This window comes from Lepisosteus platostomus, chromosome 22 (genome assembly GCF_059453375.1).
Source record: "Lepisosteus platostomus isolate fLepPlt1 chromosome 22, fLepPlt1.hap1, whole genome shotgun sequence".
Lineage (NCBI taxonomy): Eukaryota > Metazoa > Chordata > Actinopteri > Semionotiformes > Lepisosteidae > Lepisosteus > Lepisosteus platostomus.
The window spans coordinates 9,738,301-10,846,160 of record NC_142632.1 but is presented as its reverse complement, the minus strand read 5'-3'; the positions used below and the strand labels follow the sequence as shown (position 1 = coordinate 10,846,160).

The window sequence follows — 1,107,860 nt, the reverse complement described above, 5'->3', positions numbered from 1 at the left end:
ACATGGGTCCTTTTCTGTGACCAACCTGCTGCTGAAACTAATGAAGTCCTGACCGGAGGGTTTGTTTGCAAGGCTGGATATTGGATATCAAATAATTCCCTTTTTTTTCATTGCTAATTGTTTTCCTTTGACAGCGGAACTCCTTTTTTAATAGGAGCTATAGAATGCAGTATCCCAGCTGTCAGAACCCTTTCCCTTATCTTCGTTTTCAATAAAGATTAAAAGGCAGTTGCAGCTTGCCTTTGCCTACAAAACATTTGTCACGCTTAGCATAACAGTGGAGAAAATGTTTTGCCCAAAACAGGAATACATACGTACCGGAGGGAGTGCACGGATTATAGAGATAAAGGTGTTACTCCTCTGTTGAGCTCCGGTGGGCAAGGTGTGTGTGTGTGTGTGTGTGTGTGTGTGTGTGTGTGTGTGTGTGTGTGTGTGTGCGCGCGCGCACGCACAAGTGTTCAATCCACTGTAAATCAACAAGTGAGGGAGAGAGAGAGGGCACACATGTCACTGCAGCTCCCCAGTTTCTGGAAAACAAGCAGCCAAGAGTCATCGATATCGGGCGCTGGGTATTGACCAGGCCGTATTGATCAGGATGGGCACTGAGGCTGAGAGAGGAGAGGGGGGCGGAGCCTCAGCGCGGCGATTGTTTAGGGTCACTGACAGATTCAATTGCCTATCGGGAGCCGATCATGGGAACAAACGCCTGCTGTCGATAAGCTAACCCTGCCCTGTGGTAGCTGTCTCTCGGCATTACTCCGGGTTTGGCAGCAGATTCCTGCCCGGACTGCCCTCACCCTTTTCCCTGCGGATCTGGGGGATCTGTTGGAGTGCCACTGATGTATCCTCCTCTGGGAGCTGCTATTGCACTCGAGGTCTCCTTCACTGGGGAACGCCGGAGACCTGCGGAAGACAGGGCAGGAATTGCCAGTTCTTTGCGGATTGCTTTCTGGATTAAAAGAAAACAGTTTAACAAGCGTGTCCCGTGAAGCATGACATATGATGACACCATGCTGTGCCGAGGTGCACAGTACATGCTTTTCAGACAGGTGGTTGGAAAATAAGCCCGGCTTTAGCTTTTAAAGCTTGCTCTCTGGGTTTTCCCGTTTCCATTATCCACTGTGTCCCCAATGCACTGAGAAAACGAATACAGTAGTCAGTTTTCAATTCCTCTATTGAGGCCCTCTCTTTTAACCTCATTCTGATGCTGCAATGCGCAGTGTCATAAACCTCAACAATAATTAATAACCCCTGTTCAAAAACCACAAAGCCCTGCTGCACAAGGGTGTGCACGTTGCAGAAAAAAAATAAAAACAGAGCACAGTGGACTGACACAACACATCCAGGAGTAAAATTAAATTGTACGTTTAATAGCTTTAGTGAAAAGATAGAGCTGTCAGAGAGTTTTAAAAATGTCAGCAGTTGCAATCCGGTGTGCAGAGCCTGGAATTCAGCAGAGTGAGAAGGCTGTTTTGTCAAATGGGTGCCGATTGGGCATAACCTCAGTCTCGGCACTGGTTGACCTAAAAAACTGTTGCTTCTGTATTGATGTCCGACGGGGTTTGTACAGATACAAAAGCTATAGTCTGTGTTGAGCGTTAGTATTTTATACAGCTATAATATGTTAGTGTTCTGCCAAAACATGGCAGAGATTGAAGAGATAGACCTGTATTACTGCTTGCATATTGTAAATGACTAATATGAAGGTAGATTATGAGGAGTGCGGTATCGCCACCATCATGGCTCGATAACAGCCCTTCTTACGCTTGATCTTGAAAGCTGAACAGCTTGTCCAGACAGATCACGACACCGCACAAGAGGGTAAGGTACAGAAACGAAGATCATTTTTCGGCCTCCCAAAATTAATGCTAACGTTACTCGAGGCTGCGAGAGAACATTTGGGAGTGAGTTTAAACTCCCTCCAGACTTTCCAACCCAGTAGGCTTGAGCGGTTGGCCCAGTCGCCGGTGGCTCCAGGTGTTTGCACTGTGACCTGCATGACGGAAGTATGTGAATATGCGTGTGCTGTAGCAGGGCTCTGCATGACTGTGATACAGGCAATCGCACAACGAGCTCAAGCACTGCTGTCATCCACAGCTCTGCTGCGCAGCGGATGGTAATACAAGCCCAGCTTCACAACAGCACACTGTCAAGGGCATTCTGCCATGGGGGGTTCATTTAAGAAATGCTATTTTCCCTTTCTTCTTGCGCATCTGATTATGCATTTAGCACTGTCCCTCAGCATGACCCACCTCAAGCCTACACAAGTAAGAGTCTAATCCTTCTCTCTAACTATGATTTCCATTACTGTAATCCTGGCTTTTATATGTATTTTACTCCCACTCTGAATAAAAAAAAAAATGTTTTCCCAGAACCTTGAAAACACGTCCAGGCAGCCCTGATAATAACGAACCTCCATCCACAAGAGTTAGAGGTAATATTGCACGGGCAAAAAAAAATAAAAATTCTCACCATTGTCAGCGAAAGCCGTTTCGTGATTGAAGAGTTTTGAAAACGTGGCAGTAGCGTGCTTTGGAGCTGCGTCTGAGCATGAGCCTGATGCGGACGAAATCTGCCGTTCGGTCAGACGTCCCCCAAGCCTTCCAGGGGGGGGCGCCTGCATCAGGCCTTGCGCAGCGCGCCACGCAGAGATCAGAGGCGCCGGGGTGCTTGTGGCTGCTCCCTTTTGTGCCAGGGACTGTGTGTTTTCTCCTGCTGGGGCCGCCGCTCTCCCTGCTGCGCGGAGGGCTGCCCGGGCCTCTTCCGCGGCGCGGAGACGGCGATCCCAGCGGCCTGCCGCAGCTGCAGGGCCTGTCCCGCCGACAGCTGACAGCTCCGCGCGGCAGACAGCAGCGGCGCGGGGGCTTTGACTTATAAAGCGTTGCCCCGGGCGCTTCGTTAACTAATTACAGAAAACAGAAGCCATCATCTCCCTCCGTCTTATGATTTTTGATAAGGCCTGTACACTTGTCAACAAGCGCGGATTTAATTAGTGTTGATTGTTGTTAGCATGTTCAATAATTATTAATTAGGGCGGGGAGGGGCGCGTGACTTGATTGCATGCCCCGAGCGTTGTCTTTTCGTGCACTTTCCTACTTTGGCAAGCCACGTGTGGCGTAGATGTACTGAACCGCTAACCCCAAAAAAGGTCATTTTCAAGGATTAAAGACCCAGCGGGCTAGCTGCGCAGGAAATTGTTCAGCTAACGCCGTTGGTAAAGCAGACCCAATCGAGAGAGAGCAGTTCACCCCGTCTGGCTCATCCAGTTGTCGGCAGCTTAATGGTTCAAGAACCCTGTGGAGACCCTCGCTGAGCACTCTCACTGACTCGGCACCCGGACTGGGCCGCCCGCTCCAGTGGGCCTTCGCCAAACTCTTCCCACTTGACGTCTCGCATAATAATAATAATAATAATAATAATAATAATAATAATAATAATAATAATAATAATTAATAATTGCTTACGCTTATATAGCACTTTTCTGGACACTCCACTCAAAGTGCTTTACAGGTAATGGGGATCCCCTCCAGCTCCACCAATGTGCAGCATCCACCTGCATGAGGAAAGACGGGTCAAAACAAACAAAAAAAACATTTACGGTTTCCGTACCTCCGTCACAGGCGATATTCCGCCTGCCAGCAAGCGGAGAACAGTGACCGGCCCTTGCCCCCAGTGTCTGTGTGCTGAAAAGGGGGCTCCGTCTGTAACATGCACGCTCGGCGACGTGTTCTCCCTCGAGCGCTGTGACCCCCAGGCGCGGGACGTTGTTAGTCTGCACAGACCCAGCTCCGTTTTGCCCTCTGGTTCGGGTGGCAGTAGCCCTTTAAAACGATGACAGTGCTTTGATTCAGAACGTGCCCTTTGCTAACTGTTGACTCAGGGGCGTCTGACAGTACAGTGGTAATACTGAGCCTTTCCCTCTCTTTCTCGTCCGATTTCTGCCTCCTTTGTTTGGTGGTTAATGACAGCAATGATGGAACTGTCATGGTGCAGTGAGCACGGGCTGTGAGCCAAGGTGGGAGAAAACCACATGGCCGGTCTCGTGTGAAATCTACATACTGTGCTAGCCAGATGCTTGATATTATACTATAGGCATTTCTAGATATGCATGGATTTAGGTGTCTGTATATATGCTTATATGCGAGAAGGATGTGGAAAAAATTCTGGGCCTACTTGTAAGGAAACACCAGAGGTCATTCGTGTGACAGCTACATAAAGCCCTGCCTTAGCCTTTTTTTTTCTTCTTTCAAACAGCAAAAGCAAATATTTCATATTTATTTTTCTCTCCGCCCTTATCTTTGTCATTTGTGCGCACACAGTGTATATATATATATTATGTATATATTAAGAGGATCCCTGAACTGTGAAATTTTACACCCGCACGACAAGAGAAAGAAATATCTGGTCATGTCTGACCGTGGTAAACATGAAAAGTGAGAAAACCTTTTTTTTTCTCGAACCCCCTGAGATTTGGCATGTTCAGTGTGCTTGGACCTGACGTTGAATGTAAGTGGTCTCTGCTGTGCTGGAATCTAGTATTTCTGTTTAGATTTAGTTCAATATCCTTTTAGGCTACAGTAAAGGCCGATGAAAATGTTTGGCAGATTCTTATAACCATTATGATTTATCCCAAATTTCACATTTTCTGCCTTCAGACATCGCAGGTTGTTGTTTTTTTCCCCACCCTCTTGCCGTCTCCATAATACTGCAGCCCCCGAGAACCTTGTGCGATGTGACAGTGGAGGCAGGCCCCGGCGGACAGAACCCCGCGTGTTAATCCTACATCTTTTGGTTGAGCAATTTCCTCGCACAAAGGCTTTTGCATAATTGAGGAAGAGGAGGGGAGCAGTCCAAACTTTTCGTGGTGTGTTCGCTCCCGCCGCTCAGCCAAGAGCGCACCCTCCTTCGGATACACCTCGCTCCTCCAGCTCTATCTATTAATATGTAAATTCCTCCTCTGCATACGAGGGCCGGCTAGGCCGTTATGCTCAGCAGGTGAAGAGAGAGGGGGCGCGCTGTAGAGATGGAGATATTCCTTGCCCGTCCTCTTGCTCGCCGCCCGAAATGAACCGTCGGGCTGTTACCGGAGCGACTTTGAAGCGCAGGCTCAGCTGTGTGTGCTCCTTGCAAAAAAAGGGAGAAAAAAAATCCTAATTTTCTCATGGACGGGATATATTTTGGAATTGCATTAAGACCGTCGAAATACGCTCCCCCCCGCTCTTTTAAAACGCTGAAGAACATTTTGATTGTGTTGTTGTGATGCAGCCTGCTCTGCGAGTCTTTTTTTCCCCCCCTGCTCGTTCGCTCCGTCTTTTTCTTATTAGAGATAAGCATCATCCTCCTAACTGGCTCCGCTTTCATACTGGGACCCTGAGATTGTTGGTGTGCTCTGGCTAAGACAGGAATACAATAACCTTGACCCTCCAGCCAGATGGGTCCTCCCTCTCTCGGCTTGGAGAGCCTTCCTGTCCCTCGTCTCCGCAGACGAGCACACGTCTCGGGAAACCGTTTCCGTAGGAATCAAAGAGACCTCTGCGTTCACGTTCGCAATGAGACATCGTCTCCTAACTGCACAGTCCTTACGTTAAGGTGCTTCCGTGAGACGTGATACTTGCAGTCTGAAAGTGTCCATTTTGTTATTTGGCTGTACTAAAAATACGGCGTCAGTGGTCGGGGGCCCATACTTGATTGTGCTGTTTGAGGTCTGCCTGTCGAATATTTTTGTGTTTTGTCTGGTATATGTTAAGTTTGATGCTTTTAGACATGATAAGCGTTATGTGATAACAGGATTTAAATCACAGTTTCGGGGGGGTTCTGTTAGACATTCAGTTGATATCTGAGGTGGGTGAAATCATAGTTTAGCCGGGAAGTAGCTGATATTCGTTCTGGTTCCGACATTGACTTTGAAAAATTCTGCCCCGAAGGCCTTGCCCCATCCAGGTATGAAAAACACCGAGTAACCATTTACCCTAACATTTCATACGAGTTCTAATAACATTATAGGGTTTAGGAGACGGTGTGCTCTACTATTTCGTTTGGTTTTGTTTTTCCGTTTTCGCCACAAACAAATATTAAACGGAAACTCCAGGGAACATTTTCGTCTGTTGCACCAAAACAACAGTCGCACGCTGGAGGTGTTTGGGTTGGCGAAAAATGTTTTTCTTCAGATCTTTAGTTAATTGTGGTAAACAAGCTGCGTAGCGGATTGTCTTCGAATAAAAATGAACTGACAGGTAACGGAAATTTGATTTACACCTTTACATCTAAAATATACTTACAATTGTATTAGACTCACATGGCCCGCCAAACGACCTAGGCCTACCGTTTGTCTCATCCCCCCCACCGATTTGTTTGGTTATATAAACATAATTCGTTTAGAATAAAACTGCAAAAACTGTGCATTACTGTATTTTCCGTCATTTGTACAGAAACTATTTTAGCGAAATCTACGAGGTTGTGTTTTTGCGAGTTTGTACGGATTAGTGTATTAAAATTAAATGTATGATATTAGATCTTTAATTAAACGCATACTAGGTTTAAAAAGGCTGTTACTTGGCGCTAAGTTAATTAAGATATTCTTTAGGTCTTCTAAAAACTAACCCAGCGTAATAGATCGCAATATTCTCGATAGCCTAACAGCTACAACAAATGGGTTTATCTTATCTCTTTGAATTTCAGGCTCAGTGATAAAATCAAATCTCCTGATGGGGCTTTTGAAAATTTCCTGAAACGCGCTTTCACTGCGAATATCCTAATTTCCCTGTTTCTTCGGAGCCGACTAGTGTCGGTATTGCAGACGGTGGATTTTTGAGTATTTGTATAATTGTGTAAAAAGCAAAAGCATGTATTGCAACTTTCCGGTACGGTACTGCATATTTCATAAACACGTTTAAGGCATTCCTTGTCGGATGCATGACTTTATAGAATGAAGGTGGATTTTGAGTTGGTCCTTTGTCAATGCGCTGCTCCTGACTACACCTGGCAGGGCTGGTGCCAGCGCTCTCGCGCGCCTTTCTCCCCCCCCCCCGCAGCGCGCGCGCGCGCTCTCCGCGGAGCGAGCCTCGCCAGGGTCGCCATGGCAACCCGCTCCGGGTCCACACGCTCCTGTAGCGCAGTGACCCGGCGCTCTGGATTACCGTAGTACCTTTAGACAAAATAATATAATGTGTATGAAAAGAAAAAGAACACAAAAAAACCCACAAATGAACAACGCTTTCCATTTTACAGCGACAGGAATCTCGCCCCCCCAAAGGCAAGGCTAGAAACTCCTTAGTTGCATTTTTTCCCGCCGGTGTTTTTATAGAGACCTGTTGCTTTATTCGGTCGGTCATTTTTTTTAATGCGTGTTTATTTCAGTTTTATCTCGTTGTATCTTTATATGTATCGTGCATTTACATTATCTTTCTCCCAAAACGATTTAGTTTTTCATTGGTTTATTTTTTTTATGTTTGTAGAACAACACTCAGATTCCTCTATCAAAATACCCTAGAGAAGACCTTACCTTTTTGGCGTCGTCATGGAGTTTGGTAAATACTTAGATATCTGTGGTTTTCCTGTTCTTTGTAAATTATGATTTTACTATTGTTTCGGAAAAAAACGAAAAAACATCCTGTAAGTAAATTAGGACTACTTACCAATTTTACACAGCATCTTGAGAAAGTAGCATCAGTTCCTTTCCGTATGCACTAGATGGCGCTGTGATCTCAACAGAGCCCATGGTCAAAATTCCCATGTGGTACACTATACAGTGTGTCTGACTGCATCTTTAAACCATGTAACATAAGTTCGACATGAGGTCTTGGGTTTGAACAAAAAAAAAACTTTAAGGGTGTGCATTAACTGTATTTTTATAAATGAAAATAAAATCTCTTTTCATTGTATTGACACGGCTTCACTCTTCATAGCATGTCTAATTATGATAGATTGCTGGAGCTCAGAATGAATCCTGTTTTGAAAGACACGTACAGCGGAGGGCAGGGAAGAGGTGCTGGGATCTGAAGGCCACCGGGGGATTCCCTCGTTATCATTAGAATGAAAAAGTGCTTCAAACTTGAGCTAGGTTTTAATATCTGTGCCACAATGTGCATTGTCCCAGGAGAGATGTATAGAAAGATTTCAACTCCCGAATGACTCTGGGATATTTTATCTGGTAAAAGGTATCAGCTTAATCCAAATTGTTTGAATGCAAACTCACACAAAGGTTCGTCAGATTTGCTAACACGTTTTCTGTACTGTTTTTATTAGGCTCATCGCCTTTGCCCTTCCTGCTTTTACCCACTACAGTCAAAGTTACAGTAATTCCAAAGCACATGTGGAGTGATGGCAAGGAAATGTAAGTAGCAGTTTTTAATGTATATATTCCACTTTTTTAATGTAAGATTGGTCAGTGTGTAATAAATCTGGCCGAAAATGGTGCTTCATCTGCATGTTTCTTAGCGGATTTTAGTTTAATGCATTTTAAATGCTTAACTGCTTATGCTCTTTTTTTTAAACAAATGGTTTCAGTCCAGTATTTGTCCAGGAGCTTAACTGAAGGGTGCAATTATGTGAAGAATTTGAATTTTGCACCCTTTCCGAAATTCTTACTCATGGTGAAGATGGGGGCAGAAAAAAAAAAACCCCGCGATATGTCTTTGTTGTGGAAACACACGGGATGATAACAGCTGACAGAAATGAGACACAACTTGTTTTGCCTTCACTTTAACTGTGTGGCTTCGTTTTTGTCTGTGAAATGGGAGCAGATATCTGCTGCTCCCCAGCCGCTCCAAAATCTGTCTTTAAAATGTCTAGAGGCTGTGTGTGGTGAAGAAGGGCAAGATGCTGCTCCCAAAGATTCTGTGATATTTAAAGCCATTAAGGGTGGGGGGGGAGAAAAAAACAGCACAGAGCTACTTTATTTTAAAGTCACGAGCGATCTTCTGATGACCTTTCATCCAAAGCCGTCCAACAGTGAGAGGGACCAATGCAACACCTACACTCCTCGTAAAATGCAATAAGAACCCCTGGGTTTCCTCTTTATACCTCCGTCCTACCAGTCTTTTGATGTGTAGAAAAGACCAGGATTTGCAGGGGATTTGATAGAGTGAGGACAGTATTATTAAATCTCTCAGGGGTCTTTCCTGTAAAGGATAGCAGGGGCTAATCTGCAGTCTTGCTTTAACTGCACTACTGCCCATTGTTTTACAATAAGTAGCATTGATTTAGCAGTTAAAATCTGATTTATTTAGGATACATGTCAGTGCACTGTTTCCTTGTTCTACAAGGACTGCTGTAAGTGCCGGAGCCCTCACTATGGAATTAGTGACAATTAAATAGTGCGAGGTTATGTTAACTGCAGCTTCTTCTGTCTGTATATGTTTTAACACTTTACCACTATCATTCTAAGGAACACACACTGATAAAAGACATCAGAGAATTTTTCTGATGTTGTGGCTGTGGTCAGATAATCCAGGTGGTATTTTTTCATGGCCAGTATTGCCACAAGGTGACATTGCCTCCGCTGGAAGTATTTACATTACTTCTGTTTTTTGTGTGTTGATACCTTTAGTTTTCTGCAAGGCATTAACGGAGTCAGACTCTCTTCTCAGGGTGTTCCTCTGGGCCCAAGGTTAACTATTGACACCTTTGCTAATGCTCCTGCCAATAACCTGTCGGCTCTGTTGTGCATCTGGTCATACTCCCTGCCTGCACCCTTTACATTTGTTATCACGTTTTTGAAGCTTTTCTGTGTAAACCTACATTTGAGCTTTTTTAGTCAAAGACTACAGTGTTGCACAGATGTGGCACTTCTCCATCTTTGCCTAAATTGGGAAATTGCTGCATTACTGTTTTTATAACACTGATCCAACTCTCCTCAGCATAGTTTCAAGTAAAATCTCCCTTCTGCTAGGGTTTGCACCAAACAGAATTGAAGCAAAACGGACAAAACTGGGGCAACAATCTGGATCTGCGGCGTTCTGTTCCCCGAATCTGTTGCTTTGTGTTGAATTGCTCTTTTGATCTTTGTCAGTACCAGATAAGCCATTGAGGGCATGGGGAGAGCCAGGTTGTGATCTTGAAAAGGCATGGATGGACAGGTTTTGCTCCTGTCACAGCTGAGTTAACTCTTGCCCACCAGGTACTGGAGCTTGCAGCTTGTGTCAGCTAAGCTTGGGGTCCCTGTCCCCTGCAGGTGAGCCTACAGAGCCCGTCCCGACCTACTCTGCTGGACACCGGGGCAAAGGGAAAGGAGTGATGGCACCACCCTCCGCTCCTCAGAGGTAAGATGAAGTTCCCCGTTTTCTTTCTGCGCTGTTTCGGTTTGAGTGTCCTTCTGGTGGCACTTTGAACTGCCTTCTCCCCAGTTCGGGCCCCGATATCTTCCCTGACAGAATTCCGATTTTCTTGCACTTCTGATCTCAAGTGGCGACACAGCCTTCTCTTTTCACCTCAGAAGACTCATCCGTTGCACCTCGGCATTTTCCTCGTAAAATCCGCACGTTCTCCTGCTAAATCAGGCTCCGACTGATACCGAAGACGCTAAAGAGGCATCTGAGGATCAGCAAGCAAGATAATGTCATTTGCTAATCCCATTTAGCTAGGTGAATTTAAGAGAGGACAAAATAACTCTGCTGTCTTTCATAACGGCGAGCTTTAGCTGTCAGCTCAGAGTTAGCTGGTGAAACGTAATTTCACATCTTAAAAAGACAGCTCATTTTTAATGTAGTTATTTTGATGGTAATAATTCCTGCACTTTTTATAGCACTGTTCATTTCAAAAGGTCCCAAAATACTTATTGAATAGGATGTGCCTTCTTCATCCATCACTGATGAGCAGTATCACCTGGGTGATGCCCGATGGCCATTCTGCTCCAGCAGTTCCTCTACACAGTACATCAGAGGGAGGAGTGAGAAACTGCTCCCCCAGTTGAATAAAGGGGGGAATTTAGATTGTGTCAGATTTGTACAAGTCCAGTGTGGAAAAAAGCCGGGGCACCAGGGTTAACACCCCTATTGCAAAAAAGGCCATTTTTAAAATAATGATGTTGTATGGACTGTGTGGTTTAGTTTGTTTTGCACTTATAAAACTGATTAAAGCCTCTAAGCTTGATGAAAAGTGTTTATTGTCAAGACAGAAAGCTGCCATTTCTGTCCGTTTCCGGGTGTCTCTGACCTGTGGGTGCTGAGAGAAAGGGGTTCATCCCGATCAAGAATAACCAGCAGTGTGACTAGAGCAACGTTTACAGTTCGGTCCACTTCAGGGGCACTAAGCTTCAAGAGGAGTACATAAACCGTTTTAAAATGAAAGTGCTACAGATAATGCTGTTCAAAAATAAACATTTCAGTTTGAATCATTTGAACAAACGGCCAGCCAACCGACCACACGAAAAAACACGCTTGCGTCAAAATGATTTTCAGGCCTTTTGAACCCCGAGTTCAAATATCATTGCTGCAGTCTTTCTCCGAGTAGTAATTGCCAAATACTCCCGTTATTGCTGATTGAAAAACCACAAGGACTCTTGTAAAACCACTAGAGTGGCCCCAGAAAAATGATATAAAATACTCTGCTGTCCCTCTTGTCCAAATGTTGTGTTGCACATTTTAAGTTCACATCATCCAGACTCCAAACAAAATTACTAGATCCCAAAAAGCTGTTTTATTGGTACGCCTGTCTGAGAGACAAAAGAGGGCTGGGAGTGAGAGCGCTGTCCCTTCCGATGGTTATTTCAGTTAACTGCTCCTTTTAAAGATTGCTTTTTTTCAGGAAAAGCGTCCCTTTCCTTTTCGTTTTGTCAGTTTTTCTGCTGGTAAAATAGTCCTGAGTGACGCCATTTGAAATAATTCACTGAGAAACCCTTTTCGGTCTATATAGTGATTTTTCTCTGTGCAGCTTCATATATAACGGAAAGGGACTATTAAACTCTTTTATGCCGCTCTCTTTTACACTAATAGAGTGATAGCAGCTGCGTTTTCAGCTTTACTGGACAGCTCAGAATGGCCCCAGAGGACGCACGTGTGTGCAGCTGGAGGGACAGTGTACTTCTTCAGGTAAGAGGTGGACAGGCGTCTTATAGTCTTTCATTCTTCACCCATTTCAGATGTAGTTCGGATCACTGACACGTTCTAGATTGGTGGTATACCTGGAGTATTCTTAAAGCAATATTGCACCACCTACCAGGCCTGTCCCTGCTATCCAGAAAACAAGCAGTGATGAAATTCAGGGTGTCTCACTTCAGATATTTACAAACTGGAGTCTGACGTTATTAGAAACTGTGCTCTAAGGATCATATCCAGAAAAACGAGTCCTGTTAGTTTACTACGTAATACTTATCCGTAGGCGTATGGTTATGAATGATACTTTGCGAAAATCTTTTTGCCCACATGTCCTTTCTGCACTACTTGTTGCTTACTGAGTATGAACTGAAAGCAAGAGTGACAAAAACTGCTTTTCATAGTTGGAAATGTGGGTTCGTAAGTTTGCAAGTGTGTAGATGGTGCACACACAAAGGCATATGTGCGTATGAAAAGGTATTACTGCTCTGGAATCAACAAAACATATTCTGGGACTTAAGAAAATCCCCCACATTGAGAAGCTGAAGGAGATGAACCTTTCTAACATGACTACTAGGAGACCTCATTCAAGTATTTGGAATCCTCAAGGGCATTTACAAAGTCAGCTCAGTCAATGTCTTCAGAAGAATCACTGAATCATGAACCAGAGAACACAAGTGGAACCTACTGTATGCGCAAGTTGCTCTTAAAATTTAAAGCAGGAAGCACCTCTTTTCCCAAAGGGTTTTGGAGTGTACATTAAAGATAGCTGGCCATGGTTTTGAAGCTGGTACCCTGCCGTCTTTTAAGAACTGGTTAGATGAGGTCCTTTGATCAATAGACTGCTAACGTCCAGGCAGGCTAGATTGGATGAATGGCCGCCTCACTTTTATAAACTTTCTTATGTTCTTAATTAATCCCATTTTAGGAACATAGAAGTAGGCATGCTGTTGTTGAAGGTAATCTCTTGACTAGGATTATGCAGTCCACTTTTTGAGATCGGTGCTGCATCCACTGTTACAGCAGCACCAATGACAATGTAATATTTTAATCTTTCACAGCTGTATATGCTTGTTCCCATATGTCAAGGATCGCTCAGTCCTTCCTGCTTCAGCCTGGCTCAGTGGTCTTGCTTCCGGCTCAGTGGTCTTGCATGGGCCTGATCATAAACCAGTCATGCAACTGTGGGCTGTACAGTCATTATCAGACACAGAGAAAAACATGTTTTGACCATTAAATACTACATTCTGTGCCACCCTTATGTTTACACTAATGATAAAGTGGTAACATGGACAAATCCTGCATACTACACCTCAATTTTACTATGTCTAATATAATCTGTGTTTGTTTCTGTAGGTCCAAAATACTTAAGAATTTATTTAGTGACAATTCAAATTTTAATGTAGAGAAGTAGTTCTGTACATGCTAGTATCCTTTGTATAAAAAAACAACAGCTTCCAGTTTAGAGAAGAAATGCAAACACACCATGGTCTCTCAGATGCTTTCATGCCTGCCTCATTAGCGATCCTTTCAATATTTAAATTGAAAATAAGCCCAGGGAGTAATACGCTGAAGATTATTCTCACCCCTAGGAGCCCTGTGAATTAATGTTGATTTTGTCTTGTCATAACAACACAGGGTTAACTGTACAAGTAGTGTATCTGACTGTTGTGTATGAAACATAAAGCCTTTATTAGTTCCCCCCAGAAAGAGAAGAGGGTGCCGGCGCTCTCTGCTCAGTTAAACACATCGTGATTTATTGTGGTTTAATTTGGATGCTCTCCGTTGTTTGCTGTTTGTGGTGGGTTGCCTGCTGACAGTAATTTCTGTGGTTTGTGTGATTCTGCCTGAGCTAATAGCACTCTCTTTTACTCTGTGTTTAGGCTGAATACGACAGGGGGAAGTAGGAAATAAACAGCAGTTCCTATTTACTCTGCCAATTTCACTTGACGGCGCACGGCGTATTGAAATTAACTGGGCCCTGTCTAATGCTTCTGAAAGGGCGAACCGGCAGTGGCAGAGATAGATTGTAGCAGGCAATTACTGCGGTCCGGCCTCTGATTAGAGAGCTGCCCGTTACACAACCTGCCTCACTCCTGCCTCTCGCTGTGATGATTCGGGCATCGGCCTAGACATTGTTTGACTGCTCTCAGACACATTTGCTCAATCCGCCTCGCACGCGGGCTCCTCCGTTTTTCGAGGTGCCGCACCAGGAAAAAAAACAACATTGTTTTTCCACCTTCTTTATTTCGTCTTTTAGATGTGTAGTGTGCTCATTTGGCGTGGATGACACTGAGATTTCTGTGGGTTGACCTGCGCTGTAGGTGACGGTGACTGGGGCTATGGTGTATGAAAGGGAGGGGAGAGCTGGTGCCTGGCAGCTGTAGGGATGTGAGGGGTTGAGATGAGTTTAATTCTGATGAAAATGGCTATTTCTGGCAAACATTGAAGGAGACACAAGGTATGTTTCTCGTGTTGCCCCAGTTTACAACAGTGTTCTGGAAGGTTTTATAGCCCCAAATCCTTGTTATGTTATTACCATGGATGGGGATTTATCAATCAATAAATCAATCAAGGTTTATTTATCAATGCACGAACAGTACAGCATACAGGGGTGTTGTCAGCAATGAAGTGCTTTGTCCACGAGCTCATTAAGAGGGACAGAAGAGTAGAAGGACAGGAATTTAGAGGGATTAGATTTACATTAGGATACAATAAATTACACAATTGCAATTTACAATACAATTTACAGATTGTGCGAAAGTAACACAAGGTTGGGGGTATTTAGCGCTCTTAGTATGTGTCCTGAGAGTGCAAGTGACTGCAGAGAGTGCAGCGCTGGTGCACCTGTCAGCTCAAGGAGGTTGCCTATTCGCCAGCGGCCGTTTGGGTAACTGCAGGTGTCTGCTGTTGAGCAGTCTTACTGCCTGGGGGAAGAAGCTGTTCCGAAACCTGGTGGTCTTGGTCTGTATACTTCGGTACCGTTTTCCGGATGGTAGTAGAGAGAACAAGTTGTGGTAAGGGTGACTGGGGTGCCTGAGGATAGACCCAGCTTTCTTGAGGCATCTAACAGAGTAGATATCCTTGATGTTCGGTAGCGCGAGGCCGGTAGTGTTTTGAGCCAGTTTCACCACCCTCTGGAACACCTTGCACTCTCGAGCTGAGCAGTTACCATACCAGGCAGTGATGCAGCCGGTTAGGATGATTTCAGTGGTGCACCTGTAAAGATGTGTTAGGATGTGTGACGGCATGCTGAACTTCTTAAGTCTGCGGAGAAAGAATAAGTGCTGCTGTGCTGTCATGGCTACGAGGTTGGTGTGGTAGGTCCAGGTTAGAAACTGTTGACTCTCTCCACTGCGGACCCGCTGATGTGAATGGGTGCGGGGTCTGTTCCTCGATGCTTCCTGTAGTCCACGATCAGCTCCTTAGTTTTGCTGGTGTTCAGAAAGAGGTTGTTGTCCTGACACGCGGACTCGTCACCGTTCGTGACCAATTTATGACCATACCACTTGTGGTCCAGTGGCAATACCTGATTATGTTATTCCCATCTCTCGGCTATTTCTGAGATGTCATGTAGAATCACAGGTGTCTGATTTAAAATTCGCTCAAGTCAGGTCAGGACTAATGAGTCAGATTTCTACATAGTCAAGAAGAGAGAGCGAGCAAGATACCATTGGTCACTCCCTTCTTTCCGTTTATCCCAAATGTCTGTTGGACTCTGCCTTCATCCTATATGTGGTTTCCAGAGAAGCCATTGGGGGGATTGTAATCTTCACGATTTTTATCATTTTAACTGGCTGAACAATCAATTACTCATCCTTCAGCCCATTTAAAAATCCAGATAAGAGATCTGTTTCAGTTGCCTCCTCCTGTAAATAAAGGTTTTGTCAGTTTTGGAAAGTGACTTGAGGTTTTCTGCAATATGTTTTTTTTTTTCCAGTGCTGAATTGTAAAGAGATGAAACATTTAGATTACAGTGCGATGGTGTAGGGTATAATTGATTAAAACTCTTAATTAATTGTAAGAAAAGCCTGAAATTAGAGGTGGGACTTTTTCAATTAACTTTTAGAGAAATAACCTCTCGTCGGTTTAATCCTACACGAAGCATTTACTGTAAAAGACAAAGTGTAATCTAAATCAGTGGCTCTGCTGTCCTGTTTTTTTACCTTCCACTTTAGTGCATAAGTGTGCTTACTAGTATCAGCATTATGTATATGTGGAGTGTGTACAGGAAACTGCAATGCAAAGCTTATTTGTGTGTGACCTTTCGGAGCAGTGCAGAGTGGGTTGGTGGAGCGAGCTGTGCTGAAATGCCGTCTGGACTCTGGCCACATCTTCCTGTCTCGCCTCAGGGCAACGAGCTTGGGATTTCCGAGTGTCTCATTGCATCATAAAAAAAAGTGTTTGGGATATTAAAAGTGTTCAAAAACATCAGGGGAAAATGACTTTGAAATGGGAAACACAATGTTCTCAGATTTGATTTCCATTCCAGGGTAGTTCTTTTGATATCCTTCCCATATAGTCAAATGTGCCAGAAGGGTCAGCTGCATGTGAACGTGAGGCAGGAAGGAGGAAGGAAATAATGGGCTTCTGGTGGCCACTGAGCGCTGCCATTGCAACTGCATAGGTCACGGAGGCCTGGAGAGGTGGCCAGCGTTTGGGGCCGAGTGAGAGAGACACTAGGTTTGGTCGCAGGACAGGGTTCAAGCTACACTGTGCGCCACCCATTCTTTCTTCGGAGCAGTTAAGGGCCAAGGGGTGTGAGTGAGGCTGATGTTTTGGCTTCCTTCAGATATTGCCTGGGTGAGATTCTCAGATCAGCGACCTGCTGACTGCAATGGCCCCATCTCATTCGTCACCTTTCTTCTGTTCTTCCGCTCACTCTGCTCTGCCTTGCTCAGTCTGAGGTGAGAGAATGAATGAAAAAGCACGAGATGCTGAAGGGAGTTTTATAGACTAATTTGTATTTCAGAAGGGGGTATTTTAGGGTTTGGCATATCTGTTGTAAGTCTGTTTTAGTTTGTTTTTGCCAGATGTCAGAGTGCATGTGCTTGAGTCTGGAAAAGTTGTTTGTTTGGCTGTGGAATCTGTACAACACAAGCAAGAGCTCAAAAAGTTTATTGTGGACAAGTAAGAGTCTTTGGCACTTTGAGTCATTTAAAACATGGCAAATGACAGAATACTTTGTGTGATAAAATTCTTTAGATTTTATACTTGCCCACACACCCATTTTATTTTACTGTATTTGACATCTGCTGTTAAACCTTTCAAAACAATGTGTATGTTTAATATGCATGCCAATCAGGGTGAAAGACTGTACATTAAGAGGCTCTCCGTGTACAGCACTGAATGCTATAAGGTTTAATTTTCTTATCGTTTTGAGCATGTAAGTTATTATTTTCCTAAATGCCATTTAAAGTTGCACCACTGACTAAGACCAAAAGCCCCATTCAATCCGAGCCCAGCCCAGCGTTAATAAAAGCCCAATGCAAACCTAGCATTTAAGGAGCTGCACACGAAAAAGCTGTAAGCACTGATCCCAGCTGTGTGTTCACAGGGCCCCAAATTAATCCCAAGCAATTTTTCTGCACCACTTGTGCTACTGATAAAAAAAAGCCAGCGCATTCAAATGGGCCCGTCCCTGATGGCATTAAATGTATACTGTACCAGGCCTTGGTAGGGCTTTTCTGTAAGGTGGGTGCTGGTAGTGTCTCCGTCTTTATTAACCCTTCCTTTTCTCCAATTTCAAATGAAAAGAAGTCTGTTTTTAATCTAACGGCATAAAAGCCTACATGCATTGGTTCAGTTCGCAACCAGGCTCAACATTGTGTGCTACTGAGAATATTATTTTATTGCATATATAATTCAACAGTTGGGTGTAAAATATATATGTGTATCATTGAGAACTAGGTTTCACAGATCACCCTTAAATCCTCACTTTCTAAAACACTTGGAATAGTTTTGCATTTACCAGGTGATTTATTCAGTCAAGCTCTGTATAGATAATTTCAAGCTTAAACATCACCAATCTCTAATGACCACAGTTGGCCATGCCTGGCTTCCTTGAACTACCTTCTAAAGTACTGAAAAACAACATGTTCCAAGTCTTTACAAATTGAGAATTTAAGGGTGATCTATTAGACCTGTGGAATTCTAGCTTTCAGGAATAGGACTGACCGCCCTCCAGTCATTGTTGAGGAAAGGTTTTTATTTTAGTCAAGTAAAAAAGCTCTTGAAAGCTTTTTAAAATAAATGTCAAATGGGGAAATAATTATTCTGGAAAGCAATCAGTTGCAGTGTTCTATGTAGTTTGTTTACAGTTACCATACAAAGTAGTATGTTACCTTTAAAAGCATTTCCCCCACAATTTATTACTCATTTAAAACACTGATCCCTTACTTGTAATTCTTATGAATCGGTTTAAAAAATATTTTCCCCCGACTCTGTTTATAATTGCATCAAACTCTTTTACTGCAGTCTATTTTGGTTTGGTATCTACAGGATTAACCTGGGCTAGAAATCCATAAGACCTCCTGTTTAGGCACTTTTAGGTGTAGGAGGTTGTTTTTAAGAGTTCTGCAAAATCAACAGCCGTTTCTGAAGAAGTACATGGTCAAGGCTAAGCTCAGCAGTATAATGGACATTGCCAGCATCTACGCTACAATAACAGCAGCAAATGGCGAAAAGCAGTGCAGTGTTCATAAACAGAGGAACTATCAAATCACTTCAGCATCCCCATTATATTCTGTCTAATAAAACTGAATAGTCTTGCAGTGCGGGCTTGCCATTGTACATTGCAATAAAGGTCAATAGAGAAAACTGAGATTGCAGAAAGAAACATCTATAGGTATTTATTCTTTTCCTGTGTATATGTATTGTATCACAAAGGTAATACATATTATTGCCTTTTTTAAAAGCTTCTGCTGGACTCTTAAGAGAATGTGGTCACTGAACCAAAATAAACTGTGTCTCTGGGAATTCTTTGCTGTTTTCTGAAATGTCAGATTGTTCTACTAAAGCACAATCTTTTAAAAATATTATTGTTTTTTGTATGTTTCAGAGGTTACTATTTTAGTTTTTAAAGTACACACACTAGTCATAATGTATTGTAAACAGCTGATTCAATGATAACTGTGCATCTAAACAGTCAGATTGTATGTTTATATGAGACTGAGAGTACAGATGGAGGTCTTTCTGTTTGTGGGTGGAACATTAATTAAATTAATGAATTGATTTGTCTGGTTTTCCCGAAAGTATGCAATTGTTTTCACAACTTACCAAGCGAGAAACTATCAGGATGAAGCTATATAGCTGAATCATGCATAGCCTGTTGTATTTTCTGAGCTGTATTTTTAAATTTTCTTAAAATAAGCTTGGGACTTAATAATTAATACATTAATAATGTAGAAAAATTCCTACGAAAAAAATGCGAATTATAAGAATACAGATCTGATGTGATGTCTTAAGTATACTTTTGATATTAGAAATCCGTGTATTAAAAATGCTGTCTAGGACATAGTGCTTTAAATGAAGACATTTGAAATAGTGTCTTTTGTGCTCTGAACAGAACTGAACACTCGACAACCTTGCTTGTGGAACCAGAAGAGTCTGGTTGCACAGGGACTGCACTGATGATCTTGATGTAGCTGAACTGGTTTGTACTGGGGCTTTAGTCATTGAAACAAGCGCTTCAGTACTTTGTTCTGAGATGCAAAGATTACAACTTTGGCTGGAGTTCTTAACAGACGGGTGGGAGGCTGCGCTGATGGGTCACTTACACTAAAATGAGATGGCTGTTTTAAAGATAATGGTTATAGTTCATCGATTTCCCCGGACATCTGTTACAGTGATTGTTGGAAGTGAAGCAACATACTTAAAGAAGCCCAAACACCTTGTTGGAGTGTTTCACCCCCACCTGATTATAGACCTAATGTGTCACCTCTCAGACCTGTCTGCAGATGCTGTTCATGTCTAGAAATGAAATAGTGGTTGTTCATGGGACTGGAGTATGTGCTGAGTCTGTGTCATTTACCACCATACTGTATTAATGAGGGGCGAATGCTCCATAATATTTTTAAAGAAAAGAAAGCAGTTATTACCCAGAGTATAACAGAACTATCATTCCATAATACTGTCTTGTATTTGAACACCCAATCTTAAAATATGATGAACATTTTTATCATTTTTGCTTTTACTAGAAGATTTCTTTCCTCATAAAACAAAAGGCAAAATCGGTCAAAAAGCGTGCCTATTGATTGAATATATTTTATTTACATTCTAATGTCTTGGGCCTAAAAGCAATTTAAAAATTACCTCTATGTGAACAAGTCATTTTAAATAGCTTTTTAAATAAAGTATTTAGACTTTCTTAAATAAATCATTTAAACTTTTTTTCAGTTTAAATAGTTCCTTTATTTGTTTTTGCAAGCCTGTGTTTTTCTCCTTGATGATTTCATACTGAGGACAGTTATAAACCAGGATTTACTTAGGTCATCTATTCTCATACCTTTTATTCTGACTGATGGATTTCTGTCTTTTAAACCATTTCTCACTCTTTCAGAAATTATGAAGAAATGACAATAACAAAATACACGGCTTACAGTCTCCCAATTGGATATCATGACTCCCACATTGCTTTTGATGGCTTGAATGATTCCTTGTTACACTATAGGCCTACTTCTACAGTATCTGAGCTTGCATACTGAAATAGAAAAATAAGAAAAGACCCTAAACAGTGTTACCCTGACAGATAAGAGATGAGAGCAGCAGAATTATATATTATTCTGAGTTTTCTGTGGAATAGTGCGATAAGCAGGCTCTCTACCAGTAAGTAAGTGATAAAACTAAAGAAATGCCGTGCAGCATCATGCTAACACTTTTGTTGTTGTAGTAAACAGATCTCGAGATATGGTATCTTCTACCATCCAGGACACGTTATGCTAGACGTTTCTCTGCAATCTGGATTTCCCTGTTTGCGGAAACGCACTGGCTGTGCAGGCTTTGAAAAATCAGAGAGGAGAGGGAGCAAAGCTGGCAGAAGGGGACACAGCATCTGTTTAAAAACGATCTGCATGAGAAAGGTTTCTGTGGGTTTGTGCGCGATGCCGCCGTGCTGACAGAGGACCCCACCTGAATGACATTTACAAATTACCCAGCCGAAAGTGCTCAGTCTTCTGACCCGTGTGTTTCTATTCAGCGCTGAGTGAGATTTGCAAGCGTTTTGTCATATAATTACTGCAAATCCCTTGAAAATTTCCCCCAACAACGCCCGTCTGAATAGTAATGTGCTGCTGCCTGAGCCTCCGCTCTCACAATGAAGATGATTCGAAATGGAATCGGAAAAAGAAATTTGAGGAAGAGCAGAGCAGGGCTGCTGTGTGGATGGCACTGGCCTGCTCTTGACAAAACTCTCTGTCCTGAAGCATTTTACACGTTGACTGACCAAATATTTCACACGCTTCTGAGCTGCCCTTCACAAAAACTGTCCTTCCCAAAGTTGGCAGCAGTCGTGTGGCAGTTTTATGAAAAACTATAAGAACAACATTTTAGCTTTAAACAGTAAAATGATGTCTTACTGTATATATAATGAAGTCTTATGCAATCACATTTCGGACAACATTTAGAAAGGCAAAATATTCCTTTTCGGTTTCTGAAGGTTTATTTGTTAAAACCGTTCCTGTAGGGTGTGTGTGTGTTTATTTTTAGTTACATGCTTCATTTAAGTAATCCTCAAAGTTGGCTCCCTGTGATCTGAATTTAATTGCATTCGAGTTTTTCCCTCGTCTGGTGTTGTTTCTTTTACTTAAAAAGAATTTCCCATTGGAATTCAAGAGCCCGTGCTCCTTCGATGTAGACACAGCCGCATTTTGATTTTGATGTAAAATTGGCAATATCTCTCTCGTAAGGCAGAGAAAAGGTACAGCCCCCCAAGAAGATGGCTGTGTGTTTGCTTGCTTGTGCATGTATGGTTGTACGTGTCTGTCTTCTGATTGCACCCCAGAATAAAGACATGTAAAGGATAATCTAATTGAACAACTTTAAAGCTTTGTGGCTGTTTCATGTAGTCCTTTGGAACGGACGTAATTTGAGCGCTGTTACTCACCCAAGCGTATCTGCACTGAAGGTCAGCTGTCTGCGAACAGGAACATGCAGAAAATGTAAAATCAAGCTGTCACATGTGTACAGTAAATTAGTCAGTCCTCATATCAAACCGCACAGCCGTGATCACCCTGTTTGTCCTCTCTGAACCTGCTCAGCACTAGGCCTCGATTAATTTATTTTGTTCTTAGATTTATTTTTATTTATCTGTTCAAAGTAATGCTTTATTTCTCTTGTAGAGCCTACAATGTCTGGCTTGAGTACAGACAGGGACAGAATAATTACCCTGCCCAGGGCTGCTATATATATTTAGATACCAAATGGCTGGATTCTTAATCTGTGTGAGTGGAGTGTAAAAATCACGTTTTTTCACGTTTTTTTCATTTTTATGTATAGCTATGCATATGTGAGTTTCTAGCTCCCTACTCCCCTTCTTGCTGCCTTGGCTGTTTTTTACTCCACTTGTAGGTCCTTTGATAGTCCAGTGTTTGAGACCTGCCACTCAAGACCTTATTGGACAGTATAGAGTAAGGGGATTTTAGACTTAAATGTGTCAAATAAGAATTTATAGGACTTTTTTGCTTTTTATTTGTATTTTTTTTGTTTGTGGTCGTTTTGTAATGTGATGTAAGCACAGATTTCCAGGAGGCAAAGTGTGAGCTCAGCATGTAAGTTCAGTGGAGCCCAGATCATTTAAAAACCAATTAAAGCAGAAAAAGACATCTCAGACCAAATAGATTTTGCTCAGCAAGTTGCTCCGATTTCTGTTGCAATAGTGTAAACTTTTTTAGACCAAATTCTATTACTGGTTTGACGTACAAATGTGCTTGTTTTTCCAAAGTGAATGTATGTGAGGCTATGTGGGTGTTTGTATGCAAGCTGGCTTGATTTGTGGGAGATGGAAGGGTGTCAGTCTGTATCTGTCCGTACCTTTGTCATCCGGGGTGCAAAGGCCCAGTAAATACAGCAGAATCAGGAGTTGGGGTCACTGAGGAAGTCGCAGGCTGGAGATTTACTGTTGTGACAACGATTTGAAGGAACAGTCAGAGAGAAGGCAGATTTTTCGGGGGTTTTTTTCTGGCTGATTCTTGGCAATATTTCTCAAACACTGGTTTTGAGGCTTTCTGTGTTTATTTTCAAGCTCTCTTTTAGGCAGTAATTAGTGCTTTTTCGGTGATCTCAGGGTCCTTATTTAGAGGAATGCCTCCTGTGTTTTAGGTCTTCAGAATTTTAAGCACTTCAGTTTTGTGCAATGTAAAACTCCAGTATATGAATGCTTTACGCAGAAGTAATGTGTCTAACTAAAGCAGATCTCATTATCTATTTTGTATAGTGCCTTTCATGCTACATCACCTCAAGGCACTTTGCAAGAACACATTGGACAGGTATACACCAATTAATACAGAATATAAGCAGAAATAACAGTAAATCTTAAGACATTTAAAGGATGTGACTGACTTGCAAGATCAGATGTGGGTTAGGAGGTTATTCCACAGAAGAGTAGGACAGGACAGAAAGTTTTAGGAACTGCAAAGATACCAGTGTCCAAAGAGTGTAAACAACGCGGAGGTGTGTGGAGTTAGAATTGTATTGATGCTGTGAGGAACCCAGCCATCCAGAGCATTAAAGGTGAGCCGTGGTATTTTGTACAGCTTATGGCCAAAATAACTAAAAGCTTAAAGACGCACACAGGAAACTAAATAACTTAACAATTACTGGAAAATGAAATTCAAATGAAGAATGGTTCGGGGGTGAGTGATCAGTGTTGGCTCTCAGTGTTCTAACTAAAGGAGAAGCTAAATGGATTGAAGTTTTTGGTTTTGATTAGCAAACTGATTCGGCTCACAGTAAGGGTGAAGGGGGTGTCACATGATCAAAAATAAACACCGGAAATGTCAGTCCTTGTGTGCAATAGAGGAATTACCTGAACAGGTGACAGAAAAGTAAAGCTGATGGGTTCTAGTGTCAGCGGGAATGTTGGCAGGTGAATGCTACAAGAAGTGCAGACAGGATAGAACATTTTGTCCATTTGTGGATCACACAGTGTAGATAGGTGACAACTTCATGGAAACCAGCCAATTAATATTGAGATGAAGCCGCCTGATTTTTGTATTCATTATATTGCACTGTGATGCTGTTAGTCTTTTTATTCCTGTGTCAACATGCCCACATGAAAAAGAAGCAGACAGAGGCGATTGCCTTTTTTATCCAGAGTAGGGTCACGGGGGAGCTAGCGCCTCACCCCAGCAAGCACCAGGTGCAAGGTGGGGTACGCCCTGGCTGGTCTGGGATGCTGGTCTTTCACAGACACAAACACGCACTCACACCAGAGCCAATGTTTCCAGAAGCCAATGAACTTACTAGTATGTCTTTAGACTGTTGGAGGAAACCCTATAACCCAGATGACGCCCACACAAACACGGGGAGAACATGCAAACTAATTAGAGAGCACCTGGGGTCCGGAATTGAACCCAGGACCCTACCACTTCGCCATCGTGCTGTCCTGTGTTCTGTCTGTTCATTCAAAAACCTTTATTTGCAGAGACATTAGAAACAAAATTTGAACTAAGTTATGAAGTTGTATTGCTCAGCTTTCAATAAAGCACTGAAGCAACACTAAAGCTGATATGTGTAGCAGATATAGGAACATGTTGTGCATTTTTACTGCAGTAGAGCTTCTCTGGAAGATGAGCGTGCCTTTGCTAACAATTGCTAGATTCAGAGATCTCTTATAAAGCCTGTTCACTGTACTGCTGTATTAATGGGCTCAGATTCTTGATTCTGAATAGGATGCTCTATTGCTTGTATAATAAACCCTAATCAGTCTCCTGCACTTAAAACTTTCACATGCGATGTCCAAAAGCTCCAGCAAACATTTCTCATGTAATGGGCCATGCTTCCTGGGTTGCTTAATTCAACTTATTAATACATTTTTAGAATGGATATTAGGATCTCTGAGTTTTTCATAGCTGTCTGTGTTTTGACTGAGTGCTATTTGTCTCTTGCCATTTCTCTGTCTTAGTACTGCTCATGAATGAGTGCCTGGCCTCCTGGTTGTTAGTTGGATATGTGTATGCATGGGTGTGATGCTTTTTGCCCTTAAAAAGCTGGCTAAGTCACTGACGTTTATGTGTGCAATGCATCACTGTACCTTTCGAGCCTTTTAAGTCCATTGAATGCCGCTTTAAATCAGAGGTTGCAGACTGAACAGCATAAACAAGATCTGCCAGAGAGACAGTAGCGCTCAGAATACACAATTCTTAGTCCCCCAAATAATAATAATACTGTCTCTGTGAGCTGTTAGCACACAAGCTGGTTTCAATGTAAATATGCTCTGAGGCATTGCTTTGTGCTGCTTGGAAGTCGTCAACAAGCAATAATGCTTAGCCAAAGACAATCTTCACAGCAGGTTTGTATTTTGAATTATGTTTTTTAATGCCACTACATTCTTTTTTACTCAAGATCACTCCTGCAAATTTGCCATGATTGTACAGAAGGCAGAAGCAGGCAAGACACTCCCCATTTTGTTGGAGTGTGAGGGTTCGAAAGGCTGTATTCTGGAGTCTGCTGAAGAACACATGTGGTCCTTAGGTCCATGGAAATCCAGCAGAAAACATACAGGAACTGACAGGGTTGCTGTAACCTTTTTGCATATATTCTGAAGTCTATTACAGACTGACATGCAATTTATATGCCATTCTGTGTGAGTGTGAAAACGTACCTCTTAGAAATGCTGTTTTAACTAATACTGTAATTTTAATATTAAATCTGTGAAAATAAAAACCAATAAATATTGTTATTGTTTGACTTCTGTAAAGACTCTTAACATATCTATATAAAAAGCTGAGCGTAAAATATAGCATAATTAAGCAACAGGGTTTTCCGGTGGCTGTTTCCCAGCTTTGATTTGACTCTTTTGCAAAACAGATTTTATCAGAGGGGTCATACAAATCTCCGGGATTATTTATACGTTTCAGTAAATATTTTGTCGACACCTGCCAAATGTTGTTGTTTTACGCTGAGATAATTACCCTGCCCGTCTAATTGGAGTAAAACCTGCGGCTGGTGCCGTGACAGGTGCTGGCGATCGCTGACTGCAGGATGCAGAAACAGCCAGCACTCCCAGCTCCGTCTCCTGAGCGGAGCTGAAGTTGATGCTCGGTGACTAAGCAGGCAGACGAGGCAGGCTAGTTAAGTCTCCACGAGGGGGAGGACAGGGTGAAATCTAATATGAAAATGAAAATGTAAATGCGAAAGCAGCGAGCGGTTTTCCAGCTGCCCTAATCTCCCCTCCGCGGGGCCGAGATAGCGATCGCTAACAGGAGGCTCGCGCTGGGCTCCTTTGAAATGCAGAGCGGCTCTGTGTGTAAATTGGAACCGCGGCGATGGTGCCGCGAGATGACACATTGTGCCGCGACCCTCTCCCCTGATTGGGGCCGAACGCAGCAAAGGTAAATCTTGCACATCAGACAATTTCATTTTCAGCGCAGAGGGGACGCACAACACAATGCCTGGATCTTTTCAAATGATAATCCCCCCCTTTGAGGCATGTCATCATTTAGATTTTTTTTTTTAAATACAAACTCATGCCTGAAGAAGAATAGCAATGTGTTGCTTGAACTGAACTTCATTTGTTACCTTCCTTATTTATGCACTGCATGTATATTTGGCTCGTTTTCCGGTGAACTCTGATGTACAGTGGTAGTAAGTCATTGCTGTGATTTGTAATTTTATATCATGGTGCCAGGCAGAATCTACCTTCTTCCATGGCATGGAGATGACAGTGCTTGGCCGATTATCAGGACACTTTCCTCTTAGACATCCAGTCTGGCGTGCTGGATGCTTGTTTCTGCTCGTCAGGTGTAAATCATCCATCAGCTTGCAATTCTGTATGTAAATTACAGTTTTGAGGAAGGCGCCACATGGCTCAGTTCCTGCAGAAATTGTTGAAAAGCACACAATTTACAGTAGTCCCTAGTCTGCAAGGGTCTGGCTTGTCTTCTCAGCCACCTTGTGCAATATGTATTTCATGCCAGTGTCCACCCAGTAGAGATCTGCACTAAATTCAATACATTTCACGGCTGCTCATTCTACATCTCCCTTCAGTACGATATATTCACTTTATTTTACACTGGCTTATGCTGCACAGTCCCTGTTGTAAATTTAACAGTTTTCATACCAGTGTACGTTCAGCATGTTGAGTAGAGCATTGGATTCTGTCCGGTTTTATCCTGTTATTGATTGCTTGCAAGGACTCTGCCAATGGATGGTGCTGTATTAAGAAGGTGTTGGGTTTGGCCATGGGAAGCCCTTTTGTGAGTACCTGTCTGTTCCTTTGTCAGGGGGCGCCGAATGGTGGGTGTCCTAAGAATGGCAAGCGGGAGTGTTTTCTGTGTTTCAGGGTGCCCGGTGGAATCTACCCTGTTCCACTGTGTGGAGATGAAAAGTGTTTGGGCGATTACTGTTGAAGTAGCGTAGGTGACTACAAATTTGTAAGCAATAGCTCCTTGGCAACTGAAAAGAAGCTAACTACCTCACGTGGTGTAAAAGCATTGCTGTTTTGTGTAGAAGTTCCCAGCTTGTGTGGTTTATATTGCCTAAATTATTTTAACAAACATGCAAGAACAAGAGCTTGGCTGTGCTGCTAAATGTGTTTCTCGGCACTTGGGATGCAGTTCTCCAAGAGCTTATTAATGCCTTTTTTTTAGCAGCGAGGGAGGTTGCTGCCTTGACGCGGTATCTTCGCTAACCCCCCTCTCACCTCGCCGGGTTCAGTTTATTGATGGAAAGTGACACTGTGATTGTGCACGGGCCTCCGCGATGCACAGATGAGGGTGTCACTTCTGCCCAGGCTGATTGCCACTTTCTCCGAGCAGCACCGAGGAGTTAAATTGAGGGAGAAAAGGTCAGAAGCCAGTGGTCATCTGCTCTCTTCTCTCCCAAATTACTTGTCCCCTCGGAGGAGAATGAGAACAGACAGGCCTTCTTGGCGGGCAGAGAGGGACGATCTGGGGAGAGGCAGAGAGGAATGCAAACGAGGGAGAGGAGGTGAAGGAGAGGAGAAGGAGGGAAAGAATCAAAGGGAGGGAGAGAAGAGGGCATGGAGGGATGAGGAAAGGGTAGGGAGGGATAGAGAGGCAGAAGAGAGGATAATAAAAAAGGAGAAGAGAGCATGGGGAGAGGATGGCACAGTAGAGGAGATTGAGGGGAAAGTGATGATAAGTCACCTGTTTTAGCGAAAAGGGATGAGAGCCTGCACATGTCTGGATCTGGATTAAAAATAACAAGCCCAAGCCTACAGAGAACTGTATGCAGAACATATAAAGAGGCAGTGCTTGTTATCTACTCTCCTCTCCGACTGTGCAGGATATTGCTAGCACTTCCAATTTTCTGAGCTATGTTGAAATTCTCAAATGCATGCCGAGGGACTGCTGCAGCTGAGCACAGTAATAGTTTTCTGGGTCTGTCTCACGTCCGTTAGTAAACAATGCACAGTTAAGGACTGGAGTGTGTGTTTATCTGCTGGTGAAAGCAAACACCCGGACTGCAGGTGACAACCAGGGAACTGGAGCAGAGGCGCGCCGCTCTTCCATAAGGTGGCGCTGCTTGCCAAATGCTGCTCAGTGGTGCGCCACGTGTCATGCAGTATATATTAGTCATTTAGCTTGAATTGATACCCCAGAGACCGCCTGCTCAGAAGGGTTACAGAACAGGACGGTTCACAATTAAACTAAAACGGGCTCCACTCATGAACCAGCCAAGACTGCAACAGGGCAATTAACCCACTAATACACTGGGCTATTAGATCTCTCTGTCTCTTCTCGTAGCCTGAGGACATGGGAGAGGCACTGGATTATAGGATATTAGAAAAGATAGTTTAATGTAATGAGCCATCCGATGACTTTGACTATTAAAAATGATTTGCGGTGTAAAACTACAGCGGGATTTCTTTCCCTTTTCTTGTCACTGCTTGTTTCTTGATGGCTGTTAACCCTCTCCTTAAAATTTAGATCAGAGTGATGAGCTGGTTTTGCTGGTTTTGAGTCTGTAAATGGAGGAAAGAAAGGTTACCCAAACCCATGTGCCATATATTAAATACACAGGTGTCGGCTACACTGCATGGAGGATGTTGACTTTTTTTCATTGTCATTCATTTCTTCCCATGTTGCATCTAAGTCAGGTGCACGCGTTCAGGTTCACTTGGAGAAGCAGTCGGAATTTCCCACAGAGGCAGCTGCTGACTCAGATCTGCTTTTTCTTGCTTGCTTGATTTAAGTCAATTTATTAAACAATGCACAGTGACCATCAGGAGAGTAAGTCCCTGGCATGTTTGAAGTGATGCTTGAACACTAACCCCTTGCAAAACTGTAAAAACGGTAAAATATCAGAAATTCTGGAGATTGTTTCTCAATAAGGGTATGCTTACTGTATGTCACTTTAATAGAAATTTGAGCTTTAGGTGGTTCAAATCAGATTCTTGCCTCATGCATTAAAATGTTTTAACAACCAGGGAAACTGTGGAACTTCAACTACATACTTGGATCAGGGTCAGTAGGCCAGAATGTTGTCTTTGCTGGCTTTTGCACTGTCGGCCAGTACAGGAGGCATCTACTGTTGTACGAATTATATTTATTCTGTTAATTGGCCCCTTTCACCTGGGCTAGTGTGCCTGGTAGCTATTCAGATTGCAACTGCTCCCGTTGTTCGCCTTGTGTGTGTGTGTGTGTGTGTGTGTGTGTGTGTGTGTGTGTGTGTGTGTGTGTGTGTGTGTTTTTAACAAGCAAAAGATAGAATAAATATTTACCATCTGTGTGTGTGTTTTTTTTTTCTTCTTTTCCATGTGAGATTCCAGTGTGTTTTATCAGCTCTGGAGTTCAGCCATGGGCTTTTTTAATTTTCTGGTTTTGTGTTTTTAGCGGAGATTGACAGGCCGCGCTCTCCCCGGAGCATTGTTCTATTAATCTGTTTAATATGCTACAGAAACACTCGAGTGCTGGAACAGGCAGCCTGGTAATGGAATCGCAGCAGGTAAAGCAGGCTTGCATATCCTGACAGCGCGCAGGGCACTGGTCGCATTACCTCCTCTCTGCATGGCAACGTGGCACTGTACTGGGCACCAGAGGGGCGCGAGGCTCGGGCACCCCACTGTGGCCGTCCGCTGATAAAGACTGGCAGATGGACAGAGCGCCAGACAGGAAGCGACACTTCCTGAAAAACAGACCTCCTGCCCCATTTTTCTAGTCGTTCACTGTGTGGTGGGGCCTGGCTACACCACACTGTGTATTAAGAGCGCTGAGTTCTCTGTACAGTAATGACCTTTTTCTCTGTCGTGCATTAATGGCGGCACCTAAAGATGTGCACCTGTCCTTGGGCATCCCTTTAAAAAACAGAAAGGTAACATCAATGGACTGTATGTGATGTTAATCTCCTTGAAATACTGTAATTATTTTAATAGTTCCTGCTTAGAGTATGAGGATGAGGTAAATGCGTGTTGGTGAAGGTGAAAGGCGAATCCCTACTGTGTGTTACTTCTGTGCTGGAATAAACCAAAACAGAATACCATAGCGCTAATGTCAAGGAAAGGAGAGAGAGCACAGCGGAAGTGATTAAAAAAATGTTTTGCTGTTTATAAAAGGACATGGGTTTGCAGCTCAGCTTACAGATGCATGCTCAGTAAATGCAAATTTTATAAAATGGTAAAGGAAGAAACATCATTATGCCCCCCCCCCTCCCACAAGAACAACAACAAGACAGGCTGCTGGTTAATTAACCCAGTGTTAATAGCTGTACGGTGTGAGGTTACAGGTACAGCGCTGGGATCTTGGCTGTCACCAACAGATAAGATGGGCTGTACGCTACAGACTGCGAAACCTAGACCCTGCACAGTCCAGCTGCTGAGTGGAAACTGGGTTAGCTCTTGATGGTTAAGATGGAAATAAAACCATTCCTTTGGAACAGCCTTGAAGTAATATTATGCCTATTGTGGAATATCTCAGTGTCAGTGTGAGGGTTTTATAATGGCACAGCCGTGGAAAAATGATTTTTTTAGCTATATACCCTTGAAAGAATGGAGACAATGCAGTGCAAGGTATTTGACTCTCTGGAATTGCTGGGTACGACTTTGCTGTAGATTTTGGACTGGGACTTTGCCTTCACGTCTCTCATTAGTTTGCTTTCCTTGAAACATCAAATTTGTATTCTCTGTGAAGCTCATAATGGGAAAACCAGAAAGAAAAATTGCTGTGAAAGCTAGTCAGCAGACTTAATGCAGCAAAATGTTGATGAAAAGTCCTGGTTAGGTTTCTGTAAGGAGCTCTGTAACATGTGAAGGAAGCCTCTTGTGAGAGAGGACCCGTGTCTCTCACTGATTGGTGCGTCTTAAACCTCCACCTTGCTCCATCAGAGCTCAATCCTGGCTGTTCTCCATGCTGCTGGGATGCCCCACTGCTAATGCAAAATCATACAAAAGGCTCTTCTAATTTGCCAGAAGCGCCCTTTGATGTCCTACACCTTGTGAGTTGGTACAAGAATATTAACCTCTCCTTAACCCCATATGGGAGCTGTGGCTGGTGTCAGTACTCTACACTCTCATTTGTCCTAAGCGGACTGTTCACTTCCCATGTGGAGGATGCGTATGCAGGGAGCAAGGAGCAGAGTGCTGGGATAAATGGCCTCAAAGACAGACCTGACAGTGTAACAGGTGCATGAAGGTGCTTGTTAATGTATTGCCATCCTGTAGATTCTGCTCTTGACCATAACTGAGTTGCGTGTTTTAGTGCCAAAGTTACAAGAGTCAGATTTACTGACAGGCTTTTCTCCAGCCATAAAGAAATTAGTTGAATTTCTGCCACAGTAGCACTTTCTTTCTCTTTCTTTAGCATTTAAAAAGCAGCGATCTTGTTAGATCATCCCACTGAAAGAGCAGGTACTTTTCACTTTCAGTCCCCACTACCTTTGATATCTGTACATGCCCTCACTTTTCAGAAAGATGTTGTGGCTGTGATAGGTGCAAATGTTATGACAATGTTCATGAAGTTTGAAATAATGCCATCTTTCATTGACCAGACTGTTCTTTGTCTATATGTACAGGATGTGCCGTTTAAGTTATAGAAGCAACTTCCTTGGACTCACAGAGTCATCCCAGTCCTTTTGATAAAGCAATTAGAACCTAAATTAGAAGTTAAACCTGATTTTTGTATGGTATTCCTTGTGTTTTCCCTTAATGTAGTGGGAAGTGTTTTGAAGAGTTGCTTGCTAGCTCTGCAAATGCAGAAACACTGCTAATTTTACTGACAGTGTTCGTCTGTGCAGCTTCTTAATAAAGCCAGCTTTATCTGCCTGTAACCGAGTTTGAATCTATGAAATAAGTAGTATGCCAAAAAGGAATGAGCTGGTCTAATGAAATGAAATCCTGGGGAAGCTGAAGTAGTGTGAAGTGCAGTGTGCAGATCAAAGTGAACCAGAGGTAATTAGAATACATGCTGAAGAGAAGAGAATGAAAAAAATCTGCATTTTACTAGAAAATTACCTGTTGAGCTGATAAATAAATTAGAAATGTCTGGTGACTGATGGACAGGACTTCACTGAACCAGATGTGCAACTTTCTTAAGCATTGTTTGAGCAGACACTCTTCCGTTTTACGTTTAGAATTTTCCATTTTCTCTCTCTCACTCTCCTCCTCGATTAAAGATTAACGTTTCCTATTTCTCCACCCAACTTGTAATCGAGGCACAACTGATTCGCAAGTTCTCAAGACGACCACCACGTCATGTCTTGCCAGAACAAAGGGGCTCGGTTTGCTTGACCACATTCTGCCTCATCTCTCCCCGTTTCGGCTCATTTAGCGTCACATGATTAGTCTGGTTGTTTTACTTGAATGACGTAAATGCTGGTTGTTTCAGTATGTCTGCAGAATCAGGATTCTTTCTGATGACCATTCTCAACATTTTCTCTAGCCGTTTTTTGCGAAAATTACTTCTAGTCATACTTAATATATTGTATTTTTTTTGTTCTGTCCATCACTTTATCTACCATTTTCCCTGTCTGTCCATCTCTCTCTCTCCTCACATCTATAAAAAAACCTGTAGTTTTCTGTATGTACTGTATATATTTATGACTGGAGCTGCTCTTGGGAATGAAGCTTGCAGTGTGAACTGACATGTGCAAACCCACTGGGTTCTGTGCCAGCAGCCTGTGCAGCGCGGTAAATGTCACTGATCGTCAGGCGCTTGTGCGATGGCTGCCCTTGCCAGAGAAAGTGCCGATGTAGCAGATCCCGCCTTTGATTTAGATACTAAAGGCAGCTGAACAGCGAAAGCACTGAGGCATGAAGGTAAATTCTCATAATTCACTGCTGAAAGGTTAGCTGGTGGCTGCCTCTTCTCCAGTGTTAGTTACTAACAAATGTCACCTGATTGAAACAAGTATAGCTGTCTGTGCATGTCCTGGGCTTTTTCTTTGAAACTGATATTTTTATTTTTTCAGCCGTTCAGATGCACAGTAAATCTGAGAGAGCTGCTGCTCTGTCCCCCCTCACGTTGACGCTGGCTAAATTTACATTGATGGGGCCCTGAAGGCACAGCCCTGCCACGGATTCAGGCAGAATGGCTGTAGTGGCTTCCTCCTACACCTTTCGTTGTGTCTGTGTCCCCGGCACATGCATTTGTGTGTTTTCTTATGTGTTTGTGTGCTTGAGAAAAAGAACCGCGCTTCTAGTAGTCTTCTTTCGGTTGGCTCAGAAGTGATTTGTTTGTGGACCAGGCTGTTTTCTAACCTTTATATCTTTTATGTACAATACAGTAACTGACACACATGACGCGCGTGTTGACTGTCATCATTTTGTCATTGGGTGGCTAGTGCATCGTATGCAACAGCTCTGTTACAGAAGTAGCAGTGTGTTTTCAAGCTTCTTCTTTTGCAAAAGCATGCCCTTTCCCCTGAAAGCTGGGCCACTTTTCTGGGCTTCCTCACCAGTGCCTGGCCTGGAAGAAGCGCACAGCAGAATGACTCCAACAGACAGTCCGTTCACACTTCGAAGGCACTGTAATATAATTGATTGTCTCTGGAAGGCTTCGCAGTAATGGAGAAACGATTTCGCACAAAGCTCGACACAAGGAGGGTGGAACCTCTTTTAGGTTCATTTTTTTTCTCTTTCTCTTTTTCCCTCCTATCTACTCCCTGTGTTAAATGACTCCTTCACACACAATTGAAAATACTACATAAATTTTACATGACAGTTTTTTAGTTCATTACGGATCATGAGTTATTAGCTAATTTGCTCCATGAAATTTGCAGTCAATTTGAGTGAGCTGGTGTGTCAGAAATGAGTTAAATGCAGTGTGTGAGATTCCTGTTGCTGTGAAGTGGGGAAGGAGCAGTTGCTGGATTTACTGAGGTGGGGAGGGCTCTTTGTTTCCCTGATCTGGGCAAAACCAGGGTTGCGCTGTATTTTCTCTATTTCTAATATATTTCATTTTAAGAGAAACAATGTGATTGTTATTCAGAATTACACTGTTTTTGATGTGTAATGTTTTTTATTGATTCTGGGTCAGTTTCTTTCAAATGTAAACATTTCAAATAATTCTTTGGAAATGATTAAGTAACAGGCTGTAAGTCCTATTGGATCTAGGAGATGTTTAGAATCATTTAAAAATCGCAACTGTCTGAAGAGTATAATCTTTGAAGCATTTAAAAAAAATCGGCGGCAACTTCCATGTTTTGTTTTTAAATCCAGGAAAGGAGAACAGTGGCAGAAAGCTTGCGCAGCCTGTAACTTGCTTCCTGGAAAAAACAAAAATGAGACCCAAAAGGAAAGACTGCATACGTCATTAAATACTTGGGGGAGAGCAAAATCCATTACACTTGCTCTAATACGTCTATCAATATACTGTAAAATGTGTCGTGTTTCCCTCTTCTTTTCTGCTGCTTAATTTTGTGTGACTCTAACGAGAAACAGAATAATTATCATTGTGTGGTTGTGGAGGCAGCCTGCCCTCTGTCATGGAGAGCTCCCCCGCCTGCAGGAGAGAGTGCAGATACTGACAGGACTGTTTCTTGCAGGTGCCGTGTGTACAGGGCTCTGCTGTGCTGCATGTTTGGAGTTTGAGGGGGTAGAGCAGCCCAAGCTGTCAGGGAAGGGTGTTAGAAACCTGTTCTGACAAGGCTGCTGGTATATTTACAGTTGGCGAGGGCGAAGGCTTCATCAATCTTTGAGCCGAGCGGAGGGACAGAGTGCTCCCCCAGCACCTGCGCTCCATCTCAGCCACTGACCTGTAACTCTGTCCTCACTGCCGCCCACTTTGTGCCTTCCCAGCAGCCCCTGCTCTGCTGACCCAGGCATGGGCTCTTAGGCTGGAGCTGCAGGTGAACAATGGACATTTATAATTTTGTTACTTTTTTACTTAAATGAGAACACCACTGCACTCATTGGTAAACACTGATTTAATAAAAGTGGTTGTTAAACAGAACGATTGTGGTCTCAGTGTTATATGGCTGCATTGATGCCTATAAGCTTATACAGTACTTGATTAATGTTTGGTGGTCATTTTCTGTGGTCATATGCAGCAGGGATGTTGCAGGTTTTCAGACTTCACTGTTTCTAGGCTCCGATATGGAACTGATAGCCCCTTGAGATGGGAAGAGTTGCTGCTCTGGAAAACCCTGTGCCAGGGAGCTCAGGAAATATTCTGCACTGATCAAATTGATTGAGAAGGGCATGGGAATGAGATGGGGGAGGTGTATTAAACTGTAGCCCAGGAACTCTAGGAAAATACTGTAACTGAAGCATTCTGCCATTCCTTTAACCTTCTAATCCATGGTGTGCAATTTTCCTGACGGTATGTAGGTTTGCTAGGAGACAAGCCCAAGACTATGATGAGCTCAGGCCAGGGGATTTAGCCTGGGACCCTAGCTATAGGTAGTAGTGATTTTTCTTAGACAGGAAAGGAAGTGAGAGAGGAAGGGTATTAAGCCTGTTGTCTCTGATGTTGGTAAAGGCTTCTTTTCTTTCTTCCCGCACTCTGTTAATGTGTCAATGCAATGTAAGGCAGAGGCATTAGAAAGGGCTTAGCGGAAAGAGTAATACATTACCCCAGAATAAAGTGCTCAGTTGTGCAAGCTGCTCTGATTGCAGCTCCAACACCTGAGCTGGCTGTGTAGGTCACAGTAAAGGGCCTGAGCTGCCTAAATGTGAGTCATTCTCTTCTCAAAGGCACTAATATCAGGGTGTTAGGTACAACCCCCCCCCCCCCCTTCCCCTCCTCTTTCTCGGAGCGACGGAGCAGCTTAGCACTCACAGAGGGTCAGCGGGGTGACGGGTTCAATCCCTGATTGGAGGCTCGTTCAGCAGGCAGCCGCCATGGCCCGGGGCTAGGCGTATCCTGCCAGCCTGAAAGAAAATTACAGCGGGGACCTGGAACAGCCCCGGCTCCCCATGGTCCCAGCGCTCCGGAGCTGCACGAGCATAGCTTTGCCAGCCCGAATGGAAAAGCGCCGCTGCGAAAGAGCCGTGACCACGCGGGGCTTGAAAGCGCATGGTGCTGCTACTTCGCAGGAGTGCTCCCAGTTCCGCTTGGACACTGGCGCTGTGCACCACACAGCAGAGGGGGCCTGTCCAAACCAGAGGCAGCTCTGGTCTGCCTCGACACCGGCCCACACTCAGTGGATTGCCACACAGAGCAAAGCTAGTCTGCTGCCACTTGGCTAATTTCTCATCTCATCAGTAGCGTTTTTCCACCTTTCCTCCCTCTTTTCCTTCCATGAGTCGCCAGTTGCTGTTACAGAAAGAGCATGGAGTATTGCACCACATTGTGTAAAGCTGGGGAAAAGCGTCCCCTAACATTTCACAAGTGGCAGTTTTCCCATTCAGCACCGCTTGGACATTGTGCCGTTACATTTGCTTCTTACTGATTCATTTTTGCTTCCAAATTAGGTGTTGCAAAACCCATGACTCATCAGGTTGCTGCTTGTTTTGAAACCTGTGATCTTCAAGGTGACAGAGGCAGTGAGGAATTCACCTCCTCGTAGGCCCAGTTTACATTTCAGGGTGCCATGTGGAAGCGCATTTCCACGTTGCACCCCACAGCACCCCATCTCTGAAACAACCCCCCGTCACACTCCTCTGCAGCTGGCTCTGGCCCTCTCGTGCTGCGCCTGCCTTTCATTTCACACGACAGGGACATTAATCCACCAATCTGCATATGCACCACACGCCTCGGGAGATGCGGACTGTTAAGACATGCCGCCGTGTGATTTCACATTGTTTTGTGAAAATTACAGCCTCTGATGATGAAAATCTAATTTGCACGGAGCGAGAATGAAACAGCAGCCGTCCCACAGCATGGCGATGTGTGGCCACACGTCTCCACTCGCACTCTCTCGCGCACGTAGGGTGCCTCCTAATGCACAAAATTACCAATACACATGTAAGCAAATATCTTCTCAAATTATCCCCTCTTCCCAAACTGAGCCCTGCAACGATGCTTCTTATTTAAGAAGGTAGAGAAGACATCATGCAATCTGCATGCCACAGTAAAAACTTTCACCCTGGCCCACTTAAAGAAAGAAAAACTTGATTTTGCTTCCTTTATTGCACATATACTTTTTTTTGGAGAGCAGAATTTTTGGGGCTTCTCTCAATACAAAGTTTTGCTGTAATCCCTTTCAGGAGAAACTGCCAGCCGTTGTTTCTGGGAAATAAGTCAATTGGCAGGCTGTTAGATGACAAATCCGTTATAAGAAGGGTTAAGATCTTGTACCAATTTAAATATTAACAAGTCATGACAGTTAGCAGTGCAGTACTTACAGCAACAGCAGGAACATTTAGCACCTACTCTTAAAGCTGATATAGTTCAGGAAAAATGTGTTTGCTTTTTCTTAATGTGAATTTTAAAATGTTTGGTCCTTCTCAAAAGCATGACGTAGTATACAGTTATTTATAAATGTGTGAATACACACTTCCGTGTTTATTTTTTGTTGCATTCATTTCATTATCAGTGTTAGGTGTGACTCAGAATTATTTGCCTTATTTACTTTTTTCAGTTTTCTCTGTGTTTTGCAAATTCTCATCAGTGTGAGGTGCTTTTGCATGGCACGTTCTTTAATTGCGAACGAAACACGCCGCATTTCCTACAGTGAAAAAAAAAAGAGGGAACGAGAGGGAGAGAGAGGGAGGCAGTGAGGTGGACGAGAGAGGCAGGGCTGTGTGAGAGTCGGTGTTTTTTCACAAGGGGCTGGGAGAAGTTGTCAGGCAGAGTGTGTGAGCTGGCGAGATGATAATGTGGCATGACACTTCTGAAATGAGACACTGGTTGCCATGGCAAAGAGGCAGGAGGGACAGTCTCTCAAGAGGCCCAAATAAAACAAGCTGTAAATGATGTTTGATTAGAATTTAGATCATGTAACCGTTCGGGACAGGCCTTTTGTCAGCTGCTTGGAAGGCCAGGCTTTGCAATTCTTCTCAAGCTGCCTTTACTGATGCTTATTTTCTCTCTCTCTCTCTTCCTTTATCTCTTTTTAACTCACCTATTTTTCTTTTTCTTTTTTTCCCCCAACTTGATTCCTGAATCCAGGAAGAGCTCGTCTCAGAACAGAGTGTTAATAAGGGGAAAGGAAAACAAAACCTTACTACAGATTAGTGTTTGGAGCCTGTGCTCCACAATTGAAACCTGAGCTGTTCTGCTAGGAGGCCTGTGTGACTTGTACCTACAATTGGAGTAAAGAGAGCCCATTCCAAGCTATACCTCAGTATTATTTTATGATCAATAATACCATAAAATACACTCAAAGAGGACCAGTTTGTTGTGACACAACACTAAACATGAGGAACAGGCACAAACATACAGCATCTTATTGTTGTGTGCTCTGCAGGACCTGACACAGTTGCTCTTGCGGACGTTGTGTTTCGATCACCATTGCAGAAGTGTTGTGTGAAAAAGAATCCTATGTTCACCAATTCATTTATTAAATTCATAATTTTGCAGCTTTCATCCCACAATATTTTACTGAGATACCCACTATATTCACCACTGCAGTGCAGCACCACCTGTGTCGTATCAGCCTTTCTGTGTCCTCAGCCTCCCTACACAGCAGATCATATGGAGAAGTGAGAAACTGCATCACCAGTCAAAGTAAAGGGGACCTTTAGGGAGACCAGACTGTACAAGCCCAGAGTGAAATTTAGCCAAGTCATGGGGGTTAGCACCCCTATATTTCCTCAGCAGTGCCATAGAAACTTTATTGACCAGGTAGTAAGGCCTTTGGTTTGATATCTCATCCAAAGATCAGAGCCCCTACAGTGCAGTGCCCTTGGCCTCCATACGGGGGCATTAGTTTGGAAATGCTTGTCCGAAGTGAAGAGAGCCACCTACTGGTCCCCCATTTACAGCAGGATCCAGCTTTTTCTGCTAGTTGTCCTATCCCAGTACTGTCCAGGCCCAGCCTTGCTTAACGTCTGAGATTTGTCAAGAGGCTACAAGGTGGAAAAGCTGCTGCCGTGCTGTCCCAGGCCACTGTGGGCGAAGTGAGCGAGGGTGGCAGAGCCGGCTGTCAGGCCTGGTGCCAACGACTGTTACAGCGGACTCGCGCCTCAGTCCGGAGTGCCTCCTGCCACTGGGTCCTGAACTACTGCCAACACTCAGGGCTCATATGGATCAGATTGCCAAATGTGCTACAGAATTGTTTTTTGGTGTACATTTGGTGCTGTTTGTACAAAAGCATACAGCTCTTAAAACCTAAGGAGTCTTATTTGCTTCCTTGCCAATCCATATCATTAGTCAGACATCCTTTTACATCCCATATTACTGACTAATTTTCTATACTTTGTCAAGCAACATGACAATATATGTTTGGATATTTAAGATGGAAGAAAAGAACTGTGTATCAAACAAAGAGATTCCTTTTCTTCTGAAGAAGTAGTGTCCATATCTAATGAAATACACTAAACCCAGAATTAGGTCTTAGACTCTCTGCTTATCTGTCACGTGTTGAACATGCACACACTGACTTACAGATACTGTATATTAACAGGTACTCACTATCATCAGTCTAACTAATATCTTCTTTGCTGACTTAATCTGCGTATTAATAACATTTATGGATAGACAGGTTGCATGCAGTCTATAAAGGTGATGTAACTCTTAACTTACTGTCCCAGCTTGGATGACATTTTGAAGGGGATAATGGTATGTCTCCTGGCTTGTACCAACATGGAAGAAGCAGTATGAAGGGAAGACCTATTCTATTTGCTCCACTCTATGACATACGCTGATGCAAAATCTTTGTTTTGCCAGGAGCTTAGTGCAGGGATGTATCTGTACCAGTATTGCAAATAGTGCATTAGAGCGTGATTTATGGCAGTAAATATGGCAGTAGTGGTATTTGCCCATGCATTGCGCACATTTTTAATTTAAAACTTCCATAAGTTATTTGCTGAGTGGCCGCTGTGACCGCCACCTTTTCACCTCCCTTCTTCCCTCCTGAAATATCCCATTACAGAGCCCGAGTGAGGGGGCGTTGTGCACACTGCTGTGTACACAAGCACAGAGTGCAAACAGGTGATGCTGCGGCAGTACACCCACCGGGCACCTTCCCTAGCCTGCTCTGACGGGAGAAATCAGAAAGGACACATCAGGGTTTAATGCTACTCAATTGTATTTTCAGCTCCAATAACTCGCATGTATAAGCCTTCAGCATGCAGTAGTGTTACGATTATATACCTGAATTATCTGAAAAGCTCTAAGCCTGTAAAAGAAGGAATCACCCTGAACAATTAGAACAGCGCTGGCCATTAATATTATACAGTGCATGCATATATTTTACATGTTCCATCTACAAATTATAATAATAATAATTGCTTACACTTATATAGTGCTTTTCTGGACACTCCACTCAAAGCGCTTTTACAGGTAAATGGGGATCCCCTCCACCACCACCAGTGTGCAGCCTCACCTGGGTGATGTGACGCCAGCCATAGTGCACCAGAACGCTCACCACACACCAGCTCTCAGTGGGGAGGAGGGCAGAGTGATGAAGACAGTTCAGAGATGGGGATCATTAGGAGGCCATGATTGGTAAGGGCCAATGGGAAATTTGTCCTGGATGCCGGGGTAACACCCCTACTCTTTTCGAGAAATGCCCTGGGATTATTAATGACCACAGAGAGTCAGGATCTCTGACTCTGATTTATGTCTCATCGAAGGACAGCGCCTTTTTACAGTATAGTGTCAGTTTTGTTTCTGATTAGTGTTGAAAGTGATACTCTGGTTTCCTTCAAGAAAGGGCTGAATGAGATGCTCAGATCCATTAGCTACTAACAACCAAACAGGCTAGATGGAAAAAATAGCCTCATTTGGTTTGTAGTCATTTTTATTATCAAACCTAAGAGCCAGCATATATGCTTTATTTGATATGATGACACAAATGAACACTAAACCACAAGAGCTTTACCAACAGGTTTAGAGTCACTGTGCCCTTCCAGAAAAAGAAAAGCCAATAAAGACCATGTGCACGTCTGCACACCTAAAATAACATTTCAAGTACATAAAATAGAACTACCTTTAAAAGAAATCAAAACAACCCATAAATTAAATCGTGCTAGACTATACCAACCTGCTTCTGGAGTTGTTATTGGTACAGTTTTGTTTACTAAAGAAACCATGCTAAAGTCCCATGCTTAAGAGTACAGCACTGTCCTACCTGGGACTGACCCTATAACCTTCGTGTCAGAAGTCCAGAGCCTTGATGTAACGAACAGTTCTTTCCGGACCCTATGCGGACGACACAATCCGACGAAGTGGGGGAACACTGGGGAAACGTCATGCAGGAAAACAGGGCTGAAGACAGGGGGGCGTGTCCAAGGTGCGCTGGTGCACGGGGGAGGTGTGGCCGAGGCGAACAATCCCAAAGAATAATCCATAGAGTATCCAAAACACGAAGGTAAATCCAAAACCAGGAGATCCATCAGAACTCGGAATTAAAAACCACGAAGGCCGGGTCGGAACCGGCGGACGGGAAACAGGAACGGGAACGGAGGTTAAAACCTTAACGGGACCAGGCGCTTCCTGGTCCCGGACTCGCACGATATGGAAATCAGATGCAGAGCCCGGAAGAGCGTCAGCGCCTGGCTTTTAAGGTGGGCAGTGAATGGGAAACAGGTGCAGAGAATGAAGTCTTTAGTGAAAGGGCTGGAGCACCCTTAAGGAGGGGGGACTATAGTCGTGACACTTGAGCACCATTGCATGCTGCTGCACCCTGGTCTTTCCCATAGTGCACCTGGGGGCTTGGAGGCTTGGAGGCTTGTAGCAGCAGCTTCCCTTCACCGTTTCACTCATCTGCTTTGCAAATGATGAAATGCTTACCGAGGCCTCGCTAATCGCGTTCGACTGCTCTCTGTCACTGTCAATTATGCCTCTGCGTTCCCCTGAAAGGCCCGACGGAGGCTTTGTAACACCAGCAAATTGAAAAGGAGTGTGAGTTATTGCGTCTTAGATGGCACGCCTTTACGAATGGAGAGTTGGCTCGTGTGGCCTCGTGTTCTTGTGGAGATGAAATGTATCGAAGAAACCAGATGTGTGTTAATCTGGTGACAGTTCTAGAACAATGAAAGCCTTTAAAACTTTCATTGTGACGCATAAGTGTCAGATTCTCAATGAAAAAAGCTAAAGTGTGTTTCATTTTAACTACATTAGTAAAATAATAGTTATTAATTAACTCCCCCATTTAGTTCAGTATTGTTTCATATGAAATATGTGCTGTATTGTGGGCTCTGGCCTATTCCAGATTTCAGTCACTAAGTAAGGCTGGCCTGGTCAGTAGCAGGTAGTGAAAACCAGTTTTCTGCTGGAAGTCGTGTTGGTATGGATAAAAAGGTAGCACTCTAGACCTAGACTTTCTATCCACCCAGTGTGGTGACAGGATACACTGTGCTGCAGGAGATGACATCCTTCAGATAAGAAGTTAAACCAAGTTCTTGACTAGTAGATTGTTGAAGAGCCCATTGCACTTTAAAAAAAGTAGTGATGTTTTTATTCTCGTTTAAATTTACCAGTTGCTCACTTTACCTAATCTTGGTGGGTCTACTGATGCATAATGGCTGCTGTGCACAACCCAGGTGGGTGCTTTTCAAAAGTCAATAAAATGGGATCTTCCCAAAATACATGCAAAGTGCTTTATATAAATGCACAGCATTATTATAATCAACAAAACAGCACTAAGCAATTTTAGGGTATCACAGTTAGTGATAATAATATAATGATAATAATAATAATAATATAGTGATAATGATATTTCCCTGTTGGGTGATGGAAGAGATGAAAATCTAAGTTAATATAAACTATAGAACGATATACCGCCTACAATTCTATCTCCCAGCCAGATGAAATGACTTTCTTTTAGGTTGTATGAGTTTCAAAACCTGCCTGGCGGGCAGAGCTTTGCAGTTCTGTGCCTGTGTTTCCCCCTGTGTTTGGCTAATCAATGGCAGACCTCATCAACAATCATAATTGTGCGATGTGCTGTCCACAGAGACTGCTCCACAGACACTGCAGAGAAGCTGGGCTAGCTTGTACATGCCTAGCTTTTAATGTTTTACATGCCTGAGACAGATCTGCCGTGTACGTGCCATCCTAATTCTTAGTTTATGACAGCGGGGACTTATCACGGATATCCACTGAATCTGTCTGCCCTCTAAAATATTGCTTGCTGTGCTGCGGAAGTGCGAGAGGTGAAGTTCTGCTGTGGCGTAACTCTGCGATTGTGTCTTTCTGCTTTTGTTTCTGGCATGAGAACTCAGCCAAGGGCTGGGGCCATGTGCTCTGTCCCTTGTGAGGTGTGGTGAGACTCGGTGAATCACCCGACACCTCTAAACTCTTTCGCCTCCCTCAGACAAAATAAAATGCAAAAACACTGTCCAGGTGCTCGTAAGTGACTTGCTTTTCCTCCCTCCATCCCCTGTCAGGAGCCAGTGCAGTCGCTGACAGAGGAAAAGCGCTGCTACAAGGTGCACATTTTCCATGTTCAGTAAATTGCCTGGTGAGATGCTTAGAAATGATTGTTTTCCTCCCTCTCAGCTGTGTTCTTACACTCTTCCTGTCCTCTCCAGTTGTTCTTTGTGGCGCTACCTGCCGACATGCACATACTTCCAGTCAACGGTCTGAATTTAGGTGTCTCTTTTGCCACGCCAGCGTCCCCTCTGAATTCCTGTCTCCTCGGATCGCCCTTCCTCTGAAAGAGGAACGGAGTTTGTCTTTTTAATTATTTTTTGACACTGCGTTTGCTGCGAGAGGACAGACAACAGTTCAGAATGGCTGGAGGCACGGAAAGCAGAAGACTCCCAGCGCGGACAACGAGAGGCCAACCGGTCAGTCCCCAGTTTAATTTCTCCGAAAAGTGGCCGTGAGTCATTCCTGACTGCAGCACGTGTTAGCAGGGACACATTCCACTTGACTGGAAATGTAAAGGTCTGGTTTAAATCTCCGATGTGCCTTTGTGGGGTTGTTTGTGCGTTAGTAGCAAACGTTGCAGTGTGACTGGTTCTGCAGTGGCTGAGATCCAAGCCATTCCATGTGACTTCAAGCTGTAACAGAATGGACACCTATCTTATTCAGTTAAAAACTCGTGAGAATATAATACATTTCCGTTTTAGTGCTTCCAGCTATGTTATTTAAAGTAATTAACCTTAATTTACCCAAAAAAAATCTTTATTAGACTGCTGCCTTTTAACTGGAGCTCCAGACAGCTGAAGTCCATTTCCCTCTGCTCCTAATGGGGTCTCCATTTAATCAAAATTCATCCATCAGATTTCAATGTTAAATCATCTTTTAATTGGGAGTTACATTCTGGTTAATAGTTTTATAATTCACAGGCTCTAATAGTTTTACCGCTGGGATCCGTTCTATTTTCTCTTGCTCTCCTGCTCCTTGCTGGGCTGTGAAGACTGACAGGCGCTGGCCTACTCCCCTCCCCGCCTTCCGCCTCTCTCCTCTGATGCACGCTATCATAATAATAATAAAAATAATAATAATAATAGTGTTGTTTTTTAAAAACAATGGCAAATAAATCACAGTGCATGAATGCAGCAGAAATCTTGCCCAAGTTTCTCATGTGTTTCGTGTCCTTCTCATGTGTCCTTTTCTGAAGGACATTTAGGATTAGGATTTGGAATCAGGGTTCAGGGTTTGGATAAGGGGTAACGGACTAGATGAGGGTTGAAGGTGTGGGATAAGGTTTGTACCTGCAATCAGAAAGTGCATGAGATAACTTCCTCCTACTCTACCTGAATGCCTAATGAATTTGCTGTAACTATTATTTTGTGGTGACTGATGGGATATTAGACACTTCGTATTGAGAAATGCTTCTTTTTTAACTTGCATCAAAATAATCACCTTATTTGGGTATGTTCATTTTTAATAGATGTAGTATTTAAAAATGCGTTGAGAGTCTGTTTGAAGAAATCCTATGTGTTTGATGTGTGACTACAGTGATATGATTGATTTTTCGAGGCCGGATGGCAGTGTAGCCCCAGCCTGCTCCTCCATAGTGACTGTAGGGTGGGTTCAGTCATCAGGTTGAAAGGGCACTGGTTTACATGACCTAGAGCAAACAATCCAAACTGCGGTCTCTTTACAGCGACCTGGGTCTTTCCACAGGGCTTTGAAGTGCCTCAATTCTTTTGTGCAGCAAACTGAAATTAAGTTTCATCCTGGACAAGGTAAGATTGCTTTTCAGTCATGCAGTGCTTTGCTGCAGTGCTTGGGCAGTTTTATACACTGATTGTAGCTGCCACCAAAACATAAAGACAGTCAAAACACATTTTTAGAGCAGTCGAGAGCCAACAAAATCCACTGCCAGAGTGCAGGCCTGATCACTTTACAGCTGATAGTGCACTAATATCTCTGATCTGCATTATTTATTGCCTTGTTATAGTGTTTTTTTGTATTGATAATGTAGGAAGAATCCTTGAGCTCATTTTTAGTGCTGCAAAATACATTTATTGAATGAATGCAAACACTGGACAAAAACACATTTCAGAAGGGAAAAAGCATCTTACAGGTCTTCAGTGCCGCTGTTTTTCAGCAACACTAACAATACCATGATTTTTGTACCCTTTACATATACTGTATGTAGTGGGCTGAAATAACTGTGCTAATGCAGTTGGCTGGCCCTTGACAAAAGAATACCAATGCTGCTGTAAAATTAAAGGCTAGAATAGGGATTGATGTAAAGATACCAGACAATAACAGTACAGCTAGTGTTTGCTTTTAAAAGCAGGTAGGAGTGTAGTAGAGTCCATTATTTAGGCGTGAATTTCCTTGTCCTTCTAAGTATTCAGGGCTGTTAAAAACGGTTTCCATTACTGTGAAGAGCAGGCGAGGTTTGCGAGAGTGTCAATTGTTGTGCAGGCTAGGGGGATTTGTTCTCTTTGTCTCACTGCCTGCTCTTTTGCACTTTCCGTGCCTCCTTGATTTGCTATCGATCCGTGGGGTCCGCTACCCCTCAATGCAGCATCAAGAAAGCTGGAAGTTCAAGGCTGAGGCTGTCTACGCAGCGCACATTTCATTCCCTATCTCTTAATTGCTGTGATTGACAACACCGGAGGAAGAAGCTATTTTCTTGATCTTTGTCACTAACTAGAGCGTGAGTCTGTTCTGTCTTCCCTGGATCTGCCATTGTGCTCTTTTATTTTCTCCATGAATGTGCAGAGTGAAGGAGAGACAGAGGAGGGACATTTTTTTAAATTTCCTGTGGAAGGCCTGTGTTTCAATGTATATTTCTGAATACAATGTCTTGCAGAGTTTGAGCACTGCTTTCAAAATCCCTCAGTTCTTGTGTTGGAAGGTTATTTGCTGAGTGCGAGAGCGGAGAGGCTGTTGGGGGAAAAAATTGGTGACCCTGTGTTCATTAGCCATCTTACTTCTTGTTGCTTCCCCTCTTCTGCTGTGTGTACTGCACCCACAGAGCAGCAGGGCCCCGTTGAACCCTAGATGACAGCCTTCCCTCCACACTGCTGCAGTCCCCACAGTCTCGAGCTCCAGGCGCCTCTGGGATGCTCTTGCTCAAGACCTGGTGCTTACTGTGCCCCAAATGGGCATCACAGAGTGCAGAACGCAAGATGATGACAGCATTGTAAAAACGAAGTACTGTATCAGTGGCTTCTGAAAATTTAGAAAGAATTATTCGTAGTGTTATCGCAAAAAAAAAATGCCCAGCAGTTTCTCATTTCATTCCTTTATTTGTGTATTTTTTTTAGCATGATAGCGAAGGCCAGATTTCCGATTGTGTGAGCATGTGCCCACCTCTGCACGTCTGGGCATGCCGCTTTCCCTCCCTGCCTCGGCGCGCCTGCGGAGGTGGCGGCGCTGTGTTCTCACACTGCTGGGTGATCTTTTACACCAGATGGAGAGAATCTGCAGAAGGTGGAAATTAGGTGTTCTGCCTGCCTGCCCACCTCTCCCGTTCTCCCTTTTCTCCTTATACGTGTTTCCTATTCCTTCCTTTTTTGTCTCTGCCTCGTGTTCTTATACTCCTCATCTCTCTACGTTTCCAACTCCTCCCTTCTTCCTAGTCCATCCGTCTCTCTTCCCTGATGAAGGACTGACTGGCTGTGTGTGCCTCTGTGTCTGTGCTTTGCTCCTTTTCCACAGTGTCGCAGCTGTGGAATAAGCTGACCAGATTTGATGAAACAGAAGAGAATTGTGTTTACTGATTCATTTCCCTTCTCTATTTTACCATTTTCCTTTCTTTCTTTCCTTTCATATTTCTTGTTGTTTCTTCCTCCATCCCTGCCTTCCTTCCTCTGGTGACCTCTGCTTGCCCTCTAGGGGCTGAGATGAATCACTGCAGCACGGTTTCAGTTCATGTGCAGGACTGGGGCTCGACCTCGGCACCTCAAGCTTGTTCAGCGTGTGTTGAAGTTCACAAGCGATGGTGATGGAGGCGTTGTGATTATTGTGATTCGAGCTTTGTGTAGGGTTCATTCGAGCTACTGATGGTACAGTGGGGCCTGTTGAACCATTTAGATTTCAACTGTCAACTTCAGTGGCTTCAGTTTCATATTGTGCACTAGTTTCATACGGAGACCAAAATGATTTATTTTTGCTTTTGGGAGTGACGTGGGTCTCCTATTGTCTTTCCCTTGTGTCTCCTCCTTTTACTTTATCTCTTTCTCATGCCGGCTCCTGACTCCCAATTCTCTGTCTTGCTTTCCTATCTTTTTCTGCCTGTCTTTCTCGCTTCCCACCTTCTCTGTCTCCTGTCATTGTCTCTCCGTCTTCCCCATCCTTCTCTGTCTCCCTGTCTTCTATTCTGAGAGCTGACGGTGCTGGCAGAGACAAATGTAAAGGACTGCTCCTGTCCGCTCGCCTTCAGCGCAGGAAAGCTGGGAGCTGATCAGGGGAATCTGGCACTGTTGGCTTCTGCCGGCTGGTACTAGCGACAAAGCAAGAAAGATGAAGGTAGTGGATGAGGTATATACTGTAGTTTGTAGATCCCTGCATTAGAGCAGTATTTCATGACTTTCTGCGCCAGTCCCTGCTTGATATATGCAGCCAAGCAGCCAGATGCGGATGGGGTGGTGCCTGTTCCGGTTTGTGCTGGGTGTTTTGTTGCCATTGTAATATCTCCATGTCAAAACCGCACATTTTAATACGGCGGGGTTTCGCGTGCAAAGAGGGAGAGACGGAGAAGGAGCAGCAAGCGGCCGTCCGGTATTGTCGTACGGAAGGGGGCATTAATCATTATCGGCGAACACCTCAGTCCCTGACGTGGTCTGACGGCCTGTCCACCCCCGACATAAATCATAATTCCCCCACAATAGATCCCTTCTCCGCCACAGTGGGGAAAAGTGTGTTAGTTTTATCGATTCTTTTTTTTCTTCTGCCTTCCCTTTTCAGCCGCCTGCCCCCTGAATCATTATGAAACGAAACTGATTTGGAATTCATAGAATACTAAATAAACTTTACGAGTCTGCTGTAGATTTTTTTTGATGCATGACGAGTCGGGGGGGGTCGGGCCACGAGAACTAATGATATAAAAATTACAAAGCATGCTTGGTATTATTATACGTCTATTGATTTGTTTTTGAACTGCATCTCGGAATAATAGGAGGTGCTGGAGGAGATTATAAATGGCCTAGAAAAGAGAGAATGGGGCGAAACAAGGAAGCAGAAAGGGACAGAGAGGCAGGAGGAGTGCAGCCCCACTATCACTCCTCCTCGCCTGTTAGCTGTGCTGCAATGTCCTGTGTGTCTCAGACAGCTGCCCCTGGCAGTCCGGGAACTGCAGCAGCTTGCACTGTTTGGATTGAACTTTGAACTCAGACCCCTAGGTGACCTTTTCTTTTTTGCACATAAGGGTATTGGATTTAGCTGCAAGGTGGCCGCTTGTCAGGGTAACTTTTTTTCTATACATCTTTAAACTTGACATTTTTTTTTTTTAAATATCACTCTCTCGTCGCGGCAGCCACTGTGACAGAATAGGTTACAAATTCTGCCAATACCGAGTCAACCTGAACAAACTGCAGGTATAATTACGATTTACATTGCCAGCACCGTGAAAGCAAGCATCATTTTTAGCCCAAGTATATGCAGGAGTGTAGTATGGTTTGTCTGATATGGTGTGTTTTTTTCTGAATTCATTGGTAAACAGGCGGCGTGGCAGGCTGTCGGCTTTGAGGAGTGACGTGGGTGATGATTACAGGGTGACAGAGTGGACACTGACAAACATACCACAAGAGAGCTGGAGAATAATTACTCCTCTGCGCACAAGCTGCTGAAGGAAGAGCATGGAAGAGCGTGTATGCCTGTGATTTTTAAGGACGTGGTTTTAAGGAGAGGGGGCTTGAGAGGGGCGGGGGTACAAAAAGCTATATTGCAGTCGTACCGCAGAAGTGCCGATTTTAGAATCCCTGTGTCTTGACTGGGTGACTGGGTGAACCAGCCGTGGTGCCCGGGTCTGTGTGGTTCTTGTTGTGTGAGAATGTGTTTGTTTTCTGGGGCGAATCGCAATAAAATCCAAAAGGCAACCCTCTCTCCCTCCCCCCCCCCCCCGTCCTGCCTTCTTCAAGTAACCACTGCCAGATTACTCAGCCACTTGACTCGGGGCTGGGGCGAGTGGCCGTAGCTGGGGCGGGATTAAAACAGGGCAGAGGGATATTAATGTAAAGCGGAGGGGACAAGGGGCGCTCCCTTCCAATTACTCTGCACCCTGTCACCGCTATTCGGGTGCAAACAACAGAGGAGGAAAGGATTAATTGCCTTGGACTCTGCCCCCGCTACAGGCCCAATTATGGAAACATATTGGCTCCCAGCGTTGTTACAGCCACTGCTGTGCAGGGAAATTGTGTGAAATTTCTAACAGGTTTCAGAGGTCAGGATGGAGGAGGCAGCAATGGGGGATGCTGTTTTGCAGAGAGAGGGGGGTTAACGCAGAACGGTGAGGGGATGGCGGCGTTAGCATTCATGCCGCCTCGTCTGAAACGCACAGCAAAACAAAATCTGAAGTTCGCTTTCTTTGTTCTTGTTTTTCTTTGGGGAGCAGTGCAACAGTTTGACACCGCAAAAGGCGTCTTTGTGGGTCTGCAGCTATATGGGAAATGCATTAATAACGACAACTGCCATAATTACTGATGAATCCGCCCACCTGTGTTTCCCCAGTTTATTTTCCCAGTCATTGCAACGCAAGACATCCTATTCATTGTCCTGAAGCTTTAAAGGTTTACTGAGTACATCTGGGGTGTTTTCTCCTCGCAGTTTGGCATTTCCACTCCCCCAACCCCAATTCCACATGTATTGATCAGGATCAATATATATGAGGATATTTCTATTGTATCAGAACAAACATTTTCCCCTTTTCCGAAAAGAACAACATGGAAAATTCTAAGTGTTCAGAATCACCATAATCTTACACAAAACAGTGAAAGGTTTTTTTGTTTAAAAAAGATGTGATTTGAACTAATGTATGTATAATGAAATGTTGTAAATATTTAATTCCACCCCTTTCTGTATAATTAGACATTAATATTTCAGGTGTCAGCCAGCAGGCACCGTGATGAGGCAACAGGAAAGCTCTTAGTAGCACTACAAATTTACTGGAGCTTCCTGTGCAGGAGTTCCCACCTTTCATGGCCTTTCAGTTCAATAATCTCTCCTTTTTTAATTAAAGGCAGTTTTAGAAATTAGAGAAATAACTGAATTAACAGCACTGTTTTTCGTTTAAGTTTGACAGCTGTGAATGCTTCATGGGCCTCTTAAAATGGAATAGGAGACGGTAGCTGGGCCAGTCATTTTTTGGGACCAGCATTATTCCTGCATTCACGCTTAATGGGAAGAAGAGAGCTGAGCATTCCAGACCGAAGGCTGAAGAAGCCAAATGAACATCATAACTCAAGACAAGGCAGTGGCCATACCAACTGTTTTAAAGCATGTTAAGTCAAAATATTAGCAAGATAAATCTATGCAAGAAAGCTATTATGAGCATGATCAATACGTTAAATATGCTTTCAGAACATGAAAGGCTTTTGATGATCACCTTTCAGCAGCTGGTTTGCTCTCGAAATCAAGCACAGATAGTATCGGGAGTGGATGAAAAAAAAATTGAGATCCCACCCATGGACATATGTGCTCCCCTGTTCAAACAGCAGTGGGAACACAGTATGTGCAGGCTCGGTGAGTCTCGGTGCAGATAAATAATCCCCTGAAAATTGGAGTTAGTATGCCTAGTCATACACCGACACTTATTGAGAAGGTAATGTGCGTTCACCACTCAATAAGATAAGCACAAGGATGTACTTTCATTGACTGTCCATGTTGTCTTAATCATATATGTTAGCGCTGGGGCTTACATATATGCACTGAGGTTTTCTGTTCTAAAGGTGTCCATGCAAAAAACATTTATTTTTTTAGTAAGTATAATGGATATGGAATGTACAAAATATCATACTGGGATGGACTGAAATCTGGCACTGCCGTGTTTTAATACATTGTGAAATAAAGCCTGCAAGTGATGTGATATTGAGAAATAGTTTCTGTGGAGGAGAGGGCTCTCCTGGCTGGCCTGTGCTCGGCCTCATTGAGTCCCCTGCACTCCTCCGCCCCTGCCTGCCAATGTTCATCTGTAAATGGATTTTTCAGGATAGACTTTCAGGAATAGATTGGGAGATAGATAAATTAGTTCAGTGTCTGGCGCCCTAGTCAATATGCATACATGGATTTCTATAGATGGTGCAGCTAGCTCGGTGCTTGTTTCCTGAATCCAACACCAAATTCCTAAGGCCAGTAATTAAATTTGCTCAGGGTGGAATTCTGTCATTATCTATATGTTAAGGTACTTTACCAAGCAATAGGAATAATAGCAGAGCAATAAGAAATAAATCCCAGTTTTATAATGTGCTTGGAAAACATACTTTTGTGTGCTTTACTGGTTTTACTGATGTTCCATAGCCAAAAAGAGAGCATATAGTGCATTTCATCTACCAAGTTGACAAATGCAGACTTCATGAATTTTGAATTAAATTGGCACTTGACGAATTTCAAACGGGTTCTCATGTTGCAGTGCAATAGGAATTCAATAAAAGTACTCTACTGTACAAATAAACCCATACATTCCCACAGACCTGGGAATGAAACTCAGGTGAGAATAAATGACTGCACCACCAAGCAATAGCACAAAGAGAGAGAGATGGGGAGGAAAAGCATTTCACAGCAGCACCACACATTACCCCTGTCCTTTAGACTGGAAGGGAACATATTGCCCCAGCACATTCGGTGTGTCTTGTTCACACTTCGAGCTCATCAGCTAAGAAGGACAGCGCACCCAGAGTAAATCACATCTAGCTCTCCGGGCTATATTTCCCGAGGGGCTTCAGCCAGAAGGACTCAAATCAGCTAACTTTCCACACTTTTTCGAGATGGGAAAAAAAAAAACTTTTACCTTTCGATTGAGTGGGAAATCAAAAGCATATAAATTTTCAGCTGCACTAACTCTGTCATGTTAAAAAGTGATTATGTGAGTGTAAGTTCACTGCTGTTCAATGAGGACGCAGAAAAATTAATCTAGTAAGAGATATAAATATGGAGTTTACACACAGAGGGTGTGTTTAATACCTCAGACAGTTTTCTTAACAAGGAGGGATGGAACCGGAGAATGTTGGGATTTTAAATGGTTCTTAAATGGAGTCCATTGAGGATTAGTACCATAATTGTAATAACCTTGTTGTCTGATCTCATCAGATCTTGGATGCCACAAAGTAAGGCTGGGCCTCGTCAGTACCTGGTAAGGAAATCCAGCAGAGCACTTCTGTTTCTGCGAGCACTAATTATTGGTGCATCAGTAGGTGGCACGCTTCCCTCTCACCCACAGTTTCCAGTCTGCCCAATGTGGTCAAGTGGTGTCAGAGGCAGCGTCTTACAGGTGATACGTTAAACCAGGTTCATGACTACCTGTGGCCATTAAAGATCGCATGGCACTGTTCACGAGAGCAAAAGTGTTAACGATGGTGTTCTGGCTAAATTCTCTTGGGGGTTTGCACAGTTCCTGCCTCCTTAAATGTCTCTTTGAATTCAGTTGATTAAGCACATTTTCTCCCCGCTCCCCCTGATTTTGCTGAGAAGTGGGGAGTGCTGCGCATCACCCAGGTGGTACTGCACTTCAGTGGTGCATGACGTGGGCCCTCTCCTATAGTCAAAGTGCCTTGTGATCCACTGGGATGAAAAGCGCTGTACATGTGAAAAACAATATGGTGATAATGATGTACAGGATCATACTGAAGCATTTCTGTGTGCTGTGGTATAGAGACATTCAAAACCTTAACTGCCTCCTACAGTTTTAGTGAATTCCTCAGAAGCCCAGAATAAAAACATAATGATCCAAATGGTGGAACTTTTTGTAAAAAAAAAAGTCTTAAACATTTGGTGGCTAAGGGTTTTCCAGCTCCCCAGATTACACTTCACATGTTTCCCATCTCTGTTGGGGAGCAGAAATAACAGGGGGGGCAGGTGAGGTGACAGCCCTGGGCCGTGAGACCCATATGGACCAGATGACTAAGCACACTCTCACTGCTTTTCTCCTCTGCCATGCATATCCTAATGTGAATAATGTTTCTCCTCAAAGTCCTTAGTAATAAATGGAGTGCCATTTCACACAATGGCAAAGTCAGGCTTGTATTGATTAACTCTCATCATCGACTTACTCCCACTTCCATGATTTATGATCGTCTGTTATTTTTACATTAACTGTCAAATTCATCTTGTCTTCTCAGTCCCGGGTTGGGCTGAGCAAACAGTAAACATTTTTAACGACACTACGGCATAGACCCTGATATGCTCTCTGTGCTGAAACATTAACTGCCCTGCATGGCAGGAAAGGGAGTGAAGCCTTTTGGGGTTGTGGGGAAACACAACTGTATGAGGGGTACAGTGTCGGAGGCATTGACAGAAGTGCCATGTGCCTCTGGAATGAAAGAACCTTGTCGTTCCTCTCTCTGCAGTCTGAGATTCTGCTGCTGTTGAGCATTTCTCCGTGTAGTGGACTGATACCATTCAGCTTTTTCTAGATTTTTATTTATGTGAAGTGGCTCACTGTTAGACTATATACAGGTGCTGTATAGAAAACACATCATTTTAAAGCATTGAAACCAACTAGAAGATGAAAGAATGGCAGAGAACCTGTCACACAATCCAGCTGGGTTTGTGAAAGCTTGTGGGGGGGTTCAGGGTTCATTCCTACTGATTGAACGCCTCTCGTCCCTGTTGTTTCACTGTAAATAGGCTGATGGGATTAGGGCTGACGTAGGCAGTGGAGTTTTCTTTGGATTGGCTTGTGAAACCACTGGTGGCAAGGGAGTCACACCTGGGTGTCTGTCCCACCCACATCCCCAAAAAGACTGAAATACAAAGTTGAAAACTGTTTGCTTGTCTGCTTTGTGGTGTCATTTGTACATGAGCCTGCAGTTTATGGGACTTTGAATGGGTCAGGCTGTGAGTGTGGTTGTGTGTGCATCTAGGAGTTATAAGTGATTGTTATTATTGTACACTAGAACAGAGGTGACCAGCACTGGTCCTGGTCATATTTCTTCTATGTGTCGCACTTGATTGATTTATAAACACTTAACAGTAACGTAACAGTATTTTATCGCCCCCAAAACAGGTGATTTGCTCAGTTAAGCAGTTCAGAAATTACTTGAAAATACCAACAGCCTGAGGAACGAAAGATCAGTAAAAACTCACGAGACCCAAGTTTTACAAACTGATGAGTTGAGGATGTGGCTTTGCAGGACCAGGCATCACCTCAACTGGCTTAGAAATCGAGGAACAAAAGAACTGATTTGGATTTTGTATATGCAGCGTTGTCTGGGGTGCAGTGAGGCAATGTGAAGCTCTCAGAAGGAAAGTGTTAAAGCAGGAACACGCAGGAAGACATGCTTCAAGGTTGCCACTGATTTCTGGATTGAAAAATCAGAAGAGAGCGTGATAACTTTTAATAGGAGTTATACCTTGTTTCATGCAGCATTTAATTGCAAGTTTTTTCTTAGCAGACATTCAGATAAAGAAAGTAAAATTCAATTACATATATTTAACTTTTCATATTTAGTTGTTTACACTTGTTTATATTTAATTTAATTTTCTTCATGCATCACTGGAAAAGCACGCTGTGCTTAATTTGAGTTTTCAGTATGTGATGTATTAAAAAGTAATATGCAAATACTTACAACGCTTTCAAAGTGCAGAACATTTTTAATGACAACGTATTTATAGCTATGACATAAGAACACAGCTTTAAATTGCTGTGCATCAATTTCTTTTTATTTTGTAAATGTAGGAAAATGAAAAATCTGATTGCCAGTTTTCTTACTTTTCTACATTAATTTCCATATCATTTTGAGATACTGGAGATTTAAAAAAAAACAGATAAGAAAGGATTTTGCAGTACTGCATTTAAAAAGGAAAAAACAGAATACATATCAAAATGACAGCAAAGAGACACCTGTAGTATAAATATCAGTGCAAACCTGTCTATTTATGAATCAGGATTTCAAAATAAAATTGGACATTACCGCTACTCTGCGATCAGCTATCATTTTAAACACAGTGTCCGGCACTGTGTCAATTTAAAACACTGCTATTTCCACAAACTAGATCTAGAAAATGTCAAGGTACATGCCGGATAAGTAATGGTAACCTCTTTTGTTCTGTGTTTTTTCTCCTGGTCGCCCGGCTCCTTACCCCGCAATCTTGAAGCGATAATAACAGGCGTGTGTGAAAGGTGTCCAGGTGAGGGAGGGCCATCTGCTTTGCCGGACCTCCAGGTCTGGGTTCATTGAGATTCCATTAGACTCTGGGAGTCGGCAGCCCCCCAGTTTCACTGACACTTGTGCGGGATTACGACAAATTGGCTCTGTCATACCAGACAATTTTGAGATGTGAAGCAAATTAAACATGTAATCAGGCAGGAAGCACTTTACAAGCTCCCCTTTCACTCCGTCGCCGAGGTCTGCTCAGTGGATTCAGAGGGGGCCTCTCCCAGTGCTAGGGTTTTTCCTCTCTGTTCTTTTTTCCTTTTTTTTATCCTTCTTTTCACTCAGGGAAAGTCTGTGAGGAGACTCGGTGCTCTTCCGTATCCAGCTTGTTTCTCACCTTGTAGTTGTGCTGTGTGCAAACTGTACAAACCAGGGCACCCTCTTGGGTACGAAGCTCCTTGTACATGAAAGTGCAGCAGGGTCTCCATCCAGCTCTTTTTCTTTCCATTCACAGTTTGACTTGGGATATGGTGATTCGAAATATACAAATTCAAAGAGGCTGATAATTGAACCTTGTCTCTCATTGATGCCAAATGGCCTTGAAAGCCCACCAGTTATGTGCAGCAGTGTCTGATGTAGCTTAACCAGAGTGTAAGAATAAGCAAGCTATTCATATCAAAACTGAAGAATGCTGTTAGCGCAGAGAGCAATCTCTTCTACTATGTCATTGATCTGATTGATTTAGTTTAATTGTTTATCCTGTGATCTCTAAGTGTTTTATTAGTAAAACCAAAACAGCATTTCAGAGTGAAATTTTGCATGCGTGTGTTAGAATTAAAAAGTGAATGCAGATCTCATTACCCTTCTGAATGTGGTTTCTTAACCTAGGTGAAGTTCTGCATACAGGAAACAGAAGAGCTGCTGAAAAATTAGACCCCATCTTTTAATTCAGTTGTGAACTGATAACATCAGGCTTGAGAGCACTATCAGGCAGGTATTACCACCCAAAGACTGTAATCGTTAATGAACCAAGTATTGAGTTTATAAGGAGCTAAATGATGCAGCCCACTCCAGATAAACACATTCTCAGCAAACGATTTCTTCTGTGATTGCACTCTACCGGGTTTCGTTAATGGAGTCAATTCTTCTGATGAAAGGGTTAACGTCTTTCCGTAGGAGCCTCTCACTCTCTCACTGCTTCCTCATTCCTACAGAGATCTCTACATTCCCCTGGTTATCTGTGCTTTTAAAAAGAAAACCTAATTAGACAAAAAAAATAGACCTTTTTCCCTAATTAGGTCCTTAACATAATTAGCAGGTAATGTTAATAACCCTCTTCTCAAATCTATTAAAAAGCCAGTTGGAAAAGAAGTGGTTGAGGAGGAGGTCCTGTGGGCTGCTATGCCCTCTGAGGCACAGTGCAGAAGACTGGAGCATGCTGGGATCGCGACTCATCAGGCCCCAAGCTCCACTTGTTTCTCTCTGTTGTCTCTAAGCCAAACAGAAGAGCCCTGTTAAATTCAGAGCCATTTGCAGCAAGTGAAGTATTGTTTAAACTGGCCTATTTAAAAAAAAACTTCTTACCTCCAATTTGGGCTAGATAATAATTTTGGACATCTCAGTGAAACTGATCTGGGAATACTCTAGATGGGGCAGATAGAGAAGAGAAGAGAAGAGGATGTCTTTGTCTTTATGGGGGCAGGGGTTAAGAGGGATCCACCAGGGGGCACTGTGGGTTCAGCACTACTGTTGCGATCCCTGTTGCCTAATTGAAGCACGGTTCTAGTGGAGCACACAGTGTAGACCCAGGCTTGGTCGTGCACCAGGTTCCAGCGAGCAGCAGCATGTGAGCTCCCCTGAAGAAAGGAGAGAGAGGAAGAGGAAGTTCAGGATGAAGCAGCCGCAGAACAGAATGTGTCCGGCCCTCATCTTTAATTAAGTATCTGAAACATCAATTTAAATGTAAATATCAGTGGTGCTGCTCCACTCAGGCGTGAAGTGGAGAGCTGGCCTAGGACTGCATTCCTCTCTCCCAGGTCCCCTCTCACTTATGCTGACATCTGCTCATGGCTGCCAGGCAGTGTGCCACCCCCCCTTTACAAACACACATCCACCCCAGCACCCTAACTGCTGCGAGGGCAGACAGACAGGAAGACTGACGTACTTTGTGCCTGGGCTACACTTCCTTTGAACACACTAGTGCCTGTAATGTATTGTATAACTGATGTAAAAAAGAGATACATAACCCCTTAAATAATCATAAAATATCAAGGCATAGAGTGAAATAGGGGGTTTGAAGCCCATTTACCAAATATTTTGGGTTTATCTTTGCCGTGGTAAGTTTCAGAAGTGTTCAGTTAGTTGAATCAGTTGTGGCCTGATGTATTTCTGTACAGTAGAGATTCTGTAGGGTAAAGACCCTGCTTTTCTGTGGATTCATCCCTGCCCATCTCGCCTTTTTAAAAATGCACTTCTACTGCTTTTGATGATCCTATGCTGTGCAGCCCTGGATTTCTTGCAGAGTCTGTGAATTAGCAGTTCAAGCCTCTGTGAAATAACCTGCTTGAATGACTGCTCTTTTTCCTCCTTGTTTTCTGTCTGGCATACCACACCATCCTACCTATCATCATCCAATGCCATTATTTCATACCTCAGGTATTGCTCTATGATGTGGAACAGTGTGGGAAACTTTTGGTACGTCTGCAGTGAATAACACCCAGTAAGCTTCTCTGAACCACAGATGAAGTGCTAAACAGCTTGTATGCAGAGAGGCACATGCGAGTGTGGCACTGCAAACGGAGGACAGATATGCACCCTCCCTGAATGTGCAAGGTTGGTGGGGTGTGTGTACCTTTTCTCAAATAAGCCCATATAGGGGCTCCTGAGTGGCTCCTCCAGCAAGGCACCCAGTCAGAGTGCGGGCTGAACAGGCTCAGGTGTCTCTGGTTTGAGCCTGGGTCACTTACTGTTGGTGGCCAAGATTCTTTTAAAGGTTGCATAAAAGTGTCAGAGCGCCTCTCCTCCCCTTGAAGTACATAAGCCTTAAGGCGTTTTTCAAAGAAGGGGTGGCTATATAATAAAAACTAACTAACAGCATTTAGGAAACATGGAGTGCTGTTTACTTTTATTTTGGGCTGAATTGCCATTGCTAAATTTACATTAATGCTGGTTGGCTATTTCTGCGCACTGCATTCATGGGCTTAATCTCTCACTGAATACATGCTGTGAGACCTTCCTCTGAAGTGACACAAAGAGGGGATCACTTGGTTGTTTTGAGGTGAATGGATGGGTATCTTTTTTTCAAGCAATCCTTCTTGGTATGATCTCCCAGTTTCTTTAGTATGTAATTATAATTGTTTTTTTTTAGCTTATAAAATGTTAAAAGCAAAGCTAAGATTCCTCAAAGTTAAGTCATAAATGAGAGCAAAAAAAAAAAAAAAGAACCGTGTAACGGTGTTGATTTTATACAGCTGGTGTGAGGGTTTAATTTTGTCTGTTTGTTTTTGGGGACCTTTGGTTGAGAACCACTGAAATGGAGAGCAGTGATCATGCTTCTTTCTCAGCCCCGCATTCAAAGTGAGCTGAACTTGCCTGGTTCTGTGCTCTGACAGCACTGGAAATTGCAGGAAACAAGATTGGTTCTGTTGTACCTTCTGCAGTATATTGTTAGATTTTAAACCCTATGTTTAGGGAACGACAGGCACAATTTTTTAGTGTGTAGTTTAGTTCTCTTTCTCCAGGGGTCCTGGGGACTGGGTGGACCTGCTAGTGTCTTCGGTCATGTGTAAGAACAGAGAAACAGAAAGAGTAAGTTTTTAAGGGTTGGGGAAGAGAGGGTACTCCCCCACAGCCCCTCTCTTTCCCACATATCTGTGAGAGGCTGGTTTGTGCTCTGGGGCTGAGCAACCAAGTGAGACTGCTGGCCTTTACCGCGCTGCCTCTTAAAGATCAGGACACACCTCATAAAGGACATTCAGGAGGTTTAATGATTTAATGGGGAACAACTGGGGGAGCAGAATCTGGTTACGGCCCCCCATGGAATCGCTGCCCCTCATACATATTACTGTAGCCTAATGGCCTATGACTGCTTTCGTTGTGACACAAGGAGGTGTTCTGGTACATAGCCTCCGTAACCCAGAGCTGAGCTGATTAAACAGCTAATATTCCATAATTTAAAAACTGAGCCATGGCAGGGATGGGAGACCTTTTCTTAATCATTTCTTTTCAGTTTTCATTCTAGATAGTTATAATCTAGATCATCGTATTAAATGGTGACACTGTTGTAATGCCTTAAGAAAATCTTAGCACAGCATTGCGAAGCTAAGCATGAAGTCCCTCTATGCTGAGAAGCCCTGTGCAGCAGTGCAGTTTGCTGTACCTCAGTGCTCCTCAGTCAACGCTGAGCAGATACGGATGATGCATGCATTTTGTGGACTGGAGTGTGGCCTTATCTAGACAACTCAATCTAGATGCAAAGAATGTCAGGTGGCATAAAATTTGAAATGTTTCCTAATTGTCAGGTTGTGAGGATGGTGGATTTCTGGGTGGGCAGAGCATGGCCTCATGCCCAATGCCACAGTACCTTGTGGGGTTTAAGCCAGGACAGAATGGCACTTCTCTGGATATATCGGATATATTGCACATACATATGTGGCTTTTCTTGTTTGCTGGTCAGGAAAAGGACTCTAGTCTCCTTGCTGTCAACCTCCCTAGTAAATTGGCTGTGATGTAGTTAAACGTACCGTTAAATGAGTCTGTGTAGTCGCAGAACACAGGGGCCTCATACTTTATTTGAGCAAGCTGTGCAAACAACAATGCACCTGGATAGTTAATGTCAAGACCAGTCTTTCTTTCTTTTATTTTTCATTGTAAAATTATCAGGGTGTGATTCTTGCAGTGTTGCAAGTTAGTCAGTGGAATCGCTGCCACATTCTGCCACAGACAGGAGAAGATTCTCGCAGTCCTCTCTGTTCTCAGCCTCTGGGTATCAGAGATATAAAGCAGAGAGAATCTCATTGCAGGTGGAGTCCAAGTTCCACTGCAGGGATTTAAATAGGAGTCCCATTGCAAAGCAGTTGGGTCCATTTAGCATCTTCTAAACTGCAAACTTTTTTATATAAACAAAGAACAATTACCAGATATTTATTCCTTTTGACATTATTTTGAGAAAACGTGTGTAGACATATTGGCTTAATCCAAACTTCAAGCACTGCATTTGAAGCATTTACACGCCTAATTCCCTAAAAGATCACAGTGAGGACTCAGGATCTTTGAATATAAATCCCTTTATTGCCATATTTCTTTTCTATTTCTTCGGCTTGATTTGCACAGGTGCCTGCAGCTCTTGAACCCAGAAACAGTTCACTGTGCTACACCATGGCAGTAGCATTTCTCCTGCTACACTGGACTGTGATCCAGCGAGAAGGACAACGCCATCTGGTGCTGACTTGTCCACTAGTATCTGAGGCACCCGGCTGGCTTTGCACCTGCCTCAGTGGGCTTCTCTCCTGCTGCACACTGTCCCAGACAGACAGGAGGCTGTAAAAAACATCAGTCTGTGGTGCCCCCATACCTTCTGACTGGCTTCATTTGATGTGATACGGATTTCAAAGTGGAGGATTTAAAGTCATCAACCTGCAACGTTTCTATACATCCTAGGTAAAGTGAGGCACATGTTTATTCGTGCAGTTTGACGCTGTGTCACTCTGGCTCCTTGAGGTTGCAAAGTCTGTCAGAGGTCTCCCTTTTTAAAGAGAAGCTAATTTGCAAAGCGAAAGAAAGGACTCTTTCGGTTCAGTGCTGCCTCCCCTCATCTGGCAGCTTTAACCTGGTGATCGCAGGCATGTGCTTGCGGCTCTAGCTCGCCTCTGCCAAATAAGATGGCCTGTAATCTCTGGTAATTCCTTCTGTGGCTGTTTAATTAAAGCATGGCAAGCCTGAAAAACATCATGATCCATGAGCAATTTGCAACTCTGTATCGTGGTGTAATTTGTGAAAACGCCTTATTCCAGCTCGTAACGGAAAGGGTGGCCCTGAGGGCGAGGAGAGCAGTCGTCTGCCAGCCCCTTGCCTGTGCCTGCTGGCACCAGAGGCAGCTCTTTGAGGACCACCCTACTTTGGTGAGTAATTCCCTTGTGCTCTTAGCAGACTGAGCTCAGTGCATTCTGGCACTGCTCCCTGTGCCCATTCTTTTTCAACAGGATTAGGTCTGCTTATTGCTGGCTCTCTGGGATAACCTCTACTCTGCATTGTCTGTGTACAATACAGGCTCGCCAGTTTGGCTAAGATTTTTTGTTGTTTAATTCATTTTATTGGGTTGGTTACAAAAATAATTCTCAGAAATTAGACCATGCCTCCAAATATATGCCTGTGTTCATTAGGCACGCTGTATACAATGCATTCCCCTGCTGGTTTAAAGAAATGACAAAAAATTACCTTAAATTGAACTCGTTTTTAAATGACAATTGAGAAGCGCTTATAGTTATTGAGAATTTTTCCATTTGCCCGGAGGATTAAATAAAAAGAAAAGGGAACGTTGTATGTCAGTGTTTTTTTTTTTCCTTTTTTTTAATTACTTCTTAAAACCGCTCTGTGAGGAAAGCCTCTTTGAATGGCGTTCACTATTTTGACGTGATTGACTAGAGCATAAGAAAAACGAAACGCACAAGGCAGCAGAAAGACTGTGACAACTGATCAGAACAAATGTACCACACCGAACAAGCCCTGCTAACCATTGTGCGGCTGTACTGAAATAAACATGGCGTTTCAAATTCAGCCTCAATACAAATAATGCCTGCAATGTGCACTCATTTTCCTTTGAAATTTAGTTTAACACTGATACATTAACAGACTTTCCAAAGAATTCTGGCAGAAAACAAATGTGTGTTTTCACTGTTGTGCAACACCTCATAAGATCATGCAGATCTTGAGATGTGAATATACACTGTTATCATGCTCATTTATAGCTGTTAGTAGTTCATTGCTATCGGTACTGTTGTGCATTGAATCTACGTGGAAGCTGTTCAATTAAAAAAAGTACTTGCCAATACTTTGGACAGCTGTGCTGAAGCCGTCTCGAGTTAAGAAAGCTGTTGTCCCACTATTTTTTCCTGTTAGGTTGTCAGTGTGCTCAGTTTTCAGTTTTAGCTTTTTTAGTTTTCAGTTTTTTCCTTGTACCTGGAGAAAAAGGATGTTCACGTTATTCAGTGTCATAGAGAAAGAGCCGTTTGGTGGAAAAGAATGCGAAAATGACTGTTTTGGGTTTCAGTACAGCAGCAGGGTTAGCCGGCAGCGAGTGCCCTCAAAAAGATGTCCGTTTTCCCTCAGCATGACCTGAAACCTGTAAAGCTCTTCGCCAACTTTTAAAGATGGAGGTATTGGTGGGGGGGATTGCACACAATAGCCCAGCCTATTGATTCTGAACAAGACTTTGTCCTTTGCATGCAGCCATGATGCCTGTTCACATTCATCCTGCGAGACTTGAACAAGGAAACCTGGAAAGCCAGAGCCGAAAGCTGAGCTCTCTATCCATCGCAGTGGCATTACAGACGCTTGGCATTAGTGTAGCTTTTCCGTATAGCATGTCACGCTCACTCTGAGCAAATGTCTCCAGACTATTCAGCTCAGTATTTTGGTTTTAAATTGTGTCTTGTGCCATTTATGTCACATTTAAAATGCTAACAGTATAGAATGTCATTTATGGAATTGGGGCGTTTGCTCCAGAAAATTAATTCGGCTTACTTCTCGTGCCTCGTTTCTGTCTCCAGGCCAGTATTATGCTACTCCTTTGACAAGAGTAATATTTAATGAATAGGACTATTAATATTGCTGAGGTCTCTAGGGGTCTTTCTAGGTAACCGATAGGCGTAGACAAGATTATATTTGTGTGAGTCTGTGTGCGCTTGGTTTTTTTTAACATGCTTGGATTGGATTGTGAATATTTGCATTTTCTGCTGCATTTGAGAGCATCGCTCTTCTCTGTGCGTGTCGGCAGGTGTTTGTCATCTTGGTATGAAAACTGAGCTGTGTGTTGAATGCTGGGGTGTGTTTTCCGCTGGTTTCTGAGTGTTTGTGTGCCTGTATGTGTCGCTCTGTGATTCACTGTGTGTCTGAGAGTGTGTCTGTGTGTAGATGATGATCACGTGGAACACAAGTTAATGTTCCGTGAAAGTAGCAGGCAGTAGTTTAATTACGGACTATGGGGAAAAGGCAACCCATGAACTTGGTAGTTATTTAAATATTCCTAATAAAGGAATTTTTCATTTGTAAAAAAACAAATGGCATATTTACAGGGATGGGGAAGGAAAACTTGATGTGCCTTCAGTGTACCTCTGAATCACATGAGCCCTTTGATTTTCATACAAACTTGCCCATGAGTTTTTAAAGTGAAATACACAATAGGATTTTAGCATCAGCATGCATTTAGCTCTGTTTTTTACTTTTTTAAATGACAAGGATATAGATTCAGAATGCAAAATGCACAAATTGGGGATCTAAAACAGCCCTTCAATTACAGTTCACAGTTCTTCATCTCATCTGAGCCCTCCTCATTTCACAGTAATCAGGAATGCAGGACGTGGCAGAGCATAACTGAAATTCTATCTAAAAGGGTAACATTTTACAAACGATCACTTTCCTCTTGTATGCATGTACGACAGAAACACCCACAGTACATTTTGGGAAAACTGACATAATTGTGTAGCTGCAGCTATATGCGTTGCTACTCTCTGTCTGAGCCTAGTTCATCAGCCTGAAATTTCAACTAACAATCTTTAGGATGAGTTAATGTGCAGTAAACTTTGAAGAGATATTATTAAAAATAACTATAATTAAACAACGTTTGTATCTAATAAATTATAGTGATAAACTCATTTATGTACTGAAGGGTGCATCCTATGTTCTGTGAACCTGCATATACCAGCAGCTTGTGGACAGATTTTCCAACAAAAGGGTCCTTGTATTTCTAGAATCAGTGTTTGTGTGCATACGAATCAATCCGCTGAGAAGCACTCTCAGAACAAGCAAGCTCGTGCCCTGCAGCTCACCACTGGCAGCCCACTGAGGCTCAGCAGGTGTGAGCCTGGCCTGTGCCTGATGGGAGACCTCCTGGGAAAGCTCAGGTTGCTGCTGGAAGAGGTGTTAGTGGGGCCAGTAGGGTGCGCCCCCCCATGCGGTCTGTGTGGGTCCTAATGCCCCAGTATAGTGATGGGGACAGCATACAGTAAAAAGGTGCCATCCTTCGGATGAGATATAAAGCCGAGGTCCTGACTCTCCGTCGGGAGAGTGGGTCATTAAAAATCCCAGAAAGCTTCTTGAAAAGAGTAGGGGTGTTATCCTGGTGTCGTGGCCAAAATTTCCCCCCTGGCCTTTACCAATTATGGTCTCCTAATAATCCCCATCTAGGAATTGGCTTCATTTCTCTCCTCCCCACTGATAGCTGATGTATGGGGAGTGGACTGGTGCACTTTGGATGCCTTCGCATCATCCAAGTGGGGGCAACGCACTGGTGGTGCAAAGCATTTGAGCAGAGTGTCCATAGGAGCTCTGTGTAACTGAAAGGAATATTATGATCTTGCTGGTGCTACATGCAGCTTGTGGACAACAGGAGGAGGGCCGGAGCACAGGAGCTGCACACGTTGCAATGTGCGGGACATGTCAACATGCGTACCGGCAGCGTGGCCTGGGTTTACTGCCCACTCGTCAGAGCCCCTGTGTGTCCTGTCATCATGGTGCTCACCACTGACCCCTGGATGTCCTTCACACAAAGTGAGGACCACCTTATAAGCGCGGCTGGTGGCGGCATCAAACGCAGAATAATAAAAGTAGAGAGAGATCCGGTGAATTACGAGGAAATATGGCCTTCCTTTACAGCGAGGGCCGTGAATGAAGCCATAAAATTATGAGCAGTTTTTATGATGGCCCATTGAAGGGGGATGCTTGTATATTGATGGTTCACAGGCTGTATCCCTCTTCCCTCTGTGCCTGGGAAGAGCTGACGAGAGGCCCCTGTGTAACTATTTTTCATGCATTTAATATATTAATTATCCGGTAAATGTTCCCCAGGCAGTGCTTGGGATGCTGGAGAGTGACAGCTTTTCGATGAAGCTCCCATGCCAGCCCATCAGCCTGCAGTGTATTATGTGGGAGAGGTCAGGCTGGGGTTAATGTAACTTTTTATTTGCTGATTTTTCACAGGCGGGGAGGGAAGCAAGGAGCAAGGCGAGTCTGCGGAGCAAGAACAGGGGCTGGGGTGTGGGGGGGGGTGCATGGGGACAGAGAGATAAAGTCGGGGCAGAATGCTTTTTTCGGTTGTTTTGCTAGTAATTTTTTTTGTTAAATCAGTGTTGGGTATTTTTCCAGTTGCCCTCTTTACCTCAGTAGGCTGCTGGCATTGTCTGTGGAGATAGGAAACGGGTTTGTGTGGCAGGTGACTAATTCCAGAGGGAACCAGCATCTTTATTTGTCCTGCCGTCCTCCATCATCACATTCTCCAGCACAAATGTCATTGATTATTCATTGATTGCCAAGATTTTAAAAATCGACTTGCTGCACGCTGATTTTGCTTTGACTTCTGAAGTGAAATTGACGAGAGAGAGAGGCATTTGATAGGTTTTGCTTTCACCGTCCGAACTTTCCAGGCAAATTTTGTTTGAAAGAAAATTGATATTTTTAAAGTTATCTTTTGCATTTTGAGACCTTAATGTTTAAAAGTGCTACTAACAGAGTCATTCAAACGAAGAAGGTTCCAGACGATCAATTATCTTCGGTCTCTTGGTAAACTCATGCCTTCAGCACATTCCACTTTTTCATCAAGTGAAATGTGCAGTCCTCACATATGTTAATTGGTTATAAACATTAATACCCCTGAAAATGACTTTGTCGATGTTTACTGGCATGTTCTAGGGCATGCTAAATTGATCTGCCTTTGAAAACAGTACATTTCTAATTGATTCCATAACAAAATTCCATTCCAGCACTATTCCTGTGTTGAGTTGTTTAGCTTCACTATTCTTCAGTGAAAGAAATACATACCTTGATTTGTTACAGTGATTCCTAACAATCAAGGAGTCTTATTTCCCCTTTGAGATTGTAGTCTCTATTGAAAGTGTCCACAGTAAGATCTTCCCTATGTTGCTGCAATTTTGAAGGCTTTGCAAAACAAAAGGTGAAACTCACAGCAGGAGGGAGGAACACGTGCAGAAATCCAGAATTTTCTCAATCTTTTATCACAGTAAAAAAACACAAGATGTGCCGTTCTGTCCAGTAGTATGTAGCATATAGAAATTTCGTGCCCAGGCGATGAGAAAATGGTCTGGAGCTGAAATGGCTTCGCTCCACGCTGTGTCCAGTTGCAAAATACGTCCAACTCTTTCCCCTTATGCCTCCTACAAGAGCACACAATGCCTGTGCATTTCAGTAAATGTTTGTAGTTGATTCCATGCTGAAAAGAGAAGAAAAGAAACACAACAAAGAAGGCTCCACAGCTGAAACGTTGCATTTATTTTCTTCTCTTTTCGGCATGAAACAAACCTTTGCTTGTTTTTTTGCAACCTACGCATGCTAACGCAGTTCCCTACTTCAAATGTTTGTAGTTTGCAAACCTGATGTGAGTTTAATACTAGTGACTGATTCATGGCAAATGCAGTCTGCATATATATAGCATGCATTGCTGCTTCAGATTATCCCATGTGCTTGTTCCACACAGTGGTGTTAGAGGGCATGTGCCTGACACATTGATTTATTGTTAGAGTGTAGTTGCCTGATCCTTTTTTAGGGTACCAGGCCTTCGCACAGAGAGGTGTGTGGGCCGTGTGCCTGTCTCAGGGGGTCCCACCTGTCCGGAGAAACCCTGATCGCGGACCTGCTGCAGGTTTGAGTGTGTGTGGGTGAGGAGGTTGGGGGTGGTCTCAGCTGGAGAGGGCTCTGCTTCACTGCTCGTCACCTTATAAACCCCCCCAGAGCTGCAGGCACCATTAACCCCCGGATGGCTTTCTGTGGGGCCGCTGTGTGTTTAAGCACCAGCGTTATCATAAAAGATGTCCTGGTGTCTGGAATGAGCTTTGAGCAGTTTAATAGAGGTCTTTAGGTCCACATTAATATAGTAGGAGAGAGATACCTGCGCAGTGTCCCCCCCTCAAACCCCCTATAGGGCTGATAATGACTATGCTAGAGTGTGACACTCTGCTCTTACTGATGTGAGCAATGGTGATGCAGTCGTCTGTCTGTCTGTTTGTACGTCTGCCTGTCGGGTCTGGATCATTGCCTTGATGTGGCATGGACTGCGATACATTCTGGATAGCATTAATTCTTATTACATTACAAGCTTAAGCAGTCTTTTTTTTCTTCATACAGGGGTTTTGATCATTTAGAAAGATAAAGTAACTTTATAGGCAAATAAAGTCATATTTAACAATATTTCAGTGCGGAGATAGTCTTTGAAGTTAATGTAATTCACTAATGCAGGTGCTCCGATCATAATTGATCACACGTTATCCTTTACTATTGCCAAAATTGCATATAAAGTCTGTACTTGAATGATTTTTTTATTCCATTTAGTTTCTTACATTTCATGTTAAACATGCCAATATAACATGATGGACATAGTAGACCAAGAAAAAATGGATTGCTGTGGCCACAATTATTTATTTTTTTAATTCTTTCAAACTTGGCTGTGTGTCTTGACTTCTCCTGGATGGTTGAAATCTCTGTGCATGTTTCCCATATTTTAAAGTGTGTTAAGACTTTTTCCAGGAGTGCTCACTCTGTACCAAACCTTTTCTCACCTCTATTTCTCTCACTCGTGTCTCTTTAAAGATCTCTTTCTCTCTCCCCTTCTTAATCTCCTTCTCTTTCCTTCTTTCTCTCTTCTTCGACTCTCCCTTCTCTCCCCCATGCACCCCGCCTCGCGCTCTCTCAATCTCTCTCTCTCTGGCTTCCTGTATCCCTGCCTGCACAGCCGTCACTCTGAATTATTTTCAATGAGCTCCTTTATATCAGGCGCCAGATCTCAGCTCGAACCCATCACCACGCGGCGCGGTAACAGACGAGCTCTGCATTTCTATCAGCCCCGAGCCTCAGCTTTGCTATTAACCTCTCTCTCTCTCTCCGTGTGCCTCTCTCCCTCCTTCCAGTCTTAGCCCACCTGCACCCCCCCCATTCAACACACACACACACATACAACACACAGGCACCCTCGCACACTTAACACACTGGCCAGCTGATCCTGGCTCCAATGGAGATAAAGAAATAAATGCAGCCTTAATAGTTGCATGCAAATACCGCTGTGGTCTGGCTAGGTAACTTTTCATCTGAGTGTGTCCTTTCTGCAGTTCACTTGCTCTGTTGTCTGCAGACATCACTTCTGTCTGACAAAAAAAGAAGAGGAGAGAGGAGAGAGTGCAACGAATTGGAGTGCACTTTATTGAGCATGGATTCAAGCACACACTTATTTTCGACATACAAAGGACACGGTAGCATCTTGAATGGCAGGAGAGCACACAGTTAGAGTAGTTAAATCAAAAATAATAATGCTTGCCATACATAGAAAACAGAATGTTGCATATGTGCTCCCCACATATTTTTTTCACAGAAACAAATGAGTGTTTATGCTTTTAATAACAAAAGGTTATTCTTGTGAAGTAAAGATAAGAAATACCTTTCAAGTTTTGATTTGGGAGTATGATAGGGGTAGTAAAAAGTACCAAGTTATGGATTGTATTTAGAAAGTTAACTCCACTGAAAAATCATAACATGATGAACATTGGACGGCCAGTTCCACATTGATTTACACAATGTCAGCATTAAATTAAAAATGATTCCTTCTCCAAACTCTGTTGTTCATCATATGTCATATTTTCTCAGACGCTTTTTCACAATTAAGACTCAATTAAATTGGACTAGATTATTTTGCTGAAACTGCTGAAGATAAAGGCACCGCTAACTGTTCTGTCACACAGCTCTCAGGCAGGATTAGATGTTGCTGGCGCAAAGTTTAGAAGCCCTGGAAAGCCATTTCCCAGAATCGTTTTCTTAAGCCATTCCCTGCAATGCGTGAACCTCCAACGGCACACACAGCACATCTTTAAGATACTGAAAGTGCCATACTGCGCTTTGAATGTAAAATATTAATATAAGGACTCATTTCAATGGATTGCCAAAGTGGCAATTAGCGCCAGCTGTATAAATGACCCAAAGGGGGAACGATGTTTACTCCCTGCTCTTTCTCCTCTATAATGAGCCGTTTGGTTCTGCTATAATTCTGTAACGCCGAGGGAGGCGTTCCTTTCTGGCTCGAGAAGATCTGTCAAACCAGAGGGGTGGGGGAGAGGGCATGGAGAGTGGGGTAGTGCGTGCTGCAGGAGGCCCCGACACCTGAAAGCACCCCACCCTTTTCTTCATCTTTATAAGGAAGGGGATTTGTAGCAGGCTACAGGTTATAGGTGTGGTGTGCCAAAGTGAAATAGGAAGAAGAGAGCATTTTATGTGGACCCTGATTCTAAGATGAATTAACCTGGTAAAGTTTTGCAGAAAGCTTTGAAAGTTGTCTGAATAATTGTGATGTCTCCCCTCCACCCCCACCCCCCCCACCCATGCACACCCCCCAAAAATGCAAACACAGTGCCCTCACACGCTCGTTTTTCATGACTGCAGGTTGCCACACCTTACCAAAACAAAATCTACACAGCTCAGTACATTGTCCCCAGAAACCTATTAGCACTGCTCTCTGCCGGCCTCTTGTTAATGTAGGTAAGCAGCCTTTCGATTAATGCTAATAAGGGCTTGAGAAACTAGAGGATGCATTAAGGCATCTTCTATAGTTAATCTCATCTTGAACGCGTAACAGTCTTCCGGACTATTTGGGAATAAAAAAACAAGTACTGTATATCACTATATCTTTGTATCTGGATTTTTTGTAGTTTCATCCAAGCCTGGCGCATGTCCAGCGAAAGGGTATGTTTCTTGTATGTCTGTATTGCTGCTGTTGGCTGTAGATGTGGAGTTCAGGCCACCTGGCTGCTGCTGTTGCTGCTCAGCCTCCACTCAGTCTGCGTGCTGTTTCTTTTTGCTTGGCACAGAGCTCGCACTGCTCCTCCGACTTGTGTCTGCCTTATTTTTCGACTTGTTGGCTTGTCTCATATACCGTACATGATCATTATTGTAAATTCCATACAAGAAAATAAGTGATAGCGATAACAGCTGTGCACCTTTAGTGGTTTCTATGTGTATCACTGTACCTGGCGGTCATGAGGGTGAATTCCATTCTTTTTATCTGCTAATCAGACCTGAAGTCAGAGCATCTTATTATTAGCGCAGGTCACAGGTTACTCCTGGTAAATCAGGGAAGGAAGTCAGTGTATCAATTGTCCAGCAATGTTTTCTGACCCAGCAATCTGTCCACATTGTGCCTCGTTATTACCTGTCGTGTGAAGTGCGTTTGTTATCCGTCCTCTCAGTGTATTAAAACTACTTAATTACGAGTAGCACTGCGTGTGTATAATTGCAGTAATTGCTGTAACTTTGTGCCTTTGCTGAAAGGATCCCCTTGTCAATGAGATGTTCTTAACTGAAGGGTTCTCATCACTAATTAAGCTGAATTGATTTCTGCCAGGAGATCCGGTGCTGCTACATCCCCCTGTTGAAATATCTGACCCAGGTTTCGGGTCTATTACTGTGTGTTTAATACTGCTGACAATGTAGAATGTGCATTAAATTATATGGCTCACATAACCCTAATAGCTGTATGATTATCACACGCCTATTACTCGGGGATCATGGTGTTTGTTGCTGTATAATTAGAGTGACTCGGCCTTTTGACCAATTTGTTAAATAATGTAATATTGCAGTAGTAATTTTCACGTTTTCTGGCTTGTTCTTCCGGTGCTTTTGCATTTGATCAGGAAACGCATCCCGTTTTGTGTCCGATGGTGATTCCTGAGTTTGGGTGCAACTCGACAAAAACCTTTACAAACAGCACAGCTTTAACAGAACAATATCAGCTTCTGTGTACTGCAACTCCCCCTCAGCCTGGGAGAGACAAAAAAGAGGAAGAAATAATGATGGAGGGAGAGAGAGAGAGGAGAAAGGTTAGGTTCTATTTGTGGAGCTTTGCTCCACTCTAGATGTCATCCACGCAGAGTAAATACAAACAATACATAATCACTCATAAAGAAACTTCACTGCAGTTACATAGAGGTTAGGTTAACAAGTACTCCCAGCCATAAAAACATACATATATATATAAATAAACCTGCAAAGTGCAGGAAATTGCAGACTTCACAAAAGACGGAGGGGAAAGTGAGGTCTCCATCAATAAAGCGAGGGGTGATTACAGCAGAAAGTGGCAACTACTGCATATACCCCCTCCCTCACCCCCAGCCCCCCCACTTCTCCTGCACCGAGCAGAGAAAACCTCTTCTCCAGTAATAACAGTTTACAGAGCAACATTGTACTGCAACATAACAGCCGTGTTATAATTTGCTCTAACAGCTCCAATTATGCCTCTTATTGATTCAGCCACACATTTAATAGGAATAGCCACACCTCTTGCATTACAAGTCATTAAAGGTGTTGAACAGTGAAATTTTAAAATCGTCCCTTCTTCAGTGGATGTGTCTGTGACAGCATAATTCACCCCCGGTTTGTGCGGTGTAAACACCGTGCAGTGCTTCTTCCACACCAGCCTTTTTTGAAAAGGAAGAGAGAAAGAGGGGGACAGAAAAACAAAAGCACAAAAGATTCAAAAGTCAATTCCACAGATTTTCTTTTTTTCTTTCCAGAGCTTTGGGGACTTCTAATTGCTTTTCTTCCTGGCAGAGGCTGTTGGTGAAGCGCCGCTTCCCTTCCTCTTCGGTCACAGCCTTCAGTGAAGAACAATGTTCTTTAACTTTGCACATGTTTGACAAAGGCCTGTTGTAAGAATTTTAACATTGAGTACGCAGTCTGTTATTTCTAATTCTGGTAGTGAAATTAAGCCAGTTTGGCCTAGTAGCTAAAATTCATAGGTTGTAACGGTTTTAATGATTATTTTATTATACTAGGCTGTTCCTCGCAGTCTACCCTTGAAGGTGATATTCTTCCATTTCAGTGTGTTTTTCTCTCTTGAAAAGCTCCCTTTAGTGACCTCTGCAATGCAGGACCTCCCTGCCTTTGTAACCATCTTGTAACAAGCAGACGTTCTGTGCCAATGGAATTGCATCCCGTCTAGATAAAGGTTCGCAAACAATTAAAGCTTCCAATGGCTATCGGCCTTTTCCAGTTCCTCGTTACAGGAGGAATCTGCTTGCTACAGGTTGTCCAGCAGCATTGTAACACTGTTGGTCCAGCAACTTCAAAGCCGAGGCCAGGGATAGCTGAACCCCGGATCTCGCAATGTGTTGCTTGACCGTAAGATACAACCAGGTCCTGCATTGTGTGACGGAATTAGTTGAGCTCATTAGACAACTGCAGGACTACCTGTGCCAGAATGCTAAAACTTACAACAGTATGGAGCATCCTTCAGGTTTGAGCTAGATCAGAAAGCAGATGTGAGAGTGGTGACAAGCCTGTGAGCTAGAGCAGTCTGTCCACCACAGACCCCCGTGGCTATTGTGTTCAGGACAGACCTCGGCACCGTGAGTTCTTTGAAAAGACCTGTGCCCTTCATATGCCCTGTGCTGACTCCCGGCTATATTTCATTTTCAATACGCCAGCAATAAAGGAAAAAAGATAAAATATGGGTCACCTTCAAAGCGCTTGCCTGGGTTATTGGCTAATTCACCATCAAAGAAGTGCTTTATAACGTTTTTTGACAACTAACTTTTCACCATGCCGGGATCCATACCTGTGCATATAAACTTTAATGCGGCTCACAATCATCTTTATAGGAGACGGACATAAAAATAAAGCTTTGAGCGCAGAATTTAATTGAATCCGTTTGAAAAGTACAAAGTGCAGTGTGACTTCTCAGGTCTCCAGCCAGTATAGTAAAGGTTCTCTCAGCTGCAGGTCGTACTAATTCCATTTTGAAGACCTCAGCCCTCGGTGTTAATTTATCTGTGTTGTGGTTGTTCTTTTTAGTTTGCAATTAGGAAACAACTTTTACGCATAAGGTTCCAACTGTAAAGCTTGGAATTAATTTTGGGTCATTAGCGTTGTTGCAGGGTTGTCGACATCAAGCACACATTCCGGCAGGAATCAAGCTCTTGTGAAACTGGTGTTTAAACACAGTTGTGTTTCTGTTCATCTCTGTGTTTAATTTCTTAGTGAATATCTTAATAGCCTTTCAGGTAGCTGTCTGATCCTAGGTGGCTGTTTTTGATACAACTTCCTGTTACTGAACTGGTTTTCCAAAACCATGTCAGGTTTCAGTCAAGCTGTCGAATACTTTTAGTCTTGTATTACTGTGTAGTTTGCTCATTGGGTCAAAGGCATTTTGCAGTGCCACAGACTCGCGGTGGGGGCAGGGGCAGGGGTACTGCTGTACTGCCTGCCTTCAGTCTTGCTGTTGTGACTGTCTGGTGTGGCTCGGAGGTGGGTAAGGCAGCAAACATGAGAGAAAGTGCTTGTTTGCTGGGGTCTTGCTCATCTGGCGCCAGGAGCATATTTGCAGTGTCCACACAGCCAGGCCGCAACACGTTGATGTGAGGACCTGAGTAAGCAGATCCACATGGCTCTCCTGCCCCCCTCCCACCTCCAGCAGCTCACACACAACCTGACTGTTTAATTTGCATCCTCCCTGTTAAGTTTGTCAGCAACATTACAACAGTTAACACTGAGGTACGGCGTCCTTTCAGAGGTATTCTGTCGGAAGTGATTTTCTCTAGTCTTCACAAACAATCAGCAACACCTTTCATGGTCAGAGTGGGTGTCAGGCATGTTTGTTTTATGATGGCCTTTAGCTTCCTGCCGTATGCATGCGGGCTTGGTGATGAAGGAGCTCCTTCAGGAGCACAAGCGCTGGTGTAATTGCTGGGATGTGGAACAGAAGTGATGTCCACACTCCTGAAGGTCATGGGGCCATGCTGTGCAGTTCCTGCCCTTGCTGGCTGCCGATAAATATATCTCCCATGCTATTGCTCCAAACAACAGTTTAATCCCTGCCGCTCCATGTGAACTATATAAACTATTAACTGCACATTCAGTAAATCCCACTGCAGAAAGAGCTGTAAAATTACATCCACCCAGCTAACCGCACAGTAAAGTGCTCTTACTGTATGACATGATGGGGCCAAAAACGGTCATTTCCCACAACAGGGTTTTCAAATTGAGTCTTATCCACTCCTGCAATGAGTTCTCCCCCCCCCCCTTAAATCGCACCTTCATCAGCAGCAGTGAGATTAGGTGGAAAGGGGCTGACCCTTGAGATGGGATCTGATCAGGTTTAACTGCACCTGTTTTCCTTTCAGCCTGGCCAGGCGACTTCATTATCCCCTGACGCTAGGCGCACTGCCCAGCTCGCTGCAGCCACGCTAACCTTTGGCCACCTGCTGACCCTCACCTCTCAGCCCACACTGCCCCTGCAGGAGCCTGCAGGAACTACAGCTGATTCGGCAGCGTGTTTTGTTTTCTGTCCACCTCTTAAGCCGTGCCTGCGGAAAGCACAGAGATGTAGCCAGACGGGCTGCGTTAAAAAAAATACTGTATAATGCAATGAATAAGAGACCTGCTGAAGTTTTATAATTCCTTGTGAAAAGCATGAGTTTAAAATAAAAAATTCAGCTTTCTGTTAGCATTTAAATTGAAATAAAACAGACATCATTGTAATCAAAATGCTGTTTTATATGTTTATGTAGGGAGGAACAGAAAGTAGTATTTTGCATAGCTTAGCCTCCAGAATAAGTCTGTATTTGTATGTGCTTTTATTTATTTTCAGCACTAAAATGTGAAGCAGACCCTGTCATTGTGGTATATTTCTGAGCCAGCAGTGCTCCGCTCTCCACCAGACCCCCCCCCCCCAAGCCTGCTTCTGTTCCCCTCAAATCTCTCACCCTCAACATGTCCTCCCAGCAGGGGGCTGAAATCGCATTCTCTGCGCATCTCGCTCCTGACCTGAATACAGCTCCGGCCCGCACGTGTGAACAGCAGCCCAGAATCAGAGAGAAAGAGTGGGGGGGGGGGGGGGGGGCGAGTAAATAAATAAATATTTTTAAGACCTGGAAATAAATGAATGAAAGCCACCTGGCCTGTATGTAGCCTCACCTTTCTCTCTCCGGCGGGGCGGGAGTCGCGGCCTGTGAACAGGGAAGTAAATTAACTCCTCCACACAAATCCTCTGGCGCCGCAGAAGGGCAGGCCTATCAGCCCGCTGCAGAGCTCCCCACTGCCCCTCATTCTGCAGCACTGCCCCTTACACGGGAATCTGAAATGGGAATTTCCTGAGCAACACCCCTTGTGTGTATTTTGCCCTCACAGATTGACACATTACAGGCTTCCCCCCCCCGTCTCGTTTTTGTATTTTGTCCAGTTGTTTTGCTTTAATGGTCGTTTAAAATGAAGCGTCCTGATCACGGACCTCGCAGGGTGCTATCGATCAGCTCGCTTTTCTTCTTCCCAAACTCGCCAGGTCTTCTGTTTGGCAAACAAATCCTGCAAGTTGGCTGGATTTGTCAGAAGTGGCTGGAGTTTGACACTGTTGTAAGACAGACTTTCCTGCACCGGGGTTGGAGAAGAGAAACCAGGCTTGCCAGCTCGTATGGGTTCTAAAATCACATGAATATGGAGCCTTAGAGTGAGTTCACACTCTATCCTAAAACGTTCTTCTGCAAGTCTGTATTGGGGTTCTGCAACAGCTGTTTGGTCATGAGGAGAGGTTCAACAGGCAGGGGGGCCTGCTCTCGCTTCACACAGGTCTGACTTGCATGAATCCTCCAAACCTCAAATCGCAGGAGCCACCATGGTGTGAAAGAAGCATTTGACAACAGTTGTGGCCATTGTGGGTGGTTTGCAGATAGACGTTTCAGGAGGAGGCGACTTCCTGGAAGAGAAGTACAGTAGTCTGTGCCCTAGGAGGCTACAGCCATCCAATAAAGCATCTTGTTACCAAGCAGGGGGAATGGGTGGGGTGGCTCTGTATAGTCTTTGATTTTGAAATTGGGTTTCCTCTAGAGATTCAGCTTTTGGGGGTCTTCTGCAGTGACAACTGTGCTTCACAAGCGAGAAGTGCATGAGATGCGTTAAGCCGTGCACTTTATAATTCATAATTCATTAATTCAAATCAGTTTTAACAAAATGCTAATTATAAGAGTAGTAATAACACTGCTGCTCAGGAGGATGATTATGAGGAACAGTGCACAGATGCCTGCAGAATGAAGTATTGACATCCTGTGACTGAACCAAAATTGTTAATTCATTTATTAGTGGACACTGATCCTCCTGCAATGTGTCCATAAAAATGTTCTAGTGAAGTAACTTATTAAAGATACAGAAATCCACCGCATAGCATCAATCTGCCAATCTGAAGAGGTATTGAATAGTTTCAGGGAGAAGCATGGAAGGTGCTTCCTTTACACCATTGTAAAATAAATGCCACAACTCAAGGGTGTTTTCCATGGTCAACCCTATAAGCAGACAAATGGCAGAACTTCTCTTTATCATCACCACAGTTCCTGGTGTCGGTTTTGAGCACTGAAGGAGGAGGACCAGGCTCCACGAGGCCTCTGAAGGAGCTGTTTCATACAGACTCCATACGGGTTTGCTGTGTGGCTGAGCGATAGATCCCCGAATCTGAACTTTAATAGGCTATGAATTACATTAGGGCTCCAAAACAAGTCCCAGCTGAGAGCAGGAGCCACGATAGCAGCCGCAGCACATCTTTAATTTTAGCACAGCGGGGACAGAAGAGGCAAGAAAGAAAAAGAGACAAGAGAAAAGAAAGCTGATTCAATCTTCACGCACCTTACAAATGTTTACGTCAGTTTTCTTGTTTAAGAGAGAAACCACTAAGAAGGGAGAGCAGAGCAGAGAAGAGAAGTAATGTCCACGGCTCTTTTTTTTTTTTTTTTTAAACTGTACTGAAAAGATTAAATTGTTTACGAGCTCGAAGCCTGGCTGGCTGGAGCGGATGAGCCAAGAGCGACAGAGATAGACATTCTAATTCGCGGCTGTACTTAGCGCCCTGGTCCCTCTGTGCAACCGCTAATTCTTTTATCTGGCTTCAACACTCCAGGCAGCAGGCACATTCATAATAAAAAAAAAAACTAAGTGAAAGAGGCAAAAATTACTGTTTTATACGCTGTACAACTGATAAAAAAAATCTCTGCTTGAATACTTGATTTCTTTCCCCCTTCCTTCGTTTCTTTTTCTCCCCTTGTCTCACAGAGAGGCAGACCGACTGTAGTCTTTAACCCTTTATCTTTCCCCAGCAGAAAGACATTTGCAGCATCTTCTCACTGAGCTTTTTTTTTTTTTTTGTGTGTGTAATTTTTGGCGTTGTGTTGGGGAGGTGGCAGTAGGGTGGTGGTGGTGGTGGTGGCGTGGAGGCGGTGGGGGGGGGGGTTGGGGGGCTGCTGTCGGAGAAAATACAGCATAGAGAAGAATTACTGTTATCTCTGAGGCAGAAGAGGAGGAGTGCAGATAAGAAACTGCAGCAGCTGGAAGAGAATACGGCTTGCAGGAGAGAGAGAAGTCATGTTTTGAGGGGGCCTGGTTGTAAATTCACTGGATATTCACAGGAATCCTGCCCTGCTTGTCTGTCACTGGGGGTTCACGGTTTTTTTTTCTCCCCCGTTTTCCATAGCCTGCTCCTCTGATAGAGTATTGTGCAGACTTCACTGTATAGGACGCTCATCGGAGCTTGTTACCTTTTGGGCTTTATCAGTGGCTAGGTAACTGCGCCGCTTATAGACTGCGCACAGATAATAGCGCCAGCATAAAAGAGATAAAGGAGGGACCTCTTCTCATTAACAGCTATCTCCAGCTCTGCAGACACTGCCAGTATTGAGTGGTTAGTATGCCTGGCATAAATTAAAAGCGGCGAAGGAAAAAGAAAAGCAGGGGGTGGGTGAGGAGGGGAGGCAGCAGGATGTGACTCAGGGAAGGGAAGGTGAGGCAGTGGGTTAACCCTGATGCCTGCCTCTCCCTCAGGCAGGGGTACAGATCCCGCTGCCTCGGAGGACCAACGAAATAAGACGGGGCCACTCCACAGTGCGGACTCTAGACTCGTTGGGACGGCAAAAGATCATAACTCTTAAAACTCACCGGCTACCCTGCTTGGGAAGTGTGATGCAGGTGTTTTTAGAATGGCGGAACTGTACTAACCCCAACACTGAGAGAAAATGTGGTTCCTCAAGTCCGATACGACGGGGGGCTGTTCTGGTCAGGTCTGAGAAAAGGAGACCGAACCATTTCTGTGTCCTCTCACAGAGAACAGGTTATAAACGGACGTCATTTCTGGGGCAGTCATAAATTTACTACACAATTTACTTCTACACAATGCACATCCCTGCAAAAATGAAAGAGTCTTTTACAACCTCAACCCTGGTGTGAAAAAGCCTAGTAACTACCCTGGAACCACAATTGAGCAGCATAGAGGTTTTCTAGGTTTCTACAGGTATAATCTGTCACTGCCCATCAATTCAGGGTTAAGTCTGGGAACTATACGGGCCCTTGAATAATTTCTTTTTAAAATCTTCATTTTTTAAAATAGAATTCTCATGCTGAACCCATTCAACTAAAATCAGATCCATTCTGTGATTTGTGTTCAGTTGAATGGCCAAAGATTGAGTTTATGCACTCATGCACTTGTGCAGTTTACTGACTTCAGAAATGTTTTTATGAGGTGAACTGTACTCTTGCCATCGCAGAACATGTCTGATGAAGTCTCATGTGGGCAACACGTTTAACAGGAGCTGTGGTGTAGTAAAGAGCTAATTCTCTAAGAAACACTGTATAGATTCTCCAGTACTTTGTTCAGAAACGCAGCATTTCACTGAGCCACAGTTTGACCAGTTTGTTCTTGTGAACTTGACAGCAACTCTTTCTACTGCAAACCACAAAAATAGAAGAAGAATTTAAAATATAATATTGTCCTGCAGGAGAACAAGGAATTACTATACTGCAAGTACCACACATTTTTCAACATATTTTATTTTCTACAGCAGTCGATGACCATTTAGCTGTAAATAACACAAGTCTTGCCTCCTGCGTCAGTGTGAATGAACAGTCTTTGGCTATGCAGGGAGACATGTTCCTGATAAACTAGTGCTCTCCTGCAACATTTACAATGGGACTGAATTCATTTGCATGACACAATTGGCTCTCTGTGCTGATGTGTTGCGGCTAGACAAGTGTAACATTACAGGGAACAAGTTACCATGGGGAAGGTTAATATAGACAATAAGGGAAGCAGATAATGTGAATTGGGTTCCTGTTTTTCAAACCTCTTATCTGAGAGCAGAAAAAAATCGGCCTGCTTTGAATAAAAATCGCTCTTTTAAAGGACCAGCATGCTAGCCGGCACTGTTTTAAAGTGTGTACCCATTGTTCCTGGAAATTGGGGCTTGTTAGTTTCTCCAGTACTTAATTTCTTTTGTCTTTGTGAGAGGCGTCCAGTGCATTGTTCTATCACGTTTTCCTCTATGGGCTGGAATTATAATATTATTGTTGTTGCTTATATTATTGTTGCTAAAATCGAAGTGCTGCTGGAATCATATCTTTTACTGATTTCTTATTCACCACTTTCTTGTGCTGAAAGAGCAGCCTGTTTTGTAAATTGCTGTTAGTTTTATTTATTTTATATTGCTACATGGGTGCTACTGTATTTGCATAAAATGAAATGAAGCTTGGTGTTAACTGTTGAACAGTAGCAAAAAAAATTAAAAATCTGATTTTTTTTTATTAAAAGGCATTGAAGAGAAAACAGTACAATTTTCAGAATAGAATTTAGCATTAGAAGAACAGTTTTACCCCTGTTACTAGCTATCTGGGAAAGTTACCTTTAGGCATAAACTGGAATGTGTGGTGTTGAGGAAGTAATTATGAAGGGTCCAGTCAACATATTCACTCTGCTCTGACCCAGACTCCTGAGAAGAACTCAGGAGTTAATTTTGTACACAGGCCCAGTACACTGCGCTTTCTATATACATGGTGAAATACATGTCTTCCATCTGACTCTTGACTTGATCTGACCTCATTTTGAGACTTTGCTAATAAAGTTTTACCCAGTAAAGCAGGCCAGCTCAGGAGTTCTTGCCCAGATCTCAGGGAGGAAAGGTGAAAGTCTACTGCTTTAACCTGCTGTAATCTACCATAGGTGGACATGCTATCAGGAAGGACTTCTTTGTGGAAAGGGTCATGGGCATTTGAATGAGCCTTTCCACTCATGCTGTTGGAGTTGACTTTTATCTTTCAATAAAACAGCCAGGTAAGATCTTTAGATGACGTATCCAACTAATCAGCAGCCAAATACACATCTTACTCATAGTCATTCTTATATTCTTATGAAATATCATTGCTAATGACTATAGAGTGCAGTACATTTACTGGAGAGTTTTAAAAGCTAAAAACAGGGCAGTTGTCCAAGTTTTAACCAATCCTTATGTGTGTTCTTTTTAGTTGTCTGCATAAAACCATGTCCTCTGAGTTACAAAAACGTATCTGGTCAGTTTATGAATTGTTGCATTTTGTTTAGCTGATGTATGTTTTCTGTCACAGCTCCTCATTGCAATATGGCAGCGTGCTTTCTCTGTGTGTGTATTATATATGTGTATACATTTCAGTTCTGAACGGGATATTATTTGCACTGCGAGTACAGCCGTCCTGTTCAAGCAGATTAGGGCTCTTACACCGGGGCGCGTGGTTTTTCAGAAAGGACTGGCTCTCCTTTCAGTGTCTTCTCAGGCAGGAGACTCAGAGCAACTCAGCAGGTAAACCCTCGATTACCATCCTCCACAAACCTGGTAACAAGGCGACGAAAGGCACTAATTTCTAATTTAATATTTGGGCTGCTGATGAGCGACAGTGTGAGGGGGAGAAGAGGCTGCAGTCCTGGTAGAGCTTCCCACCGTCTCTCCAGATGGGGCTGGCTGGCAGAGAGGTTGTTAAGAGGGAGGATTGAGTGCCTTACGTTTTGAATTAAGTTTGAACCCTGGGGTGTCTGGGCTGAGCGGAGAGAGCTTGGAGGCGAGAGCTGTAAATCACAGTCGCTGGGCTTTAGTTCCTGTCAAGTGCTTCCCATCATCATGACATTTAAACCATTAATTAATTAGAAGGCAGGGTGATGAGGAGGGTTTTTTCCTGTATTTTTTCAAAAACATTTTGCCCCCACTATTTTGGTAATTATTTTACAGAAACACAGTCATGATGCTTGAGGTTTCAGGACAAAGTGAAAGTGGAAGATATGCTGTATATATACACACTTTACTGTTTTGTCAGTTTCATTTTTAAAGCGACAATTTGATCTGAAACTGAATCTTTGAAACACCCATTTTGCACAGTGCCCTTCAGGTGTTCAGTACGAACAGTAATTCTTAAAGTGAAATTACAGACATTTGTGCATAGGAAGGTGCAGACTGCAAGGCAGATCAATGTGTAATTTATACCTTTTTTGTGAAAATAATATATATTAGCCTAGAAATTGTATGAAAGAAATACTGATATAGAATATACCTGATTTCTAACCCTATATTTATTCTTGCTAATTCATTTGATGCTTTTATCCACATCAACGTTAAGTTTGCACCTGTTCATTATACAAAAGGTGGGTATTTTACTGAAGAAATCTGATTGAAGCACCTTGCTCAAGGGTTCGACAGCAGTGTCTCAAACAGGATCTGAGCTCGCAGCCTTCCTGTTAGACATCCAGAACCCCTGCTCCACACCGCTGCCCCTGCCACCCCTTTATTTCTGTCTGTTTACCAATCAAGTTCCTCTCCAGCAGCCATTCCCAGATGGAGATGTGGTTTGGTTGTGTGCCGAGCCTGTAGTGTGAAGATTCAGAGTGTTTGTCTTGCCCTGCGCTGCCGTGTGTCTAAGCGGTGTGTCTGCGCGCTCACATTGTGTTTAGGCCTGAAAGTGTGCAGCTGGAGCAATGAATGGCTAAAAATAGCAAAGACTGGGATAGATTTCCTCCCCGGAATGACACTCCCATTCGTTTTCATTTTGCTGACGGTCCTCCCCACTAGATTACAGGATTGTTCGCTCTCGAGCTCAGCCAGACTCATTCGCCACGGCAATACTCTCTTAATGTGGGGGTTATTATTCCTTAAAATTGTATCGGGGAAAGAAACAATTACCTTTTTAAAGACAAGACAGAGTATTTAGCTTTGATTTATTTATGTCTTTTTTAAAGTTGGAAAGGGGATTGATCAAAGACTTTTTGATTTTTATGTATGATTTTTTGGAAGATGAACAGAAACATACATCCATTATCAGAACTCTGCTTATGCACAGGTTTGTGGCAGGCCAATGCCTATCCTATAAACACAGGTCACCTGTCCATCTCAGAGCCTTGGAAAAATAGAAGAGTTTAGTTCTGCCAATCACCCCTAGTCAGAGTGAGGAAGCTGGAGAGCCCCTGGAGAAACCCTACCTGAATGTATGTAGACTGAATGACTCCACACACAAGGATCTTTAATCCAACCCAGAAGCGTAAAGCAGCAAGAATTACCACCACAGCACGCACAGTTTCACAATTATTATGTTGTTTTCAAAGTAAAATGTGGGTGAAATATTGCTTAATAATTTATTTTTGCATTTAATAGTTTAATAGTTTGTTAGTAGTCTGGTGTCCAATAAGGACAAAGTGTAATTTAAAACTGTGATTGATCAAGACTAGAATTAAAGGAACAATCCCATCTGTGTTCCCCTGTGCCTGTTCTGATTTCAGGTTTACCACGCCACCCTTGTCCAAATGTAATATATGGCACTGTGGAATGTATTAACAGTGGACACTGATTTGATTTTATTACAGTTTGACTACTGTTGTTTTAGTTAAGAGATCACAGCAGATGGTGCTCTTGGTGAGGCATTGTTTCATTCTGGTCTCAATGAGCAACAGAGAATAAACTGAAACAATGCTGTGTGCCTAAGCTCCTTCACAACTGACAAATCTGGAATCATGTTTTTTTGGAAAGCTCTGTGCATCCATAAACTCTTAAAAACCCTTTGAAAAAAAAATCTGGTTTATCTTAACTTCAAGAATACCTGAAAAACCCTTAGAAGGTTATAAGAGATGAAATTATTACCCAAACCTTGAAATTTAACAGCAGCAAATCCGCAGTAGAGAGTGGAAGGCGCAGTATGATATAAAACTTCACGATTGTCCATAATAAATTCTTTCACTCACTGAGTACAGCGGAGAGAGCCAAGTAAGTCATCTGTGAAAGGAAAAGCTAAGCTTCTGTTTCAGTTCGCATGTGTCTTTGATCTTCATGTGTTTTTTGGTTACACACCCTCCCCCCCTACCCACATCCAGTGTTTTGGGAAATTGCTTCTTTAAGTATTAATAAAAGAAGAGGTGTGATCACTTTCTGCCATGAGGAAGGTGCGGAATTGCGCACTGCAGAGAGCCTGAAGGGCTGATAGAATCCTGTCCCAGTATTGATTGGCCAGCCGGGGCAGGTGGGTGTAATCAGGGACAGATATGCAGTGTGGTGGAGCGTGGCGAAGACCGGTGATGGAGACCTCAAAAAAAAAAACAGAGGAAAAGGAGGAACAGCCAGCTGAAGCCCAAACTGCATTTTTTTTTGTTTGAGGCCTGTCATTACAGGGGCCCTTTGTCGATTTGTGTGGAGGAGTGAGAAGAGAGTCTCACTCTTTCGTAAACTGGAGCTGTGTTATTTAGAGGATAATGTCTCGATTGGTTGTGTCTCAGAGAAAATAGAAGTGCGGTCTTTGGTTAAATCTCAGTTATCTGCAGAGTGACAGAAGCCTGTAGGTGCAGGGGCTCTGGCAATTTGAGCCAAGCCCAAAGTACAATGTTCAGACTGGAAAGTAGTATTAGCAGAAGCAATTTTTTGGACCTTTTTTTTTTGTCAGGCCCATCTAAAGGTAGTGCACATTTTTTGTAGACTGCTACTGCCTTGTCAAAGACTGCACAATGAAACCAGTAACTTGGATTTCGACACCCCGGGATGAGATTCCAGCTAACCCCTCTGTCCACTGTGCGCAAGCTTCGGCGTTTGGAGCCTGACTTTGTTGTTGGCTTGCTTATGTCTATCGGAATCCATTTGTCTTTGACATGGTGTTATGCTGTTTCCTTTGAATCCCTACCAGTGCAGGATATTTGCATCAAATGCCTTTGTCTTCTTTTTTGGCTATGGCCTTGCGCGCTGTGATCCTGAGCGATATTGACACCCTTCTGAGCGAAGAGTGACTGGGCTATCCATGGAGCTCACGATTGACTTGTCTCTTGTAAAGCCGAGTCGCGCTTTGTTGTCAGCAGTGATTAATTTTGCAACCCATCCCAGTCCTGTGTTTTGCATGCATTCTCCTGGGGTTACCCCCTGCACCAATTATTGACCGTTAAGCTGTCAATTAACACATGCAGTTTTCTTCCAATGACAGGATCCCTTCACATTTCATAATGGGAATACTGGAAGAGATTTACAGTTTTTTTAAGTGTGTACTGTTGTAAACCTTTATCTATTCATAAATTGAAAATACTTCCCTTAATCAATTTGTGACAAGAGTAAAAAAAAAAAACTGTAGTCACACTATTCTGTCATTCCTGGGTATCTGTGATAATGCTTGAATTAATCTGGGCAATTGTTAAATTTTCACGGACATGGAAATAAGCCCCCCCCCCCACCACCACCACCTCCACACATCACCCCTCGTATTTAGAGGAGGCAGTTTATGGCTGTTTTATTTTAAATTAAATGGGAATTGGTCACAGGTCATCGTCAGAAAGCCATAACCCTTCTCGGAGCTCCTATTGTATTCAGAGATAAATGTCAAAATCAAACAGACCTGCCCCATCCACTGAGCCGGTCCTTTCCCTCCAGGTCATAATGTATATGAAGATGACTCCAGCGAGCATTTCACTGGAGTGTACAATACCAGAATGTCGTTTGAAAAGCACTCGGAAAAGAGACTGTTTCCATCATTGCACCCTGGGATAAAAGGCATCATTTCAGAGGCTTTCATTGCCCATTTAACTATCCTGTTCTCTCTGCCTAATATTGCCTGTAAATTATCATTTCAAATCTACACAAAATTGCACGTGAAGCTGCATAGCGGAGGGAGAGCGCGCAGACCAGCCACCCCAGCAGCAGGTCGTTTTAGCAACCCCGGCCACGTTTCTCAGCAAATTTCCCAGATTAGATTTGTAAATCAAAAACCAATATATAACATGCAAGAATTAATCTGTTTTATATTCCTTGGTTACATTTTTCGTGGAACACATTTGGAAGATTTAGAACGTATTTGCGCCTGCTGCTTTCAGCCATTATATGCTTCAGTTCATACATCTATTTGTGAGGCTATAAAACAGGCATTGACTACCCATGTAAATTGTGTTCCCCACAATAAATTATATGCATACTTGCAAAAATACATAACTGCTGTCGGTTGTTCCATGTATCCTGAATACTAATAACATGCAGGCTGGTGCCGGATACTCTCTTATTTATTTATTTTATTAGAATTTTGTTATGGTTGTTTGTGAAATGTCTGCCCCCCCACCCCGCCATTGTCTATGTAGCTGTAGTACTAGCAGAATGCAGAAGGTGGAGTGTTTGACATGTATCTGAGGGTGATTCTTCAAACCTGTATTGACCCGTGTAGCCTCCCCCAATCCACGTCATTCCCTGATCTGTCCGTTGGTTTTGGATTCCTCTCCAGTCTGTAATTGCTGCGCTTTAGAAAATGCACCCCAGTGCATGATATACAGTAGAATCCCATGTTCACCTGTATCTGTGTAAATACTGTACATGTGAGGTACAGGCATGCACTGATCACAGGCACTGCATTCAGCTGCCTACTGCTTTAAAAAGTCTAGTGCTAAGGTTGCTGTGCTGTGAGCAGCAGAAGGGGAAATTTTGATGCTTTAGTGATTGTGTATTTATGAATGAAAACCTTCAGCATCATGGAGGAAGGTGACATGCAGCACTTCAGAATCATTAAGAATTACAAATTGATGATAAGTGATGGAGGCTGATACAAGCAATTATTAAGTTTCATATATGAATGCTGAATAGCATGTCATGTATATGATTTAGGATCGCGTGTTCACCTGTATCTGTGTACATACATGTGAGGTACAGACATGCACTGATCACAGGCACTGCATTCAGCCGCTTACTGCTTTAAAACGTCTAGTGCTAAGGTTGCTGTGCTGTGAGCAGCAGTGGGGGAAGCCTTGATGCTGAATTGATTGTGTATTTATTAATGAAAAACTTCAAAACTATGGCGGGAGGGTGACTTTCTGTTTTTCGGAAATCATTAAGAATTGAAAACTGATGAGCGAAAAGTGATGACTGAAGCTACCGCCTTTCCAACTCCCAAGTTCCTGAGGGGACACTTTTCCAGGTATCAGAAGTAAGCAGTTTACAAAGAGGTGTTTTCTCTGTCCTCTGTGAGACCGTGTGCTGGGGCCAGGCAGAGCGGTGCCGGGCCCGTGTGGGCCGAGAGCGAGCCGCCGGGTTAGACCGGCGCCGAGCAGGGAGGTCCGTCCTTGTTGCCGCGGGACGGCCGGGCAAAAACCAATAAAATTGCAAATTTCCCCGAGTATTTCACAATATCCTAAATAAACAGGAACAGAGCACACATCTCTCTCACGGCATCAAATATTAATCTGCGCGTGGCTGGAGCGGCGAGCACGACGACGGGCTCTCTCTCTGAGCAAACAGACAGGAGATTGCTGTGCACCACCTCTCATCCACACACAGGCTGGAGAGCATGACAAATTCGCCTGCTAATTACACCCGGCTCTGTTTGCTCTCCAATACTGTAAATCCTCCCGCACTGATTCCTCTAAAATTCAGGATTAAGGCTCTGTGCTCTCTGCTGGCTGATTAAGGGGGAATATGCAAAGTTGCGCTTGATCTTGGGATGTACTTGCCAGTGATCCAGGTTGACCACATTTAAGCTAGAGGCCACTTTGCCCATCAGAAGGGAATGTAGGGAAGAGCATGATACTTACTAACAGACACTTCCCAAAGAGAGGGTCTTCGTCTTAGTGCTTGTGCTTGGAAGTTCAATGGCCGATGAAATGTTAAGGCAAATTAAAAGAGTTTCCAAAAAGACACAGCACTTTGCAAGCTGCAATATTGTATATTGAATATTGTATATTGCCTAGATACTTTATCCTTGTTACCTTCTCATCAAATATATTTACATAGATAGGCATGCAGAGTTCAAATCATATATTTTAAATGGGCAGGTGCTAAAACCTGAATTGAATGAAACTGCCACACAATGGAGCCTTGCTTCTTTCCCTTGTGCATGCATTATTTCAGGGTGCTTAGTGATAAAGTGGATGATTCAAATTCTCTGGAGATGCTAAAAAATCCTTCTATTCCCTCCTAAAATGTCTCCCCTGAGCACCTCCAGTGCACTGCTCCTGAACCTTTCCTCTGGTGCTCTTCAATTCTCACCTCAGTGGAATAGAAAGAAAAAGTCACACGAAACTCTTTTAATGGCAGTTTCTCTGGGTGTTCTGCAAATGAATGTAATTATCAGTCAAATAATGAGAGCTGTGGAGCATCTTGAACTTAAATATGCGCTTAGAATCCCTTATTAAATACTTTAACAGCTACTGTAAATGGAAATGACTCTGTTGTCGCTGTACTGTCTGCTTTCCCCACCAGGGGCAGCAGAGTACACAGCAATCGTGCTCTCAAGACTGTACTGAAGATGCACTAATACTGGGCAGCAGTGTCAGTGTACAGACTCAGCTTTTCTTCTTTTAAAAATACTATGAATTTGGCAACAAATTTGCAAATAAACTGTGTCCATCGAGCCACAACCACAATCTGCACCACATAGGAAGAATTCTCATTTGGCTCATTGGGGTTTCACAGTGAGTGTCCCAACACACTCTTCTCCTTGAAACACAGAGCAGCTGCTCCATTTCTGCTCTAAGGAGGCAGATACCAGCAATTATTAGGTTTCACAAATAAATGTTGAAAAGCATAGCCCTGCCACATTACAATGAATGAATGTCTTCAGAACACATTGGAATGGTATGGCTTTCTCCAGTGCTTCCATGCTTCATAGCATCAGTCTTATTTGTGAGCATCTACGTGAGGTACAAGGCCAAACTACTAGATTTTCCTGTTTTTTATCTTCTTTTGTATCCAGTAGTGGGATGCATATTTAAATTTGGCATGGTGGTACATATAAACACACCTTGCACACCAAACATTTTTTTCACAAACACTGTTCTCAGTCTTTGAGTGAAGAGTTTTTGCAGGTGAAAACTATGCAGCGGGTTTGTTGTTGTTCATTCTCTAAACGCTGCTGTCGCAGTCTGTGATCAGTTCAAAGCAGATAAACCAGAAAGTGTGCAGAAAATTAGAGCCGGATGCTAATTTCAGCTCCGCATTTGGCAGGTTCTGTCCTCTGCTTCCTAGGAGCCTATTACAGTGAAGCCAGTGTGGAGGCCAGTGTGGTCATACATTGGCTTGTCTGGGAGGGTTGGGAGAGTGCAACAGGCATCCCGGTCTGCAGGTCTCACTGAAGACCAGAGGGACCAGAGCCCTGGACAATCCGACTCGCAGGCTTCCCTGCCATTCTGCACCTGTATGTCACATCTCACGGAGACAGCCCCAGCATCCAAGGCCTTTTCCTGCCGTTTAATTAAGCTAAAATAATAGGAAATCACTCCCATGTGTATAAACAGGCATACACGTCTGTCACTTCTGCAAGTATTTCTTCATTTATATCAGAGTTTGAAATGAAAAGCTGTCTTAATATAGGTTGCACTTTAATCATCAGAATTATTAACAGCAACTGGCATTCATTTGCCAGTGAGTTGCAGTGGGGGATAGTCATATGATTAACTTGCAAAGGAATAAGTAATAGGTTTATTCCATGCTGAAAAAAAGAAGAAAGAGAACACAACGTTTCGGCCGTGGAGCCTTCTTCAGGTCTTCTTCACACACCTGAAGAAGGCTCCACGGCCGAAACGTTGTGTTCTCTTTCTTCTTTTTTTCAGCATGGAATAAACCTATTACTTATTCCTTTGCAGCCTACGCATGCTGACGCAGCTACCCACCTGAACTACATATGATTAACTTGTTGTCCTGTTAGCATATACTGTATAAATAAACACATACATACTGCGAGTTGATACATTAAGGAATTGCCTTTTGGGAAAAAGCTCCGAAATCACAGATTTCATTGGCCGTCGGTCGTTATTTATTTTCCTCGTTCATTTCAGGTTTTATTTTCCAAGCCACGGTTATTTCTCTGGTTTCCTTCCTTCTAATTTCTCTCCTCAGTGATCAAAGCTGCCACCGGATTTCCTGTGGTCTCTCCCGGCTCAGTCCCCACCGCCCCCGGACCGCACGGTTCCCTTACAGGCACACCGCGGCCACCCTGCAGGGTCCTCCTCCCCCTGCGCTCTGATTTACTGTGATTGGCTGCCTCTGTCACAGTGTGTGATTGCGACCTCTGTTTGACCCATGCGGGATATATATCGTCCCAGGTTATCTACATAATGCACGGGGAGAGGTTGAGAAAGCCATTAGACTGAGCGGGCAGAGTTAGTCGTTTTAAATAGACAATGCCGTCTGTTAAATGACTGGAAACACGCTTGTTTCAGAAGACCAGAATGAACTATGGATCAGTGTGCTGCTGAGAGCAGTGTGAGTGGCGCTGCAGTGATTTGCCATGCTGTCCACCCTTCAGCTCTATTAGACTAGGGACACAGGTCTGCATAGAGCACAAGGCAGAGCTCGTGCGACACAGAGTTCTGGAATACAGATTTATTTACGGCCAACACAGCCTTTGCTTTAGAAAACTCTTATTTCTCAGGCGTCTTTCATCACATTGAAAGAACAAACCTGTTAATGGTCATATTGCGGGAAGATTGAAAGAAAAAGATAAAAAAGGGTACTAGTCCTAAGTGGCCACTGCCTTGTCTTTTATCGATAAAGCCTCACACGTGTAATACTTGCAGTATTACAGCAACAGAGACTGAGAACACTGTATGCTGATTTAATCAAACTGAACTTACTGCACTTTTCCTTTTGTCACTGGGAAGTTAGTGTATTACAAAAAGCACAAGAAACCATTTAAACACTTATTTAGTTATGCAAGGACTTAAAAACCCATGAATATTAAAAACCACTTAATATCTTGTTTTTTGTTCTAATGAGAAAGACAGGTGTGAACCCAGTGCAGCATAAAGTCTTTCACGATGAAAGCCGTTGTGCTCTGTGACAAAACAGAGTAGGGCAGCCATAATGTTGCATTTGTTTGACATGCAGTGCAAGCCTAGCACCCTTCCTGCTGTTTCTTACCACAATTACAATTTACAGAAATAGCTGAAAATAAGCAGCAAGAAATTATAACGAGACAAATGTTTATGCCATGCCATAAAAATAACAGTGTGTCATCATGATAAATTAGCAATTTTCCATATGGTGCTAATATTAAATTTCACGACTAAAAAAAATGTTTTTTCTCTGTGCCATGCTGTAGATGCACTTACTCTGTGCCAGGTTACAGACATAACTTTTGTATTTGCCTTTAGATATTTGTCTGTTGAAGTAGCAGGCACACACAGAATTACATAGATTACTTTTCCTTGATTCCTGCAGAGCTGTAATCTGTAGCTAGTTAACTGTATTCGTACAGCATTTCACTTCACTTTGGATGCAAATTAGTTTATGGAAATTAAATGCACTGTGTCACAAAATAAAATGTGACAGGGTGTAAGGAAATTCCAATATGGAATATCTGACATTCATAGGAGCCACAGTACTGTATATTTTCACATGATGTTGACATCAGTTTAGTAGTTATGAACCTCCCCGTACCCTTGTTACAAATTTTCTGTGGCCTTGATTCGATTGTGAAACTGATCAGATTGTACAAGCTGACAACTAAAGTTATGTGACATTGAAATCAGAGCAGAAGCACAGAAGACTGTGTTACATATCGAAAGCCTTATCTGCTGCCCTTGCTCAGTATGGAAAAGGTATTGGGATCGGTTTAGAGATCGCTCTAAATAGAAACAGTGACCCCTGTGACCTCCTGGGCTCGGCCGCCTGTGTGTCACTGCAGAGCTTGTAGCGCCTCGGCTTGAGACTAAGGACAGGTGGTCAGAGGGGAGCCGTGATGCAAAGACACAGTTGTCGACTCCAGAATGTGTTGGGAGTATTAAGAAAAATAATTGGCGATTGTACCAAATTTTATTTGAAAGACTAGCATGTGAAACATGGAACAAAGCACAGAGCGGAGTGGTCTTTAACACTGCAGGGCCTGGCGCAGAAGGCATGGAGGTTTTGGGGTGACGCTGTGTTCGGGAGAACTTCTTTTTAAGTCCCCAAGGCTCTGCTCTGTTGACATTCTCAGGTTCTCAGAGGAGCAAACTCTGTTTTCTTCCTGTGGAGGCCAGAGCCATGGAGGTTGAGTGACAAACCAGCACAGCATGTGTGTGGCCAGCCATATCCACATCGCAATAAGCGGTCACATCTACAGACTTGAATTTTTCTATCACTTTACAGGGCGGGGGGGCGACTGCTGTGGGAGCCCATAGTGACATTTGCTCATTGTTTTATTTGTATCTGTTGCACATCTCTTATCACTTCTAATTGTCTGACACACACTGGCTTCACACAATTTAAAATGAGTCCAAACTCTTCATTATGAAACTGAGCAATAAAGAGAGAAGCTGATTCTCCTAAGAGACTCCCTTCTTGCTCTGGGTGCCATAGGGTACCCTAGGAGAGAGAGGGAGATGCAGAGAGAGCTGGTGATTTGATTTCTTTCGCATTCTCATCCGAAGGAGCACAGCTATGTTTGCATAGCTAATTGGCTTTATGCACAAGAGGTGAATGACACTTTTTGAAAAGACTGATTGTAGGACATTTTGCGTTGGAAAAGATGTAAGGCCACAACAAAAAGGAAATGAAATTACTCCTGCTGGTGTGAAATGGAAGTTTGTCTTTTGTGGTGAAATGGTGTGAAATCTGGTGTGGTGGTAAAGAACAGGGAAATTGCTTGCATTCATCAGAGCTCCACTTAGGAGCTGTGCTGGTTTACTGGTGCCCTTTGTCAAGATTTTGTTTTCCAAAAGGGACAAAAGTGGCTTCAGGGAGATTTTCTGTTGCCACTGAATAAAACTGAAAAGTATGTACCTGAAGCTAGAGAGAAAAACATAAGCAAAGCATTGTATCTTTTTTAAAAAGAGAGGCCGAATATAATTTGGATCTACTTTTGTGAGTCTTAATGTCACAAATGTAGCAGTTTAAAAAGCAGAGCCTGAGGCCATCTGACAGTGTACTGTCCCTGAATATGAACAGCAGTGCTGCTGGTATGTAGCTTTGCGATCTGTAATTTGCTTTTGTGAAGGTTATAAATCAGAAATATAGGTAATGCCATTCATCTTACATTAGTATATACACTAGCTGTAAAATGTGTGTGGAAGCTGAACAGACCTTTTGCATTTCTGGAGTGTAACAAAAATCCCTTTCCCTCATTTGTCATACAGCCTTTCTTGCCTTTTTGTTTGTTTTATGCTTTTTTGTTGTTTAAGCCACAGTGGAAGTTCGGCATTCTGCAGTCTAGCTTCTCCACTTAAGCATAATGTGTGTGTCATTTGTCTGAAAATGGTGCATTTAAAAAAGCGGGTGGAAAATGGCACCTCATATGACCTCCATTTTAGAAAATGGTGTCAGGATAATGAAAACCCCAGGAGGTAAAGAGATCTGGCTGCTCCTGTGCCCCGTGTGGAGACCCCGGGCCAGGCATTAGTGGGGATGAATGATAATATTGGGAGCCCGATTACTGCGCACCACTCTGTACAGTGGTATGTGTGGGCGCACACACATTTTTGTGTCTCTGTCATCTGTCTGAGTTTGTGTGCATTCTTTCTGACAGCAGCACTCCAGAGGGTGTGGGATAAATCCACTTCAGGTCTGAAGGATGGTCCATTCTGTTTTTCGGCTCCTATTTCAATTCGCATATTTTGTGAAAGAAATCCCTATATTTTTATCTTTCACAAAATATCTGAGGAAGAAGCAGCACGGAAAGGCAGGCCTCTCTTTTGGCCAGAACTCCGGACTGTTCCATTTCAAACACGGCGGCCAATTTGTGATGAAATCAGCCTGAAGCCCAGTACCTCCTGTAAAGCTTCAGAAACACACGTCTTGAAGCCCAGGGGCTCACATCATGCTTAGGACTCAGAGCAACAGTTTGTCTTTCTGACGTCTTAGCAGTCACCCCCCCCTCCCATTACTGAGATGCTGCGTATACCAGGTGTGTGTTCTAATTCACTGTACTTTCTAATTTTCAAGTGTTACCAGGTCACATTTCCCACATTGTTGTAAGCCAATGATTTTATTTTGTCACGCCGTAATCAAGAAGGACGAAGACCACTCAGCCCACTATTAGAGCCAGATAATCTGCTGTGATTAGATAGGTTTTATTTTCCAATGAATAAGCCTTTTTCTCTCAATGGAGCCCGAGTGCCTTTCAGGGCAGATGAATAGATACTGGAAAACAGCAAACTCTAGACTGCTGCTGCCTTTTATACCGCGGCACACATGCGCACACATACTGTAGCACAGAGCTGGGGCCAGCTGCCTATTCACACACCGAGCCAATTATCCCAATTAATTAAGGAGCAGCCTTTTGGAAGTGGGTGACTGTTCTTCAGTACAGGAGAATGGGGGAGCCCCGGGGAGGGAAGAGCCCCCTCCCGCCTCACTGGGTTTTGATGCAACAGGAGAATTGAGAGCACAGTATGGCGCAGAGTTCTTTCTTCCCCTTCTCTTCTGAGTTTCCTTTCTGATCCACGCTGCTGCCTACAGGTCTGCTGCTGCAGTTCTGTTCATCCACTCTTGCAGTGCCTTTTGTACAACAGGTCAGACCTAATTTCCGACCCAAGCTGCTCTTCCAGGAATCACCGGGTGTTAACCCAGTTTCGGTATATTATAAAGCCACCCCTATTATTCGTATTGTATAGTGTTGTGCATTTGAAATAAATTTGCTTTTAATCCCAAGGGACCCTAAAAGCACTTTACATATAGAGGACCCACCCCTGAAGTGCAGCTCCACCTGGGTGACACGTGGAGGCTGTTCTGTGCCAGCTGGCCCACTGCACAGAAGGTCAGCTGGAGAAGTGAGGAAGTACTTCACCCATTGAATGGAAGGGGGAACTTCAGGGAGGCAGGATTGTGCAAGCACGGAGCCCCGTCTGGTTCCTTCCCCCTTCCCCGCTCTTGTGAAAAAGCCAGTGTAAGCCTGATGTTTTGCAGATGATGCCAAATTAAATTTTACAGAAAAAATGCAGCTAAAATCTAAACATCTGGAAGATAGTGTTTAAAGTACATAGGTTAATAATTACAATAAGTTGAAAATGTCATTGTCCTCTGTCTTTTCTACGCTCATCGCTGCCATTACCAGTATTGCTATTATGTGTATACGGTAGTGTTATTAGATCTATAATGGGAAAGCGGGTTCAAATCCCAGGTGTGGAGCTGCTGTTTGTACCTTTAACAAAGATTCTTCACTCACATTGCTTGAGTAAAATACCCAGCTGTATATTTAGATACAAATGCAATTCACCTGGGATAAAAGCATGTGTCAGACAAATGAATTATAATAATTAATAGTGCTGGATTGGAGGTGGAGACTGACCTGATTGGTGTTTTTCTGGCTTGGTTTTGTTTTGTTTTCTGTCTGGACTGGCAGCTGTGTTAGAAGTGGCTTGAGGTGAAAGTGTTAAGTCTATTACACCAAGCTCTGTTGCTTCAAAAGGCTCTTTGCAATAGCAGGCAGTGGAGATGTCATTAAAAGTCTGTGCAGAGTATTCACCCTGGGCAGAGCTGTGGTAATAGATGATGTGACCAGTAATTAGGGTACAATCCTGTGTTAAAATGTCGAGACTTTGGGAAACGGATTTGTGAAATAATTAGTCTCCAGCAGTTTATTGATGGCACTTTTATACTTTCCAATGTGGTCCTCCAGCCCCCAGCCCACATTAGAAACCCTCTGGGTCTACAGAAACAGTCATCCCATCTAATTAATTGAAATTAGGGCAGATCAAATGCATTTCCAGCTTCTCATATTAAAATTACCTGGGGGAATGAATTTCCAATTTAGAACTTGGGATTTCTGTCTTGTTAAACGGTGTTAAACGATGATCTTAATATGCACGTACTGGTTACATGTTGAAATAATGGCTGCAAATCGGTTCGAATTCCGAAGGCATTATTCTTATTCGTGCGTTGATTCATAGGAGTTCAAAGGCATTTGTTTCCAATGACATTGTTAGAGCCTGATTAAGTGGCCGGCAACCTTCCTTTCTTCTTTCTGCAAGTACGCTTTCAAACCAGAAGGGGAAGGGGAATTGAAGCCGGCCTTAAAGATACGTGTGCATGAGAGACTCCAGCGCCTCTTCGGTACAGCATTGCTGGTGTCCGTGCTGTTTATGTACGGTATGTTTCCTCTTTTGCGCATCTCTCCGGGTTAAATCTCGCTTCCGTCCGGAGCGCGCTGTCGGAACTCTGTACCCAGTTGGGAGATGCCTAAAACTGGATCAAACACCACTGGCATCAGCCTGCAATCCTTGTGTTTGTTCATCTGTTGGATTTTCCGAATGTGTTCAAGTGTCGGCATGCTGCCTCTTAACATTTATAGCTCCTTGGATTTTAATATATATCTGGTGCTAAACTTGCAGTGTGATTGCTTGGGTTGGGGGGGCTATATTTGTGTGTGTGTGTGGTGGAGGGGGGGGGGGCAGAGATGGGGCTGCTGCATAATACATAACTGCACTTGTCTATAAACAGTGTCTCTATCTGCTCCTGGAAGGAGCTTCAATCAGTCCCCCTCTCTGCAGCGATAAACTAAGTGTTATGAGCTGTCAGAGCAGCACCTGCGCGCTCCACGCTGCTCATGGCATCTCTGGGCCTCTCTCTCCCTTCTACCACACAGAAAGAGTTGCCCTCTTTCAGCAGGAAAACAGGACATGGATGGGCTCCCACTGTATAGCAGTTTGAGCTTCCAAGTTGCTGGATTGTGTATTACAGCTTTGTCTTACAGCTTTGTAACAAGTGTTGAGTGATTCATGCGATTTGGCTTCTTGTGAGTAAACTTCGTGCAGAGAAACACATGGAGGAAATATTTTAGCCTAAAATCTTTACTATTCTTATTCATCGGGGCAATTTCTCCTTGACGCTGCATCATTTAAAATGTTGAAATGAGTCAAATGAGTCTGTTGGACTTTAGAAAGTCTCCCTTGCAGCAGAGGGAAATGTAGAGAGTGGTGTTTTACCAGCCTGGCAGAGAGATTATTTAAAAGCGGACAAGGCCAAGGTACAGTTTCCCTCAGGACGTGAGGATCCTCAAGGGGGATTGAAACTCTCTGCCACCCACTGCTTTCTCTGCTTTCTCTGCTCCCTGGCTTAGTGAGCCAGCCACGTGCCACAGTGCCCATCCTGAGCTGTGTCAGGCTGGAACAGGGACAGAGCAGCCAGGTCGACTCTTCACGTGGAGAACAGCAACACAGTCGTGCCTCGGGCACAGCGCAAACTGCTGGAAACGTCCCCTGCTCAGTGAGAATAAAAATTCAGTCTGTGCAATAAACATCCCAGAACCTCCAATATCTATAGAACACAAACTCAATTTACAGCCTAGTATGTTGATTTTGTCCCTCCAGATGACTGACAGGCCTTTGCCAAATGGACAGAGGCCAGGCTTATTTATGTGGAATTTGTAATTGACATTTCAAGTGGTGTTAGCTACAGTGTGCAAATAATCTTAATTTGCTTACTGTCCGTTTCCTAATTAAAAGATTAAAGATTGTTTCCTAATTAAAAATTGCCTGTGTTGGCCTGGCCTGTTCTGTTTGGCCAGTGCCGGGGCTGTGCGTGATTCCTAAAGCAAGGAGAAACACTGTATCAGAGCAGGAGTGAGTCTAGGGTGGGGTTTGGAGGGGGGGGGGGGGGTTGATAAGCGTGAGTATGTTAAAAAAAAAAGTCAATTTCTTTCTCTTTTGTGGCCTTATTAAGAGGCATTATTGGCATTTACATCTGTATTAACATCACGACATGACCCTCTGTGTCCGGGCTGGAGAGGGAATGGCAGATTGATTAACAAAGGCGCCGCCGCGTGCTCTGTGGAGTAGCGGATCACAGCGGACCAGGCTGGGGGTCCCCGGGGGAGAGCGGCCGTTTGGCTGAGTCGGGGACCCCCGGCCATCCCCCGGCCCCAGCGAGGGCCCCACCACGGGGGCAGGATTAGCCCCGCTCTGGTACAATAGACACACATGTCCCTGTGGCCAGAGCCAGGCTATTCAGGCGCATGTTGCTTACACCCTAATAAGGATTAGGCTTAATGAACTGGAAGGAGTTAACAATAATGAAGAACTCCTTAAGCAGGCACTAATTCCATTTTGTGTCGTGTCGCCTTTCTTTCCCTTTCTCCCTTTTTTCTCTATTTGAACACAAGGTGTAATCCTCTTGAATATCAAAGGTGGCTAGAGAGTATGAATTTAGACTTCCCGTTCCCAGTCCTGGGAAGATTAACTGAGTGTTTCTGAAGATGACAATTCCAGGACCCAGCCATCTGCTCTCTCACACTGCTGCCTCTCCCTGCACACTCTCTCTTTTCACTCCTTCCAGCTCTTTGACTTGTTCATTCGTCTCCCTTAGTCCCGTTCTTCCCTTCCCTTTCCTTTTTTTCTTAGTTCCTTTTCAATTTCCCATTTCTGCAGTGCTGTTTACAGTGGGCTTTTTTAACTTAATGAAACAGCAGGTACAAAGTGCTCTGAAATATTGCCAGTTTCTTAGGACCTTCTCTCTTCTTCTAGCGGGTGAACTGAGAGTTTTTTGCTTCATTTGTCGTGATTGTGCAGAACAATTATAGATTTTAGTTATGTATATCTGAAATAATTTCTACATTTAGGATTTGTGTTATTTTTTGTGATAGAATGCACTCAAAATACCAAAAATCCTTGAGTGAAGTTGGGCATTTGTAAATTGCATGTATACTGATTTTTAATTAACTCTCTAAATAAATGAGACTGATATTACAGTAGTTGTAGCACACAATTGTAAGCTCTTATCCTCAATGCAATGACCCTTTACACAAAGTGCTTAAACATTAGGATTTTAAGTGCACTGTAAAAGCAAATTAGAATGAAAGAATAAAGTTACTTTGAAAGGTTTAAAAGCATGGCAACTTGAAATAGTGTTATAGCACAATTAAGCACAATGGCACTTAACTGCCATAGAAATCTGTAAAGCGCTCTGTGGCAAAGCGTTGAAAAGAGTGCAATACCAGAACAAATGATTGACCGATTGAAATCTTCTGAAGATGAGTCCTACCATCTGCAACAGCTGTAGTCCTTGCTGTGTCTGTTCTTGCTGTGTGTGCATGGAGGAACCCAAGGTAAAATCCGTGTCATCAGCCAGCCACAGCAAGCTGTGTAGAGCCTGGACTCCACGCTGAACAGCAGGCCCACTGCAAGGTGTCTCATCCTTTCTGGTGCTTTTATTGATATCTTTCTGGCAGGGAAATATGAACCTGCACTGACCGACTGTTTAATTAAGCACACAAACCCCTGTTCAGAGCATGCTGCAGGGACTGTGCTTTCTGTGGCCGTCAGGGCAGGAGTGATCCGACTGCCTCTCTGGGCTCCGATCCTCTTTTCCATGATGCCGATTTTTAAAAAACGTTTAGTTCTTGTGTTCCTTGTGTATTGAAAGTAGTTGTACACATTTTAAAAGTGGAAAACATGCCTCCGACAATCTAGGAACAAAAGGGAGAGAGATACAGGTACCGATAGTTCTCTATTCACACTACAGATGCTTTCCTGGAAAGTGCAGCATAAATTACAAAGCAGTTTCCCAAAAGAATGTATGTACTGTATATAAAGGGGTGCATTCTGGGTCCAGTCTTGCACAGGTAAGGTAAGCTTACAAATATTTTTCCCTTATTTAGGCTTTTAGCCGATTATGATTTGCAGACTGTTCTGTTTATTTGTTTTATTTATTGAATGTTTGGGTGCCGAACTTTAAATGAATATATTTTAGTGACAAATTCTTTGTATTAAGTGATCAAAGAAACCTGGGAAAATGAAATGTCAACATGAACACCTAAGCCTTTCTCATAAGTAGTCTCTTCAAGCTCAGTGTTTCCCATTTTCTGTTGGTAGTTTGTTTTTTCTACTTGCACACAATACACATCACATGTTCATATTAATTGTCACCCTCCAGGTGTGTGTGCAGTCCTCGGTTTGCTATAAGCCCTTTTGGACTTCTTTTACAACTTCAACAGCGTTTGCTGTTCCTCCTAGTTTGTTATCATCTGGAAACTTAACCAGTTTGCTAGCTATACAGTACCAGAATCATGACCATTGATAATACATTAGTAAGAGCAGTGGTCCACATACCGATGTCTGCATTAAGTGCATCACCCCATCTGGAGTATTTGCCCCAAGTCTGTGCCCTCTATGTCCTGTAGTTCATAATAATAATAATTCCAAATTAACCAAAACCTTCTGAATGTCATATGCTCTGTTGGATGGCTGTAGTCTTTGATAATTAGGGTTTGTATGTAAAGCCAGTAAAAAGAAGAGCATGCTGTGCATGGAGCCAAAAAGGCTTGGCATTTGCTCTGCCAGTTTTTTTTTTAAATCTTCCCCTTGTTAACATCTGAAAGTAAAATAAAACCTCAAACCTCAAAACAACCTCCAGGTTGAACTTTGCTTATTCGTGTGGTAGAAATACAGAACCAGTAAGAAGCTGTGCTAAGTGTGTCCCTCTTCCTGCCCTCCGGCCACACTGACAATGACATCTGCCTGCAAACAGACATCAAAGAGCTGCCGAACTCGGGGGGCCAGGGAGACGATTTGTGACGTGACAAAGTTTCCGGCGCTACCCGCTGGGGTGGCAGCGCTGCTCTTGCCCTGCACTTGGAATCGGTTCGGTTGGGTTCAGCGAGCCCGCTCAGGCCTTGTGCTCTGAGCCATTTCATGTAAAGCAGTTTTATGGCCGCTGGGGTGTCGCTTTCTAAGCTCCAGCAATTCAAATGCAATCACAGCTGAACTGACACGCAGGTCTCCATTGATTGCAGATAAGGCAAACATAAGTTCACCAGCAGTTCCACACTTTCCCATACGTTGCCTCTCAGCTTCTCCCTGAGGATCTTTGCAAACAGACGCTTAATTCAAATGGGTGTTTTTTTTTTGCCTAGGACAAACTTTAATTTGATTTGCGGAGATCTGAGGATATGTCTTGTGCTGATTAGATCATGGTGTGAAATCCATGTGTTGTTTGTTTATATGCATGCTATTTAAACATGCCTGAGCAAAGATGCAAAAGGAAAAAAAGCTTGAATTGTGCAAGGATGCATTAACATTCTCAGCATGCAGTACAGTGTACATTGATTTCATGAACAAGAGATGGTAAACTCAAGACCACTGAATGTGTGCATGAATTTGCTTTGATATCAGTGTGCTTGATATCATTTCCTCACATCTGACAATAATGAAACTGGTTTTGCACAAGATGTGGTTATACCAATAGTTTGACTGTTTTTCCCAATTCTGGAACTAATCTTATATCTTATCACATTGCAGTGGATATCTGTAGTTTATTGTCCAATTAAGAACTGGACTTGTCTAAGCCCAGTCAAACATGTTTGTCCTGACTTGCTTTGTCACGCCAGTTCGAAGGCTTGTCTTGGGTGACAAACTCAGGAAAACCTTTAAAGTTGTAGCAACAGGAAAGAGCCGAGTGCACGTTCCTATTAAACTTCAACCTTTTACAGCACAAGCAAATCAGGAGAGATCCCCCCACCCTGAAGACCCATAAGAAGGTCAGCAGATTGTGCAGTAAACAAAGTGATAGAGTAACGCGTCTGAACGACTCAGAGGTGTGACTGGAGGGGAGGCTCTAGTGTCACAGCCTGGTCCTGAAGCTGTGGGAGCTGTCACCCCTGGCAATTTGTGACTTGATCACAACAGGGGAGGCAAAAGGGGCCAGCAAAGAGTTAATTGCCAACAAAGTTAGCCAGAGCTTGAATCAGGCCTGATGAGCAAGGGAGCCCGGGCACTGAGGTCTTCTGCAGCTGCAGTGGCAGAGTCTCCTGGCTGTGCAGCATACAGACTCCGAACAGGACAAGTGAAAACATCTTGACTTCATTCATTCATCTGCATACCTCTGCATTTAGAATATGGCAATTTAACTCTGATGGGTCAATATTCTGACAAACCTGTCAGTTCCTTGATTTAACCAGTTTAACTTTATTAAATGAGATATTGCACTTTCCGAGACATTCTTAGATCCATAAAAGTTACAGATTTCATGTTTCTTAGGGAAAAATTTACAAGCTGTATGAAAACCTCAGCTGTAAAACTGTAGAAATCAACTTAAAAGGTCTAATTTTGATTGAATTTTTGGGCTTGATTAACTGATTCTGAGCTAAGCTAGAATTGAATACCCAGAAGACAGAGAGCTGGGCAGCACCTAGTATTTGTGGTTCCAGCCGTCTGACAGTCATGCCATAACTGTGTTTTTAATATAACATCTGCAGAATGTGTTTGCATTTCATGTGTGCTAGTGAAGACTTTTTGTAATTGTATTCACCATGACCCACCCTGTGTTCCAGTTTAATGTGCCATCACTGAAAAAAAAACCAGTATGCAAAAAAACTAAATGCATCTCTCTGCAAGAAGCAGGTCAATCAGTTACAGCTGTCTTAGGGAGCCACACTGACACGCAGGTGCGTTAAAGGTATAGAAATAAATTCATATATTTTTTTTCCGGTTTTGGCAGAGCATTATGAAATGTTGACACATTAATCATGGGCCTTGAGGATGTCACCTGTCCCCCAGTGTGAGTGATAAACATGTGATGGACGGAGTTTCAAAGAAAGGAAACAAGCCCAGTGCTGATAAGTACTTCCACCAGCCATCACTCTGCTGACACCAGACAATATTATGCAAAATACTGTCAATGTGTCAGGAGCTGACTCCCTGTGTCACATCTCCCTAGCAGATTACTGATCACAGTGTTCTCCTGTGTTATTGGTAAATCCAACTGAACCTCTGGACAGTCTTTTTGTCAGTCTCTCTCTCTTCTGTCTTTCTCTTGTCTTTAAAACACGTGGCACTTTTTTTTGTGTGTGTGCTGTGCTGTGCTGCCGCTGACTGCGTACTTTGTGTTTAAGTTGCAGTTAATGAAGCTGCCCTGTCAGAAGTGTTGGCTTACCAGGCTGCAGTGCTCTTCACCTCTGCAGAGACACACCCCGCAGCATAGGAAAGGGATCTGTAGCCCTGCAACAGAAAGAGCTGAGAAGACTGCTCTGCGATGCAATGCTTTCACTTAGTTATGACCTCCATTTGATACAGTTAATGTTCATGTGATAAAGACATCCCACTTTCTTCGTTCTCCATTTCCATTATCTTACTTTAAACCTGGCCATCACCCATGTGAGAACATTGGATCAATCACAGATTGACAGAGTGATCAGTCATGGGGATTCCTCAACAGATAACCTTTCTGAGATGCGTGTAGAGCAGTGTTGTGGGCATGTGGTAAGAAGGCAGACCACACTGTTTTCTCTTGGGAGTTTTCTGTTTTCTGTTTCTGACTGGCAATGCGGAGCCTGGCACCTGATGTAAAACCTGTGCAGGGATTTAAGCCCTTGAGCTTCTCACATAACTGTGATATCAGAATGAGATCAGTTTTAACAGCAGCACGTAATTCTAATGAGCAAAGTTTGGACCGCATGGCAGGCATTCATTCTATATAGAGGAGCAGTGAAAATGAAGTGAAGAGATTAACATCTCCTGAGAGTGCCTTAAGATAACAAGAAAAAAACATTGTCTATTTTATAATATTCGTTTTCATGTTGTACACCATGATGAAAGATCACAGCTCCAAAGAGCTAGTTTGCAGACAGGGCTTGAAAGAATATAGTGTGAGGCATTGTGGAGGTCTGAGACTAAGGGTAAATCTAGTGGAGGAACTGCTGATCAGAAAACAGGTAAAGTCTCATTGTCTTCTTTCATCTCCCTTAGTCAGATCCCTCCACAGTCTCCAGCCTGACCACTGAGACACCGGTCACTGGTTGTTTGTTTGTGTAGAGCCAAGTGAGCTTCTCCCCCTTTAAAAACACGTCTTCTTCCGCTCTCAGGTTGCTAAGCCTGGGCTGTGATCCTGTAAACATGACACCTCTGTGTAATGAAATGCTGTTGGCCTCTGGGGTAGCTCAGTCTGATAAGAAATACCATGAGTTTGACCTCCGACACCTGTGTAGCACCAACCGCTCACCGACCTGAGCAAACCTTTTTAAAAAATCCAATGAAAAATCACTGGAACAATAAGATTTTTATTTTCAAGCCTTCGAACTTTGAGTTCTTGCTGAAACAGGTTAGCACTTCCAACCTCTGTAATATATTCTGTCAAGTTAGTTGCCATGATCATTACATTCAGTGAATTTGGCAGCATTTATTATTGACTGGGCATGGTGGTTTCTGTTGTGGCAGAAGCTTTCTTAAAAAAACAAACATTAAAGAAGCTTTAAGGAAACCCGAGTCTCCAGCCACTAAGTCTGAAATCCTGCAAAGACTGAAAAATAGTCAAATGTTTCTGAACACCAACGAACTGCTGTCATAGAAGTCCCATAGAACAGTTCTTTTCTGATAATGGTGAGAGCTGTGTGCGCTACAGGGTAATATATCACCCCTAGCTGTTCCCTGGACTGGAGTTACCTCCAGCCATCTTTAATTATGTAGCTGTTAAAAGAAGTATGAATGGATGAAAGGTATCAAACTTTGGTGTTCCTGAGAGAACTGTGCAATGAGAGTGTGATAACGTGAGTGATTAAATCTGTCCCAAAACTGGGTTCTGGTCTTTTTTTCCTGTTTATTTTGTAATTTGTATCTTTCCTTGCCGTCCCCAGCCCAAGTGGAGTCCGGTTAAATGCACACTTATTGAACCTAATCTAGTGAAGTTATTAAAACAAGGAAGCTTATTGAGATCTCGGCCTCATTTCAATTACCTGTGTAGCTTGAGGGAAACGTGAAGTGAAATTAGAAGTCCGTTCATTTTATAGAGCAAGCAAGGAGCGTTGTTAATGTGGCTTCAATTAACACATTAGGGATGTGGTGACAGTGATATTCTGGGTGATTTGACAATGTAAAATTTAGGTGAACCTTTTTTTTCTGTGATGAACACAGTGTTCTGGGTGCACAGATTAGTTACTGTTTGAAATTCTGATGTGCTGATTTTCTAGTTTTGAGAGAATTCTGGTTGAAAGAGTATTTACAATTTTCATTTGCTTTTATGGTCTTAAAAGCGAGTGTATTTCATTACCTGTGTTTACTGAATCGGAGCTCTGTGTGTTGCAACATGGGAATATTATTGAAGCACATCACTTCAACACAGTCAGCAAAGGTGTACTAACTTTCAGAACCTGCTCATTCACACAATATAACGAAACAGTTGCATTTAATTTCCAATTACAAAAAAATTAACAAACACCAAAATGGTATTTTAGGACAATTTTAAGGTTTACTGAATTTACAAAACTCCGTTATGAGTCTTGAAAAATTATGGCTTGTTCAGTTTTTCTGGACCCTGACCTCTCACAATCTTTAGATTCTCATTAGTAACTGGATCGTCTGTCTTCCATTGCTTTTGTGCATTGGCAGATATCTTTGTTTTAAGATATATCTTTATTAGGATACTTTCTCCCTCTTTATTCTGCTGTAGTTGATCCTCCTGCAGTAATCCCTCGGATAGGTAGCAGATGGATTGTGTTTATAAAAATAATGGCTGTGTAAATATGAGTGGATATTTAATAGGGAAGACAGACAGAGAAGGAGGTGTTGTTTTGGTCTGCTCCTACGCCGTGCTCTTACTGAAGTGTGAAGGAGTTTGTGTAACTTTCCTTTGAGGTCAAGAGCAGGTCAAGCAAGGGCCCAGAGCAGGGGTGTCCACTAGGGGTCCTAGTGCAACAGGCAGAGGAGAGGTCAGCACCCACGGGGGTCCTGCAACAACACCGCCCTGGAGTGACGTCTTTTTCAAGACTAAATAAAGACCCCTAAGCACATCACATTACATGTTTGTGCTTGGAATCTTTGGTAGTGCTGGCGTACAAGGAATCAGTGGCACAGTGTGGATTGTGTTGTTGCTGGGAAGAATCCAGCTTTCCTTGACAAAGGGGAGGTTGGAGTGGGGAGTGTTTAGTCAGATGTGAAGCAAAGATGAGGTAATCATAAATTTTAATCACAGCTCCTTCCCACACATTGGGAAAGCCACAACAGGTGGTGGTGAGGTGCTCCAATGCACTATCTGCTGTGTGAAAAGTGGAAAATCCCAGGAAAGCCCATGAGGTAGATGGTCCACTTGCCGGCTTTGACATGGCTCTGTGCCAGAGCATCTCCATGTGAGAGTAGGCAAGCTCACTAAAAAGACAAATCCAAAAGAATTATCATCATCTACCTGCAAAAGAGGAAGTTGAAATGGGGAAAAAAGCATAGGATAGGATATGGTGGCTAGAAGATTAAAATACTGTATTGACATTGACTATCAGGATCTTTTAGTATCTAAATCTGTCTCTATGTATATATGCAAAAATAGGAGCAAAAGTATTATCATGAGCCATTAAAAATGATAACTGCAATGCATTGTATATAAAAATCATGTTCATATAATACATTTTAAGAAAAATACAGTTGGGTAAAATTAAAGCAATTAAAAATACATTGCAAGATTTGTTAAGAGTGGAAAGCTGTATCAGTGTATGAAATGCAAAATGAAGAAGCAGAGGTTCTTTCCAGGCTGGAAAGATAAAGAAAAGCAGAGCTATATACTCAGTGTTTCAGATGGATCAAACTGTGGAGCCGTGGTTTGAGTCATGCGCTTGTCAGTGAAAGGTTGAAGGCTCAAAACTCAGGTGAGACACTGCTGTTCTACCTTTAAGTAAGGTGCTTCCAATAAAATACTCAGCAATGTAAGTGGCTGTAGCATAAGTCAATTTGGATAAAGGCATCAGCCAAAAAAAAAGTTAATATTAGAACTTAGTAGCTGTCAGCTTTCTTCAGCTATTTGCAAAAGAGAGGAAATAGGTGTGGCAGAGAAAATGGAAGAAAGGGTGGGATATATATAACTAACATTGCTTTTATCTTTCAGCTCTATCTGAAATGCTATAGCCATACTTCCTCATGCATCCCCTACAGCTGAAACAGCAAGCTGTGCCTGCTGTCCCAGCTTTGTGTAATATTCCAGACAAGGCAGACAGGATTCCAGGTGATACCGTATATTCTCCTTACTGTACTCCAATAACGAAAACTCTGCTCCCTGCTGGGATGCACAGTCCCTCTTCCTGGAGGCCAACTACATTACATCACAGAAACAAACACCGGCATCCAGACAGGTGGCTCTGATTGGCTGAGAGTTCTTCTGTTGTTCTGCCCAGTGATGTCATGGGATCCTGGCTGACCTCCTCATATCAGATGTTTATCAGGGTTTTAGCGTGCGGTGAGGCCAGAGAATGACTCTGGTCTGGACACCTCAAACGCACAACCCCTCCCCTTTCTCCGAAGCAGACTTGGGAAACAGCCTAATCCAATTAGGGGAAAATGATCCCACAGTGTGATTTCACAAGCTCCACAAAAATGTCTGGAGATGTGATATGAGTGCTTCATCTTGGCAGGTTTCGGCGTTGTTCTCAGCCAAGGCTTTCAGAAAAAAAAATGAACGCTAAAACAGATTACACCTATCAGATGTCTCATGGATTAATGTGTTCTCTTTGGATTAACCCATCCTGATCACCATGGTTCAGATAAACATGTGCCTTTTGGAGCACTGGGCCTGCATTGAATGTGCAGGAAAGCAAAGGCTGGTAATGCTGGCTCCATAGTGCTGTCCACACCCTCCCCACTGTACTTGACACAGCAATGGTTGCTGCAGTCACAGCACACCCTTTCCACCCTGTGTGTCAGGTGTGATGACAGGAGGTGAAGTCCAGTTGCATCAGTGACTTTTTTCTTATCTTTTACATGAATGGGTGCAGAATCAAAATGTGGATGGGCAGGTTATAGTGCACGAAGGTCATTAAGCTGATCTTTTGTACCTTATAGATTTGAACAGAGAAGGCTACGAGGGGATCAGCTACAAGTATTTAAAATCCCAGAGAGCAATGACAAAGTCAACCCAGTGGAACACGAAACCAGAGGGCAAAAGTGGAAACTACAGGGAAGTGCGTTTAAAATCCAAAAAGCGTCTGGGAGTATGGAACAAACTACCCAGGCATGTTGAGGAAGCCAGTACCCTGGTTTCTTTCAAGAAACAGTTGAATGAGATGCTGGGATCAATTAACAGCTCACTACCAAATGGGCTAGATGAGCCGATTGGCATCTCGTTTGTAAACTTTCCTGTATTCTTATATGTTGTTAAGCTCATTGGCTTGCAATTGTTTGGATTTGCTCTGCAATATAAGAACACATTTGCATATGACTTCTATGGTAAAACAAGCAGTGAAGCGTCTTAAAGCAAAGTGAAATTAGGGCAAATGCAGAGAGTCATGGTAGAGCATGACAGGCACAGGGTAAGCCCATAATGCATGGGACGTGCAGGGTAATGAAAGCATGGCCTGTACCATTACTATGGTGAACTTTCCTTAGGGCTATCCTGTGCATTTCCATAAATGTGAAGGCTTGCTTCACTGCAATAGCTCATCATCTTACTGTCACCTGCTCGTCTGTGAGAGACCAGTACAGTGGCTGCAAGGGGTGGCCAGTGCAGAGCCAGCGCAGTAACTCCTGTCACACGGGGAGAGAGATGAAACCGAAACAGACGACATGTTTGTTTTGCCTGGTTTATCGGGGGGGGGGGGTATCTCACTGTTTGTTTTAATTTTCATGCTGTTTGCCAAAGAGCTTTTCCAGAAGATGGGAGTCCTTGAGTGTTCTTGACTGGCGCTGAGGACAGGAGGGATGAAGAGAAAGCGTGGAATCATTTTCAAACTTTTTTGTTGTACCGTAAATTTTGTAACACTAATGACCTAAAAAAACACTTCTGAAACTTTCTTGTTGGGTCTGTATCCGTGGAAAGAAAAAGTAACACTAAAAGCTTTTCTAACGTTTCAAATTTAAAAACAAATCGGTCGTCAGAAGCGTGAGGCACTGTTTGCTTCTTCCTCCGTTCAGCCACGTGGGTTGTCTCTGCTGCCCTGTCTGTGTCTGCCAGCTGCACGTTGAACCTGGCCAGTCTGTTGGCAGATTCAGGAGACCTGTCTGCACAGTGGTGGGAAGTTCAGCCTTGGTCGGTGGTGGGATCTTCAGCAGGGATGTGGTTTGCTGCTGCTGCTGCTGCAGCTGTGGACTGATATTGGTGCCAGGAAGGGTCCGTGTGGGTTTCCTCAACTGGCAAACTGGATCAGAGAGGGGCGACAACGTGGAAGCCAGGTGCAGCCCCTCACAAACCTTCTGTGCCAGCCTGGGTGTGACCTCCGGTTAATCAGGGAGCCAGCGGCAGCTCCACTGGTTCCACCCTCAGCCTGCCTGGTGTGGGGCCTTGGGTTATGCTCGGGTACATGTTCGCTGGGTTTCTCCAAGTCCGTAACGGCCATGCAGTCTTTCCCCGAGGGCCAGAGAGCAAGAGCAGGCTGCTGAGAAACATCTGCCAGCTCTGCTGTTGACTTTGTCTCATTCTTTGCAGTCTTCACTCTGGGGACATTCTTTCTCATGGGTTACTCTTCACGCGCGGGAAGGGTGTCAGGACAGCACTGCGTGAGCCACAGGGCATCTTACAAAGTTGAGCTAAGCAGTCATCTTGCTCCTTTTTGTTAACTTTGAAAAGTTGATCTATTTATGGTTAGCTAACATCTTTCGGCAAATAACTGGAAAAAGAGCGGGATTCGCAATATAGCTAAGCGTCCCTCTGTTTAAACCCCACTGCTTGAAGTGCTGTTAGATGTAATATCTAATTCAATCAGGTTTTTTTCCCCCAGAAAGCTTTTAGCCACATTTTAGCACACAAAAGCTTCTGCTTTCTCCTTTGTAGCCTGAGCTTCTATTTAAGAAGGTAAGAAAAAAAATCAATAAAGTGTTCTGGCTCTCAATCTTCCTGGCCTGGAGAGAAGGAGTTTTTGGGGGGATGTTTTTGTCATTCATAAGCTTTGCTGACAAATCCTTGACATCATTTGCGGATTGTATCGATAACTTCTTCCCTTGCCGCAGAGGACAAATAGAAATCATTTATCTGTCTGTGCTGGGGGAGAAAACTGCCTGAGACAAAGGCCTCTGCCAGCCGCCCATGACATTGGCAGCTGAAGGTATTAGCACAGGGGTCAAGTTCAAAGGTCATGGAGGACAAGCAGGTTGTCATCAGTTTCTCACAGCCACTGGAGTGGAAAGAAACAGCTGCCTTTATTAGCCTTGTGGCTTGGAGCGGAGCAGACTCAGTGGGAATATTATACCAGGCTGGGTGCCCAATATCTGTTTACTTATTTTCTTTTTCTCCTCATTGACCGGCTGGACATCCGAGCAACCTGCAACTGTTGATATTAAAATAAACTCTCCAGTGCAAGAGGCGTGATGTAAAGTGAGTAACAAGGGGTCATGTTAAATGAAAGAGGGCTTCCTTAGATTGCAACACGATTCTTGTCCTCTGCTAATAAAATAAAAACACAACTCCTGTCTTCTGCTGGAAACTGAAACCCTCTATGTTGAAAAAGGCTAGATAGCTAAGCATGTGTAGACTGCCATGGACCAGCACTTCCTCTGCAGCAGTGAGAGGTATTTCCTGGTTGTCCTTAATGTCAAGAAATGCCTTTTCATAATACAAACCTGGGTACTGGGTACGATTATTAGTTCAGAATAACTACTACAATTTCTTCTTTTACAAATATAAAAGTGTGCTCTTGGATCATATAACTGGAGCCATTTCACTGATTTTAATGTAGAAATGTACATGCATTATGGGAAAGAGCAGAAAGGTACATGAGCTGAAAGGTACATTTAGATGAGGGAGAGTAGCCAATCTAGATACAGTACCAAACAGTTTTGTTTCAGCTGTGAGGTGTGTGAGGACACAGGGAGTAGCACAACCTCAGGGCAGAAGTGCCCAGTGTTGGCCCTTCTTAGTGCGGCGTGCCTTGGCAGTGAGCCGTGTGTCCAGCTGACACCAACTGTGTCCACATGCTGGGTGTGGGGTGCAGCGGTAGGCAGGGCAGTCAGGCAGACCGAGGGCAAGAGCCAGCGAGCAGAGAACATGCTTTCCAGCCCAGTGTTTGTACAGTTGTGGAGTTGAGAGAGGAATAGTAAATCTTTTAATCCAACATTATTAATAAAAGAAGTCGAGTGTGGTTAATATTTCCACACATCTGCGTCCTCTTCTTCACCCATTCTGATCTCAGCTGCTGAGATGACCCCGTGCTTGTGGATGAGAGTAGGACAGGCTGCTGTCCCAAACCCTGTCTTCCCAACTCTCATCAGTGTCTTTAATAGAAGTGTCCTCCTTCCCAACCGAAAATAAATGCTCATTATCATTTTACATTATCAGTGTATATGTCTTTGTTACAATATACTGTAGCTGATTCCATCGCCTATAGAATAAGGGAACATGTGATTGATTTTAGCTTCTTATTTTGTAGAATATTTCATTTTAACTGGTATCTAATGTCCTGTTAATGTCATGTCACAATTCCTCAAATGAATTATAACTGCTCACATTATAATGAGACCTTTTTGCTGGAGCTTGTGTTGATTGACGAAGATTGAAAGGACTTGTGGATGTGTGTTTGTACTGCGTCTTCAACCTTACTGCTTCAAGTGACTGCATGTCTGTGTTCTGAGTGGACGTTACTGAGCTGAGCCCTGTGTGCTCTGCTGTGTTCTATCAGTTCTGACCCAGAGACTGTGTGTTGGTCCCTCTTGTGATGTCCTGGTGTCCATTCTCAAAGGAGTGCTGAGTTCCAATGCTTCCTGAAAATGATCTCTGTGTTGGACTTTGTTCTGCTGGTTCTGACCTGTGGGGAGGCGAAACAGTGCGAGACGGAATGAAAGTGGAGGGTGTCTGAGGCGGTTTATTTTAGAAATCTATTTCTGTGACAGGGGCTGCGTGACGAGGAGACTGTATTAATCAGGTCCGGAGCTGGCGGCCAGCAGTGAAATGTCACTGACAGTGGATTTGTACACAGGTTAACCTCCTGCTCTCGCCTGCTTGTACTGAACTCCCTCTAGATGCCCCTGTTTTTTAATTCATGCTGTGCCGTGCGTTGTCACCCTTTTTAAGAAATAAAATAATATGGAAGGAGGTGTTCTCCAAAGAGTGATGTGGCCCATTGAAAGCCAGCTGTGTTTTTGATCCGGCTTTGTGTTTGAAGAATTCAAATGCCTTTATTGCTGTGCAGTAGAGGGCTCTGCTCAATGTTGTACAGAAACAGTTGTAGCAACATTTGGAAAAGAGGAAAGATTAAGCTTTACGAGAGACAATACTTTGGTGTTGCCGGTATTCTACAGCCCCCGAACACCTGTTTGCAACCTAAGAGACTGCACTGGGGCATAAGGGATAGAGAAGAGATAGTGATATATAGTCAAATATATTCATCGTATAATGAGGACGCAAGAACAGACAGAGTAAACACATAGGTGTTGTGTTTCTAACAGGAAGTCTTGGGGGCCATGTTGGGATTTTTTAAAGTGTGTACTCTTTCCTGGAGTTACCATAACATACAGTAACATCATCACTTTATTAACCCTTTACAATTTCTTGCATTAGGAATTATCTTTTTGGATGCCCCAGCTTGCTCTCCATGACACACACAGACAGGGAGATAGCCTGGGGTCAGAGCACAGGGTCTGCCATTGTACGGCGCCCCTGGAGCAGTTGGGGTTAAGGGCCTTGCTCAGGAGCCCAGCGGAGTAGGATTCCTCTGCCAGCTATGGGATTTGAACCAGCACCCTTCTAGCCACAGGCGCAGATCCTTAGCCACAGAGTCACCGCCCTGCCCTTAACTGATCAGTCCTACACAATGATGTTCTCCTGACCCTACACTATCTCTGAGGATCCCCTTTTCTGGATTGCAGAAGAACTTGTCTGTTCCAGGATCATTGTCTGAAAATAAAAGAATTGTCATGCACAGAAAATGCATCTTCTTTTAAAAGTGTGGATAAGTAATTAATCTTTTGAGGTCTTTGAAAAACAAACTAGGGTATAACTTGATTTAAAAAGTTTGAGAAATTTTAAATTCCAAGATTTAATTTGGATCTATTATTTGGAAGTTGCCATGATGATATTTTAAATAAAATGAAGATAGACTGCTTTTTTACTTCATTTAAGGTGCTGTTTCTTGCAAAATGAGACCCAAAAAACTAGTTGATCTTCTCCCAATTTGATACATATTTGTTTAAATAAGTAGACATTTGAGGGGTCTTTTGGAGGTTGTTGATTTGCCTCGGCACGCTTCAGGCCTGCTCCCAGAAAGAGCTTGTCACCGGGCTGTCAGGGGCACGTTAAACCTGGGCACTTAGTTCAGGCGTTGCTCTCTTCTCTGTCCTTCTTCTCTGTTAACATCTTTCTCAGCTGTGCCCCAGAACCTTGATAACTGCTCCCTTCCTTCTTCCTATTTCAAGACCAAACCAAGGATTTTTTTTTTAATTGTCAAACCAAGGACACAGGAACGTTTGGTCTGTCACACTGGACTGGACTGCGATCCCCGGTCCAGTCTTGACCCTCGCTTACAGCAGCCTTCACATCACGGGGCTTTGGGAGTTGATGAAACAGAAGCAAGCAAGAGGCAAAGAGACAGCACCGAGAGATGCTGGAAAAGGAGAAAAGTAAAGGAAAAAAAAGAGAGAGAGAGCAAGAAAGTTACAAATGGCAAGGACGGCCACAAGGTCAGAGGGATCCTCTTTGAGAGGAAAGTGCATCAGGGATACAAACCTATTTCTCCACACCATTGTTGTGCGTATCCTCTTGTGCATCCAACTTCATTTCCACTTCAATTTTTATCAACCTTCTGCTCGCCTCTCAAGGAGATAGGATACAGGCTCTGACACGAATTAGCCCCCAGATTGACTGATACCGCCTCGCCCGGGGGACGCTGGGTAGGAAGCTCCTGCCTTTTTTTTTTCTCCCCTTTTCGTTCTTTCTTTCTGCCTCCTGCTCCCTCCCCGTGTTTGTTGTCCCCCGATGCCTCCCTGTCAGTCACCTGTCGGGGCGACGTCACCCTCCCCCTTCAGCCTGACAGACAGGCCCCGCCGGCTTCTGACGGAGTCCACAAAAAACGAGCAGCATCAAAGATGGCAGCTGGGTCTCGTGTAGAAGCGATTGCGTTCAGAAGGGAGGTGAGCGGTCTATTTCCGTTCATCAGCAGGCCTGCCAGACAGACCCCCGGCTCGTTTTTTTTAAGGGGCGTCTTCAGAATCACTGCAACCCTCCTGTGCAGCCTGAGGCTCCCTCATGACCGGAGAGGCCTGAGATTACAGACTCCTCGGGAACAGACACTGTAAAAGTTTACTGCAGTCCGAGGCTGGCACTAAACCGCGTTAAAGACACTGAGCCTAGCTCCATAAACCTGCCCTCTCATTTCTTTATTTCGTGTCAGGAGGACAGATAACTCTTGGCGTTGAAGGATCGCCGTAAGAACGTTTGTGCGCCAGGTGTGTGGGCACTCATCCTTTTTATTCCCTGTGCAATTAATCATTTGGGACCCCCTTTAAGAATGTAGAGCTGTTTACAAGGGGCTTGCACCCCTTTGCAGGAGAGTGCAGCCTGCAGCAGTGGTGAACTGGTCTTGTGGAGCTGGGTCGCACTCTCTGCCTCTTTCAGTTTCTCCAAGACCTCAGGAAAAACCTGTGCTTAAAACAAGCGCTTTGACCATCACATTAATTTTTGTTCTGTCTTAGAAATGCAGTGTTTGACAGTTATCAGGGAGCAAAACTGCACAGCTGGCATCATAAAGTGATGTGTCCCTTGCGGGTCAGGTGCTATATTTTGCAATTCAGGTGTGGCTTATGAGTTTCATTTTTACTGGAACACACCTACAGATGTCCGCTAAAATCTTCTCTCATTAGGAAATCACTGTAACTGAAAAAAAAAAGCCTTGCAACACTTCACTCCAGGTATAACATGCTGTCTATGAAATTAAGCTAATTGGAGCCAAAACTCAGAGGTGTTCTTGAATAATGAGCTGAGTAATTTTTTTTTGCCTACCGAGCTGTAGTGTTTCTCAGAAACTGACAAGGGAGGAATAAAGTGGTTGAGGAGCAGGAAGGAGAAACAGAGGGACCTGAGAGTGGAGCTGAGGCAGTGGAGCCTGAGGATCTCATTCATGGCTTCCCTCATTGATGATGATCTGTTTCCCTGTTTAACTCCTTTCAAGATGCATCATCTCAGGGCGCTTTAAAATAAAACAAGGCATTTATTTAGACACTACCTATATCAACATCAGTACGGTCCGTTACACAGAATTAAAAGCTGAGTACAAAATTATAAGTTATAAGAGGATCTGAAAGGTCTGACTGAATCTGAGACAGGCTGGGAGATTATTCCAAAGCCTTGGAACAGGACCGGAAGCCAGGCATCTCTGAGGCCCGCTTAATGAACAAAAGAACATTACTTTTGGAAAAAAGTAACTAGTAAATCAAAATTATACAATTAAACATCATCTCTGGTCTTTTTCCTTGACATCCAGTAACATTTAAAACTTTTTTGAATTATTTCAGGGTTTTTTTTGGTTTCTCATTGGGAAGTGAAAACCCACAGAAACAGAAGTGAGCCTGGTGATGGTGGAGATGTTTTGTAAATGTGGCTTTCTGTCTTGTATTGATGAACCTGAGGTCTTGTCGTTCGGTGTCCTGCGGTGGGGTGATTCCTCACCAATATTATTGAGCAATCGTAGAGAACTCATTTATCACAAGCCGGCTCTGAGCAGATGAACCCTGCGTTTATTGCTGAGGTGAAAAATTCTCCTTCCACTACGACGACATTAAAGAGTATAGGTCAATTCTGGAACCTTTGTACATTTATAGCAAACCTAAATCTAATTCAGTGCTGATAAATAATAAATGGTACATTAAAAAAAACCCATATAAACAAACAGCAGCTTCTGACAACTGTCCTTGGGCTTTCTGATATTAATGGCACGTAAGACAAACTGGGTTTCAAACCTGTGATTGCAAACTGCTTTTCTATACCTGTGACTGCAGGCACCTGTTTCTGTTATACCTGTGGCTGCAGACACCTGCTTTTCATCTGATCACAGAGTGGGAGTTTCAGAAAGGACTGCTTGGGGTTTTTAATGAGGTTTCCCCAGTCAAGCGCTGGAATGGCTGCTTTGCAGTACTGTCACTGTTGCTTTCCTTGTTCCATATCCCTTAGAGGTTAACTCTCAGAAACTTTGGTTTCAAATAGTGCAAGAGCCATGCAACCTATCTTGTTGGTAGTGCACGATTTAGAAGATCTCATCCATCTTTTTTGTGAGACTGATGTGCTATTTTGGAGTTTTTCATTTGGAATCCATTAAGGATATGTGGCCAGCAATCTAAAGCATGCCCCTCTAGGGTTTAAATTTGAATGTCTGAAATTATAATCACTAGGCATCCAGTTGTAAATGAGATCTCTGACTGCAAGAGGAAAAAAAAAGTCCTCAGACCATCAGGCCCCTTTGGGACAAAACAAGGATTAGGACTTTATAAGGTTAATTTTTTCTCCCCCCATCCCCGGCACTGGGAAGAATGGCTTCTGCTTAACGATGAAATAATGAATGTCATTTTCAGGAAAGAATAAAGGAGAAAAAAAGCACTGTGCATTACCGCAGAGCTGACTGTGCCCTGTGCCAGTGAGTAAATTTGAGTGAAGCCGTGCGATGTGACATCATTTACTCAGAAATCCCTAATTTGTCAGCATTAATATTTCAGCCCTAGCATTGCCTGTCATTGAGTGCCAGAGATGACTGATCAATCTATAAAAACGGCCACAGCTAATTTATTGAATATTTATGTGCAATGTCATCTGCAGGGTGCAGGCAGAATTTATTTCACTCACTGTGGTTTCTGGTTGAGGACTTTTCTAACTAATCTGAGTTTTAAAGAATATATATAATATATAATGATAATAATACAAATAGGGAAGGCCCCAGGAGTAACAGGAGTTTGGAAGGCATGTAGAATCATACACAGAAGGCTTATGGCATTGCACAACAATACAATTTATGTACAGTGAGTTCCAGTTTCAAATAAGTTGTATGGTGTGTTAGGTTTTTGTTCTGTGTTTTTTTATTTGTACTGTACCTTTAATATGATTCAGTTTGTTACCGACACTCAAGCTCTCACTGTGCCATGTTTGTGACCTTCAAGCACAGGTTTCGCTGTTTGATGCACACACATTAACCATAATTTAGCATTAACCTTCCCAGATCTTTGTGGACGTGCATTGTGGAAAACAGCGGGAAGAATGACTTTCCAGATCCGGAGCTGTGGATGGAATCCCGACATGACCGAGACAATGCAGAACAGCAAACCCAGTCTATTGCTTTGCTGTGTGGTTGGCGGAAGTATAAAGCTGGTTTATCACCAGGTTGAAAGCTGGTGCCCTGTGGCAGGAGATGATGTTTGTTCACAATCCCGTCCTGAGCCTTGTGTACCTGCTTCAGATCCAACTGGGAAAGTCATCGTCATAGACTTGGTCCCATGTGAACCCCAGTGTGGCCTTTTAAAGAGGAGCAGGTTTTCGATGGGAAGCGGTCTCCTGCCATGGGCACTGCGCGGGCACTGCGCTTGAGCTGACCACATGTCGGCCATGCGTGTCTCTGGGCCTGTCTCGTCAGAGTACAGTACAGCGAGAAAATCTATTCCTCCTCCGCACCCCATATTAGCCCCTCCAATACTCTCATTATACCGTCACTAATTACAAATTCTCAAGTCAGTGCCAAGCATTAAAATAAGACAGTGCACCAAGCATATGGCATAATATCCTATTAATGAACACTCTAAATTCAAACTCAGGTCAGCTGCTCATTTCTTGTTCGTGTCACCAATCCAAAGGGAAAAAAAAGTGACCTTCTTTTAAAATGCACAGACTGATTTGAAGGGAGAGACGCCTCGGGCAAGCTCATTGTTTTACTTGTTTAATTTTTTCCAGCAATTATTGATATAATATTGTGATGGTGCAGCAAGAAAGATTTTTTTTTTTAAAGGAGCAAATGTTGAGATTCCTCCTAATAATTTGCTTGTGATGATTCCCGGCTCTCCACGTCTCTTCTCGTTCTCCGTCTTTCTCAGGGGGAATGCCAGGCTATTTGCATTCGCTGTCACAACAATGAGAGAATCAAGTTCCCCTCATCTCTCTCCCTCTCTCCTTGTACGCAGCATTTCAATGTGGACTGTCAAACACGAGAGAGATGGATTTTTTTTAAACGGTGATGCAAACAGACGCATTTAGCATGATTGTCTCTGGACATGATAGATGCCATTATGTGGACGTGTTTGAATCCTGTTTTCTGAGTTCATCTGCTGAAGTGCCCGTGGAGAGTGACATGAGGAGAGCTGGGGTGGAGTGAGAGGGGGGCGTATTTTGCGAAAAGCCCCTTCAAGATGACCTAGGCCTGGAGGACGGACTTGTAATAATCACTTTGAGTTTTGCCTTTCTTTTAATGCATGCCCACAAGCTGTAAATAAATAAACAGGTGGCTTAAACTGCTGGTTTGGAGTAACTTTTGAGTGTCTTGCATAATAACATGTAAGTTAAAGTGTTCCTGTTAGGATATGTACATATTATAGGAGTATTTGCACTACAAACAATAGCTTTTTGTTCATCTGTGCTGCACACCTGTGGCGACTGCAAGTTTAGCAGCGTAGGAATTACTAACTACATTGTGTCCTGTACCTTAAGACTCAACTTTCTTCAGTATCTTAAGCATCTTTTTCTTGGAGATCTCATTGGAGATTTCAGTCTTGTAATTTAAAGGCTCTGAGCTGTTTCTTGGTCTGTGATTCAGGAGCTGCAGTGTCCAGCTGTGCTGTGTGGGGAAAAAAGGCATAGAATTATGTCTTAGATGAAGATCGGTCTGGTCTCTGTTATTGCTCACTGGGGCAATAACAAAGTTTTCCCTGGAAAAAAAAAAAGCAGTTTTAAACAGATCTCATCAGATCTGTGCAATTTTTTTTTATTTGTTTGCTCCGCAGTATTGAATCACTTCTTTTGCCAAATTTGTTTTCTACTATCTAATGTGTGTGGAGTCGAAAAGCCAGTGTAGCGTGCATCTCCTCTACAGTTCATTAATCTTCTGTTCTGTGTTTGTGTACAGCGCTCCTCCGGGCCGCCTGACAGCAGAGTGATGCACAGAGAGGTGAAGAGGGAGAGAGCTTGTTGATTGGCCTGTTTAAAGTGGATAATCCCTCTGAACAGCTGCGTCAGATTAAGATTCACATCGATTGTATTGGAGCCGCTGGAATCTCGGCCCCCAGACACGAGCAGTGCAGATGCAGGCAAGCATTTTCCCTCCCTTGCAGATGTTTCCGAGGCAGCCAGTGTCACGCACCTAGGGGCTTCCCTGCCAGCTTGGTGAAACCAAAGCCCTCTGCAGATTTGGTTAATACAAGGGCATTCAGCTAGACTACTGTCACTGACAGACACAGCTCCTTCTGCAAAGGAGAATTAAAACGTTAGGCGCTTCATATCAGAATCATCGTTCCAGTCATCAAAAATGACTAAAGGGAGAGGATGAGAAGTGCACGAGACAGCCAGAGAGTGGGGCTGGAGTGGGTCCTGTGTGAAACAACTTGATTAAAGAAAGGTCAAACTTGTCCTGAAGTAAGCTGAATTTATAGTGGAGGGCAAGCACGGAGGACTGATAAAAACGACCTCAATAAAAACAGCACAGCCTATGCAATATGTAAATGATTCCATAAAGGCAGGGCTGACGTGTGTGCAAACCCACACTGTGAGCACAGTCCCAGCCCATCACTCTTCATGCCATCTCTTTATATTCCTGCCTGAGCAGGGCTTGTCTGCTCTGATAAGGAGAGAGGGACTGCACCTGTTGCGGGTTGGGGCTACAGGGTGACCTCTCTTCAAGGTGAGGGCTGAATTTACTTACTTATACCACCTGTTCCTGAACCTGCCAGTCGCCTCTGCTATCCATGCCTGCAGGATCAGGGCCCACAATCCTAGCAGCACCAGGCTACTGTCTCTCAGGCCATCTCTGCAGCTGATAGTTAAACACAGAGACAGAGTAATCTTTCCTGAATAGTGCCCATATCTGGCCTTGTCTGTCTCACAGTTTAATTCACAGGATTCTTGAGTTTGTGTTTTGGAATGGTGTTGTAGTGCTTTTTATTTCCTGTGAACGCACCAGTTTTACAGTCACGCAGCGCCCCGAAAGCACTAAAAGTCCTGTCCTGTGCTCTGATATCGCTGAGCCAAATCCCCTTCGCTTGCTTTGTCCACAGCTCGAAGAAAGCTTGACGGTTCAGCTGGGCTTCACTCCTCCCACGTGCTGTTCCCAGCAGACGTGTGTTTACCCTGATGTGCAGGATAGTTCAGGGGCATTTCTTGTATTACAACAAGGGGTGGCAAGTCCTCTGTCCCTTGCTTTATTTTCTGCTTGGGAATTTTACCTCTCAGTATTACACTGCTTTAGCCCTCTGGTTACAATTACATTTACAAGCAACTTTATTATCAATGTATTTACGGTATAAGCTGCCTTGCTAAACTTTCATATTTTGCATTGTTCTACTGTTTTCACTCTGTTTTTCTGAAAAATGTGAATTTTGTGTTACCAACCGTGTGTGCTGGCTCTGTTGGGAAAATGTACAGGCCATCAGGGGTTTTAGTTAGCCTCTTGTGAATGTGTTTAGATTTGCATCAAAGCTTTGCTTGAACAGTGGAGTGCAGAGGAGGAGGGAACCTGGTAGGACGTGTCTGTCATGCATCCAACCAGTGATGTTCATTTGAGTAACACCTGACAATGAGTCAATTAAATTTATTTGGTAAATATGATGGATTAAATACTACAGCCCTCCATATCAGCTTCTCATGTAGAGCTGCCCTGAGTTGTGATCAGGTTTGTGAACATTGTGGTCAATGTGAATTTAAGATGTTAAAGAACAACCTTGGTTTCTTATCATCCAAGCAAAGCTGTATTAGTAACAGCCAATGTTGCTATATAAGCAGAATACACTAGTGGAGCATTTGACTGAATTTTTAATGCTCTTAGCATATATTGTAAGCCCTGATTGTATTTAAGTTATCTAAAACCTGTGCACAGAGTTAGAAATCTAATTGAAGTAATTATAATTGAAATTTAATTAATTAAGTTAGTCACCTTTTAACAACTGTTTATTAATGGCATATTTATTAAACAGAAATGACTCACACATGGACTTTCAGACTAGTGCAATAGGTACTCATAAGTCTGTCTGTGACTCCATTGCTATTGCAGGAGCCATGTCTGACCTGAGTTCATCCACCCAGAATGTTTGCCTCAGTTCATTAGCCGGAGTCAGTGTTCAGTCAGCTTGAAAACTTGACTCAGTTTTTAAAAAATGTTCAATTGAATAAGTATTGTTTCTTAAATTAAATGAAATGGTGAAAACCTTGTTTCAGATTTCTAACTCTGAATGTACTGAATACGTATTGCCATACCCCATCAGAGCCCTCACTCCGCTGCCACAAGGCCAGCAGGGGGCTTGCTCTGACTTTCCAGCAGGCTGGATCATGTTAATTTCTAATGGCTGCAGCTGAAACATGCAGTTACACCCACTGTGTCAGCACACCTCGCAGCCGTAAACACCTGGACCTGCACGGCACAGCCCCTGGGTCCCTCCCCTGGCCAGTCCGCACTACCTCTCCTCTCTGTGCTGCCATACCGCACTCACTAGGCTCGGACAGAACGGTGATTTATGTTTGGTTACCCTAGGTAATTGGGAAAATGCACAGGCCATCAGGGGTCTTAGTTAGCTGCTTGTGAATGCATTTAGATTTGCATGAAAGCTTTGCTTGAACAGCGGAGCGCAGAGGAGGAGGGAGGCTGGTAGGATGTATCTGTCAACTCACTCAACTGCGTCATGCTTCATTCATCCCCGAGCCAATCAGTGACTTCACAGATTGGCTTTACATTTGCCGTTTGACTAAACCACGGTGGACTGCTTCCTCCACAACTGGTCCTCTACGATTTCAGTATTCTGTTAGATGGCAGTGTGCAGACTGCATTGGCAATTTCCTTATTTTTACATTTTAAAAAGTCAATATTCATTTTCCTTTCGCAATCATCCTTTTCATGCTTCTGAAATCATTTCTGAGCATCGAACAGTTGTGCTATTAGGATCACGCTACGCCAAGGAGATCATCAAATTACTGAACCTATTAGTGACTAACTGAATCTATTATCATTAACATAGTTTAATTTGTAATAAATAAACGTGTTAATGAGGGATTTCTTTTTCATTAGCTGATTTATTACCTTAAACGACACGTATTACTTGGAGTTTGCAAAACTTCCATAAACTCTGATGGCTCTTCTGGCTGGAAAAAGTAACAAATGGCTGTTTTTTGTCTAATGAGAATCTGTTCAAGCTTGTTGATGTTGGTTGCGCTTGGAAAAGGCACTCCCAGACGTTTCTCTTCTCTGTCTTCTTCTTTACATCCATTGTTTTGAGGTCATTTTAATGAGGCCAGCTGGCAAAAAGCTGCATTTATGTGCCCTTTAAATTATGAACAGTTGAGGACCTAGGAAGAAAGGTTAACCTGATTTAGTCAAATCCAACAATTAGTCTAATTATATTATGCAGAATCTCAGATGGAAATTAAAAGTGACCACAGCGTTCTGAGTCCTAAGATGTACTGCCCTGGTCCAGGCCTGAGACAAAATGCATCAGTTTTGTTGTGATTTCCGGCTTTTCCTCCTCATTCTCTCTGTCCTGCCGTTGCGGTCAAGCCGAATGTCTCACTGTGGTTGCGATTGCTGAGAATACCAGTTGGCAGAATGCAGAATGTGTGTGCAGACTGGGCTAGAAGAGCTGTCGGCCTCTGCTAAAACACTGAGCAGAGCTCTCTGGGTTACCTGTTCCGTTCTGGCTTCTTGCATGTCTCCATCTGCCTGGAGCCGCTGTGGAGTTTGGGAAGAGGCTGTGTTGTTGTGAACGGGCCCGAAGAGGGGGTGGAAGGAGAGGAGCACCAGTAGTCGGAGTCTGTGGGGAAGGGTGTTGGGGAGAGAGACGGGGGAGGCAGGGGGCGCGCAGGCAGTGTTGTCTGGCTCGGGCCGCCTCGCTTGGCACGCAGGTTTGCCAAGTTGTAGGATTTACCTTGGAGCCTGAGGGCTTCGACATGAAAAGACTTTATCGGCTAGAGAACCCTGTGGAAAGCTGCAGGGAGGCTTGTGTTCCCGTGGCACTGGAGAGGGGAAAATGCATGATGAATAGGAGACAAAAACAACGCGTGAGAATAAGAGGGGGAAGAAAGCGAGCGAGAGAAAAAGAAACTACCGTCAAGCAAAAAACTGAGCAACCCTCGCCAAGTCTCCAAGAAACAAAAGGGAATCTCGAAGATTATATTACAGCGTAGCTAGGGGCTCCTGTCAGTCCACACAGATGCCAACTCTCGATCCAGTAACAGCATATATCTGTGCCCTGATTCATGAGCATATATTGTGAAAATGCAAAGAAATGTTTTATTCAAAGCCATGATAAAAAGTCGGCAGTTCGCCACAATCAACCTTATTGATTTCAGTACGGGTTGCGGTTTTATGAAAGTGAGTCTGTCTGAATACAGTGGAGCTGCCTGATTTTCCCTAAGTGTTTCTGTTGTCTGAAGTATAAATATCAGTCTTCAGTCTGGCCATCTTCCTCAGACCTTGAAACTGTTGCTGGCAGCCCCGATGTAGTGGTGACACAAGGAGTCAGCTTCCTGTACGAGCATCAGTGCAACAAATGTTAGCCCCAAAGGACATGGGGTTTTGCAAGTTTTTCGAGACTTTAAATTGCTAATTAATCAAAATATCAGATACTGAGACATGATGATGCATGAACAAATGGGAAACTCATATACTGTAGTGTATGCTTAGTCTGCCATTGCTCGGCTGCAGGTATGTGCTAATCGCTGGCATCTTTCACATTGCTAGATGAGGACTCGTCTGTTGTTATGGGAGCGAATGGTCAAGTGGTCAGCAAATGGAAACAGAAAATTGCTGCCGGTTGTTGTTGTGTGAGCAGAGCCGAAGGGGGTCACGTTATCTACCTCTGCTGAGCCGCTACTCCACTCCTGGAATAAAAAATATTAATCATGAAAAAAAGCTCAATAAGAACAATAACAAAAACAGTGCCACGATGGCAGGGTAACTTTGTCAGGGTTCAAAAGAGCCGATTGTATGAGTGACGAGAGCCCATTCTTTTGCAAATGGAGATTGTTGAGCAGATGCTGGGATGAGTACTATGAGGCAGCAGCACGAGAGGACCTGGAGTTGTAGTGTGATGAGACTGAGTACAGAACTGACTGTACAGGGGTTGCGTTTCCCTCTGTGGGCTTTTTTGCAAATGAAGCAGGTTAACCTCCTGTTTGATCTCAAACTGAAGAAAATTCCCATCCAGGGCTGCCAGAAGCCAAACAAAATAAGCTTGTTCCTGCCAGTGTGGACCAGCGTTGTCAAGCCCATACATCTGTCTGCTCAGCCGCGCACACACAACGGCTTTCAGAGCATGTCATTTCCTCCACCTTACAGCTGAGTGAGGAAGGTCATCAGAGAGAGCGGTGAAGGTGATTGGTGTTGTTCAGTGTCAGCAGTTTTGAGTGGCAGCAGAAGAGGCCTCTCGCCATGGGGCAGTCTGCCAGTGAACCAGGACACCAGCATGGGCACTCTGTACCCCTCGATCGAGAAACCCACTGGCCTGCCAGCCAGAATCCAAGGCCATGCCACCAGCTTCTTACCACAGGCTGTCAGAAATTGCACTTGCGCTCACCTCGGCCATGTTTTAGAACAAGTTTACTCTCTCTCACATTTGCTTTGTCCTGACACATGCTCCACTCTCAAATTGGGTGTTTGAGAACAATCCCTCTTGTGCGCATTTCTTCTGTAGAACAAAATTCTCAGTAGATGGGTATTACAATATTCTCTGGGTGAATTTGAGCCTGTTTTATAGAGCAGTGCTGCAGCAACCCCAAGATATTGTACCAAACCTACTTTAAAATATTTAGTCACGGTGTGATAGGTTGGACGAATGAAGTTTCCTGTTGGCTTCTTGTTCTTTGTCACAGTGCACACGCTTTAATGTGACTCCCTTCATGTTTAACATCTGAAATAAATAAGATCAATCACAAATTGATCAGATAGCATTACAGCTATTGATCTTTAAAAAAGTTTAATCTTTAGGACTGATGGTCACAGTAAGAATAATGCGGAACATATTATAACGACTAGAAAAAAACTCCTTTATCTGGCCACTACATACAGTACAACTGCAGATTTCTGGTGACACCAGGGTGCTTTGATGGAGATTTTTACCTTTCTTCTTTTTTTCCATCTCCTTGTCTTTTGAACTTGAAATAATGCTCTTCTAGGGTTGAAGTCACCTTAACTTTGCCCTATCAACATCACATGCAAACAGATTTTTTGTAGCTTATTGACGTTAGTTGCATTAAAATTAAATATCTTGAATTCACGGTTTCTCGTGTAATCATGGCGTACGTGGTCGTGTGCATAGCAGTGCTGACATAACAGTTTGTTTTCTTCTTCATTTACAGAGGCTGCCTTATAGATAAAAAGTCTAACTACGTCAACAGTTTAGCTGAAACTCAAAGGAAGATACCAGTAAGCAGGCAGCTGGGGACACAAACCAGTCAGAGACCTACAGGAGACACTTGGTAGGTAAACTCCTTACTACCAGGCTGCTGTAGTTTCAGAGGTGGTAGATTAACACATTTGGCACCATCATCTTCCACTTCATGTGTTTCCAAATGTCACAAACGCCCAGTGACGGGAGATGGCTCTGGATGACAGAATTTTCCTGTTGGGAATCCGTGCATCTCTCTTCCACTACAGACCCTCTCCTCCTTTCTGTCCGTTTCCCTTTCCCTGCCTCATTCCACCTGTGCTCTCCGTGCGATGGAGGGGGACTGCGGAGCCCCACGAGGAAGGAGGAGAGCGGTACAGTGTGGCCGAGGCACGGCTGTACCTCTCTCAGCTGTCGTTAGTGACACACTCCTCCTGTGGGGAGCTGGGGGGAAGCAAACTTTATAAAATTCTCCGCAACCAGCCGAGCGGAACCTATTTTCCTCTCGATGCAATTAACTGCACCAACATTTACAAAAATATGATTACAGCCACTTTGGCGAAGTCGGGGGGGAAAAAAGAATATTAGGTATCAGCGAGGGGTTGATCGTAATGGTCCTATTTTCGAGAGACTTGCATTTTCTTTGAGCAAATAAAGAGCTACTAAATTCTCCTTAGGCACTAAAAACCAATGCAGTGGAACCACGATAACAAACACAGGCAACCACTTCTCTTTTCTCTCCTTTTTTATTTTGGCTTCTGCCTTTTTTCCCTTTTCCTACATACCCCAATTAATTAAGCCTTTCACGGGCATGTAATTAGGAACATTAGCAAGTCATAAAATTGCCACGAGTCTCTAAATTATGTGCAGGCCCTCAGCAATTTGTTTTTAATTCCTTTTTTGAAGACAATGACACTGTTGGGTCCAATACATCTTCATTGTAGCCTACTGTTTGCTCCTGCCAGTATGTGTTGGGCCCTCACCCAGAGAGCAGCACAAAGCCAGACTTACAGTGCCAGTCCCTTACCAGGAAGTACCGGCTTCAAATCAGGCACACCTAAAGTCTGCTACAGCAATGGCTTTGATCTCTTAAGACTTCACAAATTTAATCTAGTTAATCTAGGTTTGTATTTAATAAAAAGCTTCTCTAATAGTTGGGTTTGAAGAGTTCTGTTCTTAATATTAGTTTGAAACACCAAAGAATGTTGGACTTTCACTCATTCCACAAGTCTTGTTGTGTCTATCCAACCAGCCTAGTTATAGTCTCCTACGGTGCTTTGCTCAATATTTATGCTTTGTCTGTGGCAGGTAGGATATAATGGATTCTGGAAATCTTTTTAAAAAATCAAGCATCATGCTGTCACTCCGTTTTTGACAGAAACATCTGGTCCCGGGATCTAGCTACGGCAATTGGATATGATTTGTGTTTGCAAATTTATGCAGCTCCACGATCAAAAGACATTTTCCCTTTTTACAACTTTCAGTCTGTCTGATGAACTGGAGTAAGCATGGCAAGCCGTGCTAATAATTTGAGTGATGAGCACTCACTGTCCATGTTGTAGCGAATACGGCTCTTCTGGAGACGGCGAGACTGCGTGTGCTGCTGAGGAGGTTTTGCCGTTTTCTAGTGGCCTTCCTACAGGATTGCGGTGTTCGACAGGAGCAGGAATGCAAACGCTTCTCGGTAGAAAACCCTCAAAGGTGCAAGAAGTAAACAGGCAGTGTTTGCGTGCAGCACTGAAACCCACCGCACGTGACAGAGGCACCAAGTGATTCTGAGAGGGGCGTCGCAGTGAAGTGCTTTTGTGCAGCGCGCAGTGCCGGGAAAAGGTTAAGGGAATCATCAGTGAAAAGCCTGGCTGTTCTGACGGCTCGTGCACCACGAGGATCTCATCATGAAGCCTTTCAGCCACACGCGCTCTGACCCTGTAATAACCATATTCCATTGTTTCTATTTACCGCCTCTAAAAAAAAATAGCTCAGGCGATATTGATTCCCATCCCCACATATTGAAACCAGGTATTGATTTTCTTTTTTTTTTTTTTTAAAAGAAAAAGCACATTGTTCAACTGAAGCAGATTTCTTTTGGGATTTGGCAAGAGAAAAGCTAAAATGAGCATCCTGTGGAACGTTTTCTCAGTGAGATTTTTGTTTAGGAGCAGATAATTGAATCGAACGGGCAGCCTTACGCGTGGGGCATTTGAGCTGTGGCTGGCGGAGTGACAGCTCGGGTGCGCAGAGGATCCTGCCTGGCGGGGGGGGGGGGGGGGGGGTGATCAGCGCTTTTGGAATCTGGAATCCGTGCAGCACTGTAACCTTCACACTCTTTCCGCCAAAGAGCCCTTCTTCCAGATTGGCCTTTGGGCCTGCGCGAGAGCTGCCTCCATCGGCGGGAAATAATTGCATGTTCTGCATGTTTCCTCCCGTGTCTTGAAGGCAAAAAAACACAAATGAACAATAATTATAGAGGAAAACCTGTGATCTTGCTAACAAAGGGTAGCTAGCAAATAGTACTGTGTCAAAGCCTGTATAGAAACATACATTTTGAAACATGTCTTTCACAAAAGCTGTCTACATTTCTACAGTATATCACATGCACTGACCTGTAGAAATGTTCTTTGGTACGTTATTTCAGTTCTGCAAAGAGGTGAGCCCATTAATGCCTCAAAGAAGGCAGCTGATGGTCAAGCTGTGAATCTAAGCTGCGATGACGTTGCGTTGTGTGTTTTTCAGGCGCGTTCCACCTAGCCGTTAGTCGGCAGCGGATTGTCAGCCTTTAGCGGTGAATGCGGGGAAGATATTTCGAATTTGCAGATCCAACAGGCCATTTCTATCCTTCTCAACCTGAAACGGCCAGTTCATGAACCGCAGATGACAGATGTCATCACATGGCCAAGTACTGCACCACCACCTCCTCGCTGTTTGGCATTTGTGGCATAACGAAGAAGAGTTCACAATCCTGTTGATCTCTCATGTGTTGTGTTCCTCTGGTGAATCAAACCCTTTAACCCTTTTTTTTCTGTTTAATGATGTAATGTCAGTACTTCTATATACTCTTCTGTAACCGTGTAGCAATTCATTCTTCCAGTTCAGGACTATTTAGAATTAGTTGTCACAGTAAAAAGCTGAAGGCTCAGAAAAGCTAGCCTGACTCGGGTGTGATGGAGTGGTGGGATTTTGGGGTGCGGTACTCCCCAGTCGTGGGAGATCCGGAGGAGCTCTGCTGCTGTGAGCTTGGGGCCCATCCACGCCCCCTCTCCTCAAGCCCCTCTGTCCTGCTCTGTGTTCTCCTCTGGCCTTTGTGCCATGGTTCAGGGCGAAAGGCAACGTTGCTCTTATCTACAGCATCTCCAGGGAGCTGTATCAGTCTGTGGCAGGAGAAAGACAGCCTTGCACAGGGCACAGGGGGCCTGATAGGATCTGTGTCTAGCAATTCAAGACTGCCACAATCTCTCCCCTCTGTACTTCCCAAACCCCTTGGGACAGCCTGGACTGGAGCTGATCTGAGGCCTTGGTGCGGGGGGGTGCAGTGTGCTCCAGAGTAAGAGTGGGGCACTAGTGCTCCTTAATGATTTTCTCATTGTCAGATTCACTGTACTGTGTGGACTAGTATTTTTCATAATAGATCAGCACAAAAACTACACTATTGCTTCTTGCATTAAATTCCTCTTGCAATATTATTTTCTTTTGCATTGACATTGAACATTATTTTTAAAGATAAAAAACATTCGCACTGGCTATATTGCTACTGGTCTAGAACTTAGATTTACAGTATTTGGACCTCTTCTTATCTCTTTGGTCCTCCTATAGTTGATTATAATAAGGGAGGTAGTGAGAAAATCATCATTATTAGGCTGCTTGTCAATCTGCAGTTGGCCTGCACCTTTTCCCTCAATAAAAATATTATTGTTCATATATTATGTGATGATATTCTGCAACGTCACTGTGCATCATCGATATAAGCTATGGAACGAATAGAGGAGCCAGTCCCCCTGTAGGAGCTCTTAGGTGCTCACATGTGAATCAAGGTCAGCATAATTGTGCAGGCTGAGAAAGCATGGTGTCAGTGGGCTGGGTCAGGAAGGCACTTCTTCTACACAAAAGGTTGTGGAAATCTGGAACAATCTTCCCAGCTGAGTTGTCGAAGCAACATGTGCTGCATGACCACCTCGTGTGTTTTCTTTCTTAAGGTCGTATGAATAGAAGACTTGCGTAGACTGCATGGAAGGCAGGTCCGAGTCTTTGTTCCTGGCTGGAGAGTTGCAGGCTACTGCCCTTCATATCCCCTCCACTGTTGGGGTTTTTCGGCATCGTGCTGTCATGACCTACAGAGCCTGAAGTGCGGTGTGCGGAAAGAGAGGGAGGGGGGCAGAGTCAGACTGCCTGTAAAAATGAAGTAAGGGAAATGAACTGAGAGATGGGGAAAGTGTGTGGTTTACTGTTTTTGCTCGGTGTTGAGTAAACTATGTCATTAAGTATTATCAGAGCACTTAGCAAGGAATATTTCTGGTGTGCTAACAGCAGAGCAGGGTTAGCCTTTCTTAGATTGTTCAGCAGTAGTATTTTTCCTTCCATTCTCTACCTTACTGCCAACAAGCGATCACTGTCTTGATTCAATCGTGAGTGTCATGCGACACAGTGTTGTTATAATCCACATCCGGTGATTGTGAGACAGTGAGCCGCTGGCAGGACTCTCACTGTGTGAGACCGCAGGGCTGCAGAGCAGAAATACAAACACTGAAACCTGAGACTCTTGCACAGGAAAGAGCAGGTTAATGAAAACTGCTTCCTATTGCTTTCCACTTCTGTGTTCCCCCCTCCACGCCATTTCCTTGAGGTCTTCACAGCATACTTCAAGGGTTCCTTTAGATAGACCGTGGTATGGAGTCAAGCAAGGCTTTTATTTATTAAATATTAAAGACAGGTTAGGGAGAAGAGAAAAAAGAACAATCCAAGGTCTCACAAGAGAAATGTTGGCACAGGACAGTTTTCAGGTTAGCTGACATCAGACACGGGCATGTTCGTACGAATCAGAGGCTTAGGGATTGGGTTTTCCATCTTCCTCAGGTTCCAGTGATTGATTACTCCAAATTTACACCTGCCTTTGTATCAGCCTTTGGAGATGGTGATTTACAAGTTGCTGTAGGGACTGTAAAAATTTCTTGTGCGTTTTGAGAATGAGAGAAATGTTGGACTTTCCCTTTTCAAACTGCAGCACAAAGTGGTAGATGCTCCACTGTGTCACCTGTGACAGGGCAGCTCCTTTGCCCTGAAAAAGGATGCATTTATTATGTGATTATGTGTGGATATAGGACCCAGAACTTCGATATGGGGATTGATGTTGCCCAAGGCTTTTAAAGCTTTTGGCTCAAAATTTGCTTTTAATGTCCATTTAACTAATAACTTCTGGGTATGTGTAAAATATTACTTGTTTCTTTTTCCATAGCTATTGATAAGTTTTTAAATGTCATCCTTTACGGCTGTTTTCGTATATTAGAGAGCAAATTTTGTGTGGGAGCTATGAGGCCTCCTGCATCCCCTTGTGGGTGTTTTTGTCCAGTCGTCTTGACAGACTGAGACTTGAACTATACTCTTCATATCTGTCCAGCACTTCCTGTCCACAAGTCCTCATGGAGCTCCATGTTCTTGGAGAGATCCCACCCCTTCCACCACTTCCCCTGGGGTCCCATGCATGGCAACCCCGCCATGCAGCGGATCACTTGGAGACGTGAGAGGGGAGCGGCTTGCCTTGCCAGCTGAATTAAGGAAGGTGTTCGTTTGGCACCTCAGGAACGCGCTAGTGGAGGTGAGATGAAGGAGAAACACAGTTACGGGTGTGCTTTGTTGCAGGTCTCTCCTGCCCAGCCTTCCTGATGAGGAAAGATGAGCCAGAGAGCTGGGTTGGATTATTGTTATCAGTATTCAGGTCCATGGGTATCCATCAAGGGCTGACTTTCATATTTGCTTACTAGCCTCCTCGGTGTGAAAAGGCCTCTCCATTCTCTTTATAGCCCACATGCTGATCCAGACCTCCGCTTGTCTCCCTGTTAAGAGCAGTTTACAAGCTGTTGGAAAGTAAACTGTTATTGCCGTTTACAATCACACACACACAGAGATCTATTTGCATTTGCTGAGATGTTGGCAACAGCAAATTCACTGAAAGAATGGCAATACTGCTACACAGTGGGTGGGGGGGGGATTCTGTAATATTAGTCAAACAAAGAAAATGCGACAAAACAGACTTCACAGAGGAAACTGGGCTATAGATCTTGAGAGACCGACAGAGGTCTAAGCGATGATGAGAACAGTTGTAAAACAGGAAAAAGGATGCAAGTTGGAGAAGTTTATTTTCCTCTAATACAAACAGGGGGAAGCAAAGTGCATGAATGTTGCAGATTGTAGAGAGTACCAGAGTGGTGAGCACCGAGAACGAGCCCAGGCAGGCTCCGAGAGCGTGCTGCGACTGCCCTGTCCTTCAGACAAGCTCTTGTCTCTTTAAATGAGAAAGTCTGGGAGCCCAAGTGTGGATGTCAATGACACAGAAAGCCATTTACCGGCTAAGAGGGGTGGGTGAGCAGGAGTCACTGTTGATTATGATATAATTCTGCTTTCCACAGTTTTATAAAGCCACCCTGCGATGCCCCTCACGCCAGCAGGGGCCACGCTGTGCTGTGTGATGTGTATTAGAAAGTCCTCAATTTCACACATGCTTACTCTTGAGTGAGTTTCGCATAAAGGGATTAAGAGGGGAGGAAGTGCAGGGGAAATGGGATGCTAGACACCCTGTTTAATGGACTGACAGGCCTTGGCTAGTGTCCTTTTCTATTTCCAGTTCCCCTCGTCTCTGCTCCGGCGCACCGCCACTCTAATCCACGCTGCTCGCGTACCATGGAAAGGCAGGGTGGGGAGGCTGAGACCTGACACACATCTCAGCCCTGAAAACCAGCTTAAACCCTGACTTACGTGTTTATGGAACACATGCAGACGTAACCCTGAAAGTCTGCTTCAAGCCAGCATTATAGCAACATGCGTTTTTTTTTTTTTGTCACGATCTGTCTGCGGATCCTGCCTTAGTGCAAACTTTCGGTAATTGCAAGTAAAGTGTGACCTGGTTTACTGTACTGCACAGAGCTGCGAAGCTCTGATAAGCTACGGAGCAGAGCTGCCCTGCCCTGAGGTTTGGCCCCAGGCAAGATCCCTCCTCTCCTCAAGGGGTAATCAGTGCAAATCTACCCCTGGGACTCTCTCTCATCTGCCCCCAAAGCCTCTCTCACCGCTCCACATACAACGCCGAACCCTCTGGGGTCATTGACTCAATTGTCCCATTATTTTACTATTTTATCAGCTGAAAGCCTGCCCCCTCTGTTCCTGGGGGTGTGTGTAGGGGCTATGCTTTACTGGGCACATAAAAACAGAAGTGGTTTAGTTGAAAAATATCGCAGATTCACCGTCCTGAGAAAGGTGCAAAATCAGCAGAGCAGGTTCTAGTATATTTAATATAGGGTCTCAGTTTTGCTGGGAAAACGTCTGCTAGGTAAAAAAAAACACTGACTGAATGAGCGACTATATAAATAAATAAATCCCCCAGTCAATCAGTCAATTGATTAATTAATCACTTGTGAGAGCAGTGGAGAGGAAGCAGTTCTGCAGTGTGTGGAGTCCCAGGCTGACTCTCGCCGCCCCCCATCAAGAGCCCTGTCCTCCCCCACGGGCCAGGAGCTGTGTCCTGGGAAAAGAGTCTGGGCGATGAACTCCATCCGGCTTGTAGAGGTGGCTGGGGGGTGAGGTTGGTGGAGCGTCCCCTGTCGCTCTCTGTCCCTCTGTCCCTCTCGCGCTCTCTGCCCGAATAAATGTATCTCTTTCTCTCTTCGTCTCTTTCCCTCTCATCCCAGCTCGACCTCCCTCTTAGTTCCCCTGAATCCATCTCCCTTTCTTTATCTCCCACTCTATATCGCTGGGCATCCCACCATCCCCACAAAATTAGTATTTAGTGGAAAGTGGAGACCATGGCTTGTAGCTACAACTGATGAGCTTTCATCCCAGCCCTTGGAGTCTGCCATTGTGAGGCATGCATTTCAGCCTCAGTTTTGCACAGTCACTTTAGCTTATTCATCAGAATTTATTGTGCCATGTTTTTTTAACAGGACCGAAACACGATGGTAAAGACTGTGTTTTATCAGAGCTGTTTTCTTATTTCCTCATACCTGGAACATAGTTTTTTTCTGCGAAAACCATGCTGTTTTATATCCATAGTTTCTCAGACACGCTCTACAGTGATATCACTGCACGTCTTAGCGCTCCCCCATACAGATCCTAGAACGCAAGCAGCTCAGAACAAACACCGCTTTTAGTTGCACTTAACAGCTGCCAGAGCATGAACCGTAAAAATATTAAAATCTCATAAAATCAGATTCTTCCTTATGCATACTGAATGTACCTAGATACAGCATACATTGTGTTCTTACCGTAATATTGGCAGCTCCTGTGTTTTCAAGATGCCTTCTCTGTGCTTCACTGCACTGGACCGTTATATGCTGACCCATGAAACCTTGGGACAACCCTCCAGTGTAATCCAGACAAGCCACTCTTTGCTTTTCCCTCCCACGGTTATGCAAACCCTATCCTCCCAATATATGAAACAATGTAACACTAACAAACATCTTCAATGTTCATTGTATCTCAAGAGCTCCAAAAGCTTTGACAGGAGAAATGGGATTTTTCTTCTGGACTAAGGCCACACTTCCACTCTGCACATTCATGCTCACCAATCTCTGCCCATGCACTGCCTCCGCTACTACAACCAGACCGTCCAGTTCCTGGACTGCACGTCCGAGCAGCACCTGCACATGGAGATCTACTGCAAAACGTCTCTGTTTGGCAAAGGCTGCTGTGAACCTGTGGCCAGTGTTCCTATGGTGTGATTCATGATGCGTGGCTGGACACTTCACCTGGCTCAGGATGCTCCCACTTCATTCCGCTCCTCCCTTCCCATCCGGAAAGCCGTTATATTCACTCACACTCTGGGACCCCATCACATCCTCTTCTGTCACTATCACAGAGTATCATTTCTCCGCATGCCAACAGTGGGACTCTGGGTGCCCTGAAATAGATTCAATTAACAAACAATCATCCATATTTAATTAAGGTTTTAATAATTGTCAATGAGCACTAGTTAACCTTTAATAAGTACTGTCCTTAAAAGATAATTTACTTGTTAAGTAATTATCACTTTCTATTAAATGGCCTAATACTGGCTCCTACCAGTCATTTTTAAACAATCTGTATCATATTTTAAGTAACCATCTTGCAATTTGGTAATTAATTTCCCCTTAAATCAGATAATTGGTCACTTAATTAAAAATCTATTAACTTCAAGTGCCAATTAACATTATGCCAGTGCTTCCTGAAAAGTTTACTCTTTGCGCACATATTCTGTGGTACTGTGCTTTCTCACTGTCTCACTGTGGGCTGATGCACCACGGAGGCTGAGAGGATGCACTTTAAAAGGGTTTATGAAGTAAGACCTTATAATGTGTAGTAGTAAGATAAAGCACGTCTTGCCACGGTAAGGCATTGTCTTAAAGTAATTTTTTACAGTGCTGAGTAGTTTCTTAACTGAACTGCAGACTTCGCGGTATTGTTGCCTAGTTCTGTGACGTGTGTTTCCGCAGGAGCGCAGTGGAAATGCAGCAGCGAGGAAATAATGTTCAGAGCTGGCCGGGGTTTGAGATTGAGCCTGGCAGTGGAGTACGACGGCGAGGGCGCTGGGCGCTCAGGCGCCGGGACTCGGCACACACTGCCGCCCTAATGAGGAATTCCAGCTCGGCTATCCCTCTCGGACAGGGCGAATTTTTCATCTTGTAATGCGTGCACGGGTCATTAATTGCAGCTTGCCACGGGTCCACTTTGCTTGTCATTTGGGTAAAACACATCTATAAGTCTCCTCCTCGCCCAGCTACACCCCACCCCCCTCCAATTTGTTTACCATTAGTGTTTTGGCACTTTCTGAAACTGTTTCGCAAGGGATCTTCCCGAGAAGTGACCCACTTTTTTTGTGGGCACATTTCTTAATGTCTTTTTCTGAGAGCCGGGGGGGGCGGACTTCAGTTTGTCGTCCTGTTGCAAATTGCTATGGTGCTGACGGTTGCTAAGAAACGAGCATCTTCAAATTTTGGCTTCACCGTGTGCCGCGACACTGGAGACTGGGGGCCAGGTCCTGACTCTCCCTCTTCACTAGCGCTCCAGCTTGTGCTCGTCAGGACCAGCCAAAATCAGAACCAGAGTGTAACCTGCCAGTATCTTCCTTCCTTTTTTGAAACTATTGGGCTGTTGCTTTTGCCAGTCGTCTCACTGCCATACTTATGCACATGTTACTTATTTGCATTGTAATTATGTCAATTGTAATATATGACAAAGGTGCTCTATGACCAGGAACCAAAGTCTATTTCTGTGTGTGTGCATGTATCTTTGGCACTCATTGGAGTTGCAAACCTATCAGTGTTTATTCCCTGATCCTGTAGCTTTTGGAGACATGCAGTGTCCTACCCCTTCACCCCGCGCGCACACACACACCCCTCCACCAATCTGGGTATGCCTGAAGGCAGTGCACTGTGAGCATGTTTCAGAGTCCTAGCCTGAGGCAGTATCAGTGCTGCTCCCAGCCTGCTGTGTGATCTATTGACTCAGGGAGACAGTGCTAGGCTTTTCCTTTAGCCCTGAATGTAAAGAGAAGGGGGCTCAGGCTATTTGTCTGATGTGTTTTGTCATAAGCATCTGTTTAGTTTACAAGATGTAGAACAATCCCCCAACCTTGAGCTCTCATCCATAGTCTCTGTGTTCGCCTATGGGAGTCCATTGACACATTCATGGGCCTCTCAGCCCTAGGTTCTTCAAAAAAAACACAACCTGCAGACTGCAGCTTTTTAAAGATTTAATGCTGTGTGTGGCAATTAGGGTTTGCATTTCCTGTCCAGCATTATAAACATAGTTTTCACAATTGAATAGGTAGTTTTTAGCTATTTGTAAAGATAGATTTAGTAAATCTTTATAAACTGTATATGTATAAATTAGATAAGATTTTTGGTCATGCATATTTCAGTTGTGATAAAGAGAAAAAATGTAATTCAGGAAATCAGCTCTGTATTTTAGCTTGATAGAATGGTCTTCCTATGCTGAAGAGACCGGAGTCTAGTTCGGCATCTATGGCTACAGGGTCATGCACACACTGCATTATTAACTCAATGAAAAGATCATTTTTTGCAGACACACATGCAAAGAAATAAACAGCCTGAAAAATGGTGGAGTAAAATACAAACGGAGACTTGGAAAATTTCCACAAGCATTTATTTATTTTTAGTACTTTGCCTAATGTGCTGTGGATCACCAGAGATAATTTTCTAAACAAAACCTCTTTAATTATCATTTTGTGTGCTTCCTGAGAGCGTGGAGTCTCCCCTGTTGTAACTCTAATTGTGCAGCTTTTGTATTCAAATCGCAGGCACTCCCCCGCTCTCTTCTTGTAGATGGTAACGGTTGTTTTAGGAAGGTTTGCGTACGGTAGAGCTCTGGGTGAGGGGGGTGAAACTGGCAGTTTGGGGGTCAGAAGGAGGTACGATTGGAGGGGAAGGGGGGTCCCATGAACATCTGCAAGATGACTTGATGGGGGTGACTTTCTCTAATGCAGCGCGTCCATTCCTACTGTGGCCAATTAAACAAATTGCAGCAAAAGAGCATTTTATTAGTATCTGCCCACAGCTGCAGCACATGGCAATAAATTTCCTTCAGGCACGCTGGAAAACAAATTGGCACATTAACTTGTGAATGGCTGAAGAGGTGCTCTGGCGGCGCCTCTGGGGCTGCTGGGTATCGGGGAGTCGGCTGCTCAGAGCAATCTGTCTGCCTCGCCGCGCGCCAGCTCGGTTCTGACCGCGGCCCGGTCCGTACAGCCCCATCCTAGGAGCGTTTAGTGAGGCGCCAGCTCGCTGTCCCAGGGCCAAGCTGCTGGCCGTCGTGGCAGACACGGCGCTCTCCATTTGTCTGTGACTCCATTTGATTCGGCGAATCAAAGCAGGGGGGACACTTCTGGACCCGTGCTGAGGGGCAGCCCCCTCCCTCATTCTGTCTCCCTCTTAGTGCTGTCTGCACAAGTGCTCGTTGAGGAGGGGAGTCTGTGCTCTGCGTGTGAGTTGTATCCTTATCCTGTGTCCTCTGTTCAACAGAGCCTCTGTTTTTTATAGTGCACTGAAAGGGCTTTAAAAGTCATATTTAGGTTAGTCACTTAGGTGTTTTCTTTTCTAAATAATATTAAATTCTAATTTCAACACTTGCTAGGATTAGTTCTTCTGTTTGAGTTTGAGTTGAGTGTCCATTAATGCTCTATATACTGTAAGTGTAAAGAATTATTATTATTATTATTATTATTATTATTATTATTATTATTATTATTTTATTATTATTATTTAAAGCATAATGCATCACAGCTCCGGAGTCCTGGCTCATTTCCAGTTTGAGGCTTCTGACTGTGTGGAGTTTGCATGTTCTATCTGGGTTTGCATGCATTTTTGCCAGTTGCTTCAGTATCCTACCACCTCCCACACACATGCTCGCTATGTTTGATTGGCTACTCTCAGTGAATGGTGAATGGTCTTCTCTCGTGTGTGGTCAGTCTGATGCTCTGATGTAGTGCAGACAGTGGACTTTCTGTACATTGATCACACCGCCTTCATTGAATTAGGGGGGATTTATTTTCTGGAATATGCCCAAAAGGGACAAAAGCAATGTGCTGCTACTAAAAGGATCTCAGCAATCGATTTTGGGGTAATAGTCATGTTCTTAATTGTGGAATAATGGCTTTCTTTTGCTTTATTAAAAAGTCCTCATCTTCTCCTCACTGTTCCACGATGCCTGTCAGGAGTCAGTCCATCAGTTTAATCGCCTGTGTTTCAGTACAGCTCTTTTTCTTGGTAAGCACTACCTCAGAGGTCTTCCAAAGCCACTCATCCCAGAGCTGGTAGTACATAAGAGTGTAGTGGAAGGGAGAAGATTTTTCAAACTTGGGGAGATGTCATTAAAATGCAAAAATATAACACATTAATAGAAGTATCTTACAATTGCCACACCGTTTGTCAGAGGAGTCTTAAGTCTTAAGTTTTCCTTCTCCAGAATCAACACCTGATTACTTAACTGGTATGCAGTCATTTTAACAGTTTAGCATTTATAAACCATTTATTCATCTTTTGTAGGTGGTAGAGTAGGCAGCAGGGAAATATGTAATAAGTTAATAAGCTTTGGCTGTCACTTCATGCTATCATGATGGTTTAACTCTGCTGAACAATCCTTGCTATATAATGACTTTTTGTCCCGAGCCATTCAGATCCCATTAAACTTCATTAGGTGTTGAGCATTATTTCCATTCAGGAAAGCACACTTTGTTCACATTGAAGTCCCCTTTGCCATTGGCAGACAGATGACTCGGGCTTGTTTTGCTGTCTTTTATCCAGTGGCAGAGGAGTTGCATGGCACAGTGATATTGTAGTGAGTTGCACCACAATATCACTATGTTGTAGACAGTGTTGCAAATGATACAATGTGGTGCTGTTGTTAATGAACTGCACCCCCCTCCCCCAGTAACAACGTCATCCCCTCACAGATACACCTTTAAAGTCCAGGATCAGAAGCTTATTAAAAGGAAATGTGCTTTGCTGCCTGTCTGAATTTAGACAAGGGGGAAGTGATGAAGAGTCCTCACTGTTGCAGGGTGCCAGTGTTCAAACAAAGACACACAAAAGGACCTCTGTTGGCAGTACAGGTGTGGATAAGTGTGGTGACCCACTGTATCCACAATCTGTGTGGTCGCATTCCCTGAAAATGGCCTGCCTTCATTCAACATGAAAACCTAACTATGCTTTCCTACAGTTTTTTCAAGTTCATTCGTTTTTTATCTTTGTTTAATCATATTTTTATCACGGTCAGAAACTTGCTCGAGGATACTGAAGCCTCTATATGTCACTTTATTAATCACAGGAAGAGAAATGTTGACTTTTCAAGCACTGACCAGTCAAGCAACGTGCCTTTTCAATACGTAAATGCATGATAACCAGCAGAACTACACCCGAGTGAAGCATTAGGAATCTTGTGCTTAAGTATCAGCTCTTACTAAAATATTTTGTAAACGTCTTCAGAATAATTTATCTTTGAATGTATTGGTGGTAGCTTATCATCATCATACAGATCCTAAAAATACACTGATGTGAAAGTACCGGGGTAAATTGGGAGTGTTGCACAAGCTTTTGGGGTGCTTTGTAACCAATACACTGTGCAGTTGTACAAGGCCATTCATTTAGAAGAGAAATGCAGAAATTGAAAGAGGGCCAGGACCACTGTGGACCAGGCAACAATGAAAGCCTGAAGCCCGAGGGGTTAAAAACAGCTCAGCAACTCTGCCATTTTCAAGCAGCCTGTGTTTTTATTTATTTTTTTAGGTGGCCTTTTATATGCAGGAGTAAATGAGATCCTGCAAAATCCATACTGCATCTTTAAAAAGAAATAACTCTGCCTCTGTCTGTGACATTGACCCCGCCAGTGCTGTTCCGGTTCAGCGCCCCGGCCCCTCCGCACAGAGGATGTGCGATTTAAGGCTCTGGGTTCGGCCGGGGAGATGAACGAGGCTGCCTGGGCCCCAGGTGCACGGTGGCAAGCCGTTAAATTTCATCATTAGCCTTTTCTTCCCCACGTTAGCTTTTTATAGTCCTTTTACTGCAAGCGCTGAAGGTGCTGCTTGGGTCCCAGCAGCGTACCGGGGGGAGGGCGGGAGAGAAAGGAGAAAGAAAAGAGAGAAAAAGAGCCGGAGAGAGCGGGACGTCACTTGTCAAGTTGACTGCGGGATGATATAAAAACAGCAGCGAGGGCGGAGGATAAGCGCGATGATGAATGGGCTTTGGACGTTCATCCATCCAGTTGAAGGATTTGCGGCGATGGAATTGTGTACAGCCACTGAGATCGGAAAAGAGAAAGGGGAAGAAAAAAGAAAAGAAAAAACTGTACAGAGAGTGTATGGGGGGGGGCCAGCATGGATGCAGTGATACAAAGGGGGGCGCAGTACAATGAGACGCTTGCTGAGCCTCTCTCTGGCTTGAATAGACCAGTCAATGCAAGTGCCACTCACCCTAGAAATATTATGACAGTAACATGTTGCTGTTTGCATTCTCTTCTTTATAGCTCAGCGCTGTCTGCTATAAAACCGCATAGAGCTACATTCTCCAGGCAAGGAGTCTGTCCCAGTGCTGCCTCTGCAGCCTCTAGCACGAGCTGGGATTTCCAGTGAATATTTAAGCTCATGATATGTCTTTTGATTTATCCCGCTGTTTCCCTGGACTTTGATTTGCATGTATCGTCTTGGGTGCTGTAAGTACAGCCAAAGCCAAGTGTTAGGATCAGATATTCACATAAACGCGCAACAGTGCTTCCCCAACCCACTTCATTTCTCCTGATTTCAGCCTGTTTTTGGATTACTAGTTAACTTAGATCTGTTGCTGTGGGTTTATGAGTTCCCCTGTTCAATAATGCAAATACCGTTTTAAAGAGTTTTGATAAGAGTGGAGAAAAACGTTCTAGGGGGAACATGAAGGAAAAACAATTTAAAAAGTTGTTGAAGTAACCCCTCAGATATGACCATATCAGCTGAATAGGTTTAAAGTCTTAGTTTTGGCTTCTGAATTATGCCTTTTTATTGTTGCTGCAATTAATCCCTTTCACATCTACACCTGGCCCCACACAATAATAGTACGTTCTCCTTTATCTTTGCTCAAGGATCTCCAGCTTCCTTACATATCTGTCATTCTTTGCATTGCAATCTGACCATTATTTTTTTCTCTGCGGTTTGGAATTGACAGATGTGAATCAGCTTGGCTCCCTGCTTAGACTTGAGTACCGGAACAAAAAAGACAAAGACCTTGCGTGCTTTTCCCCAAAAGGCACCTTGTCAGACCCAACGCAAGTGCCACTGAAGACTCTGAGCTCCACGGTGAGAGGGAAAGAATGCATTGGAGGAGAGATGTCTCACTGACACAACTATAACCTCACAGGAGCATAGAAAGACACAGGGAGTCGCTGTTGCATGAGAAGATTAGGATACTCTCTCTAACTTCAGGCTGCCCTGCAGTGCCTTCGTGGCTGGCTGATGACATAGCCCATACTCATATACAGTATTTGAATACTTGAATAGTCCATACAGTCCTTGGCTGGACTGTAGGACTCGACCTGTGAATATCACTACCAAGCAACTGGGAAATTCTTAGTTTGGCGATCCCAATTAAAATGTAAGCAGTTATTATCGCAGTGATATGTCAATCATGTCAGTCACCAAATGTCACTGACATCTGGTGCAATGTTGTGATGAAATGGACAATAGGTCAAGAGTGATCTGATTTCCTAAATTGCACAGTGATAATCTACAGTAACACCGAGCTTTGCCACTCTCTGGTTGGTAGAGGACACACTTCACTGGTAGCTCTCTGCTGAGACTCTATGAAGCTCATTGCATGCACTCCACACGGTTCAGCTATTAGATCCAATTTGCTACCATCTGCTGGGTCCGTACTTAAATGCAGAAGAAAGGTCATTGTGTAAAGCACTCCATCTTCTGCTTCCGATCCATTAAAATTCAAATTTTGCCATTAAAGCCACTATTACCCATAAAAAAGTATTTAAGCAAAATCTCCTTGTTTTGTAGTATGATGAGAAAATTATGCTTACAAATGGCATTTATTCAAGAGTAATATGTTGTGTCTGGAGAAGAAATAAATTAGAACAAGGGAGAAACACAGGCAACAAAAGATGCAATAAACAGAAAACCTTGGATGCAGTCGTGCATCTTGTTAACTGTTTATGTCTTAGAAGATGACAGATCACTGTGAAGTAGGCAGTGTGTACATGTCTTCTTCAGGGTAGCCTTTTTACTGTGAAAGAATTTAATCTTTACTTTTAACTTAAATAGAATTAGACCACGTTAGGAATCTGTTATTCAAACTTCTGCGTATAGCGTGAGTCTTGAATGTTTTGGAATTATATCAACAGTCGGGAGATGTGATGGACACCTGCTTTGCAACACCACATGTTACAGGACAAAGGAAAATTGTGGGTAGGGAAGCCCCAGTGTGGGAATGAATGTGGCAGCATGAGAAAGATCTTTTCACAAAAACGGATTCAAAAAAGAGAAAGTAAATGTTTACCAGGAAAAAAGACTGTAGGATTTGAAAACAGTGCGATCATTCCAATCATAGATGTATGCAGTAAACAAATGTGCTTCATTTAATTAATTTTGTAAGTCTTGTGTCTAATCGTGGTCTGAAATGACAGTGATTTTAGAATAAATCTGCCACACACTGACTTTAAGAAAGCTGCAGGTCTCCGTTTGTGCTATGTGCATGGTTACCTGTCCGCAGGTGAATATGATGACGAACAGATTTGGATTAAGAATACGCAGACTAAGTTGAGTGAGGAGTGCCACCAGGAACCACCTGAGTTTCTGCTTAGTCTAAAATTGCTTTAGAAAGTGTGGGTATAACAGTCATGCATCGTGAACAAACAGAGATTTTACAATATGTATTCAATATACTGTCTAGTACACTGTATCGGCTTCTTCCCGTTGATGTATTAGAACAGAATAAAAGCCGCCTGTGTCAGGACCAGGACAGCTCCTGTGATGAGAGGCAGCAGTGGCGTGAGGGAGGACAAGGCTGTGAGAATGGCACTTTGAAAGAGATAAATGACTTACAGATGGCCCAATCCATATATTCAAATGAGAGACGTAAAGTAGAGCATCCGTGATCAGAGATCGGGCGCGGGGCTTGTGGAGAAACGAGTGGTGCAGTAAAGCTCTCCAACAGTCTAAGTGTCTCTGCTGGGTGACCCCAGGAATAGTAAACCCTCTACAATATCGGAAAACAGAAGTGTTTTATAGTCTGTTTATGTTTATGTATATGTTTTTTTATTTAGCATTTAAAGTTTATTTAGCATTTAATAGCTGATCTCACTGTTATCACCAGTGTAATTTATGTACAGTGGAACATGGAATTAACATAAACGTACCTGATCAGTAGACCCCTGTTTTAGCATCAGTATACTTGGAGAGTAGATCTTATTGTGATCGTAACAAGAGTATGTTATTATAGGAGATCCAAGGAGAGACTTCATTGTAGTCCTGTAGTAATACTGTTGTACTACTTACACTTTGTTCAGCAAATCTTAGCATTAACACCACTGTATTTGTACATAATATCAGACTACTAGCACCAGATTGTTTCTATGGATGGTCTCACCATTGCAATGTTGTATTTTTAATACCAAAAAAAAGTTTTGTTGCCCTGTGTTACAAGTGGGTTCTGTATAGCAACCTACTGCCCCTAAGGATAGACTTGCAGGAAGTCAAACCAATCTGGATGGATGAATATGCTTCGTAACCTTGCAGAACTATTAAAACATAATAGATGCTGTGATGTTTCAGACTTCAGTTTGACACTCGTTGCAGTCATTGCAATAGGGAATCACTTAGGATTCAGAAAAAAAAAACGGGAAGTGGCTCATTAACTGTATAGTTTGTTCTTGTTGCGAGATTAGGTTTTTCATTTTGGGTCCAGTTTTACTGCTGATGGCTAGGATGTTATGCAGTGATCTGGGGAAAGGCAGAGTCCACCGCAGTGTCTGAGAGACCCGCAAGAGAATCGGCATCCCTGTGTCTCTGTGTTTCTCGGCTCTGTCTCGTAACCCAGTAACAGGGGCCTTGGCCTATTAATTGCCTTGACAGTGATAAAGGAAACAGGAAGGGATGCTATTTGTCTTTAATGCAGCCCCTCGCATATTACCCTGAGATAAATGGAAACTGTTTCTTGACCTAAGTTGCTCTAATTTTTTAAGGCGTTAAAGAGCAAAAGGAGGGGTCTGCTGGAGAAGGGTAGAGCATGGGAGAGTGTACAGGTGAGGATTTTGGGGTACAGGGGCAAGGACCTGTCCTGGGCAGGGTGACATGAGGTTACACTCCCTGACCCGGGATCAGCACACAGTAAACGCCTGAGGTTAAATGGTAAGGGAAAGGTCAAGCTGTCAGTGGGCAGCTGGCCCCTGGAGAGAGTGCACACGCATGCATCGGCGTGAGTGACCATTGCTAACCCTGATTGTGGGCTTGCCTGGCAACACGTGGCCTTATGGACTACCCTCATTGTGTGCTGCTCCCTCTGGACACTGTTCATGCCCTCTCGCACTCCTCAGCCAGGCTCTCAGCTGCTGACCTTGGCTCATCACAGCAACAGCAGCTACAGAGATGGATGCTTCTGTGGCCAGGAGGAAATACTATTATGTTCAGTACTGTCATTTCCCATAGCTCTCCTCTTAACGTAGCACAAATGAAGTTAAAAAGACTGTCAGCTCGGTGAATTGAAACTTAACAGGAAAGAAAAAAGGAGCACAAGCCCTTTCCTGTCTTTTGATAATCCAGTGTGGCCTCCTCTCAGCTGCTCTGAGATGAAACTTTTTTTGTTTTATTTAATGGTGGCTGAAGAGATGAGGAGGTAGCTGGTGTGTGTGAAAGAGAGAGCAGAGCTGGTGGAGTGACAGCTCCGAAAGGGTGGGCAGGCTGCATATTGTGTACCCCAAACTGGGTCTTGCTACACCCCACAAATCAATACCTGACACTGCATTGCACTACACTGGCTTTGCAGGGACTGGTTTTATAAGTTTATGTTATTACAATATATATTTACTGTATATATTCATATAGTTATATCAAGACTAGACTTTGGGATGCTTTTTAAATTGAATTTGACGACTATAGTTACATAAGAACATAATAAAGATTGCAAATGAGAGGAAGACATTAGACCCGTATTATTTTTAGTGCCAAAGCCATTCTTAAATTTCAGCCCAGGTTTTGAGTCTAAACAACAACAACAGACACAACACCTACACCTACAGAGTTGAGTTTCCTGTTCTTATGCTGGTTGTGTTCTTTTATGGTTTCCAGTTGTGGCCCTGTGTTTCTTTTCATTAATTAGCTTTCAGGAGTTGACCAGGTCTTTATTCCTTCAGATTTTGTTTGGAGGTTTCAATGGAGGTGTAAATCTCCTCTCAATGTCCATTAGCATGCCCCTGTTTGAAAATCCTGCGAGACCAAGAATCATTCTTGTTTTGAGACCAGGAATTATCTTTGAACGCTATATAATATTATAGGCTATGTTATTTTTTTTGAAGTATGCTGATCGCAAAAAAACAGTATTCTGATACTAACTATAGATCAACTATATCTTTCCTTCTATTTTGATGTATACACAATAATTTAATTGGCTTTTTTATGGCTTCCCATATGGCATTATGGCATTTCTTATATATGTGTATTTTTTTTTTTGTTCACCACAAAGCAAAACGTATAGTGAGGTGCAAATGCTTTACTTTGCCACGTTGTCAGTAGGTTGACTGCAAAAATGCAAAATGCGAACTCCACACAGACAGGCCCTCTAACATAAAGTCGAGCCCAGAATTCAGGAGCTATGAGAAGGTATTGCAGATCGCTACTCAGGGCAAAGTCTGTGAAAGTTTGGCAAAGGCGCGGAAATTAATCTTATATCTGGGCATTAGTCTCCCTCTCTCTTTCTGCTCTTTAAATCCGCCTTATTTGTGTATGCATGTGTTGCTGGAATCTTAGGGAAACTACACCATGTCTACAGTGATAGCATTCGCCATGGTCCTTCTGCGGAGGATCAGGAAGCAAGGCAGTGGTTTTACGGTTTCAGGAGACAGGGGGACCAGCGCTCGGCCAGGGCTGGGAGTCTTTCTTAACTTTAACAGATCCTCTATGCATCTCCTTAAGGCACACTTTGTTAACACATTCAAATGAGTCTGATATTCAATCAATGAAGATTAACTTGCCCAAGGTAAGACCGCTTTTACATTCTGAGGAAAAGCCAAATACGATTATGCATATGAGGAAATTATACCAAGATGAGTACAGTTTAATATATGGTAATTATTTGACAGGATATACTTACACACCGATTAGCATATCTTGAAGACCAGACAGAGATAGAAAGGCAGTGGGTGAGAAATGAGAGAGAAGAGCAGTCTGATAAGAGCTGTGTTTTTTTAATGTAGATGAAGAGTGGGGATCTGGCTGCACTGGGCTTTGTTCACACACGCTGGCGACGTGTTCTCCAGCAGATAAACCATCACGAGATAGGACTTGGGAAAACACTAAACACGTTCCACAGTGCACAGTGCATAACATACAACACTAAATCACGGAGGAGGGGCAGCTGTGAGCACTATGAATATTCCTCTGGAAGTGTTTCTGGCATATAGTATGTTGACATAGGAATAGAGTTTAGGGGCTTTATTTATACAGGGAGTATGATAAATATAATCTTCTGTATATCAATGTACAGATATTACCGATTATATATACCTAATGTGTTGTTATTATTATTATTATTATTATTATTATTATTATTATTATTATACGTCTCTGTAAATAATACTATATCTGTTGTATTTGTATCTGCATTTTGTCTGTATATCTGTTCCTATGTGTCTGTGCAGCATGTTGAAATGTGCACAGCATTGACCATGCTCGCTGAATGCATGTTTGGCCCCTATTTGAATCATCAGCCGCCAAAGTCATTCTATTGATCTGAGCACCAGGCATCTTAAATTTCACCCACATACTATTGTCCCTTGGCATCTCCGCATTGTAGTGAGAAAGGAGCAGCGCCAAGGTATGCTGATGGTTTTCTCACACGCTCTTTTATTGGGTAGACCTGACTGGCGAAAATGATCCCAGAGAACTGAACAATTTTTTTTTATTGAAATGATGATAAATTTCTCTAAAATTGTCAGCTTTAGCCAAGGTTTGCATTTATAATGCTAGGCCAGTGTAGTTCAATAGCTTTCAAGAGCATATAGGAATTGAAAAGGCGTTCTGTCATTGAGTGTGTGTGCGCCTCATATGTCAAATATATAAATGTACAGATTCGCACAGTGTCTTCATGTATAAGGTGTATATTCATCTCTGATATTGATGTGTATACTATTTTCATGCTGTGTGTTTCATAGACCTTGCACCAGGAAGTCTGGGTTTCTTTTCTATCCTTTTTATTCTTTGTCTTTGTTTTTCTTTGCTTTTGTTTTCGTTCATTTATTCATTTATTTTGGCTTTATACTCTTAAATCACACGGACTGGAAGTCAGAAAAGATTTGTGTTTTCCCCCGCCACCGTAAGAATAAGAATTTCTCCTCTCTGCTGAATTAAAATCCTGCATCTTGCACTTTTCCTGCTATTACCTCTCTCGCTCGTTGCCTGGTAGTGTTTAAATCCATCAAGTACACATGATTTTGTCAACTGTGACATCTAACTTGAATGCTACAACAAATCTGGCCCCAGAGGATATTAAGCAAAGACGCATGAGCCTATAATTTTCTGCTTCCACGTGTGAGATGCTATAATGATCAAAAGAAAATGACTTTCTAACTACCCCATCTCTTTGTGCAGCTTCCTTCATGCCCGCTGCACTAATTGAATCACCATAGAGCCACTGTATCAATTCTAACTTTGGTATTAGGATTTAATCAGGCATGTTGGAGACCAGCTTGGTGAGGTGAGCCTCCTTTGTGAGACTCCCATCTGCTTGTGACACGAGGCCCAGCCGGACCCCAGTGGACCAGATGAATGTGGCGCAGAGCAGGCAGGGCCAAAATGCACCAGCCCGCTGACACCCACTGCTAGCACGGCCTCTCCTCGAAGCCTGGCTACAACAGCCCTCTCTCCTCGCAGGAGGAGCTCAGCTTCCTGAGCCCACTGCATTTCTGTTGCTTGTTTTAGCCTTGACGGGTTTAATTCTCTCTTTTCCCTGGCCTCAGTTTTGTGCTGCTGTTCTCTTTGCCACAAAACTGCTTCTGAAGAGTCAGATGCTCGCCAAAGGAAAAGACAGGAACATTTTTCATGTACCAGCTACTAAGTCTTCCATGAGAATAGATTTGTTTTGAATTATTAGTTGTGAAAATGGTTTATGGCTTGTTGCTTGTTATCCCAACTTTTGCAGCTATCAAGCGTGTTCTGTGTGCAATATAAAATCATAGAAGTGGGAGTATGTTATATACTGTAGCATGATGAAAATGTGCAACATCAAAAGGATTACATAATGCAACAAATAGCACATGATGCATTGTGGATCACGTGCAAGGAAAAAAATGCTATCTAGTTAGACATGGAAGCACCCACTGTTCAGAGACGCTACATGCACAAAAAGCAGGCGCCATAAAGCTTGTTGTGCTGTGTCTTCAGAGACTGGTACCCTGCCTCACCACTGTACACTGTGGCATGGAAATTACCTCCCAGGTCAGCAGAGTTCTGTAGGTCTGTCATATTCGTTGTTTACTCTATTTTGCAAGTGGAGGTCTTTTGAATTGGTCTTGCTTTCCACTTAGCAGCTCAGTATGCTTACAATGCAGGTTTTATTCCACACAGGGACAGCAGTACAGTGAGGAGATGGTGTGTTTTTCTTCTCACCAGTTATCGATCCCAGCAGTGACCTGCCCCCCCTCCTCCCCCACCTCAAAAACCCACTCATCCCTGCGTGGATATGGGTGTCATGCTGGTATTGTTGATAAGCTGCAGTGTAGCATCCATAACGCTCAGCCTGGGTCATAACCTTACCATGGTGAGATGGGGGGCAGGGGGTGAGGCTTGACATCACACCTTAGTGATTGTTGCTACCTGGCTCAGAACACAGACGCCTGTGTTCTAATCAGAATGGGAGACATTCGAGGCATCAGCACGGAGTTGTACTGCCTGAATTCTGATGGGTGTGCCCTTACTTTGCTTTCAAAGAATAGCATACTCCTGTTCTTCACCTGTTGGGCTCAGTAAAAGCTATATGATAACATCAAGATGTATTCGAGATCAAGACATGAAAAAGAGTGAGTCCTCTCGATATTGTAGTGATGACTGTTTGAGAAATTCCTCTCCTGTGGCTTACAGTCCAGTTGGTCATGACTTTCAGAAGCCCAGGACGTGTTGAGGCCAGGCATGCCATCCGTGGACTGAAGGAACAGCACCCAGCCAGTGTTGCTCATACCCTCTCCGCGTACACACCTCCAGTTTGCACAAGTCTTGTTGTTTGCAGTATGTCATGATTTGTTCATATTCAAATGGCAGGAACGTGTCCCCTTTATCTTTAATCATGGAAGATAAAACTCTGCCGTCTGCTTCAAAGTAACAATATTATACAAGGGCTTTTATTTGCACCTTGTGGTGTGCAGACGAAAAGAATGGTGAAATACCTAATTGTGCCTAATTGCTGCAAATTGGAGGTGAATGTAAGAATAACAGGGGATCTTGTGTTACCATGATCACCAGAGTACCGATGGAGAATCAAAGGCAGGTTCAGTTGCTGGGCATTGTGTAGAAATGTTGTGGACAAGGCTACTCCTGCTATTCTGTAAGACTACTGGTATTCTGGTATTGGTACTGGTATTAAGATTATTCTGTAGGATTACTAGTAATTGCAAGGAAAGGCCAGTGGTTCAGTGTCATAGTCTCAATGGTTTCTTACTGTACTGATCTTGCTGATCTGTAGGTCTTGGCAAAGTGGCTTAAAGTGTTGAATGCATTAACCTTTCCCATTCTTGCATTTTGTTGTTTAAATCGTACCCGATTGTATTTCTGTATTGGGGAGATCTCTCTGGCTAAGGGAACACAGTTGCCCTTTCACATGCATGCAGTGGTTGATAACCTGAATTGTCAGAGAAGTGTTTGCCTCCTAAGTAGGGAAGATCGTGTGCTGCCTTGTGACTTTAAAGGCACATAAAAAAGTCAGAACCGAGACCGTTTTCCAAAAAAGAAACAAGCCCACGAGCCTCGCAGTGATTTCAGTGCGGGAGAAACACACCTGCCCAAAAGCATGTGCAGCATAACGGATCTGGGACAGCTCCTGAATGTGTCTACCGCACTTTAGGGTAACTGGCAGATGGGAGGTGGGAGGGGGTGGAGGGCAGGGGGGCTAGTAGAGAACTGAGGAAGAAGGTTTCCTTTTTGTCCTTTATTTTTTCCAGGCGGAGATTGGGGAGTGCGCTGTTGAAGGGGTAAAATGTGGCACAGGCGAGTCGTACCCTGACTACAGGCCCCGCACAGAGCCGCAGCCACTTCAGCCAGGCACCATATGCTACACAAACTGCCTCCACCGCCCCGTCAGACCTGCCTCCCTCCCACCCCCCCTGCTCCCGTCATCTCTCCCTCTGCTGGCTGCACAACTTAGCAGAATGCAAATGGAGGCAGGCTCAGCTGGCCTCCACACCCCACTTGACACGGAGGTGACCCCCCCCTCTGTGTACCTCCTTGGCCGGCTGGGCGTTCACAGAGCAGGCTGTCACTCCAGCCCCCCTTGCTGCCAGCCGGTGGGGTGGGGGGAGGGCAGGGGCAGCTTTCCAGGATGGGGTGGGAATGGGGGAGCTGCCTGGGTCGCCCGGTCAATTATATTCACATTTGCGATAAATGATTTGCAAACGATATACAAACAAGTAAGTGTCTCCTACTTCAGTGCCATTACGGGGGCTCCTTTCTCGGGCGCCAGGCACTCTCTGAGGGTGCCGTGTCGGAGTTTGTGTGTTGTGATCATTAGTGTGTGTGATCATTAATGTGTGTGTCTAAATGGCAAGAGCTGATCCTAGCCATTCTGCTAATTCTTGGCAGAGGACCCAGCCAGTGTTTGAGTGGAAGTTAGGCAGAAGAAAAACAGCAAACCTTAGAAGCAATTATCGAGTTTATAAAAATACTCTCATTAAGAAAAGATCCCTGTTACTGCTTGTGTGAATGCATGTTTGCTGAATTGCCTTGCCCAGATTCTGCCACAGTGATGTGCTGTAGTTGGGAAGGCTTGTACAAGTGATCTTATCGGCACAGTGTTTTCCCCTTATGCCAGGTCAAAAGTGACATTGCAAAACATTGACCCTGTTTGTAACTATACTGTGCTGTGTTTAGCTGTGCAATTAATGCGTTTTCTTTCAGACCTACTGTATCTGTCTATTTCCTTATGTCTGTGTCAGTATCTGGTTATTAATATAAATGTATTTTTATATCAATCTGTCTGTGTGTGTTTATGGACAGACATAATGAGGGTAGGCCAGTCTAGCTGCCAGATACAGAAAGTGTGCATTAGCAGCGTGTAACTGCTTTCCCCAGTCTGCATGGCAGGCTGGTCTCTGAGGAGCTGATGACACTAAAGACACTAGAGAGAATTGAGCCGCTGACAGGGAGGGGGACCCATCAGCGCGATGTGTTTCTGCTCTTTTACAACTTTACAAAATAGGCTTTTAATTTTCCTCTGTGGCTGGGGCGTCTGTGCCCTGCCTGCATCAATCATCATCATGAGGTTTCGGCCCCAAGTCCCCGGGGTCCTCTCACTGCGAGGACCCCCTTTCTTCTCTGTGACGGAGCGGCGCTGGCGGAGTCCACAGCGCCGCTCTCGGACTAATTGCTGATTCAGCTTCTTCATGATGATAAAGCTGGTGTCAGCGCCGGCCTACGCGCCACGATAAGAATCTGCCTCCCACCGAACCCTTGCCAGGAGACACCGGGGGAGACTGGACACGGAGGACACGCGGGACAGGGCCAAAACCTCAAGTCCGTCTGTCCTCTCCGCTCTTCGTCTCGTTCCTCCTTACCTCTGCTCCCTCTCCCTCTTCTCGGTCCTACTACCTCGCCTTCTCCGCTCGCTGTCACCTCTCCTCTCTTTTTCCTCCTATGCTTTCCTTTAGAACTTCTTTCCTCTCTCCTCCCTTGCTTCCCTGTCTTCCTTCTTTCTCCTCTGCTCCTCTCTGCTTTTCCTTGACCCCCCCGTGCCCAAACCTACCCGTCACCCTGCTGCTCCCTGCCAGTCATGCGGCAGCTGAGAATCTGAACAGTCAGACTGGACCTGGATGAATATCATCCTCTGTATTGAAATCTGCAGCCTGTTTTGTTGTTCCACCTCCATACGTAATTTATTCATTTCAGCTTATTCACTCATTCACTTGCTAAAATCTCAATAGGCTTCTTTGCCTTTTTAGCATCTTTGCCTTTCTGACTTAACCAAGGGCAGGGTGCAGTCGGTGTCACCACCAGCCCTGACACCCCAGCCTCAGTCTTTGTGGGACCTGCTCCTCCGGCCCGCATCTGAAGAGGGGCAGGGCTGCGGTGTGCTTGGAGTATTAAATTGAGCGTGAGGATGGGGAAACGCTGCCTGTGCAGGATCACAGTGGAGGGGGGGGTGCTCATGTAAGTGAAACTCATCTTGCTAAAATACTACACCCTGCAAGTACTGTATTTCTTAGAAAGGCGTCTATACGTGTCTTGAAATCCAGTTGACTGGGCATTGCATCGACGATACCATCCCGCTCTGTCTCACAGAAAGCTCCTCAAGACCTCCACCTTCTTCCAAGGGATGTTTTGGGAGGCTGAATCCTTACAGCCATGCCCGGAGGCACTGATGTGTTGCCCCATGCTTGGTCTTTGGCTGGGGCTGGATGTGCCTGGAGGTGGTCAGCTGGAAGGGCGTTCTTTCATTTTTTTATTTGAAATTTGTTAAATTGCGATCAGAGAATACCCGACCCGTGCGACATCTTAAAATCCAGTAAGATAGTGCTTTCCCCAGTTAGCAGATAGCTAATGTTCGCTCTTAGCTGAAAAAAAGGAATCCATGCAGAGTGATCCCAGTCTGCTACACATGTTGCAGGTGGGGAACACTCTTTATCCTTGGGTTCCTTTTTCATATTCAAATGCTAAAAACTACCAGGCCACACAGATTCAAAAGGAGCTTCACCTGTGGAAACCCTTGCTTCAATAGAACATCCTGTGTCCCCACAGGTGAAGTGACAGCGTATGAGTGTCTCCTTTGTGTTTGGTGAGTGTCCATGAATTCAGAGCCTGAAGTCCCATGTGAGTCGCTTGAACACTGTGTTCAGTTCCCCTCTGGCTGCGGCTGGCCAGGTAATACTGCCAATCAAGTGTCACAAACATTATCCAGTCAGCGCAAAATGGCATAATTCTGACAAATTACAGTAAGTATGAAACAGCAATTATTTAATTTGGTATGAAATGGGCCGCTCAGATGTGCTGTAGCTCTTGTTCTGTTGAGGGTGAATCTATCATCATTAAGACAGTGCAGGAGAGGTCCGAGTGTGGGTACACTCACTACAGTCCTCACCCCCCCAAGCTGTCCTACATGACCAGTGGAATTGAGCTCCTGTCAGGAGACATTAGTGAACTATCTTGGGGAGCTACAGAGGACTGCGTCCCCAATGGGGGCATCATCCGCCACAAATAACAGTTGTGAGAAAAAGTTTGTGAGCCCTTAGGAATCTTGATCCTGGGTACAATGCATGATACCTGAAGTCAGTGTGGGTCCTGATAGGATCAAAACCCCAGGCCATCACTCTTGTCTGTGAGCTGAGCTGAACTAGTGTACAGTGTGCCCTGAACGCAGGCTTGTTCGCTGCTCTTCCATTTTTGTCTCTCAACCTTTCCTTGTACGGCAGTCCTAGAACTTGACTTGAGTGCGAGAAATAAAACACGAGAAGCACTGCTTGCAGAACCTCTTCCCTATAGCACGACAGCAGTGCCTTTGGGTTTTATTGGTTTTGTTGTTGGGGGAATTTTTTTTTACAAAGGTTAAGAAATCATACTGCTTCGGTCTCTGATTCTGAAATGCTACGGCAAAACCAGAAAACAATCAGATTTTTTAAAAAAACTTTGTCTGGGTGCTGTGCTATCTTTTTTGATAAAGATCTGCTCGTTGAGGTTTTACAACTGTCCAAGAAATTCCGAGACCTTCCCCACGTCAGTGTTTGCTGTTTGTGTGTTGTGTTTGTAGTGTGTGAGCCAGGGCGGAGGGTTTTATATTCTGTTTCAGTAGCGCAGACCCTATTAAAAAAAATAAATGAAAAATGAAAGTAGATAACCAGAGAAGGAGAAACTGCAAATCTGGTGTATTGCGCTTTATTCCGTGCAGTGGCCTTGCCCTGTGCAGTAGCTCCCATGTGTTTCTGTGCATGTGGGAGGGGGGGTTATCTCCTCCTCCCCTTGCAGCCAGCCCCTCTCACAGGCCCTGTTCCCGCTGGGGCTGCGGATCAGATAAATGGAGCCGGGGGCCTGTGATAAGGCAGGGCCCCAGGGCACCCTCTTCTCCTCGCCCGCCGCTTGCTATGCATAGAGTCGGGCTATCTGCTCCGCTGCACCTTGACACACGCTGATCACCAGCTCAGACAAAACCACCTGCCCCCGCCCGCCCCCTCCACGGCCGACCAGCCCCACAGACCTCCGCACTGCTGGGGGGGGCGCGGGAGAGAGGGGATCGGGATGGAGAGCAGAGAGATTCAGATTGGGAGAAAGAAGGAAAAGGAGAGAGGGACATAGGGGAAGGGAGAGGATGGCAGAGATGGAAGGAGAGAGATTCTGTCTGTATCTGTCCGTGTTTTATTGTTTCCTGTTTCATTTCAGGCAGTTTTTCCGTTTCTGTTTTCTGCGTGTAGACTAAGTGTTTAATTGATCCAAAGTACTTTTATCTCAAATGCAATCAGAGGTAATGCACCCATGGATATTAAACTCATTGATTCCAATTTCCAGCTCAGTTCAAATACCAGCAGGTAATACTCAATGAGGCAATACAACCAGATGTAATGCAGTAATACCTAATATACCCAGCTCCCAACTAATACATCTTCATAAGAATACTTGCTTAGACTGTAGCTCTATCGGTTGTGTTGCCAATGTGTTTTTACAGTCAGTAGATCACCTGAAAAGGGAGAATCGACAGAGGGGTATCTGTTGTTGGCTCCCATTATACGAACTGCATGATTTTGGTGTTCGGACATTGCTAATATCACGGGAGCAATATCCATGCACCTTCCTCAGATGCTGCAGGCATCTTTAAATCCTCATTGGTTAAGAATCTGAAGACAAGTGCATTTAAACTGGTAATAAACTGGTTTAAGAAAATACCTTGAGAGTGAGGATGGAACAAATGCCAGAAAACCCAGTAGAAGCGCAGGATTAGTCGTGTCTTTACAGTGCTGTCACCAGTATGTTTGGAGGCCTCACTGCTGCTGAGCGCCCGAGGAGCCTGAGTATACAGTATACGATCAAGGCTTATTCTCAGAGAGTGGAGATGACTGCCTGGACTAGACAGTGTCGACTTGCTGACCAGGTGCCATGCCGTCCTTACAGAGTTCAGATGGCTCTCACAGTGGCCGGGGACGGCTCTGGATGCATGTTGACCTTGGAGCTGTTTCAAGCCTCATCTTAGGACAATGCAAATCCCACGTCGTCTAGCCGACGGAGTCCTGGTTATGGCAAATATCAATGAAATATTTTATCCCATGCTGAATTCATGACAAGCCAAAGTCTGTTTGTCGGTACGATTTCCAATGAATGCTTCACTTTTTGTTCTCCTCGCGCTGCTCTCAGCTATGCCATGGAGAAGCACTGACAGTTTGTCTACAGCGGCTCTCTCCCGCTGTTCACAGGGGCCCAGTCTCGCCACTCGCCCTTCTCTGAGGAGCTGTGGCACAGGCTGATAATGGATCTGCAGAGACATCGCTCCTATCTCACTAATATGGGACTGAAATAGGATTTCACAGGCTGTGCGATGGCAGTTATTACAGAGCAGAGTGGCCTGTGCTGGCACTGGGGCTCGCTGGGGGGGGGAGAGCAAACAGGTGTGAGGGTATTTGTTAGCTTTTCTTATTTGTTTGTAAGCAGTGGAAGATAAGTTGAGGTGAATTTGCATTTGGTATTCTTGTCTGCATCGCAGACCATTAAAGCTCTGCTCTTATCTGATCTCCACTTCAGGCTCTCACTCCCCATCCAGGCCTGTTGACATGGGGCCAGGCAGAGCATCGTCACCTGTTCATGGCAAGCAAGCCTAACATAGCACCTAGAAAATAAAGGCCGTTGTTACTGATTCTTACCTTTCTCATTCATCCTCCCTTCCCTGCTTTTTGGTGATCACCCCCATCCTGCTACTAGGCAGTATTCATCAAAATTCAAACTGGTCACCAAACTGATTTTATCATCGGACCATAATACAGACACAAGCCCTAAAGAGAGGACGGTGGTAATGTAATTAGTATTATTTTTAATGGTAAGTGTGTTGATGCCATTCTCAGCTCTGGATTTGTGTGCTGTTGTGCAGGTCTTCATAATTGTGCGTTGTGTACAGGGTCCATGGACAGTTGACTCTGTGCAATAAACATGACTTCCTCTTGCAGAGAGATCACCTGGCTTCATTAATTGGGAGCCATTACACCCGCACAAATAGCAATGGCTCACTTTGAAAGAGCAAAGTCACACGTTACCAGTTCTGTGAACAGAAAAGTGATTTTTTTAAACAGCCTGATTTCTTGAATAACAAAGATACGAATGCTGATGAGGGTATTTTTCTCCTTGTCTTTTTGCATTTAAAGTGTAGTAATTTATTTCTCTAAAGTAATTTATTTCTCCACATGCAGCTGATTCACTGAATAGGACAAGTAAGATAAGCTGGGGAGAGTATTAAAAGGATCATGCGTGAGAATCACCTGTGTTGTGTGGAGGAAAGCATCTTTTACGTGGAGCTCACTAACCGAGCCTTAGAGGGTCTGCATTTACATGGCCTAATCGCCCACCTGCTGGACCGGAAGAGCTAGTATGGTTTTCCTCAAGATAAGGCAGGTCATTAAACCGCTGTACAGATATTCTTCCTCTAAAGCATAAGGAAGCACTCTGTCATCTCCAGATTTAGCAGCAGGGGGCAAATACTTTTCTAATACAGGTCTGAAGGAGCAGGACCAGTAGTACCAACTATTCAGAGCATGCAGAACATGACAAGCGCTGCTTAATTTCACACTTCCTTTTTACAGGAAAACAACGTGATTCCGTGGTGTGAATATTGAATTAACCCATTGTTGTTTTCCAAGTTGATTAGTTGGTGTTTTTGTGCTCTAAAACTCGCCTTGCTGCTACTACTTCGGTCTGCGAAGGTGAATAATTAAATCCACATTGAAAACTAATAATCATATGGATTAAGGTGAGAGGACTTGACAGAGGAACATCATCGAGTGAGACAAATCCATGATCTAAATTGGCACGCAGAGCCAGGAGCAGTCAATACAGATTACAATTAAACCTCTCCTCTTGTCGCTTTCGAACTGGCATTGATTGGATCTTGCAGGTTTGCAGCCTGCGCTCTGCCAGCAGTGCTAGAAGGGGAGGAGCTGGGTAGTCCTCGGGGATCTGGGCGCCATGCCACCCCCCCGCTCCCCAATCCGGTCCGGGCACCTCCCTGGCATGGCCTCGGCAGCCCCTCCGGCAGCTGGGCAAACACTGCACTCATTGATGAAATAAACACCCTGCAAGTACAGCGAAGGAAAGCTCAGCCATGGGGAGAAGTGAACAAGTCCCTCAGTCATGTCACAGTGCAGAGGAGACACACACAAGACTGAGGATGGAATTCAAAGGCACCAAAGCATCTCTATACATAGAGGTTTTACACCAGATTGATTGATTTATACCTTGATTATTCTGAAGCTTGAACGTCATTTAGACTTAGATTTAATTACAGTCTTCTTTTCTTTCTGGGAATATCACAGGAATTTTGAAGTTAAAGTGAAAACAAACAAACCAAGAGCCAGTTTGTTGTCTTGTTGGGGAGGGTGGGCTGGCCTTTCGTTTTTGAAGTCCTTCTGAGTTTCAGCAGTACGCAGCAGGTCATCGTGGTGACTGCTGTATTTCTCACGGCCCACAGTTGTCCACATGGAAATCACCTGTAGATCCATGGCAGATTCGTCACGGTGCTGTCAATCGATATGAAGTTAATGGTTCTATTTCCTGGATCTGCTGGAACATTAAAATATCTATTCTGACAGCCTGGCCTCATCTGAGTCCTTGTACATGGCTTGTTAAATTATGAGAAGATTCCATACCAAGAGAGCCAAAGACGGATGTATTTACACTATCTGCTACGGAACTAAGACTGTTGTTTTTGTCTGGTTTCATTAAGAGCTGTTCAGTGTGTCAGCTTTTCTGCTGTGTTGAGAACAAGACATCTCAGTGCATCTGGATTCGAAAATAATTCCCTACATCTAACCCTGATTCCTATTTCTGATCCTCCTGTGCAAAAGCATACGGATGGGGCAGCCATGCACGTCTGGTGTGTATACGATTTTCATTGCTTGCACTTGTATTCACCCTGTGTTTGTTACATCGGCATTGCTTGCAAGCAGTCTGACCAAAATGGTTTGCATTTAAATGCCTTACCTTAAATTACATAACTTCCCTATTCCTGCCATAGGTCGGGGTGTAAGCCATTTTTCCATTTTTCATGTTCAACTTGTGGCTTCCATTAGAAAAAAGAGCTAAATGCTGAACTGCTCCACTGCTTTTGTGGCAAAGTTGAGGTAAACACGAGCATTGCTGGGGATTCTGTCCCAGAGCCTGGTAAATACCCACATAACTGCAGCTGAAGCTGGGGTTAACACTTCCCAGCATGTGGCATCACTTCTGCCACAGTTATTCTGGTTTATCAGCTGTACCAGAGCCAGTTACAAGAAGGAAAAGAAAACAAACTCAAGCCCAGATCTGTTTGCATCTCTACATATCAGCAGAAGCAAAAAACAGGAGATATGCATGTTTATTTTTATCCTGAAATCAAAATAAATGTGTTTTTTTAAGAACTCAGAACAAATAATCCAATAACATAAAAATCTCCAATGAATGTTTTTGTCAAGGGGGTGGCAAAGGTTGTCTGGGGGGGGGGGGAGTTGAGATATTTATATTCATTTTATTTTTTAATGCTTTAATTTTTATGTTAATGAGCCTTTCTGCCTGAATCAGACATTTTTTTTAATGACATATCTCCAGTCTAGATCCTGGCCAGCTTAGCGTAAGGACAAAAATAGCGGAGAAATCCGTTGAATAATGGGAGAGGGAGGATTTGGTTTGCAGCTGAGGCTTTGCATTCAAATCTCTGGCCGTCTCTGCAGAGCCCCGCGCCGCTTTATCATGTCTCTACAGCCAGCAGCTTGTTTATGAATAAAAAATGTGGCATGAAACCAGAGGAGTGAGTTGTCTTTGTTTTGTCAAGTGTGCCGAGACAAAATGCTTCCCGCTCGCGACTCTCCACTCTGTACATGTCTCCCGGGACCACCGGGGGCAGCTGGACCCAAACCCCCTACCTGCCGAGCGGTTGCCATGGGAAACCCCTCCAGCCCCCCCACCGTTACCCCCCTCCCATTCCAACAAGTCCCCGTGAATATTCATGAGCCGTGACTGCAGGAGGGTCTCAGACTCGTCATCCCTCCCTATCTGTCCATTCCTTCCCCCGCCCGCTCCCCGTCTCGTTCAGTCCTCTCTGCTTCCGTCTGCGCTTCTCGCGACCTGGTCTCGCCACGCTGCCGGTCTCGGCTTCCGCTGCTCGGCTGGGGGCGAGGGGCTGCACAGGTTTGCCATGACCGACGCACAGGGCAGATCAGGAATGAATGGATAGCAGGGACAAGAGGAGCATGCCTATGGCCAGTCCGTGGGTCCTGTGGTGGGACACTGAGGCTCCCCCAATCTTCTGTGGCCCTCTCTCTCCCCCCGCGCAGGGCCCGTGTCCTTCCCCTTCGCAAAGGAGGGCTGCTGTGAAAGACGGCCTCTTCATGAGCTCATTAGGCCTGTTTTTGTGCCTTTAAAGGCGGTATAATTGAGAGCGGGGCTGTCGCTGTGTGTATCTGGGGTAAATGTCCGTAGCCCCTCCTGCCCTGACGGTGTTTCGCAGCAGGAAGAGCCCGGCACCTGTTTCAGCGCTCAGCCGTGATGCCAGCGCGCCTCCGGGAGCTCTGTCTCGGCTCATCCCCGGCCCTCTGATCTCGTTCAGCCGCTGCTGAAAAGGGTGAACGTGTCAATTACCACTTTCATTATGATAGAGCGATAGCCAAACTTTACTGGCCTTTTTTTTTTTGTTGCCGATCTGCCACCATGAAGAAAGTGATGTCAAGAAAAAGTACGATTCGGGCATTTTATAAATTAATTGGAATACGAGTGTTAAAATTGAAAATCCTCAGGGCCTGCAGTTTTGACTATCAGAAGCAGTACAAAGTGGGCCTAGACCACCAGAGCAGATATCGCTTAATCAGTCTTTTTTAGCACTTCTCTTTAATCGTGCGCACCTTAAGAAGTCAGTTTACATAGGCACAGTAAGCGACCAATGCATTTTAAAAATCCTGGAAAAACAATTCAGTTTGATGTGTTTAAACTGGCGTTTCTTGTGTATACTTTCAGAATCCCTCACTCACCGTGAATGTCCAGCAATAGAAGCTGAAACGATCAGTGTTCCAGTTTGTTGTAAAGGTGCTGGAGAAGTAGAGAGTGTGTCGTTGGTTCTGCCTGCTCTGCTGTTGGCTGCAGACTGGTGCTTTAAGAAGCTGCCCCAGTTTTGAGAGGAAAGTTAGGGGGGGAGCAGCGATACAGGACACCCTGGGAGGAGAAGGCAGGCAGACAAGTTGAGCCCAGGCAATCCACACCATGTTTCCTGGCACTGGTGCCCACTCTGCCACTGTGCCCACTGCCATCCTGCCTGCTGAACCATCTGACACTCATTCACACCTCACCCGGCCAGGCCTGACAACCGCGCTGCGTGACCGTGTGCGTGCTTTTTTGTACTCGGGTCTGCAGAGGTGTGCGCCTTTTTGTGCTTTTCCGTGTGAGCTTGTGTGTGGCGTGTTGGTGGCGTGAACGATTGCAGCTGTACTGAAAGCTTTCGGGAATGCTCACCGAGCCTCTGATCTATATCTGATTCGTATTTATTTAAATGGGGGAAAAAATGTTTAAGAGGGCAAATTGAGGTCCTGCCTGGGAGAGCAGGAATAGAAGCACCGTTGATCTGATCAGCTAATTGATTGCCAGCCAGGATCTATCTTTTTTCGGTTTGTTCCCCCCCCTTTTACATTTCCCAAAGCTTTTTAAGTCCTCCGACGGGTTCCTGTGGTTGTGTCCAGGTGCTGTTGTGAAATGTGGCCTCCCCTAAGCGTTCCGTCTCATCACATCAGGTTTTGTGTAACACCATGACAGCACTGCCCATCCACTCCCCGCTCAGAGGAGGCCGGACGCCTGTCCTTCAGCTTTGGCAATTATAGATCCATACTGACAGGAGTCGGTGCAAGGGGTACACAGCCTGCCTGGGAATGGATAGCAGAGATTAATCGCCGTTAATGAAGACCCTCACGGTATCTTCTACACTCACTGAGCCTTGTGCAGCATATTCGGCTTGGGAACTACTACTGTGTACAGTACATGAGCATGCTTGTTCATGAGTGCATTGCTAGTTTCATGGTTTGTGGTAAGAGAACTGCGAAATCTTCTCAGTGTACTTGGGTATGGTCAGTATTGTTCTGAGGATGTAGTTTTCATACACAGAAAAAGACTGGAGCTGAGAAGATTTTTTTTTCTGCCCAAACTCTGTGAAGATGTCTGAATACGAAGAGAAAATGTGTTTTGATCTGTTTCCTGAAACTTCGCTGGAGAACTCGGGGGTAGTTCTGTTAACCCTAGTCTTTGTTTCTCCTAACCTGTTTCTCCTATCTGTTAAAATAAACATCTTTGTTTGCTCCGCATTATCTTTAAAGAATCCTAACAACCCTGCAGGCATCATCCAGAGCTCCTTCTGTTGTGTTAAAACATGGCTCTGTTTAACAGGAGGCAGGACCTCCTGAATGTTTTGTCCGCTTATTCACTGAGGTCTGGGCCCAAGATCCTCAAGGTCCTGCCATAAGGTTTCTTGGAGCTTAATCTTGTTCCTTTTCCCCAAGATTCCTTTAAATTGACTTTGAGTTTAAAAAGCTTCCCAATCAGACATTGTAGACACTACAAAAGTCCCTTACTCAATTTGAGCACTCAAAAAGCAACAAGGTGGATAGCACTGGCACAGAAAGCAATGCGTGTTTGATACATGTCTTCCCCAGTGTGATGTCTTGCTGTTCTTTTGCAGTGCTCTGTCACTGAGTGTCTGGCTCTGTTTTCAAGTGCAGACAGGGGGTCCCAGACCTGCAGCTGGTGAGGCCTCTGTGCTCTTTCCCCTCTTCCTCCATTTCCCTCCTCCCTGCCTCTCTGCCTTTCTTGCATCCTCCGTCCAGTGCTGCGGTCTTTCTCTGCTTGCTTTTTTCCTCTATTCCTCTCTCCCCCGTTTCTCTCTCCGTCTCTCCGCGCCTCTCTCAGCAGTAGCTCCTCTAATCTGGCCTGCGCAGGCTGGGGAAAGATGGCAGGCCTCTCGCAAGGCACACAGATGCCCTCTGTCCGCAGGAGCACTTCCTGCGCAGGTGTGGCGTTGGGCCCTGCCAGTGTGAGCGAGGCTGAGAGGAGCCAGTCGGAGCTGGGAAACAATGTGAAAGCAGCACCAAATGAGCTAACAGGCCAGCAAGCCAGCCACGCAAACAGATGCTGTTTAATATTTCGCCTGCTTCCTGTGTGATACTTGCAGCATGTGTCACATTTTCTGCTGACTTGATCGAATTTTGATAGTTGTACTTTTCCTGTAGCTGGCATCTCTTAATCAATGTTAATTGGCTTTAATTAGCATATGTTAATTAATGATATTTACTACAAATTAAAGGTATGAATGGTCCCAGAGGGTTTCCTGTTCATCTAATTAGAACCAATTAGCTGCAATTAACACGTGTAAATGAGATGCTATTGAATCCAAAACAAACAGTGTGTAGCCTGCTCATTTCCCATGCAGTTTAACCTGTGCAGTGTGTGTGTGTTGCTGAGTGACAGTGAAGTGGAATCAGCTCTTAATTACACTCTCTGCAGAACGCAGAGCAGGCTGCACAGCAAGCATGTCATAGCAGAGTTTAGGACAGCACCAACATTTGCATCAGACTCAGTCCTCTTCAAATCAATTGATTATACTAATTGCTCTTAGTAGTAGTAATAGTAGTATAGAACCATGCCAAATTAAAATGAGCACCCTTGACCTAGAGGTAGTATAGCTGCAGTAGAACAGTGAGCTCACAAGCAATTCATTCTGTATCTGGTCAAGCATGCAGAGCCACATGCAGACGATCATGCCAGACCCACTAAAGTGCTTATTGTATATGTTTGGCGTTATACAGTGTATAATCAATATCGCTAATATTATTATTGTTGTTGTTGTTCGTAATTATATTAATATTATTATTAAACTTGTTTTATTATTATCACCATAATCATAACCATCACCTTTAGTTGCTAGGGTTTTTGTAAAGATCTGACCTTCACCAGGTGTTTTGTTTTAGGTGGCATTGAATTTTTCCCTTCCTTGTGGTTGCTGCCAGGCTGGGGACGTTTTAAGTTTCCTAGCATGGAGAAGCTGACGCTGGGCAGAATTCTCCAAAGTGGTGGCAGAACAATATTGTAGAGTGGCTATGCTGTGCTTCAGAGAGGCGGTCCGGTCCTGCTTTGCAGAACATACCTTCCGTCTTCACACTGCCAGTTTCCACAAGACACTCTTGTGCACAGAAAAGTTCCAGGCCATGCCATAGCATGCTTTCCGCTGCATCTTGAGTTGTGTTTTTTGCTGGATCTTAAAACTGGAATGCCTCAGCTGCTTAGCAAAATCTTTCTCGTCCCAGGGTGTGGAGTTCAGTTAGACACGCTCCGCAGCCTGAGTAACAGCAAACGCACAAAGTTGACATCCGAATGGTTTTTCTGCAAAAAATAAATCTGAATTGTTAATGCATCTGCATTTATTTGATTTTTCCTCTATAATCTAAAATAAGAGGGGGGAGGGGGTTTTGAAATCCAGGTTCAGTGCAAGCTCTAATCTGAGATTGCAGTTCTGGGGAGCATTGACAGAAATCCTGCCCCCCCCCCCCACCCTACCCTACCTCCGCACAGTGGTTGTGCATTAGTCTCCTGGTTTTACAGTGGGAATGCAGAACGCTTCGGATACTTACGGTTGTAACAATTGGGGGTTTCTGAGCTTTGCGGCTGAAAGAAATCTGCTTTGTTGTGTGATAAGAAAAAGGGAATACACGCGCTGAGAAAAGCAATCCACGAGCTGAACAAATCTCGGAGCCGTATTATAGGCTGGTAAACATATCTCCAGTAAGAGCCCCGGATTTGGCGTTTCTTATTTTGGAAAGTGCTGTATTTGGAGTGGAACAAAGAGAGCAGGAGTATTAAAGCCCAGGCAAGATGCCGAAGTGTGGCATCGGGAAGCAAAGGCCCCAGGGAGGGAGAGGGAGAGAGGACTGGGCTGGGAAAGGCTAGGAAAATGAGCTGTGTGAGTGGTGGGAGATTTGTGCACTAGGTAGGCTGATCGTTACCTCTCTTCACTCGTATAGGCAGCTCTCTCTGTCGCTTCTCTTTCGCTTTTCCCTTCTTCTTTTCTTCAGTTTAAAAAGCCCTTTCAGATCTGAAGTTGCCCTCTGCCAGTTTTCCAGTATAATCTGTCTGAGAGGCAGCAGATAGATTGCGTTTTTCACAGTGTGTTTTGCATTATCTCGGGAATGGTGTTAATAGATGCACACAGATCCCCATTTTTGTTGGGGAGGGGATCAAGGATTATTTTTTTGCAGTCATTCAGTACCATAGTTGAACTGATCATATCGGACATGGTAGCTTGCCACATAAAGATAGCAATAATGTTGAGAGGAGGCCGATTGACTTGGCATTACTTATACCACTCCAAGATCCAAGTTCTTCAGATGACCCCAGTGAATGGGCAGCCAGGACATGGCTAGATTGCACCACATCTCCACATATGTCCTGTGATCCCTGTCTTGGTTTGTGTAAATGACAGGTTGCACAACAAATATTTACTGAGCATCTAAGACTGGAACAGTTTATATGTATTGTGTATTTTAGTGTTCTTTAAAGATTTGGTTTTTATTTTCTCCCATGAAAAGTCAAGTCAAAGTAAGGAAAGCAGGAAAAGGCACAGTGTTTTAGAAATTGTGTGAAGACGTATGCATGCATTATACTGTCTGTACGCCATTTATTAAACAAAATCATGACTTAATCCCAATCTCTAAATGCAGAATAAAGAGCAGGTGTATAAAAATAAAAGGCTACAACTGTAAAGTCACCAAGTGTAGTTAATCTTATTTCTTTATTAAAAGGTTTACAAGATAAAAGTAATAAGACTTCCACGCAGCTTCTTAATGAGGCAAAAATCAATTCTTTCCTTGACAGTCCTTTCATTTGCATTCATATTGAATGGAGTTTTTACATTACATACAGTGCCACCTGGTGGAGAGAAGAAGTAAATAAACCAGATTTAGGATCTTTCAGATTTACTATCAAAATGGAGTTAACTCTGTGGTGGAAGCTTTCCTCATAAATCTCCTTTTTGCTGTAACACATTTTTCTAAAGGTCTCTAACAGATAAAGCAGTTCCTAATCTCCTCTGACGCCAGCAGCAACAACCATGTGTAATCTGGGCTCAATCTGGTGATATGTGTTTCACTGTGCCACAGACTGAGCATACGAACAGCCATATCTCACTTCCACCAAGAGACACATTTCATATTGGGAGAGCAACAGTCAGCAGTTACATATAGTTGATTTATTTATTTTGCAGGTTTCAGGCCGAGCTACATAGTAGTTCAGCCTTGTTAGTGCAGCAGTGAATAAATGTACAAAAGAGATTAGTGCATAAAGGGAAGAAATTACTAACATGACTTTATATACTGACTGCAGGCAGCAAATCCAAATGTCAACCCTCATCTCTTTTTTTCCCTTATTTTTTACTAGAGGATTAAAAAGGTGAAGGTCTAAGCAGACCATTGTTGATGTATAAAGCCTACTCTCCACTTAATGTTTTCACTGTTTCAGGCTTAAGGAAAGTGAACTCTCACCTGTTCTCTCGTTGCTGCTCGGAAGAGATAAAAGTTTTTTTCCCCCTGAATTACACAGTGCGGTGAGTCGATAATGCCAGTACAATCAGCTTTTACAGAGTGGATTTCACTCAGGTGACAAGCGTGCTCTCAGAGACGTTTGTCTCCAGAAGATGGACAGTAAAAAGCACCAGGAGGTCTTTGGGGACACTCTTATTGTAGACAGAGTATCCCACAAAAGTGCCTTTGTCGACTCTTTGTACATTTATCATATGGGTGTCCGCAAAGCAAATAAATAAGTATGCATCTGTTTCTTGAAGAGGCCTTGTTGCATGCATAGTAATTGAAGGATTTATTTTGCTTAAAAATGAATTATTATTATTAGATTTCAACAGGATTTGTTCATTACAGCTACACTCGTGTCTCCCATCGATGATGTCACTAGGAAGTTTCCTTTCCAGCCTGGCAGGGAATGTGTCCTGTGTCACACAGCCCTGTGTGTCCACTGTTGCCTGCTGCCATGCACACCATGGCTGTCCCGGGATCCTTCTTCTCTCCAGCGGGGTGCCTGTCACCCAGGCTGCGAGGGCAAGAGAAATAGGGGAGTGTTGGGTGGTCCTCAGCGAGAACAGGCAGGGGAGGGCTGCTTCATTGGAAGATTGGGGGACACACCTTTTGGCGGCGAACTTCATGCCATTCTGGGGTTCTCTGTCGAGAAGCAGAGAGAAGACCTTAGTGCATGCTGCTTTTTTCTCAAGGAGCTCTTGATGTGCACACTGATGAACTCTGCTTAGCTTTGAGAAGAGACCTAAGTCTTTTTTTCCAAAGAGAGCACAAAACTGACACCGGACAAACCAGTCTGCAAACCTCCAGATACTTCACAGTTCGCAGAGATGCAGAACACATAGAAGTTGTACTTCTTCAGCAGTGATTTGTTGCTCTTCCAAAAGGCGCCGTAAGTGCAAGGCATTAGTAATCTTGTGAAATTAGGGTGTCATGGCCACAAATTGTGTAATTAATGTGACTGGATTAGTGTCTTAAGTCAAACCCAGTTTGACAAACGAGTACAGTAGTGCATTTCTCACTGCTGTCCACTATCAGGCTCCAGTAAAGATGCTTTTCATATTGGGGTTTTTTTCTCTTTCATTTTCCTTTCTTTTCCTTCTACCTTAACAAAAATTATCATTCCACTAAATGCCTGAATTGTGAATTCGACGAACAATGTGTCCAAAAAGCAAGAGATCCTAATATATTCAAACTCTGATGATTCAGATAATCCAAGTTCAAATACAATTCCTGTATTACAGGATTTAAATGACATTATATAGAAATTAAATTCCAGATCTAAACCATCTAAAACCTGTTCCAATCAAGGTTTTATTATACACCATTTTTTCAAGCATTTCTTTTGAGTCTGTCCCTCTGCCTTTTTATTCATTCTGCATAGTTACAAATGGCATGTTCTTTCTCAGCACAATACATCTATTACAATATAAAGTAACCAAGGAACTGCAATATATTTTAAGTAATGATACCCTAGTGTACTGAGTTTGGTTTGATTCATTGTGGCTTACAGCATCTTTACAATACTGAGGAAATACTGTATCTATCTGGCTATCCAGCTATCTATCTGTGTAACTATCCATAATAGATAAATAGATATCTCAACTGAAGCTGTGTGAGAGAGATTAATTTATAAAAAGCTGTATACATGAAGATACTGCTAGATCGCAGAGCCACCAGTAATGGACTTCAATGTATATTTCTGAAGTGCAATGTGTTGGGGAGTGAATGTGAGTGAGCTGAAATGATCTGATAACAGTATTCCTACATATTTCTACAGCACTGATTGCATCTGAAACACTTTTGTCTCCTAGTAACAAGGATTACATGATTTATGAGAGAGTAAAGTCAAACAATGTCGGATGCTAATACCTTTACACACCCTGAAGTGATCACACTCCAGTGAAGCCAATGCATCTTACAGAGCTGTGGTATTTTACACATCATGGCCAGGCTGTTTCTTTCACTATTCAAAGCAGCTCTAACACTTTATTAATTAAAACTACACCAAAGCCAACAAGAGCAGACGTGTAGCCAATGCTCTGTTCTGAACGTCAACATATAATATTTACACAACATACATTCTGGTTGTTGGTTGGTAATCTATTTGGATTTTTCCCAGATCCTATTTTTTCTTCGGATGCAATACTCTACTGGCTTAATGAAATTCACAAGATGTGAGTTCACATTAAAAGAGATCAAATGTGCTGTTTTGCAGCTTTCTTAATGTTTCACACTTCTAGCCTACCCTGGGCTGGCAGAAGCTGCAAAAAAAAACTAAAAATGTGCACAATTGTATCCAATTGTAACAAAATTGTTTTTAGCACACAGATACTAATACAGGACTCTTTGCACGTCTGCAGCACTTTTCACAGATCCCACCGGATCTACGGTCACTGTGGACCAGGAGTCCTTGAGACTTCGGGGTAACGTGAGACTGCTGGACCCGATGTGTCAAACAGCTGACAATGTGGGGGTGACTGTATGCTGAGCTCAGGAGCGGGGAGGAGGGGTAAGACTGTTTTTTTTATTTCAGCTAAATTGAGGAGTAAAATAAGAGAGTAGTTTTATGCAGAATCTTGGTTGAAAAGAGTTCTAGTGCATCCAGAAATGACTTAAAGGAATGTACCGGATTAACCAAAACAAACCGTGATTTGAAAGTGTGAGAGGATCAGCCACCAGCGCACACTGCACTGCGCTCCGAAATCTCCCTCTGCAGTCCCCCCCCACTCCTGGCCATCTGGGCTGAGCAAGTTCTGTCTGGGGTCAAGGTGGGACCGACCTCGGCTCGCCTGCTGCCTGCCCGCCAGCCCCTGTTATTTACAGCCCATCCCCACTGTGCCCTCGCAGCTCAAGGGTGTGAGCGTGCCAACACCATGCTCTGCTGAAGACAAATCAGCGCCTGGCCCTCATAAAAAACAAGGTCGCAACCTCTTCACCTTTTCAACTCATCGGCAGGCTGCGCCGCATGCAGGCCCACCTTCCCACAGGTCAGGTCAGACGCACTGAGGAGGCAACAGGGAAAGATAATCGCAATCTGGCCATAGCCAGTACCTCGTCACAGAAGCACAGGGGTGCCACCACCCAGCTGCGCCTGGGGCACTGGCGCTGGGAAACCAGGGCATTGTGGGGATCGTCAGGGGGCATGACTAGGGCAACTAGAACACACTTTGTTTTTAGAAAATGGTTTCAGTAACATAACTGCATTCTGATTTGGCCATGTTGGCTAGTCGGTGCACAGGCCTGTTGATTCACCTATTAAAGAGACTTCTAGGCCTACCACCTCACTCATGTAAAGCTCACAGTCCTCTTCCCCGCTGAAGACTGTTCTAATCCCTCGTCCAGAATTCGGCAGTTTTATTAATGGACTTTGACAGTGTCACTCAGAGACCGGGCAGCATGGGTTCCCTGTCTCTTTACTAGAATGGTCTGGCCAGCGCCTTGCAGTTCTTCTGGGCCATGCTGTTTGGGTTAGCACTTTGCATCGCGCTGCCTTGAAAATAAGAGCTATTGGTGTATCACTGCTGTCCATTCCAGTGGCCTTGCAATCACTCTGGGTGTAGTAAGCATACGTATAGTTGTTCAGAGATTTAAAAAAAAAGAATAAGAAATGTCATAAATGCGTTGCCCAACACAGAGCTTTTGTCCATGCGGAAGGGCTGCTCCAGTATTGTACTGAAGGGGTCTTGGCCGTACGACCTCGGCAATGAACAGGCAGTGCGGAGTTACATGATGGGAACCTCGATTCAAAACACTGCAGTACTTTCTGTGCAACTGATGAGAGTGTTCCTGGAGTACAAGTCTTATTATACAAAAAAAAGCTTGTATGTGTTTAATAAATTGAAAATGTGAGCTTGAATCTGTGGTAATTTGGAAGGAATCTGGAGTACGGTGCTAGCTCAGTGCAAAATAAGATTATTTGCTCTGTATTATAATGTGTGTTGATTTTATACGACTAAACAGAGTGTCACTGAACCCCCAATGAAATTTGTGCTTATTTATATGCAGTTATTCAGGTATGCAGTAAATTCCAATTACTTCTTTAGATTTCTATTTAACATGGGGAAAATATGAAATATGGGAGGAAAGCTGTGTGTTTTGTGCTCAGCGATCGTAAATCCCTTTAACTCTTTACTTGCCGTTGGTGAGGGTGAAACGCAGGTTCTCCTGCAGCAGCCAGAGAACTGACACAAGAGATCTAGCAGCAACTCAAGTACACCTATAGAACTCATGGTTTACAAGATCCTTCTGGCCAGCGCAAGAAATACACCGATTGCTCAACCTTTTCAGTGAAATGTAGTGTTGCCAGTTTTCTAATTTCCTCTGGACTTTTGAGAAAATGGTAAGAGAGAATTGGCAGAACCCTAAACTCTTTCCTGGCTTTAAAATCAACAAATGCCTTTGTATTTTGTATATGCAGTGACTTTCTCTTGGCCACTTTGCAGTGTATTGAAAAATGCCATTATTTTTCCACTTTATATGACCCTGACCCCAATAATAACTGAAATTCAGTTTTCAGTGAATATCCTGAACGCCGCATCGCCGTGACCCCACCGTCGTGGCCATCTGTCAGCTCTGTGCACCTGGAGCACACCTGTCCTCGGGTCTTTGTGCCGCGCGAGCGGGGGTCCCCGTGACCGTGACGCTCGGTCGCGGCGTGTGTGCGGGAGCGCGCTCCAGCAGCCTGTATTTATATCCGGGCCTCAGACCCCGGCGCGGCTCCCAGCGGCCTTAAATCCCACCCGCGCCCCCCCCCTCCGAGGGCCGGCTGACGTGCAGCAGGCCGGAGCGTCTCGACTTGCCTATGCATAAGCCATCCATTTCGTCTGCCTGACACCTCTCCAACATAAAACCGTAAGGCAGCGGTAAAATATCTCTCTCCTGGCGAAAATAAAGCTTTGTCTCCCTCCTGATCTATAGGATATAAAATAAAGCCAGGCCTTTGATGCTGGCATTCCCTGATGCAGGGGCTGCTTTCTGTGATGCAGACGAATGAGCAGGGGCGGCCGAGGCCTCTCGCCGGCTCGGGTTTTTCCCAGGCTCGATCAGTTACTGGCCATGCCGGTGGCCGGTTTCCCTCTCGCTTTGTCGAAACACCACCCGCTTCCCTCCTCTAAAATAACCATAGTCGCGCTCATCTCGTTCCCCCGGACCCTCGCCAAGAACTTTTCCCTCCGAACTTGATTCGCCTTCCCGCTGTTCCAGGACTTCAACCGCGAAACGGATAAATAAGATCAACCGATCGTTTAGACTATTTTAATCATTTAGATTGAGACGATTTTAATTATATGTCAATTAATGTTGGAATGCGAGGCATAAAATCCTATTGTCTATTCTGCCATTATTTCCTCCTTATCTATAATGCTTTTGTTGTTGTTGTTGTTGTTGTTGTTGTTGTTGTTGTTAAATGCAAGGATATTTCTCTCTGTTTCGCCACACTTGTGTATCGGTCCGGATTCTCCGATTCGTGTTGTTCTGTTCATGACTCGTATTGCAGTCAGCACTCTCTGGCCGGTATAAAGCACAGCAGAAATCCTTAGCCCTTCGCTTTGTTGCGCTGCGTTATTACATGGGCTGAAATAAACCACCAGCGTAATGTTACTGTGACAGTTCATGCGGCCTGTTCTTTGACTAGAGAATAGATTCCTTATGAATAGTACCCACCCGCCTCCCACAAGCGCCGAGCTTGTGTCTTTCCACGCTTTCGAAATCCGGGTGTTTTCTCCTTTTGGTGACATGCCCTGCCCTCGCCACAGCGCACGGGTTGAGGAGGTGTTTCAGCCCGCGAAGAGCTGAAATGACCTTTTTTTAAACGGGAATTGGGGAGGGGGAAACACCCTCAGAACCGCTGTAAAAACAGATCTCAGCAATTAAAGACCGCTTCAATTACATCTCACGGCTGGGAATGACATTTATTTTATTCGTCGGGTGGTTTAGGGCGTACGGTGCAAATACTTCTCTCCGGTCTCGACTTTTTGCTTTTTCCTGTTGAGGACGTTTTGTTTTCGTCTCTCCAGGTATCTGTTAACTATTTTCTGTGTTTAGTAATCTTACTACGCTGTTTTGTAAACCGTGATGTGCTTTGTGCACATATTTGATGTGCTCTTATTCATACCCAAACACCTAAGTAAAAAAAATAATAAATATCCCGAATGCAACTTGAATGTTGCCTCCCCGGTCACTCCGGTTGAGTTTATCCCCGGGCTCTTGATATCAGGGATGGCCAGCTCCGTGTGCTGCCGGGGTTTTAGCGCAGAGATCTGCTCCCGTACAGAAAGCCCCTATCTGCCGGTTCCAGCAGCGCGGCTCGCCCCCTGAGCATTCAACACTGCGCGATAACATCTCTAAGGGAGTGGTTATCACCAGATATTATATTATAATCATTAGTGATCCCGGCCCTTTCACCCGTACTGCAGAATAGTCACGGGGACCCATTAATCTAAACTAGAGCCACTGCTCACCAGCACCGCTCTCTCCGATAGGGCACGACGCGGTGTTTTCCCATTGCTGTCTCTGCTTGTAATCTTTCAACGACAGCGGAGGGAGGGGGGCGGCAATATAGTTCACTTAGAGGGGAAAAAAAAGACAGTTGAAATAAAAAATAAGAAGGTAAAAACTCAGAATGTGCTTTGCCTCCTTCCCCCCGCCAAGTTTCCAGCGTTCTGGCTGCGAGCACGGAATAGTAAGATCAATCATATTACAGTCAGGCTGTCTGACTTCGCCTTAGACGGAAACCCTCTAGAAAAGGGATTCATTACGAATGGAAATGTGTTCATTTCATTTGGAAGTGAAGAGGGGTGGTTGAATGACGTCAACAAGTAAGAAGTCTGACGTCAGAATTCCCTTCTGGGCCACCAATAATAATAACAATAATACTTATACAGTTATTTTCTTCAGAAGAGTTAGGCCGTTAGAATCTTTATTGAACCGTAACCCTCACAAGAGTCGCGTTGTATATTTCCCTTAAATACACTTTTTAGGAATGTTAAAGAATATTCTGCGCCGTGCAAGGTGTGCGCCAATATGGTATGTTATCCTCTATTTATAATACAAACATTAAGCAAGTAAACACTTCTGCTGTCCCAGTAGCAGGTCAGGGAACCACCAAAGTCGTGTTCTGCACTTATTTTTTTAGAATACTGCGTTTTCCGCGGGTTAGCAGAGGGTGATGTCAGGTGCAGCCAGGTTTTGCGGGGTACAGACAGATCTTGTTAATGGAGGGTCTATGGGGACACCTACAGAAGACATAGAAAAGTTGTCTTTATTTACTGCCGAGGCTGCAGAAAGCCCGGCGAAGCGCGCTGTGGTGCTTGTCTTTGATTATCGGTTTTGGGAGTGAAGTAACAGCTGTTCCGCTGTCGGGCCGGCGAGTGGAGATCTATAACTTCCATCGAATTTCTCCGTCCAGCCTGCGCCGGAGTGGGAAAGTCAGGAAAATGTTTTTGTTGAGTTTGTAGTCAATATCCTGCGATGTCATCGGCACATGCTTTGAGTCGTTTCCAAGACTCGGGGACTCCAGCGTCACAGAGACGGTTACATCGTTGTATGTTGCTAATCAGTTTTTTTTCTTCACACTCGTAAAAATCTAAGCTTCTCTAATTACCCATCTTCCTCTCTAGGACAGAATTCGAAAGGATTTTAAGTTTGCATGCTGAACTAGCCCGGCTAATTGCGAGTTTCTTAAAACTAACGCTGAATGTGAAGATTCTGGACTAATGGTGGCTGTATCCCGCACGATACTCTATATTATATTTTCTCATGTATCTTTGGATGTGAACCTGCGAGGTTGGGCTGTGTGAATATGTCGCGATGGTTCTGCGCTAGTTCTGACTCTCCAGCACCTGGGGACACGCTGCGGGTCTGGACTGAGAGCAGCTCTTTCTGAGCTCGCAGAGGTAAGAGCTTGCAACGCTGCCACGAGCGACCGCCTCGTCCCCCTCGCTCCCCCTCCCACACGTCCGGACTGCGAAAATAAAGACATTGTTAAAAACAGAACACATCACATGCTCGGAAACGTAGATCGCTTTCAGGCGTCTCTTTCCTTATCCTGGGTAGCCCGTGGCTCGCGTACAGATCGCCTGATTGGGCGCGCGACTGGACGGGCAGTTATTGATCGGGTTTTATACTTACCGTATTTACGGGTATGAACTCCTGGATCAGACGTGCTAGCGTTCGGTCCTCACAGCTGGTTAGCTACAGTGAAGTGTGCATCCACCTTCCGCGTTAACATCGTTAATTCATGTGTTAAACGACTCCGTACCTATCTATCATATCGCACGGGAGGTTTACAACAGCAGCCCATTTCGAGCAAAGGTGAAATGTTTTATTAAAATGACACCATACTTCTTACACTTAAAACATACGCGCTGAAGATAAATACGCGATTTAAGATGACGTCGAGAGCAAAACATTCATGTGGGCCGTGAATTCGAGACGGAAAACAACTTGAGGGGATGAACAATCGATTATATTTTACATAGACTGGTGCGTTCGCGTCTACATTATGTCTGTGTAATGTGTGTTTTTATTTCCTTCGAAGAATGTATTGTCCTGGAAAGCAGAGAGATGTATAGCCTTAAATATCTACGCGGTACACGCGGGATTCGGCGTGGAATTAGTTCAGGTCTAAGTGAGTCACGCTGTTGCGTGGCCTTAATATCAAGTCCTCAAATTCCTCAGCTCCGTGGATCGTGTACACTGCGAGGGACTTCATTCTCAATCCACTGAATTCCCCGATTAAAATCACAAGAGCACCGCCCAAATAGGAATAAAGACCCCGGAAATATTTCATTACAACGAAGCAAACATTCCATTTTTTTATCCATGGGGTAATTCTCGCTTCCTTCTGAAGTTAGCGCTGTTATTTGCACTTTTTAGGAGGGAAAAACAACCATCGTTTTTAAGGGAGACATTTATATTTAAGGAGTTGTTTGGAAATGCTTGAAAAATATATGGACCACGACCTAAGAAGGATATAAAGAGAAGTTGATTAAATATAGGTTCCCTGTAATTCTATTAATTTATTCGATTATCTGCTGTTAAGGCGTATACCGTAATTTGTTATTTGGTTTTTACATTTTGCAATCATTAAATAACGATACAGTACAAACGCGCACGTTTTTTTCACAGCAATTTATGATAGCTCTTTTAGTATGTTCTGTGTCATTACTTTTATTAAATGCTTTTAATGCACGAACCTCGTGTTTATGGTTCTTACCATGATGCCTTAAATGAAATATATATTTTTTTTCAAATAGGAATTTTAAATAGAACGAAATCGACTGTTAACCTTTCTGGACAAACCGATTTCTCACCCAGAAGTCGCGAAAGAACGGAACTTACATGGAGTGCAGAACCGTCAGCTGAAAGAATAGTGACGGTAGAGATTGAAGCATGCGGCGTGGCTTTTGCCTTTCCTGAGTGCCTGTTCTTGTTAATGGGGGGGGGTTAAACAGCCGACGGTGAAGTGCTGTGGGGGTCTCAGCCCCGATTCCCCGGCGCAGCTCGCGGCGCGGCGCCCTGATTTGCGTGTCGGGGCTCGCGGCGGTCCGTGCGCGCTCAGCTGATCAAAGCCGGAGTCCCAGGTAATATTTCTCGCTCCAGAGCCGGAGTCACGGCCCGCGATCACACGCTCGCTGAGGTTAAGGTCACCGACAGAGCTGCACAGGACAACCTGCGACTTAGTGGAGAGAAGGGCTTGAAAGTGTGAACTTGAACTTCGTCGTCCCGCCACGACGTGGTGTGTTTGCGTTTGCTTTGGCGGCGGTTGTAAAAATCGCCGGTGTCGATTCGAGCATTTTGTTCGAGGTCGGAGTCGGCATTTTACCTGCTCCTTTTTCAAACGCTGTTTCAAAGCGCAGAAGGGGGGCTTCAGAGCCCAGCGTTTCGTCTGCTCGAGTCACCTGTATTCAATGGCTTGCTTAAATCTGCTTCAACCTTACGCATCATCGAATAGATAATTCTATCGATGACAAATCAGTGTTTCTAATAATCAGGCTAATTCTAATGAACGCGTTGTCAATACAACTTGAGTGCTGCTGCAGCTGTTTGATCGAAGTCCCAGAGAGTTCCTGCACGCTGCAGTTGTAACGAAACTGTCATTTAAGAGCGGTCCTGCCACCCGCTTGAGTCAAATTCGCCTCCTGTAATTGTGTCGAATCTTTATTTAGTCGCGATGGCACGAATAATCGATTCCGCCACGCTGAACTTCAGCTTGACCCGATCACCTGTTCGATGTCAACGCGTATCCTGCAAGAATCCCATTTTAGTTGTTTGAAATGCTTTTGTGCGAGTGTGTGTGTAAAAAAAAAATATCTTACGTTGCTGGGCCATTGGAGAATAGTTCTCACGGCCCGCAAATGCTGCATTGATTAACGCTCCTTTATTCCATTGCTGGAGAGGAGACCTGCAGTGTCAATTTAAATTCCTAAGATGCTTAACATTAGTTATATATACAGTATGTAGTTCTACATGAGTACTTATATTAACGCAAAGAAGACATAGGTACGAATCGTTGTGCGAGTTGTGCTGTAAGGGAAGTCAATAGTGAGCCACCCATTGCAGTATGGTGCCCCGAGCACAGGGCCCGAGTCACACCTGTGGTGTCCGGACAGCCAGCTCGAACCGGCTCGGGGAAGAGCGACCGACCGTCCAGACCCGCAGGGCTTCGTGACGTCGCCAGGGCTGCGCTGCCCTGTGTTCTGCACTGGAGCTCGGGCAGTTCAAAGGGGTTTTAAAGGTGTGTGTCAAGCGTCTGTGAACTAAAAAAAAAATAAAGGGAACGTAAAAGAAAAAAAAAGATCCTAACTTTTTTTTTAGTTGGGGTTAAAAAGAGATGATGGCCAAAAGAAAAAAAAAACCTGGTCACGAAGAAGAACACAGACCCCCCCTTTCTAAACGACAAAGGCAGAGTGCTGACCGCTGTGGCTTCGAGGATTGATATTATTGTAAAAACTAAAAAAAAAAAATCTTGTCGTCACAGACGGGAAGGAAGCGGACTCGGATTTGTTGGCTAATACGGTAATTCCACATAATGACCTTTTCAGCGTCGAAATTACTTACATCCCCTTAAGCTATTAAAAAAAATCATAACAAAGCGGGCTAATTCTGTACCCAGCAGTGAACGGATTGGGCTGCCGTGCTGCGCGGTGATATATTGGTCCGCGCTGTGTTTGTTGTTCGGTTTCTTGCGGGTCCCGGTGATTTTTGTCAAACCAGTGCTGCCTCTGGCCTTCCCCAGCCCCCGTCCCGGCCGGGCAGCAGCAATCCGAGCGTTGTGCGGGGAGGAAGGGGCACGGGAGAGACCCCCCACACACACACACACAACACACACACACTCCCCCGTCGCTTTCCGCATCCAGTACAAGTCCAAAACTCGAAAGTTATTTCATCCATGCAGACGACGGGTGCTTTTGCTCAAGTCGTCTTCGCAGTGATACTGGCCGCCGGATTGCCTGAGGTCAGGCCCGGCACGCCTCCGGAGGCAATTTCTAAGTAACGGTGAGCCTGTTAGGAGACTCTGCTAATTGGGATTCGCAGAGATTCGCAAATACCCGAGATCAAACCCTGCTGGAAATCGTTTGGAATGCGCGATGTCACGTTTCATTTCCAGAACTCCACGAGCCACCAAAAAACTTAGGCCTGGCGTCTTTTACACCAGACCTTCTGTTATCATAATTGCTGTGTAAACAGGACTAAAGCCTGCAGGTCTCGTGTCCTTATTAACCTAAACGTTTTCAAACTTTTTTTCCCCCTGCCGTTTCCGATACAGCGGAGTTCATTGTGAGGGACGGTGTCTCTCATTTCCAGATTTAAAATCGTAGTTAATGGATTCTAGTCTGAATCCAAGACGCACTTTTGTTAACGAATGAAATAATCACATTTGGAGAACAGCAGCAGAGCAGGCCGCTCAGGAAAACGTAAAATGACTGTTGTTCTATCGCGGGACGTGTATAACATTATCTTCCAGGCTTTGAATTGGTGAGCCTCTGGCAAGGCCCGCCGGCTCGTGGCCAGCTCGTTTCGCGCGAGCACTGTCCCTCTGAATGAACTGTCCAGCACGTCTCATACAGGCGACATACAGACTAGAGGCCCGGGGGGTTGGATTCAACTCCAGGGTTTACTGAGACAGTTGGATACTTCGACCACTGTGGATTTGGATCAAAGGCGTTTCTAGCTCACTGTTTTTGTGCAAACTGTCTCTATTAGGGGCTATCCGAACTACTTTACAGTACTGTCCTCTTCAGCCTGACAGTCTCTTCCATAATTAAGTTTTAGTGAATATACCATGTTCTCTTTGGAACCTGATCCGCATACCATATTATTTCGTTTTGGGCTGAAATAGATTCTGGAACCGACGTCGGTGCCGCAATTATTATTTAGGTCCATTATTGCTTTTGCACACCGCTCGTAACCGTAGCAGACTAAAGACGTTTGATTTATAATTTATGGCACGGAGCGGACAAAACTGAGACTAAGTGAAAATTGCATTTGCTCTCACCACGCAAGAGACACGCACGGGACGCATTCCATTTAAAATGTGGCAGGAGACTTAAATCTTGAACTGGGTGGGGAGGGCGGGTGTGATTTAAAAGTCTATTTAAACGGGAGAGGACTGCGTGAAACTCGCCAGAGCCCCATAAACCCGTTTAAAAGCTGTTATTTTATGTACACGATAACAGCGTTTCCTTTTCCTTCCTGCGTGGGTGATTTCGTCTTAAAAGTACACTTCAAGAAGTGTCACGGACGGCCGAGTTTTGTCGCCCAACTGTCAGAAACCGCCTTTGAGGGAGACCTTTCTCTGTGCGTGTTTTTTCCCTTCTTCCCCGACTCTTCTTCTCAGACGTTGGTGGAAATCTAACCAGATGCTTAGCAGATGAATGAAAGGGCCCCGGCGCACACACGAGCACGCACACTTTTCAAACAGACACGCGCCCGCGGGACTGAATGGAGTGTGTGTGTGGGGAGGGGGGGATAGGTTCACAAAAAGAGGGAGAGAGACAGAAATGCAGGGGCGCGAAGACGGTTGTGTGTTCATCTCTTATCTGTTATTCTTCCCCAGAACAACACATGTCATCGAGGGGTCCTGCAGTCAGAGAAAGAGCTCCCCAGACGCTCGCTGGCAGCTGTCGCCGAGCGCCTGTGACAGGGCCGTCCGCGGCCCGCCCGGCCCCACTCCGCCGGTTTTACATGAGAAGTAACCCATATGCACGGGGACGCCTGGTATTGATCCCAGATTTCTGCTGGAACGTTTACACAATACACGCCGCCGGAATACCAATAGCAGAAAGGGTGGTGATGTTATTGTGGGTTTTTTCCTTTGTGCGTTTGTGTGCGTAGGCTTCAGCATTTGTGCGTGTGCATGCATAGGCTGCGACACGTGTGTGTATGCGTGTAGGGTGTGGTATTGGTGTGTATGTGTGTAGGTTATAGCTACTTGGTACATGTAAGGATATCCTGTGATAGTCCCAGTATATGTATGTCGGGTGTATCCCTAAGTATGTGTAACAGCCTCTGTGTGCTTCGGGACAGGTGCAGGAAGAGAAGAGTGGAGAGGGGTGAACTGTGAATGAAGGTGAATAGAGGCAGGTTGGAGATGGGATTGTGTCTGTGGGCGGACTACAGCAGAGCGTCTTGTACTGCGCTGCGCATATGCGGATGCTTCTTCCTTTGCAATGCAGTATTGCAATGCTGAACGTCCCCAACCTGTCTAAAGGTGAGGCACAGGCGCCCAGCTCGCCTTGGTGACCCTCCACGAAATCTGCGATGACCCCTCAACCCCCCCTCGCCCACGCGCCCCGTGGAGAAACCTCCTGTCGCACCCAACCGCCGGTGCTTGAATCCAGTCACACTATCGAGCCGGTCACATATATGGGGTGACGGTCTCTGATCAAGATTTGTTTTAATTAATAATAACGTCAGGGTGTTTGTATCTACATATAGATATATCAGACACAAACTAACACAAACACATGGACTAACTAAACGGCGATTTGTTCATTTGAAAACAAACGATATGAAAGCATCATATTGGTTTTTATATTAAGTAATGGTATAATTTAACATTTCGGTGTCTTACGTATTTAATACCCAACATTATTGCATCATTAAGATGATTTTGCCTTTAGTATTCGTGTTTTCAGAGTGTCCTCTCTGCTGACGAGAAGCAAGAATGTTTATTCCCAGCCTCAACAGAATCTGTCTGGAGAATGCCCTTTACATGCACAGACAATAACCCGTCACTGACAAACTGTCACACCACTCACGGAAAGTTTGGAAAACAAAGTTGTGACTGTCGTTAGACATTTGTCCAGTCGTTTATCCACGACAATAACCACAACAGTAATTAATTTTCTTCATACACATATTTTCACACACATATATAGGCACCGCGGATTTTCATTTTTAATATAGTAAATGCGAAGTATTCTAAATTATTCATAAATAGGTGCAGATAATCTCTTTATCCAAACCAACTCCCGTACTGGTCCCTGTTATTTTAAACCTTAAGCATTCGATATCGAGTCGTTTAAAAATTCGTTTCAAATGTGTGTGTTTATTTCATCTATGTATATTTTTTCGAATTGTTTGACAATAATTGTATCGGTGCAATTAAGAGTCGAGTACAATAGAGTGCTGTTGATTATGAATTCTTGGAAAACGAATTATTAAATTAAAAATAAGAGTGACAGTTCTTATTTTGAAATTCAAAATAAAACATTTCCTATTTTCCTCTGTGCTGCAAATGAATAAGAACGGTTATAGGCACATTTGTATTTGAAATCGACTGTACTTTCTGCAGACCTGTAACTAAACTCAAGTTTACTAATCTAACCTTTTTACTCATATCGAATATATCTTTGCCTGTTCAGACAGCATCGCGGCGGCTTGACCGCGGATGTGTATTGGTGAAGTGGTTTAAAAGTCCGTATTAAACATCCAAAGGTGCCGGGCCCATAAGCATGTGCCAAAACCATCAAAGCACCTGAAAACTTTCGTGCTGTTTCGTCTTTCACTTTCTCCTCTTCCAAAACCACCAAACGCAGAGCCCTGCTGCGGCTGAATAAACCACCTACCTTCATTAAGACAGAGCACTGTGGGCTCGCTACATTTACTGTCATATTCGGTTGTTAGGAATTGCAATTAAAGACACCCCCACCTTATAATAAGATGTGTCTTGTTCTTTCACAAAAAAATAATGATTTTTAATAAAAAAATGAAGAGTTCGTCCGGAATCCAAACTTAAGTACTTACCTCTCTGCGAGTTTTCCTGAGAAGACAGTAGACCTCAGTTTGCGGAGATAATTCCCAAAACGGTTATCGACTCCTCACCCAGCGTGTCTACCGACTACGTCTTGAGCAAAGCGCCTCCTGTGCTCCGGTGTTCAGACCCGTCCCGGCCGGTGTCGCGCCTGGACCGCCGGAGTTACCGGGTCCAGCTACTCGGCTACCGCGTGCCACCTGCGCGGGACCTGCTCGCGCGGCGCGCGCGGCGACAGGCTCTCCCGTCATATTGCCGAGGCGCTATCGATACAGGACTCCGCGCACCCCTCCTGTAATCGCGTCATGGACCGAGGAAAAGCGGAAACGCCTTGGCATCATGCATGTAGTGGCGCGTTCAAGAAAGTACAATTTAGGTTCTTCTGGGATTTTTTTTTTAACCAAAAAGTCACGCACACCGGCCTAGGACTGCAAGCTTTTTAATACTACAGCACTCCGGAAATATAAAAGTACATCTGCCTGCTTTAATTGAATCCCGCAAGTCCATTAAGATACGTTACAGGGTACAATTTTATTTCCATCTTTTTTTGTACCTCTGAACTGGCTCTGTGCATGGAGCATACCCACCACATAAACTAGCGTATGACAGTTTCTATGAATTTTTTGACAATTGGTTTGTTCTGTTCCCTATAAATAGTACAGTGTGTATATCGGCAGAGTTCCGAGAGGATAGTTAATGGTTACTTGGACGGCGAGGCGCTGATTGGCTTCGGCCCCAGGTGACGTCAGGAAGCTGTGAATAAGGCTGGCTCGTGTGCTTTCAGGAACATGCAGAATACTGAGGGCTGGACGAGGAGCGTCAATCTTGCCGTGATATGACACTCTTTCAACACTAGCAGAAGCACCGTGTCCTAGACCTGGCACGACAGAGGGCAAGACGCAGGCTGGAGCACGCAGATCGGTGGCGTTCCTGTTTATCCTCTTTCTGACCAAAACAACAAACCCATCTCGTTACCAAGAGAGGGAAACGATCATGACAAAGTGTATCACTACGACAGCAGACACGTTTCTCCTGCTGTTCATCAGTGCTGTTGCCCCAAAACAGTTTTCTTAGATGCATCTTAAAGCTGGTCTCAGAAAAGACGGCCACTCGTCAGCACTGCACCTTGGCAACGGTGAAGCGCAGGTAGGCAATGGTGCTTTTAATTTTACCGGCGGTTTTTCTGGTGATTTGATTTTTTAATTTTTTTAAAAACATTTTTTTTTTGAATGGAAGAGGAACCAAAAGATTGCTCCCCGTGGCTTTAAAGGTGTGCGCTGCTCTGCTACCTCAGACCCGAGAGAACTCATCACACCTCTCTCTCTCTTTTTTTCCCCCTCCTTCTCCTGCTTGTGGAATCTACGGATCTGTTCTTGGGCTACAAGGCGAGAGTGGCTGCTATTTCGGTCTCCTTTTCTGTTTTACATCTCTCGACCCAAGGACCTCACCGCGCAGAAGACCCCAAAGCCGCTCCGCGAAACCCGAGCTTGTTCTGAAAAACAAACAAAACAAACAAACTAACTACCAGACAAACCAAGAATTAGAAGACATAACCCAGGCGAGAGAAGTGCCGCGGCGGTGTTGTGGGGGCAAGTCGAAAGACGATGGTGCACTGTGCGGGCTGCGAGAGGCCTATACTGGATAGGTTCCTGCTCAATGTCCTGGACAGAGCCTGGCACGTCAAGTGTGTGCTGTGCTGCGAGTGCAAATGCAATTTAACAGAGAAGTGCTTTTCTCGGGAAGGGAAGCTCTACTGCAAAAACGACTTCTTTAGGTAAGCAACGCGGGCGGAGAGCGGCCTCCCGGCGTGCTGCTCTGCGGCCGGCTCAGCCCCGTCCCTCTCCGGGTCTCTACACACCTCCTCCTTGTAGTCTTGTTTGTTTGTCGTTTCGTTTTCGTTTTCGACGCGTTTGCCATACCTACAAAAAAAAAAAAGAAACACAACTCGAGAGTTTGAAACCCGCGCACTCTGCTGCTCTTGGCTGTGTGTTTGTATTTCGAGACACACCGGGCGCTGCGATAGAAGAGTCTGTTCTTGCCTTGTCGTTATCTTCTGCGGGCACACAGTTATAAAATTCAAATAGGACCCCTGCTGCAGTAAAGGTGTTTTTTTTAAAAGCAAATCGCAGTGAGGTTATTAAGCACAGAATGAACATTTCGGTTCTGTAAACTGAATTCGGGGAATTGCTCAGCGCAGACTCTGGAGATCTCTGAAGTTCTCAGCCCCTGAGTCTTTTTTCTTTTAAATTTCTCTCTTATGAAAGTAACACACAACAAAACAATTTGGGGTTATTTGAAATTACTGTATGGTGTCACTTCAAATCAAATCGGGTTTAAGGCCTTCTATATATTATGCGATGTTTATGGTATTTATTTAATTTTAAATATTATTTTGACTATAATTGAGCGACTTTTTATTTTGTGTGTGTGTGTGGTTTTAAATATTTCGCTGGGGTGCAGAAATTAAATTTAATATTAAATCGGAAACGATTACAAAATGACTTCAGGATACGGTCTTTTGTTTTGTTTTACTCGATTTAGGAATTCAGCTCATCTTTATTCCGGAGCCGGTTCTGCTCTTGTCCCCTGCCTTGCCATCTTTAAATCTGACCTGAATTGTTTTCGTTTTACACGGATCGGATTCGAGCTGAAGAGCGTCTTAAAAGGCAACGCAACTTTTCACACATTTGCAAAAAAACGCAACGCAAATATTCCTCCCCGAATGACGTGGAAGTCTGCTTTCGGGGGGCAAATCAACATCCCCCCTGATTAAGTTACCGAGCAAATTAAATAGTTGTTAATTTGTATTGTAATGCTAAGCAAACAACAGCTACATTACAAGTCTGTGTACTCCGCTTCAGTGAGGTTCTGAAGGAAATAGCACTTTCTTTCAAAAGAGCTTCAGCCAAAGAGACCGCAGGGTTCCGTCAGGGTTCCGGGAGGAAGTGTGACCCAGCTCTGGGACTGCCTATCTGGGGAGTCCCCTGTGTTAGCCGCGGTTCGAGTGAAGATGTGCTAAGTGGATTTGAATAATAGACCAGTCTGAACGGACAACCCGTCGACACTGCAATCAACAGACGCGCAATACACATGCCTCAGCAAACACAGAATCTGCATCCTATCAGTGAAATTTGAATCTGGTTGATCATATTATACATGATGTTGTTGTTGTTGTTGTTTTTTGTTTACTGATAATCGTAACAGCACCGGGCATATTCATCTTTGAAAGTCAAGGAAAAAACGATTTTAAAAGGCAAACGAATTGCTACCCGTGTTTGCATCCTCTGTATTTACGTGTGTCTAATTGTAAAAACAAAAAAAAGCTTTTTTTCATAAAATCAGAAAGTTCAAACTGCTCAACTCCCTATTTTATAACGAGTGCTAAGGAAGGATGAAAACGAACGCGTGCTTCTTCATTCCATTCTGAGAGCGCGCGATTGAGCGTTGCCAAAACACGGTCGTTTGTCGGGGTTGTAATTCTCGTTTTTCTCATGGTCTGCGATATTCAGCGGTGGTTCAAATAGAAATTATTCCCTAGAAACGAGTATCTTTCTGGTTTTTCAGGTAAGACCTATTGTTATATGGGGATTTCCGAACAACAAAAAAAACCCGCTGCATTATTAAAAATATAGAGAACTTGCAGAAATATATCCTCTGACTTGTTGTTTTTTTTTTTTAAAGCGCGGTGTTAATAATTACAAACTTCATTTGAATGAGATGAGTACTCAGATCACACACTTGATTGCCTGGTGCTGTGTTATTATTTTTGTAGCCGCAACATCTGTGTAAACTAGAAAACATAAACTAACAAACCGCAGGGTGTTAAATGCCGGAGGAAGACTCTGCTGGAAACCCTAAACGGAGAAAAATTAGGAAAATTACAATAAGAGGCAACACGGGAAATTATTATTATTATTATTATTATTATTATTATTATTATTATTATTATTGTTGTAATTATTATTATAATTATAGCCGTTGTTATTATTAGTAGTAGTATTTCGGAATCATATCGAGTTTGAAAGAATAGGAATTATTATGAATAGCCGTCTCATGTAAATGGACGTTATGTAGGGAAATAACTGGTTGGCTTTTCCCTGTTTTCAGCTTGACTTTTTCCCGGTGTGTTGATGAATGTCCTTCTGTGTTGGTTGCAGGCGGTTCGGCACGAAGTGTGCGGGGTGCGCTCAGGGGATATCGCCGAGTGACCTGGTGCGCCGGGCACGGGGCAAAGTGTTCCACTTGAACTGCTTCACTTGCATGATGTGCAACAAACAGCTCTCCACCGGAGAGGAGCTGTACATCATAGACGAGAACAAGTTCGTCTGCAAGGAAGACTACCTGAGCAACAGCAACAACGCGAAGGAGGCGAACCTGCTCTCAGGTGAGGCGGGTCGGGGCGCGGATCCACCCCAGACAGTCGCGTTCACACCGATTTCTACAGCCGCCGTTTCGCCCCCCTTCGGTTCTAATGACTGTAGCCTGCGCAGTCGTTTAAAAATAAAGTCACGAAACGAAACGTGTCAGTAACCTTGGATTATATTGTATAGCATTTTGTTTATGTTGTGTGTCTATATGCAGGACAAAAATAAATCTGAAATCCTTTGAGATTATAACCGCAATTTTTCCAGTTGCATCCGTAATACAGCACATCATTTTTATTATTATTATTATTATTATTATTATTATTATTTTGTCACTGTAAAATTTTCTTGGTTTGGGAGAATCTCCTATATTTAAACAGGTTTGATGAAAACATCGTTACAGGCCCATACACGGTGGAACTATGTTATTTGACCATTATAGAACACTGTTGTATATTATCAATAATTAAATGCAAGACTTGATAACACTCTGCCTATAAATATATATTAAAATGAGATTATCACTACAGGCCTTTAGTTTCGGTCACAATGTCCTGTAACTGATACAGTATTCGCTTCAATGCACGAAAAACAGTAAAAATAAATATAAGCTTTTCGTTAATCATGGTTTTCGAAGTTGGTAACTCATATTTAGTGGGAATGAATTCCTAATTCCTTGTAATTTTGACATGGCGGTGTTGTTGTTTTTTCTTCGCAGTCACGGCGTGCAGCGACCCCAGCCTGTCCCCGGACTCGCAGGACCAGCTGCAGGACGACGTCAAGGACCTGGAGGGCGCGAACCTGTCGGACAAGGAGACGGGCAACAACGAGAACGACGACCAGAACCTGGGCGGCAAGCGGCGCGGGCCGCGCACCACCATCAAGGCCAAGCAGCTCGAGACCCTGAAGGCCGCGTTCGCCGCCACGCCCAAGCCCACGAGACACATCAGGGAGCAGCTGGCGCAGGAGACCGGCCTCAACATGCGGGTCATCCAGGTACCGTGCTGGCGGCGCGGGGGGGGGGCTGGGATTCCATCATATGAACCGTTTGCGTTTAGATGAAGGTCCGCCTGTTCTGTTGAAAGGAGGCGGTTATTGTTTTAGTGGACATGCAAGGTGAACGAGTTTGTCAGATTTGTGGGAAACAAGTGGGGCTCCATGTTGCTGATTAGCCTGAAATGGCGAGATTTGAGGAAAACCGGGGTGCGCTTGTCCATCCCTTCTTCCCTTGCGCTGAATGCATTATATTAAAAGAAAAGGGCAGCGACTTGCTTTCCGTTGGAGGTAAGAATTGCGGAATTTTGGTGGATTAAACTGAAATGTAAGTAAAATGTGAAATCCGCGTTTCCCGGGGTGAAGAAATGGAAACTTGGAGCAGCTAACCAACCAACTTAGTCGGTGGCGGAGTTGTCGCTCCAGAGGATGAGAGGGAGGGCGAGCTGAGCTGATTTGTTACCGCCGGGTTTACTGCCTCGTGAAAGTCCCGGGACCTGAGCGGTCTGAGAGGGGGGCACGGAGAGGGGTCTTCCCGAGGCGCGAGCTCCTCCAACCCGGGCGCGGCGCCGGGGGGGGGGGGGCTCGCGCTGTCCCCGGCCCGACCCTCGTGCGCGCCTGTAGAGCGGACTGGGGTCGCCGGACGTCAGAGCACACGTCGACTTCAGGAGCAGCGCTCTTGGGGGGGGGGGTTGTGAAATGCTTTGACGGCGGCGGGAGCCGGACGAGGTGCCGGACTGCCAGCCAGCGCGGAGCTCGCCCGGGCGCCGGCGCTCTTGGCAGAGCCGTGACATCACGTTTCGCGAGAACATTTAGACCCGCTGTGCGAGCGCGCGCTCAAGTGGAAGCGGAGATCTGCTCTCAGCGCCCTGCCCGGAAAGCGAGAGGCAGTGCAGTCGCGTTGACTTCTTCACACCGCGCAAATACACACACACACACGTTAGTTTCTTTCAAATTAATTACTGCAATCGCCTTGTCGGTGTTCCATCCAAGACCTCCAGGCGTCTCGTAAAGTGACACAAAGCGATACACGAAGTCAGGGCTGTTTCCGATCTCGCGTGGGGAGGAAGAGGCCACGATAGAGAGCGAGGCAGAGGTAGAAGAAGGATCTTCCTGCCTGCCTTCGCCGCACAGAGCGGCCGGTCCTGGCGAGGGCAGGGCAGGTGCCCCCGGCTGGAAAACAGCAGCCCTTCCCCGCCAGCAGGGTGACACACAAATACAGCAGCCTAATCGCCAGGCAGCGCTAATGAATGAGGAGCTGCGGGGACGAGCTAATGTATTAATATGAAATGGAACAGAACTGAAGTGAGAGAACGGGCGGCGAGATTAATAGAGTGGCGAGGTTAGATATTTAAGAGCGTCAGGGTAAGGCGTAATTAGGAGAAGGAATTCAAGGGTGGATATATAGATTACGAAATAATAACCTCACAGAGCCGGTTAATATATCGGTAACAACCCTCCTATTAAGTATTAATTGGAGATTTTAAGTCCCTGCTGTAGCCGCCACAGCCGGGGTAAATGGAGGGTTAAAAGATCATTAAAGTGAGGTTAGATCTGAGAGTCTCAGAGTGACGATAATTAGGAGTAATCTTGTCACGGCAATACGAATTCACTCAATCACAGCAGCCCAGCCCCGCCGAGGCCACGCGGGCTCCGAGCGCAGCGCGCGGCGCCGCGAGCGGCCTCCCGCTGCCCCCGCGCTGTCGCCCGGATTAAGATCCGTGTTTCTGGGAACAAGAACAGGACCGGCGACACTAACGACTAGGCGCACAGAGGCAGGAGACGGCGGCGTGATTGTCATTATTGTGAGATATTAATACTGGGTGTGTTTATGGTCTTTGTAATTCGTTGACGTCATATATACTGTATAGACCCACCAAAACAATTTGGAGCATTTGTGTATTACTGTTGATGTGTGTGTGTGTGTTCTGTACTGAAGCCCAGTTCAGGACCCTGATAAATTGCTGTGGCTCACCAGGAGAACATTTTCATGCTGTTACGGGGTTGTTGTTATAATGCTTGTCTAATTGTGCGTGTGTGAAGAAATCGTTTTGGATTGTGTACAATTTACCTATACAGCCTCATATATACTGAAATTGATGCTGTTTTGCCCATTTTAAACGCTCAAGCCTCAGAATAAACATCAAATGGAAAGTTTTGCTGTTGATAATATCTTATGAAAAGTTAGCTTGTAAACAAAGTGTTCGGTAATATTTATGTTTTAGCCTGTATTGCAGCGCGCTGATAATGTGGCATATTTCTGTTGTTTTTGTAAGACAAAAACATGTATTCATATTTACTATATTTATTCAAGTGTTATATATATATATTAGAGGAAACTGAAACGCTTTAATTCCAGTATGTGAAATGAAAGCTTTCGCTGAAAAATGACATTTCGCCAATGTCCTGAAACAAGCGATCCTTAAAATAGTTTATATATATTTTTTACCATACAAACCTAATTTTCTTTCTACAATTTTGACTATGGCTGCTTTTCGCTGAGGAAAGTTTTTTTTTTTTTTTCGTGTCTATTTCTGATAAGAAATGCTCGCTGAGGTTTCTGGCCTAAACGGAATTTATCACCGATTCGGCTCAGTAAAATGTTTTTTTTAAAACCACGCTTTAAAAAAAAATAATCAGATAATAGGAGGTAAAGAGTATCTTTGCACTGTAGTAGTACATTTCAAGTTGATCTTTTATTTGCTATTTGTGTATAGAAGTGTGTTTTAATCCAAGAAAAAAATAAAATAGTCTCGTTACGAGGCTGTGGGTAGCCTAATGAAATATAACCGGATTACAGGTTAAATATCTTTCTGCACGTATTTTACTGCACAGAAGAAACACGTGTAGTTTTATGTGCTGCCTGCGGGTCAGGAGAGGGTCTGACCCGTGTCCTCCTGTGCGCAGGTCTGGTTCCAGAACCGGCGGTCCAAGGAGCGGCGCATGAAGCAGCTGAGCGCGCTGGGCGCGAGGCGGCACGCGTTCTTCCGCAGCCCGCGCCGGATGAGGACGCTGGTGGACCGCCTGGAGCCCGGAGAGCTCATCCCCAACGGGCCCTTCTCCTACTACGGAGGTCGGTGTCTTGTTTCTGTTTGCGTTTTCCTCTGGCGCGTAGTGGTCTGAAGTGTTAAATAATTTCGCGTGTGTTCGTCAAGTGCCGCGTCCATCTGTCGGCCCGGCCCCACGGCGCCTTTGAAAACGGGTTCAGGCTTTTACCTGGTGCGGCCACACTTTTAAAACCCCTAGGAAGAGAGATTAAAATGCACCGGGGTTTTTTTTGTTGTTGTTGTTGTTTATTCCTCGACAGGTAGCGTCGGCAGTTTTTCTACAGCACGTTTCGTGCGCTCAGTTCCCACGTTGTGAACTGGAAACGGTTTTCGGGGTTTTTTTTTGTCGTCTAGTTTAGGTTACAAATATTCCTAGGACGGTTCACAGCTGTTATCCTGTTTGTCTAATCTGTTTTTATTTTGTTCCATTGCCTCAGTGATATTCTGTAATATTGAAAGAATATCAAGATACAAAATATTAACGTCAGGAATACGCATATAGCGTCCTGTAACAGCCCCTATCAAAACACGACATCTCTCTAATCTGGATTAATTCGTTTTAGAGTACATTCCTGCTGGGCGGGGTGGCCGTAGTCGGGGCTACACAGCAAACAGCAAAAATGTTTTTCACCTGCCGGTGTTTCAGATTCGGGAATTTTCAGCGTGAACCTTGTGCCCATATAATTTAGTCAAATATGGTTTTATAATACAGCTATTTGCATTTAGACCCTCCAGGAAAAAAAATAAATAAATCCTCAGATTTGTGAATAAAATGAAACACTGAGACGCAGGCTAGAACAGGGAGGGTATATCGGCTGCTGTTTCTCGTCGCGTGAAGTGCGCACGTACGTGCAAATGTGTGTGAATTTGCTTCCAGCAGAGAACAATGGCGAATATTTCATCCTCAGGTTCCTTTCGATTCTGCTTAGAGTTTGGGAAAAGGCATGAGTCTGTGATCCCTGGCCAGAACATTTCGATTAATATGTAACTGAACCATTCCATCCAGGTTGATCAGTTACTGATAAGTAGAGGGGAGGCATTTTCTTGGTACAGGAGCAATGCGACACCTTATACTTTGTGAGCGAGGAAACAGACTCTTTGTGATGCTGTATAAGTTTTCACTTTATAGACATAACAGGCAGCACTGAGCTGGCAGCATCTGGAGTGATAATAATATGGTATTTGGGGTTTAAAAGCCAGGTGTGTTTTTTTTTTGGGGGAAAAAAAGAAGTGGTCAGCATTGCGTCCGTTCATTTCCAACAGCCTGCTCTTTTGAAACAAGACCTTGCAGTGTCAAACTTCCAATTCTGTTTTATATCCGGAAGTAACACTTTTGTGCACGGCGCACCGTGCGTGGTGGAGGTGCTGACACTCGGTATGAAATCCAATACAATAAAAGCACAATTAAAAAATGTAAAAAAAGAATTGTGTGCAGCTCCCCAGGCCGCTGTGCTGCTTTCGGGATTCCTTGACAATCATTGACTCGCGTGGCTTCGTGTGCTGTGGATCTACAGACCGTGGCCTAGCATTGCAGCATTACAAAGGGGTGTTTTCCCTGCACCGCCGACACCTGTAACTCAGATGCGGCCTCTGCGTCGGATGTCTGATATCATCTCCACGGGCGCGGACTGTCCCTTCGGGGGTGAGCTCTCAGGAAGGGACACCCGCAGGCCGAGCACGGCTCTGCTGGACACGCGGAGGACGAGGTGGAAAGACCCACTCCTGAGAAATGCGACGCGCTGCCCCGCTGCCCCGCTGTGGCAGCTCCCAAGCAGGGGTGACCGAGGGCGGCGGGGCAGCGGGGCAGCGGGGCAGCGCGTCGCATTTCTCAGGAGTGGGTCTTTCCACCTCGTCCTCCGCGTGTCCAGCAGAGCCGTGCTCGGCCTGCGGGTGTCCAGCTGCAGCTGTAAGAAAGGAAATGTGGTGGTGGTGGTGGGGGGCGGCGATCTGGACAGTTGGGACAACCCTTTCCGTCTTTAGACCTCGTCCCCGTGCCCCTGCCCACGGCGGGCTGGCGTCAGTACAGGAGCGCTGGAGCACGCGGGCTCCCTGTACCGTACACTGTACCGCTCCTGCCCCTGCTGCTGCTGGGAACACTGCCTCCCGGCCTGCAGGGAGAGCGCCGCCCTTTCCTTCCCTTGCGTCGCGCGTCCTCCTGCGCTGCCGCGGCGTCCGGGGAGGATCCGAACCCGCGGTTAGACACTCCGGGCGGTCCCGGAGTCTCCTGGAGGGCAGACCTCGGAGTCCAAGAGAAACGAGAGGCCGCGCGGCGCCGTGCTCACGCCTGGTGGGACAGGAGGGCGCTTCGCGGGTCCCGGTCGGGCTTCGTCTCGGTTGTTTCTCACGGTCTCTGTGCTTGTTTTGCCAGACTACCAGAGCGAATACTACGGCCCCGGAGGGAACTACGACTTCTTCCCCCAGGGGCCCCCGTCCTCGCAGGCCCAGACCCCCGTCGACCTGCCCTTCGTCCCCTCCTCTGGCCCCACCGGCACCCCCCTCGGGGGCATGGATCACCCCCTGCCGGGGCACCACCCGTCCAGCGAGGTGCAGCGGTTCTCGGACATCCTGTCCCACCACCCCGGGGACTCGCCCAGCCCCGAGCCCGGCATCCCGGGGCCCCTGCACAGCATCTCCTCGGAGGTGTTCGGCCCCAGCCCGCCCTTCACCTCCCTCTCCATCAACGGCAGCGGCTACAGCAACCACCTGTCGCACCCCCCCGCCGAAATGAACGAGGCCACGGTCTGGTAGCCGGAGGAGACGGGCGCCGCGGGCGACGCGCAGACGCGGAACGGAGGACGGAGGGAGGGGAGCCGAGGCCGTGACGATCCCCTCGGACCGCTCGTTTATCCTCTTCTGTTCTGTTCTCCTCGTCGGGGACGAGAGCGGCGACGAGAGGAGAGCGGGGGGCTTTCCGTAGCACACGCTGACCCTGATGTGTATCGTGCTGGCGTTCGGCGATTTGTTTGTTTGTTTTTTTTCCGGGGTGGGAGGGTGGGGAACACAGATTCAACCTGACGGTCAGTGATACAGCCACAACAACTGAAAATACACAAACAGGCGTGTGTGCGAGAGGGAGAGAGAGGCAGACTGAGTGGCGCTGCGCTGGACTGTCTGTTTGGAGGCACGAGGGGGTGTGTCCTGCCCAAAGGAGGCGTGGCCTCGCCGAGGGGGCGTGGTCTTGTCGAGGGAGGGGGGTTGGGCTGCACCGTTCTCCGAACTCCCTGCTCTTTTTGGATCAAGAAAGCCGCACTAGACATTTTCAAAGACCGAACAGCTTTACATGAAAACCCAGGATGACTTGCTTTTGTGACTACTGGAAAGCTCCGAAGCGTCAGGCGAATTTATTTCTGACCCTAGTCATGCACCTCGTACTCACCTGAAAGCTCCTCAGACCTCTGTCTTTGAAAAGCTCTGCCATATAGACACTTTGAAACGCGTTTTCGACACTGAATATGTTTCTGAAGGCCAGGGGGAAATGTGATTTTTCTGTCTGGACCTTTTTGTTTTTTCCTTTTCCTTTTTGTTTTTTTGAGAAGTCCACCAAATCCCAAGATGTTTGCCTTCAAAAGGTAAACGTTAAAAAAATGAAAAACAAAAAAAAAAGTTGTAGGGATTATAAGCCCTTTATTTAATGGAGCAGAACTTGAAATGTTGATATGAAGTCTACCTTCTAAAAAAGGGTCTGAAAGGGACTTAGAACAGTCAACTGTTTACGTAATATATTTAATTCAGGAGTTTAAGTATCATGTTTAGAACCTCTTGATCCAGAAGAAAAACAAATGTTTCAAAGCAACCAACCAAACTTTTATATCAATTTTATTTATAATGTATGATGACAAAAAAAAAAGTTTGCTGGGGTTGTGGTTCACTGTGCTAGTTTGTACAAGATGTTGTTTACAAAAAAAAGGAAAAAAAAAGAAAAAAACACAAACGAGTAGACAGTCGCCAAATAAAAATATAGCACAAATACTGTAAAAGTGCTTTGCACCATTAACTGCAGAAAGTGTTAAAACAAAGTGTGTGTTTAAAAAAAAAAAGATAAGAAGTCTTTACTTCTTAAATTTTTTTAGTCTGCTGAAAATAACATTCATAAAAATGTTAATATAACATACTTAGACCAACAGGTTTTATTTTTGTGTCTTTAAAGGAAAATCCAAACTATTTAAATTGATGGTCAAATATGCAGCCAGCAGCTGCTATGTTTTCTTTCAATATGGAACCCCTCACAGTATGTATTTTATTGTTCTAATAAACCTAAGCTTATGTGACCTCCAGTGCATATTAGACCATTCACTGTATAAATACAACATGTTGAATAAATTTGTGAGTTTTTAATAAAATTAGAAAATATAAATGCTGAGTGGTTAAAGACTTTTATTGGGCAGAGTAGCGGCATTTTCTCCCCCCATGTGACCGTTCGTGTCGCCCGTTGAGTTCCCACAGCGTTGCTCCTTCTGAGGGAAGCGTGTGTATTGCTTGACGCTGTACCCTCAGAGGTTCTGTTTGTTGCACGTTACGTTAACAGGCATGGTCATCACATTAGCACCATTGATGTGCGAGTATCAACTTAAGCTTTTTATTTAAAGACGGTTATTTGCCATTTGCCTCCGTTTCAGCAAAATTGGGCATCCTAAAACTGTTTATTACAAAGATGTTTAATTTACAGACAGCAACACATTGGTGGCTATCTGTAGTACAAAATGTCATTCGGTGATTTTTTTCCACACATTATTATGCTTGTAGTTTTGCCATAGAAAAGCAGATATACTGTTATGACTCAGTGCCTTTCCAAAGGCGTGCTGCTTTGTGGTCTGTAAATGATTAAAACGTTGTCTCGAAGTCAGACTTTCTAAATCTCCCCAGAGGGTTTGATAGAGGAAAGAAATGACAGCCTTGTTGGTCTGTCTTCATATTCTTGACCAAGTTCTATACAGGAAGCTACAAAGTCAAATACTGTATACTACAGTATACAATAGTGCTTCTCTATTTATTAGACCTTAAGATGGTTTTGCATTGATATCCTGAATGTAAATGCCACCACATTGTCCGCAGCAACATGGACAGGATGCCGGACAGGCATGTGGAAGGTTGTGGGTTTAAATTCTGGGTGTGGTACAGCTGTTGGAGGTTTGAGTACGGTATCTCTCTCAGATTGCTTTAGTTAAGATGCCCAGCAGTATGAATTGGTACATATGCAAGTCTCTTTGTGTCAGCCAAATTAACAAGACTGGGGAACCTTAACTTGTTAAAGGACGCTCAGGAGTTCTATGATGTCCATGCTGTAATAATCTAAATGCTAAGGAAATACTACCGAGAGCACATCTTATCTTGGTAAATCCCCTATATTTTGTTTTATATTTTCATAGACAGGCTGAAGCTTTTTTAATTTCAGTCAAGCTATGTTTTATTAAATCAGTACAAAAAAACGCATTTGTGGTTTTGCTGTCCAGGAGGGCTGGGGTTCTGGATTCAGAGAAGCGGATGACAAAGGAACCCTCTGCGCTCTATGGGTGCTGGGTGAAGCCAGCCTGTGTTCCTCCTGTCACCCAGTCCCGTGACCCCTGCATTTGTCAGAAGGTCGTTTGTAGAATTACGTCAGAATGTGTGGCAACAGTGGAGACAAGGACAATTAACCACAGTCTGTAAGAGCTGAACTGAGACAGTCACACTTCTTTCTCCTGGCCACCCTGACACGCTTGAACCCGATTTGCTGGTACTTTCGTCTGCGCATGGGTGACAGGCAACGGGTCCTTGCATTTTCAGAAACGTGCATGAACCTCTTGCACAGGAAAATATGCATTTCGCTTCTGCCAGGCATGCAACAAAGATGGACATTTTTATTCTAACACGATGTTATCCACAATAATTATTCTTATTTTGCACCCCCAGAAACGAAGAACAAAAGCTTTTTAAATGGTTTAGAGTTCTTATGCAGAAATAAGAAACAAAAACCCAAAATGTTGCACGAAGTGCGTATGTGAAATAGTTTTTCCTCCATCAGCATATGAAATCTGTGTGGTCTGTCCTTGCTAAACTGCCATGTGATTTTAATTCAGAATATTATGAAGCTGAACTGACAATGACTTTGTTTGTATTATTATACAGTCTGCTTAGGAATTCTGTAATTTAAAATTTTGATCCACAGCAGAAGACTTGAGTAAACATCTCAGCGGTACACTCTGCTTCTGGATCAATGCGCTTTGTGGCTTGGGCTGACCAAGCCTAGCAGTTCCTCTGCTGCACACTGTATAATCTCCTATGAATTAAACATAGTCCTCCACGTTAAGCAGGCCTGTGCAGCTGAGAGGCCTATCTTTAGAGTCTGGGGCTTGGCTACACTGTTGACTCAATGCACAGCAACCCAGGAGGGCAGAGCTGTTTAAATTCAAATTCATATTGATTGAATATTGAATATTGGATTGAACCGACCCCGTCGACACGTTAAATATAAATGCTCTTTAACAGCGTGGAATGATTTTAAATGACTTTAAATCTCAGATGGGACAGCAGAGGGTTGAGTGTCCCTTGACTGCCTTTTGCGTTATAGACCACACAAACTTTCTCCTTGTGGCGCATGCTGGCAGTGATGCAAGGAATTGGCGATTTTACCACAGAAAAAAAAAATCCTGTGCAGCTTGCTTCTTCCTTGCAGCAGGCTCCATGGATGTGCCAGTGGCTCTCCGAGACAGAGCACTGAGCTAGTGGCTAGCCTGTAGAAAGTATCACGGGAGGGAGGCTCCGATAGTGGTGAAAGGCCTTGATGAGAAACCTTAACGGTCATGATAAACAGGTGTTCACACATGGCACATCTGCAGGCCAGGCAGGTCGAGAGGTGAGAGTGGAAGACTGTACACCAGTAACACTGTGCACGAAGCGGACAGACCAAGTAAGTTGTCTACAGTACGCACCTCTGTACGCTGACCTGTTGGATCTGGAACACAAGGCCTTCTCCATCCCTATTACCCACGGAATGAGTTTCCTCCTTCACTGCGTTGATGAATACAGCCAAGTAAAATATTTACTCAGTCCGTCTCCCCTCCTGTACCTGCTAATGGAAGGCGGTAATCATCTTCAGCTAGTGAATTTGTACAGCACATCCATTATACTCGTAACACTAGAATTCAGTTAATTATCGCAATGTTTATTTTAGACGTGGAGTACTAGAATAATTTTGGTAAATACAATTTCACTATACATAAAAATTCTGAACATAGTAGTATGAAACAAACAGCAGACAAATCTGACAAAAAGAAGCGTTTGCTTTAAAACAATACAGAATAGGAGTAAATCAGATAAGAATACCATTTTCTTCCATACGATGAAATCCACTACACTTGGCAGTGGATTTCGGGACTGTCATGGCGCCGGACTCTGACGCGGCTCGCTGATGACGTAGTTATGCAAACGCCCAGGCCAGCCCGCTGTTCTCCAGAGCTTCACTTCCAGCTGAGCAAAGATGGCCGCGTCCATATCTCAGCAGCTTGAGGATTTATTAAACCCCTTACCGAAATTCCTGGACCCCGAAGACGACCAGGATGAAGGTATGCTGTGTTTTTAACTGGGTACTCTCCTCTGCCTTAGAGGAAAGACTATTGTCGTTTCTTACGATTTAACCACAGCGTCGTAAACTGTGGCGGCAGCGTGGACGATCCTTTCCTCAGCTCGGCGTGCTGAGCGCATGTTTGGTACCGGTCCGGCATCTCTTCGGTGGTTTGTGTTTTTTTTTCCCCAGGGCTAACCTGCCCCTCAGTCCTGTCGCCGAGTTTGTTTCCCCTGTACAACACAGCCGAAATGCGTCGCCGGCTGTGCCCAGAGTAACTTTCCCGGGTTCGTACGAGCCTCTGCTTCCCGCTGTTAGTACTCGAAGGCTGAGCAGCCTGTCGGACATGAATGTACTTCCATGAAATGTAGTTTTCACTCTCGCTGAAATGGACAGAGGGGTGGAAATTGCCGCTAGTTCCGCCACCGGAGACCGTTCCTGCCCGAACTGTGAGAGTGTCTCCCCGCAGGACAGGACGGACATCTTGAGCCTGGAGGTTTTACACGATACACAGGTGTCGCCTGTTTTTAAAGGCTGGGAGCGCTTGTAAGTTATTGGCCAATTAAGTCTCCAACGTCATGAAACTGCGATTTCTGAGGGACCGGTGGGTGTTAAGGATTCGGTATTTTGGAAGATAAGAACAGCACTCACCCCTGCAACGAGCCCACTTGGTATTTAATTGATTCGAGGGTCTCATACAGCCGTTTCTTCAAAGAAGACGGGGTATCGGCTTCATCGACGTGTTCCACACTCCCACACCCCTTTGTGTAAGGTGCCACAAAGGACCCCTGTCCTTGGGTTTGTGTCTCACTGTTGGTTCTGAAGTCCTCCGCATTAACTTTGCCAGTGCCTTGGGGGAATTTTGGATTTACTTTCTCCACGTCCTCTCGTAGTCTTTGCTCGGGACTCAGAAGGTTCAGCTGTGTCAGTCTGCCAGTGAAGGGTATCCAGTTGCTTTTCTCAGGACTGGTACCAGAGCAGCAACATCTTTTCTATAATGTGTCAATCAAACTCCCACACAATATTCTAAACAAGGCCTTCCCATACGGTGCATTATATAGTTTTAAAGTCCTTTGATGTAAATTATACTCTTCTGACTGCCTCTCTTAACCTTGTTTGCCTTCTGTATTTTGCTTCCCCACATTGTCCAGAAGATGCAGTAATGGAACGTTTTGTGATCTTGCTTCATTTGCACAAATCATATGCTTAATCAATCCCATGTAAATTGTTCCAGAGGAGGAATGGGAATTTTTCTACTTTTTGCTCAAGTTGGAAGTTCTTGAAACCACTGTCTTTCCACGGGGATTCTGGACAATGACTGGCTACATTATTATTATTATTATTATTATTATTATTATTATTATTATTATTATTATTATTATTACGAAGCAGAGGAAGGGTCTTCTAACCCACAGTCCCTACCCATAAGTCCAGACCTTTTCTTAGGTTAATCAGTATTGGTAGCCAGTAGGAGTTTGTACTGTTTCTTTAGCAACAGAACTGTGGGTTTATGGGATGGATCAGGGGTGCTTTCTAGTGGTTTAAATAAACGCGTAGTAGATCTGTGCTCAGAGAACAAAGATGCTCCTGGGTGTAGATGCTGAAGGTCAGACTTTTCTTTGTTATGATCACAACATAACCATAATGTTTATGGCTATATTACGATCTGGCCATTTTAAAGTACAATTGGATTTTAAGATTTTCATTTATGGGAAAGATCTTAACGAATTAAACATTAATTTTGGTGCTTAATTACTCTATGCAGCATATGTTTAATACTGATAAATTGTCCCCATTTCCTGTTGAATGAACAGCTTATCTTTGTTACAGATTTAATTGGGAGAGTAATGTCAAAATAGTTTTATGAGCAATTTATTATTAATCAGCAGAATATGAAGACTAACAGTGTCTAAAATCACATACTTTTTTCAAGTCCCCATGAGTAAACAAACTCACCATCTCTAACAACTCATTCAGGCTGCCAGTTTTATTTTTTATTAATCTGCTTACCTTTTAATACATTTACTGAATAGAAATCTTACATAGTCTTAAATAGGGCTATTAGAATTAAATTCACATATTATATTTGTCGTAAAAGGTCTTGAAATAAGAGCTATAATATTCTTCATCACACTCTGTAGGGTGTAAAATAACATTACAAGTTATTTTTTAATTTATGTGCTTTTAGAGTGCACAATTTGCATGTTTAAGAAGTTGTCATAAACCCTAAAATTAGACACTAAAGTGATATTAAAATAATAATTCTTTACACTTATATAGCACTTCTTTGGACACTCCACTCAAAGCACTTTACAAGTAATGGGGAGCCCCTCCACCACCACCAGTGTGCAGCCCCACCTGGCTGATGCGCTGGCAGCCATAGTGCGCCAGAACGCTCCCCACACAGCAGCTCTCAGTGGGGAAGGGAGCGAAGTGATGAAACCAGTTCAGAGACGGGGATTATTAGGATTGACAAAGGCCAGGGGGAAATTTGGCCAGGACACAGGGGTAACACCACTGCCCCTTTTAAGAAACCCTGGGATTTTTAATGGCCACAGAGGGTCAGGACCTCGGTTTTATCCAAAGGACGGCACCTTTTTAGAGTGTAGCGTCGCTCTTACTATACTGGGGCATTAGGTCCCACACAGAACGCAGGGTGAGCGCCACCTACTGGCCCCACTAACACCTCTTGCAGCAGCAACCTAAGTTTTTCCCAGGAGGTCTCCCATCCAGGTCCTGACCAGGCTCACACCTGCTGAGCTTCAGGGGGCTGCCAGGCTGCCAGCTGTGAGTTGCAGGGGGATAGAGTTGCTGGCGATGAGCTGTAGCTCCAAGTTGTTGCAAGCCATGTTTTCTTGCTTGCTGGGGGAGGCTCCGGCTCCCCTGCGGCCCTGAATTGGGTGAAGAGGTTAGAAGATGGATGGAACCCCCTCATCCGCCGGCTTTCGTTTTCTCTCATTTCAGTTACGCCACTGAACCCTTAATTCGGTTAGTAATTGGATTTGTTAGAACTCTTTGTTTTGAGCTCTTAAACAGGTTGTCCATTTCCTTTTTTACTGTTCCATTTTGCAAGTAACTTAAAATGTCCTGGTTTCAAGCAGGTGCACCCTTTGAAAAGGTTCCAATTAAGCAAGGGAAGACTTTCACATACATCTGTATTTGTTGTTTTGAGAGAGGCAGAATAATCGAAAGCACCACTTTACATCATTCCCACTCCAGTTGATATCTAGTAGTGTACTTAAAAAAGGGCACTTGTGCAATGAGTGACTGTGTGAGGAATCCACTTAGAATCGCCGTGTCTGCGATCTCAGGCTAAAAATGGCCTGGCTGCTGACACCGGGATCGTCAAAGCGCAGGAGCAGCCCTTACAAAATGACTCAGTCAGTGACTTGTGTGTGTGGTGCTGACTGATTGCTATTTGGTAATGAATGTGTTGAAGAAAACAGGCATGCTGACGCATAGCAGGTCTCAAAGTCAGGCAGCGATCTGTGTAAACTCATTACAGGTGTGGGTCTTGTGCGATGTCAAAGAAACAAAACCCGGAATTCGATTTTTTTTTTTTAACCTGCACGTTATTGAGCGCCTGCTGCTTCAGTCTCTGTGTTGGGCAAATGCATCTGTCTGAACATGGGCCGTTAAATCGCAAGGCATCGTGGGACACTCGGGTGTCTCTGGAGCGAACCCTCGCTCACACTCGCTCACACTCACGCTCACACTCACACTCACACTCACGAGCCGCGCCTTATATTTAGTTAGTATATTATGTTATATATTATATAGTATATTGTATACTTAGTTATTAATCTAACTTCTCCCGCTTCTCCTTCCCCGCTGCCAGAGACGAAAGCCAAGGTGATCGAGAAGTTCGATGAGGGGGAAAACGAAGACGGGGAGGCTGCCGTCAGCGGGCTGCGCCAGCGGGCCTCGGCGCTGCTGGCCGAAACGGACCGGCGGTACCTGGGCAGGGCTACCTCCCGCAAGGAGCTGCGCCGGGACGCGGAGAGCTCCGGTGAGTCTGGGATCGCTCTCCCGGGCCGAGTCCTGAGGGGGCGTTTCGGGAGTCGGGACCTTTTCGTTCTCGCGCATGAGAAGGTTGTTCTTTTCCACTGGACATGAGGATGTCATTTAAGTCCAGCACGTCATCCAGATGGGTAACCAGACCAACCAAGACACAATGGCAGCACCCAGGGCTGCTGTTTCTGTGTGCTTCCATATGTCTGGTGTAGTCTAGGGCACCGCTGGGCCCTGTCCTCCCACAGCTCTGCTGTGAAACGGCCAAGAGGATGTCTTGACTGGTTTTAGCTTGCACGTAAGATGCACTGTTATTTTGCACTTGCCAAAACAGCTCTCTGTCCCTGCTGTGTGGTCCATGAGGAAATGCATCTTGGGTCCAGTTTGAATAACTGTAGTGCACTCATGTCGGTGACCTGTACTGAACTGTGCAGTTTCCCCGTGAGAGCTGTGCGTTGAGAGAGTGCATGACAGGCTATGAACTCCCCTTTATTTGAACACTGTAGACTTGCTTACTAATGGTTTCTAACAATAAGGTGTTTACACCCTGTCTGCCTGCATCAAAAGTGTATTAGGGACTCATTCGTTTTCCCCATTGAAAGAGGCTGGGCTGCCCTGGTAAGCAGTTGTAGAATTCCAGTGACAAAGAGAGCCAACCCCTGCTCACCTCTGCCCTCTAGTGGCAGTACAGAACCTTAACCCGAGAGGTATGCAGCTCTGCATTTTATTTTATGAAGCTGCTGCTAGCTGTGTACTGCGCAATTTGTTTTGGAAGTTCTCAGGTTTTCATTGCTCTCGGTTCCTACACATAGGGACAGTCGTTTTGGTTTTCCTCCCCATGTCCACCTAAACCTCGAGTCAAGCCAGGCGTTGAAGAACACCTCCCCACGTTCGCTGGATTCGATCTGTGTGCTTTTCCAAGACTCGCGCTGCATGTCAATGCCGGAGCGCTCAGCCTCGCCACACGCGCCGTTGTCACTTAAGCTCAGGGTGTTTGTTTGCATGTTACTGTACAGTGACGCATAGCAGCGCTGTTAATTAAAGAAATCCGTACTTATCCAAAGACGGAAATACCTGGATTAAGGCAGAGATTTGCAACTCAAACTTGAGACATCGTTAATCAATTTAAACCTATTAGGCAATTCATTTACATTTCTAAGTGAGCATGGTGGTTACTGCACGCACTAATCTGTTCTTCTGCTGTCATTCACAGCTTGCTGATGGGTATTGAATGTACTGAGAACTGGGCAGCTGCATCTTGCCAAGCTAACTGTTGTATATTATGGGAAATTTCCCAAAATGTTCGGTGTGGTTTTTACTGGACACAACAATTGCTACGTTGAATGGAGTAATAGTGATAATTCCATTTATGTATATAGCACTTTGCATCTCAAATAATCCTAGTTTAAAATGATAAACCCCAATATACCATGGTCTGTATGCATTGCAGTTGATCTGTGTGTTCAGGTTCCCTGTGTGTTACAGATACAAAAGCTGTTGCCATTAAATGCCTTTTATGTAGCACGGGCTTGGAAAGGACAGTCACCTTTTGTCACACAGTGTGTCTGGGATTGTGTGTCTCCCCCTGGATGCTTGTAGACAGTTGCTCTTCCTGTGGTATTAGAGACTGGCTCTTAACTCCACGTTTTTGTACAGGAGAGGAGGAAGACTCAGAGGAGGAAGAGGAGGAGGAGTTGCAAGAAGGCGCCTTGGAAGAGGAAGATGAGGAGGGAGAAGACTCTGACCTCAGTGATGATGACGGCACACAGATGAAGGCCCTGCTGAGGGAGAAGACCGATGATTTTGTCTTTCCTAAGGAGACAGACTTTCGCAAATTAGCTGAAGGGATGGAGGAGGAAGGGGAGAGTGAGGAGGAGGAGGAGGAAATGGAAGGAGAGGAGGAAGAGGAGGAAATGGAAGGAGATGAGGAAGAGGAGGGGATGGAGAGGGAAGATGATGAAGATGCTGTGATGACTTTCTCCAAAGAAAAAGTGAGCGAAGAAGTTGAAAAAGGAAAAGCAGTTAAAAACCAGCTCGGTATGTACTCCACACTCCCTGTTCGGTATAGAACTGCCATTTGTACTACTGTCAGTTACGTTTCTTACTCCTAACTAAAACCTGCATAGGGCATTTCATACTGTTATGTTATTGTTTTGGTAAAAAATCTTGCTAACATAACATTAGCAAAACTGTTAAACGTATGTTTTTTGAGATCTTAACTTGTATAGTTTCATTCCTCTTGCATTCTCTCTCAACTATGAAGACATGATGTGTGTAGGTACTTCACCATACAGCAATCATTTTAAACCTGCTCATCTCCTTTTCACATAATGTTATGAATGCGTTGTTTGTTATAAATCGTGATACATAAAAAATAACCATGCTGCTCGTGGTGGTATCTTGATACCATCTGCCCTTAACCTGTTAATTCCTATCCACTCAGTCAATCACTTCCTGATTTTAAATGTAAATTGTTTAGTTTTGTTATGTAGTGTGTAGTGGAAGTAGCTAAGCAGTACCAGTGAACAAAGTCATTGATCATGGATTTCACATTGGATTGTTACTTCCTGGAAATTTCTTATTGGCCTGTTTTGACTTTCTTGTCTTCTGTATTGTCAGTGCTGTGGGACCAGCTGTTGGAAGGGCGAATCAAATTGCAGAAGGCTCTCCTGTCAGCCAATCAGCTGCCGCAGCCACAGACCTTCCCTTTGTTCAAAAAGAGGGGCGGGGCCGAGTTTGCTGGTGCTCTGAAGAACAGTGAGTGTCCATCGCTTGCCTACCTGTGTCTGTCCTGTATGTCTGTGGGTTCAGTCCTTTCTGTCCCAGATCTTTCCATTGCCTCATTGTTCATTGCTCTTCTGTAGACAATCCTGCTTCTGTCCGGGCGGGATTGATTTAAAGGGGAATGCACTCCCCTGTCCGGCCTAGAGTGCGAAGCTATGGGTGGTGGTGTGTATGAACTGGCCATGGAGAGAAGGGGTGGGCGAATACCTCCCTGTTACTGCAGCTTCAGAGCTGTGCCCCCCCATTCCTGGGGTCTCAGCTTCACTGGGAGCTGCAGTGCACAGTCAGTCCGCTGGGGCTTTTCCACAGTAGTACCTATCGAAACGCGCCAGTCGTATCTGGTTCCAAGTCTGTGGAAGATGGTCACTGAAGCTGCTCTCAACGGGGCAGAGTATTGAGTCCAGGTGCCAGACGCCACTCATCACGGGGGGGGGGCAGGGTCATAGCTGTCCCGCAATGCAGGCAGAACTGCAGATGGGATTTGAACGTGGAACCCGCCCATCCATGGTGGCATAGCTGCTCCTCGTCATCGGTTAATGATCGTACCTGAACGAACGAGGGGCTTTAGCAAAAAGACGGCTCCATTCTCCACGACAAGGATGAGGCCCGTGTTGAGTCTGCAGAGGAGCGCTGGCCCCCTGATGCGGCCTCCCCCTCCTGATGAATCAGAAACCGGGCCTCCCCTCGTGCCGTCTCCGGGCCTCGCTCGGTTCCAGCTCCCATAGCACGCTGGCGACCCACAGGTGGCCTTTACCCTGGCAGACCGCGGGCGAGGGGCTTTTTTTTCCCTTCTTTTTTGATGCATTCCAATTAAAGTGGGCTTGTGCGAGTGCAACCGGGCAGGGCTGTCATTCAGTTCCATTACAAAGAATGAAGCAGCGACACGAGGCGATGCAGTTAACTTGATTAAAACCAGAGGCGGGAGGCCGGCTTGCAGAGGAAAACGAGGTGCTGTGTGCGCACGCTTGTGTGTGAAATCGGGGTGTGTGCACAGCGTACATCGTGTTAGTCACGTGACGTGTATCGACATATATGTGTGTGAAAGTACACTACATGTGTATAGGATGCTTATATATTATATGAAGACGTTACGATATGAAGTGCTTACGAGCGGTTTTCTGTTTACCGCTGAGCAAATTATTCTTCAGTTTTTGTTCACGGCTTGCGGTGCGTGCTTCATCAATTGTGCAACCAGCTTAAGTTGAATACAAGTGTACTAATATTGTACGCCAGATGCAGACGTGTGGTTTCCAGCCAGGAAAGAGGAGAATCTGTAAAGGGTGTTGTGGGAAGTCGTGGAGAGCTGACTTCTGCTTTTTATGGGTTGGGGCACCCTGTCTTGCTCGTATCATAGTATATTAGTATATAACCGCATTGTTACGGTCAGGTTTTCTTCCCGGGAGTTTTAGTTTTGTGTGCAATTACAGTGCTTAGTCACAGAGTGGCACTTTTCACCATGGTGTAACACAGGTAACAGATATTTGTCTGGGATAGAGAGAATGTTTCACAAAGAAGGTTTTGTTCTGGCATGGCGTTTTGGAATTTTTGGAAAAGACATTTAGGTGTGCATTGAAAAGTTTTCAGAAGCGGGATCTGCATTTCCCGATGTTTGTTTTTTTGTTTTCCTTTGATGTTGTTCTTTTGATTTTTTTTTAAACTGTTAGCAATGTGTGGAGATAAGGCACTTACTGTGCAATCACATCTGGTACACAAATGCCGTTTTTTGCCTGGTGATGAATTGTGAAGAGCTACAAGAGCTCTGTGAAAAGCACTTGGAAAATGTTGTTTTTTCAAACGGCAACATGAAGAGCCTCATTTGCGTCTGTCATTTTCTGTGTGATGATGGAGACGAGGAGTTCACCTGGAGGCGAGGGGGGGGGGGGTGTTTGTGAGGTGATCTTTCAGCACGCAGCCTGGTTACAGCATTCGGAGCAGCTCCATGAGGTCCAGCCTAATTGCACAGCCAATGTCGCAAACGCCTTGCCAGAGATGCACAGCTCTTGCTGTAGGTTTGCTTTCCATCCCAGCACCACATACCACTCACACGTCACCCAGACTGAAAAACCACACCATCGGTTTAATTTATTGGCACCTGGACCTACCGAACTCTCGACTCCCTATCTTTAGGTGCTGTGTGCAGTGAACCTGTTAGATCTTCTGGACTACACCTCTTCAGGGCTTGGGTTATGTACTCAGCTTATTAAAGCTGACAGAGTTCTTTCAGTGTTTCGGAGGTGGGTGGGTCCCTGTGTACACCTGATCCAGCTTCCCCTGTTAGAGTGGCGAGGTGTAGAGAGCAGAACCTGAAGTTCGGACACCAGCCCTGGCTCGTCCTCAGGCCCTTCTTGCCAGTGCTGGGTGAGTATGGCAAACGCAGGACGGTCTGGACTCAAACGAGTTGGACTCAAAAGATTTCTCCCCCCTCTCTGGATCTCCACATTCCATACTGCAGGGGGGTTAATTTGTCTTTTCTCTTCTTCCTTTCCCTTTTCTCTCTCTCGTTTCTTATGGAATACAAATACAGGGCCTCTCTCCACCATTGCGGCTGTTTCCTGAAGTAGCCAGTTCTGGTTGATGATTTACTGCAAAATTGCTTATAAATTGAAGTAGAAAATGTTTTGCAGACCTGGCAGCTTTCAAGCCTTGCTCCCATTTGTCACCCAGCATTTCCTTTTGTGTATAGTACAGGAATTAATTAGGCCTTGCTGCTAGAAAAGTTTACAGCTATAATTTATGGGAGATGAAATTTCTGGGAGGGAAGCAGTATTGTACCGGTCCCCCCCCCCCAATTTTTTCCTCTCTTTTGTCTCCAGCTGCGCGCGTTTGAATTCGACTGGAGCGTTTCTTTGTCGGCCGCTGTGCCGTTTCCCCCGGCACACCAGGGTGATCTCCCCCTCACCCCCCCCATACCAAACTGTTCATCGGATTTTGTCTAGGTGGTTGCTGTGACCTGATATAGACAGTCCCTCCCTGTAACTAATCAGAACTCGTTAACCGAGCTGCTTAAACCACACCTGACGATGACTGAGCACGTACAAGCAGGGAGCTGCGTCAGCACGCGTGGGCTGCAAAGGAACAAGCAAAGGTTTATTAGTAAAAAAGAAAAGGAAAAACAAGACCGAGATGCACATTTCAGCTGTGGGGGCTCGTTCAGGTGTATTATGAAGAAGGCTCCACAGCCGAAACGTTGTGTCTCTTTTCTTCCCAGCAAAGAATGACGGAACATGTCAACCAGTGCCTGTTTCTCATGCAGTATGCACGCGACTTCCACGAGAGCAAAGAGAGCTGGCGTTACAGTTTTCCTCACAGTTGCAAGGCAACACCGGAGTCTAAATCCACCCGTTTTGCTTTCCTCGGGGCTCGTGAACCTGGCCTTATCGTCAAGGATTTCTTTCCTTTCCATCGGGAAAGACCCGGACCCAGTGCCGGGTGTGCGAGGGGGCTCAGGTCTTGGAGCGACCGGCAGCAGGTTGTTCATGTCTCTTGCTGGGGGCTGAGCGTCGCCCTGCAGCGTGTGAATTGGTGGTTTGGGCCCTTGTGAAGCCTGTGTGTGAAGCTCTGGGCGCCACAGTCTGAGCTGCTCATGGTGCCGGAGTGGCCAGTGCCACTCCTACCCTGGGCAGCCAGGACCCTGACGGAGGCACTGACCACTGTACCTGCACTGTCCACAGGCAAAGCTCTTGCACTCTGTCCATTCTAACTGTGCAGATCAGCCTTGCTGTTCCATACGTGACATCATTGTCGTTTGTGTCCTCGAGAGATTGAACACTATCTGCAGCACCAGTCCTCCGTGTGCCTGGCTGTTGCTCTGCCGTCTATATCTGTGGCATTATTTAGGTTTTCTCTTTAAACGTACCTACTGACTCTTTTGATGGGGGGGCACTCTTGGCATGATTGGAGTCCCAAAACCGGAAGGCGATTTAGTTGTGCCCAGACATAGCGTAGTCTCACCTTGACGAAGACCAGCTGTGCAGCCGCCAAGGCTGACCCCTGAGTGAGAGGCATCTCAGATCTGTGTGTGTCTAGGTGTCCTCACACAAGTACTCAGCAGGTGTAGTAAATTATGGTCAAGGATTTTAATGTGTTTGTGGGCCATTGGTTGCCTTTTACAAATCTCTAATGGTGGGGATCTGTAATGTTAGTGATCTTGTTATGTGGGCTTGACAATTGTGGCTGGACTTTTAATATTTTCCCCCTCATGGATGGGTAGTCTGCAGTCTTCACAATAATCACTCACTCCGCTTTGTAATCAATGCCCACAGTAATAGGATTCCTTTGGCCACTGGCAATTAATAAATTTGTGTCTTTTTTTTTTTTAAACACTAGTGAGCTGAGCTTGAAATTACCAGTGACTGGCTTTTGCTCATTTGCATATTTATTGCAGTTGAAAAAAAATCCCAGCAAATGATTGATGTTGAGCCTGCCTTCTGAATTCCAAACAGCACATTATTATGAAATGAAAAAAAAATGCTGGTGTACAGTTGATTAAAGTTGAAGACGGCGGGATAAGCAAGCGCTTTTTTTTTTTAGGAGATCGGAGTCTGAGAATTAAAGGCATATTTTAATGGATGTTGACAAGAAGTGAACTAACAAAAGCAAAGCAAAGGATTTGCTTGAAAAGATTTAATCAAACGTGTTTGGTGGGATTAATTGCCAGGGATGAAGGGAAGAGAGAGGAGCGACCCAGCGGGTTTGAATGAGTGGGATTGTTTCAGAGGTCACCCCACGTGCCTTCCTCTGTCATTTTGAGCGATAGTTTGGAAATGTCCTCTGAGCGATGCCAATGAGAATGATTTTTTTAAATGATTGTTATTGCAGAGGTGCAAGCATGGCGGCCCACCATTCCCCAAGCACAGGGGTCTGGTCCCCTCGGTCCAGGGTGGCTGGAGGCCTTTGCTGTGAGTTCTGCTGCCTTGGCTCTCCAGAGCTGCTGGGTCTCCTTCCCAGTGTGGGTTGTTGAGCTCTCAATGGTTGCCTGGTACTGGTTTGTTGTTTTATTTGGATGGGATTCACTTCTGCCTGTTGTTTCGCCCTCGGGCCCGATGTTGGGGACCCCTGTCCCCTGTCCCTTCTGCAGGAAGGAGTGGCAGAGGGAGGGCGATGTAGGTTAGGCACCAGAAACGGGAGCTCACTAGCCAGGGCGTGCTGAGCTGAAGCCCCCTCTGCAGGAGTGGGCTCTAGAGCACGTCGAGTTGGCTCCATCTTCTGATCCTGGCGGCTTGGTTGCACGCGACTGTTCAAGTGTGTTTGTACCCTTCTGGCAGAGCCTGTTGCAAACAGGGTGCTTACTTTAACGTGGGCAAGCTGTCGTGAGCAGCAGACGTGTATCGTCATAGACATCACCTCGCTGTCGTGGAATAATCCCGGATACTGTGGAGGCCGGCTTTATTACTGATGAGGGAAAAAGACGTTTCGCATTTGATTCAGAAATTGTCATTGAGAGTAAAAACTGAGCCCTGGCACTGAATTTGTCAATGCTTTCTCTTAATGTTTCTTTTTTTTTTTTCAGAAAAAAGTAAAAGCAGAAATAAGTGACCAGGTGTTTTCAGGGGAGGGGGAGGGCAGCTCTTGAGTTTCTGAAGTGTTGAGTGAAGCAGAAGTTGCTGGTGAGCACGTGTGGCGCCAATCGGCCCTTTTCATCAAATTACTTGTGTATTAACGCAGCAGTACCATAATCCACTGCAGCCCCGCGCCCCTCCCCTGAGTTGTAACTTTTGTGAATGTGAACTGCGGATTTCATGCTCCGCCATTAATCTGTCGGATTAGGCTTGCGGTTCAGGAGGACTTATGTTTTAATGAATTCCTCTGCCGGCTTAAAACGGGAAACGTGGCCCTGAAAGATGCAGAATGTCCTTAGCGTGGCCTCCCAGCCTCTCCCTTCCACTCTCCGTGGCTCAGTTCTCAGACCCGGCTAGGGGGATGAATCATCATCTGATGTGTCAGGACTGTACGATATTGGGAAGACCTGTGAAACGCCTTGAATTGCAATTTTCCATGCACCTGAAATTGCTGGGAAATGGAAACGGGGGAAAACCCAACAGCTTCTGGGCTCAGACTGATACTCTCCAGGTCCCGTGTGGTTCGAGTGTGCTGATGAATGTTTTAACTGGGTGCAGCAGGATGAGCAGAGTCTTTTCCTGTGTGTCTCAGGCCCCCCGAGACTGTGCTGTTCTGTTGTGGGAACTAGGATTCCTTTCTACAGGCGAGCAGAAATGGTTTGCCATAGATCTGGCTTCGCTCTGCGGGCAAGCGTCCTGTTGAGATTGTGCCAGGGGTGGGCAACCACGTTCGTCTCTGGTTTTCATCCTGTCTCGGCCCTTAGTGCCTCGCTGAATCGATGAAGCGGGTAAGAAGTCAGATCAGCTGTGTGTCCAGGACTCGGTAATTGGCAGGTGGACCTAATCATGCAGGAACCCAGCACTTCAGGAGGGCCAGGGCTGAGCTGTCCCCGTCTGCTCCTGTTTCTCAGGTTCTTTCTGTCTCGCAGGTCACAAGGCTCTGAAGGCCCTGCAGAGGTCCCTTCTGGAACTGCAGGACCAGCTCCTCTGCCAGCATCCTGACACCAGAGCCATTGTACTGGGCAAGACTGGCGCTGCACGGCATAGGTGGGTGCCAGCTCCGAGAGACTTGTTTTTTCCCCCCCATATGCCACCCGGTTTAAAAAACAAAAAAACGGATCGACAAGCCAGTTTTTGAAGGTGAAGCTGAAATGTCCAAAGCCTCTCTAAATCAGGTGGGTCAGCAGCCGCAGCCCTGTCCTGACCCAGCTGATGGGTGTGGATGCAGCCCACAGTGTTGCTGGAAGGGGCGATGTCGGCGAGCTGATCGACGTGGAGGCGCCCCGGTGCGCAGACATGCTCCTCTCCGCCTGTGCCTGCATGTGGCCCCCCCTCGGTCCTGAACCTGACACTACACTGAATTCCAGGGTCCCCGAACTTGACTGGGAGACCAGGCAGGTTTAACACAGGGGAGAAGGCTTTCTTCCTGGAAGGGTATCCTGGTAGATGAGGGGCAGGCAGGCTTGTCCTGCAGTGTGCAGAGTCCCCCCCCCCCCCCCATGTTAAAACTCAGTCTGGATGTAGAGGTTCGGATGCTGTGGTCGAGTACAAACCACAAACCGGAGCAGGCACGAACAGCTGTATGGGGTGGCTGAAGGAATCGGAGGGTGCCACGTAGCTGAGGGGGTCTGTAGCCAGTTCTCTGCATCTGTAGCATCTGGCACCAGGTCAGGCCTGCCTGCCTGTGCTGCTCCTCCTCACCCGGTGCCTCTCCGCAGTGAGGATGACGACGAGGAGGAGGAGGAGGAGGAGGTGCCCAGCGAGGAAGAGGAGGGCGGGGAGAAGCGGGCCTGGGCAGGGCCCCCCAAGCGCAAACTGGAGATGGAGGAGTACCCCGAAGTCATGGCCAAACGCTTCGCCGCTTTCCAGCCGTACCGCGACTCCACGCTGCAGAAGTGGCACGACAAGACACGGCTGACCATGGGCAAGATGGGCAAGGTAGGGCCTCCGCTGCATTCCGCCTTCGGCCTGCACTGCGCCACAGTCAGGCTCATAGACGCCTGACAGCTGTCGTTTCTCTTCAGCTGTGCTGTGCATGGTTACGCTTCTTGCCCTGTTGCCTCCTTTAAACTAGTAGTGTAACACCTTTAAGCATTTTTTTATTCTAATTTTTTTATTTGGAGCTTGTGCCATGTTGATAGGTAGGAGAAAAGAAAGGTGAAGTCTCGGATGTCAGCGCCAGTTTTAGAAGAGAGAGTGTATGTTGCACAGAGCTTAATGGTCCCAATTGCACACGTTCCCCTGGTGCTGTGGCCCTGGTGTTGTAGCACCTCTAGACCAGCAGAGGGCGCACTTACTTTTTACTGAGGCGGCGACCCTTGGCTTTGTCCAACCTGTGCCATTGCAGTCCAACCGGACTGTAGTTTGGCTTTAGTTACTTGGCCAGATCTGCTGGCCAGGATGTCTAAGCGTCAGCTGGGATACAGACCTAATCTGGAGAAACCGAGGTTGTCTGCCCCTGCTGACGGGGGAGCTCCGCAGCTACAAAGCCAGAGAGATGCCTCCGGTGCTGGGAGCCGCAGCGCCAGGGAAACGTTCGGAATCGGGTTCGGAGCAGGACAGGCCGGGCCTCCCTGCCCAGCGGCCTCTCAGGAAGACGGCGCCTGCTAGCGGGACGGCGAGACGTCGGCGTTTTCTGGAACGGAAATCCGTTTGAGGTGGGGCTGGGAGAAGCCTGGCAGCTCCGATATCCCCATCGCGGCACACCGCGCGGCAACATCACAAAGCACCCTCCCTGCTCCTCCCCTGCTCCGCACGCGGCAGGGCTGTGGAGCCGCGGCACCACTGGAGAAAGACCGCTGGAGGCTCACAGATTTGCATTGAACAAATCTGTCTGCTTAATTCTGCTTTGATCTTTATTTCCTGAAGAGAAGATTGTCTGCTCCGTCCTCTGGAAATACTTATTTAGAGCGAGCCTGTACATCATTCTCTCGTTTAAGAACTGTAGCTTTTTTTTTTTTACTTTTTGCACCTTCTAATGCCTTTATTTTCAAGGACGAATACCTACCCAGTGTGTCATCTAAGTATGACTTCAAGTCAGCAGGGTCTTTAGGAGGCTTAAGTTGGCAAAATGATATTGAGACCTTACTTTAAAATAAAAAAGGCTGGGGCGCTGTTGTGACTAAAAGAAAATATTAATATAAGCAAGACTTACATTATTTTATTTTAGATACATTTTTTTCAATCCTTCAAAATGATACAAAATATCCTTTTGACTTGGGGTGTGTCAGAATATTGTGAATTTATCCGATTCATTTTAAGCTGGGATAAATATTGCAATAGGAACACCGAGGAGTTAGGATTTTGAGAATGGAGAATTGCATCAATGCCTGCGAGAGATTGCAGATCCTTCGCTGTGCAGCCCAGCGCTGCGACGGGGCGGATGCAGGGGTGAAGGTGTGGCCGGCGTGTGCCGATGGGCCTGGTGTCTTTTCAGGGCTTCAGCGCATTCGAGCGGAACATCCTGACCCAGATCGAGCACGTGCTGCTGGACCGGGGGCGACTGCTGCAGCGCACGCAGACCCGGCGCTCGGACTACAGGGTGCTGGGGCGGCCCGAACCCAAGATCGGGACCGGCAACGAGCAGCTCGGACAGGTGAGGAGGAGGAGGAGGAGGGGGAGGGCCTGGCTGATTGTTCTTTACTGCTTTTTTCATTCCGAGGGGGTCACCTGAAAAGCCAGGAGCTGGATTCCATTTTCATGGAATGCTTTAAAGCCCTTTCTTGCGTGGGCAATCGAGATCAATGCCCGACGTACGCACCACTGCTGCATTTCGGGGGCAATCGGGTGCTGAGGGTGCTGTCAGTCAGGTGGCAAGGGCAGGGCCTCGTATGGCCCTGATTCACTGCTGCCTCGGCTCCCAGTGCTGAAGCACAGACATCCCCCCCACACCTTACTGGGTGAGATTGTTTAAAATCCCCAGCTATCTATTAGTGCGGTTGATTATAAATGCGTGACATTTTTTCCCCCCTGTAATGTTTCTGGCCTTGCCGGCTTATTTTTTGGGGGGGGGTTGAATAAAAACGTGGCAGCCCTGTGTGCAGGCTGCCAGCCCGCCTCCAGTCCCAGGCTCGCTGGGTACCGTTTGTTTTCTCCGCATTAAGAGACGGCTGTATTAACAACGCTGCTGCCGTATCTTAATTGAATCTACCCCCCTAAGTGCAGCGTCTCGGTTGCATTTACCTGAAACGTCTGCGCCACGAAAGGAGAAAATGTGGTTCCCTTGATAAAACAGGGCAGGTATTGATCCCTGCCTGGGTCCCAGTAGTCATGTTTCCTGGGTATATCAGTGCCGTGCTGCCTTCCCCTTCCTTGTGGAGCTGTGGGTCTTACAAACCTAGTGCTTGCTGGTAACGCACACAGTATGGGCCGGTGATAATTCAGGATAATTATCCGGGATAATTCAGGCTCTGGGCTCAGGGTGCTCCCCTCCGCCTATGTGTGCAAGTCTGAGGTTAGAGTGGCGCTGTCTCAGCTTGATCTTAGGCGGACTCCTTCATCTGCTCCATTTTGTCCTGACAAGGTGCATTTCTGCTCACAGGAAGAAGAGCCAGCACTCAAAGCAAATGCACATCTTAAAGACCTGGATGAGGAAATCTTCGATGACGACGATTTTTATCATCAGGTGAGCGGTTTGGTGGGGGGAGGGCGAGAGATTTATATATTTTTTAAGTGAGCTGTGTCGTGAGCGGCAGAGTGTGTTAAAATGAGTGGCGCTGGCAGCTGAAGTCATGGTTGTCAGGTGTGTCTGTGAGGCTTGGAAAAAAAAGCATGCCTCAATAAAACCGCTTCTGATCTCTGTGCAGCCAATCCGACGGCACTCTTCCCTCTCCTGGTTTCTCTTGCCGGGCAAAATCCCTTTCTTGTGTGTGTGTGTGTGCGTGAGCACACACGTGCAAAGTGCGGTTTTGCTATTCCGGTTTGTAAAAGGCCTGTCTTGGATCTTCATCCTTTCCTCGTATTAGCTATAACTTTCCTGCAAAACACTACAGCTAGAGCACTTCATGTGTCAAAAGAAAAGGAACTCATGGCCTTTGTCGTCCGAGCTTCAGCGGGTGGGGGTGGGGGGGAATAATTGTGAAAGCTTTTTAGCGGAGTGGGTTGTGCGTGATGTATTGTGATTTACAAAGGAACGGTTTCGGCAGTTAAAGCTGGAGGGGAGGAAGAGCGGAGCAGCGGCTGACCTGCTGTCTGCTGTGATGTGTGTTCTGCTGGCCCTGTGAGGGACGGACAGCCCAGCGGTGTGAAGGACGGAGCGGGGCTCCCCGTGCCCTTCCGAGGGGCGGTGCGGCGGGAGACTTCTCCTCTGCCGCGCTGCGGTCAGGGCAGGAGCCCGAGGAGCGGCGTCACCTTTGGGAGCCGGCGCTGACGCACCGATTATGCATGTAATTTCATGTGCATAACCCTCTCCGCGCGGGGCGTGCAGGGCCCGAGCTGGAGCCGCCGCTTGCATTCAAGGAAACATTTCAGTCAGCAAGTCTCAGCGCGCGCAATAAATCATGTCTCGTTCGGCGAAGGGAGCAGCAGCACTGGGTCTAATCCATGCTGCTATCCATAACTGCTTGCTTGAGTTAAGGAGCTAAATTTGCGAAATGAAGTACTTCTGCCTTGAGGCTGACAGAAACATGAGCAAGACCAGAGCAGGAGGTGGGCTGAGACGCTGAAACTTAAAATTCTTGTTTGTTTAATGTTTAGAGCTCGCGTGCTGATTACGATGACTCGATTATTTGGCTGATGCTTGGTCCGAAGAGACTTGTGATTGTGCCCGCTTATGCAGCGGGCTGAACCCGCAATTTTCCAGTTACAGCTCCAGTACTCCGAGCACTGCTCCACACTGCTGCACCTGCACAGCAGTGTGATCAAAGCCCACATCCCTGTTTGATCCACTGGGAAGGACGATTCTTCATCAGAATTAGAAGTTTCCTCTCTTACCTTAAGGAAGACCCAAGTGTGCAAGTGTAAGGCTTTACTACTGTTGTGAATAGGAGTAAAGTTCAGGAATGCAGTTTATTTTCTATTCTGTGCTGGTGGGATGTATAACTGTATTTTGGTGTGCTGGTATAGGCAAGGATTTGCTTTCAATCATGGATCCCTGATTTCTCTGGAGAGCTTGTGCGATACCCTGGTTGTGTTCTAAACACAGCTTTTTGTTATGAGTGAGTTATTCCCCTTTTGGGCACAGGAAACTGACAGTGGATTTGGGATACCAGCGGTTCACACGTGCGTGCACATAGGTGTATTTTAAAACCTTCCAGGACTGCCGGCACGTCGGCCTTAATCCCTGAAACAGCTGTGGAGGGTGTCTCCGCTTTAGGGCGGGGGGGGGGTTAATTGGGGTAGGAGTGGGGGTTAATTTAAATTAAAACTTCAACTAATGGAGGTCAGGGAAGCGTCTGCAAGCACCTGATTAAAACAAATGGTCCTGCCATTCAAAACTTTATCTTGGTCACCTCCCGCTGGAGCCGTGCGAGGAGGAGGAGTGACTAATGGGCGACACTTGTTAGCGCAGCGTTGGCGGGGAGGGAGGAGGAGGAGGGGGAGGGGGGCCAGGATTACACTGGCAAAGCCTCCAGCTTGTCATCGCCGCTGCGCCAACTGCTGCTCTCCGGCTGCACCAGCCTGCGCCTCGCCAGCTCCCAACATCTGGCGTGGCTCTCCGGGGGGTGAACCCCAGCCCCGGCGCCCCGCAGTCTCTAAATATGGCGCAGGGCTGCCGCGCGCGCGCTCCAGTCACTTAGCCGCTGTTTGGCAAGCCTGCTCGGGTAGCTCAGCACTGCCTCGTACATCACTGGCAGACATCTGCTGAGCCGCAAGGCATCCGCACACTGTCTCCTCTCTCCTCTCTCTCCTCTCTCTCTCTCTCCCTCTCTCCCTGCTCCCCCCCCACCTCCTGCCTTCCCCGAATAATTTTCTTTAGAAAAGTGATGATCTGGAAAGATTACCGCTTCATTGTGTACCAGTAATTGCAGGAAAGCCAGGGACCCCTGACTGACACCGTGTTGCACCTGTTTCACTGACCTGCTTAATTTCTTTCTGGAGAGCAGGGGGGATTTGGCAGGGATTGCGGCTCAAGACACCAGTGTGATAAGGCGGCTGAAAATAACTCTGTTTGCTGTCACCTCTCTTTCCCGGCACGGGGCGTCTCGTCAGGGCTGCGGCAGGCAGGAGCTGCCCAACCCCCCCCCCCCCCCCCCAAGCTCCCCGCTGAGCCGGGTGACTGACGGGGAGCACCTCTGTGTTTCTGGGGGTGTCTCTGCATCTCAGAGGGGGTACCAAGCGCTCAGACAACAGGAGTTCTGTGTCGCCAGTTTGAAGTTTTCTTCTTAAAGACTTTCCTTTCTTGTGCCACTTGCGGACAGGCAGGTTGGCCTCCTCTCGTGTGCAACTCTGTTTTTATTGCATCAGTTAGCAGACAGCTATCAAATGAGCTGGGTGGGGCCAGTGGCCCCCTCTTTTGCAGCCACTCGTGTTCTTCTCTTCCCCTCTCTGTCCATGACTCGGGGGGGGGATCCTCCAGGGAGCTGAGTAGTCGGACACCAGGAAGAGTCTGAGTGCTGTGAAGGAGAAATGGCACGGGTGGGGTTTAAGATGCTTGTGCATTATTGCATTACTTCATACGGGAGGTCAGCTGGGGACAGAGTTTGCAACAGCTGGGATAACCAGGGCAATAAATTGCAGGGTCTGTTTGTAGTAGTACGTGTTGCAGTGTTATTCGTCTTAACTACTGTGAAGGGGAGTGAAGGGGGAATCTTATTCTTTGATTGTGGCATGCGCTTACGGTATCAAGACTACCGGAACGCGGCTACCAGGTGCAGAGCTGTTGTTGTAAAGGCGGAGGAGGCAGGCTGGTGTTCGGTGTCAGAAGCATTAGAGGCCTGCAACTAAAACTCATACCGCTGCAAATCCGGGGCGGCAGCACGTCGTCAGAACCCGCGTCGATCTTAAGGCTGTAATGCCACGCCCGCGGTGAGAACAGCCAGTGAAGCCTTTTTGCGCCGTGCGCAGGGGGGCGTTCCCCAGCGCGGCCGGAGTCGGGAGGGGCCCTGTGCTGTCCCAGAGCCTCCTGGCGCCCGGCCTCGGGCAGCCCTGTTTCCCGCGCGCCGCTACACGGCCTCACATCGCCGCAGATCTGTGTCGCAGCGGATTTGCAGCCTGTATTTAGCTGCCAGGAGTGACGGTGATGAAGTAGGAGAGATAAACTGATAGATTGGCTGCCAGGGAGATGGTGGGAATCGGTCAGATAAACATGGCAGAGGAATAGCACGCCGTGTTCTGGCGATAATAAACTTGTCGTTCTCCCGGCGCATTAGGCATCACACTTGAGGAAATTTCAAGGATAAAATGGGGAGGGAAATGTCCCGGATCTGGCAGTGGGATAGTGCGCACCTCCGTCTGCAGAGCTAACGACTGTTCTGGTCCGTTAGATTTTGCTAAGAATGACATCCAAACACTGGCCTTGCAGATCAGAATTCTTAAATTAATTTCTCCATAATTCAAGAGCAAGTTCGAATTTGCTAATCTGTTTTGTTGAAGGCATTTTAATTCTCGCAAGCTAGCTGTGTTCCTCGCGTCAGAGTCTAGTGGCAAATTTACATCCACACCGTTTAAAATGCATTTTGTTATTCAAGAAAAGGTAAACCTGCTTTGCAATACACGCTGAAAGATATTATTCTCTAATAATAGGATTTAAGGGTAAAATTGCACGCCTCCCTAGTCAGCTTGCGCCTCACTAATACTTTTTTACGGTGCATCTTCTATAATCAACCCTGTTGCAAACACCTGTCTGCTTTCTAATTGCTTCCAACACAATAGCGAATGAGCTCAGACGATGGCTTTTATCCCGCCTGCATCAGCTCTAGCTCAGGGCCACGGCTGCCCTGATAGTTACCCAGATAAGTGTAGTAATCCGAGTGGGGAAATCGGTGTAGTATAACCAAATGGGTTCACGCGTCTGAAGTTACAGAAGAAAATTATAGGCTTGAAATCTGTTATTTATGGAAATAGATTTAAAAAGGGGGATAAAAACCTGTGAATAACAGTTTAGCCAGCATTAACAAGTCTATCTGCTGATCTGCATGTTAATCTGAGATATCGGCACTGATACAAGGTGAGGGGAGGGGCTGCTCCCCCTACTTCTCTCGACAAGCCCTCCAGCTCTGTGCTGCCTTCATCTGCCGTCTCCCTGTTTTCCTCCTCTTCCTCCTCGTCCTTGTCTGCTCGGGCTGAGGCTGTCGTCCCTAGAGCTAAGCCGGGGTCCCACCAGACAGGCTGCTGGCACTGATCTTGTCTGTGGGGTGCCGTTTCTGAGCCTGCCCGCTGGGCGGCTGGGGGCAGGGTGCAGCATCGGGGCTGTGCTTCACTCTGTGGCCCGGCTGCACGGTTCACCTAATGAGACGGTGTCACACTCCGCTCCTCTTGGTCTGCCTGGGTCTGTCTTGGTCTGCCTTGGGCCCCGATTTCAGCTTGCATTGTACACTGGGGAAAATAAAACAGGTCTCTGAGCACAAGGGCGATATTCCAAATGAGAGGGCTTCACATGCACCTTTGTATCCTCTTTAAATACATTCCTGCTTTGCTGTCTATTGACACAGCTGAAGCAGAGCGAACAGGGGTAGCTCGAACCTTCCATCTGCCTGATCAGTGGATTGGTCCCTCTGGTCTTCCTCACGCTGACCTCTTCTTCTCCTCTGTCTGATCCAGCTCCTCCGAGAGCTGATCGAGCGCAAGACCAGCGAAGTCGACCCCAACGACCAGGTGGCCATGGGCAGGTGAGTACGGCTCTGAAACGGCCCTTCTCCTGACAGGGTGATGTCTGGGACCCTGCTGTCCGGGAGTCGGGTCTCCTGAAATTACCTGATCAATCTCCTGTCTAATTAACTTTCCTTAACCAGCCCTTGTTCTCAGTTCTGCCACAGTTGGAAATGTCAAACTACCTTAAAGTTTTTGTTTTCAGGAGATCAAAGCTACAAGGGTCTAATTAAGTAGCTGCAGGAATAAAAAAACGGCAGGCTGGTTTCCTGTTTTCTCTGCAACCAGTTTTAAAATGGGGGTTTTCAAGTCTGCCGCTCTTGTGGGGCTATAATCCAGCATTTGTTTTTCTTTTGGGAATATATAAAGTAATAGTTTAAGAACCTTGAGTGAAGGGTCAGGTTGTCATAATAGGTACAAATGCAGTGGGTGTATGCTATAATTGCAGCATAGTTTCTGTCATTTTGCTCAAGCCAAAACCCTGAACCCTGGTGCACCAACTGGACTGTGGCCCTGGGCAAACAGGATCTGGGGCCCCCTGGCTGACATGTGCTCTCTGCAAGGCTGTTTGGCCTTATCTGTCTGAGTGAGTGTGGGTTGAGACCCTGACTCTGCCGCGCGTGTGCGGTTTCCTGTCCCCCAGGCAGTGGCTGGCCATTCAGAGGCTGCGCAGCAAGATCAAGAGGAAGGTGGACACCAAGGCCAGCAAGGGTCGCAAAGTCAGGTACGCTTCCTGTCAGGGGAGGGGGGCTGGAGGAGGGCTGGTGCCAGTGTATGAATTCGCACAATATACGCATTTGATGGCACAGTTGAATTAGCCACACCACTGGAACATCAAACTCGTCCTTTATTATAGAAACATTTAAATGATTTCTTATAACCCAATATAGTAAAGGGTTTGCTGGCTTAGTCCCCTCCGTTGGCGAATTTTTTATTTTGTTTTTTACTTTTAAATAGGACAAGCTGTATTTGCCAGGCATCGGGATGTTCTTATTTTTTTATCCCTGGAAATGCAGAGATTCTGTGTACAAGATCGTAATCAAAGTGCAAAGTGGGGGGGATTTTATGGTGTTGAAAAGTGCCGTTCCTCGCTTGTAATTAAGCTGGCGCTAATATCGAAAAGGCCTTTTCATTTGCAGCCTGCCATGGATTTGAATGAAATAATTTTTTTTCTGCATAGGATATTTTCTTTTTCGCAATCTTTTAAAAGGTCAGAAACAATGTTGAAGTTTTAATATTTAATCGAACATTTAAATTCAGAATGAGAAATAGTCAGAAATGCCAAGTTACACACATATTACTTTTTACATTTACCATCTTTAATTATGCAACATCCCTCCACCCACCCCCCCCCCACTCGCCCCTTCCTTAAAGAAAAAGGCAGACCTTAAAGAGCTCAACGTCACCCTGAGCCTATCCAGACACTGTGGCTGTAACTGTGAGATCAATGTCGCAAGGCAATTTATTTGTTGAGACAGCTGCTATTTTGTTGGTCTACAAAGCCTGTAATTATTAGCTATCAATATTGTGATCTGTCAACATCTCACATACTTAGAGATGTTCATCACCTAATTGTGGGGAGAGGCAATGTGGCACAATAGAGCTGTGAGCCCAAGAGTCTCAGGCCAGTGCCAGTGTCAGTGGCCCTCTCTTCCTCCCTGCAACGTCCTGGGTCAGGTCGGCTTGGAACGGCCCTGCCTACTGGACCTGAACTATGCAGAACAAAGTGCCGAAACTAGGTAATGCATTTGTAGGAAGAGGGAACTAATTTAATATCTTTGACATCTCCATAATGCAGTCTCCATACAGATAACATCTCCCCTGGTTATTTAATGATGTTTATTTCAGATGAGTCAATCAATCAATTATTTTATTTTATCTTATGGAGTTCCTGTATAGTTTTTCTTAATGTTTTTATAGTGGCTGGGACAATGAAGAATTTATTTAATTCAGCGATAGGGTACCTTTCCAGGAGGCTCACGGTTCATTGATAAGGGGAGTCAGAGTTTCTAATTTTGACATGTAATCTGTAGGAAGTAAACAATGAAGTGTGTCATTTGTGTAGGGCGGAACAGATAGTGGCAGATAGTGATAACAGGAATGCAGATAGGAGATGCCTCAGTACTTGCTGCAGTGCTGTTTGATCTGAGCTGATGTGTTTAACGAGAGCAGATTGTTCCCCTGTGAAGTTCTGAGAAAACATCAGGGTAGTTCTTAGGATGCTCAGCAGGGGAAAGTGTTATCTGCGCCCTGCCTGTACCATGGGTTACTTTTAAACCTCGAAGGTACGAGTTAGTTTAATTGTCTATCCTGGACACACTAAAAAGAAGAGGTCTTTAATTAAAAAATACAAGCTGTCATTCGATAATTCATATGGCATTATATGTAATGTTCCTCTCCTTGCTTTTAGCAGTAAGCAGTTAATTTACTTTGTAGAAATTTGTTGATTTACTCTGTTGTTCTGCACTCTTCCACCGTCATTTGAGTATCAGCAGTTTTTCAAATTAGAATTATCACATATAAAGTCAGACAATTTCATGCAACAGCATGTAGGTAAAAAGTCAGTTTTCACATCGGCCTCTGCTTTATGGAGCTTCATGTTAAGTTTTGCTGTGCATCTTCATCTCATTGGGATTTTTTTTTAGTCTCTTTTGCCTTCTTTCACAGTGACAGTAGGATCCCTAATTAAACTGTAAGCTGGTTAGATAATAAACACTTTGATCAAATAGTTTATGATGTAGTACATTGCAGGTCCTGCCGCCTTCCCTTTAGAATGGCTCAGCTGGCAGAGAACTGCAGACCTCTCATTGTTAAGGAATCGGACTAATCCGCTGACGTCCTTTTCCTCTCGTGGAGGCTGCTCTCCAGTGTGTGTGGTGAGACTTGAACAAGCTCTTCTGCTTTTGTCGGCGTTCGCTCCCCAGGTTCCACGCGCACAGCAAGCTGGTGAACTTCATGGCGCCCGTCGACCACGGCGCGATGAATGACGACGCGCGGTGAGTAAGAGATTAATAACGTTCGTCAGGCGCCTTCCCTTGACACGGTGATATTGACCTGTTCTTCAACCCACGAGGCCCCTCCATCTCGCCTTATCAGATCCCCATTCGTCACGGGCATCAAAACGCCGCCGCGGTCAGATCTCTCGGAGAGATCTGGCTGCTCCCCGCGCTCCTGTAATTACTGCCTGCATCCGCCGGCCACATCTCCATAAATCGGCTGCTCTCTTGGCAGCCCTTCTGCCCCGCAGGACTCCCGCACTCCACATGCAGCCTGTAATTAGAACAGGAAGTGTTCTCAGGTAACCCCTCCCTCCCGCTCCATAAATCTCACAGGTAGCGCCGCTCTGGGCCTCTTTAAAGTTCTCTGAGTGGGCTGGGCTGGGCTGGGCTGGGCTGTTGCTCAGCTCTGCGGTCAGCGTGGTCAGCGCGAGAGCCGTCTCCCCTCTCTCTCTCGCTGTTCGAGTCACTGCCAGGTGCCGAGAGAGAGCTCCTTTCTCTCGGAGAGCCGGCACTTTGTGCCATCTGTTAGTCTCGGTTTGCGACGACGGTATTCCAGAATCTGTTTTGGCCAGTTTGCAACTGAGTATAGCTTTAGCGCAGCATTAATTTGCTAAAGGTTTTTCCTTTTCTTAACTTTTTTATCACAGTCGTGTGGAACTTCATTTGATATTTGTTTTGTGTGTGGAGCAGCCTAGCAAACTGTTCCCGCTAATTTAAATACAGGAGCAGAGGACATGGTTCATATACAGTGTTCAACAATGCAGACGTAAGAGTAAATGATTTGATACCATGTCTAGACCCATTGGTAGTGGGACCCCAGGGCTAAACTTTGGGAATCATTGACTTAAAACCTGGTTCTGGGTGTGAAAAATTACCACTGCCCCTTTAGAAGGGAGATACTGGCACCTTTAGGGAAATGTGAAGAACTAGCAGCAGCCCTACCTGAGGCAGTGGGAGAAGGTTCATCAGTCTTTCCAAGAGTTCGCTCAATCCAGTACACGTTCACTCCTCTGTCCCGTAGTTCTGTGTCTGCTAATTCTCCTCTTGTGTGTTCTTGTTTGGAATAAATGAAGGCCGTTGCAAAAGTCTCAGTTCGTTAGCGTGCCTGAACTGTACAACAAACACCAGAATGCGCTGCAAATTTTGAAATGCCTGACTAAATTAATGTAAGAGTGGCTGGATTAACTGTGATCTTTGATTTTGAGTCTGGCAGGGCTGTGGTTCTGTTACATTAAGCCTTTCATGAAAAATTTTGTGCTGCAGAACTGGAGTGTGAGAAAAGGGTTTCCAGCCCTTGTCTTCAGAAAACGTGTGCTTTTTACGGTGGTTTTTAAAGCCGAATTCGGCCTCTTCGATTTCTTGGGTTGTGCTGTGCATAGAAAAATACAAGATGATTCCTTCCAGGCAGAGATGAGGGAACTCAAACTGAGCTTTCTGTTGCCTGGTCATTTTTACACATGCCTTCATTAACTCCAGGCTCAACAGAAGTGATTATTTTGGAGTGGATGTGCAGTTTACTTGATCATTTCTACAGAATTGTTCGGTACCATTCAGAGATCATTCACTGTCCACGACTCTCACAGTGAAGCCTTATTGTGGACTCTTGATCTTCCGGTGTGACTGTTGTCTCCCTCTTCATCTCTGGGCAGAGCTGCCTGCCCTCAGTCTCGATGAAGATCTTGCATTGTATGAAATACAAATTGTGTATTTTCTAGTTGGAAAAACAAATCCTCCTGTGGGGAAGTTTCATAATATACATGATCTATTGAATACAGATTAGGTAGGCTTGTAATGTATTCAGAAATCATAGCTTTAATTCGCTTTGATTAATAGTGACAAGTGCTGAAGATAGGCAGGTGGGCTCTTCTGCCTGTGCAGTCCTTTTTCATCTAAGATTCGTGTCCTTTTGAGGAAATTGAGAAATGGGAAGCAATGTTCTAGAATAAATAAACGAGGGAAGAGCTGAAGGTGTGGCCGAGGAAGGCCCACACAGTGCCGCTGGACATCGCCGTACGCTCGCTGCCCAATACTAGCTCCCTTCCGCACAGCGGCACACCATTTTGATGCTTTATTTAGAGTCCACTTCCACATATAAAATCTGTGTGCGCAAGGGTGTAAAACTGAGCTATTCTTGATGTTGCACACGTGAATGTTTTCTTTCATTGTCGAAGTACAAGCTTTGTCTTCAGGTCATTTTTTTTAACATGCTGTAAGGCAAAGGTCTTTTTCAGATGTTTAATCCCAAGCATCCTATGACTCTGCTGAGAATCGTGCCACAAGCCTGACTCCAGCACCGTTTGTGGTACCTTAAAGGCAATTGAGATACTGTATAATAAGGTTTTAAACTGCAGAAACCCCCACAAGCAGTCGCAGTAATAACAGAACCGACCCTTTAGAAATGAAAAATGAACATAATGTAACTCAAGTCTGCCGATGGTGTTGAAGTTGGGATTATTTTTTTAGGTTGTTTTGCATGAGGCGAACCGAGTGCTTTTGTATTGTATTCGATTTGCTACAATCATTACAGTGACTTTCGGTCAGGATTCTGAGACAGAAGGTTTTAACGGTTTGTGGCCTGGCGCTGTGAAAGAACACGAGCCATGCTTTGCCTGGCACCGGGTTCAGGAAGCCCCTACACCCTGGAGATTTCCTGTCTGCCCGCTGAAGTTGCAGCACCAAAGTCCTGCCTGCCGCAGGAACACTGGAGATCTCTCTGTGGGTCCCTCATCAGTGGGGTGCTCTGCTTGTATATAGAACAGTACGTTAACAGCAAATCTCAGACTTTCTCTATAGCCCCAGCGTTCTTCGGAAAGTGCTGGGATGTGCTGCCCTGGACACTTTGCTTTTTGTACTTTCAGCACGATTCTCCACGTCACCCGTTTGCTTGCGTTAATGTTGATGAGGTATGCTTGTGTTCGCCCCCTGACTTTTAGCGGAGTTGGAGAGATTTTTTAAAACTGCGCGTCGTGAGACTTAAATGTAATAAAAAAAGAAAGCTTGGCTTTTTACCACTGGTTCGAAGTCAAATGAGGGATTCCATCTGCATGGGTGGAGAAATGGAACTGACTGCGATGTCAGAGCAAAGTGGTGGGTTTAATGTATTTCCCTGCCGACAACATGCCCAGCCCTTGTGTGCCTGTCGCATTCGCACTGCACACTGGTGTCACGGGAGAGTCCGGCCGCCTTTCATAAAGCCTTGCGGGAGCAGCTCACCAAGGGGCCCGCGATTTAAAATATCGGAAGCGTCCCTCCTCCCTGATCCAACTGAAGCCTGCTTCCAGGTGCAGAATCCTTAGCCTTTCCTCTGAACTGTGTTTGAACCCGGGTCATTGCAATTCCCCTCCGGACAGCACTATTTCTTGGCAGTGTGAAGGAATGAGGCGGGGGGGGGGGGGGGGGTGAGGAAGAGGGTGGGGGGGGCTCTGTAAAAAAAAGAGCTGGAAAAAAAACCTATCTCCGCCTCCAAGAGGCCATTATCTCCTGTCATGGAGGAGAGTCCGTCTTGGACTTCGGGGAAGGCAGGCCAGGAATGCACGGCCGATGTAATCATATTAACTAAGGGCAATATTTTACTTTGCTGCAGCCCTTTACAGCGTCATTAAGGGTCCCTCATTACTCTTTTATTAGTGGCTTGCTCTTTTTCGGATCAGATTACCCCGCGAGCATCGCTCATGGCAGAGGTGGGAGAGCGTCGCCCGGCTCCCGCATTAAGGTAGATTGACACGGCTCCTAATTCGCGTGTTGATGCGCGCGCGCCGGTGTCACACGCGGGCCGCCGTGCGGAGTAGGGACACACATACATCATCATTAAAAATGCCATGTGGGGCCAGGAAGCTGCCACGGGCTCTTTATGGAGTAATTGTCACAAAGGACAAAAGAGGCACTTTCAAGAGCAAAGACTCCCTTCCGAAAATCCACGGCACTTAGCGTTGGGTTGTGCGGGGGGGGGGGAGGGCGCCGTGACAGCGGGGGCTGCGAAAGCTGGATCAGGAAGGGGTGGCTAGCCGCTCGGGCCGATGGCGTTGGCAGCCGGCGCTGATGGAGATGGAGTGGCGCTCCTGTGGCGCTGATCCCCGGGGGGGGCGTCTCGTGAAGAAGCGGAGGAAGGTGTTTGACCTTGGGGCGCCCGCCAGCTTCCGGCTGGGGAGCAGGGAGCCCGTTCCTCCGGGACGCGGCTTGCAGGCCAGAGGAGGAGGGCGCCGGGGCTTTGGAGGTGGCCTCTCGTAGGGGAGGGGTTTTCCAGAGGAGCTGTCTCGGCACCGCTGATGGGTTAATGCTGCTGCTGCTGCTTCATCCGGTTTAGCTGTTTGTGGCGTCGCCTGGGTCGTGTGGATGAGTGCTTCAGGCCGTCTCCTGTGCTCTGTCCTGGGATTCTTTCCCAGGGATTCCTGAATCCCTTTCCTGGGATTCAATGCCGGTGATCCTTTTAGCTGGCCCTCCGTGAAGAATCGTCTCCTGGTCTTCAGAGCAGCCTGCTGCCGTTCCCCAGCCCGGCAGGAGGCCCCGGCGCGGGTGCTAGTCATAAAACTGTAGAGTTCTCCCACGTTCGGCCGGCAGCCAGCGACCTGAGGCGCTGTAACCTTCCGCGCTAATCTGTGCAGGGGGTTATCTTCATTTACATGGGATCAATAAACTACAGTAATAACTGTGATGAATTGCTATAGCATTAAAATAGCCGATGACCTTTTGCGAACAGCCATGCTTGGTGACCTTTGTGTGGAGGTGGGAGAGGGCTCCCTGAATGAATGCCCCTGCACAGCTCTCAGTCCCCATATCTCACCCGTGGGTTTATGGCCATTGACACCGCTTGCTGACCTTATGAATGTTAATGCCATTTTCAGAGATCCTTAACCGTATTTAACAGGGGAGAATGGGAGTTCACCAGACCCCTCTGGACAGCAATATACAGGTGTTACACCACCATCAAATGACATAATATTGTCCAGCCCTGGGTAGCATTCCCTAGGGTTGCTTGCAGAATTCGTCACATGGCATAATAGTGCCTAGACCGTACGCAACATGTCTGTCAGGATCGGTGCCACATTCTGGTGTCAGAAGCTGTGGGGATCCCGTGTGAAATGTATGACCGCTCTGAGAAACAAGTATGTTCCTGTGTGTGTTCAGGTGTTCACTGCTCTCCTCAAGGTGTGATTCTTGTGGGTAATATTCCCCCGTAACCCATGTTCAGTATTCCAAGCCTGTGGTGTGCAGTGCTCTATTGGAATGAGAATGCATGCATTATTTGATAATCAGAGTTTATTGTAATCCTTGACCCTGGACCTGCATTTCAAGCAGGGATTGGGGATTAAAGGCTGCTTTTCCTGACAGGGGCTGATTTCTGCGGCAGCTCGGTCTGTAACGCAGCCGGCAGCAGGGTGCTTGTGATCATGGAAGCGAGACCCTGGCCTCTGCTGCTGTGTAGGACCCCTGGGGAGGAACCCTGAGGGCCAGGCGCCGTTGTGTGACGAGCATGTGGTGTGGGTGAGCTCTCCTGTGCTGAACACCACGAGGAGGTGCTCTTCACTGTATAGGGTCCTCCTTTGCTAACCTGTTCCTTGCATCCTGGAGAAGAGATCAGTGATGAATTCTCGTCTCCTTTCTGCCCCAGCCTCAGGACCATGTTCTGCTGGGCATTTATTTTTTCTTACATTTTTAGAGCTACTGGGACACAGTTTGGAGGTGACATCACTCAATGGTTGATCCCTCACTGTATTAAGAAGGTCTGTGGCTGTGTCCCGTGACCCGACACATTAAAATTGATGTACTGCTGTGCTTGGGTCTGCTCCCTTTTGTGCTGCGTTATCAGCACAGTTGATTTCATTATTTGTTTAACTGGATCGATTCAACACCCCATATTGGAATCAGGTGATGATTTCATCCTAGGTGTTCTGCTGGCATCTGGCTGTCCGCGCTGAGGCTAACAAGCCTTGTGCTGCTCCTGAATATCTGGCTGCTTGGTGCATCCGCACCCCAGATAGCGCCTCCCCTGCTGGGACTGCTGCATCCCTACAGCCCCTGCTCCGCTGGGTCAGGCGGCACAGTCCGTGATTCAAAGCTCGGGGGCTATAAGGCATTTACCCCGCCTCGGAGCTCCTGGGCTGACCTGACGGGGCGGAGAGGGAGAAGATGGAGAGTTTGTGTGTGTGAAAGGCGTGTGGAATTGGTATTGGAGCTTGAAGAGCAGACAGAGGGGAAAACTAGTTGGAGAGACCGGGTGATACAGGGAGAGTGCAGAGAAGGAGGTCCTGGAGACCTGAACTCCTTTTGCCTCTCCTCCCGAGGGGCGCACACTGAGTTCATGGCAGCAGGCCCCGACTCCCTCCCCTGCCTGGCAGCAACCGTGACCAACACTGCCCTCTAGTGGCCACTCCCCCACAGACACTGGGTTGACGAGTGTGAGCTCCCTCATGCTCACTGAAGGATAGAGCAGGGAGGCAGTGCAGAAAGGTGTGGTGTTAAAAATAAAACTTGTTGGGTCATTCTTCGTGATAGGCGAGCGTTTTACCACCGTACAGAAGTGTCTCTCTGTACCGTACGGACATGTCACGATGTTTCCAAAATAACCTCAGGTGAACAAGCCAAAGAAATCAATGCAGATGTTTACGAATGCGGCACTTCTATCAGCTATATAAACACATAATATTATAATAATATTTTGATATTGTCTTCATCCTTTTGTTCTTGCCATTAGTTGTAATATTTCAGAAGTATCTGTTCCCCTAGGACATGTACAGGACAAGAATTTTCGGTGGTGAGTAATTGATGTACTGTAGATTATCCTAATAGATAAAAACACTGAACTCTGCAGCTTGCACTGGGTGAATTACAGGGACTTTGGGTGTTCCTGTGCTGGTGAGGCTGTTGGGCACCCTGGGTTCCTGCAGCTTTGCCTTTTTGTGAGTGACAGCCTTGATGCACTTTCAAACTACAACTGGATAAACTTTTTATAGTCCCTCCTGTTGTGGAGATATCCTTAGGTGTAAAGAGAGTGTTAGGAAGAGTTTTTAAACATAAATTTCCCCGCTGGCCTTTGCCAGTTCTGGCCTCTTAACTTGAAGTGGCTTCATCACTCTGCTCTCCTCCCCACTGAGAGCTGGTGTGTGGGGAGAGTACTGGTGCATCATCCTGGTGGGGCTGCACACTGGTGGTGGTGGAGGGGAGTCCAGGAAAGCGCTTTGAGTGGAGTGCCCAGAAAAGCGCTATATAAGTGTAAGGAATTTCTTCTTCCTCTTCTTCCTATTATTATTCATCGAAGGCATTTAATTAGCAGCGGATGCCTCTGAATGGTCCGTTTCCCAGTTTGCTCAGCGCAGGTGATTCTCGGAACGTGACTGCTGCCGCACAGGGAGGCGGCGCAGTGGCCCCCCAGGGGTGGTGTGTGCGGGGCGGGGCTGATTGCGACCGCTGGCTGGAGCCTGGTTTCCCGCGGAGCCCGTCGCGCGCAGAGAGCGAGAGGCTGCCCCCCCCCCCCCGCTGCGGATCACGGGGAGACAAGGTTAAACCTGCGGGATTGATGAGCTCCGTGCCTCTTGCAGGATCTGAGCCCCTTCCCGGTACACAGCTGTAATTATTAATTAGCCCCACCAAGCCCCTCGCTGGTCACAGCTCCAGCGCGAGGCCTCAGCAGCTCCGACTGCAATCAGATACTGTGCACTGTCCTGCATTACAGCACACGGAAATTGATTGTGCTCGTGTCTTCCTTATCTGTGCATGGAAAGAGACGGAAATTCTAAGGATGATTTTTTTGTTGTTATGAATGAGAGCTGAAAGCTGGAGCAGTGCTTTGCCCTGTCCTGCAGGTTACGTCAAGACGCAGGCTCTGACCCTGGGTGGGGCGGTAGGATTGTGCACCCCCATGCCTTTGCTGCAAGAGTGTGGGGTGCTCTGCTGATGCTGAGGGGGTACCACTCTCTTGTCCCCAGTGAGCACGTGGTTTACACATCCTGGAACGAATACGTAAAAAAAAATCCATTTTATCTGAAAGTACGAGTGGTCGCAGGAGGAAGCAAATGGGAGATAGAGACACTCTTCAGCAGGATGCTGTGACTTGATGGACACACTGTCCCAGATTTATAAATATGTATAAACTGAAATCCTCTTCTGGTAAAAAAAAAAACCTGCTCCCCTATTCTAATAAGCCCTTATCATTTTATTTTGGCCTGGGCTGTGCACGTCTGCTGGCTCCATGCTGCAGGTGCTGGAAGATCATAATTGAAACCTGGAGATAGAAATTATTCTGCCCACAATTCCGCTGAAGCTCAGCAGGAAAAAAAAAAAAAAACAAAACTGGGAGAGACTGCGGGTGTTGACCTTTTCACCTCCCCCGTGGTGTGCTGTCCCCCTCACGCGGCAGAGAACAAAGAGCCCAGCGCTACCCAGGGTTAGCATGCCCACCAGCCCCTATCGCCATGCCCGCCGCGAGGCTGAGACGGGTAGCGTGTGCTTGAGCTTTTCTGGAGTCTGCCGTGCAGATGGGCTGAGCCCCCCCCCCTTCACAGCGAGTGGCATATACAGCCACGTTGATGCTTCTAGGACATTGCCCTTGCCCCTTTACAAGGAGGGCTCGGGGTTGTGTGCATGGGACAGGCTGTCTTATTTTTAGGAGGTCGTCCCTGGCCCCGGCTGCTCCCGTGTCATGTTTTGGAAACGCCCAAGCAAACTTGGGGGAAATGTCCCAGACCTCTGTTCATGCCTCTTTCTGTCTGCGGGCTGTAAAAGACAAGGTCTCAGCACCTCAGTGTAGGTCATTGTGCTTTCTCAGCTGCTGAAGACGGTATATGATGTGCAGTAATTAATGCCTGTATGTTTATATGTATCATTTTATCAATGATACATTCACTTAAACATTATGGCAGTTATTTTCTTTTTGGCGGCTTGATTGCTTTAATTTAACCCCTATTTTGTGGTGCTTCCAGTGTGGTGCCCTAATGCAGTGGTAGAGGCCCATCAGTGAGCCCAGGGCGCTGCTGTCCTGTGCCCGTCCGATGTCTGAACTGGCAAAGATGGACACTGAGCCCCTCTGCGCTGTCTGACTCTTCAACAGCCAGCCAGCCCCTTCACTCGGCATGTCAAATTTCTTCTGATTAAAATACCTTGCAGACGGAAGAGGAGAGGTATTTAGAAATAAATATTCCCTCTCTGAAATGATATGCAGCTGCAGCCTCTGATTCCTTATCCGTCTCCCCTATTTCCCTGTTCTTTATCATGGCCTGACACTTGTGCCAAACTAGTAATCAGAGCTGGACTGCTATAAAGAAACTTGGCATTCTAATCTCAACTGTTGCATATCTAATACTAATTGGAATCCTGCAACTGGGTCACTGTCATTGTTTTTCAAGTACTGTCAAGTCCGGAAAACATATGAAACTGAAATTATACCCCGCGCAGGCTGCCTGATTGAATCCTTTTGCTCCCACTGATGTGCTCTCATACATCCTATTAAAATATTCAATCTGGTGTCCGCAGTTGTGAAGGGCTGCGCTGGGAAGGGCAGCTTGCAGCAGCCCAGTGTGTCGGGGGAGCAGCTCTGCGTGCTGCTGGCACACTGTGGGGCTTCTCCGAAGAGGTGGATTTGCAGACGCATCTTCAGGAGAGATTTTTTAATTGTCAGCTGCAGAGATATTTTTAGGGCGTTTGTCTTATTTTCTTTGCACTCAAAGCCAAATGCAAATGCGTTAGCACATCTTTTTATTTATTTATTTTTTTGGCCCCTGTCTGTGCGGCAGGTAGCCGTTCCAAGACCTGAGTTTTTCCTTGAGCACGTTGTTCAGAACAGTGTCTCCTCTTGCGCCCGGTTTGTGTTTCATTTCTGGAGATCTCTGGGACATGCTTGACATGCTTGACCCATGTAGTTGTGCTCTCGAGGATCTTATCTAAGGTAGTGATTGACCGCTGGATTTTCTGGGCACCTGCTGTTAAAAACTGCAGCAGTACCAGAGCTGCTAATGGTTGTAAGTCAGCGCTTGGATCGTATTGGCCCTGCAGGTGCTGTTAAGGTGAAAAACCCCAAATGCGTTTAACCATTATGTACTCTTCATGCAACCTGTGTCAGGTTCGCAAGCTTAGACACTTTAGACCCGTTCTTTTCTGTCTCTTGTGTCATGTCCGTAGACTATGATGCATCTCTGAATATTTCAAAGACTGTCGATAATGCATGACCTAAACATCTGGCATCTCTGTGCCGCGGCCCCGATTATTTCTGGTTTTACTGCAGATAGCTCAGTTGACACTTTTATTTTCAAGAAAATGATTTACTGTTAATGACCAGACTTGAATGGCATGCTATTGCTCTAGTGCTCAGTATGTAAGCTTCAGCTTACCCATACTGGTCATCTGTCCAATATTCAGTGCGATGCCAGCGATGCTAGTTTCCCCTTTGAACTCTCCCAGTGAGTGGGGAAACAGCACTAATGCCCCATGCAGTGGTCTGCATGGCGCTCACAGCTGGGACAAGGAGTAGGTATCTTAATGAGCAGAAGTACTCACTGAGTGAGACCAGCGTGTGCCCTGACTGTTGTGACTCATGCTTAAGTGCGCCTTGAAAAGAGAAGGGTTGAGTAAGCCTGTACTAATGGGTCTTGAAGGAGCCGCAGGTCCAACTACAATGACAGTAATGATTTATCTCGGCCTTTGACCTTTCAATTTAAGCCTCTTGTCACTCGAGTGAAGTCTGTCGGGTCTGATGTCGGTCTTGTGTTCTGCGTGCAGGACAGAGCTATACCGCTCGCTGTTCGGGAAGGTCTCCCCCGCGGCCGGCGCCCTGCAGCTGTAAGGAGGGCCGAGATGGAGGGGCAGGCAGGACGCAGACGTACCGAGGGACGCGCAGAGCACCGTTCCCGATCCTGATCCAGGTGCCTTTGGGAAGGAGAGTCGACATCGACGTGAAAGCCGATGGTACTTACCTTGAGACAGTGCTACATAAAACAAAAGGCAAAACTCTTGAATTCTTGAACTCTTGAACTGGCAAGGGGAGACTGGGTCTGTGTTGAATCAGTCAGGAACATGATACAGGATCCGGGCTTGTAGGGATTGTCCCTGAAAGACGTTTGTTTTATCTTTGTGGCTGGCACACCTCTCCAGAGTTTAGAAGTTAACTGGCGGAGATTCTTGTAAAGTTTTTTAGTATTGTGTGAAGACCGTCAAGGTCTCGCGTCCTTTGAAACAATGTTAAGCTATGCACACTTCTGTATCGCTCACCGGGGTGAAATGGACAGGTCGTTTTCCACGCAGACGAGAGGTGTTTGGGAGTTCTCAAAAGCGTGACGTGAGGCTGCTCGTGGACAAGCAGGTCCTCAAGCAGCAGCCCCTGCGGCAGTGAAGTCTCCTGGGTTTCTCCCTTGGGCTCTCCCACACCGCCAACATCCTCCCCCCTCCCCCCGGAAACATCCGCCAGACCGCTGCCACCCCACCACTGTCCAGTCCCTCTCCACAGAGACCCCGCGAGACCCCCCCGCCAGCGCAGCCACACACAGCAGCGGCGGCGGCGGCAACAAAGCCCAAATCGAATTGTGTCCGCAACAAAGAAACAGACTCCGCGTTTTTGTCTTCGGAGAAAAGTGGCTTTTCCGTTTTTTTCATTTCTTGGCTTTTATTGTTATTGTTGTTTTTGTTATTATTATTATTACAGGAAAAAAAGGCTCAGAGAACAGGACAACGGGATTCGGTCTCTTGTTTTTTTTTGTCTGTCCCCAGTCTCGGCTCGACTTGTGCTTCTGTTCTTCACAACACTCGGAAAATTCTATTTTGAGACAAACAACTTCATTTTCCAGCGCGTCTCTAATTAGCTGCGGAATTAGTGAGTCTGACGTGCCTCCATAGATCAGCCAGGGCCTCGGGGGAGGCCGTTGGGATAGAGCAAGCCGCATTTCCAATTATTGTGTTGAATTGCTAATTTAGTTATTGTGCCTGCCGTTATTGTGATGGGTATTGGGTGTGCAATTCAATTTGTTTTAAATATTTGTGGGCTGGCGTACTGGTAATAGAGCTGACCTATCTTTCGGCCCAGTCTGAAAGTGGAAGACAAAAACAAAGGAAAGAGACTACAAAGATTTCTTTTTTTTTTTAATTTGATCTTCCTCATCCCTCTTAAGACTGTTGAAGTTAAAAAGCTTGAAATTTACGAAAATACCACTTTGATCATCGGCTGGTAAAAAAGCATCAAGCATTAGACTAATATTGAGGACTTAAGTTTTAAGATAATCGGGGAAATGCTTTTTTTCCCCCTCTGTTGTTTGATAAATAATTTTTATTCAGCGTTTTTGTGTATTATACACACGTTGGTGTGCAGTTCCATTGCATGCTGACAGGATTAGAAATGCTATTTAAAGATATCATTGCATTTTCTAAAGTATATATATTTTTGTATACCGTTATAATAGAGGATAGGCATTTTTTTGGTTATGAGGTTGTGGCTTGAAGAAATTAAAATTTGTAATTGTTTTTGCATCCTAAAGCCTACAGCATTAGCAGCCAACACAATGGAAGTTTCCTTCTGTTTTCTGAAAACTATTATATAAAAGATAGTGAAAGTAAAAGGCTGTTGATTTGCTTTAAGTAGTACCAACTTAATCCTCCGTGATTCTTCAATCACTGCATGCTGTAATTCAATAAGGAGAGCAGACATTACATTCGGGTACTGCACTTTATTAAAACAACACTGTGAGGTAACTGAATGGCTGCAGGAGCCCCTTGTCCTGGCCAGCTACCTCTTAGTATACAACTACCAGGACTGATAGCTAGACAATTACATCACACAACCTTTTCTCGCCTTCAGATAGGCAAAAAAAACAACAACAACAACAAACAAAGAGGCATTGTTGACCTGTAATTTTCTGTCACCTGCATTATCCAAAACTACAGAGCCTATCCCGTAACACTGACCTCTCTTAACTCTCCTTTATAACTGATAGATCCATAGAAGGTGAAAAGGTGTTTTGTACACTGTGGCCACTGCTCTAGTGATTTCCCCCCCCCACCCACATCTGTCTGTTTGAGCTGCACATCTGGATAACGTCAGACATGCTATAGCAAGCTGGCAGAAGCCCTGCCCCTGTGGGACGGTGTGCTCACATCTGCCTGTGTTCAAGCTGAACAGGCTTCATGCTCAGTAGAATTATGTTCAGAGGCGCTCTGTCCCCTTCATCACAAAATTCAGGTGTATTTTTAACTGCTTCAGTCATTAACAATCCCTTGCTTGCTTTCTATTTTTAAGAGTGCAAACAAATGTAAAAAAAAATTAAGCTGAAAGTAAATTACCTTGGTTTGATAAAGGGTTAGGTTATCTGAATACATACAGTACATGGTTTTAATTTATTATTCAAGTGTAGAGTTAAAGGGGCTAGTCGGTGTGATTTTTTTTTTGTATACAGGATTGGTCCTAAAAGAATAATGGAAGCCGCATTAAATGTGCAACACCTTTTATCAAAGGCCTGTCTGGGTCCCATCAAAAGAAATCCTGCTTTAGAAATTTCTGTCATGCAGATGATCAGTTTCATTCGCTCACAGCTTTTCATTTAGCTCGCTCCATTTTTACTTAAGATTTTTTTTTTAGGTTTAGTACTTTAAAACAGTGACATGAGCGATTCATTTTCTAATTGTATTTGCATATGTAAATATAACAACCGCTATGAATAGGTTACCCACTTTTTAGAGGTGGGGCATTAGCCTGTAAATATACCACCACCATCCCTCAGTCTTCTCAAGACTGAAACAAAGGAGGGAAAGATGTTATGATATTTACATTTGGCAACTTTTACATTAAAAGATATTAAAAAACTGAAGCATTTTAACAAAACGTATTATCTTAAAAATCAAAACAAAATGCCAGGATATTGGTAAAAGAGATTCTCTCAGCTTTTTATAACTCTGTATACACCTGGGCTGTGCTGGAGCCACGCACGTGCAGGAGGGGGCGTGTTCCTGCGCCCTGGGGCCCGTCGTCTCACCCAGGTGGCGCCTGTCGCTCTCTCATGTGCGGCCAGGCCGCGGCTGACCCCCGGGGCCCCTGTGAAAGCGCTCGGCTCTGAATAGTGGGGACCCTTGGGCGGGAGCAGCCTGTGCCCCTCGAGCTTTGATACCCTCCCCCCCTCCCCGCAGGCCCGGCCACACAGCACACATCCTGTTTACACCTGCTGCCTTTGATCGCAAATTAAGTGCTCTTTTAAAGGTGTTTTAATCTTTCCATTTGCGTTCAACAGAAGCAATTGGGCCCGGTTACTGATGTTGAAAGTGCTATTGCGGCACACTCAAACACACAAAGCCTTTTTTTAAAAAATGGGATTTTCCTTCCAGTCCTTTTTTTTTTGCAGGAGGTTGTAGAGCGGTGGGGGGAGGTGTAGAGACAACACCACCCCTCTTTTGTACAATTACTAACATTTTAAACCTTGCACACTGGACAAACCTTTTGTTTTAGAAAATCCTCGATAAACTATTAAAAAAATCACTCTCTTCCTTCAGGACACAAACTAATCTGGCCCTGAACCTTCACAAGCGTTGCACTGGCCTGTATTAATCCTAATTGAGTACGAGTGTTTGAAGATGTAGATAACAGACGCTGTATTCTGGTTCTAGAGCCGATCTGTGCGTCTTCTTTCCAGGGCGTCAGTCGAGCCTCTGCCTTCAGTGGGTTCAAGGAGGCTGTCGTCACAATGCAGAACAGCGATGGCGCTGCCGGAGTGCAGAAACGCACAAAAGTCTCGGCCACTCCCTCCTGCCCTGTGGTTAGCAGTGTTGGTTGGTGGGGTTTTTTTGGGGGGAAAGGGGTGGTACTTGCGTTCTGGAGTCCTGAAGGCTGGCGCACGCCTGTCGGGGCAGAGGGTGGGGTGCAGGGGGGCGTGCTCTAGGAGGAGGGCGGTGCCTCCATGGTGGACAGTATGCGCACCACCTCTGCGCGCTGCGTGGGCGAGATGTGCTGGGTCATGTGCACGATGGAGTCCATCGCCACCTCAGGGTTGGCCTGCACCAGGCTGGGAGAAGCAGATGAGAGAGAAGGTCAAGGGTCACCCTAGCATCATGCTGGCAAGCAGACAACATTGAGCAATGAATGCAACAATAAGTACTGTTAGTGTTATTACTGCAGTATAAATATTGCATAGGTGCATATGGGTATTACATTTTATTTCAAGGATTGCAGGGGCTTGGAGCAAACTGCCCAGCTGTGTTGCTGAAGCAGGTTGCTAGGATCTGTCAAAAAAAACATTAGGAGGAGGCTCTTTGAGTGGTAAATTACTCACAGACAAATGCGTTGAATGAGATCCTCTTTTTTGGAACCTTTCTTACACACGCTTCCACATCTAGAACTAAATCTTTTATGTGAACCTTTGTTTTTCCTTATATTACAACACAACCCCTCTCCCACCTTAAAGTGTAAATTACTTTGTATGCAACTATTTTTTCTGTAGCAGGATTTATATATTAAATATTTTCCATTTAGTTTTATGTAATACTTCAGCATGGGTGTTCTTTTTTGTGTTTTCCCTCATGCTCCCGAAGTACTTTAAAATGTGTCGTGCTGTGTCTGAAAGGGGGATGATGATGGTGTGACAGGTACATTTTTAAGTGTTTTTAGAACACTTTAAGCACAAGACGACTGATGTCCCCGTCTGGCCTGGTACCTCGAGATGGAGAAGCAGAACATTAACTTTACTGCTGTAAGAATGGGACACTAGCCCTCCACCCCATCTTCATCCCCCATCATTTTCATCTAGATGAGAGGATGCTAGAGCCTTAGTCTGCAGCCCTGGGGCGTCCTCCTGCTGCAGGTATCCTACAGCTCTTCCATTGGTGGAATCTTGTAAAGACATAAAGCCTTCTGTCTTCAGCATGGGCTGCGACTGGGTTTCATGCAGGAGTGTGCGTGGGGTGGGGTCGGCTGGCAGCTCACCTGCGGATCTGCTTGAGGATGTGGTCCCGGCGGATGTACTTGATGTTTTCGTCGATGATGGAGCGTGCCCCTTCCTCCTCCTTCAGCTGTCTCTCCAGCCACTCCACCACGTCCTCGTTGCTGTCCCACAGGTAGGCCTGGCCAGAGAGAGACGGTCAGTGTCACCTGCACCAGCTTGTAATGCAAACCCCACTGCCCCAGGAGTTGAGAGTAAGACTTTCAATGTCAGACCCCGCCATAGACGCAACACGTTACGGTTTCCTGGTGTTGTTAACTCATTTGTGAAAACAGGTACCTGTGTAGCTTAATTTAATACTGTATCTGTCATGTCACACAGCTGTGCTGCAAATTAGTTATCAATGGCTTAATAAAATTCTCTTTTATGGTGTTCTTAGATGGAAAACAGGAGTTAGCTGTACACCTTTCATCTAAGTCCTTTGTCTCCGCTTTGAGGGGACTGTTGGATTGATCATGTAGAACCAGCACAGGAGCTTTCTTAGAACACAAAGCAATTAATAGCAGGATGGGCATGAACACTACACTGTTATGCAAAATCCTGAGCACATGCCTGATTTTTATTTCTACAATCCCACAATTCACCATTTACACCGTCATACAAATAACTTGCGTTAAAGAAGGTCTTTTTGGATACTGATCTGTCTCTGCTGCACCTTTCTTTGAAAATTTCAGTTTTGTTTCACTGTCCCACACCGGGGAGGGGGGGTATCTTTTATCTCCCTGTCCTTGGAGGGCTTGAGCAGGCTGACGAGAGCTGCCGGTACAAATGAAATCAATTTGAAAAGCGCTCTGGTAATTGGTTTCCAAACAGAATTCTTTCCTGAGCGTCTGGTACCTGCTTTCGTATTTTATTTTAACATTTTTAAAAAAATGTCTCCTTTACAGACAAGACAATAAAATAACCTTGTTCTAAATGTGCCAGTTCTTCCTTGCAATCAAGAGTGCAGCATGCATGGAGAGCTGAACCACACAACCAGAACACGCCAGCACACCCCTTCCCTCTGTTGCTCAAGCTGCTGAGCCCCTGCAGAACAAAGTTTCACCTTTCCCGAAAACTGAGCCCGCCAGCGTTGGCTGATTTTATGTATTGCGTCTGACAAACAGTCAGCTTCATTTGCATCCTTAGTCATTGACCTGACTGGCTTTACAACTAACAGCAGACCTGTGACGGGCTCAGAGTGCAGGAGGTAAGCAAGGCTGGGCCTGATCAGTACTGGGATGGGGATCTCTCAGGAAATCCAGTTTGCTACTCAGAAAGGCACTGATGGACCACAGTTTCTGTGTATAATCTTTCATGTCATTACAGCCTTTAGAGTTACAGTCTGTGACCAAGATAGCTCATTAAGCATGGTGGCGCTTCAGCAAAATACCCATGTTCTGAGCAGTATCTTCTTACGGGTCTTCCCAATGGAATAAACAGACATTATAATATGTTGGGAACATCAGCAATTTAGGCACAGGCCCCAGCAATGATTTCTACTAATGTGTCAACATTGTCTATTATTAATTATGGCTTAGTTTGTAGAATGAGAACATATACAGTGAGCTTTTCCTTTAGCAATCTGTAGCAGTCACACTGAACAGAAACCTGATCACAACAGCTCAAGGTCGTGGATACATGAAATGCTGTCGTCGCCGATCCATCACATTTACCCATCAGGTCATTGTCATCTGTTCCTTTCTACACATCCATAAAACAAAGCCTTCCCTTTTGCCCTACAAATCACTGATCAGGATTAAATGTTACCTTAAAACAAAGTTAATATTGCAGTAGGTCTCCATACAATTGTGTTATTGAATAAAGAATGAAAAAGTGAAGAATAAAAAGCAGAAGAACGCTGCTTGAACATGTAGCTGTTTTTATGTTTCATTTCCAGGAGAGCATGCACCTTTGCTTAAGCACAAATATTTATATACACATGCATTCATACAGATGTGTATATATCATTCATATTTCACACTGTATAATGTTCCTTCCTTTTTGCATACAAATTCTTCCTCTGTACTTACCCATGAACAGGTTAATATCTTAGCCATTAGAATAAAGGGACTAGGAAATAAATGTATAAATGAAAAGTCAACAAGTTTCACAACTACCAAATGCCCCACTGATGCCTTTTTGACAAAACTTGATAGCGAAATGCATATTCATGAAATAAGCAACTTCTGATCCCAAACAAAGTACAGCTCTGGCTTATGAAGATTGCAAGAACGTTAATGACTTCTTCGTTTTAAGCCTGCATAAGAAAGCCAGATTCCCCATGCTTGTAGTCCATGAGAATATTTAATACCGTTATTAATCATTTTTAATCCGTTTGCTTTTAATTAAGAAACAGCATGTTGCTGTCCTATCAGCGCGTGCCAGGGTGCAGATTAATTGTAGCTTAAGATAACTCGCCTTGATTGGTGTAATGTATTAGCTAACAAGACGCCGGCTTCTAAAGATACTTGTACACTACCTTGGGAACTTGGCATCACTCCAGGGCCTTTTTTTTCCTCTCTTTTCTATCGCGACTCCCTTTCGAAGCGGAGTCTCGAGTGTTAGGGACACTTCTATCATCTCTGCGTGCATTTGCACCTCTATTACTTCAGTGCCGTTTGCCGACTTGCCTGTGATGCACAGCTCCCCCAGCGAGAATCCCTTAAAAGTAAGGAGCTTTGCATGACAGCCATGCTGGAATCCACCGCACACCCCTCTCCGGGGATGACATGAGGCTGTTCTGCAGGCAGGACAGGGAGGGGGACAGCATGCCGCGGCGCACAGTAGGCACTCCAGGTGTGGGAAGTGTGGAGCGCTCATCCTTTTCGATTAAAAAAAAATGCAACTTCAGCCACATCCTCCACTGTGTGGCGCAGGCATGCTGGAAGGGAGGGGGTGGCACAGTGTTGCCAACAGTATTTAGTGGGCAGAGGTGTCACTGCCTGGCTCAGGGCTGCAGGGCTGTTAGCAGTAGCTGGTGCGAGCGCTGGCACAGAGAGGCGGCCTGAATACTAAGCACAGTACAGCCATCTGGGCTTGGCCTGGGCACAGCACATGCTCTCTGCTGGACAGTGTAGCAAAAATAGACTTGGAATTGCTTTCATAGATGGCTGCTTTTATAGGGAAATATTTTGTAGCTGTAAAGCTGCACAGCTAATTCTTTACGGACGCATTATCTTTTCCATTTACGACATGGCGAAGCTCAACCCTACAGGGCCTGCATTAAATACTGTGTTTACAGCTACACGTGCCTGCCAGGAGTGCACTTTACCGTGCACAGCAGTGCGTCTCGCTGAAGCTGCCCTGGCTGAAGGAGCAGACGGGAGATCATTGCCCTCGATGCATAAGGAAGGACTGGTGGAAGGCAACTGTCTCTGATTGAGTCGCGCCTTTGGGCTTTAGGAGGAGGCACCTCCAGCAGGCACAAAGCCTGACAGGCCAGTCCAGCTTACAGCGCCGCGTGTTTGCACCGGAACAGATGCCTCATTATGCGCTTCTGCCACAGGCTGTAAATAAAACGCAAACAAGGTGCCTGGCTCGCTCAAAATTCTTCCTCACCCCAAGATGGCAAACAAGCCTACAACAATCCAACAAGACGATGTCCAACACCAGGATTTGCACCTTTACAGAAGAGTTGCGGCAGTTTTCGGAGACAGCAGGAAGGGGGCGTGTGCGGGGCAGGGGGTCGGGAGAGCTCACCTTGACGGCGCCCTCGGCCTCCACGAACCAGCGTCGCAGCATGGCCTGGATCTGGCCGTCCGTCAGCTCGCTGTTGGCCGCCTGGATCTTCCTCTTCACCGTGTCCTCCAGCAGCAGGCGGCGCAGGCGCCAGTAGAAGAACTGGCGGGAGGTGCGCCACTCCAGGATGTCCTGAAACACACAGGAGCCACGAGGCACGTCAGAGTTCGATTTCCCCCTTTGCAATCATCCCGGCCATTACAGCCTTTGCTAGAAGGTGAGCTGCTTCAGCGGAGTGGGGTTAAACACAGCATGGAGCAGGCCCCTGTTCATTTCTAACAGTTGTGCACTACAGCCATTAAGAATAACGGCCTGTTTGAAAGCCAGCTTCACAGTGTCACTGAGCCAGGGGGAGCACACCAGGTCTGGCTGCAGCGCTTCCCCATAGGATCGGCAATGAGTGGGGCTGCCGCACCGGTCTTCCTGTAGGAGTACGGCATTCCCGTCAGCTCCGCTGCAGACCGGAGTCCAGCGGAGGCAAACTGGGACGTGACACAGACGTGTCTCTGGACTCCCCAGGCGGACTTGCCTTCTCAGGCAGAGGGTCTCTGTGGCACGGAGCAGGCACCCCTCCGCACGTGCTCCAGCTTGCTCTCCGTGCAGGGCTGGAAATTCATTTCCAATGTGATTAATGACACTCCCCTGCTGCTGTAGCGCCGGCGAATCCGGCGGGGAGGAAGGGAGCGTGGGTATTTACACACCGAGCTGGCTGTGACGGCTCCCCACAGCTCCCGCCCCTGGCGCTGCCAAGAGCAGGCCTGTGGAGAGAGGCTCCCAGCGGGCACAGACTCAAGGCAGCAGGCATACTGGAGCACAGTCGTACCGCCACAGTGTACCACTCCAGCAGCCCCAATCTCACAGTGCTGCACACCTGTGCACTCTTACCACAGTGTAACACTACAGCAGCTCCAATCTCACAATGCTGCACACCTGTGCACTCTTACCACAGTGTACCACTCCAGCAGCCCCAATCTCACAGTGCTGCACACCTGTGCACTCTTCACCACAGTGTACCACTCCAGCAGCCCCAATCTCACAGTGCTGCACACCTGTGCACTCTTCACCACAGTGTACCACTCCAGCAGCCCCAATCTCACAGTGCTGCACACCTGTGCACTCTTACCACAGTGTACCACTCCAGCAGCCCCAATCTCACAGTGCTGCACACCTGTGCACTCTTCACCACAGTGTACCACTCCAGCAGCCCCAATCTCACAGTGCTGCACACCTGTGCACTCTTACCACAGTGTAACACTACAGCAGCTCCAATCTCACAATGCTGCACACCTGTGCACTCTTACCACAGTGTACCACTCCAGCAGCCCCAATCTCACAGTGCTGCACACCTGTGCACTCTTCACCACAGTGTACCACTCCAGCAGCCCCAATCTCACAGTGCTGCACACCTGTGCACTCTTCACCACAGTGTACCACTCCAGCAGCCCCAATCTCACAGTGCTGCACACCTGTGCACTCTTACCACAGTGTACCACTCCAGCAGCCCCAATCTCACAGTGCTGCACACCTGTGCACTCTTCACCACAGTGTACCACTCCAGCAGCCCCAATCTCACAGTGCTGCACACCTGTGCACTCTTACCACAGTGTACCACTCCAGCAGCCCCAATCTCAAAGTGCTGCACACCTGTGCACTCTTCACCACAGTGTACCACTCCAGCAGCCCCAATCTCACAGTGCTGCACACCTGTGCACTCTTACCACAGTGTACCACTCCAGCAGCCCCAATCTCACAGTGCTGCACACCTGTGCACTCTTCACCACAGTGTACCACTCCAGCAGCCCCAATCTCAAAGTGCTGCACACCTGTGCACTCTTACCACAGTGTACCACTCCAGCAGCCCCAATCTCAAAGTGCTGCACACCTGTGCACTCTTACCACAGTGTACCACTCCAGCAGCCCCAATCTCAAAGTGCTGCACACCTGTGCACTCTTACCACAGTGTACCACTCCAGCAGCCCCAATCTCACAGTGCTGCACACCTGTGCACTCTTACCACAGTGTACCACTCCAGCAGCCCCAATCTCACAGTGCTGCACACCTGTGCACTCTTCACCACAGTGTTACACTCCAGCAGCCCCAATCTCACAGTGCTGCACACCTGTGCACTCTTACCACAGTGTACCACTCCAGCAGCCCCAATCTCACAGTGCTGCACACCTGTGCACTCTTACCACAGTGTTACACTCCAGCAGCCCCAATCTCAAAGTGCTGCACACCTGTGCACTCTTCACCACAGTGTAATACTCCAGCAGCCCCAATCTCACAGTGCTGCACACCTGTGCACTCTTACCACAGTGTAACACTACAGCAGCTCCAATCTCACACTCTAGCGCACTCTAACTCCTACAGCGAAGGTAACGATCAATATCTTTTCACCCCCTCCACAGCACAGAATTCCTGCCCCAGTTGCTCCGACACACCGACAGCTCTGTATGTTGCTGCAGCTCTCCCACAAACAAGCGTTTCTGAGTGCAGGGATTCCAAAACAGTTTTAAAGAATTTCTTGGTTGGCAAAAACACAGTTTCATTTTTTTCCAGCCCTCGACAACACTCGCTTTCCAGCCCACTGACTAGAAAGTTTTAATCAGAGAAACGATTTGAAGTTTGCAGCTCTTAATCTGTGGCGCCACTGTAGATACAAGTGGATTCATCTTTCTCCCAGGCACCCCAGGGCCCCAATCGTCTGTGCAGTCACAATAACGACAAATTCCCCATTCCTTCGGTGGGGTGGGAGTTATGAAAATGATTTCCTAACATTATCATCTCAAAATTGTCTAAAACGTTTCTTCCAAACCTTTTCCCCATATCCTTGGTAATGAGGAGTTTGATTGGATTTATTCCCTGGGGTTCACACCTTATTTGCTAAGGTGATGTAACAGTTTATCAAAAGATAATTAAAAGGCTTAAGTCTTTTTGGCTTCAGAAGTGCTGCACTGAATTCTCCAAGCGATAATGTGCTCTTTTCCTGTGCTGATGTAGGAGCCAGGAGCACAATTCCAAAAGAATGCTGTGGGCCCTGTTCCCCCGGAGACCGCTGATCCAGTGTTTCCAGGGAGACAGCATCTCGGCTCTCCGTGGTGTAGTGCCCCCCCCCACCCCCCTGCCCCTGCCTCCAACTGGGACTCACAGTGATGACGCCCTTCTCCTGCATGCGCCCTGGGGTGTCATGGAGGTCGGCGAACTGCACCGCCACCTGGTGGTAGATGGGGAGCAGGAACTCCTCTCGCTCCTTCAGCTTGGCCTCCAGCTCCTTGCGTTCCACCACACTGAGCTCCGGCGTGCCTGGGGGGGGAATCGAGACTCTCGTCAGCCACGCCATACCTATATACCTACACAAATGCCCCCAAGATCAGTTTGTATTCCCAACTGGGGCCTGGGATCCTGGAAACCCAGGAAACATACTTGCCCTCAGCCCAATCCCCCCATCGCCCTGCACCCTCAAAGACAGGCACATCGAATTCTCATTGTTAGAGATGGTATTTATGGTATTTGTAAGACTCTCTCACCCAGGACTGCAGCACTGTGCGATTGAATGTCTTACAGTTAAGAACAGAATTGCAGTTCCTATTTCAACGTGACTTTCTTGACTGATTTATATGGGTGGAGTCCCCATGTGATGTGACAGGCGGATCACAGAGTAAAATCGCTGGTGTAAAGGCCTCTCCCTCTGTAAAGGGGATTTCGGGAGCTCTTGATCTAGACAAAAGCTTCTGTATAGTATTACCCTTCAGGCAGCACCCCCCACACTGGTTGTCCACCATGATGAAGGCCTTCCTATCCTTGCAGACCAATACAATTGCCACATCTAACACTCTGTATGGACAGCATGCTGCAATGAGCCCTAGTGAGACATGTACCTTCTGGATACATTACATCCAAATAGCCTGTACATGAGCACAAACATGGACACAGACAAGTTGACCCCAGACAGGGTCAGGCCCAGGCTGAGACGTGATGATGGCCCTCTGGGTGAGAGAAGTCCCCCCCCCATCCCTTCTGCCAGCCTAGCCAGCGATTAAGGTGATATTAACAAATACATCAATGCCTATTTTCTACTCGATTTGAATCCTAGCCGCTGTAAAGATTTCTCGCCCCTTCGGGGTGGAGACCAGGAACAGCAAAAGAAAAGCCCCCGGTTTGTGTGGGGGGAGCGAGGAGGAGCCGATCGATTGTGGAACGGTCCAGAAAGCGGAGACAGATTTAAAGATCCATAGAGAGAGGCGGAACCACAGCACACAGGAACCGGCGGACAGGTGAAGACCTTCCCTGGGAGCTCCTTCATTCGCATGCATGTGTCTGCTGATCTAGAGCTGCACTTGGCTAAAATAAATAGCATTTGCATAATACCTCTCCCTCTCCTGGAAAAGTTTAATCTTGCATAAAATGAGAAAAAACAATCATAACATATTTTACACCGGTGTGAAATCACTTTGCACTTTTGTCAGTTCTGGATATTTTTTGCTCAACTTAAAAAAACAGTATCTTGTTTTGCAATAACAGGTGTGTTACTTCAAGAAGGTGAACAGTGACTCAGTGTGTTTGCTAGGCTGCCCTGTAAGCGTAAGAGTGTTATTTTTGCTTTTTGTGTGTTGTTGCAAGCCAGTGAGTGTGTATCTGTAGACCCTACTAATTTATTTGGCTGAGGATTTCATTCAAAATGATTTATACTCGCACCCATTTATACAGCTGGGTATTTTGTTGAAGCAATCTAAGTGAAGCACCTTGCTCAAGGGCACAACATCAGTGATTCACCTGGGATTTGAACCCACAAACTTTCAATTACAATACCAGAAACATAACTAATGTACTGCTGTAAAATGCTGCCTTACTGTTGCACTAAATAAGTGCTGTTGTGCAAAAAATGTGTAGCTGTGTGCCAATGTGCTGCTGTGAAACATTATTTTGTTGTGTTGGAAACCAGTGCGTTGTGTATCTGTGCAGCTGTGGGTCAGTGTGCAGCTGTGTCTATCAGACAGCCTGTCGAAGTGTATTATCAGGGCTCTGGCTGCTCTTGCTGTAATGCAGTGCTGGCTCTCTGCTCCCAGGCCTCCCTGCCCATCAGCTGCGAGATTGATCTCTGTCAAAACCAATCCGTCAGAGCCCCGCACAGGCCGCCTCGCCCCGCTGACAGCAGATGCCTATTTTCAGCCGCGAATAAAATCAATTGAAGGAGAATGAAAAGCATAATCAGCCGCTGATTGATCTGTGGTCTCTCAGATTGACACATTTCCCCGGGGGAAGGCTGGAAAGGGTTAACCGCTCAGAGCAGCCGGGAGCGCGGGTGAGATAATACAGCACAGAGCCACACACTGGCTGCGTGCACACACACTCACACCGACTCGCCAGAAACTCACACCTGGACAGAAACATCACCTTCCTGTTCCATTCTCTCTACACAAACAACTAGCCCCATGGACATGATAAAGAAGTTCACTTTCTTCATTTAGTGCTTATTATTATAAATTGTTGCTTATTATTTTTACTGTTTCTGTTAGCCATAATCCCAATGGCAACAGGAGCAACAATACTGATGCCGCTGCAGTCAAGCAGTTCTGCAATGCAGGCGGTATGACTGTTGCTCAATACTGGAGACGCTTTGTTAATGAGAGATATACTGTAGACTAGAGTCCCAGACACTCAAACCCAGGGAGCCCAGTGTCCACAGCTGCTCCAGGCAGAGATGACAGCCTCACACACAGGACTTGTAATCCTGGGGATTTTGTTCTTGAGAGGCCTAGTAAAACACAGTGCTGACGGTGGTGGCATGGTGTGTGTGTGTGTACTGGGGTGCCGGAGGGGTAGGTGCAGGCTCAGGTAGGGCCAAGGCGAGGAGAGGGTTAACCCAGCGAGAGCCCCAGTAATGAGTAAGCATTCAGTCTGCGGCACAAGATAAATGGAGCCGCACCACTTCTGCAGCAGTCAGCAGGAACCGAGCCCCGCGGCTTGTTTGTGGCAAATGGAGTGAGCAAAATATCAAAGGCCAGCGATCCAGAAGACGCCAGAGTTTGACAAATTTTAAATTACCCAGAAAGAGAAAGGGAGAGAGGATGGAAGGAGGGAGAGGAGGACAGAGAAAAGAGGGAAAAGGCGGCGGCTAAATTATGCAATCCGTGGTGTCGTCCACTGAACTGATGTTCGCTGGTTTTCGTCATCATCATCATTATTATATTGCTCTGGGATCGAGATTGACTTTGGGAAAAAAACATGGAGGAAAAAGGCTTGGCTTTTTTTCACGGTCAATTATCATCTCTCCCTGGCATGAGAGTGGGGTTCACCAGGTGAACTCCTGCTTTCCTGTCTGTTTGGTAGTGCCTCTTGAGACATGCTTTTTTATTGTGATTCCTGATGTTTCTTGATGTCTTTTAAAAGTAAAAGTCTCATTTTTTTGGTGGTGGTGGTGTGTGTGTGAAAGGAAAATGGGCAGGAATTGTAATAAATGCGCTACACTGCCTGTAGCCCACAATCTACCCTGTGATGAGGTCTTACTGACAGCAGGTTTGGAAATGACAAATTTTACAGACAATTTCTTTCTCAGTGTCTGCTGTTTTTAATCGTCTGCTTAACCCCTTTAGTGCTTCAGCATCAATATATGGGACAAGAATGGCTGGTTACAATCTTGGGAGCTCGCAGAGCTGGAATCAGGAAGCAACAGAGAGCAGTGTAACTGAGATGCCTCCTTAGCAGGTTTTAGGGAGACTGTAAGCTGAAGAGATCAGCTTTGAAACCGAGAGGAGATCCTAAATGTGTGGAACGGCCAGCCTACAGAGATATACTTGGGAGGAGAGAGGCAGAGAGAAGAAAAGAATTTGAGAGGGGTTGTGAAAGGCCACTGGGGAGTTAAGTGTTGCGGGATAGATAAGGTGGTGAATTGGAACCAGACTGGTGTTGTCTGTTACGGGCCCATCACTCACCCAGCCTCTCAGCCAAGCTCATGTAGATTGGGTCCACTCGTCTCATGGTCTTCACCAGGTCCTTCTTCCGAAATTTAATCTCTACCGTGCCCTCTGGCTCCAACACCCCACCACTATAGTGAAGAGAGGAGAGAAGGGAGGCCGGGCAGGTTAATCCAAAGAATTACATCCCAAGTTATGGACTGCAGGCTCCAAGACCCCCTACACCCCACTGCTCTATCTGGATGGATTCCAGCTGCAATTACAGTGACCCACACTGTCAGAGGGTTTATTGATTTCATCTGTCCCTGCCTTACTGTCTGATGACTATAATTGATCTGACCTGTTGTCTGTGGATGCAACCGCTGTCAGCATGGGCAGCTGTAATTGACCGCACTGCTGCAATTCCTTCTACAAAGCGTACTCCCAATCTGTTTTTTCAAGATCTAAAACAAGATTCCTGAAATAACTACAAGCTTTCTATCACGAAATCAGGGGAACATTCAATGCATTATAGACTAGGTAGCAAAAGTTCCAATCTAATGTTCCAAGAGGGTTTCTTACCGGCTGTCCTTGTCGGCATACATCTCCATGTGCCTTGGGTTGATGGTGGGGTCGATAACTACCCAGGAGCCACCCCTCAGCTCTGCCTGGGGCGGGATGTAGACCAGTACGGGCTGACGGTACTCCCGCAGGCCATCCACAATGTAGGCCCCAAACTTCAGCACCTGGTCGTACATATCTGTGAAGAGAGGAGCAGAGACCGTCTGACTGGAACGTGACTGGACTGTGTTTGAGCTGGACTTAAACTGAGTCTAAGAGTGGTCTGGATCTAGAGCGGAGCAAGACTGGATTTGACTGAAGCTCACACTGGGCTGCACCACTTCTGCACTTCACCAGATTGGAGTCACCATCAACAAAGCCCCACTGACAACTGACACAACCAACAAAGAAAACTTTTCAATTTCTGTGTTACAATCAGGAAGAGCATTGCACCACTCCCTAGTCACTGTTTGTCCTATTGCTTAGTGAGATCTCCTCTCCTCTGTTCAATCAGGAAGTGCTGTGAGAGCATGGAATAAGCTACCCAGCCCTGTGTTTGAATCTGATACTCTGCCTTCTTTTAAAATAGGCTTTAAAATATGGCTCAATGAGGCCCTTGGATCATCTAACTAGTACTAAACAGGCTAGATGGGCCAAGAGGCCTTCTCTCATTTTTAACCTTTATTATGTTCTCAATTTCTTAAGCAAGCCAGGATTTCCAAAACATGATGTCTGCATCTGTATACCGTATGTGAGATTCTGCCCTCCATCCTACTCCTTGGTGCTTTATTGGTCCACATTACTCCTTTTTCTCTTCATACATGCAGAGCAGGCTTGCTCCTTTTCCAGAGACTGTAGTTTATTGTTGTTTGGTTTCCTCCCATGAAACACACTCCCTTTGCAGCAGTTCAGTCCTTCCCACACACCTGCGGAGCTGTGGCACCAGCACCCTGCTGCAGTTCTTACAGAAAGGCATGAATATCAAATTCAACCTGAAGGTAGTTTTTTTTACCCGCAATGTTGAAAACCTTCACAGGTCTCACAGTTTCCCTCCTGCATCCACGTCGCTTTTAATTTTCTGACACGGCCGAGGAATAAGCATGCTGTGCCAATCTGTTGGCAGATCTGCTCAATGCAGATATTTGTTAGATAGTTTGATGAGCTAATGAATAATACTAAACACACTGGCAAGGAGTCTTGCACTGCGAAGCTTTCATCTTTCCCTGGCTGACCGTGGTTTGGCTAACATCGCCGAGATTGAGAGAGGTGCGTCAGCGGCAATTTAGGAACATTTCGCTTCTCCAGGTGGAGCGTTTCGGCCAGCAGGGGCTGGGTTGGTTCTCTCAGAGGGGAAAGAGGTGCCCACTCATACCCACAGCATCAAAGTAATCCATCGACCGAAGGAGTCTTCCATTCTGGTTTTCCGTTTTGCGTTTTTGGCAAGCATTTAAGAGTGGGTTCGGAAGAAAAGAAATCAGTAAACTTCAATGGCAGGCACGCGCGGCTACACCATACACACCGACGCTGCCAAGAGGCCACGGCTCTCGGTTTTGTATTCCCAGCGGTGCGCTGTGCCAGGCAGGGACCCCGGTGTTAATTTCCACTGAATTTCACGCATGAGGTCCCGGCAGCGTGGGTCACTGCCGGTTCACCGAAATAAACCACCTCCAAAATGACTCTTCCATCCCAATATTCCCAGACTTTTCTAATTTAATTTTGCATTATGCTGAATAACCTTGCAGTAAGATTGAAAAACGTGCTGGGAGATGCACGCTAGACCGACACTGCTCCCTTCATACTCTGCGATTTTTTCCTTTCTTTTTTTACTGCTTAAATTAGACCGCCTAGGTCGGCTAGTAAAGAGTTTTCTTTTACTAATGTCAATTTTCAGCCTAGCAAGAGCTGCCTCTAATCTTTTCCTACTCATTACACACAATTTCCAAGTCGTTTGGCCGACACAGCGATTGGCTCCTCACAGTGTGTGCACTGAGGGGTGCTATAATTGTTTATTTTTTATTTATTTACCCTGCTCCCCCTCCCCCCCCGACCACCTTCCGCCTGCATTTTCTGTGAATAATCAAAGTAGCGTTAAAGCAAAGTGAATCGGCTTCCTGCTCCCCTTTTGAAGCGCGCGACTTCTGGCCTTGCTGTTCTGCGTGTGCCTGGGACAGCCAGAGCCTCCCTGCTCTGAAGCTGACAGGGCTGAGAGCACCCAGCACGTCCGCGGTGTCACATTTCGTGACGGACAGACCCTATGGCTCGTGCGTCTTTGATCAGCTCAGGTACATGATGGCCATGGCTCACAGGAAGTCCATAGCTGCCTCTCCTGTAATCTGTGTAGCACACAGAATCTTTTGTTTTTATTCGCTGAGCTAATGGCTAACTCATTCTCCACGCCCATGATGGGGAAAGAGGTTCTGCACAGCTGTGTGGGGACTTTAAGACGCGCAGACCATGCTTGACTAGCCTTTGCTTTTTTTCTCCCTGTTTTGAAAAGCGTGACGCTGAGAAATTAGCTGCACTTGTGGCCCTCTTCGTTTTTCAGCTCTGTAAAGGCGCTGGGTTGTACAAGGAGAAGTCAAAAGGAATGTCCAGAGACCCCCACCACCACCAACCTCACCCACCACCTTGTTGCTATGCCGGCTGTGCTGTCTCCTGCCCAGCCCCATTGGAGCATGGCCAGCTCTTATTGGAGTGCATGCTTCAACACCTAAGGTGGTGTGCTGCTAGAGTCTCTGAGCCCCAGCAGCTCAGGTTATCTACAGTTATTACTGGGGCACTGTACAGCGTAACACTGTGGCAGCTGCTGTGGGACACCGATGAGTGAGGAGAGAGGTGACCACCCCTCCCCCATGACACAAACCATGCTCTAAAATACAAGCACACATCTGGCTGCAATAGGGGTACAACTGTGCAAGGGAACAGGCTGACATACAAAGTGTATGTATGTCAGCCTGCATGCAAGGATGTACTGTTACATCCTTGCAATGAGCACAGGCTCAATCTTTGCATGCTGTGAAACACCAGTACCTAAATGTATTAGTGGGATTAACAGGTTCAGTATATGATCTCAAATAGATATGGCTGTGACAACTACTCTCCCTGCTTTCTGGTTAAACCCACAGTACAGAAGGACAGCAGCACTCTGTTGTAGAAACTCAAGTACAGAGAGGAGCCCAATTCTCCCATTTGGCTTATTTGGTAGTTTAGCATCTATATACATCTAAAATGCTGCCCCTCAGTTTTGAAGGAGTCCAGAATTTGTTCTCAACCTAGGCAGGAAAGCCCTTTGAAGAAGCATCTCCTATATAAGCACCACTCCGCCCTATCTCCTTGGGGCGGAGCGGTGGCTCTGTGGCTCAGGATCTGCGCCTGTGGCTGAAAGGTTGCCGGTTCAAATCCCGTAGCCAGCAGAGGAATCCTGTTCCATTGGGCTCCTGAGCAAGGCCCTTAACCCCAACTGCTCCAGGCGCTCTGACCCCAGTCTCTCTCCCTATCTGTGTGTCTCATGGAGAGCAAGCTGGGGTCTGCGAAAAGTTAATTCCTAATGCAAGAAAATGTAAAGGGTTAATAAAGTAATGTTATATTATGTTATATATTATATTCTGTGTCTTAAAGGAATTCCCTTTCTGTTTTCCAATATGACTCCCTGTTCCAATTTCACTACTGAGTGAGAAGTAGACCCCTGGATAGGCTTTACGTATACACACTGTATACATGTTTAAATCAAATCTCCTCTTTTCTCTGTTCCAGGCTGAAGAGCTTTAGCTCCCTTAACCTGTCTTGTAGTCATTCTTTGAACTCTTTCTAAGGGTATAATATGGAGACAACAAAATACAATATGGTAAATATGGTCTTATTAGTACATCCTAAAACTAAAGCATAATTTTACTTGATGGCTCAAGACCTTCCTTTTTCAAAGATATGCTGGAGTGCTGGTTTTGTAGTGCAAACTTCTCTTTTGTTTCTTTCCTGGCAACAGGAATACCCAGCCGCCCATGACTATCAAAAGCAGAGCAGGACAAACAAAATTAATTAAACAGCAGTGTGTTTGACACCTAGCTGTCTCCGTTTAAAAAGCTATTAAACTACGAGCTGACACGCTGTCTCCAAACAGACGCACACTTCAAACTCTCTCTGTCACGTGAGCATCTAGAAAAAAATGGAAATACGCTAACGCTGGAATATTTTGAAATACGACATGCCAGTAATGTGTCAGAATTGAGACTCCTTCTCAGCCAGGATTAAACCTGGGATTTTTTTTTAGCTGTGTAAAGAAGGTCATAAACAGCAACCTGTCCCTGAACAACAAAAGCCTTATTTAAAACCCACAGACAAAAAACTTCACCTGTCTTCAGATATGTATTAAAAAATGTTTTAAGTTTGTTTTAAGATTTTTAAGATATTTTTTGAAAATGTTGGTTTAGTTTTTGCTGTAAGCCCCTTTATCTTAAAGAAAGTTGACCAAAAGTTTGTTTTTAACTACCAGCATGCCAGGTTTAATGTGCTCACTATTAAAATGCATAGTTCAGTTACAGTAAACCCCTGTAACGGCGTTTCAGCTCGATTGGACTGTTGCAAGGGTTTCTGGCCAACTTTAATTTATTCATATCCTTCCCTCAGCTGTTTTTTTTAATGAAACGGCAAGGTGACATATAGTCTGCACTTTAAGCACAGTGTCGGAAGCCAATTTTAGATTAGACTGTTATGTCTGCACATTGCCTATACTAGTAAGAAGAAACCCCTATTGATCACTGACAATGCAGGCTGTTCAATGCTGCAGGAGAGGGAGGGGGTTGGGGGGCACTGACCTTTCATGCCCCCGGAGAAGCCCCTCCAGTTGGCGAACACCATGAGGGGCAGCCCTTCACGGTTCAGGTCCTTGATGGCCTGGGCTGTCTTGAAGGCCGAGTCGGGGAACCAGACCTGGCCAGCCTGCTGGATGATCTGAGGGCCAGAAAGACGGCATCAGTGGCGGGTTCACTCTTTTGCACCTCAGCACTGTTTTGTATGCGTGTAGAGGACAGGGACCAGGCAGCCTGGCCTCGCCAACTGTGGACACTCATTAACCGGTAAAATGGTCTTCAGCAGCAGGGTCCATTCACAACTTAAAGGTCAATTGGACAATGAAGAAACGGGATGAACGAGAGATGTGCAATGCCATGCAAGGGAGGAGCATGCACTCTCTAGTCCAGGTATGGTAGGTTGTGTATGTAGGTTCAGGTTTGCACAGCAAAGCTACCTTGGCCTCTGAGTCCAGGTTGGCAGGGTCTGCTGGCACTGACAGCTCGACGGACCTGGTTTCCACAGCAACCACTCCAGTAGGTATTCCACCCAGCCTGCAATTAGGACACACACCATCACTAACACCTGTACACACAGACACACACCATCACTGTCTATCTGTACACACAAATACACCCACGTCCTGAACACACAGGCACACACATGTCCACTGAACACACACACGTCTACCTGTACATATTGAACTCAATACGCTTAACAAAATAAATCAATAGTATGATGTGCATGCATTGTATCAACATTACGTAATCTAACAGGCAGAGGTTAATTCCACACAGAAAAACAATGTTTTGGCTGTGTAGCTGTCTTCAGGCGTGAAGATATTATTAGATAATGTATGTATAATGTAGAGTAGCAATTTAATTCTGATCAGCCATTGCAAATGCTTGCATTTCCATTTATCTTCTCTCTCCTCCCACTCTGCATGTCTTCATACAAGTGGACAATAGCAAAGGAGGCATGCTGACACTGACAGACAGAAGGACACACAGTCAGACAGATACAAAGACATACACTGGCCTCTCTGTGCCCAGCAAATTGAGCCCCATTCACTCCCTGCATCTTTATCTTGCTGACACCTTTTCATTACCTCTGTCAGCTTGTGACTATTCAAAGTAGCAGGGTAATTGTTGTGTTTTTCATAAAAGATAATGAGCATCTGGAGATGAAATAAAATAGGTTTATCTGCAGCCCTCTATAGAATGGCAGAGCACAGAGGACAAGGTGCAGGAACAAATTGTCCTGACTTTTTTTTTTTATAAGAGTGCACTCCTTATCTCGCAATTACTAAAGAACATCCTGAGTCGGGCAAAAGAGGACAGAAAAAAAGAAATAATCCACCGCAGGAGTCTGTTGTAACTGGTGTGTTGCTCCAAGCAAGGGGAAAGTGGAAGGCACACAGGGGTTAATAAATGGTGACCATTAACGTGCAAACATTTGCAAAGGAAACAGTGCCACCTGGTGGAGGAAAACTGCACTCACAAGGAGAGTCTGAAAATCAGATTGGCTTGCACGTGCACAGCAACAGGTGGCTAGCCTTGCTGCCTCGCAGCGCTGGGGCCCTGGGGTGCCTTCTGCATGGAGTTTTTATGTTCTCCCGATGCCTGTGTGGGTTCCCTCCGGGTGCACCGTTTTTCTGTCCAAAAACATACTGGGGAACTGCAGTCCCAATTTCTCAGGTAATCATGGTAATCAAAAAAATCCTGAGCTTTGTGAAAATACTGTATAGTCGCCATGTTGTTGGAAACCCCTGGACTCGCCATGGGCTAGAGTCTGCGCGAACTGCGCCATGAAGCGGCCCTTCGTGCTCACCAGTCACCGTAATGACTAGTGGACTGTGATGTACGAGTGAATAAATAGAGGTAGTGCAGCAGATATTTCACCACAGAAATGTTCCAAAGTGATCTGTATGCAGAGTTCACAAGTAAGTAGCATTTGTTGGCAAAGCCGTTGCGAATTTGAGAGCAATATTTCTATTGGAATATAAGAGATGTATTCATCTGCTTGTTTACAATGTAAAATGAGTTTTATTATAATAATAATAATAATAATTGCTTACACTTATATAGCGCTTTTCTGGACACTCCACTCAAAGCGCTTTACAGGTAATGGGGACTCCCCTCCACCACCACCAATGTGCAGCATCCACCTGGATGATGCGACGGCAGCCATAGTGCGCCAGAACACTCACCACACATCAGCTATCAGTGGGGAGGAGAGCAGAGTAATGTAGCCAATTCATAGAGGGGGATTATTAGGAGGCCATGATTAGTAAGGGCCAATTGGAAATTTTGGCCAGGACACCGGGGTTACACCCCTACTCTTTTCGAGAAGCGCCCTGGGATTTTTAATGACCACATAGAGTCAGGACCTCGGTTTTACGTCTCATCCGAAGGACGGCGCCTGTTTACAGTATAGTGTCCCCGTCACTATACTGGGGCATTAGGACCCACATGGACCGCAGGGTGAGCGCCCCCCGCTGGCCCCACTAACACCTCTTCCAGCAGCAACCTTAGTTTTTCCCAGGAGGTCTCCCATCCAGGTACTGACCAGGCTCACACCTGCTTAGCTTCAGTGGATTGCCAGTTGTGAGTTGCAGGGTGATATGGCTGCTGGCCATATTCCCTCATTCTGCATGGAAGAATATGGTGCAACGCATACCTGGAAATTTAGTCAGTTTTGTTATGTGAACTAGAGGTTTTACACTTTACTGTGTACATTTTACATTCATTGTGGTTTTGAAAACTACTCATTAATGCCAATTCTTTCTAACCCCAATATATATACAAATAGCAATGTAGTTCCCCTTTAATTTTCTTCTGGGAAAACTGGCCCCTGTGAGTGTGACTGTGTCTGCGTGTGTGTGCCCTGCGATGGACTGGTGTCCCATCCAGAGTGGACCCTGCCTTGCGCCCACTGCTTGCCGGGATAGGGTCCAGCGACCCCCAACCCTGTATTGGATAAAGTGGTTAGAAAAGGGATGGATGGACTGCATTACTCATTACATCCCCAGCCCTGTAAGATACAGACGGTCAAAGCTCTCAGACAGGAGGGTGATCCCACTGTTCCCTACCTGGCTCTGCCCACCACCACACTCTGTGCCCAGGGCTGCATGATCTCTAGGAACGAACCGTGGTCAAAGAAGCCGCTGAGCCACTGGCCTTTGGGACCTGGAGAGAGAAAGGTCTGTTGAGCACGGAGCTCTCACAGTCACCTGAACAGTCCACAATGAACGTTTTAGAGCATCTGAACCTCCAGAGCTTCACATAAGCTGGGTAACACTCTCACACAAGTTCAGATTCGCGGAACACTGCCTCAGAGGAGTTCTGCATGAAGCTAAAACTGTGTCCTTGTATTTTTAATATCATTTCACGATGGACACCAACATCTAAGACCTGAATGCTTTGTGGATGTAAGTTTGGCTTAACCAGCTTGGTTAATGGGCAGTCTCCTGGCCACAGACAGAGTGACCTAAGGGCAGCTGCTAGGTGGAGATAGGATGCTGGAGACGAACGCGAAGGGAGGTATATGTGTTCCATATACAGTATAGAGCTTGTAACAATTAGGTATATAGGCAATTATGTACAATTGTGTGAGATTGACTTGTCGTTGCTATCCCTCGAACTTCAGTTAATCACTTCCATTCATTTAGATGCTTGCATAACTGTTACAGCTGCCTGTTAAACCTCAATACAAGCACAGATACACACATCTACCTCAGTTTTCCAAATTTGAAAACAGAAACCTATTTTCTATCATTTTAAAGCTTTTTGTCTTGTGTTTGGGGGGAAAAAAAAAAGTTTTGGCTACTCTGTTTTTAAAAGAATACCCTGAGAATGAAGACACAATAGCCCAGCTCAGCATTTCAACTCTTAAAAGTGTGAACAGAGCAAGAACAGTTTCAGGGGTTAGGATTCAATTAAACTAGCCTGGTTGTCTCAAGGAAGACAAAGATTTTTTTTTCTCTCTCTCTAGACCAAACTTGTAATTACTGCGTTCTACAATCTGCACTGGCATGACCCACAGTAAAATATGACCATCAATTCCAGTATTATCTCTTAATCAGGCATCTTGGCTGATCGTTTAGATTCCAGGCCCGTGCTGGGCGTCAGAATGAAGAATATCACAGTACTATCTCCCGTAATGAATTACTTTAACTTTTAACCTCTTCGATATCCGCTTGAACTTATCGCCGCAAATCATCAGTATTTTTCCCCCTTTTAACTGCATACACTAAATTAAAATATGAAGTCACTCCATTTAGAAGTTGCTGTTGCAGCAATTGCGTGACGGGAGGAAGGATAAAAATGACCGGGGGAAAAAAAATGGTGATAAAAATTATCCTTAAAACACGAAAAACTTCTCTTTAATTTCAGCCAGGAGAGAGGAGCGAGGCGTTAATGCAGCCAGGTACCCCTGAGCCAGAAGAAACAGTATAAATCATGGACGGAGAGAGTACGTGTCTGTGTGTTTTCTTGTTGGGCAACTGAGAGCCGAGCCAGAGGAATCTTTTTTTGTCATTCGCATGGAACGGGAACCTGGAAAGTCCGAATTTTTTTTTAAATTGCAAACTCTAAGGTTATTAGAGTGAATTGTGGAATTTAAAGCAGAAGGAAGAAGATAAGGGACATGTTGGAAAATGAGCTCCTTCCTCCCCCCCCCCCCATTAAAGTTATATTGGTGCTCCTTATTAAAATAAAGCCGCAGATCTTCAATTCGATATTTTGAGCGGGATCATCAGGCTCATTCGGAGCTGTTTTAAACCGCGGCCATACACACGTGCGGAGTGCGGAAATGTCCAGGCTGTTGCCTTACTCTGGCTAGGGCGGCCAGCCAACATCCATCGAGGGTCGTAGGGGGCTTTGGTGGGCACAAACTCCACGGGCCGGTCAATGGGATCCTTGGCATCCAGAATGGGTACGGGGCTGGAGTTGCACTGGGATATAGGGAGACACCGGGAATATATTCAGAAAAAAGCACTAAGTTCACCTTTTCCCGAGAATAAAAGGAAATGACACAAAGATGCACAGGACACCCTCGTTTGTTCAGGCATTTCGCCCCAGTGGAAGCTCACCATTGCAAATCTATTCAGTATGTTTGTACCAAACATACAGTACAATGCACATCTGCTTTGCCCTGTACACCTCACAATATTATTTTGTGCTTTTACCTGACTTCTACCACAATTTGACTGATTTGGGCTCTGCTTGTGTACGTTAATAAAGACATAAGTGCAATGTTAAGCTTCCATATCAATCTTTATCGTCCTCGACATTGGCTGTGCCTTTCATAATGCAGCTGGCCTGGTGGGAGAGGCTTGCTGGGAACACAGCTCCGGACGAGGAAACAGAACAGAGGAGCAACACTCACTCGCTATGTCACAGCTCGTGCTGCGGCGCCAGCACGCCATGCTCAACTTCTGTGCCTTTCGGAGGCCCGTCTGCCTCTACATCTGTCTGAACACACAGCCTCCATATGTTGCTGGCAGCAGGGAGTAATACTGTCACACCGCTGCTAATAAATCAAAAGTTGTGTTCTGTGCTGAGCGTTTTCCATCACGCTGTTAGAGAGAGGAAGCCGGGCCAGGTGCTTGTATCAGACCTGAGCCCATGCAGTGGGATGATCAAAGCAAATTGTAATAAGATGAGTTAACTTGCACAGCAATTTGTCAGGCTAGCATGCTTATTTTATAAAATTTACTGTGCCATGCTTCCACTTACCTTGTTATTCAGTATGCCGGATTTCACCGGGCTGATTTGCAGCAAAGCATGAAATTTACCATACTTGACTGATGTTTTTTTTTCCCCCATGTGATTTCCCTGTGCTCTCTCACTGAGCCACTCTTGGCCGCCCAGTTACCTTGGGCATGTAGGACAGCCACTGCAGCAAGGTGTAGACGCCCTCAAAGTCGTCGCAGACGGTACAGTGCGTCACTCCGTTGTTGTGCATGATCTGCACTCCGCCCAGCTGGTTGTTGGAGGTGTACACCTCCCGGCCCAGGACCTGAGGAACCAGAACAGCACCAGAAGCAGACACGACTTAGTGACTTCCAGGTCCACCTCTTACTTCCTACTGTAAATGTCCCATTTCCACATCTTGACCCAGAAATTCATTAATACCTCCCTGTACCCCCCTCTGCCAACAACTCTAAGAGAACACTTGGAATCTCAGACTCTTGGTTTATTCACTGACATCCCATACACTGTACTACAGGTGCGTTTCATTTGAAATACAGTGCAGAAGGCACTATTAATTATCACTTGACCAATGAATTTGAAATAAGCATGGACTAAGTGTTCGTTCTTGTGTTTTTTCCTAGGTGAATTAATCATCCCTACTAGAAAACATTAAGCTCCCATGGGGAATGGGTATTCACAGCTGTGGGTTCATAAACTCTGAAAGAAAACACCACGAAATATTTTTTTCCCGTTATGCTTTCAGTTTCCTGGTTAATACGAAGCCATAATCTTCACACCACTGGGGCTCTCATGGTGCACTGCCTGACCCTGGACACTGCTTTCTACCTCTATAAACTAATCCAAGGGTCAGTCCCTCTGAGTCTCTGTGCAGAAAATTCCCATTTCGTCTCTGTCTCTGGGGGCTATCTCCTTCCAGCTCAATAAAATCATGAGAAAACTCCCGTGGCAGTTTGTCCATGAGTGACCAGGCTGCGAAACATCAATAGTGTCGATTGGGTATTAAAGAGCACTCTGTCACCCAGCAGGGTGGGGGTGGGGGGGACAACTGCCCCAGGAGGGTGTTTTGTAACCTCCAGTGTGTATTAATACCCTGGGCCTCTGCTCTTTGACATGGTGTTCTGCCAGCTATCGACAGGCCCAGTGACAGAGAGCCATCACTCTCCTGTAGCAATGCATTGAGGGCAAGCATGGAGAAGCGAGTCTATAAAACACATTCACCTTTCATGGTTGTGATTCCCTGAGATTTTCATTCATATTAAAATGGCTTTCACTTTCACACAGCATACACCCCTTGTAGCTATATCCCTTTTTTCTATAAGGACACTTGCATGTACCGTGCCCATGTCGTTTTAAAAAATAAATAAAAGAGATTTTTTTAATCCAGAATATGGAAAAAAAATACTTTCCCCAACTTAAACATAAAGCATTACTGCCACAGGGGTCAGCAAAGGTAAGGTTAATTTCTCTTGTTTATAAACCCAGATGTTTTAATGCCAACGTATTCCTTAAAGAGGAATAAGTGGGCGACAGATGCAGGATCTGTACAGAGTACAGCTGCTCAAAAGACAGCCCAGGACCCACTTCCCTTATCAAGGGAAGTGGGTAATAGGTTGTGTGGATAATTCCTCACTATAACTTGCTTTAATTATGCCTTTCAAAAGTGATCCAAAAACACACACACAGGTCTCTTTGCAGTTGGCATGCAGCCCTAGCCTCAGTGCCTCTCTGCATTATATGCAACCCAGCGCCCCCCACTGGCAGGGCAAGCACATGGCACAGTGCCTGGCACAAAGCAGAAGCCCACTCTCACCCTATGCCAGGGGCACAGGCTGCCCAAGCCCCTGCTGCCACAGTCACGGCCATCTGCTTGCTGGCACTGCCACCCCCGCCAGCACACTGCAACACAACAAGGGCCGTGACGAGTTTTCGCAGCAGAACGGGGAGCGCCGCGCGCCTGCCTAGCGCTCAGACTGCGCTCTGGTAACGCACACACGCACAGGGTTTGAAGAGCCCGTTCTAAAGCCGCTCCGCTAAGACAAAGGTACAGCGAGGCCTCAGCCCACGCGCAGCTCCATGAAGGATGGCGCCGAGGCCGCTGAACTCATTTTCGCTTCTCCGCCGCTCCTCTGACCCCCGGGGCTTGATAACCCCCCCCCCTCCACAAGCACTTCCCAGCATGCCGTACCGCTCGGCGCGCTGGAGAGAGGAGCGCAGCCCGCGGACGGGGTGACACACCTCTGTAAAAGCAGGGCAAGGCTGCGGCTTCACCCTTCATTTTAACCTCTTTAGCCACCGTGTACTTTTTTATTACCTTTATTGATTTTCTCCCAGGCTACAAATCTCGGGCGCACTCCTAAAGCTGTCAGGCCAACCTGGGTCTGCAGGCAGGCTGCGCGGTCACCTTGACTCTCAGAGCAGGGGCAGCTGGGACTGGGAGCTTCTTACTCAGAGCCACCCTACTGGAATTTCATTAATATTCCAAACGAGTTGGGGGGGGGGGGGATTCTCTCTCTGGCTCCCCGTTTGCAATATTTGCTATTGTAATCACTCTCCAGTCACTATTTCAAGATAAATTCTCTGCTGTTAATTAATTTAATGCAGCTCGGAACGACAGAGCTGCCCTCTCTGTGGTAGCTTGTTCCGCGGCGGCTCCTAAGATGAGAGGGTGTCCCGGTCTCCCGGTTCCTCCTCAAAAAGCAGCAAGAAACCACAGCTGCGTCTCTGGGTCGCGGTACAGATGAGAGAGAGATAAGGAGGGCACGGCTCTTTTTCACATCACTGAATTATTGGCACTGCCAAGCCTACGACAGCCCAGCTGCAGTGTGGGACAATGCACGTTAGCAACACGGTGGCCAAAACCCCAAACACAACTGGAATTACGAATCCAGTCGGACTCTTGCTCCGTGGTTGTCTGACCCATTTCATATCTGCTGCCTGATTATGAGCTAATGTGCAAGGGTAGATGAGTGACAATGAAATCAAGCACATGGCTTTTATTTTTGGAAGGTGGCGGGTTCATCAGGTCAACTTGTACAAGACTGATTTCTAAAAACTGAAATGGATGTAATCGCTAAGCAGTGACTTAATTGTTTTCCCAACATCCCAGCCCAGCAATGGGAGTAGCAAACACACACACACACACCTCGCCAGTACTTTTCCGTGTGAAACAGAAAGAAGGGGGCTATTGGCAGGATCTGATGGTGAGTCCTCGCGCTTCTTCTCTCTCTGTATTATTTATCGGTACAAGGCCTAGCTCCCCGAGCATCCTGAGCAGGCAAGCGTTGCCTGGCATCAGCTCTCATTGCTGATGCCAGCTGGTCAGGGGCATAGCTGGCACACGCCTGGCAGTGCGCCGCAGACACTGTCCAACTGCATCAGCAGAGTGGCACTGCACACACCCATGGTGCCAGCACTCACACTCCACGGAAAGTCACACTAACCCAAGGGCAGGAGAGTCGGGAGGTGGGAGGGGCATGACTACAGTTTTAAAGTGGCAGTGTGAGTTTCTATGCACAGACATGCCACCTCCAAGCCCGGCTGTCCAAGACTTTATACTCCTAGAAGAAGGCAATTCTTTTATGCACCGACACTCCCCTCCATGACCTGCTGGGCCTCAGTGCAGCACATTTTACAAAGGCAGTTACAAACTTCTCGAAGGCTAAAGACCTGGAATCAGTGGTCATTTAGACTAACTGAGTACATAATTAATTAATTCATTAAGAGCTCAGGGCAAACAATAAGCAGAAACCCCTTGGGGTCTCTGGGACTAGGAGGGGATTGTGACTAACTTAACCAGCTTTGTAGATTTTGTTCCTTGCCTGTGAGAAGACCACGCTACAAGGAAGCCTGAGCACTCTCTGCGCCCACTCACGTCTACCTGCATGGGCCTGCCCTATCCCATAATCCTCCTGCTTCAAATGCAGGAAAAGTTTGGAGAGACTCTTAAGCATGCTTTCTTTTTTGCCTGTGCAATCGCATCACCAGTGACCCATGTTTCTCGTGACAGAGGGGACACCCGCAGACACACCAAAGGTGTGGTACATAGCCTCTCTCTTTAAGGCACAGTGGTTCACTAAGGAGTAAAAACCCATCTGGGGATCAAAGTCACAGGTTTGCATTTAATATACCACCAACACAAGGGAGAAGACTACCAAGTTACCCCTGTCAGTGCTGCTGCTACCTTGCAATTCAGCAGCACCACCATACCGGCTTCTATTAAAGCCAGCAAATTGAAATTTACATGTTATTGCGATCTGGCATGCAGCGATTTGCGATGTGTCATCTAATTTTAAATCGAACCACGTTAATTCACTGACGGGGAAAGAAAGAGGAAGGGAGGGGGTTGTTGGAGGGGGGGGGGGGTTGGGCATGGTGGGGGCTTCAAGAAAAAAAAATCTCTGTCTCAGCAAAACTTTTCATTAAAATTTTAGACAAATGATCTCTGTGTCCTTCTCCCAAGCTGCCTGGGGCGTCATGCTATTTCTATGCAAATAACAACCTCACGCTTTCCATCCTATTATTTCTACTGGAGCTGCTGCAACATGACCTGAGATGGGGAGAGAGAGCGAGAGTGAGAGAGAGAGAGCATGTGTACCAGTCAATGAGAGAGGGAGGGAGAGTGTGTGGGGGGCGATCGCTGAAGTGTGAAAATATATAACACCAGGAGTGTGAGAGAGAGAGACAAGAACAACACAAAGACACTGGTATAATTTGTTTCTTTCTGCCTCCCGTTTAATATATTATACCCTCCTACAGGCACCCAGGTTCAGGGAAGACTGCTGTTTAACTTCTACCCGCTAATAAAATGGTTTGGCTTAGACAGACATCCACGCACGCACACACACCACAAGAGCTCACACAGCCCTAATTCCACGATCTTTTCATCTTCATCCACCTTTCACACACACCCACCAAACTCATCCTACAGCACCGGTAAGAATCTCACATGCAAGTTTGTCAGGTCCCCAAAGCAGGGGGCAGGCGGATTCTGGTGCATCCCTCAGACATCCGGAGGAAGAAAACTCATGACATCAGGCCTCTGCACTAGCTCCCTCTGGCTACTTGCCTTTATGCTGGAATCGTGGGGGGGGGGGAGTTCTCTAAGCAGGATTCGTATGGCAAGTGTACAAAATACTGATTGATGCCGCTGAGCACCTGGGATACACAACTTTCAGCCGCAGTGGTCTCGGAGGGCAGAAATGCAAATACAGATTTTCTTTTGTCCACTGCATTTGTTGTACATTAGGAGCAATTTTCAGGCTTATTTAATTTTATTCTTGACGTCTTCTGTAGCGCTGACGTCTTCCGGGTATAAAAATATGGTTTGCGGCCATTATAAATTGTGAAATTATATAGTTTTAGAGACATACCTAAGTAATACATGCAAATAAACACACTATATATCTATATAAGACTGTTAATGGTCTAATCTCTGTGCATATCAGTAACAAGTATAAACACCTTTCTACAATAGCAATCTATATTTGTTTTATTAATCCTTCTTAAACTGAGACTGCATTACTGACCCTCATCAGGAGAAAGCCCTCTTGCTTCAACAATTACAGAAGCAACAAACCATAACACATATGAATTAAATAAATAATACCTGTCAAGCCATCAACAGCCATTCATTTGGATTTGACCCGGTTCTCTGTGATTTTCAGAGTAAAATACAACATGCAGCTGCTCTTCTTTAAGGGCTTGAATGGTTTGGCTACTGACTACAACAGTGGTCTGTTAGCTATCTATACACATACACAACTTTTGTAGTTTTCAGACTGTGGCCTTCTATCAGTTTAAAAAACTAGGTTACTAACCCTGGGAGTTTCTGGGATACCAGGATTCTGTTGCTCAAATGCTGGAAAGATCTCCCAGCCCATATCACATCATTCAGGTTCAACAGCACCTTTAAATCCCATCTTAGCTCTTTTTCTTACAGTCTAACTTTGAATTATTTGTCATTTGCCAATGTTGCATAAGCCTGGGTCTTTTGTAAAGCTCCTTGAGATGACGCATCATGGAAGGACATTTTTATATAAAAGACTATTAATTAAATGCACCTGACCCCCTGTTAGTTTCCAAAACACTCTCTCATTCTTCCTCCAGATGTGCAAAGCTGGCTATCACGATCAAAGAAATGTCACACACATTAAAATATCTGCAGAACTCAATATACACATCTAACCAGTCCTACACACGACCACGCTATATCCGTATACAGGATGCTTGTTCGTGCGTAAAGCTCTGCAGATAATTCCTTCTCTTCTCTTCATTCCCCAGTGTGTGTCGGAGGAGTAGCAGCGAACTCAGTGGCATTGCCACCTGTGCAGACAGTTAACCTGCTGGTCGGTACGTGTGACAGGATTAACTGTACTGTAAATCAACTGTAAAACAACTGCAGTCAAAATAAAGCATGATTAAAGACTAATTGCAGTTCCCTCCATATGGCAACAGCTGACCCTTATATGCCTAAAAAGTGAGCAAGCGAAATACCCTGCCGGGGCCTGACAATAGAAAACAATTTATTGCCAGACATCAGTAATGACAAATCTGTCCATTATTACTTGTGAGCTCCAACAGCAGAACAACCCACAAATATCTTCCTTTACCCATTCTCGCACCCCCCCACACCCCCCCCCCCCATCTCTTTTAAGATTCATCGGGTGTAAGGCAAGGCACTCAATCCATCTGCTCCAACATTGTCATTTGCATTTCATGCCTCCCGGCTTTTTTTTGAAGTGGCAATACTTTGATGCAGTCAGAGGGACACATTATCATTATTTCAATTTCCATGGCAAGCCGTTTTGGAGAGAGACAGAGAGAGGGAGAGAGCCTGTGTGTGTGTGTGTGTGTGTGTGTGTGTGTGTGTGTGTGTGTGTGTGTGTGTGTATGGTTGCATGGAAGTAGAATTTTGTACTGTGTGCGTGAGGCAAAAAAAGAGGAAGGAAGAATCTGCAGGTTCTTGAAGGGGGACCATGAGATTCACTCTTCTAATCTGAGCAGCGATTTATTGTGTCTCCTGATACAGCAGATGAGACAAGTCATGGCGAAGGAACGCCCAAAGAGACACCACACAACGAGACAATGACGCTGCTGCTGTCATAACAAGCCAGCCCCCTGCACAAGGGTGCATTTGCTCGAGACAAAATGCAGAGCTCTGTCATTTTAAAACTGGTACGCTCCAATCCTACAGCCCCTGTTTTGTAGGCTCCTGCTTTGTTTTTTGTGTTCCATCCCTTCTATATTGCCTCCAAGTCAAAGCGGAACTTGGCAGAGGGTTTTGTAAGAAGAGGCAGTCGTGGAGATGCTGGTAGGGAAATCCTTCACTGGCTAGGAAAGCAGTGTCTAGGAAAGTAGAATCTCATTCCCTGTGCAGTTCTGCCCATCCATGTCACTCCCAACCCCACCTCCCCCCCACTGCCCACTGACCTTGTTGAGAGCCCCAGCTCCAGTCAGGATGATGTGGGAGTTTTCAACCTGGATGGTCCTCTGGCCCAGCCTCACCAGGTATGCTCCAATCCCAATCGCGCGGCACGTCACCTGCAAGCACATGTACATGCACAGGCCATCAGGACCCAGCTGGCAGTGGTCTGGCAGAGCTGAGATCTGGAAAGCAACAAGCTCTCCAGCTTCTGCTCTCCTGAAGCACGTCAGCCAGTACACTGTGTCTGTGTCCCCTCTGAATGCAGGAAGGTGATGCTGCAAAAGGGAGACTGAGCAAGAGTGGGGTGCAGGGGTATCTGCAGTGCTGTGTGCCGAGTGTGAGGGTGTGAATGTGGGCAAGAGCAGCTGTAGGCCCCAGCCAGCCTGCGTTTCTCACCAGATTCATGGTGATGACCTCCTCGTACGCCAGCGAGGACTCTCCTGCGATCATGCCTGAGCCACGCAGGTTCTCCACGCCCAAGCCCTCCTCCTTCCCAATGATGTCTGTGATCTTGTACCTGTAGGGATTGGGACACAGCAGTCTGCCGAGGTCGTCAGGTCAAACAGAGGTCAACAGGACGCAAGGCACAAAAGCGTAGAGCCAGCTAAGGCTGTGTGAGATCTTTGATGTAGAACTAAAACCAATGGGATGGACTGGAAACATTTAGTAACACCTTCCATGGATGTAATTCTCTTTTACGACATATATACTGTATTTAAGAATGTGTGCAATATAGTGCATTAAAGTAAGTAAATACATTAAAGAGGTAGAGTTCATTGTCAGAAATGCTATAAAAGTATGTGGAATTTTAACCTGGCAAAATGTCACAACATAAAAGCTGCAAGGATGATGTCGCAAAATGCAAAGAAAAGCGATAAATGACTAAAAATAAGAACAAAGACCATGATCCCGCCAGCCAATGTTGGTCCCGAATTATTCAGTGACCCAGCGCATCTCACCTGGACTCCCCCTCGTCTTCCACATGCTCACAGTGCACAGAGTTCAGCGCTGACACCTTCTTATAGTCCTGCGGGGTGAGGTACAGGTACTTGAACCCCTGGAGGCACAGAGAAAACACAGACAACACCGTCACGTCAGCAGGCTGCCAGAGCCATAGTTCAACTATACCATGCTTGGGTACTCTCCAACATGACCTGTTTCACATTTGACTCAATGCTTTCTGCACCCGGATGTGATCAGCCGAACGAGTCGTCTGGGGGCGTACCAGAGGGTGGTTGCTTGAACGGCTGGCGAGCTAATCTGCAGCCCCGTCTGTGTAAAGTGCAGAAAGCCGCAAAAACTTCAGGGCCTGAGAGTCAGACTGCTGATCTTAGCCTTCTGTCGGTAATTCACCTTCATTTCATGGTCAGCTTGTCCACGAGAAGCAGAGCTGCTCATGCTCAGGATCTGCATCTCAAGGTCTTTCTCAGCCAAGGGAAAAAGCAGGGAAAAAGTAGAAGGCGGGATGACAGAGAAAGCTCTCCTGTGATCACTCATTTGTCTCTCACCTTGTAGGGGTCGCTGAGGTCCTGCCATGCCACGTGGAACATGTGGCGGATCTCCTCGGCCAGCCCGATGCGGGCCCCGCTGTTGGCGGCGATGTAGATGCGTGGGATGCCCTCGGCCCGGGACAGCTCCGAGGCCTGCTGGAACAGCACGTCTTCCTGCGGCCCGAACGACCCGATCTTGTGGGTGATGTCGTTGCTGATCACGATGATGTCCCGCCCCGTGGGGTACTCCGGGGTCCTGAGGGTCATCCTCCAGGCGACCATGCCGATCTGGGGTGGACGGACACGGAAAGACACAGACACTGGGTGAGCTCCAGCACTGAACAGCGCTCTCGGTAATACTCTCCTACGCTGCCGTTTAGAGTTTCTGCAGCAATGACATTGAAAATCCTCTGGGATTCTGCCCTTCCTGGGGCTCAGAAAACTTTTGCCGAACCACATGTGAAGCTTTTTCATGATGCAGATTATCTACAAACCCAAACCACATGCAGGGAATCCACAGACAAGACTCCATCCAGTGCAATTCGGCTGTGTCTATCCCTACAAGAGCATTGAAATGCACTGAACAGAGGAGCAGAGGTGCTTACAGAGTACTGTCCCCTCTAAGAGTCTAGTGTGTCCACAGACTGAGAGACAGTCAGGTATTTTTCGGTTTCTTATATCTGAGCGTGTTTCAATGTCATGCTACAACAGAAGCACAGTGCCTAAGCGGGAGCACCTAAGTACTAGATACACTCCTGTCATATTCCGACAGGATTGCATTCTGATTTCATTCCAGTTGGGATTTCCATAGCATTCCCATTCTAAATGCATTCAAAATTAATGGCAGACATTTAAGTGCAGCCAGAGTGTCTGTGTCATCCTTCCCAAACCCACAGGCAATTTCAGGCCCTTTGTTTGTGCAAAGACATCAAGACAACTTAGAATGCAAACAGGAGAGGAACAAGAAGAATATTCCAAATCTAGATTTCAGTCTCACACCCCAGACTTCAGAGGACCGCCAGGCTGGTTCCACAGTGAGTGGCGGCAAATACCCTCTCTCGTGCTGCAGTAGCGCACATCAGCCTGTGTTTAAATAATTTACTCCAAATATTTTAGCCATTAAACTGCATGGATTAACCCCCAGCTCTTCACCCTGAGGTCTGGGGCTAATGTTAACGATGGCCATTAAAAATGTCCATGCTCAATTTTGCATTACTTCACTCTGGGTCAGCCCCCTCGGTCCTGAATACATTACAATAAATAATCAGACAGGGTAACTGGGCTAGTTGACCCTCCAGGCAGCGCTGCTTACCAGCTGAACTGGCATCGCCCACTGAGAGGCACGACAAGCTGGCCGACCGTGGGATACAGAAAAGCCACAACTGGAGCTCCTTCAACATTTTCATCGCAACCCGTAAAACGTTAAGAGTGGAACCAATTAGAATGATTTTCAGCTGCCGAAAGATTGTATAAATTAACACACAGATTAAAACAATAGCTCATAAGAACTTGCACGCAAGGAATGGGTTTTCATTCATTAATACATAGATCAAAGATCAAAACACACTTGTGTGAGAGACCTGCACATTGAATGACTGTAAGGACTCAGCGCTTTGTTTTCTAGGTACTGTTACATGTTCCCTCCAGCAAAATATTACAATTTCTAAATCCGGAATGCAGGCACAGTTCTGCGCTGAGCCACTTCAGAAGAAAAAGAGAGACACCTATAGGAGTCAAAGGGGTACTGCAGGGTAATATTATTCTCCCAGCCCCATGTCTACATGCCGAGAGGCTGTGGGAGGAAGACTTGGTCAGGCAATAGCACTTCCTTAGAGCCAGTAAAACCTGAACCAGCAGAACAGCACCTATACTGCTGGTCTCAAACAGATTGTTCACATCAACTCTATACTATCTGGAAGGAGCTCACGGTCATCAAGATTCCCTTTCATCAGTATACCCTTCTGCAAGACGCTGAAGAATATTTTGTATCGTTTGGGTGGCTGTCCAGGTTTTACCACAATGTTGTATATCTCTCTATCCTTTACCTTGTCTAAACTATAATCTTACTGCCCTTTACTAAGCCTTCCTCAACAACTGCCATGTTACACTGCAGTAAACCTTTGCAAGGAGACCCACTCTTGTGCCAAATCTAAGTCTGGAAGATCTTAAAAAATTAAGTTGAATGATGTGATGATGGTTTTTCCACCTATCCCTTCCCTGCTGCAGCTGACTCTCATAGGTTAAAAGGATACATAAGTACCTTATGATTTACTTACTGAAAAAAAATCCCAGCCCTACTCTGTCCTGTATATAATTTTGTCTGAAAGCTGTCTTTACTCCCTGCTTTGAACCAAGCCAGCAAAGCAGGGATTATCAGCCTAGCAGGGGCACTCAGCCCCTGGAAAAAAAGACAGGGAACAGTACTGGCAGGGCATGGCTGGTACCTCAGCCACAGATTTGTGTATGCCCATCCATATCCATATGCTCAGTTTGCCTCTTCACAGTCCCAGTCATGTCACATGAACACAATGTGGCACCCTGGGATACAGCTGACACCCACTTTCCCACCTTTCTTGGTTAGACTCTGCCCCCTCACCTCATTTCCCCCTGGAAGGCGGTTCATCTGTACCAGCTGACCCTGGGCATCCAGCACCAGCTCTGTGTAGGTCAGGAGTTCAGAGGGCAGAGGGCACTTGGGCAGGTGGGCATAAGCCTCGGTAGACTCCCAGAGCTTCAGCAATGACTGTTGGGGTTGGGAGGAGAAAGAAGAGCACTTCAAAAGGGGCAGTGAAAACGACAACATTTTACTTCCCTCTCTAGGAAACGGGGCTAAGCTGGATTGTGGTAAGACAGGAAAAGATGAACATGGCCCACCACCTCTCCCACTCACAGACCCGTTCAGGTGCGTCTGGAGCTGAGAACAGCGGAGCAGAAGGGTGTGTGGGTCCCCTTCCTGCTGATCTCTCCTTCGTGGTTTGTGAACAGCGAGAAACCTCTGCGTCTGTAATGGGGACGCTGTGAGCAGAGAAGAGAACCACATCTGGAGTGTGGACACAGTGGACAGTCTTCGGCTGGGAGTCCATACCTGCCTGAACATCTCGGGGAAGTCATACACATAGGTGGTGCCCAGCGATTGGGCCTGGAAGCGCTTGGACTGCAGAAGATCCTTGGTGACGTAGGGGGTGTTGATGAGCATGCCGTGCAGAGGCCCCTGCTTGTCCCCATACGCCTGGAACATGATCTGGAAACAGGAAGAACAGGAGTCAACAGGGCACCAGTCTCGCCAAGGACCTTTTTACTTCCTCTCTTCCTCTGAATCCTGGAAATCCCTTGGAATGTGCTTCCGTTTGCATCCAGTTTGCAGCCGAGCTGGTGGTGCTGTTACACACTTTTCTGAGATTTCTGTACACACAAGTTCTGTACATCATTGCAATTGTACTGCATCCTTTATGGGCTTCCAACCATAATAGCAACTAGTGACGTGTTTCCTCTCCAGAACCAGTGAGCAGGATGGCCCAGCTGATGTTACAATTTTGGAATATCTGAAGAAACATTTCATCAGGACAATGCCAACACAGTGCACTTCTTCTGAATCAGAATGAAAATATGGACCAGAGGACACGATGGGAAACACCGAGGCAGAACATGTAAAACAGGGAACCAGAGGCCGTGCCTTACTCAAAGGATTGTTGGGTCTGCAATAAGATAGCCAGCAGAACCTAATGCCATGGCTTCCTTCAAGAAACAGCTGGCTGAGATCCTTGGATCAATCAGCTGCTGATAAACAACCAAGATAGATGGGCCGAATGGCCTGCGGTCATTTGTCCACATTCTCATGATCTTTGTTTTCTTATTAAAGTAGGTGCAAGTGGCAGCATCTGACTGGCTTTAGTTTGCTAATGACTGTGTGGCTCTGTGGTCCCGGGTAATACTAAGTCACACCAGTGAAAGCACCCAGGGACAAACACCAGACCCAGGCCTATTACTCCCTTTTCAGTGGGAGATAAAGGGCTTTTTCATGCCCCCTAGTCATCCAGAATGATTTTATTTGAGTTTTATTAAAACCGCTGTTACTGTCATATGCAACACAGGGAAGTGTTTCCAGTCACGAATTCGTGAGGCGTGGACAGTGGACAGGGATGCTCCGAATGTCCCAAAAAAGGAGTCTTTTTAAAAGAAGTACCAGCTCCCCTGTTCAAAACCCTGCCGCATGCCTCATGTACAAGCTACAAAGAAAGAAAAGGTAATTTTTTCACATGAAAAAGGGGTTATTGTCACAAATACTGCAATTTAAATGGCTCCATTATTTAGAGGCAAGAATGAGCCTGCCTTGCAGCTACAGTGGCATGTGTTAATTAAGAAGCTTGTGTGCAATACATTGCAACTGAATCCTTATTTAACACTGTCTGGGAACTTTAAATAGAAAGAAAATTAAATATTCTCCCTCTATCCATAATTTATGAACACAGACACCTTTTCTATATATAATGTAACATTGCATAACAAAAATCCTATTATAAAGAAAAGTACTTTTTGGATATGAAATCCGTTTGCATGCATGTAAACATTTATATATTTTATTGAAATCATTGCACAAAAAGTAACAATGGCTAATTTGCCATTCCGTAGCGATTACGTTAATTTCATTTATTTACGCTGTCTCCCGTTGCTTCTTTCAGAGAGAATGAGAAACAGGGCTGCGCATTTCTATAGCTAATCCCTCCCACTGTAATGGGAGTCATGGCTCAGAATGAGTGAAGATCTGGTCACATTGTTTGCCTCCTAAAAAATGACACACATTTTCAGGACCATTATGTGGCTTCAATTTAACTGTAGCTACTTTTTTTTTTGTTTGACCTGAAAATCAAACACTTTTCCATCCGGATTTGAAGAGGTTGCACGGCATTCTGCCTCTCTTTTCATTCCGGGAGAAAGAAAATACGTACTTTCGACTTTAATGAATGCAGATGTGAGGTAAACAGACTAATGGACCTGTTGCCTGACAGGCACATGTAAGAAAAGGATGTGTATTGAATCCATGGTGATTGAGCCGAGCCCAGAGCGCAGACAGACTGCAAATGCTAGGCTGTTTAACACAATGGTGGGTCACCAATAAACCCAGTACAAACACTTGTCTCAACCCTATAGAGGGCAATTTCAGCCACTAACCTCTCAGCTTCATTTCCTTATAGCTGTTTCTGGAACTTAATATATACTTTACTTGCAAGGTGCTAAGTTGTACCAAGAAAGCAACAAAATAGGAATAACATCCATGTGCATCCACTTACCCTTTCCTAAGACAGATCAACAGAAAATTAAACCATAGAGTTACGCTGTAGTGTGACTGTCCTGTGTTTAATGACCAGATTATGGGACAGACCGTGCTCAGGCTAGGACTCCTGCAGCTGTCACAGCAGAGATTGGAAGGAGAGACTTCCAGGTCTTCACAAAAATCATCCTTTCAGAAGGATTTTCTTGTGAACGATTCTCTTGTAAACATCGATTCGTATTTAACATGGATAAACTGTACACACAGTTTTATTTTGACTATGTCATTAGTAGAGGAACAGGTAAAGGTTTATTCCAAGCTGAAAGGAAAAGAGATACAAACACCTGAACATCTCATAGCAAGAAATGAACCTTCATCTGTTTCTTTGCAGCCGACGCATGCTGAATCAGCACCCTACTAGACCTATGTCAATGGTATTTGCATGTATATGTATAATATATGCATAATACATTATAATGGTATAGTTGTATGAAAAAAGATGGCATATGATAAGACTCCAAAACCAAGGCAGATTTCATTTCACAGTGTGCAAACGTCAAGCTTTTACACAAGCCTTCACCTTGTGCTGGTGCTGGATATTTCAGTATCATTACCTTATTATAATAATGTTAAAGCACCATTATAACACCATCCTTTCCTGCTTCATCTGTGCCCTCTGAAAGACAGAGATGGGCCTCGTCTGTGAACGCTAAATGCAGTTTTGTAGCTGTGAGGGAGTCTGTCCCAGAATCCTCTGTGGGAAGAGGCAGTAAAAAACGAGCGAGCGCCCCACCTTTTGGTCTTTGGGCCCCACCTGTCCCGTGCGGGAGTCGGTGACCTCCTTGTACAGGCTGATGTCCAGGTAGTAGCCCGACTCGTTGGTGAGGAAGAGCCGGATGGGGATGGCTTTGCCCGTGGGCGTCAGGCGAATGTTGATCTTCAGCTCGGCCTGCAGGACCCTCAGCTTCCACAGCCGGCTGCCGTACCGCATCACCATGGAGCGCACGGACTCCTCGATCTGCCAGCGGGAGAGAGGGGCGGAGGGGGGGGAGAGGATGCGATCAGCCTGGGGGTGCTGGCGGGGCGCGCGCGCAAGAGGAGGCTCGGGGAGAGCTCTGTCAGCCACCGGCGCCGACCTTGGAGGGGTCCATGATGACGGTGGGGACGAAGTTGAGGAAGATGTGGTTGCAGTCGGTGCGCACAGTGGTGTTGTTGAAGGCCACCTCCAGCTCGTCCATGGCCTCCAGCAGCAGCCGCTCCCCCTCGTTCTGCAGGTACTCGAACGACGCCTCCTGTACACGCGACAGCAGCGGCCAATCAGAGTGGTGGCACAGCAGAGCAGTGGCACATGGCACAGCGGCAGGGAGTACGCTCATCCAGCTCAGAGCACCTTATTCATCCTGATCGTCCATGATTGTCTGCCATGGTGCCTCACGGAAAGTTTGCAACCACCCTCTTGCCCCCCACTCCCCAAACTAATACAGTCTAAAACGACATCCCAAGTCATCTCTGGAGCCAGAAATGACAAACCAAGCATTCAGAGTTGCGTAGAAATGGGACAGACCAGCAGTCAAGCGTGACCTGGGAGAATTTACGACTAGGTCGCTGTCAGGACCGCTCGGGCAGCGACTCACTCACCTTGGTGACGAGGTCAGAGTGGCGGATGATGGCGCGGACGAAGAAGCGGTAGTCGGTGACCTCTGTGCCCACCTCCACGCGGGCGGCGCCCAGGTACAGGTGCATCTTGTGGTTGGCGCAGGGGATGGCGGTCAGGGCGAAGTTCCGCATGCGGTTCAGCTCCAGCTGGAAGGCCAGCGCGGGCTCCAGGTGTCTGTAGATACGGTCCTCTTCGAACTGCGGGAGAGAGGGGACCCGGTGAGGCTGGAGCCGCCGAGTGACACTGCATATCCAGGTAGAACGTGAAAGTGTACTTTAATGTAAAAAAACGCGAGATAGAAGAAACACATACTGTGGGTTGTGGCTTCAGGATGTTATGGCCTGGAAAATACGTTCAGAATGAGCGCTCTACTTTTCTGTCAGGGCAGTAAGCCTCCAATTAAATGACAGCTACCTTTCTAAAGTCGGTAATCCTCTTAGTGTAGAGCCTACCCATTCCTACGTGTGGCAAAGAGCCTTGAAGTCAGCCTAGGCTATTTCTTCCTCTGCCCTTCCCCTAACCCCAGATTCAGGCACAGACACGAGGATCAGGGGAAAGTTATCATGGGAAAGCTTGAAAAATTTTTTTTTTTAATCACAAAACACTTTGCCCCGGGTCCTAGACCGTGCTATCTTGGAGCACAAAGTCACAGAAAGCACTCAAATATTCCAGGAGGAAAACTGATACGGCTGTGTCTTTAACGGAAGGGGAAAAAAAGTCCTTTTGAAGAATAGCAGGGTTACTGAGATGGAAAATGCCCACAAGCTACCAGGCTGGGCTAAGTAAATGAAATAAAAGGCAATCACATCCTATTAATGGGAGTCATTCCTCTCCGAGGGGGAAATAATTATAAAGTTCATTACTGTAATGAGTCAGGCACTTTTAGAGGAGCAACCAGAGCTCAGGGAAGGAAAGAGCCATCATAGATCAAGACACACAGTGGCCCATGGAGCAGTGTCAGGTTCTGACTGGGAGGGCAGGGGCAATGAAGTACAATAAAGCCCCCTTCACGCTTTTACACACCCAGGAAACACCTGGCAAACACGCCTTGCCGAGAGAAACTCCACTGTTTTCTCAACTCTCCCGTTACAGTAATTATATTTAGTAAACCTGTATCCATTCAGCACAGTCCCCGTTCCATTTATCGTGCGGCTGAGAATTGTCTGGTTAGTCAGTGAGCCCTTAAACTAATCAAAAGACACAGCAGCCACTAAATTCACACTGATATTTATTTGTTCTCCAATTAATGAAATAATTATTCTTATTACTTCCAATTGAAAAAACAGTGGCACACTAAACCTGCAACACATTTGTTTTTGCTTCCTGACACTTGCTTAGAACATCAGCATCACCCTGGAGATCTCCATGCTTTACCTGCTTGTTTCTCTTAGTGGGTTTAGAGAGAAGGACTTCAAAGATGTCTGTGTTATTTTTCCTGCATGTTGGCTCAGCTGCACATTATTTACCCTCAACCTCAGGATCCAGTGCAGGACAGTGCTTTTAAATTCTAATAGAAGAACAAAAAAGCCTTTCTGATTTTAATGAGGCCTTTTTTTTTTACTTTGCCTTGCACTTTAAACAGCCTTTCCTTGTTCAATTTTGAAGTGCCTTGGAACAAACAGAGTCCCACATCTATACAAACAAAGAGCCTCTGGTGTTGTTTTAGTAAAATCACCCCTGTGCACAAACCCCATGTAAGAAACCAGCACGGAGAGGCTAAATCAAACTGAACGTGGGTGCAATGCAAAGCATTTTGGTAAAGTAATGACATGCGAGGAGTGTCTTGCAAACAGAGGGCTCTGTAACCCACTTACCTTGTCTCTCGCACGGAAGGTGAAAAACTTGGGAAACTCTCTCTGTTTAAAAGGCAATAAGACAAGAGAAAAAGGCAGATCATTATAAAGCAATACCACCATTATTTTTCATGATCCCCTTCGCACGCACAACCCCAAAAATAAAACTGTAGGCAAAAATAAAGGCCCTACCCTCCACCTAAAACAGAATCAGGATAGAGCTCACACTACACACAAAAAACAGAATATGTGCATAGCTATGACAATCAGAAAAAAAAAGTATTAGCAAAGCAAAACACCACCACTGAGGGCTTAGGTCTAATTAAACACTCCCCACACCACTCCCACCCCCCACCCCCCCCCTCCAAAATGTGAGGAACTGGGGAAGGGGATGAAGCTGACCAAAAGAAGAGTGCAGGTGGGTTAAACAACAGCGTTATCACCATGAAGCCTGGGCTTGACAGAACTCCAGGGCTAAGCAAGGTGGTGCTTGGTTAGTACAGGGATGGGAGACCTCTAAGGAAAATCAGTTTGCTGCTGTATTCATTGCTAGCTAGCTAGCAGGGGTCTCTGGTCCAGAGGAAAGAGGATCTCCAATAGCCTAATAATCACTTTTTATTAATAAAGCGCATTTCCAAACACAAGGATGTTGGACAGAAAGATGGAAAAGAGGAAAAAAATACAATGAAAAGTTAAAGGAAAAAAATGAAACAAGAACATACAGGATAAACTGTAAGACAATCAAACATAGGCACTTGAAACAAAAAGGTAAGCTCTAAGTTTAAATTGAAAAAAAAAAGTCAAATAATTTGTCTCTTGCAGTGGCACTGTACTCTACTTCACATGACATATTAAACTGTGGTCCTGACTATTTGGCCAGTGAATTTCCCTTGGCACTGCTGTTAACCCTGATGTCCAGACCATAACTCATTTTAGCCTGCAGCACACCCAATACCTACACTTCCCCCATTTAACTGGTGAACCAATTTCTCATTTTTCCATCTGAGCTGCTGTGGAATGGGGCTTCTGCACGTAACAGAAATGGAAAAGTGCCACACACATGCAAATAATTATTATTACCATTGTTATTAATTATTAAAATCAAGCATGCACTGTGATTAAAAGTTTGGCAGGAAATGTTAATGGATGGGTTAGTGGAGAACACCACCCCTTGTCCCTCCCTCGCAGCCCTTAATTTCAGTTCAATTTAAAAGCAAATAGCAAATATTTGCGGAGCTAGACCTTCCACGCAGGGGCACGGGGGCCCTGCTGGGTTATAATCTGATCACCGTTATGGAAACAATCAGAATAATTCCCTTAAATGAGCCTGACGTGGCACCCCGCGAACCAGGAGATTTGGAAGAAACCGTGGTGAGAGCTATCCTAATAATACCGTTTAACGACCCAGCGCCGGCAGAAAATTGGGTGACTGCCGTCGCAGACTCCTTTGCTACAGCCTCGCTGTGCGGCAATTAGCAAGACTGTAAATAAAAAGGAAACCCAGGGAGGGCGCCAGGTAAAAAGCTCTGGAGTGTCGCACTCTGAATGCTTCCAAAAAAAATGAAGAACCGTTTTGGTGAAAACCAGCTCAGCACAGTATTTTGAACAGGTACATCTCAGCACGGCCCATCAATTCCATCGGGCGGCAACGGTTTTTAATTCAATAAACCGACTCGGCGTATTCACATCCACGCGCCGTTGGCAGAAGTTCTAAATTGTTCAGTTTCAGCGAAACTGCGTATTTTTAGGGAAAATAAAATATTGGTCTGCTGTACATCAGTATGTCCTTAACATTCACAGATGTCGATATAATTGTAAGAGGACTCAGATTTACTTAATGTTGCACTGATTTTCCAATGGCAGTTTTAAAGTAAATTATAATGAATTAGTTTATTATTAGATAAAAGCAGTTCAATAAATGGATTCCACCAATTGAAAACCTCTCCTGTTCCTTATATGTGAAGAAGCCTGGAAGTACTGGAACTCGGGATGGGTGAACTGCAGGCATTCAGCATCACGACATGAAAGGCTTCCAGGAAAGATAAATAACCGAATGGGCCGATTGCCCTGGCTCCGACCTACACGCGAGGTTAGTGCAACTGTGCTCGAGCACGCCAGAATTGGAGCGAGCCTTAGGCATCTTGCTTTGCGAAGCAGACGCTGTTATTTGACTGCACTATAGCATCAGTGCACTGTAATTTTCATTACTGCGAAGAAAGAAGAGGCTTTGTACCAGTGCCAAGCCAGAGCACCCAACTCTCAGCAATTTGTATTTGCAATTCGTCCCATTCCAAACACGCCACACGACACCCATGCACAACAATCAGTCCCCTCCTTGAATGGTGGGAGAAAAGAGTCGAGGTGGAGTGCGTCAATAATCCACTTCCTCAATGCAGTCAAGTCAGCGGGAGAGGGGATTTTTAAAATGAAAGAAAAACATACAGAAGAGCAAAAGGACAGTTTAATAGGATTTAATTTGGGGGTGGGGGTGGGGGGGGGTGATGAGGAAACCGAGCGCCTCTTTTATCAGAGGCACCTTATAATTAGGAGGGACACAATGACGGCAGTGATTATCTCCAAGGGCTGTGAAACAAATCTGTCTCATTGTAATCAAGGCCCGCTCTTGTCTAATCAAATGAGGGCAAAAGGCAGTAATCCCAGAATTAGGGCAGAAAATGAGTAATGTCTGACATGTATCCAGATTCCTGAAGGGAAATAAAGCGGGAGCTGATGAGCAACGCCCTGTCCGCCCTCTCCGAACAAAAGCACACGAGGATTTCTACGGCAGATACACGGATTCACAGAGAGGGTGTGTTGGCACAAGAGCCACCACAAGAACAAAGAGGTTACAAAGAGAGGAGGCCATTCAGCATCTCGAGCTCATTGGGTTGCTGATAGTTCACTGATCTGAGGATCTAATGCAGATGTTTTTTTTCCTGAGGAAGCCCACTGGGTTGACTTTGCCAATGTCCTTGAGGATTTTGGATTGAATTCTGTGCTATTATCTTCTGTTCAAAACTAAAAAGATTAGAATATCAAAGTAACATGCTCCTATAAGCTTGGAACTGTGGGCTCTTCTCTGGAATGATTTGAGAGCAGAACTATCTTTTCAGTAGCACTGTGAACAAAATGGTGAACAAATGCCCACCAGGTGCTTGTCCAATCTTGAATATTGTCTATATACCTGGGATTTTTGTATATATGGACTGAACTTCAAGGTTAGGATGATAGGTAGAGTTAGGATTAATGTTGCTGTTAGATTTAAAACCAAAATATTTGAGTATGCTTAGATAAGGGATCTCCAGCTCTGGTCCGGCAAGTTTTATAGGCAGCCTTTAAATCATCAATTTCGAAGGCCTGGAACAATTTAACTGTGATCAACTAAGCAGGTGGTGTGCTCAATTAAGAAATTTAGAGATCATCTGGAATCTTTCAGCCATCAGGTATCAGTGTTCTCTTTATTGAAACATAACCAACTGCTCAAACAAGTGATGCAGATCTTGAAATATCAGTTGAGTTAGGGTGACCTATAAACATAACTGGAGTGGGGCTCTCCCGGAACAGGGCTGCAGTCCGCCGCCAGCGATAAACTGGGCACAACAAGTGGTGCCAACAGCAAAACCCACAAGCAGTACTGTGCCAGCGCTCACATCTCTGTAGCTGTGGAGTGTCTGCTGCCACAGCCCAGGGAGTCACACCAAGAAAATGGTGCCCAGCTGTCAATATGTTATATCTTGGCCTGGCATTAGAACAATAAAACTGAAAAGTGAAAGGTGATGGGCAGATGAAACACCGCTCTTACACAGCCATTCAGTGGACCCTGAGCTTATGTGTCGAGGCGGGGGAGGTGGGGTTGGGGAATGTCAGACCCTATCTTAAAACAGTACTCTTCATTTGCACCCTCACCTTTTTGGATTAGGTGTTATCCAAAATGACCTGATAACTTTTAATTCAAATAAATTAACAGTGCTTAAACATATTACAAATTCTGCTGCATTTTGTAGACTGTGACTTGGTTTAGATTGGTTGCCTTTAATGAGATCCAGCCCACCCCCAACACAGGCCTCCAGTGATCAATGCCCTTAAAAGTTATTTCCATCGTACTACATTCACAGCACAGCGACAGTATTTAAAGGATGGGGCAAACTGCTGAATGGATTAAAATTACACACCTGAAGAGGGCTCTACAGCCAAAACGTCTCTTTTCTTTTCAGCAGGTTTTTTCCTTTATCTGTTCCTTTGCAGCCTATGCATACTGACGCAGTAACTACTCGAAATTATTTCAACATGTTGTTTTCAATCAAGGGGGCAAAAAATAGAAGAGCAACTTTAAAGTGTGATGGTTTGTCTGAATAAGGCCATTGGAGACCCGAGGGAAGCAAGGGAGAGGAGGAACATGTGTGAGAGATCAGTGAGTAAAACGCACTATAGGCAAGGGACTTTTATAGTTGAACTGTGCAGACACTGGCACCATGAGGCAGCTGCCCTCTTGTCATACTCACATGGAATCTCTGATCCACCTCGCAGTTCACCTGTTTCCTGAAATCCTTTCAGCACAGAAGAGACGGAGGAGAAAGACAGGAGACAGAGCACATCTAGCTATGAGTAGCGAAATTACTGCAAATTACAGAACAAAATCAAGCAAAATTTGAACATTTAAATATTGTTTTACTTTAAAATTACAGTTCAGATCAATAATTCAGTGGTAATCCGCACAAGGATAACAAGCAAAAAATGTGTTGTTTATTCTGATTTTGAATGCATTTGAAGGCCTAGGGCATGCATGTCATAGTCACCTTCTGAGCCACCAGGAATGTCAGCCTACGGATTCCATGTTCAAACAGCAGCGATTTCTGGAGAAAAAGAAAGACATCGATTAACACACCATTCACAGATGAGGAGATGGCACAACTGACTGGACAGAGCAGCCCCATGGTACTTGTGCTTCATAACATGCACTGTTGATGCTCGAGGAATCAGACTTTAGCGCCCCCCTCTGATTGTGGAAATATCCCAACTTGAAACAAACTGTTTACCTTATACACCAGTCCTGCAAATACATACAATCATACTGCATGATATAAAAAAATATGTTTCACTTTATCTACATTTTTTATAGGAAAAAAAACCCTTGCTCCCAAGGGAAGTTAAATCAATCGGTTGCGCTTTCAAAAAGCTTGCTTTTCCGCCATGCATTTTTTCTGTACTGTTACTACAGCAAGTCAAAAGATACAGTAAAGCTGTTGCGTCCAGCAGATTGGAGGCCAGGACAGGTGCTGTTCATTCGAGTTGCACCCTGAGCCAGCCGTGATCGGACAGGGGCGTACAGGTGTGAGCCAGACACTTCGCCCTCACCGCCCTCATGCCAACAGACAGACACACATTCAAACACAAAGCAGCAGGCTCTCTCAGCTCTCCCACGACAGCAGCTCCCGCCTCAGCTGAGACGAATCAGACTACAAGTGTCAGATAATGATGGGCGACTCCGTGCTGCTCTCATTGTGTTATCAACAGCAGGGAAATCAAGCAGCGTGGTTCAGGTTATTATGGTCAGATTAGGTCATCAGTTACCTGGAGCAACTCTATTTACTCAAACTGCTTCAGACTTGTTGGGGGAATTGTTGGGAGTGATATGATCCTAATTTTGCAAAGAACACACTAGGCTAAAAGGCCATTTGGCCTTGTCTGTGTCTCAGCACAGTATTCATCTTTGTTGCTGTGCCTCTATGTACTGTACTTTTACTCTGTGCTGGGAATTTAGCCTACTGAGTAGCTTTCCAGTTATTATGTTTTTTTTTGCAGGTTTTATTTTTTCTTTGGATGCTTTTAACTCTTTTTATTTTGATTTAAAAGACAAATAGGATTACGGCCCCCGAGGTCTGAATTTGAAGTAAATATATATTTTTGCATTTAGATTAATAGCCAGGGTGCAACTTGCTGAAGACAATGAAATAGTGCATCTTTAAAGAAAACCACTATTCATAAAGTGTGTCTGAATTAGCCAAATGCACAAGGTTATATTAAAAATAAAGGATTCTGGTTCCACTATTTCTTACAAACAAATTCAGGAGTCAAAAATGAACCATGAGTAACAGGTTCCACAGAAGGAGAGAAGATCACAGTGTTTCAATAATACAAGATGAAGGCACCTTTTCACTGCTGAAGGAGATTAAAAGGAAGGAACATGTAAACCATTTTAAAACCCCACGACTCTGATAAAAAATGACATGCACGTTGGACAGAAATACATGCAAGCATATCTAGAGTGTAAATACAGACTCCGGCAAATGTGGTCTCTTCAGCATGTTATGGGCTGGGAAATGACTTCAGTCTGATTGCTCCGCTTTTCTATGGGGCGGTAAGCCTGCAATTAAGTGACGGCTACCTTTCTGAAATCAGTAATCCTCTTAGTGTGGAGCCTACCATATTCCTGTGCAAAGCAGACAGTTTCCGAGCTGCATCCGAGAGAAATCATCGCTCTCCCTGCCTCCTTGTCCTCATACCAGACCTACGCTGAGCAGCTATTCGAACTGAGCTGAGGTGTTGACCGTGGGTGATTGAAGGGAGCTCATGCATCGATTTTCCTTTTAGTTGTCAGGCCACTCCGATGGAGCAATCAGGCAATATTTATTCTCAATTAAAAACAGATTTCTGTACTTTGAATGGGACCAACAAAAAAAACAAACTAAAAACATGAAAAGATATGAATAATTCCCTTGCAATCCTTGCAACTAGAACAATGTCCCTTCATTTTACCTGCAAAATGGTGATTAATCACTAATGGCAGTGATTCTTCTGTTTTAAACCCCCCACACATCTGCAGTTATTTTATCCTCCCAACACAGAATCACCAGTTGTCTGCCTCCCGCTACAATGACTCAGAGGGGCTGACTACAATGCACACCTTTTCACCTAAACATGCATGTTCCGCCACCGCCCACTGTTGGCAAAAGGAGCCCCTGCAGTGCCAGCAACCGAGTCCGAATCGCGTGGGGGCATGAGGTGGCCGTGCAAGTTCGCAGTTGCCCAGCATGCCACAGCAATGGCCACTGTGAGGCAGGCTGCCTCTGGCTCCCTGCGACCACCTCAAGGCGCACCTGGGGATCAAGCAATCATTCACCTGCTTCTCCGGCAAACCGCGCCTCTCTCGTGCCGCTCGAACGGACCCAGCAGCAGGAGAGCAGTGCTCACCTTGGACTGAGTGAAATCTCTGAACATGGCGGCCAGCCCGTCGTCGTCGATGTCGCCGTCGGTCTTGATGGCCACATTCAGGATGTGAATGGGCTCGTCCCGCACGCTCTGCAATTTCAAACAAACGAGGGATAATGCCGGTGTTCCGATATTACCGCTGTAACAAGCCAGTAGGGAAATGCATTTAAATGAAGCCAAATGGCAGGGTGCGGGCTGGAGAGTCGGGCAGGATGGGGGGAGAGACCCTCAGCGCCCTCCTGCCAAGCCCCCCAGTCCCACAGTTTCACTCATCACTTACTCATCCACCTGCTATCACCATGTTTGTTCTGCAATCTACTTCTTTGTTTCAAACACATTTGTTAGGAGCAACTTAATGCAGGAATGCATTTACATTCTTTTTACTTTCCATCAAGTGAAATTTCTGCAAGAGGTCCAGTTTCCAGCCTGCACAGATGCAAGCATCATGCGATCAACTGGTATGCATTAGAAAAATGTTAACTGTCCTCGGTCTTCTAAGCCTACTTTGGCTCTTAAACACTATATTATTCACTTTAAAAAGCAAAAGTAAAAATACGTACAGTTCTTTTAGTACTAAGATGCAGTATATATCAGAAGCACTAGAATTTATACTTCTAGAGTATTATGAATACTCAATACATACACAACACAATACAATTCAGTTTGGTTGAAAAGTACCAAACAAATCCATTGGTCTTAATTCCAGGCTGCTGTGGAAATACACTGGTGCAATATTAAGTGAAAACAGATTGATGTCAATATTTGCACATGGGGTAATAAAACATTGGTGTTAAAATGAGATCATGTGAACAGCTCTTGATATAGGTATTTGTAAGACAAACATGCTGTTCACCTGGGGATCTGGCTCCAAGAATACTCTGCTGAATGTAGTGGAATTTTGTTAAATGTGTTACAAAAAGATGGGAGATTATGAAGGGATTTGCTTTTCTTCACAGCAGCCTTTACACATTGTACCCCGATTTTACCAGATCTCAATACCTTAACACCACTGTGCCTTATTAGTACTGGAATGGGAGTCCACTGATAAACATCAGGATGCTGCTATAAATGGCACTTTGGAAGCAGTAAGTGATGCTCTCCCTTCTAGATCACAATTTGTAATCCAATGACCAACTGTAGGATGATGATCTGGGATCTAGGCAGTGCTATTGTTAAGACGAAATCATTAAAGATCTCATGGCCAGAGTCCTGGACTAATTTCAATATGGGTTTACACAATCTGGCATAGCTGCCCCTTAACTCAGATGGTATAGAAATGTGTCACTTCTTCCACCTGATCTTCTGTGCAGGCAGTGCTAGGTGGAATAGGTCCCCTCTTATGTCTTATGTGTTAAGCACTTTTTTTCTATGAAAGGTGTTACAGGTGGTTACATGTGTCACCTCACCTTACTGTCCTCCTCTCCATACAGAGCAGGGTGACCCCCCTCGGGGAAAGTGGGGCTGGGAGGCGGGGAGTCAGAGAAGCAGCTCATTACATCATTAATGTTCCTGAATGAGACAGAACAGCACAGCATTGACAACACGTTTAACACATTTAAATCCAAGAAGACCACAGGGCGGCTTTCAAAATGAAATTATGATATTAAACAGTGTCTGCATACCACTCTTAAACATTGCTTTGTTGTTTTTTTTTATCTGGTGATTTTCTTTTTCCACGGGGTGGGCAGCTCTCAAAATGCCACAGGAGCTTCAGCTCCCCAGACATGCTGTCAAAGCAGATACTCTGGTTTCTTTCGAGAAGCAACAGGAGGGGATGCTCAGGTCTACCAGCAACCAAATGAGCTAAACCTGATTGAATTGTCTCCTCCCGTCTGTTTATAATCTTTCCCTCTGTTCTTATGCAATACATATTAAAGCTTGAGCCAAGCAAAGGATATCTACAAATATTCATATGGCTTTGAAACCAGTTGATGTTAAGGGTGTTCTTTGTTCTTCCATTCTTTAAGTCTAGATTGAGAACTTGTCTTTTGGAATGCAGTTTTGAGTAACAATTCCATCTCTGCAGCTGTAGGCATTACTCTGTAGTTATCAGCTCTAGCCCAGAGTGTCTTCCGATGGCATTGCATCGTATAGTGTGGAAGATGGCAGAAGGCTCAGGCACGACGAAGATTTCTGCCTGAACCACATTCCCCAGAAGGCTCTGGGGAATGAACTGCTCTTGTACAAGTGGAAGTTGTTCTTACACCAGCTTGTAGAGGCTGCCCTCCTTGGCTGAAAGAGTGAAATGTGCTTTAGCACAGAAAAGGAGCTAGGTCTGCCCGGGCAGTATGGCTCACCTCATGAAGTCCTGGAAGGAGCGGAAAGAGACCATGGCACCCATGCGCTGGCAAGGAGGAGTGAAGGAAGTGTCCAGCAGCACATCGCTCACGCTGGCCACGTGGAGCATGCCGTAGTGGTTGAGATTGGAAGAGAAGGACATTCTGGGGTCGCAACACGGAGAGCTTGTTAGAGCCTTGCAGATCGAGCCACAGACAGTACTAACCACCCCCATCTCTGCCAGCCTACCCCAACACCCTCTCACCCTGCCCTGCTGGAGTTACAGGAGTCTCCCCAGAGGGGCAATTGCTCCGAGACTCCCCCTGAGCTACAAGTCACATCCAATAACAACAGTTTCCAATTGAAAGAGAAGCCACTCCGGTCTTTTCTATACCTTTACACAACAAGCAACGTCTCAACTGAAGACATGACTGTAGATGTATTTGACAGGTTTTTGTTATTAAGCCACAATTTGTTTTCTTCCACTGTCTCCTGCATTGTCAGCTGGGAGAGACCTCCCGTCATTGCCCTTCTCAAAGGTGAACAACCCCACAGGACTTCTGTAGGTTTCAGGACACAAATTCCACTTAATCAGAAATGATTGGTTCACTGTTGTTGCTGGTTTTTTTTAATACACTAAGCTTTGCATCCCTGTAACTCCTTTATCACCTCAGAATCTCTTTAGACACACATATCACTTCTATATCAAAGTATTTTCTGTCTGCCTTAATGAATAACTATTCATTAGTAGCTACCCCCATGTGTACAGGCGCTTTGGTAGCTGGAAGGTCTCCACTTATCCTTGACCCCAGACATGTCTCTAGAGAGAGGTTTGCAATGTAGTGACAGTACAAAGGCTGCAGGAGACGCTCTGTTCACACAAAATGAGCACAGATGAACTACCCTAACCTGCCTGCTGCTGGAGGAGGCAATGCCCTGCCCCTCTGGGCGTGGCAGTTGTGTCGCAGCAAAGCTGCTCACATGCTGCGGCATGCTTGTAGATGCATTTCAACAGAAATCCCCGCTGCAACACAATTTGAGCTGCAATTGGTGGTGCCCAAGGAGACAGCGTCACAGGGATTAAAATAACAAATGAGTGAGACCCAGGGGACTTCCAAGAGCACCTTCGCTCCTCAGCGCTGTCGGACTCACTGCTGAATCCCCCACACCTTCAAAGGCATCATGACTGGTGGCAGCTCTCACACTGCTTAGCCAGCAGCTCGTATCCACTGACTCACTCCAACAGAGCTACTGACTACAGAGCTCAACACTAGGCCTGATACAGGAGCTCATGATGCAGCCGTCTAAAGAGGGACACATGCGAATACGAACATTCTGTAAATACGTTAAACTAAAAGATTTATTGATAGTAACCTTTCATAAAAGAGCTTAAAATGTTGCTGCAGTATTTTGTCACTGGAAAACTATAGCAAATGAAAACATACAGAGAGGCAAATACACACACATCTCATCAGAGCATTGAACCAGTGTGCTGTTGGAAGCCATGCTATTGCTATGAGCAGTTACAATAGTACAGTGCGAGATCACTGTTCACTAGGCTGTAGTTCCATTAGGGACTGCTATGTTTTAGACTAAAGGAAACCCTGATCAGCAGCACAGTCAAATCCGGCACTGAAGACTCTCAGGGCTCAGGCTAGGGAGTCTCTGAACACCCGGGGGGAGCGGTCCTATACTGTGCCACTGCTGCAAAATGACAGGCAGTGCTTGAGGAGGCTCTAGACAAGACACCACAGCCTAGCCCAGCCCTGTTTCCAGTTTCCTGGTGCCTATCATCTTGCTAACCTCCTTTCTACTGATGTGAGATGGTGGTTCAGGTTTTTTCGCTGAGGGCACTTCATAACAAATTAATTAGAGGCCTCTTGCCTCTGAAAAAAACACATATTCTGTGTACTGTGTAGATTGGGGTACGTACACTCAACAACATTATAAACAATAACATTAATTATTATTATTTATTAAAGAAATGGTCAACTACAGAACCACGCATGCCCTCAGGATAGATAGCTCTGAGCACAAATGCTTGTGTCTTGTTTTATGAGATTTGGCAACCTATTGGACACTGGGGGAGATGCAAAGGCTATTTATTTCATTTGAGATATGGGAAGCAAAAAAAAAACTAATAGAATAAAAGAATAGCCCACTGATACCAAGCATTCATTGTAATGTAGCAAGAAATCAATAATATCAACAAAACTCAAAGTTAACAGCGAGAGCCACAGTCTGCTGATCTGTTTCTGAAAGGCATCTTCCATGCAGGTTTGACTATGTTGCTGAATTAATATTGAATCTTGGCAATTATCTATGGTAAACGCAGTGGAAAGTTACCTATAAAAACCTGTGACATTTACAAGCTACAGAAACCATGTAAGGGATTACATTTTTAAAATATTTGAATATCATGTTAAAAAGTCATCATTACAGAGATCTATGAAGTACACACAGCTATCACTACTGTAAAATAATAATACATTACATCTTGAAGCAATTTGCTAAAAAATCTTATTTGTTTTAAAAAAGTATTCCTCATACAAGTAACATGTAGCTTGAATGGATTACTTTTTAGAGGTAATGTCCCCCCCACTGCCTATGGCCCTACTAAATTGCAGTAGAAAGAATTTGTACTATACCTGTTGAGAGTGGGGATGTTCCCTCTGTAATCAAACAACATTAATTACTGTTTGGTTAGTGGCAGGCAACTGTTTTGTAGCTGGATACAGTTAGGCTCTGAAGAGGTGTGTGGCCAACCTACCTGTGATGGTCAGCTCTGCCTTTACTCAGAGAATATATACTGCACATGCATACTATCTTCCTGTCGGCAATTGTATACAGTACCGTTTATGTTGGCAATCAACCTTATACATCTGGTACAACCCACTTTTTAGGATATTTTTGATGTTTTGTTTTAGGCTGTTTTTTTGCTCTGTTTCTGAAAAAAAGAGTATGAGTAAAACCAATTTGCCTTGGTTAAATTTGCCAGTTTGCCAGTTACTGGATTAGATTTGATCGCATATTGAGAAGTATTGGGAACACATCAAATGAGTACTGGAACCAGTATCATCTGCTGCGTTTTTAATGCCAGTCAGTATATGATTGCAGCAGAGCTCACAGCTTTTAATGGAATGAAAAAAAAATCATTCCAAGTTCGAAGACATTCTTAGCAGGAGAATTAAAAAAAAAGCTAATGGTATAAACCCGCTGTTCTCCAACTACTTAGTAATTGTAGTTCTACAATTTATCAATGAATCACATGATTGCAAAATGCAGATAGACTGATAATGAAGTGAATACAACTGCCTTAGGCTTCCACATGTTTAACCATTGTCCACTGTAATGTATGCTGTGGTCTACTGTCCATCACATGGCTCACTCTGCCGAAGTGAAGAAGCTCCGTCATGCACTATGTGGCTGGCCACACACTCTTCTTCAATGACTGATCCTTCATCACATGCAATCACAGTAACACTCTGGCTCTGTTTAACATCATATTCCTGCACTGCTCTTTCTTTTCTCAGTGTTTTCTTTGGAAGCTGGGTTTTTTTTTCCAGACAGGGTGCCATTCAGCCGAGATTTGAATAGATTAAGCCAGGTGCATGCAAATGCATGCTTTAGTTGACAGGCCATTGCTTTTTCTGCCTGCAAGCCGGGGCTTGAATGTTTAAAAAACACTGATGCGAGAAAACAAACGCACCAACAAATAAACAGAAACAACATCAAAGCAGAGTCAGACTGCGCAGGGACAACAGTGGACAGCGAGTGAGAAATGAAAGAACACAATGCAAAATATAAACAAACATGGGGCACATACTTGGATCCAAGGTAAGAAAAGAGATCATATAAATACAACAGCAATTATAATGAGGCTATTTTGAATAGGCATTGACCAATGAGACAGATCCTTCACTAGTCTATTATATTTCTCAGTGTCAGGCTGTGATGTGCTGGGATTGCTGCTAGCATGCTGAAGTTGGTCATTAGCTAACACATTTCTCTTGGGAACCCGGCTGATTGCTGGTGCAGTGCATCAGTGCTAGTCTTTTTCAATACTTATGCTCTAGTAGCCTGTATATTTCTAAGAGAGAAGTTTAAAAGCTGCGAATGTCAGTGCAGTAGATAAAGGTGTGTTGTAAGGAGATGGTGAAAGGGCAAGAGAAAGTGGGGGTGGGGTGGGAATATAAGGTGAAAAAAGAACACAGGAAAACAGAAAGACGGGAAGTGGTCAACAGGGCTGAAGTCAGTTCAGAAAGCCAGCATTCTTGTTGCATAGCTGTGCCATGATGCAGCACAATGCTTCTAAAGTGCTCTGCTGTCACACTGCGTTCGCAGGACTTTGTTTTGGGGTAAAGAAAAATAACCAAATATTGCAAATCAAAACCCCCCCAAAAACCCAAATACTCTTCCAGAGCATTCAGAGTTTTGCATGAAACTGAAAACAATCAATGCAAAATTTAAAATAAACGTACTACCTTACTGCAACGCAAAACATTTTCTGAATTCTGACCCTCAAGTCAAGGGCTCATAGACACTGGCTTTCTTCATGCACAGTGGGCACTACCGTGGCCAGAGAGGTGGCAATGCCTTTAGCTGTGTTTCTCCAACTGAGCCCCCCCCATGCCACTCTAGCAGAACCTAGTGGGACCGGGCAGACTGGGTACCTGTTGGGGTGGGAGGTGGGCAGCATGAACTGGAACTCCACGATGCAGGTGCTGTCTTTCAGCTGCCTGTGCTGGACACTGTTTAGCTCGTAGGCGATGTAAGCCCTGCGTACATATACCTGGAGAGCAGGAAACAGATGCACCTCAATCACCAACTGCACAGAAAGTCACACACTGGTTATAAAGGCGATGCAATTTTAGCCAAAGAGATCCCAGACACAACCCTATTCTAGAACACCATGGCCAAAGGTTAGATATATTACCAATGAGAGGTCATCTGACATCTTGGAGAGTAAGGGCCATGCCTTCAACCTCAGCCTGCTTTTGCTGGATTTTATTATGTCCAGTTATTACAAATACCCCAAATGCAAAGACAAATTTTATCTAGTTTCTTTTATATATGTTGTAGGCATATTTGCTTTAATGTGCTGGATCCCAGAGGGACACATGAAGAAGTTCTGGGATCAACTGGGTTCAATCAGCATGCAAAGACCTCCAGGGAAAACGGGATGTCCAGATTAACTGCCTCTGCTGAATGCAAGACTCCCCTTTTGGAATGACACAGTGTAAAACACCATCTCTCACCTCGAGTGCGGCCATCCTGACAACCTGGTTGCTGTGGTAGAAGAAGTTTGGAAGCACATCGAAGATGGATGTCTCAGATAAGATCAGCTTCTGCATGGGAAAGAATAAACACCAAAGAAACACTGGGTGAACACTGAGCTTCAGTCTCTGCTTTATTATAATGCATCATGTTAAAATCTTTAAATTTTGTTATACTTTCAAGGCCTTTACTTCTGTTTATTTTAACACAATAATGCTCATGAGCACTGTGCTGTGTCTAGGATGCTGGTGTGTTCTGTGTTGCAATGCTGCTCTGAGCATTTACACAGGCTATTGCAATGTGTTGTATCACAGACTGGCAGGGCAGCACCTGATTTTTTACAACCCTGTGCGTCAATGTGGGATGTGACAGCTCACCACATTGTGTGTGTTTGCTGGAGCAAAGCGCACTGCATGTCTGGGGCATTACCTGTAGGTTTTCGATGCAAAACTGGTGGCCATACATGTCGATGGCGGACAGGAAGATGGACTCCACCTGGTTGTGCCGCAGCTCGTAAGAGGGCAGGTGAGAGGCAATCAGCACCTGGAGGGACAGAGCAGGTGTGAGAAGTGGGTGACATTAGCTCATGGCAACATGCTATAGGTACATATTGTACATGCACCAGTTATTTCTTTTTCATAAATTTGTATCTCTAGATACGTTAAACAAATCACTGTGGCAATATGGTAGTTTCATATTCTAATTAAGTAAATACCTTTAAAGTGATCCAGGAGAAGCATTTTAAAAGGATAAAGCTTAATGTTTAAAGAGGAACAAACTCTTAACATACTGCAATCAATCTGCTTTGAGGTGGGATCACTGGAGCGTACCTACTGCTGCTTGCCTTAAGAGGTTTGGCCGCTGACTACCGCAGTGTAGCGTGACCCATGTGTACACCTGCATCACGTCATTTGTGCTGTGTGGACTCTGGCCTCCCATCCGTTTACAAATCTAGGCTCTGAACCCAGAAGGCCCTGGGAGACTGTGCTTCATGCGCTCTAGAGCCCAGTCCAGATCTTGTAAATCAACTGGCCCTTTTAGAGTAAATCCTATATTTTAACACTCTCACTTTTAATTCTGTTGAAGTTGTTGTATTAAAATGTGTATTCATGTATGTTTGTATGTTTAATATATCTGCTTTTTTTTTAAAGCACCTTGATATGAGGTCACGAAAGTTGCTATATGAACTAAAGATGACTGCAGTTGTTGTTCTATTTAAAATACACAGGACGCCCTCATTCGGTCTGACTTTGTAAAGGCGCGAGAGGGCAGTATAACACAATCCAACAAGGGCTTTATAAAACTAAATTAAAATGTATACTCGAGAAAGCCACATGTGTTAGTCTGTCACTGGCTGAGGACTGAACCGCAGGCAAACTCTAGAGAGTCACTGTTCAGAAAAAAAAGATGAAAGAGAAGTAGCAAGAGGGGGACATGAAGAAGAAAGCAGAACGAAGAAGATGTAGAAGTAGTTTTATTCCAAAGACACTCCATTTAATTACCAAATGGACCAGAGTCACATTGTAGTCAAACTTTCATTTCACGTCAGGTTTCATTAAACACAGAGCAGTTAGTTAGAAATTAATGCATTACAACATCAATTAACTGCAATTAACACTACCCACTAAGCATCTGCGTGTGTTCTTTACAGTTTATCGCTGGGTAAATGAATTATCGCGCATTGTGAAGCATGATCATCTTACGCTGGCACTGCCTGCCCCTCTGTTCATGTGTCTGCCTACTGACAGAAGAATGGAGACATCACTAATGCACAGCAGAATGGATTTGTATGCTTTTAAACCTTTTTTCACAAAAGTAATGCATTTTTTTTTTAAAGGCTCCAGAAAATATCTTCCCTTTCGTGTCGCGTGCGCACAGCTGGCTTCTCCTCACGGGCCTGCGTGGTGGCGCACACACCACCATCCTGTGCGCCTCCATGTGTTAATTGTAATGAATTCTTTTGATGGAGCGGCAGGGGGGCGGCGACAGATGAAAGGAACAGCTGTAAACAAAATATGGTACCCTGTGCTCCCCCACCCCCACCTGCCGGCAGACGCCAGTGCGGGTCAGTGAACGGCTTCAAAGGACCCGGTGAGCCGGGGTCCTCCAACAGGATGGCTGAGCCTAAGGTCTATCATTAGCTTTGCTGGTGACTGCGCAGTCTACCGTGGGTTAAATAACATCAGGACTTCAGTTCTGACCATTTACTACCTCCACGCAGACACGTGTGGAGGGGGGGCTTTCTTGTTTTATTCATCGCATTAATACTCCACGAAGGAGATTCCTGGAGAGCCCATAGACAGCGGAGCTGGGGGTGGGGGGTGTTTCCACTCCTGGCCACTGGGGAACAGGGAGGCTGGCAGGTGAGGTGGGGGTGGGGGTGGTGGGGTAAGTACTGGGCAACCTGACTCACCTGCCGGGCACGAAGCGCCACCTTGGCGTTGGTGGTCTTACTGAGCTGGGTCAGCTCCGTCAGGATGGACATCAGCTCGTCCGTCAGTGTCGGGTCTCGGCCGCACAGCTGGTCCTGGGGAGAGGGGGAGCAGGAGCCGGGCGGGTGCGAGACAGGGGGGGAGATGCAGAGATGAGACAGAAAGATGAGAGTGTGGGCAAAGCCGGAAGGAAGGGGGGGGGGGGAAGTTGCCAGATGTTATTAACTTTCTTCCCCTGTACATAGCCAATCACACTTGTTCTGATAATGAGTATTTGTTTCATGGTTTTCCAGGTTTTATTTCTTCTCCATCTTTAGAAATTCAGCTTGTATTTATCCAGGTTTGTCCTGAACATCAGGGAGCACCCTAACTACAACCCACAGCAAAGCTCATAGCAATTTCTCACCTTTAAGCCTTTAAGAACCACCTTTTAACCTTTCACTCCTATTACTATTCAGCCTGATTCTAACAATAGGGTTTTAAAAGACCCCATGAGACAATGATGTGTTGCTCCTGGACAGAATATAAAGTGCGTCTTCATCCACGCCACTCCTGGTGATTTCTAATGGTACCCAAGCACCATCAGATAATACCAGACCAAAAACTACAGAGACAAAAGGCGCCGAAGCAACGTGAAAAATAGAATTGTTGAGTATTAGGAGTCCAGAAAATGCCTTGGCAGTGGTTTAGGGAGATTGGGGTGGGGGGGGTGGGGGGGGGCTGTGACCGCTGAAAGCAAAACCCTCACCTGCCTGGGGGGGAGGGGGGGGAGTGTGGGTAATTCTGCTCAGAAAAGGCCTCACACCTCCACGACAAGCCCCCCCATGTAATTACACACTTGAGTGGCTGGACTGTGAAGGAAATTGAAGGGCTGAGCAGGAGAGCAGCTGCCACTCTCCCTCCCCATCACCGGGGCCTGATTGCTGCCGAAAAACCAGTCGGCCCGGGCCGCGCGGCTCCCTCACAAGCCTCCTAGGAAATACAGCTTTGTGTCGCAGTAATGAGATTCGCACACACCGACCCTTACTTACAATCGCAGGCTGGGAGAAGCGAAAGAGAAGGGAAAAAGAGAGCAGTACACAGCTCAATATCACTTCCCAATTATGATTTCTCAAAATAACCCAGAGTTACCGTGTGATGAGGAAGGAAGGGGTCTGCAGTTCAGCTCCGTGACAAATCAGCAGCTGGTCTGGGGCCTGGATAGTGCCCTGGTTGCGTTTAATGTCTTTTTTTTATTTAGTAGATATTTGCATCTTTACTGGGCATGCACGAGTTGGGATCAGCGGTAGCGTGAGTCGTCTGCATTGGAACTCGTAAAGCCTTACTCCAGGCTGAGGTTCACCTGAAGAAGGCTCTGCAGCTGAGATGTGTTTCTCCTTTCTATTTTTCAGTGTGGGATTAACCTTTACTTGTTCCTGTTTTCTGGCGACATGCTATAATGCTCCCTCTTCTAAATTACAATGGATGGAAAGCGAAAAACAGACTGATCTGAGAGCAGGTTCATGGTACTGAGAGGAGCTTGGTGTGGGTGGTGCAGGGTAGGGGAGAGAGACCACCCTGAAGGCAGGCCAGCACTCACAATCAGCATGGTGACCAGCAGGTTCTTCTTGGTAACTTGGGCGTGGGAGAAGATGTAGTTGAGGACATTGGCCATATCGCCCTTGTTCTCCTCGCGCAGCATGAAAACGCACTTGTCATAATGTCCTGGAGACACACAATTAAACACGTCAGCAGGAGCTCTAGCTAACACATCCAGGTGACACATGCAACACACAGAGAATGACAAATACAGACACACAAATTACAACCAGGAGACACGCAACACACAGAGAATGACAAATACAGACACACAAATTACAACCAGGAGACATGCAACACACAGAGAACAACAGATACAGACACACAAACTACAGCCAGGTGACAAACATAGAACAACAAAAACAGGCACACAGACTACAGTCAGGGCATTATTCTGTCTGTGATTTGTTTATTGAAAAAACAGAACACTGTAATCAAAGGACAGATTTAGTTTACCAGCCCCTACAATACAGAACTGCAGCAGCAGTAAACCCTTAGAACTGTAAAGAGCAAAATCATGGCACAAACATACAAGAGTCTCAGCAAATGAGCTGCACACACTGAACTAGCTTTGTTTAAACCCACAATATTTGTACTTAGCACCATGAATGGGGCAGAAGTACCTTTGAGCCAAATTAACAAAAAATGTAATGAAATTAAATGTGTTTAAAGTCATTTATTTTTAACCAGAGGATATGCTTCTTTTAGGGGAAACACTGCAAAACATGGACATTACATTCAGAGTAAAGAAAAATCAGGGCTAAGAAGAGACATAAACTGTAAACACAGTGCCCTCATGTGGTCACACAGTGCACGTCACACAGAGCCATTTGTAAACACATACGTATACTGTATTATTAGACGCATACCACTGCTCCATTACTGTCAACCAGACAGTAGAAGGAGGTGAGTTTTTAACAAAACACAAAGTAAGGCAATTTATACAGCAGGTCTGAGTAAGTTCAAGGAGGTGACTAAATTAATCTAATCATCTAAAAGGCACCGTGGACAGTACATCTGTATGGTCAGGTAAAGGCTTCAAGATGGGAAAGAAATTTGAAATAATACCTAAAAAAATAAAACCATAAAGAATGTAATTTCTGAGAAATGATTACTTACTGGAGACTTCCACACGAACAACAACTTAAAAAAAATACACACCAAAAAACACCCAAGTACTTGGCGTGTGCTTTTTAACTGTGGATGAATTGCTACATGTGGGTGTGCGCATGTGTGCATGAGCATGTATGAGAGTGCAATTGTGCACCTGTGTGAATGCATATGTATGTGAATGTATTATACATGTGAATGTGTGCATGTGGCTGTGTGGTGGCTCTGTGGCTAAGGATCTGCGCCTGTGGCTGGAAGGTTGCCGGTGTGTATCCCGCGGCTGGCAGAGGAAGCCTACTCTGTTGGGCCCCTGAGCAAGGCCCTTAACCTCAACTGCTCCAGGGGCGCCGTATAAATGGGTGACTCTGTGCTCTGACCCCAAGCTTCTCTCCCTGTCTGTGTGTCTCATGGAGCAAGTTGGGGTATACGAAAACACAAATTCCTAATACAATAAATTGTATATGGCCAATAAAGTGATCTTATCTTAGGTACTGTATATATATTTTTAATTTCTTTGGACCTTATTTTAAGTTTAATACTGTGTGTGCATACACGTGTGAGAGTGTGCGATTATGTGGTTCGGAGGTCAGAGACACACACGCACACTGCTCTCAGGGTCTCACCGTTCTGGAACTGCACCTCCACCCTGAGGTACTGGCGCAGCAGGTCCATCACCACTGCCTTCATGTGGCCGCGGATTCCGCTGCGGTACCTGGGCAGAGAGACGGGCTAAGATGAGCTCAGGGTGACGAGCTGAGATGAACACAGGAAGAATTGGGGCTGAGATGAGCTCAGGGTGACGAGCTGAGATGAGCACAGGAAGAATTGGGGCAGCGAGACGGGCTTAGACGAGCTTAGGGTGACGAGCCGAGATGAGCTCGGGGTAACTTTGGGGCAGAGAGACAAATAGGAAATGAGCTCGGGACAGCTTGAGACACAGTCATGTAGACATGTTCACAAACAACCAGTGGAATTTGTGAATCAGCTATGTCTTTTTTAACTAACTGACAATCAACTACAGGCCCAATGTCATAAAGCATAGCCACAATATTAATGTTACAAAGTCAATAAATATTTAATATGTCTTCGAGGAGTCTTTCATTATGAACTGGTGACATACTGTCTGAAGATTTCATTGTGTTTTTTTATTATCAAGATAAAATAGACATAAGTTTAGTGGTGAAAAATTATACAAAATTTCTTATGAATGTTAACCAAAGACTTATGCATGTCAAGTGTTTTGCTTCAGATGGGAAGACGGAGGTAAAATGAGACAGGATGACCGGTGTAAATGTCTCTCTCAATGAACTGTGCCTCACTGAGGAAGACTGCAGCATGTATTGCACAGTCAAGAGACTTCCACCAAGAGTAACAGCCAGAGCCGCAGACACAGTGGTTATCCCACCATGGTGAACGGGCCGGAGTCTTAGCACTGTCATTACACCCACAAGGATAACTACAAGTGTCCTGCACGCCCAGGGACTGGAAGAGAAGCGGTTATTTCAGCAGTCTTTCTTGAATTCCTAACAGATCCACAGACAGAGGATTCTATTCAGCTACAAAAAAATGCTCTAGCCCCAAACAGACTCCAGTTAATTTTCCAAAAAGCACGGCCCAGAGGAATCAAAACCACTGTGTCTTCAAACCACAAATTAAAAACCTGGTGCTGTACGCCTGCTTCTTCTTTCCAAAGAATTGCTGCCATTGAGGAAGAGGTCTGTAATCTGGGGAATGACAGATGGGGCAAAGGATTCCATCCTGGCAGATAGCAATCAAAGTGAAAGAAAAACACCCATCGTTTAACTTCTGTGTCCTGTATCTGCATTGTCCCTTGTGAGGGTTTTCACCTTCACAATGTAAAGCGAGGGACCATGTTTTGCTCATAAAGCTGATAAAAAAATATCACAATTCTGAACCCTCCACCCCAGGGCTTGTCCTGCCAGGCGTGCTACTCACTTCTGCACCAGCTGGACGATGCTCTGCGTGTTCATGAAGAAGACCTCTCTCTCGGATTTGCGGTTCAGCGTGGCAGCGTGGCTGTCCAGGATGTTGGCAATCTGAAAGCACGCGGATCAAGTCGTGAGAGCACGTGTTAACCTGGGGCTACCACGGGCTGTGCAGGGACCTTGTCTCCGAACTCGACACCGAACGGGGCTTCACTGTCAAAAGCTGCTGTTCAGAACAATCTGGTCCCGCGGCGTCACTGCATATCGCAGTGAGGCGCAATGAAAACAGAGAAGCACTGACATGCCACAAAAACAAAATGTTAAAACGTAGTGAAAAATAGCAAAGGTCCAGACTTACATGAACATATGCACTCAAACATGCACATGACACCCATGTTTTGCTTAAGAATTTTTTCTTAAGGCTGTCTTTAATGTTTTACTCCATTTATTACATCTCCTGATATATTGAAATTAATTCTAGGTTATTTCCCACCACCATGAAGTGCAAAATTACCATGTAGATTTCTTAGCTTTAACAGTTTCAGTGCCTGCTATGTGCAGTACCTGCTGGCTGGGGAACTGGCAGAGCACGGAGGTGATGTTGCTAGCGTACTGTGCCATCTCTTTCTTGATGGCCTTCTCCACAGCGGGGGGGATACGGCCCGAGACACTGGTCATGATGTCCTGCAGCTCCAGCAGTGGGAGGGATGGGTCCCTCAGGGTCTTCATCAGCCTCTCCACCCACTCCTTCAGCTGCAACAACAGAGCGGGTCACCTCACTGTGGTCTACCACTCTTGCTGCAGGGCATGGCCAGTGAGGGGCGAGGGCATACCGAAGTGTACCGGGGAGTGCAGGGTGCTCTGCCTGTGAAGTGACAGTGGGCCTGACCTATGTCTGTAGCGTGTGACCAGGGGGGTGGTGAGAGGATGGGGGGGGATCACCTTGGCACTGAAGAAGGGCTCGGGAAGACAGAAGCCATTCATGATGTTGACCAGGTGGTCCAGCGTGCTGTGGAAGACCCGGTGCAGCTTCTCTCCTCGCAGAGCCAGGGACTCGATCTGGGGTAGTGCTCCAGTGTGCAGCTCCGCCTGGATGCACACACACATACACACACGTCAGCACTACACTGCACCTTGTGCGGGATTACTCCAACAGCTTAAACCTTAATGAGTTATTTTCTTCCTAAGATGTCAGGAGGTTCTGGATGCGGTATCCAAATAAAACAGAGCTGTTTTCAAATAGATTTCATTTTTCAAATATACCACTATATCATTTCTTTTACCACTGCTAATTCTTGCTTGCATTTATTGCAATGCGATTTGTGCTTTCAACATGTTCCCTCAGGCCTGCGAAAAGGAAAACAGCCTCATTCCTAATCAGACGCAGCTGGTCTCCGGGTGTGCAAGGCTGCTGCTGTCTCGGCACTCACCTGCTGGACTCTGCTGGGGTCGTCCAGCTGCAGCTTCGCGATGACGCAGCCGGGATCCAGCACCGCCCCCGCGCGCTTCACGTAGTGGATACAGCCCGACTCTGCCGCCGTCAGGGTCATCACCATCTTCATCACCTGCCGGGAAGGGAGAGGCGCTGTGAGCACCCCGGGCGGCCGCTGGCTGAAGCCCTTTAAACGACTGCGGTACCGCGGCAGCGTCACAGCATAGCGCAGTGAAGCACAGCAAGAACTTGCATGGAGAGAGAGAAACACTGACGTGTCCCAGAAACAAAACGAGAAAATGTAGCAAACAAACCGAAGGTTCAGAATTACACGAAGATATGCAGTCATGTCAGACACACGTTTTGCTTAACAGATCTTTCTTGGGACCAGGATGGGCTTGATCTGAGGTCACTAACTGACTGTGACCAGGACTCTCCTGCAGAACTCAGAACCCCCAGTCCCTGACTGTCTGACTCCCAAACGGCAGAGTGCAACTGGATCAGTGTTCCCAGGAGAAGTGAGACACCGTCCCCCTGACCTCTTCCTGACTCCGGGGGGACATCAGCAAGGTGGATGCCTCCCCTTCAATCCCCACTGACTCCCAGCGCTCCAGCACAGCACAGAACGTACGGAGTAGAAGGCTCACCTCTATCTCAGCGTAGCACTGTCCTGCGAAGACATGCCCCCCGTCCTCCACCGTGTACTGGATCAGCTTCCCCGCGGAGGGGGAGCGCAGGAGTGAGGGGTCGTTCTCCTTCTCGAACACGCAGGTCTTGTTCCCGATCGTGATGCGATACCTGGGCAGGCAGCCGGGGGGAGACAGAGATGAGGACATGACAGAGAAGGCAGGGATAGAATACAGCGTCAGTGTGAGTATGGGTGCAAACAAGAGAAAGCACAGGCTTGATTTAAACCAATTTATATCTGCAGTTTCCAACATCACAGGAACCTGTCCCTGGAGTCATATGTGGGACAAATTATTTACTCTGATTGTGCAGTGAGAGTGCAAGAGCAAGAGCTTGCAGTTACAGTGCCCAGTATCCACTACCTGTCCACCTCTTCCTTCATGTACGTTGTGTAACTGCTGCCATCGTAGGAGAGCAGGAGGCCGCCATCGCTCAGCCGGTGGACGTCCACCTCCACACATGAGTGATTCATGATCACCACATAGGAGTTGGGAGACTGACGGGTCACCTAGGGGCACAGGGGGGAGAGTCTTATTCCCATGGCCAGCACAGGTTCCACCCAGACCCAGTGCCTTGGGGCTGTACTGTATGTAACTTATTCACAATGTACAAAACTGACCTTTGCACTAGTTATCGAGAACAGAGTAAACCTGTATTTTGTACCAGGTCTGGTACTCTCGCCCCTACACTACCAGGGCTCCCTCTTGGACACCCTCCCTGCCAGTGCCATCTGCTCACTCCAGCTCACCCAGAATTCACCTGGTCACTACTCTTCCATGTACCACCATGCTCCTGCCGGTCTTCAGTCTCTTTATCTCTTGCCACACCCTGTCTCCCTCCTTCTTCTTCTGTCAGACAGGAAGTCACTTCCAGAGCCCATGCCACTCTTACCTTCAACTGTGAAATGATTGTTCCGCAGAACTCAGAGCCCCTCTGTCCCTGATTGCCTTTCAGAGCCTGCTCAAAACTCTTCTGTTCAGCCAGTAAGTGTAACTTCTCAGCTGTCATCTGCATCCTGCAATAACTCTTGTATTGCATTGCTTTTAATTCTCACACTGGTAATGTGAAATGCTGATGGCACTTATTATATACAACGCTGGCATGTACTCATGCTAAGTGGTTACTTATAATTGTCAGCATGATATATATATGGAGGCCCTGACCCGCCTGTTACCCAGAAGGCAGTGTTTTACCTTCAGCGCGTATTTGGTGGCCTCGTAAATGAGCTCCACATCCACAGTGTTGAGGAGAGTGTGAGCGGGCAGCACCTGACCCCTAGGGAGAAAACAGACGGGAAACTCAGGGCAATGTGGCCGGTGCCAAGTAAGGCTTTGCTGTGTAGCTGTTTGCAAAAAAAGGACTGCCCTTCAGCCAACCCTGCCCTGGCTCCCTACCTTTCCAGCGAGTGGAGGAAGTTTGAGACGCTGTTCCTTAAACTGATGTCGGCAACATGGAGGGCTCCGCACACTATACCCAGCATGGTGTCCGGTCGCTCTGCCTAATAAACACAGAGGAGAATCCCTCGCTTACAAACACAACTGAGACAAGAGGAAAATCGTGATGCAAACGAAGCTGAAAGCCTGTAGACAAAGACGGGCAGGACAGGCACTCCATTACCTGCACTTTCTCGGAGATGAGCCGGTCCAGCCAGCCCGTGTCGATGCTGTTGTGCTGGAAGCTCTCCGTTTCCAGCAGTTTGATGAGGTACTCCACCGTGGTCCTGAAATCCCCACGGATAGACAGTTCCTTCAGGGCCACCACCATGTTCCTGAGGGGCAACAAACAGACACTATGTTACTGAGGGGCAAGGGCACTCTGTGCAGCTGAGGGCAAACAGAGAGTGGGTATACTATTGAAAGGCAAGAATCAAAACTTACGACAACTGCCAATGACATTGATTTTATGCAGAGGAAAAGGGTGGTGTTTGTAAAACTTGAGAAAAATCAGTTTGAAGATGGAATGGCTTTCCTTGAAGAAGGAATGGAGTGTGGATAAACACATACACAGAAGAGAGAGAGTGAGAGTCAGTTGGGGAGAGACAGGGAACTCACGAGATAGCCTCCTCGCGGTTTTCCCCCCAGGAGAAGCAGTGACCGAATTGCGAGTCGGCAAATTCGTGCAGCCCACCGGCAGCCGCCACGCTGAAATACCCCCAGACGTTCTTGCTGCTGCGGAAATTCAGCTCCTGCACAGTGCCCGAGCTGGGCTTGAACCCCTGCAAGGCCAGGCAGACGAGCCAGAGTTACCGGGGGACAGTGACACACATACACACCGCAGCACAACAGGGGTGTCCCAGCTCAACTCTGGGATTGCACAATAAAGACTTCTGAATGTTCCCCTTTAACTCAAATGGTGAACCAGTTCCCCACCTTTCCACCTTTTTGGTTGTGAACTGGGGCTGCTGGCACTGAACTGCTGCCAGCCAAATGGGTCCAATATATCAATGGTGGAAAAAGTGGGTTCCTCCCTGTTTGCAACACACACAGGAACGAAAGCACTTTGTGTAAAAATGCAAGGCATTACCGTACCTCGTCAGGGTTCTCGCTGGTGATGCGAGCGGCGATCACATGGCCACGCGGAGAGGGCGCCGTGGACAAGCCCTCGAAGTCGATGGGCGAGTCGCCCCATGGCTGCAGCCCATACAGCATCCGGATGTCCTTGATCCTTTGCAGGGGGATCCCCATGGCGATCTGTACGGGGGGAGAGCCAAGAGCAGACCGAGGCCTGCTGATTAAGCCTTTCTTTAAAGCAGCTGACAATGCTTTTACTGCAGGCAACTGAATTTGATTTGGAATGTTATGAGGCAGATCTCACCAGTCACTGGAAGAAGTCTTTATACAGAAATACACAGTATGTTAGGTACATGAGCTTCTTTTGAATGCCCTATAAAACCTAATAAAACTACAGTAGAGGTAGTTCTTGATTTAGTGATTTAAATTGCATGTTTTGGCTTAACAAGTCTCGTTCAAATACTGTATACTATTTCCTAATTTAGGACAAATTAATTCTCAGTTTAACATGCTTTGTTGCTGTTAGGTGCGCAAACAGAATACACTGAATGAACAGTGGAACACGACCCAGAGGACAGTGTGGAACAAGCTGCCCAGCCCTGCTGCTTATTATTGCAGGAAAGTGAAAAAAAATCTATACAACCCTAAAACAAAGTAAGCTACTGTGGGAAAAACAGTGGGAAAACAATCAGACAGAATCATAAGTAGAGCAAAGCAAAAATATTTTTAAGGTTACTTAAATACTTCAAAACATTGGGATTTAAAAAGATCACAGAGAGTAAAAGGACATGAACAGAATTGCACAGTCCAGATGTGTCTGTAAGCGCGGCAGCATGACTCAAGCATTTCCCACACCACTCCTACCCACCACTAACCCCGGTCTGTCCTCCCATGGCACCGGCAGACTTTAACAGGCACTTCGCTTCAAAATGACTTTCAGTACAGCACCATGGAAGTATCTTAGATTAGAAAAAGTCAATCCTCTGGTTGGAAATGGACCCAGGACATACCCCCCCCATTGACTTGCATTTCATTTGGGACTTAGTTTTTAAGTTACACATTTTTTGAAAAACACATTCAAAATTTAGGCTGCATTCCCAAACCTAGATCCGAGAAAAATCGGTATCAGTATTGCTCATGTCCAGTAGATGGCGATGAAGGCATGACTTACTTATAGTGAGTATAAAAACCTTTATTTTCTAGAAATATATCACAATTGTATTAGTTTTAGAACTATTAGTTTTATTTCAACTTTAAGCCCTTGTGCCAAACTCATTTATTTATTCATTGATCCTTAGTATGGGCAATTTCTTATCCCTTTTCCTTCAATTAGACACAGAATCCTGAGAATGTGGGCACATTAGGCAGCGCAAGCTATAGTCACATCTATCAATTGGCATGCACTCAATAAATGCCCTAGATTACCCTGCTGTATAATCCCTCAGCAATTCTTATTTAACACAATGAAAAACTGGAATCTTGGCTGATCTACAGTAGACTGCAAGTCAATGAGAAAGGCAACCTTTGTGCTGTGGAGTAGGGTCTGCGCTCCTATGTAAAACACTGCCACAGAGGCCCTCTGACAGCTGACCTACATTGCCCAGTCACGTGACTCTGCATTTCTTTAGTGGGGGGGTGGGGGGGGAACTAGCTGCAAAGGCAGCCTCCTCCCCGGTTTCCACAGCGACTGAGCCCTGACAGCGCTCACCCGTGGAGATGGAGAGCGAGCCGTGAGGCCGTGCTGGGGTTGCTTGCTGTAGTGCAGACAGCAGGGTGCATGTTACACCACATGGTCTCAGCTACTGCATCAGCTGACAAGGCCCCGGGACAGAAGAATCACTTCTGCCCTGAAAAGCCAACAGAAGGTTCAGGAGGAGGTAAGATCCGGAGAGTTCACAGCTCGCATAATTGGTTTCCAACTAGCTCTGTTCCTGCATGAGTAGGGATCTTTCTTTGGCCATTGTGAACTCTCTGAGGCATTACCTGCAGGGAAGCCATGTTTGTCTGCACTGATGCCCGCGTCCTCCCACTCTCACCTGTAGCTGTGCAGCGGGCAAGTTGACATCGGCCACCATCTCCGTGCAGGGGTGCTCCACCTGCAGCCGGGGATTGAGCTCCAGGAAGTAGAAGCTGCCATCTTGGCTGTACAGGTACTCCACTGTGCCAGCGCTGACGTAGCCCACCATCTTCGCCAGCTTCACGGCACACTGCCAAGATAGGGCCCAATTAAAACCCACAGCAACCGCCAGCACTCCTGACCAGCAGGCATCACCCTTCTTACTTAAACTTTGTTCCAGCAGCAGCAGAAGTCTGCAAATAAGAGGATTCATACATAAAATAACAGCAATTTACCAGGGGCTACTGAGGATATAGCACTTAAATGACTGAATTAAAAAGACCCTTGTAACAGGAAAGTACATATCTGACAGTGGGCTCATTTTAATAGTCCCCGTAGGCATTTCTAATACTTGTCGTTCATCCTGTGACATTAGCAGTTTTCCAGCTTGACACAGGATGGGGAAGAGTAAGTTGGATAACAGACGAGGGACGGACTAACAACCTGAGGGATTTTTTGCCTAGCACCCTCTCTCCCCTTCACTACTCCATCTGCCCTCTGCACATGTTCACTCTCCTAAATATCATCCATAATCAGCGCGGTGGTCCCTGTCCATTACCTTCTCCATGTTCTCGAACACAGCACATGTGGCGATAGTGGCGGGGGCCTCCTCAATGATCTTCTGGTGGCGCCGCTGCACAGAACAGTCACGGCCGAAGAGCGAGATGGCATTACCATACTGATCGGCCAGGATCTGGACTTCCAGGTGCCTCGCGTGCTTCGCCAATCGCATCACGAAGATAGGAGAGCCGGGCACCTCTGTCTGGACCTGAGACGACCAGCACAAAGGGCATTAACTTGCACCTGCAAACACAGCTGATCAACCTGCTTGGACGGCAATGCACTCTACAACAACATCCAGTCCGAATGGACACACTCACCTGTCTGAAGAGGTTAGGGAAGTCATCTGCGCTGTTCACTTTACGGATGCCCTTTCCTCCCCCGCCTTCTGAGGCCTTCACCATCACAGGGTAACCCACTTTCTCTGCAGCCTGCAGGGGTCAGTAAAGAGTCAGCCAATTACCCATACTGCACTGGTCCTTAATATGTACAATTGAACACAAGCAAGGCTACTTAATCACATCCAGGCATAAAGGAGAAAACGATATGTGCAATCTACAAATCTATAAAAAATACGCATTACTTAAGTGGGAAGAACAAAGAAAAGAGAAAATTTTCTCCTTGCGTTTATCTTGGTATCCAACCTTAAGCCTTTCTGTCAAGAATTCAGAAGCCACACAGCAAAAGTATTTCTGTTCAGCCTATCTTAACAGATGCAGTTAAGCAGTAGTGATATCTACATTTGTGTGGACATTCCCCAGTTAATATATTGAATTATCTGTGGGCCTTGGTTACCTGTAGTCCCTCCTCCATGTCATGGATGCAGCCCTGCTCATACAGCTCAGGGGGCACTTTGATGTTCCTCTTCTTCTGGTCACTGTCTGACCACTCCACTGTCAGCCCTGCAGAGAGCACACGTGTGCACACCACTCACTGCAGGCTCAGCCAGGTAAGCACACAGTAAACACCCCATCTGCTGTCCTATAAAGGTGTAGCATGCAATTCCAGTGCATAGAAATTTGTGAACTGTTTGTCACATGTCTTTTGTATGCAGTGTTACTGTCCAGTTGCAAACAGAAATATATGAACAGAGGCTCTTCAGCTGTGACACTGGCTCAGATTTGATTGTTTAAAAAGTCTGATCCATCATACAACAGTACTGTATATTCAAATACTTCTTTTAACACTTCATTTGAAATTGATTCCATGTGGAAGGAGCTCTGTCCCATGACATAGAGCACTAGGCACACACAAGGCAAACTCTTACCAGTCCCACTCCAGGGCAGCGTGGGAATGCCCGCTGTCTGTGCTACGATGGATGAGGCGATCTTATCTCCCAGCGCCCACATGGCCTGGCTGGGTGGACCTGCAGAGGGAACACGTGACTGCAGTGAGGGCCTAAAAAGCACTAAATGCATTAAAAAACCATCTCTGTATCAACTCAGATTATCAGATGTCCCAGTGAAAGCACTGTTCATTGCCTATTATTTCATGGGCCATTGCAGTGTGCCACTTTAAATGTTTTATTCCTCCGTCTCTTCTGTAGAAGATTACTTGCCATACGTATCGCAATGGGGGGCAGAAACACGGACTTCCTCTCCTGGGAGGGAGAGGGATGGGCGGCGGGGGCAATCTGTCTTACCCATGAAGGCAATGCCATTCTTGTGCAGCAGCTCTGGGAGCTTGGGATTCTCTGAGGCATGGCCCCAGCCCGCCCACACCGCCTGGGAAAACAGCAGAGCAGGTCAAACAGCAGACTCAGCCCTGTGACACGAGGCATTCAAATACACAGGTACTGTATTCCAATGCAGTAACTAGTATCTGACACTGCTTTTTCACATCAGTCCTACCTGCACGGGGATGCGCTTGGCGATGTCCAGAATGAGCTCCACATTGGCGTAGTTGTTGTTATTAGGTCCTCCAGGTACGGGCACATAGTGGTCCGCCATTTTAATGTACTCTGCACAGAACAAACGCCCATGGCAGTGGGCATGCTGGTCAGCACAGGACAAGAGGCTCTCAGCCAAGAAATGCTTCCGAGTTTCTGATTTCAACAGAACCAGCCACAAGCAATGCCCAGCCTCCATCACTCAATACCACAGAAGTGATACCACAAGACCACACCTGGCCTGAATCTTCTGCCACTTTCTCTCCAGATGCTCAATAAGCCGAAGGCCTATATTATATATATATATCCCATGACGAAGTATTAAAATGAAAGAGCTAATAATCAATAGCACTGCTTCTAAAAGTGAGGTTAAATGTAATTAAAACAGCCATGTTTAATATCAACTGATCATTTGTCATCCGATTCGGATTTGAAAACATCCAGCACTGTGCTTTTAGCAGAAGATGCAGGTTGAAATGTGGATCTCTTAAACCAGTAAGTGCCCATTAAGCATGGATTAGAGCCTAATATCATGCCTGATACGTCTGCTGCAGAGCACCAGAGACAGAGACGCTTCCTCAACCTGGGAAAACAGCCAGCCGGATCAGCACGGCTTTCAAACCACACCCTGCATCTCTTCGTCTGAAACGCAATATTGACTCTCTGCTATCACTGAATGCAGTACACTTCCATGCCACCAACCAAAGCACGTTTTTTTGAAAGGGCCAGGCTTGGTATTGCAACACCTGCACGAAAAATAAAAACCTCTGGTGATCCCCAGAAGCAGTTTGTTTAAACACAGCTTTTCTTCTGTCCACCACTACTCTGTGTTTAGTCACTATGCCCCTACGTCCCGTCCCCCCCCCATGTGCCACCCCCTGCACCCTCCACCTCCCACTCACCTGCATTGGCCTTAAGGTCCTCGGGGGTTACCATGACGACAAAGCGAATGGCGCGCTCATTCCGGAACATCTCGTAGGCCCAGCGGCGGATAGACCGCATGCACTTCACCGCGGCGATGCCGTTGTTGGCGATGAGAACCTACCAACGCAAGATGGCGACAGCTCAGCGGGCTGGCACAGTGAAGGGGGACACCCCCGGAAGAGCCACCCCGCCCCCTTCTCTTTCGTCACCCACCTTCTCGATGACCTTGTTGCCTCCGAAGCGCGTGACGAATTCCGCAGGGGAGGCCACGGTGAAGTCTCTCTGCAGGTCGATGCGCCTTCGATCGCGGCCCTGCTTCACCAGGTGGAGCCCCGACATGCTGGGCCTGTAGGGCGGCGACAGAGAGCACACATTCACGCATCCTGACGCCTGGTGCCTGCAGTCTGCGGAGCAGGGGACAGCTTCTTGATCCCTCCTTCACCTATACCCCCCAGGACAGTATTGAGGTCACTGTCTGTGTTCCTAAACTCACCCCTGATCTGCTGTTATTTTAACTACTTTATTGTGTTTCCTTAGGCCAACATTTTGTGTTTAATATGTTGCAATGAAGATGTGGAACTCAGTAATTACAGGTTTCAGGAGAGACACAATCACAGTCGCTGTGGAGATTAGTAAGATTACAGTATCTCAAAGCAGGCTGCAGGGTGTGTCCGTATTTGCAAATTCACTGTAGTCCTGTACCCTTAAAGCACCCTTATAACTCCCTGTGAGAGAAACATTCATTTATGATACATATATGCCAGCTGCATATTATACATATTTTAAGACATGTTTGTTTTATATATTTAAAACATATTTATATAACGCAGCATCTCTTAAATCATTTTTAGTTTGCTTTTATATATTTTAATTTGGATCTTATTGCTGTACATTATTCTGATCAGCTGTGCTTTTTTAAAAAAACGTTTTTATTTAATGCCGCTTTGGCAAAGATTATGGAATGTGGAATAATAACAACAAAGATAGTAAGGAACCAGTTGGGATTAATTCTGCATCTAGAGTTGAAATGTGTTTTTTTTGTCTTCCTTCTACTTTTCCACGTGGAATTAACCTCTGCTTGTTCCTTGGCCACCCACACGCTGCCACACAGCCTCACTCCCGCCCATGAAAATAAGATGATGATTTTTTTACCCTATAGCACACTTCCTCTGCCCTGAGGCCTTCCCTGAATTTAATCACACAACAAGGTTCCTGCTGCCGGGGGAAACAAACCCCCAGTCTTTCTGTGATTTAAAAGGCTACAATGGGCAATGGACACAAACACTGCACCATAAAAAAACAGAAAACACCCTCTGCAAAGGCTCATTTCCTTGCACAACAAGAAGAGATGGAAGATTAACGGGCAGGGAGTGGGAGTACACTCCGCGTTGAAGAGCGAGCGGGCAAGGGTGGCCACCACACAGCAGGACACCACAATAAACTCCACTGTCCCGGCAGACAGTCCCCTTACTGTCAGTTACAGAGGAAACCCAAACAGTAACAGCTCTTGCTAACAGAAGACAGCGTCTTCCATTGTAGCAGCAGCCAGAGATACCCTGGAGCAAATATTTGATTTATTTGCTCTTTTTCGCGTTAACCTCTTAATATCCTAGCAATCAGACAGATGAGCAGTCAAACAGTGATGCTTCTGTGATGCGCTGAATGCAAAGTAAATCCTCTACAGCGTGGGCCTGTGAGCCTGAGCGGGACTCTGTGATCGAACAACAGCAGGGTGTTAATGCGCAGACTGTGCGTCACTCTCTCCCTCAGCCTCAGTGATTTAATGCCACAACACAGCCACAGACCCACCTTCCCTCAAGCTCTGAGCCAATAAGGAGGTCTGGGTGGTCCTTGATATTTCAAGAGAAGGCGTGTCAGCAGTTCCAGCTGTTGTTTGGCCAGATACAGTGGTCCGACCTGGCTGGGAGGGGAGGGGGACAGTCTTGCATCACTGTGGAACACTGGCGCATGCTGGGGGGGTCGGGGTCAAAGGGGTGTCTCAGCCACCGCAGGTCATTACCAGCCCTCCAGGCCATACAGTACAGGCCCCACTCCAAATCTGAATTACACAATGGTCTGTTTTTGCCAGGCAGAGGACTCTCTCCTCCAACAGGGAAGAGGGGGCGGTTATGCTGCTGGCCTGAGATGTTTCTCAATGTCCTGTATTTCCAGTTTCTCACCCCCCCCACCCCACCATGTGAAGTGGCACTGCTGGTCCAGACAAAAGAATAAGCAGTATTTATGCATACCTAGAATTTTGTACATACCCTGAAACAACACTGAGCAGTAATTAGCAATGCTAATGCTAAATGACTAGAAAGAGTATGATGCCCAACAGATTCACTCAACAAAAGATAGAGGCCCACAGCCTAATTATTAAAAGAATTCCTTGCATTTATATAGTATTTATACAGTGCTTTTTTACTTCAAAGGACTTTGGAAAAAAAAAAAAACACTGAGGAATGTTAATCGAGAAATCAGGCTTAAGAAGCTTTGGCTTCACCTGCTTGGCTGAGAACAGATCTGTGGCCATGCTGGAGAAAATGACAATGCACCCAGACCAGCAACACACACTCGCAGCAAAGCATGGAGGGGGAACCTGCTGCACTGTAATTTGGGGTGACACTACCAGCCCTCTCACGTCTGAACGAGTTCAGAAAAAAAAACAAGGTGGTGCACCAGAGTTTTCCAGCTAAGATACTGCTTAGGCATAACATAATGCAGAAATACTGGTGACCAACCATTATACACAATAGTAAGGTTTATATTTCAGAGCAGCCTACAGCTTTGGGCTACTGTTTCCTTCTGAATTTTTACAAACCTGGAAATCATCAGTCCTACCTCCAGCATGACGCTGTTTTGTTTTTTCTTTATGTCTGTTTTTTTATGCTTATTTATGATAGCAATTTACCCTTACAAACAATCTTAGCATCTCCTCCAGATATTCCACAGCCCCATAAACAAGTATCCACACCTGGTCTTGTGAGAAACCTTTACAGTCATGGCATAGGCATACTTTCTGACTGCCATCCTGGATTCTCCGGGGCCATGTGGCCCTGTACAGCACAGCCCGTACATCACAGGGTAAAAGAGATTGTCTGTTCTTACAGTGAATGTGCTGCTTTGGCCTCAGGAGACAGGTTTTGAGGTGGGACAAAGGGGGCTTAGGAAGTGTCTTCATTAAAATTACCCAAACCAAGAAGACTTTCTCCAAGGAGCAGAATTGTCTACTCACAGATTAATCTCATGTGCTCTTCAAAATAAATGTGTGCAGTGGACACATGACACTTGCACAAATAATCACAGGCTATGTGTAAGAAACAGAACAGTTGTGAGCACTGTGAAGGACTACGCTCTTCTGGTTAGAATAGCCCCAAGACACGAATAAAGATTTTGCAGTGCTCAAAATTAATCATTGTTTTTAATAAACAATCTGCAATAAACAGGTAGAGTGAAAATCAGCATTCCTCACTGATGTGTGCTAATGAAAAGAAAATGCATTCTTCCACGTTAACAGGGAGCTTATAGATTCACACTATCCAATAACACTGCACGGTTGAGGGCAGCTTCCTCACGCCCTGTTTTCGTGAAACTGGGCTCCATCAGTATTGTGAACATTAGTGCAACAGAAACACAGCACAGCACCTTCTGCGGGAAAATGCATTTATAAAAAAAAAAGGACAATTTGATTCTAAAAAAAAATTAAAAAGAAGAACTGAGCTAGAGACGGTGGGGTAGGTAAATCTGACAGAAATGCAACTCAAAGGCTAGATGAAAGAATTGCTTTTCTGAAATGCTCTCCCCCAGCACAGAGCCAATGCAGGCTTGAGTGAGCACAGGGCGCCAGGGGCTTGCAGAGCTTCATGCATGCAGGCTGTCGAACACCACAAAGAGAGGCCATGAAAAGAGGGCAGGATTGCAAGGGCGGCTCAAAGCGGAAAAAAAAAGTCTGGGAATTCTGTGAAACGAGCAGACCTGGGATCTCACACAGGCTGGTGAAGGACAGAGGCCTCTCACGACACCCTCTCAACTATTGTCACGCACACGCACTGCTGCTGCAGCAGCCCAATCTCACATCTCAGAACGTTCTTTCAGTTTGCAGAAACACCTACAAGCCGGTATTCAGCCAGTGCACACCTACGAGTCCATGCTTTCTAATGCACGTAGCAAATGCAATCCTTGCACGTTAAGCACAATAAATCATTTGGAACAGAGACCAAAGTACTTTATGTGCCACGCAAGAAAAACAGCACCCTGAGAGAGCAAACAATCTTGCAGAGCAGAAATGTGTGGATAGAGTTAGAGAAAAGAAACTGGTATATTGATAAGACAAGTGGAGCTAGAAAAAGGGACAGGAAAAAGGAGAATAAGTGGAAGAGAAAGATGATGGTCATTAAGGGAAGGGATAGAGAGAGAGATGGATGAAATCGAGAGTGGAACAGGAAGAGAGCGGGAGAGCAGTGCGTTCTGGAGCCAGGTGGAGAGAGAAGGGGGGAAGAGGAGAGGGGCCCGGGCCGCGAGGCTCACCTCATGTGGTGCAGGGGTCCGTCGAGGTGGTCGAAGCCCAGCTCGTACTGGCTGTCGGAGCTTACCGAGGACGGGGACAGCGAGCGCTCCTTGTCCCCCAACAGGTCCACCTTGCCCAAGATCTCGTCCTCCGAGTTCTCCTCCGACACGGAGCCGATGATGAAGTGGGAATGCAGGGCGGCGGGGGCCTCCGGCGGCTCCCCGGCGGGGTGGTCCTGCTCCGCCATGGCTGGGGGGCCCTGGCAGGCTGCGAGCACTGCGGGGGAGCAGCAGAGGTGGGGGGGGGACTGACAATCGGCCTGGACGGCAGCAGAAACCAGCCCCGTGCTCACGCTGTTGGGAAACATGCGCTCTAACCGGCTGGCCCACAAGGAGCGGGCAAGGACAGAGCCCATCTCCGCCAGCCAGCGCCAGGGTCATGAGCGGACTGTGTTTCCAGCCAGCTCTCAGCACTGCCAGATTGCATCACAACACTTCCACAGGCTGGAACTGGCTGCATGGTGATCTACTGTGTCTCCAGCTGCACTGCCACATACAGTACAAAAAGATGGCCACATGTTCCAAAATGGTTTAATTAGGTAAATGACCCGTGTTCCTTTCTGTTTTAATGATGTTGCCTCTGTTTAATTCATTCCTGCCCACCACTGCATCCAAACAAATCCCTTGAAAACGATATTTTCTGTAAATGATATGCAAAGGGAGCTCAGCTGTTCTCTGTATTTACATACCAGCTGTCTCATGGAAAGAGACAGCAGGGTTTGCCTCCTCAAATCTGTGATGAAATCCCACAGTAAAAAAAAAAACACTCACTCAATGGTGGCCTTACACCCATTTGCCCACTACTCCTAATTATGAGACTGTCAGAGTCAATACTGTTGTTGATCTCTCAGAAACCCCCCAGAGTTCTCCCACTCTACAGGAAAATGAACTTAGACCTTTCCCCAATGTATCATTAATAATTACTGTTACATCATACCTCACCACAGCAGTAATTATCATGATACCTACTACTACTACATCACAGTACCGCTCTTTACCGTAGTATTATAGTAATTATCATGATACACGATTATTAATGTATTACAGTACTTGTAAATATGATTTTTTTTCATACGAAGTCGTGCTACACTATAGCTGACCATGTGTTATGAAAAGGCAGATAATCCATATTTAGGACCACAACCTACCTCTAACCACTGTTGGTCAGAAATGTCCCAACACTAAAGAAATTAATAATCATCAGAAGAAACTGGGCACAGATTTTAGGAGGCTTCCTACAGACCGCAGGGCTCCACGGGAATTATAAACAAATACGATTTTCCGTTCGGAGTTGAAGCCATTCCTACAATGAAACCTAGGCAATGCCGCGGTCACATGTAAAACCTGTTGTAATATAACCAGTGTGTTGGCTATACGAAACCTTCTGGGCTTCCCTAGCGAGATGTGAGGGCGCTGGGAGCGGGAGCAGGGCGCCGCGGTGATTTCGCCGGAGCCGAGACCCGCCGGAGGGAGAGACCATCACTACCGGAAGTGGCCGCCGCGGCGGGTGACAGGTAGAGCCTCGCGCCGCGGCTCCCGCACTTGGGCTCGCGAAACACGTGTCCCCGATCCCAGAAAGAGATCAGGACAGCTCCCTCTCTTTTCCTTCTCTGCGACAGCCGCTGATTATTTGCCTGGCGTGACAGCAGGAGCGCTGCTCAGTACAGTACAGTGTCTGGCACAGAAGGCATGTTTATTCTTTGAACCACCACGTAAGCTAAATATCCAATGTGGTTTTATTTTATTTATTTTTTTTCCATTGAAAGAGGGATTGACAATAATTCGGTGCCGGCTCAGATGTGAATACACGAGCTCTTCATCCACTTCACGTGAAATACCAGGCTTAAAATGCCGTCCCCCGGACCGCGAGTGATGCCAGAGGGGAGGATGAGTTCTTGAGGTAACCTTGGTGAACCAGTCAGACGCGCAGGATGTCGCAAGCGCCGGGCACGCCTCGCGGATCCAGTCAAACACGCTCCTCGGTGTGGGGCATGGTTTCGATTGCCCTCACACGTGTTTCATGCGGGCTCATAATATATCATTTCTGGATCGAAAATACACCACTCGCTTCATATCGCTCACGATAACGTGTTAAAGAACGCCCCCGATTATTGCATGCGTGTTGGGTGTTTTCGTGCTGTACCAAATGTATACATCTTTTAACAGTCTCACGGAATATTAGATAACAGACACACCTATTGTCCACCAGAACTCCAGCCACATATGAAAGATTCGCTGTTGTACCTGGACTGTTAACAAGCAACCCACCTACACGCCCTATAAATAACTACAGTACTGCATATCCGACACTTGCATTAAAGTGTTTTAACACTTAGCAACAAAACACAAGCAAAACTCCCACATGAAGGAGTAAAGTAACCTTCTTGTCACGCAGTTACGAAAAAGACACAATGTACTCTTCAGTACAGCGAATGCCGGGTGCAGCTTCAATCATGTAATGAGATTATGTGAAGGATACTCACCGTGACGGAGAAACCGGCAAGCTATCCTGCTGTGTAATCGTTGGTCCCTGACGAATTGCCACCGGTGAACTAATTCAGTCCAGAATTCGGCGCATCGTCATTTCTAATGATGGAAAATTCACCTGAAGGTGGGTTTCTGTGTTAACTGCGGGCTCTCTGACAGCTACATCACACAGTGGTGTGATGCGATGGAGGGTTACTCCCGGTGGTTCACCCTTGACCCCCGGTGTAGCGACTCACGCTCCTGGAACCGAACAATGCCATTGGTCCCCGGCTGTCATGGGCGGGCTGAGAGAGGCTCAGGCCAAACGGAGGTGTGCCCAATCAGCGTAGAGCTCAGCCGTCCCACGTGTGCGATTCATATGGTCTGACCGGAATGAATACCCCAGTGAAGTAAAAGACAATATCCTTGCGGCAACGCTGTCTGAAACCCTAGGCATCCCGTCTGGCTCCCCGGGATGATCGATTATAGAGGGATTCGCTATTTAATATGAAACGGAACATGCAGCTGTAAAACAAATCGAAGCTGAATCGCCTCTGTACATCGATGCGGGAGACCTACGCCAAATAAATCTCCGTAATCACAGCAGTAATCTACCTAACGTATTTTTAAATACAGTTTTTATATTATTGCAGAGTCATTACATATTTAGAATTTAAGATATAGGTTTAATATAAACTAAACATGCACTGTCAGATTCCACAGTAAGCAGAGTACAAGCTACTGTGTTTTCCTGTGCTTTGCTATCATACTATTATTAGCTGGGCATACTTGTAAAGCTGTAATGTCACCTTAAATGAGGTCACTATGTATATAAAACAACAGCTGCAAAGACTACAATTGTAGAATTCATATGCCCACCTGTTAACAGGCAGCCTGCTAGCACTCACTACCAACAGTCCACCGTCATCAAAGTGCTCATAGAGACACGCAACCTCTGCTGCACTCAGGAAGGTCACTGTGGCTGGTAGCTACATGGGCTCCCTGACAGGAACATGGCAATATTGACCTCTTATTGCAGGGCTGCAGGGGTAAGGCAAACAGGCAGTCATTGCCCCACCAGCAAGGTGTTGTCCCACAGGCTGCTGTTGGCCAAGCGGCGGTACAGAGAGTCTTTAGGAGCCTGTGCCAAACCTGATTGCACAAGTCGGCACCTTTCTGTTTGCACGGGTGTGAACTGAAGTATAATAACGTACCAGACAGTGATGCAAGAATAAAGCTGGAATAAACCGCGGCTTTCATGACAAATGGGTCCAGTTCAGCCAGTAACCAGCGAGCTGGTTTAGTTCTTTAAGAAAGGAGTCGGAATAAGAACCTGCAGATTCTCTGACACTCCGGGATCGTGTTTGGACAGCACTACATTAGACAATGGATAATGTGTGTAGACATGTGGGGGACATTTATCACCCCATTTACTCCCATGTATTGCTTTCTCCAGAAACAGTTACATCTTCTTTTAATCTATATGTAATATTAAACGATCAATATGAATAATGGTGCTCCATAAAAGTGACAAGGTGCTGATTTTACCCTCCCAGATTGATTTAACAATGTAGATTTCTAACAACTGAGTGAACTGACTGAATCATTCAGAGGAAAACCAGGGTCCAAGGTAACACGACTGCAATTGAAATTCATTTGTAGTTTGGATGCCACTTCACTGTTTCATTGCATCACTTTGGTACAGATTGTCCCCTCATACAGCCAGGGCACCCGAGTTAAAAACCCTACTCTTGTGAACAGTGCCAAGCAACCTTTAATGACCGATTGGTCAGCACTTCAGTTAAATGTCACATCTGGAAGACCACACCTCATACAACAAACAGTCTCAAATCACCAAAACTGGGGCATTGGTAAATTTAAAAATTACTTTAGCAATATTATTGGCACACATTTCTTTGTTTCACTATGTCTGGAAGGTGTGAGTGAGCATTAAAGTAATTTGTTAACTATGATAAATACCTTGAGATAAAATCTCAAACACGTCATTTAATATTTGTAAACAGTCAATTTTCTTTTGTGAGTGTTAAAGTTTTCACAATATACAGGAGCAATACGTAAAACAAATGGAACAATGTAGTGTTTTATTAACTGCAAACAGATTAAACAGCAATCTCGTTACGTCTGGCTCAGGTCCGCCATACACAATCCAGTTCAGACAGGCTTATGCTGGACACAGGTCTCCCCATGTGAAACACAGTCGTAAATAAAAAAAAAAATCAATGCAAATGTTGGAGAAAATCGGGACAATCTGAAGAAGCCCAGGCAATTCACCATTAGCAGAAAAAGGAACACCTTGGGCTTTTATAAATACCTGTTGTTTACTCCTAAATAAGGCAAACGCATTGTGAGCACAGACAATATAATATTCATTTTTAATGCTTAATTGAAATTTAAAGCACAGAATGTATGGAAACAGATTGTCTGTACTAGTGTACTTGACGGGATCAGAAGGACGGGTTTAGCACAGCTACAACAGTAACCGGTCGACTGTACATTTTTTAGTACCTGCCTCAAAATAAGTTCCGTGAAGTTGGCCATCCTACGAACAGCAGCTTCCAATCAGCTTGTTTGTGCTACACTGGTGCCGCTATGCGCCGCTGAAACCATCCAGGTTTCAACATCTCGTCTCCGCTGAAACACACCAAGCCTTCCAAGCGCTCCATGTTTACGGAAGTCGCGCTGTTTCTCTATGGTGTCCCGGCACTGCTGTTTGTGCGGCTGCGATTGGTTGTCTTGTCTCCACCTATGTCTCCAACATGCCTATTGGTCAGTTTTCAGAACCTTCTTTCTATTGGCAGTTATGAACAAAGGTTCTCACCCATTGGCTGTACGTGAGGTAGTTTTTCCCCCCCCTCCGTCCGCTGTACAGTTATTGGTCGCTTTAACGTCATATTGAATGTGATTGGTTGAAGTGTCAGTTCCTGCTTAGGCGGGAAGTGTAATGCGATTTATTTGTAAGCTTTGAGGCACGTTTCTGAGACTGAGGTAATTAATAGTTCATTTTTCGAAAATCTTAATAAAACGATGATAAAGTGTGCATAAGCTGAAACCGTATAATTACTGGATTGATCTCACGCCCAGTTAAAGTTTAGCCTGTTATTATATATGTTCTGCTTCTCAGTGCTGATGGTTGTATCGGAACTGCATGCATACTTGACATTTTGGTCCTCGGATTAATACGTAACGAAAGTATGCCAGTTTGTTTCTCCTGTATGTTGCTTACGCATTATGTATATCAGATAGGTGAGGATGAGAATAATCTTTTTCGGGCAATTAATTTGAGTAGGCTACTGCGATTGGGGTAACGGTGCAAACAGTACGTCTCTTGTATCAAGCCGTGAGACATTCGGCAGGTTCTTAAAAGTTTACGAAGAAAATATTAAGTTGACTTAAGTCTCTTAGTGCTTTGATCACCTTAACCCCTCACTAAAGTCGTATTTCCCACTCCTGTTCCAATTAACACACGGGACTCTCTTCTCTGTGAAAGGTTGCACTTCAGCATCAACATGTACCCCGGAGCGTGACGTACTGTAGCGCACTCCTCGTGTTATGAACTTTAAAAATGTTTATGACTCTGACCCATAATATTCTGAGACCACTGATGCAGGTAGGATAACTGCTTTCGATGTGGAGTGCTACCCACTAGTGCTGACGCCTTCACCTCTTCCGTCTTTCCTGCGTCCTCCGACATGCTGCGGGTCCATCAGGACTGGAGTCGTCACCAGCTTTCTCTGTGTGTCAGCAGTGAACCCTCAGACTGAATCGTATCCACCTGTCTTCTCCTTCGCTCCCGCAGGGAGTCCGTGCCCCGGTGACCGTCGGCAGCCGCGATGGCCAGTTCAGCCTCGGAGTACACTATCGGGGGAGTGACCATCCAGTTCCCCTGCAAGGCCTATCCCTCCCAGCTGGCCATGATGAACTCTGTAAGAGCTTCTCCCTGGAGACCCACTGAGCCGCAGTCGGCACGGCCTGAGTCCGAGTTCTTATTGTACCAGAATGAGCAGGCATCTTGGAATAACGTTAATCCACACCCCTTCAAATGCATTAGATCTTGGGGGGTAGTCCTGATCCCGGGGGGCGTCGTGAGCGTCTCTTTAGGGCAGGAGCACCCAAAGAGCTCTTTAAGGGGTGAGCTGGAACTGAAACCTGCAGGTACATCAGCCCTCCAGGACCATGACTGGACCCTCCTGATTTAGGGGCGGAGCAGTGGCTCTGTGGCTCAGGATCTGCGCCTGTGGCTGGAAGGTTGCCGGTTCAAATCCCACGGCTGGCAGAGGAATCCTACTCCGTTGGGCCCCTGAGCAAGGCCCTTCACCCCAACTGCTCCAGGGGCGCCGTACAATGGCAGACCCTGCGCTCTGACCCCAAGCTTCTCTCCCTGTCTGTGTGTCTGTGTCTCCCTGGAGAAAAGCTGGGGTATGCGAAAAGACGAATTCCTAATGCAAGAAATTGTATAGGGCTAATAAAGAAACATTGCATTACATTACATTAGATAATATATCTGAGCCTGGGCTGAATTGGTGATGGATTACAGGCCAAACTGCACTGAGGTTCAGACTTTTCAAGAACCGCTCCTGTTATTCTGGTTTTCAGTGAAATGTGTGTCTGTGTACAAAGGTATTTTATTAAGAAGATGTTAAATTATAAAAGCTTTGGTTAATAATACATTCAGAAAGCCTTGTTTATTCCAACCTGATAAGAAAACATCAGAATGCAGTAGCAAAGTATCACAGAAATGTGTTGCAATGACCATTTAAGAGCCCTTACAGGCAGTTTAAGCTTATTCTTATGAATGATAATACAGTATTAAGATACACTTTAAGGTTAAGAAAAAAGGGCAAATTGGTTAAACGATTTTTCAACTTTTCAACATTTTATTCAGCAAAAGACTTTTTCATTAAGTCTTTTATTAAAGCCAAAGACTTTTTCATTAAGTTTACTCCTAAAGTAAAAGTTTGTAAAGTTGTTTTGCAGTTGCTTAGTTGTGATTTGTGTCAGGACTGAAGGAGTCTGCGGCACCTATTGCTATGACTTTAGTTCTCCTGGAGGCTGGAGCCAGACTGAAAAACTGTACCCAAGGCTGGCAGGAGTAATATGATTAGCCATTTTTTAAGATTAAGATTGCTGAAGACCTGTGACTGTTGTTAATTGTTTGTTCTTGCTGTTCCTCAGATCGTGAGAGGTCTGAACTGCCAGCAGCACTGTCTGCTGGAGAGTCCCACGGGCAGTGGGAAGAGCCTGGCTCTGCTCTGCTCCGCTGTGGCCTGGCAGAATGCACAATACGGTAGGAGACTTCAGCGCTGGAGCTGCATGAAGCTCTTACTCCGTCATTCAGATCCAGAAATCATCTCTGTCGGAGGTCCTGTCTAGGAATTGTGAGACCAAGCCACTGGTCTCACAAGTACTCGTGTGAGCAACTGGCACAGCACTTTGGGGATTCTTCACAATAAAAATATAATAATAACATCACTTTATTAACCCTTTACAATTTCTTGCATTAGGAATTGGTCTTTTCGCAGACCCCAGCTTGCTCTCCATGAGACAGACAGACAGGGAGAGAGCCTGGGGTCAGAGTGCAGAGTCAGCCATTGTACAGCACCCCTGGAGCAGTTGGGGTTAAGGGCCTTGCTCAGGAGCCCAGCGGAGTAGGATTCCTCTGCCAGCTGCGGGATTTGAACCAGCACCCTTCCAGCCACAGGCGCAGAACCTGAGCCACAGAGTCACTGCTCCGCCCATTGCCCTTCCTTAGTTACTACTGTACATATTACTGACTCCCAGCCCTGCTCCTGCATCAGCAAGGGGCATCCGCTTCTTTGGGTCAGTTTGCTATTTGTTAGAAAAGGGATGAAACGCAAATCTAGCGTGAAGAGGCTTTAGTTGGCTCTCTCTGGGAGGCGTTAAACAGATGACTTAAGCGTGCGTGTCCGAGAGAATCTGCAGCCTCTCCCATGACTTTGCTGTGACCTGCTGATGTTTAGGCACTACCGGGGGGTATTACTGCACTGCAGGTGATGCCGGTGTGTTTCCTTCGTGAAGGTAAGGCCAAGGAAGAGAGCGGCTCCCCGCAGAAGAAACCAGCAGCAGCTCCGACCTGTCAGTGCGCCTGTCACTCTGGCCCTGCCCAGGCCCCCAGCCAGCCGGCTCCCACCCCCGCTCACAGGGAGATTGAGCCCCCAGCGCCGAGCTCACACCCCGCCAGCGCCAGCGCAGGTGAGCCCCGAAACAGCCGGCGTGTGCAACAGTACCGGGCCCATGCAAAGGGCTGCTAATTGTTGGCATAAAATAGTGGGATTTGTAAAGGAAACAGCACAGCCTTTTGAAACCACAGAGGTCAGTAAAATCCTCCAGTTTCACATTTTGCTGTTCCTCGCTGTTTATAAAGAAATTGGTTTGCAGAGTTTGAGCTCCATGGGCGGTGTTAAATAATTCTTGTCTGCAGACTTGTGCGGCAGGGGTTATCAGACTGTGCTCTAGATGGTATGTCTGTCTCAACAGCTGACTAATCCGCAGCTGTAAATCTCAGTTTATCACCAAACAGGTTTAGCAAACAAAGGGCAGCCGAGATAGTGAGTGACGTATTGAAGTTTCAATTAGTAATATGAGGTAGAAGCAAATGCTCACATACTTTTAGAATTCTTAACTATGTCACTTATTTCACCAATCAATAGCTTATTTTTCCTATTAATAAATTAGAAGGAGACTCTGTAAATGATTTCATTGCCCATCAGTGGTTTCGGCCCCCGTGCAGCAGGCGGGGTGACTGAAAGCCGAGCAGCCCGGGGCTGATGGGGTTGTGATGTGTTGCAGTGCCTGCCCCCGAGCGGAAGAGCACGCTGGCGTCCAGGCTGTCCCAGCGGCTCCAGGCCTCTCTCTCCCAGCACCAGGACGATGACTTCCAGCAGGACAGAAAACGCATGCGCACCCCAGCTGCGGACTCCAAGGTATCGTTGTCTCCGCGGACCGGGGTGAGGCAGTCCGGACCCTTCTGTGCTTGAACTAGGTCTCCACTGTTTCACCCCCGGCAGCAGCGTCAATTTCGGAGTGAGAGCGCTTGTTGGATGGAAGTGATGAAGTGGACTGAAAGAACGCAGGAAACTACAGAGCCCAGGTTTCCTGTCCCAGCTTTAGTTAGTAACAGTACCACTGCATAGTGTTTGAATCAGGAGCATGCTCTCACCCAACACCCCAGTTCTCAGGGTCAGTGTCTGAGAAACAACAAATTTGTTTTATTTCCATGCAAAACCCCATTCCACCTGAGCTGGGAGTGAATGAAGAGTTTCATTCAAGAGAATATCAGACCTGTGGCAACGGCCGTCTGTTGCATGCGGGATGCAGGCAGCCGATGTCTTCTTGGAGAGCAGGGCAGGCTCTTCCTCCTCCCTGTGTGCAGGCCGGAGGGGCGGAGGGGCAGCGGGGCGCAGAGCTGTGTGTTGACTCAGATGTTGCCCTGCAGGGCAGGAAGCGGCGCTGCCTGGACATGGGGGTGCAGTTCATCGATGAGGACCCTGAGCCGGAGGGCAGACCCCTCAGCCCCGGGGGTCAGAGCTGGAGTATGGAGCCCGGCTCGCAGGCGGAGAGAGCCGACACCTTTCCGGCGGCCCAGAGCCCTGTGAGTATTGCCACACCTCAGTGCATGCTCACAGTGCAGCCGCAGGTCGCTTGGTAATCTGTCTGCACTGCTGCATTGGTACAGCAATCCCAAGTCTCAGTCTGCTTACTGATAGAATAATTGGAAATTTTACTGTTGAAGCAGAGAAGCAAATGCATATTATATGTTTACATCATGTTCTTGCAGCTCCAGATGTCTGTCTATTCAAATGTATTCAAAACAAGACAAGTATAGACAGTACCCGGTGTTGACTTAAACTGCAGAGAATGTAACTTCAAAAACCTGAAATAGCTCGAGCTATGCAAACTAAGGGCTTTTTGCTTATTTCCTTGATATGTTTCTGAAGTAAATTAGAGGTCGATGCATAAAAAAAGGCCAAACCTTTCTCTGTGGTTGCAGTACTGCAGTGCTCCAGTAGAGGGGAGCACACTCCACTAAATGAATAGCAGTGTCAAGGCTTTTGAGAGTTTGGTGTATTTCCATTTTTGCTATGCTTTTTGAATATAGGAGGAGCTGATCTAAGATATTCCGCTGTGAGTGGAGAAAGCAGGTGTTTTCTATGGCCCTGGAGTTGGTGTTTCGGGGGGTTCGGGCAGGGATCGATCAGGTTGATTTTCCAGAGGCCACCTTAGGCGAAGTGGTTCTTGTTTGCGGTTCTTGAGTAATATCCTTGACCTGGTGGATTTCTACAGAGGTACAGATCGACATCACGTCACAGCACCGCACCCCAGTGCACCGTGTGTGTTAACATGTGATCAAGCCGTCCTCAGCTGTTGCTGCCCAATCCATTTTTTAGGACATGAGAAGGTTACAAGTGAGAGGAGGAAAATTGGTCTGTCCAGCTCAGTGCGTTGGTTGCAGTGAATTGACCAAGGGTCTAGTAGGTTTCTAGGGTATCAGCTTCCATTCTATTGCTGTATAGTGTTTTCCAATGCTCCCACAAACACTCTTTTACGCCATGCTGTGCTTCTTAGTACGGTGCACTATCTGAAAGTGCTTCACAGAGTGAAGGGACAGTGGTGCGTAGGACACAAAACTCAAATGAGCTGCTGCGAGATGTAGAGGCTGTCTACGTGAAAACTCCCACTCGTGCTTTTCGCAGGGGGGATCCTTTCAAGACGAAGAAGCATTAGGGGCCTTTCGTGATGTGATGTAGCAGCGGCAGTGATAAGAGCAACAGTCACAATGCGCGGCCCTCTGTCTGCCAGGCGGTTGAATGGGATCTCCAGTCCTCTCCATGCCAGCTCTTGAAGGCACACAGAAAATCAAGTGCCTTGTAACCAACACCCTCGGTATCAAGAGGCCTGCAGTGAAAAGAATCTGTGTTAATGTGCTCGCCCATCACACAGACTAACATATTGCTTACAACCTGTACAATGGGCCCGGAGTGACTTCAGTTACACGTTCCTGGAGACTGGCAGACTGTCACAATGAGAGCCTGATCTCCGCGGGCAGGCTAATTTACAGCCATGGGATGAGGAAAGTGGAGAGCTAGTGTTACACTCTCTCACCTGACACCGTATTCGATCCCGTGCTCACTGATTGACATCTTGAAAGGGGCCTTTGAAGCAGGCTCCAGTTTAATTAAAACGTTTGCTCGCTTAGCGGTGATCTGTGAAAGCCCGTGATAAATATTGAATCGGGTTCACCCGCTGGTTACCGCGCAGAGGGGGATAAACAGGTGCTTTGTGAGGGGTCTGTCGTGAGATTGTGGCCGGCAAGGGTGCTGGAGAAGACCCCCCCCATACCTCTCCTAACTAACCCCCTATTCTTCAGCAGCAAGAGGGCATGATCATAAATGAAAAGCCAAATGCGCAGAGATAGCATTGCAGAGCCGCCTCTCCGCGCCCTTATCTCCTCACGGTGCTCACAGTGTGAGATTTCACACAGCAGGAACTCAGCGCCGGCTTGCCCCGGTGTCTTTGTTACCAGGCTGAAAAGTGGGGAATGTTGTATAAAGAAGCCTTTTCTTCATGCCGAACCGCAGCGCCAGGGTATCAGGCTACCTGTGCAGAGTGATGGCGCTGCTGCAGGTTCGCTCTCCCCTCTGCAAGCACCCTGCAGCTCCGCCGCGCTGCTCTGGAGGACGAGAAAACAAAAGTCTTTCTTTTCAGTCATCCAAGCAGCAGCAGCCACTACACTCAAGTGTGAGAAACACCCTGAATGGATACTCATTTAAATTCTTCTGATTCTGCGAAGCAGGATTTTTGTTTTCAAAGCATTCCTCCCCCTCTTCAGTCCAGCAGGATAATAACCAGGCACCTCACTGCAACATGCTTGTCATTGCCAGACTTATGTTTACATTTCTTTTAACAAGTGACTTTATGTGTCGTATTTGCCTTTTTCTGAAAGAGAGCTGGTGATAGTCTATACCAGGCAGTTTCAAGGAGGCACGACTTACTTAGTCTGTTTGAGGAATATTTACATAACGGTAAGTGCCCGTCCCAGACTGCTTACAACATTTCTTGCAGTGGTCAGGCTCAGAACAAGTAAGCAAAGAAGCCTATTTCTTCTGGCAGTGCTAGGGAGTTTGGGTTAGCCGTGCTGTTATCCAGGCTGATGATAAACTCCTGAGTCTGTCGCAGCAGGCCGCCCAGCTATATCAAGGGCAGGGTGAGCTCACCGTCAGGTTCCCCAGTTCGCTGTTCTGGGCTGGTATGTCGTCTACAACAATGCGACAATGTGCACGGGCCGCACTGTGGCTTATATCTTGTGGTGTCATTTCATGTGACGATGAAGTAAAAATATAAACCACATTAGCTTAGCTAATAAAAATGGGGTTTGGGTGGTGGGAACAAACTACCAGGTGGCAGAAGCTGGTTCGTTTGGACATTTCAATATGTAGGTGGATGACGTCCCTGGGTCAATGCGCTACTGGCTGCCAAACAGGCAAGACGTTTGTCTTGTAGCTCCTTATATTCTCCTTACGGCCTGACGCCTTGTCCTGTGAGGAGAGGAGCTCTGACTGAGAGCCTGGAGACGCTCCACCTGCTCCTGCGAAGGAGCAGAGGCTTCCTTTCCTGAGAGGTGCTGCTCGGCCCCAGGGGGTGGGAGCAGGGCTGGGATCGCGGAGGGGGTGGGGGCTGGGGGCCGGGGGCCGGGGCTGCTCTGTGCATTCCAGGGGTGTCTCCTCTCTACTACGATGTGAGCGCAGCCGAAACTGTGTCAGACATCTCGGAGCGTTGGGTAACGGATACCCTTGTGTCAGCTGTTTCCTGTGCTGCCGCTGACAAGGGCCCCATTCATAACTCTCCCCTTTTATTCTCTTCGATGAATAAGTAATTATTCCATATAGAAGGCAGGATATTTGGAACAGGCTATTTAATGTGGCAGCACTGAGTAAAGTGATCCTCCGTTAGAGGCAACCTGAGCTGGCCGTGTAACAATTCCAGCAGGGCTGAAACCCCATCTGCTTCAAGGGCCCTGTTTATTTGGCACATCAGCAGAGCCTTTATCCTAGTGAGTGACAGCTCTCGAAGGGGTCACATTTACCTCCATTCTATCACACATTGTAATATTTAATGGCAAACAAGGTTGAGAAGGACTGCGGGTAACCTGAACCAGCTTTTCCACAGAATCCGAGGCTAAGAGACAGCTTGATCCCTGGTATTGTGGTGTAACACACGCCGTGCCTTCGCGTTTGTTTATGGGGGATAATCTTACTGATTACAGTTTGCACAAGAAAAGAGAGAGAAAGAAGAAAGCAGGAAGAGTGTTGAGGATTTATTATTGGGACCTGTTTCAGGGGAAAGTGGCTGGTGTCTGCCTTTGGGGCGGAATGTAAATATTTAGCAATAGGGCTGAGATAAAAACACCAGTGCTGAAATGCTGAGGTGGGGTCCTGCAAATAGTGATTTCAACCGGTTTACGTGCAAGCCCTAGCACATGCAAAGAATGAAGTTGAAAGATTTAATGTATTTTAGAATAATTATTCTATTCTTTGCAGTCGCAAGTGGATGGCACTAGGTTCCCGGTGGCTTTGTTTCAGTACATTTGAGCATGTTAGGTTTGGCAGACCTCGCATGGTGTTTCAGCACACAGACCTTCTTTTCCAGCGGCCAGATACTTGCCACTCCTGTTGTGGTTATGCTGCTGTGAAATGGGAAAACATGATTTATTAACAGAGGCAGAGTGTGTGGCTTTTCTTGTCCGTGTGCGCAGTACTCAGTGCAAACAATTTCTAAAGTGTGTGAAACATATTACTGATGATCATGATAAGCCCTTGTGTTTTCCACAGATGGTAATGGGAGGACGTGTGTTTGACTGTGCTGTCTGCAGAAACGTGCTGAAACAGGCAATATTTCTTCCCACAGTGTGCTGGCAACTAGCGGAAACCTCGTTTTGACCACTTTTGTGTCAGAAAGTATAATTACAAATAAACGGGGCATTTATAATTACATACAGCAACAAGCTCTAAAACTGATTTTTTTATTAGGGTTTATTAGAATTGTATTATAAGACATGAATAAACAAAGCTTCTGTGTTTGATATGGATTGACGGCTACGACAGTGACTCTTAACTTCCGTTGTTGAAAGAAGCGGGCATGCTTCACTAGGGTTGTGTGGGGTACCTGTAGATGAGCACATGCCATACGTCTCCACCTAGGAAATGGAATAATGTCATTGACTGTCAAGGATCTGTGCAGGTCGTCAGCAGTTTATCTTGGTTACACAGAGCCTATTAGAAGGCCAGTGTTCTTTCCCTTGGGCTGCCTTTGCTGTGAGTCCTTGCAAAGTAGGCCTCACACTTTGGGAGCTGTTGAGCACGCTGGATTCAGTTACAGAATAGCCTCAGGCTGCGTTCCTCTTGCAAGTGAAATGTCATCTACTTGCCGCAATTAAACGCCTCAATTAAAAATCAGTTTCATTACTCAGTTTCAACAATGGGACTGTCTCAGATTTCTGTTTGCAGACCAAGTTGTCACTTTTTCTGCCTTGGCTACTCTAAGGCATTCTCAAGCTCCGAAAACAGAGCCCTTGTTCTTTCTAAACGATGGATCTTTCTGTAAAAATTGCGTACCTCGCTCAGGTACGAAAGTGCTTTGAGATATTGTGTAATAAAAGGTTTGCAGTTGTTGTGCTTGTAAAATAGGAAGAAATTCACTGTTATCACCACTGGCTTCATTTCCTCCAGATTTTAAGTCTGAAAATGTTTTAGGACTTTCCAATTTAGTTAGGTGTAGCAGTTAGTATGTGTGATGAAATCTAGCTCTGTACTGTTTGTGGACTTTGTGACAGAAGTCCCGACAGGGCCTCTGTACCTCTTGTGACCCAGTAAAGTGCAGGTGGCTGTGCGTCTTTGTGGCTGCGAAGGCCTGGCGGGTCACCTTTACAGCCGGGACAAGCATTTGTCCGACTTCATGTGCGTCTGTCCTTCAGCTTGTCCACTTTTCCCGTCTCCTGCTGACCGCTCTGTCCGTCTGTCCCCAGGCTCCAGCGCCCTGCAGGCTGTGCCCCTGTGCCACCGCCAAGCCGGCCCACAAGGAGAAGGAGAAGGAGAAAGAGGAGGGCAGGGGCGGCGGGAAGCAGAGGGTCCCCAAGATCTTTTTCGGGACGCGCACGCACAAGCAGATAGCGCAGATCACGCGGGAGCTGCGGCGCACCGCCTACTCCAGCGTGCGCATGACCATCCTGTCCAGCCGCGACCACACCTGCGTCCACCCGGAGGTGTCGGCCAGCGGCAACCGCAACGAGCGCTGCCGCGAGCTGCTGGAGAGCCGGGAGGTGAGTGCTGGGGTACCCCGGTCCCCCCCAGTCAGCCCATCGCCCCGCAGCGTCTCTGCTCAGTCTCTCTCCGGCGCTGCGCTGCTCCATCTTTCTGCACCCTCTCTCCCTTCTTCTGTCATATCAACGCTTCCTCTCTGCACATTAAACAGGCTGCTGTCTGTCACCACACTCTCCCCACCTCTCCCAAACCTGTTTCGCCCCTATCCCAGTATTCCCACAGGTAGACTGCTGCCAGCCAGCATTTCGTGTGCAAATCCTTAAACGGGGGGTTTATGTTTCAGCCCCAGTAATCCAGGGCTGACTCATCTTTTTTTGTTTGTTGTGCTCTCTCCAAAATAAAGGAATTTAAAAATTCTGCCTGTTCACTGTACATTCAGGTGGATTGGGTGGATTGATTCATCCAAGGGACTTTCCTGCACTTGCTGACTTTATCCCCCTATACGGGCCGTGTTTGCAGCACCTCAGAATGACACTTTCAGACGAGTTAGCAAAGAGATGCCTGCATGCCTCCATTGAGGTCAATACACTCTTTCTCTCATGTACACCTGAGTAACATCTTGCCCTGGAGAGTTTTCCAAAGTGCTGCGCTGTGGATGTTCCCAGTGGCGACAGGGATCAGACTGTAACAGGCTGGGCTCTTTGGTAACTTGTCTGGGGTGCTGCAAACACGGCCCGTATAGGGGGATAAAGTCAGCAAGTGCAGGAAACTCCCTCGGATGAAGCAATCCACCCCACCTGAATGCACAGTGAACAGGCAGAATTGATCAATTCCTTTATCTTGGAGAGAGCATAACAAACAAAAAAAGATGAGTCAGCCCTGGATTGCTGGGGCTGAAACATAAACCCCCCGTTTAAGGATTTGCACACACAATCCTGGGACTGTAGCCGTGGGCAGGCAATTACCTCAAGAGAATGCGCTCAATCAGTCATACAGAGCGTTCTGTCATGCCGTCGTGTCAGAGGCCCCGGGCGTGTCTTGTGCTCTTATTGTTGGTGCTCCTGGGCGAGGCGCTGCTTGTAATGAACTCCACTTACACAGCAGGGTGTCGTTCCCGCAGGTGTCTGCGCGGAGCCTGGCGCTGTCCCACCCTTCAGAGGAGAAGGGGCCGGCTGACAGCCCGGGAGTGACAGGACAAGCATGGAGTGCGATCGCACTCAGGGCCTCACTTCCTGCCTTCCAGTTGCTTGCTGCTCCTGCTGTGATAACGGATGTGTTGCTTCCCCTGTCTTTTCCACATCATTTCCATATTCTTATTCATATTGCTGTGGCTGTGGTAGTTGCTATTTCTAGTGCTATTTCTATTTCTAGTGCTAGGGCTGTTATTATTATGGAGGCTGTCAGGCCTGCAGAATGTTCTCCTTTCAGGCTCTTGGTCTGAGCATGGAGGGGGATTCAGGCTGTTATCTTAACACAAGACCCAAAGGGCAGAGGGAGGAAGACCCAACCCTGCAGCTCCAGTCCCTGAGCTGCTGGTGCTGTTGAGCAAACTGTGCGCTCACCTTTGAAAACCTGCCATTACTACTGTGCCGGATTAACTTTCACTGCCTTTCACTGTTAAATAAAATGTAGTTTTTCCCATTTCCAAAAAATGCTGTAGCTAGCTAGTTTTATGCAGACGAATCCCTTGGCCCCCCTACTCTTTGATACAGCGGTTCCTGCTCTTCCTGCGCTGAGTGCACTGTGTTGTGTTGTGCTGTGTGTGTCTGGTGTGTGCAGGGCCAGTCCTGCCGGTATTACCACGGAGTCCACAAGATGCGGGAGCAGAACTCGCTGCAGTGGGGCCACGGGCTGCACCAGGCCTGGGACATCGAGGAGCTCGTGCGTCTGGGCCGCAGGCTGCGCTCCTGCTCCTACTTCGCCGCCCGCGAGCTCATGGTGGAGGCCGACATCGTCTTCTGTCCCTACAACTACCTGCTGGACCCACAGATCAGGGAGAGTGTGAGTGAGGACACTTCCCTGTTGGAACTGGGAACTACCGCTGGAGTCTCCAGGTTCAGCTGTTGCATGTAATGTTGCTCAGGATCACTTTAGTTTCCAAGTGTTTGAGCAACAGTGGCTTGAGGTCAAGCAACAGCCACAAAAAATAGAAAACTATCAGTTTTATACAGATACACCTGTAATTTTGGGGGTGTGGTGTGAATGTGAATGCTGTAAGGCAATATATGCAAACAATGGCGCTGTCTCCTTGCAGATGGACATCTCTTTGAAAGGTCAGGTGGTGGTACTGGATGAGGCTCACAACATCGAGGACTGTGCCCGGGAGTGTGCCAGCTTCACCCTCACCCAGGCACAGCTGCTGTTCGCCCGCGAGGAGATGGACAGCATGGTCCACCACAACATCCGCCGCGCTGACCACGAGCCCCTGCGAGCCTTCTGCTGCAGCCTGGTCAAGTACGAGTCCCTGAGCAGGAGCACCCAGTGGGCAGTGTGTGGAAACCTCACCACTTTGTCCTTAACTAGAGAGAAGCATACGGGGAAAAAAGTGCTCTGCTTGTAGACGTTTTAAAATCCATTCCTCTGTCCATTCATTGTTTTGACCGGCTTTATCCAATACAGGGGAGCCGGAGCCTATCCCGGCAAGCAAGGGCACAAGGCAGGGTACACCCTGGACAGGACGCCAGTCCATCGCTGATCAGACGCAGACACACTCACTCACACCAGGGGCCAGTTTTCCCACAAGCCAGTTAACCCACCGGCATGTCTTTGGACTGCTGTGGGAGAAAACCGGAGCACCCTTGTAGAGCTCTTTCATGCCCCTCTCTCTTTGCAGCAAGATAGGATAAACCTGAGCTCTCTTGTGTTTGAAGTAAACTGATCTTCACAGCACCTCTCCGTGTTCAATGTGTCTAAAATCGCGTGCCGATCTCGTCTGTAACCCAGGCTTTTTTCCCCACCTAGCTGGCTGGAGGAGAGCCGTGGTTCTCTGGAAGAGAGGGAGTATGAGACAGCCTGCAAGGTGTGGAGCGGCCGAGAGATCCTTGGCATCTTCCATGGGCTGGGGATCACGGAAGCCACCTTCCCCATCCTGCAGGTGAGGCTGAGCTGTACCTCCTCAGCAGGAGACTGGCCGGACCAGCCAGAGTGGGCTGGGTGTGAGGTCAGTGAGGCATGCACTATCACGCCAGTGGCCCAGGTAGAACGTGGTGGTTACAGAAGAGAGGGGGCATTCAGTCCATCTAGTTCACTGGGGTTTTCAGTAGCAGATTGAATATCTCATCAGGCTATTGAAAGAACCTGAAGCCAGCCATGTTGCTGAGGCTGAACCAGGGTATCTGGCCATCTTATTCCAAAATCCCACAGCGCTTTGTGCCTCCTGTTAATGGGTACTGTGGGTCCCCATTGAACATCTCCCTGTTCAACGCTCTTTCGCACTGACCACGTTGAGGTATGCAACGTTAATGATGATGAATGTCATTTACATAGCTCTCGCCCGGAATGCTGGCGAGTAAGCCTTATTAACCACGGCACAATGCCTAGCAGTATCCCAAGTGACGTACCTGGGTCCCATCGTCTGCTCTCCTGCCGTCCGTTCTGAGTTGTTCATTCACATTGCCTCAGGAATCCCCGTGTCTCTGCCCTGCTTCAGAGCACACGAGACATGTCTTGCCACTTCTCAAGTGCAGTGGCGCTGCAATGTCTTTTCCATTTGCAGCTTGTGAGGGTAATGCACGGCATCCTGCTGGGTTAAGCACTCCAAGGCCTGTTTACCCACTAAAATACCTCGGGCAGCTGCCTCTCGCAGAATATGAGTTTAATCAACGGGTTTTCTTGACGTTGTTTGCTGTCCACTTTTTGCCCTTTGCACAGGAGTGGGACCTACAGCCGCTCTGTGCTGTCCTCCTGTGCTGGGCTGGAGGCACACCTTTGCAGGTCTTTCCCGTGCTGTTGTTGCCAAATGTACCTGTTACTTATTTTTGTGTTTTTCTTTCTTTCTTTCTTTCTTTCTTTCTTTCTTTTCTTCCAACCTTCTCCTTCCTGCCACAGAAGCACCTGGAGGCTGTGCTGGAGAAAGAGGAGAAGGTGACCTTGGTGAATGGGAGAGAAGAAACCACACAGGTCCCCACCGTCAGCTCTCCCACTCAGATGGTGCTCAAAGGCCTCTTCATGGTCTTGGAATTCCTCTACCGATATCAGTGCAGGTCTGTATGCACACACACGCTGTGGATTTCTATATGCACTCATGCACACCCCCGAACAAGATTGTTCAGGCCAGCACGGGGATCTCTGGGCTATCATGAGGAGTCTTGGGGGAGATCCTGTCACTCCTTTCCCTTTCCCAGTATTCCCACTTCCTGCTGTTGCAGCGCACGTTGCCGTAGAAACTGTGTATCACATTCCGTCCCTCTTTATAGTGTCTGGGGTTGACTTTCAGGTGATGTCTCCTTTGCATGAATGCTTCTTGACATCGGCTGTCAGGCGTTTCCCTCTCGAGTATTTTTAAAACGGTGATATGACTGAAGCACTGTACTTCCCATGGAAATAGGTGGAGACTGAGGCCAAGGGCCTAGTTTCTGATGTTCTGGGAGATTTTACTCATGTGTACTAGAGATGCAGTGCTGCACAGCTGCACAGTACAGTGCAGAAAAACAGGATAATCTAAAAAACCTGTATTGTGCAGATGGGCCTAACACCTCATAATAAGTATAGGAATGATGGTAGTTACTAAAGACTTACGTGAGAGTAACAGGCCGCACTTATTTTTACTAAGAAAGTCTAAGAAAGTTGGGAAAGAGAGAAGATGATGGATTGTTTCTTACCATAATGGATCAAAAGTGTGTAACATTAATGACAACAGTAATGGGAACAATATATTGGATTTATATACAGTAGGCCTTTCCTTTCCAAAGCACTTTACATATATGAAGGGAACTCCAGCCTTCACTGTGGTCAGTCATAGCTCCTGTGCTGACGGCCGCCCTGCCTCCTGTGTTAGGTTTGCTGATGACTACCGGGTGGCCCTGCAGCAGACGTACACCTGGACCACTGAGCCCGACCTGCCGGACGCCCAGGGCTTCTTCGCCCGCCCGCGGAGGAGGCAGAGCGCCCGCAGGAAGAAGCTGGTGCACACGCTCAGCTTCTGGTGCCTGAACCCCGCTGTGGTGAGACAGCGCCGCACCCCAACACGCAGGGCCCCGCCGCCCCCAGACTTGCGTTGCCAGAGCCGTGACGTTCCTGCTGGACTGGGCGCCGCCTCCTCTCTTCCGTCATGATGTTAATCAATAAGCAGGCGACAGGCCTTCTGAAAGGGACCTGGCCCAGAATGAGAGGAGATTGTGTCTGGGATGTGGTAGTGGGATGCTGCAGCTCAATCCAGCCTCACATTTGCAGGAGTGAACTTCATGATAATGTTTATGTATTACTTGAATGGTTAGAATTTTGTATTTCACTGTGAAGCGAAATCTCATGTAAGCGGTCGTGGCAACAGGCCCTGTTCTTAGAAGAAGAAGTTGGTTGATTTCTCAGAGGGTTTTGTGTTGCGTGCCTAGGCCTTCTCAGACCTGAGCAGCAGCGTGCGCACCATCGTGCTGACCTCTGGGACCCTCTCCCCCATGAGCTCGTTCTCCTCGGAGCTGGGCGTCAAGTTCTCCATCCAGCTGGAGGCCAGTCACGTCATTAAAAAGTCCCAGGTAATCCGGGAGTTATCCGGGGGGGAGTGCAGAACACTGTGGGCACCGCTCGTTCATCTCTATCGGGATATCCAGATTGATTTCCTTATACGCTCTGCACTAAGCTGAAGAATCGGAATTGTGGTGCAGCTCTCAGCTGAACTGCCACAGGCTTGTGCTGCACATTGAGCTCACATTGATGCCTCTGAGGAAGACAGAGGTAGAACTAGGACCTTGCTCATCTCTCCCTAGTGCAGCAGTTAAGTACTGACAGCTCTCATTCTGGAGATGAGACAGATCGGGCCCACTAGGCCAAGTGAGAGTTTCTAGCCATTTGTAGTTTGGATTTCATCATCGTACAAGAGGCAAAGTGCTAACCCCGTAGTTTGCTTTAAACACAGAGCTTAGCACCACACAAATGTACTTTTCCTTGCAGCTTGTGGATAAAAGGAGTAGTGCAAATTCTAGCACCATGCACGCCATCAGTTTAGCTGCACGCTTAAGAACCACGGACGAGCAGCACACTTCTGAGCAGAACACTTTTGGATGCATGTGATTACACATGCAGCTTTGTCTGTCCCCCCTCCCCCAGTGGGGCTCCTAATGGCTTCACCTTGCCGTCGCAGGTGTGGGTGGGCACAGTTGGCGCGGGGCCTCAAGGCCGGAAGCTGTGTGCCACCTTCCAGCACACAGAGACCTATGCCTTCCAGGATGAGGTGGGTGCCCTGTTGCTCAGTGTGTGCCAGGCTGTGGCACACGGAGTGCTGTGCTTCCTGCCATCATATAAGGTGAGTCCAGCTCCTTCTTCCCAAGGTGTAATAATTAACCACCGTACATTTAGACAGTCATTTAGTGGAGCGGCCACTCTGCAGTTCCACTTCTTGCCCACTAGGTGGTGTCGGAGACCACACGTTGTAGGGGCTGGGCGGGCACGACCCCTTTATTTCATGTGTGGTGTGAAACTTCACCCATACAAGTTCTGCGTTCCGTTCTGCCTAAAAGACATAAAAAAAGCTAATCACGTTCCTGACTTAAAGGAGTGACGAGAAGAGAAAAATATCAAACCCTCACACGTCAGTGCCAACTGCATGTCCATTAGATGTATTGGCAGCCCTCAAGCTGTAATCCAGTAGTAATGTATTATAAATGCCTCTCAAACCTCAGAATTCAACCTTGCATTTTCCTGTATCCCCTTTCACTTGCAAGTTTGCTTATAGGATCCTATTGATAAATACTTTGTCCTCCTTTGTTTGTTATGCATTTGGCATGAATAATTTATTTCCATTCAAGCCGTCTGTCAGAATGAATCCTCCGGGGGCTCTGGTAACTTTCTCAGATGTCTCTGCGTGGCCGGGGAGGGGAGCGGAGGCAGAGTGAGCCGCTGTGATGAGGCAGGCAGAGGCTTCGCTTCCGAAGCCCAGCTCTCTCTCGGCTCCCCCAGCTCGTTCGTCAGCCTGTCGTCTGCAGGCGATTAAGAAAACGACCTCATACTCCGTGATCGGCAAGAGAGCATTGTGTCAGTCAAGGCCCAGTTAGGTTTTCCCCTTGCTTAGGCTTTGGGACGATGCTGGAAAGCAAAACAGGGGGCGGCCGGATCATTAGGATTGTCCTGAGGGTTTGCAGAGTCGCCCCCAGTTTCGTGTGCCAAGGGGTTAATAAGCAGCAGATGTCCTAATGGGTTTCTGGGAGTAGGTGACTCATTCACAGAGCGCTAACTGCGGGGATTTGAAAGTTCTTCGTTAAAATCATTCCTCGGTGGGGAGGGTGGAATTTTAGTAGGTGCAGATAAAAGAGGACCCAAACTTGTCTTGTACATTAACTTTCCAGTTCTGTTTGAATCACGTGAAGGCCGGTTCAAAAGCCTGTTGTCCTTTGGCTCTGAAAGAAGCAGACTGCACTGTTCTTGCAGAGTGATGGTGGAAAAAGAAGAAAGATGAGAGTTCTTCAGATATAAATTCTTTATGATTTTGGTGTCTTTCTTGGTTAAGGGGGGAAAGGCGTGTTTTTCCCTGATATAAATATCCTATAGTTTTTAATATTTCCATTATTGATGCACTCGTAAGGATTCCATGGCTGTTTATTAATATTTAATTTGCAGTCAGCTTTTAAAACATGAGTGGATGGGTCGTTTAATTTGAAGCGTTTTGGGGTCCTGGAGCTGGGCCACAGTGCTCGCTGTGCTGGAGCCGGAGTGTCCCGTCTGTGTAGGAGATAGAGCTGAGGAGATGGCCAATTGATTTTTTTAAAGGAACACCCTCATTGCGGAATTATGACTGTGCAGTCAGCTCATTTGTTTCTGTGAGACGCTTATCATCAAACTGTGAGAAAGGTCAAAGTGGAGGGCTGGATTAATCCTGTATTTGTTGTTTTTTTTTTCCCGTGCGTAGACTCTTTTATTGCGCAACGTAGACTCCTGATGGCGCGTCGGTTTAGAGGAGAGATAAAAAAAAAAACCTGAAAAAAAAACTTCGAAAAAGTGAATTTCGGAAAGTGAAGAGATCATTCAGAAATGCAAGATGCTTTTAAACCAGATTAAGATAAGAACCATTAGGGCTGATGTCGCCGAGCTGTCTGCGTGAAGATGCATCATGCCTGGCGCCTGAAGCTGGGGCGATCTATTCAATATGTGTCATATCAAAGTCAGAGCACGCTGCAGGAAAATCGCTAATGCCTATAAATCTTACCGGCCACTCACCACACTCTTCTGTCTCTGGGCCTTACTCAGGAAGGCTACTTAGCTGAACCAAAATACCCTGCAATTTTTTTTTATGAGAAGCCTGTTTATTTCAGAGGGCTTCCAGAGCGCGGTATCTCTACAGCAGCTTCGGCCTGCCTGTGTGTAGATCTTCATGCATTACATCTGCCTCTGTTGTCCTTTACAGGGTACTAGGAAGTATGTATACTGTGTGGCTGATTTGCTCCAGGCCAGTAAGAAGACAGGGCCCTGAGATGTACTTGGTTGAAACGGATGGGTTTATTTGAAAAAGACGGGGATAAAAGTTGAACGACGTTTACTGTGGGGATCAAAGAAAGAGGTGTGGATTCATCTCTCATCACTTTTCAGTGTTTGAAAAACGGAGCCTGCTTAATGTGAAAGAGCATGCTGCGTAATTGAAAAAAAACATTGAATGCAGTATAATAAATTATGGAGTGGTGATGACTTGTTTCATAAAACTCTTGTGTTGGTGGTTGGCACCTCTGAGACAGAAATGTATTCACTGTAGCTTTGGAAAACGTGGTAGTTTGGAAGATGTAAAAGTGGGACACCTACAAAGTTGTCCTTTTTCTCCCTTGAGTGAGACCCCTTTGAGTTCAAATATTGACAGTGCTTATTAGAAAACACATGCGTTCTGCTGGTTAGGAGATTAAGTTTCAATGTGCAGGAAGCCGGGACTGAGCAGAATCCCATGCTGGTTCTCCCTGCAGGGAGCCTGGCGTGGCTGTGATTAGTAACACGGAGACACAGAGGAGAGCTCTTGTCCCTTCACACTGCACACCGAGCAATAAGGAGAGCAGGAGGTATGAGAGAGAGATGGGTGACTAGCATACAGACCTAGCAGGTGTTAGGACGACACCTTGAGTACAGGTATTGATCCTGTGTTACAAAAGAATCTGATCGCTGATTAAAAAGGCTTTAGATTTCTGTAATTTTGAAGTTCAAGTGGCTAAAGTCAACAGTTCCGCCTTTTTGTTTGCGTTTTGCAAAACATTCATAACAAGTGGCTGAAAAGTGCACTGGGCTCCTGCACTAGGAAGAATTTATTGGCGTGTTGTGCAAATGCTTTGGAAGTGTTTCATCCCTGGCACGCTCAAGCAGCTTAGAAGTTAAACAAGAGACGGGAATGCTAGTAAAAAGCTTATTTATAGATGAAACCTAGTTCTCTGCAGTGTAATGTAACCTGAAGAGAGAGAAACTACTGCCAGTTCTGTATTTCCCAGGGTCCAGATGCTCTAATAGCTCCATTAATGAGGGGAAAAGCAGGTTTATTGCAATTTTCTCATTCTACAGTTTCAAATTGGTGCTGTGAAGCAGTGCGTTGTTAGTGTTTGAACATCTGGAAATGCGTATGTGAGCTCTGATGAGCTGCGCGGTGTGTTTGCCCTGTTTCCTCCTGTAGGCAGATTTGTGTTTTGGAGTTATACAGGGCAGAATGACAAGATCCAGAGCAGCAGATCAATGAGGGACACTGTCCCCCTGCCTCCAGTAAGGGTTTGGTAACAATAACAAGCCTGGCACTGCATCCCTTGACCACGAATATCACTTTTCCAATTAGCCCAGCCACTTAGGTGGAGAGATTTAGCAGAATCCTGAACTGAAACTCAAACCTAGCAAGGGTAGGGGTGGGGTTTCAGAAACAGCTAGATCTTTGTCTAACGCACTGTTCAGCACTCTCTTCGGTCATAAATCATTGGATCATTTCTTAATCATCTTCTTTTTTCATTGTGTTCAGTTTTTTTTCTGGTGGGATAATAGCTTAACAAAGAATACAACCCTTTAACACTCTTTGCCCGTTTCCAGGCTTGCTTTACCCTGCAGCACAGGTGAGGTGGACAGCCCTAATGCTGTCTTGTTCATTAGAATTCACTTCATGCCAATTTGTTTTAGATTACAGGCTGCACTACGAAACACTCTGGTTATTGAAACCATGAGGGAACTGCGCGCGACTGTGAACTGCAATGTGTTCGTGTGGTTGTACTTCATTGTATTAAACACAGTCGGACAGTCAGTTCTTCTGCCTTAATCGGTCAGTTAACCTGTCGGCCATTCCTGTTATTTAAAGGGGTTTAGCTACAGGGAAGAAGAATCAGCCTACCAAAGTGAGCTAGCAGAGCTCAGTTAACACAGATCATTAGAAGATTCTGTGGTTATGGCGCCATCCCCTTTAGTGTTGTTATGGCCCGTGATACCCCAGCAGTGGCATGCCTTCCTCTCACCCGATCTTATCTGGACCCACTAGAACTTGAGTGGTTGATGGGTCTGAAGCTGATAGCAGCAGGCCTAGCCCCCCCATCCCACCTCCCTGCACACCTCCTTTCTGAAGAGCATTTATCTCAAAGTGGGGGCTTTTTAAGCCTTGGCTGAGGGCAGGATTCCCAGGCTGTGCTCCCGGAGGTTGGACCTCCTCCCTGACGCCGTGCAGGAAAAGAGCAGCCCCTCCCAGCCCAGAGCAGCCTTCCTCTGAGACGCGTGCCTTCACTGGGCGCCTTGCTTTCTGCAGCCTCTCCCCCAGCCCGGGCTCACCCACCTGTATTCAACTCAAGTCTGCAAAGCAAACCCAGTGATGTGGATGGGTCTTTTGCTGTTTTATTCTGCCTGTATGGCACCAGCCTTAAGATAAAACATGCATGACGCTACTGCTTGCAAAGCAAGAGTTTGAGGTCATGTGTTTGCGTTTCCTGATCATGGAGCCCGTGAAATATCATGATATTAGTTAATTGTGAGCCGCTTCTTTATAACCTCCAACTGACACGACAGCCTAAGACTTTGCGTGAATTCAGTTCTGGAAGCTCAGGTTATTTCCTCTGTACCAGTGGAGGTGGGATCGAAGGATTTTGTTTTTGTTTGCTTGCTTTCTGACTCGGAGACATTCAGGGGTTGCCTTGAATACAGAGACTTTTTTGAATACAGAGCAAGAATAAAAGGAATTGAAATGGAAGCTCGACCTTGAAAAACAGAGCACTCTACGGTGTTTGTGCAGTGTTTTCTAGGGGCAACATCCTGTGAACTAGCACTGATCAAGACAATCCAATATCTCATCCCAGCCCCACCATTTCTATGACAGAGGGGCACAGGAAAGGCGGTGTGAAGCCTTGTCTTTGGAGTGCACAGTGCTGCAACATGTAATTACTGAATTATTTGCAGCTGGTTCATGTCTTCAGTTGCCGCTGGTGCTGCTGGACGTGCTGAGCTTTCCGTGTTTTGTTACTGCTGTCACCGTTGCTCCTTTTCATTATTTACAGCGCGTATTAAAACATTAATGGCTCGCTGGTGCACGGGAGGCACTTTGGGCCGCAGTGTGGAGCGATGGCAGAGAGAACGCAGTTCAGTCCTTCCCTTGCCTGGAGTGGAGTGGCACTTTGTCATCGTCTCCACAGAGAGATCCCGCTGGCCCTCTCTCCCGGGCCTGCAAAGCTGAGTGATGCGTACGCTTTGCCCAGAAAATGGCGATAAATTATTCACCTTTTGTTGTGCCTGCGCGCGCTTACTAAATAGTGTTTATTCCATTTTGTAGCGTCACCTCGGCACGAGCTTAGAAGAAGTAACCCCCTCACCCTTCCGCCGGAGGGGTGAATGCTCTGAATGAGGCAGTGGGCATGAACAGCGTGGGAGACATGACTGCCCCACTCTCTGCTGACATCTGCTGTAATGGCCTGGGACACCTGAGACCAGTCAGTGTTAGGGTGATCAAAGCTGGAGGCCCTGAGGGCCGTGCAGTGAGTCACCTGCCGGAGGAGGGCAAGGGAGTGGGCAATCGATCAGCGTTTGGCACCTCGTCCCTCTCTGCACACCTGGGAGGGGCTGTTCCTCCAGTCACAGCCCAAATGCCAAAACACCCCCCCCCCCCCCAGTACGGTGCGTGTGGGTGTTTTGGAACGGTGAGGGGGCGATATGCCAAACTGACTCGCCCAGGGCAGGAATTTGGTGCGGCTTATCTGAAATTCTCACCCCTTCCCTCCCCATCCAGCCCAGCCACCTCTTTCCGCGTGCCCGTGTGTGTGTGTGTGTGTGTGTGTGTGTGTCTGTGTGTGTGTGTGTTTAAATGCTGTGCTTGCCTGACTGGGTCTGCTCTTGCATGTTAGCTGCTAACCCATGAGATTCTGGACTGCTCTAATTGAGTGTGCAAGGCAGGCTTTTGAATAACCCATGAAGCAGAGCTGTGGATGGGCTGTGTGTGGTCCTCAGCCTGCTGAAGCACTGAGGAGGCCTGGGAGTCATGCAAACACACAGCCATGACTTCACACTGCTGTTTTGGTTTGGTCAGAGGAGCAGCACAAAGGGCCATATAACTGCTTGCTGATGCACCTGCACGCATATATGTAGATGAGACGTATTGAAACTGGAGTTCAGTGTCGTCACTCAGGTGCGACAGACTGCTGTGCCTTAGTGCCTTGAGTGTGGAGCTCTCCCTATGTGTCCGGCTGGGCACCAGGTCTCCTTGGCATTTAGATACTGCTGGCATTTAGTTTCCGCACCTGCAGTTCAGCCAAGTGTGAGACTGACATTCCCATTCCTCTGTTGCATTGCGGTGGCTCTGGAAATTGCGGCAGTTTTGGCAGATAACGATTCTAAATTAGTTATGAGTGCCACATGCTGAAAGGCTTGTATAGTGTATGACTTATTCATATATAAAACTGACAACATTTTACGAGAGGGGGGTAGGCATAAAGTTATTTTTGGTTTAGCTAGATTATCCCTTCCTTTTTGACATTTACTAGCTGACTCTGTGTATCTGTCCCATATCGGCTGCTGTTGTCTTCCCTATTTAAGATGAAGATTGTGTGACGATAATGATTGGTGGAGCCCAGCAATGACTGCAGTCTTCCCTTTGAGTCTCAAGCTCATATTACAACTTTTGAAGCAGTACAAGCTCTGTAAAGGTGAAGAATGTGGAAATTGCAAGTGTAATGAAAAGCCCGTATCGAGACAGACAGTGGGTAACGTTTACATGGAGAGTCTGGGAGATAAAAGCATTAGAAAGATTATGGTGCCAGCCAGCTGCTTTTAAGGTGGCATGTTATTGTATTTCCCCAGTTTAAGTGGGTCTGTAAATCGTAGAGACTTTAACCAGCTATATGAGGCTTTACATCTATGTATTCCAGGCTTTTAAGATGTAATATTGACTCAGTGGATTATGAATTTACATTTGCTTAATACAGAAGTTAACATAGTTCACTGGATAAATGAGAATCATGAGCTTGACTTTTCTGACCTGCCTTAATAACATAGCACTTAAATAAGGAGATTTAGGAATGGTCTTGTTTTTTTTATTGCATTTATTTATTTTTCTTCATTTTCCTGCTGGCTTCTGTGTCGAGTTCTGAAGGTTTCAGTCCCCAAGATCAGTCACGCAGATAACGACTGTTTTGTTTTGCGCTGACCCCAGTGAAAGAAAGTTCTCTTTGTGCATAAGATGAATAATTCAGCGAATCCTGTGTCGGGTTTGAGAAGTAGTAGTGGGATAAACATTTGTCTGCGGTCCTGTAAACGTAGACAATTGGGTCTCTGGTAGATGCAGTGTTACAGTTTTGCAAAGCATCATGTTTTATTGATGGAACCCCTCCTCCCTACTGCTCGTGGCTTCTCTGCTCCGTTGAAATGGTGTCATTTCGGCTTAAAATCAGAAGCACCCTTGGCTGGGCTTGTGATACCCAGTTTGATTGTGCATGTTGTTTGACTTTTCCCTTGATTTTTAACCAGCTGGGCTTTTGAAACAGGTAGATAAAAAAGGTGCTGCCCTTTCCTACTAGTTTCGCTCGCCTTTTTATGTTTGAAGAGGAAACTCTGATTCAGTATTTTCTTTGTAAGTTGAACATTCCTCTGTTAACCAGGGAGTTTTTTTTTCTGACGCTTCCTCTGCCTTCTGAGAAGGTCTGAGGGTGCACCAGGAGGCCGTCGGTGTCTGAAGATGAAGAGATTGGAATCCGTGAAGTATCTTAGAAAGCAGTCGTTTTCTTTCCCAACAGCCAGCCAGACGGTCTTTGCATCTCTCATCCCGGGCCGTGGAGATTTTTTGAGGCCGATAATTCAGCGAAAGCCGCTGGTTAAATATCGCTGTTTGCCAGGCGAGAGAACAATCCAAGAGCGCAGACACTCATCTGTCTCTGTCCCTCATGTCCTTTAGGCTCCCAGGGGGGGGCTGTGGTGGGGATTCGCTTCTAAAAGGCTGAACAAGGAGCAAATTGCATGACATGTTGCCTCTTTCCCAAAATATACTGCCAGTCCTTAGAAATCTCCCTTTCTGTGTATTGTGGAAAGGTGTGCGGGGGGAGGGGTATAATCAAGTTGGCTTTGAGAATAACGTTTGACCGGCATTTAGGCTTTATATATCCGTTGTTATTTTTTTACGAGTGCCTACAGTGAAATATACCTCCTCGTAAAACTGTGGTTGTAATATTGCTATAATTTGCTCTTCATGCGGTAATGCTTTCATGAGCATATTTGTGACACAGGTTGCGTCTGGCAGCCCAAATTTATCCCGAAAGCAGAGGCCGTGCCACAAGGTGCACCTTCCACAGCCGCAGCCCGTCAGGCAGCCTGTCCGGCCAGCGCTGGCATGTCTCAGGCCCAGAGCAGAGCCCCCTTCGCCCTCGTGAGAAGTTTCCTGCTGACTGCAAGAAGAACTTCTGCTTGACCCTTCTAACACATTTCCAGCCCAGTGAAGATGCTGTTTGATTGGGAAGCCATGCTTATTCGAGAGGAAAATCCGCACGGCAGAGACACGAGGAGAGCTCTGTGAGGGAAAGGGCTTTTAGATCAATGTTCCTCCCTCGAGAATTAATGACTTTTTGCACTAACAAGAGCACAGCAACAGTGATTTTATTATGGAGAGAGTTTAAACACACTAACTTTCTGCCAAGTGAAAAAAATGAGAGGGAGAAAAAATGTGTACAGCACCTACAGTAGCTGTGCACTAACAGTTTCTGACTTTGCTGAGTCCTGCAATGTTAGGTTAACTGGCATTACAGCATGTACAATCCAAGCCATACCCGGCAGCAGCTTGCTTTCTACCAAAAACATTTTTTCCCCATAGGGTTCGTCTGCATTTCTCAGGATGGCTTTCTTACTTATCTCTGCCGTCCTGCATTGCTCGCTTTAATAGCTTTTTAATATGAATGAGGCTGAGGCCAACACCCTGCTCTTAAATTGACACAAACGTGCTTAACCCCTATTTGACCTATCTGACTTAACATGCACAGTTGTTTATGTTTCTTCCGTTAGTGTTTGTGATCTGAAGGAAGAAGAGTGGTGCACAACAGTGTGCAGCAGTGTTCGCCAGTGTGTCCAGCAGTGCGTCCAACGGTGTTCACCAGTGTGTCCAACTGTGTTCACTAGTGTCCCAACAATGTGCAGGGGTGTACAACAGTGTTTGCCAGTGTACAACAGTGTTTGCCAGTGTACAACAGTGTGCTGGAGTGTACAGCAGTGTTTGCCAGTGTACAACAGTGTGTAGGACTGTGGACTATCCTCAGAGCAGGGGTAAAATGGATCCAACCAGTTAGGGAAAACCTCAGAGAAAGAATAGGAATTCTTGCTTTCTGATCAGATCTGTCACTCTGAAAAGAAAGTGTCTTGAATTCTATGCTTAGGCTTTTATTGGGGAAAATGGTATATATGCACACACGTATGCACACTTAAAAAGGCTGTAGTTACATACTGGCATTAAAAAGCACTTAAAAGTCCCAGCTTTTATGAAAGAATCATAGTATTAATGGATTGCAGGGACAGCGGCACTTAACTGGCTGTCTGATTGCAGCTATGGAGCTAATGGCAGACAGCAGGCTTCCCCGGGTGAGCTGGAAGAGGGAGCTGTTGGAGGTTAATGCTCCTCTGGGAGGCAGCCTGACCCTGGCATGGACCCTTTCTCATCATCACTGGTGTCAGTTAGAACATGTGCGTGCTCCAAAGTAGCGTTATTGCACCCTTTCAACATGGCGCATGTGTAAAGCACTGGAGCCGTTCAGCACCCGGGCCAGGGGTGAGTGTGGAGGAGAGCGTGTCCCGGTGTGCCCCGGCTGCCAAGCTGGCGGTGTGATTGTGGGACACGCAGGACAGAGAGGGCTCAGAGAACGCACCCCCTTCACCAGCTGGCTTCTCCTGGGAACTTCAGCTGCTTCCCCTGAGCTGGTCAAGTCTTCCTCGTTCCTCTGTGCTTCTCATTCCCAGCCTGTATTTCAAAGACCGCTGAGCTTCTTCAAATAAATCCATGTCAGCCTCTTCTTATAAAGTAAATGGGATCCCATAAGTCTTGACATCAAATATTTAAAACTGATATTCCCCTGTGGCCACAATCCAGCCAAAAAACTGGTATTTCCACCCAAACCAGCCTTGAGTACAATCTGAGTTGCCAAAACCAGGTCACATGGCTCGTGCATTGTGATAAACTGGGTTTAAGGAGAGTGTTTGTGTGTGGTTCCGATCAGATGTTGGACAAGCTGAGGGAGCGCTGGATGCACACGGGCCTGTGGGGGAAGATGGAAGAGAGGAAGGCCGTCATCACCGAGCCCAAGGGAGGGGACAAGGCGGACTTTGATGAGCTGCTGCAGACGTACTATGAAGCCGTCAAGCAGAGAGGTAAGGCTGGGGCACTAATACAAAGGCACAGAGCCAGGCCTGGTTTTACCCTCCCCTGTGCTGAGCTCCTGGTTCATTCACCCCCTGGTGCTGTGGGTGATGCAGTTCAAGCCATGGGATCACATGTGGCGTATGGCTATGGCTGCCGTCACATCATCCAGGTGGGACTGCACCCTGGTGGTGGTGGAGGAGACCCCCATTACTTGAAAAGCTCTTTGAGTGCAGTGTCCAGGAATGTGCTATATAAGTGTAAGGAATTATTATTGATATAAATTCTAAACGGCAACAGGCAGTGCAGTGGGGCTCTGATTGCTGGCTGCTGCTCGTTTTCCCAGGAGGAGCGCTGCTCATAGCGGTGTGCAGAGGAAAAGTCAGCGAGGGGCTGGACTTCACGGACGACAACGCGCGGGCCGTGGTCACCATCGGAATCCCTTTCCCCAACATCAAAGACTTGCAGGTGAGAGGGAGACGGTGAGACAGACTCCGGCCTCATCCGCAGCGTCGGAACCAAGCATGCAAGCACTTCCTGCCTTGTTAGAGTGGTCAAGCGATTTTCAAAAAGGGAAAATCAATCTCTCTAAAACATGATGTCCCGTAGGCATATTCAGACTGCCAGCTAGTCACTGCTCAGGTACATTTTTAAGTATTTATGATCATCATATCATGTTCATTTTGGGAAAACGCAGATGAAAACCGGTGGTGACGTGTTTTGTGAATATGACCTTTAACATCCTTAAGGACTTCCTGGTAAGTGATTTTTAAGTGAGGAAAATTACTCCACATATTATCTCTGTATATATTGATTTATTTTCCTGGAGTATCGTGAAGGTAGAATGCTGCTAGAATTCATCACCTATGGAATATCTTTTTATAATACATTTTGTTTCTGTTGAAATACTTGTGTTGTTATTACATCCTCTATCTCCTCTTCAACGTCTTTGAGTGCTCAGACACAAAAGGTTATAGGAGAAGCCAGACCGCTTTGTCAGAGGTCATGAGGAAATTAGAGTTGTTAGTTATTGTCCCCCCACTTTCCTGCTGCCTTCAGGAACACCCTTTAAGTTTTAAAACCTTTCTCCTCCCTCAAGTTTAGCTTTTAAAGAAGTAGTTTAAGTAGGTAGCCACGTCAGTATGCATAGGCTGCAAAGGAACAAGTGAAGGTTGTTTCTTCACACCCGAGGAAGGCTCCACAGCCGAAACGTTGTGTTTCTTTTCTTCTCTTTTCAGCACGGAATAAACCTTTACTTCTTCCTTTAAAAGAATTATGTTTCCGTATTTCCCTGCCACATTATAGCTTGGTTGTCAGGGACACATGTACCTCAGGAATGTGCTTTTTCGCGGGGCGGACAGAGTGAACGTCGGGGGACGTTGTCTTTCAGGCTGTTGTAACCAGCAGTGGAGGTGGCAGAGCTGAAAAGTTGATCTGTGCACCGGCTCGCTCTCGGGTAAACGGCACAGGCCCTTTCATGGCGCTGGCCCGTCCTCAGTCAGGCCTCTGGCGTCGGCCAACGACAAGTACAGGACACCACTTCTACATGGAGCATGAATTCAGCTTATTCTTATATACCTTGAATATTCAAACCCCTGTTTTTTCCTTCGTGATCGCAAAGAGGTTTCAGAAGCGCTTCCGTTGTGTTCGTCCTGTCCTTAGCAGGTGGCGCTGACCTTTCTGTTTTTGATCGTCCTGTCAGAGTGAGTTGAGTGAGTTGGCGGTGTCCTCTCTGGGTCAGTCACCGTGGGGATGCGCGCGGATAATTGACGCTTCTCCGCCGCGGCCGGCCGTATCGGCAGCCCCCCCCCCCCTCCCCCCGGGGGAAGGGTTTGATTTTTTTTTTTCCCCGTTTCCACTTCCGCTCCGCTGGAAACGGATCGAGGTTGCCGTTCACGACAGGGTTTCGGTGGCGCTGATTTGAGTGACGTCGCAGTCCCTCAGAGCTTGGCCCCTCGCGGCGCGGCCGAGGCAGGGAAACGTGCAAGCGCAGCCTGCTCGGGTCTGACAGCGCCGAAAGCGTTTAACGCCCCTAGCCCCAGATCACTTCTTCATTGCCCCGCGGCTCTTAGCGTTTTTGCGAGCATCCTTGAACGCTCAAGGGGTAAGGGCAGCAACCAGGCTGCATACTGAGGAGTTGCCCAAGGGGCAGCTGCCTGGGGGGGAGATGGGGAGGAGGAGGGAAGCAGAATGACGACTGCGAGGATCAGGGAGAGGCTCCCTGGGACTTTTCGCGAAGGAACATCATGGGGGATTATGAGTTCGAGTAGCAGAGGTGAAGAAGAACTTGGTTGCTGTCATCCCTCTCAAGGTTGTGTTAAAACTGATCTTCTAAAGTTTTTTTTTTTAACTACTGATCATCTCCAGTAGTTTAAAACAATGTACCGGTCCCTCTGCACAAACAGTGTATGTGTGTTCCTGGTGTAGATCACTGTGCTGAGCAGTCTGACAGTGTGTGTGTTCCTGGTGTAGATCACTGTGCTGAGCAGTCTGACAGTGTGTGTGTTCCTGGTGTAGATCACTGTGCTGAGCAGTCTGACAGTGTGTGTGTTCCTGGTGCAGATCACTGTGCTGAGCAGTCTGACAGTGTGTGTGTTCCTGGTGCAGATCACTGTGCTGAGCAGTCTGACAGTGTGTGTGTTCCTGGTGCAGATCACTGTGCTGAGCAGACTGACAGTGTGTGTGTTCCTGGTGCAGATCACTGTGCTGAGCAGTCTGACAGTGTGTGTGTTCCTGGTGCAGATCACTGTGCTGAGCAGACTGACAGTGTGTGTTCCTGGTGTAGATCACTGTGCTGTGCAGTCTGTCGGTGTGTTATTTTGTGTCCTAGTGTAGCTCACTGTGCTGGAAGTGTGTTCCTGGTGGAGCTCGCTGCGCTCTGCAGCAGAGGCAGGTGCAGCTCGGCGTCGGCAGTGTTCAGCTGTCAAGAGTGTGAGCCCACTGACACTGCCGGAGATGGAGCAACTGGGAATCTCTCTGACAGACACAAGATGGCTGAGGCCACCACAGGCTGCTTCGCACTGCTCAGCATAACGACTCATCTGTAAAGCATGCCTGATGGCTAAGTGTATGTTTTTAAGGATGAACAGGTACAAGAGGGAAAAAATGCTATCTTTTGACATTTTAACTAATCCTTTTTAGCCTGTGGTTTCCTGCACAATTAGGATATTTGCTAGGAGCGAGAATTGGCTTTTTCACATATGCAAGCTGTCATGTTGTATTGAGTGCTGACATGGTGCAGGGGATTGGAGGGCTGGATGTTGAAATGGATTCTGATTGTCTGATTCAGATGACATTTGTAGCCCCCTGGCTACTGGCCTTTACTTTCACGACTGGCTCCTGAAGTTGCTGGTTTAACCCTTGTGGTGCAACTGGAACAGTTCTGTGGCATCGTCAGGAAGGTAATAGCCCCTACAGAGCTGCTGGGGTCAGGGTTGCAGACTTGAGTGGGCTATTGGACAGATCGAGGTTCAGTTACTACTTTCCTGTTTTACAAAGAGCAAAGTTCGCACAGTCAGAGAGACAAGCTTATATATATATATAAAATAAGTGGGATTTAGTACACATAAAACCGGGCCTCACAACAACGAGACACTTTGACCATTGCTTTCTTTGGTTAGATGGATTGATCTTCATAGGCATAGATTGATGAATAGGCATAGAGTTGCTGAACACATTTGATGTGTAGTCCACTTATGTTTAAGGGTTTAAAAACCTAACTGTTACAACTGATAGGAGGCTCTTTGGTCCATCTAACCTATCTTGTAGTTAACTGTCCTGAGGATATCACCTTTTTATTAATACCTTGTAGCCTGATGTCTCCAAGCAACTCCACACCTGGCAGTACTGGACTGGAAGACCATTGAGGAAAACCGGGTTGTTGGTATATGTAAACTGCGTAGGGTTCACTTGGTTTAAAATACTCTATACAAGCACAAGGAACTGTGAATTATTCCTTTACATCTGAAAACACGGGAAAACATGTTCAGTTTAATAATTAGCGATTTTGTATCAGGCCTCCACCATACCATCTGAGGTTATTGGGATATCACAGTTTTCTTCTACATTTAGAACTAAAAAAACGTGTCACTTTGACACTTGGAACTGCAATAAGAGATAAATAAGGGTTCTGAGAATTAGACCTTTCCTTAGCTGCAGAATCTGTTGCAGTTATAACTTTGAAACATGGTGTATTAATTACCTGTCCTAAGGAAATCCGGATTTTTAAAGCAACCGTGTAACTTTTCGAAGTGTGTAATACTTGTCTTATACTGGATCAGCCCAGCTGGGTGGCTGTGCAGGTCCGCCAACAGAAACAGCCCTTGTCAATAGCTGTGAATGGAGGGGCGACTCGGTGCGATCTCCTGGGGTCCCAGCTGAAAGCCGTGTGTGTTTTCTGGAAGACGGGGGTGTGTATGTGTCTGCTGTACCTGCCATCTACAGCTGCCCACAGGGCTGGACTTACCTGTCAGAAACGGTTAGAGGTCTTCTCCAGCCTGTCCCTGAGCACATTCTGTCAGACGGGAGCTGAACTTTTCACTTGTCAATTCAAGAAAGGTTAGTGCTAAAATACAGGGCGATGGGTGAAAATTGATGGAGCTTTAATGGCATTTCTGTGGCAAGGATGTGGTCTATTTTTTTTTAGAGTTTCTCCCTCCCTCCACCCCTCTCTTTTGCCCCCTTCATAACAAATCTGTCCATGAGGGCACCTAAGTATAAAGCTCTTTGGGCCTTCAGTGTTGTCTGCCGGAATGGGCTGCTGTCCTCTGCTCTCCCCGCCTCCTCTTCAGTTTCCACAGCTCTGATTAATCAAATTATTTCTCGATCAATACACTTGATTCCCCCTTCAGGAGAAGAGAGGCATTGTGCATTAAACAGGTGCCGCCTGACAGAAGCTCTGATCGTCTTGACTGCTTGCCCGACGTCAGCTTCAGCTTCTGAATATTTCATCCAAAAAGACAATAAACAAAGGTCACAAGCTGTTACCTTTCCTGTCGCAGAAACGTGACTGAACATGTGCAGAAGAGGGTGAATTTCATAACACGGTTTTCAAGACAGAAACTAAATGACAATTCTAATTTTAATTTGGGCTTTTCAAACTATTTTTTGTTCTTTTTTTTCCATGTAAATGTTTGTTCACTGTTGACTCTTACATTGTTTTATGCCAATCTGTTCTGAACTACAGGGATGCCTTTTCATTCATAATGTAAAACTGAATTGCTTCTAAGCTTGTTCATTTTGAATAGTGTTCGGATCCCGGTTCACCCAGATTTTACATTCCCCAAAACCGTTTCAGTTTTCACGTTGAAGGGTTTAGTGAAGAGGTGCAGTTTCTGGCGCGGGCAGGGGGGTGCATGGGGGCTGTGTTTGTTCATGAGCGGGAGTCAGAGACAGACTGAAGGGCCTCTCTGCTGTCTGGCAGGTGGAGCTGAAGAGGAAGTACAATGACCAGCACTGTAAGGCTCGCGGTCTCCTGCCGGGCAGCCAGTGGTATGAAACGCAGGCCTTCCGTGCTCTCAACCAGGCTCTGGGAAGGTCAGCACAGTCCCTTGCAGGCTATGTGCCGCTACTTCTCTGTGTTTTCTGTCATGCCCTCATCGCCTCCGTGAACGCATCGCACTTCTTATTTGACCTGCCCTGTTTCTGTCTGTCTTTCTCCGTCTCTTGGTCTCTCTGTGTCGCTAACTCCTGTCTACTTCCGCTTTTTTCCCTCTGCCTCTCTTTCGCTGTCTGCGTGTCTCTCTGTCCTTCTGTGTGTCTGCTAGCCCTGCCGTTTCTCTCTATTCACACCCTCTTTACCTTTGCTTCTGTGCCTTCCTCCATCTGGAGTGACCAGTGCCTAGAGTTGGTTTTAAGACGACTTGCCTGCCCTCTCAGGTGTATCCGGCACAAGAATGACTGGGGGGCTCTCATCCTGGTGGACGACCGGTTCAGGTGCAACCCCAATAAATACATCACAGGTAATCCATGCTGCAAGTACTTGTTTGAATCTCAGGTTCAGTAAATCACAGTAATCTCAGCTCAATGCACAGCACTGTTCAGTTTATTCTACAGGCTGTACTACCCCAAGATGAGCTCAGGGTCTTTCTAAGGCATTCTATCCTTCAGATGTTTTTATTTACAGCTCAGTCCTACTCCTTTCTTGCTCTCTGAAATGGAATCGAATACATGGAAGGTGTTGTGTCAGCTTGTGCAGTTTCGCTCATTAAACACTAGGTGGAGCTGAAAGCCCATCAGAGCTGAATGGGGCTGAGCTGCTGAGACTCAAAGCTCTAGTCTGTTGAATAGCTTCTGTAATCCTTTGTTCTCTTTGCTGCTTTTTACATATTGTGCTGAGTAAGCAAATATATGTGTATAGAAACATGTACAGGTTTATTCCATGCTGAAAGGAGAAGAAAGGAAACACAACGTTTCGCCTGTGGTGTAGATCTATCAGGTGTTCACCCCGTGTGTTCAGTGCCCTGTTCGTCTGTGTGCCCTCAGGTCTGTCCAAGTGGGTGCGTCAGCAGGTGCAGCACCATGCCACCTTCAGCAGCGCGCTCCAGTCCTTGATCTCCTTCTCCCAGGGACACCAGGGTGCAGGGGCAGTCAGCGCAGCAGGGCAGGGGGAGCCTACAGCCCCAGAGCTCGGGAGCCCAGACCCTGCTGCACCACGAGGCACAGCCAGCCCTCACTGGGGCACTGCACGCCTGCATGACGCGGGCCAGTCCGCGGCACCTGCTCCTGATGGGGTCCGGCTCCCCCTTGCAGGTAGAGTGATATACTGGGACACCCACGGAGCAGGACAGCCCCGTGCCCATGCCCCCTGGGTTGCTCTGTGCCTCGGTGTGTCGTGGTCATCGTGTAGCCCAGGGATCTCACAAACTCCACCAGGTTTCACAGGTTCCCATTAAATCACCAACTTCTAAAGATACAGAACAATTCTGGGTGAACCTTCCTTATTTTGGACTAAAATCTAAGTACTTGACAGCCCTCATGGACTACAGTTCACTTAATTCTTGAATCATCAATAGTTTACAGGTGTTGCTCATACTTGTGCTTACAAGTGACCTGTAAGACTAACTGGACTGGGACTCTCTAGAACCAGGAAGGAGACCAATTCTGTAGCCAATGACTAGGTGTTCCACTGAGTTCTTCACTCGTTCCCTCTGGATGTGATTCCTGACTAGTTTGTGTTCTGTGTGCTGGGGTGGCTGTACAGTAGTTTCCCTCTTTCTGACTCTGGGCTGGAGCACTTCACCCTGCCTCAGCCCGGCAGTTCCCTCCTTGTCAGAGGACGTTGGGGTCAAGCTTGGACTTTGCTGATCTGGAACCGCAGCCTTTATTCAGAGTTACAGTATGGCACCATTGTCCGTGAGATGTGTCGGTTTGTGCAGCGGCTACTCGCGGCGCTGTGCTGTTTCTGAAGTCGGGGGTTGCGGTTGAAGGTGGAGATCGGGATAGAGGGTTTCCTCTGCGTGTCAGATGGGGTTGAAGCTTGGTAAGGGGGAGGATATGAGGCCGGGGTTGGGGGGGGGGGGGCTCTCATTATGGCACTCTGTCCCGCAGGCTGCACTCTGCAACAGGAGTGAGACTGTTGCTTTTAATTAGATCCCATTGACCTTTGCTTGAGTTAGATTGGGGGTGACTGTATTCAGCTGAGGATGAGCTGAGCCTGAGAGCTGAATGCTGTCCTTCATTCTGCTGGCGTCTTGTCTTCACCTGGGCCTCCTGCCATGCCTCATCGTGATGTGCATTTCTTCCCTCACTGATTTCTTCTTCCTGACAAGATCACTGCGTTAGAGCATTTGATGTGTGTGTAGAAAACGTACCTATAGAACAGGATGGTATCAATCTGAACGCAGCTTAGATTTGCGAGCCCACTTTCTTGACATGTCACCCGAGAACAGTAAATACACAGTAACGTCACTGTATTCGCTTTAACTTTAACTCTCTTGCCTGTTAAAGCTGACTCTTAAGCACGCAAAACACATTAAATCCGGGGCTGGGTTTGTGTCTCCTGAATTGTATTCATAGGGAAATCACCACATCACATAGCACACTTACAAAGAGTATGTTCATAAAAATGGCAGGGGACGATTAGACCATTCAGGGTTATTGGATATTTTAATTGTCGCTTTTACATCCTGAGTGTCAACCCATATGTCCAGAACTCAAAGCGCTGCTTCCCACATTTACATCAGATGTTGCATAATGACAGCCTTGAGATCCAGACTCGGACACTGGGCAGTTTTGTTAATGGGTCTGTAGTATAGCAGACAAAGTCTTAAACAGTCCAAAGTTGAGTTAGTGCAGTGAACCTCCTGTGAAGATGTGTTGCAGGCTGACATGTTGCATGGTGTGTTTTTTTGCACAGGTGACCAGGTATCCGTGCATCAACAAGCACGGCTTCTGTCTTCCCCCAGGCAGAAGGAGGGGCTCATTGAGGAGAGCACCAGTGCTGATGTCAACACTGCACAGCTGGGTAGAGGACAGAGGCCACAGGGAACCTCACCCCAGCTATTCGACATGCTGCTTACCTCCACACCTGTCTGCAGCTCGTTTAAGAAGCCCATCTTCAGCTCCGTCACACCTGGGAGAGAGCAAAGAGATGCCCCTCTTCAGGAACCAGCTGCAGGGGTGAAAACAGCAAAGACAGCAGCCAGCGAGGAGAGGAGAGTTCAGCCCGATGGCAGACAGAGAAGCCCTGCAGAGTTCAGTGGCGGTGGGGAGCCGGGCGACAATGGTGAAGGTCCTGAATGCACAGTCTTGGCGTTCTCCCCCATCAAGCCGGCTGCCAGCCCTGACCGTACGGAGGTTGGGGCTGGGTGCCCGGTGGTGGAGCCCCAAGATCGGGCGGAGGAGGAGGACCAAAGCCTTTTCTTCACCCCAGAACTGTTCGAAGGTGGGGAGGAGAGCGATGTGGAAGAGGGTTCCAACACTAGGCAGGCGTTACCCTGTGGGACAGAATTAGAGACAGAACCTGTTGTCCTGGGTGTGGATGACACCCCAGCACCCCACCTCTCTAAAGGAACAGTCCATGTTCTCTCAGAGGACGACCTCAGCTCTGATGAGTGTGCAGGACCCTTAACTACCGTCGCCCAGAAGGGTGATGCTGCCCACATGTGCGGACAAGCTGTGTCAGAGGCCCACACGACCAGAGAGGCAGGCAGGGACAGGGACAGCAGTAGCGCAAGGAAGGATGAGAGTGTAGACTTAACAGAGTGGGCACCCACACAGACACAAACAAGCCACAGGACACACAGGCTGTCCAGGTCTAGAAACAAAGGCGCATCTTCTTCAGCAGGTAAAATCACAAGTTACTACCCTTTACTCATCCAGCACACAGATCACGAGCCAGGGGCCGTTCAGATAGTTGATTAGAGTGTCTTTATGTGGAAAGAGCAGGGTTTAAGGTTCCAGCGAAGACTCCCTTTCTGTGTTGATCATTTTGTCACTTTAGTTATTTCTGACACAGCTCCAACAGACTGTGACAGTGTCACCGCCCTTGGTCTGCAGGAGTACTTTTATTTCATTCTGTCCATTGTGAAATGCATGGCTAATGAAACATGCCAAATTGGAGAATTTTTTTGTATGTTAATACGGCCTTGTTATTCTGTTTTTTAAGTCATTAAAAAAGATGATGTGTTCGTTATCTTCCTCAAATGAAAAGCTATGTGCAGTTTTAATGAGATGTATGTGGGGCTGCCCAGCACACAGTCAAGCCTGACTTCACATTGGTGGGGAGTCGTACACTTCACGGGAAGATTACAGAAATCCATTACCCCTGTGTCTTAATTGTGTGAACATATAGCATAAACATTTGAGCTTCCTAATCATTCCGAACACACAAATGAACATTAAAAACTGTTAAGAATTGTCACTTCTTCATTTTGTTACCATTGGCTCACATTTTTCTTGCAGAAGAAAAGGATCCTGCTTTACTTACAGTTTAACAATCGAGAAAAAGAAAAGCCAAAATTCACAAAGTTTTATACAAGTAAATACAATATATGTGTAATATGAATTATTAATGTATGTGTAGGATCTATGAGATACCTGGGGTGTGAGCTTTTGGTGTGTCTCTGGTGGGAGATGGTAGCAGCTGGGAAGAACCACTTGGCAAAAGTGGGACTTCAGTTGTATTTTGTCATGATGATGTACTACAGACATGGCACTAGACCCCGTATTTCATAGTGTCCGACTCTGTCTAAGACAGCTTCTGTTTGTTCGCCTGAATCCACTTGGCATCCTTGAGCAGTCTCTAAACCTGAGGAAATTGTAATACAGGGAGCAAACTACATTTCTGCAGCAGGATCAAAGACAACGGGAATCCCCGTGAAGCTGGCCATGGATCGTGCCCACCTTGTTATCATCTGTTGTTTCCATAGCCAGCTTTTCCATGCCCTGGATCTCCTACAGCCAAATATCAACCTTTTTCCAATCCCAAATGCGGGTATGGGATAGGCAGCCTTACGGGAGTAGGAGCCTGTTAAAAGTCTTTGCCAGATCAGTATTTATACCTTAGCGCACTGCACTGTGTCAAAGCAGTATACAGAAAAGGACATCACATGATGTTGCCCCATGCCATGCAGAACTCTGTTGGTGCATCTGGGCCTTTTATTTACCAAGTTGGAATGCAATTAAATTAGTTTTAATTTACCAATCATTCTTGTACATTAGTTCTAGAATAGGACTGGTCACTGACCTGTAAGGGTTCTGAGAGGGTCTCTGGGACTTTTAACACCTATAGACACCTGGTTCCCTTGTGTGTGATGTTGGTAGTGTCTTAGCTCACTGCTCCTCAGCGTCTGGTCAGCGAGACACACAAGGGTCAGGGAATGACGTCACTTGACGTGTTTCAATTTTAATTTAGCCCACAACATTCTCGGAGCTGTTTGTGTTCAGCAGGTTTTATGGATAAGTTTTTACTTTTGTAAAATGATAGGAAAGAACAGATCTCTTCTCCTAACCTTTGATGTATTGATAGTAAAATAAGCACAGAAGGACAGGAATACAGTTCATATAAAGGAATAGTAAGGCAGAAATCTGTACATAAACCTCTTCCTCTGTGTCTCATGTTCTGTGCATCTCGCATATAGCTGAGCCCTTGTCCGTGTGTGAGTTTATTGGTAAATGAGCTTCTGAAACATGTACTCTTCCCAATTTAAGAAAAAATGGGACTATATTAACAGCAAAAAACATTTTTAAATATGCATGCTTTTGTCATTTCTAGGGCAACAGGGTTAGTTAAATCCACTCAATTGAGGCGCCAGGCTAGAAGTCTGGGCAAATTAACCACCATTAACTTGACAAGTTTTATTTTGCTCCGTTAACAGGAAGCTGTCCTGAACGGGGCAAACAAAACAACTGGAAAAAATTAATTCACAGTGTGTTCTAATGTTTTGTATGTAGTAATTACATGACACAAATCACTTTTTCAAGTCAGAGTTAATTAGGTAGTTTTAAAAGTGTTAGTGGTTGTGCTGTATTGAAGGCTAAAATATATACATAATGCACATTTGTGCTATACCATTTTATTAATTTTGTAAATTAATCTAACATTGTTGCCGTTGTCCAGATATACAGGCGTTTGCATCCAGTTCATCCAGTGTCAGAACAAAACAATGCAAGAAAACAGTGTTTAAGAACTGGATTCAGTGAGTGCTGTCACGGCCTCAACATTTCTTAGCATTCATAAAAGGAAGAAAAACAGATGATGTATTACTTCATATATTACAGAAGATATATTACTTCTCCCTTTTCTTCAATTGCCAGACCTGCAGCATAAACGAGAGGCTTTGATTCGCAAGGCAGGGAAGGGCAGGCAGAGAGCAGAGAGGCTGCGCGGGGCTGAGGCAGGCACACGGGCCTGGGGCAGTCCGGCCCCAGTCCGGCCCCTGAGAGCCGCGGAGCAGGTCGGTCTTGCAGGGGACCCTCCTGCCCCTAGGGGCGGGGGTCCAGACTCCGCCGCGGACGAGAGGGAGAGCCAGTACTGGACTGTGCTCGGCCAGGCTGCAGAACCGGCTCGCTCGGCCCGAGCGCAGAGGAAGGCCGGCTATCCCTGCAGGACGGCCGGAGCCAGGGGCGTGGTGGGGTGCTCTGGGTCGCCGCCCCGGCCAGCCGGACAGAGGAAGGGTAAAATGGAGGAACCCCAGCTAGACCCACCGAGGCCTGTCTGGGAATCGGAGGACCAGACACACCCTCCTCCTCTTCCGCCACGCCGAGGCACGGTCAGGAAGGCGGCGGTTTCCTGCCAGCAGTCCGGCACCAGACAAGTCAAGCAGCATATCTCTCGCAGTAAGTCAAAGAAGGACAAGAGGCCGCCTGGCTGAGCTCTGGGGCTCTGCATGAGAGGCTGGCAGTCCCAGGACTTTCAGGGGACAGTGCTAAGGCATGGCTCAGGCACAGGAGTGGCAGGAGAGTCTTATTTAGGTCAGGGAGCATTCGAGAATGTGTCTGCTGTGGGCTAGCTAGGGACTAAACCTTAAAGTAAGGTCACGCTGTCCTCCGTCTCACTGACTTAACCACAGGATTGCAACATGCCTGTTAACACTGGTGTATAGATCATCTAAAATGGTTCAGCATCATCTTCACTCGCTGTTATTACTGTCCAGACCCCTGTCTCATGTTTTTCCCTGTAATCTTGCAAACGTGTCTGTGTCAGATCGGGATCCTTTAGTATTTACTTATACTTCTGTTTCCAAATAGAGGAGCATTTAGGACTTTATGTACAGCGGCATCAATCTTATTGTAACAACGCCAGTATAGTTAGTTCCACCTCAGAGTGTGAGGAAATGAATCTCAATCATTACATAGTATTCATTATCTGTGCGATCCTTTAAACAACAGCTGCAATTATGATAGAGTTAACAAAATCTTTTTCATGGGGTAGATGTGCCTTACAAATGTGTCTGTGTTAGAAAAAGCGGTTGTCTAAATCCATATATTCCCATCGACATCGAAAAGGATGGGTATAAAGAGATTCCTGGGTTTTAGGTAGAAGACACAAAGGCGGTTCTTCCAGTGCAGGAAAGGGATGATCTGCAAATGGGTGCTGCTCTCATAGTAGATCCCTACAGGGCAGCATTGAGAATTGGCACAGCACTCGGATGAAGTTATTGGCTCGCGAGCCAGCCCGGAGCTGGTGCCATCTCACTTCAGCTCACAGCACATGAGCGCACAGCCCCGCGCTGCCGTCTGCTCTGCGGTGTGTGCTGGGCAATATCCGCCTCCACGGCTCCCAGTCCTTCTCCACTCTTCGCACACGTGTGATGAGCCCCGCAGCCTGCCCGAGACAGCACAGTGTGATTCAGATCTACTGATACACTTCCTGCCAGTGGCCACAGGCCTGGAAGTGCCCTGCTCTCGTGGTGGTGACTAAGCGTGTGAAACGGATAGTCCGGCTGCAAATCCCTGGTGCCACTGATCCTCTGTCACGTCTTCAGCTCGTGGCAAGAAGAAATGTGGCCTCTAATAAAGTCCAGCCTGTCCATGCTGGTTTTTCAAGGAACGTGTTTTCTTTTTGGGTCGCAGGAGGCCTTGATCTCTGCAGAGCGTGTTCGTTTACGGGCAGAAGGAGTTTTATTGATCGGACTGTCCTTTTTGAACTTCCCAGGGATTAAAGCTCAAAGCAGGGGATGGAAAAGCAGGAAGCTCGGTACACCTGATGCCAAAACTTTCTCCCAGAGAAGAAGGGTAACATATCTGCTGTTTGGATCCCTAAAGTACTCTTAAATTATGACCTCCTAACCTAATCATTTTGTATACTGAGCTTTGTGTATTACAAGCATCTATGTTTTTTTACTTATTATTAATTACTAGTTTATCTGTATGACCTTTTAATCCAAGGCAGTTTTTAATTATACCCATTTATACAGCCAGGCATTTTTCGGATGCAGTTTGGACAAGTACCTTGCTCCAAGGTGCAACAGTAGCGTCTCACCTGGGACTTGACCCTAACACCTTTCAGTTCCAAGTCCAGAACCCCGACTACTGCTCCCCCATGTTCTTTAGTGATTCAACAAATGCCTTTTGGATTTTTTAGGAAATTCTGGAAATGAAAATATGACAGTAGTTTCAGTGAATGGAACTGAGCTCTCGTTGTCATTCAGAGAGACCTCGGCCGTGACCCCTGTCAGACTGGGCTTTACTGTGCAGAGTGTGGAGCTGAGCTGCTGCCCTGTGCCGAAGGTGAGTCACAGGACAGGAAGAAGAAATCCATCTTCCCTTCGGGCCCAAGTTCAACACCCTGCAGCAGCTGAGAACGAGCATGACGATGGCATCCGTGCACAGAAGAGTTCATTTCTCTGAACAAAAATAGGCAGTGGATGGGAGTATTCCTGTCTTGATAAAATGGGGTATTTAGACATCCGGATTTGAGTTTGATTTTGAATGTAAATTTCTGTTTATTGTTGATATAAATGCGTAACCTGACCCTGAAAGCATGTCTTATTTTAGAAATTTGACTGCTCTGCGTTTCAGGTGCACTGAAGAGAGCTGTGTGTGAGAGGCAGGATGTGGCCACGCTGAGGGACTCTCTCTCTGGGGTCAGTGTGGCCCAGGTAGAGTGCCCCTGTGTGCCCCTACGTCCGCGTCCTCCGGCCAGCCCACTCCTGCTGCTGGTGGAGCTCCCAGCTGCCTTGCAGGCCCTCAGGGACTCGCTACAGGCTTGTGAATCTGGCGTCACTCACCAGGGTAAGGGGCACAGCTGTGCACCAGGACAAGACACCTATTCCAGTGCCTTCCCAAGGTGCACTGGTGACCTGCCTAGAGCAAGAGTAAACAGGTTTTTCCTTTTCCTTTCCTGTGCAGTGGTGAGAGTCGCTTACGTATGATAGTATAGTAACTGCTTGCATGTGCAGTGTGCACTCACTTATTCACATCCTATTTTTTGTGATGGATCTGTCACCTTACCAGGAGTAGAACTTGGGAGATTTCTGTGTGCGTCCAGTTTTGACAATATTTTTAATTAGGGACATTTAGAGAACATTATGATGAGGTGCTGGGGAATAACAGAATGGTGCTTGATTTCTGAACATTAACAAATGACCCAAGCCAGTGCATAGTTTTGTTTTTGCAGGATTAAAAATTGCTTTTGTTATAATACGTCCACTCCATCACGATGAGGTGTTTAGCATGACCGCTCCTTGATGAACCATCATCATTTATGTGAAACCCCCGAAACGGGTGAAATGAAGCGCCTCACAGCGTCTCGTTTGTTTTTTACGGTGGTGCTTATGCCTTGTCCCGTTGTTTTTCTTTCGCAGGCCTGCAGACAGGCTTATGTTTAAATGCCATCTGGAACCCCAAGGAGGTCTCAATTACCCGGCTCTTACAGTGCAGGAGCTGCACCTCCCTGCGTCCCCCTAGCTGCTCCGTCATCGCGGCTGACGTCTCACACCCCCAGGACAGCACCGCCGACCAGGTAAGGAGCACAACCCTGTGCTTCCAGCAGCAGAGCAGAGTCCAGCACCTGCAACTGTTTGTGCACAGTTCACGTGCTGCCAGATAAGACAGTCGGGCAGAGGAGTGTTCATTACCCAGGCAGTGATGCCCTGGGGCATCATCTGGGAAGGCTTAAAGGAGGAGCAAGAGTGATTCCTGGTCCACGTGTTGTCACCTTATATCTTCAAGAAGCTCTTCCAGTCATTTTCCACCCATCTAGACAAGATTGCATTGTCATGCGCGTGCAACAAAGCAGTGCACGCTGTCTTGAACCCTGAAAGAGTGCAGGTGCCCAAGGCTCCCCTGGGGCTTTGCAGAGACACACACCCCTGTCCCCATGCTTTCTTCCACTTCCCTGGTAGGTCCGGGGGCTTGATCAGGATAAGGCCAGCGTGACTCCGCTGGTGCGCATCAGTCTACATGGCCTTGCAGGTTCAGCGGAGGAGAGCGTGTGTAATTAAAGAAAAACACCGCCACCAGCTTATTGTCGGCAAGATTGTGAACGGGAAATGTCAGGGGATGCATGCACCCACACACCAAAGCCATGAGTGTACAGTATGCATGGTTTTTGGTTTCTTTTGTACAGTGTAATATTTTATACAAAATATTGAGTAGATTCAAGAAATACGCTTGAAGAGTTCCGCCTCACAGAGCTGGTGAGGAGTCCAGATTTGCCTGGGTGCAAGCCGGAGGGAGCTGCAGTAACCGATGCAAGAGTGAGCGTCTCCCACATCTTGACCGTCTGCTCACCCGGTGGTGCCCCTGCACGTGTGATCAGCCCCCTGCCCCTTTCCTTTTCAGTGAGTTCATTTTCTTTTCACATATTTGGGATTTTCGGACCCGCGCAGTAAAAACAAAGTCCCCGTCCCACGGCACGTGAAAAGTGAATGACGAGGACAGAATGACTTTGAGTCTCGGGAAAGAGCAGTAAGTCACGGGAGGGCAGAGGGGAATGGACCTCTGCCTGTGTTTTTCTGCTCTTTGTGGTGCATTTCTGTCCTCATAACGGAGGGGTCCTGCCTTCACTTGGCCCAAGTTCACCAGCCTGTTGTTCAGCATGTTGTCTTCAAAGCGTAGCACAAAGTGTCTTCCTTCTTTTGTTCGGTTTTTCTTTAATGACCTGGTACTTGCTCACTTCTCGCCAGCAGCCATAGCACCCTGCAACTCTCTGAAGCTCAGCAGGTGTGAGCCTGGCCACTACCTGCATGGGAGACCTCCTGGGAAAACTAAAGTTGCTGCTGAAAGAGGTGTTAGTGGGGGCAGTAGGGGGTGCTCACCCTGCATTCTGTGTGGGTCCTAATGCAGCAGTCCTTCAGTTGAGACATAAAACTGAGGTCCTGACACTACATGGTCACTAAAACTCCCAGGGTGCAGTGATGAGCACCGTGGTGGGTGAACCCTACAGCAGGGTGGGGGAGGTGAGGGTATTAGTCAATTAAAGGTGCAGCAGCCCAGCGTTCAGCTGCAGCTCCTGTAATCCGTCTGTCATCGCTGCTGCTAAGACTTGGCCCTGACCAAAGTTTTTGCAGCCCTAGAATTGAATAAAAAACGCTTATCGGCTAAAGCGGCTCTTTTCGGGAATTAGTCGACTAATCTGCTTTCTGCACATTTCCGTGCAGACAAGTAGAATATGTGCGCGGGGAAGATCATGGTGGGCTGCAGAGTTTAAGGGCTAAACGCAAATAACACAACAGGGCCTGAGGTCCGAGGGGCTGAGCTGGTTTCAGTTAGCTTTTCAGGCACCCTTTTCAGGTAGGCAAGGTCCTGTTTTCATGACAAATGATTTGGCTTCGATGCTGTGCGTGTTTTGGGAGCTGTCAGATGTGAGTCCTCGGCAGGCTCACAGTGGCTGGTCAGCCAGCACAGGGGAGTATTTTCAGTTCCCTGTTATCTTGCTGAGCTACTGACTCCAAATCCTCCATCATTGCAGGAGCTGATGTGCCCTGTGAGGCACAATTAGAACAAGATACCCACATTGCTGGGCAGCTACTGGACTCTTTTAGAACATCCGTGCAACTCACTGTCTTTTACCCCTTTTTGTTTTAAATGAAAGAAGCAAAACTGTTAAATGTTGTCATACAGAAGTGCGTGCAGTTCTCCAAACCCCAGGAAAGGTTTTATCTCCAGATTCTCATTTAGCATCTCATCAGGTTTTTTTTCTTCTTGTACGTAAAGAGCCGGGTTGTAACATGAATTTCACTGTGGGTGTCGTAAGACAATGGCATTCTGATCGGAGCCGTGTTGTCCTGAAATAAATATAATATCAAAGTGCAAATGTGGCCTGATCTGAGTTTATTGCTTTATTGCTTGTTCCACTGGTTGGAGGATCGTCCAAGGTGAGTTTGCAGGAGATGCTGATGTGAGGGGATATGCAGGGCTGTGCTTTTCCCTCTGCCTTCCCTCTTTCATCCAGCACGCTTGCTTGCAGACGCAGAGGGCTCACCTTCTCACTTAACGTGTCAAGAAAAGCCAGTCCGCGCCTCTGGTGCTAAAACTGCCCCCCTTCCCCGGGCTGGGTGGCTGTGCAGCCCTTTGTCAACACCCTTTGGCCTTCTACTTGAGTAGCTCTGGCTGGGCGATTAGGGCCTCCCTGCTCAACTGATGTGACGGTCCAAGGGTTTGCTTTGTTTTCTGCAGGGTTCTTATTTTGTCCATCATGTCACGCCGTTTTGTAAAGTTGTCTTCCAGCACGCCTTCTCAATACCAGCATGACCTCAATCTGAGCAAAGCCCGTCGAGACGGCAGCAAGGGGCAGGCTGTGCAGCCAGGCCGTGCCACGCTCCTGTTTGCAGGAGTGCACGTTATTTGGTTATCATCACATGTTAATCAGACTCATCATTGTGTTTAATAAAGATTCATCTGCCACGCGAATGCATAATCTTCTCTGTCCTAGTAGCTGCCTTTTGTCTGGAGCAGATTGCTAAAACAGCATTCATTTGCCTGTGTATATTTTCCACGAGACTGAAGCTCATTATTATGCAAACGGCTACCCTTAGCAGTAGCCTGTTAATGCTCTCCGTCTTTAATTTCTAATAGGCCCTCATTGTTATGAGCACATGAAATAATTGCAGATTATGTTCATCCAAAAGTAAGCCGTCTAACGTCCCCTTGCTGACATGCTTTGTATGATGTTAAGGAGCAGACGTTTTCTGCTCTGGAAAAGAAATGTTGACAAGCTACTGTAATGAAGTGAGGTTACAGTTAACTTCCAGTAATTGCATGAAGATCGTTTTCTTTATCGCAAAAATATCTGGGGCATTATCAGGCCGTAGCAATAAAGAACACTCATTTATTAATTATTAATTAACCGACTACTTAATTATTTTCTCAGAAGGTTTGATGGTCTTGATTAACAGAAGAAAATGCAGTTGTTTTTGCCATAGTTTTTATATCGTTGTGCATTTTTGTCTGTAATGTATTTTTGAAAAACGTGAAAGGAAGAATTTGTAGATCGTACTGGAACGTGGCAATTACCATATTTTTCCTGGCTTCAGGTTTAAAAATGTAATTAGGCTTTTAGTGCAAAGTGTCCTTTGCATTATTTAACACATTTGTGCACGTTTCCCCGACGCTTAATTTAATTTTTTTGAATGTTATTTAAGATGCAAGTCTCAGGCAGGAGAGACACAACAATAGGGGTACTTCGGAGTTATTCTCCGAATTTTCTTTCAATGGTAGAGCATCTTCTGAAGGCTAAGGTGATTCCTATTTATTTCCCTTACAAACACCTGCTTCAGCTGTATATCTACTGTAATGTTATGTGCAATAGAAGAGCATGAAGAGGTTCATGGGTTCGTGATGTGTCTCGATCGCCCCTTCTAAGTCTTTCGTCCGAAAGCACGTTGGCGGCGAGGCCCGTCAGGGTGCGAGGCTCAGGCAGCTCCTCGGTGGGGTGACGTTCTGAAAGCATGGCGAGGTGTCGGGCAGCGTGGCTGTGACCTGGAACAGCTCGCTCCCAACGGGAGAGCCGGGAGCCCTGGGCTGGCACCACTGCCGCCATGCGGAAGGGATTGCGCTGGTGGGAATGGGGGGGCGGGGGGGGGCGGTCGTCTGTCTGACACGTTCTTGTGTTCTGGGGTGGGGGGAGGGCGCTCCCTGAGGCAGGTGGCGTGCCGAGGGCCGTGGGGAGGTGCGGGGGGTCACGGGCAGCGTGTTTGGGGGTGTTTTTGTGAGCCTGCAGAGGATTATTAATTTATTAAAGGTGCAAATGGCCAATCCGCACCTCCTGTAATCCGTCTGTCATCGCAGCTGACAGGACTTGGCCATGACCAAAGTTTTTGCAGCCTTAAAAACCGAATAAAAACGCTTATCGGCTGAAGGGGCTTTTTTCAGGAATTAGTCTGCTAATCTGCTTTTTGCAAATGCAAGAGCAGACAAAGATATACGTGAGAAGATAAAGCCCGCATTTGGCGTTTGTTTTTTTAAAAGTTAGTTTTTGTTGATTTTGAGGCAAATGCTTTCACAGAAGGGACATCTGCGGTTGTTAGATGTGATTCATCTGTTTAATTAAAAAAGACAAGAGTTGTATTACACATTTTGCATTTCTAGAGCGAGCACTGGGAAGAATAATATTTATTTCATGGTTTTACAGTGGAGTACTCTTTCAAAAACAGGTCTGCTTTCCCCTTTAATGATGCTCATAGTACAAGACATTTCATCCCCAGCAACGTTAAAAAGAAATGTTGTCCAGCCCCAGCATCAGAAGGATGAATAATTGTTGCAGGTGCTTATAGACTCTTGGGGATGCAGTAAATAACTTTTATTTATGGCATTGTTAGATATAAAGGAAAGGTTGTCACAGACTGATGATCTCGCTCCCTCAGAAAGCAGTAAGACGTTTATGCTGTGTTAGACAGAGGAAGTGTCTTTGTTAGATATGCTGCACCTCTGTGGAAGCATGTGCTGCCTGTGGACCAGGTTAAACTGCATTTCTCTCAAGGTGCTGCTCACTGAACTCTTAAGGGGCAGTATTATAATATCCCAGACTTCCTTAATGGTACAACTTCCAGATCTCACTTTGGGGGATCCTCCACGTCTGTAAACAGCATTGTATAGAACTTGAATAGTATTTTTTTTTTAATTCTAACAAGAAATATTTAATATGACTTCATTGGTAAATGAAGACAGTCATTCTTTAATGCAACAGTTCTCCAACAGTAGATATTTAAAGACTTTCTGTGACAGGAGCAGCTATATTGGACATTTTAGGGTCTGGAATAGATGTGACGTACTAAACATCTTACTTATACTTTCTTTATCTTTCTTTACATGTGACTGGGTGTTATTCCTGTAAATTAAAAACATCCTCCAGCGGGCAGCACGTCTCACATGTCTCACTGGTCTCTGTGCATCATGCAACATTTATAGTTAATTATAAGTATCCCTTGAGCCAATAATAAAGTTCTCAGTCCAAAAAGGTTGCAGGAGTTTTGCTGATATTTGAGGATTTTCTAAAATTTTCAAATACTGTAACGTATTTACTAAAGCCGGGAGTCCCACTGGAGATTTTAGGGATATGCACTATAGCTCACAAATAAAAAAAGGTATCTGGTTTAAAGACTTACAGTACTACAGTAGGTCTTCAGTCCTCACTATGTGCTTGGTGATCAAAGGGAGCAACAGCAGTAAAGAGCTGGATTGAACACAAGCCTGAGATTGAAATTACTTTATGAAATGCCCGGAGCTAAATGCCTTCACTGCTTTTTTGGGGGGCATCTTATTTTAGGGCAGCACTGCCCAGTACATAGAAAAATGCGTCATTACGTTGTTATTGCAGTCTCACTGGTTACTAGCCAGAACAGAAAACATCTGTGGTCTTACTATCATCTTTTGGTTTTTTTTTTTATTGGATAGTCTATACAGTAGTTTAGATCTGCTTTAGTTCATAGCCTGAATTTAATGAAAAAGCTAACTTTGCTCTAGGCCTTAATAAGATGAACACGAAGAACTGCTGTACTTACGTTTCTAGGTAAGTCTTGATTCCTTAGGGTTATTTATGTGCGTAGATGCAGATTAAAGCAGTCACAGGTGAAGTAAAGTCATGTACAGTAGCTGCCTTCTCTGCCATGGGGCTATTCCCTGAGGGTACACAATGCGATTAGGATCTGTAATTGGTTCTGGTAGGCGAGAGCTGATCATATTAAGTTGTTGAGCATCTTCTGCAATCTGTCTGCAGCCACAGCTGACAGGACTTGGCTGGAGTCGAAGTTTTCAAGCCCCACAAATGAAAAAGCCCATCTACTAAGGAGGTTTCTGCGAGGAATTAGACACTTAATCTGCCTTGGCCATTTCATAAGTAGACAGATCTGGGTATAGACACTCAGAGTTCCCGTGTGTCTTTTATTGTTTTTGCAAATCTCTTAATAAGTTAATCACCATCAAGGTGGGCATTTGCCGGCAGGGGATAGGCTTTGTTTCTCTTAAAGCTAAACCTCTGTGTCTTACTGTCATTTGAACATCTTAAGCCTTGATGCAGCTCCCCTTTAAAGAAATGTCTTTTGTGTTTTGCTCTGCGCTAGCAAGTAGAAATTTAAACATTGCAGCATGTATTTTAAAATATTACAACCAGTGTAGGCACTGTGCTGTACACTGAGTAATAAGGTATTGTTTTAATACCTTTGTTGGGGTTAGCTAATTTTGTTTCATTAGGGAACTCTATTAAACAAAATGAGCAAAAATATACTCTTAGCTAAGGGTCGGACTAATCATCTGAAACTATTATAGCTTAGAATGAGCCACTGTGTTGTTACAGCAATACACTGCTGTTCTTGACTTGCCAGTACTGTACAGTGGATTATTTTCACAGTGGCATCCTGGATACTCATCCTTTTTCATTACAGCCTTCAGCCATGGAATAGTGCTGGCAACTTGACACATCCAATCAAAACAGTAACGGGTTGAGTTGTAGACTTAAACACCATCCTCTTGAGCTTCTGTGGAGCTGTATGAACATGTGTATCACCTTTCATATGGAGACCATAGTCATGGAAGCTCTTGTGGAAAAATGCCCTCTCATTTATCATTGTTGAAGCTCTATCACAGGGATGTTTGCAGAGATGTTCAGTCTAGGAACTTTTATGTCTTAGAAGAGCATTTAATATAATACTGTATAATATAATTGAAATACGTACTGTATGTGAAAGTATAATATGATATAAGTATATTATAATATAGATATAATATAAATCACAAATAGAGGGTATTGTGCCTATTTACCTCAACTGGTCCTGTACCTGTATCTGTTAGCATAGGCATTGATCTTAAAGATTCAGTGAGTGAATGGTTGATGTCTTTGATTCTTCAAAACTTCTTGAATTTGTAACATGCCAAGAAACAAAGTAGTTTTCTCTCTAAAAAGGTGAAGAGCACACTTCACATTTCAGAGGCAGATACAGTTCATGACAGACCTGCCTTTTCTGTTCAACATAGTACCTATGCTCTGCATGTGTGCCCTGGTGTTTGAAACTGGGTTTGGAAATATACTGTACATGTTGCTTTGAATGTGTGTGTACTAATTCCTGGCTGTACAGTGTTTGGACCCCTGGATGACACTTGTGTTAAAGAGGCAATGAACAGCATACTGTAGCATCTGCCAGGATTAGGTAGGGCGCTTTCTGATTGTCTCTTTTATATTCTAATCAGGAGGCATTGTTATGGCTCACTGTTTTGCAGAGAATGATTAAATCTCATATACAGAGCACAGCTGCCTCTGATCTCCAATTAGCAACAACAAAAGGCCCCTTTGTCAGGCGGTATGGGAAACATCTCACTGGTGTGGGTGTGTGTTTCTTGCAGAATAATAACAAGTGCTTACAAAAAAGTTCACAGGGTCGTTAGCATTAGGCAGCAAACCAGCTGAAACTAATATAAACTTTGATGTGTCCTTTCCGTTATTAATCTGAGAATTGTGTTTTCACTAATATCCTCTGTTCAGTTTGTTCTTCATTTTTTAAATTAAATTTCTCAAATGCGATGCAATATTATTTTTTCTCCCCATTACATGACTTTTGAGCTCAGTCTTTGTTGTAGTAGTAGTATTAGTAGTACTACACAGACTCCATCGATTAACTAGATGGTGAATGTCATGTAAAAAACTAAGTCACCTGGATGTAAAGATGCATTCAAAGCCATCTCTGAGGAAATCTAGACATTAAGTATCTTTAGGGTAATTAACAAACTGTATATGTAATTTTATTTTTTTATGCATTTTTAAATGCAGCAAAACCTATTCCACATCTGAAGAATGATGCTCTCACTGTGAGTGCAATCCCATTTTAGCAGAGGTCAATTCTCATCGATTTGCAGGAAACTGAAATTATGACTATCGTTAATCAACAGATGTTAGCTATTAAGAAAAGCAATACATTGCCAGTATCACTGTCGTTACTTTCTGCTTGTTTGTAGTTGGTGGAGAAACAAGGAAACCTATAATCAATACTGTGGACTTTGTCACCCAAGTCAATCTGGAGATTAGAGTGCAGTAAGAAAGTCCCTCAAGTGAAACACATATGGCTGTCCACGCCATGCTTTCCCAGTGTACGAGAACAGGGGGGCCTGTGTCCCAGGCCAGGGCGTCAGCCGTGTGGCTCGTGTCAGTGAAATTAGCACGGCTGCTTTGTCTTTCGCCGCTGCGCCTGGCAGCCCTGTGTCCTCGCTGCACACGGTCGTGCGAGGCCACCGCGGCGAGGAGGAAGAGGGGGCAGGGCCGAGACAGTGCAGGAGCAGGAGCAGGAGCAGGAGCAGGAGACTCACTGACGTGAGGCTGGAGACGGGGGCAAGGGCTGGTCGGATCGCAGGGTTATAAATGAGGTCTTGAGGAAGCTGGTGGTCTCTTGAGTTTTGTTCGTTGTTCCCCTTTATAATTCCCATGTGGGCCAAAAGCATCTATCGGGGACCAAAAAGCGCGTCCCCTCCATCAGCCGCTGCGTAACTCATACGAAATGTGTTATGCACGTCTGCATTAATGATTTACATGACGTTTCGTATTCGCTGTACATCAACCAAATACGCCCGCTTTTTCAGCTTTTCAACCAATCAGGAAATCTACATCCTAACCTGCTGCCCCTTTTGGCTGTGGCTCGGAACGTCACAGTCAGGCTCACTTGTTTCTAAAGTCCCAGTCAACAAAGGGAAAATGAAAGTGCTTTCTGCTTATTGGGGATTGGGGATTGAGGTTTACAATATTTATTTGTGGCCTCCTGATGATCATAGAGTAATATAGGTGGCCCACCGCAAGATTCTAGCAAGGAGCGCTGATCTGTTTTGTTTGTTATCCTGGTGTCTCTCGTAGTAATGATTCATGACACTTCTTCCAGTCATTAATTATGAACATGCAACATACTCTGTGTCAGTGATACCTAATAGCACATGTGCTGGACGGGTCAGCCTGTGTGACTCTGCCCCTTTCTCAGCTTCAGGAGCTCCACATTAGGGATAAATTAGAGGACTCTGAAAGATGTCTGATGATTAGCGAAGGCTTGTACTGTTGGCCCAAAAACATATGAGACATTTGGAGGAGTGCGTGATGTCCAAGTATCTTTAAAAAAGCCGCGTTATAGACAAGTACAAAAATCGGGGTTAAAGCAGGTGATAAAGTTGTTATTCAGATTTAAAAGTCAACCCATCTCTGCTTTCAAAATGCAAAAAAGAGAAATGGTAGTATTCCACGCACTGCAAAGTGGAGCTTGTTTAGCGAGTGTGATTTGAATAGGATTGATTTCATGCCTGTAGTGTTTGTTCTTCTGGGATGTTACAGCCTGCAGACACACATGCATTTAAAAGGGAGTCCTTTCCCCTTATTTACTTCAGTTGATTTTCTATGGAGTTAGCTCTCCCTGGCTAATTCTTTGGAGTAAAGTCTTTGGTTTGCAGGAGGACACTGCTGTTTTCACTGTGATGACATGACTCACCCTCTCATTTTCTTAAGACCATAACAAAGGTTCTAAGCAGGAAGAGGCCTTTCGGGCTGTTCTACACTTTTGATTGCAAGTAACGTAATAATTGAAACTTTCTGTCAAACGTCTGTCAAGGGATCCCCCAAAAAATGGCTTCTAAATTGAGCCTCGAGAGTTTGTTCAGACCCCCACAGCCTCTGTGTCTTCTGTTCTGAATGTTCTGTTCCCAAACTTAATTTCCACTTGTGTCTGCAGGGGGGTATATTTAGTAAATGGCGATTCTGGGGTGCAATTGTCTTTTTTCCGGATAATGATTCTGTTTTTTTAATGAAGGTGCTATTTGTTATACTCAGGTGTAAATCAAAGAATAGAACGTTAAGAAGATGATGGCAGTTTTTCCCTCCAGTAAGTTAAGGTCACCTTAATGTCATTGTCTTATTGTCCAGGACGTGTAAAATCCATGTTGTTGAAAAAAGTAACTTGCTAGTTTCATCCCCCAGACTCTATCAGGGATAAAAGTGCAGTTGATAAGGGTGATAAGGTCCTTTGCGTGCTGCAGATACATTCTGTGTATCTAAAAATTAAGTGTACTTACTAAAGAGTATTTACATCAAACCACATTATTCTCATTCTGCACTGTGCATTATACTGTTGATACAGTTATTTTGCTAAAAAGTAGATTGGAAAGACGTTTTTATGGGTGCTATTGTTTTTATCACAAGGTCTGTTATGCATGTAACAATTTAGAAAGGTTTATAATGCCAGGACTCTTGCTTGCAATTAATTTTAGTGTGTTTGCGATGAGCCGTTCTGTTTTTCTGAGCTTGTCTTTGTGCTAGGGCAGACTGCACTGTACCAGCTGATCTCTGCTGGAGTGCGTCTGTGTGCCTGTCAGATCTTTATGTGATGACTCTTTATAATAACAGGATATGTCGTTGGAGAGTTGATGATTTTGAATGTAAGTGGATCTGACATGAGCCCAAACACATGAGCCCTGCAGCTGTTTGTGTTTTTCCCTTCTGCCTGTAGAGGTGCACTGAGTCTGAGCCCTGCATGGCTTGCCTGTTTAGTACTATTGTTTCTTTTAGCAATCATGGGGTAACACGTTTATTTTTAAAAGCTTAATGCTTCTCTAATCTTTTCATCCTTGTAGTTTTTTTATGCAAAAAATAGTGGGGAGAATTTTAATGCTAAATTAGAGACATGACCCTAACCTGAGGGCAAACTTTTAACAAGAAGCTTGTAATTTATGACACACACATATTGATTTTATCTGGGTTTAACTTGCCTTTTTATTCTGTATACTATTCTGTATACTCCTTTTTTATGTATATGCCAAATAATTTATTCAGGGTGCATTTCTGAATCCTTCGTTTTTAAGCATATCTGTCCTCTGCAAAAAAGCACATGTAAATAATTTTGGGGAAGAGATATTTTCTTAGTTAAATGCACATTCATATTGAGGGTTGCATATGAAGAATTTAGGTAATCCCCTTTACAAAATGTGCTACTGTATCTAAACTACCCATAGAAACTGCAGGTCACAGACTCTGTAGATGGCTGCCTTTCTTAGATTGTGTTTAATCAGTAAAGTCTTGACTCTTTCTTTCATTGATCTTGAGGGTTGAAAGCATGTTCATGTTAAATATTGCATGAAACGATGGCCTCATAAAGCTGTCCATCTCTTAACATGTGTTTTGGATTTTCTGTTTCTGCTTTTTGGTCAAGGGCCTCTGTAGTTCATGTCTTCGAGAGATTTGTTCAAGCAGCACATCACAGTATTTACAATGTGAATGCTGTCTGTGTGAGGGATTACCTGAAATATTTTTACTATGTGCTGTAATGCACTGTGCTCTGCTCGAGCAGGCAATATTGATACTTTCAGTGACCTTTCTTTGCAGACTAGGAAGGTAATGGGTTCCAAACTATCTAATGTAACAAATCAAAGATCATTCAAATTTTGCAGCCATGATGTTTAGATTTCCACAACAGCAGCAGATCAGAATTGGTTCTCTTTATTTTCTGCTGGGAGCATGTTGCAGGTTTCACAGTACTGTAAATCTGTAGTTCTGTACTCAGAGGGGAATCTCATGGGGGGGTTTACACAGTGCAGTGTATTCCAGTTCTGCCATCAATTCATAAATTTGGAAGATTTACCTTGATTTTTATGTTCTTTTTTTCTCCCCCTTTACTTTTCTTCGGATTTTTACATTTTTCATTGAATTTGGTGCTTTTCCCATTATAGCAATGGCTTTGAGGGAATCTGGCACTAGCTTCTGAATGCCACTTCTTTAATGGAGTAGTTGATGTGCATGCACTATTTAAAGAGCTGTTTAAAAGTGTGCACTGTTTTTCAATTGCTGCCTCCCGGTACCCCCTGACTTGCAGCTTTTGCTTCTGAAACAAGTCATGTTCATGTGTGTCTTTGGACCTTAACTTAAGTTACAAAACCCATTTACACATGACCACACAGCTTCCAGATTTTTTTCCCTAAAAATGTCTTGTGCAGCAGAATGGAACAGTGCTCAGGATCCTGAACTTGTAACTGCAAGGTTGTGGGTTCAGGTGAGACACGGTTGTTGTATCCTTAAGCAATGTGCTTCTGCCAGGTTGTCCCAGTAAAATACCCAGCTGTATAAATGGCTAACAAAGAAAGCTGCTTTGGATAAAATCCATAAATTCAATTCAAAATACTTTATCCCCAAGGGGGGCTACTAAAGCTTTGTCTCACTGACATTCCTTTGCACTGAACTGTTAACAACTGGAGACACTTTCTTGTTCATGAATTGGGGGTGTAGGAAAAAAGGTTTAGTATGTGGAACCATTTCTGCTTGCCTGTTTAAATATTTATGAAACTTCTGGTGTTCGATCCAGGGTTAAGTCCCAGCTTGTGCCCTGTGTTTCTGGGATAAGAGATAGGATCTGGGATGCCACTTTCTAGGAGTAACAGACTTTCTGTAATGGATGGACAGAGATAAATCTTTAAGGTTTTTCTCTCTCGCATAAGATTTAAACCCTCTGTGCAGTAGCCTGCTGGTGTCTAGTGTCTACTCTCAGGGGTTGTCTGTGACAGCTGAACGGGGGGGTTTCTGTACTGTGGGGGCTCTTGTTATGGCCCTCGGAACCATATTTAATTTGCATACCACGGCAGACGTCCCTTTTCTCTGTGTTTTCAATCAACAGCACTTGCCTTGCAAGCATTAATTGAAATGCTTCATTTAAACCCGCATCTGCTGGGAATGCTGTCTCTAACACATGTAAGAGACGGCTTTGCTTTTCATTGGAATTTCTGCAACATCTGAGAAATGCATAATAGCATAAATATGTGACATTTGAGTCATGAATGACGCGTTTTCATGGCTTGCGATATGTATTTCTGCCCTGTGTGCAGTTACAAACCCTTGCAGTTTGTAAGAGTTTTGCTTTTTCTTTGTCAGTGAAGCCAAATTTCCTTCCACCTCGTCTTCTGCTGTGGTGTCACAGGGCTCCAGGGCTCCACCTGCAGTACACCCCAGGAATTCCCCAGCAGCTACAAGAGGAAGGGTTAATAATGCCTCAGTTCCATTAAGCAAGCACAATCCTGTGTCAGTTTGTCAAACACTGAAAGTAAATAAATACTATACAGAAGAGAAGGCCGGCTCACCCCTTTTTGAATACATTCAAAGTGTGCATTTCATCTTCCAGTCATCCAACTCGAGAGCTGTTTTTATTTCAGCTGTGATGGACAGTGTCTCCAGTCGTTCAAAGTGCAGTGTAAAGAAACATCAGCGAGACAAAGGGAGAAACTCGGGTAAACCGAGCTTCCCCTTTGCAGTGTGTCTAACTGTCATAACCAGCCGTCTGCAAAGTAGAAGAATTTAACTGTAAATTCAGAACTATACGTGAAAAAAAAAATCCTTCTAGGTGGTCTTGTTGCGTAAACCCTGAAAGTGTTGAAACGCAGTGTCAAAATGCACAAGGGCTTGCAGCTACTTTGGTGATGAATGAGCTGCACATGTAAAATGCCACCTTGGTTTATTTAAGCGAGTGAGGAGCGCTGAAAGATGCGTGCTTTAATGCACAGGCTGGGGCAGCTCCACGCAGTCTGGGCAGGGCCCACACGGCCTCAGATCCGCTTTCCAGAGGCGTGTTCGCCGGCTGGTTCGTTCGCCAGGAGGTGGCGGGCTATCGTTTCGAGGTCGCTTGGCGGTGCGCGTAGATCTCCAAGCGTGCACGCCGCGCGCATGCCGACAGCAGGGCCGTGTGTAAAGGGAGCTCCACGCATCGTACATGCCAGCTCACACCACGGTCACACCAGCACCAGAGCTGCCTGGTGAGTTATACAGCAAACACAGCCAGTGCAAAGCCACACTGGGAACTCCAGGAGCATTTTCCATTTAAAGGCCATGTGAGAGGGGGGCGACCGGATGACTTTTTTTCACTTTCCCTTTCTGCACCTTGCCGAGCAGTAGTAGGCGTCCATTTTTCCAGACGTAATGAAAGAACCATCTTTGACATTTTAGTGCAGATAAAGATCGTACAGCCTAGCCATTCTTAATAGGAGAAAATACAGTGCACATGTCGACTGACTTTAATGACACCACTTAAGCCAAAGGCCGTCTAAGCCTGTGATACACAGCGCTCTATGGCACACCCAAAGAAGGCTCCACAGCCGAAACGTTGTGTTTCCTTTCTTCTCTTTTCAGCATGGAATTAACCTTCACTTGTTTCTTTGCAGCCTACGCATGCTGATGCAGCTACATACTTGAACTACTTCGACCCATGGCACTGCTAACTATGCACATGAAGCCTCCTCAATAGAGACAAAAAAATGTTCTTATTTCGCACGAGGACATTCGAACACATTGAGAAACCTGGGTTCTGCTGTAGTTTTTGGTACAGTAGGTTCTTTAGATTATACCACTGCTACAATGGAAGCCAAGCAGGGCGGGGTGGAGGCTGACAGGTTGAGGTGCTTTGCTGCAGGATTGCAGGCAGGTATTTGTGTGGAGCTTAAACAAACAGCGGAGCCTGGGCGTGCTGGCTGTGCGGAGCGGCCCGGCCCGGCTCCCAGCGCAGGTGTTCACTGTGCAGATCCTTTGTGCGGGTGAGGAGAGACAGGCTCCAGAGGGGATGGAGGGAGTGCTCTGGGGCGGTTTTGCCTGTGAATTCCTGTCTTGCACATGCAGTTGCTGTGAGCCTTGTCCCTGCACTGCCCTGGGCAGCAGCACTAACACTTCACCTTGTGTTCAGAGGCCTTTCCTCACGTTGTTGTGCAGCGGTTTCACTTTTTTGTCTCAAAAACAAAAACACAACTAACTGTAAAAGTTGTAAATAACGCCGTTTCTAAAAAAAGACACAGCTTCATTTACATTTGGAAGCATGTCATCCTCACTTGTCAAATGAATAGTCGTGTTTCGATTTTTCTTGTGAAAAATCACAAGAAAAAAAAAGAACTTTTGGCTGTAGATCACAGAACAGTAAGGACAGTGCCCTTTTGCCAAATAAACTCCTGGCAAACACAGCTGTCAGAACCAAGCTGTCTCTTGAAATGCCAAGCACTGGGGCAGAGACGAACACAGCTGTTCTGGCAGGGAGAGAGAGGGGGACAGAAAAAAAGGACATGGATGAGACAAAAGCCCAGCAATGACCTGAGCAGCCAGCTGACAGCCCCAGTGAAGTCACAAAGTGCCACTGTCTCATATGCCATGTTTTAACAAAAGAAAAAAGGAGATATTCACTGTTTTCTACAAAACAAAGCAAAACGCATTCCCTAGCTACATAGCCTGACATAGCCAGGCATGTTCTGGCAGCCATGAGGGTAAGTAAGTGGAGTGAGGGGTCAAGGGAATCGGACTGAAACACTCCAGTAGGTATGGACAAGTCCTCTGGGCGTTCGGAACATCTTTGCTCTGTCTAACCACTCGAAAACAGCCAGCTAAACAAATCCCGTTGGAGTGCCGGCCTTTTCTTTGTGTGCCCCTCCCGCCAGGACCCCAGCCAGGAATCGGAATGTCGTGACCTTTCTTACGAACGCTCCCATCGTCCGTCTTGACCGGAGTCGAGAGGGAAATCGTTTTTTTGGAGAAAACATTTTTTTTCCTTTTTTTCAACAGCATTGGTGAGTCTCTGGGATAAAAGGCGCTTAAGGGCTGAAAAGAGGCTCTGCTCTGTTGTTTTGTGTGTGTTGCCAGCGAAGAGATTAGCCCTGTGAAAAGGACCCAGCGTCGGCGCAGGTGTAAAGTCAGAACGAGCCCCTGGCCGCAGTCCAGGCTGAGTCACGGGTCCGTGTTCCTGCAGGAGTGGGTTCGTGTTAACAGATAATAGCTGTGGGTGTCCCGACAATGGAAGCAGCACATGGCTGCAGAGAACACCTCAAAAACAAATACTGTGTGTGCCGTCCTCATAAAGGCATGGTCTCCAGCTCTTTAGAGAGGATCCTTCTTTGATAAAACAGACAATTAGCTCAAGCTTACGAACAGGTGTTATATAAAGGTGCTTGTTCTAAAAGCTTTCTGATTTATTGTCCTTTGTGGGTTTTTTTCTTATTTGTTCTCTTCAAAGCTTTGAATGTGAAAAGAGTGACGTTTCTGATCACAGCTACCAAATACTTTAAAAACCCTAGGCAGGATGTCAGAGTGTTTCCCCTTGTACAGTGTTTGTTTGTGAGGGCACTGGAGGTCAGGGTTCGTTGTGTGGTGTTATCTCACACCCTTGATCCCTGCCAACGAATTTGCTCTTTTTTGTGCTTTATATAATGTGTTACAGGTATTCATTTATTGTGTCATTCCCAATTGTTTTGAATGTATTATGAAAAGGCGAACAAAGCTAAGGCTGGGTTTCATTTCTGAGGAGTGATGAATAGATTTGGCAGGACTGATATCCCCCAAGTCAAGATACTAGTAATCTCAGCAACATGTAGCTCGATAAGGGACATAAATATTATTTTCACTGTGTATCAAATGTTATATATGCAGCAGAGCCTTCCTTCCCCCATATCGGTACAGCTGAGGTGAATAACAATCAGTGATTTCAAATTGTAAATACTCACCAGTTCCAAATTTGAAATAGCTACTGTGTCCTATCAATACACTGTACATTATACAGGTGGAAGCTGCACATTGGTGGTGGTGGAGGGGAGTCCCCATTACCTGTAAAGCACTTTGAGTGGAGTGTCCAGAAAAAGTGCTATATAAGTGTAAGCAATGATTATTATTAATTATTATTATTATAACATTTGACAAACGAGCAATAGTGTTATGATGGCATGCAGTCTCACCCTGTGACCTGCAGATGGCAGTAGCTCACTGCTGCACTCCCGAGGCGCTGTTCTCTCTTCAAGGGCCCAGAGAACAGCTGCTCACGGCAGCCACCACACTCCTCTCCGCCTGGACTAGGCTCTTCAAAAGGAGATATGTTTGATCCTGCTTTTTTAAGCAATGTAAAATATGTCATTTCAGTTGGGCTGATCTCTCTCTTTCATTGGAGCTGATCATGTGCACAGCCATCACAATATATTGATCAGTTTGTGCCATCTCCCAGTCAGTCGGCTTTCACACCTTAATGCCTGTTGGCAACAGACACCCTGTATTACAGTGCATTTGAGCTCACTGATAAAGTCTGGTCCCTAGTGGAGGTGTTTTGTTCAAAGCACTCAAAAACTGTACACAGGGAAGACAGAAAACAATGCTTAACCAATACAATATGTCATATTAACCCCATAATGCCAGATAACACCAAAACAAAAAGGCTGTGGAACAGAGTTTTTCGAGAGTGATTATTGTGATGAGACTGGTAGTTTTCAGCTCTGCTGCTGGTGTCCAGGCAGGTGCAGTGTGATTATGACTCCTGGGTCTAAAAGGGTTTCTCTGTGATAGAATGTCTTTTTTTTTTTTGCTTTTCTCCCCCTCTCCTCTCATAAAATTAGACATAATGTAGCCATGCTAGAATGGAACTCAGGGGTGGATATGTTTCTTAGGAGAGCTTCTGTTCTAAACCCAGTCTTTGTAGAAAGGCCCTCTTTTTCAATCAAGACCCTTTCTTCTTCTTAAATGCGTAACTGAGGACATATTACAGGCATATCAATGCTGAAGGTGCCATCTGTGTCCTTGTATGGGATGCCAGTCTATTGTAGGGCACATACAAACACACACGCTCACATCAGGACCGATTTTACCCCAAAGCCATCTAACCTAAAAGTATGTTTGTGGACTGTGGGAGGAAACCAGAGCACCCGGAGGAAACGCACGCAAACACGGGAAGAACATGCAAACTCCACGCAGACAGCACCTCCGAACCCGTTCCTTAAGGAAAACACAGTCACACTGAGCTGCATCGCTCCAGCACAAATCGAGAGAGACTGCACTGCACCCCTGTTGTGTATCGCTCAGTCCTCAAGTCCAGCCGGCTGCCTGGATGGTGAATCACAGGGCTTTGTTACCTGATAGTAAATGTTCAAATGTTCTTTCATATGCCGCATTTTGAGACACTGGTGCGAATTGTGCGACTGTAAGAATGCTTGGAATGAACGAGGCCGTCTGAACTCACAGCATGACTTTGGAGTGACTCCCACTATAATTGTTTGATCTCCCAGTCCAGGCTCAGACTCGTTTGGTGGTGTGAGCACTGAATGTCTTCTCTTCAGCTGAGACATTTAAATCAATTATCTCGCATTGTTTCTGATGGGTGGCTGTCCAGTGCAAAGTGTGGATGCTGCAGTTGATATTATCGTGATGCAGTGCGCGTAAACCCATTTCCTCTGGTCATTAAATCCATCAGAAATCTTCAAGTGCATTTACATTCTTCTTTTGTTTATTGTTTTCTACAGCTTGCGTAAAGTGTTTGGGAACATGCCTCACAATCATCTCTGTTAGGCACAGGGCCAGCAGTCTTCTTTGACACAAATGTAGAAGAATAGGGCCTGTTCTTTTGACATTTATTGAGCTTTTCTCTGCCCCATTGTGTCCCAGAGCTGTTATCATATGAAATTGTGATGCCCTTTTGATGCAAATTTCCAAGTCAAGTGTCAACCTAGGTGCAGAGTAGAGAACTCATCTGCTGATATAATCTGATCTCATCATGGACGCAGTGAAAGTGTTTATTGAATTCAGATTTGTGAGGGTACTAACTCTGCTGTGAAATTCTGTCTACCCATTAGGGCTGAGGATAATCCTTGTTTTATTTCCATTGTCCGTCCATCCATTTTCTAAGCGCTTTATCCAGTGCGGGGCTGTGGGGAAGTCTGAGCCTATCCCAGCAACCAACAGGTGCAATGCAGGGTACATCCTCTAGGGGGCACCAGTCCATTGCAGGCACACAGAGACACAAGCCCACACACGGTCACGCCAGGGTCAATATTCGCAGAAGCCATTTCACCTAATAGTATGTCTTGGGACTGTGGGAGGAATCCTGAGTGCCAGGAGAAAACCCGCACAAGTAGGGGGAGAACATTCAAGCTCCGCACAGATCGCACACCAGGCATTGAACCCAGTGCCCCAGAGATACAAGGCCGCAATGCTAACCTCTGTGCCTCTGTGCTGCCCTGTTTCCACCATAAAAAATATTATTTTCAAATATCACACAATGATGTAGCTATAAACTAGAAGGGTTGGGAAGGAGAGGGGCAGTTGGCATGCAGGGAGTCGCTGTTTCAGTAGGCAGCCCAGGGTGTGATTGCCCACAGATGCAGATCCCCTCTCGCACGGCGACTGTCAGAGGCAGTCTTGGGTCCGGGAGAGGGGCGTTAGCAGACAGACAGGAATGCATGGTGTTTTTAATCCGTTCACAAGTGGGTCTCGGCCAGGATGCCGCTGACACTGGGCTCCGCAGCAGCAGCCCGGCTTTGTTCCTCTGTGTCAATGTTTGCTTGAGCACTGTAAAACTGGAAGAAAGGGAGCGAAGGGATAAAAACATGTTTGTAATTGCCAGCAACCAGATCCCTTTGCTTTGAAAGCCTATATAGATCATTCTTTCGTTGTGCAGTATAATAGTTATGAGCTCACAGTTTAAAAGCCCATGGATAACATTAAAGCAAACATAATTATTGGCGGAGACACAATAGGAGGTTTAGGGATGTCTAAGCCGGCTGTGTGAATTGGATATTCACACACCACCACCCTAGAAGGATGCTCCTTTCTTCCCACATATGGGAAAACAAAGTCTGAAAGGAAAAAATAGGCCCCGTTCTGCACAAGGCTGGATTCGCCAGTTGTGCCGCAGATCCCTGTCTGTTCTCCTCTTCCTATCATTGTGCAGCATGTTAACCTGCAGCAGCTGCAGTGAAGGTCTCCGAGGAAAGTTTCAGCGGCGTTTGAAAGCTGCTCCGCTTGCTGTGACGGTGGGATGTGCAGGAAATGGAAAAGCCCGTCCGTCTGTAGGATGTCAGTGCTGGGGAGAGGAATAACTGGAGTTCAATTCTTTTTTTCAGCTGTCAGGGGGGGAATGTGGGCGGCGCAGTGGAGCCGTGGTCAGCACTGCTGCCTCGCAGGGCTGGGGCCCCGGGGTGCTGTCTGTGTGGAGTTTGTATGTTCTCCCTGCCTTCGTGTGGGTTTCCTGCGGGGTGCTTCAGCTTCCTCTCACGGTGCAAAAAACATACTAGTTGGTTGATTGGCCCTGGTAGGAGGGCGTGCATGCCCGTGTTTGTCTGTCTCCCCTGCGATGGACTGGCGTCCTGTCCGGGGTGGATCGTGCCTTGCTCCTGTTGCTAGCTGGGATAGGCACCGACTCCCCCGCAACTCTAAACTGGAAGAAGTGGTTAGGAAATGGGCGATGAATGGCAGGGAGTTAGTGCAAGCAATTACAAGGCATTCATTCACAGTCAAGTGCAACAGAAGAAACCCCAAGGTCAGGTCACCATTGCCAGACTGCCCTGGCAGCACCTGTGGGTGTGAGGATCTTACAGCAGCGTGGTGTAGTCGTGAGGGCTGTGGGTTCGGCACCAGGGGGTCTCGGTGTGGCTCGGAGGCTGCTGTCGTGTCCTTGAACGAGGTGCTTCACTCAAGAGTGCTCTGGTAGATTAGCTGCTGGATGAATGGGCACCTGGGCACCTGGCTCATCATTGTTCTCATTTGTCTGGTCATCTAAAGGATTAAATAAATAAAAAAACTAATCAAGGACACTCCAGGGACACTTTTACTGAGCAGTGTGGACAGATATCAACAGTTAAGAGTAAGAATCCCCCCTCCCCCCAAAAAGGACCTATATGTTATCAGGAACAGCTCAGACTGCATGTTCTAGGTTAGAAGGGGAGGCTTGTATCTTTAGCCGATGTGGGGGGGTGGGGTATGCACGATCAGGAATGTTTTGTGAACCTCCTGGTGAACTTCCGTAGATGACCTACGTGACCTTCATTCGAACAGATCCCTGTGTCTCAAGCTGAACGTGCCTTTCTCTTTCTTAATGCCCGCACGCTGCATCATAATTCATCAAAGGGTATTACAGCCCTGACCCAGTTATTTTGTTGCGCTTCTGTTCTTCCTTGCGTTTCCCGCAGGCTCTCTGATCATGGAGTCAAGTACGGAGCCCTGCATGCTGCCCAGCCCCACGAAACGTCAAATTAATGCCTGTTAGGGCCCTGAGAATCATTTGTGCTGATTGCGGTCCACTGTGTAATTACCTTGCCCTCATGAGAGGCGGATGACAAGCGAGGCTGGAGGTGTTTGGGAAACCTCACTGTCTTGGCCCTATCCAATTTACTAAATTACACAGCCTCCGGAGATCGGCCTGCCTCTCAGCGCTCTGCGTTAATTAGCCCCTTCTTATCTCCTCAGCCACTTAACGGAGAGGGAGATGAGGCTCATTTAGGGTGAGAACCACAACACAGCACAGCCCTGCTGTAGACAGGCAATCCTGTCCGTTTCAAGAGATCTGATCGAGAGCAAAAGTCATACAGGTGACCGTGTTCACTCCAGCGTCATACGTTGGTCTTTATTTCATGCTTGTTTTTGAACGAGACTGAATCTGACGACGTCCTTTACCGTCACTGAAAATAAAGTAATGTCCACTGGCAGCAGCTGTCTGGAGAAGGACACGTTAAAGACTGAAGTGTTGAGTTTTAATGCAGAATATCATGACTATTGATGGTGCGGCATAGTGACCCTTATTCTCTCATAGAGCTGGGGCCCTGGGTTCAATTCTGGATCGGGGGTGCTGTCTGTGTGGAGTTTGTATGTTCTCCCCATTTGCACATACTAGGTGAAGCAGTAGGCCTTCCGGGGACATTGGCCCTGGTGTGTGCGTGTGTGCGTGTCTGTATTGTTGTTCATGAGTGCTCCGCGATGGACTGGCGTCCTGTCCAGGGTGTACCCCGTTTTGCCCCCGCTGCTTGCCGAGACCCTGTCTTGGATGAAGCGGTTAAAAAAAGCAATGGAAGGACAATGACAGGTAGATTTAGGAATCGGGCAGAACCACATCGACCGTGAAATGTTGTACCACCTCAGTTTCTTCGTCAGTTCATTCCAGTGGGGCGGGGGGGGGAGTTAAAATTCACCCTTGAAGATAAGTGTTGAAATAATCTCTTTGCAAATGTCCGTGAAGGGACTCCCAAAGTGTTAAGTCTTTCAGTAAAGCATGAGCCCCTCTGACAGCAAAACTAATGGAGGCCCTTGAACAACACAGGGGCGGGAAATGAAGTAGCTAAGAGAGGCTGCAGTGATATATCTGAGTGAGAGCTAACAGCAGCCTTTCACTGGCGATGATCTATTAGCCTCCCAGACTGGAGCTGGCCTGGCTCGCGGTGACAGGTAAACCATTAACCATTGTAGCCCATAGTTTGCGTTGTCAGGAAAAACATGTTTAAGGGATTTAGTGCAGACAGCTCAAGCAGGCTGTCTGGTTTATACAAGCTGCCACAAGTGACAAGAAGCTGACAAGGTTATTAGAAAGTAATGGCAACATTAACAGCTCTCCTTGTCTCTCTCGCCCCAGAGAGGCTTGTTTGCTTCTCTTTAATTTTCATATTTACTCGGCTTTATTGCGAGCTGTGTTGGTACTGGCTGAGTCCATGTTGACAAAGGAATAAAAATGATTCTGAGTCACGCAAAGCGGTGTTAACAGGTCACAGCTCAGACTTATTTATTAATAGTCACAGCGCGAGCATTCATACGGGCACTGATAGATCTGTCAGAGCGTTGCAGTCTTTCCCTGGGATCTGCGGCCGCGTTGTAATTTCTGAGTTACAGCCAGGCGCGTTTATATAAATATATAAATTGTCATGATTAACCTTCTGTAAGTCAATATTGACCTTTACAGCAGTGGAGCACATCCTCATCCCGGAGCCTTGCAGAATGTGAGGGAACTTTTTCATATTCAAAATCTCTTTTAATGGTGACCCTTAGATACCCGCCTCTACACTTCACATACACCACACACACACACACACACACACACACACACACACACACGCGCGCGCTTGATCGGAGGAGAGGGCGAGGGAGGAGGTGACCCCTCCCGCTGGGAACATGACAACAGACGTGTTGGCTGCAGCAACACAAGAGTGTTTTAATGCAATTAAAATAAACAAGACACGTCTTCCCGTTGGTGTGTCCAGAGGATTTGCTTTGAAACAATATCCATATAAAATCCATAAATCATGGCAGGAGTGAGTACTGTTACATTGTAAAAAAACTATTATATCACATCCCTCACATATAATAGTATGCATATATTATATACTCATACATATAATAATACAATGTATGAAAGTCCTTTTTTTTTCTCCTTACAAAAAGGAGTTTTTGGTTCCTCTCCTCCATTGTCTTCTAGTCTTCTGTTCTGTATTGACAAAATGTAGGGTCACTTGCAACTGGGCAACCTTGTTGTGAAAGGCGCTATGTAAAAATAAATTGAATTGAATTGAATTCTTCAGAGTATATCCCGCTAGTTTATTATCATGGCTGATGCATGACTGACCTCCAAGGATGGCGCTGCTGAATCCGTAATACCTAATGATAAAATATCAAATCACACCTTTTAGTATCATAATAATAAAAAAAACAATTTAAAGTGCTTGGGTGCTCACAGATAAGACAGAATAAATACTGTACGTAGAAGAGGTATTTCTCAAACAGCTGTTAGGGTGGAAGTGTTACACAGTAAATGAGCTGGAAGTGCACAGAGCTGTCAGTGCCTACCATGGGAAAATATCCTAAGTAATCTAAGAGGCTGAAAGACTTGCTAGAGAAGACAGTCTTAAGTGCATCTTCAGTGTCATATATATATGAATGAGTGTAAATGTACTGGTGTCTGTGTCGGTGCAGTAGTCTTTTTAACCTCTGGGTGTCAGTAGTGGTCTTCCCATAGTAAGCTGTGTTATGGCTGACAAAATTCTTCATTAATAAGTGGAATGTAAGTCTGTAAGTCACGGGAACTACCTGTGTGGGGCTCTATATATTCTGCTCTATTATGGTTTCCTCTTGTTTTGTTAACAAGGCTGAACTACTAATAGCATAAGACACACTTTTCACTTTTGCCTTGGCACTCTTCTCTTTGAGGCCTTCAGTCTTGAGAAATACCATGAGGCTCCACTATCATCTCTGCTCAGTCTAGGCAGAGCTTATCAATATTTATCTTTCTGTTCAATCGTTCCTGTTGCCTGAACAGTTGCACACTAAACTGGTTCCACTCCAGAACTCCGGATCAGCTTTGACTTAATTTCAAAGATCACAGCTCACTTCTAAAAGAATGATGTTTTTCAGTCTATAAAAGCACTGGGAACAGTGGCTTAACAGCAAGCTGTTGTTGTCTGCTGGAACAGTGTGACTCCCTGTGCCCTGCCTGTGTGAGAATCACAGAGCTTAAACAAGGATGTGTGCTTTATTCAACCCTGTTTGCACTGCCTGTGAAGAATGAGGATTAATTGGTTCAGACAGGACACTGACGTCAGGACTCCTGGAGCGGAGAGGGACTCACCTGACCTGTGTGGTGCCTGTCCTGTGAGCAAGCTGCTTCACGGAGTCAGGTCTTAAGCTGGCTTGATGTTCTCACCAAGGCCCAGAGGTGGAAACTGGGTTTCAGGTCACAGCAGGATTGTCCAGGAGCCCTTGGTTTGCCTCTGATTTTGCAGAAAGTTGTTCGTACGATAGTTGGAACACCAATGGGTAATATCTTTTCAGCCTGTCTCTTTCTGTACCATTTGTTGTTTTGTCTGAACACCAGTCCAGTTTGTCAAAGTATTCCCACAGAGAGGTCACCTTCCAGGGTTCCAGTTGTGCCAATGTGATCGTTCCAGGACCAGGTGTATATAAGTTCTGTATGAAATCATGCTAGTGTAGAAGAGGCTTGTTGGGAACTCTTCGCCACGTGTCATGTGTAACCTCTTTTATGTAACAGATTTTAACATTTAAAAATTCGATTGAAAAACGTAAAATTGTTGTGCTTATGTAACGGTATGTAAAAGATTTCAAAAAGGTACAGGCTTTGACCCAGGACAGGCAGAATCTGCAGGGGCATGACATCAGTGATCGGTAATGCAGAGAGAAGTTGATCAGGAGTGCAGGTTAGCACAATTCAGGCGAGTGCCATGCCTCAGGATGGGTACAGTCATTGTTTACCAGAGGCCATGCTTCAAAAAAAGCACGCACACACACACACACACACACACACACACACACACACACACACACACACACACACACACCGTCCCGGCTTCCCAGCTCCGCGTGGGGCCTCCCAACAGTCTCCTCCGTCCTGGGAGTGGCTGGAGCCAGGAAGGATTTGATAAGAGGCTGTGTGGGCAACAGTGTGCAGGGCAGATTAGGATCAGGGTGAACGAGAGAGGAGCGTTCTTCACAAAGAAATCAAACGAACTGTCATGTGTGCAGAGGAAGAGGCAGAATGAGAGGCGCATTAAACTCTACCCCTGCAAACATTCACTGGCCAGAGACGTGGCACAAGCCTTCCTGTCCTGTGTGTTTTGAAGTTCAGTGTTTGTACCACGGGAAGCCTTGTGTCCCTGGCTGGATTCTGCCTAGAAGAGATCCCAGACCTTAAGTGGCTTTCAGGTTTGCCATTTTTGAAACCTTAGATGACACCTCTCATAGTCTCTGTCATGAAGCGGCTGCCCTGTGTGTTGTAACTGTATTAGGGCTGCAAAGGAACAAGTAATAGGTTTATTCCATGCTGAAAAAAAGAAGAGAGAAAACACAACGTTTCGGCCTACGCATGCTGACGCAGCTACCCACCTGTATTAGGGATGTCACTTCTGCAAGTGACTGAAGAAAAGCTTTTAGTTTCTTTTCACACTGCTGAAGATTCAGTCTGCACAAAGAAATGTATGGGCTTTTTTAAGTAATAAGTGTGCCAGGGCCCCAGAAATGAGCTTAGTCTTGGCTAAACTGGACAGAGAACCTAGTGTCAGCGAGTTTATCCTATCTTCCCTTGAGCAAAAGAAAGGAACGGATCTCATACCTCTGATTTTGTAAGGCTCATCCCTGCTCGAGCTTTGTCTGATGGGACCTTGAAGAGGTTCTAAACTAGCGAGACAAACTCACCTGGAAACTGTAATATATAAAACAAATAGATAAACAAAAATGTAGGCAATGTGTTTGTCTGTGTCTGTTTGCAAAAAACATGGTTTATCCCCGCTGCCATCTCCTCCCCCAGTCATGACTGTCTGCATTCTGCTCCCTATCTCCAACCCAGAAAACCTCCTCTTACAGTTACAGACATGCTGTCTTGTTAATTTCCTGATTCCTTAATTACTTCAGGAGATTGTGTCATCTGAGATTTGGGCATTCTGTGGCTGTGTGTGATTGTGATGCGGGCTGCCGATAGCCCCCGTCTCGCTCGTATCAAGATCTCGGCTATCAGATCAGGCCAGTGCTGCAGTCACACGCTCTCAGGAGGCAGTGTGGCACGGCCCTGGCATGTGAGACAGGGCTCTGCAGCTGCAGCCGCTGATACACGCCTCTTAACCTGCGCCCACACCTTTCATCACACTGTTTCTTTCAAGGCTCATGTAGCCTCTTTCTACACTTTCTGAAACCTATGCCGTCTTCTAGGACATTTTAAACAAAAAAATGAGTGCTCCTGCAAGAAAAATTGACTCCATATAAACCATTTCTGGACAAAACGCTCCAGTGAGGAGCTGCGTCTTCGTGCATGGGCTGCAAAGTAACCAGTAGAGCTTAATTCCACACTGAAAAATAAAAAGGAGCAACACGTTGTTTCAGCTCTAAAGCCTTCTTTGACTCTCACATGAAATTTCTTGGCGTGGAATTAGACTTCACTTGTTCGTTTTTCTACAAATATTTTTGTGGAGTTCACAAAGCATGAGATAACTGTAAACATGGGGTTAAAACCTGGCTGTGATCAGGGATAATATCCTGACGGCCATGAGCAGACTTGCTGAAAGTGAGCCTGGTGCAGCTAGACTGAGGGCATGAGACACAGGAGGAGTTAGAAGAGCCAGCGTCAGTGTCAGCTGTCCAGAGCCGCTGGGGTCAGCTGGCAGCCTCAGCCCACACGCCCCCCTGCGCTCCGATCGTCATCTCGGCTCTGTTCTGTGTTCTTTCCTCCACAGCGGCAGCAGGGAACAAAATGATAGAAGGAAAAACAAACACTTTCTGATGATAAAGGCAACATTTTCGTTTTCCTGAAGTGGAGCTGCATGGCTTAGCTTAGCAGAGTCATCAAGTCAGACTGTGTCCCAAACCAGCAGTCTTTCACACCCGATAAGACCAGTCTGCCCTGACTTAATGACATGTTTGGGATTTCAGTGAACCGCGAAGCATTTTTGAATGTTTATCTCGCTAAGTGTTTCTCAGCAGAACCGACGATGGTGCTGTGTGAAACAATCCTGTCTTCAAAAGAAGGTACAGGTGTTGCTCATAAAAATGATTTTCCTTGAGGTCCAGTTTCGATCGAGATTCTGGCAGATGCTCGCACCGCCAGTCGAAATGAAAGAATTCCTTCTGAACTTTTCCCTGGTGTGTGTCTTTATCAGCGTTGGCTCATCGCCTGCGAAGGTGGCTAGATTCACACTTCCTGCTGACCTTTCTTATCTTATCTGCCGAGGGGATTGCGCAACAGGCTGGATAGTCTGGAGACTAGAGGATCCACCTGTGAAATTTGAAAGACGCCCTCCAGTCTCTTTTTTTTCGAGCCCCTGTGTGCTTTACTGTAGAACATCCTGCAAACGCGTGGTAAAGCAGGAGAGGGCACTGTGGCACCTCCGTCACTGGGGAGGTTTCCTGTGGTCTCCCTTGACTGTGTCGTAATGGATGCCGTCAGTAGTTTCTGCTGCTTCCTTGTGCCAGCGCGTGCACTGCCTGCCGTGCCCCCGGAGTGCACGGAGTACCGGGTGAGGCCGCCGCCAGCCGCCAGGGAGCCTCCTCCTGCCTTCAGGAAAGGTCAGGGCTGAGCAGTAAATCGCCCCACCGCTCGAGTCTCTCCAGCCCGAGCTGAGAGGCTAAATCTCTTAGTTTGCTTCCCTGTGGGCAGCTTAAGCCACTTACTGAGCCACAGCCTGGCAGGGCAGGGGGATTAGAGAGCAAGGTGCAGGGCATTTCTACAGCACGGGCTGTACTGGACCATAGTGTGTGTTAATAATAATAATAATAATAATAATAATAATAATAATAATAATAATAATAATAACAACCCCCTTGAGAATGATTGAATGTAGAGTGCCACAGGAAGATGCACTTGTGTTGTTTGCTCTCTTGAAATGTCCTTTTCCAACACTGATGACTGCCTCTATTCGAACCTTCGGTGAACTGCTCTGGGATCCCTACTGGGTTGTAAAAATCAGAATCCTTGGGGTCCTTTTACAATCCAGGCTATCAATCCTACTCATTTGTAGATGTTTTTTATTTAAATTATTCTTTGATTCTGAAACTGCATTGAGGACATGCACGTGTCCTGGAGATTTTACATTGTGTACAGACACTAGGCAGGAAAAACTATTTCTTTTTGCTCACAGTAACTTCTTAGAATTCATAAAGGGCAATTGTTTTGTTTTTTTTGCTAATAGTGGACAATGCCCCAAACAGTCATGTCTGAATTATTCCCACCCGTGCTCACAGCCCTCAGGACAGCTCTGAAACCAGCTCTGCATATTGGGAAGTAAGGGCAAGCTGGTGAGGTCCAGCTCAGACCTGAAGGATCAGCGTGCTGTGTTGTCAGAGTTTAAGTGCTGTTGCTGTGCAGTGATTCTTCAGAAGCATCAGCAGGGAGGCTCTGTGTCAGAGCACAGTGATTTTTATATTCATCCCACTAATGTCTGCTCTAGAAGGAAGTCAGTTACATCTGATCCCTCTGAAATACTAACCCAGGAATTTCAGCCTTTTCTACAGTACAGCACATCTGCTTGTGTATAGCTGTTAAATCCCTGTTCTGGAGCTGTTACGACTGAGCAGTTGTATCAGTTTCACAGCGTAGGAGCCCCAGGATCCTTGTAACCCTGATACACAGGTGCCGTTCAAACGTTTTAAAGCCGCCTGAGTAAGAAATCACATTCTGGCATTTAATGTTCACCTGGGGGTGCAATGTACAAGTGATGATTAGTTGCTATATATGCAAGGCTTACAGTTTTAGAAATGCATTAATGTTCAGTAACAACATAAAGAAGTCTTCCAAAACATGGGTGTAAAGACTCAGAGATGCCAGATTTATGAATGACTGGAGGTCCAAAATCCCAAATTATGTCTTTTTTCACTAAGACAAATTACACTGTGTTCAAAAGACAGACTTTAATAAGTTAAATTAATCTTAATGAGAATTAATTTAGAATTCTCATAAAAGCTGTATGCAGGGCATTTAGTATTAACTTTATACAGACATGAACAGATTTCAGTTTCTGGAGAGAGTGTGCAAGGTGAGGATTGTAGGTGCTGACAAAATGGACCTGTTAGTTCCTCCATAATCTTACAAGACGACGTGGCGCTGGTATTATTTATTCAATCTTCTTTAGCTTTATTTTTATCTGTGGAGGGGATCTTCGACTTAGCATTATGAGCTTAGCGTGATTAAGTGCGCAAAATGACAAACAAGGTTGTCTCGTGCTCATCGTCTTCTTTCTTTAGTCAAATAATCACCTTTAGGAGGCTGAATCCCTTTTAGCTAGCCTGTCAGTCACCAATACCCAGATCCCCAATAAGCCGCATTTGTCAAATTAAACACTCGGTCTGTATGGGGGCATCAGCTGGAGGCGAGGTCTGAGAAGCTAGATGAAAGTTTCATTCGGGATTTAAAGAGGACGATTTTATTATCTGGAGATTTGCAGTCGCTTTTCGGAGTTAATCCCAAGATCTTGCCCCACGAATATGTTCACAAGCCCATTCTCTGCAAGTACTTACTTCAAGTTAGGTGGCGCTGCTACAGTCCCTTGAGCGCAAAGCCAGCTCTGTGCTTTCCTGATGAGCGTCGGGCTATGAGGCTGGAAGACTGCCGATCAGCAGACAAGAGGGCAGCACAGGGCTACAGGAAGGGGCTCCATCACCCCCACTGCCTGCCTACACTGTGCTGCCCTCATTAAACAGGAGCAGACACTCCCCCTTTATATCCTAATAGGAAAACCACTCCACAGGAATCTTTTAACGACTGCTTCTCATCAGCTAATCTGTTACAAAAAAAGAGCTGCAGATGAATCTAAGATTTTCGATAGATTATATTGAACTAAATTCAGAAGAGCGCATGTGTCTTCATGAGTGTTGGGCCCTGTGTTAGTTATGACCACCCTCTGTGCGCTAGACGTGTGACCGGTGTCTGACAGCCCAGTCCGCGTCCTCCTATCTTAATCTGACATTTTTGAAACACAACAGTAGCAAAGTTCTTTCCCCCTTTTCTGTTCATTTCCTTAATTCAATTATAATGTAATTATTTGTGTTTCATCTAAAGGGCCACTTAAACTACCTCGTGATTGTCCTTTGTCAGTATTCATGTGAAGTCTGAACACTTCTGTGTGAGTCAAGTCAGAGCAGATCTCCAGCAGTAAAAATAAATCAAACTTCATTCCTCCAGCAGAGGGCATTAGCACTCCAGTTCCTCCTCGGTGTAAGTAACTGGTCATAGGAACAAGTTAAAGGGTTTATTCCCTGCCGAAAAGAGAAGAAAAGAAACACAACGTTTTGGCTGTGGAGCCTTGTTCAGGTGTGAGAGAGAGAAGAAAATCGGTCATGTATGTGTAGGCGTACAGGGGCATAGCTATACACTTGTATACATCTCACCTGCAGCGTCACACCTTAAGAAGGCTTCTTCTCTTCAGCAGGGAATAAACCTTTACTTGTTCCTTTGCAGCCTACGCCTGCTGTTGCAGCTCCCTGCTTGAGTCCCTGGCCATGTCAAGAAGAGAGCTTATGAAATCCACAGGTTATCAGAGCACACAGCTGCTGCTGCCTACGTATTGCTGTTCTCTCTTAAAACCTCGTCCCATTGGCATCACGGTCTAAGAGTGTGCTGCCCTCAAGTGTTGTGGTTGCCATTCTATGTAGGTGAGGATCAAATGATTAATACATAAAGAAACACCAGCAACCATTGCTTTGACTGCTACTGATAATCCATATTGATTGTAACAAACAATCTAGATCATTGTTAAGTCCTTCAGAGATATGTGGGTAAACCAATGGCGCTGGAGAAATTAATGTAGCAGAACCACTCTAGAGTTGCACACTTTTGTTATCGTAGGGCTGTGAAACTGAAACAGGGAGCAAGTGCAGATACCTGCTTGGCTGCTTGTGTGAGACTGGTCAGACAGCAATGAAATACTGACTATAGGAGATATCCTAACACTAACTGGGAGCAGGGATTTTTCTGCATGGTGTTCTTTTCTGTTGGTGTCTGCTATTGGGAAAACCCCGATTCCAGCTAAACGACCCAGGTAGACTGGAAATCAGTGGCTGCCCCAGGTCTGCCAGATGCAAGGAGCATGCCGTGCAGTGTGTCAGATTAGCGCATTTACAATAGCAATAACTTTTTGGCAATAATGCAGATGCAGTGCTCCTGACATGTGACAGCTGTGGTGTGTGCTTGAGTTGAATAAAATAAAATGGGGCTTGTAAAGCTCTGTTCTGATTGCACCTAGAAAGCATTGCTTTTTACTGCATTGGCTACATCCCAGGTCTCAGCCATTCTGTTTCTTCCAAGGTATAATGGACCTGCGTGTGTTTACAAACAGTTCACAACCGAAAATCACCTCATTATAGCACAGCCCCTGTAACAAGCCTCTCTTGTTTTTCTTCTGAATCAGGCTGGCTTTAAAATAACTCCCTATTGCCATACCATCAATTTGAACTCTCTGTCATCACGGTGGGTTTTAAAATATCTGAAAATGTAATTTAGTAGGTCTGACTCTGGGGGTTCGTCATACCACAGCAGCTGGGTGAGTAGAAGCTGGGGGTCCAGCAGGAATGGTTTTCCTTTGTCTAGCTGTGGTGCTTGCGTTGCCGAGTAGCGCATGAAGAGGACTAGGTGGCAGAAACGAAGTGTGGATCAGAAGGGGAGACAGTGTGAGGAGGACAGTGGGGCTGGGAGGAGGTGTTTTCGGGGGTCAGCTGTCTGCCTAGACCAAGCCATTACCCCGCAGGCACAGCATGCAGAGCCAGCCTGTAGGCCAGCGGATCTCAGCGCATGTGGATCAAATCAGAATTATCCACTAATTGACTCTTTACTAGGCTCCACAACGCCGTAATGGACTTGATATTAAATCCCCAAGTATTTAAAGCACGTTTTTTTTTTGTGAGTGCTTCTTGGAGAGGTGGGCTTTGCTGCTAAGATCGCTTTTTACAAGACTTGATGAATTAAGTGCATCGGTCAGAGAGCGCCCAGCCAAGGCTGCCCTGAGTCAGGGATTTAGGGGGCTGCCGCGGGAAAGAGTGTGAAGTGGGCAGCACTGAGCTGTGAGAGGCAGAGAGAGATCCGTAACAATGAATTCCAGATGGCACAGTCAGGCTCCAAAGAGATAGATACAGCGCCTGAAGTGTACCGCAGAGGGTTTAAACCTGGCTGGGCTTTAATGGAGATAGACTGCTTTTTATGTGGAAACTTGAATAGCATAAATTTTAAATGCCAGTTCTGTCCTTTTTGGGGGGGGTTTAAGCTTCAGCTAAAAAATGTCAATTAAATTACGATGAGAATGAACTTTTGTTCCTTTTTATGCAAAGCCCCCCCCCCCCTCCCTCCAAAAAGGAACGAAAATGCTTTTAACGTTCTGGTGTTGCAGAGATCTGCTGCTGCCAAGATTCAGCTGAGGTTTTTTTTATTTCAGAAAACTGCCAAAAACTTCTTTCAGCAAACCTCTTGCAGCATTCATTCCTGTTCGGCTTATTGATATGATGATTTAGAACTGTGAAGGGTGGTCTTCACAATGATCAGTGTGCAGTTTTTATTTCCCAATATTTATAAAAACTTTATGAGTGAATGTCCTAAACAGACTGACTATATCTCCCCCAGTGATGAACCTCTTCACTTCATGCTTGCACCAGTGACACTCTTGTGATAGTCTTGGTCTTCAGTGCTGGAGAATGGCCCACAGCATGGCAGATTAATTGGTTTGGTCATTTCCTGACAGTTTTTAGGGAAGCACAAGCCCAAGTGATTTTGGCAAAACATATCACCAATGTTTGTGCAAACATTAGCTTAATACAAATACAGTTGGAGGTCCGCTGAGCAAATGTTCCTTTGTCATTTCTATTTAACATTAAAACTACAAAACGTCCTAAAACTGTTTCGTGGCCCTTTTGTTTTTTGTACACCCACCGGTCAAAATTCTGGGAGCCCCCATTCAAGAGAACAGAATTCCCCACTGCCTGACCATGTGTGTTTGGCTTGAGGAGCCCAACACCTGGAACAGTCCTCCAGATCCCGTCATGTGGAGAGCCAGTGGAGCTGCTGGAACATCTCCTACTGACGTTCCCGGGCCTTGCCGATTCCATGCCCCATCCCGGTCGACCTGCTTCCAGCTCCTCGCAGGGCCCAGCACGTTAGGGGTTGGGAATTTTAAACGTCTTGGCTGGCAAGTGAAAGATGTGGGAATGTCATGCATCTCCTCCGAGCGGGATTTTCCTGACCAGTGTGTCTCTGCATCCTATCAACAGGATAGATTTTTTTTTTCTGTTTGTTCCTGCAGATTTGGTTGATCCCATCCTCCGTGCGGTTCTGCTCCCAGATTCCGATCTGAGAGGCGGCACAGGACATCCTGTACAGACAAACCCCTTCCCCGCCATGCGTCCCCCCTGCCTCTGAACAGACAGTGCCTCCTCAGCTCTCCGGAGTGGCACAGACATACTCCTGCTGGTTCGTAGGGAAAGGAGCTCTCTTTTTGTTTTATTTTGTGTGTAGCACAAGCCAAAACTGTCTAGATGGTGAACACAGTTGGCTGTTTTTGTATCTGAGCACTAGATTCTAGAGAACAGAGAAGGGCTGGTTGTGTTTTTAAAAGCGTATCAGCAGACAAGACTGACAAATAGAAAGTGTTGATGAAGGAAGCTACATGTTTTTAACCTCCTTTCATTGTTTTGTAAAGGTAAAGTCTAAGTATAGATCCCTACATGCATGAACCACACTACAGATTTACTCTGTTCTAAAACTCCAGAAAATACTTAAACATCTGTTGGAAGCTCAATTGCACTCTGACTGTAATTAAACTATAATTACAGATATTCCATTCCATTAAACCTGGCGGTGATGGTAGGGCTTTAAATAAACGTTTCATCATCACTTTTATAGTTTTGCAGTTTTTCCTCATACAACTCAGACTAGCACAGGCTTTGCGTACATGTTGCCTAGAACTTTGCCAGTACTTGGAATAAATAGTCAATAGTTCTTTTCTTCTGTTTTGATTTGGTTTTGTTATGAATTCAGTTATTTTAATCAGTAACACAGGCCTTTGGCACATGTTGCTTTTATCTTCACAATGTTGCATGTCTGCGTTCAGCTGTGTCGAGGAAAATGGTCTGGGCAGCTAGCCTCTGTCAGGGAGAGCACGTGTGGAGCTTGGGATACAGTCATGCGCCGTGTGGTTTCCTCTGCCATCCAACAGCTTTTCAGATAAGCAGATAACTAGTCATTGGACTTTATTAAAGCAGCTTGAAAATATCAAGGGCTGACAGAACGAATGTAACAGAAACAGACAGGACTTCCAGCTTTGAAGGTTTGGAAGTGAGAGAAAATGACCTCTGCTTGTTTCGTGTCTGCCTTTTCTCTCTGTAATTTACGCTGGCACTGGTGTGAGAGCTCAGAAGAGGCAGCGGTTGTGTGTTCAGTTTTACCGTCTCGAACCCCAGCCCTAACTGGACCGATGGATTAAATAAACGCTGCTGCCTGCCCGCTCACCTGCCTGTCAGACACGACGCCAGTGTACTGCCGACACCTTACTGCAAAGGCATGTGCGTTTAAAGCCGCGGTCGGCTGGGGTCTCTCTTTCTTTAGGTCTCTTCGCGAAAGGACCCTTTCAGAGAGAACGCTGGGTTAAACATGTCCATTTTCAGCGAAGAGCCTGCAGTTGTTCAGCACTGGCAGTGTGCCGCTGCCACTGGAAATTACAGGCTGTGTAACTCCCTTTCACAGCCCCAAGAGAAGGGGAAGGAGCTGATGAGATCCAGGGCAAACCCATCATAATAACTCACTAAGTTATGAGCCGGATGGCTGAGAAGAAACAGAAGAGAGGCTGGTATTTTAAAACTTTCAAACCATTGACCCAGAGGAACGTGTTCAGAGAGGTTTTGCTCGCCTGTAGACCTTTGCCGAAATCCTAAAAACTCCAGTCCTGCACGTGGCGCAGCGTCTCCATCTCTGGCCTGCCCCAGCGGCAGACCCGGGTCCCTCTTCCCCTTACGGTCAGCTCCTGCTGCGTTCCTCTTGCTCCTGACACCTGATGAGCCCGTAGGGGTCAGAGACGGAGAAGCAAAAGGCAAACAACAAGGAAGAAGAGTTAAGGAAGAAATAATCGCGGACGTGGAGAATCACCACAATCCCTTGAGTGTTTCTTAAAGTTAAAAAAAAAGTAAAACCGCATATATGATGCAACTTGACTCTTTAAACAGCACCCAGTAATGCCGTCTGTCCCGAGTAGCACCCAAGGGGACAGGCTTGGCGATATGCGGACTCTGGAATCTCAGCCCAGGCCAGGCTTAGCCTGAGCGACTCTGCGGGCCCAGTCTCTGCTCTTCACATGGAACTTGTTAAAGTGAAAAGCTCTTCGAGCAGGTGGAGCTGAGGGTTAAAGGTTTCTGCCTGCGATAAGTAATGAAGGGACGGGTGAAGAAGAAATGCAGAGCAGGCAGCATTCTTGCAGCGCGGGGGCCGGAGCCCAGGCTGTTCCAGCAGGGAGACGCTGTGCAGGCTCCTCTCTGAGGCCGCTGCAGCCCTGCCTCCTCACACTCTGGCCCTCCCCAGAGAGCAGCGGCGGGAGCCTGCGTCGCTACGCCGCCTGCGCTCAGCCCTGTTGTCAGGGCCCGGGACTCCGTGTCAGCCGAAGTGACAGCATCCCGTCTTGAAACATCTGCTTGAAACATCTGTCTGCAGCTGGATGATGAGGTCATTCTGTCGGGTCCTGTCAGTTAGTGTGACAGTATTCTGGATTAGCCCTCAAAGGGATTTAGCATAGTACTCACTGTCAAACCAGGCCTTGGTTTTTGTTAACGCTTGTTTCCGCATGTTATTTTTTCCATGATCCTTTTTTGGGTTATAGAGCCACTGTCCGTCCATCACCAGCAAACTCAAGGCAGGGCAGGACTAGAGACACCAAAAAACCTAGATCGGCATGTCTTTTTAAAAAGGGAGGAACACCTGGGAGCATCTGGAGAAGGCCCTCTCTCAGTGCCACCATGGGGGAACATGTAAACTCCAGCAGCAGCACAAACCAACACAACACAACCTCTTCCTAGTTATTTGATCAGGTGTGATTTCTGGTATGTATGCACCTCATGAGATGCACCCCAATCTGATATTGGTCATTCTGGTGTGAGTTGAAGGACTGGAATTCCTACCTAAGGAAACAAATATGAATTTCCATTGCACCTTCCTCTGTTTTTAGGTACGTTCCCATAGCTGTGCGTCCTGAACAATGGGAAGGATATGTTTCCCAGCAGTGGGATGGACAGCATGTTCTGTGTTGTGAAATGAAAAGCAACAAGTGTGATGCTGCAAGTCAAAAATGGATTGCAAAACAGACAGCATAAAAATACGATTTATTCATCGGATGTGCAAAAAGGAATGTAACATTCAAAGACAAAGATCGTACACATGTTTATACAAAAAATAAGGGAAAGATGTTTTCTGACCACAAAGCTTTTTTTTATATAAATAAATCAAACCGTTTTGTGTTAAAGAACTTAAAGAGCAGAACAGCCAGAAACTGTTGTCTGCTCGGTCCTGTTCTGTAAATTGCAGCAGTCTGACATGTGGCTTCCTGCTGAGCTTGGGGGTGGTTTTAAAAAATAAAAGAGATTTTCAAACCCCTGTCCTGTGGGAGCTGAGTTCCGGATTAAAGCAGAGTTCTGTGTTCCGTTCTCAATTTTAATGGTACCATTTAAGCTCTCATCTGGTTGGAAGTGTCATTACTGATGTCACCCTGCACTAAAAATGTCTTTAACCTACAGCGATGGGAGCTGTCCAAACCCAGCTAATTAAACCTTATACCAGCAGCGAGATACCAGACTGGTGATGGCTTATCCACCCTGTGGGCCATCAAACGAGCACAAAGGAGGAGGGAGAGGGGGCAAGAGATTGAGGCTGACATGTCCCGGGGTCCGCCTCAGTGCAGGGCACTCTACAACTTATCTCATGCTAGTAAAACGACAGATCTTTTCCTCCTCCATTACTTGGTTAAAAATGTGGGAAAGCTTATAAACAAAGGAAGGCCATTTTCCCCATCTAACTCGCTTGGCAGCTAGTAGCTAACTGATCTTAGAATCTCACCCGAGTGCTTCTGGAGAGAAGACGTCAACAACATCGTCGATTAGCTTGTTTCAGATCTAAACAGCCCTTGATGCAAACAACTGACTCCTGTTTTCGGTTTTAAAAGTGTGTTTTAAAAGTCATTTTAATGTATTAAAATAGCGATGCTATTGCTTTTATACTGTATTTGTGTCTGTTTTTGATTCGTGTAAAGCAGAAACCAGGTTAGTATCCCTGGTTTCCTGATTTACTGGACAGTATTAGAGTTGACTGCACCTGCAGAGGCAAATCCTCAACACTCATGACTGTACGCACTGTCACTAGTTACTTGATGTAGTAAATGCTTATCAGGGCTTTGGTATATTTTCTGACTATAGAGAAGAATAAAACAACAAGAAAGCATAGTGAATTCAAGGTATAGTAAGTGAATATAAATTGGAGGAAGAAAATCATGGAAGAAGTATAAAATTACCTTGCAGTTCATACTTGGAAAACGTTCTATGGGCGTCTTACTATTGATCTGACTCCCTTGCCCATGTTTCTCAAAGTGGTTTGTGGACCAGGCCAGTGCTTGTGTGCTGGGCAGCATGTAAAGAAGGGGGTTCCATCGAAGTGCACGTACAGAGAACTGCCCCAGTGCACAACCCGCAGCTCTGTTTCAGATTGCTGCAGTGTCTGACATTCCTGAGTACGCTCTGCACTGCTTGGCCGGAAGTACATCTGTAGGATCATGCCTCAAAGACCAGGAATGTTTTGGAGAAACCTAGAGAAGGCTCTCAGGCCACTGTGATGAGAGTAGTGGAAGTGTTCTTGAATGCCTCTTGTACTTGACAAAAAAAAGAAATTGCGCAAGAATCCAAACGACCACTTTTGCATGGGCTCTTGTTTTTTGAATGAATGATTTTGAATTAATGTGCATTATTTTCCTGACACGTTAACATCCTACAGCAGTACAACAGACCTGCAGCCATGACTGTCTTATTCCTTAATCTGCAATATGTTTCATCTCTGCTCTCCATCTGCAGAACCAGGAGCAGCTTGTAGTAAAGTTTCTGGAGTATTGCAACCTTGTTGTGAAAGGCGCTATATAAAAATAAATTGAATTGAATTTATTTTGCTAATTGTTAAGTTTCAATAAATGTGTTTTAAGAGATCTATTAATGCTGCCAGGTTGCTTCCTGTGGTGCACCATGACTGTATAATAATACAATAGCAACTCCAATGTGCACAGCCACCCTGTCTCAAACTCCAGCTCTGCCTGGCACTGTGCAGCAGAGCTCAGGAGCAGAGACCAGCCACAAACACACCAGCAACAAAGGAAAAAAAACCTAGTCTTACAGCCGAGAGATCTGACAATGTTTCCTTTTTCTTCTCTTGTGAATCTCATCACAGTTTGTTTGTTCTCTTGGCTCCAGCACAGTCAGGTGAGCAGAAAACACAGGCGGGTTGTGACTCTGTCCTGCACTGTTTCGAAACTCTTTCCCTGCTGCAGAGCTGAGTGAATGGACTGGTCCTACGCAGGGAAGAGAGGCGCTGAAGGCAGAGAAGGAGAACGGAGCCCTGGAGCCTTCTGGACTGGCGGGCGGACTGAGAGGGGGCGGCCCCCACTAGCTGTCGGTCCAGTGAGCCCCAGCGCCGCTCAGCCCCAGGTGATACTGGTAGGAGGGGTCGCGGATCGGAGGAGGGGTGAATGCTGGGAAGTCCCGGGCTGGCAGCGGGGGTGAGCCGGGCTTTCTCTGATACAGGGAGGCGGGGGGCCTGTCCCGCGAGCTCGGGGTGGGGGGCGAGGAGGAGGAAGAGGAGGACGAGTGTGGGCCCCTGTGCGCGGGAGGGCTGCTGTAGGCGCCCAGGTCGGGCGACGCGGGCGGCGGGAGCTGCGTTGCCATGGGAACGGGGTGGCGGGGCATCATGGCGGTGGCGGTGCTGGCGAAGTGGGCAGTGAAGGGCTGGTAGGACACCGCCTCCACGGTCTGCACGCTGTACCCCGGGTAGGGGGGCATAGACGCCCACATGTTGCAGTTCAGGGACGGGGGCGGTGGGGGCAGGTCTTCGGTCCCGCCGCCGCCCCCCGCCGCCGCCTCGCCCTCGGCACCGCCGTACATGCAGGCGTCCCGGGAGCCCAGCGCCTCGCCGCAGTACGAGTGGGACAGCAGGGGCGGCTCGTAGGAGGGGGCGGGGCGGAAGTAGTGCTCCTCCGGGACGGGGGGCGGCGCTGGGTCCAGATAGGGGCGCTTGCACCCCAGCTCCAGGGGCCGGGCGCTGTCTGAAAGAACGCAGAAGGGGCACAAGTCAGCACTCCTCCCAGACTGTAGGAACTGCGTGTGTGGGCTCAGCCAGAGATCTATTAATGCTGCCAGGTTCTTGCCAGATAAAAAAGAATTACATGAGCATAAACTTTTCTTATGGCAGAGTCTGCTTTTCAAAGTGACATCGCAGAGGACACGATTCTGTTTTCTCTCCCGTGGAAATCGGTCTCCGCCCTGCTGGTGCAGAGCCTGCGTTTCCTGCCAGCAGCTGATCAGCGGCAGTGAGGCCTGGCGCTGCACCAGCTGGGCGGGCAGGAGGGCAGAGGACAGAGCGGCGGTGGGGTGGGGGGTACCTCTGTGTTTGAAGCAGTGGTAGAGCACGCCGGGCTCACGGGTGGAAGGCAGGGGGGTGACCAGGGGGTCCGGAGGGTCGCTGCCCGGCAGGGGTGTGCCGCCCTCGTACTGGTAGTGAGGGATGGCCTGCGGGTGTCCTGGCAGGACCCCTGCCCCCAGTTTGCCCGCGAAATGCCCGTGTGAAGAAACCAGCCTCTGCCTCACGATGCTCTTCGATATAACAGGGTAGTCCTTACTGTAGGGGGGGGGAAGAGAGAGAGAACGTGTGTAGTCGGAGCTGGGGAAAGCCGACCTCGTTACTCCATCTCTAATGAGGCTGAGCTCAGTTCCCTGCTGTTAAAGCACAAGGCCCCCTCCGGGCCCTGCAGTCGTGAACGCGTGCTGTGAAGGACGGACTAACGTGTCAGAACTGGCATGACCTGTGTCAGACAGCTCACTGCAGGTGCTCTTACTGATACTGCAGAGCAAGGTCACCTTTCTGTCTGTGACGTTCTGAAACCTTGAGCCTGATGTGACTCCAGATGTGGTTCTGCTACCTGCAGCCTACAGATGTCAAAGACCACTGGCACTCCCAGGGTTCATTTGCTTTGTTTCCCTGGCAGACACACCACTTTATAACAGCCTTTTGCACTAAGAAGTTTAAATCGATTCTGCCTCGTTAACATTGGGGGCAGACAGAAAAAAAAAAAACATTCCAAGTTAAGATGACAGCACAAAGCTTCATGTCACACACCTAAATAGTTTTACAGAGCTCTGATTGGTCCCCACTCCCTGTCTTCAATAGCTACAAATCAATGGGTTTTATTGGTCTCCATAAATGATGAATGGATGACAATCTATGGATAAGTGTGGAATTGGTCCAATTAAGTCTTCGTTAACCCATTACTCCTCCCTTACATCCCGAGACTGTTGATTACTTGGTAGCTTCCAGTGGAGTACAGACCTCTGTAAGCGGGACACTCGCATGTCACCCTCTTCGCTGCCCCGGAATCCTTTGGCAAAGGGGTTATTCTCGATTTTGAGCTGCGTGATCTGCATGAGAAGCAAAAGCATGTGAGACACTGATTGATATATCTTTGACTACTGTTTAAATGTCAATGAGTGTCAATGTTTCGGCTTTGCAGTGAAAGTGTTGCAGTTGTGGTTGGCAAACCTGATGCCATGAGACCCTCTCTCTTTCTGTCTAAAATTCCCATTTCATCTGTAATTCACATTCACATAAGGATTACATACCATAGGATAACATACAGCAAGACGCTTGCTGTAGAGTGACCATATGGCTGAGGAAGAGACTATCCTGGTGACACTAACCAGTTATTTAAATACTTGCACAGACAGAATAACAGAAATACTCTAATACAAAGATCTAAAGCACTACACCAGTAACTTCTTCTTATTTTAAAGGTTGTTTGCCCAGGAGGTTGAAACTAATAGTAATGGTCTAGCACTGAAGGAGAGTTCTGAGAACAGAAGGCAGTACCCACTCCTGGCTCCTGTTGCCCCTGCTGTGCTGTGTTATCAGGAGCTGCACTAAGCCCCCAATATGTTTGCTGAGGTCTGTGTATAAGGCTGGGTTTGGCTCTTGAATTGTGTAATCATTGTCACACTGTTACATTCATTAATCATTACGAGTCATACTCTCAAAGGCTTGATGACAGTGCAGTGACTTACAGTTGATTAAAAGAGGGGGAAAGAAAAAAACGGAATTAAAATGTGTGTTTTGTACACCACTAGATTTATCTAAATTCAAAACACTCCTGTATGTCAAGGCAATCGGTTCAGCATGCTTCACTTAAAAGCTCTGTGAGGAGCCCATGTTAAAGTTATTAAAATGTGTTTTGCTGTGATTGTCATTAGGCAGGAGGGGATGTTAATGACAGGACATGGTTTAGTCACTTCACAGTGACCTGACATGAACTGCAAAGCTGAGACACATGCAGATTGTGTTTCAAGCAGAGAACCCCGACGCGGTTTAATGTGCATTTCAACTGAACAGAGGACACTCTTGTTTGTGAGTTTTAGATGTGTTGCCTGATAGCCTGGATTAAAAACTCAGTAAAATGCACTGAACTGACTAAACTGGCATCGGGCATATTGGGCATACACCATCAGCAAGATGACACTGTGTGTGAGAGGGACCTTAGAGAAGCACAGCACAGGTTGATTGGGAGGGCTGTCTTACCTGCAGGGAGTGATTCTGTAATGCAGCAGGAAATTGACCAGGAGGTGTCTGCGGCTATTACTGTCTCCTCCCAGCTCAGTGCGCTGTGTCAGATCTTGGGGGAATTGACACCCCCAAATTGACATTAGCACACCTCCACTTTCCCCTTTCCTGTAGAGGTTTTGAGACTCACGCCTGCTTCTTCTCGTGTGTATTGCAACGCGTACACACAACACCTTGTGCAAACAGGGCTTTCTGCTCTACGCACACAGCTTCACGTCAGCGCCTTCGCCTGTGGCCAAGGAGTTGTATGGCCAGTGACACAACGCCTCACCGCCGGGATGGCTTCGGGAGATTTAACCACGAGAGTGTCGAGCGGGGAGCTGGGCTGGGGGCTGGGGGCACAGGGCGGCCCCGCCTACCTTGTGGTTCTGATAGGACGTGACCGATATGAAGGCGGTCTCGTGGAAGACGTGCGTGCAGAAGGCCGTGTTCTTGGAGCCGAATGCGTTGTTCTCATCTGCTTTCACGATGTGCAGCCGCGGCTGGTACTTGTGCATGGAGTTGAGAATGATCTGTGAAGAGCCCGGGGCTTATTAATGTCTGGCCGAAGGGAGTCAAAACCAAGCGTTTAATATTGACGCTGGTGGAGCGAGCAAGCATTAAGCAACATTGAGAGATTCTAGCATTATTATCCAGCAGATTCAATGATGCCACTCAGAATTGAATGCCATGCATTTCTACTTCTGTGTGTAAAAAAGCTTTTTCTAGTTATGCCGACAATCTTGCCTGCTTGTGACCTTTTCTCTGTTGTATTGCACAGCCTGTAGGTAGCTGTGCGATCTGAGGAGACAGATTGGTTATTCTCTGTTCTCTGCTTCCCTGCCTTGGCCTGTGCTCGCTGGAGTGCTGGAGCAGGGTCATCCTGTCAGCTGCGATGAGCATCAAGTGTTTCCCCACTCGTCTTAATAACCCACTCGTCCCCAGCGCACAGGCAGTGGGGCTCCTCACACTGCTGTTGCTGATGGCTTACAGAAGGACAGGAGCTTTTATAGCGTTTAAGGGGAAAGAAAGATCGTTTGCATGCTTTTTTTTTAAAAAAAGGGGGATGAATAATTGAGAAAAGGATGTATGAAAAATACAGGATGAATAAATGTATCTGCGGGACTCTCTCTGACTTAAGTATCTTCTCCTGATGTCATTTAATGAATTTGTTAGTCTGAAAGCTTTTTTATTTTTCATTGTATGGATCACACATGTGTCTGTGAGGTCTTGAGGCGGCTTTGCTTTGTCGGAATACTAATGAACATCTTCAGGAATTTGTTGCCATGCATTTACAAGAGCATGCACACTTGGACACGGATCTCGCAATCAGCTGCCTAATTGTGGTGTGCATTCCACCACACAGCAGCCAGGGCTCCCAGCAGAATGGAGACAGTCTGGGCTTCTCCAGTGGTCTCCGCTCGGAGTTGTCCACTCTCATCACCGCTGAGGTGGAAAGAAAGAAGGGAGGGTTTGTGTTCAAATAAAAGGAGAAGGTGGAGGCAGGGGAGGCAGCATCTGTCTGCTGGGGCAGCAGCAGGTATGGGCACTGGATGGCGGTGCTATCAGAGACACTGTGGATCAGCCCCACAGTAGCTGTGGGATCTGTACACAGAGATAATGTTTTTACTGCTGATGCTGAGCAGATACCCTGAGGACTGGGAGGGGGGTATTTGAAGACTGGAATGTTAGGTATTTAATGACCTGCTCCTCAACAGCTCACACTGACCACTGTCCCTGAGTGATCTTCCCCTGCTCTCCGGTGAAATTTTCCCAAGACTTCCATCTTTTAAAAAAAAACATTTGCTTAGAAAGCTTTCTTTAATGATCAATTTTCTAAACACTGGTTCCAGCCCTCGCTTCCGTGCTCTCCAGATATTTATAGAGTGATACAAGTACAGTAGGTGGCTGCGTCAGCATGCATTGGCTGCAAAAGAACAAGGTTTATTCCATGCTGAAAAGAGAAGAAAAGAAACACAACGTTTCGGCTGTGGAGGATAAAAAACAAAAACAAAAATAGAGTTTGTGTATCTCCAAAGAGCTGTCTGAGGGTACAGTGGTGGCACAACGGGACGGTAATCCTACCCTGCTGTGGGAGAGGTTTACAGGAGTGCAGCAGGTGAGCGGAGCCGTGAGAGAGGCCAGAATCACTGCAACACGTCACGTTTTGCCAACTGCCACCTTTCGCAGGCAGTGACAAATCGGCCCTTGACGTGGGTCCTGCTATTGCTTCCCACATCGGAGGCATGGAAACACTTTCGTCCGAGGTGCCCTGTGTTCGAAATGCACCATTTCGCTTGGTGGTGCCCTGAAAAGTGGGGCCCCTGAGCCTGCCTGAACAGGGGGACGTACGCTTTTCTAATAATGTTAGTGACGTCGGTTGATGTGAATGTGTTTGCTGCCAGCCACAAGACCCTAATGTGGGCGTCAGTGAGACTTAACTACCTCCCTCTGTCCTAATTATTCCCCTTATACCTTCAGAACCACAGGACTAATCCTGACAGTCAGATTAGGCGCTGGTCTTGGAGGCTATGGACCTAATGAGCTCTTTTGCTCTTTTTCTGACTCAATGTTTTTGGACAGGAGCTCCCAGGAGGCCTCAGTGGTTACGCTCTCACCAACTCGACAGAAGATCAGTTAACCTGGACTCCTGTCTCTTTTCTACTTTACCGCTTTTAATGGAGAAACCACTGTATAAATGAAAGAGATTTTCCAGGTCTTTTCTCTTCTACCCTGCTTTTGAAATGTCAGCAGATACGCTGATTATTTTTAAAGACGATTGAGTTTGGGAAGATGAATTGTAGACAGAAATTAAATTAAAGGCCTGAATCTTTTTATTATTATTTCTCAAAGCAAGAGAAAGAAAACACGTTGGACTCTGCTGTGTGGTGCATGATATTAAACCTGCTGTTTCTCACTCAGTGGACTGTGGAGCTGAAAGCAGTAGGTGTACTAAACCCTGAATGCCCAAGAAGGGAAAATCAATTCACGTCCACTGCTTGTCATATCCATGTGCTGTACAGGCCTTGACAGAAGATTAGTAACACATACAATAACGTGCATCTTAACCGAACATGTCCAAGGCAGTGGTGCAGTGGGAACCTGAGCTGGGGGCTGTGTGTGTTCCGGCTGTTCTGTACTCTGAACTGTGTGGGTCTGGCCACAGGCTGCGTCTGGCTGCCCAGGGAGGTAGGGCATCGCACTGCTAATTCCAGCTCCCAGCGAGCCTCTCTGTCCTGTTCAGCAGGGACCATTGTGTTTCACTTGTTGCCAGCTGCCACACCTCTTGTCTTCACAAGGGCTGTGTGAGCACAGGCTGTCGCTCTTGGCTGCCTGACAGCAAGCGTGTGTAAGAGTCCTCTAACATGGGGCAGTCCAGCCTGCCTTGTTCCCCCTCCAGCCACAGTGTACTTGGCACTGCTGGTCAATCTGACCTGTGCTCCTTTTGCAGTTGCTTGATGATTGAAGCAGTTTTCTTCAGAGGTCTGGATAGTTTTTGCTCCCTCCCTCAGTGGCCATATGAACCTGCCCTGAGGCTGAAACAGAGCCGAACAACAGGCCCATCTTTCCCAGTGTCTGGGGATTTTGTACTGTGCAAACATGCAGCTTGGCTGTTGCATCACGTAACGTGGCCTTGAAATCCTGTTTAGACAGTGCTGACTTGAACATCTAAACCTTTTCAAATAGATGTTGAGGGTGTGATGGATTTTCAAAGAGTCCTGCCTTTTGGAAGGATGCCTGATTTCATTATGTGAACGTGCATGTGAGTGATGTTCTTAAGGCTGTCTCGGGGGTAGTGATGTAGGCCTGTGCTGACAGCGCGTGTCCACCCGGCACACTGACTGTGCACACTTACATGGCCAAAAGGGTCCAGGTGGTTGTTGGTGAGCTTCAGCTTCTGGAAGGAGACCAGCTGGCGCATCCAGTGGGCTCCTGTGGCGGGCGAGTCAGGGTGGACATACAGCCTCCCGGGCATCGCAGGCTCAGCCTTCCCTGCCACCATCCTGCAGAGACCGGAGACCCTCACTCACTCAAACGTGTCAGTGTAAGACCCCAGCACTAATAACGTGTGTGAGGACTGGATTAATTGTGACACCATGGCAGTAACACAGACATACTGGGGACTGGATTAGATGTGACACCACAGCAGTAACACCAGGTGCACTGGGGACTGAATTAACTGTGACACCCCAGCAGTAGCACCTGGTATACTGGATTAACTGTGACACCTGGAGTACTGGAGAGTGGGTTAACAGTAATTCTACTGTAGCAATAGTCTGCTCCTGGCAAATGAGAGAAATGAGTTTCTCATACAACTTCAACAATAAGGAAATGTATAGGAAGATTATTTTCATAGTGACAATATGTCAGTAGTAATACCCAAGTGTGGCACAGCTTCTCTCACTCCAACATGATTTAATTATACAGTATGTTACCAGGGTGTCACTGAAACACTGCAGAACTGCACTGGTAGGCTTATAAATTCCAGGCCATCCCACAGATCTGGAAATGTTGCTATAAAATGCTGGTTATTGCACAGACTATGCATTTCATTGGGATTTTCTTGGCATTACAGTGTTTTGTTTTTGCCATGTCCTTCCTGGCTCTCCCTTCGCTCTAGTGCTGAGCTGGAGTGACAGGCGTATTGGCTTCAAGGTCACAGAGAGGTCACTGGGGATAATTGATCCTGCCTCTGTAGCCAGGCTGTTTGTCAGACTGGTGACCAACACGAAGAACTTTAACAGTAAATTTCAATTACATCCAGCACCACGATATGATAATGCCACAGGAGATCTTTAGGTTAGACTGCTGTGAAAAGCTGTAACATGTTTAATCAAAAATCAGAAAGACTAACGCATTACAGCCCCTGAGCTGGAAGTGTACTCCAGAGAACAAGATTGCCATGACTCACGATTTACAAGCTTATTGTTTCGCTCAAAATCTGTATTAAGAACAGTTGGTTTCAATTTTAATTTATTTACGCAAAAGAATTTGTTTTCATCTTAAGGCTTCACGCACAGTGTCGACCTCTGGATCGTAACAACTGTTCTCGATTATCAACATGATCTCAAGTCTTTTCCAGGCATTGGTCTTTGTTGTTGTGAGGAGGAGGACGAGGGAGAGAGAAGAGGTTTTATTAGAAAATATGCCAGAAGCCACTTGCTTCCTTCACTTATAATCCACCCTGATGAAGTTAAATCCCTCCTTTTAAGGACGAGAGGACAGCTAGCTTCCAGTGCTCTGGATGCGTGGTTGTCAGCAAGAAAGTGAGCAACGCATGATTTCCTCGATCACAACAGAAAAATGTAAGTTAACAAAATCACGCTGGGGAAAAGTGAATAAAATTCAATTTTTTTTACAGGGCCGGATTTTGGTGTCCGTAGGCCCTAGGCACTTTCACTCCGAAATGTGCAAAAAGAGAGGTGAACGCCAATTGAATGACATCGATCGACATGATGCACTTTAAAATATTCTAATGCTGAACCACATGAGTGATGGAGCAAGTCGAGAGACCATCACTTCGATAACTCTAGTCTCTAGAACAGCCACTAGATAGCGTATGCTCATTGATTTAGAGCACCTCGAGTCGATCGCAAGCATGTTGTTTTAGCTCGTTTTTCATTAGTCACTTGTGTTTCCTCCTTCCTCGTTCTGTGCCTACAGTGCCTAATGGGAAATCCCGCACTGTTTTTTTAGCATATTCAGTATGTCAGGCTAGCAGCCTTCAAGGATGGGACAATCAGGATGAAATCACAGATTTGATTTGTGTATCTTGACAGCCTGCCAATCCAGGGCATGTTCAAGGAGAAGTGGCTCAAAGCCCTAAACAGTTTGCAAAAGTGTAACTTCTACAGGCTCCCTGATCATTTTCCCCTGTGGGTTTGGGCCCCTATCAACCTGTGTTAAAACTCGATTGCACCTGAGTACAGCGCAGGGAGTCTTTCTGGCCTTCTGACATCCCAGAACTAGAATCCCTATAGGACGCAGCATGCAAAACACCCCTTGCCCTGCTGGGGAGACGTTTACTGTGGTAAACTTTGTCCTTGCTCAGAGCAGAGTGTAGCAAAGGAGAGCAAGAGCATGGCAGGTGTGTTCAGTTGTTCAGAAAGCTTGGTAGAACGCAGGAAAGCAAAGTGCGGTAAAAAGCATGGTAAAAAAAGTATTTACTGTGATCGCGTTTTCTAAAGAAGAAGGGAAAGCAGCTGGGGCACTGCTTCACAATTTTTTTTATAAGGTGGTGTATAGAATGCGAAGGGAGAATCCCTTCCCAGAGGATGACAGAGCACTTTGTGAATAAATCCGATTCCTGCTGTGCACCCAAGAGACGGGCTGGCGCTCAAGGCGTGACCAGGGAGCTTGCTGGGGGTACGGATGAAGGGCTCGTGCTGGTCAGCTGCGTCTCTATCCCCCTTTGTCGCGTTCTGTGTTACCCCCTAAAAACTTGGTGAGGGGTTGGAGCCTCTGGCTTTAGACCTGAAGACCCTCCCCTGCCCTGACACACACACGTGTGGCATCGGTGAACAGCTGGGTGCTGGGGGCGGACTTACCATTTGTTGTCGCAGAACTTGTAGCGGTGGTCGTCGGCCGGGACGATGTCGATGAGCAGGATGTACTTGGTCTTCGGGTTCATCCCTGTTACCTTCACCTTGTAGCTCGGAAACATCCTCCTGTGAAGAGGGCGAGCCGGTGTGAGCAGGGATCCGTGGCAGAGATGTCACCTGCACTGGGCTGGGCTGAAATGGACCATCTCAGGCGGCCCATCGTGCTTAACCCTGCGATGGTAAAATGACTGGAGCCACAGGATGAATTAGTCTGGTCTGGCTGGAGGGACTCTCCACGTCTAGGTCTATCTGTAGTGTTTCCTTGTCTGGTCTTTTCTCCTGAGCCAGCCAGTTGGGCTGGCTGGCTGACCAGCTGCTGGTCTGTGTCATTTCTACATGCAGTGCTCTCACTGCACCTGACCAGGGCCTGTAGGGGAGAGTGCAGACCTTGATCATCCTGTTTAAAGAATCACCTGCTTGGAGATAAGAGGGGAAAAAACATGTCATATGTTATTTTTTGTGTTTGACTTCTCAGCAGATATTGGCCAGTTTTCTGTTCCTTCTTTTTTGGGAAGCAGCCAAAAAAAGAGCCCAGCCCTGCGTAATGCTCACATTTGCCAGCTTGATTCCTTGTTTTCTTTGTGCAGTTCTTTGGTAAAAAGGGAAAGCCGAGGAACTTCAGAGAGAAAATGGGAGAAAGAGATAATAAATGCCCTCTCTGTGTGTTTCTGAGTGCAGGAAGCTTATGGATTTTCTCTGTTCTTAATTGACCCGATGAAAGCAGATTGAAACAAGGTGTCTTTACAGAGACTTAAACTGATGGCAAGTGCAGATAAGACCGTCTTTAAGGATTTTCACAGGGCTTTATCAGATCTGAACTGTGCTATCGTCACAGGAGGTGTTCGTTCTTGAGGAGATGCAGTGGAGATTACTGGGACTCAATCCATTTAACCTGGTTTTTCCATTGAGATTATGATGTAACACCTTGAAAGCATGCTAGATGTCTGAGCTGATCAAGGGCAGAAAAGAGCCATGTTCCAGCACGACAGGTTCTAAGGAGCTCAAGAGGTTCCCAGCAGGGAAAGTGTTCTCGCTAAGGCCTGAGGAATCACTGTTGCACCTCAGACCCTTTGATGTCTGGGGCAGATTTTGTCGTACCTACTTTTTCCTTGCTAAGAATTACCAAAGTATTTCGGAATGAAGAAAAAGACAGTGATGGATTCCTTCCCTCTGCTGGGTGTGGGAGCTTTGCGCTCTGCAGACCGTGGGCTGGCCGCTGAGCGTTCGTACACGAGAAAGTGCAGAATAACGGACGGCACATGCTAATACAGCAGACGAGGCCGTAAAACACATCAATGGCGCTACCTTCCGTGACCTCTTCTTGGGTTCTCTAAAATCAGTCTTTTTCATCCTATCTGCGTCGAGGCAGTTGTGGAAGGAACCAGCACCCTTATAAACCTTAAGTGCTTTTTAATGGCAGTTAGGGCTGGGCTGCAGCTAATGCAGCTGACACATCACTGCCCACGAGGTGTGCAGCTATAGAGCTTCAGAGATACACGACGCGCGATATCAGCAGCGTAAGAGCAGCAGTCATTACAAACTCATCAGTGGCCTCACGCTCACAGGAGAGGATCTTAATGAGCTTAGGGTTACTGTGCAACCCCAGTGTGGTTTTGAAACCACTGTCTCCTGGACTTCTATTGTACTGAGCTTTCTCTGGAGAAGGACTGTTAACAACGAGACTCAGAGGTGTGTGTGCATAAGTTGAACGGAAAGAGCCATCCGTGGTGCACTGTTGCATCTGGTTGAAATGTGAACCACAATTTTACTACCCCTTTAACACAACTTTGGAAAACCTTCTTCTTAGATTCTTCTTCCTCTTCCCCCTCTTCTGGTCTTCCCTGTCTCCTTTTTCTTCTTTCTCTTCTTCCTCTTCCTCTTCTTCTTATTGAGAAGAAGATGAATGATGGAATCTGGTGGTTGTGGACATCCTGTGTGAGCAGCCAGAGAAGTTCTCACATTCCCAGTGGCCGGGCAGTTTTTATCACCTCGCCTGACAGCTCATTACAGTTCTGCTGTCATCAGTAGTTCTTGTGAATAATAATTCCTTACACTTCTATAGCACTTTTCTGGACACTCCAATCAAACCAATTTACAGGTAATGGGGACCCCCTCCACCATCACCGCTGTGTGGATGAGGCGACAGCAGCCAAAGTGCACCGGTACACTCACTTCACATCAGCTAAGTTTAGTGATGGGATCAGAGATGGGGATTATTAGGAGGCCATGACTGGTAAAGGCTAGGGGGAAATTTGGCCAGGACACCGGGGTAACACTCCTAGTCTTTTTGAGAAACACCCCGGGATTTTTAATGACCACAGAAAATCAGGACCTCGGCTTTACGTCTAATCTGAAGAACAGCACCTTTTTACTGTATAGTGTCCCCATCACTATACTGGGCCATTAGGACCCACACAGACCACAGGGTGAGCGCCCCCTGCTGGCCCCTCTAACACCTCTTCCAGCAGCAACCTTAGTTTTTCCCAGGAGGTCTCCCATCCAGGTACTGACCAGGCTCACAACTGCTGGGCTTCAGAGGGCGGCCAGCTGTGAGTTGCAGGGTGATATGGCTGCTGGCTAAAAAAAACATGATGTTGGACTGTTTTGCGTATTGAGTGGCATGTGAAGCTGAAGGTCTTGGAAAGGCAGGTGAAGGTTAGTGTTGCTGCATCAGAGCCCCTGAGCCTGAGCCTTGCTCTCCTCAGGGGTTTTCACTGAACACGCCAGGCTTCCTCCCACAGTTCAAAGACACGCTGTCCAGCTGCATGCTCATCCCTAAATTGTCCCCTGTGGTCTTCTGTGGCCTGCGATGGACTGGCATCTTCTCCAGGGGGTGTCCTTCCTTGTGCCCAGGGCCTGCCAGGCTCGGCTCCAGCTCTCTGCGATCCTGTATTGACTTAAGCGGTTATTGAAAATAGGCAGCTGGCTTAAAAAGTGTCCACCAGGCAAAACATCCTGCTTCCCCCTGACCGCAGTCAGCGTTCATTTTAATAGAGCCATGCCACCACACTGCTGTCTGCCCTGAGACTGCAACACGCCTGTTACTTTTAGCTCTAGCGATCGCATCGAGACTTAGAGCAGGCCTGAGCTGAGCTTGGGGAAGAGGCGCGGCCCTAAACAAGTTTGTTTTATGTTCAGCTGACGCTGGCGGGCCTGTCGGGGAGTGAAACTGAACTCGGGGCCGAGATGTCACATCTCCTCCCCTCTCGTAATTCATGCGGCGGTGTGGAATGTTATTCCTCGCCCCGAGACCGGTGCTACTGCTGATGGCAGCCGCGATAGATCACACTGCACGTCTGGTGGGGGGTCCCGGTGGCTGAAATGCGGGCTTCTTACGTGCACAAGTTGTGGAGACGTTTACCGGTGTTGCGTCCGAGCAAATTGTGATTCACTTCCCGTCGAGCTTTCGCCCGCACGCGCGAGTCCAGACAACCCGCTCCTGACCTTGAATGAGACGCGGTGGAAGTTGCAGAATAAAAAAAAAAAGATTGAATTGGTAAAGCTATGTGCCCAACACTAACACAGCTCTGTCTACTGCACGTGTCAGTTCATGTTTCCACAGGCTGTGTGTGTGACTGTACTGTATACTGGTGTGTGTGGGGGGGGGATGAATTAAATTTTAGTTTGTCATTGACGTCTCCAAACCAAAACTGCTTTTCTAATAAACCAAATGACATCTTCAGTTAAAGCTGAAGTGCCACGACTATTTGATTCACGCTCTGTGGAGTTCCATCTGAGTGGTGTTTGGAACAGCACATAAATACGTAGCGGAGCCAGTGAGAGTTTGCCCACAAATAGAGGAGTGCAAGCGCTCGTGTGTGTGTGTGTGCTCGCATGTCGGAATGCATCACTCTCGGCATGTGTGTGTCCGTGCCAGCTGTTTCTTTTAGTTATCTTGTGCGTCTCGGCCCCACTATGATTGATTCTGTGTTCCCTGGGAAACACCGGCAGGAAGATCAAAAGGAGCCGAGGGATGATGGAGCTCTCTGTCCTGAGTGTCCCGAGATTCTCATCCCGGGCGCCCCGTTTCTCTTATCACTCTCCGCAGCTCCTCCTGACGAGCTGTATACAGAAAGGGGGCCGTCCGCTTTGAAGTGTGGGATTAGGCCGGGCCACAGCCGGGAACTCGCAATAACAAACAGTCCCCCAGGTTCAGATGGAGTTCTCCGGCGCTTCATCGCTCACCGCGGGCTGGCGCGCCCAGGGACTTCACTGGCGGAGTAGGAACCCCAGTGGAAAAGCTCTGAGCGTCCCCATTTCAGCTGGCCGAGACCAGTAACCTCCCGGCTCAGAGCGTTTGAGACAAACCAGTGGAGGGCACCTCACGACTACAGCAGCAGTTTGAAAGCGATCATGAGACAAGCAGTTGTAAGAGGGTCATTCCGATAATCGACCCGTTCAGGCCAGCTGCTGTTAGTAACCACTTGCTACTGCAATTTCTGCTAGAACCAGAATTTCCACAAGCGCCTTTCAGACAGCGTATGCGGCCCTGGATGTCTACGCTGAGTTCAGTTTATCAGTGCGCCGAAGTCAGGTTCCTTAAACCGGAAGGGGCCGTAATAACTTACTTTGAAGTGATTGTTATTATTGTTCTTCAGTACGTGTGTCCGTGTGTATACTCTCTCTATTCATTTTTTTTTTTAGTTTCCGTGTTTATTTCAGTTTCCATGAAACTGGTCCCAGCTCTTTGGATTTCAAATGTAATTTTAAATGATTCATGAATTTACCACCCGCTGTGGCTGTTACCCTTTTTGCACAAAACTTTACTGTTGCACTTTTTTTTTGTGCTGTAATTGCATGCAGCCCGTTTCGGTATACTGTCCATTTTTTTATTTCAGGAGCAGCTGGTCACTTCATTGCTCAGGGAGAGAACGTCTGATAATGTCTGCTATTTCCACGTCCGCTGACGTCAGTGTACATAGGTGAGTGTGTTCCCCGTGTAGACGTGTGTGCATGAACCGACTACATCAGTACAACAGCCGCAGTGTAGGTCTTCCCCTCCCCCAACCACTCCATCATCTCACTCCAGCACCGCTTGCCTGAATACAGCCCGCCTGTTCCGAACTGCACCTCGGCTTTCACAAGCCTCTGAACTACACAGAGATCGCATCCTTGCCATGCCCAAAGAGCTGAATAAAGGGATCGAATTTCTGATTTATAAAACCGAGCAAATGAGTCAACTTAATTAGCACCCGGGATAAAAAAAAACGCGCTTCCACTCTTAATGAGACCGCGGGAGGAAAGGGGGTTCGACTTGATGTGTCGCCCTGCACGCTGCGGGTTTCATTCCTGCCAATGTATTTTCTGTTAATTGGAACTGAAGTCTTCGTGTTTGACTGGACGTGGGCAAACAGACCGCGGAAAGCCGTCACGAAAACCTTGAGATTCTGGGGGGTGTTTGATCTTAAACGCCACATTCTGCACACAGCACAGCAGGCCTTGCCTTTGTAAGGAAGTCCCTATTAAAAAACAAGAAGAAAACATTTTATTATTCTCCCCAAGAAAATAGTATTATGAAGTTCGTTTAAAATTCCATGTCGTGAAAGATTTAGGCTATTATTCTCTGTGGTTTTAATTATTAAAATTTGGTATTCACAATAGAAGATGTAGGTATATTTTACCCGCTTTGAAGATTTAAATCCCAGACATCTTATTTCCAGACACTTTTAGTCATCTGCTATTCATATGAATATTTTTAATGCAAGTAAAATGCATTTTGTCCGTTTTAATTTGTAAAACTTATTGTCCAAATATTTATTTAAAAGTGGGTTTTTATTGCCCTGGAAGTTAATTTTACTAACTTAATGCCGAGTCTGTTTTCGCTCTGTACAAACAAAGGAGCAAAATCTATGAAACACTCTTTCGGCTGTCCTACATATGAACAAATAAAAAAGACCCTTAAAATAACAAGTGATTTTTCAAATTGGAATTTGCAGAACTGCATTGAATTGCAGTTTTCATTTTTGCATCTAACAGGATATTTCATAGATTCATGAACGTAACGGAGAGATTCGATTTTTTTTTGTTATTTTTGCCTCAAAATATGCGGACCTCAGCGATGTCAGATGGTTTAACCAAAATGTAATAAATGATTCAGCAAAGAATGGCGTTTGTTTATTACAGAGTCAATAGTCATTTATGATCTTAAATTATAGCCACACAGTTAAGACTCTAAAGTGTAGTGGCTCGAATAAAGCTGAGTTTGGGGAGATTCCCGTAAATAAACAGTATTCGTGTTCCCTTCACTCACCGCTGAGTCTATGGGTTTCTGTAGCAAGCAGACACACTTTTTTAAAACAAAAAATCATAATAAAATAAAATCGGCGCGGAAACATTTTCAACAGCTCATGAAGACTCTCAGCCGCGTATTAAAAAGATTGCTGTGAGAGTCGTGCGGCTCCGTTGAGTGTTTTACCGTTTCAAAAATTAAAATTAAATAAAGTTTAAAACTAAAAACCCTGGCCCTGTTAATAAAATATTTCAGAAAAAAATGAATAACATTATTACATAATATTTCGGAGTGACATTTTACTGATTTACGTTAGTATCGGTACTGGATAAACATGTTGAAGCTTACAATTACGGCTTAGTTAAAATAATGTTAAAGGTTTGTTATTATTTAGCTCCAAAATTATTTTTCGTTACCACTTATCTTCGGTAAGCGGGCAATTTGCTATAAAAAGCCAGTTAAATATCAAAATTATTATTTCTCCGGTGAATTGCGGTACTGCCTGTTGGCTATAGAAGGTTGATCTTTTCGTCTCGGTGATGAAATGTAAAATAGGAGAAATGTACGATTAGAACGGGACAAAAGTAAATGTGGACTTTCAAAGTTTATAATGTAGCACCAACAAATGGGCAGGCAGATTAATTTTAAATAAATATTAAAGCGTCCATTTCCGTCCAGGTAGTGGAGAGCGCTTGTTGCCATGACAGCCAGGCCGGCTTCCGCCCCAATTACCGACACCTGTGGCTTTTGAACCGCGACGGAGGTGAGACTGCTATTACAGCATTTTCCTTATTTATTTAAATTAAACTTTTAAGACCAGACTGATACTTTAATTAATAATTTTAAAATGGATGTCGTTTCAAAATAATGCTCAAAAATTACTTTGTTTTGAAGTTTTCCCTGTGCTGTTAGTAACGCTATTGACCGCAGAGCTTTGCTTTGTATCTGGCGGGAGTTGATTTTCATGTTAGTTTTTGTCCTGAACGGTTTTTACAATGTATTACCTCGCGTTTTATCCATTAACTAAAAACAGAGCACATATGCGATACTAAAAGTTTTTTTTCTGCATTTATTATTAACAGTTCCAATGTGACCGAAAATAAAACGATTTTTTGTTCACAAACAATTATTAAACAATTATGACAATACCTTTTACTAAAAACCCATTTTAAACATCTGGAAGGTTTTCTTTTGAAAAGGTCAGGTACCGTTCCTCAAATAAAAACAGTTTAAAGTCGCATTTTTCTGAGCTTTACCGGCCCAGCTGACGGAATTTGTGACCGTTACCCAGGCGTATCTGTATTTCCGAGTGGATGTTTTTTTTTGTAATAGAAAAATAATTTTTTGTAATAGAAAAAAAAACTTTAATTGTTATTATTTTCAAAATCGATGGGAGGTGACTTGAGCCATATTGTCTTTTATTGCGGGTCTGTGCCGCGGTTTCCATTCCTCTTACACTTGAGATAACGGCACCATCGAACCCCTGTTCTCACTGCTCCAGCCACAAAACAAACTGCGTCCTGTGAAATTTCCCATTTTCGGCAGACGAATGGGAAGGAATAGGCTTTTAAAATCTTACTCATTCCCTGGTTCGGGTCCAGAGCCTTTCCCCTTTTCCTTGGGCTCGTTAAATCTAGATGTACACAGGGTTGCGTCTTGTGTTTCAATTAGACACCCATGAATGCAAAATGTTTTTCTATACCTTGTATCCTTTCACCTTCTAGAAAGTCTTACATGGTGGCTGAGGAAGTGAGGCGTTCCCAGTGGCAGGACACTCTTATCTCACTAACAGACTGTTAGTCAGGAGACCCCCAAAGGCTAGCGTGACCCCACCTCCCCTGCTCCAAAGCAGAAGTTTCCATAGCAGTGATGGGCACTCAGGTCACCACTAGGTGAAATGGTTTCCTCTTACCTGCCTGCTTTAGTAATGATCATCTCGGTCCCCGCTTCGTGAAACTTCTTCCACAGCTCCCTCTCGTGAAGGAACACCTTGATGTTCTCGATGTTCTCGATGTTCTGACACGTCAGACGCGAGCATGTGAAAAAGAGAGTCGGTCTGTGAAGCTCTGTACGGCACGAGCAGCGCAATGAAATGTTTGCTGAAAAGCATCCGTTTTCAAATACCAGAAATCAACACTTTAAGCTGCATACTGAAGGACGTGCAAGGTCCTGCATTGGAGTGGATTGAAAGTTTCTACCTATATTTGATAGAATTTTAGTGCAGTCTATGATTCATTATTTTTATTGGGCAACAGGGAAACACCTGGTTTTCTCCCTAGGGTAAAACCCAGATGGAGATTATTTTAAGACTCCCGCTGTAGAGCCCCTCCCTATGTCATGTAACTCTGTGACCAGGAGAAGGAGCTGCCTGGTGGGGTGTGTGAGGGGAGGGGCACAAGTTACCTGGTCAGGTTCATTGCTGTGTGGAGTGCTGGCGGCCGGAGCCAGGCTGAGGTGTGCGGACTCAGGTGCAAGCTCAGTAACCCCTTCATCTGTCACAGCCGGGACCTTCTCCTGAAGCATCTCCTATTGACCGGGGACGGGAGAACAGGGGACAGAGAGGCAGGATTAGTACTGGGGGGAAAGCCGCCAGCCGCCAGGGTTTGGGAAATACGCAATTGTACAGAATGTACAGAGCTCAGTGCGTGTAAGACGAGCTGTCTTGGCACTGTTTGCAAGCAACAGTAAAGTGGGGCAGAAAACTGCACAAACCTTATGATTGAAATTGTTACTGTATCGAGTGGTTGATGTGAATTCTGAAACCAGTGAAAATGACATATTTAGAAACTGTCATCTCTTTGTTTTTTAATTCCAGAAACGGAATTCTATTAGTCTATTTGTCCTTAATCAAAGGTTTGCATCAAATGAACCGAGTAGGTCATAATTCATAATGTAGTGGCATTGGCAAAATTGAACCTTGTCAAAACCAATAATTTAATAAGGTTCTCCACTGAAGCCAACCAAAAGCTCAGTTATTATGCTGTGATGAAGTGTACTAATTATTGATTCTGCTCACTATTCTGATGACTGTTAATTTTGGTTGGGAGGTGGGTTTAGCATGTTCACTGTCAATGTGATTTGTTATTTACAAGAATCTATTTACTATAATCTTATGGATTCTTGCATACTCCTTACTTATTACTTAAGGCTCTGTCTCAGAAGATTTGCTTTCTTATTGAACCTGCTGAAAACGAAAGGCAGTGCCTAATAATGTAGCACAAGTAACTGTTGTGGAACCTCCACAGCCCACCTCTAGCGCCAAGAATCCTAATTCTATTGCTCCCACCTTGTCAAATATGTAGCAACTGAGATGAACTGAAGCAAAGCAAGCATGTGAAGTATTTAAGCAACCACAAATTAAATTCTGCTAGTGGACAGCCATACTAACAATACTTTGTTTGTGATTGTTCTTTCTTTTTGAGTCTCCCAATGACCAATAGAATAGCTTCATTCTGCAATCTCTGTATGATTGACATAGCTTTTGGCCAATGCCTGCCCTTCTAAAGTGTGTGCTAAGTGGGGGTTCTCACGCCATTTTAAGGGAGTTTTTGCAGGCAGTTCTATATGCAGAAAAGTTACTGACGCGGCATGGATATAAACTTACGTGCTTTGCTCCAGCCGCAAAACAAACGAGCTTTTTTATGTGACTCAAGCAGTCAGGCTTTGCTTGTCTAATTTCTTTATTCCTTTGCTTAATTTAGGGAAAGCATGAGTTTTTGGAACTGCAGCTTCAACAAAAGCAAGCTCCTTAATCCTCCTTTTAAAACATGTATATAAATACGAAAATTTACATCTGTCGTGTAGCCCCTGTTCAGTCATAACTACATTGGAGACTCACTGTCTTCTGTTCTTTATACAGTTCAGTATGTATTCATGGCAATATGGGAAACCACTACTTTAAAAAGCTATCTACAGAATAAAGTTATTAATATGTATGATTAGTAAGAGCACTGTCAACTGAAGATAGTTCTCTTGTTTACAGTTCCCTTAGTTGAACAAGGTAAGTGAAAGGTACATTTTCACTGTAAAAGGTCCAGTGTGATTATACAAATTATACAGTGACCAGACCCTGAGGATGTGCAGAAGTGACCTATCGGACAACATTCTCTGCTGGAGCTCTTGACATCTGACAGTAGAGCTACAGAATAGGATATACTAGACAGTCAGGTAACATGAAGGCACGTTGAAAATCACAACGCAAATCTCCAAACCTGCAGCTTCAGTGGGAATATTGTGTATTTAAGAAAATAATTCCTTAATCCATTTTGTCCCAGTACTTCTGACTTTATTTTGCACTTATATTGTGGTTTAATATACAAGTTAATTCCAACCACAGGTGACTAGTGAAATGTCTTTTTCTCCTGCATGTTCATTACTGTATTGAATTAAGAGCTATGCACTACATTGAATGAAAGGCAGAGCTGTAACTACATGAGATCACAGGAATGTTGGACAACACAAAGTAAAAGTTTCTTCCTTCTATGTGATCAAGAGATGTGCCTGCCAAGTGAATGACGCAGTCTGGCTGTTGCAAAAATGAGAACTAGCATATCTCTGTTCTTTCTGAGGGATTTCAGCAGTAATGTTTGATATTTAAGGATTTTTATTTATAATTTATGGACAAAACAAATTCAGTATTACCCAGATTCTATACATAAATCATTCTTTATTTTGCCTGAATAAACATATGCCTTGAGAAATCTATGATTCCAAAACCCTGCTTTTGAAGACAAGGTCGAGTGCAATGAATTGTTTGATTAGATGTTTATGCTTCTAATGTTACAGGATCCCAAGTTTTATGTAACAGGGCTAAACAGTGTGGATTCCATTAGGAAAGGTCACAACTTGAGCTGCATGTACGTCCTTTTGCCCTCCACAGAAACAAACATTACCGAAATCTCACTGTCTGCAGAAGGGGAAAAAAAACACTCTTCTCTTGTCACACATAACCAAAGGGCCTGAAACCCTGTTAAAACAGTAAAGAATTCATCTGAAGATTATACATATATTCTAAATCTTGTGCATGTAAATAATGTGAGTGCTTGCACCAGAGATAAAAGGGGAGAAATTAAACCCTGCATAAACTCACGCAGACACTGGGAGAAACTAATAAAGATAAGAGCTGACTGGAACAGTAAGGCTGTCGCAAATCACGCTGGACCTTTTACAGTGAAAATGTACCTTTCACTTACCCTGTTTAACTAAGCATAGTGCACAACTGCTGTGTTTATATCTCCGTCACTCCAGACTTACAGTCCTCTAAACTCTTTGGGGCTGATAGAGTGTCACATGCATTTTGGCTTAGAAGGTATATATTGAAAAGCTGAAATCCATCCAAAATTAAATAACAGTAATTACTTTGAGGCGGTGAATCTAATTTCGTTAAAAACAGTACTTTCACTGCATTAATTTCAAAGAGCGTGCCCTTCACATCCTAGAGTAATTTGATATCCATTAGTATTTTTTCTTAGTTTTCCTTTTTTAGATCATAAGTTTTTCTGATTATTCTAGCTGTTTTCCTAATTTTACCAAACTAAAACTATTTATTTCAGAAACTGTCACAAATAATGTCTCTGGGTGTATTTCTGTTAGAAGTGGTGGTTGTTGTTGTTGTTGTTGTTTAAAAAGGGTTAAATGCCTGTATGTACAGATTTCTGATGCATGTTATTTAGAAAGTTATTAGAAATTTCAAAATGCCTGCTTATACAGTATGCTTTTGTATAAGCATAGTTTATTTGCAAATGGCTTTACGACTATAATAAGCAAGCCTTCCTTGCTACTTACTGAAGAAAATGGGCTAATGAAGGTTCTTTCCAAAACATTATGGGATACGAGATTTTAAAAACAATCAGAAAAGTACAAGTTAGAACTCAATAAAAAAACACAGCCTTCAATTAGGTTTTATACTCAGTAACTGGTCCATCACTCAAAGTACTAACCGTGCTCACTGTTTATTATTGATCATATTACAACTACTATTACTAAATGAAAATGAAAGAAATGCAGCAGTCATCAATGGTCGTTAGAGAATACGCATGCATTACACTTAAGCAATTATTAAAAGCAGTACTTCTGAGGGTCGCCATTTGCGTGACATCGTGCGCGCATTGAGTTGTGATTAATGATAGATTTAGTGCTAGATTTTCTTCCTTAGTCTTTATTCAAGTGTTTTGTTTAACGTCCACTTGAAATGCCGCACTTCAAAATGCTGTTTCCGTCTTGCGCGGAAGAGAACTTTTTCGGCTCGTTTGATACTCAAGAAATGTAAACAAGGAATCGATTATTAAAAATCAGTTTAATAAAGAGACTGTGGATTTAATCGCTTTTACAATGTACTGCACGATCGTATTTTAATTGTAGTATTTTACATATAGCGATCTAACGTGCAAAGGCGAATACAAAATGTCTTGGTAACTTAGAATTATGTGGACGTTTTTTTAATGAGTTGTAATTTTAAAATAACTGAATTGTAAGTGTGGGAACCTACTACTATTTTGTTCTTTGTGAAATTTAAATACTTAGAAAATCAGAAGTTGCCTCCTGATTAAGTTTTAACTTGTTTTGCAAATATTGAGTGCCACTCAAAACTAGCATAAAAAAACACTGTTGCATTTAGTAATTTCAAATCAATAAATGAACGTTTCAAAGCTTATTTTGCAGTGAAATACGAAGTACTCAATTATATCACTTAAGCAGTATGGAACCATAAAGGAGAGTCGTTTATTTGTAGCTCATAGCGACTTAACGTTGAAAGCGTCTCATTTTGTTTTCGGGTTAAGAAATATTGTGCATAGTAGCATTGCTAATATTATCGTGCATAAAAACATTATTGTAAATCAGGTTAAACACGGAACCTTTGGATAAAGCATTCCAATCTGATATTATATTTAAACATTTGTTCTATAAACATTTAAGATACTTTTAGTGAGTCAAGCGTGGTGCAAGATCGCGATTATAATGTCCTGTTGACAGAACTCGAGAGTTAGCTCAGTGTAGGTCACACGAGCTAAAGGCAGTAAACGATTTGCGAGAAAAGGAATGGAAAAAAAATCTTTAAATGTACCCAGCGACACATCTGTATAGTAACATTAAAATACATTTGTAAGAACCTCACCGCACGAATTTCTTGTATTTAATATTTTCGAATTCGAACAAATCTAACATTTAATGCGACTGTGTTGTCCGAGTGTAACATTCTGAAATCCTCCTCATGGAAACTTTCACATCTGGATTAGTCAGAAACTGTACACAACTCTGTAAAATAAGATGGCTGATTATATCTGATACATATTCTCTGGGGTGGGGTATCTTTTAAAACCACAGGTTGAATATGACAGCTTCTCGTTTGATTCACTGTAGGCTTTTACCTTTTAATGAAATACGATTGTTGAATAAAATTCATGCTATTTTTACGCTATTCTGCTATCCGTTGCCTCTCCTTCTCACTGGCTGTGTGTCGGGTTGTATTCCTGGTGTGTAGATGTTTGAAAAGGCACAGGCCCTAAGCCAAGTACCAATCATTTCTTTCTGCCGAAACTTCGCGCTTGACCCGAAAGACGCTGCTGTGTTCGGCAAGCCTCAATGGTAGACGGTTATCATTTTATCGTCCGTTTCCAAAACGTCAAGGCAAGCCTGTCTGCGGCTCCAGTTTCACCGATTTTCCGATACACAGCTGAAAACCCACGCACACGCCGGGCTTAATGTTTAGCATCAACAACAAGCTCATCTCTGGCACCATCTCGTCCACGAAGAGCAATGCCCCAAGCCGCCGGGAATTTGTTTACGCTTGAAAATATTTGAGAGGTGAACGCCGTCAACGCGGTGTTGACTGTGGTATACGCCCTCCAGGGCCACAATTAAAATCCGGAGCTCAGTCCTCCGTACTCACTACAGCACAGCAGACCCGCGTCTTCGCCCTGTCTCAGCTGTCAATGGGACGCGCATTGAATTCGGAGGAAAACGAAGTGATTATGGAGCCTCATCGAGACTTGCTCAGGTCTGACAGCAGCAGCAGCTTTGGAGCCGTGTCGTGGCTGGCACTTTGCAAACACACACACACAAAAGCAAGCAGCTGGGGGAGGCAACACCGACTCTTAGTTTACCTCATGAAGTGTGTGTGCAGAAGTCCTCCATCTCAGTCCAAACTGCGATTCAGTTTCCTCGCAAGAGCACGAAATCACACTCCGGCCAAGAGACAGACAGCTACGGTAGCGGCTGGTCGTTGCGCGTATTTCGTCGATGCTGCCTGTGTTGGATGTCTATGGCGAGGATATAACGGTACTTCAGGAATCCTCACCCAGGGCCACGCGTGAACGCGCCTAAGTTAACCCTGACGTGGGGAAACCGGGGCCAGTTTGCACATTGCTGTGGGTCCGCAACCACAGTGTGAACCGGGGATCCCGGGATGGGATGTTTTCTTCGAGCCAGGAGGAGGGAGAGAAAGAAAGTAGGGGGTAAAAAAAGTTGGTGCTCTTCCCCTTGATTTGTTAAAACACGAGAGTGAAATATATGGCCCTTTCCCCTCACACCCCCCCCGCCACCCCTCCTCCCGTCTCAGCGCTGACGTCGCTCGTGACAACAGCACCTACTCTGCCCCGCGCGCAGCCAGTCGCGCAGAAGCAGGGGAGAAGAACTCCGATTTGGCGATCAGTACTCGATTACATATTGATCCCCCGTCCAAAGCCTTAATTGAGTATGTTTCACCACTGGTATCAACAGGTTCATAGATACTGTTTTTATTTCGTTCGTAACGCAAATTACCCTTACTGCCAACAGCCATTTTATATTTCATGACTTGTCTGTTGGCAAGCGGATCGGCTGTTATCTGCCGGGCTCTGGACAAACTAAAGGTGTGTGCAAATGGGCCTAAATATCAAACCCAATCAAAGTAATTCCCATCCTAAAATACGTGCAGAGATGTACGCGTTTCCCTGTATGGAAGCCCACTACGTTAAGGGGAAAACTAGTGGACTTGATTGTGGATAAAGCCAAAAGCAATACATAAAACGTGAAACAATAATTCAGAATAAATTTCTTCTTGGGAGCCTGTCTCCTTTTTCATTTTCAGGGGTGTACGTCGGACTTCTGTTTTTATAATTGAAGTATATGAAAGTTTTAGCAATCGATTTTACATTTGCTTCTGATCCACACCCTTAGACACGGTATCTTTAATTTATTTTTCAGAAATATTTTCAGAATATTCGTCTCGGCGCCACAGGTCATGTGCGCACAATATTGACAATGTTATTTTAGCACATTAGCGACAGGCGTCCTTAGAATAACAGTGCGGGCGCGCCGAGGCGTTTTGTGGAATTGATGAAGCTGTTGATGAATTATCCTAAAGTAAGAAATCGAAAACGCTTCCAATGAAATACGGCTGTGGTTTTAAAGTAAATGGGTCGAAGCACAAGGTTGAAAGACCAATAAATTACCTTGAAGTCTGAGTGCCGGTGGGGAATTTGAGTTATATCTGCTGATGACATGTCCAAATGTATTGGGAAAAGAGCAAAAATGTCAGATGGTCGCTCATTAGCCATAAACTTTTTTTTCAAGATTATTTAAAATCACTTTTTACATCAAGTTAGAATGATGTCTGAATTATTATTATTATTATTATTATTATTATTATTATTACTATTATTACTATTATTATCAATAAATATTGCCACAGAGCGTTTAAAGGTTTTTGTCGCGGTTAATAGAATAACAGTTGACCATTTGTCACGGAAGAAAGAAAAATAAAAACTCCCGTTTTCTGTCTGTGATATGTAAATACAAATCGATCTTGTTTAAAAGTCATAATTATGACGGCAAAATGTTCGATTTTTTTAACATGATTATCTTAGCATTTTCTTTTGTATTTGAAAAAGAAGCTATGCGAATCAAATTCACATGTTATTTGTAATCCTAAGTTGATTTTATTAAATACGAAACAAGTTTCAGGATTTTTGACTTGGTGATTTCGAATTTAGTATCGGTTTTTAATTAGCATTAGATTCAAATAACTTTTATTTACCATCAGCTCGGGGACAATAGTGCTACTACATAATTATTCGTCTATGCGCTAATAATAATATATATTAAGACTCTGTATAGTTTAATGTAAGTATTTGTTCATATTATTGATTGACTTGCAATCGAGAGATCTAATTATGTGTAATTCTGTATGAACGGAAGATAATTTCTTGACCGCTGCCCATTGATATCTCAAATCACGCAAACTTTTACGTACTGATTTTATGTACTGATTTTATATTCGGGATTCAGATTCTATTTTACCATATCATGTTTTCTTCCTCATCTCTAACGATTGTACACTATTTAGCCTACGTGAACGAGTACAGAAAATGTGATCGGATTTTTCTCATCTGATTTAAAATCCCACCCAATAATCCAATGGCTCTTGTTGGGAAATGTAGATTATTGATTGTTGTCATCTTGTACAAAAAAAAGTTTAGTAGGAAAAGAGAAAACAATTCACGCATCAAGAGTAAGTACTGTAAGTTCAGTATCGGCGTGGATATTTGGTCTTTTCATTTCTTTCATAGTGAATTGTTTCTCGTTGATTACTTTCGTGTTTATTCGCTAACGGAAAATTAATTTAGAATTTTATCCTCGTTATAAATTTCTCTCCTGGTTCTTTTCTGAGAAAATTGCGTTTCCCCGTCTTTATTTCTGCCTTGACAATGTACCAGTGAGAGCAGAGTTAAAATCATGTTCTTATACGTTGAAAATCCAGTTTTCAATTGCATTTTCATTCTTTTTACAACCGTAAAGGCCGTTCTTATTGCAAAACCAAGGTTAAAACAGCAGCAATACGAATCAAGCAAATCGAACATCAAGCAGGCTATGTTTTTGTCCATCATAAATGGCAGTATGAGTTCAAAGGGAAAACAACTTTCGAGAATAACCTGGGATTCAGACAAGTTACACTTAAATATCAACAATGTGTTTTTTGTTCGCAAAGCCGGGGTAAAATCACACATGTGTGTGTTTCTCCTACACGAAGGTTTATTCTGGTCAAGCACTGGACCGAGTTGTGTTTCAAAACTTTCTGCGAATTCAGCATTGTACTGTAAACCACGCAGCATGTCTGTGATTCGATGTATTTAAGTTTTTTTTTTCTTAAATGATCAAATTAGCTGAAGAAAAAGACACAACGGCACGTTTCAGGTCCCAAACCACTGAACCGAAAAACCGCTGTTTGACTGTAGGATATTTAGTTTTGCAAGTAAGGTGTAAGTGGCCGTGGCCTTATTCAGGGCAGTTCAGGCCTGCTCCCATACAGTCAGTATTCTGTATGGCTCCACCTTAGCAATAAGCATCAATAAGTCTATACAACAAACACACAGCTGAATACATCATGATCAATGAAGCCCACCAGCTTTCTGTGCGAAACTTCAACTTCACACAAAAGGACAGCTTCACCGCAATGCACACGTGTAAAAATCGCCGTACAGTACGTCAAGCAGTTTTTACACATTTGAAATAGTGAAGCAAACTATGCACTGCCTTCAAAAACATTCAACATGTACACATTTAGCTTCAATGTCCTGCATTCAATGCGCACGACTGTTAATTAACCTTTTTATGTTTCTCTTCTCAAGATATTAAATAGCCGATCATTCTCGGCGTCGCTATATCTGCGCGATGACATATACAGTACTTTACAGATGCACCACAGCAAGCCGAGAGCTGGAGACACAAGACACAACAGCGCTGGATCATGTGATGGGCTACATGTTGCCGAAATTAGTGTACGCAGTTTTTGTGTCTGGCAGTGAACGCTCTTCACGAGTAACATCCCTTAGCGTGAGCTTTCGCCAGTGCTAGGAAGTGTAAGATAGACAGACAGCTGTTTCATTATACCGGGAGCATGAAAATCCACACGTGACGATTTCAAAATCCACGGGTCTTACCTCCGGCTGGTAGTGTCCTCTTTCTTGTCCCACTCGTGTCCGCGATTCCTCGCCCCCCGGGTCTGCTCTGCAGGAGAAAGTTGGACCTTTCTGAGATGTTGAAGGGGGGGTGCGATAAAACAAAAAAATGTTTATAGGAGCTGAATTGAGCAGGATTTGTGAAAGTGAATTTAAACTTGACTCACTCCCACCGTCACGTGGTTGAGAAACTGGGAACAGGACCGAAAAAAGTATTGAGCCTGTCTGGACTCTCTGCGAGCAGGATGTTTCCTCACGGACAGCGCTGCGGCTCCACGCTCGCTTTCTGTCCACCGATTTATTTATAACAAAAGTAAATGAAGATTTATGTTCCCTGACGAAACTGGGAAGGTTCTCTCCCAAATAAAATTCTGCCTAGGCTACTCTGGATTAAGTGGTTCTTGAGCTAACAACTAAAAATAAAATCATATTTAGATTGCTAAGAGTCTTTTGTTGTTTTAATTCGATAAACATTAACATTATAATTACACCTCAACCATAGAAAGTAGCGGGATATGTCAGCAGCCGAGTTATTGTCTTGTTTTTTAAAACTACTGAGTTAAAATGGGAAGTTTTTTCAACTGTACTCTGACGTGTTGGCTGTTTATTATAAACACTGAAATGTGTTAATATTTCAACACCTTTTTGTGTGCTTGTGAAATTAACGTGTATGTTTTATCTGGAGTTGAGTGGTATCCACGTCAATACACGAGTTTCATCGTTTAGAGTTTCACCCATTTAGGTCTGTAGATTATTTTTTGGCAAAAAAAAAACAAATCGATAAAACATGAGGAAACGAGAAGTGTTTATTTCTAATTCGGTAACACTGTCACTGTAAAACAATACCTGAAGCCACATCATTTCATTTTGGCGGAAGCCTGTATCATATTTTTCATCCTAAAACACAAGAACACAATATTCGGCCCGTCTAGCCCGATGCTTTCATAATTACGCTATTTACACAAGGGTTCACTTCGTGTTCTTCAAGTATTAATGTATTGTGCATTGTTATAACACTTCACAAAATCCATCATTTTAAAGGTCAAGCCCTTTTCGAAAAGACGTTAACCAAAACGTACATTTCAGACTTGTACCGAGTTTTGTGAACAGAATAAAGCTCGATCCCTTTTAAGACCTTTTTGTAAGAGGTAAGAAGTCTGTGACGATTTAACGACTTATAATTCCGTGTCTGGTAGAAAGAAATTAAAGTTAAAAAAGTATACAATACAAAACACATGATCTTTCTTACACCTAGATTTGTTCTTTCCTCTTCTCGTTTCCACCTTCCCACACGACCTGTAACGAATGTTTTGAATTGGGTTTACATACTGTACCAAAAGTCTAAATACTTTCGTCATATTTCAAAACTTTAACAATCACACGGAAACCTCGACAGGCGGAAGGAGAGGGTGATTTATAGGGAGCCCGGCGACCCTCTGTGTGTAATGAACTGGGTACAGGAGGAGATCAGGGTGGAAAGTAAACCAATTAAAAACCGCACTCAGGTAACAACCACCTCAGCCTCTCGCCCCCAACTGGACCTCTGCTGTTTAGATTTCATTGTGCGCGCTGAACAGCTGCTTTCGGCGCCAGCCTTCACCTTTAGAGAACGTCACGTTTCTGGTTTGCGTTCGATGTAAACTAACGTTCCAGAGGCCTGCATGCAAAACACCTTGAGGCTCAATTTATAACAGCGTGATTATTTGACGTCCCGGATTGTATAATAATTTTAAACGTGCACATATACTTAAAAGTATGTATTTTATTTTCATTTTTTTCATATCAATGGAAGTGTTTGACAGAGAAAAATCCTAAACTCGATAGATTTAAGAAATTACGTAAAACCTTACCTATAGGTTTGCAGAAAGCCTGGATTAGTCCTTTCCGTGAGACATATGTGCTTGTGGATTTGGCCAATTAAAAGTTTACAGTGCAGCCCCTTGCGTTCGCATCACAAAGGAGGAGCCCCCATAAAACAGGGTGTGGATGGGACAGTCCACCGCGATTAAATAGTATTCCCCCATTTTAAAACGAATAGCGAGAAACAATTAAAATAGATTCAAAGGATAATAAGAAACTTCTGCTTGAAACAATGACAATTTAACGCTCAATCATAAAAGCAACCCTACAGAAGTTGTTTAGAAACTTCTTTAACCACTGATTATAACTCTCAAAATGTGTCAAATGTATTATTTTGAGCATTTAGAATGTTAAGAAAACCTATGAGTGTTTGATGGTACTCGCACAATGTTAAAATAATGTTTAATCTTTTTTGGGGGGGACGTTTTTAGTGATTTTATTCCTATGTAACACATTTAGCGTTTTTTTTCTTCAAGGCCATGCCAAACCTACCAGAAAAAAAGTGGTTTGCAGATGTTAACATCCTAAAGCAGAGGCTTGCATGGACAGGTCAAATATGATCTTATCCACTGTGTCCTAAAACCCTTGTCTGATCTTTTCCTTCTGGCTTATTTCCAAGTTAAATCTGTGGTACCAGCAAGACCGAGGTCCGGGTGACTGACAGGATTCCAAGCAGGACGAAAGCACAGTGGTCTGTTTACCAGTCGTGCTACATCCCTAAGCTCCTTTTCAAAAGTCTTTTCCAGACGCTTTCATGATTCAGTAGGCCCATGTAGGGCAGAAATAGTATAAGCTGTAAAACTGATAGCTGATTTTTTTTTTGACTCTTTGACAGGAAATATAATTCATGTAGATTTGCAGAAACTATCATCACCATATCTCAATTAGGATTCTGTAGTTGTATCAGTGCAAATAATGATTATACTGCTCTAGGCACAAAAAAGAACTCGCCAAAGGAAGCATATTACTTTTCATTTATGTGTGGGTGTACCTGGACAAATTCAGGATGTGTATACAGTTCACAGCAACAAGTTATTTCCAAGACATTTGCTAAATGCATGTCCTCTTAAAACCAAAATTCAGATTTCAATACAACTGGGGGCAAGAAGGAGGACTTAAGAAGAAAATGAACAGTTTCCACCCTTATCATTCCTGCCAGACAGCTTTTTTTTCCATTTTCAATGAAAGGCATTGCTGTGGTGGAACGTTGAATTATTAAATCTATTTTGTCTGGAAACTGCATCATGAATGTTGCAATTCCATGGTGTGAACAGACTTCAGCTGCATGGAGTTCACATGTGCTGGAACATATCAGTTGGCGAAGCAGGATAAATGCATACTGTAGTTCCTCTGTTCACTCTGTGGATGATATTCCAACACTGCAAGGATGAATGATCCCAGCTTTGACTCATTCTGAGTTGTATGAAAGCCTCATCTTATTTTATACCATTTCCCTGGCACAAACTCATGCCCTTCTATCCCCAGGCTTCACTGTGTGTTAATTCATTACCTTGGGCAGGGCTGAAGAGCCAGTCAGCCTGGGAGGTGCTTGATTTTTAGATCTCTATTGCCATCAGAAGCAGCCACCATTGTGTTGCCTGTCAACAACAATGCCATTTTTGCACACAGATATTTCATAAGAAAGAAAGTACACAAGGTGCAAAAGTGACATGAATTCTTATAGAGTGCTTGGGGAGAAATTTGAATTTTGCTTTACTCTTAATAAAGAAAACAGCTGGGTGAATGCAGAGTTGTGGAAAACACTATATAAGGAAGAACGAATGTGTTCAATCTGTGTTTATATTTTTCACTAGGTATTTGATGATCCAAACTTTGGGATAGTAGGTTTGGACTGGGCTGCACCCTCACAGACTTGTAATGCTTTGTGCTACCTATCTCACATCTTTTCTGTTTTTCTTTTGGAAAAAATGCATTTAGTCTTTGTTACTAATACACATTTTAAAGAATGATGTGCCTATTAATAAAATAAAATATCCAAGTGATCTCAGAATTCTCTTTGATGACTCTTGGGCAGCCCAATCTTCCTACAACGTCTTCCTCTTCAAATCTGATACTATGCCATAAGCTATGATAAAGGCTTACGGTCTGTATCTAGGCCATAACACAAGGCTGTAGTTGATTGTTTCTTATTTTGTAGAGTGAAAAATTAACATAATTCAATCTAACAAACTGTACATAATTGCAAGCCAGTTTTTTTTAATTTTCATTCAGCCCCTTGTTTTAAACATAGAGATACAGTTTCACAACCGTTATAACCATCTGTAAAGTTCACACCGTTTCTGTATCACTCTTTGAAGGCATTCCTACTGAACTATCACAATCAGTACTAATACATTTTTAAAAAAGTTGTGTAGGAAAAGACCTGAACCTCCTGGTAGCTTCGCTTTTATCTGCATGTAGCTCAGTCCTTTGATGCACGGAAGTAAACTCTCCCATTTAATTGGGAAACCCCCCCCCAAAAAATAAATGTGGATTTTAAACCCACTGATCCCAGAAAATGGATGCTACAAACGTCTGAGTGTATATGTGTGCTTTTTTAAATGATACTCTAAATTATTATGGGCTCTTTCTGTGGTCATGAAATGTTATTCTTTTTATTTTAGTCCAGCAGAGATGCATGTTCATTCTGGAAGTGTCTAGTGGGTCTTACTGTTGTCATCAGCCTGTGATAAATAAAGCTGGTGTAGGGCAATGACACATGTTTTTCCAGGCAATTTAAGTAGAAATGAAAATTTATAGTGTTTTATATCCCATCGAAACCCAAGGAGAAGGTTTCAGTAATTCCCAGCAAGCATATAATAAATTAATTTTTAAAATTTTTGTCCCTCTCCATTGTGTTTCCCTGGACTTGTTCTTTCAGAAACAGTTCTCTAACTCCAGGATTTCACCTCAGCCTTCGCAAGTTTTTTAAATAAACAAAATGGACTGAAAATTAACGGGTGACCTCTGAACTATTCCTCTTTCCTTGGGTCCTCTTATTTTCTCATGTTGGGTCTGTGAGATGCTTAAGCCCGAGCTCAGTTTGCCTTTCTCAGCCCTTGGGCCTAGAGCTCTATCGTTAGGGTGACACTCACTTTTTCAAGAAAATCAGTAAGGTCGGTCCTCAAGGTTGGCACTCCAACAGATAATGTCCTTAATGCGTGGCCAACCTAATTAGACGTTTTTTATTATTTTCTTCACATTGTGTGCATGAAGACATGTACGGTTTTAACACTGATCTACTGTCAATATCAGATGTTTTGAAAGGAAACAACGTACCCAGAGGATAGCTCCGCTGTCAGTCCCCAGAATGACATTCATGATAACACTAGAATATTTATGCTTAAACAGAAACAATAAGGTTCCAATCCATACAGTTAAAAGCATTTACATATCCACACATCAGTGTTTAAGAGAAACTGCACAACAGTTAACTTTGCCATTGTTCAACTATTAGAAGAATTATTTTTATGTAAATATTATGATGTTTACATTATAATTGAAATGCAAGGGGAAAATCAAATGATGAGTAGCATTTCACTATTGCCTTCAAGTGGAAAAAAATATGTTCTGAAAATATTGACTTCTTCTCACCTCTGTTTTCTGCAATAAATGAAACGGGTGATGCAGTTTTCTTTTTAGGAGTGGGAGGGAGGTGTGGGGTGCAGTATTACAATATTTAATAAAATAATTGTATGGCTTTGAAGTTTGCACAAAATTAATTGTTGTGTTTCATCCTGCTGTTACCTGATTTCCCCAAGCAAAACCTGTGGATGTGTTAGGGGATTGTATGTTTTTAGAAAAGCCTGGGTAGTTTAGTCTCAGGCTCTCATGGGCTGAAGAGTCCATTCATCATGACATAAACTGTTAGTCTTTGCTGATCTCCAGTGTTCATCTCGGAGCCACATGTAGGGGTGAGGGAGCAAATGATTTCTCTGGGGTCAGGCATTAAAATCACTCATTGCTGAACTTGAGAGTGTTATTCCTTCTTTAATACTAACATGGACTGTAAAGAAAAGATTGTTGCTTTGCCTTTTTCTCAGACTTCAGTTCACTGCTGATTAATTTATGTCTGTATTTAAAACATGGCTAAGAATTCAGTGCATCTGGACAAAAGCTTTGACAGCAAAATCAGAGTGATTGGGTGCAAAATAGGGGAAAAAAGCTATCATAACGTGGAGCTGAAAGGAAATCTATGCGATAATGGGAAATAAAGGTGTGGTGTTCTTGGATATTTTTCAAAATACAGTATATGCATTCCAATGTTGCTTTGTATTGATCCTGCATATTTACAATTGACAGTGTGTCACTGATTCTGGCACGTCTCTTTTCTCAGGCTGTTTTGCAGCTTCTCAGGATGGGTTTCCCCGCACAAGTGTTCCCTGTTTCAATGTACAAGAAATGATATTGTAAAGAAGTTAGGAAATTCATGTGATCCTCAGAGAATGTTAACATACGTGATGTGTGATTTCCTGCATATCCAGTGATCAATACAGTGAGAATGCAGTGGAATCCCTTTTCAAGGCAAAATGTTGGACTTTATTCAACATTTAAATACTGTATGTATTTCTCGGTTTCCTAAGGCAATATCCCCTACTCTGCTGGTATGGTAGAAACACTTGTGTAATGCCATCTTCAGGGTATAATCTTTTATACCTTTTAGGTGTTTGGCACAGTTTGGGTTAGTAAAATGTTGAGTGTTTTAGAAGAAGCGAACAAAAGCATTTAGGCTGAGTACTGTCATGTCATGACAGTCTAATGCAGTAGTTGTCAACAGTACAACAGTTTTTTAAATTCCTCCCATTGGATTTAAGTGAAAACAAGTAATGCCATAAGGACTCAATTCTGGTTAATTTCTAAACTTTTCATCCTATAATAATGCATTTTATACATTATATGCATAAAATTGTAAAATGTGGTGTATATACATTATTATTTTATACCTTATTTTATTGTTTTTTTTTTTACTTTAATATGACCAAAGTCTTACTTTAGCATTCAGACCTCTGATGTAGCTCACCTCAACTGGCTTGGGGAAATTAGGTATAAAATGTTCAACTGTTTTGCTGAACTGTGACCTACTTCCTGAACTCGTTGATTCATCTCCGCTATGACTAATAAAGCCTTTATCCTGATACCAGAAAAAAAATTATAAGGAAGCTGTCATTTCAAATAAGCGATACTTAGATGATTGTTCCCTTGTCTAGTTTTAATGGCTATTAAAATTTCAGCGACAAGATAAGTGGGCATTGAAGAAAGTCCCAACGTTAACAGTGATTTCTGAAATGTTTGCCATTTTAATGGGTTCTAAATGGTAGTAATTGTACACATGGTCTGATATAAAATCCAAGAGTTCCTCCTGTAAAATATTTTTGATAAACACATTTCAAAGGAATTAATTTTTGTTGCACGGCCTGTTTATTTGTATTAAGCGAGAATGCAGTATATCATCAGATCGTAATAAAGTTTACAGACAAGAGGAGGCCATGCGCCCAATCTTTTGCTAGTCATAAGCTTACCCATCCAAAGCTTTCATCCCGCTGTTTCGTAAAGAAGCCAGGGTAACGGCTTTGACATGACTGGGTAACCTGTTCTGTAATGCCACAACACTGTGGGTAGAAAGGGGCCTTCTGTCCTAGGTTTTAAAAGCATTTCCACCTGTCGCCTGCATCATGCTTCCCTGATCATGCTGAAGAAGTCCAATTATTATCATTCTTCTTCTTCAATAATAATAATCATTATTATTATTATATATAATGATTCTATTAATATAATTATAATATAATTAATATTATTTATCGAAGTAAAAAGGTGAGTTTAAGTTTAGATTGTTTCAAATGTTTCACGTGAGGCCCAGCAACATTGCACAGGATCAAGTGAGACTCCCAGATTCCCGACTCCGGCTGAATCCTGAGTGGGGAAGCCATCCACCATTCCTGCGAAGGTCTCCACGATTTCCATCTGGCATTGGCTGCCCACCAGTAAAATCTGTTTCGTCACTATTTACTGTAGCCTTGAGGAATTTGATGTCAACCAGAGTCTGACGTCACAAAAAGACAAGGGAGAAGTGATGGAGGCAGGATATCAAAGGAGGGAGAATTTTTAATCTACAGTAGATCTGTGGATCATCTACATGGCAATGAAACTGAAGACCGTGTTTTGTGTATTATCTGACCGAGCGGAAACTTATAAATAATTTTTAAAAAGCAACAGGCCCAAGACTGAATGCTACGACTCATCAGCGCTAACTGGGCTGCTTCGACCCCATGCGTGGGGGATATATGAGGACCAAGGGAATTAAAATGCTGCCTGCCAATAAGATTTGATCGGAACCGCTTAAAAACAGTACCATAAATAGACAAGAATTTATTGATGGACAAGAACTTATCACCCTAAGGTCTCTCCTATTCTAGACTGAAATTGTTCAGTTCCTTCAGCCTGTCAGTATAAGATATTGCCTTAAGCCCCTAAATGTATCTGGCTGCTCTTCACTGGACTGATTTCAGAGCAGCAAAATCTTGGTAACCAAATTTTTAAATAAGGTCTTACCACAACACGCCATCTCTTTGATTTAAATGATATATTTGTGACTGCGTATCCTAATAATTTGTTTGCCTTTTTTGTAGCTTGTCCGCAGTGTCTAGAAGATGTAGCTGACGTGTCAACATATGCACATCTGTCTCGTTGAGTGAAAACACTGAAGACACGAGCCTGTGAGGCTATTGTAACCTAAAGGTCAGGTGCCCTTCGCCAGCTCTGCAGCCACAGGTAAGACAAGCTTGCTTCAAGTCTCGGCAGTATTTCTGTTTGCTTGAGCTTGTATGTCAGAAAGCAGAGAATACTTCATACTGAGCACACTGCTTAAATATTCCTGCAGAGGTCTGCTGAGTTGAACTTCAGAGTGAAAGCCTTGTGTATCAGGCTACATCAGTCCATTAAAGCAAGTAGTAATTTCTATTTCAGGTGTATTTTCTTAAAGGCAGGCACTAAAAATCTGTAATATATAATTTAAAAAAATGTCAGTATACACGAATGTACATCAGCTACATACATTATAAGGACCTTTATTATAATATATTGTCATGAAATTGTAAAAGGGAATGGTTCTTTTTGAAGAAATGATAAGTGATGTGAGTGACAATGATATATATGATTATATGATAAATATGATTATATGATAAAATTCGCAGTACGAATTAATTTGATTATCTTTGAAGACACGGGCAGTGTACAATACATATATGAAGTTCTCCCTCACAAGTACGGAGGAGACAGAGCACTGGACAAGCCGCCTGTCCGCTTGTGCAGTTCTTGCTGTGCAGACGGCGGCTTGCAGACTCTCCGGGAGACTGTGGAGCCGTCTGGAGTCTCGCGATGGTGAAAACGTGTCTTTTGAGTTTGCAAAAGAGAATTACCGCGACATCTAGTGGGCAATCACTGTGTGGCGTTTTCTTCATGGTACAGCGCGCAAAGCCGTTTCTCCTGCCGACGCTGGCGGTGTTTTGCTGACTTTTGTCTCCAGGAGTCTTGGTATTATCATGCTATTACACGCTATTCTAACAAAATAATTTAGCATTATCGCGTTTCAAGAAGTGAGGGATTTTATATGCTGCATTCTAAATTTTAAAGCAATATCAATGATGAAGAGATTGTTTTCTTATACAAATGTTAGGTTTCGTTCGACACCAGTGTGCGTGCGTTTTGTACCGTGTACAGGCTGTACGTGTCCCTTTGTATAGATTGCCCTATCAAATGTACATCAAGTTGTATAGAAAACCTAAAACAGCTGCTGGAATTATGAATTCGTACTTTCTGTAAAGTTCACAGTTCATTTCAGTAATAACAACGCTCTCCCAGAGCGTCCTTCTCTCCTTGTGTATTTACAGTAAATGACTGAGGTGTGTACAATAACCCTGTTCAGCCTGAGTAAAGGCGTGGCTCGTAGGCAGTGGGCGTATTCCTGTGACGGCCCGAAGACACATGGCTAGTCTGCTGCTGGACACGTACCTAATGAGCGAAGTTCTTATGAGTGCCGGTTAAAAAACGTTAATGAAGTCATCAAGTCTGAGTGCGAATTTCCTGCTCAAGGCTTGTTCTCCTACTGCCGTGAGAGCGTCTGAGGGTCCTTGCCTGTCGCTCTCCAGAAGGGGGCGCTGTCTCTCTGCCGAGGAATCGCTGGGAAAAAGAAATGTTTTCAGTCCCTCTATAACCTGAGAGTGCTTTGGCTATCACAACGCTACGTCTGCCTGCTAGCACATCTCAAACTCATCCGGACCCAGGTTGAGGAACACATACAGGGATTGTAACAGGGGCAAGGCGTAGTTCACTGTGTAATTAAACATTGTTGAACGTGTCGCCGCTTGCTGTTTTCCTGGTGGCCCTTGCTCACGTTCTCATATGTACGGTTTCATACTTGCTCTGCGTTTTCTAGGAATATAAATTATTCATTTCCCTTCTGCTCCCACTTGCCCGCTGTGCTGTTTCCTCCGCGTTTGATGCACAACCGCCGACTGCTAGAAGTAAACTAAAGGGCATCGGTGCATTTCCCTGCATTGTAGGCGAAACAAACATCAGGAGTGAAAGACTTGGGGGGAGGATAAACAAAACACATTTTGCGCCACGGAACTATGAGCGGGATCAAAACGCACACTATGACACGTGTTGTACAGGTGAATCGGTGTGAGTGTGAGAGGCGGCCGGCGCGCCCAGCCGGGCTCTGCTCTCGGACCGGGGAAGGACGACCGAGTCTGCGACCCCCTGATAACGCCGCGTCTGCAGGCTGCGCTGCGCCGGGCGCTTTCTCAACGACACAGTTCAACCGCGGAAAAGGCTTTATCGTGCGATGAGAACAAAACTGAAAAGAAGGGATACATCAATAGGTTGTTGTTTTTTTGCTGCGATTTTCAGATAATAACTTGTCGACCACACAGCCCACCGCTGTTTTTAAATGCCACTTGTAAAGGAATATTGAATTCTGTTATTGGGGTTTCATAACTGTGTGTAACATGAATTTCATACGCCACACCTTCCACGTGTACATTCGTTAAAAACGCTCGGCCTGACCCGTGTTCTCCGCTATTCATAAAGTGAAAACTCTAGTTTTGGACCTTGTGATCGATCTACTCGGTACTGTTCGTTGAATGTGTAAAATCTTCTGTAGGGAAATTCCTAGCGGCCCATAATACCCCTCGAGTACCCTGTAAATTGCATTTCCCTTACAATATGTTGTGCAACAGATAAAATACTCTAGTTTATAATATCAGCTTTCAGAGTGGAGATGGGGAATCCATTGAGAAATTAGTGGCGAAATTCCGAGTGTCTTTTCACGTGTCAACGTGTGCCTTTGATGCCCCGATGTACAAGCTTACAGACTCCAGTTCCCTGCCTTAAGTAGTCGAAGCAAATTGACCCGGCCTTTATACCCCTGTACAATTACCAATCATTAGTTACTATCTGTGCGGCAGCCATTGGAGCCTATTGATCACTCATTGACTGATTGTTTTAGACAAACAGTTTTTTTCCCTCTGTGAGAGTGCGAGGTCCAGCAGCTCGCTCTGTTAATTGGAGATAACAGGCGGCCACAATGGCCCCTTAATAAAAAATGAGATTTGTGATTAGCGGAGGGGGGAGAGGGAGAGGAGAAAAGAACCCAGAAGAGGGCTCTCTAATTAGGAGCCGCAGCTCTCGGGATCTCCCTCAGCCTTTGTGAGCGGGTGTGGGGAGGCTGTGTGGCCGGCAGTCAGGCGACAGGCGCCGGTTCCTGGACAAAGGATGTCTGCTGCCGGAGTGGCTAGGCGTCCCAGCGCCCATCCTCCCCTCATTTCCCAGCCGCGGGCCTTAACCCTTTCGCCGTGACACGGGCTGCGTCTCCCCGCGCTTCGCCTCCCAGACAGGCGTGCTCTCTCTCTCCTCCCGACACCGGGGGGCTCGGAATAAAACGCCCGACTTGCGTGTAAACACTGAAAGGAAGGACGGACCACTGTCCTCACTGAGAAACTAGGGAAAGAAAGACCCCCCCCCCTTTTAAAGCGAGTAAAGTAGAATCCTTGTGTTGATTCTGTGATTTACTCAGGGCGGGCAGGTGTTAATAGCCAGTAATTGTTGGAACTGTACTAGATTATTGTTTTGTTTTGTTTTTATCCGTTTCTCTGTTGCTGTACGTGTAAAGCATAGTGCATTTCAAAGCAAGGACAAAATCAGATAAAGAAACAATGCTCGTTAAGATGTAACAGACCACGATGATTACAGGGAACGTTTGGTAAAATCTCAGCTCAGTTGTTGTGGAAGATATTGTGGAAGATATTTTGAAAGCAACAGCACGTTTCTACACTCAATGTTTGTAGTTGTCTTTATCTTCTTTTGGTTTGTGAAATGGATTAAAACGTTTCAGATGAATCCCAACTTTTATCCGGGTCTGCTTTCAAACTAGGAGTGACTTCAGCAGTCTGGATTTCCCTCGGCAATTCAAGAAAATGAATATTAATCCGATATATTAATAAGTAGCCCACATTAACCACTTCATTAACCTGTTATATTTATAAGAGCAGAATAATGTTTGAAAATCGGAAGAAGCCATTCAGACCCAAAAAGCTCGCTTGGCTTTTAGCAGCTGATGGACAACATTTTAGCGTAATGCCTTCTAAAGATAATTATGTTTCTACAAATAATTGTGGTTGTACATTATAAGAGAGAGTTCCATACAATATTCTGATTTTTAAACCCATTATTCATCTCTCTGTAATGTACATTAAAGACCGTAATTATGCAGTATTAAGTCCATGCGTAAATATATCCCAAACTGGCCTAATGTCCGCCATCCCATGCTGGGCTTTTCAAGCACAGTATAATTTATCCGTTTTCAAAGTTCTACGTTTATCCACTCAAACAGTTAAACTCTCCGTGTGCCATAGAAAGTGCAAAGGAAACGTGTTATTGAAATACTTTGAAAGGGGGGCGGCAGAACTTCCGTATTAAACACAACCGATCTATAAATATCCTCAAATTACTATTCTCTTTCTATATATAACTAAATACAGACAATGCCGGCCTACGGCGAATAGGAAACTCAGATTAAAACATTAATCACTAATAGTTCCAAAATAGAATCTCCGGTTCAGGACAGTTAACAGAGCAGACAGGCTGCGAGGCGACACTTCACGTACCTTATGCTGAAAAGTCAATTTCCGCAGGTTGTGTTTAAAAAAATAAAGAGTAACAAAAACTTCTGCTGATTATTTTAAAAAAGTGATGTTTTCGTTACCTTTCAAAGCTGGCCTACGGACTGACATTTCCTATTGACATTCAAACCATCTTGTACAGTACTTCCCAGACCCACAGAATAAATTATCCCCAGATCAAAGTATTCTGCCCAGTGTGTTCTGAGATGGTTTTAAAACGTGTTGCTCCTAAAACTGCTTTTAAATAAACGCATGCGCTTAGCTCTTTTGTCACTTTATCTTAAACGCAGAAAAAGGACAGTGAATTCTGGAGTTCTCACGGGGTCTATCGCAATTTGGCATGACTGGAGTGTCGGACTATTCTTTCACTGAGAACTGTAGATAGTAACAGGTGGGCAGTAACTCGTGTGACCGGCTGGCGCACGGATACGTCTGGTCCCTCGTCCTGAGCGATCGAGTCGGCCAGCGTCACCTACAACAGTAGGACCACTTCTAAAATAATAAACCTGCGGCCTGACACTCATTTTAACAAACGGAAAAGTTTAAAACGGAAAACATTTCACAAAGCTTCTGCGTTGCTGGATTTTTCAAGTACTGAAAAAAGTTAGATACTACAAACAGTTCTATTATTTTCTTTTTAGTGTTTCACAATGCGATCAAATCTCACAAACTTCCATTTTTGCAATGTTATTTTTAAAAGAGAATTGTAAATGTAAACAGTATAATGTTCATATAATGCATTTAGGAAGATTACAATACGAATCACATATTAATGTTTTTAGTATAGCTACCCTTTAATAAGCAAATCGTTTCATATGTATCACAGAATTCAATAAATCGAAACTAATATACTATATTTCTTTTTACCTTAGTATGAAAATTCGAGTGGCAGATTTTGCCTTTTGTGAGTAGTTTTTAAGAAAACCGATTCATGTTCTGTATCTTCTTGAGTTGAGCAATTTCCAATTTCGATTAGTTTTATTTAAGCTCTTAAATGTCTGTGATTAGAAGATTAATTTCTTGCTGCTAACGGGTTTTTTGTGTATTTCCTCTCAAATGCGTTTCCTTGTTTTATTTATAAGCCAAGGTAAGATGAAACCAAAAACTAGAAATAATTCTAATTAAACCATTAGTTTTAATTAAAAAAAAAGATTGATGTGCTCTTGTTTTAAAGCGTTTTATTAAAGACGAGTATGGAGATGAGACCTGTTAGCAGATTTCGGACCCATTGAAAAGACCAGACTACAGACTAGCGTCCAGCAGGGGGCGCGTATAACCCAGTGTGGCGATTAAATCATTCTGTTGAAACTGCTGTCTCTTAAATCAATTAAGCTGCTGAAGTGCGTTTATTTAAACAACGAAGTTCAGACCAATTGAAATAATACTGCATCGTATTTAAACGATGTAGATTAAATACTTCAATCCCGTCGACTGGAAGACTCCATTGTGTTCGAATGTCAGAATGCAAAAAGCAGATTTGTTTCTCAATAAAGCTGTAACAGACTCTAAGAGAGTTATGAATGAGCGGCCATTGAGTAGAACCAAACCGGTGAAGCTTGAATCCAATAAGTGACTTGCAGTAAGCAACGGCGTCAAAACCAAGCTGAGACCATCAGGGTGACAAATAATGTTCCTAAATCCCGTGATTACAAGTCTTCATGGGAGTTACGATCCTTGAAGAACGAAAACGTTGTACCATCCGGACTTGCTGTTTGATTGCACATTGCGTTGGACCGTCCTAACCAGATCTGTTTTTTTTTTAGTTCTCGAGTAATAAGTGTACTGTTTGTTATAGCAGTGATACTGTACAGTGCGAGACAAAGCACAATAGGAACTAACCTGAAAGATCATTTTACTATAATTGATCCAAGCACGGCGTAGTTTAGGGGCACATTTTAAATATGATAAAATCCTACTTTGTGAGCTTTTTATATTCCGAATGGCAATTTTTAAATAACGTTCTAAGAATATAAGTTTACTCAGGTGAGTTAAATGAATCAAATGTATAAATACAAAAAACAACCACAATTTAACACATTGATTTTTTTATTGAAAGTGAGAGAATTCAACAAAAAACATATGAATTTACCCGAATAACCAGCATAAACGAGATACGCTTTCAATTTAACCTATATAGCGCCCATTCAGAAGAGGGACTTTAAAAAAATCTCTTCTGTACTGGAGTGAAAAAGACCTGAGGTTTTCCTGCCTTTGCGCCTCTCCATTTATATCATACCAGGTTAACATAATTTGTGAACTTGTTGTTAATTGTGTTAAGTGTTTGTAGGCGATTGTAACATCTATGCAATGATGGCACACTGTCTCCTTCACGTGTCACAGGCAGGATAAACAACAACGCATCACATATAGAAACATTTTCTCTTTCAAACCAACAAGCGCTAAATATTTTCATTTACAATATATGCTCATGTAAAATGAAAACAAAATAAATGCAACGAGTTAAACTCTAAATATTATGTACACGCCAATGTACAACTTTGAATAAATTAATACCAATTTGCATATTCTGGGATCCTTATAGCTTATTTACAGAATTACTTTTTTTAATTACATAAATATTTCAGATACAATTGTCCGTCAGAAAATTACAGATCTTCCACAACTGTTAAAGAGAATCAGTTTTAATGACGGTACGTGTGATTTTTATTTCCATCCCTTTTTGAATATTTTTTTTTTAGATTTTTTTGGATGAAGCTTCATTTTTTTTTCTTTAAAAAAAAACAACAAAATAAAATCATGAAATAAAATCTACCAACCGGCCAGTCCAATTTATGTCTGCACCACCGTTTTTCTGATTCCTACTTTAAAGGGAGGGACGGCCTCAAGAGTCAATTGAACTGACGCGCTGCCTTCACTTGAAACGCGTGTTTGTGTCCTCAAAAAGCTCGCTTCGCTTCTCCCGCCCTGTCCGTCTCGGTGCCTTCTCACTCTCGCCCAACTCCCCACCCCGACAGTTTCTTTTCGAGATTTATTTGCAGGCGTCAGTAAAAAAAAAAAAAAAACACCCTCCAGAAAGCATCCTACTGTTCTGAGTCGAGACCTTTCTGGAAATTTGCTACCGATGCTTAAAAAGTCCTTTTTTTTTTTGTTTTGCCTTCCTTGGGAATGACAGTGCAGTGCTCGTTTTACTTTCTGGTTTTGTCATGCGTGGGATTGTTCCTCCTGTATTAATAAGTTTCTATGCTTTCTACTGGTCCCCCCTGTCCAAGCGCAAATGGTTCACTCAGTGTGCTGTACAAAACGAATTCCTAATGACCCTTCATCTTTCAAGTCATCGTGAGCCCCGTCCTTCCATCACTTGGGGGAGTCCCTGGCTGGGGAGCTTTCTCTTTGGGTCTCCAGCCCGCTGACCAGTCTCTGGATGTTCTGTAGTTCATTGATCGATTCCTTTAGGGGCGTTTTGGGGGAACTGGTTCTTTGACTAGCGCCCGACTTGTGGCTGTGGTGGTCGGGCACCGGGCTGGTCTCCCTGCTGCCCGACTTGGAGGACTCGGATCCCGGGTTCAGGCTGCTTGGCAATCCGGTGGTGAGCAGGTTTGTGCTTTGCGGGATGGACACGGGAATCTGGTAAGGGTTGAACCTCAGCCTAGGCCGGGAGCTGCTCAGGAAGGGGTTGCGGGAGAGCGACGTGGCGGCGCTGCTGGTGGGGAGAGCCGAGGCGGCGGCGGCCGCGGCCGCCATGTAGGTGTAGGGATACGGGAACAGTCCCCCAAAGGTCGGCATCGGGATACCCTGCAAGCACACAGACACCCGGAAACGCGCTGAGTACAGTCAGGGAAGCATGCGGAAAACCAAACACTCCTGTATTACAACATGAAGATGATCGCCCAGGCCCTAGTTTAGGGGGGTGGAGGGGAACTGACAGCATTGTTTGCTTAGCTTGTCTCAAAGATAGCTGAAACTGCCGTCAGACGAACTGTTGATGCAGACTGCTTTATCCCAAATCAAACATCACCGCCCCCAATTATGGTAAGTTTCCTTACAAGTTAATGCTTGTCCAAGAATTTTCAAAGAGAATCGTGCAGTTTCATGTCTCGAAGAGGCTGGAATCACACGAGTGTATTGACCGCCAGAGCCACCCCCGGGCCAGCATATATTGATAAAGGTGTAGGATGCCTCTCTAATGCAAAACGTGCTTCGCGAACTGCAGGTCTCTGCAGCGCAGACCGGTCAGCACCCAGCGTCCAGCCGGTCGCCAGACTTGTTGATCCAGTGTCACCAGTCAATATTTCACTCGACGCGTGCTAAAACTGGTCTGCTCAGCAGTGTATCGATGCGCGTAATCTAAACGTTTGCGAAACCCGTCTTTATATGATATATATATATAAAAACATCTAGAGCAATAATCTGCTGCCAGCTAGGGTATTCTGAATACCTCGACTTCCACAAACTGCTGTTGCACCGCATCTGTGCTTTAAGATCGTATCAATCACGTTACACACGCTGAAATGCTTTAGAAACAGGGATCGATCTTTTACTTGAAAATAAAAAAATATGCATAAAATCTCATTACAGAGAGCTCCAAAATTTTGACTGTCCTGTATGTCTGTTTTGTGTGTTTTAATCTGCTATTTCTTCGTTAAAAAGTCAATTAAACGGGTATCGCCACTAAAGACATATTATAAAGATGTGACTATATTGGGTAATATGTAGATGTATCTACCCAGTCTCACACCTGCACTGCTCATGTATTTTTGTCAGGACTGGATGAAGTATGACTAGATGTGAGGCAGCAGGCATGCTGCCTTCTGCATCGAATTGTGACATTTGAATTATAGTAATATAACTTCATGTCAAAGTAGAAAGGTACTTTTCAGTTAGGACATTTTTCAGTTTAAAAAAATTAGTGTTGGAAAGAATCTTCCAAAGCAGCCCATTCTGCAATTACAGCGATTCCAACACCGTGGCAGAGTCAAAGAACAAACCCCATAGGTGTAAGTAACACAGTAAACAGCACTTTCCCATCACGTCCATTCTCTGAAGAAGCAGAATCTGGGCCTTCATTTAAAACAGGACGTACAGACAAGTCAAACCGCAGCCAAATGTGGGTTTAAGTTGACAGGGACTGTGGAGGACAGATGCAATCCCCCTTCTATGAATAATTTGCAATTGTTGTAACAATATTGACCTGACTACACAGTCTATTTTAATGTGCAGGATGCTTTGCATTTAGATAAGATGCGGCACGTGCTGCTGAACTGCACAAAGCCGGGGCAAAGGGTGGGGCTCGGCGCAGGTCAGCGAGCTGGTCGGGTTCTGGTGGGAGAAGGTGTGTAGAGGGTGTGTAGAGGGTGTGTAGAGGGTGTGTAGAGGGTGTGTAGAGGGCGTGTAGAGGGTGTGTAGAGGGTGTGTGTAAGGGCGGCGAGCTCCTCTTACCTGAGAGGCCAGCATGTGCTGGGACAGGTGGAAGGGGAAGGGGGTTGGGGTGCTCCCTGCGCCCTGGGCTGTGGAGAGGGTGCCGTTCTCCAGGCCGCTGGACACCGACGCCAGCAAGTGCCCCATGCCCATTGCCGAGAAGGCCCCAGGGGCCATAGCGAACTGTCCGGGGTGGATGAAAAGAGGCTGCCCCGTGTTCAGGGGGTTAAAGAACTGCTGGCTGTGCAGGCCGGAGAGGGCCAGGCTTTGCAAGTGTCCAGCGCTGAAGTGGGAGGGACTTTCTGTTTGCACCATGAGGGGCGCGAATCCGTCCTTGGTGCCACTCAGGCCGCCGCAGTCCGCATCCTTCTTGGAGGAGTCCGTCTCCTTTCTGTGCCTGCCCTCCGACTTGTCCTTCTCCAGGCTCCTGATGCTGAAGATGGAGTCGGCGTCTTTCCTGGAGTCCGGGTACTCGTCCTTCTTGGCCGGGCTGGGCTTCTCCTTCACTCGCTCCTCGCACCGCGGGCTGGCCGGGGAGGGGGGCTCGGGGCCGGGGCTGCCCACCCCCGCCGAGCGCTCCTCCTGCTGGTCCAGCTCCTGGTCGCTGTCCGCGCAGGGCTTCTCGTCTGCTGAGGGGGGACGACAGACACACTGAGTGTGACGGCAGCCACGCACACCTCCCGTGGAGCTCCTGGCTCTCGGGGAACTCCAGGGCCCGAGACCGAAGGGGCATGCATCTCAGTCAAGTAAGGGATGATCAACCGGGGAACATTTATTGTTATTTCGCCAGATAATTGGAAAGGGAACAAATCCCGATTGACAGTGAGGGTCTGGAGGCCCAGTTATGCAGCAGAGCATTTACTGGAGCGCTCTGACTGAAGCGCCTGACTACATCAGCGTCGCTACACCGCGGATTTGAACCCGCAACCCTCCTGTCCAACATCCGCGCCACTGCTTCACGGTGCTGCCTAAGAGTTCCTGAATCCGACACGGAGATACCCAGACGATTGTTTCAAGAGCTCGGTTCAGATTTAGTGTTAACGTGTCTGCTCCGACCACTTCCTTCCTGCATGTCAACAAAGGGGTCTCGGGGAAACTGCAGAGATTTCCATCCCTTTCAACCGCCAGTTCTTTTGTGTGGGTGTGTGCATATCAAATCAAACTATTATAATGGAACAAAAAATAAAGATTCAACTTTTATTTGAACATCATCCTTTTTATTTTAAGATGATGATTTGCTTCCAAGCATTGAGGCAACAGCATCCTCGGAGCCTGCCAGACTGAGAGATGTACCAGAGCACGCGATTTGCCTCCCCATCGTGTCTTGCGCGGATTATAGATTATGCGCGTTTCTGACCCGTTAATAGAACAGCTCCCATCACGTGCCCAGCACTAAAACTGCACACGCAGGGATTTGCTATCCAGAGCTCTGCAAACTCTGTGTTTCCAGAGGACATTGAACGCGTTGTGCAGCCTCTCCTGTTTACCAGTATACCGCGGACAGCTTTTTAAACCTTCTGTTAAAAATTGTCAGTATAGCCTATTGTTTGTGAGGACTACAGGGACCCAGGGCGAATACCTGCACTGCAGTCTTTATTAAGACCGTTCAAGCCCAGTTCGGCTTCGACCCTCGTGTTGACGGCAGCTTTCATTAACACAGTGCGTGTTTGTAATAGAGCACCGTGCGATTTAAATATTGTTTGTGGCCGGGCTGGATTTATTCAAATCCCAGCAGACGCTCACGTGATGAATAAATACACAAATTCGAGGAAAATGCTTTGCAAAACCACGGCTCGCCGCCGAGTGACACCCGGTCGGCCGTAATGACGTAATCGAACCTGGCCTGACAGCGGCGCTTGGGAAGGAAAACGGTGAAAGCGGCCTATATAACAGAAAGAGGTCACAGAGCGGGGAAGCGGAGGAAGACGTGTTAATACCACTCTTCTTGTACAGCGTGCTTCTTGAAGAAGACCCCCAAGCTAGCTCTGAAGCTGTATGTGTTTTCCTTTTATTTTGGAGTGAACTGCTTGTTCCTTTATCTTTAGTCCTGGCGTCTGTTTCATGTGAAGCACTGTTGGCATTTATAGAAAATGTCCGAACCTTTATTTGTCTTATAGATTTCAGTGTATTTCTTATCTGTAGGTATCCTACTTCTCTCAGAATATTTCACCCTGTAACAGGACCACAAGTACTTTAAATATCAGATTTTGAATGGAATATCGTGGTTCTTCACTGTTAAACCTATTCGTTTAATATGTCCAACAATGTTGTAAATTGATACAGAGAAGACCTTTTTCTGATCATCTGCTGAAGTGGGGAGGACGAAGAGCAACAGTTAAGTAAAACTTTGTAGCCATACCCCGACTCGCCCGGCGGAACCGCAGGGGGCTGGACGCGGGTCCCATCGGGGACTGTGCAGCTTCCCTGCCGGTGGTGGGTTCGCTCGAAGAGGCGTCCGAATCGCCGCCTTCCCGATCCGCTTTGCATTGATCCTCATACATACGTAGCGAGGGTAGAGTTAACTGCTTCCTACAAAAAATGGAGTAAGAGATATAATCTAATTGTCTTCACGAATCTAAGGCAAATCTGTATACCAAATCAATCAACCCAGTTACCTTGGATCTATATCGCATTCACTTCGCTGGAGCCAGATAACTATTTCACACACATGAGATGGATTGCATTGTTTTGGCTGTTGCACATCTTCAGAGAAATAGATGATGCCTCCTTTCTAAAGTACCGAGAAGCGACGGTAAAACAGTTTAAACTACAAGTGTGTGTGTGTTTTTATTTTTCTGGTTTTGCTGAGATTGCGAAAAAAAAATCGGAGCATTCATTGATTACACATCTGCTACCCTAATTAAACCAAAGGCAAAACAAAATCTGCCTTCAAAAACTGACAACATGGTCTGTTATGAGAGAATTATTCTCCCCTGATATCACTTAAAGTCAAGAAGTTTGCTCTCCTAGCGTGTCGTTTGGGAGCTGAAGTGGAAAAAATATTCTAAATGGTGGAAATTCAAATAGATGAAACCAGACAATTTACCTTTTTTCTCTTCTTCCGTTGCCAGTGTCTCTGAATCCCTTGGCAAACGGGTTGTTATCAATTTTAAGCTGTGTGATCTGGAAAGGGAACATCAACATTTATCATTGCCTCACAAAAACCGGGAACACGGTGTCAGCAGTACCGTACATAAGCCTGCCTGTCTTTATCTGATTAAAAGCATCAAACTCCGAATATCTCTTGTCTGGAACAAAACTATTCAGAAACGATTCATGAATGATAGACCATTGAATGGTTTTACAGAACCATGTGTGTTTATTTATATGCACCATACGGTACGAAATGCTTCCAAATGTAGTTATGAGCACACAATTCAGGCCTATATAACCTACTACGTGTGATAGGTCATGCTTATTTTGATAAAGGTTATTGTATAATTGACTGTTTACTTGTACTTTTAAGTCGCATTTACCAGCAGTCAGTCTACGGTCCATCTAATAATAAGACGCCGAAATAAAATGATATTCAATGAGAGAAAGTGTTGGGTCAGCACGGAGCGCATCTCCTAGAAGAGGTCATTGATATATCATATAGTGGCCTCTTAAGATTGTTTTTTCCCCCAATTAGTTCTTTCGCGTACGGCACCCTGTTTAACAAGCCGCACGGTTTATTAAAAATGATGCTGAGGTTTGGTTTGAATTATTAATCGAGTTCTAATGATGGGAAGTTATTTTCACTGCCCCCGAGAGAAAAGGCGGCGACTCAACATCGCTGCGTTGGTTATACCGCCATCCCTTTCGGTGAGAGAGCGAGGCGGAGAGACGGAAAGAGACTGAATTATGGTGCTGGCGACGCTGAATTATCAATTATTCATCGCGTGTTGCATTTTTTTTTTCTATTTGGATATCGGGCAAAATCGATCCTCTCCCTGCAGTGAGTTTTCAGTAACCGTTATGTGATGTTTATAATTGCTAACACTTTTGCATACTCAACATAAAGTTATTATACATTGCAGAATGGGCGATTGAACATCGCCCGTTCAATGATCCAATACAAGCTACAGTTCTCATTTAATTGAGCCTTTGTGCAGCACAGTGGAACTGTACCACAGAAAAACGTAATAATACCTCTATAAAGTTGTTGTTGTTAGATAGATAATACTTTATTAATCCCGTAGGGAAATTGATGATTGTTATTATTATTATTATTATTATTATGATTATGATTATTATTATGATTATGTATTGTTGTTGTGTCTCATCGGTGACGCTCGTGTAGTATTCGTGTTCATCAGTCCAGTGCAGCGCGCAGATATCTTCCTATGTGTGATATTGAACTGTCATGCTGCTGTGATCGCGACGCTGCCCAGCCCGGAGTAGCTCGCGGACATACTGGGGAGCCTAAGAGCCTTCTAATCGATTGTGACTCTTTGCCATAAACTTTACGATACCAGCAGGCCCACCAGGCCTCTCGGACACAGCCGTCAATTAGCATCCGAGGGAGGGGTAGAGGGGAGAATTAGAGGAGAAGAAAAATAAATACTCCCCTCGAATTTAGGAATTACTGACACCTTCCCCCAAACCAGAAGCAAATCACCTGTCTTAATTCTCCAGAAGTTCAAGAGAGCTACGCGCTAACTAGACGAGTTTAATTCTATCACGAAACATTAAACACAAGCTGCGTTTTCCTAATAATATTATCTTCTGATTGGATATTAGTACTTTAAACTCTAAAAATCCTCTGAGCAAATAGAATCTAATTTCATATGCCACAAATAGCAATCACAGTCATATTAATGCTAAAATATTAACAACAATATTTTAATAAAGAGTTGGCAATATGGAACATATGTTTTTTCAGACGGATAAGAGGCCAGTAAAGGATTTGATTTCCACACAGTTATTTATTAATGCCCACTTTACAGAATACACGTGGAACATGAACGCGCGAATCTAAAATCTACCCTTTTTTCAATTACTATGTAAAACAAATTAAAACATATCCCATTCCTTAGCAAGAACCAAAACGAGATCTTACAAATCGCAATAATAGAATACCAGCTACATAAACTGTGGCGTTCGAAAGCTTGAGTTTCACACAATATAGCTTTTAGACACTCATACGTGAAGATTACGGTCCACTGTGCAAACATATAACAGAAAAAAAATAAATGCGGAAAAATGGAATGTCATATTGCGTCCGTTTTTTGGTTTTGTTGATTTGGTGTTGTGCTTTCAAAATTCAAAATAATTATTATTTAGCTGAGGCTCCAAAACCCGGCAACCTGGAAGTTATTTTTATTATAATTTATGTTCACATAACATACCATGCAGATAAATCTAAAAATAAATAACTATAATAATGGCGGCGCTTACATGACCCAGACAATGTCAACAAAAACCAAGCAGAATCCGGTATCTTTAAGGTGCATAAAGAGGTGATCAAATGAACCGATTTATAAATATCAACCGTGACTCACCTTGTCGTTTTGATAAGCAGTGACAGCGATAAAATCCGTCTCTGGGAAGACATACGTCCGAAAAGTGCTGTACGGGAGCTTCAGGATATCGTTGGCTCTCACAATGTGAAATCTGGGCTGGTACTTATGCATAGAATTGAGGATAGTCTGGAACATAAATAAAGTAACATCAGATTTTGCTTCTGAAAAACGCTTTAATATAACCCTGTATGAAGAATTAATATCTAACTCAAATTATTCACTGTATACAATATTGAGTTTATACACCTCCAGGTACACACCACGCCTCGTCGGAATTATCATTACTACAGATTAAATCGCATTCTGCACTGAGCATTGCAATAGACTACGCGCTTAATCTTTTAAATACGACACATTTAGAATTTAATTTATAACATGTTTGGAAATGCAAATAACTTTTTAATTAAAAAATCCCGGAGGGCAGGCTATGAGAATTTTATTTTCGTGTTCTGGAAGAAAAAAAACCGGTACCGACATAAGTGCATACACCTGAATAAACACCGGACACTCTGATCGGAGCGACCCTGCTGTCATGTCGTATTACACTTGGTTTATATAAAAAACATCGGTTATTTCTATGCCATAGTAACCGACTTCTGGTTTTAGTGGCATGGCAGTTTTTCTGCCACTTAGGAGAGGCGGAGTGGATTTATTTTAGAAACATTGCACGATCCGTCATTCAGGCGTGCAGACTGACTGCACGGAAGACCCGGGACGAGCCTGTGTCACGACTCCAGCTTGCAGCCTGATAGAAATGTATCCCAGTAACACGAAACGTGAAGACAATAACACTTCAGGGATTGTGTGTAAAACTTGTACTTGTGTATTAAATCGTTGCCCCCCACCCAAAATAGGTCTATTAGTGTTTTACTGCGGGCTAACAGATGACTAAGTACCGTAGGGCATTGTGTGTTTATTCTTTGTTAAATAGGTAATATAACATACATACAAACGCACGAGTTATTCAAGCAACAGAGATTAAATTTATACCCACATACTCGGCGATTACGTGGAACGGGACCGGCAGGGTAGCACATTTTAATACATGGGAACTAGAGGCAAATAAAACCTTAGATGAAGTTTTTAAAAAGGACTGGGTGCCACAGGTTGCAAATGCGCACGCCGCACATGTAAAGCTTCTATTTGTGTGCGGCCATTTGTTTACAGTGCCTTGGTTTTGAGTGAAGCAAAGTACAGGTGATAAGTCTAGTGCAATTTGCCTCTGCTGCTTTTAATTTTCATGGCACTGTTATTAAGTCCTCCCCTGCTTGTCTTCCCTTGTACGTCCACGCCACACTCAAGGGAGACTCGGTACAAACGCTTCGGGGCCTGGAGTAAGTGGCCACGCATTGTATCTCGGCGCTGCCCCAGCCATCAGCCGCGCTGGGGAGACCTGCCCAGACGTCAAAGGTCGCTGTGAGTAGCTGGCCCGTTCAATACAGCGAGCCTGAGTGTCTGCATCTCCTCATTGACCTGCCCCTTTCCCTTGGCTCTGTCCTCATCAGCCCCCACCGCAGGCCCTTCCGAGAAGCACGCCAGTCTAATATACAGTAATATGCATAATATATATATAATATATATATAGTTTGCATATAGCTGCTGTATCATTGCGAAGTACCATTTGTACTCTCCGCTCGAAAATTAACTCTCTAGCTATACAGTAACGCACTGTGGCATTTGTATTAATAGATAAAATACTCGCTTGTCAAAGGGTTTATTGATCCAGGTCTGTCTTCGGGCTTTAAGTTGAAGACTATTTTAAAGTAGAAGCTATCTTTAATTTCCCCCTCAAAAAAATAAAGATAAGCGTCTAATTAACGTCCGTAAATTACGTTTCATATATATAATTGAAATGCTGTTTTTTTTTTAAGTTTCATCTGACCATTTTTTCAATTTTACATGTTTACTTCTTTCGCAAACAGGAGATATAACGTTTTTTTTAAAGAAGCTCCTCCGTACCACAATACAAACTAAGAATAATGTAACGTTTCATCAGGAATTTACAAAGCCTTAATATCAACCACTACCATCCAAATGACCGACAACACGAAGGTTATGAAATATTGCTTTATATTAGCAGTGAACTAAATTCAATCTGCTGGCTGTAGCCAGTTCTGGTTCTGTACTATTTATTTTTTCATTGTTAATTGACATATATTTTAATACTTTCAAGGGTGGTATCTATAAATCATTGTTATAACATTCTTGAAATTAAATATCGAATCATTTTATACGAATCATGAATCAGCATTTATAAAGAAATCTCCCGAAAACAAACAGCAAATTAAAATCCTCCATTCATGCATTTTCGCTCCATGACTTAAAGAGTACTTACAAATCCGTGTTTGTCGGAGATATTGTTAGTCAGCTTGAGCTTGTGAAAAGCGACAGGCTTGGCCATCCACTGCTCCCCTGTAGCGGGGCTGTCCGGGTGGATGTACATTCTCTTGGGCATCTCCGGGTCGGCCTTGCCCGCCACCATCCAGCGGGAGTTGTGGAACTTGTACCGGCAGTCGTCGGCGGCTACTATATCCATCAACAATATATACTTGGCCTTTTTGTCAAGACCGTTGACTCGAACTTTAAAAGGAGGAAACATTCTCCTGAAACAAAGGGGAAAAAAAACACAAGGGCAAAATAAACTCCTTGGGAGCGATCTGTCGGCTGAGCAGCCGGGGCGAGGAAGCGCTCGGCGGGCGTCTAGTTACTGAGCAAAAAACGTGAAGCCCTTTTCTTTCCCGTCATTTCTGAAGACTTGTTACTTTTCCCCCCCGAGTCGTGCTTTTGTACCATCACTGTGTTTCTGCCGGACCAAAGAAATAACGAGGAGTCCAGCTAAAAACATGTTTGTTTGTTTTTTATGAAAAAGCGGCCCCATGGACGAAGATATTTAGGATTTATCAGCGTTCTTTTTTATTTACCTAATCGGATTACTCGTGTTTGACTTATTTTTGTACCACTAAGACGTGCTGCATTACAATTAATATCTAAACACGATTAATGATAAGTAGGACAATCTCTTACTTTTTCTGCTAAAACTATTAAGGCGCTAAGAATGCAGAACACTTTTCATACAACTTCAGATTTCTGAAGGCGACGATCTAAGCCGGTGAACAATCTTTGAAGAATATTTATGACATTGACCTATCACTTAAATCACAATCTTCTTTTTAAAGTGACAGGCTGTTTACAAAAACCAGAAGCTTCGGTGTCATGACAGAACCACGGTGTGATCCCGACACTGGCTTGGTTTTGTGGAGCAAATTCCTGGAATTTTTTTTTCCAGGCTCAATTTTTCATCTGTTCTTATGAAATCGATTTTAATAAGGATCGGGGACTCTGCTAAAACACAAGACGCAAAAAAAAAAACGTTTTATTCTGGTGTTTTCGGAAATTCACGACAAAACGACATTGAATTCATTTCGGTCTCTCATACTGAGAACTGAAACATTTCTTAAAATTATGATTTTTACACACAGTAATTCAAATCTTAAACCGTGCGCTGCCAGTGTCTATTCATGTAAAAAATTAAGATTATTATAGCCTGCTCTTTAATATCCTACATCAAGCAATCTGGATTTTCCGTAGTAAAAAATAAAGTTAGGAGAACAGGCCATTCAGCACACGAGGGAATATATATCAACAGCGGATTCTGGTCTGTTACAGGCTGGGGTTCTTCTGAACTTGTTCTGTAAAATCGTTACAACAATGTGAATTAACTACACGGAGATTAAAAACTGTGGTGGGGGGGAGAAATTGATACTGGGTAATGGACCTTCTCCTACCTCCCGGATTTGGTAATCACCATCTCAGTTCCCAGTTTGTGAAATTGGTCCCACAGTTCCTTAGCTTCCAGCGTGACTTTCGGGTCGTCCTCCACCTCCTCCTCGGGCTCCAGGCTCTTCAGGGAGCGCAGATGGGCCGCCTGGTGATGGTGCCCCAGCGCCGGGTGCAGCGCCGCCTCAGCGGCTCCCGCCAGGGTAGGGTCCGGGATGGGCTTGCCCAGGGCGCCGGGGGGCAGCGTCAGCGCCGGGAAAAAGGAAGGCTGAGCCGCCGCTAGGAAGGCTGACATGGGGAAGTCGGCCGGCCGGGGAGCGTGGAAAGGGTGATACGCCATGGCAGTCCCTGTGAAAGTTGGATCTCTCATCGGTGCATCCAAAAATCGAGGTGGAATTAGTACAGGCAGTTAGACTGATTTTTTTTTCTCGCTCTCTCTCTCCCCCAACACAGAAGGTACGTTTTCCAGAGACGCAAAATAACCCCCCTTCGTTGGCTCGCAACGGTAACGGAATGTCGACAGCGGTAGAGGGGTAATGAAGAAGAGGGAAAGGGCTGGCTCGTTTCAAAGCTGCAAGGAAAAAAAAATAATAAAAACAAAAATGGAAAAGGTCTGATTTCGGATAGTCCGGCTGCTGCTGCTGCTGCTGCTGCTTCTCCGAAGTCCCGCCGCAATAACAACAACGATAATAATATTAGTCAGCGGGATTCTGCATCGATGCCGATGATTTTGGAGTTTCCTCTCTTTTTTTTTTTCCTTTCCAAAAAGTCGCTTTCAGCACAGGCAGGATCGCTCTGCGAAGGGGGATGCGCCAGCAGGAGTGATCATTCTCCACAGTCCCGGAGTTGAAATGGTTAGATCTTGCCCCGCTCTCTGTAGAACTGTGACTATCTCACATGTCCTTCCTGCTCCGATCCCAGCACTAATGAACCAAGCCCCCTTGATTGCTCATTTTACGCTTTCTGGACCAATTGTGGGCCTCTATAGGCGTGGTTTTGACAGCTCCGGCCAAGACCGAGACGAGGGAGGGGGTGGACAAGAAGGTGTCGGAAGCATTAACAGTAAGAAAACATGTCAACAGAATAAAATATTAACCAATGACAGAGAAAAGATCGGGAAATCCCACCCCCAGCTCCAAGCCAAACACCGGGTCAGCCTCCCATCTGTGGCCGGCGGAGAGAGCGCCTCGGTCGGCTTGCGTTTAATAATTTTACTAAACTGCTCTGCACCTTGTCTGAGGCTCGTAATGCACACCCATATAACAAACATAACCTAAATGAATTAGGATTAAATATACATTTGGATTATTCTTTTTTTTTCCTCATTCGCGAAGCCGATATAAATATATGTAACATTACACAAATTACTTGACATATTATCTACATCTTACGGTTTTATTTAAATATTTTAAATAGTAAAATGTTTTTTTTTTTAAATAGTTTTGTTTCTTGGTGGAATCAGAAAGCTATTCGGCTTTCCTTTCACCGACGAATGTGATGTGAAACCGTAGACGTAAATTAGGCTCATTTTTCCAAGCTGCACTCGTATTTTAAATGCTGTTTTACCGTATCTGGTTGAGAGAAGGTCAGTGCATTTTTGAGCCTCGGCTCTTCGGACCTGTCATTACTCAAAGCCAGGTCTCCGAGCGTGTAAATGAGTGGGTCCCCGATTACAGACATTATGTGAACATTTTGTACATTTATTTCAACCCTGGCTGCACGTTGCTTCGCTGAAACTCTTCGCCCTCGCCGGTGGCTTCTCGGGAGAGGACGGCAGCCCACGAACCGGACATTGTCGTTTTAAACATAGCCCCCGGCTCGCTCGGGCTGCTCGGACCCAGGCGCTGCTCCGAAGCGAGGAGAAAGCCGAGCAGATGAATGCATTTCAAGGCGCAAATGAAGTGGGGGAAATGCGGTGAGTGTTAGTGTTTTCAGCGTCTGTGTCTTTAATGCTGATCGTGAACCAGAAGCTGTGTCATATAGTCTAGAAGAGAAAGCTTGAGACAGATGATAGTGAAAAATGGTTTTAATTCACCCCGTAAAATCCTAGAATACGTTTTTTTCCCCTCAAAGTGAATCAGCGAATTACAAAAAAAAAAAGCATTTAAACGAGCTCTCCTCTCGGCTCTTTACATTTAATGGAGTAATTTCCTTCGGGTACAGAAACTTCACTAAAATAACCGTGTCCCAAACATTTGGCTGCACTCGTGTTTAACTCTTGTGACTGAGATGACCTCTTCACGTTATGTTCTTTAACTGTGGCTCCCGCAAGAACCGTAGAGGTACTTGTTTTACTGAAACTTTAATGAAAGGCAGACAGAAGGATTTGTAGAGGTATCTGAACCAGTACGGATTAGTGGCTTTTGCAGTAACAATGAATTAGAGCATCGGGCACGCAGGTCCTTTTAACTTGTCCCTGAGTTACACTGACATATTGTCGGTATATGTCAGACTGTATGTAACCTTCAAGTCCCGTGTGATTCCTGGAGGGGTGAAAGCCGGCTCCGAGGACTGCTGTGTGTACCTTTAAGAAGTCCATTCGTAGATCCTTGATTAACTGGGACTCAGTTTGTTAAAGAGCCTCTTGGCGCCAGTCTGCTGACGTTCCACAATAAGAACCGTCTCTTGTCACTTCATATTTACCCTAAATTCCTCAAACGGCGCGCTCCACTCCCCTCAGTACTCGCTCCAAAGCTGAGGCTTATGACTGAGTCTTCACGCTGCACGCTCCCTGATGGCGATACTTCTCCCCCGGCGCCTTGATTCGCTTCTACGTCCGATTCCGTTGTCGGTCAGAACGGAGGTGTCCGCCACGGCTGACCCCTGGAGACGGCGTCCGATGCCCGGCAAAGATGTGTTCTGACGCTCCGGCGCCGCTTTCCCAGCCCGAACCTGGTCACTTTGACATTAAACCGAAACAAAAACTCCTAATCCGAAAGAATACAAGCAGCCCACAAATTTCTGATTAACCCCCCATCTGCCGGTGCGGCGTTGGCGCTGTGAGAGTCCGACTTGTAACCGTTTCTGCACTGAGCTGAATCAGTCTTCGGTTTTGCTCCTGTGCGTAGGATCCCTTCCGTCCGTCTATAACATTCTCTAAAATGTCGCGTTGAAAAAGAGATCTTTGCGAGTTGTGGCGCGGTAAATCATCGACGTGAGAGTAAAACGTCTTCATTCCGAAAAGAAAAAGATGACATGCAGTTTTCTGGGGGGTGGGGGGTGGGGGGTGCAAATGTTAATGGATTAATAAATGATCTTTAAAAGCAGACAAGAATCGCCGTAGAGAAAATCGCCCTGGCACCGCGAATGAAAGAGTTACATGCATGCAGGATACTCCACCGAATATCGTTGTAAGTAAATTGGTATGAATAAGCAAAATGATAGATGAGCCACAGTAATGCGTAATGTCCTTTGAACACCGGAGTTAACTCCAGCGTGAAGAGATAAGTGCATGTAAAGTTTAAAGGAAGGAAGCAATGAGACACTTTTTTGCCTATACCTGCTTGGTGAGTATGATAAAACCAACAAAACAGGCAAGAAGATAAGTATCGAGTGTGAAGAGAAGGTGTGAGCGCGCTTTCTGACTGTCCGTGCCCTGGCGCCAAGAGCTGCACTATCTCAGGGCAGTGACACACAAGCGGCAGGCTCTGCTCCCGGGACTAAAGGGCACTGTCTCTTTCCTTCTACCAGTCCCTTCTTTCCTTTTCGCGAGAAACTGGTGAACCAAATCACAGCCCGTTCAGCAGGTTTGCCTGCGTGTTGCCATAGTTATGTTCAGCCGAAATCTGCCACACGATCACATGTTCGTGGATGTCGATTTACAGGCCTGCACTGCGATCTGTAACGTCAAATCGCTCTGGGCAGGCTGGAAGATTGATACAATAGCCCATTTTGGTTCAGGAGGAGTTTGGAGTTTATTTGAAATGCCTACAATTTGTATTAAAAATGCTTTCACAATGCATGGCTTTTTAGTTATAACCTCAATACCTGCGTAGTAACTAGCAAGTTAGAATTGCTTTAGATTCTAATGTTGTTCAATAACCTATTATATTATTTTAATAAATTATTTCTGATTTATTTCACGCCACAAAGTTTCTGTCCAGAGAGACTGGCCTTTGACAAATAGGTACTCACGATTATGCAAAAATGAGTAAGATATTATTGTATTTTATTCATATTGTAATAATGCTGTTTTCTACGGAGTGTTAATGTAGTTACCGCTTCATGCGTGCATTGTTTGTAAAGGTGTTGTAAAACATAAGGAGCTGATGATAGCATTCTTTTCTCATGGCGAATGTCATGTGTTGCGTGAGGAGATTACGTACCTCATACTCAAGTAGTGGTTCAGGTGTGGTAAAATGCTGGGTTACTGGACAAAGAAATTCGGAGGGAATTGTGTGAGGTTATTGTGAACATGAAGTGATATTTTAAAGACAGACTCCTATATTAACCAGAACTATAAAATGCATTATATGTATGTTATACACACACATAGCTTATGTGTTTACATTCTCCTAGTTTAACTTCTACCGGTGCAGTGATCATTATAGTTTTACTGCAGAAACTGACGCCCGTTGTCAAAGATGGTTCTCACTCGTTATGAGAATATGGTTTAAGAACATGTTCTGCATTGTTTCCATGTATTCATTGAAACTACATAATATTTATTAGAACGAAAATGGTTCTCTGTAATTAATTAAACATAACTAGACGCTTGTGGGATTGTAGACTACTTTATTGCGTTTGAGAGCACAGTGTAAAGTTTTCAGTGTGATACATGCAAGTTCTCGTGGTAGAAATAGGGTTCAATATATATATATAGTTAATGGTCTTTAAAAATAGCAGAGAGAATTATGGAATTATTTCTTATCAGCTGTTTACTGTGGGTTTTTAATGTGTTTAGGTGTGAATCTAGGTTAATTAAGCTAAGGTTTTGTAACCAAGATAACGATTTGTAGCTGTTTAATTTCTTGCAAAGGGTGTATGGAGTTAAACTTGAGCCTAAAGAAAAAACGCGATTCTTTAAAAGCGTAAAAATAAATCAACTGTCGAACAAAATTTCAATTCAAGCGTGAAATTGGGAGACTTCGAGTACTCGGAACGAACGCATAGTTTTCCTCTTTAAATCTGTGCGATGTTTTATGAAACAAGATTAGCGCCACATGTTAATTGTTAATGATTTCGGATGTATACACTGAGGGAGATAATTATATACACATAGTTCTTGTAATTATGTTCGATTTATTTGTTCTATATATCCCGGATCTACACTTTATCTAAATGGGCACGACGTTAAGTCAAGTTTTGTGGTATTATGAGAGAGCTTGGTTCACTTTACAAAGCAGACATGCCCGCAGTTTTTAATGCTACTGTTTTATGAAAGCAGTATTATGTAACAGATTTATTTTTGTTGTAGAAAAGGAAACGATTATTTTGAGATTACTGTACAGGATAGCAAATCATAAAAAATATTATTGGGTCTAAAAAAATATTGGTCAGAATATCTCTGGTTATTCCATAGCTATGTTAATGAGATCTTATCCTTCATATTATGCAAAGATAATATGACAAAAATGTGTGACCAGTATCTTTTGCGTCGTCATTAGAAATATACGTGCTTTGTGTTTATGCGGAGGTACTGGGACGCTCTATATTATACATTTACTTCGATGCGTTTTTAAATCCTAACGGTCCCTGGTTTGTTCTTTGTAAATCAACTACCTGCAGTCTCTTTTTGAGGAGGCAGAGTTCGTATCAAACTTTACCCCCGAAAAGTTCATCCTGAAAATAAGTGAGAAAAAGTAGCGCGGGTGCAGAGTGACCTCTTCAATGAGACTCGCAGTTTCGTCCTAAAATAACCGAGCGCTTGTGACGCTTAGTTATACGCGAATCATAATTATCATTGTTATTATTGTTTTGTGCCTCGGTTTGCGCCGTTTTCTTTCTCTTTCTCCTTTCTTCATGTCTTTGCATCTATTTGAATCACCTCTCCTGCTATATTTAGCCCATAGACTTAGGCCTTGGCGCCAGGCCGTTGAAGACCTGTCAAAGTCCGTCATATTTCCCCCTGTCACACGGATATCCCCTCCCTCCCTCCCTCCCTCTTCACCCCCTTTCTCTGTCGCTCTCCCTTTCTTTATTTTCCTCCGCCGTGCACCCCGTGCCCCCATATTTGTATTCCTCTATCTTGTCCTTTGTCTAAGCATAAAGTTATCTGACGAGCCCCGGAGCCGTGATTTAGCGGCTGTGCGTGTCTGCGTGTCTGCGCAATTTGCCCTTCTTCATGCCCCCGTTTGTCTCGTTGACCCGAGCCAGCAGGGCTGCCGGTGCCCTGTCCTCTTCACTTGGATAGATTGCGAGAGATTGATGAAAAATAACAATTCTCCCAAGCAGCACTGGTAGATGAAACGGCCAATGCTGCCCCCCCCTGTCTCCCGGCTCAGAGCGCTGCCGTCAGTCTCGCACAGCCCGGCACCACCACAGTCCTCACCGCGCCCCTCGCCCCCTCTCTCTCTCTGTCACCTTCGCTCTCACCCCGAAGCAGCCACACAAAATACCTTTACTACATTACAGAAAAAAATCGAAAGCAATTCATCTTTTTTTTGTATTTTACCTGCACGCATTTTAAGCACTACCGATAGTGAATAGTAGTTATTGAAATAATTCCTCCTGAGAAAGTGCCTCGTCCGGTAAGTTCGTTCTTTAAAGTCTTTTTTTTCCCCCTCACTCTCTTTAGAAGTTTACAAACAATTTTGATTAATTATATATTGGCATATTTACATGTTTTTATGAGACGCTGTGTGGATTTACAATTGCTATAACATTTTTTAAAGCACAACTCAGTAGATTGAGTTACTTTGTTTATAGATTTATATCTGCACACATTTTGGGTTTATTCATTTCCTGCTGTTTTGACAATTCAGTAAACTAAACCTAACATGTGTCTTTGATTCACCTGATTAACTGTAACTAGCTTACAATAAATAAATAATGCTTAGGCGAATATACGTTTCTACAAGAAATACTGTTGAACTCAATTATCTTTTTAACGGCTTATACTCAAAATGATCAACTCTCCTTGAGAACAGTTTTGAAGAATAATAATTTGTTATTCTTAAAACTCGGTTTCTTTGTATGTGACAGAGCGGAGATGTGAGAAGTCAATCGCGCAGCGCGGTTAGGAATTGTACAGGTGACCTGTGTGCCTGCAGCTCAATGGCAGGAGGATGGCATCGCACACCTGTGGGTCTGCGAGGTTTTCAGCTGCCCCGGCAGGTGAGGAGGCGCTGCGTGTCACATCCACGGGCACCGCTTCAGAGCGCTGGCGTGGACGGCGCCCACTGAACTCTTGTGTTGAAAGCGCATCCTGGTTCATCACCATGTTTTAAACGACCAAAAAGTATAATTGTTGTTTATGTTGTGAATTAAAACTTCTTGAAATAATAATAATAATAAATGTAGTAGTCGTTCTCATTGTGGCCTCCGTACTGTAATATGCCCGTTGTTGCAAGATCACTCAGTTCTCTTCCTAAGCCTGTGCGCTCTGATACTGATACGCACAGCGGCAGTCTGGTGGGCACGAACTGCAGGCAGTGTGTCACGGCATTCATTAATTTATAACGCTCTTTCGCACAGGTACCATCACAGTTGTTTTTCGTCGTATCAAAGACACGTTTTGAATCAGATGTAAGGTAGCTGCCTTTTGATGGCGAGCTGTTAATTCTCATTAGCGCGGAGGAACAGGGCATTTCCAGCTGAGAGTGCCGTTCTACTTTCCTCTCCGGGCTCAGGTGGGGGCGCTAAGACATCCCTGGGGAATTTAGGAGAAATTAAATCCCAGGTCTTCACGAGCGCTTGTCGGGGGTGTACAGGCACGTACAGATATGGATTGAACTGAAGTCTCCCGGCCCTTCAAACATTGACCAGCTTCTGGGAAGGAGCCATTTCCTTCCGAATTAGTTCATTTTACTCCAGGAAGAACAGTTGAGATCCAGTCAAAAGTATGCAAATATCAGCATCTAATAGCAAATGATATTTGTGTGTTCAAACGTAATTAAAAACACTTGACATTTACAAGTAGTAGTTTATAGTTTTATTTTACGTGATTTCTAGATATAATGTTTGTGGGTTTTTTTTATATCTGAAAGATTTTTACTGCAGGTTTGAGTTTTGATCGTTTGTCCCTTTACATAGGACATTGCATTTACTTTTGTGTAAATGAAACTAAAACACAACATTTAAAAATACTCAAGAAATCTTTGATAAAGATGTAAATCTTTATTTCATGCGCAATGAGATTGTCTTGGAAAAGTGACACAATCTTGTTTTTTACTGTACTGATTGTAGATGCCATAATAGTGCATACAAATTTGTTTTATAATAGTGTTAATTTTGGATAGAAATGGCAAACGCTTTTTTACCTGATTGAAAAATGCAGGGTTATTGGCATTCCTTCGAATACGAGAGCGATGTCCCTGGCATTACTGATGACAGAAATGTTTGAAATAAATTGCTAAATTTTTATTCACGGTGATGAATTCTAATTAAAGTAACAGATGAAGTCATGAAAATATATTTTCTAATTTCCAAAACACCTGCCCACATCTTTAATGAAGATTATTCGTTCACTATCCAAACCTGCGTTGCTAACTTCAGGCAAACGTGCGCAGTCTCGTTTTTATTATTTAGATTTACGGCTTGTGGCATTCGTGTTAAATGTCTTGTTTTCAAAATGTTTATGTGCATCAGTAGCCTTACGCCTCGTCTCCTCGCTTTCACCATCTATCGGACCCCTAATGTGAAACGAGTTGATCAGTTTTTTTATTCCGTGTTACCTGTATCATTTCTGAGCCTGTATTCGTCTCCAATCACCGAGTCCCCTCCAGCGGATTTCTTTTAGAAAGGTACCCTGTTACTATAGTGTCACGTAGTTTTTCGATATTTTCTGCCCGTGTTGTAGCTGTCAAAAGCAATTATCCCAGGTCGGGGATGGAGCTGGGTTTGAGTTTTTGTGCACTCCTACAACTTTCTTGCTCGCTTTTCCTCCTCCCCGACTTTGATCAGCGAGGCCTGGCCTGTTTTCATTCGGTTCAGCGATGCAGCAGGTGGGTTGCTTTTTCAATTACAAGCCCCTGTATGACCCTGGCTCTTAACATTAACCCCTTCACTGCCGGCGCTGGCGGGCGAGATGCAGGGGCGTGTGACCCGGTTGGGAAGCCCCGTTCCGACCCGAACCGCAGCCTGTTGCAGGGGTCCACAGGCTTTGCTACAGCGCGGGGCTGCGCTTACACACCCTAAGAAATCCCAAAGAGTCAGTCTTCAAAAGACTCATTTTGTGCACTGCAAGGAATTGTGCTAAAAACGCTGTTGTTTTGAGCGTTATTTGAACGATATTTAACGCGACGACTAGTGCTTCAGCTTTACAGTGATCTCCATTAAAAACGGGCCTATTGTAAAGTTAGAGCGTTTGATTTTTTTATAAGGTATTGTCTTAACTACGTTACAAATTCTAATGCGGCGATATTACAGATATTACTGACAGGAGCCTTCTGTTATGAGATGAGTGGCAGACACATATCATCGATAGAGTGGAGGAACGGCGGCAGATCCACGCTAAATTTGAGTTTGTGTGTAACCCGTAAGCTTTATGAAAAAGTATTTGCAAGACAACACACCACACTTCTGTTTACTGTATTTTAGGGATTTGTTAGAGATATTTTACATGTTAACAATTGTGTTAAACTAAAATGTCGTCAGTATTAAGTACCATGATTGTACTTTAATATTCGAATTTCGCGAGAGACTCTCGGCTACGGTGCACAGACACTCATGTACACACATAGTAACTTTCATCCATGTTAGTATTTATGTGTAGTCAGCTAAAATAGAAAATGATGGACACTTATAAAAATGAATTAAAACCTATCAACCCCTTCCATTTTTTTGGCCTGTGTACTTTTTCTCCAACATTTTAAAATTCGTTAGTTTTCCTGAAAGATGCTTTTGAAAGTTCGAGTTATTCTTTTAAAACTGATCCATATCAGCGTTTCGGTCAATTACAATTAAATTAACCCTCATTTGATAACTTTGCAATCACAGATATCCTTTAGGAAACCATAAAGCCTATTTTCTAAAGAACTTTGCATAGTTAAGACTATGTAATGTATGCGTTCAAATCCCGATAATGAATAGGTAACTCAACCCCTAGCGAATGAAGTCTAATGATTTCAGTCATTTTCATATTTCTTCCTATTTCCGGACACTAATACAGTTATGATTTATGTTCATCGGGTTTATACTTTAAATGGCCGAGTACCAAACCGGAGGACTGTGATCTGTATCGCTCTGTCCTGCTTGGAAGAGAGAAAAAACAAGTTAACATTTTACTACCTCCCAAAGAGCAATAAATCACAGCAAAGGAGCTACAGCTCTCAGTCTACAGCCTGTTTCATTGATCTGGGGCTCTGGATACGCGATACGAAGAACAAACGACACGAACCGGCACACCTGAATTAACAGGAAGATCCTGGAGCTATAGATGTTTATTTTTGCCTTTTTCTAAGATTATGAAAAAATGCTCTATAAGAGCTTCCGCTGGCTTAGTCCACACAGTGGTAAAATTGCTGTGCATCACCTCTCTTTTTGTCTTGTTTGTGTTTTAGCAGTCCTTTTATTGACATGGTCTTACACAGTATCTCGTTGGTTGTGTGCTGCTTGGGAGCTACAGTTGGAAATAAGCTTTTTAGCTAAAACCTTTCAGTTTAACTGAAACTCAACTTTAATTTCTGTGTACGTGAAAAATATGACCCATATTTTATACTGGAACAGTAACATCAGTCTTTAATTGTGAGCTGCAAGGTTCCACCACTTGTACTGTGGCGCCGAACCCCCGTAATCTGGTCAAAATACTTTTTTGTGTGTGTGCAAATCTACAGAGGTCTGATCAATGACATCGATTATCAGTGGTACAGCAAGGTCTGTATAAAGTGAAGACTCCGCTCAAAAACCTCTCATTTTGAGACCTTTTAAGGTAAACGCCATCTCAAAGCGCTTTTAAATATTATAGCAGCGCATGGTTACACATTATTAATGCAAACAAGCATTCAGGTTTTTCTTAACCCTCTTCCAAGTATACTAACAGCGATTAATGCCTAATCTTATTGTTTTCACTCTCTTGGTAAGTTTTTTCTTGGAGTGATTTTGAAAAGTGGTTCAGAAACAGTGGTGCCGAGTTACATCAATCTTAGAATCGCAGTTATTTTATATTAAGAGTCATTATGCAAGTTGATCATGCTAGAAGTATGAGGATCGTGGCTAAAAATATTATTTTCTTTTCTTTATAGTAGGGCAGTTAGTAGAAGTAACCCCTGTGCCACAGTTAAGAAAATAATACTTTCATGCAACATTATACAGTGATGTTGGGCTGCTCCGGAAACATTTAGCAGCATTTTTATTTTGTCTCGTGTTGCAGTTAATATGGAATTAGGTACGGAAAGGTCTGGCAGAGTCGTGTTAAATTGTATTAATGTTCTAAAACAAAATAAAACAAACTTCAGTGCAAATGTATTCGTAAGTATCAGTTTTCCGGTTTTAAGGCGTGAGAGTTAAAAAGACCTTCTCTTGCGCTAAGTAGGTTGTATTGACCCTTATAAGGACGAGGGTTAAATGCTGTTTGTTCAAAGCTGTTTGAAACCTTTGGCATTTTCAATAACAGTATACTGGCAGGACGACAAAATTTGTCAAGGAGCCAGGAAAAAGCTGTCCTGAAGAACGGCACAAACAAAAACACTTCATTGCAGCCTGAGAGCTCCATTTTCCTCCCAGGCTTTCTTTAAAAACTGGGTTTATTAGAATATTTCATATTCATAGAAATACAACGGGAACCCATTAAGCGAATTTCTGGCGAACTTTTCTAAAATGTGTTACAATATTTTGCGAACTTCGAAGATCTTGCCGTCTTGCTTTGAAACAAAAAAAGTAAACTCTTAAATGCTGGGTGATTTGCAATATATCGGCATCTTTTCTCTTGTAGAAAGTAAGTACTCCCCCCCTCTGCTCTCCGGGAAGGGCAGTCGAAGCAGTACTGTGCAGATAGACGGGTATTGCGAGTCACTCGGAAGGGGGCTTCACAGTGGTCGTCCTGGTCTGGTGGAGCAGTAGGAGCTGTAGGGTCACTCAGCGCCTCCACACTGCAGGTTTGGGGAGTTTGTGTCACGGCATATTAACCTGTAAAATATGATGCCTCGGACTGTTGCCTGATGGCCAGGTTTGCGTTCATGACTAGTTACTCCTTTGAACGCGAAGACAGATTAAACAACATTGTTGCGATAAGATAACAGGAACCACGGCTAAATAAAAGGGGACCAAAAACAAACTTGTCAGAAAAATGTTCAAACACAATTTTCGAAATGTAATTACTTCACAAACAACAAACAGAACCAACAGAGGAGTGGAAGACTGGGTGATATCAGGTAGATCGGTTTCGCCGGGTTAGTTCAGTAAAGAGCTTACAAGCACTGGCCACCTGTCTTTGACGGTCTTTGTAAAGCATTTTGTATCGAGTGTAAAAAACACAAACAAATTCAACAAACTTCGTTTTTTCTCATTAGTTCAGTCTAATTCGTTGGCAACTGTTAGGACACCATTTATACATTACAGAAATAATCATCCTCGTGTTTCATAATGGTGCACTAAATTGTGCACTATAGCGGTCCTATATATATATACACACGCATGGATTCTTGGGGTCACCAGAACACGTGTAACAGTCGCAGAGCAGGAATAGGGGTTCCGGTTGTGCCTCCGGAAGCCGGCGGTCCGAGTTTCCTGTTTGCCCGTGACCGGTCCGGGCGCGACGCAACAGTGAAACCGAGCCCACATGGGGTTCGCACCCCGAGAAAGAGAGCTGTCTTGCTTAACCATCTTTATACTCTAAACAAACCCCGTTTAATCGATTACACAAACACACAATGTGCATCACATAAATATTGCACGCTCTTGACTAATTGTAAGTAAGCAACGCTGTTTTTTCGCCTGGTCTTAAAAAGCCTTCCTTTCCAAGTCATGGAACAAAACAACCCTAGCTGCAGAGGCAGGTGTTGAAGAAGCGAAGTCTGAAGCCCTGGATTCGGGACATGTATTTCACATCACCGATTAAACACCGCTTAGTGTCCTTCCTTTGAAGTAATACAATTAGCCGCTGGGTTTAAGTGGTAGAATAGGCTACTTTATTTTTCTCGGGGACAAAGGGACCTGAACTTTGATAAGGACGAATTACTAAAGACGATGAACTTAGACGCAGAGCTGTCCACTCAATTCCTGACCGGGTCCAGATGACGTAATGTTGGTAGCTCCTTTATTATGTGGTCTACAAATAAGAATTAGAGGAACTTTTAAGATATGTCACATGGCAACATACGAAGATGAAATTTAATTTTCAGTAGGACATGTAATGGGAACATTAAATTTTATTGTTTAAAACCCTTTTTTCGCAATAATAATCTAATGCAAGTAGGTCAAACATTTTGAATGAATTCGAGCATTTACTGTATACGGAAATATTTTGATATCCGTTTAAGATAAATTTTTAGAGCACAACTCATGGTACACCTTTTAATTGGTCTAAGCTTGTTAAATGTTATAAGTATATATTAATACTGTGACTTTTTAAAATATATTAAGACGCGTTGCTGTTTCAAAGCCTGAGAATCACAGTAGATAACATTTCTTGGCGCGACAAAGTCAACAAGTCCTATCTTCTGTTGCTTTCGCTCCTTCCTCTACCCTTTATTTAAGAGTTTTATTCATTTGTAAGTTATTTCTGTGTATGTGGGGATGTTAATTCAATCTTGTAGTATTACCGTGCAGCTGATTATAACCTCGTCGTACAATGTTTACAGGGCACTGGCGATTGAAAAATATATTAGACATTTATCATGAGGTGTAGTTTATTTTGGAATAAAGGTTAACATATCCTAGCAAGAATGAACCAATGACTTGAAATTGTGAGAAACTAGTATCACTACTAATACTTCACATACTTTAAAAATCTCACTTTATTTTCTTTATTTTTCGCCACGTTCCAGTGATTACTTGTTTTAAACAGATTTAGCAGATAGGCTGAGGTTGAATGTAGCGACCTTCTCTTGTAATCGTACAAAAACGTCTTGTTTTAGTCTGCTTTTCGCAAAACAAAATGGCAAAGGTGTGTAATCCCGATTTCGACGAATTGGTGTAAGTGAACTCCTTGCACGAATCGCGCGTGATTCACACGCGTTATGCACGATTTTTCATTTCACAGTGCGTTATACATAAATATATTAAGTATTAAAAAACGGAAAGCTAATAACTTGTTCCTAGGGCTACATGAACGTTTATTGCTTGGCTGAAACGCTTTAAAGGAGCAGCCAGGTGACGTGTGTACACTATCTTTGTATTTAAGACAACACTCCCGGACTCGCTTGGCCTAAACCTGTAACGGAGCAGCTGGGACAGTGATTGGGAATAGCTAACCACTCTCTGGAGTCCGCACACAGACCTAGTAACCCAAGCATCTTGTCCTGCCCTTCTCGCAAAACAGAAACCCGCGTTTAAAAAAAAAAACATTGCCAATCAAACTTGAGATTAAATAATTTGGGAACTAGCCCAGAGCTCAGAAAATGGAAAAAGTGAAATGAAATACCCAAACAGTGACATTTTTTTTACAGTAAACGTCCCTTTTGAAAATGTGTCATTTATTCGATTGTATTTATTCAAATAGTTGTAGTTTCTGCGGTCGTCGGTTTTAAGAATCCTGAACAATGAATGTGAATCTGATGCGTGAAAGTGAGCCGTGGTGAATCTGCTAGAACTAACTGTGCCAGCCGTATATTACTAGGGAGGTCTCATGATGGAGTGGTGAAAATGGACGAAATGATCATTCTTTTTTTGTTTTGTTTTGTTTTAAACCGATGTGAACAATCGTGTGAAACGGACACCATTTATTTCCAAATCTTTTAAGCGGTGTACCTGAACTACAGACTGAAAAGTTCACCTGCAAAGTTCCGGAGTGAAAGGCGGCGGGTGAGAGTTTGGCTTGTACGGGCTTCACTTTACTCGGCTCACGACTGTCAGTTTCATTTTCGCCCAGTAGACCGAGACACCTGTCTGTCATCCCGCGAAGTGACCGGAAGTCCGCCGAGCTCATCTCTATGGGACAGCTCGGGGGAAACTGTAATCCCGACCGGCAGAGGAGTGACAGCAACTTTCTTGAGAAGAGAAATTGCCATGAACAGTGTAAACAGTGTAGAGTGTCACTGTTGCCCATCTCAACAGAACGATTAAGGCGTAGGGCTTATTTAAAGAAAGGTGGTACTGATTTAACAACGAGTTAGGTAGGGCACACCAAGGCGGAAGAGGCACAGGGAATTATTTTTTTTTACAGTACTATGAGGGAAATCCGGCTTCTCTTAATAATTGATAAAACGGAAATGTAGTACTTCAATACCTGGTAACACAGTAGACCCGAGGCTCTGCCACCTTACCTCCCTCCTTCTCGTGTGTCTGCGTGCTCCTAATGGGAGACTGCTAATTAAAAAAAAAACCGAACTTTCCAAAATGTATCTCAGCACCGAGACAGGGAGTCGGGTCGCCGGGGGAAGCGCTGAGGAGTTTGTGCGCAGAGAGGCGCCCGCACACACCCGTACAGGCCCGCCGAGCTGAGCCTCCAGCCTGCGGGCGCAAACGGACACCGGGGCGGCTGGAACACTTATTTTCCAAGCGGTGGAAGCTGAGCTGCCCGGGGAGCAGGCTAGCATGTGTATGCAGCCGTCCTCCTGGTGCTGTCTGGGAGAGGAGGGGCGTGTGGAAGACAGGAGCCGAGGCATTTGCACTTGTCGCGGTCTAGTCCCGCTTGATGCGGGCGGGGTCCTGCGACCTGCCGTGCGCGGAGGTGTCGTGGAGCGCAGGTGCAGCACGGAGATGTCATGAAGGCCGAGAGCGGAGGGATGCGCTGTCGTGTGTGTGTGAGCGCGACAGGAAGGCACCCCCATGTCCCATAAGAAAACATACAATAAAATCCTTAGAAACAAGTAGGGATCAAAACCGTTTTCGGCAAGGAGGGAAAGAGGCCAGAGACCTCGGCCTTGCCGCTGGTGGGGTGCCAGCCCCCCTTCTTCAGCTTTAAACACAGCCGTGGGAGTCACACAAGGACAAGATGAAGAACCTAGACTGTTCTTTCTGTTTGTTACTTTCTTAGACTTGTTTAGCTCAGGACGGCTCCAAACTGAAAACACATGTTGCCAAAGCAGCTCCTTTATAGATGTTGCTGTCGCCTGAATTGTAAACTTCACTTCTTGTCAGAGACATTCTGCATTCTCTTACCCCCAGCGGTGTAAATTGACTACAGTTACTGGTCAATACCAGCAGTGGAATGTAAAGATTTTAGGAGGCATTTTGGCAAGAATACAGGAGGTGTGTGCAGAAATGGAGTACTGTATACAGAAGAATTTGGATGATGGAAACTTGGCAAAACCTTGATCTGTAATGGTAACAGGGATGCCATCTGAATGTTTGCAGTGAATTGGAGTTACCTTTTTCAGATTATGTGCTAATTAGGTGTTTTAGTTTGCTACAACATTTATTTTGTGGTACTTTGTTCTTCTTTTAACTGTGCTGTACCCACGTCAATGTGGAGAGGCAGAATGAATCACAGACAATAATGTTAAGTGTGAAGAGTGGATTATCCACCAAGATCGCTGACACAGCCTCATTATAAAAGAATGGACAGTTTGTGCTGTTCTTATAAACACGACACGATTTAGATGCAACTTAACTCTTCCATTTTGTGCCTCCTTTGGTTCTTAATTTAAGATTAAACTGTAATTCCTGTTGGCATTTTAACAGAGTTTCAGTGGTTTGAAAAATTGTGTTATACACAATACCACACAATGTTATAAGACTGCATCTATCCTTGAAATAGATGCATTATACTACCCTGAAAATATATATTAGCAGTAGAATAAAATAGATTCAAAGTAAAAGTCATTCCTAACATCAAACACTCCACACAGACAGCTATTCTATATTAAAATATTTCGCCTGCTGCATTATATGTCTTGTTTTAAGGAAGATAAAGAAAATACACTCAGTGTAAGGTTCTAAGTATTTTCCAGTTTAAAATTAAATTGTACAGCCTGTATATCACTAATTGTCCTTGTCTTTTGGAGAATATAATCAAAGTCAATGATAAAGCATAGTAAAGTGCAAGGATTAGCTTTTTATTGGGAGCACTGACCTGTATGTATAAGAATTAAGTCTGCAGATTGAGTTTGAATGTTTTGGAAGCTGAAAGGAATTTTGGCATCAGCAGAAAATAGAAGCTGTGAAATGAGATCCAACCCGCTGTTTCACAAGTTTTTTTCTTTCAAATACAACCATTTTTACACCAATAAAAAAAAAAGAACTTGAGAAAAACATTTCCAATCTTAATTTTCTGTTGTGGAATTTTTTTGTACAGGCTAAAATCTGCGTTTAAGATTGACAAACAGGTTAGGAAACTGGACAGTCAGTGGGCTATAATGTGAATCATGTTGTGTGCGGTGTACCTGTTTTTCAGAGCAGATAAGAATATGAGAGAGGTCTTTTTTGTCTTATGCTTTAATTGCAATGAATTATAGCAAACAAAATGAAATTCATCTTGTTACAGGTATTTTACAAAACGGAGAGTACTGTCCTTAATAGGCATGCTTACTCAACCCAGAATGAATAAGCCTATGCCATGCCTCCTGATTACTTTAATAGGTTAAGAGTTACAATCACAAGTTGATATCTTCACTTCTGAAAAACAAATATTCTGTTTACTGTCTGATTAACGTGTTGTCCAGTATTTTATAACCCAGGAGATATACTATACTGTAACCTTGCACTTCAAAATGAGAAGATTCAGTAAAGCTAACACACTGTTTACAGCAGGTCAAAGATTTGGATGTCAACTACATTGTTGTTTTTAGAATGTGCGTATACTGAACAAAAAGAAGCCAATTTTGTGTTTTTAACACATTTGTACATCATTTATGAAATAATCGTTCCCATTCATTTTCTCTTTTAAATACAAGGCAATGTCAGTTTACAATGAAAGACGGGAAAATAGTAAATAATTACTGCATGAATAAATATTGTCTTGTTCACGTGTCTATTTCAGAGACACAGATTCAACCGAATGGCCTGTTACAGCTGGTTCTGGTATTTACTTCCTGTCCCTCTCAGGGAATGACTCACCATTAGGTCTTCCAACACTTTTCTTGAAAACAAATGTCTCTGTATTATGCAGTGCAGACCTGGCAAAGGAAATGACTTAAATCAGACAATCCTATTCCCTTTGTCCACTGACTTAAGTTCACATACTGTGTGTGTGGTGGGAGGATAGAACAAAACTGTAAAATTAAAGATCTTACAAAACAGTGTATAAGTAAGAGTTCCCTCCTCTTGTGTCTTTTGGGAAGCATTCATAATCTGGATTAGAATTAAACCTCACAGAACCACTAAACCCCCTTTTATATAACTTATTTTTCCATAAAGGATTCACAATCAAAATATGAGGAGTGATCTGTCATTGTTTCTCAGACCAGCTCCAGCAGAACCAGAACATCATCCAGAGTAGCAGCAACTAAACTTGCAGAGCAGCTCCCAGGACCCCTGGCTAATAACAGTGCCAGTCAGGCTTCGAATAACCAGTCAAGAGAATGCAGGCCGATACCTGTGTGCTACTGTTACAGGACGTGCATTCTGACAGGTGTAGCAAATATGAACAGCATAAGAATATACAGCACATCCCTTTCGTACATAAAATTGCCATATATTAAGTATTTATTGTTACTGTCCCCTCAGATTTTTTTAAAAAAAGAATAAAACTAGCAAACCGAATCCAAATTATTATACATGGAATAAATTCATATGACAAATACAGTCAAATGCACTGACTGTTAGATACCCCAGAAAGCAACCAATAATGCAACAAATGTAGCTTTTTGTTGAAAGAATGCAGTAAGACATATGCTTAACCAAACTTTAGTTTCTGCACTTTTTAAAAAATGCATTCTTAAAAAAACCCCAAAAAGCCTATTACCCAGTAAGACACTGCTATTCACAAGGCTGTTAACAACGATGAATGTTTCTGGATGCAGTCTTCCCAAAAGCTCTGTATGAGAAAACTATTTCAGTGGCTCCGCTTTCCCGTATGAAGGAATGAAGTGTACGTGCATCTTACTGTCTTATAGAAACCAAGGGAACAGCCATATTGTCCTATAAGATAGATCTACATCTCTGCTATTAGATTAATATTTTAATAACAATTAAGAGCAGACCAATCCAGCAAAAACAGCGTGCTCAAGGCAAAAGTCACCAAATTATCATTTAAATGTCCCTTGACTCCAATATCTAGCCAGTCCTTCATCACACTCTCTGAGAGAACTGCACCTGTTAAGGCTTCACTCTCTTCAAAGCCTCCAGCTCTCCAATCACACAGGACTTGTGCAGCACTTTAAAATAATAATTCACACTTGAAATAAAACACAGCTTCAAATTATATATCAATAAAGCCATAACATATTTAGAACAAATGTAAATCTAGTTCTATTAAATATCCTACTTTATGTCTTCATTTTACTGTATATGGAGACCTAAGTATTAAAACCTATTTCAAAGACTCCTGGTACATTTTTAGAGGAAAAAACAGAGAACATTTAATAATGTCATTGTTTCCACTACAGTCAAGCGCACAGCGTCAGAGCCTGAAGTGATCCACTGGTGGCGGGGCTGTTGGTGGTTAAAGTGAAATGTCAGGATTGTCTAGCTGTAGGAATTTTCCATTAGTCACATTGCAGTTCCCTTGTTAGCTAGCTCATTTAAGGGAAGCCCGTGGGGAACAGGCTCAGAGGCTGGCTCTCATTGGTGGGGAGCGGCGAACGGTAACCCTCGAAATTGCGGGGAATGCTTCCACTCGTGGAACCGGAGCTGTTGCTGAGCGTCTCGATGCTCCCCTCCCTCTGCAGCTCTGTGGGGCAAAACACACAGCACACCAAGGGTTAATATCTGAGCCCTGAGGCCAAGGCCACTTATACAGATGTATAAGACGCTTCGAGTGTAAGATGCTTGCAGTGTTGTATCATCAGATTCTGAGCAAGCCGGATGGCCCATCACGTATATTTCATGGTGGGGTCAGTAACTATGGCATTATCAAACCTGGTGGCTATTTCCTTCAGGATATAAACAACACCAGCAACTGCATTCCCTCACCAATCCATAAAGATACTTTACTATAATTCTGGACTTAATCAAAGATTATGATGAAGGACACACAGAGTGATGCACCCTTATATTGCCCAAGAGTTAAAAAACTAAGCTTTTCAGGGGCTGACTTAGATCTGCTTATACTCCATTTGGACAAAACCTATTGGACACCTATTGGATACCTCTGGAAGATTAAGGCAGGTGCTTGAAATGAAATTCAAGGGCTTTACTTAGTTCTATAAAAAAAAATCTCCAATAGCCCCCCATTGGAGTGTATCTTGGTGATTGTGGCCTGACAAAAAAAAAAATTGCCTTTATTTCAAAATTCTTACAGATTTCTAAAGTGATTAAGCAGCTGGTCCCTATGTGTTAACCATTGATTCCAAACTGTTAAGTTAAAGTCACTTCTTCTTTAAAGTTTTTCTTCTTTAACATCTGGCAAGCTGAAAAATTTCCATTCTCTTCAGAAGACAGAACCTTGCATGCAGTGCTTCATGTTAATTCATGTTTTATTAGTGTGCATTTTTTTAATAGTGAAAATATGTGTACTTTTCAGCTAGCATTAATGCTGTGATTTGCTTGAGATCAAAGGATTTCTGCAGCCTGAGCGCTGTTTTCATTTCTAGTGGATTGTAAGGTGAGTGTAATAACTTCACAGGTCATCGTCTTCCTGCTAGAATCCAAACAGTTGGATTGCACGAAGTGCACAGTTACTTTTTTTGTTGCTGAAATGACATAAAAAGTTGTGACTTTTAACAAAGGATCACTGGATAACGGCTAGTTCTTTCAATTTTCTTTGTCACAATTACACATTTTAGAAATGGCTCATGCCCCTTCTAGGGATACTTCCTCTAGGCCCTCTGTTTTTAAGCCTTGGTTTCACTCACACCATTCAGAGCTCGCTTTTGAGTGTTTTTGGACTGTTGTTGCTGCTGTCTGATCTCAGGGAGGATTCTGACCCTCCTGTTTGGGTTTGAGTGGAGTTGGATATTATTTAAAGCATGCAAAGCCGTTCAGAGTGTACTCAGGGTTAAAGTGGAAGACTGCCTCTAATATTGAAGCTTCAGCGGGGCTGCCTTTGATCAGTGTTTGGCAGCGGTGCTTTCATCTCCATGCAGAGATACGCAGAGTCAATCTGAGCTGTGCAGATACTTGCTTTTTCACAGTATGGCTTTGAGGGAGGGTGTCGGTCGAATTTTACATCTCACTCAGATTTTTTCTATAAAGGACTCTCCCCCTTGTTGTCCCGATTCTTACCTGCAATTATTGATTGCTTCCCTAAATATCCAATCTGTCACTAAAATAAGAGTTTTTATTTTTCAAACAGAAGGACCTATATTATATAATGAAGTTTTGCATGGTGTAGCTTTTCGACTTAATAGCCATGGCTGTGTGGTCCATCTGATTGAATCTATCAACACCAGCTATTCCCTCCTGGATCTACGGTAAAATAAAATGGTTTCACTTTCTTGGAAGACCTACAGTACATCATAACTCATCTCCAGACCAGTAGATTCCTGTATAGTTTCAGTATATACTGTATAATCGTCTGTTTTATTCTGTCAAACTATTAGCAGGCAGTGTGGTCTTCACTGCTAAGACAAATAACATCTTTTCCAAAATACAATTTAAGTTGATACAGGTTTAAAAATATTATATCATACACCAGCATGAGATGCTAAAAGTTTGATAACAAATAAGAATTCTCTTATTCAGGGAACCGGTCAATGACACTAATGTGAAACATGGGACTGGGTTCAAGATCACTCTGATGGAAAAGAACGAGCTATCCCCAGAGAAGGAGTGTCACCACTGGCTGCTGTGTCCGACCGTCATTAGAGATGAGTTCAGCAATAATCCCAATGTGGAGCAGTAATGTTTAACCAAAGCGCTGAGATTGGTTTTGAGCCACACAACAATGAAAAGGCCAGGAGATGAATAAGCAGGGTAGGGACTATCCATCTGGCTCAGTAAAAGTACACACCCTCATGCCCTTCTGACATGTCCAATTGGTTTAAAGTGAGTTCACAGAACCTGTTTTTTTTTTGTCAACCTTCACATGTAAACCAGATAAAGACTCAAAACTCACATAATAACCCTTAAATTAACTGCAAATAAACCACATATTAAATAGCAGGCAGAAAGGCAGCATGTTGATAGTGTACTTATCCTGGGGACACTGTTCTGCCATATAGCGTGAGACTAGAGGGTTCTCACTGCTGGAATAATCGTTCTATAGGCTGTCTAAAGTGGGTGTAAACGTACAGTTCTGCCAACTTTGGCTTCAATATAGCACTTTCAAGGGTATAAAAAATACAGTCTACAAGTTAAAGTTCATCTTTAAGTCCTCTCATTACTGACAATGCTAGGGCAGGATGTTCTTCTGCACATCTCACTCGGTGACACTCCAGTTTATTTCCACTAACCACCGCCTCTACGGAAACTGCGCTCTCATAATGCAGTTTCAGTTTTTCAGTATTCCTGGCTTTTCACAGCTCAGCATCAAGGGCTGCACATTGTACACAACTGAATCCATACATTGTGAGTGTGACTGCAGCATGCTTTTCATCAGGGAGTTCTTTTCTCTGTTTTGCATTTCATGAAGTAAACATAAATGTGACAAGGAAACAGACATGAAGGCAGCACTGTGCTTGGAGTGGAGACATTGCTCTCTTCTTTTCACATCATAGAGCTCAACATAACTTTTTGTAGCACTTTGTTCAGTACTGATCTAAACAAACTACTTTCTTTGCCAACAGGCCAGGAACACACCCTCTCTCTGACACTGTGCATACACACCTGCAACTAGGAATTAGAGCTGTGATGTCTAATTATGACATCGCTTTCCTTCACTCAGCTCCAGTCTTGCTGCAGGGCATTGATCTGAAAGCCTGGCTGCTGTGATGACACAACGCTCTCTAGCTCCAGCACGGGAGGTATGTAATTATCGCTTATAATTGTAAAAGTTGTAAGCTACTAAATGGCATCTAAGCCTAGAGAGTAAAGAATAATCTATCTCTTTGTGTGACCAGTACTAGATATTCTAGAATTTTGAAAGTTTTGCCAGCAATAATTAATTTCTGTCTTTGATTTTCTTTTCTTTCTATAGAACTCAGAGATGAACTGTTTCACTCATCTACCATCACTGGGACTGGAAAAGAGCCCCTACCCACTACTAAATAGGTACGCTGGGAAAAGTCTGGGAAAGTAAGGTTTTTAACCTCAAGTGCAGACAAAAATCTTTACTTAAAAAAGTCAATGCATTTCCTGAAAAAACAAAAACAACTCTGCATCCTTATCTTCAGATACTGTAAATTGCTATACTCTAATTGTCTTAATCCTATAATATTTTCATATTTGCACATCCAAGAGATATATTAACCTAAGCCACCTTAATGAGATATTTGTTGTTTGTCATCTTTGTTTGTGATTATTTTTTGGCCCTGCAAAGCTCCTGAGTCAATACATCAGCAGCAGAACCCCTGAACTGCCTGGTGATTTAGAACACATTTCTCCAATGAAAGGCCTGTTTTGACTGAGATATATTGAATTTAACATTAAGGAGAAACAAAATAAGGATCAAAGGAAACAAAAGGCTCTTAATCAGTAGTTCCTTGCCAGTGTAAATGTGAGTGAAAACTCACTCAGACCCAATTTATACCTCCTCACCCAGCCATCAGCAGAGGAAGTTTGAGAAAACAGAAAAAAAGCAGTAATTTGAATCAGAAATGAGCGTCGTAACCCACACCAGTACTATACTTATCCTGTCTGATTTTCTTACTTTAATCTCACCGTGCTCCCAGCTGGCTTTGGTTAAATGTCTCACGTCAGATTCCTCTCTCACTGTGCTGCCATCACAGGCAAGATAAACTACAGCACACTTAGTCTTCAGTCAGACAACATTACACCACTTTATTGCAATCAACTCTATTTCTTTTTTGTTTTTGTGTGTGTGTGGGGGTGGGTGGTAGAGTGAATTTTTGGAGAGATACTGCAGTGATACTTCACTGTTAGTGAGGTATCAAATATCAGATATTAAAATATTAGAATCATCAAGCCTGTGCAATAATGTTTTACTCAAAATACAGTGACTCTAACCAAATGTATTCACAGAAGAAAAAACCTTAACATAGATTTTACTTCTGCAGGAGAACAACGTTAAGACTGATCCCACTGTAAACATTCATTTCTTTGTCTATTAAGCCAAAATGACAAGCCGAACCTTAAAGAACATACAGCTGAGGATCAAGATGGCTGATCTACTCAAACCGGCTCCAAATGTATGCTTGAATGCAATAGCTAAATAAAAGCCTGTTTAAACTGGATGATATATAAGCAAATGCATATTCTTTTTGCTGTGTAGATCCCATCCTTTTCAAAAAGGATAGAGCAATATGATTAGAAGGCAGTAGGTTAGTTACTTCATAATGTTTGTTGCACCTTTTCATTGAATAGACCAATGATCTTTTTGACTAAAATTGTTAGTTATTTATATTCTCATTGATCACGACAGCTTGCCTTGTGTGAGTACCCAGTTAATACCGGAACTCCTATTTGAAGGTATGGTACTTGGCTTAGACTCATGCAAACCACAAGATCCTAAACCTGGTTGTCTTTACCCAACACCGAAAAGGGCAACGTATTCTTCTCACTAATAACCTTGATAAAAGAAGTGAATAAAACAATTGTGCCCTAAACAGAAATTTTCCAGAACTCGCCATTGTTCTCTGAGAGCTGGTGAACTCCTTTTAATTACTGTACCGTGCAGTTCCTCTTCTCACTCCAGTTGTAATGAGTACAAGGCAACACAAAACCTAGAAGAAATGCTGGGTGTACTGTGTGAAAGTCACTGGAAGCTATGGTGGCTCCAGTTCTGTTAGTGTAACTACCCCATGCCTAGCGTGCCCACACTGTCTCGGTTATTTATAGCCCTGTGACCCCTTTTCCCTGGTAATGAAATCAGACATTCCCAATCCCGTTCTCTCGCCTCTTTGGCTCTCTATGGATTCTAAACGGACACGAGGTTAGCAGACATCAGCGGATGGTGGTGGCGTCTTTGGGCGGCAAGAGTAGACGGAAAATGAAATGCCTGTCCCAATGTGTGTTGACATGAACAAAATAGGCAACAGTCTGCTTCCCAGTATGCTATCCTCATTAAAAAACGATTTCATACCATACAGGTAAAGGTGGCAGGAATGCTGAGCACCCTTCCTGGTACGCTTTCAATTAGACTTAATGAAAACCTACTGTAGCACTGCAAAGCTTTGGTGTTCTAACCCCACTAAGCTCACAGCATCCCTTTCCTGGCCCTACATTGGATAATCTTATTCTGTTTAAATATTAATGCTTGGTGCATTTTTCATCTTCTCATTATGGGCAGCAAGCCACTGATTTTAAGTAGAGATAAAGCATCACTTACTTCCATCTCTCATTTTAGCATGTAATATATTATAGATACTCTAGCAGAAAGCAGAATTTTAAAATAATGGCTATTTATCTGCTAATGTAATGCTACTTTATAGTTAAAAATGGACAAGAAAGCGATATAATTTCAAGCTAACATCTGAAATCTGATTTGATTCTTAATTTTTAGAAATAAAATAAAAATGTAAAAGCAGATAGCATGCATGCTATGGAAAAATCAGTTTATGTTTATGTAGTTTATGTGCTGCATACCAATCGCATAATTTCTTTGGACAAAAGTCTTTCGTATCAGCTCAAAATGGAGCAAGTTGTGCTGCAGAGAGAAGGTTTAAAATAGCAGTCAAGGAAATATGGAGTCAGGCTGCATTAAGTCAGAGTGCTCTGGTACCAGTAAGGTGGCTGTAATCAGTTTGGTGGGCATGCCTGTCTAGCACCTAGCCAGCCTACCCCTATATCAGGACCTCAAAGTCACAAGTCTCCCAGCAGTGCTGACACAGACTATCTGGGCCTACAGTCTCATCAATGTGCACAAATGCACCGTGCACAGACTAAGAGCATCATTATGCATTCCTGTTCCCAAGACCCCCAAACAATTATGGGATAAACAGGATGAAAAGATGACCTATAGTATAGTCCTCTTTATACATTAGTATTTATTTCATAACTGTACATATAGTCTGGAACTATTAATAAATGAGGGTAAAGAGAAGGATGAAGGGCCATTAAGGCAGAAATCAAAAGAGAAAGAGAGACCAGAGACAAAAGAGGCAGCCTAAGCCTGAAATTGTAATGAAACCATAGTGTAAGACCTTCCTAAGTACTAAGACATCTCTGCTGTGTCTCTCTCTCTGTGACATTAATCACAACAGGGAGGAAAAGGTTCAGTTTAGCTCACAGCAAGAACTACAGCCAGCTACCCAGATTCGCTAAGGAGTCACACAGGGAAAGGTTTTTTAATGATAGAAAAGCGGGACGCAGATGTGACCTTCTAAATGCATCCTGAGCAGTAAGGGTAATCATGCAGCCTTTTAGGTTATACGCATGTATGTCGCCATTTACTGACACAACGCTAGCTGTAAAAGAAATCAGTGCAGGGTAAGTATACGAGTGCCCTGACTGGAGGCTTCGCAGCAAACTTGTGATGAAAATAACATACCATTCAAGTAATAACACTGTGTAGCAATGCAATTTTAATTCAATTTCAAGGTAATTACATAGCCGGTAGCAAACTGCATAATTACCAACCTATTACCATGTAATTAAAGGGCTATGAATTGACTATTATCAGAAAAGAAGAGTGCCGTGCAGCAGGATGCTGAAATTCTGTAGTACTGGTAATAATAATACACTGTTATATATAACCTTGTGTAGGACTACCTTGGAAATGTTCTCTTGTCCTGTAAGCAGTGTGGCTCTGGCCCTGCCCCTGCCCCTTGTCCTGTTGGCACATTGCCAAAACTTCAATCCTTCTGCTGTCAGCAATATTTAAATAAGACGATAAGCTGCTCTATAATATCAAAAGGGAATTTAACACTAACATAAAACACATACCTCTTTATTGAAAAATATAAATCACTCCTCACTCAGCAATGCAAAACCCATGCCAGCAAGAGAAATAACTAATAACCTCTCCTAAGTCTGAGGCACATGCAGATTCTCCTCATTAAACAGAATAAATATACAAGGTACACTTTGATGTACAGAGGAACACTGTATTTACCACCTGAAGAGCTGTTCTTTGCAGGAATTTACAGCTTGTAGCTTACAGCTCTCTCTGCTCGTGACTTGGAACTGTCACAGAACTTCAATGAACTATTATTTATTGTCTTGGCTGCATGATTTGTGAAAATTAATGTCAGGTCAATCAGTTTGGCAACAGAAACAGCTGAAAGTGAACAAGACTGCAGAAAACAGAAAAGGGCCCTGCAGTTTGAATATTATAACAAGTGAGCAATGACCTCAAACCCGGTCATTGAGTAAACGCTACATTTACTCAGACAGGCCATTGTAACACTACAATAAATTTAAAACTGATATATAAGCAATACTTTTTGTGAGGACACCATCCCCGTCTAAGAAAGGGACACAGAGTGGTGACAGAGGTGCCAACACCTGACAATGTTAAGTTTTGCCATTGTGCCAGCTGCTGCAGTTTTGTGATCCCACAGCAAGTCATTTCCTGCATACAATACCATTTACACATATTATATTGCCAGTTCATATTAAAAATACTCACACTTTAGAACTATGACTCCACAGTAAGGCTCTGAGACGCACTTTGAACAAAGTAAATAGTTTTTTTTTTCCTACTCAGAAAACCTCAATTCCTGAGCCCAGACAAGTGCATTTTACATACCCTTTAATGTACTTCTCTCTGAAACCCCACATTCTCCTTGGCTCTCCCTTAAGCAAGCTGTTAAGAGCAGTTTCAAAAACTGTCCACAAAAAACCCATTTGCTGGAAGGTCTGACCTGCTCACCCCTCCTGCTGGGTATTGCACAAGCTAGCGAGCAGAGTGACAGAGGCGCAGCCGGGATAAATGATACAATGACATCCAGGCTCGACGTGTCAGCGGAGGGGGAAAGCAGTGGCAGCTCTGAATACAGGAATTATTCTTCGTCGTCTCACACTGTCGCAGCGAATTACACTCAAGCTCTTGGCTTGCTGAAGAGAGCGACCCTGGAATGAATGGGTGATTGCTGAGGGAAAAAATAATGATTGTAGTCTTCTTTCACACTCCAGTCACTTTTCACAGCACCATACTTTTCAAGCTCAACTAATGTCACTTCCTCTTCTTTTTTTAGCTGCTACATTGAGCGTCTTTCAGTAATAAAGTGCACTTCTTTCCGTCAGCAAGGGAAAAGAAAGGCCCAGGGGAATGTGACAAAGTGATCAACCGATATCTTTCAGCGGAGTATCCAAACACTTCACCAGGAAGTAAAGGTTGAGGTAAGAGAGCTTAGCTGAGAACACACTGGGTGATGGCAATTTTGCTGGCTCACTAGAACTGTGCCCAAGCTCAGCTGGCCAAACGCAGGCCAAAGGTCCCTAACTGTGTCTCTGCCCTTATGTCTACAAAATCCTTCCCTACAAGCTGGTTTTACAGTTCTATAAACTACAATGCAAAGACACCTTACACCCCACGACACCCAAGCTCTTCTAAAAGACCGAAGACTGGTGCCATTAAAAATGTTTATATTCAAAGTCAAATCACCATGTGCTGCATAATGAAACTTGCTAACTGCAGCTAAACAATTATGGTGTGGCTTGTAGCCCCTGGGGGAAATGTGAATAACCTCACCTGCTGGTGTGCTCTGGCACGTGTGGCTGAAACCTGCTGGGTCATACACCACATCTCAGTGACACAACATGGCCCTGTCTCCCTGGATGAAGGCTAAGAGCACAATGTTATGCTTGGGCAGTGGAGACATTTGTCTGCAGAACTTCAGGGATGACCTCTCACAGTGCCACCAGGGCCTCTGCATTACTTGAACCAGCAACACTTCTCTGTTTCCATCAGCACTACATCCAGGCAATGTATAAACTTCAAACAAAAAACTGTCAGCTACTACGAGAGGGGATAAAAGGCAAAAACGGTGTTTAACCTTTTTTTGAGGTAATGCACACTTTCCTCATACAGTGCATGCGACTGGAAACTGACATTCAGGAGCCACACTAATCCAGCACATCAGCTCCAGTCCCTCACACTGTGATAACCTTCACAGAACAGGAGCTGCTACGCCAGTCACACAGGGGGCTCAGGCAGCTCTGGAGACAAGCCTACAGTCAACACTAATGCTGTTCCACATTAAGAGATTTGTTATGGACTTCAGGAGCCCTGCTTGATTCTGACTAGGTGGTTCAAAAGTGTAGCAGGGGAAGCAGGCTTACTTCATTGAAAGATAATATTTGATTTGTGATAACTTTGTTTCTGTAATTTATCATTTAAGTTCTGAAATTAGCAAAATAATGATTGATTACACAAGAAAAGTAACTGCTCAATGGTGTGCACCCAGCTGTGTGCATTGCTGGTTAGATGTATATCTTTCATGGTATAACAAGCCATCATATCAAGGCAACCACTCACTCACATAATCACTGTAATTTTGAGCTGATGAATATGAGAAATGCTGTCCAATTTAAACATTCTGCATCTGAATAAAACTTAGTCATTAACAAAATTTAGAAACAATAGAGGTTTTTATGAAAAGTTGCCTGGAACCTGCATCTGACATGCTTTGAAGCTAAAATAGACTTTAATAATTATTCACAATTCTACAATCCAATTTTTTTGGCAAAAGAAACTTTGGCATTAGTTGCCTCTTTATTTCTTTGTGCTTTTCTGTGTGGCTCTCTCAGCTGGTTAACTAGATTCAAATACTACGACCTTGACTCACAGGAGAGCAGAGACATCTTTTGAAACATTAAGTCGAAAATAGTGTATTCAGATTGAAAAGTAGAGTATGTTTTAATTTAAATAAACCATTTAATTCTAACAAATCTCCTGTAACCTACTCTTGGATTTTATATGGTGCATGAAGTATCAGGACTCTTTATAGTACAAACACAGAATTAATACATAGATATGTATAGCTGATTCAGCAAATAAGAACACAGAAATGGTTACAAACAAGAGGAGGCCACTCTAAATCAAGCCAATTTGGTAGTCAGTAACTGATCCCAGGATCGTACTGTTCAACACCCCACTTCTCTTTGTGTAAAGAAGTGCCTCCAGTTCTCAGTTTCAAATGTATAGCTCTAGAGTTTTCACTTGTGCCCCCTGCTTCGAGTTGCACTGTTCAGTCTGTTGTCAGCTTTGTTGATTTTGTAAAGGCCCTCAAAGATTCTGAATACTTGTATCAGGTCCCCTCATAGTCTTCTCTGTTCAAGACTAAAACGTTTCAGCTTGTCAGAGTAGGACATTCCTTTGAGAAGGCACCTTGTCACTCTTCTCTGGACTGATTCCATGTAGTCAAATAACAGGACCTCCTTTAGGAGTTCTCTGTTTCTGTTAGTTCTCTGCACATGATAATAATGGCCCTAATAACCTTCACATTGCTGTCCTGTCCACTCCTTCACCTGCAAACAAGTCTCACAGGTGAGAGTGCACACGCGTTCAGTTCCTCACCAGCCTAGTTTTCACAGTGAGTCGAGCACACAGCACAACAGAAATATTTGCAGGTATTGTGCTGCAGATTTAATATTGAAAAGACCAAAATCTAAAAAAAAATATTAAATGAGTATACTGCATGTGTATTAAATATGTAGTTTTAAAAATTGTGTACTAAAAATATTAAACTACAACATGATATTAAACAGACAATATCTAACAACGGTGACAAACGTAAAAAATCCACCAAAGACTTCCTGCGTATTAACATTTAAAGCTACATTTGAATAATAACCTACACTTCAAATAATTACTTCAATCATAAAATCATCTTGAAAGCAATGTGACATTTTCATTAATTTTAATTCTGTTTAGCTCGGGAATAGCAGGCTTTCCACATATGTTCAGGTCATTACCAACAACTGATGATGGCAAGAGACTAACATCGCTTTTTTGTCATTCCTTTTTTTTGATGATATTCTGAGTATGAAATGAGGAATAAAAGTAATAAATAAAACTGTGTGATAAGAATGCTCTGTTGTTCTAAATTACTGACGGTCTAGCAGGGTCAGTCTAGCAGGAGATCTGGGGTGATGGGAACTATGGGGCAGATCTGAGTGAAAGGAGGGGTAAGTTCTTTGACCGGATGCCTGCAAATTGTCACTGACATCTTGTTCTCCAAGCTGGTCTTGTGGCACAGCTATGTCCAGCCAGGCAAGGCTCCCCATGAAGCATTTAAAAAGCCATTATGTGTAATAGCTGTTAAATGAAGACACACTGTCCATCCAGATCACAGGACCCCTTCTCACTTCCACAGAACCCCACCAGAAGTCCTGGAAGAAGTCATCTGTTTTTTATTTATTTTTTACTTCCTATTTAGATAGTCAGATTGAAGTTGCTCTACAAACCACACGGAGTGTAAGTAATACACGGAGGGCATCTGAACATGCTACTGTACATACATGTACTGTGTAGACTGTGAGTCAATCATCAGTTTTGTTTAAATAAACAGGTCACATAAATGTTGACTCTATGTCTGGATCGCGCCCTATCCAATCCTTAGTCTTAAAATTAAAAAAAAACGAGCATCCACTTCCAAGTCAATTAATTGAACAGCACAGCACACAACATGTACTGTAGCTCATTCTACAGCGTTAATACATACTGGAGCTCATAAGACACCAGAATAAAACTGCAAAGGGTCTACCGTTTACATGTGGGTAAGTACTGTCCTCTCTACTGCTAAATGGAATTTATGTTGGGTTAGCACCAATAAGTAAAATCCAATTTTCAACATTATGTTGCTGAGGAAAATCTAATTTTAGGATGACTGCATTTCAGTAGTCTGTTTCAGAGCTCTGGTCTCTTTCCCCATCACCTGCCAACTTACACACTAGTGCAACTAACGAACCAAACAATTTTCGTTTATGAGATCTCTTACACTGCTGCTTGGCTATCTCTTTTAGAATAACTTGCCTACTGTATATTCCTGTGGAAAGTGGATATTTTTTAAAATTTCTGTTAAAGATTAGAATAACAATGGCTATTACTGTATAGCACACACTGGGCATGTATGAGCACAAAAAAAACTAAAACCACTATGCATATCTGATTATCCTACAACTAATGCTCCTTGGTTCTTACAGTACAATGACTGCTTCTGAGCAGATCATGTCTGTAAAGTGGGACACTACTTGCTGCAACAGTAAGTGCCAGACATCTGGTCTCATTTATCAAACGCTGACATTGGAAGAGTTACCTTTTATAAGTGCAAGGAGTCAACGTATGATATCGACTGACAGACCAGGTAGGAATCTGTTAACTCGTTGTCCATAACGGAATAAATTGGTAAAAGAATTAAATCTCAGAATAAAATCTGCCAGCGAATAGAGGTTTATACTTTTCTTACTCAGATTTTAGTCAAGCTTAAAATAATCAGGTTTTTGCTGATTTACTATAAAACAAATGACAAGGGAAATCTGATGAATGAGAGAGATTAAACTACAGACTGTACAATCACAGAGCAATACATCTTTCCTTATTTGATACTTAGTCATCTGAGATTTATTCTTTTGTTTTTGTTTTTTTGTTTTGTTTTTCCCTTCTATTTTTGCTTTATCTGCAAAGGGTTAACCATATGTTTATCACAGAGCCCTAGGGCTGAGAGTTGAATGTAATGTGATCAGTAATGAATTTTGTGTTACATTAGGCTGTATAAATGGACGGACAAGCGCAGACTACAAGTGTCCGGGAGTCTGAGTTAATCTAATGATGCAAAAATAGAGACAGAACCAATTACAGAGAGGGCCAACTCGGTGCTGCTGCAGGGACTGCAAATGAATAGGTACAAATCAAATTACCGGCTAATAGACGCGCTACAAGAGGGGGCAGTCAATGCTAAATGCATTAGGGCCTTGTGACCTCCCTGCTCCAAGCAGCAGTATCCAGAATCCAACTTCCATCTTCCCTCAAAAATCAAAGGAACTCTTGTTCACTTAAGTAGAAGAAGAAAGCGCTGTTGCTTCCTAAATGAGTTAAACATTTGGATTGTCAGAATGGCAATTTCCCCTTTTGGTTTCAGTACGAATGACCTAATTTATTATTTTAAAACCTTAGAAATGTACTGTTTCCAAGCTTATCCGTGCAAGAAATCACTTTAACAAACCAGAAACAGTTTACAAAGAAATGCTGATCTTTTATAAACTTAAGAAAAGAAACAGGCACAAATTTAAGCACTTTGACGTTTTTACTCAGTTCTGCTTGAAAGATGCAAAGTATAGAAAAGTGTAGGGATAAAGTAGGTTCCCTTATTAAGATGTGTACTGTTATTTTCTTCCCTGAGCTAAGTGAGCTGTAAATTACTGGAACTAGACAGAGAAGAATTTCAGAGAAATCTACCGAGAGTGTTTTTTAAAAAGGAACTTCAAACAGACAGAATAAGGCTTATTTAAGAATTCAGTAAATTTACATTTAATTTATTAGTTCACTCTTTGAAGTTTAGAAACACACTGAGGAAGGCCACCGTGTCTCTGAACTAAATAATCACAAAGATTATTTAATTCCCTTTACTCTTTGATAATTATGACGTGCACAAATGCAGCTGACTGGTGGACAAAAGAAAAACAAAACACTTTGAAACAGCATGTTGCACTTACTGTCAGGTGAGAAATACGCTTGGCTAGGATTTGCCGGTAGTATTCCGCACTGTTTAAAGTAAAAATTACTTAGCAAACAAATTAATATGAATCACTTAGAAATATTCCATTGATATATATATAGTAGTTTTTCATGATGGTAACAGACAGCTACTTATTTTTAATCCAGATGACTGAGGTGCAAAATAAAGAGGACAATGATGGTAATCTGTAGTACACGTCTACAAATCTCTTGCCCTTCAGCATTGAAAGAATCAAGTCATTTCTAAGGGGCGGCTAGAAATAGGTTTCTAATTATTTTCTACTATAATGCCAAACGCAAATAAACAGGCAGGGGACATTCCTGCCTCCCATGTTAAATCATTACTGCTGATGAGAAACAGAAGGTCAAAGTATGAAGTAGTCCCTCTCACCCCAGCACTAAATCACAGGGGATGAGGACAGATCAAATAGAGAAGGTGGTAGCTCTCTAGAGCAGAAATTCAGCCACAGTACCGTCAGGTTATCAGGTCCTAACTGCCACTGTTCCCAACCTGTAATCTGTATTATCTAATACATTTTTCAAGTTTCTGATTTTGAAATACTGCAAAACCTACTGAATGATTCAACACGTTTTTACGATTCAGATCTTTTGTTTTATAGGAAAAAGGTGCTGTATATATTATCACAGGCGTTTATTATTCAAGCAAAATAAACATCTCTAAATATTCTTCCCACTGCCTCCGGGCTTTAGGGCAGCTCGGGAGAAAAGGCACAACGGTACGTAAAGCTGTGGTCCTGCAGTAAAAAGAAAGCCATGGCTGGACATGCTGCCTGTCTACGTGGAGGATCATGTGTACCATGGTGATGGTTACACTGATCCCAGTGCTGGAGGATGGTGTGGGTGTTCATCTTCACTAGAAAGAGCTTTGAGCAATAACCAGGAGTTTGTCCTTAAAGGGATGTGGGAGTACTGAGAAAACGGCGAAGTCATGTCGTGGATGCTGAGTCACTGGGATTGTTCAAGTGGAGTCCTAAGCTTCTATCAAACTATGTCAGTAAGATGTAAGCAAAGGTCCCGCTCCCATGGTCTTATTCGTCTATTCTTACCCGTCCCAGAGCCAACAATATCCCTGCTGGGAGACTCGGACATGGCGTCAGCCAGTCTCTCCCGCAGACCCTCCTCTGTGTTGTCGATGGAGGACATGTGCCGCAGACCGAAGCTCTCTGGCCAGCTGCCGCACACCTCCAGCAGGGTCACGCTGCGGTCAAAGGTCCCTGCGGAAGACAAAGGAGAGACAGCGCTTCAGTCCGTCTGTCTGACTGTCTGTCAGCAGGCTCCGGGGGTCAGGGGTCAGGGGACAACCCTGGATGAGAGTGTCTTCACTTCGCCGCTCCTGCCTTGTGTCAAATGCAGTTTCACTCTCCACCACACCGCCCTCTGCAGTGCCTTGATTTACTGACAGAGTCAGATGGCATTCAAGTCGGAAGAACATGCACAGAGGTCAGTTTCAAAGATGACACAAAAAACTAACTGAAAATACCACTGATATGGACACATTTCAGCCTTGATTATGAACATCTCTGGCTACTGTTCAGGCTGTACAATGTTAGACCACTCTGTTTCTTTCACAAGCTTTTCCTACCAACAACAGAAACATGTGGAAAGTCTGAATTAATCTGGTTGCAAAATGTAGCTGGATTCAGTATTTACATTAAAAATCCCTATCTCTATGCTTCTGTGAACGACATACATCACTATATGGAGTCTGAATATTTTGAAGATTTATTATTTCTTAGGAATGGAAATAATTAGCATGTGTAATATTTTTCTCTGTTTAATTATTGGATCACAATACTGTGTTCCATTCACTATTTATAAAAACAAACAAGCAAACAAAAAAGTTGCTGTACTATCTATGCCAAGCTGCAGGATAAGAAAGCCACAATAATAAAAAAAAAATCTGGCAGAGAGTTTGAGTTTGTCTGGCTTTTGTAATCACAGACTTGGTTGAGAGACACCAAGGGAGGGGGGGGGGGGTGGAGGAGGAGGGCGGAGGAGAAAAAAGACCAGCAAGACTCGGCTTTCTCTCCACAGATACCTGGTACATGAAATACAGCCGGGTTATCAGAGCCCGAGCATGGAGCTTTGATCAGCAGGCAGCAGCTATCTGCACTTGTCCGGGGCCCTGCGCAGCCTCACCCACACTCCCCCACACTGACAGCTGCTAATGCCCAGGCGAGAGTGCGGTGCGGGCGGCCGCCGGCCTGGCCCTGATAGCAGGACCGGGGCCTGCCGCTATCTGCTGGTAAACACTCAGGCAGGCAGGCTCATGCACAGGAGATAACTTTATACCACTTCAGAAAGTGTGTGTGTGCCCGTCTGCCACTGGTTCCTCGAAGGACCGCGCCGCTCTGGAACGGACAGGCATGCCTTGCAAAGCCAGGGGCTGGAGAACGTGTGTGTCTGTGTGAAGAAACGCCGTACATACAGGTTCCTTTCTTGTCATTTTTTCAGATTTTGAAGAGTATTTTACAAATTATTTAAATTTTGGTTAGTATTTGGCATAGTTTTAATACCTGAAGTTAATGCATTAATATATTTACATTATTCATAGCCATGCACTCCACAGTGTCTTGTTCTAGTGTCTGTGCAACAGCATATAGTTTTCAACTCCTTCAAACCAGAAGAGTAAACTTTACTAAGAAGAATCCTACAGATAAGGGACTTAACTATGTGTGTTTGTATGTATGTAATGTAGGATGCAGAATGAAGAAGTCTGGGAGAGCAGTGCTGGAATGGGACAGGCACATTCCCAGACTGGGCACTGGGTCTGTACTCCCCTTCGTCCCCACGGACCCCACGGCATCACCACACCCTTCTGATCTGTCACAGCAGCAAGTCCCTCTGGGCTACTCTTAGGGTGTTTCCCTACTAAGCACTGAATTTCAATGAAATATTAATTTTAGGGGCTGGCTTTATTTATTTTTTAATGAAATGATTCAATATTTTTCTCACATCTCCTTTCTCTGTTCGAACTTTCTCCAAATTTAGCATCTGCACTGCAAGATGACAGGAACGCCCTCTCGGTCTGCAGGTCTGTGTGAACAGGTCTGAAGGAGGTGTGGATTATACTGTCTTTGAATACTTAAGCCTGCCGCAGTTATTTTAAGGGGCAAGCCCAGTGGCAGAGTGATAAAGGTATATTTGGATGTCAAGGTCATGGTTTCACTCTCTTGACTGGGGCGGTCAGACTGTGACAAGGGTATCCGCAGCTTGTCTGACAGCCGGACAGTTCTTCAGCATTCCTCTATGTCTGAGTAAAATTTAAAAGAAGAAGGTCACACAGACTCTGTAAGGGGTGCAAGTTGTTCTGGGCTCATCCCTGAGATGGGTCTTTTTTCTTACCAGATGAAGACCTTCTCTAAACGACTTTGATATTAGGGCCACAGCCTTTTACGAAGCTGAACCTGACATTATCCTCATAAAGAAAAGAGTATTATCTCACTCCCAGCTGTTCAGAAACATTTAAGTAATTATCTCGTACACCTTCAGTTCCCCTCAATGTAATCATGCTGTTTTTGACATTATAATGAAAGATCACGGCAACAGAGAATGAGGAGGGCACAGAAAGCTACCATGAAAGTCCCGTTTCTGTGAAACCCAAGAATGATCAAATATAGTAAACACTTTAAAATGAGAAAGGTGAAGTGTGAGTAATTCAATTAGGTTTATTGCAGGCTGTAATTCTAATGTCTTTACAGTCACTTATATCCTTAACAACACGTCACTTTTATTATCACCCAAATTTGTGACCAAAAACATCTATTTTAAAATTAGCGCCCATCACATATCTACAAAGTTTCTAATTGAACATGACTGGCACCATGACCTGATGACTTAAATATGGCTTTTCAGCATTTTATTCTTAATCGGTTAAGACAAAGTCATTGTTGTCATCACTAGAGATTTCAGTGAGGAACGGATTTATTTAGTTACTGCCCATGTCAGTGTAACTCAGCTAATGGTAACAGAGAGTATGGGAGCCAAGGTTCAGACTCTGTGAGGAGAGAGCTTTGCCAGTGTACCAATGCAATTCAATTCCATCAGAACCTTCCTAAACTCTTACGCCTATTGAACGTCAACTGATGTCCGGCTGTACAGTAATTGTCGGATCTGACAAAGAGCAAAGACTTGGGAATGGCAGCCTAATTGGAAACACATTCCCATCAAGACTCTTAGAAATCCCTTCCTGTGGTCTGGACAGATGAGGGCTGTCTGCAGCTCCAGGGCACCGGTTTATCATTTGGCACCACCTTTGTGAAAGTGTCCCTTTGGTGTGTGTCTGCCTGATGCATCAGCTCTTGAGATAACTATGACACTGAAGACGATCCCTTCTCTCCCTCTTGAGCGCCGCTACTCTCTTCTGTCAGGACATCTTACACACCACCCTAGAACTGCCCAAATAGCTGCAGCATCTCATGCGCTCTTTGTGAAGTGCTGCCAGAGAATGGCTTCAAATGTGCAGCGAGTAGCTCTGCAGTGATCCCATCACAGGTTACTGGGATACCAGACTGACAGTAAAACAGACAAGTGTAATGTTGCCTCGGAAATCTGGTCCTGAGAGCTGCCAAAAATGTTTAGTGGCAACGTGTGAGGGTTAATGTAGCCGTAAGCTCCAAGGATTAACTGCATGATAGCCGCCTTAGAGAATGCATTTCCCTCGCATACAAGGACTTTGCTTTTGTTACGTTACAGTTCAGTTCTAAATCATTTACTCCCTTTCCACCTACTTTGCTATAAAAGTGTTACTAATCCCATCAATACAACCCTACAGAGCAGAATTATTTGCGGTCTCTTTCACACAATGGGTTTTGCACTCAAGTCTTTACATCATTCTTTCTTAAAAGCCATTTCAGTATTATTCTGAGCATCAGAAAAAGTGGAAGTCTTGCAATTAGCCTTAAACCTTTAATAGCAGCAAGTGCTTTCTCTCTAAATTGCACATGGTGGTTCAGAGCACTACCTGTAATCCCCTATATTATATTCAAACACGTCAGGATTTTTTCAAATAAGCTCCTTTTATACACACTGTCTTGGGGAATTATCTTTTTGCTCTCTTTTTCCTTTGTATAGAGACAGAAACATCTTCCAAATCGGCATCTGACAGGTATTCTTTAGAAACACCCGGAGCAATAGAGTCAGAGCTTTGAAAGGTGTAAACAGGTGTGCCAAATGTTAATAACCTGATGAGGAATTAAGACAACAAGATTCTATAAAGGCCTAGTGTCAATCCTGAAGCACCTAGATCCAACTGTAGACTGCAGTCAATTAGAGTGAAGCTGCATTTTAAGATTTTAAATCCATACTACTTGCATATTCATGATGAATACTTCAAACAAGAATAATGTAAAGTGTACATGAAATGTTGGCAACACAAAAAAAAGTATATAAATGCTACCTGGTTTCATAACTTTAGGATTGTTTCAAGAATAATTCTGTTGCTTAGCTGTGTCACAGAAGGTGTCTTGCCGACTGGATGAAGCCTCCTATAATGAAACCACAAACGAACAATAAAGGCATCAAACGCTAAGCCCAGCTATAGCACTCTCTACTCATGCCTCAGCTTGCCCACAAGAAGATTAGAACTGCGGCAGCAATGCAGGAAGTCAAAGGGAATGCTTGGATCTTGTTCCCAGAGATAGAGCCCTGCCAACAGGACAGATGAGGAACTGGTGATCTCAGCCTACCTCTGAGCCATTCCTTACCAGCACAGAATACTAGAGCAGCTCAGAGCAACAGTAACACAGTTATCGTGTAAAATACAACTCGGTTTACCTCCGAATTTGCTGCACAGACTGAATCACAGTGTAGCTTTGTGTGCAATTGTGTCTGGGCCATCAGTAATTATGCCCATGCTTGCCAAGACTGTGCATCTCTTTAGGTCCTTGGTACACACATGCCTGTGTTTGTATGTGGATCAAACGTACATGCAGAACATGTCCCTCCAGTGCTTATTCTCTCTCTGCTGCAATTATGTTGGAGCTTCAGGGAAAACTTTATACAAGAAGAAATGTTCTGTGGGTGTGTGTGCATCTCAATCAAAGATGCACATGTGTGCAAGCGTGTGGTATTTTTGTTGCCATTGTGTGTTCCCTTAAATGTTAATTTTTTTTGCTTTGTTTTTTTTTCCATCTTTTTCTGCCTGGCCAATTGTGCTGCAACGTTGCAGATGTGAAAAAAGCCAGAGCGACCTGATCAAAGCAACAGTCGCTGTAAACAATGCTGGCCAAGTCTTCTTCTGGAGTTCAAATAACATGGAAAAATGCCCTCAGCAGCGAGAGTAAAATACAGAGAAGCACTGATTGGCAGTTTCGAAGCTCTGTGACTGTTAATGAGCTGCAGCAGCAGATTCATGAAGCGGCCCAATGAAACCTGTCACTACTAACCGCCATGAAAGTCAATGACCAGACCCGACCCCTCAAGGAGGCCTTAACTCTGCTGCACCACTAAGGGACTGCAATGCCACAGTTTCAGTCTTGAGACCTGTTACCCCCTCATTTCTCCCTTCTCATTACAGGGAACCTGAGTGACTGGCAGGAGCTACTAACCCCACATCAAACAGGAGATGTGAGCCTCACCTGGACCCTAGAACCGCCTGCAGCCCATGGTCACCTTGCGGCAGCTGTCTTCTTCTCCTTCGTTTTGCCACCTCATTCGAGACAACACTGACTTTGTCCCTTTATTCCGGGTGACGTTCGTAAGAAATGCTAGTAATCTGATTAAAGGGTTGCAATATGTCTGACACAGCATAGGCCCTGAAGACCCTGAAGGGGGTGCGCTTACTGACAAACTGCTAGAACTCTTCTGACAGAGGGAGAAATGAGACTGGGCTGGCTGACGTAAAAGGTTCAAGCTCTGGACTACAACACGGTCAGCACTCCAACACAGTGAGGGGCAGCCATGCTGCTCACAGACCTTCACACACCCAGGGGGCAAACTGACTTCAAACTGAGCTGCTGCACTCATTCTGATTGCTCCAAACTGTGTATTTACAAAATGCACCTTTTCTGGAAAAAGTCTGGCATTCATGTCTTGAAAGGTACAATTTAGAAAACAATGGCTTGTCAATAATTAGACAAAAGGGTCTAATGTTTGCATATTTAACGCCTTAATTCCCTGTAAATTCCCATGTAAATTCATAAAAATGAACTGCAGACAATTATGTTCTCTGTATGAATTGCTACCACATCTGATACTGACACTATATCAGCTATGGAGACCTCTGTATTCTACACTGCCTATACAGTATAATGTGCTGTGTTTCAGAAAGCACGATGCTGCACTGCATGTTAATGAGGGAACATCTGGATTGTTCACCTGGCTAGCAAGAATGAATCAACACCTGTATGTAAAAATCACAATGCCTTCAAAGCAAATTAGAGCAGAAAACCGTTACTGAAGCTAACCTGAGACTTTTCCTGCAGTCGGGTAAATATTTTAAAGATAAAATTAGAAGTGCCCTGACGATGGCCTGTGCCACAGAGCAAAAGGAAGGCGAAAACAAAGCACCAGTGGAAAGTGCTGCATGTGTGCCGAGCAGCCCTTCGCCCTACTCTGTTCTGCTCCTCAGATCTATCAGAGACGCGTGAAATCTGGAGCTGGGAGTCACCCCTCACTTTTCATTAATCAAGGTGGGTCTGCCCACAAAACAGCACATCCATCAGGCCTGGGTTTCACTGTGAAACCCAATCGCGCCCCAGCCTGGGTCACCTGTCTGCGCAGGATTGATGACCAGCCCCTCACCACCACCCCCCGGCTCCCCCCCAGCTGTGTGCTTTCTCACCACCAGCCTGTCCTGCAGCTACACCCCGCCACAGCCGAGACACAACAACACAACGCTACTGCTGGCTACATAGCGCACAGGGAAAAAAAACACATCCTTCACGAATTTAAGGATTCACAGAATATAGGAACTCTAAATTAAAAACCTTCAACCAAACTAACCAGCTAAGTAAACACACACTATTCACAGACTTCGTATAGTGTAGCATGTAGTATCCACACTACTTTCCTGATCTTGAGAACTCAAGAGCGATTTAAGGAATCCAGCTGACCACACCCAAGTGAAGGACAATTGTCTCATTAGTCAGGCTTTCCTATTCCATGCACATGAAAACAGTTTGGTCGTAGTTCCCAGTAGCCTGGTGGATAGTGGAATTATATCCCACCATGCATTTATGTTTATGCACATGCAGTGATCGCCTCAGAGATTCGTGGTAAAGAGCGTCTCTGATGCAGTCCACGCCCACTCCATGTGTGCTCTGTCTTGAGAAAAGCGTGGTGTCAGTGAGTGACAAGACAACAGTGGCACACTCACTGGTATATATAATCACTGCAGTTTTTATTTCATCTTCTGAACACATGGCTCCCCTGTCCACCAGTTCGTACGGAAGATAGGACCCATGATCCAACATGAACGGGCGTTATAGATACTGAAGGCCACATGTAAAAAAGAGGAAAGTATCACAGCACCCAAACAATATTTACCTTACCTGAAACAATTTGATTTAGAACTGTAAGATAAATTACCTCCTGAGTTACATTTTCTTGAGAATGATATTACATTTTCTGTAGAGCAGATCTCCTGTATTTTGCACTTTAGCTTGTTTAAAAAGCAACTAATAATGCTTAACTGCACAGTACAGACAGACAGTTTAAGAGTAGCTCTTAAACTGCCTAGCAAATAAATGGCAAATATATGAATATGCAAGTCTATATGTTATTTATACTGCTTCAGCTATCATATTTGTTCTTTCATTGGAAGATGCCTAAAATAGAATATACAGCTCCAACTCTCAGTGGAACATAGCATGTTAGCGACACATTAATCCTCCCTGTTTACAGTATTTATACAGACGTCAATTTGTCTCTAGGGGTGGTGGGAGGGAGAGTTGCGTTAGCTTTTGTTCCTCAACATGTCAGGGCTGAAGAAAACAGGGTATTAAAGAAAGTAAATGTTTTACCCGAAAGAAACGTCTATCTGTGTTTAAGGGGAATGTCAGACATGGCACAAATAAAGCACACAGTTGAACACTGTGAGAAAACGCCTCAAGACAGACTTCCAAATGGCAGTGGAATCACCCAGCTGTGCTGCTGCTGCTCTCGGGGGCTGGAAGTGGTCATCTGTGGTCAGCCATGGCCATCGGATCCGCTCGGCCCTACATTCCTGTAAGTGTCCTGACATCGCAGAGCCAGAAGAAGACAGCAGCGAACGCCTGGAGCTGCTGCTGGAGCTTCCAGCCTTGGGGCCTTTTAGCCTTTTAGCAACGTGCTGCTAACTACAGAGCTTCGCTCTTCTACACTTTCAAAAGCCCTTTAATCAGATGCTTTATTCCTGGAATTATCAACCATTAATCCCCCCTCCGCCCGCCACGCACCAGCAGAAATGTTTTACAATTATTTGTTTAGTTATTGTTTAGTCCTCCACAGGTCTCTACGGTTCTCACTACCATCCGGGAAATGACTCAGCGTCAACATAAACTCGTGCTGAATTTTGTTTACTGTCGCTTTAACACATGCCAAATAAATAACTCCACATTATTTATACATTCCCATGCGAGCAGAAAGGGGAGCCAGGTCCCATGGCACCGGGCATGATCTAATTTGTGACAGGGAGCGCGTGGAACTGCGCCGTGAGAGTGGCTGCGGTCCCTGTGCCCTCTCGGTAAGTGAGTTATGGTGCAGGGCCTCCCATTCATCTCATCTCCGCCGCAAAGAAAAAAAAGCTGCAAAGGCAGGAGCCTCAGCTGGCCATCAGGCGAGAGGTGAGAGCTGAGAGCCATCGGGCGGCCCCGCCCCTGCGCTCATCCACAAGGGTCTGGCCTTGTCGCGGAGCATTATTAACCAGCTGGCTGATGTGTGCCGGGGAGCTCGGGCACAAGGAAGGGATGCGATCGACTGATTACACCGCTACACCTGACTCGAGACAGCTTCCGGGCATGGAGTCGCCTCTCCGCTAGCGTCTGTCTCCTGATAAAAGTTTGGGGCTCCAGGGTGTGTCCATCCACGCCTGGCTGTCATGGCAGTCCGGGACTTCAGCTGAGGAGGGGCCACAGCTGATAGCGAAATAAATGGTGCCATGGCTTAATAAATTGGGAAAAAATGTTTGATTCTGCGATATGGCGGCACAGGCTGTCTTGCATATGTGGCAGGACTGTTAACTTGGAATCACAGGGATATTGTAACGATTTGAAATCTCATGGAGATACACAGCAAATCCTCTTAATAGAGAATCAGGAGAGGCATTTTCGCTGCTCAAGACAACACAGCACAAGCAGCTTTTCAGTGCCACGTATTACTGGGAGTTTCGACACTGGCTCGGTAAGACAGCTCACTGTGGTGCCGCTGTAGTATGCGGTATGGTCACTGAGCTGCTGTGGTGCTTCAGGTCCCTGGACCTGTTCCTCGTCTGGACTCCCATTCAAAGTGCTTTGCAGGTAATGGGGATCCCCTCCACCACCCCGAGTGTGCAGCCCCACCTGGATGATGGTATGGCAGCCAAACTGTGCTGGTCCACTCACCACACACCAGCTATCAGTGGGGAGGAGAACGGAGCATTGAAGTCACTTCATTGATGTTGATTATCTGGAGGCACAACAAGCCATTTGCTGTTCTGAAATTTTGCTCATTTTCAACTTTATCCAATTTACTTTTTCAAACAACAACGACCACAACAACAATAATGATAATAATCCACAAGCTGGAACCCTCACAGGTATGACGTTCTTTCAACAAACACACTTGCACAGGGGTGATTGTCCAGTGGGACAGGACGGGAACTGTCCAGCATGTCCAGCAGGGACAACTGCTGTGGCTGACACAGCCCTATCTGTGATGCAGCGCAGTGCAGGTCCAGTCAAAGCCAGCCTCCCCACATGGCTCAGACCCTGCAGTGCACGCCTGCTGCGCGACGTGGAAGAGCATTTCCACCTCCGCGGGAAGTTCAGTCTTATTTAAATTATTATTATTTTTTAACTACTGTAACTACGGCATTTCTATTTTTGAAGCAGACCACCGGCTTAAGCAACTATTTCAACTCAAAGCACAAAAGAAATAATAATTGGTCTAATTAAAGGCTTAATTTAGAAAAACATATTGCATATAATGAGCTAGAAACATTCCCTGTACTGTGTGCTGAAGGTTCAATTACAGGTTTTGGACGTAAAATATATTTTATCAGATGGTTAGCTGAGCAAGTTGAAAAAGTCACAAATGTCACATTTCTTGTAATAATAATGATAATAATGATAAGCCCTATCCAAACAGCCACATGTTTTAATCTTTGTTTTTCAGAGGCTGGTGGAATCATTCCCACATGGCAAAGACACATTTCCAGCAGGTCATGTTAGGGATCACCCTGCCCTAAAGAAGGAAGTGATAAAAAGGAGTACTGCATGTGAAACCCCATTTGAAAATGAGGAAATGTCACCCTAGGTGGCTCCACGCTGCACAGTGAACAATTTGGCTGCCTAATGTGTCTTTAATCTGACTGCTTTGGTTGTTACAGGAACGGGAAAGAAGAAATTCAGTGCTGCAGCCAAGGAAACTACAATTATAATTCCCCCCCCCCCCCCCTCCTCGGAATATAAACCCCTTTTAAATGGGATTAATCTTGTTGATAAAAAATGGCTCTCAGTGATGAATGTGCCACAATGTGTATGATGACCTGATGCATGGGCTTCAGGGTTTTAACTTGTTGCGGGGCAGCTGGAGCATCAGATATTATTAGGATAAAATCCTACCCGCCACCTGGGCGCTTTGAAAGTATGTGCACAGCAGGGCATGATGCTCTGCGTGCCTTGAGAGATCTTCACTGCAGCCTTTTTCCTTAAAAAAACAACACTCTAAAACAACACAAATGGAGGCAAATAATTAATATTGTACTTTGAAATTCAGATTCATTTAACTTCTTCCAAATGTATTAAGGAAAAATAACGCTGTAATGAGCTGCAGCTGTGAATAATGTCCCTACAATCAAATATTTTATCATCCCCCTTTTTTGCATTTGGTCAGAATTAAGAGAAACTAATTTTTGGAATCAATTGAAAATCCAGTGGGGAAGCTGCCCGTGAAAGCTCATTTCCAAGCATAATATCAGATTGAACAGTCCCTGCCAGAAAACTGCTCTTTTAAACTTTTAAAACTTTTTAATTGTTAAAAAAAGTTACCTTAATCATCGAGAGTTCAAACAACTGAATGCGAGACGAGCAGTAAAGATTTACATCTGATCTGTTTTTTAAAGCAGTGCAACACTCATGTTGCTGTTACAGGCACCTGACACATTTCTATTTCACTCAGAAGAAAACCTATAAATTATCAATAATACTACCTGCAATAAAAGTGTCAGGTTGTGTTTTTTTTTTAATTTGACCACACAAGTGGAGACTCCAGAACAGGCCTGTAAAGAGTGCAAGGGCCTTAGCTGACGTGCTGATAATCTCCTGGCAGAAGCTGCTCCACAGCACTTCCAAGCAAAGACCAGTTAGGGCTGGAGCATATTAGATCTGTCTAGCGAAATCATAAAGTATTTATGTTGACACAGCAAGATCAATAGTGACATATCTACACGAACAAGCACTTCACATTAAAAACACAGAGCACATTCAATTTATTCTGTCACATCCTGAGAAGCAGGACCGGGTAATTGAGAGTGATTATTTCCACTGTCACCCTCAGCTGGGATATGCATTATGAAAATTGCCGAGCTGATGATGAAAAATTAGATATTGATGGAAAGACCAGGGGCAACCCACCCCAGTGGTTTAACTAAGAGACATGCTTCCTTGTGTAATTGTCATCCAGCACATGAGGGGGTTAAACACAGTCTAGCCTGCACAAATGACAGGAAGGCCAACGGTAGCTTTCAGGCTGAACAGAGAGAGCCTTTAACTATGGGATCAATGACACGTCAGTACTGGGGCACGGCCGAGAAATCTGCCAGAGGGAACCATTGCAAGAGTACAAAGGCTAGCAGACGACACAAAGCCAAAAATTAAAACTTTAAAGAAAGTAACACTGAACAGTAATGTGCGCAATGACATCTGGGACTGTAATCAGCTGGCTGCTTTCAAGAGCTGCCAAGGCAAACAAGCCAATAACAAATCCACTTTACAGATCATCGATCTGCCCTGGCTCCTGCCAAAGTAAATAATACAGGGCTGAAGTTTGCTTTTCCAACCAGTGATCTGGGAGCGAGGAAGGGCTGCTCTCTCCACCTGAGGAACGGTCCCACTGCCCTGCCATCGCTGTGCGGCTGTGGGCAACGCGCACGCGCACGCACACTCCACGGGCCTGCCCGCGTGTGGGACACAGCACTGCTGCTGCCGGCGTGCGTGCGTGGCTCCCTGATGCAGGCTGTGACGGCCAGTTAATGCTGCAGTTGTAACTGTACACACTGAGTTTCACAAAGGCTTTGCGCCACAATGTGACTTCCAACCCTATCTGTACAAGGAAGATAAAATCAGGTGGTGGTTCTTTGAAGAAACTGTCTGCTTGAATAGACTGCTGCATTCTTAGCTAAACAGTCCAAGTTAATTATTGCTCACGTTGAAACACCGGGGCCTGATGCCACCAGGAAAAGAAATGAGGCCCTGTGGACAGTCTAGACACCTCTTAGCTTTGTATTTTCTGATTTTAACTTTGAATGAAAGTTTGGCTTTTTCCACACAGCGTCCTCCAGACGAAGACAAGAGAAAAGGAACCAGTTTTGCCATCTGGAAATTAAAGAATTTAAGCAATCAGAAAAAGTCCCTGTAAAAAAGGAGATGTCTTAAAGAGTTCTTAAATAAAAAAAAATCATCTCCACTTCAATTGTTTTAGGAATAATTTTAATTTAAAAAAAAGGATACTGCTAAAATGATTGCAAATAAACTGGAATGTATAAACTATTTTCAAAATGTTTATTTTACTTTTCTTTTTACTGCACACAAGAGTTTTTTTTCCGTACACTCCATCTCATCTCGGTATCAATGGTGTATTTGTAAATAAGCGTACACATAGACCTGTCTATGAAGCAGCTACCAACAAGCATCTTCAGCCTTGGTTTCCCGTGAAAAAGGGCCAGCATTCTAGCAACAAAGCAGAGGAGACAGCCTCCATTGAGAATGGAAATGAGCTGTGCGTCCCTTGAGGCACAAACTTACAGCACGGAAACACAGTAGAACCGTGCAAACACAGGGCCAAAGAGAGAGGAATTAAAAATCTCGAATACCATCGGAAGGAAATGACAAAATAACCGGAAAGACAAATCTTTTACTCTATGGATGTTTTGCTCGTGATCAATTGTTTTGATTTTCACTCGCTTTATGTTAGAGTTGTTTCTGATGAACGTGCCATGTTTTAAACATCTGTTGGTGTAACAAGAGAATTGTCACTTCTCTGTTGCGCACAGCCCTGCAGACATGATTCCAGAATGGCTGGGGTAATTACTGGAGTTTGTTTGATCACAGCCAACTCTTCAATATTCTTGTGGATTTAAGGGCTTCTCCTGCAGATTTGTTGGTAGTTAGATATATTTAAAAATAAAAATCACGTCTATAGCCTGCTGTCAGCTCTCTCTTCCAGGATTGCAGGGAGGTGGTATAAAAAGAGATGGATGACTCACATGAGTTTCTCTGGAATCAGCGAGAAACGTCAAGGCTTTTTTTAAAAGATCTCTTCAGAACTTCCCCCTGATTTCTTGGTTTAGCAGGAAACAAAAGTGTCAGAATTAGATCTGAATCATCACAACCCAGTGAAAGAGGAACACAATTGTGATCAAAGAGCACAAGTTCTCCTTTTCTCCAGCTCAATCTAGCAGGGACTCCAGCCTCATATTTACAGGCTAAATTTATTAGATTTCATAAAAGTGCAGGTGCGGAATATTTATTTATAATAATTTAAATAATTTAAACTCTGTTTAAATTTTTAACAGAAAGAAACCCCAAAACTAAACCAAGAACCATTCCTTGCCCCTACTACTCAAAAGCACGAAAACAAATAAATGTACAGAGTGTAAAGGAGAAACATTATTTTCCAACTCTCCACATTAAAGACAAACCAAAAACAAAACCCTGAAAAGGAAACCCAGAGAGTTCATTCAAATAAAACATCGGAACACTTTCCAGAGCATAATTTTGAAACGCCAAAGGAACTGGCTCTCCTCTGTCTGCAATATGGTTGATCTCCGTATTGAGACACTGTGAGCTAATGTTCTGCTGTTCTCAATCTATGAAAGCCTTATACACCACCAGCACTTAAAAAAAGAGTCAGAAGACATCAGACTTCACAAGCCATGATGGTTTCATTAGACAGTGTGATATCATTGTGCTTGTGAAGCTAATGTCCCGGTTTTGTAACCAGAAAAAATGCTGTGGTGAGCGGGTGAGGAGAGACCCAACAGGACAAGATTCATTCTTATTTCTGCAGCGGCAGGAAGAGCTGAAACATTTTGTTCAAATGGAAAAGTTTAATTGGACGAGAAGCTGATCTGCTAAAAATCTGAATACATTGTCTACCGTGTCTTGATAAAGCAGGATTTGACTATATGGAAAAAGTGCTACCGTACATTACTGAGGAAAAAAAATCCTAAGCATATACTGCTAGTGACCTTTGTCTTTTCTGTACTCATTTATCCTTCATTACTCTGAGCTGAGACATGAAGAGTCACAGCTGAATGCTGTAGATCTTTCATAAGATGAAAAAAAACAAGCTTCACTTGAGTTTCGTAGGTGTGGATTCTGAACAGCAGTGAGATGTGTGACTACCAGATGACCAGCTCTCCCTAATAATTCACTGGTGGGCAGCTCCTGCATACCTCTGGCGCGATCGACTCTCTGCACGAGTTCCCTAACACGCATACACTGCACCAACCAGGCCCCGGTTGTAGTATTCCAGATATTTTTAGACTAAACAGGGTTTCTGCGGTTAAATCGAGGGATTAGCTGTCCACTTGTGCAGGAGCGGCCAGGTCACTGGAGGCGGATGTCTTTCCTCAGCCGAGCCCTGCGCCTGCCTTCGCCCAGCCTGCAGCAGACGACGACGCGAGAGGGGTAACGAGACCCAGATGACGGTCTGTCTGCTGGTGTCGACGGTGCTGAGAAAAAGCAGGCCTGCGCGGCCCGCACCCTAACATGAGGAGCCTCCCCCCCCCGCCGTGATACCGTGGGATACCTCTCTGCACACACACACAAACACATCAAAGGCCACCGCCTGCTCAATTACCCAGTGGTGCTGCAATAATGGAAAAACAACAGAAATAAAAACAAAATGAAAATCGCTTTCAGATTTTTCGAAAGCCTCCCCAAACCTCCTCTGTTATTTTCTGTATTAGCTGTGGTCGTGGTGCTGAAATTTAAGATTACATCTGCCGCAAACGGCTCAGGGTAAACGTCTCTCAGTATGTGTGTACAGTAAGGATAATGTAAAACAAGAAAGCATGGTAAGCACAGCGGGGCTGTGGTGAGTTATGGCACAATGGGAAGTTAAAGAACGGCTGATAAAATCCATCAGGGATGAACTTGATTGAGGATGAAAAAAAACGTGGCAAATGAATATACCAATTTTTGATTAGAGATGGATTTTTTTCATGTGGCTCAATTCCACTGGAGTGACATCACACTCGCACTGCTATGGCATTTACAGCAGGTTTCTGTTTACTCTCCCCTCTCTACTGCTTTCATGCCTCTCCTTGCATCAGCAGTGAACTCCTGGCTCCTTGAACGCACGCTCACGATCACGATTAGAACTGTTCATAACCAACCAACGACGGACTTTTCAGCTTTCTTTTCCTGTCACTGTCACCTTCAAAAACGAAACATCCCGATCGTCCTGCACCGCCCCTGCCCTGACCAGCAAAGACCCTGTTCTCGGTCGTGAACGAAGAGCAGATTTAAAAGCACCAGATCCGGCCATGCGCTACCCCCTCACACAGTAGACACACAGCGGCTACACCCCCTGTGCTGGAACCAACCGCTCCTGTCCTTCGCTGCTCCACGTTAGGAAGGGAAAACAACTGCTCTGCTGCACATTGCACTCAGCTGTAGACTCCCAGGTGTTCTGAAGCTCTTATTCACAAGTTGCGGGTCAGAATCAGAAATCAGGGGACACACTGCAGGCTGGGTGAAGCAAACAGGGGACCGACCCAATGTGGCCTGTCCAGGGTACTTTGTCCATCACAGTGGGATCAGTGTGTTCTGTAAATCCAGCAGCTCGGGGACAGAAGAACACCTACAGTAAGCCCTCTTGTACTGGTCACCTGTTTATCACGGTAGCCTTGTGTTTGTACTTAAAGCCTTTTTCTAGACACGCGCTCACAATGAGGAACGACAAATCGACGGCAAAGCCAAGAGAGGGCTCTGCGAACAGGGTGATGACAGTTGTGCTGAAACTTGCTGAGCAACAAAGACAAAATGAACCAAAACAGCAACAGACTGACGTCGTGAATCTGAACACTGCATATTCACAAAATACAGTTTGAAAATGAGTGTTTGACCCCTTTAGCTTGTTTGCCTTTAAGTAACAAAAAATGGAGGATCTTATCCAGCCATTTCTTGAAATAAGCCGTTGTATCAGCTTCTACAATATAGGTGGGCAGCCCTTTCAAAACCTGCTTGATGAATTCATCATTTAGCGATGCATTTTATCAAAAAAGAGATATACGTTGATACTTATAGGAGATAAACAGTAAATTCATCCAATCATTAATTGTATAAAGTACAACAGAGAGAAGTAGAGCAATGAAATGCTAGATTTCATGAGTTTTTCCCATTTTCACAACACAATACCATTTAAGCAAATGTACATTACTCCAAACTAAAGAAAAGCAATGACTTCCATATTCCTAAGTATTATGTATTATTTCACATTATGTGAAATGAATATGCAGGGACACATTTCTATAAAACCTTAATGATAAGTTGTGCTCAAAACATAAAAGTACTCCAAACTCTTCCTTCTAACTTCAGTTTATAGATTAATCTTTTAATATTAACGTTTTAAGAGGACAAAGTGGTATGTGGCTATCAGGCTCAAATTTTAGTTTTGACATTGTTATTTTATGTTTGAAAATGATCCCTCAAAGTGTTCAAAATGGTTATAAATATACAAATGATGGTTTGAAAAGAAACCACCACTGTTATATACCTTGTCTATATCCTATAATGAAGAAATAAATGAAAAAAATGAGCAACCTTCATTTTGAAAGCCTCCTCCACATTTTGCTGAGAAAAAGACACCTAATAAATGAATGAACAGGAATGAAGTGCACATCCTCAAAAGTCCAATAAGGGCAGTTTTTCCTAAACTCTCACTAAGCTTAAAACAAGAGTAATTAGGACTGTGCCATTGCCCAGGCGCTCTAAGGAAGCCTGATTTTACTTTTGTGCCCATATATCAAATCTCCCACCATGCCCTGCTCCCTTCCCCGCTGTGCAAATTTGTCCAATTAGACATGGCCCCACAGGGTGGAATTTAGTGTGAAATGTGGCTGCAACTGTCTGCAGATTAACGAACAATAAAGCACATTTCACAGACATGGCGATTTAAGGCCTATCAATAGCAGCAGAGGGGAGAGGAGAAGTGAGACAAAGATAAAGAGAGAGCCCTTCAGGACCCCCCAATCCTTAACCCAAGCCCCCCCCCCCAAGCCTTCCCGCCCTCTGCTGAGACCCCTGCTCCACTCCCCCTCCAGGGCCAGACTCCGGTGGATCCAGGTGGGATGGGCAGGCTGGGCTGCTGCACTTCGCACCTTCAGCTGTCCCATCTCACACCACTGACCCTCTGTGGCGATATAAGACCCGGGGAGAAGCCGGGATTATCTGTCTAAGAGCCTTACATGTGTCATAGGAGGCCAGGTGCCAGTTTCAATGTAATTTAACGGCTAAGAGCTTTTGTAAACACATAGTCCCGGCACTAATCAGAAGGAGAAAAAAAAACAGCAACAGAAAAAAACAAGTCACAGGGAAAGAAGAAAAAGCACAAAGCAAGGGCCTGATTGAGAGAAGGTGGAAGGGAGGCAGGGCAGACATTCCACTGCTAAGTGCCGGATCTGCTTTTTGAAGCTTTTCTTCTTTGTATGACTAATAATAGATTGCAATTTTATCACAACACACAGGAGATAATTCTTTCAGCTTCGAGCTCAGCCCCCTCACCCAGCCCCTCTTCGAACACACGCTGATCCTTCAGCAGGGCGTGAGGAAAGATGTGCCATCAATCCACCTGTGATTTTTAAATTCTCCAGAGGGACAAAGAAGATTTCACCATGTCTGGTAATTTGTATTTTTAACATGTTAAAGGTTTATGTGTAATGTCTGTGAGCTATATGGACTGGACTATGGGATTAGCGAACTGTGAGAGTCCCATGAAACTCTGAATCTCTTCACTGGAATATATGGCTCTTTCCTGTGTAGGACACACTCCTTCTCCTGCACTGAGATCACACATGCAATGGCACATCCATGGGACTGCTTTAAAAACAGCCATCACATCACATATGGAGCACAGCAAATGAGAGTCTGCCTGCAAGGTCTCTGCGCGTTTCCGTGACACCTGTCTCTACTCTGGGCTCTGTGTAACTGTATGCAATCTTTGAGCACACAGGTTTTCCTTCTTCTCTATGGCCTGACCTCCCTCCACAAACATCTTTACATTTTCCCCCTAAAGATAAGCAGCTAAATCTGCATGTGCTCTGGAATGAAAGTAGTTTTAATTTGAATTTTATCACAAAATGTAACTGTGTCAGTTGTATGGAAAGACATCTACTACTGTCGTGTTTCTTAGATCAGTTAGATTCTTGTCTCAATTCGCTGCTAGAAATCAAATGTGTAAGATTCTGTTTCTAACCTTTCATTCGTACCACTTAATCGTGGAATATCTCATAATAGTTTATTTGTTATAATTTATATTGGCTGATGAAGAAAAACACCCTAGCTGTGTTTTAAATACCATCCGAATTAATGCTGGTTGCTATGCCGCTAGATAGATATTGCCTAGCAGAGAAAGAGAGAGAGTAAAGGCTGGAATAAGGTGCTCACGCTAAGACAGCCGTTTTAATCGGCTCTAAGACACTTAACAGACTGGAAAGAGTCACCGTCCAGGCCGGAGCCACGAGCACAGGGCAGGCAGCTGACAGCCTCTCTCACTGCTGTTCCATGACCCAGCAGGGCACTCTGGGCACCTGACTCCACTGGATCAGCGAGATGCACAGGCTGTCTGTACCACTCCAGGGTACTTCCCTGGAATACGACACTCACAGCCACACGAGCGTTCTTCAAAGTGAGCCAAAGAAGATTAGACCTCAACCTTATTTGATTTTAAGACAAGGGAGCCTTGAGCTTGTAAGCCTTTTCTGCTTTTTTTGCCCTTCATCTATATTTTCTTTAATGTAATAAACTCTGAGTGCTTGATTTTTCAAATTTAGTATACTGAAACCAAAACAGAGAGATACAAATATTTAGCGATAGGCATAGTAAAAAAACAAATAAAAGAAAGTCAAAATGAAAAGCTTGCTTTTTACATGGCTAATGCAAAAATAATTTAGCGATTAGTATTTCAGCCTTAGTTAACACCGTCCAACATGCAAAGGGTTTCTGGAAAAAAAGTTTTTGAGAAGAGGAAGACGCATTCGAATTTAGTTTAGTGTTTAATAACTCATACCTTTCCTCCAAAGCCACGTTAATCAAAGGCACAGGCATCACAATGCATGCCTTTCTTGCACGTTTCATAAACAGTCGAGTGCACTAACTGCTGTACATTTCTTAAATAATGGCAAAAAAGCGTAATGTCATTCTGCTTGCTATAGAGACACTCTTTTGTGAAAACGTTAAATTTATTTATGTTACTTGATTTGCACTGTGCTCAGATATAACAGTTAATCACCCCATCAAAAGAACAAATCTGGGGGTTTCATAGTCCACTGCAGTAAAGGGGGTCATTTGGCCATGGGCCCACTAAGAAGTATTACAAACGACACACTGCAGACTCAGCTGCTAGGATTTTTCTGCACATCTTACTCCAACTTTTTTGGAAAACAACAAAAAAACATTACAAGAAGCTGAATTCATAACATCAGGCTCTCAAGGATCTCATTTTTCTCCCATCTTTTGTCTTCTTTTGTTCTTGACCAGCAGCGGGATTGTTTTGACAGTGCTGAGTACGTTATCTTGTGAGGTAAATCCGCCTAAACCTGGCGCTAATGTCTTAGGGGGTGAAAGACATTAATAAGGAATCGCTCCAAGGGCTTTAGAACAGCTAAGAATCTTAACCCATTTAACCTCCTCTAAAACACACAATCAGATCAGGACACAGCAGACAGAACTCATTTCACAGACTCCAACCCACACTTCGCTTTCTTTTTGTAGGTCAGATTTATGGAGCTCACTCCAACCAAGGTCCGCTCAGATTTTCCTTATATAATATGAAGACAAATGAGACGCTTGCTCGGACGTAACGATGTGCCATTAGGAAACAGCGCAAAGTCAACAAGAACCTCAAGCTAAAGCAGCTGAAGAAGTTTTAACACGAATCTGGATGTTTTTATTTTGTCCATACCCCACACCTGATGTGCTAATCTATAGAGATATCTACCACTTGCCTGTAAGGTGCTCAGAACAGCATCACTCATTAGTTCAGTTCCAGTTTTCTTTTTTAAGTTCGCGGGTATCACCATTTATTTTCCCCATTTCTCATCCTTCGGTCACAAAGGGTCTTTTGGCAATCTGGTGTTAAAAAGTGCAAAAGCACAGATACTCATAGCTTTCTGCTCTCATGCCATTTTAGCACTTGTAGCTTTTGATGTTTTTCCCAGTGCATTGTTTCTCAAGAGCCGTACATAATGAAACATCAAAGCTGTGCAGTAACCCTTATGGCAGGAGTGGAGAAAAGACACTTAAATCATAAAGCTAAGAGAAGCAGAGGTCTCCGGTATAGCACGGGCATTTAGTCTGTACACCAGTTCTAAATGAGCAGCAATACAGACAGCAGCCCAGGATGTTTTTAAGATGCTTGAGTCATATTGTGTACTTTGGTACACGACATAAAGGCAAATATCTGAAAATGTACTTAATTGTATAAGTTAAGTCTGCTGAGGCCTGTCACAGACCCTGAGTGAAATTATAATGTAGTTTTTTTTGTGAAAGTTTACTGCTGGCAATAAATTTTAAGCAGCCTTAATAATAATTCTATGTTCCAAAGAACATAAAATATTGGCGATACTCTAAAGCAAGATTGTTACGCATTTCCTTAAAGACTGGGCTTCAGACATAATAAAAATGTACATCAGCATTAAGAGCGATAAGTATACAAGCAAAAGAAACACAAACCAAACATATCCTTTTCTTTGGCTTCAATGTCTAAATAAAAGTGAACTGGAACATTGGTTTTGGTAAAAAAACAGAGCAGACAATAAAAAATATATATCTCCCTACATTATGAGATGAATTGGCTGACAAGCAAGGTAGAAAAGTCTCAAACAGAATTATAAATTCATGGATTAATGCATCAGCGTCTGTAGCATAAAGGGAGAGTCAACAATATGACAGCTCAGGGAATAAACAAATATAATTGTTCACGATGGGCCCACCCTTGACATGTAAATGCATCAACCTTCTTCCTAGTTCTAATATTTCCTTAATGTAATGGAGTTTGATCTGGGGTGTCAGATGTCCAATATTTTGCTGTTTTATTAGTGTAAAGAGCACTCTGGGGTTCTCAGGTTCATACAACTGAGATCCTCTCTCTTATCACCATTACTGGACACTGCTGTTAAAGCAGGTCTGTACAGCCCAATAACCACAGATGAATCTACAACCAGAACTCAGTGCAAAGTGATACACTGCCGTTACTGAAGAAATGACAGATTCTCGGGATACTGTATACTGATCGAAAGCAATGGCTTAATTCTCCCCGGGCCACTGTACAGAACCTATATCCACATGCATAGCTGAGAGACCTGTAACTAATGACACATCAGGAAGCATTTTTGCATTCATTTGCCAAGTTTACTTAACAGGGAGGAAAATTGCATTAAAAAGGTATGGGGAAAAAAACAGACACAAATGCAGCTATATGTGTAGATTCCCAATCGTGACCCCATAACTTGGTTAGAACCAATAAATATTTCTGTGGAGGACATGCTGCCCGTGCCTATCACTGAAGAAACAGCTGAAGGAATGAACACAGAGCTGCTGTGTTGGATTAATCAATAATGACTAAATAATAATAAAGGGGTCTGAATGAATCAATTGCGTACTTATTCATTAAAGAACAGAAGGCGACTGCGTTTTATTTTGTTCGCTGGCGACTCTTAACGATGTTTTCAAGGAAAAGCCCCCGAGCTCTGGCTGGGAGGTGCCCAGGGCTGCAGCGAAGAAGCAGGGGTGAGGTCTTCCTCGCTGCTGGTGAGCTCTGTGCTGGCTGAGGCCTGGGCTGGGCAGCACGGATGGCTGCTTGGTGACTCATCCCACAGCCGCCCAAGCCAGACTCAGAACCTCCGAAGGACTCCTCGGCTGCACACGGCCATTTCCTGGATAATGGAATTTTAAACGTTGCTCACATGATTATTTAGGGTCCCGATGCATTCCAAGGTATTTTGGAAGGTCTCAGATCTCCGAGATATCCTTGTCTCAGGCTCAGAGCGATGAGGAGGAAGCCCTTTCTCAAACCAAATGCTGAGTGGCAGAGAGATTCAGGACACGATAACATTTTATTTAGTATTTAAATGAAGGGGGGGGGGAATTAAACAAAGAGCCTTTTAGCATGCTCTCCACTAAAAAAAATCCTGATGTACAGACGAACTTAGTAAAACTACTTAATATTGTTAGCAGTCTACCTTGAGGCTTTTAGGAAGAGTGAATTTAAAACAGAGATTGTGGAATCCTCCATTTCACTTCCCTGTAATAAAAATAATTGTGAGAATAACATTTCTTATGGGCGTGGTGTACTGTGCATCGACCACAGGACTGACAAGCAGATACAGTTAACCGTCAGTGTAACAGGAACCGCCCAGACCAGACTCTCGGGCTCTCAGGGCACATGCAGGGACCTCACGCTGGAGAAGTGCTGCCTGCTGCGAGTTACCTGTGAGGTACTGCCGGACACTGGCCGACTGAGATACTGGACAGGACCGGGACACTCCTACCTAAGATTCACTCTCCCTCCCGCTGGAAAATCACCCACAAGGTCCTTCTGATCCACCTTTCAACTGGCGCGATTTAAGAGGTGTGTCGCAGCGTCAACAGCTGTGACACAGGGAGACAGTGTGGAAATGTCCGCCTTGCCCAGGAAATGATAATAATAATAATAATTGCTGACACTTATATAGCGCTTTTCTGGACACTCCACTCAAAGCGCTTTACTGGTAATGGGGATCCCCTCCATCACCACCAGTGTGCAGCCCCACCTGGATGATGCGACGGCAGCCATAGTGGGCCAGAACGCTCCCCACACACCAGCTCTCAGTGGGGAGGAGAGCAGAGTAATGTAGCCAGTTCAAATGTATGTAATCGCATGCGCAAGAAAGGCCAACTGGCATGACTGCTACATGCAATAACCTTTCCTGTCCAAACATGTCAAAAATCACATTAAAAGTGCGGCGCAAATTTTTGGAATGTTTTTTTTAACAACTGTTTAATTCCTCGCTATTGTATTTGACTTGCGGCACCTACGGAGTTTTATGTTGCCACACAAACACCAAAACGTTGTGATTTCTCAATAAAAAAATGTTAACACCTTCACCTCGGGTAACACTAAAAACGCTGGGGACAATATGAGGGTCAATCGGGAACTATTAAGATATAAAACTGCTTCCAGAATTGAAGAAACCGTAAGTAAAAACTCACACAGGAGTTCTCTTTCCTCAACGAATCACTGAACTACCCCGCCTGACTCAAATTAATATTTAACATTTGAAGCAGGACGTTCCTCTCGCAGATATTGTTTTATGGCCTGTATTTTTATGATCTAGTGAAGAGATAAAAGCGTTATGATGTTGACAGATCCTAAAACATGTGTCCTGAATTTTTCAAGAGGCGCCCGGCAAGCGAGACGTGCGGCCTGACAGCAGCATTTTGTCCCCGAGGAGCGCCCCGGCTCCCCAGCATGCACGGGGGCTACCTGAACCAGCAGCCACCTGCCCCGCCACTTTAAACTGATTGGAGCGACAACTGCAGCAGCTGGCTGGGGATTAGAGGGGCAGCGACAGGCTGCGCGGGCCAGCCCGCTGGGGCTGGGTCACTGCAGCAGCGGCCAAGAGCTGCACCTGTCGGGGGGCTGTCATAGCTGTCGGGGGGCTATGGCGGGGCTGCGCCCCAGTGCCAGCTCTGCGCTCCGGCCGGCGGGGGGTGGGGTGGGGGCATGGCCAGGCGCTGGCACACACCAGGATTAGCGTGTCGTTAGCGGTGCTTATCGGCACAGACGGATGCCAACGCGGCAGGCGTTCCGCGGATTATATTCTGCGAGAGGAGAAAGAATCCCCCCCCACCCCCCCTATGCAATCGTGCCACCTCCTGCTCTCTGTCCACCCTCCTGTGGTCGTCCGGTTGTGCGGGTGAGAAGCGCAGAAGAGGAGAGAATCTGCAATGCTGACAAGTTTACAATGTGCTTATTGCACAATCGTTACTGATAGGTCTATCACATATTCTTTCATTTATACATATACATTATATAGGCACTTAAGCAGAGTCATGATTCACGTTATGCATCTCTGGTCATTTCAATGCAAAATACACTGAAAATGCCCAAAGAGCTTCTGGTATGAATAGGTTTTCAGCTGCAAGTTCACATAATTACAAAGAATGTGTTTTCAGTTAAAAGACTCTTTATATTTTCCTCTCTTAAAAACTTAAAAACATTCTAGTTCCAAAAACTTAATTTGAGCAGAAAATAATCGAAAGTCGCAACCATGCTTAAATATACACGTATTTCAAATGCAAGATCTATACACAGTTGACCGCAGAGCTGAGAAAAAACATTAGGCAATAACCCATAACCACAGAAGAAGGCTCCACAGCTGAAAAAATTGTCTCTCTTCTTTTTCTTTCATAATAAACCTTTACCTGTTCCTTTGCGGCCGGCGCATGCCCCTTCTACTACCTACTTGAACTATCTAATAACCATCTTGATGTATATTAATGCACTTTCGCAGTGGAATGACAGGGGGTATGCACAGACACTTGTGCCTAATGGAATGTGTGCCTGCTGCCCATTGGCTATTGTTTAATTGATAGGAACAATATGGAAAAGTCATAAACAGTTATGAATGAGAGAAGGCCATTTGGTTAATCTAGATCATTCGGTAGTTGGTAGGTATTTGATCCAAAGTCAAAGCATGTTAATTTAAGATGCAAAAGCATGCCTAGTACTGGATTCTCTCTCCAGACAGCAGTGCTCTCTGTAAGTCTACAAATAAGAATAGAGGGCAGATAGTCCTTCAATGCTAGTAGAAGTAGAGTCCTGTGTTTGCAAGGCAGGAAAAGGTAACTTTCTTCCATTTGTTTTAATACAGAAATATGCTATTACTCTTGGGCATGATGGAATGGGATTTCTTTTAACAATGCTTGCTGCGATTTTTCGACATTAAAGAAAATCAAAGAACACTAAACTAAAAAAAAAAACAAAGCCATCATGTTTTAAGCATGTCAGACATCACTAATGCTGGCTGAAAACAAACTGCTACAGTATATACCCGCACTGAAGAATGAATCAATGTTCAGACAGAGAGAGGAAAAGATATTCTAAGTTGATTTACAAAGAGACATCTTTCTTCTAATTTAAAGCAAAAGTAGTTACACAATAAAAAGTGTTTTCTTCTTGCCATAATATTTTATCATGACAAAAACTAATTTATTAAAGTAAAACGAATAAAGTGGATCCCATTTTATATTAAAACAGCATGACTGCAAATCTGATGTGTCTATCATCTTCTGAGCAAAAGCGTTACTGTTTGACCTTTTTTAACAGCCTAGTGACGCCATGGTACATAAATTACCGCCTTCACAAATTGTGACCATTTGGAATTATTAGCGGAACAGAAAATAAAAACCAAATGTACATTGTGCCCAGGTAGCAAGCTTTTTGCTCATTACTGGAGGTTCAATGTCGAGACCAGACTCTAGACCCCAGACAAAGAAAAGATGAGCTGACCTTGGGACTCTCAAGTGGTACAAGTGATAAAGGCTACTTGCTGTTCTGGGATTAGTCAGCCAGGAGTCCCAGAGAAACAGCGATTCTCTCCAAACAGGTGCCAGGCCTCGTGTGTTGATGCAGAGCTTTTAATGTGTCAAACTGGTGATTCTAAATTATGAAAAAAAAGAAACACAGTTCAATCTGCCTCTAAGTACACCTGCCCCTGACTATAGCATGTCAAGCCCCTATAGGTACTCACTTATACGATCAGGATTGTGTCTCCCATGACATTAGAAGAGGGAAGATCACCAGCAGCTAAGGAACAAGTCAACTAATCCCTGTAAAGTCTGCTACACAAGGCATACCTCCCATTTTTGTAGCAAGAATAAAGCTGTACAGCCCCAGACTCTGTGCAGGTTGGGTCTGTTGAGTCAGATGCTTCCTTGCTGTTTGCTGTGCTTATTATCCTCTTACCGTGTTCTTTATGGCTGGGGTCACGCGCAGGCTGACTTCAATAGAAAGCATTTAGGCTGGTGTTACAAAAACTTTCACATCACGCCTCCACGCTTCCATTGATTTCGATGAGGTATAATGGATGGGTGTGTTCTAGTGGTATTAACAAGGGGTTGACATGGAATCAGACTTAGCAAACACACTAGGGGTATTCTACCCAGGACGAAATCCAGCTAAATCTGTACACGCCTGTCAGGAGGATGAAAAGCAAAGTTGGAACCCCCTGTTTGGTGGCTGCTGTGTCTCAGTTCTCACTTTAGACAGAATTGCCTGATGCACCTTAGAAAAGGGTGATGGGAAAGGTGTCCAAGAATGAAAGGAAATCCTGCTGCTCATTTTGCAGAACTACTTTTGTCCATACTGAGGGGCCTTTTCAAAGCTTCTTTTTAGCCGTACAACAGCAACCAAAAAAAAGCTGCTAATGGGATTACTTCTGCCTAAAGGAAAACAGACAATGTTATATGAGAAAGTGGCAAAAAACTAGGAAACAATAACTGCAACCACAGACTCTGATCTTGTACAACAACAACCATAATAATAAAATAAAAATGTACTAGATGTAGGTTTTTTTCTCATTGTTTTTCCACAGTATATACATTCCCTGACTGTTTCCGAAGCCCCTGCAGACCTGAAGGCCTGTGTGGCTGTCGGAGAGTAAAAAGTGTTACTCTTGCTGGTGAACTCTGGATCACTTGTGCGTCTCGGCCATGTCTGGCTTATTTATTATTTTAAAACTTATTAATTGCACATTTCTTAATCGAGCTATGGAGCTGTGCAACTTCAGAAAAGCTTTTTTGGAAGCTCTCAAGCTATTAAATGCACAAATGGCTTTGTTTAAACACCTGTGATTGTTTAAGCTCTTTTGGCATTTAAATGATTGTTTCTGAGCCCACGTAATGGATTACTGAAAATGATCCCAAGCACAGTGTTGTTGTATTTATTTATCAAGCAGCGCCATCAGAAACTCTCTGAAAAAAAACAGAAGTCTTGGGTACCCTAGGCTTTTAACACTGTGGCACCTCAGATAGTGTAAATCAAGTGAGAATTACACATAGAATTTTACTGCAAAATACAGGAGTAAATATATAAGAATATATAAATATATAAGTACACACTGCACTGTCTATACCAGACCAAACAGCTGAAACTATAAGAAGATTAACAATGAACTTTATTTTATACAGCACCTTTAAAACTAATCACTTCAAAGCACTTTACAATACATTAAAAGCACAGAATTAAATTAAATTACAAGTCAAGAAAACAAAGCAGATATACAGTAGTAAAAACTAATATAAGTTTACAGGCTAAACCACCAGCAATCATCTTTTAAAAATATATTCTGTTATTTGGCAGCTGTTGGCAAAAACACCCAAACCAGGACAGGACTGATGAAAAACAGATCTTTTCTTCAGTGATATGCAGGAACTGGTTACGAATCCAACCCCCACTTTCCAATAGCCAATATTTAAATTGTAAAAATGTCTATATACACCTATGGATAACGCAAATGGTACAAAACCTCAACCACTATTACAATATATTATGCCTTTTTAAAAAATATGAATAAGCCTTTTGGAGTGTTCTGTAATGCTAGGCTCAGGATAGCATATATTAAGTGAAAAATGATACTGCACAAGGAAAAACGTTCACTAGGTGAAGTCAAGTCTGTTTCTTGGCATTTTTTAAAGGAATTTCTCATGATCTAGTAGAGTGTCAAAATGAGCTATGAAATAAAACTAGCTTTAAAATGTACACAGCATTGCTTCAATAAAAATCAGTGATAATGCCAGACCGCAGCAATAAATGTCAAAGATTTAGTTTTCATTATGTTGCTTAAAGAAAAGGAAACCTTACAGTCAACCTAGAGAATTTTAATTGTGTTCTACAGTTAAAACCTAATTGCCAGTTTTATAAAAATTTCTTCACATAATGTTAATGGGATTAAAAGCATTTGTCAAAATATTATTTCCACCGTTAATTAATATGGCACAGCTTAATTGTAAAGTCAAGGTTTAATTTAAAGTTCAACAGCAGGCTGCTTCCTGAGACATTATTTCTGCAAACAGACATAGTTCTGTCTGTGAGAATTTAGTTACTAGTGTGCAGGATGTGAATGTCAAAGTAGTAAGCTCAAAGTCTTCATCAGAAAGAAACTGAAGTAAAGCACACGTAATATTTTGATCCAAAATTTGAAACTGCATAAAATATTATAGCATACTGTAACTTTATCACATAAATACCACAGATATAGAGTCAAAGTTAAACTCCTATTTGCTCTTATTTAGAGCAAGCACAGATAGTCCTGCAGGCATCATGATTGGAAATTGACACAGCATGATATTCATAAGAGACAGACTAGCAAATTGGCTAGCTATCTGTACAAATGCAAAAAGACTCAGGATTGCTATCTCTTTCCTCTGCATAACTTCAAAACCCAGGATGTCAGTAGTCCTGTGTTTTGTAGTTTTGTCCTCTGTTTCATATTGTTCTGTGGCTTCTGTTATTTGTAATTTATGGTTGTCATTAAAATCATACTCAAAACAATATGGGATTATCTAGATACTGTCCTGAGGCATATGAAAATAAATAGGAAACACATACCAAACTGTATTCAAGAGCAGCTATCTGACTCAAGTCAGATTATTTCACAATTGTTCACAAGGAGATTTAAAAACAAAAGCTTCTCTGCTGTATTTTACTGTCAGGCAACAAATATGAGCTAATACGATCTACAACTTATTGACTGACAAAAAAACAGCAACAACATCCCCACAGACAAAGAACCAGTTAAGTGAAAAAGAAAAAAAAACAGTTTAAAGGAGAACAGAAGCCAGCTTTATGCAAGATCAGAATATCAATCAAAAACACACTTTCCACTCTAAAAGAACTCAATTCAAAGTGCTGTATTCTGCATTTCTTTTTATTTAGCAATGCAGGGACGGGCAACTGTCTTCACTCTCAGCACTGTGGAACTAACAGACACCAGTACGAAGGAGAGGCTGCAGACCCCAGGCATAAGTGAAAACTTTGCTTTTTTTACCTTTCCCTGACAAAAAGAGTGAATGTTATTTGCAGAAGTGGAACCTCCAGTGTCTTTTGCCTGTGGGATAAAGAAACTGCACATCAGAACAAAAGCTCTCAAAGTGCATCTTGAAGTGTCTGGCCCTTTCAGGGGCTGCACTCTTCAGGGCTGCAGTCACCGGTGTGCTTAGCGGTGGGTAAATATATCATAAACAAAGTACTGACTAAAAGCTCCTCTTAGAGGCAGGGGAGGCTCTGGAAAAACAAACTCCAGTAGCTGTAAGTCTTTGCTTGTACTGACAAGCATTATGGGCGTAAGCAAACAGTGGGAGCTGATGACGTGTCAGATATACGAGTGTTGTCTTTGTTGGGGAATTGTGCCAACTGGGACTCCCTCATCAGCCTTTCCCTTACTTTCCCCTCCCACAACAATTGATCTGGTATAATCACGCTCCCCCCACACCCCACTCCTTGTCCCCGTGAAGCCGGCTACACACAGAGAGGTAACCCCCCTTGTAACAGACCCCCACACCTCAGAATCAAAACAAAACCCTTCCCAGGGTCTCTCACAAAACAGCAGAGCTGCATCGAGGGTCCAGCACTGTGCAGGATCAGTCACACAGCCAGAGCAGACAGGGCTGTGGGCAGGGATCGCAAGCCTGCTGTTCATCTGCTCAGTGCCAGACACATGAGAAAAGGGGTGAAATTCCTGGCGCCTGTATCTGGATGTAAACACAGCCCGGGACAGGTCCTTCAGTGGACTCTGTGCGGTGCCCAGTCTCAGAAGATGTACCACTGCTGAGACGCTGCATTATTTACACCACAGTGTACCAGACCTCTGCCCAGAGCCACCATTGGCCATAGAACCGGTACAGTTTGGCTGGGGGTGATCAAATTCTTAAAGAACAAAAATTCTCCTGTCAGCAGTGAGACAACTTTCTTGCTCTCCTTAATGCTACTGTAAGTCTCCTTGAAAATACCAGCACTACCGTTTTTTTATACTTCTGATTTTATCAGTACTATATTTAAAACAAACAAACAAACAAAAACAAACAAACTAAAATAAAAATACTATTTTTTTCTGTGCAGACTTTTTAAAACTGCAGCTTTTAAAACCCGTCGCAAAATGGTTCTAGGAGGTCTCGTCAGACATTGTTTCAATCAGAAGGAGCTGCGTCGGCACTGAGGGCTGCTGTAGTCCTGCGTGGCCGGTCCAGAGCCACAGCACAGTGCTGTGTTCTCCCTGCACTCGCTGTAACCTTGGACTGCACCATATCAATTTCCCCTGCTTGTCCTGGGCTTCTCATGTTCTCAGTCTGTGCCTAAACAGATGTTCAATCTGATCAAATCACTGTCTCAAATCATTTCTCCCCCAGCCCCTGCTATTTAAACCACACCTCGACGGATTGTTTTTTTTCCCCCCACAATGCACAAGACAAACGGACTAAAAAACAAATATGGAACTAAAGCTAATAGATTAATTATAAAATAATCTCACAGCTCCATGGGGACATAGGCACGGTGAGTCACGTCAGGATGATTCTGCCTAGCTTTCTATGACTTGAAAGCCCTAAAGCAGCGTGGCACTGGACAAAAATAACTCAGGTTTTTACATGTGTGATTATCACTTGTCAGATGTTTTTTTTTATGCTCTCTTCCTGTGTGCTAGCCCTGGCCGGTCCATTCATACGTGTAGCAGTGATGAGAGCTGTGAGACACTTTCTCCTGTTTCAGTCTGACGGGGTGACAGCACACTGAAACACTAGCCAGACCACCTAGAAATCAGAGAAACTGCTGTGAACTGTTTGATTATTATGCCTTCGCTCTCTGCCAAAACTATATTTAACCGTTCCCATAGAGTGAAGCAAAAAATAAGATTTGGGAATTTACTGCCCTTGGTGTTTGCTATGAAAAAGGAAGTGCATTTTCACCTCAGACAGCTCACTGTGTATTTAAGGGTTAGCCTGGTCAGGAGCTGTTGGAGAGCACTGCATGATAATAGGATGTTTTGCGCTTATGACACAAACACTGTCCTTCCCACGTTTCATTTTGTGGTGTCACTTCTTCATCCCCTGTTCCATTTTTCCCCTGGGCACTGCCATATATAAAAAAAGACTGCTCTCGGATTCCCGGATTCTGGTCTGTTTCTCACATTGAGAAGCGTGTTAGATGTTTGTCTTTTTTTAAAAATAACTCTGGGAGGAGAAGGATCAATGAGTTCCCTGCACATAAGTTTTTTTTTAAGAAACAAAGGTTTTCAGGAAAATTCCTACACAAACACAATTCTGGCTGATATCTACACACCAAAATAAAAGGGTAAGAACCAACTTTCAGATCTGTTGTGAGCCAGGTTGTGCCCAGTGGCCAGCATGTTAATAATATCACTTAGTTCCTGCTGACCTTACCTGTGCCTCATTCCTAACACACACCTGCCTGCGGAAATCATACACAACATGGCCAACTCATCACACAGTCTGTAAACCACAGTGACCAGCCTCTGACACACTTATCATGTACAGTACCTAAAAAAAGACGGGTCCCATTAACACAGATCTTCACATTGTTCTTTATTTCTATCATTTTTACCATTGTGTCTGAAATTAATTTATTTCCTATTACAACTGAACAAAATCATCCGAAACAGCTGCATGGCATAAAATGAAAATTTTAAAGTGCAGGAGCACATATTCTGCAAGAAACATACTAAGGTTAGAATAATACATACAATATCAAATGCAATGTCAAAAATACCATGAGGGTAAGAATAATATTCTTCTAAACTTGAATGCCATAAGACAAAGATTAAGTGCTTCAGTCTATAAGCCAGCTACAATGAACTGGCATTGTCGTCATTATTAATGACAAATCTTAATGATTAAATATGATTTAAAATATTGTCATAGTTTAAATGAAATATCAAATCCAATTCTGAATTTTAGGTTGAAATGTTTCATAAAGGAGCTGCTATTACTTAGCAGTCATGTAAGCAAGGACTGGAGCCAGTATAATCAGTTATTCAGATTGCTTGGTGCAAGCATCAAGAGGGTATTTATGAGTCTGATTTTTGAAGCTATGTGGTATTTGAGAATGCCTAATTGTCCTCGTATAAAAAGGGTTAGAGCTCTTACTACTTCCCCTTTGTTATAAACATATTTTGCCTCTCAGGGAAGCAGAAAACATTATGACTTTAAAAGCTGCTATTAATTTCATGACTGTGTCACTATTCGTTCAGTAAACACCTTTAACAAAAGACAATATCACAAAACAACTACTATTAGAAAGATATAGTGTAACAGGAGGGGTTTTCACAGTCCAGAAAAACCGCTACAGGAGCTTGGTGATGTTGCTGAAGAGGAACACGCACAATGCACTAATTCTACAATTGTACAATTCTAAATCCATGGGGGGAAAAAATGAGAACAAGGAAAGTCAGCTGGAAAATTCAGAAGCAGCCTAAACACCCCAGGTTAAATGTTTAATACTCCAAGTGGGAATTCCTGGTCCTTGTCACAAATTACACCGAAACACAAAAGTCAACTGCTGTTCATAACATAACAGCTTTCAACTAAGGCAAAGTCTGAAGATGAAAACCCCAGAACAGGTATTTAAGAGTTCTCATCCAATGCTTGTGTGTACAAACTTTGACTAAAGAAAATTAGCTTCCTACCAAAAAAATACTCATAAACCTGTTGTAAAGTCCTGTACAGTTTAGTGCATAGATAGCCAAGATTTTTATTAAAAGTAAAAAACAATACACAAAAAATAAAGAAATATCTGCTCAGAAAGGGAGATGTAAAGATTTCATCTGTGAGCTGAAGGCACAGAAGTTGTTCCTGCAATCTGTCCAGTAAACAAAACAGCAATGACAACCTCTCCCTCTTCCACAAATTGTGAATAAAAACTGCTATAATCAGGATTGTAATAATACACTGTTTATGACTGTAAAATGATATGTTAACTGCTTCATATTAATATATGTTATGTTTCTCCTTAAAATGACATTACTTCTAGCCTATTACTTATAGAACAATAATAATTTATTGACACGCTTGGGTAGCCTACCAGCAATGACAGTGTGCTAGAGGCAGTAAACCAACATTATGATAATCCACACTATAAAGACGAAAGGCACTGTACCATGCTGGACTGTGTCAGAGTACAGCACAGTAATTAGGCTGTCACATCTTTGTGTAACCCAAACCCGGCTGTCACTGATCCTGATTGTTAAGCGCAATTAAATGAAATATATAAGTCTGAACTGAAAAACTTAGAGAAGGGAAAGCATTACAACCCTGAAACTCATTTTTCATAGCAGTCTCAATTTAACATGGCCTTGTATATCACAAGGCTCTGTAGAATAAGGACATGTTTTACAGTTCACAACACTGCTGTGTAAAGGTTTGTGGTTTTACCCCAATATTAAGATGTTTATTTTAAGAAAAATCTTTTAGAATACAGGAAAAAGACTTCAGCTGGCTCTGGGTGTTTCACAAGAGCTTCACATGCATGCAGGGATGTATCATTAAGCCTCCTCCTGAAACAAAACATGAGGGTCTTATCACATAGCTCATAAACACCAGGTGGGGATGAATATAGAGCTGCTACACTACAAAGTGCTGATTTTTTTCACTGCTGCAACTGCTGGTGCAATTACTCATCTAATACTTATTGGATTAAAAGCCTTGTGAAGGAGAATTCCTGATAAACAGAGCTATTTCTTTTTGAATGGAGCTGTGAATTCTGACCATACCATGATTCAAATACTTCTATTGGTTTCAGCCACTTAAATAAGTCTTTCAATTCTTTCCATTTCAATTCATTCTTTCAATGCACTCTCTTATGCATTCAGATAATATGGCAAAAGTCAGAAAGTTAATTATTTATATCTCTCAAATCGTAATGCCTGGACACTGTGCATCACAAGACGTGAAGGCAAACTGAAAATCACATGCAGAAATATATTTAATTATAAAGAAACTCACATGAACTAGTGCAATTAGTAAAATGCAAAATGCAAACATTGCAGCTGCTCATACTGCTGTCCTCAGTGCTTCTTCACATTGGACTCTGTCACCTTTCTAACTTTTTTCTAAAGGTGCAAAAATGCTGCCTTTCTCCCCAAGCAGTGATTAGTCTCAGTAATGTAACTTAACAGATACTTTGTAAATCCTTTCAGGACTTCTCCCCGTTACTGGAAAGATCATCATTTCTTTTTTTTTTTTATTTCAAAGAGGGTTTAATAAAGAAAAAAAGCGAGAGGAGAGGGAGAGGGCTGTTAAAGCAATCCGTGAAGCTTTGACATTAAGCAGTGCAGCCTGCCGAGCCGCGGCGGAGCGGGCTCTCTAATCTCCGCTGATTTATAGCGCGCTCTTCCTGCGTCTCTGCTCTTGGGGAGGGCCTCTGAGCCTGGAGACAGCCTGGCGTCCCCCCCACTCCACACCACCAGCCCCTGCTGGCCAGCCCGCACGCTATACCCTCCGCTGCACTGCTGACGCCTGCTCCGTTAACCACTTAGCTGCTGCGCTGCGCAGCACCACACGCGTCGCAGTCCTGCAAACCTGTGCTTCGGCAGCACCTGAAAGATGTCCTGGAAATGGCTCTCAGCAAGAGTAGGAGTGTACAGGATATATTTAAAAAAACAAAACAAAACACAGCATGGCAGAGACTTAATATAGTGAACCTTGCCTCCCCAAACACAGCAGAAACGTCCTGTTTACTCCAGTTCGTCCCGATTTATCGAACGTTTAGCAGACTTCTGCATGATCCTATGCATCAGGTCCTGCAAGCTGTAGTCCTGTCCTGTGGGCAATCTTGTGCTTGGTGCTGTGTCACAAAAGCTTTCTCTCTGTATCAGAGCTGCTCAGTTAAAATGTCAGGCCTGTTCACGCACACATGATGTATGCACGTACACTGCATACAGTATTATACAGTACAAAAACAATTTAATGAAAGTTACAACCTCTCAGATGTTTTTGCTACCTCGGCTTTGTTGTTCATTTTTGGAACTTGTTGACATGGATTTGAAAACAAGCAATATTTCCCAGTTGCACTAAGCCAGGCAGGTACAAGATGACCATTGGTCTCCTATTACACACAGTTTGTCTGCAGAAATTCACTAACTCCTGTCAGAACCTCACAAATGGCACTAATGAAAAAAGTGTTTTCCACCTTGGTGATATTTAATTGAGGAAAATTGATCATGCTTTTTTTATACTAATTCAGATGCAGATTACCATTACATTTCTAAATTAAGGGCTTAAGAGACCGGTTTTCTGTGAAGTAGCTGCACTACATGGTTAACTGGATGAAGCTGCTAGCAATCAGCCAAGTGTTTCACATTTTTAATTTTGGAAAAAGTTACTTTATGTGTTTCTTCAATGCTTACAACTGCCAACCTTCAAAGAGAAATAAATTCAAAGACAGTGCTAGTTTTGCCCAGCTTCTATGTGCTACTCAGTATTAATCGGAAACAACCTCATCTGGCTGTAGTTTGTAAACAGCTCTTATCAGAACTCTCTCTCCCTGGCCCAGCTCTCCAAGGAATGTAAATCATACCACCTTGGGAGGAACGTGAGCCTAATTTGCACTTAATCAAAGTCAATTAGTTTTGCACTGTTTACGGGAACCAACCCATGCATCTCAATTACAGAAACGTGTCAGAGCTGCTGTGCCCATTATCTCTTTAGCTCAGCATAAACACGAGAGAAATGCCCGCTTCACAATGATCGATAACGCAAATAAACGACCCCTGTGTGTAAAAAAGGTGTAAACTCACTCCTGGACAAGGAGCTTGTAGGCAGAATGCCATTGTCGTGTCCATTCGTGTTTAGAAGCTTTAACATCGCATTTATAGTTACTGGACGACCAGAAGATGTTGCAATAAGTTTTTTTTTATCAGTCATTTTAAGGAAACTCATCTTCTCATTTTCAGCAAGCACAGCCCAGCAGAAATTATGCAACCTTTTCCTGCGATAGCTCTATCTGAAGTGAAATGTAGCGTCTCTGCCTCAGTGCCTTTTCTTTTCAGGGAGAGCTGTGTTCCAACGAGGAACACAATTCTCATGGTCCGTTACCGTTCGGAACGGCATTCTGGAAAGGACAACACTTAGAGCATCAATGCCAAAGCCCAAACCTTGAAAGAGAGAACAAATGCATGAACAGTGTTTGTACTATACCAATAACATACCAAAATAATACAGTAATATGTGGGAAGTTCTTTCATCATCCCACAGCCAAAATGATAAGAAAAATAAAACGCACACACATTTATATCTACAAAAATGTATAAACACGAATTATATCAGTGTGGTATAAATAACAGAAGGTGAGCCCCACTGTACAGAGGAGCTTAAAATATAAATGCCACCATATATCTAATTAATCCACTCGTAGTTCCTAACAGAACTGAAGCTTAACGCAAAGATTTTCAAATCAATTTCACTCACGGGACATTAATGGAATTTGAAAACGATTACCATTATTTTAAAAAATGAAAACGATATAATAAGGAAGAACCTACAAAGACGGACTGGGTTCAGACAGAGTTCACCTCCCACCCCCCTGACTCAAGAAGCTTTATTCAAGATCCCTGTCATCCTCCACTTTCTCAGCATCGAGGCCAAGAGAAAATGGATAGTATCTCTTTGGCAGAGAAGAGTTACTGTGTGAAAATTGCCTGGTTTGTACATTTTTATTCTCAGGCAGGAAAGCTTTCAAACAGAGAAGCAGCTAAAGTTCAGCCAGTGCCTAATTTTAACATCGTGCTCTGTCAGAAAGTGAAATCGGTGGGAAGATTACAGAAGGGCTGACCTACAACAGGAAGAAAGCCGTCAACCTCTGTGTCCCTCTCCCAAGGTCCCGGGGGAAAAGAGCCTGGCAGAACATTTCACATCACATTCCCGCTCCTCTCCTCTTGCCATGTCTGCTCCAGCGCTCCTGCCTTTCCCAGGCACGGCCGGCGCGCTCGCCCCCCGCCTGTCCGTCACGGCTCTCCGCGGCTCTGCTACCTGGGGCCGGCTCTCGCCTGCGCCGGGCCGGAGCCGGACGGAGAGCCGAAGGGCTTCGCTGGCGGAACCCAAAACCAAGTTGCAAAGCCACTGCACACCATGTGAAAGGTGAACAGACAGCGCCGGTCTAAAAGCACCACCTTGCGCTGGTGAGGCCTGGCGTCTCTTTCGGAAAGCAACATGAGCAGCGTCGCCTTCTCTCCGAGCATGCCGCCCTCATGCCTGTGTGCCCACCCCCCCACAGAGCTCATTTAGGTCTCATATCTGTCTGAACTGAGCCATGCTGGCCACTGCCCTTCCCCCCCACCAATACTGTCCTCACTGTGATCAAATCATTTTAATGAGTGTCCGGCATGAGCTGCTGGACTGCCTCCCCCCAACCAGGTGTGTGCTGAAGGAAGGGGCCCCCCGCAGCGCATCCAGTAGAGGGGTTGGGGGGGGGGGTACGAGGGCCTCCATTAATTGCGGTGTCCAAAACACTCCGCGTCTGTGTGTGCCCAGCGCCACGCAAAGGGCCGTTCATGTGAAAAGACTCAACGAGACACACGGGCAGTCTGGACACGCTGGGAAACAGAGGTGTCAGAAGTGCTTTTTCTTATTTAATAAGGGGCAGACTCATGCCAGCGGGCAGCCACACATAACAGACAGGAACAGGGTGAGGGAGCGATGAAGAGAGATGCACAAAAAAAACCCACCAGAAATGGAAAGAAAGAGGACAGGAAGAAAAGAAGACACATACACAACAGTGCTGCAGTGTAGAGTTCTCAGCAATAACAAAAAAAGGTCATGCGCAGCTTCATGATCCTTTAATCGGGGGTCTGAGCAGAGTGACACTCTAGAATTGTGTGTGGTCTGGTGCGTGTTGTCAGTCTAGTGCACAAATCACACATCTGTCTGGTAATAGGTTTTGATGCACTTGCAACATGATAATCCAGTTACTCTAGTGAAAAACGCACCAAGGTATAAGTAATACAATGCCAGTATCACAGAACATTTCCCTTCAGCTGTGTGATGAGCAAACAGGAGACTGATGCAGGATGTGAATTTGTTAAAGAGGTGTCAACATAGACAAAGCACCTTTTTGCCTCCATCATGCAAATTCCATTCCTTAGTAGTGAGAAGGGACAGTGAAGGGATGATGACAGATACCAACAAAATGTGTTTTCACTGCCACTAGACAAGGCCAAGGCTGAAAATATGATCTCTTTTGTACCAAAACCATTTACTGCACATTGACTACAATCTACAATCAAATACGAGATTGTATTGTCACATACAAACTAGGTATGTGACAATACAATCTCGTATTTGCATTGAACAGTGTTTACAAAGGCACTTGAAAACATGCCTGTCCGTGTAGCCTTGCTTCGGGGAAAGGGTCTCATCACCATCAGGACAACTGAAAGTATGAGAAGACAAATTATCTTTTGAGGGATTATGATGAAGACAAGGCTCCGAATGAGGTTAAACAGGCCAGGAACCCCTGTGCTTATACCTATCCAGGTCAACATTCGATCACACTCTCTCCATCTCCTTGTATATGAGAGATGCTTCCATCAATGCGTCAAGTGGTTAGCAATGCTCCTCGGTAATTACTGCGACTCTCCTGGGGGCAGCCCCACTCTCCTGGGCCACTAAGCCACAGTGGGACAGACAGGACTTGACAGGTAGAGGCCAGGCAGGAGACAGGCCTGCAGTCTCACCGACACGCAGCTCCCAGTAGCGCACTGCACTGTCAGAGCTGCGCACTGCACAAGCAAGGAGCCACTGAGCTGAACATGGCACAGGCAGGGGAATTCTTCATACTGTACGTGCTCTTATTGTAACAAGGGAAATCATTCAGCCCTGCCAAATTACAATGAGATGCCGCATCTTGCAAAGGGGAGGGTAACAGGCACAAAAAACATTGCCAAGGATAAAATGGAGAAAAATCACAGACAGAAGCATCTGTGATGCTTGGAGTTGCGCCTTATATAGGGCCTTACATTGACGATCATGTCATAGGCTCATGTTTACACCACAGTTAAGGATGGGGAGAGTTCAGTACTGTGCATTGGGGTTCTGTACATTTATTATTGTAAACCATAATTTACAAGTTTCTTAACCCTAATCAAATGCACCATGTTTTGAAAATTGATGTGCGATGTTTAAAGGCGAAAAGTTTAATATAGTTAAAAAAGAAAGATCTGTTTTACTGTCTTACTCTGTGTTTGAATATATTGAGGGAGGGGAGCATACTGAGACTCACTGTCAGAATTTGCCAAAGAAAACCAGCACGTGTCCATTTCCTGTGTACAAAGAAAATGTTTGTTCCCATGTTTCCTTTAGGTTCAGCTTAGTGAGAGATATAACAAAGGAGAAGAGGAACACAAGAAAATACTTTGAATGGGGTGGGGGGAAGTCAAGAGGGATTTGGGTGTGATTTATTCCACATAACATTCGGGTACCAGCTATTTCTCACTGTGAAAAATGGACAGTTTGGCCCCGTGGGACATTGCTAAATGTGGCAAATTGACTAAACAAATGTTTGGTTCCCATGCTTTCTTATTTATCCTGGTCTATTTTAAAAACCTTCTGCGTTCCCTTGGTCCCGCCATGCCTGCCTCCCATTCTCCCCTCTGGAGCCCTGGGTTATGTGAAAATGCTGGGAGGTTTGAGTGCCAAGCGGGCCGACGCGGGGCGTGGAGTGGCGAAAGAGGCATGGCGTGTCCAGTGACATGTTCCTGACGGGCTGTGTGGCCAGGGAGGGGAGATCAGGGGGCCTGAACAGAGGCCAAGGCTTGCACTTCTGCTTCCTGACCTGGCAGTCATTCACAGAGACCCCGCTAAGTGCTATTTCCTATATACACTCGCTTTTCATAACAATCTTACCACATTGCTTTCCTCTGCAAACTCACTGGCAATGGAGCTCGTACTACTGCTGCTCCTACTCTCTCCTTCTCTCTCCCTCCTCACTCTCGGCTTAATCTGTACGGACTGCATTTGGAAACCATCAGAAACTGAAACTCTAAACAAAACCTTATTAATGTGTTGTAATCTGGCCCTGAGAGCAGAGATGAAAAGAAAATGTTTTATTGTTACAGCGCACTTTATAAAATTGCTTTTAAAAGAGCACATTTAGTTTTGGGTGTCCCACTCTTTAAACACAGAGTATCTGTTTCTGAGTAATGTCAAAATGCCTGCACAGGGATCTTTTAATATCTTGAGAAGCTGCACGTTGCTTGTGATCAAAGCACGCCATAATCTTGGCTGCTAATTGCACGATTATCTTTAGAGTACCTTTAAACCCATGCCCTTTATGAGGCTGTTTTAACAGAGGTGGCTATCAAATTCTTTTTTCTTCCCCCTTTTTAAAGCTACAACACTATCAAGCAGACCACTGCCAGGAAGCCTTTAAAGGAGCTTTCTGCTTTACAGAGGCTGTGAGGTTAAATCCGTGTAAATAAATCTGAAGTAACAGCACAGTTTAGGTGGTCCTCAGAGTGACTGTAGCAATATCAAATTGTTTAATCTTCAAAGAGAAAAAGATTCACTGCTGTCTACAGTAATCTCCTGGTAACACCTACGTTCAGAGCACAGTCAGACTGGGGTAACACACAGAGGTTACATAGCAGGGGTGATAGTATCACAGGCGGTCACAGAACCACAGTAATTCAACAACTTCCTTTTGTCAAGCAGCAAGTCTCGCAGCAAACAGCAGCTGCAGCAACTTGGGCATTGCCAGGAAGGAGTGCAAGTTCATAGAAGGTCTCCTGTTAAATGAGAAGACAGTCAAAGGAGATATAAAACCACCACATGGTTTGGGCTTGAACTCCGATCAATTCCATCATGATTTATCCGTTTAATACAAACGTTCTGAGCATATGTGCTTTATCTACGAGCCATGAAACATCCCTGAATGACAGTCTGCAGACATCAAAAACACACTGAAGAGACGCACAGACTTCCTCACACTCAAGGATTCAAGGACAGAAGCCTGCTCTTTTAAAACAAGAGCGTGAAGCAGCTTGTCAGAAGTTTGCTCAGCGCTCATGCATTTTTCCACACTCCAAAACCTGGGGTTTACAGCTAGAGACGGCACCAATGGACTGGGTCAGACTGGGCCTCAAGAAGACGGCAATTTGGTTCAAAAGCGAGTCAAGGTCATGGGTTTGTACGCGCAAACTAGCCTCACAAAAGAAATCCTTTCTGTGCTTCTAGAAACTCCTTGAGTCCAGACAGCTGATGAAACGGAAGTCTTTTTGTCTGGAGTGGCACAGTGGATTTCTGCAACAGGCAACGGCTCTTAGGGCCCCCAAACAGTTAAAGTCCAGGCAATTATCTAAGACCCAAGCACACCTAAACACACTCACCGGAGCCCTTCGAAGCCAGACACACAGACACAATGGTGCACACATACACATAGGCCTTTGCTGTTGTATTGAGGGATTTGTCATGGTAATTCACCCTTCTGTTCAGGATTAAAAAGGTGAATCTTAATTGTGAGCCAAGGTACCAAACAGCTGGGCTTCAGTCCCGCAATGTGAAAGAGCTTGATTTGGGGCTGAATACCCACTTCAATCCATTTAATACCTTTATAATAAGCTTTCTAAGGGACAATGTCAGTTTTTTTAATCTTTTTTTTCCCATTTTTTTCCTATGAGGTACTTGTACTCCTCTGTTTAGATAAGGCAAAATTTTAGGTCAGAAAACAGGAAGCAACTATGAGGGCCGGGAACTTAATTAATGGTTTTTCTACAGAAGGAAAACACTTTTTTAGAGAAGGCACCTCATCTCTGCATTCAAGGCCTTCGAATCTGGACATTTATTCTGCCGCACAGAAAAAAAAAAGATTCCTGGAGCCTTCTTGGTTCTTTATCGCTTTTCTTGGCAATCTCTGAATATAAAATATTGTTTTACCGTATATTACAACCATTAAGTGGTATTAAATAAATTAGATATAAAAGTAACCGTTTTATGTTGTATCTTTTTTTAGGGCGTACAGGCTAGTTTCAAAGGCAATTATGTTGAGGCTATAGCAATGCTGGAAGTTACAGTTTTAAAACCAAAATCTGGAGGGGGGCCCTATAGTCCAGTACAGTAAATATTTATCATGAGCTGTGTTCTAAGCTATAGTAATTTCATCTGCTTCCCCAGTGAGAATCCTGAGTTTTCCTTAAACTATACATGTGCATATCTTTACTGGAGCACAGAACACGTCTTATTAATATTTGACAGCCTCAATACGAGCTCGGCATGGCTGCAGCCTTGGGGGCTGCCAGCAGTCATTTCAACATCTGATGATTCCAAATTTTTAATACAAATGTTTGTCTTTGTGTGATTCATTCCAGCTATAAATAATACTCTTTATGAAAAGATCTCCAACGCTGCCAGAATGTTAGCAGCTCCTATTAAGGAACTCTTAAAAAAAAAAAAACTCAAGAGAAGAAAGACGTTCCACGCTGCGCTCCTGTGTGAACGGCAACCGTTTTTCAAAACGCACACAGTCGCAACGGGAAGACATACAGAACACAACAACACAATGCGGTCAATTTACTAGTTACGCAAAATCCCGCAAGGCTGACTGCATCACCTCTTTGAAACTGAAGCATTGAAGAGGTGACGGTATCATTACTCCCGACTTCCAAACAGCCTCACAGGATTTTGTGAAAAACTGGATGGAATGGAAATCCTGGATCACCGCCGTAATGCAATATGAACATAAAAGATGTTCTCTAGAGCAAAATGACTGATGTCCTTTAGCGGACACGGATGATTTGTGAGCATCTGGTGCTGCACGTTTCTCACACCCACTCTGAACATGCAGATATTTGTTCATCCACTCTTCCACTTGATCTACCCTAAGATTCTTTTGGTATTCTGCGGATCAATGCGGAATGAAATGCGGAAGAGGAAAAATTGACACGGAACACAAAAGATTTGATTTTGGATAGAAATGCTAAAAGAAGAACGAGAAACGTGCCCTCTGTATCTCTCGGTGCCTTCCCTCTGTGTCCCTGGGCTTTTCTCTGGGACAGTAATGCATTGCACAGACCAGCTCCGAAGGTCATCTGATAGCTTTGCATCCAGCTGTTTTAATATTTAGTTTCTGCATCATTTTTATCTGTCACACTCCTGCAGATTAACACTGGGGAAAATGACTGCATAGAGACAAAACCGACAATCCTTGGGGGCGTTGCAGGCTTTATTCAATAGCCAACCAAAATTTGCAGATTGAACTGTACTTTCGCACTAAAGTAACCAATCCCATCAAAACCTGCTAGACAGTGTGTTAAATATTCAGAAGAAAAGGAACTCCAAAACTACCTAACAGAAGCATTTGGATTAATTTTGATATCAGAGCCATTTTAAAACAAAAAAAAATCTAAAGTCACTGTAAAAAAAAGTTATTTTGTCTTTTCAATTTACAGTCCCCTTTTTTATTAGGCTTACCTGATCTGGAGCAGCGTATTTCCACGTTATTCACGCCTCAGTTCTTAGCTGTGAACCCTGTGACCGCACACAGGAGAAGAAGGAAGTGCAGGCAGAGGTTTAGTGCTGACTGGAGGAGAGGTGATCCTAGAGCACCCCAAGCCAGCAACCGCCCAGAAGGCCACAGGAATTGCCGTCACTGAGAGCTGAGAAATGTCTGGCCAACTTACCCTTCCCTCCACTTTTGAGACTTGGAGAATACCGGTCATAGTGGGCTAGTGACATCACTTAGGCTTGAGCACCTACAACTCAATCCATGCCTTTATCGGCTGAGTCACTGGGCAGGCACTATTTTTGTCTATTTATTTGGCTGAGTATCTTTCGCCTTACTATTTTCCTAACACTGGATTCTGTGCTGGATGGTATTTGCGCAGTGGTCTCAGCAGGCCGCAGGGAGAACAGTGCCTGCTGGGGCTGTGGGCAGAGATCAGGGTCAGCCCAGGTGCGCCCTCTGTGCTCCAGCTGCTCTGGGCTGGGTGACATTCACTCTCAGGGCCTGCGTGCTGGCACTGTGTTGCTGCCGGAATGGCCAGAGCAGATACCGTGACTCTTCCACAAAACACACAGGATTCACAACACAACAGTTGACAATAATTTGCTCCCATTTCTGTACAACACGCAAGCAGTACTAGAAACAGCTAGCTTTTTTAAACTGAAACAGTTTAAAGTGACAACATACGAAAAACCTATCACATCCTTAATATATAAAACACAGGCACACATATAGATATGTACATATATAATCCATAATCTCTACAATAAAATACACATATTTGAAGGTTAGGCCTGAACAAGGGCTCCACCAGACTAAATCCTTGATCACACTGAGGGGTGGAATGCAGCCAGATGTCTCAAGCTGCAGTGCTAACTGCAGCCGAAGCCTTTTTGACCTCACAGCAAACCTGGTGACAAGCTTTAGGCTGTCTCCGTACTGACTAAAAAGATGCTCTCTTGTTCACCATTGGGATCCTGTGAAATAGCCTGTCTGCCCTCTCTCCCTGTTCTCTATCAAGCAGAAAAGACTGTGGTGAGATGCAGTCTCCTGTAGACGCTGATGCCTTTAGTCTCTGCACGCAGTGAAGAGAGATAATAAGAAAAGCCCCCAGTGGGGATGCCCTGGGCTAGAAGGCTGCTTTAGTCAGCCAGCACACTGTAAAGTAAAAAGCTAGACTCAAAGCAAATCCATTCTCCAGGAATAATGCACAGAGGACCCTGATAACTCAAACAGAGTAGCTCTCACTGCACTCTGGATAGTGCTAACAAAGAGAACTCTTAATGGCTTCACCTATTAACTGGATTTTAATCTGAAGATAAAACAGAAACAGTTTAAGTCTATAAAACATGATTACCATATCTCTGCAAAGTTACTCTTAAGAATATCACACGTCTAACAGAGCAGAATGCATCTGTAATTTATGCAAATCTCAATGTAAAAGTATTATATAACAAGGCCTTTTAAATAAAAACTGTGACTGTTGCTTATTTGTGAATATGAGTTTTTCATGACTGGTTTAGAGAGATGGAGCAATGCTGACTGCCCCTCGCTCAGACTGCTTAGACCTTATCTGCTTAGAATTCATACCAAAAAAACAAAACCACATACACAGACACACAAAATCCCCTTTCCTGTTTGACAACACCACTCTGTGTCCAGATATCTAACTCGGCATTCTGCAAACAATTCTCTTCCACATGTAGGAATCTGAAATTTAATTTATTTCACAAAGGGGCCTGACACACACGGTGGGGGGGGGGGGGGCACACACTGAATGTGGCATTCTGACATTCTTCTATCATGATGAGCCAAGTTTTGCTAACTGTAATTTCACTGGTCTGGTCAGTGCATTCCAGCTTCTTGTTTGGATAATCAGCCTTTGTCTGAACACATACAGCAGGGTGCAGGCCAGTCTTAACCCACAGGGCCGTCATGTAAGCTTATTACCCTGAAGCCCACAGCAGCAGCACACACAAGAGGAGGATTATTTTCCTAGTATTACTGTTACGGTAACATATAATCACTTTTTTTTCACCCTCTTCTATGCTTGCGCACGTCTTCCTTGAAGGTTCAAGTAAAGTTTAAAGGTGAAGAGGTCGAGGCAGTTTCCTTGCTGGGCTACTTGGGGAGAAGGGGCACAGACACACATTCGGTCCGAGGGCTAAACCAAAACACCTCTTCTCTCACTCCTCACAGCACCTCAGTCTCCAGCCAAGTTCACCCCACACAGTTTCCTGCACCACAGCCCCAAATGACGTAAGCCTGCTTAAAGGTAACAGGGAAGCCATGAGCAATCATGAAATGTTATTTTCAGAGTATATGTTATTTTCCTCCCCAGGATTTTACTGTCATTATGTTTTGTAAAAAATATATCATACACATTTCATATATTTACCATGCAAATAAAATATGATTATATTAGCTGTTATCTAACAGTAAAGTAGAGACAAAGATGTTTTAGCAATGTAAAGGGACTGAGCTTCTAATGAACATCCTATTAGATGTTTTTAGGTAGAAACTTTCAGCTGAAGATATTGTTATCTCCATTTATTATTACAATGTTCAATCATTTTAAGAATGTTAAAATACAAGTGTTAACAATATCTTACTTTTAAAATATACTAGAATGGAATCACAGTGAAGTATTCCAGGATGTGTCAGGTGTTATGCTTGCAATATTGTCAGGTTGGGCTGAATGAAACTCCTGAGTTTGTGTTGGACAAGTATGAGTTAAATCTGGTTTTACACAGCCAGTCCTGGACAATCCTTTTCAACACCACCATAAAGATGACAAGCAACCAGTTCAAAGCTGAGGCCTTGCTCACTGCTCTATAGATCAAAACCTGTAAGTGAGGATCTCTACAGATGGAATACTCTATACTGCAAAAATTATGGAAACAGATGTGCAGCTCATATTGAATGAATAGGAACTTTTGCTCCATTCTCAGAGCATATAATCACGTTGGTCAAACTTGAATTAAAGTGGTATTTTTATTAATTGTAGCCGTGGCGAATTTTATATAGAAATTTTGAAATCAAAGAATAAAATGCTAGCAAAATTAAAGGATTTAATATCAAACCTTCCTGAAGACAGGCTGTAATCTTGTAGGGAATTTTAAGAGAATTTCACAAGCAGGAGCAAGCACCCCTATGAAACTAAAGCAGCAGTAAAAGCCACCTGTAAAGGATGTTCTCAAAGAAACGCAAACAGCAACAAATGACAACACTTTTGCAGCTCTGAGCAAAAGCACTAATGGATCAGAAATGCTACACTTAATGTGCCCGTTAAGAAGACCTTGTGGATATGGAGAGTAATGTTTCTCAAAGGGAGATGGGAGGTGCGCACGTCTAGCAGTGCCGACTGCACTGCACTGCAACCCACTGTCCCAGAGAGGGAAAACCCCGCTCTGGCCCTGAGAGACAAACTGCTGCACATGTGCCTGCAGACTAGCGGGCAGGAGAGAGGAGCTCACTGCACGTTTGGTAAAACAATCTAAAATAAAAGTTTAACACCCCTTCTACCCGTTCATGGAGAACATCCTTTTCTAAATGCATGCCATTATCTGTTTTAATGCATTACATGCTTTTCACAGACTAAAAGAAACACACTAAATGAAATGAAGACTAAGGGCTTTTGTAACCAAGGGCTGCAAGGTGGCGCAGTGGTTAGCACTGCAGAAGCTCTGGGGTCTGGCAGCGTGATGACACTAACTGCTACACCCCCGATCGTGCCCCCCACCTCCCGAAAGACCAACCAAGTACCAAGAGTAATCCGAGTGTCAACAAAGATGACTCTGAGTTTTTAATGTTGGGAAAAAGACAAACAAAATGCCATCAGTACTTCAGAAAATGTCCTTCCCATCTGCACGCTACTCTGAATGAGAACGCAGTGTAAATATGAGCTGTAAATGCGCTCCATACGGGAAATGGTCTGCTGTTCTGCCAAGAGGTGACTAACAACACTCACCCATCATAGAGAATCACGACATGACTTGGGATAACGGACACAAACAAACACGCATCTTCTCACTGGTATCGGTGGGGGAGGATGACAGAACCCAGAGTGAGTCTGGTCCCATCTTCTCTGCTGTAGTTGTCCATTCTGCTACACAGGGCAGGTCTGATTATGACACAGCTGAGTCAAATTCTGTCAAATTCTCCTGCTGTTTTGCTTACGTTTTCTTCCGAAGGGCATCGAAATATTTGATTAAATAAGAAAATGGCACAGATTTTCTAAAACAACTGCAAAAAATGGCTTAGACATCCAAACAATAACACAGGAAAAACACCACTGTAAATGCATGCGTGGTGGGGGTGGATGGGCAGGGAACAATATTAGTTTATAACGCAATTTCAATCATTTATCGGGTTGAGTCATTTATTCACTGATTTCTATGGGTAAGTCTGAGAGTTCAAACAATAATTTAGAGCAATTTAATAATCCCTTTGTAAAACAAAATGCCAGCAGTATTAATTTAACTAAAATGAAAACATATAACTGTGTGAGATGGAGGACATTATAGGGAAACAAAATAAATAGCACCCCCAGGAATTAAAGCTCTCAGTGCTATGCAGCTCAGTGCCACCAAAGGCACAAACACTCCTTACACTTCCCCTGCTACTAATTTTTGCATAATCCAATAAACTGGCTTATAATCATCTCATTTACTGAAAACATGTTAAACTTTTTAAATCCCATAAATTTCACTGCTAGACTCAGAGAGTTAATGACCAGCTCATAAAACATGAATGTCGAGGTCAAGGCATTACGACGCGTGATGTTGTGAATGAAAAGCATGTGAGAGGCTGGAAGGGCTGCTGGCTCTTTCTCAGTGTTTCTGACCAACAGGGAGAAATGGGGCGAGGGCAGGGTGGGGGCGGGGCGGGGGGAGACGGGCAGACAAAGGGGTCAGAAAGGCTGAAGGAGAGAAGGAGGGGGGGGGAGAGAGAGAGAGGTGGCAGGGAGAAGAGAAGAAGAAATCTGCAGCCTTTGCCATCCGCTCGGTCGCACACCACTTCAGCAAGAAGGATCCCACCCTTTAAAGACACGTGCAGACTTTTACTGTTGTTGAAAGAAAGTGTTTTGTGGCGTTTGTTGATATATTGAAAAGGCCTCTGCCCTCTTTATGGGATAACCCACTGCAACTAAGCCATCTTAGTCTTGCCTGCAGTGTGACAGCATGGTGGCTGCACAGATAATAATTTAAAGAAACTAAGTGGTTAAGCAAGGCTGATTGCTACTCTGTGTGATTTATATAACAGCCCCTGTTATACCTCACACTGGTCAAGAGACAAAGTATCCAGTATAATAAATATTAATGAACAATATTGTACACACAACAAACTTACTCCTACACTGAGCCTGGAGGAACAATCTGCTCAAGGCAAGCTTACTGCTGTTTCTTCCTTCATTCCATTTAGTTTGTTAATTTCATTTAAATCTCAGCTGCTCTAAATTACACTTTCACTGTACTTTTACAAATAACTCGATTGTTTCTACTGTGACACTGACAGTGAGACTCTAACACACCCCAAAAATGTAAACAAATATGCTTAACAGTAAGGGTCAGTATCAAAGTAAGAACTTTCTAGTTTTCTCAATCCCAATAGAAAAGTTTTTTACAGAGGTGATACATATATGACACGTCACATCACTTTGGTTATGAGATAAAATTAAGTTGAATGCCTTTTTAACTGAATTTCATAGAAGAGAGCTACAAATTTGAATAAAGACTTATGAAGTTTTAGCCCACTACTTTCATTAACCTGCCAGTCCTACTTTTATTCGATTTAAAGGTTTGTTAAATCTGTCTTTAACAAGAAAAGGACTGTTTGCTCCACCTACCTTGTAATCTTCCACTTTAATAAGTAGATTCAGGGACTCACACCAATATAATAATATGTCGCTTGATACGTTTTTGAACTTTCTTAGAAAATGAAGTTAAAATTTAAAAAAACAGCAACCAGCTACTACTGCTATGACCAATCATGATAATGAATTATTGTCATCATTATCATTAACATAAAGCTCTTCTAAACAAAATGCAGCTGCATTCTGTCATTTCTGACTACTGTATATACAAGATTGTATATGTGATTTACACTATATGTATACAGCTCCCTCTTTGCTGTAGTCATGGGCCGGTTTTCATGAAGCCTTAGTACCAGGCATCACTTCTGAGGTCTGCAATGGAATTTACAGAGCAATAACAAATTTAAGAACATAGACGAGAACACCAGGAATAGCCTTAAAGCCTAGTTCAATATCATTTCATTTGCAATAGTGAAAGCCCTTTCACATTCTCAAGCCTTGTTCCTAACACCACACTGTAATCACTGTTTAATCAACATGATAACACTGGTCACTGATGATCAGGGACAAGCTGAAAGGCAGACAGGCACTGAAACTGACTGATTTTAGTACTAGATGCAGCTTTTTTTTCGGAGCCTTCAAGGCTGGCTTTGGGTCCCTGTGGATCCAGGGTCTTGCTTTAGATACGCCTTCTGCATGGGGAGGGAATCGTGTAAAGACTGGAGCAATGCAATGTGTCACCGGATTCACTGGTTGCTTGTACAGCCAATCAGTGCACAGGACATGAGGGCAGAAGGAAGGATGTAAAATTAATTAGACTCTCCAGCTTGATGAGAGGAAATCTGAGTATTCTGCCCATGTGGTGTGTAAATAGAGGAAGTAGCCATTTCTTTAATTTAAGTCGAAGGATGCCGCCCCCAAAACAGACTCATGCACAGCGCAGTTGTGATCTCATGGAGATACTCTGAAACATTTTTTGACACTGCAATGGGTGTGAGCTTGAAAAAAACAAGGAGCCAGATCATAGAACATTTTGACAGCACCTCGAACACAAACCATTTGATTCAATATTTTGATCCTTGTCTTGACCAGTAACTTTTTATTTATTGTGTGCAAAGTAGCGCTGATTACCATAAATACATCACAGATATTTGCTTGGTCTTTTTTTTTTAAATTAAGAATCTTATCACAGCTGCTGCGTTGCTGAGCGTCTGTATCACGTTTCTTATCGGTAGAGGGCTGCTGTTGTGCCAACACAAAAACACAATGGCTTTACAGTTAAGGAAGGCCAGGCTCAGCAACATGAAAGCCCACCCCCCTCACTTTAACACAGATGCTCCCCTGCCATGATCAAAAGGTGGAATGTGATTAAGAGAAATAACATAAGATAATATAACTAAGGCAAACTTTCACAGCTCCATCGCCTTTGAGGGATGACACAAGGCCACAGTACAGATGAAAGCAAATCTTTGGGAGATGATACTAATTTCCTTCAAAATTGCCCAGCGCTTGAGTTCATGGGACTTTGAACTTTTAGCTTCTAAGTTGCACACTGATTGCTTTCATTCCTAATCATGGCTGATGAATATTCTTAAAGCCAGTGAAAGGAAAATTAGGTCTGATATGTTCCATCCGGTAGCTCGTCATTTAATAAACTTTCTGTTTGAAATGCTTTGCATGTGACTGTAATGAAAAAGTAAAAGAACCACTTAGATATATTAGCTCTAATTTACTAGTTAAAAGTGCAATAAGCCAGATTATTTTGTTACAACTCTTGACTTCTTTCTGTACTTCCCATGACTGAGCAAAGGCAAGCGTATGTTCCTTTTAGAGGGCTGGAGGTGGCTGAATTCTTCATGGTCAGATGGTAATGGAAAAGAGTGCTCACAGATTGCAGAGTGATGTGGAACCGAAGGATTCCTTCCTAGGGTTCCAAAGATGCATTCTAAGATGCCCACAAGGGTATATGAAATAATAATCAAAAAAGGCTTTAACTACATATATAAAATTTCATCTTCATCCTTCTGACCTGCTAAACGGGCATCTTCCATTACAGATGTTGTTGTTAAGAAAAACGTTTCCCCTTCTGACTGTCTCTGAGCTGCTTTGTTATGCTTACCAATATCACTATGCCTATTAATTACTGCCAAAGTTTAATTTGTCAGAAATACTCTGGAATGTTGACAGATTGTTCATATGGGCACTGTATACATAGTTATTTATATGCTAATGTTCAATAAATAAACTCTTCACACTGCAGGACAAGGTGAAGAGTTGCAGTGGCACTGAGGAAGGTTATAGTACAGTATGTGTGTGGGCTAGGCAGAACTGTGTCCTTAGCAGTAGTTAATGATAGGGCTGCAGGATCTAATCAGGTTAATAGTCTGGACAGCTCTGCCTGACCTGGGATTGTCCCTCCGGCAGACCCATGTGACAATGCAAGCTGACAACACACTCCTCTCTCTCTGTCTCTGGGAGAAAAGAGCTGCGAAAACTTTTCCTAAAAAAGACACAAGCTCAGTTTGGCTGACCCAGGCGTCTGCATGGAGCCAGGCCCCAGGCCTACCTTAAAGGAAACCTATTGTATGGCAACAATCTCCCTCATTCAGCCCCTTTGTGCTGCTTGGCTTGGCTAATGAGAATACCCAGCAGCACTGCAGAGCATCACAGGACTTCCATTCAACAATCAGCAGTAGCCAGGTTCACACTACAGCCTACAGAGACAGCAGCAGATACAGTGTTGCTCTGTAGTAAGGTACAAGTCTTGCTGCAAGGCTGAACTTGGAAGCTTAACTAGCACAAATGTGACCAAGCAGAACTGAAGTGAAGAATAAAAAAACAAAAAAACTGGATGGCACCTCACTAACCACAAACACAACCACACTGGTAAATTTCAATATTTTTACTATTCTGTGAGACAATCTAAAATAAAATATATATATATAAAATTAGGAACATTTTGTCATAACATCTAGTCCTGTGCTTGCCAGCTTCCTCCCATTTCAAACCCACAGTCTGTTTTGGCTTTTCAGTTGAAATCACAGTCTTGGATGGAACGCTGTCCAAACTGGCACTGATGTTAAGACCCAGCTTCACTTTCTAGGTTTTAATGTAAAAGCAGCAAGCCAGATGCAAATGTACTGTGATTATTTGGTTTCCAGTACTTAGAACTAGAAAGATAATAATTATTATTTCAATACAATAAATCACTCTTCTGTAAACTGGAGCCCCAGACTTCAGCAGCTTTTGCAAGTGAAGTAGGACAGCTTTGGCATTGTCTCCAAGAAATTGTGCAAAAACGCAACAAGAAGTAGAAGACAAATTGCAAATTCCCACTGGATTGCACTGAAGGGGAACATGCTGGGAGACAGAACCTGGTTCCCTGAAGCACATGGAACACAGATCAGCAGTCCTTCTCTCCTTACTTATTTATTCCTCTTCACACTTGGCAGCAGGGTGCAAAGGGTTAGTTAGAGCATCATGGTGGAAAAAGTTCGGGATGTTCCCAGCATCACCAGCACCATAGTCACATGAGCGAGAGGCAGCTGGATAAGAAAAGGAGGGCATGTCAGCTCTGATCAGCGAGAAAGGTTTCTCACGGCAGCTATTTTCAAACCTCCAAGGAGCTGCGGAGACTGCCCATTAAAACCCTGTTAAAACACTTCTGATGTTGTCAGCAGCGGAGAGCTGGAGTAGCCAGGCGATCGTTGAGATACTATCTGCCTCAAGCAGTTCAGTGCTGCTGTCAATACTATGAGCAAAAAGGTGCAAGATGAGCAACAACCTAATTTCTGCATCAAAATTTCATGGACTCCCCAGGCAAGATTAGACAAGAGATGTGGGCAGGAATGTGAGAGCCCACATACTGCTCCAGCAGATGACCTTCACTCCCAAACCTTTTAAAAACCTTTAAAATTTCCATCTTACACTTGGATGTATGAAAGAAAAATACACACGTGGAGAGAGCTCGCACGTTTAAAGTTTCAACCTCAGGCTGAATTACATTTTCACCATTTACCCCCGTAAAGAGGGAATCTTTCTGTGTGCACAGCCACAGCTTGAATGGCTTTCTGTAAAAGGTAAGGCACTCGAGTTCCACTTTTTCAAACTACGCACTGTAAAGAACATCCTCCAAACTTCATGAGAGAAGTCTGGAACACTGTTCTAGGTCATCATCGTCACCGTCATCACAGGGGATATGTGGACCTGTTACCACCTTGTAGTATGCTGATCTGGTCAGATCTCAGTAGCTAGGCCAGCCTGGGTCTGGTCAGGACAGTCTGGAAAAAAAGGTGGGTGCTGCCCTTAAGTGTTAAGTACTGTGATCTCCTTGGGGATGAAAAGCCCATACATAAATGCAAGAACTGGTATTATAGTGATAACTTCTCATCTAGAGAGGAAACTGTATTTTTTCCTCAGTGGTTTGTCCATGGCTGCTCTGAATCAAGTCAGGCTGGTTTAAAAAATACTCCAAGAAATGCAGAAACTCTGGTGCTGAAGGCCAAACTAAATAAGCAACACTTTGGCTGGTGCGCAGTCCTTACAAGTGTGTCCTGTTCAACTTCTCTTTTTTTATATGTCAGACATCAACTATACACACCAACACACTAATGTTCACTCATAATAACTGTGTTTTTTTTAGAAAATAAACATTTATCACTTTGTGAAAGGAATACTGTTTTGTGTTAGGAACCATCAACAAAAGCATACACAGGGAAATTACATTGTTATTTTCAGTTAAAGTGAGCATACAGCACTCTGTAGTAAAAGCTGACTGCCACCATGACTATATTATTATTATTTGATAACAACAATGATGATGATGATGATGATGATGATTAGCACCAGACTAGTGCAGTAGATCTGCCAGTTTCTGATGGTGGTGTGCTGTGCTGCAGGTACAGCATGTGCCAGGACAGAGTGACTGCCCTTACTGTGGACCATGGGGTAGAGCCACACTCCCACTAAGGGAGACACATAGAGACTCTTTTTCTGCAAGGGTTGCAGGCCATACGGGATGCCTCAGGACCGTCTCGCATGTAATTCTCTACATAAAAAGTGCACTTAAGGCTGAGACAGCAGTTCTCTAAGTGGCAAACTATTATAGAGCCCTGCCAGGGCAGGAGGGAGGTGGGGAGTGGGGTGGAGTTAAATGGCCCGGGGTCCATTTGGCATGTGGCAAAACAGCAACTCCTATGGCTCGCCAAACACCTGCAGGCTTGCAGCAATGTTAGCAAGAGCTGTGTGACTCCTCTGATCCATGCAAACTCTCCTGCAAAGCACTGTGGAGCTTGCTGTACAAGGAATGGCTCTGACTATTGAGCTTGTCAGCATGAGTACAGGGCCTTAGACAATTATTGCTTAGACAAAGGCCATTGCTATTACAAATTAAACCATTAAACAATAGAATTAACATTTACAGTATAAGCAAGGTAGAGTTTACTATCTCAAACACAGGAGCATTCAAAGATTTCAGAATCAAACAGCCAATTCTCTGGCATCTCCTTTCAAAAACTGCATAAGTTTTAAAGAGGGGACTGAGTCTCTCCTCTCTTTAGCTGCTAAAACAACATACTTGTGCCAGCAGTGACACCGTTCCACACTGCATGTTACCATTTCTGATTGAGGAAACCGTTTTTTCAGTGTGGCGAGTGTGGTGGAGAAAGCGTCACAGCGATCAGTGCAACTGACAGATCTCTTCCTCCACCTGACAGAGCTGTCATTCTGCATGCAATATACAGCAAGGCAGATACGGGCAGTCAGCCAGGATCTCTATCCTAATAAACCAAAGTAGAGGGTAAGGCAGACAGCTCAATACTTTACAGTTCTACTATTTCATAGTTCACCTGTTACTTGAAGGTGGTGGTGGGGAACAAAACAGTCTTATTTAGTGGTGAGGAGTTACATTAATCAGATTCTGAGGCCTTAAGGAAGCTTTCTGTAGCTTCTATTTCTAGTAAAAGATGCCTCTGTGCTACAGACTTAAGAGCTGTCACATTAAAAAATTGAATGCAGATGGTATCGGATCTAGATTTTTCCCCTTTATGAGCTGCTGAAACAGCTCTGAGCTTCTTCTATCAAGGCGACTCCGGCCATTCAGCAGTGCAACCCATCTAAAAGAACATAGATGGATTCACATCCCAGTCACAATAGGCTATTTTGTATTGCTTTTTTGACCATGTTCATTCCCAGATTATTTATAGGGATAGAGCTTCGTGTCTATTTGAGTTTTCCCACAACTTTCTTCTCCGACTGGGATTTCCCAATTCAAATGTCCTCTTGCACGGTAACCAGAGAAACTCATGGCTGATGAATGCTTTTGGGCATTGCTGTGTGAACAGAACCCTGACGATTCGTGGGACAGCTGGCCCAAAGGGTAGAGCTCAGATTCTCCAGGTCTGCCTGCCCTCACAGAGAGATGGCACTACTGAGTCAAGATCTGACATAAGGTTTTAATGGCACCCAACGAAGATACTGATTAGTGACATATTTGATGCTTATATCTGATACTGGACTTTTAATTTTTTATGAACTCTATGAACAAGTTATGAACATATTTCCACAAAATATAACAAAAATGATAAAAAAAAGTATCACCTCCAAACAGTCTGGTAGTATATCACATGCATTTATAATATGTTGTTTTAATTCAGTTATTCCCTTTGGGATATAAAAAGGAGTCATGTTAGTTTCCATAAAAAAGAACAAGTATCTGAACTGTGGCAGCTGTATCCATGCATTCTCATTTACCTCCAGAGGTCCCCTGTAAACGAGCTTCATAATGTTAAGTGTGCTATCCTACGGATTAAAGACTCAAATAAATAAGTAAAGACCACTGGGACTTACAATCAGTGGCTAAAGTTTTCAGTACAGTGACTGTGTAACACACTAGAAACCACTAGCAACATTAATGAAGGTTCAAAAAGCTTCATGTCATGAATAAGTTGATGTTGATTCCTGGCAGTGGGAAAGCACTAAGGCTGTGCACTCCAACAGGTAGTGAAACAAATAACCGAAAACATAATTTTACAAAGGAGCCCAATCTCAGCCACAAAAAAAAAAGACAAAGGTTGCAGAAGTTAAGAAGGTTGCAAGTTGTGTCAATGCAAAACAATTAGAAGAACATTAGTCAAATTAAGACTTAGTAAAGAATACTTGTAAATGTACATAATGTTATGTACAGTACGTGACCAAACCCTGCTGATGAGATATATCACTATAATATTATGCTATTATTAGCATGATTGACAGTCTGGGTAATGTGCTTTGCTTTTGGACCGAAAGATTAAATTTTTGCCTCATATGACCATAAGCACAATATAGGTAACCTTCTTTTGCTTTCAAAAGAATTTGATTTGTTCAAAAGCTCCTTGGTTTCTACAGTCCACTTGTCTTGCCACTCTGTGAGTTGTGACTTGAAATCCAATATCTGTTTTAGGGATCTTGACAGTTGCATTCACTGCAAAGTCAAGTTAAACCACTCTGATTACACATCAAGAGACAATTACACTAATTTTGTGACCTTTCAAATGCTTCTTACATCTAAGTGATTTAGGGCTGTCAAAGGTGTTGAATACTTTTGAATTTTATTGAAAAAGAATACTGTCAGCTTTTTCAAACTCTAATAGTTTGCAGTGGATTGTGTAGATTCTAAACTTAAAGTCTTATTTGAAACGGTTATGGTTGCAAACTGTATATTCGTGAAATATCTGCACAGCACATACAGAGAAACAAACCAGCTTAAGCATAAATCACTGACCTAAAGGGAATGATTTTCAACAGCTTTGAAGCACACAGAAGGTATCATTATGTGCTTTTGAGGAATAAGAGCTCAGTTCACTTACTGTAAACAGTAAACTAAACTGACAAAAAGCCCCCTGTGGTACAGCCACCCATGCTGTTGCTCATCTATTGCATTTAGAGAGATGCACTCATCAAGTTAAAAAAAAGGCTGAACAGGAAAGTGCAAAGCAATGAAAATAGCAGCACATTATTAAATCACATAAAATACTTAACTGCAACGCTTATTTACGTAATTAAAATTTCTAAACCATGCAACACTCAAGCAAGGAATAACACATCTTCAGGTTAAAAACAACCAATTGTAGCCATCTGAACACAGCTGAGATTTAATTGAAAACAGGGCCTGCTTTCTCTTGCTGCTTCTGTCGACTGTGAGCCAGATGAGGTTGAAAAAGAGGCGCATGGTGTAAGTGGGTCCTATCACCACTTTGAGAAGGTGGAACGCCGAGCTTCAGCCCACGTTAGCGCTGCCCTGGTTCAGTGGTGGACAGCTGTGGAGCTGGTGGTCCTCTCTGGGCAAGATGGATGTGTGTTTACTTGTCGTGTTCCCCTGCTCAGCCCTGGTCCCTGTTTGCCTGCTGTGATGAAGTTTATTCACAGGAAATATGAAGGGAAGATCACGCCTGGCCGCCTAATGTGAACTGACAAGGCGTCTCCAGTGAGGGAAAAACTTAGCATGTCAGGCAGGTCAGCACGGGGCAAGCAGACAGTCAATAAAATATTCAATACCGCACTCTGATATCATAGATCTAATACCTTGGAAAGGACTAAAAACCCTTTAATTTTTTTTTTCTGAGGGCAAAACATGCTAATTCTGTCAATCCGCATTTCATTAACTCTTTTAGTGCTGCACTGGCTGCTTTGCGGGAGGCAGGGGTCTTTTTGTCTTTTGCGACAAACTGGACGCGAGGCCGTTCCAAGTGAAAGTTCAAAAGTGCATGGTGACCCCTCCTCATGGATCTGGTCCAACATGCTAAGTATAATAAAAGAGTAAGAACATTTTAAAACCTTTTTTTTTTCCTTTCTACATCCTTAATGCCCCCAGGCTACAACTAAACACAAGGTTAAACTCAGCAGCATGGGGATTTAGCAATACATCAACGCATGTGCCATTTTACCATATGAAGCACTTAACCCTAATCAGAATCAGCCACACATTTGGCTTGTCTTTCTCACAGGTAAGAGGTCAGTAAGAACTGCTGTAATGTGTTCTTGGATTTAAACTGCATTACCCTCTTACTATCATGTCATGTGACCACCTTCCCCCGCTTGGCTCTGTGCTGTAGAACACACACCTCTTTAACCTCCTCACCCTCCAGCCTCTTTGGTCTTCCCATAACTAAGCAATAACTATAAAATATCAATTAGGGTGCATGCCTTCTTAAAAACAATAAAAAAACATTACAGGCCCTGCTTGGAAACAGTGCCTCTGTGTGCCCACCCTAGCTGAATGTGCTGTAAAAAGGCCCAGAGAAATACATTTTTTTTAAAAAAAACTAACAAAAATGCATAACACTAATTGATTTTTATATTGTGGGCACCCTTCATCATTACCTCAAATTTTGATTTGATGAAACTTAGCAGCCTTTTGTATTTTTTCATGAAAATAAAACATGTTCCTTTATTAAAACGACGTAATCGAAAAGAATTCTGGAATCCCAGGGGGTTCCCAGGCAGGAGGATTCTGAACGCTTTCCCTGCATTACTGAACGAAAACACGATGCTAAGACCTCAATTCAAGTCTCAAACAGTACGGCTTGAGAAGGAAAGATCACACCTGGCGGGGTGTTAGTTACATTCATGTGTCCGACCGCCCTGCTGGCCCGCTGGTCACCAAGCAGCCTGATAAACGGGAAGGCACTGTACTTGCAGAGGATACCTGCAGCACCTTTCCATTTGCAAATGCTCCACCCTAAGTGTGAGAGGGGCAAAAAAGACTTTAAAACCTACAGCTGGGACCTAAGCAGTAAAAATAGATGTATCTGTTCCCAAAGCAATATGGTTTTTATTTTCTAAAGAGACACAGATTGTGGGAATGCAATAAGATGAATTCACTTTCAAATGCCTATAAATAAAAGCTGCTCCTTCTGTACTCAGGCCAATCTACACATGATCTGATATGAAATAAACAGATCAGACAAAAGAAACATCCGGGTACTAACTATACCAGAATAAAACTGCATTTTAAATAAATTCAGTTATTCACCTTTTTTGTAACAGAACATAAAAAAGGACCTCGAAACAGCTTTAACTTTCTTGTATATAGTTTCGGCAGACTGCAAATGTAATTATGAAGACACAAACACAGGAAGACACCAACACAGGAATCCACATGCTGATGTAATTAAAAGGGTAAATAAAACATGTATCATTCAAAGTAGTTGATGCTCCCTGAACCGTTTAAATCACTAAAAACCAAACCAGCGAAAAAGCAGAAATACGGTATGCTCCACAAATGGTGCAAATGAACAGCGAACTGCAAAACTGCCACACGCTACGAGGACAGCAAAGTTTTACACAAAGGTATTTGATTAGTTTGTTTTCTTCTCCACGATCTAGTACTCCTCCAGTGCAGTTCATCTGAAAAAAATGAGAAGGCTATTTGGGGGGCAAACTACTCCAGGAATGCCACATAACATGAAATCTGACGTTGGCTTCTTCGACAATGAAGCATATTTTGCGAGATGTCAAGGCTGATAGCACGTGTGCCCGGACACAAAGGGAGCTTCTCTCCCTGGTGGCTTACCCGTGAACAGCCTGTGAGAAAGGCACACTTGTTCTTTACTTTAACATTGGAAATAAGATTATTAACCGCTCTTCATTAACATCCAAAGCATAGTTATTTTTCAATGAAAATGACTCTCGCATTGCTGAGACACCCACTCGTCTGCATTTGGTTGCTCTTTGGATACAGGGATCAGAATTGTAATGCTAAGCATCGTAGCTTCTCGCTTTGGCTGATACTTACAAAACCTTCAGAACTAGCAAAGCAACAACATTTGTTTCCACTTATGTTATATGATGACTTTTAAAGCCTAATTTGGACATGTCCTTTACAACAACCACACACTGTACTTTTTTTAAACACTGTTGTACACATATTGGAACTAATGCTGTGAAAAACTAAATACAATTCAGAGCTTTAAAGTGTAGCTGAGTTATTCCCTCTGGGCACACTGAATATGAATGAACAATACTGCATATTTCATTAGAAAATAACTACAAGAGGGGAACAAAGCCACTGACTCAGTCGTTTAAAGGCAAATAACTTCTCTATTGTGACATTTTAACTTTCTGTTCTTCTCACCGACACACTGTGTCCAATTCTTCATGTAGTTTACCAAAAAATAATTTGCTTACAGTGAGAACCAAGTCAGCTAAATGTCTTATTAGGCAGCAGCCAGTATCACCATCTTCATTGTTTGCAGCCTTTTTCTGCAGTAAAGTGCTGCCAAAGCACTCAGCACAACACTATATAGAAAGAGAGTGGCGCTGTCTTGCAGAGGCTGTATTCAATTAATGTTAACTCTTAATTTACAGGATTTACAGGGGCCGTCTAGGATGGCCCCGATAACAGGCCGGCTGGTCTAGTTCATGTGCCTAAAAGTCAGTTTTGACAAGTTGAAGAAATCTTGAAAAATCTGGAAGAAACTAAGCAGGATGGGGAAAAAAGAGAGCAAAATGCCTAATGCCTGGCAGATGACAGATCCCTGAATTCCTGACTCTCGCCTACAAGACATGAGCCACTCTGCTGAACACTGCAGCTTTATCCTGGTTGTCCACTCCAAGCCTGATGGTGATCAGAATGCTGGCAGAAAATAAAAACTGGCTATTCAAGGGACTGCCCTGAGGTCCTAATCTCAAATCATATTTTGCAGCAGCGCACAGGAACAAAGCGAACACAGTCCTCGGAGTCGTCTATTTTGTCACTTTGTACAAAGGAGGCTCCTCAAAACTCTCTCCCACTACAAAGGCCCCTCTGGGCTCAAAACCATGCGAAGAATGGGAACAAATCATACAGAAACACATTTTAAAACACACTTTGCACTGCCCTTGACATCTGAAATAAATAGAAACCCCTACGAGGGGTTGCACAGAAATCGTATCACCCCTCCTTCCCAAAAAATATTATAGAAACTAAAATTTGCTCTATGCTGAATTACACACACTATGTTTGTGTAACATAAAATAAAAAACCATTTTAGCCTTCACCTGGTTCCTTTACTATCATGGCACTCAGCTTTTTTTTTGCATCTTGCTTAAAATGTGGGAGGTAGACAGAGAGGCGTAGTCAGAGAAAGCTAATTGTCCAGATAATTGTGAAAATTGCATTTTATTAAAATAATTACTCTGGCTTCAAAATGCACAAAGAAATAAAATGAAAGAATGTTATGTACCCCCCCGCCCGCTGTTTGATCTGGACGTGTTGGGATGGAGGTGTGGGCCGACGAGTCCCGTGAAGCCCTGCTTTGCTCGGCCCTGCTCGCTGGAGCTCTGGCTCCTCCATGAACGAGGGCCTCACCAGCTGTCCGAGCTTCCCTGGTGCTCAGAGCCAAGCGAGAGGCCAGGTGGTGAATGGCTCTTCTCAGACTCGGCGGGCATCATGCATTCTTTCATGCCTCTTGTAGCAGAGGCATTTCCAGGGCTGTTCTGCCTTCTGCCCTGCCAGTGCCAACCAACTGAAGATAACTTCACTCACCACTTTGCTCCCGTAGCTCGTCGCATTGCATTCTGGTAGCTAAGAGACACACACCCTTAAATTTACCCATTTAGGTCCTTCTGCAAAACTGTGCCATTAGGAGCGGGTGATAGTAGGGAGTGTGTGTGTGTGGGGGTCACTGCACCGCAGTAACTTTGACACTGATTCTTGTTCCTGGCAGTTTTCAAAGTGCCTTGATATTTCCAAATTAGCCCACAGGGTTTCTCCATATGTACTTAACTCAGGCCACGTGACTGCAATGAGGAAAATATCAATTTTAGGTTGGAGGTCAACCAGGCCTTCATAAGCACAAGGTCTGTTCTGCCCCGTAGGCATGAAGGGCCTCTGAAAATACCTTGTGAGGGTGCGAGGGAGGAGCTTTCCTGTGCAAATGTTTCCGGAAGAAGGGTTCATTTACTTTGCGCGACAACCCCAAGATCTCCCCTGCACAACAGAGAGAAAGATCCAAAAAATCCTGATGTGTAATCGATCAGAGGGCACGTTCAGATCGGCAACCAGAACGTAACACGGACCGCTTGTGGCGGCTGCCCTATGCTGCTGATCACAGAAATGGCCCAAGAATGAATTGTCTACCTACTGTACAAGACATGCTTTATGAGATAGAAGTACTTCAAGGAAGCACTGGTGGTAGCAAGGGTGGGAGACATTATGAGTTAGGCCAGGCTCAGACACTCATCCCTGTGCGCCACACTGATTTCCTCAATCCCACTTGCGCTTTATCCTCTACACCTTCTCCGGAAGTTCAGGGCAGCCCTGCAGCACCGTAGTTCCAAGCAGGGGAGCGCTGCACAGACTGCTCTGAAATTCCCATTCCTCAGCACCACAGAGCCGAGGTGTTCCATGTCTCCGTTTCTGCAATTCATTTTATGTGCCTTTTTCTTTTTTTGCAAGGAACCCGTAAGGGGTTCCAGCTGAAACGTAACAAAGCCTTTTTTTCTTTAATGCATTTCCCCAGCAACAAGAAGGTCTGTTGTGCTCTCTATCAGCCGTGAGTCACGCGGTGAGTGACTTGCGAAGATGAGCTGACTGTGTGGCAGGCTGTTTCACAACCCGGGATGGACGAGAGTTCAAGGGCTTCCTTACTGTAAAAGTTTTTCAGACCGGGCCACGTCCCTCTAAATATTTATCCTCTGCCAAGGCATGGGTTAAGTACAATGTTTGCCTTTGTTTTTTTCCCCCTTTTCTCTTTTCTCAAAAAAAAACGGGGAGTTCCACTGCCATAAGAACTAATAAGAGCCAGAGAGGATGCATGAAGGAATCCTTAAACTAACATTCTCTTTAATCATCTGAAATGACATGTCTGGGTTATTTAGGTCTGCGTTCCCAAATACAGGAAAGTTTGAAAGGCACTGTGAAAACAGTTCTGGGGATTGAGCTCCTCCACAAACACATTTTATATGTATTCATAACTTGTAAAGTATTCTGTTATTGTACAAGTTCTAAATACAAATTAAAATATAGCTTTATTATTGCATCGTTTCAAATTATTTACATGTTCAATATTTCATTAGTATTAGCCAGAAAATGTTTTACCACCAAATGCTTTCTGTTAAAAAAGGTGTTGCTTCTTAAATTAATTATCAGAATTATTTACATGGTTTGCTATGAGCATGCATGTATACGTCATTAATTCTATATATAGTGCAAATAATGTCTACGTACAACATTTAGCATGGAAAATCTACCATTTATACAAGTCCTGAATAATAATATTTTACATTCTCTGTTAGTAAAATTCCACCTAAACCAGGAATTACAGTTTTGGCTATGTGCAAAACTTTATCTGTAAGTGCTTTGAAATGATGTATCACCATTAAAGATGCTATATAAAATAAAGGTTATAATTACTATTATTATTAAAGATACATGAAGATCCAGGGCAATATCAAGAACTTTTTAACAATGTGAACTTCAATTAAAACTTAAAAGGGTAAAACCTGGGATTGATTATTTTACTGGTAAAATATTTGAGCACTTAAAAAAACCTGTTTGCCCTGACACAGCACACCAAGGTGCACATGTATGACTTCTCAGTCCTACATACAGTGTAGAATCACTGAAACCACAGCTAATGAGGAGACCTCTGCTGGCAATGGAAATGATTCACATGTAATATCATGACACAGAAGTGTTTTCAAATGTCTCAGCCACATATGTGAAAACACTAAAAATATGCAATGTTGTGCTAGTTAAAAAAAATCAGTAGAGTCTTCCTTGCATACCTTAACTACAAAAAGACAGCCCTTTTGGCATTTTTGTCAGACATCAGACATGTCATTGTAAGAAGACTGCTCAGAGAGGATGCTCAGGGTGATCTGCATTAAAGGTCATTATACAAATGAAAAAATCCTTCATATCCATTCAAGATAAATCAGAGAGGGTACATGACTTTAATTTAAAATAAAATATTTTTTCAAAACAATAAATATCAAAAAAGTTTCTCTCAGTTAAGTTTTAGACTTGTAATCTGTAATATCATACCAATAATTGTTTTATAATTAATTAATCATTTATTATGATAACGGATCACATACACACGGATGTATCTTAGAACACGTTAATTTTAAGTGTTAGAATAAAATAGTGACCAGCAGGAAATGAGCCTGTGAAGTATTCATGTTTTTTGCATTTATAGCAGAAAAAGAGCAAAAATGTCTCTCAGTCTCACAGCACCCTACTGACATCAAAAACAGGGAAAGAAAAGTATTTAAAACAAGAGGTACAGCTTTTTCATATAATTTATGCAGTACTATTCAGTTTACATTCTTTATGACTTTTCAGGCTCTTTATTTTCAGAAACATAGCCATTCTCTTTAGATTACAGTGCAATAAATCTTGTGGGATTGTTGTCCTGCACAAATAAACTGTACTAAAGTGTTGATTTAAAAATAAGACTTTGGAAGTGGAGAGAGTGGCTCTTCCTGCGAAGGTTTCCGGAAAAGCTGTAAACACAGAGAGAGCTGTCTGGCTCTGAAGGACAAGCAGTGGCTGGGCAAGCGTGGAGGACAGGCAGTGCAGCTGAGGGCCAAGGGCTGGAGGAGATGAACTCGAGACTGCAGCCGGGGAGGGAGACGAGGGGGGGTTGGGACAGGGACATGAGACAGAAGGGTCAGTGTCCCTAACAACAGTGCTGTCTTACTGCCAACAGCACAGCTGTTAATAGGTGTTTCCTTACAAAAACCATGTAGTCTGCTCACTCCTTTGTCAATGTACAATGCCTCCTCACTCCTCTTTCTGACTATGGAAGTGTTTCTCCCTGCCACCCCGTTCTGTTTCTCTTGAAAGAAAAAGGGGGTTTCTAAATGACACTACTAATCTTTATTTTCAATATAGTTCATGACATATCATCTCAAGGTGTATTACAACAAGGCAAAGCAAAAAGAGAAAGCATTAAAAATGAAAAAGAAAGAGAAATGCACATTAAATACAATACATTAAATAGAATTAAAAGCGAGAGTATAAAAGCCAGTTTTGAGAGCGGAATTAAAAGTGCCAACAAACTTGGAAGCTCTAGTAAGGGCTGGGAGATCATTCCACTCCTTTGGAGCTACAGAAAAGGAAGCCAGTATCCCAGTATCTCCCAGCGTCTGGAGCCTTGTTATTGGAAGAGCTGGAAACTTAGAGACTGAAGAGCACAAAGGATGTGTACAGGGAGGATAGGAAGTCAAGAGGGAGGTACTGTACCTGTCTGTCTTTTTTCACAACACAAGAGGGATTGAAGCAGGATTTTAGAAATAAACAAAGCGTATCACTGAACGTCATAACAACAGCAATGTCAACTTTTCTTAAACCCAGTGAATCAGCTGAGAACAAATCCTCATCTACAGTAATGGCCTGGAAAGTACCAATTTACAAAGCCGGGCATTTTCTGGAGCAATCGGCGCAGACCACATTGCTCAAGGGCGCAACAGCAGTAACCCACCCACAGCCTTCCAGTTACCAGCCTTAACCACGGCTCCACACTGCTGCCTTGATATCAGTCGCTGCTGTGTTTTGAAATCACTTTAATTCGGAAAAACAAAATCACTGCTACAAGTTTGACGTTTTGTAATATTACAAGTGAAGCAGACATACTGTGGTTGAACAAACAAAAGGTAAAGAAAAGTTAAAAAGACTAAGGATGGAGTATGAAGTGTCAGTCCTGAACAGCCAGGAGAGGATATTGTTGAACAATCTTAATTTAATTATATTTCTATTATCAATTTACCCGGGGGCTGCTTTATCTTGCATACTTCTATCAAACTTGGATACATTCTTTATGGAAATACAAAGTACAAGAATAAACACTTTTAAATAACATCACAGAGCTGCTTGTACCAACAGTTCTAGTATTACAATATAGCCACTGTACTGCGGTTTAGCAAGGATGTTTTGTATAATATAATGTGATGGAAAAACTGCAAGTCATTATTTTTAGCACTTAGCTTAAGAAGGAGGATTTCTCTTTCAATTTAAATTTGAAGTAGACTTCCTGGATCTGTGGCAGTATTTGATGTTCTGGATCCCCTGTATGCTGTTCACTCTATAAATGTTCGATTCAATGTAAAGTGAAACAAAGCAACAGAACAACAAAGAAATAAATAGTTATTCTTAAATTCCCGAGTATAAAGTGGCGTAAGGACATTTTTTGTTTTACTGCTTATTTCCAATGCCACTTAACAAACTAGCACTGAAAAAAGATGCGTTCATTTGTGGAATGGCACTATGTAATAGACATTAGTTTCATTTCTTTTCAATATCAGAACCTAATTTAGATTTTTTTATTGATATAGTTATATACAAGTCAATATATATATTTTTTGTTAAACCACAAAATCATCAAATATTTATTTCTGAAAAGATAACTGCGATTGTGATTTGCCAACACAGAAATACATTTCCTAGCCCGTACAGAACAATATACTAATCTTTAACAAGTTTTCACTATTCACTAACTGATTTTTGGGCTTTACCCCAGCAAAAATTCCTCGTTGACGGCTGCCTCAGCAGTAAACCTCCTTCTCCTTAAAGACTTCACCTTAATTACACTTCAATTAGGGTGTACAACTGCCATCTGAACACAGACTCCCCAGTCTATGGAGGGTCAGTGTTTTCAATTTCCCTCAGTAACAGACCTCTAATGGTTCTGGGAAGGTCAGTGACAATGTAGAACTGAGGAGGATAAAGAGGGCCTGGTGTGGTGACCTTTGAGGGTCAAAAGGTCATAACCTTAGGGCCTTGTGTTAGACGGGAGACCCAGGAGGCTGTGGCCAATGGCTTCAGGTAGTGTTAGGTTACCTCATTTGGACAGCTCTGTGCCGCTAGGAAAGTAGATAGCATCACAAGACAGACACCAGGATAGTCCAGGAGGAGTAATGAACAACACAGTCATTATCAGAGTTGAAATTAAGCTCTCATTTTAAAATATGTTTTTTGTTGTTTTGTTTCAAAAAGTCTCATCGGGTTTTATAGTCATTGTCAGGGTTTGCAAAGTATTTAATTGTACATCATTGGGTCAAATGGAAAATGGTACATTTTTGAAGCACCAAAAAAAAGAAAGCACACGAGCTTTGGTGCAGATGAAATATGCAATGATAAGCTATGTCCCTCACATATCTTTCTTAAGTAGCTCTGATACTTCATCAAATGTATAACTTCCTAAATAAATTTAAAACTCATTTGTACATGTCTTAGCATGGCTGTACAGTGTCACAGACTATTTCTATTGTTTCTGTAAATCTCTGAAACCAAGTGATGTATAGTTGTTTTAACTCCACCAGGTCTGAGGTGGTACAGATGAAACTTGAAAAATACATTTTATTTCTTTTAAATATAATCTCTGCATTAGCCATTGTGCTTTCATTTAATTTAAATGAGCACAAGCACAATCCACTGCACTAAGCAATAAGAGGTTTGGCATGTCACTTGCTTTCTGCAGTCCTGTTGTGTTTGTTTTTGCTGTAAGAATAACTCAGTAATAGTACCTAAACGATGATCACAGCCCCGCTAAGTACACGAAGCTTAATACATCACTAGAGAAAGCTGGTAGTGGTAAATTTTGGTAGTCTATTCCAATGAATATCACATGTACTCTTAAAAAAGGTTGCCAGATTCCCCAACCTCTGTGTCAGTCTCCTTAATTTCAGTGTAAAATGACTCAGTCTTGGCACAGGCACACAGAAGATATGCATTATGCTCCGCACTATGAAACTATTCCCATAGCTTCAAGGTACGCATTCTTCTCATTGAAAGTAAATCCAGATTCTCCCTCTATGAATCTCTAAGTTCCATTAACACAGTGTCTCAAATTTTAAAGACTCAAATTTTATCTAATGTAACAGGATACAACAGGTATTTATTAAAAAAAAACAATGCCAGAGCAACATAAGAAGGAAAACAGCCATTTATTCTAATTTATGATCTGGCTCATGAAACTATTTAACCTAAAAGCCATTATCAAAGACATTAGGTTGGCTTCGCTCACCAACGACTATTCAACTCCGCATCTCCTCAAGCAGGTTAACAAGTGAAGCTGCAGACTACGCATGAAGAATCTCCCAGAAGCTCAATTTTGTGACCAAACAGAACATTTTTGAAAGGCAACGAAAAAAAACCCTGAAAATACCCGATAATGTGTTTTTGAAGAATACACCACCAAAGAAAGTAAAGAACAAAAAATAAAAATACACTCAAACACATTTTTAGAAAGAATTGGAAGTGTGCACAAATATAAATAAATATCCTTCTTCCGTCTCGGAAGCTTCCTGCTTTATTTGATTAAGCAGGGTGAAAAACAGAGCAGTCATGCTTGTTGCTTTTCTTCCTCTTTGCTTCCCTGCAATCTTCTCTGCTCTTAATGTGAATCGGAAGTTTAAGTGGAGCAGCCTGGCTAGCCCCGGCCTAACCTCCCCATCTGGAAGGGAACTTACCAGCCTTGGGGCTACTCCCAACCCTTCCCAGCTGTTGGGTTTGGGGTTTTTGTTTTTGCGGGCTTGAGAAAGCATATTTTTATAAATGATTGCCATATCCTCCACCAGCTGCTGACCCTGCTCCTGTCCCCGATTGGGGCATGTTTTTCATTTTTATCAGCCGCATACTGGAGCTGACCCCGGTGAAGTTAGCACGCTAGCCCGACAGCTCTACGTGTTAAGGCTGTGACAGCACAGACAAAAGGTTCCCAGTGCGCCACGATTGGACTGGGCTCACCCCCCCAGGGCTAATGTCACAGGGTCCCACAATTTGCCCATTCGCCACACTTTTCACTGAAGCTTCCTCTCTGCACAGCTCAAGGAGTGAAGAATTTCATGCCATTGTGCTCCGGTTTAGACAATCTCAGTTCACCTCTCACTACTAGGCCTTCATTCTTAGCAGATCCTTACTTTGCACATGTGCAAAACCACGCACATTAAGGACCACGGGTGTTTCAAATTGTGTTTATTATTATTATTAATTTCATGAGCTGTTTCTTGCAAATATTTTCATGCATTACTGAAATGTGTACTACTTTGCTTACAAAAACATTGAACTTTAAAACTAAAGACGTTTCCTGTTCATTTTCCAAGTTTAAATGCTGCATCAACGTTAAATACATGCCGTGTATACTCTACAAAAACAAAAAAGAGTAGATATAGAAACACCGCATGCACACATGGAATTAAACATCTTTCAGGAATTAAGGCCATAGTGCCAGTTGAAAATTTAAATCTTCCCAACTTTTATTATTTAATATTTATGTTGCTCACTGATCTCTTTTTTGTCAGATATCCATAATATATTCAAATTAACTTCTAAACTAAAATGGAAATGGAAGAAAGCAATTGCAACAGAAGATTAAGTACTGTATATAAAAATATTCACCTTGGTTATTCATGTTATTATGGACTGAGACAGGACAAAGAGAGCAGGTGATAGTGAGGCCTGTAAAACTTTTAAAACCCAAGACAGATTCCCTTCCTGAAATAACAATGCCACATGTTCTTCCCTGGGCTCCTCAAAACATTTGACTTTGTCGTCTATACCCAGCTTTAATTAAAAATAAATCAACTGTTGATGCTTAAACTGGTGCCAATAAGCTGAATGTTGGTGCTCCTGAAGTATTTATGGAAAGGGAGAGATTCTCTCCAAGCTTCTCCATCTGTATAATTAATCACCTGTACTTCCTCAGGTGAGGGTGTCACAGGACCAAGCCAAGCAGGCGAGCTCCCTAACTGAGCCAGAAATTCAGATCCTAAAAGACAGCCTCTGAAAAATAGCAGCAAAACCCTTGTCCACAAAGTCTTCCATAAAAACCACAAACCCAAAACGACAGCACACAGGATGACTCCTAGGCTGTTTTTCCCCTTAATTTACAGCATCCTACTTAATATCACATTAAAGTGCCTAAATATAAGGAGGTCTTTAATATCTGACCATACTCCAATTTAGTGATGAGGATCTTAAAGCAAAATATAGACAACAGGAATATTTTGAGGTATATGAAAATAAATATTTGATTTGATTAGTTTTTACCACAAATCTGAAAAAATAACGATGTAGACAATCAAAACCACTTTATATTTTAGACTTCATTAACAGAACTGATTACATATACAGTAAACCTAAAGGTGCACAGAGAAATCTGTGAAAAATGTCAAACTAATTTTGCAATATGTAGGTCTGTAATACTTCAATACAAGATGGAAACGACATATTCTGATAATATTTTGCCAGACCTAACTGTGCTGTAAAATGCTACGTCTGTTTTACACTAGAAATTCCAGAAGGCAATGTTGCTCAGGAGCTAACAGTGAGTTCAGTGCCTCCAGTGAGTAGATGAAAATCAGACACTGGTCATTTGTTTTTGCTGATGTCCAGGTTTAGGTACAAAGTTCACACTCTGTGTTGTTTACCAGAGTAAGACAGTTAGAGAACTGTTGCACAAACTGATAATGAAATCAAAATTTTGGCTCTTAGTATGGCCATATAGTTGGTCAACAATGTTTCAATTCTTCTGATTAGGATTAACTCAGTGTGACACTGTTTTGGGAACACTGACTCCAGTCAGTGAAATATTACTGTAAAAAATAGGACATTCTCATGTACAATTTTAGAATTTAGCAAACAGCACTTAAGAATAAATAAATAATCTGATCGGAAGATGGTACATATGTAGCCCTTGATAAGGATCAATAGAGTTATCCTTCAATAACCTGGAAAATGCAAAGGATAAATGCCCCTAAAATTAATTAAGGAAAATTTAACACTTTTTATTTATAGAGTGGTGAAACAGAGAAGACTACAAATCTGCTGCATATTGTAGACCTGAGCAATTTAACCATTTTAATGACAATACATAACTTTGCACTGTATAAATGTTAAAATTAGAAGACAATAAAACTACTATCATCGTTTAATTGGCTTTACTGACAGATCAGAACTCAAGATTATCAAAAGAAATCAATATCAAAAGAATGAACATATAAACTACAATAACCTATTTTAAGTAATAATAAATTAATAAAGCTGACAAAATAAACGTTTTAAAATAATTTCAAAGTATCATTAAATGCTTTATACACAAGAGAAGAGTTTAAACAGGAGTGTTTGAACCAATCTGTAACATTTGACCTGGTCTCAATTTACCTTAAGCAAAGCTTTTGGCACCTCCAGGGGCACACACTCTAAATATGTGATTAATTTGATTACCAGTTTATCGTGGGATGAAGCTGTCATTTTTCCACAGTGTACCCTATTTTCCTTGCCTTATGTTTCATGATCAAGGGTATTATAAATACAGTCATCACAAAGACAACTCTGTCATTAGCTGAGAATATGACCGCAGCACAAGTCTCCTCCAGCAGCTGCACACACTGATGTCATTTAAATACATCACCTTGAAAATCAATGGACATTCTGGACTCATAAAACACAGAAGCAAATTTAATTCACTGGCTATGTAAGATCGTTCCCTTTTTCTTCTTCTTCAAAACCTCTTTCCGCTGCCAGTCTCGTGCAGTCCGGCGGGCATCGGTTTGTCTCGACAGGCTCTCATAGAGCCCGGAGAAAAACCTTCTTTGACACGCCGATGACAAATCAAGGGGGAAATGGAAGTGCATGCTTAAAAAGAATTAAAAAAAATAATGAGTGGAATGTTTGGCCTCCTTTAGGAAATACCTGTGGGGGGAAAACAGGCCTTTTATTTCTGGCATGGTAACTCTTTTTAAGCGTGCAACGTCACTTCACCATTTCCCTACAGATACTGCAGGTACTGCTCAGCAGCCTATATGACAGTAACATATACCAGACGTCTTGAACAAAGCTTCGCGTCTGTGCTACAAACTAATGACAAATGCACTCCCTTACACACTCCTCAACACATGCATCAGACATCCTGGAAAACGACATCAGTAAATCAGACTATTGCTGAACGTTACAAAAATAACAACAGTTATTGAGAACAGACAGCACTGCAGGAATAATTTCACACCCACAGCTAACCGCGCTAACACTCCGTGTACAGACAACAAAATGTACATGACAGCCTGACCTGACAGGGACCATAAGTCACTTAAAATCTGAAAAAAAAAATCCTTAAAAAAGAGCCTATTATGAAAAGCTTTCTAATTTATGTTTCGTCAAAGTCCTGGCAACAGGCTGTCATAATTGTAAAAAAGGTTTGTTTTCCCTTCGTGCTGACTTTGTATTTTCCAAATTAAAATAAAGATAGCGAAGCCTACAAAATCAATCTGTTCAATTTATACAAATGATTTCATTAGAATTTCCAAATGCAACAACTTGAAATGCCGTTATTTGACTCTGTTGTTCACAGTACCTCTTTTTAAAAAAACAGTAAGAAAATAATTGTGTGCAGCTAAGCTCCTGGCATTAGCAAAAGCCATTTTATTGAAACCATTTTGACATATGACACCAAACACAATGCAACAGCAAACAACAGCAACATTGAAGTTGACAACAGAGGAAAATTAAAATACTAGTCCAATATTGTACATTCTGCTCTAATCAAACTGCAAATGCTTTAAACATGATTGAAAACAGAAAGCAACCAGAGAGAATAAATCCATGTCTCTTTGTTTGTGCCTCCCTGCAGTGTAACTGACCTAAGAGAGAGCAGCCATATCTGTTGTGTGCTCACACTGTGCTCACGGGTAATGAATTATTTTCTGAGCACACTTCTGTGCTTACTGCAGACCTCTTATTTGCCCATCTTAACTTAATTAAAAGAAAATAAGGATGGTTTGACCGACTGATGAACCAAGTGTTCAGCTGAGGGCATTTCTCCTCCTGCTGAAGTTTATCATCCCCGGTAACTGTCAGCCACAACCTCTCAATCTAACTTCTATCGCACTGCTGAGAGAGTCACAAGATGTGCTGATGGTCCTCTATTATCCCTCTTCCTTCTGCGTTTGACCTTATAAACCTATACCATGATAAAGCCCAGCGAAGCACAAAATCATGGTAGAAATGCAGTGGAGTAGAAATGCACTGAGACATATCGAAGTATACAACCTCATCGCAAATCTACAGTACATATTAAACATTTGGTGGAAGCATGGAGAAGCTTTAATTTACTGTGGAGTCACATTCATAAGTGCATTGTCCGAAAACAGAGCAAATTCTGCAGAAATAAAGTAAGCGGCTGTACCAGGGCAGCACAAGGTGGCAATTCCTCTCCATATTCCTTCGGTGCCTGGAAGTGCCTTGGCCTGGAAGATATAAATGCTGTGTTTGGGGCATCTCAGACTGTAGCTGCTGTGGAAAACTTAGTCTAAACGTCACGGCTCGAGGAAGGAACTGGGTGTGATACAGTGGACCACAGCAGCCTAGGTGAGATGCAGCTGTGTTACTGAAGAGATTGAAGTGACACGGGAAGTCAGGCAGCGAAGGGCTCCATCACCATTGAGACTGGAGAGAGCTAGAGGGGAGGATAAACGGATGCAACTAAAGAAAGAGAAAGAGGAGTTGAAATACTGAATTCTGACTTAATTCAGCTATGTCTGGAAATCAACCAGCACATCTTTTTTTATTTTTCCAGGACCTGCTGACATTCCACACGGATGCAGATTAGGATGTGCTTTCCAGCGGCCGCTTGGATCGCCTGTCTGAAAATACACAACACGCACATGTGTTGGTGGACATGCAAGGATTTTCGCTGCCATGAAGCGCAACGCATTTTCAGGCTTTGCTGCACTGAAGGAATACGGAGAGGAATGCCACCTTGTGCTGCCCTGAAGAGCCGTCCCTGCCATGCTGCTGTGCTAATGACCTCACAGCAGTATCCCAATCCCATCCTTCTGCTTTTCTTTCTCACTGAATGATTTCCCTAAAGCCAGAGCCGGGCAGAATGCCACTAATGCTGCCGTAAAAGTCCCGCTGTGTTTGGAGGGAGCGAGGCGGCGGAGGGGCAGGAGGTAATCAAGCTTACAGATTAAGGTTCGCTAAAGCTGTGGGATCTGCATGGCTCAGGGTGTTCATTAACCCCTTACGGGGAGGTGTCAGCTGCACAGTAGACTGGCCACTCTATAGTCCAGCAGTCCAGCAAGGAACACCTGCAGCTGGCAGATATAAATGCTGTGCACAAACATACTGTACATTTACACATACATTAAAAACATTAGACAGAACACTTCAAATCCACATCAATAATTAACCTTCAATGGTGTGAAATACTGCTTAAAACCCATTTAATATCTTCAAAAGGCATAGCAAGGTCAGTTACATTTAGCACAAATTTATGACAAAGGCCTCCTATTTCAATAAATCTACGTTCTACAATTTTAAAGTATCCACATTCAGAAGGTAGAGTTGCAGTACAAACCAGACCTGCAATCACCAGGGTAAAAGTAAGCAGCAGGATTGCAGCTGGGCGTGCTGCCCCTGAGCTTCTGCAGGATCCAGACCACATGGACACAAGACGACTTCAGTGTGCAGAGACTGTACAAGCTTAGAGATCCCTTACACAGGCAAAAACAGAGATGTTCGGAAACCCAGGGAGATGATAAATATTACAAATCGCTACAGCTAGAATTTATATCTACAGGTAAAACTTAAAAAATATAGCAATAATATTTTTTTTCTAAAGGAAAGACAACAATGGCTATTTTAAGAGAGTGCCAAAAATGATATCCAAGTGGCCCACAGAATCCCTCCCGCCAAAAAAGACTTTTCCAATTAATCTATACATGAGTACAGGAGGTGGTTAAGCCTTAGGCACAAAACAAGGTCAGTGGAATATGGGTTTATTTTTTCACCACAAAGCAAATATCGCTCTCCAGACCCCTGATTAAAATGCAACAGCTGTTTATGGAGGCACATTTTCCGCTAATTTAGTAAAACAGATTTTAAGAAGCCCTGTTGTACAGTAGCTGCTTCTTCATTTGCATAACTCAGACACAACACAGTGCTTCTGTCTATAATCACTGCCTGCTTCTCCGTCACACAAAGTGCTCCAAATTAAAATGAAAAGTGCTGCATCCATTTTTCTTCTTCTTTAATTTAATTATTACCCCAAAGCTATTATAAAATATACTATAAGCAAATGTGATATTGTGTGATGATAATATCAAAAGTGACTATCTGCATTATAGAGGGCATCAACAAGCTTTCTGAATTTATTCAGAATGAAGCATAAAGTATTTGAGTAAAGTGTAATTAAATTCCTGATCTTCTAATTATTTAAAATATCTTTATCTGATTCTGAAGGCCCGCATGTAAATTACAACATGTTTAACAAATTATTTAGCTGTAATTTGCATCTACAAGGTCAACATGCACTTACTCTATAAATGTAATCTATTGGATTGAGATCCTGGTGTCCTTGGCTTAAGAAACTTTAATAACACTTATGTTCTTACATTCAGTGTTGTCTTTCAAATATTTTCCAGGTCTTCCCTACTAAATAAACAACAATGCATGATAAACGTGCACAGAGAATGTATTTAATCTATATGATATAATTAAAATTTGAAAACGTTTAGATAGAGATATTGGCCAACAATCTCTTTATGGATTTAAATAATTTATCCACTCATCTTCTATTTCTAATGTGCAAGGAGTTAGCAGGCAAAGAAGTGGGACATGACTGGTGAACTCTTGAGGTCTTCCATTCTACATCTTTAAAGAGGTCATTAGCCTGTGCTTATTCATATCAGGGGACCCCTCCTTGCTAATTAAGGTCAAGACATTAAGCAAGCTAACGGGGTGATGTGTGAAAACCAATTGGATGGATGAGTCTCGGTCTGCAGCTCTCAACCCACGAACCGTTAATTTATTCCATTAAGTGTTGGTGCACTAGATTTGTTTCGCTTGGGTTGTCTTTCTTCTAATTCTCCTGTGCACGCAAATAACATATTCATGACTGCCACTGCGTGTTACTCACAAAGCAGGAGTAGGCTTCGGTGCTGAAAAGGAGAACCATATGGAGCAGCACTCCTTCTAGACTGTGTGCACTCTGATACATAGCACATAGCTGTGTGCTTGTGCATTACACATTATTACAGGCAAAACAGTTACGTTTCCATAAGAAACGGAGTACAAAGGCATCTTGTAGATTTTAAACGATTTGGAATTTTTCCCCCTCTGCACTTATTCATGCCCCATGGCTCCAGTGCCTTTGATAGAGCATAAGAAGGAATCCAGTCAAGTCATTTTATTGAAAACATCAAGTGTTATTTTGGAAGAAGCAACGCTTTGCTCCCGAGATACAGCACCAAAGAAACGAGGAGCTTTCCTGATTACAGAGACAAGCCCCAGACTTCGGCTTTAATGAGCTGTTATCCATGCGTCATGGTGTGCTAAGCCAGAATGTAAAACTATACGCAAGGGGTACTGGCCTGAAACATTTTTCTCTTTTAAATGGAACACAAAAACTAGACAACTGACTTTCAAATCAAAAACACAGTTCGCTACTGAGAACCAGGAAACCCGCAGCACCAAGCAGACGCATGTGACGCTGGAACGACATGATATCAACTACAGCACTGCAGCGGATTTCTTTTGCTGTGCCCTTCTTCGAAACCGGAGCCGCCGCAAAGAAGACCAAGCCTCCTTGACAGGCACAGCATTTCCTAGTGGCTCCTAAAAGCGGCACCGAGATGCTTCTTTGTCTCAGAGACGTGTAAATTGCTTAATGGCCATTTTTATTTCATATCACTCTTATGGTGTCAATAATCCCGGAGGCAGCCCCACATTTTCTTAAATTAATCATAAGCCTCTCGTCTCCTAGCCTGCAAACCTAGCCATGTGTGAGAACGCCAGCCGAGTAATTATACATCCGCTCAAAGGATCAGACAAATACGATTTCTTTAAATTTTTAATAAAACACCACAGCTGTCAGGAAAAAAAAAAAACATTTTAGAACTGTAAAAAAAAATAGAAAAAAAATACAAACCTCAAAGTCACAACACAGTAGCTTGAGACAGAGGGGCAAAACAGTATCATCAGTCAATAAAGTACTTTTGCTTTCTTTACGTTACACATCGCTTTAAGATGACTAAGATAATGCTGTTACTTCAAATGATTCCACTTGAATGCCTTGACAGGAACAAACCCAGAGGGCTGAGAGTCCAAAAAGTTTTTAGATAAATGTAGGAAGCACTGGGCAGTTGGTACACGTTTTTATGCAAAGGCGCATGCTAACTCATCAACACTTTGAATATTCAGAAATAAATCAGTAATTTCCCCCCTTCTAATAAACCTAGAGCTGAGGTGCAAACATAAAACAAAAACTTTTCTTTCATGTTTGCAGAGAGTGTTGACATACTTTTCTCCTAAATTAAAATCTATAATTTCCATATCACTGCATTTGATAAGAATGCAATTATTGTGTTATAACATAACTGACTGTAACGGTGATGGAGATATAAAGCTGTCAGAATGAATTCCTTTAAATCGTTGTTTATTAGAAAAAAATATTTCTTAAAAATGTGGCAAATTTGTGATATTTTCCTACAATTTTCAAAGATATTTTTGGACGCCACACAAATGAAAACTAAACAACATAAGCTTACATTTTCCTCCTCCAAATGTCCTTTTGTTTCAGGGTTTGTTTTACTTAACATAACAAATAATGTCACAAGGGGCTTCCGCTGCAGAATTCTCATTTCCAGGCTCCTGTACAGTGGTGTGAGAGTTTAAAGTATTTTCCCCTGCATTCACAGATTTAATAACGAAACAGTGACGGATCAAGACTTAACGAATTAGTCATCTGTCTCTACATTAAGATGATATTAAGCATGCATAGTCCATAATATGAGCATCATGTTCAGACCTGTGAGCTCAAAACACTTTCAGGTCAAATTTTACCTTTGAAATTCATTGTGTTCAATCTAAAACAAAAAGGTCAGCAGGAACTTTCAGTTTACAAATTAAACCATTTCTGGTCTTCTTATATTACTAAACCACTTCCATATGGTTTCAAGTTTTCAGGAGGTTTTTTACTATTTTTCAGTCTCACACAGTTTTGTGATACTAATCAGTGAATAAGCATGCCATCTTCTGTCACCTGGGCTTCAGAAATGTCAAAATGACAATAAAGTAAACGCTGACAACATTTTGCCACAATCCTGCACTGTAATGATTTATCACACTCCTATACAGCCTGGCTCCATACATCCATAAATACACACGACAACGCATTGTAAACACAAAGTAATTATTTCTGATGTACTGCTGTACAAAGATACACTGGCGGCAGGCCGAAATTTAATTTTTAACATTCTCGTGCAGACTAGTCTATTGTGCGATGAAGAGAGAGGTGTTTATAATTGTGTTTGAGCAATAGCTAACTTGTATTTACACTGAAGTGCTGGGTTCTTAAAGGAATTTATAATCAAACCCAGTTTCTTCTTATGCAACTGTGTTTTAGAAGTGAAAGATTCAAACCTTTGAAGCAAGGTTACAAATACTGGAGAGAGGCAAAATTAACGAAAGGTTGACATTTTTAAAGTTTTTAAAAGTTCACTTATACAGCCCTGTTAAAGCTGCTTGTAATATTGCATTTTGAGAGGACGTGCTGAAAGCTGAAGTCTCCCACATAATCACTGACGCCCCTCAATGTAAAGCACTGTCAAAGTATAACAGTTATTGTATGAAAAACGATGTAAATGGAAATTAAAAATATTTTTGCAACCGTTACGCATAAGTGTCAGCCCAGACACTAATACAAATCAACTAACAAACTCAGGACTTCAGTTTTATAGATGGCATATCGACACAAGCCGAAACATTAGCTAAACACAAATACAGCATATCCATCCCCCACACAGTCCCTTACGTGCAGAGGACGACAAGGTCTTTACAATACACACTTGAATGTTCCTCAGGCAATGTCCAGATGCCTTCCACTTGCCCGAGTGTACTGTTTTAACACATGTGAAAAATGGTGCTGCACACCATTGCTGAAAAAACTAAATGTTATGGTTAACAATTAGTATCGACTGGGTACAAAACTAAGGGCAGTTCTTTTCTAACTGCTCAAGTGCTGAAATGAATGTGACATAACCTACCACAGTACTGCATCCTCCATGTAGCAAACATTTATGTAGGGTTTTAAAAAGTGCAACCATACAAAGAACAACCCTATTTTCTTTCTAGAAATCGTCCTCAGTTATTATCTAAAATTACTTAATTCTAAGAAACTGCTCAGTTCACAGGACAGTTCATAGCAGACTATACAGCAATTATTAACTTCAAACATTGAGGTATAATACATTAGGCTGAAGTGTGAGCAGCATGCCAAACCTATTCTGTAAACATACTTTACATGTTTGTGTTTAGTTGAAAAAAAGCTACGACATACAAATCTGCATTTACAAGGCAGATACGGTTTCGCTTACGTTTCTATTAAGTGGTATGGGAATTTCTACATGAATATTATACACTCTTGGTCTAAAGAAACATGCAAGTATGTGCCCATTATGAAGGCGAGCTTAATGAACCAAGAACGACCTTGATCGGTGATTCAAAGCTCTGAGTACAGGGCACTCCCTCCTCTGCCAGCCTTTGCTATGACATTCATCAACCCTGTGTTTTGATCTCTCAGGCAAATCACATGTGCCTTCCAATCAGGGTTCAGGTCTCCAGGCCGCCACTTCCAACTCACTGGAAACAACCCAAGGAGGCAACACAACTCTTTCACAACAAAGAACAGCTTTATTTAAACAAGGGAGAAAAAGTAAGAGAAACTTTTTTGCAAGACGTTCCATAGTTTTAACATCCTGTGTACAGTTTTGCATAATGTACTCTGTACATTTCAGAAAGAACAGATGAGATGTCAACTCATAGTTACTTGCAGCAAATAAGGCGTGCACATCTTGGCACTTAAATCTGTCACGGATTTCAGAAAGTCAGCAATTCTTTTTCATTTTCCCTGCACCGTTCACGATAAAAAAAATAATTTACATGTCAAAACACTAGTTTAAGTGGGAATTTACAAATAAATATAATTCACGCAAAATTCTCTCTGCCTGGTTAATGTCTGTCTCATGGATGGTCTCACCAGTGTAGCTCTGTGTCTTTAAAAGCTGGCAGAGGAAGGGAAGTCATTAGTGGCACTTACATTTTATCTTCTCCCTGATTCCAAATCATTTCATGCAAAAAAGTGATTTTCTCTCTTCTAGCTTTATCCCTGAACACTCAGGTTACCAGGAGACAAACAGGATTGAACACTCCAGATTACAGGATTATTTTAGAATACATCTGCTTCAATATGATGGAGCACCACGTTAAGTTTTATACTAAATCTCTTAAACTGGGCTCTGCTCTGCATACTGTACATCACAGTGCAGTGACTCTCCCTGTATGTTAGAATGACTCATTAGATGCAATATTGGAATTCACTCTTTTGATTGCTTTCAATCATATTTTTAATTACATTTTTAAGTCTAGACATATTGTGCTACATACTTTACTACTCCTTCTGTGTTCTGAGAAATTTAATTTCTGAAGCAGGAACTGTAAAGACACAGGGCTTCTCATGAAGAAAACTGCAAATACACACAATTGATACTTAATAAGCAAACAAAAGTAAGAAATTTTATAAATACTCCTTAAAAAAAGTAACGCTGAACTTAACACAGATAGGCCTACTAAAAGTAAATGATTTCACTAAGAGTTGCAGAAAGCATGGCACTGCATTCCAATTATTGCCAAAAGACATTTGATAATAAAAATGCACTTACAGCTGTTTTACAAGACGAGGACTTACTCTGAACCCATCAGATTAGCTTTCTCTAAGGGAGTACAGTTCTCTAGAAGAGAAATAACTTTTTCCTTTTATTTAATGTGGTTTAGAAACTTCCAGCAAAGCAATGAGCTAATTGTGGCTTTTGATGTTAGCCTTTTTTTAAAAAAAGAGATGTTATTCTTCATAGTCTATAAAACATTTTAACTGTATATCTCTCTTGCAATCATTACCGAGGTCTCTCAAACAAAAAAAAAAGCAAAAAACAACAAAAAAGGGATGCCTTCATCAAAGTAAATGGAAATACAAGGTATTAATTATGCTAAATGAAGAAATATGGCCATTTGGTTACATTTGTGGGTCAGAAACACTTTAATCTGTCCCTGCCAGCCAGCTGCCTGGTTTTCAGACCTCTGTGCATCTGTATCAGCAGACGGTTGACATCAAAGTGCTGGGAGTGAGGAGAGCAGCAAGTGTTGGCACCCCCACGCTGCCCAAGGTCAGGGCAGGAGCTCCAGCATTGTCCGGTTATCAGTTACAGCACTGAGACCTGGGTCAGAAACACTGTCCGGCGCAACGCTACTCTTGTCTCTTCTGAAGACACCCAACTCCCAATACCTCTGCACGCAAACACGCATGCAGATCTCTCACAACACAGAACCTGCCAAACTAAATCCTGCTACAGCAGACAGTGCATGGTTACAGGTGTCTAAACCGAAGACTACAGGCTGGATAAAGTCAAAACTTCAACTCAGTCACCAGCTGCACCTCTCAATGGTGACACAAGATTCTGCCCAGTGGGTCGCACACTAGGATGTTGCCTCTCACATTCAGCAGGTGTGCTAAAGGCCCAAATAAATAGCGATTCGAAACGAGGACAGAGAACAGCCACACACCATCTAGCTGCAGTAAATTAAAGATTTTATGACTGCATTGCACGGCATTACTGAGGGATTCAGACAGCAGGTTCACAGGCGAAGTGTGCTAAAGCCATCAGCGGAGATGTTCAGAGCATTTAGCAATTACAGTGCACAGAATGGTCTTTATGATAGGCCACAGACAGCACGGCTACTGATACGACACAGCAAACACTGCACACAGACTCAACGCCACAACTCAATTAAAAGGGTTGTGGGAGTATGGCACTAGCTACCCAGCCATGTTGTTGAAGCCAATACCCTGGTTTCTGTCAAAAATGGCTGTATGGGATCCTGGGATCATCTATAAGTGCCATATGGTTTAGGTGGACTGAAAGCCCGCGTTTCATTTGCAATCTTTCTAATGTTCTTAAAACAACTAAACATTTGTATGGCATTGTGTACTGGGAAATTTGAATTCAAAGCTTTTTTTAACAAACTCCTTCTGAGTTGGACTTTTCCTAAAATGGTGACAGGATACAGTATATGTAATTTTCTAATCAAACTCTTAAATTAAACACACACTCAGAAGCTACGTTATTAAGAAAGCAAACAAAGTGTTAAATATTGTCAACAGATAACAGGCATTCAACTAGATATAGGGGTGTACTACAAAAATTTGGGCTCCTTTAGTATCATCTGTAACTAATATTAAATGTCATCATTGTACAAGCATCAGAAAAAAGATGTGCATTACACTTCATGGGATTTTGAAAACCTGAGGCTCCTGGTAACAGCTCACAAACATGTTTGTATATAGATAACAGTTGGGTTAGTCATTGAGTAGGATATTCTGAGCTGATGGGGTCAAACAATATTCTTGAACTAAATCCAAAGTAGGTCATAGCTCAACGGAAATGAAACAACGCAATGAAAATAAAGTTGCTTTAAACGTTCTGATTAAAACTATCTGTGCTCCTTGCTTCTCAATGATGGCAAAGCCCATCACAAGATGACTGGGTTCCCCACAGTCTAAATCTCTTCAATAGCTCAATGTTTAAATATCATTACTCTTGATCTGGGGACCCATCCATTGTATTCTACACCTGGCAGCTGGATGGATGAGCTGCTCTTCAGGAAAAGTACTTTTAAAAAAGTAGAAAAGGTCCTCAGTCAGACAGACATCACACAAATCAAGATTTATGGATGGAAAATTGCAACTCCTGGATGGAAAGATGAAAAAAAGACACCAAAGCCTACATAAAAGATTAAAAAGCCAAGCATAAAGAGGACAGAAAATATCTCACAAGTCCGACTGCTTGTGTATTACTTGACTATCTCTAAGGCTGCACTCACATCAAATGGAGATTGCTAAACTGCGACTGAACACAAGGCTCTGATTACACTTAATTCAGTATATTACAGCATAAGAATCAAATTTCAAAATACCAAGAGGTCTATGGCTCAGACAAAGTACATTCACTAATTAAATATTAATGCTCATTTGAGCAAAAACCTCAAGGAATATTTTTAAACTATGAAATATGACAGACCTGACAAACTACTAATAGTCTTTATTAAGTACCTTTATAAAATCGCTTCATTAATGCTAAATTCTACAAAGAACTACTCAGTAATTTAAAGATTCAAAGATGCACCATATTTTGCAGATCCTGTCCTCATGTTGCACATGAGCTTTGAAACATTCTGCTTGTACAGCTTGAACATTTAAAATGTATTCTATATCCTTTAAGCTGTCAACACAGATGGCTGGAGAGATCTAATAATTGTAAGCTGCATAATGCCATCCAAATGTGTCGATAAATAGCATGAGCAGAAAGAGATCAGAATAATAATAAAAGTAATGGGACATTATTAACATTAAAATGTTTAATTATAGTGAATATTAAGATTAGCAATCGTGAGTAGCGTCACATTCAAATGTCAAAACGTTTTACATTCGGCACAAGAAGCGCTATTTGCTGAATCCGAAGAATCAAAAAGTGGAGTCTGCATTTGCTGTTCTAAATCCAGACAGCAAAACACAAATAGAATAAACAAGAAAGCAAAACAGAGAGAAAAGACAAAGGGAATTAAAAAAACACAGGGAGAGAGATGACAGAAAGGCAGAAGAGCCAGGGATTGCCGAAACAGCTTGTGAAGTACAATAGGAGGGCTGGTAACGAGAATAGATGAATGAAAAAGAAGACGAGGTCTTGGAGCATCGAGGGAGTTGTTTAAGGAGAAACAGTGTCCGTTTGTGGCCGGTGATAATACTTTCCATTCAACAGGGTTTGCAGCTTGCTGACTCTTCTGATTGCAGGCTGGCGCCCTGCTGGCGAGCCTCTGCGCTGAAATTAAATCCACTCTATTCAGTTATAAATTATAATGCTCTATAAACAACACCCCCACTGGGAACAGAGAGAGAGAGAGAGCTCTGCAGTCCACACACTCTGCGGCACTCCCTCTCTCCTCCACTGTGCGCTGTCGCTCACTCAGGGGCTGTTTGATCTCCACAGAACAGAGAGAGAGAGAGAAGCAGGAGAGTAACCCGAGTCAAAAAGGAGGGAAAAAAAAGGCAAAGACCAAGAAGAAGTAGTTATTTTGAGCAAGTAACTAGAACACCAAGACAAAACAGGGAGAGGATGAAAACAAATGCAGAGAGACATGCTAGATCAGTGGATACCAAATGGCCTGCACACTAGCTGATTAATCCTGGCCAGACTGCCGATACTGCAAACTACATTTTTCTACTCCGCCTTCTTATTCAAGGTATGCCAATAAGGAATGAATTAAGAATGCTTTAAAATGACACAGAAGTTACCTAACCCAGTTGTGCCCTTCCTGCATTACTGAGCTGCATACAGCTTATTTGGCTGACAGGTTTTCGAGATCTACGCGACGATTGTAGATGATGGGCACCCATTTTCCACAGCAGATAAAAACCTAGAGAGGATGGGCTGTTTTGACAGGGCAAAGGCGCATTCTTTTCCTAATTTGTTGTTGTTTCTTACCCCACAACCAAAACATGTGAGGGAATACTGCAAGAAAATATCCTCACAATGTTTTATAACTTTAAGCACATTCGTCTTTAAGACTGGTTTGCACATGAGGTTCTAGGACAGAGTACATTTGCAAACTCTAAACATTCTATTCCATTGTTGTTATTATACTCCAAAACAGATATTTCAAGCCAATTTCAGGCAATTTGTACAGTCCTTTGACAATATGAAGAATATTTATCATAACATCAGCAGCCACTTACACTAAACAAATGTTTTTTTTATCCAAATTTAGGATCTCACAAAGGCTGGAGACACCAATAATGCACGCTTGCATCTTGTGTGTGACCTTTTCCATGACAATATTTGCTTACAGACAGGCAGATTGCACGCAATTAAATGAAAACATGTTCTAAGGTGTTGAAGCATCCCAGGCTGCAAACTTGAGAACTTCCAAACCTCATGACTGGTTTCCTGTGGACCCAGGAGCTTTCTTATTAAAAAAGAAGTTGAGAGACAGCCTCCTGTGCAGATCAGAAGGGTCCCTGTGCTCCCGAGGAGAGAGATGGTTAGTTAACCCACAACACAAGGCTGGGCAGCCTCCCGCAGGGCGAGTCTGGGGAACAGCAGCATGATGCTCTGACACAGCCGCAAACCGACTGAACTCTTGTGTTTGGTTTGTTTCCAGCTAAAGTCCAAAGTCTGGGACCCGCCACTCAAGCCAGTGGACGAGAGCAAAGTCTGAGACCCTGAGAGACGAGGCCACCCCAACATGAACACAAACACAGGGCCGCCACTTGTCGGCTCCTGACAAGGGAAAAGACAGGGCAGGCAGGACCAACACTGACGCTTGGAGATACTCACAAATGAGCCTTAGATCTCACACAGAAAAGAACGCAGGGCAGAAGAGCCCAGTTGAGAATTTTATGATGTTATAGTTATTGCCGGCTGTTATTGCTGGAAACCTGACGCACGGAAAAGTGAAGTGAACTGCAACACCAAAAACACCAAAAACATTAAACAAGATTCTCATATCTCAACCTTTAATTATGCAATTAAAACACCCTTACATCAAAATGTTATAATTTCTTATGTACCCTTAAATATCTATACCTTACTTTCTATCCAATTAATCACTTTTGCCACATTACAAGAAGGGACACAAAATTCCTAATTCCATTTAATGAGAACTGCATTTCACACGTCAGTAGGGGGCAACCCACAGCACTCCACCTCTGGTGGCACAGGCATTACAGCGACAGAAAATTACATTCAGCTTACATTTTCTTCAAAGGCATGAGCAAAATTGTAAAATTCCACAAAGTAAAAAAAACACATTATATAGAAGATCAGTCTTACATAGAAATTCAGAATGAAAACAAGACTACAACCAGTTAGAAGTGCTGCATCAGCTTCAGAATAAGTCACTATGTGGAGCCTCTGCTATGGTGATGTTTAACCTATAAAGCAAAGACAGAATGAGATTTGACAGCCGGACGAGAGGCAAGAAACACTTAGCTGGCAAAACCAAAGAGTGAAGAAGTAAAATAGAAAGAAAAGCAAAAAATACAAGTCAGATAGTTACGTGCACACTCCCTAACACACCCATACATTCTGCATATGCATTTCAGCGCAATTGTAATGAGTCTTCATTCCCTTGCTCTTTAGCACATGTAAAACAGCTCTGAAAAATGAACAGCTAAGATGCGAGTCCTTGTTGCTGTACGAGGTGAGTAAAGCTGGCCAAGACAAGTCATTTTGCCATCCCATTGGGTTACTGAAAACCACTCTGAATCTGAATTGAGCAGCTCAGTGCTGCTTTGGAGAGTGACTAGGATGTTAGCAGTGTAATTGCAAGCTTCTGTCTAGTAGCATACAGTAAAAATAGCAGCAGCAACTGGTTCTGCTGTCCAATCAGGAGCCTTTATGTTAACCTCCCAGCCAATTACAAAGCGATTGGCTGAACAAACAAAGGATTATTGGTTGTTAAGTCAGTCTCTCAATTTGAGAACTCGCTCCTTCTCTTTCTCCTGCCAGGCACACAACATCTGCAAACACCTGATACAGATCGAGCCCCCTGCGGTTCTGTGCTCTTGTTAAATTGTTACCACCTTTACCGAAGCCAATTCTGACAATTAGCAATACTGCCCTCCACTTCAAAGCTAAAACAACCAGTAGGTTGAACCTTGCTGCTCCCGAAGATTTGTTTTTGATTTTCACAAGATCTTTAGGCACTTTCATCCTTTCTTCTTTTTCTTCCTTCATGGTTTATGGGAAGAAATTGAATGCAACAGGAATGGTCTTATCTTATAAGCTTTTTTTTTTGGAGCAAAGCTAATTTGTCCCATATTGCCTACAAGTGCTAAATAGTAACATTTAAACTGTAACCTTACAGCAAAAAAAACAACGATGAAGACTTTTATATGGAGACTAAGAAAACCCATTTGAAATTAATCTAAGACTTCTATATTCTAATATTTATGAGTTAAAAAAGTATTTTACACATTAAATGTAGTGATCTATGGAACAAGCATTACAGGCAAGCTGTGTATCCTAAAAAAAACCAAACAACATACTATATAGGGCTATCTACTGCATGTCTATAAAGAGGTTAATTGTCTCATCAAACTCTATTTTCACAGCAGTTTGCTTTACAACTCCAAGTCTGTCATTTAAACTGATGAACAGATGCAGCACTCATTGCTGGTACCACTGCAGTGCAGAAGAGCAAGTGAAGTACAGGAAGAGCACAGCCATGTAATGCTGACACCAGTGTGGACCCCTGAGATCTCTGTGTGCTCTTAAGTGCCAAGCGTGGATACAATTTCATGTGCCGTACTGGGTTGCATGCACACCACCGTCTTGTCCTGCCACCTCCACTATCCACACCTACTGTACAATGGGATGCTTCTGGCAAATGAGTGAGATCAGAGGGTCTGCTGCTGCTCTGTGCTGCACAGTTCAGTGAACCCTCCTGCGCAGATTAGCAATCCGACTGCATGTGTCTCTTCCCGTCTGCTCTTCACCGTGCGAGGAGTGTGCAGTCAGTAGTGTGTGAAGGGCTGCTTCTCTGCTGCCCAAGGCATCCTTGCCACAGCCCCATGGTTGCCTCCACAGCACCGAGCAGGAACTAGAGCAAATGCATTTGAGAATTAAGAAAGGAGAGGAGGCGGGGGCTGGGGGGGGGGGACCTTACGATCTCAATGTTTATGTGGGGCTGCTCCTTCCTGCGAGCCAGCCCCTCCAGCTGCCCCAGGATGTGAACTGTCACTTCGCATAGCTGGTGACAGGGCCCAGAACCCTCAGCCAAGGTGAAGCTGGCGAAAGCGAGATTGCAGCGGGGCTGGTGGGCATGACTGCACAGGCGTATTTTTCAACCTTCTGCAGTACAGGGAAGAGCTGGCTATTTTCAAGCTGAATTAACAGGGAGAAAATGCAATGATGGGTCCGTCACTGAAGGGCACAACACCTGATACACATCAGGTGTGACGAAGAAGCGTCACACTGTTGAAATCTCCACAGTGCCACGCAGTGCAGACTGCACAGGACGAGCTGTAACTCGTGTCAAGTTTTCACAAGGCATCAAATATACTGTAGCAACTGCTGTACTCTCCTTCCTCAAGCCTGGCCTGAGAGGCATTCCTGAATCTTCCAAGACCGACTCCAAGGCTCGGTTTACAATTTGCGCTCACATCTTTTCCTCTGGGTAACCCCATATTAAGAAAGGAGGGGATGCGGGGGGGGGGGAGTGAGGGCACCTTGCAATCGCAATTTTTATGTGGGGTCCCTAGATGTTCTTTCGCTCCGTATCTGAATGGTCGCTCGCTCGCTGCCCTTCGTTGAACAAATAAGTTCTGGACCCCGAGATGAGCTGAACAAGTGAGTTTTATTGCATGCAAGGAACAATCGGCATTGTTCAAAGTTTAACATGTGTAGAGCGCCAGTTTATACAGCAACCTCCAGCCGTTTCTGACGCAATCTGTTACCATGGTAATGGAGGGAGGCCACCTGTGTTCGGACATTGTCCGGACCGCTAACACTTTGAATGGCTGGTCTCATCTTCCCATAGTTAGGGAGTCTCTAGCTTCCTTAAATCTCTTATCAGTTAACCTTTCTTCAATCCCTCTAACCATGCCAAAAGGTAAATGGAGGAAGACGAGCAGCCGTAATACAGTAATGCATGTTCATCTCATTATCAACTTCACCATCATTGCCACCATCAACACGTCCTCTTGCATATTCATACACACCTTCCTGAAGATTACTGCACTCCAATGTAAAGGTATGTGCTTCACATTCATTTAAATAATGCTCCTTTATATAACAGAAAATTGTGCAGTACTGAATTCATTTTCTGGCATAATTGTGTCATTTGGTGTAAATGTGGATTTGTGTACAAGATATACCCATAGTACATGTAAGGCATAGGACAGTTTTTCCCTCTATATGCATTTTTAATTACCCGTGGAGAGTTCAAGAATGTATCCCACGTGAATAAGGAGGACTGGGTGTATTCAAAATCTGTGCATTCACTGGTTTCCTTTCAGAAGATTCACAGAGGACATTTCTATTTAATCTGTTTTCATCCACAAGACTAAATTCAGCTTAAACAAGTAATAATTAATGGATAAAATATCATGAGAGGACCACATTATACTGTAGTCATTTCCCACGATAGAATACACCTGTGGCACACACAGCATTACAGGCATTACTTAACAGAATATAAAACTAAAAATGCATTCCCCCCAGGTGTCCCACTGATTCAGGATGTACTCTGGTTAACTACATAACAATACAATAACTTCATGAAATAACCCAAAAGGAGATACACATATAACAAGCTTGTAACAGGTAAAATGTCTTAGTCTGATAGGCCCTCATGTCCCCCAAGCACTCCGTCTTGCCTTTCACCTGAGATCCAGGTGTGCAAGGCAGTCAGCCCCTGAGTGAATGGCTCTTTGTGGCAGAGTGACCCCTGGTACTTGTGGGAACAGGCACTCTGGGAATTGCCTGTGTGCAATGACAAACGCAGCAGGGCTGATCCCGGACTGCAACCACAGTATTGTTCTCTCCACCCCCTCCTTCTCTGTCTCTCATTCTCTCCCTCCTTTTACAGCAGGAATAAAAACATGATTTTAACATTAAAACACTTGATCCCCAAGTTTCATTTTGAACTCTCCCTCATAAACGCTGCCACATGTTTGATATCAGAAGCAATCTCTGTGGCTGGAATTTATTAATCAGGTGTTTAAGACCTAAAGAAAGTACTGCTTTTTATATTTCCCCTGCAGTAATGCTCTGCTTTACACTGTGACCAGACTAAGCACGTGTGTACACTGAAATTTTGAAACATTTAATTACTAGCGGTGGGAATTTCACTCAAATTAATAAAAAGCTCAAATGAAAGCTACTGTAGCACTGGAAACAACATCTCTTAAAAAACATTCATTTTGATTCACTTAAAAAGACAATGAAAACATTAATTCCCAAAAACAGCCGGTGACAAGTGCATAAACATGCACAACTCGAAGAGTAAATCAAGTTTTATTGCTAAATATGGAACACCTCATGTTTTGCAAAAGCTCTATATCCAAAAGCATTTGTGCAACCTGATAACAAAATCACACATATATTGGAAAGAATTCCAATTCGAGAAATGTAAAGGAAAGAAAACTTCTCTCATATTGCATACCCATCGTATGTTACTGTCTTGTACTGACCATAATGAAATGAGAAAGAGCACGGAGACAATTCAAACACACATACCTGTCCTACAGTCAAGAGTAACATCCACATGCACATATCTCACATACAAAATGCACATACAAAAAATGTGTGATTTAGAACAACTAAGGATTTCAAATCTTTCATTTACCCCCAGAAGAAAAAAAAATCTCCAAATCAGGACAGATTAAAGTGCAGAATATTTTTCCTTTTTATTGAACACTGAGCTGAGCAAAATGCTATGTGACATGGCACACTCGAAGCAGAACTGTGCCTTTGGCACTGGAGAAATCTTTTCAATATGGAGGTCAGTAACTTGCATCACACTACTGTTTTAAGAACAGCTCCATATGCCATATCACACTATCGGATGATTTTGAGTCAAACTGCTTCCAACCATGTTTTGTCTGATTGCTTTCCAGCCAATAACTAAAAGTGATGCTTAAAAATTACACAGGAACAATCTCTCCAGTAGATGTGTACCCTACACAGAGTAAACACTTTTTAAATACTTTTCATTCAATTTCTTCTAATTTTAAATCCTTTATGTCTTCTGCCTTAATAAGATAAAGACAACCAGGCAACTATCATTTACAGAAGGAGCAGTTTAGGAATATTCGCTGATGTAATCCAACATGAATTTAAAGATAAGCAGTCAATTTGCACTGTTTGCTAGTCTTGGAAATTTCCTTCTTTCCAAGATGTTGTTTATCTGCACAGCAGTCGTGAATCACTGCTGTTGTGAATGTTTTGGCTGTTTTTGCAGAGTTAACATCACATTTTAGTTACAAAGTTTGACCTTTAAATAAAACTTGGGAATTTTTTTACATGTAACAGCCCACAACCACAGGGGTTTAAGAATTCGCCACATTTCTGATTCAAAGCCCTGACTTTAATTTGAACCTTTTGTTTCACTTTAAAGCAGTCTGATTTTACTTTGTCAAAGAAGACACCACCCATACATCTAAAATACTTCAACAATACAGCAGAAAAACCACACAATTTGATCTACTTTAATCATCACATTAAATGAAATACTAAGCTTCTCATATTCAGGAACCTAGCCCGAATCATCAGTAGATTATTAAAATGCTTGTTGTTAAGCTGTTTTGAAGACAATGGTATGTTTAGATTCCCTAATCTATCACGGGTTTTGTTAAAACCCAAAGCACATAAGAGATATCCTGCACTTATTGTCTATGTAGTGCAACTCCGCACTGTCTAAAATGAAATATTACAGAAAGGAAGGAGGATTTTTACGTCTCGGAAAAAACTAGGTTTTATGAAACATCATCATCAAGAGAATGGGTGATGCTAGGCACTTACTATATGCTACTAATTTAATGTACAGTACGCATACTGTATACTGTAACACAGAAAAGACCATTAAACTGATGTTGGCTGATGGCTGTTAAGCGTGGGTTTGTAATGGGTAAAGCTATTCATGCATAGACATAAGACTTGGATACGGTAGAAATGAATGATTAATTAATATGAATTTAACTGGAGTTCAGTAGGATACAATATAATTGTAGTGATTATGTAATGCAGGAAGAAAAAAAAATCTGCTTTGTTCTGCATACCTCAGAGATTTAACCCAGCCTGTACTTAACCTCTTGCCTAGATTGAAATTAAGTGGTACATCTTGGACTTCAGAGCTGTAGTGTTCAATGCCCTATAGCTTTGCAAGTTTTCAATAACATACATTTCCAGATGTGTCCCATATTAACATATTCTAAATCAGAACTTTTCTAGACTTTATAAAATAAAAGGACCTGCTTTAGGACTGACACATACTGTGATATTTCCCCACTGTTAACTAAACAGAAAAACTAAACAGTCTCTAAAATATCAAAACTGCAATGTTTCAGACAACTGTAATTGCAAGGCAGTTTCAATACTACCAGCAGGTTAACACTGCAGCATCTGAAAGGTCAGTGAGGAGAGTCTGCTGGCAAGCAATAATTTTTGATCACCTGTTGTTGGCTGCATTTTATCTGTAATTTTCTCCAGAGATCTATCAGGCAAAGCAAAGCAGTGAGGCAGGAAAGAATCCTGAAAAAATAAAACAAAACAGATATTAATAGTAATGTGTAAGAAGGCTGGGACCTACCTGGCAGACAACCAAAGCAATAAAGAATAGTGGTTTTTTTTAAACCTCACCTTTCTGTCTTGGTCATTGTGCAACTCAAGACCACATAAAACTGTATTAAAGCATGGAATTTTGGGAAAGTTTCAAAGTGCGTTCAGACTGGTATGAAAAAAAATTTGCTCAGCATAGGCTAAAATAACAGTCTGGCCGGACTGCCTTAGCAACATCTGTATCTAATTACAAACTACATCCTACCAGAGATTCTCAGTAACAAGAACAACGCAAGCAAAGCTGCAAGTTCAAGATTGATGTCAAATTTAGGTTACACATCTACAGGAATAGAGATATTTCATTAGAACCTGGCAAACTATGAAGCAGAGTGGCTTTTAAGAGAGATCCTCTGTCTGTGAGAGGGATCCAGATTCGCCCTTCAATATTAAACAACACTGTTTTATGTTTCTGTGACCATAAATCCTCATCTTCACAATTTTTTGTTGTTTCCCAGAAAAATAAGCAAACGGATAAATGCAATTATTCCTCAATAGCATGTTACATCTAATTTAATACCGTGCAGACACCAAAGAGCTAGCTCATAACTAGTTGTTCTGTTGAAACAACGATTCTGCTAGCGGCTAGTTTTATACATACAGTATATTCTGTGCGCTTAAGACTAACTTTTTTTAATGGCTCCTGGGACACAGATGTCTTCAATAATGATGCAAATACCAGCACATTAATCGGCCACTTATTCCTAAGGAGTGGAGTGGACCGTGGAAGGCAGGCGCAGTGTCTATTCCTGTGACTGGTTTGCTAGGAACCGAGAAACACCCAAGACAGAGGATCAGAACATTCTTCCCTTCCAGCTGCTTCAGTAATTGCTTGGCTGGTACCCGGATCAGTATCAATCTCATGACTGCTGTACAATGGCGAGGGTGATCAATGTCTGTCATCATTTATATGTTAAACACAGCGCTGATAGTAAATGATCCACTGTACTTCCAGGCTGACAGGCCAAGAGCGCTTGGAGTTTAATTTGTCACTGATGTACACTGCATCAATCTGACCAACTGTGAGCTAGGCTGAACCAGAAAGTCAGCTTTTGGTTAAAGTAGATAAGTTAATATCAATAAATGTACATATGTAACACAGATAAAGTAAATACTTATTATGTCTTGTATTAGCAAAAGTAACCCTCATATCTGTATATGAGTTTAGAAATAATCAAATGAAAACAGGAAATTGCAAGATAATAATATTGTAATTAAAAATCTGAATTAACTTCTGTTACTGTCCCTGCATCACAAGGCTCTGTGTCACTGAATAAGGAAAAACATCTTTTACCATTTTGAAGGACTACAGTGAAAAGACTTGTATTTTACTCAAAATGCTGAACAAGTAATGCATTGCCAAACTGCGCTAGATGCGAGATTTCCTTTTATATGGCTACGTTTAAAAACTTTAAAATTCTACAATATGCGTAATGCTCATGGTTTGCACTAAATTCAGTCTTAGTGCTGCAAACCTTCATGCTAAATGTAAAAAGATACCAGAGATCATGGAGCATGGCTGAATAACCCAGTCCAGTACTTCACAGTGGCTCTGTCAACCAGATGATGCTTTAAGACTGAAAGGTAAATGTTTGCAGGGAAAGACAGAATATTTCTTTATGACACACTATTAACATGACACTGCTGGTACTTGTTGCTCAGGGAGCAGGGCTCTCAGATCAGCTGCAAGCACTTAAGACAACAGTTCAAAGGCGGGCTTTGATTTTTCATTATCCTAGCTTGCTGGTTATCATTTAAATTTAGACAAGCCAATGAAATAAAGGCCCCAAAATAGATAACTTTGCAACTAAAATTACACACTACGCTGTATTTGCATGGGCTTTCATAAGTGCCCATTGTGTGTCCATGTGTGCATTCCTATGCGGACATATCATTTAAAGTCTGTCTCCGGCGAAGCAAACAGCCTAAGTGAAAATTATTCTGCCAACCCTGATGCAAAAGACACTCTTATACACTTTGTCTTTGGACCGTACAAATTTGTTTAGAAGTCATGGAGTTGAACAAAGACATTATAATTATTCTACCTATTCAATGCTTTTTGCTCAGGTTTCTAGTTTGATCACAATCCTTCACAGAAAAGTCCTAAAAAACAAATATTACGGTTAGGAATTACTCTTTTTCTGCCATAATGATTCCTGATCATAAATCATAATCAGAACCCTGCAATTAAAAACCATAAGCTTTATGATCGTTTTTCAAAACTCTGATATCAAGTCTAATTTTCTCCCACACTCACTGCATCAAAATGCAGGTCCAATAAAAGCTGACAATAAGAATAAAACATGTTTTTATAAACAAAATGCAGATAGACACCGTAGAGACAATAACATTTTTTTTTAACATGCAATGCCTACAATACTTCTACCCGTGTATGAGACGGGGTAAAACTCTGGGGTAAAAAGGGTAAAAAGGTAAAGACTTAAGAAAAACTGTATGGCAAGCAAAATTGTGAATTTGCAATAATATACAAAAATGGCAGACACTTTCCGTTTGTCATGCACTGCTCTGAGTTTAGCGAACAAGAAGGCTGCGAAAGAAAGGATAAATGAGAAAGGATGAACACGCTCAAGCTAAAACATACCAGCGAAAATTATAATTCAGTGATCAGAAAATACGATAGAATTAAAAATAACTTCACAATGGATATTACTTTACCGAATCCCTCAAGCCCCGACAGTCAATGGAAATAAAAATATCACACTGCCAATAAGCCTATTTAAGGATGTGCTGAACGGAGCCTAGTAAAAAAGCAGGATGCAATCAGGAAACGATTTTAAACAAATCCTTACACAGACGAACTGGGAATTTCACAGCCCTCTTAAAAAAAATCACCCTATGCCTTTTGACTTCTACATTCTGGTTCCAAGCAAAGAAAATCGAAAAAAAAAAAAACTTCTCTCATACTGTATGTAACACCATCAGATGGTGAATCAGTGAAATGGGCACTAACCTGAAAAATCAGCTTACCAAAGCTATCCATGATACTGGTTATTTTGCAGCAGAACAAATCCACCTGTTCTGCAAACGCAGCACAACTCAGCTTTATATGAGATTTGTACAGTATAAGAAATGTCACAGAACATTTATTAAGTGTTACTGTCTACACAGTTATGAAAACGACTGTATATTGTGTGAGATTCTCACAATTTAAAAGCTGTAAAGTGTGAGATAATGTGAAAACTAGGGTGAAAGGTCCTCTTGGAAATATTTTGTGTTTTGGGGTTGAATGACTGGATGAGAGTAGCAAGTGAGATTTAAGGACTTGAGCCGACATTCAAATAACGTCTCATGCCTGAAGTCTAAGGCAAACATGGTCCTATTACCACAAATGACTTTTCTTTGTTATGGAAAATTACCTGACTAGTGCAAATAAAGCTTAATTTCCTAAATCTTCTACAGAATAGAGTAAAACATTTTATTTAACATTAATTTTTTGTTACCCTTTTTACTAAATATTGTGATTAAAACAATACCATCTGTGCTCAAAGTAGAATTTTCAATGTTAAAAAGGTGTTTTCTAATATACATCTGTTAGGAAATAATTGTAAAAAATGTGTTGACAAGATAACTTGAAGACAAAGTGTGTTGTTCTTTCTTAAACCTCCATTTACAGTAAAGTTTAAGTTCAATTGCTTAAAACGAAATACTTTCAAACAATATTTAAAATATTTGGACACATTTCCTCTCGCTGAATTCCTTGAATGTATACCATTAAAAGCACTCCGATGGAAAGGAAGAAGGGAGTTCTTATCGACCGTGTCGCAGCTGGACGGTCTCTATTCTCAATGACTGTGGGCCCCCTGGCATATAACTGCTGTGCAGGTGCACCTAACGCTAGGGAAACCAGCTAGCATGAAAAAACTTAACACTTAGAAAAGTGAGCATTCATTTCTATTTTGTTATTGTCATCTGCAGAACTAACAAATAACAGAGGCTCTAATGTCAGTTCAAATCTGGGCGACTCATGTTCTGCCAAGCTGACAGCATTCAAAACCCACCCAGTACCTCCCCGCGTCTTCGGCAAACCTGCACAGCGAACGCTGCAGCCTGCAGAAAGGCCGCCGTGTCCCACAGCACACGGAGACACCGCCTTAAACGTACACATCTCCACCAGCTCCCTGTCCTGTCAGAAGACTGGAGCTTTCAATGACGTTCGTTTTCCAAACACGTCACTCCGAGAAACGAAGATGTCATGGAAAATAAAGCTAGGAGAAATGAACAACCACTTGCATGCATGTGGCTCCACGGTGACAAACCATGAAATAAAAGTGCACCTTACACACTCTCTCTTTAATACAGTATGACTGCTATAGATGTACAGTCATTTCCTGACCAAATCCTAATGTGGATATAAAACGCATGACTGGTTTTTCAAAATACCAGAACCTAGAATGCCTTAAAATATATTGGTTTCTTGGCTTCAGAAACAGCACAGAGCATCATAAAGATGGCAAGATGAAAACATACACAGGAAGGAATGTTAATAACAGAAGGGTAAATATGTTTCTGCTACCGCTTGAGTTAATCTATATGTGTATAGTAGGTGCCCAGGACTAGGCACTGAGGTCTACTTTGTGTGAAGAACAGTATCACTACATTTTTAGCCTACTTACTGTTGTTAATGAAGCCTCAAGCCTTGTTGGACGGACTCCCATGGAGACATGCCGATGGTGCTAACTAAAAGCAGAGAGCTTTCTCGGCCTCGGCTACTGTGGTGAAGTGACATTTACCTAATGCAGCTATAAATTTCCTGATAATTAGTGGGCGGCTGACAGTGATGCAATCTGATTAGCGCAACGGTGCCAGCGTCTAAACTAGTTCTCAAGCACCCACAAAATTAGACAGCTTTGGAATGATCAGGAGTGCCTCCTCGTGCTTCTCTCTGCATAGGCAGCGTAACAAGACCGCCTTGGCACTCTGCCCGGCTCACTGTCTGCAGGATGCACGCTGGAGTGCTTCAGTTCACTTTCGATGGTGCATGTGAACCCAACGTGGTTGCACCGATTAGAGATTCTCTCTTGCTAATGACTCTCTCATATTCTCCCTCTATTAATGACTTTCTCTTTCACTGTCGCTGTGAGCACGTTTCAGCATCCTAATGATGAGTTCTATTTTTAAAAGCAGTCCAGGCACTGGAGAGCCGATGGGTGCTCATCCTGGTGCTGGCACCAGAGCGGGGACAGCCTAAGATGTGGTCAGAGGGTGGAAGGCATCCATAAGAAGCTGCTTAATGAAAATTTAATGACTGCATCCCATTTCACCCACAGAGGAACAGGCGTTTTCAACAGAGGTTTACATTTTTAAAAACATCATTAAAAAGAAATATATTTGCATTGAATACACGGTGGCCCAGGAAAAAAAAAGAGCTGGAAAACTGGTTGACATGGTTACATTTGCCATTGAATAAACACTGATACAGCAGAACCAAATGTAACAACAGAAGCCCAGAGATGAAAGGACAGTGGGAATGCAGACTTTACCTCCAGATTACATGCACCACATGTCCACCGTTCCAGAGAATTCCTCCTTGTGTGAAACAATATTAGCCCATCTAAAACAACCGGGGTGCTGGGTAACAGCGTTTGCAATGGCTTCGATCTTTGCAAAACCAAAGCTCTTTCTTTAAGACAGCTAATACCACGTGTGGGCCTCATACATTTTCATTTATGTACAGAAATGCTTCTGCATCTACAGTACCTGGTTAAGATTTGTCTCTGTTAGAAGGCTGACAGTGCCAAGAAAGCTTTGAAATAAGTCTCTGTTCACTAACCTCAGAAAGAAAATATTAAACCGCCCAGAAGGGAGGCAGACACCCCTTAAGGGTTTGCAATAATAGCATAAATTATATTATTAATAGTAATAATTACACTTCAATGAAAGTGAATGTACATTCATATTAAAATGAAAGCACATGTGGGATCTCTGTTCCACATTTCTTCTCTCCTCTCCCTTCACTCAGCACTGCCAGCCCAGCAGCAGAGACACAAAGGAGCTGGTCTCAACTCCCACTGCAGGAACGTATTACTTAACCGAGCCAGCAATTATCCTACTGTACAATAAACCTGGCAAGTAACATCACCTCGCGTTAAACACCACCGCTTTCAGACTGCACGGCGAACATTAAACTGCATGTTTTTTTTTAAGTTTAATTGAGTCTGCACGGGGCAGGGAGGTTTCCAGTTGAAAACCTTAAGTGTAGTTATGAAAAACCGGTGTGTGTATGTAGGGGGGGGGGGGGCAGGACAGGAAAGCGCTAAGGGTTAATTGCGGCCCTGTGTGAAAGCTGTTAACAAGTGAGAGTTTAGAACACCCAGGAGGCACAGGAACATTCCAGCGGTGCCATGAGAAACAAACAAGTGGGGGAATATTTCCTTTGGCCACTGTTACCGCCTCTCGAGCGGAGGCAATGGGAACGCAAAGGGCTCGGCCCTCTTGTCCCGGTTCCCTCCCAGACATTTGTCTTCATTACCGATTTTTTTTGGAATCGCAGCTCCCACGTGAGTGTTCATACCCCGTCACCACACCACCACCACCACCACCACCGTGGATCGGCACCGGGGAGGGCAGGGGAGGCGGAGGGGCAGCTCTCCGCTGCGATAAATCAGACTCCACGCCCGCAAGTCTCTAATCAGCACAGCGAAGGCAGAGAGAGGGCGGCAGTGCGCAGGCCGCAGAAAGGCCTGCTTTTGCCACGGGGAGTGGGGGCTCTGGCTGGCCCTGGGCACGATTCACCAGAAAATCAAGTTAATCTTGTTAATAGGAGGTCCTCCGGTGTGTGCGCACAGTCCTGTATTCCAGCGTAGTGGATTATGGTTTCCACTGGAACTCCTGCAACAGAGACACTTACAGGCTCCTTGCAAACCAATTATTCCCAAGATGTAATTCATGTCAACTGACTTGCAAAATGGGGAAAAGGGCTCCTCCTGTTAGCAATGTTTGCTGTTCATTTGCTACACTTAAATCCAAAGTGAAAATCCTTTGCACTGAAAATAACAGGATTTTACTTGACCTCTGCCTTCTCTCTGTATCTTTTTTATAACTGGTATTACTCATTATCAGATGGAATCAAAACACTATGATAAACATTTTTGCACTATAAATATTTTTATTCTGCTTGGCAATTTATGTTGCTGATGTACCCGTTGCGGTGATGTTTGACAGCTCTCAAAGGCATCTGGTGCATCTTTGCAAAATACTGTGAGCATGTTTAAATGTTTTACCTTAAATCAAACGACAGCTTGTTCATCCCAATTATATCTTTTTTAGATCACGTGTCTCCATGAACGACTGCATGTCATATCTGTAGTGTTGCGTTCGCTAGATTTGAAATGAAGGTGTTTTTCAAAATGGCTTACAATACTAGATCTTAGATTATTCCAAATTACGTGGTTTGCAGTTAAAAAATAAATTAAATTGACAGTATCAGAGATGATTTAATTTAATTTATTAATTTCAGAATGCATCTGAAATGCAGTAATCTTTTTAACATTTCAAATACAATACAGTACGCAATCAAAACACTATATGTGATCATATCACACTATAATCCTGGCTTTCTACATGCAGATTTTATAAAAATGTGATTCAAACTATTTTTTTTAAAAGCATGTCATCACACCAATGCAGGATGAGAGATAATACTGACTTTATTTTAACCTTGTGCCTCAGAAAGCCATTCATTATATCATGCCAAAAAAAAAGGTGCAAAAACAGGCATGTGTCTAAAAGGTATTCAACCAGAAAGGCATGTGAAATTTCCCCCTTAGATATTACATGGTGAAGTGGCTCCGTAGTTTATAAACAATTCTAATTTGTTTAAATGGTGCATCAGGTGAAGCGCAGTAATAGCACACGTTTGCCTGCTCCCTTGTGATTCTCCAGCAGCTGTGGTCACCTACAGCTCACACTCAAAATGTGTCATATTACACTAAAGAAAGCTGGCACAGAGTGAGAAGGCCTGGGGTACATCCACCAATACTGAGGTGGATACTAAGCCAAACCTAGAAAAACTGAATTTTCGAGCTTGAAACGAATCAACCACAAGTAACTCAATAACACAATAATACACAATAACAATTGTTGGAGCCGTTAAGCTAAGATTTCTGGGTTTACAAAGAACCAAAATGACAGTGATATGAGAACAAAAAAATGCCTGATTGTCTTCAATAGGCGAATTCGGTATGGGACTGCTAGAGACATTCCCTGATTTTTAGTCTACAGCCAAACCATGAATCAAATACCTAAAACCTACTTAAGAGAGGCAACAGCACACACTGATATACCAGGATTGTTTTTTTCTTCGTACTGGCTGCAACACATTTCCAAAATCCTCTCTCTCTTCACTAATTTTCACCCTGGCACTCTGCATCTTTGTGTTTAATGACTATGCCCCGAAACCCCCCTCACCAAAAAAATAAAAGCATCCACGAGCACGCCTTTCAAACAGGCAGGCAGTGTGTGAGCTGCATGTGGAGTTGATAAGCGCTCCGAAGCCACTGGGCATGGGGGTACCGGGCACCCCTGCATTTCAATCCCCCAGATTAGCTCAGTCCCTTCCTGTCTATCCCAGGGCTAATGGTGTCTGCAGCACAGGAAGGATGGGCTCATCAGCTCGGGCTTCCCGCTGCAAAATGGTGTCTGTGTCTGTATCATAGTTGGAGACCCTGCATACATTAGTGCACAAACAACGCATTCTTCTCCTCCTAGCAAGCTCCCAGCCATTTCCAATAAGAGGCTGAGCGTCTCTAATTGGGGTCAACAGAACGCCGCAATGCTGACACGAATCCTGTTGATTGTCTAATTCCCGAGCTGACTCAGGATCTCAACTGAATTCAAGAAAATTTCAGTTGAGGTACCCCAAAACTGACCACTGCCAGCTCTTGATTCACGACACCCTGTAAGCTCAGAGGGTTTATCTACATCTTACACATGCATATGCATATTTGTACAGTTCACTTCTTTTGCTATTAAATCTTATGCTGAGTTTATTTTTCATATCCACGTCTGAATTTTATTTTAGGCAGCACATCTGAACACTGCAGAAGAGGACCCAGGTTCAAAGTCGGACATGTTATCGGCCCGCTTGCTGCTTCGGGTTTATGACCGCTTGGCTGGGATTGGAAATAGGACCAAGAACTCCATCCTGAGTGGAAATGCTGAGCAAAAGGTCTGTCTTCCAGACCCAGAAGAAAGCCACCTCTCAGCACCCTGTAAGAAGCTGTGTCATGAAGAGAAAAGAGTCCATCCGCAACCCCCACTTCGACCAGTCCACCGACTACGGCTCACACAAATCTACTGCACAGCACTTTGGAAGACCGTGCTGAGCCAGGTACTGAAACTAATCCGGGGCAGGAGACAAGGGGATGGAGTTGTGCAAGTTCCTTCATAGCCGGGACTCAAAACAAGCTGTGGTGTTTTGTGCTTTATTATTAAATGGTCTCCTTTTTTTTCGTCTGAAAGGCTGGAAACGGGAGTCTGTGTTGCACCCCTGCCACCGCCCCCCTCCCTCCTTTCTCGAAACTAAATGATCCTTTAATTTCCTTTCTGATTCCTCAGCCCTCAGGTGGCTCCAGCTCCCGGGCTCTGCGGCCTTCATCGCATGTAAAGTTCACAGCTCGTCCCCCCGATCCACTGATCCTCTATCATAACAAGACGCGCAGAGGCGCTTCCTGTCTGGGTCTGCCTTGCGTGAGCTGCTCCTTGGCTGAATCAGCCACTAGACTAAATTCCCCTTCGTGGAGGAAAGCAACAAGAAACTCAAGGCGAAATCCCATCACCCCCCCCCCCCTTCCCTGTCAACACACACTCCACTCCAACCCCTCCACCCCCACACCCCCCTCCTCTCTCCATCCCATCCACCGAGGCCTGACTCCGGAACTGACTTAGGAAGTACCTTAATGGTTACCAAACTTTTGGGAACTGCCTGAGCTTTGCAGGGCTAAACATGTGTTTAAAGCAGACAACATCAGCAATCACCACTTGACCTCTTGACAGACTGAGGGTCGCATACTTCTTCTATTTTTTTTTCTGCTGGAGAAAGAAAACTTTTACCAGATAATATAATCAAGTAAAAGCACAAGCCTGTCGTGGAGGGACTGCAAACATGCCTATTTCCAGATGTTTGACAAGATGCTACAGAAACACTGCAGAAAAGGGGTCAAGAGTTTCCACGGGGGATTTTTCAAGGTTCTGTGGCGGAGAGGGGGGGAAAGGGGGCAAAACACGCTTACAAACACACGCCGGCTCTCATAAGAAGGACTGTGATTCTATGCAGCTGTCAGACCTTTAAGAAAAAAAAGGAAAAGTAGGAGAAGAGGAAGAAATAAAAAGAAATGACTTCAGCCTGTCTTAAGGGCCCGATGTGTGAATGAGCAGTTCTAAAAAAAAAACAACAAAGTTTAACAAAGCAAGAGCTCTCTTTGAAATTCCCACGCCTTTCCCTCCTCCCCGTCTCCCCATGTTTTGCCGCAGTTACTGTAAGTGACCCCACGCCTCCGTTTCTCCCGGGACTATTTGTAACAAATGAATCAGAAATCTGAGAAAACTACACCCCTCCCCTGCATCCAACCCAACACCCCAAAACAGGGGGCTCCGCTTTATCTAAAGTCAGATCTTTCCACAGTAATGGCACGGCAACAATGAAACGCCCAGAGAGGAAGGGCTCTTTCACTGAGCCCCGGTGCACGTCATTATCCAGAATCAGCACCTTCTACAACGTTTGACAAAATACAACAGGGAAAAAAATACAAAAAATGTAACGGACATACACAGTATCGCCAAGATGAGTAAATGAAGTTTGTTAAGCATACTTCAGGCTCTCAGCAGATGTGTAAATGTTCCTGGAAGTTTGAAAACAAAGCTGGAAAGGATCATCAGAAGGTCCATCACGCAGTAATCATTCAAAGGAAAAGCATCACTCGGGATCTTCATTTCAATTCGTCCTACTAAACATTACTCAATTAGCCAAGGTCTTTTGCTCATTAAAATTATATTGCCATAAGAAACTTTAACAGGTTAAAAGTGAACAGAGTAGGCAACAAGTTACACGAGTGCTGAGCACTCGATTGGTTTCGGTTCAGAGCACACTGCCTGTCAGTGAAAATGGCCCTTTCAGGGGAGAGCAGCAGAACTGGTGCAGCTTTCACGAGCCCAGAGGGGCTGGACTTTACCACTCTTCTTGTTCGTACTAATTATTAAACTCCCTTCATTTAAAGTTTCGAACACAGTCTGCAAAGATCATATATAGGGGGCACGTCTTTAAACAAAGGGTTGTGGGAGTGTGGAACGAGCTACCCAGCCATGTTGCTGTATATCGATAATCGGGATTGTTTCAAGAAACAGCCGGATGGGAGCCGTGGATCAATTAAAAACTACTCACAACAAAACGGACTAGATGGGCCACATGACCGCCTCGTGTTTGTAACCTTTCTCACGTTCTGATACACTTTTCAAAATGTGCTCATTTTAAATCACATAAAGTTGGTAAAGTCAGAGATATTTTGTCATCATAGACTCTCTCTCTCACCTGCAGTTGAAGCAATATTTATCAGACCTGATATCGTTCAGCTTTATTTAAAGGGCATAACAACTGAGGGTTTCAGACCTTCAATCCCCCCCAGACAATAGCTCCTTCCCAAATTCTTCCTGCTTAGCAGTACTGTTTTGATGTTTTTAGTTAATTCACAACTTTAGAAATACTTACTGTAAATTGGAAAAAGACTTAAAGATGGGATTTTTTTCTTACCTTTAAAGGACCTTTGCAACTGTTCAGACATTTCTTTAAGAGAATCTTGATATCAAACTTGAAAATCTTTACCATTATTTTTAAATGCCTCACAAAAGAGAGAGAAGTAATTCCTTATATGAATGAGGCTCCTTGTAAAGGTTAATTTTTGTTTACAGCCAACTAAGTGCAACATATTAAGTTATAAACCAGAGCACTTTAACGTGCCAGGAGAATTAAAGTACAGTAAGTAAATCTTAGACACAAGCCAAAATAAAAGAATTAATTGTTAACATGTTTATGTCAAAGGCAAATTTACAATAAGAGTGTAATACTGAGGTCTAATGATTAAAACAATACTGAAATGCTGGTGTTTACAGTACAGACATCACTATGACTGTGTGTATTCTACAACTCAGACATTATGCAAAAAATATACAATGAGATAAAGTCATAAAAATGCCAACAGGATAAGAAAGAAAAGGGTTAATGAGAAAAAAAGAATTACATTCTGTGCGTGTTAAAGGTTAGAAGAATAATCATTCATTTGAAAAAACACTACATAAACATTTTTCCGGATGCAATTTTCAGTCCAAGGATACATTTCCCAGTAGAAATCAGCAGCTAAAAAGGAAATCATTTAGTCTCCATAAGTGCCAAATTGTATCCTGATTTTCCTGGTCTGGCTTCATTTTCAAAACTCGTGGTAAGAGTCCTGCAATCTTTCACCCAATGACTGTGTAAACACATCTCTCAAAGAAAGACATCATCCTTGTGTGGCCTTACTTACAGTGGATTATGAAAAATGTTTCAGCCTCTTCAGGCAGCTGAAACAGAAAACCTCTCCTGTGTAGGACCTTGTATTTTTAAAACAACAGGAGATGCACAAACTTATACTCCCATATGAACCTACCCCCAACTTTAATCTACAACTTTAATGTAAAGAAAAAATAACATGTGTTTCTAATTTATTAAAATTACTTGAAATACTTGCTGGTTCATTAAGATCTTTATGTTTATTAGAATTTACAACAAAGTTCCTTTTGAAATATTTCCTGGGGTCAGTTAAAGATACCTTCTCAAGCCAACAAGTTCTCAATCATATTCCAAATAAAAAAAGACTGAGCTTTAAAGATCAACACGTGCACAAACAAGCTAAAAGCAACATTCACTGTGCCATTTCTGACAGGGTAACATAACTTACATGAAACGAACCTTCAAGATTTGAACTTGGTGATCTAATGCCTGTCCAATACAATACATAATTTGCTGTTCAATCTATAGTACAAGTAACTTGCTGGAAATCTGAGAAAATGTAGCTGAACACAGCAATGATAGGAGTGCTACCATCTTTGAAACCTAAAACTATTAAATAGTCCTCTGACCACAATATCACAAGTATTTTTTTAATGTATTGATACATAAACTGGGGTTCAGTGAAATTCAATATGTTCTGAAAGCAGATCAGACCAGCAAACTACTGCAGGGGTGTCCGGTGAATCAGGCCAGTGAAGATTGGACAAGGTGTCCCAGCAATGCTCTTTTTAACAGATCAGAGATTCACATAGTGTATAACAATAACAGCTATGATATTTTAAATAATTGGTCAATAATCTTAGAAAACATCCATACTTGCAGAGTAATGAGTGTTGCTTAATCTGCCAATTAGGGAAGACACAATGACTGCTATATGCACTTCAAAGGGAGGGTTTTCATTGTAAAATAAATGCCACAAAGGCAAAATGCCACAGATAAATAGTATGTAATATGTGTTTCATACATTATTCATGTATGATATGTATGGCCTGATTGAAATACATTTAAATCAAATCTGGTCTGCCATAGCAAATGATGTTTTTCACTTGCATCTATACCTCACCTCTTACAATTACAGCTTGATTTATATGGACTCCCACTGTCAGTACATTGGGCTGTTGAGACACACGCAGAACAACCAGTCACTCTGAAGAGAGCTGGACACCTTGTCGAAGCCTAAAATAAAGAAGGAGCACCCATCCAAAATGGTCCTTTATCAAAGAAATAGGAAGAATAATCCAAACCTGAGATAAAAAAATCAAACTGCAGAGAGCCCAGGCCTGGGGTAATCCCTGTTCCCCTAAGTGGACCAAGGCACACAGTTAAACGTTCGCCAATTAGTCTGAGCTGAGCAGACCTCATCAAGGATAGCCTTGAAGAACATGGCAGACAATTAGCTGTGGCTAGTCAAAACATGAAGTCATTTATAACATTTCTCCTGTTGTTTTTTTCTTTCCTTTTTGCCCCGTTCTGTGCGTTTACCACTAATGTAGTGAGTTACGTCCGGCTGACCAGTGAGCCTCAGGTCCAGCGCTCACTGGTTCGGGGCGACGGAGGCGTACAGTCGCTCCCGCCCAGCGTGGCCCTGGGGGGGCTCAGTGCTTGTTATCTCTGCAGCCCCACAGCCGAGGTGCTGCACTCCACTCCTGTCTCCCTCACAGCACGCTGTCCCTCATTATGGTGTGCCCAATTAAGGGGCAAGACGCACTGGAAGGCCATGGGAGTACAATGTGTGGAAATGCCAGGCTTAGCTGCCAGTGAAACATGCACTACCACAGCACCTTCCTTAATCAATAAAAGACTTTTTTTTAATTGCACAGCCCAAATCAGCTGGAATTGCTGCTGCTGGGAAATTCTATTAACTCTATTTGTGTACCCCACAGGGGTGTATTAATTCATACACGCTTTTGTAAGCAGTGAAATTGCCCAGGACCTGTCATATGACTGTGGGCTCGAGTTCACTTCTCCTCCGCAAGTCATCATTTAAGAGTGTCTGCGCAGAACAGACTAAGTGTTGACTGCTAACCTGTTTTACTTAACGGCACTCAGGCTGAATGAAATAAACCACACTTTACTTTTTGATGGTTTCCAAAAATAACTATTTCTGCCCCCCTGCTGGATAGAGTCTCCTGGATTTAAGGCCCTCTCTTTCTTTATCACTCCATGCACATACAGTACTGAATAATGGAACAAAACCAGATGAAACACTGTACCTCTGGACTCCACAGATACAATACACTCATTTTCCAATGCACAATGTTTTGATACATAAAAAACAATTTCAAACTGTTGCATTTTAGAAGAAAAATACTTTCCTCTTTATATCAGTATGTTTAGAGATTTTCTGGCCTTTCATTAAATTCAGCACAAAAGTGGTTAAACATAATTTAACATGGGCAAGCAAGTAATCACACCAGAAGTGTAGTTTGAGATTATAAACATAAGAATGTGTTAGGATCTAAGCCTTCATCAGCAACACATCAGTCTTTCAGCATTCCAGTTGAGGATGTACATATGTGCATCCTGTCTGTTTATTATAAACACATTTCCCTGCTGTGCTTATTTTGGGTAATATATACAACAATTTTGGAGTCCTAAATATACTTGGCTATCAGCCCCTTTGCCTAAGGAAAATTAAATGTTTGAATTTAATAGCAGATTGCATAGCAGAAAGGGGAATCCAAACACAGTCCCACTTAATGTCTCCAAAAAAGCTTTTGAATACTAATGAGTCCGTTTGTCTTTTTTTCGCACAAAATATCCCTAAAAAAAAAATCCATTAGCATAGCCTTGAAATGATGTCTTCCAGCTCTCTTCAGAGAATAAGGTATAAATTATCATGATAAGATCTGGGAAAGTTCTATTCAGAGTAATTTTCACATATGGCCCCATGCCGTCAAATTAATGGATCTTACTTAACTTGTGAGCACAAAGAATGTGAAAACCTCTGCATCCTGTACTACTGATAACATTACAGCATAGCGGGGTTCAGCTGTTTAAAATTTCATGCTCACCTCACTGTTCCAGACAGATAGCAAAATACTGCAGGTAAACACAAACAATTCCATGTCTTACACTTAACTACTTATATAAAAAATGACGCTAATTCAAACATCATTCACTCCCATGGATTATTCAGAACTATTTTATGTGACAATGAAATTGGTAGATTTCAATTACAATTCAAACCTACCAGTATCAGAAAACAGAACTCACCAAAATGAGCAAATACCAGATAAAACATCATTTACAGTAAGAGGCCCGCCTGTATTCTTTGCTGACTTAAACAAGTAACATTCTTTAACAGATCTAAAAGTGAGTACTTTATCATTTAAATAAGTAACATATCAATACAATATTTTTCTAGGAAGAAATATAAAAAGTGTGTAAGCAAATATGACTTTCACACATTTTTTTTTCATTTGAATCCAAATCACCTAATTATCGAAGTCGCTGGTGGCCAGGTGACTCAGATTCCAGATGTAGCAGAATGGAACTGGGGTCAGTGCTTTGAGCACTGGAGCAGGTACTCGGGGTTTCAAACATAAGCCAGGGTATTGCTTTTGTAGGCCTGATCAAGGTACATCACTCGAAATACCTTGAGGGCCTTCACTCTGGCTTTGGTAAATGCCTTGCTGTACAAATGGGTAGCAAGAGTTTGTTCTCCATTGATATATCTGATTAAATATATATATAAATATATTTAATTAAGGTTAAAAATGTAAAATAGAATGCAATCTAGAAGGGGCCTGTCAGTCAGGAGAGAGTCTGTTCAAAGCCAGACTGTTCCACAGTGTAATATAGAAAGGAAAGCTGATATCAAACTGGATAAACTGCGAGCTGTGACTGTGAAATCCTTTGCTTGAATGAGTTCCTCGATTGGAAATGACAAAATGAAGTGCAAACGATAACTGCAGACTTTTTATTTTCTGCGTTTTTTTTTAAAGAATACTACTAGCACTTCTGGGAGAACTCCAGAGCAATATGTAATGGTTTATTATCAGCATTTTATTATCACAGCTGAGGAAAAGAAATCATGGCATCTTCAGCTAGTAAGGATGATCTTGGCTTGTGTTGCAGAGATTTATGGCACCAGAGGATTAGAAACAACACAGGGAGCACGGACCACTGTGGTGCTCTCGAAGACTGGAGAGGAAGCTGAATGGAATTTCTGGCTGACATTTTTTGCGTTCCTCCAGTGATTTGAAACACACTTCTGTAAATGCAGCCATTATTTCCAAGTGAAGAAAGAGACTTAGCCCTGTTTCGCCCCACTCCTCACCTCGCTATTGTCACCTGGATCTGTTACCAGGAAGGCACATTCATTAGGGTTAATCTGCCTGATAAATGAATAAACAAAGGATTTCTCTGTCGCAAAGGCAGCCAGGTGAGCAGATATCATCTTCCAACACAGAAATTCATCTGCACAAATACGCCACAGGAAATTACCTGCTGCCACTGCACACCTGGGAAAATTTAGGATGGGAAGAGGCTTTTTGTGGTTGAGCCCTGCCTTACAAAATAATTCTGCAGTGACGTTCTCCAGGAAAGAAAAAAGTCTGAGGAGCCACAACTTTTCAATCACTTTCTATTGGTGCTTTTGCTTCTCATTGGAGAAATCCTGAAGAGAAAGCAAGGCCTAATTAAAAGACAAACTGAATTTTTCCCAAAACTATGAACAAAAACATCTTACTGTTATGTAAGAATTCATCTTCTCACTCCACAGTGAAAAAACACTTTAAAAAATAATTTGAAAGACTAAGATATGAAGTTGCACGAACTGATCAGCCATTTCCTTTTTTTTGTAAATGGAAAGATATCATTAATTAATTGAAGTCACTTAACTTGGGTCAGCAGAACACAGGGAAAAGAAATGATGTTTTTTTTATTTGTGTTGGAATGTAGCAGACAATGGGAAACTGTGGACTTTGTAGGAATGGGGAGATAATCTACATGTTTCTGTGAGACACATGCTACTCAAATAATTACAATTCTGCAGCCACTGCCCTTTCTTTCATTCACTGCAGTAAAGCATCCATATAGGGATGTATTTCTTGCACATTTGCTAAATGTTTTGCAGATCTCTTAAGCACAAAGAATGTAAGTCCCCAAGCATGTGAAAAAATTCATTTAACTGAAAAGAACAGCACCGGCCTCAATAGCTTTCCCCACTGTTGGCAGCTTCAGTGATGTGCTCCTGCTGTCCCATCCCAAAGCAGCTGTGAACCCCTGTCCACCCACTCTCCCATGCCCCCCTGCTCCGGTGCCCTCACCTGGGCGTCAGGGGCCACTGCCCCTCATCTCCAGCTCTCAAGATAATTGCTCACAGGGTGACAACACTGACACATAGCGCAAGACAAAGGGCAGCAACATCAAACACAGCCCATAACCCCTGAAACAGGATTCAGCTCACTGCTCTGTAGTGATCATCACTTAATTAACCCTGTGAAACCTGGAAACCCCTTTCGGAGAAATCCTTGGCGCTGCAGACATCTTGTACAGTATCTCTTACTGGGTAACTAAAAACCTGAATATCCTAAAACTTGCAATATATTGATTTTTCACCTTATCTCAGGACCCATAAACATTTATTAGGGTGGACTTACTTATCTCTTTAACGACCCCTTCAGTTTAATGTTGCTCTGTGCATGCTACTGTATGAGGAAGGCATAAGGATTTCTGGCGGGGGTTAATGTTGATGAATATGCTATTCAGGGGTCGGAGGGCTCAATAAGGACACTTGGAAGAGTATATTCTCATCAAAGACATAGAGGTGTGACTGATACTCACATACACCATCTTAATCGTATTTCTGCTGAAACAGGCCAGGTTGACCAAAGCCAAGACCTCACAGATGCTCTGATAGCTCTGCAGAGGTAGTCCATTTTAAGGGAACATGTTGCAGCTGCCAAACACATCAGTGTCCATTCAATCGCTTTAAACAGCAGCTGCTCTGCATACCATGCCCCTGGCAGTAAAAGCCACTATCACAGAACGAGGATGTTTACAGAGACTGTAAATAAGGACTCGGTAAATTATCTGCATTTCTATTTTAAATAAAGCAAATTTCAGTGGGTGACAATGATATGGACTACTCTTCATTCGGCCATATGAAGTCTTTCATCTCCATCAGCTGCTTCCTTACAAAAATTTTTTTTTTTAAAACAGCAAAATAAATTTACAAATTGAACTTCAAATGACCAACAGTTATTTTTTTCTATTTCTTACATGCAACACTCTTCGTAAATTGGTGCTTTTCTTTGGACGTGTGCTGAAGCAATTTGATTTAAATTTTTCCAAAAAGGCCTTTGAAAGAAACCAAACTAATAAGTCTATCTAAGCAGGGGCCAGAAAGTGGATTTCTTCATTCGGAGCAAGAAAACATCAGAGTAAAAAGGCATGGCTGCCTACATGAAAATGAATGAAGATGAGAAACACTGAACAGGCATGGGTTCAATTTAGCACATCTTGCCTGTACAGTTACTGGTAGCTACTCAAAGAACCCCTTCCTGAATGCTTCCACAGCACTTTCCACAGACCTGTAATTCTTATTTTAAAATAAAAAAAGAAATACAGAGGTCATTGGAAAAGCCAGTAAATGCTTGACAGGTTCAAAATACAACCTCCAAGTGCTCAGCAAACAAAGCAATTCCAGATTTTAGTTTAGTTCAAAGGGAATTCTATATTATGTCAATGCACTACATTGAGAAGATATGAAAGCAAAATCAGTAATGGTGCTTTCTAGGTCTAAATTATAGCATTTCACCTTTTCTCTTCTATTAAATACATTACACGCTTTGTCAGTCATGCTTAAAACACAGCTCTCCCCCTTAAAACCAGAATTTCAAAAACGAATGCTAAGTAACCAGTGTATGCACAACAGTAATTTCACTGATCGGGATTTAGTTAGGAGACACCCCAGATAAAGATGCCTGCTAAGACCATAAATAATAATAATTAATACTTCCATATCAAACTTTTAGACAGCCACTGTTAGCTAAGCCAGGGAAGATTGTGGTGGAGTGCTGGATGCAGGGTAAAGGTTCAGGCTCTGCCACAAGTCAGCTGTGGTCATGGGTACACTGGAGGCAAGGTGATTTACAGCTGGCAGAGTTTGGCAGCTGGGCTTTCTGTCCTCTGATTGACACCAGTTCAGTTCAGTTTGGGCTCCCAATGCGAAAAGAAGCGAACAGCTAGGAGACACCTGGCTCGGAAGGCGTGGGCTGTGCTCAGATCTCCTGGGCTGGAACAAGATCACGCTGAACAATTATTTGACAAAGGTGAAAAAGAGAAAAATAAATTCTAAAAAATAGGGCATAATAAGATTTGACCAGTACCCTTTATTAAAGGTACCCCACAGTCCCACGAATTTGAAGACCGAAAATAAGAAGTCTACACAGCAGCAGGTTAATCGCACCTTTCTCATTCTACTGAAGGCCTTTAGGTCACTGGGAGAAAAAGGAGTCGGTTGTGGAGGAAGAGGGCGGGTGAAAACTTTCTTTCTTTTGGAACAGGTGGCGGTGTCCCGCCAAGGGGACAGAGCTGAGCGAAGGGGTCACAAGAATGGCCCCATATTGCTTTTATAAAATCCTCTCAGGTACCGTGAATGGGAATCTTGTGAGACGCCCCGCACCCTGCCTCTCCAGACCCTCTGGGCCTGAATGTGACCACTATCTCCAACAACAAACTGCCTTTATCCTCTGCAGGTAATTACAGGCCCCGGGTCAGCGTCCCCAGGCCGTATCCATTACCGCCGCGCTAGCGAGGGCCCGGCTGCCCAGGCCAGCTCCACTCAGCCACACAGGGCTTTCAAGTCTGGGAGACGCCAGGTTTCTCGCGGCCTCTGCAGTGCTGGTAACAGGAAACCAGTGACCAGTCAGCCCTGTCAGCACTGGCCTGAGGCAGAGCTACCTGTGTTTCAGTCTGCCCTGGCCGGGCATGGTCACACACCCCGATACCTTCAAACACAGAGTCGGATTTGTTTCACCTCTGTCGCTTACCGACGACCAGCCAAAAGAATCATTGTTCTTGTATCTCAGCGTATCTTATATACCACATTAGGTATATAAAACTTTCAAAAAGCACAGTTTATAAGGACAAATTATTTTACCTTGGGTGTAAAAAAACATGTTTTTAAATGTTTTTTGGAGAGATTTAAAAGGGGTCCTTTTCACTAAAAAATGTAATGCTTGAGACAGAGGCACAATGACTATATCAGCCCTTGAGGAAAGAGCTTTTGGTTCAGTGTTCAAAAACATTCCTAAGTGACTCAGCATACAACATTCAGCTCTGCTCACAGCGTTTATTTTCTGTGACTACTGAAGGACGTACTGTTGAATGTATTAAGTGACAGATGATTTACTGTGACCTTCTTTTCTACTTCTTACGTTTTTCCTTTTGCAGACAGATTCCTTGCCCTTCAAAGCATTTAAATTTAAGGAAACAGATAATCCATCACATCTTTCAATGAAATCCACAGACAAATCCTGAGATTCTAGGACAGTTTACGTCACAACAATGCCATCTTAATATCACCTCATGTTAAAGCACCTGGGACTCGCGTTCTTGCTGCAGCATTAACAGAAAAACAGCCTGGACTCACAAACAGGATGGAGTTATGTCACACTTTCAGATATCACAAGCTCTTTATCCAAACTCCTAACAAGCCAGCATCTTCCATGCGTTTATGCACTGAGATCCCCAGCCTTTGATAATCCCGGTGAATAACAAACGTCCTGAACGGAAAGTGTTTCCAAAGAACAAATGACAGGGTGTTTTTACTGAGTCATAACAAAACAAAATCAAAGGAATTCTACTCTTCTCTCTTGTTTATCAGACCCGGAGAGATTAAGCATTTCTTACTCAACACAAAAGGCCTGTGTAGTCTACACACTTCAGAGGGATGATCGGACCCCGATAGGAATATTGATAATGTGCGTTACATGCTGAATCGGACTGATTTTTACCTGCCCCCACCCACCACTATAACATGGAGTACACAGCAAGTACAGTGTTTTGGGGCAGTAAAGAATACTAAAAAAAATTAAGGAATATTGCATTTTAAAAAATTATTCCTCCTGAATGCAAAAAAAATAGCAACACGTAATTTCTAAATATTATCAGCATCCTGCAGTATTCATAAACAGAAAATGTATTTCTGTCATGATAACACTTCGGTCAAGTTAAAATGTTGTCTGTGATGTCTGTGAGAAAGCCTCTGTGCCAACTTGGCAAGAGCATACATATTTTTATAACATTCAAAACACACTTAAGTGAATCAGAGGCGCCAATGGTTTCATAAAAGCAGTGTATATCAATGATTATGGACATCTCATTTGTATGTTCTTAACGCAGTACCTCCTTTTACAGCTGTTGCTAATAGGAAACAAGCCGTAAAACATATTGCAAGATCAACTGTTATAATCCTCAGGACAAACAGGCACATGCACCCTTTTGAAGGTAAGACAAAGCGATATATTGTGATAAGACAAGGCGCCACTGCGGTTATAACCCTGAGCAGCAAGCAATCACACAGACTGATAAGCATCGCCCCATAAAAGCCAGCAAAGTCTCCTCCAGTACTGGGGCTGCTCCAGACCCTCTATGGAGGAATCGCTTCCTGGTTCAAATCAGGTAATAAAAATTTATGGTCTGATTTCAAAAAAGGCAAACAGAACAGAGCCTTCCTAATGAGACTGCTTTCACAAAGCAGACACTGGCTACTTCAGACCTGCCTCAGTAACATCCTCAAGGTACAGCTTGGACAGCACCCATTTGCCACTGTTAGTGTAAATGCAATTAAGCACTTAAAGGACGCTCAGATGCACTTTACACGAAAGACAGACAAGAGTCTTTCTGGATGACAATAAGAATAAAACAGGGGTTAACCACAAGGTAACTGTATAGATGGCTTACTCCAATTTTACCCAGAATTACAGCAGTGTAAAAGTAACCTAAAAATACTCTATTGTATTGCAAGTCAATTATATTCACTTTAAATGCCTTAAAAATAATCCATTAATCTTTATATTGTCCTGGCCTCGGAGTTCATAATCCATCTACTGCAAGTTTATATGTTCAGGGAGGAATAAAGCAAAATCGAGCAGAATGGGCAAAAAAACAATCGTAAACTATCATTTTAATTTCAAGTGAATACACACAAAAAAAGCAGCAGCATGCATAACCTGACAGCAGTTAACGTTTTACAGAGTGGAATTCAACATCATACGAAAAATGGCTCAGAAGCCAAGGTGAACAAGGGAAGAGATTTTTTTTTTGCTTCATCACACTGAACGTTTATAATAACCTCAGAGTGTTTCTAATTTTTTTAAATAAAAAATGTATCTACCGTGCTGCAAACAATGTGGTGGCAACAGAGCAGACTTTGAGAGAAACAAAAGGCACATCAGGAGAAATCATAGCTGATTGGATTATTCTCAATATTATGATGGAGAAACAAGATAAAAGGTAGGTTAACAAAATCTCTTTAAAACAAGATCAATTTAATCTGAGACAGAGATCAGGAAAAAGGAGTCTATGCATCCATTTATAATAGGTTTAAAACCATAATTCTTCATTTCTGCTGAATGAAAGCCAGTTTTTTTGAGTAACCATCGGCTTCCTATACTGAATGTACAACTCAACATGGAAACTACAGTTGATCAATTAGGAAACTGTTGATTAACATTTTGGAAATAATAAACAAAAAAGATACTGTATTGCCATGCAGGTATTTTCCCCTAAAACGAGCAGACATATCCAGTAATAAGGAACAGAGCTGCCATTCATCCTTACCTGATCCTGCATCGATTACCGTAGACTGTCCCCGGCGATCTGTTATGAGTCTTGAGGACCCTGGCATGCTTACCGGCTCTGAGCGCACAGGCTGGATCCTTCAACACAAGCAGGGAACCCCATCAGTCATTTTTTTCATATGATAAACGCAGGGCTCAGGCTACCTTGCCATGATTACGTTTCTTATATTTCAGAAAAAATACCATCTCACTTAACTGGGACTATAACTGACAATTGAACCAATTATTATTATTATTATTATTATTATTATTAATAATAATAATAATAATAATAATAATAATAATAATAATAATAATAATAATTGCTTACACTTATATAGCACTTTTCTGGACACTCCACTCAAAGCGCTTTACAGGTAATGGGGATCCCCTCCACCACCACCAGTGTGCAGCCCCACCTGGATGATGCACCAGTACTCTCCCCACACACCAGCTCTCAGTGGGGAGGAGAGCAGAGTGATGAAGCCAGTTCAGAGAGGGGGATTATTAGGAGGCCATGATTGGTAAAGGCCAGGGGGAAATTTAGGCAGGGCACTGGGGTAACACCCCTACACTTTTCAAGAAACACCCTGGGATTTTTAATGACCACAGAGAGTCAGGACCTCGGTTTTACGTCTCATCCGAAGGACGGTGCCTGTTTACAGTACAATGTCCCCTTCACTATACTGGGGCATTAGGACCTACATGGACCCCCTGCTGGCCCCACTAACACCTCTTCCAGCAGCAACCTTAGTTTTTCCCAGGAGGTCTCCCATCCAGGTACTGACCAGGCTCACACCTGCTGAGCTTCAGTGCTGAGGTTGCCAGTTGTGAGTTGCAGAGTGATATGGCTGCTGGTGTAAGTGCTAAAGCAGTGTGACACAGTCTGTACAGAGATTGTTTTTATTTGCCAAGCGACACAAAGTGCCAAGGGGATGATGCTGAACTATACAGATAAATATTAAACATTGCACAGACATATTGGTGTAAATAAAGCAATACTTGTGTCAAGGGTGGGAGCTGCAGGAAGGAGCTGCCCTGTCACCGCAAGCAGTTTAAAGAGACAGTATGTACTTGTCACTGAGAAATGTGGAAGATATACTTACCAGTTATACAGCAACAGACCTTATTATACAGTCAGCCAGTAGGTACAGGGTCAGTGTGAGAAAGAGCAAAGAGGTTACAGCAATGTCAGTGTGTGTGTTGAATGGTGGGGCTGCAGTCGCTGCAGTGGTGTTACGGCAGAGTGAAGCTCCCGGGGCTACAGCACTGTCACTGCAGGGGTACGGCAGCGCGTCAGTGAAGGGGTACAGTACCCCCAGTGTCACTGTGCGAAGGACACCATATGGCCGCAGATACCTGAGGCTGTGCAGGTCCAGATCGTCAGTGTCGAAATCGAGGAGGGGCTGTTGCGTGTCACTTGGCCCCTGAGACTGCAGCACAGAGGAGCTCGAGGATATGACTGTAGTCTGGCCCGACGGATGGATGGTCTTGAACTGGAACTGGGGACCCATCCACAGTCGTCTGTGCGGCCCAGTGTGAGTCACAATCTCCACCTGCAGTGGCAATCAGAGACATGCTCGGTGGTTTTATCAGGGCATTGCCTTTTGTTTCACTGTGGGCCGTTTTCAAATGCAGGAGGGTAAGAGAAAGGCATACGAAAGCTGCTATATTTTTTATATTGCAAAATACTGCAATAATTCACAGAGAGATGGGAAGGAAGCACCTGCAGAATGACTGTGCTTCCATCTAGTTCGGTAAGATGGAAAAAGGACAGATGTGTGGTTTTGTTATCCACACCACAGAGCTGTACTGTGCTAATGTGAGTCCCTGCAGGCGCAGTGCAGTATGGATACCACTACAGGATCGTGTTATTCACAGGTCTGCTTCCATCAGGTCTGGGGGCTGAAGCACTCGGAGGAATTCCTGACTGAGCAATGCCACTACACATCTACACAACACTGACTTAATACCTTTGAACTTCAGAGTGGAAATTATCCTGCTGTGCAAAGATCATATCATCTTTGCTGAATACAGTGATTCAGAAAACATGCTGATTGCCACAATGCTTCTAAATGCTTGGTTTGTGGGACTATGGAATAAGCTACCTAGCCATGTTGTTGAAGCTGATGCTGGGAAAGATGCTCATATGAATTAACCATTAGAAACAATTAACTACCATACAGAGTAAATGGGCTGAATGGCCTTCACTCGTACACCTTTCTTATGTTCTTAGGTAAAATTAATGCAGGTTCTGCTGCTGCACTCAAGAGCACCAGTCGCCATGTTCTAACGTATTTCTTAACTGCTTGCATTTTCAAGAAAGATTTTTTGTTAAAAGATTCAACAACAAAGAAAAGAAGAAAAACTGCATTTGAAATTATTTCAGACCTTTAAAAAAAAGAGCTGGACAGCAGCAAAGGGAAACGTTTTGCAAAAAGAAAAATCATGTGAAAAAATCTCGGTGAATTGTTTCACTGACACAATGTTGTAGTTTTTATCTCTTACGTAAGGTGTTAAACCGTTTTGCGCCTGTGCCCCAGAAGCCCTGTCTGTTACAGGGTAATCCGTAATGCATTTCATCTGTAAAATCGAAGCTCATGTCAGACATAAAAAAGGAGCTGTGAAATGTGAAAAGTACAATACTAAGATACTGGCAGACAAATTGACGCCGATGTGTTTTGTAGACTGACTTTACTTACACCTTTTGCAAATAAAAAATACTGTTTAACACATATAAAATACCTATTACTGCATGTGATAAGAGTGGTTTTCTATGCATTAGCAATTTCTTGTTTCAAGTTCTTCGAAAAGAACAAAAGAAAACTTTACTACAGTTTGGCCTTTTAAAATGACATTTTAAGAATATTTAAAGCCTATACATCAGGGTAAAGTACAGATACATTCTGGAAAGGGATCATTTTATTTATACTAGAAGTATACGCAGGTAAAAACACAAAATAAGAATGATCATTGCAGCTTCTTTCCATGCAATAACCTTTTGTATCTCTACAGCAAAGTATTAAATCCAGAAAGCAGGGCGACAGCTTATGAATTTAATATTGAGTTGCATGACGCATCCTCTGCACAGCTGTGTAAATTAGGCCAGAGAAGAGGATTGCTGTGTTTTTTTGCAGTTAACACCATCAGTGTTGCAGAGCCGAGAGACAAACAGATGCCGCTGCAGTTTTTACTCAGGCTATGGCCAGATGTTCCCATCGACCCTCCTGTCATTTTCGAGAGTGACATATTGCACCTACTTCACACTGACAGCACTCATTACCCACAGATTTTCACCACAAACCCTAATGAAGGACAGTGCTTCTTCACGCACTGCCTTTATTGTTGACACAGCAAGTCTTATATGGATTATATATACTGTGTATAAAAAGTCTAGAAGGTTTATACGGTATTAACCTAATAGCTGTCATCCTACATATACATCAGTTCATCTGAAAAAAAGATCCACCAAAATCAGAACAGTCCTGACCACAGATAAAAGTCATAATGGATTCTGAGATGTTTTATTGAGTCAAGCAAAACTGTCTTTGGCGTGTACAACTCTGTTTCCTGACTTTATGGGCAAGGTGAGGACAGAACAGCATATAATTATTCGGTAGAATCATCTATCCATTATCAGAAGCCTCTTATTCCTGGTAAGGGCCAGAGCTATCCAGAGCTTGTCCCGGAAGCTATGGGAGTAATGCAGCATTTAAGTGTAAATTCGTACATAATTAATCTTAGTGTTAACCCATTAAGTGTTTTACAATCAAGTGTTCAAACAGATGGAATGTATGTGTTAGCTGTAGATTGCTAAATGGATTTTTATTTCCCAAAGTAAAAAATTCCAAAACTGTGCATGCATTTTTTTCCACAGAAAACACAAATCAATTCTCTGTAAGTGCATCCTATCATGCCTCGTGAGTGTCTGTACTTCTAATTTTCTATATTGTATATTGGCCAATCTAAATGCATTTGCTCTTGTACTCCATGTTAAATCAGCTGCTTTGTTTGCCCAAAATGGACTGATTGCCTCATTACAAAACCCGACATGACTGGATTATGAAGAAAATCTAACTATAATTCAATGCAATGTAAACTACAGCGGCATGGTGCTTTGAAAAATGACACAATTTACAGCTGATAGAAAATCACGAGGTTAAGAACACGTTTGTGAGTGACATTTAAATAACAGCAAAGAATCCTATCATTCTGATCATCCTGTTTTGGCACAATGTTAAGTCAATCTAAACATAATAATAAGTGAAAAAACCATGATAATGTTTTAAGTGCACGGAAAGAAGAGAATACAACATATAGATAGTTTGATCTATCTGAAAACACATAAAAAGAAAAACTATGCAGCGAGGAACTTGATTAGTATATTTAGTATCATTCACAAAAGGATACAGAAATGGTATAAGCAGAATGCCGTCTTCTGAATGGTGTTGCCATCAAATTATTGGTGACAAAATGGTTATTTAACACCTGATGCCCTGCTAGCATACTGTCTTATGAGCTGGACACTGCAGGTCCAAGATCAGACAGAGATGACACAAAACCAACTCAAGGAGTGATCCTTGCCAAAAAAAATAGTTCTGTGTCTTTATTATAAATGTTCTACAACAGTTAACTTTAGTGGACTAACTCTGAAAAACAATACAACAGTACACGTGAATGAGATGCTTACTCTAAACTAGGCATGTTAATTCTCAAAATTGTATCTTTTATTACTGATCATGGCTAATAAATTAGCTTCAAAGGATCTACGGACAAGAGTGGTTTCTCGACTAGACTTGTAGGTGTGGCCTTAGAAAGTTGTGATATCTGCAAGGACTATTCAGGAGGAGATTGAGGACACACGCAGTGCCGCCTCTCTGTAAAGACAGGGATTACACGCTAACTTGTGTGGAGACAGGCCCCATCACTCACCTGCGAGAGCCACTCTTCATCCTCCTGCCCGCTGAGGTCAGATGCCAGGCTGTCATACGATTCATGTCGTGTGATGGGGCCGGGGCTTCCAGGGGGCACCACTGTCGGCAAACAGAGAGCACGAAGCACCCGTGTCAGCTGGGCTGCAGAGCAGGCATGCACCGCACGGCCCGCCATGTGGACAGATGGAGCACTCGCAGGCTTCAATAAGCAGGCGCCAAGTTAGAGGAGTCTCATGTGCAGGATCTGTAAATGTCTCCGAGCACCTCGGGGCCTTAACATGCTTTTGTTAGAATTTGTTTAATATGACAAAACAGCGACAAAGGTGGCATCTGGTGCACATGGACGGTTTATACTATTACATATATCTAAACATTCAACCAGGTTCTCAACCAAAATCCACTCAATGGGGGCTTTTTTTCTCCCAACAGCACAAATGCATTTGTTACGGACAGCGGCAAGTGTATAGTCAGAATGGAGGAAAATGTTATTATACGGATTTATTTGTTAAAGAGTTATATTAGTTTAATAACACATGATCACAGTTAATGTTCTGAGAGTGTACCCAGTGGTGATGCTGTAAATTACTAGAGGGTAACGTACATATACCCAGGTACTTTGATTTCTCATGTGTTCTCTAATAGAAAAGAACAAAGCCAGTCTGTGTTACTTATTAAACCCAATCAAGGCTCCTCCTTGCTCCCTGACCTCAGGGTGCAATAGCTGTTCACTAATTAATTATTTAAGATTTCTAAGAGTCAGTCACTTGGTGTATCAGGTTTCACTGGGCTTTCATTAGCTGTCCTGACAAGCACAGTCAACGGCTCCTATGTGATTATCTAGAGGACATCCCTCCGCCCGAGGGAGCTTCGATCTAGCAGAGCCATGCCTGCCACAGTAGAGGCCTGTGTTCCCAGCGACAGCCTCTTCCACAAACACATCCTCCATACGAGTCACCTAGATGAACACATTCTCCATACAAGTCACCTAAAGTAGATGAACACATCCTCCATACAAGTCACCTAGATGAACACATCCTCCATACGAGTCACCTAGATTAACACATCTTCCATACACGTCACCTAGAATCAAAGAAATGGTAGAAAAAGCTTTTATGAGGTATTTCATTAACACAAGGGGAAGGCCAGGAAAAAACTATGTCTATGTACTGTACACAAGGCACTGAGAACAGCACCACCAGCTTTAAAAGCTGTGGATGAGATCATCAAGGGCGATATAGTATGCATCAGCAGTTCCTCCATCACTAAAACTTCATGTTTTAGTAACATGAGGCAGAATGCCATACGTCATTACAGACTCTGGAACATGGCAAGTGACAATGACAAACACTATTTAGGAGCCTCTGTTCAGCAGCCTAGATAGGAGAGGGATCTTCAGCCTGCAGCAACACAAAAAGTGCTAGGACTTCTCTGCCCACAGAATAGCTTATCCCTCAAAACAAATATTGTCCTTTTCACCCAACCAATTAGATAAACGTGTTTACAAGACGACTTGAAAGTTTGCAGCGGAAAACTTGAAAAAGGTATATAATTTGCCCGTGGCATAGCAGCTCTTAAATATGGAGTGTAAATTTTATGTGGAATATCATAAAGACAAATGACATTTTGTGCACAGAACAAGACAACTGAGTATACTACACTGTCATTGAAGAAAAAGAACAGGGCACAAAACAAAATATAAAAGCCACTTAAGATTTTAATAAAACAATGGGTACAATGCTAGAATGTTTTGTGAGCAGCAATTATCTAAATAAGGACAGTGCTTTATTCTAAACTGCATTATAATTTTCTATAACCCATTTCTAAAACATTAACAGCCCTTGGTAAATGCAAATAACTTCAAATTTGCATGAGTGTTGTTTTTTAAATGTGGTACTGTACCACTCTGCCCTTTGTGAAAATCCTAACTTCCGCTGTCTAGGTTCTTTGAAATATTTGTCTTTACTTCCATTTTTACAAAATAAACTTTATTATTACAAGCCTTATTCCAAATTGTGTCCTATCACTTCTGCAGCACCACAAGCTTTAATTTTATGCAATTACTGTATGTGCGGCAGGAGGCTTTTCCCCACCAATGTGGTGTAGGCAGCATTTCAGTGTCTTAAGGACGAAGGTGCTCTTGTTCTAAAAGATAAGGAAAGTCCAGCCATGCTACTAATACTATCTGGATTAAAGGGTAAAGAAGAGAGGCCTTGATTTCCAGCACCCCTCCCCCCATATAATGGAGCCAAACAATTGACAAAGACTTTACAGCAGAGTGGTCAACATGGCTGCTGTGCTCTAACCCTGACATAATCACTCCAGTAGTGACCCTGAAATGGCGCCACAGATTTTTTTTTCTACTGCCAGAGCAGCAGCAGCAGCCTGATTCCCCGCCACTGACCAACTGAGGCTCTTTGATAGGTACAGCAATTAGCTGTATTGATAAAACGGATGGCACATCAATGAGACCCAGACCCCAGAGGGTCATTGCAAACAATTAGAGCACCGCGCCAGGTAATGCTCAGAACGTTCAGGCTGCTAACAGACTCGCTTACAAAGGAGCTGACAGAAGCCAAGGAGAAGTGAATTATTTAGTGCTGCTTACTTGGGTTTGTCACATGGTTTGTAAGAAGTGTCTCAACACACAACTGGGAAAGCTGCACGAACAGTAATTTTTCTATTAGTTTGTGAAATGGGGTATGTAATACTGAGCAAATGGTGAATCCGGAAAAAAAAAGTCTCACTTGTAAATGAAATTAAATGATTATTGCAAATGAACCCACAATCAGAACCCCTAAAATGTTTAAAAGGAAAAGCACAGATCTCCATTACCTCAGCTTCATAAAAAGTGCTAAACATATGGTTTGAATTCTAAAACTCCTCATAAATATATCATTCGAAAACACAACATCATTTCTGGTTTAAAACATAGTTTCAAGAAGCCTCTTAGAGAACTTTGCTTTGAGTTTTAAAATGTAGGTCATGTATATTATGCTATAATGTCAAATCTACAGTTTGTATGGATTGTAATTCAGAAACCAAAAAATGCACGAGCACGTACTTTGTATAATATTGTATGTACTATGCTAATGAGAAGAAAACGATAGCTGCATAAATTTTAATTACTTCCACAATACGATAAAACTTGCCCAAATGTAAGCATGTTAACCAGACAACGAAAAATGTAATTCTTTGTGAGAAGTTGGAACAGAAGAAACATCACTATTGTTATTATCATCATCATCATCATGTGTTAAGAGCTCTTTTCACTCTGCTATAGCTCCTGGTGTTCCTCTACAACAGGATGCTGAGACGCTCCTGGGAGGTATAGGGCAGACCTGGCCAGATGGACAGGTGGAGATAGTGACCATGAAGTGGCGCCACTGTAGCTTTTATCACAAGCCCAGTAGACCCCAGCTCCTCTGACCTCCATGTCCACATACTGCATTTTTAATCAACCGGGTCATCCAATATAGAGCTGCAGACACTTCACTGTCAATCAGCCCCTTTCCTAAAAGCATTTACTTCTGCCTCCTAACAGCCTGTCAGCCGATGTTTCCATGGGCCTTTATGGGGTTTCTTTGATTGTTGGTGGTGTTTTTTTTTTCTCCAACCTTCTGAACAGGAGATAATACCACCAGATACAGCTATGAGACGACATTCAAAGGTTCAGCATCTTTACTGGTCTGTCAATCTGGAGTACCCAACCATCTAATTTTGGGTAGAAACCTGGCCTCTCCATCCTCAGATGTCAACTGCAGAGACTTGTTTTCTTGTTTTCTCCTTGACTTTGCCACATCTCATATTCTTCAGCCTCACCAAGGTGATCTCTGCTTTCTAAACTGCAGACCTCTGATCTTTGCTGGTCTTTCTTCTTGTAAGACATCCTCTAACACTAACATGACAAGTAACTTTCATTGCTTCTTGTAAAATCCAGAAGAAAACTGCATGATATCAGAAATTTTAAAATATGTTGAATTTTGCTTTACCGCTGGTCTATTAGCCTTAATTTATGTATCTATTCAAACCTGAGTAATTATAAATCTAAAACCTAATGTAATCTCACTGCAAATCACTTTGATATGGTATATTTATAAAGCACTATCAATAGATATCACACAAAATGAAAACAGATTTTTAATTTAGACCCTCATGTTGTCACAGTATTGTAATAATTTGTGACACTAATTTATCGGAGACCATGATGGGCAAATGGGCAAAAGCTGTTTCAGCGGCATTAATTGGATATAAATGTTAAAAACCAAGATCTCATTATTTAACTGCTCTCCTTGTTAACATCTATACGCTGTGCATACTGAATCTTTCTGTCCTCAATCACACCGCAAGGCTTCATGGGCACGACACATAGATGGCTATAATAACTAATTCAGGACAATATTTTACCCGTTGGGCCTTAAGCATGTGGAATTTAGTGAAAAAGAAAAAATGAATGGCTTGCCTGCAGAACACACAGAGCTAATTACCAATTTGTGTTTATTATTATCTATCCAATGCAACAATGCTTGCTTATTCAAGAGATATTACATCTCTGGTCACCCATAAGCTGTTTACCCTCAAATTACCTTTCCCTGCCACACAGATGTCAAGAAACAGTATTTTGTTTTTTAGTTTTGGACTTGCTATTGGATTACACTAGTTTAAAGCTCTGGTAATTCACCTCATCTCAATGTTAATTCAATATGTCACGAAATATGCAGAGCAGGCATGGTTTCAAAAGCGACTAAGGCCTTCTTTCAGGGTGCTGCCGATGAAATTAAATTTGGTTAATTTCAGTCCACACTACCCCAACAAGACTAATTCACATGCTTTTTTTTATCAATAAAGGGACAAAACAAAGCAAAGGAAACAGCACTGGCCTTACTGAAAGGGTCCTGCACAGCATGTGGCACCAATAACACGTTAAAAATAATCTCCTGCAGAGGATAAACACTATAAATCAGCAGGACATGCTCTTATGCACTCTCCTCTCAGAACGTAAAGACATCCGTCCTGCACTTACAGCCAGCAAGGAGGTTCTGACAGAACTGCACGGAATCGGAGGCCAGCAGCAAAGGGTGGTTCGTGTTGAACGGTGGCTGCAGTTCGTTCCATTGCGGTGTCCTACTCAAAACAAACACAAAAATCAATTTAGAAAGTGCCCGTCAAAAAGTCCCGCGCGGTGAGAAACTGACTGTAGTGCTAAGACGTGGACGCGCTTTTATTACTGCTTTTCCAGCAACCACCCCAGACCTCTGCAAGATCCTTAGCTGATCTTCTGAGCTAAAGCTCAGAAGTAAGCAAAAAAAAAAAAAAAGCACTTTTTGACAGGATAGTTGTTGACACGACAGGATAATCTGATGGAGCACTCCTTGTTTGTGTTTTTTCTTTCCTAACATCAGTCTCGTAGGAAATAAGGAAGTACAAGAAAGAAGCAAACCTCAAACACATTCATTGTAACCCTTCAAAAATATAATAATAATAAAGTGGGCAAATCAAAACAATGCTTGTACTGTATGTACTTAGGAAAAGTAAAAAAACATCTATTATAAAATAAACGTTTTTTGGACTATTCCTACCCTTAAGCAAGGCATTTTTGACATGTCTTCCTCTTTACACCGAACAAGCAAGACCTGTTGTAAAACAATAAATCTGTATCCATCACTTGCTGCCACGCTGAATGCCACACAGATTACAGATGATGTGTTTTGGGCAGAGGATTGCCGGTAGAAGGCACATGTGGTATGGCAGTGACAACAGCAGTGACAGTGACAGCAGCTGTGACAGGAAGCCCATACCTGGCCAGGGTCCAGCTGGCTCGGGGACAGGTGTTCAGCTCTAGAGGCGTGTCATCGCTGATCTTCTGAGCTGTGCTGATTGGGCGGGGCTCCAGCACATGTTCCACCAGGTTACCATAACAACTGAGAATGAAGAGGGATTCCACTACAGACTGCTTGGACTGATCTGGAGAATAAAGCCAGCAGACGGCATCGTGGGCCACAGTTCAGAACAAGTGCCTCATCACAGCAGGGGCTGTCAGGAGGTATCTTGTCTATGTATCTGACTGGAAGACGCTTTCTTACTACAGTACATACTCTAGCGATGGATTACAAAAGTAATAAATGCCCGACGATTACAAGTTGAAAATAGGAAATTTCAGAGCTCTGAAAAAAGGGCAGGAAAAAATAACTACGGACACAAATAAAATTAATCTGTGACACTTAATCACATAATTAAAAGAAAACAAAGAAAAGGTTTCAAAGTTAATCCAAAAAGCCACCAGATTTTTGGCCTGGACATTCAGGGTGAAAGGCCATTCTGCTATCGTGCCTGCTCCAGTGTGCACAGCTTTCACGATGCCGTGTTCCTAAGCAGCACGGCGCTGATCCACTGGTGACAGGAGTGCACGGCCACGCTCCTCCTCTTCCTCACGGGAAAGCCTCACCTTTCTCTCTCTTCAGGTTGGGGTTGGTGACAAACCAGGACAAGGAAGATGCAAAGACGGCCGCCACACAGAACTCCCCCCCCAGGGACTTGCTGGGTGAAATCTGCGGAGCTGGTTTAGCTTTGCTTTAGGAAACAAAAGGAAAAAAAATCCTTATAACCATCTCACTCACATCTTTGCGGAACCACTGAAAAATGGAAACACGAAGTTTAACAAATGCTTTGTCAAGATTTGGATTAAAAGACACCGACATGGTGGATCACAAAATCAAATACTTACAAAGGGAAACCACATAACAAGAAAACTGATAAGTTCAAAGCAATTATATCTACGTACTTCCAAGGTCTGGCATTTTCTATCAGATGAAGCCTTAAAATATAATAAAGTATTTTTTTTTATTAAAGAACATCTTAAAACATTTTTTTAAATAAATCAGCAAACAAAGAGCAAACAGACAATTAAGCCCCATGCAAATGAATAACAAAAACCGAAGAAATGAACAGCACAGGTGGGTCCGGTAGTTAATGAGAAATAACTAAACATAAAAACTAAAAAAACGATGCTATACTGTTTTAATTTTAGTTTAGAAAATGTCACCAGCTTAATGATCAAATTGCTAACTCACAGTACTGCAGCATCATAATACCAATGAATACTGTACCTTTTCAGTGGTAAAACATATTGTCATCTATATTGTCAATTATCTTTTATGTTTTCTATTATTTTGGGAATTAGTAGGGAGACCAAAATCTCGCTCCAAGAACATCTGACGTAAGCTCCTAAAGGTGTCAGCCATTAAACCCTGTTCATGATTTACCTTTCTGGGAATTCTTCCCAGTACAATAACGCATGGGACGCTGTCATCAACATCTTACTGAGGAGGCTTAAGGCAAATCTATCATTCATAAGCCTACAATCCAAACTATGTTCGCTATGCCATTGTTATTGTACTATGCCGACACTGAAGAAACAGTATCAACTTCTTCTAACTCCTAGCCTGTGTCGTACATGCTGCACTCTCATCTGGTTCTCTACATGTCACTCTAGCTGGTTAAAGCACTCCTATCGCGAGTTATTGCATTATTATGCATGCCAGAAACATTTTTTCTGAAATCCAATACAAAAATTGTTCCTTGCTGTGATAGGCCTACATATGGAACTCATCACAGAACAGTAGCTTGATAATATTATTGTCCTGCACATGGCTAACCTCAACTGTAAAACTTGCCTTTTACATCCCGGCCATGAAACTAGCTTTGAAGTTTAACATATCATACAACAGTTTTCTGCAGACACATGTTAATACATTTCAGGGGGAAAAAAGTGAGGCCCATTGTGGATACACTTAGCTTTGGGAATTATGCACAGTCACACTGAAACTTCCTTTCTAGAGTTTACCAAAATTCACAAACTACAGAATTCCAGTCAGTGCTGGTAAATTTCCTTCTTCAAAAGCACATGGTAAAATACACCATTATTCAATTAACCTATAGACTTTTGTTATCGTACTTTGTCACAAATATATAATAAGTTAGTTTTATATTCAATTGTTCTTCTGAAAATAGAAGTTATTCAAAGTATTACTTTTCTACAACACATTTAAATTGTAGAACATTAAAGCCTGCGATTCTCTTCTGCAATTGTATGAAATACTGATTGATGTGTTTTTGCTTTCCATTTAATTGTCAGCAACTCCTATGTGAGTCCCAGAATGCGCAATTAATTTGTTTAACTAACACCATTTAAAGGATGCTTTTGCAAACCCAGGAAAATTGACTGTTTCATATTTATTAGCGGTAGAAACTCAGAAATTTCAGAGGGTTACATGGTCTGAGATCCAAGGAGAGCTATAAATAAAAAAAGAGTGCATTCGAAAACACTCACCCAGTCATTTAGAGTGTCATCTCCTTTCAGAGCAAAAAAACAAACACTACAGCATCATGGTGACTCATGCCTATGATACCGCTTTCTGTGAAAATAATCAAATTTACCATTACACATTTTAAACTACTACATTATTGTTGTCCTGCAAAGTGTAGAATTTAGGCCTCACAGCTACTGCATCCTTGATGAAATAACTACATGTGAATATTCTTCCCAGAACCAACTCCACTGAAAAAAACAGGTTTCGGGATTGAAAATAGTATAAAACTACACTGGTATCACAGCATTCTGCTGTTTGTGGCTTTTGGGAAACTGAACGGGATCACCAGCTTTATAGTGTGGGAGTCCGGAGGAGCCTGGGCCTTTACAGTTTTATTTAATCTATAAAGTATGAATGGACTCTTGGTTTATAATGTTAAGCCTTGAAGTTTGTGGTCGGCTGGTTTCAATAACACAGGAAGCAAAATTTTGGTTCCAGAATAGGTTAACATTAATTTTACTACCAAAGGAACTGAACTCTATACATTGAACCATGCAGCACACTAAAATAGAGTAGTGTTCTGTTTAAACAGAAAGTCTCTGAATAATAAATACAGCAATGAAGTAAAGGTTGTATTTTACAGAATGTATAAACTGGTACAACCTATGACAAATTAGCAAATCCACATATGATCATGAAAACAAAGCACCCAGAATAATTCGGTACCAGCTCAATCATACTCAGTAGAACTAGCCTTGTGTCTGGGAAACTGGCAGCTCTTGATGCGATAACATCGGACTGACCTCCCAGAACCCAATAGGATTTTCTTAGGCACCTCTACTCCCTTTTGCCAGGGGCTGGGCTGGGGGAACTCTGTGCTGATGGGCTCAGACTCCTATCAGTCCCATGATTTCCACTGGCACATGGCTGAACCAGGAATACAGAGGCCTCAGAAGGCAGCAAAGAAAATCAACAGAAAGCCTAGTTTCTTTAAAAAAGGGCCCACCGTAGCATTGTTTCTGTTGAGAAATGCTGTTGTTGAGAAAAGCAGGCTGACGATTTCTGCTCCCCAGTCTACCTGCACAGGAAGGACACGTGCAGAGAAGACCAAAGGCAAGAGGACAAACTTACAAAAACATACTTGTTGGTGTACAAGGTTCAGCAACTAAAGCCAAATAATCTTCTACTTTACATCTGTACTCATACATTTAATTAACTTGTTTTTTACCGTAACTTTTTCTTGCATGCAAATATACTCAATGGCTACATTATTTTTCAGAGTTTGTATCTGCTGTACAAACATGTATGTCATCTCCACTTTTAATTTTACAAATGAGGGCTCTTGACTAAGCTAATGGGTTTTCCTCGAAGACATAATTCAATCTGAAATGTCCACCATCAAAGTCCTTGAGCATTATAAGCATGCCGAATATGAGGCGCCGTTTGGGAACCAGCAGGCTTTATTTATTTGAAAGTTTGCAGTAAACAAATATGTTTCCATTCACTTCTGTCAAGTGTCCAGAAACAGAAATAGCAACAATCATTTGAATCATGAACATGACAAAGTTACTCAGTCTATAGTTAATACAGATATAAGAGAAATAAGGAGACATTGAGACGTGCTCAAAATAGTCCAGCCTATGATTATCCCTCAAAGTCACCTCTATTATTTCATAGGTTTTCCAAAAGAAAAAGATCTTGGGAGAAAACTATGCTGTGATAACCATTGTAAAATGCAAGCATGTTTTAATATAAAAGCAAAACACCCATTTCTATCTGTAATACAACATTTTCAGAGCCTTGAAATGTTCCACCTCATCATAAAACCACCAAGACAAACGTTTTTTAAAAAATACGCTGGATGCCAAAAATAGTTTGTGCAGTAGGTTCCACATCTTGCCATGTTACTATGTTTAACTGTTATTCTGACCTCATGTAATTGCACAATAGCGTACAAGATCTCTCACCATCCACTTCCCACACGGGTTTCAGTATGAATAAGGGTGCAGGACACTCATCTGAGCGTGTTCATTACTAAGTGGTTATTATTTTTATAAAGAAAATATAAAGATTGAAATCTTACAGATGCAACTTTTATTTTCCTTTTTTTTAGCTCACACAACTAGAAGAAGCGGTTCTCTGTGGCAATCACAGAATGAAACAAAAATCACTAACCTTTGCTTTTTATTTCGGAATTAGACCTGAGGTTTGCACTGTCGCTCATGACAAAGTCATTTCTGCTTGAAGTTCACTTGTCGAAGTGGAAAGTTATTCATAATGTGGCTGTATCATCAAACTAGATTTGTGTTAAAAGTATTTTCATTTCTGATGCTACTCTTAAATTAAGCTGCTTTTTCAAGCTACTGCTTGACGAACAATGCAGCAGACAATATTTCACTGCATAAATACCTAAAATTTACGGGTTTACAGTAGCAGTGTTTTATCTCTAAGAAGAGCAGAGCTTCAAGGCATTGCACGAACATTATGCACTGACTAAGCTTGACAGGAAGAAAAAAAACTCAAAAGTATAAATGTTTTTTAGGACTAAAGGAAAAAAATAGCTTGCCCTGAGGCTCCTCATGACAGAAAGGCACCACATGCACTTCATTTCGTACTGTGAAAGAATCAACACTGGGAACGCAGGACAAGAAATTCAGAAGAAAAGTTCATTTAACTGAAGTACTCTATCATTTATACATAAGTGATTCTGTCATAATGGGATTTCTTTTAAAAGCTCGTAAGCATCTTATTTCACAAGACTGCACGGCCAGAAACGTAACTTCACCCTCTAGAGTAATGAAAGAGCCCGACTGCTTCAGATCTCTTTTTCTAAGAATACATTTAATGTCTTCTGTGAAAGCAATACGTTATCTGTGATATTTGGCTTTTTGTTGATGGCATGACAAAAAAAACTCATTAACTCAATTGGCTGCAGAGGAACTTTAGAGAGAAGCTTAAAATCTGCTTGGTGTAAGATCTGCCCTTCACCCATTCTGGACTTACTGACTTGAGGGTTTTACCTGTTTGGAAACCCACTGCATTTTGAATCACTGTTATAAAACTATTTATAAGACAATCGGGCATTGGAGCACAAATTGCTTATAAAACTGATTTATAGATATAAGAGTTCTAGACATGGGCAATGCAACAAGTTATGATTCAGATCAGAGTCTAAACAATAAAATGAGAGCCAAATCTTACACATTATTTTTAACAAAAGCCAAGACATAACAAACTATAACCTATAATAAGTTGATAATAAGACCAATTTAAAGTTCATGATGAATTCTGAAAATCGTTTTTGTTTCAGAATAAAACTACTTAAGTAAATTAATCCTTTAGTTTAAACCATCAGCTGAAACAAAATTTAAATTTCCTGTCAATGAGTTTTCATTTAATCAAACTTCAGAGAATTTTTTTAGCTGCAAAGGCAAGCTTTTCATTATTTCACTAGACAATAAGATTATAAAATTGTCACATTAAATTAAAGAGCAAAGACGGATTTCTGAGCCCACATTACACTCTGTATGAACATAACACACAGAAATTGCTGTGTACAATCTGAAATATGTTACACATACCGCACATTTCAATAACATTGCCAAAATGTCACCAAGGGCTATAAAATCATAATGAAAACAACGTGAATTTTAGGACAAAGATGTTATTTTTAAATAAACAGTATTTGTATTTCAGCAAGGGACATGGCAAACAGTATGAGAGAGCTCATTCATTTGCAGCGGTGGCTTCAAATAAACCGCAAGACAGAGAAGCACAGAAAAGAGCTGCTTCCAAGCTCCCCAAGTGCTTAGGCTGTGTCTTTTAATTTTCTGCACCCTGCCAATCACTGCTAGGTCATACCATTCCCATATCAAAAGGGTCCAAAGTAAAAAAATGCCCGGTTTCTTTTCACACTGGATAAATGACCACAGATACAGTTTAACTTGAGGGCGTACCTTCACAAAAAAGCAAAACAATTCACAAAGAAGGAGCACTGCAGCATGTGCTAGCCTTATTTTGTATTTTATTCACTTGCTGTATGGCAATACATGTTATTTATTGTACATTTTATACATGGCAAGCTGCACTGAATAAGGGTGCCTGCTAATGAATAAATTATAATTGTAAAATTCAGAATCTGCAAATTAACAAATACTTGGGTCGGTAATACCCTTGAGTTATACAGAAAATGTAAGCCTTAACTTGTGAAGTTCTTTGGAAAGCTGAAGTTCAACAAAAACTCTGTGCTACTGTAACACAAAAAATAACACCAGAAGAAGGTAATAAAGGCTAAATAATAAAACCAGTGCTGCAGTTTTCATCCTGGAATGCGTGAATATTGTAACCAGTCTTTACTGAAGAGACTCTAAAAAAGCAAAAATAATAAAAAAAAAACAATGACAACAATGGATGCAGTTGTTTACTGAAGCGAATACGAAGCAAGGCATGCTGGGAGTGAACTGGAAACTCACCATGGAGTTTTAATGGAAAAACATCCTGCCCCAAAGAGGTAGGGTCTTCGTGAAGGGAGAGAGATACACAGAAATAGATGGAAAAACCATTATCATCATATCGTTTGTGCAACAGTTATAATAAAACATGTATACATGTCTGCATAGCTGTGCAACACACAAAGAAGGACAAACAGACTTTATTTGTGTGTCCAGGCTATGTGGGCGCAACTGAAATGTCACAGGTAGATTCTTGTAAACATCAGAAACATTTATTTTAATTTTCATCAGGATTGGAAGCACTGCAGCAGAAAAGATGCTGAAACCCCTTTGCTCTATGCCTTATAGAAAAGGTTATAAAGACAGAGCTTTTCTGATTTTGTGGACACAAAGTGCTGTTTACTGCAGAGAGGCATTTCAGAGACACGTATGCTTTCTAAAAAACAGAAAAGCTGGCAAATACTATCGATTCATACTTTGCAGCTAAAAATGAAATAAAGTTGTTGATCAAAGCCAGCTTTGGAGACAGTTTAACATCTTTGTTCTTTCAGTTCTACTTCTAGATCCACTTCCCTTTCCATTGCACAGTTCAAAAATGGACTCTCTCCATGCCAGTGTAACTGCACTGCAATTCTGCCTCCGGCTTTTATTGGTTGCCTGAACTGGTGGAGGAAGGGGGTATGTTTTTCAAATTTTAAACAGCTATTAAAAGCGGGAGTGTATTCCTGTGTTTATCCTGCATGTTCAAAGGCAGTGACAGATTTATAAACTGTTTACAGTAAATTACATTGTGCTGACAGTAATAATGGAAGATGAGCCTGAACTCTGTCCTTACAGGAAAAGTAATTCAGAAACATCAAGCATGCAGCCACAAAACTTTTGTTTATTTGCTCACTCACGTATCATCGCAGTCTAAATACTTCTTTTAGGAATATTTTGCCCTTTGATGTTCAGTTCCGGAAGACCTTTATATTGAAATAATTAGCCCTCCATATCTTCTGGTGCAGGGCGGTACAGTGGCACGGTATGCAGCACTGCTGCCTGGTGATGCAATTCAAATCCCGGGGTGCTATCCTGTATGTTCTCCCCATGTTTACTGGGATGTTGATTGTCTTCTCTAAAAACTGCCCCTGGTCTGAATGCATGCTTGTTTGTGTCTGTGTGTGCCTGCGGTGCACTGGTTTCCCATCCAGATTATATCCCGCCTTGTGCCCAGTGCTTCTCAGGATAACCTCTGGCTCCCCTGGGACCCTAAATTAGATAAGCGGTTACGGACAGTGATGCGATGTGATCTTCTGGTACATCCTGCACTGGTACAAGCGGCTTCGGGAGTTTGAAACTGTGCATTGAAGGAGTGGTTTAATCATAACTATTTTATCTGTGCTGCTACGGGGGGGATTTAATGACAGTTTAAATTCAACGCCAGACTAATTTTTAAAAAGCGAAACGCTGGATTATCCTAAAAGATTGACGCGAGCAAAAAAAAAAGCTTGTTAAAAAAATGGAAATTATTGAATTGTTGCACCCAAATTTTCAAAGCTATTAGTATTCCAATTGGTCACAAGGAAACTCAGCCGTGGCTTGGCCTGAAACGCATTAATGCCACAAGCAGGGTTTCCTGTTGTCACTCAGGAACATCAGCTCTGTAAAATATCCTCATTAAGAGCCATACAGATGAAGCTGACAGTGAATACATTCTCACGTTTGGCAGCTACCCAACATATGGAAGCACAAGAGCAGGAAGTCCCATCAAGCAGCAAAGGCTTACAGAAGAGTGGAGGAGATGAGGAATAAGAAATGAAAGGGCAGCACGGTGAGGCGAGTGGGGGAGGGGGCAGGGCAAATTTGCCACTAAAAAAAGGGACAATTTAACCAATTGAAGTGCCTGTGTGTCTAATTAATAAACAGGAAGGAAAACGAGCCATCCAGGAAGGGAAGTGACATCAAGAATCCACTCATACCAGGACGTAAAGCCCCACTGATTAAAGCTGTCAACGCTGACGGCAACACACCATGTGATGTCAAAAGGAGATGTGACCCACCCACGCTGATTACTAAAGAACAATGCGCACACACCATAACGCCATGGACTGACCCATGATTCTGAAATCGTTTTTTTTTAGAATGCAGCAAAACAACGTTTAACACATTTACCCATGGAGCATTTCTGCTCCTGATTGTTAGCGTCAGTTCAGCCGTTTATTCTGTTACCTTTCATGCAACAGACCACACCGCTTTGGACTTAGTCAGCACCACCGCCCAGCAAACTTTTAAATAACCTAACCACAATGTTTAATTCATCCTTGTCAGGCAATGACATGAAAACACTTTGTTGCACTAATCTGTACACATCTGTAGGGTCAAAAGAACCCCCAGGAACATCTCGTTTTTTTGACATACTTTATTTGTACAGCCGAACAAAACAGCTTTCCCGATCATTCCTTTTGTGACTCTGGTGCGTTTTTAATGTCTTCCTATCTGAGTTCAGTGTTGATGAATTAAGCGCTTATGGATGCCTGCAGTCTAAGGAAAAAGTCAGACATCAGCATCCATGAGCACTTCTGCTGGCAGCACTAACACCTTACCTCACTCCCAACACAAACATTCAGCTCTGTCATACTGCCAAGCAAGCCCGGATTAAACAAGTCCATTTTGGGGTGAATTACTGATAAAGGTCTTCCAAGGTGAAATACCTTAAAATGAGTACAATACGTCCTTCTTCCAAAATAAATTTTATGAACTCTTCTAATCTATTATTCTACTATTATTCCGATAACTCTCCCATTGCACTTTTCAGAATGATGTCTCTTTAGATGTGTCTTGCCTTGAGATACCCAACATAAATAACAAGAAGCATATGCACACCGCCTACTTTTCAGTTTCTTATTAGTTAGGAACATGTACTGACGTTGGCTAGTGAGTTTCAGGGGATTTCCAAGCAGTGACAAGAATACAAATGGATGTTAACCAGATGGTATTCCCCTTAAGTATTTACATCCACCTAGAAATGCTAATTCACACTATTTCCAGGCAGACAGACAGCACCTCACTTCTGTCAGATCTACACTACTTCACTACAAAAACAGCAATATCACTATACTGTACATGATATTCCCCACAGAATATGTTAGCTTATTTCTGAACATAGCTGAACTGAAACTTCCCCTGTTCCAGACAGAAAGGAGCAGCTACCAGCCCAGTTTTACAACTGCTGCTGATGTATTTTTGAAGCTGCACCATCACCACATCAGGTGATGACTGACTCAATCAGATCTCAGAGACTAAGCAAGGCTGTTCCAGCAGGAGATGAGGATAGGAGGCTTCCAAGGAAAACCAGTCTTCTGCTCTAACTGGTATTGGTGGACCAGTAGATGGCGCTTTTCCTTCTGGACCATAACCAATGCCAAGGTCATAACCAATGCCCCTGTATGCTGACCGAGGACACTGTCCTGTAGATCATGGGTGCTAAACTGAAGGCCCGACTACTTTAAAGATCATTAAATTACATGGTAATTTTCATAAGAGAAGGGGAGCTGACCCCAATTATCTCAATTCCACTCTGGGTTTGTACAATCTGAATTCAACAAGTGAAGAAATTTCTCACTTCTTCAACTCATCTGCTGTCACCCAGCCAGAGCTGCACTTCAGTGGTGGATGAAGTGGGTCCCTCCTACACACTCAGAGATCATTAGGATCATTATTGTACATAAATGCAAGGAATTACACAGGCTCCTTTAACCATGCTTTTCTAAAAGGTTTTCTGTTAACTTGAAGTAAAAATCCTGTCCTTACTTCAGTTAGACAAACAGCTGAAGAAGACAGCATAATGTAGACATACATGTCCTCAGAAGTGAGCTCCAGATGTGCTGGAACAAACCCCACATCTGGGACAATATGAATCTTACACCCTGGGATGTGCCAGAACAAAGGGGATGGAAACTCGTGTTCATTTTCTTATTCTTAATGTGCTGGTGGATTTTGCTGGGAGTGTTAAAGACTGTCCTAAACATTAAAATATAAATATGAAAAGGTTGCTGAAATACTTCAGTCATTTGCTACAGTGCATTCGTTTGGATAATATTTCCTAATGTCAAATAATGTATGCTGCATATTACACTGAATAATGCAAATTAATATGAAGATAATTGTTGTGAATTAGTCTGGCTTGTATACCCAGATATCAGATACAGTATATGCCAGGGGTGCCCTGTTAGGTCTGCTAGACTGTGGCTCTCCACTCCTTATACATACTATGTGTATCCTGACGTGTACAATGCCTGCATAGATATGATTGACCCTTAAGTACCATCACTTCTTTTTATTTGACATACTGACGAACGATGTACAGACGTCATTTACAGCATCTTTTTAGTAACAATTTCCCCATCATTACGACACAGCAGCATTTATGGTGTCGAAGTGCACTTGCTAATTAATACTTTGCTTTACCAAGCTTTAAAGGAAAAATGTAAAGGATGTCGGAAGCCTTCTCATCACTTCTTTATGACAAAAGATTTGACTGTGCAAAACAAACGCAGCAACAAGAAGCTAAGGTCCAAGGACGTGGCTGCTGTGCCTGCATGAACGCAGGCTGTGCAGCTGCCTCAGTTAATGCATTAACATAAACAAGGGGGAAAGGGGAAAGACAGTAATGCAAAGCAGTTGTTTATTTGGCTTCAGCACTTGGAATACAATTCCAGCTTGGCATCTGGTGCTTGACTGGTGCAAAAGGAGCTGCAATATGAAGCACTTACCCTGTGCGCTTGGTGATGGTGCCCAGTGTCATGGGCTGTTTGATCTGGGCCAGTGGCACCACAACAGTCAGACTGGGGAGAGGCGAGAGACGCGGGTTCCCCATGTTGTTGTTGGTGAAGTTGTTGTAGCACTCTTGGCTGTTCAGTTTGGCTGCAAAAACAACAAAAAAAGAAGAAAACTTCAGGAATTGCTCACAGCTCCAGAATGTCAGATGCAATCTCCATAGCATCCCCATATGGTATGGAAAAAAATCCCTGAGGAAAACTACAGATCTTCCTATTCGTTTCTGAGCCCTGACTGAACAATTATGAGGGGACTGTCGGAACACAAACATGGACTTTTCATATACACACCTGCGTATGTCTGATCTTGCAACTCCCAAAATTATGTTTTTTGTAAGTTTGCCAAAAAAACTGCTGAATTTGAGTGAATCAGGATTTATTTGAATTATGGGAAGAACTTTTCAACCAAATCCAGGGAACGATTCTGTGGATGTAGACGCTGTGATTTATTTTGACCATTTCTTGAAGTGCTTGTCCCACCATCTCGTGCATTTTTTCTGGAAAGAAGTGCTATCACTTCATAGCCCTGTGCTGTTTTTTTTTTCTTATTTCTGTGATGATAAATGGAGGACAAGCTGCACACTGGAGGCGGAAAACAGATGTGTATGACCACTGTAACATTTCAACCATGTTATTCACTTTTCAGCTTTAGGATGTAGGGTCAGAGTTTACCAGCTGTGAGTGGAAAAAGCCCCTGATCGAAGAGGGTAACCACTGCCCAGCCTCAAAACGACAAGAAGCCCCCTCTGCCCCTCAGACATGTAGAGATTTGAGACTGGGGTACTCCGTTTGTAGGCCGAGCTTTGATTGAGGCTAACTACCTCAAGATGCAACGCGACAAAGAACATTAGTGCCTCAGTGTGTTAATCAACCACACCAGCCTTTCCCAACTACTTTTATTCCCCAAACCACTAAATAACAGTTTACAGAAAACAGATTTGAGAAAAGGAAAAAAATGCAATTATACAATTTAAAACATTTCCTATGATGCCCTAATAGCTTTTAAGGCTATGTCAGAAAAAGTACTTAAAACAAAAACAAAAGCCCAGAGAGATTGTGCTTAAACAAGTTGTAAAAACAGACATGTATGTACCACATATGGAGCTGATCATGAAATAGGAACTGCACCATTTCACATGATTCTCAAGGTCACCAACCCCAGTGAAGACTTTGTTTTACTTAAATGAAACAAGTAAATTTGACAAAAAGATCATTATTAAATATTTTATCAATTATATTGGCAACATTAAAACTTCATATTTTAAATTAAAACAACAGTTTCTTTTTTTAAATACTGTAAGTAAATCTTTTGAAGGGTTGTTCAAGGATGTTTTCATTTCCTACTGATACTAGGGAAACAAATTACATTCTTTATTGGATTAAATTGAGCAAAATATCTTCTTTTAATTACAAACTATGTTTGTTTCATTAAAAGTAAACACTGATCCCTGAATGTAAATGAATACGAAATTTCATTTTCAGTTATCACCTAAATTGAACAATTTATGCAATCATCAACATTTGGGCACATTTATATCTAGTAAAAATAAAGTATATTGGTCTACATGTTCACTATTATGGACAAAAAATGTTAACAAGATACATGGTATTGTTTTACTAATAGGATAGAACGAACAGATTTCAGTAAAAACTGAATTCCACCTTTTCATGCCTAATTCAATTACAGATTTCAAACAATGTCTTTAAATCTCACTCACAATCACATCACCAAAACACCAGGAAAACTGGATCACCCCGTGACAATAAACGTGAGTTCAAGTTCATTAGTCTTCCAGAAACCTTTCCCGGACCTTCAAGAAATCCGAGTTAATGGCCTCGATCAAGACCGCCTTCTTTCTTTTAGAGCATAAAAAAGGGGGAAAACGGCAATGGCCCCTGATTGCTGGAAATGAAAAAAAACGGAGATAAAGAAACAAAACAAAGGAAAAAAAAACACAATAAAAGAAAGCTCTTCTGTTTTTTATGGAATCAAAGCACTCCAAGCAGGCATGCAACACTGATTTAGAGGGTTTAGATCATTAACTCGTTTCTCTATGTTTCATTAATACTGTGAAACGCCGGCTTTGTGATTAATCAAAGAGAGGCCATATTAGGTCTTAGGCCCCTAAATAACCAGTGCATTCAGGGGAGACATTACACAAACCCCAGCACAAATCCACACAGCCCCAGCATGAGAGGGTTCTTAACATTTCAAAACAACTACACCCCCAGTGCAGCCACCTTTTGTGTGTAAGAATAACAGAAAAGAAAAGGAATTTGAACAGGAAGCAGGCTGAAAAGCCATAATGGTGCTTGAGATGGACTAAAAGTAGGAAAGAAAGAAGAAAAATCTTAATGAATTTAGCATCTTTCTGTGCACTGCATTAACCCACTCGAATCCAAGGAAAACTCGAGACGTAACGAGATTTCAAAATGTGGAATGAAATACTTAATTGAAATTAAATTGTCTCACCGCTTGGATGAAATTAAAATTCAGTCACAAGTTTAAAAAACCTAGCAACACAAAGTTGAGGAAACACCTCTAAAAATCAAAGAGTAATCAAACACGCACTGATTGTCAAGACACTTTGCAAGTGCTTATGATTAACCTACTGTGGTTGTACAAAAACACAGTTTCATTATATATAAAATTACCTTTTGTGTCTAATTTCTTATACACATCCTTCTAATGTCATCATATACATGTAACTCTTTCTGTAAATAAGATAAGATTTTATTGTTCCCTGTGGGAATTTTTTTATGGACACCCAGCACTCCTGTACATTTAAATAGAATGCAAAGAAATATTGATAAATACTGATGTGTTTGGAGGTTCTTAGGGAAGAGCACTACATGTGTGCCTGGAGACTATTCAAAGCAATTCAGCTCAACAGCTCCTCCACTTCCCGACATGTTTTTGATGTATCTGGCTTAGTATTATCAAAGACAGAGACTGGGAAATATAATAACATGAGAGAAACAAAGTATAAATGACTACCCTAATAGATGCATGCATACAAGTCATTTAAATACTGCAAAAAGTGTCTGGAGTTTTTCTTAGAAAACTACCTGATGCTTATATATCTGTTGTTTAGTGTCTTCCTCATGTCACACAACAGTGGAGGGCAAAGTGCAAGTAAATGCCATCTGAAAAACAATGAACTGGCAATAATGTGCTGCTCCAGCAAGCTGGCACACTGATTCTCGATTCTTGTTCAGAATTAATAGACTTGTGTCAATACTGCTCCTAGCAAAGGGTAATGTATGTAATTCTTTAGTTTGCCAATGTGGGCAAAACCTACAGTACATGGAGAAATTTCACAGAAGCCTAAGCAACACTGTCTACAACACAGCCACTGGATGTCATTACTGGAAAAGATGTTCTGCAGTCAGGAAAGAACGTAGGATTAAGAGCCATTATTTGATTAAATACTTATCCCTGAAAAATTGTGTACCAATTAAAGACAGGGCCAAGGGGAAAAGGGTCTATTAAGGCAAAGCTGAAGCATGCAGTGTTTCAGTCACTAGGAAGCTCACAATGTCATGTTGTCATTCCACCCAGCTTCAACTATCAATGAAGAAATATTTTTGGAAATAAACTGCTGATTGTCATCCAGATTTCCAACGCTTTCCATCACATGAAATACAGTACCGCATTATCAAGAAAAGTAATCGTGATTTTTAGACAATTTAATCTCAATGGATACCTTAAATGCTTATCGACAAAATTTTTCTGGACATGCTGTCGGATTTAGCATTTCTGCAGGATTCAGGATATTTTTTCTTAAGGTCTTGCGAATTTCTTAGAAAAGCAAAAACCAACATTAACCATTAATTAATGAAAGACCTTCAGTAATTCAGACCTACTGTATACAGCTGCGGGCCTTGGGACTGGTAACACATGCCTAAAGTTCAGTGTGCAAAGCAGTGTTCTTATCTAGGGAATACTTTGATATATACTATTTCGTTCATTCATGTCTTTCCTGCTTGTCCAAGTTTCCCAGACATGATATAGTAAAAAAAAAAAGAAAAAATGCACAGGAGGCAGGGATTAAGTGTGTGTGTGTTTGGGGGGGACATTAAAAGAGAGTAACAATGGCTTCTCCGCTGCTGCACTGGGGAAAAGTGCTGTCATGTAGCTGGCCTGTGTGAATTCCCAGAACTATCATTATTAAAATACTCACTTCCAGAGAGAAAGAAAAAGAGGGGGGGGGAGGCCAGAGAGTGCCGGACAAAAGAAATCCCACCAGACAAAGTGAAAACAAATTAAAAGAACCATTATAAAACACAGATGCTGCAAAGAAAATAAACTTCACAAGATTTACTGTTTTTTGAAGAAATCAGACATTTGTGGAAAAGACATCAGTGGCAACTCCCAGGTAATACCAGAACAAGGCCAAGGATCCTCTTGGTTGAATCTTTTCCGTTTTTACAGTATCTGCTCGCCTGCTGTTTTCAGGCTCTGAGTGGGGTCAATCCAGCCTATGTGAAAATGGCAAATTGCCAGTTGTTTCTAAAACCACAAGTGAATGAGAATGTTTTTAAAGAGACAGACTTCCTTAGTTTGCAGTTTTCCAGCAGTAACTCTAAGTGTGTTTCCGAGCAAATCAGCACCTTATATTTAAGCATGGGATGAGCATGTTCTAGCCCTTGATGTCTTAGTTATCACTGAATCGACACTAGATCCTGTTCTTCATATTTGCACACCATATATTATGAAAAATCTTGAATCACATTCTTCTGCCACCAAATAAATATGACGATTACAACCATATTTGCAGAATACCAATTTCGTAAACCAGTAATTTTTATGTTCTCATATGCTACAATTAATTCATATGGCACATCTGAAATATATATTCCACACAATGCATTTTGTACATAGCATTTCAAGTTTATTAACTGTGCCATTATTAAATGCTACACAGTACTTATCAAGTGAAATCTCTTACTAATATAGCAAAAATAAAACTCACACTGAGTCAGATTTCAGCATATCTAATATGAACTGAAAGTAGATATGAGCAAATACATTGAAACAGAGGGAAAATGCACATTGTTTACTGCATTACAACGCTTTGATGCCTCTCATGAAAACCACTCTAACTCAAAATCATCTGTGCGTGTAACCACTATACAGCTATCTGATTGGTGTTTTTACTGAAGTAAGAAAGTCCTGATTTTCTGGAAAGGCCAAGGAAAAAGCCCTGTTCTCTGTACAGTGACAGTGTGATTCAAACATTTCTCTGAATCTTATACTCTGGATTCAATCGCCTCATGTCTGTTTGATGTAGGGTACTATAATTGCAGAAGTAGAGTTTGTCAGGTAGGGGGTACCCGTTATTATTTCTGCAGGTTTGGTAGTTGAACCACTCCTTCCAGTTTAAAATTCAGTTACCAAGCAGTAACAAAGCTGAAGAAAGAGACTTCATGTAGAAATATAATCAATGCAATTCAGCATGTGGATCTGATCAAGAAACAGTAATTTGATAATATCAATTTACTTAAGAGTAAATGGTGACCATATTGAAAGTTGAAAGCATGAAGATTTTAGCATCTAAATGTATGCAAAAAAATCACAAACAATGTTTGCAAGCTTTTATAGATGCAAAATTAAATTTTGCCTGGAATTCAAATTTCTATAACCATGAAATGTAGACTAAAGTCATTCCATTTCATCTTGCAATCATCTTCTTGGTGCATTTCAATCAGATGGACCAAATCTAATGCAGAACGAAAAGTTAGCAGTGTCCCAACACACTCAATTAACTCAAATCTGTTTAAAAAGCTCCTTATTACTTCAGTCAGCAGAGCATGTATGAAAGACTTTTTTGTCAGTCTAATATTGTGCACAATAAGTCTGCTGAAGGCTTCCCTAAAAGCCGGCAGCATATGCTTGATTAAGGACAAAAACAACTTAGAACATTATGTATATATACATAATGCCTTACATATATTTTATATACTCACACAAATTAAGTACCGTGATTTTCAGCACTCTGTTTTTGCACACATGAAATTAAAACCATGTAGTGAACTTAGTTAAAGAACTCACTGAATTATAGAAAATAAGCATGGATGTTTAAGCAGAACTGTTTAAGTGAGTTAAAGCACAATGTATGTATATATCTAAATTATGATACTAATTTGCACGGTAACATGAATTTTCCATCTAAAACGTTTTCTGTTTAGCTGCACACTGCTATTCAATTATGTCAGCTGTGCAAAGTTATACTTATCATTACCATTATTAATATTACCCTTGTACATGAATTCTCTCGACTTATTATGGCTTTTTTCAAATGACTTTTCTGAAGAACAAAAGCTGCCTTCCATTTTCTGGAACAAACTGTAAAAATTTAAAGCTCCAAGCACGGGACAAACACAGCAGTGGTCTGGAAAACAGAAATCGGTGCTGTTGTCATTTTGCCACTTCAGCACAGCTTTGGAAAATTAGCAGGACGCTCGTTTGGAACTGAGCTAATTGTAGACGGCTGTAAACAAGTCTTCCAAAAGCTGTTGTGCAAGTGCGGAGTCGCCCAGCCAGCAACCCGGGACTCTTCCGCTGTGCTGATCTGCCCGTGAGGCGCTCCAGATTAATCTGTCGACTCCCCAGATCGGAAGAGGAAACAGCAGCGCCCTGGCGAGAAACACTGCCTCCTGACCCCGACATACAAGCCCACAGAAGCACCGCTGCGGATCAAGCCGAGCTCCAGGAGAGTGGAACAGACATCTCAATAAAAAAACAATACCGAAATATATTTATGGACAAAATCTGCAAGTCACTGCCAGACGGGGGGGGGAATAGGTCAATGTACGAGAAGAACATGTGGCAACTGCTCCTACAGTGAGTGAGCGAATACCCAACAGAATCGTCAAACCTACTAGGCAAGCCGGAACAACAAGAGAGAAAATTAGTGACAATACACTTAAAGGCGCACACGGATAGATGTGTTTAATAATTTACTTAAGTTTTAGAATTCAAAACCCTTCAGTACATTCCTTCCAGAAATCAACAGCTGTTTAAACATTTCTTGGATACAAAAATTGGCTGACATTATACAAAACAGATTTTATTAAACGTTGCATTTTTTTGATAAAATGCAATAAGCTAAAGCATCATTACTAGGTCTCTGTACCCCCCCCCCATAAAGTTCTAATAGCAAACAGGTATTTTGAGACACTCCAGATTTCAATCAATTTCAAATCAGCAGATACCATAGGCAACCTCAGATAACCATAATTGCTTTTAAAAGAGCAGCTAGCTCAAAACGTTTCAGGCTAGCCGTTTTCTGTGTGTGAAAAATTGGCATGTCAAGATTTTTAATTAATGTGACCACTGGAAAACCGCATGTTCTAGAACTAATCAAACTCGTTAGAACAATGCTGTATTCCAGCTGCAAACAAGGGCCCTCAGCAGAAATGTAAATCTGGCGGCACGAGATGCCACAATATGGTTCTCACACAGTAGGAGCCACAAGATAACAGTTATTCTGTTGCATTGTATCCAATCTGAAACGGTTACACGAATTTCACATACCCACGTTCAAAACTTTCATTTGATAACTGCAGTCTAATTGAAATAACGTTCACTGTAACCTCCAGAACACATTGAATTAAAATAGGAATGCCAGTACTTTCAAACCACAGTATTTTCTCAAATCTGCCAATCCAACATTTCATGATAAATAAATCTATATAAAACGTACATCGTAAAGAGTGCATGTTCTGGCATTCTAACACAGCTACTGTTGAGTAAATAAATATTCTGCTGAATAAGAGAAAATGAGTCTAATTACAGTAATGAAGTTAGACATATTTAACACAAACTTTTCATTCCACCTGTTCAGTGAGTTTCTAATGCTAACAGATGTGTCTCTTACACTAAACCAACAAGAAACAGTTTTATATTTTAGGAGAATCTGCCCGTCCCTGATTAAGATACAAGATAAACAGTCATGACTAAGAAAATTAAAAATGGCAAGATTTTAAACAGTTCAACTGTGTATTATTTTCTCCAAGTCAACCAAAGTTTTTGCCTTGTCTTTCAAGAAACAAATGGGTGTATTTATTCCTAACACAGCAACAAGCATTCAATTTTCCCTCTGAAGATTTTCAGCTATTTTTAAACAAAATTCTTTTAAATGTCTTTGTTAATTAAATGAAAGATATACAGTTCCATTTTTAAATACCACTACATATGGTTTGGCTGTAGAGAACAACACAAGACAGAAAGCCATTTTAAAACACAACTGTTTTAAATCTATCCTGAATTGTACCAGAATTCAATGACTTCTTGATAGGTCTCTTTAAGCTTATTAACTAATAATCTTATATGTTATATGAACTAATACATTTTTGTAACAATTTAGAGTTTTAATTTATAGTCTTGTAAAACTCTAAAATATCATTTGAAACAGAGCCATTTGAAATTACTTTAATTTGGTTTAAATCACAAAGTTTTTAAAAAGTTCATTCTAAAGATGTTTTATTTGAAATAATCATTTAAATAACCTCTATGAGATTTACCAATTATAGCATAAAACTATTAACAAATTTAAAGAGCCCAATATAGAGGATTATAAATGCTTTATTTATCTAGTCATAGAATTTAATAAATATAGTTAAGAAAATGCAGTGGTCTATGGGCTGTTTTTCACTTACTAGATTCAAAGATGCCTTGGCTGTCTTACAGTGTAATGTCTCAGGTCATGAGAAGTGTCAAAAACTTACTTCCTTAGGATGGGAAAGGACAACATATTTCATCAACACCACTCTCATTGACTGAAGAAAAAAAGCCAGTGAACTTCAATTCATGCATTTTCACATGAGAGAAAAGGGTAAATATGGTTAGGAAAAATACTCTGAAATACTGTATAATAATCTGAAAAATAAAGATGTTTCATAGTCAAACACAGAAACGTAAAAAAGACAAAGCAGAAGATAAATATGGTTCACAATCATGCATCAATAACGATCTGAATGTTATAATTTTGAATTGACCACATAATAATAATTACATTAATTCTTGGGAATAGGAGGAATGACCTTCATGGAGTGTAGCAAAATTACTGCCGGCCTCAAACACAACTAGATTTCCATTAAAAATATATTCTGGTTCACTTAAAACCATAACTGCAGAAAATACCAATTTAAAAAATAAACAACATATATAATTCCAATTCTACTCTCTTAAAACCCCATTATCTTATATGTTGCTTTACAAGCCAAAGAAAATACTTTCTGCAGGATTTTATGTGTACAAACCAAAGACCATTTTAAAACATGTGAGAATCCAGTCGAACAGAATGTTCTATCAAATATTAAAAGCACGATAACAGACGTTCTTAAAGATAAACCACTTAGCATCTATATACAGAACAAACTTTTTTTTTTGAAAACACTAGTTTTTTTTAATCTATTTTCCCTGTTTTGTGACTATTTTAATACACACATTAGTATTGACACTGCTGGAAAAGAAAATCATTTTTAAACCTTAAAAAAAGTAAAAGTAGGCTACAGGTAATTGTGTTTTAAAAAAAACTCATTTCTTAGTTCATCACTGATTATATTATTAAGGATCTCAAACAATTTCCAATATAAATGCAGTATCATATGATCTACATATCAGCAGAAGATGCATAAGATACAAAAACCCATTAAATGCAGACATCCAGACATTTTTATTACTCTCTCTTATTATTCAATCTCACTTTTACACAAAATGTTTTAGACTTACGGATATGCCATTTTCCATTTCAACTGTTTTTTTTTCAGCAGCCATTAAAAACTCTCTCCAAGACTCCAATGGTGAATGCTAAACCCCTCACAAGCTGCTTTTTATTTGTGATCTAATTCCATTTTTATTTATGTAACTAATTAGCACTGTTCCAAAAACAAACATCTTCTCCAATATCATGGAAATACATGCATAATTTTGCATGTAATTATTTTGTAGCTAAAAAAAATATTTAATTATTTCTTATTTGCTTGTGTCAAAAGTATGACAGAGCAATATATTTAAGTACTTGCTGTACTGTATGTATTTCGCTTGCCCATACGTGGAGAGATGTATTAAGGCCTTTGTTCAAATTAACAGGATATAATGTGATGGACATCACTGAGACACAAACAGAAACAGATCAATTTTTAAAACTAAGATAAACTGCCTGATAGCTTGTTCTACAAAATTATTTTTAAAAATATGCAATTCAGAAAGAAATGATTCAGTTCCAGCCACTGGGAGTATTTAGTTCTTATGAAGACAAAATTCTGTGAGGCATTTGGAGGTTTACAGTCCCCAATCCCGCTCCTTTGAGAACTCTCTGCTGTGAGCAGAACAGCAGCCTTGCACTGCCAAATAAATCTGAGAAAACAGCACCCTGCAGAGGAACAAGCAGATATTGCAGAAGCTAGCCTTTTCTTGTGGGCTATTGTAATTAATGCACCTACTGCAAGCCAAATGCCTACATACTCATTTTTCCTCAATCCACAGAGACACCAAAATCGGTGTGAGAGACACCAAAATGGGATGTCACAATCTTCTTTATTGTAATTAATTTACTATTTCATTAAAATCTTCATTCATTTCTGAGAGTCAAGAACATAAGTTCTTAAGTGACCAAATGCAAAAGAGTGTTTCTGATATGTGACTTTGGTTGCCGCCACACTGACACAAAACACACCTATATTAAGAATACAGCTCATTGACAAATACATAATTGTCTTGCTAAGAATCCAGTACAATGCACAAGTCTACAACAAACCGTCGTGATCATAAGTTATTCATGACTAAGGACTGTGGCGTCATATCTACAAGGTTTGTTTGCTGTACAATTCAACATAATGGCCTGTTACACCCTTTCAAGAGGTTATATCCACTATCCATAACCTGCATTAGTAATACCTGGGAGGTTACAGCGTTACATTAGATGCACAAAGGGTGATCATACAGGCACTGTACTGGCAAAGAACGTCACATGTACAGAGGAGAAAAGTTGCTTGGTCATTTAAGCTGAAATGTATTTTTTTTTCAGTCTGATGAATGACAAAACAGGGTGTGCAAACAGATCAAAACAGCACCAAACCCAAACAAACTTCTAATCGTACAAAGGAAATATCCTTTTATTAGCAGTGAATTAACAGTTTCCCGCTTCATTTTTTTCTCCCTGCAACAGTCTATAATTGCCATCTGGAGAGCAGCAGGTAAAAAAGGGGACACCATTGCTTGGGAGGCAAGAACATAATGGTGAAGTATTTGTGAAAACATCGGTTCTCCGTCAGCGAAATAGAGCATTATGTCAATTTTCATAATTAAAAAGAATATCAAAATAAAAAAGTGGAAAAATACATATAAAATGTGCAAGAAGATTATATAAATTACAGAAAGGAAATTATACTTGTGGTGTTTATTTTTCTTTTTACATTTTCCCCATGTGACCTCAAATGTTGTTCAAAGCACACCACAGCACAGACCATAGTCCAGACAGCCATACAAGACTCTTTCTTCTGCCTAACAAGAGAACCTGGCCAATGAGCGCCATCGAGCTCCCCACAAAATAAGAAATAATAATTTACGACTAGGCTGCAAATGCACCAGCTGTGCGAGCATTTAGAAATGAAGATCGCAGGTACCCAAACAATACACGCACAGTATTCTTTTGCTGACGTACATCAAACAGGTCCCTGCGAAACACTAATTTCTGAAAACAGTACAAATATTTTGACATTCAACTTCAAGTACTTTATGACAGGTAAAGTACAACTTGCTCTTCTGTTTATATTCATTCCAGGAGGCATCCAGTTGCACTAAAGGCTGCAAAATACTACAAATGCAGTGCAATTTATACTAAATTGGATTAATTAATACAATTAATAGTTTAAGTCAACCAGCTGAGCTAAGCCCTATGCTCTGAATCTTGCTTTTGCAGAATCACTTTTTTGTACATCCTCCTTACAGTATCTATTAAACGCAACACCTGGATTTCCACTAATGAAGTGACTTCTATATTTACACAGAGTGAAATCACACAGAAATTTTAGCTGTTATTTTTGCCCGAGCTGCCAGCTTTGAAGGATGTATACTTTTCTTGTTCCTTCCCAAAATCAATATGATGTCATGGGCGATGATTATGGGGGCTTGTGTTGTGACTATTGTGTCTTTCTCCTATTCAGATGCATCAGCTGATTCCTGCTGCCTAATTTAAGCTGATAAAATGGCATTTAAACAAAACAGCCGGAAAACAAACAGAATACAGTAGTGATAATCTTTTTATTTTGGTGTTTGTATAAATGAAGGCTTTAGTTTGATTTTTGGTAACTTTTTAGAATATGATGCACTGTTTAAACTGTGTACTGAAATAGTCTTTTTTTTTAAGTGTATTACTGAATTTTTAAACAGGTTTACTCAAACCACGCTTTTTAACAGCGATGTATGAGATGTGCTTTGTGCCTGAAAGTTTAAGTAAATACAAAATGCTAACCTTCTAACTTTTCATCTGAAAATTGAAAAGATGTTTTTCATAGTGAAATGAAGAGGTGATATGCACTGAAGAGAGTGAAATTTAACAGTACCTAAATTAACATTAAATCAAATACTGTGTGGGGCTATTTTGCAAAGGTTCTTGAAGAAATCAGTTTATTAAAATGTAATTAAAAACTCAATTATTTATATACTATTTATACATTATATAAGTATAAAATAGAGAAAAAAGTATATAATATCATAACATTTACATAAATCTTTAGATAAATATAAAATGTTACATTTGATTAAAGAACTAGTCATAAACTAGATAAATGTGTTGAACAGCGAGAACAGGATCGGAGCTCCTGTGCTGATGGAAAATAACCTCCAGAGACAGCTGGGATTCACGTGCAAAAAAACTGAAACTGAAATCTCCACTTCCAGGTCAAATAAATTAATTAAAAAAACATTCTAATCCGCACATTAACACAACACACAGGCTACTGTATGAACGTAAAGCCCAGATGCAATATTGCCAGACCATTAAAAAGTATACTTACCGAGGGATAAAAAAACAAGTTTGTAAAAAAGAGGTGTCTATTTTAAAAATATAGTACACGAGCCCCAAAATACCTAATGCATTCTGAATAGATTTTTTATTTAAGCTGAACAGTGCCATGTTTTAGCTGTGATACTAATTAAACTATAATTTGAAAATGTTGAGGCCCTTTATTTTTAAAATATACCATATGGCACACGTAAGAGTCAGCACCCACATTTTATATGCGAAGCCAAAATTTAGAAACCCAACAAGGCAAAGTTGTGATGGACTAATTGCAGACAGGTGTACCTAAACTTCTGCTCTGAAAACAAGCCAGTTTCCAGCATGGTTCCTGAGACTTTCAAGGCTGCGACGTACAGTACATCTCCTGCCCAAGACTACCAAATTCCAACATATTCATGTCAGTTCTGTTCAATTGAAATAAAAAAACTGACATCGGCAATTGACGCATGTTAGATGAATCTTGAGAAAAGAGTTATGGCTGAGGGGACATGCCCAGTCAGAATATCTGACAGCAATCAGAAAGTGAGTGGGAAATCATAGAGCTGTTGCTGGGTAAAATTTCAATCCCTGATGTTAACTACTAGGATCTCCCAGAAAAAAAGATACATTCCTAGTAACTCCCCAAACCAGTTCCTCCTTTTCATTATAGATATTTTACTTGAACTTAGCAGTGTGGTTTTAATAAAGGGTACAATTGTTTAATTATGCCACTGGTTTGTACACTCAGAGTAGTGAAGTATAAATAATGCCAATGGATATTACAGCATGACCATGGAAACTGGGGTAAAGTTTGGCAGGCAGATACAGATACAGAGTCTGTTCGCAGCCAGTGCCTGTATTTGACAAATAAAAGGAAGAGTGTTGCAGGTAGGTTATTGCTCACAGTAGTAGCCCAGTCAAGGTCTGCTTAGGTGTTTTAATACAACCCCTTCAAAAACCCAGTGCAACTGAGCAAAGAGCTGGGACGTTACAGTTACCTGGAAAAGGAGTCCACCTCCTTGGCACCTGTCTGCGGGCAGATGTATTTTTTTTTACTTTCTTCCTTTCCTTTCATGCTTTTGAAAAGCAGCATAATGTTGAGGTGGCTGTGCTTTAAAAGCAGGACTGTTTAGAAAAATGTGATGACGGAAATGTGTTACCCTTACCCCTCAGGAAACAATCATCAAACGAAATCAATACATCGCCACTAATAATGACACACAGGGACTCTGTGTTGCAGCATGTACAGTAGGAGTGACTAGATGATTGATGCTATATGCCCTCTGGCATATTAAAAAGAAACAAATACATTTCACAGCTCTCCGTTCTGCATCTCTCTATATTTCTATTTATGTTTACAGTCATGCGAAAGCACATGCTGTTTCTAGTTTTTCAAGTGCTGCACATCTGTGTATAATACATTGTGGGCCATGCAACAGCTTATAACACAAATTGTGACATGAGCAGGGAAGGGACAATGAAAAGTTTAATCGAATGACTGACTTTGCCCCCAATGGAGTGTATGAAAAGTACGCAGTAGATTCAATTTTTGAAGGAACAGCGAAACACAAACCACAGGACACTGCAGACACTATGTGGACGCGCAATTAAAACGAAGGACAGGGACCATTTCTTTACCCAGAGTGTTGTGGGAATATGCAGCAAGAGACCCAGGCATATTGTTGAAGCCGCTACCCTAGTTTCTTAGAAGAAACAGCAGGAAGAGATCCTTGGATCAATAAACTACTAAGTATTAAGCGGGCTAGAATGCAGAAAGGGCTGAATGGCATCGTCTTGTGTGTGACGTCTCCGCGTGTTTGTCCCGCCATGTGGAACGCACGGGCCAGGAGGCAGCAGTGAGCTGGGAGGGCCGCGAGGGGGACTCACCGTGCAGCGGGGACCCGGAGGGGCTGCTGGACAGGCCGGGGACGGGGCTGCAGCGCCCTCCCTGCTTGCCGCTCAGCTCCTGCTCGATCTCCTCCAGGCCCGCGCTCTTCTGGAAGCGGCTCATGCGGTTGACCACGCGGGGCGACAGGTGCGTGCGCACGCACGGCGGCCCGCCGTAGGGGTTGATGGGGAAGACGTGGGAGGTCCCGCGCAGGGTGCTGATCACCGCCCACCGGCAGTCGTGGCTGAAGCAGATGTCCTGCACCTGGGCAGGGAAGAGCAGGAGCCAGGGTGAAGGAAAGGTGAAACACCGGGAAGATAACTCCGCTCTCGAGTCAACACTCAATGTGCTGCGCTCAATCAAGTCATGTGTCTTTAAACAACACACGTATGTTATTCATGGTCTGATGACACTCACAAATCGGCAAGAGCCATCTGCACATCCTTCTCAGTGACACACAGAACTACCTGCAATTTTAATGATTTTAATTAAATAAAATACCTTTTTACTGGTTCCAAGTATGAGCTACCATCCAGATTTAATCTTTATTGTATAATATATATGGGACAAAGCAGCGATGGCTAATTTCAGCAGGTGTTCCAAACACAAGAAGGGCAATAATGTGTTCTAAAGCTTTAAAAACCTCACTTTACAGTAGCAATAATTTTAACTTTCTGGGCATCCAAAAATATACCATAAATACTACAAACTAAATAAATTTCAAAGCATGAAAATACTGTATAACAGAGATTTGGTATGTCTTACACACAAGACTCAGATATTATAGAGTACAGAATGGCTACTAACTCAATAGTCTCGGCTTTCCTCTCAACCTAGTTTCCAAAGCACTGCCTACTCAGCTAACAAACACCATAGATAAAATCTCTTCAAATATTCCAGACATGCACTACAGACAAAAGAACAAAACTGTTCATTATCATGCATGTTTCAAACTGTGCTCTGTGACTCCAGAGAGCGGAATGAGGGAATTTTAGTTAGACACTTTAAACTTGATACAGGTCAGTCTGATTGTCACTTCAGACCGAGGTTCACATAGAACAAAGTAAAAAATGTACCCTGCCCCCTTCAGTTCCCCAAAAGCATAAACAAACTGCCTGACTATTGACTATAAAGCCTACAATATCAGCATTCCGGTTCAAAGACTTTGATTTCTTTTCTCCAGATTAAAAATGCAAAGGGTGTTTAGTTTTATCGAACCCGCATGATAGCTGTATTGTCAGATAATGAAGACGTAGACCACAAAATGAAATTTTTCACAAAACAACATGGAAAGGCTTTTTAAGAATTGAAAAAAACAACCGGATTTACACTGACAAAGAAAGAATGTCATGTATTTTTCCCACCTTATTGTTTGAGCCACACAGAAGCAGCATAACATGCAAGGAGAGCTAACAGAATCTGTCAGGAGTCCAAGATGATAGAAAACATTGACCGTTGGTACCACTGTGATGCTCACACATTTTAAACTAGTTTATACTTTAATCCAGGGTGCGACATGAAGAAAATTTTTCAAGAGCCTTGCAAGAAAATTTGTATATCAATGTAACGATTGTATATTCTAGGGCCCCATTTCAAGGAAAAGGAGAAAAAAATAAGGGAAGGGGGTAAGTATGAACAAGGTCAAAAGATAATTACACTTTCGCAGTTGCATGGCTGCAGTTTGAGAGGTGTTAAATGAAATGTACATTTGATGGAGAAGTTAATGGTGCAGCAATGCAGACAGAGCTGTGAACAAGGGCCACTGTGACTAGGCAGGCTAATTGAAACACGACTAACGTGTAAGAATGTTACAATAGCAGGAAATTCAAAAGACTGGGTTTATTATCCATAACGACAGCAAAAGGTCTAATCGGGTCTAAAATATACAGAAACAAGTACACAGAAAAGCAGAGTTCATTTATAGAATATTACTTTGTAAAACAGCAATACAGTACAATATTCTGGTAAACCCCTCTCACACAGCTTTATCCTTTTTTTTTTGTTCAAGAATTTAAAAAGCACAAAGCACCTGCATTACCCGAGATAGATGGTTTAGGAAAGATCATACTTTTTAACAAGAAAGTGAGAATTTGGGGAAATAGGATTATGGAACATTACCCATAAAGGGGAATGACCATGGCTGACTTGCTTAAATACTAGGGCTGAAGTACAAGCACTAAAAACACCGCACCCCACAGCTCAGTTAAATGCATTTCATTCAGAAATGTACAGAACTATTCCTTTTTGCACCCGTGTTGCACCAGTGCCCTTCCTAAAGTTACGACAAGGGTGTTAGATCCTTTCTCATGAAAAATAAAACTCTGAACATTAAGTTATTTTTTCAAAGAACATGTTATCTATATTAATGAGGTTTTGTATGTGAGTGAAAGCATCAGAAAATCACAAATCTGATTTTAGAATTAATAAAACTTATTCCATTACCAGTTTGACAATTAATAACCCACAGAAAATTAACAACTCCAGCATGAAGGGGAACACACTTGAGAGATTCAGTGAGCATCATTGATGCAATACCACTGCATTAATTCAGCATTTACAAGCATCCAGATATTTCTAGTATCATCCTAATAATTCTGGTCATGTTCTGTTCAGCCATCAAGTACTTTTAAATCAAGTTTCAAATCAATCATGATTAAAAATGTTTTAAATCAAGCGTTCCCACTTGCCTTACGAAAATCCCACTCTCATAAATCCCCTAAAAAGGGAGCTGTAATAATTTACAAAATCAAAGTTCTGAAAAGTAGCTACCTGACAAGTTCAAACAATAGCTATAGTTTGTATTACATATACTTGTACTGCTGTGCAAAACTGTTGCACTGTTTTCAATGTTTTTCTTTATTTAAAGAGAAAAACATCAAAACTCAGACCTTTTATTTTAAACTAATAAGTAAATTTCTATTTTGCAGTGTCAACAACAGCAGATTGCTGGAAGCTTTGAGAATGTTAATGATGAGGAATGCCTGAGAATGAGTCAATTAGATTTGATGATTCTGATCAATGTGAATTAAATATTGCTGAATGACATTTTATTAGTTAAACTAAGCTGTATAAGTAATAAAGTTGTTAAAATAGAAGAGAACACTAGCAGAGGCAATGAGTAAACTGTTGATACTACAATATAAATCACAAATGTAAATTGTTGACTTTTTACTATTAATTCCTGAATATGTTTAAGCTGTTAGACAATTGGACAGCTGTGTATTTAGTATGCCTGATTATTATCATAGAAACATGCCAACATGGACACACAAAAAAAAAGCTTTTGCAAAATGCACAACACAGCAAGAGTTAAAATAATCATTAAAAAATTCAAGCAGTGTTCAAAACCATGACCTCTTTGGTCACTGTACTGCAGTTTAAAATGTGTAAAACCATGCAAATCTACTGGCAGCTCCTGGCAGTGGCTCCTTTATCACTGGGGTTTATTTACCTGCACAAACTGAGGTCAGTTATAAGAGCAGTTTGTGAGTCAGAACAAGCAGAGTCAGCCAGCCAGCAAGATAAACCAGGGTCCCTGCCATCCGCCTACCAACATTATCACTTCTGTTATTTGTTCTGCTCAAGATAATGCAGCTTTCACGAAGTTTTTTTTATTTTTTTAAACTTTTTTTTTACTGTTTACACTGCCAGATCAAAGCAAATGCATGGTCAGGCAGCAAACCCCTGCGTTAGTCAGTAACAAATTAACTACCGCTCATCTTGTTTGAAAATCTCTCCAGCCTGCATGGCGGTGGGGAGAAAAGCTTAAAACAGGCCATTCCACTCCCCATGGTGCCTGAAGGTGTTTCTGGGAGTAATCAGTTCTCCACAATAACACCCCTTGTGATGCCAGGTTGTAAATTACAGGAGGGCTGTAAAGCAGCTGGGACTGGGAGCACCCTGATCTCCATGGCGTGAAGCAGGCAGCTGATGACTAGTGGCATGGCGGGATGCCCACACTCTTGCCTCTCTCTCCTCTTCACCAAGAGCTTTGTCCTTCACCCAGCCTGTAGAACCTGCTGAGCTGGCTTGGTTTTTGGATAAAAGGACTGCGCCCCTATACAGACATGTGAGGGTTTGTCATCCAAAGTATGACTGCACTACGGATTGACCAACCTGCAGATTCTGAATGCTTCTCATTATAGCAACCTATTTATTAAGTTGGTCAACGGTCAGATCCATGATCAGTTGTGTTCACATGCTACAAATACAATAACTGAATCCGATAATCGAAACAAAAGCCATTTCCTTTACTGTTGTTTCCGCCGTTTCATTAATAGCCATCAAACTACTAACCAAAATAATACCCCTCGTAATAACAATGTGCCAGGGCTACCAAATTCTTCAACACGTTAAAAGGAAGCACAAGCTGAGCCCCATAGTTCAGACATCACCAGGTGGGGCCTGGACTGTGTCACTGGTGGGCGATGATCAAGATTCCCTGAGCCTTGATGAGGTCAGCTTGAGATGGCCAGAATACCCCACCTACCCCCCAGCATGCTACACCAAAGCATAACTTGGGAGCCTGAGAGTTAAGAACATAAGACCACAGGAGGCCATCTGGCCCATTTGACATATTTGGTAGTGAGCAGTTAATTCATCCAAGGATCTCTTCCATCCTTTTTCTTGCTTTCTTGAAAGAAGCCAGAGCATCAGCTCTGAAAACAAACGGGTGGGAAGATCATTCCATTCTCCCACAACCCTTTTGTGTAAATGAGTTGCTCCTGTTCTTGGTTTAAATACACAAGTTTCCACTTGTGTCCTCTGGTTCAGTTGCATCACTCCTCCAATCAATACCGAGTAACTCCTCCCGCCTGGTGACTATGAGGCTCAAACCATGGCAGAACGGCAGACAGCCATGACCAGAGCATGCTTCTGAAAAAAAGATGTGCTCATTCTAAACCCCTCTCCGTGCTGCTTACTAATTTATGATTTACTCATTTGAGCACCATAAACAACTTCAAATAATCTTTGCATTTTAAGCTCTGCCATCATCATTTTTGGTTAGTTACTTTAATTATTTTTTTTAATTGGTGATGGAGTGATGAAGTTCAGCTAATACTACAAAACTAAAATTCGATTCAGCTCAAGGCAAAGCAAAAAAAAAAACTGCATTTTGTAATGTAATCGCTTTGACTCCTGAGGCCTGAAAGTCCAGTCTGGTCAGAGGGGGTGTTTGTCAGCTAGACTTCGAGAAAGCCCACCCACCTCTGCGGGCTAGCTAGAGAGCAGGAGCAGAGAGCAGCTCTGTGTTCACATCTAAACATGACAAGCCGTGCAAGGGTCCAGGCCCTTGAAGAATAAATATTAGTTCTTTCTAGGCAAATAAAAGCTAAAAAACTGCCAATTTGAAAAGGACGGTTTTGGCAAAATAACAGCTGTTAAACTAAACAGCTGGAATTTGAAAAGGGTTTTAAAAACTGAGTAAAGTCTGCACAGGTAAGATGGAATAAGAGCACACTGAATATGTCCTATATTGAACAACAGTTATATCTACGCAAGTGAAAAATCCATCATTGAAATACAGGGAATGTCCAGAAGATTATTATTAATTAAATTTCAGTAGTAAAGAGATTTAATCTTTTTTTTAAAGATTTCTGCCTTAAAATTACATATATATGTATCTCAGAACCTGTTACCAGAATTAGCCTGTAATGTAATTCTGTCATAATGACACAGGAAGCATTAAAGCATTCACTGTCAAGAGAAGTAGCACTTTATTCAGTGCACTAGACTTAGAACTGCAACTTTGCAAAAAAATAAACAAATAAACATTTTAGGGTGTGGAAATGCAGCTTCCTCAAAAGACAAACAAACTGTTGTGAAAAATGGATGTTATTTATACTTTCCTTCAGGAAAAAAACACCTGTCTGTCGGAGAAGAACAATAGTTATTTCAAACTATCCAAGAAAGCTTTGCAACAGCTATTTATGCTCAAGAATAGTGCCTATATTCTGCCCAGAATGAAAAGACTTATTGCATTCCCAGGCTAATGGATATCCTGCATGGCTGCCCAACAATGCATTATAATAAATAAAAATGACACAGGTAAATATTAAAAAAGACACAGGTCCTTTTTATACACTTTACCACACAGATAAACAAGCATTTAGCATCTACATATAACAATAAGAAGATTTTATTTTATGATTTTGCCAGAAGGATTTCCTGTTCGGAGCGGTTTCGAGACAAGTTGTTTATCAAACAATGAACAAACATCCCCTAGCTGGCCTGAATCTCCCTCCACACAAAAAAGCATGAAGCCCTGAATAAAAAATGATTTTATTTATTTTTAAGCCAAGACGCTAATACTGTATATGCAGGGTCCTATCACTGCGTGCATGCTTTCAAGACTTCCTAACATCTGCCAAGCATGAGAAATAGCTGCAGCTTCTGTGGAGCAATTATGCTGGGACGCTGAGGTTAACACCATTGTACATGTGTGTAAAGTGCTGCAGGATCAATTAGGGACTAACGGCACTACAGCCAAGGGGTGTTTGTGGCATCGGGATGGTCTACTAGAAACAGGTTTTTCCCCCCACATATTGGTCTCCATTTAAGGATGAATTATTCAGTTGTTCACTGCACATAGCTTTTTGAGAGGTAAAGTAAATGATAGTTTTTACACTGCCTTATTCCACACAGTATTCTGGCTTCATATGCCAGCAGAGAGATAAGAGATAACTAGGGTGGACCCAGGCCAGGATTTTCACTATCAGCAGTTTCGTAATGGCTCCAGTCCCTTTTATTTTCCACATACATAGCAAAGGCGTGAACTGAAAACTGCCCAAACAAAATCTTAAAAAATAAGCTGCAATCTTTTCACTTCACTGCATTTTCAGTGAGGAAGGTAAACCCAGACACACAGTGGTTCCTTTGAGGAGCCTGCTGACCAGTTTATCATCTCTGGCCCCAGCTCCTGTACCCAGACAACGTGACCCCTCCCGGCCCATCCGAGCTCCTGTTATCAGACTGCCATTATCTCATCACCATCTCGCCTGCCCTCCTACCTGCATTTCCGGGCTGAGGTTGCCACGTGGGCGTAAATAGGGCAGCGAGACTTTTAAACGCACCTTAATAATCAGGGAACCGTTTTCACAGCATATGGGTAAGCCCACATCATGAGGAAATTACCTATCTTTGAGCTAATGCATCACTGTTTGTTTTTTACATTTTTTATAGAAAAAAGGCACCAAAAATAAAAGGGAAAAGCAAAGAGGTTAAGTATTATTTTGTAAGTTTTACTTGTTTTCTTTCTTTTGTTGCTGTTGCTTTCCACAATTACTGGTAAGAAAAAAATGACACAAAGCCCAAACACAGTCCCAAAAGACTAATTTGCAGAGTTTCTGCCCTGAAAGAATGAAGAATAAAGAGAACGTAGGGTAGACGCAGGGGAAAGAAGAGCAAGCTAGATTCAGGGGTCAAAAGAGAAGAGAAAGATAGCTGAAAGGGAGCAGTAAAACTCCTCACATATTCAAGACTTATTTGAACGTTCACCTGTAAGAGCCACAGGCAGGAAAGTGGAGCAAATCTTTCAATTCGCTTACAGCGCCATATCAGAGTTACATTTTTTTTGATGGAGCAGAAGATTCTTTTGGCAAACGCAGGCGCCAACACTACTCTGACGCTGGATACTTGTAATGTCATGGGAGCTGTTAGACAGCCAGCACGCCTCTCCCTGGGTAGACATTTGTCTACTTTACACCCACTCTAATTGCACCACTTCCATGCCTCGAATTAAAAATCAAATGATGAACAAAGAGAATTTTTCAAACATCATCATGCTGCGGCGGAGATGTATTTTATGTGCTGTAGCATGTGAGTAAATAAACTGAAGCTGGCACCGCACCACAGCACTTTTGTACAAAAGAATATTTCTGTCATCCCCCTCCCAAGCTCAGCCCATCATGGCAGCTCTCAGAAGGAAATTGGTGTCACATGCAGAAAGTCTAAAAAAGTGACAATAAGAAACGAGAGAGTTTTCCAACCAAATATGCATGAGTGACTTCTTGATGCGTTGCATGGCAAGATCCCACCCCCATTCACAGGTATAAAATTCCTAAGCCTCTAGGGATGAACCCTCTTGGTTTGCCATGGGTGTGAAAGGAAATGTTCCTCATATTAAAAGCTTTTCTGATTATTCACATACTAGACTCCTAGCATTGGCAAGAAGATGAGCTTTGCCTGGAAGACAGCAGGAGCACCACATTACCTGCAGCATCAAAGCACTTATGTGGGCTACAGCATTTATTTATGGAAAAAAATAAACCTTAAGGATGACAGACTTTAAGGGGACACAAACCTACAGCCTTAAAAGCAAATTTAATTAGACTAGATTAGCTTATTATCAGAAGAACAGGCCCTATGAATTTAGTTTCATTGCGAATTAGACCAGTACAGTAGTAATCACCTCATAGTATGTATGAATAAAATAAAAGCCTCATATATCAAGCCTTTAACCATAACTGTAATAACAGCAAAATGCTCACTGATGTTTTTCTGGGGTTTACTACCACAATGTTAAAAATCAAACAACATGCAATACAGCTGTTCATTCCAATTGGATTCAACGATTAAGTATTTGGCCATAAATAAATCGATACTGTATTTCATATCTTACTGGAGAGCTTTAACACATTGCCAGTGCACTCATTCTTGGCAGACATCATTACGATCTGTAAGGTTCCCAAATTCTACAGCTCAGGAAACAGGGAAGCCTGTTTTTGCATCTTCAAATGAAATAAAGGAATGGATTTCCCAGGTAGTTTCCTCCTGGGGCTGAGGAGCACAGTGTCTGGTCTCTGCAGAATTTACTGTCTCTCTGAAGACAGGACACGGTGCGTTCCAGAGCAGACTCATGCAAGGAAGCACACTGGAGCTGTGGCTGATAAATCTCCCCACACTCAGCTGCAGCAGATTTCTATAAAAAAAAGTGGGTTTATCTGGCAGGAAAAGAATCATAACTTTTGAAAGTAAAGTTAATGATTGCCATTTTTCAAAGAAAAGCTCTGCTGAACCTCAAATGTGATTAGCTGAAAGAAAACGTAATGTCAGCTTCTCAAGCTTTATCTCTGTCTGGTCACATTAGATTTTCCTCATCAGGGAATAATATGTATAAACTATGGAAGAGAAAAGCAGTTGCATATAATTAAACACACAAATGCTTCCATTGAATGACCAGTTTTTATGTTGATTTCAGAGCACTGTAAGTTAATATTAAAATTCCTTTCCTTTCTGCTTAAACATTAGGTGAAATATGTTGAATCACGCTGACATGGAGGAATAATATAATTCTGGATTCTGTCTGGCAATACAGGACTTTTCAGTACAAACTAGAAACTCTACAAATTAAGAAAATCATACTTCACATTCACACAATAAGAAGCTTTCTTCACAATATTTTTCAGTGATTTTAGACCTCACAATAAAACTCTACTTTGAAACAAAACCAGCTGTTGAAAATGCAGTGTGATGTGCTCAGCAAAATCATCTATGTTGCCCATGATATAGTGCTTAGTTTCAGTGTGTAGCCAGCAGCCATATCACTCTGCAACTCACAACTGGCCACCCTCTGAAGCCCAGCAGGTGTGAGCCTGGTCAGTACCTGGATGGGAGACCTCCTGGGAAAGCTAAGGTTGCTGCTGGAAGCTAAGGTTGCTGCGGGGGTGCTCACCCTGCGGTCCATGTGGGTCCTAATGCCCCAGTATAGTGACGGGGACACTATACTGTAAACAGGCGCCGTCCTTCAGATGAGCCGTAAAACCGAGGTCTTGACTCTCTGTGATCATTAAAGATTCCAGGGTGTTTCTTGAAAAGAGAAGGGGTGCAACCCCGGCGTCCTGGCCAAAGTTCCCATTGGCCCTTACCAATCATGGCCTCCTAATAATCCCCATCTATGAATTGGCTTCATTACTCTGCTCTCCTCCCCACTGATAGCTGATGTGTGGTGAGCGTTCTGGCGCACTATGGCTGCCGTCGCATCATCCAAGTGGGGCTGCAGATTGGTGGTGGTGGAGGGGATCCCCATTACCTGTAAAGCGCTTTGAGTGGAGTGTCCAGAAAAGCGCGATATAAGTGTAAGCAAATTTTTTTTATTATTATTATGAAAGAAGCTTTTCTTGACACAATTTGGAAAACACTTAAAGAGATTATGAAAAGCACACAATGAATGCAGATTTCCATTATCACTGAACAGAGAACAGCAGTAAAGATTAAAATACCGAGTGGCCTTAGGATAAAAAAAAAGTATTTAGAGGGAACACTTACAATTCAATATTTCCAATCTAATAAACACTTTTACAAAATACAAATTATGGGAGCAGGTTTAAGGAGCCATCGCTTAATTAGAAATACCTCACAGATCTCAGAACTTTCTAGCACCTGCTGTACATTAATTATGTAATATTCGTAGTCACACAAATTAAAATACTTGATTCACCCAAATAAAATCTTATGAAAATTTCTAAATCTGTTCTATTTGACTTCATATCCACACTAAATTGTGTCCCCTGTATGGAAATTAAAAAAAAATAGCAATGCTTTAAAGGAGTAGATGTGGGAGGTAAAAATATCATTTCCCGCGAACAATGACGCATACTTTTTGCCAAACAATGTCAGCTGATGGCTAAAACTGATATGCCTCATGTTGATAGACACATTTGATGGTCAAAATTTAAAGAATCACTATTTACACCATGGAAATTGCACATTGAAAGATGGTTGAATAAGCAAAGCAGAAAAGCTGCTTGGCGTGGGGCAAGCTGAACTGACATCACTTCTGGTTCAATCTCATTGTGGATTTCAATCCATGGCTTGCAAACGGCCTTAACAAGATGGCAGCGCCCATGTTTCACATGTGAGCTATTTAAACTGTTTTGATTCACTTACCTTGTCGAGTGAGCTAAGGCTCTCTTTAATGTAACACTTTGGTATGAAATTACTGAGAAATTCTCCCTCTCTCTTCCCTGAAGATATTTCGGAAACCTTAAATTTTCTTTAAGGTCCTTTAAAAAAGTCATCAGGTAGGAAATTCCAGCAGAGATCCTGAAGATCCGCTGTAACTCCCTTCCTCAATCCCTATCCCTGTGCAGGGAATCCCTACAGAGGAGAGCATAACCTACCTTGGCCTCAGTCTCGCCGCGGTGCAAGGTGTACAGGTGGTGCACGGCACTCTGGGAAGACGACCACGGGTGTGTCAGGATTTGAAAGACATGGAAATCATGGCCCAGCGTGTCAGCGGTTACAAGCAACATTCCTAGAAGAAAAATGACTATTTACCATTGATTGTTCTAAACATCTATACTATAAAATTGCTCAACCCAATTGACACAACCCAGCCATGTCATCCAAATGCATTCCAAGGAATCTGCATCACAGTTACCAGTTATATTAACAGTACTATATTGACATATATTTAAAATGGGATCCAATGGTATTAAAAAAGTCACATTTCATAGGCCTGCTTTTCATTACACTATTTTTTTCAAATCAAGATATTATTTCAACAATTTCAATTAGTGACAACTTCCGTATAAATAGTCTTTTCCCAGTAAAATAGTCATAAACTGTATGTGTACTTCTTCAAAAAAAAAACTCAATTGATATATAACCCTTGATGACAAGACTACTTTTTTATTTTATTTGAACTATGTAAAACTGAAGAAACTGTAGTTTTTACACTGAAGAGCACTCTTCAAAGACCACATCAAGTCAGCCCAAAACCTAAACTCAATACATATTAAAATATAGCTAGACATACTTGATGATTCTCAAAGCATTACAGATTGAGCACGTTCTTTTCCCCGTTTTATGAAAGCCTGAAGTTTAAAAGCAAAAACAAGCACTGAAAAATAATATTTCACAAATGATTTAGCTCCAGTTTTTTTTTAAATCTCATGGCCATAATTTAACACAACACTAATTAGTAATTTTCCTACTTCTAATCTTTTAATGCTGAGGGTGCGGTAAAGTTTAGTGGAATGCTTTACTGCGTGGTTTGTCAAATGTAAAAAAGGAGGTGAAATTGTGTAAGAAAAACAGAAATTAATAACCGTCTAAGAGAAATAAAAAACGGCAACAAAACAAAAAGCACAGAGAAGGGGTTTTGGCATAGATAAATTAATTTACTTTTCATTTCACCAGCCTCTTATTTTTCACACCACTTAAATACAGGCTTGCTTGGTCATGGAAGGGATGTCGTCTTGCTTTAAGGGGAAATGAAAAAAAAATGGAATACTGAGATTGCACACATGAAAAGGAAACATAACGGGTAGTGAATTAGATGGTGGTTAGCTATTTATGCTGTATCAGAAGACTAAACCAGGCTACGGCCTGGCCATAAAGTGAACCCACGCCCCAAATGAGGTGCCAAGCCACAAGAAGCATTTGCGTCAACTGGGAATACATGGAAAAGGAGACCTTCTAATTATAGAGCCTGGAAACGGAAGCACAGAGTGATTAGGAGTTTAGGCGCTGCGGTATGTTTATCTGGGAGCTTCCTCTCTCTCTCTCCCCCCCCCCCGCTCGCCCGCCCGCTCGCCCTGGGTTTGACAGATGAAGCCGGGCCAGGCGCAGTGGGACAGAAGTTGCTGATGGTACACAGTGTTCTCCAGAAGCCAGTGGAGACTGGAACCCAGCACTGGGGCTTTTGTGGGCTTGTTGAAATACAAGGCCTTACAAAGAGGCGTCAGTTGGTTAGCCCCGAGAAACAAAATTAAAAAGCAGGCTTTTCTGCACTGGTTAGCCGCTATAAAATTTCGGAAACCTGAGCTGTTTGAACAACTCTTCACACATCCTATTTATAACACCTCATTGCAGGGTAGAAGTGTTATTTACTGCATTTATATTAAATTGCTGGCACATGCATATAGGTGGGAACCTCTAATTTGACATATTATATTAATAAGTGTGCATACATATGTATATGTTCCATAAAAATGTCACATGGTGAAAGAATTATATTCATGTTTTTTGTTTGTTTTTTATGTTGTGTATTTCTAACCTTTTAAACACAAAACATCTGCCTAAATCTCATAAATTCTTACAGGAATTTGTTTTAAAGACTCAAAGCTTTGAGACTGACTTGAGTCCCTTTGCTGTGGAAAAAGAGCAGTGGAAGTAAAATAATTTGTATATACTGACAGGGATGAGGCAACCACAGCAGCATGCCTAAACAGACAGCAAAGAGCATCTCTAACTTGGCAGTTTAAAAGCCTGTAACAAAATGATTCCCTTTTTAATTAATAACAGTTGTCTCAAAACCTTCCAAAACTAGGAAATTACGAACATGTGGAAAAGCCCTTACAGGGGAACACTGGAATTCTTTAACACCTTTTATGTGAGCACTGCTTACCACAGACAGATTTGATTGTAAAAGTATAATTTCCTTAGAATTCATGATAAAATACACTTTTGTCTTTTAAGAAAGTTATAACTTTTCCTCAAGCATTCACACGTCTTAAAAGCCTTGTTTTTCTGTGTCAGGGCACCCACACCGCACAGCACGCAAGTTCACTTCTCATGCAGCTGCCCCTTGCAATGCCCAGGTCTGCGCAATGTGCTCAGGCCTTATCGAGGTGTTTCTGAAAACTGTGGAAAACACCCGGAAAGCAAGGGAGCAGCTCAGGGCGGCAGATCAAAGCCAGCCAGGCTGCGTGCCTCTGCTCCCCTGTCTGGGGTCCTGGCTGAACGAACCCAAATCAAGGGGCAGTCTCCCCAGTAACCATCAAGATAGCAGCCTCTCTAGTGAACACACACTCCCTGGGGTCACCGCTCGGTCGATAACTTGTTAATCTTTTACAGGCAAAAGTGAGAACTTCTAACACTTAACCTTTTCAGTCCCAATCACAGCTCCCCCTCTCCTTCTTCGACATGGCTGCATCACTCTGAGTAATGCAGAAGAGATGCATCTGCGGGCTGACTCACACTCACGCCGAACGATGACTCCCTCACCCACGGCGACAAGTCTCATACCGGTGCGGCAACGCTCAAGAGTGGCGATAACAAGACGCTGGCAAAGCAGAAGTTTATAATGCTAATACTGTCAAGCACGCCTTTCATAATAAATCCAGACCACAATTTAAGCATTTGAAATGAAAAGTTTTTTGCACTTGTTTTTATGGGCACATCAAACTCAAGCAGTCTCAATCTAGGATGATATTTAGACCTGGTGCAGTGTTTCTGTGGGCACTCTGGCTCAGAGGAGAACTCGGCACTTTCCAGGAGCGAGCCATCGTGAAGGTCTAAACACTAAACCACATCCACAACTCAGCTGAAGACCTTAAAAAAATAAAGGTGCTCACAGTTCATTTGATCTGCAGTCAAGTGTAACAGAGGGTTGTTTTCGTATCTGCTTTACAGTGAGACCACCAGTAAGTTTTCAGATATTAATAGATTGAAAAGCACTTTCCTAGCCAAGAGGCAGTAATTAGTTTAATATTTAGATTTTCTGCTTTTTGCAGCTCTAACCTGCTGCTTTCAAGTTTCAGTTAGCCATACCAGAAATGATCAGAAGGCAAGATTTATAAAGCTTAGCAGAGTACAAAGTTTATTTTGTTTCTTCTCACATTTCAGAAACTGAACGTTTAGGACCTATACTGTATATTAGCTACTTATTCATTTTTTGGACAAGTGTATGTGTCTTTATTCCACCAACAGGAAACAAAGTGCTGTAAAAGTTATACAGTCAACATAGTAATTTTAAAACTTCATACATCAACCTTTCATTTAAAAGCTACCGTATTCATCCTGGAAAAGATGTGTAAAAATTCAGAACTTTGCACACTTCAATTTCTCTAAGCTTAAGATTCCATTTTGTATCTTAATACAAAGCTGAGTAATCAACATGGACTGCTGAAGGCTAACAGAAAGATAAATGACATTTGTTTAAAACAAGGGAGCTTTCCAGTTTTTAGTATTCCACAGATTTGATGATGTAGGTGTTTGACATTATTGGTACACGCTGCTGCTAGAATTAAGTCAACAGGAACAAGACTGTAACTGATATGGCTGTAATACTTACCAAACAATTCAAACCTGACCGTCCTATAAGATATAGTGAAAGACAGAAGAAATTTTCGTTCTGGCATAAATGATGCAGAACATGGTTTATTACAGGCAATTTTTGTAATGCAAAAACTCTTCATTCTATCACGCAGGAATCTTTTGTGTCCGTCCAATCTGTGCATTTCCTGTTGGCCATTTCCTTCAGATTCACATGTAACAAACAGGACTGGTAAACCATGCTGGTTTTTGATCCAGCTCTGCTCTGGACCTTGCATTGCTGGTTTGGTTGTAAAGATTCTGGTTTCTACTGTCATGCTGAAAAGTGAAGCCATACTGGTTTCTGACATGCCCTTCACTGTCTTGGTGCTGTCATACATGTGTGATTCTTTTGACCCAGCAAAAGCTTTCAGCCCCTGAAAGCAGGAGAGAAGCAGGCCTATAGCATGATGGATCTACCATCATGCCTGACAGCAGGAAATGGGGAACATTTCATTGACTCCTTTTTTCCTCCCAATGAAATTCAGTACCTGCTTTGGATAAAACCACTATTGACACAAACATTTGATATATAGTGTTCTTTAAAACTTGAATATATAACATCATATTACACTGTCATACAGCAAATTTCTTATATATATATAGGACAATCATGATGATCAGCTATTGAATCTGCCTCAGTTTACACTTGTCAGAAACACTGTCTTTCACAGTGAAAGGTTTATCCTGAACTCATCAGATGATACACAAGCTGGGTCTACTCAATAGTGAGATGAAATACTACTAAAGAAAACCAGGCTGCTGCTGTAAGTGGTCTTGAAGGACAAATAGGTGGTGCTCTTTCCCCTGGACTAGAATTTTCAACCCTATATCCACTATGGTTGCAGTGGTGTAAGGGATTATGTCATTTGTATGAGATGGTGAAGATATTTCTGACTTCTCCACCTTAGATACACTTTGTAGCAGAGCTGTTGGTATAAAAATCATGTAAACTGGGTCCCATCCTACTTGGAAAACCTTTGGAATCTTTTACCAAAGATTGCCTTATTTTAGCATGCATTTTCCTGCCATAGTTTTCCCACATGCTGTTTCACACAACTCATCTGGGGCAGTCTGACTGGTCAGGAGTGACACCTTACAATCAGAACACTCACCAATGTTAAAGCCATGTCTAAAAACACCTGCAACCTGGGGCTGCAACCCAGAAAACTTCAGAAAGGTCAGCGATGCAAATGAATTCTCTGATATTCCCACCCTAATAAAAATAATAAAAATAGCATGGCACTGTGCATTCTTAGAGCCTCTAGTGACCACGGAAATGAACGCATTTTGGAATAGAGATGAAAAAAAAACATCACTCATGTTGATCCTCCTGATGGTAAAGTTATAAGTTATAGTTATAAACATGAACCTCATTACATAAGGATTGTCTCTCACTCTGCATGAAGAGTTTTTTATCTTTAATTTTACCACATAGCTCATTTGAGAGCACATTCTGATGTAGTACAGTGACGACCTGGAGACCCATTTATGCAGCAGAGCATTTACTACAGCACTCCGAATGAAGTGCCTGGGCTCAAGGGTACATCAGCACCATCCCACCCAAGACTCTCCGGCCCAGAGCCCCGACCACAGCTGCCCACAGCTGCTCACACTGTCCACCTTTTAACTTCAAGACTTAAAAATGTGCAGCAACAACAACAGGTAAAAACAAAGATAGAAGGTGTTGACATGGCAATTAATTATTTTGCTGCATATGGTACATAAGGGTGCACTATGAATGTGTCAACATGTTGCAAGCGTCTGTGTTTATAGCATTTTACTAACAAACCAACCATCAATCACTTCTAATGTGACTGCTACAAGAGTCCAGTATTCTGGGATTTGGAGATTGTATATTTGTACCACAAATACCCTTTAACTCTTTCAGGCTCTTTTCAAACTTGCAATCAGCCTTCTTTTTTTAATCAGGCAAAAACGACATTAAAAGTCCCAATTCAGACTTCTTGGACTCTGCTGTAAGTGCCACAGAACAATGATGCCATTAACTACGAGAAACGTTATTATGTAGAGCGAAAAACACATTACAAATCATCTGAAAGTCTCACAAATTCATTACGAAATGATGTAATGACGATCTCCAACTTCCAATTCTGAAGCGTTACACACAGACTGGGCACAAAGGAACACGTCGCAAGTACTACACCGTGCCCGTTCTGTCATTCCTTAAACAGGGGCTGACGGGGTCTCTTTTGCTTTAAGAACCTACGATGCAATAAGCTCCCCAGAGCAAGACCAGTAGGCTAATCTGCTGGTGAGGAGCAGATTCCTTGATTCTTATCAGTGGCGTGATAGAGAGGAATTATGGCGTGTGAGTCTCCCCCGGCAGCCTGGGTCTGTCCATGCTCACACCGTCCTTCCCCTCCCCGTCGAGCTCGCCCGGGGCCGCTCGACCACACCGAACGCTGCCCCGGCGACATTTCCCGCCATTAAAATATTTGTTTAATTCCGACCTTGGAGTCACAGCTAATAAACAAGCAAAGGAGCGCAACAGGAATAAAAAAGGAGAAACAAACAGGCTGCAGCTGTCGAAGCGGACGGTTCGCGACTGCATTCAACTGCATCCTTTAATTATATTACTATGAATAGATCCCAAACACCACAGATTGTGTGCCAGTTACCCGACCAACCACCGTTTTCTCTCTTTCTCTTCTGTTGTTACTCCAACATATACAATTTACTGTATTTATGACACAACTTCTGGGAGTTCTGTTCCTCTCAGATTTGGAGCCGTCATCAAGTAATTGCATTGTTTCATTCTAGACTAGTTTATTTTATTTCACCATTCGTTAATGGGACACGGTCAGACCACAGCACGTAAGACAATTTTCCACCCCACCGATGCCCTGTGGGTAAATCCCTGGGGAGAGAGAGGGTTAAAGGCACCAAGGATTTCCAGCTAATTAAAATCAAGCCTTGCCTTTCTCAGATATCCCAGTGCATGCAGCTTTAACAATGTTGGAATACTTTTTTGATTATAGGCTTTAATCATGTAAGGAACGTCAATTACAGTGCGTATGTGTTGAATAACAGAGGACACACTTATAGTTTACATTTGTTTCCAGCCTGGTTAGCCCCCTTAAGTTTTTTCGTTGTTGTTGTTGTTGTTGTGTCCATCAATTTCATAACTCAAAAGTTTTTTTTACGTCTTTTAAGATTTACATTTAAGCAAATGAGGTGCTAACAGAAACGTCCCATTATTTTTAACTAGACCTGACAGTTGGAAGGTTATGCTTTTGAAGTTTTCAGCATCCTGCTGTTATCTAAAAATGAGCTGCCTGCAGATTTCTCGACAGGGGGGCAGGAGACATTTGACAAAGGGCCACGTAGCTGGCACTAGGTTCACTAGTAATTATTTGGGGCCTTGCAAGAAAATGTCCTTCAATGCACTATGCAGTCCTGCGACAGAAAAATATCTGGTAATGTAATTTCAGTGCATACTAAAATATAATACTATCAGAACATTCGAAATATTCCAAACTAGAGGAGGCAATTCCACCCACCCTGTTTGCATGGTTTCTTGTAAATTATTGATCCAGATATCACAGCTACGGAAACAAAGCAAAATTACTGGGTAAGCTACTGGGGTAACTGAGTTCTTTTCGGTCAGCACGGTGCACTTCCACAATAACGATAATAACTAAGTGAAATTTTAATGTTTATGTTCTATGGAGAGATGTCCAATTCAGAATCCGCTTTCATCATTTTTTTTCCATTGTAAGAGCAAGTTGAATTGAAGAGGAAACTTTAACAGTTAAATTAAATGTAAAGACATATAACATTTTTTTAAAGTGTACTACTAAAGTGTAGATGTGAACTTTTTTTGGGGGGAGGGGTGGTGATTATCATATTTTAATGTAAACTCAACACCAAATGAATCTGCCTATCCAATGCCGTGCTCTTCTTTGAAAAGGAAAGCTTTATGAGCGCAAAACTGCACATTAGCGGTAGCTTAACAGCACTGTAAAACACTCCGACTCTTGTCCATATCGGCTGCACAGAGGCTGTTACGTCAAGGGTGACAATCACAGCTCAAAGGTGAACCAATGGCTCCCTCTAGAGCTTGGACTCCAGTGTCCAGATTCGTGTCACACCAGTCTGGCCACACTGGTCATTGTTCTGGGATTCACACACTTACCACAACCAATTGCCTTTTTATTTAGGCTTTTTTGTTAGCCTAAAAACTCACTGCACGGTTTCCAGGGCTAACGAGTTTTCACTTTTTTAATCCTGTGTTTTTTTTTAACCATCCATTAATGACAAATAAAGGCCCCAATGGAAGATACTCCAATTTAAATAAAACTAGAAATTTGCCATTTTGCTATTATGGGTTCAGATACTTGAATTTAGTGAAACTTGATAGCTATTGTTCCTGAGCTTTACGACTCCAATGAAGTACTGAAGATGAAAAACTAGAGTTTAAAAACAAACAAAATTGAAAACAGAATCAAAGCTTTAAAGTGTAGAAAATGTAGAAAATGGAACACCCACAACACCACAGAGTCCTCTGAACTGAAAACCACGACACAATATGAATTCCATGACTTTCAAGACATTCCACAGTAACAAGGCATATGTTAACTGCAAAGTACTGTATAAGGCCTTGTGTTTACTCCAGAAAGCTGCTTTTACAGACAGCTCCTGTATTGTAGTCAGGCTTGTGTGGAGTGAGTCTCCATTAATCTTACAACAAATCAATCCAGCTAAACTGCCTGTGTCCTGCACCTAGGCTGCATCTACGTCAGCATACCAGCTACTGATGTGTGGGTTTATACACAGAGCTCGCCTTTAAAATCCTTAACTGGAACCACTCGAAAAAAAAATCACAGGCTACATCATACATATGTATGTCTGTAAAGCCAATTTATGTATGGAGTGTACAACATATAATTTATTATCAACTCAACTAAACATAAAAGTTAATAAGTAATGAATAATAATTGTTCATGACATGACACATTATTGTAAAGGGTTGGACTGTCAGAAAACAAAAAAGGACAAAAGAATGAACACTGAAGTTAAATAATTCACCACTATTAGGATTAGGAATCAATCAGTCGCGTGATGGAAGGGTGCGACACACACCACGGATTAGCTGGAACCATTTAAAGGAAGGCAGGGTGCAATATGCAATACAGACCATATAGTCAAAGATAGAGAGATAATAATAATAATAATAATAATAATAATAATAATAATAATAATTGCTTACACTTATATAGCACTTTTCTGGACACTCCACTCAAAGCGCTTTACAGGTAATGGGGACTCCTCTCCACCACCAATGTGCAGCCCCACCTGGATGATGTGACCGCAGCCATAGTGCGCCAGAATGCTCACCACACATCAGCTATCAGTGGGGAGGAGAGCAGAGTAATGAAACCAATTCATAGATGGGGATTATTAGGAGGCCATGATTGGTAGGGGCCAATGGGAAATTTGGCCAGGACGCCGGGGTTACACCCCTACTCTTTTCGAGAAACGCCCTAGGATTTTTAATGACCACAGAGAGTCAGGACCTCGGTTTTACGTCTCATCCGAAGGACGGCACCTGTTTACAGTATAGTGTCCCCGTCACTATACTGGGGCATTAGGACCCACATGGACCGCAGGGTGAGCGCCCCCTGCTGGCCCCACTAGAGTGCAAAGCATATTATACAATAGGCTTTGTAAAGTTGTATAGAGTTATGGAGGTTGCAGACCAAACGGACTGACCTCAGTGGGCGGTGACCTGCTTCAGGAGGTGGGCTTACCCAGGTCAACTAAAGTAAAAGGCTGCTCTTATGTACATGTACATTTGGTCAGACATTCAGCGCAGAGAAATTAAAATCGCTTTTTTCAAGCAAGGAAAGAAACAAAAAAAAAGCACAGCTGAAAGGAAGAAATTCTGCTTGAGACTATTACTTAAAACACAGGTAGTGACAAAAAATATTTCTCTAAATGCAGAGCTCAGCGTTATCAAAACAATCATTTGAAGCTTTGATCAGACAGCACACAGTACATTTAAAATCATAGCTATCTGCTATGACTATAGTATTTTTTGGAAATATTTTATCCTTACATGTAGAATTCGGCCTTTTTAACTTTGCATTATGTTTGCCACTGTGTGGGTCCCTGTAAACTCTCCCTCTTTAAATGGTACGAAGCTCACAGCCTGGATAGGGACTGCTCGTGTGAAAGCAGCATTCTGAAGGGTGGTGCTGAGGCTGACTCCATCCTGGGCAGTGCCCATTCATCACAGGCCAATCAAGGAAATTACAACAAGTGATAAGTTACAGTGTGTCCTATATACTGATGCTTGTTTTGTGCTCAGGGAAAAGTTTTTTTTTATTTCCTGATGGATATTAATTCAGGAGGTAATGTTTTAAAAGACCATACTTTTTAATGTATTTTATTTTTATTAGTTTCATAGACTCATTTGTTTTAGAGAACATAAAATTAATAAATAAAGGAAAGCAGTCAACTGTATGTAGTTATGAGCCTATTTGTTTAAAAAAATTAACACTGAAATTACATTATACAAAAGCTTTTGAATATAGGCTCAATTTCTTAAAATATCTTTCACAGACATTACATACAGATGTCCTGATGCCTTGCAGAGCACCCCATTTTACCGTTTCACAACCAAAGGAAAACGAAAGAATAATGTTTTGGCTCAAAGAAAGCATATCTGTCTCACTTGGTGTTGACTCATCTTCGCTGAACTACTGAAACAATGCCAGGTACCATCAGAGATACCAGCACTTGCCTTTTTCCATTTCCAACAAAACTGCATTTTTTGTAAGGCACAAAAAAATGGTATTCCCATTAAACAATACCTTCTCAACAAATGTAATTGGCCTATGTCCAGTATGGAAGCTTACCCCCTTACTTGCAGTATTTATTTAGAAGGAGGATACACTGTCCAATCTCACATGCATCGACAAACACTCTTTTTCTTGACTGTTTAGCAAGTTAATAAGGACAAGCATTCTAAGGATTCCTTTCAATGCCTTTGGCGGCAGCTTTCACCAGCTCTCTAATTAAGACTGCCATCCTCTTGAGAAGCAGAACACAATGAGTCATTGTCCCAATCTTTTATTTCCGGAAAGGCCAGCACCATTTTTTGAAAAACAGAAAACTGTTTAAAGTTTGAAAAAAACAATTCACATGAGTGCTATGAGGTCAGCACTCTTAAAACTGAAGAGTGCTGGCTCCCTTAAAGCAATACAGCCCTTCTCACACCACAGGTATATTCACAGTGAAAGCTGGATGAAGTATAAATTATATTGTTTTAACATCTTAAACACTGTTTGTGTCATGGCTGATTGCGTATCCAATGAATTACAGCTAGGCAAAGTGAGACAGTGTGCCAGTATGACCTGTGGTCCCCCTTCCCCCACCCTCACCAATGCTGAAACAAAAAATGCTTTATCTCTATAAAATGTAATTTAACCCCGAGTCCTCTGGGTCTTTTTAAGTGTCACCCAAACTCATTAGTTTGGGCAGGCCCATCTCTGGGACACCCGGCACATTGTTAATCTCATAAGCCTTCTCAAGAAGCCCTCCACTCAGCGGATCAATGAGTGGTGAAACACAAGAGTGTCTCTGTGTGCAGAAACAATGGCTAATGAAGATGTTACTGTCAGCCGAGCAAGATCAATTAACAGGCTGCAACTCACCTGCCTACAGGGTGATTCACCTGCAGCACAGAAACAAAGAGAGAGGGCTCGATCTCTGTCTCTGAAGTGCAAGTGCCAGCAGTGCAAACCACATGCAACACTGGGAAAGTGACGACCTCTTAGTCATCTCAATAGCTACTCGATCTTAGAGACACCCGCATGGCAACACATCCTTGAGCTAGTCCCAGATCCGCTCCATTAAGGTGCAGAAAAGGTGCAGAAACTCAAGTCTTCCAGACAAAAATAATAAAATAAAGGCCAAAATTGGATTTTATGTAACGTTCCACATGCAGAGGACAATTTGTCTCCTTGTTTTGCGTGTAATTACAATCAATTTCCAATAACCAAAACCGTATTACTAATGAGAAATATTTTAAGATAATCTGACATGTCTACAATAAAGGTCCAAGTTCTTATTCCAAAATCATTATTTTTTTCTCCGTTTACTTCAGCATTTTTAGTAGGTACTGCATAAAAAAAGCCAGTCACTGAGTTTCACTTACCACTTGGATTGAAAGCCATGCAAGAAATGGGCTTATCGTGGGCAGGAAAGTGAGCCACAATACCCTCCCCATCAGAGTCCTCATTGACCAGAACCTGAAGAAGAGAAACAGAAAGTCTTAGCCTCCTAGTTACAGGTTGGGTCCACTTAACTGCAAAACTATCAGCATCAAGTCAGGTCAGGTGCATGTCTAATGACAGGAGCTGTAGCATATCATGTGTAAGTAATTAAAAGTGAAAAAACTTTAATGGGGATACATACGAATTCTGTAGCCATGACAGGTATTCAAAAGCTTCACATGTTAACAATACGCTATAATACTTATTAAAGCTTGTTTTTTTGCACAAATTTAAACACCTTACCACAGTGGAAACTGAAAAAACAACATTTTGTTTTGTTCAAAATATTACTGTCACAATTGTTTGGTGTGGAAATGCGCATCTTTAAGATGTTCAACAAAGGAATATGATATGGCGTGATGATATACTGATATGTTATACACATGGCATGACATGGTATAAGATAATCTTAGTGGTGAAAAGCCTTTTGACAGGAATTTTAAAATCACAATATTGTATACTGAAATAAAATGTAATTTGTATGTACTGGAACTCTGTTTTAGTATGAGCTGAAACAAATATAACTTAAACTACTAATTGAAAAGTGTTTTCCTTTTAATACGAGGTCTACAACTAACACTGGGAGATGCCAAATACAGAATGTTATGTCCCAAAGCGACCTGGTTAACGCTGTTATTCTTCCTCTGAAAGAGCATCAGAGTGGCTTGGGGACTCTCCAAGCAGGTCAGACCCCTACAGCGCTCAGACATGCTGCCTTAAACACCTCCAACACAGCTTCCCAGTCACAGCCTCCTTTTTAACCTCTGGAACAGCATCCCCTGCATGTGTCTGACCAACACACTTCGTGGCCAACAGCTCAACAAACACTTATCGCTGAACCTGTGAGGTCAACCTGCAACATCAAATCTCACCCTGTCATTTTCCCCCCCTTTATTAATCATATCATTGTGCTTTTTTCCTCATTCCCTGCATTGTAAAAACACCGCTATGATGAACAGATTCATCGGGAAATGAATGTCTTTCCCACCTTGGATCTAAGCACACGCAGGAAGGCCTTTTAATGGAAGCTATCAGCAGCTAAAGCGACTACAACACACTGTGGCAAATCCAAAACAAGAAGAACAAGCTTTGAAACTAATGGGCATTTTCCCTAACAGCACTGCTGCATCTGTTCTTCTCAATCAGGAGTGCTGGACTGAAAGAAATACAAAACATTGGGGGGAAAAGAAAACATGTTTCACTGGTTGGTCCTGACACAGGTTATTTCAGTACATGTTACAAAGCATAAATATTTTTGGTCCAAGCACCATCATAACCTTTCCGCCAGTTCCTTTTCAGCAGCCTACTTCAGCACCTAATCATGGTGTGGCTTTAGCTAAGTTTCAGTTCAGAAAACAGGGTATTGTAAAATAAATAACAAAGCAGTACATGAATTTCCATTAGGGAATAGTGTGCACTCACTAGAATCTAGTAAATGGCTCGGACACGGAAAAAACTATTTTAGGAGCTGAGCATCAGAAGCTTCCTGAGATTTAAAGTGTCAACCTGTTCATTTACAACTTTGCTAGAATGTTTTCTTTTCATCGCTTTTATGTTTCTGATACGCACCAAGCCAATTTGGAATCGCGAGTTGTATGTTTTTCACATCTCAGCTTTTACCAACAAAAAATGCAACAGCACACGGGGAAAAAGAGGTACTGTCGACAGACTCTTCCAACCCACCCACCTTTGAGTCATTAATCTTTGGACACATTAAAGGCTATACTCTCCCTATCCAGACACCAGCACATCCCTTGCTCACAACACTGCTTGCCTGCAAGCACCTAGGAAGTCTCATTGGATGCAGCTTTGCCTGGAGCCTAACTGACTAATGCCAAATGTTCGCTTTCATTTGGTCAGTCAGTGGGTGATTTGATCCAAGTTAGATCCCACAAGTCCTGGATCACAGAGCCCAGACCCTGCTCCAGCAAACACCTTCAGAGGTGATGAGCGTAATGGCTGCTGTGTGTCACCCAGGTGGTACTGTGCTTCAGTGGTGGATGATGTAGGTCCTCTCCTATATGTGCAGTGACGTGGGGATCCTTTGCAATGGATAACTATTAAATATACACTGTCAAATGCACAAGTCCTGCATTATTACAAAGAGTATAACACAGTATGCTCCACGCCTGGCAGTAATTTAGCCCTACAATGGCTTGTGAATGTGCCGAAGTGAGGGAGAGGGCAGCACACTTTGAAGTTGCTGCAGACCTGCTAATTTGCACAGATGAACACATTCTACATAGGTTACGTTCACAGCTGACATCCCTCAGAGATTAAAAGTGCAGTCTTGAACAGGGCATAAGATGGCTCTTTTATTTTTTTAACTTTATGAGCCCCAAACAATGAAACTCAATAAAAAAGGCTTCTCTTTGGTCACTAACCCATGTATTCCATTTGATCATGAAAGAGATTATAACTTAAGGCCAGACAACAGGCGACCCAGGTTAACAGTGATAAATCTAGCAGAGTTTTGCATTAAGTACCAAACTGCTTTTAACAGGATCCAGCCCAAACAAAAAGCAGCCCCACACTCACACTGAGACATTTATTTCAGACAAAAAATGTCCCGCTGACACAAACCAGATCTATTCTGTTACGGCTAACACAGACAAAGTTGTGCTGTAGGGGAATCCTGTTGTTCTCTTTGAAAATAGAATTAGTGTTAGGTTTCCTCTGTGAAGTAAGTCTATTACACAGGAAAGTAGTGCACTTCATCACCTGTAGCTCTTCAACAGGAAACAAGAACTGAGGGATAACTGCTGGGTTTGTGCAGGTTACTGTGAAGAACAATGACTGCTACAACCTGCGTTTTAATTGACCGTGTTGTTAGGAGGCAGAACAGCTCCTCAGGTCTAATCTGATCTCTCTGCGTCCTGTGGCCCACGTCATTTAAATGCCTCGGGAGGTGCCTCTAGAAGCAGTGCTGAGGTGAAGACTGCTGCTTAAAGAGGAAATGCAACTATGTTCATATTTCGGGGGTTAGAAAGAATCAGCATTGACGAGTGCATTTTAAACCACAATAAAAGTAAAAAACCTGACCTCTGTAAACAGTTATTTGTAAAACCGCCAATCAGCATCACAAAACGGAACAAATCTGCAAGTATGTGCAGCGCCAGGTTCTGTGATTCCCAATGAGGCAACAGAGCTTCCGTGTGAGGTGAAGAGGTGAAGAATCTTATTACATTGTAAACAAGGAGGCTTGTGAAACCATCTCTTATAATCCAATAGAATTATTGCTCTCAACTTCGAGACGGTTTTGCCGACAAATACTACTTACTGATAACCTTGCATGCAGATCACATTATAACATTTCTGCAGTGAAATGCATGACGCACAACTCGTGCTTATTCACTTGTACGTCACATTACTTATTCGCTTGTAAATTGCATTACTTTAGTCAGTACGGTGACTAGTGAGCAGGAAGGGCTGCATGTCATCGCAATTTATGAGACCTTGAATGTGAGTTTTGCGACAACAATGCGACTAACAGTACTTTCACAAAGTTTAAGACTTTTTGCTTGATTTTAAATTTGTAAACTGTTTCTATTTTTTTCCCCTTCAACTCTGTTGGCAGATGATCAGGTCATGCAGAGACATTAGGCGGGAAAAGTTCTAAGACTAATATCGTCAGTGTTAAGCAGCTATGTTTGATCTGAAACTGGGGGGCTGCCTGGATCTCTTAAAGGTTTGTACCAGTAAAAAACAGTAAAAGTCAAGTAAATACTCAGGATTCTGGCCTGAGCCCAGCCCAGACAATGTGGAAGTCATGTACCCGCCCCAGGGAGGGATACAACTGAACCTTTCCAAGAGAACTTCAGTAACCCCAAACAACACAGCCAATGTGTTTTAAAAAGTTGTTCTTAAAAATTCTGCTCTATCTCGGGTTTAGGCAGGGCTGAGTTGATACAGATGCAACTGTCTTTCCACTGAAACAGCAAAATAGTCCACGTCATCATCATGATCCAAAGCTGCTATATTTCCGGTATTTTTTCATTTTCATTCAGGGCAAAATCTCATTTTTGGATTAGTTCTGATTTACATTTTAAATAAAGGCATTTAGTCAGATTTCCACATTATCTTTTTATCCAATAATCTTGTCAAATTTCCTTAACTAAAAATATCCGTTAAATAAACAATGTTGAGTTGTTGTAATGTGTGTGGTCCTGAAGATGTGTGCAGCAACTGTGTAACTTGAATACTAAGAGCAAATAATTTTAAACCTGCCAAAATTTTTAATAACCCACCAGCCAAAAACCTGTTTACGGAGGTCAGATGTTTTTTTTTAAATCAGATCTGTTTTAATTCATCCTTTATTCTGCTTGAAGGTGATGTACATGAAGACTGCAAACATTTGAACTGGCTTGTAAAAGCTGACACTTCGTTAAAGACAGTAAGCAAGAGAAAACCGCTTGCAAACATTTTTCCATTTCCCACAAAGCTCCATGAAGTTTGTAAAAAATATTTTTACTCATTTTCCAAGCATACAGAATTGCAGCCAGAGTTAATAAATCAGCATCTTTCCATCTTGGCTACCTAGTTACAGAACCCCAAAACTACCAGCGATTTGTCTCTCATTTGTTCAGAATTATCTTGCACTAATCCTGACACCACAAATCTAATGTGGCAATAGCGCATTCTGTAGGAATACGGCAAAATCCCTACTTGTCACATGACTGGCGAAGATCGAGATCACAGGGATTATAAGTCTTTAGTGTCCACTGAATAATTACCCTCTCATTATGTGGTATGGAACTCAGGTTGGATTCTGCAAAGTTTATGACTTTGTGATGACAACCAGAATCAGTGGAAAGAACTCGAAAACACATTCATTACGGACCAGCCTCGAGACATCAGGAAGAGACTTTGACACCACATGAAACAGTTTTACATCACCTTAATACAAGAAGCACCACCACAGCAATAATTTCTAATCTACAGCATGTCAAGACAGGAAGAGGAAGACGTAATTGGGGACTAAATTCAAAATTAAATTTACAGGCCTCCTTAAAACTCTTGATTCTAAAAACGTATATTTCAAAACCATGGAAAATGTATCTTAAAGACAAAACTTCTTGGTAGACAGTAGGTGGACATTTCCAGTGAGGATAAATTCTGTGTGTTTTTGAAGCCTTTTGATTTGTAATAAATGTTTTCGAACGGGTACTGCTTTAGAAATAATCTCCACTTTCCCACCACTCCATCCGGGACTTACAACACAGGAAAACGAACGGGGCCTGAGGCTCCTGTGGGTTACAGAGAGGCCTTTAACCTCTGGTCGTTTCAGATGCTGGGAGGCGGCTACGGCTGGCACACCTCTGCACGCCTGTTTTACCCAGGGGCGGCGAGGATGCGACCGAGTGAAAAGGCTACCTGTCCTTCCCCAACGACGTGGGTGTCGATGATGGTGATGATGCCAGGGGAGTGCGGGCCGCGCCGCACAGCACTGTGAGCGGTGACCTCCTCTTCAGGGACGGCTGTGGGCAGCGTGCCCGCCAGCTGGGTCACCACTTTGCCCACCATGGTCAGCCCTGACTTCAGCGTCTGTGGAGAGAGGGAGAGACGACACAGGCTAGCTGCAAGCGACACCAGACACGGAGGATGCAGAGGCCATCCTGCAGACACTGCAGGACTAACCAAGGGAGCCCGGGAAACATGCCATGAGGACAAAGGTCCTTCAGCCTCTGGACGTCTTGAAGGACCCCTGATTCATTTCATGATCCTTCACAACAGGCACTCAGTCGCCGCATCTCAGAAATATTAAAGAAGGCTTTTCCAAACGCTTGTGCTAAAATAGTTTCTAAAATAAATGTTTGTAAACAGCAAAGTCAAAAGCCCCTCCCTGATCTATTTAAATTACCTTAGTTCATGAGTGTGAAAGCGAACAATTTATCCTTTTTTTGGGGGTCTGCGTAGGCTGATTTGAAATAAATCTGGTGTGTAAGAAAAAGCCTAATATCAGTAGGGAAGGAATGTTCCTCGGAAAGCAGCAATTATGAAAAACTCATGCGATGGAAAAATAATACAGCGGAAGCGGGAGTTACATTTTAATAAGAGTTTGGTTTAAACATCAGTCCCCACTTGTCTCACATTTGCCCTTTCTTAAGGAGTAAATCTGCTGTAATAGATGAAACATTAAACGAACACTCACAAAACAAGATTTCGGTCGAGCAAGCACCTTTGAATAAAACTTTAAATTCTTACGTATCAAAAAGTTATCCTTATACACAAAGAATCATGGATTAAAAAAGGTTAACCCCTCTCCCAGTCCTGCCAGAACCAGGCAAACTGCCTTCGCAAGTCCTGATGAAGCTGTGGAACACCGCCGTCTGCCACCAAGGCTAGGCCACAGATCAATGGAGACTGTTTTGATTAGCACTAAAAACTCAAACTGCAGTGATTAGAAAACACATTAGTGTTGATCAATTAGAAGGTAAACGCTTCTTTTAATAATTCATGGCCGGCAATTTACACACAGTCTGTTAGTGGCTTGTCAGAGAGACCTCCAAAGGACCAACAAAATCAGGCGCCACACTGTATTGACGGCACTACCAAGCCTGAATGCCTGATTAACCTCTCCAGGGTCTAAGCTAAGGTGCAGGCCTCACTCCATTAACGCAGATAGAGGAGAGAACCCACTTAAGCTGTACAATCCATTTACTATAACCACACTGCCTCAGGACTGGAACGGCTATCTTTTACTCAGACCTTTGAAGAATCCCTTAATAAGGGAATAAAAAGAAGCAAATGCAGCCAAGTGTTTCTGTGGCTTTAATCCATGACAAAAAAAGCCAGAGCCAGTTGTGCCCCTATTTCTGATTTTTTACCTGAGATTTTTTAAATGAGAAGCTGAACATCATCTTGCTTTAGGATTTGGTTTTGATACTCTGCCGTACAGAACAGTATAAGAGAGTGATGTAATGCGGATGTTTGTGAGGAATTCTTTCAGTCAGGGACTTCCATGCCCTGTGCGCAAAGCAGATTTCAAAGGAGACCAGGGCAGGGAAAAGGTGCATCAGAAAGCTGGGGTATTATAATTAATTACAGCATAAGCCTCAGCCTGGCATTCTTTGAAGCTGAAATTCCTAAACATATTTTCTTGTCATATTGTTAATCTATGGCACGTTCCTTTAGATGCATGCCAACGGTACTGCTCTCACGTAAGCTGTTAGGACTCATTAGGAAGCTATTGTGCAGCAAGGGGAATACAGATGGAGGCCTAACAAATCAATTAACCACCCTGGGGTCAGAAAGACTAAAAACATTTGGAAACAGCCATAATCCTGGCACGTCAACGTTACAATCACTTTCAGCTGGCCTGAAAAGTGCAGCACTGCTGTAGCGCATGCCACCTTTTTCTCAAGGATGTCATACTCAAGGTCATGTGAAAGCCTTGCTTTCTACAGCTCATTCTTTCCAAGAATTATAGAGGCACCCCAAGACAAATACTTATCAGCACTCGCTAAACCGAGCTGAAAACCACACTCGCTTTAATGAGCACAGCATTAAAAATGAATGACTTATATCCGTGTAAACATTTACAGAAGAAATGACATTTTTAAAATAAAAGGAGAAATGTGGGCACAAGATCAAGTGTACGTTAAAGTAAAAGGGAGCGCGGGCCATGAGGGCTCAAGAACACTGTGTTCTTACTGTTTTCTCACTCATCAATACAAATAATCCTGTAGTAAGTGAATAATGCCTCGCAAGCAAAGGCCTGAAATGCACACAGTATGAAGCTGTCAGAGTGATGGGTGACAGGGAGTACTCACTTTGGCAGCACTAATGACCGTGGCGGTGTAGGACTGGGCATTGTCTCCACAGGCTCCGCCGCGAGACTGATGACACCGGATCAGCTGGGAGAGGCAAAGACAAGCGGGCCACATCATGCCATTAGTTTAAACATTTAAAGGTCTCCAGCAGTCATTAGCTCTGATGGTATTTATTACAGTCTCCCTGTGCTGTAGGGAGGGGGGATTGTCTCAGAAGGGAGAGCATTACATTAGGAGCGCCTGCCCCTGTTTCCTAAAAGGTCTCGCTCAGGTGCAGCTTTGCGTTTCAGGAACAAACAACTCGTCTGTAATTCCCTGTAATTCACCACTGAACCCCAGCATGTGGTCCCATCTGTTCATTACAAAAGAGACGTGCATCTATCAGAAGGCAGGAGAGATAACTCTCCATTAAATGTATTGCAATGAAATGAGGATCTCTCTAAAACATTCCACATCAACCACCATCCATTAATTTTTTTGGTACTTTTTTTTTTTAAGATACTCTTCCTGATATGATTCACTGTGCTTATAAAAATTACATTTAATATAAATGCTTTTTACGATTGTTAATATGAAAACCTTCGTGGGCCCACCATGCCCAGAACGTTAAGTTCATGTGTAGCCAGTCGCGAAACATGTGGGACAGCCTGCTATTATTCTTACCTTGTTCTCAGCATAGGCCAGCCAGCGGCTTCCGAGAGCAATAGGGTTCAAATTGGGCCCGGGACAGGGGTAGCAGCCTAAAAATACACAGCGCCAGATAACTTCTCAACACCACCTTGGTGGCCGAATGAAACAGAGATTGTGGAGAGGCTGCGTGTGTGGGGGTGAGACAGGAGAGTTTCTGCTACAATAGTGCAATACTAAAACTGGTTTAAAAACTATTACTGCCCTGGAACACCGTCGTCTCTAAACTGCAGCCCTCCAAATGACTTTTTAAGGTTTTGCTAAGTACTCGATACATCTTTGTTTAAAATGAAAATGAACTGATCCAATTAAAACGAGACTAAAAAGCAAGTACTAAGCATTCGAGGAATCAGAGAATGTGAGCAACAGAAAGCAAGTCTCATGGTGATTCATGTGAGAGGTGTCACCCTTGCTTTGCAACACCCTTAATATGCTCCTGAATATTACTAGTTTAGACAAGATGAATGAAGGGTGGACTGGAGACACTATTATGCTATCCTGAAAACGTTTAAGGCCTAGAGTCAGGAGAGCAAATGGCCATCGACCAATTATGTGAACTACGCAGGAGGCCGTGTTATCCGATCACAGGCAGGGCAGCTTCTGTACTGATTAACCAGCAGCCATAATGACCCCCCCCCCACAACAGCAGAGAGAAAACCGCAGCCATAAGCAACTAAGCTAGCAGCCTCAGTGTACTGACTGGACAGGAGGCCAAGTAAGTAGAACAGAGACAGGGAGCAAAGTTTCCAGCTCCAGTACACACAGTGAGGTCATTTAAGTGCAGATTTCCAATAGAAAAGAAAAAAGCACGCTGACAGTTATTTAGTGCTCAGTGCGCAGATAAAATGTATGCAGACAGTAATTTACTGTTTAGTGCTTGGATCTGAACTGGGGTGAATAGGACTTGAGGTAAGCCACAAGCACAGTAATGCAAAACCCTTTTGTGCTTTTCCAGGGAGAAAGAGCCAATGGAGTGAGATAACATGTGTTTAACACATCCTGTGTGGAGGGGCTCGAGGATTTTCTGTATTGTTCATAAACCTCATATTTATCCTGAGCAAGGACCATGTAACATTACCGAGAAAAGATACTTGAAGAAAAACATGCAGAAAAAGATTAAAAATAGTATTTTCTCATTTAATTTTCCCCTAGGAAGCAAAAAAAAAACCCAAAGAGAAACAGAGCAAAGACTTATCGCTCTGCGTAGATGCAACTGGCTTGAAAAATGTAAGATGATTTGATTTTTTTTTACAGTTAATTGTAAGTGCGACAAACAAATTGCTAGGCCGTATTTCTAAAATAAAAAGCCCCAGCTTTCTGTTTAATGAGAAAGAATGTAAAGTTATTCACCAGTAGCCCTTCCTGCAGTGCAGACAGTATGGGGAAGGCAGACAGACAAGTGATACATTAAAACTACACTAATGGCAATTTACAACCTGCATTTACAAGGACAAAGTGAGCCATATAAGTTTTTAATAGGTCAACTACAGACCAGTCTACTCCTGACTACAACTGTCAAGTTACCCATTCTTTAAACGAGTTCACATCTCTCACAAGCTCGCATTTTGTAATGTTTGTATTTTTTTCCTTCTTAATAAATAAATAATTTTAAGTCTCAGTGAAGACACAGACATTCAATATTTTCCATATTCACTACAACAAGAACATAACTCAGGTGCAACATAGTACATAGAGTATAAAGGAAATGAAAAGTAAAATAATAAGAAGAAAATATACAAGATTTAATCAGAATTACCCACAACTATCAAGGGATTATTGACCATAACAGCATATTAGAAATAAATAAATAGACCTAAAAATGTATATTTGATGACAGGACAGCTAAATTTAAGGACAAGCAGAGATTACCACACTCCATTGATAACTTCGAACATACTTAACTGTTGCTAATGGCAAGTGAAAGAAAAAGCACAAGTTCATTTCTGATTTTATTATATTGGGCCGTAACAGTTTCAAAGGAAAACAAAAAAAAATGGTGAAAGCAGCCCCACTCTGCTTTGTTTATAATCTACGTCCGCTGACTCTATAGGTTGGTCTGACACAACTACTTGTGGATTTACAATAACAAAAATGTGCAAAGCTGATTAATTCTTTGAGGATTTCCTGTTCTGTGGTGCTATTGATCAAAGAACAAAAAACAAAACAAACATGCCATATGAATATTTGATTGAGCTTAAAAGGAGGAAATATAACAGAATGCCACCATCAAAAAAGTAAAAAAATAAGGATCTTACTTACTTGTGACAAAGAATTTTTTTGTAAAAGTACAGCTATCAAATGCAGCGATCTTTTCTTGCAGAACTACTACAAGGATCCTACGGAACAAGGAATAATGTTGTTAGTGGGAACATTTTGATTTTTATATACATGTTATTACTGCCTTTCTTTCAGAAGTCCAGCATGAAAACAGGCAAGAGCTATATGTAGATGTTTGTTTTTTTAAAGACAGATGAAACAACTCTCAAGTCAAATAGTTTTGATCCCAAGCATCACTAAAGAAAGTGTAAGAGGTGTTCACCGTTTGTTGCAGTGAAGGTCGTGGATTGGAGTTTTGAACTGGATGGATTTCACCATCTCCCCGGTCCTCAGAGAATACAGGTCCACACAGCAGTAAGGGGGGCTTGTGCTGGAAAACACAGAAGACTCGACACAGTCAAAAGTCACTCCAGTGCAGCCCGCAAGAGCAAAACATAACAAAAGAAATCGATCTGCAGGTGACATTCAGCAATTTTTTGTAGTTTTAATGTATTTACCCCAAACAGTAAAATAAAAAACTATAACTGCTCCAAAACATACCACAATTTATGGCTTTTGTTCTCTATAATGTAAAAAGCAAATCCTTCAAAACGTACTAACATATATATCCCTTTATATTTTTTATCTACAGTGGAGCAAAAATGTATTTGTTACCGAACAAACAAGCATAACAACAAGCAACCTAAATACCACCAGCATGACAACACAAAAACAGATTCACCCAACAACACCCAGATGAAAAAGCATGAGCATTTATATACACTACAGTAACGATTAGCCCCATAGAGGGAAATGGTGAGAGAGTTATACGCTTGGCTGTATAACTTAATGAACTAAACGCCAGGCTACATTTTCATAAAGCATATTAAAATTAATTTATTAATTTAATCCTTCTCAAACATTATATTATCTTCCCTATCCAAGCAGAGGCTTCAATAAGTTATAACAGTCAGCCAACTTTTTAGGAAGGTTTGGTTTAATTTGGTGCAGATTTCCTACGCAGCCGATCCATTTAGTTTCTCTGGGTTACTGATTCTTATTGTACATACAAAATATCAAAATATCCTGCTGCTACAGAATTAAAGACAATTCCAAACAATGAAAATAATATGCTTATGTATCAATACCAGAGGCTTCACTAATTATTCAGGTAAACTGGAATTTTAAATGGCTCCTAATTTAACATGAGCTCAAATGTCTTTATTCACATTCAAGAAAGACATGAAAAGTAATCAGCTGATGAAGAATAAAACTTTTTGTAGATGAAGAAAGCAATGGTAGTGCTTTGAACATTTATATTTACCATGTGTAATTAAATTACTACTACATCAAACATTTTAATTCATTATATAAATAACACAAACAAAAAAACAATGCATTTTGAGGGTAAATTTATAAAGGGTCCATATGTAACAGGTGACATATATCCAGTTAGGAACCAATGAACATATAGCCAATAGATTTTTACAACAAACTGGACAAAATACATTCTGAAGTCATGCTGTATTTAAAAATGTTTCTCAAAGTGTCTTATCCCCAACAATAAAACTGAGTGTTGGAAGGACACTCAACTCTCTAAGCACAAAGACAATCTTTAAACAATTACAGATCTTCAAAAAACAAAATCTCTTTCAATCACATCCTCAGATTTATTTCAAACATATTTACCAACTTTCATGTGTCAATAGGATTGTAATATATGTCCGTATTAACAGTAATTTAAATTGTTCATTTTCTTTTCATGGCTGAAAAGATCTGCCCCTTTCATTCACAATTCTGACAGATGCAAACAGTGGATGAAATATTGTGGGCAAAGAGTTGAGAAAATTACAGTTTTTCAAAATATGCACATATCAGTGAAGCACAAAGCAGCCAAGACATCTTAAACTAGCCACAAATTGTCAAGAACATGGAAGCACTTATGAGTTAAATAAAAAAAGCTGCACCAGTCTAAGACATATGCTACTTGATAGTTCAGAATCTCAGCGATGGAGAACCATATAGTTTTTAACTTCCAATGAAAGTTCCTGAAGGGAGAAGCGATGATAGATAAGACAGCCCGTACATTCTTTTTATAAACCAAAAACCTTTTGTGCGCTCCTCTGCTAGATATTATTGTGGGCTAACATATATTTATTCTATGCCAATGATATTGCCGTTCTGCATTATCGCATTCATATTTCCAGGTTGTCAAGTTCAAAACAAAACAAAAGTTTCCTGTAGATAGTAGGCAAAGGGGTGATTAGCTGAAAGCTCTTTAACATTGCACTAAAAATGCAGGTCTCTGCAAATAAAATAACCGAGATCCTTTTCCTCCTTCCCTCAACATTTATTTAAATGGGACTCTAAATGCCTAACATTTACCCTCAGGAAACCCCAAATAGCCTTGGGTAGGTGGGCACATGGCTTATCTCCATAAAATGCATAGACAGGGATGTGTCCTTTGGTTACTACAGAGCTTCCCAATCCAGCCAGATAGCTCTTGCACTAGAGCTCCAGGCAGGATTTGGACTCCAAAGCCTCCCCCCTCTGAGGTTGCAATCGGATTAGGATGTGCGTGTAAATGACACGATTTCTGAGCCTGCAACAGCTGCCACAGCAGCAGCATCGGCACCAAAAGCACAGCAGAGCGCGGAGGGGGTGGCGATGGGAGAAGCAGCCAAAGAGCTCATCACACTTCTTGACTTTTTGCTTGGCTGTTTGAAAAGGCTTCACAAGCCAGTAAATGAATCTTGTCTACAAAAGCCAAAGTGCAGTGGGAGCTCTCAGATCTCTGAGGCCACGAAAGCCTGGACCTGGTTAAAATTTAAAATAAAGAACCACTGAGAGAGAGAAAAGCTTCTTCAGTGGAGGATATCTCGGTATGTGGTTCACATTTACATCGCTGGGGCTGCCCATGTGCAGAGAAACGCCGGCATGCTGCTTCAGACGGCATCATCCGGCACAAATTTGACACATCGCGTCCCAAAACTGTATTACATGTTTCATCCAAAATAACCTCTTCATCTCAACAGAGGGTTTGGGAAGATAGCAAAACCAATTTTAACCAAGAAAATAAAAGCCATCGTGAACATGTGGGGGATTTAGAACGCTTGGAAAGAAAGAAAGAATGTGGAGTTTCTATATGCTACTGTCATAGGGCGTTTTGCAGGGTGACTCACACCAAGTGAAAATAAATCTTTGCCTTCCTTTATAGATCCCTTATGGCAGGCAGGACATGATCCAGTCATCCACAGAAAAAAATCTGTTTTAGACTCCTGTGTGTAGCCAGAGTATAGCCTACATAGGCAAAGGTGTGTTTTAATAATCGGAGTCACACATGTAACAAAATCAGTTGATAGATAGCTAACAGAAATATAGGCTACTTTTAGTTTAGCAACCACACTAATCAAAGAAGAAGACTTTTTTTTCATATTCTTTAGAAACATCTACTATTTCTATGGCAGATGCACATCATTTCATTAGGCTTCAGCTTCCTGTGTCTTTCTTGTACGTATTGATGTTAATAAAAACGTGTTATCCATTTTTAAGAAATTGTATACACCATCATTAATACTTAATTCTAGTCATCTACAAAATAACAGCACTACTCCTGTAGTTTCTGTTTCTGTACAGACCTCTCTCAGAATGGACTTCAGGTGGAATATATTAAAAAATACTGGTACACTGGAAGGATAAAATAATCATACTGCCCAAACTGAGCATTTTAACAAGGAATACGATACAAAACAAGTGCATTTCAAATCTCGAGCAATGGGAAGATGATTCCTTGTATTACAAACTATCATGATGAACACTTTGCCTTTTTATTTTAATAAATGGCCATCCTCTAATGGAAGCAATACAAGGTCAGTTGAAATATAATTTGCTTAAGCTGAAAAAAAACTAAACCATGAGTTAAAAGCTTAGGTAAATTGCAATTATTATTACGAATCATGTCTGAATGTCAGACTTACACATGGTAAGGTGCAACTGAGCACCATCCTCCAAAACCTATAAGATAACTGTTGTGATTGCATTATATTAATGTATCAATTACAATTAATTAGATTATTCTTTAAGTGGGAATTAAAGCTGGACATTTTCAGGAGACAAATCATTCAATTAAACTAAGAAGTACCAGCAAAAAAAACATATATAGGAAACAGACAAAAAAAGCAATAGAATTATATTAGTAATGTAACAAAGTACCCTACTACATCTTTCACATGCCATAGATCAGACTACAAACAGCAACCTCCATAAAGATGGCAAGACCCACAGGGTATGCTTCTCCTTTCCTTTTTGTTCTCCAACAATTCTTCAGAACATGGATTTCCTCAGTACACATTACCCAACTTCAATTACTTGGTTGAGTATTATTAACCAACCAAACATAACCCCTGCTAAATCCATCTCATTGGAAAAGCCAAACCCATAAAAAGGCATGCATGTCTCCTTTCATCCTCCAATCAATGCTACCAGACTGAAGAACTGTTACTGTTACTGCAACTTTTAGAGCATTTATTACTTTTACAACCAAGGTTAGTTTTAATTTTAGTAATACTTTACAATTGTCATTATCCAAATTATGTCAGTTGCTTGCTGTTTCATCACTTCTGGGTTTTCCTATGCTAGCCGACATCTGTTATTTCAGCTCTCACAACTGCCTGCGCCTGCGGTGCTCCACGTATCTTTTGTAAGAGACAGCTTTAATCCATCCATTTTATTAACCTGAGTCGAACGAAGGAAAACCACACGCTTCATGTGGTGTACCAAGCACACATGAAGCCTGAAAATTAATTAAACCAAAGTGAAAAAATTCATTTATAAGGGAACGTCACCACATTCAGACTGTGGCTATTTTTTTCATTTTTTCATTACTCTTCCAAATGTCTACAAATAATTACAGCCTCAGTTATAAGCATCAGTACCCTTCCACCCCAACAATGTCATTTGCTTATTATAGTAGGTGTTTGCAAGTTAAGTGACACTTAACTGACAATGGTGGAAATTGCATGTGGTGTCGCTGGCACTGGAAATGATGATGCACGTGCATGTCTGGGGAGCAGAAGCTGAGAAAACTGGTCCTATGGCCGAAACAAAGTCACCAAGAGGAAGGCAGGGTAAAACTCATAAAAGCAGACATCCAGGCCTAATTTCATGTGAAACGCATGAAAAGAATACTGTCTCTGGTGGATTCAGATATGGGGATCTGTAAATAGTTGCTTTGGGTACTTTTATTGTATACCTCCTGGTTAAGTATATACGGCAATTGTTCCTTCTTTCAGCAAGTCGTGAAGTTAAGAGATTTAACTGGATTTCATACAATACAGAGAGAGCAATACAGGGAGATTCACAACTTTATCACACCAGCCCAACACTGGGGTTTAAACTGCTTTCATTCAAGTAAGCTTTAAACTAATACAGCAGGTACACTATGTCCAGGTGTGACTCTCTCACGCAGGGCTCTCTGTCTGTGGAAATCTTCAATCTTCAACTCTTTCCAGGGAAAAGGGTGGGACCTGACGCATGGCTAACTTGAACACTTGCTCCCTACCTTCCCTTTCATTTACATGAAGCTGAGTGGAAGGGGGGGCGGGGGGTGGGGGCTGTCCTGGGTAAAGAGAACTGATACAACAGAAAACAAACAGGGTGCAGGGTCTTTTCTCATCAGGCTTCAGCTATACTAAAGCATACCCAGAAATGTCACTCTTATTTCCACAACTCCATAGACTTCTGCAAACAGAAACAAACAATAATACCCTTTGTCCTAAATAGTTATTTTGCTGGATTATACCACCTTGACTATTGTGTATTCGGTGAGAACAAAATATAATTGATAAACAAGTAATGTTGAACAAAAAAAAAACATCATATAAATAATTAAATTATTGGGGACGGGGGTTGAAGTGTATCAATACGAAAGTCTGTGACAGTACACTTTAACAAGAAGTACAGCTTCTCAAAAAAATAATCACAGGTGCCTACATTCCCACTGCAGTATGAAAAGATGACCAGGCTGGGACAAGTCTCTATCAGTACGCCCTGGCTCTGAAATTAAGGTCTCAGATTCAGAAAAAGCTTAAACCTTCCTAAAGTACTTTGTGGCCTTATCTCTGGAAAGACCTGAAATCATATATGGTATTTTCAGACACTGTGGGGTGCTGATGAGTACAATTGAAGCCCGTCAACAGTAGGAACTGAATTACCTATTCTTGGTATGAAAATGTGACTAATTGTCTAATTGTTCTTGTGTTTTTTGTCCTCTAGGGTCTCTCTGGGGTTTATTATTGTTTCATGATCACATTGGGTAATGTTCACAATACATTGCCCTATGACTGAATCTGCTGCTATAAAAACCTAATCTAACTCCTGCTAGCATAGCACTGAAAGGAAGAAGAAAAAACAAAAATTAACAACAACATAAGTGAGCATGAAGAATCTTTTTTTCCTCATTCTAAAATCCTTGAGTCGGAATGCTAAACATTTAATGTTAATAGATACAAAACGTGTTTGAAGTAAAAAGACAGACAAATTGAAAAACTAATTTCTGGAGTTAGATCAGTCCCGTGAGCCTGTGTCATATTGATTTATAACAGTTATTTCTAAGCAGGACAAAAAAAAACACACAGATGAAAACAATTACTCTATTTTTGTAGGCAACAAGTGAGGTGGGTGGTAACTGAGAAATTTTCTAAAAATCCTGTCACAATATTCTGCTTTTTTTTTTTTGCTTTTTTTTCTCTCAAAACCCTACCCTCAACACACAACAAACGCCAGCCACATCAGAGCCTCCTCAGGGCCTGAGGGGGCCCTTTGATTCCAGCACGCCGCAGGCATTAGTGGGAAAGTAATTAGGGTAAAAAGTTCAACCACAGCTCCATGTCTGCTGAGCTGCCAGAAATAAATTTCCTCTCATTCACAGGGTCTTACGATACTTCCCTGAGAAGCATATTGGAAACACATTTATCTTTGCAGAGTTTTTTCCTTTTCTAATTATCTTTATGGTGTTTACAGTGTTTAATTACTCAAAGTACACCAGCGACAGCAGGGTTTACACCTAAACGACCGAGGGGCTGCCATGTCTGTTTTAAAAAAGTATTTGTGCTATTTCTTCTCTCCTCATAGAAGTAAACCCCCAAATTATTCAGATCTGGACAATATTGTGAGTCCCATTCAGTTGCATATTAAACAAAAAACAATCACAGGTTAAAGGCCGGTCTCTTTTGAGTTTCAGAAACATTACAAAAACAAAAACACTTTCCCCTCATTCAAAATGTCCTGACTGATTCTTCTGAAACTTCTACTACAATGATCAACAGAGTCCATTCTGTATTCCTCATCTCCTGGGCTGCAAACAGCTCTTCAGATTACTTTGAAGCAGGTGAGAAAAAAATCTCTATAGGATGGGCTCCCATTTAATCCTGGACAACTACAGTAAAAATGTAAAAAACAATGGTGAGCACTTCAAACATATAAATGAGGAAGACTGCACAAAAATCAAAAGAAAGGAAATTTGGGGACCCTCATTCTGTCCTTTGAACTGCAGGAGCCATCCTCTTTGAGCAGAGCTGACAGCCACATCTGTTCAAGCACCTACAGTATTACTCAGCTGCTGCAGGGTGAGTTCTTTAAAATGCACAGAGATGCAGCAGAGGTAAGCCAGGCTATTTTTTTTATAAGAATATAAGTGACTCTATTACATCTCTCACAATACTTTGCGGTCCTGTTCCAAGTTTTGTGACTTCCGATGATCTGAACTTATCTTTATTTGACTTTACATATCATCGGGAATAAGTAACAGTGGGATTGTTTTTCCTAATCACACAGCAGGAAAATAAACAAAACCAGCCTGGAAACAACTGAGAACCAGCTTTTTAATCCATTTGCATTTTCTATAGTCTTTGCAGCATAAGAAAGAGTAAAACAATTAAATACTCTGTAACACCATTAATATTATTTAAACTTATTTACCTAAGTCACTATGGTAAAACATTAGGTCAAAGGACAAGCAACAAAGTTCAAAGGATGCCTAAGACGCGCACAGCAGTTGCAATTTGTTTTTTTCTAAGGGTTGTACAGAGGAAACGCGACAGAATGCCAATCGTTTCTCTTCCTTTTCAAAGGATATACTGAGAACCTGCAATAGACAGAAAGCAGACACTTCCGTCAAAATAAACCAAGTCTAAATTTTTCAAATAAAGAACAAAACTGCCTTCCACAGACTATGCGTGTGGGCGAAAAAAAAGGAAGTTAGAAACCCATTATGGGAATTTCAATTTCTCCACAAGAACTAAAACCTGTTTATGAATGAATTCATTTCAACATAGAATGAATGCCTCATTTACAATTGATATATACATTTTTTCTTTGGTATTTTAAGACAATACACTGAATTTGAATTTTGAGTTTTTACAAAAACAGTACATGTGAAAAAATAAGGTGCTCCTTCATCATCTAGATGCGGTATTTTATGAGTGGTTATTCAAGTGTCTAATAAAATCTGGATAAATACAGAATGTATTAAAAGCGACATCATTAGATTATAATAATATCATAACACAATATATTATTATTAGTAGCAGCAGTAGTAGTACTGAATATATAATCCTTTATTATTAAATAACACCAAATGCTTTAACACAAGAGTTTCAAGGTTAGAAAAGGAAAAGGCTCTTCCTTACAAAAAAGTAAACATTACAAATGATGCACTAGAAGTTTGTGCCCTGGGTTGATACAGGTTTGTCAAGAAATCTGACAAAATACAAGCACAAGCAGGAAAGATAATGAGGTGCTCATGGCTGTGGGTAACCACAGAATACTAAATGCGACAAAAACAGTGTTACAATAGGAATGGAGAAGTTACACTGAGCACTCTAAGCCACATTAAAGCTGTAAAATAGGTATTATAAATATCCCCTTTTGATTGAGGAAAATAAAGTCTCCTGCTGTAAAACAGCGTTGGTTTTTTAATCCTCTTAATCTAAATCATTTTTAATACAAAGAATTTGGATTTTTATTTAATACAATGTAAAAAGGATACCTGACATTTTATACTCAAAACTGACATGGAATAGCAATGAAAAGCACGGCTCAGTTTCAGGACAGGCTTTCCTTAATTCTCCTTAAAACTGTTTGTTGGGGCAGTTTTTAGTTCAATCCTGTAATTATTGAGCATGGACAATCAGAGACATTATATGAGGATGTTTCAAATACTATTCTTAATTTTACATTTCTATTATTATTCCTGTTCTAATTCTTATTAAAAGCATCCATAAGGCCAGAGTACAACAGCAAAGTCTGATTGCACTTCATATTACATTTCTTGCAGAATACTTGTTCTAGCCAAGACCCAGGCTACCCTGCTTGCACACTCAGGCAATGGGTTACACATCTTTAAGAAAAGGGTTAAATGAAGGCTGATAAGAGAGTACAGAACAAGACATAGGTTGCTCCAAAGAAACTGCAAAAAGCACCATACCATGTGTTTCTGTTTAGAATAAGAATGACAACTTTATATTTTTTCCTTTCTAAGTAACAGCAGTGCAGGCGTTGGTCAGGAGACCAGAGAAGAGAGAACAGAGAAGGCAGTAGGCAGTCTGTGCTCTGACATTGTGGTAAGGGCTGAAGGATGGGGAAGGTTTGGGCTAGGAGCTCCCTCACAAAACCCCTTGACAGATGAAGGACAGCTCCTCAGCAAACACGTCACACAGAAAAGTCCAACAATGTTTTCCACAAGCATACTTAGACGCTTCCAATAATCTCTGCATTGTTGCACCCAGACTCCGTCAAATCACCCAGATCTTTTAACAGCTCCTCTCTTGATCCTGAAATGTCTCATGTTAACAACAAAGACAGAAGAAGGTAGCAAAAGTTTTTTTTAACATCTTTTTTCCTCACTAGGACAAAAGGCTTTGTTCAGGCAGTGTCACATTATGTGAGGAGAATTCCAAACTTACTATAGTCTACATTTTTTGCAGGACACATACTGAATTGAAATTTTCTGTGGTGCCCACCCATACAAAGTTAAGTGTTGTACCACTCTTATGAATATGGGTATTCTGCAAGAAATATGTTGATATAAGATGTGATAAAGTACTGTCTTTCATGTCCTAATTAACATTTTAAAAAATATTGTGAGATTGGAAATTCAAATCCAGGCCAGACAGTTTGTGGAGGGATATTGAAGATCATGTGGCACGAACATTCTTCACTAATTTGCAAACTTTACTGGCGCTGGTGCCGTGTATGAGGAGATGCTTATGTATTTTGCTGTCAGGAAAATCACCACATCCATACATTGTTTGGACTTAAGGCATAATCCTTTCCATTGATAAAATTATGTTGAGTGCGCCTGGCTGAAATTCCACAAATACAGACCCAGTGCACATGCTTTTTCCTTTCTGGTTTTCCTTTAATTTGCAAATCTTGTAATCTAAGACTAAAGCTGACTGAACCAACTTCTAAACCAGCAAAGCTCTATCAGCCAAAACAGAAATCTGTTTTCCATTTATGTGTCAAGACTGCATCCTTTTTGGTGGTTGACAAAAGCTGTTATTTCGAAATGATTATACACTAAAAATTGTGTGAGGACCTTAGTAAGTTTATGAACTAGTTTAATGGAAAAAAGAGATTAAAATGTGTCCTGAGGTTTTTAAATATAAAGTTATTTACGAAACACTTCTACTGGGACAACAGGAGCCAAGCCATTCAGCCAGAGGTCAGAGTTAGGGTTTTAAAACACTTCAGATGCAGTGCTAACATCTCAAGAGTGCAAACTTAAACAATGATGCCCTCTTTCACTATCAAAGTGGAAATACCATGTCCATGCATAGTGATAAATGGGAGTGCCTCACCAACCCTGAGAACAAGTGAATGCAAGTCTCATCTGATTAGAAGTGTGCCTTTACTTAAGTCATTCATTCACTTGTTCTGTCGGAGAAGACGCCACCTTTGCAAATCCATATTTTGGTGTAACAATACAGCCGTAGCAAAAAGCCAAGCTGATGAAATAGGATCTCTCCTTCACTCTCCTCCACAGTGTGCCAATGACTGCCAGCAATCCGCACTAAAGGAAAGCCGCTTAAAAAAAAAAATGTATGACAATAGTAGTGAAATAATTTATCAAATAAAACGCACGCACACAGGTCATGCACAGGATAACAACAGAACACGGTTTGAGGCTCTGGAATACAACGACAACACCAACAGAAAGATTTCTTTGGGTGTATCCTGTCTGTGACGTGCAGCCCCAATGAGTGGCAGCTGAACTGTGCCTCATTTAAAGGCTGCACGGCAATTACTGGTGAAAAGAGCTCCGTTTCTTCACAGTTTATTTCTTAACTTCCGCTGACAGGCGAAGGGCTGTTCTTTTTCCCTGGACGGCAACGCCAGACATTGACCGTCACGTGGAGCTCAGAGAACCCTCATGGCACCCTGGAAAAAGCTCCACCCCTCACACGCCGCTGGTCAATAATCCCTGTTCTGGCTTCATCTCAACAGACCACTCCCTGGCCCCAGCAGTGCAGGCACTGGCCCTTTGATGCTGCCTTCTTATGTTCAGTAAATTATAGGTTTTCAAATGCACTTAAGATTTGTACCTCATAATGTCTAAATGTCACACAGAATGAACGCTTTGTAAGTCTCTTCTGCTTTCAAATGAGAAACCAATAAAAGGACACCAAAGGAACATTCCATTAGCACATACAGCGCCCCACATGTTAAACGTATTAAAAATGGCTATCCTAAAGCTTCATGGTTTATGTAGATTATTTTTTCCCTACTGCGATTTTATCAATAAAATGTCAGCTTGCACAATAAATTACACAAAGCAAGAAGCATTTCTGCTGACAGGCAAGATTGCGCGTCTGTTAAAAAAAAATCTCAACACAGGCTGCTTTTTTAATGATTTTTCCAGAATACACACAGACGTAATAATCGAATTGCATACACACTTTTTGTGTCCAGCTATTTTCCTGTAGTGGCTTTAATTGAAGAAAGAAATGGAAAACTAGGTGTGAATTTTTCCTAATTCTTTTTTCACTCCCTCCCATATCCGATGGAAGGAGTTATTTATCCTTGTGGGTCTATTAACCACTTTGCCAGATGTGATGTGGCCCTTTCTTCCTTTCAGGTCCTGAGCGCAGCATGGGAGTGGACACTGCGCAGAATCACTTGCCCTGAAACCCAGACTAACAAACACAGAGTTTTTTTTTCTCTGTGCATCTCTTCTTATGAAAACAAATGTAAAACACAAAGATTTAAACACTTTTTTATGTGTTAAGGGATTATTTTTTTTAAAAAAGAGAATAAACAGGAAATACCTGCAGGTGTGCCCTAAGTCTCTTCTACAGCACAGCTGTATGCCAACCGGAGTCATGTGAGAGCCACCCATGCCACCCAGAGCCATGTGGTATTCATGTCACTCACTTACCCAGAAGACCCTGCACTTTTGCATACACCAAGGAGGGGTCTCTTCTCAGCAAAACTGTCTGCTTTCAGAGGACCTGTGAGTGGGACATACAAAGGCAAATTAAAAACTGGTCAAAACAAAGGAGTACATTCATTAACAACATGTATGTGGAGTCTCTGTCTGCCAGAGTCACCCACCCACATCTTTTTAATAAGCTTCTCTCACAGCAGGAAGTGTGTTGATTACATTACAACAGTTGCTCTGTAATCAAATTATGGTCTAACATTTTCCAAGAAAATAAAATAAAAATAAAACAGGACCTTCTTTCCTGTCAACTTATAGACTCATCTTCTTTGACCACAGAATAGTGCTTGGTTCGCATAAAACTTACAAGGATCAAATGAAATTAAAATACCAACATGCAAGGGCATCTTGAAAAGACAGAAAACAGAAACGGCACTCTGTTCAAATGTGTTGAGCTGAAACAAATTTTAAAAAGGGCAAAAAAAACCTTCAAAGCTCAGAAGAGCCTTTTGTCTGATTCTGTGTTTGATTTTTTGGGTTTTCAAAAATTACTACATAGTAAAAGGCCAGTAGGCATATTTTGAAAAAAAAATTGCAGTAAGTTTACAGATCCCATATTTCTTAAATTGTTCAATTTGAAAAAGGGGGAAAAATTCAAATCTCATCCAGATTTTAATGATCTATAATAATGGTGACCATACTAACCTATGTAAAGCAGTAATTTAGGCAGCAAAGTATGCAGCAAGGCTATGAGAGTAATCAGCTTCAGGAACACAGGATTCTTGTGGTGTATCGTGTGAGCACATGCACTATTTCCAAAACTTAACACTTCAAATGGGTTGCTCTGTTCTTAAAAATGTTGTCTTCCAACATTACAGCTAGTCACGATATTAAATCATGAACTAAATAAGATGTCTCACAGAGGAAACAGCTGACTTTTTATTTAGGTCCATCTTCTGAAAAGGCCACTGGGTCATTCACAAGCTTATTTATTCCCCTCACGTCTTTTAGAAAGACTACTGTCTTATTGATAAGCATATCAAAGAGATCTGAAAGTTTTGATAAGAGCCAGGAAAATTAAATATTTAATTCTGCATTTCTGAAATACAACAGGCCCTCTGGGACTTGTTTAAAAACTTTATTAGCAATCAATTTTACTCAGATGTGTGTAGACACTGGGACGGCTGATGCTATCTTGTTATCTAGCTACCTCTGATAATATGCCTCTCTAAAAATGGAACAGATGCAGCTTTCCAGCAAGGTCAAGAAGCAGTGTGTCTCTATCTTACAGGCTCCTGCGCTCTTCAAAATACTTAGACACTGTCTGTGCATAGCAAAATTGGTGCGTCTCTCGTATAGGAAAAATATTTCCTATTAAGTTATCTATGCTTTAACTTCAAAGGAACATATTCATATGTATGTATATATGACCGTATGAAACTGCTTTATTGATGTCATAAATGAAAGAAGAGCAGATGTGGACAGAGTTGTGGATTGAGAATCACAAGAATGCTTTTAACAAGAGGCTTTCAAAAAGCTGCTTTGCCAATTAATTTAAATTGCACAGTGGCTCAGAAACCTAAGGCAACTCTGTATTTAATTTAAAAGATTCATTAAAAAATGGTCTTTACTCAAACATTTTATACATTAAAAACAATGCCTTTTCACTTCAGACTGTCAGTGATCTGCTTCAGATATTCTATGTACTTCTTAACTTTTCACCTGTAAGAAGACTGCCTGGATCAACAGCCTCCATCATCTTCTCATGAATTATTTCACAGATTTCAAACTGAACTCCAGTAACTAGAAGGTATAATGAACCAAGACCTCCAATTGTAATAAAAAACCCTTGTTTTGTGTTAGTCTATATAAAACAACAAAATCTTCTCAGCAAATACAGAGTTGTAACTGTCTTTTTAATATCATGTTTTTTTTTTAATTGGATTAATTTGCTAATCAGTATTATCAAAAATATATACATAAAATAAGGAGTCCGGATCTACAATTAGACCACTGGATCCCAACAAAGAGACTGTTCTGGAAAACTTGCGAATTTCCTCCTTAAAGTTTGGAAAAGACTTTTCTTATTACAATCGACACCTATTTTCAGGACTTTCCAAAATCCACCCACCCAGACTCCCACATTTAACAATCACCCCTTTTAAAACTCACTACAGTGCAACACTGTTTGCACTTTACTGATTACAATCAGTTTCCCCATTTGTACAATTCACATTATTTTGCACAGAATCATTCTCCTCATGTGTTGAATATCTGCTGCTTCTTATTACAGCCTTTCTGCTTTTATCCAATTCCAGATATTGTGAATGCTGTCATTGTGCATTGTTAAAATCTGCCAAAAGACCGGAACAAATATAGAGAGAACAAAAACGATTTTTCTCGCCGAAATGTCACAGCGTGCTTGCGCAGATTCCATTCAGAAAATATACCTGCAGCGACAGCAATTTCAGATTCTGCTATTGGACCTGCTAATCGGCGGAAAAAAAAAGACCGAAGGCTGGTTATGTTCAAAAAGCATAACCGCTTGCGTTGTCATATTAAAAACAGCTGTAAATGACATGTTCTAGGGATTGCCTTGAGCTGAATTATTTGATTTCAATCCTGTTGTACTTAACTTGGATTCACTCCACCATCCAAAACTTACCAAATTGCACAAGGAGAAATGTGAAAGTGTCGCCTAAATTCAGGTGGAGATTTAACCACAGCTTGCTTATTTATTTTTTTGTTATCTGTGACAATGATCACCACGCCGTATTTCTTCCCAGAGAGGCTGTTTTTTCCCTTATTTTAATAAATGTAATTACCACAAGTCATACACTAGCCAATAAGCAAGTTGTGATGAAAGAAAGGGGAAAATCTGTGTTTTTTTACCAGAACTCTGGCATAGAAGAGTTCCTCACTTCTGAAGCAGCCAGTTGACAGAAAGCCAACACTAATCTTATAGGACTGACTTCAATATTAGGATCGGAACACAGTGGGGCTCTGGCAAGGGCTCTGTTCTATTAAGAAACACGGGGCAGCCTTTAATTTAAACATGATATATTGAAGAAAAAAACTAGCCCAAAACAAAATAAATCATGCCATATTTAACTTAATTTTAAAAGCTGTCCCTGTACACTGAAAACAGATTTGAGGCAAGGCAATTTTTTTTTTTGCAGCAAGGGGTTCATTTGTTGTACTGAAACACTTTCCTAAAATAAAATCAATCAAGGGATTATTAATTAATCTGACAGATGCTGCAAGACTCACGAAACACTTAATTCAATGTTTAAATTAAAGTTTTTTTTTATTAGTTTTTAGATGTGCTTTAATTTTAAAATAATAACAAACAAAAAAAAACGCCCAACACAAATCTATGTGTGGTCAAGACCAGGCTGGAGAATGTGGCTCAGGGAGCTGAATCCTGTCACTGAGAGAAGCTCTCTGGGAGGGCTTAACTACAGCTACAAGGGGACAGTAGAGGGAAGACAGGAGCTTCCTTTTATAAGGCCATGTGTAACAGCTCTAAAGGAATGCATGGATATTTTCTTTCAGGATATTTCAGAGGCATAAAAAAGGATTCACAATAATCAAATGACAGCGCGAAAGCAAGACCAAACATAGAAAAATAGCACCTTTTATGCAAAATTAAATGGTAAAAAAACAAAACAATTTGCTGTTGCTGTGCCTTGATTTTTTCCTTTTGCTGAAGAAATCATCTCCAGACACGCCACAGAAGCGTAGAGCGCGTGAGCTCATAGAGGTTTCCAAAAGCAGGTCACTGAAACAAACCCTTTGCCGACCTGCGCTCCCCAGGCCTTCTCTTGCTCACACCCACCCTCTCCTGCTGTGTTTGTGGCCTGGGTCAGCCAGGCCCTGCGACTGCGGCTGCAGTGGGGACAAGGGCGCCTCGCCTGTACTTACTGACATGGGGAGCAGGCAGGAGCCTGGCAGCTCGCACTGGACCATTCCGCACCGAAAACAGCTCCTGCGCTTCGCCGCTGATCTGGAAGAAAGCAAATAACAAAAACGGTTAAATAGAATATTACCGTTGGAGGGGAGAGGACCTAACACTGTAGGAAAGAGGAGTGGCTTCTTTAACTTTACATACAGTACACTGATGCTGATGAAAAGGGTTGGAATAATTTTCCTTCTGGGATGTAAAGCAGGAGACTAGAACTAGACCCCTGAGTCAGGAGATGCCCTTTATTTTGAACGGACAAAAAAAAAACAGACAGCCAGTTCCTGAGTATTTAGGCCACCCATTCTTGCCCTTCCTATCCAATACTGGGCAGTACAATGCTTCAGTACGCACAGTGCTTAAAAGAAGCTATTACAGCTCAATCAGATCAATCACAGCTGCTGGCTATGTCAAAACTATGCTCTGAATTGTACTTGGGGGGCACAGCTCAGACTTCCACACAGAGATCCAAATGTGTCAGAAGCATGCAAGAGTATTGTTAATGTCTTCTCATTATTTTTACGAAACAGTAACTGGGACATTTAAAAAGATGTACTCTTCACACAGAAGCTTTCTTTATATTACTGTATGTGCAATATGTGAGCCCAAAATCTGTCTGAAAGAAAACCAACATAGTGGATTACGTCATCAAAGATTTCATGCCGTCATCAGAGGACTAAAGCCCGTGCCACTTTCGTACCATATATTTTGAAGTGGAATGCATTTACATTTCAGCAGTTTGACACATCTAGTGTGCAGGCCAGGAATGCAAACTCACATCCCCTATTTTGAAACAACTGCAAATAAAACATTACGGGACAGTTCTGCCCATTTCTGGTGGCATCCAAAAAAGAAGGCTCTTCAGGAACTACAGTATCCTAAGGATCACACCAGCCAATCGGATTCCCAGTTTCACAGTCATTATCCAATCAGTGGGAGTTCTTAAGCTTGCTAAAGCCTCCGTTCTTGGAACTCTTACTATGTAGGCAGATTAGTGCTAAGGACCTTAACGCGAGCCACTACAGAAGGAGTACTATTAACTCTGAAAATCAACTTATATGTAAATCACAAGACTGTCCATTTAGACTCTCACTTTCTTAAATAAAGTGTGAAATACACCATGAAAGATTTTCCAAAAGAAGCATTACAGAAACATACAAAAACAGTATTAGTGAGGGAATCAAATGAACATTTGTTCAGTCTTGAACAGTTGCGATTATTTTAAAGAACTTAAATAATTATAAAGAAAGCATTTAACAAGTATGAACAAACTCTGCATTAAAACTGACCACGCTTTGTACGGTTTGTAAACCCATAAGGGTTGTGTGTGAAACAAGCATACCAGCTATGCTGTGGAAGCTGATACACTGGCTTTGTCTCAAGAAACAGCAGGATAAGATCCTTGGATCAATTATCTACTCACTACCAAATAAGCTAGATGGGCTGACTGTCCTTCTCTCGTTTGCGATCTTTATTATGTGCAGCTATTTTTGTATGATACATGTGCTGTTGTGTATTTTGTTTTAGTGTTTTGTTTTTACAAACAAAAAATGCTGCCGTTCAAAGAGATGAACTGCAATGTAAATATCAACAACAGCGTTAAAGCAAAAAAAAAAAGGCATTTTACATACTCAAAAGGCACTGATAGAGTCAACTCGGCAGATTACATCAGAATAATCGGTAAAACACAAACCAAAGGACACAACTGGAGCCATATTTATAACTATGAAGAGGAAGTACGTGGAAGTACACATACCCGTACATATACCAGGAAGCACATTTATAACTATAAACAGGAGGCATGTATTTACCCAAAGTGTTGTGGGAGCATGGAACAAGCTGCCAAGCCCTGCAGTTGAAGCCAATATCCTGGTTTTTTTTTCAAGAAAGAGCTAGAAAAGAACTTTGGATCACTTAGCAATTAACCACCAAATGGTCTATATGGGCCAAATGGTAACCTTTCTCGTGTTCTTATGTTCAAAGAGGGTATTTCAGTACAGTAAGGGCAAGAGTTCCTGAAAGATAATGAAATCTGTATTTTCTTGGTAATACATTAAACATATATTTAATTAGTCACAGAACTCATGAACAGAGCATGATGCCTGCTGCATCTCACTGATTTGTTTTTTCCAAAATTCCCAGGGATACAGTTTTGCACAGAATCTGTAATGTACAGCCTTAAATGGTTAATGAGTTTTAAAATCAGTTTCTTAGTTTTGATAATAAGATTCATGCTTAGTGTGTTATCCATAGATTAGTCATCTCTTAATAAGTAACTCCCTTAATCAATATAGACATTCTTGCAATTATCCTTTCTGGTAGTCCAAAAAGTGGTCCTAATGCAATCATAGAATTATGAATTTTGCCCGCTCCACTTTCTACATTTAAAAGGAAAAAGCTGGACGAAGAAGTCAAAGACAATGTGGAGAAGAACAAAGAGAGATCTGTTCACACTGTAGGAAAAATAATCTTTTCCAACTGCAGAAAATGGGCTTCACATGCTAAAAAAAAACTAAACCAAACCACAAAATAAAAAAGCTACCAAGAAAGGAATAAATGCATCCAGAGTATTACAATGCAAATGATGACTGCTTTCTGAACAGCGATCAAAAACATGTATTGGCCATAGCACTGCATCACTGCAGAAATCATAATAATTATGAGTCGGTCGTCTTTGCAAACCACTATATTTTTAATATTTTAACAGTGTGATACTGACTTGTTTGCTGCCACAGGTACACGTGACAATTTTTTTAAAGCATTGGGATTATGTTCATCACTCACAATGCCCAGTCACTCTGGATATATCTTAAATATATACCCATGTTTTAAAGGCCCTTTAATAAATCAGTTTTTGTTTTGAGAGCAATCGTATTCATTATTGTTTCTAAATTACAGTGAATGTGCATTATCACAGTGCAGTAGATAATCCACGTGTTTTAAGAAGATAAGAACATCCGAGGATAATCGCTCTTTTAGACAATTAGCAACCTCTTCAAAGTGATGGATTAAAACAATGTTTTTATTAAAAGTGGTCAGTACAGATTTTATTGCCATAGTATAAGAGATTAACAGTATAAAAATAAACACTTTATAGAGATCCCACACTTGTATAAAGAAACACCAGCCATTAAAATTAACCTAGAAATAATGTCATTTGTTGGTCTCCATGGTTTAAATTAATGCCACTGTCATTATGTATTATAGCAGTTTATCCTCACTATGACAAAGATCTGTGACATCCTCAAAGAACATTTTCAACATTCAATTACGGTAAAAAAAGCAATATAGAAAATTGTTTTTTGTTGTTGCTTTCACTTGTTTTAATGCTTTTTTATTCTAAAACAGCTGACATTGGTCTTATAATACTGCTTAATAAAATGGATGAGTAATTGAGCAGCACTCTCACTAAATGATACATAGCTGCCTTTGGATTACACTGAAGTAAAAAATGTTAATGACGATAAAAAGCACAATTTTCAAAGATCTCAGGCAAACCACAACACAACACAGATATAATGGCATTACACCAACATCAGCCAGAACAGGAGAGCTGTGCAAAAATTAAATTAGCTGTTTAACCTTTTCAATCTTTTTTTTTTCCTCAGGATCAGTGGCTGTGTTTCTGTAATCATTATCTTGTCTCCGATACAGAAATGAAAAAAGGCACAAACTATTCAATTTTAACACAAATAATAAACAACACTGATAATAATTATAATGTTTCCACCAAGGTACATGCAATAACTCAAACAATTCCACTAAAAAAAGGCGGAGCTGGCTCAGAAAAACATCGTTGGCAATACTCACTTGAGTGTGGATAGATTCTCCAATTCAGAGAACTAGAGCGTTCAGTTTTAAAAGTATTGTTACTTTTTAGGAGCTTTTCAGCTGCAGAGCAATGCCATGTCTGCACTTTACAAACTGCAACGTGTTGGCACACAAGGGAATCTTAAAACAAGATGAATCATGACAACCAGTAATGAACCAGATATAGCACAACCGGCACTTGCTTGTTTTACAACTCAACCCCGGCTATCTTTTCTGTGCTCCGAAAAACAGGTTCGTTATTAAAAGACATAATTTCTGCCAGTTTCTTCAGCCCCAATGCAACCTCTAAAAAAAGTGTATTATATAGTTATATTATATCTGCACGCCCACGACCCAGAATTGCAAGAAGCAGTCAGATAATGGATGGATGGATTATATGCACATGGATCTGTAAGTACATAACTCCTATTCCTGCTGCCCTGTAATGATGCGGAGTCTGTCAGCAAGCCTTGACAACACAGTTCCCAGTGAAAAGAAGGCACTGAGTAAGATTATAAAACCCAGGCTGAATAGAGGTGTTAGATCTTCCGCTGTTTTTAAGAGACAGCACTTAAGAGCTCACTAGCTCCTCAGACTAAATAGGAACCTTTCTGATTCATACTTGTCACGGGTTCTGCTTTCACAAATAGAAAACGATTCAGCTAAATTAATTTATTGAAAATAGCTGTCCTGCCCTTTTTTAATTAATGGAAGGAAAGCCTGAGGAAAGATTTATTCAATCTTAATACAGATGAAGATTAAAAACCTGTACGATATGTGGCCCAGTGTTACTCTTGCTTCAGATTGGCTTTAATAATAACAAGACCATTACTGACACCTCACTTCAAAGCATGTCTTTCCCACCAACACCTTGTGCTTCCAACACCATTTCAATTAGCCTCAACTAATCCAACTCCTCTCTTCGATTCGAGAGCAACACCTCCCCAGTCAAAGATCTTTCTCCAAGGAGATGTTAATGCACAGACACTCAGAGTAAATAGAACCACACACCCTGGCAGCCAGAGGTGGAAGTGCTTCTTAGTCGATGCAACGCCATTACGGAGGGTGTCAGCTTAGCAACTGTCATGAACACTTCACAATCACTCATGCCCAGAAATCTTGCTGCTTTCATCACGTACTTATACCAAGTGAAAAATGGGCCCCAACTCCACCGGAGAAACAAACCCACAAAAAAAGTACAAGCTCAACAACCTAATAATGGTGGCAGGCACCACTCTATTTCACCCAAAGAAAAGAGAAGAGCACATGTCTAAACACATGCCACACAACAGTAAACAATTTGACCAATGACTTAGTTTGTTAGTTTTGGGAAACTATACAATTTCTCTTGTAAACAGCAGATGTTGGTAAAGGAATACTCAAGGATTTATTTTAAATTCTTTCAAACTCTGAAAGGACTTCTCACTGTTAAAGTATTGCTGGTTTGACAGTTATTGGTAACATGAATTAATCTAAACCAGATTTGATTCCTAACTTTATTACAATATGCATATCTGTAACAACAAAACAGAAAGTGTAAAATTTTATAATATCCCCATCCAAAATCTAAACAAGTGTTTTTATTAGCCACAGATTCATAAATGGATCCTAAGACCTTTCACACTATTGTCACAGAGACAAAACAAACAGTGTTTCCCTTTCTGTATCGCAGCTAGAACAGATTGCACAGGCTGGCAGTGGCTGGCCTCCCTGTCTCTCAACATATCGTCACATGGCTCTTTGACAGCACCGGACTCGCATACGAAATCCCCCGCCAGCCAGGGACAGAGGGCACAAACAACTGCACTCTCCCAGGAATTAGACTCCGACAGAGGCAGCAAAGCAGAGTCACAAGAGGATATGGCTCTGACCTTTCCGTGTTACAGTAATGGGCAGAGACGTGACCCACTATCAATAATAATCTCACGCCTGTCCTGCTTCAGCGGGGCTGGCGCCCTCAGTGACCGACAGCACTCTTTACCCCGGCTGGGGTTCCGAACAGAGCGATTAGTTTGTGCTGCAGCAGGAAGCAGCAATCCCCGAATGGACATGTTTCATTTTCATGTCCACATCCATGCTTCATTTTGCATCTCCCCCGTCGATCTTATTTAAAATGACAAACGCAAGCATGCACGGATCTTAGAATTTCTATGGTTGTTTAACTTAAATCGTCACGCTAAGACAGCAAAAAATGCAACCAATAAATGTACAGTACTTAACTGCCTTATTCTTATTCTTTCTTAAAGAAAAGAAAATACAATGAAGACTAAAATAGTGACAGATCTGCATAATCCAACAGACACTCACTTGGTTCTGTAATTTCCTATAAATCCTCTAAAATTGTGGTAGTGCAAGTGTTTTCTATTCACACTTGCAATCATCTCTTCAAGCCGCTAATCAGCCAAATATTACCACTGACTTACATATTGTGACCATTTTCATGGCAGTTCACCTAAAAAACAGGCTGCAACCTTGAAATGAAAGTTAAATTTGCTACCTCTCCTTCAGAGTGCTGCTTGAGTTTAAAACTCTGCCTCCCAAATGCTTGACTGCTGTGACATCTAGTGTTTACTAATAGCAGTGCAGCTCGGAGAAATGAATGCAGGAAGGCGAAAGCTTGTATCAGAATCCTACTTCTGCTCTTCAGTAAAGTTTCAGTCATTAGTATATGACAGTACCTTTTATTTTTCAACACATTTTTTAAGCGGTCTGAAGTCCACCTAAGATATTCATAATACAAGTGACCTTTTATTATCTAAGAAGAAATTGTCAACACTTGATCATAGCTACAAAACAAATGTTCTTTTTGACTTCTGAATCTGAATCAACTTGGCCAAAACTTAAGCTTAATCTAAATTAGAATCTCTCCTTGTGTTCTCAATTAAAACACAGGTCACAGCCCAGTTGTATCTGTCCCACAGCTTTGTCTTTCAGTACTTGTCCCTTACTTTTCCTAAATCTGGCTTTAATTTTTCCAAATTCAATGTTTTGTTTCCTTTCAGCACTTTAGTACAGATAATGGCTCTGTACCTTGAAAACACATAATATATCAGATAGCAAACTATAACTTTATTCAGCACTTCTTTTTTCAAGTAAGCGTCCAGTTTAGCACTCGTCTCTCACCGAAACACTCCAGATCTGCATCCCATCTGCATATCCGATCAGCAGCAGCAGGGGAGGATCAGTGCCGGTTCCATGCAATTCCAGAAACTCGGGTGTCCTGGCAATATCTGTCCAGACAGCAAATATATTAAGACCACAATTAAGATGTGAAATGTATACTGAGCATCAAAAGAAACATATCAGTTATAAAGTTATTATCAGAAAAACAACAATCTTTTTTTTCAATTAACAGGCAATTTCATTCTGTTTATTCACGTCTGTCACCAACGGCGCTGATAAATAAGGGGTCTACTCTGAAAGTTAGAGGCTAGCAGTGTGTGTGGCCACTGGAGGCAATATAAGATGGATATCTGTAACACACGGCTGGCACCAGGGTGCAGTTACTGTCTTGTGGGATTCAGATCCATTCCTTTGGTAGAGCCCGGACAAGCAAGCGCTTGTTTACTCGTCTCTGAGCCCAAGCTGGCACACATGACTCCAGATCATCCCGCAAATGTGAACGTGCTCAAGTAAGTCCTCCATCCATTTTTAGCCACCTTATCCAATGCAGGGTTGCAGGGGAGCCGGAACATATCTCGGCCAGCAACAGGCAAAAGCCGGGGATTCACCCTGGATGGGACAGCGGTCCATCACAGAACAGACAGACATGAACATGAACATACATGCTCACACCATGAACATGAGGCCAATTTTCCCAGAAGCCATTCAACCTACCAGTATATCTCGGGACTGGGGGGGGAAAGTGGAAACTGAAAACTCCATGTAGATAGCACCCCAGAAATTGAACCCAGGGCCACAGCGCTGCAAGGCGGTTATACTAACCACTGTGCCACTGTGACAACCATAAGTCATCAATAGGGAACTTTACCACATTTTCAACTTGAAAGCAAACCATTTTTACACAAGCAACGTAAAAATGTGCATTGTCCTTCTGAGATGTCATGTGAATGTGTATATTGTTTTAGCAGAAAGATTAAAAAGTAATTATTTGTAAATCTAATGAATAATAAACAAGTCAATTAGTAATTCAAATGTTCTCGAGAAATTTTACGCCTTTACCTTTACGTTATGGCAATAGAGTGCCTTTATTAAATATTTTAATACATCAGAAACAAACCCAAACTATTTTCACCCCTCTTATAAACTAAGAAAAATACAAGCAACACGTATCAACAAATAAAAGCTTCATTTTCTCCAGAATTAGAGTCCTCTAGGCCTTAATCATGTAAATAAAAATTGACATGTACAGTATATACCAATCGTGAATTTAAAGCTTTTGTTTCGCGACAACCCTCATACAAGGAAACACACCACTGAGTACTGATTTTAGGAACTGTTATATAGCAGGTGTTTTATAGATCTGATTTAACTGATGGAGTATAATTTAATCCGTCTGTTAGCTTCTACGCAAGTTACTGCCATGCTGAATGTTGTGTCGTACTTTATTTAATTGTACTTTGTATTAACTTTCCTCTTCTTACCATTGATATCTGCTTTTTCAAATCGGACCCAGACAATTTTCTCCTTCTCATCTGTGGGCGGTGCTCCTGTATAAGCCTGAAGGAAAGTAAAGGAAGAAGACAGGTGTGCGACAGTCAGGTAAGAAGAGACAGACACTGCCAAAGCAATGACATGTTTTTTTAATAAAACCAGTGCAGACAATGTTTAAGAGATATTTTCCTATATTGGGGTGTTTCTAAAACCCCACATTGTTAACAGCCTGAGATAAAAAGACATCTTTAAAATAAAAAAAACTGTAAGACTATACAGCAACGCACTCCCTTACCTGTGGGACAACATCTTGCAGAAACGTCACTACACTCTCCATGTATGACTGCTCTCTGAAAAACAGCATCTGTTACATTACCAACGTGCACAGCAAAGCTCTGGTCTTTCGTCACCTAATTTGATCATTATTACCAAGTTTTTATCAGCAACAAGAAAAGCTTAATTGTAGCCTTTCTGAATTCAGTCTATTGGCAATGGGAACCAGGTTTGCACCCAAAATAAGGAATCGGTCATTTTAGGAAATGATAATTGGAGCAGTGCATGCACATCTTCTCTACTGCTCGAAAAGCCCTAACAAAATACGGCAATACCACAACTGAGAGTGTGGTGCTACAGCAAAATATGTTTGTCTCATCTGTAATCACAGAAAGTCACTGGCATTTGCACAGCTGATTCAACAGGCTCACCATAAAGGATCGTTGGAAAATCTAGAATTACATTATAAAGTACTTTATTATATGGGATATAATTTTACTTGAAAAAGATACTCCAAGGCTCTGTGAGAGAGTGGACAATTTTCCTGTGCCGTCAAATGCTCTGTAGAACAGACCTAAACTTAGGTACACAGTGAGTAACAAGAAAGGCGAAATTCAAGCTTGCTGGGGCGAACAGGCTGATAAGTGAATTAAAGGCCTTATTACTGATAAATTCCCCTCCACCCAAGAAGAAACATTACAATTAACATTACATCTCAGTTTCTTCATTTACTCTGACATATTACAAGGGCATGCCTTTGCCAAAGTAGCAACTTGTGCCTCAGTTACGCACTCTGCCGAAACACAGCACGGATCCCATAAACTGGCACATTTTGAGACAATCGTTTAAGACAGAGCAAAGGAATGTGAAACAAACAAGATAGTGTATCTGAACAAACGAGGGCTCAGCCCCCGTCTGCTCCTGTTTTATCCGGGGAGGTGAAGAAACGCTCTTGTCTTACGTGGCCGCCTGCGCCCGCACCACCGCTCCTCCGGCGCAGCGGCTGGGACGGCGCGGGGAGTCGGACGCCATCGTGTCTCCAGATCTCTTTGACCTGCCAAAGGAAAGCGGCAGCGGATCACTTCCTTTATCCTCGTGCACAGTTTACTGCGACAGTTCAACCCCTGCAGCCTCTCCCCAGCCAGCAGACAGAATGACAAGCCCCTGATGAAGCCTAACTTTGACGTGTGCGTGAACGCGTCAGGCCCGCCTGAAACCAGCCAAATATTTACAAACCACTTAAATACCGGGCTGAGGAGGAGCTGGAGCCTATCCTGGCAAATAACAAGCCCAAGGCAGGATACATCCGGGACGGGACGCCAGTCCATAGAGGACCACGTTTTCCCGGAAGCAAACTAACCTGCCAGTGTGTCTTTGGAGTGTGGGAGAATATCAGAGCACCAGGAGGAAACATGTAACCAGGGGAGAACATACAAACTCCACACAGATAGGCACCCCGGGTCTGGATATGACCCCGGAGCCCCAGAGCTACAAAGAAGCAATGCTAATCACTGCGCCACCATGCCAGCCTTGGGAATGAACATCACTATACCAATCTCAAAAACTATTAATCTGTATGAAAGGTCTGGCACCACTAACAGTTTTAATTAAAGATGCATTGTATTGGCCGTTTCTTTCCCCTACATCTGCACCGAATTTTCCGCGACTTCCGTTTTACATTTTCTTTGTACCGCCTGCAGCTGCGAGCTGTAAAAGACCTTCTATCTTTACATGGCAGCCGATAGCTACCATGATACTTGAGGTTAACACGCAAACACGTTGGGTAGCACAGTGGTCAGGCACCTCATGCTGCAGCTTCTTCACTGCTCTCAGGTGCTGGCTTCAATTCCAGACTCTGCTGCGTTCTCTGTCGAGTCTGCATGCTTTCTGTCCTGGTATTCTGGTTATGTTCCCAGCCTCCAAAGACACGCAGGCTAGGTTAGACTCCCTGAACTGTCCCATGTGCTTGAGAGTGTGTCCCCCACAATGAACTGGTGTCCATGTGGTCGCTGTGACCCTCGGAATAAGTAAGGGATAAACTGAAAATGAACTGGAACAAGATGATAAAAACACGCACTAAATTCTCTAGATTTTACAGGCTTTGTGTACCTTTCAGGGGATTCTCAGAAGGCGATTATATTTTACTAGAAGCTTCCACTGTCTCATCCAGAAAAAATGAAATATGGAAGTTTCTTTTTTGCTTCCAGGAGGCTCACAGAAGACCACAGGAACCGGGAATCGCCGTGTCATCGCACAAGAAGCATTTTGGCTAAAATACACAGCCTACTATTCAGATTTCCTGAGGAAAAGTCGGGGTGCATTTTAGCCAAGGACTGCACCACACCAGTTTTCCTACAAGTCACTTCAATTTCGAAATGTCCTGAACAGAAAGGTCGCTTCAATAGTTTTATAACCGCGGGAAAAGGGATTTAAAGACGAGGTCACGTCCCGTCCGGAGTGTGCGGGAAACGTTACGCTTGCGTCTCGTGACCCTTCTCACAACATCTGTGAATGACCATGGCGTAGAAATATATCTTCCTTTTAAACATTTTAGCCTGTTGTCAACATTGCAGATCACTTTCTAAGAAGACATAAGTGGTTAACGGCGATAAGGGATGACACTGGCGGAGGGGAGGGAGAGGGGGGTACGTGGCGTCACCTCACTAAATCAATATATGTATTTCAAACTATAAAAAGCTGAAAAAAACGTCTAATGTCGTGAGGAAATAAAGAATGCAAAATCATTTGTTTCATTCCTCGGCAAAAGAGCTGTGTCAGTGTTTATTTCCTTATGGTTATTCCACTACGTGTATAAATTTCAGTCACGGGTCTCAAGAAAACAATAAGAACGAAATAAGTCAGGCGGGTAGGATATACACCACGGAGTCCTCACACCTACAAAAACAAGTATCCCACACAGCAAAACCACCGAGTTCAGACATACCCCCGGTGGAAACAAAACACATTTCCGTTAACGGTTACATTCATTTTTTCCCGTTACAGCACTTAGAAAATGTGTATTTTCATACGAACCCCGTTACGCTCTGTTTCTAGTCTCCTCGGCTGACGCTTTTTAACCCGCACCACAACACAGCAACACGGGCAGCCAACGGAACTGCCCGGCCAGCCAATCACTGCGAGGCTCTTTTCCGCTCTGCCCTATAGGCGCCAGGGGGAGGCGGGGGCCAAGCCTGCGTGAGCCAATAGGGAGGAGGGCCGAGAGCCTATCGGGTTCGGGTTACCCGGCGGTGTTCCGGGCCTGCGTGAAGGCAGACGCCACAGTCGGGTGGAAAACGACCGAGTGCGAGCTCGTGTGAACGACTCCTGACGGGCCGGCGGAGGCGGTCGAAATGACAAAACTAGGGTTTTGAATTGGGTTTGTTTGGAGTTTTTTCTCGCGGACCGGTTACCCAGAGGTGTATTTACAGACCCCCCCCCCCTCCGCCTTGTTTGTTTACATTGAAGTCTCGCGAGAGGCCGGTGTGCACGTGTTAGCTTCTGGGGCGCTAAACCCCCGCGTGCTGCAGCCCCGCTCAGCTGTTTCCGCCCGCACGGGTCCACATGGGCTTGGGACCCGTCTGAATACGGATATCTTTCTAATGTCAGTTTTAGCAGTACAGGTGCATATGCTCTAGGGTCGAAGACGCTGTACGCTGGTGCATTTGCAGTGGTCCTTTAAATAGTTTTTGCTCGAATTTTGTCGCGATTGCACTGTTTCCATCTGGGCTAGGTTGAGCATATGATTTAAGGTGCATGTCAGCAACACGCCTTTGCGGTGATGAAAATTAAGTAATCAGTGTATATTTCCCGTGGGAAATAAACATGTAACAATAGTTGCCTATACGGTGTTCCTGACAGCATTCAGATCCTTTAAACGGTTTTACTGATGTGCCCAAGAGCGTTTTGGGGTGGGACGTCTGTTCATTGCACCGATAAAGCACTGATGTTCGCCTCAGCCCTGACGCCAATCTGAAACTACAAATTCACCGCTGTAAGAGCGGTTTTAACATTCCGTCCTTTCTAAAGAAGACGGATTCACGTGCTGATCTAGTCACGGTAACCCTGGCTTTTTCAATCTTCTGCCTTAAAACATTGTGAGCAGAGCCTGCTGCGTATATACTGTACTACGTAATTGGTCAAGTTTCGCGTGTGCCACTAGGGGTCTTAGAGATTAAAATATTAGCAGCTTTTATTGCAGAGAACAGAAAAGCCAGAACACCAACACTCACATCAGGGTTACAAATCGCGGAGGTTAAAAAATAAAAACCGCATTGTTTCCTTATCTCAATCAATGTAGGAACCATCTCGTCTTTCTACGGCCCCTTACCGCCAGGCCTCATAATTACATCTCCGTCACGAGCGATCCCACAGGGGCCCCGACGTCACAAAGGGTGAAACGAGGGAGAGGTGAAACCACAAGCAGAAGCAATAAGGATTTAAAGTTTCCATGCTTTATTTATCAAAAGATGCACACATGGCAAGTTTGGTTTTCCAAAACATTGAGCCATTGAAACAAAACAAAAAGACATCTGTAAAACTCATTGGATTAGCACTTAATCCTTCAACATCTGCAGGTCTAATTTTAATTTCTAAACACCACGAGTCATCCAAGAATTATTCACCAGTCTCACATTTACCACTTCATGTGAAAAAATGAAAAAAAAAAACAGTAAAAAAATCTGAAAATGTTTCAACTGTAAAGGACTCTTAAATTACTAGAAATGCAATGTGTTGTGTACAGATTTTAAAAACCGCGTGCGGCAGTTTAATAGGAATGTGATCCCTGGCATTTTCTCAGAACTTCGTGTTCTCTTGGTGCAACATGTCCTGCACCACCGAGCCTGGAACAGCAACGCTTAACAGCTGGATCTCTTCCTGCGTGTGACAAACGCCTCCGAGGCGAGGCTAAGATTTCTCTTTCCACAAAGCTCATCACAAAATGCCCTGGAGCAGAGCCGTGTACTCCAGTCCATCAGCCCATGTCTGTTCTGTGCTACACTCCAGCCTTGAGATCAACCGTACTTCTATAAGGAAAGGTTCCAGAGTCTTTGTCCCCCAAAGCCCGACTCTGGAAATGGGAGTGCTGATGGCCAAGGGGCTCACCCAGAACACACTACACCATCTCATCGTCTTGTACAGCTCTGTCCACACAGCACAGATCAGTGCAATTAACAGACTGGGGTGATGAATGAAGTAACACCATCTGTAAGGAAGAACAGTGGTTGTACTAAATTAAATCAATGGTCTAGACTCCACCTCAGTTATTAAAATAGTCAAGTTCGCAGGTGATAAAATAGGATGAGAAAACACTGTCGAGGCTGCAAAGGAAATTCGTGACTGGGTAAATACCTGGCAGATTACACTTAATTTAATTACATTTAATGTAGACAGGTGTAGAATGTGATAGGTTGGCATCAAAAAATAAAAGTATAAGATGGGAAAAACTGAGCTTGAAGAAACTACCTATAAAAAGACTTCAGTGTTTATGTGAACATTTGTATCTTTTAGGCAGTGTGCCTTGGGGAAGTAATAAAATGCAAACGATATAAGATATATAGTCAAAAACACAAAATTTAGTTTAAGGGATGTTATATTAAAATTGTACAATGCACTATTAAGACCATATTTAGAATAATGTGTTATGTTTTGGTCACCATAATACAAAACAGGTTTTGCTGCTCTGGAATCAGACCAGAGAGGAAGAATCAGATATAGACCAAGGATCAAAGGAATGTTCAACTTCGACCAGCTACAGAAAAATCTTATTTAGCAGCAAACAGAAGACTAAGGGACACAATACATGTATTCAAAATTCTCAAAGGCATCGACCAAATTAATTCATTGTATTTCTTCAGAATTAAAGATGAAGCACAAATCGGAGGGCACAAACTACATTGAAGTGCATTTCAAACAAAAGGTACAAGGAGCTTCATAACACAAAGAGTTGTGGGAGTCTGGAACAAGCTATGCTGTTGAAATCTAAACCTATCCTATCTTTCAAAAAACAATAGGATCAAAACAACTCGCTATAAAAAAAACTAAACAACCTAGACGGTACGATTGCACTCCTCTTGTTTGCAGACTCCCTTATAAATGCTCTATGTGGGTTAAATTACGAAAAGAAACCATAGCTTATCTGTTGGGGAGATAATATTTTGCACCCATTTCGGTCTCCCGAACTCTAATCCCAGCAATCCGTGTTGTGAATGGAAGCAGGAAACAGCTTCACTCTTTCGTTCCTGTTTTGTGGTGGAGGAACAGACCTTTGTCTTTGACCTTTGAGCAGAAAGCCGTTCATTCCTGGACGTCAGGATCACGGAGTGCCGGGATCTAGGCAGCATGTCTTAGGGAGGCGGGTGAAAGGGAACAGCAGCACTCAGAGAAAACACACACTGGCACAGGGAACACGCAAGTTCTCCACAGAGGATCCCCCAAGCCAAAATCTGACCAGGGACCAAATACCAATGAGGCAACAGCGCAAACCACCACACTAGCACCTCCCCTTACGAAAGGGGCCCAGAATCAAGGCAAAGTCAACAAACATCTGGCAACAAATGGTACTTTTCCCCAAACACTCCTATCCAACAAGATGGAAGGGTTGTTTTTAATTTTTATCACAGAAAAGGATTTCAATGGCCAAGTAACTTTGCCCCCAAAAATTAATCGATACCTGCTATCAGAAATAATGAAATTCCACAGAATTAACAGCTACTTCAAAAGATTTTTCTTGTAGGCGTTATCAGGAGACAAGTCAATTCTACCCTTTTTTGTACCCATACTAGTCTCCGGGAGCTGACAACTCCTCAAACTTCAGATAACGTTCCTTGTTTTGTAAGCAACAATCAGTCTCACAAGTATCCACCAACAAACAAGATACTCAACAGAAATCCACACTTATTGATTAACCCAAATGTTAAAAACCACCAACCAATTAGCCTTCTAATCTCAGCAAAGCTTAATTATATCATTTTAAAAATCCATGAAGAATCATTCATTGTCAACCACAGCAGCTACTCAGTTTAAAAAGTTTACTGGGCTAGAGCAAGTGAAAAACAGACAATTAGAGTGTCCAGCGTCTCACTGCGTCACAGACTGACCTACAGCCTTTCACTGCACCTCCCACAGCCCAGCCACCGGACCGGAGAAGAAGCACAGATCCACTTTTCCACACCATCATTTTGGAAAACGAAAGACTAAATTTACTCTAGTACCAGTTTAAAAAATGGATTAGCCTCTTTTAGAAGCCCCGATATTTAGAATTTTCATTTCCTACACAAAATAGGAAATTTACTTTTTCCACATGATCACTCAGAAAATAATCATTATTTTTTCTCTTTGGCCTGAAGAGTCTGAAATATGAATTTGCACCTGGCGACAGGCTGGAACAGGGTGAAACCGAGATGCCTCCATTCTAGAGTAAGATATGACCTCATAGATAGAACCAGAACTGTTACAGATATATTTAAAGTCTATTTGCAAATGTACATCCATATACAAGAGTTCATCACATTTGCCAGAAAAAAAATCTTTACAAGGCATTTTTCAAATAAAAATAACAGCACCATCTTTAAATCATAATGTTCATATGTTCAAAGTTGTCAGTTTTATTCAACCCAGAAGACATTTGTATTTATAATAATACCGTTAAAATTGATGGGTGCAAAACCTTCAATACTCAATAGCTGTAGGGACTGCATCATATAAAAATAGATTTATAATCTTATTGAATCAATTGAATAGATTCTTTTCTACATTAGGACTGAAACCAGAAAATAAAAAAAGCAAGACAAAGCAGGAATACTTGTTTCAGAATTTCATTTTAAACAAACATCGGTTGCACTGGACTGAACACACATCTGTTTCCTGGGTAATCAGCCAGGGGAGAACTATCAGAATTGGAGAAGAAGTCATCTGTCAAAGTGGTAGCTACAACTATAAATAGAAAGTTTGGATTCACTGCTTTTTGTTTCTACCAAGTGCCCTTTGCTCAATTGGAGTAGACAGAGATCACACACAGAAAGACCCGAGGAAGGCTGCTTGTTAAAACCCCACGAAGCCATGTCCTGTCTCGTGGCAGGAAATGACAAAGTGATCTGGTGCGAGGGGGGTGGGGCTATGGAGAGCCATGCAAGGCCCAGCACAGCTGTGCAACAGCTGCAGACACAATGAAGGAGCAGAAGCACCTTCTGCACAACTGGGGCGGGAGTCCAGCCTCCCCCAGACAACTCTACCCCACCCCAGCTGGAGCTGCGCTAAACGACGGTAAGTGGATTCAAGGAGGCTTAACCCTACACACAAGGTTATTTGTGCAATCCTAAAACAAAGACTATATTTTCCATCTTGAATGCTTTACCCAGGAGCACATATTCTAAAAAGCTGGTCCCCTCTGCAGTGCAGAGACAATAGGACTCATTCTCATCTCAGTGCGTTAGTAACTGAATCGTTTTATTTAATCAGCTGGCAGAATTCCCAGGTCCCCCGAGTGACATGGACCTTTGAAATTCAAAGTCCCACGATTTTGTTTTTTTTAAATCCAGTTCACTGTTCTAATCAACAGTCGAAATGAAATATCTTTTCAGCACTCTACCCTCAATAAAGGTCAGCAGTGCGCAGAAAACCCAACTGTTGCTATTGGCACAGGCACGTGTTTTACCGAAGACATGGGAGATGAGTCTGCGCAGTCTGTGCAGGGGGACATGCCAGTATTCACACAGTGAACAGCCTCCCAGGAAACAGAGTACTCGAGCTCCCAGCAGGCCTCTGCAGCCCCCCAGGAAAGTAACCTTGAAAAAGCAGCTTGAGTGGAGAACAGGAGTTCCACTACAGGTTATTTTCAACTGCACAAAACAGCGTTCTCGGAGACGCCTGGGAGGTCAGAGTACGCTGTACCTGCACACACGACACAGGGGTGAAAGTTCACTCTTAAGAACATAAGCTTCATCAATAATCACAACACATTTCATCACACCTTATGTAACTCCCCACTGGAAAATATAGCAGCACCATTGGTTTTAGGGTGAATCTTGATCTCACCCTGTGACGAAACAAAAAGAACATCATAGAATATATAAATATACACATTTTAAAACCAGGATGCATAAATTATCCACAACTGGGACACCATAGTGAATCAAGTGAAAACAAAGTTAACGATCACCTATTAAAATATTCACAAAAGAACAAAAAGTTAGAATGGTGTATCCTTCTGCGTTTTAAAATATTAAAATAGAAGACTGTATAAAAATATATATATACGGCTCCACTCAGTGCAGTAATCAAGCGAGCCCTATTTTATAAAGGCGGTTTTTCCTTGCGCATTATTTACAAGCAGATGAATCGATACATTGTCGCTTGCTTGTCGACTTTTTAAGGAACAGAGGTAAAACTCAAAAGGATACACCGCACGACAACCTTCTTGTAAGGAACACAAAGACAGACGTGAGCAGTTGAATATTTACCGTGATCTCAGATGTGAAAGATATTGGATCTCTCACCCCTTCCCCTGCACACATATGTATAACACCTCCTACAGGAAGCTGCATTTTAAATTTACAAAATCTTACACCGTAACAAAGGACGCGAGAACGGCTCCAAAACCCGCCTGCGTTTCCTGTCCACCCTGAGCGATGTCCGGCGGTGGCGCCTGCAGGGCAGAGTCGGGCAGGGCGGCGCGTCCCGTCTCCCCGAGAGTCTTGGCTGCCCCCTGGTGGCCGACGCTGCTCAGCACACGCACACGGCGGCCTTGCGGTGCTGCTGCAGGAGCGTGGGCACGCGCTGCGCCTGTTTCTGGCCCCGCAGGCTGCGGCGCATGGCCAGCCTCTCCGTGCTCCGGCGCTTGGCCGCACTCGGCGACGGCGGGCTGTGGGTGGGGCGGGGCAGGCTGCGCCGCAGCTTCTTGCTGGCGGGGCCCGAGCCAGGGTCCTCGGGGGTCCGCTTGCAGCCAGGCGGTGGCGGCGGCGCCGGCGCCACGGGGGCCGGGCCGAGGTGGCCCTCGTCGGGCCTCGCGCTCAGGGCGCGGTCCAGGACCCGCGGGAGGTGGGGGGACGGCGGGGGCAGCCCACTGCTCCGGGACGCGGCCTCCGAGGAGACGGCCGCGGCGGCTTCGGACAGGCGGACGGACAGCGACTCGGACAGCGCGGCCAGCGTCATGGGGGCGAAGCCGTTCATCCTCTCCAGCGGGGGGAGCCGCTCGCAGTGGGGCGAGGGGGCCAGGGGCACCTCGGCGTCGGCGGTCTGGACAGAAAGGCAGAAACCGACATCAGGCCCAGTCCCGCACGTCCGCTACATGCCCTCCGGACCACCGCTCAGCCGAGAAGGAACTAAGCACTTCCTCAGGGCCAGACCTGAGACACGACAGGGCTCATCGGAAACCCTCTGTTCCTTCACTCCGCGCTTCAGCTACCAAACAGTTACTTACAAGGACAGCAGGGGTTTCTGTAGTTAAAGCTAAGGTTTAAGGTTGGGAAAAACTCAAGTTGCTGTAGGAAGAGGTGTTAATGGGCCAGTAGGCGGCGCTCACCCTAAGGTGTGACGGGGACACTATACTGTAACAAGGCGCTATCCTTTGGATGAGACGTAAAACACCCAGAGCCTCTCAAAAAGACTAAGGGTGTTACCCTGGCATCCGGGCCAAACTCCCCCCTGGACTTTACCAGTCATGGCCTCCTAATAATCCCGATCTGGTTTCATCACTCTGCTCTGCTCCCCACCGAGAGCTGGTGTATGTTGAGAGTACTGGCGCACTATGGCTGCCGTCGCATCATCCAGTCTGGCAGGCCACCATCCATCACTGCTTAATGCCCTGCTGAAAACCAGCAGCTCCCCTGCTCTCCAGGTCCAAGACTCTCCAGTCGCACAGCGCCAGTGCCGGCTCAGAAAGGTAAAGGCATGAAGTCCGTGCGAGCTCTTGTTGTCAGCGGGCTACCCAGCGATATCACTAGCTTCCCCCTCACACTTCTGTGAGGTTTTGAAGCTCCTCGACACAGGGCACCGAGAGACCGAGCACCAGCGACGCAGCGCGGGCTGAAGAGGTGGGGCAGACGGAGGTCCCAGCCGAGCCACAGAGCCTCGCCGTCTCTGCGCTTCAAGTGGTCCTCGTCCTAATCTTTGTTTTTCCATTTTACTTTATCTGAACTGCTGCCATTCAAAGGGGAAGGAGATGGTGGTGGTGAATGTGTATACGTGTGTATGTGTGTGTGTGGGGGGGGATGGTGTCCATTAGGGCAGATCAAAGCTGAAATCACTGATCCACTTCACAGAAAATGGGCTGATTAAAACAAACACGTCCGCCCACTCTCCCTCTCATCTCCCCCAAAACCACCAGATAATAGGTGCCCCTTAAAAAGCCCCGCAGGGATGCAGGAGACGAGCTGAACAGCTCCCTTCGCGAGCCCTCCTCTCCCCACAACGGCACGCATCACTCTTTTAAATGTCGAGATAAAGAGCCCTCCATCATTTCTTTTTGTGGCGGAAAAAAACAAAACAACAATGATCGGCATAAGTGCACTGGTGCACATCCGCTCGTTTCATCGTGCGGGTGTACCGCCTGAGCACAAACAACGCCGACAAAAAAAAAAAAGGAATTCCACGCGGCGCGTTATAGGAAACAGATGGCTGAGAGCGGGAGAGAGGTCGACGACAAAATCGGCTGCAATTCAAAAGCAACCTCCCTTGCATCGCATGTGAGCTCGCTCCATCAAGTCTGGCCCGCTGGCTTAAAAGTGGGCCGTCACCTTGACAGACTGGGATGGCTGCTAATAATCAAGCCCTATTCCCAGCTAAGCCTATGCAAAGAACAGCATGAGCGCCTGTCCTCCATTATTTGACCTTTGGGGCCTCAGTAAAGAAGAAGTCAAGACGGAGAAGGGCGAGAGAGAGGGGGGGCAGGACACGCCCGGCGCACTGACCTGGAAGATGATGGGCGTGCTGGCTCGGGAGCCCAGCCCCGTGGCGCGCTGGGGGCCCTCCGCCAGGTTGACCAGCAGCTCGTCGCGGCCCAGCGGCAGGTGCGAGCGGCCGGGAGGCTGCAGGGAGATGACGATGGCGCTGGTGTTGTCGGCGCGGAGCATGCGCTGCCTCCACCGCAGCAGGGCGTGGCTCACCAGCTGCTGGGCGTTGGTCACCCCGCACTGCACCTGGAGGAGGAGGAGGAGGGAGAGGAGCTCCGAGTTAGATCCCCGCGCAGGACGTTACCGCTATGGGAGTGGTTAAAGCCGCGGGACGGTCGCGGAGCCCACCATGGCCTCCTCGTTGTCCTGGCATATGGAGACCGCATCCTGCGGGGGCACCATGTTCCACAGCCCGTCGCTGCCCAGGATGATGTAGCGGTGCTGCCGCGGATCCAAGGTCAGCACGCTGGTGTCCGGCTCCGGCGACACGACGAACTCCCCGCTGTAGAAGTCGTAGCTCCACAGGTCACCTGCAGGCAGAGCGACGGAGGAGCGTGAGCCGGCCCGCCGCCCCCCCGCCCAGGGAAGTGGCGCCCGCCAGCGGGGCTGGGACTCGGAGCGCCTCCTCCTCCGCTCCCCGGAGCGGGCAGCGGACCACTGGCCCGCAGGCCGTGTCCACAACCCCGCAGAGGTGACCCGTCGGCAACGCCCAGCGGCGGAGCCGTTCTGAGGAGTTAGGGAGCAAGCGACAGGAAAACCGGAATGGCTTCACCTGGAAAAGCTGCCCCTTGCCGAATTTCGCTCATTGTTCTGGCTTGTTTCGAACGCCAGGAGCCAACGCGGAGACGATGCGGCGTAGCTCAGCGAAACGGAGCAGGGCCGGGTTCTGCAGCGTTTAAAGACAGCCGAGATGGGGCCCTGCAGGGGATATCTGCCAAACCTGTCACACTAACCCCAGCCTCTCTCCTCCGAAGACCTGCTGCACGCGATCAGTTTCACACTCGGGAGAAAGAAGTTTAGGTCGTCGATATTTAAAATGTATTTAGGGTCATATCATGACTAGCACAGCTCTGACATCCTAATTTAACAATGCAGATGTGACCAAAAGACGCCTCCTCTTATTTGCTTTCTGAGTTCTTGCATTTCTAGGCGGTGTTCAACTCTTGCTCCTGTTGCCATGCTGTTCCCCGGAGCTGCAGGATACGATCAGGGGCCCAGCGCTCGGACACCTCCCCAGCGCGGAGAGGCACACTCGGGCTCCGCCGCCACTCTGCACGAGGCAGCAGCTCAGCCCCCACGCAGCGTGGGCAAGGGCTAGCCATCTCAGACTTTTGACAGCTCAGGTGCCTGTGGGCTTGCAGGTAAGAGGAATATTAAAACTCAAGTGCTTTTAAAAGATGCCATGCTGAAAATTGCAATTTGGAGCCGTGACAAGGAGTAATTAAGGAGGCACTTAACAGGAGGAAAACATTTTGTTCTGGAAGCTGTCCTCCACTGCAGACCAGACTGTGCCGCACCCCAACTGCCTGCTGCTCTTTACTATTCCTCCAGTCAGAATCTGTCCTTGTGGGAAATAAAAGTTACCCCAGTTAAACCAGATGTCCCCTGTTCTGTTAATCAAAAACCCTCTAACACCATCTTGCCATACCGTCTTTCTCCACTAGGTGGAACCAAAGTGGAGAAATAAAGTGAGGAAAAATGACCTCACAGTGACACTGTTTCCACAGATCTACGAATGTGTACAATTAAAAACAGGCAGACCCCCCCCCAACAGCTTTAATTCTGTATTGACCTACATCTTCCACAATGAGCTAAACAACATTCCTAAACGCTGCTGCCTGCTTTAACTGCAAGAATAAACCTCCTGAGGCTCGTCTTCTCAGGATTAATGCTATAAAACTATCAAGTGGTCTGCACCACCGCCTGTCATTTATACTTTTTCTCTAAAAACTCCCACAAAAAAAAAAATCAATAGACATTTTGGATGTTAGAGTAAAATACATGATTTTGCCATTGGATTGTACCTTAGTTTTAATTGCAGAGTAAAGTATCAGTCAACACTGTAATAATCTGAATTGGTATCCAAGGCCAGTGCGAGAGAAGATCTTTTAAGTATCCAGACAACTGTCCTAAAACACAGCTATTACTAATCACAGGCAACTGAGCGTTTCTTTCTGTACCGTTCTGTACTATTTCATGCAGAGCCTGGCAGACGTCACTGCTGATGTGTCCCATGGTGCACTGCTCCAGAGGGCAGGTGAGAACTACATGCAGGACACTCCTCAGGTCACTCCAGCAGCAGCTTCCCAGTGCAGCTTTTCCATCGTTTCCTACTTTTTGTCCCAGCTGAGGCCTTGTTCTTTTAACTGAACCCCTCATTAAAGCAATAACTGACACAAGGGACTTTTTCGTAGCGTTGCATTCCACAGACGACATAACGTCAGCGTCCGACCGAGAGCACCGCGCGACCCTGGCGAGCGCGAGACCCCAGTGTTGGCGCTGCCTCGGGCTCCGTCACTGCGAAGGCGGACGAGGAAGCATGGTCCCTCGGGAGAAGCCCATACCCCCGGCCGTCTTCGAGAACCAGCCGGATCAGATCCTTTCACCGGCTCCCGGAGGAAGAATAACGAGCTGGACGGCCCGCATGGCCTTCGTGTGCGGAACAGCCGAAACGTTCGCAGCGCGAGACGGGCCTGCCCAGCACGGCACGTACAGGGACCATGTGCTAGGGTAAAAAGCGTGCCTCCGATGCCTTCGGACACACATGGACGAGAATACTGTGACAAGCTAGGAATACAATGTCAGGAGTAATTCTTTACTAGTATGTCTCGACTTCTCTGGATACTTAACAGCCTTGATTCATTGCTGGTGGCATGAGAATCTCCCCAGCTGCACTGCCTGGCCATGTGTTAGTGAGATCAAATTTCCTCCCTGGCCTTTACCAGTCATGGGTTCCTAATGATCCCCAGCTCTGAACTGGCTTCATCACTCTGTTCTCCTCCCCACTGAGAGCTGGTGTGTGGGGAGAGTACTGGTGCATCATCCAGGTGGGGCTGCACACTGGTGGTGGTGGAGGGGATCCCCGTTACCTGGAAAGTGCTTTGAGTGGAGTGTGCAGAAAAGAGCTATATAAGTATAAGGACACAGACGCACAGCGAGTCCTACCTAGAGCCCGCGCTACAGCGAGGAAAGGGATCTGATCGATGACCGTGCTCCTCCTCACGGGACCGTTGTGGGTCAGCCGGGGCCTCTTCCACACCACCCGATTCACCCCCGACTTCTTGATCACGCTGAAAAACAACCCCCAGGGCAGTGAGGGGCAGCGCTCTGGAACCCCCCGACTCCAGCCCCACACACTCCATGCTCGGGAAACATCAGGCCACAGAGCTATCTGCCCCAGACCACTGGCTTCAAACCCTGGTCCTAGAGGGTCCTAGAGGGCCAAACCAGCAGGTCTCATAAGTAAGCTAGAAATCTGTGACTTGTGAAGACTTGGAATATGTATATATGCCAGTTTCCAAACTGATCAAAGGTTAACTGTTTTAATAGTTCAGGATTGAGCAACAAGCAACTCCTTGCGAGTTAGGAGCTTGAGTATTCTGCATCGCGTGCGACCTCTGCACTACTTACTAAAACAAATCACACGCTTCTATTACAAACCAAAACAAAACTGTTCCAGGCGTTTCCAGAAATCGATGAGTTACAGGTGACCCACAGAAACGTGCTGGACTGGAGTCTCTGGGGCCAGGTGGTGTGGAATGGAGTTTGGCTCAGGTGTGCATCTCTGTTGGAGGCACCTGGCTCAGCGGTTCCCAGCCTCAGAGCAAAGCTCAGACAGGGGGCGCTGCAGGAGACTCAGCCCTGCAGGTGAGAACTACATGCAGGAAGACCCTCTCTGGCTGAAAGCATCAGCAGTGGCCTTCCGTTTCCATTTCAGTGCAAGGAAGCCCTTCACAGTGCGAGTCCTCACGACTCCCGTGTCTCCTGCCTTTGGTTCTCACGTGCACCCAGCCCCTACCTGCCCCCCAGGCCCTCGATGCGCTCCCTCTCCCGGGGCAGCTCGGGCTTGTGGTCCTGCGTGACCTCCAGGGCGCGCACGAACTGGTCGGAGGGGTGGTCCTGCAGCCCCACCACCACCCCGGAGTCGCCCACGTGCGCCACGAACATCTTGTCCCCCCGGATCACCACCACGCTCGCCGTGGTGCCCGAGGTGCTGGGCAGCCCGGTCAGCGTCTTCGGCCACTCCGCTGGAGAAGAGAAGGGAGGGTTAGAGCCGGGAGGGAAACCCCTCAAGCAGCAGCTCCGCTTCCATTAAATACAACAGGCTAAAGCTCCAGAGGCCACAACCTTTGGAGGGAAGCAGACTGATTATTCAAACAATTCATGCAACCACTGGTTTAATTTGTTAGGTTGTTTGTGGTCTTTTTCCCTCCAACGATAAAAGTAACCCAAAGGAGCAGCATGTTGGTTCCCAGCAGGATTTCAATATCTTCAGTGGCACAGATATCCACCTGCCTGCCGGAGGTTGTTTGATCCGATCTGGAGTTGCACCACAACCTCCCAGTGGAATACAAACAACAAGAGCTGCTCGCTGGCGCTCGCCCGGGATTCCCTGCATCTCTCTACTAGAGGGGCAGCCCCCAACAGCTGGAGAGTACAGAGCAAAACGTGCCGACCTGCGTGCAGTTTCATCTGACCACTGCTGCGGCTGCACCTTTGCAGACTGACAAGTCACTAGCAAGACCCTCAACTGGAACTGCAACTGAACATGAAGCAGCAGGGCAAGAAGCACAGCACGGGGATCAGAGACCTGGGTCGAACTGGGCGCCAAAATGACAGTTTCACAAGAACGAGCCGCACCAGAAAAATCGGAGACGAAGGAAAAGTCTTTATATAGCTTGCCAGCATCTACTGTGTATCACCCCCCCAGTCAGCAGGTGTGAGCCTGCCCAGTACCAGGATGGGAGACCTAAGGCTGCTGCTGGAAGTGGTGTTAGTGGGGCCAGCAGGGGGCGCTCACCCTGCGGCCTGTGTGGGTCCTAATGCCCCAGTATAGCGACGGGGACACTATACTGTAAAAAGGCATCGTCCTCCCGATGGGACGTGAAAAAAACGAGGTCCCGATTCTCTGTGGCCATTAAAAATCCCAGGGTGTTTCTCAAGAAGAGTAGGGGTGTAACCCCAGCATCCTGGCCAAATTTCTCCCTGGCCTTTACCAATCATGGTTTCCTAATAATCCCCATCTCTGAACTGGCTTCATCACTCTGCTCTCCTCCCCACTGAGAGCTGGTGTGTGGGGAGCTGACTGGCACTCCAAGGTGGCGCAGGGGATCCCCATTACCTGTAAAGCGCTTTGAGTGGAGTGTCCAGAAAAGCACCACATAAGTGTGAGGAATTGCTTATCCCAAGCGGACTCGTGTGAACTCCACACCCAACGGATGTGCTCCAACAGACATTACAGCAGACCCAGCTCTGGTTGAAATATTAGAAGACTCATGTGACTAAGCCTGGGGTTGTTACTAAGAGGGATTTGTTGGAAAGGAGTCCTTGAAGCAGCGTGGTTAACAGCGTCCGCGCTAGAACGAAATTCAAGAGGCGGAACAACCTGTCTAACCTCACTCACGTACTTCAGGTCCTGAGGCTACGGGCACGAGATCGTCAGAGCTGGAGATAAAGGGGAGACAAGTCCCAGTGCTTCTGCTGCCTCTCGTTTAATTAAACCCAGAGCGTGACGAAGTAACTATCCCTCCTGCTGCTCTCCTCACTGAAAGTTTCCCCGTCTGAAGCTCCTCTACAGCAAATGGGAGGACAAACTAGCAGCAGGCACTGGCGACAGGTCTCTCCTCCACCACACCAGAAGTCACACACGCGGGGGAAACCCTTCCACCTTTATTTCACGCCTGCTGCTGCGCCCCAGGGTGGGAGATCGGCCCTTCACCAGGGCAGAACAAAGGCACTCAATCCCACAATCCCCCGCGCCAAGCGCAGGGCCGGGAAGGACGCAGCGGAATTCCCACACCCCGGAATCCGCCTCCCTGGCGCGGCTCCGCGGAGAGCGGATGACGCCGACCCTCTCCCCGACACCCCGGGACGTAACTAGGGGGTCGGCGAGGCGGACACGCACCCGGAGCGGTTGTTTATAACACATCAGGGGTGCCCATCATGGGTCCCCCCGAGAACTACAATACAGGAAGTCGGAAAGTCCGGAAAGTCACCCTCAACTTGGAGGGAATTATAAACAATTTTGTTTTGACATAAGCAATTTGTGCAGTTGGGGAGTTTAAAAGTGATCCGCAGTGAAAATGCTGATGCTCCCCCCACAGCTCTCATGAGCCACAGCTGGACCTTTCCCATCTACCTGAAGGGACCTGATGATTTAAGGCCACATTGAAACAGCAAAGGCTGTGGCTTTCCTATACCAGCGACAGCCACCTCCCACCTACAGAACAAAACAGCGAGTCGCACTCAATAAAATAACACCCGAACGCCATCGAGGGTGGGCATTCTCAAAAAGACAGACTTGCCCAGAGGAAACCTTGTAACAGGCGTGTCGAAATCGACCCCTCCAAGAGCCGCAGCCGCTGTCGCAACGCTGTTCGGAATGAGGAAGACTCTTCTGCTGACAAACAGGATTGACAGAGCTCAGACAAGCCTGGACATGAAGCGAGAGAGAGAGAGACAGCTCTCTCCCTCTGCTGCGGGAGCGCAGCCCTGTTCACACACCAGCCCGAGGTCTGGAAGAGGCCCACCCCCCCGTCTCGCCATGCAAGACAACCCAGGTGTACACATTCCCCCAGCGCTAGCCGACTGGTGGGCCCACGCAGGTAGAAGGGGCTGTAGTGTGGTTCCACCACAAGCCTGAGATCATGCTCTCAACTGATACATTCAGAACAGATCAAGAACTGAGTTGCATTAATCACGGCTGTCATTTCAATATGCCGCAATGTTTGCCAGGACAAGCAGATTGAAGGTGGGATAATAACCCCCAAAAAGGCACCTTATTTTCCAGAATTCAGAAGGCCGCCAGCAGGGACATTAAGGGAGTCTTTTCACTTAGCTGCAACACTTCATCAGCCCTATTGGCAAATTATAACCATCGTTAGTTACTATGAAGCAAACCCAGAGTTCACCTTTTATTCGTTTGAATACCTGGGGTAGAGAATCGTAGTTTATCTAACATGGCACACATAGCATCGGGGCTACTACAAGTTCTAGGAATGTTTACACTTGACAAAATATCAGCTTTTCCACTGTTAATTTGGAAGATTTCTCCTCTTTCCAGATTTTGATTCGCCGTTTTAGTCCACTGTCTTGAGTTCTGCTTTGTGAATTTCTACCGTCTCTCTCCGAGCCTGATTTTTAAATTCCCTCCCGAGTGCACCCGCGCCCCGCGCTGGGTAACCACGAGCGGTTTAGACCCGTGTGACGTCACTTTCTAGAATGTGCGGCGCGGAGTCAGGCGGGGTCGGGACCTGTGGCTACCGCCCCCTGCGCAGCTGATTGGACCGGCGGCCCGTCCTCAAACTGCCGAAGCCGCGCCCATTGGACCCAAGGCTCGTCAATCAATTTGAAACCGACAGGAAGAGAGATTTGCCGGGTTTTGAGATGTATTTGCTGACGGCAAGGCTCGAATTTATTCTTTTACGTCTTAGCGTCTTTCTGAAATAACCAAGTGCAGAAAGGGCAACCGTGTAAATAAAAAATGCAGCTACCTCTGATAGTTGTGTATGAGGCTGCATTCATTAATTACACGGGGATTAGACCACGAGAAAGCAAATACCGTTGCTATGTTCCTATTGTATATATATATGGTTTAGAGACAAAATTCAGACCACAAGTAAACAGAATATCAACAGTGCATGCAAAATGCGCGAGGGATGTTCTTCCTCGACCCGAGCACTTTTCACTTTGCTCACGCAGCCCCGCGCCGTCGTTACTGAACGTGTCCACAACCCGCATGGACATTTCTCCCACAGCAAACAGCCCTGCGCCGGGCGAGGCGGGGCTGGGGGTCGGAGAGGGCGACCACCGGGAGAGCTGCCCGCCACCGGAGTGCCCGTTTGGCGCCCAAGTTTAAAAACTCCCTTGCTAGGCTGATCAACGACCACACATGGGACCAGCGCCAAGAGACGGAATTATGCTTGACAGGGGAGCGACCCGAATCGCGTCCATCCCACCTGAAAAACCGCTGTTACCGGCGCTTTTGGGGCCGTTTCCTTGTACAAGCGACATTCCTGGCTGACAGACCTCAGACATCAAAAACACACCTAGCTGCAGACCTATACCTTACTAGTACGACAACTACAATCCTTCTTCCACAGGCCTTGGGAACGCGTGCCCCTAAGGTCTCCGAAATCAGCGTTAAGAGTAGAAAATATCCCTCGAATCCGCTGGAGACGGCGGAGAGCAGCTCTGGAGAGGAGGGGGGGGATACTCACGGAGCCGCTTCCACATGGCGTGATGGCAGGCAATGAAGCCCTTGCGGATGGCAGCGCACACTTCCTCGTCGTCCGTCGACCAGAAGCCTCGCTGCTTCTTTATAAAATCCCACAGGTGACTCCGGGCGAACTCGGCCGCCTCCCGGCCGCCGTGCCCGTCAAAGACGGCGAAGAACGCCACCGACCTCCGGGGGCGACACTCGGCGAGGCAGGCGCCGCGCTCCTGCCCCGGGGACGATGCCGCCGCCGCCGCCACCGCGAAACTTTCCCGTCTCTCGGCTGAAAGGTGTCGCGTCCACGTCACTCCGGGGCCGGTGCAGCCGCTGCTGCTCCGCGGCCCCGGCTGTGCCCCGTCCCCGGCGCTGTGCTCGCCAGGCTCGGCGCTGCCCTCTTTCCTCTCCGCCGGCGCGACCGAGTCCAGCTCGTCCTCCCCCAGCTCGGGCTCCACCACCACATCGGTTACATCCTCCATGTATTTCCTGCCGCCCTGGTCGGAGAAGACGCTCACTCGCAACGAGAACAGCTTTTCCATGGCGATAGCCTTTCCCTTCCGTCCGCTCGGGTCGATCTGTCGTCGCTCAGACCGCGTACGCCGTGAATTTTCGCCAAGTTTTCGACACCTCGACAGCCAGCTTCCCCGTACTTGCTCTATTGTTTATTTTCGACGCTTTGTAGGCATGCTCAGGAACGCAGTGACGTCAGAGCCCGGGCACAGGCCGGGGGAGCGCCATCTATCGGTCAAGGCCTGAAACAACACCAAGTAGGGGGGTGGTAACGTTTTGAGCATGAAACATGTTCCTTATGTATATATAGATGGTTCTTATGTGTATGTCCTTGTTTTTTGTATTTTCCCTTATTTGTATATAAAAATTAAAAAACACTTCACCCCCCCCCCACACATATATAAATCGTTCTAGGGTTTCTTTTTTAACTTGTCAGCCTTGTAGATCAAATCAACTTTAAGGACGGATGATTGCGGGGAAAGATCCTTGATGATTAATAATAATAATCAATAATTGTTTACACTTATATAGCGCTTTTCTGGTGGCTTTACAGGTAATGGGGATCCCCTCCACCACCACCAGTGTGCAGCCCCACCTGGATGATGTGACGGCAGCCATAGTGCACCAGTACTCTCCCCCCACACACCAGCTCTCAGTGGGGAGGAGAGCAGAGTGATGAAGCCAGTTCAGAGATGGGGATTATTAGGAGGCCATGATTGGTAAAGGCCAGGGGGATGTTTGGCCAGGACGCTGGGGTTACACCCCTACAATTTTTAATGACCACAGAGAGTCAGGACCTCGGTTATACATCTCATCCAAAAGACAGCACCTTTTTACAGTATAGTTTCCTGTCACTATACCAGGGCATTAGGACTCACACAGACCACAGGGTGAGCCCCCCCTGCTGGCCCCACTAACACCTCTTCCAGCAGCAACCTTAGTTTTTCTCAGGAGGTCTCCCACCCAGGTACTGACCAGGCTCACACCTGCTGAGCTTCAGGGGGCAGCCAGCTGGGAGTTGCAGAGTGATATGGCTGCTGGCTATTAGTGAGTGCAAAATTTTAAAAAGAAAAATAGGGGTAACTCAATTAGGAAAAAAGGTGGGTTAATATAACATGTATCTGTAGATTTAAGATGGAAGGGAACTTCGGGGACTTGAGTGCACTCAAACCCCATGTCACACATGTTTTCGTTATGTCTCTTGTGTTAGCCTTGAGAAGGTTCATGTTAAGGAAGTGTGGTCTACAGAACAAGGGAACGTGGAACAGACAAGGTTTCAACAGTACTCCAGACAATTATTAATTAGAATATTTATTTGGCTGACTACTTTATCCCAGGCGACTTTATAAAGGCACAATCAGAAACCTACAATGCCCTGTAATTACAATCATACTAGGTATATAGTTTATTATTTAGAACTTGAGATTTTCTCGGCACCAGCATAGGGGAGTGTTTTTACAAAATAAGCGATTAGGGTGCGATTGGACTTTGTTCGGCCTGTTCATGTTGTGCTGCATTTAACACGTAAATAAATAAGTCTCAATGTGTCTCCGTGAACAAAAACTGTCGGGTGGAGACTTGAATCAGTGGATCAAATAAAAACAATTAATCACGAGAATGTTTGATGTTTTGACACCACCGCCAAATTGATCATAATCAGCTGCACTCGCTTTCGCGTGCGTTTTGCGTGAGAAAAGGCTGCTCCCACAGGGCCAGCCGATCTAGAGTTATACTACCAGTATAACGGGCGCTGCAAAACCGAGGTCAGACGGGTTTCAAGTTTTCTTTTGCAAACAATCTCAGCAGTTCGAGAAAGGCCAGCTCCTCTGCGCAGCGTGCAAGCGTACGCGCTGACGTCACCGCGCACGCACGCCAGCGCAGAGCGCAGATGAAAAAGTGGAGGCCTGGGGGGGGCAGCGGAGAGGGAGTGCGAGGAATTGGGGCCAGCGGGAGAAATACGGGATTATGGTTATCGGGGGGTGTGCTGGTGCTTTCACGGGAGTAGCCTGCGGTTTCCGTCGCCGTCTTGTCACCGGGAGGGTGCTGGTGGAGCTGGGGAGAAAGGGGTATTAGCGAGTGCAAGGGAAGAGTGGTGGTAGCTGGAGGAGGAGGAGGAGGCCGCGGCGGGGGGGCCGAGGGGAGGGGGGGGGTGCTCGTTACAGAAAAAGGAAAACAATATGGCCGCCGTGGAGCTAGAATGGATCCCAGAGACTCTGTATAACACTGCTATTTCCGCCGTGGTGGATAATTACAGCCGGTCGCGAAGAGAGATCCGCTCACTCCCGGAGAATATCCAGTTTGATGTTTACTATAAGGTAAGGCGGCCTTGGGGAGGAGGGGGCGGAGGCTGAGGCTGATCTGGACGTGGTGCAGCCGTAGCGTCTGGGGTCTGTGACATAATGTAAATGGCTGCCCGACCATGTTCGGGTCTCCCCTGTCTCTCCTCTTGCCAGCACGCACGGTTTTCTCTCCCGATGTTTGTTTGTTTTGTGTGTGTGTGTGTGGGCGCAGTGAGAGCTTCCTCCGGATCATTTCGGAGCGGAGAGGGGTCGAGGAGGAAGAGGCACTGAGCTGGTGGGAGAAGATCGAATCGAGGTGTGGTCAAGTTCACTTATGAATGGGGGCATCCTCGGATGCGACTTTAAAGATTAATCTTTGACAACCAGGGCGCTGAGGGGCCTGCAGGGGTGAGAGAGCCCCCTTATTCAGGTGGTGGTGGTTGTCGTTGTCGGTATGATGGAGTCCCCCTACCTGTTATCTGTCCGCAGTACGGTACAGGAAGAATCTACCCATCGCGGTTCGCACCGTCAGGCTAAATTGAGTGAAATGGAGTGAAAGTCAAAATAAAAAAAACCGTATTTGGTGACTCGCCGGAGTGGCGGAGTTTTCGCGATACTCTTCGGAGTCCTGAATCGCGAACCCTTTTCCTTGTATGTCTTTAATCGCAGGCTTCTCACGGAGCCACAATGAAGCTATAAAATAAAAAATCCCACGACTGGACTGCACACACACATATATATACACACGCACACAAAAAAAAAACAATTGCAAAATCGCCGCTTTCCACGCCCGTGGGTTAAAACCGTTTTTGTTTTTCCTCTCTCGGCCGGGCATTAACTTCTATAACATGCTTGTGACCTCGCAGAAAAGACGACGTATTTTTTTCCAGCGGCAACTTCGCTGAATGACACGTCAGAGTGTGAGGGAACTGAGCGGTGCCGTTCTCCCGGACGGGAGGCGGGCAGCCCTGAATAGCCCTGCTCGCTTTTGGGGACGGCCTGTATTGTCTGCGCACAATGCCCGGAGAGAACAGAATCCCAACACTGAGCCCTTCTGAAAGAGGACATTATCAAGACATTATTCTGCCGCCCCCCTCTCCTTCCACACCTGTTATTTAATGAAAACCTTATGCGCCTTTTCTGCTGCCTCTCTGCCTAGGTACGGAACCTGAAGCTGATTCCTGGCTCCGCTGAAGAGCGGCGTCTCATTTTGTTCACGTCATTTATTTTTTTTAGCAAAATTTCCACTCCCACACTTCGCCCTGTCCTTTTCCAGAGGCCTTGTAAACCACAGATAGGTTTTTTTTTTTTTACTTGACGAGCCCGGTCTGTAACTTACCCGTTAGGCTCTTCTCTTTGGGGGCAGGTAGCCTCGCCGAACTGCCCCAGGTCTGCTGCCCCTCATTTTGGCGGCCCGTCCAGTGAGGCTCACGTTTATCGTCATCTATCTCTGCCGACGTAGTATGTCCGAGCCGAGGACGGAGCAGTCATCAATGAATGCCAGACGTTGCCGGGGACAGTCTTCCAGAAGTTCCTGCTGCTCTTGGCACTTCTTCCGAGGGCAGCCGGGAATTTATCTCGCAGTGTTTCCTGGCAGCCCGTCTCCGTACTTAACGCGTGGTCCAAGTCAAACCCACCTTTGGCTTAATGGCCTTTCCTGTACATACATGTAAACAGTTGGCATGTGTAACATATACAGTCTCTTTTATTCACGTCAGGTAGCTCGGCGGGGGGGGGGAGTTTGGAATTACCCTCGTTATCTGAGAAGGGAGAAGGCAGAGGGAATAAATTGGGGAATGGGAATGGAAAAGCCCCTTGTTTTCCCAGGGAAGATATGTCCTCACTGATGTGCCTCCCCAGAAACCCCGATCTCCTTATATTTATCTCCGGCGTCACCCCCGCGCAGCAGGTGCTGGCGCTAACCATGCCAGTGAGCCGTGCTGGAGCCCTGCAGCTGGTACAGTTATGTCTCGGGCAGCCTCTGGTTGAGACCTAACACACATGCTCACCGACCGAATTTTATTCCTTCACTCAGAAAAGGTGGTTCAGATTACGCCCCCACCCCCAGATCTTCATTGAAGGTGCTGTCCTTCGGATGAGACGTAAAACCGAGGTCCTGACTCTCCTTGGTCATTAAGAATCCCAGGGTGTTTCTCAAGAAAAGAGGAGGGGTGTTACACCAGTGTCCTGGCCAAATTTCCCATCGGCCTTTACCAGTCATGGCCTCCTAATAATCCCCATCTCTGAACTGGCTTCATCACTCTGCTCTCCTCCCCACTGAGAGCTGGTGTGTGGGGAGAGTACTGGTGCATCATCGAGGTGGGGCTGCACACTGGTGGTGGTGGAGGGGATCCCCATTACCTGGAAAGCGTTTTGAGTGAGGTGTCCACTCTATATAACTGTAAGGTATTAATATTAATTACTTTTCGGAAAGTCTGCTGAGGGTAGTCCCAGGCTAAGCGGCATAGCTGGAAGAGCCCGAGCTGCCAGTTTTCCAGGGACGAGGTGCTCGTGACGAGCCTTAGAATGACACCCTTTAATCTCCTGCCTCGAGGAATTAAAGGGGAAAAGTCCAGGAGGCTGAGCTCAGGGTCTAAAAGCTGCTTAATTGTCTCGCTCCATGCATCTGAACAGGACCTAGTGTGCCCGTTGGACCGAGTGACCTATATCTGTCCACAGGACACTAGACGACCTGGGACTGGACTGGGCTAACTTATCCGAACTGGTCCACCTTGGTCTGTGCCTTTCCAGTGAAGGATACACTTGTCTTCTATTCTGCCTTATCTGCAGTGTTTTGTTTTTCTGCTGAGCATAGAAAGCAATGCAACATTTTCTCACTGGGGCTGATGCAGACTGGGGAGCTTAGAAGAAAAAATGATGCATATTTTGTTGAGTGTTGAACTGCAGCAAAAATAGAAAGACTGAAATCCAGAAAAAAAAAACTCAATATGTTGTTAAAATGGAGTTTAATGATTATGACACCTATTAGTTTTGGAATTATGGAAAAAATACTTTTTTCATTTGTGATGACTCTAGCTATGTATTGAATGCACTTCCAGCTTATTTAAAATTGCATACAAAACATCTCTACGATTTTGTGTCATTTTTGGACACTGAGGCTAATTTTTTTCCCTGTGAAATTAGTTATATACACCTAAATATTTTTCCTGCACATCCATGAGGAGTTGTTCGGAGCCCAGTGTGCTCTCTGTGTGTGACGGGGTGTGCTTTATCAGTCACACTACTCCCGACCCCACTGCCTGAACTGTGTGATAATTCTCTTGTCCCTCCTGCCCTAGAAAAATCCTTTTTTGGGCTGAACTATAGACAGCCCATTCAGGAGCTGCCTTGGCAGAGTGTTTTCATCTGTCCCGGGCAGGCCTCTGAAGCCATGTTGACACAGTGCTGCTTTCAGCTGGGGGAGCTATAGTGAAGAGAGCTTTTCATGCATCGCCAGTGCTCATTGTGGAGATCAGTGTCCCTTTCACTGGGAGATAGCGTTTTGCCACACTGAGGTTCAGTGGTTTCAGTCTGTGTGATCTTTGACCTTCAAAATGTTAAAATATGCAGGCTCTCTTGGACTCCCTAAACCAGCATATTAGGTACAATAAACAAGGGAACTGATTAGGAATAAACTGACAAGTTGAGGACCAGATGTTTAACTTTTAATAGCACCACTAATGTCATAGAGGAAGTGTTGCACCCTTTATTTTTGACGTTTGGAGATGAGAGGTCTGAGCCCTGACACGCAGAGTGCCTGTGCAGCCTCTCTCTCTCTCTCTCTTTTTCTCACCAGTGCTGTCTGTGTTCTCGCTCTGTTCCAGCTGTACCAGCAGGGTCGTCTCTGTCAACTCGGTGGGGAGTTCTGTGAACTGGAGGTCTTTGCTAAAGTTCTCCGGGCATCGGATAAAAGGTATACGACACAGGGGTGCCCGGCTCCGCCTCGTCGGGGCTTTGGGGAAGAGTTCGGTATGATAGTGTGACCCCGGAGCTGAAGGGGCTTTGGAGTTGTATATGTACAAATCCATGCAGCGGAGGTTTTCCTCGTGTGATCTGTTTACGGAGTCTTGATGCTGCAGAGTCCGGTCTTAAACTTGGAATTTTTTTGTCATGCACTACCTGGCCTGCGAGACTGCCTGATACATTGAGACAGTTACTGGAATCGCCAAGGACAGTCAGACTTGTTTTGCTGCTTTTGGGCAGAAAATTACCCATGCTGTTTATATACAGACGTGCGAGCTAAACTTGCTGCTGTCCCATGACCCAACTTATGCATGAACTGAGATAGATATATATATGCAGTGACATCTGTAAATCTGCCCAAGATGTATTCTTAGCTTAGCCCAAGATCCTTCTTCATTTTGATACATGATAGACAGGCAAAACGTGTGAACGTCAAAGTTTCTCTTTGAAGAATGTTTTGTAACTGTGTTGCTTGGCTGTGTCTGTAACATCTTTAGATTTCCTATTTGCTTGTATATAAAGGTTTAAAAATGTCCAATCTGTGGGGACTCTTAGTAACTCTCTAAAAAAGTTAGTCTTTCACAGTATTTCCCCTTCTCTGAAGACAAAGGAAGCTTTGTTGTGAAAACTGTAGTACACATAACTCATTAGAACACATTAGTCCAGTCAGATTGTGCATAGCTAAGGGATTAGTGTCCTTGAATTAATTTTTTTTTGTGGCAAATCCCGGGAGAGAGGGTGTTAAAGTCATGGAAGTTTGCAGAGTCCTTTCTAAAGCCCTGTGGGTGCTGCAATGCTGTGAGTGACGTGCAGGTGACTCTCGTCCTGCTGTCCTGTGTGCCCGCAGACACCTCCTGCACCACTGTTTCCAGGCCTTGATGGATCATGGTGTGAAGGTGGCCTCCGTCCTGGCGAACTCCTTCAGCCGCCGCTGCTCCTACATCGCCGAGTCCGACGCTCACGTCAAAGAAAAAGCTATTCAGTTCGGCTTCGTTCTAGGTGAGCGTCCGTGCTCTGCGTCTCCCGGGTGGGGCTCGGTGGTGGCTGGCACTATGGCCTCACAGCTTGGGGTTCCAGAGCTCCATATACACTTTGTCTGACCGTCTGTCTGGAGTTTGCACGCTCTTGTGTTCGTGCAGAGGTTTTCTCTTGGCGCTGTGGTTTAATGGGGGGGTTTATTTCCTGCAAAACCAGTACTAAACAAGATTGTGGCATGTAAACTATAAAGGGAGTCGTGCACAGTGATTTCCCATGAATTGGAGTTTACGTTGGCTGCAGTGCTTGATAAGTGGTTTAGGTATATTTACACTGCCATGCTGCATTCAATGACTGAATTCGGGGACCCATGAACAGCCCCTAATAAACACCCAGCCTGCTCACAGGCTCGTCTTCATCTTCATCCAGGTGGCTTCCTGTCAGATGCGGGCTGGTACAGCGATGCTGAGAAAGTGTTCCTGTCATGCCTGCAGCTGTGCACACTGCACGACGAGGTGCTGCACTGGTACCGGGCTGTGGAGTGCTGTGTGAGGTGAGCTGTAAGCTGGCAGGTGGGCAGCTCTGGGGCAGAGGTGAACTGTCCTCGTCCCATGAGCAGGGATGACCATGCTTAGACCAGGAGTGAGCATGGCCCATGATGAGAAAGTGTTTCAGTCCTGCTGAGTCTACCAAAAAGCAAACTGAAGCGTTAAACAGAAAGGTCGTTTTAAATTCGTGCTTTCTAAATAGCCATCCAGAATTATGCACACCTTTTCGGCCAGACTGCATTGCTGCGCTTCCCGAAAAGAAACGCAAAATTAGTGTAGCACGAGCGTTCTGTGAAATCGGATGGCTGTAACAGTACGGCTTTGTGCATTTTGGTTGGTCCTAGGTTGCTCCACGTACGAAATGGCAATTGCAAGTACCACTTGGGAGAAGAGACCTTTAAGCTGGCCCAGTCCTACATGGAGAAGCTGGCCAAGCATGGTCATCAGGCCAACAAGGCTGCACTGTACGGAGAGTTGTGTGCCCTGCTTTTTGCAAAGAGCCACTATGATGAGGTACGCTGAGATAAGAGAGGCTGATGGGTGAAAGGGTGTAGTGTTTGAGTGAGTGTGGGCAAGTATATGTGCCACATTGTGCTGTGTCAGAAACCTGGATGGTCTTGGATTTTATCTTGCATGATTTTAGAGTGGTGAAAGACACGGAGGTATATGAACCAAGAGAAGAGCCTCACCCTCAGCCAGCCAGTCCTGAAGCTCATTACACTGAGCCACACCAACACCAGACAAAATACAGGCTCAGTGATCCCAGTCTGGCCATAGAAACTGGGACAACATAGGAAGGCCTGTCTTCCCAGGGACAGGCTGTGCTCCCACTGGCAGCTGGGAGAAGCAGAGATAGACGTGCACATTCTTCTACACCACAGTAAATACTCTGGGATTAGACAAACATTCTCCCTGAAATAATTAACCTAATCCCAGAATTCCCACACCTGCCAGAATCGGAACAGCTCCCGGGGAAAGGAGATCAAACGTAATGGAGCTGGCAGCCTAGTGTTCAGTATGAGATATCCTGTCACAGCCTTGGAAACAGAAAATGAGCCTCTCAAATAATCCTACGTTTTTTTTTTGTTCTAAATGTGTTGTAATTGTTATTGCATTAGCAACATTGTAATTCACGAGTCCTGCCAATAAAACCTATTGAATTTGAAACCACACTATCCTTCAAACCCATTTCTCTTGGCATGGCCTCTAATAACCGTCACCTCCTAAGTATTACAAGAATGTGTTGAACGGAAAGAAAACCGAAATCATTTCTCGTGTTCCACGTGTTTCCTTGCCAAGTTTCTGACTACAGGGCTGAGCATGAGGGTAGAGCAGTGGAGACTAAGCAGTTGGAGTGAAAATCTGTAGTTGGGCTCTTCTTTGATTCTGTTTTTTTTTAAATATGCGTTTAACCATTGACTGTATGCAGGCACAAAAGCAAGGCTGGTCACCCTTCTAGTGTTTAAGCAGAGTCATTCTGAAGAATTAAGGGACAAAAACAGTTTCTTCCTGTTCTGAACAGTTGCTTCTGTATAAGCCTCTGTGGTATTTGTGCTTTCAGGCTTACAGATGGTGTATAGAAGCAATGAAGGAGATCACGGTGGGTCTGCCTGTGAAGGTGGTGGTTGATGTCCTCAGACAGGCATCTAAGGTGACTGTTAACCCTGTTCATGTTCACTCATTATTCCTGCTGGTGATCTGTGATAATGAGCTACAGCTTTTTCCTGGATCTTTCAAGTCCAGGAGAGCTCGGCCACACGGTGGTATTGTTTCTCAGTGGTGTTTGTCTCTCTCTACAGGCCTGTGTTGTGAAACGCGAGTTTAGGAAAGCTGAACAGCTAATAAAACATGCTGTGTTTTTGGCACGGTAAGCAGTTATCTACAGAGTTTTTTTCTGTATTCTAGATTTTGTACATTTTTCTAAATATCAAGTTCAGCTTTCTAAATATCCCTTTTTTTTTTTTTTTTTCAGGGAGCATTTTGGACATAAGCACCCAAAATATTCAGACACTCTACTAGATTATGGTTTTTATTTACTAAATGTAGATAACATCTGTCAGTCTGTCGCTATCTACCAGGTAGGTAATATTATGCAATTTATACAGTTAGGTACACATTATCATTTGCTAAGTTCCTTTTAGATTTCTGGGTCAGTTGAGTTTTTTGTAACTGCTTTACGAGAGGTTTCTAATCTGAGCAATTTCTTTCTTCCAGACAGCACTTGATATTCGGCAGTCTGTGTTTGGGGGGAAAAACATACATGTAGCAACAGCACATGAAGACCTAGCTTATTCTTCTTATGTGCACCAGTACAGCTCTGGCAAATTCGACAATGCACTGTAAGTAGCCAGTCTGCAAAGATTAACATGGTTGTTCTGCTCCCAGATCTTTAAATAACACATTTCTGTTGTGACTAATTTAGTTAATTTCCGTGGTTACGTTCCATCTGTGCAATTTACATCCCACATAAATAAAATTGCACATTTGAAAAGCATTTGGCCATGAGGCTGACTCCATTGTTGCGTAGCTCTTGGAAATAATGGTCTCCGGAAAGATGCTGTGCAGTGATCTTTCCTGTTGTTCTCTGGTTTTTTCCTTCCCAGATTCCATGCGGAACGTGCCATAGACATCATTACTCACATTCTTCCTGAGGACCACCTGCTCCTGGCGTCGTCCAAACGAGTGAAAGGTACTGTCCAGCTCCCGGCAATCTTATAATTTATTCCTTACATTTATATAGCGTCTTATATACGTTTATAGCAAGTAGTAATTGCTGGCAAAACTGTCTTGGAAGACGAGCAATATTTTTATTGGATTAAAAGAGATGTATTCACAAGCCTGCTTGTTTGCAATGTAATAGGGCCACTTCACCTCACCCAGTGTTTTGTTGCCTCATTCTCAATCACAGACAATGACGACAATATGATTCTGCACATACCTGGAAATTTCATGTTGTGAATTGGAGTTTTTACACATTACTGTGTCATTTTACATTCATTGTGGTTTGAAAAATGGTGCTGCAGTTCCCCTTGAATAATACATGCCACAGTAGCAGTGTGGGCGCCGCTCTGCAGAGCAGCTCCCTGACATGCTTCGGCTCTGATTTCCCAGCCCTCATCCTGGAGGAGATTGCCATCGACTGCCATAACAAGGAGACAGAGGAGAGGCTCCTGCAAGAGGCTCACGACCTGCACCTGTCCTCCCTCCAGCTGGCCAAAAAAGCTTTCGGGGAGTTCAACGTTCAGACGGCAAAACACTACGGCAACCTCGGGCGGCTCTATCAGTCCATGCGCAAGTTCAAGGTCCGTGTCTCTCGCGCCTGTCCTGCGGGCGAGGATTAGGCAGGGTCCTTGCTGTAGGGGCTCCCCGCGCCTGTGTCGCTCTGCGGTCTGCAGGGCCTGTCTTTGTGATGTAAATTGGAGGTTTTTACACATTACTGTCTACAGTTTGCATTCATTCTGGTTTGAAATGTCCCAGAAACTCTGATGCTAAGGTGTCCTTAAGCAAGTCTGAAGCAGAATGGCCCTAATTTGTAATTGCTTTCTTGTTTGAATTGCTCAGCTTCAGGTCATCTGAAGAGTTCTTACTTCTTGGAAATGGAGTAAAGACTGTCCTGCTGAAGCTTTAAAAGATAAATTGGTGGCCGTCACTTGCACAAGGGGTCGGGGGGATTTTATTTAATTTGTTCTTGTTTATGTAGCCCAGATCCACAGAATCAATCCTTGTAAGTAGAAGTTCCTTCTAGGTGCCGCTGCAGCCGAAGGGACTTTGGCAGCTGCAGTACTGACGTGCCCTTGTGTTGTGGTTTTGAGCGCAGGAGGCGGAGGAGATGCACATCAAAGCAATTAAGATCAAGGAGCAGCTGCTGGGGCAGGAGGATTATGAGGTGGCGCTGTCGGTGGGACACCTGGCCTCGCTGTACAACTACGACATGAACCAGTACGACGATGCTGAGAAGCTGTACCTGCGCTCCATTGCCATCGGTGAGTTTGCAGCCAGTGTGTGCGCAGATCACTCTGATCGGGCTGTGAAACTCCGCAGCTTCCTAATACACATCGCCACCCTGACCCACCATGCCCAAGCCAGCTTTCACGGAAGCTTTTGGTTTGTTACACTTCTTGGCTTTTAATCAAATCAAATTAACATCCTATGTAATCCTAACATGACAGTAACTCTTGGAGGCAAATATATTTCTGCAGCAGTGTCAGTGTTGAGATGTCCAAGCTTTCAATTCAATTCAACTTTATTTGTCATTATACTTACACAGGTGCGTAGTATAGTGAAAAGTGTTTCTCATTAGTCACTCAGCTGCAGTATATAAATGGAACAGAAGATAAAACAATAGACAGTAACACAATAACAGTGTAATAACATAACATGTAATCAAAACTGTGCAAATACGCAATTTTCATTCTGTTCTTTTAAGAAACTTGAAAAAATAGCCAGTTCAGTTCCTGTCTCGAGAGCTGAAGCTTTTTCTCTGTGCATGCTTCTCTCACCCAGGGAAGAAGCTCTTTGGCGAGGGTTACAGCGGACTAGAATATGATTACCGGGGCCTGATCAAACTGTACAACTCGGTGGGCAACTATGAGAAAGTCTTTGAGTACCACAACATCCTGTCCAACTGGAACCGGTTGAGGGACCGGCAGTTTGCAGTGGCCGACGCCCTGGAGGATGTCAACACCAGCACTCAGGCCACCCAGGAGGTGGTGCAGTCCTTCCTCCTGTCCCAGGGCCACAGCGAAGGGGCTGCCTGCTGAGCCCTGCACGTGCAGCCCTCCCGCAGAGCCCCTCTAGAGGCCAGACTGATGTGGGACACCACCACGACCGGGGGGCAGCCTGCCTGACTTCAGAAAAGGACAAGGAACTCTGCCCCCTAGAGGCCTCTGTCCACGTCTCACCTTTGCCCTCACCAGCAGCTCATTACTGGCACCTGCTCCTCAAGAGCTGGGTGGAAGGTGCTGTCCTCATGCTGCGATAACCAAGTATCACCCACACAGCTTCTGCAACCCCCTTGTTTTCCCCTCTGTCCTACCAGGCTATCAGACCCTTTAAACCAGCTTTAAAGAAGAGACAAAGGGGAAGAAAAAAAATATTTTGCCGTTCATTTGATTTTTGTTACTGACTTTTAATTGCTGAGTAGCCACATACGCCACATTTTGGAATTCAATGCATCCACAGTCCCAGGCTGGGAGTCTTTTACATAGAAGTGCACAGCAGCAAGTCCTGGGGTCAAGCAATATATTTCTACAGGAAAACGTCAGCGACCTCAAATCTGGAGCCTTTGCTGTGGAGAAGGATAGTGTTTGGGATCGTCTCCCTATTGTAAGGGATGTGTGTGTGCGTGGGCATCACACATGTCCGAATATCAGCCCAGTGAGCGATGTTGCATGTTTTTAGATTGTTCTCATCACTTGTGGACCAGTTATTCTTTTTAATATTTTGCTTCTGTCTTGGCATCATTAAAACGGGGAAAAAAAGTCAGTGTCTGGTCCTCAACCAGAAGAAATTATATTTGATTTGATTACTTTAAAAGTACAATTAAATTGCACCCATGTGTTACATTTGTACTCTGGATTCTTTGGACCAGTGGCTTTGCTCCTGCTTTAGATAAATGGCCAATTTAAAGCTTTTAATTTTTTTTTACCCCCACTTTAAATTTAAGATTGATTGTCAATGCCAATGATCCTGAAGTTGTGTGAATTACAGTTTCAAGTCAAAATAGCCAAATCGTAAAACTAAACTCTAGATGTATAGGAGTGATCAGCTGGTTCTGGGATTTTAAACGTTGCCAACAGAAGTGTTTTAAAGGGGCAGAGGTCAGGTTACAGAGTTTGGGGAGCAGTGTACCCTCACTCAGTGGGAGGTGACGGTGTACAGACTCTGTTGTCCAGGGCGCGTGTTGTTAGGTTTGGCTCAGATGTCCAATCGCATTGCTGAGGTCCCGATACGTGCAGTCTGACACTGAATTCAGAGTAACTGTGCTGCCTGCTCGAGTCTTCCTCTGAGTCTCTTTGCTCATGTTTCACATCCTCAAGCCCCTGCAGTCCTCCCAACAAACACTACAGGTGACACTGAAGGCTGTTATAAAGGGGCTCTAGAAAGTGGGACAAACATTTTCACTGATACACAGGAAAGATCAAGAGGTGTTGGGTATGTAATCATGGTGTTATAAACAGCACGATCGCTTTGTTTCACTCTTTCTGGGACAAACTGCATAGTGTTGTTTGTCCTGTGCAGGGACTGTACTGAATTGCGTAGTCTGGGGAAGTGGATTTGGCTTGTTGCTAGAGTAGCCACTGCACAGGACTGCTCGGGATGCTATGCCCAACCACATGTGTACAGGAACGTTAACAGCTGGATCTGATTGACCACTGAGCCAGCCGGAAAGCACTATTCTTTGTTTCCTGCTCCACTTGGTCTGCCCCTTCCTCCTCTCCATCACGTCACACCGTTCCTTGTGAGGTTCTACACAATCGTATAAACAGTGTGCATCATTTCACCACTTGTATTCAAGTTTATGTACTTTATAAATCACTGCTAATATATTCTGAACTTTTGTTTTGGCTCCAGTGCATCGATCGGTTCCTTTCACAGCCTTCTAAAACGTAATCTCAAAAGTGAATCATGGTTCTGTTCCTTGTTGCATTTTAGCCCGTCTCTGACCGGTGTCCAAGCCTTAGCCTTAAAGGATATCCAGCCTGGTGATCTGGGCCTGTGGTGCTATCTCTACGTCCCCTCGTGTAAAGAGCAGGTCCTTCATTCCAGCTGTTTGTCATCATGTGTGAAGGGTCACTGACAGCCCCTTCTATGCAGTAGGTACGGGTGCTCTGGGGTGGTTAGTTCTGATACGAACACACGGAGCTGTGAATCTCCTGTGCCTATTGTGGCCAGGCCCTCGGTCACAGGCGGTGACTCGTACTTTAGTCCACTCAGTAGACTAGTTAACGGTGCTGATGGCGAATTTTAGTCCAGGACCGAGTGATGTTATCAATTTTGAATGCAGTATATGTTCTGGGAACTGGTCCAGGTAATTTACAGAGCTAGTGTGCTAAGTGCGTTGTAGTTCTGTGAAGTGGATTTTTTGCCTGTGCTGTTATTCCCGATTGTAAATGACCTCGACCCTAGTTCACACTGCCTAGCCCCAACAACATCAATCCAGCCAGTGACACCAGGGACAGAATCAGGCACATCGGCCACTTCTCTCTTGTGCAGTCCAAATTTTAATACTGTTATAGCATTATAAGCGGGTTTTCTACGGAAAAAGGCTTAGAACTCCTTCAAGCAAACTCGATGACTCTTCAGGTTTCATTTTAAATTTAATTTTAGCTCCAGAAGTCCTTTATTTTTTTCCCCCTTTCACACCATTAAAGTTCTAGAAACATGCTTCATTAGCCTACCTTGCATATGGAGAATGCAGTAGTTCAAAGAAATCGCAGGCCTTCAGTAGACTTGGGCACCGCAGAACTTGCGGAGTTCATATGGACACACTTCCCATAATCCCTCGATTGAAAAATCATGGCCGTGGGTAGAGGCAAAGGATATTATGGGGTGACATGTTGACGCAAGAAACTTTTCCTTCCTTCTGGTGCTCCTCAAAATGTGATGTGAAAGTTCTAGACAGGTTCTTGTCTGTTACAATCCATGTTACTCTTCTGTAAAAACACTAAAGGCATGCAAAGAGCTGATATGAGTATAAAAGATGCTTTTTTGTCATTTTAATGTGGCTTCCAGTAATGTAGCTATAAATCATCATGAATGTCAATTTAAGGGCTGATTTGTGGTATTTTGGACACTTGTTTTTGTACAGAAAGGTAAGTCCTAAAAAAGGTGGTTTATCCCAGTCCTGGTTCTGGAGGCCCACACACCTGCTGCCTTTCATTCCACCCCATCTGAATATTAACAATACTGGCCTTTTTTCTACTCGAAACGTGTTTGATGAAAGGCAGCAGAATATTATGAAATGCAGTAATCAAAAGGCAACATGCAAGGGGTTTGAAAGCCGAAAACACTCCCAGCACTTCAAAGAAATGATCCTGTGTGAATTCCCATTATGTAACAGAGCTCTTTTTGGTATAAAAACCAGCAGATGCACAGGCCTTCAGGACCAGGATAGGGAATCCTTGGTTTCTCCATTGCCTATGGAATATACTTTGCTTCCCAATTTCCCACTGGAACCATCCTTGAAAGGAGGGGAGTGTGTCTCCATCTTGGGTTTCACTTCTACTGGATGGCTTAATTGAAGTAATTCTTTGAGATGAACATCCCCTTGAGCCCCTTACCCAAGACTGCCTGTAAGCCTTGAAAGTTGGGGCTTTGCTGAACCTAGGCTTGGAGACTGCCTCTTAGACGAGTAAAGAATGTGCAGAGGAATCAAAGTTTGTTCTAGGGAGGAAGTTGATCACTCGTGCTTCAACCCCAAACAAGAGCATGGCTTTGAAACAACTAAGGTGCTGTTCTCTCAAGAGGATTTTTCAGCAAAGCCCAAGTCCCTCTTTTATAGCAGAAGATTAACTGTCTTGGAATGCTAGAACGATGGAGAACGTAGTGTAGACGGCTCATGAAAATGGCAGAAGAATGATCAATTCTATAATAAAGGGATCAGCCAATTCCTTTTGGGGAACTGAGAGATGGTGCAGCAGATAGGTCCTGCAACGGTGAATTTGTTCGGTGCACAAGCAGTTGTACACTCCCTGGAAGGTTTCACCATTTTAACACTGATTTGTGGAATTGCTGTGTGCACCTCGTGCCTCTGAACACAGCACATAAATGTATTCTTTAAATGCTCTAGTTTTACATGAAATTGGAGTAGGGATTTAGCAATCTGCAGTAAGTGTCTGAATGTTCAGTTCAAGATCTAAGTGTGTGTTGCTTTCTGACACAGTAATGAGTGGTATGTCTGTACTATGCAGAAGGGGATTATGAATACATGGGGGTTGACTGTGAATACTGGGGCCTTTGACAGGCAAGAGCAGCATTGTGGGATGGCAGCTGTATAGGTTAGCACAGGTACTATTTGCATATGTGTCATGTTTAATTATATGGAACCAGTCCTTCGTTCATAGAATTGAGTGGCCTTAGTGTGTGATTTGAAGTGCTTATTTTCCCAAAATTAATTCACAAATAAATTATCAAGTTTTGTGCTGCACAACTGGTGGTTCACCCTTATAGTTCTATACTTTTTGCGTTACTGCTGTACTCCAGGAAAACCATTTGCATTCCTGCTGTTCCCTTAATCTACATTGCTTAAATACCAATATGAAAATGGAGAAAGAATATGCTTGAAGATAATTTTATTTCATATTAACACTGTACTATTTTTGTATTTTTCATAAATATTTTAACAATGAGTATTCCACTCTTTTAAAGCTTTTACTGGAAGGGTTAAGGAAAATGAATGTGTAAGTTATGAAGTGACAAATTAAATACATAGTTTAAAATCCCCCCCCCTCAGTAGTGCCATAATGAGCCTGTGTAAAGAGATCAACATTGCTAATGTTTAATCAAGGATTCTTTCATTGCCTGTGTATTAATATAACTCATTATAACAGAATCCTAACTCCATAAAGTCTGCAGTGCCCAACATTGTGTAGCCATCAGACCATATTAAACATTTGTAACCAACATTGTGAATTTCTGTAACTATTGCTGAAGGAAACAAATATAGTATTAATGCAGCCTTGGGTAGCCTCTCTCTTTTTTTTTTCCATTAAAAGAATGAGTGCTTCTTCATGTGACGTGGCTTACGCTTGAACAATATTAAAAACTGCAGTCTTGATAGAAATGCTGAGGTTGATGTGCAGGATGAGCGATTGTGACGGTGTTTGGCTATAGCTCAGAGACAGCCCAGCCCTGGAAGACAGCACACCAGCTGGAGCTCCAGTGGAAGTGTTCACTGTTGAAAAGCGGTGAAGCCCCATACCCGTTTCCCCATCCTTCCACTTAAAACTCAGGAATGCCCCCCTGCTTCTGTCCCCGTTATTCTGTAACTTTTTTTTTTCCTACAACTGACACCCGAAAACATACAACAATCACTCAAGGGCTTTGCCTTTACCGGCATTTGCCCCTGGGGCAGGAAACGAGAAACACAAGTGGGTAAAAGGAAAAACATTAAAAATTGAAAGAGTTTAAAAAAGGGGGTCTGCTGCAGTTTTTAATCGGACAGAGGGGGGGGAAACTCCACATGAAGCAGGCAATTAGAGCTGAATCGCCCACTATAAGTGATGGGCCTGATGAAGTACAGTATTTGTGTGTCATGTTCTCCAGACATTGGGGCACTATGGATACTAACATAAAGCTAAAAAAGACTTTAGCAGCATTCCAGAGGAGACTTGTTTTCTACCAGTTAAACAGTCGGTAAAAGTGCAAACACACGACTCCTAGGTGTGAAACCCTGATTCGCTTTTTTCACAAATATTTTGCCTAAGGCTTAGCTTGTCAGCAGGTTTTTGTACTTGTTCCATTCCATCAAGGTGCTCCTGCAGGGAGATGTGGTGCAGTTCAACCTGAACTGCTCAAGTGCTGGAGGTATGCTGATCACAGCAGGTTCACTCTTCCTCCTTCGCCGCCTTCTCATCCCTGGTGAGAAATCGAATATGCATCCAGATGCACCACACCTGGAAAAGAGAGCCGGACAATCGCTGGGAAAAGAGACGAGATAATGTGTCCCTTACAACTAAAACAATTTGACCAAGCCATTATCAAAGCCAGCAGTCATATCACCCTCCAACTCACAGCTGACAGCTGCATCTCACAGGGCACCAGTCTGGCGAGTACAGTTTCTGTGGCACAACTGTCACGTCCTGCTCTCCTGAGAAAGCCAACGTCGGAGGAGCAGCAAGAGGACGCGTGCTGTCCTGCTGGAACAGTGTCCCGTCCGGGCGAGCCCACAGGTAGTGTGGCGCCGTGCAGGCAGGTCACAGTTAATCGTTAAAGGTGGGGCTCTGCAAGACACAGCTCCTCCTGTCCAGAACTTCACGCTTGGGCCTGTGCATCGATGAATCTGTTTTACACCCCAATCAGCGCATCGTTGTGCGCGTTTGTGACACACTCGCCCATGTCTTTCTACACCCGCCGATGTCCGCGTAAAACCTTGATTCATCGCTGAAACCGACTTGGCTCCACCACTGATGAATTCAGTGGCTGAAGTCGCTTACTCCAGCCTGCACCATTCCTTTCTGTGTCTTTCCTTTTTTTTCACAGAGACTTGGCATTCAGTATCTCGCCTCCTGTGCCCAATCGACTCACACTGATAAGCTGAATAAGCGCTTTTGCAGTACAGTGACTCACAGATATCGTCGTCTTAAAGCATCCAAAAACATTCAATCGTAATGCATTTAATTCCTTTTTTCGGTTCTGCTGTCGGTATACGTTTTTCTAGAAGACGGTACTGCAGAGCACCAGGGTTTGATGCAGTATTGCCGCATCGATGCAAACGGACACAGAAACTGCATTACCGCGGTGTTGTCTCGACCCCCTCATTCAACACTCCTGCAGATCTCACCTCCACAGTGAAGCACAGCAGCCTCCCTGCTATGAGGACGATGGCCCCCAGCCCTTGCAGCCAGGCCGGGATGGAGAGGGGCTCGGTCAGGACCCCACGCTGATACCCGTACAGCCACACGGGCAGGACATGCAGCCCGCCGATTGCCAGCACGCCTGGAGGGGTCTTAAAGCCTGAGCACAGTGGAGAGGGCACACAGCAGGACAGTGGGCACTTCTTCATTTCATAAGGAAAATAAAACCGCAGACATGTTTTTTCAGCAGAAACAATATATATATATTTTTTTTTACTTTTCAAAACTTAAATGCTTGAAAAAGAAGAAATGTTTATTGCAAACAAACAACCTCTTAGGTCAATGAAGTAATCAGAAAGGTCGGGAAGTAAAACCCTGCAGGTGTGTGGTTCTCTAGGACCAGGATAGAGAACCCCTGTCCTAAACTAAACAACTGTGAGACTTAAAGACACACTTTTTCATATTCATCACCCTGTAATCAGAACACTTTTAGGGAGCTTAATCCCCCATTTCTCCCAGTGAGGATCTAAGACACAAATTGTATCCTGTGTTCAAAATATTAACCTGCCCTGAACTCAGATGTTTTAAATGTGTTGCCCTTAATATGTGCCTTCATATATTTCATGCAAGATCATTTGACTCCCTTGGAGGAGTATAGAGGGGGGAAAAAATACGTTAGAATTTATTGGACAAAATTCTAGGAATAAAAAGAAAAATCTCAAAACTAATTGAATGCAGTGTGCAATATGGAGAGAAGGGGGAGACCACCTTCTAGTAAAAACGATAAAACTCTCCCGAGTGACCTTAAAGTTTCCACAAGGGTCAGTTGAATACACAGGAATGTCCGAGCAGGATGTGCTGCACTGTCTTCAATGGAGGGGGGTAGCTGCACTACATTACCGCTGTACGGTCGTGTGCAAAAGAGATGTCGAGGAAGTGTCCTCGTTGGAAAGGCCACACCCTTTTCGCCGCCCGCCGCCCGCCTCCCGCCGTTGACCGTGGGCGTGGCTCACCATTGGCCATGACAGCCTGCACCCAGGGGGGGCCCGCTCCCAGACGGCTCTTCCACTGGGCTCCCAGGGCGCTGTGCGTGCAGACGAACACGCACCACTCCACCGCCGCCACCAGCCAGCCCGCCTGCGAAGAGCCCCGCCGCACGTGAGCAGCTCCGCACAGCTCCCACGGCCTTATTATTATTACTCATCAAATTGATTGATTAAATTAAGCACTGTTCGATATGATGCAGCTCTGTAACCCTGCGACACAGCTGACAGCCCACTGAAGCCCAGCAGGTATGAGCCTGGTCAGTACCAGGGAGACTCCTGGGAAAAAGCTAAGGTTGCTGCTGGAAGGGGTGTTAGTGGAGCCAGCAGGGGGCGCTCACCCCGTGGCCTGTGTGGGTCCTAATGCCCCAGTATAGTGACGGGGACACTATACTGTAAAAAAAGTCACTGTCCTGCAGATGAGACATAAAACTGAGGTCCTGACTCTCTGTGGTCATTAAAAATCCCAGGGCAAATCTCCCCTGCAAGATATTGAGACTCAGTGACTTGTAAGTGTTTTCACTCACACTCACACACACACACACACACACACACACACACACACACACACACACACCGTGGTGCTTCCGGGACGCCCTGTACCTCGAACAGCATGCTCCACAGCATGCCCCGGCCCAGGTTGTCAACCACCACGTCCAGCCAGGCCCCGAACTCCGACGTCTGGTTCAGGCGCCGGGCTGCCCAGCCGTCCACCCCTGAGATACCGAACACAGACACCCCGTCACTGCGCTGGTCTGGACTGGGCCCCGGGGTCTGGAGACACAGACACCCTGTCACTGCGCTGGTCTGGACTGGGCCCCGGGGTCTGGAGACACAGACACCCCGTCACTGCGCTGGTCTGGACTGGGCCCCGGGGTCTGGAGACACAGACACCCCGTCACTGCGCTGGTCTGGACTGGGCCCCGGGGTCTGGAGACACAGACACCCGGTCACTGCGCTGGTCTGGACTGGGCCCCGGGGTCTGGAGACACAGACACCCCGTCACTGCGCTGGTCTGGACTGGGCCCCGGGGTCTGGAGACACAGACACCCCGTCACTGCGCTGGTCTGGACTGGGCCCCGGGGTCTGGAGACACAGACACCCCGTCCCTGCGCTGGTCTGGACTGGGCCCCGGGGTCTGGAGACACAGACACCCCGTCCCTGCGCTGGTCTGGACTGGGCCCCGGGGTCTGGAGACACAGACACCCCATCACTGCGCTGGTCTGGACTGGGCCCCGGGGTCTGGAGACACAGACACCCCGTCCCTGCGCTGGTCTGGACTGGGCCCCGGGGTCTGGAGACACAGACACCCTGTCACAGCCAGGGAACTATAGTCCCTCTCGACAAAATTAAAATCAGGCTTTCAATATCAGTACCCTGTATTCTTCTGTTGCTTTGCCTTCTGCTTTCCCACTCAGTAGACCTACTATACAAAGTTTCCTCACCATCCAGTATGATGGAAATGACGTAGCAGGGGATGAAAACCTCAGGCTCGTGGAAGTAAGCCCAGGCGATGCCCAGCAGCAGGACCCGGATGTACCCTGTGCGACAAGAGATCACCTGTGAGAGGAGTGACGTCACTGACGGACCTTGGCCTTTATTATCTCTAACTATCTCCATCTAGGTGCGTGCAGCAGTGTCCATCTTAACACAAACGGCCCAAAGATGTATTGTTAAACGTAAGATTCCCTCAATTAAGATGGTATAAACACAGAACGGCACTACGCGAGCAGCCGTCGCGTTGGGAAGCCAGCGCGTCGCTCGCCGACACGCTTCTTAACCGTGCCTGGCTGGCGTACATATTGTTTTCGTTCCTCACCAATAACATTCGGGACGAACAGTAACACCTCCAGTCCCATTTCATCCCCTCCGGAGCGACGCCCGCCCCCTCGCCGACTGCACAGTCTCCACTTCCCGCACGGCTCCGCGGCTCGGCAGGAAGGGCAACTTCATCTCATCAGCTCAATATCACCTCCTGCAGCGCCCGTGACGTCGGCTACGGGGGAGAGGAAACAGCACCTCATTAACATACGCGGCGAGACGTCTGAGGGCCAGCTTGTCAAGCCCCGTTTCCACGAGAGTTTCTGCAGGAAGAGCGCCGTGGCGCCCTGAATTACTCCACCGACCGACCACCGTCACCCCTCCGCGTCTGTCTTCCTGATGCGCCGAGCCCGTCACCTCCACAGCAACGCGGGCAAACACGCTTCCTCTGCGTGTTTGTCTATTTAATTTTTGGTTCAAACTTTTATTTACGGTCATTATAATCCGATCGAAGAACAAAAGGTATCCGAAAAAAATGAGAGATAAGAGGGTGTAGCGTTGGACCTTTTTGTTTTGTGATTATGATATATAGGAAGTATTACCTACAGATTAACTGTAAATAAATGTTATTTTTCCAAAGAACATCTACTTCCTCAGCGTTTCTCCTGTCAGGACACTTCGGCGGCAACCAGTAAGCCGCTGACCTCTGCAATGATAACTTTTCTCTTCAAGCATTTGAATGTGGGTGTTAGATCTAAGATGTTTGATATGATGTTATGCTGTACAATGGGAAAAGATCGTGTATTTCTAATCAATTATTGATAACGGATATAAATCGCATCCACAAAACAAAATGGACCAATACTACCCCCCTTCAATGCTTATAAGGCGGAAATACAATATTCCTTCAACTCCATAAAAGGCTAGAAAAAAACAAGGCAAAAAACACAATTGGCGTGTGTAAAATTGTAACCTGTCGTGTTCAGATTTGTAATTATCTCTGGCAATATATTGTTCTGGGTGTTTTTTTTTTTGTTGACTTGTCTTTTTCCATCCATTTTCTCTTTTATCATGTATTAATGTTCAATAAAACTTGACTTTTTAATATCGGTAACCACAGTGGCACCAATGTGTTTCGAACATAGAAATGGTCCTACTAACGGTAGGGTATTTTATAAATATCGGAGTTTATTCCGTAAGTCAACCAAATTTCAAAACAAAACCGCTATTAGTTTATCAATAACTTGCTTGATCTGTTTTCATTTGTTTCAAGGTGATGCGCTGTATTTCTCCCTGAGGCCACTGGAGGTCGCTATAACATCATTGGGATCCTTTCCGGACGGGCCTGCAGGCCTCACCAGAATGAGCACATGAGACAGGTCACAGTCGAACCCGGGACTGACTGTCGTTGCTCTTGCCTGGTCTGATTCCAGAGCCAGCGCTAGTTTTTTTGTTTTGTAATGTGGTGACCAGAATTGTATACGATATTCTAAATGTGGTCTTGGAATTTTCTGCAATTTAGACAACATCACTTGCTTGAAATTAATCACTTTTAATGTCATGATAGTCTGTTTAACATTTTTTATGGCCTAGAAGACGACAATGATGTGCTAACAAGACAGTCCAAGACAGTATGAGCTGTTTATCATGCCTGTGGTTTGTTTGTGATACTGCATTCAACACTGTGCACCTGTGTAATTTTAATTTACTCTGTAAACTGTTTGCTCAGACGTCTTGAAAGCGCTGTTTAAATATCCTTTGTCATTTCTACAACATTTGCCAGCTCTCCCGTATCTGATATCAACACCAAGAAGGCATTATAAATGTTTGTTTTTTCTTCCACTCCCACGTTTAAATCGCAGGCTGATTCCAGCGTCCTGTTTGTGGAAGTTGTAATAGTCCGTGAATGATGTGCGTTGTTTGACTACTCCTTTTTCAGACTACGTCTCCGTGTACAGTCCAGTTCAGAGGAAGTGAATTTGCTAAAATAAGTTTCGCATCTCGGGTTCTTCTAAGGTCACCATTATGTGGCTGATCTAGTACAAGTCACAACTGGATTGCTAGGACAATAAAATGAAGAGAAAGAGGAAGGCAAGCGAACCAGTATTGTAGACCAGACCAGAAGAAACCCAACAGCATTGTTGCTTCTTGCTCTTTATTGGTAGAGAATTAATGAGAACAATACATCCTGTCTCTTAGTTCATCTAAACGAGTGTATTGATCTATGTTCCTCTTTACTATCTTGATTTGCTCCTCTTGCATTTTATGTCTATTTCCTCTCAATGGGATTGTAATTTATCTTTGCCTTCGGCGCTGCTTACAGTCAAAGTTAGATGCAGTCCTTTTAGGCAAGGCAGCTGGTGTCGGATCCGCACTTACAAGGGAGGTTATCTTGTTCCAGAGTCATATTCTGATCTCTCACAAGCCAAAAGCCCTAAACGTTTTAGCTGTCAAATCGTGTCATTTCCCGTCCGAAAGCGATCCGATCACTTTCAGGGGTGTGTCTCGGGGTCTGCTCCCTGATTGGCCGAGACCTGGTCCCGGGGGGTGGAGCCAGCAGGGACAGTCAAACCTTGGTCCGGAGCTTCCGGTCATATATATCCGTATCCATTAACACCACGAAAGGGCTCATTCACCTGCGGTTTAATACAGGCTAACACTACACAAACACACTTACTTTCATTTCCCAATAGAATAATTATGCGCAAATGAGGCATAAAACGGGTTTTCAAAGCGCACTTTTTTTTAGCAAACGATAAAAACTGTAATTAATCAGTTGGCCCAATAATTAATGCAGCTGACTAATTAAGAGCTGATCTGAGACGAAGGCACTTTGTCCCTCGAGCGTGTGGGTTCGAGACCTTTTACTATATTACTGTAAATCTCAGCTGGCGTAATTAGAATGATGTAAAAAAAACAGTAATTGCCTTTAAAACAGAACTATGCTTTAACCTCTCAATAGGAAATGAGACCTCTTGTGACTCGAAACCTCAAAGACCATAAATCGTGGAGACAGTAAGTCTTGTGCACGATATATTGTCTAGGTCTTTCCTTCAGGGCTGTCTGTTTCCGTTCACAGGAAAACTTTCGCTGGTTCGCAGTATTTATTTACATAATTAAATTTTAATAAAATCAAATGGTTCATGATATACCAGCTAACACTTTAAAGTGGGGGTTAATCCAGTCCTGAAGCAATCATGAAATTTAATTCTGCAAATTTCTTATATAAATCGTGTGAACATTACTGCAGTATTCCTACGAATACTAAAACAGTAGTCATTGTTTATTAAATGAAGTATGCAGACATTTTTTACATAAATAACTATTTCGCTCCTACTTGCTTTTCGGTTGGTTCCTTTTGTCTGCAAATAGTTTAAAGTTATGAGATATTATTAAGTATGTATTAAATACATAATAGAAAGCAGAAGAGTATCAAGCATGGTGATGCACTTCACATGATTTTTTTCTCTTACTGTTAAGAGCTTTGAGAAGTTGATTTTGAAGACACTATATTATTATTATTATTATTATTATTATTATTATTATTATTATTATTATTATAGCGCTATTGATGCAGGAGAAATCCATTATCTTCGCTTCGCTCGCGCCAGCGGTGCAGTCAATGCCCTCGCGCCCGGCGCCTGCGCGCTGCAGTGCCGCTGTAGCTGTTTTCCTACCTCGTCAGGTGACCCGACATTAGGTTCGGTCATGTGACCAAGTATGGAGGCGTCGGCGAGGAAGAGCGTCATTCGGCGAAAACACTGAGGCTACGGTGGTGTTGGCATCGAGCGCACGACAAACCAGGGGGAAAAAAAACAGGCAGCAGGCACCGGGTCCCCCCTACAGAATCATATCTCGCATTGTTGTGAAATGAGGGCAACATGGGCGCCAAGGAGTCGCGGATAGGGTTCCTGTCGTATGACGAGGCCGTTAAGAGAGGTGAGTGCTGTTACCGCTGGAGAAGGTGGGACTGAACACCCTGCGGTCAGTGACAGCAAGCGGGGCTCGCCTTGTTTACCGCACGGCTGCGGGGGGATCTGGAGCGCTGTCGGTTTCCCAGGCGGGCTGCAGGAGGCGAGGCGGTGTTGACAAGTGTCGTGTCCGTACTGAAGCTGCCCGGGGCGCTCGGTCGCTGAGGTGCTGGGTTCTGAAAGCCGAAGGAACCGCGATTCAGCAGAATTGTACAGAGGAGCAGGAGGGGGGCAGGGGAGAATCTGGGGATCCGGGGTGAAGCGAATATTTTTTGTTTATTTTTCTGCGTTTTGTTCCAATTGGCCGAGGCCGAGCTCCGCTATCGGAATGTGACACTGTAGTACTAAGCAGCTTAAGTGATCCGGCACAACCCATTAGCAAATAAGGCTCAGAATACCAACAGGAATGAAGCCAGGCCGCCGATAACGTGTGTGCCCTGTAGTTGTGTGTGGCGAGCAATAATGATGGATAATCGTTAATTTAGGAGAGGAAGATTGCCTTTTTTTACTTTGGAGCTCAGGTCGGTACAGGACATTTACCAGATCTCGACCTTTGGAGGAAAGCGAGAGATCGCCCCTGTCATGCACGCCTAAAGCGTAAACAGCACTTTCTTTAATGATCGTTTAACGTTTATTTTGGTTTTTAATAGTTACACCAAACGCAGACTGAAAGCCCTTTCAAAACGCCCGTATGGGTGCATTGTTGTGGTGTCACTGTATCAAGGCCTTACTGCAAGGAAGTCTTCAGTAGCAGATTAATTTAGTGTTTTGTGTTACAGTTTCTGCTTTATGAAAGGCATTGACACTGCACTTGAGACAAGCCCTTAGTTGTCATAATGGGTAAAATTTGAGATTGGATGCTTGGACATCCGACTGACAAACTCCCCTTGAAATGAGAACTTCTCACTTTGTTTTATTTTAAATGGAATAGTGGCCAGTGGCCTCAACACCCTCTGCTTTCTAATCCACAATGGTGTGTGCATCGGAGATCTGTCATCTGCAGATAAGCAGTGCAAGCAGGGCACCTCTGAAGAGCGTGTGAACAAGATGATGATGCACACCAGAACTGCAGAGCTCTCTGGTGTGTTAACAGCAAAACAATCATCAAAGTTAGTTTAAACTGTATTTGTTATTTATCTAATGGGGTTATTATTCTTGCATTTTTGCAAACTGCATTCTCTTACTATCCATTACTTAATCATTTGAAAAAAAATGCTGTGCCTGTGTATGAGTATCTATGTGTCGCAACACTGTTACTGTACGACAGTATTTATAGGCACGTTCTATTAGCACAGACTTCAGTTCCCTTCCCAGTAATCCAGTCTGTTTACTGGTGTAACCCTGTCATTTTCAGCAGCAGCAATCAGGACTCACTTTGGCATGTAATACCAAATAACGGCATGATAAATCAGAGCTGTTTATCTACAAAAAGGACAGGTCATTAAACTTTGAGCCAGTGCTGAAATAAGTAATAGCTTGCATTTATATAATTTCACTGCTGAAAACCAGATATTTAAGTGGGGAAAAAAAATTGCTTCTAATCTCTGTAGACAATGTGATAGAGAAAATATCATTCTGGCTTTTGCTAAAGACGTCTCCCAGACTCATTTATCACATCTACCCAAATTAACATTCCTGCAAACACTAGCTGATTTCTGTGTGAAGCAAGCAGTCTACATTAGTACAGAGCAGAAAGGGAAAAAAATGGATTTCAGTAGTAATGATGGTAATTTTACTCTTTTCTAAGCAGTGCAATGTTTATGAGGGTTAAATGAGAACGTATTGTACATAGTCCCTGGCAAACAATTATATTGAATTAAGTCAAGTACCACTGCAGCTTTGAACTTTTGCAGACTTTGCATTTTTGAATAAATATTGTCTGCAAAAAAATGTAGAGGTGGTTAGGATTGGAGAGGATTGGGGGGAGGGCTCTTCCGAGCTCTACATTTCCAATGTGAACGCCAATTAGAGACCAGCACCAGTGATTAAGTAGTCTGGTTAATTGCTACAGCACACGGTACTGTGTGGGGAAGCCCCTGAGGGGGAAGTGTTCTCTGACAGGAGCAGTTCTGTCTTCTCTTTCATTGCATTTGTGGCTGATGACGCATCAAATAATTTGCAGGGGTTTTACACCTGGTGTCCTACAGGGAAAAAAGATCTAGCATTGATCATATCGCTATTGCTCATTTGCAAATTTACTCTTTTTTAAAAACTTCTTGGGGATGGGGAGACACAAATGAAAGTGCAGACATTATCCTTTTTTTTTCCCTAGTAATTTCATGTTTCAACCTGTGCTGTTGAACAGAGACCTAAAGCCTGTACTGCTTTCTGGTCACCAGAGCCTTCTGTGTATTTTGAGAGGTGACTGTACTGCGAGAGTCGAGTTTGCTGCAGTTGAGCAAACTCACAGGGGTTAGTTTTAAGGTTAGCGCTTGCAAGGTGTTCTAGCACTGTTCTAGCATCAGATCTTAAATTTTACCCATTATGACAACTTGCAAGGTATAGTCTACTGCTGATATGAGTAATCAAGTTAAAGCTATGGTGTAGTTTTACCTGCATGCCTGCTCAGATATCATGGTCAGGTAGATATAGAATAGGTGTGTGAAAGCTGTGTCAACAGTTTTCTGGCTGTTTTTCCAAGCTGAAGAGCAAAGTACCTGAACATTCAGCTGTTTCTCTGTGTCTGCTGTGTGCATACATTGTATTTATTTCTGATCAAGAAAACAATTTCCCTTTAGCTAATGTCCTTTCACATTGGTGTAAAACATGGTATTTTTGTGCCCTTTCCCAATTCAGATCCTTGGATGTTCTTATCCACAGTATGAGGTGTGTATGCAGGAAACACAAAGAGAATATGGTTTGCTTGGAAAGTTTTGCATGATTGTCAGTGTTAGTGCTTACTTAGGATGATAAGTATAGTGTGCTATCAGCTTTATTCAGTTTTCTCTTTAAGAGTTAAGAATTACAGTATAAAACAGATATAGAAAATTTAAAATCATGAACAGTTTTATTGTAATGGCTACCTAATAAAATGTAGGGGTTAACTAGCATTTTGTTTGTTACAAGTAAAGATATTATGTAATAAATTATATTTCATATTATATTCTGAAATAAAAAGTACACTAAATTTATTCTTTATATATCTGATAACAGATATGAGTATACTTGATCAAATGTGTCTAGGGTCTGTTTTTAGGAATGTGATATATTAAAAATGTTGTGTGAAGTTCTTGTTCTGTGAACATTTATTTTGTATGTAAACAGAATTTGACATTTACACATAGTGTAGGAAATGTAAATAAAAAAACATGACAGTCTGTTTACTAAAATTTGATAGTATTTAAGTATGAATTTAATTTCTAAATTAGAGCAACGGAACTTTTCGAATCTTACAGTGATTTATTTTAAGATGTGAACACTTTCTTTCAGCAAGTTTGGATATGTGTTTAAATCTGTACTCTGTCTTCAGGTTAAATTTGATCCTAATTTGTAGGTTCATTCAGCTAAATTTAAATGGTCGTAACTGAGTTTTTAAATTTCCACGAGCCACAAGAGATGGGGTGTTGTCCTCCCTGTCATTTTACTTAATGATACCTTCAGATCTCACAAATTCATTTTTGCAACAAAGTTCTTGGATTGTTACGCCCTCTCTGTTACTCGCAATTGCTTCTTGTGCGAGTGTTGTCAAGCATGGGTTGTCAGTGGTAGCATTGTGTAGTCTAAAGATGGAAAAGGCGAGAGAAGATAGGCTAAGTCTGCAGAATTAACGTCATTGTTCTTCTTGTGCACTGGAAAAGCAGGCAGACATTTGCATATATGGTGTCTTGGTGTCCTGGAATACAAATGCATTGCATCACAGCATCACAATACACATAGTGTTTCAGACATCTGAAAGGCTTTGTTTTAGTGCCTTCGTATGTATTTTCATTTGTGTCTCAGCACTGTGGCTGGTGTTTTTGTCCCCCAGAGCCCTCCTGTACTTTTTCTGCCACAGGCTTTTATGTTTCTCACCCCTGTACTGCCAGAGGAAGCTTCAAAAAGGTTTCTGTGCAATCCACCACACCTTGCAGCTATGTGATTTTTTTTTGTAGGCTTTCTTGCCATTTTATTTTTAGCCCAAACCACACAGCTTTTGGAGTGTAGTGACAACTGAAAAGTCGGTTTTGTGCATTTTATATGATTCACTTGAATCAAAGGTATTTAGCTTTGAATTAAAGTATACAGTAAACCCTTGGTTTAACTGACTAATAGGGGGAAGGGGGTCTGTTACATCAGTGTTAAATCAGACCCTTTTCAGCCCAATAACTCATTAAGTCAAAAATATATAAAATAAATGTATATTCTATCAATTATTTCTGGGTATTTCTTAACAATCACAATCGGCACTGTCAATGAAAATTGCTTTTTTATTTCATGTGTCATACATATACAGTTTAAAATGAGCTTTGGCTGCTGTCACATGATCCATGTGGTGCTACATTGGTGATGGTGAAGGGGAGTCCACACCTGTGAAGTGCTTTGAGTGGAGAGTCCAATGTTATATGAGTTTGGTGTTGTTGTTGTTGTTGCTAAAGCCTCTGAAACATACAATATCCATTGTAAGCAATCCACCTGCCCCTGTACAGCACCATCGATGTTCTTAATTTTAAACCTTTGGCATTTTTATTTTTATTTTGTTTTAATTTTTGTGCATTGCATCAATAGTGCAGGGAAGGTCCGGTATTTCTGATTTTACAGACAAAAACGTCTTCAGTAGATTTTGCCCATTAAATCCAAAGTCCGTTAAAGCGGAGTCTTTTAAACCAAGGGTTTACAGTATTGTGTTCTGAGGAATGCTAGAATTTCTCTAGGCTCAGCTTAACCAAACCACTGCATTGCTACCACAGGTTTTCATTTAAAGGGACAAAAAAAATGAATTGTTTAAAAATGAATTTGCTGCTTCTCTGTTGAAGGATGGAGAATTGATCATGTACTCTTGTAAATGATATAGCTCTCAGTTCCTTCTTTGTCCTCTGTTATTTGTCTGTTGTGTGTGGTATTTATTTAAAGGCTGTCCCCAGCAATATGGACTTGTTCTCTGATCAATACAGAGAGCATTAACGTTTTGATTTGCTATGTCTTTGCTGTGCTTAGTGCTTGCATGAGGTTTTGTAGCATTGAGCATGTTGAGAGATGGATTAAGGTAAAATACTTCTGCAAAGATAGAACAACTGTTCGAACCCACAGCCCACCGGTAATGAAATCAGAGCCCAAACTGCTATTCCACAGTGCCGCCCCCCAGTAAAATGTATATATAATGTGAAGATGCATTTTGTTGCCATTGCAGCTGGTCTGTACCACTACAAAATCCAATACAGTTTAAATAAAAAGGAAGAGGTGAATGTTTGCTTGGGGTATACAGACAGAGTGTAGGACATTCCTGTCCAAGTGATTATATTGTCTCCATCTGCGATTAAATAATTCTGTGATGTTGGCTGTTAATTGAAGCAGAACTGCTCTGTGTGCAATTAGCAGTTAGCAGTCCTTTTGACTTTCAGTTATGAGATTTAATTTGTTTTCGATTAAATTTTCAGCGAGGGGATTATAAGTGCAGATGCAGAAATGATTAAACTCATTCAATTCCCACTGTGAGCCGTGGAAGCCAGGAATTACTTTAAAAATATGGGTTTAATAATTGCATTCTTCATCCTTTTTAAAATAACATTCTCAGGGACAGGGCTCAGGTTGTGCAGATCAAACTATTGTGATTCGTTTTTAAAAAGGCAAACGAAGGGCATTATTAAACTTTAGCAGAACGCCTTTCAAGACACAAAGTCATTTACAGAGACGACACAGTAACTTCATTAGGTAATTCCACCAATACTACACGCATGTTATAGGCTATATCTACTATAGGCTGCACAGGCCTTTATAAAGAACATTATTATACATGCATCCATTATCAGAAAGTTGCTAAGTCCTGTGGAGGATTGCAGCCAGACTACACTCTGGATGGGACAGCAATCCACTGCAGGACTCGCACACAATTTAGAGACACCAGTAAGCCCACCAGTCACTCCTCTAAAACCCACACGGGAGGCACCGCAGTCTGGAACAGAACCAGGGTCCAAGAGCTGGGAGGGGGCAATGCTGAGTATCATACCTTTCTTTAGCTGGCTTTTTATCTTTGATATAACTTTATATTCTGTCTTTTCCATCTCCCCTACCACTCCTGGTTGATTTTCCTCACTGGGGTCCTTTCCATCAGACACAATACAGATTTATCTGCCCAGGAAGAGAACCATTGACAAGTCTGTAGGATGGATTTAAGTCCTCCCTGTCAGACACTTGTATCTTATGTATGTATGTTCAGTTTTATGCTCCAGTGTTCCACGGTATTTCATTTATCGGAATTCAGCTTTTCTGCTCAAGTTAGATGCTGTGTACATTTCGCTAGAGCCTATCAGTCATGCGGTGCCCATGATTGTGCTTTTATTTCCAAGAAGTATGAATAGGACTGAACTTTCGTGCAGCTTAGCTTATCTTTTCTTTAGAATCACGTGTGCTTTTAAATGTCAGGGTGTAGCTACGACTACTGGAAATATATGCATGTATTTTCTTTTCTGTCTGTTAATGAAGTAGACGGGTTGTGTCTGAATGTAAACCTATAAATAAAGAAGACAACATCGAATGCCTTTCCACCTTACTTCTCTTTTCTTATTCACTGCCTGAAGTTCATAAATGCATCTCCAAACAGATATATAGGATTCATTCATTATTCAGCTATATATTTATTTCTGGTTTGTTTTCCAGCTGCAACATTGTTTCCAAAACTAAATTGGTAGCATTCGCAGATGCACAACTGGGCATTGAATCTGAGCAGCATCATCAAGTACAAACCAGATCTTTCAATAAAACTAAAGAGCAGGCCTCTCTTAAGCGTCTTGTGCTTTGTGATCTGAAACCCATACTCATAACCCAAAAATACTCAGGGGATTTAATCACATCCAGTAAATTTCAGACACCCATTTCTGCACTTCCATATGTTGGGGTATCAGTGCAATGAATTTGTTTCCTTGCGGGTTTTTATTTCCTACCAGAACTGTTGCTCCTGGCTGTGTTTGGGATTGAAACGGACCTTGTGTGCAGTCAGTGCAGTCCTGCCCACCTGTGGTTGTTTGGAAGGGCTGCATGAGAGCACAGCGTCAGGGGTTCGAGGACCCTGACAAGCTTTTAAAAACCTCCTTTCGGCTTCTTCCCACAACAAAAGCTGCTGCTTTCTCCGGGCACAGGCAAGGGCGGGCAAAGGGAAGGCATTCTTTTTTCCTGTTTGCCCACCAGCTTTTAATTTTTAATTGGATAAGCTGCCAGGTTGTTATTCTGCAACTGCATTTGTGCAATTTCTAAAAATAATCAGTAAGGAAACCAGCCACGGGCTTCTGCATCGCCTTTGCTGTTGCTGTAAATCTCAGACTTCTTTTTTTAATTTACAACACAAATTAGTCTGGGCTTTGTGTCCTGCTGTGATGTGTCTTACAATGAATGTGCTCTTAATGTTCCTAGCCCCGAAGAAGCTACCTTATTTTTCCTCAAAGTACAATGCTGTAATGTTGCAGTACTCTTTGGGGAATGTTTAGAACTGATGAAAAGCAGTTCCCTCCAATACAGCCTGCCCTCTCTTAATACAAAACTGGCATGGCACAGTACAGAGCTCAGACTACAAGGCTTGTCCAACACACATTAACACTGAGCTGCACTAACTCAGGACTGGAGCACAAATGTAGCAACAAATTAAGTATAAATGATTATTAATAGTTTTGTGCAGACTTAATAAATCAACTCCTAACCTATTTTGCATTCTCAAGAAGAAAGAAAGAAAAACCTAGTGATCACATGCATTTTAGTGAAATGTAGGATCACACCTCTTTTAATAGATTTTGAAAAGTAAAGATCAGATGAGGCCAAACAGGTTCACATTGTCCATCGCGAGTAACTAATCACTTTTTTTATCATCGCATTATGACCTTGGGTGAAATCTTACAGTGCTTGGAAAAAAACAAATTTGATGTCATAGTGGTTCTCACACTCCCGCCTCTGGTGAGAACGAGGCTCCTCAGACACGCTACCTTCATAGCCAGTGGTCGTTTGAAACACTGGGAGCCTGACCATGCCAGACACTCTCACTGATGTCACCACAAGCCAGCGGGCGCCCAGCGTAGCCCAGGAGTTGTGGCTTTCGGGAGAGCTAGGAGGGTCCCAGCCCTGCCCTGCTGGACCACCATGTGGGCAGTCTTGGCCAGCGTGGGCTAATAACATGACACAGGCTCAGGCCTGCTTCGCCTGGCTCATAGCGTGTAATCGGCTCTGCAAGGAAGCCTCTTTATTCAGTTTACCCTGACAAGTTAACAAACACTCTAATATTAGCCATTAAATCAAAGTGGCCATTAATTGAATTTTTTGTTGTTTGTTATAGTTAATTTTAACTTTACTCAATACATCTTAAACAGTCACAGGCAGTAATTAGTGCTAAGTTATTGAGATGCTAGATTCGATTGGAGCTGGTCCCACGTTCTTATTTCTGTGATGGCTTTCTCTTCATGGCAGCGCCTTGCCGACACGTTGTGCTAGTTGAGAATCTGTGCTTCGGCTTGTCATCATTTGTTTTTAAGTACGCAGCCGGTGCGTTTCTTAAAATAAGACATTTGTGTCTGACATTGCTAAGGTGTTCTTGCCAGTTTGAAGAAGAAGAATTAGAGCAGCTTAGTAGCCTTTTTTTATTTGGAAATTCAAGCTGATGTCATTTTTTTTCTTGCTTCCCTTTTTGCCCAAGAAGACGTAGGAGGGCATTAACCCAGATCGTGCTGGGAAGGTCTTTATTGGTTTATGGGCTCTCCTGAGGGTGATGATTCTTCTACAGCTGGGGGAAGCGTAATTACGGTTTACTGCTTTTGAACATGAAGTATCAGAGGTTGTGCATAGGCAGAGCAAACAGGCCTGTCCTGTGCCCAGATCCTGGTGCCCATTGCTCTGTAATGATGGGTAGGGGAGTTAATTAAGTGTCTGGCACTAGCTAGGAAGCTGTAGTATCTCAGGAAGGTATAGCTTGTGGTTTTTGTCTTTAGCTTTTGGTTTGTGCTTTACACCCCATTTACCATACTGTTAATGGCACCGGTGGACAAACAAATATATACCTTTTGATTTTGTCAACTAAATTGGTTCCAGCATTGTTTTTTTAAATTTAAACCCAGTGGCTCAAGGTAAGGCAGTCCAAATAGATGCGAGTTCTGTAATTAAACTGAAACTGTTTTATGAGATATTTTATGTCGGAGACCTGAGCTTTCAAGCGTTTTTTTTTTTTAAAAAGCCACTGAAATTGGCTCTAATTACATTGGTGCCCCATCGATAGCTGAAAAGTGAAAACAAATATGTAGGGCAGAGAGATGAGGCGAGAGAATATCACAGGCTGTCATTGCAAGCATTCCTGTAAATGCCCCATTTGGCACTGGGCAGCTGGTCGAGGTTGTGATCACTCGGGGAGGCCCGGCTGGAAATTAAATGTCTGGGAGGGACGATCGGCTGTGGCTTGTGCCTCGGACCCGGAAAATCTGCCCTCTTGACTCTGGAGGACCCCCAGACCTGTCACTTCTCAGGGGCTCAAATTGCTTCATCCTCTTCACCAGACTACCGTCTCTCGGCCAAGTGGGTTTGGGCCAAGGAGTGTGTGTAATCGCTGTGCGTCCCTCCCAGTAAACCAGTTCAACACACTGAGGGGTGAATTCTGCATCTTCACAGATGGTGCTTGAATTATTACATTTCTAACATGGTAGCCTGAGACTGCCAACTGGAGGGTCACTGCTGTTCCGGCACTTTTTTTTGGGGAAAAAAAAGGGCGTTTTCTCAACATGTCACTAAAAAAGCACCATTGTGTTTTCTTTTCTAAAAGCGTATCGGTTTATTTGTGTGGAGAACCGTTTTCCCTGAGGCCTCACTGTTTGTCGCCGTGTCTCCGCAGTTACCGATGTCGAGCTCAAGCGGCTGAAGGATGCTTTCAGGAGGACGAGCGGCCTGTCCTGCTACATGACCCAGCAGTGCTTCTTCAGAGAGGTGCTGGGAGATGGGATGCCGCCTAAGGTCGCAGAGGTAAGTCACTTTATGACGCCTATAATGTCCCAAAATCATGCAGCTCCACCCCGCCTCTCCCGTCTCTCTCGTCAGTGGTAATCATTTTTCAAATTGCAATTGCACGTTAATTATTTAGCTCCGCTGCTAAAGCCTGTGAAAATTGTAGCAGCCCTCTTGATCTAAACATAGAATCTCTAAAAGGCATAATGTATAATTCAGTTTTTTTTATAACCTTCACAGCTGGGGAATCTAATTGTTCCTCTTTTTTTGTGTAGGTGCATGGGTGGCTGAGTGAGAGATGTGTGTATATATATGTATGTGGCTATATTATATATATCCACAAACAACCTGCCCCTTTCTTTCAATGACATACATTTAAATTTAGTAATTTTATATCAGTCTTTTTTATTATTAATGTATCCATATGGGTTTAAAGCAGTGAAGGTGAACAAGTGCTTTCTGGTGATGATCTCCCTGGAGAGTTTATTGCTGCTGGAGTGCTGAGGATTGACAGCCATGTATTAGCTCATTTAGGCCAGTTCAAGCAAATCTCTTTCATTCCACTTATAGAAATATTATAGAGGCAGCATTACAGTTCAGCCACTCGTTATATCAACAACTGTATATAGATTGTGATTTCATATTAGATATAGAAATCTAGTTTGAACTGACAAAATAATTTCTCAGCACACCCAAAGGAATCATCCCATTTTCAGGTCTTTGCTGTTTCCATGGTGCCAGGAAGCAGTTAGTTTAGTTTCACAAAAATCCTGAGTGTTCATGTAATGTGACAGTTTAAACCCAGTAAGAGCAGAGTGAAGTTTAAGGTGAAAATTGTTGCTTCAACCATAACAGTCATGCTTGTTTGCCTGAAAGGAAAGGTAAGTGACATTCGCAATTCATTACTCTTGACCATAAGGACTCTGTCTGCATCTCCCCATCAGTTTTCAGCTGGGGATGCAGACTGATCCTAATTTAGAAGGAGAATAACGTATATTAAGGGCTGCACTTTTTTTTAAGACAGTAGTATCTGGGAGATAATGATGCAGCTCATTAGAGCCGAGGTTGTCGTTTCCAGAGAAATACAGAGAGAGCTCAAGCTTAGAAATGAGTCATTCCGTGCTTCCACCTAGAGCTTGTAATACTTGAAAGGTCACGCTGGCCGGGGTAGTTTGTGATTTGATCTTAAAATATTATACATGTAACATTTTAACATTGGTGAAAATTTGAGCGACAATCTCTGGATGAACGCATGCTCGCTGAACGAAATAATAAGACCAGGGTCCTACGTCTCCTGATCATATTGCTCCACCTCAGATAAAAGCCTTAAATTTGCAAACAGACTGTCTTTTGTGTTTAAAATGGACGTGTATATTACGCTCTGAAAATTTCAGTTTCGTTGTGCTGGAGCTTACTTGGCATTCATAGACACTGTGAGGCATCCTTTTTAGACATATCTTTGCAATGTCATATAAGTTCAAAAGATGACAGGGTCAGACACATATTTTCATAACTTACGCGTGTCTACCCCCCCACCAGACATGAATGCAATGAACCCTTGTCTTTATACTCTTCCTGCTGCCAAAGCTGACATCCCAGTCCTTGGGACTTTCCCCTGTTGTCAGCAGTTGCCTGAGCCCCCTTCCCAGCTCTTACAGCCCTGCAGGAATCATAGAGATCTTCCATGCACAGTACATTAATTCTCATCAGATCTGACTTTCTTCTGTCTCTGGAAGTTTGTAGGAACAGAGGGAAACTGCGAGAATTCATTTAGTCTTCCTCCCTCCCCTCAGGCATTTCTCAGCAGAAATGGGATAAACGACTTGACTCAAAACTATTAGCCTAAAGGGGTTGATATGAGCAGATATGTAAATTTGCGGGGCAAAAAAATAGTAGTCTTTTAAATAGAAAGAAAAAATCAGAGTCACTTTTCAGTACACAGCAGTATGTAGTTCAGGTGGGTAGCTGCGTCAGCATGCGTAGGCTGCAAAGGAACAAGTAATAGGTTTACTCCATGCTGAAAAGAGAAGAAAGAAAACACAACGTTTCGGCCCTGGAGCCGCCTTCTTTACAGTATTGTGTTACAAATGGAACACATGTAAAAGAGATATTATGTATGTGTTTCTGTATGTTACATATATTTCTAAAAGTGTGACGTTCAAATATGTTCAACCAGGGCAATCAGTATTTTGTGAACTATTTGACTTGGATAACCGTCCGTTTAATTGCTTATAAGGGATATCTCACCACCCCTTCATGCAGACCTTCTCCAGCACAACCTGCACTTGAGATTTGCTTCTTCAGTTCTGTCGTGTCCAAGCACAAGTACTTTTATGTTGTTCTCCCAAGCATTTGGTCATCGTGTTTGATTCAGGGTTTTGTGTTGTTATCCTGTTATAAAATCAGTTTGAGTCCAAGATTCATCTTCATGACAGGAGGCACCAAGGATCTGGCTAAAATATCCTGGTACAGTTTGGAATCTTATTGACACTCAGTTTTAATTAGGACACCAAGTTTGTCTCTTTCTTTGCTTCACAGAACTTCAACTTTCTCATCGTGCTGCCATTAACTGCATGATGGTGAAAAGTTGTTTTTCCTCCACCTTCATAACTTTATCCCATTTGATTGAGGAGTACGTTAATTGCTATATGGCAAATTCATGTCTTTTATTTTCTTGCTATTGTGGAACTCTGCTACAGATACCAGATGTTGCCAGTCTCAAACGGTGATTTTGGAGACGTTATATTCTGAGAGTTTTTTTTTAACATTCACAGTTGTTGCTCCCGGGTATGAGTTGGTCTTTCAAACTGTCTTTCTGTTCATACCTTTGGATAAAACTGTCTCGCTTTCCTTTCCTAGTCGGGTGGCTATGCAGAACAGCCAGATGAGTGAAAAACATCAGAGGATTGTTAAACGTAAATTCAGCATATTTATAAAATGACAATATCTATAAACCTTGTGTATTCAGAAATGTATGTGTTATTTACAGTTGCTTGATCTAGTCGGTGCTCTACTTTATGCATTTTTGTTACATTTGGATTTTTAGAAGTGTACATACTGTAGTGATTTTTATTCTTCAATCAACAAATTTAAAATCAAATTCACATGACGTATTGACTCACTGTTGGGTGTAAGCTTTTCTGTGAATTTCTTCCTTATACCAGCCTTCCAAGCTTGGTCCTTTTCTTTTGCCATCTTACAGGAAGCATGAACATGCACTTAATGTGTATATGCTACACATACCCTTTGTACCACATAGAGAATTCGTGTGGTATGCTACTACAGCCTAGTATTGCTAAATCAGAAGGAGTGTTCTCTGAAATATGACCTTAGATTTTGTTCCTGAGTACTTCTCTTATATGTCCTGACAGACAGGAATGTTTAAGCAGAAGCCTTACAAGACACTTATTTACCTCCCTGCTGAATCCGGACTGCAGGCTTAGAGAGGAATTTTTCCAGGCATTTATAGAAATAGCTGATCGAGACTTTGAAGGCTTAGCATACAATATATAGTTTACTGGTTTACAGATCCTATGTTCTTCAATGGCAGTGTTTGTCACCGTTACATCAGCACAATAGAACATTACCACACCCCCCATCAAATTTTCTTTAATCACATAAGAACAGACGAGAACAAATTGAAATGGCAATATGCTGCAAGCCTCGTAATTTCACCAAGCAACGTCAAGTAAGCTCTGCTTTTGGAAAGGAAATTGCTTTCCCTATACCATGCAGTCTGTTAATGACGGTGAATTTGCTGCGTAGAATCTGTACTAGGCACTAGGAATGTTGAATAACCTGTCTGGCAACTTTGTAATTCCAGTACTTCATTGTTCTAGTTGTATTTGTTTCTGCTGGTATTCTTGTGTGGCGGAATTACTGTTGCTTGTTCTCTGCATCTGATGAAACCCTCTGCTTTGTGGGCTGAATTTGGGAATTTCTGCAGGCTTTTTCTTTTTTTTTCTTAGTGGGGATTTCTGTCTGACTGTCCCTGCAATTCCTGCACTGCCAGTTTTCCGTTGTGTTGAAACCAACGTAAGCCGGGATAGCTCTGCATTAAAAATCCATCGTGATCCCGGTTTGTCAGGAGAGGCAGGCAGCAGCCGCTGGATTAGGATTGCTTTCACTGCATTCGGGACAAATGTGGGCCACGTCAGTAAATTGAATCTTGCTGAGAGGTGACTGAACTGACCAATTGTTTGACAGAACTGGCAGGTTGCTGCTCTGGAGTCATTCATCCCTGGTTCTGTGGTAACATCTGACTCCCCTGCCTCAGTTCATCACTGCACTGGAAGGAACTGTTCTCGCAATTCCTCAATCAACTCGATAGGTTATCTTTTTAAACTCGTCCTACGGTGTTTAAAAGAAATATACATGTAGATTTCACTCAGAACATTTGGATTTTCAGTGTCTTTATTGCCGTTGTCTGTTGCAGCAACCAAGAATCAAACTGCAGTTGAAATTCAGTAGATTCAATGATTTGATCCTTAATATGTTTTTGCTTCATTACTCTTCAAACTTGTCAAAAGCCAGAGCTATGGATGGAATGTATTTACTGTATTATGCACTGTATTTAGGAGAAAGCATAGTTCTACACTTTATTATATTTACAGGCATGGAAATCAGTTCCTAAACTGTAAATCTCCTGTGTGCTTTATGTAGTATATCAATAGACTTGTTTATTCATATGCAACAAACTCCAATATTTTAAACCACTTGACAAGACATTATAATTATATCCTTGTCTGTTACAAATACTAAAACTTCACACAATGGAAATGTACAATAAACCCTCAGTTTAATGGATTAATGGGGATGAAGCGTGTCCTTTGAATGTCCTCTATTATATTAGAAATTATATATACTATATATACTGTATATATCATTTCTGGATCTTTTGACTTATTGTTTTAATAATTACAATCAACAGTAAAAAAATGAAAATTGTTGCTGTGCCTTTATTATCATAAATACATAAACTCATTATTTTGTGTATCATACTGTATATAATTTGCTAAAACATGAATCGAGAACAACACGCATTGTAAGCATCAACCTACAGTACACCCATAGGGCACCATTAATATTCCTGAATTTGAATCAATTGTAGTACTTATTTTTACATTTTTGTTTTATTAGTTGTGCTGTCCAACATTTTTGATTTTACAGACAGAATTGTGATTTAGTAGATTCCGTACAGTACAGTGAAGTCTGTTAAACTGGGGATTTACTAGTGTAATTTAATGTAATTAATTGTCATCACTAATGAGGCTCCTGGAATGTCAGGAATGTCTTCTAAAGATTTTAAGCATGTTTCTGTCTCGGTTTCAGGAAGTGCCTGTAGACACCTATCTACACAAGTCTTCACACCTTTTCCAATGTAACACAATTTGTGTCATATCATCCTGCAGTCAAGACACATTGAGTCAGAATTTATTTTACCTGATTTACCTGTAAGTCACACTCTCTGTTGTTTTCCTTAAAATAATACAAACAATTGAAATGCATTCAGTCCTTCACTATAATGTTTTTTTCACTTAAAGAGCATATTATCCGCATCTACAATAAGCAATCCGAAAGGAAGTGAATGAGTTCCTTAGAAAAGTGTGTGATCTGTGCCCGAAATTGCATACGATACGCTGCTGTTATGAAAAGATAGACTACTTCTTTTCCAGTTCAATTTTTTTTCCCCATTATCAAAGGAATGAACTGTTGACAAACGTTCTGCAGAAGGGCTATATTTGAGTACACTGATGTAAAAAAAATACTGTTTTTTACTGTTTGGGTTTCCATTATTTTAGGCAGGTGATTTAGAAATTAAAGTAAAGTAAAACTTGAAAATGTTTACCACAAAAGGTATTCCTCTGCATTTGAAGGTTTGTCTTTAAATAATTAAAAATCCTTGGTTTCAGTGCCAGCAGAGTGATGTTTGTGCTGCTCAGTTTGGATCTGTAATCTTTTGTAAATCTGAAATGTCGTGTAGTGGTGCACTTTTGCATGGGTCTCGTGACGTGTGATGGGGGCAACTCTGCCCTGCCCTGCCCTGCTCCAAGCCAGGGCTTGATCACAGGTGGTCTCTTGCAGGCTTACAGTATTCACAGCCCCAAAGCTTCATTCCCAAGACAACAGCATACTCTGCCACACCAGGTCTTCTGTTATGGAAGAATTCAGTACAGTCTAGCTTTCAATGGGATGACATCATCAACTTGAACTGGTTCAGTACTGGTCAGCTCTCTTAAATCACCATAGTGCACACTGATTGACTGGGCTGCTGGTACAGCTCATTGTGATTCTACTTGCCCCTTGAACCAGAAGAAGGTTCAGTTTCACCTTTGTAATCCACACCTTTATCCCTGATCCCTTCAAGGCAACTATTGAACTCTTTAAATCGTTTTTGATGTTCTGCCTTTAAAGCCTAATGATGCTTTAGGCAGGGAGCAACCCAATAGGAATGTATTACAGAGCTTGTTTTTACTCTGTGGAACAAGAGGAAGCAGGATGTGATTACCTGTCATGCCTAAGGCATGATGTATAAAGCATGATTTGGTGGAACACCTGGGAGCAAATTAGTCGGTACATTAAACCTCATACAAGTAATTTAAATGTTATTCTCCAGAGATCAGTTTCCAATGCTTTCTGTATAATTTCTTGCTATTTAGCTAGATGGTTTGGTACAGTTTTTTTGTTATGCAAAGTGTAACTGTGTAGATTTCTGCACTGTCTTCTCTGCTCCAGGTTGATCCATTCCTCTGAGTAGTAACACCTTACCTTTTACTGTAGGATTTACGTCATAATGTTCGTCTTTGTAGTTCATACTGGTACGTGCAGACAGGCAAATTCCAGAAAAAAATTGAAATTTTATTTGCCCTTTTTTATTGCTAGCATGAAAAGGTATGTTATCTGTTGCCACAAACCTCTATGTGCAGTTTTCTGTACTTGTATCCTGCACCTACCTAAAACTAGCACATTGTTTAATCTGCTCTATTTTGCATATTTTCAGGCTGAAGCAACCACAGCCTTTGAGAGAGATTTTAACTTTGGTGTCTGGGATCCTTTTTGTAGGCATAACTTTGTACATTTATTACAGCCCAAATTGCATGATATTTCCCCTAAGGTGTATACCCCACATTTGTAATGCCTATAGACAGTACATACCCCTGAGATTGCACTTTGTGGAAGCATCTTTTGCTTGACTTACAAACATAATTCTGTTTAGCTAGGACTGCATCAACACAGCACATAGATTTGGCAATGTGTGCTTTTAGAAAAGGTTGTTGGAGCTACACAAGCTACCAAGCCGTGCGGTTGAAGACAACATCTTCTTCAGCTAACAGCTGGATGTGTGCCTTGCATCAATTAGCCACTAACTTCCAAAAGGCCTCCTCTCATTTGCAACTGTTGTTTTTCATATTCACTTAAAGTATACATATTCTGGATATTGATATGTTTTTGGCATTATTTTGATTTATTATATAGCATTATATATTGATTATTCGTGGCTGTGACACATGTGTGATGTGCAAAAGTACTAAATCGCATCATTGGTGAGAGAGATGGCTTTCTGAATGTCAGACCTGGCGAAAATCAAGAAAGGAAAGCACAGAAAGGAACCAGTGGGCCCTGTAGTTCAGGTGGGTAGCTGCGTCAGCATGCGTAGTTTGCAAAGGAACAAGTAATAGGTTTAATCCATGCTGAAAAGAGAAGAGAGAAAACACAACGTTTCAGCTGTGAAGCCTTCAGGGAACAGCATTTCATTCCATGAAATGATTTGTTAGAGGTTGTACTGTACTAGGTCAGAGCGCTGTCGTTTCCCATCTAGACTGTTCCCAGCAAGCAATGTGCAGCCGTGCAAGACTCAACAACCCAACACAGTCCATCAGAGGTAGTACATGGTCTGAGAGAACATTACTCACAACACTTTGCGAAGATGAATGGAGAGATTCAAGTCTGGTGGTTCTGGCCAGGAGTGTCAAGATCTCTGTAGCAATTGATGACAACCTAACTGTGCAGTGTTAAAAAAGAAAGCGTCCATTTTCCTGGGGATACATTTTGTGAATCTGCTGCAGTTGTGAGTGGAGTAGCTTTCTTTTGACGTTTGAGTACATCTTGTCAGATCTACTGAGCATGGAGCTAGGCTGCAGTCCATTATAACACACGCAGACTCAGATGGTGCTGTCCCGGACAGCATGGCCAGGAGGTACATCTGTTAGTTGTCCCATCGCCTTTTCCTGCAGGAGGCTATTTATAAACGCAGTGTGTTTTGATTAAAAATGAAAGCTGTTTGTGAAGGCTGAAGTTTATGTTCCCATTTTCCAAAGGAAAATAAGCTTGATGACACCGGCTGTTTGTCTCTCCCAGCCTGCTGATTGTGGATCATCACAGTCTGTTTTGAGGCTGTGGAAGAGCGATGGAGACAGAGATCAATGTTTCAGAGGAGCCATCTTGTAGGGGAAGTCTTATAAGGTGCTTTATTTTTTAGATGAACATTTTAAAGGAAATCATGCAAGACATGAGCCTACTCTAAATAGCACAGAACAACCTCTGGAAGCTTGCAGCAGTCTTTCAAAATTGCCTTCGACCTTTCTGCACCTGTGATGAAACCTCTGGATTTAATTGGCGTTAATGGCCTTCTTTGGCTATTAAATATAAGTTTCAGTTTTGTTAAATATTTTGCCTGCAAGCTCTAGATTACTAACTTTCAACCCCGGTAATAACAACGGCTCATTGATTAATCACCTCTTTTTAAACTGGTACTGCACACTCATAGAAACAGCTCAGTGATATATTGCCAGCTTTTTGGTTTTCACAGCAGCTGAGCCTCTATCTTCTGTGCTGGAGGAGAGAACTGAAGGTGTCAGTGGCGAATGTTATCAGGCCCAGCAGTTGCATAATAAGGAAAAATAATTACTAACGACTAACACTTTTTTATTGTTGTGGTTTCAATATTACCATACGCAAGTGGCATTCCTTTTTTGATTCTGCTTTTGAAAAACAAAATTGTGAAAATGTTTTTGTGCGTTACGTTTTTCAAAAAATGTTGTCAACTTTTTAAATTTGCCATCAAGTAACTTCAAAAGAAAAGCATGCTATCTTGGCAAGGTACTTGAATGCTTTTCTATTTTTCTTTTCCAAATATTTAATTAACCTTCTCATTGTGTCTTTTCATAAGGAATGTTCTTGTCCTGTGAGTTTAAAGTGCTTTTGGGGATGCAAGTAACTTTTTTTTCTGTTTTAGGTAATCTACAACTCGTTCGGAGGAACTTCGAAAGGCCTACATTTTAACAATCTAATTGTGGGACTGGTTCTACTGACAAGAGGCCGAGATGAAGAAAAAGCCAAATGTGAGTATGAGTGATCCTTCTTTTTTATTACCAGCAGTTATTGCTGACAAACCTCAGAGCTGTTTGTCTCTACGTTCCCTGCTGCTTTAAATTATACTTTTTTTTCTTGCGTACTGTCTATTGTCATGTCTGTTGAGAAAGATACAAATAAAGATTAATTCCGTGCCGAAAAGCAGAAAGAAAGGCTCACCAGCGAGGGCTTCTTTTTCAGGTGTTAGTGAGAGAGACAGAAAGCACTCAAACCTTTTAAACAAGATGTTTGCAAAATCCGCCAGCCAGCTGGTCTCCCTGTCTTGCTCCCATCAGAATGTTATTGGAATGTTAGGAAGCCTGGAATGCATTTCCTCTGCTGGACTGCATTCTGTGCTTTGCGCAACCTCAAAATTCATAACCGGGGGGCGTCCCAAACACATGACCTTTGACCTACTCGTGTGGATATCTGTTGAGCAGCAGGGGTGGGGGTGATTTGGAAGAAGGAGAGCCTTTGACACCCCTCCAACTTACTGGATCCAGCCCAGCAAAGATAGAGTGAAATACAGGAACAGAAATGTCTCCACTCGCAGCTCACAGATCTGAAGCTCTTGCTATCGAGTCAAAGAATTGGTCTGCAGTTGCTTTGCTTAAAAACAAATGTATGTTTTGCCAAGGTCACACACGGCAATTTATCTGTTATTGGCTTCGATATGTGGTTTTCTGCTAAGCTCCATCGAGCTCAGAATAGTAAATGTGGTGATTCCTCTGGTGCCCATTTGTCATGAGGCAGAAGCCGAATAAGTGTGAAGGTCTCAGAGATGGCCAGTAGGTTGGTATCCTCTGAACCAGCTCATTCTCTTTCTTTCTTCATGAGTCAGTGAGTGTGACTCCACTATTCTTTATTATTAATACGGCTTAAATAAGCGTCAGTTCAAAGTCAAGACGGATTGACCTCCGAAAAGACAGCAGTGAAGGAACATACAGTGCCTTGCAAAAGGATTCTGTATTCAAGTATTCAATCAGCACATTTTAGTTTGTAATTTTTCTTACCAGTTTTTGCTGACGTTTAACTTTTCAGCCACAAAAATGTTCAATGTAGGCAGTATAGTTTTGGTTAAAAGTAATCCCTTTAAAAATTTCACATGGATCATTTGTCATTCAAATGGAATGTTGTTCAAGAGGGCTCAATGCACAGATCGGGGGACATCAGGTAAATGAGCTGATGATGAGATGAGATGCAGTAGGTGTGTTTTTAATGCGGGCAGGGGATTTGCTGTTGCTGTTTCAGATATCTTCAGCCTGTTTGCCAACGAATCGGGCAGCTATGTGGTGCGGGAGGACATGGAGAGCATGCTGCAAGCCGTCGACGGGGAAGTCCCGCCCTCGCTCAGGAAGTGCTTCACAGAGGTCAGCTGGCCGTTGTCAATAACCTGCCCGCGCTCCTCATCTCTCGTTGGGTTCCTCAGTTTACGTTAAATCCTGACCTGTCACTGCTACCAGCAGAAACTCTTCTACAGCTGCTTGCAGGGATAGTGTTTCTCATGCTGTGTGCTCTCTGTCGTGTGTTTAAGAAAGGCCACATGAGAGGGGGTAACTTAGCACAACTTGATCATCTGCCTGCTAGTTAGATATTGATCTGAGACTGCAAGCAAGCTGTCTGTTGAAACATCTGTGAATTAGCTTCCAAAACATGACCCAAATAACCATAGTTCTCTGCATAAACACCAGCCTCTTATTTTCTAAAATAAACTCTGGTCATCTGCTTCACAAGTTAACACGGTTGAAGCTCTTGCAGTGAAAGAGATCATTACATTGGATATAATTAAATGATTTTAAAAATGTGCTTCTGCTTCGGCTTCGGGCACAGCTTGTGCGGTGTTTTGTCAACAAAATGAATAAAACATCCCTTTGCTAACTAGCCGAGAGTGAAAGTGCCCATATCTTTGTCTCTTTATAAAACAAAAGTCTATTGAAGTTTTTTGGTTTGCAATTCAGCAGCATTTTCTCAATAACCGATTATAATTTTACTTTAGTTCTATCGGACTGTAAGAAGTTTAATTATTGAACTTGGGAGGTTGCTTAATTTGTTCGTGGATTTCTCATAAATGGATTAGCAGGAGCTTTTCTTGTTTAAGCGGATCACTCACCACTGTTTCTGTTTTTGCCTGATGCATGCGTGTGTGAGCTCGGACCTTTCTGTGCGTCTGAAGCCGAGCTGTGTGGACACTAATTTCCAATCAGAAGTGGATTCTGCCCTTCACCTTCCTTGCCAGTAGCTGCCAGGAAACCCACCTGATACACCTCTGACATACTTTCTACTAGTCTCCCGAAACACCTCCATACAATATGATCACCCAGTATGGTTTTAGAAAGACTTGTTGGGTCTCATTCTGTGCGTTTTAGTCTATGAAAAGGTCACACAGCCCACCTGCTTGCAGTCAGGGGTTGCTAATTCACAGAGAATCATCTCCAGCCTTCTTTCCTTTTTTAATAACCGTTTTGACTTAACATGCCAGAAAACGCAGAACGAGTTCTTGGGGAAGGCTTAACAGACACGACACGGGGGACTGTTATCACACAATGCTGTCTCCCTGACATAAGGACATTGTTGTCACTCATGTAACTGTCTTTCCCCACTGTGACTGGGGGGCTCATCTTTCCATGAAGCTCCTTTCGCTTATAGAAAAAGCGTTCGCAAAGCACGTAAGCTTTGAAATGCGATGCATCTACTTTTTGAATCGGCTTGGGATGTTTGGTGTACCTGTCCTTTCACTGGTTCTGTATTCATCTGCCCCCTTTTTCTTTCTTTAGGGGGAGAGAGTGAACTACGAGAAGTTTAAGAATTGGTTGCTCCAAAACAAAGAGGCTTTCACGTTCTCCCGCTGGCTGCTGTCCGGCGGCGTGTGCGTCACCCTGACCGACGACAGCGACACGCCCACCTTCTACCAGACTCTGGCCGGGGTCACGCACTGTGAGTCTCTCCGGCCGCTCTGTGCTTCTGCCTCCGTCTCCCGTGTTCAGCACGTGCCCTCCGGCCGAGCTCGTCATTTCCAGTTTCAGCGCCTAACCCGTCTAAAATCGGTCTGAAGGAAGGAATGTTCTGAGAAGCCAGTGAATCCATTCCACTCCACCGTGTTGCTAACTTGTGTTTAGAAAAAGAAAATTGGCAGAGTATCAGCTTTTTCCTCTGTGCCCAGTATACTATAGAGAAGAGATCCATGTTGAAAAAGATTTTTAATCGGGTATAATGCCAACGATTTAAACTTGTGTTTATTGTGGCACTGCCACAGATTCTGAAGCTGCTCTTTCTCCATTAAAGGTATCACTGACCCTAGAACTGCTGGGGACATGCCTATGTCTTGGATATGACAACAGCATTTATTTTTCAATGTTAAATTTGCTCCTTATGTCAGTAATACATCATGACTTCCTCTGTAGTATTAACAGTGTTTATCACCAAGCCAGATTTGAGCAGAACAGGAAAAGCCCAGTCAGTCGATTCAGAGTTAATGTTCGCTCAGCCCCAGCTGGTGAAGAATTTCCCCCCTAAGTTTTTCTTATTCTTTTTCTTTTTACTGATCTTGCAAAACGTCGGATATTTGTTTCAGGTTTCTTGCTTATGCTTATATCACATGTCTTCTTTACTTGGATAAAAAAAAAAATCAGTGGTCATGGGGAGATCCCTCATTCTGATCAACTAGATTTTCCCAGTTAGCTGTGAAATTGTTCAGCTGCTTTAGGTCTCTTTGAGTGCTGCTTTGTCCGAATCATTTCTCTCTCCGTGTCAGATATGAGATGCTTGTGAGTGCTACCCTCCTGAGAGATGTATCTCTTTGTAATAATTACAAGAGACAGGCTACCATTATTTCCCTCTCTGCACACTCTCTTCATTATGAATTCCTGCTATGGGGAGAAGACAGTCCTACAGCCGTTGCTGTATTAAATGCTTAAAATCACGCATGTCGGCAACTTGAATGACAAGACAAAAAGATTAAATTAATAGCGCTGGTCTGCTTGGCTTTTTGTTCGCTGCTGTATTAACTTTCTGTTTAAAGTCTAGTCTGCAATGCAAAATGTACACGATCAACCGCAATTTAATATGATGTGTTTGCAGAATTAAGTGAGCATACACACGCTTGCATGCCAGACAGATTCTTGGAGCTTGCAGATTCTGGCATCAGGGACACGCCACTTACGTGATCTGATGCCACCCCTGAGTTTTTCTCCACTGCGTGCAATCTGACAGGGCTGTCAGATTTGTCATTTTGACTGCAGGGATGACTGGGAATGGAGTTTTGCTCTAACTGCAGCTTTGCTGTATCAAAGAATTAAGTGCCTTGTGTGCCACTCATCATGACAGAGGTGTTTGTTGAGACCCATGTAACGCAAGGGCCTTGCCTGATTTCAGAAGTGGCAGAAACCTACCACTTACCCCATCTCGAGGATGTTTCAAAGGCTAAACAGTGTTAACTGAGCTAAACTATTTCTGCCCAATGATTTATTTTCCAAAAAAGAAATTTTGTTTCATTGTACATCTTGTTTTTTTATGATTTCCTGTTAAAAAAAACTGTGAAAACGGAAAACATCTCCAAAACTCACCCACTACCAACACATCTCAGTGTTACATACAAATTAGATTTATAATTTGGGCTTTTTATATTTTTATATAGACTTTTTTTTTTTAATCGTGGAGTTAAAAGTAATGCACACATTTTTGATAGGATTTCCTCAGCTCCTTTTCCACGAGCAGGAGAAGGGGGAGCAGATGGAAAAGAGTGGATCTAGTTTCTGTGCACCTAGTTCTCCAGGAAAAATTGATCGGCAAATGAACAGAGAGAGAGAGAGAGGGGCAGCTTTGCATTGCTCCTGGCTGACCGGGGCCAGGCTGGTCATTTTGTCACAGTTAAGTAGCTCAGTGATTTCCCTGGGGATCCTCAGCACTTGCAGCAACGTATTCTGTCATCACTACAGCATGCAGCCTGTCTGTAAGACATTAAACAGTAAGCAAGGGTACAAACAAGTGGTTTGGCACTGTAACTTAATTTCGCTGTATGAAAGAACAATATAAAAATACTGCCCTGTGAGCAATTACATTGTGTGGGGCCACAATAGATTATTATAAATCTCCAAACTGGAAGAAGGCATTCAGTGAATTAGTGCTGATAAATGCTTGAGAACATAAACTCTGAGATTCTGTTGGCTGGAAAGTGCTTCTGGCCCAACAAGAAAAAGTATAAGAATAAGATCTTTAAAAAAGTACCCCTGCAAAGTAAGGAAATGATAATAAGAAGCACTTTTTAAAATTGAACGCTGTCAGACAGCTACAGAGACTGCATTACTAGGTTGAGGGAGTTGGACAAATAAGTGACAGTGGCCAAGTAAAAAATCACGATGAAGTGCAGGAGGTTTGTAAAGCTGTATTTTCAAGTCACCTTCTCTCTCAATATAAAATTTTTCTTCAAGGAACCAAAGGCTCCCAGACCAAAACTTGTTCAGTTCAGTTGCTAGGTGCCTTTTGGGAGTGTCTGAAGACTGTTGTGTAGATTCCTGGGCGGGGTTCCCATCACTAATTTTTCTTCTTTGTAGGAATTGAGGGGGTGTTGTCCTTCTCAGTTGTCCACAATTTCGTCTTGATACATAAGCGCTGTTATAGAGTTGTGGATGCCAACATCATTGAGTTACAAAAAGCAGTTACTGAAGATACTGTATCGTTTGGTTGGCTTTGGGACCTGGTTAATCACTGTCTGGAGCGTTGCATTATACTAATATTTTTCCCCACTGTCGCATATTTTCAGGGGCATATGCTGTTTGAGAATCATTTCTGATTCTCATATAGAAAACTTACAATGACTTTTGATGAGAGTAAACAGGTACTTCATCATGAGAATGTTTTTCATGGTCGTGGGTAATTTTAGACTGTTTTTTTTTTTTGTCACTTAAGGACAGAGTTTTGAAGACCTAAACAGAGCGCTGTCACAGGCCAATCAGAAAGATATCCTGCAGAGTGGTAATCTGCTGCCCGTCACCTTATTATCCTCTTATCTCCCAGGGCTGTGTACATTTACAGGAATATTGCTTGTGTAGGCAGCGCGGTGGGCCAGCGTTCCTCAGTGGAGGTTCTAAAATGGCCAGGAATTGTTAGGAGCTAATTGTAAAATCAAGAAGGGGTGGCTACATGCTGGTGCTTTTGTGGCACATGGACTGCTCAGAGACAGCAGATTGTCTTCAGGACTGACCTCCTGTGTGAAGATTTATTATGGTACACCTCAAACCCAGCAACATTTCTTTTGACAAGCATGTTGGAATATGGTATGCTTCTTCTGCTGTGAGCCTGACAGAATTGCTCCTTTAGGTGGGTTGAAATGTATTGAAATGTATGCAGGCTCTCAGGCCTCTTATTGAATGGCAGTTTCATCAGTTATGAGACAGACATAAAAGTTGAATTTGCTTAGGTGGAGAAGGTATATGCATCTGAGCATGAACTGCATCACTTTTGGAAAATAACTGAGAGTCAGTCTGCTTTACATAATTTCCACCCTTTCTTTACCACCTCCACTGCTAATATGAAATGTATCAAATTGATCAAATAATAATAAGCACTAAGCAAAAATAAACTGATTTGTGGCACACTTAATAAAACATTGGAAGCATCAATTATTATTTATCGTTATGATTTGCTGTAATTCTTAGTACATAGAATTAAAGTTGTCTCCGGGTTTGGAATTTCTGAAAGATGGTTTGTGCCTTTAAGTGCCACAGAGCCCCTGCTGTTGAAAACCTTTGACTGTCATGGCTGTTTTTGTAAGCATTACAGTAGCCGTATTTGTTTTGTAAGCATTACAGTAGCTGTAATTTTGGAGGACTGTGGGGGAAGTGGTGTATATTTACCCGGTACTTAATTCTCTTCTGAGCCATTCTGGAAACCAGTAGTTCCTAGCCCTGGAAGCACACTGTATCTGCTGCTTCTCATTCTATCGGAGCTCTCCCTCTCCGGTGCCTATTGATGACTTAATGGATCTGCTTGCTTGTTCAGACATTTATTTATCTTGTTTCTTTGGTCAGTCCTGAGTATCAGAAATGCCCAGATTCACAGATGCTGTTTTCCAACAACTTCAGCATACGGGCCTTTACACTGTCTCTCTTCAGCTTTCTTGCTGATGTACCTCTTGATCAACAGCTCTCGCTAGCTGATCAGGTTGGTGATGAACTGATACAGGTTGGAATAAAATTGTATCCCACTCCCTCCGTTAGTGTGGTTTTATTTCTGTAGAGGTCGAACTGGTCACGTTTTAGGATGCACTCCTGAATGAGACTGGTGCTGAAACTCAGAAATGGGTGCAGGGATGATGCCCGTTACCAGTACCATTTAACCTTTAAACAGCCTAAAGCAAATTTAAAATCAGTACGCATGTGAGCTCAGGTGGCGTAGAAAACAAAAGACATGGTGTTCCTCTCGGACCAAGGCTGGGAACCCCTTGCTTACACTGATTGGTTCAGTGGTTTAGTCTTTGTGTGAAGCGTTCTGAGTGCTTATGGTCAAACGGTTTTCTAGTTTACTAGAGGTGCATAGACGAACCACTTGGTTTTCCATTATTTCAATCTTTAGCATCATTCCTGGCTGCTGTTCCCCAAGTGTTTTAACATTCTAGTGTCATTTACTCAAGGGCTGTATTTCTTATAATGGCTTTATCGTTATGAACATGAAGCTCTTGATGCGAAGAACGGTGTTATTGAAATGATGGCATGCCGTGATCAACCAACGGCGTCTTTATATTGGTAATGATCAGTTCCATTTAAAACATACCGGCATCAAATTTGTTTCCTCGGCAGAAAGTGCGTGTTGGACTAATATTGCACTTTCATTCTGTATAAAAAAATTAGATTCTTTTTGAATTGAATAGATTCTTCATTCTCCCTTCTAAGCCTGTATATTTGTGGAGATTTTGTAAAAAAAAAAGTCATTAGTGGAGTTATGCTATGTATGGTGATTTTAGAGCTGATAATACTTCTACCAGTTAGAACAGTGTCATTTGCAGCCTTGCTTTACACAATCGGCTTGCCATTTAGAAAAACATTACAGAATCCTGCTTTGATGCAGGCGCAATATAATTGATTTTTTTTTTTTACATTGGAGAGAAGTCAGAAAATAGAAGTCAGGCATCTTCGGTGCGGAGAATGAAAGATTAATGCCTGATAACGCAGGTCTGTACTGGAGGTAATGGGTTTTATGGATTAATAGTCATCGTGTTGTGAACAGGCCATGAATAACGCTTAATGAGATGAGCATGTATTTATTTTCCTACAGATTTGCTTCTGCTTGTTTTTGTTTAATAACTCTTATTGGATTTTTTCCACTTCACTCGATAAAGAAAATGATCAGTAGTATAATTAATAATTCTGCTGTAGTTGTTTTGTGTGGGTTATTTAACCCAAGGTTTGTAACGTATCTGTGCAGATCAAGCTCATAATGGACACTGTTAATGCCTAAAAGAGAAACCCCAACTCGGACACAGAGATCCCCTAAAAGAGTCCACAAGCGTGAATGCTAGCTGATGCTTGTTTAAATATTCTGTCAAATTTGATTCTGTTTTGTTTTCCATTTTCATGGTGTATTTAAGCCGTTTCTCGTGATTTGTGACCTCCGTGTCTGGCTTTGCCGACTTTACAAACTGGTTTAATTGTAACGGAGGCCGCAGTTATCAACAAACGCCCTTCGCTTCAAGCCTTTCAAGGCCTGATTTGTAATGCGATAAACTCGTTTTCAAGTGCCGTCTTGTGGTTTGTTGGTTTTATTGAACTGGTATGTTATTTCAGAAAGGCACGAAGCGGCCGAAGAATGGAGGAAAAAAAATATCTGCCGCGCTCCAGCCCTGCGCGTTGGACCGTGCACCATTTTGGGCGATTTTATCTCTTATTGAATACCTGCCTTGTGTTCAGTTGTCAAAAAGAGCTCTGCCAGCAATCCTATTAGGATAAGCTGTGGATTAACTTGATGAAAGAGCAATCGACTGAAGAGCCCCACGCAGCTGTGTTCTCTATCCACTGCTGCTCAGCCACCATACAGTAGGAGGAGGCAGGCACTTTCACTAAATTACAGATTCAGTTTCTATTGTGCTTACTTGCACTTCAGGGCAGTAAAATACCGAAGATAGGCGTGGTATTACAAGGCGTGCCTATACACTGCTCTTCCTAAAGGTTTATTTTTACATTTCCTCCAGATATCTCCAGTTTCACGTGTAGGCTGTCTCTGAAGTGCAGGACAAAAAAAAAAACAGCTCTCCTGTGTTTAAGGAGAGCTGTTAAGCGTTTATAGAACCTGACCTTGCTTCTAACTGGTTCTTCCAACTCCCACATAAAGCATCTCATCTGTGGTAAACACAGTGAAGGCAAACTGCTTCAGTGCAAAACAAAATGTTGCAGAACAACCCTTTTTTGTGTTTTCGGCCTTTCTTCCGTTTCCAAAAAAGCAGGTGTTAATCCAGTATTATGTCTTTATGCTTCAGGGTTTGAAATTATATTGGTGAGAGATGAATAAGGAAGGTTTAACCCTGAAGTCGTATAATTCTCTTCAATAACTATAGGCTGTTCGCTCTCAGTTCTGCTCTCTCACTGTTTTTTTGCAGTGTTGATAAATGCATCATATAGTTATAGACTAAAGCAGCCACGTAATTATTGTGTAAACCTCAGTTAAGTGACATGGATACATTTCCTCAAGTTTGACCTTCATTCACGTTGTCTTTGCAGTGGAAGAGTCCGACATCATTGACCTGGAGAAGCGCTACTGGCTGCTGAAGGCTCAGTCTCGGACAGGCCGCTTCGACCTGGAGACGTTCCTCCCCCTGGTCTCGCCCCCTATCCACACCTCTCTCAGCGAAGGTAAAGCAGGATGGGCCGTGCTGCTCCAGGACGCTTAAAAGAGTCATTTTCCACCCATTTCAAGCTGGAAGAGAAAATCCTTCCCCAGCAAAGGGTGTGCATGCACCTCCTGACAAATCTGACTGCGGTCGCACTGTGGCCTCAGGATTTTAAGACACTGTATACAGTACATCATCTAACAAGTCTTGATGTCTTGCAGCCAAGGAATTATACCTCCATATACCAAAATAAAATGATAATCATTTGGATTTGTGGTTAAAAATTGAGTTTTGGTGTTTCTAAATTGGAATATAGCATCAGAATATTAACCAACATGTCATTAGCCTCCAAGTGCATTACCTCTGCTAATGACTAATTGCATCTTGTTAACAAAGGAAGCAAAGTTTCTTGTCGGATGTGAACATTTTGTTAATCGACGTTGATAACCTCTGTATTACACATTTATCAAATCATCACCCTCTTCCAATGTAAACAGTTAATGCCTTTAGATTATTCTTTTAAATATCTAGGCAAATTAAAATATAATTTGTAGCATATTATTTTTTATTGCAAGACAATTAGCATTGCAGATCTTTTAAAGAAATATTCTCTTCCTGTCGACTGAAAGCATTTTTATATGAGATCAAAGCTCTGAACTAAGCTTTTAATGCATTTGCTGTAATGGACATTGTAACTGTGCATTGCAGTAATTATGATATCACATACAGGTGCGTATGCTGAGTGAGATGGATTTTGGTCAGCAAAATGGATGTTAATAATAAACTAAATTCCACAGGTGTTTCAAGACCTTTAACCTTGTTTACATTTCTGTATGCACTAATCACTCTGGTCGTCACTGGTAGCAATCTTAGCAATCTTCCTTTTAATAATAATTGTAATTGCTTGCATTGATATAACAGTTTTCATTCTGAGGATCACAAAGTCCTTGGTAGCCACTCTTTAATTTTGACTTCCAAGTCTCTGCTGGAAGCAATCGTGTGTCAAAGCCATAGAGAATGTTTGATAATTTTTTTGGAAAGAAACAATTGCTCTCTGCTGAATTTCTTCTGAGTTCTCTGTCCTGATTCTTTTGTATGGTTTAGCTGTATTTGTGGGATTCTTGAGCAGCAGTGCTACAGCTGGAGAAGTATCCTTTGTTTTAACGGTGTTAAAAAATTACAAATGATACAGTTGCACCACAATCTGCAGGAGTGCGGAACAGAACCCTGTGCTCAAGTGAAAAGCGAAAGCAAAGAAACTTTTTCTTTTGTACGGAACGCCTTGTGTTGGCTGTTCCTGGAAATGTGCAGTATCCACAACAAACACCATTTGATTGCTCAATCCTTTTTTGCCCCAGCTGGTATCCAGGACCTGCAACACACACTGCTTTTCCAGCATCAGAGTCACTTCCTGAAGGTTTCCGTGCTTACTCAGTAATGTTCAAAGCATGCTTCAGTTTAATGGATCTCCACGAAAATATATATTCCGCTGTGGATTTTGAGATTCTGGCGCATGTGCTAGTGTTTTCATGACATCATAGTTATCATAATGATTACAGATAAGGAAGATGCTGAAAACCATGATTAGAATCATCCACAAGGAGACATTAGCTCAGTATGTTGTGCAATCAAAACACAATTCTGCTAACACCTTAAGCCTCACCAAAGATTCAGCCACCTTTCTGGGAGCAGCCTCTGGAAATTTAATAAGGTGCAAAATCAAAGACATCAAAGATGTATTCTTTAACTGTGAACTTATGCAAAGATGGTGCAGCGCAGACTAGGATGGCTGTGGTGCCTTCAGGCTTCTTTTTCCGTCATGCTCTCAGCAATTACAGTAGAGCTAATTACCTAATTAAACTCGTTAAATTGAATACTTCCATACAGGTTTGAGAAAATCCTGTAGATACTGCTTCTTGACTCGATATCATCATTTTAAGTTTTTTTTCCAGTAGGCTTAGTTAAGAGAAATGGTTTGATATGAAAGTCTATCCAAAGACCTTTTCACTACTTACCTGTTTTGAAGCTATACTGCAGAGCGAGGTGAGTGAAGGCTGACGTTTTTGCTCTCCCTTTTCAGGATTGTTTCATGCCTTTGATGAAAACCGTGACAATCACATTGACTTCAAGGAGATCTCCTGTGGGCTTTCAGCATGTTGCAGGGGGCCTCTGGCTGAGAGGCAGAAGTGTAAGTACAGTAATGGGTTTGTTACAGTTCCCTATGAAGAAAGTTATGCATTTCCATCAGCTTGTGGGCATTCCAGTAGATTTTAAATCCCCAGGGTTGACTCAATCTTTCCTTTGAGCCCAAGTTGTAATTGCCAACAATTCTAAACAGATGACATAAATACTGCAAAGTTTAATAGTGCACTGAGTTAAAACTCTGATATATGTCATTTGCATTCTGAGTTAACATTATGTATCCCTTTTGCACAAATACCTGAACTTCTTGTCAGTTCTGCTTCAAGGGTTTGGTACATTCAGCTCTTTAATTGATTATTTCATGGTTAATTAACTCAATTAGGACGATTTACTATAGAGCTGCAGTGAAATGAATGGGATTGTCTTGTATTTAAGGACGCCTCTTGTATATCAGGCATTTGATCTTGACAGGCTCTTACTGACACTCATTTTAATGATCATCTTTTTTTTTTTCCTTCAACGCAGTTTGTTTCAAAGTGTTCGATGTGGACCGCGACGGCGCGTTGTCCCGCAGCGAGATTGAGGAAATGGTTGTCGCCCTGCTGGAGGTGTGGAAGGACAACCGCACCGACACCGTTCCGGTAAGCCTGCTGCCCTCGTACCCGTGACCTTGCACTGCAAATCAGTGTGCTGCGTCACACCCCCCATACTGGAAGAGCTGAATGATTTTACCAAGTAAAAACCACAGGAAGCTAAGCTTACCACTTGTCTGATGTCAGAGTACAACAACACACAATCCTCTTAATAGCAGGTGTCTTTGTGAACAATAACTTTTTTTTTTTAAACACCCATTAAAAAAGAGCAGGCTTTTCATATTTCAGAGGACTTTAACTGTTAACTATGCAGTGTGCATGCTCTAAATATTGATTCATTCGATTCAGATTAACATTATTTAAATAACCTGTTATCTCCTTAGGAATTGAACTCTGACGTGTCTGACATTGTTGACGACATTCTGAAGTTACATGATACTACCAAAGTAAGAGTTACAGCATCATGGGTGGGGTAAAGAACACATTTCCAGAAGATGTTTGTTTTCCTTTATTTAAATCAACTTTTAATTCATTAAGGTGAAACGTTATTTGATTCCATCTCATTAAGATAACCCTGTTAATTTGCCCATTCTTTTTCTTAAGAAAGTTAATGCCAAATTGTGCCTGATGAAACATGTAAGCAGAGAAATATTTGTATTCTGTTCATTTTTACACTCGTGATAATTATTGTGTTTTTTTCATGGTAGTTTCCTTTGATGCAGGCTTAAAATGTTCTGGAAAAGGGAAAATTAGGAACAGTATGGTGCCACAGAAATCTGCTGAGCCTTGTGTTCTTTTGGAACTGGTTTGTTCTCCTCTTCAAAACCCCCCCGGGCTGTGGTGCATAAATTTAGAAAAAAAAAAATAGCTTGAATCCTGTATTGAAAGTTACAATGTGCTAATTCTGTCAGGCCCTCTCTCAGAGAGACTCAGACAGAGACCCAGTGGAGGAATACTGTAGTTTCTAGCTGGTGAACTCTGGCCTCATGTGTGTTTTTCCAGTTGGGACATCTGACCCTGGAGGATTATCAGATTTGGAGTGTGAAGAGTGCGCTTGCCAACGAGTTTCTCAACCTGCTCTTTCAGGTAAAATCCCCCGGTTCACCCCGGTCCTGTTCAGTCCACCCCGGCCAGGCTGCAGGTATTTGCTGTGATTCTCGCTGGTTTGTTTCGCTGTTCGCAGGTGTGCCACATTGTCCTTGGCCTGAGACCTGCCACCCCAGAGGAGGAAGGACAGATTATTAGGTAACGCTTTCTAGCAGCCCTGACCTACTTTCTGCAGCGCAGATTTCTTCACTGCTTGAGGTGTAGAGGGGGTGGGGTGGGGGAGGGGCATAATGAGACCTGTATTCACTGCTGCAGTTGCAGAGTTTGTTGGGCTCAGCACCACTCCTTCCTCCAGTCCCATTACTACTACTAATAATAAGAAGAATAAACTTTATTTTCTATAGAGCCTTTACAGACACTTCTCAAAGCACTTTACAAAAAGGAAAAAAAAGTATACAATGAGAGGAGACGGCAGGATTACACAGTTACAGTAATGGTTTGGACTACGGTAGGAAGGCAAAGGGGCAGATACAGAACCAGTTAAATAAAAGCCCTTCTAAAGAAGAAGGTTTTGATTTGATTCGAAAGCGCTCAAGGAGGGGGACTCTCTGATATCCTTGGGAACAGAGTTCCAGAGCTCTGGGGCGCAGCAGGAGAAGGCCCTGTCACCCATAGTATGGAGAAGAATGAAGGTTGCAAGGTGGGGAGTAGGGCGATAGTAAGCCAGATGGGGACTGACATGCCAAACCTTAGAGCCTTATAGGTGAACACGTGGATTTGGAAGTTGACACTAAATCTGATAGGAAGCCAGTGCAAGGACTCCAGGACGGGAGTAATGTCATTACTTGCACAAGACCTGTTAATAGTGGGAGCTGAAAGCCTGGCCTAGGTCACCGCCTCATCCCGGGTCTCTGTGTCCTGCAGGGGCTGGCTGGAGCGCGAGAGCCGGCATGGGCTCCACCCGGCCCACAACTGGTTCCTCATCTCTATGCAGTGGTGGCAGCAGTGGAAGGAGTACGTCAGATATGTGAGTAGGAGCTCTTCCTTAACAACAGGAGGGAACTTCCCTTTTCTGTTACTCCTTTTTTCATCCGTAAATGGAAATGACGTTTCCATCTGATGTCATTGCACGTTTTGGAACTTGCCGGGAGGCCGTGAGCTCAGCACACCTGAGAGACAGCATAGTGCGACAGACAACACCACACAATGTAGGCAGTGCATTACAGACATAATAAATAAATATGGAGTAGTGGGGAAAAAAAACATGGTAGACCTTGCAAGAAGTGCATAATGCAGACATGCATTGAAGTTAGCTGTTAAGGATGCGTATGATAGTAGGGTAGACTAGAAGTGGTTCATAAGTCTACTGGTCAGTTGCCACTTGGCAGGGCGCAGGGGGGAGAAGTTTGTGGCCTGGATGGTAGGGATCCTGAATGATCCCAGCAATCCAGGTTGTGTTAGCTGTTCTCCACACGCTGTACCCCTACAGGGTGTGGTGAACGGATACATGCTACAGCGAGAAGGTTAACGCCGTGTGCAGCTCTCGCTGACAACGCCGCAAGCTCACAGGTGACTGCCAGGTCACATAGGTTGCTGTTAGTCCCGCCAGCCCATCCCCAGCAGAACTCTGCACCCTATTCATGGCCCCTTGGGGAATCCTACCTTATGACATTGCCTGGGCTCAAACCTGCAACACCTGTAGGGTTGAACCTCCCTTTCTGAACAGCCTTAGTTGCAACCCATTGCAGTTCCAGACGCATACTATGACCTGAAATGTACAGGCATGGCTGGTTCACACACTTGAGTCATTTACTGATTTCATCATTCGTCAGAGCAGCAGGGGAGTTTTTCTTTCCTCAATCATCGCAGTATTGTGTCTTCGGTACAAGCAGACCATTATGCTAATTCTGGAAGCTCAAAGTTGGTAATAAAGGACACTGCGCTTTGCATTCCAGCAAGGCATTCTGTTGAACTCTTCCCTCTTTCAGGGCACCCTAGTCTTAGAACAGTGATGTGACATTTGGGTCTCAATAATGAAAGTAATCATGAAGGCACCCAAGCTATGCACAAAATAATACATGTGAAACACCTAGTAAGTACTAAAAAGAGTAACACCAGGGGTGTCCAGTCCTGGTCTTGGGGTCTGGTGTGTCTGTGGGTTTTCATCCCATCTCAGCTCTTAATCTAAACGTCTTAATCTAATCTGTCTGTTTGTCTGTTTGCTGGGTAAATTGCTGTCAGAATTATCTGCTTCTTCTAGCTCTCTTTTTTAATGAAGAGCTTGAAAACCTGTAGACATATCAGTCATCCAGATTCGGAAGAGGACAGCCGAGTTTCACAGTATGCTGGCCGTACATGCGGTACAGTACATACAGTACTTGAAGCACATGCAGTATCCACAGCTGCAGGCTCCCTTATGGCTTTGTGCAGTGAGTTCCATACTCCTGATACTGCACAAGACCGGGCTCCATCACCCATGAGAGGAACTGAGGCAGCAGACCTCACATTAGGTTTTGGTCCGTAATTGCACAGTATGTTCATAAAGTAACTTCGGCAAGAATATTCAGTGCCTTATAATATAAGCAATGGGGACCTTAAAGTCCTTAGGCACCCACTACAGTTTATACACAGCAGACATTATGCACTAAAGTAGAACAGTGTTCATGGAGTGTGCAGGCCACAAAATTCTGCAAGTACTGGAGCCTATGTAGTGCCTTAGAAGGAATCTTAAGTATAATAAGTTTTTTTTTTCTGCTCATTTTTTGTAAAATACCTTGCTTTCATCTTTCTTTCACAGCGCCCCGAACTCCGGAGTGTTTCTGCACTCCGGCAAAGGTGTACTCTCTTGGGCCTTGACACAACATAACACTGTAAAATGAAAAGAAAAGGTCAGGGCTGAAGTGACTTAGAAGAGATTCATAACAGGAAACGTGTTACACTCTATTTTGCTCAGAAGTAACTTTGTTTAAGTATGGTATTTCACCAAAGGACATTTCAGAGGGTTACGAATGGGAAATGGCTTCTTCTTGCATTAAGGAACACGTTGCTGTGCCTTGTCCCGCCTTCCTCAGGATAATAAGCCCATAGTAGTGGAGCAGCCGGCTCTCGCGGGGGTGGGACGGGGCCCCCCGCCTGGCGCCGCCGGGGAGCCGCCCGCGGACAAGGCAGGAATGGCCAGCTCCCACAGCTCCTCCGAGGACAAGTTCTGCGACAACGTTTCGAGCGCCTCAGAGGCTTCCGAGACCTCCAGCAGCAGTGAGTACCTGATCGACACAGACCCCCGAGGAGAGGCGTCAGCTTTGAGTCCCCCTCATTACCAGCCTGAGGAGAGGCAAGGAGAGACCCCCTGCCCACCCAAGCTCTATCACTATCACTGATTACCCACCGTTCAAGATGTATAAACATGTTTGCTCTTGATTATTTATTTTCTTTTACTTTTTATAGTACTTTTTGTCTTTTTTATCGCTATGGATAGTGTCCTTGAGTTTGGAAAGGCCCTTTATCAGTAAAAGCTATTATATTGCCCAAAATCAAGAAGATTGCAATCACCATTGTAGTTATCTGGTGATTCATGCAGGGATTGTGTTGTCTGGCAGTACTCTGAAATTTTGTTTTTAATTAAACTATTTATGTTTGGAAATGTTTATTTGTTTTCATTTGGTATTTTAAGCACTTTGGCAAAGGAAAAAAAAGTGAGGGACAATTAGAGATGGATAAGAAGTACACCGGATCCTACTGTTGACAGTGGCCGTCTTAATCGCTCTCTTTCATTAATTTGTCAGCTTGCTGTGAGATCTTAATATGTTTTAGAGGTATTCCCTATGACTTCAGCCTTGCTGTTTTAAGGGTCTTTTGCTAATGCTGAAGCTCTGCATGAGGTGTTTTGGAAATCATGTGTGAAAGAGCTCTGTCTGAAGCTGATCACAGGGGAGTTGTTAACTCCCCACACCCCTGCTTGGATAAAACCAAACCTCTTTCCATTCAATGTTTGAATACTGTCCAACATAAAGCAAAGCACTTTTGTAAACTCAGAATAATAAAAATGTACGATCAAGGCTTGAGAAGTATCACAAGTATATGTTGATGATGTCCAAACAGTTTCGTTGATGATGCCCAAACAGTTTCTGTGCTGTCATCTTCTCTCTTTTTGTAGGTGTCATTCCTTCAAGTGCTGCAGGGACGGATGTATGCTTTGCTCGACAGCACAATGCTTCAGACAACAATAACCAGTGCTTCCTGGGAGCAAATGGAAACATGTTATCCCAGTTCACAGTACAGAAACCAGGAGCCATCGATAACCAGCCTCTGGTCACACAGGAGCCATTAAAGGTAGGTTCCGATCTCTTAACAGCAGCTTTACCACCTCATAGCCTGATCTCATTGGGTCTTAGAAGGAAACCAAGGCAGGGCTGGGAGATTTCTCAGGTGAATCTTCATTATTTTTAATTAGAATAAAAATCTTGTTTACAAAAGTGCTCATTTCGATCTGCTTTGCTTTCCTCCAGGCTCCTACGCTCACGATGGAAGGGGGGCGACTGAAACGCTCTCCGTATCTCGTTCAAGACAGGGACTTTAAAACGGTGCCTGAACCAGTGTGGCGAGCACTCTATCACTGGTATGGAGCCAACCTTAGCTTACCAAGGCCGGTAGGTATCATGGCACCAGTAAATAAGACTGTTATAGGCCTGAGTGCAGGACTGTCCTAGTCAAGGTGATACTTCTCTTCTTAAGTACTAATCTGGGTACATATTGAATGCATGTTCTGTCCCTGCTGCTAAAGCACCTACTAAATGCTGTTACCTGGATTAGATTTGGATCTAAGCATGAAGCACTTAGTGCACCCTAGTCATTCCCTAAGCAGGAGCTGTTTCTCGAATAGCTTTCGGTTAAACAGCACTCGTTGGGCTCTGACGGTCTGTATTTTCCTCCTCTCAAACCGTCGCCAGGTCATCAAACAGGTGAAGACTGGCCAGGCAGAGCTGGAGCTTTTTCCTCGCTACCTCCTCTTTCTGCGGCAGCAGCCTGCAGCCCGGACGCCACAGTCAAACATTTGGGTCAATATGGGTATGACCAGCCTGAGAATGTTTCCACAGCATGTGCCCAGAGGTAATGTAAGACTGCAGCAAGAAGGAGACAGCTCCTGCGATCTGGCAAGCCACAAAGCTTGCACAATGCAAACACCCCAAAATAAACACAAGAATCGTTATATAAAGCACTGTGATGCTGATGACTTCCTGATTTGTGTTTCAAATATCTTTGCAACTTTTGCAGTTCATTAGTATCTTAGATGCAATACCAGTTTGCCACTTCTCTAATTTGTGAGTGAAGACCCATACAGTGGAGTAGTGAAAAAATTCTGAGGCTAAATCGTTTTCCTGCCGTTCAGCCCTGTCTGAAAATTGGATAGCTGCATTTCATTAAATGACAAAATCATTCATTTACAACAGGCAGAAACGGTGATATTCTCCTCATCGTGATCTCTCCAGTAAAAAAAAAATAATTGCACCATTAGTATATAATGAGTAGGGTGCATATCAATCATTATTTCAGGGTTTCAAACAGATATCAGCAGCAGTACATATTAATCTTGCACTGCAGATTTGTTTGGGCTTTGAAGGGAGTGTTATACTACCCACTATAATTTCATCGTGAACAATCACAAAGAAGCTATCACTGTCCTTTCAGCGTTTATTCAGGCGGAGATGGGCATATAGAATTTTTAATTTTGGATTTTAAATATGCAAAACCAGCAAATCAATCATACAAACTGGGTTTTGACTTCTATATTTTTCAGATGATTAACCTTGTTCTTTTTTGAGCTGTGCAATCTAATCACTTACTTTGTTTTATTTGAGTAAAATATGATTTTTTTATGCACTAATGTATTGACGAATCATTTTTGATTGGCTCGTGCTCTTTCTTGCTGCTACCTTACAACTAATCCTCATTGTTGATTGCCGAAGATTGTTGCAAAATGTTTCTTTTTGTGTTTATCATTTTACAAAATTGAAGCTTGATACTTCAGATTCTGTACTACATGTTGTTCCTTAATTATGTTTGCTTTCTAATCTGTGTTTCTTTGTGTTTAGAAATTTATGTTTTTGCTTTTGAAATCCGAATGACAGAACTAGGTCCTTTGCCCTTAATCACTGGGGATCTTTCCTAGCACTCTGTAAGGCTTACCTTAATTTCAATAGATGCTTCAGGCATATTTCTGATTTATGTAGATGTACAGAGGATAAATCAGACAGGTATGCGTTACGAAAGTAATTTGTTATTTGCCAAGTAGATTTTTCTGGGTTTAAAAAACAAGAAGAAGATAGCTCATGAAAGTTTTGTACAGGAGTTCTAATATACTTTCCCAGACTCCTGACACTTCTGAAATGATCACTTCCGGGATTGTTTTCCATATGAAGTAGAATATCTTTTAGTATAAACTTACAAATGAAGAAAATAAATTACATAAATCCAAGGTTGGCGCTGTTTCTGCTGTACCCCTCGCTGTAGATTTCACTTTAACTTGCAGTCCTCACCATAGTTCCAGACCTAACCCTACCTTTAAATCCTGACACTTAACCAATAGCTCCCCTGGCCCCTAGCCCCACTGTTAACACTAGCTCCTCTGCTGACCGTGGCCCCTAGCTCCACTGCTGACCCCTGGCCCCTAGCTCCACTGCTGACCCCTGGCCCCTAGCTCCACTGCTGACCGTGGCCCCTAGCTCCACTGCTGACCCGTGGCCCCTAGCTCCTCTGCTGACCCGTGGCCCCTAGCTCCTCTGCTGACCCGTGGCCCCTAGCTCCACTGCTGACCGTGGCCACTAGCCCCACCACTGACCCTACCACACAAGTAACATCCTTTAAACATTGATTAATCAAGCCCTGTTTGTGATTTGTTTTTTGTAATTTCCCCTCGTTTGTACTTTATAGTAGATAGTGATGCTTATGGGATGTCTTTTTTACACATGCTTGGAAAAAACAATAAAGAGAAACACTAAGAACAGCAAGCTTTCGGAATATATCTCAAAGTCCCGCTGCTGTGCCGCGCGCAGGTAACGTTCCCTCGCCGAACGCCCCCCTGAAGCGTGTCCTGGCATACACTGGCTGCTTCAGCAGGATGGCCACCATCAAGGACATCCACGAGTACCTGTCCCAGAGGCTGCGCATCAAGGAGGAGGACATGCGGCTCTGGCTGTACAACAGCGAGGTATGACAATGAGTTAGTGGCCAGCTTTCTGCACTCAGCTGTGGAGAGCCACCTGCAGAGTTCAGGATCTTTGTTTTAGTCACCTAGGAGTGGAAAAATAGTTAAACTTGGGGGATTCTCAGCCAACATGCACAGTGAAAAGACCTTGAGGTACACTTCACTGACAGCTATGTTTTTGACATTGCTCCAGTGCCCATAAAAAGGACTTCTTGATCGAGACATTTTCTTCTATCGCTGAGGTTTGCTTTGATTAAATGCGGCTAAACGTCATGTGTTTGAGCAAAGACATATTCCATGGATTCATGTCTAGTTGGGTCACAGTGCTGCATTGTATCATCGGAGAGTTGCTTTGCAACATGCATGCCTTTAAAGGGTTTATCTAGATGATCGATAAGATCGTAAAGACTTTTAATAGTCTTCCCTATTACTACACAGCCCACTAATAAAAACAATCTACAGGTTGTCTCAGAAGGGCACAGGTTATGTACTAATCAGCTTCTCTTTTAAAAATTCAGGTCAAATAATGTGGCAGAGGTTTTTTTTTTATTCTTCATAATTTTTGTTTACCTTTTAAACTTTAAAGTAAAGTCAGTGAGTTCAGCAAATAATGTCAGTGCTACTATGTACTGTGCGAAGGAAAGTCACAGTGCACGTTAAATGTCTTTGCAGAATTACCTGACTCTTCTTGATGATGAAGATCACACTTTAGAAGGTTTGAAGATTCATGATGAACAGCACTTAGTCATTGAAGGTATTTATTTAGCTACTGAATGTATTTTGAGCTTTACCAATTAATTGATCTGTTAGGATAGTGATACTTCCTGCAGGGTCTTCTGGTTATCACGCTACCCAGACTCTTAATGAGTTAATTGAATTAATAAAGGTCTTAAAGGGGAACTGCAACACTATTTTTATATTTCGGGGTTAGAAAGAATCTGCATTGATGAGTGCATTTCAAACCACAATAGAAGTAAAATGTACATAGTAACTTGTAAAACAAAATGTTTACATTTCCTGGTATGAACAGCACCATTCTCTGGGATTCGGAATAAGGCAGCAAAACGTCCGATGTTGTGAAGTGGCCCTATTTCACTGTAAACAAGAATTTTCCTCTTAACTTCAAGACAGTTTTGCTGATACATGGAACTTACTTGTTAACTCTGCATGGAGATTACGTTGGAAACTCTCTGCAGTGAAATATCTGCTGCACAACCTGTACTTATTTGCTCATACATAACTTTACATTAGTCATTATAGGGACTAGCGAGCAGGAAGGTCCACTTCACGTCACAATTCATGGGAGCTCTCTGGCCAATGGCGAGACCAGGTGTTTGCGACAACATGGCGACTTACAGAACTCACCCAATGTTCATGATTTTGTGCTGAATATGAGATTTATAGTTGTTTTTATACCGTCAATGAATTTGGTACCAAGATTTAATAACTGATCTGGGAAATTGGGACTGCATTTCCCTTTTAATTGGTATAAATCACAAATGTTTCTCAGTCTTTAGTCATCAAGGACTTTGACCTCCTTTTGAAAAGTATAAGATCTATAGCTCAACAGGACCAGGAACAAGAAACCCTGTGTTAAGGTCTTGTTTTGAGTGGATAAGTATTGATATCTCTATGTATTAATTTTTTTCAGTTCGTAACAAAGACATGAGCTGGCCAGAAGAGATGTCCTTCATAGCAAACAGCAGTAAAATGGATCGACACAAAGGTAATGATAGCTTTAACGTAGTTAATGCATTCACACTGGCATGTAGTCCTGACATTAATATAGTAGAACAAGCAATTATTTATTTTGGAAACATAAAGGTTAAAAGTCAGTGCTGAAGAGCGTAGCGTTGCCAATCCAAATGCAAATATTTGTTTTTGTATAGATATGTATCTGGTAACAAAACTCAACCCTCCCCAAGGGCAGAATCTCTTTAAAACTCCTCCCCAGTTAGGGCCAATTCACAGTAGCCAGTCAAAATGAACCTGCATATCTATGGAAGTGGAAATGAGCCAATACACCTGACCAAGATCCACATGAGCACTGGGGATCATGCAAACTCCATGCAGACCTCACACTGGTATCAAACACATGGTCCTTGGATTGATTAATGTGATGTATTTTTTAGAAAGTTTTGCATTTATATTTTCAACAAACGAAATGCAATCTCCAGTTTGAATTGATCTTGGTTTTAGCAGAGTCTGATGCTGTACATCAACCTCGCTCAGACTGGAGGGCAGCCAGCCTTGCGTGTGTGTGTGACTGTGGTGTTGAATCAAGAATGAACTGTATTTATTGTATTTAGAACTCATGTATTGTGTCTCTCTCAGTTCCCACTGAAAAGGGGGCCACAGGTTTGAGTAATCTGGGAAACACATGCTTCATGAACTCCAGCATCCAGTGTGTGAGCAACACGAAGCCTTTAACACAGTACTTCATCTCAGGGAGACATCTCTACGAGCTCAATCGGTACACAAGCCAAACCTGGAACTGAGTTCCATTCTTGCCGAATGCTTTTGTGCTTTGTTCCATTTCAAAAATCTTTTGAATTCTGCAGTTTTTCATCTATTACATTTCTTTTCACATCTCTGTTGATTGTAAGCAGAAAAATGTTCCCATGGGGTGGTTAACTCCACTCGAGCATTAAGCACTCCAAAATGTTGTAAATTAATCCATTTTGGCAGTTTGGGGAATGTATAAAAATTATTAAGGAGTGCTGCTGAGCTGTTTTTTCAAATCGCTACCAAAAATCAGCTGCTAGCATTTAAAAAGATGTATCATTTTTCATGTGAAAGGTTTATTATTAAATCAGAATATAACTAGCTATTAAACCTACTATGATAATCGAAAAATAAGGCTTCATGTCAGAGCTTCTCTGAGGCTTATTGATTTATACATGTAATATAATGCTCATTTTTGTAAATTTAATGCAAGTACTGATTGCTTTAAACACCCCTATTCTCTCTAATTACAATGATTTAAAATCTGCCTTCTATCAGAACATGACATCTGTGGTGAAGATTCATTAATTAACTTTCATTGGTTACATTTTGGCTCACTGATTCTTCATCTGCAAACCTCTTTTTTCCATGCATGGACATTTTATCTTTATCTCGTGTTTTAGTTTGGATTTTCAGTCGGTGCAATACATTAGACCATTTAGACTCTCAGCACTGAGGCTGAAGATAAATTCTCTTTAAAAAAAAAAACGTGCAGAACTGTGGTTCTGTAAATGCAAACACAGTGTTAAACTAGAGATGCTTGTTTTTGTATCTGCAGGATGAATCCTATTGGGATGCGTGGCCATATGGCTAAATGCTATGGAGACCTGGTCCAGGAGCTGTGGAGTGGAACGCAAAAGAATGTGGCTCCTCTCAAACTTAGGGTAGGCTTATATTTCTCTTGGCACTATCGCTGGCATCTCCTGCTTTTTGTTTCGATTCTTAAATGCTTTAGAATCTACGCAACATTGAAATAAAAAAAACTATTTTCTTCCCCTTCGCAAACTGCTAGTGGACGATAGCCAAATACGCCCCACGGTTCAATGGCTTTCAGCAGCAAGACTCTCAGGAGCTCCTGGCGTTCCTGCTGGACGGACTCCATGAGGACCTGAACCGCGTCCATGACAAGCCGTACGTGGAGCTGAAGGACAGCGACGGGCGGCCGGACTGGGAGGTGGCCTCCGAGGTTAGACTGCCGCCACGCTGGCGTCTCTGTAGTCGGGGTGCTTGCTGTGCTGCTTGGGCGGAAACGCATGGTTTATTAATGCACCCCCCTCGGCTTTGCGCTGATGTGCTGTAAAGAGAATCGACAAGTGTACCTTGGGTGGGCCACGACCTTCTGTGTGCTGAAACAGGCATCTATCTGTAAAGGTATCTATCTGTAAAGGTATCTATCTGTAATTCCCTGGGCCCTCTGCTTGTAGGCTTGGGAGAACCACCTGAGGAGAAACAAGTCCATAGTGGTGGACTTGTTCCACGGGCAGCTGAAGTCGCAGGTCAAGTGCAAAACATGTGGGCACATCAGCGCACGCTTCGACCCTTTCAATTTCCTGTCTCTGCCCCTTCCCATGGACAGCTACATGCACTTAGAAATAACTGGTAAGTTACAGACCGAGCTTCCCGAAGAGTCGAATCAGCTCTCATGAAGCAATCCGCACAGTGCTAGGAATTTCTCTGGCTTAACAGATTCTGTTGACAGTTTTTCGCTTTGTATTTTTCCATTCAGTCATCAAGTTGGACGGTTCCACCCCGGTTCGGTATGGCCTACGCCTGAATATGGATGAGAAGTACACGGGTTTGAAGAAACAGCTCAGTGAGCTCTGCGTCCTGAAACCTGACCAGATCCTCCTGGCAGAGGTCCACGCTTCCAACATTAAGGTAGGAGAAGGAGGAGGGGGAAAGCCTTTTGTGTCAGTAAATCCCGTCCACATTGAATTCAGGGACTGAAAGGAAGCCCAGCTGAATCGACTGTTTGGTTTTGCCGTCAGAATTTCCCGCTGGACAACCAAAAAGTGCGTCTCTCTGTGAGTGGATTTCTCTGCGCCTTTGAGATTCCAGTCCCAGGATCACCTACATCCATTTCTTCTCCCTCATCGATAGGTGAGCTCTGTCTATCTGTACTCTCGGTACAACCAAGGCAGTATCCCTATTTTAGTATTAATCTGAAGATATTTAGCACTAGTCAGAGGCTGCTGGAGGAGAGTACTTGCTTCTTGAAGTCCAAGACAAAGATTCATAGATGCCAAGGAAACTTGCCTTGATTTATCTGAAAGGTGTGATTGTTGTTCTTTACTGCTTTTATAGAGGTTGCACCTTTGGCTAACGGAATACCTGCCATGGCCTCCAATGGGAATTCCCTCATTCCCAATGGAATGCCGAGCACTGTGGTGCCCTGTGGGACAGAGAAAACACTCGCCAATGGAGTTCCCAACGGACATGTGGTGCCTCTTCAAGACAGCCCCTTTACTGGATACATTATTGCTATTCACAGGAAAATGGTGAGAGCACATGTCCAATTCTGTGTAATACGACTGGCATCGGTGCAGTGAAATGAGATCTGGGAACGAACCTGTGTCTCAGAAAACAGGATTGTTTTTTCATTCAGGCTTTAATTCATCAGCTGCATGTTTGGAATAAAGCAGATTCGTGCATGTGGAATTTAGAAACGATTTACATTGATTTTTTTTTTCTCAGATCAATAATCTGGGGATCTTGTAGCTAATGTTATTTATTATTTATATGTCTGATAGAAGTGACACGATTACTTTACTTCTGTGTATTTTCAGACATCGACAAGGTTAAGTGTTCTGAATACAGTCCTTGTTCTTCCTCTATTAGAGTTGTGTCCGGTCACTTGCCTCAGTGTTGCTCTAACAAGAGGATTCTTCATCTACAGATGCGGACAGAGCTGTACTTCCTCTCCTCTCAGAAGAACCGGCCCAGCTTGTTCGGGATGCCCCTGATCGTCCCGTGCACAGTGCACACCAGGAAGAGGGATCTGTATGACGCTGTTTGGATCCAGGTGTCCCGTCTGGCCAGCCCTCTGCCCCCACAGGAGGCCAGTAACCATGCCCAGGACTGGTCAGTATATGCAGGGACTGCAGCTCTCAGCTGCTCACTGCTTGGAGTATCAAATGCTGATATTTAGAATAGTATAAGCTCTCATGACTGCAGACAGAGAGTTTAGGGATAGAAAGATGTTGCACTGCTTTATTGGTCTTAGAAAGTACACATACTCTATATGTGATGTACTGTCTATATATGGAATGCATATGTACAATAGCTGTACATGTTTAAATGTCACATTTAACTTTGAAAGCATATTGTGCAAGGCTAGTCGCTGGCTTCACCACTGAGTTTGATTGCAGCATTGTCTGGTCTTCCAGTGACGACAGCATGGGCTACCAGTATCCCTTCACACTCCGTGTGGTCCAGAAGGATGGAAACTCCTGTGCACGGTGTCCCTGGTACAGGTGAGGATTAACCTCTCCTTTTAACACGTGACAGTTGTGGAGAGTTGTACTAAATTACCGGTTCCGTAACAATGCCTTTGTTTTTTGCATGAATGTTATTAAAAACACATTTATACTTTTGTATTATTTTGTGTTTTGGAACATACACTGGCAGCAGTATAGAGTTTATTTTAATTACGGATAAGCTCTGTTAAAGCAAAATAGCTTTTTCTTAAAGTACACTTATGATATAAAGCAAAATCTTATTTTGGGTCAAGGTTCTTAGTATTTTTTACATTTTTAGATTTTGATTTCCCAGCATTTAATTAAAAAATTGTTGTTTTTTGCAAAAATCATGGGTTAGTCTTCACCTTATGTTATGGAAAGCAGTGGCTCAGACTTGGGCAACAGAATGGAGTTGTGTTTGGGGCTCTGAACTTTAAGCTTGAGGGTCCTTGGTTCAAATCCTGTTAGGGGCGTTGCTGTTGCTCGCTTGACCACAATTCTTCACTTTGGTTGATCTGGTAAACACATCCTGCTCTGTAAATGGGTCCAGCTTATTCTCAATAGGGATTTGTGGTTAAACGAAAGGATCAAAAGAAGATGGTAATGTGTGTGAGCTGTGGCTCTTGTAAGGAGAGTGGATTCCCTGGATAGGACAGCTCAGTGGGGAAGATCAATTATTTATTATGTTTCCCCCCCAAAAAATAACCACTGTTATTTTTGTGTGTTTTGAGGGCCTGTAATATCGGATTGAAATATTACATCTGAATAGGAATTGTCTTGTTGCGTCTTTTCAGGTTCTGCAGAGGCTGTACAATAGACTGCAATGAGGAAAGGGCTTCAGTTGGAAATGCATACATTGCTGTAGACTGGGACCCCACTGCACTGCACCTTCGCTACCAGACTTCCCAAGAAAGGGTAAAAACACATCCTGAACTCCCAACACAAAGCATGAGGTCCCACAATTCATCAGTCATCAGGTTCCACGCGAGGCACATTTAGAAGTGAAATGTGTTTAATCACTTAAAGGAGAACTGCAGTCCCAATTCCTCAGACAGGTTATTAAATCTCGGTAACAAAATAAATCCAGTGACGCTGCAGAAAAAATGTACAAATTTCGAATTGGGCACAAAATCATGAACTTTGTGAAAGTTTTTACTGTAAGTCGCCATGTTATTGCAAAATTTGCATTTGAGTTCTCACGAATTGCGACATGATCCATAATGACTGATGTAATGTGATGTACGAGCAAATAAGTACAGGTTGTGCAGCATGCATTTCACCGCGGAAATGTTCCAACGTGATCTGCATGCGGAGTGAACAAGTAAGTAGTATTTGTCGGCAAAACTGTGTTGAAATCAAAAGCAATATTTCTGGTGGATTAAACGATGTAAACAAGCAGGCTTGTGAATAAAATGTCATAGCGCAGCTTCACCTCACCGGAAGTTTTGTTGCCTCATTCTGAATCGCAGAACATGGCGTTGCACATCAAGGGGACAACTTTGTCTATTTGGCAATGTAGATTGGAGGTTTCACAAGATACCATGTACATTTTACATTTATTGCGGCTTGAAATGCACTCATCAGTGCCGATTCTTTCTTACCTCACAATTCTGAAACTAACGTTGCAGTTCCCCTTTAATCAGCCGTATGAATGCCAGCTCTTGACCCGCTGCTGGCACTGTGTGCTTCCAGCAGGCGTCTCCACGCTTCACGTAGGTGGCTGCGCTGTTTCGCGGAGGGCAGGCGCGCGCGTTTTGTCCGCCGTGCCCCTGGCCTGAGTCACGCGGCAGCAATGCTGTGGCGGCTGTGTTTCAGGTGGTGGAGGAGCACGAGAGCGTGGAGCTCAGTCGGCGGGCCCAGGCCGAGCCCATCAGCCTGGACAGCTGCCTGCGCGCCTTCACCAGCGAGGAGGAGCTGGGCGAGGACGAGATGTACTACTGCTCCAAGTGCAAGACCCACCGCCTGGCCACCAAGAAGCTTGACCTCTGGAGGCTGCCCCCCGTCCTGGTAGGAGAGCCACCATGTGCTCCTTTTAAAGAGTTTCTGCCCCGCGCGACTCGCATCTTGGTCTGCTCCTTAGTTTAAATGCACGTTTCGAAGGCCAAGCGAGAGAATGATTTCCAAAAATGCTGAAGAGTCCCGATCCAAGTAGCTAGATTAGTGCAGATGGGTAGCAGCTTAGGCTGCAAAGGAACAAGTAATAGGTTTATTCCATGCTGAAAAGAGTGTCGGACCCGAAGAAGGCTCCACAGCCGAAACGTTGTGTTTCCTTTCTTCTCTTTTCAGAATGGAATAAACCTATTACAAGTCTTGTGACTTCCTGTGTAAAGCAGGGAGGACTGGGGTCAATTGTGCTTTGCTTTCTCCTCCCCGGAGGTGCAGTGCCCAGCTGTAAAGAATAGAAGGAAGGCAATAGTATCGATGTAATAATATTCCCAGCTGGAACCCCAGGAGTTGCGTTAACACTTGTTTGCTTGGAATGCAAACTCGAAGGAAAGTAGAATTAGACTCCGAAAGAAAAAAAGAAGCGGAATGACAGTCGAAGTCGGCACCAATTGCGGATCTCCCTTTTCCCCAGATAATCCACCTGAAGCGCTTCCAGTTTGTCAATGGCCGCTGGATCAAGTCGCAGAAGATCGTGAAGTTCCCCCGCGAGAGGTTCGATCCCAGCGCCTTCCTGGTGCCCCGGGACGCGGGCACGTGCCAGCGAGGGCGGGAGGAGTGCCAGGGGGAGGAGCCGGCGGAGACGCGGGGCTCGGAGGTGGGCGTGGCGCAGACGGCCGGGAGTGGGGACGCCGGCACGGCCGCCCCCGGCACTGCAGTGACGCACAGTATTAAAGGTCTGTGCTTCTCTCTGCACGCGCGGGGCTGCATCTCCGGAGGTGCTGGTCCCTGTCCTCATTCAGTGCAGTTTATCTGTCCTGTGCACAAGTGCAATGAAATGCTTATTTGCACGTGCTCTCCTATACAGCGACATTCATGGATTCACCAAAAGCAAACACAGGACAGCAGCAGCAACCACAAGTTAAATAACATACAACTTACAGAAAACATCAGTGTGAGCCAGTGGTAAGGGTAGAGTTCAGTAATCTGACAACTTGTGGGAAGAAGCTGTTTCTGAATCTGGAAGTTTGTGCCTTTATGCTGCTATAACGCTTAATAGAGGGTAGGAGAGAGAAGTGAGGAACCAAGATGACTGGTATTCTTAGCAAAACTTTTTTTTAACTTTTCATTAACGTTTCCAAGATAGATCCACCCACCACACTTCTTATCTGGCTGCGAAACATAACCAAATATTAACTTATTATGACAGATAATCAGAGTGCTTCTGTACATTTGGAATATGAGCTAAGATCTGTTTAATTTCAGAGGTGTGTGTGCATGTGTTTTGTCCACGTTTACACTGCAATCACACATTCTTTGTTTTGCCTTTCTGTTTTAGCCTCTCCTGGGCCTGGGAGGAAGAGCACTAACCCCTTAAGCAGGAACAGCAGCCCCTGCAACAGTCCCAAAACCCCAGGGAAGAACAAGGGACGCCTGAGGCTCCCCCAGCTGGGCAGCAGGCACAAGCTGTCAAACAGCAAGGAGAACCTGGACAGCTGCAGAGAGGGCTCCGGCGAGCTGGACCAGGGACCCGCGGCGGACCTGGAGGCCAGCAGCGGGGTGGGGGTGGCAGAGGGGAACGGGCAGGACGTCTGGCCTGGGGAGGCGCCAGGCAGGGACTGCGAGGCGGTCATGGTGAACGGACTCGGACTCGGACACGAGCCTGGCCAGAGCAATGGCCACGCAGAAACCATCATGGACTCGGAGAGCTTTCACCACCAAAGAGATGAAATCTGCTTGAAGCCTGTCTACAATTTATATGCAATTTCAGTAGGTGTTTTCAGTGGAGTTGGCCTGCAGTGTCTTAGAGTGGCACAATTAACTGAGCAGTCATTTGCAGAACCATGTTGTTCGAGCTGGGGTCTAGTGCGGCATATTAATTTGCACTCCTGAACCACTTGATGTTGTGAACTAGTGACGGATGGGAGCAATGCATGTTTTCACTGGGAGTGCTTTGACATCTTTATAGTCACAGGCTAATGCATTTCCTTTCGTCCTGCCACGAAAACCCTGCCCAGCGTGCAAACCTGTCCTCTGCCTGTACTGTGCACTGCACATGGTGAATGTGTCCGTAACAAGGGAAAGGGGCACCATGAGAACGAGATCGTATTTACTGAATAATAAGTGAGGGCTTGATGGCATGGTGGCGCAGTGGCAAGCATTACCGCCTTGTATTTCTGGGGGCCTGGGATCAATTCCTGAGGTGCTGTCTGTCTGTGTGGAGTTTGTATGTTCTCCCCAAGTTCGTGTGGGTTTACTATTGGTTCCCTGTTTTAGTCTCACAGTCCAAAGGCATACTGGTAGGTTAATTGGCTTCTGGATAAATTGGCCCTGGTGCGTGCGTGCCGTGCGTGCGCGCGCCCGCCTGTCTTGCAATGGCCCACCATCCAATCCGGGAGCGTACCATGCCTTGGGCCTGTTGCTTTCTGGGAGAGACTCCACTTCCCTGCAACCCTGAATTAGAGGAACTAGTTAAAAAAAAGGATGGATGGATAACTGAGGGCGAGTTTTTGCCCCATTGGCTCGATTGTTTGAGGTTTGTTTTTGTAGTGATTCAGTTTTTTCACGTTTTCCTCACTCTTTGCATGTTCTTTGCAGTGCCATTCAGGAATCCTGGGAGGAGGCCACTATGTGACATATGCCAAAAACCCCAATGAAAAGTGGTACTGTTACAATGACAGCAGCTGTAAGGTAAGGGACTGGTGTGATGAAACAGATGCGCTCCCACCAGTGCTGTCTCTGGAGAAGGGCACTTCACATACCCCCTTGGTCGTGACCCAGGCCAAAAAATAAAACATCCATTTAAACCAAAAGAATCACCCAGAATGTATTCAGTGTTTAATCCATGGGTGTCTGGAACAAGTTACCCAGACATGTAATTGAAAGAAACTTGGCTAGCAGCTTTAAGAAATGACTGGCGGAGATCCTCAGATCAGTTGCCTACTACACACAAAATACAGTAGATGAGCCACCTCTCGTTTGTGACCTGTATTGTGCAATTGCGTCCGAAGTTTACCACATTGAAGTAAAAGAGTAGGTGTGAAATATCTAATTAAGCGTTTTTTCCAAACCTTGTATTGTTTCAATTCCCCAGGAGGTGCATTCTGAAGAGATTGACACAGACTCTGCCTACATCCTCTTCTATGAGCAGGAGGGAGTAGATTATTCGCAGTTCCTGCCGAAGATTGATGGGAAAAAGATGGCGGACACCAGCAGCATGGACGAAGATTTCGAGTCGGACTACAAGAAGTACTGTGTTCTCCAGTGACCCTGTGTGCTTCCACTAAAGACATTCTGGTAACTCGTGAACATGGTCGCGCTCGGAAAGAAAGGAAGGGGAAAAACAACCTTGCGAAGCCGGCAGGTGGAAATTAGATGGAGTCATCCCTTGATTAAGAAGCACAAAATGGCGTTATTTTAAGTAGTCATCAAATACAGAACTTCTTCATAGATGGTTGCTTTTTTTTTTAATTGTGGTACTTTCCAGTTATTTCAGGTGTGTAATTTATATAAAAAAAGTCCTGTATTGCCATTTGCCAAGTGAACAAATGTGTCCTGCTTAAGCACTAACTGGAATGCAGTGGGTGTAAATGGGAAATCCAGCGCCCTCTATGGATTTGAGGAAGAATTTCCATTACACTGAACTACAGCTACTCCTAATTAAAAAGAAATCCAATGTTGATTGAAAGGCTTAAAGGGTTTTCAATATTTTCGTGATAGTAGAAAACCTCATATGCTACCTCAGTTTTTTTGCAGTGTATTGGCTAATTGTAACAGTAATACTTTTTCAAACTTTGGGGCTTAAATATAGGGGATAGTGTAAACTATCTAACTTTTCTTACTGCTCCTATATGTTTTGGAAAAGCGTACCCACTTGCATTTGAAATCAACTTGCGCACTTTCCCCTTGTAAAATATAAAGTCTAAATTATATGAGGTTATGGAATAAAACTGTTCCCTCCCAAGCATAACCTGAAGAATGATACATTTTCCAGATTTTAACAAAGCAACTGCCAAAACTAGGTTTTGTGCTTAAATTAATTAGAGGTGTATTTAAGACGTATTTAGTGAATTGGGTGCTCCATCTTTTTAACTTGCAAGTCTGAATGAAAATATATTGGTTTATTTACAGGATCTGTGCCATATATTTCAAAGAGTCTTAGCCACTTTAATTTTATATATATATTAATTTGTGAAGTGTTTTGTAGCGATTTATTTTTATGAAAGCCTACCATTTTCTTTTTTAATGACCACATTATATCTCTACATGTCCTAGCTTCAGGAATTTCACAGTCCCAATGGTTTTGCTTGTGTGCTCCATTTCAATTTTTTATTTTAAGTTTAAGTGTTAAATACAGCTGCACTCTTATCTCTTAACTCATAACTTTTAAGATTTAATTTTTTTCTTTCACTTTCGTGCTTGGCATTTTCCAAATGATGAAAGGGTCTTTAAAAAGAAACAGTGTGACAATTTTTCTGGTTAGAAGTGCTGATTAGCGTTTTGGAGAGACTTGAGCTTGGAGAATCCTGCAGTGATTTAGAAACTCCAGTATCTTGCTAAGTGAGGTTCTGGTTTTTGTTTGAAAGAGAGTTTGCCCTTAATTGATGGGTTTATCAATTGTTTTAGCATTGTTTTATGTCCTACAATGTTGTTAATTGGCTGGCAGGCCAGTGGAACCACGCAAAGCTTTTGTAAAGATCCTTTTTATCATTCTGTGAATGTTCTGTATCCGGCCATTCATTTTGCTCCAATGCAATATCATCATCATCATTATTCTTGGATTTATACAGGCAGCAGTCCAGTGCTAAAGAATTCAGCTTGTTGCAGTTTTGTCTGTTAGTTTTAATTTATTCTATTATTTTTAGTTGTCAGGGGGTCCATGTCAGCTTAGGTTGTGGAGCTAGAGTCTGATGTTTTTTTTAAAAGGCAGAGCTTCTGCTAAATTGCCTGTGGTTATCACCTTAAAAAACCACAAGCCCCTAAACTTACTGTAGCCCTGAGAGCCTTCCTACCCTAGGCATCTGTACCTCTGAGATGATTAACGGGATTGAAAGTTTAATTGTAGTTCTGTCAAGTTCTCTTGTGAGATAAACAGCTCCTTCATCTGACACTGAAACACCCCGTCTTTCATTGTGGAAACTAACATGCAGCTAGAGTGTGGGACATCTAGTTCAGGGTGAATGCAACCCTTGTTTTCTTGGTGTTTAAAAAAGAAAAACATGAACAGTCTAGTTCAAAAGTCATAAATCTAATTTTCGTTAAAACACAAAGGTTTTTACAGGAAATGCACACTAATACACCTTCTCTGGGAGAACTTCACATCTTACGGGCACTGAAATTATTGCATTTTAATAAAACTGAATTATTTTGGGGGGATAACTTCACTGTGATTCAATTTCTGCTTTGAATCCTCTTGTGTTCTTATACTGTTTGTTTTAGAAAATTTGTAGTATATCTGCTGATAAGGGTTTTGGGGTTCTAGGCTAAGTGGGGAGAAACAGGGGGTATCATTCAAAATTAGTCAAAGTTATATGAATTGTAGTTCTGGAAGAACAAACCTTAAAAAAAAACATGCACTTTTCTAACTGCTCTGAATCAGCCAGTAAACATTTATCTGTACATGGGTCACATGTTTCACCTTTTCACATCTGCTTACCATTCTGTTTGTGGTTCTGGAAGGCTTGATAGCCAACAGTGTCCTGGACTCTTCCATTCCATTGTTCCACACAGAAATCAGCCACACTGACTACGGAGCAGAGCTCTGGCCTTCTCCTTGTTTTTAAATTAAGGTGCGCCCAGAGAGCACATTGAATTGTCCGCCTACAACTTTTATTTCTTACCTAACGTGCTTCAAGAAAAAAGGATAACTGTCTATCTAAAAGAAGGAAATGCAGCACAAAAAATATATTAATGCAAAGGGGCACTAGTGCTAAATGTGAATCTTTTTTTAAATAAAAATACTATACGCTGCAACCTGCAGTAGCAACCTACAAATTCGAGTTGTTTTTAAAACATTACAAGCAACACTTGTTTGGGTCCTGATCTAGTTGGGCCTTTTATGATAAGTTTTTACCTAAACGTTAACTTAACTGGACATTCTTAAAATGCTCAAAATCTACTCCTAGTATGCATACTGTTGGCATTTTATTTCAGAACTCGTTTTGGTTAACTATCTTTGCTTGTTCATCCCGAGTTAATGTATTAATTCTTTGGCCGAAACTTTGATCTATTGGCAGGTAGTGCAATCTACTACTGAATTGTATGTTTTTTTGTCTATAATATTAGTTGTAATCTTTTTTTTTGGGTTAAATTAATTTTCATGAATTGCCAGAGATTTATTAAGTTAATTTACATTTATTTTGTAAAGTGTTGTTAAAAAAATAAAAAAAAACGACATTGCACTGACTTTAATTTTGGAGAGAAAAATGTACATAAAGTGTTTTGTAAATAAACCAATAAAACTGATGTATTGGAATATGAACTGTAAAAATGTACTTGTAGTTGTATATGGAGTGAAACTGTTCATCTGTAACTATTATTCAAGCAACAAATTAAATACTGCGGATGCAATTAAACATTGATTGGCAGTACTGATTTTTTTCATTCTGGTTCAGTTTCTCAGAATTTAGAGGTTTGTTTCATTGGAATGGCTAAATATTTTCCCTTATAATGTCCTTTGTATACTGTATGTTATGTCCTTTTTTATAAAGTTTGCAAATCGCTTTTCAATAGATGATAAGAGAACAGCACAGATAGCTTTGGGAGCAGGAGTCAGGGTCAGGTTGTAGTATGTAGTACAGGTGAAGGTTTTTATCGGTACTTACAGGGATCCAATCTTGCAGGTTCTTCCATAGGTTTGTATATAAAAACATGTGCAAAAGTTTTGAAGAAAACCCAGTAGGGAAGGTCTAGTCAAAAAGCTCTTTGTGAATTTGTTATGTCTATCCCTGAAGAAGCTATCGCACTGCAGCATTTTAAGATACTACCCCATGACAAGTAATGAGGATGTCAGTTAAGATTGCAGTTTATTTATGTATTGTACTTTTAAGTTTAAATGTGCAATTATAGTCTAATTTGAGGTCTTCCACTTAGGGCCATATAAGCATGTATTTCACATGCAGAAGCATCCAAAATGGGCCATAGGGTAAGAATGAAAATCTTTGATCAACCTTGTAGTGTTGGTGAAGACCAGTCTCAGCTGTGTGTATTTGTAGGGACTGTCAGTGTGCAAACAAACCCAGTGTCTGCACAGGCCAAGCTCTTGTGCTTGACAGAGGAAACTGAAACTCCCCCCCTCCCCCTCCTCACCCCGTTGCTCTGCCTGGGAACTTTCTGCCACTCCCTCCTCCAGTGAGACGTACCTGCAGGCTGCAGACAACTGAACGCAGCGGACGAGTGATTGCAGAGTAAAATCAAAGGCCGGAAACCTTGCATGCTTTTCAGCCTCTGGTGGGGTGGGGTGGGCTGCTGCTGCTGCTTCAAATACACTGCTTGCAACAACTGAAAACAGCTGCATTTTAATCACGCTAACAAATACCCACCGACCCAGCTCAGATCGCAGCCTTTTCTCCAAAGCTTTTCAGATCCTCTCCTCTGCACTGACACAGACAAAGCTGCTTCTTTGCAAATAATTCAATTCATCTAGTTAAGCCCTCTGCACTAAACCGATAACATTTTTTTTATGCCTATTGATTTCTATTTGACTGCCTAAAGGACATACATGTGTAACGAGCTGTAGTCAGCACATTGGTCCCAGTGACCAATGACACTTCTCATCACGCACGGGAAGGACCTATTGTGGGTGTCTGGAAGTCTTTTTTTAAGTCGTCCCCCCTGTAGTCACGTGACAGAGGATGTAGCGGCTGATGACTTCACAGCCTTTTTATATAAAAAAAAGTTTCCCCTCTTGAAGTTCTAAAAAGAGGAGCGTTTCTGCTCAACTCGTGTGATGCTGATGTTGTAGAAGTCTGAGGCCTGTGTCTCGCTAGGGAGGGGTCGCAGAATCTGCACTTCGAGCTCGGCTGCGTGTGGAGATCTGCTGTAAGTCCATTTCTCTTCGTGTCGCTTTTTCTGCTGCGAGAAAGAAACCTGCGTCTTTTTTTCTGGTGTTTGTTTCAGAAGAGAAACGCGTGCAGGCAAGCGGTGAAGTCATTTACACTGTGTTGCGAAGGGACCACTCATTTATTATGTTAAAGTTTTAAACATGTGCGCACTTTTTCCTCAAGCGAAATTTCTAGACGTGTCCTTTACAATATACAGTGAGAGAAATACCAGATTTTACCACCTGTGTGATGTTAGTTCTGAGTTTGATATTTGTAGGTTTTAAGTTTAGCTTGAATATGAATGATACAGTTTTCAAACCTGATTTTTTTTTTACTTAGAATCAACCAAATTGCTATCAGAACATAAGAGGTTACAAAAGTCTCTTGTTCGATTGCCAGTAACTTATTTATCCTAAAATTTCACATCCCAATAATTATATCGATAGAGTGCTTTCTGAGATTAAAAGTTAAAAACATGTGGGGGCTTGTGGCCCTGTTTTGCATGCGGGTGATAACATTTTAATTTTTTCTTTGAATGCTATAAACGGCTTTAAAGTTTCTGTAGTATTTGGAGGTTCGTTTATTTTTCTTTTAATTAATTTGGAAGCCCAAATGTCGTTCACTGTAAATACAGTAAATTGAGACACAAACCAGGATAATAATCGGTTATTTTTCAACAACTTCATTTCTTCAAGAAGTTAGGACTCGTTATAGTGAGGATTCTAGTAAATTGTCCTTTGATTCATTGTATTAGCCTATTTAGTGCTTAAAACAGTATAATGGCTCTAATGTGGGGGAAAAAAGCAAAACAGATTACTAAAAATATTAAGCTTGTAATTACCTTTACAAAATATAGCTTACCATTTTTGTAGTTATAACATGATTATATTATAATGGCTTTTGTGTTAGGAAAATACAGAACATTGTGCAACCAATGTACACATGACAAAAGAGGACAGATGTTCCACAGGTGTGTAGCTGCCGAGGGAGCTGTCTGGGATACAGGAGCTTATTAGATCTTTAAGGCAGCAAGGAGACAGGTTAAGTCAGGGGTGTCCACTCCTGGCCCTGCCAGCCAGTGTGTCTGCAGATTTTCTCTTCAAACAGGCAGAACTCAAGGAGCTGAATTGGACACTCCAGGACCAGGAATGAACACCCCTGATTTACGTCCTTATTAATCAATGAAAAAACTAGTCCCGCACAGGCAACCAGTGCAAAGCAGCTGAAATGGAGTCTCTACTACCTCACAGCTCTTAAGCACTGGGTTCAATTCTAGCTATGGTACTTTCTGAGTGGAGTCTGTATGGGTTTTCTGTGGGTATTCCATTTCTGCTCTGGTTTGCCGCAATGCTCCCAAGAGTAAGCGGATTTCAGATAAATGGCGGATGGATCAATATCCACAGGATTACTGAAGCCTATTAAAACGCACGTAGAGGCCCCAGCTAACACAGCAGTACATTAATCCAGGCTGTACAACACGAAAGCACGAAACGGCTCCAGATAAGGACAGGCTTGTTCGTAATTGGACAAGATCGCACGTGTGAAAACATTATATTCTCGTGGTATGTGAGGTTATTTGCATGGCATGTAAATGCTGCACTTGAGTCAAAGTTAACAGTCATTAAGTTAACAAGCGAGATTAGTCAATGTCCAGCTGACTGCGGATCTCGAACCACGTTGAACAGAATACCGTATCTTTGAATTCAGTGCTGGTGCTAACCAAAAACTCAGGTAGGTGTTGGCTCCCTATTTTTAGGACGGAAATCAGTACTATTTTTACCTCCTCACCAATGCGTTACTAAATCAGATGGAGCCCCAGCCACCTGTGAATTATAGCAAACAAACCAAGTGTTAAATCCCTGGTCTTACAAGACACAGCGCGGTGTAATGGAGGGGACAGCTGCTTGATCGGAAAGACATTGAATAACGCCGAGGCAAGATGATGAGCGTCTGTCCGGAAGTGGGAGAAGGATATTCTAGTTCTTCACATGAAAAGGGGGATTTTTTTCCTTTTCTGAACAGGTACTGTGGCATGAAAGAACCAAAAAAATGTGACCATTGGTTTACAGACCTTTATTAAACGGTGACTCTTTTTTTGAACAAAAGGATGTGGTCACCTGCCTGCAGAGGCTTCTCTCTCATTCCCCCGAAACAGAAGCAGCGAGCGTGAGGTGCTAAACCATCAAAAGGGACACAGTGCTGAGAACAGGCCTCGGGCCCCCAGCTGTGTGTCTCTGCTTCTCGCAGGTCTGGTCGATAGGCAGACACCTGGGTGGCCACTGTGGGCTCACAGCTAGAGCACTTCGAGGTGCGTTTGAGGGAGAGGAGGATGGAGCGCAGACAAGTCCTTTAGAGCAAAGGGAGATACATTTAATTCTGCTGCGAATAATGGAACAAGGTACCTCCGCAGGTGTGAAGAAGAAGGTTCTACAGCCAAAATGTTTTTCTACTTTCTGTCTTTCAGCATGGAGTCAACATTAACTTGTTCCTTTGCAGCACACACACAGACTCAGTAATGTATTTCATTGTCTTTTATTCTACTTGGACCTCCAGTGAGACCTGGTCTAATTGATCAGTTACTGTAGCTAGATGCTCAAAACTCCTTTTTTATTCTGTATGTAGCATATTTACAGGAATCGCACCTTGAACCAGCCTGGTTCACAGTTGAATCGCTCACGTTGGGCAGGGACCCTCGCTGCAGAGTCAGAAGCCCGGTTCAGCTGCTGTCCTGCAGGCTCAGCCCTGGGGAAAGAGGAGGCAGCAGTTTTGCTGCCTGCAAGTTGAGTTTTCTGACAAACGTGACGCCTATGTTTGGCGTTTGAACTGACAGAAGGTAGCAGAACCCCTTCACACGAAGTAGGAGGCAGAGAAAGGTCGAGGCTGGTACAGAGTTTTATTGCTAATTCATGTTTTTTTTTTAACAAAAAAAGCTCCTAATATTGACATATCAGAATGGCCTCTCAAAGTCTTAGATTAGCATCTTGAAAGAAGGTGACCCTCTGGTATGTTATTGTGCTTTTTGGAAAAAAAAACCGTCAGCCTTGCACGGAGTAACCTGAATACAGGGCCGTGTCTTTCTGTGTGACAGGGCGCTGCAGGGCAGGTGCTCTAGGCTCTGTGCTACCAGACTCCGCTGCGCAAAGGTCACCGTGGTCAGGAGACGGCGCAGCTCTCGCGGCCTGACTCACTCTTTCCGCCTGACCCGCTCCCGCCGCCGCCGGGGACATGGCCAACAACACGCACGGCTCCGCGGCCCCTCCCAGTGAGTTCCTTTCCTCTTCTCTTCTGAACGCCCCCCCCCGGCGAACACGCCAGCACCAGGATCGCCGCAGTGGACCTGCGGCAGGGCGAGAAGACGTGTCGGGTCCACACTGGCCTTTGCAAGAGATTGCAAGGAGGGGCTGCTGGTTATTGTTGGCTCTGGCCGACGGCTGGGTGCCCTGTCTCTGACAGGTAGCTATGGGGGGTGGGGTGGGGGACTTGCCCTTCCTTCCTGCATGGAAACTAGATCTAGGCTGGCAGCCTGGCTATGAGCAAGAGCCCAAAGCTTCGTTAATGAAGACATGGTAATTAACAGGATTTGTTCATGATTCTGTACTTGCTGGAGTATGTACACAGACCGGGTTTAGGGAGAGACCAGCCAGGCCCCTGTGAGTGCAGTAAGAAACCTTTTTGTTTGTTTGTTTGTTTGGAGTTGCTCCGGCTTGCCTGCTTTACACCAGTGTCGATCTGTTATCCTCTCTGCCTTCTTTCCAGAAGGTGGAGATTTGACGGAGGCACATTACATCCTCATCGGCATCTCCGCCTTCACTGTGGTGGCCATCGCCCTGCTGGTGGTGCTCTGGCTGAGGAAGTGAGTATTTGAGTGCACCCGCGGTCAGCCCCGCACAAATAAAAGCAGAGGTTCCAGCTGGGAGCTGTGTCAGCCTGCTGGCTGCAGGGGAACAAGCAGGCTGAAAAGGAAAAAGAAAAACCACGTTGTTTGGACTGTAGAGTCTCCTCATGTGTGTTAGGGAGAGATAAGGGGTTTAAGAGACAGGGGCAATCAATTCCTGAGAAGGTGTGGAAGGCAGCAATCTGGAAATGAACAGAAAGATGAGAAGGAGATAAGCTGACAGTGTAGCCCTGCGTGAACCAAGTTTAAGTATCATTTTGGCCTTTGCTGTCTTTTGCAGTACAGGAGTGTTTGAGAATCCCTGTGAAGGTGCACAGGCAGAATAGTCAGTGTGATCATGGCTGGGAGAGGTAAATCAGCTTGGAGAGCCAGTGGATCTCTGAACCAGTGTTGGAGCACCTCGATAGATCCTGTGATCCACAGAGAAAGAATAGTGCCTCCTACTGGTAGATATGAACAATTAGTCTTAGCAAGTGGTAGATCCTAGGAGCTTTTTACAGACCTCCCGCTCATGGAAACTGTGGGACCAGCTTTGCCCACTTTTTAAGATGGATTACATAAAGCCTAGCTTCATGGTAACGCTGACAACACTAATTTGACTCACGGATCTTTCCCATCGCATGTTCTCCGTCTAGGTACCGTGCCTTGATGCGCACCATCCAGAACCTTCAGAGAACGGGCTGTTTTGTCAATGTCCCCCCCTCGGACGCCCCCACGCCGCACAGCACCTCGCTGGACACCCTGGAAGAGGACCCTGTCCAGACGGGCCAGCAGACGCCTGCGGAGAGGCAGAAATCCAAGTCTTTGAGCAGGTCGATATGGAGGCCACCACAACCAGTAAGTCTCGGATCCCGGGATGTTTTTGTTCTCGCTCGGAACTTTGGTTTTATTTCTGGGGCGCTGAGAAGAGAATGAAGGGCTTCACTGCAGAGGGAGCCCCAGAGGAAACTAACGGGGGGGGGGGGCACCTCTCATCTCCAGGGACCCCGCTTCACGAAGGCGGACCTAAACCTCATGCAGATCATCAAGGCTGGGAAGGAGGGCGTCTTCTACAAGGCCAGGATGAATCGTGGGACCTGCAAAGGCCACTCGTTCTTCACCTGCAAGATCTCGAAAGAAGGTGGGTTTTTTGGAGATCCCCCACCCCCCCCCCAAAATAAAAGAGTGGGCAAGCTGCTGAGAAAGCAAGTCACAACCCTGCATCTTCTTCAGGAACCCAGCAATAAGGCAACCTTATTACATCTCGTGCAAAATCTGTGTATATTAAATACAGGACACTATATGCACAGGTCTGCTTTGGTAAAGTCCCTGAATAGGGGATATGTAGTGTACATTGCACTGTGAAAGTGCTTATCAAGCAAAAGCTAGTGCCCTACTTTTTCTGAACAGAATGTGCAGCCTGAATGTGCAGGCTGATGGCTAGCACACTAGGGATTGCTTAACGTGCTTGATCTGTAGTTCGTCTTCACCAGAGATCCAAGCCCTGTGAGACCTGTGTTGAACAGTGGCCACAGAGCCCTTGGAGCGGGCGATGGGTCTCACCTGGGCTGCCTGTTTCAGGTGTCAGCCCCAAACGAGTGGAGACGGAGGTGTCCATCATGAGGAAGCTGGGGCACCACAAGAACGTCCTGCAGCTCCTGGACTGGAACACAAGCCAGGGTGAGGTGGTGGGGCAGGGTGGGGTGGGGGGGGCGCTGGGTTAGAGAGTCTTTTGGTTTCTTACAAGCTTTAATGAATCACACAGCAAAAACTAAGCATATTCCTGCGCAAGACAAGCAAAAAGAAGTCAGGGTACTTGTTGGAGTACGATGGTCTGTATTTCCTTTTTTAATACACACAGCATGTAGAAGGAAATACTCTGCTTGGTCCCTCTGCTACTGCCATTCAGCCTGTGGTCGTGTCAGCAGTTTTTTTTACAAGGTGCTCGTGTTTGCTGCCCCAGAGCCCTACGTGCTGATCATGGAGTACGTGAACTGTGGGACCCTGCGCAGCTTCCTGCAGGCACACAAAGAGAGGCTGAGCCGAGACAGCGATCTGCAGAACCTTTTCACCATCGCCTCCTACCACATCGCCCTGGCCATGGAGCACCTGCGCTCCAAAATGGTAACGGCCGCGGCCTCCGCGCGCAGGGGTGCAGGGGGCACGCCGGCGTTGCGCCACAGCGGCTCCGGCTGGGAGGTGCTGTGTCTTGTCGTCATGTGACCAGTGCCATCTCGGTGCCGCACAGGTGGTGCACTGTGACCTGGCCCTGCGCAACATCCTGGTCAGCAGCTTCCCTCACGAGTGCAAGGTGGCGGAGTTCGGCCTGGCCAGGGACCTGACGCGCATGCGGAGCCGGCGCAGCAGCCGCAAGAAGTGCAGAGCGGTGAGTCTGAGCGCGGTGCGCAGGTGGCACCCCTCCCGGAGCCAGCCCGCCCTCCCGTTTCCTAACATCTTCTTCCAACTCGGGGTCGCGGGGGAGACGGAGCCGATCCCAGCGAGCAACGGGCACGAGGCAGGGTACACCCTGGACAGGACGCCACGCACGCACGCACGCACGAATGCACACACGCACCCACCAGTAGCCATTAACCCACCATGTCTGGGCTGTGGGAGGAAACCCACATGAACATGGGGAGAACACACAAACTCCACACAGATAGCAGCCCGGGAATTGAACCCAGGGCCCAATCGTGATCTCGTAGATTATTGCTCTCTTGTTGTTTGTGTGTGTGTGGGGGGGTTGCTTTTCACATGCTTCAGCATAATGAAACGGAGCTGACTGGAAGGGGACGCTGTGATTTTGGGGAGGGTGGATTTCAGCCACTGTGCGTGTGTGTGTTCTGGGCAGGAGCGCGTGCCCCTGCGCTGGTACCCGCCGGAGTATTTCAGACACAACTACTTCAGCTTCAAGGGCGACGTCTGGGCCTTCGGCGTGGTGCTGTGGGAGATGCAGACTTTTGGTGAGTCTGAGAGCGGAGACTGGGGGTTGGGCTTGAGATCAAAGTGCAGAAATCCCTTTCCTGTCCTCTCTTACCGACAACGAGACAGCGAGAGGCCGAGGTTTGCCTCTCTCTATCTTCAGACCCTTTTTGATTTAGGATGTAATGGGGCTTCTGCTGCTTTGCCAGTGTCCAGGTCATCACTGTAAAAGACTCATTTATTTTAAATGGACTTACTTGGTGAAATAAAGGATAAAACAAAAACTTGCAGGTTTTCTCATATGAGTACATTATAATTCGGTTTTCCCTCTGTAGCTCAACTGCTAAATGTTCTTCTGCCTGGAAGCCCTTTAAGAGCTTGCAGCTCGACCCAGACGTATGAAAGATAAAGACTAGGGCTTCCCTCTCCTGTCCTTTCGCTACCTTTTTTCTTTCTTTTGTCTTTTTCCCTTGCCTATCTCTTCCAAATCTCTGGTTTCCTTTTTCTCTACTCGCTTATTCCTGTTTTTATGATTTTATTAATGTTGGATTACCACAGTTTGTTTAGGTCTTTCATGCCATGATGATTGTTCACATTTGTTAATTTTGTGTGTGGTACCATGTAATATTCTTTCTTTCCCCCGAAAACCCAATCAACAAATTGAACAGAAACTGAACATAATGAAGCTGTATTTCGCTTTGTGTTTCCTAGGCACTTTGCCCTACCCCAACCTGGAGACCTCAGAGGAGGTGGTTTTTCACATCTGCTCTGGGAACAGGATGAGAATCCCGGAGACATGCAGGCCTGAAATGTGAGCTCTTGGCTTCTTTTAGACCTGTGTCCCAAGTAAGACCACAGTGGCTTGAATGTAATAATGCTTGTGCAGCGAGTTCTTTGTTTCTCTGATTGTGCTGAACTGTGCCGTATAAGGGTTTGTAAGTCGGCTCGAGCTGATGAGATCAGTCGGGGAGCGCTTCTCCTCTCTTGGCTCTGCAGTCGCTGTTGGGGTCTTGGCGGGTGGGGCACTGACTCCCATGCTGTACAGAAAAGAAAAGAGACACAGTGTTTTGGCTGTGGACCCTTCTTCAGGTGTGTCAGAGGTGAGGGATCTACCGAGGTGAGTTATAGTTATCAAAGGAGGATGATATGGAGCTGTTAGCTGTAAAAATTCCCTTGCTTCTTTGATGTTTTTGTCAGAAAGAGAAAGAGTGGTAGAAAGAACTAGTTTCTTGGAAAACGGTTGCAGACGTCTCTTGGTGGTGTCCGTGTCAAAGGAATAAGCGTTAGATTTCAGAAGAACTCCTTTGGGAGCGATGTTGTGATGATGACTTGTGTAGAGGAAGAGGGGGTGGTGAGAAAGCCTGGTGTTGGAACAGATCTCTGTGAGGAGAACGAATGCCTGTTTGGTGAGAGGAGGGGGCAAGTAGCCCAGGGAGGCGGAGAAGGCAAAGAGCTCCAGAAAAAGATTTAGCAGAAGGCACAGTGGGTCGCAGCAGAAATGGGCTGAGGAATTCGAAGTAGAGATCCGCGCAAGAATGCGTAGGCCGGAGGCTCCATGACCAAGACGTCGTCCGTTCTCTCTTTCCCTTACAGCGTGGAATAAACCGTCACCAGTTGCTTTGCAGCCTACGCATGCTGACGCAGCTCCCTGCTTGAACTTCTCTCTGTCTTCTCCCAGCATGCAGATGATGGAGGACTGCTGGCTGGAGCCCTATACCCGCCGCCCCTCATTCTCGGACATCATCGGCATCCTGGAGAACATCTTGGAGAACGACGCTGTGAGCAGCTCGCTTTTATTCTCATAGATCCTGTTTCAAGACGTTTAGGCTGCGTATGCGAGTCCCCTTTCTGCTAGCACCACACAGCGCAACCTCTGCTGAAAGGCGCTCTTAGATAATGGGTAGAGATAGTGGAGTTGCCAGGCTTTCCAGGGAATTCCCTGAGAATTCGGCATGCTCTTATCCAAGACTTGCCCTGCACTGCACATGTCATTGCACACGCCTCGCAAGTGCCAACAGGACAAACGTCCCTCCAAGGAAGGAGAAGAAGTCCCTCTGAAACCAACAGTGCTCAGTGCAGTCCAATTCCAACACCTGACGATCGTAAACGCAAAGACCTGCAAGCATTCGTGCTTCTGCTGTCGTCTCTGCTGGGTCTGGAGGCATCATGGTGCTGAGTACTCCGCGGCTCATCTCCGAGCACAGGGCAGGTTGGGGCCTAGGAGCTGGGATTGGGGGGGGGGTTCACTGGTCGAGAAGGAGCAATGTGCTGAGGGACTGGAGCACAGCATAGCAGGATGTGGGAAATCTCCACCTTCTGACCTGACCGCTTTCTCCAGATACACTGTCATTGTGTGAGGAGAATGGTAACAAAGGAGGTAAATTAAAGGTGTAGTTAAAAACAACAGAAAGTCACTCTGGTTGCCATTATCAGTTTTGGAGCTTGAACTGTGGTTAGAAATGAAGCAGGAGACCCAGCTCACCTCAGGGGACAGAGGTAGTGATCAGCGCTGGCCTTGGTGTGATCCCTCTGTGCTGCTGTGCGCCTGTCTTGCAGGATTATGTCGATGTAGACAACAAGAGGCTGTTGCCCACAGTGACGGGGGCGTCGGGCGACTGAAGCTCCCGTCGCCTGTCGCCGCCTGGATCCCAGCGATCGGAGGACTTGGCTTCCCTCCGCGTGATCCCATTCCCGAAGCACGGAGCCGGGAGCGGGAGCGGGAGCCGGGATTCCTCCGCGCCACCACGCCTCCAGCCCCGGCAGAGCCGGAAGCAGAAGCACTTCCTGGACGGTTGGATTTCCGTGAGGAGCATCCGTACGGAACGAGACGGTGCAGTTCTGAAACAATTCAGGGACTCGTAGCTCAAATTTGTGGGCAGAGACACGCAGGAGTCTCCACATGTCAAAAGGGAGGGTTTTAGTCTCTGGACTACGTTACCTTGGCCTTGCAGGGCCTTGTGCAATCCTGCACTGCGATAGCATAAGGTGTGTGACTCCCTACACGAGGGAAACGAGACAAATAGGGTTTTTTTCTTACACTAAGCACAGAGTTCAGTTCTGCAGTTGCTGTTCAAACTGGCCTGCGGTTCAGCGACAGAAGGATTACTTCAGGGTTTCACAACTGTTGCCGACTCCTTATTTAAAAAAAAGTTTTATTTAAAATCTACCAGTTGCTTCTGGATAATGGATAATGCTTTTGCATTTTTCTTGACTTCCTTGTCGACAATATACCAGCCCTGTAGCAGAACCTGTCCAATATAGCTGTGCAATATTGAAGAGACTTTCATGGTTTCCTCTAGGAAAATACACTGTTAACAGATTAACTGTTTTTTTATTTATTTTGCTAATGTTTTGTCTTTTCATACTATGCATCACCCCCAACACTTCACACCACGCTGTGTTCCAGAAGGGGCCATAAAAAAAGCAGTATTGGTCGGTTCTTCTCAAGGATACTTAAAAATCATTTACGCTGTATTTATTGTGGCAGTATGTTTTTCAATTGCTTCTGCACGATTCTGCACATACTTGGTGTGATTCAATGATGTACTGCACATGTTCCTTCTTCCAATATTGATATTTGAGCTACAGCAATAAAAGATAATAAGGGTTTGCTGGGCAAAGTCTAAATTTCACTTATCCGAGTCCCTTCCATAGATAGAAGTACATTCTTACTTTCTTTTATAATGTGTGTAACCTATTTAATATTTCTTTACAAATTACTTATTTACTATCAGCGTTCTAGATTTATATTGAATATAAATATACAGTATTCGCCTCTTCAGTTTGAAAAGGGTTTGCTCGCATGATTGCAAACCCATGCGAAGCAGACACCCAGAGCAGAGGTGAGAGATCAGTTCTGGTGAACCTTGAACCTTGAATGAACCTCCTTCAGCCGGGCGAGCCAGTCCCTTCAAAGCCGGTTTCATCAGTAATAAACCGTGGAGCCCCGCCCCTCAGCGACCGCCCACCGCAGCCTCGACTGAGCGGCGCAGCCAATCAGCTTCGCGGAAGAACACGTTACTCCACCCCGCCCCGTCGACTGTTTCCTCAGCGGGTAATTAATGCGTCTCTGGTGCAGCGGAGACTTGAATTTATTTAGACAGTCTTTCGAATAACAATCGTGGGTTTTTTTCCCGTTCATCGTTGCGATTCATTGATAACGTTTGCTCTTCGCTTTTCGGCAGCCAGCCGCCTTGTGCGTGTTGACGCTGTAAATAAACATGAGTTTCGTCCGCTTCCTTGAGTGGGTCTTTTTCTTGTATTTTGCCTCCCACATTCCGATTACTCTCTTCATCGACCTCCAGGCTCTTCTGCCCGGCGAGCTTTACCCTCAAAGCGTAAGTAAGACTTATTGTGACCGCATGTGCATGTGTACTTCACTACAGTAGCTGGTCTTTAACTTACCCGTTAGCTAATCGGTAACCACCGTGTGCGCCGTGTTGATCTCTGTAGGATTTACAATATCGGCTAAGGGTCATATACCAGAGGTCGGTGTTAAACCAGAGACGCGGCAAAACGTTGTTTTAATATGAATTAAAATATGCTGGTTAAGCACTGTTCGCTCTAATCGTCCACATTGTCTGTGAAATGAATTCCTTTGGACTTTTCTACCGGCTGGCTGTAATGACAGATGACATGTTCTGTGCACCCGTTGCCGGATAATTGCAGTGCTCGTTTCTCTCGGCTCGCAGCTGAAGGATGTGTTACGCTGGTATGCAGCCCAGTTCAAAGACCCGATGATGCTGGATCCCCCAGCCTGGTTCAAATCTTTCATCTTCTGCGAGGCTCTTCTGCAAACGCCCTTTTTCCCCATCGCGGCTTATGCCTTCTACAAAGGTGAGTGGATTCACAGAGCGCCCCTGGTCGCAGCCTGATCTCAGATCCCCGCAGATCTCAGAAGCTCAGCCAGGCTGGGAGATGGGAGAGCTCTCAGGACAGGCCAGGCTGCTGCTCAAGGTGCTGTTGGTGGACCTTCCCTCTGATCCTCAATTTCTGCACTCAGTGCGCTGGTGTCTGTTGGAGGTGCCTGCCTTCTGGTGAGATCTTAGGCTGAGATCCTAAAACTTTTGGTCGTTCATCGAAGATCACCAGGGACTGTGCAGAACAGTAGTGGTGTTAGTCCTGGTGTCCTGGTCAAATTCCACCCTGGACTTCATCTCCCTCCCTTCATCCCTGAAATTCCCTCCCTGGTCTCACGTGCAGGGGGGGTTGGTTGCTGGTTTAGCATGGGTGCTGCCCTGCAGTGATGACTGAAGTAGATCCCCTGCTGTACACGGAGAGCTTTTTGGAAGTTAAGCCATGTATACCTCCGATGAGTTATTCCTTATCGAGGAGATGAAAAGCGTAATGTTGTGTCCGGCGTGGTTGTACAGAGAGCCGAATGCAGGTGAGCGTGTCTCGGGCGGTGTTTTCAGCTGCTCTCTCCGCTGTGTCGTCTATGCAGGAGGATGCAGGTGGATCCGGACTCCTGCGATTGTCTACGCCACCCATGTGGCAACCACGCTGATCCCCATCCTGGCTCACATCCTCTTCTACCGCTTCCCGGAAGCGCCCCACCCCGGCCCCCAGAGCCCCCAGGAGCGCCTCGCTCTGACGGCCATCTACGCCCCATACCTCCTCATTCCCATCATCCTCCTGCTCACCATGCTGCTCAGCTCGGCCTACAGGGCGGCCGCAGCCCCGGCGAGGGAAGGTAGGGCAGCCAGCAAGAAGAAGAGATAGGCTGCGGGCGGCTCTCGTCCGCGTGCTCTGCGAGGCTCCCCCGTAAATCGTCCAGCCGTGTTTTTTACATTTTTTGTACTTGTTTTTGCGTTGCAAGTAATTTAGGAGCGCATGCCAGCCCTGTGATGGTGCATGGCCATGGCAAAGAGTGGATGAGGACGTGCACGTTGCTCAGACAGACGGATTTACCTAAAAAGGACGATCGCGGGGTCTTTTTTGTAGTGACTGAGGACGCTGAAAAAGCTGGAGTACCTCAGTCGGTTCACTTGGCGTGGGAGCATTATGCCTTGGGTCCCCAAAGACAAGTGCACACATTACACCTGAAGGAGACCACTTGCTGAGCTGGCTGACTCGCTGGCCCATCACAGGGACTGTAAGCATACAGCATCAACAGGATTGATGAAAAAATAAAAAACAAATGCCACTGAATTGTTTCCCGCATCCCATGTGTTGACTGTCCTTTTGAGAAGGATATATGCGTCGACTTCAAGTTAAACCTGGCCTGCTCCGCTGTTATTTGACTTCCACGTTTTCTGTCTAGTTGACTAGGATGTGCTGGTGATCACTCGGCTTCTGTTCCTTTTATATAGACGCTTCACGTGAAATCAGCAAAATACCTTTGTGCCCAAGTTTAATTCCTAGCACTTGTGCCAGTCTGGGTAAGAAACAAATGTACATGTAGTATTCAAAAACATCACCAACGAGTTCTGTGTGGGTTTTATGTGCTAAAACTGTACATTTTCTGGATTCTCCTGAATTTGAGTGTTTTAAATAAGAGTGCACTAGAAAACGCATCAGCTAATGTCTTCACAGCAGCTTCTTCTCAGACAAGATTGATTTACACTGTTTACATTTTTCACCAATTGTGTTCTTCCACTGGATATAATTTTTTATTTATTTATTAAATGTCATTCCAAACCCAAGGACGTTGTTTTTGATGATAATAATAGTCGAGCCCAATTTGCTGTGTAGTGTGTCGGCAACACTTCAGTGGTGAATATTAATCCTTAGTCTTATTTTACAACGTCCTTGAGCAGTTTTGATATAATTGATCCTTCTCTGTGTATGCAAAGGAAAACTCTTAAACTAGTAGTTGCAAGACAGAATCGTAGATTATGGTGCACAAACTTCCAAGGCTAAAGACACAAAGACACAGGCATTATATATGATTTTATTCAATTGAACCTTTTTATTTAAAGAGCTTGTTTTCCAATTGCTTTTATCTTTAATCTGTAGTACAGTTGACACCAATGTATATGTCTGCTGACAAAAAGCAAAAGGAATAATACCTTGAATTTCACTGTATTATATGTACTTCACTTTCAAATAACTGGCCATAAAATGGACTGATTTCTCATATAAGATGATATCATAAAGTGATATAAGCACCTTGGGCAAGGATAACACAAATATGCAGTTTTTGGTTTGGTCCCATTAAAAGATATTTAAATATTAGACCTGGATTACACACACTAAAGCACAGATAAAAATGGAATTCAAAATGCTATAAATGGCTATAAAACACACTTTACAACCATAAACAAAAAGTTTACAAGATTATGAAAATGGATTTTTATACTGGATCATGCAACTGTTTTATACAAAAGGTAACAAAACTAGCTTTACAGAATACCCATCAGATATAAATAGTATAAATAATATGAGTTCATTGCTAGGTAAATATGTTTTTTTCCTTTGTGGTGTGAAAGGTAATGCTAAAGATATTTCAGATATCTGGCTCATTCCATCCACTTCTTAGAAAACTCAGTCATCATGTGGTCATGGAAAATTAAGACAGAAGCTGGTAAGAATTGTGGTCTTCTGTGTAAATAGGGGAATGAAGAAGTGAAATGTTACCATCATTTCTTTTTAGCTACCTACTAATATGTAGGTTGAGCTGTGCAGGGGTGGCATTGCTTGTCTGCAGTCTAGGTTCTCACGACCTGAGCAGTTGTCAGTTGAGTTTGTTCTGAAGGAGTCCTTCCAGCTCTCCAGTTTGCCTGAGCAGAGGCTCTGTTTGCTGGTATCCATGTACTTCTGAAAGGAGTCAGTCCTAGAAGAAACATCCCGTCTGCCCATCTGCACGACAGCAGGCGCGCTGACCCGAGCTCACGCCCACAGGGCGGCCACGGAAGCAGCTCTTACTTCTGAAGGATGAACTGATCGATGAACTCGTTTTGCTCTGCTTCTACTTTGGACAGCGCTTCGTACTCAATCCTATACCTGTATACAGAACGTAGTGACAAAAAAAAAATCAATCTCAGCTCTCTTTACTTAGCCCTCATCTCTTTAATTATGGCAGAAATATCTAAGGAATTGAAAGATTTGTGTTCACTTTCTCCCCCCTACCTCTGCTGTACTAAATCATGAGACAAATTCAACACCTTATCTTTTCTATGTAGGCCACTTATTGACCTTTATGTGCAGTGCTTAGTGATGTAACAATTTAGTTGATGGGACACAACGCTTTAAATGTAGTGCCCCAGCAACCACCATGCCCTGTGACTTTGGGAGAATGAATTCACACCAGTTCAAGAAGCATCAGTGAGTATTTACACTAGATAACACCGAGTGTAAATGCTCCCCCTTCCATATGAACTAATGCAGTAAGAGTTGTGAAGTCTTACCTCTCCAGCTGCATCTTCTTCTCTGCGATCAGAGCCTGGAGCTGCTGCTGTTGGGCCTCCCTCTGCTTGGCCACTGATTTCAGGAGGTTCCTTGCACCAATAGCCTGTAGGGGGCAGCACAGGACACAGTCAACAAGGAGGTCACCTTTTTTGAGGAGTTGTTTTACTAAGGTGCAAAGGCAGGTGCATTTCAGATAGTTTTACAGGCTGTGGGAAAAGCAGGATAGGAGAAGATTCATTTCAGGTGTTAAACAGTATTGGATAGCTACAGTGACTGAGAGATTGTCTTGCAATTTACCGTCTTGTTCATGACGTGAAATCATTAATGATTGAACCCGTACCTTCATTTTCTCTGTCTCAGCCTCTTTTGCCAGCTCGTCCACCAGCTCTATCAACCCTCCAACAATCTTCTGAAACTGGCCAATCTCTGAAACAGAAACAGTCTGACCCTCGGCTCCTGCATAAAACTTACCTGGATTATTTTTTAAATATGCAATACCAAATTTAAAGGTTTTCTGTACAGAAATGTGTATAATTATCAAGTCAATTTAAAGCACTACCAATACATGAATGTTAATGTTGTCATTAGATAAGTGCAAAGACATTTTAAACTACTCCACTTCCACACTACATTAACAATTTCCATGTGCATGTACCACAGCCCCTCGAACTTGGCTAAAGATTTACTTTAATCTTTCAATTACAGTCATATTTTTCTGCCACTTTATCCTGTTTTTAATGCTTCCTTTAATGTGGGTTTGTACAGCATCTTGAGATGCAGAGCATTAAAACTGGTGCTTTAGAATTACAATTGAATGGCACACAAAACAATAATAATTGCTTACACTTATATAGCGCTTTACTGGACACTCTACTCAAAGTGCTTTACAGATAATGGGGACTCCCTCCACCACCACCAATTATGATTATTAACAATTTAACGGCACACAAAAGCTACCGGCCCATTTTGATTCCTGGGATTGGGCGGAGCAGTGGCTCTGTGGCTCAGGATCTGCGCCTGTGGCTAGAAGATTGCTGGTTCAAATCCCGCAGCCGGCAGAAGAATCCTACTCCGTTGGGCCCTTGAGCAAGGCCCTTAACCCCAACCGCTCCAGGGGTGCTGTACAATGGCTGACCCTGCGCTCTGACCCCAAGCTTCTCTCCCTGTCTGTGTGTCTCATGGAGAGCAAGCTGGGGTATGCGAAAAGATAATTCCTAATGCAAGAAATTGTAAAGGGTTAATAAAGTGATGTTGTTCTTATTAAGCATTCCTGCCCGTCTCCCCCGGCTGCTCCACCTGCTCCACTTACTCTCCACAAAGTCTCGGCATTCCTCCTTCAGCTCGGTGGTCTTCTGGGCCACCTCGGGCTCCAGCACGCGCAGCTTGTTGAGCTCGTCGAAGTGGAGGCCGGCTTCCGCCAGCGAGTCCTTCGCCATGATTGGTGGGCGGGCCGCGGGAGGGGCTTGTGAAAATACGTCATAGAGACATGTTTAGCACGGTGCAGCCTGTCCTTAAAAAACAAAACAAAAAAAAGCCTGTGTGAAGGGGTGCATGACTACGCGAAGCATCCCCCAAATGTGGTGTAAGCTTGTTCTAAACGGTCACCGTGACGGCAGTTTCTGATCACTGCTTTGCACACAAAACAGGGAAAACGCACGATACGAAACTTAAAGAAACTAAACCTTCCTTTTTTGTCCCTCTGTTAACGGTAACACAAATCCACAATGTAGACACCAATGTTCGGGGTACATTGCAGGTGGTTTAAGAAAATACATACCTAAATGACGGACTGATAACGAGAGGACGAGAAATGCAAAACGTAGTGTAACGTAAGCCTTAACAGTTTTAAGTAGTTCTTGTCTTTCTCTGAAACTGAAAATGTTGCATAGCCAAGAATTTAACGTGCTTATTTACAGGTATTCCAAAGAAAATATCACGCACCTTTCAAATTTGAATGAGGAAAATTTTTCTTTGAAGAGGAAATACAACGTCATTATTGACGCCTATCCAAGAATTGTTAGAAAAGTAAACATACGGAGTTCGGATTGCAATCACAGTTCGTCCGGATGAACTTCATTCATGCCAGTTACTTAAACACTATTTACATACTTTTTACAACGTTTACTGAAAATGTAACTCACCGGACTTCAGTTGTTTTTTTTTTAAACTGCTGAATTACTCTGAATATGTGTCACGTCAGACTCCTCGTATGGTTCTTGTTTCTGCGGCTGCCAGGGAGACAGTCCGATTCCGACCAACATGGCACTTCCGCAGCGCTCGCGCTCGACCCGTATATTTTTCGTAGGAGTGGGAGGCGGGCTAGTCGTAAACAACAACAAAATCCCTTGAATATGTTAGCGAAAGAAGCGCTATGATTTGGATTTAATTTACTAACTGTTATAATTCATCCGATCATAACTTGATTTATATTATGTTATTTCAATGTTGTTTTTGTATCCCGATACTTGAAATTCCCTTTTGTTTATCGAATGGTTGATTCCGTCGGGTCGCCTGGAGGACGGAACCATTTAGCATCGGCTAAGGGGGAGGTTAAGTATGAACGGAATCTGTAATTCCCAAAATATGCAGTTAATTTACATATTAAATTTTAATTTCAATGTAATGTGGTTTGAAAGTACAATATGTTTCTAATTTTAAGCGTCGTGTTCTCGGTGTTTTAAACTATAATGGTATCGTTGCAAGACCTCCAGGCTTTTGTGGTAATTGTAGTTCCTTTCTGGCTTTTCTCATTACCGAAAGGAAACTGCAAGGACTACAAAACCCCGAATTCCCCCTAATCCCTCCTTTACATGGAGGTGATGTTTACTGTGGTATGCGAAGGCTATGACGTCTCAGTTTAAGCGAAAGAAGGAGCTTGACGTACCTGTCCGGAGAAACAAGGCCTGAAGAGTTTACTTGAAAAGAGACGTCGATTTAACGTATTGGAGAGGTGAGACCCGCGAAACGCTGCATCGTGTTTAACGTCGACCGAGGAAACTGCGATATGCTTCATGGCGCGATTAAAGACTTTAATTAGATTACAGGTTGTCCCCCGGTGGAAGTGGGCGGCAGTTTTGGATGAAAGATTTAGCCCCGTGAGGCAGCGGCAGCCGAGTTTGGGACGGTGGGTGGGGACGCTGCAGTTGCTCTCGAGTGTGACTGGAGTGCCCACGAGTGAATTTATCCACTTTTATCGTTTTCCCTGCGCGGATTAAGCTTCGCTAGCTACTGTATATCACGACGTCATGAAAGTCGACGGTAAAAGTCAGCTGTGCGTGAAGTTTAAATTGATTGCTGGGTGGCCGAGAGCAGGAATTGAAACACAGTTCAGGCTGTAACGGCGTCTGTAAAAGCGAGTTATTAATTCTGAATTAGTCATTGACAATAATGAAAGAGAGTTCCCAGGTCCCCATTTAATCTGTGGGGGAAAAAAAAACCTGTTGTACAGTTGTGATTCGCAGACTCTCAAATTAAAAATACAGATCTATTTTCAGGGGGTTTGGGGGTACATTCAAACACGGCGCAGGGAAGTAAGTTTTAAGCCCTTGGTTTCTCGACTGAGAACGTAGCGATCTTGCTTGGCAAGGACCCGGGCTTCTGGAAATGACTCTTGTGTCTTAGGAAGTGTCCCCTTCCCCCTGTTTTTCCGACTCTCTTCCTGCACGACCTGGAGCCCGGCATTGACCCTCCTCTCTGCCGGAAAGGCGCTGGGAGACAAGGGGGGGGTTCTGGGTAGCGGTGACGTCACCGGGTTGGTGGCTCTTGTCAACAGTGCATTACACACGCTCCCTCTCTCCCTCCTATTCTATTGGTATTTAAACTGGTTCATGATCTGTTTCATACTTAAGGTCAAGATGTAGCCGTATTCCTGTGGTAGACCCACCTTAGGGGCGTTTTTCCCCAGTGCTAGAGGCTGACGGGCCAGTTTCACTCCCTTTCAGTTGAGGCTTCTTGCACAGAGGCCCTTCCAGACGACTCCATTCCAGGTCTTTCGTGTGACCAGCCCCTGAGCTGGCCTGTTGATCCTGCTCACAGTCTGAGGGGAGGGGTGTGATGGGTAGTGGAGAGCTTTTGGAGGGACAGCTGTTTGAGAAGCCCTGCTTTTATTTCAGGTGACATACTGTAAGACATGAGATGGGAGCTAAAAAAAAAAACATGGGGGCAGCAATGTGGCACAGCTCTGGGATTTGTAACTGGGAGGTTGTGGGTTCAAATCCCAGGTGAGACACTGCTGCAGTACCTGAATTGCTCCAGTAAAATATAAATGGGTGTGAAAATCACTGTGTACAAATGGGTGCACATGTAAGTCACTGTGGCTGAAAGTGCCATCAACAATAAGGGAGGAAAATGGGAGAGCCCTTCGGGGGGGCAGGATTCTGAAATAAGGTCGGAGGTGTTGGGCAGGAGGAAGGAGAAATAAAATGACACACCGTTCAGTCTTGTGCTTGAAGTTGAAAGCAGATCACGAATGACCTCCAGGTGGCGCTGTAGGCATGCCGTTACCCTAGCCGATCTGTGTTGCAGGTGTGCGCGGGGCTGACCGCCGGGCTGTGGCGCGGGGCTGGCCGCCCTCCGCATGCCCTTACCCTAGCCCTCTGTGTTGCAGGCATGCGCAGGGCCGGCAGCAGGAGCCTGTGGCAGTGTCCTCCATAGCGTCACCACGGCGGCGGATATCAAGCCCACAGTCTGCAGAGTCGTCATCTACCTACGGAGGGACATGTCCGGGGAGAGCTGCCTGGGCCCGCCCGCTGCCCCCGCCTCCCCGGCCGCCGCCCCCAAAGCCAAGACCTGCAGCTTCCGAGGGCCGGGGGCCTTGAGCCACAAGTACGTGCGCCTCAATGTCGGGGGCGCCCTGTACTACACCACGGTGCAGGTCCTGACGCGCCAGGACACCATGCTGAAGGCCATGTTCAGCGGCAGGATGGAAGTGCTCACTGACAAGGAAGGTACGGCAGGGCGTGAGGCCGGTGCGCCTGTTCAGCACTGCACAGAGACCGCTCATCGCGTCAGGGGTCCTACAGCGCTGTCCAGCACAGAGGCTTACCTTCCAGATTTAAGGTTTACCGTTGCACCGATCCCTCAGTTCCCTCAGCCCCTCACCGATACTGTAGTACTACAGTAAATATTAGAATTATACCAAGCGATAGGGTTTTTGCCATGATGATTCAGTGATCTAGTTACGGTGAAAATAAGTAGTACAGTGTGGCGTTTCTATTCATTTACTTTAAAGCTTTTGCAGTTCGTTTCAAGGGCGTTTGCTTGTCACCGAGCTCCAGGGTCTCTGGAGAATATAACCAGGTTAGAACTGCCGTCCCGTGTCGGTGAGTCGCTACCTCTGTCCTGTCCCGGCTTCATCTGGACGCCTTTGATATCGTGAAGCGGCTTTCTAAGCGAGAGCAGCAGGGAGGAAGCCGGTTTGGGGCTTGTGGCGGGTGCCGCCGATTGGTGACGGCGGTCTTGACGTTGGCAGGCTGGATCCTGATCGACCGCTGTGGCAGGCACTTCGGGTCCATCCTCAGCTACCTGCGGGACGCCAGCGTGGTGCTGCCCAAGAGCCGGCAGGCCATCCGCGAGCTGATGGCAGAGGCCAAGTTCTACCTCATCCAGGGGCTGGTGGACATCTGCCAGAGCGCTCTGCAGGTGAGCCGGCCGCCCCTCCGCCTGCTCTTGCTCCTTCCGCCCTTTCTCCCCCTTCGTTCCCGATGGGCGTGGTCATGGTGGGAATGTCTGCTGATGACCCAAGAACACCGCATATCCCTCAGAGTTTCAATCAGCCCTTTCTGGTAAGGGGACGGTCCACCCAGCCGCGGAGCAGAGACCTAACGGGTTTATTGTAAAGTAATGTCAGCAGCGAGGCCTAGGATTAAAACAGGGAGCTTTGATATTGAGTATTTACTGATGTTTTCTGGACTTACAAGGTATGCAGTATTTCCTATTCTTCTACGGAACTTTGGCCTACAAAAACTTGCATTTGGCCGTGAGTCAGTGAGTCATGTATAACTTGAAAATGGTTATGCATGCTGTTAGTAACCTCTTTTGGCAGGAGCAGCGTTAGTGTGTTTGAGTTTAACGCAAAGCACAGGCGACTGTCCGGTATTTGTTCAGGTGGAGCTGAAATTCTGGCATGCTGAGTGGGAGCTCAGCTGTCTCCTGTGGCGGCTGTGGATTGTGAGGACGAGGAGCGGGGTTTGTGCCCTGCAGGAGCGTGCCTGTGGAGTCCCAGGGCCCTGTTGAGATCCCTGACTTATCTGGACTTATCAGGCACAAAGCGGACATTGTCTGGTCTCCATGGAGACTGCATTCCATGCATTCTGGAACCCTGTGAATCAACATAAATTAAAAGAGTTTGTGCTTATGCAGCACCAGGAGAGGTGGTGTTGTTTGAGGCTCAGTGTGCCATCTCTTAATGATTTCATTTGTAACAGGGGTTGAAAATGTTGGCATATGCAGTACTGCACCACAAATTTTGGTTCTCACTTTCCTATGTTCAGAATTCTTGTATGATATATTTGCTAAATACAGATCGGAGTCAGCTGTGCATAAGAACAAAAATATCCTGTCAGTCAAGTCAGCACATTGATATAAAGCTTCCAACTTGTTTGTAATTTAAAGGTTACATTGGGGTTTGTCCAGTCTTCATTCCCAGTACAAGATATTCTTGAAATGCCCAGTATGTGGCAACAATGGGGTAATTCACTACTTCCTTTACATTACAAAAGTGGGGTTTACAAAAATTGTTCGTTCGTTCTTTTTTTTGTATTCCAAGAACTGATGACCGCCTTTGTATCCAGATTAGAATATTGAAGAACACTCTGACTCCATGTTCTCATGCACGTGGGGTTTGAACTAAGCCTTAGGGTGGCTTTTAGCATGGAATTGGGAGTTGTTTTTGCAATGTAATTGTTTTTAATTAATTGTTTTTACAATTAATCTTGCAAAGTGATTGGACGTAAACCATTAAAAGATTAGTTGCCCACACGTTTGGAAGATCACAGTAAGGCGAGGTGTTTTTAAACTGGCCCAATTTACCTTTAATACTTAGGAGGTGCATGACGGTCAACTTCCAAATGATATAAACTCATCCTTAGTTGGGTAATTAAGAAGCACGTTGCCATATTTATCTTTGCTGGGTTTCATACGATTAAGATTCTGAACGTTCTGCAAAAACACTTTTTTGGTCTCAATCGCCCCACCACCTCCAACCATATAACATAACATCACTTTTTTAGCCCTATACAATTTCTTGGATTAGGAATTCGTCTTTTTGCATACCCCAGCTTGCAAGCTTGGGGTCAGAGCGCAGGGTCAGCCATTGTACAGCACCCCTGGAGCAACTGGGGTGAAGGGCCTTGCTCAGGGGCCCAATGGAGTAGGATTCCTCTGCCGGCTGTGGGATTTGAACTGGCAACCTTCCAGCCACAGACGCAGATCCTGAGCCACAGAGCCACCACTCCGCCATATGCGGATATCAGACGGCTGGACCAGAAACAGAATATCTGATACATGCAGTGTTTCTAAAGACTGCATTGCCACTTGTACGGTGTAGTCCTGTTGAGGTATGGCCAGATTAATTACTTACACAGTGCTCTCCTTCAGTTTTTATTAGTTTGTGCTGAAGGTTGATGTCTTGGCGTTTGAGTTGCCATTACATTCGGTTTAATACTGATTTTGTAACAGTGTTGGAAACGCTTTGTGATGTGAGAGTACAGAGTGTGTCTGCGAGTACGATGCTGCTAATGAGCACTGGAACGGCGGTAGTGCTCCTTCACTTAACTACCTGCTGTTGTGTCTCCTGTTTAAACGGCAGGAGAAGAAGGAGGATGCGGTCTGCCTCATTCCTGTCATCACTTCCCTGAAGGAAGAGGAGAGGCTGATCCAGTCCTGCTCCAAGGTAAGAAAGTCTCCTCCTGGATAGTGTGACTCCACTTACTTTGACTACAGCCCAACCTTAGAGTTGGTTAAAACACCAGCTGTTTTTTCAGCTCGGACTCTCCAGTTATTATTGGAATGCTTGCCTGATTCAGAATAGCCGACTGCCGCTTTTCATCGTATTTCAGCTCCAAACCCCACGGGTGCACACGGGGGAGAATGAGGCGATATTTAACATGCTTTGCAGACAATGCAGCCCCGCGGAATTGGATAGTGACATATTCCAGGCTCAAACCTGTGACCGAAGGGCTCCATCTACACTCAGGTGTCTGTAACAGCAGCCACTCTCAATAAAAAAAGAAACAGCACGCAGCCCTACACCATCTTCAACCGAAAACCTGTTTTGTAGACTATTATTGATGGGAGTTTCTCTGAATCCTGTTTTTTCTTTCGCAGCCCGTAGTGAAGTTGCTGTACAACCGGAGCAACAACAAATATTCCTACACCAGGTAAAGACTGGTAAATCTGAGCTTACACTCCATGAGTCTTGAGCTATTCTGCTTTGGTGCTTTGTGATTATTATTGTGAACGATCTATAAAAAGAAGACGCTTAACCTTTCTTGAGAGCAACATATGCGGTATAGTCACACCTAACAAAGCACTGGTCTGACTGGTCTTGACAACGCAAGCCAGAAGGGTACGGGAACCAGTACCTTTGACCCTTGGTTCTTGGGTCACCAATCCAAAAGCGGGGGGCGGGGATGAGCGGGGTTTTTCTTGGTTTATTTTCATGCCTGATGGGCCCTCCTTTCGTGTGTTTCAAGCACCTCAGACGACAACCTGCTGAAGAACATCGAGCTGTTCGACAAGCTGTCCCTGAGCTACAATGGCCGCATCCTCTTCATTAAGGACGTGATCGGGGATGAGATCTGCTGCTGGTCCTTCTACGGGCAGGGCCGCAAGCTGGCGGAGGTGTGCTGCACCTCCATCGTCTACGCCACTGAGAAGAAGCAGACGAAGGTAGGGCCGTATTTGTCCACTCCAGTAATTAATAATAAGCCCATCAGTAACACCGCTTGAAAATGTGCATGCCCAGTTGTGTGCCCCATTGCTTTTGATCCCGCCACCCGAATCCACATCTTCGTGACCTTGGTGTCTTCTCGTTCTTGATTATTGAGCCTTTATGTTTTCATATTCATATTCAGCATTAATTTGAAGACTAGCTTTTTGTGAAAAGGTCTAGTCGGTTGCGTTTTTAGTTCAATTCGGGGTACAGTTAAACACCTGAGAGTCTATCCAGAATGGGAACCAGCAGATGCTGGGATTAGGGGTCAGAGGGTCAAGGGTCAGGGGTCACAGGGAGCAGGATAGAGAAACCCTGCAGGGATCAAGACTTCACTCGTCGGGTGTGCAGAAAACGTTTCACAGATGTCTTCTTCAAACTAGAGGCTGGATTCTACCATACTTTTGACCTATCTGCCAGCTGAGAATCACAAACCATAAATCTTAATGGCAGCTTATTTACTACCAGAGGTTTCTTTGTCACCTACTCAAGGGGCCCATAATTTGCCATTTCTGGGCAAATTTATGTTTTCAGTCGTTTTCAGTTTCTAAATTTCCAACCGCCTCTTCCCTCTCTCTCTCTCCCGCCTCGTCCGCACAGGTGGAATTCCCAGAAGCCCGCATCTACGAGGAGACCCTGAACGCGCTGCTGTACGAGATGCTCCCGGTCCCCGACAACTCCCTGCTGGAGGCCACGAGCCGCCGGGCGCACTGGGGCTCCTCCCACAGCGAGGACGAGGAGGGCCTGGAGCTCAGGGAGCGCGTGCGCCGCATCCACGTCAAGAGGTACAGCACCTACGACGACCGGCCACTGGGCCACTAGCCTGAACTCGGCGGGGGGGAGGGAGGGCGGGCGAGGGCATCGAGGAGACCGAAACTGGAGGAGGGGAACATCCGCCTGCCTCCCTGTCCACGCCAGCTGAGAGCCGAGCCACCGCAGACGAGCCCGCAGCGATGACTGCAACCCCTGGCTGACTCCAAGGCATCGATTTTTGTTGGGGTTTTTTTCCACCCTGCAGCCGAGTCAAATCTCAGAATCGTGCCTCCTGTCTTACCCCGTTTTACTCTGGGAATCCGGCTGGGAGGCTCTCGCAGGCAGCTGGCGCCGGGCTGCGCTCTCCGGGCGATGGCAGCGTGTGTCCAGTCTCTCAGAACGTTGTGCGGTGGCACATCTGAATCCAGTCTTTGTTCTCCGCAAGGCACTCTCGGTCAGAGTTACGTTTTAACTATGAAAATCAGATTCTGCGGGGGCGGATACAAGTGAGCCAAAAGCTTTGCAGCCCAAGGATGGTTTCAGGAGGCAGGTGTTTTCATAGGCCAGCCGGTCCCTAGAGCAGTTCAGCAACTAGCTCCGGTTTTGGAAAACAGGATTGGCTCAACAGGTGGGCCATCCCCTGGGAGCACAACTGTGCAACAGAGAAAGCACATCGAATCCTCCCACTGCAGCCCTGGAATCTGGGGCCTAGACAGGGCAGCACAGTGACCTCGTGGAGCAACATTTCAGGACACAGAGCACCTCTGTTCACATCCCTAATGGCCAGCAGCACCCAGAAATAAACAGGACAGGAAATGATGGAGAGGATTATAATCATTGTATCTGGAATAAATCTAAATCACTCCTTTAGATTTTACAGCGGCCTTTGTAATCGCCAACTTAAAGCTCTTACCTCAACGTACACTGCTGTTCAAACGTCTTAGACGCATTCAGGGTTACCAGCTTGCTCAAAAGCCCCACCAGTATTTTCTGCTATTTGAACAGATACGTTTGGGTGATAAAAAACCGAGCTTGTCCTTTAACCAGTCTTTAATTCACAACGATCAGAATGTTCTCAAACTTGAACAGCCAAAATAACTTGTGGTTAGTAATCTGTCTCATTAACCAGTTAGAGCTAATTGATTCCTTTTTAGGTATCAGGTTCCTCTCTAGCCATCCATAAAGACAGAGGTTACTTTCTGTACTGTTGGCAACGTTCTGTCAGGATTAACAATTATGTCAAAAAGTGGAAAATCTTTATGGAATGGTATCTGCGTGGAGGAAGAAAATCATTGATTGAAAAAGTCTTAAGATTTTGAAATTGCACAGCAGTGTATGCCCATGACCATTAAACAGGAAGTAACTTTAGTTAAATGTTTTGAGAGCTGAAACAATGACCACTACTGCTAAATAACACTACCCACAGCTGGAATTCACAGCTGCACAGCTCTGTGTTGTCCCTGACAGGATCTGTTACAAAAATTATTTCTGTATTGTAACTTGTTGAAGCCTTGAATTAATTTTGTTTTGTTTTTTTAAATTGAACTGAATTTAAGCCTTTCCTAAAAAAATGTATTTTTTTATGTCATTTTTCTAAATCAGTGTGACATGATTTTGGGATTCTGTCATAGCACCTTCGTAATGCTGAAGAGATTGCTGTGCCAGTCGTTTTTTAGACCTGCACGGCCTGATTTTTTTTTTTTATTCTCCCTTCTCGGATGACACATTTCACCAGCACAAAAATATCTTCTAAAACACTTTTTTTCCTGTGATTCTGACGGCCAAGTGTAAGAGCAAAAGAATTTCTTTGTCACTTTACAAAAGGAGACAAAGGATGTTCATGCCAAAAAGATCTCAAAAGCAGTGTTTCCTGGCAGCTTTTCCTGTCTTGTAATGTATCTAAGCACTGCCTTTTCTATATTGCTTTCTGTTGTATTAACTGAAGTTTATTTCTTTGGCAGCACTGATCTGTGAGTTTTGTCCCCTTATAATTTTTTAATGACGTAACAGGACGAGCTGATTTGCTAACCTGAGCCCTGGAGATGCTCAGTGAATCGTCAGCTTATTAGAAGTAAACTTGCTAATTTGAGTCTGACCGGCTTATCAGTTACCCTGACAAGTCAGTGACAAGTCAGCCACTCTGTCAGCTCTCTCTGTTCATGACAAATAATCATATTAGCTGAGTAGCCTTTTCTAATTATCACAGCCTCCTCTGGCTATAAAACTGCACTTTACACGTTAAGAAGTGACTTAAAATCCATTGAATTGACACGCTGTTCTGCAATTGATTGGCTACTTTTAAAGCCAGTTTAATGTCCTTCACAACCCTTAGTGTCTCGTTAGGGCTGCTGTTTACCCAGGTTTCTGTAACGGTTAGTGTATAAGCCTTGCCCTACGTCAGATGTGAATCTGGGGCTACCCCTCAGTCAAACATCTTCGGTTTCATGGTTCATATAGCTGGGGTGTGTAAAGCAGGCCTCGGTTCTAGCACTGGTGTCCACTCGAGGATTTGAACCCGCAACCCTCTGGTAATGGCTCCAGAGCTGTACCGCAAGCTTTGGCAGGATGAGTTTCTCCAGGCAGGGCTGTGTCCTGACTCTGTACTCTTGAGCCTGTTATACCAGGGGGTGGGTGGTACCCCTACTGACTTCTCCACTAATCGCAGGGCATCACGAACATGCAGATTATTATTCCCTCTGAATCACCGACTGGTCAGATCCCAGGGGTACATCACAGGCCAAAGATTTAATGGACTTGAGCCACGTGGGGAGGGAGGAAATGAGACCATGTTTTTCTTTCTCAACTCATATCGAAGCAGACAGCTGCTTCAAATGAATGTTGTTTTTTTTTACTAGAAGTCATATTAATGGTAGAGCTTTGGCTGTTTTTAAAAATAGCTTTTAAACGGTTGTTTTTTTTTAGCTTTCATTGAAAAGGTGACTAATTCATTTCAAACGTAACACTACGAAACGTCAGTGCCTCTGAACAAATACGATGTGTTTTTCTATCTGTCTGTTTTGCCCTTGTGCATCGTGGTTTTGAAAATATTAAAGGGACTGCAATCCTTCTGGGCCTGGTGTGGAGTGGTTGTTGTCGAGCTGCAAGGAGGGGAGGCTTGGGCGGTGCGCTTGTCTGGAACGCTCCGGGGGCATCGCCCATCTTGCGCGCCGGCGTGGGGGGGTTGAGCTCCTGTGCCTCGCCCTCCTCCCCCCTGCACACACAGCTGCTGGCGATGAAGCTGACTACGTCGAGGAGGAGGATGATGATGAGGCTGCAGGCTCCCTCCCCTGAGATAAGCAGAACGTGGGGGGTCTTACCCCAGTGTCCTGACCACATTTCCCCCCCTGGCCACTGGTTTCATCACTCTGCTCTCCTCCCCACTGAGAGCTGCTGTGTGGGGGGAGTGTACTGGTGCACTATGGCTGCCGTCGCATCATCCAGGTGGGGGTAGACACTGGTGGTGGTGATGGTGGAGGGGATCTCCATTACCTGGAAAGCTCTTTGAGTGGTGTGTCCAGAAAAGCACTATATAAGTGTAAGAAATTATTATTAAGCAGTCGCAAACAGGGTGTGGGTCCGGGTTAGCCATTCCATCACCATATGAAGCCACCCTTTTCAGACAGTGGGGCTGGAAAGGGGACGATGAATGAGGAACAGCAAATGTGTGGTGAGTCTCCAGGTTGGAGCCAGGAATAGCAGTGGCATTCAGTACATTCACATTGCATTGAATAGCTCATTTCACTACAGGTCAGAAAAATAATAAGACTAAGTAGTGTCTGTGACACCAGCACATTGATAAAGGTGACTCTTGCTGTAGATGTTATAGATATCAGTTTTCTTGCCTGTTAGGCTGATTTTCTAGCAGGTCTCAGACATTAAGCAAGACGGTTCTAGTAAGTATGGGGAAGAGAGACCCTCTAGGGAAAGCCTGCTGTAAGTGGTGTTATTTGACCAATAGAGGGCGCCCTTCCCACTGGACCACAATGATCCAAAACCAATGCCCCAGTATGGCCCAGGTGACAACTGTAGGAGATGCTGTTTTTTAAAGATGAGATAATATTCGGTCATTAAGTCATGGCTGAATGACACTCTGGACTCAATTTCACACTTCTTTGAGATGAAAAGCACTATTTAGAAATGTTGGAAATTCAAATGATTAAATATTGAGTATTACAATATTGCTTTGGTGTCACTGTTTTACAGTACAAAAAGTGCGAAAATCTAATAACAACGAATGTTCCTGTCCTATTCGAAAAGCCCGTGTTTTTGGTCAGACTATTGTAGTTACAGCACCGTTCCGCTGGAGGGCGCCGGGAATGCCTCGGCGTTGTGTCGTGTGACAGTAGGAATCGAGAACAGTGACCTGTTTCTCCATGAATTATTTTTACTGCAGCCTGACGTCACCATGCATGTGAACCGAGCGGAGCCGCGCGTTACTGTTGCTTCTGGGCGATAATACAGGCTGCTGTTTTAAAAACAACAACAAAATACTGCTATTTTTAGCAAAACAAGGGACCCGTCTTCGCGTCCGCAGCGAAGAGCAGTTTTTCATGGATTTTGTCAGCATTTTTTTTTTCAATTTCATAAGGATAGACATTTTCGTTCCCGTGTGCCTTAATGAATAAAAGTTTGACTAAAGCATCTGTGCACTCCATAGTTCTTGACAATCGGTTACCGTGAGGCTCCGCAATTGTCTGGAATTACCGAATATTTATAGCGCTCCGGCTCAGACAGCACTATTGCCCATGCAGTGAGTTTAAATAGCTGTAGTAGAAACACCTTTGAAATATTATATCCCCCATAGCGGAATGCTCTAACCTAGCATAAAGCACAGGGACAGTACTATATACCCTGGCATTACCGTGCGATGGTTAACCCACATGTTATATCGATTATCTTCTGGCTTAAGGCCGCGCAGCGTGCCTGTGGCTCTATTCAGCCCAGGAGGAGACTGTGCGAGTTGAGCTCCTTAAATCGGAGACCATCGGCTGTCGAGCAGAGCCAGACTGTTTCCCGCCGCCCATTCCAGAGATCATAATTCGCGAGATAATGACTCTTAATTGAAAATGCACTGAAATCGGCTTGAAAGATCTGTTGCAGAAACAGATCATATTTTCATCGAAACGACTAAAAGTTCTTTCAGGAGCCCGATACTTGCTGTACGCTTAGCGTGCTCTGCTCTAACAAACCTGACCGAGGAGCTAGGAGAAGGTGCTGCATGCAAGTGTCTCATTCTGCCCGCTGCTCGCTGCTCCTGAGGCTGACACGCTTAGTCTCCAATGATGAAGTCTGTTCACATCATAGTGACCGGCATCAGCCATTTGCCTCATTGTGCGGCGTGAACCAGTTGCCGTTCTGACACCCGTGTTCGCGTCAGCCGTGGGAGAGCGGGGGAAGGACGGCCGCAGAGTGGGACGGCGCTGCCCAGGTGCGAGTGGCGATCGGCTCCATTGATCAGCTATGGGAAAGGGGGCGGGGGAGGGGAGTGACGTCAACGCGAAGGGGGCTGAAGATGGCTACCGTAGCCCAGGCACCTAACGCAGGCACAGAGCGCCGGCCGTGAAGACGCGCTCCTACCTGTGAGGAAGAAGGACGGACGGACGGACGGAGAAAGAGGGAAGCTGGAGAAAGCTCGCCGCAGCCACTACCACCACCACCAGCAGCAGCAGCAGCAGCAGCACACACAGACACACACCTGTGCGTCCCGGGGTTCTGGAGAGGCGACGTCCGTCGCCGCTCGCTCCGGTTGGCCATGGGCTCGTCCGCCGAGGCAGACCTGAAAGAGAAATTGCTCTGGAATGTGAAACGGGAGGTAAGGCGCACCTGAGGAACCTGACGCGCGTCTTCGTCTTGCAAAAATAAACAATAAAAAGCAGGAAGCGGGAGGGAGGCTCGGTCTCTGCCCGGCGGTACCGGGGCTGGCGGTCACTCCTCTGGCACTGGATGTGCCAGCCGGAGCGAAGCACGAAAAGTGTTGGTCACACAACGCTAAGGACCGGGCCACTCTGGGCTCGCTTGTTGTCTGCTTGGTTTTTAATGTTCTATAGCGTAAACATGATAGAATTTATCCCCCTTCCCTGTCATAGGCACATTGCTCTAAGGTGTTCCCCAAACGCGGGAGTATAGCGTTAATGCTTTGACTGTAGAGCCCGGCGTGTGATTTATGTATCCGTTAACGCCGAGATGCGATCTGTGGCGCTCGACGCGCAGGAGTTTGACTGAAAGGGGAAGATGCGAGACTCAGGCAGTGTGTCGCTGGGATTTTCAGGATTATTATTAGGCTGGCTGGGGGAGTTACAGTGCATCTCAGCAAGGAAAAACCGTGGCCGACTGTAGCAAAAAAAAAGATTTTCCTCGACAGGGATCGTGGCGGAATTATATAGTTAGTCTGTATCTAGGAGATGGGGAAAAAATAGTGTTACATCCCGCAGTACGTGTATCTAAATGCTTTTCAGTTGTGAACATCTGGGTTTTTTGTGAACGGGTGATGACATCACTGCAAACACTGCCTATATAATTCATTTATTTAATAAGGCTGTAAATGTGGACAGAAGTCATTTACAGTGAGAAACAAGTTGTACTACAAACGTTGGGTTAATCCCGAGATCGCTGATGGATTGAAGTCATGATAATCTTTATTATAGTGGGCGTTTCGCTTCGGGTCGGGATATTTAGATTTTAACTTGCTGCCCACAATTTTAAGATTTTATTTTCATATCCCAAGAAGTGCAAAAGAAGGCTGTAAGTTAGCCTGATTCACCATGTTTTAAAATGTGTCAGGTCGTGATATGGTGTGGTGCATTTACTGAGTTTTACAGGTTGCCTGTAGTATTTATTGCATCCAGTGTTAGTAACCCGGCTTTACAGTAGATTTACAGCACTGTGTTTTCTCCATGTAAATTCAGAGGTCTGACCACAAATGGGTGAATAAAAATTCACTCACTTGTCGCTGAGCAACTGGTCTAAATTCTGCTGGTCATGCACTATGAAATGAGAGAGCTGTCTCTTTCTGTTCAAACAAAGTAATTAGATCATGTGGAAGTGAGGGGGCATCATTAATGGAGGTGCAAGCTTTCTGTTATCTCTGATTTTCCACACAGGAAAAAAAGTTTTCCTTCAAGAAGAAAATGTGTTTCTGATGCCTTATAGTGTCCAGATGACCTGTGGCATTAATCAGGGGGCGGTTTTGAAACTTGTCAGCTTTTTTACCTTATAAACCTGTGGCTCTGTCTGTCTGTGCATTCATTCTGCCCGAGGAGTGTAGTTTTAAATGAGAAAACCATTTGGAGAGGTGAAGATTAAGAGGAAACCTTCCTAAATGTTTTCCAGACTGAAATGTGAGGTTTAGGTCTTTCTCGTGTCTGAGGTAGATGAAGAGCTTTGCCATTGGGCTGTTCATCTCTGAGAATTGGCAGGAGAGAGTTCAGTTCAGCTTGTGGCTGTGCTGCAGCACACATGATGAATGTTGGGAAGCATTTAGATTTCAACAGGAAAGCGTTTATGAGCCGAGCCACCAGTGAATACTGAAAATACCATTGACAGGAAAAAGGAGGGAGGAAAAAGTCATTCTGTACTTTATGATTGCACCACACATGCAGAGAGAGCCTGACTTTGTGGCCCTTATTCCTGAAATCCCAGCTAAAATACCCAATACCAGCTAAGACTTTAAAGAGTATCTTGCAACTAGGCTGCTTTTAAAATAGGCAAGCAAGAGTCACGCTAATACATTCAGCATAGGCAGGCTTAATGAATTAATTGCTGATTTTTGTAATCGGCTCAAAAACCTAAGTTCTTACTGGTCCTTAATCACAGTGGATTTCTCCCCAAAGTGCAGAAGTATAATTCTCTTCTGCAATGAAGGCAATCTGTTCAGGTGTTAGAATTTAGTGTGTGCATTTGTGAACACATCTCTCTGTGCACCAAGGGGAGGTAAAGTCCTTCTCTGAAGCAAAATGCCTTTTAACCTCTCCTTCATACCAAGACTTCCACTCATTAACTGCAGTAAAACGGAAGTTTGGTTCCTGTGCAGAGCTGCAACGCTCCACTCACAAGTACAAACAGTACCTCACCAGAATCATAGCAAAGGAGAAAGTGGGGAGTTTTGCTTTTGCATTCATTGAGATGCCTGTGTGATAAGTGTGGACTGTTTAAGTACTGGGCTTGATCAGCACAGTGGTGGATGAAACACGATTTCCATTAGCTACAGTACCTTCACTACTGCAGTGAGCCTGGCTGTTCAGAGTGAAGTGGTGACAGTATAGTGGGCATCACCTGGTGGGTGGCTCCTCAGGACCAGGGTTGGGGAACCCCTGTGATACAGCAGCTGCTGGCAAAGTGGGGTGTCTCTTACTGACTCCTCATGTGAGCCTGCAGGCACCCTAGCAAGTAATGCGTGTAGATGAGAGAGCCCCAGCCACAACTCCAGTCCACAATTTCACTATTCCCACCCTGTCCCTGGTGTGCTGGCATCTGGGACCCGGGCACGGACCCGTGATCACGCAGCACAACCTGATGGTGATCCACTGATTGCACCAGTGGAGCTCAGCATCTTCTCACCCTTAAGAATGAGTACAGAAGCCTGCGGACTTGCCATCAGGGCAGGTAAAAACAGGTGATATTCCAGCTCGTTTTGCTGCAGGACTAAAAAGGGGTATTATTTTAGCTCAATACAGAGGCCCAATTTGCTGAAGAATTGCCTTACTGAAGCTAATATGAATCATATCCTTTTAAAGCAAATCGTAGAAATCCTAAGGTCAGTTAAACTCTGGCAGCATGAAAATTGAACAGAGCCGTATTTAGCTGTGAAACTTTCCTGATGTTCGTCAAGTTATGTAAGTTCTGACGTGGTTCATTTCAGTGTGATCTTACACGAGTCCCACTCATTCATTTCTGCGCCAGGCTTGGGGGCAGGGAGCGGGGGAGGGCATCTGTAGAAACAGTCAGCATCAGGCTGGTTTTGCCCCAGAGCTGGAGCTGGTGTGACTGATCTATCCTGCCTGGCTGGGGAGCGACAGCCCCCCGAGCGCGGACAACTGCACAGGTCCAAGCCTGAATCATCCCGCCAGTTAGCTGGGACACCTGGCACCTGGGATCAGTCGGCAGGGATCAGTATCCTGACCAGAAAGCTGAGGCAAGTCTTTCTAATGCTCCCAAACCAACCTGACATTGCCTTTTCCATGAGAGAGCCTATTCATATGACTGAGGGTTCCTAATAATTTGGCCAGTGCGTGTCTGTAGTTGAGATTTGTGGAAACTACCCTCTGGTCTCCATCCATGCCGACTGGAGTATCAGGCATTGGGGTGCATTGGTTTTCAGGGAAGCAGGATCCTCTCTGCTTAAGCCAAGCAGGTTAATGGAATCCAGGATGTAGGTGGCCGCCCGTCAGACGGCACATCTGTCTGAATCTGGCTCTGCGTGCCGGCCGTTCTCGGGGCCCCTGTCTCTTTAAACTCCAGTCAGCCAGCTCCGCGTTGCCTGGCAACCGCAAGCATCAGCACATACCCAAGAAGTTAAATTGCATCAATTGGCGATTAATACTGCCGCAGCTCGCCGGGCCTGTCAGAGGCAAGGCTGACACTGCTGGAGGCAAGGATGACCAGATAGAGCCCCCCCCTACCCACTTGTCCATCGCTCCTTCAAATCCGAATTAAGCCTAGAGTGTCTTTTGGATTTCTCTTCTTTTTTTTTTTTAAGTCTGCATTTTACCCCCTGACAATCCCTTGCTCTCCAGGCTCGCTGGCGTTTCAGTATCTGACATCCCTGCTGGTCTCTTCCTCTCCGCCACCACCCTGGCTGATTCCCGTCTTGTCTTTCCGCACTCCTCGTTTTTCACTCCCCCTCTCCGGGGGGCGACTTCCTCGTTCCTTTCGCCTGTCGGCCCATCCTTACTCTCCCCTCCCTTTCTCCCCGGGAAGAAGGGGAGCCGAGCCTGGGAGGGGGAGAGTCTCCTGCCTTGGCTCTGGGGCCGCAGTCAGGTCTGCAGCAGGTGCCTGAAGGAGTGCATGCTGTTGTGCTGTTGTGTGGGTCTGATCCTGAGACAGACACGCATTTTTGGTTGTCGAAGGGTAGCGGGAGACCTGGTCTGATAAAAAGGTGGTTTTTGGAGGTGCAGTTCTTGTAGGAGACAATCAACACTCGGTGCGTAGCATGCGCAGAAGAAATGCAGTACCTTCACGATCAGTCATATGTGTTAACATGGTCTGTCAGCAGGGCACCCTGGGATACCTGAGCATCAGCTGTTTGTCAATTGAGAGAATATCCAACTACCATGCCTACAGTGGTGCCGGGATTGAGGGGCTGTTTTCCTCTGGAAGGTTGATGGTTTATACCTCCTCCTGGGAGTTGGACAGGTGCTCTTCTGAAAGGGTTAACTAAATCTACAGCAAAGTCGGGGGGGGGGGTGTGTGACACGGTACATATCCGACTCTAAAGAAAGGACTGCTGGGATGACGCTCCAGGTGTGACCTTTTAATACAAAGACAGAAGTGGTGACGTCATCAGGAAATCAGCTGGATGGAAGCAGTCTTGGAACTGAGGTCAAAGGAGAGGGCTTCAAAGGATTTGGGGGAGAAAAGCAAGGTGTAAGTGAGCATTTCGTCCTTTTTAAAGAAAGATTGTTTTCCTGATTTCTGTTAATAAATTGATGCTTGGTTTAGATACGAGTTGCCTAGCTCTTCAGACTCAAGTTAGAGGTGAAATTCGAATCCATTTATCTGATGTCCCACCTAAACTGCAGGAAGTTGGCCCAGAAAAAGCCTGCCCTCTTCATCCAGTGAAGAGCAGCAGTGAAGATCTTCTCTCTGCTGCCAGGCAGGGACTGTCGAGTTCCACCTCCTTCTTTAACATCTCTGCAAGCTTGCCATGACCTGGAGGGTCTTCGTTTCGAGGAGAATCTCTAGCAAACCCTGTTATCCTGTTGAGAAGGGGGAGAGAGGGTTTGGGTACAGGGAGCACAATAGTAGCAGAAGACAGTGTTGCCAAGACTGAGAGAGGAGAAGTCTCCAGGCAGGTTAATAAATAACTCCAGCACTGTAATGGGGATCCTTTCTGAATTTTTTTTGATCCCCTCCCTCTGACAGAACAGAGGTGACACACGCCCATATACCCTGTTTGGCAGTTAATTAGTCCAAAGATCTCATCCAACCATTTCTTAAAAGAAGACAGGGAACCAGCTTCAACAATATGGCTGGGTAGCTTGTTCCATACCCCCACAACCCTTTGTGTAAAAAAAAACAGCCTTTGACTGTGCTCGTCATCAGGGATGGGGCCAAGAGTTCGGTGTTGGAGTTGGGGCGCTGTATCTTGGGTTTGAGAGAAACCGCTGAAAGTGGTGTCTGGTTTGCCTTGCTCTACCTACTGCCTGCCCAGATAGCACCAGGAGTAGCAGTTCTCTGAAAACGAAGGAAATGGGCATGTTCTCTGCCCTCTCTTGCTACTCTGTTACTCCAGGTTTGACCTTATTGCTCATGAGAAGTAGTTGTCTATAAAGAGGCTCCTATGAGCACCTCTTCAGCCTGACTGCCTGGAACTTTTCACAAATCTTTGCAGACGTCCACTGCGCTAATGTGCTTATAACAAAAGACAGATTCTTTAATGCTTTTACCTACAAACATATAATATGTAGTCCTAGCTTTAAAAGCGATTTAATCATGAGGCTCCTGGGCCATTAATAAATTTCCCCCATTCTTTAATATCAGCTCACATTTCGTGAAAGTGCTTGATTTAGTGAATCTGTGATTGCTCAGCCCAGTCAGCTCCTCTGTAGAATCTGTCACTGGAGGGCCAGCAGCCTTCCCTTATCTCCATGCCATAATAAGCTGTGAATAATTGCTTCAGTTAATTTCTATTCTTCAATTCCCTCAGTCTGGCAGCCCATTCATTATACGTTGCTATTCGGCGGCGCGGATCCCTTTCCTTTCCCCTAGTTAAAGCAAAGGTTCGGTTCTGCAGGTGGCACTGACCCAGAGCCCATCTCCAGGGGTCCTCCCTCTGTTCCGCTGGTGAGCAAGCAAGGCCTGCCCCCATGCAATACAACCCGGACCCGAAGGAAAACGGTTCTCATGAAGGTGGAATCTTTACTGATGGGTTCCTCCTGAAATATATTTCGGCCCCCTTATTGCAACATCTGACGCAGCATAGCCAAAATACACCCCCAGTTCTTGATGATCAAGCAGTACAACTTGGCTTTTATCCTCCCAGCTGGAAGGTTACATCAGCCCCTTTCTGATATGGGTTTTATCTGCTGATCATTTACCAGAACTGCAAGATTCACCCACTGTAGTGTGAACGGATCGCAATCCTTAATGAGGGCCTTGCCATCGGATCAAAGCTCTCCTGCTTTGGTTCTTTGGACGCCTTATGCTTCAGATCCCAAGCAGGTGCTCTTCAGGCGTTTGCTTTTGGGAAGGGAAACTCATTACCCTCCCGTCTTCTCTCTCCTCCAGCTTGCGTCTGCCCATGCACCCAAAACACTCCGTCTACATGTAAACCTGCCTCTGCTTCCTTACCAGAGGGACAAGCAAGAGAAAAATAAACCTCTTCCATGCCTTTTAATGCCTTATGTCTTGGCACACAAGCGCTGACTTTCTCTCTTTAAGTCTGTGCAGCCAGTGCTGTGAGCTGTGTGGGAGCCTGACCTCCCCACTCCAGGCTGGGCAGAGGAGAGAGAGAGAGAGTGTGTGCACACGTGTGTCTTCTGCTGGGGTGGGGCGGGGAGGTGGGTCCCCTGCAGCTAACTTCTCTGCCGTGCCTAAATTCTGATGTTCCGGGCTCGATACCGAGAGTTTCCGTGCAAATACGGAACTTCTGTTCCGTATCCCCAAAAAAACAAAACGCAGATGGCACTCTTAGATTTAGTGTTGAGCAATTTCATTTCTTAACGCAGATTAACGAGTTTTCAAACAGCTCTTCCACAAAAAGAGCTACAGCTACAGCTGAGAGGGTGTGTAGTGTCACAGGCAGTGGCAGAAAATCCAGCCCTTTCTGCGTTTGTTTATGGAATGTGAAGCAATTATCTGGTTTTAATTTAATTGATGCCAGGACTGATGAATGTTTTAGCAGGCCCTCCCTCTCTCCTGCTCTGTCAGGTCTTCAGAGAGTGGCTCCTCTATCTGGCTGAACTGAAAGCTCTCGCCATTTCTATTTTTTTTTATTGTGTCTTATTTCTGTTTCCTTCTTGCAATTAGTCATTAGCGGGAGATTTATTACGAGCAGGGTTATAGACTGAGTGGACTTTAATGGGCTGTCTCTTTGTTCCCAGTGGAGCTGTATGCAGAGGAGTGTAATCAGAGTGAAGATGAAAGGGTGGGGGAGGAGGGGGGGCAGCGATTGGTCATTTTAGCGCGCTCTGTATGCACAGTCGGGGTCTCGAAGCCCGTTTTTATTAACAGCACCAACCAGGAGTCTGCGCCGGTGGTCCTCCTCTTGCCTCCTCGTGCTGTATCGCACGTGCACCTCTGCACGAAGGCACGAGCCACCGACACAGCAAATAGACCATCAACGGGCTGCAGTCAGGCCCCAGGCTTGATCTCTCACCGCGGCCTGGATGTGAAAGAGGGTTTTGCAGAAAAAGGAAAGGGAGAGAGGGTGAGGTGCCACACCCTGGAGACTTCATGCATCCTCCTTCTTCCAGTGTAGGGAAGCGAGGAGTCGCAGTGCAGTTCAGTGTAGTTTTGACATAAATGTATTAGTCAAGGCCATCTGGAGAGCGAGCAGAGGGAAGCCATGTTCTGGTCCTCGGAGGGCGCATCCCTGCCTGCTTTTTCACCCTGAGACACAGCGTGAACAGACCTTAAATCGTTGCCTTAATTGTCATGTTGGGGGGAAAAGGGACGCACGCCTCTGGCAAAAATGTTCTTAACCACCAGCATGGGAAGAGTATTTCCTCCATCAATGTCTGTCTGGCGCTCTTCAGTTGTCACGTATCTCTTACTGTCCCAGTCAGCTTGAATATAGACGTCTTTTTCTCTACACTTGCTAGAGTTTTCTGCTCTCTGAATTTCATATTCATTCAGGCTGTCTGTTCTTTTATGGGAGGCCGCTAAAAGCTGAAATGGCTCAAAATGCTGTGCTTGAGTCCCTTGCTCATATGATTAGATCATTGCCCTCTTTTAAGCCTCTGATATTCGCTTGTGGTCTTGCAGGGGTGTCATGTTTTTGTGTTTTCATTCTGCCTCGCACTCTTACTGCCTTGATTTGAGTCAATTGTTCACTTAATTGGTTTGCGCCGTCGGTATTTACAGCTTTTTATTCACTGAGAACTAGAAGTAGACTTTGGTCTTCCAGGACCAGGAGGGCAGTATCGTCTCCAGGCAGAAGCTGTGTCTCCTCAGCGGAAGCTGTGTCTCTAAGGATTTCTCAAGGTTCAGGAAGTGGTGGTGGGGACACATTTCTGTGTTGCGCAGGCTGTGGTGCCCTATTCTAATCTGTATCCCTGTGAGGTCTCTTTTTTGGCATGAGAGGTTTCCCAATGTATTGGTAACAAATAAGAAAGTGTATTATAGTTAAAATATCGTGCATGTAGTTAAAATTAAAGCTTAAAACGTAGCTTTTTTCTTGAGTCTTGATGGTTTTACCTTTCCAATAATCTGCTTATTTTGATCAAACCACTCTAGCGAAATTGGTTTTCGGGGCTCTGCAGCACTGAGCATTTACATCTCCCAGACTGCAGTAATGTGTCGATTAGCAAATCAAGGCAGATCAATTAGGGCTGTATGTAGGGCTGAGCAGATGTGTCTGTGTGTGACAGTCTGTATATATATATAGCCACGTTCAATCTTCTCTGCCTGTGCTCTATGATGAAGATTCGGACGTCATCAATGCCCCATGTTTTTTTAAGGGATAAAAATAACCTCAATTATGCTGGAAAATCCCTGAGAGGTGATACAGCACTTTAGTTCAATCAGTACGGCCCAGGCAGTTCCATTGTCTGCGAGCGCTTCACATGGAGAGCGCTACCTGCTGGAGCACAAGTAGGCCCAGGCTGACATTTCTTAGTTCTATCCGGTTTCTTTTAATAATATAATAAATAATCCTTACACTTATACTGTACTTTTCTCCCCACACACCAGCTCTCAGTGGGGAGGAGAGCAGAGTGATGAAGCCAGTTCAGAGATGGGGATTATTAGGAGGCCATGATTGGTAAAGGCCAGGGGGAAATTGGCCAGGACACCGGGGTAACACCCTTACTCTTTTCGAGAAACACTCTGGGAATACCACAGTGGCTTGTTCAATCTAATATGTGTTCTGAGTTATTCCTGTCTGCCGTGTTTGTGAGATGTGTGGAAGACCCCACTCTTGCCGGTGTAAAAATAAGGTTGGAACCTTGTGCGTTCAGCTGTAGCTCATTTTCTGACTGGCCTGTGAAGCTTTTGGCATAAGATGCCTTTGTCCCAGATCTGTCCTTTTTAAGGTCATAGTAAAGATTTCTAGTAGGGGTCCAGAGGGCTTGTGTGTCTGTAGGTTTTCCGAGACTCTTCCAGCGCAGCAGCTGAGAAGCTGGGAGAAGCTATCCGACTCGTCCAGTGAATTTAATAAAGAGCTGAATGTGGTTGTGAAGAGACCAGCTGGACTGAAAACCCATAGAAAACGCTGGCCCTCTAGGATGGGGACTTTACACTGGGGTTCCCCGGTTTACAGGTTTGAAGGTGCAGAACTATTGAGACATACAGTATGGTCCTTTTTTCACATAAAAATGGAATTGCAGTTTCAAACTTCTCTGGGACTTAAGCAATAAAAAGAAATGTTGCAGGAAGACGAGCAGCCTGGCATTTCTCGTCAACTGCATTTAAGCCTGCCTGCGGTTATCTCGGCTTCATAACTAAAGGCTGACCCTAAGAGATGTTCACTCTAATGCACTGTGTTGAAAGCAGAGCTGAGTACAGTGCAGCAATAGAAGAACATGAACCCGTGCCACAGCACATTAAACGTGTACTATATGAGAGCTAACACTGCAGATCTACCATGGTAAAATTCTGTAGGTGGAGTTTCAGTAGGGGTCAGTTGAATATTTCAACTGCTTCTGAATTGGGAGGGAAACTGGTATTACAGCAGGCCTGTTGAGAGCGTGAAGAATCCTCTGCTCTTGGGCTATGAATAGAATGCCCTGATTGTCCTTAGAGGCTGGTGTTTTGTTGGAAGAAGTCTCTGAGGAGTGTATTTCCAGAACTCCTCCCTGCTGTGTGGTGCATTTGGCCCTGGTGGTGGTCTCGTCTCTTTTCCTTCGCGTGTCATTTCTGCAGTCTGCCTTTTCAACCTCCGCCACAAAGCAACTGAGTGCACCTGGTCTCAGTGTTTCTGAACCCTTTTCGCCCCGCAGCACACTTGCATCAATGTAACAATTGTGCAGCACAGCGCCCCCTTCCCCCCACACACAGTTCACCAGCCTGTGCACGTTATTAATAATCCGAACTAAATTTATTTCAATGTTTAATGTGCATTTGCCTCAAAGTGCATAGTCATATGGTCCTGAAAGGAGAGCACTTGCTCAGGTGCTCCCATTCTCCATTTCGCTTTTTTTCTGTCCGTCAGACCTGCAAAACTGAACTCACACTGCGTGTTTCCTGCGTGAACGTTCTCAGAGCTCGGCCTCTGTCTGGTGTATACACCAAACAGGCAATCAACATGAAGCTGGTTGCACTCCTGTATGTGATTTAATTTTATTTTTCTCACCTGTGACTCTTCCAAAACTCTGAGGCATGCACAATAAGGCGCTTCTGAGAAGCCGGCACGTCCGAGCTTTGGCAAGCGATGCTGATCTGACAAACTGCGGAGTTTTTCTTGCACCAACACTTGTGATGCCTCAGAAACGGCGCGATTGTCTGTTTCTGAGAATTACATCACTTGAAAACCTGCATGTGCTAATTAGACATCAGCAGGCAGTTGTAATGAAAACAGTTCTGATCCCTTCTCCAGGATGACGAATTGCTTTTATCTTGTGCTGCTGTCCAGGAAGCTCTTTAGATGTTCGGTCTATCTTAAACTGGAGGTTTTTGTTTTCAAGGGGATGCAATATTTTGGCTGGGCTTTTCTTTCAGCGGGAGTGTTTGCTGTGCAAGCCGTGCCAGGCCTGCTGAATCCCTGTCCAGTTAATAACTGTCCGTGTTTGTCCTTCCAGGTGAAGCAGATCATGGAGGAGGCAGTGACCAAGAAGTTTGTCCATGAGGACAGCAGTCACATCATCGCGCTGTGCAGTAAGTCTCTGCCCCATGCTCTTGAATGTGCCAGGTCTTCACCTTGTCCTCTTTAGTGCTGCTGGACTTGTGGTTATTCCAAACCTTTGGTTAACGATTTGGAAGGACAAAAATGGAGCTAGTTGGTAAACTAACTTGGTTGTGGTCACCTGTCAGAGTCTGGAATCGTTCACATCACCTTCGTGCTGATCAGTTGGTCTGCTGATGGCTGTTGTGTATTTATTTTGATTTTTATTCCAACCTCTTTAAAAAACGAGGGCATCGAGGAGAACTCCAAAACCTGCTGGGCTGTGAATCTCACTGGCCTTCGCTGCTCTGAACATCTAACTCTAATTCAGAAGTCAGGCTCGGGACCTTTCGATCCTCTCCAATTGCTCTTTTGACTAATAATTTGCAGGATCAATATAAAAATGAGGGTGAAGGCTGTACTGTAGTAGTGCAGATGAGTGGATTGGATGGGCCACTTGTCCTGCACTGTCATCGTCTATTCCTCCAAAACTGGCAGCCCACTGAAGCTCTGCTGGTGTAAGTCTGGTCAGTGCCTGGGTGGGAGACCTTCTGGGAAAGCTAAGGCTGCTGCTGGAAGAGGTGTTAGAGGGGCCAGTAGGGGGCGCTCACCCCGTGGTCTGTGTGGGTCCTAATGCCCCAGTATAGTGACGGAGACACTATACGGTAAAAAAAGGTGCCATCCTTCAGATGAGTCGTTAAAAATTCCAGGGCATTTCTCAAAAAGAGGAGGGGTGTTACCCTGGTGTCCTGACCAAATTTCCCCCTGGCCTTGACCAATCATGGCCTCCTAATAATCCCCATCTCTGAACTGGTTTCATCACTCTGCTCTCCTCCCTTTGCTTGCTGGGTGAGCTGATTGAGAAGAGATCTCCTGCTCTGATGGACGGCCTAGTGAAGATGCCGTGCCCGCAGAGATCAGCCACACCAAGTGAAATGTGGCCAAGCCCTTGTGATATCCCAGAGCCCGGAAGTGTCCTCTGACTCAGCTGGGTCTGTTTGCTGGCCCCACGCCAGGGTGAAGGTTAATGTGTCCAGGCCCAGAGATTCTGAGCTGCCTGCTGTGAGTCACGCCTCCGCTAACATTTCGCCTTGCCGGGAGTGAAATATCCCAGACAAAGGCAGCTGGGTTAGAGGCAGGTTACAGCCCCCATTCACAGAGCACGTTGAGCTAAAAGCAAACAACTCATCAGGCGTGGGCGCCTCAGCCAGATCGGGGAGTGTCAGAGTAGCCAATCTGGTCCTGTGGTTTTATTGGGCTTTCAAAAGTGACTGTACACACCCAGGTTCATACGTGTAAGGGAAGGTAAACTTTAAGTTCAGCCTTTTTATTTCTATAAACATTTTGCCCTCTTAGGTAGTGGAATACCAGTGTGTGTTTTTCCAGTATGAAAGTAATAGATGTATACAGGATCATGAAAGAACTGGATTTTATGTAATGCATTTCACCCAGCAACAGACCTCCAGTCACATTCCAGCACCACTGCCCAGCTGAGATGATGATAATAATAACCACCTTGTTTATTATGGGGGTCCCTTACATTCCTTAGACAACATTTCTATTTCAAGGCTTTTAATAAAAATAATTCCTTCACTTTTCTGGACACTCCACTCAAAACGCTTTACAGGTAATGGGGATCCCTTCCACCACCACCAGTGTGAAGCCCCATCTGGAAGATGCACCACTACTCTACCCCCACACCAGCTCTCAGTGGGGAGGAGAGCAGAGTTATGAACCCAGTTCAGAGATGGGGGTTATCATGAATGGTCAAGGCCAGAGGGAAATTTGGCCATGACACCTGGGTGACACCCCTATTCCTTCTTTGAGAAACTCCCTGAGATTTGGAATTTCCATGGGGAGTCAGGACCTCAGTTTTATGTCTCATCCAAACATAAAAAAGATGGCGCCTTTTTTTTTTACAGTATAGTGTCCCCATCACTATACTGGGGCATTAGGATCCACACAGACCACAGGGTGAGCGCCCCCTACTGGCCCCACAAACACCACTTTAAGCAGAGACCTTAGCTTTCCCAGGAGGTCTCCCATCCAGGTACTGGCCAGGCTCACAGCTGCTGAGCTCCAGTGGGTGGCCAGCTGTGAGCTGCAGGGTGATGGCGGGCTGCTATACTGCCCGCCATCACCCTGCAGCTGCGCCGGCTGTCGTGTGGGGTGCCTCACCTACCAGCAGAGAGCCCTGCTGTGTGCCCGTCGCCGTACTGCTGCCTCACAGGCAGTCAGGCGGCGGGCCTGCTGGTCCCTTCGCTCTGCAGCACCACGCCAGCTCCGCGGCTCCCTGTCGGAGATGAATATCCGTTTTGCACTCTATCATTTACTCTGCCTCGGCACTTCTGACAATCTGAATTACTCTCGGGTTTGGAATGATGAGTTTCTAAGATGGTGCAGCACCTCAGTTCTATTTTAGGAGCGTGCTTTAATCTGATAAGCAGATGGGAAGAGATTGAGTTGCAATTTCCTTCAAGATCCTTCAGCTTTAAAGGTCCTGTTTTAAATAGAACTGTCAGGACGCGGTTGAGCTGCACTGTAATTACTTTATCAACTTAATACTGGGGGCAATTTAACACAAGACCTTTCTAATTTCAGTTTTATTATTATTTTAACAGCCTCATTCCAGGGGATTTTTTTTTCCCACAAAGCTTTTGCACTGTTTGTCATTTCCATCACGCCAAGATCTTACCCCGGGTTCTGGCTGAATGCAGCACAGCTCTCTAGACAAGATTTCTGGAGGCCCCAGACATCAGATTGGCATCCAGTTATGTCATAACTGGGGGGCGAAGAGGCATAACGGGGGTTGTTCACAGGCAGGCCTTCGTAGAACAGACATGCAAAACAGCTGTAAGGAAAACAAAAAGGCTTTTATAATATCGTGCGAGAAGCACCCAAAAATATATACAGTATATTCACAAATCATGAGAAAAACTCTCTTTAAGCTTTCGCTAGTCTTTCAATCCTTTTCCAGCAGGAGATGGACAAGTAAGATACTGGCAGCAAACTTCAAAACGCTTTTTGCTGAACTCTTCAGAAGGAGTGAAGAATCCGGTAGCTCATGCTTCTAAACTCCGAAAGTCCAAAGTCATGTTTTCCTTCCTGCTCCCTTCCTTTCGTGAATATGCCTGAAGAGCAGAGGTTGGCGGCCACTGGAAGCCTCTACTTCCTGGTTTTTTAAAAGTCACCTGACTAAGTGCTGAAAAATAATTGGTCAGGTGACTTTTGAAAACCAGGAAGTAGAAGCAGGGTGGCAGGTTGTTCCCCATTACTCTCTGGAGAATGTGGTTAAGACACAGTCTTATACAGTGAAGCAGTTCAAGCCTGCCGTTTCTCTGATTTTTACTTCCTATCATTGCATCCCATTACATTTAAGGCTAGCGTATTTTCAGATTACTTGTCAAACCTAAATGTGAAAAGAACTCAAGTGGGGCACATCATGTGTGTCTGTCGGACACCTTGCAGGGGCAGTAGTATCTCTCAGGCTGCACTGTTACAATACTTACAACCTTACAACTTTAAGGTGTTCAAAGGGCCTTTGTCTGAGCTTCAGATGGTCACAGACTCTTTTAGGTTTTTATAGAGATCTCATCTTCATCAGTTGACCCAAATGGTTTAACTGCCCCAATGGTTTTATTTTCAAGTTCCTTTACCTTAGGAGATCTTTAAATACAGCCCATTTCTTGAAACATTTTCTTGAGCCCTGGTGGGTTGAGTGTCCAATTATTACCAGTTGATTCCAATTACAGCTAGGCTGGTTGGAGAGCTTTGGGTAGATGGAAGACTCAAGCTCCCTGCGCCCCCTCAGGGAATGAAGTTTGAGACCCATGGACTAACAGCACTGGCTTTTAATTTAAATTGAATAATGGCAGCTCTGAGGGTTTCTGGGTGCGATGTGCCAAAGGGTTTAGCCCTGCCCTAGTTCTTTGGTTCCCGATAGTGCCTCTGTCACTCTGCGTGCATTAGTGGTATTATGTGGATGGCCTGCGGTCACTTAGCGCCTTTATATTTGGGTGGGAGAGGGCCATTACAGTTCTGGCCTTCTGGAGAGAGGCAGCTGTTCTTGGCTGCTGCTCTGCTGGATGTTAATGTGGTAGGCTCTGTCTCACCACTCGGCCTTGTTGATTGATCAGTGTGAACAGTTTGGATGCTTTTGGTCCCACCGAATATGGAGCTTTTAGATTGAAACCTGACCTTCCTTTCTTTAGGCTTTTGCATATGTGTTTTCAAAGCCTTTTACAGAGTTTGAAGTGCATTATTCCTATTATATATGTAGGCTAAGAAAAAAATGTAACTTTCATGTGCAAAAGGCAAGAATGCTTAAAACAGCCATAGCACTCAATGTGGACTTCTACTGCCAAGATATAATAGAAACACTGTGAAAACAAGAATTATTTAACCAGGGTTTCAATGGATTTACTTTATATTTAGAGATTTTATGAAAGCTTTGATTCCTCATTGCCACTGTTGCGTACACACAGATGCGGAAAACGTATTGGCGGTGTAATGACTCCATTATTAAATTCATTTTTTTAAGATCACTTTATTGGGCATATACAATTTCTTGCATTAGGAATTTGTCTTTTCGCATACCCCAGCTTGCTCTCCATGAGACACAAAGACAGGGAGAGAAGCTTGGGGTCAGAGCGCAGGATCAGCCATTTATACAGCACCCCTGGAGCGGCTGGGGTTAAGGGCCGTACTCAGGGGCCCAACGCAGTAGGATTCCTCTGCCGGACGCAGGATTTGAACCGGCAACCTTCCAGCCACAGGCGCAGATCCTGAGCCACAGAGCCACCGCTCCGCCCCGTTTCAGATCCAGCTTTGATACAGGTTTTGACTCCACAGTCTGGCTGCAGTTGTCTGTATCCCAGACAACAGTAAAAAATAAAAAGAGAAATATTTGGATTTTCTGCCCATACATGTCCTCAGCGGCCACAACATCAGACAATACGTACATTCATATATTTCAGATGAGAAATGTCTGAAAAAGTGTTGCTTTTCTAAGTGGAGTTACAGCCTATGCAACAACACACTTCCATATTAAACAGCTGATTCAAAATAGTGGTTTGAGCAGTATTTTAGTTCTGAAATATTACTTGTTCCACATGTTGTACTTTATTGTACCACATGTGGTCCTTTATTGCTGTTCCAGGCACTTAAGCCCCTCCAACATACATCCCACAGACAGAACATGCATCCCAGGCCTAGTAATAGCAAGTGTGGATGGAGACATCTACATTATGAGAGCAGTTAACTGTGAAATAGCACCAAGCAAAAGTGAATTTTCTGTAGTGTAAATGGAACTCGTATTGCTCTTATGTTAATTTGCCTTGAAGCATCTTGAAGTCCCTAAATGGGTTAGCTGACAGGAAAGTGGAATGAGTAAAAACAGGACCGTCGAAAGAACAAATGCTGTACGCTAATACGGATCTGATGATGTCATTTAGTCTCCACCAGTTTGATTGCCACCCCCTCCCTTATGCGGCTCCTATTAAAGCCATTTAATTCTAGAACATTTTTAATGAATTCTAATGAATTGGAATGTTGGCTTGCTGCTATTGTTTCATTATCGCGGGGGCCACGTTGTGTTTGTGTGTGGGTCTGGGTCTGCTTAATTACAGCATTTTCATGCGTCTCCTTCGCCCATTAACACTGGCTCACGGGGAGCATCTGAAACGAGACTCTGCCACGACACTTCCACAGCTCACAGCCGTTTTCTGAAAATGCTACAGGCCCCTTCCTGCTGCAGTGGCTTTTTTTTTCACCTGCTTCTCTTTTTGATGGCATCTGCCCGTGTCTCTCACAAGAGCCTGTGGCTGTTTTTTTGGCTTTTTGTGGTTTGAGCTACCTGGAAATCAACCATAGACATGATATCAGGCAGGCCATCCTACCTGATTAAAGGACCCTGATTTTGCCTTGGTGCTCACTGGAGGGAGCTGGTCGGGGAGGCATTCACATTTCTGCCTTATTTTCGAGAGGTAGAAAGGGGTGGGGAATATAGTTGTCCACTGTGGGATGTGCCAATCCAAGTTTTGTTTTTTTGTTTTTTTGCTGGAGCTCTTGCAAGTTTGCAAAACCATTCAGTCATTTCGCCTCAGCCTCTGTACAGTGCACAGTCATTGGTACGGGGGAAAAAAGATGAGTTTTCTTGAATATGGCTCTTCCTGAGGTCTTTCCACTCGATAAGGGCGAGTCTGGCGCTCTTGGACAAGGCTGTGTGGCGCTCTGTAAACCGTCAGCAGATCCTGCTCTCGTGCATTGGTTTCCAGCATCCTGGTGCGTTTTCATGTGGGGCAGAAGGGCGTTAACACCGTGTGTGTGTGGTCTCTGTCGTTCGGAAAGGTTGTCGGTGTTGATTTTATTAAACAGTCAGTCCAAGTTCGTGCCGTGTTTTGATGGTTCTGCTCATCTCGTGGTTGGGAATCCGAAGGGATCACACAGCTGAAATGTGTTTTTTTTTTGCCTTTCTTTTCACTTTGCAGCATGTTATTAACCTCTACCTTGCTTGCCCTGTCCCCGTCTTCCATCCTCTGACACGCACACGCCTGCAGTAGAACGCACAGCTCTCGAGAACACGTTCATGAAATGGATTTCTTTTCAGAAGTCAAGAGCCTGAAGATCTGAGCAGTCAGAGTGGGGCTTTGTCTGCTGTGCGTGCTATCAATAGGCTTGCATGTAACAGTGCGAACAGTGCGGCCCTGCCTTGCCTTTGATATAGCGGGAGGTGTGAGTGCACTGACGTGGGTGGTGCTGTGTGTGAGTGATGAAGAAGATATGTGGGGGGGAGTGGGGAGGGGGGACTACTGCTGAGCTAAGGCTTGCGATAGAGGATCAATTTCGGCAGTCACGATTCTTCCCTTCGAGCTGCGTGGCTCTGGAGGTAATCATCTTGTCGTGTTTAACTGATTCCCTGCTTACGCTGCCATGCCTTAATTCTCTCTCTTCCTGTCAGCTTTATTGCTGGACCTCCAGGACTCCCTTTTCAGTCCATTCGCTTGCATTGCACCGGGTTGTCTTCTAGATCCCCGTTCCATACTGAGCACGACCTGAGATGCTTTGCCGAGATGGATGGCTTAATATCAGGTTGGTGTTGGAGAATCAATCATTAAAAGAAATCGAAAGCCTAGCCAAAAACAGAGTCATTTACAGATATATTGACTCCTTCTGATGGGCAGTGGGGCTCCCACTGGGAGACATTCCCAATATTGGCCTCGGTTGTTCCTTGCTAGGTTTGCAGTCGTTGAACTCACTGCTGACTCGAATCATTGCTCCACTGACAGCCGAAAAGAGGAAAATAAAGCAGAGGCTAGTGCTGTTGCCTCACAGCTCCAGGGTCCTCCATGCGGAGTTGGCATGTTTTCTCTGTGTGTTGGCAAGGGTTTGAAACTGCTCCTCTCCCCCTGGCGCTGCCACAGACTCGCGTCTGGGCAGGGGAAGCCGTGACTGCTGTCAGTCTCTCTCTGCAGGGCGAGTGGGCCTCCTGCTGCTGGAGGTGGAGGGGCTGAGGCCGGCACAGCAGCTCTCCTTCGCTCGGGTGGAGAGCAACTGTCCGCCGGGATTGTTGGTCATCCTGTTCCCCTGTTTACATCCCGGCTCCAGCGCTTGAGTCCTCGTCTTGCTTTGATCCTCTTCAGTCCAGTGGCTCTTCAGCATGAATCACAGCCCTGTGCCCCCCCCCCCACCTCCCCACCTCGCTGGGTACAGATTGTACTGTCGTCTCCTCTCTGACGTCCGCAGATTAGTCAGTGGCAGCAATCGGAGCGGAGCTGGATAATGGCAAGTGTGCAACATTGTGTGTGTGTGTGTGCGCTCATCTCTGAGCCCCGCTGTCCTGCGTGTCTGTGTGTCTTCCTTGCCTCTGTAGATGGAGGATCTCACTAGGATGGGGACAGCGAAGGCAAATTCATTACTCTTACAGCTACACACTTCCTAGGAACCAAGTTAGATTTTTTTTTTTATTGGTAATTGTAGGAAGCCAACTAGGTGCTCGTTTGCATCTTCATACCTCTGCAAAGGATTTTTATAACTTGAATTCACAACCTTCTGTTGATTTATGAGTTAATAGTGAAGCTATTTTTACATTTAGGTATAAAACTGCTCCTCTCTCCGGGTCCTGGAGGGTGATGGCCCTATCACTTTTGTAGGGAACTTAAACTCCACACTTTCCAAATTGGATGCCAGTCAAGTCAAAAACGGAATCGATAAAGCCGTTAAGCGGTGGGGTATATTGAAAGGCTGAAGACCACTGGGGATGCTCAACACCAGAATTACCGGTTTAAATTGAGAGATGCTTGTCTAAGCCTTTACATTTAAATGGTTCCTTCCTTTGTAGAAAAAGGCCAGTACAGTTCCACCTCCCACAGTGCTGGCTCTTGCCTCTGCAGGGTGCTCTCCGAATCGATATCACCCTCATGTTGCACAGCATACCAGAGCAACAGGCAGGGATCCCTGTTGCATGCAAGACGTTTGAGCTTTGCTGTCATTAGTCATTAGCCAGCAGCCATATCACCCTGCAACTCACAACTAGCAATCCACTGAAGCTCAGCAGGTGTGAGCCTGGTCAGTACCTGGATGGGAGACCTCCTGGGAAAAACTAAGGTTGCTGCTGGAAGAGGTGTTAGTGGGGCCAGCAGGGGGGTGCTCAGCCTGTGGTCCATGTGCCTAATGCCCCAGTATAGTGACGGCGACACTATACTGTAAACAGGCGCCGTCCTTCGGATGAGACGTAAAACCGAGGTCCTGACTCTCTGTGGTCATTAAAAATCCCAGGGTGTTTCTCGAAAAGGATAGGGGTGTAACCCCGGTGTCCTGGCCAAATTTCCCATTGGCCCTTATCAATCATGGCCTCCTAATAATCCCCATCTGTGAATTGGCTTCATTACTCTGCTCTCCTCCCCACTGAGAGCTGGTGTGTGGGGAGCGTTCTGGCGCACTATGGCTGCCGTCGCATCATCCAGGTGGGGCTGCACACTGGTGGTGGTGGAGGGGATCCCCATTACCTGTAAAGCGCTTTGAGTGGAGTGTCCAGAAAAGCGCTATATAAGTGTAAACTATTATTATTATTATTATTATTATTATTATTATTATTATTATTATTATAGTGTTTGTGAATCATTACAGCAGGAAGCCAGTTGTGGGATTTCACTAGGCGCACAGAGAGGGGGTGCTAGGACCATCTAAACCAGCGCAATTCGTCAAGGGAATATGCTGCCGTAACAGATCTTATATCTGGGCCCTCGTTTGAATGGATTATAAGGCACTTCCACAGCAAGAGTGTTTTGTAATAATATCTGTAGTCCCTGCTGCTGGCGTCTTCATTGTCCCCGATTACAAAAGGAAGGTGGATTTAGTGGGTGCGCTACATTAATCTGTAGCTAAACGATTTTTAGCACGCTGGTGGGGTTTTTTGTCTGCGAGGGCCAGTAGGATGTGCTATATAAATCTGTGCCTGGCATGAGTAATGTCTGCGCTAATGAATAATGGATTTCCCATGCTGCTTGCCTTTGATCTCTGTGTGGGCGTGTCAAGTGGGTCCTCGTTTTCTCTTGGCTTTTGAGTGGAGAGTGTGGTTGGGATTTTCCTCGCTGGCCTTGCTTCTGCTCGTAATCAGCCCGTCGACGGGGGCGGGGGGTTTCTGGAGGACTGGCGGAGGGCTTGGAGTGGTTGTCGAGACGGTTTGGGAGCAGGGCTTTGGGCGGGGGGGGGTCACAAAACAAATCGGAAAGCAGGCTGGGACCCTTGAGTTAGTGGCAGTCCTCCTGAGCCCTAACGAGCCCTAACGAGGGCTCTCTACCGCACTACCCTGTCATCTCCTTGTCCGTGCTCCCCAAAAAGGCCCAGGTGGCAATGGGCTAATGAACTTTGCTTCTGCGTGTGCTGATAAGTTTATTTGCCGCTGCAAACTGATGGGCTCGGCTCCTGTTGGATTTAAACACAATTAGCTGAGGCATCCAAATTTGCTGTCTTTATTTTCTGTCTTCTTGTGTCCCAGATCCCCTTTCACCTCGCTACATCTTAATGTTCTCAATGGAGCGTGCGTGTGTGCTGCTGTTTTTTTTCTTCCTTTCTTCCATTCATCCTTCCATATTCTTGAAAAGTTTATACTTATTCAAGAATTGTTATTTTCTTGGGGGGGGGGGGTGAACATGTATATATTCAGTTAAATTTTTCAGACTGGCACAGATTAAGTGCAAAATTGAGCCGCCAAAGTAACTCTAGAAATGAGATGCTATGAGAATAACAGGAGTGGAGCTCCGTAAAGACCTCACAGTGCTGGTAGCAGTACTCCAGTACCTCGAATCGGAGAAATAGTAGAGCTTCAGATAAAGAGCTTCTTCTTCTTCTGGGGAGGGAATGCAGAAGGTTTTTTCTTTCTCTTTATTCGCTATGCACAGCGCCCTTGGCTGTGGAAACGTACTCAATCATATTTAAGTTCCCTTCTTATTCCTGGTGAGACTTGACATCCAGATCTACAGTATTTCTGCTGCAGTGATCATCAAGATGGAAGTCATTGTTTAACCAGAGCGTCAGGAGAGAGCAGATGAGTGCCCTTGTTAAGACCAGTGAACAGTTCGGGAATAGTTGAAGATTCTATACCAGGGTATCATTTTTGCATTTTTGGGGGTGAACACATATTTTAAGTTTCGGTAACTGGTTTCTTCTATTTTTCTCAACTAGTGCTTACTGGGGGGGTCAGTGTAGGCGTGCTGCTATTGATCCTATTGCACAGTGCCTCGAATCTTGCTTGGAGGTCCCCTGGGTGGAAACATGGAGGGGGTACCACTGATGGCAGGGGTGGCTGGGGGCGTGCTGCCGCCATTATACTGTTTTTGTTGTAACAAATGTAAAACTAATAAAAACGGGTCTCCAGTCATGCATTATTTATAGGTGCCTTTCAACGCTGGTTTTTCGAATGCTCTCCGCACACCAGGCTGCGCTTTGATCAGGAAGTGTAGGGGGCTGGAAGGGGGGGGGGGAAACTGGAACAAACAGCCTGCCTTTTTCAATTATGCACAGCAACTTGTTGCTGTCAGCACGACCACATGGCTGTATTCGCAAATAACATCCACCCTCCCTACAATCAATAGGATTAGGATAGATGCTGCACGGAGAATAAAAAGACTCCCACGGACCGTACAGCCTCTGGAGCCTGTCTGGGCCCGGTCATGCTGTGAGGCTCCATGGCATGTGACCTTTGCCTGAGCCGCTCGGCGTGGCTTTGGAAGCTGATGTGATCCGTAGTGTGCTGCACTCTCTTCCCTCTGGCAGCCAAGACAGCCAGCATCGGAAACAGGAGTGTTTGTTCTGGGAGAGTTGTGGCTGATTGGCATTCATTGCAGCCCCGATAAAGCATCCTTCTTTTATTCCTGTCAATAAAAAAACAACCACAAAGCCACTTCTCCTGCCAAGCGCTCTGGGGAGTTTTGGAGGGGCGGAAGTGTGCGTACGCACAGGCCCGCTGCCCTGCTCCGTTCCTCGCCTGCTCGTCTCCTGACGATAGCAGGATGTCAAAGAGAAACATTTGCACTGCGCAAGGCCTGCAGTTAGTGCACAAAATAAACATGCATGCATATAACCTGGACAGCTGTGTGCACAGCAGCCCCACAAAGCCACTGGGTTCAGTGGTTCACAGTTCTTCAGGGCTGCAGTAAGAGGATTAACACTTTCCCTTCCTTCTGCACCCCCAGCCTTTCCTCCTCTTCATCAAAAACATCTTTTCCCCTGATGTCCCAGCGGCTTCACAGGCGGGAGAGTGACCATAATCGGGGCGCTGTTCCGCGCTTCCCAGCCAGGTCGTGTTTTTAAGGTTCAGAGCACTGTCAAGACAGCTGTTGCAAGGACGAGAAGGGGTGGGGGAGGGCATTTGATTGACTTTGCATTATGTGTGATTGCTTGAAGACCAAAACTGTTCATTTTTTAATTACCGCCGACAGCAGCTCACTCTAATTAGCGTCCCTGCTCCCGCAAATGTTTTAAACCACTGTCTTTAATTTACAGGTTTTAAAGAATCTGAAATATTAATTGCTCCTGCGGCGCAGAGCGTTAAATCAATGTAATTAAATTGTCCCTAAGAAAAAAGCCTGTAGATCAGGTCCCCTGTGACATGCAGTACTGTCATGTCACGGAGCCAGACGACGTCGCCTGGGCCTCAGTTTCAGCTCGCAGGTTTCAACCTCCTCCCGGTTCCTTCACTGGTGCACCGGCCAGGAGGCTGGGGGGTAATTAAGAGTTCTTTATTAATTGCAATTAATAGTGTTACAAATCGGGGGGGGGGGGGTTACGAAAATGGTGGGAATCAGGAATTGACCGAGCGGTTTAGTCCATAAGTAAAATAATTATTTATAACCTCCAACTTGTACGCGATTTCTCCAGAATATACCCGAGCAGCTGGTATAATTAGAGGCACCATTGATGGTGCCATTAATGAATTCTTTGTTCTCTGGCACAGCTTTAGTGAAGAGAGAAATAATCCAGGCACATTTGGATAAACAAATATTTATTGCAATGACTAGACACAGATGACACTCCACACAACAAACAACCGGCACACAAGTTACAGTATTTACAAACGAGGCTTTTCAGAGGCCTCACATTCTGGTCACCCAGAAAACCCCCCCAGACTTCTAACTATTAAACTCTCAATACGTACAGAGGCCCAATAAGAGAGAAGCTGCCTTTCTAAATAAATGCAATGCAACCTGCAGTTAAATCTCTCTCTCTCTGCTCCCCGGATGCCACAAAACACATGGGAGCCTATCGCCCTATTCGAAAATGCACCACAAGAAGGAAAGATGTTGCTAACCGAGGTATCTTTTTTTACCCAGGAAGCTCAAGTTCCCTTAAAACACAGAATAGCAGCATCATTGGTGTGTTTGTGCTCTGAACAGTGCAGTTCGGCCATAGAAGGAGCCCTGCACCATTCATACCCCCACTAGAACACAGGAAACCTGGGATTTGTTCTCCATTAAAAGGCTTGAATATCCTTTGGTATGCGCCTGACATGTTGCCTACTGCAAATTGGCTGTTGGAGTCTTCACATTAGCAGCGTAATGACTGGATGTTTTCTCTTTTGGGATCATTCAGCCTTTACACCTTGGCTGGGGCAGTGTTACATGAAGTGGTAAAGGCCAGTGCAGTGTAAGCCCATGTCTTTGGCCTAATTGGTGGACCAGTCAGCAGAGTGCCCTGTTTGAAAGCGTGGATATTGAGGCTCATTAGGCCGGAGAGAAAGCTGGTGAACACGAGAGGGAATGCTCTCGATGGGGACAGATGACCTAAAATGACAATTTCTGCACTTTGTTTTCCAGTAGAATTGCCGGCCTTGATGGGGAGGTGTGTGGTGCACCTGTCATGTCTGTGTTCCTGGAGACGTGGGCGATCAGAGTATGGCAAACTTGACCGCAGCGAATCTGGATTTTTAAAATGGGGGAGAGACAGAGAGAGGCAATGCTCACCGGTACGACAGGAGCCTTCTCTTCCTCCGCCGAAGGGCCACGTAGCTTAGCTGAGCAACGACTCCGCTGCTGACGTGAGGCAGGGATCAGATAAGATCAGATAAGATCACTTTATTGGCCATATACAATTTCTTGCATTAGGAATTAGTCTGTTTGCATACCCCAGCTTGCTTTCCATGAGACACACAGACAGGGAGAGAAGCTTGGGGTCAGAGCGCAGGGTGTGCCATTGTACAGTGCCCTTTGAGCAGTTGGGGTTAAGGGCCTTGCTCAGGGGCCCAAAGGAGTAGGGTTCCTCTGCCGGCCGTGGGATTTGAACCGGCAACTTTCCAGCCACAGGTGCAGCTCTTTAGCCACAGTGGTGGGGCTGGGTTCAGGCAACTCAAATAAATATTTAATCACAAGCTGCTGAACGCTGTCCTCTCTGTCACAGCCACCCCTGTAGGACAGAGTGGGTAGGAGAGAGGGTAGAGAACCACATGTCCCTGGCTCCTTCCTGGGATCTGCAACAGGCACAACCCTCCTCCTTTTCCATGAGGAAGTGCTGACCGACTCCAGCCGTCCAGGAACACCTGACCTTTTCCTCTTTGTGAGAGCTCATAATTCCCTAGTTCAGGGATACCTGGTCCTGGAGGCCTGGAGTTTTTACAGGATTTCAGTCCAGCGGGACACAAAACAACCCGAATCAGCTCTTTATTGGCTTAGTTGGACCTTTTTAGGGGCTGATTCCAGCTCATCAGGCGCTGCTCTTTTGAAGAGACCTGGAAACCTGCAGACACTCTGTCTTAGTTGAATGAATGAGACATTTGGTTTGGTTTGATAATGCCCCCAGTGTAAAGCAGTTGATGAATGACTTAATATACTCCCATAATTTCTGCTGGGCTGTAGGGTGGCCAATCCTGAGGAGCACGTAACTAAAATTGAGTAGAAAACTGTTACTAAATATTCCAACTTGATGATTGCGATATTGATCGTTTTGGTTGTTTTTTTTTAGATAGGTTGTAGTTTTCTTTTTTTGGGATTGTTGACCACTTGATCTCAATCTTGCCCTGGATCACATAGCCTGGGTATTAGCCATGGGGCGAGACTTATCCTAATGGCTTTCTTGGGTATGTTCTTACTAGGTTTAGTTTTAGTGAAACCCGGTTTCACCTGTGTCCATACTCCTATGATCAAGAGAGCTCATTTTGTTTGGGGTTTACTTTTAGATTCATGATTGAGTTCGTTTTTTTCTGAGATTAGAACTGTTCATACTGTGCACAAGAACGGAGCAGGGAGGATTCAGGCTGGATACTCACCTCATCAGTTTCTGATCGGTCGGAATCTTCTTCTGATCCCTGTACGTGCACGGGCAGCAGGAAGAAAGCACAGCTCTTTTTTTCCTTACCCTCTTTCCCACCTCAGTGTGATAATGGAAAGAGATGATTTAACAAAAGGAACACAAAGAGAAATAGAAACACAAAAATGAAGTCCAATAAAAACTCATCTCTTTTGAGCTGAATTGCAAAAGGTTTCATTCAACATTATTGGGAGCTTCTCTAATAACATTGTCAAGTGAATGAGAGAGAGACTGAAGACTTGAAGGTGTGGTATTACTCACTCAGATCTATTACAGTGATATAACCGCCCGCTCAAAGCAATTATATCCAAAGCAGCATGTCACTGTGCTTGAGATTTAAATAGCCCTCTTTGTCGCTCACTAGTAACAGGGGGAGGTCGACGCTGGAGTGAAGCTGTTTAATGGTTGCCATCTTCTGAAAGAAACCTTAATGCCTGTCGATGAAGATGCCCTCCAAAAAGAAAGTTAATTGAAGTTGCTCGGGTTTCTTTATTTCTTTTTTGCCAAAAGCTTTATGTGGCAGAGTGTGCGGCGGTAATGTGTTGGGGACAAGTATCAGTCTCTGGTCACGTCCCATCAAAGGAGAGATCACAGCCTTTCCACGTTCCTAGAGCACACAAAAGGCTGCAAGCAAGAGTTTTGCACATGTATTGGTAAAGTCTACAAACCGGCGAGAGTGGAGGTGTTTGCACACAGTGTAAGTAGCTTTGCTTACCTCCTATCCCACTCTCTGTGCTTTTCTAGATGCTCCAACCCTGCCCCTGGGGAGCCCCAGTCTTTCAGGTTTCAGAAGTTGATGAAGCAGGCGTTACGGTTTACTTTAAAGATCATTTAGAGCAACCTCCAAATGCCCACAAGGACTAGAGCTCTCTTTAATCAAAGAGATTACGTGCTCCACTCCAGCCCTTACTGGTGTCCCCAGTTGTCACTCTAGGACCAGGTTTGGAGACCACGTCAATCAGCCCCTGACCTTCTGCTCTGCTCCCATTCTCTGATCTGATCTGTCAGGCACGAGAGAATGGAAGCGAGCAGAAGGGAGGCATGTGAGAGATGGGCGAGTTCCCCTCACTCACAAACACCGCGCAGACAGGAACCCGATCTAGCGCGTTTACAGTGATGCCTTTTCTGAAATGTGAAGGCGACTTCAGACTTGACACGGGGAGCAGGATCACAGGGCGTCATTTAAAATTGGCTGTGTGGAAGGACATCTCTCCGACTGTGTTGACAGCTGCCTGTGCAAAGAAAAACCTGAACCTTTCTTGAATGGACAGCTTTTTTGCAATCCCCGTTGCATGCTTATACAGTATCTGTATTTCTGGGGAGCTTGCTGATCAGTTTCTAATCTTTTAAGTCAATTACCCTCTGTTTTGTTTGCCTTAATTAATAAGACCTTACCGGGGCAGCGCCAGCTGTTGTGCATTAAGCAGGAGAATTGACATGTTGCTATGGTGGGTAATATTCCCTTGGGGAATAACTCATCCAGAGTGGCCGCATCATGTTGCTCTGGGCTGTACAGAGCGATAACTCTGGACGTTTCGTCCTCACCTTTCTCTGGCGTCCATTTAAAAACCCAGAGTGCACCCCCTTTCTGTTGCAGTAGTCTGATAACTGGACGCGCTTTCCGGTAAACACAAGAGGCGTAAAAAAATAAAAGCTGTTAGCAGGGACAGGGTGAGAATTAAAGCTGTCAGTCAGAGGTAGTGGAGCCAGGGGCTAATAAACTAGACGATTCCCCCCACCTCAACGCACTGGTGGGCCTCCTGGTTAACTCTGCAAGATGAGGAAAAGCTGATCTGTCGCAGCAGTCCATGCTGGCAGGGAGAGAAGTGCTCAAGGGTGCTCTCGGCTGTCGTGAACACGCGGGCTAGAGGGCTTCCTGCTGGATGATCCCATTCCCTCGCTCCTTGCCCAGGTCAGCTGGGAGGAAGTGGAGAGCTGGAGCGGTCATTTTTCATTGTGCACTGCAGCCCAGCACATTGCACTTGAACATAAAAGAAGATTTTATTTCTGCCTCTCCTCCCCTTTTGGCTCCTCTGACCTCTATCTGCAGCTTCTTTCTCTCATTTTGTCACCTTTTTTCGGCTTTTCCTCCTCCTCTTCCTCCTTCCCCCCCTCTCCTCTTCCGTTGAACTTCCCCCCCTTTCTCCCCTGCCGCTCACTTCCTCTCCTCTCTTTTAATTACAAAAGTCTTTTGTTTCATGTCAGCTTGATGCCGGGAAGAGCCGATATGCTCCCACTGATCCTTCCTCCTTTAAAAAAGACACTTTAATAGCCTGGTTCCTCCTGCCTGTCTGGGAGTTTATTTACTCCCCCCAGGCAGTGCCAGTCCTCATCTACAGTATAGAGCCTCTTTGCAGCACTGGGGGTAATCTACAGTCTTCAAGAATGCAGTAGCCCTGTGCCCAATGCAAAGCAAGACTTTGGGGAATCTATTGTGTCGCCCAAGAGGAATTAACATCTGCTTTCAATTTCTTTTGCTGCTCCTAACCGGTTTTCCTGTAAGTCGGGGCTCCTCAGCTTTCATTTCTGTTCGGATCTGCAGCTAGAGAACAGCACAACCCTCCAGAGGGCAGCTCTTCTCCTCGGAAGTCTGGGCTCCAAACACTTCAGGGGAAAAAAAGATTAAAACTGCAAAGCTCTTCCTCAGAGTCTTATCTCCACTGGGGCGCAGAGGGTTCCCAGCTCGGGGGTGGGAGGAATGAGTCAGAAAGCAGGATCTCCTCTCTCACCCCCGGATTTTCTGACAGCAAGTCCCTGCAATGAAATTCATTAATGCCAATTACCGCAACGCTTCAAAGACCGAGTACACCCGTCAGGTCCCAAGCCAGAACTAGGTCTGGCTGCTTGTTGAGCAATTATTTCTGTTTTAGCTGGTGAGTCTTAAACACACCTGTAAAGCTCAGTCAGTCTTTTAGCTCCAGCTGAAAACGGGCCAGTGGATTACTGGAACTGGTGTCGAAAACCTAACCAGTCACTCCCTTGTCATCCTTTGGATTGTAATACTTACACTTTTACTTTTGTGAGTTATTTCTAGTTTGTTTTCTATTGTAATAACCCAGCAGGTAGCCAGTACGATTTCACCCAATGCAGTTCCTCCTTAATTAGCACAAATGAGATTTGACAATGAGATGGAACCGGAGTGACCTAAACCCCAAGGCCTTCCTGCCTGAGCCTCTTGCTGTTGCTGCTAAAAAATACTCTGCCTAACTTGTACAGCCCTGGCGTATGAACACAAGCACTATTAATAAGATAAGATCATTTTATTGGCCAAATACAATTTCTTGTATTAAGAATTTGTCTTTTCGCAGACCCCAGCTTGCTCTTCATGAGACACACAGACAGGGAGAGAAGCTTGGGGTCAGAGCGCAGGGTCAGCTATTTATACGGCGCCCCTGTAGCAGTTGGGGTGTAGGGCCTTGCTCAGGGGCCCAACAGAGTAGGATTCCTAATCCGGCTGCGGGATACGAACCGGCAAACCTTCCAGCCACAGAGCCACAGCTCCGCCCCGAGCTTACAGCACCTGGTATTCCTAGGCGGTCTCCCATCCAAGTACTAACCAGGCCCGACCCTGCTTAGCTTCTGAAATCAGACAAGATCGGGCCTGCTCAAGGTGGTGGTGCCACAAGAATATTAGAGTAGTCCAGTTTTTCCTTGCAGTAGCTTTGCCCTCCATCACAGTGGCTTACACGTAGGAGTCTGTGTCAGGACCTACCAGATCCATTGGTGTTTGTGTGCAGATGTATGGACATTGGATGGGAGTGGGCCCCATGTGCTCAACAGAAGTTGAGGCTGCCCTCTAAAGCCAATGTATTCATGCATAGACAGCAGCTATATCACTGGCCGCCCACTGGAGCTCAGCAGGTGTGAGCCTGGTCAGTACCTGGATGGGAGACCTACTGGGAAAAACTAAATTTGCCGCTGGAAGTGGTGTTAATGGGACCAGTAGTTAGTGCTCAAGTAGTTAGGGTCCTAACTCCCTACAGTCATTAAAAATCCCAGTGCGCCTCTCGAGGACAAAAACGGAGGTGTTACCCCAGGGTTCTGGCTAAATTATTTCCTGGTTTTTACCAACAATGGCCTCCTAATAATCTCCATCTATGAATTGGCTTCATCACTCTGCTCTCCTCCTCACTGAAAGCTGATGCCCCATCATCCAGGTGGGGGCTACCCCTTACCTGTAAAGCACTTTGACTGGAGTCTACAGAAAAGTGCTATGTAATTGTAAGGAAATATTATCGTTGTTGTATGACAGCCGGGCAGTGCTACTCCTTTGTGACTGGCTGAATGTGCTCTCTCCTCTGAAGCAGCTGTTTGAGGTTTTGGAGTGGGCTGTACGCTGAGGGAGGGGATGGTATTTCTACAGCTGTTTGCAGTCGGATTTACACTGCCTGCGTTGCCCTTTATGTACACCAAAGGAAGAGGTCATGGCTGTTTGAGCTCAGAATTCTGCATATATTTGTGCTGCCAAGCCCTGAATAACACCTAGTAGTTGTGACTGGTTCTTGTGGACCAGAATATCAAACACTGTGTTCTTACAGGAAAGAAGAGCTAAAATCCTTAGAACCTACAGGGGAGAGGGGGAGATTCAGTGTTCTTTCTATGCGCTCTTCACTTGAACAGGGACTCGCAGGGAATTTTCCTTCCTTGTGTTGTGTGGGGTGTGTGAAAATCAAAAGCCTGCCTGTGGGTCAATCGTCTGAACCATACCTTAAACCAAACTGTGCCACAGTCGTCCAGTTGTTTGAAAGCTGCCTATAACAGCACTTCTGAGCCCCAGTTATCACACCTTGATAACTCCTTCAGAGATCATTTGCGTTCAGTTTTTGTATGCTTTAATAATTCATGTTGACATGGGATAGTTGACAGTGTTCGACTCTTCCCAGAGCAGTTAACCTCAATCTATTAGACTGAGGGTCTCCACTCCTCCTGGTGCTGAATGATCACATAAACACTCCTTAATGAGCCTGTTTCTCACCGTTCTAATCATCTGCCTCTCCTCTCCCTGAGGGGTCGCTCTGGTGATGCTCGGGTCCAAAGGGGGAAAAAAAAAAGATGGCCTTTTCCAGTCAATTTCATTTCAGCAATCTCGTTCCGTTTAAAATATCCCTCCGCTATTTTAAAAACTTAAAACCACTAAAGCTTGTTCACGTGAACTCGAGCTGCGTTCCTCTGCAGCTTTTGAGAGAAATGCACGCAGGCAATGTTTCGCTAGTGTAACTGCTTTGATGGGATTGAGGAGCTCCAGAGCCTCCTTTTCCTTAATTTTTTTTTCCGGAGTCCCCAAGCTCCTGTTTTCTGTATGCGGTTTTAGTTTTTAGTTTTTTTTTCTCTTCTTTTTCTTCATTGAGAACCAGGCACTGTGTTTGCAAAACTCCCATTTTCTTTGCTGAGGCATTCCCCTCCTAACATGCCCTGAGCCGATGCTATAAACTGTTTGATGTTTAACTTGCCAGCGGTCTCTGAAGCATTTAGACCTGCTTGGCTTGTGCTTTTAACAGTCCACACAACCCTAGCTGCTGAGGAGCAGTGAGATTGTCTGAGCTTTGTATTAATCCACTGCCTTTCGTCGGCTCACACTGCTGTGCTCAGCACAGGGCATTTCCAGTTGCTTTGTCATCGGTGAATAATAGTGAACTGGCAGGGCTGCCCAGTCCACCTTAGAGAGGGCTCTCAGGCTGTAACTGGGTAATTGGTAGGGGGGGTTCTGAGTGTTGGGGCAGAGTGGGCAGATTTTCCAGTATTTCGGACTGGCACTGTGCCCAGCCTCTTTCTTTACAATGCGACACTACCTTACTCCTCTCTCAGTCTGCTCTGGGTCTGTATTGGACCCAGGTGTAATATTTGAATAAGAGTATAAGAGGTGCTTTCACACACTTGGTGTTCTAAGATTGCCAAACTGAGTCTACATTGTTCAAACCGCTTTTCAACTGTTTGCGTATTATAAACAAAAAAAAAAAACCCTCAGTGCTGCTTTTAGCAAAGAAATGCACACAACTACCGAGAGAGCCGGAGGCCAGCGTATTTCAGTCTCTCTGTTTCAGTCGGCTGCAAGCAGCAATAAAACCCATATTAGGCCCATAAAACTCAGATTGCTTTTCCAAGCACTCGATTATGTTGTCATGTTTGCCCAACCGCGGGCTGCTTGTCGATATCATTTTTCACAGTGCAGGACAACGCTGGGCTGGGAGAGTGCAGCCTGCCTTGGTGACAGGTGGAAATCACAGAGCCCACTGCTGCTTACGGACTGACAGAATGACCAGAAGAGTGTTGGAAATTGTAACTTGGAGAAAACAAATGTAATTCAGGACCTCTTCTTCCTTACCAGTCAGCCGTCTCCCTCGGCACGCAGTAGCATTCAGAGGCTTTCTTATTGCCCTTCTGTTGGGCCCGATACCCTTTATTTCCCCCTTGTCTTCAAGGGCGTACTGGGATCGTGGCTGCTGGAGAGGGGGCGCTGTCCTTTCAGGGAGGGCTGAAATGTGAAGGGTCAGTGCCAGAGGAGTGGAAGCCCTAAGGAGACCCGGTGACGGCGGCAGGTTGGGTTTTTAATCGGATCCTCTGTGTAAATGTACAAGGAGCCAAGCCGCACAGTCGAATGGCTGGTAGGCAAGGGTGAGGGAGCGGATGGGCTGTTGCGATTGCTTGCCGAGACATTATGGTCCTTTACTCAGCACTGCTTCACCCAAGTTCAATGCTGCTTGTGCAAGGTGTGGTCAGTGCAGGCCTGTGGAGCTGACTGTCCTTTCCCCCATTCCCCCTCCACTTTGAGTGGAGTGTCCAGAAAAGCACTATATAAGTGTAAGCAATTATTATTATTATTATTATTATTATTATTATTATTATTATTATTATTATTATTACATCTCCATCACCAGTCAGGGTCTGACCTCTCCCCCCCCCCTCTCTTTCTCTCTCTCTCTCTCCCAGGCACAGTGGAGGCCTGCCTCCTCCACATGCTGAAGCGCCGAGCGGCCGGCTTCCTCCGCAGCGACAAGGTCGCGGCACTGTTCACCAAGATCGGCAAGGTGGACGACACGACGGCGGAGGTGTGCAGGAAGGTGCAGGGGCAGCTGCAGCAGCAGCAGCAGCAGGTGGAGGCCAGCAGGTCAGAGAGATTCGCCCTGACGATCTTAACAAACCGGTAGTGCCGCGTGCACAAGGGAAACCAGACTCCTGCTCTCCATGGTGCCCTGACAGGATCACGTGTCCGATGCACAGTAATCCCTCTGGACCCCCGTTTACAGGCACACTGTGCTGCAGGAGGTGCCATCTTTTCAATCAGAGATGAAACCTGTTCTTAAGAGTAATGCCATTAACCCTGGTGTCTCGGCTAATTTCCACTGAAGCGTCAACAGTCTGATCTTAAAGTTCCCCTTAATTCAGCTGGTGAAGCCATTTCTCAGTGCAGAATGGCTTCCAACCGCCCTGGATGAAGCGAGTCCCTTCCTGTGCATGCAGTACTTTGAAAACCCCATTGGGATGAAAGGCGCTGTACGCGTGCAAGGGGTTACTCATCGCTGTGTCCTCCGTCTTGCTCCCCTTTGCCCCTGCTGCTGTCATGACGTCGGCACGTGCAATCAGACCACCGCTGCCAAAGCGAAAAGATCTGCAGAAAGTGAACCGCCTCTCCATGCAAAGCTGACTGCATGACAAACAGATGGTGGGGTGGTTGGGGGCGCTCCGTCGCCCAGTGGCTGTACAGGGATCGCTGTGTATCGGGCACACGATCCGGTCATGCCATTTACTCCCTGGCAGGGAGCATTTGCTCTGACACTGGGGTTAACCGCCTTGCTCTTGTACAAACTGCCATAAGGATCTCTTAAGGTCCGCAGTGTGGCCCGGGCCATAGACTAAGGCCTTCGTCTGAAAGCACGTTCTGTGTTTCCCTTCTTGTCGTACCAGATGGGAGCCCTGTGCATCAGAGCTGTGCTAAGTGACAGACATGTTGGTACTACACACACCGGCACCACCAGGCCAGAGCCCTGCGCTGCCAGAGAGGAGAGAGCACATTACTCTCTTTCCTTCTTCCTCCTCTGGATCTGCTCCCGACAGGCCGCGCTGAATCCTGCCTCCAGTAATTCGCTTAAGGGGCAACATCTGGGGCTTGTCGTTTTGCTTCTCGCTGGTCTGCTTTCCTTAACTGCAAGACGGAGCGCTTAATTAATGCCATTGTTTAGCAGAATGAACCTGCGTGGTGTGTGTGTGTCTCTCTTTCTCTCCCTCTCAGTGAGGGCTCCATTGCTTGGTTACATGTGTTGCCATGACTACGTAATCATGTCACCCATCCTACGAGCACAGAGTCTCCCTCCCCCCCACCCCCCCCAACCCAGGCTTTTGAAAACGACATCTCGGAGATTAAGGGACTAAACGCATTAAAAATATTATAAAAATAACCAAGTAAAGCAGATCCACAATTGCTCTGGACACATTACTCGGAACCTTGTGAATCAGTCGTGACTGATTCTATTTTATGGTTTGATTCTGTTTAGGGTTTTTTTTTTTCACCACTCTCGAGATCTGAAATGCGATTACGTGGCATGACTTAATTCAGACCTTTGGCCCGGCTCCCATCCCGCATGGGAAACGAGATCTAATTTGCTTGATGGGGTTAGTGTTCAATTGGGTTAGCCGAATGGCACTGGAAGGGACGCGCTTGCTCTCTCCGTGGCCCGACCGGCGCCGAGGCAGCACCTGGAGCTCCCTGGGCCGCCAAACGAACAGGGCTCCGGAACCGGCTCGTGTGTTTTATTATGGCCGTTTCCAATTCAGATGCCTCTGACTTGGACACCATCTGGGAAAAACAGAATATTTGGAGGAAAATAATCAAATAAACTTGGTCGGCTCTGGCTTTTTCTCCTGTGTGGAACGCAAAAAAGCAAACCCCTTCCCCCCACTTAAGTTTTTTTTTTTGCTTAGGATATTGATTGTATTGTAACGCAAAGGGGGTTCAGGCGGGCGCCCTTGCCGCATTATGTTGGCCCCCGCACCGTTGGGGGCTCGAACCCGGGACTCCTGCGTCACTGAACAGGGACCCAGCTCGGTGAGCTAAAGAGAGATCTCTCTACAGCCCAGTAGCTGTAGTCCTACTATCACAGGGAAGGGCGGCGACGTCACCTGCTCTGGTAAGCTAGCTCTTACACAGTACCTGTCGGCCATAAGCGTTACAGTATCAATGTTGTCTCCTCTCCCCGCTGAGATTGTAAGAGATGGGATCATCCTATCCTGCTCGCGGTCCAAGGTGCGGGGGAAAAAGATGGAACTTTCTGCGAACATCTCTGCTTTTTTCCCCCAAGTTCAAAATAATCCTTTCGGCGATTTTCACCTATGTTGGAACTGTGCTTAATGATCTTCTGTAAATCATGCACTCCAAACTTTTCCTGAGAAGCCTGGCTTTTTTGCCATCTTCCTTTTGGCATGACCGAATGCTTTCTGTTGTACAAGAGTGATCCCAAAATGCACTGTCATTTTAGTGGGCCACACAGTTAGACAGCTACTGTGTGCCAGAGCATTACCTTGTAATGAAGCAGCTTCTATTCTATAGTGGACCTGAAACCTGAACACAGCGCCGAGCTGCATGGTTTGAAGTGGTGCTTTCGGTATTGCGCTGCTCCTGTTGCCTGCCTGTGCGCTCTCCGATCATCATCAGCCCCTCCTCCTCCTCCTCTTTTTCCCCGAGGTGTTAAAGGGTTCTGACTACACAAACACGCGCATCTGTCCTGCACGGCTGGGATGATGGGGTGGCGATCAATACAAATATAAATATCTCTCGAAATGAAAACATTTCTCTTCCCGTCTCTGTGTGCCATGTGGAGCCTGAGGCTCACACTGGGCTGATAAATCAGCCCCAGGCTGCGATGGAGATGGATGACAGAGGAGAGGGGGAGCGGGGGAGGGCAGGAAGAGCTCGTTATTGGAGGCCAGCAAGTGATGAACTCTCCTGTCCTGTCAATACTGGACTTGCTGATGGGTGTCTTGACATGCAGTCGTTGGCAGGAACAGGATGTTGATTTCCAGCAACCCATCCTATAATCTCTCACTTTCCTTTCTCCTTTCCAGACAGACTCATGAATCTGTTCCTAATTATATGCTGATTTATTCCACCCTCTGGTCTGACTTGTCCAAGGCCAGAATTTGGTTCCATAGATCTTAGGCACACCTGCTAGATCCTTCTTGAATCTGCAGACGTTGCTGTGTGAACTCCTCTCCTGTGAGGTGACAGTGATGCGCCTGGGTTTGTAGCCACCTCTAAGTGTTGCTTTAAATCATCACTTGCAATGCAATCTTGAGGGAAAAGCGCAAATTAGTCCAGCTGAACCAGTTGTTAGTTAATTAAGACCATAGGTGGTGCAAAAGCCCGGCAAACCCTTTTAAAAGCACCTTTCAGGATGGGAGCTAAGTTCTGGCCCTGTCACTCCCTCCTGACTGGGACTAGTGCTCTTCCTTCGGTCTGGGCAGCTCTCCGGGAGAACTGGGGACTTGAAGCCTCAAAGAGCATTTGTTTGATTAGAAGACTCTTTAAAGGTAACAGAGGAGCAGAGTCTCAGTAATGCACTTCATTTTAGGACAGCTCTTGGTTTAGTTATTTCTTCACACATAAGGCAGGTTCTACAGGTTGCCCTTTCAGAGGGGTGGCTTCTGTTTCTCACTGTGCTTGGGAGACAGGCCTTGGCCGAGACAGGACATGAGCTTTGGGGAAACTGGAGGATTGTGTCTGGCGGCAGTCCTCGTGGTCACAGTGACACCTAGTGGCAGGATTGATTCATGCAGGCCTGCTGGGCATGCCTGCTGTATTCACCATGGTCCTCTTCCCCCAGGAGGGCGCAGTCCAGCAGCCCGGAGACCCTGAAGAGGCAGAGCTCAACGGCAGGCCGGCCCCCACAGCCCCTCAGCCCCCAGGCAATCAAACACATCTGGGTGCGGACGGCGCTCTTCGAGAAGGTGCTGGACAAGATCGTGCAGTACATTGTGGACAACTGCAGGTGCGCCGTTTTAGTTTCAGCTTGCATCCAGAAACCGCTTATTCCTGGAAGGGGTTGCTGCCACATGGGGTCTGTCCCAAAGAATAATGCACAGTGCACCCTAGATAGGATACCAGTCCGTCACGGGGCACGCACACACACACACACAAACACCAGAGCCACCAGTCAACCTGGCCAGCATGTCACTGGAAGGTGAGAGGAAACCAGAGCAACTGGCAAAGAAACCTCACAAACTCAGAGATAACATGCAGACTCCACAGAGTCTGTGCTCCAGTCCAGAACACCACCCAGGACCCAAGAGCACCACACCACCACGCCATGCAATTTTCAGCTATGAGTAATTTAATTCAGTTTGAAAATCTTGTGCTCTTTGCTAACTCGCTGCACTGTACTGTGTGCTGCAGCACTTAGAGTTGCAATCTAAAAACTTTCTGCATTCCACTGACTCTAATTACCCTTCCCACAACACCCCTCTGTATTGGTCCTGTGCATGCTGTATGTTTTAATAATTACAAACCAAATTCCTGTAGGCATTGTATCTCATGCAAACCGTGAATGCCTCTTATTGAAACCAGCTCTTTCGTGGGTCTTAATCACTGTCACGCCTTCTCCACTTGTTGACTTGCTGTGTAATTTAATTTCTTCTTTCGAGAGCTTGTCTTTGGGGGCGACCTGTGCTTGCTGTTAATGCTTCAGATTAAAATAGGATCTCTTTGCGGTCTGTCTCTGCAGTAAGTACTATGAGAAGGAGGCTCTGATGCATGATGCAGTCTTTGGGCCCATTCTTGCTGCTTTACTTGGTAAGTGGGAGGGGCTCTGTCAGTACGGGGTGGGGGGGGGGGGCTAAATGCATGAGGGTGGCCTTATGATGTATGTATAGCTGGGGTTAACTGATGTATGGGTGGGCAGGCCTCCTTTTTGGCCATGGAAGCCAGGATTCAGCTAGGTGCCACTGTGTGAAGCTGTAGCCTGCAAAGATCGACCCCAGATTTGAACTGCTGTCACAGTCTCCGCTCCCAAACAAATGCCAGACCCAACTAGCCCAGGAGCCCATCCTCTGTCCTTGGGGAATCTGAAAGCTTTTGAAAGACCTGGAAGGGCGTTCGGCATCCCAGTATCATCATGCACTTTGAGACCTTATTATTTGCTTGTTTGACTGGAGCGTTCATCCTAAGTGACTTTAGCATCCCCAGGTGGGTATTTTACTAAAGCAGTCTGAGTAGAGTATATTGCTCAAGCATGCAGCAGCACTGCCCCACCTGAACCCCACCCCCCCAATTCCTGTCCTGGTTACAGTTTAAAAGCTTTAACCACTGTTCCACATGTTCCACTTGCCTCTTCTAGCTTGTAACAGACATCAATCACTTTGAACCAGATCACAGCACCATTTGAATGTGCGGACTGATGTGGGGTGAGTGAGGTTGTTGCCTGTCAGTCAGCGAAGCTAAGGGGACAGTTTGATTATGCTAGAGATTGAATTGGGGTTTTTTGGCCTTAATCTGGGGTCTCGTTGATAAACTGTGACCTGGGTGCTACATGGGTGTGTTGGTTAGAGAGATCTAACAGCCCGTATTTTTTGGCCTCGTTTATTTACTGACCGAGACGTTGCTTGCTCTCGGGGCGGTAGTAGCTAAGCTGTCACGTTTTTTTTTTCCCCAACTGCCTCATGTCTGCAATGTCTTGGTGGAGGCCCTGCTGAGAGAACTTGCCGGGAGGTGCAGATGGAAACCAGCAGACTCATAAAGTGTTTATTATCAGGCCTGGTGTCTAGCTGTCGTGCCCTGTTGCCTATGACTGTGTGAAATACAGAATTTAATAGGTGAGGTGGGCAATGTGATTTTGAAATTCATGAGCCTAACGCTGTGTTGTTTAGGGGCATAATTGGACAGGAGCACCGCCACAGTGAATCTTTTTCATGGGCGGCAGGGGTCTTAAGATGCTCTGCTGTTTAAGCCCCACATCCAATATGTGATGCAGCATCTTGCGTCTTGCAAGGCGCTTGGAGTCCTCAGACAATCCGCTGACGCTTTGTTCCAGAGCAGAGAAGGCTGAGTGCTGCCCTAACGAGATTCATGCGCATCGGAGCCGCTGTGTTTAAGCCCCACTTATCAGTCTTCCTTAATCCTGTAACTGTATTGATGTGAGAGTCGGAAGAAAGCCTTTCACCTGCCTGTGATTCACGGTCTAATCGCCTTCTGGCTGCTCGGGGGGCTTGGCAGTTCTCAGGCTCTTCGCCCCAGCCTGCACTGTGCTCCTGACAGACAGTCCTGCATCCTGGGACCCTGTTCTCTGGGCCTGAAGCTGGCTGTGCAGGACAGCTCGCACGGCTCTTAGCTCAGAATAACTTCCAGCTACGTTTTCAGTGCATTCCAGGCATGTGTGATAATTCGCTGTATTTTTACTTTTACAATTGCCTTTCTTTGCTCTGCGGAGGGAATCACCCAGAGCTGGAATGAAAGCTGTGCCTTACCTTCCTTTCTTGTCCCCCAGTGGGTCCCTGTGCTCTGGAGTACACCAAACTGAAGACCTCGGATCACTTCTGGACCGACCCCTCGGCCAACGAACTGGTCCAGCGGCACCGGATCCACGGAGCGCACAGCCGCCCGGACTCCTCTCCGGGCCGCCGGCCCACCCTGGGGGTGAGAGCGCCCACACATGTCGGAGGTGTAGGGGGGAGGATGTGGGGACCAGTGGGTGCTAAATACTACGCCTGCCCTAGGCCTGAGCTAGTCTGAAATCCATTTCCAGTTTCCATTTGTCCAGATCTTCATCAGTATTAGGCTTTAGGCTATGTAAGCATTTTCCTGTTATTTAATTCTAGCACATGAATTTAAGTTGTAAAAAAGGCTTTTGTACAGATAGTAGTACAGAGGAATTCATTCGTGATGGAAACGCGTCTTAAAGTAATTTTTGCTGGAATGATAACCTAAGCTGGAGGAACCTGTCGCTTCTTTGATGAAAAGGAGTAATAAAGCACACTGGGTAAAACAAATATTTATTCATAATTACAATAATACACTAACCTAAGCTGGAGGAGAACAAATCATGCAAAAGCCTCATCAGCCAAGGGGACTGCTGGGGTACCCCTCGGCCCTAGCTTGTGTCGGGGTCCTGACGAGAGACGTTGTTTTCTTTCTCGGCATCCACCTCTGTTGATCCGCGGGGGAGCAGGTCCGGAAGCGTCAGTCCAGCGGCAGCATGTCGGAGGATAAATTTGCCGCGTCCGCGCGGGAATACGTGGAGTCCCTGCACCAGAACTCGCGCACCCACCTGCTCTATGGCAAGAACAACGTGCTGGTGCAACCGGTGAGCTCAGTCAGGAAGCATTTAGGTCCTTCATTAGCTTAAGCAACACTTAAGCAACGCTAAGGCCCTGAATCCCAGTTTCTGTTTGTGGTGTCATATGTTGGGTCAGGGCTTATGCATTGCTTATGACATAAAACAAGTATAAAAGGAAGTATAGAACGCCCTGTTTATAACGTAGTAGCCCATCCCATGTTCACCCCCCACAGCAGTGTTCGTGCTTATTTTTATAGTGAGTGTGAGTGCAGCTCAGCCCCAGGTCCCGAGGGGGTGATGTCACCTTCTGTAATGGGCTCTTTCAGCCACAGACTAGCCCATTACACAGGCTTGACCCCAGGCAATTGGAATTGGGCTGTTTGTTCTGAGATCTGAGACCTGACCACTGCTCTCCACTGCCTGAATGCCTCCATTCCCCCCCCAAACAGGACAGCTTGCCGTGCCCGGACTGTACTCGCATGTAACTATTTCAGTGGGCGTTGATTGAGCTCTCGATGTTATTTCTTTCTTCTAGCAGAGAGATGCACACAGCACCACTCTGCCCTCTTTCTCTCCTGGTGCCTAGGAGACAATAATAATAATAATAATAAACTTTATTTTATATAGCGCCTTTAAAGGTGGCTTCTCAAAGCGCTTTACAGGATGACAATAACAATAAATAAGAAGACTACAACAATAAATAAGAAAATTTCACAAGACAGGACACAATTATAATTACAACAATACAACAATAACAATAGAGGAGACCGTGGAAGATGGTATTAAGAAGAGCAGAGGGGTGAAGAATGGAACCAGTTAAGTAAAGGCTTTTCTGAAAAGGAGGGTTTTGAGTCTGGATTTGAAGGAGTTTAGAGAAGGTGACTCTCTAATATCCTTGGGCAAAGAGTTCCAGAGCTTGGGGGCATAGCAGGAGAAGGCCCTGTCGCCCATACAATGTAGACGGGCTTGGGGGACAGTAAGGAGGGCAGAATTTGAAGAGCGGAGGTTGCGAGGTGGGGAGTAGGGCGATAAAAGTTCAGACAGGTATTGAGGTGCCAAGCCATGTAAAGCACTGCCATGTAAAGCACAAGCCATGTAAAGCACAAGCACTCAAACTGTCCCTCACCTGAGTCTGTCTCTGTCCCGCCCAGAAAGAAGACATGGAGGTCCTGCGTGGTTACCTGTCACTGCACCAGGCTGCAGAGAACCTCACTCTGAAGTGGACGCCCAACCAGCTAATCAATGGGACCCTGGGAGACTGTGATCTGGAGAAGAGGTACGGTACCTTCACGAGCATGGCCTTTACTGAACAGCCTTACTGAACGCCTTGTGTTCACTGGTTTCCACTCTGTGCGGACGTGCTCTTGACATGCTATACTTTCTGGACTGGAGGCTGTTGGCCTCGTTATTGAGATGAAAACTTCGTGACCCCAAGCTTCTCTCCCTGACTGTGTGTCTCATGGAGAGCAAGCTGGGGTATGCGAAAATAAATTCCTAATGCAAGAAATTGCATATGGCTAAAAAAGTGATCTTATCTGATCTTAAAGAGACCAGACAACCTAATAGCCCCTTCCAGTAGGCATACCGATACGTTGACTATTCTAGTTACAAAGCTTGATTATAATTCTGTAATCTTGGCTTAACTTTGTTACTTTGTTACTTAGTTTATTCTTTGTACTAAATGGATGTATTTGTTCTGTTAATGGTTAGAGGGTGGAAGCCCATTACGGGCTGTGCAGAGGGCAGTGTGTCCAGTGCACACTTCCTGTTGGACATGGAAACTAAAGGGTAGCACTACGAACCCAGCTTGATCAGAGACCTTGGCCTGTGTTTTGCCGTGGAAACGTTCTTGCCTCTGATCCAAGTGTTCTTCTTCTGACAGTATTTACTGGGACTATGCCCTGACTGTGCCTTTGCGACAGATTGTCTGCATCCACTGCCATCAACGACGTAAGTAGCCCAGACCATCAGGACAGCTTGTCTTTCTTCACCAGCCCATAATCCGTTTTCCCCTCATCGCAGGAAGCTCACTCCTGTGCTGCTCCCTGTGTTTTACAGGGACAGATGCCTTATATTTATTGTTGATTTGGGAACTGTGCTCAGTAGACGCTGGTTAATTTTTCCCCATCAGATTGAATCGGGAGGGGGCAGGTAACCTGCACACAGAGCTTTGCACACACCTCCTCAGTTAAATCCTGTCTTATTCACGCTGAGCTGAAACAAAAGAGCCAAATGACTGTCCGCTCGCATCCCTGACATCACCCACATCGGTTGAAAATTAAAAGCCCCCTCTCCCTCTGCCCCAGCTGACTGTGGCGGGACCCTGGTGTTGGTGAGCCAGGATGGAATCCAGCGCCCCCCCCTGCACTTCCCCCCCGGGGGGCACCTCCTGGCTTTCCTCTCCTGCCTGGAGAGCGGCCTGCTTCCCCGTGGGCAGCTGGAGCCCCCCCTGTGGTCCCAGCGAGGCAAGGTAAGGGCAGCTCGGCTGCGATCGCAGGCACAGCGTGGGCGTGTGAACACCACCCACACGGGCACCCCAGAGCTGATCGGATTTCAGAGCAGCTCCACGCCGGAGGCGTAAGGTGGGGTGGGAAACGCAGAAAGGATTTAAAAGCCTAGTATCGCTCATTCTGCTTTGCATCACTTTAATGCTGCCTCCTGCCCCCACTGTGGTGTTTCTTGTCGTGCTCTTGTAGGCTGATGAAAGTTCATCACAAGGTGTAAGATGTTCTTTTGGAAGAGACGGGGAGAATCCTTTGGCTTTCCTGAAACTCTTAGATCAAGTACGTTTGTGTCGTCCCATGGTGAAGGATCAGTAACGCTGAAGAGGATCTGTTCCGGTGAGGAGATCGTGACATCTGGAGCGGCTTCAGAAAGCACTCACGTTTGCCTTGGTGCTGCAAATGATTGGAAGTCAGGGTAGCAGGGAAGCAGCTGGGGCCTCTGAGAGTTGCTCTTAGTCATTAGGCTAATTACCCAGGCAAGAAAGCCATGCGGATGAAAATTGCCTCAATTTTAAAAACGTTGCCTTATGTTATCAGCTCCGCTTGGCAAATCAGAGACAAATACAAACTGTCACTGCAGTTTAATTAGCTTTCCCTGGCTCGAACACTCTCTGCGTTACACTCGTGTCTGTTCTCTCCCTCTCAGTCCTGTTCCATCAGTTCGTCTTCTCTGTTTCACGTTGGCCCACAGTTTTGCTTGGTTTCGAGGGGATTAATAAAAATGATGCCAGCAGCCATGTCACCCTGCAACTCGCAGCTGGCAGCCCACTGAAGCTCAGTAGGTGTGAGCCTGGTCAGTACCTGGAGGGGAGACCTCCAGGTACTGACCAGGGGCCAGCAGGGGCCGGTCTCTGTGGGTCCTAATCCCCCAGTATAGTGACGGGGACACTATACTGTAAACAGGCGCCGTCCTTCGGATGAGACGAAAAACCTGACTCTCTGTGGTCATTAAAAATCCCAGGGCGTTTCTCGAAAAGAGTAGGGGTGTAACCCTGGCATCCTGGCCCAATTTCTCCCTGGCCTTTACCAATCATGGCCTCCTAATAATCCCCATCTCTGAACTGGCTGAACTGGCACACTGAGAGCTGGTGTGTGAGCGTACTGGTGCACTATGGCTGCTGTCTCGTCATCCAGATGGGGCTGCACACTGGTGGTGGTGGAGGGGATGTAAAGAGCTTTGAGTGGAGAGTCCAGAAAGGCACTATATAAGTGTACGCTATTATTATGCTTATATTTATATTTATTATTATTATTATTAGAATGATTTGTGAAAGCCCTCGAAGAGGCTGATGAATCACAGCTCTGTTTAGCTGCACGCGGAGAAACTGGCAGCAGCAGTTGACTGTTTGTTGACTGACAGTTCAGATGTAGCAGAGCAGTGTGTGGCTGTGTTGTGCAGGGATGCCAAGTCTCCAGGGATGGTGCCTGTCATCTTATAAACCACTGAGTTCGTGAACTACGACAGAACTGATCAGTGGATTAGACAGGTTGGGTTTTGACAAAAGCTACAGTAGGCTGTTAAAAATTGAGCCGCGATGTCAGAATCACAGTGCTTTTTTATGTTCTTAGATCAGGCTGTGTTGAACAATATATTTGCAGTTGTCTATGCTAAAAGGTCCTCATTCTCTGTGTTAAAGGAGGAGAAAATGTTCTCTTGAACTTATGTCTGGAAAATATTTTTTTGTTGTGGAGACAGGTACTGTCCTGTTAAAGAGAAAATCTCAATTTATTGGGTTTGTACATGTTGCACATGTGCCTGTTGCAGTTTTCAATTAGAATTATCATAGAATGTTGTCTGTCTTTTATGTAGCACCTTTAAAAGTGGGTTCTCAAAGCGGTTTACAGAACAACAACAAAAAATACACATTGAGAGGAGATAATAGATGGGGGTGTGGAATGCAGTAGGACAGCCAAGGGGCACACAGAACCAGTTTTATAAAAACCCTGCTAGAAAAGGTTTTCAGTCTAGATTTAAAGGAGCTGTGGGAAGGTGACTCTCCGATATCTTTAGGGATAGAGTTTCAGAGCTTTGGAGTGCAACAGGAGAAGGCTCTGTCACCCACAGAGTGAATATTAACTCAGACAGGTATGAGATGCCAAGCCATGCAGAGCCTTGTAGGTGAGCAACAGGATTGAAATCGACGCAAAAACTGACAGGAAGCCAGTGCAAGGACTCCAGGACAGGAGTAATGTGAATACTTGTACTAGACCTGGTCAGGAATCTGGCTGCCAAATTCTGAACATACTATAGCTTGATCAATGTAGATTTAAATACCCCTGTGAGCAGGGCGTTACAGTAGTCGAAACAAGAAAAAGCAAACATTGACCAGTTTTTCCGCAACATTTAGTGACAACATAGCATGTAGTCTGCTGATATTTCTGAGGTGGAAGGATTATGTTTTGACAATATGTTGCACGTGTGGGTCAGGCGTCAAGCCTGGATCAAATATTACTCCCAAATTCTTCAATTTTGATTGAAACTCCAGTACAATACCTTCCACAGATAGGGCTATGGTTATAATTGATGGGGTGTGCTAAGAAGCAGAACTTACAGATGTTGGTTTCCTCTAGGTTCTCTGGTTCCCTCCCACAGGCCAAAAACATACTGGGAGGTTAATTGGCCTCTTCCCTGCCCTGTCCCGTCCAGGGTGTACCCTGCCTCGTCCCCATTTCTTGCTGGGATAGGCTCCCAGCTCCCCCGTGACTCTGTATTGGAAGAATCGGTTAGAAAATGGATGGGTGAATGGGACTTTATCCGTGTATGTGACTTCAGGGCAAAGTGTTTCCCAAGCTGCGGAGGAGGAACAGCACCACGAGGCTGGGAGAGCCACGGGACACAGGGGGGGAGGAGGAGATTGCTGCTGACTACGTCTTTCGGATCGTCTATCCAGGACACCGCCACGAATCCAGTAAGCTCTCGCCCTGTGACGTGTGACTGCCACCCTATGTCAGAGGCTAGCACCGACGGATCATTTAATCCAGAGAACATGTGTTACTCTTGGGGTCCTTATGTTTTTTCTGGCGGGGGGTTGGGGGTTGTTAACTATTACGTGGTGCTTGCCTTTCCTGTACATGGATTGTGGGTACGAGTCGAGCCTGGCACCTTCTGGTGGAGTCTGCGTGTTCTGCCCCAGGTCCACATGGGTTTCTGCTGTGCGCTCTGGTTTCCTCCCATCTCCCCAAAACTTGCTGTCTAGATTAATTGGTATCCCCAGAGCTACCTGAGTGTGTGTTTGCGTGCTGTCGACAGGGATGCAGTCCCTACTCGCGTCCATCCGGAACAGACTCCCACAGCCCTTGGCAGGAACTGGCAGCTATCTGATGATTGTGGGAGGTGTTGATGAAAGCTGATGGTTTTTGCCATTTCCCTCAAGGCTGCTGTGCTGCCTGTTCTGCGGTGATGGGGAAGTGTCTCTTTTCAGAGTTTTCTCACTCGTGTTTTAGTCCACGACTGCATTCCCCAGATGGAAGCCATACAGGAGGCAGAAATAGATCCTGATCTGTAGATCTGGAAACTGTGCAACTTTGTTTGCACCCTGTGTACGAATTCTTCTTGGTAGTGCATGTCCAGTGCTTGAACTGGGCCAGTACTGTCCAGAATGCCGTACCGGCATGTCTGTCATTTTGAGTCTTGCACAGAGACATATCAACATATCTTGTAGAGACCCGGCACATTTTAATGATTTACTAATCAAACTAAATTAACTCGTAACTCTGGAACAAGAAATAAATCATGTTGGATAAAAAAACACTCCTGACTGTAACCTATACGATCCATTTTTAATTGTTCCTGGTGAACTCATGCTCCTCAGCGCTCGGCAGTTTCCAGAATACGACACATCCATATAACATTGCACTGGACGCTGCTGCAAATCAGCATGTTATATGTGCAATCAACTTATTTATACAGTTTTAATTAAACCTTCATATTGATCCAAACTAATGCTGCTAATATTACATTTTTAATCATGTATGTTAAGAACTTGAGTTGAGATAAAACCCAAAAAATTAAAATTAATTAAAAAATTAAGCTTTTTCCCCTTCCAATTATTTTGAAGCTCTGTGTTTGCTCTTCTCTGAGTACAGGGGATCAGTTAATAAGAATACATTTGCAACAAAGTGAGGCCACTATAGATATAGCTTTAAATGTATCTTCCCCGACAGTGCTTCTCAGCTGTATTATTTTTCACCGAGCATTAAACTAATACATAGGACTGTTTCCGTCAGACTTTCTACCAACGTTAAGTTTGCTTAGGTTGTGGGAGGATTTCCACTTCAAGCACAGTACAGGATGATACCTGTAACTCAGCCTGGGGTGGTGAGTAGGCCTCCTGGTCACCAGGGGTGTGTTCTTCTCTGTGCCCACATGGTCTCTATACGATGAGGTCATGCATATAGACCTCTGAAAAGGGCAAGCTGATAGGAAATGTAGGGAGGAGGATGCACAGCATGTTGCTTCTTAGTTTTAAAAGGTTGTTTTTTCTGCTTTTTCTCGATTGTTCATGATTAATACAAAAAAAGGAGCTGAATCTGTTTATGATTAGACCCTTTTCTTATCTGGGCAACTGTAAGGCAACAGGTGTATTCCTGTACATAAGTGTGTGTGGGTATGTTTGATTGCCCATGTGGGGTAGAATTGGAAAAAATATCCTCCTGGCAGATTAAGTGGGAACACCCACCCAGTGGAAATGACTTTTTCATATACCTATTTTTTTATAAATCTAAAAATGCTAAAGCTTTGGTTCAAGTTTACTTTCATCCCCTTGTTGAGCTGGATTGTGGCATGGTGGAAAGTGATGATAAATACTGAATATTTTATTTGCTATAGTGCCCCTTGCAATCAGTGCTGGAGATGGGTGGTAAGTTCCCACATAGACAGGAGAGGAAACGTGTGTGTGTGTGTGTGTGTGTGTGTGTGTGTGTGTGTGTGTGTGTCTGCGTGTGTCTGCTGTTTCCAGCATGCTAAACTGTGTTCTCTTATTGCCCGAGCAGTCACTATAAACTACCACCACGTGACGGGCAGTCGCGCGCCCTCTCTGGATGAAGATGAGGAGGAGGAAGATAGGCTTCACGCAATGATCTCAATGATCTGCTCGCGGAACCTCACAGCTCCTAATGTCATGAAAGGTTTTTATCGCAAGATCGCTCCCTGACAACCCCACCCCCCCTCCTCGTCCTCTCACTCTCCCCCCACGTCCCACCTGACTTCTCTCTCGCTCCTCACCGCCTCTCGGCTTGCGCTGCCCGGCCCAACAGTGCTGACCCTGCCTGGCTGGATGATTTTGGGGATTGGGGTGGGGGGGGGTGCCCTGGATTGGACTTGGCTCTTGGATTGGCAGCTGTAGTCGGGGGGGGAAACGCAAAACATCGCCCAGCTCTTCTGCAGCCCAACTCTGTAGGCAACACCAGCTCGCGATCGTGCTGTTCGAAACAGAGCAGATGTACAAAAGTGCCGACATTATAAGTCTTGTGCTCTCGTGCCTGTAGAGGGTTTGGGTGGCTCGATTTTTTTAAATGAAGAGCATAAAATTCATGGTGCTTTGTTTATTTTTCCTTTATAAATTTAGCCACACTGTTTTTTTTATAATTGTCAATTACCCAGGGGGGAGGCATAGCGTAGTGAGTCTCTGGTCTTGTCGCTGGCGGGTTGTGGGTGCGACCCCCTGCTGCAGACACTGCTGTTGTATCTTGAGTGAGGTGCTGTACCTCAGTTGCTCCAGTCCTCTACACCTTATGGACGGCCCTGAGCCCAGCAGCTAGATCTTGAAATCCTGACCCAGGTTCGGACCGGTGACATCTGAACTGCAAGGTTTGACCTGTACTCCACCCGCACACCCTGATTGGTCTGGACCTGCGCACAGATCGAATCCCCCCTGAATGTCTGTATTTCCTATTATACTGGGTCCGGCTTTTCCAGCAGTTTTCACACCCCATTACCTATTCATGCCGGTAACCAAAATTCATCTGAAGTCGCCTCCCGTCTCCTTCTGAGGCTGCTTTTCTGCCCTCGGAAAATCTCCCAGGGGGCTCTGACTCGCGGCAGGCCGTTGCCATGGCAAACCAAACCCACACTCCTCTTCTGCGACGCTTGCTATTTGCTGCGCCCCCGCCCCTCCCCCCCCCCGTGTGGGCGTGAGATACACCCACAGGTGTCTCCACTGCCAGAGCCGAGCTGTTAGTGATAACATCCAGTGTTGCTGCACTATGGTGGTATTTTGAGCCAGAATTTCAGAATTAGTCCATGAGATCCTGTTTGTTTGTCCTTTTCACTTAGTAAGCCTTCCAGCTGGGTGTGCTCCGCACTATTTCCATCCTGTGCAAATTTTGTTCCTTCTCTTTCTGCCATTGATGATCAAAATTAAACAGGTTTGAGCAAACCCCACCTCTCCCATTCCGTTCCCTTGCAAGTCTTGAATCTGGCTAATCCTTCGATTGTCCGAGTGATCTTTATTAACAAGGTCCATTAAATGACGATGGCTCAGTTCAGTAAATCATCTGAGCAGCGTGGGTTTCACAGGCATGCTCATCTGGGCCCTGTTACGTCCTCCCTAGTCACAGAGCTGGAGTCGTGACACAGACCAGGCCTGGGAGAGTCCAGTGCCTTCTGGGTTCACCTTTAATTGTCTTCACTGCTCGTTTTACAAACGAGAAGAGGCCAGTCAGTCAATCTAGGCCGCCGGGTACTTGGCAGTTCGCTGGTTCCAGGATTTCATCCAGCCTTTTTTTTCCCCCCCAAAGAAACTGGGGCATCGACTTTAATAAGCTGGGTAGCATGTTCCACACTCCCACCACCCTCTGGGTAAGCAAGTGCTTCCTGTTCTCGGTTTTAAGATAGATAGATACTTTATTGATCCCGTGAGGGAAATTGCAGTTCAACAGCAGCTTAACACAGACAACACAGCCACAGTGTAACGAATTATATCATAATAGTACAATACATAAAATACAATACAAGAGTTACTCACAGTCCAGACACACAAAGAACAAACTAGAACAGAACAGTACACAGAAAAATCATATCACACATATGAATACAAATATAGATGTAAATATAGATATAGATATAAATATAGATATAAATGTATTGCACAGGTCCCTGGCATATATTGCACAAAAAAAGGTTGTAAACGGGAAAAGAAAAAAGAAAGAGAACAATGTTTAAATGTCATTCCCTGTCGTTTCCTGCGGTTCTTCATCTGGCTTGGAAGTTGAATGTTATTCAATGCCATTTAGACGCATGTGGTCCCACACGAGCCAGACTACGTCCCATTCTGACGTCTCCAGGAGCGCTCTGCTTGCCCAGACAGTGGAGCTGTTGAAATAAGTCGTTTGGGTTGCGGCCGTGCAGACGGGCAGAGAGATCTCACCCTGTGCAGACTTCACTTCTCTCAGCACTGTTGGGGGGGAGGGTTCTGTTGGCTGGGAAAAGCTTGGATTCTTCTGTTTTCTGTTTTCTTTTGTTATTTTCCTTATTTTGGGTTATATTTGATTGCTTAACCTTTTTTGCAACATGCTTGACTTTTTGCATGTGGCTGGTTACTTTTTATGTGTAATTCTGCAAACTGGAAAAGAACACTAAAATAATTTGATCATTTCCTTTTCCTTGTGTTGGGTCTTTTTGCTGTTGCTTTGAGGTTGCCGTTTTTTTTTTCCCCGTGATGCTGTTCACTGTAATTCTTCACTAATTTCAGTCACCTTTCATCACAGTTGTTAGGTCCTGTGGGGTTCTGTTGTAGTAGAAACATGGATTGTTACGTGAACATGATGCCTATTGACTGTAAAATAAGAACTCTATCCCAAACTCACAAACCTAAAACAAACTAAGGAGCAGAAATCTGATTGTGACATGTGTTTCGGGTTTTGTGCAACAACCAAAGAGAGGCAACAATTTCTAGCAGGCCATCAGCTCCAACCTGAAGAATTAAGGTGAAGAGCATTTTTTGACGTTGAAATTCTCTTTTGGTTTTATATCCATGTATCCATATATATATCTAGAAATTGTGTTTTTGTTTCTGTTCAAAATTTGAATGCACTTTACAGCATGAGCCTGAATTGCTGCTTAATTTCTTTTCTCCTTTTTTTAAACTGTTCACCCCTTAGCTCCTGAAAGATGTGAATGCTCAAATTTAGCCTTGCTCTGTCTGCTGCATCTCGTGACCAAACTGAACATTGCACTAAGCTGTCGCTGCATTGATACTGCTTCATTTCGTCTCAGTGACAGATGCATGCGTTTCCGATTCCTAACCTTGTTTTGTAACCTGCGTGTTTTATGATGTTACCGACAACATAAATGTATACTGGAATACATCTATGTACCTTTGTTTTTTGGTTAAACATTAAAATTAAGAAGCATAAATCTCTACCTTAATTGAAATCACGGTTGAGCTGAGTGGCCTGTGTTCATCATACAGGTAAAGGGTCCGGATGGTCAGAGAAGATTTAAATATTTAATCACAGACGGAGTGGTCTGTATTGTCCTCGATGTGCTGTCTTTTTCCTTTTCATGGCATTCAACTTTTGTGCTACTTACACTGCCACCGAGTGGCCGGGTATTGTAACTGAAATGTTAATGTCATGGAGTGGCATTGATCACCCTCCTTGAGTTATTTTATGGACGTGGAATGTTCTGCAGAATCGCTGGTCTCCCTTGGAATCAGTTTAATGTCCACTGGATAATTACTTTAAAGGAAAATTGTCAGCATCTTAGTTGAAAACAGAATATTAGTATGATATCATAATACATATTTGCATCAAGAACTTCCTGGGAAGTGGTTCATAGATGATGAAACAGTTTAGGTGTAAAACCACAGTTCAGATCTTTGTGATCCAATTTATGGGGGGGGGGGGGAAACAGAGGAATTTGAGGGTTCAATCTCAAGTCTGTATCTCTGAGAACTCACTCCATTGATATTTCCAGGGGCGAAATGTTCCTTACTGAATGCTAGTTATAAACCAGACTACAAGCTCTCTAGACCTCCCTGCACAATGATCCAACATCCTCTATTGCCACGGTTCACCTGTCTGCCTTCGCACGCCACTCTGATCCCATCAGAGACATCATTGAGAATCCCACTCCAAAGCGATCCGATTCACGTTTTTTGTGAAAGGGCAGACTTTTTTTTTCAGACATTTCGCTGACGCAGTGGAAAGTATATATATTTATAATTCTCTTCTTCTGTTATTGTAATATTTTTAAAAATGGCGTGAAGAGCTGAAACCCTTTTAAAAAAGGCCAGAACTCTCTATTGTTCTAAAGTGCCCCGCATCTGAGTTTGAGCATTCACCTTAGAAAGCCTGCACCAGCTCAGATCGGTATGCAACGGTACATCCCCAGTGTCACCCTTAGGGCCGTGCTTCAGCAAGCTCCTTAATTCTAGTCACCATGATTTTGATTAAACAGCAGCTTGAGTGTAATGGCTTGTGCGATCTAGCTCTTGCCCTTCAAGCGTGGAATGGCCGCGCTCTCTGCAGCACTGCAGCAGGGGGTGGTCTCTGCCCGTCGCCCAGCTCTTGTGATCCCGGGAGCCCCTCGGTGATCCCCATTCCGTCTCTGTGTCTCCCAGACCCCGGGGACATGATCGAGATGCAGGGTTTCGGCAGCAGTCCCCTGTCCTGGCAGCAGGGGGAGTCCGGCAGCCACGTGTCCTCCTGCCTGTCCTGCTCCACGGGGGGCAGCAGCACCCCTTACGAGCTGCACCCCGGCTGCACCTGCATCCACGACCGGTGAGTGAGTGACCCCTGACCCCCTGTTGGGACTCCATGTGGAATGGCTGCATTTCGCCACCTGCTGCCTGTCCTACGTGTCCACACCCCACAGGCTGTAAAACAACTCACGAGAAGTGTCATTTTGCTTTTGCCAGCAGGTAAATAGAATTTATAGAATGATGCTTTTAACCCTCTAAGCTTTAAGCATTAGATAAGGAAATGTTTTTTTAACTCAATGCATTCAAAGGGGAAGTTAAATGTCACACCTACATGCTGCCAGAGAAGACTCCAGGGAATACGGTACATAAGTAGGAAAGTCAGAAAATACGGAATGTTAACTGCGTCCTGCTTTATCTGCTGCTTCAAACAGGAAATGTTTAAAAAGATTTATACACAAATTAATGGGAGATGGAAATGTATGTCTCATAAGAGAGAAGTCAGTGTAGAATAGCATTGCAGGCTTTGTCCTCCTTACCGCTGTGCCCTGTGTTTGTGTCCAGGATACCTCTGAAGATGCTGTGCCAGAACATGAAGAAGCAGATTGTCTCCAGGGCTTTCTATGGGTGTAAGTGAACAGGCCTGTTTGTTTGTTGTGGAATGTGCATGGCCCCAGTGAGTGCCTCCCTGACAGGCCTGTGGGTGTTTGTACAGTATGGACAATGTGTACAATGTTCTCACCATGTACAAAGGTCAGAAAATGAACTATTTGTCCACTGACTTTTTTTGTTTGCAATTGGAATACATACCTCTATTTAAAAAAATGTGGAATCTCCAGGGTACCTCAGATAACTCAGACAGTATAGGAGCTGGTTTGTTTTGTGGGTTGTATCCTGTATTGACACGGGTATGCAAACCTGGGCTGTGTCACTCCAGGTGAAGTTAGCAGAAACATCAGCTACCGGTATAATATGGGAAACATTGATTTTGTAGAAAAGACAGGTATTCATTTTGACGCCAACATCTTCCAGACAATGAAGCAAAACAATAAGAATGTGAATCGTGTATTTTGGTCTGTTTTTGACAATTTATCCCAATAGTTGGGGAAAAAACTGCAAATAGAGCCAACAGTAGTTGAGACAGCAGTGAATCATATCTTCTGTTAACAAGGTTCTTTATAGGGATGCAGTACTCATAAAGTACACCTCCACAGACCCAAGGATAGCCTCTTTGCGAGAGTTGATTAAAGGGATCAAGGAGTGGTTTATTTCCAGATTGTGATCCCTTTGATCCTATGGAACAGTAATCCACAGAACTGGTTTTGGGTGCCCATAGGTTTGCAGTACTGTCAGGGAGAGCCGCCCCAGTGGATACAAACTCCCCTTGAGGACCCTGTAGACGACCTTTACAGTAAACTAGTGTTTACCAGCTGCAAGACTAGTTTCATGCTTTTTCAACACCTTCTTACAAATGTTCCAAGATGACAGAGCTATTGTACAGCAGGGATCCAAACCACGCCTCAGTGGCATTCTGGGATGTCCAGTTCTGTGCACCCCAAAATGTTCCGCACCTTTATTTCATGCATGCAAGGTTTCTGATAGCATGGAATGTAAAGGTTGATTTGCAGTGCATGCTGTAGATGCGCAATCTGCACAGGTGTTCTGTGAATAAGCTTAAAAAACTCCCCGATTCACGGCTCCTACCTCCTTCCCTCGTGTCTCAGGGTTGGCGTACTGCCGGCACCTGTCCACAGTGCGGACACACCTGTCCGCGCTGGTCAATCACAACATCGTCCCGCCGGACAAGCCCTGCGAGGCGTCGGGGGGCCTGAGCAAGGACGTGTGGAGCAAGTACCAGAAGGACTGCAAGGTGAGAGGGTGGCCAGGGGGTGGCGAGCCCTCTGGGAAACGTGCGATTGCCAAGTTGTGCACGAAGTGTAGTCCTCCACTGTGCAAAGCGCCAAAGGGAGACGGCTAGATGCTAGATGTTTTGTAATTTTCTCAGCAGACTTTTTTTTTGTTAGCTTTAGCTTGCAGGAAATATGTTGCACTTTTAAGAGTAAACAAGTATCTCCTGGGCTGTTTTATTTCTGGAGACCCATGAGCTTGTTATCTGGTTCCTGGAACCGCCCTCCTACTCATGGCACAATTCTGCAGACGTACAGCTGGGGCATTAAGACTTCAGACTGCCTTGCTGACCACTCTCTCGTTCGCTCTGTGTCTAGAACTACAAGGAGCTGGAGCTGCTGCGACTGGTGTACTACGGTGGGGTGGAGCACAAGATCAGGAAGGAGGTGTGGCCCTTCCTGCTAGGGCACTACAAGTTCGGCATGGGCAAGAAAGAGATGACCCAGGTATGCTGCAGAGCAAACAGTGACACCTGCTGGCCAGACAGTGTTAATCCCATTGATATATTTTTGGAACTGTTAAATAGCTGTCACTTTCTCGCTTTTTTTAATAGAATGAAGCGTAACCTGGGGTTACAAAACATATTGAATTTGTGACCATATTAATTCTCACCGGGCTCATATTTATTAGCTTTAACTGATAAGAGATCAGATAAGATCACTTTATTAGCCATATACAATTTTTTGCATTAGCAATTTGTCTTTTCGCATACCCCAGCTAGATTGTTATAAACTTAGCAAAGAGCAGAAATACTGTTGCAGTCTGGGGCAAAAGCTCTTTGTCCTACCAGTTCAAGACCTCTGTTACATGTAACCTGTCCTCCAGACGTTCAGTGCGCGAGTCGGTCCTTCGTGTTGGCTGGCGGGTGACGTGCTCTGCCCGTTTTCCCCCTGCCAGATCGACGAGAAGGTTGCTGCCAAGTACCAGCAGGTGATGGAGGAGTGGAAGGCCTGTGAGGTGATCGTGAAGCAGCGAGAGAAGGAGACCCACTCGGCCATCTTCGCCAAGTTCTCCTCGGGCAGCAGCATCGACAGCCACGTCCAGAGGCTGGTCCACCGAGACTCCACCATCAGCAACGAGGCGAGCCGGCGCCCACGCCTGTCTGACTCCCAGAGCACCTCCTGGGTGTGGCCAGAGTGATAATCTGTCTGTCCTATTCCATCACGGCCTTTTCTTCAGATAAGATATATTTATTGTCCGTCCAAATCGGATGGAATTTTGGCTTTGGTATTGCCATGCAAAACTACATGAAAGAGTCACATACAATTTTCCTAGACATGCAACAGGACAGATACACACATCTGGCTCTGCCCTTATCGCACATCCGATGGCCCCATACAGGAAACGGTCACTTTGCTGCCTTTAACATAGCGATCGCACAGGAAACCAAGGATTTCTCGTAGACATTTTTCTTGGCCGCAGACATTCTCGCACACCTCCCCGCAGGCAGCAATTGGAAAAGGAAATGAAGAGCGTGGGAGGGGTAGTTAACGATCAGCTGAGCTTTCTTTTGAACTGCAATAGAATAAAGCTCTAAGCTGTTTTTTAGATGAACCATTTGCTCCCTCCTCCAGCAGCTGAGGCTGGGATTCCTTATTTAGAACGAGGCATTAGGAATGCTCTGTACGCAAAGCGTTTGCGCCCTGTAGTGTCTGTGGCAGAAATTGCAGCCGTCGCGCAGTCAGAACTGACAGATGTGGTAGCATTTAAGTCCTGCTCTGGTCTGCATGTGCTTTGTTTGGAATAAGCATCTGTACAGATGAATGGGATTTTAACGTGATTATTATTATTTGATTAGTGTGTTAATGTGATTGTCGTTCTTCTCCCCTCCCCCTTGCTCCTCCCTCTCTCTCTCTCAGGTGTTCATGTCAGTAGAAGAGCTGGACAGCAGGGGACGGGGCCTGCAGGGGCAGGAGGATGGTACAACCACTCTGACGAACGTGGGGACCCCCGTAGTCCTGGCACCCGACGAGCGCCCCCTGGTGGAGTTTGACTCCCCAGACTCGGGCCTCCCCTCCTCGCGGAATTACTCGGTAGCGTCTGGCCACTCGCAGATCATGTCCAGCATCGAGGACGCCCAGAGCATGGAGGAGGAGCCAGGGGAGGAGGGGGCGCAGAGCATGCTGGGAGAGCAGGGGCGACAGGACTCTCTGAGCGAGGAGCAGCTTTGCGGTCAGGTCGACAGACTGATGACCGGGCCAGGTGGTGCACCCCTCTCCCTCTCATCATACACGGTAATACAGGGACTTCTGATCTCCTGCCCACACATCAGCTTTTACTGTACACCTGTAATCACTTTGAATTTGCAGCACTTATTGAGTACAGGATACAAGCAGAAGTTGTTCCTGGAGTTTTGAAAGCAGAAACGTCTTCCTATTAAAATTCCTGAATCAATCCTGTCATCATTTAGCATGAATCATTGAACTCATCTGTTTGAGCTGACAGCTTCATCTCAATTGCTATTATACTTGGGAGTTTTTGCTCTGGCGGTAGCATTGTTATACTCTGAGCACTGCCGTCGGAGAAGGAGCAGTCTGGGTTCTGAGGAAATGACCACTGCCTGGCGGTGGGAGGGGAGAGCCCTGCGATCGTGGCCACCGCGTCTCTGAAGCGCTCGCCGTCGTGATGGCGGCACTGCTGCGTTCCTCACCGCCAGGTCTCTCCGTCTCCCCCAGATCGAGCTCCTGGACACGGTGGCCCTGAACCTGCACAGGATCGACAAGGACGTGCAGCGATGTGACCGCAACTACTACTACTTCACACAGGCCAACCTGGAGAAGCTGCGGAACATCATGTGCAGGTCAGCGTAGATACCGCTCTCCCGTATTTTACCCCTGGAAACTGTGAAAGGACAGTGCCTTTGATCCATAGAGTTGGAGTGAGTGAATTGTTGTTGTATCAGCCTGCCACAGGAATGTGGACCGTTCTGCAATAGGCTTTCTGATCTGCTATCTGGAGTTGTATCTCTATGGATATCTATATGGATATTAGATTTGCCGGCATTGATTGTAGTTTGAGTTTGACTTAAATAAAAGAGATGCTGGTTTCATTTTCTTGTGGTTCACGGTTATTAAATAAGCACACAGGTGGCTAGCTCCAATTCAGTTTTGCAGCAGTTTATAATGTCATGTCTCTTATTTTTGTCCTCTGAATTAGTTTATTAACAATCATTTCTTACACTCATAAAGCGCTTTTCTTGACACTCCACTCAAAGTGCTTTACAGGTAATGGGGATCCCCTCCACCACAACCAAAGGGGTATAGCAAAGGAGAGCAGAGTGATGAAGCCAGTTCAGAGATGGGGATTATTAGGAGATCATGATTGGTAAAGGGCAGTGGGATATGTGGCCAGGCCACTCTTTTCAAGAAGTGCCCTGGGATTTTTAATGAGTCAGGACCTCAGTTTTCTGAAGGATGGCGCCATTATACTGTATAGTGTCCTTGTCACTATACTGGGGCACTGGGACCCACACAGACCACAGGGTGAGCGCCCCCTTCTGGCCCCACTAACACCTCTTCCAGCAGCAGCCTTAGCTTCCCCAGGAGGTCTCCCATCCAGGTACTGACCAGGCTCACACCTGCTGATCTACAGTGGGCTGCCAGCTGTGAGTTGCAGGGTGAAATGCCTGTTGGCAAGTTTGCCATTCTCTTGTTATGGATGAGTACATAATTTGCATTTGATGAGAGAGATGTGACCACCGGATGGAATACAGGCTGGTGGTAGGGGGCCGTGCACGTCTTGTAGTTGTCCCTCATCTTTTGACGTCCCCCTCCCTGATCCTCTCTCCTTGCACAGCTACGTGTGGGAGCACCTGGAGATGGGCTATGTCCAGGGTATGTGCGACCTCCTGGCCCCTCTCATGGTCATACTGGATGATGGTGAGAGCGCCCCCTGCCTGCCCGACGAATATGTGCATGCTTTGCCCATTTGACATTCCATGTTGCCATTGGTCAGAAGGGCTGAACAGGGCTTACGTGTGTTCTCTCAGTCCAAACTCTGCTCCCTCTTCTCTGCTCACTTCAGCGGAGTCGAACACAGATGTTAACAGATGTTAAAAATTTAGATATTATATGTTTATATCCTTTTTATAACTTTTTGCATTAATAATTGCTGTCACCATCGCTAGCAGAGCCAGATCTTTTCCTGTTACTAATTTTTCTCAATCAGGATTTCAGAAACATGCATTACACCTCCACCACACAGATGCTTCACATTAGGCCTTGGGGCCTAAAGAGGGGTATTTCTGGTCCCTACAGAAAACTCAGGGAGGATTTGACTTGATCCACAGGCCTCTCTGTGCTGTAGGGCATTAATGTGTGAGGTTGAGGCCTCTGTATGAAATATTGACACATTCTTTGTGTTCCTTCCCAGAATGCCTTGCATACAGCTGTTTCACGCAGCTGATGAAGAAAATGAGCCAGAACTTCCCGAACGGTGGAGCTATGGACACACACTTCGCCAACATGAGGTCTCTTATCCAGGTGTGTGCAGTGTTCATTTGGATGATAGTGAGAATGTTTGTCAAAAACCTGTTAATGAAGACAAAACAGTCACGAAAATAATCCACAAAGACTACATTGCTTTGCATTTTTGAGCGATAGGATGAGACGAAATGAGCTCTCTGACTCAAACTCGTACTGAAATAAATTTCATCTCGCACTGTGTGACGAAGGAACTTTCATTTAAACCGAAGAGAGCACTGATGACTCGCAAAAAATTATTCTTTTCCGGAATGAAAATGATTTACCTGACTGAATTATTTAAACTGAGAAGAACTAAAAACACAACAGACGAGTATTGGAGTCTGTAGCATTCCTGGCATTTTCTTGTGAACATTCTTATTATTTTCTATTTTAAAATCCACCCCCGAGGAGAGGGAACAAATGGACAATAGTTACCATAATCCCCACAAATGTTTTTTCCTGCTCTGTATTTTATTTATCACAAAGTACAGTGCAATACCGTGTATAATGAAGCACGCTAAGCCAGGTCTTTACAGAATGGTCTACTTCATCAATAGCAGTGTCCCAGTCCAACATCATGCCATGGATCGTTATAAAGTAAGATCTCATTAAAATAGCCCAACCAAACAGAAGACAAGGAGGTAGCAGCCTCCACCCACCCCTTTAAAGTGGTTTTCGGAGCTTCTGTCTTCCCTGTCAGGAAAATAAAATCTGTAATGTTTTGAAAATGTTAGCTGAAAGACGTCTGCCAACAAAAGGCTCGAACCCACAACCAGATAGACCAGAGACGTACTCACTGTGCTTCTCCGTCCCTGCTTTTACCAGGAGATAAAAACACGTTTCTCGATGTGTGCCAGTGCCAATTTGTCATTTTGTCTCAAGCTGGGTTCCAGTGAAACAAGTCCCAGAAACGGGGGGGTGTAGGGTACAGGTCTGCAGAACTGGAGGAAGATCAGATGTGTTGTTCCCTTCCTCTTCCTGTCCTACAGATTCTGGACTCGGAGCTGTTTGAGCTGATGCACCAAAATGGAGACTACACACACTTCTACTTCTGCTACCGCTGGTTCCTGCTGGATTTCAAAAGAGGTACCGTCTGCAAGACGCCGGCCACAGAACTCTCACCGGAAGGCTTCTTTCTCTTGAAACTGACCTCTTCCTTGAATGAAAATATCAAGAAATATCAAGCGTCAGTCTCTGATGGATACGCTGCGGGGATGCGTGTGTGGTCAGGATGAACCATGAATCACTAACCACAGGACACAGGTGGTGGTGGCGGCGGCACATTTATTACTGAGAACAGGTGGTGCTTCTTTACCCAAAGGGTTGTGGGAGTGTGGAGCAAGCTTCCCGGCCTCTTTGTTGAAGCCAATACCCTGGCTTTCTTCAGGAAACAGCTGGGTGCGATTGTTGAATGGGTGATCTGCTAACTAGCAAACAGGCTTGATAGGCTGAATGGCCGTCATTTGAAACTTTTCTTATGATCTTATATGATCTAACTCTATAAAAGAAAATACAATAATTTCTGCAGAATTTGGAAAGAGTTCCTGGAATCTGTCTGGCCCCTCCGCTGAGCCTGTTGGGAGCAGTGTGGCCGCAGTCTCTCGCAGTATCTCGCTGACAGAGGCCTTTTCTTTCTCAGAGCTGCTGTACGAGGACCTGTTCGAGGCGTGGGAGGTGATCTGGGCAGCGCGGCACATTTCCTCGGAGCATTTCGTCCTCTTCATGGCTCTGGCCCTGGTGGAGGTCTACCGGGAGATCATTCTGGACAACAACATGGATTTCACGGACATCATCAAGTTCTTCAATGGTGAGAGAGGCTCGCTGGGGGGACGGCTGCAGTTTCAGGAGCTTTAGACAACTGGCCACCCACTGGTGCGAGCCTGGCCAGTGCCTGGATGGCAGACCTCCTGGGAAAGCTTGGGCTGCTGCTGTGGGACCAGTAGGGGGCGCTCAACCAGCAGTCTGTGTGGGTCCTAATGCCCCAGTATAGTGACGGGGACACTATACTGTGAAAAGCCGCCGTCCTTCAGATGAGATGTAAAATCGAGGTCCTGACTCTCTGTGGTCATTAAAAAACCCCAGGGTATTTCTCAAAAAGAGTAGGGGTGTTACCCCAGCCTCCTGGCCAAATATCCCCCTGACCTTCAAAAATCATGGCCTCCTAATAATCCCCATCTCTAAACTGGCTTCACTCTGCTCTCCTCCCCACTGAGAGCTGGTGTGTGTGTGAGCGCACTGGTGCACTCTGGCTGCCGTTATCTCAGTGGAGTTATCTGAGTGGAGTGTCCAGAAATGAAGAAATTATAGAAAAAATAGTATACATTTATATTGCTGGTGGTTTCTGAGTTAAAAGGGCATAAAACTGTTTGACTCAAGCTGGCTTGACAGAGACGGCAGCCCAGCCGCAGGGGTGAGGAGGTCAGGTTACAGTCGTAGCGAGCTGAGACGCGAGGAGGAGGGAATTGCAGCTACTCAAGAAAGAAATGAAGGCTGACTTCCTGTTTTTGTACAGGAAGGGATGATCATTTCTGCCTGCCTTCCAGATTCTTGTTGTGATCTCTATGGGTTGTGGGTGAGTGGAACAAGCCACTCCAGCTGGTGGTGCTGTGGCTTCCTTCACGAAACAGCGGGATGAGATCCTGGGATCAATTAACTGCTAAATTGATCGGGCAAGAGTGGCCGAATGCCCTCCTCTCGTTAACCCCAACCCTCCTCGTTCCTGCGAGCACCGTGAACTAGACTGCCTTCACTCCCAAGTCGTTGCTCTGTTCCCGGATCTCGTCCCCTCCCTCCATGGCTCTGCCTCTTGTCTTGCAGAAATGGCCGAGCGGCACGACGTGCAGCAGATTCTGCGATTGGCCAGGGAGCTGGTGCACAAAGTGCAGACTCTCATCGAGAACAAGTGAGCTCGGGGGGCAGGCGGGAGCGGCGCGGCTGGGGTTGGGGGGGGAGGTGTCGCTGAGCGGCCCGGGGGTCCCGGAGAAAGGGGACCCTGGGAAGCAAAAAAGAGAGAGACCTCCCTCCTTCTCAGCTGTCCCGCCTTGACTGTTCCGAGAAGCTCCCGTCCGTTCCTCTCAGGGGAGTGACTGGCCTCTGCAGCAGCTCCAGCCAGGACTGACAGACTGCACTGCAAAACACCCCTCTGTTCCAAAGGCCCAAGGGGGCTGGATGGATGTGGGCAAGGGGATACAGGGCTCTGATGGGGTCCTGATGGGTGAAATCCAGGAAGGAGCTGGCCTAGCCTGGCCTGTCTGTCCACCTGCCTGCGTCTGTACTGGATGGAACCCAGCAGGTCTTAATAGGTGACCAGACTGTTCCCTGTGCATGCCCCCCGGCATTCTCTCCCACTGTGACCCAATTTCAACAACAAAAAAAACTGCTGAAAAGAACTCGTGCGCGCGCACTTTGGATCGTTCTAGATCGTTGCGGTTTACAGTTACAGTTTACAGTGGACCAAGCCCTGCGTCGTAACCTTCCAGCCTCTCGTTACCTTAAGCCACACTTCCCAGTGCCCATTTCGCTTGAATCCAATGGTATTCACTCTCCCGTTGAGGGGGGGTGAGGGGGGAAGACAGTGGGCGGGAGGGAGAAAACTGCGTCTGGGCGTTTGTGCGCGCAGGCCGAAGCAGGCGCGGCGCCGCTCTCCTGCCGAACGCCTGCCAAGGTGTCTTCCCAGCGGCAGGGTCTCCGTTTCAGTGTTGCCTCCTTCCTGTGCCCCCTGGCTGAAGGCCTGCCCCCAGGACCCCTGTGTACAGGCTTATGGCTGCCAGATAAGGTGAGTCAGACAAACGCCTTTCGCTGCCAGAATCAAGAGGAGAAGAAAAAATGCATACTTTGTGACCAACAGAACTGTGCCATTTTTAGGAACTGTTAATGTATTTGGAATTGACACTTTTTTCAAGTATTCCATTCTCTATAGTTTTTTTTTGTTATGGTCTTTCTATTTTCTTAAACCATCCAAAAAGCGAGCAATTCTTGTCCATTTCTATTGTGGGGAATATGACTATCCATAGGGAAAGCTTTTAGCTTTTTTTTCTCCTGTAAAATCAACACGATTCTCAATGTGTGCCAATACAAATTTGTAATTTTGTCTCTAGCTGGGTTCCAGTGAAATGAATCCCAGAAACGGGTGTAGGGTACTTATGAATCAGTTCTGTAGAACCTGCACTCAGTTTTTACAAGCTCAGCTCCTTCCTGATACATTAGCTGCTGAAGGGATAGGAGGCTGTGATTTACAGTAGCACAGGTAGTCTGAACCAGGAGGATTTTCCTCTTAGTGGTCCAAAGTCTAGTCCAGATTGCTTCCCCAAGTATTCAAGAGCTTCAGTCCTTGTTGTGGGTGCCAAGATTTCAGCAAACACCTGGCGATGCCAATAAAGTGCATTGATTTGGAGGTCAGAGGCAGCCAACAGGCAAAGCAATCTGGGCCCTGTTGAAAATTGATATTGCAGCAGTGTTGTGGTGCAGCACTTTGCAACAGAGGTGGATCGTGGGACCAAACGTTGCCTCGCCTCTGTCAAAGTGGTCTCACGCCCGGGTCCGACTCTTCACAAGTGTCTGGAAGGGCCGGGCACTGGCTCTGCGCCTTGTTGCCAACAGCACAAAATTCAGTTCTCAACCAGCGATAGCACGAACCAGGATCACATGTCCCTACATTTCCAGTTTTTGGAGAGGTGTGTGGTTGTTTTTATAGCTTTGTGGTTTTAAGTGTTGCACAATGAACAAATGCCACTTAACTGAAATGCAGACCAAATCTTTGCGGCCCTCACCAGCACAGGCAGACTGATGGTGAATGAAGAGGTAGAAAACCACTGCAGCTTTGTGTCAAGTCTGTCAAGGATTTGTTTATTAATTTTAGCTTGCTCAAAATCAAACGCGTGTTTGAATGAAATGCATCTAGCTTTATGTTTTTTTTTTAATCTCCTTAGGGTAGGAGAACATGATAGAATATTAAAAATATTCTATAAAGCAGAATCTCAAAAGCATAATCATGATATCAGGCGTCAGGAATGACCAATAGATCTTTTGTAACGGATTTTTATTTTTTTGGAGTGCCTTTGCATGGTGCCAGAGCCTAAACCTTCACTCACTTTCGTTCTGCTCGGCTGAGGGTGGAAGTCTTATATGCAGCTGTTGAATGCATCACCTGTGTCACATAGTGCTCTTCTAGGGGCTGTGCCAGTTCAATTGGCCACAGTCCTGTTGAGCTGGCGGGATTTCGTGCCCGGCAAGCCAGCGTTCAGAATTATCCTGATCTCAGTTCCATAGTTAACGATGCACAACTCCAAAATAAAACTAAAAAGAGAAAAGAAAACACTTTTCCAATTGAGTGTTGCCAGAAGCTGCAAGAGGGATTCTTGCAGATGTGTCTCAGCTGAGCTCCAGCAGCTCCAGTGTGGGGATGTCAAGGTTTAACGGCACTTTTTTGTCTGCATGAACCTTAATCAACAGTGTACTCTTCCTTTGGAGGTGGTTTTGTACAGGCAGCTGGAGAGAAGTAGTTATTGTATCACAGATGAGATGGGTAAGGTTGTTTTTTTTTTGCACATGTATGCTGGTACTGAAATTGCCATGTATCTTTAATAATAATTTCCTTTTAGTAAACAGGAGAAGGTGTTGGTATAGAGCTATCACTCTTATTTATTACCAGCTTGGTGTTCTTACAATAGAGTCGGACTGTATCTGTTTTTCCCATATGCATTGCAATATGTACAAAAGGGTAACTGAGCTGTTCACTATGATGGCGTTATGGCATGATGCAAGAGCAGCTTCGTTTGCGCCACCTGCTGACAGAACCCAGACAGCGAGGGTCCAACTAGTAAAGGGTTAATACAAGTGAGAGTGAACGACATTCTGACTTTCCAAATAGATGTATTTTTGGATGCGGGTGGTTTTCAGAGTATCCTCCGCGCCACCCATAGTCGAGCCCTTTTCCCTTGTCTCTCGCCGTTTCCAAAGCCTTCGGGAACGTCTCTTAGCAGGGACAGATGTGCAATCTCGAACCATGTTTCGGAAAGACTGTATGCTCTATTTAAGATGACATGCTTTTTTTTTTATTTATGTTGTGAACTGTTTTATTTGTTCTTTCTCCCTCTCTCAAGTGGGGAAATGGAAAAAGAGGTTTAAGGAGACTGTGGTGTTTTTCAGAATGTATTTCTAAGCCAGGTGTCCTGTATCCTACAGAACTACAGCTTTCACCAGGGGGAAATGTTCGTTATTTGTCGACTGTTATGTGTTCTTTATGAAGGTCGTGCACTGATTTTTTTTTTAAATTTTATTTGGAAACAAACATTTGAATGATAATTTATGTATTATTAAGGATTGATTCAAGTATTATCTTGAATGTAACATATCAATAAAAAAGGCTGTCTCATTCCAATTTAGGTGGGAGTATCAAGTGTGCTCTATCTTCAGGGTGTTCTGACATCATTCACCACCAGGTGGCACAGAAGAGCCAAGTGATTTTCATGACTGGTTGCTTGACCTCTGCTCCCCTGACTCCCAGGGGTTACAGGACATCATCTTGAATAGGCAAAGGTAAAGACTGTAGGAATTAAAGCCTGGTCTAGATAGATCAGACCTTTAGTGTAGCTCTGATAGATTCATTTTAATATAGCCAATGTGCAGCACGAGAGGAGTTGGGGGGTGGGTTAGCACAACTGTCTCGCAGCCTCGTGGCTCCTGGTTCAATTCTAGATTGGGGGGGGGGGGGGGGGGGAGGAGTGTGTATGTTCTTCCCTACTGGTTTCTTCCAGGTGTTCCAGTTTCCTCCCACCTCTCAGAGATGCTGGTAGGTCGACGTCTCTGAAACTTTTCCCTGGGGTGGAGGGTGTGTACGTGTGGGTGTTCCTTGACAAGATGTAGCTCCCCTGTGACCCTCTAGTGGAAGAAGCAGTTATAAAATGAATGGATATATATCCAGTCTGTTTTCTAAGAACGTTATGTTCTTAGGGCAGCAGGGTCCTGCAAGATCATCGAGAGAAGGGTCCTGTGTGAGTGGGTCTGAGGGACACCAGAGGTTTCTGGTTTTCCCTGGCCATGGGCCCTGTTCCTTAACTTGACCTAATCAGCTCTGGCTGTCCGATTCCTGCTTCGGAAATCAAGATGTCCAGCAGGTATTTGTCACCAAGCTCCTGAGAACCACTTTTCCTTGGAAAACAAAAAAGGCACAAGTCTAGCCTGGCTGAGAGAGCAGAGGACAGGAGCAAAAGGAGGCACAGCGAACCCACACCTTCACTGTGTGAAAAATCCAGGTTACTGCAATGGGAAAAATGAGCTGAGGGGGGGGGGGGGATCTACACTCCTGAAACTGCAGGGAAAACGGGGGAAAAAGGCTGCTTTCATTAAACACATTCATTTAATTACTGGTCCCCAAATACAAAAAGATCACTTCCATAGTGATGACTGGTTACAAAAATTTTAAACAAACTGCAGTCAACCCTTTCACCCGCCCCGCCTTGTACATCAGTACCCATGAAATTGCACCATACACGCACATTTAAAAAAAAATAAAAGATACTGCATCCTCTGGGGCAAAACTCAAAAATCAGTTCACTCTTGACAGTGATGCAATGCTCGTTTTACAACAGAATTACAGACAACGTGGAAAGAAAAGACGAACGCGAATCCCAACGAGTATGGCGCGCCAAAATAAAAACGACAGAGCAACGATACTGCGCGTCCACACCGCGAAGGAGGCATTGGATACAGTACGACAAAGGCCCAGATGACCTCTCCATACTGGGAGAGCACTGGTCCCAGGCGGGGAGCCCGATTCAAGTTCATGGAAAATGCACTTGGATCCCGGTGTGTCCATCAGAGCACTGCATGTCTTCCCAGGGCTACATTCCAGCACAAAACTGATGGCATCCATCCGCACTGTGATGCTCCTTCCTGGAAAAACAGCAGCAGGAAAAAAAAAAACGGGTCTAAAAGAGTTTGCAATGTGTTGGAGAAGCACGAACAGCAACAATCAACTTTAACTTCATTGAACACTATTAGCTATACGCCGATAAGCCTTGGGATGTTTCAAGAGATAGCTTTACTTTCAAAGCCTTGTACAAAGCGTTTTTTTTCAAAACATTTTTGGTTACCTTTCTGGAGGCGATCCCTAATGTGTTGTTAAAAACACTAAATATTAAACTAAATATTCCTTAGTGGCTCCACAGCATATGATAAACATACTATTAAATACTAAAGATACTATTATTGTTTTGTTACACCACCTACATGTGTTTAGAAGACCACTAACCAGGAAGTCATGATGTAATTCACAGTCATGCACATTTAACAGTGTTGGGTCACCTCCAGTCATTGAGGCCCTGATAAACTCCACCAAAGTAAAAAGTCAAATCATCCTGTATTTTCCAATGGTCATACATCAGAAAGAACTCCAGGAGGTTCAAGTGGCTGCTGTTAGCAATTCATATGTTCTTAGAGAAAGGAGAGCAGTGAACTAGAACACAATGGAAGACTTGCTGCAGGAGGAGCAGTTTAGATTGTAAGAGCAGCATCCTAACAAGCTGCCAAGTAAGAGAGAGTGCTCAGGCAAGCATGCAGAGCCATTCCCCCAGCGTTACTGCAGGCCATGGGGTGACATGGGAGGCCCTGTGGTCAGCATTGTCGTCTCCCAGCTCTGGGTCCCCAAGTTCAATTTTAGACCCAGGGGGCTGCCTGGGTGGAGTTTGCATGTTCTCCCCAAGTTCGTGAGGGTTTTCTCTGCGTTTCAACCCGCCATTATGTCTTTGGACTGTGGGAGAATTGGCCCTGGTGCAAGTGTGTGTCTATGTCTGTCTCTGCCCTGCAACGGACTGACGTCCATAGCGGTATCCCATCTTGCACCTATTGCTTGCTGGGATAGGCCATAGCTCCCCTGCGATCCCGAATGTGAAGACACCGTCAGAAAATAGGTGGATGGAGTGAAATTACATTAAGGGAGCAATACCTTTTGGCAAATATCTTTGCTGCAGCCAAAACGCAACATTAGAACACTGTCCCTTTCGTCTAAAAGGTCTGTGCTAAATTGCTTAATTAAATATTTAATGATCCACCATGCTGACTGCATTTCAAAAAGCACAGTCAGCTCCAGATCACACAAACATCTCCACCCTTGTCTCTTAAGGAAACAGAAACTCATTAAAGAGGCAGGAGGCAGTTTCCCCCCCATCACAGAAAGACCGACAAACTCGATATTAGCATTTTAATCAAACGTTCTGCTCCCCAAACCATAAAAGCAGGCTGTGAAAGCAAGCTACTCTTTTAAAAGTCTAGCTAATAGCATTTTCCTTATTGTTTGTTCATGGGGATTATAACACACATTTGAGTGGAAGGTTTGATCCTAGTCTTGCACATATCTGCTGACGAGTATACAAGTCGCACCCGGGACCTCCCTGACGACTATCTCTCACATCCTGCCTCCCCATCTACACCCAGCAACTAAACTCCCGAGCGCGGACTTCGCAATAGTGAGGCTTGGATAGCTTATTCTCCTTGCTGGGCTGCCATTCCCTCAGCAATAAAGGGAAAACGTAAAACATTAAATATAAAAGTTTCATTCCTTTAGAGCATTCATTAGGATCTAGCTGCTGAAATACGGATGTGTTCAAAACAGGAGGTTACAATGGGGAAGTCACTCAGTCCTTCACGGACGCCCATTGTCTTTGCTGTTATGTTAACTAACCACTAGGTGGCGAGGTGGGGGTAAATTAGCATAGCACAATACTCGGAGACGCTGCACTCAAGCCTGTGCAACATGTACACATCCGTACTGTGCTTTCTCACGGCCAGCCATGAGGAACCACTGCAAAATCCCATGTTGGCAAGAGGAAGAAATACAAAAAGAACATAAAGCAGGTAATCAAGTCCTAGATAAAGTTAGTAAACCTTTCTAATAAAATAACTCAGTCAATGCCTACAACCAGGGTAAGACTCTGCAAAGAGTTGCTGATATTTAAAGTGAAGTTTTTTTTAAGCTTTGGAAACGACAGGATTAAATTCAGCCAGAATTAAATGAGATTTCATTTTAGAGAATAATCATGCAAGTGAAATGTTTAATTCCCTGCTCCTTTTCAAACATATTTAGACTTTTGTATGCAACTCCTTTTGAGAAACGGGGCCCCAGGCCTGAGAGAGAAACAAGAAATGTCAGTGAGGAAAAGGCGTTTGCAACACACTTGGATTCTTTTCCCAGAGCGGAGTCCTCTCCTTCCTCCACATTAACTGGGATGTGGTTTTTCTGGAGATTTCAGGATCTGAAAAGAGAGAAGACATCGAGTTGGAGAGAGTTGTTGAGTTGGACACACCTTTTGATTCCTCTCCTATACTGCCCTCCCTTCTCTGCCCCCAACAGACTGGCCGTGACTCCCTGTGCTCCAAACCCTGTCTCGTGTCCTCTCGAGTCCTTGCTCCTCTCTTGGTCAGTAGAGACGGTCTTTGCTCTGTCCATCTGTGCTGGTGTCCTGCTGTCCTACAGCAGGCTTCCACAGCCTGGCTCCAAGGCCTATTAAACCCTTCAACGTTCGCCATTCACCATATTGTAGGAGACTGTCTCCAGAGCAGCACAACTCTTTTATGGCCCTGAATGCAACACCCACACAGCAAACATTTACATTCTACCTTTTTCAGGTGAGGATTACTCCCAGTGAGCACATGCAACTTAGTCATAGGTCTGTAGGCTTCACAGTGGGCCCCTGAGACTGGGGGGGAGGTTTAAAACATGTACAGGTGGGTCGTATTTGTGCAGATGTGACCCTCCTCTCCATTTGGTTCAACCTTACTGCTCATTACGATATTTATTATTTGAATGCAGCAGCAAGAAACTATAAAGCTACTGCAGGAAGGTAAAACAAAACCTTTAACTCCAGGCAAGGCGAGTTATTAAACTACACCTCTTATTCTGAAGGAGAATCCTTTAGAGCCTGAGGCAAGGTGACAAACCGCAGAAATCACGACATCTGCGTAGAGCTCCACCCCCAGACAGGGTAGAGGAGCCCAAGAACCTCACTGGAGACGGTTCTTGCTTTCAAATGCAAACCTACTCGAGGAATTCTGCACAAGAATGGGCCATCAACACTGAAAGCTCAGAGCAGAACCGCAGTCATTCGGCAAAACTGCAAAACTCGTTGAGTCTAATTTCAGCCACTTTGGGCATCTTCTCCTGCAAGGGAAACTGAAACCACTTATAACCAGGGTTCATTGCACTGGTCTGAAGGGGTGCGGTGTCAATCAGAATGAGCAGAAGGTATCAGTTATTGGAGAAACCCTCTGTGCGAGAGCTCCCAGCTCACCTGCACAGGCAAGTGAGAGTGCCTGACCTACAATCACGCCCTAATATTTAGATTCATCTTGGCCCTGCAATCTCTTTAAACCCGCTTCTTCAAAAGCAGCATAAACAGAGCAGTGCTTGGCTGCAGTTAAATTACTGTTTTCAGGCTTCGTGGTGCTAATTAGATCATAAGCCTGTGCTCTTTCACAGCATTCGGCCCCATAAAAACACCAGCCCTTTCCTTGTTTTATAAAACCTCGTATATATGTCAGGGATTACAAACTCCTGAAGGTCTAGACTTAAAACAGATTAAGGTTTATTTTTTCTCCTTAAATCTCACTTACCAATACAGCTTGCTGGTAAGGTTGAAACAACAAAAAGTGCTTTAAAACGAGGCAATACCTATTCAAAGCCCACAAAGCTACTTCAACACACTTACAAAACACAACAGCACAGCTGTGCAGCACAATTCCTTAGTTAACAGGGCTTCACTAACTACACAGTTAGCTGCAGACAACCATTATACTGGGGGACCGCATGCAGGCAGACTCTCTGCAGAGACAGTCAGGCATGTATCCACACCAGAACTTCGTGGTACTGTGGGCCACATGTTCCCTGCAACAGCTTTCGGAACAGAACCAGTCAGCTGGACCCAGTCCAACACGGAACTTAGAACGGGTCTCTGCAGTTCGACATGTAACAGACTGCCTTCTGAACGCACCACTGTGAACCATTTAACGGTTTTGGGCAGGCTGCCCAGGTTACCTTGACTATATTGGCCTCGGTCTCCTGGAGGATAAAGTGAACACTGAAAAGGGCTCCAATGGCAGTAACAGAAGAACATGTTGAGCCACGGGCAATCACAGATCCTTCAGCCAGTCAGTGGTAAGGAGGTGGTTACTGCCCCTTGCCTAAGGTGGCCCAGTATCTTGGCGAACACTCTGCAGGGTGGCCAAGGTCCCCTAGATGGATCAACTGAACACCGGCAGGGCCTGTATTTCAAGCCTTCTTGGAATCGAGTGCACCCGTTCTCTATACTTCCACCTCTGACTGAGGCAGATTCCATCATCAATCAAAGCAAAATCAGATTCCCTCATTTTTAACTCCCTGAACTCCTGCTCGTTTCCTTTGATCATTGAGGGGGCAGTATACTTCCACAACACTTGGGGGGGGAAAAAAGAGCTCAGGTTGATTTAAGGCTTTGGAAGATTTTTTTTAAAAAAGCAAGGAAACAGCTAAGCTATTGGAGATGAGAGGAGAGAGAGCTGATGCAGAACTGTTCAGAATCATTTACACAGCGAGTTCAGGGGAATGGAGAGTGGATCATCGTTATCGACGAAGGGAGAACAGAACACAAACGCAAGCAACAGACACTACGGCATTGATTCTGAAACAAACAAAATCTGAAACAAGAAGGTGCAGAACAACAGGCAGAATAGTTACTGTACCTGTGGTTGTTCTTTAAGAAAATCAGGTAGCTGAAATTCACCTTTATAGACCTGAAAAAACAAAGCAATGGCTTTAGAAGCTGACAAAGACATGGGGAGTTTCAAAACAACAGTTTTATTTTTAGCACGATTCCTGACCTGCATAATTCTTCACCGCTGAAGGGAAGACTACACACACACACGACCCATTTTAAAAGCCTTCAAATCAGGAGCCCCATTAGTTAACGGGCAGTTTTCCCAATAGGCTGCCAGTACACAGTGTATTGCTCAGTTACACTACCTCTATAACACACACCAGTCCAAGGATTTGTTCCCCCTCTCTTTTCCATGCCCTCCCTCTGGTTTGCATTCAGATTTCCCTTTGGGGAAAACGCCACAAATGCAGGCCAGCGTCCAGACTGCAACACAACAGCAGGCCCGGCAAAACGCAGTTATCAAGTCCGGTCTTTTTCCCTTTTAATTCGAGTGCTGTGGGGTGTCCTGTAGTACTCCTGAACGGCAGAACACTAGGAGACGGACAGCAATGAAAGGTTTCAAAAAGTTTGTTTATGGTCCCAAGCACAATCGGCGCAGTTTTCAAAATTCATGTTTTTCTGAGGATATCTCTGACCCTGGGAGGGGGTTAATCCCTTTAATGCAAACAAGGGAAACTATGATGTCAGCCCCCCCTCAACCCACTGGGGGAAGAGAAGCTTCTGAAATCTCATTTATATTGTGGCTGGAGCTCAAAGCCCAATGAGCCATCAGGTTTGCAGTTCAACAGAGAGACCATGCTGCTAGAAGAGGATGCAACACTTATATGCCACAAACGTAGAGCTGGGCTATCCAGTATCAGCATTTCCATGCTGAACTATTCCAAATGGGTCGGGCTGAAGCTAATTTTGACTTCTTGTCTGCGGTTCTGTAGGTAAGTGGGCAAACTTAACGACTGGATCAGAACCATGCAATGTGATGGAATGGAATCCTGTGACCACATGATCCAGCTAAGAGCTGCTGGCACAAAAAAATGGGGAGCTTCTTTCTGGGAAACATAACAAAGAAACTGTAAAGTAGCTTTCTTCATAGTGGAACACACGAGTCCACACAAGGGTGAACTTCCCAGACAGGATGCAGAAGAAGTCTCTTCTGGGAGCCATTAACAAGTGTGTCAGTGGCACGCAGTCATAAATCTCACTAATACAGCACAGTCGTGTCCCCTGCACACTGGATATTATGAGTCACAGACTTCTTTAAGGGCTGTTTCAGGGATCTGGAGAAATAAAATTGAATTCCAGTTGGTGACTTGTATGAAGTGGTATGTGTTATTTCCGGGTTTCATTAAGTCTTTCATAATTTGTACCATCTCATTTGGTTTTGCACATATTATTAATATTCCCTATATTAATCATTTATGTTAACATTGGTAATGGTGAATGCATTACTGAATGCTTTATGTAACAGTAGAAATTCCACAAACTATGCAGGAGTTGTACAGCAAGGATCCACAATGACAAGAGGATTTGTACCTATGCAGCTGCTTTCAAGGTTATCTCATTGTGCTCCTCCTTGGACCGCAGTGCCAGTGCTGCAGACTGGACTGAAACAGCACAGGTTGATGCATTACTTAACCTGAGGTCCCACTTCTTCAAACCCCTAAAACAACGTTCTCAGCCTCTCTTGTCATCAAGCCCACACACACACGCTCAAGAACGCAGATACGCAGTCCTCCCTGAATCAATCAATGACTTGCAGCTAAGCCGAAAATCTAACAAAAAGGGCCTTATTTAAAAAAAAAAACTCATCCGCTGTGAAGCTCGCCTGCAGCAGCACGAACTTTCCTTCCAAGCACTCGCGCCGCGTTCGCGAGACGCAGTGTGGAATCTCAGAGTATTGCTTTCCAAGACGGGGAGAGGGGGGCACGCGTGGTTTTCATTTCCCCGAGTGGCCGTTCCGCAACGTGGCTCCGGAGAGGTCGGGCACGTGGTCTTTGTACACCACTGCCCCGTCTCGAGCGAGGGGCTGCCGGGCTGTTCGGAGCTCTTCCCACGCGGGACGCGCGAACACAAGTCGGTCATCTCGAGGCACGAACACGCACTAACTGGACCCACGCCAGCTCGCATGTTACTGATCAATCTTCTCTTCCCCAGAACTGGGGGCAACGGGCCAGATCCAATGCGATTTACGAGCTCCGCGGATTACGAAAGTCCAAATGTGTGTTACACAAGTCGGAGAAATCCACACGAAATGCGGTTCTCCCACACACACAAAAAAACCCCACTTCTAGTAGGATAAAAAAACAGCTGAGACAATGCACCAACTCACTGCTCCCGCTCATAATTACTATAAATGTAATTAAGCTCTGAAAGTGTGTAAAATTTGACAGCTCATACTGGACACCGCGTTATAAATCTGCAGTTAAACACAGAAAACAAACCGAGAATGGTAACGGTATCTGCCGCTAACGCGTTACAGTTACAGAGAATTTGTTACAATTTGTAACATCTGAGCTCTTATCCAGTTAACACTCAAAACGGAGCAGACAGTGCCGAAAAACCCCATTTGATTGAAGCAAAAGAATCTTAAGGTAGACTGGACTACACAAACTCAGAGTGGACTCTAACCAGCGGTTAACACCAGTGTTAACTGTGTGACCAAGACTGTTTAGCATCTCATCTGAAAGCTGGCTCCTCTTACAGCACAGAGTCACCATAGTGGGACACTGCTTTGGAAACTGTTTGGGGGGGGGAGAGCACCACCTACTGGTTGACAACACTACCTACAGCAACTACACTTCTTTAGAGGTCTCCCATCCCAGTGCTGACCAGACCCTCACTAAACTTCTGGGATGAAACAAGATGAAGAAATCTCAGAAGGCACTGTACAACTCTTCAGGAACACATTCTACTGGCTTTTCACAAAGCGATATTTTCAACAGCTATATTAAACCACACATAGGATTTTGATTAGGCTTCTGTAGAGCTTGAGTTAAAATACAGATGATTCGGCATGAAAGGACTTTCAGAGATGCAACAAAGCGCCATTCATGCCAAAGCACTGCAAGTCGCATTTCCCCCCAGAGACTATAGGGGGAGCTCCAGTATGCCAGTGGGTCACAGCCGCCTCTGGAAAGCCAGAGCCCTGAGTCCAGCAGGAATATCGGCACTCACACGGACTCACTACAGTCAGAGCAGAGGGCCACACCCGAAACTCTCCAAACTCCCCTTTATGTAAGTGTCAAACAGCTGAAATCCTGGTGTGTAGCACATCGTTAGCTCTGCATGCCTTTTTTAAGCAGAATGGTGACAGCCCAATCCATCTCCGTTTCAGAAGCGGTGCTGGATCCGATTCACTGCTGCCTTGCGTGCTTTTAAAAAGCATAGCTGAGAATAGAAGATCATGAGTAACTTTTCCTGAACATGAAATATACTGTAGCTATTGACCCTCCCGGGAGGTAACTGGATGACTTCACCATGGGCCAAAACAGACATTTCAGAGCACTTAACTCCAAACCCGAGCGGAGAAAAAGCAGATTTTGCATACTTCCTTGCCATGACAGTATCGCGGACAAGCTATGACTTCACGCCAATTTCCCAAGAAACCAAAAAATGATGCCAAAGAAATAACTTCAGGAGGATTTTTGTAAAAAAAAAAAAAACACCAGACTATCCCCAGTGTAACCCAGATCTGCTCCTGCGCTTCAATGCTGCTAGATATGACTGTTTGCAGAGTACCACAATAACAGGTTAAACCTTTCTTATACCACATTTTATGGTCCGTCTTATCTCTTTACTTGCCTTATCATGGTGTAAGCTGGATGCGAGGCAGTATTGATCAAAATATCAATTTCCCCGCTGAGATAACACAAATTTCAAACCCACTTAATAGGGATTGATTGTGGGTTAGGAATGTGTCCAGGAATCATTTATAAGGTCCAGTCATTGTCTGGGCTTTATTTTTAGTAAATGAGGCTAATGCAGGATGATTGGCTCCGGTAATTGTCATTCTGGACAGAAATCGCGGAGATAAACAGCACCACGGATCAGAGAAAACAGAATAAAATCAGAAACAACTCCATGGTGCCTTTTCTCAGAAACTGCAAAAAAAAAATCACTAAAGCACCAGCCTAAATTAAAATCGCACCTGAAAACAATAAAGCAAAAAATTATTGCTTCATTATTTTTTTAAATCTGGTAGGAACACTTTCACAAGACATTCTTGTTTGCACGCACATTGGAAAAATCAAGATTTTTTCTTGTTGTTTTTCCAGGTACTGAGTTTCCTCCCAGTAACTCTGGTGAAGTTCTGGGTACATGTGCTGGACAGAGCCCGCTGGTTTCCTACACCCCACACTAAGCTCACAGCACGAGAATGGGCCCCTCTTCCCCAGGAACGCACAGGCGAGGTGTGCTTGAACGTTCAAAGACATAAAAAAAAAATCATACAGTAAGAGCTCTGTAGAACTTCACCGATTATTAATTTTCATTTTACAATAACAAAACTCACTTTAAATGGGAATTCTCTTATGTTGTTTAAGAAAAAACAATTCGATGTTTTTTGGAATATGCAAGACATGCAGGTGTACATAATTCTTTATTTACATTTTACTATACTGTACTAACATCTGGCCTTATTTAACAACAATATATGAATCTGCCTTCCTGTCTGGGCTTGCATTTGGGATCCTGGCCAGCGAGCTCAGATTAAGTTAATCCACGATTTACCAATAAATATCATTACTCAAGTAACTGATACGCTGCAAATCGGCAACAACAGAAACAAAAAGCCTTTGATCTTCTGTAATCAAATGTTTAGAGAAAGCCTGCTGAAAGTCTCCTTCAAATTAAAACAGCAATCAAATGATACAAGTATTACCTGTGCCTGGTACTTTAATCAATTGAGCTATGGTTTGTCAGACCAGAACCCACACAGAAACACTCAGATGACTGTTTACTGTATGGTGAAGATACATTTACAAAGATTAGTATGAAGCTATTGGGTCAGTATATAGATGAACATAAAAAAAGCAGAGATGTGAAAGACGGATACAGAAAGAAAGGAAGAAATTTATTTTTAATTTTGAAGAAAACTGAAAGGGCAGAGATACGGGGCTCTCAACAGCTAAAAAAAATAAATTCTGCTACAATCGCTCTTCTGTCATGCTTTGTGTCTGTGTCACAAACATTCAATAGGCAAGTCAGCAGTCATCCCATTTCGAAATTGCTATTGTAAAAATTAGCTGAGCTTTGGGATAAAATTAGTTTTTTTTCTGCCAGTACCAAAAATTAAGATCTGATCAGGACAGGTTTGATCTCTTGTTGTACGACAATGCAAAAGAACAGATAATACTGGCCCTCCTCGAACCAGTATGGACAGACGACACTACCCAGTCTCTGCACTGAAGCCCATTTCCTTAGGATCCCTCAAGAAACTGGACAGGACCCTGAATCGGGAGTCTACTAACAAGCAAGCATGCAAGATGGGTCCAATTGGCTTCACTCTAAAATATTTCTACCGTTTGCGTTTATATACCGCTTCTGACAAACGCTGAAAGGACCTACACAGTTCCCAAAACTTATCTGCTGTGACAGAACCAGTGGAAGGAGTCCGAGGACAAGTTCTAGTCATAGTTTTCCTACATGCAAGAAATCATTCTGATAAGCCACCAAGGTTGCTGCTGTCTTTTTAAATGCAGAATCACATTTTTCCCCTGGTTGTGCCTTATGGCGCGCAGGGAGAACGAAGAAGAGCCGACATGCTCCTCTGGCCCGCCCGTCTTGACCTTCCAATACGCATGGAGCTCCACGGTGACGTACAGGTGAATCTCTCCTCTGATTGGAGGAGAGGCGTGTCCCTCACTGATGTCACCTCAAGACCACTGGCACCCGGAAAGTCACAGGGGTCCATGTTTCACCGAGAAACGGTGCCAGGCCCACTAATCCCAACCTCCACATTGGGCGCCAGCGATCACAAGCCTTTAGCAACATGGTCCAAGATCTTGATTGATCAGGACCTCTACGATCAAGCACAGTCATCCACTCCATGTCTTGTCCTAACAAGTGAACTGAATTTTCCAAAAAGATCAGCTTATGTTTGCTTAGCTTCAATCTGAAACAATTATCAGGATCAAACTTCATTCCCAACAAAATCTGAAAACCCTAATTCCACCAATTCTTCAAAGTTCAATGTCGAATTTACTGCAACTGACATTGCATTATTCTCTCTGCAACAACTGTGCCTATATCCTCTTCATTGTTTTGTAGCTCTCTGGGCTTTAAAAATTATTTCATACATACGGCTATTTTAAGTTAAGAAATTTGTGAGTCAAGTGAATATCATTTCCAAAAGATTTCTCATAAAACAGAACCAGCTGTACCCCTGCAACAGGTTTGAAGTTCCTAAAACTTTAAAGGCCGGTATTTTGATAAATATCACCGGAGACAACGACCTCGGCAATGAATGATTTCAGCTGTGGGCGGACAGACATACAAAATGTCAAGGTCACCAAAGACGGATGCAACTCCGAAACACGAATCATGCAGGCTGAATCGGAATAAAAGGTCTGAAATGAAAATAAAAACAGACCTCTTCAAGAAAGCCCAGCAAGTCAATGCCGTATTTTGCAGGACGATGTGTTTTTATGCGTCAGGTGAGCCTTTCTATTTGGTTGCCAAGGAAACAGAAGGTCTCTTTCAGACAGAGAGCTCTGTGACCCCCCTCAGCGCAGGGCTTTGTAACCAAACTAGCTTCAAAAGACAACTCATTAAAAGAATCTGTTAGTGCTGTGCTGTTCCAGTGCCTACAAAAGTGACATTCCAGCACTGAATGTCATTTATCAACTTGCCCATTTTACTTGGTACCAGGTTTGTTTTGGGCCACAATAAATGGGCAGCAGTCATCACTGAATTCACATCTCTCCTAAGTGTACAGGTTCCGATACACCCCCCCTCTTGGTCAGTCTGCACACGCAGAGGAGACTACATCCCTGCCGCGCAGGAGTGCTGCCTGCCAAGAGCTTACTCACACCAGACTGCTGGGGCTTGCAGAGGGACAGGATCGAAGCACTTGGACAAGAAACAGCCCTCCCGTCTTCACAGACGGAAAGCATCTAATCCAAAATGGTTAGTAATGCAGAGAGCAGGCTCTGCCGCATGATTATGTATGAGCCAATATCAACAAGCGTGGAGCTGAGACGACAAGGAGATAAGCACAGGAGGTATTTCTTGGCTCCTGCATTTTGGGAATGCGGGTTTAATCGTCCAATCGATCTGGTCGAGGTGTCAGTAGAACTGAGAAGAGCTCCCCGAGACCGTGTCCACCCACTGCGTGTTCAAGAGATTACCGCTGGGTCATAATTCCATTTTAGCCACGTCTGAAGGCTGAGATTTCCAGCTTTCTTTGAAAGGCAGCTCACAGAAAGCCGTTTTGCTTGGGTGATCTCAAGCCACTGCCCGGCCCCGTCAAGGACAAAGGGCAGTTACGACCCCATCTCGTAACTAGCTAGCCTCTCCACATGGGCACGTGGGAAAACTGGCTTTTGGCCCAAACCAATAACAGCAGGGCTTACAACAGAGGTAGCAGTGACCCTCAGGAATATCCGATACAGCCGCCCATGCTCCAAGGAAAACACAAGCTTAATACAGGGCAGATGTGAGTCGGCGTTGCCGAGCCAGCCGCAGAGTAACTTGGGAGAGCGGGCAAGAAACGGGAGGACGATTCGGGACACATGGGGAAAGGGGCATCACAGTATCCATCCGATCCAGCCACTCGGCATCAAGGCAGGAAGTCGACACCTGTATCCCCCGGTACTGCGGGCACTGGCGCTCTAGGAGAATAAGGGAATTAAAAGATTCAAAGGGTCTTTGGCTTCATCCGATGTGAAAATCGGAGAGGTCTGTGTCCAGATTCGCTACCCTAGCATGCATGCAGAAACTCCGAAGTGCTGACATTTTTTTTAGTGTAACTTTTTTTTACCATCCTTAATTTAACATTAGTTACCACCATTAAAAAAACAAAACACAACAATAACTCACTTTGCAAAGGCTTTCAGCAAAGGCTTCTTTTAGCTATTTCTCTTCTTGATTTATGTCTTTCCTACCTATCAAATATATTATCCTGCTCCATTCTTATCTACCTATAACTTTATTATTACATTATTCTTTCTGTAATGACCGTGCCTAATGTGCATATATCCATTCCAGCAATGAAAGCCACAGATGACGTTATGGTCCAAGTCAGGTTTTGATTGGTGGACTGGATCACATGACCTGGGGTTTATAAACCCAGCAGTGCCTCAGGCAAGACGGGAGACAAAGAGCCATTGAGGTCTCTGGCTGCAGGCCAAGGGGAGACACCTATTCTGCTCTTCAGGGAAAAGGGGATGACATCCCCTCTTCTAGGTAACCAGGCGCTAAGGGTTAATACTCCGTTAATAACATTTTCTGTGTAGTATTAATTTTTCTGTAGTCAGCAGCGTTCAAGTAAGTTTTACTCTGGACTTGAACCTCTGTCCATTCTTTTGAATCTAGACAAGAAAAACCTAAAAGGCTTAAATATCCTCAGTATTAATTTTTGCCCCTAAAAATGTCTATGGCACACAGTCCTTTTTCTAAATAGGTAGTGTAGTCTACACAGATGGCAAGCTCACTGTTAGCACATCACAGAGCCCCAGCGGGCCACGGTCTGGACATTCTGGTCTGCTCCACAGCCACGCGGCCGCCTGCAGTGCTGGACACAGGACCAGAGGGCAGTCCAGCAGCAACACAAAACGCCCCCCCCCCCCCCCCCCCCCCAGCAGGAAGGGAATACAGCAGGCAAGCAGGAAAAGAATACCAGCACTGGAGCATGCCGACGAAAGGCACAGGAGGGATTTCTCAGGCCTCTGGATTGGGGGGGGGGGGGGGACTGGGAATGATCTGGCAGCTGCTCAGTAGGCCCGGTAGCGTGCTTCAGTCTAATTGACTCATTTGCTGTTAACACTGCTCACCGCGGTGGACAGGAAGCCAGAGCTGGGAAGACCGTTCTGTTCTCCATTTAGCAGGAAAAACAATGCCAGGCTCCAACGCAACCACCCCCCAACCCCCCCGACCTCACACCACCAGTACCTCCCACACAGTGCGAGCCAGCGGGGTTCCAGCTGGGACCCCTGCAGAGTTCTGAAGTTTCATCTAACAAAAAAAAACGCCTGTCCCCATTTTTCGGGCTCAGATCCAGGACCGCATCGCATTTCCCGGTCTCCTGCAGCCCAGCAGAGAGCCCCCATGTGCGAGAGAGCGCATTCAGAGAGCTTGTGGATCTTTCTGTTCTCGCTGCCGTTTAAAAAAAAAAACATCTGGAAAAATGTTTTATGATATGTCGTATAAATATTTTCAATGTAAAAAAAAATGCCAGAGACCAGAGAACAAACTGTACTGTAATCTGAGAAATTTTGCTCTGCTTTCAGCACCGACCACCGAGCTGGATAGGCATTTTCTTCAAAGAAATAGGAATTCGAAAAGTAGAGTGAAAGTGAAAATTAGAAAAGTAGAGTAAAAAAAAGAAGTTCCCTTCCCAACATGGGGATTAACATGCCCTACAATTATAGATGCATACACACACACACACTTTAGCCAGAGAAACACTATAGAAAGATACTGGAGCAAATACAGCCTGTGCGCCGATCAGTACAATAACATTAAAATACTTTTAAAAGGCTTTAAAAAATGCACAAGTGAACTTCTTATACTTTTAACATTACAACTACATCATTACATTTTTAACTCGGGCCCTCTCAGAACACCCATATTTAAGCTTTCTGGTATGTGGATGCACTGTGAGAGGTCTTTATATGGCCACAGAGACACCTCTCAAACAAAGATGATGAAAGTTCGACAGGCTTCTATATTGCTTAAATGCAGCTCTGACAGATGGATCATCAAGGCCTCATAAAATATACAGACGGGCAGATGCCCTCTGTGCGTGCATAAAGCGATTTAATGATCTTAACTGAGGAAGTCCATTTCATCTTAACCTCCCGCCCCCCTCCCGCACGCTGTAAACCTTCGGGCTGCAGGCCGAGATGCACTGGGCGGCGCTAACTTCACTCCGTCCGCTCTCCGGTTCTCTGCACAGACTCGCGTCTATGTCTCTGGAGGGAAGGGCTCTTGGAAATCGTCAGACCGGCTCTATTTACGGAGTCCCTGTTACTACAGGCAGCAACACTTCACCCTCTGGGAATGTACAGATTTACAGCAGACTGATAAAAAAAAACGAGGACTAGGAAAAGCTTGCATACAAGTTCAGACTTTTCTGGGAAGTGGGCAGCAGTCAAGAAAACACATCGCACGGCACCAGTCTTTAATGACCCATTGGTGGATGACAGACTTTTTAGGAGTTCTACTTTCATCTTGCTCCTAAAAATACGGCAATTTCATCACAGCCCATCACAGGAAGTCTACTTCCAATATCCGACTATTTTTAGAGCAAACCCTGGATGTTGTTTTATTTTGCCTGCAGTAGCTCCTGCTGCGCTCATGATCAGAGGCCCCCCTGACACTGCGCAGAAGTCTCCCCCATGGGGATATGTACCGCCCGGGATAGTTCTAGCCAGCAGTGCAGAGTGCCGAGGCCAGGCGACGCAAGCTTTTCTGGCCAGCGACGCTCAACCGCATGCACGGCGTCCGATGTCCGTCTGTCACACACACCCTGCTGGGAGGGGGGCAGATAAATATCTATTGACTGAGCCCCCCCACCATCTCAGAACTGACATCATTCTCCACGAGCTCACCTAGACTGTTCTCCACAGGCTGCCAGCTTGCGTGTACAGATGATAATGCTACTTGTCAAAGACAACACAGAATCAATATGTGGATATATCCCCTCCATCCGTTTCTACAGCCCTGGGTAGATGGCCTCCTATTTACTCAGTCTGCCTTTATGAGATGCACTGCATTATCAAATATCATCCTGAAGACTGTCAGCTTTACACACTGTTCTCTTTTATTGCTTCCTATTATTGCATTTGAACATCCTTTATCCCCCGTCACACTTCCAGATGTGACCAAGATCTTTCTGAACAGGCAGGTAAAACTCCCGATTACAGCAAGAGAAGGGGGCTCACTTTGCTCAAAAGCACACTGAACACGAAAGCCTGCATTTCCCTGGGCAGCTGCACACAAGACGTCCGCTCAGCTGTCCAATTTCAGCAAAAAGGCTGCCAAAAAACAACTGCTTATTAACAGTACTCTATTCCAGTCTGGCCTTGCACAACCTGGACTCTATTTCCCTCTTAATTCAAGTGGCGAGGCACTGTCTAGCATCTCTACCTGAGCTGCTGAGCAGCGAGGCTGCAGGTGTTTCCCCCAGGTGGGGTTGTACTAAGGTGGAAAATGAAGTGGGTGTCCTCCTATATGTGGGACTACATATGCACTTATACCATACATCAGCACTGTTCAGATATTCCCACTATACACTGCTGGCCCACAGCTGTGGACTGGGAGTCTGCTACACCAGAGGATAAGACCTTGCTAATTGCTGCTTATCAGTGACTTCAAGGCAGTGAGACGGGTAAAGTGCTGTGTTTACTTCTACTGAAAAACCAACCCACAGCCTCAGTAATAACCAAGGTTATTAAGGATTAAAACTTTTCTGTTGTGGACACTTGTCTCATCCGAAAAAAAAAAACTAAGTATTTTGAACAACCATGACTGAGATCTCTACCCTGCACATAGCTATCTTGTATATTTTCAATCTCCAACCTCAGTGGAGATATTCGTTATAGAAACATTTGTATCTTATCACACAAGTAAATATTTTATTTTTATCCTAATGCTGGCGAGATGCTACACATTCCAAGCTTCCAACAGTGAATAATAATAGAAACAGTAGCTGGAAGAAGAGTTTCCTTGAGCAATTTTTCGTGCCGATCCGAAACGTACACCTTCACTTGTTAAGGATGTAGCGGTAAAGGAGACAGTGGAATAAAAAAAAACTCCCACAGATTCTGCTGAAGCAAGAGAGATCAGAGTTTGTGTACAGTAAGTTAAATGTCACCAGTAGTGGCTCAGTTACTGAACCTTTGACTGTACAAAGGTTGACTGGTCTAAACTTTACACCTCATGAAATCGAAAATGGTTTAAAATGTGCCGTTCTGGACAACTACAGACATTTCCACTTGCAGGTAAAAGGTCATCGTCAACATAAACCCTACACAGGGGACCCAGAGCCAAAATTAGATTACAGGGTCTTATTTAAAAAATAAAAAAGGCTGGCAAGTGTTCTTTTTCCTTGGAAGAAACCTCATTCCTCAACGACTCAGCCGAAACCCGAGGCCTGGGAATGTAGGGGTCTGGTCGGCTATGTCCAGCCGCAGCGCGGTAATAAATCACGCTGGGAGGAGCGCGTCCTCTCCAAACCCTCGACCCCACGAGGGAGCACTCACCCTTCTGGTGTTGTCCAGGACTTGGGGATCCGGCCGGCCGTAGTTCGGGGGGTTGGCATGCGGGTCGTACCCCAGCCGCGCCAACATGGGGGCGATCACGGGCATGTCCCGCAGGACGTCGGCCGGAATCTTGCCCACCCACTTCGATAAGGCGTCCACATTGACCGGCTTGATGACTTGGTCAGTAGACCTCTCGACTCTGCAAGGGAGAGAAAGGGAGATGGATGGCGTTTTACAACGGCTCTCGTTCCACCTCACAAGGCAAGAGACCAGATCACGTAACGCAGGTAAAAACCTCCTTCTAGTTTCGGTACCTCAATGTAGTAACAGGTCTGAGACACTGGGACTGCAGTGAACCTTTAATGGCCGAACTGAGGCCCTTTCCTGCCACTTCAGCAGGACAACAGGCTATTCCAACAGAACAAGAAGGTCGCTCTCTGGTGCTGCGTTTCCGCTATCTTGCGCGGGCTGGGCGGGCAGCTCTGCTGTGCGCTGTGCTGTCGTGGGGAACACATTCCTCACCTCCCTGCTCTTGTGCCACAGCCAAGGGAACAACCCCACTAACTTTACAAGTCCCAATTTATTTCCCCCTTCCATGTTCTATTTCATTCCGGAGTGAGTTAAAGAGCAGGAGCAGGGAATGCTCCGAAGGCGGACTGCAGGGGGGAGGTGGTGCTGAACTTGTGTGCTCCAGGGAGCTCTTTTTCTGTCTGGACACCGATCCGCTGGCAGTAGCGAATGAGGGGGCGTCTGAAACAAGGCTCTCATTGTGGCTGCGACTGAGCCCAACAAGGAAGAATTAGCCAGGGGGAACCCAACTCGTTTTTCCTCGAACGGCAGTGTACCCCCCCCCCCCCCCAAGATCCCACCCGAGCTCTCCGTGGTGTCGGATCGCAGAACAGCGTGGCCAGACTGTCTAACTGCCCCCCCCAGACAGAGAACAGACTGCCAGGCTGCCCGGAGATCCACTTCGAGCCGATGCCCTGATCTCAGCCTGAGCGCACGCACTAAGTCATGCTCTCCAAAATAGACATGACGCGAGACTGGAAAAGGATAACAGAAGCCCCAGCAGTGCATGATCCAAAAAATATCTGTAGGAGCACCTTACCCAGGAGCTGTAGGAGCACAGCTAGAAGACGATCAATAAAAAACGGGACCGCAAATGTATCATTCTGTACACGTTTTTTATATGCACACTCGGAGGCCATTTCTTGGATAAAGCCTGCTTTATGACTCACCATACAGGCTATTTTATCTGCAGTTGAATGTACACAGCAAACTGCCTCAGCTCGTGTGCTCAAAAACTCTGCCTTGTCACGCACCCTTGAATACCAACGAGATGCTCTAGAGCTGCAGACGGAGGAAGAATTCACAGCAGGCAGGCAGGCAAATGCCCGATAATGAGAACACTTGTCTCCTGCACTCCAAATACAAAAATGACAACAAAGGTTAGAGAAGAACAGGAAAGGGGCTCTGGAGTGGCTGCCAGGCTGCTGGGGAATGTGCTTCTAAAAGCAGAGAAATACAACTTGTGCTGCTTTTTGCAACCTGAGATTCCAACCTGTTGCAGGGAGAGGATTAATACCCCCTGCGGCCCCATCCCTCCAGCGCACGGACATCTGCGTCGTGCAGTCCCGCTACAGAGAGGTGGAGCCACTTCAGTGAGCAGAAGGTAGTAAACCATGATTGCAGGGACTAGCAAGAGCCCTGCCTTGGGATTGAAATATTCCCAACTATTCAACAGGCAAACTAATTCAATCTTTTGCTAGCATTTTCAAAAACCTCTAGGTTGCTGCTGGAGGAGGCATTATTGGGGCCACTAGGGGGAGCTCACCCTGTGGTCTGCATGGGTCCTAATGCCCAAGTATAGCAACGGGGACACTATACTGTTAAAAGGCGTCATCCTTTGGACAAGACGTAAAACCGAGGTCCTGACTCGTGGTCATTAAAAACCCCAGGGTGTTTCTCAAGAAAAGAGTAGGGGTGTTACCCCGGCTTCCTGGCAAATTTCCCCTGGCCTTTACCAATCATGGCCTCCTAATAATCCCCATCTCTGAACTGGCCTCAACACTCTGCTCTCCTCCCCACTGAGAGCACTGGCGCATCATCCAGGTGGGGCTGCACACTGGTGGAGGTGGAGGGGATCCCCATTACCTGTAAAGCGCTTTGAGCAGAGTGTCCAGAAAAGAGCTATACAAGCATAAGGAATTATTATAACCCTATTTATATGGCTTAAGTAATATATCTTATTCTTTGGTACCAGCTTGCATGTCCAGTTCTCCTCCTTGGTGTTGGATCCTGACCTTACGGACCTGTGACTGTCTTCTGGCCTGTTCTCCCTGCACACGAGAGCAGCCCCGACGACATCAGGCTTGTTTGTCTGCCCCCCCCCCAGTCAATACTGCATGTGCTTTGATCCATCAACATTAAAAATGCACTTTTCCCCACTGCCATTGCTCCTGCATGACTAATACAGCTGGAGCATTTCCATTCCAAGTATAGGAAACGGGTAGGATTTGTAAAGAGCGTCTCTGTCAAATGCCCTCTGTCAAGAAATGGGGGCAAGGACAGAAACACCTGCAAACTTTCTAACCACCTTCTACCCACTCTGGCAGATCTCAGGACCTCCGGTATCCTTCATTTAGATAGGCACGGGAGAAAAAAAATCCTGTGCAATAACTGCAGCAATTAATGATTAACAGAATTCCCAAGTCCAATCTTGGTTTCCCAGGTGTTATCAGTTGCCCCTCACTGCTCAAATGTCAGCAATAGTGGTGTAATATAGCCAGACTAAAAACCTAAACAAGTCGTGAAAACGAATCAAACGTGTATCGATTCTTCGCTGCCTAATAGACACCCTGCAGTAACTTAAGAAACATGGCAGCAGGCCAACATTTATAGCTCTAAAACACACTGTAAATGCAGGTCACCAACAGTGTTAAAAGCAGAGATCTCATCTGATCAAGAGCAGCAAGCAAAAGACTTGACATACAACACAAAGGCTCTGGCTTGACAGATTCTTCCTGCAAGACATTTGGGGCAATTCTTGTCCCGATGCAGTAACTATTACAGCTTATATAATTTTTTTGCAAAAATTAAATATCACTAGTGATTTTAGATTTGGCAATAAATACATATTTACACTATTTGTTTTTATATAGCACCTCTAAAAGTGGCTTCTCAAAGCAGATTACAGAACAACAAAAAAGACACATTGAGAGGAGATAATAGATCGGGGTGTGGAATACAGTAGGACAGCCAAGGGGCACACAGAACCAATTTAATATGAACCCTTCTGGACAAGATGGTTTTGAGTCTAGATCTGAAAGAGCTCAGGGAAGATGGCTCGCTGATATCCTTGGGGTTAGAGTTCTAGAGCTTTGGGGTGCAGCAGGAGAAGGCCCTGTCACTCATAGTATGAAGACAGGCTTGGGGGAGAGACTGGAGACTAGAATTAGATGAACGAAGGAGGCAAGGTGGGGAGTAGGGCAATAGTTGGTCAGAGAGGTCCTGAGATTCCAAGCCTTGCAGCGCCTTATAGGTGGAGCATGAGGATTTTGAAATATTGACAGGAAACCTGACAGGAAGCCAGGGTGAGGACAAATAACCAGTTGTGTGGTTTTTACCTCTGGCCTCACAGCTGCGATGAGGTGGCAGCACACGGGGCAGAAGGAGGAAGTGAGGGCAGACTCGTCCACCCCTGCCACCTTCGAGCCAGTCACTGATCCCATCTGCCCGCCCGCCAATTCTGCACTGCCACTAGGGCAAGACAGGCTCGAACCTGCGCTCCCAGAGCTCAGCCTGCACTTGAGACGTCCTTTACCAGACTATCCCCTCGAGTGGCTGTGGAGGGAGAGGGGGGGACCCATTTCTCACTATGGCTGTTCCAGCAACATATCAGAAATCCCCTCCAGAAATCCCAGACTACTGCAGAGGTCAGTGTGCAGCTTCAAATTTCTGACTGCTCAGTCACCACCACTAGTTTCCAACCACTGAACTCCCTTGAAACACTAAATCTAAATTTCCTACCACTAATCCACAATCCTTGAATTCCAGCCTGTTTCGGCATCATCTTAACTTGCAAATCCCATCACAAGAGCGTGTTATTGGGATTAAGTTCACAGCACTGGTACCTCGCTTCAGGAGAGCGCGGCTCTCTCATTCGACCCGTTCTGCGTGCGCGCTTACCAGAAACTACCTTTCAACGCTACATCTTGCAGAGACAAATGTGAAAGGCCAAGCCTGTAACTACTCCCTCCCTCCCCCCCACCAAAAGCACAAAAGAGACCGTCTTTTATGTTACTTCTGTGTACTGAAAGCCAAAACTCTCCCCATGTGTCTAGTAAACACCCACCGTGTCTAGATGTGGGCTAGGCTGGCCTATTAATTCATCTTTTATTACTGCCGGTTTCAGCCCAAGCCCAGAAGGGCGTGCATGAAGTTCAGAGTGCCGCCGACCGACGTGGTCTCGGGCAAATGCATTAGCTTTGCAGAAACTCTGAGTGGGTTTTGAGGCCTGGTGTGTGATGTGAAGTGGCAGCATTTAAAAACTGCCTGCAATAGAAAAATTCCTCCAATGGACCACTGCCCTTGTGAAAGAGTTCTGCTCTGCCGTCTTGAACCTCCCCTTTCCCTAGTTTTTCCTCGTGTGTGTGTCTAGTAACCAGCCCCTATCATTATATCCTCACCGATCTGTACACTGAAACAATGACAGCATGTATTTAATCTTTGGCCGCCTGGTTCGCCGTCTCTTTATCGAGCAGATCCAAGGTATTCATTTTGCGGTGCAGTTACCCAAGACGAGACGCCCGCCGTCTTGAGAGTTTGTCTTTCTTGGGGCCCCGCTCAAGAGGCTCTGGGTTTAGATGGGGGTATATTAATATTTGATTAAAATCAATGGGCTGGAGAGGATAATGCATCTGCTCTGCCGACGCGACGCAGCCCCTGGGTGAGCTCTCGAAAGCCGTGGAAAAAAAAAAAAATTGAAATCCATCAGCGTGGCTGTCAGCGCCCGAGGAGACGGATGCTCAGCTTTGTTGTTCTGGGGTGCAAATGTACAAACGGCCCCCCGATCTCGATTCATTGCGCACTGGAGGAGAGGAGCTCAGCAGCTCACTTGCGTTTTGCATACCAGTCGCTATTGTGATTTGCTGTTCTACTTGCAAAGCTCTCTCATGCACGCAGCAGAGTGAAGGAACAAGTCTGGAGGAAAGTGGGAACCACATCAGTCTTGCTCTGCAGAGCACAATCGCTTCTTGCACAGAGCAACCTCATTACCTCCAGTCCTTCTCTCCTTTCTGGTTCTGCAGTATTATTTCCATAGGTTGCTGCTGGGTAACTGTGACTGCTTGGGCGCAGTTCTTCTGCCCCACTACAGTGAATCACGAATGTCAAAACCAAAAGGCATCAATCCAGTACTGATAACTGCAGTGTATGCAAATCCGCACAGACAGACAGGCGAGCACACATCCACAGTATGCGGTACCCACTCAATCTGTAACACAAACCACAGCTCTTGCACTAGTTACAAAAGCACAGGAAAGCTGTACTCCCAGTATCATGCATAGAGGGCAACTTTTTTTAAATGCAGAAAACAGCAAAAGCACTTTAGTCTCTAATACATAGGGGCTGGCAGCTCCTCTTCACCAAACCGTCCAAGGGTCTGAGCAGACCTCAACGAAATAAATGACTAAAAAGGAAAAGGAAGACTTCTATGCAATGCACATGGAAAATATTTAACACTTAAAAAAACAAATCTGGAAATCTCACACAAACATCCTCTTTGTTTAGAAAAAATGCCAGCACAGCGCAGGAAACTGCGTTCTCCTGCACTGCAGCTGCACTACAAGCGGCTGTAAACAAATGAGTTTTTAAAATCGTTTAAACCCGACGTGTACCGAAGCTCGAGCAGCGCCTCACCGCTGGCCGACTGTGGGCCATGCTCGCAGCCAGAGCAGACCGCTCCAGCGGGGGGCGGAGAGGAAGGAATCAATGATCCTCCGGACACTTCTGTCGTGTTGAAAGAAAAAGAATCGCAGCCAATTAATGAAGAAGGCTGGAGCTGGCATCCCACCGGCAGTTTCTCGTTACAGCGAAACTCTCGGAGGACGGATTCCCGACACTTTATCTACCCGCTTTTTTACTGTGTGGTGGTCAATGTTTACACTGCCGATGATTATCTCCCAACACAAGTGCTAATGAATCTCTCCACCCTGTCTGTTTGGTAACTGGACACAGGACGGCTCCGGTCACTATTACCAGGGTGAATGGGACTGACTGGTCAGTGGGGAAAAAAACCGCCTGAATCTTGGCTTGGTCTATTGACACGTCCGCAAGACCTGTACAGGCTTATAGAGCTTGACCTATATATGCGGCCATGGAAAATGGATTTTCTCCTGCACAGTACTGCTAATGAAGTGATCTGGAAAAAAAAATAAAAAAATCGATTCTGCTCTGCATCGCATGCTCCACCTCCATGGTAGGGGGTCTTCACGGAGAAGTTTGTCATTTTCGGCCATGCTCTCGTGTGGATCTGTCACGCCTGCACACTGCCCGAGAAAAGGGTTTTAAAAAGCATTTCCTTGCAATGTCCACGCATGCCAAAAAAAAAAAAAAAAAAAAAAAAAAGAGACCTAGATCATACTTGAGCTGAACAACAGTAATTGCTGGGAAGACTGAGATGTGATATTTACTTTCAACATCAATAATGAAGAAAAAATGAATCAGAGAGCACACACTGTAACCCAATCCACCCAGGACAAGAAAAAGGGAGTGGGGGATTTTGCAGAGAACACCAAAACTTAATTTTCTAATAGCCCACAAACTGGTAATGAGAAGGAGATTCCAGAAAGCCCAGTGACCCAGCAGCTGAACAGCACAGCAGGAGAGACCCAGACCTTTCTGTCTGGGTCCTGTCTAAATGAACAGACAACTCTATTAACTGAACGGGCTGCGATGGTTTCACCGGCCATCCTGCTGAACCACTGTGCCTACATTTCCTGTGTAATCAAATCCACGTACTAGTTAGGCCCCTAATTGGATGGGCTCCGATTGCCTTGGCAAAGAACAAAATCGAATTTTAAGACATTCCTCATATTGTGAAATGAAGGAGTTCAGATAGGATAGCATGTCAGAAAGCCTCAAGTGGACAATGAGGACAAGCAAACCGATCGATCAATCGGCAACAGCACTAGAATCTTCCTCAACCACTGCTGCTCAAGCGAATCCAGCCTCTAGAAATAAAAACAATATTTTAGGAAATGAGCACTGCTTGTTCTTTTCCGTCACGTGCAGGCTCACATGACAGATACCACCCACCCGGGACCACTTCCACACCATCTTCAAGGTTTATCCCTTTGAATGTTGACAAAAAAATATATATATAAAAAGCATCTTAAATACAGCCCTTCACAGGCTGAGGAGAGAATATTTCACAGCAGAAGACTCACAGAGGTGCCACATAGCTCCTTTCAGACATGATGGCACAGTTCTGGAGGAAAAACCCGGGTTCAGGTTAAATTGGCTTGGACTGCATAATGTTTACAAAAATGGTATTTCAGAGATTTCTACTCTCGCCAGGTGAGGTCAAACCCTACAACAGGGCAGAATCTCCCTCAAGACAAATCCTCTCTCTTGTTTTTCACTGAACCTCAACGCGGTTTTGAGGGAAAACCTGCCCTTGGGCCATGAGCTGGAGGAAACCCAAAGGGCAAGAAAGTTAACGTGCAGGAAGAAAAAAAAAAACGCCAAGCCTGCCCAACAGCGACATTCGAAGAGTTAAAAATGGCGACTTGTGGACTTTAAAAAAAAAAGAGCAGTATTGAGGTATGAAAAATGTAGTTTTCCTTCTCCGAATTGCAGACATCTCCTAATTTAAAAGCTGAAAACATTAACATGCCTGTCTGAGGAGGCAGCAGCAGTCAAAGGTCACACAGCTCTGACTCACACATGGCTACAGTTTTGGTCGCGTCAACACGGATAGGCCTGGGAGGCATGACGCGCGATCAAACAGCTTTCCACGTCAACAACAATGTCTTCAAGCGCTAGATTGATCTTTTTAAACTTGATGCAGGCGTCACCAATTACATCTTAAACAACATTCATTGCACCGAACATTCTCAATCTTGCGTTGCATGCAGGATGTCCGTTTTAAAATGAAGCCAGTCTGTGAAAGTGTCGCGCTCGAAATGCACATCTTTAAAAACAATCATATTTTAGAATTCAAGTAACAAAAAACCAAGAAGGATTCGAAATGACGGGGGTGAACCTGACAAAAGCCTGCTGCCCGTGACAGATGTGCAGAGCTCCAGCTGTTCAGAGCCTCCAGGGGGCTCTGCCCTTTTCTCTTCCACCTCAGCTGGCAGTTGCCAACACTCCTCCAAATTGTCAGCATCACCTCAATAATTTAAAATGTATTCCAGGTCTCAATCTGCACGTGACTTAACCCTTTTTTGCCATGCCTACCAAAGGCTGAGAACCTCTGATGCGAGTAAAGTTGTAGATTACAAAGGATTTTGGTCTATTTAGCAAATGTAAGAGGCATGTAGTCTTGCAGTTTTTTGTTCAATCTGATCTCTTAGTTGCACAGCTGGCCTAATTATTAAATGCAATACTTCTAACCCTGAAGAGGTGTTTTACCAGTTTTTAGTAATCAGCAGTACAATTTCTTTTTTGGAGATGAAGTAACTAGGCTAATTGCTTAACCGATTTCTCAGGTTAGATGACAGTAGATGCCCTCAGGTCTTGAGCTTAAGACGCCTGCTTCTGCATCACCTTCTGCAACAGAATTATTCACACCCTTGACACTTGAGTGGCACAACTGATAAAGGTGCTCCCTCTGAGTGCAGGTTAGATTTCATGTCCCTGGTTCGATCCCTTGGGGACCGTTTGGGATTCTTCAAGTGCAAGCACACCACTGGCTCAATGCTGCTGGAGTGGGCGGGGCCAGACTGATGTCAGTGAGGGACCTGCTCCTCCTCCAATCAGCAATGAACCTCCTGTGCATCACTGCGGAGCCTGTCTGCATTTCTTCTGCACACGGGACAAGGGTCATTGCTGTGAGGCGACTCTCGTGATTACAAATTCAGTGAAGAAAAAAGATCTTGTGTGACTTTAGTGGAGGACATAAGTTATAAAAACACAGAAACAGTTCTGTAGAGAGTAAAGTAGTGGGTTAATGTTCTTATCATACAGAGAGCACATGGGAGACCTGACTGTCTCTGCTCAGTACCCTCTCAGAAAAAGCAGACTTCAAGCCCTTGGTGGTCTCATTACTCCTTACTGCACAATGTACAGCTCCCCTACATCTACATACACACCTCTCCCCCACACTGCGTGTCAGAAAAACACAGTGGAAAAGCTGTCTTCTAGCGAAAGTAACAGCTTCAGATATAGCACTTTGCTTCAGCCAAGGAGAAAATGGCATAAACACCATATGGATCGTTAGAAACATCCATCGCTTAAATAACTCCTACAGTGGTGATGCCTGCCAATCCTGAAAAATTCTAAAAAGCAGGATTCTACTTTTTTACCCCAAACCCGTGTAGGGCACCCACCACCACTTACTTCGAGAGCGAGACACCTCCCGCCTTCCCAATCAGGTCCTCGTGGTGCAGGACCGCCTCGTTCCAGGGAATGTCGAGGAATTTCAGCAGCTTCCTCATCCACTTCTCGGGATGCAGGACGAGCTGCTCGTAATGCACCGGCAGGCACTTGTCGGCCGCCTCCTGGCACTGGGCGTACATGGTCTCAATGGCCCGGTTCCACTTGGTCAGGCAGTCCCGGTAGCTGCCCAGGTCGAACCCGGCGATGGTGACCTTGCGGGAGATCATGGAGTGGACCGAGGCCCGGCCGTCGCGGATCATCAGGATGAACTTGGCGTGGGGGAAGATCTTGGCCAGGTAAGTCAAGGACTTCAGGGCGAAGGGGTCCTTATTGCACAGGTAGGCGGCCGGCTCCCCGTGCTTCACGATGATCTCCAGCAGGAAGGCCTGCATGGCCGAATCCAGCACCTCGTCGGTCACCCCGGCCTCGTCCAGCCTCATCTTCTCCCGCCCCGAGCGGCTCCACATCTGCTTCATGGCCAGGATGCGCGGGATGACCCGGGTCTCCTCCCCGCAGCGGACGTCCGGGTGGGCGTCCAACATGGCCCGCATGAGCGTGGTGCCGCTGCGGGGCACGCCCCCGATGAAGATGAGGGGCATGTCCTTGTTGTAGGCGAAGGCGCTGGAGTTGCGGCCCGGGCCGGTCCGCAGGGTGGCCCCCGAGCCGCCCGGGGCCCCCGGCTGGCCCTGCTCCTCTATCCGGTGGTGGCACTCCATGGCATGGCGGCCCAGGTAGAAGACCGTGATGGAGCTGATAACCAGGCAGGCCAGCAGCAGGTTCTGTTTCAGCTTCCCGATCATCTCGGGGTGGGGGGGTGCGGGAGGGCGTGGATCCCTCAGAGGAGTGGGTCCCTCCCTTCGAGGTTCAGGGGCTGCCCCCAGAGATGAACGTGGACAGACCGTCTTCCACCGTGCAAAGCCTCAGCCACATGCCCAGCTCCATGGGTTCTGTAAAACAATGCAGGATAATTCAAAGTGTATATATAGTATACTGGGTTTAATTTTGCAAGACTGAGCCACACTTTTCCTACATCTTCCTCTTACTTCAACACATCTATTAATCTCCATCCCCGTGCTATTAATGTCGGCAACTGGCTGGTTAGAGATGTGCTCTTACGGAATAAAATACAACCTTAAAGAGCATTAGTGTGCCTCTCTAAAAGCTAAATACATTCGGAGAAGGGTTTAATGTACTTAACATAATAAGAAAAGGGAAAACAAATTATGCTGACCCGATACATTTTAAAAAAAAAATCCTCAAGCCTAAGTAAACAAGAGATAGGCTAATAACACGAGCCTGTTCGAGAGCACAAGGCGTCATTAATTCACCCCTGAGAGAGCCTTTTAGAATGGAGCAGCAAGTCTGAAAATGGAAACTGGGGGAAAAAAACAAATAAAAAAAAAACTCCACCTAGTTGAATTTCTTGGTCCCGAATTCCAAACGGCTTACTTTCTCGCAGTGTTTTCCAGCGCCAATTTTATTTTTGGTCTAGTAAGACTACACAGGCTCCTCTCTGCAGCACGAACAAGACGCGTCGGACTCCTACAGAACTTTGACTTCCTCCCAGAAGGCACAAAAACGCTAAACGCAGCGATGAACAAAAAAAAAAATAAAAAATTTTGCAAGATCTTTAGGGCTGCCTGAACAGACAGCGGTAACGCAGCCGTGCAAGAGAAGCTACATTCAAAAGAAAGCACCGTCTCGGGTGACGCCCCCGTTTTCTTTCACTCCTGCCAGTGTTATTTTATCACACTGCAGGTGGCAGGAGGTGGAGGGGTTGTTATTGATATGCCTGTGGGACAGTGCTTTTGTCCACCCAAATCCTTGAATAAAACAGGCTCACACTGTAACGAAAATTATCCTTCATTGAAATGTATTTGCCACACCAGGATTTTTTTATTTTCTTTATTACAAGACAATGATGACCTAGTACACCAATCCCCCACCGGCACCATGCTGGAGATGGAGGGCAGGAACTGAGGGAAAAAGTCCCTCCAGTGACCCCTCCCAGCCCAGCAGGCTAGCCATTGCCTGCTGCTGCCTTTATAGAGGGGGTCTCCTGTGAAGCTTCATCTGCAAAGGGATTCCCCTCAGGGCTTTGTTAGATCGGAAAGTTAAAAAAAAGTTGCCACATGCATCGTTTTATCACGAATCCAATTAATGCATTTTTTGGTACAATACGAGGCCTTCATCAGACAGCCATACTTAAGTTTAACTGAACAAATCAAGGTGCCGAGATTTTTTTTCTTTTATAGCATTGGATGCATCACGAAAAACAAAAAAAAAAGGAGCAGAACCAGGAAAAAATTGGATATTTTTGTCTGCTCCAGAAAAAGCAGAATATCATGTCATTCTGATGGGTATTTTTAGGGATATGGCATCACACCCTTCACGTTCCCAGCATGGAATCCAGTTGGACAGCCCGAGTTCAGGAACTCAGCACTGACAGCAAAATGGTTAAAAGAATAAGAAGGGGATTATTGTTAGGATGGTTGATTATTAGCTGCCCTGAAACTGAGGGGGCACACAAGCAGGAGAGGGGCACATCGTCTGCATCCGCACACATTCCTGGTTTTCAATTGAACGCGAGACCACCTGGGTTTCGCAGAGAGGCTACTGGAGTGGAAATCCGAGCTTGATTGCAAAAGCAGACCTGGCTCACTGTCATGGGAGAAACGGACGAGGAGCCACGTCACTCTCCTCGAGATCAACCGGCTCCTCTCTCCAGGAGCTAGTTTTCCTAAGCGTTTGTGCGTGCACGCGCGGAAAGAGGAACAAAATAAATCCGCTGGAATGCGATGTCATTGGCCATGCACACTTGGCATCAAGACCCATGAAGCGTCAGAGGAGGATGTTTTAAACTCTGCCGACTGCAACAGGGGATGTTCCCCTCATTAGCTTAGCACTCACTTTTTAAAACGGGACTGCTTGGAATAAGACCATTAAAAAGTGATGATCCCTCCGGGGAGCTATAAACCTTCCCCATCAGGCTGCTGAATGTTTTCTGGAGCCCACCACCCTCCTGTCCTGGTCCCACCAGGGTCATAGGGGGGCCCCACAGTCTATTCCAGCAAGCAATGGGTGCAAGCCAGGATACACCCCGAAAAGTCCACAATGGGGCACAAATGGACACGGACACACCAGGGACAATTTTCCTAGAAGCCAATTATCCTACCAGTATGTCTCTGCATTGCAGAAGGAAACGGGAGCACCCAAAGGAAATCCATGCAAACTCCACACAGAAACCACCCCAGGAATCGAACCCAGGGCCCCGGCCCGGTCAGGGCGCAATGCTATCGACTGCACTGCCGCCCAACCCTCATGCGCCTTTGCAGCCCACAAGATCAACCCCTGGCAAGTTGGCAGGCCTCCGCACAGGGCAACAACACCCCTTTCTGAAAGAAAAAAAAAACAGAGCCTGCTGAATGAAGGCCATGAGCACACGCCTGCAGCTGCAGTCACTTCCTGCGGTTCAGGGCTGCCCTGTCAGTCAGTGACCAGTGTTTAGCATCAGGGAGCTAAGAACTGGTTTCACACCTGGCTGCCACCTCACTGGCAAGCACAGTTTGAGAGCTAATGTGCGCTAACAACTGGCCGTAAAACAGCACCCAGGCTGGGGAAGAGCGCAGGGACTGAATGCTGCCCAACAAGGCCAGGGTTAAGGTTTAAGCCTGTGGAGTGATCACTGCTGGATCTCGGTACCATAAGTGCACTGTGGAGGGGGAAATAGGACAGTATGAAGAGCAAGAACTCTTCATTTGGAATAAAATCAAGTAAGAACATTGTGTAAACTTAAAGACGTTCCTCAAAAAATGGAATGCAAGACTATAAGTTTATTAATCATAAAATGTGTGTGCATATGAAAGATAAACCGACATACAGAACAGGCACTCAGCTCAGCAACCAGGTGCCTGCAAAATACCTGAAAGCCTTTAAGCACATAAGAAAGAGCTGGAGTGGGCGCTAACGAGCAGTAGGTTCACTGGTGCGCCCCCTCCTTCAAACTCCGACATTCCAGCTCTGATTTCCCCCCCCAATCCGTTCAAGCCTCTTCCGCAAGCCGGGTTTAATGGTCACGCACACACCTCGAGAACCAGGATCGGGTCAAACCCCTGCCGCTCCCCATGGAAAAGAACCGAGCCGTCCGACGACACGTCCCAGTTTCTCACCGAGCGAGATCAAAAGGACCGTCTCCCACCCCGGACAGAACTCGTGTTCCAAGCTTAACCAAGGTTTCGGGTTACAGCCTGAGCGGTCGCAAATAAAGACCGCGTTTGTATTAAATTAATAGAGCTTTTTCGATCATATTACAGCCATCCTGCGCTGCGTTTCTCTCATTGACCCGTTTGGAATTTCCCCACCAAGGCCAAGACTGAAACCAAACTACTACGGCACTTAATGAAAAGGCACACTTGAGAGCGGACCCGCGGACAGCAACGGGAGAGGCTGTTCCTGGGGGGGGGGGGGGGGGATACGAGGAGTCGATGGAAAATTACGGGATCTGCAGGCGAAGGCTTTGGAAAAGCTAAGCGGAGTTGAAAAATAAATTGTAAAAAAAAAACCTCTTCTTTTTCCACTGCAGCTGAGAGCAGTTTCGCTCTCTAGGTGTACAGAGAGCATTACGTTTTTGTTATATAAATGGTCAGTGAGCGCTATCACACAGTCTAAACTGTGTATAGCTTTTGTTTTGTTTACAAAGGGGTTAAATCTTAGTTTAACTAAAGTTCCAATCTGGAACCGATTCAAGTCTGATTTATGCGCCCGATTTATTCCTCGGAGTAGTGGCATAAACTTGAGTTATGCCAGTCACATATTGAAAGGTGACAAATAAGAAGAGGCCATTCTGCCCCTCTAGCCTGTTTGGTAATTAGCAGTTAATTGACCCTGGAGAATCTCATACAGCCATTTCTTGGAAGAGCCAGGGCATTGCCTCCGGCAACATGGCTGGGTAGCTCGTTCCATACCCCCACAACTCTTTGTACAAAGATATGCCTCCTGTTACAGGTTTTCAATGCACATAGTTTCTGCTCCTGTCCTTCTATTTCAATTGATATCTCACACTAATATACTGAAGATCAGTGCAAAAAAATAAATGAAGAAACTGACAATAATGATTGGGAGGCACTGCTCCCTGGTTGAGCACTGTTAGAACAGATGAAATTTAGCAAAGTGATGCACATACATGTATTCGTCAACATGCCTCACATGCCTGAGCCAGGGAAGTCCGAGCAAAAAAAAAAAAAATGCAGAAGATCAAGCTTAAATTACAAACCCAACCACACAACCCTTAAACTTAAGAAACGCAAGTCCGGCAACAGGGATTGTCAGCACCAAAGTGTGGAAAATTATCTTGAGTCAAAGCTCCTTGAGGTCAAGAAGCACAGCAGGTCGTTCCAGGTCATAGCAATTCTGATGCGGAAAACACATACCATCCTTTTCTACAGTGTCGCTGGGGAAGGATGAGAAAAGAGCATCCATTAATTCATACCTCCTAAACTGTGCAACCTCCTGCGGTTTCAAGGAGTTTGTACAGATGGGTGCTTTTCGATTTCTATTCCTTTTTAAAACCCGATTGGATGAAAATAGCTTTTTTATTCTTGCAATGACTCACAGCCGCGTTTCAGAAAACAACCTTCGGCTAAACCACAGACAAACCCCGTCTGAAAGACCACAATCAATAAAGAATCCTTATTACATCTTAAGGAAATCTTAAGTAAGCTAGACGCCGACAGCCTACAGGTGTTTATAGTACAGTTCAGGCATTGTCTGCAGTCTCCAGGGCGAAGCTGCAGATAGCCACAGTGCAAAGGGGAGATTCTTCAAAAAGCGAAGATGTGTTTGCACGTCTCGCCCAGGGACAGACAACATTTTATTACTAAAAGGATAATGAATTTTTTTTTAGAAAAGCATTACAGATGTCAGCTTTAATGGGGTTGCTTAACTGTTCTCTACAGTGCTCTGTGCATGATGGTCATTTCCTGGGTCCTCATGCGAATGTCCTGCCGCAGAGCAGACCGCCACTGACCCACAGCTCCAGCGATGTTCGACATATAGGAGGCTGATGAATCATTGACACTATTTAACATGACACAGCACCGGCCTCCTCGGAGCATTCTCCCACACTCTCAACCCACCCGGAAAAGTGACAACCAAGAACTCTCACCCATCACAAGCTATGTGCTCACTTTCACAAATATCTCAATCACTGCGCCACATGCGTGTCAGGGCAGCCCCAAGAACCACTGAACTGGAGGGGAGGTATGAGAAACCATTTTTTTTTGGAAACTATTTCCAAACGCTCCTGGCTGCGCAAATCAGGCCACCCGGTTTGTGTTGCTGCAAACTGCGTTTTCCCCTGAAGGCAGGAGCAGATTTGAAGAAATAAAAGGAAGGCAACCGTAGATGACGTCACGATGCCCAGATAAAGCTTCTATTAAAAAAACACAGACACACACACACACAAGCTGCAGCAAGAAGAATGAGCCCAGGTCTAATTCTGACTGAAGTGTTAATTCATCTCACTCCTCTGCCAAGCCATAATTAATTTAATTTGGCTCCTCTTAGATCCTTATCTGGTTTGACGAGCAATTCTACCTATTAAACCCAACTTTGGATAATCAGGAGGATCACAGAATTGGTTTTTCCTTCCTGAAGTTTAGGCAGGGTGCCTCTCTCAAGGGCTCTGAAGTGGAGATGCTGAGGCTCCAAATGAGAAAGGGAAAAAAAAAAGGACATTAGAGAGCAGAGGGATGCCATTTTTGAAACTCCTGCGCATGATGAAACCCACCAGAAATGTGCTGAAAAAAAAATTATGCCTTGAGACAGAAGCAGCGCCAATACTAACATTTATGAGCCCTGGTAACTTTTTAATTTTTTTTTATATGGGGAAAGCTTTTCTACTTCAAAAAAAAACAACCAAACACCACTGGTTTAAAAACATTTCTTCCATGGAATTCTGAAAACTGGAAGAAGGACGTCTCAACCTCTCTCACTCCTCCCTAGGGAGCAGGTTCTGTATTTACGTATCCAGTGCTGTGCTTCTGTAATTCTCATATTTTAAAAGAAAAAACAGAACAGTCAAAGAATGCAAAAATCAGAACAGACCTTAGCTGATGCTGAAGGTCAACGTCGCTCAATTACTCCTGCTGTATAAAAATGCTTTTGAATTATTCTCCAGTAGCTTCCCAGCTGAGTTCCACGCTGTTCTCTGGAACCCATGAGGAAAACACTCTACCCCTCACGATTAAACAAAGGAGGAAAAAACGCAAACTGTGCGACTTTTTACCTCGTGCACAGAAATGGCTTTTCGAAACCTGTCTCCCCCCCAGACAGCACGGGACAAACTCAAATGTTATGACAGTAAGAACCCTCCTATCCAAACAAGAACACAATAATAAACTTGTGTTCATTTGTTCCAACACAGGATGAAGCTGAATAAACATTCCTAGGAGATGCATCAAAGAAAGCCACTTAATCAGCTCCAGACAGATTGATAAATTCCTAGCCCCTTGTCGTCACTTTACCCCCCCCGACGGATTAATTTTAGAGTCCCTGCCCAACACACGCAAATCGGCTCATTTCCATACAGTTCACTGCTTCCCAAACAAATTCATTTAGCCCGTATAACTCCGAAGGAGATCAGCCCCCTCAAGAGACTACAGCGAAGGGTAGGTCTTCTAGTGGAACATGCCTGCCTGATTTATAGCACAGCACACAGACCGAAGCATCACGGCTGAACACCATGTGCAAAGCCAATCCAGGAATTAACCAACTCAAAGCAAATTTACGAGGGCTCCTGTGTGTGCATTTTGTGGGTATACCATCCAAAGTAATGCACTTCATTTTACATATACATCCATAGACTGTTTTAACTTCTTGAATTTACATTGGGTTTTACACACAGAATTCCAGCTCGCCAAGCTCTCCTGCCAACATACTTTTTGAATCGTGGACCCTGATCACAGACAGAGCGAAGGCCCAGCCTCAGCTGCTCCCAATTAAAGTTTGTTTTTGTTTAATATTCCCCTGTAACAGACTGCTGCATTACAATGGAATGTCATCTTCCAGCTCCTTGGTTTCCAAGCTGGGGCATCTGTGCATATGGGGACTCCCTGAATCCAGGTGTGTACCCCGCGCCGGCGTCCCCCTCACTGCCAAGCAACACCAGATCAGAGTCCAGCCTTTGACAAACAGTGTCGTCATCTAAAGTGAACTACAGCCCAGAACATCCCTCCTAAAAAAGAAAATCAATACTTAACTGTCAGCGTGCCTCTGAGCTCAATCAGTTCAGCAGAACGGTTCAGTGCTCTTCTGTGCCAGAATTGTGGCTGCCATGTGTTTTATCCTCAACAACCCCTCCCCCATTTTCACGATAATACAATCGCCATCCAAACTTAAATCAGACCAGCATTTCTGGATTGTCAACGTTATTCAAATCGGCTGCCTTCAGCCCACACTCAGTTTGATCACATTCATATTTTGGGTTTTCGAAAGTATTTCTGACAGTGGCATTCAAAGCCAAGGGGTTTTCAATTACGAAGGGGAAAGGGAAAAAAAACACCTCTCAGGCTGAGCGGCTGCAGAGAACAGATGCCAAAGCATTTGTTACCACGCGAAGAAGAGGCATCAAATCAAAAACTCATTTTGCACCAGAAACCGTCACCCTGCCCAGCCCGTCTTGGGGACGGAACACCTGCTTGCTTTTCAAAACGAGAACAGAATAACTCAGTGTGAAGGGGAATAGAAGGTTGGGTGGATTCCCAGAGTTCTTCTGAAGCTTTATTCCGTGGTTTGCTTCAGTTCTTGATAAGAAAAGCACTGCCTAAGAGCCACACCAAGCACCGAACGCATCCCAGCCAGACTTGCGTCGCTAGAAGTCCTAGTGACAGCGATGACCCATTCAGACACCGACACAAAACGAGCAGAGCTCCACCTGCCTCATTTCCACTGCGGTGAAGCAACAAACGCAGACCTGCGCTTATCTTGGAGATGGCTACCGCTGCGCAGACCTGCAGGCCCAGCAACTTCTCAGGGGATGTGCATCCCATCACTCCTCCAAGACACGATACACCCCGATACACGATATTCCCCTTCAGCAAACACCTACCTCAATATACTGCACCACTGTTTTTATCAACGCCAACAGAAGAATAAAATGCTCCTGCATGATCAAGACTCCACTCACACTAATTCAGAATTTGGTCATAACTGAATCAGCCATTTTCCCCGTTTTTAAATTTTTGCAGAGCCTGAAAGAAACGGCTCCAGTTTCCTCCAGGTCTTCCACACTACCCAGTGCCTCCGGAAACCCGTTTCCCCATGATCTGTAGGACATGGACTCCAATGGCTCATCCCCACCCCTTGGCTTGAGTTGGTGCAGGGAGGGGAGCCCTCTTCACAGAGCCCAGACATCACTTCCTGCACACTCTCTCACTTCCCTTATAAGAACTGGGGTGACCATACTGGAGGGCTCCATCACAATGCAATTATGATCTTCACTGCTTGAAATCATACTCTCAACTGAGACATTTTCACCAGGTCTGCAGTGGTTTTAAAAAAGACCCATCAGAAGAGCCAGACTCCTGTCTTTCAGGAGCTGAGCTGGCTATCCTGTATGCCAAATCTCCACTTCCTGTCCTGCTCCCGAATGCTGGATTGACGTGTCAAACTGGACACTGTACATGAACACAGCAATGCCCAGGAATGCAGCCATTCTCACTTTGCAACAAAGTCTTTTTTGTTTCTTGCAAAAGAACTCAGCAGTGTGAAATTCAACTCCTTCCATTAGGTCTGATAATCAAAAAACCAACGGTACACTAAAAGCAACTTTAAGGGAGATAAATGGTTTGACACAGTCATCAAAATTTGCTCGAAAGCTCATTTTGAACCCTGCGGACTTGGGAGTCTTTCCCAGTCAGACCTCCTCAGTAAATACAATCACAGGCCCGGCTTCTTCTATCTCATTTGTTTGAGTAACAGGGCTCAGGAAGGCTAAGAGCTAACCTGCTGATGAGACGAAATTACCGAAAAGGCAACTTAATAGTGACTACTCATAAGCACACTTACTGGAAATTCGGCCAGACTCACTGGGGTACAAGGCAGTTTCTGATGTTAAATGACGGCAATCTATAACATCAGAAGCACTTCAAAACAAGGTCAATGTAAATCAGCATTATGGAACCAGCATCCACTAAGAGCAAAAACAACACACATAAGTGATAAAAAGAAAGAGACTCAAAGTCAACTCAGCTGACACTGGTACCACAGAGCATACATGTAGGCAAACTGGGAAGCTGCAACATCCACACAACTTGATACCCTGTAACCGAGGAACTGCTCAGGGAAAGTGCACGATAGGGGTACACAAGGGACTGGACACCTGGTTTCCAGGTTACCCCTGCCGACGATGCTTCGCAGGCACGTGCACACCTTTGACAAGACTACAAAACCGTCTTGTACCCCAGCGACGCTGGAGAGCAACCCGGCAGGGCTTATAAATATTTCAGCTTAGAGTCTCATGTTCAACTCTCGGAACATGCGAGACGGAGTCTAGCATCTTGCATCTACTGTAAATGAGCGGGATCACATGATTCTTTTTCTGACCACATGAGGAAGGATTAACTTTCACAATTCGAGTATCGAGCACCCAGACACACCACAATTCCCCAAGAGTATTTAAATGCTAGCAGCCTTAAAGACGGTCTTGAAGAAGATGCTGCTGCCATAGTCACAATAGTTGCTCCCTATTTTAAATAATACTTTTATTTTACAAACACCTGCTGCATCATTTCCTAGTGGATGAGCTTAGAGATGTGGCATTTCACATGACAAGACATTTTCTACCGATGCGTTTGGTTCCTGTCCAAGGTGTGTGCCTTTACTTTTTCCCCCCTCCTCTAACACAGCGATGTGGGTGGTGACTGAGTGTTTCCGGTAAATTTAGTCTGTGTGACTCATCTGAGCACACCAGCAGCGATTTTTTTTAACACACATTAAAAAGTGACCTCCCCATGTATCAACATGGATCACAAAGAGAAATATTAACCCTGTGGGGAACGTGAACATGCTTATATCACGTTACTGACCATCAGTACATTCAAGCCAACACTAAATTACGTGTTGGCTCATTCCTTCGGATGAGACGTAAAACCGAGGTCCTGACTCTCTGTGGTCATTAAAAATCCCAGGGCGCTTCTCGAAAAGAGTAGGGGTGTAACCCCGGTGTCCTGGCCAAATTTCCAATTGGCCCTTACTAATCATGGCCTCCTAATAATCCCCCTCTATGAATTGGCTACATTACTCTGCTCTCCTCCCCACTGATAGCTGATGTGTGGTGAGCGTTCTGGCGCACTATGGCTGCCGTCGCATCATCCAGGTGGATGCTGCACATTGGTGGTGGTGGAGGGGAGTCCCCATTACCTGTAAAGCGCTTTGAGTGGAGTGTCCAGAAAAGCGCTATATAAAAGTGTAAGCAATTATTATTATTATTATTATTATTATTAAATTTCCCATTACTTTGCCTAAGAAAGGTAAATAGACATTTATTGAAGAAATCTACTGGAGACAAAATTAATTGCATCAGGGTGGTTTCTGTTGAGCAAACAGACCGGTCAGTAAGTGCACTGTCCACTACCAGCACCCAGAGGACAGTGACGCCCTCACAGCAGGGCTGACATCCAATTACTGAGTGTTGCAGAAAAAGCACCTCGTGGAAACAGTGCAGCTGATGCTTATGTCAACCCTTTTGAGAAGAATGAGGTGCAAGTAAAGACACACCCCACAATCTCCACCCGATATGCAACACAATGCCAGCCTGGGGGCAGCTCCTTTGTGTCCCGAGCAAGGCAGGGCAGTCGAGACACCAACTTACAGGCAAGAAAATCCGGTCACCATCACCGCCAGAGGACATGGAAGACAGACGACAGAACCCTGCTCCCCTAGTGTTACCATCGAACATCCAAGAGGCAGAAGGCAGCAAACTAAATGAGACTATGACTATAACCAACACACAATCTCTCTCTTCAAGGACCAACACTCCCAGCATCCCCAGAACCATTTTGAATAAAAACCATTCAACCGTTTCTTCTAATTGGAGTTCTTGGGGGAGCCAGGGCCTATCCCAGAAAGCAATGGGTGCAAGGCAGGGTACACCCTGGATGGGACGCCAGTCCATCACAGGACACACACTCAGTCACACAGGGACTGGTTTGCCCCAGTAGTCAATTATGCTAATAGCTTGCATTTGGGCAGAGACGAAACCGGAGCACATCGAGGAGACCCAGGTTTACATGGGGAGAACATGCAAACTCCACACGGATAGCAGCTGAGGTACAGAATTGACCCCAGGGCCACAGTGCTGTGAGGCAGCAGTACTAGCCACTGTCCCTGTGCAGCCTCAAACTGAAACACTTCGGGGGGGGAAGAAAAATACAAAAATTCTTCCTAGATGGAGATTTAAGGACCAAAAAGGAGAGGATTCTGGGAAAAGCCAGACGGATGGTAACCATCAGCTGAACAGCTCAAGTCACCGACAGCCTCAGACTGGGAACACTGCGATCAGAGCCACGGTCACTGAGCCTCTCCACTGAGTCTTATAACGGCCTCACCCAGACAGCAGTGACTTTTTTTAAACCGATCTCCTTCAATAAACATTCCTGTATTCCTATATTCCCCATACACTGTCGAGACCATTGGGAGTTGCAATATTCTTGGGCTAAAATCTGTAAAGGTATTTTGTCTTACAGTAATCAAGCTATTCGTACAAGAGCTGAGCTGCTCTGTGCACTTAAGATCACCACTGATTAAGACAAATGGCACTAGATCTTGATATCCTGCATGATGTAACAGAGTCAACACCACACAAAAGCGACCTAGCAAACTTCAGTGTCTACAGGTTCAGTAGACCGCTACACCTCAAAGCGCATATTTGTACTTCTCTTCAAATGTCATAAACGTGTCATCTTCCCATCCTGAACAACAGGACGCACAGCCCAAATGTCAACAGGACAGTCCCACATCGCAAACATCAATGCCTGAATTCAACAATTTGGTTTCTAGACTAGTCGAGACGATAAGTCCGCAATCACACCTCGCTTGGTGATCTATACGGTTGGCTCTAACTCTGCGCGTTACCACTAATCGTCTTCTGCGACACCTTGGTTTTGAAAACTGAGGGAGTTGACACACACATAAACAAACATGAGTTAATATAAAATTTCAAAGAACCTCCAAAACTCAAAGCTGACCGATGAAATACCCAGCGTAAACGCAGAAACATGAAATCGTTATTTACAAAAAAAAAACAGTAGCGCACATCTGAAGCAAAGACTAAACCAGGCAGAAAATTAACGATAAAACGGTTTTAAAGAACTTTAAGCACGTGTGGCTATTTGACGGCGCAGACAAAATCGATATTCGGCTGCAACTACAGTACAGCTATGACTAGGAATGGCTCCATTTCGATGGAATTTAAATATGAAAATACGTATCCAAACTTATTTTGCAAGGGAAAAAAACCCAAATGATATGAATATCACAGTTACAAATACGCTACATTTCCATAAATGCAAAGACGCGTCATATCAGCTCGGTACCTTTTGATTCTCGACTTCCAATTCAGGGTTTGTTGGCACACAAAATGCGATAATACCACTCTGCGTCGGTTGTGAAGCTACAAACCGAGAATTAGTCATCAATAACCATGATTGACTTCATATCACAGTTTAGAACAAGCATTTCTTCGTAGGAGATAATATTAGCTTGAAACCGATTTAATATCCAAAATGACAAAGCCTTCTTCAGTTTACGAATCGACTGACCTCAGTAGCCTACCTCCGGAAAAGCCAGTGTAGGATTTATGTAACTACACTATCAACCGAAAAGGCATGGATTTGTTAGAGCTAACAAGCCCAAAATACAAATTAAAAACCCCCAACACGTTTATTTTCCGGTGGAAGAGTAAATAACCAGGGAATTGAAAACACGCGAATTCCGAGCGCCGCAACAGAGTAGCCCGCAAAAAAGAAATTAAAGCAAGCACTCTTAACTAATGCAAGGAATGAACAGTCTCGGTAACTCGCCTCTCCGGGTGATACCTCCCCAGTAAAGTCCTGCAGTACTTCCACGATAATACTGAACGATCGGCGCCTTTTCTGGCACTAGTAAAAAAAAATCGAACTTGCAAAACATCACGTACCAAGCAGAGCTGATCCACAGTCCAACGCAGACGGGTTACACTAGCGCTAGGCTAAGTTAAGAGGGCTGTGCGGCGATTCCCCATGCATTCCTCCCTCTCCAATTTTTTTTTTCCCCTGTGGGGTCCAGCCTTTGGTGCTTTCCGCCGCTTAAATTCAGCGCACACGTCTGTCGACTCCGCTCCCCCGACTCCACTCGCCGAGAACGCGTCACCCTGCGCTCGCCGGAGCCCCGCAGTTTAGACGGCGAGAGCTTCCTTCCGATTGGCGGAGCGGCGGGGAAAACACGGAAAAATGGGCCTGTCTCCGGCTCCCAGCAATCAATTGGATCGGAATAGCGTGGAGCAATCAGGGGGTGTCGCCGTCTTAAAGGGTCCTCGCTACCCGGTCCCCCGAGTTAGTATCAAAGGCACATGAAAAGACGTTTAACATTTATGAATATGAATGAAGGTAACAGCCGTGCTCACGTTCCGCAAGCAGATGTTTCAGAAACAGCTCAGCTACCCATTCAAGTTGAGTAAAGGTGGCTCGTGATTTTTTTTTAGCAGTTCCTACCACGGATATTCTGGGAAGGAAGAAAAATGTATTTGCATTTAGGACTAGTCATTTCAGCCATAAAACAAATTACGGCTGGATTAAACAAGGTGGAAATGTTTTCTGGGATAAACTTCCTTTTATGCTATTACGTGTATTTTTTGCAGCGGTGCACGCATAACAACAACACCTACTACAATAATAATATCAACACGTGCGTCGAAACAGGATTTTAAAGCGCTGACTTTCTTAGGCTGAGAGATCATGCCACAGTCCTGGAGGACGAGAACAGAAAGCTCTCCCCTGATCTCCTGGGATTTGCATGTGTAGGTGTGGAGGCCGTTCACCTGCACGCGTGTTACCATGAAAGTCTGCTATGGTCAATCATCTCGGGACCTCTTTACGACGACTGTACCAAGAATACACCTTGTACCATTGCACCAGTACTGTTGCAAGTTTGCAAGGACTGTGCCCAGAATATTCCCTTGTATCCACCTTACCGTGTTTCACCACACCCCTTGCTTTGCAACATTCTTCTCAGATTTGACTGAGGCGTTCCGCTGTTATCTTTTATAAGGGTGGTAAGGCCAAAAGATTTCCTGGATCGATAATCTTATTGTTTCCTGACTGCAGGACCGCCTCTATTATGTCGTCTGTACCTTTCCGAAGTTTCGAAAGCTTTCATTCTGTTAGCAAATGATAATCGCTCCCTGCTCTTCAATCTGGGAGTCAGGCCAGCTAATCTTCTTGAAGGCCCTGGTAGACGTTTTTCTCGTGGTGAGACCTGAACTGTTTGAGGTATGTCAGGAATGGCCTAACTATTGTAAAGAACCACTTCATCAGGGAATTCTGCTCGTTTCTTAATTGATTAATAGATTGAAAATGTGACTGGATTCTAAAATCTGTCCGGCTCGGGCATTGTTCATAGACAGACCTTTTCTCCTGCCAGGGGAGCTCCTCTCAGTAGTATCTTGCCAAATGACCATGTTCATTTTGCATTGAAAAAAAAACAAGCAGAAAAGGAACAAGAGGTGGTTGTTGGACCGACTGCAACTGAGACCTGCAGCCAGGCTGTTCTCCAGGAGCCAAGGTCACTGACGTTAATGAAAGAGGAGAAGGCTCCCAGCCCAGTGGATGTTGTTTGTGTCGGGCACAAACAACGCTGGCATGAGCAGCACGCCGTCATGAACAAAGACCTTGAACAGAAGCTGAAAGGCCGATGCAAATCACTGGTTTCCTCAGGGGTCCCTTGCTCTACCTTGCAAAGGAAAGCAACTGCAAACACCAATCCCAGAATGCAAGGCAGAACGCCTGGCCAAGGGCAGGCCGCTCTCTGCCTCTGGAGCACCTTGGGTAGCGAGGGCTCTGTGTGCAGATGTGGAGAACTGTGCAACTGCATGAGAAGCAGTCCCATCACCTTGCAGGCGAGGATATCTAGAGACAATTCTAGTAGACATTTTAACTTGGAAAGGAATACCAGTGCATAAACTGCAGGGGACGTGCACAATGAGAAAAGACAATAGGAGGACTCCCACTACCCAGAAAAAACAGAACTTCAGAGGATCCCACTAGCTTAGTGCTTGCACCTCAATTCCAGGGGCAACCTGTAAGAAACAGAAGTTATCCCACACCCAAGAAGAGCAAGCAGATACATTAAACCCGCCTTCAAGTAATGTTCTGCACTGACAGCCTTAAAGAACAGTATAACATCACTTTATTAACCCTTTACAATTTCTTGCATTAGGAATTTGTCTTTTCGCATACCCCAGCTTGCTCTCCATGAGACACACAGACAGGGAGAGAGCCTGGGGTCAGAGCGCAGGGTCTGCCATTGTACAGTGCCCCCTGGGGTTTAAGGGCCTTGCTCAGGGGCCCAACGGAGTAGGATTCCTCTGCCGGCTGCAGGATTTGAACCAGAAACCTTCCAGCTACAGATCCTGAGCCACATAGCCACTGCTCCGCCCTCTGAGTCTTTTAACAAAGGAGTGTATGAAGGCACCTGATCCATGTGTGTCAATGAGCTGGACCTTTTCAGAACCAACAGTGAAACACAAACCAGGGGACACAAGTGGAAACTCCAGGGACAGGAGTTAAAAACTGAGAACAGGAGGTGCTTTTCTTTTTACAGAAAGGACTGAGGTACAAAGCTCCTCAGTTCTGTTGTTGAAGCTGGAACCTTGGCCTCTTTCATGAAAACGCTGGACGAGACCCTTGGATCAAGTTAGCTACTAGCAGCCAAATAAGCTACAAAGAAAAAAAACAGTCAAGTGGACAGTATCATTAGTAGTTCTTGAGCAGTGTTAAAAAACCACATCCTCATTCCATTAGTAATCTGCATCAATGACACCTCACTCTGGAGAAGTTATTCTCAATGACAGATCCCAGCTGCTCACTCTACTAATTATACAGCATACTGACTTTTTGCTAACAGTTGATTCTGCAAAGTGGTTAGGACTCACGCTGGGATGGTATTGCTTAATAAACAAGTTTATATTTTTTACTTTCTGCTGTCAGAGGATATGACTTTCTTTGACTTTGCGTGGGTAGGCTACATCACACTGACAGATGGATTGTGCATCACTGAGGCCTTGGGTACTATTCTGAACATAACACAAGCATATTAGTCTTAACTGAACTTTAGTAGTTTTGGGACTCAAGTTGAAGAATAAGCTTAAATTCCAGTATCTCACCCGAAATCTCTTACTCAGAGTAAGAATCCCACAGATTGAGACAGCAGTAATGTGGATTAGTCAGATCAGAACAAAAAAAACGTGAAATTAGGAATCTGAAGGCAAAGGACAAATAAGATCTCTCCATCTGACACCAACCAGAAGCATTTGCGTATTGATGATTACATCTGAAATGTTTATTTAACTTTCTATCCCATTAAAAACATGTTAGAATCAACCACAGACAGATGTATGCATTTTGTTGCTTCACACCCTGCAGTATAGCTAACAATTCTTGTGCAAATCAAACACAGTTGAAAGTAGTGTAGCCTGGACATTTAGGGAGAAAAGGGAGCTCTAGATTTGAATCAACAGTAAGAAATTTCAAACTGTAAAAGCTGTTATTTGCACTAAGCCGAAGCCAAGACATGTAAGCTGTTGTGGATTTAATTATATTAATTTTTTTACCTATGGGATCCCAGTGTGCAGTCTGCACAAAGATAATTTAGGAACAGAGCTTAGCTCTTTCATGCAATTGGATTTTTTCCGAACTGATGTTTTTTTTCCATTGGCACAGTCAGACATACTGTAGTGAACACATTGTGTAAATGTTGCATGGCAAACACAATTCTTTGTAATGGAAGACATGAACAGTTCCCAATTTAAAAGATAACAAACAACAGAGATGGTCTTGTGTATTGATAATTGTAGATTCTCCATGTCGCTTTAAAAATATCCTGATGATTGTTGGCACTGGAATACAGTGGCAAAATAAATCTAGCATATTGGTTTTGTTTGCAAGGTTCTGGGTGAGGCTCAATGCCTGGACACGTGCTGACAAGCTGCCAACTGGAAGTAGGGTCGGGTGAAGATGAAGGGGGTCCCCCAAATATGGGGAAATGACTAGCCAAACCAGAAAGCCAGGCATGAAATAATAATAATAATAATCATCATCATCATCATAATACATTATTTCAAAGCGCTAGTTAAATTACAAAGTTAAGTACATACTGTATAAGAAAGAAACTTGGTTAGAAGTTCAGCAGACATCAGAAAATATCACAGACACACACGCACTAAGTAAAAGCCTTTCAGAGCAGAAAGGGGTTGAGTCTAGATTTACAGTGAGTGTAGAAAGTATTGACCCCCCCTTTGGATGTCTTCTACGCCCTGCTCAAATTGCAACACATTTGAACGGAATTTGTTTCTGTGAAATTAACAAAACATTCTTAAGATTTTGATAAAGGCACGTGGATATAATTGTCTTCCTGGATGTTTTCACTGAATAACTCCCCATGCAAAGCCATTTCCTCAGCTGGTCTCTGGATGGGAACTCTCCTTAGCACTCTCAGTGCTCTGGGACAGTGAGCTGCACGGCACCTCCAGTGTCTTTGACTTTGCGTCTAACACAGAACATAGAGGAACGGCCAAAAAAAATGGCCAACTATGCATCGAGACATCAGCAATAGGAGTCATGTCTTCAGATGACTTTCCTAAAGGGCACTTTGAGACTCCTTGAATGGCAGCAGATTAGGTACAGAGAGTGAGAGTCTAAAAGACACTGCAAATGCAGTAGAGAGATGAACAATGTCTTTGGAGTGGGCAGCGATTGAGGGCAGCCAAGATCGACTCTTTCTGATGGAGGCAGACTGCACAGTGAATCAAACAGAAGGATCACAGACGCTTTTAAGCAGAAAGTACTGATATATGGCAAAATGAACTGTTCAGATTGTCAAATGTGTGTCACCTTGGAAAAACTTTACACGATGGCACACTCTATCCCTGAATTTTCCATAACCACAGTGCGCAAGGGAATGTGAATTTTAATCCAAGTAGCTTGTTTAGCTTGATTCACTCACAAACAAAAATCCTTCTGCACAAGTAGATAGAAATGTTCTGGGGCTCTTGTTTAAGTTACATCTTTTAGTTTAACGCAGAAAACATGGCATTCTTGCTTTGATTTCAAAATACAGAACAACTGACGTAGCTTAATCAGCACCAGTTGCTATGGGCTTCAAATGAAAAAAATGTGCATTTGTACAAAGGAAATGGTAAAATGACTGCTCTGTACTTTTACTGAGCTGTTAGGGTCACGTGGAGGTGACAGCCTATCGAACTGAGACAGAGGTCAAAGCAGTTAAAAGAAAACTCTGGTGCAGAACAAAAAGACTCGAAAAGCCTTTGCAGGAAGGAAAGAAGTTGCATGAAAGTGAATTTTTAAAAAATAACATGAGAATTTAAACTAAAGCAGAGGACCTGGTCAAACACCTTAATACAGAGGGATGTGGAGAAAGTTAAGTCTAGAACAGAGCCCAGATCTGCTCCTCAAGGGCGGCTACCAAGCAGGTTTTATAAGTCTCTTTAAATCACCAGCTTCTTAAGTACAATCAGAGGCACCCACTTAAGCAAATAATACAATCTATTAGGTAATTAAGGGTTCGGGTAGAATGAAAACCAGAAATCGACTGGCCCTACAGGACTGGGGTTGAGCATCTCATGGCTGATTAATGCCTGGAGGAGGGATGGGCAGTCCGTGTCCATGAGCCCCGTCTCCATTTCTGGTTTTCATTCCATCCCAGAACAAAATGACATAATTGAACCACCTCAGTGGGCAAGATGTCTAATCGGCAGTGCTTTCCAGGTTGTAATCAGGTGCTAATTGAAAGGAACCTTTTAAATCCACAGGAACCTAGGGACTTGTGGTCTGGGGCTGTCTACTCCTGGAGAGGGATCCTGATTGGTTTTCCTAGGGAATCTGATGTAAAAGATACTGCCAGGGTACAAGCTCGATGTTCCCTGGGGTGATAATGTTACAGTACCACCTCTTCAGTAGGATTTGGAAAAACAGAGGTGTTAATTGCTTGCAAACTGATGGGCAGTGTGTTGCCATCTGATTAAGAAAGGGAGGAAATGATTGATGGCTGTGAGCCCTGCAGAAGAACTGGGGTCACCGACGAAGAGGAAGATGACTCGTGTTTCTGATGTGGAGGGAGGGGGGTTCTCTTTGTGATGTAGGCCTGTCAGATCATAGCAGTCATTACTGTTCAAACACATTAGCTCTTTAGGCGTTTTCAGAGTGCGAGTAATGAATTTTCACGGGATTTTTGCTAGTGTACTTTGGAATGTGTCTTTCCGAAGAGCGTCGCTCCAGTAAATGCAGCTCAGAGCTAAACCTTCCCATGATGTCATCGCTGTGCTTTTTTTTCTTCACACTTGGACTATACACAGGGCTGCCGGCTGAGTGACGTCAGTTCAGATCCTGCTCCAGTGGCGTGTTTCTCAGCTGGCCTTTATTCTCTGCAGCTGCCCTGCACAGCTCTCCCTCCCTCAGGAACAGCAATGGCAAATCAAAGCCAACAATCTTAACATAACCAAAAACATCCAGCGACCAGAACAGAAAATGCCTATTCCTGCCCATTCTGTTTCCATCCACAATCACAGGTCTCTGGGTTTCTGCATCAGGCCTTACAGCTTGTGATGTCTGGATCCGGAAGAATTTGGTTAATATATGTAAAAAGTTTAAAGGTCCTGCACCTGAATTCGAACTGTCCGGAAAAGCCTCAGTGCCCGTGTTGTCAACTGGCCCTTTAAAACGGAGCAGCTTTGTCTTTGTGCAAAAATGAGGATCAGTTTCTGGGCAGAAGACAGTCTTTTTGGAAAAGAGACTGCAAACACAGGGGTGGCAGAAAAAGAAGAATCCCTGATGATGAATGATCCCATTACACTAGAGCCCCCTGTTTCCCTACAACAACATAGCCATTAAATTACACACGATTGCCTCCTGCAGAGTCTGGCGGACATGTTACAAGACTTGATACTCATTTCAGTAAAAAAGCTTTGATACAGAGCCTATCTGCCAGTGGCAGAGATCTCTTTTCCACCTGCCTTTTGCAGCACAGTTCTCTCCACCACTGATCACACACAGCTCAGATAATAATCATCATCTTTATTTTATACAGAGCCTCTAAGGGAAGACCCTAACTGTAAGTTCCAGCTCATGATTTCGGGTAAGAAACAGAGTCTGGTGTCACCTTGGCTGATAAAATGTTTTCAAGGTGTATTTGTGTCCAGATCTTCCTCACTGCTCCAGATATAGTCCAACGTGCAACAGACACTCTACATCTGGTACTCCTGTGTTCTCCTGTCAAACGCTGCCGGATGTCATTCCGCACAGGAGGAAATGGCATACAGCTTTGTCATTTACCTCCGCTTTTCTGTAATGCCAAGTGCAGTAGTTAAAAACGATGACAGCAGCTGCATGAAATACCTCTAAATGAATAGAGCAGCATGCATACACCCCAGTAACAAAAACAACAACAGTTCACTCCTCATGTCCTTTGACGCAGATCACACCCACACTCCTGATTGAGGATGTTGAGAGAAAGGGCAAGTTAGGGCGGTGTGTGAGTACTGGGGTGAGGAGGGGGGGGGGGGCACACCCACCAATCATGGACACATTGTATTCACAAGGCTCAGGGAAACTAAACACCGATACTTGCAGCACATTTTCAGACAGCTAAAACAAATGCTAGTCACCTGGTATACACATGTGCCTTATGTTGACTCAGGGCTGGAACCTCTTCAGGGTCTTACCTCACCAGAGCTTTCTGCTACACTTATTGAACCAATTCCAAGCCTAATTGGACTAACTGAGCTGTTAATGATTGTTAATGATGGGGTTAGGGTAATGAAAGCACAATGTGACACCTGGGGAGCTGCCATAACTCAACGTTCTCTGCGGAATTCACCGGACTATGTTAGCATTCACGGTAATAGATGCAAAACATTTAGCTTCAGGGCCCCTGCAGAATTGATTGAATTGCAGAATGATCTGCCAGACTATGTAAAGGAAGCCCCATCTGTCTCAGACCTTTGAATTATTCTTCGATGCTCATGTTGATGGGCTGTTTAAGGGGGATCTAAGCCCATTGTCTGTTCAATGTTCACAATATTTCCTTGCCTAGCTGTACTAACATACCCCTCTGTCCTCGCTCTCCTGTACCTCAATCCCTGAATCGATGACTCTGACTGGAACTGAGCAACCCTTCCGGCTGAAGCAGAGAAACGGAGAACTTCTGGCTGCAGATGGCCGCTGCCACACTGAATTACCACACTCCTAGTCAGCCCATACTGACTCTCAGGACAGAGATTAATTTCCTTTCCTCCACCCCAATGGCTGTTCTGTCTATCATGATGTCCTCCTTCTGGGATGCATCAGGAAACGACTGTGAAAGCCCTCTGGGAATTGGCTACACCACATAACAATGGAATTGAGGGTAATCTGGATGACGCAGAGCTTCTCCAATTCTAGAAAGACAAATCTTGGGTCTGTTTTTATGCAACTGGTGTAATCTGGGCATGAGGAAAAACAGACTTGTACTGTGTCTTCTGCCATGATCTCAGATTCCAGTCCCTGGTGGCCCATTCTTTAAAGAGCTACAAGTCTCCTCTGGTGGTGTTCTTTCTCTGTCTCTGTCATTCCTTTTAAGCCCTTTACAATCTGTCAATCAAATTCGGGTACTTCCCCAGACTGGGAAACTCAGAAGAAGCTGGCTGGCCCAAGTCAATTAGCCAAATTGAAATCTATGTTCTTTTTATTAAAAAAAAAAAGTATTATAAATCATTGAAGAAAAAATACCAACAGCCACGTCCTTGACTGCCATTTCCAGGTGATTTGTATGCAGCTCTCTCAGCAGAGTCTCCTGAGCATTAATAAAAACCGCAGTAACATCACACAATGCGGCACCATTTGTCACTCATATTTGAGTCCAAGGAACTGAGCACCAGATGGTATTGCAGTCAGGAGATGAGGTGAGCCTGCAGAGGGAGGCTGGGGCAGTTTCGTGGCGCAATCTGGCACGGTGCCTCTGTACCACCACTTGGGTCACCTGGCTTTCAGAAGGGCACACATTGTAAGGTAAAAATCAACGTCAAGCTGAAGGACTCCAGTACTCTCATCCTCTCACGGTGAAGATAGCCCCGCAGAAACCCCAGGGCAGGAATGATGGCCAGATCCATTGCGGGAGGGGTCAGTGGAAGTGGGGCGTGGGGGAGTCTGGGAGGCAGGGCAGTAGCACAGGGCCGTACGGAACCATGACCGGCACACCAGGGAGAATATGTGGCATTAGTTGAGCAAATAAATAGGCCATTTTGTTCCCGGAGGGGTGAGACAGCCTTTCATCATGGTGGATGGACAGACTAGCTATGGCTGGTGACAGGCATGGTTTCACTGTGACACAGGGAATAGGATGAGGACACATTTCATGTTATTCACCGCAAATGAAATCCGCACTGGCTCTGCAAAAACCCCCTGATGCTGACTAAGTCGTTTTTCATTTCTTTAGCTCCAGTTTGTATCCAAGCATACGCTACCAGGCTCCCTGTGTACCACACACTCTGCAAAGACTGCGTGTACTGCACAGCACGAGAGAACAGAGAACTAAAATAACTGTGCAGAAGCCTGCCAGGCCTCACAGAAAAGTACCGTGGCACTTCTAAACACTCAAAAGGGCTCTAAAGACTGAAGAGGCAGATTTCGTGTTTAGGAAAGGAGTTACTCTTTACTCACAAGCCCCTGCTTCAGGGCCCAGCACCACCTCTCGATAGATCAGCTTCTTCCAAGACGCCACCCCCCTCACCTCCTCACACAGGCACAGAGCAGTGTGGCACAGGCCCCTCTCCGATCCTCTTGTTCCCAAAGCACGTCCAGGGTGAAGTCCTGGCCTTAAATCCCACACAGGGTTTACCAACGCGTGCACAGCAACCATTGCAACAAACCGATAAAAGCCAGAGCAAGTACAGTGTTTAACGTGAATATGCAGCAATAGGAGCTTCAGTTTTATCACTGGGCTCCCACCCTGCCTGCGTAGTGATGGAGTCCACAACAATAACACTAGAACCCCGACTGCAGTTCCACCTCCTGCCACCAGGGGTTGGTCATCCTGTCCTTTACAGTCGAAGGGGAGCACAGAGAGAGGAGTGTACAAGGTAGAAGCAGTTCAAGTAGGTCACTGTGTCAGCATGCATAGGCTGCAAAGGAACAGGTAATGGGTTTTTTCCATGCTGAAAAGAAAAGAAAGGAAAGAAGGCAGACACCTGAAAAAGGCTCCACAGCCAAAACGTTGTCTCCTTTCTTTTCTTTTCAGCATGGAATAAACCCGCTACCTGTTCCGTATAATAATAATAATAATAATAATAATAATAATAATAATTGCTTACACTTATATAGCGCTTTTCTGGACACTCCACTCAAAGCGCTTTACAGATAATGGGGTCTCCCCTCCACCACCACCAATGTGCAGCATCTACCTGGATGATAAGGTAGAATACATTCATATAAGTAAAAAGTACCTGTGATCATTTTTATTAGTTTGCATATAATTATATTCTTTCAATTTATTAAAACATATGACATGTGTAGGAGAGGTTTCAGTAATATGGGTAATATTTATTTGGGTAATATTTTATTTGGGCGTGTGCAATCCAGTGCAGTATTTAACTTGAAATACACAATAATCTAAAAACTTCTCAATCCTGAAGAAGCACTTTTTTAAAATGGATTTCAGACACGTGTTCAGACACAAAACAATCTTGTCTCTGTTTACAGAGAGAATAATGTCCTGATCGACAGGGCAGCTCACCAGTATACCTTGCTGTCGACCGCGCTGTCAATGCTCAAACAGCACAGCAGCGGATATTTCCAGAGCAGGGCTCGTGTGTGAGGAAACCCATTAACACCTCAGGTCTGCCACAGTAACAGTCCCAAAATCTTGTTGAAAAGCAAAGAGAAAAGTGCATCCTGGAAAAGATCTGCTCAGGCTTTTTATCAGCCATCGGATTGTTAACGATGGGGCTAGCATAATGAAAGCATAATGTGACACCTGCGGAGCTGCTGTAACTCAACGCTCTCTGCGGTATTCACCGGACTATGTTAGCATTCACGGTAATAGATGCAAAACATGTAGTTCTAGGGTCCCTAAACTGCCAAATGATCTGCCAGACTATTGTAAAGGAAGCCCCATCTGTCTCAGCCTTTGAATTATTCTTTCATGCTCATGTTGATGGGCTGTTTAAGGGGGATCTAAGCCCATTGTTCCAAAACTTGTTCACCTAAAGATAAGATCACTTGATTAGCCATATACAATTTCATTCGCATACCCCAGCTTGGTCTCCATGAGACACACAGGCACACAGACAGGAGAGAGAAGCTGGGGGTCAGAGCACAGGGTCAACCATTTATACAGCGCCCCCGGAGCAGCTGGGGTCAAGGGCCTTGCTCAGGGGCCCAACGGAGGAGGATTCCTCTGCCAGCCGTGGGATTTGAACCGGCAACCTTCCAGCTGCAGGTGCAGATCCTTAGCCACAGAGCCACCGCCCCCCATAAGCACTTAATGAGAGGTACAGTGCCTTGCGAAAGTATTCGGCCCCCTTGAACTTTTCAACCTTTTGCCACATTTCAGGCTTCAAACATAAAGATATAAATTTTTTATTTTATGTGAAGAATCACCAACAAGTGGGACACAATTGTGAAGTGGAACGAAATCTATTGGATTTTTGAAACTTTTTTAACTAATAAAAAAATGAAAAGTGGGGCGTGCAAAATTATTCGGCCCCCTTGCGTTAATACTTTGTAGAGCCACCTTTTGCTGCGATTACAGCTGCAAGTCGCTTGGGGTATGTCTCTATCAGTTTTGCACATCGAGAGACTGAAATTCTTGCCCATTCTTCCTTGCAAAACAGCTCGAGCTCAGTGAGGTTGGATGGAGAGCGTTTGTGAACAGCAGTTTTCAGCTCTTTCCACAGATTCTCGATTGGATTCAGGTCTGGACTTTGACTTGGCCATTCAAACACCTGGATACGTTTATTTGTGAACCATTCCTTTGTAGATTTTGCTGTATGTTTGGGATCATTGTCTTGTTGGAAGATAAATCTCCGTCCCAGTTTCAGGTCTTTTGCAGACTCCAACAGGTTTTCATCCAGAATGGTCCTGTATTTGGCTGCATCCATCTTCCCCTCAATTTTAACCATCTTCCCTGTCCCTGCTGAAGAAAAGCAGGCCCAAACCATGATGCTGCCACCACCATGTTTGACAGTGGGGATGGTGTGTTGAGGGTGATGAGCTGTGTTGCTTTTACGCCAAACATATCGTTTTGCATTGTGGCCAAAAAGTTCGATTTTGGTTTCATCTGACCAGAGCACCTTCTTCCACATGTTTGGGGTGTCTCCCAGGTGGCTTGTGGCAAACTTTAGACGAGACTTTGTATGGATATCTTTGAGAAATGGCTTTCTTCTTGCCACTCTTCCATAAAGGCCAGATTTGTGCAGTGTAAGACTGATTGTTGTCCTATGGACAGACTCTCCCACCTCAGCTGTAGTTCTCTGCAGTTCATCCAGAGTGATCATGGGCCTCTTGGCTGCATCTCTGATCAGTCTTCTCCTTGTCTGAGCTGAAAGTTTAGAGGGACGGCCAGGTCTTGGTAGATTTGCAGTGGTCTGATACTCCTTCCATTTCAAGATGATCGCTTGCACAGTGCTCCTTGGGATGTTTGAAGCTTGGGAAATCTTTTTGTATCCAAATCCGGCTTTAAACTTCTCCACAACAGTATTACGGACCTGCCTGGTGTGTTCCTTGGTCTTCATGATGCTCTCTGCGCTTTCAACAGAACCTTGAGACTATCACAGAGCAGGTGCATTTATACAGAGACTTGATTACACACAGGTGGATTCTATTTATCACCATCAGTCATTTAGGACAACATTGGATCATTCAGAGATCCTCGCTGAACTTCTGGAGTGAGTTTGCTACACTGAAAGTAAAGGGGCCGAATAATTTTGCATGCCCCACTTTTCATTTTTTTATTAGTTAAAAAAGTTTCAAAAATCCAATAGATTTCGTTCCACTTCACAATTGTGTCCCACTTGTTGGTGATTCTTCACATAAAATAAAAAAATTATATCTTTATGTTTGAAGCCTGAAATGTGGCAAAAGGTTGAAAAGTTCAAGGGGGCCGAATACTTTCGCAAGGCACTGTAAGTCCGTGTGGAGACATTTGCGCAATTCAATGTCAAAACAGCCCACTGGGCTTCGGGACTGACACCTCTGCGATGCCCGCTCTGGTTGGGAAGAGGGCAATCGACTCACTGGGAGTTTCGGCGGAGGGGAGGAGAGCGAGCCCAACATCAGAGTAGCAGACGAGGGTTCCTGGAAGCTAAGCCGCATTACCGGATGGAAGAGATTAGGATCTCGTGACACACATCCCTGTTTTATTTAGGCTGTTATTCTGTCAGGCCCGTTTGGCCCAGCCACAGCCCCGCAGCTGCTCCTCATCCAGCTCCTCAGCTTGGGGCTTCCACGTGTTTAACCCTTTCCTGGAAACCTGGCATCTCAGACTCCACCAGCAGCTTGCCCGCCACGACCCCTTGTACCAGTAGTAGCAGTAGATTAATAAAAAGAAAAAAAAATATTTTGACTGTAAAAAGTAGTGTGTAGTTTTTAATTGGATTCAATTACCCTCCTATAATATTGTTCCAGGTATTCCAGTAAGATATTTTTAGTTAAATTAAAAGGCGGTCATCTGGTCATGTCAGTTGCATCTGAAGTGTATTAATAATTATTGAGCCCAGGTGAAGAGGAGGCGGCACCTGGAAGCGAAGGTACTTCCCTCCACCATCACAGTCCCCACCTGGATGATATAATGTAGTCACAGGCAGAAAGAGTGCACCAGTACCCGCCTCACACACCAGCTCGGAGGAGAGCAGAGTGATGAAGCCAGTTCAGAGATGCGGATTATTAGGAGGCCATGATTGGTAAAGGCCAATTTAGCCAGGACTCTGGGGTTACACTCCTACTCTTTTCGAGAAACGCCCTGGGATTTTTAATGACAACAGAGAGTCAGGAGACTCTCATTACATCTCATCCAAAGAACGGAGCCTTTTTACAGTATAGTGTCCCTGTCACTATACTAGGGTATTAGCACCCACACAGACTGAGGGGTGAGAGTCCCCTACTGGTCCCACTAACAACAACCTCTCATCTAGCCCCACAGACATATCTTTTTTTTTTACTGCAGAGTTACACTGCAGCTACATTTAAATAAATTAATAGTCAACAAGCCATCTACAGGTAAATGCATTTAAAACCAAGAACAAGGTAGAGGGTTTTTACGCAAAGAGTGGTGGGAGCGTGGAACAAGCTACCTAGTCAAGCTGTCGAAGCGGATAGATAGGCTCTTCTCAAGAACTGGCTGTGGTTGAGATGCTTGGATAAGTCAGCTACTAATGACCAAATGAGCTTAAATGGACTCAATGGTCCCCTGTTGTTTGTAACCTTTTGTATATTCTTGTGACCTCAAAGCCCACCCCTTTCCCCCAGCAGATGCCAGAAGCTCTCCCCCTTCCCTCTTGTTCTCTGCCTGTCTGTCGGGTTATAAAAGCATCTGGCTCGATCAGGCAATTGCTTTCAGCCTGTGCCAAAAAAATGAAAAATAACCTACAGTCTGGAGTAAAAGCCTAAAGGCTGCAGATTCAATGCTGTCAGCAGCAGTAAGAACAAAAGAAACACGATCAGAACCTACAGGCACTCCAACTGCTGCGCACACACCTGGTCCAGGAAACCAGTGCTCCACGTGCCACACTGCATTGTAGCATCAGAGCAGAGCTGCAGGCTTAACACAACATGCCCCACTGACAGGAGTGGAATTCCAGCACTTAACAATGATTTATGAGAAGAGAGTAACTGCATGCCGTTTTTGCTAACCGAGAAAGCATTTGATAGGAGACCCTGTCAGGAGCAGTTAAGATTGTCTCTCTCAGGCTATGACTCTTTTTTATTTTGCATAATGATTTCCATTTGATACAGAAGACCGTCATGACTAGAAGATAAACTAAAAAGAAATGTCTGTGCATAGTCCCTGTAATGCCCCCAAGAACACTTCAGCGTGTTTCTTTATTAAGCATGCCGATCGTAGGATGACAGAGTTAAAGTGAAACCGAGAGCTCAGCAGCCAAGCACAGTGTGAAGCGTGGTCATTAAGAATAATTTGACAGCAGAAATTTCTTCCCCAATCACCACAGAATGTGTCATAATTTCTGTGACAACTTCACTCGCTTGGAACAGCCTTGAGGGAAGGGTGTTATAATTGGAAGGAAAAAAAGTATGGAGTTATAAAAAATATGCAAGTCAGCGAAGTACTCAGGCAGACAAAACTTTTCACAATTTTACCGAAAGGGTTTTAAATCTTTTGTTTCCGATGCAACATTGCAAGAGGTTTGTTTCACCTATATAACATTACTTGTAATGATTCGTGCCTTTCCAGGTCCAAATAACAGAAATGTTAATATTTGCATTTGTCTTCCTGGCTTCATTATTGTCCTCTAGTGCCATATATACAGAATTCAGCTGCTTGCATCTAGACTAAAACTAAAATGCCTGAGCAGATCTGTCTTAGCTTCCTTGTACTGGCTGCCTGGACCTTTCAGAATAAAATCCTAAATGCTGCTCTTTGCCTTTAATGGCTTGAATAGTTTGGCTCCTGACTGCATCAGTGAACTGCGAACTTCCCTATAGCCCTAAACGTTATTGGCTCTTGTAAAAGACCAGACTTCTTTCAATTCCCAGAACTAGGCTCTGAAGCCCGGGAGACCCTGGGGGAATATGCTTTCTGTCCCGTTCCAAAGCGCACTTCACGTAAACTGGGAGCTGCCACTACTGGAGAGCCACTGAATTAGCAGGCTGTCCACGCAGAGCTTAATTGCAGAGATGCAATCTCGGCACAAAACCAGGTATGATCTTGGCCTAAGCCGATTATCCGATGTCATCCGATCGGAGATGGTCTACAAACAGATGGGGCTTATGGGAGGGCTCGATGATAAGAGGGCAGAAGCAGACAGCATGCGTGCGAGAGCTTGGAGCCAGGAAGGATAAGACTAGCACTAGGGGGACTGGCCTGTGCCTTTACAAACTAGTTCGTTTAACAAGATTTGACAAACCCCTCTTCCACCTGGTATATGAGAATGGGTTTTTTTCTTCTGTGCATCGCTGGGCACGTCAATGTGACAGGGAGGGCAGACGTCAAAGTCAATGTGGGAAAAAAAATTGGGGTTACTAACCCAAAGACAGTGACTCCCGTCAAACAAATATAGTCAGGACTGTCCCGATAAAAAGAAAGACATTTATTTAAACTGGAGGGTTAAATCTCCCAGTGCGAAAAATTCTATTTTCACCCTGTGTGAGGTTTACTTTGAGTGGAATTTGGAAGAGCAAACAAAAGCAGAGTCAGGTTTGTGGGGTATACAGTGTTTCATTTCATTTTCTGCGATAAAGTGGGACCAATAAGGAATACTCATTTGGTTATTATAACAAAATAATAACAAACTCTAAAGAGACTGTCAAGTTTCTACCCAGGAAAACCCACGTGGCAACACATCTTGAGAAGGGTTTCAGATCTAAACCTTTGTTCTTTGGCAAATGTTTACTTAAGCTGAGTCATCTGTGTTCTTTTTAGATTGCAACCACAGATATAAAAAACAACAAAAAGAACTTTACGCCAACATCATAAAATTACAGAACTGTATGCCATTCAGAGAACAGAAAACAGACACAAAACATTCTCATACCACATTACAGACTATTGTGTTTGTCAAATAGGCTTAGAGGCTGTGTTGCTCGAGTTCATTTTCCCAAAGAACAAAAAGACAACAGTGTAAAATTACAGTGACTCAAAGACACTGGCGTGTCCAACATTCCTGACCAGACACCTGCTTTGTTATTAGATAAAAACATCCTCCCCCTCCCATCTGCCAAACTGTGAGAACTGGACTCGATGACAATCCAGAATCCCACGTTTCAGGAAACTGCTGGAAACAAAGGAGAGAGAAGGAAGTGGAGATTCTCTTCCCTCCAAACTGGGTCACTAGGTCCTGCAGCACTGGCAGCCCGACACGAGTATTTTCTGCTGCTGGAAATGCTACAGAGAGGAAATCAGAACGAGAAATCCTATTATTACAGTGATGGCTACCGGCTGGACATCCAGAGGAGAGGATTTCCCAGGTGGAGCTGACCACTGTGACTGCACCATCAGGAACGGTCTTGGCGGCATTCTGGAGTGCCTGCTTCCTGCTGGCAGGGAAAACACAACCCATGCCTATTCACCGCCTACGCCAAACACTGCGCTCACAACAGATGGCTGTCGGAAAGAGGCTCAAGAACACCCTGAACAAAAAAAAAAGGTTCAGAACTTAGAGGAGGGAGCGGGCCAGCGGGGGAGGTGCGTCAGGTGAGCCCTGGAGAGCGATGAGCCTCTCTTTAGTCTGTGACTGATTCCACCACTAGAGTGACACCCTATCCTGGCTCATGCGGGCAGGAAATACAGGAGGTGAGCACAGGAAGCTGCTCGTTCCAGGCAGCATTGCCAAGTGTCTGGTTAACAGTTCTGGCAAACTATCCTGGCCACTCTTAATAATTTAATAATGGACCTGCGTCCATACCATCCTACTCTTACACTAGAGAACGGAAGCTTTGTTTTTGTAAGAAAGGTTATAAATGAAAGGGGGGTTCTGCTTGACCAAGACAAACTGAGGACACAAGTTGTTACTATAAAGTTGGGTTGAAGGCTAGTAAAACAATACCTGATTTACACAAAACTAACCTAACCTCAACTCTAATCCCAGTTCAATCTTAGACAAGGCTGCTACAGCACACGTATGTGTGGCACTCCAAAGCAGGCAAACTTTGACCTCTTCAGGACTTGAATCGATGCTTTCAGTGCAGAAAGCAAACTGCCCTGTTCTTCTGGGTCTTTAACGAAAGTCGTGTTTCGCTGGCAGAAGATTAAGTCTTTCGCACCAGCACTGGCGCGCAGCTCAATGTGGAACTCTGGCCAACAGAGGGAGTCGATTCTGTCTTAATAACAAAAATAAAAACAGCACCAGCAGACAACTCCTGCCCATTCCAGCCTTCTTCTACTAATGTACAGTGTGCGTCTTGGCTTTCTGTTGGATAAATCACTTAATCACAAGCTTTCAGGAAGCTCAGAAAAAGGTTGAGCAAAGATCAACTAAGCCAGACATAAAGAGCTAAAATCTAAGGACGATACTTTTAGTGCTAAACGGGCAAAATCCATACACCCATAAAGTCAGAATCTATGTATTTGATTATTTTTCAAAGATTGCAGCTCCTTTTGAAACCTCGTTACAAAAGAAGAGAACACAGGCAAGATCCCTGAAGCAAAGCGTTAAAACGTTTCAGAGAAGTACCTGCATCCACAAGACCGAATTATTACAGGGGAAAACACTGTGGGCATGCAGGCCAGATTCATTCTGGATGGGTGAATCAATGTTGCAGTCACATTTTTCACACCTCTGTGGGCATTTCACCAGCAAGCACGGCGTGGCCTTCATCTAGGGTAACAGTCACAGCAATGTGCCATTCACCTGCCATGATCAAAAGCAAGCAGAACTTCAGATGGAAGACAAATATGAAAGCACCCTTGAGCTCAAGAGGCCAAAGTTCCCTTTAGTGCTGAAAATGCTTTAACTCACACAGAGAAAATCACATCAAGGTTCGTGACAATTTTCATGCTCAAAACCACAGAAACCTCCCACAATTTCCTCATTACCCAATGTGTAGGTAGGGTAGCACAGCGAAATGATTAATTGGGTGTTTCGGAAGTAAAAGCCTATTGGTCAGTTCACGGGGGGGGTTGATACTGGCTTCGGACATCTCACCTCCTCAGCCTAAAATTTCAGGACGAACAGCTTGGGTCTGGCGTACTCCGCCTGGAGGGACTGCTGCCGAGAGATAAGGAAGGGAAGAAAAAAGGAAACGGAGAGAGGCAAGATAACAGGCCGAGAAATTCTGGAGTTCTGGACCCGAGCTACTTGGGCTGCAGCGTCACGATTAAGTCGGCTGGCACCGACTGGAGGAGGGAGATCGGCGGGCCGCCCCACCAGAGATAAAGTGCAGCTCAAGGCAGATGGCTGACAAAATACCATGCCAGATAAAAGCACAGCTCCGAACGCTCCAAGACATTAAGCAAACAAATCAAAGGGCGATATGCTATCTTCCTCTCTTGCCATTACCATAAGTGCCTGGCCCTGTTCATTTCAGATTTGTATAGATTATGCAAAAGCAGACAGGGAGCACTTTATCAATAATGGAGCTGTCCTTGTGGCTGGATTTGCAAACAGAAAAACAAGGCGGGGAGAGAGAGAGCAGAGGCTCCAGATATCTACAGAAACATCGCAAAGCCGTTAAGCCGAACTTTTTTTTGTGCTATTATCTTGTTCTCTTCGACTGGTAGAAAACACAATCATTAGAAAACTCCACTTTTATCCACAAAACGAAGGCAGGTGTCAAAAAGTTCTGCACTGATCTGTTTTTGCCTAGCTTTCCCTTTAGTATTAGAGATGAAGGGCCAATAGTTAAATGGTCATCTGAGGAATTCCAGTCTAAAAAAAGTTTTTTTTCTCAGCGTGTTCACGCAGAAACATGTTTCACTACCTTGAAACTGGAAGTCAAAGAGAATTAAATTTATTAAATGAGGCAACAAACACAAGCAAATATGTTTTAATATCACAACTCAGAAAAATGTCACATGGCTCACCAGGCCACAAGAGAGGTTCAGACCTCACTGACTTCACAAACAGGAAATGCTACAACATGGACCTCCGTGAATATGAACACCCCTTCACCTCAATGTGGTAGCTAACAGGGCACATCTGGACAAACCTCTGCCCATTCCCTTTCCACTGCCCCAAAAACAACGATAAAAAAATCACTCACCCTTTATTGTGAAATCCTTTGATTTGCTGAATCAATAGCCGTACAGGTATCACTGTGCCTACTTTTTATACTAGCATGGATCTGAGCAAGCCTGAGGCCTGACGTAGTGCAACTCGTTTCAAAACAACAAAACATTGCCAATTTCTGACAAATGCTCTTTAATTCCCTCGCCCCCTGTTGCTGCTCCAGCAATTAAAAGCAACAGGCATGTCCTTCCTGGGTGTGAGTGCCAAAAAACCTGAAGGTAGGAATGAAGAAAAACGCACTGCATGTGGTCCATCTCCGTTCATGTTACAGAAACATTCCTGCTGTGTTATGTCACAGGTTGCCAGGCACATCAAGTAACACGAGACCCTCTTTGATAATTAACCCAGTGGATCTGCAAAAAGGCAAGTGATTGCTCACAGCTCTTAATTAAGCAAACAAACTTATCCCCAAAACAAAAGGCAAACAAAATGTATCCCCCCTTATTTCTCCTCCCTACTTTCAAGGACTTTTTTGGAAGATACCTAGCCATGAGTTGACCACCGCGTTACACTGTTTGTGGTACCAACCCGCCCGAGACACTTTTCACCCAGAACACTGGCTCGCCATACTACCTGAGCCTAAAGGAGCTCTGGCCTGCTTCAGTTAGGGCAGACGATTTATGACAAGACTCAAAAAACACTCTCTTCTCCAAGCCTCCAAGGGAAGTACAAAAGCCAAACCTGTGGCCCCCACAGAATCCCCACTCGTAAACGATGGTGCTGACCGGAGAAGAGGGGTTTGGGATTCGGGATGACCTGTCTTCAGTGCCCACAACTGGAAAAAAAATGTCTTGGGATAAGGGACCCTGGTGCCCTGGCAGCCTTGCCTTGATACTCGGGTCACTGTCTGATTGGCTCAACGGGGCGCCTCCCGTCACGTCATTGGTGGAAGCAGGAGACGGAAGCTGTAAAGTCCTGACAGCAGCCGGTCAGGTCCGTCTGTCCGGGAGCGGGGGGGCCGCGGTGGCTACTGGCCCTCCCCTTCCTCCATGTCCGCGTCCTCGGGCGCCGAGGCCTTGTCCTGCTGCGGGTCTCCGGGCAGGATGTCCGTCACCTTCTGGAGCAGCTCCTCGATCTGCTCTTCGGTCAGCCTCTCCTCGCTCTCCTCCACCATCTGCGCGTGCACACACACACACACAAACACACACCCTGGTCAGGCTGCCAGGAGCCTCAATCCCCACCGGGGGCAGCCTGATAGGCTCGTTTCCTCGTTATCCAGGTCCCAGATGCACAGGCTGACTGGAGCATTAGAAAAGGATGCCACTACAAGAGGAACGGAAGTGGTCCAGCGCGGTGTGAACTCCTCCAGGAAACCAGTGACAGAACAGGCTGCAATTCGCGACCTCTTGCTGAACCTCCAGAATGGACGGATTGCTAATCGCTTTTATGAGGAAGCGGATTTTACTACTAATTAGAGTAGTATAAATGCTGCTATAAATGAATCCGCTCTAAAGACACACTGCCAAAGAAAAAGAGATGGGGGAAACATGTGTCAGAATAAACTACACGAAGTATTTTCACAAAGACCCTGCAGCTAGTTTTTTTTTTACCCTTATATTACCGCCACCCGTTAAACTAAGGCAACACTAAGGCAGGGCATCTCATATAGATACCAGCCACAGCATCTTTCACTGCAATTAGGGATGCCCGGGTGCTTTACAGGAACCACATGGTGAAACACAGCCTGGACTGGAACGGCAACGATTTTGCACCAGCCAACCACAAAACAGCTGGACTCCGTGAGCAGCATAAATATGGGGTAACAATTCAAGTCGCGTACTGTAACAGTCTGAACTTGGGGAAAAAAAACCTCCGGCTCCTGAAACGCTAACACCTGAAACCCACGACAGAAACGGGAAAGGACAGTGTTAGTGGGGACATCACCAAGTATACAGACACAGAAAACCTTCCAAGATGCTACCCTTTTTGTTTAAAGGTACGTTAACTGAGCAGCCATTAAATGGTTTACAGATTGACCTACGGAACAGACCTGCAATGTGTCACAAGAGGGAAAACTTTAGAGGGAAAGTTTTAGTAAATTCTAAACGATGACTTGGCAGAGACAATGTCCCAAATGTAGCAAATATGCAGGACACAAAGGGCACTTCTTATTAACACGCATACCTGTGTGTGCATGCCTGTGCTTGCTTGTTGGCCTTTTCCAAACAATGACGTCATACCTCCAAGAACAAATATTCCCATTCCTGCCCAGCAAGCTATGCCCCTGGTGAAGCAACACAGGACTATGCATGGAAAGTGCTGCATGATCCCGCACGCTCAGCCCCCCTTCATTTCCAACCCCTCCGACCCGGCTTGGACAGAGCAAATACAGGCCCGGCCAACACTTTTGCATTATCCCTGCTCTGGAGAAGAAAAAAAAGTGTTGTATGTAAACAGCCAGGAAAGTAAACAAAAACTCATAATAGTTTTCTAAAACAGATGTCGTGAAAATGAAAAAGGCCTGCGCAATAATCCGATGGCACGCGATGATCCTGGGCGACGTTGCACGCCTGGGGAACTTTTTAACTGAGACGGAAGCCTGGAGCACGAGGTTTTCTGACGGGGTGGGGGGTGGGGGTGGGGGTGGGACTCCTGCTGTGCGGTGCTGTCAAGAAGGAGGAGAAGATGGCCGTGCCAATCCCAAACAACAGCGCCTTTGAAACTCCAAGAGGCAACGGGAGAACAATGGGAGAATTTCTGGGGAGGCTAAATCAGCCAAGTTGTGCTTGTTCAGAGACGAGACGTTTCCAGATGTGGCTGAAAAGGCAGCGGCTTAGAAAACGCTGGCAGGAGAGCTATTCTTATACTCTAATAGTCCCTATCCTGCACTCTGAGAGAGCACAAAGTGACTTCTTATATAAATTTGCAACAGCTGTAATCCTCTGGGATTCGAGCATAAAAAAATCATGCGTTGCACTTATAGGAATACCTCTCAGGCCAATTTAGGACAAGCCAAAATGTACACTGTCTGTCAAGCAAGCTCCCCTATTTCTGATGTGTCTGCAGAGCATCAGCCATTCAGCCTAATGACTTCACAGGCCCAGTGTTGGGCTGTTCCACCTGCTTTCATTTAACACCTGGGATTACTTCCATTGACTAACACTTCGTTATACCTACACAGGCAAGTGAGTGGAAGGTCCCTCCACTGCCTTGTTCAAAGCCCACCAGAGCACTTTTCAAAGAGGTGGAAAAGCTACACCCAGCTGCTGACAACTGTAAAAAAAACATTATCGGATAGAAAAACGCCCTGCACTGCAGATGAGAGGCACTTTACTTGGCACAGATGAGAAACATGACATGCTTAAAGTCAACGTGAGCCAGACACCAAATGAGGACCACAGAAACCCATCTCCCGGCAAAAAACTGTAATAAACCACAGAACAAACACAATGGACAACAGGAAGGAACGGGATTGGGAGACTCCAGACGGATGGTCTGAACATGTAATCAGAAGAGGGGGTTTGGCGCTTCTCTTCCCCTGGACTGGGGGGGACTGCACACGCACAGTTGGGTACGACAGAAACAGATTATTGCAAAAACGTCTGCTGCTGATTAAAAAAAAAAAGCACTGCATGCAAATTAGAAAAGGGAACTGGCCTTTCATATACATACGTTTCAAAAATGGGTTTTCAATTTGTTAAACAGCAGCCTGAAGGACCACCAGACTTCACATCCATACAGAGAGGTTTCCCATACTGCGCACTGAACACGGAACTGGGAGCTCATACAGAGCACCAGGATACCCAGAGTCATCAACCACAGATCAATACGTTCTGGAAATGTCAACATGCATGCGCCTAGGGTTAATTGCTGTACTTTTCCCCGGAAATAACAAATATCAAGGTACATCCTGTTGTTGTAAAAATGAATTTTACGGTCGCCACACAGATTTGCATTTCTGCTTGAGCGCACTGGGTTTGTTCCAACGGTATCACATTTTCCAAATTAAAAGCAATCGGAAAAGCTTTTAATCGGGGCTGTCATTTACTTTTCTCATGTGCTACCACCTCTCTGCAACCAACAAAAGCTTTGCACGCTATCATTTCTTTGACGTGATGTTCCATGGCATTACAACTTAATAGCGACATTAATAAGTCAACTATGGTGAACTAGGCCCTAGTAATGTAGTCAAACAAAAGGTTTTTGCCACTGTACTCTATGTAATTGAAGCTGGGAGCTACACACCCTGCACACAGAACTGTAACTTCACCTCTTGTGCATCAAGCAGCAGATACCAATCTTTGGGAGCAAATGGTAAATTGACAATTGACTCATCACCACGCGTATATCAGCACTGTTCAGGAAGGTGTCCAAGAAGGTTCAGGCTTATTTTTAAGACTTACTAAAGTGCCTTATCTTACTTTAATTAAGCACGTGAAAAGGGAAGAGAATAAAAAGATACCATTCATCGGAGATGAAAAGAGACTGTCCTATAAAACAACGCTCTAAAAAAGCTCTATCATTCACCACCATGTTTCAGAACACTCACATTATATTTAATAGTAATACAGTCATTATTACATGCCATAGATATCTATATTACCAGGCATTATAAACACCAGTTAAAAACTTCAGTAGCTTAATTATTGAACATAAAATAAAGTGACCATACTCGGCTCACAGAAAATCAATTATTAATGAAGAAGCGGTCCAGTCCAGTGAAAGTGAGACTATTTAATTAATCTGAAGGGCAGACTCACCAGCTGAATCTCCACAGCAGTCTGTGGCCTGTGGTTCAGGAGCTGGAGTTTCTCTGCCCTGGGGGGAAAAAAATCAACAGCAATTAATGTTGAGACAGAAAGTAAAAGCAGCCCCCGTTTTTTTAATAAGGTGGTTCTTTCCAGTCAGACTTGGAGGCAGACGGAACGTTTGCTCATGTGTCAACCTGAGTTGGTACTGTATTTCACATCACAGTTTTTTGTGAGCCAACAATTTAATGAGCTAGGAGTATAAGGTATTGAAAAGATGGCAAAGCAATGATTCCGTCACCTAAGAGTAACTGGATTCAAAGCTGAAACAATTCTCCATATCCCAGGGGCAGAACGGTGCTGCCAAAAGACAGGACGTGCCAAAGGAAAGGAGATCTGGAAACTTTAACTAAAAGCCTGCAGCTTGGACAATTCAAAAGGGATCAAACCACTGTAAGATGTTGTGAGGCTTGTTTCCCATTCTCTCACAGTAAAAATATCCCCTGCAGACATGTGGGCTCTGAAACAGTGTGAAGAAGGCAGGATCAGTCATGTGTGAGGCCACAGTCAGGGCCAGGGTCCACACAGCAAAAACAAACAAAGCGAGAGCACCACTCCAATGCAGCTCAAAGCTGCCACAGCCAGCCATGTGCTGATGACAGGGCGGAAAACATGGTGCAAAAAAAAGAAGGCTGCTTTCTTCACGGCCCGATGCACCATACAGATGATCAACCCTGAGTTGTGCTACTTATCCCAGAGTGATGAAAAGAGGATTTGGCATCATGCATCAGCTTAGTCTCAACACAGGAGGCCTAGTACTGCAGAGATGCATAATTTGCAAACTGAATAGAACAGATGTTACCCAAGGGAAGGAAAGCAGAGAGTGAAAAGGGGGGGAGGCAGTCAAACACACTTCTGATATCCTTATAATCTCCTTAAGAGCCAGGGTCGCAGAGGGTTAATGAGTTACCATGGTGACAATTACCTTGGACAAGCTGATGTCTAGATAGAGGAGTTATACCCTTTCCACTGCTGTTAAAGAAAAAAAAATACTATCAGATTAGGAGAACACAGGCTGTAATTGCCAGAACAATTTAATCTGGGGGCTCTTCTGATTGTTCTCCAGGAAATTACATCCCTTGAGCCATCATCAGCGTTTCCAAGAGAAAGAAATAATGTAGCACCAACTAGCCTACTCAGTTGCCCAGAGTTAACTTTTATACTAAGTGGTGTTACAGTACACAGCCCAGGCCAGCAGCTGCCTTTCAGCACAACAGTCCAGTGAGGCCTGTGTGGTCCAGATCTCTCTCTGACCTCTTGGCCATCCAGCACAGCTCATCAAGACTGCATGTCACTGCTGCTTGAGCTGAACAGTGTACTCTATGGTCACCAGACCAAAAGATGGACACTAAAACTTCCAAAGGCTCTCACACGTGTGCAACAAGAAGGATCTGTGATGTCACTGGACTGCCACATACAGACAGGGTGGACAGGTTCAAGGAGCTAAATCTCTTTAGGAGAGAACAGGGGAGATTCAGAACAGATTTAATCCAAGAACTCAAAATTCAAAAGGGTACACATTCAAACCGCAGTCTAAGTCATGAAGCAAAGACACAGGTCACAATCGAAAGCTAAAAGGGAATTCGCACGGAGCTCCCTTTACACAATGAGTTATGGGTGTCTGGCACAACTCAGGCGTGCTTGAAGAAGTGTGGGACCTAAACTTCTTAACTACCGAACCAGCAATGGACTAAATGGACCAGATAGATTCCTCTCAGTTACAACCTTTCTTGCGTCTCTTACTTTGTAAGCTTGTGCGACAACATGGAAGTAAGGAACTCCTTCACAATCTCGGGGCTCTGGCGCACGCAGGGAGTCTTGGACAGATACTTCAAAGTCTGCAATGCAACAGGGGAACAACAAAGAAAACAATTATTAAGACAAAAAGATCAATCCTGCACATTCACAAAAGGTGATGAATTATACACACGGCTCAGGCCTGAATAAAAGAAACAGCTGCGTCCTGTAACAAAAGAGAAAGAAAAGCTGTTACACGTCTCTGAGTGGAATATGCTGGCTTGTGGGAAGACAAAATATTTAAAAACTCCCTTCGCCCATGAGCATTGGTTAAGTTATTCAACCCATATGATAACACCAGAGTAGCCTGATAAAAGCAAATCTGAATGCACTGCCTGATTATTTTAGGTCAATTAGAAAATGCCCTCCTGCTTTAACAACCATGATTTCAGCTGTACTGCATGGTGCACGTGGCCCAGCCTCAGTATTTCTGCCATGTTTATTCTGGATAAGTGTGAAAGACTACACAGGCCCAGGAACAAAAGAGAGGAGTTTGTTTGCCATATGTACATGTACACTGGGATCCTTATTCGGTACCATTCTCTCGGGACGTGTGCAGGGCAATAGACAGCACCACACAATGGGCACTGTACATTACAGCGCCAAAAATAATAACGACCGTCACAGCTGAACATCATGCACAACAACATACAAAGGGTGAAGGGCGGAGATTCAACCGAGCTATGAACTTGGATGGTTGGTTTCAAAGTCCAGAATGCTAACTGTTACACCATAGAACACACAAATGCAATACGGGGCACAACCTCACTCAGGGTGCAGTCAGAGAGGCAGGGGCAAGTCCTGCAGCAGGCCAATGTGCAACTCCAGGTCTGCAGTTTGAGAGGCACTGCCCACTGCCTGAGAGTGTTTCTACTATCACTCCGTTTACATTATGTACCAAGTTCCCTGTCTACGCTGATAAGCCTGTAAAAGTGACTTTTTGCACTCTTAGTGGCGACTCCCCATGTCGGGACACTGCCCTCTTCCACTTGGTCCAACTGACCTCGAACATGACGGTGTTGAGGTTCTGCTGTCCGGTGCTGTGCTTGTTCTTCCCGCTCTCCTTTCTCTGCTCTTTCAAGTCCGTCAGCAGCCGGTAGACCTGCCCTCAGCGCAGACAAAAGACAGCACGCAAAGTTTCAGGTCAGGTGTCAAAGGTCAGAGGTCGAGGACAGGTCAGAAGTACTGGGAGGCAAGCAGATATCCAATTCTGTGGACCTTCATCTGATCCTGATGCACTCAAAGGTCTTCTACAAAAAATAAACCTCTTTTTTTTAATTAAAACAATAAGGAATGCTTACTGTTAACCACTGCTTAGGAATCGGGTGGCATTAAGTGAGAACAAACAAAGAAAACTAAACACTGCCCAGATGAAAGAGTGAGGTCTATTCTGTAATCAGGCCCATAGATAGGCAACAGCATCAGCACAGTCAGCATAAAAAAGCTTCATCTCCAAACTGATGGCACACTCAAGGTAAAAAAATACCTTTATGTAAAACATCACTGGCAATGTGTCCTTAGCTGACACCCAGGAATCTTTCTGAAAAGGCTTGACACGATAACAGTATTACAGCTAGAATTCCCTCTTCCCAACAGACAGTATGGCCTGCAGCCAGACTGCCTAAAAGCCTGATTCTGTCAGACAGCCGAAACTAAGCTTGATCGGGCCCTGTGAGCGCACGGCTTGGAGACATGTATGGAATAATCTCACAGAAAGATTATGAAAATGGGGGGAAAAAAAAAGCTCAAGGGGAAACGTTTTTCTCCATGAATATGCATTACACTACACGTTTCTTGTATATAATGAGAAGCTACCATCCATCCATTTTCTAACCTCTCCTTCCAATTCAGGGTCATGGGGGAGCCAGAACGTATCCCAGCAAGCAACGGGCACAAGGCAGGGCAGACCCTGAACAGGACACCAGCCCATCACCGGGCAGACAGACGCAAACACAGGCATGTACACACTCAGACCAGGGCCAGTATCAACCTGCCAGTATGTTTTTGGACTACAGGGGGAAACCAGAGCACCCAGAGGAAACCCTAGCAAACACGGGGAGAACATGCAAACTCCACACAGACAGCCCTCCAGGTCCAGAACTGAACCCAGGGCCCCACCACTGCAAGGCAGCAATGCTGACCACTGCGCCACATGTGAGAAGCTTGATAATTAAAATATGCAATGCTTCTGAAGACTATAAACGAAGACTTTCATTCTTATTCAGAGGTCAAGACCAATTACATTTATGAATTGAAATTGCATGAATGAAAACAAGCTCTGCAGTACTCAGAATAAATCTCCAGGGCGACATGCGTACCTCATAATTGCTGAGCATAGCAGCATTTGCATCTTTCCTGAAAGGTAAAAGAGCAATATATTACACACAGAGAAAGCATTCCTTCAGAAGCCAAAGAACTGGTCTGGAGATCAGCAGGGGATAACCATTATAAAAGATCCGATATCCAAGGCAAACTTAATTAGGCCTACGGCCAGCAGAGCCATACTCAGCAACAATTAAGGACTGCTCTCTACTGAAGCTTAACAGTAGGTTTCTCGAACGATTCGTCTTGTACATACAGGAAATCAGATCCCATCAGGAGCAGCTCCATTGTTAAGGCCCTGCATAGCTAATACATGTAAGCTCTGGGGTTAACTTTAAACCTGTATGGGTATACTGTATAAACCACGAAGGAGGAGATTATAGTATACAAGACAAAAAGTCTCATTCTTCTTGAGAAAGTTCACACTTTGGAGCCACAGATTCGCACTGTTTTTGAAATGTTTCACAAGCTCTCCCAGTATAAGCCCGTCCCACCGAGACGTACGGACCTAGGAGAAGAAGGGGACAAGAGAGCAGTCCTGGAGGACCGACGGGCATTTGTTAATGGTCAATCCGCAGAGATCTTACAAGCACGGTAACCTCTCTGAACCAGCTGATGTACGCAATCGAATCAGTCAGCTGGCAAGAAAACGAGAAGGTAGTGTTGCCTCTCCAAGCCCAGCAAAACTTGTGGTGAGGTGTTCAGCTGAAAGCCTCCTAGAACTAATAATACCTGGGTTTCGTAATACTTTGCAGTAACCCCACCGTTTAATTTATGGTTTTAACGGACATAATTTGCTGAAGGGGGAATTTTGTCTGTAAAAGCAGACATACCAGACAAATGCACAAGTAATAAAAGAAGCTAAGAAATACATACTACATAGGTGTATAATTCAGGAATATCAATGGTCAACTGGTTACAAACGGTGGTGGTGTTTGTGTGAAATATAGAGTGTGTGCGATTACGCTAAAAACGGCACATGAGTAATTTTCCTTGAGTGTGGTGATAGCAAATGTTAAAAAAGTAAGTCAAAACATACAGAAAATGTATAGTCCAGATATTATTCATATAAATGTGTTTTGCGGTTGAAAAACCGGTTTACGTAATTTGACGGATATTAGGCAATAACGGACATTGCTTCCCCCTATAATCTGTTAAACCGAGAGTTTGCTGTAAAACATTAGACGATTGTATTAATCGCCTGTAAAATGGCGTCATCTACTGGACACCTTTCTCGTTGATCTAGTTTTTTTCGACGTTTTCCATCTCAACAGCAGTACACAGAGATGGCCAAAACGTCAAAATGCAGCGCTCTAGAATTTCTCTCTACAATACTTCCACGGATAAAAGTGTTATTTTAAGAAATGTCTTCAATCTCTATACTTGAATAAAATAGATTTGAGTAAAACTTTTCTCTAGGTATAAAAAACTATAATTATAATCATAGTTTTCGTAAGTACAAACTATAACACTACAAGCATAATATTCACACTGTTTTGGAAATGCTTCACAAAGCTCTAGTATAGTATATAGTATAAGCACGTCATAATGAGACGTGCTAAAATACAATTTACTATATAAGTAAAGTTTGTATAATATAAACAAAAAACACTGATATTGATATTTATCATCCAACTCAGTACAACGGTGAACTAAACACAATGCGTTGTAAATATGAACAATATATTAAAAGTTACTAATCTCACCGGCTTTTACGTTTTATTTCGTAACAGTAACAAACTTGGATGCATCTTTAATATCAGCATTTTTAAAGCTGAACATTTAAATGATTTATAGTCAAGCACTCTCGATGACTGTAATACTTATCTGCGTGCAGTCGTGGCAACACACGTAAGAACACACGCTGCAAAGTAAAATATATCGGATAATTAATTGAAATAAATTATTGTTCAAAAACGGCAAATACTTACTAATCTAATTAATACAAAGCAAACAGGAAAAATAAAAACAATCGAAAATCTGTACTCACACTTCCATCCTGCCTACAACAGCGTGCGTCTTTTCTAACCGTCCGGACACCTTCCTTGGATCATCGTATTGGTTCCTAGGCAGACGTCTTTTTCAGCACATTTGTTGAGTCCGTAGGACACGCAACTTAAATTCAGAGAATAAATGCTTTCGATGATTCTCTTTCAATCGTCATATTTCTAGTTCTTTTTCTTTAATGCGTCTCGTAGTGACTTTGATACTCTGATTTTTCTCCGGAATCTCTAGCGGAGAAAGCATATTGCTTTCATTATTTTAGGTATTGGCTTAGAGGACTACCTTTTCCAGCGCGACCATCTCCATCGACATATAGAGAGAAATATCCAATTCCATCTACTATCTCCATCCATTTTACGATGGCATTTATAAACAGATTATGGTGTTCTCAAAACCCTTCGTCAGATCATAAGGAAGCTATTTTTTTTTAAAACAGATGTGTGCAATGTATAATGTTGTTTTTTTTCCAGGGAGGTTTTCAGTGAGACATTTCTATGTATGTCTCAAGTTACAGAAAATAATAAAAAGTAAAAATTTATGTTGCATTGGCCGGGAATCGAACCCGGGCCTCCCGCGTGGCAGGCGAGAATTCTACCACTGAACCACCAATGCTCACATATCCCAAGTCTTTCAAACTACCCTCTAATAGTGCCAAATCTATACTCTTCAGGTTTGGAGTTTTGTATTTATTTGTTTTTATTCCTAGCACTGCTCCGTCTGTAACTAATGCAAACCACAGCGACTCTCCTCACACGCACTGAAACCGGTCTCCTCTGTATTGCAACGGCAGCGCTGCGCCGGGGCGGCTGCAGTACCGCTTGTGTCCACAGCCCCCGGGGTGTCGCTGCAGCCCTAAAACCCATTCTCGCGAACCGCACCGGCCGTTTCCGTCTACCCGCAAGAAAGCTGAAAAATCCGATTTATTTCCCGTTACAGGTATCATTTGTGTTCAGATGAACCAGAAAGGATTCAAGGGGTCGGTAATGTATATATGCATATACAATAATGGCAGTCAAACAGAGTGACTTGTTTTTATAGTCCGTACTTCGCTTAGAAATTGAATTATTTTTAAACGTTTGGGATCTTGCTTGCTGTCGCCACCCCGCATATTCCTATCGCACTGTATCACTGCTGTCTTGGCCAGCTGGACCCACCAAACAGCAATGAACAGATTTTTTGTATCAACAATAAATATGCAGATCTCGAGATTCTGTTAAGCTCAGAAACAACAGGCGTTTTTTTTGATTGGGTTTTAATAAATAACTAGTCGTTAGTTCAGGTTTATTCGTTTATTTTTTTATTATGCTGTAGTTGTTATGTGAAGCTTGGTGGACTCTCAGTCCAGGCCGGTTTTAGGGTCACCCCAACCGGTAAGACGAGACCTGAACTGACAAGCGACTTCCTGCAGCAAAGGAGCTGTAATTTCCAAAAAAATAGATCACTTCCTTATATCTATTTTTTTCCTCCTTTGCAGATCTTCTTTTTCACAATCCGTGGGCAGGACATCTTCGGCGACTGGCGCGGTGATTGGTCGTCGGCTCTGTTAATGAATATTAGTGTAAAAAGTAGTCGAAGAGCCGTGTGCGTCTATTCGCCCTCGACCTGGGAGTCAACCTGCGAGGCGGAGACGGCAAACTCCCCCCATAACCATCTCAAAAGGCACGGAGTTTTATTTTTAAGAACCACGCAACGAAACAGGTACTTAAGAAACGCGATTGCTCAGTTTACTCAGGATTTAGGAGCTGTAAATGCTGGTGGTGTTTATTTTGGGTTATTTTTGTTATCTGTACAGTATTAAGTTACCGACATGTCTGCCCATGTTGTCGAAATAACCAAGCTGTCCAGCGATCTAGCTAAAGCAAATGTTTCACAATCATGAAACAGAGAAGTTTTCGGTTAATCCTTTGTGTTGCGTGACTTCAATGTGAAATCTAAAGCGAACCCTGTCTGCTTTTATTGTTTCTAATGTGATTGAATTTGTTTCGCCTTACAGACACCGGCACTGAAGAGATGCACTATGTCATCTTCCGAGGTACGTAAGGCTGCCTCTAATTCAGAATATTAGTATCTTAATAGGGTGAATAATGGGACATTGGGGCGGAACTGTCAAAGCTATAAATGTTTTTAAAGTCAAATAATCATGTCTTGCTTAATAGTGTTGAGAAGCTTGTTACTTGAGTAAGCACTTATTTAATTACTGACTAGAAATACAAGGTTCCTAGGAGTTCATTGTGATTTTTACAGAAACGTATATGAACATGAGATATTGCAGTGATATTCAAATGCATTCTGTGACTCCGCTGATAAGCTAACGGTATTGTGCGTCCACTTTTCCAAATCTCTCCCCTCCCCGACAGGGAAGCAAGCTGTGGGGCGGGAGGTTTGTGGGGGACACGGACCCCATCATGGAGAAATTCAATGCCTCCATTGACTATGACAAGCGAATGTGGGCGGCCGATATACAGGGCAGCAAGGCTTACGTGAAGGCTCTGGAGAAGTCCGGGCTGGTCACTCGACGAGAGATGGAGCAGATTCTGCAGGGCCTGGACAAGGTGAGCTCCTGTTCATCGGAATGACCGCGCCCTGGAACGCCATGGGGGGGAAAATATTTCCAGAACATTGCACTCTTTCACAGCATTGTTACAAACTCCAGAGGAAGTCAACACCAGGTGCTGGGTGGTTTCTGGCTTATTTGAGCAGAACATAAGAACAGTAAATAGTTTGCGTTATGGGCTTTCTGCAGTACAGTCAGCACCAGCTGAGCAGAAGCCCGTAGATCAGAACTCTCAAACCCACTTCTTAGAGGATGTGGTGTCTTCTGGTTTTTGCTCCAACCCAAGCAGTCAATTAAACAATTACCCTAATTATTTCCTTAGGGTAATTAAGGAAATTAGGGTCCTTAGGGTAATTAAGGATCCTCACGGGATCAATAAAGTATCTATCTAATTACTAATAAATCACTTTGGAGCCTGATTAGAAGTATTATAATTATACAGCTAATTAAATAGGGCTAATTAGACCTGCTGTGGACCTATTAGGCTTTCTAGGAATCGGGTTTGATTCACCCACAATAGTTAACGCATCTTCATAGTCCTGTCCACACAGAGCTCCTTATTGTAGGCAAAAGGGCAGATTTCTAATATTTAGGCTTAAAACCCCTGCAAACCTGGAAAACTAAAATGTCTGTAGCATGTATCTTAATATTGTTCACCTAATGAAAAATAAGAATGTGTATGTTACTATGCAAAGACCTTTGTAGACACTGCTGAGTACATGTAAGTAGTGCTGTTTAATCCGTGGGTTAATTGATATGGGCACAAGACTTTAACATCAGTGTAACATAATGTTATTGGCACTGTCATCCTTTCACCTGTACTGCTTTCCCCTTTCATTTCAGGCCTGACTGTCTCATTCATGCAAATGTCCAGAGGGTACTAGAATTGCACCACCACATAGAAATCATAGCTGCATTTTTTGCAAACTCAGAACAAAAGGCATTCATTCAGCATTGTCCAGGTGTCAAACACTGTGTCTAAAAAAAACCCTTTCCATATCCATTTGTAACCTTTCAAAACATTTCATACAGAACACCCATGCCATAAAAAATCAAGAATAAATATAAAAGGCTCAGCTGTCCTTCAGTGCATTCCTGCCATTGTCCACCTTACAAACATGAGCTGTGTGCCGAAACCCAGGAAGTGTGTTGTGTGTGAGTGTGCAGTGAATATACCCGAAGAGGTGGATGCACCTATCAGGTTGCCATTCAGAATTTGCTAAAATAATATTATCCAGTTGGTCTAATAAGAATTCTGATGAATTCTGCTACCTAATCTTCATTGGTCAATTAAGATTCTGCTTTTCCGAAGAAAAATCTGAAAAGATTATCCCACTTTAAAGATTAGCCACCCACTTTTTTTTGTGGTTATTCTGATTCTGGAATCTGAGTTTCCCGATCCGCCTGGTTTGTCCATTCACAGCTTTCGGAAGAGTGGTCCAAAGGCGTTTTCGAGATCAAAGCTGGCGATGAGGACATTCACACAGCCAACGAGAGAAGACTGAAGGTGAGATACCCAACTGCTCAGCTGTAAAGCACGCCTCAGTACAGGTTTACCGCCCAGGTGACTCACTGTGCTAGAGAACAGGTTCCACATGCAGTATATCAGCCAAGGCCATAGTACGAGCTTGTGGCCAATAGGATTGGTAATTGCCAGTATATGCAGTCTGGGAATGGAGGTTGCTCTGCAAGATGGCCATGCTCACTCTCCAGGATGATCTAGGAGCCCTAGAATCGAGCCACTACTCCTACAGCTGTCAGACATGTCCATCAAACAGATAGTGCAGAAGACCAGGATGACCCCTGACTGTCATGACCATTCCTTCCACAAGGGCATTGATTTAGACTATGCAGATTTCAGTGAATACAACTGGAATCCTTTATCCCCACAGCTAAGAACCTGCTTAATTTGAACAATCGATTGTATAGTTTACTTTATGTTTTTTTTTTCATCCTGCATGTTTCTTATTTGATAATGATTTTATGTTGTGTCAAATATCTTGTGTGTTGCGTTGTGTCTTTTACCTGCCTGCAAAGTAGATTTCCCCTCAGAGCCAATAAAGTCAGTCAGTAAGTATGCACCTAAGGAAGTAGGGGCACACTCCTTCCAGCTGGTCTGGGGATACCCCACAGAGATGGGGGTGCCTGCTCAGCCTTTCTCAACTTTCCCAAAATGGATGCAGGGATAGAAATGAGAGCAGCACCTGGTCTCTTCTGTTACAAGGAGTAACCTTTATGTTATTCACATCTCATGCCTAATGGTCTCAGCTGAATAAAAACTGTACCGGAATTGTCCTGTAAAGTTTGCTGTATTTAAGGATGAGTTTGTCCTTTCCTTGTGCTTTAATCGTTTTCTTCCTTGCAATGTGTCACATTGTTTGCACTGAACATTGGGGGCAGCAATTAACCTACCCCCAAACATGGTCAATATCTGTAAGACAGGCCTTTGTGTTATTAATAAATAGCACACGCATGGAGACTTTGATTTAGTGTGGTCCTAACATAAGCGTACAACAGCTGTGGGATTCTGTAAGTGTTGCAGGAATGACGGCTCTCCTCTGTTCCTAAGGAGCTGATTGGAGAGGCAGCTGGCAAGATTCACACTGGGCGCAGCAGGAATGACCAGGTATGGAACTCCTGGGGAAACTCAAGTGCCTGGAAAAATCCCAGATGAACACCGGGGTAAAAAGCAGACACCTCACAAGAAGAGCCACACCACCCTGGTGCCCTGCAGTGACAGCACGGCCCAGCTTGGCCCCCATGGTGACCTCCCCCCAGGCATCTGTGGCCCAGAAAAAAACAAACATTTATTATGATCCATGACTGTTTTAAAAATTGGGATCAACAGCTGCCATGTGCTGTATTTGAGGTGCATGGAGCAGCAACTTGACAATGATCTGGTCAAGGTAGCAGTTGTTCTGCAAGGCGATGGGGAATATCGCTTTAATTGTTTTGTGTTTAAACACTAAATTGGGAAATTCTGCTTCTGGGATTGGTTATGGGACAGCTCCACAATTCATCCACAACGCAGGCACCCAGCCTTTGGGGGAAAAAAAAAACAAAACAGCAGAGTGTCTGGCCTCTGGTGCCTCTTGTACGCCTAATGTGCTGTTCTGCTTGGCCGAGCAGGTGGTGACCGACATGAGGCTGTGGATGCGTGAGGCCATCTCAACACTGAGCGGCGATGTAGTGCAGCTGATCGGCACCATGGTGGAGCGGGCTGCTGTGTGAGTCTTAACCGGTGGCATGGTCGTCAGCAGCAGCATATCAGTGAACCTCACAGTGCTGGGATGCAGAGCACCGAATATGTAACCAAATACTTTCCATCATGTATGCGTGCTCTTGTCAAACACATTTAAGGGAGGCATTGAATCATATATGAAATGTCACAGTAGCTTTCCATTGTATCTGTATAGTCTGCTTTTTGTGCTTGGTGGGAATCAAAGATAACTGCTTGAACAGGGTTTGGTTGATCAGAGACTTTCATCCATAATGCTTCTTGAAAGATGCCTGGGTATCAGCTTCCACAGTATGGGTAGCCTGTTCCAGACTTTTAAATGTGCTTCCCCTGAGTTTCCTTCCCTGCCATCTGGTCTGGGTTTCACTGTGGAGTCAGTGGTGGCCAGGAGCCTGGTGCCGTGCTTTGTGGCTTGTTGTGTGCCGCCTGAGTGCGTGCCCAGTGCTGCAGTTCATTGTGTCCTGTCACGAGAGCGCTCCCTGCTGGTCCAGGCGGAAGTGTGTAACGTGCTCCCCCACTTCACCCCCTCTGCCAGGGAGATGGATGTCCTGTTCCCAGGATACACTCACATGCAGAGAGCCCAGCCGATCAGATGGAGCCATTGGATTCTCAGGTTGGCCTCGTCTTGTCTTGATTGCAATAAGTGGTGATACTGTCCTATAGCTAGCAGTAGAAACAGTAATAGTAGTGCGGGGACTGTATCCCATACAACAAAATACCAATAAAGAGCATGTGGCACAGTTTTCCTTCCTCAGTCTCTTACAATTTACTTACCCACTGATCTCGTCCACATTTTATTTGGAAATTGATAGAACTCAAATACTAGCTTACAAAAAAAAATACTTTACGAAACACAATCCTATAGCAGCAATGATTCATGGGGATTAATTAACCTCTTGAGATGAGAGTGGAAAAACCGGTCTTTTCTAACAATTCTGATATTAATGTCTTGCATAATAGTTTCTTACTGAAGTGGAGAGAAGCCCATGAAGCAATGGCAAAGATACTGACAGATCAATACGTACGTGCAAGAGAAGGTTGTTCTTCCCTTACAGGGAATCGGGCACAATAAGCTGTTCTCTGATTTTGTTGGAATTCCTAGGCAATGTCAAATTTGCTGTAAAAAAGTCGTAAACTGTTTGAAATGTGGTGGGAAGGATTTTAGGTGGCTTTACCTTGTGTGTAGTTTTGTTTTCTAAATGTGCAGAAAGCTGGTTTACAGAATTGTAGGATTGATTCCTGATTGATTCCTTTCATTGAATTTGAAACAAATAACAGGTTTTTTGCAAACTCTGGAAAGGGGCAACCATTATTCATGTGTTAAAAAACCTCTATTTAACTTCTGACTCTGTTACCATGAAGTTCATGCTGCTGTATTCTGCTGGAAAAGCAGAATTTACACCTGAACTCATTTCTTACTTGTACCAAGTTGGGGAAAAAGTTCTCTCTCAATTATTCATTATAAAGCTGTGCCTTCCAGCTCCGATTAGTCTTTGCCTCATCCAGTGTCATATCTTTGTGTTTGTAATTGTAGTACAGGTGACACGTAACACATTCTTGTGCTGGGAATGGGCCCAGCATGTTCCAGCAAAACTGAGAGTAAAATGCTGAGCCAGTTCACAGCAGGCTCTCAAAATAACTTCTGTGAAAAACTCCTGCTTCTTTTTAGAGGCAGCCTCATGCTGTTACAGACACAGTTGCATCATAGCTGAATCTACTGTGTTGGTTAAACCGGTATTTCTCAAGCATTTCCTTGTTCCTGCCTACACCTCTGTCACGCGTCAGTTAACTCACTATGGAGCTGACAGGCTGAAGTGGCTCAGAGTAAGTTCTGGATTAGTGGCCCTGGTATGCATATATGTTAACAGTACCAAGCAAATGCAACCAGCACCTTAAAAAACAGAGACAGAATTAATGTATAAGTAGAAGTAGGAGAATCAGGAGTCTGTGAGATAAATGATGACAGAACTGTTGTATAATCCGTGAAACATTCATTTATTGTTAGTTGGCAGATACTCTTAATGTGCTTTTAATATATACTGTATGTTGCACCCAAATCCTAATAATGCAGCAAGCGTAATAGTTTCCCAAGGGGTTTTTAAATGGTGCACTGGCTCAGACCTGTTGAGAAGAGTTAGACTGTCAGGCTCATCTGAACCAGTTCAACACTGGTCCTGAGGTGCTGAGCTGCCGATTGAGTATTTAAAGAGACTTCGAAAACGTGCTCAGCTGTGGACACTGAGGGCAGCTTTTTCTAAGCGAGCAGGAAGTCTGTGCGTTGCTGTTAATGGGACTGTCTGTCTCTCCCCAGCCACACGGCAGCGCTGTGGAGAGATGCTGAGAAGCTGGAAGAAATTCGGAGACATGCTAATGTCCTACCACTGGGAAGGTGCCCCTCTCTCTCTTTCCTCAGTATTTTTAAGACAATAAGATATGTAATTTCTGTTCTTTGAAATTTAATAGCACCAACAATCTTTTATTGTCATACCTACAACATTTGGGGTGGTCAGAGGTGTCTTCATATATCAGCTCAGGGTGACAGCCATTGTACACACACTGGGGCGATGAGGAAGATCAAACTGAACCATCTGTCCACCCACACGTAGAAGCACAGCCAATTATCACTCAAGCCAGCTTTCACTCCATCTCCCCACATTCCCTGTGCTCAGACAGTCAGGGTGACGGCTTTTCTAGAGGTACAAACAAAGTTCCAGGGCTGTGACATTACCACGCACACCCACACACAGTGGAGACAGTGACTTTCCAGAGTTCATACAGTACCTCCAGAGTGCAGCGTGTCTGTGGTACACTCCCCATCGCGCTGGTCAGACTCTCCCACAGAGAGTTTCATGGACACCAAGGACATTGAAATGGGTCTCTTGGGGATTTTATTTTTGCAGTGGTGCCATTGCGGGGAACCCATTCCACATTGACCGGGAGCTGCTTCGCACAGGTGATTCATCATCGTCCTGCAAAATTCCATACGTTTTCCCAAAGGTTCCCTTTATTTTCATATAAACGCCCATTGCGTTGCTGACAATGAGGCTGCGATACATGTTGACAAAGTGGCTGTGAGGCCAAATTTCGTGGCCCCACAACACTGACATAAAATTAGTTCTGTTACTTTAGAGAACAGATAAAACCATTGTAAATACAAATGACATTACACCACCCTCCTTTTACAACTCAAATGTGCAAATAAACACCATACGGTAGAATTTAATCTATTCTTATCTGTTTTGTTAATATTTTACATTTATTTTACTAACTTCAAACCAAACTATGTACATTCAAAATAAGAAAGATGCATATGTTTATGTTATGATAATGAAGGGAGAGAAGAAGTTTCAGGTATTCTGTATCTCGACAAATTCAGACTTTTAATTTAATTAACCCATCTAGAATATTTAACAAATGTGTTCATCTGTAATGTACTGTAAATGAACTTGTTAATTTTTCCATTCTATATATTTAATTTATTAACTCAATCCAATCATTCATTGTTGGTTAATCATGGAGAAGCCTCTTTCTTGTTATAGTCTTTTTACATGCAGATATAAGATATGCAGATACTGTATATATATATCAGTACCTGTCAAGTGAAAATCCAGCTTGCTAAGATAAAAGACCTCAAACGTAAAGGGTAAATTCCTCTCGAATATATTCTCAAGGGCCTCATGTAATTCCATCCAGAAAAGCCTTATTGTGAGCGGGTTTTAAAGTCACTTTCTCCCTGTAGTCTTACCCCTGTGAAAGTGAGCTGTTTAATCTCTGTTGCAGAACTGCAGTTTGATTCCATCAGTATAAACAGCATGGACGCCACCGGCCAGCGCGACTTTGTGGGTATGTGGGTCTCCTTTTCGGCTGCTGATGTTTAACAGAGCTTTCGGCAACTAACTCATCAACACTGTACTACTTTAAAATTCCAGCAGTATCCACCCCTTCCTTGTTTCACACCAACTTTCAAGCTGGAGAAGAGCCAGTGGTGGAGAGCAGGTGTAATAGAATATGAAACCTATACGAAGTCAAGGGCCAGTAGTTCTTACAGCATAGCGCTGCCCTTTGGATCGCACAGAGCAGCCAAGAACTGAGAGATGAGGATCTATGATCAAGGTGCTGATTCTGTGCAAGAGGATCCTGGGAATTGCAGGGGAGTGCCTACATGTGCTGACTGGGGCTAACGTCCTATTCCACTTCCTCGCGCGCCTTTGCATTGCAGCAGAATTCCTGTTCTGGGCCTCCCTGTGCGCGACGCACCTGAGCAAGCTGGCTGAGGATCTCATCATTTACAGCACCAAGGAGTTCTCCTTCGTCACGCTCTCCGATGCCTACAGGTGAGCCTGGCGTCCTGGAAAGGAACACAAGGTGGATCCCCAAAATTGGATTGAGGAATAGCTGGGGCGTGGCGTAAAAATGAAAAGTCATTGAAATTGGACGTTAAAATGAATCTTTAGCACGATAACAGATGGTAAAACCCCGTTAGTGTTCTGTAACAGTACTGTACGCGGTGTGTTCAAGTATATGTGTCTATGATGATGTCTCCGGGTAGTACTGGCAGCAGCCTCATGCCCCAGAAGAAGAACCCTGACAGTCTGGAGTTAATCCGGAGCAAAGCCGGGCGTATTTTCGGCCGGGTGAGTTGGCGTCGACTGCGACCTTTTACTGTTCAGGGCTGTGAGGGGTGTTTACATATTCAGCATATTTTTTTAACATTTTTTTAAATATTTTGCACCTGTTTTGTTAACATTGCATTTTTTTTTCCCCACGATCAAGTGTGCAGGATTCCTGATGACCATGAAGGGGCTCCCAAGCACGTACAACAAAGACCTGCAGGTAACCTTTGTGCTGCTAAAGCCAGGACGGTGCTCGACTCGGGCGATCTCTGCATGAGCTCTGTTCAGAATGGGCTACTGAGGACACTTTAAAATTTAGTCTGATTTTAAAAGATCTCAGTTTACCATACTATCTATCGAGTACTTTTTGAGAATTCTCATCTGCCGTTACTTGTGAGTAACCTCAGAATAGAATGATATTTACCACGTCCACTAGTGTGGCCTAGTGACTGCGACCCTCTCTTCTTACAGGAAGACAAAGAGGCCATGTTCGAGTGCTACGACACTATGCATGCAGTGCTCCAGGTGACCACTGGTGTGATGTCCACTCTGAAGGTGAGGATGGTTATTATTGTGTACTGCTTGTGCCCAACAACAGTCAACTCAATTATTTCAGTTACTCAGCAGGTCAAGCAAAAACTTGCTTCAGTCAAGCTACACAGTAATTTTACTTTCCTTAATCTAACATAAGGGGAGTGGAAATGACATTCTAAGTGTGCTTTATTTCAATACTAGAAGTCCACTTAGTCTATTTCTAAAACTAGTAATCTTTTTGTCTATTGTGTTTGTACTGGCAGTGAGGCCTGACTAAGAAGACATATTCGCTATAATGATAGTCTTAATAGCAGTACTGGGCATCACTGGAGAGGAGCCCATGGTGCAGATCTGTTTTTTCAGGTTTTTTAGACAGAAGAGGAGTAGTTCAGTCCTCAAGGGCAAAGGGAATGTCATCAGGACTTTTGTTCTTTCAACTAGTCCTTAAATGTGTACAGTTCCAGTTTTTTTAAACCTTACAAGGACATTAGCAGGGCCAGATCTGACCAACAGCACTCTTTAACTAGATTAATTAAATAACTGTATGGAACAATAATATGTCAGCTGTTGAATATTTAAAACTCTAATTCTTGTAGATCACAATACACATGAAACTTTTAAAGTGTTTACTCACCCCCCAAAAAATGATGATTTGCTCCTGTGAGCTTCTGAGAATAAAACCCAAACCAGGGAGGGTCTAATATTTGTGTTTCTGTCACTGATTGTTTCTTCCCAGACTCTTGGAGGTTTGGAGATTTAAAAGGTTATTTAACTGTAGCTGATCTTGTGAGCTTTGCACTCCTCTTTCCTGAACAGATCAACCGCAGCGCAATGGAGGCAGCACTGAGCCCAGACATGCTGGCTACTGACCTGGCTTACTATCTCGTCAGGAAAGGAGTGAGTTATTCGACACAAAGCACTTAGACAGAGTTTTCTGAGAGCACTGATCTTCCCCTGAAGTGTTCTGGTGTCCCTGCTACAAGGCTAGAAGACTTTTAATGACAGTTGTGGAAAAGCAGTTCTCTGACTACCTTAGAGAGTGACCCTGTGTAGTACAGTTGTCAGTTTCTAAACTGGCCTAGTGTAGTATATGGTGTGTTTTACCCAGCAGCTAGCTGTTTAATAAAGTGATACACTACAAGTGTACATGAGCTTGGTACTGCACATTCATCTACATTTACATAAATATTTATGCAATAACAATTTCTTTATACGTCTAAAACGTGCATGCTAGTGACAACCTGCATCCTGAATAAGGGACCGAATAAATAGAAAACCTAAGCCCCCAGGCAACTGTGATGCTTTCCCAAGCTCAGTGAGTGTCTCAATAGACTTTGGAGTCTGTTGAGCAGTTGCACGTGAAAGCGGAGCCAGCCAGCGGCCGCGATGTAGCTCGAGGTGGATTGAAAAAGCAGGGTGTGTGGGTGTTGTTCGGATCGCTGCCGGACCCCGAGACAGAACGAGCGCTCCAGCTCCCCCGCCGGAGACTGACCGACTCTGTCTCCGCGGCAGATGCCCTTCCGGGAGGCCCACAGCTGCTCGGGGAAAGCCGTGTTCCTGGCCGAGAGCAGGAACGTCCCGCTGAACCAGCTGACCGCGGAGGACCTGCAGACTGTGAGGTCAGTACAACTGCTGCTCAGCCTGAGCACACAGCACTGGCAGGCCTGATTACACTGACAGTTCATGCGTGTTTAATACATACTGGTGCATGTACTATTTCGGAGAATCTCCCAAAGTAAGAATGTATTTGCTGCACACATTCAGCTATTCATAGGAGCTGCCCTAACCTATAGCAGTGCTGTAAGATACTTAATTTCAGGAAAGCTTCATCAGTCCCTACCTCTGCGTTGCTGCTTCAGATTTTTGTAATTAGTAGATTATAAATCCTTTACATAAAGCTTATCAATTAAAGTTTCTACAATGGAGTCATCTAGAAGGGACTGTATTATATTTTGTACAAGGGGATCGAAATGTCCAGTTACTTTGGCAACCAGGCTGTTTCCTGTTGTCTTGCTGTTGTGTGGTACAATACCAAAGTACACAACAGTGGCCGCCTTTCTTCTCAGAGGTGGCTGGTTGCACAGCTGTAACTTTGCAGGAGGATAGTTTGATCGTGCCTATTCCGAGACAGGAAGCCCACACGGTCATCCCGGTCCCCAGTGCGTGACTTACAGCTGTCTCTTGCTGCCCTCGCAGTCCCTTATTCAGCAGCGACGTGTCTGCGGTGTGGGACTACACCAGCAGTGTGGAGCAGTACAGCGCCCCCGGTGGCACGGCCAGGAACAGCGTGACCGCACAGGTCGAGCACTTCAGGGCGTGGCTCAAGACACGCCGAGCATGATGGGAGCGCCCTCGGCTCCAGCGTCCCTGTCAGGTGCGTTCAAGAGCACCCTCCTCGCCTGGCAAAAGGAGCCCATGGGAGCAGCATCCTGTGCACTAGTTTTATTGCTGAAGGGAGGAAACCTTTTTACTTTGCCTGGAATTGTGTGTTGTAGTGAGCAAACGTGGTGTTAACTGCATCTTCAAGGGATCTCTACCTTTTTAAAAAAAATCTGTGAATTTGATGAATCAGCTGTGGTGAATACACTGTGTTTGACTGGTTCTTCCTTATTAAACACATTGACCACATCTTTTGGCTGGACAGCTCTACGTCTTCATTCTCTCAACCTGCAAAGGCAAGTCTGAGCCTCCGGTCAGCCGTTGATGATGGATTAGTCGGTTTCCATCTTTGACCACATGGAGGCAGCAAAGTTCATCTCTCAGTGTTTGGGTGTTCTGGATACTCCGTGCATGTGGCAGTGATTGTGGTTAGTGTTGAGGTTTGACATTCAATTAAGGAACAAGTCATTTTTAAGCGTGAATGGTACTAATCTAATTGTCAAGGCTGCTGTGCAAAATATCCGTTCTTGTTAATAAAAAATCAGTCATGGAATCAGTTTCTTACATTATCTCCAACACACAGCTATTGAAATCAGGGGTTTGTATTAATGTTCAGATCTGTAGCAGGGAGAACTCCACCCCCCCATGAATGTATGCAGGACATCATAGATTTGAACCATAATAAATATTTTATATACATAATAATAATACAGCCCAGAAAGTAATCTCCATCCCTTAGGTTTTGAAACCTGAATGCAAATGCTTCAGTTGTAAACCTCAATCATTGTTTATTAATGATTTACTTTACTATTTTGCAGTCTCTAAACATGACTGTTGCTATCCTATTGTACACGATATAGAGCTGTTACAGTAGCATCGTACTCCATTGCCTTGTTAAAGACCTAGTAATTACCAACTTATTTGATTTCTTTGCATTTATTGATAAATTATTCACATCCCCATAGAATAGGGTATAGATCCCTAAATTGAAAATGTACTTAACCGGAACATGGACTCGGCAGAATACAGCTTGTATTCAGTGGCAGATAGTTTAATCAACAGTGCCTGATACTGAGTTTTACGGGCAGGATGCTTATGCACAGGCTTGTGAAGAGCTTACCGTGTCCTCGGGTGTGGCAGTGAACACTGAAATCTCCAGCAGGGTCAACCACTCACATTTTATTCCAGGGAATTTTTCCAAGGAAAACACGGAATTCCAAGGAGGCGCACAACCAACATAAATAGGGGGGGAAAACACTATGTTGTAATATCAGGTGTAGGGCAGACTATTCCAGGATTCCAGGAGAGTGGAAATTTCAGTCCCAGTTAATTCCTTTTTAACTTTAACTTTAAATTTAAAGTAATTCCAGTGCTGGCAGGGTCTAGGATGGGCAGGGAGGAGAACTACAAGGCTGCCTACCTGGGTTTTTAAACCACCACTGCTTTCCCAAAGTCAGGGCTTCCCAAATCCCAGCCTACTGGGTAGCAGGGGAGACACTCCTACAGGAAGAGCCGGAGGCCAGGCGACGTCCAGACCACGGCGAGGGAGAGAGTCGCCAGGCTGAAGCTCAGGAGGCCGGCGCTCGACCGGAGAACCACGCGGCCGTTCAGAGGCTGGGTGGGGCGGAATGTCATCTTCATCGGCTTCTCGGTCCGAAACAGCAGCTTCTGGGAAAACGCCGTGAGCTGGGGGGGGGGGAGACCGGGACACGGGGTCACTGTTCCTTGGTGTTTCCAGTTAGAAAGCCAAGGGTGGTGAACAGTAAGTCTCGGAACTCTCAGGCGGCGACTGCACTTTGAGAAGGCTGTGCAAGTATCCTTTGGGCATTTCAAATTATTCCAAAAATGGAATAATAATAATTGCTCCAAACAGGGATAATTAGATAAGTATTTAGAGCCCTGTGTATCATGCCGGCGCTGATGAGCCCTAGCTAATGAGGGCTAAACAGTTGTTCATGGCAGCTAACCTGAACATCTTATACAGTATGAAAAAGAATTAGGTCTGTGTAGAGGGTTCTGCCTCTTAAGCATTGCAAAACAGAGCTATTTAATGCCCATTCCCATGCTCCACAGCGACATCATGCTCTTTGAAAGTCCCTTGTTAGATGCTTGGATAGAAAGTCGTACCTGCTCCCTGCTGATCCGAATGGGTGTCTCAAACACAGCCCAGACCACAGCTTCATCACAGTCTGGCACAGTCACCGATCCAGAATAGTAGTAATACTTGCGCAGGTCCTGGGGTTTGGGAAGAATGCTGACGAGCTGCAGGGCTGTGATGATCGTCCTGTTACCTGAATTAGGATTCCATGCAAATGCTTAGACTTAGCCTGGGATTTAAAAACGTGGGAGTGAGAGGAGAGCACTGCCTCAGCTTCACAAAACTACAGGTTAAAACAATTGGAACCTAGTTAGTAGCATGTCCGTAGCCTCCTCTCCCCAAAACAGCCTTTCAGACTAATCCTAAAGACTTACTTTTTGATTCTGGGATATTGTGTTGTGCAAAAACCCTGACTTCCTATAAATTTATACATCTGCAAGAATAATACAGAAGGTGCGATTAAATATTTCTTTCTAGAAATTATTATTGAAAATTAAGCTTTGATTGAGAAGGAACTGTTAAAGGTTACTGTGAAATGGTGATACTTCTTTGTATTGTGACCATTTTATTGACAGTACCTTAGTTAAAGGCCACTTACATAAACTTGCATATGCTAAATAAATACACAGAGTCTAATAATTGATTACCTGCATGCTTGACTTCATCTAGGGCATCAATCAAGACCTTGTAATAAGGATTGTCCTGTGAAGATTCCTGCAGTGGTAAAAGTGTTTCAGATATGCATATAACCGGTCAGACTGAGGTTATGCTTAGAGGCTCCCAAACAAAGTTGTCAATTTTAGCATAATTACCGATGGCACTGGAATGAAATCCTTGAGCACAGTCTGAGATCTTCATGTTATTTACGACCCTGTGTTGTTGATTGAGATTCGTGTTAGAGATGTGGTATCTTTTTTACGCTCATTGTCCTGTTCAGGGTGTCTGATGCTGGAAAATTGAGACACACCCTTATTTTACTATGCTTAGACTATGGTAAGACCTTAATAAGGTATATAGTACGATTTTAAACAAACCCCGGTTTGTCCAGAATTTTGTGGCTTGCATGCACACTAATACTGCTTAATCTTTGCACGTCACTCCCCTGCTGCATAAACTGCACTGGCTCCTGCTGGATTTTAAGGTCCCTGTTGATATTTACGGCTCTGAACAGTGTAGCCCCAGGTTACCTTAATTGCATACTGTGTCATTACAGTCCAACATGCACTCCTGAGCTGTGCTGACTCAGGTCCTCTCGTTATACAAATCCAGACTCAAAACCCTCTTCTTTAGAAAAGCCTTTACGTAACTGGTTCCATTCTTCACCCCTCTGCTTTTCTCAGTACCACCATCCACGGTCTCCTCTGTATATTGTAATTGTGTTTTATCTTGTGTATTCTTTTTATTTATTGTTGTTGTCATTCTGTAAAGTGCTTTGAGAAGCCACCTTTAAAGGTGCTATATAAAATAAAGTTTATTATTATTATATTATTATACTAAAGCCTGGGCTCCAGGCAATGGGTGATGCTGCCTCTCTTCTGCAGCACCAGGACTGTGGAATTTGTTAACTTAAACCACAGGAGAGTCACTCCGTGACTGTGGATATTTTAAAAACTCACTAACAGCTTTTTTTTTTTTACCATCGCTTTTAAGGTGTACATTTTTTTGCCTTTGCACTTAAGGAACTGTCCTGTGTGATCCCATTTTTATATTTACTGCTGTATAATTTGTACAGCATCTCAAAGTTTTCACTTATAAGCAACTCATTCTGAACACTTTGCCTTAAGGGCTCCATGATTTTCTGATCATTCAAACACAGCAGTGTCATATTATGAGTTCATATGCAAGTGTGAAAAAGAGGTTTAAGATCTTCATTAATTTTATTTTCGGAATTGGCTTACCTCAAAGAAGAATGCAAGCACTGCAATGCCAGCGGAGTCCTTTGCTGCGTCTGCTATTGTTTTGTATTTCCTGTGAATGTGCACGATATGGAGCTGTCCGAGGGGGAGAGAGAGAGGAGAGGTTAGTATTCAAGCAATGTTGGGCAAGTCCACAGGAGATCATCATGATTCAGCCCGCCTGGCTTTTGTCTCTGAGCCCTTATGAATGGTTTTCTTGGAGTGCACTGCGCGGGCCCGCTTCACAGCAGCCAGTGCATTCATGCACTGTTCAAGCTAATGAGATCTGCACAGAAAAATGGAACTGCCTTTTATCCATCCAGCCTACACTCTCTGAAAGCAGATTATTCCTGTGGGTCATGGCAGCCAGATGTCACAGCCCACACACACACACAGGGACAATTTTGAGACGCCTATTAACCTTATCAATATGTTTTTGGACGGTGGGAGGAAATCGAAGCCCCATGGAGAACACAAAAGCCCCACAGAGAAGCTGCCCCAGCCTGAAATCAAGATCCCTGGACACAAGTGCTACAAACGACCTGTGCCAATGTCCACACCACATTGCCACCCATAATATGCTTTGTCGTGTTTACGGATTGTTTTGTATTGAGCTACAATGGATGTTCATGCTGAGGCCTTTGCTCCTGGTGTGATAGTGCTGTTCGATTTGACTGGGCTCGGTGTGATTGTCCCAGTTCACCCGTCGAAGGCTCGTACCTCCATGGGGAACTGCTCCCCGTCGATGGTGTGCTCTGACCCCGGTCCGGCCTCCCAGCCCCAGTGCAGGTGAAAGTTGACGGCTTTGTACCAGTCTGGCATGTGCCCTCCCTGAGTCCTCACTGACGAGGAGAGAGCAAAGTGCACTTGGGAGGAGAGGAGAGAGTCAGCGCTGTGTGTGTAACCCACAACCCTGAGACACTATAGAAAGAGTCCGATTGCGCTTTGCTAAGAAATGGAGCACTTAAGGACTGAACAGGGGGTTTGTAAACAGGTATACCTGTAATATACAATAGGAAAGTCCACATTATGTTTCGTATTTTGGTAACCAGAAATTGAACAGACTTTTCTAAGTGAGATTTTACTAGTGCATTAACATAACAGCTGTAGTCTTACATCTGCATTAACATAACAGTATTAGAAGTTATACATTATTAATTACATATCCTAAAAATTGTCTGCTTTTCTAGTAGCTTCCCCACAGATTAGAAGATGGGAATGGTGTGTGGCCATAAACTTCATAAACTCCAAGGTATCAGCTGTACGCTCAGTTTCTCAGCTCATATTTACAGAACAGCTTAATGTTTCTCTGTTTTTCCCCTTGGAGTGGACAGTCCAGAGTCACACCAGCCTTCTGATTTGCTGTGACCGTTGTGCAGGTTAAAGTAGCCTTGACCCAGGTTGGTGATGTTATGCGCAACCTCTTCAAACTCAAGTAGGGAGCTGCGTCAGCATGCGTAGGCTGCAAAGGAACAAGTACAGGTTTATTCCCTGCTGAAAAGAAAAGCATGGAATAAACCTTTACTTGCTCCTCTTCAAGCTCATCTTTTGTCCTGAAATGGGATTTTTTTTTTCAGTCTCCATCCATTAAAAAATGAAGAGGGGATCCTCTGGGAAAAACACGACATGGTTTTATTTTAAGTTTAATTCCGCAACGCTGATGGAAAAAAGTCTCGTCAGCTCACCCGAGTGACCTAGATTCTCAGCCGTCACACTGTGAGTCTGATCGTACCCTTCAAAGGTGAAGGGCTCCAGGCTGCTGTCGTACTGAGCTTTCCTGGTAACAACGTTAATCGGCGACTGTCTCCTTCCCCCGCAGTACGGATGTTGATCTGCCCAGTGAGCAGGCTCTAGGACAAGACAGCTTCACGTCACACAGAAGTGCGATGATATGAGACAAGATTTCTCAGATGCACAGATCTCTCCAAACCTCTGCTTTTCTTAAAAAAAAAATGAAATACTGCAAGCCCTCAGATATATGAATATCATTGGTGTCTCTGCACTGCTGGGTTTTGGCTCGCACCTTCAGCATGGCTGCTTATAAAGAATTAGCATGAAATAAAGGCTGGAAGTCTGGGCATGGCGTGATGGAATGCACTTTTCAACAGCAGGGCTGCACTATTAACATCAGGCCTGAGGTTTCCTTTGGACAGACTACATCCTTAATTATTCATTAGAATCGAATTAGTGAGGGCAGCATAACTCTGGCCACTGTAGCCTAGATATAATTGTTATATCTATATATAGATATATATAGATATAGTTGTTATATCTATATAGTTATAGAAATAGGTAACTGCTTACCTATACATATTGTAGCACATACTGTATATCGATACATTTCTTCAGTCCTTATCGGTCTGTAGACCACTTATTTCTGCATAATTTCTGACCCAATGAGGGTTTTATATTATTTTGATATTCTAATAAATTTACTCTGGAATAGGCATGAACTATAGTATATGAGGGCTCTTGGCCTACAGCTGTAAAAAAGAAATATATTGCAAATGAGTTTACCTTCACACGTTTCATTACAGGAGAACTGGGACTGGTAGCACCAATCACCTGGAAGAAGTGAACAGTGATATTTTAGCTCATCGGCGGGGGCATCACAAGAACACTGTGACACAACAGCGCCGCAAAGCTAGAGAGACGCCTTCAAAGGGTTAAGCACTGATCATTTGAAAAATAAGTTTACAAAATGCCGTTCCTGTGATTATTCAGTTAAAATTTAACATCCCGGCCTAATATTCTTTCACCGTAAGCAGCTTTTCCATCTGGGTTCATCTCAAGACACCCTGTGTGAACAATATTTTTCGAGAGATCAGCCCACAGGCTCCAAAGTCAGGGGCGCCATGTGGTCTTTCTGAAACACCAGCGGGAAGAAGGAGAAAAGGTCACAGGGCGAAGGTCCCTCTGATGAAAGCCAAGAAGAAAACAATAAATGTTTGCCTGGGAACCATGAAATTGGAAAACGACAAACCTGCAAAGTCATTCTGATTTATAGAAATCAGAAATCCTGAAAATCACTGTCGATAACACTAGCCTCTCTCTCTGTGTGTCACCTCACAGCCTTTAGGCGAAAGGGTTCGTTTTAGAGCTCGGTGCTGTTCTAACAGTCTTCTTCTCTGCGATAACGATCCATGTTCCCCACATGCACTAGATATTATCTGTAAAGAAAATCGAAACCCTGGAAAGGGCACCTTAACACTGAATCTTTTTCCTCCTGTAGCTTTTCAGCGATAATCAGTAACAAAGTAATCATTGTTATTTTAGCATTAATGAGAAGGAACATGTTTCAGCTAAGTTAAACATGGACCCAGGCGTACCAGTGGACCTTACATTGGGATTCTGTTGGCTTTAAAGCAACAGAAGCTTTGCTGCTTAGACAAAGCAGAGGAATTGGGGAATGTTTAAAAGTGCAGAGCAGAGCAGAGATCCATTACTCCATGATCTTCTCTGCCCCCTTCGCCACCGAATCCACAGATTCCCCTGAACTGATCGGATATTCGTGACTTTCCAGGCCTGGAGTTAAACGGTTTATGAAGGCACTCTTGTAGCCTGATGTCACCAGAACTCAGAAGCGAAGCAAGGCTGTGCCTCGTCAGTACTGGGAGGGGAGGCCTGTAAGGAATCTAGGTTGGTGCCGTCAGTGATGTTGGTGGGTTAGAGGATGGTGCTCTTCCCCTGGGGATCTGTGCTACAGGTTGTGCGATAAGATGTGGAACTGAGGTCCTGACTAATTACTTATTAAAATCCCAGGGATGTGTACCCTGATGTCCTGGCAAAATTCCACCCTGAACTCGTATGACCTGTCCTTTTTATTCCACTTATTATAATTGGTGAAGCAGCTGCTAATTTTTCAACCTGATCTGCTGTATCCTACACCGTGACACCCTAATGAGCTCCATACTTCACTGGTGGGTGATGTACCTTTCCCCCCTAGGAGCTCTGGGACCCCAAAATCACATGGAACCCATAACAAACAGCACGGAAAGTTTTCAAAGTCAAGCCGAAACAAAATGGCATCACCCAGCGGCTCTGCTCAGAGATGCAGGTGTCTAGAGCAGATTTCAACAGCGCCCATGGGATGGAAACAAGCAGTTGGCTAGAGAAAAATAAACTTTAAAGTACTATTGCAAAAATTCATACAGAACGAGCCTTTTCTTTTTTTTTCTAGACATTTTCGGCTCAAACACAAGAGTTAGCCAGACTGCCCAGCATGTTGTCAATGAGTTGTGCTCCTCTCTGCACGTTTTTCCCCCCATAAACTTCCTCACCTAACTAAAAAGCACAGTTGTTTAAAGAGCATAGATTTGACTTAAAAGGGCTTTGAGTTCATCTAAGAGTGACGCACATAATTAACAGGTCATTTTTGAAACATATTACAGAGGACAACCTGCGTACAACTTAAGGAGTGGATTTTAGAAGCAATCCGCTGGCCAGATTTACACATCCTATTAACATGTACAAGCTAAACAGTTTTAACCGCTTCTACATCAACCTTGCACATTTATGTAAATAGAGACATCACGAGCAAATACCTTCACACACCATAAAGCCTCTCACACTAATGGTAAAATAAACACTACATCCCCATCTGTGGGTATATAATGAGTTAATGTCCATCTTGGAATACAGTCATTCTTCTAAATCACAAACTATTTTTTAACTTTCGCATTCGTTCATGTGTGAATCCAAACTCTAAGCTCCTTTCCACATGTAGCAATAAATATGTGTCTGAACAATTGCTTTTAAGAATCTATAGTCAATCAACAACAGATCTATATTGAATATACAGCATACGCACATCAATGTATACATTCAAATAATTTACCACATGCAAAATTGTAAGTCACACATATTGTCAAAGTAACTTGCAGTCAAAGAATCAGAAATCGGTCTATCAAGTGAGGTTAGTAAAGAGGTTAGGACTGGACATTGAAAGTGGTTTTCTGCAGGACAGCTTCCTGCGAGTAGCGAAGGAGCACTGCTCTTACCTGCAGCACCTGGAGCAGAGCAGAGCAGAGTGAGCAGGGAGAGCACAGCTCTCATCTTGGCGGCGCTGTGGCTGAGATTAGGACTGAAGCAGAGGGACCGCTCCTCCTGCACTGCTCACATGGCTGGGCAGAGCCGGGCAGGTGTCAGCGAGGCAGCAGGTAGCACCGGCAGCTCCACCTGCCTCCACAACTCGCTGGGCTCACTCCTGTCTGGACACGAGGGCCCACACGCCTCTGTTCCTTCCAGAGTATCACACGCCTCCACACACACCTCCGTCTTCCTGAATTCACGGGGGTCTTTTCATTGGCTTTGGAGCTATTTTTATTCACTACGCATGATCGCACATCACACAGGATGAGAAGAAAACTCAAAACAAGTATTTCCAGCGCTTTAAAAGGTTAAAAGCAGACATCATTTTAGAATTGAGAAAAGTTTATGAACGTAACGACTAGGAGATAATAATAATTATAATTGCTTACACTTATATAACGCATTTCTGGATACTCCACTCAAAGCGCTTTACTGGTAATGGGGATCCCCTCCACCACCACCAGTGTGCAGCCCCACCTGGATGATGCGACGGCAGCCATAGTGCGCCAGAACGCTCCCCACACACCAGCTCTCAGTGGGGAGGAGAGCAGAGTGATGAAGCCAGTTCAGAGATGGGGATTATTAGGAGGCCATGATTGGTAAAGGCCAGGGGGAAATTTGGCCAGGATGCCAGGGTCACACCCCTAGTCTTTTCAAGAAACGCCCTGGGACTTTTAATGACCACAGAGAGTCAGGACCTCGGTTTTACGTCTCATCCAAAGGATGGCCCTTGTTTACAGTATAGTGTCCTGGTCACTATACTGGAGTATTAGGACCCACATGGACCACAGGGTGAGAACCCCTGCTGGCCCCACTAACACCTCTTCCAGCAGCAACCTTAGTTTTTCCCAGGAGGTCTCCCATCAGGTACTGACCAGGCTCACACCTGCTGAGCTCCAGTGGGGCTGCCAGCTGTGAGTTGCAGAGTGATATGGATGTTATCAGATGTTATTGAGCTCATGAAAATGTTATCTGCAGGGGTGTGGGCATTCCTGCTTGGTCAGGTTGTCAGCAGTTACAACCATAGAGGACATATTTTCTCAGCTTCTGTCTGTAAATGACACTTTGTGTCCACATCTGTGAAGACAGTGTGTGTTCACTGAGCTTCACTCTGGCTCTCTTGCTCTCAATAATGATAATTTCTGTATGGATAGCACAGTGACCCAGTGGGTAAAGACACAGCTTCACAGCTTGAAGGATCTTGGGTTCGAATGGGGCTCTGTCTGTGTGGAGTGCACATGATCACTCTCGTTTGCCCTCTTTTTTGATACTCTGGTTCCCCCCCACAGTCCAGTGGACAGATGGATGGAATTAGTACTTACAACTGATTGCTAAAATCTGAACATTTGGAACAATCTTATCTTTAAAAATCCACTCATACTTTTTTTAAAAAACCTGTCCCATAAGCATGATGACAACTCAAAATAAAGTCTAATTTCTTAGGAAAGCTGCAAGACTAGAAACAGTGCTGGCGGAGAAACAGTGTTGGTGTTTATCAAGTAATTATGTTTATTTGTGTTGTTGAGGTTTTTGTTTGATGGCACCGGACTGACACCTTGTGGACAGAACATATATAACATCCTAAAATTTAAATCCTTACCATTTTTAATCAAAAACCTAGCTCCCTAAAAAAAAAACGCTTCTTTCCCTGCATATTAAAGAAACAGGTAAGAGCAAACGACACTAACAGGCTCACACAATGCTCAGGCATTAAAAACGAATATTCAGACTTATTAAAACACTATTATTACAACTATAGTATATACAACGGGTGTTAAAACAACTCCAACAATAGGTTGGCAGTTTTTATGATGTATACAATAATGCATTGAGTGCAAGAAGATGTGAAAACGATGTAATTTTAAAAAAGCCAGGGAAACTCTAGGGTGAACATACAGAATCACGACCTCAGTGCTCCCTAGTCTATTACTACTGTTCAATGTCCTTCGATTTATATAGCAATCCACAGCAATCCACGTTACAATGTAAATGCAGGCTTTAAAAAAACTCCCATGAACCTGGCTTGAAAACACCCGCTGATCAGCAGTATTAATAGGGCTTAGTTTTCCCAGTGGATGACCTGCCAGGTTAGAGTATTTACTGTGTGAAGTAGCAGCTAATTGTGTAGAGGGAAAATAAGAACCAGTCTCGATTAGCTTGTTGCCATTTCCCATGAGCAAAAAAGCAAGGCTTGTCTCTTAATAACATGATCTTTTACAGCTCTCCATTCTCTTGAAACTGCTGGGCACTAGCTGGAAATTGCTTCCCGAAGGTGCTACTTTAATTGAAAGAATTGATCAGTTGAAAAACAGGAAGTGGGAGTTCCGGACGCTCTCACGCCACCTTCAGCAGCACCAGCAGCAGGGCGAGCAGCAGACCCAGGGCCAGCAGGCTGGACACCACGGCCAGCACGCAGCAGCCCCGGCCCGCGGTCCGCACGCGCTTCTGCATGAAGAACCTCGCGGTTCGCAGCCCGCGGCGGCTCAGCGGCGGGTAGCGCGCCTGGTTCAGGCCCTCCCCGGCCAGGGACCGGACGACGCAGGCGCGCTGGTGGCTCAGCTGGTCGAAGGTGTGCTTCCCGTGGTACCTGCCCATCCCACTGTGACCTGCGGAGAGAGGGGCAGCCGTCAGCCCGCAGAGCCCGACGCCTGAGACGCCCAGGGCTGGAGCCCCTTTACTGTCCTTTTCCCCAAGTGTCAAAACAGAGGGTTCATAACCCTCCGCTCAAAACACCAGATAAGACACATCATCCGGGGGGGGGCTGCCTGTAAAGCGCTTTGGGTGGAGTGTCCAGAAAAGCGCTATATAGGTGTAAGCAATTATCATTATTAAAATTAGGACACAGGTTGAAAAAAAACATAAATTAACACTTTAGTCCTTTCCTCCTTCTTTGTCACATCGATATTTAATCCCCTCACTAATTGTGACACAGCAGCTAGCCCTTCAGAGGTGTGGGAATGCGCCCCCCCCCCCATGAAGCCCTCTCGCTGTTGCTGCTTCAGCGCTCAGCTCAGGCTGGGTCCCGGGTCTCAGGTGGTCTTTTTCTCTGGGAACCTCTGTTTCCAGTCCAGCCCGGACCCCGCTGTCCAAAGCGGCCTTTTTTCGTTCTTTCTTGTTGTTTGGTCAGGCCCGGACCTGTGTCCTGCTTGTTTCTTTCCTCTCTCCAAGCTGACCTCACGCCGGGGGGGCCCCCCGTGCCCCTCAAACGTTCGCCGCCGCTCCTCCAAACCCTCGTTGTTGGAGAACGCTTTAAAGATGTAAGTCAAGCAAGTCAAATCGAAATAAAAAGGCCTTCCACTGTTCAATACCCTGCAGGCAGGTTGGGTTTTAGAGAGCTGGTCTGTGGGAAGGCGGAGACGCCCTGGCCCGAGAGCTACGGTTCGGTGCCCTGCAGGCCCAAGAGTCCGCCAGCCACCCCCCCCCGCCGCTCGCCCGCCAGGCTTACCCACGCCCCCGAAGGGCAGCGCGCCCACTGTGTAGTGCAGCAGCACATCGTTGGCCGTGACCCCGCCGCTGGACGTCTCGGCGATCACGCGGTCGATCAGCTGGAAGAGAGGGACGGGGGGGGAGTGAGCCGGCAGCCCCTGGAGAAACCGCAAAAGCGTTTGGGTTCCAGATCGGCGTCCCCGTAGGTGGGACTGGGCGAGCTGGACGGGGGGGTGCTGGTTGGGCCTTTTCCAGCACGACACATGAAGAAATACCCACAATGCCAAGCTCATCCCCATGTCTTTTAAAACTGGGTAAAAAACAAAGTCTAGTCAGTGCAAAGAAACACTTTTAAACGGCCCACAGGGACTCAGATTGATCTCCTTCAGCCATGTATCAGCTGGCCTGATCTCGTCTCTTCTCATTAGCCTTCCTGGTCTGAAGAACAGTATGTAACTGAGGTCAACAGGCCCCTTGGCAGGGGCACACCTCTGTGCCAGGGCTTAATCGCAGACGGACTGGTACCTTCTTGTTCTTGGAGAAGACGTACAGCGCCAGTGGCTTCTCTCGCTCGTTGATGAAGCGGATGGCCTCGTCCACGCTGCCCGCGCTCAGGATGGGCAGGACCGGCCCAAAGATCTCCTCCTGCATCACCCTGGAGTGGGGCGTCACATCCTTCAGGACAGTGGGGCCTGAGGAGAGAGGCACGGGGGGTCATCGAGTGCCAGCGTGCAGCGTTTCATCCCAGACAGGAGAGCAGGACTCCTGGACAGCTCAGGAGACTGGCTTTCCCAGATTCTTCTTCTTCATCGTATTACCTCTTATTACCCAACCAGCAGAATGTGCAGGAAAGAAATTCAATACGCAGAACTATTACAATTAACAAAGAATAACACAGCAGCTATTTTCCAGAATTAAAAAAAAAATGCAGCACTTATTGTAAAATTTTAAGAATTGCGTATGTGTTTAAGATAGAGCCTTGCAATGCTTTAGTATAATCTGTAAATTATAACCAGCAGCACACAGGTATTCTTTTAGCGTTTAATTGCGACATAGTCATGTTTGCACATTTAAGCATCAAACGCAGCCCATAACATGCAGCGCTGTGTAATGGAAATTTAAGATGTGCTGTCCAACGTGAGGACACCCCTGTGTGCCCGCAGACACAATGAAATTCACTCCACTGTTTGTTGTGGGATAAACAATTCACATTTTTCTTGATACTTACAGAACTGTTCTTGAGAAGACAACACATTAAAGAATTCAATTGCAACAATAAAGAATCTAGTCATAGCAAAGAGCCATCTTCTTGATTTGCCAGTCAGAATACGTCCTAAAAGGACCCCTATAATAACCTTTATTTTGTGCTGTGCATTATCTCAGACAGCTGTCTTCTTACCAATGTAGCACTGTGACTCATCATGCTCTCCTCCCAGGGCTATGGTGCAGCCCTCCAGCAGAGACATGACCCTTTTGAAATGGCGCTTGTTGACGATGCGTCCGTAGTCCGGCGAGCTCTTGGGGTCGTTGCCGTAGAATTCCTGTAAGTAATAAATCACAGCAGGTTGGTTTCACTCCTTTTGCTTTCTGAACGTGACGATGGCACCTGTGTTTCTGGTATTTATGACTTGACTTCACAGATGCTAGACAGCAGCTGGAAGAGGTAACTTGACAGAACGAACAGGCAACAGGACACAACTTCTCCACAAAGATTTAAAGCACCAAAACGAAGCAGGAACTTCACAAAGCAGGAGGAAGCGATCCAAAATTCTGGATCCCCTCGTCCTAAGTGGCCGTGGGGCAGACAGAGAGACATACCTGCACTGTTCGCCCGATCTCCTCCACCACTCGGTCCTGTATGCTGGGGTCACACAGGATGTAGTCGGGAGCGATGCAGGTCTGACCACAGTTGGCAAACTTCCCCCAGGTGATCCGGCTGCAGAGGGAAAGAGACAGACACCGGCCGAGCCTGCAGTACCAGTACCAGCCTGCAGTACCAGGTTCAGGATCAAGTACTTCAACCCTAGTCTGATCCATACATTGACACTTGAAATGTAGGTCTTACACAATCATGTACAACCCCACAAGCTCTGGGTGATGACCGACCCCCCCTCCAATTCCCCTGTGCAATGTTGGCCATGTGAACTAACCGGTACAATGTGTCTGAAATAACAGGAAGATCACAGCTTTAAGAGAATTTATAAGAACAAATGCAAGTCTGAAAACACTAGTTCTAGTAGCTAAACTGAATAAATGTGCATGATGTTGGGTTTAAGTTACGCTCTCCCTTCTATGACCTTTGGTAAGTGAAAGTCACTGATTTTCAGAGAAGAGAATGACAGAAATGTTCAGCAGGCACTAACTGTTACCCTGCCCGGTCACCAACTCGGACATCACTGCACTCCCTGGGCCCGGAGGTATCGTTCTGTCTGAATTAGTGACGGCCCCATCATGTGGCATTCGAGGTCTAACTGACCGGCAGGCGACAGACAGGTCGCAGGCCTTGTCGATGTAGCAGGGACTCTTCCCGCCCAGCTCCAGGGTGACGGGGGTGAGGTGGCGGGCGGCGGCCTCCATCACCAGCTTTCCCACAGTGCTGTTCCCGGTGTAGAAGATGTGGTCGAAGCGCTGCCTCAGGAGCTCCTGGGTCTCTGGGACTCCCCCGGTCACCACTGGGTACATCTCCTGGGAGACGCAGGGAGACAGCAGGGATTAATCCGGGAGGGACTCCCACTGGGACGCTGGATGCCCTCCCTGATAATCCTGGTCCTAGTGTCATTTACCAAACATCTAACCATATTCGAAATGCATTAAAAGTACGCTAAATTTGCACATATAAAATGCTCCCGGCTCTTCCCTGGACAGAGTCACAGGAGGTTGGGATGTCTTGCTGTACTGGTCCAGACACGCAGTGGACACGGCCACATGCAAAGACAGCTCACTGCACGCAGAAGCAAAGCCGACGCACAGCGAGGAGGAGGAGGAGGAGGAGGAAGGTCTTTACCCTGTCCAGGTACTGAGGAAGCAGCTCTTCCAGCAGCCTGGATGAATGCCCGCTCAACTCCGAGGGCTTTATTACAGCTGCATTACCTACAGAGAGACAGATCCACACCGCTGTCACTGGCCTCTGTGGAAGACTGAGTGAGATGAACACTCGAGCAGGGTGAGCTTTTCTGTTTGCACCTAAGACAACTGTCTTTCTGCAACTAAAGCCTGTGATTTTTTCACACCCGTGTGTTCAACCCGAGAGAAACGAAACAGATTGAAATGAAACAGATGCCAAATGGCATGTTCCTGTCCTGTTTTGTTTGTGTCTGAAAGACGTCTGTGAGTGGCCTGTGCCTTGTGTGTTCCTATGATATGTTAAAGTCTCCCCTACATTCACTGTATGAAAGGAAAAGTGTAACTACAGTTAAAATACGCACAGTAATACAAAATAAATATAAAATAAAACCCTTTCTCTGTGCTATGCTGCCCTTCGGCTGATTGAATGAAAGATCCCTGTTTGACAATCTCTTAACCTGAGTGAAGACTGAGTTTTCTTCGAAAGCTCCCTCAGAGCTAGCCTAAGCTGGCTGGAACTACAACAAGAGACCATTACCCAGATACTGGGAATCTGAGAACACGAGAGTGTGACGTCACTGACCAACAACGCACTGTGAGGGCAGGGAGACAGGCCCTGTCCCCCCGGTCTCCCAGCTTACCGGCGGCGATGGCCCCCACCAGAGGCTGGAGGGTCAGGGCAAAGGGGTAGTTCCAGGCCCCGATGATCAGCACCACCCCCAGAGGCTCGGGCTGGACGTAGACCCGGTCCATCAGGGTCAGCAAGGTCTTCTCCATGGGCTGGGGGGCTGTCCACTCCGCCAGCCTCTCCAGGGACAGCTGGATCTCGCTGTCCAGGCCCACCAGCTCAAACAGATGTGCGTTAAACTGGCTCTGCAGGCAGGCAGGCAGCAGGGGAGCAGGGGTCAGAGCAGGACCGACAGCAATACCCACATCTCATAGATCAGTCTTGCAGAGGTACCAAGAGATACCCAAATACCCAAAGATACCTCAAAGTGGCAGAAGTAAGTCTAGTCTGTTACCCCTTCATTTGCTCGTCTATGGTCAATCTGTATATACCTATGCACATTTTTCACATATTTTATTGTTTTTACAGTGACTATGAGCATATTTTGCACACACCTATGTATTTATTTTTATTTATTTATTTTTTATTTATTTTGTATTACTGTACGTATTCATATTTTTCGTCTATGCTGATATCTGTTGTTTTTTGCTCGTCTTGGGCTGGGCCGCTGTAACGCATCAATTTCCCAGTGGGATCAATAAAGTCTTATCTATCTATCTAAGTCTGCCGGGTGAGATGACAGTTCAAAGTCACAGGCATTTCTGTTTTTGATCCCTCCCAGCTTTCAACTGCAGTGCCCCATCTCCTCCGGGCGACCTCTGGAGCTCGGTGCTTTTAGGCCGACGGGCTGCATCTCACCTTGCCGAGGTCGTGCTTTAGTGCAGCGGTGACCTCCGCCTCCCTCTCGGTGATCAGGCTGCGCAGCGCCTCCAGCTGACGGACTCTGTATTTCAGGGGCCGCGTCCTGCCCGAGAGGAACGCCGCGCGGGCCCGATCCACAGCCTGCACCTCCATGGGTGGCTCCGAGCCGCACGCCTCGCAGGTGCAGCCCGACCAGCAGGCGAGACGGTGTTTCAATGCCCTGATCCTCGGGGCCTCAAGGACTAGGGCCTCAGTGCACACGATCTCTCACCTCTCAACCGACCTGGCGGCGCCCTGCAACGGTCAGGGAGAGAACATGAATCTGGGAGTTAATAAACGTTGGAATAACAAGCACAGCAAATCTGAGGGCTCTGGCTCTTGAAAATCGCGTTTGGATTCTAGGGACACGAGCAGCAGTTCTTCTCCAGTTAAAAAAGGAAAAGCCTCTTAATAGTCACTCGCAGCGCCTGGCTTAATTCCATTCAGGTGACTGGCCTCATGAGGAGTCAATGGCTCTCTGGTAATGGTGGGTGTGCAGGTATAAGCTGTTGAGCAACAGAGACCTGCTTTCGTGTGAAATAAATTCCTCTCCAGTGGGCTGCCAGCTGTGAGCTGCAGACTGATATGTGTGAATAAGAGGGTCAAGCAGAGCAAAGCCGAGTTTGATTTCTGCTCCAAACCAATGGAAAGAAAGAAGGAAAAAACAAGGTTTCGGCTGTGGAGCTTCCGCAGGCTTGTGGGGGACGAGCAGGAGGGGATCCAAAGACACCCGACGGCCAGGGCAGGGAATTCCAGAAGTGCGGGAGAAGACGTCTGAAGACGAAGGGAGAGGTTTAGAGGGAAAGGTGAGGGAAGGAGCGCTCGGAGTTTTCTGTCTTTTGATGTTTTCCTGGAGGAAGAATCCTTGATCCCCAGTGAAAGGACACGGTGGAATTGCAGCGGGCAGAGGGAACGTGGGACACTGTCGGCTCAAGGAGAAGAGTAAGAAAGAGGAAACACAGTCAAAGGTATTAATGGTATTTACGTCTCAACAAAGAACTTACTGTAGGTAAGCTAGATAGATAGACAAGACTTCATTGATCCCGAAGGGAAATTGAGGTGTTACAGCAGCCCAGCCCAAGACGAGCAAAAACAGACAGCAGAATAGATGAAAAATTAAAATACGTACAGTAATACAAAATAAATATAAAATAAATATAGGTGTGTGCAAAATATGCAAAATAATGATAATAAAATATGTGCAAAATGTGCATAGGTATATACAGATTGAGTGTCCAAAAAGTACAATAGTGCAACATGCTGTCCATAGACGAGCAGACGAGGCGCTAGCAGTCCTAGCCTAGGGCAGTGTTAAACACCCTGACAGCCGGCGGGTGGAAGAACCTGCGGAAACGTTCCCTTGAACACCGTAGCTGGAGCAGGCTGTTGCTAAAAGTGCCCCGCTGCCTAATAACAGTCCCATGTAGCGGATGAGAGAAAACTACATTTTCAATTCAGATGAATAAGATCAGAGTAGAATTTTGATGCACAGAAGTTAAAATAAGTACACTGCACCAGGAACACTGCACTAGTGTATTTAGAGGTCCGGGTGAAACTCACCTGGCAGTGGTCAGACCTGAGAGCCGTCTGTGGTCTGCTTCTCCCCGGACTGCAACCGGAGCCCAGTTTCTGAGAGAGTGGAAGGCGGAGCTTCCACAGGACAATTCTCTCCCTGTCCTGTGCCGCGGTTCCAATCACCGATCATCACACACCCAGATCGAGCACCAGGGTTTATAGCCTGTTTTCCCAGGAAAAAAATTATCTCTGGTCTAGAGATAAAAACGTGTAGAGAGTTTAAAGGTTTCCTTTTCAATTTGGAGCTTATTTTTTTTGGGGTGTGGGGGGGGGGGGGGTTCTCACGAAAACCTCATGAGAAGAAAAAGCTCTTTAATAAAACGAAGGGCAGCAGAAAATGATCAATCTCCATGACCTGATGCATTTCCCGAACAGCACTGCTGCTCTGGTAGCTTACTGGATGCTGCTCCTTCGGGTTTGCTATTGCGGACATGCAGTCATTTCTGCTGTGACGCGAATCTGTATCAGGCAGCGCGCCCGACTCGGGTGTACAGGGGCTGGTCACGCCCGTGGAGCGGTTGCTCAGCGGCACGCCCTCGGGATGCTGGTGTGCTCTCTCGGGCCTTGCAACCAGTCTTCTTTCAGCCTGCTTACGCAGCAAAGCTGTGTACGACCTTTGGGGGGGACCAGAGGAGTGCTTTCACACCTCAGGTGACATATAGAAACTACGGCTTGTGAAACGTTCTGCTGGAGCCCAGGGGTCAGGGCATGCCTGGTGCTGTCACACTGGGGGAGAGGGGGTGGTCGATTTGGCATAAAAAAAAAGAAGTTTAGACATTTTTAGCAGGACATTGGAAGTAGATGTTCAACCAAACGTTTATGATGTCAAGAGATTTGCACGGTGATAACCGACGGTCATTGATGGTCCCCTTGATGTGCATCGCATTCAGAGCTTTGAGATAAATGCCTACAGCTCCAGGACCCTAATTTAAAATCTCAGGCTGAGTGGGTCTAAATTCCGCTGACAGCCGTTGAGCTGGGCAGTAGGCAGATCACAGATCTACGAGTCTGCCCTGTCCTCACGTTGCAACAGACAGGTGAACACAACCCCTACGAGCCTCCTGCAAGGAAACACCGATCTAGACATTGTTATCGACAAGATTTCCTCTTGGAAAAACAGCCTTGTTTGTCTCTCAGCATTATAACACATCAGATAAACACAAAGTTTCAATAAGCAAAATGTCCCCTCTCATTAAATTCCATCCATGAAAACACAGGAGGATTAGTGTCGCTTGCTAAGAAAATGTTTCTCCGAGTACATAATTATTGCATAAGAAGAGATAAGGGTCCAAAATGAATCAACTAGTGGGAGAGGAATAATGAAACATGAAATAATACCGTTTGAAACTGCTCTCATCGACACTCTTCAAGCAAGGCATCATCAAGTTATAAATAAGAACAAAAATGGTTGTATTACTTTTATTTCAATAAAATTTTAACTTCATTACAGGAAAGTAAAACGTTTCAGTACTGAGTTCATACATTTACTGTTTGTGGAGACTTAAGCTTGCGTCTCCAGTAAAGCATAAAACAATTCCTTCATTTACAGCGGACAAAAAACAATTAAACACTTACATAATTAGCAAAATATTCAACTGTCTGTAGTTCAGTTTGTGGTAATGAGATAATGTATGGATTTAATATTTATCATTAAAGATAATGTGAGTAATATTTTAACAATGTTATTCATATTATAAAGGTTAGTTATTATGAAATAAGCTAACAGTATTATCCCATTAAAATGAAACATGATAACAGTAGTCTTATTTATGCTGAATTAAAACAACTAACATTAATAAAGTGCTGAAAGCTGTGAAATGTAGTTATATTCAGCCACTTTGAAATAAAGATGCATTCAGTCAACCCTGCTGAGATCAATTTGAGAACATACATTCTGAATTCAGTAGCTAATATTGTGTCATTGTCCAAAGGATAAAAATAAAACAGTTTTGAAAGCTTTCAGAGAGAAAAAAAATGCACATTAAATTAAATATTTCTTACATCACAAATATTCTAAATGCAAGTAATTTCTTTGTTTCTGGGTTGCCTTTCAATCGCACTCATGTCAATGCAATTCTGAAAGCAAGTTTGACAAATTATTTAACAGATGGAAAGCCTACACGGTCCAGCTATAATACTGAGTGGATCAGAAATCCCAATTTCACAAGTAAAGGCACATGCATTGCACTAGAGCACTAAACAACTTTCCATCACTAGCGGCAAAATCTGTATCACGTGATAGATTTGCACACTATCTCAAACTACATTATCTACACTATCTACTAAACTACTAAAAAAATCTCCTAAAAACTACACTATCTACCACTACTGTAGCGAAAACTACAACTAAGAGCAAAGGGGCATTCCAAAAGTCTGTAGTGCAAACATTAGTGTTGATTATTAGGTCGATAAACATGCTTGCAAAATTTAGGAAATGTTCAGTATCAGAAATGAGCAGTGGGATATATCTGGGTCAACTAACTTTCTTTCTTGGTTTACACAGAAAGTACTTGTGTCACCCCGTGTAAACTTCTTGGAAACTAACTGGGCAAGGATTAGAACTTGCCTCAGGCCCACAGAAATAAAGTGAAATGGACAAAGATGTAGTCATGAGACACACTCTAACAACTTCCTTCCGCTACCCATAGTGGAATTTAAAAAGCAGCACAATTGTTGCAGTTTGTGAATGGACTCGCCGCTGAGATTTCAGTCCGTTTCCATGTCACATACAGCAGCTGCAGGTCTTCAACATCAGCCTCCAAACACACACAGAGGCATTGAGTCATCTTTGGCATTGAGTCCATGCTCACTATATTAATATGATCCTTCACAATGGTCCCTAACACATAACTCCAGGGAAGACCTAATGGTAATCTAAAAAGAGTTAAAATGCAATATTAGAGCAAAATATTAAATGCTAACGGATTTTTTGCAGCAACTTAATTTCACTAATGGGCTTCAGCGTCCATTTTTACACCAACACAAAGTTTTGCACTTAAGAATAACAAACCATGTTTAACATGGAATTTGTAAGGTCTTGCTCACAGAACCTTCTCTTTTTACAGTGGTGTATGTAATGTTGAGATAACACCGAACAGTTGATTCTGGCATGAAAACTGAATAGCACAGTTACAGTCCATGTTCTTTTTTGGAGCCAGGTGTTGCAGGAAGTGATCGACACATTGGTGGAACATCAGTCTCTGTTCAGCCTTTCCGACTGCTTCCATTATTCTGAGGTAATGAAAATACAATGTTTTTTTTTTTCAAAAACTAAAAAAGAAAAGTTGCAATTCAGAAAGCATTGCACGTCAGAAATCTACGAACAGTTCATATTGGTTGCATTGAAGGAAATCAGTAGGATTAAACAGCTAAGCTAAGAACCCTTTTCGTTTTTTCTCCACACAGACCACTGACTCCGGAGCTCACTGGTGGTGCACAGCCTAGCAAGCTGGATTAAAGCTCTTGCATGCTGCATGGTCCCTCTTGACATTCATGGTCAGTGCTCTTCTGTCGCTACAGCAGACTCACTGTACAAACCTCTGCAACACACAGGAAAAAAGCAAAACACTTTAAGATAAGATAAGATCATTTTATTGGCCATATACAATTTCTTACATTAGGAATTTGTCTTTTTGCATACCCCAGCTTGCTCTCCATGAGACACACAGACAGGGAGAGAGAAGTTTGGGGTCAGAGTGCAGGGTCAGTCCCTGGAGCAGCTGGGGTTAAGGGCCTTGCTCAGGGGCCCAACGGAGTAGGATTCCTCTGCTGGCCGCGTGATTTGAACCTGCAACCTTCCAGCCACAGGCGCAGATCCTGAGCCACAGAGCTACCACTCAGCACTCATGATGTTATGCCCTTATGATTTTCACCCAAACTGCTATTTTCGAACATCAACACTTCACAACAATCCATGCTTTATAAGGCATCACAGACTGCCAAACCTCTCCAAGCTTTATTAGGATTTAGTTGTACTTTTACTAGGGTATTCCACAGGGCAGCTGGGGTTAAGGGCCTTACTCAGGGGCCCAACGGAGTAGGATTCCTCTGCTGGCCGCGTGATTTGAACCTGCAACCTTCCAGCCACAGGCGCAGATCCTGAGCCACAGAGCTACCACTCAGCACTCATGATGTTATGCCCTTATGATTTTCACCCAAACTGCTATTTTCGAACATCAACACTTCACAACAACCCATGCTTTATAAGGCATCACAGACTGCCAAACCTCTCCAAGCTTTATTAGGATTTAGTTGTACTTTTACTAGGGTATTCCACAGGGCACTTTTGTAAAGGAAGCCATTCATTAGAATTATTAATAATTAACTATTATTATCTACTAGGGTTCATGGTTTTTCCATTTTGAAACAGGGGAGTGGAAGGGGGATGGGGAATGGGGCTGATGGCATGATCTGAGAAAATGCAGAATAACTGAAATGCAGAGAAGTGGCAATTTTCCAAATTGACTAACAATAGTCTGTCAGACACTGGAAGGAAGATCCATTAGTATAAAAAGGGTAAAAGAACAAAGCAGGGCAGTGAAGTGGGGATATATAATTATACTCAGTGCAGGTATTTCAGAAGAGAGGGTCACTGATCAGTGAACACACTGGCCTAGTGGAGCATTCGAAGGATACATTTCACAAACAATGTAGAACATTGTCAGGAAAGACACAATCAGGTTTGTTAAGTTACTCACAGCATTTATCTTTCAACTCACATAGTTAAAACTAAAATAAGAAATAGAATTAAACCAAACACGTTGGTCATGTTAGGTCACATGAGCAAAGCAACACTTAGAAAAATACAGCAAAAGCTGTATACAAAATAATACAGTAATTATTTCTTGGAATCATGCAAACACCTCACCCCGATTCCCATGATATTTCACTTAAACTCCTGCTTGTTAGATATGTGTCTGAGCAGGAAAGCTACCACTGATCTCAGGGCTGGGAGAGTACTGGGATGGGAGTCCTCTAAGGAAAACTCTGCTGGTGCAGAAAAAGCACTTCTCTTTCAGGAACAGAATTTCTATAACACGCCCCAGCTTGTTCACCAGGGATACTGTTCTGTAGGTGGTGCTGACCATTGTGTGAAAAGTTAAACAGGTCCCGGAAACATGGTCTTTAAAGACCCATGTTGCTCTTGGTAAGAGTAGGAATGTAAACTCCACTCTGGCCCTGCACAATCTGAAGTTCCTAAAATTCTCCCTAAATTCAACTGGTGAAGCAATTTCTCACTCTTCCACCTGACCCGCTGTGTTGTGGGGTGCCTGGCACAGAATCGAAGGCATAATAAAGGAGAGTGCACAACTCTACAATGTTGTAGTGATACTGTTCTGTACTTAATGACCTAATTATTTGTGGTCAGTGGGTGGAAGGAGTAGAGAAACTCCTGAGCACAATAATGGATTTCAATCCTGGATTTGGTACAAATGGTCCACCGTGGTTTAAGAAATAAATGTCTGCTAAGACAGAAGAATGGCTCTCAGTCCTACAGTATGATTGACTGTGTATGAATGCATGTTACTAACAGTACCACAACTTAAATGGAAACTAAGTTATTCATAAAGGCTTCAGGTTTGCTGACCCATGCTTGTGGGAGCACTTTAACCTCTTTCAGGGAAGAAAGTCAGATTAACTCCTGACCAAAGTGCAAAGTTTCTTTCCACCAAGAGATACCAAGGACAAAAATACAATAAAACCTTTTCCATTCGTCTGTTCCAGTGCTCTTAGTTCCTTAGTGCTCTGTCCATCATGCAGTAGAATCAGTTGCTAGCCTAATCTGTAATTACTGAGGCCTGGAGCCAACATGCCTTCAATGAGAGACCTTCACAGTCCACCTAACAGGAAACTGCCTCATTAATCTCTCCTTCAAAGACAAGAGCCTTCTGTGTATTACTTGGTTATGCTCAACTATAGCGTCTCCAACTTCTTTCTAGCAGGGAAGCATCTTAACAATTACATGTTATTAAATATAGAGGAATGCAATTTTTGAAAACATATTTATCCCAGAGTGAAGGTAGTTCACGACTCTGTAAAACAAAGTTGTATTTTTGGAACTGAGAACTGAGGCCAATTGTAAAGAAGCACTGACTATCCAATATTGGCTTTCACAGTTTACTGTAAAAGTTATCCATCTGTCCAACCAATTATTCCAATTCAGGGTCAGGGGGGAGTCAGAGCCTATCCCAGAAGGCAGCGGGCGCAAGAGAGGGTACACCCCAGACGAGACGCCAGCCCATCGCAGGGGCACACCCAGACGCACACCCACACCAGGGCCATTTTTCCCAGAAGCCAAGTAACTTACTGTACCAGTATGTTTCTGGGGTGTGGGAGGAAACCCACATGAGCATGGGGAGAACGTACAAACTCCACACAGACAGCAACTGAACCCAGGGCCCCAGTACCGCGAGGCAGTAGTGCCAACCAATGTGCCACCATGCCGCTTTTTAAAAACACTATCCATCAAGAGCCATACGGGGTGAGGGAACATCCGATTCCGTTACCTGGACCAGAAAAGCCGCCAGAACCGCCAGGACAGCCACGAGCCCAAGCCGGCCCAGCCAGCCCAGGTTGATCCGTTTCAGGATCAGGATCCGAGCCCAGCGGACCTTGTCGGCAGAGTGAGGCGGGTAGCGCAGTTTGTTCATGCCCTCCATGGACAGGGACTTGATCAGGCAGGCGCGGAGGTGGCTCAGCTGGTCGAAGCTGTGCTTGCCGTGGTAGCAGCCCATGCCGCTGTTGCCTGGAGGAAGAGACGGACTCGGCGTTAGCTTTGCTGTCCTCCCTGCCGCAGGACCGATAGTGGGGTGCAGGCAGTTTATCATGGGATAGAAAAATGAGCTTCTATTGATAGATATAGGTCAAATATAGTGGGCACAAGGCAAACACTCCAACCCACAGGAAATGGACACCTTGGTATCTCTCAACGTTCTAACTTGTTGTTCAGACTCTGCAGTTGGGGTTAAAGAGACGCACGAATATTGCTGGGTTAGAGGTGCTGAACACCCCGAGCACATTTTGTCAGAAGCTATATCACAGTGCAACTCACAACTGGCAGCCCACTGAAGCTCAGCAGGTGTGAGCCTGGTCAGTACCTGGATGGGAGACCTCCTGGGAAAGCTAAGGTTGCTGCTGGAAGAGGTGTTAGAGGGGCCAGCAGGGGGCGCTCACACTGCTGTCTGTGTGAGTCCTAATGCCCCAGTATAGCGAGAGGGACACTATACTGTAAAAAGGCGCCGTCTTTCGGATGAGATGTAAAACCGAGGTCCCGACTCTCTGTGGTCATTAAAAATCCCAGGGTGTTTCTTGAAAAGAGAAGGGGTGTAACGCTGGTGTCCTGGTCAAATTTCCCATTGGCCTTTGCCAATCATGGCCTCCTAATAATCCCCATCTCTGAACTGGCTTCATCACTCTGCTCTCCTCCCCACTGAGAGCTGGTGTGTGAGGAGAGTACTGGTGCATCATCCAGGTGGGGCTGCACACTGGTGGTGCTGGAGGGGATCCCCATTACCTGGAAAGCACTATGAGTGGAGTGTCCAGAAAAGCACTATATAAGCGTAACGTATTAATTGACAACAGCCACTGAGTAAACACTTTCTTTCCCCAGGAATGCGCTTACCCACTCCCCCGAACGGCAGAGCGCTGACGGAGTAGTGCAGCAGACAGTCGTTGGCCGTCACCCCTCCGCTGGACGTCTCGGCGATCACCTTCTTGATCAGCTGAAACGGGAAGCGAGAGCCGCTGGGACGGGGGAGGACACGAGGACAGGGCCGCGGCGGTTTCTCACGGGCCGTGTTGAACAGGAGGCGCGTGCCGATTTCAGGCCCTGGGCCTCGGGCAGCGGATATCAGCCAGCACACAGTTTAAAAGTGGGGCAAAAGTTTTGTGAGGAACTTTAATTTTTATCCATTTCCAATAAAAACTGCATTTCACTCAGAAGCTTAGAATCAAGAGGTTGCTTGTGTTTTTTTTTTTCTGAGCTACCCCTCAATTCACTGGAATGTCCCCAGTCGAAAACACTGAAGGAGAACACCGTGGTGACCTGGCTCAGCCATCGTCCCTGGCTTCTGTTTAACACGGCTCGTATTGTATGTACACAGTGTGTCGAATGTGACAGAGCTCATCTCATGGTGAGCGGCAAGCATATAGCAACTTCCTCATCCTGCCTGACTGAACAGTGTTCAATGTCACCGTGTGTTACCTTGTTGTCCAAAGAGAAGACGTACAGCGCCAGTGGCTTCTCTCGCTCGTTGATGAAGCGGATGGCCTCGTCCACGCTGCCCGCGCTCAGGATGGGCAGGACCGGCCCAAAGATCTCCTCCTGCATGACTTTGGACTGGGGCGTCACATCCTTCAGGACAGTGGGGGCTCAGGAGGTGTGGGAGAGAAAGAGTCACCGTCACTGAACAAGCTCAGGGCACAACACCTGCGACTCCAGATGTTGCACAAGTCAAGTAGTGGCTGAAGCTCTGACTCAGTCACTGAACCTGGACATGTCTTCTTTGTGCTCTGTCCTACAGAATACCAATCATTGCAAATTTATTTGGTTGACAATTGTACCCAAAATGACTTTTCACGCATTTAAAATGATGGGTATTTTCCCGGAGCACTCTTGCAGAAGCATCTTATTTGATGGTACAACAGCAAGCCCTGTTCAGGATTTAAATCCACAGACTTCCAGTTATGAGTGTGGAAAGATAACTACTCCATGATGCTCACTAAAACCACATGCAATATTCAGGGGCCTACTGGGATTGCAACATTAGTTGACAAGTCATAACTCACTGCATGGTGCCTGTAATTCACTTTGGGTAAAGGAGTGTCTCATAGTAGCACCCACAACCCAGTAAACCTCCCTTCAAAACAGATTCTTACCAATGTAGCACTGTGACTCATCGTGCTCTCCGCCCAGCACCACAGTGCAGCCCTCCAGCAGAGACAGAATTCTTTTGAAATGGCGCTGGTTGATGATGCGTCCGTAATCTTGTGAGGTCTTGGGGTCGTCGCCGTAGAATTCCTGGAAATGGCACAAAAACTTTACATCACCTTCCACAGCCCTTCCATTATTCTTCTGACTTTATCAAACCCAGTTTTCATTCATTCCACTGTCATCCCCTTCTTTTCATGTCTGTTGGCCCTACAGCTCTTCAATTAAAACAAGAGGGTTTGTTTTTTAAAGCTCCACTTCCAAATAGTGTTGCAGACTGCTACTGCGGTATTGTCCAGACCATAAAAAGGTTCTGCGACCTCTTTTTCACTACTATGCTGATAAAAAGTACCAAGACCAACAATCCCAGAACAGCTTATTTTGCAGCATCCCCTTAAAAACAAAAAGAGCTAAGCACCTTGAGTGATTTCTTGATCTCCTCCACCACTCGGTCCTGTATGCTGGGGTCACACAAGATGTAGTCAGGAGCGATGCAGGTCTGACCACAGTTCACAAACTTTCCCCAGGTGATCCGGCTACAGGGAGGAAGCAAGAAGAGTGAAAAGGAGAAGATCAGACATAATACAATGTGAATACAAGGTGTCTGAAATAACAGGAAGATCACAGCTTTAAGAGAACAAATGCAAGTCTGAAAACACTAATTCTAGTAGCTAAACTGAATAAATGTGCATGATGTTGGGTTTAAGTTACGCTCTCCTTTCTATGACCTTTGGTAAGTGAAAGTCACTGATTTTTAGAGAAGAGAATGAGAGAAATGTTCAGCAGGCACATTCAAGCTGACCCTAACTGTTACCCTGCCCGGTCACCAACTCGGACATCACTGCACTCCCTGGGCCCGGAGTTATCGTTCTGTCCGAGTTAGTGACGGCCCCATCATGTGGCATTCGAGGTTTAACTGACCGGCAGGCGACAGACAGGTCGCAGGCCTTGTCGATGTAGCAGGGACTCTTCCCGCCCAGCTCCAGGGTGACGGGGGTGAGGTGGCGGGCGGCGGCCTCCATCACCAGCTTTCCCACAGTGCTGTTCCCGGTGTAGAAGATGTGGTCGAAGCGCTGCCTCAGGAGCTCCTGGGTCTCTGGGACTCCCCCGGTCACCACTGGGTACATCTCCTGGGAGACAGCATCACAGGCACAGACCTCACAGCACACGCTGCACAAAAGATCATCACATGAACAGAGCCACTGACAATACAGAAAGACGGATATATTTAGAAGCCACACAATACAGCAAATTCGAAATGGGTAAATTGTTTCTAGATTGTCAATGAATTTATTCTGCTACTGAGATTTAATAACCATTTTGAGAAATTGGGACTGCAGCTCCCCTTAAGCCTACCAGCATGTCTTTGGAAATCAGAGTACCTAGAGGAATCCTACGCAAACATGGGGAGAACATACAAACTCCACACAGACAGAACCCCAGACTCAGGGCTGCGATTATTTACAGAGACCTACTGTAGTTATTTTTTAGTTACATAGTTACATATACAGAAAAAATGGGAAAATATGAAGAAATTCAGTCACAGCTGGTGGAGAGGGTGCACCAGCTCTCTTCACTGCTCCAGCGTGGCGGCGCGGTGAGGCTGGTGGGAGGGGCTATGTCAGCCAGGCCTGGGGGTCTTGAGGCTGCTCTTTGATGAGCAATTGCACCTGGTGCTGGCCCTGCCCTACAGTAAAAATACGCTTTGCACGACAGATTGTGAGCCGCTTCTCATTACGTTTTGCCTTCGGGACAAATCATAGCAGGATGAATGACTGTTGCCTGCAGTGAGCGTGCCTTAGTTGCCTCCACCCGGCTTTGCATGAGTATCACAGACCCAAAGTCAGCTTTTAGTGTATTTGTATTGTACTGGTGTATTTGGAGTAATATATATAATGGCCGGGACAAAAAGCACTATGGCAAATCCATGCTTCAGAGCTAAAAGAAGCAGAGCAAAGCAATGCTGTATTGCATTTATGCAGGTATCAACAGTCAACAGCATTAAACACAAACAAAAGAGAGAAGCACAGAACACACCTGCAACATAGAGGGGGGGAGAATTTACCTTGTCAAGGTACAGAGGGAGCAGATCCTCCATCATCTTTGCAGTGTGCGTGCTCACCTCCGACGGCTTCAACACAGCTGCATTGCCTGAAGGAAAGGAAAAGCCAGGGTTTGAAACGAGAGAAAGTGCAAGCATCCACGGCGCAGTTTTAAAATCCAGCCACCAGGTTGCGCTGTCCTGTCACCAAACATTACAGTTTGACACTGACTTCATTCCTTCCTTCCTTCTCCTTCTAAGGACAAAACTGTTTTAGTAAGAGCAAACTTAACCACGTTTTGATACAGTTCGCACCTTTTATATGACTAATAAGTGGTAATGATAATAATTCCTTACACTTATATAGTACTTTTCTGGACACTCCACACAAAATGCTTTACAGGTAATGGGGATCCCCTCCACCACCACCAGTGTGCAGCCCCACCTGGATGATGCGACAGCAGCCATAGTGAACAAAACACCAGCTCTAGGTGGGGAGGAAAGGAATTACAACAGGCTGAGTCTATGCTTGCTGAAAACAAACAATTCAGATAACTGCCATTTTGTGTAGCACCTCATCTGAACCTAAGTGACTGCAAGAAAAAATATCAGGAGCCCCTAACTTACTTCTTGCCACTAGATAGTAAAAAAAGGAAGTGAAAAGATTGATTCAACATCAGCTCAACCCTCTACCACGTAAAGGAAGTGGAAAAGCGTCCTCAAATGTTCTGCTCTGAGTGTTTCAGCTAATAGTTTGCCAGATTTGGAAAAAACACTTCTGGATTCAACCCTTCTTACTGGTCATTAACTCCCCCTGAAATCTGAACTCTTTGCCCTCGAGTGTGTCCAACTTTAAATAAGAACTACTTTATATATAGTTTAGTGTAGGACCTCTTTAGTGAATATTACATTATGTAATCCACTTGAACCGCAATGTTAACTATGTAGACATGGTCTTATTTTGCAGACCTGATCTCCTCTGCTCTACACAGCTCATTTTGTTTAAACTAGTAAATCTAGTGGAAAAAGAGTGACAGTCTCTTTAAGAGAATGACACAGCATTACTTCCAATCTGCCCCTTTTATCAGGCAATATGCCGGGGCTTGATCCTCTCTCCCCAAGTGAATGACAGTAACCTTGTAGCTCTAAAAGCAATGATAAGAGCACTGGGTGAGAGGCCTTCCAGACAGTAAAACAGTGAAGGCTGCAGTATTTCAACAGTTAAAGAAATTCAGGAAACTGCATGGACACCCTATCCTAACAAGTCCTGTTTAAAAGGATTAAGGGATTTTAGACCTCCCAGTGCCTCTCATTTTCTCAACCTTTGCAACTCTCAACAATGCATAACAAAGCGTAACAATGAGAGCAGAAAGCACAAACTGAATCTGTTGTTCGCTGCTTTACCCTATCGCACAAAGTTCATGTAACGGCTTTTGGTTCGGGATAGTAAACCAAAAGTATGCCAAAGGCCGCAAAACAAGCCTGCCTACAAGATTCTGATCTCGTTAAGCTATCTCATTTCAATTCCACATTTACATATCATACGAATAAAAAGAAAACAAAGGGTTTTGGCGGGGAGGGGGGGGGGAGTATAAATACAGACGCAAACTTCACAAACCACAATTCAAGGATTTCTTTCATCTACAAAAGCCGTGCACCCCAGCTCCTGCATACAGTGCATATCATTTAGCTAATCACTTGCACACATTCTGCAAATAATACACAGATTTAATAAAGGCACATTAACAAAGCAACATTCTGCGCATTTATGTAATGTACTGTGTGACCTAACCTTTCATAATTCATTTACAGCAAATTGTGTGCAAACTCACTCCCCAGTGATTATTTTCACCCGGTTGTGTCAATGCAGTGCACTGCACAACGCAGTGACATCTCACCTCTGACCTCACCTCCTTTGTCACCTTCACAGCCCTTGAAAGTAAAGCAAAATTAACAAATCAAAACAGTGTGTAGTACCTTATTAACACGTTGGATCGGCACTAAATTGTTCCATTTCCTTCAGGTCTGCATGAGGAAGAGGCCACTTTTTCATTTCATACAGGTCATGTAGAACTAGTCAGGTAATTTAAACTGAAGAATAATTTGTGGACCCTAAGAGTACAAAATGGTTTTAAAATTGATAACTTTAGTGCTATAAAACTATTGTTAAATGTCCGTACAGGAGCTTCAAAAAACACATTTGTTTCAGTTGTCGGGGTTCTTTTAGAAAGAGATGGAATACACCGCTGGGGTGCTGAGCCAGCCAGCCCAGAACTACACCTGCAAACAAACGCTAAGGTACAAAAGAGCAAACAAGCATGACTCATTGCCTCCTGCCCTCCCTTCAGTCCATGCCCGCCCTTGCAGAAATGCTACACAGTGTGTACGAGGATGCCCTCCTATCCCATTTGCCCCAGGCGGCTTTTGTTATTCTACTTTACTGCAGGTTTAGAAGACGATCTAATTGAATGCCTTCATTATCAAATTTGAATTGGCCTTGTCGAAACTGCTGAACCCAAGTTTGTTAAATGGTCAGGCTATGCATGAACAGGGAACCCCAACCTGTATTTTGCTTTTAACATTTATTAGCAAACCTTTGCACAAAAACATGAAAAAACGAAGTCAGTACACCAACCTAAGGATAAAACAAATACAGGAACCAGTACTTCTTTCCCCAGTGTAGATGCAACCTCACAGCCCTACTCTACACAGCCACAGCAACGAGGGCGGCGTTCTCTGCTTACCGGCGGCGATGGCCCCGATGAGGGGCTGGATAGTGACGGCCATGGGATAGTTCCAGGCCCCGATGACCAGCACCACCCCCAGGGGCTCAGGCTGGATGTAGACCTGGTCGGACAGCGTGAGGAGGGTCTTCTCCACTGGCCGGGGGGCTGCCCACTCCGCCAGCCTCTCCAGGGTCAGAGCGATCTCTGCCTCCAGGCCCATCAGCTCGTACAGGGGGGTAGCAAACTGGCTCTGCACAGACCACAGCGTTTTCACCGGCAGGCGTACACATGCTCTTTTGTCTTACATATACCTGGAGCTCTAAAAGCAACAGTGCAACACATATCAAGCTGGCTAGATAAGATTAATAGAGCACAAAGCCTTTTGAGGCTCTTCAAATAGGATCAATAACTATACTGCTGTGAAAAGAGAACTTAAGGAATATTTCAGACATAGCTCAATGACTGAATAATAGGACATCCCAATGCACTCTGCATAAACATACAGTGAAACCACAATTATTTTTACTTTTTTTGCAGGGAAGGATACAAACCTTTTCATCTAGTCTAAGGCGGCATTTTCCAATCTAGGCTCGAGAGTACCCTTGTGATTTTCATTCCAACAGAGATCTTAATGAAAGCCACTTGAATTTCACTCTTTTCTGCACTCCATCACACTGTAGTTTCAACTTTCTTTCAAACTGTTGCTCCCCTATAGCTTTCTAAACCACTCTTGATCTCTAACTCTATCACCTCCACAACTTGTGAGACAAAGGGCTGTCAAACAAGTGTTCTCAGTGCTGCATGGGCCTTCTGGTTAAATTCAGCTGTATCACTGACACAGGCCTTAGTGAAAGGAGAGCTGAAACGCAGCAGGTTTCATGCTAATATCTAATCTCGTTCAACGATTTGCAAACTGAAACAGTTTTAATAACAAACAGTTCAACTGAAAAGCTTGATGAGACAAACTGTCAAAGTTCAGCTGGAATGCAAACCTGAACAGACAGGGATATTCCAGCACCACAATTGGGAAACACCAGCCTGAGACAACCTGTGAACAATACTAGAGACAGGGAGAAAGTGGAGCAGTAACTCCCAGTAACCGGAGGTCTGCAACCCGCAGATGCAGCCTGCAGCAATCTTGGTTCACCTTGTTGAGGTCTTTCTTAAGCGCAGCTGCGATCTCCTTCTCTCGCTCAGTGATGAACCGCTGCAGTGCCTTCAGCTGACGAACTCTGAACTCTAGAGGTCGTGACCTCCCGGTGAGGAACGCAGTCCTCGCTCGGTCAACAGCCTCCTTCTCTCGGGACATGGCTGGGGGGGGGACAAGGCAACATGACAGACAGAACCTTTATTTACGCAAGAAAGGGTTCAAGACCTCGTTCTGGTGCTTCTTGAACGAAACCAGGATTTCAGCTTCAACAGCTGTGGGCTGGAATGTTCGTTCCACACTCCCACCACCTTTTGTGTAAAGAAGAGCCTCCTGGCCTGACTGGACAATCCAGCCGTTTCTTGAAAGAAACCAGGGTATCGTGTTCGACGGCATGGCTGGGGAAATCGTTTCACACTTCCACTACCCAAATAAAAGAAATCAAAGGATCTGACAGATGAGTGGCCACTCGAAAAGCTGCAGTCTTGCAGCAATGGGCAGCTTCACTGGCCAATACTGCAGGAGAGTGAGGAACTGCAGAGTCACGGGTGTCCTAGAAGACAGGAATTGAGCCTGGTACTGCCAGAGAACGGGCAGCTGTCAAACCAACAGCGTAAAGAAGATGTTGTAACAGAGGAAAACCCATAAGAAGGCTTTGAGTGAGGTGGCTTGCTATTCGAGCAGACTAGTTCATAAGGAATATTGAGCTTATTAATGTAACACACCAAGGAGATTAAGCAGTTTGTGCACATACTAACTTCTTCAACCGAGATTCTTTGGAAACCACCTGCTGTTTTCTTTTCACTTTGTAATTCAATGCACGTCTTTTCATTTGTACACTAAAGAGAACCTGATACCTCTCCAAAGGCAAAGGCAAATTAATATCCAGCTTTATTAATAGTGTACAAGCTTTCTGTTTTGCATAAATTCGAGACTTGCTGCCACAATTAAAATCAGCTGAAATTATTTTCTCAGACGTACAGATCTATCTTTTTTTTAATAACTTTTGTGAGCACTGCAGAATCTCTAAAACTGGATTCTCTGTCGAGAGAGCGTAAAGTCACTTTCTTCCTGCTTTACCTGCAAATCACCTGACAGCTATATTCCCTGTTCTTCACCAGAATGACGTAGGCTTGTTCCTACCGCTATGTAGTCTACAGGCTGTAGGAAGAGTTCATGTGGCATAACGTCCCGTAAAAATAATAATTTCACAGAAATATACAATACACAGACTTATTATGGTGTAACTTATTTATAGCACAGGACAGAAAAAAAATGATGTCATTTGCCAGATTAGTACAAAAACCCTGAAAAAAAGTTTACAAATTAGAAAACGAGCTTTAATCTTTGACATCAAAAATTAAACACGTTCATCAAGCTGACAGATATATCGGTACTCATAATGTTAGCTCCTGTACACTGCCGGACAACGGGAAGAGAGAAGTCTGCAAAATGCGGAACACTTTTTATTGCACAAGGAGAAGTGCCGTTATGACCTACAGTACGTCCTTATGTTAATGCATTGATTTAGCAATCCGCCTCTTACAAACGTATAAAAGGTAGACAAACTAAAGCCGCAAAGATAGACATTCACAACCCTTCATCTTCTCGGAGTGTTAAGATTACTACCACATAAAAAAAACTTAGCGGGGAGGCAAGACTATTTCCCGAGTTGCCTTTAACGGTTTTGAGTCATATCATCCATTAGAGAACACGAATTCCGCTTTTTTTTTACCTCAGATAGTCGAAGAATAATCAATCCCGAGTTTATTGTCGCTGCAGGAGAAGTCCTGGCTGTTGTTTTGTGGGGGGGGGGAAAACTGTCCCGCAGCGTTCGTGTGTGCCTGTACCACCTTCAAACCTTGACCGACAATGGGTGGAAGCACCGATATTCAGATTACATCACGTTTAAACAAACCGTAACAGTGAATTCCACGATTCTGGGAGGCGGCTACACCGACGTCACTCGGTTCGCCATCTTGAGTGCAAGCAGGCGAGTCATTGGCTCAGGCCCGTGTCGATCACAGACAGGGCCTGAAAAACAGGCGTTTCTAAGTAACAACAGTAGTTTAAGATCAGCGTTAGTAACTTTTTCGCCAAACAAACAGAATGGATAAACCCATTATTCATACGCCAAAACAATGGTGTATTGTCGGGGAGAACTACAGTAACAAACTGTTGCCACGAACGTTGCCACGAATTCCTTTGTGAACCGTTATAGCTAAACGCTTAAGCCAACCATTGATTTTTTTGCTTGTTTACTTCCAGCTGCGTGCAGAATGCAATGTATGTAGGAGATGGTAAATTATCATTTCTTTTTGTAAACAAATCATTAGACTTGATAAGGTAGGGGGTGACAAGGAAGGGGGTGTTAAGAATGACCTCATTTTCGAATTGGTTGTACGATAGCAATTTCGAAAGCGACCATTTAACCTCTAGTATTTAATGAAATGTGGTAATTTGTCTCTCCAGACACTGATGGTGACTGGTCTTTGGGTTAACTTCCTATATGGCGAGACTGTGCGAGACCAGCTTTATAAGCAGGTGCCAAAATGTGCTGGTAAAAACGGGTAATTGTAATCTTGGTTACCGTAAACCACTGGATAAAAAGTAGCATCCAAACAAATAATAAACCAATTACGTTCTAAGTGCCTTTTAGAACTGGGTAGCTTTGGTGATATGTATACAGTCCTCTCTGGATATAGCTTTTCACAATTGTTTTTAAGTTGGTCTTGCAGAAAGAGACAGTCGATGTCAAAAATAACTGCAGGAAATTAATTGTATGCTTAATTATGCATGATTTTTTAAAATGTTAGCTTAATTTCTTCTTTGTAAGATGTTGTCTGTAATTAAAATGTCGGTAATTGCATCTTTAGTGTATTCTGTTCTTTCAAAAATATTGTTTTCGTGAAGGATGCAAAGCAATCCACAAACCGAAACAATGCTGGGAGTACTTTTGGATGAAGACTCACGCAAATTATTTTTGTTTCTTGTTACAAACCTTGCAAATCAAGCAATTTATTTGGTTATACATGTGAACTATTAAAACGGGGAAAACGTAGAAATAACAATAGCGAGCATTTATCGTGATGTTTTGGTTTATTAAATGTAAATCAAATGCACATACAGGCCATTCTACACAGACATCATTTGCGCACAGGAGTCTCGGGTTGTTTCTAATGGCTTTGTCACCTGACTCCAGCTCGTTCTGTGCTGCACTGGAGTCGGACTGATCGCACGTAACTTTCACAAATCAGGGTAGAACCTGGGTTCATTTGTGCAACGCTCTTCAGGAAATGGGGTATCCTGAGGAATTCCGGAAGTGAGCGGGTGTTCTGTATTGATGCAAGGCGGCCCGTGCCTTCGTCTACTTAAGCTTCAAAAGAGATGGAAATCACTACCTTCTCGGAAGTACGGATGAGAAACATGGGAATGACATGCAGGAGAGGTAGCAACTGAACAGGACAAACACTGGAAACTAAATAAGTCTCAATCGCCCTTTCCGATACCATTTTACTCAAGTGCCGAGAGATCATTTTTGAGTTTCCCAAAAAAGAAGAACAAAAGAAGCTAATTTAAATAGATTAAAAAAAATAATCTTCCAGGTCAAGAGGCTCAGATTCTTGTTTTGATTCTGGCTATATCAGCGATGACATTATATCAGCAGTTTATATAGCAATATAATTACATATCTGGTATAATGGAACAAGTAATAGGTTTATTCCATGCTGAAAAGAGAAGAAACAACGTTTCGGCCATGGAGCCTTCTTCAGCTCACACCTGAAGAAGGCTCCACGCCCGAAACGTGTTTTCTTTCTTCCATGCTGAAAACAGAATGCTAAATTCTGTTTTCAGCATGGAATAAACCTATTACTTGTTCCTCTGCGACCTACGCATGCTAACGCAGCTACCAGCTTGAACTATCTGGTTTAACTATGCCTAAAGCAATTACTAATCTTTCAATTTTATTGGGAGAGAATTAAAAAAAAACTCCACACACCTGAATAAATGACTAGAGCCACAGCAGATTGCACATTCACAGTAGGAAAAATAAAAGTGATTTAAATTCTCCCTTGAAGCATTCTTACAAAAATGTATATTGTACTCCCGCTGTGGTAAGTAGGAGAATCAAACACTGAAGATATTAGATATCATCTGGTGGCAGAAAGATTTCATATACACAGGTCAAGGTAATAGCCAAGTCCATCCATTACTGACGATTATCCTTGCCAAGGTCTTGACCTACTCTGGATATGCGGAGGCAAATTGATCACTACTGCCGATATTCAAATTCTTCAAGAAGAACATGGCATGGAAATCTCCATGTCTGCACTGCAGGACACCCTCCACACAGATTTGAGACATGGACCAGCAGTGGGCCTACAGGGCCAGAGCCAATTAAATCCACTCCCTGCCTCTGCCCCAGTCATAAAATTCCCACTCTGCATGTGGAGGGGGTTTATTCTCAATTCAAGTGATAAATACACTATGCCATAGGGACAGCAGGTTATTTTTTGGGGTAACATCACATCGTCAGAGGCCTATCTGCACACAAAATGAGAGCCTTACATTCATAGAAGAGTATAAGCCCATCAAGGCTTTTTAATTCTTTAAGGCGAAAAATTAAAAGCCAACAAGGCTAATTTTTGCATCAAGTCACAATGCAACCATTAGCGACCTTCAGCCACGTTATCTGCAGTCTTGAGGTCCGTTTTCTTTTTTCCTGTGCTTCGTGCCTTGAAAATGCCAGGAAGTCCCTTTAAACGTATTGAAGTAGATTTTGATACACGGGCGATCAGAAATTGGAAATGCAGGCAGCAGTGGAGCAATGCTTAAGGCCTGGAAGGATAAAGCACCGAGAGCTTGAAAGACAAATCAAAAACCCCATCCAGACAGAACCGACAAGTCGGCCAGTGGGTTCGAGAGGACACGCCAGGAGGGCTTACAGTTTAAAACCGGCTCCCCGACTGAAGAGAGTAAAAACACATTTTTAAACGCAGGGTTCCAGGCTTTCTTTTTAATTGCCAAAGGCTGCAGTTTTGAGGTTCACAACAGAGCAAAGAAATGCCTCAGGTGTAAACGGATAATCATTTAAAACATTTGCACTTTCAAGAGTGACCGCTTGGGAAACTCTATGGAATAAAAAGTCTCGAGCACGCAGTACCAAGGTGTGAAAACGTGGTTTGTTCATCACATCAGAGATGGAAGCCGTGCTTGGTACTGCCTGCTTTTACACTAAATCTTCCAGGTGTTTAATGCCTCGGTGTGCGTGAGCTGGGAGACCAGGACGGTTATAAACGAGGAGGCCACTTGGCCCATCTTACAGTACCTTATTCAGTATATCTTAAAGTGTGGCTAGGTTATCTACACTACAAATGATATTATGATAAGCATGGGATTGTGCTAAAACTGTACAGAGGACGCGAGTTTCTAACAATGTATTAATTTTATAGACAAGGCCTTTTGTGGTTTGGGGTGATCTCAAGCTGGGGGAAGGGCTGGTTTGTAGATCAGGTCAATTACAGAAACAGAGACGTTGTAAAAAGTACAGTAAGGGAAGAACCTGCCATTACTGTAAGTTGTGCTGCAGTGTTACAGTGTAACACCAGGCAACATTCACACTTCCAGGGGAGAGAAAGCTGTTCTCCAGTCAACTGCCTTTTAACGCCCATCTGTACATTCCTTACAGAGGAATTTATTTCTGAACAGGCCCTGGTGCATACCTCCCGGGTACTGTCATGGTAATACTGCCACAAGCATCTGCTTATTGTTTCAGAATCAAACATTCCTTTGTTTGGAAAGCACATCGCCCCTCATCGGACCTACTCCTTGGAAGAATTTCGGAAATCGCCCTTGTCAAGGTCCGGATCCAACGCCCAGCTCCCCCCTCTCCTCACAGCCTGCAGCTGCGTTCAAGTAACACCATGGCAGTAACAGCAACAGTGAAAGTCATTCATCTGTGAAATGTTTGTGCTCTTCCACGAAAAAGACAGCGCATCCGATAGCAACACTCACGGTCTCCAAATTCACACAGCTCGCGCACTCATCCAGGAAAGTCACATGCACAACATTCAAATATTTACATGTTGCAAACACTTAATTGCTTTGAAAAACAAAAGATTAAAAACTACAGTATTAACATTAAAAAAAAAAATCTTCCATCTTAAACAAAAAGCAACTACTGTACTCAAGTAATATGAATATTTTGATTCAAATTGGGAGCAAGATCTCCAGGATAAGACTTGAGCCCGCTCCAGAATTACTGTACCTGCACTGAAACCACTTCAGGAAGAAAAAAAAAAAGTTCATTTTCAAAATGTGTTTCTTTAATTCCCCATTTTCCCAAATCAGGGATTTCAGCGTAACTGCCAGTCGGGAAGACTGGTATTTATCCTTGATCTTGGCGACTCAAGGAATATTTCAAGTCCCACAAATGTCACAACAGTTTTTCAAGTCAGCCTGTGTGTTGTACAGTTGCGTGCGGTGAGGCTGTTGCTCAGGGGTTTGTTGTTCCACCCCTGCTACTCCCCCAAAACCCAGCTGAATACCAAATCTGTCCAACTAAGGACAACTGTCCACTGATTTCCTCCTCTTCATCAATAATAAAGTGCATCTTGGTAACAAAAAAAAACACTAATTACAAATTTACATACTCCCCTGCAACTCATCACACTCACCTTGTGAGCATGTGTGTGCACACCTTACTCCCAAGTCAGTCATTTTCTATTTTTTTCCTTCAGGAGTAACAGTTCAGACTTGTGTCGATTTTCTCAGATCCAGGGATGTCAAACAGGCAAGTTGACCTCCTTGCCATCCCTTGAAAACAGCTGATTTAATCCCCTGAACAAATAAATAATTGCAATAAGAAGAACAATAGCAACAGTTACAATAAGAAATGTAATAAAACGTTGAACGTTGTAAAGTCCTCCGTTGTGAGTGAACTTCATCAGGATGATTTAAAATCATGTCGAATTTTGATCCGTTTGTCCTCTAATTTGCCTCTGAAGTTCCTGAATGGTGGAAGTTGCTTTCTGGAGCATAGAAAAGGGGTTTCTTTCGCCTCCAGGACTTCTCCCCCTCTTCCATTTCTTTGGTAGTCAGGTTGTTCATCTCTCCTGCTTGGGCAGTAAGGCCCTATCGCAGTAAGAAATAACACTATTTGCTCTTCAGTTTTAAAAACAAACTTAAAAGGTGCTGAAACAGCTACAAAAGAACTTGGGATTCCTTTTCCTCAATGCTGTCCCTGTTGCCGCTGCCCAGATGTGAAGTGGTCCCCTGTCAGGCAAGGTGGGTGGTCCCTCAGGGCTGTTCGTACAGAGCTACCGTGCAGCAGCAGAGAGCGGAGATCCGGCGCTCCACGCTGGCCTTGTCTGCAAACGCAACAGGCAGAGGAAAGTCAGACACCTGCAAACCCCACGTGCACAAGCAGGGGAGCAAAAACAAAACAGCCTATTTAACCATGGAAAAACAGCGGTGCTGTGGATCCTAGGAGTTTGCAGAGCAGATCGCTCTGAAAGGGACAGCAGAATCCTGACCCGCCCGTGCATCGACCTGCACAGCCAGTTCAATACCGCACAGCCGGGCCCACACCCCTGCGGAGGACAAGAAGAGACTCACACTTGTTGACGTTCTCGATGTCGGCCGGGTCCTGCAGGATCTTGGACAGCCCCTCCAGCAGCAGGGCAGCCCTGTTGTAGCGGTAGGCGATGTCCTCCGTCTGCTGGAACATCTCGTCCAGGGCGGCCGACTGCACCTGAGGGGGACACGAGCGGTATCCTGGCTTACCTTCCATCTTAAAAAAAAGATGGAGCAACCACCGTACTCAAGTAACAGGAATATTTTGATTCAACTTGGGAGGAGAGGATCTCCTGGATAAGACTTGAGTCTGCTCCAGAATTACCGTACCTGCACTGAAACAACTTCAGAAAGAAAACATTTTTAAATGTTTTTTTTTTCATTCCCCAATTTCCCCAAGTCCGAGATTTCAGTATAACTGCCAGACAGGAAGACTATTTCTCCTTGATCTCTGTAGCTCAAGGTGTACTGCAAGTCTCACAAACGTCACAGTTTTTACAGTCGGCCTGTACTTTGTACTGCTGGTCGGGCCATGCTCATGTGGCCACCACATGACCAGCACCTGAGAACAGGCCAGAGCCCATCCTGGCCTTGCCCAATTGCTGATCTCGGCTGGGGTTTCGCACAGAGCTGGGAAAAGAATCAAGAGGTCAGGGAAGGGAAGACCAAACTGATCACTAATGGCTGAATAATCTGGTGTTGGTGGGAAACAGCACAGTTCAAAGTCTTGCACTGCCATCACTGAATCGTGCTGCAGCTCTCTCTGATGGCAGGCCACGGGTATTACAGAACACGGCAATGGGAAGAGTGAACTGTGATCACCAGTGCCTCCACTCTTGGCCACAACCACACGCGTTATAGTGGCGTGGCCATTTTAACAGTGCACTGCTTGTGCCACTCAATTTCTAAACCTATTTATAGGATGTACTGTATGATGACTTTTGATTCACCTGAGAACTTTCAAGTGGCTAAATCCAGGAGGAAAGGGAACTTGAGGGGTAACGGACTCCTATTTGCATTCACATTGTCAAACGTCAAGAGATGTCACTTTGGCAGAGCTGTGAAAGTGCAAGACAACACTGATATAGTTAGCATTATATGGACGTTTTGGGGAATGAACTAGGATCAGTTGCATCAGCTTGAAACTGGAAAAACAAGGACACTATAAACTATATAAAGCGTATACACCCTTAAGCTCTACATCCACTACACCTTCTCTGTGGTTTTTAGGACGAGCCTGGCCTGAGAGGCTCAGAGGATGCTTTCAAAATTCACACACATGGTTTCCTCCGCCTCACCGATCACACCTCTCCCACTTCCTCTCATCTTCCAGAAGATCACAACCCAGCAACTGCTTTATTTTCATTTACACAATATTGTGTTAGAACAGAAAACTGTGCAGAACTGCATTCGATCGTCATGTGGTCTAAATGTGTAGATCTGTGTACTAGGTCCACCCATGCCACATATAAGGTATAGGAGAGCATTTTCCCACAAAGCATGTTTCCTGTTATCCGTGAGCCCTTCAGGAATGTGTTCCCTGCGCACAGGGAGCACTGGGTGTATCCTGTCGGCTTCGGAACGCAGCCGTCGGTTCCCGTGCCCATCGCTCCCTTCCCTTACCATCTCCACCGCGTGGCTGTAGATGAGCTTCTCCGCGGTGACGCTGCTGATCTCGTCCACGAAGCGCTGCTTGTCGGAGAAGAAGTGGTTGAGCCGGTCAGTGAAGCGGCGGCACAGCGAGATGCAGGTCTTGTAGCGCTCGTTCAGGCTCTTCACCACTGCGCGCGGGACAGGAAATCCAGTTTGTACCTCTACCTCATCGAGAGCGGACATTTTCAACTTATTTTTAAAAAAAAAGCCATATCGAGAAGACTAACGGCAATGCGGTACTTCTTCTTTTTAAGACTAGCGGGCCGTCTCAGGCCGCTGCGATGCCTACCCTGTTTGACAGCAGTGGAGGGGTTGAGCTTCGAGGACTTGATCTGGTTCTTGGCCAGGTGCAGGGAAGAGGCCAGGAGCTGCGCAGCTTTCATGTACAGGACCAACTGCTCCACCTGCCTGTAGGGGGAGGCAAAGCGCAGGCTGACTCCTCTTCACCGGGCACACGCAGGGGGGCACGAAAGACATGTTACGACAACCAGCATTCAGCCCATCGTTACTGACCATTCTTCTATATGCAAGCATGGAGGCATGCTAAATAGGGCTCACAGAGTAGTAGCCTCCAGAATGCAGGCAAGCATTCAATCATTTCAATTGCTATTAGAAGTTCAGACAGAACGCTATGAAAGGAAGAGGTTTACGCTAAAAAAAAAAGTGAACTCGGTGAACACAGTGAGCAAAAGATTTATCCCCTCGGACCCGCCCTGCGGCTCTGAGAAGTGACAGCGCACCTACCCCCAGTCTTTGCTGAGCTGGCTGATCTGGTCCACGACCACACTGTCCTGGGGGGGGTAGAGGGAGGCGGCCGACACCCCCAGCTCGGCCCCCCCGGCCCCCCGCGCCGCGGCAATCTCCAGCACGCAGTCCGTGAAGGACAGCATCATGCGCAGGTGCAGCAGCGTGTCCGTGTGCTCCCGCTACAGGCGAGAGAAATGCGGCCGTCAGCGCCACCCTGCAGCTGAGCCACAGTGCCTTCCCAGGCTCTATCCATTCCTCCTCGTAGCTGGAATGTGATCTTTGTGATCCAATGTGATTGTTGACAGCACGAGATCCCACTGGATCTTCTCTAATCATAAGTCTGGATGTCCATCGGGACTAATTAATGATCTGTCAAGTATGAAAATCCCAACTGCACCTCTACAAGGAGGACTACTCTTTTTGTTCTTTTACAGAAATGCAAAGATATAAGAGCCACCCAGCTGTTACTCATAACTTCAAACATGCAGAGGTTAAAATCTGAACAAAACTGTTTTGCGAGTGTTTTAACTAATGACAGCTTTTGGAGATACAGTTCTACTCAATATGATGCATCACCAGAAGGCTCGTTTAAGCTTGACAGGAGTTTGGCTCTTAGCTACTGTATATGAAACACAAAAGGTTGGTAATTCAGAGCAACAGTTTGTAACAAAGTTTTCTACACTTGACGGATGTCATTGCCAGTCTCCATAGCAAAAATGATAGGGTTTTAATGTGTATTGTACACGTGTAATTGGTTCCGTTTTTCCTTTAGAGGATATTTCTACAGGGGAGACCTGAGAGTATGAAACCTGCTACCCAGCCACGTTATTGAAGCCGAAACCCAGGCTCCCTTCAAGACAAGACCTGATGGGATCCTCCGATCACCTAACTACTAAACAGCCTGGATGGACCAAATAGCTTCCTGTAGTTTGAAAGCTCCCTTATATTCTTAGGAGAGGTTGTCTCGGCATGGGTCTATGCACAACGTGGGTCAGCTCCCCCCCAAACCCCACACACAAGCTGTTGAGAACTCCCTTCTCCCCTAACCAGAGCTTTCTTCACTTCTTAGGGGGTGGACACTTATTTCTGTGCACTGCTGAAGTAGAGGTTTAGGTGCAGGTCTGGAAGCCGAGGCTGATACCTCCCCACAAGGTCACTCCTAGTCTGAAACTGTCCAGTTTGAGTCCCTGCAGAAACCAACGTCAATGGCGATGGCGATTTGTGATTTCAGCTCCCTTGGCTCCCTTCGGCCCCTTTCCAGGTTGTCTGAGGGCCGGGACTGTCGGAGCCAGGCGAGCCCAGGACAGGGGGGGTTCCTCTTACCTCCATGAGCGTCTCCTCGGGCAGCTCCGGGGCCTCGAACGTGATGAAGCCCTCCAGGCTCGGGGGGGACGTGCCGTAGGGGACGTAGCGCAGGCTGCTGGGCGCCGCCTCGGCCGCGGGCGGGGAAGTGCCCACCACCATGCCCGGGGGGGAGCCCATGTAGATCCGGCCGCTGGTGGAGCAGAGCGAGCCGGCGGAGCTGTTGGAGCCCACTGGGGAGACGGAAGGGTGGTGTGGAGCAGGGAAAGGAGAAAGAAAGTGAAGAACAGGACCATGCTCATCCACAGATAACAAATCAAGGACCAGTAACACTGTAATATGGAAAACTGGTAAAGGGGGAGCTTGATGTCTAATCTCCTTCCATTCAATTATGGCCTCCAAATACTCCCCATCTCTGAACTGGCTTCATCACTCTGTTCTCCTCCCCACTGAGAGCTGGTGTGTGGGGAGAGGACTGGCACACTATGGCTGCCAGCACATTATCCAGGTGTGGGCTACTCATTGGTGGTGGAAGTGGGATTCCCCATTACCTGTAAAGCACTTTGATTGGAGTGTCCAGAAAAGAGCTACATAAGTGTAAGTTATTATTACATTATTACCAAGTTATCTTAATGGAAACCTAACTTCAGGGATAAGAGACTTCTTTAAGGAAATCTATCTCTAAAAACCTAACACTCTAGTAGAGCAATACCTGAGTTACTACAGTCTACAGTGATCAGATAAACACTGACAATCTGAGGTGAATGTCTATACAGAGCTGAACTGCTGCTTACAATATGCATGTGATCTCACTATCACTATTATATTTTAAATCATGCTGTTTGGATTAATCAAGAGGTCTCGGCCGAACTGAGGGCCTACAGGTTTCACAGCTGGGCTCCTCACCTGAGGTGGTGCGAAGTCGGGTGCCCTGCTGGCTGCAGGTGGGGGGCGTGGCGCTGTTGGGGGGTGACCCCACAGTGAAGAGCACCGTGCGGGGGCTCGAGCCAGTCGTGGGGAGCCCTGCACAGGCTCCAGCTGGAGCTGCAGACAGAGAGGGGTTACTCGCACATGATCACCTGAAAACTCACACCCAGCCAGCAATGTCAGAGAGAGAGTGAAAGAGATGCACACTGCAAACTCCTCTCCAGGGGCTGAAGTCTGTTAAGAAAAAAATGCATCTGGCTTTCTTTCAGCAATAATACCAATATCAATGTAGTCCCACATATCAATGTTTTTATGCATTTGTCATTTCTAATTGTTTAGCATGTCATTACAGAAGCTATTTTCACTAGGAGCTTTTTTTCCCCCATTCCTTGCATTAAGACCACAATTTCACCATCACCTGTTGAATTCCCACAGTAAGCACACTCCACACTTATACTGATAAATGCCTGCTGAATTACCATTACTATAAAGTGACCCCTACAAAAAGAGCAAAACTACAAAACAGAAGGAAACTTAAAAGGCAGATTCGACTTCATTAATTCAGTGCCACTAAAAGAAAGGTGATGGGACCCGGCTGTCTTGCTAGGCGGTGGCAGGGACAGGCGGGACACTGGCCTACCTGTGTCCATGGGTCTCTCGGCGTTGAGGCTGTCAGTGCTGCCCTGGCAGGGCTGTCCCCCCAGCGTGATCCGGACCGGAGGCTCCGACAGCCTTCCTGTGCTGACAGACCTGCAATGTGACACACGCACCCGTCAGAGAGTCCGATCTCTGATGTAGGAATCACAGGGAACGAAAGAAGCAGTGAGGAATATGGGAATAAGGAGGAGGGGCAGACGGCAGGAGCATTCCAGAGAGAATGAACCAGGGAGGCTGTGGTGAAGGCGAGGGAGAGTGTCAGTACTGTGTGGGGAATGGTGTTAAGGGCAGGGACCTGTCAGTGAAATGGATCAAAACCCACAGTCTGACAAAAACAAAATCGGAATTGGCTGGAATAGACTATCAGTCTTTACTGTCAGACCATAGTGAACTGAAAGTTATAAACATGCTTTCACACCTCATCTCCAGCTTTGGCTCATGCAACCTCTGTCTGTAACCATGTGAACTTTCTAAAGCTCGATTCCCTGAGCAGCAAACCTCTTCTGCTTCTGAATTGGTCTTACCAGTTTAACATCCCTGTACAACAAAAGCACTGTAGCGCACGTGATGGTCCTATAGACCTCCACTCCTTTTACCAAAATGGAGGGGAAAAAAATATTACCAAAATTAACAGAAAAGAAAAGCTCCCAGTTGATAAGAGATCTGGTGCTTGATCTTGTCTGCACCGGTCACGGGCAGCGGCCAAATGCAGAGGCGCTTTGGCCAGTCTGATGAAACGCTAACCACAATCAGATGGGCGTCACACCTCGGGGCTGGACAGCTGGAAGAGGAAGCTCCCAGGTGGGGTCCTGTGTGCGGTCTCTTACCTGCCGAAGGCGGCCCTGCTGTGCTCAGGGGCAGCCTGACGGGCCCCCAGGTACGGAGAGCACTGGTAGGGGCAGAGGTCGCGGAGGTCAGCGTGGGCCTTGCTGGGGGCCAAGCTGTCCGCCACGCCCTGCTGAGCAGCCAGGGCCAGCAGGTTGCATGAGGCCTGGGTTTTGGGGATCTTGAAAGGGGCATTCGTCTGCACAGCAGATGGGATGACAGTCAGTCTAGCAATGAAGATGACCATTTCCACAATAACTGCAGCAAGGCCATAAAAACATTGACAGTGTAATAAATGCAGGAAGATGATTATAAAATGGTAGTGAGTTCAACTGGTGTGCAGTACCTTCTATCTGGTGGCACAAAATCATTGCATGTGAATTTAAATGACTAACAGCAAGACTGGTAACACAGGGACTACGGTATACCCAAACTCTACTTAATGCTTTTGGAAAGAAAATAAAATCCTCACTAGCTCTTGACTCAATCAAATGACAAGTTTATCAACATTAGACCTCTCGGGTTTGCAATGGGCGTCAAATTAACAAAACAGCAACTTAACCAACGTCCAGAAACAGCATGAGGTAGTGGTTACTGCACTTTGAACCAGAGTCGCAGGTTCAAACTCTGGTAGGGATGCTACTGTTAAGCTTGAGCAAGGTATTTGCATAGGTACAAAATCTCAGAATCTGAAGCTGTTCTTCAAAAGAAAAACTTTAAAGAGTTATTTTTCCTGAGATTACAGAAAATCAGAGTGGTGTATGGATGCACAAATACGGGGGCGGGGATCTTGCTTGGTGTACCTTGGTAGGTGAACCAATGATGGTGGGCAACGGGGTCTTCTGTAACCAATCAGAAGAGCGGGGGGAGGAGCCAAGGTGTTTGGTGGGGGAGGTGCCGAAACTACCAGGGCGGCTCAGCTGGGGAGAGTGGCTGCTGGGATAGGCTGCAGCTGATGGGTACACAGGGTCTGAGAGCTGCTTGCGGAGCTTCTGTTTGTTCTGGTAGACGTCGGTCAGGGTGGGTGCACTCTGCAGCCGGGCACCCAGCAGCTGAGAGGGGGGCACAGGGGAACCTGGCCAGAGAAGTACAAAACGGTCAGATGTTTGCAGCCATGTCCCAAGAGCTCATGACGCAGAGGCACTGAGAGGATTTACTGTCTTATTGGAAAAAAAAGACTAAACTGTGCGTCAGCCTGAAGAAGAGACAGTGAGCCTGTCTCACAATAACATTTTGTTTTGTCTGACATATGTCCAAACATGTTTGTACTGTAAATGCTGTGTTAATTGTATCTGCTTTGGCAGCACTGTAAGTCATCAGTCAGATCGTTGAATTTGCAGGTGTCAAACTGGACAAGTGCCTTTACTAACCTGTTGTTCATAAACACCTTTTACAAAGACAAGTCAACGCTGTTGTGCGATTGCTGGTGTTTATGCCCATTTGAGCACACGGGCATGCTTTGCCACCCATTGTTGCTTTTTTCTGTTTTTGCAATTAAACTAGCAAAAAAAAAATCACTAAAATGCCTCGTGCAAGAAGTTATAATTTAGCACACAATGATTTGCATGGCAATTTAGAACTTCAACTGTTTGTTTCTTCAGCAGAAAAATGAGCATCAATGCAGTACAGTGGCAAATTCTTTGTGTAAAAGGCCCTTGAGGTGCTACATTCCAGCATGTAGAGAATTTGTTCATTCAGCTCCACTTGTGAAAGAGTTCATGACTAATGGACACTAGGTGGCACTGCAGACTACTCATCATACTGTTATGTGTTCTAAGTGTGAAGGAAAACACTGAAATCATTACACTCTTCCAATAACCCATTTTTTTTAACCTACTTGCATACAAGTCCTATCAATGAATTCAATCTTTTACGGCCCAGATTTTACTGACAGTGGCGGTTTCGAAGTGATTTGGCAGCTATTAAAATTTCCACAGTTAAAAAAGCATGCGGTTTTTGTTTCTCCCGAGGGCCACAAATGTGTTAGCAACGCTGTTTTGAAGCCACTCAGCTGAAGAAACCAGACCAAGACCCTCCAGGGTTGTGGTTGCTATGGGTACAGCTCCTCTGATTGACAAAAAGCACTCAGTGCAGTGAAAGGATGAGGCAGAGTGTTTTTAACAATGAGCCCAGCTGGAGGGGGGACAAAGCAGGCGGAGAACGTGGCCATTGTTAAAAAAAAAAAAGGCACAGAGTGTCATGGCTGCAGCTTGACCTCAATCTTTCAGAGCAAACGGGCAGCTCATCCCCTGGGATCAGGGCTTCAATCCGTCGGATCAACCTGCCCTTCACTGGGTTAAGAGAGAGGCCCCACGCTGGGCAGTCAGCCAAGGCACCACAGCTTCCCACCCAGAAGTCTCGCATGGGGCTCACGGGGCTGCGATCGGAGATCACGTGCTGTAAAAACGCAGTCCGACGGGCAGGCTGGTTAGCGGCGGGGAGGAGAGCGACCTCACCTCCCGACGAGCTCCGGCTGCGCGGCTCGTGGCCCTGGGGGTGCCCGCAGCAGCAGTGTCCCAGCTGCTCAGGGATGGTGCCCACTGCAGAGACACAAACCAAAGCACTCAGCTGCGGCACGCTGACGGGCACACCGCGGGGAGAACCCCCCCCACCTGACCCCACAGACTAGGCCAACCTCCAATGTGGGCAAAGTACAACAGAGAGGTGTGATGGCTACAGATAAGGGAAGGCATGCAACTTTAAAATGGCATGATTTCACGTTCTTACGCACAATGGAGGCAGAAGAGAAGGAGGTGGAAGGAAACCAAGGGAAGATTCTGAAGACGTGTGTCAAACACATGGGGGTGGTTCACCCCCACCACACGTGTAGAGCCTTACCCAGCGGGGAGGGAGAGTATGGCCGCGAGGAGCCAGTGGACAGACGCCTGCCCACCGTCTGAGGCACATCTGCAGCCGCCGGTGAGCCTGAGCCCACCTTGGTGAAGCCCATGGGGCTGGTGTTGGACCTGCGCACCGTGCCCGACCTGGAGGGGAAATACACCACAACCACGTTAAGGCCATGTCTACAAACACCCAGCTGCACAGTCTCACTGGCAAGCAAGAGCCCGTGTAGTCTACTGTGTGTCAGTAAAACCAGCGTCAGAGGAGGGCTCTCCAGCTCTCAGTACAAGTCTGGACATGTAGCCCCCTTTCTTAGTTAATAAATTCCACACTCAACGAGCAGCCTTGCGTTTCTTGTGCTGACTCAGTACAGGCATAGGGGACACACAGCCCCCCCCAGCGCCAAAGTATGAACGATCCTGTGTTGCACCCGCGTCAGCACCACAGCTCTCTCCGCTTACTGAAAACCCACTTTAGTCGTGAACACAGAAGACTGAGAGGGGATCTGACAAACATTTCCAACATTCTTAAAAAGCCCAGGCAAAAAGTCAGCTCAGGATTTCCACAGAATGAACAGTGAAGCACAAACCAGAGGACACAAGAGGAAACTACATAGGAAGTGCATTTAAAACCAAGAACAGGAGGCACGTCTTTACCCAAAGGGTTGTGGGAGTATGGAACAAGCTATTCAGCCATGTTGTGAAAGCTGGTATTTGTTTTGGGGTTTTTTTTTACCCAAGAAAGAGGTGGGTGAGATCCTTGTATTAATTAGCTGTTAACTACAAATGAGAAAGATGGGCCAAATGCCCTACTCTCATTTGTAACCTGTCTTTTCTTACTCCAAGGATACACAACTCTTGCATCAGAATCTATACAGCTCTGAGAAGCCTCTTCCCTAACTCCACCCCCTCCAGTGTGTGCTAAAGCAAAAGGAAAACATCCAGCCCTCCCGATGACTCATTTAATTTGCATACTTCTCCGGGTATTTCTGTAAAATTTCCTACTCTTATTTGACTATTGTATTGGTGGAAGAATGCCATTTACAAAGGACTTGCCCAACCTAATTAAATGAAGATAAACCATCTTGGTAAGAGTGGTGCACTGGTTCTTGTCCGATATAAATTGAAAAAACACTGGTCGATCAAATATTGTCGTGTTTGCTTTCCATGTGGGGAGATCACAATAAATGGATTTAGATAGGCTGCTGCCCAGGGAAAACAATGATTATAAAAGAAAAGAGAAAATGCATCTTTAGAAGACGTTACAACATCTGAACTCTTACACCGCAACCGTGAGATGCAGCAGATCCGACCTTCAGAGTTTAAACCGCGCCCTCTCTGTATCCACAAACGCAATCAGCTTAATCTGCAATGGAAACTGATGCCACCTAACATAACAGCACGTGAGTAAACTGGGTCAGCTGTGCAACTGGCACAGGACCAGCTCTGAATCCCAGGAGGGGCTGAGTTCAAGACTGAGGTATGCAAGCAGAAGACCATATTAAACTCTGTGGCCCTGTAATGAGCCCTTATGTTTTGACCGTGGACCCTGCTTCAGGTGTGACACAGCCAAAACATTGCATCTCTTTACCTGGAACCAGGGCTGGATTTTGGTGTCCATAGGCCCTAGGCAATTTCACTCCGAAACGTGCAAAAAGAGGGGTGAACGCAATTGAATGACATCGATCGACATGATGCACTTTAAACTATTCTAACGCTGAACCACATGAGTGATGGAGCAAGTCGAGCGACAATCACTTCGAGAACTCTAGTCTCTAGAACAGCTGCTAGATCGCGTATGATTATTGATTTGGAGCACCTCGAGTCGAGCGCAAGCATGTTGTTTCAGCTTGTTTTTTAAGTTAGTCACTAGTGCTGCCCTCCTTCGTGGGCCCTATGCACTGTGCCAGCAGTGCCTAATGAGAAATCCAGCACTGCCTGGAATGAATTTTTACCTGTTCCCTTGCAGCCAATGCATGCTTAATGCAGCAACTTCCTTGAGCTTCATGAAAACTTTACAGGTATCAAACAAGCAATGAAGAATCAGCACTTGCTTTGCAGGTTCCTCCTGAACGTATTGCCCACATACACCTGTATCATTACTGGCACCAATGAGAACACCAGCTAGAGCTGAGAAAGGAAAAACAATACAGCATAGAAACAAAGCAACTGACAGTCACTGCAAAAAAACATGCTACAGGTTGCACAGGAATGGGCTGCCTTTCCAGAGTGCACACATCTCCAGCAGAATCCCAGGGTTCAGTAGCTGTTCGGGAATCTACACTCCTAAAGACATCCGGAATGACTGTGCTTTTTCCAAAAAACAAGTTAAGGAAATCTGTGAATCTTAATTGCACTTCAGAAGATAGTGTGGTAGATCTGCTCTTTAATAGACTAACATGCTAAATACCCCCCCCACCATCACCATCCACCACCCAGCCCTCACCTTCCTCCCCTACTGCTTACCTGGGGGAGCCGTAGAGCGTGGTCGTGGGGCTGCTGGACAGGTTCTGGTTGATGCGCTGGTAGTTGCGAACCTGGGTGGGAACCGGGATGGGGGTGGTCTCGGCACGGGGCGACACCGCGGGGGGCTGGCCGGACGAGGGCTGCGGCTGTCTGCAGCAGGAGAAGGAGGAGGCTGAGACCCGGCTCAGACTGGGACCCCACAACTGAACCACCCTCCTTCCCTGCAACCTACCCTAAAATCCCTGCAGAATCTGCACACTGTCCCTCTGGGTAAGACGATCCAGGAGTGGGAATTCTTATATATATATTAGCTTCTCAAAACAAAAGCACCTTTATTGGTGCAGCTTTTCAGTCTGTTACAAACTGAAGAAACCCACACAAAGAGATCACTGCAATTATTAATCAATTCTGCTCAGGTAGCTCTAGAGGTATCTAAAGAGTGAATTTTCAAGTCTAGAAGGACAGCACTAGTCTAAGAGATGAGTGTTACCATAAAACTCAATGCAGGCAGACCAGCAGCAAACCCCCCTGAGGAGGAGTGGTCTGAAAGTAAACAACACTGGGATCAGCCAATCACCAGCCCAGGTTGTACCAGGAGGCGGAGTAAAAGGCAGAGCCCACACTTCTGCGGAACTCAGACACCGAAAAAACAAAAACAAAGCGTTCTTTTCTTCTCTTCGGGAGAACACACTGTCTTAGGGCAAAGGTCATGCTCTGGATTCATCAAACATCCCAGGGAGCGTGGGGGGCTGCCTGTAACTCTGGAAGAGCCTATTTGAATGGCGATATAACAGGCTATTGTTACATAACTGTAAACAGATTTCTGCAGCTCTGAAATGGGGCTGTGAGGGGGGAAACCACTGCAGTAAGAACAGCACGCTGATATAAGTAACATATGACGCAGTCATGGCATGTACAAACAGTGAAAGGGTATTTGTGTGCGAACAAAGTGTTTAGTTTCTGTGTTTGGACAAAAGCACAATCTTTTACAACAGAAGGTCCCTCTCCCTACTGGAATTAAAGTACTCTAAGTTGTCAGACAGCAGAAAACAAAGAAGGATCCCAACCTAAAATGGCCTCATGGCATGCAATGCGATTAGCTCCATATATTCAGTAACATAAAAGGAATCCTATTTCTGCATTGGGAGTATTCCTAACAGACCCTCCTGACACATCTTCTGTTACTGCAGCGACATCTCTTTCAGCAGGACAGGTATGGTCTGGCTGTTTGGAGTATTTATAGCAAACGCGTTCCCAGGAACCCCTGAAGTCCCAGTCTGTCAACACTTCATCTGTATTTACATTTACAAATAGACCAAATATCCTGGCTAATTACCACAGTACAGGAAAGCCCATCGGTAACAGCTGTTTATCCCACACGTACTTTACTTACAATTTAAAACCTACTAAGTTCAAGAACTTTTACATTGCTGCGGCGCCTTGAACCGCAACCATCCCTGTCTCTCAATTCGAGCAAGACGATTCAAAAACAACCGGTAGTCAAGGAGCCAGAGACTCAGCACAGTTGATCATTCGGCCCCTGACGTCATGTAACACCTGCATGATCAGCTTTGGAGGCAACAGGCAACGCCATTCAGGCACGACTGGGCGTCGCTGGCTGGAACTTTGCCGAGTCCTTTAACAGTCCCCGAACCACGACGTTCCGGAGGTGTCCGCTCCCTTGACACGGGGAAAATCCACCCAAAATAAAGTTCCCACAAGAATAACAACACAGCGGAGCCGGTGAGTCATAGGAGCAGCGTGCCGGCTTTTTACAGACCTCCAGGAAAAGTCAATGATCTGCCACGAGGTGCTGGTCTTGGCTCCTTCCCAGATGATTACTCAGGAGGGGAGCTTGAGCACCGAGAGAACCAGTCATGGAAACATGACACCCCCTCTCCTGCATGTCAGAAAATAACAGCAATGATCCTCCGTGTGCAGGGGGAGGGGGAGCATGCAATTTCAAGCCATCCTCTTGAACTTGGTACTGTTTTTTTTTTTCCCCCACGAACTGCTGATCGGGTTCATTCGCGCTGGCGTTCGGTTCCCTCCACATGGTGCCTTTCCTGCCAGCGTCGCCACCCCATTTCCCGTTTTTCACCATTTAAACCGGGGCACCAAAGTGAATCACGGGCAGGATTGTCCAAAAATGAATCTCCACCATCAAGGAGTCAAGACCGGGTGCAGGAGGAAGCCAGTCAGTAAACAGGACAGGAACTCAGTGGTTTAAAAAAAGGACATTCACACAGCTGCTCTTTTGAGATACATATTTCAGTCATCTCTCCGCCCTGTGATCCAGAGGAATTGCGTAACGGCACAATCAAAGCTGTCAGCTAGGACTGACGCATGAATCTGGATATAAACTCTTGTGGTAAGGGCTACTGGTTCCTTGTTTTTATTTACTGCAAGCTATTGCAAAACCGTTGGCTGGCAAAAAAGAACAGAACACCAAAAACGACTCCCAGTGTCAACTGTCACACTGCCCAGGAGTGTCTGCCTGGGAAAGTTTAAACCTTCACAGAGGAAACAAACTTCATTTAACGCATATGATAAGAGTGCAGTGTTAGGGTACAGCTTCATAAACGTCTCTCGGATCACTCAGCATCTTTAAGATCTTCTAACCACAAGCTCGAATGGAACTGATTTCTGGGTCTATCTGCGCTTCAGAAACTCCACAGCACTTAGGAAGGGTGCTATTCCAAAGCCAATGGTAAAGGGCAAGTGCATAAACAGATTTATTTATAGGCTTTGGGTTCGTTGCAGACAAAAAAAAAAAAATCCCCAAGCTGCAGCATTCGGCAGTGCTAAAGGAAGTGGGTTTGAGCAGGTGCTGCTGGGTGTTTCAGAAAGCAGCGCGCAGAGCCAGGACAACAGGGGCTGAGGCTCGGGCCCCTCAGGAGACGGCAGAATGGAGACGAGTGTAGAACCTGACTGACGGAACACAGACTGGTGGAAATACATTCTCCCGAGCGAGTTCCGGTTTTCCCATTTTCATGTCAGCTCTCCTGCACGCTCAGATGGGAATGTCACAGCTCGGCTAAACACGTGGAGCCCCTCTCTCTCTTAGAGTGGAAAGGTTGTTAAGGATCAGGAAGCTGATTTTCTGCCCCCCCAAAAAATTTTTTTGTTATTTTAAGACCGAGCAAACAATGGCCAGAGATCCAGCTGCAGAAGCTCAGCCAATCGGGCTTCAGGAATATAATCAATAACTCCCCCTCAAGTGTATTAAACCTAGACCCATCAGTCAAACTAATTATCTGTTAAAGAGCAAGCACCACTCGTTATCCAACGACAGTATTTGCCCCTAATTCTAATCAGCACACTATTTACTCTCCACGGTTGATGCTAAGAAAATGCTTTGAGCCATTTTATGTCGTCAAGCCCTTTTGAAGTTAAGGGTTATATGCACACAGTGAAAAGTGTATGACAGACACTCCCTGAAAGTCCAGATTTTGACCAGACTAGATTCTCACCCAACTCGGTTAACCCACGGGTCTCATCCCAATTACGTTTTCACCCTCTTTAGGTTGAAGGCAGGGTACTGCTGCACCTGTAACAGCACTGTCTGATACTTTCAAAGCAACATGCAAAACACCCGCACCCCACTTCACTCAGAAAAGTCTGCTACAAACCCCCCTCTTCTAAACCAATGCTCAAAGTGTAAAAAAAATAAATAAAAAGGTCAAACCGCATCAAAAATGGAATACAGAACTGACGTCCATTATGCTTTGCAGTCGAGCCAAGTAGGGTGGCACAATGTTTGATGTTCCTAAATCTTTGCACAGATGGTGGCAGAGCTGAACAATTAAACCCTTCTAAAATGTTTGTACAGCTGTTAAGGCATTAAAGCTACCAGGGGCATAGAAGGGATATGCTATTGTGTGCAGTTCAGCAGTTTGAAATCACCACTGAAAAAAAGCTAAGTGCTAAAGATCTCTGCATTAGCTGTCATTAACTTGGAAAGAGTAGGATTCATATTTTCACACAACTCAGAATATGCAGGAATTAGAAATGAATCCCCAGAAACCAGCTTCTGAATGTGGCCCTATAATTGTTTTAACTGTAACAAACGACAATTGCAGACCACTTCAAAACTCAAAACTACAGAAAATGGTGGACAAAACTAAACAGGGATGAGAGGGATGCTGAATAAGCAGGAAACAAATGCACAGCAGAAAGGGGACAACCGCCCTTGTCGCATCCTCCGTCAGCAACGCCTGTCCTCACAGTCACTCACCCTCCGCACAGCAGGAACTCACTGGACGGCCGCCTCCCTGCTGCTCCCACTGGCAGGTCGTCTGTGAGAGAGACGAGAAGGGACTGAGGGCAGCTCGGTGGCAGGCAAGGCCAGCCACACCGGACAGCGCAGGCGTGCTCACTGTTCTCTAGTCTGTGCTCTAAATGCACTGGGGCCACATTTACCAGCAGGGGAATGCAATGAAACATTCCCTCAAGGAAATAACACACACACACACGAGCCAAACAAATCCTTTCTTTCATAAAGAAATCTATAAATCTCGAGTCCAGTAAAGCTGGTTTAATTGCATAGCTGATCACTGTGCTAAAAAATCTTACATCAATGAAAAGTGGATGTAACAGGTTTAGCTGTAAACAAACAGGACTGCTTCACAACCTGCCCCATCTTGAAGTACAGGATCCTTTCCGTGCAACTAGTCCAGCCCTATTTAGGTTATTCAGATTTGGAATATCTGAGATTATAGTCGTATGCATTGTAGAACATCCATGATCTTCTTGCGTGTATATACAGTGTGTAATGAGCGAGGAAGAGGCTGGTCGCTCTGTGCTCTGTGTAGAGAGTGGCCTGGCATGCACGCTGTCTTACAGGACTGCTCCGCAGAGATGTGGGGAACCAGGACGAAGTCGTCGGTGTCGCAGGAGGAGTTCTTGCTGCTGGTGCTGCCCCCCGACTCCTTGGACAGCTGCAGGTAGTTGGGGGGGCCGAGCGGTGGCGAGGAGAGCACATCCTCTGGCAGAGTCTGCATGTCTGGCAGAGACTGGGGTAGAACGGGGGGGACGTCTCAGTTCGGACACCCAGAAAGTTACAGAGGCCTCGGGGCACGGACGGACATTATTTTCAAGCAGGTTACAAGTGATACCCGCAAAACAGCAGAGCAAGTCTTTGGATTTCCAGACCCTCTTGCACAAAGTCACTGAATAATTGCAGGACCGGCTATGTCAGTACTTTAAGGTCACCTTTTCAGGTTTGTGAATTGTCTTAACTAGCTATTGCAGACGTGCAAGTCTCCGTGTCAGGCTCTTGCAGGCGAGCCAAGAAAAAGAGGATTATACTCACAGGTGGCGAGGCGAAGCGACAGGAGGGGGAGCTGCCACAGGAGCTGTCGGACACGGAACTGGGGCAGCTTGGCACGGGCACTGGGCAAGCTGCAGGGCAACACACGCGTAACTGTCAGCGCCACATTTACCGCAACACAGGACATTCGATCAACTGGGCTCTAGGGCCGGGCGGACTCGGGCTCTCCTAGGACTCAACGAAGTAGCTTTTAATGCCTTAAGAACATATGAAAGGTCACAAATTCAAGGCAGCATCCCAAGCCCATTGTGCAAGTGTGGTCAGCAATAGCAAATAGATCTAAGGATCTCACCTGACAGCAACAGTGTCAGTCTAGTGCATCTGTCAACAATGAACTCCAAGCACATTGTGGACAGAGCAGGTGAGGGTGGTGAGGATCCACCCTAATAAGGCTGAAGTAAACCCAGACTTTGGCTTTGTCTGTTGTTCAACTCGTTTAGATCCTCTTCCCCCTTATACTTACATTTTTTAATGGTTGATGAAGGGTCCAGGAAAGGATGGCTGAAAAACGTGTCTGAGAACAAAAAGAAAGGCAGATTATTCATACCTGCTGTGCCTGCAAGTCTTTCTGAAAGCTCGCAATACAAAACTTTCTGTTTTGGCTAGAATAGACAACACTTTTGAGCCAGAAAACTGAAATTCCCAGAATGTATGCCTGCATTAAGGTTAAAAAAACATTACCACTTGTTACCGATTTTAGGAGTGTTGACATCTAGTAAAACAACGAACTATTTGCACAAATACAGCCTCAATCTGTCTCAGTCTCAACAGAGATGCACAAGATTCTTGCCGTGTACCTTCAAGATGTGTATGACAGGTTTATCTGTGGTCAGATCTGGCATTATTTACAGAGGCTTTACAGCTGTTATGAAACACCTGTCATTTTACATAAACATGCAATTCTAATACTTTAGCTCCCACTGCACTTCAATCAGGCCCTCTGTGAAGCCCCATGGACTCAGTGACCCTGCACACAAACAAACAGCAACACAGGGAACCTGGCCACGATTACAGAGCCAAGAATCTCGCCCTTGGGAAGGTGGCACACAAAGGCCAGACAGAGCTGGAACAGATTTCAACAGTGGCAGGCATTCCGCTGCATCCCTTCTGATGCTATTTATACACAAAGCCATGGGCACATATAAAATGGGCTGTTCAAGGCAAATGATCGGTCAGATTCTACAAACCAAGCGACAGGGCAAGAGATAGCATGTCTTGTGATTGCTGAGGTTATGGGCAGATATTTGCACTCTTTAAGAGGCCAAAGCAATTCTACAATACACAGCGGCCGACATTAAGTGATGACAAGACTCAGTAATGCTTAAGTATGTAAGTGTTCGGTGTTGTATACAAGTGGTTTAAAAGATTTGCCTGCAAAGTTTTTTCACACAACCGTCAAAGAAAGAGCAAGCTTAATGCGCTGACTGACTGACCGAAATCCATGCGGTCCTTCTGGTTCCTCTGCAGTAGGCCCAGCAGGAGGTTGCCCAAGTGTGGTGAGGTCTCCCTGGGGATGCTGGAAAATCCCAAACACAACCAAGGAGAGTCAATTGGATGCAACGTCCACAGCAGCCTCACCGAAAGCAGGCCGCAGGACCGTGGTGCTGTTCGGTCACTGAGGCAGGCCAGTGCATGACAATCACTCAGGTTCATCTGCTCTAGCCCATCACAACGCACGGCCAAGAGTTTAAAGGTCAGCCTGAAGCCATTTCATCACAAGTGCTACACTGAGGCTCTTCGATTTCTACCTTAGCAGGTAGAGCAACAAGCTGCTAGGAGCCAGGGTCACAACACTTCAGAGGTAACAGACCCAGTTCCCCCCCGCCTCATCAGTTGCCATAAAATTAAATTGCCTCTTCTGACATCCTTTGATGCCCATGGACAGTGCAGATGGGCTAGACAAGCTAAACACCTCCTTTTGTAACCGTTCTGAATAAATTAACATCAAAACTGACACAGTAACAGTAGCAATAAGAAAAGAACTTCCTCCTCCACGACTACCTTCTGATGCTCACAGTAGCGAGAGGGGCATTACATATAGCACAGAAAAAGTCATGGGAAGTAAACAGAATTGGGCTGGCAGAACAATGAAGCACAAACACCACATACTTAGGCACCAGGGTCTTGTTCTTTTCATAGAAAAGCCTGAGGTCTTGGGGGCTGTTTGCCTGTAAAGAGAGAAAGCAGGTTAGGTTCCATATCAATGTCAAAATTAAAACCTCTCTATCCTTTCTTAAAGGCTTAACTATTTTCCGTAAACCCATGCAGATAATCAACACGTACTGCAGGAGTTCAGCAGGCCCTCTACTTACACACTAGAGCTCGCACTAGAAATGAAGTGGAAATCAATATTCGATTTTTCTTAATATGTACAAAGCTATTTCTTTCCGGAGGTTCACAACGTGACCCGTTTGCTCCATGAAGAAAATGAGACTTTGTACCTGAAAGGGTGGTTTCCCCACCAGACACTGATAAATGACAGTCCCGATGCTCCACAGGTCAGCTTTGGCATCGTAGTTCTGAGACATGATCACTTCAGGAGCCTGGGGGAGAGATGAAATAACTAAGAGTTCAGCCAAGGTACAGCAAGGCTCACAGTGCACAGATCATGCTGAAGGCACAAGAACCTCAGGACTAAAAGCAGTGTGGTACTCAAAGCTCAATACACTGGACTAGGAACAACAGAGATTTGAAATATTAACCAATGATCAAGGAAGAGAAGCAAAAACTGAGACCAGATACACAAACGGGAATCTGAACTAGGGCTGAGCTACGGGAAAACACTAAACCTTATTGCTCTAGTGACTAAAAACTGGAGCCTTGAGAGGAATGCTCTAAACAGGCAGATCAACAAGCTGCTAGGAGTCAGGGTGAAAAATCACCTGCTAACCCACGTGTTAAGTACAGAGGGTGCCATGCCACATATGATACCATGGCATCTTCAGGGTCTCAGTCTTGGCAGTCTGTGTGGGGACGTTGTGTCACAAAACCCTTAGGTCTTCATCAGGGCCTCTGGCACTTCCTCACACACTTACCATATACATGGGGGACCCGCACAGTGTGGCGGCCATCATGTTGCTCTGCAGGTATCGGGCAAAACCAAAGTCAGCTGCAGAAAGCAAAGAGACGGCGTCAGCAAACAAGCCAGCGCTCTCACAACAGCTGCGACCATTCCTGGTACATTTATTATTGTCATCCGAGTGTCATAACCCATGATCGCGCTACAGAGGCTGAAATTCCACAGTGTTGATTTTAGGACAAGGATTTCCCAATTCTGGTCATCATGGTTCAGAAACCAGAAGGATGTCCATGCCTTTCAAGTTCTAAACAGAAGTACACTCAGTTCATCGATCAAATCAAAACAACGGTTTGAAGTTTGGGATCAGTAGATGGATCAAGGCTTTCCATGCAATCAAGGCCCAGGTAATCCAGCTGGATGGTTACCTATTTTGATCCGGATCCCATTGAGGCTGGACTTCTTGCGCCCCACATAGGACAGCAGGATGTTCTGTGGCTTGAGGTCCCGGTGGATGATGCCCTTGCTGTTCAGGACACGCATGGCGGCAGCGATCTGCTGCAGGAACACCCGGAGCGTGTCTTCCCTCAGAGTGCCCTTCGCTAGGGGGGTGGGGACAGCAGGAGGAGACAGGGCTGAATCGCTGCAGACAACTGCAGCTACACGAGCAATGCACGACATGCTAATAAGCGGGCAATGCAAAACTGTGGCTATTAACAGCGTACTCCATGGACGTCTCTATAATACCGCTTGTAACTTTTACACGTATAAGAAAAGTATACGGTAGGGCATTTAACTTGTGGTTAATTCCCAGTGAAAGAATATCCAGAATGTCATGGGGAATCAGGAGTTATTTTAGGAAAGACTGGGATCTTGGAATCTAGTGGCAAACTAGATTAAAAAAAATCCTAACTGATGCAGTATGCAGTAGCAGATAGGTACTGTATCGAGCGACTGTGGGGAACAAGGGGATCGTGCAGGACGAACGTAAATATAAAAACCCTTAATGAATTCCTGTAAAGACTAACATGACTGATTTAAAATTGCAAATGAGCATTTGAACAGCGAGCGCGTTTGAAGGAAATCTCACAGCCTGTCAACTGCCTGCTGAACTGTTAAAACATAATGAGCAACAGAACTACGTTGACTATGTCCAGAATTTGTTTTCTAAAAACAAAACACCAAACGACATTAAAATGTAGCTCTAGGCCCTTGAAAAAATAATTTAATTCTGGTCGCTTATGTTTTTTTTTTTCTTCTTCAATTTTCATATGGAGGCATTCATAGTAATAAGCCTACCAAACACTTCTCACTGATACTGCGGTCATGGCTATATTTGAGAAGACAGACAACATTCAGAGTGCTGTCGAACTAGACCTTCACTCTGTATTGCACCATAACGGCCCCCTGAAGAAAATATTTTTCATTTAAATAATGGGCTCCAGATACACTGCCAGGCAGGCAGGGGGCTGTGATAAATGAGAAGCACAGTCTGTAATTCTCTCTCATGCTTACCTTGCAAATAGTCTGCCAGATCCCCTCCATTGCAGTACTGGGGGAAAGCAAGGAGAGATATTATCAGCCTCAGCACAATTATTACACAGTGGCTTTTGAAAGAGGATTACAAAAAGATATCCTTTGCAAAACCTACACTGAATTGCCAATTGTGCATCATTTCATCTTCAACACCTCTCCTCCAGTTGCTTACAATTTAACCCACCGTCTCAGAAAGATCAGAAGGGATATGGAATCTCTCGGAAGTTAATTAAACTTAGATCTGCTCACTAAAATGCTTCAATATTAACGCCAAAGTTATTGCCTATTAATTCCCTGGGGCCTGACGGTGCTAATTAAAGTAAGGTCAGATCTACACCTCTGAGACAAATATTTCACCGACAGGATTGCTGTGCATTATAGCAGTGTTCCTTCTGTTATTTTAGGGGGGGAAACAGGATTTTTCCACATCTTTTTCGGCTGATGACGCGTTCACAAGACATTCACTTCATTCAAGGCCATTACCTACGAGTGACCTAGAGCCCAATTAGAGGTATCACAATTATTGTGTCAATTAAATCAGCCCAACTGTGCAAGTCGGAATGTTGCTTGAACACAACCCCGAAGACACCAGGCCCTCCAGGGACCTGAGCCAGAGACTCCAGCTGTAAGGCCACCAGAACCCTTCACGCACACCCCAAAACAATTAAGGGAAGGCCATATGGCATCTGCTGTCTGTGCGTCTTTAGCCCTCGGTACCTCTTCCAACCCCAGTGCCTCATGCAGAAAGCTCAGCGAGGGGAAATTCGCTGTCCTCCTCTTGGAGCAGTGTCCAATTTAACAAGAACACCGGCGTCACATCCAGCTCAGAAGGCCAACTTGCCATGCAACGGAATGGAAGAGCGACATGCCGCCGCTGTGAAATTAATTGGCTTTCCTTTCCCCTTGCAGCTTCACCAGTGTGACATCTGCGGCGCGGAGAGAGGGGGCGGCAGAGGAGCTCGGGCTGACAGATGTGCTGTTCATCAGCTGGGTCCCATCTCCGCTGGTGCGTATTGTTTTGTGCTCCTAACGAGTCCCAGATCAGCCTGCGAGCTGTTCCATAACCAGCTTCTACACAGGGAGCCTCACTGCAAGCTTGTGTTTAAAATATGATCACGATTGCTCTTTATAAAAGGACAGCACGGCAGACCCTCTCAGACAGTACACCAATGGCAAGATAGGCGTATTTTACAGTTCTGTTTTACAGGGTCAAGTATTAGAAAAGCAGCTAAAAAGCACACCTTTTGTTTATTTTCAAGGTAGTTTCAAGTGTGTTCAGTGCCTAGGTGAGACTGGCTGTGTATCTCCTGATGACACTGGGCTATCACTTCTGTATTGGGCTCATGTGACTCAGATGGAAACTGACACTTAAGGACTAGACATGAGACGAGTCAGCAGATATGGGGAGAGATTACTCATAGAGAACAACAAGGTGCCAGCAGAGCTCAGAATGACCCCTCATTATGTGTCTGGGCTGAGACTGTAAACAGGCGCGCCAGCATGTTTATCTTACCTCCATGACCAGAAAGACAGAGTTCGGTGTTTCCTGAAAATAAAGAGAAAAGGTTACATCTCCTATCTTTAGTTCAATAGCTTCATAAGCAGTGCTCCCATTAAGCATCTGTGATGGTTATTTCTAAATCCCATTCTTAAGAAAAATGCAGTGTGTACAAAACACTTCAGTGACGATAATTAATTAATAATAATAACTATACTGGGGCATTAGGACCCACATGGACCGCAGGGCGAGCGCCCCCTGCTGGCCCCACTAACACCTCTTCTGATGCCCTGCCTGATTTTTCCAACACTGTGTTGGTTCATGGATTTGAGTCAGATAAGCCAGGCTTGGAAGGACATGAAAATCCTAAATAATGAGATCTGCTATCAAAACAGAGTTAAGCTTCTGTCCTCTCCATTTCCTGTCTAATGCCACAGAGGGAGCTCTATAAGGAAACCCCCGCTTGGCAAGAAATACTGAAAAGCCTCTCATTACACAATCACGCCCTCAGTGAGAGAGCCTGAGTTTCACTCTGGGGGAGACCAGGCTGCCAAGCAACAAGACTGCTTTCGGGGCCTCCTCTTGTCAATACTCCTGGGGGTTCCAGTGTTGGATTGAAGCCCAAAAACAGAATGTTTTCCAAGAATCGGGACTGAGCTGATTGGCAAGCCTCCAGAAAAGAACGTGAAGAAAGTAGAGAGAACTTCGAGGGCCTGAGGGAGACCATCGAAAGCAATTACACAAAGTAAATGGCTGATTTAAACCAGAAATGCAGCCTTCTCACTACTACGGTTTACATCATGCACATGAAAGACTGTGCTGCAAAGCAATTAAATTTATAGATAGGATGTAAAAAGATATGGTGTAACCTGGAACTTCCCAATCAACGCCACATTGCAACAGTGGTTGGCGCTGACTGAAATCCTCAGATACTGCTCCCTTCATATCCAGATTACAGGAAGGACTTTTAACAACCTTGCCATTTTTGTGCTGCATACAAAACGGCCACTTGCGCCTATCCTTTCACTGGAACCATGTTTCGCCCTTCTCATGAAGGCTGAGTTTCGATATCAGCTCTGAAGATCATGGACATTAAGGCCACAGCCTTCAGCAAAAAAGAGCGGACAGCCTCTCAGCTGCAGCGGTGTCAGGGGAGGGCAGGATTTCTGGCGCCCATGGAGAGGTCCTCCATAGGAGGAAAAAAATGGAAAACTAACTGTACTGAAAAAGATTGAGGCACCTCAAACCCCATCACAAAAACAATTAAAAACAAGAAAAAAACAAAGCACAAAATAAGACAAGGGAAATGTGCACTTCACCCGTACCTGTGCAGCGACAGAGGTCTGTATCGGTGCTTTGATAGGACTGTACTGGAGGAGCGTTGAGGGCATGCAAAAGTGCAGTCTACGGTATAACCACAGATCCACTGCAGCACAAACACTAAAAAAGGAGACCTGCAACTAATAGTCCAACCATCCACACACCCCCAGCCTGCATCTCGTTCTCCCAGCAGCCCTCCAGCAAGTGGATAAACTCCCTGACACCCAGCCCTCCTGCTGCCACCTCCCCATTCCCAGCCCCAGAGCCCACTCCGGTATTTTTCCCAATACCTGACGGTAACAGGAGACCAGATCAATGCTGTGTCATGGGATTTGGCAGGGCGGACAGACACACGGGGAAGCCCACCCTTGTTGGCGCTGTGGCCATGAAACCTGTGGCTGGGGTTTATATCACACGCTGTTGACTCCCCATCCTCTCCGGCGCTGGGTGAAGGACAGGCCTGCAGCCCCCTGACGCCGTCAGACAACAGGACTAAAAGACACGTGCACCTTAACAGCATCCCTTTTATTAAAAAAACAAACTTTTTCCCAAAGTGGACTTTTCACTGTCATAAAGAACCCTGTGGACGATGCGTCTCAAAGCTGTTCTTCAAATCTTTTTTTTGTTATTGTGTTACATGCAGTATTAATGTTGGCCCCCTGGATAGTTATCTGGGAAATGGCAAATTCTATCCTTTCAAAGCTCCTGACTGGAATCCCTGTGTTGATATACCTTTCCACCACCTCCTGTAGCACCCAGCCAGGTGCCACGTACACTTGAGGAAAAAGATAACACTGGGAACTGAACCTTTAATGACTGTTATTCTAACGAACTTTCCTACTAATGAGAAATAAAAGGCCTGAAGAGATAAGATGTCGTTTCAAACCCCTGAATACCTGAAGCACAAGAATAAAATGTCCCCTTTCCCCGTTCACAAGATTTTACAGGACTTTCCGAAGAGTTTTTTTTAAAGAGGAGGGTAAACAAATCCAACACTGAGACAAGACGTGCTAGAACAAACCCTTTGATAAACAACCTCGACAACTTCCTCTTTCACAGGCCTGAGGGACTTTGGACACACGCTGCTCACTAGCTGACTGTATCCACCCCCCACTCACAAACCAGCCAGCATCAGAGGTGCCCTCAGCCTTAGTTTCCTCACTGTGATGAAAGTCTAAAACAAATAAAATGTCTCCCCCCGCCGCCCCCCATTAGACTCGCCGTTGTTCATAAACATTCAGAATACTAAAAAGTGCTCAAATTCAAAGCTCGGGAACATCATTCTTTGGTTTCTGTTTCAGAATACTTATTAGCATTTCTACATCAGGGGAAACCTCTACTCACTTTACTTTGACTTCTCAAGCACTGCTACACAGACCCTGATGTGTCTGGCTAACACTCCTAGACAGATCATCACAGCAGGGCCTTTCAAATTCTACCTCACTCCTCGCAAATGTTCACACATCATTGTTTCATTTTTACTTACTGTGCTGAAACAATACTTGCACAATAATTCAAGTTTCCTTTACACTTGTGTATCCCGTGTGCCCTTGGAGAGACTCTGGTAGTTTGCATTGAAAGCACTGCAGAATTGTTTTCTCCCAATTGTGGGAGAATTGTTTTGCATCCAAATATGCCCCTTGATTTCACAGAGCTGTGGGGGCCCCCTGGCAAGGTTGGGGGCGTCTGTTCACCAGAACTCCTTCTTGACACATGACTGGCACAAGATAAGACCACAGCCGTGCCCAGTTTGCCTCTGCAGTGCCTTCACAATCAGTTGTTATTTTCTCAGAAAACTGTGTAAAGACCTATACAAAAACAAAACAGCTGCTGCAGGAATGTTCTGCCTGTTGCAGTGAATAGCAAGTTGTTTTTGTTCATTACATCCCATAGGTTTAGTGAATTGAGCTTTGGACAGCATGTAATGATACCGGATCCCTGTGCTGGAGTGCAGTAATGCAATAACGACCGCCTGCTGGCTCTCTACTCCGGTTTTCCTAGAAACTGGTCTGGAGTTCCTGAAAACTCTACAGCTCCCACCCCAATCCCCCTCTCTCTCCTACAAATATATTCCCTGCAGCTCAGCCTCTGAACAAAAGAAACCCAGGGCCCTCGCTGGACAGGACAGACTGGGGCTTTAACAAGCTGGCACTTCATGATCACGTGACTCCGGCTCCAGTCTCTCCTCCGGTCTTCCTTTTCCGAAAGACGCACTTTGACACCTTCCCTTTTTTCAGCTCCCTTGTACAGCTGGTTCCACATGCAGAACTCCCTTCTCCTTTGTTCATCATTTGCACACAACCCTTCAGTCATTGGACTGGCAGACGTTTAAAATAGGCAACGGCAGATCAGGGTTACACGCAGCTAGCAGAAAATCTGCAAACGGAAGGTGGGGGAAACCGTTCTCTGCCAACACCCCTGGCCCCATCAAGGCCACAACGGCAGCGAATGGCTATAAACTCTCTCAACACGCTCTTGGGGCAACCTGATCTGATCTTCCCCAGAGCCAGCCCAGATCTACAGGAGATTGTGGCTGCAATTGCAACCCTAGTTTGGTTAACGCTGAGAAACGCACACCCACAGTAACACAAAAAAAATTCCCAAAAAGTATTTCACTTTTCTCATGTTCTTGAATGAAATGATGTGAATTTACCCACGGCTTTAATATGCTTATATCACGCATTCCTGCTGTTCAAACGCTTCCTGAAAGCTCACTGTGTGCCAGGTACTATTAAACTCCCAGCCTCTCTCACTCTCACCTCACCTCTCACCTATGATCTGAACCTCACAGTGCCTTCTTTCTTTCTTACCAAAAACCCAAACACACATTGAAAATCTATCTCTACCATACATGTCAAAAGCTCACTCCCCATCATTTCTATCCCTTTATTTCATTCTGTTGATGCATATTTTTGCACATAACCTGTTACCTTTTATTGTTTTGCACATTGCCTGTTGTTGTTTTTTGCACATCGTCTGTTGCGGTTTTTTGCACATCGTCTGTTGCCGTTTTTTGCACATCGTCTGTTGCCGTTTTTTGCACATCGTCTGTTGCCGTTTTTTGCACACTGCCTGTTGCCGTTTTTTGCACACTGCCTGTTGTCTCTGTCTTTCTTTTGTTATACAATTGTATTGTTGTTGCTTTTTTCTTGTACTACTTATTGTCCGAGAGCTAGCTAAATAGCATTTCGTTATACCATATACCTGTATATGAGTATAATGACAATAAACTTGAACTTGAACTTGATTTCTCTCTCGTCCTTGTGCTACTTCACAACATAACACAGGGAAACTTGTCTGCCTGCACAGAGACACTGGCTTATTATAATATACTCCAGCAGTTAAGGTGACGTGCACCAGAGGCCTGGTTTTTGACAGCGACTTGCTGAATAAAAACCTGTCTGGGGATTTCGAGTTCTCTATGAGGCTGGAATTCAACTGCTGACGAGGCGCCTCCAATCAATGCGGCATCCATTAAGAAACATTTCCAAGAGGGCACGGCACATCAGAAGCTCGTTCTGTGCAATGAGGAAAAGATCACCACGTGCAATGGTTGCAAAGCCAAGAGGGCTTAGGAAACCGGAATACAGATCAGCTGTCCCCCTCCTTGGATTTTACTGCACTTTGCTCACTTTCCCCACATAAGGAGAAGAAAGGATTAGTCCACACCTAATAAAAGTACGTCCTTGTGGCCTTTATGAAACTGTAAGGTCTCCCTGCTTCAACATCCCTTGTTCGGTTCTCTTTAGCACACAAGGACTGAAGGATCAATATCCCTTCTGTCAATAATGACTGCAAACATCTCTCTGTCACCTCATTAGCCACGTCCAGCAGCATCAACAACTTCCCTCTTCCAGTACTGTCTCAATCGGGAATGGGGACTGCATTCCAGTTTTGTGGAATTGACAGCTACAGGATGTTTGCATCTTAAAAATACATGCAAAAAAAAAACATGCGTTCTGCAATGAGGTGTGATATTCCTAAGCCTCATTTAAGATTATACAGGTAGAACGGTCGAGTCAAAGATTTATCACTCACAACAGGGGTGCCTGTATTCAACTGATGAGTGCTCAGAATAAGGGAATTCTTAATTGCCAAGATTAAGCAGAAAGGAGAGAGGCCAATATGCCGAATGAAAGATTGGCATATTTACCACCTGGCAGCATGACACTGAACTCCAATCAATCTTCATTAGCCTTCACCTTCTTTACCTCCCGCGGGGCAGTGTTTGATCTGTCTCTGCAACCTTTTGATGCCCGTTATCTTCCGCAGGCGCTCCAGCACTGGGCAAGAGCAGCTTGCTTTGCACAAGGGAAACAACTAAAACACTTCTTTCCTCCCCAAATGACAGCTTTTTATTTTGGAGAGGACAAACGCATGGGCATGTTTTTCCAAAACTGAGCATTGAAACAATCGCGCTTTAGACCCAGGCCTCTGACAAGACCGCATTTCTGACTGATTGGATGGCTGGCAGACATGTGGCATTGCAGCAAAACAGCTGATGAGTTCTGTAGCTTTAAACCTCCGCAGGCCCCCAACAGACTGGCCGAGTGCTGCTCTACTGGATTTCTGATCCAATACGCAAGGATTGGCAGGCCAGAGTGCCACCATGTGTTCTAGCCTGCATACTAGCTGAGCTCCACGACACCTGCCCAGGTTACTTGCCCAATCAGCGCATCATTTAAAGGTAATTATTAATGCAGCAAGACTGCTGCTCACCAAAGGGGAGAGAAACAATTTTAAATTTGAGGGAAATCATTTTTTTTTTAAAGTCTGTCAGAAGCAAAACATTACAAGAATATGAAGTGAGATCTTGAACAAGGTTGTGCCTCAAAACTCCCTTGTCCAATGCTATTAAATCTGAGAGCTACAGATGCCAATTAACGCACAGCAAAACAAGGAGACAGTAACAGCTGACTGCAACTGAATCTCAGGACATGAAATTACTTAACAAATAAGCTCCCTGATATTGGAACTGTTCTAAATACAGCAAAGCGGGGGAGACAAACAACGCTTAGGCGGAAATCCCAACACCCTTTTACATCTGCCATTTCTAAAGGCGGCACTCCATTCAGTCAGGATGTAGAATTAAACATACAATAGCGCTTCTATCAGAGATCACATGTGGTGTTTAATCCACAGCACAGCCACGAGATTTCAGCATTATGTAAAAGCAGGATGCTGCTTTAAACGTGGGCTGAAGAGGATGCTTCAGCCAAGTGCTCTCTCTTCCCAGTGCCAGAACGCTTTTTATTTTTGCAGCGTTACTCTGAAGAGCTTTGAATGGTGCTTCACACTAAACCCCGAGGAGGCGATTGAAGCCCCCACAAAGAGCTGCAAGGGTCGGACCTGCTTCTGAACTCCCTGCTTCCCCGCGGGACGCAGCACAGCAGGGCTGTGGCCCTTGTCGGGGGGGGGGGGGGCAGATTCAAAGCTCTGGGGGCAAGAGGTCCCGTTCTCCGATCTCCCCGCCGAAGGGGCACGCAGAGGTGGAAACAGGCCTGGTGCCACACGGCCTCTGATAACCAGCCGCCACAGCACCCAGGAGAGCGATCAGGGCACCCTGTTAATGATTCGACACCACGGCCTTGCCGAGCGCTAATCAGAAGAGAGGGTTTGTGAGTAGACTTAAAAAAAAAACATTCCCACACTTCTCGGCAAACCGTTGAAGGTGAGAGACTGTTCCGCTTGGCTTCCAAACCTCACAATGCTACGTTCAATTGAGCACCGCAGTATCACTGAAATGACAGCCCTAACCTAATTCATGTAACCTCTCCTCAGCTCCAACCTCGGCTTCTCCCTCATTCCAACGCAAAACCCAGAGAGCAGCAATCAGGTGGACGTACCTGGACATCATAGAGAGCCACAATGTTTTCATGTTGAAGTTCCTGGGAACGAATGAATACATTTTTTAGAGAAATATTTCGAAGACTCAGTATCGCAAACAAGGATAGCTTCAGGGCAGCTCAATTCAACAGCCATCATAGATGAAAATACCTGCGGTCTACCTTTCAATCGAGCACCAGGTAAAATGCTTCTGCAGAGATCTGTAAAGTTAAAATACATTTTGGTCTAACGCCCGCTGCACCTTAAGGGCTGAAATTCAGTTTTCAACTACAGATGTGCATGAGTGAACACAGTAAGTGTGACAGCGGTGTTCAGACAGCTCTTTGACATTACAAGCATGTAGCGAGACAGGAGGACAAAGAATTAACTGTACACAAAACCAGGGTTTGGGTGCAGGGCAGGTGAAGAGCAAGCCTCTATCAAAATGACAGGTGACAGCAGTTGGATGGTTAGGACTGTGTGTGGTTTTTAACACACGTGACATCTTGAAAAACATCATGAGAGCAAACTGCATTTACCCTGGGCTATAACTCATCAGCATTAAATCAGATAACTCTATTCTTGATTAACTAAATGAACGATGAAATTGGATTTGTGCTGCCCTGCTTCTTTAGCTCAGTCAGACGATCTCTGAGGCAAGCTTCAAGCTCAGAATCCCCATATTCAGTCAGCAGTGGATATTAACTCGGAGATGCTAAAGGCAAAGCGCTCAAAGGTCAAGTACATACCAAACCATTACTAAGATCAAAGAACTGTTCTATTTAAAGAACTTAAAAATATTAGATCTAACTTGTGAAATGATGAATAATTGCAGATTTCTGGCACAGTGACCTTTACATTCAGAGTCACAGTATGGCTAAAAGCACCCAGAGCTCAGCCCCTGCGAGACAGAGCAGGCCACGGTAATTTGTGCCATCGTGATACTGAGTCCTGCAGGTTTTCACTTGTGCACTTAATTTACCTAGTCTGGTTGCTAAACAAAATACCCCTTTAGCGCTTTAACACCTCTAACACCTGAAGAAATCCAGCGCTTGAGGACCAGAAGGGCGTGATCCTGGGTTCGAGACAAGCAGAGACGCTCCTCACCTTGAGTATTTTGATCTCCTTGCCCAGCAGGATCTGAGATTTGGACAGGTTCTTCTTGTTAATGCTCTTGATAGCCACCTCCCAGTCCGTCTTCTGCAGAGACGTAAAACAAAGATGAGGCAATTAGTGAATCTCCTGCTCGTTTGTGTCCTTTTTTTTAATTCTGCAGTGTGAAACTCCGGCTCTGCTGTTACAATTCCCTGGTGTGGAGAAGACAATTGAAGTGAAACCTGCCAGCCTGCCATTTTCTAAGTGCAACGCTGCAAGACCAGGGGTGACAGAGATAACCCATTCAGAAACACGGACAAAAACTGACAGGCAGATGAACTAACATCTGCACTTTAGCTCAGAAGATTGACAGCATTTCCAGGACAACTACAACTAGCACTGATTGCCAGCTCAGAAATACAACACACCTGGCTTTCCTCCCTTGTTTTCTTAAGAACGGCTTGAGCCAATGAGGAATTTTGTTGAACCCGATAACCTGGCTTCTTTCATGCGATAGGTGGATGAGTTGCCTGGGTTATTTAGCTAATAACTACCAAACAGGATCGACTGGCCATAAGGTCACCTCTCATTCATAACTAATATGAGTTTTTTTTTATTTTAATTAAGCCTTTAAAGTATTTTTGTAATACATCAATCCGGGAAAGAGTCTCGTTTCAGATGGGCTTTATTTCAGCTCAGGGCACTCGGACTCCAGCACAGAAGTACTACTCTGGAACAGCAACAGCTGCCCTCCCTTGGCTGACTGATCCCAGCCAGGCATGCTCAAGCGCTCATGCACTGCAAACAAGAGAACAGATCCAACCTGATCAGCAAGGAGCACAGGATTGATGGAGCACAGACAGCGCTGGAGGCAGCCAGGCCACAGAATGGGGCACACAGACCACTCCAACATTTAAGCTAACAAATTCCCTACCTCACACACCCTACATTCTTGAAATGCTCTTTTCAACAGTAACGGGTGATGAAAATGAAAATCAGCTCAGGTTTTGTGGAGAATTACAGCCAAGCCTAGGCACAGCTGATCCCCATTTCAATACACTGATAAATGTTTTCGATCCCCCAATTTCATCCCGGAGATTAAGAACCTCAAATTACACTGCTTCTGACGGTATAAAGCCAGGAAGTGCAGATAATCCCTCGTCACTCCCACAGTGCCCCTCCAGACAGCCTGCTCTAGTCACAGACCACCGTGAGATTGCCTTAAAGAAATGCCACGGGCCACGTTCTCAAACGGCGGTGTGAAACGGATCACGTGTAGATGGGCAACTCCGGTATCGGAGAACCGGCCGCATGGACTGAGAGGCAACGGAAAGCTTCTCTTGCAGTGGAATGACAGATCCTGCCCATTTCTCCAGTCTGGAAATATTCCTATAAATAAACGCCTGTTCAGGAATGAGAGATATAAATATATGGTCACAAGTCTGGATGTGTTTCTATCCTCAGGCATTCTCGTGACACACACCTATTAACACCAGCCTCAATGTCACAGAGGTCAAGCGCGGTCGGTCAGAGGAATATTCATGCCGGTATGATATACTCCCACATCATCTCGCTCCTGTTTGCATTTGGAAAGAGGCACTGGCCCGTACAAAGCAAGATTCCTCTGAACTCACTTCCCCCCTTCGATGATCGAATGTCGAAAAATCACCAGCACCCACAATTCAGTACCTTGTAAGGACACCAAAGAAATTAGGGCATAAAAGCCATGGATAGAAATGATGAAGGTGTAAATCCCAAAAACTGACCCTTCTCCCTTTTAAATACTGAAGCTGAAGGGTATAAAAATAAGAAAGGTAACAAACAAGAGGTGGCCATTTATCCCAATCTCCTCATTGGTTGCAACTAGCAAAAAGACCCAACGATCATACAGTCATTTCTTGAAAGTGACAGCATTGAACAGAACAATATTACTTGTTCCACACACCCACAGCCCTACAGGGCAAACCCACTATACAGTAAATGCATTAACCCCATATTGCACCTAGTAACGAAAGAAGAGATTAATAGTAACCTCAGCATTAAGCGTCCCATATGAGAATTATGTCATCTCTCTGAACGTTAAATGCCTTGCGAGCCGCAGTTGTAAGACAAATGCTTGGTTGCACCTACACGTTACCCTGCAACTCTGCAGATTTCTGGTGGTGCAGCGCATGTTAATTGCAGGCACAGCAGAGCAAGCCGACCTGAGCTCAGCTCCAAGCTAAATGGAGCGAGCCTGAATTTCTGACCTGCCAGACGCACCCAACCAAGACGAGTCCTGGCTAACTGGGTTTCACTGCAACCCCTGCGACGCCTTAATTGGTCATCATGGGAGCCACAACCTGCAAACTTTCGGTGGCAACCTTCATACATCATGCAATCTACACTGCAGGGCTGTTCCCAGAACAAACTGGTAGAAGTATTTTGCTGAGGAAGACGACAGCTGCTCGTCTAGGATTTGAACCCGGCACCCTCCAGACCAAAGCCCAGAGAGTCACATGCTTTGTCCGAATACATCTCTGTAGAAATGATCCAGAAAACCTGATTCCTGATGCATTCACCTATCCTCTGTATGTGCAGCATCAGAAGTGAACTCGCTCTCCCAGGTTTTGTTAGGTCCATTTGCTCTTATCCCAATCAGATTTTGCCTATATTTTATATATTCCACCATTAAATAGCATTTTCTTCCTAAACCTGTGGAGGTGTCTTTAATGGGTATATATTTATTATGCAAGAAACATTCGCTTTCAAACGGTACAGTGATATAGCATGCATACAAGAAATTCCTGGAACATGGGACATGTGGGCATCTTTATGGAGGAGGCTGAAGACAACATTACGCAAATTGCAAGCAAGCATGCACGCTTTGTGCAGGCCAGCCCTGAAACGGTCTCACTCCACAGCCGCTCGGCGCTGTCAATGAAAAGCCCCAAGAGGAGATATTAGACCATGTCACCACCACCTCAGCTACGTCACCACGAGCTGTTCAATGGTATAGCCGTCCCCCGCACCTCTTTATGAATGGCAGTGTGCGATATAACCTCTCCCTGCTCCCGGAACGGAGGCTATAGAAAAATAAATGAACCCAAGCACCTTTTCTGGAATTGTGTTTTAATTTCTGGCGATAAACCGCGAATGGTTTAGGTTTCCCCCCCGTCTGCACGAATATCTGCGAGCCCTCACCAGCAGGACTATCAATAATAATACCACCACCTACAATAATGATTGTTTTCCTTGTACCGGGGTTGACCCAGTTTCCAAATCAATGCTGTCCGCACATACTTGCATAACTGTGAAGGCTTACCTTCCTATGTCGGCCTTTGAATACCACTGCAAAGGCTCCGTGTCCGACAAGGTCCTTCCTACTGTACTCAAAATCACCAACTGCCTCCATTTCTCACCCTCCTTCAAGGAATTCAAGTTAATATATTTGCCTCGGAGCTCTTCTTTTAAGCGTCCAGTTGTTGTGGTTTTTTGTTTATCAGATGTTACGCTCCTCCGTCAACCACATCACATTTTCCGCGTTTGTCATGTTTTTTAAATTTGTCCGGCGTCTTGTCGCACCGCACCACCTGTGACAGAAGTCCCATCAAATCGGATTTCATTTGTTTCTGGTTAAAAACAAAACAAAAACGAAAATGCACAGCAAAAACTGACTGCAGAGCACTCCTCTCGAAGCGCAATGGTGGAAAGAAAGGTCGTCTTTTCAAGATCGTAATAATACTCTTACTGGAGGCACGTCGAGGTGTACGGATTCCTCATTTTCTGTGTCCAGGAACAGATTTACAGCCATTTCGTTTCGCAAACTTGTGAGTGGAAGTATCCGGAGTACCGAGGGCACATAAAATACCCGCACAAAAAAAATCAGGTTTGAAGATCAACGGTCGTCATTTCTGACCTAGTTAGCCGTCTTGCTACTCCAAAAATATCATACTCGCGATAAATAAAACCCCGGTGCTTTCAGATTGTCTCCCACTACTTCAAAAACACAGGGTTTTTTTGAAATCTCAAGCAAAACCTTGAGTTTTGACAGTTCAATACTGGCATGGTGTTCGCGTAAAAAAATCCATTGAAGTATCGGAGCAAGGCATGACGCTGTCGAGTCGGTTCCTAACCTTTAATATTTGATTATTTTGCCTTTGCTTACAGCACCAAGCAGGAACTGGTTTCTTGAAGACATTTCTCCTCTAATCGAAATTTCCTCTGGGAAAATTCCGAGTAACGGAAGAAAAACATATCACTTGTCAAGACATTAAAACCCGCATCTCTGCCCCTCGCAATCCTGTGTCGTTTACAAAGAAAGCCTGGTGAACTTTTGGAGTTGGTAACACGTCTGCGTCCTTTAAAAAAATATATGTATACGCGTCAAATCCAGGCAGAAAGGTATATCTTCTTATGCTGGTGTCTTATTTTGCGGATCCTCGGTTTTCTTTACGTTACACAGCGACAGTACCGGGACATCAGCCCGTCACATCGATTTTACTTCAGATATTTGGGAGGGCAAGAAAACCAGGCGGTAAGAAAAAGGCAGGGAAGAGAATTTATTCTTCGTTTGTGGATACAACAACCTTGCCTGAAATTACGTCTCACTTGGCTCACTATTACTTAAAATGACTTTATTTTCCTCTTTCTCTCTCTGCCGTACTACAGCTCCGCTGCCCACAGCAGCTACACAATAAACTGAAGCCTCTTCCGCAGCTACCTCCATATATACATCCGCGGAGTTTTTTTTTAGCCTTCCGCCGTGAGATGTAGTCCTCACATTACACTGTTTTTATTTCAAATTATTTGTTTCCGAGTTAGTTAGTTTCTTAACGGGTGTTCTTTGTGACGCATAAAACTCCGCGGCCGACGCTGGTGTGTCGTTTCGAGCGTGTGTGTGTGTGTGTGGGGGGGATAACCTCCTGTTTTCCTTGATTTTTGGAAATACGGGGCACGGAGGCAACGACAAAGGAGAGGCGTGATTCGAATTCTGGAAACATTACGTCATGTTCTCGAAGCGGAAAGCCACGAAACGAGCCGGGGTCTACGTAGAAACACTAGCGTACGTTTCGCGCAAGGGGCACAGAGCTCAAACTGTGGGTCTCAGGTGAAACTTCACACTTATTTTGACTTCCATTCATATTTAAACGATGGAGTGGGGTGAGATAGCCAGAGGCATTCAGGGCTTTCTTTCAGTCTATTTTGGCTATAACAGCAGGGTGCCAATGAGCGATTTTAATCCCTACCCTGAGTAAACTGTCCTTCAGGTGCAAATTGTTTTTTGCTATTTCTAGGCGAAGCTAAAATCACACGTTTTCAATATTTTTTTTTGTAATTTATGAGGTACACTGATGCTCCAAATGCTTCCTGACTGTGCAAGGCTGAATTTAATATTTGATGACGCAAATCAGTGTTGTTTACCAGAAAAAAAAATCATTTGATTTTTATGGCAGAACTCTTAGTCCCAGATGTGACAAACTGCTTTTTCCGGTCTGAATTGGCTGAGTTCCTTGTTAGGACCTGTGGATAATACCTGAAACAATGTGGCCCCTATTCTTGCAAGAGATCTCCCGCGATTCTCCAAAATCATCGATAACACTAAACCCTATGTAAAATCATATTTTACAGTTAAAACAACAACAGACAAAATGGTCCTAAATACAGAGTGGTAGATCATTCTCTGTGCAGAGTTTTTTTTAGCATGATTCAGAAAGAAACATATAGCTGTAGCTTATCATTCCTATGGTGTGTGTTTTTATTGAATGTTTTATTTGACTTTCACGTAGTATTTGAGTTGTGTTTCCAGCTGAATAAGCATTAGCTATATTGTCATGTATCTATTTTATTTTTTATTTGCTTTCCCACCCACACGTTGTCAAAGCTGTTTGTCTTTTTGCTTTCTGCTTGCACTTAATGGAACGCTCTGTATGCATGCGTAAATCATTATGGATAAGGGTATCAGCTCAACAAATTTCTATGGATAGTAATAATATTCTTTCTTCTTCAGCTGCTGGAATCCCTCTTTGAAGTGAACAGTGGGGTTATTCCCTCTCTGACGTCTGAATATGCGGACTGCAGGTGTAGGCTTGTACCTGTGTTATCTGTAATTTGGTCAAGATAAGGAGGACTTCTGGTGCTACTAGAGAACAATGTGTGATCCTGGCGTGGGAGGGGTTAACTACAGGTTCTGATCGCCAGGAGTTAACGTGCTTCTGGAGACACTCCGGTGGTGTTTTCTGGGGGAGCCCAAGACAGCATCCTTTTCAAATATCTTCAGCAAACCAGTCCTGCTGTCCCAGGCCTTTACTCAGCACTTTGCCCTCTTCCTCAAAAAATATAAAGACCACGAGAATTTTTTTTTAATGTGATTTGTGCACAGAAACATGGGATTTAACGGTTCCAGTTCGCTTAAACTACTGTAGCGCTCTCAGGGTCACATGGGTATGCACCCTCGCCGCTGTCACCTCAGGTCAGCCCCACACCGCTGGGGACTCGAACCCTGGCCTCCGGCATCACTCAACAGGGACCCAACCAGTTGAGCTAAAGGGAGATCGCCCATCAGCCTGGCGGCTGAGGTCCCTGCTGCTCACAGGGAAGGGCAGTGAACTAAGAACTATTTGACAACGGTGTTTTTTATTTTCAATTTGTTTATTGTTTTTTCAGGGAAAAGAAAGAATATTACATGGTACCATATACAATAATGAATCAATCATCATGGCACGAAAGACTTGGTACCTAAACAAACTGTGTAAATCCAACAACAACATAAAATGTTAAAAGAAAATAGTTTTGGAGGTTTTCCACCATCTCACTTATGACATGACTGGTAGCCCAGTGGTCAGTAAAATAAACTATAAACTGTCCATGATGCTGTAAAATGGGTAAAAATGATGCTGTAATAAACAGGTCTCTACAGGGTATTGAAGTGTTCTGAACTCAAAGGTACTGGTTATCAGTAGACGCCAGTTGAACCTTCTGTACTGAGAGCTCCACTAGGATTGATTGAACTACAGAGACTAGTTTCATGTTTTTATATGTGCTTATTTCAGATTTCAGGAATAGGAATCCCAGACTCCTCCTTTTTTTCAGGGAAGATTAGCGAAGTTTGTCAGCAATTGAGTCAAACCCTCGAACAACAGACGGTAAATGACGAGTGCTTTAAACAGAATAACAACCAGTGGAATTGGACTGCAAGAATAAAGACTGGACAAGAAGACAACGTTAACTAGATTCTGGACTTATAAAACAGGTAGGAATGAAGCTGGAGCCAAACCTATCATTTGCAAAGCGAACGCAGTCCAAAGAAATGCCGACACCGTGGTCCAGAGCTTGATACTAAATCACACGCGGGCGCCCCCTAGTGGAGTTTATAGCTTTTGACTGCGATGTGAAAACATGAAAGCAGAGGAAAAGTGAACTTGACCGCAAACGTTTGGAAATAGAACAGCAAAAAAGAATAAATCTGGGAAATTGGCATTTCATCCTGTGCAGACTACATAAAAACAACAAAACACAGATTCGGAACAGGTAAAGGTAGAGATTTATGCCATGCTGAAAGGAAAAGAAACGAAAAATTATCGGTTGTCGTCTTCATATATAACACATGCAAGGTACATATTATTCAATGAATGCAACATCCAAGACCCTCATACTGAGGTGCCTAATGCTCTCGAGGTAAGGGGCTATTTCAGAACCAAGCAGTTCTACAATTGAGGCTCTCTGGCCAAAATGTATTCACCATCTGAGGAATACACACAGCATACAGCCGAGGAAGACTCCTGTGCCTCGCAGATGGTACCAGAATCACGAATTTGTAGTTGGAGGCGCTATTGTTTTTTGTTTTTTCTGTCAGCGTTTAATCCAATAACGATGACAGCGAGGATCAACATGATGGCGACTTCGGCCAATAGTGGATTTATCAAGGATGCATTTCAGGGAGTTACACTGGTTAAGAAACACTGTTTGGACTAAATTGGTAGTACTATTACCATACACAATTAAAAGGTGACGTTTTCCGCCCTGGTTTCTCCAGAGCACAGCGGACTAGAGAGCATGTGTGTCTGCCCCCTACCTCTTGAATGGGACACTGCTGGTTTCATGCGGCGCAGCCTCCTAGAATAAAGTTATTTTTAGTTGGAACAGTCACTCGGGCTGTTTGTATGTATGAACAGGAGGATCTGATCTAATTCCTTTTCTCGCCTTTTTTTTTTGTTTTAAAACTGCTGCCTCTGAGTTCTTTTGTTCGCGACTGTTACTCGCCTGTTTCCAGGGCCTGGCTGTTGAGTTTACATTTTTAATCCGTGATAACGGCTCCCGAGTCATTAGTAATCCCTTGGTGACAAATACCGCATTACAGATACGAAAGCGAAGCCGCCCGGAGGCGTGGAGGCCGTACCAACTTTTAATCCCTGACTTTAACAAGGAACAATGTGTGGAAAGAGATCACGCTTTTTATATTTCCTAAGATATATAGAAAACAAATGTTGTATTACAATTATCAAGGTAAAGGTTTATTCCATTCTGAAAAGAGAAGAAACGAAAAACACATTTCGGCTGTGGAGTCTTCTTCTGGTGTGGGCAATATAATTATATCGCTATATTGCTAAATATATTATAATGATCATACTCAAATATTTAATAAATAACGTCAGAACTAAAATAGAAGGACGTATTTTTGTTGGAAATCAAAAATGATGACACAAATTAATGTTATACCACTGTGAACCTTTCCCTGTGTAGCATCTCCTACCAGTATAACATTGCAGAGCAGGCTTACTCCCAGTTACTGTTGCTGAAAGTACATTAGGAAAGAAACTTACGATTTCAAAATCTAAAAAGCTCTGTCTTACTTGTTTCCGATATGAATGGGAGTTTATTATCCCCGGGGGGCGGTGTTTTTACAGCAGCAGTGTTGGTGTACAGACGGACAGAAGAAAAAAACGACAGGAACAACACTGTACAGACATATTCCCCTAGAAGGTCGAGTGTTGGATATGGCCACAGGCATGAACGAGAATTGAAATATGATGGTTTTGGAGATGGGGAGTCGGTATCTGCGTTCTGATGGGAGTAACTGGAAATTATTAAACAAGGATCTGACATATTTTCATATTAAACAAACCTTCTGACATATTTTCACCAGGCTGCCCGGTTTATTCTTGCTTCTCAGATTCAGGTCGCCAAAAGGAACCTGGGTTCAGCTATATACCAGTTACTGTTTTCGACGAATTCGTATCGATTTTAATAATAATTAATTCCTTACACTTACATAGCGCTTTTCTGGACAATCCACTCAAAGCGCTTTACAGGTAATGGGGATCCCCTCCTCCACCACCAATGTGCAGCATCCACCTGGACAAAAAGTTTCTCACTATAATTTTAGTTACTTGAGAACAGTATTTTTAACTAAAAAAATAATTGTTTATGAGCAAAGCTATTGGCCAGATAAAGGCGAAAGATAAAATGCAAAGCCTTATATCGGACACAATTTTATGAGCAGGTCGTTGTTACATGAATTGCGCTTTATCAGACATACAGATGCGAACTCTTATTTTAAGAAAGATTTCAATAGCTTTGTTCTTAAAAAAGTAAGAAAATCGTTAAAAATACCGTTCTCGTGTAACTACTAACGCAGGGCGCATTTTATACCAGAATGACCAATAAAGAAACGTGTTAAAACTGGAACAGACGAGTCACGCATTTTATTAAACAGTCGGAGTTTATTTAATTGGGAATTATAAATTGCTCTGTAAGGTTCGGGTTAACGTCGAAAACAACGGGTTTTAAAGCCGGATTTGTGTGGTGTTTATAGACCGAATCTTTGCAGCTTCACCGCCAGAAGAGTCGATAAAGACGCAGTTTCTTACCAACGCTCTGAAAACTGAGCAGGGAGACGCTCTGGACAGCTTTTAGCCAAATCTACCTCTTTTAGATAGATGAGATACTTTATTGATTTATTAAACGGCAGTTTATTTCCTCTTAAGAAATTCGTGCTCTGGAAGTTGAAACAGGTGAAAAGAACAAATGGCACCCTCTGCAAAATTATTGAAGTGTAAAAGGGAACATTTTAAGCCTATGTGTATTACAATAGGAAGCTGATTCAAATAAACACTTTAAAGCAAACAGGAATAGTGAACTCCAATCCACCTGAACAATTTAGAGACCTGCAAAGTCTACAAGCCCGGCTTTCATATTTATATTCTAGCACGGCAGCACAATCTCTAATCATATGCACTCGCACAAAGTGTGTGTACGGCGCTCAACCCCAGGGGCGATCAGCGAGCACGACCCTGCAGGTTGTCAATTAAAGAGAAATCGGCTTCTTCCTCCACATCGTGAGCCGTGACACTTGTCTGACCGTATACTGACCGTATGGCAAGGGGCAGTTACAGCCTCACTGAGATCAAAAGCACACATCGTTAGCGAACCATCAGTTTCAGCCCCGGGGCGCTCCGGTACTCCAGGGCCGTGTTGAGGTGTGGCGAGGTGAGATTCTTCACACTTACGGGGCAGGTAAGGGGGGGGGTATGTACACGTGTGGCACCACGGGGGGGCATATTCACCTAGCAAGGGTTCAGCGCTGACAGAAAACGCGAGGTAGAGGTATAAATACACAAGGCCCAGGGACAAACACCTCAGCAGTTTGTGGGAAACCACCACCGGCCCGCAGAGCAGCTGAGAGCCCGAGACGATGGACTACCGGCCGGATCCCAGGAGTTGTGGCAGCGGGACGAGCTCGCTCTACTTCCTCGCGCACTGGCCGTTTCCTGCTGCGGCGCACTGCTCTGCACGCGATGCCAACAGGGGTGAGGTTTGCTTTCCCACGTTTCAGACAGGGCCCGGGGTGCTCCACAAACACCTGTCAGGTCAATGCAACGTTGTTATTTAAATGCTAAAATGATCTAGGGATGCATCTCGGTACTGTACTTGACCCCGCAGAGTGTCTTAGAGAAAAGACAGATGGGTACTCTTCTAGGACTAGAAATAATTTATTTGCACTTTTGTTGTATTTCGATGCTATTTCATTTCGATAGGTTGGCACGTTCTGAGCTTTATGCTGGAGCAGGCAGGTCGGGTTCTGAGAAATGTTCTGTTACTTGGATAGAATTGCGCAGTCCAGAGAAGGCCATACGCAATCCCAAAGCCCACTCGTGAGCTGATTTTCCGGCGTGGAAGATTAAGCTTCCTTGGCCGTCGCCGGGAGAATCGCAAGGGTGGGGGGTCGCGTGAGCTGCGCCTTCCCGGGGCGCGAGGCGGACGTCGCTGACCGCGTGTGATTGTGTTCCCGCAGGGAGGGGCCCGTGCGCCGGGGCGCCGAAGCGCAGGAGACGCACAGCCTTCAGCGGAGCGCAGAGACGCAGCCTGGAGGAGGCGTTTGAGCTGAACAAGTACCCTGACGTCAAGGTGAAGCAATCGCTGTCTGCCATCACGGGGCTCCCCGAGTCGACAATCCAGGTACAGGCGCCCTTCCGTTTCCTGCGCTGTGCGCGCTAGGCTAGGCGATAAACACTGCTCCATCTGTAGTAAGAGGTGGAGATCAAAGACGGTCCTTTTTAACAATCTGAGCAAAACTCTTAGCAACAATGGACCATGATCATAAAATACAGTACATTTAAAGTAGCCTTTTAAGACATCTCGTTAACCGTAATCATGGGCTTTATTTAAACGTTGCTGAAGGCGTGTGGGTGGTGCACCTATTTTGATGCATGTATCAATACACAAGTGAGAGCCACGCTGAGCTGGTTTATAACGGATTCGAAGTGGCTGATGTATCACCACCACTTCAAGTCTAATTTGCCGACTGAGTCACTGTCAAATAGTATTTTAGTTACTGACAGTTTTGCAGTATGCAATATGGCTCTCCTTTAAGCCATTTATTAAAATCTGTTATGTTGTAAGTCATCATAACAATACTCCTGGAGTAAAAATAGAGTTCTGTCGGTCATTTTTTTACCTGGTGATGCAACAGTTCCTAAAATTGTTCAAAGAAACAATATATAGATGTATGCTCATCTGAACGCTAATGCAAATAAGTAATAATTAAAACGATGTTTGATCATTAAATTATTCACAGTGCTCATTACATTTATTTCCATATTTTCTCATAAATTCAGAAGTAAATCTAACAAACTCATAAAGTTCAAGGAGTGTGTAGAAAATGAGTATCCTATCACTCTGTCAAACCCAAGTGTTGTCGCAGTGTTGTTTCACACAGAGAAGGCTGCATTAAGTGCTTTGGAAAATGGCAGATAAGCTTCAGTCAGTGTGTTTTCATCCCTTGTAGAGTCATGGGGTGAGTGGCCTGCTGGCCAAGGCACTAGTGAGGAGGATGAGGCACCGGGAATGAGCCTCCCCACTAATGCAGCCCCTTGTACTTCTTGCAGGTGTGGTTCCAAAACCGGCGTGCGCGTTTCTACAAGAACAAGGAGCAGGCTGCAGCGCCATCGGGGGCAGGAGCAGAGCCAGACTGCCGAGGTCTGGAGCGCGGGCCAGTGGACACCTTCCCCAGCTTGCCTGAGCGATCTCCATTGGCTCAGGGCCCGGAGGGAGGGAGCCGACCCCAGCGCCAGTCTGTCTCCCCCATTCCAGCTCTCGTGGACCAGGCAACCCGCCCTCCCTCTCCAAGCTCCCCCGGACCATCCCGGATTGCCCATGGCCTCGAAGAAACAAGACAGCTCCTCTGCCAGGTGGCATGTCCCTTTGTAGCTCAAGTACACCAGGGAGCCCCTCATCGTCCGTCTCCAAGCCTTCCAGCTCAAGTACACCAGACGACCCCTCATCATCCTTCTCCAAGCCTTCCAGCTCAAGTACACCAGACAACCCCTGGTTATCCTTCTCCAAGCCTTCCAGCTCAAGTACACCAGACGGCCCCTGGTTATCCTTCTCCAAGGCTTCCAGCTCAAGTACACCAGACGGCCCCTCATCATCCTTCTCCAAGCCTTCCAGCTCAAGTACACCAGACGGCCCCTGGTTATCCTTCTCCAAGCCTTCCAGCTCAAGTACACCAGATGGCCCCTGGTTATGCTTCTCCAAGCCTTCCAGCTCAAGTACACCAGACGACCCCTCATCCTTCTCCAAGCCTTCCAGCTCAAGTACACCAGACGGCCCCTGGTTATCCTTCTCCAAGCCTTCCAGCTCAAGTACACCAGATGGCCCCTGGTTATCCTTCTCCAAGCCTTCCAGCTCAAGTACACCAGATGACCCCTGGTCATCCTTCTCCAAGCCTTCCAGCTCAAGTACACCAGACGGCCCCTCGTCATCCTTCTCCAAGCCTTCCAGCTCAAGTACACCAGACCACCCCTTATCATCCTTTTCCAATCCTCCCAGCTGAAGTACACCAGACAACCCCTTATCATCTTTCTCCAAGCCTTCCAGCTCAAGTACACCAGACCTACCCTGGTCATCCTTCTCCAAGCCTTCCAGCTCAAGTACACCAGACCACCCCTTATCATCCTTCTCCAAGCCTTCCAGCTCAAGAACACCAGGCAGCCCCTCGTCATCCTTTTCCAATCCTTCCAGCTCAAGTCCACCAGACGACCCCTCATCATCCTTCTCCAGGCCTTCCTGAAACAACCAGGATCCCCCAGGGCCCTGGAGCAACAGGCCAGCTCCTCTTCCAGGCTGCATCTCCCTTTGCAGCTCAAGCGGCCCCGGCTCTGCCTCCAGGGATCGATCCGCCCGGCCTGCCGGAGCTCTCGCAGACGTGGTGGCCCGGATGCATCAGCTCGTACCCATCCCGCGGCATCGTGCAGAGCCAGGGTTCTCCGTTCTGGGACACCGCCTTCTGCCAGCCTGAAATCACCGCCCCTCACTTCGCAGAGGGACTGGGGTACGGCGCAGTCGGCGGGATGCTGCAGGAGAGCCTCGCCGAGACCGATGCCATGTGTGACTACGCCGTGCCCAGCCTGTGCCAAGCACAGCTGCCGCAGGGGGACTGGATGGCCGGTCAGCCAGAGGAGCAAGACAGCGTACTGGCAGAGTTCAGCTCCTGCTACCTGAAGGACTTTAATTTAACTGATGCTGAGTTCTCTATTGCTTTAATCGATTCTTTAATTAACTAAATTTAACAATAGTGAATAGTACTTGAACATTATTTAAAACAGCCTTTTAAGTTAGTTGCATTATTATTCATTTTATGAAAATGTAAAAAATGTTTTATTATTTGAGTCATTTAATTGATTTTACATAATTATTGAAAAACGTGTTATTCACCTTTAGGTAGGTCTAGGGTAATAAGTAAGCAATTTGTGTTTTGCAGAGTTTTAGGGGACTGTTTTTATGTATGGAGGGTCTTTTATGTTTCTATTTAGACATCTTTGTTGCTCCATTGCAACAGGACAAAATGTATTATGTATTATAATTTCTTTTATTTATTATTTATTTTATTATAATAATATTTAATCACTTACCTTTTCCTGCATGCGTTCGTGGATTTATATGGGATATGGTGAGGGTGCTCATTAAGGATTTGATGGGAATGTTTTATGGTTTATTATATTGTTATATTAACAAATATTTGTCATCACAATAAATGACTCACTTAAGTTCAACAACTGTCCTTATTTGTTTTGTATCTTATTAAGTGCATTTAAACCTAAGAACAGGACACACATCTTCCCAGAGAATTACAGAAAAAGAACCCTGGTTTCTTTGAAGAAATGGCAAAATAATAGCCTTGGATTAATAAAGACATTAAGCAGATAGGCCTCTCACTTGTAACCTTATGTTTTCTGGGTTTAGATTTGTATTTTCTACTATGACTCAGTGGAGGGTTGTGCTGTAGCTAAATATAAATTAGATAATAAGAGTAACTTTTATTTATAAAGCACCATTCCAAACCCAAGGAAACAGTAAATAATGATAAAGAAATAACGATAAAAAAACAATAATATATCCTTACACTTATACTGCTATTTTGGGCACTCAAAGCACTTCATAGGTAGTGGGGATCCCCCGCAGCACCACCTGGATGATGCGACGGCAGCCATAGTGAACCAGTACACTCCCCACACACCAGCTCTGTGGGGAGGAGAGCAGAGTGATGAAGCCAGTTCAGAGATGGGGATTATTAGGAGGCCATGAGTGGTAAAGGCCAGGGGGAATTTTGACCAGGATACCGGTGTAACACCACTCTATTCAAGAAACCCCCTGGGATTTTTAATGACCACAGAGGAGAGTCAGGACCTCGGTTTTACATCGCATCTGAAGGACGGTGCCTTTTTTTACAGTATAGTGTCCCTGTTACTATACTGGGGATTAATAAAGTATTATCTATCTACATAGACTGTAGGGTGAGCGCCCCCTACTGGCCCCACTAACACCTCTTCCAACTTTAGTTTTTCCCAGGAGGTCTCCCATCCAGGTACTGACCAGGCTTACACCTGCTGAGCTTCAGTGGGAGGCCAGATATGAGTAAAAAAGTAAAAGAAAAATTATTAAATAATAACATACAGGACAAACCGTGGGGCATTCAGTCAAAGACCCCAAAATGTGTGTTTTGTGATTGTATTTGAAGACACACAAAGAATTTGTCTCTATAACAGTGAACAGCGACAGAAGAAGCACCAAAAGTCTGAGATTTAGTCCTGAGTGAGCAAAAGACCAGCCTTAACTGAACGGAGCCTACGGGAGGGAGTGTAAACACGAAGGTGTTCAGAGGTGTATGAGCACGATTATTTAGAGCCTTTAAAGTCAGTAACAGGATCTGATATTGAGTACATGGCCTTATAGGCACCCATTGCAGAGACGTAAGAGTGATATTGAATGCTGCCAGGCTCTGGTGTGGGACTACTGGACCAGTGAGACCTTGTGCCTGAGTACACATTATTTAAGTAGCCCCAAGTCTGTGCTCATATATAACACAAGTCTGTGCTCCTCAATGAAGACTGTAGTATATTATTCTCTAGCCACATCTACTCTTCATTGCTTATGTATGATGCCCACAGAAACTTCAGATTTTTACAATAATGACATAGTTTGATCATGCATGTGTTAAGCTTTCTTATCATTTCCCATGACTTGTGTCCCACTGCTACAGTATACTTCTTTAGGTGTTTACCATGATTTCACTCTGCAGGACTACACTCCACAGTTTTCCACACAGCTAGAGACAGGCTGGTGTGGAAGTTACAGACTGTGACTTTACGGTATCTCACAGTACCTTAGTCTTTCTCACACATTGTCAGGTCACACTGTTCCAAAGTGGGGGTGGGGGGGGGGCTTTATCTAAACTAGAAATCCACAGCGCATAATCGTTTGACTTCTTAAGTGGTGCCTGCAGTCAGCAGGGGGCACTGGAGCCCGATGACTGCATTGTTTAAGGCCTGGGTTGCACAGGTGACAAGTGGGCCGTTCTCACTTCTGGGTCTGAGTGTTGTGTGAATCACCACACTGTTAACAATGAATGAGCCAGCCAGCGAAGCAAAGCTCATTATAAACAGCACTCTGTAAGAGAGGCCCACGCTGCCCATTAACGTAGAAGTTAACAGCCAAAGTCCCTGGCCTAGAGTATGCAATTTCTGAACACCCCAACATCATTGTTACTAAATACAGTACTTTCATTCTGTTTGCGTTTGTATGTCATTTGAATGAATCTGATTTTTTTTAAAGATGCAAACATATTTTTTTTTAATGTAACACGTCATTCTTTTAACAAAACTAAATTGGATTGTTGTTATGTGCTGTGACCAAACTTTTCAATAAAACTTTTAGACTCAGATGCAGGGACATGTGTTCGTATTAATCCTGTTTTAAAGTGATTTTTTAACAACTATCTTTAGGTATTAATTTATACCTATACTGTAGGTAAGTATAATTGATATAATACGCAGGTCTGCGTGATTGAGTTATTACGAATTTCTTTTAATAAAGCTTATCATACACTGCAGTACTGCATTATCTTCACTTAAATCAGGTTGCGGGGGGTTGCAGACCCCAGTTCTTTTTCATACTTTAAAAGCCTGAAAAAATAAACACCTTGGAAAGTAGTTAGTAGTTTTAGACATGAAGAAAATTTTCTTAGTACAAAGTTAAATGTGGTTGCATGCCCTGTCTGCAGTGTTAGCTTTGTCTGAAATACAAATAAGGAACAAGACCTTTATGGAAAACACAGGGAACAGACCAATCAATATCATGAAACCATTGGTTTTGTGGGGAATGTTTCCTGCTTATTTTTTTCCAACACAACAAACTTTATTTCACAATAAACATCCGACCATGTGTATACACTTACAAGTCATGCAATCTCTACCGTATTACAAAAGGTCTTGGAAAGGTGATTGTCCATGTTCAGTCGGAGCAAGTGGATTCTGGGGCTGGATTTGCACACTAAAAGAGTCTCTCCCAGCCCTGCCTCTTGCTGTTGTCCCTGCCTTACCCCTGTCCCGGCTCTGAAACCGCGGGTGTCCAGTCCTCAGCAGGAGTTCAAGGGAACAGTCCCTTCCCATGGTCCTGTCCAGTGCTGTTTGTTTTATTTTTTGATATACAACAAAAGGAAAACACGACAAACAAGGGTATACACACACAGATGTCACAACATGACAGAACAAAGGTAGCATCAAATTAATGAAACAGAACAAAACTCAGAACTTTACCAACAGTACACAGGTTGTGTGGCGATAGGGGTCACATGAAATACATTAATATGGTAAAAGATATTTATAAACCAACTCATCAAGCATATTTGTAAATATTTTCAGTGAATTTGAGTATAGCTTAAATGAGTTTTGCCAACAAGAGAATGGCATTTAACATTATACAGACTTCTCTGTGTGAATTCAAAACACCAAGCACAATAGCCTTAAAGGCTAGATGGGCACAAATATTACTATTATTTAGCCAAGAACATACAGAGTGCCAGAAAGCTGTTGATTGATGACATGAGGAAAAATATGTTCAGTTGTTTCAATATCTGATTCACAAAAGGTGCAAGTGTTACAGTCAAAGTTAAACCTTTTTCTCAGAAATTCCTTACAGGGATATAAATTGTTCTATTTTAAAATGAATGTCTTAAGTTTTCAGTGGCGAGGGGAGACATTAATGTATTCAGTTATAATAATAATAATAATAATAATAATAATAATAATAATAATAATAATAATAATAATAATAATAATTGCTTACACTCATATAGCACTTTTCTGGACAGTCCACTCAAAGCTCTTTACAGGTAATGGGGATCCCCTCCACCACCACCAGTGTGCAGCCCCACCTGGATTCTAGCAGACATAAGAGAATAATAGTCTCTTTAATTAAAAATTACTTTCTTCTTGATGACAGGGTAGAATCTATCTGCCATAATTGTCTGGGTGTATTTATTATTGCACGTTTTTCTAAACTATTGTAGGTACCAATTTTGATCTCAGGTAGTAGGGGAATTATATTACTATGGAATGTGGATTTTTTTTTTACCAAAGTCAGAACATCTGGTGGAATTGCATCTATAATTGTCATATAAATGTCATATTTTTAACAAAATCACAAAATGTATTAACTTCTCCATTAGCCTTCTCCAATAGATGCACGACTGACCAAATACCTTTATTTAATCAGGATTCATAAAATATGCTCTTTTTTTGCCAGATATATCTGTTGTTCCATGTAACAGCATTATGAGGGGTGAAGTTATGGTTATATGATCATTTCCAATATAACAGTACTTGTTGATGAAAAACAAAAAGTCTGACTGGGAGCTTGTTTATGTCAAAGTCACATCTCAGCAAGAGGTCAAAGCCTCCTATTTTTCCCATTACTTTCCTAGGAATAGCAGACCTGAAGCTGTCTTTATTATTCATAAAAGAACGCAACCATTTTATCGTTAGGGTACCATTCATGATATCAATGTCTATCATTTGGGCACCACCCTCTTCAGATGATTTCAATCAATTTAATTTTTCTTGTATAATGTTTTTTTCCAGATGTAGGGAAAAACAATTGACACTTTTAATTATTGGGGTGGAGAGGGAGATTGACGATGCTGGGAAAATGTTTACTGTTTATTTACTATAATAATACGCTCTAAAGCGTACACTCTACAAAGATGGCGATTCAACGAGCTGCACAGTGACGTATATCCTTGTTTGAAATCTCGATGGTTCCTATCATTCTCTCTAGCCCACCTCCTACCTCACTGATTGGATAATTATACCCGCCAATAAAATGTAGTCTAAATAATTTTCCGGGTAAACATCCGGGGCTTTTGTACAAAAGGTCACGCATTAACGCTTACGCTTTTGGCGTTGGTTGCTATCGGGTATTCTATTGCAAACACAGCACAAGAGCTACGGAAAAAACGTAAGTGTTCTTCGCGAATACTTTCGTAGTTTGGCATCGTGCGGTCTGCGTTAGTCTGCGCCATTGTGCCTGGTGGATGTTTAGCAGCGGAGAAAGCTGTGGACGGATTTGAATAAAATATCATTTAAAGGAATGATCTAGAGATTGCATAGGGACGGATTTTAAATATAAATAAAGTGCCGTGGACCTGAGGTAGGTAACACTGGTGATGAAAGAGCAGTTTTGCAGCGATTGGAAAAGTTGCAGGAGCTGCGCTTTATTTGGCCTAGACTGTGGCGCAAACTTGTGAGCTGGTCGTGTTGTCGTGTAATCCGATTTTATTTTTCGTGTAGTTTGTTTTTTCCCCCGTGGGGGTCATATTAAAGACGAATGTCGGTATGTACGCAATATGATCGCCCATGGATTTTTATAATCCAGACAATCGGTGATCGAACTGTTTACAAATTACAGCGACTTCCTGGCGTTAGTGTTGCCACTGCCTCGGTTTATCTAGAATATGCTGTTTTGGCGGGGGAGCTCGATGTTTATTTCCCGTGAACACGTTTTTGCGCGTTTTAAAAGTTACGCCGAGCCGCGTACACGCCACACGGAGAGCAGGAGCTAACATCGCTGTTGTTTGCCCGATTTCAGGTTGGCGTCACCATGGCTGCTGCTGCTTTTCCGTACCGAGCAGCACCAGGGACGATCCCCACTCCGGGCCAGGTGCCGGACTACATGTCTGAAGAGAAGCTGCAGGAGAAAGGTGAGCGAGGGGGGACACTGGAGGAGACACCCTGTGTTAGTGTGGCTCGGAAAAGGGCCGTGTCTGAGTTGAGGGTTTGGATCAACTGCTTGAACGGCAGACGTAAACACTCTCGCTCGAACCTGACGCGTGAAAAGCCAGCGTGTGTCGGACAGTAGTTAGGGCGATCTTGCCAGCTCTCAAGCAGAGTGAGGTTTATCTGTGCTGTTTTTTGTTGGGTTTGGAGACCTTGAGAGAAAACCGGGCTGCTGCTGCTGTAAGTGGTGGTGGTGGTGGACCAGTGCTCTTAACTATAAGCCCAGCATGTCCAAGCCAGCCCTCCCCACTGTGGTGCCTGGAGATCTGTACTGCTCCATTGGCCAGGAGCCATATTGCCCTGCAACTCACAGCTGGCAGCCCACTGGACTGGTCAGTACCTGGATGGGAGACCTCCTGGGAAAGCTAAGGTCGCTGCTGGAAGAGGTGTTAATGGGGCCAGTAGGGGTGTGGTCCGTGTGAGTGCTAATGCCCCAGTATAGTGATGGGGACACTAAACTGTAAAAAGGCACTTTCTTTCGGGTGGGACTTAAAACTCTCTGTGGTCATTAAAAATTCCAGGGTATTTCTAGGAAAAAGTAGCAGTGTTACCCCAGTGTCCTGGCCAAATTTCCCATTGGCCTTTACCAATCATGGCCTCCTAATCCCATCTCTGAACTGGCTTCATCACTCTGGTCTCCTCCCCACTGAGAGCTGGTGTGTGACGAGCAGACTGGTGCACTATGGCTGCCGTCACATCATCCAGGTGGGGCTGCACACTGGTGGGGGTGGAGGGGATCCCCATTACCCCTTAAAGCGTTTTGAGTGTCGTGTCCAGTAAAGCTCTACTGCAGTGTAAGGAGTTATCAGTTATTATTTAAGATCCCACGGCACTGTTGGTAACAGCAGTAATATTGCCCCTGGCGTCCCGCAAGGGGGTGCAAATGCAGCTGGTTGACAAGACTACCCCATTGTGTTCCCTGCCGCAGCTCGGAAATGGCAGCAGCTGCAGGCGAAGCGCTACGCGGAGAAGAGGAAGTTCGGCTTCGTGGACGCCCAGAAGGAGGACATGCCCCCCGAGCACGTCCGCAAGATCATCCGCGACCACGGCGACATGACCAACAGGAAGTTCCGCCATGACAAGAGAGTGTATCTGGGGTAAGGCAACACTCGGGGCTGCACGTCTTTCCAGCAGTGCTGTCTTTGGGGCTCATAACCCTGATTCCCCTGAAGGTTACCCCCCCCAATGATCTGTATGTCTTGAAGTGTGTACTCCTTTGGAATATAAACTGGAATATTGTGTTGGAATTGTAAAATTGCTATACTATGTGCACAGGTGTAATGAGGATCTTGAAAGGTTTTGAAGATCAGACATTTTCTGCATGGTGTGAAATCCTATTAATTTGTTATTCTCTCTTACTTGTGGATTCAATTCCGCATGGACCTCGGGTACCTTAGACAGGGGCCTGCTTGTGTAATGGAAGGTATAAAATGGCTTTGTCCCTGATGTCTTGTGTCTGTGCTGCCCAGCGCCCTGAAGTACATGCCTCATGCTGTCCTGAAGCTGCTGGAGAACATGCCCATGCCCTGGGAGCAGATCCGGGACGTGCCCGTGTTGTACCACATCACTGGGGCCATCTCCTTTGTCAACGAGATCCCCTGGGTCATCGAGCCCGTCTACATCGCACAGTGGGGGTGAGAGAGAGCTGTACAGTTTGCCAGCACTACGTGGATTTCCCTTAATGAGCACTAAATAGAGTTCCTAGAATTATTTATGGGTTCTGGGTGTCATGCTGGTTTGGGGTTTTGTGAAGAAACAGTCCAGCATTTAGCATGGCCTGAGCAAGGTAGAATTTCATCTTGCGGATTTTGGAACTTAAATGTCCAAGGATTTATTTCGGGACGCTAGTGGTGTTTGGGATGCCTTTGAGAGTAAAATAGAAAAAAAATAATACTGAGCAGAAATATGTAATGTGGGGGGAAAAATGAGAAAGGGCAGATGGTAAAAGTCTGAATGAAAGGTGAAGTCTATAGGCTGGGTTAAAAAACTATAAATGAGTTTTTATCTCTGACTGGCAGGGAGCCCTGCAGCAAGGCCGCTGAAAGCCTGCGCCCCGATACTCTTGTACCTGTACTATACTAATGACCTCAGCAGAGCGTAATGGCTTAATGAGTAGTGAGGGGTGCTACGTATTGGTATTTGGTGTGCAGAGATTTAAAAGGGAAAAGTAGGTGCTGCCTTGAGGGGGAGGGTGACGCGATTGGGGTGATCGCAGAGCCCCCTTGCGTAGCTTTGGCCTGGATGCCACGCTGACGTTGCCCCCCCGCCCGCAGCGCCATGTGGATCATGATGCGGCGCGAGAAGAGAGACCGCCGGCACTTCAAGCGCATGCGCTTCCCGCCCTTCGACGACGAGGAGCCGCCGCTGGACTACGCCGACAACATCCTGGACGTGGAGCCCCTGGAGGCCATCCAGATGGAGCTGGACCCCGAGGAGGACGCGTCCGTGGCCGACTGGTTTTACGAGCACCAGCCCCTCAAGGACAACACCAAGTGAGTGGGGCCCCCCAAACCCCCACCCCCCCCGTCCGGAGAACATCGTCCGGGAGTGGTCGGAGCACTCAGGGCCTTGCTCGCAGGCCTCGAAACGTTTGGCGCTTTTGCGAGGACTAACAAGGCGCAGATCCGTCTTGATCGTACCCCCAGCTGTCCTGTAGCTGAAAAAGGGGTGACAGATTTGGTCAGTCTCTTCCCCCTTACCTGTTTCACTCGTGTTCTTTGTAGCACCTAGTTTAGCCTCTAGCATGTCTTTACATCAGAATATGTTCACCAAGACGGAGATCTGCCCCCAACCATTAATTGAGGGTATATGACAGTCGAATCTCAAGGTATTTTCAGTACAAAGGAGTTTGTGAGACAGTGTGGAACATTTTAGTAGCTGCCTGTTGTTTCTGTTAGGACACATTGCTTAAAGGTTAACCCTGAAATAAAAATTCTGGAAATCCTAAGCCTTCTACTTAAAACGGCACGTCCAAAGTGATCTTTTCTTGTATCTTTCATCTTAACTCTGTCCCTCGTACCTCTCCTGCCTCCTCTGACGGTCTTGTTTGTTTCAGGTTTGTGAACGGGTGCACGTACCGCCGCTGGCAGTTCACCCTGCCCATGATGTCCACGCTGTACCGGCTGGCCAACCAGCTGCTCACTGACCTGGTGGACGATAACTACTTCTACCTGTTTGACCTGAAGGCGTTCTTCACCTCCAAGGCTCTGAATATGGCCATCCCTGGGGGGCCCAAGTTTGAGCCCCTGGTCAGAGACATCAACCTGCAGTGAGTGACGCGTGGAAGAAGCATCTCCTTCCTTGTGCATCTTTGGTTTACGTTTCCTGCTTGGAAAATCCATGAGTGGTTATTAGTAAAACAGACTTCAGGAGGAATTTCTTGTTCAGTTGATGAGAAATGTGCTGTGTATCTTTACGCTGTAGTGCGGTTTTGCTGTTGTGTTCAGTGTGAATTTGCTCTGGTGACTTAACCTGTTTTTCTCCCCTCCCCCCCCCCCCCCGGTTTTGCAGAGACGAAGACTGGAATGAATTCAACGACATCAACAAAATCATCATCAGGCAGCCCATCAGGACGGAGTACAAGATTGCCTTTCCCTACCTGTACAACAACCTGCCTCACCACGTTCATCTCACCTGGTGAGAGTGGGCAGCCGTGCCACTTCACTCTGCGAGAATAACATTGACACAATTTGGAGGGCTTGCAGGCTTTGTTTTATTACTGTTAACGTCCGAGTTGTTTTGTGTGCAGTGTTGTGGCATAAGTGTTTTGCTGTGGGTTGTTAACATGGGCTGTGATGTGCAATTTTAGGTATCACACTCCGAATGTGGTGTTCATTAAAACGGAAGATCCTGATCTGCCGGCCTTCTACTTCGATCCCCTGATCAACCCCATCTCTCACAGACACTCAGTCAAGGTAATGGGACCCAGATAGCGTGTGCGTTCAGCTATGTTCATGGCTGTACTCCTGGAGCTTTTCTGGTACTGGGTGGACATTGTTTATTGGTTTTCTAAACTAGAGGCTTAGGGGTTGTTAAACATTTACAGTTTTTGCATTTAAAATACCACTCTTAGTAACCTCAGTAAGAACTAATCTGCAAGATTTGCTGTCATTTAAAAATGTCTCTACGTTTTTTGCCTGAAAGTTCTTGAGCTAGCCTTGTGCATCTCTGCGGTCATGCTGAGTATCATGTGAGTGTTCCCTGGTTGCAGAGTCAGGAGCCCGTGCTTGATGACGACGAAGAGTTTGAGCTCCCCGAGTACGTGGAACCCTTCCTGAAAGACACGCCCCTCTACACGGACAACACAGCCAATGGGATTGCTCTGCTCTGGGCTCCCCGCCCCTTCAACCTGCGATCAGGAAGGACACGCAGGGCTATAGACATCCCGCTCATTAAGAACTGGTGAGGACTTGATTGGTGCTGTATAGCTTAGAATTCAATTTATAGTTATAGTATTGTAGTAGAGAATGGTAGAGCTGACATTTTCCACAGCTCAATCTGCTGAAAGTATGGTATTTACAACCTATTCTTATTAAAGGGGTACTAGTGTAGTTTACGCTGCACAAGCTGAAGTGGTGTACTGTGCAGCACTGTTTCTGCACTATTGTGATCTTTGTGTGGCTAACTACTCTATGCTTTAACGTTTTTATACAGACAATTTAGAGGTCTCAAAAATAGACTAAAATGCACCTAAACATTGAGGACAATTGCACTATAAAAGCTGTTGTAAAAATCAGATTATTCATCTTTTTTTTTTAAAGAAATTGTGTCCCATTTTCCCCTTGTGGCTGTGGATCATGGATCTACTCTTGCTGTTTAGGTTATTGTAGGGTCCAGGTAGGACATAGGTGAGCGGGTCAGTGGTCTCACATTGAGCGTTCTGATCTTTAACAGGTACCGTGAGCACTGCCCTGCTGGCCAGCCTGTGAAAGTTCGCGTGTCCTATCAGAAGCTGCTCAAGTACTACGTGTTGAATGCGCTCAAACACAGACCTCCCAAAGCGCAGAAGAAAAGGTGGGTGTCCCTCAGAAAGGCTGCGAACACTGGAGGCCCTCTGGCCCCTACAAGCTCATCTGGGCACGCATCGCCTCCCTTCGAAACCCTGTCTCTGGAAAGGGACAGTTCAGAGTAGTCAAGCAGGAAGGACACATGGACTCCACACAGGCTCCCCAAGCTGCAGTCCAGTCCAAGATCCTGGGATAGTAGTGCTAACAACCGTGGAGCTGTGCCTCTTGGTGCAAAACCAGTGAATCTTACTGGAGTCTTTATATACCACAGTCGCAGATCCCGTCTCTGAAGAGCATATAAACTTGTATGCAGGTGACTCTTCAGAGAATAGCCGATTAGTACCTTCTCAGGAGCTGATGTGTCCTCTTTTTCCCTCAGGTATCTTTTCCGCTCCTTCAAAGCCACCAAGTTCTTCCAGTCGACGAAGCTGGACTGGGTGGAGGTGGGCCTGCAAGTGTGCCGGCAGGGCTACAACATGCTCAACCTGCTGATCCACAGGAAGAACCTCAACTACCTGCACCTGGACTACAACTTCAACCTCAAGCCCGTCAAGACCCTCACCACAAAGGTACAGAGAGCGGCGCGAGCCGATCGCGGAGTCGTTGCTTTAGGCTGCGTTTAAAGGAAGCTACCCAAAGCGGTTTTGCTGCAATGGCCTAAAACTTGATAAAGAGCGGCCAGGATTTTTTTTTTTCGTCTGAGTTAATGTGCGTTCATCACGGGTGCTTTCCCTTTTCCAGGAACGTAAAAAGTCTCGATTTGGCAACGCGTTCCACTTGTGCCGAGAGGTCCTGCGGCTCAGCAAGCTGGTGGTGGACAGCCACGTGCAGTACAGACTGGGCAACGTCGACGCCTTCCAGGTACTTGTCGTCGGCCATTGGTTTTAACTGGAATCGTTCGCTGGCGGCTCAGACGCTTTCCTTCAGTCACCCTGCTCGGTTGAGGATGTTGCTGAGAGGACGCAGGTGTCATTGGAATGTTTCTGATGACTTTCCAATTGCTGGGAAACAACTGCACTTTATTTTCATATTTCACTTGGAGGCTGAAATGAGATGTCAGACATTGCAAGACGTTAAAGCACGGCACCAGGGTGTTTTGCAAAGCAGAAGCTCCCTGAATGCACGGTCATGTGTTTGACGCAGACCTATATATTAATTAATTAGGTCAGCGAAACGCCTGTTAAGTTTTATTTTTTGTTTTGTGTGGCTGTTTCTTATTTCTCTTGACTGTTGCCCTTAAATCGGTTAATTGGATTTCTTGCCAATGTCCCTTGCAGCTGGCCGATGGGCTGCAGTACATCTTTGCTCACGTGGGCCAGCTGACAGGCATGTACAGATACAAGTACAAGCTGATGAGACAGATTCGCATGTGCAAGGACTTGAAGCACCTCATCTACTACCGGTTCAACACTGTGAGTAACTGTGACTCCTGTTCTGAGATTCCAGGGGAGGGGGGGTTTAAATTGTAAAACCTTGATTTGGGATTTGTGCTGGGACACCCCATCCCCTCCAGCATTTGTTCCAATGCTGATGTGTGTTTGTGTGTGTCCCCTGTAGGGCCCAGTGGGGAAAGGGCCTGGCTGTGGTTTCTGGGCCCCTGGCTGGAGAGTCTGGCTCTTCTTCATGAGGGGAATCACCCCTCTGCTGGAACGGTGGCTGGGGAACCTGCTGGCCAGGCAGTTTGAGGGTAACGTTGTCTTTCTTGTCTCTGGTGTTTGACGGTTGTTTTCTTCTTGCAGCTCTTTGACGTCAACTTCAAAATTCCATGAAATCTTGGGTATCATATGCAGCATCATATCCTTCATTTTAATATGTGTTTTATGTGCTTCTGATCAACAGCTGCTTGTTTACATCCATGTGGTTTTAAGTTATTTAGGAGCGTTGTGCCCTTTATTTGACAGCTGAAAGATCCGCTGTCAGATAAAGTCAGGAGACAGTATAATATTGGTTGAAAGGTTCCGAGAACAGCAAAATGTAATTATGCAGAGGAACAAGTAAAGGTTTATTCCGTGCTGAAAAAAGAGACACAACGTTTTGGCTGATGAAGGCTCCACAGCCAAAAACATTGTTTCTTTTGTTTTCAGCATGGAATTAACCTTTACTTGTTCTTCAGCAGCCTGCGCATGCTGACGCAGCTCCCTACTGAAAATGTGATTATGGCTCATGTCACCGTGAGGTGGAAGTCCGTAGGATTGACCGCGCTCGGGATGCTTTCAGGGCGCCACTCTAAGGGCGTGGCGAAGACCGTGACCAAGCAGCGCGTGGAGTCGCACTTCGACCTGGAGCTGAGGGCGGCCGTCATGCACGACATCCTGGACATGATGCCCGAGGGCATCAAGCAGAACAAGGCCAGAACCATCCTGCAGCACCTGAGCGAGTCCTGGAGGTGCTGGAAGGCCAACATCCCCTGGAAGGTATGTCGATTACGAACGGCCGAGACGCTGTGCAGGGGAGGCAGTGCTGGGAAACGTCCAGGAGGGGGCGTTTCCCTGTATTTCATTGTCATTTCATTAGACTATGTGCTCCTGTTGCACTTGTGAGGGCTAACCAGCTCTTTTGTTCCACTTCATGTTATGGAATGGTTCCAAATTTAAAATAAGGCAGTGTCCCTTTATTGTATGATCAGATCTTCGCTAAAGTAATTTTTTTTTTTTTTTTGCTTTTAAACCTGGAACCAGTACAGGTGTGGGTGGCGTGCATCACTTTTTAAATAAATGCCATTAAAAATGCCATCTGTGCATCCTGGTTGCTTTTAGGTTCCCGGGCTGCCTACTCCCATCGAAAACATGATCCTCCGCTACGTGAAAGCCAAGGCGGACTGGTGGACGAACACGGCTCACTACAACCGGGAGCGAATCCGGCGCGGCGCCACCGTCGACAAAACCGTCTGCAAGAAGAACTTGGGCCGCCTGACGCGGCTCTACCTGAAGGCCGAGCAGGAGAGGCAGCACAACTACCTGAAGGTGGGCTTCGCCGCAGTGGTTGTTGCATCACGGCAGATCGCTTACCCCTGTAGACACGCAAGGCATGCTGGTTTTCAAAACCCTAGCTTCGGCGTGATTAAGCATCAGAAAGAAAAAGCTCCTTAAGAACTCTGCAGAATGCTCCTGCTTCAAGTGACTTACTGCAATTTTAAATTTGGCTTTTAGTTCAACTTCAAAAGTCATTATATTCTTCTTGAAGTGAGTCTTGTTGGGGCGGAGGGGAGACTTGGCAGTATGAGAAAAAGAGGAAATTGTTGTCCTGGGGAGTGACTGATGGAGTATCTGTTTTCCAGGATGGCCCCTACATCACAGCGGAGGAGGCTGTAGCCATCTACACCACCACGGTGCACTGGCTGGAGAGCAGGCGCTTCTCCCCAATCCCCTTCCCTCCCCTGTCCTACAAGCACGACACCAAGCTGCTGATCCTGGCCCTGGAGAGGCTGAAGGAGGCGTACAGGTGAGATCTGCTCTAGCAGGGCACGTTGAGTGCATGAGCCTAAGTGACCACCCGCCCTGCTGTTTAGTCTTCTATTGGTCAGGTTTTCCAGTGTTATATTCCGACTTGATACGCAGGAATCGCAGAAGCAACATTCACTTTCTTTATGACTTGCTGGGCTGTTATATGGGAGGGAGTTCTAACAAGGTGGCGGGGAGGTGTTGGTTTAATAAGAAGGGGGGAAAATAGATCAATCGGAGGAGGCTTTTGCCTCTTTAGGTGCTGTTGCTCAAATTTTCTAACGCTGGCCTGTGTTTGCTCGGCAGCGTGAAATCGAGGCTGAACCAGTCGCAGCGCGAGGAGCTGGGCTTGATAGAGCAAGCGTACGACAACCCCCACGAGGCGCTGTCCAGGATCAAGCGTCACCTGCTCACCCAGAGAGCCTTCAAAGAGGTACGAGGAGGAGGGTAACTCCCAGCAGCCCCTCTGGCTCATTGACATGAGGGTGCCCGGTACAGGCGAGCACCGGTTGTCCCCAGCGCACCCAGTCTCGCTAAGCCCCGTTTCCCCGCTCAGGTTGGCATCGAGTTTATGGACCTGTACAGTCACCTGGTGCCGGTCTACGATGTGGAGCCTCTGGAGAAGATCACGGACGCCTACTTGGACCAGTACCTGTGGTACGAGGCGGACAAACGCAGGCTCTTCCCTCCTTGGATCAAACCAGCCGACACCGAGCCTCCCCCGCTGCTGGTTTACAAGTGGTGCCAGGGTGAGTCTTCCCTTGGCGCTCTGGGGTCTGGGGGGGCGTTTTAGCTGCCGAAAAGTCCACCTCTGCCTCCTAAGTTTCCGTGAGCTGTCGGCGTTTCATGAATCGTGAAGGTTTGTTCAGTTAATATGGTCGTAAACTGGCATGTTGTTTTTTTTTATTGCGGTTCTTGCTTGATAGCTCAGGCAAGATGTTAAAAACGCAATTCGATTCGTGTTTTTTTTTTTTTTACGGTCATGGCGCAGTGCACGTTCTTCATTTTGCCCCGCGGCTTTCGTTGCGTGACGCCCTGTGCCCGCCGCCTTGGCCGGCCTGAAAGCTCACGGCCTGTGTGCCCCCCCCCCCCCCCAGGGATCAACAACTTGCAGGACGTGTGGGAGACGACGGAGGGCGAGTGCAACGTCATGCTGGAGTCGCGCTACGAGAAGATGTACGAGAAGATCGACCTGACGCTGCTCAACAGGCTGCTGCGCCTCATCGTGGACCACAACATCGCCGACTACATGACGGCCAAGAACAACGTGGTCATCAACTACAAGGTGGGCGGCGCCCAGAGGCCCCTCCCAGCTCTGCCGAAGAGCTCCTGCGCCTGACATGGCCTCACCATGGCATACTTCTGTTCCTTTTCAGTGGAGGCTATTTGAATCTGAAACTGTATTTGGGACATTCTCCATAGATTTTCCCACCACAAAAACATTGCTGTTACTAGGCCTACACAAGACCTTGCAAGACAAGCAGGGCTTTAAGTATTTTTGTTAGTTTCTTAGAAACGTTTTGCAATTATAACCCCAGTGGCCTGGCCAGATTTCCCTGTGGCCTTTAACAGTCATGGCCTCTTAATCCCCATCTCTGAACTGGCTTCATCGCTCTGCTCTCCTGAGAGCTGATGTGTGGAGAGTGTACTGGTTCCACTATGGCTGTTCTGCCTTCATCCAGGTGGGGGCTACATATTAGTGGTGGTGGAGGGGAGTCCCCCTTACCTGTAAAGTGCTTTTGAGTGCAGTCTCCAGAAAAAAGTGCTATTCAAGTGTATGGATGATGATCATGTTTTTTCGGGAGTATAGTAGTGGCTTTACGGGTTGTGAAAGTGCCAAGTCAAACTGCACGGGTTTATTATTCAAGTGTCGCCCTCCTCCTCCCTGCCCAGGACATGAACCACACGAACTCGTACGGGATCATCCGAGGGCTGCAGTTCGCCTCTTTCATCGTCCAGTACTACGGGCTGGTGATGGACCTGCTGGTGCTGGGCCTGCACCGGGCCAGCGAGATGGCAGGACCCCCGCAGATGCCCAACGACTTCCTGAGCTTCCAGGACATTGCCACAGAGTCGGCTCACCCCATCCGGCTCTACTGCCGCTACATCGACCGCATCCACATCTTCTTCAGGTGGGTGCCGGGACCAGTGGATTTCATTCAGCCGCCCTGGCCTGAGAACTGCAGTTAAATCCATTGGTCTTCATACCCCCTGTGTCGCCTGCAATAAAACGTTGACCTTAAAACATTTTCAAAGATTTTACATGGAGTGATTTCTGTATGAAATCGCATTCTGGAAGGAGCAGTTGGCTTATTTTGTGTTACAGCAAACCAGATCTTAACATGGCATTTATTGTTCTTGTCATACAGGTTTAGTGCCGATGAGGCGAGGGATCTTATCCAGAGGTACCTGACCGAGCATCCGGACCCCAATAACGAGAACATTGTGGGGTACAACAACAAGAAGTGCTGGCCCAGGGATGCCAGGATGAGGCTGATGAAGCACGATGTTAATCTGTGAGTGCCTGTTTAACTGTGCCTTGAAATAGGGGCGCATTCTAGGAGTCCGCAATTACTGGGGTAATGTGTGTGCCGAACAGGAATTCAAGCACTGGGTTGTGTTGAAGGTGAGCATGGCCACCCAGGATGACGGGGATGTCTTTGCTCTGTGTCCGTCTAGGGGCCGGGCTGTGTTCTGGGACATCAAGAACCGCCTGCCGCGGTCCGTGACCACGGTGCAGTGGGAGAACAGCTTCGTGTCGGTCTACAGCAAGGACAACCCCAACCTGCTCTTCAACATGTGCGGCTTCGAGTGCCGCATCCTGCCCAAGTGCCGGACCAGCTACGAGGAGTTCACGCACAAGGACGGCGTCTGGAATCTGCAGAACGAGGTGACGAGTCCTTGACTGCGTTTAATAAAACACAGGGCATTGAAGTTAGGCTGCAGACATAAGCCCGTGGCTAGGATTTTGAAGATTGGGTTGGGGGTGTTACTACAGCATTGTAGAATTACTTATTCTCCCTCTCCTTCTAGGTGACAAAGGAGCGCACTGCTCAGTGCTTCCTGCGTGTGGACGATGAATCCATGCAGAGATTCCACAACCGCGTCCGGCAGATCCTCATGGCTTCTGGATCCACCACCTTCACTAAGGTGGGAGCAGTGGCATGGTGCCTCTTTCGGAGTTAACAAGCTGGAAGCTGTTTTCCAGTCGCGCAGGCGGCGATCAGACAGCTGGCATTTTTCTGTTCTGAAAGTATAGCATTTGATCAGGTCACTAGTTCTGCAGCGTTTGGTTTAAAATGCTTTGGGTTCCTTGATTTTGTTTCGGAGGCTCTTTTGAAAATCTTTTACTTAATCAAAAAAAGTTTCTGTTCTCCTTATTTGCATTATAAAGGCTTTGATCACTTTTATCCTCTCCCCCCCACAGATTGTGAACAAGTGGAACACGGCTCTGATCGGCTTGATGACCTATTTCCGCGAGGCTGTGGTGAACACCCAGGAGCTCCTGGACCTGCTGGTGAAGTGCGAGAACAAGATCCAGACCCGAATCAAGATCGGACTCAATTCCAAGATGCCGAGCCGTTTCCCACCCGTCGTCTTCTACACCCCCAAAGAGCTGGGAGGGCTCGGCATGCTGTCCATGGGCCACGTGCTCATCCCCCAGTCGGACCTCCGGTACGACAGCGGTTTCCATTCTTCCGTTGCAAGGGGTCCCTTAGTCAGCGGTTTTGAGTTGGCATACGTTTCCGCGAAGTTGAATTCTGATTTTAATTTTGATCTCTGGCCCTAAACAAGGGTGGCATGGCGGCGCAGTGGTTTGCCTTGTAGCGCTTGTGCCCTGGGTTAGATTCTGGAGGGCTCCCACATTCAGAAAACGCACTGAGAGCTTAACGTGCCTCTGGGATAATTGGGCCTGGTGCAAGTGTGTACATGTCTGCTGTGCAATGAACTGGCGTCCTGTCCCTTGTGTCCAATGGAAAGGCTCTGGCTCCCTGCAGCCCTGAATTGGAAGAAGTGGTTAGATTGATGGTCATGAATGTGATGATAGTCCAATTGCCAACCTTGAACACCCAGGAGCAAACCATACATTTACCATGGTTGGCTTAGCTTGAGTTGGAGAAACCTAGAATGATAGAAGTATGTGTCGATGCTGATTGGAAGTGCGTAGTCTTGTCCCTGCGAGTTTTAATGCCCTCCCCTGTCTGTCCTCCTGCGCAGGTGGTCCAAGCAGACTGATGTGGGCATCACTCATTTCCGGTCAGGAATGAGCCACGAGGAGGACCAGCTGATCCCCAATCTGTACCGCTACATCCAGCCGTGGGAGAGCGAGTTCATCGACTCTCAGAGGGTGTGGGCAGAGTACGCACTGAAGAGACAGGAAGCCATCGCTCAGAACAGGTTTGCTCCTAGAACAGAATCCCTAAACCCGTCAACCCGTTCACTGCTGGAGGCTACACTCCAGTATGGGGAATTGTAACTAGTGTGGTTTAAAGAGGAGTGAAATGCCCGTTACCATGCATTTGCTTTTAAAGTTTCACTGTTGGATCATGATGCCAGTGCTTATATTGCTTAAGGAGCTTGCTTTTCCGTGCAGGCGCTTAACCCTTGAAGACCTGGAGGACTCCTGGGACAGGGGCATCCCCCGTATCAACACGCTGTTCCAGAAGGACAGGCACACGCTGGCCTACGACAAGGGCTGGCGGGTCAGGACCGACTTCAAGCAGTACCAGGTAGGAAGTGATGAGATCATGGCCTCGGGAAGGAACTTGGAAAGACTGCCAGCGTCTAAAGTCAGCGGTTTATGCTTCGGTGTTTGATCATCTGCTCTTTTCTTTTTCAAGTGGGATTTGGGGCGCTGGCTCAGATTCACATTAAATTACCAAAAGTAATCCAATAGAGTTAGTGAATTAAAGGGGAATTGTGACTATCTTTATATTTTGTGGTTAGAAAGAACCAGCATTGAGTAAGTTTCAAACCATGGTGGAAGTAAAATATACACAGTAACTTGTAAAACCTCCAATTTACATAATGAAATAGATTAAATTTCCTGGTATGCGCTGCGCTGTTTTCTGCATTTCAGGGGAAGTGGCCCTGTGACATGCAGCAATATGGGCTTGAGCTGGGCTTGTGTATACATACATACATCCATTTAATCCAATGGAATTATTGCTCTTGACTTTGAGGTGGTTTTGCAGACAAGTACTACTTGTTAACTCTGCATGCTGATCCCTTTGGAACATTTCTGCTCTGAAATACCTGCTGCACGACCTGAACATAGTCATTGTAGCAACTAGTGAGCAAGAAGGGACGCGTCGCATTGCAATTCGTGGGAACTCGTATGTGAGTTTGCAACAACATAATGACTTAAAGTACTTTCACAAAGTTCACAATTTTGTACTTAACTTGAAATTTGTAAAATTTCTCGTTTTGGTTATTACATCTCGGTAACAAAAATTCAGTCTGAGAAATTTGGACTGCAGTTCCCCTTTAATATTCCAAAACACCAAATGCTGACTGCAGTATATTGGTGCTTCACCGATGTACCCTGGTTTCATTTTTTTTTTTTAGGTTTTGAAGCAAAACCCCTTCTGGTGGACCCACCAGAGACACGACGGGAAACTGTGGAACTTGAACAACTACCGGACGGACATGATCCAGGCTCTGGGAGGTGTGGAGGGCATCCTGGAGCACACTCTCTTCAAGGGCACCTACTTCCCTACCTGGGAGGGTCTCTTCTGGTAAGATGGGCTCCTCTGGCCTTCTCTCCCCCTGCACGGTTATCCAGGAGGCGTCAAGGGGCAGCATTGTCATCAGGAAGCTGCGTGATGTAGTTAGGCCCTTATGATCCATATGGCCAGAGTGAAAGTCATTTGCTTACAGAGGAGGAAGTTGGTGTAATTGGCCTTAGTGACACCTCCCTCGCATGTTTAAGCAAGCCCAGAAATCTGTAGCACTCATCAGAGGTTTCTGTGCGTGGGATTTGAACCCGAGAGTGCAACGTGACCACCCCACTGTTGCAGTTAGGGGACTTTTTTTCAACCTCTGCTCTGGCCTCTCCTGATAAGGTTGGTCTGCTCTCTGCCGTAAGGTTTCGGTTTCCCTTCCTCTAGTTCCCTTTATGTGAATGTCAGCCTGTCTTAAAATTTATTTTTAGTGCCTGGAAATATATAGTGGGTTATCTCCCTTTGGTGTTTGAGAATGTGGTGTTATTCTGCCCTTAGCTTAACTGCATGGGGCTTTTGTAAGCTTGGCTGCTTTAACCTGTGTGTTCTGCAGGGAGAAGGCCAGTGGGTTTGAGGAATCCATGAAGTGGAAGAAGCTGACCAACGCTCAGAGATCTGGTCTGAACCAGATTCCCAACAGAAGATTCACTCTCTGGTGGTCCCCCACAATCAACAGGGCCAATGTACGTCGCTAAGTGCATCATACGTTACAATCAGACAAAATAACATGCAGATCTGCAGTGGCACTGTGGTTACCGTAACTACTTTGTCTCCTCCAGGTGTATGTAGGTTTCCAGGTGCAGTTGGATCTGACTGGGATCTTTATGCACGGCAAGATTCCCACCCTCAAGATCTCCCTGATCCAGATCTTCAGAGCCCACTTGTGGCAGAAGATCCATGAGAGCATTGTCATGGATCTGTGTCAGGTAGAGGGTTGTTCATATTCGTTCCTGCCCTTGTCGTGGTTCGACTTCCTCCTGTGTAAACCACAATAGACAGTGTTCTGATTACATCCTCTTTTTGTAAACTGTAGTGACAGATGTCTTTGTTCCTTAACCCTTTATTTTGGGGTAAATCTGATAGACCTGCTTTAAAGTTTAGAATTTGGACTTGCAGGTTAAAGTTGTATGATCTTCATATCACAGTATGCAGGTTAATTGTTTAAACATTGACGAGGCAACACATTGCTGGCACTCCTTTGTGCAGTGAGATTCCATGAGTTGGTGTAATTGTTGCTAAGCAAGTACGGTGTCTTAGCTGCTCTGTGTCACTTGCAGGTGTTTGACCAGGAGCTGGATGCTCTGGAAATAGAGACTGTGCAGAAGGAAACTATCCATCCCAGGAAGTCCTATAAGATGAACTCCTCCTGTGCCGACATCCTGCTGTTTGCATCTTACAAGTGGAATGTGTCCCGTCCCTCTCTGCTGGCGGACTCAAAGTAAGCCATGGGGGAAATTCCCCAGTGAAAACCTCCCTGATTTTCCTTGGGTTTTACCTAAGGGTTTTTTCCATTATATTTGCTTTCCCACTGGATGTTGTCTCCTCTGTAATGTCACTTGTATTTTTTGCGCCAGAGACGTTATGGACAGCACCACAACCCAGAAGTACTGGATCGATATCCAGCTGCGATGGGGGGACTATGACTCTCATGATATCGAGAGGTACGCCAGGGCCAAGTTCCTGGACTACACCACGGACAACATGAGCATCTACCCCTCCCCCACTGGAGTCCTCATCGCCATAGACCTGGCCTACAACCTGCACAGGTAACTGCACCTTCTCATCGTAATCGGACCAGCTCTGCTAAGTAGTCAACAAAAAACTGCCCACATAACCCAGTCTGGATGATTTCAATTCAGTTTTCAATTCAAAAGGTTTTACTCATCCCTGGGGGGGCAGTTTAAGAGCTGAGCAATTGCAAATGGGGAAACAGTTTCACCCATTTTTCTCTTGCTGTTATCCTTAGTTACATGGGCATGGGTTTTGTGTATTACTTCTGTGTGCCATTATGAAAGAGCACCTGGCTTGAGCCTTTTGGTGCATGCTTTGCCTATGGTGTGCTTGGGGAATGGCTGCTCTGGGTTGAGGGGGTTTGTGCAGATCTCTGAGGCAGTATCCACGCTTGGTCTCCTTCTCTCCAGCGGCTACGGCAACTGGTTCCCGGGAGGGAAGCCCTTGATCCAGCAGGCGATGGCGAAGATCATGAAGGCCAACCCTGCCCTGTACGTGCTGAGGGAGCGCATCCGCAAGGGCCTGCAGCTCTACTCCTCCGAGCCCACGGAGCCCTACCTGTCCTCGCAGAACTACGGCGAGCTCTTCTCCAACCAGATCATCTGGTTTGTGGATGACACCAACGTGTACCGAGTCACCATCCACAAGGTGAACCCCGACCTCCCTTGTCCCCTCATTTCTGCTCCCGTTTTCCCTTTTTTGTCAAACTCTTTTTTAAAAATGCATTGGCTGGTGTTTTTAGGACAATCTAAGCTTAACAGATTTTATGGGTTTTACATTTAATATCGTGGACAACTGGATGAAATATCAGCAAGAATTATGTATATATATAACTGCTCTCCCTTTCAGAGGCATCTATGTGCTTCAGTCTGTGTGCATTCCTTTATTGCTTTACACCTCCACATGTGCACTTACTATGGATGGCCCTGCACAGAAGAATTTGCTGTGCCCTCCCACCATGTCTCCATAACGCTTAACGAGCTGAATTTCTTCCTGTAGACCTTTGAAGGCAACTTGACCACGAAGCCCATCAATGGAGCTATATTTATTTTCAACCCCCGAACTGGCCAGCTCTTCCTGAAGATCATTCACACCTCTGTGTGGGCTGGACAGAAACGTCTGGGACAGGTACGGAGTCCTTGAGCTGTCCTTACTCCAGTGATGTCCTGTGCATCAGTAGCAATGGAGGTCTTGAACTGAGATTTAAATTGTTTCCTTGATCTAGTAACTTATGTGATACAGAGATGTCCCAAGACATACCATTGGTTTCACTAATTGTTGCAGTCTTGTTAAAAGAGTTTAATTGGTCTTTGTCTTGACACACGTGTCTTCTTGGAGTCTTTGATCTTTATCGATTGCCAATCCAGCGCCACAGTTTGCCTCTTCCCCTCTCCTGCCCGCTTCCTCACTGTTCCTCTCTCTGCAGCTGGCCAAATGGAAGACGGCCGAGGAGGTGGCTGCCCTGATCCGCTCACTGCCCGTGGAAGAGCAGCCCAAGCAGATCATTGTCACCAGGAAGGGCATGCTGGACCCCTTGGAGGTGAGAGATTTACCTGACATTTTTTTTTAGCGTTCAACGTTCAAACTGTTTTTTGCTCTTTCACCATTTTTATTCATTTTTGCTTATTTAAACCTATAGATTTTTCTGCGTATCACTGCACTGATTCTCTCTGGGCTCTAATTTCTTTTTAATAATGTTTTCTTCAGTCTGGCAGTGCATTTAACCTCTGTGGGGCCTGACCATATTGTTCACTTGGAAATGTGCGTTAAGGAAGATTTTGCCTTCTTGTTTGGTTTCAGGTCCATTTGCTGGATTTCCCCAACATTGTGATCAAGGGCTCTGAGCTGCAGCTGCCCTTCCAGGCCTGTCTGAAGGTGGAGAAATTTGGGGATCTCATTCTGAAGGCCACAGAGCCGCAGATGGTGCTGTTCAACTTGTATGATGACTGGCTGAAGACCATCTCATCCTACACTGTAAGGCTGCTATACATGTCTATATATATATATTTATTTTTATACTCTATACCTATAGCTCTTTTTGACTTATTGGCACTTTGTGGAAGTTGTAAAGTAGCTGAAGGACAAAAGTCTTGCATTTTTTGTCACAGTGGCTGTGTACAGATATGTTTATAGTTTATAGTTTTTTATGTTTATAATGTTTATAGTTTATAATTGGTCGTTTATGCCTTTTAATTTTTCTCTCCCCGCACCAGGCCTTCTCCCGTCTGATCTTAATCCTGAGGGCGCTCCATGTCAACAACGACCGCGCCAAGGTCATCCTGAAGCCGGACAAGACCACCATAACCGAGCCGCACCACATATGGCCCACGCTGACCGACGAGGAGTGGATCAAGGTGGAAGTGCAGCTCAAAGATCTCATCCTGGCTGACTACGGGAAAAAGAACAAGTGAGTGTCTGGGAATCGGAAAGGGATCCCATGGGATCAGTGCAGGGGCTTGGAATCTAGCTAGCCGTGGGTGGACCTGGTGATCAGAGCAGCGAAACTAGTGTGAAAACACTCCCATGGTGCTTGTGTGTAGGCAGATGTCGAGTGTGTAAAGTTGGCATTGCGAGGTGAGTTAAATGCAATAGGTTTGTTGCAGTAATTCCTTACACTTATATAGAGCTTTTCTGGACACTCCACTCAAAGAACTTTACAGGTAATGGGGATCCCCTCCAACACCACCAGTGTGCAGCCCCACCTGGATGATACAACTGTAGCCAGTACACTCCCCAAACACCAGTGGGGAGGAGAGCAGAGTGATAAAGCCAGTTCAGAGCTAGGGATGACTAGGAGGCCTTTATTGGGGGGAAAAAGGCCAATGGGAAATTTTGCCAGGATGCCCCCACTGTTTGAGAAATGTTCTGGGATTGAGCTGAACCTGCGGTCTTGTCTTCCAGCGTGAACGTGGCTTCCCTGACCCAGTCGGAGATCAGGGACATCATTCTGGGGATGGAGATCTCGGCCCCCTCGCAGCAGCGGCAGCAGATCGCCGAGATCGAGAAGCAGACGAAGGAGCAGTCCCAGCTGACCGCCACGCAGACTCGCACGGTCAACAAGCACGGCGACGAGATCATCACCTCCACCACCAGCAACTACGAGACGCAGACCTTCTCCTCCAAGACGGAGTGGCGAGTCCGGTAAGCTGCTTCAGGATGATTGGTGGGGCCAGGTGGCTCAGTGTTCATTTGGAAATATATATTTAAAATGCCTCCCGGCTGTTTCTTGACGGGTCTTGGGAGTTTTGGGCTTATTTCACCTCCTGGCCTATTCCAGACACAATTTCCAGAAACTCTGCAAATAAGTGTTTCCTGTTCTGAGTCCTAAATGAGTTCCCTTTGTTTCCAGTTCTTGTTTCACAGGATCACACTACTTGGTGTGAAATAGTCCCTTAGGAATTGTCTTATACATCTTAGGACTTGAAATACTGGAACAAATCTGATCTCCATGTCCTTAGTTCTAGACTGGAATGATTTAGATATTAGAGTCAGTGTAAAGCTTGACCACAATTTCCCTTGATTTAAATTCTTTTTGCCCAATGTTTTATTTATTGCTTCCCTCCATTGTCTTCATGAGGACAAAGGAGAATCTGCATGAGCATTTGTATCCCTTTCGTGCATCGTTTCCTGTCGCTCACAACACCCAAGCGATCCTCAGTGTGCGGATCACTTTGCAGTGTTGCATTCCCCTACATTCTGAACATGCAGTCATGATTTTCACTTGCGTGCTGTGGTTTTTTTAAATCTCTCTCCACCTGCTTTTTTCGAGTGTAGTATTGTCAGCTTCTGCCACGCCAGCTAAAGCGCCTTTGGGACTGTAGCTCTTGTAAACGATTCTGGAAGTTTAAATGTTGGTGTTCAGGCTGTGGTGGGTTTTCTCCCCACCTCGCATTACATGAGCGATCTTCCCTCTCCATCACAGAGCCATCTCCGCTGCCAACCTGCACCTGCGGACCAACCACATCTACGTGTCCTCGGATGACATTAAGGAGACGGGATACACCTACATCCTGCCCAAGAACGTGCTGAAGAAGTTCATCTGCATCTCTGACCTCCGCGCTCAGGTGAATGTGCAGTTCTGTTGGGACTCCAGGCCAGCTGTTTAAATCAGTCACATTTTGCTGTTTTTCTTACTGTATATCGACTTAAGTTATAATAAACTCAAGGCACAGGCCCGTCAATGGCGATTTGTTAGTGTCCTGGATTCTCCTTTCCCTGGGAGGACGTGCTTGTATGACACCTGGCCTTCCTCTGATGTGTGTCTGCCCCCCTACCTTTGCAGATTGCAGGGTACCTGTACGGGACCAGCCCCCCGGACAACCCGCAGGTGAAGGAGATCCGCTGCATAGTGATGGTGCCCCAGTGGGGGACACACCAGACCGTGCACCTGCCCAACCAGCTCCCCCAGCATGAGTACCTTAAGGTAATCTCCTGCTCTTCCTCTTACACCTTTTACACCTGGCTGGCTAGTGGGTGGGTTTCAGGATATACTTGCATTGTATGGGAGGCACCTGATGTGTGAAGGATCAAGTGCTAGGGCTGCACGGGGCTCTTGCAGCGCAATGTTTACTTAACCGTTCCCACTCACTTTGTCTCAGGAAATGGAGCCCCTGGGTTGGATCCACACACAGCCGAACGAGTCGCCCCAGCTGTCCCCGCAGGACGTCACCACGCACGCCAAGGTCATGGCCGACAACCCGTCCTGGGATGGAGAGAAGACCATCATCATCACCTGCAGGTGCGCCTCCCTGCTGCCTTGGGGCAGCTCTGCTGTTTGCTTCAGTGCAGCTGCTGCGTTAGTCGCTGTGCTGCCTTGTCCCATCACAAAAAACAGACCTATGTTTCTTGCTTAATATGCAGTATTCTGTTAGTGGAAAGCTCAATAACAGTTTTGTTTTTCTGCTCCATCTGCCACTTGTCAAGAATTTTTAATCACTTCACTCCTTTCCACTCCAGACATTGTCTATTGTGATTAAGGCATCATGGATCTGCAGCTCTACAATATGTCCAAACTGAGGTGGTGGGAGATCACGTGTGATTACCATCACTAAGGTGGGAGAATGCCTTTTCTCTTCCAGTTTCACCCCTGGTTCCTGCACCCTGACCGCCTACAAGCTGACCCCCAGCGGGTATGAGTGGGGCCGACAGAACACGGACAAGGGCAACAACCCTAAAGGCTACCTGCCCTCGCACTACGAGAGGGTGCAGATGCTGCTGTCTGACCGCTTCCTGGGATTCTTCATGGTCCCCGGCCAGGTCTCCTGGAACTACAACTTCATGGGTAAGATGCTGTGATCCGACACGGCCTGTTGGGTTAATTCATGCATTGTACATTCCTCCACTTACACTTTCAAGACATGGTCATTGCCGTTATTTTTAATGTCAGCTGCTGAATCCCAAATCATGAGCTAAGTTGCCAGCAGCCATATCACTCTGCAACTCACAACTGGCAACCCACTGAAGCTAAGCAGTTGTGAGCCTGGTCAGTACCTGGATGGGAGACCTCCTGGGAAAACCTAAGGTTGCTGCTGGAAGAGGTGTTAGTGGGGCCAGCAGGGGGCGCTCACCCTGTGGTCCATGTGGGTCCTAATACCTCAGTATAGTGGCGGGGACACTATACTGTAAAACAGGCGCCGTCCTTCGGATGAGACGTAAAACTGAGGTCCTGTCTCTCTGTGGTCATTAAAAATCCCAGGGCATTTATCGAAAAGAGTAGGGGTGTAACCCTGGTGTCCTGGCCAAATTTCCCATTGGCCCTTACCAATCATGGCTTCCTAATAATCCCCATCTATGAATTGGCTTCATTACTCCACTGATAGCTGATGTGTGGTGAGCGTTCTGGCGCACTATGGCTGCCGTCGCATCATCCAGGTGGATGCTGCACATTGGTGGTGGTGGAGGAGAGTCCCCATTACCTGTAAAGCGCTTTGAGTGGACTGTCCAGAAAAGCGCTATATAAGTGTAAGCAATTATTATTATTATTATTATTATAATAATCCTTGCATCTGCAGTGTTGCGTGTGTAAGGAGGTGCTTTGTGCTGGGAATGCAGCCTCGAAGTGCTTTATGTTCAGATGCCAGGCTTGTTGTGGTCATCTGTTGTCAATGGCCGCCTGTGTGACCGGTGTCCTGTCTGGATTGCTTCTCCCACCCAGGTGTTCGCCACGACCCCAACATGAAGTATGACCTGCAGCTGGCCAACCCCAAGGAGTTCTACCACGAGGTGCATCGCCCGTCTCACTTCCTGAACTTCGCCTCCCTGCAGGAGGGCGAGATCTACAACGCAGACCGAGAGGACATGTACGCATAGAGCCGCTGCCCGCACAGCTGGCCCTGCTACTGTTGATATTCAACAAGGGACGATGCACAGAGCCGGGCGGGGGCCAGGGCGTAGCGAAAGCCACAATCTGGGGTCCCGCTGGAGCAGACTCCTGTGCTCGTGCAGGGAGACCGTGTGGCTTTGACATTGCCGTCTCAGTGCATGGGCTCTGCTGCACCTGGCCTGAGGATGCAGCCACATCTCCAATTTTGAATCTTTTACCAGAAGAAGGAAAAAAAAAGTATATTCCAGTTTTTATTTTTACGTGCATGGGTAAAGCATAGCGAATTCTGTAATGATAGATTTGCGTATGTGGCTTTACTTCTGTGCTTTCAGTGATTTATTGTAAATGGTTTAGTTGAAGGCATCATTTAGATGCTCTCCTCATTGTGAATTGAGTGTTGGCGTACTCCTAGTTAAGCAGCTGTCTCTAAAGATTTTTTTTTTCCCACTTATTTCTACTGAAGCATTTTGTTTTCTCGTGCATTGGTGTGTGCACTTTTTAATTGGGGTCATAAATAAAGCAACTTTCTTTTTTATAAGTACTCATGTTGGTATGTTTTGTTGGGGGGGGGGGATTTCTCCGATATCGGTGAAATAAGAACAAGACTAACCTGACCTGCTTGTAGTCTGAAAATTCCACAAGAGTCACAAAGAAGGGCCTGATTTGCATTAGGCCTCGGGCGTCTGACAAACGGCTCCTTTCAGTTGCAAGTGGGTGTGAATGTGCATATTTGACTATTGTCATGAAAACCGCTTGCTGACCTTCCAGCTTGTCTCTGCCGAGTGTACTGGGAGGAACGGTTCCACCCAGGAAGTGGCAGTAAGTAATTCCATCGTGGGTTTTAATAAGGGTTTGAAAGTTACAGGCTTTCGACTGTTTTGATTTTTTTTTAGTTTAACTTGAGAATTAATTTCACCGGTGTGAGCACTTGCGGACGGGATGGTGGAGGGACAATTGGTGCAGCTGCCTCACCACTGTTGAGTGGCCGGGTGTATTTTCTGTATGGAGGTTGCATGTTCCCCTGGCTTGGTCTTTTCACTTGGTGCTCCATTTTCCTTCCAGGCATTAGCTAGACTCATTGGTGTCTCCAAATCCAGTCGGTTTGC

General features: G+C 44.5%; 24 protein-coding genes, 5 long non-coding RNA genes and 1 other non-coding gene across 80 annotated transcripts; 13 read left to right on the top strand and 17 right to left on the bottom strand.

Annotated features, from left to right (window-relative positions):
• Positions 1-4,805: 4,805 nt before the first annotated feature.
• Positions 4,806-119,881, top strand: LOC148643452 (uncharacterized). Of its 2 annotated transcripts, none has more exons than XR_015929048.1 (6): positions 4,806-6,233; positions 7,455-7,526; positions 8,245-8,332; positions 10,172-10,259; positions 11,931-12,026; positions 119,707-119,881. It is a non-coding gene; the product is annotated as an uncharacterized LOC148643452 (long non-coding RNA). The 2 variants fall into 2 exon arrangements; XR_015929047.1 differs by having other exon boundaries at positions 10,118-10,259.
• A 46,381-nt stretch (positions 119,882-166,262) lies between these two features.
• Positions 166,263-183,120, bottom strand: LOC148643451 (uncharacterized). Its single transcript, XR_015929080.1, has 2 exons — positions 182,324-183,120; positions 166,263-167,716 (listed from the first exon to the last, which is right to left on the bottom strand). It is a non-coding gene; the product is annotated as an uncharacterized LOC148643451 (long non-coding RNA).
• Positions 183,121-183,256: 136 nt separating this feature from the next.
• LOC148643450 (LIM/homeobox protein Lhx1) lies at positions 183,257-195,088 on the top strand. Its single transcript, XM_088616302.1, has 6 exons — positions 183,257-183,476; positions 183,716-184,104; positions 186,488-186,714; positions 187,413-187,690; positions 190,595-190,760; positions 193,103-195,088. Exons 2-6 carry the CDS (start codon positions 183,935-183,937, stop codon positions 193,480-193,482), a joined length of 1,221 nt encoding a protein of 406 aa, XP_088472428.1. The 5' UTR covers positions 183,257-183,476; positions 183,716-183,934; the 3' UTR covers positions 193,483-195,088.
• Positions 195,089-196,112: 1,024 nt separating this feature from the next.
• Positions 196,113-198,121, bottom strand: LOC148643449 (uncharacterized). Its single transcript, XR_015929081.1, has 3 exons — positions 198,037-198,121; positions 197,643-197,782; positions 196,113-196,295 (listed from the first exon to the last, which is right to left on the bottom strand). It is a non-coding gene; the product is annotated as an uncharacterized LOC148643449 (long non-coding RNA).
• Positions 198,122-198,150: 29 nt separating this feature from the next.
• Positions 198,151-238,813, top strand: aatf (apoptosis antagonizing transcription factor). The gene is made up of 12 exons (XM_088616298.1): positions 198,151-198,275; positions 202,113-202,283; positions 203,942-204,322; positions 204,905-205,042; positions 211,557-211,674; positions 212,346-212,565; positions 214,064-214,222; positions 215,168-215,251; positions 220,327-220,394; positions 221,018-221,098; positions 223,299-223,370; positions 234,081-238,813. The coding sequence occupies exons 1-12, from the start codon at positions 198,191-198,193 to the stop codon at positions 234,142-234,144; spliced, it is 1,641 nt and encodes a 546-aa protein (XP_088472424.1). The 5' UTR covers positions 198,151-198,190; the 3' UTR covers positions 234,145-238,813.
• On the bottom strand, positions 236,000-320,250 carry acaca (acetyl-CoA carboxylase alpha). Of its 13 annotated transcripts, none has more exons than XM_088616265.1 (55): positions 320,083-320,250; positions 315,052-315,307; positions 310,738-310,870; positions 310,503-310,641; positions 309,563-309,672; positions 309,355-309,436; positions 308,980-309,078; positions 308,508-308,614; positions 308,033-308,143; positions 307,711-307,920; positions 307,072-307,242; positions 305,054-305,215; positions 304,577-304,740; positions 304,143-304,293; positions 303,920-304,023; positions 303,719-303,800; positions 302,888-303,033; positions 302,486-302,636; positions 301,837-301,971; positions 301,349-301,495; positions 300,971-301,159; positions 300,417-300,517; positions 299,084-299,172; positions 297,352-297,476; positions 295,754-295,867; positions 293,770-293,883; positions 293,322-293,411; positions 292,737-292,855; positions 290,712-290,735; positions 288,084-288,227; positions 287,193-287,295; positions 285,769-285,876; positions 283,374-283,430; positions 283,080-283,124; positions 278,599-278,640; positions 276,766-276,981; positions 276,264-276,419; positions 275,921-276,145; positions 272,944-273,099; positions 272,455-272,601; positions 269,877-270,146; positions 269,328-269,425; positions 268,765-268,909; positions 268,374-268,484; positions 261,106-261,249; positions 260,062-260,182; positions 258,320-258,416; positions 255,686-255,782; positions 255,255-255,390; positions 250,465-250,642; positions 249,922-250,034; positions 246,138-246,292; positions 242,951-243,121; positions 239,254-239,390; positions 236,000-238,336 (listed from the first exon to the last, which is right to left on the bottom strand). In XM_088616265.1, the coding sequence occupies exons 2-55, from the start codon at positions 315,276-315,278 to the stop codon at positions 238,210-238,212; spliced, it is 7,095 nt and encodes a 2,364-aa protein (XP_088472391.1). In that variant the 5' UTR covers positions 315,279-315,307; positions 320,083-320,250; the 3' UTR covers positions 236,000-238,209. The 13 variants fall into 13 exon arrangements, with proteins under 13 accessions (XP_088472391.1, XP_088472393.1, XP_088472390.1 ...); XM_088616267.1 differs by lacking the exon at positions 320,083-320,250 and adding an exon at positions 319,697-320,034; XM_088616264.1 differs by lacking the exon at positions 320,083-320,250 and adding an exon at positions 317,574-317,783.
• Positions 320,251-320,490: 240 nt separating this feature from the next.
• Positions 320,491-499,351, top strand: brip1 (BRCA1 interacting DNA helicase 1). 8 transcript variants are annotated; one of them, XM_088616285.1, is made up of 34 exons: positions 320,491-320,562; positions 321,374-321,500; positions 322,750-322,861; positions 323,614-323,787; positions 324,385-324,542; positions 325,031-325,186; positions 330,617-330,910; positions 332,631-332,852; positions 333,106-333,305; positions 333,813-333,945; positions 334,899-335,053; positions 335,848-336,013; positions 336,401-336,541; positions 337,147-337,308; positions 347,663-347,813; positions 348,149-348,270; positions 353,225-353,337; positions 353,680-353,762; positions 354,286-354,552; positions 356,159-357,088; positions 359,560-360,081; positions 361,400-361,479; positions 361,896-361,974; positions 362,266-362,478; positions 363,051-363,208; positions 397,162-397,328; positions 402,424-402,580; positions 417,175-417,258; positions 419,244-419,328; positions 438,988-439,129; positions 481,318-481,396; positions 481,570-481,643; positions 486,689-486,833; positions 498,710-499,351. In XM_088616285.1, exons 2-26 carry the CDS (start codon positions 321,408-321,410, stop codon positions 397,210-397,212), a joined length of 4,935 nt encoding a protein of 1,644 aa, XP_088472411.1. In that variant the 5' UTR covers positions 320,491-320,562; positions 321,374-321,407; the 3' UTR covers positions 397,213-397,328; positions 402,424-402,580; positions 417,175-417,258; positions 419,244-419,328; positions 438,988-439,129; positions 481,318-481,396; positions 481,570-481,643; positions 486,689-486,833; positions 498,710-499,351. The 8 variants fall into 8 exon arrangements, with proteins under 8 accessions (XP_088472411.1, XP_088472409.1, XP_088472408.1 ...); XM_088616283.1 differs by lacking the exon at positions 498,710-499,351 and adding an exon at positions 489,812-494,102; XM_088616282.1 differs by lacking the exon at positions 498,710-499,351 and adding an exon at positions 487,525-494,102.
• Positions 400,204-430,692, bottom strand: tbx4 (T-box transcription factor 4). Of its 3 annotated transcripts, none has more exons than XM_088616300.1 (9): positions 430,484-430,692; positions 420,969-421,091; positions 420,478-420,572; positions 412,283-412,402; positions 409,591-409,738; positions 406,115-406,267; positions 404,475-404,563; positions 403,531-403,766; positions 400,204-403,194 (listed from the first exon to the last, which is right to left on the bottom strand). In XM_088616300.1, the coding sequence occupies exons 2-9, from the start codon at positions 421,086-421,088 to the stop codon at positions 402,539-402,541; spliced, it is 1,617 nt and encodes a 538-aa protein (XP_088472426.1). In that variant the 5' UTR covers positions 421,089-421,091; positions 430,484-430,692; the 3' UTR covers positions 400,204-402,538. The 3 variants fall into 3 exon arrangements, with proteins under 3 accessions (XP_088472426.1, XP_088472425.1, XP_088472427.1); XM_088616299.1 differs by lacking the exon at positions 430,484-430,692 and adding an exon at positions 426,668-427,076; XM_088616301.1 differs by lacking the exon at positions 430,484-430,692 and adding an exon at positions 426,454-426,607.
• On the bottom strand, positions 445,567-461,420 carry tbx2b (T-box transcription factor 2b). 2 transcript variants are annotated; one of them, XM_088616296.1, is made up of 7 exons: positions 458,204-461,420; positions 456,754-457,021; positions 454,398-454,544; positions 451,961-452,037; positions 451,274-451,443; positions 448,936-449,540; positions 445,567-447,291 (listed from the first exon to the last, which is right to left on the bottom strand). In XM_088616296.1, the coding sequence occupies exons 1-7, from the start codon at positions 458,563-458,565 to the stop codon at positions 446,854-446,856; spliced, it is 2,067 nt and encodes a 688-aa protein (XP_088472422.1). In that variant the 5' UTR covers positions 458,566-461,420; the 3' UTR covers positions 445,567-446,853. The 2 variants fall into 2 exon arrangements, with proteins under 2 accessions (XP_088472422.1, XP_088472421.1); XM_088616295.1 differs by having other exon boundaries at positions 448,936-449,543; positions 458,204-461,419.
• Positions 475,430-710,675, bottom strand: bcas3 (BCAS3 microtubule associated cell migration factor). 7 transcript variants are annotated; one of them, XM_088616287.1, is made up of 26 exons: positions 709,459-709,790; positions 708,229-708,342; positions 707,387-707,479; positions 706,448-706,502; positions 706,143-706,218; positions 704,662-704,768; positions 697,692-697,773; positions 693,765-693,837; positions 681,612-681,719; positions 681,332-681,408; positions 679,049-679,125; positions 678,386-678,469; positions 675,987-676,157; positions 670,496-670,589; positions 658,392-658,525; positions 647,271-647,535; positions 632,311-632,461; positions 627,578-627,622; positions 621,242-621,366; positions 620,595-620,760; positions 619,820-619,920; positions 614,798-614,898; positions 611,225-611,421; positions 609,867-609,964; positions 493,239-493,406; positions 475,430-478,224 (listed from the first exon to the last, which is right to left on the bottom strand). In XM_088616287.1, exons 2-26 carry the CDS (start codon positions 708,231-708,233, stop codon positions 478,076-478,078), a joined length of 2,802 nt encoding a protein of 933 aa, XP_088472413.1. In that variant the 5' UTR covers positions 708,234-708,342; positions 709,459-709,790; the 3' UTR covers positions 475,430-478,075. The 7 variants fall into 7 exon arrangements, with proteins under 7 accessions (XP_088472413.1, XP_088472414.1, XP_088472417.1 ...); XM_088616288.1 differs by lacking the exons at positions 708,229-708,342; positions 709,459-709,790 and adding an exon at positions 710,655-710,675; XM_088616291.1 differs by lacking the exon at positions 493,239-493,406 and having other exon boundaries at positions 709,459-709,792.
• On the top strand, positions 577,903-579,724 carry LOC148643443 (uncharacterized). The gene is made up of 2 exons (XR_015929082.1): positions 577,903-578,417; positions 579,336-579,724. It is a non-coding gene; the product is annotated as an uncharacterized LOC148643443 (long non-coding RNA).
• A 179-nt stretch (positions 710,676-710,854) lies between the features above and the next one.
• Positions 710,855-727,468, bottom strand: LOC148643441 (protein phosphatase 1D-like). The gene is made up of 6 exons (XM_088616297.1): positions 726,752-727,468; positions 722,332-722,560; positions 721,479-721,603; positions 718,662-718,843; positions 718,332-718,559; positions 710,855-716,658 (listed from the first exon to the last, which is right to left on the bottom strand). The coding sequence occupies exons 1-6, from the start codon at positions 727,281-727,283 to the stop codon at positions 716,146-716,148; spliced, it is 1,809 nt and encodes a 602-aa protein (XP_088472423.1). The 5' UTR covers positions 727,284-727,468; the 3' UTR covers positions 710,855-716,145.
• A 1,663-nt stretch (positions 727,469-729,131) lies between these two features.
• appbp2 (amyloid beta precursor protein binding protein 2) lies at positions 729,132-744,697 on the top strand. 2 transcript variants are annotated; one of them, XM_088616489.1, is made up of 13 exons: positions 729,132-729,569; positions 733,358-733,446; positions 734,344-734,495; positions 734,901-735,024; positions 735,364-735,532; positions 736,581-736,670; positions 736,819-736,886; positions 736,992-737,097; positions 737,234-737,358; positions 737,623-737,708; positions 738,131-738,321; positions 738,837-739,002; positions 739,523-744,697. In XM_088616489.1, exons 1-13 carry the CDS (start codon positions 729,432-729,434, stop codon positions 739,777-739,779), a joined length of 1,761 nt encoding a protein of 586 aa, XP_088472615.1. In that variant the 5' UTR covers positions 729,132-729,431; the 3' UTR covers positions 739,780-744,697. The 2 variants fall into 2 exon arrangements, with proteins under 2 accessions (XP_088472615.1, XP_088472616.1); XM_088616490.1 differs by lacking the exon at positions 729,132-729,569 and adding an exon at positions 729,592-729,849.
• LOC148643439 (uncharacterized) lies at positions 744,296-749,537 on the bottom strand. 2 transcript variants are annotated; one of them, XM_088616499.1, is made up of 6 exons: positions 749,398-749,537; positions 749,024-749,119; positions 748,182-748,294; positions 747,549-747,672; positions 746,523-746,695; positions 744,296-745,635 (listed from the first exon to the last, which is right to left on the bottom strand). In XM_088616499.1, exons 1-6 carry the CDS (start codon positions 749,435-749,437, stop codon positions 745,567-745,569), a joined length of 615 nt encoding a protein of 204 aa, XP_088472625.1. In that variant the 5' UTR covers positions 749,438-749,537; the 3' UTR covers positions 744,296-745,566. The 2 variants fall into 2 exon arrangements, with proteins under 2 accessions (XP_088472625.1, XP_088472626.1); XM_088616500.1 differs by lacking the exon at positions 749,398-749,537 and having other exon boundaries at positions 748,182-748,352; positions 749,024-749,115.
• A 3,489-nt stretch (positions 749,538-753,026) lies between these two features.
• On the top strand, positions 753,027-808,203 carry usp32 (ubiquitin specific peptidase 32). Of its 5 annotated transcripts, none has more exons than XM_088616485.1 (34): positions 753,027-753,278; positions 763,302-763,429; positions 772,647-772,752; positions 774,014-774,132; positions 775,537-775,696; positions 782,470-782,601; positions 784,660-784,767; positions 785,247-785,362; positions 785,698-785,760; positions 786,317-786,400; positions 786,498-786,559; positions 787,286-787,388; positions 789,433-789,616; positions 790,515-790,690; positions 790,867-791,007; positions 791,308-791,425; positions 793,411-793,565; positions 794,235-794,316; positions 795,214-795,288; positions 795,897-796,035; positions 796,846-796,951; positions 797,080-797,253; positions 797,492-797,666; positions 797,794-797,945; positions 798,056-798,167; positions 798,372-798,565; positions 798,964-799,148; positions 799,454-799,540; positions 800,320-800,440; positions 801,341-801,532; positions 802,104-802,365; positions 802,968-803,398; positions 804,227-804,319; positions 804,723-808,203. In XM_088616485.1, exons 1-34 carry the CDS (start codon positions 753,221-753,223, stop codon positions 804,894-804,896), a joined length of 4,767 nt encoding a protein of 1,588 aa, XP_088472611.1. In that variant the 5' UTR covers positions 753,027-753,220; the 3' UTR covers positions 804,897-808,203. The 5 variants fall into 5 exon arrangements, with proteins under 5 accessions (XP_088472611.1, XP_088472610.1, XP_088472609.1 ...); XM_088616484.1 differs by having other exon boundaries at positions 799,436-799,540; XM_088616483.1 differs by having other exon boundaries at positions 791,308-791,467.
• A 1,272-nt stretch (positions 808,204-809,475) lies between these two features.
• LOC148643436 (tyrosine kinase receptor Cad96Ca) lies at positions 809,476-820,086 on the top strand. Of its 2 annotated transcripts, none has more exons than XM_088616492.1 (12): positions 809,476-809,668; positions 812,759-812,932; positions 813,430-813,523; positions 814,201-814,402; positions 814,547-814,685; positions 815,126-815,224; positions 815,508-815,668; positions 815,793-815,930; positions 816,396-816,507; positions 817,178-817,277; positions 818,145-818,244; positions 819,023-820,086. In XM_088616492.1, exons 2-12 carry the CDS (start codon positions 812,896-812,898, stop codon positions 819,083-819,085), a joined length of 1,245 nt encoding a protein of 414 aa, XP_088472618.1. In that variant the 5' UTR covers positions 809,476-809,668; positions 812,759-812,895; the 3' UTR covers positions 819,086-820,086. The 2 variants fall into 2 exon arrangements, with proteins under 2 accessions (XP_088472618.1, XP_088472617.1); XM_088616491.1 differs by having other exon boundaries at positions 809,478-809,668; positions 813,427-813,523.
• LOC148643437 (uncharacterized) lies at positions 817,139-819,086 on the bottom strand. The gene is made up of 2 exons (XR_015929104.1): positions 818,949-819,086; positions 817,139-817,503 (listed from the first exon to the last, which is right to left on the bottom strand). It is a non-coding gene; the product is annotated as an uncharacterized LOC148643437 (long non-coding RNA).
• A 202-nt stretch (positions 820,087-820,288) lies between the features above and the next one.
• On the top strand, positions 820,289-823,110 carry tmem97 (transmembrane protein 97). Of its 2 annotated transcripts, none has more exons than XM_088616502.1 (3): positions 820,289-820,803; positions 821,158-821,302; positions 821,910-823,110. In XM_088616502.1, exons 1-3 carry the CDS (start codon positions 820,687-820,689, stop codon positions 822,185-822,187), a joined length of 540 nt encoding a protein of 179 aa, XP_088472628.1. In that variant the 5' UTR covers positions 820,289-820,686; the 3' UTR covers positions 822,188-823,110. The 2 variants fall into 2 exon arrangements, with proteins under 2 accessions (XP_088472628.1, XP_088472627.1); XM_088616501.1 differs by having other exon boundaries at positions 820,344-820,520.
• A 246-nt stretch (positions 823,111-823,356) lies between these two features.
• On the bottom strand, positions 823,357-827,280 carry ift20 (intraflagellar transport 20 homolog (Chlamydomonas)). 3 transcript variants are annotated; one of them, XM_088616507.1, is made up of 5 exons: positions 826,957-827,280; positions 826,125-826,325; positions 825,156-825,241; positions 824,815-824,918; positions 823,357-824,410 (listed from the first exon to the last, which is right to left on the bottom strand). In XM_088616507.1, exons 2-5 carry the CDS (start codon positions 826,249-826,251, stop codon positions 824,329-824,331), a joined length of 399 nt encoding a protein of 132 aa, XP_088472633.1. In that variant the 5' UTR covers positions 826,252-826,325; positions 826,957-827,280; the 3' UTR covers positions 823,357-824,328. The 3 variants fall into 3 exon arrangements, with proteins under 3 accessions (XP_088472633.1, XP_088472635.1, XP_088472634.1); XM_088616509.1 differs by having other exon boundaries at positions 826,125-826,320; XM_088616508.1 differs by having other exon boundaries at positions 826,125-826,277; positions 826,957-827,279.
• A 323-nt stretch (positions 827,281-827,603) lies between these two features.
• tnfaip1 (tumor necrosis factor, alpha-induced protein 1 (endothelial)) lies at positions 827,604-837,571 on the top strand. Its single transcript, XM_088616498.1, has 7 exons — positions 827,604-827,765; positions 829,422-829,761; positions 830,286-830,455; positions 832,623-832,706; positions 833,141-833,193; positions 833,509-833,704; positions 834,348-837,571. Exons 2-7 carry the CDS (start codon positions 829,533-829,535, stop codon positions 834,567-834,569), a joined length of 954 nt encoding a protein of 317 aa, XP_088472624.1. The 5' UTR covers positions 827,604-827,765; positions 829,422-829,532; the 3' UTR covers positions 834,570-837,571.
• Positions 837,572-839,917: 2,346 nt separating this feature from the next.
• Positions 839,918-905,653, top strand: sgsm2 (small G protein signaling modulator 2). Of its 2 annotated transcripts, XM_088616487.1 has the most exons (24): positions 839,918-840,312; positions 851,615-851,690; positions 873,424-873,601; positions 877,311-877,475; positions 878,208-878,275; positions 879,966-880,114; positions 880,647-880,781; positions 881,906-882,030; positions 882,637-882,704; positions 883,061-883,224; positions 886,032-886,167; positions 888,251-888,385; positions 892,822-892,981; positions 893,464-893,528; positions 894,624-894,769; positions 895,125-895,253; positions 895,705-895,887; positions 896,667-897,041; positions 897,483-897,607; positions 898,603-898,685; positions 899,179-899,288; positions 900,260-900,356; positions 900,910-901,077; positions 902,088-905,653. In XM_088616487.1, exons 1-24 carry the CDS (start codon positions 840,253-840,255, stop codon positions 902,174-902,176), a joined length of 3,189 nt encoding a protein of 1,062 aa, XP_088472613.1. In that variant the 5' UTR covers positions 839,918-840,252; the 3' UTR covers positions 902,177-905,653. The 2 variants fall into 2 exon arrangements, with proteins under 2 accessions (XP_088472613.1, XP_088472614.1); XM_088616488.1 differs by lacking the exon at positions 888,251-888,385.
• Positions 905,654-906,608: 955 nt separating this feature from the next.
• LOC148643431 (protein-tyrosine sulfotransferase 1) lies at positions 906,609-948,462 on the bottom strand. Of its 4 annotated transcripts, none has more exons than XM_088616493.1 (6): positions 948,173-948,462; positions 933,940-934,925; positions 924,376-924,574; positions 911,982-912,032; positions 909,443-909,520; positions 906,609-907,163 (listed from the first exon to the last, which is right to left on the bottom strand). In XM_088616493.1, the coding sequence occupies exons 2-5, from the start codon at positions 934,776-934,778 to the stop codon at positions 909,485-909,487; spliced, it is 1,125 nt and encodes a 374-aa protein (XP_088472619.1). In that variant the 5' UTR covers positions 934,779-934,925; positions 948,173-948,462; the 3' UTR covers positions 906,609-907,163; positions 909,443-909,484. The 4 variants fall into 4 exon arrangements, with proteins under 4 accessions (XP_088472619.1, XP_088472621.1, XP_088472622.1 ...); XM_088616495.1 differs by having other exon boundaries at positions 948,057-948,173; XM_088616496.1 differs by lacking the exon at positions 948,173-948,462 and adding an exon at positions 935,389-935,525.
• A 19,459-nt stretch (positions 948,463-967,921) lies between these two features.
• crcp (calcitonin gene-related peptide-receptor component protein) lies at positions 967,922-979,109 on the bottom strand. Of its 3 annotated transcripts, XM_088616505.1 has the most exons (7): positions 979,037-979,062; positions 978,753-978,910; positions 977,043-977,079; positions 975,728-975,826; positions 974,671-974,765; positions 972,880-972,937; positions 967,922-969,293 (listed from the first exon to the last, which is right to left on the bottom strand). In XM_088616505.1, exons 3-7 carry the CDS (start codon positions 977,058-977,060, stop codon positions 969,147-969,149), a joined length of 417 nt encoding a protein of 138 aa, XP_088472631.1. In that variant the 5' UTR covers positions 977,061-977,079; positions 978,753-978,910; positions 979,037-979,062; the 3' UTR covers positions 967,922-969,146. The 3 variants fall into 3 exon arrangements, with proteins under 3 accessions (XP_088472631.1, XP_088472630.1, XP_088472632.1); XM_088616504.1 differs by lacking the exon at positions 978,753-978,910 and having other exon boundaries at positions 979,037-979,109; XM_088616506.1 differs by lacking the exon at positions 978,753-978,910 and having other exon boundaries at positions 978,978-979,040.
• Positions 979,110-979,591: 482 nt separating this feature from the next.
• Positions 979,592-979,662, bottom strand: trnag-gcc (transfer RNA glycine (anticodon GCC)). Its single transcript has one exon. It is a non-coding gene; the product is annotated as a tRNA-Gly (tRNA).
• Positions 979,663-979,910: 248 nt separating this feature from the next.
• asl (argininosuccinate lyase) lies at positions 979,911-992,617 on the top strand. Of its 3 annotated transcripts, none has more exons than XM_088615680.1 (18): positions 979,911-980,026; positions 980,525-980,748; positions 981,044-981,082; positions 981,408-981,602; positions 983,028-983,111; positions 984,174-984,230; positions 984,734-984,831; positions 985,378-985,455; positions 987,154-987,231; positions 987,743-987,795; positions 988,623-988,685; positions 989,065-989,176; positions 989,392-989,476; positions 989,616-989,675; positions 989,927-990,010; positions 990,806-990,886; positions 991,502-991,608; positions 992,186-992,617. In XM_088615680.1, exons 3-18 carry the CDS (start codon positions 981,068-981,070, stop codon positions 992,328-992,330), a joined length of 1,395 nt encoding a protein of 464 aa, XP_088471806.1. In that variant the 5' UTR covers positions 979,911-980,026; positions 980,525-980,748; positions 981,044-981,067; the 3' UTR covers positions 992,331-992,617. The 3 variants fall into 3 exon arrangements, with proteins under 3 accessions (XP_088471806.1, XP_088471805.1, XP_088471804.1); XM_088615679.1 differs by having other exon boundaries at positions 979,913-980,026; positions 980,525-980,709; positions 989,062-989,176; XM_088615678.1 differs by having other exon boundaries at positions 979,913-980,026; positions 989,062-989,176.
• A 421-nt stretch (positions 992,618-993,038) lies between these two features.
• On the bottom strand, positions 993,039-1,001,550 carry LOC148643427 (carbonic anhydrase 4-like). 2 transcript variants are annotated; one of them, XM_088615682.1, is made up of 8 exons: positions 1,001,362-1,001,550; positions 998,879-998,926; positions 998,047-998,211; positions 997,082-997,203; positions 996,365-996,457; positions 995,114-995,180; positions 994,496-994,659; positions 993,039-994,054 (listed from the first exon to the last, which is right to left on the bottom strand). In XM_088615682.1, the coding sequence occupies exons 1-8, from the start codon at positions 1,001,414-1,001,416 to the stop codon at positions 993,869-993,871; spliced, it is 900 nt and encodes a 299-aa protein (XP_088471808.1). In that variant the 5' UTR covers positions 1,001,417-1,001,550; the 3' UTR covers positions 993,039-993,868. The 2 variants fall into 2 exon arrangements, with proteins under 2 accessions (XP_088471808.1, XP_088471807.1); XM_088615681.1 differs by having other exon boundaries at positions 993,041-994,054; positions 997,082-997,227; positions 1,001,362-1,001,548.
• Positions 1,001,551-1,002,937: 1,387 nt separating this feature from the next.
• On the bottom strand, positions 1,002,938-1,011,716 carry LOC148643426 (aldehyde dehydrogenase family 3 member A2-like). Of its 2 annotated transcripts, XM_088615674.1 has the most exons (10): positions 1,010,970-1,011,716; positions 1,009,368-1,009,664; positions 1,008,583-1,008,814; positions 1,007,883-1,007,968; positions 1,007,355-1,007,563; positions 1,006,697-1,006,814; positions 1,006,278-1,006,419; positions 1,005,404-1,005,570; positions 1,004,898-1,004,997; positions 1,002,938-1,004,058 (listed from the first exon to the last, which is right to left on the bottom strand). In XM_088615674.1, the coding sequence occupies exons 2-10, from the start codon at positions 1,009,521-1,009,523 to the stop codon at positions 1,003,787-1,003,789; spliced, it is 1,482 nt and encodes a 493-aa protein (XP_088471800.1). In that variant the 5' UTR covers positions 1,009,524-1,009,664; positions 1,010,970-1,011,716; the 3' UTR covers positions 1,002,938-1,003,786. The 2 variants fall into 2 exon arrangements, with proteins under 2 accessions (XP_088471800.1, XP_088471801.1); XM_088615675.1 differs by lacking the exon at positions 1,009,368-1,009,664 and having other exon boundaries at positions 1,010,970-1,011,713.
• A 673-nt stretch (positions 1,011,717-1,012,389) lies between these two features.
• On the bottom strand, positions 1,012,390-1,027,778 carry LOC148643425 (aldehyde dehydrogenase family 3 member A2-like). Of its 2 annotated transcripts, XM_088615677.1 has the most exons (12): positions 1,027,563-1,027,778; positions 1,026,678-1,026,696; positions 1,025,828-1,025,991; positions 1,024,699-1,024,930; positions 1,021,979-1,022,064; positions 1,020,835-1,021,043; positions 1,020,332-1,020,449; positions 1,019,862-1,020,003; positions 1,019,188-1,019,354; positions 1,018,606-1,018,705; positions 1,017,491-1,017,729; positions 1,012,390-1,014,523 (listed from the first exon to the last, which is right to left on the bottom strand). In XM_088615677.1, exons 3-12 carry the CDS (start codon positions 1,025,987-1,025,989, stop codon positions 1,014,509-1,014,511), a joined length of 1,470 nt encoding a protein of 489 aa, XP_088471803.1. In that variant the 5' UTR covers positions 1,025,990-1,025,991; positions 1,026,678-1,026,696; positions 1,027,563-1,027,778; the 3' UTR covers positions 1,012,390-1,014,508. The 2 variants fall into 2 exon arrangements, with proteins under 2 accessions (XP_088471803.1, XP_088471802.1); XM_088615676.1 differs by lacking the exon at positions 1,026,678-1,026,696.
• Positions 1,027,779-1,030,829: 3,051 nt separating this feature from the next.
• On the bottom strand, positions 1,030,830-1,069,127 carry ulk2 (unc-51 like autophagy activating kinase 2). The gene is made up of 27 exons (XM_088615672.1): positions 1,067,747-1,069,127; positions 1,064,455-1,064,547; positions 1,063,368-1,063,409; positions 1,056,217-1,056,249; positions 1,054,683-1,054,719; positions 1,053,596-1,053,769; positions 1,053,187-1,053,260; positions 1,052,593-1,052,694; positions 1,052,261-1,052,319; positions 1,051,585-1,051,667; positions 1,050,615-1,050,665; positions 1,050,134-1,050,222; positions 1,049,663-1,049,834; positions 1,049,057-1,049,117; positions 1,044,820-1,044,969; positions 1,042,352-1,042,497; positions 1,041,970-1,042,053; positions 1,040,317-1,040,588; positions 1,039,516-1,039,712; positions 1,038,672-1,038,781; positions 1,038,011-1,038,148; positions 1,037,126-1,037,337; positions 1,035,800-1,035,981; positions 1,035,345-1,035,463; positions 1,035,026-1,035,183; positions 1,033,445-1,033,580; positions 1,030,830-1,033,197 (listed from the first exon to the last, which is right to left on the bottom strand). Exons 1-27 carry the CDS (start codon positions 1,067,834-1,067,836, stop codon positions 1,033,127-1,033,129), a joined length of 3,135 nt encoding a protein of 1,044 aa, XP_088471798.1. The 5' UTR covers positions 1,067,837-1,069,127; the 3' UTR covers positions 1,030,830-1,033,126.
• A 14,624-nt stretch (positions 1,069,128-1,083,751) lies between these two features.
• On the top strand, positions 1,083,752-1,107,292 carry prpf8 (pre-mRNA processing factor 8). The gene is made up of 43 exons (XM_088615671.1): positions 1,083,752-1,083,906; positions 1,084,345-1,084,456; positions 1,085,461-1,085,629; positions 1,086,002-1,086,166; positions 1,086,806-1,087,024; positions 1,087,588-1,087,800; positions 1,088,043-1,088,168; positions 1,088,341-1,088,446; positions 1,088,743-1,088,933; positions 1,089,426-1,089,545; positions 1,089,918-1,090,107; positions 1,090,280-1,090,399; positions 1,090,816-1,090,950; positions 1,091,096-1,091,225; positions 1,091,756-1,091,952; positions 1,092,295-1,092,501; positions 1,092,816-1,092,979; positions 1,093,285-1,093,411; positions 1,093,535-1,093,727; positions 1,094,076-1,094,263; positions 1,094,872-1,095,110; positions 1,095,348-1,095,494; positions 1,095,658-1,095,868; positions 1,096,012-1,096,128; positions 1,096,406-1,096,653; positions 1,097,197-1,097,376; positions 1,097,573-1,097,708; positions 1,098,547-1,098,716; positions 1,099,255-1,099,384; positions 1,099,481-1,099,627; positions 1,099,979-1,100,139; positions 1,100,276-1,100,467; positions 1,100,843-1,101,080; positions 1,101,432-1,101,560; positions 1,101,859-1,101,972; positions 1,102,233-1,102,406; positions 1,102,646-1,102,839; positions 1,103,334-1,103,573; positions 1,104,355-1,104,496; positions 1,104,715-1,104,855; positions 1,105,031-1,105,170; positions 1,105,511-1,105,713; positions 1,106,587-1,107,292. The coding sequence occupies exons 2-43, from the start codon at positions 1,084,357-1,084,359 to the stop codon at positions 1,106,739-1,106,741; spliced, it is 7,008 nt and encodes a 2,335-aa protein (XP_088471797.1). The 5' UTR covers positions 1,083,752-1,083,906; positions 1,084,345-1,084,356; the 3' UTR covers positions 1,106,742-1,107,292.
• Positions 1,107,293-1,107,860: the final 568 nt, after the last annotated feature.

What these genes read in the sequence shown, in the direction of transcription:
- bcas3 (XM_088616287.1), bottom strand. An exon ending in GACCTTCACTGCAACAAACG is followed by an intron (nt 681,409 to 681,611) that starts GTGAACACCTCT and finishes CTTGTTCCGTAG; the next exon opens with GATCCTTGTAGTAGTTCTGC. An exon ending in ACCATCACCAAGCGCACAGG is followed by an intron (nt 627,623 to 632,310) that starts GTAAGTGCTTCA and finishes CCCTTCACGAAG; the next exon opens with ACCCTACCTCTTTGGGGCAG.
- LOC148643425 (XM_088615677.1), bottom strand. Translation starts at nt 1,025,989, where the DNA reads ATGTCCCGAGAGAAGGAGGCTGTTGACCGAGCGAGGACTGCGTTCCTC. An exon ending in GACCTGTCTGTCGCCTGCCG is followed by an intron (nt 1,020,450 to 1,020,834) that starts GTCAGTTAAACC and finishes TCCTCCCTGTAG; the next exon opens with CCGGATCACCTGGGGAAAGT. An exon ending in TGAGTCACAGTGCTACATTG is followed by an intron (nt 1,019,355 to 1,019,861) that starts GTAAGAATCTGT and finishes ACACCTCCTGAG; the next exon opens with CCCCCACTGTCCTGAAGGAT.
- tmem97 (XM_088616501.1), top strand. Translation starts at nt 820,344, where the DNA reads ATGAACCTCCTTCAGCCGGGCGAGCCAGTCCCTTCAAAGCCGGTTTCA. An exon ending in GTCGACTGTTTCCTCAGCGG is followed by an intron (nt 820,521 to 821,157) that starts GTAATTAATGCG and finishes CTCGGCTCGCAG; the next exon opens with CTGAAGGATGTGTTACGCTG. An exon ending in GGCTTATGCCTTCTACAAAG is followed by an intron (nt 821,303 to 821,909) that starts GTGAGTGGATTC and finishes TCGTCTATGCAG; the next exon opens with GAGGATGCAGGTGGATCCGG.
- crcp (XM_088616504.1), bottom strand. An exon ending in CTATGCTCAGCAATTATGAG is followed by an intron (nt 975,827 to 977,042) that starts GTACGCATGTCG and finishes CGCTGAGGGCAG; the next exon opens with GTCTACCGGCTGCTGACGGA. An exon ending in CTGCTGTGGAGATTCAGCTG is followed by an intron (nt 969,294 to 972,879) that starts GTGAGTCTGCCC and finishes GTGCACGCGCAG; the next exon opens with ATGGTGGAGGAGAGCGAGGA.
- LOC148643439 (XM_088616499.1), bottom strand. Translation starts at nt 749,437, where the DNA reads ATGGGACTGGAGGTGTTACTGTTCGTCCCGAATGTTATTG. An exon ending in CATTTCCATCATACTGGATG is followed by an intron (nt 748,295 to 749,023) that starts GTGAGGAAACTT and finishes TCGGTATCTCAG; the next exon opens with GGGTGGACGGCTGGGCAGCC. An exon ending in TGTGGAGCATGCTGTTCGAG is followed by an intron (nt 747,673 to 748,181) that starts GTACAGGGCGTC and finishes GGCTCTTCGCAG; the next exon opens with GCGGGCTGGCTGGTGGCGGC.
- sgsm2 (XM_088616487.1), top strand. Translation starts at nt 840,253, where the DNA reads ATGGGCTCGTCCGCCGAGGCAGACCTGAAAGAGAAATTGCTCTGGAAT. An exon ending in CAGCAGGTGGAGGCCAGCAG is followed by an intron (nt 873,602 to 877,310) that starts GTCAGAGAGATT and finishes CTCTTCCCCCAG; the next exon opens with GAGGGCGCAGTCCAGCAGCC. An exon ending in AGCTCCTAATGTCATGAAAG is followed by an intron (nt 888,386 to 892,821) that starts GTTTTTATCGCA and finishes TGTGTCTCCCAG; the next exon opens with ACCCCGGGGACATGATCGAG.
- LOC148643441 (XM_088616297.1), bottom strand. Translation starts at nt 727,283, where the DNA reads ATGGAAAAGCTGTTCTCGTTGCGAGTGAGCGTCTTCTCCGACCAGGGC. An exon ending in CGCTGTAGCGCGGGCTCTAG is followed by an intron (nt 718,844 to 721,478) that starts GTAGGACTCGCT and finishes CTCTGCCTGCAG; the next exon opens with GTGACCTGTGGAGCTACGAC. An exon ending in GCACGCCCATCATCTTCCAG is followed by an intron (nt 716,659 to 718,331) that starts GTCAGTGCGCCG and finishes CTTTCTGTCCAG; the next exon opens with ACCGCCGACGCCGAGGTGCC.
- aatf (XM_088616298.1), top strand. Translation starts at nt 198,191, where the DNA reads ATGGCCGCGTCCATATCTCAGCAGCTTGAGGATTTATTAAACCCCTTA. An exon ending in TGCTGGTGCTCTGAAGAACA is followed by an intron (nt 205,043 to 211,556) that starts GTGAGTGTCCAT and finishes TCTGTCTCGCAG; the next exon opens with GTCACAAGGCTCTGAAGGCC. An exon ending in GACCAGGTGGCCATGGGCAG is followed by an intron (nt 220,395 to 221,017) that starts GTGAGTACGGCT and finishes CCTGTCCCCCAG; the next exon opens with GCAGTGGCTGGCCATTCAGA.
- prpf8 (XM_088615671.1), top strand. Translation starts at nt 1,084,357, where the DNA reads ATGGCTGCTGCTGCTTTTCCGTACCGAGCAGCACCAGGGACGATCCCC. An exon ending in TCTACTACCGGTTCAACACT is followed by an intron (nt 1,090,951 to 1,091,095) that starts GTGAGTAACTGT and finishes TGTCCCCTGTAG; the next exon opens with GGCCCAGTGGGGAAAGGGCC. An exon ending in ATGAAGCACGATGTTAATCT is followed by an intron (nt 1,095,495 to 1,095,657) that starts GTGAGTGCCTGT and finishes GTGTCCGTCTAG; the next exon opens with GGGCCGGGCTGTGTTCTGGG.
- tbx4 (XM_088616300.1), bottom strand. Translation starts at nt 421,088, where the DNA reads ATGCTTCAGGAGAAGGTCCCGGCTGTGACAGATGAAGGGGTTACTGAG. An exon ending in ACAGCAATGAACCTGACCAG is followed by an intron (nt 420,573 to 420,968) that starts GTAACTTGTGCC and finishes CAGAACATCGAG; the next exon opens with AACATCGAGAACATCAAGGT. An exon ending in CCACTGCTTCAAACACAGAG is followed by an intron (nt 403,195 to 403,530) that starts GTACCCCCCACC and finishes GCGTTCTTTCAG; the next exon opens with ACAGCGCCCGGCCCCTGGAG.
- brip1 (XM_088616285.1), top strand. Translation starts at nt 321,408, where the DNA reads ATGGCCAGTTCAGCCTCGGAGTACACTATCGGGGGAGTGACCATCCAG. An exon ending in CTCAACCAGGCTCTGGGAAG is followed by an intron (nt 353,338 to 353,679) that starts GTCAGCACAGTC and finishes CTGCCCTCTCAG; the next exon opens with GTGTATCCGGCACAAGAATG. An exon ending in GGTCCGGCTCCCCCTTGCAG is followed by an intron (nt 354,553 to 356,158) that starts GTAGAGTGATAT and finishes TTTTTTGCACAG; the next exon opens with GTGACCAGGTATCCGTGCAT.
- ulk2 (XM_088615672.1), bottom strand. Translation starts at nt 1,067,836, where the DNA reads ATGGAGGCAGTTGGTGATTTTGAGTACAGTAGGAAGGACCTTGTCGGA. An exon ending in GCGGGTCCCCCATGTATATG is followed by an intron (nt 1,052,695 to 1,053,186) that starts GTAAGTGTGTGA and finishes TCTCTCCCCCAG; the next exon opens with GCTCCTGAAGTGATCATGTC. An exon ending in ACGCTCTACGGCTCCCCCAG is followed by an intron (nt 1,042,498 to 1,044,819) that starts GTAAGCAGTAGG and finishes TTTCCCCTCCAG; the next exon opens with GTCGGGCACGGTGCGCAGGT.
- LOC148643426 (XM_088615674.1), bottom strand. Translation starts at nt 1,009,523, where the DNA reads ATGGAGGTGCAGGCTGTGGATCGGGCCCGCGCGGCGTTCCTCTCGGGC. An exon ending in TGAGTCACAGTGCTACATTG is followed by an intron (nt 1,005,571 to 1,006,277) that starts GTAAGAAGACAG and finishes CTCTCTCCTCAG; the next exon opens with GCCCCACTGTCCTGAAGGAT. An exon ending in TCTTCTCCAAGAACAAGAAG is followed by an intron (nt 1,004,998 to 1,005,403) that starts GTACCAGTCCGT and finishes CCTCTCTTCCAG; the next exon opens with CTGATCGACCGCGTGATCGC.
- tbx2b (XM_088616295.1), bottom strand. Translation starts at nt 458,565, where the DNA reads ATGAGAGATCCAACTTTCACAGGGACTGCCATGGCGTATCACCCTTTC. An exon ending in GTGATTACCAAATCCGGGAG is followed by an intron (nt 457,022 to 458,203) that starts GTAGGAGAAGGT and finishes CCTTTGTTTCAG; the next exon opens with GAGAATGTTTCCTCCTTTTA. An exon ending in GTTCCGCCGGGCGAGTCGGG is followed by an intron (nt 449,544 to 451,273) that starts GTATGGCTACAA and finishes GTCCCCCCTCAG; the next exon opens with CAGACGAGAAGCCCTGCGCG.
- LOC148643427 (XM_088615681.1), bottom strand. Translation starts at nt 1,001,416, where the DNA reads ATGAGAGCTGTGCTCTCCCTGCTCACTCTGCTCTGCTCTGCTCCAGGT. An exon ending in CTGTAATGAAACGTGTGAAG is followed by an intron (nt 998,212 to 998,878) that starts GTAAACTCATTT and finishes GTCTTGTCCTAG; the next exon opens with AGCCTGCTCACTGGGCAGAT. An exon ending in TGCTTGCATTCTTCTTTGAG is followed by an intron (nt 995,181 to 996,364) that starts GTAAGCCAATTC and finishes TTACCACTGCAG; the next exon opens with GAATCTTCACAGGACAATCC.
- acaca (XM_088616265.1), bottom strand. Translation starts at nt 315,278, where the DNA reads ATGGCGGAGCAGGACCACCCCGCCGGGGAGCCGCCGGAGGCCCCCGCC. An exon ending in TTTGCATCGAAAACCTACAG is followed by an intron (nt 293,412 to 293,769) that starts GTAATGCCCCAG and finishes TTTCCCATGCAG; the next exon opens with AAGCTGATCTTATCTGAGAC. An exon ending in GAGCTTGGCTGAGAGGCTGG is followed by an intron (nt 246,293 to 249,921) that starts GTGAGTGATGGG and finishes TTCCCCCCCCAG; the next exon opens with GCACGCCGGAGCTCAGTGTG.
- asl (XM_088615679.1), top strand. An exon ending in ATGGTGGAGCGGGCTGCTGT is followed by an intron (nt 984,832 to 985,377) that starts GTGAGTCTTAAC and finishes CCCCTCTGCCAG; the next exon opens with GGAGATGGATGTCCTGTTCC. An exon ending in CCGGGAGCTGCTTCGCACAG is followed by an intron (nt 987,796 to 988,622) that starts GTGATTCATCAT and finishes TCTCTGTTGCAG; the next exon opens with AACTGCAGTTTGATTCCATC.
- tnfaip1 (XM_088616498.1), top strand. Translation starts at nt 829,533, where the DNA reads ATGTCCGGGGAGAGCTGCCTGGGCCCGCCCGCTGCCCCCGCCTCCCCG. An exon ending in TCTGCCAGAGCGCTCTGCAG is followed by an intron (nt 830,456 to 832,622) that starts GTGAGCCGGCCG and finishes TTTAAACGGCAG; the next exon opens with GAGAAGAAGGAGGATGCGGT. An exon ending in AACAAATATTCCTACACCAG is followed by an intron (nt 833,194 to 833,508) that starts GTAAAGACTGGT and finishes GTGTGTTTCAAG; the next exon opens with CACCTCAGACGACAACCTGC.
- LOC148643431 (XM_088616493.1), bottom strand. Translation starts at nt 934,778, where the DNA reads ATGATCGGGAAGCTGAAACAGAACCTGCTGCTGGCCTGCCTGGTTATC. An exon ending in GGAGGTGTCTCGCTCTCGAA is followed by an intron (nt 924,575 to 933,939) that starts GTAAGTGGTGGT and finishes TCTCCCTTGCAG; the next exon opens with AGTCGAGAGGTCTACTGACC. An exon ending in TCCTGGACAACACCAGAAGG is followed by an intron (nt 912,033 to 924,375) that starts GTGAGTGCTCCC and finishes TTGTTTTTTCAG; the next exon opens with GTCTATAAAGGTGAATTTCA.
- usp32 (XM_088616482.1), top strand. Translation starts at nt 753,221, where the DNA reads ATGGGCGCCAAGGAGTCGCGGATAGGGTTCCTGTCGTATGACGAGGCC. An exon ending in TGCCGCCTAAGGTCGCAGAG is followed by an intron (nt 763,430 to 772,646) that starts GTAAGTCACTTT and finishes TTTCTGTTTTAG; the next exon opens with GTAATCTACAACTCGTTCGG. An exon ending in TCTGGCTGTACAACAGCGAG is followed by an intron (nt 793,566 to 794,234) that starts GTATGACAATGA and finishes ATGTCTTTGCAG; the next exon opens with AATTACCTGACTCTTCTTGA.
- LOC148643436 (XM_088616491.1), top strand. Translation starts at nt 812,896, where the DNA reads ATGGCCAACAACACGCACGGCTCCGCGGCCCCTCCCA. An exon ending in GTGGTGCTCTGGCTGAGGAA is followed by an intron (nt 813,524 to 814,200) that starts GTGAGTATTTGA and finishes TTCTCCGTCTAG; the next exon opens with GTACCGTGCCTTGATGCGCA. An exon ending in GCCGCAAGAAGTGCAGAGCG is followed by an intron (nt 815,931 to 816,395) that starts GTGAGTCTGAGC and finishes TGTTCTGGGCAG; the next exon opens with GAGCGCGTGCCCCTGCGCTG.
- LOC148643450 (XM_088616302.1), top strand. Translation starts at nt 183,935, where the DNA reads ATGGTGCACTGTGCGGGCTGCGAGAGGCCTATACTGGATAGGTTCCTG. An exon ending in TCAACATGCGGGTCATCCAG is followed by an intron (nt 187,691 to 190,594) that starts GTACCGTGCTGG and finishes TCCTGTGCGCAG; the next exon opens with GTCTGGTTCCAGAACCGGCG. An exon ending in GCCCTTCTCCTACTACGGAG is followed by an intron (nt 190,761 to 193,102) that starts GTCGGTGTCTTG and finishes TTGTTTTGCCAG; the next exon opens with ACTACCAGAGCGAATACTAC.
- appbp2 (XM_088616489.1), top strand. Translation starts at nt 729,432, where the DNA reads ATGGCCGCCGTGGAGCTAGAATGGATCCCAGAGACTCTGTATAACACT. An exon ending in TCAGTTCGGCTTCGTTCTAG is followed by an intron (nt 734,496 to 734,900) that starts GTGAGCGTCCGT and finishes ATCTTCATCCAG; the next exon opens with GTGGCTTCCTGTCAGATGCG. An exon ending in GGCAAATTCGACAATGCACT is followed by an intron (nt 737,359 to 737,622) that starts GTAAGTAGCCAG and finishes TTTCCTTCCCAG; the next exon opens with ATTCCATGCGGAACGTGCCA.
- ift20 (XM_088616507.1), bottom strand. Translation starts at nt 826,251, where the DNA reads ATGGCGAAGGACTCGCTGGCGGAAGCCGGCCTCCACTTCGACGAGCTC. An exon ending in CTGAGACAGAGAAAATGAAG is followed by an intron (nt 824,919 to 825,155) that starts GTACGGGTTCAA and finishes TGCCCCCTACAG; the next exon opens with GCTATTGGTGCAAGGAACCT. An exon ending in AAGAAGATGCAGCTGGAGAG is followed by an intron (nt 824,411 to 824,814) that starts GTAAGACTTCAC and finishes TTCTGTATACAG; the next exon opens with GTATAGGATTGAGTACGAAG.